This window comes from Homo sapiens, chromosome 9 (assembly GCF_000001405.40).
Source record: "Homo sapiens chromosome 9, GRCh38.p14 Primary Assembly".
In the NCBI taxonomy this organism is placed as follows: domain Eukaryota; kingdom Metazoa; phylum Chordata; class Mammalia; order Primates; family Hominidae; genus Homo; species Homo sapiens.
The window spans coordinates 124,196,011-125,145,371 of record NC_000009.12 but is presented as its reverse complement, the minus strand read 5'-3'; the positions used below and the strand labels follow the sequence as shown (position 1 = coordinate 125,145,371).

General features: G+C 45.9%; 11 protein-coding genes, 9 long non-coding RNA genes, 2 other non-coding genes and 5 pseudogenes across 80 annotated transcripts, besides 136 other annotated features; 14 read left to right on the top strand and 13 right to left on the bottom strand.

Moving 5' to 3' along the window:
- Window positions 1,726–2,225: a silencer, noted in NCBI's record as "silent region_20274". NCBI's record gives its function as "represses an Ori minimal core promoter by ATAC-STARR-seq in GM12878 lymphoblastoid cells {active_cell/tissue: GM12878}" and the evidence as "EXISTENCE:reporter gene assay evidence [ECO:0000049][PMID:35858748]".
- Window positions 1,844–202,764, top strand: SCAI (suppressor of cancer cell invasion). 6 transcript variants are annotated; one of them, NM_173690.5, is made up of 19 exons: window positions 1,844–1,987; window positions 2,695–2,739; window positions 79,314–79,382; window positions 89,365–89,496; window positions 115,633–115,728; window positions 116,894–116,980; window positions 118,462–118,560; window positions 124,603–124,699; window positions 126,167–126,265; window positions 126,421–126,573; window positions 141,802–141,903; window positions 142,157–142,258; window positions 143,329–143,407; window positions 145,382–145,481; window positions 150,357–150,438; window positions 169,186–169,258; window positions 173,528–173,701; window positions 173,902–174,002; window positions 192,419–202,764. In NM_173690.5, the coding sequence occupies exons 1-19, from the start codon at window positions 1,935–1,937 to the stop codon at window positions 192,563–192,565; spliced, it is 1,890 nt and encodes a 629-aa protein (NP_775961.2). In that variant the 5' UTR covers window positions 1,844–1,934; the 3' UTR covers window positions 192,566–202,764. The 6 variants fall into 6 exon arrangements, 2 of the variants coding, with proteins under 2 accessions (NP_775961.2, NP_001138349.1); XR_007061281.1 differs by lacking the exons at window positions 173,902–174,002; window positions 192,419–202,764 and adding an exon at window positions 169,983–170,125 and having other exon boundaries at window positions 173,528–173,609; XR_929768.2 differs by lacking the exons at window positions 173,902–174,002; window positions 192,419–202,764 and adding an exon at window positions 150,579–150,705 and having other exon boundaries at window positions 173,528–173,542.
- On the bottom strand, window positions 39,734–39,940 carry LOC124902355 (uncharacterized; annotated as a pseudogene).
- Window positions 100,434–100,947: an enhancer, noted in NCBI's record as "H3K4me1 hESC enhancer chr9:127806704-127807217 (GRCh37/hg19 assembly coordinates)". NCBI's record gives its function as "activates a minimal SCP1, AML or CMV promoter by ChIP-STARR-seq in naive and primed H9 embryonic stem cells {active_cell/tissue: H9 hESC(naive and primed)}" and the evidence as "EXISTENCE:reporter gene assay evidence [ECO:0000049][PMID:30033119]".
- Window positions 100,948–101,460: an enhancer, noted in NCBI's record as "H3K27ac-H3K4me1 hESC enhancer chr9:127806191-127806703 (GRCh37/hg19 assembly coordinates)". NCBI's record gives its function as "activates a minimal SCP1, AML or CMV promoter by ChIP-STARR-seq in primed H9 embryonic stem cells {active_cell/tissue: H9 hESC(primed)}" and the evidence as "EXISTENCE:reporter gene assay evidence [ECO:0000049][PMID:30033119]".
- Window positions 169,720–170,278: an enhancer, noted in NCBI's record as "NANOG hESC enhancer chr9:127737373-127737931 (GRCh37/hg19 assembly coordinates)". NCBI's record gives its function as "activates a minimal SCP1, AML or CMV promoter by ChIP-STARR-seq in primed H9 embryonic stem cells {active_cell/tissue: H9 hESC(primed)}" and the evidence as "EXISTENCE:reporter gene assay evidence [ECO:0000049][PMID:30033119]".
- On the top strand, window positions 176,515–177,127 carry FXNP2 (frataxin pseudogene 2; annotated as a pseudogene).
- Window positions 194,939–194,988: an enhancer, noted in NCBI's record as "active region_28998". NCBI's record gives its function as "activates an Ori minimal core promoter by ATAC-STARR-seq in GM12878 lymphoblastoid cells {active_cell/tissue: GM12878}" and the evidence as "EXISTENCE:reporter gene assay evidence [ECO:0000049][PMID:35858748]".
- GOLGA1 (golgin A1) lies at window positions 197,329–267,097 on the top strand. 9 transcript variants are annotated; one of them, XR_929766.2, is made up of 24 exons: window positions 204,289–204,401; window positions 205,217–205,266; window positions 206,506–206,795; window positions 213,966–214,056; window positions 216,082–216,156; window positions 217,087–217,184; window positions 218,631–218,663; window positions 222,149–222,277; window positions 223,480–223,649; window positions 224,132–224,243; window positions 233,346–233,471; window positions 236,900–236,995; window positions 244,825–244,920; window positions 245,894–246,043; window positions 246,728–246,823; window positions 254,894–254,983; window positions 255,836–255,938; window positions 256,069–256,229; window positions 256,976–257,119; window positions 262,803–262,862; window positions 263,418–263,588; window positions 264,115–264,201; window positions 264,762–264,916; window positions 265,000–267,023. XR_929766.2 is itself a non-coding variant. In XM_047423242.1 (23 exons), the coding sequence occupies exons 3-23, from the start codon at window positions 206,661–206,663 to the stop codon at window positions 264,840–264,842; spliced, it is 2,304 nt and encodes a 767-aa protein (XP_047279198.1). In that variant the 5' UTR covers window positions 197,329–203,679; window positions 205,217–205,266; window positions 206,506–206,660; the 3' UTR covers window positions 264,843–267,097. The 9 variants fall into 9 exon arrangements, 6 of the variants coding, with proteins under 6 accessions (XP_047279198.1, XP_006717126.1, NP_002068.2 ...); XR_007061280.1 differs by having other exon boundaries at window positions 204,289–204,459; XR_007061279.1 differs by having other exon boundaries at window positions 204,289–204,532.
- Window positions 203,696–204,196: an enhancer, noted in NCBI's record as "H3K27ac hESC enhancer chr9:127703455-127703955 (GRCh37/hg19 assembly coordinates)". NCBI's record gives its function as "activates a minimal SCP1, AML or CMV promoter by ChIP-STARR-seq in primed H9 embryonic stem cells {active_cell/tissue: H9 hESC(primed)}" and the evidence as "EXISTENCE:reporter gene assay evidence [ECO:0000049][PMID:30033119]".
- Window positions 203,855–203,914: a silencer, noted in NCBI's record as "silent region_20273". NCBI's record gives its function as "represses an Ori minimal core promoter by ATAC-STARR-seq in GM12878 lymphoblastoid cells {active_cell/tissue: GM12878}" and the evidence as "EXISTENCE:reporter gene assay evidence [ECO:0000049][PMID:35858748]".
- Window positions 204,197–204,697: an enhancer, noted in NCBI's record as "H3K27ac hESC enhancer chr9:127702954-127703454 (GRCh37/hg19 assembly coordinates)". NCBI's record gives its function as "activates a minimal SCP1, AML or CMV promoter by ChIP-STARR-seq in primed H9 embryonic stem cells {active_cell/tissue: H9 hESC(primed)}" and the evidence as "EXISTENCE:reporter gene assay evidence [ECO:0000049][PMID:30033119]".
- Window positions 204,245–204,614: a silencer, noted in NCBI's record as "silent region_20272". NCBI's record gives its function as "represses an Ori minimal core promoter by ATAC-STARR-seq in GM12878 lymphoblastoid cells {active_cell/tissue: GM12878}" and the evidence as "EXISTENCE:reporter gene assay evidence [ECO:0000049][PMID:35858748]".
- Window positions 226,027–226,288: a silencer, noted in NCBI's record as "fragment chr9:127681363-127681624 (GRCh37/hg19 assembly coordinates)". NCBI's record gives its function as "represses an EF-1alpha promoter that drives an FKBP-Casp9 reporter gene in an ReSE screen in K562 erythroleukemia cells {active_cell/tissue: K562}" and the evidence as "EXISTENCE:reporter gene assay evidence [ECO:0000049][PMID:32094911]".
- Window positions 241,512–242,012: an enhancer, noted in NCBI's record as "H3K27ac hESC enhancer chr9:127665639-127666139 (GRCh37/hg19 assembly coordinates)". NCBI's record gives its function as "activates a minimal SCP1, AML or CMV promoter by ChIP-STARR-seq in primed H9 embryonic stem cells {active_cell/tissue: H9 hESC(primed)}" and the evidence as "EXISTENCE:reporter gene assay evidence [ECO:0000049][PMID:30033119]".
- Window positions 244,635–245,148: an enhancer, noted in NCBI's record as "H3K27ac-H3K4me1 hESC enhancer chr9:127662503-127663016 (GRCh37/hg19 assembly coordinates)". NCBI's record gives its function as "activates a minimal SCP1, AML or CMV promoter by ChIP-STARR-seq in primed H9 embryonic stem cells {active_cell/tissue: H9 hESC(primed)}" and the evidence as "EXISTENCE:reporter gene assay evidence [ECO:0000049][PMID:30033119]".
- Window positions 257,823–257,962, top strand: RNU4-82P (RNA, U4 small nuclear 82, pseudogene; annotated as a pseudogene).
- Window positions 261,108–261,249: a silencer, noted in NCBI's record as "fragment chr9:127646402-127646543 (GRCh37/hg19 assembly coordinates)". NCBI's record gives its function as "represses an EF-1alpha promoter that drives an FKBP-Casp9 reporter gene in an ReSE screen in K562 erythroleukemia cells {active_cell/tissue: K562}" and the evidence as "EXISTENCE:reporter gene assay evidence [ECO:0000049][PMID:32094911]".
- Window positions 264,035–264,588: an enhancer, noted in NCBI's record as "H3K27ac-H3K4me1 hESC enhancer chr9:127643063-127643616 (GRCh37/hg19 assembly coordinates)". NCBI's record gives its function as "activates a minimal SCP1, AML or CMV promoter by ChIP-STARR-seq in primed H9 embryonic stem cells {active_cell/tissue: H9 hESC(primed)}" and the evidence as "EXISTENCE:reporter gene assay evidence [ECO:0000049][PMID:30033119]".
- Window positions 267,098–267,638: 541 nt separating the features above from the next.
- ARPC5L (actin related protein 2/3 complex subunit 5 like) lies at window positions 267,639–283,242 on the bottom strand. Of its 5 annotated transcripts, NM_030978.3 has the most exons (6): window positions 282,974–283,242; window positions 281,265–281,384; window positions 275,933–276,944; window positions 271,608–271,680; window positions 270,221–270,397; window positions 267,639–268,494 (listed from the first exon to the last, which is right to left on the bottom strand). In NM_030978.3, exons 3-6 carry the CDS (start codon window positions 276,079–276,081, stop codon window positions 268,432–268,434), a joined length of 462 nt encoding a protein of 153 aa, NP_112240.1. In that variant the 5' UTR covers window positions 276,082–276,944; window positions 281,265–281,384; window positions 282,974–283,242; the 3' UTR covers window positions 267,639–268,431. The 5 variants fall into 5 exon arrangements, 4 of the variants coding, with proteins under 4 accessions (NP_112240.1, XP_047279897.1, XP_047279895.1 ...); XM_047423941.1 differs by lacking the exons at window positions 281,265–281,384; window positions 282,974–283,242 and adding an exon at window positions 275,527–275,569 and having other exon boundaries at window positions 271,608–271,705; window positions 275,815–276,178; XR_007061359.1 differs by lacking the exons at window positions 267,639–268,494; window positions 270,221–270,397; window positions 281,265–281,384; window positions 282,974–283,242 and adding an exon at window positions 273,837–275,569 and having other exon boundaries at window positions 271,623–271,705; window positions 275,815–276,178.
- Window positions 272,338–272,838: an enhancer, noted in NCBI's record as "H3K4me1 hESC enhancer chr9:127634813-127635313 (GRCh37/hg19 assembly coordinates)". NCBI's record gives its function as "activates a minimal SCP1, AML or CMV promoter by ChIP-STARR-seq in naive H9 embryonic stem cells {active_cell/tissue: H9 hESC(naive)}" and the evidence as "EXISTENCE:reporter gene assay evidence [ECO:0000049][PMID:30033119]".
- Window positions 272,411–272,640: an enhancer, noted in NCBI's record as "active region_28997". NCBI's record gives its function as "activates an Ori minimal core promoter by ATAC-STARR-seq in GM12878 lymphoblastoid cells {active_cell/tissue: GM12878}" and the evidence as "EXISTENCE:reporter gene assay evidence [ECO:0000049][PMID:35858748]".
- Window positions 274,477–274,526: an enhancer, noted in NCBI's record as "active region_28996". NCBI's record gives its function as "activates an Ori minimal core promoter by ATAC-STARR-seq in GM12878 lymphoblastoid cells {active_cell/tissue: GM12878}" and the evidence as "EXISTENCE:reporter gene assay evidence [ECO:0000049][PMID:35858748]".
- Window positions 274,987–275,426: an enhancer, noted in NCBI's record as "active region_28995". NCBI's record gives its function as "activates an Ori minimal core promoter by ATAC-STARR-seq in GM12878 lymphoblastoid cells {active_cell/tissue: GM12878}" and the evidence as "EXISTENCE:reporter gene assay evidence [ECO:0000049][PMID:35858748]".
- Window positions 275,647–275,696: a silencer, noted in NCBI's record as "silent region_20271". NCBI's record gives its function as "represses an Ori minimal core promoter by ATAC-STARR-seq in GM12878 lymphoblastoid cells {active_cell/tissue: GM12878}" and the evidence as "EXISTENCE:reporter gene assay evidence [ECO:0000049][PMID:35858748]".
- Window positions 275,957–276,526: a silencer, noted in NCBI's record as "silent region_20270". NCBI's record gives its function as "represses an Ori minimal core promoter by ATAC-STARR-seq in GM12878 lymphoblastoid cells {active_cell/tissue: GM12878}" and the evidence as "EXISTENCE:reporter gene assay evidence [ECO:0000049][PMID:35858748]".
- Window positions 276,827–276,906: an enhancer, noted in NCBI's record as "active region_28994". NCBI's record gives its function as "activates an Ori minimal core promoter by ATAC-STARR-seq in GM12878 lymphoblastoid cells {active_cell/tissue: GM12878}" and the evidence as "EXISTENCE:reporter gene assay evidence [ECO:0000049][PMID:35858748]".
- Window positions 282,996–283,215: an enhancer, noted in NCBI's record as "active region_28993". NCBI's record gives its function as "activates an Ori minimal core promoter by ATAC-STARR-seq in GM12878 lymphoblastoid cells {active_cell/tissue: GM12878}" and the evidence as "EXISTENCE:reporter gene assay evidence [ECO:0000049][PMID:35858748]".
- Window positions 283,236–283,505: a silencer, noted in NCBI's record as "silent region_20269". NCBI's record gives its function as "represses an Ori minimal core promoter by ATAC-STARR-seq in GM12878 lymphoblastoid cells {active_cell/tissue: GM12878}" and the evidence as "EXISTENCE:reporter gene assay evidence [ECO:0000049][PMID:35858748]".
- Window positions 283,236–283,914: a biological region, named in NCBI's record as "NANOG-H3K27ac-H3K4me1 hESC enhancer GRCh37_chr9:127623737-127624360".
- Window positions 283,291–283,914: an enhancer, noted in NCBI's record as "NANOG-H3K27ac-H3K4me1 hESC enhancer chr9:127623737-127624360 (GRCh37/hg19 assembly coordinates)". NCBI's record gives its function as "activates a minimal SCP1, AML or CMV promoter by ChIP-STARR-seq in primed H9 embryonic stem cells {active_cell/tissue: H9 hESC(primed)}" and the evidence as "EXISTENCE:reporter gene assay evidence [ECO:0000049][PMID:30033119]".
- On the top strand, window positions 283,415–287,489 carry RPL35 (ribosomal protein L35). Its single transcript, NM_007209.4, has 4 exons — window positions 283,415–283,462; window positions 283,817–283,953; window positions 285,108–285,189; window positions 287,305–287,489. The coding sequence occupies exons 1-4, from the start codon at window positions 283,460–283,462 to the stop codon at window positions 287,452–287,454; spliced, it is 372 nt and encodes a 123-aa protein (NP_009140.1). The 5' UTR covers window positions 283,415–283,459; the 3' UTR covers window positions 287,455–287,489.
- Window positions 283,656–283,765: an enhancer, noted in NCBI's record as "active region_28992". NCBI's record gives its function as "activates an Ori minimal core promoter by ATAC-STARR-seq in GM12878 lymphoblastoid cells {active_cell/tissue: GM12878}" and the evidence as "EXISTENCE:reporter gene assay evidence [ECO:0000049][PMID:35858748]".
- Window positions 283,806–283,855: an enhancer, noted in NCBI's record as "active region_28991". NCBI's record gives its function as "activates an Ori minimal core promoter by ATAC-STARR-seq in GM12878 lymphoblastoid cells {active_cell/tissue: GM12878}" and the evidence as "EXISTENCE:reporter gene assay evidence [ECO:0000049][PMID:35858748]".
- Window positions 284,903–285,402: an enhancer, noted in NCBI's record as "H3K4me1 hESC enhancer chr9:127622249-127622748 (GRCh37/hg19 assembly coordinates)". NCBI's record gives its function as "activates a minimal SCP1, AML or CMV promoter by ChIP-STARR-seq in naive H9 embryonic stem cells {active_cell/tissue: H9 hESC(naive)}" and the evidence as "EXISTENCE:reporter gene assay evidence [ECO:0000049][PMID:30033119]".
- Window positions 285,403–285,904: an enhancer, noted in NCBI's record as "H3K4me1 hESC enhancer chr9:127621747-127622248 (GRCh37/hg19 assembly coordinates)". NCBI's record gives its function as "activates a minimal SCP1, AML or CMV promoter by ChIP-STARR-seq in naive H9 embryonic stem cells {active_cell/tissue: H9 hESC(naive)}" and the evidence as "EXISTENCE:reporter gene assay evidence [ECO:0000049][PMID:30033119]".
- Window positions 286,545–286,827: a silencer, noted in NCBI's record as "fragment chr9:127620824-127621106 (GRCh37/hg19 assembly coordinates)". NCBI's record gives its function as "represses an EF-1alpha promoter that drives an FKBP-Casp9 reporter gene in an ReSE screen in phorbol 12-myristate 13-acetate-treated (for megakaryocytic differentiation) K562 erythroleukemia cells {active_cell/tissue: K562(+PMA)}" and the evidence as "EXISTENCE:reporter gene assay evidence [ECO:0000049][PMID:32094911]".
- Window positions 287,490–287,493: 4 nt separating the features above from the next.
- Window positions 287,494–291,912, bottom strand: WDR38 (WD repeat domain 38). Of its 5 annotated transcripts, none has more exons than NM_001276374.2 (9): window positions 291,772–291,912; window positions 291,047–291,167; window positions 289,622–289,738; window positions 289,414–289,511; window positions 289,052–289,132; window positions 288,772–288,903; window positions 288,491–288,640; window positions 287,961–288,008; window positions 287,494–287,873 (listed from the first exon to the last, which is right to left on the bottom strand). In NM_001276374.2, exons 1-9 carry the CDS (start codon window positions 291,838–291,840, stop codon window positions 287,742–287,744), a joined length of 948 nt encoding a protein of 315 aa, NP_001263303.1. In that variant the 5' UTR covers window positions 291,841–291,912; the 3' UTR covers window positions 287,494–287,741. The 5 variants fall into 5 exon arrangements, with proteins under 5 accessions (NP_001263303.1, NP_001038941.1, NP_001263304.1 ...); NM_001045476.3 differs by having other exon boundaries at window positions 287,494–287,870; NM_001276375.2 differs by having other exon boundaries at window positions 291,047–291,134.
- Window positions 289,439–289,607: a silencer, noted in NCBI's record as "fragment chr9:127618044-127618212 (GRCh37/hg19 assembly coordinates)". NCBI's record gives its function as "represses an EF-1alpha promoter that drives an FKBP-Casp9 reporter gene in an ReSE screen in phorbol 12-myristate 13-acetate-treated (for megakaryocytic differentiation) K562 erythroleukemia cells {active_cell/tissue: K562(+PMA)}" and the evidence as "EXISTENCE:reporter gene assay evidence [ECO:0000049][PMID:32094911]".
- Window positions 291,811–291,860: a silencer, noted in NCBI's record as "silent region_20268". NCBI's record gives its function as "represses an Ori minimal core promoter by ATAC-STARR-seq in GM12878 lymphoblastoid cells {active_cell/tissue: GM12878}" and the evidence as "EXISTENCE:reporter gene assay evidence [ECO:0000049][PMID:35858748]".
- Window positions 304,414–305,016: an enhancer, noted in NCBI's record as "H3K27ac-H3K4me1 hESC enhancer chr9:127602635-127603237 (GRCh37/hg19 assembly coordinates)". NCBI's record gives its function as "activates a minimal SCP1, AML or CMV promoter by ChIP-STARR-seq in naive H9 embryonic stem cells {active_cell/tissue: H9 hESC(naive)}" and the evidence as "EXISTENCE:reporter gene assay evidence [ECO:0000049][PMID:30033119]".
- Window positions 305,017–305,620: an enhancer, noted in NCBI's record as "H3K27ac-H3K4me1 hESC enhancer chr9:127602031-127602634 (GRCh37/hg19 assembly coordinates)". NCBI's record gives its function as "activates a minimal SCP1, AML or CMV promoter by ChIP-STARR-seq in naive H9 embryonic stem cells {active_cell/tissue: H9 hESC(naive)}" and the evidence as "EXISTENCE:reporter gene assay evidence [ECO:0000049][PMID:30033119]".
- Window positions 309,953–310,563: an enhancer, noted in NCBI's record as "H3K4me1 hESC enhancer chr9:127597088-127597698 (GRCh37/hg19 assembly coordinates)". NCBI's record gives its function as "activates a minimal SCP1, AML or CMV promoter by ChIP-STARR-seq in primed H9 embryonic stem cells {active_cell/tissue: H9 hESC(primed)}" and the evidence as "EXISTENCE:reporter gene assay evidence [ECO:0000049][PMID:30033119]".
- Window positions 310,564–311,175: an enhancer, noted in NCBI's record as "H3K4me1 hESC enhancer chr9:127596476-127597087 (GRCh37/hg19 assembly coordinates)". NCBI's record gives its function as "activates a minimal SCP1, AML or CMV promoter by ChIP-STARR-seq in naive H9 embryonic stem cells {active_cell/tissue: H9 hESC(naive)}" and the evidence as "EXISTENCE:reporter gene assay evidence [ECO:0000049][PMID:30033119]".
- Window positions 321,104–321,153: an enhancer, noted in NCBI's record as "active region_28990". NCBI's record gives its function as "activates an Ori minimal core promoter by ATAC-STARR-seq in GM12878 lymphoblastoid cells {active_cell/tissue: GM12878}" and the evidence as "EXISTENCE:reporter gene assay evidence [ECO:0000049][PMID:35858748]".
- OLFML2A (olfactomedin like 2A) lies at window positions 330,490–368,239 on the bottom strand. 4 transcript variants are annotated; one of them, NM_182487.4, is made up of 8 exons: window positions 368,012–368,239; window positions 358,134–358,397; window positions 350,241–350,348; window positions 345,881–346,087; window positions 343,709–343,958; window positions 341,030–341,278; window positions 337,406–337,591; window positions 330,490–335,564 (listed from the first exon to the last, which is right to left on the bottom strand). In NM_182487.4, the coding sequence occupies exons 1-8, from the start codon at window positions 368,099–368,101 to the stop codon at window positions 334,960–334,962; spliced, it is 1,959 nt and encodes a 652-aa protein (NP_872293.2). In that variant the 5' UTR covers window positions 368,102–368,239; the 3' UTR covers window positions 330,490–334,959. The 4 variants fall into 4 exon arrangements, with proteins under 4 accessions (NP_872293.2, XP_005251817.1, XP_006717052.1 ...); XM_005251760.6 differs by lacking the exon at window positions 341,030–341,278; XM_006716989.3 differs by lacking the exon at window positions 350,241–350,348.
- Window positions 332,158–332,659: an enhancer, noted in NCBI's record as "H3K27ac-H3K4me1 hESC enhancer chr9:127574992-127575493 (GRCh37/hg19 assembly coordinates)". NCBI's record gives its function as "activates a minimal SCP1, AML or CMV promoter by ChIP-STARR-seq in naive and primed H9 embryonic stem cells {active_cell/tissue: H9 hESC(naive and primed)}" and the evidence as "EXISTENCE:reporter gene assay evidence [ECO:0000049][PMID:30033119]".
- Window positions 333,161–333,663: an enhancer, noted in NCBI's record as "NANOG-H3K27ac-H3K4me1 hESC enhancer chr9:127573988-127574490 (GRCh37/hg19 assembly coordinates)". NCBI's record gives its function as "activates a minimal SCP1, AML or CMV promoter by ChIP-STARR-seq in primed H9 embryonic stem cells {active_cell/tissue: H9 hESC(primed)}" and the evidence as "EXISTENCE:reporter gene assay evidence [ECO:0000049][PMID:30033119]".
- Window positions 333,664–334,164: an enhancer, noted in NCBI's record as "NANOG-H3K27ac-H3K4me1 hESC enhancer chr9:127573487-127573987 (GRCh37/hg19 assembly coordinates)". NCBI's record gives its function as "activates a minimal SCP1, AML or CMV promoter by ChIP-STARR-seq in primed H9 embryonic stem cells {active_cell/tissue: H9 hESC(primed)}" and the evidence as "EXISTENCE:reporter gene assay evidence [ECO:0000049][PMID:30033119]".
- Window positions 345,417–345,930: an enhancer, noted in NCBI's record as "H3K4me1 hESC enhancer chr9:127561721-127562234 (GRCh37/hg19 assembly coordinates)". NCBI's record gives its function as "activates a minimal SCP1, AML or CMV promoter by ChIP-STARR-seq in naive H9 embryonic stem cells {active_cell/tissue: H9 hESC(naive)}" and the evidence as "EXISTENCE:reporter gene assay evidence [ECO:0000049][PMID:30033119]".
- Window positions 345,931–346,445: an enhancer, noted in NCBI's record as "H3K4me1 hESC enhancer chr9:127561206-127561720 (GRCh37/hg19 assembly coordinates)". NCBI's record gives its function as "activates a minimal SCP1, AML or CMV promoter by ChIP-STARR-seq in naive H9 embryonic stem cells {active_cell/tissue: H9 hESC(naive)}" and the evidence as "EXISTENCE:reporter gene assay evidence [ECO:0000049][PMID:30033119]".
- Window positions 367,866–368,165: a silencer, noted in NCBI's record as "silent region_20267". NCBI's record gives its function as "represses an Ori minimal core promoter by ATAC-STARR-seq in GM12878 lymphoblastoid cells {active_cell/tissue: GM12878}" and the evidence as "EXISTENCE:reporter gene assay evidence [ECO:0000049][PMID:35858748]".
- Window positions 368,236–368,335: a silencer, noted in NCBI's record as "silent region_20266". NCBI's record gives its function as "represses an Ori minimal core promoter by ATAC-STARR-seq in GM12878 lymphoblastoid cells {active_cell/tissue: GM12878}" and the evidence as "EXISTENCE:reporter gene assay evidence [ECO:0000049][PMID:35858748]".
- Window positions 371,535–374,015, bottom strand: LOC107987126 (uncharacterized). The gene is made up of 2 exons (XR_001746926.3): window positions 373,599–374,015; window positions 371,535–372,670 (listed from the first exon to the last, which is right to left on the bottom strand). It is a non-coding gene; the product is annotated as an uncharacterized LOC107987126 (long non-coding RNA).
- Window positions 373,662–373,921: an enhancer, noted in NCBI's record as "active region_28989". NCBI's record gives its function as "activates an Ori minimal core promoter by ATAC-STARR-seq in GM12878 lymphoblastoid cells {active_cell/tissue: GM12878}" and the evidence as "EXISTENCE:reporter gene assay evidence [ECO:0000049][PMID:35858748]".
- Window positions 373,662–374,571: a biological region, named in NCBI's record as "H3K27ac hESC enhancer GRCh37_chr9:127533372-127533939".
- Window positions 373,712–374,279: an enhancer, noted in NCBI's record as "H3K27ac hESC enhancer chr9:127533372-127533939 (GRCh37/hg19 assembly coordinates)". NCBI's record gives its function as "activates a minimal SCP1, AML or CMV promoter by ChIP-STARR-seq in naive H9 embryonic stem cells {active_cell/tissue: H9 hESC(naive)}" and the evidence as "EXISTENCE:reporter gene assay evidence [ECO:0000049][PMID:30033119]".
- Window positions 373,992–374,571: a silencer, noted in NCBI's record as "silent region_20265". NCBI's record gives its function as "represses an Ori minimal core promoter by ATAC-STARR-seq in GM12878 lymphoblastoid cells {active_cell/tissue: GM12878}" and the evidence as "EXISTENCE:reporter gene assay evidence [ECO:0000049][PMID:35858748]".
- NR6A1 (nuclear receptor subfamily 6 group A member 1) lies at window positions 374,061–628,097 on the top strand. 6 transcript variants are annotated; one of them, NM_001489.5, is made up of 10 exons: window positions 374,061–374,352; window positions 412,023–412,064; window positions 590,814–591,044; window positions 601,515–601,570; window positions 605,185–605,339; window positions 607,056–607,280; window positions 609,240–609,494; window positions 618,472–618,593; window positions 620,499–620,651; window positions 622,579–628,097. In NM_001489.5, the coding sequence occupies exons 1-10, from the start codon at window positions 374,253–374,255 to the stop codon at window positions 622,665–622,667; spliced, it is 1,428 nt and encodes a 475-aa protein (NP_001480.3). In that variant the 5' UTR covers window positions 374,061–374,252; the 3' UTR covers window positions 622,668–628,097. The 6 variants fall into 6 exon arrangements, with proteins under 6 accessions (NP_001480.3, NP_001265475.1, NP_001397925.1 ...); NM_001278546.2 differs by having other exon boundaries at window positions 607,053–607,280; NM_001410996.1 differs by having other exon boundaries at window positions 590,802–591,044.
- LOC124900274 (uncharacterized) lies at window positions 374,892–404,993 on the top strand. Its single transcript, XR_007061773.1, has 2 exons — window positions 374,892–400,855; window positions 403,348–404,993. It is a non-coding gene; the product is annotated as an uncharacterized LOC124900274 (long non-coding RNA).
- Window positions 375,112–375,361: a silencer, noted in NCBI's record as "silent region_20264". NCBI's record gives its function as "represses an Ori minimal core promoter by ATAC-STARR-seq in GM12878 lymphoblastoid cells {active_cell/tissue: GM12878}" and the evidence as "EXISTENCE:reporter gene assay evidence [ECO:0000049][PMID:35858748]".
- Window positions 383,736–384,290: an enhancer, noted in NCBI's record as "OCT4-NANOG hESC enhancer chr9:127523361-127523915 (GRCh37/hg19 assembly coordinates)". NCBI's record gives its function as "activates a minimal SCP1, AML or CMV promoter by ChIP-STARR-seq in primed H9 embryonic stem cells {active_cell/tissue: H9 hESC(primed)}" and the evidence as "EXISTENCE:reporter gene assay evidence [ECO:0000049][PMID:30033119]".
- Window positions 384,291–384,846: an enhancer, noted in NCBI's record as "OCT4-NANOG hESC enhancer chr9:127522805-127523360 (GRCh37/hg19 assembly coordinates)". NCBI's record gives its function as "activates a minimal SCP1, AML or CMV promoter by ChIP-STARR-seq in naive and primed H9 embryonic stem cells {active_cell/tissue: H9 hESC(naive and primed)}" and the evidence as "EXISTENCE:reporter gene assay evidence [ECO:0000049][PMID:30033119]".
- Window positions 399,749–400,249: an enhancer, noted in NCBI's record as "H3K27ac hESC enhancer chr9:127507402-127507902 (GRCh37/hg19 assembly coordinates)". NCBI's record gives its function as "activates a minimal SCP1, AML or CMV promoter by ChIP-STARR-seq in primed H9 embryonic stem cells {active_cell/tissue: H9 hESC(primed)}" and the evidence as "EXISTENCE:reporter gene assay evidence [ECO:0000049][PMID:30033119]".
- Window positions 410,123–410,654: an enhancer, noted in NCBI's record as "H3K27ac hESC enhancer chr9:127496997-127497528 (GRCh37/hg19 assembly coordinates)". NCBI's record gives its function as "activates a minimal SCP1, AML or CMV promoter by ChIP-STARR-seq in primed H9 embryonic stem cells {active_cell/tissue: H9 hESC(primed)}" and the evidence as "EXISTENCE:reporter gene assay evidence [ECO:0000049][PMID:30033119]".
- Window positions 416,457–416,956: an enhancer, noted in NCBI's record as "H3K4me1 hESC enhancer chr9:127490695-127491194 (GRCh37/hg19 assembly coordinates)". NCBI's record gives its function as "activates a minimal SCP1, AML or CMV promoter by ChIP-STARR-seq in naive H9 embryonic stem cells {active_cell/tissue: H9 hESC(naive)}" and the evidence as "EXISTENCE:reporter gene assay evidence [ECO:0000049][PMID:30033119]".
- Window positions 416,957–417,458: an enhancer, noted in NCBI's record as "H3K4me1 hESC enhancer chr9:127490193-127490694 (GRCh37/hg19 assembly coordinates)". NCBI's record gives its function as "activates a minimal SCP1, AML or CMV promoter by ChIP-STARR-seq in naive H9 embryonic stem cells {active_cell/tissue: H9 hESC(naive)}" and the evidence as "EXISTENCE:reporter gene assay evidence [ECO:0000049][PMID:30033119]".
- On the top strand, window positions 417,635–432,038 carry LOC124902269 (uncharacterized). Its single transcript, XR_007061772.1, has 2 exons — window positions 417,635–427,589; window positions 431,537–432,038. It is a non-coding gene; the product is annotated as an uncharacterized LOC124902269 (long non-coding RNA).
- Window positions 423,899–424,408: an enhancer, noted in NCBI's record as "OCT4-NANOG hESC enhancer chr9:127483243-127483752 (GRCh37/hg19 assembly coordinates)". NCBI's record gives its function as "activates a minimal SCP1, AML or CMV promoter by ChIP-STARR-seq in primed H9 embryonic stem cells {active_cell/tissue: H9 hESC(primed)}" and the evidence as "EXISTENCE:reporter gene assay evidence [ECO:0000049][PMID:30033119]".
- Window positions 437,229–437,740: an enhancer, noted in NCBI's record as "H3K27ac hESC enhancer chr9:127469911-127470422 (GRCh37/hg19 assembly coordinates)". NCBI's record gives its function as "activates a minimal SCP1, AML or CMV promoter by ChIP-STARR-seq in naive H9 embryonic stem cells {active_cell/tissue: H9 hESC(naive)}" and the evidence as "EXISTENCE:reporter gene assay evidence [ECO:0000049][PMID:30033119]".
- MIR181A2HG (MIR181A2 host gene) lies at window positions 446,744–486,936 on the bottom strand. The gene is made up of 2 exons (NR_038975.1): window positions 486,631–486,936; window positions 446,744–447,054 (listed from the first exon to the last, which is right to left on the bottom strand). It is a non-coding gene; the product is annotated as an MIR181A2 host gene (long non-coding RNA).
- Window positions 449,805–450,350: an enhancer, noted in NCBI's record as "H3K27ac-H3K4me1 hESC enhancer chr9:127457301-127457846 (GRCh37/hg19 assembly coordinates)". NCBI's record gives its function as "activates a minimal SCP1, AML or CMV promoter by ChIP-STARR-seq in naive H9 embryonic stem cells {active_cell/tissue: H9 hESC(naive)}" and the evidence as "EXISTENCE:reporter gene assay evidence [ECO:0000049][PMID:30033119]".
- Window positions 451,574–451,662, bottom strand: MIR181B2 (microRNA 181b-2). The gene has a single exon (NR_029782.1). It is a non-coding gene; the product is annotated as a microRNA 181b-2 (primary transcript).
- On the bottom strand, window positions 452,821–452,930 carry MIR181A2 (microRNA 181a-2). Its single transcript, NR_029611.1, has one exon. It is a non-coding gene; the product is annotated as a microRNA 181a-2 (primary transcript).
- Window positions 485,899–485,948: an enhancer, noted in NCBI's record as "active region_28988". NCBI's record gives its function as "activates an Ori minimal core promoter by ATAC-STARR-seq in GM12878 lymphoblastoid cells {active_cell/tissue: GM12878}" and the evidence as "EXISTENCE:reporter gene assay evidence [ECO:0000049][PMID:35858748]".
- Window positions 486,770–486,889: an enhancer, noted in NCBI's record as "active region_28987". NCBI's record gives its function as "activates an Ori minimal core promoter by ATAC-STARR-seq in GM12878 lymphoblastoid cells {active_cell/tissue: GM12878}" and the evidence as "EXISTENCE:reporter gene assay evidence [ECO:0000049][PMID:35858748]".
- Window positions 527,222–527,723: an enhancer, noted in NCBI's record as "NANOG hESC enhancer chr9:127379928-127380429 (GRCh37/hg19 assembly coordinates)". NCBI's record gives its function as "activates a minimal SCP1, AML or CMV promoter by ChIP-STARR-seq in primed H9 embryonic stem cells {active_cell/tissue: H9 hESC(primed)}" and the evidence as "EXISTENCE:reporter gene assay evidence [ECO:0000049][PMID:30033119]".
- On the bottom strand, window positions 537,914–538,213 carry RN7SL302P (RNA, 7SL, cytoplasmic 302, pseudogene; annotated as a pseudogene).
- LOC100419284 (RAN binding protein 1 pseudogene) lies at window positions 545,696–546,814 on the top strand (annotated as a pseudogene).
- Window positions 569,696–570,895: an enhancer, noted in NCBI's record as "P300/CBP strongly-dependent group 1 enhancer chr9:127336756-127337955 (GRCh37/hg19 assembly coordinates)". NCBI's record gives its function as "activates an origin of replication core promoter dependent on BRD2, BRD4, P300/CBP, MED14 and CDK7 cofactors, with strong dependence on P300/CBP, by STARR-seq in HCT116 cells {active_cell/tissue: HCT116}" and the evidence as "EXISTENCE:reporter gene assay evidence [ECO:0000049][PMID:35650434]".
- Window positions 593,464–593,513: an enhancer, noted in NCBI's record as "active region_28986". NCBI's record gives its function as "activates an Ori minimal core promoter by ATAC-STARR-seq in GM12878 lymphoblastoid cells {active_cell/tissue: GM12878}" and the evidence as "EXISTENCE:reporter gene assay evidence [ECO:0000049][PMID:35858748]".
- Window positions 609,159–609,659: an enhancer, noted in NCBI's record as "H3K27ac hESC enhancer chr9:127297992-127298492 (GRCh37/hg19 assembly coordinates)". NCBI's record gives its function as "activates a minimal SCP1, AML or CMV promoter by ChIP-STARR-seq in naive H9 embryonic stem cells {active_cell/tissue: H9 hESC(naive)}" and the evidence as "EXISTENCE:reporter gene assay evidence [ECO:0000049][PMID:30033119]".
- Window positions 632,764–633,316: an enhancer, noted in NCBI's record as "H3K4me1 hESC enhancer chr9:127274335-127274887 (GRCh37/hg19 assembly coordinates)". NCBI's record gives its function as "activates a minimal SCP1, AML or CMV promoter by ChIP-STARR-seq in naive H9 embryonic stem cells {active_cell/tissue: H9 hESC(naive)}" and the evidence as "EXISTENCE:reporter gene assay evidence [ECO:0000049][PMID:30033119]".
- Window positions 636,987–641,904: an enhancer, noted in NCBI's record as "NotI/BamHI fragment". NCBI's record gives the evidence for it as "EXISTENCE:reporter gene assay evidence [ECO:0000049][PMID:18579725]".
- Window positions 636,987–641,915: a biological region, named in NCBI's record as "NR5A1 5' promoter region". NCBI's record gives its function as "regulatory_interactions: NR5A1".
- Window positions 637,855–637,877: a protein binding site, noted in NCBI's record as "SBM site". NCBI's record gives its function as "positive regulation of transcription" and the evidence as "EXISTENCE:protein binding evidence [ECO:0000024][PMID:18579725]".
- Window positions 637,878–638,022: a promoter, noted in NCBI's record as "StuI/FspI fragment for -97 promoter". NCBI's record gives the evidence for it as "EXISTENCE:reporter gene assay evidence [ECO:0000049][PMID:10965053]".
- Window positions 637,881–637,906: a protein binding site, noted in NCBI's record as "E-box probe". NCBI's record gives its function as "positive regulation of expression in endometrial cells" and the evidence as "EXISTENCE:protein binding evidence [ECO:0000024][PMID:18165439]".
- Window positions 637,891–637,896: a transcriptional cis regulatory region, noted in NCBI's record as "E-box". NCBI's record gives its function as "required for promoter activity" and the evidence as "EXISTENCE:site-directed mutagenesis evidence [ECO:0005528][PMID:10965053]".
- Window positions 637,893–638,216: a promoter, noted in NCBI's record as "-85 to +239 promoter". NCBI's record gives its function as "methylation-dependent promoter" and the evidence as "EXISTENCE:reporter gene assay evidence [ECO:0000049][PMID:17519303]".
- Window positions 637,973–664,136, top strand: NR5A1 (nuclear receptor subfamily 5 group A member 1). The gene is made up of 7 exons (NM_004959.5): window positions 637,973–638,123; window positions 641,962–642,078; window positions 642,152–642,293; window positions 644,657–645,282; window positions 652,223–652,342; window positions 654,144–654,291; window positions 662,367–664,136. Exons 2-7 carry the CDS (start codon window positions 641,977–641,979, stop codon window positions 662,612–662,614), a joined length of 1,386 nt encoding a protein of 461 aa, NP_004950.2. The 5' UTR covers window positions 637,973–638,123; window positions 641,962–641,976; the 3' UTR covers window positions 662,615–664,136.
- Window positions 638,124–638,149: a protein binding site, noted in NCBI's record as "Ad4 site". NCBI's record gives the evidence for it as "EXISTENCE:protein binding evidence [ECO:0000024][PMID:10965053]".
- Window positions 641,225–641,915: an enhancer, noted in NCBI's record as "H3K27ac-H3K4me1 hESC enhancer chr9:127265736-127266426 (GRCh37/hg19 assembly coordinates)". NCBI's record gives its function as "activates a minimal SCP1, AML or CMV promoter by ChIP-STARR-seq in naive H9 embryonic stem cells {active_cell/tissue: H9 hESC(naive)}" and the evidence as "EXISTENCE:reporter gene assay evidence [ECO:0000049][PMID:30033119]".
- Window positions 643,813–644,314: an enhancer, noted in NCBI's record as "H3K4me1 hESC enhancer chr9:127263337-127263838 (GRCh37/hg19 assembly coordinates)". NCBI's record gives its function as "activates a minimal SCP1, AML or CMV promoter by ChIP-STARR-seq in primed H9 embryonic stem cells {active_cell/tissue: H9 hESC(primed)}" and the evidence as "EXISTENCE:reporter gene assay evidence [ECO:0000049][PMID:30033119]".
- Window positions 649,061–649,110: a silencer, noted in NCBI's record as "silent region_20263". NCBI's record gives its function as "represses an Ori minimal core promoter by ATAC-STARR-seq in GM12878 lymphoblastoid cells {active_cell/tissue: GM12878}" and the evidence as "EXISTENCE:reporter gene assay evidence [ECO:0000049][PMID:35858748]".
- Window positions 658,747–658,924: a silencer, noted in NCBI's record as "fragment chr9:127248727-127248904 (GRCh37/hg19 assembly coordinates)". NCBI's record gives its function as "represses an EF-1alpha promoter that drives an FKBP-Casp9 reporter gene in an ReSE screen in phorbol 12-myristate 13-acetate-treated (for megakaryocytic differentiation) K562 erythroleukemia cells {active_cell/tissue: K562(+PMA)}" and the evidence as "EXISTENCE:reporter gene assay evidence [ECO:0000049][PMID:32094911]".
- Window positions 662,655–663,432: an enhancer, noted in NCBI's record as "H3K4me1 hESC enhancer chr9:127244219-127244996 (GRCh37/hg19 assembly coordinates)". NCBI's record gives its function as "activates a minimal SCP1, AML or CMV promoter by ChIP-STARR-seq in naive H9 embryonic stem cells {active_cell/tissue: H9 hESC(naive)}" and the evidence as "EXISTENCE:reporter gene assay evidence [ECO:0000049][PMID:30033119]".
- ADGRD2 (adhesion G protein-coupled receptor D2) lies at window positions 666,792–694,921 on the bottom strand. Of its 4 annotated transcripts, NM_001395425.1 has the most exons (25): window positions 694,862–694,921; window positions 693,937–694,067; window positions 693,670–693,762; window positions 693,218–693,281; window positions 692,650–692,862; window positions 691,696–692,337; window positions 691,275–691,373; window positions 690,803–690,888; window positions 690,245–690,529; window positions 688,639–688,750; window positions 687,766–687,900; window positions 687,136–687,259; window positions 686,651–686,756; window positions 678,959–679,114; window positions 677,548–677,651; window positions 677,182–677,284; window positions 676,700–676,853; window positions 676,017–676,150; window positions 675,825–675,940; window positions 674,758–674,878; window positions 669,885–669,926; window positions 669,757–669,801; window positions 668,957–669,015; window positions 668,663–668,693; window positions 666,792–667,091 (listed from the first exon to the last, which is right to left on the bottom strand). In NM_001395425.1, exons 3-24 carry the CDS (start codon window positions 693,703–693,705, stop codon window positions 668,681–668,683), a joined length of 2,949 nt encoding a protein of 982 aa, NP_001382354.1. In that variant the 5' UTR covers window positions 693,706–693,762; window positions 693,937–694,067; window positions 694,862–694,921; the 3' UTR covers window positions 666,792–667,091; window positions 668,663–668,680. The 4 variants fall into 4 exon arrangements, with proteins under 4 accessions (NP_001382354.1, XP_047279295.1, XP_047279293.1 ...); XM_047423339.1 differs by lacking the exons at window positions 666,792–667,091; window positions 693,937–694,067; window positions 694,862–694,921 and adding an exon at window positions 667,577–668,310 and having other exon boundaries at window positions 693,670–693,732; XM_047423337.1 differs by lacking the exons at window positions 666,792–667,091; window positions 668,663–668,693; window positions 668,957–669,015; ... (11 more) ...; window positions 687,766–687,900; window positions 688,639–688,750 and having other exon boundaries at window positions 690,028–690,529; window positions 693,670–694,206.
- On the top strand, window positions 691,721–706,464 carry LOC105376270 (uncharacterized). Of its 7 annotated transcripts, XR_007061770.1 has the most exons (6): window positions 691,721–693,089; window positions 693,550–693,724; window positions 694,581–695,478; window positions 696,935–697,530; window positions 698,065–698,182; window positions 698,613–699,487. It is a non-coding gene; the product is annotated as an uncharacterized LOC105376270 (long non-coding RNA). The 7 variants fall into 7 exon arrangements; XR_007061766.1 differs by having other exon boundaries at window positions 693,550–695,478; XR_007061769.1 differs by having other exon boundaries at window positions 692,312–693,089; window positions 693,575–693,724; window positions 694,581–697,530.
- Window positions 693,722–694,246: an enhancer, noted in NCBI's record as "H3K4me1 hESC enhancer chr9:127213405-127213929 (GRCh37/hg19 assembly coordinates)". NCBI's record gives its function as "activates a minimal SCP1, AML or CMV promoter by ChIP-STARR-seq in primed H9 embryonic stem cells {active_cell/tissue: H9 hESC(primed)}" and the evidence as "EXISTENCE:reporter gene assay evidence [ECO:0000049][PMID:30033119]".
- Window positions 694,247–694,771: an enhancer, noted in NCBI's record as "H3K4me1 hESC enhancer chr9:127212880-127213404 (GRCh37/hg19 assembly coordinates)". NCBI's record gives its function as "activates a minimal SCP1, AML or CMV promoter by ChIP-STARR-seq in primed H9 embryonic stem cells {active_cell/tissue: H9 hESC(primed)}" and the evidence as "EXISTENCE:reporter gene assay evidence [ECO:0000049][PMID:30033119]".
- Window positions 694,772–695,296: an enhancer, noted in NCBI's record as "H3K4me1 hESC enhancer chr9:127212355-127212879 (GRCh37/hg19 assembly coordinates)". NCBI's record gives its function as "activates a minimal SCP1, AML or CMV promoter by ChIP-STARR-seq in primed H9 embryonic stem cells {active_cell/tissue: H9 hESC(primed)}" and the evidence as "EXISTENCE:reporter gene assay evidence [ECO:0000049][PMID:30033119]".
- Window positions 705,036–705,536: an enhancer, noted in NCBI's record as "H3K4me1 hESC enhancer chr9:127202115-127202615 (GRCh37/hg19 assembly coordinates)". NCBI's record gives its function as "activates a minimal SCP1, AML or CMV promoter by ChIP-STARR-seq in naive H9 embryonic stem cells {active_cell/tissue: H9 hESC(naive)}" and the evidence as "EXISTENCE:reporter gene assay evidence [ECO:0000049][PMID:30033119]".
- On the top strand, window positions 729,930–791,907 carry PSMB7 (proteasome 20S subunit beta 7). The gene is made up of 8 exons (NM_002799.4): window positions 729,930–730,008; window positions 730,437–730,530; window positions 731,367–731,464; window positions 732,880–733,020; window positions 739,940–740,055; window positions 760,716–760,774; window positions 788,457–788,608; window positions 791,663–791,907. The coding sequence occupies exons 1-8, from the start codon at window positions 729,947–729,949 to the stop codon at window positions 791,772–791,774; spliced, it is 834 nt and encodes a 277-aa protein (NP_002790.1). The 5' UTR covers window positions 729,930–729,946; the 3' UTR covers window positions 791,775–791,907.
- Window positions 729,974–730,023: an enhancer, noted in NCBI's record as "active region_28985". NCBI's record gives its function as "activates an Ori minimal core promoter by ATAC-STARR-seq in GM12878 lymphoblastoid cells {active_cell/tissue: GM12878}" and the evidence as "EXISTENCE:reporter gene assay evidence [ECO:0000049][PMID:35858748]".
- Window positions 732,532–733,731: an enhancer, noted in NCBI's record as "MED14-independent group 3 enhancer chr9:127173920-127175119 (GRCh37/hg19 assembly coordinates)". NCBI's record gives its function as "activates an origin of replication core promoter dependent on BRD2, BRD4, P300/CBP and CDK7 cofactors, and independent of MED14, by STARR-seq in HCT116 cells {active_cell/tissue: HCT116}" and the evidence as "EXISTENCE:reporter gene assay evidence [ECO:0000049][PMID:35650434]".
- Window positions 744,336–744,878: an enhancer, noted in NCBI's record as "H3K4me1 hESC enhancer chr9:127162773-127163315 (GRCh37/hg19 assembly coordinates)". NCBI's record gives its function as "activates a minimal SCP1, AML or CMV promoter by ChIP-STARR-seq in naive H9 embryonic stem cells {active_cell/tissue: H9 hESC(naive)}" and the evidence as "EXISTENCE:reporter gene assay evidence [ECO:0000049][PMID:30033119]".
- Window positions 744,879–745,422: an enhancer, noted in NCBI's record as "H3K27ac-H3K4me1 hESC enhancer chr9:127162229-127162772 (GRCh37/hg19 assembly coordinates)". NCBI's record gives its function as "activates a minimal SCP1, AML or CMV promoter by ChIP-STARR-seq in naive and primed H9 embryonic stem cells {active_cell/tissue: H9 hESC(naive and primed)}" and the evidence as "EXISTENCE:reporter gene assay evidence [ECO:0000049][PMID:30033119]".
- Window positions 760,781–769,701, top strand: LOC124902267 (uncharacterized). The gene is made up of 2 exons (XR_007061764.1): window positions 760,781–761,295; window positions 761,422–769,701. It is a non-coding gene; the product is annotated as an uncharacterized LOC124902267 (long non-coding RNA).
- LOC100129034 (uncharacterized) lies at window positions 786,186–791,899 on the bottom strand. The gene has a single exon (NR_027406.1). It is a non-coding gene; the product is annotated as an uncharacterized LOC100129034 (long non-coding RNA).
- Window positions 791,748–791,917: an enhancer, noted in NCBI's record as "experimental_106555 CRE fragment used in MPRA reporter constructs". NCBI's record gives its function as "activates a minimal promoter by MPRAs in K562 erythroleukemia cells, with activity observed for both the introgressed and non-introgressed 9:127115819 variant alleles {active_cell/tissue: K562}" and the evidence as "EXISTENCE:reporter gene assay evidence [ECO:0000049][PMID:34662402]".
- On the bottom strand, window positions 792,065–887,766 carry NEK6 (NIMA related kinase 6). Of its 21 annotated transcripts, XM_047422652.1 has the most exons (12): window positions 887,011–887,131; window positions 858,780–858,959; window positions 852,359–852,523; window positions 843,318–843,436; window positions 832,723–832,863; window positions 831,387–831,449; window positions 823,803–823,913; window positions 818,934–819,042; window positions 817,927–818,034; window positions 805,707–805,801; window positions 797,550–797,663; window positions 792,065–794,535 (listed from the first exon to the last, which is right to left on the bottom strand). In XM_047422652.1, exons 3-12 carry the CDS (start codon window positions 852,429–852,431, stop codon window positions 794,425–794,427), a joined length of 1,044 nt encoding a protein of 347 aa, XP_047278608.1. In that variant the 5' UTR covers window positions 852,432–852,523; window positions 858,780–858,959; window positions 887,011–887,131; the 3' UTR covers window positions 792,065–794,424. The 21 variants fall into 21 exon arrangements, 13 of the variants coding, with proteins under 13 accessions (XP_047278608.1, NP_001138473.1, XP_024303155.1 ...); NM_001145001.3 differs by lacking the exons at window positions 858,780–858,959; window positions 887,011–887,131 and adding an exon at window positions 887,287–887,423; XM_024447387.2 differs by lacking the exon at window positions 852,359–852,523 and having other exon boundaries at window positions 858,882–858,959.
- Window positions 801,203–802,075: an enhancer, noted in NCBI's record as "H3K4me1 hESC enhancer chr9:127105576-127106448 (GRCh37/hg19 assembly coordinates)". NCBI's record gives its function as "activates a minimal SCP1, AML or CMV promoter by ChIP-STARR-seq in primed H9 embryonic stem cells {active_cell/tissue: H9 hESC(primed)}" and the evidence as "EXISTENCE:reporter gene assay evidence [ECO:0000049][PMID:30033119]".
- Window positions 802,076–802,947: an enhancer, noted in NCBI's record as "H3K4me1 hESC enhancer chr9:127104704-127105575 (GRCh37/hg19 assembly coordinates)". NCBI's record gives its function as "activates a minimal SCP1, AML or CMV promoter by ChIP-STARR-seq in naive and primed H9 embryonic stem cells {active_cell/tissue: H9 hESC(naive and primed)}" and the evidence as "EXISTENCE:reporter gene assay evidence [ECO:0000049][PMID:30033119]".
- Window positions 820,079–820,128: an enhancer, noted in NCBI's record as "active region_28984". NCBI's record gives its function as "activates an Ori minimal core promoter by ATAC-STARR-seq in GM12878 lymphoblastoid cells {active_cell/tissue: GM12878}" and the evidence as "EXISTENCE:reporter gene assay evidence [ECO:0000049][PMID:35858748]".
- Window positions 820,618–820,667: an enhancer, noted in NCBI's record as "active region_28983". NCBI's record gives its function as "activates an Ori minimal core promoter by ATAC-STARR-seq in GM12878 lymphoblastoid cells {active_cell/tissue: GM12878}" and the evidence as "EXISTENCE:reporter gene assay evidence [ECO:0000049][PMID:35858748]".
- Window positions 820,678–820,757: an enhancer, noted in NCBI's record as "active region_28982". NCBI's record gives its function as "activates an Ori minimal core promoter by ATAC-STARR-seq in GM12878 lymphoblastoid cells {active_cell/tissue: GM12878}" and the evidence as "EXISTENCE:reporter gene assay evidence [ECO:0000049][PMID:35858748]".
- Window positions 829,631–830,131: an enhancer, noted in NCBI's record as "H3K4me1 hESC enhancer chr9:127077520-127078020 (GRCh37/hg19 assembly coordinates)". NCBI's record gives its function as "activates a minimal SCP1, AML or CMV promoter by ChIP-STARR-seq in naive and primed H9 embryonic stem cells {active_cell/tissue: H9 hESC(naive and primed)}" and the evidence as "EXISTENCE:reporter gene assay evidence [ECO:0000049][PMID:30033119]".
- Window positions 834,349–835,196: an enhancer, noted in NCBI's record as "H3K27ac-H3K4me1 hESC enhancer chr9:127072455-127073302 (GRCh37/hg19 assembly coordinates)". NCBI's record gives its function as "activates a minimal SCP1, AML or CMV promoter by ChIP-STARR-seq in primed H9 embryonic stem cells {active_cell/tissue: H9 hESC(primed)}" and the evidence as "EXISTENCE:reporter gene assay evidence [ECO:0000049][PMID:30033119]".
- Window positions 834,349–835,962: a biological region, named in NCBI's record as "P300/CBP strongly-dependent group 1 enhancer GRCh37_chr9:127071689-127072888".
- Window positions 834,763–835,962: an enhancer, noted in NCBI's record as "P300/CBP strongly-dependent group 1 enhancer chr9:127071689-127072888 (GRCh37/hg19 assembly coordinates)". NCBI's record gives its function as "activates an origin of replication core promoter dependent on BRD2, BRD4, P300/CBP, MED14 and CDK7 cofactors, with strong dependence on P300/CBP, by STARR-seq in HCT116 cells {active_cell/tissue: HCT116}" and the evidence as "EXISTENCE:reporter gene assay evidence [ECO:0000049][PMID:35650434]".
- Window positions 836,045–836,892: an enhancer, noted in NCBI's record as "H3K27ac-H3K4me1 hESC enhancer chr9:127070759-127071606 (GRCh37/hg19 assembly coordinates)". NCBI's record gives its function as "activates a minimal SCP1, AML or CMV promoter by ChIP-STARR-seq in naive and primed H9 embryonic stem cells {active_cell/tissue: H9 hESC(naive and primed)}" and the evidence as "EXISTENCE:reporter gene assay evidence [ECO:0000049][PMID:30033119]".
- Window positions 845,341–846,246: an enhancer, noted in NCBI's record as "H3K27ac-H3K4me1 hESC enhancer chr9:127061405-127062310 (GRCh37/hg19 assembly coordinates)". NCBI's record gives its function as "activates a minimal SCP1, AML or CMV promoter by ChIP-STARR-seq in naive H9 embryonic stem cells {active_cell/tissue: H9 hESC(naive)}" and the evidence as "EXISTENCE:reporter gene assay evidence [ECO:0000049][PMID:30033119]".
- Window positions 848,061–848,968: an enhancer, noted in NCBI's record as "H3K27ac-H3K4me1 hESC enhancer chr9:127058683-127059590 (GRCh37/hg19 assembly coordinates)". NCBI's record gives its function as "activates a minimal SCP1, AML or CMV promoter by ChIP-STARR-seq in naive H9 embryonic stem cells {active_cell/tissue: H9 hESC(naive)}" and the evidence as "EXISTENCE:reporter gene assay evidence [ECO:0000049][PMID:30033119]".
- Window positions 850,112–850,181: an enhancer, noted in NCBI's record as "active region_28981". NCBI's record gives its function as "activates an Ori minimal core promoter by ATAC-STARR-seq in GM12878 lymphoblastoid cells {active_cell/tissue: GM12878}" and the evidence as "EXISTENCE:reporter gene assay evidence [ECO:0000049][PMID:35858748]".
- Window positions 850,412–850,491: an enhancer, noted in NCBI's record as "active region_28980". NCBI's record gives its function as "activates an Ori minimal core promoter by ATAC-STARR-seq in GM12878 lymphoblastoid cells {active_cell/tissue: GM12878}" and the evidence as "EXISTENCE:reporter gene assay evidence [ECO:0000049][PMID:35858748]".
- Window positions 851,967–852,951: an enhancer, noted in NCBI's record as "H3K4me1 hESC enhancer chr9:127054700-127055684 (GRCh37/hg19 assembly coordinates)". NCBI's record gives its function as "activates a minimal SCP1, AML or CMV promoter by ChIP-STARR-seq in primed H9 embryonic stem cells {active_cell/tissue: H9 hESC(primed)}" and the evidence as "EXISTENCE:reporter gene assay evidence [ECO:0000049][PMID:30033119]".
- Window positions 853,190–853,249: an enhancer, noted in NCBI's record as "active region_28979". NCBI's record gives its function as "activates an Ori minimal core promoter by ATAC-STARR-seq in GM12878 lymphoblastoid cells {active_cell/tissue: GM12878}" and the evidence as "EXISTENCE:reporter gene assay evidence [ECO:0000049][PMID:35858748]".
- Window positions 853,260–853,369: an enhancer, noted in NCBI's record as "active region_28978". NCBI's record gives its function as "activates an Ori minimal core promoter by ATAC-STARR-seq in GM12878 lymphoblastoid cells {active_cell/tissue: GM12878}" and the evidence as "EXISTENCE:reporter gene assay evidence [ECO:0000049][PMID:35858748]".
- Window positions 853,390–853,589: an enhancer, noted in NCBI's record as "active region_28977". NCBI's record gives its function as "activates an Ori minimal core promoter by ATAC-STARR-seq in GM12878 lymphoblastoid cells {active_cell/tissue: GM12878}" and the evidence as "EXISTENCE:reporter gene assay evidence [ECO:0000049][PMID:35858748]".
- Window positions 858,403–859,602: an enhancer, noted in NCBI's record as "BRD4-independent group 4 enhancer chr9:127048049-127049248 (GRCh37/hg19 assembly coordinates)". NCBI's record gives its function as "activates an origin of replication core promoter dependent on BRD2, P300/CBP, MED14 and CDK7 cofactors, and independent of BRD4, by STARR-seq in HCT116 cells {active_cell/tissue: HCT116}" and the evidence as "EXISTENCE:reporter gene assay evidence [ECO:0000049][PMID:35650434]".
- Window positions 858,485–858,864: an enhancer, noted in NCBI's record as "active region_28976". NCBI's record gives its function as "activates an Ori minimal core promoter by ATAC-STARR-seq in GM12878 lymphoblastoid cells {active_cell/tissue: GM12878}" and the evidence as "EXISTENCE:reporter gene assay evidence [ECO:0000049][PMID:35858748]".
- Window positions 859,365–859,434: an enhancer, noted in NCBI's record as "active region_28975". NCBI's record gives its function as "activates an Ori minimal core promoter by ATAC-STARR-seq in GM12878 lymphoblastoid cells {active_cell/tissue: GM12878}" and the evidence as "EXISTENCE:reporter gene assay evidence [ECO:0000049][PMID:35858748]".
- Window positions 859,691–859,865: a silencer, noted in NCBI's record as "fragment chr9:127047786-127047960 (GRCh37/hg19 assembly coordinates)". NCBI's record gives its function as "represses an EF-1alpha promoter that drives an FKBP-Casp9 reporter gene in an ReSE screen in K562 erythroleukemia cells {active_cell/tissue: K562}" and the evidence as "EXISTENCE:reporter gene assay evidence [ECO:0000049][PMID:32094911]".
- Window positions 862,308–862,602: a silencer, noted in NCBI's record as "tiled region #10556; K562 Repressive non-DNase unmatched - State 5:Enh". NCBI's record gives its function as "represses a minimal TATA promoter and a strong SV40 promoter by Sharpr-MPRA in K562 cells {active_cell/tissue: K562}" and the evidence as "EXISTENCE:reporter gene assay evidence [ECO:0000049][PMID:27701403]".
- LOC124902268 (uncharacterized) lies at window positions 874,832–882,347 on the bottom strand. The gene is made up of 2 exons (XR_007061765.1): window positions 881,872–882,347; window positions 874,832–875,466 (listed from the first exon to the last, which is right to left on the bottom strand). It is a non-coding gene; the product is annotated as an uncharacterized LOC124902268 (long non-coding RNA).
- Window positions 880,245–880,304: a silencer, noted in NCBI's record as "silent region_20262". NCBI's record gives its function as "represses an Ori minimal core promoter by ATAC-STARR-seq in GM12878 lymphoblastoid cells {active_cell/tissue: GM12878}" and the evidence as "EXISTENCE:reporter gene assay evidence [ECO:0000049][PMID:35858748]".
- Window positions 880,806–881,419: an enhancer, noted in NCBI's record as "H3K4me1 hESC enhancer chr9:127026232-127026845 (GRCh37/hg19 assembly coordinates)". NCBI's record gives its function as "activates a minimal SCP1, AML or CMV promoter by ChIP-STARR-seq in primed H9 embryonic stem cells {active_cell/tissue: H9 hESC(primed)}" and the evidence as "EXISTENCE:reporter gene assay evidence [ECO:0000049][PMID:30033119]".
- Window positions 881,285–881,374: an enhancer, noted in NCBI's record as "active region_28974". NCBI's record gives its function as "activates an Ori minimal core promoter by ATAC-STARR-seq in GM12878 lymphoblastoid cells {active_cell/tissue: GM12878}" and the evidence as "EXISTENCE:reporter gene assay evidence [ECO:0000049][PMID:35858748]".
- LOC613206 (uncharacterized) lies at window positions 884,204–886,162 on the top strand. Its single transcript, NR_149024.1, has 2 exons — window positions 884,204–884,278; window positions 885,878–886,162. It is a non-coding gene; the product is annotated as an uncharacterized LOC613206 (long non-coding RNA).
- Window positions 885,861–886,806: an enhancer, noted in NCBI's record as "H3K27ac hESC enhancer chr9:127020845-127021790 (GRCh37/hg19 assembly coordinates)". NCBI's record gives its function as "activates a minimal SCP1, AML or CMV promoter by ChIP-STARR-seq in naive H9 embryonic stem cells {active_cell/tissue: H9 hESC(naive)}" and the evidence as "EXISTENCE:reporter gene assay evidence [ECO:0000049][PMID:30033119]".
- Window positions 886,844–887,213: a silencer, noted in NCBI's record as "silent region_20261". NCBI's record gives its function as "represses an Ori minimal core promoter by ATAC-STARR-seq in GM12878 lymphoblastoid cells {active_cell/tissue: GM12878}" and the evidence as "EXISTENCE:reporter gene assay evidence [ECO:0000049][PMID:35858748]".
- Window positions 887,274–887,403: a silencer, noted in NCBI's record as "silent region_20260". NCBI's record gives its function as "represses an Ori minimal core promoter by ATAC-STARR-seq in GM12878 lymphoblastoid cells {active_cell/tissue: GM12878}" and the evidence as "EXISTENCE:reporter gene assay evidence [ECO:0000049][PMID:35858748]".
- Window positions 890,552–890,641: an enhancer, noted in NCBI's record as "active region_28973". NCBI's record gives its function as "activates an Ori minimal core promoter by ATAC-STARR-seq in GM12878 lymphoblastoid cells {active_cell/tissue: GM12878}" and the evidence as "EXISTENCE:reporter gene assay evidence [ECO:0000049][PMID:35858748]".
- Window positions 890,672–890,761: an enhancer, noted in NCBI's record as "active region_28972". NCBI's record gives its function as "activates an Ori minimal core promoter by ATAC-STARR-seq in GM12878 lymphoblastoid cells {active_cell/tissue: GM12878}" and the evidence as "EXISTENCE:reporter gene assay evidence [ECO:0000049][PMID:35858748]".
- Window positions 890,772–891,151: an enhancer, noted in NCBI's record as "active region_28971". NCBI's record gives its function as "activates an Ori minimal core promoter by ATAC-STARR-seq in GM12878 lymphoblastoid cells {active_cell/tissue: GM12878}" and the evidence as "EXISTENCE:reporter gene assay evidence [ECO:0000049][PMID:35858748]".
- Window positions 892,888–893,182: a silencer, noted in NCBI's record as "tiled region #14990; HepG2 Repressive non-DNase unmatched - State 23:Low". NCBI's record gives its function as "represses a minimal TATA promoter and a strong SV40 promoter by Sharpr-MPRA in HepG2 cells {active_cell/tissue: HepG2}" and the evidence as "EXISTENCE:reporter gene assay evidence [ECO:0000049][PMID:27701403]".
- Window positions 901,820–902,336: an enhancer, noted in NCBI's record as "H3K4me1 hESC enhancer chr9:127005315-127005831 (GRCh37/hg19 assembly coordinates)". NCBI's record gives its function as "activates a minimal SCP1, AML or CMV promoter by ChIP-STARR-seq in primed H9 embryonic stem cells {active_cell/tissue: H9 hESC(primed)}" and the evidence as "EXISTENCE:reporter gene assay evidence [ECO:0000049][PMID:30033119]".
- Window positions 902,337–902,853: an enhancer, noted in NCBI's record as "H3K4me1 hESC enhancer chr9:127004798-127005314 (GRCh37/hg19 assembly coordinates)". NCBI's record gives its function as "activates a minimal SCP1, AML or CMV promoter by ChIP-STARR-seq in primed H9 embryonic stem cells {active_cell/tissue: H9 hESC(primed)}" and the evidence as "EXISTENCE:reporter gene assay evidence [ECO:0000049][PMID:30033119]".
- Window positions 905,419–905,468: an enhancer, noted in NCBI's record as "active region_28970". NCBI's record gives its function as "activates an Ori minimal core promoter by ATAC-STARR-seq in GM12878 lymphoblastoid cells {active_cell/tissue: GM12878}" and the evidence as "EXISTENCE:reporter gene assay evidence [ECO:0000049][PMID:35858748]".
- Window positions 905,599–905,648: an enhancer, noted in NCBI's record as "active region_28969". NCBI's record gives its function as "activates an Ori minimal core promoter by ATAC-STARR-seq in GM12878 lymphoblastoid cells {active_cell/tissue: GM12878}" and the evidence as "EXISTENCE:reporter gene assay evidence [ECO:0000049][PMID:35858748]".
- Window positions 926,263–926,622: an enhancer, noted in NCBI's record as "active region_28968". NCBI's record gives its function as "activates an Ori minimal core promoter by ATAC-STARR-seq in GM12878 lymphoblastoid cells {active_cell/tissue: GM12878}" and the evidence as "EXISTENCE:reporter gene assay evidence [ECO:0000049][PMID:35858748]".
- Window positions 927,193–927,352: an enhancer, noted in NCBI's record as "active region_28967". NCBI's record gives its function as "activates an Ori minimal core promoter by ATAC-STARR-seq in GM12878 lymphoblastoid cells {active_cell/tissue: GM12878}" and the evidence as "EXISTENCE:reporter gene assay evidence [ECO:0000049][PMID:35858748]".
- Window positions 928,262–928,341: an enhancer, noted in NCBI's record as "active region_28966". NCBI's record gives its function as "activates an Ori minimal core promoter by ATAC-STARR-seq in GM12878 lymphoblastoid cells {active_cell/tissue: GM12878}" and the evidence as "EXISTENCE:reporter gene assay evidence [ECO:0000049][PMID:35858748]".
- Window positions 936,529–936,578: a silencer, noted in NCBI's record as "silent region_20259". NCBI's record gives its function as "represses an Ori minimal core promoter by ATAC-STARR-seq in GM12878 lymphoblastoid cells {active_cell/tissue: GM12878}" and the evidence as "EXISTENCE:reporter gene assay evidence [ECO:0000049][PMID:35858748]".
- Window positions 936,639–936,728: a silencer, noted in NCBI's record as "silent region_20258". NCBI's record gives its function as "represses an Ori minimal core promoter by ATAC-STARR-seq in GM12878 lymphoblastoid cells {active_cell/tissue: GM12878}" and the evidence as "EXISTENCE:reporter gene assay evidence [ECO:0000049][PMID:35858748]".
- Window positions 942,578–942,722: an enhancer, noted in NCBI's record as "145 bp enhancer 159 fragment used in the MPRA reporter construct; PK_construct_3590". NCBI's record gives its function as "activates an SV40 promoter by MPRA in K562 cells {active_cell/tissue: K562}" and the evidence as "EXISTENCE:reporter gene assay evidence [ECO:0000049][PMID:23512712]".
- Window positions 942,582–942,631: an enhancer, noted in NCBI's record as "active region_28965". NCBI's record gives its function as "activates an Ori minimal core promoter by ATAC-STARR-seq in GM12878 lymphoblastoid cells {active_cell/tissue: GM12878}" and the evidence as "EXISTENCE:reporter gene assay evidence [ECO:0000049][PMID:35858748]".
- Window positions 942,645–942,655: a transcriptional cis regulatory region, noted in NCBI's record as "NFE2L2 motif; enhancer activity is reduced when this motif is scrambled". NCBI's record gives its function as "necessary for full MPRA enhancer 159 activity {active_cell/tissue: K562}" and the evidence as "EXISTENCE:site-directed mutagenesis evidence [ECO:0005528][PMID:23512712]".
- Window positions 942,682–943,021: an enhancer, noted in NCBI's record as "active region_28964". NCBI's record gives its function as "activates an Ori minimal core promoter by ATAC-STARR-seq in GM12878 lymphoblastoid cells {active_cell/tissue: GM12878}" and the evidence as "EXISTENCE:reporter gene assay evidence [ECO:0000049][PMID:35858748]".
- Window positions 943,031–943,231: a silencer, noted in NCBI's record as "fragment chr9:126964420-126964620 (GRCh37/hg19 assembly coordinates)". NCBI's record gives its function as "represses an EF-1alpha promoter that drives an FKBP-Casp9 reporter gene in an ReSE screen in K562 erythroleukemia cells {active_cell/tissue: K562}" and the evidence as "EXISTENCE:reporter gene assay evidence [ECO:0000049][PMID:32094911]".
- Window positions 943,072–943,131: an enhancer, noted in NCBI's record as "active region_28963". NCBI's record gives its function as "activates an Ori minimal core promoter by ATAC-STARR-seq in GM12878 lymphoblastoid cells {active_cell/tissue: GM12878}" and the evidence as "EXISTENCE:reporter gene assay evidence [ECO:0000049][PMID:35858748]".
- Window positions 944,777–944,956: an enhancer, noted in NCBI's record as "active region_28962". NCBI's record gives its function as "activates an Ori minimal core promoter by ATAC-STARR-seq in GM12878 lymphoblastoid cells {active_cell/tissue: GM12878}" and the evidence as "EXISTENCE:reporter gene assay evidence [ECO:0000049][PMID:35858748]".

Sequence of the window (949,361 nt, the reverse complement as noted above, 5' to 3'; positions counted from 1 at the left end):
GGGAAGAATAATCCAAGGCAATGTATAATTGCTAACATAGTGTAGATTTTGTAAGTACAACACATCTGGACAAGGAAATGTTTGATGTAGGATGGAGTAATTGGGGAAGATAAAGAGGAAGTGTGAATTAAGTGTGGACTGGAATGATGGGATTTGTATGTCTTACAGAGTTAAAATAAGCAGAGATCACTTGGACACAATGTGAAGACTCGAGGATCCTTTTTGGGAAGGCGTAAGAAATGAATAGGTCCTGTTTTATTGACAATATCTGCCATATATCAGTGAGGATTGGTCAATTATGGAAGATGCTAAAAAGCAGGCAATGGATTTTTAATAAGGAATATAATAAATGTATTTCAAGATTACTTCCCTAGTGAGTTGATGATCCCCCTTCGTCTGACACAAATTATTCTCGAGTTCTTTCCTCTCTCTGGCTTGATAATATGGGTGGAAACTGTTAGTTGAGATTGAGGTGATTTGTGGTTCTGTGACTTTAGGATTACGTGAAATACTAATTTGGGGGACCAACAGAGATTTGACATTTTTTCAAAGCAATTTTTCAATTCCTACTACAATTTACCGTCAGTATTACTTCATAAATGGAAAGTCATTTTACCATTAAAGATGTAGGTAGGACCATCTCAGAAGAAAAGACAACTCTTTACACCAAATACATTTGGTTTTGTGAAAAACTAGTATCCTAATTTTTGCCGCTTATGGAGATCAATGAGAGATTTTCCCCACCCCAATGTTGACATGTACTACTCGACGCTGTCATATTATTGAGGCATAAAAGATGTTCTAATAAAATGGAAGTGACTTAAGAGAAAGTTTTATGCCTCCTCCCAACTCTGAACAGATGCTGAGAATATACCAAACAAGTTCACACAGGAGTAGAGATTTAGAGAGGCCTTCCCACCTTCAAGAATTTTATAATACGTTAATGAGCTGAGTCTTATTTTCAAGGATGGCTTTGTTAAAGCAGAAGAAGGGTAACTATGCTTATGAAAGGCAGTTTTGCATGCCTGTTTGTCAAAAAATACAGTACAATTTATTTTAAAATTGATTAATTGGTGTAGAACTTGCAATGGTCACACAATCAGGATGGTCAGCTTCCATTCAGGGATCAAATTTGTCCAGGCCTTTCAAAATGGAACACGTTGCTTTTAGTATGGCATTGGTTCTGTTTGTAGTGCTGATTTTTCTTTCATGGTAATTAAAAAAAAATCTTACTTTCTTAAAAGCCTGCACCCAAGCTAGTGAGCTTTTCTGCAGAGGATTGAGCATCCAAACCATGCTTTATTTTGGTGGATTCTTAGAGTTTTCTGGCTGGGTCCTTTTTGAGGGGTAGCTGTGAGCTGTGAGACAATTTCAGCAAGATGTAGGGACAAGGATCGCATTCGAGGTGGCTTAAAAGGAAACACGTTTGTGAGAGTTGCCTCACTGTCTCACCTGCTAGAAGAAATTGGGAGATTTCAGGGCTTGTTTTCGGTCCTGGCGTGGTGCAGAGGTGGAGGGGCGCCAGCAGGTGTGTGGTATGCAGGACGCAGAGCCAGGAGAACCTGGGGCAGGTGTCTGGAGCCGGGGGTGCAGTTCCTACTTTTAGACGCATGGTGGCGCTAGGGTCTCCTCCGGCCCTGCTAGCAATCTCTAAGGCACCTCCGCCGCCACCTGCAGTCTCAACCAAACCTCTGGGTGGGCAGCGCGGGATGTGACGGGCCGAGCGTCCAATCGACTGACAGATTTCCGTCCACACTACTGCTCTAGCCAATGGGAGCCGAGGAGAGGCGCGGAGGAGGCGGGCCCCGCGGCAAGCCTGGCAGAGGCGCGAGGCCCTCCTCCCGCCTCTCCGCCTACTCCAGCCTCCGCCGCCTCAGCTTCCCGAGCGAGCCCTGCGGCCGCCGGAGCAGCTCCCGCGGCGGAGCAGGAGCCGGATGGTCAGAGGAGCCCGGCAGCCCCAGCAGCCGCGGAGTCGCCTGGCCCCCAGGTGCGGGGGCTGGGTGGAGGCCGGGGTTGGGGATGGGGTGGGGGCCAGGGAGCGGGCCCAGGGGCAGCGGCTCGGGGCGGTGGAGCATTCGGGGCGCAGAGACCGGAGGGGCGGGGGGTGCAGGCTGGGGGGACCTTGGGGGCGCCTGCAGGCGGCGGCGCGGGCTGGGCGCGATCGCCTCCTCGAGGCCAGGTGAGAGGGGCGTGTGAGGGAAGGGGCGCCGAGGGGTGAGGCTGGCGGCGCGGGGCCGGGAGGGGCAAGGCGGGCGCGCCCCCGGAGGGGCCGTGGAATGCGGGGGTCGCCGGGCCCGGAGAGGCGGGGCGTGGAGGGGGCAGTGCACGGTCGGGAACGGGTGGGCACAGGAAAGGGGAGGCTAGGGGGGCTTGCGGGGGTGACGAGGCAGACAATGAGTAGGTGGAGGTGGGTGATTTTGGGGAGCTGGGCTGTGACGAGCAGGGGTCGAGGATGGGGTGAGGGACCAGGAAGGTTTGAGCTCAGGGGGAATTGGGGGAACGGTGAGTCCCAGGAATGCTAGGTCTTGGTAAATAGGGGAAACAGGGCATGAGGCGTTTGTAAGGTCAGATCTGGGCTTGGCGAGCCTGTGGTCCCAGAGGGTGGTCTATTTAGTTCTTGACTGGCACGGTAGCGCCGGGAGATGTTTTCTTGTATGTTACTTTTAGTTACCGTCTTATTTGTTTGGTCTGCAGACTGACTGGCACAGTGGAGAAACCGCCTCGAAAACGGAGAAGCAGGTAAGGCAGTGCCTTCCTATTTTGCTTCATGTTTTTCTTTTTGCTTGGCTGCACCTGTGCCGTACTGCATAATTGTATACTGTCAGTAGATGAAGTTTCTTATTTATCCCCCTTTTAAAAGAATATAACCACATGCATGATTTTTCTTTTGAGGACTTCAAATTACTACCTCTACAGTCGATTTTTTTTTTCTTGGTATCTAAGATAATGTGGGAAATCTTGAGAAATCCTACTTTTTTACTTTTTGATGTTGTGTAAGGATCTCAGCTATTTTTTTTTTTAACCTTAGCCATAATTTCATTTTCTCCAGCATCTCTGTTTAAAAAGCTCATCTTGGCTGGGGTGGCTCATGCCTTCAATCCCAGCTCTTTGGGAGGCTGAGGCAGGAGGATCATTTGAGCCTGGGAGTTCAAGACCAGTCTGGGCAACAGAGCAAGACTCCGTCTCTACAAAAAATTGAAAAACTAGCCGGTCCCATAAATATATACACCTACTATGTACCCACAAAAACAAAAAATTAAAAAAACAAAAACCAACTAGCTGAGCGGGTGTTGTGGACCTGTAGTCCCAGCTTCTCAAGAGGCTGAGGTGGGAGGATTGCTTGAGCCCAGGAAGTCAAGGCTGCAGTGATGCAGTGAGCCGTGATCATGCCACTGCACTCCAGTGTGGGGAACACAGCAAGACCCTGCCTCAAAAAATAAACTAATTTTATTGAGCATCTACTATGTGCCAAGTACTGTGTACGAATGCTCTATGTGTATCTTCTCCTGTAATCCTCAAAGAACCCTAAGAGAATATGTAGTGTCACTATTTTACAGAAGAGGGAACTGCGACACAGAGAGGCCAAATATTTACCCAAAATCATGCATCTAGTAAAAGATAAAACCAGGATTTGAATCCAGACAGTCTGACTCCAGAGCTTAAGCTCTTAACTGTTATACCATAATGCTGCTAATAAATATGCAATTGAAAGTAGGTTTTCTTATTGCTTTATCTTTTGTCGTTGGACACTGTGTAGTTAACTCGAATGGTTGAACCTTAGGAAAATAGAAGCAAAGAGTTTAAGTAGTCCACAAACAAAGTGAATTAGTCCTTGAGTAATGGAGATGAAGATATATTTATCACATAAACATTTTTGACTGCATTCCATGTGAGAGGTACTACATAGCAATTCTGTGTAGTCATTAGATGATTCCTTTTTCACAGATGTTGGCATTGACCTAGAGAAAGTAAGCTACTGTAGTTATGTGACCAGTAGGACTACTTTCATAGTTAATATCTGGCAAGTTAATGATGTTAATACACAGAAAACCTCAATAGTAAATAGACACGAAATGCTGATGGTGGAAGTGCCAACAGAGTTTCCTTGTCACACTTTAGGCCTGTACTGTCCAATCCAGTAACCATATGCAGGGTGAGCACTCAAAATGCATCTAGCATGACTGAGGAACTAAATTTTTAATTTTATTTAATTGTAATTAAATTAACTTGAGAAACTGCTACTTGATCAGCTATTGGAAAACGTTCAAGTATGTTTTGAACAACTTGGGTATGTGAGTCTGTATTTTTCATCCGTCATTTTATGAAATCTAAGTATATATCAAATATTTCCAATGAGAATTTAGGGTCTGAAATGAGATAAGTATAAAATACATGCTAGATTTCAAGTTAGTACAAAAATTGAATAAATAAAATTTCTCAGTAACTTTTTATATTGATGACATAGTGAGACAATATTTTAGGTATATTGGAGTAAATACTTTTTTTTTTTTTTGAGACAGGGTCTGGCTCTGTCATCCAGGCTGTAGTGCAGTGGTGCAATCTCAGCATACTGCAACCTCCACCTCCTGGGCTCAAGCCACCCAGCCAATTCAGCCTCTGGAGTAGCTGGGACTACAAGCGCCTGACACCTCACCCAGCTCTTTTTTTTTTTTTTTTTTTTGTAGAGACAAGGTTTGGCCATGTTGCCCAGGCTGGTCTCAAACTCCTGGGCTCAAATGATCCAACCACCTTGGCCTACTAAAGTGCTGTGATTACAAGTGTGAGCTGCCATGCCTGGCTGTAAATAAAATTGTTACTAAAATTATTTTCACTTACTTTTTCCTGAGACAAAGTCTTACTTTGTTGCCCGTACTGGAGTGCAGTGATGTGATCTTGACTCACTGCAATCTCCGCCTCCTGGGTTCAAGCAATTCTCTTTCCTCAGCCTCCCGATTAGCTGGGATTACAGGCGCCTGCCACCATGCCCGGCTAATTTTTGTATTTTTAGTAGAGACGGGGTTTCAACATGTTGGCCAGGCTGGTCTTGAACTCCTGGCCTCAAGTGCTCTGTCTGACTAGGCCTCCCAAAGTGCTGGGATTACAGGTGTGAGCCACCGGGCCTGGCCTTCACTTACTTCTTTTTCCTTTTTATTTTTCTTCTGAGACAGGGCTTGGCTCTGTTGTCAAGGCTGAAGTGAAGTGGTGCAATCACAGCTCACTGCAGCCTCGACCTGGTAATCCTTCCACCTCAGCCTCCCAAGTACCTGGGACTACAGATGTGCACCACCATGCCAGGCTAACTTTTTATTTTTTGTAAGAGACAGGGTCTCACTGTGTTGCTCAGGCTGGTCTCCTGTGCTCAAGTGATGCGCCAGCCTTGGCCTCCCAAAGTGCTAGGATTACAGGCGTGAGCCACCATACCCAGCCTTTCTTTTTATTTTTTCTAATATGGCTACTAGAAAATTAAAAGCTGCATACATTTAACTTGCATTGTATTTCTTTGCATTGTATTTCTTTTGGATAGCTCTCATTTAACTCTCATTACCCCACTGCCAGACTCTTCAGTAGCCTTCTGACTGGTTTCCCTACCTTGAATCTGTAATTCCCTCCCTGTACTGTGCAAATCGATCTTGTAATTCTCATGCTTAGGATCCCTCTGTGCTTCCTCATTGCTTATTGAACATCATTCAGACTTTTAGCCTAATCATATAAAAAAATTGCCTTTATTTTACTTCTTCATACTTTCCCAGCCACGGTTAATACTTTGGCCATATCGATTTTCAATGATGGAACTATTAAATGTCTACTTTTAAATGATTTAACTTTCTGGTGAACCTTCAAGATGAATTAATTGCTGAATGTAACTCCGTGCTCCATTTGCCATTCCCAGAACTTATGTTCCCTCTTTGCTTTGGTTTTTTGTTTTTAGGGTTTTTGTTGTTTTTGTTGTTGTTGTTGTTGTTTTTTAAAGACGGTCTCACTTCAGGGTGGAGTGCAATGGTGTGACAATGGCTCACTGGAGCCTTGACTTCTCGGGCCCAGGTGATTTTCCCACCTCAGCCTCCCAAGTAGCTGGGACTACAGATGTGCATCACTATGCCCAGCTAATTTTTGCATTTTTTGTAGAGGTGGGGTTTTACCATGTTGCTCAGGCTGGTCGTGAACTCCTGGGCTTAAGCTATCTGCCTTCCTCAGACTCTCAAAGTGTTTGAATTATAGGCGTCAGCCACAGTACCTGGTCTGCTTTGGGTTTTTGTATGTGATTTCTTTTTCTTTCTGGAGTACTTTCTCCTTGCTCCTTGACAAGCCCCCTCCTTTAAGACTTTGCTCAGTGAGGGCTTCCCCCCACCCTCCCTCTGCTCCACCTTATTGGGTCCCATCATGGCCTGTACATACACTTACATGAAATGGTCTGGGCTGAATTTGAATTCAGCTCTGTCAAATGTAGTTTGCGAGATCATGTGCAAGTTAATAAGCCTGTCTCTGCCTCAGTTTCCTCATCTATATAGTAGAAATAATAGTTCTGCTGGCGTGGTGGCTCACGCCCGTAATCCCAGCACTTTGGGAGGTCAAGGTGGGCAGATCACCTGAGGTCGGGAGTTTGAGACCAGCCTGACCAACATGGAGAAACCCCATTTCTATTAAAAATACAAAATTGGGCCGGGCACGATGGCTCAATCCTGTAATCCCAGCACTTTGGGAGGCCAAGGCGGGCGGATCACAAGGTCAGGAGATCGAGACCATCCTGGCTAACACAGTGAAACCACGTCTCTACTAAAAACAAAAAAAATCAGCTGGACGTGGTGGCAGGTGCCTGTAGTCCCAGCTACTCAGGAGGCTGAGGCAGGAGAATGACGTGAACCCGGGAGGCAAAGCTTGCAGTGAGCTGAGCTCATACCACTGCACTCCAGCCTGGGCGACAGCGAGACTCCGCCTCAAAAAAAAAAAATTGGCTGGGCGTGGTAGCGCATGTCTGTAATCCCAGCTACTCGGGAGGCTGAGGCAGGAGAATCGCTTGGACCCAGGAAGTGGAGGTTGCAGTGAGCCGAGATTGCACCATTGCACTCCATCCTGGGCAACAAGAGCGAAACTCTGTCTCCAAAAAAAAAAAAAAAAAAAAAAGAAATAATAGTTCGACTTCCCCAAGGTTGTAAGGTGCCTAGGATAGTGCCTGGCACATAGAAGGTACACAATAAATTTTAGGTTAAAAAACACCCATCAAATATCTTTTATTTCCCACTTCTTTTCAAAATGAGAAGATTAAAAATAAAGGCCAAGAAGAAATGAAAGAAGCAGATAAAGCCAGTGGCAGAATTAGTGCATGGACCGGAAAGTCCTGCATCATTGCTAATGGTTGCTTTGGTGTTTGGCTCTGAGTTTTCTGGAGTAAAATGAAGAAGAAAATAAAGTTCAGTTTTCAGATTCATGGTATCTCTAAAATCAAACGTGAGTTTTTAAAGATTGCTTCTTGGCCAAGCGTGGTGGCTCACATCTGTAATCCCAGCACTTTGGGAGGCTGAGGCGGGTGGATCACCTGAGGTCAGGAGTTTGAGACCAGCCTGGCCAACATGACGAAACCCCATCTCTACTAAAAATACAAAAAATTAGCCGGGCATGGTGGCGCGTGCCTGTAATCACAGGTACTCAGGAGGCTGAGGCCAGAGAATCTCTTGAACCTGGGAGGTGGAGGTTGCGGTGAGCTGAGATTGCACCACTGCACTCCAGCCTGGGCAACAGAGTGAGACTCCGTCTTAAATAAATAAATAAAGATTGCTTCTTATACTTCTCAATCCAAGTGAGTTATTGCCAGTGAACAGTCTCCACGGGGCCAAAGCAATGTGGTTTTGGTATATGGCTCTCTGATGGTTTGGCTTGATTCAGAGGTAAAGAGGGATGCGTACACTGTGGGGACTATACGTGTTTTGTTCACTGTTTATCCCCAGCAGCTAGAATAGCATCTGGCACGTAGAGAACAGTTTATTGAATTTTTGAGTGAACAAATCCTTTAGTAATTCTCCAGGAATTTAAGTAAGCATCAGGTTGCAATGAGTTTATTTTCTCAGTCCAGAATCATGAGGCTACATATTCAGCATGCCTGATTTAGGTTAGATCCTGATCATGTCAGCATTTTGACCTGAATGGACAACCAGCACATGTATTTAAAGGTCCTATGGGCAGGACCAAGATTTTCCTCAGAAAACAGTGCAGGGGTTGCTCTAAAACTAGAAAACAAAATGTACAGTTAAGACCCCAAAGATGAATTATAGAATAAGGATGTAATGGTTGTAGCCAGATATTTAAAAAAATAGGTGTTAGGCCGGGCGCGGTGGCTCACACCTGTCATCCCAGCACTTTGGGAGGCCGAGGCGGGTGGATCACAAGGTCAGGAGTTCAAGACCAGCCTGACCAAGATGGTGAAACCCCATCTCTAAAAAATACAAAAATTAGTCAGGCACAATGGCGCATGCCTGTAATCCCAGTTACTTGCGAGGCTGAGGCAGGAGAATCACTTGAACCTGGGAGAAGGTTGCAGTGAGCCGAGATCGCTGCACTCTAGCCTGGGTGACAGAGCAAGACTTCGTCTCAAAAAAAAAAAAAAAAAGTGGTATTAGTTGCCGGGCATGCTGGCTCACACCTGTAATCCCAGCACTTTGGGAGGCCCAGGCTGGCAGATCACGAGGTCAGGAGTTTGAGACCAGTCTGGCCAATGTAGCGAAACCCCGTCTCTACTAAAAGTACAAAAATTAGCCGGGCGTGGTGGCAGGCAGCTGTAATCCTAGCTACTCAGGAGGCTGGGGCGGGAGAATCGCTTCAACCTGGGAGGCAGAGGTTGCAGTGAGCTGAGACCACGCCATTGCACTCCAGCCTGGGCGACAAAGCGAGACTCCATCTCAAAAAAAAAAAAAAAAAAAAAAGAAAGGTATTAGTATCAGTTTTATACTGTGGCTATAGAAATTCTGAATATCAAATGATATAAATTCCTGGTAAACACTTCAAGATGAATTAATTGAGGCAGATGAATGGTGTGAGCCCAGGAGTTCAAGACCAGTCTGGGCAACATGGTGAAACCTCATCTCTACCAAAAATACGAAAATTAGCCAGGTGTGGTGGTACACACCTGTAGTCCCAGCTAGTTGGGAGGCTGAGGTGGGAGGATCAGCTGAGACTGGGAGGTGGAGGCTGCAGTGAGCCATGATTGCACCACTGCACTCCAGCCTGGGCAACAGTGAAAACCTGTCTCAAAAAAAAAAAAAAAGGTAAGTTAATTGTTGAATGTAGCCTTGAGTAACTGATTGAACGGGTCTGCTATGTAGAGTTGTTGACAGTTATATTACATATGTAGTACATTTTAGAAAACAGTTGACAGAATTATGGTTTTTTTTTTGTTTTTTTTTTTTTTGTTTGAGATGGAGTTTTGCTTGTTGACCAGGCTGGAGTGCAATGGTGTGATCTCGGCTCACTGCAGCCTCTGCCTCCTGGGTTCAAGTGATCCTCCTGCCTCAGCCTCCTGAGTAGCTGGGATTACAGACATGCGCCACCACACCCAGCTAATTTTGTATTTTTAGTAGAGATGGGGTTTCTCCATGTTCGTTAGGCTGGTCTTGAATTCCTGACCTCCGGTGATCCGTCCGCCTTGGCCTCCCAAAGTGCTGGGATTACAGGCATGAGCCACCATGCCCAGCCCAGAATTAGGATTTTAAAAATTTTTATTTAGTTTTGAGATGGAGTCTCACTCTGTTTCCCAGACCGGAGTGCAGTCATGCTATCTCGGTTCACAGCAACCTCTGCCTCCTGGGTTCAAGTGGTTCTTGTGCCTCTGCCTCCTGAATACCTGAGATTACAGGGGCGCACCACCATGCCCAGCTAATTTTTTCTGTTTTTAGTAGAGGCGGGGTTTCCCCATGGTGGCTAGGCTGATCTCGAACTCCTGGCCTCAATTGATCCGCCTGCCTTGGCCTCCCAAAGTGCTGGGATTACAGGCGTGAGCCATCGTGCCTGGCCTAAAATTATGATTTTTATTTTAGGATATTGATGTTAAATAATTCTTTTTGATAGGTGTTAGTTAGTGGCTGAGTTATCTTTTGAGAACATTTCTAGTGCAGACCAAACTGTAAGACAGTTTAAGAAAAACAAAGACAGTTTGAGATAAGAACCTCATGCATTATTATTTCTTTGTATCTTTTTCCCCTTAAAACTTTTATTTCCTTATCATAGTTCATCTTTGCACCCTTATAAGGTACTAAGGGGGAGCTCAGTAAAACTAGTGAACCAATAAATGAATTGGTGGCAAGAGGAGTTAGTGTGGGATGGGTTTGGTTGTCCAAAATAATGTGATACTATTTAATGCCCCTGAAAAACTGCAATGGACTGAAAGGAGTTTTAAGATTAGGAAACTGGCCGGGCGTGGTGGCTCATGCCTGTAATCTCAGCATTTTGGGAGGCTGAGGCGGGCGGATCACCTAAGGCTGGAAGTTCAAGACCAGCCTGACCAACATGGAGAAACCCCGTCTCTACTAAAAATACAAAATTAGCCTGGCGTGGTGGCGCATGCCTGTAATCCCAGCTACTCAGGAGGCTGAGGCAGGAGAATCGCTGGAAACTGGGAGGCGGAGGTTGCAGAGAGCCGAGATCGTGCCATTGCACTCTAGCCTGGGCAACAAGAGCGAAACTCCATCTCACACACACACAAAAAAGATTAGGAAACTTGGTCTCTATGTGCTTTTGGAAAATTCTGAAGAGTCCAATATGTCTGTTAATGATGTTTGGGTTATGAGTTGGAGAATCCTTTCTGGTCCTATTAGGAACAAGATCCATTTGTTTGGATAGGATTCACATTGATGAAAGCTTTACTGTATGATTTGGGGGCTTTTGTTGTTGTTGTTGTTGTTACATATTTAAAGCAAAGAGATCCGGGCATTTTGTTGTTGTATGTAATTTGTTTAAGAAACATTTGAATGCTTTCTAGTTCTGGGTTCTAGGGATATAGATATGAGTGAGGTGGCCGTTGTTGGGGAAAATCTCATGTATTAATGGGAAGACAGACACTGAAATATGAGACAGTGTAATGACTTTGTATATATACAAAGGTTTACACAGTACATACAAAGGGTTTATAGGAATTCTGCATAGTGGTAGTGAGGGCAGTTTCTGCAGTCATTTATCTAAGCCCTGAAGGTTTAGAAGGTTAATTTGTTGGTAGTGTGACTATTGAAATGACAAGAGATGACAGCCTAGATGTAGACTGACTAATAATGAGGTCTTGGGTGAACTAAATTCAGGACCTGAACCAAGATAGTGCCAGAAGTGGAAAGAAAGATGTTTTTAAGAGCTTGGGCTGTGGTGTCAGACTAAGGGGTGGTTCTCAACTAAGGGGGTTTTGCCTCCTAAGGGACATTTGAGAATGTCTGGAGACATTTTGGGTTGTTACAACTTGGAGCACCTAGTGAGTAGAGGCCAGATATACTGCTACACATCCTAAAATGCATGGGACAGCATCCTAATCTAAGAGTTCCCCAGCTCAAAATGTCATTAGTTCTGAGGCTGAGAAATCTTGCATTAGAGTTTGAATCCTAGCCCTTCCAAATGTCCTCACCAATACTTGGTCTTGTGATTCTTTCTTTTTTTTTTGTTTTTTGAACAGGTCTGTAGAGGTACAGTTGGCATACAGTGAGCTGTACATATTTGAAGTGTACAATTTGATAAGTTTTGAAATACATGTATACCCTTAAAACCACCACCATTGTTTGCCATTCTGTGGGTGTACACTGGTACGTGTCATTGTGGTTTTCATTTGCCTTTCCCTGATGACTGATAATGTTGAGTATCTTTTCATGTGCTAATTTGCCATTCATATAACTTAGTGAAGTATCCAAATCTTTTGCTCACTTTTTGTCAGTTGTTTGTCTTCTTACATAGTTGTAAGAGTTCTTTATGTATTCTAAAAACAAAATTTAAAAAAGCAAAATCTTTTTTTTTTGTTTTTGAGACGAAGTCTCACTTTATCACCCAGGCTGGAGTGCAGTGGTGTGATCTCATTTCACTGCACCCTCCGCCTCCCAGGTTCAAGTGATTCTCCTGCCTCAGCCTCTGTAGGAGCTGCGATTAAGGCGCCTGCTACCACACCCGGTGAATTTTTGTATTTTTAGTAGAGCTGGGGTTTCGCCATGTTGCCTAGGCTGGTCTCGAACTCCTGACCTCAAGTGATCTGCCCACAGCGGCCTCCCAAAGTGCTAGGATTACAGGTGTCAGCCACTGTGCCTGGCCACAAATTCATTATTAGGTATGTGTTTTGCTTATGTTTTCTCCCATGTATGGCTTGCCTTTTACTTTTCTCCACAGTATCTTGAGATGCTTGCAGCTTGAATAATAGGTTGGATGGGAATGCTTTTATTTATTTATTTATTTGTGAGATGGAGTCTCACTCTGTTGCCCAGGCTGGAGTGCAGTGGTGCGATCTTGGCTTACTGCAACCTCTGCCTCCCAAGTTCAAGTGATTCTCCTGCCTCAGCCTCCTGAGTAGCTGGGATTACAGGCGCGTGCCACCATGCCTGGCTAATTTGTATTTTTAGTAGAGATGGGGTTTCACCATGTTGGTCAGGCTGCTCTTGAACTCCTGTCCTCGTGATCTGCCTGCCTTGGCCTCCCAAAGTGCTGGGATTACAGGCATGAGCCACCGCACCAGCCTGAGAATGCTTTTAATTGAGACAGCAGACACAGGAGCAAGAGCAAGTTTGGGACGGTAAGAACATGAGTTTATTTTGGCTATATGGAGCGTAAGGTGCTTCAATGAACTGTCTTTAACCAGGCGGTTAAAAATATGGGTGTTTTGCAGAGAAGCAAGATAACGGCTTCAGGTATAGATTTTAAAGCATTCAGCAAACACGTGGTGATCCAAGTCATGCAAATGAATGGAATGGATCATTGGCTCATTGATCCATTGGATCACACCTGTAATCCAATGGCTGGATGCAGTGGCTCACACCTGTAATCCCAGCACTTTGGACGGCCGAGGTGGGTGGGTCATGAGGTCAGGAGTTTGAGACCAGCCTGGCTAACGTGATGAAACCCTTTCTCTACTAGAAATACAAAAACTAGCCAGGCGTGGTGGTACGTGCCTGTAATCCCAGCTACTCAGGAGGCTGAGGCAGGAGAATTGCTTAAACCCAGGAGCTGGTGGTTGCAGTGAGCCAAGATCGTGCCACTGCACCCTAACCTGGGTGACAGAGCATGACGCTGTCTCAAAAAAAAAAAAAAGGAAAAAAGAAAAGAAAATGAATGGGATAACCTAGCGAAAGCATGTTGAGTGAAATGCAAAGAAATAGAACGTACAGTAACACGGTGTAAAAATAGACCAAACTGCTTTCTGTCTTTTGGGTGTTATCTCTTTCTCTGCAGTGTTAATCTGTCCACTGCAGGGTATTTCTGTAGGTAGCCGTCAGACAGGTAGTGTTTATCTCCAGGAGTTTAGATCTCTGTACTCTTTGCTGAGAAACAGGTTCTGAAGGTAGTTTCTTGGAAAACTAGAACATTTTTCTAATCTACACTGAAACACAGGACTATTCTAGAGTTACAGAGCTCATGGTAGGTTTGCCTCAGCAACATCCGTACAGCAAATGCAGTGGTTTTGGTAAAGCCATTTCTTGTAGCATGGTCAGTGAAATCCTAGGGCATAAAGCTAAAATTCAGTTCTGTGAAAGCAGACTCTGCAGGGCCAAGATAGCATGGTCAGTGTATGCAGCATTTTCACGGTAATATTTTACTCAAGAATGAAACCTAGAAGAGTTAAGCAGTGATTTTCAAGGGCATTCAAAAAGAGCTCATAGGTCCTGTGGGACTCATTCAAGGGCTTCCTGGAGGGTAGAGTGCCAGGAGTTGCCAGAGGGAGGTTAACAAGCCTAGCCTCAGGCGCTACTCCTATATTTTATATATGTATATATGTTTATTTTTCTTTTTTTTTTTTTTTTGAGACGGAGTCTTGCTCTGTTGCCCAGGCTGGAGTGCAGTGGCACAATCTCGGCTCACTGCAACCTCCGCCTCCCGGGTTCCAGCGATTCTCCCTCCTCAGCCTCCCAAGTAGCTGGGATTACTGGTATCTCCCATCATGCCTGGCTAATTTTTTTTGTATTTTTGTAGAGATGGGGTTTCACCATGTTGGCCAGGCTGGTGTTGAACTCCTGACCTTAGGTGATCCACCCGCCTCGGCCTCCCAAAGTGTTTGGATTACAGGCGTGAGCCACTGCGCCCAGTGCTAATAATTTTTTAAAAAAATATCTGTTTGTTAGCTGGATGTGGTGTTCTTGCACCTGTAGTCCCAGTCCCAGGTATTTGGGAGGCCGAGGTAGGAGCATCACTTGAGCCCAGGAGTGAGTTAATGCCCAGCCTGCACAATATAGTGAGACCTCTGTCTCCAAAAAAAAAAAAAAAAAAAAAAAAAAGCGGTTCAAACCAAGATCCAGATAAGGTTCATAACTTGTAATTAGTTGAGTAGCTCTTGAAGTCTTTTTTAGTCTATAGCTTTTCCACTCATTTTTTCCTGTACTATTTATTTTTTGAAGAAAGCATGTTCGTTATTAAGAGTTTTCCAGTCTTGGCCGGGCACAGTGGGTCACACCTGTAATCCCAGTACTTTGGGAGGCTGAGGCGGGCAGATCATGAGGTCAGGTCTCTACTAAAAGACAAAAAAAAAAAAAATTAGCCGGGATTGGTGGTGTGCAGCTGTAGTCCTAGCTACCCAGGAGGCTGAGTCAGGGGAATCGCTCCAACCCGGGAGGTAGAGGTTGCAGTGAACTGAGATTGTGCCACTGCACTCCAGCCTGGCAACAGAGCCAGACTCCATCTCAAAGAAAAAAAAAAGAGGTTTTCAGTCTGAATTTTTAATTTTTAAAAAAGTTGGTATATAATTTACATAGGGTGAAATTCACCTGTTTTAGTTCTTTGAATTTTGACGAACCTAGTTGTGTAATCACAACTATAATCATAATATAGAACAGTTCCATCACTCCCCAAAATTCCCTTCTGTCCCCCCGACCAATTGGCAACCACTGACCAGTTTTTCCACAGTCTGAATTTTGCTGACTTTATGACCTCATGGTATCACTTAGCATGCTTCTCTGTTCCGTTTGTGTCTTGTAAATTGATAGAGTTAATTTGCTTTTTTGTTTTAAGAATGCTTTGGCTGGACGTGGTGGCTCATGCCTGTAATCCCAGCACTTTGGAAGGCCGAGGCGGGCGGATCACCTGAGGTCAGGAGTTCGAAACCAGCCTGGCCAACATGGCAAAACCCCGTCTCTACTAAAAATACAAAAATTAGCTGGGCGTGGTGGTGGGCGCCTATAATCCCAGCTACTCGGGTGGCTGAGGCAGGAGAATCGCTTGAACCCAGGAGGTGGAGGTTGCAGTGAGCCGAGATAGCATTACGGCACTCCACCCTGGGCAACAGAGCAAGACTCCATCTCAACAAAAAAAAAGAAAAGAAAAGAAAAACTGCAGCATAGAAGTGATGTGAACTTTCATTAAAGCTTCTCTTTTTTATGTTAGGAACCCATAGTAATCGGTATCTAGATTTATGAATTCATTAGGGTTGCAAATGTTGAAATTCTAATTGTTTTGCCCATGCGTGGTGGCTCACACCTGTAATCCCAGCACTTTGGGAGGCTGAGGCTGGTGGATCACCTGAGGACAGGAGTTCAAGACCAGCCTGGCCAACATGGTGAAACCCCATCTCTATTGAAAATACAAAAATCAGCCAGGTGTGGTGGCACGTGCCTGTAATCCCATCTACTTGGTAGGCTGATGCAGGAGAATCACTTGAACCCGGGAGGTGGAGGTTGCAGTGAGCCAAGATCATGCCACTGCACTCCAGCCTGGGTGACAGAGTGAGGCTCTGTCTCAAAAAAAAAAAAAAAAAAAAAAAAAAAGAAATTCTAATTCTTTCATTCCTTCTTTTTATTTATTTTTTTTAAGTTGGAGTCTGCGTGATCTCGGCTCACTGCAACCTCCGCCCCCTGGGTTCAAGCGATTCTCCTGCCTCAGCCAACTGAGTAGTTAGGATTACAGGCGTGCACCACCACTCCTGGCTAACTTTTGTATTTTTAGTAGAGACGGGGTTTCACCATGTTAACCAGGCTGGTCTGGAACTCCTGACCTCAAGTGATCGGCTCGCCTCAGCCTCTCAAAGTGCTAGGATTACAGGCGTGAGTGCCACTGTGCCTGTCTCATTCCCTCTTCATTATTAGCTGGAATACTTCCAGAAAGAGACATTTCCCTTACTGACTGAAACAATTTTTTGAATTTTATTTATTTATATATGAGAGGGAGTTTTGCTCTTGTTGCTTAGGCTGGAGTGCAATGGCGTGATCTCGGTGCACTGAAGTCTCCGCCTCCTGGATTCAAGCGATTCTCCTGCCTCAGTCTCCCGAATAGCTGGGATTAAAGTTGTGCACCACCACACCCAGCAAATTTTTATATTTTTAGTAAGGATGGGGTTTCTCCATGTTGGCCAGGCTGGTCGTGAACTCCTGACCTCAGGTGATAGACCTGCCTCAGACTCCCAAAATGCTGGGATTACAGGCGTGAGCCACTGTGCCCGGCCTGAATTCAATTATTTATTTTTTTTTTTTGAGACGGAGTTTCGCTCTGTCGCCCAGGCTGGAGTGCAGTGGCACAATCTCGGCTCACTGCAAGCTCTGCCTCCTGGGTTCATGCTATTCTCCTGCCTCAGCCTCCCAAGCAGCTGGGACCACAGGCACACACCACCACACCCGGCTAATTTTTTGTATTTTTAGTAGAGACGGCATTTCACTGTGTTAGCCAGGATGGTCTCGATCTCCTGACCTCGTGATCCACCCGCCTCGGACTCCCAAAGTGCTGGGATTACAGGCGTGAGCCACAGCGCCTGGCCATTTTTGTATTTTTAATAGAGATGGGGTTTCACCATGTTGGCCAGGCTGGTCTCGAACTCCTGACCTAAGGTGATCCACCTGCCTCAGCTCCACAAAGTGCTGGGATTACAAGTGTGGGCCACCGCACCCGGCCAAATTACCCGTATACATTTTAGAGAAGGGGGTCTTGCTCTGTTGCCCAGGCTGGAGGGCAGTGCCACAGTCACAGCTTACAGCACCTTGAACGCCTGGGCTCAAGCAGTCCTCCCACCTCAACCTCCTGAGTAGCTGGTGCCATGTGCCACTGTGCCCGGCAGGTTTTTTATTTTTAAAAATTGTTTGTATTGATGGGTGTCTCACTTTGTTACCCAGGCTGGTTGCAAATTTCTGGCCTCAAGCAATCCTTCTGCCCCAGCCTCCCAAAGTTCTGGAATTATAGCTGTGAGCCACTCACTGCACCTGGCCTAGAATTTTTTTTTTTTTTGAGATGCAGTCTCACTCTGTTGGCCAGGCTGGAGTGCAGTGGTGTGATCTCAGCTCACTGAGACTTCCACCTCCTGGGTTCAAGCAATTCCCCTGTCTCAGCCTCCCGAGTAGCTGGGACTACAGGAACGCACCACCATATCTGGCTAATTTTTGTATTTTTAATAGAGACAGAGTTTTGCCATGTTGGCCAGGCTGGTCTCAAACTCCTGACCTCAGTTGATCCACCCACCTCTGCCTCCCAAAGTGCTGGGATTACAGGCGTGTGCCACCTCGTTCGGCCGGAAAAATCTTAAATGGAGCAGCTTGTTTGGAACTTTCTTTGAAACCACCAATATTACTTATTTGCAAAAGATATCCATAGGTTAGTACATTAATTGACTGTATAGCACATATGAATCTTACCTCATGAAATCAGGTAAGCAAAAAGTATTAACAATATTTTAATTCCTTTAAATGAAATCAAATTCTGCCCTTGGGGGCAGGTGTGGTGGCTCGTACCTGTAACCCCAGCACTTTGGGATTCTGAGGTGAGAGCGTAGTTTGAGCTCAGACTAGCCTGGGCAACATAATGAGAACCCGTCTCAAAAAAAAAAAAAAAAATTCTGCCCTGGGACCTTCTCCCCCTCAATTCTACCAAACTGGTTAGAAATACAATCTCAGTGATTAATAATAGAGATCCACCCCTCCTTAGAGTTATGTGAGACTCTAATAGGCTTTTGAGGTACCAGGAGAAGGGTGGAAGGTTGATTTTCAGCCTGTGCTGGATGTGACTGAGCACATTGTCTAAGAGGATATGAGGCGTTGAAGCCTGGGGATTCTGATGTACAGGCTTCAGCTTTGCTTGGTACAACACATGCCCATTTCTCTCTGAGGACTTGGGCACTGCTAGGACGTGGGGTTGCAGGTTCCCTTTTTGTGGATTCTGAAGGAATTCCTTCTTCTCAGATAAATTGCTCCCATTTTTCTTCTTATTTCTACCTAACCCCCAGCTCCCGCCAAAGGCACTCATTGTTCTACCCTTCTTCCCTCAGTATAATCTCCTCAAGGAGTTCATATTTTCAGAAAACATGCACAAACCTCCCTTGAGGCAAAGAAGCAAATAGGACTATCATCTTGGGGATTGGGAAGTACCATGATAATAAAACATCCATTGATGTCTTAATAACTTATCTGGCTACTTATATTTTCATCAGTAATTCTAGTCCCTGTAGTGGGACTTAATGATCTATCCAAAAATGATTTGATTTTCCCTTCTTTAAAAGATGGAGCTGAATTCTCCTCCCTTGAGTGTGGGCTGGACTTAGCGATGCACTTCTAGTGAATAGAACACAGGAGAAGTGATGAGATGTCTCTTCCCAGATTGGGTTTTTAAAAGACTGGTTTCTGCCTTGCATGTGTGTTCTCTCTCTCTCTCTCACACACACACACACACACACACCCACACCCACCCACCCACCTCACTTTGCGGGAGGCTAGCTGGCTAGCTCAGATTGGGTTTTAAAAAAACTGGCTTCTGCCTTGCATGTGTGTTCTGTCTCTCTCTCTCTGACTTCTGCCTTGCATGTGTGTTCTCTCTCTCTCTCACACACACACACACACACACACACACACACCCCCAACTCACTTTGGGGGAGGCTAACTCCATGGTATGAGGCAGCACTGCATAGAGGGAAGGCACTTGCCATGTTGTGAAGACAGCCACCCAGGCAGCCCATGGGGAGGGCCATGTGGTGAGGAAGTGAGGCCTGCCAGCAACCACAACAGCTAGCTTGGATGTAGATCTTCTGAGGCCTGCTGGCAGCCACATGACTGGCTCAGAAAAGTGAGCTTGAACAGGGATCCTCCTACTCTAGTTGAGCCTTGAGGATGACTATAGTCCAAGCCAACAGCTTGACTCATTGTCCTGGCTTCACAAGGGCTGAGTTATGTGAATCTGTGATTTTCCTTGGAGAGTCTCCTTTCTTCCAGCACTGGCTTCATTGTACCCAAGGGGCTCAATGTCCAGCTAAGATTTCTCTTATCCTGTATAGGTTTCTGATGGACAAAGAGAGAGAATGTGTGTGTGTGTGTGTGTGTGTGTGTGTGTGTGTGTGTGTACGTGTACGCACGCATGCATGAGAGAGAGAATATGTGTGTGTGTTTTGGAAGCAGCTATCTTTTTTTTTTTTTTTTTTGAGACAAAGTCTTTACTCTGTCGCCCAGGCTGGAGTGTAGTGGCGTGATCTTGGCTCACTGCAACCTCCGCCTCCCAGGTTCAAGTGATTCTCCTGCCTGAGCCCCTTGAGTAGCTGGGATTACAGTGCCTGCCACCATGCGTGGCTGATTTTTTTGTATTTTTTGTAGACACAGGGTTTTGTCATGTTGGCCAGGCTGATCTCAAACTCCTGACCTTAGGTGATTCACCCACCTTGGCCTTAAGAAGCAGATATCTTTTGATTAAAGGGCAGTTCAGTTTTATTTTTCTTTCTTTTTTTTTTGGAGATGGAGTATCACTCTGTTGCCCAGACTGGAGTGGAGTGGCACGATCTTGGCTCACTGCAACCTCCACCTCTTGGGTTCAAGCAATTCTCCTCTCTCAGCCACCTGAGTAGCTAGGATTACAGGCATGTGCCACTACACCTGGCTAATTTTGTATCTTTAGTAGAGACAGGGTTTCACCATGTTGGCCAGCCTAGTCTGGATCCTGACCTCATGATCCTCCCACCTCGGCCACTCAAAGTGCTGGGATTACAGGCGTGAGACACCGCGCCTGGCCTTCATTTTTAAATTTAATTTTATTTTTTTTAAGACAGAGTTTCGCTCTGTCTCTCAGGCTGGAGTGCAGTGGCGCCATCTCAGCTCACTGCAACTTCCACCTCCCGGATTTAAGCGATTCTCCTGCCTCAGCCTCCTGAGTAGCTGGGACTACAGGTGTGCGCCACCATGCCTGGTTAATTTTTGTATTTTTTATACAGACGGTGTTTTGCCATGTTGACCAGGCTGGTCTGGAACCCCTGACCTCAGGTGATCTGCCCACCTTGGCCTCCCAAAGTGTTGGGATTACAGGCGTGAGCCTCCCACACAGATTGGGAGGTAGTCCTCTGCTCTTGTTTGCCTTGTTAAGGGAAGGGCCGTAAGGTAGTTATCCAGTGAAGAGTCAGTTTTCTTCTGCCTGCTCTCTCTCACCAGGCTTTAAACTCTTTTTCAACCCCTTTTCTTGGCTTTTTGGGAAGAGTGGGCAAAATAGAGCCAAGTCAGTTATGATGGTTCATTTTATGTGTCAACTTGACTGGGCCACTGAGTGCCCAGACATTTGGTCAAACATTATCTTAGGTGTGTCTGTGAGGATGTTTCTGGATGAAATTAATATTTGAAGTGATTGAGTAAAACGGATACCCTTCCGAGTCTGGGTGAGCCTCATCCAATCATTTGAAGACCTGGCTAGAACAAAAAGACTGAGCAAGAGGGAGCTTCTCCTGCCTGACTCCTTGAGCTGGGACATCAGTGTTTTCCTGCCTTTGGACTTGAACCAAAACTTTGGCTCTTGAGCATGGTAGCTGTTGTATTGGAACTTGCGCCATTGATTCCCTTGGTTCTCAGGCCTTTAGACTTGGACTGCAACTAGACCATAGGCTCTCTTGGGTCTCTAGCTTACTGACTGACAATCTTGGGACTTTTCAGCCTCCATAATTGCATGAGCCAATTCCTTTTAATAAATATCTTTTTAAATATATATACCTCTGTCTCTGTCTCTCTACCTCTACCTCTGTCTCTCTCCTGTTGATTCTGTTTCTCTGGAGAGCCCTGACTAATATATAAGCCTAGTCTTTTATTGCCTTACTTTTGTCTCATTTCAGGTTTTTCAGAGTGCTCCTAATCTCTGAGAACTTCTGCATTACTGGCTTAATTCTCTGCATTGACGCAGTCTGTCATGAAATGGCTATCTTCATGACAAACCAAGCAAAAGGAGAGGTGCTTGGGTTTTCATAAACTTGGCAGCTGTTTTGGAAACATTTTACTCTAAGGCTAGGCACCACTGTTTGTATTCTTATTTTGCATTTGGGGTTTCTTTCTCCTAAGTTCTCTCTCCATATATTCTCCTGGCCTGGAAGGCATGTGTGCCTGTTTGACAGTGTCCTGGAAATTCTTTTCTAGACGGGGAGTGCATGTTGAAGGTGCTCACACGTGGTTTCCTAAAATCCTGCAAAGTGGCAGTTAGGACTTTTGTTTGTTTGTTTGTTTCTTTGTTTCTTTGAGACGGAGTCTCACTCTCGCCCAGGCTGGAGTGCAGTGGCGTGATCTCGGCTCACTGCAACCTCTGCCTCTCGGGTTCAAGCGATTCTCCTGCCTCAGCCTCCCAAGTAGCTGAGATTCCAGGTGCCCGCCACCATGCCCGGCTAATTTTTTGTATTTTTAGTAGAGACGGGGTTTCACGTGTTAGCTAGGATGTTCTCGATCTCCTGACCTCGTGATCCACCTGCCTCGGCCTCCCGAAGTGCTGGGATTACAGGCGTGAGCCACCACACCCGGCCTGCCAGTTAGGACTTTTAAACTCTTAGGATAATTTCCAAACTATAGAGTCATCATGTATAGATTTTCAGAGAACAACTGCCAAAAATAAAGATTTTAGATTTAGAATTGTTGACATAAGCCTTTTTTTTTTTGAGTTGGAGTCTCACTCTCTTGGCCAGTCTGGAGTGTAGTGGTGCAATCTCAGCCCACTGCAACCTCCATCTCCCCAGTTCAGGCAATTCTCCTGCCTCAGCCTCCCGAGTTGCTGGGACTACAGGCACGTGCCACCACACCTGGCTGATTTTTTGTAGTTTTATTAGAGACAGAGTTTTACCATGTCTCTCAGGCTGGTCTTGAACTCCTGAGCACAGGCAATCTGCCTACCTTGGCCTCCCAGAGTGCTAGGATTGCAAGTGTGAGCCACTGAGCCTGTCGTAGCCTGTCTTTCTAACAATAGATAAGCAAGCTGTTTTTCTATTGAGGTAACACCTGGCTGGTGATAATAAAATTGTCATCAAGTAAAAGGATTCTTACTTTTGTATAAAATAGGAATATGCATCTATATGTCCAAAACAGGTTTTTAAAATTTTACTAATTTATTTATTTTTGAGACAGGGTCTCACTCCAGTCACCTGGGCTGCAATGCGGTGGTGCGATCTTGGCTCACTGCAGCCTTGACTTACTGGGATGGAGTAATCCTCCCACCCTAGCCTCTGAAGTAGCTGGGACCACTGTCACATACCACTACGCCCAGAAAATTTTTTGTATTTTTGGTAGAGACAGGGCTTTGCCATGTTGTCCAGGCTGGTCTCGAACTCCTGGGCTCAAGCAATCCACCCGCCTCGGCCTCCCAAAGTGTTGGGATTACTGGCGTGAGCCACTGCACAGTGCACAACCAGCTTTTTTTTTTTTTTTTTTTTTTTTTTGAGATGGAGTCTCACTCTGTTGCCCAGGCTGGAGTGCAGTAGCGCAATCTTGGTTCACTGCAACCTCTGCCTCCTGGGTTCAAGTGATTCTCCTGCCTCAGCCTCCTGAGTAGCTAGGATTACAGGAGTCTGCCACCACACCTGGATACTTTTTGTATTTTTAGTAGAGATGGAGTTTCACCATCTTGGCCAGGCTGGTCTTGAACTCCTGACCTCGTGGTCCACCCGCCTCGACCTCCCAAAGTGCTGGGATCATAGGCATGAGCCACCGTGCCTGGCCCACAACCAGTTTTAAATCATTAAGATATAAGTTAAAAAGAAGAGGAAAATGTTTTAAATAATTTATAAGAGAATTATAGAATCTGTATTGAGAGACTACTCAGTCCAACCGAAAGCATAGTAGGAGAAATCCTAGTGTAATCACATTCCTGAAAATGAAGTCCTTAAAAATTTCTTAGTCTTAGTCTTTTCACATATAGTTCACTTACATATTTACCAATGACATACATGTATTTAGTGTTTCCTAAGAATTTTATCCAAATTGCCTGTCTCATGTACATGCTGTTGTATATAAATGCCCTTGTGACAAAATACAAATAACATTTCGTAGAGGTGTCAGTGAAATTGTGATACTTCTGTCATTGATTTTTTCAATAACTAGATGATAAAATCACAGTTGTCATATAGATGTTCATAGCATTTTTACTCTTTATTTTTTATTTATTTATTTTTTTGAGACTGAGTCTTGCTCTGTTGCCCAGGCTGGAGTGCAGTGGCATGATCTCCCGGCTCATTGCAACCTCTACCTCCCAGGTTCAAGCAATTCTCATGCCTCAGCCTCCCAAGTGGCTGGGACTACAGGGGTGTGCCACCATGCCTGGCTAATTTTTGTGTTCTTTTAGTAGAGATGGGGTTTCACCATGTTGGCCAGGCTGGTCTCAAACTCCTGACCTCAGGTGATCTACCCATCTTGGCCTCTCAAAGTGCTGGGATTACAGGCTTGAGCCACCATGTCCAGCCTGGATTTTTACTCTTAAAAAAAGGTTCTTATGTTTGAAAATGTTGGAAACCACTAGATTAAATTATCTCTGGAGCCAGTTCTAGCCATTTCCAAAGTGGAAAAGGACTTTGGCTTAAGGGTGGAGCCTTTGCATAAGGATGTGTTCAAAGAGGATAGTACAGCATGCTGGTGACACCCCCAGAGCTTTGGCAGGTTTCTAGTCACTACTTTTCTTTGTCTTTCTTTTTAAATTCCTACATGCCCCAGAGGTTTGATTCATCTTTTTTCCAGCATCTCGTATGTCATCTATTGTTCTCTCCACCCATAAACCCTCAACTGAAACAGGATGCAGGTGGCTTAGCTTTTTCTTTACCTTGTTCACGCTGAAACTATTTGACACTATTTCACTTTTAAGGATTTTTACTGCTGTTAACAACAGAGAATGAAATGAATGAATACAAATTTGCACAATTTAGAATTTTATTAAAAATGAGAATTTCTTATCCTTCATTGAAATGTAAACAAAAAAATTTCAGTTTTTTAGTAGTTGCTAGGATAATGGCAGTAGACTAAGTGGTGTCAAAAGTTTCTTCCAACTCTGTATTTAATTTTTAGTGGCAGATTACTCATGTTTCCTTATTTTATCACTCTTTTTTTTCTGGGAAGTCCCTAAATGTCCTCTCTCCTATTTTTCTTTTTCTTTTTTTGAGATGAAGTCTTACTCTGTCACTCAGGCTGGAGTGCAGTGGCATGATCTTGGCACACTGCAGCCTCTACCTCCTGGGTTCAAGCAGTCAAGCGATCCTCCTGCCTTAGCCTCCTGAGTAGCTGGAACTACAGGCGTATGCCACCATGCCAGGCTAATTTTTTATACTTATTTATTTGTTTGTTTGTTTGAGATGGAGTCTTGTTCTGTTGTCCAGGCTAGAGTGCAGTGGTGCGATCTCAGTTCACTGCAACCTCTGCCTCCTGGGTTCAAGTGATTCTCCTGCCTCAGCCTCCCGAGTAGCTGGGATTACAGGCGCCTGCCACCATGTCTGGCTAATTTTTGTATTTTTAGTAGAGACGGGATTTCTCCATGTTGGCCAGGCTGGTCTCGAACTCCTGACCTCAGGTGATTCACCCACCTTGGCCTCCCAAAGTGCTGGGACTGCAGGCGTGAGCCACTGCGCCTGGCTCTTCCTCCTGTTTTTCTTTATCATTTGACTCTGAGGATAATTACTTGTAGGCCATTGAATTCATTTCATCATGGGGAGGAGAAACTCCAGGTTATTGTCTTTAATCTCTTTACTCCTTGTTTTTTACAGGAAAACTCTACTTAATAAAAACCAATAAATACTATTAACAAAAAGTCAACTTTGGTATATTCTGGCATACAACCAATGTATTGGTATGACAGATTGTATTTGCCAAATGTGTCTACAGCAGTATCGTTCATTTTACATGTTCTACCTACAATGTCATCTTCACACTCCTCCCATCTAGTGGTGAAGCCTGTGTCTCAGTCTCTTAACCAGAGCAGACTTTTGTAAATGCCTTTACCAGTAGAGCATGGCTCAAACGACGTGTCACGTTTAGGGCTAGGTTATAAAAATGCCATGGATTTCTAACTTTCTCTCTGGAGTGTCACTTTTGGAATCTGGCTACTATGTGAGGAGCCCAAGCAACTAGGAGTGGCCTGTGTAAGAGGGAAACTGAAGCTCCTGACTCTCAGCCCCAGCTGAGCTCCCAGCTGACATCTGGGATCAGCTTGCCAGCCATGTGAGTGAGCTGTCCTAAAAGCAGATCCTAATCTTCTAGTTCCCCATCACAGTGCCCTAATGAGTGCTTATGTAGTGTTTATATGTAGAGCAGAGATGAGTTGTTCCTGTCAAACTCTACCCAAATTGCAGATTCATGAGCACAATAAAAGATTGTTTTAAGCCACTAAGTTATGTAGCAGGGGATAACTGGATTAGCATTCCATTTTGCCGGAGTTTAGAGATCATACTATACGTTGAACTGTAAGAACAAGAACAAGATGTATTTCTACCTTCAGGAGCACTGTTAGTTTTATAAGAGAAGAAATATGGATTATGTGTCCCCTTCCTTTATAGATTGTTATTTCACTGTCTTTCATTTTACATATTTATTAAATTATTATTTTTTTTAACTAAAGAGCAGTACAAAACAAGAAATCAAATATTGGACAACAATATTGCTGCCTAGATAACTCCATTTTCATGTACTTCTAGTTTAGAAGGTTGTGTGCATGTTAATAAGCAGTGACTTCGGAATGATTCAGACCACATGTGTGACCGTGAAGGCAGTATCCTCTTTGTAAATCAGTTGATCTATAAAATGGTATGTACTTCATGGGTTTGCTTTGAGACTTCAATGATATTACCTGCCACAAAATATTGGCTGTTCATTACTACTGCTCCCCCATCCCCCGCCAACAATAGAGATGGGATCTTGGTCTTGTCATGTTGCCCAGGCTGGTCTTCAATTTGTGGGCTTAGGTAATCCTCCTGCCTTGGCCTCTCAAAGTGCTGGGATTACAGGTGTGTGCCACCACACCCAGCCTGGACTTTTTGATAGTAAGTGATTAGGCAGTGATACAATAGCAAAGACATGGAACCAGTTCAAATGCCCATCAATGATAGACTGGATAAAGAAAATGTGGTGCATATACACCATGGAATACTATGCATCCATAAAAAGGAGTGAGATCATGTCCTTTGCAGGGACATGGATAAAGCTGGAAGCCATCATCCTCAGCAGACTAACACAGGAACAGAAAACCGAACACTGCATGTTCTCACTCATAAGTGGGAGCTGAACAAGGAGAACACATGGACACAGGGAAGGGAACAACACTCATCGAGGCCATGTGGGGTGGGGGTGGTGAGGGGACGAAGAGCATCAGGACACAAATAGCTAATGTATACGGGGCTTAAAACCTAAATGACGGGTTGATAGGTGCAGCAAACCACCAAGGAACATGTATACCTGTGTAACAAACCTGCACATTCTACACATGTGAACTGTATTACCTGTTGTCATTATGCTTTATTTATTTATTTATTTATTTATTGAGACAGGGTCTCTGTCTCCCAGGCTGGAATGCAGTGGCAGGATCATAGCTCACTGTAGTCCTAAACTCTTGGGGTCAAGAGATCTCCTACCTCTGTCTTCCAAGTAGCTGGGACTACAGGTGCATGCCACCATGCCTGGTTAATTTTTTTATTTTTATTTTTTAGAGTTGTGGACTTGCTGTGTTTCTGAGGTTTGTCTTGAACTCTTGGCCTCAAATGATCCTCCTGTGCTGGCCTCTCAAAATGTTGGGATTACAGAATGTTGGGATTACAGAAGTGAGCCACCATGCTTGGCTCCACTATGTTTATTTTTTAACAAGCCTTTTAAATGTATTAATATTTTACATATAATGTGTAGATTTTAAGTGTTTAGTTCACTATGTGTTTTTTAAATCAATTTTTAATTGTTTAGTGATTAGTTGATTACAGGTAGCAGGCACTAAACCAAATGGAAGGAGGAGTCCAAGAGAGGATAACTTTTTTCGCAGAGTGCTAGTGCTTATTAGGGGATAAGGTTTATATATTACCTCATTAGAAGATGGGGGCATTATTCACATTTAGAAAGAGAAACTGAGACTTAGGAAATTAAAGTGATTGACCCAAAGTAACACAGCTAGGAAGTGGCACAGTCAAGACAAAACAGTTTTGTTTTGCTCTGTAAAATTTTTGCTATTACTGACTAGTGACATTGAAATTATTCAGAAAAACAAAACTTGGTAGAGATAATTTCCTGTGAGGGTTTATTGAAGTCCCATAAAATAAATGAAAGCAGCCCATGATAAGGAGGTCTTCTGGTTTCAAATGCTTCAAAGTTCCTCAAGCTTTTTTTTTTTTTTTTTTTTTTTTGAGATGGAGTCTCACTCTGTCGCCCAGACTGGAGTGCAGTGGTGTGATCTCGGCTCACTGCAGCCTCTGCCTCCCAGGCACAAGCATTTCTCCTGTCTCACCCTCCTGAGTAGCTGGGACTACAGGCACGCACCATCATGCCCAGCTAATTTTTGTAGTTTTAGTAGAGATAGGGTTTCACCATGTTGGCCAGGCTGGTCTCGAACTCCTGACCTCAGGTGATCTACCCACCTCAGCCTCCCAAAGTGCTGGAATTACAGGCGTGAGCCAAAGTTCCTCAGGCTTCTAAAACTGAGGTAGTGTAATTTTATCAGGCATTCCTCTATAATGATTGAGGTAATCAGGTAAAAGGAGTTGTTTTCAGTAACCTAGGTACGTTTTTGCTTTTCAGTATGAAAGAATATAAGACTAATAAGAATGAAAATTTTGTTTCTAGGTAGTTTATGCTATTGCATGTGTCTTATATGCAAGATTTAAAGGCTGAAATGTAAGTGATGTTACTTCATTGGATAACAGACAAGCCACATACTTCAGAGGAGATGATGGATAAGTAGTTAATGAAATGTTACTGAGTGAAAAAAAACCTCTTCAGGTGTGTAGGAATGTATTATTTAATTCAGTCAGCATAGAATTCCTGCAGGCCTCAGATTTTTCTTTATTCTCTTATGTTTCATATTCCTTTATCCTTTGCAGCGTGTCAGATACATTGATGTGTTTGAAAATTGACACCAGGTAAAGAATAAATATGATAAGTGAAAGGGTAAATGAGAGTTCAGACATTCTTTATTTTCATAAATTATTCTTAAAATTTTTATTTTATGGAAAATACTAGCTCAAAAAATGGGATAATTAGGACAGATTTTCAAGAGAAAACAATGATTTTTTCAACAGATATTTTTAAAGCATCTAGATAGGTCAGGTACTTTTTTTTGGTTAACATTCTGAAGGCTTCTGATGGAGAGTCTATTTGACATTCTTAAGGTTACTGAAAGCAGAAAATGGTTTTCTCTTAATATATTATTGGTGGGTTTTGTCTCCTAGATTTTTTTCCTAGTTCTTATAAACTGGTAAAAACCTAGAGTTTTTATTTGTAATAAAATTTTACTTGTAATAAAAAATTTAAACATCTTAAAATAAATTCAGTGACTGTTTCATGTTATAGTCTATCCTATATTCCTGGTATCCCTTTTTCTGTTCTACTTCTTATTTTTTAAATAAAAAAGTTTGTGTGTATATATTCTTTTCCCCTCGTTTATTCATTCTAGATTTTGCTTTCTGTCTTCCTTCCTCTGCTCAAATACAAGCCCTGTGAGGGCAGGGATATTTCTTTGTTGATAAAGCACAGAAAATAGTGGAACATAGTAGATGTTCAACAAATTCTTTGTTGAATAAATAATACTTTTAATATTTTAAAGTTAATTCTAATATATACACAAAAGCATATATAACATGTATACTTTTTTTTTAAATTAATTTTTTTTGAGATGGAGTCTCTCTCTGTCACCCAAGCTGGAGTGCAATGGTGCAATCTCGGCTCACTGCAACCTCCGCCTCCCAGGTTCAAGCGATTCTCCTGCCTCAGCCTCCTGAGTAGACAGGCATGTGCCACCATGCTCGGCTAATTGTTTTTTCTGATAGAGATGGGATTTCACGATGTTGGCCAGGCTGGTCTCGAACTCCTGACCTCAGGTTATCCGCCCACCTTGGTCTCCCAAAATGCTGGGATTACAGGCGTGAGGCACTGTGCCTGGCCCAACATATGTGTACTTTAAAGAAGAATTACAAATAAATGTCTTTGTTCTCACTGGTCAACTTAAAAAATAGTGTACTGTCAATACCTTGAAATTCCCTCATATTCCTCTTTTCTATGGCATTTGCCTCCTTCCCTCTCCTATTGGAAGAATAAATTATTTTTATTCATTTGCATTTTTTTCATAATTTTACAACATGAATATAACTATATTATTTAAGTGACTGGATATGACTATAACTGTAAATTGATTTTTTAGTTTCAGATTTGTTAAATTTTATATTCATGAAATGATACTGTATGTATTCTTTAGTTTGCTTTATTCATTCAACATTAGGAGTTTGAGATTCATTTGTGTTGATGCATATTGATATACTCCATTTAAACTGTTACATGGTATTCAGTTACATGACTATGTCACTGTTTATTCTATCTGTGGGCAGTTGGTTTGTGTCTAAATAACAAGCAGTGCAACTACAAACATTTAGAAAGTGTACTCTGGTGTACATGTGCTTCAAGAGTTTTTTTTTTTTTTTTTTTTTTTTGAGGAGAGTCTCGCTCTGTCACCCAGGCTGGAGTGCAATGGCGCGATCTGGGCTCACTGCAAGCTCCGCCTCCCGAGTTCATGTCATTCTCCTGCCTCAGCCTCCCGAGTAGCTGGGACTACAGGTGCCCACCACCACGCCCGGCTAATTTTTTGTATTTTTAGTAGAGACGGGGTTTCATCGTGTTAGCCAGGATGGTCTCAATCTCCTGACCTCGTGATCCGCCCACCTCGGCCTCCTGAAGTGCTGGGATTACAGGCATGAACCACCGCGCCCGGCTGCTTCAAGAGTTTCTTTAGGCCAGGTGCAGAAGCTCAGGCCTGTAATCCCAGCTCTTTGGGAAGCTGAGGTGGACAGATCACCTGAGGTCAGGAGTTCGAGACCAGCCTGGCCATCATGGCAAAACCCGGTCTCTACTAAACATATAAAAATTAGCTGGGCATGGTGTGCATGCCTGTAATCCCAGCTACTTGGGAGGCTGAGGAAGGAGAATTGCTTGAACCTGGGAGATGGAGGTTGCAGTGAGCTGAGATCATGCCACTGTGCTCCAGCCTGGGCAACAGAGCAAGACTCCCTCTCAAAAAAAAAAAAAAAAAAAAAAAGCCGGGTGTGGTGACACGCACCTGTAGCGCCAGCTACTTAGAGGCCAAGGTGAGAGGATCGTTTGAGCCAAGGAGTTCAAGGCTGGTGTGAGCTGTGATCATGCCACTGTGCTACAGCCTGGGCAACAGAGCAAGACCCTATCTCTGGGGGAATAAAAAAAAAGGTCCTTCAGGTTATATAGCTAAAGAAATTCTAGGTCATATAAAATGGGCATTTGTCAACTAAATATGGACAGTTGTTTTCTGAAATGGTTGTACCAGTTTATGCTCCCATCAGGTACTTCAGTGAGAATTCCAGTTTCTTTCCTTGCCAGCACTTGGTATTTTAAAAATTTAGCCATTATACTAGATGTATAATTTTTTTTTAAGGAAAAAACTTTATTTCATTCTTCAATAACTGTAATTACTAGTGGAGTGTATGTTGGGTATTGTACAACTTCTCAAACCTTAGAATCATTATACACCATCAGCTCTTTTCCTGTACCATACAATTTTCACATAGCATTTATTTTTTATGCCAGCGACTACTAACAACCAGCTTCACCAAGATGTGACATTATTGAAAGGAATGTTGAGTGACCTTATGTTAAAGTTGAATTAGCTAGAACTTGTAGTTTGCATAGTATCCGACAGATGTCACCGTATTTACCTTGAAAATTTAAAATATTTTGCAGCATCCTTGTGAATTTGATGTGATACCCCAAGGCACCTGAGCACACAGTTTGGGAACCATTGCCTTGGAATATTAATCATAGTTACCTCCAGAGAGTGAAATTTTGGATAATTAAAAAAATTTCTTTTTTCTTGAGATGGAGTTTTGGTCTTGTTGCCCAGGCTAGAGTGCAATGGCGTGATCTCGGCTCACCGCAGACTCCGCCTCCCGCTTTCAAGCTATTCTCCCGCCTCATCCTCCCAAGTAGCTGGGATTACAGGCATGCACCACCACGCCCGGCTAATTTTGTATTTTTAGTAGAGACGGGGTTTCTCCATGTTGGTCAGGCTGGTCTCGAATTCCCGACCTCAGGTGATCAGCCCGCCTTGGCCTCCCAAAGTGCTGGGATTACAGGTGTGAGCCACTGTGCCCAGCCAAAAAAAAAAAAAAAAATCTTTATACTTTCTGGATTTTCCACTTTTATAATGATCATATAACACAAGAGGTGTTATGATTATATATTTTATGCATTATGATTATATATATTGCATTTACTTTTTAAAATTTTTAACTGAAATTCATAATTTTTTCTACTTTCTTTAGTCTTTACCTAATATCCTTTTTCTGTTGCACCCAGGATACCACATTACAGTTAGTCATCGCATTTCCTCAGGGTCCTCTTGCCAGTTACAGTTTCTCAGACCTCTCTTATATTTGATGACTTTGAAAATTTTGAGGGGCATTGGTCAAATATTTTGTAGAATGTCTCAACTGGGATTTGTGTGATGTTTTTCTCATGATTAGATTGGATTTTTAGGGAGGAAAATCACAGGTAAAATGCATTTCTCATCACATTGTATCAAGGGTACATGCTGTTCTGCATGACTTATTTCTGTTGACTGTAAACTTGATTACCTGGCTAAGATAGGGCTTGTCAAATTTCTTCATTGTTAAGTTACTACTTTATTCACGCTTTTCATACTGTACTCTTTGGAAGGAAGTCATTGCACAGTGCACACTTAAAGAGTGAAGGTTGTGTTCCACTTCCTTGAAGATAAAATACCTACATAAATAAGTTTTTCTTCATTTAAGATTTGTCTGTGTATTCAGTCATATATTTATGTAATTGGACTCATGGATATTTGTTTCATGCTTTGGTTTATAATCCAGTACTACTTTATTTTCTTGCTCAGATTGTTCTAGCTTTGGTCATTGGGAGCTCTTTTCAGTTGGCTGATAAGTCCCTTTGACATACCATTGTCATGATGGCTTTGTTTGATTTTGTTTGTTTTTTAAGTATTTCCTTCCCTTTCTGGCACTACAAGATGCTCCAGGTTCATCTTGTATATTTCCTCAGTCATAGAATCAGATATTTCTCCAAGGATCCCTGATTCCTTTTATTGGAGAATGGTATTAGAAGCCAAGAGCTAGGTGTTAGGTGTGTTTGTTGCTACTGGGGCACAATGTGGTTTTAATTTGCATTCCTGTGATGATTGATGACATCAGACACCATTGTATATGTTTATTGGTTATTTATATATCCTGTTTGTCATGTGACAAGCCTGTTTAAGACTTTTCCTAACAGCAGTGTTGCGGTTATGACAGAGACTATATGGCTCACAAAGCTTAAAATATTTATTATCTGGCCGGTTACAAGAAGAGTTTACTTGCCCCTATAGTTATAATAACTATGTTAATGTCAGTCCTGTTCTGGGTTGGTTTTGATTGGTTGATTTTTCTTATATTTTCTTCTTTCCGTGTCTGGTTATCTTTGAGTAGATAGTAGACATTGTAAAGATACTTGAGTTTTTTTTCTTTTTTATAAATTTCTTGAGACTTTTCTTGGCACGCAGTTAAATTATTTGGAAATATTTCTGTTCTTTAAGGTCATACTTTTAAGCTTTGTTAGGTGGATCAGATCACCGTTTAGGGCTGTCATCACTAGGGCATATAACTGTACTAATGTGACATGACCCTTCTGAATGCCATACCAGGGAATTATAAGGTTTTTCAAGTCTGGCTGGTGGGAACAGGCACTATTATCGCTTGTGTGTGAGTTCCAGGCTTCCAGGCACTGTTCCCTCTAATCCTCTCAGATGATTCTTTCCTCTCTGGTAGTTTTCTTCTACACATGGGCTTATCAGTACTTGGCGGAATACTTGAGAGAAACTCTCCCTAGATCTCTAATATTTTCTCTCTGTGCAGCTTTCTCCTCTACAGCATTCTGTCCTGTGCACTCTAGATGCCTTAGCGTCTCTAGACACTCAGCTCCATCTTTTTAACTCAGGGCCTCTGCCTGAGTTCCTCTTCCCTGCGCTACATCCTAGAAATGCTCTCAAGGCAGTCAGCTGGGGTAGTTGTAGGCCCTCCCTTCTTTTGTCCTCAGAGATCACTGTCCTTGCTGCCTAATGTCCAATGTCTTGAAAACCACTATTTAGTCCAGGGATGTACAATCTTTGGCTTCCCTGGGCCACACTGGAAGAAGAACAGTTGTCTTGGGCCACATATAAAATACACTAACACTAATGATAGCTGATGGACTAAAAAAAAAAAAAAATTTTCACAAAAAAAGTCTCATAATGTTTTAAGGAAGTTTGCGAATTTGTGTTGGGCCACATTCAAAGCCATCCTGGGTTGCGTGTGGTTCATGGGCCATGGGTTGGACAAGCTTGATTTACTCTATTTCATCTGCTTTCTTCCTTTTTTTCCAGATAGGAGGGTAAATCTAGTCCCCGTTACTATACCTTGGATAGAAGTAGAAGTCTTTGAGGTCTTTTTAAAAAATTCTGAATGGATGTTTAATTTTATCAAATGCTTTTTCTGTATCTATTGAGAAGATCATATGATTTTTTTTCTTTCTCTTTTTTTCCTTCTAATGTGTTGAATTAATTTGATTGATTTTTTTTTTAAATGTTAAACCAACCTTAAATTTCTGGAACAAACCCAACTTAGTCACGATCCTTTTTTAACATATTGCTGAATTCAATTTACTCATATGTGTTTTAAGATTTTTACATCTATATTTTGTACATACACTGCCCTTCTTCAGGTTTGGACATCAAGATTTTCCTTATAAATGGTTATCCAAGGTTATAGTGGGTGGGAAATGTTCTCTCTTTTTCTCTAGAAAAGTTTGCATAATACTGGTGTTCTTTTTTAAAGAGAAGCGGTTTAATTGGTTCACGGTTCCACAGGCTGTTCAGGAAGCATGGCAGCATCTGCTTCTGGGGAGGCCTCAGGGCGCTTTTACTCATGGTGGAGGCAAAGCGGGAGCAGGCCTCTTAAATGGCAGGAGCAGAACCATATTAGTCCATTCTCATACTGCTATATAGAAATAACTGAGACTGGGTAAATTTGTAAAGAAATAGGCTTAATTGGCTCACAGTTCTACAGGCAGAACAGGAAGCACAGCAGCTTCTGCTTCTGTGGAGGCCTCATGGTGGAAGGTGAAGGAGAAGCAGGCAGGTCTTACATGGCTGGAGCAGGAGCAAGAGAGTGGGGAGGCAACCAGATCTCACGAGAACTCACTATTGCCAATTGAAATCATGAGGAACTACCCCCATGATCCAATTCCCTCCCACCAGACTCCACCTCCAACATTGGGGATTGCTGTTCAACATGAGATTTGGTCAGGGATACAGATGCAAACCATATCAGTCGTCCAGGCTGGTCTTGAACTCCTGGCCTCAAGTGATCCTCCCACCTCAGTCTCTTGAATAGCTGGGATTATAGGTGTGTGCCACCATCCCCAGCTAATTTTTAAAATTGTGTTTTAGAAACATAGTCTCACATTTGGACCACTGTTTAATTACAGATCTACTTCTCTAACAGATATAGGATTGTTTAGGTTTTCCATTTGCACTTGTTTCGGTTTTGGTCAGCTGTGTTTTTCTATGAAGACAAATGATCTGTTCAAGGTCATACATCTTATAATGAATAAACTTTCCAATCTTAAACTTTTTCAAATGGTGTCATACCAACATAATACGTATGTTTAAATTTGTAAACTCTTTTATCCTCTCTACTAGAATATCAACTAGTGGGTAGATTCTGTATTTACTAAAACTTCCTATCATCTGAGTCTTAAGGCCTATAAACAGATATTTGAATTAAATTAAAGCATGCTTGGGGCCAGACATGGTGGCTCATGCCTGTAATCCCAGCACTTTGGGAGGCCGAGGCGGGTGGGTCACTTGAGGTCAGGAGTTTGAGACCAGCCTGGCCATCATGGCGAAACCCCATCTCTACTAAAAAATACAAAAATTAGCTGGGCGTGGTGGTGCGTGCCTGTAATCTCACCTACTTGGGAGGCTGAGGCAAGAGAATTGCTTGAACCTGGAAGGTGGCGGTTGCAGTGAGCCGAGATCACATCACTGCCCTCCAGCCTGGGAGACAGAGTGAGACTGTGCCTCAAAAATAAATACATAGATAGATAGATAGATAGATAGATAGATAGATAGATAAATGGAAACCTTGATTTAAGTAGTTGCTTCAGTAGTTCATTTGGGCTTTGTCAGTCAATAACACATTTTACTTCTGTAGTAATGGGTTACTGATAAGGGAAAGATATGTTAGGGTATGTATTGAATAAAAAGGTGGGAATGGTGAATTGAAAGTATAGTTCTTTAAATTATTTACTCATTTTTTTAAAATTGTTTGGTGTTTTATTAAATACATGGCACTTTAATAACAAATGTAAGCTCCTCTTTCTCTGTTACCAGAGACCTGTCTTTTATTATTATTATTATTATTATTTTTTAAAATTGATAATTCTTGGGTGTTTCTCGCAGAGGGGGATTTGGCAGGGTCATAGGACAATAGTGGAGGGAAGGTCAGCAGATAAACAAGTGAACAAAGGTCTCTGGTTTTCCTAGGCAGAGGACCCTGCGGCCTTCCGCAGTGTTTGTGTCCCTGGGTACTTGAGATTAGGGAGTGGTGATGACTCTTAACGAGCATGCTGCCTTCAAGCATCTGTTTAAGAAAGCACATCTTGCACTGCCCTTAATCCATTTAACCCTGAGTGGACACAGCACATGTTTCAGAGAGCAGCGGGTTGGGGGTAAGGTGATAGATCAACAGCATCCCAGGGCAGAAGAATTTTTCTTAGTACAGAACAAAATGGAGTCTCCTATGTCTACTTCTTTCTACACAGACACAGCAACAACCTGATTTCTCTATCTTTTCCCCACATTTCCCCCTTTTCCATTTGACAAAACCGCCATCGTCATCATGGCCCGTTCTCAGTGAGCTGTTGGGTACACCTCCCAGACGGGGTGGTGGCCGGGCAGAGGGGCTGGCTCCTCACTTCCCAGAAGGGGCGGCCGGGCAGAGGCGCCCCCCACCTCCCGGACGGGGCGGCTGCCGGGCGGAGACGCTCCTCACTTCCTGGACGGGGCGGCTGCCGGGCGGAGGGGTTCCTCACTTCTCTGACGGGGCGGCTGCCGGGCGGAGGGGCTCCTCACTTCTCAGACGGGGCGGCTGCCGGGCGGAGGGGCTCCTCACTTCTCAGACGGGGCGGCTGCCGGGCGGAGGGGCTCCTCACTTCTCAGACGGGGCGGCTGGGCAGAGACGCTCCTCACCTCCCAGATGGGGTCGCAGCCGGGCAGAGACGCTCCTCACATCCCAGACGGGGCGGCGGGGCAGAGGCGCTCCCCACATCTCAGACGATGGGCGGCCAGGCAGAGACGCTCCTCACTTCCTAGATGGGATGGTGGCTGGGAAGAGGCACTCCTCACTTCCTAGACGGGATGGCGGCCGGGAAGAGGCGCTCCTCACTTCCCAGACTGGGCAGCTGGGCAGAGGGGCTCCTCACATCCCAGATGATGGGCGGCCAGGCAGAGACGCTCCTCACTTCCCAGACGGGGTGGCGGCTGGGCAGAGGCTGCAATCTCGGCACTTTGGGAGGCCAAGGCAGGCGGCTGGGAGGTGGAGGTTGTAGCGAGCTGAGATCACGCCACTGCACTCCAGCCTGGGCAACATTGAGCACTGAGTGAATGAGACTCCGTCTGCAATCCCGGCACCTCGGGAGGCCCAGGCTGGCAGATCACTCGCGGTTAGGAGCTGGAGACCAGCCCGGCCAACACAGCGAAACCCCGTCTCCACCAAAAAAATACGAAAACCAGTCAGGCATGGCGGCGCGCGCCTGCAATCGCAGGGGTTCGGCAGGCTGAGACAGGAGAATCAGGCAGGGAGGTTGCAGTGAGTGGAGACGGCAGCAGTACAGTCCAGCTTCCGCTCGGCATCAGAGGGAGACCGTGGAAAGAGAGGGAGAGGGAGACTGTGGGGAGAGGGAGATGGAGAGGGGAGAGGGGAGAGGGAGCTTATTTACTCATTTTAAAATTTATTTTTAGAGATGGGGTCTTGCTCTGTTGCCGAGGCTGGAGTGCAGTGGCACAATCATAACTCACTGCAGCCAGGCTCACTCCCCAGCTCAGGCTGTCCTCCTGCCTCAGCTTCCTGAGTAGCTAGGACTGCAGGCACATGCCATGACACCTGGGTAATATTTAAAATTTTCTTAGAGACAGAGTCTCACTATGTTGCCCAGGCTGCTCTTGAATTCCTGGGCTCAAGTTATCCTCCCACCTCAGCCTCCTGAATAGCTAGGATTACAAGCATGAGCTATCTTGCCTGGCTCTGGTTCTTAAACCTTGGAGGTTCCATTTATATGGTTGTATTTCTTTTTCTTTTCTTTTTCTTTTTTTTTTTTTTTGAGACAGTGTCTCCCTCTGTCGCCAGGCTGGAGTGCAGCGGGGCGATCTCGGCTCACTGCAACCTCCGCCTCCTGGGTTCAAGCGATTCTCCTGCCTCAGCCTCCCAAGTAGCTGGGACTACAGGCCCACACCACCACCCTTGGCTAATTTTTGTATTTCTAGTAGAGACGGGGTTTCACTATGTTGGCCAGGATGGTCTCGATCTCCTGACCTTGTGATCCTCTCCCCTCGGCCTCCCAAAGTGCTGGGATTACAGGCGTGAGTCACTGTGCCCAGCCTGTTGTATTTATTTTTCTAGATTACAGTTAATTTTGTTTTCATTTCTTGAAACCTAGTAGAATATGTATCTGCCTATAATTCAAGGGCAATTGAAAGAAAGAAAAATAACTCAAGGCCAGGCATGGTGGCTCACATCTGTTATCCCAGAACTTTGGGAGGCTGAGGCAGGAGGATCATTTGAGCCCAGGAGTTCAAGACCAGCGTGGGCAACATAATGAGACTCTGATGCTACAAAAAACTTAAAAAAAAAAAAAAAAAAATTAACCAGGCATGGTGGCACATGTCTAGCTACTTGGGAGGCTGAGGTGGGAGTATTGCTTGAGCCCAGGAGGTCAAGGCTGCAGTGAGTGGTGATTGTACTCTGCACAGTGAAACCCTGTCTCAAAAAAAAAAAAAAAAAAAAAAGGAAAAGAAAAATAATGCAAGTTCAGCATATGATTTAGCAAAACCATTTTTGATTTCTCTTTGAGAGAGATTGTAACTTGAATCCTCCTTTTAGTGGGGAGAATTTAATGAATATTTTACATTTCAGTGTAATAAAATGTGTCCAACTTGTTACACAAGACTTAGTTTAAGATTCACATGTTTGGGAAGAATGTGGGTTTGAGTGGTGAGGGTTCAGTTGAAGGTCTCTTTCTATAAAGTATATAATTTGTTGCCAAAGGAAATATTACCTAGCAGCAGTTTACATGTGCCAAGAGAGGACAGAGAAGTCTTATAGTAGAAATTGTACAGAGGAGCTGTCAAACTAGATCCCTGAGGATGTCAGACAGGAAATAAAGCTTATGATGCTAAAAAATTTTACTGGATGACTAGGCCATTGGAAATGAATCTTCCAATGCTTGTGTTTTTTTTTTATCATGCTTTTATTTGAAAACAGTTACTTACACTTACAAATTTAAACTGTTTAAGGTATTTAGACCAAAATTTAAGAAACTTTATAAGATCTTATTGGCTAAATATTGACTTAACTATATATATATATATATATATATATATATATATTTTTTTTTTTTTTTTTTTTTTTTTTTGAGATGGAGTCTCACTCTGTCACGCAGGTTGGAGTGCAGTGGTGTGATCTTGGCTCACTGCAACCTCCGCTTGCTGGGTTCAGGTGATTCTCCTGTCTCAGCCTCCTGAGTAGCTGGGACTACAGGCCCGCACCACCACACCCAGCTAATTTTTGTATTTTTAGTAGAAACGGGGTTTCACCACATTGGCCAGGCTGGTGTCCATCTCTTGACCTCATGATCTGCCTGCCTCGGCCTCCCAGAGTGCTGGGATTACAGGCGTGAGCCACCGCGCCCGGCCAACTATATCTTTTTCTTAGAAAGTGTTTATCCTCTGAGATTAAGGTTTGGAAAGTTATAAGGAGAGAGACTTTAGGTTCTTGGAGATAAAATATAGTAATGTAAGCAATTTCCTTCTCTATGCCAAACGTGGAAATACAGACAATATGTATAAGCAATTGTGCCAAAGTATTTATCTGTGGTTCTCTTTATTCCTAAAATATATTGCCCATTTCTACTATACACATTCAGATACACTGTACAGAATTATAGAGATTTGGAACCTGAAGGACTTTAAAGAACATTCAAATTTCTTTATTTTGTGGAGAAGGGACATGAGACAGGTAACATTAAACTGATAAGAACAGATACTACACTTGATCTTGGCCAAAAGGCCAAGAAGCGATAGGTAACATAAAAATACAGATAGTTTGCCCAGTATCATGAAGGGAATAGGAGCAGACTTAGCTCTTGGAGAAATAGAATCTTTCCTTATTTACTGTTGCAGTAATGAGTTATTTGAATTTTTATTTATTTATTTTAGAGACAGGGTCTCACTCTGTCACCCAGGCTGGAATGCAGTGGTAGCAATCTTCCTGCCTCAGCCTCCTGAGTAGCTGGGACTACAGGGGCATGTCACCATGCCCAGCTAATTCTTAAAGTTTTTTTTGTAGAGATGGGGTTTCACTATGTTGGCCAGGCTGGAGTTGAAGTTTTAGAGGTACATGATGGCTTTGGTTTTCTTACCACCAGATGATTTATGAAAGTTGATGTATCAGTTGACTGTCAGCAGAAGTGAAAAACTGTCAAGCCCCTTTGAAGACTATTATTATTCAGGAAACAAAACAGTGTTGACACTAAATTTTTTTTTTTTTTTTTTTGAGACAGGGTCTTGCTCTGTTACCCAGGCTGGAGGGCAGTGGCATTATCTCAGCTCACTGGAACCTCCACCTTGCAGGTTTAAGCTATTCTCCTGCCTCAGCCTCCTGAGCAGGTGGGATTACAGGTGCCCACTGCCATGCCTGGCTAATTTTTGTATTTTTAGTAGTACATTACCAGTGTAGTTTGTTTGTTTGTTTTTTGACAAACAAAGGGTTTTGAGAAAGATGGAGTTTCACCATCTTGGCCAGGCTGGTCTTGAACTCCTAATCTTGTGATCCACCTGCCTCACCCTCCCAAAGTGCTGGGATTACAGGCCTGAGCCACTGCACTGGCCTTTTTTTTTTTTTTTTTTTAAAGTAAAACACAGGATCAGAAATCTCTTTGTTTTGCATCATTTGTGCAATATTTGTTTTGTTTGTTTTTTCCTTAATGTCTTGAGAGCCAGCAAAGATTATCTGACAGACAGAATTAGACTGAAATCTCTTAGGGAGGTTGTGAAGTATTTAGAGTTAAAGGCTAGAGTTAAGAATAAGCAGTGGCAAAGGTATAACTATAAACCTCAAAGTGTTACTGACTTAGGATTCATTCATGACTCTTCTGCATTAAGATTGGGAGTTAACTTTTAAAAACTAGGTACCTCCGTGAAACATGTATGCATCTTACTGGACACTCCTTTGTCGTTTTTCCAATCACTTCTGCCAGATGGGTTTTAATATAATAGGAAGAATTGTTACGATGTCAGCTCTGTTGTAATTTGGACTGGAATGATTCTGTTCTCTTGTGAACTTGAAGAGTCCAGTTGAATCACTTTCTAGTTATTGTCTTTATTTTTTTATTGTAGTTTTTAAGTGTTTGTTTCTACTTGTGGTAATAATCCTGTTAGGATGCATATTACCAACTATATGTGAAGGCCTGGCTATATGGAGCATAAAATTAGATATGCTTCTTTCCTTTGGCTCACAGTCTAAATTTAGTAGGTGAGAGTTTCCTTTCCTAGATGTCATTAAAAATAGAAGATACCCATCTGTCTGGAATGGGTTAGATACACTTCTCCCTACAGGCTGAGAGATGAATTATATAACACTAACTTCCTTTTAGCCCTAGGATTCTTAGAAAAAAATGTTTCTCTTTTAATACAGAGGCCAAGAGTGTATAGTTTGAATGTTAACCTTAAATTATCCTATAAGTTTGTGAAACTCAGGAAGTCCTAAGAAAATTGAATTTTGAGGAGAAATCGAAAAGATAAGGTGAAACAACATCACTTGATTAAGAAATTGGCTTTGAGGTAAAATCTGTTCCCAGCCCTAGATTTACAATTTACTAGCTGTGTAAGAAAGTTGTTTAACCTGAGACTGTAACTTCATTATTGTGGTTGGAATAGTAAGGACCGCTTGTTGAGGGGCAAATTAAATGAGTGAATATTTATAAAGTGCTTTCTTCAGTGCTTGGGATGTAAAAGACATTTCTGGTGGTGGTTATTACTGTTAATGTTAATATTACTTCTGGTTCTTTTTATTAAAAATCTGCCATCTCACTATTAAAAATCTTAATTTGGAGCTCAGGATAGAATATGAGGTCAGAGTTAAATAGGGAATTCCTAGGTGTATTTGGAGTCCTGGAAGTCATTTAGAGGAGGACTGAAAAATCATCCTCAAAGGACTACCTGTGTTAGTGGATGCAGAAGAAACAGGAAAACAGACTGCGAGAAAGCCATCAATGAGGTGAAAAGAGAACCAGGGGAATGATGTCATGGGATTCAAGAGAGAGATTGCTCACTGGGTCAGAAAGTTTCTTCAGGAGTTCATTTAAAAATATTTTCAGCACTAGGTGATGTCAGGTAGGGAAGGCCTCTGAGGAAACCATTGAACTGGGCAGGTAAGAGGTCCTCATCTTTGAGAGAGTGGAAAAATGACTGTAGACCTAGACTTGATTAGGCAGAGAAGGAAACAAGCAGTGAGGAAAAGCAGAGGGCAGGTGTCTAAGATGGAACCTCATGAAAATTTAGCTGTATAGAGAAAGAGAGAGATGACTTAAGGGAGAGGAGAAGGTGTTTGGGTAGGGCTGGGCGCGGTGCCTCACGCCTGTAATCCCAGCACTTTGGGAGGCCGGGGTGGGTGGATCACCTGAGGTCAAGCATTCAAGACCAGCCTGGCCAACATGGCGAAACCCCGCCTCTACTGAAAATACAAAGATTAGCTGGGCATGGTTGCGGGGTCCTGTAATCCCAGCTACTTGGGAAGCTGAGGCAGGAGAATTGCGTGAACCTGGGAGGTGGAGGTTGCAGTGAGCTTAGATCGTGCCACTGCACTCCAGCCTGGGCGACAGAGTGACACTCCATCTCAAAAAAAAAAAAGTGGGTTTGTTTGTTTCATTTTGGTAAGAGAAAAAATTGGCATGTTTGAAGGCTGAGGGAGAGGTTAAACTTACTGGGCAGGGAGTAGCTGATGGTGAAGTTGTGGTCAGAGGCAAGTGGGACTGGAATCCAGTGCACAGGTGGTGGCTGGAGGAGCAGCTGATCTTTATGAAAGAGGAGGACTGAGGGAGGGTAAGTAAGATAGAGGCTGCAGGGGAAAATGAGGAAATTCATGTCTAATGGCCTCTTACCGATTTAAGTAGGGAAACGGTAATGAACTCATCATTGGGATAATTAGGATAGATGAATAGATCCTTTTCTGCTGCTAAATAAATAAAAGTAGACTTGGGAAAAAGGAATATCATTATTTTCCTATGGAAGCATATATTAAAACATTAGACCAATGGTTCTCAACTGAGAGTGATTTTGTCCCTTGGGACATTTAGCAATGTCTGGAGACATGTTTGTCACCGACGTGGGGTGTGTTACTGGTGTCTAGTGTGTGGAGGCCAGGGATGCCGCTAGACATCCTGCAGTGCACAGGACAGCACCCACATCAAGGAATGATGTGATCCCAAGTGTCCATAGTGTTGGAGTTGAGAACTTTGCCCTAGACCAGTATGTGCCTACAACATACACTTCAACAAAAGCTAAGAAGTTCACATAACAGCTTGATGTCTCTATCCCCTTGTGGAAAGTCACAGTATATGTTTAGTTTATTCAAGTCTGAAAAATTCTCAAAAGGAAATCTAAACTGTTTAGCTGACTGACATTTTCCCTGCTCTTTCATAGCAACTGTTAACAAACACACTGAGAAATACATTTAGGGGGAAAGGATGTACTTCAGTCTCTTGGCTGGTCAGTACTATGTATTCATCCCTGTATTTCTAGTGTCTGACACAGTTCTTGGCATATTTTGTGGTACTAAATTGACTCCAGCCTATACCATTCCCCTGAACTCTAGACTCAAAATTCCAGCTGCCTGTTCTGCATTTTTGCTCAGATGTCCAGTAGCTTCTCAACCCTAACACTTCCAAAGTGGAGCTCCTAATAGACCTCCCAGACATGTCTGGAGGTCTCATCTTAGTCAGTGGCTATTCCATCCTTCCAGTTGCTCAGATCAAAGGCCTTGGAGTCATTCTTCACCTTGTCTTATCCTCTGCATTCCCATCCATTGGTAAGTCTCAGCTCTATCTCTAGGAAATATTCAGCATTTAACTATTTTCCACTCTCTCTACTGATTTAAACTGTGGCCTGAGTTGTTAGAGCAGTCTTACAACTGGCTTCCCTGCTTCCGTTCTTGTCTCCCAATACAGTAGCCAGTGAGATCCTTTTAAAATGTCAGTCAAATCACATCACTCCTTGTTCAAAACGCTCCATTGGCTCCTCATTTGCTTCAGTATACAAGCTGAAGGCTTTTCAGTGGCCTACATGGCTGTGCGTGAACTGGTTCTTCAGTATGTCTCTGACCTCTTCCCCTCCTCATCAATCTGTGCCTGGTTCCACTTCAGTCTCAGTTGGGTTTGTTGTTGTTGTTGTTGTTAAGAGATGGGGTCTCACTGTGTTGCCCAGGCTGGATTCAAACTCCTGGACTCAAGCAGTCCTCCCTTTTCAGCCTCCTGAATAGCTGGGATTGTAGGCATGCATCACCGTGCCCAGCTCAGTCACAGTTTTTAGTTCAGTGTTTTGCTGTTGCTCAAACACATCAGGCAAGCTAACTCGGGGCCTGTGCACTTGCTCTTTTCTCTGCCTAGAATAATTTTCTACCACATTTCCCTCACGGTTTATTCTTTCACCTCCTTCAAGTTATTTTTGCTTAGATGTCATCTTAGTGAGGTCTTTTGTGATCAGCCTGTTTCCAATTGCAGCTCTTTGTCCCCTTTGTCTGCTTGCTTTTTCTCCAGAGCACTTATCACCATCTAATATACTATGTAATTTATATAATTTGTACTGTCTCCCCCTACTAGAGGTAACTTATTTTAGTCCAAGAACATTTTATGTGTGTTTTGCTCATTACTGTGTTACCTGCAATTTGAACATTGCGTGACATGTAATAGGCCTTTAATGAATGATTGTTGAAAGAATGAATAGTGATTAAAGCAAAGGCTCTGACTTAGAACCGAAATTGAGTCCTGGTGCTGGCACTCGTCTGCTTTGTGATCTTAGGCATGTCATTAACCTATCTGGCCTGCTTACTCTTCTCTGAAATGGAGATAGTAGAACCAAGTAGGTTTGTCTTGAGGATTCAATGCAAGAATCTGTGTAAAGCTCTCAGCTCAGAATCTGGTGCATAATAAACAGTCAATAAGTGATTGCTTTTATTACTACTTTTTCTTCCCTTCCAATGTGAAAACCTGGGCCACTTCTGACATATATGTTGCAAGTTGCAATTCTAAGCTAAATGTTGGCAATCACCACAAGAGACAAGAGCTACTTCTCATAGATCTGTAGAATACACTGATATTTGTGCTTTAAAATCTTACATTAAAGTATGGCAGTTCCTTAAAAAATTAAACATAGAGTTATTATATGATCCAGCCACTCAACTTCTGGGCGTGTGCCCAGATAAATTGAAAGCAGGTACTTGAACAGATTGGTACACCAAGGTTAGTAGCAGCATTATTCACAATGGCCAAAAGGTGCACACAACCCGGATGTCCATTGATATAGATGGACAGATAAACAAAATGTGTTATATCCATACAATGGGATATTATTTAGCTATAAAAAGCAATGAAATTCTGACACATGCTACAACATGGATGAACGTTGAAGACACTATGCTGAATGAAATAAGCCAGACACAAAACGACAAATATGATTCCACTTATACAAAGTACTTAGAGTAGTCAAATTCATAGAGACAGTAGAATTTAACACCTGTTACTGACAGACACATGATTTCCTCATATTCATTACTCACTCAAAGTCTGGAATGTTCAAGGCCAGCCAGAGCCTAAGCCAAAGTACCAGTGATAATTCTTATGTTTTGCTTAAACATAAGGTTTGTATTTGTTTTTCTTTGAAGGATGAAAAGCTGCCGTCTGTAATCCTAGCACTTTGGGAGGCTGAGGCGGGTGCATCACTTGAGGCCAGGAGGTCGAGACTAGCGTGGCCAACATGGCAAAACCCTGTCTCTACTAAAAATACAAAAAAATTAGCCAGGCATGGTAGCGCACATCTCATCTACTAGGCGGGCTGAGTCACAAGAATCACTTGAACCCAGAGGCGGAGGTTGCAGTGAACTGAGATCGCACTGCTGCATTCCAGCCTGGGCAATAGAGTGATGAGATACTGTCTCAAAAAAAAAAAAAAGATAAAAAGTGATTTCTTTCATAACAAAATTCTATAGGAATTACATCATGCTTAGTTTAATTTGGGGAAGTATCTGCATATATATTTTCTCTATTTTTTCCTGGATATGAATATGTATTCTTAAAATTCCTAAAGGATGCCAAGAATGTAGCTAACAGTATCAGAAATAAACTTCAAGGAAGTGTTTCTCTACATCTCAACAAAATCACTTCTCTATATCTCAACAAAATCCCTACAAGTAAATCTGTTTTTAAAATTTGTCTCAAAACATTTGCGGTAAAGACAATTTTGGACACACATCTAATTTTTTTTTTTTAATCTGTGATTTTGCCAATTGAGAAGAACTGGAAACAGGAGGGAGAATTTTGATGTCGTAGATGTTCTTGTTGATTAAGGGATAAGGGCACATACAGACAAACCCAGGAATTATCTGACTTCGGCTAAAACAACAACAACAAAACATCTCCAGTACTAGCCTGAGTAATTGCTTTTGGCATAATAGCTGTTACCTCAGACAGACTGAAAGTTTAATAACTAGATTGGAGACTTCCCTTTGCAGTTCACAAATAGGAAAAACACCACCACAGAAGTTCTGTCACACATCTGACCCCCTTCGATTCTTAATTTACAGTGTGACTGCATCTTGCAGCCATGCCCCATCTTAGCATTCTTAAATTATAATGTTACAGGTTATTGGCCTGCCAAAATGTTCGATATGTAACATTGAACAGTTCCAAATGAGATGAAAACAATCTTGTTACTCATGAGAGTTTGTTTTTTCTAGGCTTCTGTTTCATTTTATGCACCAGTATAGTCATTTTGTGGAAAATAAAGGTTACACTGCTTTATTAAGTCTCTTTTATAATTGTAATCCAGATTTACCATCCAATAAGAGATAACATTGTTATATTTTCTGTCATGTTCTAAATATGTGCTGGGCATGATGGCTCACACCTGTAATCCCAGCACTTTGGGAAGCCGAGGCAGGAGGATTGCTTGAGGCCAGGAGTTTGAGACTGGCCTGGACAACATAGCAAGACCCAGTCTCTCCAAAAAATAAAAAAAAATTATCCAGGTGTTGTGGTGTGCATCTGTAGTCCCAGCTACTGAGGAGATTGAAGTGGGAGGATCTCTTGAGTCCAGGAGATTGAGGTTGCAGTGAGCTATGATTGTGCCACTGTACCCTAGCCTGGGCAACAGAGTGAGACCCTGTCTCATATATATATATGTGTATATACACATATATATATGTGTGTGTATAGATATATATATACACACACACACACATATATATATTCTTATATAGATCAGAATTTATATACATATAAGAATATTCTTAGAGGAATATTCATATTCTTGTATACATTCTTATATATGTAAGAATATATACATATAAGAATATACATTCTTAAATAATGTTGGTGTTGAAATATTGAAGTTTCCATTGCTATTATTTTAATTCTTGAAGGTTCACGAAATATCTGTAATCTTTCTTCCTTGAAATATATATTTCAAGCAACATATCCTTCTGAAATATCCAGAATGCATTTTGCCAGTAACAAAAGAATATTCTTTTGAAATACCAGACTTGTAATGGGAGTTAGAGAAATCTTCCTACTTCTTTCTCTTCTTCCTGCCTTTTTAAATCACAAAACTGTAAGACTATCCTGGTATTTGATATAAATTTTATTTGTATATAAAATATTTAAATATTTTAAGTATTAATATATTGAAGATTACATATATCTGTGTCTATATCTATTTCAGGCCTTTAAACTCTTTGGGGAGTTCAAAGAACTAGAAAAAAGAATGATTTAATTTATTTACTTTTTTTTCTAAATTATTACTTTTTCCCCGAGACGGAGTCTCACTCTGTCTCCCAGGTTGGAGTGAAGTGGCATGATCTTGGCTCACTGCAATCTCTACCTCCCGAGTTCAAGCAATTCTCCTGTCTCAGCCTCCTGAGTAGCTGGGATTACAGGCACACACCACCATGCTGGGCTAATTTTTGTATTTTTATTAGAGACAGGGTTTCACCATGTTGGCCAGGCTGGTGTCAAACTTCTGACCTCAAGTGATCTGCCCACCTCGGTCTCCCAAAGTGCTGGGATTACAGGCGTGAGCCACCGCGCCCAGCTAATTTTTTAACTTTTAACAAATTTTGCATTGTTTCTTTTTGGTATTCCTAGAAGTAATTGTATACGTAATATAATCTTTCTTTTCTCATTGATGAGTAGAATGATAGGAGTGAATCAAAGAAGTTTCCTACCATTTTAAAATTCTTTCCCTACTTCTCAAAAAAAATGTGTTTGATATTTATTTAAACGTTAAGTTATAGGCAACCATGTATCCTGGAAAATAGTCAGGAGTATATATATTTTACTGTCATAGGATGTGGTCCATGCAATACTTTAAGTGAATAAGGCCAGTTGCATAGTTTATATCATATAATTTCATTTTCGTTTAAGAGAACCACATGTTTGATTATGCAAAGACAAAGGTTTGGAAAGGTGTACAGTTATTGAGTGTGATAAACCCTGGGAGAATGGGATAGAGGCAGGGTACTGCCTCAGGTTGGGTTCCCCAGAAGCAGGAGTTGAGATAAACTTTTATGGGAAGACAACTTACTGAGAAGAGTTTCAGAAAAACCTGCTAGGGAGTGGGAAAGTAGGACTGGGGACAGGAAGAGGAGGCTGGTATCAAGGATGTGATACCAAGAAAGCCTCAAGGTAGACAACTTTGGCTAGTCTTGCAAGGGAGTTCTGGAGCTTATACCTAAGAGTTGTCACTGCCAGGGACCAAAGAAATAAAGTAGAGCCTTTATACTTTCATACCCATCAGTAATTGCTAAGGACCATCCCTGGTGGGGAGGTGATATGGTTTGCCTGTGTCCCCACCCAAATCTCATCTTGAATTCCTTTGTGTTGTGGGAGGGACCCGGTGGGAGGTAATTGAATCATGGGGGCAGGTTTTTCCTGTGTTCTCCTTGTGATAGTGAATAAGTCTCACGAGATCTGATGGTTCTGCAAGGGGGAGTTCCCCTGCACAAGCTCTCTCTTTGCCTGCTGCCATCCATGTAAGACATGACTTGCTCCTCCTTGCCTTCTGCCATGATTATGAGGCACCCCCATTAAACCCTTTTTCCTGTATAAGTTACCCAGTCTTGGGTATGTCTTTATCAACAGTGTGAAAAACAGACTAATACAGGATGAGTGTATAAATGTCCAGGAAGTGCTGGCAGACTGAGGGTAGCCCCTCTACAAAGACCTGCAGGTGCTGGCTGTTGGGAGTGAGAGCACAGGGTTGGGAGGAAATGTGGGCAGAGCACTGACAGCAGTTGTAGCCCTCACCCAAGTTACAGAGATTTTAAAAAGATTGGGGTTTAATTCTTTCTCAGTTTAAGCCTCCCAGGGCCTTTATGGTGGCTCCACAGAGATCCAGGCTCCTTCTATTCTTTTGTTTTGTTTTGTTTTTCCAGGCTTCTTCTCTCTTGTTGCTCTCTCATCACTAGCTTATTGCCCACATCCACGTGGTCCAAGATGCTCAATATTATGTCCATATTCCCATTAGAAAAAAGGGGGAAAGTCAGGAGGAAGAGAGCACATTAATTCCTCTAAGGACAAGTTCTCAAAGTTACATCACTTCACCTCAAATCCCACTGGCCATCATTTAGTTCCATGGCCATACCTGGATGCAAGGAAGACTAGTGTTTATTATGGTTGGCCTTATGCCCAGTTAAAAATAGGAGACTCTGTTATTATGTAATCATTTCTGTAGAAGGAGAGAACACGTATTGTAGGACTATCTATTATAGGGATGTTCATTTTCTGTTTTATAGGGATATGCTTTGTTTTTTAGTTTAATAAGCATGTATTTTTTGTCTTAACTATCACAGGTTAGGGGCTCCAGAAAGCAGAATTTGAGACACAACTTAATGTGCAGAATGTTAAGTAGTGCTCTTCTGTTCAACTCCTGTGGAAGGGAAGAAGCAAGATTTGGCAGGGAGAAGTTGAGCTGTGGTACACTGTGAACAACAGGAGCTGACTCCACAGGGAGCTCTGGAGCTAACGTGGACTTTTAGAGTTGCCCTGCTTTGAGCAGAAATGGCTGGACCATTTATACCTTTGTCTCCGTTGGTTACTGGATGAGGGATTGTCTTGGGAAGCACATGACCTTGGGCAAGGTAGCTCTGCAGAGGTAATGTCTACAGGAGCTGACAGTACTCCCAGCAAGTTCTTTCTTGAAGGGAGAGCTGGGTGACACATCTGTTTGTCTGTCACAACTTCGTGTGTGAAAGTAATTAATACATTTTATGTATCTATTTTATAACTTAAAAATTTATAATTTAAAGTTTCTTTTATTCCTTTATCAGTAGTTTCTTGTGTAACTATTAGTACTGGGCTTTATTATAGACATTGGAGATAGGGAAATGTCCCTCCCCTCATGAAGTTTGCATTATATTTGGAGATAGATAATAAATAAATTTTGGCTGGGCGTGGCGGCTTACACCTGTAATCTTAGTACTTAGGGAGGCTGAGACAGGCGGATCAACTGACCTCAGAAGTTCGAGACCAGCCTGGGCAACATGGGGAGACCCTGTCTCTATAGAAAACACAAAAAGTAGCTGGGCGTGGTGGTGTGAGCCTGTAGTCCCAGCTACTTGGGGAGCTGAGGCGGAAGGGTCACTTGAGCCCAGGAGGTCGAGGCTTCAGTGAGCCGTGTTGGAGCCCCTGCACATCAGCCTGGGTGGCAGAGCCAGAGTTTGTCTCAAAGATAAATAAGTATAAGGAAGGGTGTTGCTGTTTTATATGGGGTGGTCAGGGAAGACCAGAAATGCAATAAGATGATTTGAGTGAAATGATGGAACTAGCTCTGCAGATATTTTGGGAAGAGCGGTCCAAGCTGAGATTACAGTGAATTCCAAGACAACCCTGTGGCAGGAATGTGTAGAGTATTGGTGTGTACATGAAACAGCAAGGAGAGCAGTGTGGCTAGAATGAATGAGAATAGTAGGATGAAGAATAATAGGAGATAAAGTCTTGGATATAATAGTGGTGATCAGATCATATGAGACCTTGTAAGCCATTGTAAAGACTTGGGGATCTTCTCAGAATGAGATGGGAAACCATGTGAAGATTCTGAGCTAAGTGATAGAATTTGACATATTTTAAAAGATCATCTTGTCTGCTGTGTTTGGAATGAACTGTACCCGAACAACTGGAAAAATGGAGTTGCTCCAACCGAGAAGGGGAAGACTGTGAATAGAGTAGGTTTTTGGGGTGAATAGTTGCAATTAAGTTTTGTATCTGATAAGTTTGGAGTACCAATGAGACATTCAGATAGAGATGACAAATAGAAAGTTAGAAAGTGGAGACTGGAATTCAGGGGAGAAGTCCAGTGTGTAGATTAAAAAAACGTAGGTGTCGGCCGGGCACGGTGGCTCACGCCTGTAATCCCAGCACTTTGGGAGGCCGAGGAGGGCAGATCATGAGGTCAGGAGATCAAGACCATCCTGGCCAACATGGTGAAACCCTGTCTCTAGTAAAAATACAAAAATTAGCCAGGCGTGTCAGTGTGTGCCTGTAGTCCCAGCTACTCGGGAGGCTGAGGCAGGAGAATTGCTTGAACCCGGGAGGCGAAGGCTGCAGTGAGCCAAGATCACACTGCTGCACTCCAACCTGGGTGACAGAGCGAGACCCTGTCTCAAAAAAAAAAAAAAAAGGAGGTGTCATCAGTGTCCAGTTGGTGTGTAAAGCCATGAAAATTCACACTGTCACCTATGGAATGAGTGGAGAAGAGAACATCTCAGAGATTTGAGCTCAGGAACACTCCAACATTTCCACGTTGGATCATGAGGTGAACCATCAGTGGAAACTTTGAGAAGGAGCAGCCTGTGAAGTAAGAGGAGGAAATGATTTTTTTATTTTTGAGATGGAGTTTTGTTCTGTTGCCCAGGCTGGAGTGCAGTGGCATGATCTTGGCTCACTGCAGCCTTCCCCTCCTGGGTTCAAGCAATTCTCCTGCCTCAGCCTCCCGAGTAGCTGGGATTACAGGCGTGCACCACCATGCCCAGCTAATTTTTGTATTTTTAGTAGAGACAGTGTTTCACCATGTTAGCCAGGCTGGTCTTGAACTCCTGACCTCAAGTGATCCACCCACCTTGGCCTCCCAAAGTGTTGGGATTATAGGCATGAGCCATCGTGCCCAGCCGGAAATGATGTTTTAGAAGGCAACCAGGAGTGTTTCAAGAAGAGGAAAATGATCAACAGTGTCCAGTGCTGTCGATAAGTAACATAAGATGAAGACTGATAATTACCCTTTGGATTTACCAGTATGGAACTCATTGGTAGTGACAAGCAGTGATTCAGTGGAATGATGGGAACAAAGTGAATTGGTGTGTGTTCGACAGAGAATGGGGGATGAATGGGAGACAGCTCTATAGACAAGTCTTCTAAAGAGTTAATGCTGTGAAGGAGAGTAGAGAAACAGCATGAAGGCTAGAGGAGCATGTGAGCTAGAAAGAAGAGTTTTAAATTGGAAGCTAATGCACCCTGTTTGAATGCTGATGATAGTTATCCAGCACAGAGGCCCATTGGTGATGCTGCAAGAAGAGAACAGTTGATGGGCTGATGTCCTTGAATAACAGTGAGGGATGTGAAGGTTAAGGCATGAATGGAGGGCTTGGCCTTAGATAGTAACATAGTTCAATCAAGATAATAGAAGGAAGACAGAATAATATGTGTGGCTACAATAGCAAGTAGATGGTACATTGTGGCTGGGCATGTGTGGAGGATCTTTACTGATTTTCTCTGGTGGTTTTTTGTTGTTGTTGTTGTTTGACAGAGTCTTGCTCTGTTGCCCAGGCTAGAGTGTAGTGGCGTGATCTTGGCTCACTGTAGCCTCCGACTCCTGGATTCAAGCTATTCTCCTGTCTCAGCCTCCCAAGTAACTGGCACCATGCCTGGCTAATATTTATTTATTTATTTATTTTTTAGTAGAGACGGTGTTTCACCATGTTGGCCAGGTGGTCTTGAACTCCTGACCTCAAGTGATCCACCTCCCTCGGCTTCCCAAAGTTCTGGGATTACAGGCATGAGCCACCATGTGCAGCCAAGCCTGATTTTTTTTTTTTTTTTTTTTTTTTTTTTTTTTTTTTTAAGAGACGGAGTCTTGCTCTGTCGCCCAGGCTGGAGTGCAGTGGCGTGATCTCAGCTCACTGCAAGCTCCGCCTCCTGGGTTCACGCCATTCTCCTGCCTCAGCCTCCCAAGTAGCTGGGACTACAGGCGCCCACCACCACGCCTGGCTAATTTTTTTATTTTTATTTTTATTTTTTTATTTTTGGTAGAGACGGGGTTTCATCGTGTTAGCCAGGATGGTCTCGATCTCCTGACCTCGTGATCTGCTCGCCTCGGCCTCCCGCAGTGCTGGGATTACAGGCGTGAGCCACTGTGCCCGGCCCAAGCCTCTGTTTTTTAGTGAAATATAAAACAATTGCCATCAGCTGAAAAGTGGGGATGGCGGATGAGATGTTGGATGTTTGAGGAGAGAAGAGAAAGTGTGAGATAGGGCTCTGGAAAGTGAAGAGTGAGTGGACTAGGAATGTAGTGGAAATGCCCATTCTGTGGTCATGCTTTGAAAGTGAGATCAGTCAGCATGATTATGTGTATTTCTTCAGCCCTATTTAGTAGCCCAGGTGCAAGCATGGAGTAGGTAGAATGTTGGATTTAACTGAGTGATAAATAAAACTAAATATTCACTTTGAAAGCTGTTTTTAGGAGGTCGGTGATGTGAATGGTATTTAGAATTTTAGCTTTTTAATTATACCCATTTTGGAAGGCTAAACTTAGTGAATGACAGGTCATTAAAAAAGCAAAAAAGAAACGGCATTGTTCCAGGAAAGGTTCTTGGTTGAAAATTACAGACCTTAATTCCAGCCAACTTAAGCAGAAAATGAATTTATTGGAAAGTTGTCAAGTACCTCACAGCATGGATGGAAAGACTGGAGAATCTGGTTCAGAAAATAGGCAAGAACCAAGGGAATCCAAATATCTGTAATCATGGCTGAAGTCATGCCCCTAGGGGAGTCTGGTTCCGGATGCTGTTGCCACCATTTTTGAACCCTGGTATTGCATCTGTTGGAGTGAGTTATGAACCTGTCCTTTCTTTTTTTTGAGACAGAGTCTCGCTTTGTCACCCAGGCTGGAGTGCAGTGGCGCGATCTCAGCTCACTGCAAGCTCCGCCTCCCGGGTTCACCTATTCTCCTGCCTCAGCCTCCGGAGTAGCTGGAACTACAGGCGCCTGCCACCATGCCCAGCTATTTTTTTGTATTTTTAGTAGAGACGGGGTTTCACCATGTTGGCCAGGATGGTCTCGATCTCTTGACCTCATGATCCACCTGCCTCGGCCTCCCAAAGTGCTGGGATTACAGGCATGAGCCACCGTGCCCAGCTAACCTATCCTTTCTCATTTGAGCCACTGGCTGCATCTCAAAAACCTCTAAAAAGATTACTCTGAGGCCAAGCATGGTGGCACACCCCTGTAATCCCAGCAGTTTGGGAGGCTGAGGTGGGAAGATCTCTTGAGTCCAGGAGGTCGCTGCTATGTCAAGAATGGAGTATAGGAGTGTAAGAGTAGATGTGGGGAGAATAAGTCATGAGGCTCCAAAATAGATGATATTGACTTAGATTAGGATAGTGACAGTGGAGATGAAAAGAAGTGGATAGATTCATGAACTAGCCCATTAGGCTGTTGTTAAAATTCTTGTTTAGGGAAAAATTCCTTCCTTCTCCCCTGCCCCTTCCTTCTCCTTCTTCATCATCCTCCTTCCTCTTCCTCATCTCTCCATCGCTCCTTACTCTTTCTTCCTCCTCCTTCCTCATCATCCTCCTTCCTCTTCCTCATCTCTCCATGGCTCCTTACTCTTTCTTCCTCCTCCTCTCTCCTCCACATCCTCCCTCGTTTTCCTCTCCTTCCTCTTCTTCTTATCTACCTCCTCCTTTCTTGAAATCTAGACCTTTCTAGAGGCCTTTTACATACTCCTATCTTGCATAAGGCAGAGTAACTTATCTAGCAGATATTTTATAAAATCTTGTAGTATTCATCATTTGTTAATTAAGAAAATATGCCTAGCTCCTAGTATGTATACTATTGTGCTGAAGGGGGTTGTTGTAGTCATTTCAGAATTGAGTTCAAGTCTAGACACACAGAAATGGTTTATTTCTTCTAGGGCACTACATGCTTGCTGTCTAGGCTAACCTTTTTTCTAGGTGTGGGTAATTGAGAATACATGATCTAGGTTTCACCTCAACTTTATTTCCCAGCACTCATTAGTTCCTTATTGTAGTCATTTACATATCTGTTATTGGAAATGGGCCAAATGTTTATCCATTATTTTAAAAATAATAAGAAAACAGGTATCTTTTTTTTTATCTTCCTAAGACGGTGAAGGCTAGCTACTCAGAGACTGCCATGGGAGGATCACTTGAGCCCAGGAGTTCAAGGTTGCAGTGAGCTGTGATTGTGCCACTACATTCCAGCCTGGGTGACAGAGTGAGACCCTGTCTTTCTCTTAAAACAAAACAAACAAACACTGCCCCCCCCAACCCCAAACCAAAAAAAAACCCAGCTAGATTACTGCCTCAAACTTAATGTGCACACAAGCCATCTTGAAAGCTTGTTGAAATGCAAATTCTGATTTTGTAGGTCTGAAGTGGGGCCTAAGATTCTGCCTTTCTGTTAAGCTCTGTGGTGATGCTGATGCTGCTGGTCTATAGATCTCATTTTGAGTAACAAGAAACTAGATAATATCCTTTGCACTTTCATCTTTGTATGGGTTATTCTGCTTTGGGGCATGTTTTGGAGCTGTTTAATTTGACCACAGGTTAAGTAGTACATTTTAAGAAGATTGAATTGTATAACCTTTTCCTGCTTTTTTGGGCCATATTCTTGAAGGTTATAATACTATAAATAGCTTAAGATTTTTAGTTTCAGCTTTGGAAATAGATGAAGAGAAGTCTCAGAAGCAGTATAATTTTTATTGAATCATTAAATTTGCAGCAGCACAATTGGTTTATCTACTTGAGGTAGTCTGAACTACAAGTAGAGTATTAGTAACTGAATTAAGAATAAGAAAAGATACAATGCTGAAAATCATTATTAGATATGTAGAATACAGTTAAGACTTGGGGAGTTTCTGTTTTGTAGGGTTGGGAATGTTTTGGATAAGGTATATGGTATATCAGCACTGGGCTTCTTAGCTGGGGCGATCTGCCTCCCAAGACACATTTGGCAATATCTGGAGATATTTTTAGCCGTCAAAACAAGTAGGGGGGTGATGCAACTGGCATCTAGTGCGTAGAGGCGAGGGATGCCGCTAAACACTCTACAGTGTACCAGACAACCCCCACAACAAAGACTTATTTGGCCCAAAATGGCAGGAGTGAGAAGGTTAAGAAACTCTATGTTAGGGAGTTTTCAAAAGCACTTTATTTTTAAAATTAAAAATAATACATCCAGGCATGGTGGTTCATGCCTGTAATCCTAGAACTTTGCGAGGCCAAGGTATGAGGATTGCTTGAGCCCATGAGTTCAAGACCAGCATGGGCAAAATAGCGAGACCCCATCTCTACAAAAAATTAAGATATTAGGTGGGTGTGTGCATTAGTTTGTTTTCACATTGCTATAAAGAACTACCTGAGACTGGATAATTTATAAAGCAAAGAGGTTAAGTTGACTCATAGTACTATAGCCTGTACAGGAATCATGGCTGAGTAGGCCTCAGGAAACAATCCTGGAGAAAGGCAGAGGGGAAGCAGGAACATCTTACATGGCTGGAGAAGGAGGAAGAGAGAACAGTGGGGAGGTGCTACACACTTCTAAACAACCAAATCTTCTGAGAACTTACTATCAGGAGAATAGCAAGGGGGAAATCTGCCCCCATGATCCAGTCACCTCCTATCAGGCCCCTCCTCCAACATTGGGGATTACAATTCGACATGAGATTTGGGTGGTGACACAAATCCAAACCATATCAGCATGGTGGTGTGCATCTGTAGTTCCAGCTACATGGGGTGGTGAGGTGGAAGGATTGGTTGAGCCCAGGAGTTTGAGGCTGTCATGAACTGTGATTGTGCCACTGCACTCCAGCCTGGGTGACAGTGAGACCCTGTCTCAAAAAAAACAAAACAAAACAAAACAGTTGAGACCATTCTATTGACGTATCAACAAAAACTTTTTAAATGAAACATTTTAAATTTACAGAAAATTAAATAGAATAATTAATCCCCACATTCTCATCACCTAACTTCAACAATCATGAATTGATGGCCAGTTATATACTTTACGTATATTATATCTATAAATTTGATATATTTGTGTATATCCACACTCACCTAACCCTGAGTTTTTGAAGCAAATTCTAGGTATCACATCATTTAATCTGTAAATATTTCAGTATGCGTATTTAAAACATGAGGACTCTTTTTGAGCCATTATCACACACATAAAATTACCAGTTTCCCTGATTCATTATCTCTTCTCTCTTGTTTTCTTCCAAATGGATTTTTTTGCTTTTAATGAGATTTCACATAATGAAAGAGCACTAATTTTACAAAGCAATGGAAATTGATGCTACATGGGCCAAACAAAAGCTATCTGCCGCAAGTACTTTTTTCTAATTATTTTTCTAGAATGTCTTTATTTGTTTGAAAGTGCCGTGTAAAATAATGCAATACTTTCTCTTTTCTACTGTGTCTGTTTTACAAATCGCCTTTTTCATCTTCCCCAGTATTTTCTGAGTTATCTTCAGGCTTTGTTATATTTGCTATAGCAATGGCCTCTGGGGACTAGTTACTACTTACTAGCTAGTACCTGCAGGAATCATTTTCTTAACTGGTGGTGAGCTTCTTGAGGGCAAGGACCAAGTCTTACCAACTTTCTGCCTGATAACCATTAGCATGTCCTCAATATTTGTTGGATGGCTGCTACTAATCTTGAGGGCATCATGCCAATATTGACTGATGTATCAATCAATGCTACTGGCATGTGGTATTTACAGCAAAAAACTAAGTGTGCTCATTTAGCTATAACATGTCTTTAGCAGAAGAGATAAGTCAGATGTTAACATTTGATACCTGCATCTATGGGAGGTGAAGTAGAGAATGCTGTTTTCTCTAGTTACATTCCTTTGTTTCTTCTTACACTTATTTATAGGGTGACCATATGTCCTAGTTTGCCTGATACAGTCTGGTTTTCCAAAGTCTAATAGTGCCCCTTTTCATTCACAGAATTGTCCTAGTCTAGGTGGTAAATTAAATGGCAGTATTACTTACATAACATTTAATGTATGCCAGACTCTCTTCTAAACACTTTACATACATTCTCACTTAATCTTCATGATAACCCTGGGAAACAGTTTCTATTATTCTACCCATCTTACATATGGGAAAGTTGAAGCACAAAGAGGTCAAGTGACTTGGCTAAAATCATGCAGCTGTATTTGAATAGTAAGTGGCAGCACCAGGATTGAGTGCAGGCTGTTTGACACCAGTGCTCTTACCCACGCCACTCTTGCCCCTATGCTGGTCCCAAATATATCTGTCTGCCTCTGTAGACTACATTTTGATCTATTAAGAATCTCCTGATAATTAATCTGCATATTTTTAGATCAGCAGTCTGGCTAAGGCTTTGGAATTTGAAGGGTTTCCTTTGTTTTCACAAAATCCTTATAGATTCTACATGTACCACTAGGCCAATCCGATTATAGTCTTCTTTCTCAGAAGATTGAATGGTGACCTTTTTTCATCTTTGTAATGCCAGCTATTCAGCATTCCCTCTGAGACCCTCCAGTGATGAGGTTTCCCAGCATTTGGAGAGTATCAAGTCCCTGCCTCAGTCACTTTTCCTTATCTCTGACCACCTGTGGTAGCTGAAGTTCTCTTTCCAGCACCTGGAACAGTGGCAGCCATAGAGCAGGCACACATAAACTGTTTCACTGCCTTTGATTAGTGCATATTTTGGAGTTGCCTGGAAACAGTGTTCAAGGCACTTACATAAGGTGCTTTAAGTAAGAGGTTATTGTAAGCTACTGCTTTCAAGTAGCTTACAATTTAGGAAGGGGATGACGAGTGTACACAAATAACTATGATATACGGCAATTGAACTATATAAGCAAAGTATTTTAAGAGTTCAGAAAAAAACAAATTGTTTCTGACAGGAGTGATCCAGAAAAGTTTGATAGAGATGGTGGTACTAAGTCAGTTTAATAACTTTTAAATTGGCTAAAAAATTACTGTCTACTTATGTTTGCTAAGGGTAGAGGCTTGACAGAAGAATAAGACTTGATGAACCTCCAGGAGAAGAGGATGTGTCAGCTTGACACTTGGTCCTCTTGGGAGGAATCCTCAGTCAGCAGTCTTGCTCGGTTTTTATGGTATCATCATTATCATCATGGCACATTTTAACCCTCTAGGTGGCTCAGATGGAACTTTTTCTCAGCAGCAAAGAATTATCATATATATTTTGAGACAAGGTCTCGCTTTGTTGCCCAGGTGCGATCACGGCTCACTGCATTCTCAGCCTCCTGAGCTCAAGTGATCCTCCTACCTCAGCCTCCTGAGTAGCTGAGACTATAGGTGTGCACCACAACACCTGGCTAAGTTTTTGATGGGGACTCTTGGGCTTAAGTAATCCTCCTGCATTGGCTTCCCAAAGTGCTGGGATTACAGGCATGAACCACTGCACCCAGTCAATATTTTTTTAATGTAGAAGCCTGATATGTTATTTGATTTTTTTTCTTTTTTGAGACAGAGCCTTGCTGTGTCACCCAGAGCTGGAGTGCAGTGGTGCACTCTCGGCTCACTGCAGTCCCCGCCCTTTGGGTTCAAGTGATTCTCCTGCCTCAGCTTCCTGAGTAGCTGTGACTACAGGTGCACGCCACCACGCAAGGCTAATTTTTGTATTTTTAGTTGAGATGGGGTTTCACCATGTTGGCAAGGCCGGTCTCGAACCCCTGACCTCAGGTGATCCGCCCACCTCAACCTCCCGAAGCGCTGGGATTACAGGCATAAGCCACCGCACCCGTCTGTTATTTGATTTTATTTTTAACCTTTTAAAGTCTATTGATGTTCCCAACATATTTTTCCTTAATAAAAAACACAGTCTACTTTTATTACAATGTAATTACATTTGCCTTTTTAATTGGTAGTAATAAAAAGTGGTTACTTTTTAATAGGATTTGTCACAGTAGTCAGTAAGATAGGATAGTTAGTGCTCATTATCCTCCATACAAATGAAGAAACTGAAATTTGATAAAACTGTAAGCTGCGTGACTTTGGGGAAAATGGAACAATTGGGACCTGGACTTGGGTCTTCAGAATTCACATCCAGTGTATGTATATCACATAGCCTTATTTAGCTTATTAGATTTTTAAAAAATTTTATCAAGATAAAGAACAATAAAAGTTGTGGTGATCTCATGTTATAACCCCTTTTTAATAAATGTCATTATAGAATCTACCTTAACATGATGAGTCTGTTTTCATTTCTCAGTTGACAGGCCCATTAGCACTGCTTTGATGATTGTAGACACAATGCATTCTACGGAAAGGGAAATCCTGAAGGGGTTGCAGGTGGCCTATATGGTTCCTTTGTGCAAATTAGAAAAAGGCCGCCCCTCTAGGGGAACCAGAGTGCTCCCTTTCTGTGGTCAGTCAGAAGAAGCAGCTTTGGCCCCAGGCAGGATGATGAGCTTGGAGCATGGGCATCTGGATTGTTGTCTCTGCTTGGCCTCTTTTACGTAGTGCTTAAAAAGCAGCAGCCGGCCGGGCGCGGTGGCTGGCGCCTGTAATCCCAGCACTTTGGGAGGCCCAGGCGGGCAGATCATGAGGTCAAGAGATCGAGACCATCCTGGCTAACACGGTGAAACCCCGTCTCTACTAAAAATACAAAAAGTTAGCCGGGCGTGGTGGTGGGCACCTGTAGTCCCAGCTACTCGGGAGGCTGAGGCAGGAGAACGGCGTGAACCTGGGAGGCGGAGCTTGCAGTGAGCCGAGATAGCGCCACTGCACTCCGGCCTGGGCAAAAGAGCGAGACTCCATCTCAAAAAAAAAAAAAAAAAAAAAAAAAAAAAAGCAGCAGCCAAGAGTCCTGTTCATATTAACTAATTTGTGAGGGGCTGGGTTAAAAAAAATTTTTTTTACTATTGTATTTTTAGACAGACCCTCTCGTTCCTCCGTACACCAAGTACATACCTGCCTCAGCATCTTTGTACTTGTTCCTCTACCTGGAACCTGGATCTCCCAGCCTTCATTTCATCCAGGTCTCCACTCCAGTGGAACTCTGCAAGCTTCACCTCGCCTACTCCAGTGAAAGTATCACCCTCCGTCATTCTCCCTTCCTGCTGTACTTTTTTCATAGTACTTCTTACCACTTGGAATATTATATTTATCCTCATTTTATTTTTGTCTTTCACAGAGTGTAGAAAGTACACTCTGTGAAAGCAGATATTTCTTTCACTGCTTTTTCACTGCCATGTTCTAGCACCTGGAAAAATACCTGGCACATAGAAGACTCTCAATATTTGTTGAATGATTGAACTAACCATGTGATTACTCCATTTTCATGCAGCTGATGAAGGCTACCTGAGACTGGGCAATTTACAAAAGAAAGAGGTTTAATTGGACTTACAGTTCCATGTGGCTGAGGAAGCCTCAAAATCATGGCAGAAGGCAAGGAGGAGCAAGTCACATCTTTTTTTTTTTTTTTTTTTTTTGAGATGGAGTCTCACTGTGTCGCATAGGCTGGAGTGCATTGGTGCGATGTCAGGTCACTGCAGCCTCCGCCTCCTGGGTTCAAGCAATTCTCTTGCCTCAGCCTCTGGAGCAGCTGGGATTACAGGCGCACACCACCACACCCAGCTAATTTTTGTATTTTTAGCAAAGACGAGGTTTCACCATGTTGACCAGGCTGGTCATGAACTCCTGACCTCAGGTGATCCACCTGCCCCAGCCTCCTAAAGTGCTGGGATTACAGGCATGAGCCACCATGCCCGGCCTGCAAGTCACATCTTACATGGATAGCAGCAGGCAAAGAGTGAGCTTGTGCAGGGGAACTCCTCTTTTTAAAACCATCAGATCTCTTGAGACTTATTGTCTGTCATGAGAACAGGACAGGAAAGACTTGCCCCCATTCATTCAGTTACATCCGGGTCCCTCCCACAACACATGGGAATTCAAGATGAGATTTGGGTGGGGAAGCCAAACCTTATTCTGCCCCTGGCCCTTCCCAAATCTCATGTCTTCACATTTCAAAACCAATCATGCCTTCCCAACAGTCCCCCAAAGTCTTAACTCATTTCAGCATTAACTCAAAAGTCCAAAGTTTCATTCAAGACAAGGCAAGTCCCTTCTGCCTATGAGCCTGTAAAATCAAAAACAAGTTAGTGACTTCTTAGGTACAGTGGGGGTACAAGCATTGGATAAATACAGCCATTCAAAATGGGAGAAATTGGCCAAAACAAAGGGGCTGCAAGCCCCATGCAAGTCCAAAATCCAGCAGGGCAGTCAAATCTTAAAGCTCCAAAATGAACTCCTTTGATGCCATGTCTCACACCCAGGTCATGCTGATGCAAGAGGTAGGCTCCCATGGTCTTGTGCAGCTCTGCCCCTGTGACTTTGCAGGGTATAGTGTCCCTCCCGGCTGCTTTCATGGGCTGGCATTGAGTTTCTACAGATTTTCCAGGCGCATGGTGCAAGCTGTCAGTGTATCTACCATTCTGGGGTCTGGAAGACGGTGGCCCTCTTCTCATAGCTCCACTAGGCAGTGCCCAAGTAGGGACTCTGTGTGGGGATTCCAACCCCACATTTCCTTTCTGAACTGCCTTAGCAGAGGTTCTCCATGAGGGCCCCGCCCCTGCAGCAAACTTCTGCCTGGGCATCCAGGCGTTTCCATACATCTTCTGAAATCTAGGCAGAGGTTCCCAAACTTCAGGTCTTGACTTCTGTGCACCTGCAGTCTCAACACCATGTGGAAGCACCCAAGGCTTGGGGCTTGTACCCTCTGAAGCAACAGCCCAAGCTGTACCTCGGCCCCTTTTAGTCATGGCTGGGGTGTCTGGGATGCAGGGCACCAAGTCTCTAGACCACACATGGCATGGCGACCCTGGGCCTGGCCCACAAAACCATATTCTCCTAGACCTCCAGGCCTGTGATGGGAGGGGCTGCCGTGAAGATCTCTGACATTCCCTGGACATTTTTTCCATAGTCTTGGGGATTAATTTTGGGCTCCTCGTTACTTATGCAAATTTCTGCAGCCGGCTTGAATGTCTCCCCGGAAAATGGGTTTCTCCTCTCTGTCACATTGTCAGGCTGTGAATTTTCCAAACTTTTATGTTCTTCTTCCCTTATAAAACTGAGTGCCTAGGACCAGGCATGGTGGCTCATGTCTGTAATCCTAGCACTTTGGGAAGCCGGGGTGGGCGGATTGCCTGAGCCTTTAAGATCAGCCTGGGCAACATGGTGAACCTCCCTCTCTAATAAAAAATATAAAAAATTAGCTGGGCCTGGCAGCATGCGCCTGTGGTCCCAGCTACTCAGGAGGTTGAGGCAGGAAAATTGCTTGAACTTGGGAGGCAGAGGTTGCAGTGAGCTGAGATGGTGCCATTGCACTCCAGCCTGGGCAACAGAGCAAAACTACATCTCCAAACAAAACAAAACAAAACTGAGTGCCTTTAACAGCACCCAGGTCACCTCTTGAATGCTTTGCTGCTTAGAAATTTCTTCCACCAGTACCCTAAATCATCTCTGTCAAGGTCAAAGTTCCACAGATCTCCAGGGTAGGGGCAAAATGCCACCAGTCTCTTTGCTAAGACATAACAAGAGTTGCCTTTGCTCCAGTTCCTAACAAGTTCCTTATCTCCATCTGAGAGCACCTCAGCCTGGATTTTATTGTCCATATCACTATCAGCATTTTGGGCAAAGCCATTCAACAAGTCTCTATGGAGTTCCAAACTTTCCCACATTTTCCTGTCTTCTTCTGAGCCCTCCAAACTGTTCCAACCTCTGCCTGTTATCCAGTTCCAAAGTCACTTCTACATTTCAGCAAGCCCCACTCCACTGTTACCAATTTACTGTATTATTCCATTTTCACTCTGCTCACAAAGACATACCTGAGACTTGACAATTACAAAAGAAAGAGGTTTAATTGGACTTACAGTTCCATGTGGCTGGGGAGGCCTCACAATCATGACAGAAGGCAAGGAGGAGCAAGTCACATCTTACATGGATGGCAGCAGGCAAAGAGATAACTTGTACAGGGGAACTCCCCTTTTTAAAACCATTGGGTCTCATGAGACTTATTCACTATCAGGAGAACAGCATGAGAATGACTTGTCCCCGTGATTCATTTACCTTCCACTGGGTCCCTCCCACAACACGTGGGAATTCAAGATGAGATTTGGGTGGGGACACAGTCAAACCATATCACAGTGGATTGTGATTGATGGTATAAATTATCAGCTTTAGTATTTACTACCTTTTATTGACTGTTTATGGGCACTTTCTGTGACATAATGTTATGAATATTGTCTAATGGAATCTTCATAATACCTTTATGAGGGGTAAATAATATAAACTCTGTTTTGGAGTTGAAGAAATCCCAAAGCTGAGAAAAGTTAAAAACATGCCCAAAGTAAAATAGCTAGTAATTCAAGTCATTCCTTGAGAGGTAGATCTGATAACCAAAATCAATTTCTAAAAATTGTTTTAGTGATTCTTTTGGGTCTCATAATATTTTTTTCAAAGAGTGATTTTTAATCACTGGGTAGGGGAAAGCCTGAAAATACGTTTACTTATGTTTTAAGGAAAAGGAAAGGTAGGATCTATGGGATTTGAAATACTGGGATAACTCGGGATCAGACAACCCTATTTCACAATATTTGTGTTTTTATCTTAGGATGCATACTATGAGGGTCCTTTGGGAAGAAGAACATGACTTTGGGGTTTTTTTTCTAACTGTGTAATTCTGGAGAAATAACTTACTTAAGCCTGTTTTTTCATCTCTAAATTCTGGTGACAGTGCCTACCTTATAGGTGTGTGCAGATGATATGTATATAAAATGCCTGGCATAGTTTCTGGAGCGTGGGAGCTTGATTTCTTCTGTACCCTGCCCCCTGCCTTTTTCTTCCTCCTTCCAGCTACAAGTGACTAAGGATCCAAGGAACTGAGGGCCGTTTTCTTTTTTTTTGATAACTTCCCTCTAGTTAAACAATCCCAGATTTTAAGCTGCTTTTGGTAGTATGTAGACAATCAAGGTACCTTTTAGAATTCACATGGCATCTTGTTTATTGCTGTAATTCAAGGAGTAATTCATGTGCTTTGTTAAGTGTTGTGCACATATTCCCTTCACAGACTTTGGGGTCTAATTCCTGCTTTCGTAATCAAATGCTGAATGAAAACTGAGGGTCAATAACTGTCTTTATTTCTTACAGCCTTCTCCTCATGTTCCGTGAAATACCAGTTTTTTTTTTTAAGTCACCAACGTGTTTGCCAATACATATGAATTTGGATGCTAACAGGGATTTCTTAAGCACCATCTTGTAATTTCTATAACTGTCATTGTGTCAACAGGATAGTAGTGTCATTTACAGACTCAAAGACTGGGAATTCTTGAACTAATGAGTTGTTAATTAAGGTAGGTTAAAAAAAAACCAGGCATTTTTATATGAAGATACTTTCTGTATGAAATTTGATTAGGCAGTATAGCATTTAACTAGTAAGTGTGAAAAATTATTTACTAAGAAGCAAAGAACAGGATTTAAAAGAAGTACAACCAACTTCCAGTTATAGATGTCTGAGGAGCCTTTTCAATTATACGCAGATCTTCTCTCCCTTTTAATATCCTATTATGTGCCATATAATGAAGCAATAAAAAGGCTCACAATTTAAGCATTAATGATTGATTTAACCAAAGATATATAATTATTAGCTTACATAACCCCAAATAATGATATAATTAACAATAACATAACTAATGATGGGGGGAGGCACTCTGGGAGCTATAAGAGAACAAAATCCTTATTTGCCATTTGCAGAAAATCTGTAATATCAAAAATAGATGAATCAAGCAATTGCAAGAAAAGCTTATTATATAGGAAAATAGAGGAAACAATTATCAAAATAGATGAATATCAGAAATAGATGAATCAAGTAATTGCAAGAAAAGCTTATATAGGAAAATAGAGGAAACTATTATCAAAATAGATGAATATCAAAAATAGATGAATCAAGCAATTGCAAGACAAGCTTATTATATACGAAAATAGAGGAAACTACCAGGTAAAACAGAAGAATTGAAAGTTTTTTGATTTTTGGTTTTTCTTACATTTTAGAGACAGGGTCTTTGTCTATCCCCCAGGCTGGAGTACAGTGGTACAATTATGGCTCACTTGAACTCCTGGGCTCAAGTGATCCTCTTGCCTCAGATTCCTAAGTAGCTGGGGCTACAGGTGTGCACCACCACATCCACCTAATTTTTAGATTTTTTATAGGAGTCTCACTATGTTTCCCAGGCTGGTCTCAAACTCCCAGGCTCAAGTGACTCTCCTGCCTTGGCCTCTCAAAGCGCTGGGATTATAAGTGTGAGCCACTGTGGCCAGCCTAACAGTGGGAAGCTGTTGATGCTGGCAGTATAGGGGTGGTGGGGGGAAGGGTGAACCAGCAGACTACTGTCTTTAAGTGTTTGTGGGTAATGTTGGCTTTTTTTGAGATAGAGTTTCACTCTTATCGCCCAAGCTGGAGTGCAGTGGCGTGATCTCAGCTCACTGCAACCTCCACCTCCTGGGTTCAAGCGATTCTCCTGCCTCAGCCTCCCGAGTAGCTGGGATTACAGGCATGTGCCACCATGCCTGGCTAATTTTTTGTATTTTTGGTAGAGATGTGGTTTCATCACATTTGCCAGGCTGGTCTTGAACTCTTGACCTTAGGTGATCCGCTTACCTCGGCCTTCCAAAGTGCTGGGATTACAGATGTGAGCCAACACGCCCAGCCTAATGTTGACTTTTTTTTGTTTATATATTATTTTGACAAAAATAAAAGTTAACTATGAGAAAAGAAAAATAGAAATATAAGCAATCCAAAAAAGTGAAGACAACTCACAAAAAGGAATAATGTATTTGCAAATCATTTATCTGACAAGGTGCTTTTATCTAGAATGTGTAATGAACTCTTAAAATGAAATAATAAAAAGAAAACCCATTAAAAAAATACACCAAAGGCTGGGTACGGTGGCTTACGCCTGTAATCCCAGCACTTTGGGAGGCGGGGGGGGTGTGGATCACTTGAGGTCAGGAGTTCGAGTCCAACCTGGCCAACATGGTGAAACACTGTCTCTACTAAAAATACAAAAATTAGCCAGGCGTGGTGGCAGGTGCCTATAATCCCAGCTACTTGGGAGGCCGAGGCACGAGAATAGCTTGAACTTAGGAGGCAGAGGTTGTAGTGAGCCAAGATTGCACCACTAAACTCCGGCCTGGGCGACAGAGCAAGACTCCATCTCAAAAATAAATAAATAAATAAATAAATGTCAAGTATCTGAGTAGACATTTCTTCAAAGGAAATATACAAAGCCCCAATAAACACAGAAAAGCCATCAGGGAAATCCAAATCTCTCTAGACAGATAATAACAAGTGTTGTTGAGGATGTGGAGAAGTACAATACTTCATACATTGCTGCATGTGTGAAATGGTACATTCACTTTGGAAAATAGTCTGGTAGCTCCTAACAGGGTTAATATAGAGTTGTCAGATGACCCAGCAATTCTACTAGGAGGTATACCCCCAGAAGAAATGAAAACATGTCTATACAAAATCTTGTAGGCAAATATTTGTAGCAGTATTATTCATAGTAGCCAAAAAGTGAAAGTCTGTTCATCACTTGTTGAAAGGAGAAACAAAATTTGGCATATCCATACAATAGAGTATTACAAGGAAAAACAAATATAACCAATCAGTTACTGCTTAAAGAAAAAGTAATTTTTCTTTCTCCTTTGAGGAAAAGTTTATTCTTTTCTTACCTATCATGCATCCACTTTATTGTAGACAAAACATGAAATGTAGGAAAGCAGAATTGTGACGGAATACATCATATGACCATATGAGTGGGGACTGGCTCTGTCACCCAAGCCTGAGTGCAGTGGCGCTTCCAACTCACCTTCCCGAGTAGGTGAGACTACAGGCACACACCATCATGCCTGGCTGATTTTTTCATTTTTTTGTAGAAAAATGGAGTTTCTGCTGGGCGCAGTGGCTCACGCCTGTAATCCCAGCACTTTGGGAGGCCAAGGCAGGTGGATCACCTGAGGTCAGGAGTTCGAGACCAACCTGGCCAACATGGTGAATGAAACCCCGTCTCTACTAAAAATTTGCATTAGCCAGGTGTGATGGCACTTGCCTGTAGTCCCAGCTACTAGGGAGGCTGAGGCAGGAGAATTGCTAGAAACTGGGAGGCAGAGGGTTGCAGTGAGCTGAGATCACGCCACTGCACTCCAGCCTGGGTGACAGTGAGACTCTGTCTCAAAAAAAAAAGAAAGGAAAAATGGTGTTTCGCCATGATGTTGGCCAGACTGGTCTCAAACTCTTGAACTCAAACAATTTGCCTGCCTCGACCTCCCAAAGTGCTGGGATTACAGAGGTGAGCCACCACCCAGCCATCCATGTTTCCTTTTTTCTTTCTTTCTTTTTTTGTTTTTTGGAAGTGCAGGCCACACAGTTTTGTTTTGTTTTGTTTTTTTGAGATGGCTTCTCACTCCCTCTGTGGCCTAGGCTGGAGTACAGTGGTGCAATCTTGGCTCACTACAACCTCCACCCCCTGGGTTCAAGCGATTCTCCTATCTCAGCCTCCTGAGTAGCTGGGATTACAGGCGCGTGCCACCACGCCTGGCTAATTATTGTATTTTTAGTAGCAATGGGGTCTCACCATGTTGACCAAGCTGGTCTGGAACTCCTGACCTCAAGTGAGCTGCCTGCCTCGGCCTCCCAAAGTGCTGGGATTACAGATATGAGCCACCACGCCTGGCCCATAAGTATCTTTCAATGAGTTATTTTTATTGTTGTTCTGCTTAGTACAGATTAACCCAACATTTGATGACTAACAGCCTTCTGTCAGAGTATGCTGAGATGTTGCTCGAGTGTCCCCTCATGATTTTCATGTTGTTTGTATTTATACTACATACACAGACTGTTGGCCACTGTTGCTCTCATCTTTGTATATGATCGATCAACAAGGAAATGTCTGTTGGCTGGGTGTGGTAGCTCACACCTGCAATCCCAGCACTTTGGGAGGCCGATGAGAGTGGATTGCTTGAGGTCAGGAGTTCGAGACCAGCCTGGCCAACGTGGTGAAACCTCATCTCTACTAAAAATACAACAAGGCCAGGCGTGGTGGCTCACGCCTATAATCCCAGCACTTTGGGAGGCCGAGGCGGTTGGAAAACTTGAGGTCAGGAGTTCAATACCAGCCTGGTCAACATGGTGAAACCCTGTCTCTACTAAAAATACAAAACTAGCCGGGCATGGTGGCACATGCCTGTAATCCCAGCTACTTGGGAGGCTGAGGCAGGAGAATCACTTGAACCTGGAGGCGGAGGTTGTTGTGAGCGGAGATCGTGCCACTGTACTCCAGCCTGGTCAACAGGAGCGAAACTCCATCTCGAAAAAAAAAAAAAAAAAATTAGCTGGACGTGGTGGTGCATGCCTATAATCCCAGCTACTTGGGAGCCTGAGGCAGGAGAATTGCTTAAACCTGGGAGCAGAGGTTGCAGTGAGCCGGGAGATCATGCCACTGACAGAGTAAGTGAGAAGCTGTCTCAGAAAAAAAAAAAAAGAAAGAATGAAACATCTATGTGGCCTGCACTTCTTTACAGACTAAATAGAAATATAGACCTAATAGCTTGCTGATTGGTGATTGAGGCTTTTGCCTACATTTCTTGTTTCCTCTTGAGTTTTGGTGTTATAAATAAATAAATGGTGATTTAAATGAAAGTACATTGTATTTTCTGCCTCTGTGAGTTCTCTACTGGAGACAGTTTGAATGAATTGTTAGGAGTAGGCGACTTTGAGTCATGCTTCCTTACATCCGTCTCCAGATTCATATTTTGGATGCTTTCTTTCATTTTGTGTATTTTTGTATTTCCTGCCCCATTAGCTTCATAAATAGTCATTCCATGCATCTTGTTTGTATGTATTGTTTTTAGATAACCAACTAACTGGTCCTTAGTTTTTCATCTTTTATTTTTTTTGAGATGGAGTTTCACTCTTGTTGCCCAGACTGAAGTGTAGTGGTGTGATCCTGCAACCTCCGCCTCCTGGATTCAAGCGATTCTCCTGCCTCAGCCTCCCGAGTGGCTGGGATTACAGGCATGCACCACCATGCCTGGCTAATTTTGTATTTTTAGTAGGAACGGGGTTTCGCCATGTTGCTCAGGCTGGTCTCGAACTCCTGACTTCGGGTGATCTGCCCACCTCGGCCTCCCAAAGTGTTGGGATTACAGGCATGAGCCACCTTCCCTGGCCAGTTTTTTATATTAATAATATAAGAGTTTAGATTTTATTGGGTTTGTATTTAAATTAGATCAAGTTTGGATTTGGGAACCAGCATAACTGCAAGCCTGGAAATCCTTAGGAGATTCTATCTGTTCTTTGCCACTGAGAGAAGTACTGACTATTCTGAAAATAAGGCAGAATGAGGCCAGGCTCATGCGTGTAATCCAAACACTTTGGGAGGCCGAGGTGGGCGGATCACTTGAGGTCAGGAGTTCGAGACCAGCTTGGCCAACATGGTGAGACCCCCATCTCTACTAAAAATACAATAATTAGCCAGGCATGGTGGTGCACGCCTGTAATCCCAGCTACTCAGGAGGCTGAGGCAGGAGAATCGCTTGAACCTGGGAGGTGGGGGTTGTAGTGAGCCAAGATTGTGCTGCTGCACTCCAACCTGAGTGACAGAGCGAGACTCTATCTTTTTTTTTTTTTTTTTTGATATGGAGTCTCGCTCTGTCACCCAGGCTGGAGTGCAGTGGTGCAATCTTGGCTCGCGGCAACCTCTGCCTCTCGGGTTCAAGCAATTTTCCTGCCTCAGCCTCCTGAGTAGCTGGGACTACAGGCGCGTGCCACCACACCTGGCTAATTTTTTGTATTTTTAGTAGAGACGGGGTTTCACCGTGTTAGCCAGGACGGTCTCGATCTCTTGACCTCATGATCTGCCCACCTCGGCCTCCCAAAATGCTGGGATTACAGGCATGAAGGCATGAGCCACCGCGCCTGGCAACTCTATGTTTAAAAAAAAAAAAAAGGAGAACGAGAGTGCTTAGGGAAATTGAGAGCATTTGGAAGAATAGGAAGAATAGAAGCCTGCAGTCTGTGAGTGAAATGTAAGGGTATTTGACTAACCATACAGGGAAAAGAAACCTTTCAGAGTGATTAAATCCTGTACTCTTCATTTTATTTACACATTTATTTTATTTTTATTTTTGTTTTTCTTTTTTATCTTTACATGACATTGACCAGGCTGGTCATGAACTCCTGACCTTGTATAAGTGTCTTTTTGCTGCATAAACAGAGTCATAGGATAGACATTGCTCCAAAGAAGATATGCAAATGGCCAATAAGCAGGTGAAAAGATGCTCAGCATCACTTGTCATTAGAGAAATGCAAATCAAAACTACACTCATTCATATGGCTGCTATCAAGAAGGTATAATAGTAATAAATAGAAAATAACAAGTGTTGAGAAACATGGAGAAGTTGGAGCTCTTGTGCATTGTTGGTGGGACTATAAAATGATACAGCCACTGTGGAAAACAATATAGCAGTTCCTCAAAAAATTAAAAATAGGGCCGGGCGCGGTGGCTCACGCCTGTAATCCCAGCACTTTGGGAGGCCGAGGCGGGTGGATCACGAGGTCAGGAGATCGAGACCATCCTGGCTAACACGGTGAAACCCCGTCTCTACTAAAAATACAAAAAATTAGCCGGGCGTGGTAGCGGGCGCCTGTAGTCCCAGCTACTCGGGAGGCTGAGGCAGGAGAATGGCGTGAACCCGGGAGGCGGAGCTTGCAGTGAGCCGAGATCGCGCCACTGCACTCCAGCCTGGGCGACCGAGCGAGACTCCGTCTCAAAAAAAAAAAAAAAAAAAAAAAAAAAAAATTAAAAATAGAATCCTCATATGATCCAGCAATTCTACTTCTAGGTTTATATCCAAAAGAATTGAGAGCAGGTTCTTGATGAGATATTTGTATACCCATGTTCATAGCAGCATTATTCACAGTAGTTATAACATGGCAGCAACCCATGTGTCCATCAGTGGATGAATGGAGAAGCAAAATATGGTATATAAAAACAAGGGCGTATTATTCAGCCTTAAAAAGGAAGGAAATACTGATATATGCTACACCATGAATGGATCATGAGGACATAATGCCAAGTGAAGTAAGCTGGACACAAAAAGACAAATACTATATGATTCCACTTACATGATATTCTTAGAGTAGTCAAACCTATCGACAGAAAGTAGATTGGTGGCTGCCAGGGGCTAGGAGGAGGGGAAAATGGGGGAGTTATTAAGTAGTGGGTATAGAATTTCAGTTTTACAAGGTAAAAATGGAGATGGATGGTGGTGATGGCTATACAATGCTATGGATGTATTCAATACCACTGAACTGTACACTTAGAAATGGTTAAGATGGTAAATATGTATATTTTACCACAATAAAAAAGTAAAAAAATAAGTCATAGGAATAAATTTTTAAAAGCTATTTTCTACATTTTTCAATTTTTTCTGTTTTATTTCTTCATTTATACTCAGTTTATTAAACACTGTTTCATTGTTATTTTTGTATATTGGAATGATATAATTCTTACTACAGTTACTTGAGTAAGAGAAGAAATTTTTAATGTAACTATATCTTTTCTCAGCATAAGAATCTCTACTATCTTACGCCTGTAATCCCAGCACATTGGGAGGCCAAGGTGGGCGGATCATGAGGTCAGGAGATCGAGACCATCCTGGCCAACATGGTGAAACCCCGTCTCTACTATAAATACAAAAATTAGCTGGGCGTGGTGGTGCCCGCCTGTAGTCCCAGTGACTCAGGAGGCTGAGGCAGGAGAACCGCTTGAACCTGGGAGGCAGAGGTTGCAGTGAGCCGAGATTGCACCACTGCACTCCAGCCTGGTGACAGAGCAAGACTGTCTCAGAAAAAAAAAAAAAAGACTATCTACTATCCCCTGTCTCTTGCCCTCTTTAGTTTTCCCTTCTGGCACTGGCATTGAAACAAATTCATGCAGATCTGTATGCCTTAAGCAGTGAAAGTAATTTGTTCTTTTGCCCTGAACACGTCATGCTAATCAGAACTTAGTTTCCTCAATAAGTATGGACTAATTATACCAGTGTGCACTAGAGAAAATGCAGAATACAGCAAGCGGAGCCAACATTTACTCTGATTAACCAACACTCCTTTTGCTCTGTGTATCAAGCAATTGTGTGTTCTTTTTTTTTCCTGCCTTTTTTCCCTTTCACTGCAGTACTTTCTGCTAGGTTGTGCTATGTCTCAGTTGAATTACTACTGGAATTTGTGTAATTGTGTGTGTTAGATAAACATCTCTCTTTTTCTGTATTTGATAGGCAAAATGATGTCTTTATAGTCTTGTGGGCAATATTTTACAAATGGCCTTCTGGCTGTGTATCACTGCTGCTCCATGCCAAAACTCCTTTGGCTTCCTTTTCTTAAACTCTCTGTCCTCATGGTATTATTCAGTTTCTTTATACATTGATCAACAAGAAGTTTGGTACCTATGCATTTCTCTTTTCATTATTATTATAACATGTAACTTTTTTTCTTTGAGTTAGAGTCTCATTTTGTCACCCAGGCTGTAGTGCAGTGGCACAGTCATGTTCATTGCAGCCTAGAACTCCTGGGCTCAAGTGATCCTTCCACCTCAGCCATCCTAATAGCTAGAACTATAGGCACACAACACCATGCCAGGCTGATTTTTTACAAAAATTTTTATAGAGATAGAGTCTTGTGATAGTACATTAGTCCATTTTCACACGGCTAATTAAGACACACCTGAGACTGGGTGATATAAAGGAAAAGAAGTTTAATGGACTCACACCTCCATGTAGCTAGGAGGCCTCACAATCATGGTGGAAGGTGAAAAGCACATCTTACATGGTGGCAGACAAGAGAGAAAATGAGAACCAAGCGAAAGGGGTTTCCTCTTATAAAACCATCAGATCTTGTGAGACTTATTCACTACCATGAGAACAGTATGGGGGAAACCGCCCCCATGATCCAATTATCTCTCGCCGGGTCCCTCCCACAACACATGGGAATTATGGAAGCTACAATTCAAGATGCGATTTGGGTAGGGACACAGCCAAACCATATCAGATATTGCCCAAGCTAGTCTTGAACTCTTGGCCTCAAGTGTTCCTCCTACCTTGGGATTACAGGCATGAGATTACAGGTGTGAGCCACCATGCCTGGCCTTGTAATTTAACTTCAGTAACATGTTGGAATAAGACAAAAAGATTGTTTTGGCCTGGTGTGGTGGCTCATGCTTGTAATCCCAGCACGCTGGGAGGTCGAGGTAGGTGGATGACTTGAGGTCAGGAGTGCTAGACCAGCCTGGCCAACATGGTAAAAACCTGTCTCTACTAAAAATACAAAAACTAGTTGGGTTTGGTGGCAGGTGCCTGTAATCCCAGCTACTCGGAGGCTGAGGCAGGAGAATTGCTTGAATCCTGGAGGTGGAGCTTGCTATGAGCTGAGATTGCACTGCTGCACTCAAGCCTGGGCAACAGGGCGAGACTATGTCTCAAAAAAAAAAAAAAAAAAAAGATTGTTTTTAGAAAATAATTTGTGTATAATTCATGATAATTTTATGCTATCCTTGATACATGAAGATGCTTCACACTGTGGTAAGGACCAGCTTTTAGAGCTCTGTCATTTGTTCCCATTATAGGAATGCCATCTGTACCAAGTGGTAGCTATTCTGTTTATACTGAATATGGCAAAACCATCATCATCACCCCTCACATATACACACATATTCAACACTTTCTGTACTTGGTATTTTTCAATTTATGCTGTTTCGGAGTGTATTTGCAACAATTTTGCAACTAACAATTTCATGGTATAGTGTAATTTATAGCACAGTTTCATATCTGTTAGTTCATTTTGTGCAACAACTTTAAGAGCTAGGTATTATTAATATTCCATTTTTACAGCTGAGACATGTGATAGTATTTTATGCTCATGCTTAATTATACAGCCATTCCATCTCTTTGTATGTTTTTTAAAAATATGAGCTCATGGCCGGGCACGGTGGCTCACGCCTGTAACCTCAGCACTTTGGGAGACCGAGGTGGGCAGATCACCTGAGGTCAGGAGTTCGAGACCAGCCTGGCCAACATGGCGAAACCACATCTCTACTAAAGTACAAAAATCAGCCAGGTGTGGTGGCGGGCGCCTGTAATCCCAGCTACTCAGGAGGCTAAGGCAGAGAATTGCTTGAACCCGGGAGGTGGAGGTTGCAGTGAGCCAAGATCATGCAACTGCACTCCAGCCTTGGTGACAAGAGCAAGACGACGTCTCAAAAAAAAAAAAAAAAAAAAAAAGACCGGGTGCAATGGCTGACGCCTGTAATCCCAGCACTTTGGGAGGCTGAGGCGGGCGGATCACAAGGTCAGGAGATCGAGACCATCCTGGCCAACATGGTGAAACCCCGTCTCTACTAAAAATACAAAAATATTAGCCGGGCGTGGTGGTGGGCGCCTGTAGTCCCAGCTACTCGGGAGGCTGAGGCAGAAGAATGGCATGAACCCCAGAGGCGGAGCTTGCAGTGAGCCAAGATCACGCCACTGGACTCCAGCCTGGGCGACAGAGCAAGACTCCGTCTCAAAAAAAAAAAAATCTGAGCTCATAACAAAATGATCCCTTTCTTAGCATGTGATTTCCATAAATGCTCTCCTTTCTTTGTCAGAATAAATTTTTTTGTTTTTTAATTTTTCTTTTCTTGAGATGGAGTCTCACTCTGTCTCCCAGGCTGGAGTGCAGTGGCATGATCTTGGCTCACTGCAACCTCTGCCTCTCGGGTTAAAGTGATTCTCCTGCCTCAGCCTCCCGAGTAGCTAGGGTTACAGGTGCATGCCACCAGGCCTGGCTAATTTTTTGTATTTTTAGTAGAGACAGGAGTTTCACCATGTTGACCAGGTTGGTCTTGAACTCCTGACCACAAGTTTTCCAACCGCCTTGGCCTCTCAAAGTGCTGGGATTATAGGCGTGAGGCACCGCGCCTGGTCAAATTTTTTGTTATATTTTTATTTTCTTTCCTATGTACTTCCTTTCTTTTCTCTGCCTGTTTACCTTTTCAGTCTGATCACAGAGTTGTTCCTTATGTTTTTGAAACATCACTAACTGCAGAATAATAACGATGGTGATATTATATATTATGTAGTGTTTTCAAACTGATTTTACAGCTGAAATCTTATTTTTATCTTCACAACAGGTATCTGAGGTAAGCAAGCCAAGTGTAAATTTATTTTTAATTTTTTTATAAAAAATTTTTAGAGAATAATTGAGATGGGGTTTTGCCATGTTATTCAGGCTGGTCTTGAACTCCTGGCTTCAAGCAGTCTGTCTGCCTTGGACTCCCAAAGTGCTGGGATTAGAGGCATAAGCCACCATGCCCAGCCTCTTTGTTTTTTGTTGTATTTTTTTGTTGTTGTTGTTGTTTTTCAGACAGGATCTCACTCTGTCAGTCAGGTTGGAGTGTGGTGGCTCAGTCAGCTCACTGTAACCTCAAACTCCTGGGCTCAGGGGATCCTCCTGCCTCAGCTTCCCGAGTAGCTGGAACTACAGGTGCATGCCATCATGCCTGGCTAATTTTTTAATTTTTGTAGAGATGGGGTCTTGCTTTGTTGCCCAGGTTGATCTTGAACATCTAGCCTCAAGCGATCCTCCTGCCTTGGCCTCCCAAAGTGCTAGGATTACAGGTGTGAGCCACCATGCCTGGCTTGTAAATTTCTTGTTTTGCTGGATTAAAAACTTGCAATCACAGTGTTAACTAAAGTTATTTTTGGTTAAAATCACATAACTAAGTGTTAGCAACAGAAATACTCGGGCTTTTGTGCTATACCAAGGCCCTTTCCACTGCCATTATGACTCCACTTTATGCATACTGGTATAATGTAATGCAGACTTAACATTATTTTCTCTCAAGATTTCTTTCAGACTTTCATATTACCAACTACTTACTCAGAATTCAGTCCAGAGAGGCAGTTTTTCTTGTTGCTTTGTCACAAACTTCCTATAAAAAGTAATTATCAACAAGGCAGGTCAATAATTTGCCAAATTTTCTTTACTCAGCAAAACACATCTTTGAGCAGTTGTCCCTGCTCGTTGTTGTTTTGCTTGTTTGCCCATTTTGTAATCTGTGTAAGGACTCTATCGATGTATTATGTATCTATGTATTAGTTTCCCAGGCCTGCTGTAACAAATGAAAGGGCGTTGAACTTCATTAGTTGTCAGAGAAATGCAAATTAAGACAAAAATGAGAAATGACAAGCTGGGTGGCTTAAAACAACAGAAATTTATGCTTTCATAGTTCAGGAGGCCAGAATCCAAAATTAAGTGGTTGCAGAATTGGTTCCTTCTTAGCGACTCAGAAGGGAAATCTGTTCCAGGTCTCTCTCCCGGCTTCTGATGGTTGCCAGCAATCCTTGGCGTTCCTTGGCTTGAAGCTGTGTGATTTTGATCTCTGCCTCCGTCTTCACGTGGCTGCCTTCCTTCCTGTCTGTCTTCACATGGCATTCTCCCTTCCCTGTGTGTCTGTCTCTGTGTCTCCTCTGCTCTTTAAGGACAGCAGTCACATTGTGTTCAGGGCCCACTCTACTCCAGCATGACGTCATCTTAACTTAGGCCTTAATTACATCTGCAAAACCCCTATTTCCAAAGAAGGTCCCGTCCCGTTCACAGGTACCAGAAGTTAGGACTTCAACATATCTTTTAAGGGGGACACAATTCAACCCATTAAAATATATGTTCTTTTTCCTTTGTCTCTACTTCTATTCTTGTGATATGTTTACCCATGTGCTTCCCACAAGTGTCTGTTGAATTGATCTTGTTTATGGATTTCCAGTCTGCCCACATAATTTATATATACAGTCGTGTTGCTTAACAACAGGGATATGTTCTGAGAAATGTGTCATGAGGCAATTTTATTGTGCAAATATCATAGAGTGTACTTACACAAACTAGATGGTATAGGCTTCCTACATACCTAGGCTTCACGGTATAGCCTGTTGCTCCTGGGCTGCAATCCTGTACAGCATGGTACTGTACTGAATACTGTTAGCAATTATACAATGTTAAGTACTTGTATATCCAAACATATCTAAACATAGAAATGGTGCAGTAAAAACACAATGTAAGAGATTAAAAAATGGTTCCAAGCACAACTGCATCTTTAAAAAAAATAAATAGGCCAGGCGCAGTGGCTCACGCCTGTAATCCCAGCACTTTGGGAGGCCGAGGCAGGCGGATCACGAGGTCAGGAGATCGAGACCATCCTGGCTAACAGTGAAACCCCGTATCTACTAAAAATACAAAAAATTAGCCGGGCGCGGTGGCAGGCACCTGTAGTCCCAGCTACTCATGAGGCTGAGGCAGGAGAATGGTGTGAACCCGGGAGTCAGAGTTTGCAGTGAGCTGAGATCATGCCACTGCACTCCAGCCTGGGAGATAGAGCGAGACTCCGTCTCAAAAAAAAATAAATAAATAAATAAAATAAAATAAAATAAAAAATGGTATACCTATCAGGGCACTTACCATGAATGGAGCCTGCAGGACTGGAAGTTGCTTTGGGTGAGTCAGTGAGCAAGTGGTGAGTGAATGTGAAGGCCTAGGACATGACCATACACTTCTGTAGATTTTAGAAACACTGTACACTGAGGCTACACTAAATTGATTTAAAAATTTTTTCTTTGTTCTTGGGAATATAGAAATATACTTAACCTTTATATGTGTTGACCTTTTATCCAGAAACTTTGCTAAACCCACTGGTTAATTCTGATAATTACATATAGATTCTTTTGAAATTTCTATGGAAATGTTCATGTTATGTACAAATAATAACAGCTTATATCTTTGTTTTCTTTTTTTCTTTATTCAATACAGTATCAGAGGTTCTGGTGATAGCAGTCATTCACAATCTCAAGGGGAAAGATATCAACATTTCACTGAAAAGTATGATTTTTGCTATAGTTTTAAAATACATATCCTTTATAAAATTAATGAAGCTCCCTTTCTGTTCCTAGTTTGCTGAGTTGGTTTCTTTTTCTTAATTGTGAGCCAATGTTAAATTTTACCAAATGTGAGTTGTGCATCTGTTGAGCAATTGTAGTATGATTTTTGTCCTTCATTCTACTTGTGTGATAAATTACAGTGATTGATTTTCAAATATCAAACCAACTTTACATTCCTAAAATAAGTCCAATTTTGTCATGTCCTTTTTATATATTGCCGAATTGGACTTGCTAACATTTGGCTTAGTATATTTGTATCTATACTCATTAGTGAGAATGGCCTGTAATTTTGCTTTCTTATAATATCCCTGTTAGGGTTTGGTATCAAAATTATGTTGGCATCATAAAATGAGCTGAGGAATGTTCCTTCTTCTCTATTCTGTAAGAGTTTATGTAAGATTGCCTCTTTTTCTTTTGTCTTCTTTAGATGTTTTTTATAAATTTGACAGTGAAACCACCTGGGTGTGGAGTTTTCATTGTGGGTAGGCTTTCAATTAGGCTGTCAATGTTTTAGTAGATCTAGAACTCTTCAAAATTTCTTTGTGTATCAGGTTTAGCAAAAAGTGTTTTTCTCAGTGTTTGTCTATTTTACTTAAATGTTCACGTTGATGGCATTAAGTTATTTATAATATTCCTTTTGTGATCTTTTTGTTTTCAGCAGTGATACTCCTTTTTTTCATTCTTGATATTAGTTATTCTCTGTTGTTGTTTTTTTTCCCCCGTGGGTCATTCTTGCCAGGGTTTTATTAGTCTTTTTAAAGAACTAACTTTATTTTGTTGACTTTGTTGTGTTTCTTATTTAATTAATTTCATCTATGTAAATTTATTGCCCTCTATTTTCTTTGGGTTTAATTGGCTGCTCTTATTGGCTGTTCATTTCCTAACCTCTTTTTAAATGTATGTGTTTAAAGGCCAGCCATTTCTCTCTAAGCATAGAATTATCTGTATCTATAAGCTTTAATTTTCATTGTGAATCAGTTCAGAATGTTTTCTACTTTTCATTATGATGTTTTTTGACCCGTGAATTATTTACATGGATATTTCTTAATTTCCAAACATGGGATTTTTTTGTTTGTTTGTTTTTTGAGATGGAGTTCCACTCTGTCGCCCAGGCTAGAATGCAGTGGCACGATCTTGGCTCACTGCAACCTCCGCCTCCTGGGTTCAAGTGATTTTCCTGCCTCAGCCTCCCAAGTAGCTGGGGTTACAGGCACCCACCACCATGCCCAGCTAATTTTTGTATTTTTAGTAGAGACGGGATTTCACTATGTTGGCCAGTCTGGTCTTGAACTCCTGACCCCAGGTGATCTGCCCACCTCAGCCTCCCAAAGTGCTGAGATTACAGGTATGAGCCACTGCACCCACCTGAGAATTTTTTTAGTAATATTTTGGCTATTGATTTCTCACTTACTTGCAGTGTGGTCAGAAGGTATACTGTAATTTTAATTATTTGTGACATCTAGGGACTTGGTTTATATCTAGCATAGAATTAGTATTTATTTACTTATTTATTTGAGATGGAGTATGAGAATTAGTATTAATTAATTAATTTATTTATTTGAACCACGGCACCCGTCTAGAATTGGTCTTTATGATTGCTCCATGGGTATGTGAATAAAAAAGACATATTCTGCAGTTTGTAGATGTGTGGTTCTCTATATTTCAGTTAGGTCAACTTTATTAATGGGGATTTTAAAAATCCTACTATCGTTAGTCTTTTTTTTATGATTCTTTTGTTAGTTACTGAGGGATATGTTCTAAAATTTCCCCTTATGATTGTGGATTTGTCTGTTTCTTCATTTAGTTTTATCCGTTTTTATTTATATATTTTGAGGCTATGTTATTAGGTGCATATGATTTTTAGAAATATATTGAATTGGCTGGGCGCGGTGGCTCACGCCTGTAATCCCAGCACTTTGGGAGGCCAAGGCAGGGGGATCACCTGAGTCTGGAGTTCAAGATCAGCCTGGCCAATATGGTGAAACCCCGTCTCTACTAAAAATACAAGACTTAGCTGGGCATGGTGGTGCATGTCTGTAATCCCAGCTACTTGGGAGGCTGAGGCAGGAAAATCACTTGAACCTGGGAGATGGAGGTTGCAGTAAGCCGAGATCCCGCCATTGCACTTCAGCCTGGGTGATAAGAGTGAAACTCTGTCTCAAAAAAAAAAAAAAAAGATAAAAGGGATATATTGACCTGAACACTTTGTCACTAGGGAATATTCTTCTCATCTATGTTGATTTTTTTTTTGAGGGGGACTTAAAGTCAGTGTCGCCTGATAATAGCGTAGCTACACTTCTTCCCTTTTGGTTGATGTTTCAAGATATGTATTTTCCATACTTTGACTTACAACCTTTTCAATCTTTTACTCATGTATCAGTTTTTTTTCTTAAATCCAATCTGATGGACTTCATCATTAAATTTTATTACTTAGTTCATTAAAATATATTGTAGCTACTGACATATTGTGTTTTAATTTTACTGTTACACTCTTTGCCTTCCATTTGTCCTGTCTTTTCTATATTCATTCTTTTTTTTTTTTTTTTCCTCCTTTGAGATTGATTCTCACTCTGTCACCTAGGCTAGAGTGCAGTGGTGCGATCTTGGCTCACTGCAACCTTCACTTCCTGAGTGGCTGGGATTACAGGTGTGTGCCACCATGCCTATCTAATTTTTGTATTTTTAATAGAGATGCTGTTTTGCCATGTTGGCCAGGCTGGTCTCGAACACCCAATCCAAGTGATCCGCCCACCTCAGCCTCCCAAAGTGCTGGGATTACAGGCGTGAGCTACTGCGCTGGGCCTAATCTTGCCCTTTTCTGGGGGGGGTGGGGGGTTATAATTAAAACCATTCTATTATTTGACTTCATTAGTACTTACACAGTGTTTTACATTTTTTTTTTTTTTTTTTTTGAGACGGAGTCTCACTCTGACACCAGGCTGGAATGCAGTGGTGCGATCTGGACTCACTGCAACCTCCTACTCCCTGGTTCAAGTGATTCTCTTGCCTCAGCCTCCCAAGTAGCTGGGATTACAGGCACGCGCCACCATGCCCAGCTAATTTTTGTATGTTTAGTAGAGACAGGGTTTCACCATGTTGGCCAGGCTGTTCTTGATCTCCTGACCTCATGATCCACCCATCTCAGCCTCCCAAAGTGCTGAGATTACAGGCGTGAGCCACCTCACCCGGCCTTTGTTTGTTTGTTTGTTTGTTTGTTTTGCAATTTTGGCTCACTGCAACCCCCGCCTCCCAGATTCAAGCGATTCTCCTGCCTCAGCCTCCTGAGTAGCTGGGATTACAGGCGTGTGCCACCACACCCAGCTAATTTTTGTATTTTTAGTAGAGATGGGGTTTCATTCACCATGTTGGTCAGGCTGGTCTCGAACTCCTTTGACCTTGTGATCCACCCACCTTGGCCTCCCAAAGTGCTGAGATTACAGGCATGAGCCACTGCGCCCAGCCTGCTTTTCTTTTTTTTTTTTTTTTAATTTTAATATAGAGACTAGGCTGGGCACAGTGGCCCATGCCTGTAAATCTAGCACTTTGGGAGGCTGAGGCAGGAGGATTACTTGAGTCCATGAGTTTGAGACCAACCTGGGCAACATGGGGAGACCATGTCTCTACAAAAAAATACAAAAAATTAGCCGAGCATGGTGGTGTGCCTGGAGACCCAGCTACTCAAGAGGTTGAGATAGGAGGATGGCTTGAGCCTGGGAAGCAGAGGTTGCAGTGAGCCATGATCACGCCACTGCACACCAGCCTGGGCAACATAGCGAGACCCTGTCTCCAAAAAAAAAAAATCTAGAGATTAAGGCATGCTTTCCTGACTTAAAATTTAGTATAAATTATTATTTTTGTCACTTTCAGAATAATGCAAGGACCTCAGCAAACTTTAACTCCATTTATTCCCCTTTCAATTAATAGACTAACATTTTTTCCATTCTTCTGTAAAACACATACATATCTTCATTTTATAATGTCAATATTTGCTTATATTTACCCATGCATCTCCTTTACCCTTGCTCTATATTTTTTTCCTATATCTCTAAGTTTCTTTTTTTGATTATTTTCCTTTTGCTTAAAGGACACTCTTCCTTTTGTTCTGCTGGTGATGAATTCCATATATATTTTTTTCTTTTCTTTTCTTTTCTTCGTTTCATTTCTTTCATTTTGAGCTGGGTCTTGCTCTGTTGCCTCCAGTGGTGTGCAGTGACACTGTTATAGCTCACTGCTACCTCAAACCCCTGTGCTCAAGCAGTCCTCCCACATCAGTCTCCTGAGTAGCTGGGACCACAGGTATGTGCCACCATGCCTGGCTAGCTTTTGTATTTTTTTGTAGAGTCAGCGTTTCACTGTGTTGCCCAGGCTGATCTCTAACTTCTGGACTCAAGTGATCTGCCCTTCTCAGCCTCCAAAGTGTTGGGATTACAGGCGTGAGCCACTGGGCCCAGCCTTGAACAATATTTTTTTAAGTTTAGGTTTTATATTACTTTGTCCAAAACTATTACCATAATCCATTTCAATTCATAAGACTGAAATAAATACTTGAGGTATTTGAAGTTCTATTGAAGGTTTAGTTGAAGAGCAAGAATAAATGTAACATGGGTTTAGCCCTTAAGGACTTTTTTTTTTTTGAGACGGAGTCTCGCTGTATCGCCCAGGCTGGAGTGCAGTCGCGCGATCTCTGCTCATTACAAGCTCCGCCTCCTGGGTTCATGCCATTTTCCTGCCTCAGCCTCCAGAGTGGCTGGGACTACAGGTGCCCGCCACCACGCCCAGCTAATTTTTTGTATTTTTAGTAGAGACAGGGTTTCATCGTGTTAGCCACGATGGTCTCGATCTCCTGACCTCATGATCTGCCTGCCTTGGCCTCCCAAAGTGCTGGGATTACAGGCGTGAGCCACCGTGCCTGGCCAAGGACTTTATAATCTGGTATGACATGAGGCACAGGTTTCTGTAATATTAGAGTAGAATGTGATAAGTAGCAGCTACAAGGAAGGATGGTATATTTATGAAATACTTGAATAGGAACACTGAGAAAGTCATGAAACTCAAACTATTTGTCTTTTGCAACCTAGCTGTATTAGTCCATTTTCATGCTACTCATAAAGACATACCTGAGACTGGGAAGAAAAAGAGGTTTAATTGGACTTATAGGTCCACATGGCTGGGAAGGCCTCAGAATCATGATAGGAGGCGAAAGGTGCTTCTTACATGGCAGTGGCAAGAGAAAATGAGGAGGAAGCAAAAGCGGACACCCCTGATAAAACCATCAGATCTTGTGAGACTTACTCACTATCATGAGAATAACATGGGAAAGATGGCCCCATGATTCAATTACCTCCCCGTGGTTCCCTCCCACAACACATGGGAATTCTGGGATTTACAATTCAAGTTGAGATTTGGGTGGGCCAAACCATATCACTAGCATACTGAAAGATTTAAAAATATATATGATGATCTTTTTGGTTATATATTCAGAATACCTGGCTGTTTGCAAGACAGTTGGAACTACTTTGAAGAAATATGCCACTCTGAAGATGTCTGCTGAGAATTATCTCCACAAACAATGCTGTTGCTAGGATTACATATTAATGCCATCTTTATGTGGCCATATGTCTTTATCAGTTTCCTTTCACTATCTGCCATGGCTTTTTTTTTTTTTTTTCATACTAAGCCTTCTAAATCTGGCATATTTTACACTTATACCTCACATTTATAGCACATCTCAATTCAGAGTAGCCATGTTTCAAGTGCCAAATAGTGACAAAAGGCTAATGACTACACTTTTGGACAGTGTGTGTCTAGATGGTGAGATAGACTTTTCAAAAAACAAATAATTGTTATATTTGTTCAACTCTTTGTGAAGTAACTGAAGAAGCCCCTACTGACTTGATCAGAAGTAGGTGCCAGGGAAAGATTTAGATTTTCAAGGAAAGTTTTACAGAAAAGTTGTCGTTTGAATGCTGTCTTCAACTATGAATATAAATTTGGTAGGTGTACAAAATAGGCCAGGGGAATAGCGTGTAAATCATGATGCTGTATAAGAGTAGGATTTGTTCAGAGGCTTTCAAGTATTTCCTTGTGGTCGGAGAATAGGTACGTGTGTGCTAGTGGAAGGTGAGACTGGAAAGATAGATTTTGAAGAATGTCAGATGCTAGTGATTCTTCACCAGTTCTTGTGTTATGAGTAATTTACCAGTAATGACAGTTAACCTCAGGATAAATTTTCTGCAGTGTAATTGATAGATCTCATAGAATGACCATTTAATGTCCCCTCATACATTCAGGGAAACTTATGGGTTTGAACTAATTTACACTGCCTCTAGCAACTATGCTGGTTTCAGTGCATGTTCAACTGCTATAATTAGTGTAGTTTTAATGTGCTCATTTTGCTGCATTAGGTTTGTATTTTGTTACTGTATTTTACTGTGTTTGTATTTTGTTCACCAATTCATCATTGGTGGTTGAACATTTTTCTTATTAACATTGAAATTTACTCCTGTCTAGTCCTTAGACCCCATTCAGGCCTTACCAGTTGTCTCAATAACATCCTTTACAGCAGAAGGATCCAGGGGAGAATCAGGCATTATACCTCAGTTTTCCCTTGTCTTTGAAGGAAAGTACTTGACATTTTTGAAGATTACAGGTTGGTTATTTTGTAGAATGTCCCCCAACTTGGTTTTGTCTGTTTCCTCATGATTAGACTCAGGCTACAGAACTTTGACAGGAACAGTACTTCTCATCGCATGGGACTTTGATTTGTCTGATTACTAATGATGTTCACTTTGATCATTTGATCAAGGCAGTGTCTGCTGGATTTTACTGCTGTGAAATTACTTTTTCCCTTGGAAGTAATGTGTAGTTTATGGGGGAAGTATTCTGAAACTATCCCATTCACTACCACACTTTCCATTTATTCACTCATTTATTTATATCTATATTGATTCATGATTTCTTATTTTGTTCAGTAGGTTATAATCCATTGCTATTACTATTGGTATTGATGCTGAAATTACCCTGTTTGGCCAGTGGGATCTCCTTCAAGCTTGATCCTATGTCTTTTTGACATTCTTTAGCATTCCTTGAGCACTTTCTTGCTTACTACCACAAGATATTCCAGATTGATCCTGTACTTTTTCTACCCCTGTGCTGTAATTAGTGAATTACAATTCTCCAGAGATGTCTGGTTCCTTTTATTGGAGAATGGTATTAGGGGCCAAGTGTTAGGTGCTAGAAACGTTCATACCACTGGGGAGGGAAGATGATCACTGCTCCAAGGCGCTCTCAGTAGATAGAATTACAGAGCTAGGGAGTATGCATCTGTGTGTGCTTATGTAGACACACACACCATGCATGTATGTCCATGTCTTCAGAAATCCATGAGTTCACTCATACTTACAGTTTATTTTTTTTGAAACGCAGTCTCGTTCTGTCGCCCAGGCTGAAGTACAGTGGCATGATCTCAGCTCACCTCAACCTCCGCCTCCCGGGTTCACGTGATTCTCCTGCCTCAGCCTTCCTAGTAGCTGGGGACTGCAGGCACACCCCACCATGCTGGGCTAATTTTTGTATTTTTTGGTGGAGATGGGTTTCACCATGTTGCCCAGGCTGGTCTCAAACTCCTGACCTCAAATGATCCACCCACCTTGGCCTCCCAGAGTGCTGGGATTACAGGCATGAGCCACTGTACCTGGCCCAGTTTCAATCCACAGAGTTCATTCTAACTTCTTCCATTTCCATATTTGCATCTCCCTTCTCTGCCAAGTGAGAACTCTGGGTCCCATTGCCTTTAATAAATCTTTTTTAAAAAAGAATTTTTTTTTTTTAAAGAAATGGGGTCTCATTCTGTCACTCAGGCTGAAGTGCAGTGGAGGGATCATAGCTCTCTGCACCCTTGAACTGCTGGCCTCAGTCGACTCTCCTGCCTCAGCCTCCTGAGTATCTGAGGTAGCTGAGTAGGCACCTGCCACCACATCTGGCTAATTTTTACATTTTTTGTAGAGACAAGATCTCACTGTATTGCCCAGGCAGGTCTCAAACTCCTAGCCTCAAGTGATCCTCCTGCTTCTGCCTCCCAAAGTGCTGGGATTACAGGCGTGAGCCACTGCATCTGCCCTTAATAGATCTTATTTGATCCTTCCCTCTTTATATAGCAAATCTCCCATTGCTGCTTTGAACCCTTCTATGTGGAGGTGCTCAGGCTCCTACTTTCCCTGCCAGTCCTCCACCCTCATGGGTGCCCTCCTCCTCCTCCACACTCGGCCTTCAACATCCTGTGCAAGCTGGCTCTGCCTGCGAATGGCCTCCTCACGTAGCTTATATTCCGACAACCATGCAGGTACCCTGTGATGTGGATACCCACTTGGTGGCTATAAGAGTGAATTTTTCAGGAAGGGAAGAGAATTCTGATTTCCTAAGTTTTACTTTAATGGTTCTAGCTGTGGGATTATTTTGACATTCTTTGAGTCCTTTCAATTTTAGGTGTTACATTTTCTCTAATTCTGGGAAATTTAGTCATTATTTCTGCAAATATTTCTTCACTCTCATTTGTGTTTTTCTCTCCTCCTGTGTAAGCTATTGTGTGGCAGTTGATTTCCCTCATTTCTCTATCTTATCTCTTGCTTTTTCTTTTATATATTTAATCTCTTTCTACTGTCTTTTGGCAGAGTACCCCAAATCTGATATTTTAGCTTATTTATTTGTTCAACTGTATCCTTTCTGTTCTTCAGTCCATCTATTAAAATTCATTATTTCACCAATTGTATCACATTATTTCAGTGACTATATTTTGTCTGCCTATTTTTACATCCTACACCAGGACCAAATTTTCCTGTTGTTCCAGGAATTTCTGTCTGTGTGTAAACACAAATCAGTTTTTAAAATTTAGGTTTGTATTGTACATACTGTCTGACAACTTACTGTTGTTTTCTGTTTTTACATGGCAGCTTTATGAAATTTATTACAAGTGGAGATAGTTTCAATATAGTTTTAATATACGTCTGTGTGTGTACGTGTGTGTGTATGTATATGTGTGTGTGTGATTTTATATCCCTTTTATACTGAAGTGTACTCATACCATTGCCTCACCTTCTTAAACAGAGTTGTAAGTTAGTGATTGGGTAGAGTGCAGTGGTCAGTATTCCTAACCATTTTAGTCTTTGGGGCCTTTAGGTTGTTTTCAATTTTTAAATGTTATGATACTAAAATAAATACACGGATAAAGTGTTTTCCCATTTGTGGGATCATTTTCCAGAAGGATTTATAGAGTGGATCAAATGGACAAATAAATCAATATTTTTAGATTGTTAACCATGTAGAGGAATGCCTAGAACATAACAGGCATTCAAATAATATTTATTAGAGGAAAGGATATTATAAAAATTGCTTTCTAATATGGTTCCAATTTTCATCCATACCAATGATAGGAGATGATCTATTTTCTTTCTTTTTTTCTTTGTTTTTTGAGATGGTGTCTCGCTCTGTCACCCAGGCTGGAGTGCAATGGCACGTCTCGGCTCACTGCAACCTCCGCCTCCCTGGGTCAAGCAATTCTGCTTCCTCAGCCTCCTGAGTAGCTGGGACTACAGGTGCCCACCACCACGCCCGGCTAATTTTTGTATTTTTAGTAGAGACAAGCTTTCTCCATGTTGGCCAGGCTGGTCTTGAACTCCTGACCTCAGGTGATCCATCCACCTCGGCCTCCCAAAGTGCTGGGATTACAGGTGTAAGCCACTGCGCCCGACTGAGATGATCTGTTTTCTTACAGTATCTTACACTTAAATTATATTTTTGTGATTTGATTGTAATCAGAAGAATTCTATATCTGTCTTGGATAAAAAATACTATCAGATGATATAACTAAGGTTTTTTTCTATTTTTATTTTTACCTCCTGCATGAATGAACATATGTTTTCTTACAGGACTGAATTTGCTCTTAAAGAAATCATGTCCTCTGGAGGTGCTGAAGATGATATCCCACAGGGAGAGAGGAAAACAGTTACAGATTTTTGTTATCTTCTGGATAAATCTAAGCAACTGTTCAATGGGTTAAGGTGAGTGGACTCTTGGTGTTTTGAACTTTTCTTTAGTTCTGCATTTGTTTTTTTTCTGGCTGATGTGTGGTAAGTTTCCGAAAATTATGGGTAGAATGTCATATAAATTTCTGTATTAGAGTGATCATGATTTTTTCTTTGACATCATTTTTAAAATTCTTGGATAAAAAAACAATAGGAAAAGAGGATAACTTACACTGTTTTAGTCAACTTAAAAAGAGCTATTTTGTGAAATGGTTTTGTATACATAACTCACACCAGATCTGATTTTAATCTGGTTTTGCACATTAGGGTGTTGAGGTCTGAGGAGCCTAAAAATGCATATGCAATTGAATGTGGAGCCTCCTATTGCATTTTTGTAATTTGTTTACTTGCTTGTTTCTTTTATTCTTTCTTTCTTTGTTTTCTGGGATGAAATGTCTGTGCCTAAAGTAATGATGGTTACCTTTGTCTACCAGATTGGGGTGGTGATGGTGGGGGGTGGGTGGAAAAAGTAATGATGAGGTGTTATAAACCATGCTATTTATGATTTAACCTGTATTTCAGTTCTTGAGAGTCTTAGGATATTCACTGACTTCAGACCTAAAGCTTCATTAGCTTAGTACCAGTTAGAAGAAAATTCATACAATAGGTAAAATTCTAGGGATAAACAGGTTTTATTTTTGAAAATTTACATAGGAAGGAGTGATTGTAAAGATACTAAGTTATTTTAAATTATGGTTTATTTATGGATAAAAATGAAATCTTTTTATCTTACATTTTACAATTGTATTATACATCCCCAGGTTTGGACGTATACTGGCAGGGTTTATTTTTAAACCAGATAATTTATCTTTTAAAAAAATTATGTGAATTTTTCAAATACCATTCTGTCTAAAGCTGCCCTTTTAATCATTCTCTTTTTCCTATATTCATTTGATTTGCTTCATGACACTCACCACTCTTAATATTATTTACTTGCTTATTATGTCTCTCCCGCATTAAAATGAAATGTCCCTAAGAGCAGGCCCCTGTTTGTCACTGTTTCTCTAGTTTTTAAGCCCATGTCTTGCACATTGTAAAGGCTTTGTGAATATTTGTTAAATGGAAGATTCCAAAGGCAGTATTCTTAACTCTTGCACTCTTCTGCTTCCTATTTTATGCTGCAGAGGAGATGTTTGAGATCATGTTTTTCTTTGGCTTTATAAATTAATTGTGTCTTTTTAAAGAATATTTTCTTTCACTATTTTAATTCAGAAGTTTTCCTTGGTATGCCTGGGGTTTAAATCTTTTATTTTCCTGCAATAGATTATTTTAAACCTCTTAAATTTGCATACTTAGACTTTTTTTTTTTCTCTTTGCCTTCCAGGTATATTTTTTTTCTTCAACATTTAATTGGCACCCAGTATGTACCATATTCTGTATTGGGTACGAAAATTCAGAGATAAAGCTAACAGTCCCTGCCCTCAATTACTCTATGAGGAAATTATAAAAAAACAAAACCCAAGGCAAACTTCTGCTCACAGCAAGCCTCAGCTTTAGCACATCCAGTGAACCTATTTCACAGATAGGAACACATATCTGTGTGCCTATTGAAATTAAGTAAGTAAAAAGTTAGAAGAGGCCAGGCGCAGTGGCTCACGCCCATAATCCCAGCACTTCGGGAGGCTGAGGTGGGAGGATCACTTGAGCCCAGGAGTTTGAGATCAGCCTGGGCAACATGGTGAAACCTCGTCTCTACAAAACATGAAAAAATTAGCTGGATATGGTGGTGAGTGCCTCAAGTCACAGCTGCTCGGGAGACTGAGGTGAGAGGATTGCTCAAGCCCAGGAGATCGAGGCTTCAGTGAACTGTGATCACACCACTGCACTCCAGCCTGGGTGACAGAGCAAGACCCTTAACCAAAAAATAAAAACAAAATCTTAAAGGGATTATAGATTTAAAGGTAGGAAGGCATTTAAAAGCTTGCATTTAAATCCCTTGTGTAACTTCTGGCACATGGGCTCTCAAACTTAAAACACTGACATAGTTATAATAGCTCGGACCCCATTTTTTTGAGACAGTTTTATGGAGCTATATTTATATACAATAAAATTTGCCCATTCAAAGTTTACAGTTGAAAAGTTTGGTATGTTTGCAGAGTTGTGCAGCTGTTAGTACGGTTTAATTTTAGATCATTTTAATCACCCCCAAAAGAAATCCGGTTCCTATTAGCAGTGATTCTACATTCTTCCAAATCCTAACCCCTGACAACCACCAATCTAATTTTTTTCTCTATGGATTTACCTATTTTGGATATTTTATATATTAATTAATTGGAATCATACAATATGTGGTCTTCTATCATGGACATCTTTTGTTAACATAATGTTTTTGAGGTTCATCTGTGTTATAGCACATATCACTACTTTTATTAGTGATTAATATTCCATTGTAAGGATTTATCACAATTTGTCCAGTCATCAGTTGATAGACATTTGAGTTTTTTGGCTATCAAGAATAATAGTCCTGTGAACATTTGTATACAAGTTTTTATGTGAGCGTAGGTTTTCCTTTTTTTTGAGACAGAGTGTTGCTCTTGTCGTCCGGGCTGGAGTGCAATGACACGATTTTGGCTTACTGCAACCTCCGCCTCCTGGGTTCAAGCAATTTTCCTGCCTCAGCCTCCCGAATAGCTGAAATTACAGGTGCCTAACACCACGCCCAAGTAATTTTTGTATTTTTGGTAGAGACAGGTTTCACTATGTTGGCCAGGCTGGTCTTGAACTCCTGACCTCAGGTGATCCACCTGCTTCGGCCTCCCAAAGTGCTGGGATTACGATTCTCTTGGCCATATACCAAGGAGTAGAATTCCTGGGTCATATAGTAATTCTGTGTTTAACCTTTTGAGGACCTGCCAAACTGTTTTCCAAAGTGGCCTCATCACCAGTAATGTGTTCTAGTTTCTCCTCATTCTCATCAACACTTACTATTTTCTGTCTTTTTGATTATAGACATGCTACTGGATGTAAATGGTGTCTCTTGGTGGTTTTGATTTGAATTTCCCTAATGTTGGGCATCTTTTTATGTGCTTGTTAGCGATTTCTGTTTCTTCTTTGGGAAAGTATCTGTTCTAATTCTTTGACCAGTTAAAAAATTGAATTATTTTTAAAATTATTAATTTATAATTGTTTATATATTCTGGATACAAGTCCCTTGTAAGATGTATGATTTGCAAATATATATTCTCTTATTCTGTGGATTGTCTTTTACTTTCTTTCTTTCTTTTTTTTGAGATGAAGTTTTGCTCTTGTCCCCCAGGCTGGAGTGTGATGGTGCGATCTTGCTCACTGCAACCTCCGCCTCCTGGGTTCAAGTGATTCTCCTGCCTCCAAGCGATTCTCCTGCCTCCAAGCGATTCTCCTGCCTCGGCACCCACCGCCCCCCTACCCCGAGTAGCTGGGATTACAGGTGCCTGTCACCATGCCCGGCTAATTTTTGTATTTTTAGTAGAAACGGGATTTCACCATGTTGGCCAGGCTGGTCTAGAACTCCTGACCTCAGGTGATCCACCCGCCTCGACCTCCCAAAGTGCTGGGATTACAGGCGTGAGCCACCGCAAACCGGCATGTCTTTTACTTTCTTAATGATATCCTTTGAAGCACAAATGTTTTTAATTTTAATAAAGTTAAACTTATCATTCTTTTCTTTCATTGCTTGTACTTTTGGTATTGTATCTAAGAAATCATTGCCTAACTTAAGGTCATTAAAATGTACTCCCGTGTTTTTTTCTAAGAGTTTTATACTTTTAGCTCTTACATTTAGGTCTGTGATCCATTTTGAGTTCTTTTTATTTTAATTAATTTTTTTGAGATGGAGCCTTGCTTTGTCACCCAGGCTGGAGTGCAGTGGCATGATCTCGGCTCAGTGCAGCCTCTGCCTCCCGGGTTCAAGCAGTTCTCCTGCCTCAGCCTCCCTAGTAGTTGGTGCCACCACACTGTATTTGTTTTAGTAGAAACGGGATTTCACCATGTTGGCCAGGCTGGTCTTGAACTCCTAACCTCAAGTGATCCGCCTGCCTTGGCCTCCCAAAGTTCTGGGATTACAGGCATGAGCCACCATTCCCAGCCCATTTTGAGTTAATTTTTGTGTATGGAGTGGAATGTTAGTTTTATGTTATTTTTTAAATCAGAAAAACATTTCCAATTGTTTTGATTATTGCATATTTTTCATTTTTTCTTTTTAAACATTGATACATAATAATTTTACATATGTATGGGGTACATGTGATATTTTGATACATACATACCATTGTAATGATCACATTATGGATTTGGGATATCCATCACTTCAAACATTTATCATTTATTTGTGTTGGGAACATTTTAAATCTGCTCTTTGAGCTATTTTGAAATATAAATCTTATATCCCAGGTATAGAGTCGTATCTTTCTAAGGTGCTGTTTTAAAATTTTACAATACTAATAATGATAAATTTTGATCTGTCACCTGGAAGAGTGGATAAGCAAATATACCACAGATATATTTTCAGTGTTTTATTGAGTGACCCTCTTCAATTTAAATAAGATATAATTGGCTGGGCATGGTAGCTCACGCCTGTAATCCCAGCACTTTGGGAGGCTGAGGCAGGCAGATCACCTGAGGTCAGGAGTTCGAGACCAGCCTGGCCAACATGGTGAAACCCCATCTCTACTAAAAATACAAAAATTAGCCAGGCGTGGTGGCACACACCTGTAATCTCAGCTACTCGGGAGGCTGAGACAGGAGAATCGCTTGAAGCTGGGAGGCGGATGTTGCAGTGAGCTGCGATCACACCACTGCACTCCAGCCTGGGTGACAGAGCAAGACTCTGTCTCTAAGTAAATAAATAAATAAATAAGCCATAATTATTTATACAAAAATAGGTCTGTGGTGAGCAAACTATATATCTTCTCTGAATGCTTTTGGATTTTTGTTTGAGAGAGATGTGGTTGTCCAGTATAGCAGCCGTATTGTTTTCTTTTTTTTGTTTATATAAATGAAAGTATCTCCAGGAGCAGTGGCTGATACCTGTAATCCCAGCACTTTGGGAGGCGAAGGCAGGAGAATCACTTGAAGCCAAGAGCTCTAGACCAGCCTGGCGACATAGGAAGACTCCATCTACCAAAAATTTAAAAATTAGCTGGGTGTGGTGGTGTGTGCCTTTAGTCCCAGCAACTTGGGAGGCTGAGGTGGGAGGGTCACTTGAACCCGGGGGTTTGAAGCTGCAATGAGCTATGTTATGCCACTGTACTCCAGCCTGGGCAATGCAGTGAGACCTTGTCCCTTTTATAAAAAGAAAAGAGAAAAAAGTGTTCTTTGTTCAATATTAGACCTTGATTATAAAGGGCTGTCTTTATCAGTTTTGTAGGCCTTCCTTAAAGTTCCCTGTGGTGGTGGGTTGGAGGTGTGTATTGGCATTCTTGTCTACACTACTCTCCCTGTTTCCTGCGTAAAGAAGATCTTTGAGTTTTGTTAATCAGAAACCTCTTTTCTTTCGAGTGTTGATGTTGCTTTATGAGCATTTCTTGAGAAAGGGACAAGATTTATTTTGGAATAATTATAAGGTTTTTTTGGTTGCTATCCCCCTGCGCCCACCTCCACCCCCTTATTTAAATTGGTCTGAGTAGGTCTATGGCCCTTATAGAGAAGAAGAAATGTATTGGTAGTGGTCTGGACCAGCATTGGCATTTGGGGAAATGGAATGAAGTGGGATCCAGCTGGAATAGTGTCAGTTTTTAATATTAAGCCCTTTCCCTCTAGCATTTTTTTCACTGTTAGTGCTTGTCTTTTTTTTTTTCTCCTTTTCCACATGTTGTAACATGTTTTTCTTTTTGCTTGCTTTCTTCAATTCATGTACTGTGTCTTAAACTTATTACTGAAGTATAATTGACTGCGGAAAAGTGCACATGCTGTAAGTGTGTTTTTAAGAAACTGAATACATCCATGTGACTTGTATTCAGATGAAGAAGTAGCACACACAGCACCTCAGAAACCTCCCCTGTTGTGTTCCCTGTTACTTGGACTTTTTAACTCATTATGAGCAGAGTGAAAAAGGGCATTTCAGTGCATGAAAGGTTTCAGATTTTTGTATCATGTCTCATTTGGGATATAATAGATTCTCTTTTTACGCTTGGAGGTGTGTCTTTCCACATTATATTAAGCTGTTCATCTAAGTTGTCAGAGCCTTTCATTTTCCCAGCTGTGAATATCTTAATGGAGTATTTTTCTCAACTGAAAATACCTTCTTATAATATGTGCATAATAGTTTATCTCTTATTTCCACTCACTGTGTAAGAAAACATAATCCAGAAAAATAAGAATTGGATGAAATGAATGATGTTTCGCATATAATGGCTCTTGCATGTAGTTGCAATAATAATGAAGTGAGAATAATGTTAGAAAAAGCTTTGAATACTGTCAGAAAATGATCAAAAGCCCAAGTGCTTGCAGGGTTCTGGTTGCCATGGTGACTAAGACTGTCGAAGCAGAATGGAATACTTAGTGAGATTATATAAGGCAGCATCTCGAGACATGTATTTGAGAAACACAGCTGTGTCTATCAGTGATATCCCTAACTTGCAGTGTTTTGCAAAAGCAGAGGCCTCCAAGTCACTAATTATTTGACTACAGAGGAGCAAATACACAAAGCCAAAGAAGGCTTGGGAGGCCACTGATAGTATATATAATATTATTATTATAGTACATATAATAGTATATATTGTGTGAGTGTGTGTGTATATGTATATTTTTAATTGGGAGGTGCCCCAAAGTGAAGTGTACTAGTCTTAAATGAAAATAATTACAGAAATTATTTTTATTAAATATGCTCCTAGCCAGGTGCGGTGGCTCACGCCTGTAATCCCAGCACTTTGGGAGGCTGAGGCAGGCAGATCACCTGAGGTCAGGAGTTTGAGACCAGTCTGACCAACATGGAGAAACCCCATCTCTACTAAAAATACAAAATTAGCCGGGCGTGGTGTCACATGCCTGTAATCCCAGCTACTTGGGAGGCTGAGGAAGGAGAATCGCTTGAACCTGGGAGGCGGATGTTGTGGTGAGCCGAGATCACGCCATTGCCTCCAGCCTGGGCAACAAGAGCGAAACTCCATCTCCAAAAATAAAATAAAAATAAAATTAAATAAATAAATAAATAAATAAATATGCTCCCAGTATTCAACTTAAGAAAGTTTCTATAATGCTTCCTTTAGAAGCCTGTTTTTAGGATTCCCTTTTTCCTAAAATGGACAACTGAGAAATTAACAGTTTGTTCCATTGACCCCTTCTTCCCCTCCCCTGCCCTTTTCTTCTTCTTCTTCTCTTTTCTTCTTTCCTCCCTCTTCTCCTTCTCCTTCTTCAGAAAATTAATATTCTCTTAGAGGCTAGTTCTGCAAACTGGTAATGGCAAGTTTATTGTTATTGAAATAAATAACCATGTTATTTTAGAGATTATACCCTAAACTGTCTGTACAAGCTTGTGATATAGGCTGTCATTTTATATGGCTTACCACCAGAAGAATTGGACTTGCCTTTGAGGTAGACTGCCACCAGAGTACAGTAGGTATCTTGATCACATGCTCTTGAACATCATTGATTGACTAGGCTGGGCATAGTGGCTCTTGCCTGTAATCCCAGCACTTTGGGAGGCTGAGGTGTGTGGATCACTTGAGGTTAGGAATTTGAGCCCAGCCTGACCAACATGGTGAAACCCCATCTCTACTAAAAATACAAAATTAGCTGGGCATGGTGGCACATGCCTGTAGTCCCAGCTACTTGAGAGTCTGAGGCAGGAGAATTGCTTGAACCTGAGCAGCAGAGGTTGCAGTGAGCCGAGATCACGCCATTGCATTCCAGCCTGGGCAACAAGAGTGAAATTCCATCTCAAAAAAAAACAAAAGAAAAGAAAATCAATGACTAATAGAAATTTAATATAAGCCACAAATGTTATTTTAAATTTTCTAGCCACATTAAAAAATAAAAAGAAACAAGTGAAATTAATTTTAATAATATTTGATCCAATAAATAAAAAATATTCTACTTCATCATAAATCGATAGAGAAATATTAGTGATATTTTACATTGTTTTTTATACTAAGTCTTTGAAACACAGTGAGTATTTTATACTTACATACATTTCAGTTCAGATTAACTACATTCAAGTGCTTAGTAGCCATGTGTGGCTGTTTGCTCAGGCAAAATTCCTCCCAGTTTTAGTTTCTGTTCTCATAATGGCTGACTGTGCTTTCTCGTGAATCCATATTGGCTATTTTGGGGTTGTCTTCTTCACTGGTCCATGAGGTGTTCCCAGTTTTGCTTTCTTTGTCTCCTCCAACATAGATGCTAATAGCTTGCAGGTCTTTTGGCTGTTGGTAATTTGTCTCCAACCACCTGGGATTTGATGGTTACCATATTACTGTATCAGTTTGCTATGGCTGCCATAACAAGGTGCCATAGACTGAGTAGCTTAAACAACAGAAATGCATTTTCTCACAGTTCTGGAGGCCGGAAGTCCAAGATCAAGGTGTCAGCAGGTTCAGTTTGTTCTGAGCCCTCTCTCCTTGGATTGCAGATGGATGCCTCCTTCCTGTGCCCTCACATGGTCATCTTTGCATGCATTTGTGCCCTGGCGCCTCTTTGTATGTCCTAATGTCTTCTTCTAAGGACGCAACTCATATTGTATTAAAACCTTCCCTAAAGGCTTCTTTTTAATTACCTCTTTAAAGGCCCTATCTCCAGATACAGTGAAATTCTGAGATACTGGGAGTTAGAGGTTGAATGTACGAGTTTTGGGAATAACAATTCAGCCCATAACCCTTGGTTTTATTGAAATGTTACCAGTGGGTTTTGCTTTATTATCTGTTTGTTCTGCCTGTGTTGGGAAGGTATCTGAATAGATTCAATACTATGCTGTCACCATTTCCCCAGAATCTAGAAAATTAGCTATTTAAATGCTATGCTAAAATATTAAACAATAAAATAGATGAATATATTCTATTATAATATAATATATTCTATCAAAGTCCATATAACCAGGTCTTATATGTTAGCTCCCTCTAAGATCTTGTCAGGTCTTACTAGAAACATAGAGCATCTTCCCCTTTAAAGTTGCTGGTAGAAGCTGGATCGGGAATTGGTTAGGGGAGAGGTAGTTGTAGTTAGTTTTTTTTTTTTTTTAAATTTCAGTAGTTTTTTGGGGAACAGGTGTGTTTGGTTACATGAATAAGTTCTTTAGTAGTGATTTATGAGATTTTGATGCACCCATCACCCAAGCAATATACACTGTACCCAATGTGTAGTCTTGTTCCTCACGCCCCTCCTACCCTATCGTGAGAGTCCCAAAAGTCCATGTGTCATTCTTATGTCTTTGTATCCTCATACTTTAGCTTCCACCTATGACTGAGAACACATGATGTTTGGTTTTCCATTCGTGAGTTACTTAACTTAGAATAATGGTCTCCAATTCCTTCCAGGTTGCTGCAAATGCCATTATTTCATTCCTTTTATGGCCTATCTCATATATATATACACACACACACATATATATATGTGTGTGTGTGTGTGTATATATATATGAGATAGGCCATAAAAGGAATGAAATATATATATGTGTGTGTGTATATATGTGTATATATATGTATATATATGTGTGTGTGCATATATATATATATATATATATATATATCTCACAATTTCTTTATTCACTTGTTGATTGATGGGCACTTGGGCTGGTTCCATATTTTTGCAATTGCAAATTGTGCCATTATAACCATGTGTGTGCAGGTATCTTTTTTATATAAATGACTTCTTTTCCTCTGGGTAGATACCCAGTAGTGGGATTGCTGGATCAAATGGTAGTTTTACTTTTAGTCATTTAAGGAATCTCCACACTGTTTTCCATAGTGGTTGTACTAGTTTACATTCCCACCAGCAGTGTAAAAGTGTTCACTTTTAACCACATTCAATAGTGGTTAGTTTTTAAGATTCTTCAGGAGGGGTATAGAGAGAAAATTAAAAAGATATGTTAAGAACCCTGAAGAATTCATTAAATCCTCAAAACAATGTCATTAGTGTCTATTATTTTGGTTCTACAGATGAGAAAAACAAAGCTTTGCCAGTTAAAGTCATAGCCTATGTTAATGTGATAGATTATAATTTGAGAAGTGCTACTTCCGAGAAGTTTTTCCTCAATTTAGGAGTAAGGATTCCAAACACAGACGAATGTTTGACTCTAAGAATAGAGGCAGGCCAGGCACAGCGACTCATGCCTGTAATTCCAGCACTTTGGGAGGCCAAGGCCAGAGGATTGCCTGAGCTCAGGAATTTAAGACCAGCCTGGGCAACAAAGTGAGACCCCGTCTACAAAATAAAAAATATAGCTGGGTGTGGTAGTGCATGCCTGTAGTCCAGCTGCTCAAGAGGTTGAGGTGAGAGGATTGCTTGAAGCCAGGAGTTCAAGACCAGCCTGAGCAACACAGTGAGACCTCATCTCTATAGAAAATTTTAAAAATTAGCTGGCCAGATGCAGTGGCTCATGCCTATAATCCCAGCACTTTGGGAGGCTGAGGTAGGCAGATCACTTGAGGCCAGGAGTTTGAGATCATCCTGGCCAACATGGCGAAACCCCATCTCTACTAAAAACACAAAAATTAGCCAGGCATGGTGGTGCATGTCTAAAAATGTCACAGGATCCTTAGGGTGTTATTTTTCCAGCCAGAAACCTCTGTGGCTAGTGGCACCTTTGCCCGAGTTTTGCTTGGGCTCACTGGGCTTGTTCCCGCTACTCAGCCTGGCAGGTTGTGCTTGACTTATGCTACTGGCTCAGATCCCACACCTGCCAAGGGTAGGCCAGGTATGGAGCAGCGAGGGGTGTGTTAGCGAATGGGCATGGGGTCTGGCCACTGTGCACAGCCAAGCAAGCTAGCTGCCGTGGTGGGGCAGGCATCTCCAGGCACTGGCGCCATGCAAGGTTGCAGCTGGATTAGATGTGCCTCAAGCAGCTTCCACTGCAGGCACCCACATCTGGACGAGGGGAACATGGTGGTGGTGCCCAGAAGCTTGGAGATGCCAGGAACCACAAGCCCCAAAGAGGATGTCACAACCCTGGCTCAGGGAGCCCATAGGTCTGAACTCCCAAAGGGCCTCAGCTCTTTCCTTCTCATTGCCTACAACGTGGCGAGCAAGGGGGCATGTTTCAGCCCTGTTTGTGTTACCATTTTTTGAGTACCAGAATTTGCCAGGTCCTGAGTTCTTGTCCTGCGCCCAGGAAGAATGAGGTATGTGGACAACTGGAGGGTGAACAAGGTGGAGAGGAGCTTCATTCAGTGACAGAAGAGCTCTCAGGAGACCCCTAGTAGGTAGCTCCTTTCTGCAAGCAGGTTGTCCAGGCAAGTGTCCAGCTCTTAGCAGAGAGGAGACCTGTAGTAGTTGCTCCTTCCTGCAGGTGGATCATCCCAGCAAGTGTCCAGCTCTCAGCAGAAAGGAGTGGGTAGCTCCTTTCTGTAGGCATGTCATCCCACAGAGGGTATGAGTCTGGCTGTCTGGGGTTATTTTGTGCTCTGAATGGTGGAAGTGTGTGCTGATTGGTCCATGGGAGGCCACGGATGGGCCTGGAAAAAGCACCTCGAGTTCTCACTCTGGGCCATGGACTTCAACCAGAACTGGCAGCCTTATCCCCCCAGGCCCGCCTCCCATGCTCGTCATTACCCAAAGTCTGGAGAGGGCTGAGGCAGCAGGGGGCTTGTGAATCAGTGCCGTCATGAGCACACCCAGTCAGTTGTGACAGGTCCCAGGCTTGGCCACAACTTTGCTCCACCCCAGAGTGGGTGCCAGGAGCTGGGAGAGGCCAGGGAGCAGGAGCAGGTACTTTCAAGCATGTGGGGGCAGGGAGCTTCTTAAGACCCTGAGAACACAGGGAAGCATGGGTCCAAAGCTGCAGCTGGGTAGCTGCAGCTGCACCCAGGAGCGCTGGGCTCCCACCCCTCCAACTCAGTAGGTGGCCCGGCTTCCACCTGTTCCTGGCCTCCACCCATTCTGTGGAGCATGCAGCCCTGGCCACAACTTCCCCACTGCAGTCGGCATCCCTGCAGCAGCTGCTCCAGATGGGCTGCCACCACCATCATAATCCCAGCTACTTGAGAGGCTAAGGCGTGAGAATCGCTTGAACCTGGGAGGGAGAGGTTGCAGTGAGTGGAGATCGCACCACTGTACTCCAGCTTGGACAACAGAGTGAGACCCTGTCTCAAACAAAAATATTAGCTGAGTGTGGTGCCATGCACCTGTAGTCCCAGCTACTCAGGAGGCTGAGGCAGGAGAATTGCTTGAGCCCAGGAGTTTGAGGCTGCAGTGAGCTATGATCATGTCATTGCACACCGGCCTGGAGGAATAGAGTGAGACCATGTCTTTAAAAACAAAGAACAACAAAAAACCACTGGGTCTACCAATGGGTAAAAGCAAATACTGGTGCTAAACAAGGAAATGCTCAACTGGGCTTTGAAGTCTCAAATGCAGTTTGGTCTCGTATACACATGAACACAGAAACATGGTTTGGAACAAAGATGTCCCAGTAATATAGTCCTCTGTGTTTAAACAAGAATATGTGAGTCGGACAGTGTGCTCTTTGACTGAAAACCTGATTCAGAGAAGTTGGCTTATTCCTTTGCCTTTGACCACAGCTTTGTTGGAGGTCAGCAGCATCCTAAGAGCCAGGGAGCAGGCCAGGCACAGTGGCTCACGCCTGTAATTCCAGCACTTTGGGAAGCCAGGGCAGGTGGATCACTTGACGTCAGGAGTTCAAGACCAGCCTGGCCAACATGGCGAAACCTCATCTCTACTAAAAATACAAAGCAATTAGCCAGGCATGGTGGCAAATGCCCATAATCCCAGCTACTCAGGAAGCTGAGGCATGAGAATCGCTTGAACCTGGGAGGTGGAGGTTGCAGTGAGCCAAGATCATGCCACTGCACTCCAGCCTGGGTGAAGTGAGACTCTGTCAAAAAAAAAAAAAAAAAAAAAAAAAAAAAAGCCAGGGAGCAGAATGTGGTCCCAGAAAAGAACTAACAACTTTACTTGCGTACAAAATCTAGGTGGTTATTCCATATGGTGGAAAAGAGCATTGGATTAGGAGGTAGAAGGTTTGAATTTGAATCATAGCTCTACAGCTTACTGGCCATAATTCCTAAGTAACTTCCTGTATGTATGTTTCTTTTTGTATATGTGTGTGTGTGTGTGTGTGTGTGTGTGTGTGTACACACACACACACACACATACTCTGGTGGAAGCCATGCATTTAGGGACTGGACTAAGGAAAGAGAAGTTAATGGAAGAGATTGTAAGGACAGAAAAAAGAGTTACAAGATGGTGAGAAAGTGGTGAACAGTGTAATGCCATAGAGAGGACTGATAAAGAAGGGACTGAAAGATGCCCCTTGGACTTGGATTTTAGGTGTACGTAGGGATCAATGATCTTAGCTAATTCAGTTTAGTAAAGATGGGGGATTTACAGGAAATTTACAGAGATTTCCTGAGTTTTGATATCTCAACGTTATATTTGAAACATCCCTGATAATCAGGTTTAATTATTTGCACTGCATTTCTTCCTACCATAGTCTCCTGAGTTCTACTGATAGAACTGAGGATTTCAATAAAGAGAGATTAGTGTCATACTTTTACTTTCCTCCAAAATCTTGGAAAAAAGAATATGATTAGCTAATTCATAACATAGCTGCCTTTGCAAAATGTGAAATATAAGGTCACTTAAATTATGGGGTAATTCAGAGCCCTATTTAATTTAATTCTATGGACCATTAATTTCCCATCTTTGCTGACAGTAATAATGACCAAATGATATATTCAGAGTTTAAAATCAGAGTCAAGCTCTGAGTAGTAGAGGAGTTTTTTTTGAAACTCTTCATAGAGTACCTTAGTTAATTTTAGATGCTGATCATATAGTGGTTCGTATATTAACTTCTGTGATATGTCTCATTAGAAAAAGGATGATCATAGGAGTTTTCCTATGGACAAATTTTAAAAAATTTAAACCCTATTTTGAAAAAGAAACTGGTGTCTTTATAACTGATTTAGACTGGAATAGTAGATGTTCTAAATTCTTTTGAGGAAAATAGTATAGAAGTTAGCCAATGTTGTTCATAGCTATAAATCAGAAAATATTTATATATTACAGCTTACTGTTAGGAGCCCTAGTATAGCATTTTAGATCACTTTTTATGTACTTTTAGCCTGCGTACGAAGTCCTGTTCCTTTATAACCCTTTTTACTTGACACCTGAAATAAAACACTGGCTTCTAGTTCTGTTTTCTCCCTTAACAGGATGTATTACTGAGATTTATTAATTTTATCAGTTTTGGAAACTCAAAGGAACTTGCAGGCAAGTGCTTACTTGAAAAATTGCCTAAAGACTTTAGATAGTATCCTTAATGAAACACAATAATTGTCAGTTGTCACAAAGTTGGTGTTGCTGACAAATGCTTGTACATAATAATACAATCTTCCTAACAGCAGCAGCTTCATAAGAGAAAGTTTCTAGCAGCAACTTACATTTAAAAACATCTGATTAGGTCTTCCTGATGTAACCTCTCATTAGAGATCCGTGGAGACATAAAAAAGATGAAAACTTACAATAAATGTGGGAAACTAATATCCACAGTTAACCTATTTCTGTAATCTGAAATGAATTTCAGCTTATAAGGAAAATGGAAATGGATTTTTAAAATGCAGTTTTAAACTTGCTAATTCTTGCTATTGTGCCTGAAAATTTCAGGTAGGAAAATATTTTGCTTTCTTATCCATTAACTTAACATCTGGTACAAAAATGCAGATCTTTTTTCACTCTTCACTTCCACCTACAGAAATTGACCTTTCATTCATATTGTGTAGCTATTCAAATTTATTAGTATGAAGATATTTATTACAGCATTTTTAAAACAGGGAGGCCGGGTGCGGTGGCTCACACCTGTAATCCCAGCACTTTGAGAGGCCAAGACGGCGGATCACTTGAGGTCAGTAGTTCAAGACTAGCCTGGCCAATATGGTGAAACCCCGTCTCTATTAAAAATGCAAAAAAAAAAAAAATTAATTGGACATGGTGGTGTGCACCTGTAATCCCATCTACTCAGGAGGCTGAGTCAGGAGAACGCTTGAACCCAGGAGGCAGAGGTTGCGGTGAGCCAAGATCGTGCCACTGCACTCCAACCTGGGTGACAGAGTGAGACTCTGTCTCTAAATAAATAAATAAATAAACAAAACAGGGAAAAAGTAGAAAGAATATAAATGTTCATCAGGAAGATATTGATTAAATAAGTTGGTTCATTATATACTACTTTGTACACAGTAAATATTGATATAATTCTCTATGTATTAAAGAAACCCGATATATTCTTAAATAGACATGTTGCAGGACATTATATGTAGTTTTATCCCATTGATGTAAAATAATGGAAAAACTCATGTATATACTTAAATGTGCACAGAGAAAGAAATCATTCTTTTTTGTTTGTTTCTTGAGACAGAGTCTCACTCTAACTCACCCAGGCTGGAGTGCAGTGGCACGATTATGGCTTACTGCATGCAGCCTTGACCTCCAGGGTTCAAGCAATCCTCCCACCTCAGCCACCCAAGTAGCTGGGACCACAGGCACCTGCCACCACACTTGGCTAATTTATTGTATTTTCTTATAGAGACGGGCTCTCCCTATGTTGCCCAGGTTGGTCTCGAACTCCTGGATTCAAGTGATCCTCCCACCTCAGCCTCCCAAAGTGCTGGGATTATAGGTGTGAGCCACAGTCCCCTGCCAAAATCATTCTTATTGGTGGTGTTTGTGGGGAATAAAGTTGAAAGGAGAAGCAAGAGAGCATTGTTTTACTTTTTGCTTTATATACTTTATAGTATTTTTGTTTTCTAGAGACTTTTATTATTTTCATAATTGAAAAGGAAAGAAACATAAGGTCTCTGTGATAGATTGTTTGTAAAATGAGTCCCTTCCCTGAATCCATGCTTATTACTAGTTCCCTGTCATACTGCCTCTGGGTTGGGCTAATAGATTTGCTTTGGCCAGTGGGACAGTTGCAGACATAATTCAAATACTTGAAAAATGCACATTAGAGCTTGTCTTCTCTATTGCAAGTCTTAAAACCTTGTAACCAAGCCCTATATAAATAAACCCAAGCTGGTCCTGGACATTTGAGAGAGGCCACAGACCACTAGCTGTCTGAGTTGCCTGAGTGAGATCTGACTGAGACTGGCAGAACTGTCCAACTGAACTCACATCTAATTGCCTACCCATAAAATGATTAGCGACTACATGGTTTTTGTTTTAAGCTTCTAAGTTTTGAAGTGGCTTGTTATGCAGCAAAAGTTAATCGATAAAGTCTCCAGTGGTGAAATCAGCACCTGCCCTTCTGCATTTTTACTGCTTTATGAGATACCCAGATTGCTATTTCTTTCTTTTTCTTTTTCTTTTCTTTTTTTTTTTTTTTTTTTGAGATGGAGTCTCGCTCTGTTGCCAGGCTGGAGTGCAGTGGCGTGATCTTGGTTCACTGCAGCCTCCACTTCCCAGATTCAGGCGATTCTCCGGCCTCAGCCTCCCGAGTGGCTGGGACTGCAGACGCATGCCACCACGCCTAGCTAATTCTTTTGTATTTTTAGTAGAGATGGAGTTTCACCATGTTGGCCAGAATGGTCTGCTCTCTTGACCTTGTGACCTGCCCACCTTGGCCTCCCAAAGTGCTGGGATTACAGGCGTGAGCCACTGCACCCGGCCCCAGATTGCTACTTCTAAAAATTAAGCCGAATGTAAGAGGGGGAAGAAATATTGTCACTGTCACAGTATACATACTGAGAGCTATGAAACCAATGAGTAAAGATCAGTTGGCCGGGTATAAAAAACTTTCAGAAGATTGTCTTCTGTAATAAAATGCCACAGATCATGGCTTCTGTGAAAGAGCATAGAACTATAAGGAGATAACAGGCTAAGGTTAAATAAAGCAAGAAAGATGTTCAGGAAAGCAAAAACGCAGTAGCAGGATTAAAATTCACATCAAAGACAATAGAGTAGAACTGATACTTAGACAAGATGCTGCACCTCAGGGTGATGTGACTGCAGACTGATCCTACCAGTACTTCAAAACATTTAGCTAGTGATATTCAGGAAGAACTGCAGATGATCTCTCAGTATCCTGAGAAAATGATAAATATGAAGTCAAGAGAATGAAGATGACACAACTGAATAATTACCAATATTTTTGATGGAGAATTCAGAAAAGTTGTAATGGAAAAAGTAAAGATGAAATTTTAAAAAACATTTTACAGCATTTGGAAAACATCTAGGTAAGCAGATCAAGAAGACATATTCAGAAAACATGCTGGTTTGGGGGAAAAATTATTTGGAGACACACAGCTGCTGGCCAAGAAACAGCAGCTCAAAAGGAAATCATAAATTAGATATCATGGTATTACAGGCTTGGTGAACTACCGATGTACACTGCACCCAGTTTATCTCAAGAAAAACATTTTAACAAAACATAGCAGGTTGAGCTAGCCACACTGATAGGCCTTGTTTTGTGGCTTTCTCAATGATGCTTTAAAAGGAAACAGTTTCATTTGAATTATTTCTTTTCTTTTTTTGAGGTAGGGTCTTGTTGGACTGCAGTGGCGCAATCTTGGCTCACTGCAGCTTTGACCTCCTGGGCTCAATTGATCCTCCCACCTCAGCTCCCCGAGTAGCTAGCACTACAGGCCTGTGCCACCATGTCTGGCTAATTTGTGTATTTTTTTGTAGAGACAGGGTTTTGCCATGTTGCCCAGGCTGGTCTCGAACTCCGGGCTCAAGTGATCTGTCCGCCTTGGCCCCTCAAAGTGCTGGGATTACAGGCATGAGCCACTGCACTGACCTGTTATTTCTTATTTTGATGGCCCCAAAAATGGGCACAAGTAATTCTTTTTTTTTTCCTGAGATGGAGTTTCACTCTCGTCGCCCAGGCTGGAGTGCAGTGGCACAATCTCGGCTCACTGCAACCTCCGCTTCCCAGGTTCAAGCAATTCTCCTGTCTCAGCCTCCCAAGTAGCTGGGATTATAGGCGTTCGCCACCAGACCCAGCTAATATTTTGTATGTTTAGTAGAGACGGGTTTTCACCATGTTGGTCAGGCTGGTCTCAAACTCCTGACCTCAAATGATCCGCCCGCCTTGGCCTCCCAAAGTGCTGATATTACAGGCTTGAGCCACTGTACCCGGCCAAGAAATTCTTCTATAAAACCCTTTCAGATCACTAATAGTCTTAGACAGCCAATGAAACAGAAATACAATTTCCTTATTTAAGGTGACAAAACAAATATGACCAGGAAACAGTCTGGCAAGAAATACACTAAAATATTAAATGGAATTGGTTAGGTCATGGGATTGTTCTTTTTCAACTTGTACTTTTTTTTCTTCTTTCTTTTCTTTTCTTTTTTTTTTTGTAGGGATAGAGTCTTACTACATTGCCCAGGCTGGTCTTGACCTCCTTGGCTCAAATGATACTCTCCCTTCAGCCTCCCAGGGAGCTGTGACCATAGGCATGTAGTCCTACCAGGCCTGGCTAATTTTTTTTTTTTTTTAATCGACAAAGTTTTGCTCTTGTTGCCCAGGCCTGGAGTGCAGTGGTGCGGTCTTAGCTCACTGCAACTTTTGCCTCCCAGTTTCAAGCAATTCTCCTGCCTCAGCCTCCCAAGTAGCTGGGATTATGGGCGCCTGCCACCACTTCTGGCTAATTTTTGTCTCTTTAGTAGAGACAGGGTTTCACCATGTTGGCCAGGATGGTCTCGAACTCCTGACCTCAGGTGATCAGCCTGCCTCGGCCTCCCAAAGTGCTGGGATTACAGGCGTGAGCCACTGCACCTGGCCTGCCTGGATAATTTTTTTAAAAATGTTTTGAAGAGGTAAGGTCTCTCCATGTTTCCCAGTGTGGTCTTGAACTTCTGGGTTCAAGTGCTCTTCCCGCCTTAGCCTCCCCAAGTGTTGGGACTACAGGCATGAGCCATCATGCCCGGCTACTTTTTTCTTAATGTATTTATTTAAAACTTCTTTTTCAAAACAGCATATTTATATGCATACATGCACAGTTATATGCTTGTAAGTAAATAAAGGTCTTCACAATGAAGACCTAGGTTATTTGGAATAGAAGTGGAGGAGACTTACTCTATACATACCTTTTGTGCTCTTTGAATTTTATACTATGTATATAAATTACCAATTCAAAAAATGAATTAAAATATAACTCATAATTTAAAAAACATGAGTTTTACAAGGTGAAATAATATAAAAGGGCTTACACTATGAAGTAGTATTGGCTAAAACATCCCTCTCACCTGGAGTCCTCATTTTTCAGAGGCAATCACTTTTGACTCTTTCTGATTTTAGTTTTCCTGGCATTTACTTTCATTTCTCAAATATACTTTTATCACTCTTTCTTCGTTTATTAATTTATACATTCTCCTTTGATATCCTGCCACAATAAATGAAGACTTCATTTACCCAAAAGCTACTCTTTTCCCTGCCCCATAGAAATAGTAGCAGGAATAAGAATACTAATAGCAACTAACATTTATTAGTGCTTACTTTGTGCCAGGCCTCTTTCAAGTAATCCACACATACTGTCTAATCCCCACCATACCCTCTGAATTTACGTTACCACTCTTCTCGGTTTTCCCATTATTCATTTTATTTTATTTATTTATTTTTAAGACAGGGGCTCCCTTTGTTGCCCAGGCTGGAGTGCAGTGGTGCAATGATGGCTTATTGCAGCCTCAACCTCCTGGGCTGAAGCAGTCATCCCGCCTCAGCCCCCATAGTAGCTGGGACTACAAGCATGCCCCTGGCTAATTTCTTTTTAAAGTAAAAACAAGTTTATTAGAGAAGTAAAGAAAGAAAAGAATGGCTACTCTGTAGGCAGAGCAGCCCCGAGGGCTGCTGGTTGGCTAATTTTTAAATTTTTTTGTAGAGACAAGGTCTCACTTCGTTGCCCATGCTGGTCTCGAACTCCTGGCCTCAAATGATCCTCCTGCCTTGGCCTCCCAAAGTGCTAGGATTGCAGGCTTGAGTCACTGTGCCTGGCCCATTATTCATTTTATTAATCATATTGTCAACTACTGGCAGCACACGTTTTAAATGCTGATCATAGATGATAGTATTATCTAACTTTTTTGTGTTTTCACTAGGTGCTGTGTATTCTTAGGTCGTTACCTGTATTAACTCAGTAACTCTTGTCATCAAACCTATGGTCTAGGCTCTATTATTATTATCTCCATTTTATAAATGAGGAACTAAGGCATAAAGTTTACTCTGTATAACATTGTGTAGACAATTAGTGGTACCAAGCCAGTCTGACTTCAAAACCCAGTCCTTTAACCCATCCATACACCATATTGATGGTATCCCTTTGATTCCATTTTGTAAGGTAAATTTTCATTCCCACTAGTTCCATCATCTTTTCTATGTTTTCTTTGTTTCTTTGTTTCTTTCATTTTTTCTTTTTTTAAGATAGAGTCTCACTCTGTTGCCCAGGCTGGAGCGCAGTGGTATGATCACAGCTCACTGCAGTCCCGACCTCCTGGACTCTAACGATTCTCCTTCCTCAGACTCTGAGTAGCTGGGACCACAGGTGCATGCCACCACACCTGGCTAATTGTTTCATTTTTGCTAGAGACAGGGATCTCACTTTGTTGCCCTGGCTGGTCTTGAATTTCTGGGTTCAAGCAGTCCTCCCATCTCAGCCTGCCAAAGTGCTGGGATTGCAAGCATTGAGCCACCACACCCAGCCTCTCTTCTTTTCTCATGCTTAGTTTTGGTCAGTTATAGCTTCATGTTTTTATTTCACAGAACATAAACTGTATTTACCATGCTATAATCATAGTTAAATATTTTGTGTTTGATCTATACATGGATTCTAAAAGTTGAAAACAGATAATAAACAACATTTTGACATATAACTATGTAAATATTATACATAGCAAAGCCAGGAGTTGAGAAATGATCTTTCCTTCTCTGTAGTTCCAGTGTATATCTCAAATGAATTCATCCTTAAGTTCACACTCAAATGGATCACTCTTTTTTACACTATTTGTTTTTTGGGTTTGTTTGTTTTGAGACAGGGTCTTGCTATGTTGCCCATGCTAGAGTACAGTGGCATGATCACAGCTCACTGCAGACTTGATCTTCGGGCTCAATGAATCCTCCCGTCTCAGCCTCCTGAATAGCTGGGACTACAGGTGTGTGCCACTACGCCTGGCAAATTTATTTTTTATTTTTTATTTTTGTTTGTAGAGACTGTGTTTTGCCATGTTGTCCAGGCTGGTCTTGAACTCCTGGGCTCGAGCTGTCTACCTGCCTAGGCCTCCCAAAGTGCTGGGACTACAGACATGAACTGCTGTACCCTGCCCTGTTTTTCTTTTGTAACCTCTCTGGGTTGAGTCCTTTCACATGTAGTTCCTTTCTCATGTTTTCTAGGTTCCAGCTTTCTTCATTCTGTTATATGGAAGGCACTAGGCTGGACATTTTCAGTTTGCCCTTCCAGATCTTACCTTTTGCCTCTTCTCCTACCCTGGGAGACTAACATTTATAGGCTGCTCCAACTGATATCTTTGCCCTCTGTCTTCCAGCTGGGCTACACCAATGGAAAGGGTCAGCAGGAGGTTGGAGGGCAGGAGTAGAGTGAGCACAGATGTGTATTTTGCCAGCTCCCTCCCTTAAGTTTTGGGAACTGCCCCCTCCCTCTGCTGCACCAGGCCTAAGGGATAGTAACTTAGCCACAGGTCCTTAAAGTGTTCCTTGTTGGTTTCCCTTGACTCTGTTCACATCTTTGTAGCCTCTTTGTCAAACTCTTCCCAGTGACCCACTTGTGTGTCGTCTATTTCCCGCCAGGATTTTGATTGGTGGGAAGTAATAATATTGATATTTCTTCATATAATAATGATATTTCTTCATCAAATGTTCTTTCAGAAGTTTCTTGAAATGTCTCATCTACTGATTGCCTCCCTCTCTTTTTATTTCTGTATGGAGCCTCGAAAGAGAAGATAAAATTATATGCTCAGTCCATCGTGTATTGCTTTTTTATTTGTATTACTCTTTTTAAAAACAACATCTTTATTGGGATATTCAGATATCTTACAAGTTACCTTTTGGAAGTATACAACTCAGTGGTTTTTAGTATCCTCACAGGTTACGTGCACCCATCACTACAGTCAATTTTAGAACATTCATTATCCCCAAAAGAACCCTGTACCCATTAGCAGTTATTATCTTTACTTTTTAAATGCGGGAAATAAACCTACATAGAAAGACCAGAAAGACTTTATGCTCTTGAACTGTATAAACTGACTCCAGCCTACCTGTTGTACCTTTTGTTGTTGTTGTTGTTGTTGTTGTTGTTATACCTTATTTTCTACTAGTTCCCATAATACATCATTTATTTAATTCAGGCTGTTTTCCTACTTGTGCTACAAAGTGTTATTAACTTATAATTGTCGTTGCTTCTCTTATATATTTTATTTATCTCTGTCTCTGATAATCTCTTAATCTCTTCTTTCTCTTTTGCCTATCCAAATCTTTCTCTTTGTGAAGCATTTCCTGGCTACTCAAGCCTTCCAATATGTACCTTAAACATTTTTCATTTTAATTAATTGATTTTTTTTTTTGGAGATGGAGTCTTGCTGTGTTGCCCAGGCTGAACTTAAACCCCTGGTCTCAAGCAATCTTTCCGCCTCAGCCTCCTGAGTAGCCAATGTGTCCCTTTTCTAAACTCCTTATTACTTTTATTCAGTGTCATGTAATTTAGTACTTATTTGCAGTTTTTTCTACATATGTGATCATATTTTCTGTCTATTACAACCAATAATCCTATTAATTGAAGAGATCAGTTTTCACATTACTTTATATGGCCTTCATAATTATTAGCACTTGATAGAATAATATTAGTAGGCTGGGCGCAGTGGCTCACACCTGTAATCCCAGTACTTTAGGAGGCCAAGGTGGGTGGATCACCTGAGGTCAGGAGTTCAAGACCAGCCTGGCCAACATGGGGAAACCCCTTCTCTACTTAAAAAAATACAAAAATTAACCGGGCGTGGTGACGGGCGCCTGTAATCCCAGCTACTTTGGAGGCTGAGGTAGGAGAATCACTTGAACCCAGGAGGCGGAGGTTGAAGTGAGCTGAGGTCGCGCCACTGCACTCCAGCCTGGGCAACAGAGTGAGACTCCATCTCAAAAAAAAAAAAAAAGCATAATATTAGTAAACAGGTTTTCTCCTTCCATTGAGTGTCTTCACAATATACCTTGCCCAACAGCGAGGTGGGTGACACCAATAGCAAGATATCCCAATGGTGCAAAAGGAAAGCTAACCAGAGGCCGGGCATGGTGGCTCACACCTGTAATCCCAGCACTTTAGGAGGCCGAGGCGAGTGGATCACCTGAGGTCAGGAGTTCGAGACCACCCTGACCAACATGGCGAAACCCCGTCTGTACTAAAAATACAAAAATTAGCCAGGCGTGGTATCGTGTGCTTGCAGTCCCAGCTACTCAGAAGGCTGAGGCAGGAGAATCACTTGAACCCGGGAGGTGGAGGTTGCAGTGAGCCGAGATCGCGCCACTGCACTCCAGCCTGGTGACAGATAGAGACTCCATCTCAAAAAAAAAAAAAAATATATATATATATATATATATATATTCATTTTACTATTAAACATTTGAGTGTTTTCTCTGTTCTAAATATTTCTATAGGCATTTTAGTTATAGGGATCAATATAAATATAGCCTGTACTTCTTTTCTTAATTGAAAATAGTGCTAATGGTGGTCATAGGGGTACTGATTGAGACAGAGTTGAACTAGCACAACAAAGGTAGACAGATAAACTTAGAGAAAGGAGTAGGGGGCCCAGAAACAAGAACATGTATTTTATCTGGCAACCCTAAATAGAAGAGACTGGCTCTAAATTGATAAGCTGTGAATCTGCTGATGGTACCTAGGGGTCATTGTACTGTTCTCTCTACTTTTGTGTATGTTTGAAATTTTCCATCATAAAAAAATTAAAAGATACAACTTAAAAAATAGAGATACCTTTCACAAAAACAATGAAAATATGAGACCTTACAGTAATGTGAACCAGGAAATATAGGACCTTTATGGAAAGAGTTATAAATGTATTTAATGACAATGTTTGTACCATAAATGGAAAGAAATGCTATTGACAAAATTAGAAAAAATACGAATTCCCCAAATTGATCTCTAGATTTATTCATTTACCACTAAATTCAATGAATTTATTGCTCCTTTATTTTTTTAAAAAAGTGGCCGGGCGTGGTGGCTTATGCCTGTAATCCCAGCACTTTGGTAGGCTGAGGCAGGTGGATCAGGAGATCAGGAGATCGAGACCACAGTGAAACCCTGTCTCTACTAAAAATACAAAAAATTAGCCGGGCGTGGTGGCAGGCACCTGTAGCCCCAGTTACTTGGGAGGCTGAGGCAGGAGAATGGCATGAACCTGGGAGGAGGAGCTTGCAGTGAGCCAAGATCACGCCACTGCACTCCAGCCTGGGCGGCAAGAGCGCGACTCCATCTCAAAAAAAAAAAAAAGTGACCTCAATAGTACAAATCTTGTGAAATGTAGTTGACTCTTTATAATTTGATTCAAGTTAGCTCCATGTACCTGTAGCCATACCCTAAATTCTTTGAGACACGACTGTCTTCTAGACTTTGTTAGAGATACCTTGAGTTTATAAGGTTTCTACAAGACAGCCAAATTCTTAAATTCCTTTCCCAAATCTGTTTTGTCCCACTGAAAAAAGGTACTTGGGGCCATCTCCATCTATTCACAGACTTTAATGAAGAAGTTTTGCCCTCGAAGATGAGGCTGAATTTTAATTGGCATTTATGGATAGCATTTCTCAATTATATATTTTACAGTTATGCATTAGTAATTGTTGTATCTTTCAATCTTGTAAGTTCTTGAATTTGTGGATTTTCTCTTTTTCTTTTCAACTCCGCTTGCAGCTAATTCTTTTCTGAGTTCATCTTTTTCTCATTGTATTTTAAGTGTAGCTAATAGCATCCAGGGCTAGCAACATACTGTTTCCCAACCTCTTTGTATAAATCAACAAGTTCATTAATCGTATTATCTGCTTTCTCAGTTTTCTCAGGCAAATGCAGTGTTACCATTGCATTATATAGGTCATCATTGTTTCCAGCCTTCAGTAACAGTTACTTGCTACTCAGTCGCAATTGCAGGTGTCACATATGTTACATGTTTGTTATGGCAATAACGTACTCCTATTACCAGTTTCTGGACTAGCTTTTCCGAAGTAAGGCTGCTGTAACAACCCTCAAATTGTAGTGCCTTCCTACAGTAAAGATGTGTTTCTAGCTCCCATGTTAGCTACAAGTTGTCTGTGGTTTTGGGGCACTGTTAAATGTGTCTTACTCAGTGTTCCAGGCTGAAGAACAGCCCTATCTTTGTCTTAGGTCAGAGGGAAAATTGAAAATGCTGAAACACTCAGTGCTCTTAATTTTCTCCTAAGATATGATATAAATAACTTACAATTATATTTCATTGGCCAAAGGAAGTTAATACGGCCAGGCCCAATGTTTGTATGGTAGGGAGTATTTGCCTCTCAAAGACTGTACTATAAGTCACCAGGTTCAAGGACAGGGATGTATATTTATCTTATAGGGAGAGGATAGAATAGTGCAGAACAGTAATACCATCTACATATCGATTTCTAGGTATATTTTCTAAAGCAGTGTTTTTCAAACATTCAGCTGAGTTCTTAGCTGAAGATAAACATTTGGAAGTTGTCAGTATATAAGTGAGTGTGAATAAGATCACCGAGGGAGAGGGAAGAGAGGACCAGAAACCTCATGGGAGAAGCATCTGCAAAGAACACTAAGAACGACCTGTCAGAGAAGTAGGGAGGAGAATAGGAAAAGAGCATGTCCTGGACCCTAGTTATAGAATTATTTCTGCTCCAAAAAGTGTAACTTTTTTAAAAAAGAAAGCCTGAATGCAAGCATTTTTCATCTGTCTGGTTTGTACCATCACAAGACATAATTTCCAAATAGAATAAGAAGTTTAATATTAATACATACTCATTTACTATTACAGAGATTTGCCACAATATGGACAGAAGCAGTGGCAGTCCTATTTTGGAAGAACTTTTGATGTTTACACCAAACTCTGGAAGTTCCAGCAGCAGCATCGGTAAATGAATTTTATAGTTAAAGGAGAGTGAAGGCCTGTTTTGTATTAGTCACAGTTTTTATCTTCACTACTTCAGTGCTTTTTGTCTTGGTGCTTTTTCTTTTTTTTCACCAACAAAGCAAAGGTAAATCTTGGTGCTTTTAAAATAACATATTTCATCTTTATAACCCAAATGAAAACAAATTTATTTCTTTCCTATTTATTTAAGATCTTAAAATGTATGGCCAGGCATGGTGGCTCATGCCTGTAATCCCAGCACTTTGGGAGGCCAAGGTGGGAGGATTGCTTGAGCTCAGGAGTTTGAGACCAGCCTTGGCAGCATGGCTAAACCCTATCTCTACAAAATACACAAAAATTAGCCAGGTGTGGTGGTGCTCAGCTGTAATCCCAGCTACTTAGGAGGCTGTGGCACGAGAATCGCTTGAACCCTGAAGTGGGGGAGGTTGCAGTGAGCAGAGATTGCATCACTGCATTCCAGCTTGGGCAACAGAGAGAGACCCTGTCTCAAAAAAGTAAATAAATAAATAAAAATAAATAATAAAATAAGGCTGGGTGCAGTGGCTCCTGTCTGTAATCCCAGCACTTTAGGAGTCTGAGGTGGGTGGATAACTTGAGGTTAGGAGTTCAAGACCAGCCTGGCTAACATGGTGAAACCCTGTCTCTACTAAAAATATAAAAATTAGTCGGGCATGGTGGTGCACACCTGTAATCCCAGCTATTCAGGAGACTGAGGCAGCAGAATTGCTGGAACCTGAGAGGCGGAGGTTGCAGTGAGCCCAGATCATGCCACTGTACTCCAGCCTGGGCAACAGAGCCACACTCTGTCTCAAAAAAGGAAAAAAAAGAGTAATGTTCTTGTCCGATTTTTAAAGACAATATTATATGTGGAATGGTTCAGATCAGCTAGAGCATAGGTAGGATGATTTATGGTTTCATTCTAAAATATATGTTTATTGGCCAAAGTAGTTTCTTTTTATATTTCAACTTATAAATAGACATTTAATAAATGCTTTTTAAATTTAATGGAATGACTACATTGAAATCTAATGAAAAATTCATTAGCTTTGCTGAATTGGATGGTATTTTATCCTATTGAATTTACAGATTTGATTAGTTTTGGAATTTATAGACTCATTTCTATTTTCTTGTATCCTATATAAAACAGACAAGTCTTGGATAATCGGTATGGCTTGAAGCGCTGGCAAATAGGAGAAATTGCTTCCAAGATTGGGCAGCTATACTATCATTATTAGTAAGTAAATTACACATGGAAAGAGTAAAGTGTTGTCTGATTAAAACACAGCATGCAGAAGTATACATACATAGTATACTCATTGCTAGGCATGAAAATCACGAGTTACAAATGAAACTCTAGTAGTTCGGACCAGATTGATCAAGACAATGTTGTGCAATAACCTTCCATAGTCAAAGTACTATTTGTTTTAAAGGCTTGCCTCCCAAACACTTCATTTGGTCAGACTCATTTATAACTTAAAAATTTGATCTTGGTTTTAGATAAACGATTAATACTAAAGGATTTATTGTTCTTGCAGCTTCACTTGTCTTAATAATGTGTAGCATTGTATTATAACTTGTATATGTGAATGAATGGTTTTCAGAAGGATACTTTAAAAAACTCATACTTGCAGGATATGTTTGAAAGATATTTTTTATTATATCCTTAGAGCACTAACATCTATATAGTCCCATCCCTGAGTTCAGAAAACAAGAAGGGTCCTTTTAGGAATCTAAATGTCATCATCCTGAAGTGATAATCAGGTATACAATAAAAAAGGCTTGGACCATTTGTAATCTAAAAGGCAATAAAATGGCTGGGCGTGGTGGCTCACGCCTGTAATCCTAGGACTTTGGGAGGCCAAGGCAGGTGGATCACCTGAGGTCAGGAGTTTGAGACCAGCCTAGTGAAACCCCGTCTCTACTAAAAAGACAAAAAAATTAGCCAAGTGTGGTGGCAGGTGCCTGTAATCCCAGCTACTTGGGAGGCTGAGGGAGGAAAATTGCTTGAACCTGGGAGGCAGAGGTTGCAGTGAGCCGAGATCATGCCATTGGCACTCCAGCCTGGGCAACAAGAGTGAAACTCTGTCTCAAAAAATAAAAAATTAGAAAAAAGAAAAGAAAAGAAAAGGCAATAAAACTTCTTCCATTTCCTACATTTTGGCATACCGCTCCAAATTCCCACCACTAAAATCACTCTCTTGGGTAGAATATTTTCTTAAAAAGTCCCTTGTAAAACTAGAAGTGTTTTCTCAGGTAGAAATGTTTTCTTAAAAAGTCCCTTGTAAAACATAATTCATTAACATCCCCTGAAGATTCGTATGGATTAGTGCATTCCTCAGTTCTGTGAGGACAGAAATTAAAGAAATGGGCCAAAGGACTGTATGGATTTGAGGAAGTGGCCTAGTCCTGGGAGAGGATTTCACTGGATGGAATGCTGTTTGGAGAGTCCCTTCAAAGAATGAGGATAATGTGTAATATGGGTTGGCATCAAAAAAGGCTTGGATGCAGCGAGGAGGTTTTTAAAAAAATTTCATTATTATTTTTTATACATTTTAAGGGTGATATGATTATTGTCTTGCCGATTCAAATTTAGGACAGTCATTCCCACCCCCGCACCCCGTGCCACAGAGGAATACAGCGGTATATAGAACAAGTATTTACCATGGTGAAGAGTCTCTGACACTGTCATATTTAAAAATATATTTTTTCTCATAGCTTACGCACATCGGAAACCAGCTATCTGAATGAGGCTTTTTCCTTCTATTCTGCAATCAGACAGAGATCATATTATTCTCAAGTCAATAAAGAGGACAGGTATGTATCTGCTATGTTTTTAGAAAGATGAGGATAAAACATTCAGTCTTAATCTTCGTAGAAATTGTGTGGAAAAGCATACATTTTTATAACGTGTACTCGTTTACCAGGCTTTATTGAGTGCCTGCTATGTAATAGACCTTCGAAAGCATAGAGAAGTTTATGTTACCTAAGCAATAAATATCAAAGATGTTTAACAGATGTCACAATGCCAAAGGAGGGTTGGGTTATTGTTTTACAAGAGATTGGCTTCACACAGATTTAATAGAAAAGAAATGACTCCAAAACAAGGCTTAGCTAATAACATTTATTCTTTAGCCTGTGTAATCTTAATTCATATCTCTTCAAAAGCCTGGTGACAACTGTCATGTAGGACCAGGGAATAGTCTGTTAATGCTGTTTGAATTTTCTCTCTCTTTTTTTTTTTTTTTGGAGGTGGAGTCTTGCTCTGTCGCCCAGGCTGGAGTGCAGTGGTGCGATCTCAACTCACTGCAACCTCCACCTCCACTTCCTGGGTTCAAGCAATTATCCTGCTTCAGCATCCCAAGTAGCTGGGATTACAGGCTTGTGTCACCACCCCCGGCTAATTTTTTTGTATTTTTTAGTAGAGATGGGGTTTCATCATGTTGGCCAGGCTGGTCTTCAACTCTTGACCTCAAGTGATCCACCCGCCTTGGCCTCCCAAAGTGCTGGGATTACAGGCGTGAGCCACCACACCCAGCCTGGATTGTGATTTGATTACTTCCAGATGAGTATGGAATTGTGGAAGAAATCAGAGATCTTCTGGAGAATCTTTCTTGTTAGTATTCTGGGAACTGTTGGATGAGAAAGTTCAGGCACAGAAGGTCTGAATATTCTCTCTACCCCAGCAACACAACTCACAGTTTTTATATGGTGAAAAGATTATATTCTCTTAGCAATAGAAGAAAACAGTTTTGACATGTTTTTCTCAAGAACACTTTGTGGTTGACTGTTGTAAGCTTTCCAACTAAACAGTGACATTTTGGGGAAAGCCCCACTCTTGTAAATCTCCTTAATTTCCTTGCATGTCTTGTTCAGACTTGTCTAGGGGCGTTTGCATGGCACATGTAAGGGGTGCAGATGCTGGAGTGTACATTTTTCATATCTTTTTGTCATCCCCTTACATCAGAAGTTCCATCAGTTACTTTTCCCTTAGGTTGTCCTATAGTTTGCTTCACATATTTTCACTACAGATATATTTCCTCCAACTCTAATTTTTAAAAAAATTCTTGGCGAGATAAATTATATCTTAAAAAATGCGAAAGAGCTGTATAACATTTTATCGGCATTAAAAATACATATAAGCAGAGAACTATTTTAAGTAATAGCAAAACACCTTGTATAATTTACTTTTCTGCATTTTCTAATTTGACAAAAGGGAAATTGGCTTTAACCTTAATACCCAACAGTTTGATTTATTGCCATAATTTTATGCCTTAATAACAAACATCAAATTTGAATTGTTTTCCTTTGCAGTTTTCTAGATCAGAGCATATTATTTAGAAGTAGGATTATTTGGAATCAGGATGACAAAAACTCTTGCTTTGTGCCAGTAAATTAGAATCAAAGGACAATCTGGTGTGCAAAACCTTGACCTTGCTGTGTGTAGTTAGGAGGGGCTTTGTTCAGTTTGTAGGTTGTTTCTTAGTTTACACAGGGTAAGAGTGCTAGTCAAGATTGCAATCAGCAACAGCTGCTAAAATCAAGAGCCAGGAGAGAAAACCAATAAGGAAGTATTCCACAATTTCACAGTTCATTTAAAAGGCAAAAATCTTCACTCCTCAAAAGGAACAAGTTCTCTCTGCACTGTCTTGACAGCTAAGGATTATGTCGAGACCAGGAGGAATAAGTAGTTTGTTCCAGCAACCTCAAGGTTAGTGTCTGTCACTAAGCATAGACCACTCCCAGAACATCTCATTCCATGGGTCCATCCTACCTAGGAGAGGAGATATTACATACAGCCACTCCTCCTAGGAGCTGCACACCCCAATTCTGTTGCAAATGGCCAAAGCTGAACCTGGTTGGATATGGAGAAGGTGAAGATTCTGAATACCCAAGAGGTTTTGTGGAGATGTTACGGTGAGCCACCTGGAAGAACAGAGTTTCCTAGGCAAATGTATAGTTAAAGAGTCAGTGTCTTGTAAGTAGGGAGCCTAGCAGGTTGGACAAGGCTAGAATTCTGGAGTCCAGAAGTTTGTTAAGAGCTTAAAAAAAATGGCCGGGTACAGTGGCTCACACCTATAATCCCAGCACTTTGGGAAGCCAAGGCAGGCGGATCATGAGGTCAGGAGATCGAGACCATCCTGGTTAACATGGTGAAACCCCGTCTCTACTAAAAATACAAAAAATTAGCCGGGCGTGGTGGCACGCGCCTGTAGTCCGAGCTACTCAGGAGGCTGAGGCATGAGAATCGCTTGAACCGGGGAGGCGGAGGTTGCAGTGAGCCAAGATGGCGCCACTGCACTCAGCCTGGGTGACAAAGTGAGACTCCGTCTCAAAAAAAAAAAAAAAAACTTCATAAAAAGCCTTCAATTTTACATTCATATTTCCCACTGGACAAAACTTGATACTGTCACCACTTATGTTGACGTTGACAACATGTCAACATGTCATTTATTGTTCAGAAGAAACAATAAAAGGTAGGGGGAAAGTGAATAATAAAATTATGATTATTACAATAGAAGGCAGGAAAGGAAAATAAACTCCAGTTATGTTGATGTCAACATAAGTGGTGACAGTATTTTTTTCAGTGGGAAATATGAATGTAAAATTGAAGGCTTTGGCACTGATGATAAAGAGGGCTTGATGTGGACCCTTGCAGTGAGTCACACTCTTTTTTCTGCAGTTTGATATGGAGTCAGTTGGTAGGCTAGGGGTTGTGGTTCAGGTTATCGGGCTTGATTGAGGTGGCCTCTTATGTATGAGTGGACAGCACTGACGCATTTAATCTGTGCTTTGCTGCAGTTCATCACAGTGGCTTCCAAAATAGAAAGCACCCACCCACTTCTGTATGCTTATTGAATATAAGGATCAGCTAACTATGGCCTGTTTGCATGCCAGATTGGGCCCATGGCCTGTTTTTGTACTGTGTGGCAGTTTAGAATTTTTCTTTTTTTTTTTTTACATTTTCAAAGGGTTGTAAAAAGGGAAAAGATGAATATGCTACAGGCACCAAATGTGGCCTGCAAAGCTTAAAATATTTACCATCTGGCCCTTTGTAGAAGGTTTGCTGGTTGTATAATCCATGATACAGATTCATAGAACCTATTTTTTAATCAAAAAAGTAACAGAATTAAGTCATTCATATTTCAAGTTTGAATTGACATCATCCTTCTACTAATTTTCTTTGTTTTGAATTCCACTTTCGACAATATGATAGGCTAGATAACCTGAAATACTAAACACCTAGAAATGCTGGATAAAATAGGACAATCATCCTTTTAAATGGAAAACTTAGTTGTCAAGAAAGTAAGGAAGTCCCTAGTTCATTTTCCCATGGCTGTGGTGACCTTGGAGGGTGGGGCAATTGGTTTGGGTGACATAAAAGAGCAAGGAAGAAGAAAATTGAAACTAGAAGGGGAAGGTATGATATACAAGAAGGATTGGTAAGAAAAAATTATCCCCTTGTATTCTAAAACATCGATTTGATGGGGCAGTAATCATCATAACAATGGCTGATTGACATTATTAAAATAAAATGGAGCCAAATCTAGATAACAATAATATGAAAGAAGAAAGGGGATAAAGAATTAAACCATTCTGATATCCATTTATTCTTCAGAAGAAACATAGAGTAAAGTTTACTTGTTAATATTTTCAGAAAACTATAATTAGAATGTGTAACTTCAGAAGAGGTAGAGGGGGAAAGTGAGTAACAAAATGATGATCATTACAATGAAAGGCAGGAAGGGAAAATAAACTCCAAAAAGTATAATTAGCACAAAATAATAAAATAGAAACAAATCCGAATCATGGTAAGTAAAAATGATCTAAACTTCCCTGTTAAAGACAAAGATTATCAGTATGCCTCTTAGAAAAACCCAATAATATACTGTTTTTAAGAGACTCTTCGAGGCCAAGAGCGGTGACTCACACCTGTTATCCCAACACTTTGGGTGGCTAAGATGGGAAGATTGCTTGCGGCCAGGAGTTCAAGACCAGCCTGGGAAACGTAGCAAGACCCGATTTCTACAAAAAATAAAAATAAAAAAATTACCCAGGCATGGTGGCACACACCTGCAATCCTAGTTACTCAGGAAGCTGAGGTGAGAGGATTGCTTGAGCCCAGGAGTTTGAGGCTGCAGTGATTTATGATGGTGCCACTGCACTTCAGCCTGGGAAATAGGGCAAGACTGTCTCTTTTAAATAAATAAACCCTTCAAAGATGTAAGGTAGACAGAGAAAGATAATGAGACAGCTACTATGGGGAAGAAATGTGTACGTGTATACGCATTTCTTATGTGTATACTGTGTGTATATTTAAAGGTAGAAAGTATTATTGAGAATAGAGGTTTACTCTGATGAAAGGAACAATTCAGGAAAATATAAAAATCATAAACTTATATATACCTAATAACGTAGCATTATGATAAAGCAAAGTGTTTTTTTAAAGTGGGGAAATTAATGATCTGATGTACATGGGAATTTTTGATATATGATATCTAATAATTTATATATCAAGACAAGAAATTATAAGATTTGAGTAACAAGTTTGTTCCAGTGTACCTAAAATTGTGTGCAACAGTATATATGTTATTTTCAAACTTATATGAAAATCTGTGAAATTAACTGATACTTGCCACAACACAAGTTTAATACAAGGTTCAATAAAGTGTGTGTTGTCTAACCATGGTACGATTTCATTAAAAACAAAAATAAAACATAATTTAAAAAAATCAGTAGCTGCATTTGCAGGCCAGCTACTCAGAAGGCTGAGGCAAGAGGATTCCTTGAACCCAGGAGTTCAAGTCCAGTTGGGCAACATAACAAGACTCCATCTCTTAAACAAAAAAAAAGTCAATAAGTTTGTCAATCAATAGACACATTTCTAAGTAACTCATGGGTCGAAAGAATTTTTTAAAAATTTTATTATGGAAAATGTTGAACATACACACAAAAAATACACTGTTGTAAGGCTATTATTTGTGATGTAGGATATGGAAAGCAGGAGGAAATGTCAGGTTTGAATTGATGATTGGTAAGTGTAAAGTGTTATGTGTGAACAGATAAAATATATTGTAAGGGCATTTGATAAGTTAAAGGATGCACGTTGTTACTCCTAGCAATCACTTAAAGAACAATAACAAAGAAGTAGTATAACTAGGAAGCCAATAGATGATATAAAATGGAACACTAAAAAATATTTGATTAACCGAAGAGAAAGCACAACAGGAACAACAGAGGAACATAGCAAGAGAAGGAGCAAGTAGGAAACAAATAGCAAGGTGGTAGATATAAACCTAGCCAAAGCAATAATGACATTAAATGTAATTGGTCTAAAAACATCAAGTAAAAGGCACAGAGATCATATTTTCCTGCCTGTAGTCTTCCACGCTTCGTTGTATTCTTAACTTAAACATTTATTACTTTCTTTAGGAAGCCTTTTCTCACCCAAGATCTAGTCCTGTGGGCACAAATAGCATTCTTTATTTCTCCTATCATTATATTATTCCGTTGTGTTGTAAGCATTTATCTCTCTCCTGTATATTTTAAGTTCTTTTCTGTCTGTAAGATCTTTGAAGAAGGGAATATCTCTAGTTTTTTACAACTGTGCTTTTAGCAATTAACAGTATCTGATGCATCTAAGTTCTCAATAAATACTTGTTAAATGAATGAATATATGAGTAAACAGCTTAATAAATCAGTAAGAAATATTTTAAAAAGACTATATGCTTATATGTGGGAATGTTTATAATTGTGCAGAAAAGGAGGGAAAGAGTTTTAAAAGCTATCAGAAAATTAAAAAAATCAAAAAGCATTCTTTTTTAATCTAATGAGTAATTTTTCATTTATCTTCCATAGACCTGAATTGGTAGTTAAGAAGTTACGATATTATGCAAGATTTATAGTAGTTTGTCTTCTTCTCAACAAAATGGATGTTGTAAAGGATCTGGTAAAGGTAAATACACTTTAAATAGTTCAAATTCTAATCTCTAGTTGTATATGGATGATCTTATTTTTAAAAAACAGATTTTAGGTTAAAATAATTTTGATATATCAATAATTACAATATTCAAAGTATAGTAACTTCTGACAAGGGTAATGATAAAAAAATTTTCCAACTCTTTTCATGTTACAAATACACTAATCTGAGATAATTATCTTGATTCCTTGCTTTTGTCCTTTCTGCATGTTTTACATTTCAAAGCCCATCAGTGGATGGCTGGGAATGCAAACAAACAAAAATTCTTAGTTTAAGAGAAAATAATTGAAATGTTATGTGAAGAAAAAGTACATAATGCTTTACAAAGGCCTTGCAAATGATTTTCATTTTCCCACCACTTTAGAGTGTCTGCATAAAGTCTCTCCTTCATTAACTGAGGTGATTAAGAGTTAACTGTCTTCAGACCCACTTAATACCTGTAATCATTGCATATTAAATTCTGATTGCATTCTGTATTCAATAGTTTCAATGGCATACTTAATTTTGTATCAAGTATAACATGCCAGTTGGTTTTTTGGGTTTTGTGGGGTTTTTTTTTTTTCTTTTTTTTTTTTTGAGACAAGGTCTCGCTCTGTCATCCAGCTGGAGTACAGTGGCATGATCTTGTCTCACTGCAACCTCTGCCTCCTGGGCTCAAGCAGTCCTCCCACCTTAGCCTCCTGAGTAGCTGGAATCATAGGCTCAAGCCACCACTCCTAGCTAATTTTTGTGTTTTTTGTAGAGACAGGGTTTCACCATGTTGCCCAGGCTGGTCTGAAACTCATGAGTTCAAGCAATCCGCCAGCCTCTGCCTCCCGAAGTGCTGGGATTACAGGCATGAGCCACCGTGCCCAGCTCAACATGCCAGTTTTGACAAGGCCACCAGAAGTAGCTCTCTGTTCTCCTTTTCTACCTTCCTTTATACCCAGTTACCATTAAAAATATTTCCAAAAACCATATAATACAAATCCAAATAAAGTCAGGAAGTATTTTTAGAAATATATAATTTTTTGTAGTGGTAGGGTCTCACTATGTTGCCTAGGCTGCTCTCGAAATCTTGGCCTCAAATGATCCTCCCACCTCGACCTCCCAAAGGGCTGGGATTACAGGTATGAGATACTGCATCCAGCCTCATTTTTTTTTATTGTTAAAATTTTTGAATTTCTCTTTTCTGATTCTTTCATTAATGAATTCATTGCTCATGTAGTACTGATAGGAAGTAGATCTCTGTAAAGACTTTATTTGATGGGTGTTATTCTGAAGTTTGTACTTTTGAAGAAAATTTATTAGTTTTCATCTTTGTTTTTTGTTATAATCAGGACTGTGTATTGCTAATAATCAAATTTTGTAAGTATGTCGGTTTCTGTCAGGAATATGGTTCTATATGGCTGTGTGTTTTTATGGGTTTTTTAATAACCTTTTTTGTGATGTTTTTAAAATCAGGAATTGTCAGATGAAATTGAAGATTATACTCACCGATTTAATACTGAAGATCAAGTGGAATGGAACTTGGTGCTTCAAGAAGTAGCAGCTTTCATTGAGGTCAGTTTTTGATAAGAAAAATCATAATTATTGATAAATAAATGACCGTGTAGTTTATGTTTTTATTGTGTGTATATGTCAAGAAGAAGGAATAGCTTACTCTATTGATATTTAGTCTTGGCCATTCGTTAAGTTCTTATTGCTTTTTTCTTTAGGCGGATCCTGTAATGGTATTAAATGATGATAATACCATTGTTATCACATCGAATCGCCTTGCTGAAACAGGAGCCCCATTGCTGGAACAGGGCATGATTGTGGGACAGTTGTCTCTGGCTGACGCACTCATTATTGGTAATTGTAATAATCAGGTAAAGAATTGTGAAGGAATTATGCTTAAAATTCACTGTGAAAAATAGTGCTATTGATGATCACAGAATTATTTTCTTATAAATATCCTAACATCCTCTTGTGAGGAAATTGCTGATTAAATTATGCTGTGTGCATATATGGAATATATTACAGATATTTAAATAGCTTAGAAAGAATTTTTAATAACATAGAAAGATACTCGTGATACAGTAAATGAAAATAAACTTGCCATGGAGCCAGGAAGCAGAATTATTTCATATATGTTAGAATGTCTATATGTATGCACACAGGAAAAAGACGAGGAAGAAATGTTACAACTATCTAAGTTTTATCTCCAAATAACCAAATTATAGGGGATTTTTATTTTATTTTTTACAACATTCTAAAGTTTCCAAAATTTCTGACCTGGCACAGTGGCTCACACCTGGAATCTCAGCACTTTGGGAAGCCCAGGTGGTTAGATCACTTGAGGTCAGGAGTTCAAGACCAGCCTGGCCAACATGACGAAGCCCCATCTCTACTACAGAATGCAAAAATTAGCCAGCCATGGTGGCATGCTCCTGTAATCCCAGCTACTCAGGAGGCTGAGGCAAGAGAATCACTTGAACCTGGGAGGCGGAGGTTGGAGTGAGCCAAGATCACACCACTGTACTCCAGCCTGGGTGACAGAGCGAGACTCTGTCTCAAAAATTAATAATAATAATAAAGTTTCCAAAATGTATATGTCCTACTTTCCAATCAAGCAAAAAGGGGCGAGGAGTTGGTGTTTTTTGTGTTTTGTTTTTTTTTGAGACAGAGTCTTGCTTTGTCACTCAGGTGGGAGTGCAGTGTCATGATTTTGGCTCACTGCAACCTCCATCTCCCAGGTTCAAGCGATTCTCCTGCCTCTCAGCCTCCCAAGTAGCTGGGATTACAGGCACATACCACCACACCCGGCTAATTTTTGTATATTTAGTAGAGATGGCATCATCATGTTGGCCAGGCTGGTCTTGAACTCCTGACCTCAAGTGATCCTCCTGCCTCAGCCTCCCAAAGTGTTGGGATTACAGGTGTGAGCCACCGCACTTGGCCAGGAGTTGTTTTTGGGTAAATTTGTCAAAAGTGAATTTCAAATGTTTTTTCATGACAGAGTAGCACCATGATGATGAGATTTAATGTACTAGAAATGAAATTTACTGGAAATTACACCAGTGAATACATTTTTCTAGATGTGTTTTTTATACAAGTTTAATTTTGGATCCTATCCTAGCATCTATCAATCACTTTTGTTATTGTTAAATTTTTCTGGTATTTCTCCATTTTTGGCTTTTATGACCATTATTTTGCAAATGTCTACAACGTTTTTGAAATTATAGTATGAATATACTAAATGGAAATATTTTGAAACATTTATGGTTTGTATAGTTATACTATCTTAAGGCTCGGTATTTTTCTCACTTTTTTTTAATTCAAAGAAAATTTTTCTAATCAGAAAAATATAAATTAAAACCAAATGAGATATCACCGAACTAGATGACTAAAAACAAAAGAGACCAAGAAACTGATAATAGCATATCCTGGCAACTAGTACAAGAACTGAATATTTCATACTATGTAGAAATAGAAATTGATAGATTTACTTTAGAAAAGTGTCAGGCATTATCTAGTACAGCTCCATATGTGCACACTCTATGACCAAGCATTTCCAGTATTTTCTTATTGATCTGTAAGAGTTCTGAATATATTCTACATGAAAGTCCTTTGTCAGATTTATGTGTTGAACTATCTTCTCCTACTCTTGTCTTGCCTTTTACTCTCTTCTGATATCTTCTGTCTCTTTTTCTCCTTTTCTTTAAACATCTGTTAAAATATTTATTAGTATCTACGCTATGCCAGACGCCCCTGTTCCAGATACTGAGATTCCAGTGAACAGAAGTCCTTAATTTTAATGTAGTCTAATTTATAATTTTTTTCCTTTCTGGTATTAGCTTTTTTGTGTCCTATTTTGAGAAATCATTGCTTACCTTACCTTTCATATTTAGATCTATGATATCTTTGGGATTTATTTTAGTGTGAAGTATGGGTCAGATTTTCTTTCTGGATTTCCAGTAGACCTAGCACCATTTACTAAAAAGACCATCTTTTCCCTGCCACACTGCAGTGTCACTTTTATCATAAATCTGATGTTCAAATATATTTGAGTCTCATTCTGTTCCTTTGGTCTGTTTGTCTATTATGCTGATACTTCTGACTTCATTATTATGGCATTTTAATAGGCCTCGATATATTGTAGTAAATGAAATACTGATTTTTTCTAATTTTTTCTCTTACATTGATTCTGATTCTTATTTCCTTCTTCCTATTTTGAATTTAATTTGCTTAGATAACTGACATTTATTTATTTATTTATTTATTTATTTATTTATTTATTGAGACAGAGTCTTGCTCTGTCTCCTAGGCTGGAGTGCAGTGGTGCAATCTCAGCTCACTGCAACTTCTGCCTCCCAGGTTCAAGCGATTCTCCTGCCTCAGCCTTCCTAGTAGATGGGACTACAGGTGTGTGCCACCACGCCCGGTTAATTTTTTGTATTTTTTTTTTGTATTTATTATTTTATTTTATTTTATTTTATTTTATTTTATTATACTTTAAGTTTTAGGGTACATGTGCACAATGTTCAGGTTAGTTACATATGTATACATGTGCCATGCTGGTGTGCTGCACCCATTAACTCGTCTTTTAGCATTCGGTATATCTCCTAAAGCTATCCCTCCCCCCTCCCCCCGCCCCACAACAGTCCCCAAAGTGTGATGTTCCCCTTCCTGTGTCCATGTGTTCTCATTGTTCAGTTCCCACCTATGAGTGAGAAGATGCGGTGTTTGGTTTTTTGTTCTTGCGATAGTTTACTGAGAATGATGATTTCCAATTTCATCCATGTCCCTACAAAGGACATGAACTCATCCTTTTTTATGGCCGCATAGTATTCCATGGTGTATATGTGCCACATTTTCTTAATCCAGTCTATCATTGTTGGATATTTGGGTTGATTCCAAGTCTTTGCTATTGTGAATAGTGCTGCAGTAGACATACGTGTGCATGTGTCTTTATAGCAGCATGATTTATAGTCCATTGGGTATATACCCAGTAATGGGATGGCTGGGTCAAATGGTATTTCTAGTTCTAGATCCCTGAGGAATCGCCACACTGACTTCCACAATGGTTGAACTAGTTTACAGTCCCACCAATAGTGTAAAAGTGTTCCTATTTCTCCACATCCTCTCCAGCACCTGTTTCCTGACTTTTTAATGATTGCCATTCTAACTGGTGTGAGATGGTATCTCATTGTGGTTTTGATTTGCATTTCTCTGATGGCTAGTGATGGTGAGCATTTTTTCATGTGTTTTTTGGCTGCATAAATGTCTTCTTTTGAGAAGTGTCTGTTCATGTCCTTCACCCGCTTTTTGATGGGGTTGTTTGTTTTTTTCTTGTAAATTTGTTTGAGTTCATTGTAGATTCTGGATATTAGCCCTTTGTCAGATGAGTAGGTTGCGAACATTTTCTCCCATCTTGTAGGTTGCCTGTTCATTCTGATGGTAGTTTCTTTTGCTGTGCAGAAGCTCTTTAGTTTAATTAGATCCCATTTGTCAATTTTGTCTTTTGTTCCCATTGCTTTTGGTGTTTTAGACATGAAGTCCTTGCCCATGCCTACGTACTGAATGGTAATGCCTAGGTTTTCTTCTAGGGTTTTTATGGTTTTAGATCTAACATTTAAGTCTTTAATCCATCTTGAATTAATTTTTGTATAAGGTGTAAGGAAGGGATCCAGTTTCAGCTTTCTACATATGGCTAGCCAGTTTTCCCAGCACCATTTATTAAATAGGGAATCCTTTCCCCATTGCTTGTTTGTCTCAGGTTTGTCAAAGATCAGATAGTTGTAGATACGTGGCGTTATTTCTGAGGGCTCTGTTCTGTTCCATTGATCTATGTCTCTGTTTTGGTACCAGTACCATGCTGTTTTGGTTACTGTAGCCTTGTAGTATAGTTTGAAGTCAGGTAGCGTGATGCCTCCAGCTTTGTTGTTTTGGCTTAGGATTGACTTGGCGATGCGGGCTCTTTTTTGGTTCCATATGAACTTTAAAATAGTTTTTTCCAATTCTGTGAAGAAAGTCATTGGTAGCTTGATGGGGATGGCATTGAATCTATAAATTACCTTGGGCAGTATGGCCATTTTCATGTTATTGATTCTTCCTACCCATGAGCATGGAATGTTCTTTCATTTGTTTGTATCCTCTTTTATTTCATTGAGCAGTGGTTTGTAGTTCTCCTTGAAGAGGTCCTTCACATCCCTTGTAAGTTGGATTCTTAGGTATTTTATTCTCTTTGAAGCAATTGTGAATGGGAGTTCACTCATGATTTGGCTCTCTGTTTCTCTGTTATTGGTGTATAAGAATGCTTGTGATTTTTGTACATTGATTTTTGTATCCTGAGACTTTTCTGAAGTTGCTTATCAGCTTAAGGAGATTTTGGGCTGAGACAATGGGGTTTTCTAGATATACAATCATGTCGTCTGCAAACAGGGACAATTTGACTTCCTCTTTTCCTAATTGAATACCCTTTATTTCCTTCTCCTGCATAATTGCCCTGGCCAGAACTTCCAACACTGTGTTGAATAGGAGTGGTGAGAGAGGGCATCCCTGTCTTGTGCCCGTTTTCAAAGGGAATGCTTCCAGTTTTTGCCCATTCAGTATGATATTGGCTGTGGGTTTGTCATAGATAGCTCTTATTATTTTGAGATACGTCCCATCAATACCTAATTTATTGAGAGTTTTTAGCATGAAGCGTTGTTGAATTTTGTCAAAGGCCTTTTCTGCATCTATTGAGATAATCATGTGGTTTTTGTCTTTGGTTCTATTTATATGCTGGATTACATTTATTGATTTGCATATATTGAACCAGCCTTGCATCCCAGGGATGAAGCCCACTTGATCATGGTGGATAAGCTTTTTGATGTGCTGCTGGATTCGGTTTGCCAGTATTTTATTGAGGATTTTTGCATTGATGTTCATCAAGGATATTGGTCTAAAATTCTCTTTTTTGGTTGTGTCTCTGCCCGGCTTTGGTATCAGGATGATGCTGGCCTCATAAAATGAGTTAGGGAGGATTCCCTCTTTTTCTATTGATTGGAATAGTTTCAGAAGGAATGGTACCAGTTCCTCTTGTACCTCTGGTAGCATTCGGCTGTGAATCCGTCTGGTCCTGGACTCTTTTTGGTTGGTAAGCTATTGATTATTGCCACAATTTCAGAGCCTGTTACTGGTCTATTCAGAGATTCAACTTCTTCCTGGTTTAGTCTTGGGAGGGTGTATGTGTTGAGGAATTTATCCATTTCTTCTAGATTTTCTAGTTTATTTGCGTAGAGGTGTATATAGTATTCTCTGATGGTAGTTTGTATTTCTGTGGGATCGGTGGTGATATCCCCTTTATCATTTTTTATTGCGTCTATTTGATTCTTCTCTCTTTTCTTCTTTATTAGTCTTGCTAGCAGTCTATCAATTTTGTTGATCCTTTCAAAAAACCAGCTCCTGGATTCATTAATTTTTTGAAGGGTTTTTTGTGTCTCTATTTCCTTCAGTTCTGCTCTGATTTTAGTTATTTCTTGCCTTCTGCTAGCTTTTGAATGTGTTTGCTCTCGCTTTTCTAGTTCTTTTAATTGTGATGTTAGGGTGTCAATTTTGGATCTTTCTTGCTTTCTCTTGTGGGCATTTAGTGCTATAAATTTCCCTCTACACACTGCTTTGAATGTGTCTCAGAGATTCTGGTATGTTGTGTCTTTGTTCTCGTTGGTTTCAAAGAACATCTTTATTTCTGCCTTCATTTCGTTATGTACCCAGTAGTCATTCAGGAGCAGGTTGTTCAGTTTCCATGTAGTTGAGTGGTTTTGAGTGAGTTTCTTAATCCTGAGTTCTAGTTTGATTGCACTGTGGTCTGAGAGATAGTTTGTTATAATTTCTGATCTTTTACGTTTGCTGAGGAGAGCTTTACTTCCAACTATGTGGTCAATTTTGGAATAGGTGTGGTGTGGTGCTGAAAAAAATGTATATTCAGTTGATTTGGGGTGGAGAGTTCTGTAGATGTCTATTAGGTCTGCTTGGTGCAGAGCTGAGTTCAATTCCTGGGTATCCTTGTTAACTTTCTGTCTCGTTGATCTGTCTAATGTTGACAGTGGGGTGTTAAAGTCACCCATTATTATTGTGTGGGAGTCTAAGTCTCTTTGTAGGTCACTCAGGACTTGCTTTATGAATCTGGGTGCTCTTGTATTGGGTGCATATATATTTAGGCTAGTTAGCTCTTGTTGAATCGATCCCTTTACCATTATGTAATGGCCTTCTTTATCTCTTTTGATCTTTGTTGGTTTAAAGTCTGTTTTATCAGAGACTAGGATTGCAACCCCTGCCTTTTTTTGTTTTCCATTTGCTTGGTAGATCTTCCTCCATCCTTTTATTTTGAGCCTATGTGTGTCTCTGCACGTGAGATGGGTTTCCTGAATACAGCACACTGGTGGGTCTGGACTCTTTATCCAGTTTGCCAGTCTGTGTCTTTTAATTGGAGCATTTAGTCCATTTACATTTAAAGTTAATATTGTTATGTGTGAATTTGATCCTGTCATTATGATGTTAGCTGGTTATTTTGCTCGTTAGTTGATGCAGTTTCTTCCTAGCCTCGATGGTCTTTGCAATTTGGCATGATTTTGCAGTGGCTAGTACCGGTTGTTCCTTTCCATGTTTAGTGCTTCCTTCAGGAGCTCTTGTAGGGCAGGCCTGGTGATGACAAAATCTCTCAGCATTTGCTTGTCTGTGAAGTATTTTATTTCTCCTTCACTTATCAAGCTTAGTTTGGCTGGATATGAAATTCTGGGTTGAAAATTCTTTTCTTTAAGAATGTTGAATATTGGCCCCCACTCTCTTCTGGCTTGTAGAGTTTCTGCCAAGACATCCGCTGTTAGTCTGATGGGCTTCCCTTTGTGGTAACCCGACCTTTCTATCTGGCTGCCCTTAACATTTCTTCCTTCATTTCAACTTTGGTGAATCTGACAATTATGTGTCCTGGAGTTGCTCTTCTCGAGGAATATCTTTGTGGCATTCTCTGTATTTCCTGAATCTGAATGTTGGCCTGCCTTGCTAGATTGGGGAAGTTCTCCTGGATAATATCCGCAGAGTGTTTTCCAACTTGGTTCCATTCTCCCTGTCACTTTCAGGTACACCAATCAGACGTAGATTTGGTCTTTTCACATAGTCCCATATTTCTTGGAGGCTTTGTTTGTTTCTTTTTATTCTTTTTTCTCTAAACTTCCCTTCTCGCTTCATTTCATTCATTTCATCTTTCATCACTGATACCCTTTCTTCCAGTTGATCGCATTGGCTCCTGAGGCTTCTGCATTCTTCACGTAGTTCTTGAGCCTTGGCTTTCAGCTCCATCAGCTCCTTTAAGCACTTCTCTGTATTGGTTATCCTAGTTATACATTAGTCTAAATTTTTTTCAAAGTTTTCAACTTCTTTGCCTTTGGTTTGAATTTCCTCCTGTAGCTTGGAGTAGTTTGATCGTCTGAAGCCTTCTTCTCTCAACTCGTCAAAGTCATTCTCCGTCCAGCTTTGTTCCGTTGCTGGTGAGGAGCTGCATTCCTTTGGCGGAGGAGAGGCGCTCTGCTTTTTAGAGTTTCCAGTTTTTCTGCTCTGTTTTTTCCCCATCTTTGTGGTTTTATCTACTTTTGGTCTTTGATGATGGGGATGTACAGATGGGTTTTTGGTGTGGATGCTGTTTCTGTTTGTTAGTTTTCCTTCTAACAGACAGGACCCTCAGCTGCAGGTCTGTTGGAGTTTGCTAGAGGTCCACTCCAGACCCTGTTTGCCTGGGTACCAGCAGTGGTGGCTGCAGAACAGCGGATTTTCGTGAACCGTGAATGCTGCTGTCTGATGTTCCCCTGGAAGTTTTGTCTCAGAGGAGTACCTGGCCATGTGAGGTGTCAGTCTGCCCCTACTTGGGGGGTGCCTCCCAGTTAGGCTGCTCAGGGGTCGGGGTCAGGGACCCACTTGAGGAGGCAGTCTGCCCGTTCTCAGATCTCAAGCTGCGTGCTGGGAGAACCACTGCTGTCTTCAAAGCTGTCAGACAGGGACATTTAAGTCTGCAGAGGTTACTGCTGTCTTTTTCTTTGTCTGTGCCCTGCCCCCAGAGGTGGAGCCTACAGAGGCAGGCAGGTCTCCTTGAGCCGTGGTAGGCTCGACCCAGTTCGAGCTTTCTGGCTGCTTTGTTTACCTAAGCAAGCCTGGGCAATGGCGGGTACCCCTCCCCCAGCCTCGCTGCTGCCTTGCAGTTTGATCTCAGACTGCTGTGCTAGCAATCAGCGAGACTCCGTGGGTGTAGGACCCTCCAAGCCATGTGCGGGATATAATCTCCTGGTGCACCGTTTTTTAAGCCCGTCGGAAAAGCGCAGTATTGGGGTGGAAGTGACCCAATTTTCCAGGTGCCATCTGTCACTCCTTTCTTTGACTAGGAAAGGGAACTCCCTGACCCCTTGCGCTTCCCGAGTGAGGCAATGCCTTGCCCTGCTTCGGCTCGCGCACGGTGCGCTGCACCCACTGTCCTGCGCCCACTGCGTGCTCCCTAGTGAGATGAACCCGGTACCTCAGATGGAAATGCAGAAATCACCCGTCTTCTGCGTCGCTTACCCTGGGAGCTGTAGGCCGGAGCTGTTCCTATTCGGCCATCTTGGCTCCTCCAATTTTTTGTATTTTTAGTAGAGACAGGGTTTCACCGTGTTAACCAGAATGGTCTTGGTCTCCTGACCTCGTGATCTGCGCACCTTGGCCTCCCAAAGTGCTGGGATTACAGGCGTGCCTCCTCGCCTGGCCAACTGACTTTATTTTTATTTTTGAGACAGAGTCTCACTCTGTCCCTCAGGCTGGAGTACAGTGGTGTGATCTTGACTCACTGCCACCTCTGGCTCCTGGGTTCTAGTGATTTTCCTGCCTCAGCCTCCTGAGTAGCTGGCATTACAGGCATGTGCCATCACAGTGGCCCAGCTAATTTTTGTATTTTTAGTAGAGACAGGGTTTCGCCATGTTGGCCAGGCTGGTCTCAAACTCCTAGCCTCAGGTGATCTGCCCCCAGCTTGGCCTCCCAAAGTGTTGGGATTACGGGTGTGAGCCACTATGCTCTTTTTCCTCTTCTAGTATAAAAATCCCTGGGCTGGGCGTGGTGACTCATGCCTTTGGGCATGGTGGCTCATGCACTTTGGGAGGCAAAGTGGGGCAGATCGCCTGAGGGTCAGGAGTTCTAGACCAGCCTGGCCAACATGGCAAAATCTGATCTCTACTTAAAATACAAAAATTAGTCAGGCATGATGGCATGTGCCTATAATTCCAGCTACTTGGGAGGCTGAGGCAGGAGAATTGCTTGGACCCAGGAGGTGGAGGCTGCAGTGAGCCCAGATTGCACCGCTGCACTGCAGCCTGGGCAACAGAAGAAGACTCCGTCTCTAAATAAATAAATAAAATAAAAATCCAAAGCTGTAAAATTCTCTTTAAGCATTACTTTAATTTTATTCTACATATTTTGATATTTTGTATTTTTTCCAATCCTGCTTCTTCTATAATATTTTATATTTTATATTTTCTTTCAGTTGAATGTATTTTCTTATTTCTTTTTTAACTCTTACTGACAGTATATTGCACATCTCCAACTTGAGTTTGATAATTTTTTTTCAGCACTTTGAAGATTTAATTTCATTATCTTCTCTCATTTCTGTTGAGAAATTGTCTGTTAGATTTATTAGTCACATATTATATCCACTTAAGGAAATGTTTCTTTCCTCTGTGTGTTTTTAAGATTTTCTCACTTTCTTTGATTCTTTGCAGTTTTACTATGTTATATTCAGGTGCAGTTTTCTTTATTTATCCTGCTTGAGGTTCACAGAGTTTCTTGAATCTATGGGTTTATGTCTTTCATCTATTTTGAAATATGGTTATTATGTCTCTGAGTATTGTTTCCCTTCTGTTCTTTCTCTGCTCCACTTCTAGGACTCAGTTACATGTTTGTAGACCCGTTCACAGTGCCACGTGTGTCTGTTATATTCTTTTCTGTATTTTTCATCATTTTTTCCTCTCTAGGTTTAAGTTAGGCTGTTTTCTGTTGACTTCTTTTCCATTTCACTAACCATATCTTCTGATGTGTTTAATCTGCTATTTAACCTTTTATTAAGTTTCATATTTCACATATTGTCTTTCTTAGCTCTGGATTTTTCCATTTGATTCTTGTTTTATAGATTAAATTTTTTTTTCCTAGCCTGGGCAGCATGATGAAACCCCATTTCTACAAAAAATACAAATATCAGGCCAGGCAGTGGCTCATGCCTGTAATCCCATTACTTTGGGAGGCCTAGCTGGGTAGATCACTTGAGGTTAGGAGTCCGAGACCAGCCTGGCCAACATGGTGAAACCCTGTCTCTACTAAAAATAAGCCAGGCATGGTGGCTTATGCTTTTGATCCCAGCTACTTGGGAGACTGAGGCAGGAGGATCACTTGAACTCTGGAGGCAGAGGTTGCAATGAGACAAATTCGTGCCACTGCACTCCAGCCTGGGTGACAGAGTGAGACTCTGTCTCAAAAAGAAAAAAATAAAGGGCCGGGCACGGTGGCTCACGCCTGTAATCCCTGAACTTTGGGAGGCCGAGGCGGGCGGATCACAAGGTCGGGAGATCGAGACCATCCTGGCTAACACGGTGAAACCCCGTCTCTACTAAAAATACAAAAAATTAGCCGGGCATGGTGGCGGGCGCCTGTAGTCCCAGCTACTCCGGAGGCTGAGGCAGGAGAATGGCGTGAACCCGGGAGGTGGAGCTTACGGTGAGCAGAGATCAGACCACTGCACTCCAGCCTGGGCGACAGAGCGAGACTCCGTCTCAAAAAAAAAAAGAAAAAGAAAAAGAACTAAAAAACAAACCTTAGCTGGATGTTGGTCATGTGCCTCTAGTCCCAGCTGCTTGGGAGACTGGGGTGGAAGAATCACTTGAGCCCGGGAAGTCAAGGCTGCAGTGAGCCATGATTGTGCCACACACTTCAGCCTGGGTGACAGAAGCAGACCCTGTCTTAAAAAAAATTTTTTTTTTTTCTTTTTAGAGACAGTATCTGGCTCTGTCATGCAGGTGGGAGTGCAGTGGCACAGTCATGGCTCACTGTAGCCTTGACCTCCCAGGCTGAAGTGATCTTCCTGCCTCAGCCTTCCAAAAATGTTTATGTTTTATAGAGATGGGGTGTTGCTGTATTGCCAAGGCTGGTCTCAAACTCCTGGCCTCAAGCAGTCCTTCTGCCCTAGCCTCCCAAATGTTGGGATTATAGGCATGAACCACGGCACCTGGCCCTTTTTTATTTTTTAGTAGATTTTAATTCTCTGGCAGAATTCTCTATTTCTTCATTTGTGTTCTACCATGTCTATTTTGTTGATCACACTTAGTAGTTATTTTAAAGTCCTTTTCTGCTAACTATACTCTCTAGTTATGCTAACTACAAGTGTGTTGGTCTGTTCTATTGCTTGTTTCTCACTTTTAAAATTATCATATTAATATTTATAATTACTATATATCTGATAATTTGCTTGCATATTAATTTATAATCAAATCCCCCAGCATTCTCTTTCTTTTCTTTTTGTTTTGAGACAGTCTTGCTCTGTCACCCAGGCTAGCATGCAGTGGCATGATCTCGGCTCACTGCATCTTCTGCCTCCCTGGTTCAGTTGATTCTCCCACCACAAACTCCCCAGTAGCCAGGACTACAGGCACGCCCTACGCGCCCAGCTAATTTTTGTATTTGTTAGTAGAGATGGGGTTTCACCATGTTGGCCAGGCTCGTCTCAAACTCCTGACCTTAGGTGATTCACCTGCCTCAGTCTCCCAAAGTGCTGGGATTACAGGTGCGAGCCAGCACACCTGGCCTCAGTTTTTACATTTCATTTATTGTATTTTTTATTTTTAAAAGTATAGGTCAGGTGCAGTGGCTCACACCTGTAATCCCCACACTGTGGGAGGCCGAGGCGGGCAGATTACGAGGTCAGGAGTTCAATACCAGCCTGACCAATATGGTGAAACCCCATCTCTACTAAAAATACAAAAATTAGCCGGGCGTGGTGGCGTGCGCCTGTAGTCCTAGCTACTCAGGAGGCTGAGGCAGGAGAATCACTTGAACCCGGGAGGCAGAGGTTGCAGTGAGCCGAGATCGCGCCACTGCACTCCAGCCTGGGTGACAGAGCGAGACTCCGTCTCAAATGAATGAATGAATGAATGAATGAATGTATTAGGTTATTTTCTACATATTCCTTTGATTGGCTTAATCATGATTTTAATTACTTCTTCTATTTAAGCATATGAAACTAACTTTTTTTCTTTTAAGAGACCGGGGATGGGGGTGTGCATCTCACTATGTTGCCCCTTCTTTAATCCCCGCCTCTTGGCTGGTCTCCAGCTCCTGGCCTCAAATGATCCTCCCACCTTGGCCCTCCAAAGTGCTGGGATTACAGGTGTGAGCTGCCACACCTAGACTTTTGCATGTTATGTATGATGTTTGTATCATCCTGTTTCTGTTTGCTGAATCAGGCGTGCCTTTTTTCTTCATGCGTTTTATGATTTTTGTTTCTGAGTCTTCTTTGATGTAATTCTGTCAGCTAGAATTCTGTAAGACCTGAATTGAGGATGCCTTCTTCCAACGAAGATCTGCATTGCTTTTTCCCTCAAAACTTGGGGGCAGTATCAGTTTTTGTTCTTTTTAAGTGAAAAACCTTATAGATTTTTCAGCCATGCAAATAATGTTAATTCAGATTCTCAAACCACATGAGAATCAGCATATGGCCGTGAATTCTTGGGGGAGACTTTTCTTGATCTCTTCTCAGAACAAAGGCTAAGGTAGAGTTTCCTTCATGTTTATGTCTCTGGAGCAGATTTGTTTCTAGTGTTCTCCTCTGAGGCCATATCTTTTTGTGCATCCAGTTTTATTTGGGCATAGGTGTATGTGTGGGAGGGGCCATCTTCCAACCAACCAACCAGTTCTTAGCCAGGAGGCCCATGCTACCCTTACTACAGGAAAACAAGGCATTAGTGCCCACTTATCTCCTTAAACCTCTTCCCCTTCTTTAATCCCCGTCTCTTGGCTGGGCGCAGTGGCTCATGCCTGTAATCCCAGCACTTTGGGAGGCCGAGGCAGGTGGGTCATCTGAGGTCAGGAGTTCAAGACCAGCCTGACCAACATGGTGAAACCCCGCCTCTACTAAAAATACAAAATTAGCTGGGCATGGTGGCACATGCCTGTAATCCCAGCTACTCAGGATGCTGAGGCAAGAGAATCACTTGAACGTGGGAGGCGGAGGTTGCAGTGAGCCGAGATTGCGCCGTTGCACTCCAGCCTGAGTGACAGAGCGAAACTCACATACATACACACACACGTATATTAAATGAGTTAAATGTTTGAAAGTGTAGTTAGTAATCTTCATAAACTTATTCTCATCTTAACTAAATAATTCCTCTTCTTTTATTTGATAGAAACATGTTCTTTAAAAAATTCTCATCTGTTTTATTATCATGTGTGTTCCTGAAGTTCTATATAAGTATTACTGAAATTGGAAAAGGATATAGACTTAAATATTGTGTAGTGCCAAAATGTATGGAAGAAATTACTATAAAATATGGATCATAGGCTGGGCGCGGTAGCTCATGCCTGTGATCCCAGCCCTTTGGGAGGCTGAGGCAGGAGGATCATCTGAGGTCGGGAGTTCAAGACCAGCCTGACCAACATGGAGAAACCCCATCTCTACTAAAAATACAAAATTAGCCTGGTGTGGTGGCGCATGCCCATAATCCCAGCTACTCTGGAGGCTGAGGCAGGAGAATCGTTTGAACCCGGGAGGAGGAGGTTGCAGTGAGCCGAGAGCGCGCCATTGCACTCCAGCCTGGGTGACGAGAATGAAACTCCATCTCAAAAAAAAAAAAAAAAAAAAAAAAAATATATATATATATATATATATATATATATATATATATATATATATGGATCACAGTTGTATTTCAGCATAGCTAATTCATCAAAAGTTAGCTCTTTTTTCTCATGTAGCAAGGATTACTATCAAACTTCTGTGTATAGAATTCGGGCTGAAAAGTCAGGAATCGTGGCTTATGCCTGTATTCCTAGCACTTTGGGAGGCTGAGGTGGGCAGATGACTTGAGGTCAGGAGTTTGAGACCAGCCTGGCCAACATGGTGAAACCCCATCTCTGTTAAAAATACAAAAATTAGCCAGGTGTTTTGGCACACGCCTGTAATCCCAGCTACTCCAGAGACTGAGGCAGGAGAATCGTTTGAACACGGGAGGCAGATGTTGCAGTGAGCTGAGATTGTGCCACTGCACTCCAGCCTGGGCAACAGAGCAAGACTCTGTCTCAAAAAAAAAAAAAAAAAGAATTTGGGCTGGAGATCCTTGTGGTGTTAGTGAAAAACTTGCCCCTCACATAGCACACTACCTACACGTGTGAATTCATCCACCAGTCTGTGGAGGTTAACATGTTTGTAGAACCTAATATAGTCTCTGTGCTGCTGCTGCTTTATTTTTTTTGAGACAGAGTCTTTCTCTGTTACCCAGGCTGGAATACGATGGTGCGATTTCGGTTCATTGCAACCTCCGCCTCCTGGGTTCAAGCGATTCTTCTGCCTCAGCCTCCTATGTAGCTGGGATTACAGGCATCCACCACCACACCCGGCTAATTTTTGTATTTTTAGTAGAGATGGGGTTTCACCATGTTGGCCAGGCTGGTCTCGAACTCCTGACCTCAGGTGATCCACCTGCCTTGGCCTCCCAAAGTGCTGGGATTATAGGCGTGAGTCACCATGCATGGCCCCCTGTGTTTCTGTAACTACTTAAAAAAACAAAACCTGAGGAAGTTTATTGATTAGTAAACATGTATATGGCTGGAGAGGTATGTGAAAAAGCAAATATAAAAAATGCTTATTATAGGATCTAGATGATGAACATATGGATGTCACTGTAGAATTCTTCCAGTCTTTCCATCGCTTGAAAATTTCTGTAACGAAATATTAGAGAAAAAGGTACCCAAAGCCCTGAAGTACATGTGAAAGTCACAACTAGTAACGTGATAAAAGTCTTTAAAGTCTGCGTGTTGCATTAAGGCTAGGTTGTGTTTGTTTTTTTTTTTCTTGCAGGTTAAGTTCAGTGAACTAACTGTTGACATGTTCCGGATGTTACAAGCTCTGGAAAGGGAGCCAATGAATTTAGCTTCCCAGATGAATAAACCAGGAATGCAGGTAATCTCCTCTTTTACATTTGCAAGTTTGGTAACCCTCTGGCTGCGTCTCTCCTGTTGGAACGCTGATTATTCAACAGATACTACAGCCTTGAATAAAGAATTCACTTGATGAGACATGGAGAAATAGATCATCACAGTAAGACTGAGTGTGAAAATAAGACTTCCTTGATAAGGGCTAGTGAAAATAGATATTGATAATTCATTTGTCAAATGCAGCTTTTATGTATAATGTTTTCTGTGTGTAAATATAGGAATCAGCTGACAAGCCTACTAGACGAGAAAACCCCCACAAGTATCTGCTCTACAAACCAACCTTCAGCCAGCTATATACCTTCTTAGCAGCGTCTTTTAAGGTATGTGTGATCCAGTACTTTTTACTATGAGGTGAAAGTGTGCCCTAACTAAAATCTAAGAGTCACTCTTTTGAAAAAATACTTAAGAGTTTAGGTAAAATATAAAAATGAAAAACTGCCTTTAGAGTAATGATCCTGATAATAGATATTTTTGTTTTGTTTTGTTTCTTTTTTTTTTTTTGTACTCCTGGTAAGCTGTGAAATAGCTGTTTGGGAATGAAAATTGCTTATGATGTTGTGATTATTCCCATCATTAATTAATGATAATAGTGGTTCTCCTTCCTCCAGTTTTTTATTACTCAATGATTTTAGGTGTAACAATGCAGAATTGGCCAGGCGTGGTGGCTCACTCCTGTAATCCCAGCACTTTGGGAGGCCAAGCCAGGTGGATCACCTGAGGTCGGGAGTTCAAGAACAGCTTGACCAACATGGAGAAACCCCATCTCTACTAAAAGAATACAAAATTAGCCGGGTGTGGTGGCACATGCCTGTAATCCCAGCTGCTTGGGAGGCTGAGGAAGGAGAATTACTTGAACCCGGGAGGCGGAGGCTGCGGTGAGCCGAGATCGCGCCATTGCACTCCAACCTGGGCAACAAGAGTGAAACTCTGTTTCAAAAAAAAAAACAGACTAAAAAACAAAAGCAGAGTGTCTAGGCTTCTTATATAGTCAAGGAGCTCTATGAAACATTTAGATCATCTGAAAGAACTGTGAGAAATAGGAGAATTCTTCCCAAAGTCTATGTAGAGAAAGCCACAGAAGGGACTTTGTCTTGTAGCCATGTAGTCAGGATCTTTACTTCTCCATTCAAGTTTTCGGAGAATATTCTCCAAATGATGGGGTTTTTGAAGCAGAGAATGTCTTTGCAACTTTTGACAATATAGATTAATAATGAATCTCTGCCGTGTGTATAGTTTTAAAGTCAGGACCAAGAAGAGCGTTTCTTCTCTTGGAAAAGACAACAGTGCATTCTTATTTATTTCACAACTTTAAGATGTCATGAACTTTAAATAAAACCATGTTGTTTATCCTTGTTTGTTGTTTTGTGTATGTGATTTTCTTTCATTTCAGGAGCTGCCTGCCAATAGCGTGCTTCTGATTTACCTGTCGGCCACTGGCGTTTTCCCCACAGGTCGTTCTGATAGTGAAGGTACAATAAAGGAATGCTCCCTGTTGTGAGCAGGGCTTGAATTCTCTTTATTTTCTACAAGACGATGGCCCGTAGCCCACAGACCATCTCAGCCTTTCTAGACAGACTTCCAAATTTGAAACCTGGTCTATTTGTTGATTGATAATTTTGTAGATACCCCAGTCTGTCATATTTTCTGAAATGTTATATGTCAAAGCCCATAAATCATCAGAAAATTCATATATTAAATGCTTGCTTCACTATCAAATGTATCAAAAGCATAATATGTAAATACATTTAGATATACATAAGGAGTTTGGTGTTTCAAAGTTGAAAAGGATGATGGAATAACCAAGCGTAATGATCTATTTCACATCATTGAATTTTTCTGAGCTTTCAGTGCATTGGGGAATCCGGTCAATGGCTACATGATGGCTGAAAGTCTTTGTAGAAATCAGTGTACTTTCGTAACTGTGAAAGTTCAAGCCCTTGTCATGATTTTGTTTTCTGTCCTTTATTTTGTTTTATGGATTCAATCTGTAGAATATCGGGATGCTGTTTCAGAATAAAAACGTAACACTGTCCAGAACATACCAGTCCAGAAATTGGTCAGAATAGATAAGTAACTTGGATGTAAATAAGATAATTAAATATTTGCCTGGGCAAAATAAAAAAATAAAAAAATTCTTAACATCCTTAACATTTTCCTCTTCATTTGTTTGTTGAAATTTGCATTCCTTTATAAAATGCATGTCCTTGCCATCTTCCTTGCATGACCTCCAGATTCTCTTAAAATGTTGAAATGAAAACAAATCTCTTTAGCCTTTTCATTGCAGTGATTTTTTTAAGAAGTGAAATATAATACAACATTAAAAGTAATGTAAAATCTTAAACTACTTTAGTTTTTTGTAATAATGTTAGTACTTTTATTTATAATTATCTGTATGTCTCATATACTGTTAAATCAAGTTTTCTTGGTTTCCGCTTAACATACTGACTTCTTTACTTTTTTCAAAGTATGATAGGTAATCGTACTTTGATAGGTCCTTTGAGAGAGATTATCTGAACATCCCACAGTTGCTGTTCCATTTGGACAAGAGTTTAGCTAATTCATATGAATTTAGTGGGAAAAGGCTAACTTCAGAACCAGAACTAAAGTGCTTGATACAATAGTGATAATAATGGATATTTGCACGCTGAAATCTGGCAATACATTCTTAAAGGTGAAGTTTTTGTGAATGAGAATTTTCAAATTCTATTCAAATATTTTTCTAAGTTTTACAGTTAGTGGCTCATTTAAAATTGTATTTACTTATGAGACTAAGATTTCATTCTTTAAAAAAAAAAAAGCTTATTTTATTCTGCAACTTCTTTTTTTTTTTCTGAGACAGGGTCTCACTCTGTCATGCAGACTGGAGTGCAATGGTGTGATCATAGTTCACTGCAGCCTGGGAATACAGGCACCTACCACCATGCTCGGCTAATTTTTAAAATTTTTTTGTAGAGACAGGTCTCACTATATTGCCCAGGCTGGTCTGGAACTCCTGGCCTCATGCAGTCCTCCTGCTTCAGCCTCCCAAAGTGCTGGGATTACAGGCATGAGCAACCATGTCTGACCAACTTCCTTTTAAAATAATATTGTTAAACCTGAGATTTTAAGTTTGCTTGAAATGTAAAGGTCATTTTGAACATCCCAGATCTCCATTCCTTTTATTACTTAGAATAATGATGCCATAGAGTCTTGTTTTGTTTCTCATTATATTCTGTTTGAAGAACTGCTGAATAATTAAATGTTTTTTAAAATGTTGAAAATGACAACATACTGAAGTCATTTAAATACTCCATTAAATTAAAATGTTAAATTTTAAAATAATTTAAATGTGTAATTATCTTCGCTTGAATCAATGAGAGATTCACACAGTACCTTTGTATTTGAACATCAGGTCAGTGTTAGTCTTCAACTGAAGTCTAGGATTCTTCCCTTTGTTTTTATAGGTCCTTATGATTTTGGAGGTGTACTTACTAATAGTAACCGGGATATTATTAATGGAGATGCCATCCACAAACGAAATCAGTCCCACAAGGAAATGCACTGGTATGTATTCTGGTGTCTACTCTTATTATAAAAATTATACCTCTGTCTATAAATAGAAAAAATATTAAGTAAAATGGGGAGTTTTTTCTAGTACTAGAATGATTCCCTTAGACTAAGATTTAGGGACAGACCAGAAACACTTATTTGGATTCCAGCAATAATTCAGGCTCTGTCTATCCTAGGAAATTAGAACTTTTGGTTGATATTCATTGAATAAATATGTTACACACTGTTTAGTCACTAGGGATATGTCAGTGAACAAAATTGCATTCTAGTTGGAGACAGTAAATATATACATAAATAAATAATATGTCAGGACATTATACATGTAACATCAATACGAACTTTTAAACAAATTTTTTTCTTGAGATGGAGTCTTCCTCTGTCACTCAGGTCAGTCTTGATTTCCTGGCCTTAAGTGATTCTCCCACCTCAGCTTCACAAAGTGCTAGGATTACAAGATGTGAGCCACTGTGTTCAGCCCAAACATTTTTTTTTTTTTTTGAGATGGAGTCTTGCCCTGTCACCCAGGCTGGAGTGCAGTGGCATGATCTCGGCTCACTGCAACCTCTGCCTCCTGGGTTCAAGCGATTCTCCTGCCTCAGCCTCCTGCGTAGCTGGGATTACAGGCACCAGCCACCATGCCCGGCTAATTTTTGTATTTTTAGTAGAGATGGGGTTTTACCATGTTTGTCAGGCTGGTCTTGAACTCCTGACCTTGTGATCCACCTGCCCCGGCCTCCCAAAGTGTTGGGATTACAGGTGTGAGCCACCGTGCCCGGCCACATTTTATTTTATTTTATTTTTTTAATTGAAAAATAATCATTGTAAATATTCCTGGGGTACTTAATGATGTTTCTATATTTGTAATGTATTGTGATCAGATCAGAGTAATTAGCATACTTATCATCTCAAACATCCATTCCTTGTGTTGGGAACATTTAATATCTTTTTTCTAGCTATTTATGATAAAGGCTGATAGCAGTGGCTCACACCTGTAATCCCAACACTTTGGGAGGCCGAGATGGGTGGATCACTTGAGGTCAGGAGTTTGAGACCAGCTTGGCCAACATGAAACCCTGTCTCTACCAAAATACAAAAATTAACCGGGTGTGGTGGCTTGCGCCTGTGGTCCTACCTACTCAGGAGGCTGAGGCAGGAGAATCACTTGAACCCATTAGGTCGAGGTTGCAGTGAACTGAGATTGTGCTCCAGTCTGGGTGATAGAGCAAGACTCTGTGTCAAAAAAACAAAAAAGAGAAAATAAAAACTATATAACATATTATTAACTATAGTCATGCTACAGTGGTATAGAACACTAGAACATATTCCTTCTATCTAGCTGTAATTTTTTAATCTTTAACAATCTCTTCCCTATACCTCCGTTCCCCGTTCCCCTACCCTTCCCAACCTCTAGTATTGAGTTTGTTTTTTTTTTGAGATGGAATCTTGCTCTCATGCCCAGGCTAGAGTGCAGTGGCACGATCTTGGCTCACTGCAACCTCCATCTCCCAGGCTCAAGTGATTCTCCTACCTCAGCCTCCCAAGTAGCTGGGATTACAGGTGGCCACCACCACGCCTGGCTAATTTTTTTATTTTTCATAGAGATGGGGTTTCGCCATGTTGACCAGTCTGGTCTCGAACTCCTGACCTTAGCCTCGGCCTCCCAAAGTGCTGGAATTACAGGCATGAGCCACCGCGCTGGGCCTGAATTTTTTAATACAAGGTTTTGTTGGTTTAATATAGCACAAATGAATGTTGTTACATGATTACAAATAGAACTTCAGGCCAGGAGCAGTGGCTCATGCCTATGATCCCAACATTTTAGGAGGCTGAGGTAGGAGGATCACATGAACCCAGGAGTTTGAGACCATCCTGGGCAACTTAGTGAGACTCTGTCTCTACAAAAACTTAAAAAAAAATTTTTTTAAATGCAAAAAATACAAAAGCAAATAGAATTTCATCTACAAAAGTTCTTTTTCTTTTTTCTTTTCTTTTCTTTTTTTTTTTTTTTTGAGACAGAGTTTTACTCTGCCGCCCAGGCTGGAGTGCAGTGGCACTATCTTGGCTCACTGCAACCTCTGCCTTCCGGGTTCAAGCGATTCTCCTGCCTCAGCCTCCCAAGTAGCTGGGATTATAGTCATGCATCACCACACCCAGCTAATTTTTGTATTTTTAGTAGAGATGGGGTTTCACCATGTTGGCCATTCTGGTCTTGAAATGCTGACCTCAAGTGATCCGCCTGCTTTGGCCTCCCAAAGTGCTGGGATTACAGGCGTGAGCCACCGTGCCTGGAGTTCATTCTTTTTCTAAGCATAACAACTTCATTGCTTGGGCTGTTATTGGCTCATTGGCTCTAGAATTTTTCTAGCTGAGAGCAATCTGGTTATAAAGAAAACTGGACTGGTCTAAAACTTTGTTTCTAATACATATTGAATATCCCTTATCTGAAATATGTGGGACCAAAAGTGTTTCGGGTTTTGGATTTTTCCAGATTTTGGAATATTTGTATATAGATAGTAAGGTACCTTAGGGATGGGACCCATGAAATTGACTTGTGTTTCATATACAACTCATACACATTGCCTGAAAGTAATTTTATTTTTCCCTTTGAGATCCTGGATAAACTATGTGTTGTGCACCTGCATGACTATGATCCATCATGTGAGGTCAGGTGTGGAATTTTCTACTTGTGGCATCGTGTTGGCTCTGAAAACTTTTTGGATTTTGGAGCATTTTTCGTTTTGGATTTTCAGATTAGGAATACTGAACCTGTATGGCATGATCACTTATATGTGGAATCTGAAAAAGTTGCACTCAGAAGCAGAGTGCAACGGTAGTTCTGAGGAGCTGAGGATTGGGGAAAATAGGGAGATGTTGGTTAAAGGGTGCAGCCTCTCAGTTGTAAGATAAATATCATTTAAAGTACAGCATGGTGGTGATAATTAAAAATACTATATTGGCTGGGTGCAGTGGCTCAGGCCTGTAATGTCAGCACTTTGGGAGGCCGAAGTGGGCGGATCACTTGAGGTCAGGAGTTCGAAAACAGCCTGGCAACATGGTGAAATCCCATCTCTACTAAAAATACAAAAAATTAGCCGGGTGTGGTGGCATGTGCCTGTAATCCCAGCTACTTGGGAGGCTGAGGCAGGAGAATTGCCTGAACGTGGGAGGCGGAGGTTGCAGTGAGCCGAGATCATACCACTGCACTCCAGTCTGTGTGACAGAGCGAGACTCCATCTCAAAATAAATAAATAAAAAAAAATAAATGAAAATACTGTATTGTTGGACCGAGCATGGTGGCTCATTCCCGTAATCTCAGCACTTTGGGAGGCTGAGATGGGAAGATTGCTTGAGTTCAGGAGTTCAAGACCAGCCTTGGCAACATAAGAGGATCTTGTCTCTACTAAAAATGTAAAAAATGAGCCAGGCGTTGAGGTGCACGCCCATGGTCCCAGCTACTTGGGAGACTGAGGCAGGAGTATCACTTGAGCCTGGGAGATCGAGGCTGCAGTTAGCTATGATCTTGCCACTGTACTCCAGTCTTGGTGACAAAGTGAGACCCCATCTCAAACAACAACAATAACAAAAATTGTTGTTTACTCGAAATTTTCTGAAAGAGTAAAGCTTATGTGTCCTCTCTGCCCACTGCCCCCAGCACCACCCCCCCACCCCCGCCCCACCGCCCACACACACGAAGGGTAACGGTGTGGGAATGGAGGTGTTGATTAATTTGATCGTGGTAATCACTATACATGTATGCATTAACAAGTCATCACATTGTATACCTTGAATATATACAATTTTTATTTGTCAATAAAAGAAAAACTTTTATTTGAAATATAATGAAGTTTGATGATATTGCTCAGTGAAACATTCATAAATTTACATTTACATTAGTATCTATCCACATATGCACATCGTGTACTCAGTCATCGGAAAGAGCACGCACACCAAGATTCTGACCTTACGCATTGGCTCTCACATGCATGTTACTGGATTTCCGCCTTTGGGTTCAGTAGCTCTTCTGTGGGCCAGTCAAACTGCATGTTTAACAAGCCCTTGATGCAAATGTTTAGAGGAAACATATGGTAAAAAGTAGCTGGGCACAGTGACTCATGCCCATAATCCTAGCACTTTGGGAAGCTGAGGTGGGCAGATTGCTTGAGCTCAGGAGTTCGAGACCAGCCTGGGCAATATGGAGAAACCCCATCTCTACTAAAAAGAGAAAAATTAGCTGGTTGTGTTGGTACATGTCTGCAGTCCCAGCTACTCAAGGAGGCTGAGGTGGGAGGATCACCTGAGCCCGGGACATGGAGGTTGCTGTGAGCTGCGATTGCACAACACCACTGTACTCCAGCCTGGGCCACGGAGCAAGACGGTGTCTTTAAAAAAAAAAATAGTGATAGTAAAAAGATTTTCCTACTTACTACCTGCAGTATTAAGATGTAGCCTGAAATATTAAAAATCTTTAAAATAGAAATTTTGAAGACTCATTGAAATACAAATCTGGTTTTGTTATTACATCTTGTTTCCAGATGTTCTTACAAGGAGCTTTTAAATATGAAACAGGTATCTGTTTGCCAGCTTCTGAGGTTTTCATGCTGTGTGTTTAGTCATCTTTAAATACACAGACTTCACTTTAGCTTAGATATTCTTGAATAACAATTGTCTCTGAACTTTTTTTTTTTTCTCCAAATAGAACTATCTTGGCTATCCTAGTAAATACAGGCTTTTTTTCCCCTTTGCTTAACTAGTCTTTGTTTTTCTCTCAGTGCTATGATGCAAAGGAGATATGAGCAGACCAAACTGAAGAATAAGATTTCTGAGATGTGGCTGACACAGTTTAACAGTTCTTCGTTGTTGTTTTCCCAGCCTTCATCCCGGGGATCTCTATCCTTTCACCAGGAAGCCACTGTTCATCATTGTGGATTCGTCTAATAGTGTTGCGTATAAGGTGAGTTCCATGAGAGCTATTGCACAGGTAGACATTGTGGCACCAACCCAAGGGTACCCACTCTTAATGTGTGCCTTTTTATTTTGCTTTATTTTATTTAATTTTACACAGTTTGTATTTAGTGTTTCTTTTCTTTTGAGGTTGTGCATGCTAGTCAGGATCGGGTGCTATGAATAGAAACAAGAAGAAAACGCATGAATGGACACTCAGTGGAAAATAATAAATCCTCCTGCAGGAAAAAAAAATTCAAGATTTCCAAGATCTCTGGTGGGAGGTTTATTTTTGTTATATAACCCAGAATAATTTTCTTTTATAGAGGTAGAGGTATAAGGGTGAATTTCTCTAGTGTTCAAACGTTTCCCCTTCTCATGCTGAGCTGCTGTAGTTTAAGTAAAACTTCTAGCCCATAGTTTTAGTCTTTGAATATTAACATACTGTTTTACATGCACTTGATTTTTTGAAAATTTGTGACAATCACAAAAAAAAGATGGCCCTGAATGCTGAAATAAGTGACAGGGATCTAACTTGAACATCCTTCGTTTTATATTTCACTATTGAAGTGATGATTTTCAGTGATTTTATAAAGAATGCCAGTGGTCAGCTGGGTGCAGTGGCTCACGCCTGTAATCCCAACATTTTGGGAGGCCGAGGCGGGCAGATTACCTGAGGTCAGGAGTTCGAGACCAGCCTAACCAACATGGAGAAACCCCCATCTCTACTAAAAATATAAAATTAGCCAGGCGTGGTGGTGCGTGCCTGTAATCCCAGCTACTTGGGAGGCTGAGGCGGGAGACTCACTTGAACCTGGGAGGTAGAGGTTGTGGTGAGCTGAAATTGTACCATTGCTCTCCAGCCTGGGCAACAAGAGCAAAACTCCGTCTCAAAAAAAAAAAAAAAATGCCAGCAGTGAAACACTTTAAAGGTGGATATTATAATTCAAACTATAGTAATTTACAGGAAAACGAAAGCACAGTCTTTAGAGTCCTTTGTATCTGGTCAAAATGTTTGATTAGTGAAAAATGTGTTCAAAATATTCTGGGTGCACAGATCTGCCACTTCAAACTGTTTCTGTTGTGGGTGTTCATACTGCAGTTAGAGGGAGAAGCAAACTCCTGATAGGTTTCTATCAGGAAACCAATGAAAATGTCTGGTAGCCAAGAGAGCTGACCCCAAGTATACATTTTCCATTTAGTTTTCATGTTTAGTTTTACTTAAACTCTTTATTCCAAGAGCTTCCAATGCACCATACATTTTTCAGCATTTTTCCTCCTACTCATTTTGTTCAGTATTACAACTTCTGATTTTTAGGAAAGTTAGCAGTGTACTTTCTTTTCTTTTCTTTTTTGAGACAGAGTTTCGCTCGTTTCCCAGGTTGGAGTGCAATGGCATGATCTCAGCTCACTGCAACCTCCGCCTCCCAGGTTCAAGCGATTCTCCTGCCTTAGCCTCCCAAGTAGTTGGGATTACAGGCATGCGCCACTATGCCCGGCTAATTTTTAGTATTTTTAGCAGAGATGGGGTTTCTCCATGTTGCTCAGGCTGTTCTCCAACTCCTGACCTCAGATGATCCACCCGCCTTGGCCTCCCAAAATGTTGGGATTACAGGCGTGTTCCACCGTACCCAGCCAGCAGTGTACTTTCTTAAATTGTATATTTGTTTTGTTTTTGTGGGAAATGGAAGAATGTGAGAAGCTGCTGAATGAAAAGGTTTATTGGCTACCCCAATTAAACTTATAAAGCCAGAGGGGTCCAGGCATTTTGTGTCTTCACAGAATTCAAAAGAAGTACTCTGTCTTTGTCAATGAAAATGAATTTGTTGCAGCAGTTTGGTGATGTGACAGAATGTGTTTTTGCACTGGGTCCAATGTATTGTTTAACATGATCTAGCATCATTGAGAGTACTTTAGCAATCCATTAGTTTCTCCCAATTTAATTGGGCATTATTGGATACCACTTCTCAGCAATACCATTCATTGTATGTGCCTGCTATTTCCAGAGGACTATTTAGATTTAGGATGAATGTTGGATGCCGACTTTTAAAGACACCATTGTGTATAATTGGAAATGTATTTGCTCAAGTAATGCATCATGGCTTAATTTTAGATTTTAATATTGTGATGCACAGGACAGCTGTGGAATAATAGCAAGTCTTTTGTTGTTGTTGTTTGCTTTTGATGGCACAGGCACTGTCACTCCTCTGAAGAAATAAATCGTCCAGAACATACCAATCTTCAGAAATGAAAAGGGAGGCCAGGCGTGCAGTGGCTCATGCCTGTAATCCCAGCACTTTGGGAGGCTGAGGCGGGCGGATCACTTGGGGTCAGGAGTTCAAAACCAGCCTGGCCAACGTGGTGAAATCCCGTCTCTACTGGAAATTAAAAAATTAGCTGGGAGGGGTGGTGTGCACCTGTAGTCCCAGCTACTTGGGAGGCTGAGGCAGGAGAATCGCTTGAACCCGGGAGATGGAGGTTTCAGTGAGCCAAGATCGTGCCATTGCACTCCAGCCTGGGTGACAGAGTGAGATTCTGTCTCAACAAAAAAAAAAAAGAAATGAAAAGAGAACCCCATATGGAGTAGGCAAATCAGATCATGGCACAGACCAATTTTAGTCTTTTTAGAAATTAATATTACTTACTACATTTAATTTAAGCATGTAGTTCTCTTTGGTAGCATATAAAGGTGTCTCATATTTATTTTTCCCACAAAAGCATTTGTAGGCTGGGTGCAGTGTCTCACACCTGTAATCCCAGCACTTTGGGAGGCCAAGGCAAGAGGATCACTTGAACCAGCAGTTTGAGACAAAGCTGGGCAAGATAGCAAGATCCCAAATCTATTTTAAAAATTTAAAAATTAGCCAGGCATGTTTTTGTGAGCCTGTAGTCCCAGCTACTTCAGGAAGCTGAGGCAGGAGGATCTCTTGAGCCCAGGAGTTCAAAGATGCATGAGCTGCGATCGTGCCACTGCATTCCAGCCTGAGTGAGAGAGCAACACCGTATCTCTAATAAATTAATTAGATGAAATGAAATTAAGCATTGTAAAGTCTTAAGCTACCACTTTGCAAGTTTTTTGGTTTGTTTTGTTTTTGTTTTTTGTTTTTGAGACAGAGTCTTGCTCTGTCGCCCAGGCTGGAGTACAGTGGTGCAATCTTGGCTCACTGAAACCTCCGCTTCCTGGGTTCAAGCGATTCTCCTGCCTCAGCCTCCCAAGTAGCTGGGACTAGAGGCACACGCCACCACACCTGGCTACTTTTTGTGTTTTTAGTAGAGATGGGGTTTCACCATGTTGGTCAGGCTGGTCTTGAACTCCTGACCTCGTGATCCGCCCACCTCAGCCTCCCGAAGTGCTGGGATTACAGGCATGAGCCACCATGCCCGACCTGCAAGTTTTTAATGAGAAAAGAGAACTGGGTAACTGATGTATTATTTCTGGAGTATTTTCTTTGCTATATATGTTTTATATAGGTCTGGATGTTTTATGAGTATATAAGTGTTTTGTAAATGTTTCTTCATTTAAACAGTTTCATGTACATTTCTTCATTTAAATATTACTCGTTAATTTTTTTTTTTTTTTTTTTTTTTTTTTGAGACGGAGTTTTGCTCTGTCACCCAGGCTGGAGTGCAGTGGCATGATCTCGGCTCACTGCAACCTCCGCCTCCTGGGTTCAAGCAATTCTCCTGCCTCAGCCTCCCGAGTAGCTGGGATTACAGGCATGTGCCACCACACCTGGCTAATTTTGTATTTTTAGTAGAGATGGGATTTCCCCATGTTGGTCAGGCTGGTCTCGAACTCCCAACCTCAGGTGATCCACCCACCTCGGCCTTCCAAAGTTCTGGGATTGTAGGCATGAGCCACTGCGCCTGGCCACTTGTTAATGTTTATGAAGTAACTCGTGCATATAGTTTAAAGTTGTATTTCTCAACTATTTCTGTGCATCAGAAACTTTCAGAGCCCTTTTCGAACCACTTGTAGCTGGGTCCCATCCACCTCCTGTGATTCTGATCACTTCACCTGGGGTGGGTCTCAGCTACAGTATTTATGAAGACTAGCTGTATTGTGCTGTCCTGGTGAGAGAACTACTCACTCAGAAATCCCTCCAGATTTGCTACTAAAAACAGCAGTCTCCCACTTTTTGTTGCAACCCCTATTTGCCTCTTCCCAGAGGCCGCTCTTCAAATAGTTTTTGGCTATTTTGTTTTTTAACCACCATTTTTCTTTTTTCTTTTTTCCTTCCTTCTCTCCCCTAACCACTATTTTTCTAAATAATATACTGGCATTGATAATTCTTGATTCTTCAGTTTTAGCGTTATGTATTAATTTCCCACTATGAAAGAGAAATTTATCTCCCTTTCCTCTTTCTGTCCCCAACTCACATTTCTACCCTTTCCATCATTTTATCCACACCATAGATAATTTTGATAGATAATTTGTTTTGTTTTGTTTTGTTTTAGAGGGAGGCTCGCTGTGTCACCCAGGCTAGAGTGCAATGGTGCGATCTTGGCTCACTGCAACTTCCGCCTCCTGGGTTCAAGCGATTCTCCTGCCTCAGCCTCTCTAGTAGCTGGGATTATAAGCACGTGCCACCACACCTGGCTGATTTTTGTGTTTTTAGTAGAGACGGGGTTTCACCATGTTGCCCAGACTGGTCTTGAACTCCTGACTTGAGGTGATCCGCCTACCTCGGCCTCCCAGAGTGCTAGAATTACAGGCGTGAACCACCGCTCCCAGCCTAGCTTCCAGTATTTCTTTTTTTTTCTTTTTTGAGACAGAGTTTCACTCTTGTTGCCCAGGCTGGAGTGCAATGGCGTGATCTTGGCTCACTGTAACCTCTGCTCCCCAAGTTCAGGCCATTCTCCTGCCTTAGCCTCCTGAGTAGCTCGGATTACAGGTGCACGCCACCACACCTGGCTAATTTTGTATTTTTAGTAGAAACAGGGTTTCTCCATGTTGGTCAGGCTGGTCTCGAACTCCTGAGCTCAGATGATTCACCCACCTTGGCCTCCCAACGTGCTGGGATTACAGGCGTGAGCCATCGTGCCTGGCCTTTTTTGTGTGTGTGTGAGATGCAGTCTGTCAGCCAGACTGGAGTGCAGTGATGTAATCTCAGCTCACTGCAGCCTCTGCTCCCCAAGTTCAGGCCATTCTCCTGCCTTAGCCTGCTGAGTAGCTTGGATTACAGGCACGCGCCACCATACCTGGCTAATTTTGTATTTTTAGTAGAAACGGGGTTTCTCCATGTTGGTCTGGCTGGTCTCAAACTCCTGACCTCAGATGATTTACCCACCTTGGCCTTCCAAAGTGCTGGAATTACAGGCATGAGCCATCGTGCCTGGACTTTTTTATTTTTATTTTTTTGAGATGCAGTCTCACTCTTGTCACCCAGGCTGGAGTGCAGTGATGTGATATCGGCTCACTGCAACCTCCGCCTCCCAGGTTCAAGTGATTCTCCTCTCTCAACGTCCTGAGTAGCTGGGATTACAGGCGCACACCACCACGCCTGGCTAATTTTTTGTATTTTTAGTAGAGGTGGGGTTTCACCATGTTGGCCAGGTTGGTCTTGAATGCCTGTCTGGGCCTCCCAAAGTGCTAGGGTTACAGACGTGAGCCACCATGCTCAGCCTGAGCCACGGCGCCGAGCCCAATATTTCTTAAGAAGCATGAAGCATTCTAATTCTGTTTTCTTTTTTATGCAACACATTTTCAGTGTCTGGAAACGTATAGAATCTTCTCTTTCTTCTTAGTGATTTTTCAGTTTCTCAATATCGTTTCCTGGTTTGACTTTACTTTTTTATTTTTTAAGATGGAGTTTCACTCTTGCCAACCAGGCTGGAGTGCAGTGGCACGATCTTGGCTCTCTGCAACATCCACCACCCAGGTTCAGGAGATTCTCCTGCCTCAGCCTCCCGAGTAGCTGGGATTACAGGCATGCGCTACCACACCCAGCTAATTTTGTATTTTTTTAGTAGAGATGGGGTTTCACCATCTTGGCCAGGCTGTTCTCGAACTCCTGACCTCGTGATCCACCCGCCTCAGCCTCCCAAAGTTCTGGGATTACAGGCGTGAGCCACTGTGCCTGGCTGGTCTGGATTTACTTTTAACTATGGTGCTTAACATGTACTTGGTGAATTATTTCAGTCTGGAAACTGCTCATTTTCTAGAGTTAGTCCATTTATTTTTCTCTCTGCATTTTCTTTTTTCCTGTTCTGTCTTTTAAGAACTTTTTTCGTTATTGCACATTCTGGTCTGGTTGTCTTTTATTTGTTTGTCTGTCCTTTGCTCTTTAATACATTTTTTCTTTAGGAAATCCCCTCATCTTTATCTTCTAAGCCTTTTATTGAGATTTTTCATTTGTCTATTTTCCTTTCATATATATAGAAATAGATGCATGTGTGTTTATGTAACACATACATACATATGCACATATATATATAATTATTTTGGGTTTTTTTAAATCATGGTTGAAATATATCACTTTCCTTTGAGAATATCAGTGATCATTTAAAATTTCTCCCTGCCTCGTATCTGCTTCCTCTTTCTTCATTTGTTTCTGCTTGTTTTTGCCTCTGTCTTTCTCATTAGAGACTTCCCTGAGAGTATCATAATCCCTGCTTGTTTGCTCATACTTAAGATTGGAGCCTAGCAAACTGATCAGAAGCTCTGAGGGGTGATTCCAACTGAGCTCTGGGACTGGTTCCAACTGAGCTGGACCTTATAGTTGGGTAATCCCTAATGCCAGTATCTTTAGGTCTTCCTTCATGGCCTGGTCATGTATATCAGAGAAGATGCAACTATTCCACCTGGAATATAAAGGTCTAGTGACCAGCATGATGCCATGTTTTCCCTGAAGCGTGTGTGTATGTGTGTGCATGTGTGTAGGTGTTGTGTGTGTGTGTGTGTGTGTTTATAGATACATATATCCTTACCCAGTGCCTCACACTTAAAAGAGTGTTTGTTTGTTTGTTTGTTTGTTTTTTGAGAAGAAGTCTCGCTCTGTTACCCAGGCTCTAGTGCAGTGGCATGATCTTGGCTCACTACAACCTCTGCCTCCCGGGTTCAAGCGATTCTCCTGCCTTAGCCTCCCAAGTAGCTGGGACTACAGGTGTGTGCCACCACACCCGGCTAATTTTTGTATTTTTTAGTAGAGACAGGGTTTCCCCATGTTGGCCAGGCTGGTCTCAAATTCCCGACCTCAAGTGATCCACTCAGCTCGGCCTCCCAAAGTGTTGGGATTACAGGTGTGAGCCACCATGCCCGGCCAAAAGAGTCTTAATCAGTGCATGTTGAATGATGAAATGAGGGAGCTATTGTCCTTATTTTGTACTTGAGGAAACTTTGCCTCTGAGGTTCAGGATCTTGTCTAATATTTCCAACACCAGTCTTTCTCATTGCAGTGCCCATGCTCTTTCCCACGTAGAGAAAGAGTAGCTTTTCAGGCTTGTCTGAGCCTCATATTAGAGGAATACTGTGATTGAAATACCAATATTTGTGTAACAAGTATGGCCCATATTTTGGCTCTTAGATTGCCAGTAGGGGCAAACTAAGCAAGTTGATTGGCCTTGTCTGTGGTAATGTAGTATTTAGTAGGAGTTTAAAATAATAATAATAAAAAAAAGCCATCCAGGTGCAGTGGCTTACACTTGTAATCCCAGCACTTTGGGAGGCCGAGGCAGGCGGATCACAAGGTCAGGAGTTTGAAACCAGCCTGACCAACATGGTGAAACCCCATCTCTACTAAAAATACAAAAATTAGCTAGGCATGGTGGCACATGCCTGTAATCCCAGCTATTCAGGAGGCCGAGGCAGGAGAATCTCTTGAACCTGGGAGGCAGTGAGCCGAGATCGCACCACTGCACTCCAGCCTGGGCGACAGAGCGAGACTCCATCTCAAAAAAAAGGCCCTCAGTCATTTTGGGCAATACTTCTTTTTCTTTTTTCCCCTGGAAGAAGAAAATCCTTTTGCACATTTAAGTATTTATGACAGAGCTAGCTGGATCCCTGCCTGTGAAAATGACTTACAGATTTGTCAAAACAGGAGTATTTATCTAAACAGCCTCATCCTAAAGTATTTGACTGATGTCTACAGCAATCAGTTTCTTAAGGCATTCACAACAGGATTCAGTTATGTAAGAGCTCTTCTGCCAGTCAGCCTCACCTTCATTCCATTTCTCTCTTGCTGCTTTGAAAGACCTTTTTGTTTTTGCTGTCCTGCAGTTATATGGTGATATATCTAGGTTTGGCTTAAATCTATTGGGATTTGTTGGACTTCCTGAGGTGGTAGGTTGGAGTTTTTTGTTACTGCTGGGAAATTCTCATTTTCTCTTCACATATCGATGGTATCTAAGCTTCTCTCTCCTCACCTTATGGAGCTCCAATTAAATATGTGTATTAGACATTCACACTGTGTCCTCCACATTTCTTAACCTCTCTTCTGTCTGTATTTTCCATCATTTTGTTTCTTTGGTTGAGATTTGTATAGTTTCTTCTGATCTAGCTCTTAGTTCAAAAATTTTCTCTTCAGCTGTGTGTAACTTGCTCTCAAACCCATCTATTGAGTTTTTTGTTGGTTATGGTATTTTTCATGTTGATAAATTATATGTCATTCTTTTTTAAGTATTCCATTGCCCTTTTCTATTTTATTTTATTTTTGAGACGGAGTCTCGATCTGTTGCCCAGGCTGGAGTGCAGTGGCGTGATCTCGGCTCACTGCAATCTCCGCCTCCCGGGTTCAAACGATTCTCCTGCTTCAGCCTCCCAAGTAGCTGGGACTGCAGGTGCCCGCCACCACACCCAGCTAATTTTTTGTATTTTTAGTAGAGATGGGGTTTCACCATGTTAGCCAGGATGGTCTCTATCTCCTGACGTCGTGATCTGCCTGCCTTGGCCTCCCAAAGTACTGGGATTACAGGCATGAGCCACCGCGCCCGGACACTCCATTGCCCTTTTTATAGTTTCTTATTTTCAAGTTTATTTCTTATTTCTTCAAACTTAATAAGCATACTTATTATTTGTTGTCTGTGTGATATTTTCTATAATCATATATGAAATTGGAATTTCTTTTTTTTTTTTTTTTATTGAGACAGAGTTTCACTCTTGTTGCCCAGGCTGGAGTGCAATGGTGCGATCTCACCTCACTGCAACCTCCGCCTCCCCGGTTCAAGCAATTCTCCTCAGCCTCCCAAGTAGCTAGGATTACAGGCATGTGCCACCACGCCTGGCTAATTTTGTATTTTTAGTAGAGACGGGGTTTCTCCATGTTGGTCAGGGTGGCCTCAAACTCCCAACCTCAGGTGATCTGCCCGCCTCTGCCTCCCAAAGTTCTGGGATTACAGGTGTGAGCCACCGTGCCCAGCTGAAATTGGATTTTCTATATGAAATCTGATTTTGCTGTTTGAGACATCCTTTGCTGTTTTTGTGCCCCTGTATGCTTGATTATTTTTGACTATGTTTCTTCTTCTTCTTCTTAAAAATTACTTGTATGAAGTTCATAGAGCCCTAGGATGAGGATACCTTTATTCAGAGAGGGTCTGCATTTGCTTATGCCAGACACCCAGAGGCACTACCAGTTTGGGATCACCTAGTTGATAGAAATCTGGGCTGCAAATATGCAGGAGGGCTGACTTACACTGACAACCCTCAGGAACTAATTTTTGTTTTCTTTTGTTTTCTGCTCAGCATCAAGAAAAAATGTTTTGCAGTCCCATGTGGAGTGATCATGGAAGGGAGAGGAAGTGTCAAGTTTGGTTTTGGTTAATCCTTATACTGACAGTATAGCCCTTTAGGATTCCAGGTTAAAGGGTGTACCCTTTTAGGATTCCAATTTAAAGGCTGTAGCCCTGAGGATTCCAGTTTAATGCAGGGCGAGTTTTCTATTAGATTCCCATCTTGGACAGATGCTGAGCTGTGACATTTGTCCCCTTTTCCAGATGAGATCTTCAAAACCCAAATTCAAGTTGCTAGATTGATTCAGGGCAAGAGTTCTGGAATCTGCATATCCTTTCAGTCTCCTCTACAGATTTTTCTGTATCTCTCTGCCCTTTTATCAGTGAAGTGCCCTTGAGTTCAGTCCTTGTTCTTTTCCACCTACAGCTGACTTCCTGATGTTCTTAGCTGATTTTATGGCTTTGCTGTTTCTGTGTTGACAACCTCCAAGCCAGACCTCTCTCTCAAACTCAACTTGAATATTATCTACCTACTCCATATCTTTAGTTATAATTTAGTTGGTAGAGTTTGCAAACTGAACATGCCCAAGGCGGAATTCCTAGGCTCTTCCATATACAGCTTTCCCCATTTTAGTTCATGGCTACTATGCTATTATAGTTGCCCCGGCCATAATCCTTGATTTCGTACTTGACTACTCCTCCCCTCACATCCAACATCCATTTTAGGAAATCCTGTTGACTCGAACTAATATGTATATCCAAGATCCTATTACCTCCTCTGCCTCATCCTGGCTCATACCACCATCATCATTCACCTGAATTACTGCAGTAGCCTTCTAATGAGTCTTCCTCCTTCCTCGCTCTCCTGTAAGTGTGCCTATAAGACAGATATGCCACCTTTCTACTCAAAATCACCAATGGCCTGTCATCTCACTCAGAAGAAAGGCTTTATTTTTTCTGCTTACATATACCCCTCCCTCCCCAGTCTTCCAAAAACATCTCTGATCTTCTCTCTTCCCTGGCCCCTGATTGCTCAGTTCTCTTCAGCCACACTGACCCCCTTGCTGTTCCTGAAACATATCAGGCAGTCATCTGCCCTAGATCTTTACATTCTTTTCCCTCTGCCTTGAATGCTCTTCCAAAGATACCTACATTATTCTTTAGGTGTTTGAGCAAATAAAGCCTTTTAAAAGGTCTTCCCTAATTGTCCTACTTAAAATTATATGCCTCCCCAGTACTCCTCATCCACCTTTCTTTTTCTTAATAATCATAACAGTTAACTTTTCTGTAGTGACTAGCAATATGCACTGTTCTAAGCATTTTATGTGTATACGTTTAATTCCTGCACAACACAGTGTGTTGCTTTTATTGTTCCCATTTTACTGATAAGAAAACCAAGGCACAGATAAAGGTTAAGTAATTTGCCCAAGATCACACAGATAGTAGGTAGCCAAGTTGGAATGTAAAACAATGGACTGTAAAACCTGTGCTATTAACTATGTGCTGTGCTTCCATATGTAGCACTTGTCACCTTCTGTGATATTATATAACTTATTTATTTAGTTGGTTAGTTTACTGTGGGTCACAATCTACCATTTCTCCATCCCCCATCCAACTCAGCTCTAGGCCGGGCACGGTGGCTCACGCCTGTAATCCCAGCACTTTGGGAGGCTGAGGCGGGTGGATTGCCTGAGGTCAGGAGTTCGAGACCAGCCTTGCCAACATGGTGAAACCCTGTCTCTACTAAAAATACAAAAATTAGCCGGGTGTGGTGGCACATGCCTGTAATCCCAGCTAGTAGGGAGGCTGAGGCAGGGAGAGTTGCTTGAACCCGGGAGGTGGTGGTTGCAGTGAGCTGAGATCGCCACTGCACTCCAGCCTGGGCAACAGAGTGAGACATCATCTCAAAAAATAAAAATAAAAATAAAAAAATACTTACATAAATGTCAGCTCCAGAAGATAGAGTTTTTTCTGTTTTGTTTACTGTTGTATCTCTAGCACCTGTAGCAGTGTCTAGTCCTTAGGTCCATGAGTTATTTGTTGAAGAAGAGAAGAAGAGATCTTTAAAAAGAACATTATATACTGTTTTAAGTGAATGCTTTTTTTTTTTTTTTTAAGAGACAGGTTTTCATTCTGTCACCCAGGCTGGAGTGCATGGAGTGCAGTGGTACAGTCATAGCTCACTGCAGCCTCATACTCCTGGGCTCAAGAGATCCTCCTATGTCAGCCTCCCGAGTACTAGGACTACAGAAACATGCCACCACACCTGGCTAATTTTTAAATTTTGTGTAGAGATAGGGTCTTGCTATGTTCTCCAGGCTGATCTTGAGCTCCCTGCTGTAAGCGATTCTCCCACCTTGGTCTTCCAAAGTGCTGGGATTATGAGCCACCACACCCAGCTAGTGAATATATTTTAAACCCCAGTTAAAGAAATAATTTCCTAGGCAAAAGATTGAATGGCTATATGAAAGAAATCAGAACAGCCCCATCACTGGCTAGAAATGTAGGAAAGTTATCAAAATTATTTCCTTTTCCCCCCAAGAAAGGCTTCTAGCCCTTCTGGGTTTACCAATAATTTTTTTTTTTTTTTTTTTTTTTGAGACAGAGTCGCACTCTGTTGCCCAGGCTGGGATGCAGTGACATGTTCTCAGCTCACTGCAACCTCTGCCTCCCGGGTTCAAGTGAGTCTCCTGCCTCAGCCTCCCAAATAACTGGGATTACAGGTGCATGTTACCATACCCGGCTAATTTTTTTATTTTTTTATTTTTAGTAGAGATGGGGTTTCACCATGTTGGCCAGGCTGGTGTCGAACTCCTGACCTCAGATGAACCACCCCCCTCGGCCTCCCAAAATGCTGCGATTACAGACGTGAGCCACCGTGCCCGGCCCAATAATACTTTGAAACCTTTAGAGTCAGATATACAATTTAGGGCAATGAAAAAGGTCAGAACTATCCAATTCATTCTGTAGCAGTTAGGCCACAAAATACTTGTATGGCTTTGATCATGTCTTTGATCTTTTCTGAGCTGCTTTTTCCTTCTCAAATAAGTTGTGAATGCTGATCTCACAGGATTGTCGTGATTGCAGATTAAGATCTATGAAGCCTAGCGTAGTTTCTGGAAAATAGCACTCAGTAAATGATAGGAATTATTATGATAATGATACTGTTTCCAGACAAAATTAGCACACATGAAAGAAAACTTTACCCCAAAGTAGTTTATCAATATAGAATAGAAGAATTTAAATAAAATACTAGCCAATAGGCTATTAATAGAATCATCTATCAAAAGAGTTTATCTGAATCATGCATGAAGATTAGGTAAAGGAAAATCAGGCCAGGTGCAGTATCTCACGTCTGTAATCCCAGCACTTTGGGAGCATAAGGCACGAGGATTGCTAGAGGCCAAGAGTTCAAGACTAGCCTGAGCAATATAGCAAGACCCCATCTATAAAATAAAAAACTAGCTGAGTGTGGTGCCACGTCTGTGCAGTGCTAGCTACTTAGGAGGCTGGGGCAGGAGGATTGCTTGAGTTCAGAAGATAAAGACTGCGGTGAGCTATGATCACACCACTGTACTCCTGCCTGGGTTACAGAGCAAGACCTTGACTAAAAAAAAAAAAAATTTAATACTATAAACTATGTCGATAGGATAAATAAGACAATCACATGCTTTCGTAACAGTCATTTAGTAAAATCTAATAACACTCATCACGTGTTCTTAACTAAAGCACTGAACCTATGATGAAGAGCTTCTTTATTAAATAGCCAACGTTGTACTTAGAGAAACACTAAAAGTATGTTCAATTAAAATAAGAAAAAGAGAATGCCTGTTACTATCATTATGATACACTATTACTTTTGTCCCAACTAGAAATTCATAACATTCCCCAAATAAAACAATAACAAGAGTTGTTCGGATTAGTAGAAGAGGACACAAAACAGTAAATATTGGAAAGAATGAGATGAAAACCACTAGTTGCAGACGGTATGATTTTATATTTGGAAAATCAAGAGAATCACAGAAAAGCTACTAATATGAATATAAATTCATCAAAGTGGTTAGATATAGGACAAACATACAAAATTCAATAGCAACTTTATATATGAGCTATGTCTGGTTCAAATTTATTCATTTGTATATATTTGCTATAATTTTTCTTAAACTTAATAGCTTTGAATCGTACACTTCATCTGTGTGGGCAGTTATGATATATTCTGCAAAAACTTGCAAATAAAGATTATAAGATTATCCTATGGGAGTTAAACTATAAAATTAATTAATGAATAGATCAGAACAGAGTAAAGCCACATGTAAAGCACCTTAAAGAAACTATTTCTCAGGCCTAAAATTTAATTATAATCTGATAGAAGGTATTCATGTATTTATGTCAGAGGTCTCCAAGATGATTCCCAGGTTCAGTGATTTCCTAGGAAGATTCACAGGACTCGGCATATAGTCGTACTCACTGCTAAGATTTAGTACAGTAAAAGGATACAGAGCAAAACCAGCAAAAGAAAAAGATAAGTGGGGTGAGTTTGGAGAAAACCAAGTACAAACTTCCAGGGGCCCTCTTCCAGCGGAGTCACACAGGATACACTTAATTACCCAACCAACAAGTTGTGACAACATGGATTAAATATTATCTACCAGCAAAGCTCATTAGGAACTCAGCAACCAGGGTTTTTATTGGGAACTGGTCTTGTGGGCACTCTCTGCCTGGCTCTTAACAAAATGCTACACTCCCAGAAGGAAAGCAGGTGTTCAGTATAAACCATCTTGTTTGCACATTCTAGGGACAGCGAGCCACTCTTTATCAGTTCTGCTAATGGTAGGAATTTTCACCAAAACTAAGTTCCCAGAAGCCAGCCAGGGGCCAACCCAATAAGCAAAACTTTCGAAGGATGGCAGTCTGGCTTGCTATGCTAACTCTTCTCTGCACAGTATTATTGGGGGAAAAAAAAAAAAGTCAGGAGAGAAGTTCGTTAGCAAGGAGTGCAAAGAAAAAGGAGACCTTTAGAAATAAATAATAGCAATGTCCATTTTAGCACTATCTAAGAGGAAAAGCGACATGGCTAAGATCCCTAAAGCCATCTTTAGGGATCTGTAGTGCAGAAAATGCCTCAATCTGCCTTATCAAAAGAATCATTCAATTTACTCCCTGTGTTTGGATTACAAAATATTTCTAATATATCTGAATTACTTGCTTAATTTTTTTTTTTTTTTTTTGAGACGGAGTCTTGCTCTGTCACCCAGGCTGGAGTGCAGTGGTCCGATCTCAGCTCACTGCAACCTCTGCCTCCCAGGTTCATGCCATTCTCCTGCCTCAGCCTCCCGAGTAGCTGGGACTACAGGCACCTGCCACCATGCCCGGCTAATTTTTTTGTGTTTTTAGTAGAGATGGGGTTTCACCGTGTTAGCCAGGATGGTCTCGATCACCCGACCTCGTGATCCGCCCGCCTGGGCCTCCCAGAGTGCTGGGATTACAGGCGTGAGCCACCGCGCCCAGCCTATTTGCTTAATATTTTTAGTACTGGTATTACATTCACAAAGTCACAGAATCAAAAATTTCAAGAAGTCATATTGTGAAATCTCTTCCTCCCGCCTAGTCCCAATGCACTAAATTCCTATCTCTCCCTATAGATAATCACTGTTACCTGTTTCTTATCCTTTTAGAAAAAAAGTTGTAAATGGATATACAAACTAAAACAAATAGTCTTTTTTTTATTTTTATTTTTTGAGATGGAGTCTTCATCTGTTGCCCAGGCTAGGGTACAGTGACATGATCTTGGCTCACTGCAACCTCCGCCTCCTGGGTTCTAGCAATTCTCCTGCCTCAGCCTACCTAGTAGCTGGGATTACAAGCACACGCCACCATGCCCGGCTAATTTTTGTATTTTTAGTAGAGATGGGCTTTCACCATGTTGGTCAGGTCGGTCTCAAATTCCTGACTCAAATGATCTGCCTGCCCTTGGCCTCTCAAAGTGCTGGGATTACAGGCATGAGACACACCATGCCCAGCCAAGAAATAGTCTTTAGTTTTCTTAGTTATATAAATAGTAGTAACATCTTGTACCACATTGCACCATATCTTTTTTCATTTAATAAGAAGTATTGAGGCTGGGCATGGTGGCTCACACTTGTAATCCCAGCACTTTGGGAGGCTGAGGCAGGCAGATCACTTGAGGTCAGGAGTTCAAGACCAGCCTGGTCAACATGGCGAAACCCCGTCTCTACTAAAAACACAAAAATTAGCCAGGCACAGTGGCATTCCCCTGTAATCCCAGCTACTCAGGAGGCTGAGGCACAAGAATCACTTGAACCTGGGCAGCGGAGGTTACAGTGAGCTGAGAGGTGGAGGTTGCACTCCAGCCTGGGCGACAGAGCGAAACTGTTTCAAAAAAAAAAGAAAAAAAGTATTGGTGACCCTTCATACCTGTTCATAAAGAACTTCTTTGTTCTTTTTTATAGCTGTTTATTATTCCATTGTATTATTGTAGCATAATTTATTGTACCAATCCTGTATTTCTGGTCATTTGGTTGTGTTATTTCCATTCCTTCACTATCACTAACAAGGCTTCAAGGAATAATTTAATACTTACGTTATTTTATTAGTTGCATAGTGTATCTATAGGGAAAATTTCTAGTTTGGGAATTTCTGTGTTAATATGCATTTGAGTGTAATAGATGCTGCCAAGTTAAATTGTCTTCTAAAGTGTTTATATCAATTTATACTCCTATTACCTACATATGAGTATTTCCCCACATTCTTGCCAACAGTGTATATTCTCAAACTTTTAGAAATTTTGCTTAACTGATAGGGTAAAAATGGAATTTTGAGATGGAGTCTCGCTCTGTCATCCAGGCTGGAGTGCAGTGGTGCGATCTTGGCTCCCTGCAGCCTCCGCTTCCCGGGTTCAAGTGACTCTCCTGCCTCAGCTTCCTGAGTAGCTGGAATTACAGGCATGCGCTACCACGCCCAGCTAATTTTTGTATTTTTAGTGGAAACGGGGTTTCATTATGTTGGCCAGGCTGGTCTCCACTCCTGACCTCAGGTGATCTGCCCACCTCTGCCTCCCAAAGTGCTGGGATTACAGGTGTGAGCCAACGCGCCTGGCTAAGAGGCTCTTTCAATATTATGAGATTAATCCTTTGTAATGTGAGTTCCAGATATTTTCTTCAGTTCATTATTTGACTTTTGATTTTGTTTATGCTATATTTTACCATTCATAAGCTTTTGATTTTTATGTAACTAGGTTTATCAATCATAGTTAATCATAACAGGAGAGTCTAGGTAAAAAAAATAATTATTTTTTTCACCACTTTTATTATTTAATTTTTTACATTTACATCTTTGATATATTTGGAATTTGTCCTAGTGTGTGGTATGAAGTATGGAACCAACTTTCTTTTAGATGGCTATTCAGTTTTTCCAGCCAATCTGAGGTGTCATTATTATGTGTACATAAGTCCTAAATGTTTTGGAGTCTAATTCTGGACTTTTCATTCTGTTCCATTGGTTTCCTGCCTACTCTTGTACCAGCACCACTTTAATTACTGACGTTTTTCTTCTGTTATGTTTTGTTTTGTTTTGTTTTTTGTTTTGAGACAGGGTCTCGCTCTGTTGCGCAGGGTGGAGTGCAGTGGCACAATCAGAGCTCATTGTAGCCTTGACCTCCCTGGTGCAAGTGATCCTACCACCTCAGCCTCCCAAGCAGCTGGGACTGCAAGCATGTACCACCACATTTGGCTAATTTTTCTATTCTTTGTAGAGTCGGGGTCTCACTATTTTGCCCAGGCTGGTCTCAAACTCCTGGGCTCAGGTGATTCTCCCACCTCCCAAAGAGCTGGGATTACAGTCGTGAGCCACTGTGCCGGGCCTCACTGAGGTGTAAAGTATGTTTCAATATCTGATGAGTCTAGTTCCCCCTCTGCTCTTTTTCAGAGTTCTCTTGGGGAATCCAGTTTTTCCATATGAACTTTAGAATTACTTTTTTCAATTGTAGGAAAAAAAGTCTGTGGTTATTTTTATTGAGGTTGGTTTAAATTTTAATAAGTTAGTGTAATGACATTTTAGAATTGTTTTATCTCTAAGAACATAGTATGTTTTGGCTGGGCGTGCTGGCTCATGCCTGTAATCCCAGCATTTTGGGAGGCCGAGGTGGGTGGATCGCTTGAGCTCATGAATTTAAGACCAGCCTGGGCAACATGGCAAAATCCCATCTCTACTAAAAATATAAAAATTAGCCAGGTGTGGTGGCATGCACCTGTAGTCCTAGCTACTGGGGAGGCTGAGGCAGGAGAATCGCTTGAACCAGGGAGACGGAGGTTTCAGTGAACCGAGATCGTGCCATTGCACTCCAGCCTGGGCAACAAGAGCACGACTCAAAAAAAAAAAGAACATGGTATGTCTTTACATTTGTTCAAGTCTTCATTCAAGAGTATTTTAAAAAATGTTTTTGTTGTTTGATTTTTTATTTCTTTTTAAGTTTACTCCTAGGAGTTTTATTTTTCTTGTTGCTTTACCACACAGCTTATGATTTTACTTCCCTTGTAGATATACCTTCAGGGAAAGGATATGATTAATTATGTAGAGTACTTTAGTTTGAGTGTCAGCTTGTTACTGTAAATCACAGATTCACATTCTGGTCTTTTATGTCATTCCATGAGAGCAGTTATTATGACCCACAATAAGAGATGACTCCAGGAATCAGGTTTTGGAGCTGAAAGCCAGATCCTGGATCTTGGAAAGTTCACCTTTATATATATAAGTGTGTGTTGCTCGATGGATTGGCCTCTTGGTATACAGCCAGATGACTTCTCCGTGCAAAACTACAATCATGTTTATGCCTTGTGTTTAAAAAATCAGTAGTTCACTCAGTAAACTATTTCAATTGAGAGCCTTTAAGAAAGCCTATTATGCATGGTACTTATATATGAATGGCAGTCTCCTTAGCTGTTGCTGATGTTTCTGCATCTATTTATGAGTTTAAGGGCCCAATCTATACACTAAAAATATGCTTTGGAAAATTACTAAGTAACTATCTTTGGTCAAATCTTTAATGCAAGTTTTAAATTCTTATATATTACAGAATTTCACAAACTTGTTTGGACAGCCACTAGTCTGCTTGCTTTCTCCTACAGCATATCCAAAAGCTTTACAAGGTATGTACCCTCATTGCCTGGTATAGCCATAGGTTGCAAATAAACACTATCTATATTATGAATAGTACTGATCTTTGTTTTTTCCTCCCATAATGATCGCGTGTGGATTTATGGTGTTTAATATGGCAGGTGTCGCTCTGAAATATACCCAGAAGCCTTGCCAACAACCAGGATCCCTTAATGTGCTACCGTTAGGCCTTGAAATAATTCATCCCTGAGAAAGAAGTGGTTTTGTTCCTTGCTGATGGGGAACTCATGATTTGTAAATTTTAAAATTTGTTTTATAGGTGTTTGTTTTGATTTGCTGGTCATATCCATATAGCATGGTTTTCCTATACCTTTGCAGGCATGTTTTAAAAGATCCAAGGCATCTTTTAAGACTTTAAGATTGCTGGTCTAGGAAACTTCTCAGTCTATGCCACAGAGTTAGGATAACCTAACTGGCACAACTTAAAGTGTTTCTTTTATTCACATTTTTACCTTGTTGTGATTTAAAAATAAAAGAACCTCTTCTAAGTCTGCCAGAGAGACAGGTTAGTGTTTTGGCCATTTCTTCAATGGCTGAGAATCAAAAGACTTTTTGTCCTTAATAATTTGTCTTTAATTAGTGACACATAAAATCTAATTCTAACTCCCAGTCATTTAGTAGGTAAAATACTAAACAACCTTAACACTGTTTTAGCAGTACTTGTCACTGTTTCACTATCTCCCTAACTGTGAATAGTGCTGATGTCTCTCTGTGGGAGATGGCATTTTACTGCTACTTCCCAGCCAGAAGTCCTGTCTGCTGACATAGTTTGACACAGGAAGTGATGGTCAGCATTTGAATGCCTGAGAGAAGCTGGAGGCTTTCACCGTTGTTTTAAGGTAAGTTCTGCTGTTTAACAGGGAAAAACATGTAGAAATATTAACTTCATGTATCCAAAAGTAAAATTACTAAGGGATAGAACTTACCTTCAAACAACGGTAAAATTCTCCTGCTTTGAAGATTTTGTTATCCTGTTTCTTATCATTTCTGGAGGAATGTAATCTCTTTCAGTTACTGAGCAGTACTTTTTGCTATCAATCTGTCCTATCATTATGTAGTTTTATTTAAATTTACATGGTCAAATAGGTTAATACCAAGATTATTCGGTCTGAAAGACTTCATTGTATAGAGGAGAAAAACAGACTTTGGAGGCAAACTGACTGAATTTGAATCCCGACTCAGCCACTTACTTGCTGTGTGACCTTGGGAAATTATTCAGCCATTCTGTGCCTCAGTTTCTTCATCTATCAAATGGAAATAATAATAGTATCTACCTCATAGAATAATGCTGGGTATGTAGTAACTACTCAATATGTGCTGTCATTATTATTATTATGCTTAGTTGTAATACATGTCCTTCACACATTTTATCCGGTTTCCTATCTTCATGCTACAAAGCTTAGACCTCTAACACCTTAAATTAATTGTTCAGTTACAAAAGCAGATTCAAAATTCTTCTGTGAGAAATGTTTTGGATTTATCCATAGGCATAATTGCTACTCACCTCTGCAAAAGGGGAGAGCCTTCCATGTGGGTGCAAAACTAGCTGATCAGTAAGCACTTCTGAGATCTAAAGCCTATAGTTTTCTCATTAGCCAAGAGTTACTTCATTTATTCAATTTTTTTTTTTTTTTTTTTGAGATGGGGTCTCACTCTGTCACTCAGGCTGGAGTACAGTTGTGTGATCATAGCTCACTTCAGCCTCTACCTCCTGGGCTCAGGTGATCCTCCCACTTCAGCCTCTCAAGTAGCTGGGACCACAGGTATACACTACCACACCCAGCTAATTTTTGTATTTTTTTTTTGTAGGGACTGGGTCTCACCATGTTGCCTAGGCTGGTCTCAAACTCCTGGGCTCAAGAGATCTGCCTGCCTTGGCCTCCCAAAGTGCTATTCAACATTTATTATCAGGTACTGTGCTGGGCACTGGAGATAGCACTATGACCTGACAAGCACAGTTACATTCTTCACAGAGCCAAATGTCTTGTGGCAGATAGACAGAGCCTGATGGGCGGTTATTATAAGTGATTCACAAGAGGATGCCTGCAAATGGACGAGGAACTCCTGACTAGCAGCACAATGAAGACGAGGGAAGGGGATGAGATAATGTCTAACGTGGACGTTAAGAACATGGAGAACTAGATGGGGGTGGGAAATGACCGAGCAAGAGTGTTCCAGCTGAGAATTTGCATGTGCTGTGGCCATGAGATAAGACAGCTTAGGGAGCATGTAGAGAAATTTATTTTATTGTATTTTTTTGAGATGGAGTCTTGCACTGTCGCCCAGGCTAGATGCAGTGGCGCAGTCTCAGCTCACTACAACCTCTGCCTCCCAAGTTCAAGCGATTCTCCTTGCCTCAGCGTCCCGAGAAGCTGGGATTACAGGCGCTCGCCACCACTCCCAGCTAATTTTTTTGTATTTTTATGAGAGACTAAAAATGTTGGCCAGGCTGGTCTCAAACTCCTGACCTCGTGATCTGCCCGCCTCCGCCTCCAAAAGTGCTGGGATTACAGGCGTGAGCCACCGTGCCTGGCCTAATTTTGTATTTTCACTAGAGACAGGGTTTTGCCATGTTGGCCAGGCTGGCCTTGAACACTTGACCTCAAGTGATCCACCCACCTTGGCCTCCCAAAGTGCTGGGATTACAGGCGTGAGCCACCACACCTGGCCAAGCACATAGAGAAATTAGTCATTCCTTCTAGCTAAAGGGTAGAGTTTGAGATTGTGTGATTGAATTGTGAAAGAATTTCTAAGATTTGTTAAGTAATTTAAGTGGAAGACAATGGGGTACAGGTTGAGCATTCTTAGTCCTAAAATCTGAAATGCTCCAAAATTCAAAAGTTTGAGTATCAACACGATACTGAAAGTGAAAAATTCCACATATCAGTACTTAGCACAAGGTTTGTTTCATGTACAAAATTATTTAAAATATTATGTAAAGTTACCTTTAGGTTATGTGTATACGGTACATATGAAACATTAATAAACTTCGTGTTTAGACTTGGGACCTGTCCCCAGGACATCTCATTATGTATATGCAAATATTGCAAATCCCAAAAAACCCAAAATCCAAACACTTGTGGCCCCAAGCATTTTGGATAAGGGATACTCAACTTGTACCATCAAAAGATTTAAACAGGAGAGTAGCATGAAAGAGCATTCAGTTAATGTCCTAGAGAATGAACTTGGGAGGGGCATGGATGAAAATAGGGAGATGGCTGGAGATAGCACAATGACTAGTAGCCAGCTGCAAAGATACTAAGCCCATAGAACCATAGAACCAACAGGACTTTGTGATGGACTAGGTGTGGGGAGGGAAGGCAGGAATAGACTTCCAGGTTTCTGGCTGAGATGCTGGTAGAAATGATAATACCTGATGAGAAGCATATTTGTAGAGAACAAAAGGGGAAATAATTTGCTTTGAGTTGTTGACATGTTGAGTTTGAGGTGCCTTTGAGAATTAGGTTGAATAGAGTAGCCTAGAGCAGCAGTACTTAAAAGAAGTAAGAGTGTGAGTCATTAAATTTTCTATTACCTATATCAAAAACAGTAAAAAGAAACAGGTGAAATTAGTGTTAACAATGACATTTTGTACTAAAGCTTTGAAATCATCTAGTCACATTTTACTCATCTAGTCACATTTTTAGTGTCCAGTATTTTACTCATCTAGTCACGTTTTTAGTGTCCAGTATCTACCGCAAGACAGAGCAGTGCCAGACCTAAGGAATTCAATTTAGGCTGCTGATAGAGAATTAGAAATTTGTAGGCATATAAATGGTAACTAAAATCATGGGAGTGAGAGCAGTCAGCAATGTATGGGGCCAAAGAAAGAAACTACTCATATTTAAGAGATAGGAAGGGAAAGAGCAGCTCATAGAGAGCAACTCAGAAGAGAATGAAAAAGACTGGCGTTTGTAGCACTCATCAGAGAATTCTATCAAGATAACCCATAATCCAACACTTGCCATATTTGGATGAAATTTGTTAATTGAGAGCAAAAAATAGTAAGAAATATCATTTTCCATTTCTCTTAAGTTTTCTAGGCTCTTTCTGAAGTTTGTTCAGCAGAAAGCAACATAGCAAAGTTTTTGTAGTTTCGTGAAGAATCTGCTTTGATGAATTATGATTTAATGAGATAGCTTTAATTTTATATATTATCAGTATATTAAAATGTTCCTCATATGTATCTCTTATCTTTTGCAAAACTATTGTCTATATATATAACATGTTTGTTATTACAGATCAATCTCAGCGAGGTAGCCTCTTCACTCTCTTTTTGAACAATCCTCTAATGGCCTTCCTATTTGTCTCTGGATTGTCAAGCATGCGCAGAGGCCTATGGGAAAAGTGTCAAGAATATCTTCGAAAAATCAACCGTGATATTGCCCAGCTACTGACTCATTCACGTTCAATAGGTACCCTCCTAATCTAACTGCACGTTTAACAGAATGTACTATAATGGCTTAAAATGGTTACTTATTTTAAATTGTTTGAATTTTTAAAGGTATGTGTCCCAGGCAGGAAAGTTGAGAACGCTTTCCTGAAGTTTCCTTCCCCTTTGAAACATAATTTCCATTTAAGCATCTTTTTACTGTCACTTTTCTCCTCTTTGCAGATCAGGCATTTCTCCAGTTTTTTGGAGATGAATTTCTTCGCTTGCTCCTCACAAGATTTATCTTTTGTTCAGCCACCATGAGGATGCACAAGATTTTTCGGGTAGGCAAAGAACATTATTAAAGACGAATTTTATCATTTTAGGTATTTAAGAACCATGTATTATATTTTACCTGTATAAAATAAGGTTATAATAAAATAATATTATTTTGGATAAATTCAAAATAATATTTACAAATGTACCGTCACACTGGTCTGCTAAGTAAAAAAATACATTTGAATACGTAAAGTATAAAGATTAACAATATTAAGGCACATTTGAGTACCTATCGTTTGTTTAAAAGTAGAACATTTTCTGGCTGGCCGTGGTGGCTCCCGCCTGTAATCTCAGCACTTTGGGAGGTCGAAGCTGGTGGAACACTTGAGGTCATGAGTTGGAGACCAGCCTGGCCAACATGCTGAAACTCCTTCTCTACTAAAAATAAAAAAATTAGCCAGGTATGGTGGCACGCGCCTGTAATCCCAGCTACTCTGGAGGCTGAGGCAGGAGAATTGCTTGAACCCAGGAGGCGGAGGTTGTGGTGAGCAGAGATTGCATCACTGCACTCCAGCCTGGACGACAAGAACGAAACTCCAACTCAAAAAATTAAAAAAAATAAAAGTAGAACATTTTCAATACATCCCTGATCCTATCTCCCTCTCAAATGAAACTTACATCCTGAATTTTATTTATTTATTTATTTATTTAGAGATGGAGTTTCACTCATGTTGCCCAGGCTGGAGTGCAATGACTCGATCTCAGCTCACTGCAACCTCTGCCTCCTGGGTTCAAGTGATTCTCCTGGCTCAGACTCCCAAGTAGTAGCTGGGATTATAGGCGCCCACCACCACACCTGGCTAATTTTTTGTATTTTTAGTAGATACAGGGTTTCACCATATTGGCCAGGCTGGTCTCGATCTCCTGACCTCAGGTGATCCACCCGCCTTGGCCTTCCAAAGCGCTGGGATTATTGGCATGAGCCACTGCACCCGGCCCTGAAATTTTTTTTTTAATCATTCATTTTTCTTTGTAGTTTTGCAGCATGTATTTCTATTCCTACACAACATATTTATGAATCCATATTGTATGTATTCTGCAGCTTCCTTTTTTCCAGTTATTCCTGAGATTGAGCCATGTTGATTGACTATAGCTTTCACTCATTCATTTTGTTTGACTGTGCAACACTAGGCAGTGTTTGACTATATATTGCAAATCACTTATTCTTCTGATAATGGACATTTGGGTTGCTTCCAAGTTTTTATTATTATATAAATGATACTGGCCAGGCGCAGTGGCTCACACCTGTAATCCCAGCACTTTGGGAGGCAGAGGCAGGCAGATCACAAGCTCAGGAGTTCAAGACCAGGCTGGCCAACATGATGAAATCCTGTCTCTACTAAAAATACAAAAATTAGCCAGACATGGTGGCATGCACCTGTAATCCCAGCTACTCGGGAGGCTGAGGAAGGAGAATTGCCTGAACCCAGGAGGCGGAGGTTGCAGTGAGCAGAGATCATGCCGCTGCACTCCAGCCTGTGCAACAGAGCAATACTCAGTCTTGGAAAAAAAAAAATGATGTTACTGTGAAATTCTTGTATCAGTTTCCTGGTACACATATGTAAGATTTTCTCTGAGGAATATACCTAATAGTAGAATTGCAAGATCAGAGGATATAAGCATATTTAATTTTACTAGGTAATGCCAGACTGTGTTCCAAAGCGGTTGTATCAGTTTACACTTATACCAGCAGGATATAAGAGTTGCTATTTCTGTAATCCTTCCTTTCCAACACTTGTTGCAATCATACTTTATAGCTTTTGTGAATCTGCTGAATGTAAAGTGGTAGGACATTGTGGTTTTAATTTTTATTTCGAGGATTACTGTTAAGGTTGAGCAACTTCTCATATGTGTTCTGTTTTTCTCTTTGTAAAGAATGTGTTCAAGTCTTTTGCTTGACTTGATAGTCCAGTTTTCTAGCTGTTGCTTTTTTGTGTATGGATGTACCTATACAACACTTCATTGAGGTTTTAAATATTTTAGCCATTATATTTTTCACTTCTGTAAGGAAAATTTTTTTTTCAAATATGCCTGAACAGTTAAAAAAATATTTTGCAGCTTTTGGTTTCAGAATATTATTTCTTTCTGTTTTATTATGATAATTTTGAAATGTAAAAGAACTGTGCAATGGGCCAGGCGCAGTGGCTCACACCTGTAATCTCAGCACTTTGGGAGGCCGAGACAGGAGCATCACTTCAGGCTAGGAATTTGAGACCAGCCTGGGTAACATAGTGAGACCTCATTTCTACAAAGAAATTTTTAAAATTAGCCAGGAGTAGTGATGTGTGCCTATAGTCCCAGCTCTTCAGGAGGCTAAGGTGGGAGAATTGCTTGAGCCCAGGGGTTTGAGGCTGCAGTGAGCTCTGATTGTACCACTGCATGGGCCAACTGTGCAGTTCCACTTAAGACACAGCCTTTTTTTTTTTTTTTCCAAAAAATAAATTGGAAAAATTTTGGAGATTTCCTACAGTTTGGAAAACAGATGAACTACATAGCCTAGGAATATTGAAAACATTGCTCACCTGGGCCCTGCGGCCAGCAGAATTGGCCCCGCTCTATGGCTGCTGGGGCCTGCGCACTGGAATCGCCGTGGCCTGCGCACCCCACCATGCCAGTTTGAACCTCCATGGCCTCAACCAGATTCGGAATGTCAAAAAGCAGAGTGTCTATTTGATGAATTTGAGGAAATCGGGAACTTTGGGCCACCCAGGCTCTGTAGATGAGACCACCTATGAAAGACTAGCGGAGGAATCACTGGACTCTTTAGCAGAGTTTTTTGAAGACCTTGCAGACAAGCCATACACGTTTGAGGACTATGATGTTTCCTTTGGGAGTGGTGTCTTAACTGGTAAACTGGGTAGAGATCTAGCAACCTACGTGATCAACAAGCAGACACCAAACAAGCAAATCTGGTTATCTTCTCCATCCAGTGGACTCAAGCGTTATGACTGGACTGAGAAAAACTGGGTGTACTCCCACGATTGCGTGTCCCTCCATGATGTGCTCGCTGCAGAGCTCACTAAAGCCTTAAAAACCAAACTGGACTTGTCTTCCTTGGCCTATTCTGGAGAAGACGCTTGATGCCCAGCCCGGTTTTAAGGATATTAAAAGCTGTCAGGCCAAGACCCCAGCTTCATTATGCAGCTGAGGTCTGTTTTTTTGTTTTTCGTTTTTTGTTTTTCATTCCTGCTTTTGAGGAACAGCTCTGTGGAAAGAACGTGTTGCCTCCTACCTTGCCCACAAGTTTTGATTTTTAATTTCTACAGAAGATTTTTTTGGATTAATTGTCTGATTTCCTCCCTCATATGATATCCTTTATCTTTTATAATGTCTTATCCCTATACCTGAATATAACAACCTTTAAAAAAGCAAAAGAATAAGAAGGAAAAATTCCAGCAGGAGAAATGAATTGTCTTCACTCTTCATTCTTTGAAGGACTTACTGCAAGAAGTACATGAAGAGCAACTGGTTAACCTGCTCACTGTTCTGTCTCAAAATGAGACACATTAACGGGTAGGCTACAATGTTCCTGGGCTTCTTTCAAAGTGGAAGCACTTCTGAGCTCTTTAGCATTGAAGTGTCAAAAGCAATTCACATGGGAAGACAATTTCTTATATGTGCTTTGTGACTGCCAGGGTGTGGCCTGCACTGGGTTGTCCTGGGAGACCTAGTGCTGTTTCTTCCACATATTCACGTGTGTGTGTGTGTGTGTATTTTTTTATTATTTTTTCATTTTAAGGGTTAGTATGGAATCAGCTGCTACAAGAATGCAAAAAACTTCCAATGACAAGAAAGGAGGAAAAAAAAGCCATTTTCATGAGCTGAGTGATGTAGCATAATAAACAAAATCATGGAGCTGAGGAGGTGCTTTGTAAACGTGAAGGGGCATAAAAAGGAAAGAGATACTTGTGTCAATAAAGAGAGCCTGGTCCTAGACGTAGTTCAGCCACAAAGTAGTTGTGCCTTTGTGGACAAGTTTCCCAAACTCCCTGAGCCTCTGCTTTCCCATCTGTTAAATGAGGGGATAGAATATGGTTGATTTCCAGCATTCAGTGGTCCTGTCAAGCAGCCTAACAGGCTAGCTCTAATTCCCATTGGGTAGATGAGGGGATGACAAAGAACAATTTGTGAGCTATATAGGAAACATTGTTATTGGTGTTGCCCTATCAGGATTTCAGTTGAATTCATGTTAAAATTACAGCCGTCCTTTATTGTACACTTATTGGGTTAAGCCTATTATACCATATTACCTCATTTTAATTTTTACTGACCTGCACTTTATACATGAAGCAACAAGGCTCCAGGACATTAAAACTCACACAAAGTTATGCTCATGTTATATTATTTTCTTACTTAAAGAAGGATTTATTAGTGACAAGTTTGTATTAATATGTAGCAAAGGCTTTTCCAATGGGTGAATAAAAACACATTCCATTATAGTAAAAAAAAAAAAAAAAAGTCAAGCTGGGAGAAGTGGCATATACCTATAGTCCCAGCTACTCAGGAGGCTGAGGCAGGAGGACTGCTTGAAGCCAGGAATTGGAGATCAGCCTGGGCAACATAGGAAGATCCTATCTCTTAGAAAAAAAAAACTCTTAATAATGAAACAGTATAAACAGAAGCTAAGTAAAATATTTTCTTTCTCCTGAAATAAAATTATTTTTTGAGTCTGATGGAAGTGTTTAAGTGCAGTAGGTCAGTGCCAGTGAGAAAAAAAATAAAATCATACAAAAAAAGAAATATTGAATAAATTAAGAAAAAGGTATATCATGAATACATAAAATATATGTAGACACTAGTCTATTTTATCATTTACTACTATAAGATATATACAAATCTATTATGAATGATTAAAATTTATGCACACACTTACAGACCATATATGGTACCATTCACAGTCCAGAGAAGTGTAAACAAAAGTAATGATGCAATATTAAATCATAACTGTCCTTGTGATAGTTTGCTGAGAATGATGGTTTCCAGCTTCATCCATGTCCCTACAAAGGACATGAACTCATCATTTTTTATGGAAGGACAAAAAACCAAACACCGCATGTTCTCACTCATAGGTGGGAATTGAACAATGAGAGCACATGGACACAGGAAGGGGAACATCACACACCGGGGCCTGTTGTGGGGTCGGGGGAGGGGGGAGGGATAGCATTAGGAGATATACCTAATGTAAATGACAAGTTAATGGGTGCAGCACACCAACATGGCACATGTATACATATGTAACAAACCTGCACGTGTGCACATGTACCCTAGAACTTAAAGTATAATTTTAAAAAATCATAACTGCATAAAATCACTGTAGTGCCTACTGTACTACTGTAATAATTTGGTAGCCACATCCTGTTGCTCTGGCAGTAAGCTCAAGTGTTGCAAGTACTGCTTAGAATGCCTGTCATTTCCGTGAGCAGTTTGTCTCTCCAGTAAATTGTGTATTGTAATAAAAAATGATCTCTAGTGGTTCTCACATATTTTTTATTGTGTTTAGTGCAGTACTGTAGTAAACCTTGCATAACACCATGGGATCCATATGAAGTGATGCTTCAAGTGCTCCCAAGAAGCAATGAAAAGTCATGACATTACAAGAAAAAGTTGAATTGCTTGATATGTACCATAGATCAAGGTTTGCCATTGTGGTTGCCTGCCATTTCAAGATAAATTAATCCAGTAAGGAGTGTTGTAAAAAAAGAAAAGAAAATTTGTGAAGCCATCACTGTAGCTACGTTAGCAGGCATGAAAACCTTACACTTTTTGTGAAATACCTTTTTATCTCATAATGAAAATGTAGCGTTTATGTAGGTGCAAGGTTGCTATAAGACATACTTACAGGCCGGGCACAGTAGCTCACGCCTGTAATCCCAGCACTTTGGGAGGCCACAGAGGGTGGATCACCTTAGGTCAAGATTTCAAGACCAGCCTGACCAATATGGTGAAACCCTCGTCTCTACTAAAAATATAAAAATTAGCTGGGCGTCGTGGCGTGAGCCTGTAGTCTCAGCTACTCGGGAGGCTGAGACAGGAGAACTGCTTGAAACCAGAAGGCGGAGGTTGCAGTGAGCTGAGATCACACCACTGGACTCCAGCCTGGGCGACAGAGCAAGACTCCATTCCCCCCCGACATACACACAAAAAAAAGACATATATTATGATTTGAGAAAAAGCAAACTCATTATATAACAAAGCAAAAGGAAAGTGAAGGATCTACAGCTAGAGAATTAAATTCTGGCAAGAAAGGGTTTGATAATTTTCGAAAGAGCTTTGGCTTTAAAAATGTTAAGATAACACGAGAAGCAGCTTCTGCCAACCAAGAGGCAGCAGACAAGTTCCCAGAAAGTACCTTTTCTGGAAAAAAAAAAAAAACCTGCCACAAAAGACATTTATTAGTAAGGAAGAGAAGTGAACACCAGGATTTAAACAGGAAGGGATAGACAACTCTGTTATTTTGTGCAAATGCACTTGGGTTTATGATCAGGAGAGTCTTTATCTATAAAGCTGCTAATGCACCTTGACAGAAAAGATAAACACCAGCTGCCAGTACAACAAGAAGGTCTGGACAACAGGAACTTTCTTCCAGATTAGTTTCGTTGATGCTGTGTCCTTGAAATCAGGAAGTACCTTGCCAGTAAGGGACTACCTTTTAAAGTTTTTTTGATATTTGGCAATGCCGTGGCTGTCCAGAACCCCATTAATTCTATACTGAAGGTATCAAAGTGGCCTACTTGCCCCAGAACACAATGTCAGCCTCTAGATGGGGGGTCCTAAGGACCTTTAAGGTTCATTACACAGAGTATGTATTATCAAAACTATGGAAGAGAACCCCCAATGGAGAGAACATCATGAAAGCCTGAAAGGATTCCACCATTGGAAATGCCATCATTATTACAGAAAAAGGCTTGAAAGCCATCAAGCCTGGAATCATTCCTGCTGGAGAAAACTGTGTCTAGATGTTGTGCATGACTTCAGAGGATTTGTGACAATCAAGGAAATCATGAAAGAGATTGTGGATGTGGCAAAAAGGGTGGGGAGTGAAGGGTTTCGAGATACAGATCTTGGAGAAATTCAAGAGCTAATAGACACCACACCAGAAGAATTAACAGAAGATGACGTGGGGTGGACATGAATGTTTCTGAACCAGTGCCAGGAAGCAGACATAGAAGAAGCAGTGGCAGAAAACAAATGGACATTAGACAACCCAGCAGAAGGGTTTAGATTATTCAGGATTGGGCTTTTGACTTCTATGAGATGGATGCTTCTATGATAATGGACACTGAAATGAAAGCAAATAGTGGAAGGATTGGTGCCATATAGAAACATTTTAGAGAAATGAAAAAGCAGAAATGTCAGACACAAATTATGACATATTTGCATAAAATTATACCCAGTTGCCTGTCTCTCCTGCCTCCCCTTCCATCTCCTTCACCTCTCCTCTCTCTGCCACCCCTGAGACAGCAAGACCAACCCCTCCTCCTCCTCCACAGCCTACTCAATGTGAAGGCAATGAGGATGAAGACCTTTATGATAATCCACTTCCATTTAATGAATAGTAAATATATTTCTCTTCCTTATGATTTTCTTTTTCCTTTTTTTTTTTTTTTTTTTTTTTTTGAGACAGATTCTCACTCTGTTGCCCAGGTTGGAAGGCTGGAGCACAGTGGCGCGATCTCAGCTCACTGCAACCTGCACCTCCGGGGTTCAAGAGATTATTCTGCCTCAGCATCCTGAGTAGCTGGGATTACAGGCATGTTCCACCATGCCCGCCTAATTTTTGTATTTTTAGTAGAGGTGGGATTTCGCCATGTTGGCCAACCTGGTCTCGAACTCCTGGCCTCAAGTGATCCTCCTGCCTCAGCCTCCTAAAGTGCTAGGATTACAGGTGTGAGCCACCGTGCTCAGCCCTGGCCAATTTTCTTAGTAACATTTTCTTTTCTCAGCCCGGCGCTGTGGCTCACGCCTGTAATCCCAGCACTTTGGGAGGCCAAGGTGGGCAGATCATGAGGTCAGGAGTTCAAGACCAGCCTGGCCAACATGGTGAAACCCCGTCTCTACTAAAAATACAAAAATTAGCCGAGCATGGTGTGAGCACCTGTAATCCCAGCTGCTCGGGAGGCTGAGACAGGAGAATCGCTTGAACCTGGGAGGCAGAGGTTGCAGTGAGCCAAGATTGCACCATTGTACTCCAGCCTGGGTAACAAAAGCAAAACTCCGTCTCGGGGGGGAAAAAATTCTTTTCTCTAGCTAACTGTATTGTAAGAATACAGTATATAGGCTGGGTGTGGTGGCTCACGCCTGTAATCCCAGCACTATGGGAGGCTGAGGAGGGTACATCACCTGAGGTCAGGAGTTCAAGACCAGCCTGGCCAACATGGTGAAACCCCATCTCTACTAAAAATACAAAAATTAGCCATCTGTGGTGGCATGCACCTGTAATCCCGGCTACTCAGGAGGCTGAGACACGAGAATCACTTGAACCTGGGAGGTGGAGGTTGCAGTGAGCCAAGATCGCGCGACTGCACTCCAGCCTGGGTGACAGAGCAAGACTGTCTCAAAAAAAAAAAAGAAAAAGAAAGAAAAAGAAAAAACAATATATAATACATATAATATACAAAGTATTTGTTAATTGACTGTTTATGTTATCTGTAAGGTTTCTAGTTACTGGTAGGCTATAAGTTGAATTGCTTGATATGTACCATAGATCAAGGTTTGCCATTGTGGTTGCATGCCATTTTAAGATAATTAATCCAGTAAGGAGTGTTGTAAAAAAAGAAAAGAAAATCTGTGAAGCCATCACTGTAGCTACGTTAGCAGCCATGAAAACCTTACACTTTTTGTGAAATACCTTTTTATCTCATAATGAAAATGTAGCATTTATGTAGGTGCAAGGTTGCTATAAGACATACTTACAGACCGGGCACAGTAGCTCACACCTGTAATCCCAGCACTTTGGCAGGCCACAGCGGGTTGGTCACCTTAGGTCAAGAATTCAAGACCAGCCTGACCAATATGGTGAAACTCTCGTCTCTACTAAAAATACAAAAATTAGCTGGGCGTCGTGGCGTGAGCCTGTAGTCTCAGCTACTCGGGAGGCTGAGACAGGAGAACTGCTTGAACCCAGAAGGTGGAGGTTGCAGTGAGCTGAGATCACACCACTGCACTCCAGCCTGGGCGACAGAGCAAGACTCCATCCCCCCCCGCAAAAAAAAAAAAAAAAAAAAGACATATATTATGATTTGAGAAAAAGCAAACTCATTATATAACAAAGCAAAAGGAAAGTGAAGGATCTACAGCTAGAGAATTAAATTCTGGCAAAAAAAGGGTTTGATAATTTTCAAAAGAGCTTTGGCTTTAAAAATGTTAACACGAGAAGCAGCTTCTGCCAACCAAGAGGCAGCAGACAAGTTCCCAGGTGCCACTGAGGGGAAAGGATACCTGCCTGAACAGGTTTTTAGTGCAGAAGAAAGTACCTTTTCTGGAAAAAAAAAAAAAAAAACTGCCACAAAGGACATTTATTAGTTAAATTTCAGGTAGTTAAAAGTTATACATGGATTTTTCAGGGAGTTGAAAGTTATACATGGATTTTTAACTGTGTTAGGGAGGGGGCTCAGCATCCCTAACCCCTGCATTGTTCAGGGGTCAGCTATATTTGAGTTCTGACATATTTGTCCATTTATGGATTCGTCTTACCATTCATCAGTAGATCTTTTTTTTTTTTTTTTGAGATGGAGTCTTGCTCTGTTGCCTAGGCTGGAGTACAATGGCGTGATCACTGCTCACTGCAACTTCTGCCTCCTGGGTTCAAGCAATTCTCCTGCCTCAGCCTCCCGAGTAGCTGGGATTACAGGTGTGTGCCACCACGCCCAGCTAATTTTTGTATTTTTAGTAGAGATGGAGTTTCACCATATTGGCCAGGCTGGTCTCGAACTCCTGGCCTCAGGTGATCCAACCGCCTCAGCCTCCCAAAGTTCTAGGATTACAGGGATGAGCCACCACGCCTGACACCATCTTATTTTTTAATGCATTTTGAAGTAAATTGCGGACGTCACCCACAAACACTTCATCATGCATATATGTAATATGTTTACTTTTTTTTTTTTTAATGAGATGAGATCTTCCTATGTTGCCTAGGCTGATCTTGAACTTCTGGATTCAAGCTATCCTCCTGCCTCAGCATCAAACATAGCTGGAACTATAGGCACATTGCCACTGCCCAACTACTAATTTTTTTTTTTTTTTTTTTAATTTGAGACAGAGTCTCTGTCTGTCATGCAGTTTGGAGTACAGGGATGCAATTGTAGCTTACTGCAGCCTCAGTCTCCTGGGCTCAAGCAGTCCTCCTGCTTCTAGCCTCCTGAATAGCTGGGACCACCTGAGTACGGTGCACCAACATGCCCAGCTAATTTTTAAATTTTTTTGTAGAGATGGGGTTTTGCTGCATTGCCCAGGGTGGCCTCAAACTTCTGGCCTCAAGCAATCCTCCCACCTTGGCCTCCCAAAGTGGGGTAATAGGCATGAGCCACTGTGACCCACCTACTAATTCTTTTTTATGTAAAGTTTACATACAGTGAAATGCACAAAATTAAAGTTTACCATTAAGTGAGTTTTGAGGAAATACATCTGTGTAACCTAAACCTTTGTCAATTTGTACAAGATAGCATCATTCCAGATTGTTCCTTCTATCCTCCTTTTTAGTCAGTCCAGTACCCATTACCCCAGAGGCTGTCACTCTTGTGATTGTTTTCACTCGAGATTACTTGCATCTGTTCGTGAACTTGACTCACACAGTATGGACTCTTGTGTAAACCTTCTGTGACTAAGCATTGCATTGTGCTTGAGATTCATTCCAGTTGTTTCAGATATCAGTAGCTCATTCCTTTTTGTTACTGAGTAGTATTCCATTGTCTGAGCATACCACAGTTCAGGCATTCTCCTCCTGATGAATACATGGCAGTTGTACAGTGTTGGCTATTACGGGCCAGGGCATGGTGGCTCCTGTCTGTAATCTGAATACTTCAGGAGGCCAAAGCTGGGGCGTCGCTTGAGCCCCAGCAGTTCCATGTTACAGTGAATTATGATCACGCCACTGCATTCCAGCCTGGGTGAGAGAGGGAGTTCCTGTCTTTAAATAAATAAATAGTTGGCTAATAGAAATAAAACCGCTTTTTATTATAAAAAGGCTTGTACAAGCCTTTGCACAGACATTTGTTTTGAATTTTTTTGGTCATAGTATTGGTATGTGTTTAGTTTTATAAGAAATTGCAGTGATTCCTCAGGGATCTAGAACTAGAAATACCGTTTGACCCAGCAATCCCATTACTGGGTATATACCCAAAGGATTATAAATCATGCTGCTATAAAGACACATGCACATATATGTTTATTGCGGCACTATTCACAGTAGCAAAGACTTGGAACCAACCCAAATGTCCATCAATGATAGACTGGATTAAGCAAATGTGGCACATATACACCATGGAATACTATGCATCCATAAAAAAGGATGAGTTCATGTCCTTTGTGGGGACATTGATGAAGGTGGAAACCATCATTCTCAGCAAACTGTCGCAAGGACAAAAAACCAAACACCACATCTTCTCACTCATAGGTGGGAACTGAACAATGAGAACACTTGGACACAGGAAGGGGAACATCACACATCGGGGCCTATTGTGGGGTGGGGGGGATGGGGGAGGGATAGCGTTAGGAGATATACCTAATGTAAATGACGAGTTAATGGGTGCAGCACACCAACATGGCACATGTGTACATATGTAACAAACCTGCATGGCACATGTACCCTAGAACTTAAAGTATTTTATATATATATATATGTGTGTATATATATGTGTGTATATATATATATGTGTATATATATGTGTGTGTGTATATATATATATATATATATGAAATTGCTAGGCCTTATCTCAAAGTGGTTGTACCATAGTTACATTCCCACCAGTAGCTTTTGAAGGTTGCTTTTCATTCTTGCCAACATTGTTGTCAGACTTTTAAATCTGACCATTCTGATGGATATGTAGGGGTATTTAAAATTTCATCAAAATTCTTTTTTTTTTTTCATTTGAAATGCTTTTTTTTTTAAATTTTATTATTATTATACTTTAAGTTTTAGGGTACATGTGCACAACATGCAGGTTTGTTACATATGTATACATGTGCCATGTTGGTGTGCTGCACCCATTAACTCGTCATTTAGCATTAGGTATATCTCCTAATGCTATCCCTCCCATTGAACAATGAGAACACATGGACACAGGAAGGGGAACAAAATTCTTAAAAAATAAAATTTCATCAAAATTAAAAGTTTAGTTCAATGCAAATTGAAGCTACGATGAAAAATCTGAGTTTTTTCTTCTCTGATTTGTGTTTTTGTGTATTATCCCAGAAATCTTTACTTAAAGTTACAGAGATTTTGTTTTTTTGTTTGTTCTTTTTTTTTTTTTTTTGAGACTGAGTCTCACTCTCACCCAGGCTGGAGTGCAGTGGCACAATCTTGGCTCACTGCAACCTCTGCCTCCCGGATTCAAGCAATTCTCCTTCCTCAGCCTCCCGAGTAGCTGGTATTACAGGTGCCCACCACCACACCCAGCTAATTTTTTTGTTTTTAGTAGAGAGGGGTTTTCACTATGTTGGCCAGGCTGATCTCGAATTCCTGACCTCAAGTGATCCCTCTGCCTTCACCTCCCAAAGTGCTGGGATTACAGGCGTGAGCCACCACGCCTGGCCTTCTCCTATTTTCTTCTAGGAATTCTATAGTTTCAGCTTTTACATGTAGGTCTATGGTTTATTTTGAGTTAATTTTTGTTTAAAGTGTGAGATAAAGGTTAAAGTTTTTTAATATGCATATGCAGTTGTCCTAGTACCATATGTTGAAAAGATTTTTCTTTTCCCATTGAGTTACTTTGGTAACTTTGTTGAAAATCAATTAAGCATATATGTATAAGGATATTTCTGAACTCTAAATTCTCTTCCATTGACCTACAGGATTTGTCTCAAATACACTACTGCCTTTACTATTGTAGCTTTAAAAAAGTCTTAAAATCTGATAGGGAGAGTCCCCTTCCCCAAAAGATTTTTAGGTATTTTGGTTGTTTTAGTTCCTTTGTACGTCTATATAAATTTTAGCATCCATGTCACATTTTGCTTGGAATTGTATTAAAAATCTATATATAATTCACCTGTGGGGAATTACTATTTTAATAATATTGAACCTTCCAGTCAATAATAATGGTATATATCCTCATTTACTTATATGTTTAGTTTCTTTCACCAGGATTTTATAGTTTTTATCATACAGGTCTTGCATGTGTTTCATAATTTATTCCAAAATATTTTATGTTCCAGTATGCTTTAAAAATTGAATTATTTGGCTGGACATGGTGGCTCATACCTGTAATCCCAGCACTTTGGGAGGCCAAGGTGGGCAGGTCACCTGAGGTCAGGAGTTAAAGACCAGCCTGGCCAACAAGGCAAAACCATATCTCTACTAAAAATACAAAAATTAGCTGTGTGTGGTGGCGGGTGCCTGTAATCCCAGCTACTTGGGAGGCTGAGGCAGGGAGAATCACTTGATCCCGGGAGGCGGAGGTTGTGGTGAGCCGAGGTCGTGCCATTGCACTCCGGCCTGGGCAACAGAGTGAGACTCCGTCTTTTTAAAAAAAAAAAAAAAATTGTATTATTTGGCCAGGCGCGGTACCTCACACCTCTAATCTCAGCACTTTGGGAGGCAGAGGCGGGCGGATCACAAGGTCAGGAGTTGGAGACCAGCCTGGCCAAGGTGGTGAAACCTCATCTTTACTAAAAATACAAAAAAAAAAAAAATTAGCCGGGTGTGGTGGCGTATGCCTGTAGTCCCAGCTACTTGGGAGGCTGAGGCAAGAGAATCACTTGAACCTGGGAGGCGGAGGTTGCAATGAGCCGAGATTGCACCACTGCACTCCAGCCTGGGCAACAGAGTGAGACTCCATCTCAAAAAAAAAAAATTGAATTATTTTTATTTCATTTTTCAGTTGCTTGTTGCTAATACATAGAAATGCACTTTTAAAACACTGGCCTTGTGGCTGGGTATGCTGGCTCACTCCTTTAATGCCAGCACTTTGGGAAGCTGAGGCAGGCAGATCACTTGATCCCAGGAGTTGGAGACCAGCTGGGTAACATGGTGAAACCCTGTCTCTACAAAAAATACAAAAAATTACTTGGGCTGTGGTGGCACATGCCCATAGCCCCAGTTACCTGGGAGGCCGAGGTAACAGGATCACTTGAGCCTGGGAGGTCAAGGCTACCCTGAGTCATGATCATGCCACTGCTCTCCATCCTGGGTGAAAGAATGAGAAACCCTTTCTTAAAAAAAAAAAAAAAAAATACAGTTGACCTTGTGTCCTGCAGTCTTGCTAAATTTTGTTAGTTCTTTTAGCTTTTTTACATGTTCCTTAAAATTTTCTATATACAAGATCATGTCATCCATCCTTAAACAAAAAACAGCTTTACTTCTTTTTTTCCAATCTATATGCCTTTTCTTGTTATTAGTGCTTTATATCAGGGCTAGGTCTTCTAGTAAAATGTTGAATAAAAGTAGTGAAAATGGACATCCTTGCCTTCTTCCTGATTTTAGGGGAAAGATGTTAGTCTTTAACCATAAATTATGATGTAAATTGTTGGTTATTCATAGATACCCTTTCTCAGATTGACTGAGCTCCCTTCCATTCTTAATTTACTAAGAGTTTGTATCAGGAATGGGTATGGATGATTCGCAAAACTTTTTTCTGCATCTACTGATCTAATATATTCTGTTAATGGAGTGAATAACATTAATTGATCTTTTAATGTTAAATCAGCCAGGCGCGGTGGCTCACGCCTGTAATCCCAGCACTTTGGGAGGTCGAGGTGGGCAGATCACCTGAGGTTGGGAGTTCGAGACCAACCTGACCAACATGGAGAAACCCTGTCTCTACTAAAAATACAAAAATTAGCCAGGCGTGGTGGCGCATGCCTGTAATCCCAGCTACTAGGGTGGCTGAGGCAGGAAAATCTCTTGAACCCAGCAGGCGGAAGTTGTGGTGAGCCAAGATTGTGCCATTGCACTCCAGCCTGGGCAACAAGAGCGAAACTCCATCTCAAAAAATAAAAAAAAAAGTTAAATCAACCTTGCATAGCTATTAAACCCATTTTGTGGTCATATATTGTCCTTTTTGCATTGCTGGGTTGAATTTGCTAATATTTCATTATGGATTTTTATATCTGTTTTATGAATGATTTTGGTTTTTATTTTTCTCGTAATGTCTTCATGTGGTTTTGTTATCAGGATAGCGCTGACCTCATAAATTGAGTTGATATGTTCTTCATTCTCTTCTATTTCTTAAAAAGTTTGTTTAGATTAGAATTATTTCTTCCTTGAAGCCACCTGGGCCTGGAATTTTCTTTTTTAGATTTAAAATTATGAATCCACTTTCAAAGGGCTGTTTATGCATTCTGTTACTTCTTAGTCAATTTTGATAATTTGTGCCTTGAAAGGCATTTATCTAATTTGTTGGCATAATATTGTTTATAATTTTCCATTGTCCTTTTATTCCTGTAGGCACTGTAGTGATCTTTCATATCCCTTATTAGTAATTTGTTTTTTCTTTCTTTTTCTGTCTTGGTAAACTTCCATTAACTTTCGTTTTTTTCACTACCGTTTGTTTCTTTTTTTTTCACTTATGTATGTATTTATTTATTTAAAAAAATTTTTTTTGAGACAGAGTCTCACTCTGTTGCCCAGTCAGGAGGGCAGTGGCGTGCTCTCAGCTCACTGCAACCTCTGCCTCCCGGGTTCAAGCAATTCTCATGCCTCAGCCTCCCAAGTAGCTGGGATTACAGGCACCCGCCACCATGCCCAGCTAATTTTTGTATTTTTTGGTAGAAACTAAAAAACGAATAAGGCCATCACACCCGGCCTTATTTATTTTAAATTTTTGAGACAGTGTCTTGCTATGTTGTCGAGGCTGGCCTGGAACTCCTGGGCTCAAGAGATCCTCCCATCTCCATCCCCTGAGTAGCTGTTTCTCTTTTCTGTTTCATTTATTTCCATTCATACTTTATTATTCTTTCCTTTTTACTTTAATATATATTATAGTGTTTTAAGCTTAGATCTGAAACCTTCTCTTCTAACACAAGCATTTATCTTTAATTTTTTTTTTTTTTTTTTTAGACGGAGTCTCGCTCTGTCGCCTAGGCTGGAGTGCAGTGGCGCGATCTTGGCTCACTGCAACCTCCGCCTCTTGGGCTCAAGCAATTCTCCTGCCTCACCCTCTCAAGTAGCTGGGTACTACAGATGTGCACCACCACACCCAGCTAATTTTTTGTATTTTTAGTAGAGATGAGGTTTCACCATGTTGGCCAGGCTGGTCTTAAATTCCTGACCTCAGATAATCCGCCTGCTTTGGCCTCCCAGTGTGCTGGGATTACAAGGGTGAGCCACCACACCCGGCCACCTTTTATTTTTGACCACATATTATATGACTTATTTATATGGAATGTCCAGAATAAGCAAATTTTTTGATACCAGAAGCACATGCGTGGTTATCCAGGGCTGAGGGAGGGGACTGGGGCGAATGGGGGAGGGATCTGCTAGAGAATAAAGAGCTTCTTTTGGGGGTGACGAAATGCTCTAAAATTGGTTGTGGTGATAGTTAAACAACTTTCTGGATATATTAAATGCCACTGAATTGTATACTTTAAATGGGTGAATTGTATGGTATGTTAATTGTATCTTAATAAAACCGTTACTAAAAAAATACAAGGTGCCTCTCACTAGCTGTGTGACATTGAAGAGTGATCTCACCTTTCTTAGCCTTAGTTTACTTATCTGTAAAATGATAACAGAAGCTACCTCATGAGATTGCTGTGATGTTTCAGTGGGAGGATTGTGTAACTATTGAGCATAGAAGTACTTACCTTTTAAGCATTGCTTTAACTGTATAGTTTCAGTTTTAAAATTTATTCAGTTTGTTTTTTAACCCAAGCATGTGAATTATCTTGGCAGTGGTTTTATCTGCACTTGAAAAGAATTCAGTGTATTCTGCTATTACTAGATGGAATGATATAAAAATGTCAGTTTGTTCCATTTGATATTAAACTAAATTGAAGAGTGTTCTTTGTATCTTCTGTATTTTTGTTGATTTTCTGTCTGCTTTTTCAATTTCTGAAACAGTAGTATTTAAACCTCTAATTAGGGCTGGGTGCAGTGGCTCACGCCTGTAATCCCAGCACTTGGGGAGGCCCGAGGCGTGTAGATTGGTTGAGCTCAGGAGTTCAAGACCAACATGGCAAGACCCTGTCTCTACAAAAAATACCAAAATTAGCTGCGCATGGTTGTGCACACCTGTGGTGCCAGCTTCTTGGGAGACTGAGGTGGGAGGATTGCTTGAGCTCATTGCAAGGCTGCAGTAAGCCAGCCTGGGCAACACAGTGAGATTTTATCTCAAAAAAAAAAATTTATTTTTGTAATGTGTGAGTGAGTCCTATAGGTAGAGAGAAGTTAACATTTGTATGTATGAACTGTTGCATGAAATGTACAGAAAAGTAGCAACTTCTTCAGGAAATTTTAAATGTATGGCAGGATTATAGTTTATAGAACTTACCAAATGAAGAAGAATTTCTAGGCCGGGCACGGTGGCTCACGCCTGTAATCCCAACACTTTGGGAGGCTGAGGCGGGCAGATCACCTGAGTTCAGGAGTTCGAGACCAGGCTGGCCAACATGGTGAAACACCTGGGCTGGAGTGCAATGGCGTGATCTCAACTCACTGCAACCTCCGCCTCCCGGGTTCAAGCAGTTCTCCTGCCTCAGCCTCCTGAATAGCTGAGATTACAGGTGCCCACCACCATGCCCGGCTAATTTTTGTATTTTAGTAGAGATGGGGTTTCAGCATGTTGGCCAGGCTGGTCTCAAACTCCTGACCTCATGATCTGCCCGCTTCGGCCTCCCAAAGTGCTGGGATTACAGGCGTGAGCCATGGTGCCCGGCTGCCCCAGCCTCATTTTAATTTCCAAAGCAATATCTTTTTATTTATTTAACATATACTTGTTGAAATTCTATATGTGTTAGGATTTTCCCCCCAGTAGCATGAATTATATGGTTTCCACGTGATACAGAGCATAGTGTCTAGCAACAATAGGCCTCAGTAAACATTTGTGGAATAACTCACTAAATGAATATATTACATTGATTCATCTGAAACTGTCATTTTTAGAGGTCAAAATGGTTAAATATCAGCAATTCAATATTCAACAAATATATTAATAAGAATCATTCCAGTATAAAAGTGAAAATACATATTACTCCTTGACACTGTTATCAATGTGTATAATTTTCTTTCATTAGACTACAAAACTTGACTTTTCTCTTCTTTGCCTACCAGGAAACACGAAATTATCCAGAATCATATCCACAACTGCCAAGGGATGAAACAGTGGAGAATCCTCATCTCCAGAAGCACATTTTGGAATTAGCATCCATTCTGGATGTTCGAAACGTGTTCTTTGAGAATACCATTGATGACTATTAAAACAAAAACCCTGTTGTCGAAACAAGTTTTCATTTTCCACAAATTTTAAATGGTGCAGTTTTCTAACGTGATAAGACACATAGTGGTGTTACTTAGTTTTTATTTTTTAATTTAGGGCCACCATTTTAAAAACAAACAAAAAAATGTTCACACTTTTAGGGTAACTGTTTTAAAATGCAACCTTTCAGGTCTTTTAAAATCTTAACCTTGGAATTTTTATTTTTTGATTTTGAGGGATGGATATTTACCTCCAACTTCTAATCCTACACTCAAATAGTCACTATTCTCACCCTGAGAAGAGTAAATCATTTATTTTTGTATAATGAGGTAAATCCAACTCTTATACTTGGACCTAAGTTAAATGTCTGGATTTGGAAATATGTAATGGTTCATAATGATGAAGCTAGCCACCATGGACTACTGAAAATCAAGAACAGAGTCCCTCCATAATATATTTTTTCTCATTCCAACTTAGCTGGTAGAAAAATGTTTGATCCTTTGAAACATGATCAAGCCAGTTTTTTGAAATCATTTAATTTCTTTCAATACTGTCATAATTTCAGAAATTGGATTGAATTGCATCTGAAAGCTACATCTTGATTGAGGACTTGAGGTGGTAATATTACTTGGAATGTATGAGTATTATGAGATTTATTTGCATATTTTCTTTGTAGTCTGTGAATGCTGGAAATGAAAAAGGAAACAACTTTGAAATATTTTAGTCAAAAAACCATGTCATTGGTTTCATAATACAATGTCTCCAATAGGAATTCTATTTAAACTCTTGGTTTATGAGATCACATTTAAAGACTGGATTGATGTCTGTGACATAAAGTTTTAATTTTTTGCCTCATTCAAATTTATGAGACTTCAAAGTCATAGATGTTTTAAATTTTGGTAAGGGGTAACTGGGTGTTATGAAACCTAAAATGTAAGTTGATTTTGCATTGGTAATTTGGAAATAAGATTTATTAACATTCCCTGTATTTAGTATTTTATATTCATGCACAAAATTTTTATTATCTTAAATAGGACTCAGTGTATATTATAAAGATTTTTCTTTTTTGTGTTTTCCTTCCCTGTCATTCCCTTTATAATTTCACAGTCACTTGCTATGAAGTCCTCCCTCCTTTTTGATTATGCAGCATTCAATTTCAGAAATCTATGAATGAGAAGGCCTTATACCTAATTTTCTGTACAGGATCACATCTGGCAGTCCCAGGAGAAGTGAGCTGATTGCTTTTGATATCTCTTTCCCATGGCCCTAGGTAAATTATACTCTAAATTTATTTATTTTTTTTGAAACAGAGTCTTGCTTTTGTTGCCCAGGTTGGAGTGCAGTGGGGCTATCTCGGCTCACTGCAACCTCCGCCTCCCAGGTTCAAGCAATTTTCCTGCCTCAGCCTCCCGAGTAGCTGGGATTACAGGTGCCCGCCACCATGCCTGGCTAATTTTTGTATTTTTAGTAGAGACGGGGTTTCACCATGTTGGTCAGGCTGGTCTCAAACTCCTGACCTTGTGATCTGCCTGCCTCAGCCTCCCAAAGTGCTGGGATTACAGGCGTGAGCCACCGCACCTGGCTATTATTTTTAACTTGGTTTTCATTTCTGGCATAGAGACTAATTTGGGTCTAAGTTATTCCCATTCCTGCTTTGATTTGCTGATTTTTCAAACCTGAAGTCCAAAGTTACTGTTTTTGGGGTTTGGGGACTTGGGGAGTATTTTACTTTTTTTTTTTTTTTTTTTTAAGAGACAGAGTCTTGCTTTGTTGCCCAGGTTGGGGTGCAGCGGTACATTCATGGCTCACTGCAGCCTCAAATTCCTGGATTCAGGCAATCTTCTCACCTCAGCCTCCCAAGTAGCTGGGACTACAGGCATGCGCCACCATGCCTGGCTAATTTTCTTTATTTTTTAATTTTTTGTAGAGACATGGTCTCACTTTGTTGAGCAGGCTGGCCTCAAACTCCTGGGCTCAAGTGATCCTCCTGCCTCAACCTCCCAAAGTGCTAGGATTACAGGTGTGAGCCACTGTACCTGGCCTGTTTACTTTTTAAAAATTTTTTTGTTTGTTCTTTCAAACAGTATTTCAGAAAGCTTGGGAAAAGTTACCCTGGAAAGATTTCCTTTGCTAGTGGGTTTTCATTTTCAGGTAAAGACTGCTTTCCTTTTTTTTCAGTATCTTAATAAACTTCATAGCTTTCCTTTAGTAACAGTGTTCATTGAACTACAGCAATAGACTATCTTCGGTTTTCTGACCTCTTGTTTCAATTCCCCTTAAGTCCTGTGCCAGTTATGCTCCTACCAACACAGAGTTTCCTGTCCTCTAATGTTTAAAATAGTATTTACTGTTCTGAGCTTTATCCTCCCCCGTTAAGCATAAAGAACACTGGTCTGAGAACTAGGAGACCTAAGTTCTAGTCCTGGCTTTCCTGGTAACTTAAGCGTTATGCCCTTTGACAACTGTCTTCATGTCTCTGCTTGTTAGCACTCTCATCTGTAAAATGAAGAGGTTGGCCCAGGTCTTCTCCAACTCTGATTCTGTAATTTGGACTCTTGGTTCCAAAAATATTGATTTCCCCACTCCAACCACCAAGAGAACTATTTACCCTGTTTGTAGTGTACACAACCTTTTCTTTTGTAAGTCATATTTACCTAGATTTTGTTCAAGAAAATCTGGGTCCCACTTAGCTGTTTTAGAAACTAGTACAGACAGAGACTCTCCTGAGGAAATTAGAGCTTTTATGATTAGAAACATGCTTGTCTAAAAATGAGGGTCTTAGAAATCACAACATTGACCCTTATGATGTTGCCCCTTAAGCTAATAGTGTAATTCCTTACTGGTAGTTAAAAATCTAAAGTGGACTGAAGTGATCTTGAATCTTCAAAGAGAGGAAAACTGTGCTGGAAAATGTTATTGTTTCATTGATGCCTTCAAAAAAATGCGTATTAAACAAAGACTATACTCCAGATTTTCTTCTGGGCATTGGGGAAGCAAACAAAATAGACTTAAAAATCCTCATGTTCATGAAGCTTACATTCTAGTAGAAGGAGTAAGGCAATAAACATAAGTAATTTATGTTAGAAAATGTTAAGTAGGATGGAAAAGTGTAGATTATGGTAAGGTAAATCTTTTGTTTGTTTTCTTAAGAGAAGAACAATGTTTAAAAGAGTGATCAAGCAGGGCATGGTGGCATGACCCTATTAGTCCCAGCTACCTGGGAGGCCGAGGTGGGAGGGTCACTTGAGCCCAGGAGTTTGTGGCTGCAGTGAGCTGTGATTGCACCACTGCACTCCAGCCTGGATGGCAAAGCAAGACCTCGTCTCTGGAAAAAAAGAAAAGAAAAAGTGATGATCAGGGTAGGCTTCATTAGGAAGGTCACATTTGCATGAACACTTTGCCTTTTCTTTCTTTTTATGAAAGTTTTAAACATAGTTTTTTTGTTTTTTGTTTTTGAGACGGAGTTTCACTCTTGTTACTCAGGCTGCAGTGTGGTGGCAGGATCTCAGCTCACTGCAACCTCCACCTTCCAGTTTCAAGTGATTCTCCTGCCTCAGCCTCCCCAGTAGCTGGGATTACAGGCATGTGCCACCACACCCAGCTAATTTTGTGTTTTGAGATGGGGTTTCACCATGTTGGTCAGGCTGGTCTCGAACTCCTGATTTGAGGTGATCCGTTGGCCTCGGCCTCCCAAAGTGCTGGGATTACAGGCATGAGCCACCACGCCCAGCCTAAACATACAGTTTAATAAATCCTCCTTGTACCTTACCCAGCTTCTGTATTTCTTTAATCAAGGGAGAAGAATTATCTAAAAGGACAGTTGCCCAATGGGCTTGAGCTGATGATAGTGGCAAAGAATTTCATTTTTTAAAAATGCATACCACCTGCCCTTTATAAAAAAATTTAAACCCTAATGTATTTAATTTTATAATTCATAAAAATTTAAATATTGGAACTAAGAACAGAGCAAAGCAAAGGGAAAAAGCACTCCTTTGTTTTCAAATTGCACAAACTGTCCCTGGAGATTCTGATAGTCTCTCATCTCTCTTAACTATCACTGTAAACAACATAGAAAGCATAAGACTGCAAGAAGTCAGTTATACACAAAACAAAATGAAGCACAGTGGAATTTTCTCTTTCTTTATCTGTATATTTCTGAAGTTGGTAAAGCAACTATCTTCTCTATTTTACAGAAGAGAAAGCTGAGACCCAAAAAGCTATTCATAGTGATAGAGCTAGAACTAAAACTCAGATCTCCTCATCTCAGCCCAGTCTTCTCAGTAGCTCAGACTGCTTTCTATAATGAACAAGAAAGAATAATTAGGGATTTGTATTTTGGCACAAAACAGTATCAAATTTTTATTGTAAAAATCCACAAATCTGACATTTTATCTTTTATTCTAGCCAGGATGTATTCTTCATTTGCATGTGTGTGTTTCTCTTAGAAAGTGGTGCTCTCAAACCTTTCAAAGCACAGAATTTATTGTACCCTCTTTATTTTTACCAAATTGAAACGTTTCAGGATTTCAGAAGCAAAGTGCAATCCAATTGTGGCTGGAGTTTTCCTGATAGAGGATCCGGGTGGTTCCCTCCCCTCCAACTTCTGGCTACTGCCCTTTATTTCCTTTGTGCAATAGAATTCCCTGAAACAGATTATGTCGTAATTATACTGATTTAGTCAGGATAATGGGAAAAGCGACAAATCGGATTTATGTATTAGGTATTATGGAGCTTTCTTTAGCACTCTCCTCCAAGTTTAATCTCTGACATGTGTGATATAGTAACTTTCTGTCTCTGAGAAGCAGTTTGGACCCAGCTGAAAAATTTTATTTATGGAGACTTGTAATCAGCCTGATATACAGAGAACACTCTGGACTGGAAATATAGTCAGGTACCAAGGTCTGCTAATTTGGCCATTGCCAGTGATTCAAAACCACCTCCCCACCCTGAGTAAAAGATTTGATATGAATATGAATGCTATGAGTCTCCTGGTGATGTTTTGGGTGTATATGTTCCTGTGTGTGTTTGGAAATCATAGAGGGTATTTACCTTGAGGGCTCTTTTGTTGACCTTATTTATTTGAAATTCTTATTTTATTTGTAATGGCATATGTATATTTTTGTGATGCTACATGCAATCTCTGTGTATACTTTTTGTATATATGTATACATATTTGTAAATATATTGGTATGCAGTGATACAGTATGTGTATATTATGTACCCATACCCATTGTGGGCTGAATTTATTTAAGTTCTGTGAGGACATCCTAGTGGCATTGTTCATGCTGCTGTAATTAGGTTGTGGCTGTATCTCATTCATAAGCCTCTATTTTGAGAGGCTTGTGTTTGGATAAAATGGGCTAATTTGGAGTTGAAATTAGGATATGAAGATCTTAACAGAAAGCTAGATATTTATTCTTAGCTTTAAAATCACCTGCAAATTTTTATTTAAACTGATGATAAATTAGTGATATAACCTGAAAAACCTAAGTATGTGAAACTGAGACACCAGCAGATTCTTAGGCTGTAGTAGTCCTTTATTTTCTTGATCCATATTTAAGTATTATTACTGAGTAGTAAATTATGTATATTGGGGCTTAATAGAGAGGCTGTGGAAAAAAATTGCTTTAATCACATTTAAAAACATAGGAAAATGTCCATTAAATAGGGGAAATATATTCCCAGTTGTCATTTTTATGCCTCATACTGAATTTTGATTTTGGAACAATTCTTTTTTCATCAGTGTTTTATGTGTCTCTATGAGGCAGAAAAGGGGGCATTAGCTAAGGGATGGCCTAACCTAAGTAGGATAGGATTTAGTGAGGAACGGGAGGTTGTTAATTTGTATATTTGCAGCAGCTATGATTAATTTAGTCCTGTCTTGGCATTTCCGGCTACAGATTTTTTCTTACTGGACTTGCATATCAAAGGTGAGTAGGCTCATCTGAGAAAATGCTTCCACTGAATAAAATGCCTTCACTCGTATTGCTGTGTCTCTATGAGACCACTTGTGTTCTGCAAGTTGATGATATATTCGCACATGAAGTAGAGTTTTTAATATTAGATGCATGGTGTGCTATAAAAATCTGGGCCTTCAAACCTCTCCCAAGGATGATAGGGTTGGGGAGGATAAGAGGATAGTAAATACGTGCAATGCCAATTTGTGAACCTATAGAATGTTGCCAAGTATCAATGTTTGGTTACTTCAGTTGACATATTTATTTGCATGAAAGAGTGTAGGAGATGTTTAATATACACTTAAATACATTCACTGCAGAAATTAAGTAGAGGTTATTTTTGCATGATAAAATATAACTGCAAAGCAACTTTTTACACCGTATTCTTTGGAAGATTAAATCTATCTGATCCAATATTATCTTAAAATAGAGAAATTATCTCAGGAGTCTGTTTTACCACCCAAAAAAATGTTACATTTGCTGATTCATTATATTTTAAATAAAACAGCCAACTATTCATAAGACTTTTCAATTATAGTATTAAATTCAGAAATAATTATAACAGCATTTTTCTTGAATAAATATTAAAATTTGGTAATTTATTATTTCTGAAAAATCAGTGAAAACATCCATAGGATCTGATGGTTTGTTGTTTGAATAACCAAATCATTGTTTTTGCACTGGAGAGTAGTAGAGCAGATATTATACCATTTAAAATTCATGGAACTGACTCAGGCTCCTTGTGGATATTAATTTGAGGACAGTAGTGGTAATCAAAAGTACAGTAGAAAACACTTGACATTGTGAATGTGACCTCTGACCCCAACCGTTGTAAAGCCAATAACTTTGAGGGTGAATAAGGTAACACTTGCTTAGAAAACCCAGCCCTTTCCCCCAGTCTCCTGCGCTCTTATACATTGATACTTTACAACTATTTTTGCTGTACCTCTCAGTCTTTCCTGGATAATGGGACCACTTAAAAAAAAAAGTGATTCATCTTCCTCAAACTAGAATTTCAAAGCCTAATACTACACTATGTTCCAGCTTCACTGAGTTTTGAACAAAAAGACTTAAGCATGCCTTGTGTTTAAGGAAAAATAATTGATGTGTGAATGGAATCAATCACCTATTGACGGGAAGGGTGTCAGGATGATGTAGGGTGATATGCCTTTAATTGGATAAAGAGAACTGTATTAAGTATAACTAATTTAATAACTGATTGAAGCACCATTCTTAATTTTAAAATATTTTTGTTAATTTCTTTTGTGGTTTTAAAAATTAATAATTTTTTTTTTTTTGAGATGGAGTTTTGCTCGTTGCCCAGGCTGGAATGCAATGGCGCGATCTCAGCTCACTGCAACCTCCGCCTCCTGGGTTCAAGAGATTCTCCTGCCTCAGCCTCCCAAGTAGCTGGGATTACAGGCGTGTGCCACCACGACCAGCTAATTTTGTATTTTTAGTAGAGATGGGGTTTCACCATGTTGGCCAGGTTGGTCTCGAACTCCTGACCTCAAGTGATCCACCCGCCTCGGCCTCCCAAAGTGCTGGGATTACAGGTGTGAGCCACTGTGGCCGGCCTAAAAAAAATTCTTTTTAATAGTTATCAGACTACTTTAACCAGTGCCATGTTTAAACATACTTGGACAATAGACTCAGTTTTTTTAATAGTTTGAAGTACATTATATTAAAACTACAAACTCACTTATTCAAGCCTAAATTTCATCATAGACTATAAATTGGGTATCAATTTCCTATTTTGGTGGACAATTCCAGTCTGTCTACTACGACAATCATCTTTTTAGGTGTAATATTGTTTAAGACATAGGTAATTTTAGGTTTTATACTTTTCTCCTAGGCTTATGGAATGAAAGCTAATAGGATATCACTTTCAGAATGAAATAGGGAATTATGGCTAGCCTTCTTATAGGGCTGCCGTAAATGATACTTAAATGTTTGTTATATCACTGATTTTCTTTTCTCTTCTGAAGCTGTTGTGAATGTCCACTTTGCCATGATTAAAAGTTGAGATTTGTAAACATTACAATTTGAACCATAAATTTTCTCAAACATGAAATCAGTATGAATAAGTATAAAATTTGAAATGATCATACATGAGAATCCCAAAAGTAAATACTTCCAAACCATAGAGGGATAACCACTGTATTTTTAAAAAGCTTATTTCCACCCTTAAAGAAGCATGCTACTAATTGCTTTTTTTCTAAATTAAAACTATGTACTGTGGTAAATTAAAAATCTGCAGGAAAAATTGCTTAGTGTTTTAGCACAATAAGAATTTTTATTACTCAGGAGTTGGAGACCAGTCTGGGCAATACAGTGAAACCCTGTCGCTACTAAAATACAAAAAAAAAAAAAAAAAAAAAAAAATTAGCCAGGCATGGTGGTGTGCGCCTGTAATCCCAGCTACTTGGGAGGCTGAGGCAGGAGAACTGCTTGTAACCTGGGAGGCGGAGGTTGCAGTGAGCCGAGATCGTGCCATTGCACTCCAGTCTGGGTGACAGAGCAAGACTCATTCTCAAAAAAAAAAAAAAAAGGAATTTTTATTACTATTTCCTGAAGAATGGTTTTTGTTAACTTGTTACTGTATCATTAAAAAGACCTTCTAATGGTTCAGTACAATAATCTAGAACTTGATTTATGTGGCTTTTTATAGTTATCTGAATGCATTCCTTTTGCCACATAGACCATATGGCTAGTTCTCCAACTTTTTTGCTTATTTTTAATAAACCTTGCTGTTCAACAATCAGAGAAACCTTTAGATTTTGGATGATTCTTCCAGTTGAGGTAGAAACATCTTAGATAATAGGAAAGGCAAATACAAAGTCCTAACATTTTCATAGTAGAGTTTACAAGTAAAATAACTTATCCATATAGGTTATCTTCGTTGTGTAGCACCAGTATAAATAGTGATTTCATTAATCATTGAATCAGATGAAGCAGTTATAAATCACTTTTTACTTTGTGCTAAGAATTATTGTAATTTCAGGACACTTTATTATTTCCTCTGAGCAGTTTCCATTGGAAGGTTGAGTTTCCCTTTTTTAAGTTCTAATCATCACTAAAGGTTAAGATAATCAAATAGGAGTTAAAATAAGTTATGTTTGATCTTTTTCCCTTGAAAATAATGCTGAACTTATTGTCTACATTCTGATTATTAGGCAGAAATGCACTTGTTTAAATCATAGAAGTAATTCATTTGGAGGATATAATTACTCGATTTTCTAGTGGTGTGAAATACTTTTTAACAATTGTGCTTGTCTGTAACTGAAATGTTATAGAATTTTAACACTATAGGGATTATAGAGTTATATTAGCTCTCCTCAAGAGACTGAAGCACAATATTTTTCATGTAACAATTCTTATCCAAGTGCTGCTAATCTGTCGTGCAAATAATGAAGCTATTTGGTTGCCTATTTAGCTATTCACAAATCACTGTAATCTTTGAAACAATCTTGTCGTTCATTTGTATTAATATTTGGATATTGTGAGTTAATACTTTAGAAAAAAATCCATCAACTCAGCCCCGTTAGCAAAACTGTTTGGATTCATAGTTTTTATATGTGTTAACAGTAGAATAAATTTTGAAGGGGCTATTTACTACCAATGACTAAGGGGAAAATTATACTGTCACTATCATTTGACTTGAACATTTGTGGTATTGTAAAAGTCTTGTCAGTTGTGTTCTAAATTGCTTAAGCCATACGTTCTCTTAAACAGGATGTTTTTTTCTTCCTTTCCAGCAGCCTTTTTCTTCTTTGTCTGTTATGGTTAATACTCCATAGATTTTAGAAATTGAGAAGTTCTTGAAACATTTTATTTTCTTGAGTTCATCACTTTTGACTCTTGTATGAGATGTGATTTGTCATAAAAGATAGCCTTCCACTACTTCACTAAATGAATTTCAGAGTAAACACTGTGATTCTGCAGAGCGGATTCAGTAGGCTTTCCAATGTTTTCTCCTGCTATACAGTGCCTACCACCTTGAGGGCACTTCAGTACTAGAGGATGAAAACTGAAACGTTGTTTTGATGTTTATTGAATAACGAGATTAGAGAATATTTGATTTTTGTTGTCAGTGTATTAAAGAAATTTTCACATTGATAAATGTTCTCTAGGAATGTGTCTACATTCATCAGGTGTGAACTCTTGTACATGAATTTTGTACCTTGAATCCACATATATATTAAGTGTATCATCAATATAAAAATAAACATTATTTGCTTAAAGTTTTTGGTACTTTTTCGGTATTGACAGCTGAACTGTTAGGGTTTGCTTCATTCAAATATCTCAGAGGCTTTGAACTATCTTGGGGTTGATGCTTCTTGTTAGTTTGTCAATGTTTGAATCCTGGTTTTGGTTTTTTCCCTGCCCTGCTCCTGCAGGTCAGAACTGGAACACGCGAGGGAAGGGACTGTTGAAGAATTGGGTGGAATCTGCTTATTCTTGGGCTTGTGTTGAGTCTGGGGATGGAACCAGAGTTCCTTAAGGTGGAATGGCTGGCTTGGCATTGACGAGTTCAGGGACCTGACTTAGGGTACTGATTTGGACCGTGACTTTTTGTTTGAGATAGAGTTTCGCTCTTGTTGCCCAGGCTGGAGTGCAATGGCGCGATCTTGACTCACTGCAACCTACACCTCCCGGGTTCAAGCGATTATCCTGCCTCAGCCTCCCAAGTAATTGGGATTACAGGCATGGGCCACCATGCCCGGCTAATTTTGTATTTTTAGTAGAGACGAGGTTTCGCTATGTTAGGCTGGTCTGAACTCCTGACCTCGGGTGAACCACCCGCCTCGGCTTCTCAAAGTGTGGGGATTACAGGAGTGAGCCACCGCGCCCGGCCTGGACTGTGACTTGGAACAAGATAGTTTTTCCTCTTTTGTTTATTTTCCTACTGCCTGCATGATTGCTATTTATTTAAAGAGACGGAGTCTCGCCACGGTGCCCAGGCTGGTCTGGAAGCCCTGGTCTCAAGAGATCCTCCCACCTCGGTCTTCCGAGTAGCTGGGACCACAGAAGCGCGCGCCGTGCACTTTTGATGTTTTCAACTTCCTTCCTAAGCAGAAAGGAGACGGCCCAGCAGCGGATGGTGAAGCTAATCCAATATAGTGAGCTGCCACCAGCGTTTTTAAGTGCATTACATAGTAAGAACGTGGTTCTGCTGGACGTTATGTACTCGGTTGCGATATAAAACGCATCATCTACAGTAGGTGACAGGCGCCAAAGTCTAAAAACTGGTCTCAAGGTGTAAGGTCCCAGGACTAGTTTCTGGAGCTACTGGCTTGTGAGTGAAGCTGGAGGCGCAGACTTCCCGGGTCACACGGTGGCAAGGCAGCTGCCTAGGGTGCGGCGGGACCGGGCGGCGCGGGGGGGCGCCTGGCCAAGCAGTGCAGCCCCGGCCGGGTTTGTAGCCAGCACAGCACAGCGGGGCCTGTGGCACCGACTGGGTTCTTTTACTTTTGACACGAAGCCCCTCCCACTTACCACGCTCTGCACGCGCCCCTGTTAAAATAGAAAAAGACCGAGAGGCCTCGGAGACTCAGTCATCATCTGTGGCTCTGGCCGCTCGCTGACGTGGCGAACTGGGCTGAGGGAGCGCCCGGCTGGGCACCCGAGAACTCCAGCCGTTCCGGCCCAGTCGCCGCTCAGAGGTGGTAACAGTAGCCGCCAAGGCCGCGCACGGGCGCATGCGCGCGTCGGACCAACCCCCTCCCCCCACCGCGCAGTCACTTCCGGCGCGCTGGGAGACGTGCGGTTCCGGGTCGCTGCTCGGCTCGCCGGCTGGGCGGTGGGGGTTGGTGACGCGGGCCGGGGCTCACGAGAGGCCCGGGAGGCGGGGCTTTGCTGGCTTCCCAGAGAGAGGCAGGTGCGCGGGCCAGGACTCCGGGAATGCGAGCAGGCCCCTTATTCTCCCAGTGGCCTCGGTCTGTCCCCACAGCGGCCCGGTCAGGGTTGCCCGAGCCCCAAGGCGGGGGGCGGCACCGGGGTGCTGAAAGGGTGAGAGTGGGGGCGGAGGCGGGCTGCCCCGGCCTGGGAGTCTGGAGCCTAGGGTTCCGGGATTCCTCCCTGCGCGACCTTGGACAAGTCGCTCCTCCTCTCTAGGGCTCAGTTTCCTTGCTGTCAAATGGGAGAGATGTTGGATCCTTCCTTTCTTTGACAGTCCAAAGCACGGGCGGGGCTGGAGGTAGCCTGAGGGAGTGAGATCCAAACTGCCGTGGCAGGCACCTGCCTGCCTCCCTGGGGGTTAGACATCTGTCTTTACCCAATTTTGCCTTGCTTTTTGTCAGTGCACATCCGTGACCAGACGCCCAGGGTCTGGCCGGGTAAACAGTATGTGAGTGTAGTAATCAACTGAGAAATAAATACTGGCTCCAGGAAAACTTAACCTCATTCAAATTGTTTTGCTCAGGGCTCCCAGGGAGAAGTGAATTTAGGCACCCGCTGCGGTGATCAATTCTGTTCTATGCGCTTGTAAGTGAAGCTCTTAGGCAAAAAACAATTTCATAGGAGATCAGGGTTAGGGAGGGTATCCCATTGAGAGTTGTGACAGGTTTTCTTACCCCCTTTAATCCTTCTTCTGCCCCTCCTCTTCCTTCACTTCTTCCCCCTATCCCCACCCAACATTTTGGCCATACACTTGAAAAGAAATACCCAATGCATTTTATCTTTGTCTTCATGCAGGACAGAATGCTTTGACCTCCAAGCTGTTTTAAATCTAGTAGATAAGCCAGGTGAGTAAGTGGTTTACACACATTGAAAGTAAAGTTTCTGAAGAATTGTACAGCCTTAATGGAGGATCTGAAGTGGTAAGATGGCATTTGTGTATCTCAGAGCAGAGCTTAGGTATCCTCCACAAAACATGGAAAGTTAAGGTTGGAACCAGAATATTAGTGTTTTATACACCATTAGGAGGAAAAGGTTTTTGAATCTTACTTTGAATATCATGTCAAACATTCTTAAGAAAAGAAACTGTGAGGCCGGGCGCAGTGGCTTATGCCTGTAATCCCAGCACTTTGGGAGGCCAATGCAGGTGGATCATCTGAGGTCAAGAGTTTGAGACCAGCCTGACCAACACGGAGAAACCTCGTCTCTACTAAAAATATAAAATAAGCCGGGCATAGTGGCGCATTCCTGTAATCCCAGCTACTCGGGAGGCTGAGGCAGGAGAATCGCTTGAACCCAGGAGGTGGAGGTTGCGGTGAGCCGAGATAGTGCCATTGCATTCCAGCTTAGGCAACAAGAGCGAAACTCCATCTCAAAAAAAAAAAAAAAAAAAAAAAAAAAAAGAAAGAAAGAAAATAAACTCATTGGAGGTAATTTTATCAAACTCAAAACCACACAGCGTCTCTAGAAAATGTTCAAGGATATCAGATACTTATATAATAGAGTTGTCTGGTGTGTCTTCTTTTTTCTGTTACCAGCTTTTCCTATTGGACAGTTGATTGCAAACCATCCTGAAACAGTAGGATATTACACCTTTTACATATTGAATTACATATTGAATATTGAATTACATATGAATTGAATTACATGCATTTTTGTCTTCAACTTAAAGAACACTAAACTGTAGTTAAGCTTATTGGAGGAAGGATTTGAAATCATTAAGTCATGAATATATGATGTTGATGTCTGCTCTGGGACATTTTACCAAGTGTGTTATATGTCATAGCCAACATGTAATTAAAAAAAAAAAACGTAGAGATTTGTGAATCAGAGTCCTCTGTTCAAATACCAGCCCTTCCACTTAGCCACACAATCTTTGGTAGGTTACTTCATCTTCTTGAGACTGGGTTTCTTCATCTGTATATGCATATGAAGCACCTGAGTGCTTTTTAAATGTTTAGTAATTGTGTTCTATAAGTGTACATGTAAGTTATGAAACTTAGTTTTGAAATCTAAAACTTAACAACTCAGATGCGAAATCTTTCCAATGTTTAACTTTTGAACTGTCTCTTTCATCTGATTTGTAGATCCTGTGTTGCCATAAGCCCTTGGCCCACATTTAAGTGGGAATGCAGCTAGCTTGGATGTCTGAAACTTTGTAGGCGCCTCTGTCTGAATCCTGAACACAGGCACCAGGACTACTGAGAGCTCGTCATCTGTGCAGGATAGCCACACAGCAAACATGTTTGCAAAACTGAAGAAGAAAATTGCAGAAGAGACTGCTGTTGCTCAGAGGCCAGGAGGTGCTACTAGGATCCCACGGTCTGTGAGCAAGGAATCAGTTGCCTCAATGGGAGCTGACTCAGGAGATGACTTTGTAAGTACCTTTACTTAAGAAATAAAGATACTTTTGCAGGGTATTCTTCCAATAAATATTTTAAATTGCTTGATTATTTCATACCTTTCATGGTTTATAGCTGTACAAGAGCCTGTACATCTGATTCTTCTTACTCTGAGGTACCTTTTTGTTAATGTTTGGTTTGTAAATGTTAAGGTACTCTATATTTTTTTCCTTATTTTTCTGTGAGTTCCTCTCCATATTCTCTCCAGTGTCCTCTTGTACTGTTTTTCCGTCTATATACCTTATACATCTTCTTTTGCATTTCATTTCTGAAAATGTCTGGGCCTGTTTTCATTGCAGACATATATACTTATATAACAACTAAGTCATTGCTGCTTAACAAGGTCTCTGAGTTGTGGTATGGGGTTAGCAAGAGTGCATTGTTGTATTGGGACGATTGTTGGAAAGATGGCCCCAGTGATTACAGTATGTTGCTTTTTTTCTTTTTTCTTTCTTTTTTTTTTTTTTTTGAGATGGATTCTCGCTCTGTAGCCCAAAGTGGAGTGCAGTGGCCTGATCTTGGTTCACCACAACCTCTGCCTCTGGGGCTCAAGCAATTCTCGTGCCTCAGCCTCCCGAGTAGCTGGGACTACAGGTGTGTTCCACCATGCCTGGCTAATTTTTTGTATTTTAGTAGAGACAGGTTTTTACCATGTTGCCCAGGGTGGTCTCAAACTCCTGAGCTCAGGCGATCCGCCCACCTTGGCCTCCCAAAGTGCTGGGATTACAGGCGTGAGCCACCATGCCCAGCCTACAATATGTTTCTTATTAGTAAAATACATTTGTGACTATAAGATTTCAAAAAATGAAGATGTTGCTATATGAGGGAAATGTCATGCTTAAAAAATAAAGTGTGGCTTTTGCATATGACAGGATCCTCTTAAGTTAGATAAATTTCTTTTCTCTTCTTTTTTTTTTTTTTGAGACAGAGTCTCACTCTGTCAGCCAGGCCGGAGTGCAGTGGCATGATCTCAGCTCATTGCATCCTCCACCTCCCGGGTTCAAGCAGTTCTCCTGCCTCAGCCTCCCAAGTAGCTGGGACTGCAGGTGCCCACGACCACACCCGGCTAATTTTTTTTTGTTTTTAGTTTATTGTTTTTGAGATAGGGTCTCGCTCTGTCACCTAGGGTGGAGTGCAGCAGCACAATCTCGGCTCACTGCAACCTCCATCTCCCGGGTTCAGGCGATTCTCCTGCCTCAGCCTCCTGAGTAGCTTGGGACTACAGGCACCCGCCACCACGTCCAGCTAATTTTTGTATTTTTAGTAGAGACAGAGTTTCACTGTGTTGGCCAGGCTGGTCTGGAACTCCTGACCTCGTGATCCTCCCGCGTCGGTCTCCCAAAGTGCTAGGATTACAGGGGTGAGCCACCACACTTGGCAATAAATTTCTTTAAAACTCATTTATAATGCTGGATATATATATAAAAGAATGTATGTAATATATATGTAAAGTATAAAGCATAAAGTAAATCTATCACTCATCTGAAGAGATAGAACACTATCAATTCTGTTAAGCCACTTATATGTTTCTTCCAATTTCCTCTACCCAATTTAGGATAGCATAACCACTATTCTAAATTTTGTATTTTTCATTTACTTGCTTTTTAAAATATCTTACCAGATATGTATGTATTCATAAACAATTTATTATTTAATACTGCTTGTTTTTGAAGTTATAAAAGTTGCACACTGTAGACTTCTTGGATTTCCTTTTTTAAAATTTAATTCAACATGCTTATAAAATGCATCCATGTTACAGGAAGCTGTGGTTCATTTATTTTTACTGCTGTATAAGATTCCAGGCTGGACACAGAAGCTCACGCCTGTAATCCCAATGCTTTGGGAAGCTAAGGCGGAAGGACTGCTTGAGGCCAGAAGTTCAAGACCAGCTTGGGCAACATAGCAAGACTGCATATCTACAAAAGTTTTTTTTTTTTTTTTTAATTTGCCTGGTTGGTGGTGGTATGCCTGTAGTCCTAGCTTCTTGGGAGGCAGAGGCAAGAGGATCGCTTGAGCCCAGGAGTTTGGGATTGTAGTGAGCTATGATCGTGCCACTGTACTCCAGCTTAGGCAACAGAGCAAGACTCTGTCTCTAAAGATTTTTTTTAAAAAAAAGATCCCAGCATTTGAAAAGGCCACATTTAATGTCTGTCTTCTCCTGGCGATAGACATTTGAATTGTTTCCGTTGTCAGATGAGTCTTCCTCCTGCTTTCTTGTACTGCCTGGATCCCAGGTCAGATTACATGGCAGAAGTTATTAGGTTATCGGGATGGAGCAATAAGATTACCAGATCTACATTATCACTGGCTCCTATATTTAAGAGGAAATATAAGCACACATTTGAGCATCGGGCTGAAGGATGTAGTTTTAAGGCTGGGTTCTGTGACAGATGGACCTGTTTTGCCTTCATGCTGACACCCTAAATGAAGTCTTTTATTTAGTAATGTATTCCAAATACAGAGATTGACCCAGATTCAGGAAGTAATTTATTTTGGGGTTTCTCAAGTTTTGAACTTAATACAGCCTGATCCTCAGTTCCTATCTCCAGACCCTTATATCCAACTGCATATGTTTCTCCAAACAGATCCCTCCTCTGTGGCATCTCAAATTCTAAATGAACAAAATTGAATTCATTATTTCCATCTCCAAATGTGCACCTTCATCTTCCCAAGTCACCAGCCAGAAACCCTGGAGGTATTTTAGGCTCTTCCCTCCTTTCACTTCTTGGTGTCCAATCAGTCAACACGTATTATGGCTTCTATTTCTTTCTTTTTTTTTTTTTTTTTTGGAGACAGAGTCTTGCTGTGTCGCCCAGGCTGGACCCTGGGTTCAAGCAATTCTCCTGCCTCACTCAGCCTCCCAAGTAGCTGGGACTACAGGCACACACCGCCACACTTGGCTAGTTTTTTGTATTTTTAGTAGAGATGAGGTTTCACCGTGTGCCCAGTCTGGTCTTGAACTCCTGAGTTCAGGCAATCCTCTTGCCTTGGCCTCCCAAAGTGCTAGGATTACAGGCAGCTTTCATTTCTTAAATGTCTCAAACTTGCCTCCCTACTCCATCTTCTAGTAGTACATTTACTAGCAGAGGTTAAGCATCCCTAATCTGAAAATTTGAAATCTGAAATACTCCAAAATCTTAAACTTTTTGAGCGCCAACATGGCCACAAGTGGAAAATTTACACATAAATACTTAACACAACTTTGTTTAATGCATATCATTTAAAATATTGTATAAAATTATGTTCAGGCTATGTGTATAAAACGTATATGGAACATAATTTCACGTTTACACTTGGGTCCCATCCCCAAAATATTATATTATGTATATGCAGACATTCCAAAATCTGAAAAAATCCAAACTCCAAAACACTTCTGATCCTAAACTGTTTGGGCAAGAGATACTCAACCTATACTATCATTTGATTTCAAGCTGCCTTTCTTTCTGGGACAAACTTGTAGTCTATCTGGGTTCCCTGTCCCCAAAGTGACCTTTTTTTTTCTTTGAGACAGGGATCTCTTTCTGGCACCCAGGCTGGAGTGCAGTGGCCCGATCACAGCCCACTGCAGCCTTAACCTCCTGGGCTCAAGCGATTCTCCCATTTCAGCCTCGTGAGTAGTTGGGACTACAGGCACGTGCCGCCACACCCAGCTAATTTTTGTATTTTTTGTAGCGACGGAGTTTTGCCATGTTGCTTAGGCTGGTCTCGAACTCCTGGGCTCAAACGATCTGCCCACCTTGGCCTCCCAAAGTACTGGGACTGCAGGTGCTAGCCACTGTGCACAGCCCAAAGTGATCTTTCTAAAAGCAGATCTGTTCATGTCTCTCCAGTACTTAAAACTCATAAAACTCAGTGGCTTCCCCATTATTTTCAGGATGAAGTACAGACTCATTATTATAGCATAATGGTAAACTGTCATGGTCTTCTCTCAGCTTATATGGCCAGCATTATCTCACTGTACTTTGCTACACCCTGTGCCACAGCCAGACTGAATTTATTGCACTTTCTAGAATGGACCACATTCTTTCATGCTTACAATTTTTGCACATGCTATTTCCTCTCTCTAGAATGTCTCATTTCCCCTTTCACTCCTGCATTCCTCTGACAGACTCTTGTGCATCTTAAGACTCAGCTCATGTGTTACTTCCAGCAAACTCCCTTGACCTGACCTTCTCCTCTGGCAGCCCCCTACCCTTTACCCCTCCTGGCTGTTTGGTGCCTTGTCTTCTGCTAACCTCTGTAATAGCACCTGCTGTACTGCATTATTATTGATGATTTGCTTGTTTGTCTCTTCCACTGAACTGGGAGTTTCATGAAAGACAATAAAGTGTAGCCCTTAGGAACTCAGGTCAGGTTATAGAGTCATATCTGCTCTATTATTATTATGTGACTTTGGGCAAATTTCTTCATTTTTCCTTGCCTTATTTTTCACATCTATAAAATGGGGATAGGAACTGTATCTACCTTTATTAAAGTATGTGTGTCAAGGATCCCCAAGATCATCCCCAGATTTAATTATTCACTAGGAGGACTCACAAGACTCACCATATAGTTTTACTCACTGCTATCATTTATTACAGTGAAAGGATCTAAAACAGACTCAGCAAAGGGAAAAGGTGCATGGGGAAAAGCTTGGAGGAAACAGGTGCAAGCTTCCAAGATTCTTCTCCCAGTGGAATTACATAGGACATGCTCCATTCTCCCAGCAATGAGTTGTGACAACACATGTAAAATGTCTACCAGGGAAGCTCATTAGAGACTCAGTGTCCAGGCTTTTTATTGGGGACTGGTCATGTGAACACCCTCTGCCTACTATGTATCAAAATTCCAGAATCCAGGCCAGGCAGGGTGGCTCACACCTGTAATCCCAGCACTTTGGGGGACCAAGGCAGATGGATCAGTTGAGGTCAGGAATTTGAGACCAGCCTGGCCAACATGGCGAAACCCTGTCTCTACTAAAAATACAAATATTAGCTGAGCATGGTGACACACACCTGTAGTCCCAGCTACTCAGGAGGCAGGAGAATCTCTTGAACCCAAGAGGCAGAGGTTACAGTGAGCCAACATTGTACCACTGCACTCCAGCCTGGGTGACAGAGCGAGACTCTGTCTAAATAAATAAATAAATAAATAAATAATCCAGACTCCAGAAGGAAACCAGGTATTCAGCATAAACCCATATTTTTGCACAAACATTTTAGGCACAATGAGCCATTCTTAACAGAATGATGGGAACCCTCCCAAAATCTAAGTTCCCAGATGCCAGCCAAGGACCAACCTTAAAAGCAGGCCTTTCTAAGGATAACAGTCTGAGGCCTGTAATGTCAGTTCTTCTGCGTAGAATCTAAAGCACTTAGCATGGCGTCTGGCTCTAAGCATTTCATAATTAGCTTCTGTTGCTGCTGCTGCTGTTATTTTGGATAGGAGCTCTTTGTTTCACCACTATTCCTAGTGCTTAGCACAGTAGTGAGACATAGGATGTCTCCTATGTCTCACTAACAGTAATAATCATAACAGCTTCTTATACTGCTAGTGGTGTGGTCTGAATGTATGTCTCCAAAAATTGATATGTTGAAACCTAATCACTAGAGTGATGGAATGAGGAGGTGAATCGTCTCCGAGATGATTAGCTCATGAGGGAGGAACCCTCATGAATGAGATTAGTGCTCTTACAAAAGAGGCCCCAGAAAGCTGCCTTGCCCCTTCCACCATGTGAGGGCACAGCTAGAAGGTGTCATGTATGAACCAGAAAGTGGGTCTTCACTAGACACCAAATCTGCTGGCACCTTAATTTTGGACTTCCTAGGCTCCAGAACTGTGAGAAATACATTTCTGTTGTTTATAAGTCACACATTCTATGGCATTTCATTATAGCACTCAAACAGACTAAGACAACTAGTAATAGATGACACATATTAAAGCTAATATGTGCCAGGCTGTGTTTTAGGGATTTGACAAGTATTGATTTACTTAATCCTCATCACAGCTCTGTGAGGCAAATGCTGTTTGTTATCACAGATTGCAAATGAGGAAACCAGTGCACAGAGAAGTTGAGTAATGAGCCTAAGTTCTTACAGCTCGTAAGTGGTAAAGCTGCAACCTGAAGCAAGGTTTTCTGACACCAGAGACTCTCCTCTTAACTGTCCACTGTCCTGACTCTCAGTACATATTGGATGGGCAAGTGGCTGGACATGTAGATGAATATTTGAGGTGAATTATTGAATAATCTTTAAAAACATTTTGGGGATACAATGGGAAACATGATTAAGGACTGGATGTTAGTATTTTTTGTTAGGAATGATAATCATATGTTGCCTATGAAGAGAAATAGCCTTAATTTTTGGAGTATTTAGGATGAAATGCCATGATGTCTGTTATTTAAATTACTTCAGAAAAATAAAAATTGATGAAGCAAATAAGGGAAAGCATCAGCAATTGTGAAAGTAGATGGAGAGCATTATTTAGACCAATCTCTCTCCCTTTCTATATTTTGAAAAATTGTATAATGAAAAGTAAAAGAGATTTTAAAAACTGAGTTATTAGCAATTGCAAGCAGTGCCTATAGCAATAGTAGTATTCATTTATTTTAAAATAATCTGGTTTGTTGGGGAAAAATGTATGCCTCATTAATATATTGGTTTGTTGAATGCATATTATCTGCTGAAGTCTATGATGCAAGTTAGAGTTTTAGATTGATATCCGTTTGTTTCATAGATGAAGATACTGAAACTTTATCAATATCGGTGAAAGATTCGTAGTCATAGACCAGCTTTTGATCCCTAAAGAACCCCCGCCTTCTTTATCCCAGGACTTTACTTTTGGAAAGATAAAGTGATTTTTTTATCATGGCAAATATAGTTTTTGTATTATATACTTGCTGTAATAATGGATCTATTTACTATTATTTATTTCAGTAGCATGCGTACACATAAAATTGATCTGTTTAGCATCTCCTCTCTCCTTCACTTTATAAGAGGAAGAAAGCGTTGCTTCCACTTTCCAGGTAGAGAAACTAGGCCCAGCTTTTCAGTGATTACAATTAATTAAAGTGTAACCAAACCTAAAATAAGACTTGTCACTTTCTGGCTCAGTATTGTGGTCTCACACATATATGAATACGACCTTCCTTGTGTCTACCTCAACAGGCTTCCGATGGAAGCAGCTCCAGAGAAGATCTTTCATCCCAGCTTCTGAGAAGGAATGAACAGATACGGAAGTTAGAGGCCAGACTTTCTGGTATGTCTAAGAACTCATAAAAAGCAAACAACAGGAAACTTGCCTTGCTTGACTCTCTTCCTATAAAATAGCCATATAGGATGACTTTATAGTTATTTTCACATATCATTTTGATCTTTTTAGAAAGGAGCAAGTATACCCTCTTCTTTTGTTAGTGTAGTAAATAGTATAAATTCAAAACTGAATTTGAAAGTTTATTAAAAAATTTTTTCTGCTCCTGAGGTTTCTAGCCATGGAAATAAAAGATAATAATAATATATGTACAATAGATTTGACCATCTTCCACCATTAGCATAGCCTGCTTTCAGGTGGAAAGGGATGGCGTTAGTATTTAAAGGGAATGGCCAACAGATATTGGATTCATCAGCACCAGAGATTGGTGCTGTGTTGCCACTTCCTGCAGCTCATACCACCTGTGTAAGTGTTGTTGTAGGTCTTTGGGCCACTTTTCAATGGTATTTCTGACTTCAGCACCTGCATAGAAGGTGTCACTCTCATTATGTCTTTTGTCTGCAGTTTACAATTTACACAGCTCCCATTATATCCTTTGCCTGAGGAGGGCATGGTCATGATAGAATTGTGAGTTATTATTTTGGTTTCTGCCAGTGGATACATTTGGAAAGCTTCATCCTGTAAAGTGGTTCATGGCTTCTGTGTCTCTTTTTGTCCCTTGGCCTTTTAATGCCCATTTTATTGGAGTAAAACAGCAGACCGAAGTTCACCAAGTGGTATGTGAAATATTTATATTTGTGTAGCTATCAGACCCAAATTCACCAAATTGTATGTGAAGTATTTGTATTTATGTAGTTATCAAAGGTTCATAGCATAGCTCACAACTACCAGTTAATTATTTTGTCCTCACTAGAGCCTTATTAGGCTTAGCAAGGTTAAGGCCTCACAAGTAGTAAGTGGTAGAGCTGGGATCCAAACCCAGATTTATTTGATGCTAGAGTCTTAATTCCATCTGCCTTAAACTTAATTGTTGCTATCCTGTTACTCCTACCCATAAATAATATCAGTAACAGAGGTAAAGTAATTTTACATTTGTTTAATGTTGGAGAGAGAGTTATAAAATAATATATATACCTTCCCCATATGGTAGGAAGAATAGTTGAGCTTGACTTACGTTAGAGAAGGGACAGGGAAGAGCACTGACATTTACTGGGCCCACTATGTGGTGAGTATTGTCCTACAGTATTAGTATGAGTAATGATAATAGTCACAGTAACAATAAGAGCTACATTTTATTGAGCACTGTGTGCAAAGCACTTAAGGCACGTAAAATGTTTTATCTAATGCATCTTTTGTGGTAGGTACAATTAATATCATCATTTAATATATGAAGAAACTAATACTACAGGACCAATAATTTGCTTAAGGTCCCCAGCTAAGGACTGACAGAGTTGGGATTTGAGCTACTATGTTTTCACTAAACCATAACTATCTTCTTTGGCCACCTAGATAATTAATTCTGACATTCACATTTAATGTAGCGTAGGTTACCAAGTTCCTGTGTAGAAAGGGAGCTCACTTTTTTAGAGAATTAAGTGCTATCACTATAAAGACAATGCTGCACCTAAGGTGTTTGTTATTGCCCTAACTACTGTTCCTGAGTTGTGTGGACTATAAGCGAGCTGTTTAGTGAGTTCACTTTGATCTATCCTACTGCTAAGACCGGAAAAGGAAGTGGAAACTGAGATTTGAAATTAAGTCATGAGATAAATCTGTGTTTTTCATAGCAGGACATTTCTGATCACCAGGCTAAGCCTAATTCTTGTTTTTCTATCAAGGCTAAACAAACTTGCCTTTTTGTACTCACCATTTATACACCATGGATAGTTTGTACTATACTTGTTTTCCTGTGTTGTTCATTGTTAATGGGAGGCTGTCTGTCTAGCTTTCCTTAACAGGAATGGTTTTCAGGTTAAGAAAATCATCATCATTTCCATTCATTTTTTTGTTTAATTAACTTCCTTTCCTGATGTTTGTCCATTTCTGGTATGTGCGTCACCCTCCTCACCCAAGACTATGCTGAACAGGTCCGAAACTTGCAGAAGATAAAAGAGAAGCTTGAAATTGCATTAGAAAAACACCAGGATTGTACGTATTTTTTTCCTGCTTTTTTCAATCTTTTCAAGGTTTAGTTTTTGAAATGAAACAATAGTGTATGGTTAAGTTTGTCCTTCTTCAAAGCACAAATCTTTATTTTATAAGTAGTGTACTTCTTAATCAGGTTGATATAACATTTGGATGATATTTATAAGTATGCAAGTTTTATTTATGTTGGCTTATGGGCATGACTCTTAGGAGTAGGTCATTATGTGTATCAGCTTGTCTCTATCCAGTTGACCCCTTTATTTAGGCTACCCTCAGGTTTTAATAAAATCTAGTACCCATCCCTTAGGTCTGGATTAGGAAATGGGTTCTCACCACAGCTTCATTACTGCTGTGTTGAGTAACTGGGAGAAATCCCTGTCATCACTCCCTCAGCAATAAATCATACATTTTGTGTAGTCTACCCTCAATCATATATTCTTTGGGTACCATCCAAGAAAGATGTTAGTAGAAGTAGAAAGTTATTTTTTTTGTTGATATGTACTAAAACTTTTAAGGAAAATAAAGTAAAAGAAAGGTTTTTTGTTTGTTTTGATTTTTCTTTTTGTTTTTAATTCTGATAAAGTGGTAGTAGCCATCACTTAGCATCAGCTTTGATGTTTTCTGGCAACCTACCTAACTCAGTGTTCTATCATTGTACCATTTAAAAAGTTACCTTTTGGCATCTTTGTAAATATATATACTTGTCTATTACAAAAAACAAAAACGATAAGGAAACAAACAAAAACTGTGGTCTATTACCAAGGCCAAAATATTCTTCTGGAAAGTTGAGGTGGATCCAGCTTTTCCTAGTATCACAATCCACTTATGTGACTTTGGCCTTTTTCATTAGGTGACAGTTGTAATCACATGGGCTATTTGTCATGCTGTTTCTGAAGTGTTTTCATATCTCAAATAGAGCCTCTTTGTTAACAGCTTCCATGCGGAAATTTCAAGAGCAGAATGAGACATTCCAAGCCAACAGAGCCAAAATGGCAGAAGGACTGGCTTTGGCATTAGCCAGAAAGGACCAGGTATTTTATATGTGGCACTGCCCAGAACTGGTGGAAAGATTTCACTTAGTGACGTGATTTCAAAAATCATGACATAACCTATAGAAAATATTTATAGCCTAGGAGAAGAGAAATGTTAAAAGTTCGTTAAGGTTTTCTTTGGCCTTTTCTTGTAAAGTGAAGAAACTTTACAGTTCTAATCATGAAATGTGTCCAGAATGTGAGAGTATCATTCCTTGTATCTGTGTAGTTTCATAAAATTGAGAAGGGAAATAGTGTATCTGTAATCTGATGGCAGGCCCCAAAATAAGAGAAAAGGTCTCTCCCCTCTAAAAACCTCTCTGAAAGTCTAACCCCCAAACATTTGCCTTTTATCCTGGAGAAGATGTTATTAACTTAGTCATAATCCATAGTATACAGAGTTCTTCCAACCTCTGTTCCCACGTTTCTTCAATCCCAACCAGCAGGACAGAGGGGAAATCCTATAATCTCAGCAGAACCAACCACTGGAAGATGCTGAATGAATAACCACAAGGAAGGAAAATAATTCTGTTACTGGCTATTACAGTAATTATGAAGTATATTTTGTTCAAAATAATAGATGACATTTTAAATTTAAGATAAGCATCAATATATTATAATGTTAATTTTGATTTATTAAGACAGAGTTTATTATGTTTCACTTAAGAAATTGTATAATTTATTTCATCTGGAGGAGGTGGGTTGGTTGGTTGGTTTTAAAGTGTCTGTTCATCATCTAGGACATTTACTAGCCAGAAAAAATACAATTTACCAATACTTAGTGGATAACTGTGGTATGAATGTATATAAATGAAGAAATAATCTAAAATTGATGGATTCTGATTATAGGCAATCAGGATATTGCCTTTGTGCAAATGGGCTTTTTTTCCCACTATTTTATGGTTTGTGAATAAGGGGCATAATTCTTTTTCTTTTGACTTACACAGATGGCATAAAGCATGTTGGTAAAATCAAAATGAAAAGGAAAATGATTATCAGGGACTGCAAAAGATCCCCCCTACTCCCCCAGTTTCAGGAATTAATTTCTAAACATCATTTCCAGAATTACTCAACTCAGCTGGTCCCAGCTACCCACTCCCAAGAAATAACAGTACTCATGGCAAAACTCCCAGGAACAAGCCAAAAAGCTGCATCAGAACAGCAGATACAGCTTTTCTTGGGTGCCCTGCTTAGTAAAAATCTGCAGGCTTATATTCATGAATTCATTCCATTCTAGAATCTTAGATAAAGTTCATTTTCTTCTATTTTTGTGACTCTTGCCTTTCTTAATATTAAACCAAGTTTATAGATTTTTTTTTAATTGGCTTTTTTGTTTTGTTTGGTTAGTTGCTTTCTGGGAAGAGTTGGGTTGTTTTGTTTTCTGAAAATCTTGGTATTACAGATACTCTTCACTGGAAACCATACTTTTTTATTGTTTTGTTTTAGGAATGGTCAGAAAAGATGGATCAGCTTGAAAAGGTTAGTTCATCTTTATTTTTGTCTCATTTTTGTTGGTCTCGTCTCTGGGGTATGGAAAACGTTTTATCCGGTAACCAACATACTGATTGCTATACCACCTCTTGGAAGCAGGACAGTTTATGATTAGATACTGACTTGAAAAGCTCTGATCCTCCCCTTTTTTGGTGAATGTGCAGGATGTCTTTTGTTTGCCCCTCTTGATATACTCTGCACTCCTCCTCTCTTCCCTTTCTCTGTGTACCTGAACGCCGATAGAAACTGTATCAGCAGGGCTCAGAATGCCCTCTGGCATCCGGTTGGGTTCAGCCAGTGGGGAACCCTGAAAGAACCATGTGTGAAAGAAGATGTGGTCAGGATGTTTCTTCCCCCACCTTTCTCCATGTGGGCTCTCTTCAGCTTAGTTGCATCCCATGGCCAAAGTCACAGCTTCAGTTGGACCTTTGGTTTGCCTTCTTGACATAGTTTTTGTCTCTCTGGGTTTCCTATAACCTCTTCATCTTTTTGCCTCTTTATGGCCAACTGTTGCCAGCACATTATCTTTTGGGCTATCTTACCCATCCCACAGCTTTGATAAGCCCCTTTATTAAACCATCCTCAAAATGCCTGATTTGAGATGGCCGTCTCTTTCCTGCTGCGGTTCTGATTGACACGTGGTAATATTAGGAACACTTAAAGATGAAGCAGTGGGGAAGGAAGGCATTTCTCAAGGCTCAGCATTGAACATATATGAGAACCTCTTGGCTAGATGTAGATGAGGAAATTGATTATTCTAGTACCATTGCTTGCATAACACCGTACAGGTACCTTAAGTAATATATTCCTGGCTCCCACATATAAACGAGATGAAATTTCAAGTCTACAATTGGAAAAACATTTTAGTTTTAAAATAATCATTAGTGTCAACTATTTTTTTTCCATAAAACACCAAGTTAACTTTACTTTCTGTTCTATAGAAATCTGATTATCAAGCTGAGAGAATACATTAACTTTTTTTGAGACAAGGGGTTGTTCTGTTGCCCAGGCTGGGAGTGGCACAATCACAGCTCAGTGCAGCCTCAACCTCCTGGGCTCAAATGATTTTCCCACCTAGACTTCCTGAGTAGCCAGGACTGCAGGCTTGAGCCACAGTGCCCAGCTAATTTTTAAAAAAATTTTAATAGAGATGAGGTCTCACTGTGTTGCCCAGGCTGGTTTTGAACTCCTAGACCAAAGTGATCCTCCTGCCTGGCCTCCCAAAGTGCTAGGATTACAGTCGTGAGCCACTGTGCCTGGCAACAGTTTTATATAAGGAAAGAATTATAGAAAAGTCAAGTCCCAAGGAAACCTGTGCTTGAAAAAAAAAAAAAAAATCCTCAACCATATGCTATTAATGACAGTCTTCTTAAATATGGAGATATGGGTTGGGTTAAGGTTTTCTTGCTGTAAAAGAAACTCTTAAGATTATGGCAATTGAAATTCTCATTGAACTGTTTTTTTATCTTTTAAAATTTTGGTAAAGGGTATCCATATAGGACTGAACCAACTAAAAAACCTACTTAGGTTCACAAGGTTCACAAAGGGAATTTTCTCTTTGTTTTGTTTTTGTTCTTTTGAAGGAGAGGTTGGGGAAAATTTTTCTTTTTTTTTTTTGAGACGGAGTCTTGCTCTGTCGCCCAGGCTGGAGTACAGTGGCATGATCTTGGCTCACTGCAAGCTCTGCCTCCCGGGTTTACTCCATTCTCCTGCCTCAGCCTCCCAAGTAGCTGGGACTACAGGCACCCGCCACCACACCTGGCTAATTTTTTTATATTTTTAGTAGAGACAGGGTTTCACTGTGTTAGCCAGGATGGTCTCGATCTCCTGACCTCGTGATCTGTCTGCCTCGGCCTCCCAAAGTGCTGGGATTACAGGTGTGAGAGGTTGGGGAAATTTTCTAGAGTAGGAAATAGTAATGAGACACCTATATAGGTCTTCGAAGCTACTTTTCATCGTTAAAGTTTTTTTTTTTTTTTTCAGTCAAGAGTTAGAAACTGTAACAGAAGGGTTAGTCCTTAAGAGAGTCCTTTTTTCTTTTTTTCTTTTTTTTTTTTTTTGAGACAGGGTCTCACCACGATGCCCAGGCTGGAGTGTAGTGCAGTGGCACAGTCATAGCTCACTGCAGCCTCGACTTCTCAGGCTCAGGTGATTCTCCCACCTCAGCCTCCTGAGTAGCTGGGATTACAAGCACATGCCACCATGCCTGGCTAATTTTTTTGTATTTTTTATAGAGATGGGGTTTCACCATGTTGCGCAGGCTGGTCTCCAACTCCTGTGCTCAACCGATAGGCCCACCTTGGCCTCCCAAAGTGCTGGGATTAGAGGCAAGAGTCCACTGCTAGAAATGATCATTTAATAAATTGTAACCTGCTGACACCAGTCATGTCTAATTTTTTTTTCTTTTTTTTAGCTTGTTAACTGAAATCAGTTCTACTTTTAATCTACGTGCATTTAATTTTTTTCAGGCATTCAATCTTACTGGTTACTCATGTTTTTCAGCCAGTTCAGTGTGTCACTAAGAATAGACATGTAAAATAAGGCTGGGCACAGTGGCTTACGCCTGTAATCCCAGCACTTTGGGAAGCAGAGGTGGGTGGATCACCTGAAGTCAGGAGTTCGAGACCAGCCTGGCAAACATGGTGAAACCTCATCTCTGCTAAAAGTAGAAAAATTAGCCGGGCATGGTGGTGCATGCCTGTAGTCTCAGGTACTCAGGAAGCTGAGGCATGAAAATCACTTCAACCTGGGAGGCAGAGGATGCAGTAAGCTGAGATCTCACCACTGCAAACCAACCTGGGCAACAGAGTGAGACTCTGTGTCAAAAAACAAACAACAACGACGAAAGAGTAGACACATAAAATATATATCTGGACTTGCTAAACAGATGTAAGAACTTTAAAGTTCTACATAGGCCATGCACGATGGCTCATATCTATCAACACTTTGAGAGGCTGAGGCAGGAGAATGTCTTGAGGCCAGGAGTTCAAGATCAGCCTGGATAACAGAGCAAGATCCTGTCTCTACCAAAAAAAAAAAAAAGTTCTACGTAATTGTTGCTTTTATTCCCCTTTTTCACAATTATTTAAAACACATTTATTTTTAAATAAAGAATTAAATTCTCTAGTTAAAGGATTAATTCAATTAAAGAATTTGTAAATAATGCCATATTTCTGTAATGCTTTCCATTATCAATGCATCATTGTCCACTGGCATGAGATTTCCTGAAGATTTTTCCTTTATTAAGAATTCCACTTTCAGGCCGGGTGTGGTGGCTCATGTCTGTAATCTTAGCACTTTGGGAGGCCAAGGCGGGAGGATTGCATGAGCCCAGGAGTTCAAGGCCAGCCTGGGCAACTAGTGAGACTCTGTCTCTAAAGACAAAAATTTTAAAAAAGAAAAGATTTTCACTTTCGTAATACAGATTTCTAATGCTTTCGTTGCCTGAGTTGATGTCTTCTTCTTTCAAATAGGAGAAAAATATTCTGACAGCCCAGTTACAGGAAATGAAGAACCAGAGTATGAATCTTTTCCAAAGGAGAGATGAAATGGATGAATTAGAGGGGTTCCAGCAGCAGGAACTAAGTAAAATAAAGCACATGGTATGCATTTTTGTTTTAGTAGCTAAATACTGAATAGATGATTATTCACTCTGATTTTACTAGTCATCACTCTCTAATTGCTGATAAACATACACCAGTAATATGTGATATTAATCATATTTGATATTAATCATATTTGTATGTTTTTAAATTTATTAAAATAGAAAAGTTCTGTTTAAAATGTTCTTTTTCTGTTTTGTTTTGGGTTTTGTTTTGTTTTGTTTTGTTTTGTTTTTAACTACTGGGTATATAAATTCTCTTATAAGCCCACAAAAATGTTATAGAAATTTGGCTATTGGTCCACATTTTTTTTTTTAAATAGATGGAGTCTCACGGTGTTGCCCAGGCTGGAGTATAATGGCTACTCACAGGTGCGATCATAGCACACTGCAGCCTCAAATTCGTGGGCTCAAGCTGTCCTCCCACTTTAGCCTCCCAAGTAACTGGAACTGTAAGCATGTACTGTAGGTGTGTGCCACCATGCCTGACAAGCTTAGATTTTTTTTTTTCTTTCCTTTCTTTCTTTCTTTTTTTTTTTTTTTTTGAGATAGAGTCTCACTCTGTCACCCAAGCTGGAGTGCAGTGGCATGATCATGGCCCACTGCAGCCTCGACCTCCCAGACTCAAGGGATTCTTCCACCTAAGCCTCCCGAGTAGCTGGGACTACAGGCGCACTACCATGCCCGGCTAATTTTTGTATTTTTTGTAGAGGTGGTGTTTCGCCATGTTACCCAGGCTGCTCTCAAACTCCTGGGCTTAAACGATATGCATGCCTCAACCTCCCAAAATGGTGGGATTACAGGCGTGAGCCACCGTATCCAGCCGAGATTTAAGTGTATTTTTCTTTTTTACTTCTTTTTTTTTTTTGAGATGGAGCCTAGCTCTGTCACCCAGGCTGGAGTGCAGTGGCGCGATCTTGGCTAATTGCAACCTCCACCTCCCGGGTTCAAGTGATTCTCCCGCCTCAGCCTCCCGAGTAGCTGGGATTACAGGCACCCGCCACCACGCCCGGCTAATGTTTGTATTTTTAGTAGAGATAGGGTTTTGCCATGTCAGCAAGGCTGGTCTCAAACTCCTGACCTCAAGTGATCCACCTGCCTCAGCCTCCCAAAGTGTTGGGATTACAGGCGTGAGCCAGCATGCCTGATCTTAAGTGTATTTTTCTTAGCATAGCCCAATGAAACTTTGTATTTTTGTGTCAGCTTTTAAAAAAAGAAGAAAGTCTAGGGAAAATGGAACAAGAATTGGAGGCACGAACCAGAGAACTTAGTCGTACCCAGGAGGAGTTGATGAACTCCAATCAGATGTCATCAGACTTAAGCCAGAAGCTAGAAGAATTGCAGAGACACTACTCAACGCTGGAAGAGCAGAGGTTCTTGCTTGGTCTGTGGGGCCCTTGGGAAGAGGTGTTAGTGTAGTTCTGGCTATAGCCTGCCCACCTTTCCCCATTGTTCATTACACCACTTTCTGATTCCGGTGCTGGCAAAGGCTTCTGGACACATCCTTACCTGCCTAGGACTCAGGCCTCACCCTACCTCCAACCCATTTTCCCCTTCAGCTGCTGAAACTCAGGACAGTTCCACCCTGCTGAACAATTCAGTGTGGTTTTAGTTTGTAAAGTATTAATAGACTAAGGAAAGGCAGGTCAGGATTTCTTTCTTAAACTAGGGTGGACTTTTTCTCTTTGGGCTCCTGCTTCAGAGAGAGCCGAGGCTTTTTCCGTTGAAAACCTGCATGTGGCTAATGATGCTTGTAGCCCTGACACAGAAGAAACCATTTGTATTTTTCCTGCAGAAGACTGTATATTAGATGAGATATCCAAATTTGTTCATTGTCTGCTTTCTTTTGATGAAGAGATCATGTGATAGCTTCAAAAACAGGTGCAGAAAGTAAGATCACAGCCCTGGAACAAAAGGAACAAGAGCTCCAAGCACTCATTCAGCAGCTTTCCATTGATTTGCAAAAGGTAAGTAGAATATGAGGAGAAGACCTGGATTTCTAAGATTCATAAAAACTAATTCTTTCAGAAATTTCTGCCTGAGAGTAGCTACTGAACATACATTTCTCATGCAGTCCACATGGCTCCATTTCCTGTACTAGCCAGGCTGCACTCAGATGGAAATGGCCATACAGCTGAACAAGGGTTGCTTAGCAGAAGTAGTCAGTATTTTCCTGTCAGGAATTCTCAAAGTACACCATTTGGTCGACTCAAATATGTCTCTCTTTTTTTTTTTTTTTTCTTTTTTTTTGGGACAGAGTCTTGCTCTTGTCGCCCAGGTATTATAGGCGCCCGCCACCACACCCGGCTAATTTTTGTATTTTTAGTAGAGACAGGGTTTTACCATGTTGGCCAGGCTGGTCTCAAACTCCTGACCTCGTGATCCACCAACCTCGGCCTCCCAAAGTGCTGAGATTACAGGCGTGAGCCACCGTGCCTGGCCTGACTCAAATATGTCTTTAAGCACATAATGGACCTTGAGCATGAAAAATACAATAGTGGCTGACATGACCAGGGCTGTACCTTTGACATACTTGGCTCTAATCCAGTTTGTTTTATGGCACGTAATCAAATGATGTCATTACAATTTGTTTTTTCATTTCATTGACATACATTTGTTTCTACATTAGGGCTGTGCTACACTCTGAGAATATAAAGATGAATGATAATATTTTTGAATATAAAGTAGTGTTTCTCAGGCCCAGCACAGTGACTCAAGCCTGTAGTCCTAGCACTTTGGTAGGCCAAGGCAGGAGGATCACATGAGGTCCTCCTCTTGACCCCATCTCTACCAAAAAAAAAAAAAAAAATTAGCCAGTTGTGGTGGTGTGCACCTGTAGTTCCAGCTGTTTGGGAGGCTATGGTGGGAGAATCGCTTAAGCCCAGGAATTCAAGGCTGCAGTGGGCCATGACCATATCACAGCACTGTAGCCCAGGCAATAGAGCAAGACTATCTTTAAAAATAAAAATAAGGCTGGGTGTGGTGGCGTGCACCTGTAATTCCAGTACTTGGGAGGCTGAGGCAGGAGATTCGGTTAAACCTGGGAGGTGGAGGTTGCAAGTGAGCTGAGATTGTGCCACTGCGCTGCAGCCTGCCTGGGTGACAGAGAGAGACTCTGTCTTAAAAAAATAATAAAATAAATAAATAAATAAATAAATATAAATAAAATAAAGTAGTATTTCCCAATGACATAATTTATTATTGGCATTTTGAGCAGAACAACTCGTATTGTATGATTGTCCATTGCATTGCGCGACATTTAGCATTCCTGGCCTCTGGGTTCTGAATGCCAATAGCATCCTTCAGTCATTGACATCCAGCCCTTCCCCTCACATCACAGAACCACCCCCTATTCGGCAGTGCCATCCACCCTACCCTCATCTTTCAGAATTGCTGATCTCAAGTGAGACAGAGCCTTACAACATAATTACAGTACAGTAAGATTTTGTCAATAGAGGTCTTAGCTAAGTATTATCATACTTACAGATACCTAAGTGGAAACTAAGAGGTTATTGACCTTGTTCACAGTTATAACCGTAAGTGACAGAGTTGGATTCTAACCCAAGTCTTACTCCAGAACTCATGCTTATTCTACTGCACTTTGCTGCCTCACAATAAGGAGCACCCAGTAAATATATACGTGAATGAATGACTGTGATACAGGCTTTTTACCCTCAATGAACTAAAAATCTCAATACAGACATTGTTTTCCTTCAGAGGCTTACAGTTTCATTATAGAACTCAAACCTACTGTAATCACAAGAAAAGAAATGCTCAAACAAGAAGTCTCAAGTAAGTGAACTAGGTTTTTCTTTTTTCTTTTCTTTTTTTTCTTTTTTTTGAGACACGGTCTTGCTCTTTCACCCAGGCTGGAGTGCAGTGACGTCAACGGCTCACTGCAGCCTCAGCCTCCCAGGCTGAAGTGATCCTTCCACCTCAGCCTCCCAAATAGCTGGGACTACAGACACATGCCACTACAACAGGCTAATTTTTTTTTATTATTATTATCTGTAGAGATGGGGTTTCGCTATGTTGCCCAGGCTGGTCTCGAACTCCTGGGCTCAAGCAATCCACCCGCCTCAGCCTCCCAAAGTGCTGGGATTACAGAGGTGAACCACCACACTCAGCCCTAGATTTTTCAAATACAAAAGATATACCATAGGGGAAGTACATTCCAGCCCAGGAGTCAAGGAAATCTTCCTAGAGGAACTGGAATGTCAAGGATCAGGAGGACAGCAGGAGGCAGAAAAGGCAGAAGGTCAGAGAGTACATTTGGGGTCATGGAAGAAGGGGGAAAATAGATACACAACTTTGGTTTTTGTATTATTTTGTTTTTTTCTGAGACAGGGTCTCACTTTGTCACCTAGGCTGGAGTGCAATGGCGTGATCTTGGCTCACTGCAACCTCCACCTCCTAGGCTCAAGCAATCCTCCCACCTCAGCCTCCTGAATAGCAGGGACTACAGGCACCAACCGGGCTAATTTTTGTATTTTTAGTAGAGACAGGATTTCACCATGTTGGCCAGGCTGGTCTTGAACTCCTGGCATCAAGTGATCTGCCCACCTCGGCCCTCAAAGTGCTGGGATTACAGGCACCTGGCCACAACTTTGATAGTCAAGGGACCCTTTGATGTCAATTAGAACCATCTGTTGTTTTTATAATTGGAAAAATGGGGCTCAGGGAAGTCCAGACTTTGGTCACAGTAAGTTTCTTCATTCATTCTAAAAATATTAGTTGAGCTTTACTATGTGCTGGGCTCTGTGCTGGGTGTTCATAATATTATGGTGAGCAAAATAGATACAGTTCTTGCCTTTGTGGTGCTTATAGTCTAGAAGGGAAGTCAGACATTAATCAGTAATCACATATATAATTACTAACCGTGATGAGTGTTCTGAAAGAAAACTACGAGATTTAGTGAGATCCTATTAAAAGATATCAGATCAGGGCTGGGCTTGGTGGCTTACGCCTGCAGTCCCAGCACTTTGGGAGGCCGAGGCAGGTGGATCACCTGAGGTTGGGAGTTCGAGACCAGCTTGACCAACATGGAGAAACCCTGTCTCTACTAAAAATACAAAATTAGCTGGGCATGGTGGCACACACCTGTAATCCCAGCTACTTGGGAGGCTGAGGCAGGAGAATCGCTTGAACCCAGGAGGTGGAGGTTGCAGTGAGCCGAGATTGCACCATTGCACTCCAGCCTGGGCAAAAAGAGCGAAACTCCGTCTCAAAAAAAAAATATATATATATATCAGATCAGATCCAGTTGGAGCCGTAGAACACTTAAGGAAGTAACACTCGATACAGTGCTCAGGCTGGAGAGAAAGGGATGATGGGAGAGAATTTCAAGCAGGGAACAGCATGAACAAAAACTCTGAGGCAAATAAAAGGATTAGCACATTCAAGGAACTAGAAGAAAGCCAGTGACATACAGAATAAGAGAGAATAACAGATTACTCTGGCCGTTAGGAGACTGAGAGGGTCTTCCACTTAGGAAGCTTTTGCAGTTGTTCGACCGTAAGATGATGGAGGCTTTGACAAGTGTGGTGGTGAAGATAATAATGGGTAGACAAATGTAAGAACTATTGAAGAGATTGACAGACTTACTAATGTAATAGATATGGGAGGACAGGAAGAGAAAAGTCTGTATTTTTATGGGTGATTTATGGGCTTCTGGCTTGGGCAAAAGAAGGGCTGGTATTGTGTGAAGATTGTAAATTTGGAATTTGTTTTTTTCTTGTCTTTATTGAGTATATATAAAAACATATTTATAAAATATGAGTATGATAGAAAGTATAATAAGGCAATGAGCCCTCTGAGCTATCCCTCAGGTTAAGAAAAAGAACAATGTGTTTATCTTTGAGGTTCCCTCTGTGCCCTTCACTATTCCATCCCATTCCTTTTTCCTTTGGAAGTAAGTACTATTTGGAGATTGCTTCATTGTCTACTTTGCTTTCTAATGTTGTCAGTTTTATCCCTAAACTATCTTCTTTAGTTTCCCATGCTTGTTAATGTTATATAAATCATTCTGTAGGTATTTTTCTAAACTTACTTTTTGTGCTCAACATTGCACTCCTGAAAAACATTCATATGATACCTGGAGCTATAATTTATTTTTTCTCAATTATATAGTAATATAGTAGGGACATACCAAAATTTTAATTTTTGTCGATGGTGGGTTTTTTTTTTGTTTTCGTTTTTTTTTTTTTTTTTTTTTTTTTGTGTGTCAGGGTCTCACTCTGTCACCCAGGCTGGAGTGCAATGGTGCAATCATGGCTCACTGCAGCCTCAAATTCCTGGGTGTAAGTGATCCTCCTACTTCAGCCTCCCATATATCTGGGACTACAGGCTTACACTACCACACCTGGCTAATTAAAAAAAAATTTTTTTATAGTTAAGGTCTCACTATGTTGCCCAGGCTAGTTTTGAATTCCAGGACACAAGCAATCCTCCTGCCTCAGCCTCCCAAAGTCCTGGGATTACAGGCATGAGCCACTTTGCCTGGCTTGTGAAGATTTTTAATTACTGAATAGATTTCCTTAATGGTAATTCTAAGTTTATGTATTTCTTCCTAAGTTTTGTTAATTTATATTTTTCTACATAATTGTTCATTTGCTATAAGTTTAATGTTTTGGCATTGTATTTCTTATATTCTTTTTTTAGTTGCTCCCCTATCTTCATTCATAGTAGTATTTATGCATTTTCTATTTTTTTCTAGTTTATTCTTACCAGATGTCTGTCAGTTTGGAAACAAAATTTTACTTTAATTCTTTTCATTTTGTTTTTATTTAACCCACAGTGTTCAGAATTACACATTTTTTACTCTACTGGATAGCAGTTCCTCAACTGTAGCCATTATCTTTCAACTTCCCAATTTATGTTCTTCCTAACCTGTATTGTACTTAACACAATATTTTCATGGAATTCACCTTACTTTTTTTTTTTTACTTAAATAAGTATATTTATGTATTTATTTATTTATTTATTTATTTATTTAGAGATACAGTCTTGCTCTGTTGCCCAGGCTGGAGTGCAGTGGTGTGATCTTGGCTCACTGCAGCCTCCACCTCCCAGGTTCAAGTGATTCTCCTGCCTCAGCATCCCGAGTAGCTGGGACTATAGGCACATGCCACCATGCCCAGCTAATTTTTGTATTTTTAGAAGAGACAGGGTTTCACCATATTGGTCAGGCTGGTCTTGAACTCCTGACCTCTTGATCTGCCTGCCTCGGACTCCCAAAGTGCTAGGATTACACACGTGAGCCACCACGCCCTGCCATTTATTTTATTTTATCTATCTATTTATTTATTTTTGAGACAGAGTTTTGCTCTTGATGCCCAGGCTGGAGTGCAGTGGCGCGATGTTGGCTCACTGCAACCTCAACCTTTTTTGTTTTCAATTTTTTTACTTTTGTAGAGAAAAGATCTCCCTGTGTTACCTGGGCTGGTTTTGATCTCCTGGCTTTAAGCAAGCCTCCTGCCTCGGCCTCTCACAGTGCTGGGATTACAAACATAAGCCACTGGTCTCAGCACCATAAATACATTTATAATGAAGGAAAAAAAGGCATGTTGGGAGAACCAAAAGGATAGACAAGTGGTTAACGCTTAGAAAGGAAGTGGAAACGGTGCTAGATGAGGCTGGGAAGGTATGCAGGGCCAGTTGTATAGACTAAATAGTGAACATGAAATTTCATAAATAATCATTAGTGAATATTTAACAAGAATAGCTGAGCATTTACCCTGAGCTCAGTATTCAAGAGCTTTACAGATAGGGACTCATCGAGTCCTCACAACTACCCTTTGGTTAGACAGTGTTTTCCTATTTTACAGGTGATAGTAATGGGCATCTGACATCAAAGGCTAAATGATTTGTCAAGACCGTACAGCTGGAGTCAATGACAGAGCCAGGATTCAGACTCATGTCTGTCTGAATCAAGTGACCACCACCCAGAATTGATGCAGTCCATATTCTGGGACTATAACTGTGAGACCCAGACTCGGGAGGGAGTAGGTGAAGAGGGTGATCATTAGGAAAGGGGCAGGTTTGATGTCAGGGAGTATGGCTTGGTAACTGTTCCCGTAGTCCACATGAGGTGTAGAGGGCCTGAAGTAAATCAGCCAGCCTGGAGAAGGAGATCGCATATCAATATGTTGCACAAGAGGCATAAGTGGAACTTGGCCACTGATTCTTTTTCTGTCCCTAACTTTGCCTAACACAGTGACCTGTGTAAGATGTGTTGTTTTGGTTTTAACTGGAATGGGTCATCTATACCTCTTGAATTCAGATTGATGTGTAGGGGAACAAATGCAGACTTTGGATCCAGAAGACCTGGATTTAAATTCTTCATCTATCGCTAATAGGTATATGCCTTTGGGCTAGTCCCTAAGCTTCAGTTTCCTTGTAAATGGATGTGATAAAGAGCATTTGTAAGGACTAGACATAATAGGAAGTGCTTGCAGCGTTCCCTTGACCCTATATGTCTGTCTTTACGCTATTACCACACTGTCTTGGTCATTGTCACTTTAGAGTTGAAATCAGGTAATGTTCTCCAACTCTTACATCAACAGTTACTCTTTTTCTTTCCTTTTTTTTTTTCTTTGAGACGGAGTGTCGCTCCTCGCTCAGGCTGGAGTGCAGTGGCGCGATCTTGGCTCACTGCAAGCTCCGCCTCCCAGGTTCACGCCGTTCTCCCGCCTCAGCCTCCTGAGTAGCTGGGACTACAGGCGCCTGCCACCACGTCCGGCTAATTTTGTTTTTGTATTTTTAGTAGAGATGGGGTTTCACCGTGTTAGCCAGGATGGTCTCGATCTCCTGACCTCGTGATCTGCCCACCTCAGCTTCCCAAAGTGCTGGGATTACAGGCGTGAGCCACCACGCCCAGCCTACAGTTATTCTTTTTCAAGATTGCTGCAGCAATCTTGTTATAGCTGCTTCTGCTATATTACAGTTATAACTATTGCTAGTATTAACATTAGTAATAAGAGACCCATAAAGATGGGTCAACATGGCCAAAACTGGCTTTTTTTTTCCTATCACACTCACTCACTTTCCTGTGTTATCCACCTTGCATAATGTTACCATTTGCCCAGGTGTCTGAGCCACAGACCTGAGAGTTGTGTTCAGCTGTTCTTTCCTCCTCACCCAGCCTCTAGCCTTGCAGGACTTGTCTGTTACCTCTTTGTATGTGCTGCCCTTTATGCAGAATGATTGTTCCTCTTCCACCCTCTTTCACCTGGACTTGCCCATTCAGGAGGCCTGATCTGATTCTCCCAGTTAATCCCTCTTGCATCTCATATCTCATAGCACGGTGTGTGTCCCTCTGTTGAAGCACAGTTGTTTTGTAATTAGGTGTGTGTCTGTCTCCACCACCAGCCTCCATGCTGGAATTAATGTTGATTGTATCCTCAGAAAACAACAGATAGAGTTCAGGCTTGATGAAAGTTTATTGAATTGTGGGGTCATAAATCTAGTCTTCAGACTTCCCCTCCACTATCTCTGTTGTCCACCTGTGAGAATTCAGAATGGCAAATACTTCTTCCCAAAACCATACACCCTGGTTGCTGCATCTTATCCTGAGGAGAGATCGGCCAAGTTACAACTGAACATGAAAGTTTATGGCTTGAAATGGAGCAACGGAAGTGTAAGATAAGGGAATTTGAGGGAACAGAGTACATGTAAAGAGGTACAAGTCTTCACAGTGAGATTTTGTTGCCCTACAACCTTTTCTGGGGAAGAATGGGCATCCTCAGTGGGGATGTAAGAACTCATGTATTCAAAGCTTCCTGGATCCTCTGCTTTGACATTGAGCAGTGATATGGTTAGGCTCCGTGTCTCATCTCAAATTGTAATGCCCACATGTCAAGGGAGGGACCTGGTGGGAGGTGATCGGATCATGGAGGCAGATTTCTCCTTTGCTGTTCTTGTGATAGTGAGTGAGTTCTCATGAGAGCTGATGGTTTTACAGTATGGCACTTCCCCCCTCGCTCGCTTGCTCTATCCTGCCACCGTGTAAGATGTACCTTGCTTCCCCTTCTCCTTCTGCCATGCTTGTAAGTTTCCTGAGGCCTCCCAGCCATGTGGAACTGTGAGTCAATTAAATCTCTTTCCTTTATAAATTACTCAGTCTCAGGTATTCTTTATAGCAGTGTGAGAATGGACTAATACAAGCAGCAGTTGAAGATTAGTAGCAGTAAAAGGAACCAAGTTAGTCCCAACCTGTTGCTACCACCACTACCATCATAGCTAAAGAGATAGACTGGCCAGGCACAGTGGCTTACGCCTGTAATCCTAGCACTTTGGGAGGCCGAGGCTAGTGGATCATGAGGACAGGAGATTGAGACCATCCTGGCCAATATGGTGAAACCCCGTCTCTACTAAAAATACAAAAAATTAGCCGGGTGTGGTGGTGGGCGCCTGTAGTCCCAGCTACTCGGGAGGCTGAGGCAGGAGAATGGCGTAAACCCAGGAGGTGGATGTTGCAGTGAGCCGAGATCGCGCCACTGTACTCCAGCCAAGGCAACAGAGCGACACTCCGTCTCAAAAAACCAAAAATAATAGATTGAAATAAAACGGGCAGCTGTTGGTCTAAAGCCAAGGTATGAGAAGCATGGCAGCTCTGCTGTGGTCCCTGTCCTGTGAGCCAGGTGAATCTCATCATTTCAGAAGTTCTCTCTTTAGCCTTAAAGCCACTACATCAGCACTGTTACTGCTTTATCCAGCCCCTCAGCTTTCAGGAGCATTGTTCCATAGGTCATTGCAGGCTGAGTGCTTCTTGGTGGGATTAGTTCTGCTGCCTCTACCACGTAGGTAATGCCTTTGTTCCAGACTGTCAGTTGTTTAATTGGGAAGAGTGTTTGCTTCTTGCTGCACTAGGTCTGAGCTGGATCCCTGAGTTTTGCCAGGTTCTAATCTTGCATTTTCTGTATCCCATTTTCAGGAAGATCTCTTAGCTGTTTGTTCTTCTAGGATACAGTTGAGGACAGAGTTGCAGGAAAATGTGATGGCCCAAAAGAAAGCAGGAAGGAAGGAAGAGAGGGCTTCTAGTATAGAGTGATCTCTGCTTTCACCTGCAGGTCACTGCTGAAACTCAAGAGAAAGAAGACGTTATCACACATTTGCAAGAGAAGGTTGCATCCTTGGAGAAGAGACTAGAACAGAACTTATCAGGAGAAGAACACTTGCAAGAACTCCTGAAAGAGGTAACTTCTGTTCTCTTTGGGCTGGCTGGTGTTGGAAAGGCAGGGTTGATTCTGGTGACTTCACAATTCCTAGAGTTTCAGAGCTGTAGGGCCAGCAAACAGCATGGTAACAAAAGAAGTGTCTCCAACTTTGGCTTGTCCTGCTTACATCAGAAAGAGCCTTATGTCCCCTGTGGGTGACATGCTTTTCTCAGGGAAAGGGAGAGCTGTATTCAGAGATACATACAAACGGATAGCATCTCATCACCAATAAACCACACCTAGTGATTTCCGCCACTTGGGCTGCCTTGTCTTTCTGCACTGCCCTCTTCCCCACCATTTTGTACTCTGCAGTGGCCAAGGTAAATAGCTACATCTGCCCCTTGGCAAAAGCAAGAATTACCTTGGGCAGCATTCTCTCCTTCCCAAGGGAGGCTGTTGTGCAGACTGGCCTCTTCCCCAGTGGTGCAAGGGAACTTTCTCATCAGGCTGAGCTCATTGTCTGCACACATTCTGCTCTTCCCTCTCTTTCTGTTCCAGTGATTGGCCACACTGTGACAAAGGTGACAAAGCCCAGGTCATGAGGCTCCTAGATTAGACCCTCCCTTTCTTTCTTCAGTCAGTTTCAACTAAATACCTCCATCTCCAGTGCCACTGGTTGTACTTCAGGGTTTCCAGCAAATCTAGCCTAGTCTATGTTAGAAGTCTCCAGATTGGCCTACCCAGCATCAGTCTCTCTTCCTTCACTCTCTGACACAGTCTCCCACGCTCACTGCCAAACTGATCCTCCTAATCAGCACTGGTGACCATATCACTCTCTTAAACATCTTCTACAATTCCCTTCAACAGTCTACAGGAAGTGTAATGTGGGTTCTAGGGAATAAATTGATTTCTAGAATCAGAATGTCCATGCTTGCATTTTGCCTCTTCTGCTTACCAGCTTTGACTTGGAGCAGCAGTTCCCAACCGTTTTGGCACCAGGGACTGGTTTCGTGGAAGACAGTTTTTCCACAGATGGGGTCAGGTTGGGTCGGGTGAGGGGGTGGTTTCAGAATAAAACTGTTCCACCTCAGATCATCATCGTCCCTAGATTCTCATAAGGAGTGTGCAACCTGGATCCCTCACTTGCACAGTTCACAATAGGGTTCATGCTCCTATGAAAATCTAACACCACCACTGATGTGACTGGAGGCAGATCTTAGGTGGTAGTGCTTACTCACCACTCACCTCCTGCTGTGCGGCCTGGTTCCTAACAGACTGCAAGGTCTGTGGCCCAAGGGTTGGGGACCCCTGACTTAGAGCAAGTAATTTAATCTCTTTGTGTTTGCTTCCTCCCCAATAAAATTGGTTTTATTATACTATTAAACTCAGAATTGTTGTTAGGGTTAAATAAGTTACAATATGTGAAGTGCTTAGAATGATAACCGGAACAGAGTAGGGTCTCAATGTATGTCAGCTGTAAACATGATCAATATTATTATTGTGCCATCATCATTATTATAATGTTTAATGTGCATAGAAATTACTTGGGAAGTTTGTTTAAAGTATATATCTCTAGGCCAGGCGTGGTGGCTCACGCCTGTAATCCCAGCACTTTGGGTAGCCGAGGCGGGCAGATCACCTGAGGTCAGGAGTTCAAGACCAGCCTGGCCAACATGGCAAAACCCCGCCTCTATTAAAAATACAAAAATTAGGCCAGGCGCGGTGGCTCACACCTATAATCCCAGCACTTTGGGAGGCCGAGGCGGGCGGATCACAAGATCAGGAGATCGAGACCATCCTGGCCAACATGGTGAAAGCCCGTCTCTACTAAAAATACAAAAATTAGCTGGGCGTGGTGGCACATGCCTGTAGTCCCAAGCTACTCCGGAGGCTGAGGGAGGAGAATTGCTTGAACCTGGGAGGTTGCAGTGAGCTGAGATCATGCCACTGCACTCCTGCCTGGTGACAGAGCGAGACTCTGTCTCAAAAAAATAAATAAATAAATAAATTAGCTGGGCATGGTGGCGGGTGCCTGTAATTCCAGCTACTCAGGAGGCTGAAGCAAGAGAATCACTTGAACCCAGGAGGCGGAGGTTGCAGTGAGCCAAGATCGCACCACTACTTTCCAGCCTGAGCGACAAGAGTGAAATTCCATCTCAAAAATAATAAATAAGTAAATAAAGTATATATCTCTGGCCCTACCCTCAGAAATTCTGATTTCCTTAGGCTTGGAGCAAGGCCTCAAATCTGTGCAACTAGCTGAGATTAACAACTATCTCAGTAACAGCTATCTCAGCTAAGTCTACATTTCTTTTTTTTTTTTTTTTTTTTGAGACGGAGTCTCACTCTGTTGCCCAGGCTAGAGTGCAGTGGCGTGATCTCGGCTCACTGCAACCTCTGCTTCCCGGGGTTCAAGTGATTTTCCTGCCTCAGCATCCCGAGTAGCTGGGACTACAGGTGCACACCACCACATCCAGCTAATTTTTTTGTATTTTTAGTAGAGACAGGGCTTCACCATGTTGGTCAGGCTGGTCTCGAACTTCTGACCTCGTGATCTGTCCACGTCGGCTTCCCAAAGTGCTGGGATTACAGGCGTGAACCACCGCTCCCAGCCCCATTTTTTTTTTTAAGACAGAGTCTCACTCTGTCACCCAGGCTGGAGTTCAGTGGTACAATCTCTGCTCACTGCAACTCCGCTTCCTGGGTTCAAGTAATTCTCCTGCCTCAACCTCCCAAGTAGCTGGGATTACAGGTACCCACCACCACATCCAGCTAATTTTTAAAATATTTTTAGTAGAGATGGGATTTCACCACGTTAGCCAGGCTGGTCTCGAACTCCTGACCTAAAGTGATCTGCCTGCCTCAGCCTCCCAAAGTTCTGGGATTACAGGTGTGAGCCACCACACCCGGCCTAGAATTTCTACTTTGAAAAATGTTGCTTACAGAATCAAGTTCTAACTCCTTTTTGCAACATTCAAAAGCTTCTCATGAGCTGGCCCTTTTGCCTATCTTTCTAGTCTTGTTTTTTGACCTAAACCCATCATCATTTTGGCTTCTGAGGAGTAGTAGTTCCCTCAACGTAGCAGGCTGTTCACATAGCCGTTGGTCATCCCCCTGCCTGGGAGGCTCCCTGAACCCTAACGACTTTGTGAGTTCTAAAGCTGCCTACCTGCCCTGTGGCAGGGAGTATCTCCCACCCTGTGCTTCTTCCTCTTTGTGGACACTTACTGTACTCTATTGTGTAATTTTTTATTAGTCTTTTGTTCCAGCCTCAAGGTCAAGGGACTATTTCAAATTTATCTGTGTGTACTTTATGATATGTGAATTATTTCTCAATTAGCTGAATTATTAAAAATGTATTCATGTCTCTTGTGCCTAGCACAAGTCACAATATGTTGTAGATAATCTGTAAATATTTATTCAACTGAGGAATGATAGTCTTCTTTTACTCTTCTTTCAACTTACAGAAAACACTTGCTGAGCAGAATTTGGAGGATACCAGACAACAGCTCTTGGCAGCCAGAAGCAGCCAGGCTAAGGCCATTAACACCCTGGAGACTCGGGTACTGACCTTACTCCTGGTGTTTCCTAAGTTTGGGTGGTAACCTGGCTGAATGGCAACATGGTGTGACTGAGAATCTTCTTGGTCAGAGTTTTTTCACTAGAAGGGATTATTTTTGGATCTTACCTATACAGGGATGAGTTAGTCATTTTCTTCATCCTTGTCACATTACTATGATTGAGTTATATGTTTATTTATACCCTTTTATCCCCATTGGCCTCCCTCCCATAGGATACCATTCCGTTGTGGTTCATATAGATGCTCTTTTTGTTGGGTTGTTTTAAAATATGTAGCACTGGGTTTTTAATTTCTGTAAATGATGCAGCTATGGGTATGTTTTCTCTATTACTTTTAGCTGCCTCAACTTCTGTCTGTACCCACTTCATTGTACTTTGTAGTTATCTATGTGGTAGACATCCAGATTGCTTCCTTCTTCCTGCCACCTCAGATCATGCATAAAACCTAAAGAGACTAAGTACTATAGGAGAAGATTGTTCCCAGCAAGCCTGCACCTGGCTCTCCTCCTCCAGCATGCATGAGCGTTCCTATATATGCCTTTCTGACTTTTCCAGCATTGGCATTTCCAAGCCTTTACAATTTTTGCCAGTTTACTGAGTGTGGAGTGGTATTTCATTGCTTTAATTTGCATTGCTATGGTGATTAATGAGTTTGGCCTTGTCTTCATGTGCCTGTTAATTCCTGGGGGTTTCTGCTTTTGGAATTGCCCATTCATATCCTTTCCTTATTTTCTTTGGGGGTTTCAGTCTTTTCTTATTTGGTTTGTAGGATTTCATTGTATATTCTTGTTCCTAATGCTTTATCAGTTTCAGTCCTGAGTCATTCTGTTAACTTTGTCCATGTATCCTTTGTTGAATAGACTTTCTTAAGTTCAGTGTTACCAGATTCATCACATTTTTGCTGTGGAGTTTGAAGTTCCATTTAGAAAATCTATTCCTGTTCCTAAGTCACAGAGATCTACTGTTTTTTCCCTATTAACTTTATAATTTTTCCTTCACATAATAAATCTCTAATTCACTTACAAACTGTCTTTCTGTATGGTCTTAGGTAGGGATCTAAATATGGAGAAATTCTGCATATTTCTCAAAATCATTTACTAAACAGTCTGTCCTTTCTGAATTGATTCCTCTTGCTAACTTTATCACGTATTGTTTCTGTCTGCACATGGGTTTGTCTCTGCATTCTCTGTCCATTGGTCTGATTGTCTGCTCTTGTGTAAACACTACAATGTTTTTATTACTATAGTGATATCTGTACTATATCTCAACACCCAATAAGACAAATTCTCTTTTTTTTTCAAAGGTTGACTTTAACTATTTATGGGCCTTTAAAATTTTTAAGTTTTTGAGTTACTAAAAAATTCAACTTGAATTTTTATTGGGATTGCATTAAATGTATAGGCTAATTGGGAAAAATTGTCCATTTTATAATATTAATTATTCCTTCTAACAATGTAAATATATTCCATTTATTCAGATTATTTTCTGTGTGTTTTATTAAAATTTTACATTTTTCTCAATAGATGTCTTATTTTCTTGCCTAAGTTGCTAATTCCTAGAAACTTTAGAGTTTGTGTTGATACTGTGATGGTATCTTTTTTTTCTTTTGAGACAGAGTTTTGCTCTTGTCACCCAGGCTGGAGTGCAATGGCACAATCTCGGCTCACTGCAACCTCCACCTCTCGGGTTCAAGCGATTCTCCTGCTTCAGCCTGCCGAGTAGCTGGGATTACAGGTGTCCAGCATCACGCCCAGCTAATTTTTTTATATTTTTAGTAGAGACAGGGTTTCATCATGTTGGCCAGGCTGGTCTCAAACTCCTGACCTCAGATGATCCGCCTGCCTTGGCCTCCCAAAGTGCTGGGTTTATAGGCGTGAGCCACCGCGCCCGGCCTGTGATGGTATCTTATTTTTAATCTTTCTTTTTTTTTGAGATAGAGTCTCACTCTGTCGCCCAGGCTGGAGTGCAGTGGCACTATCTTGGCTCACTGCAGCCTCTGCCTCCTGGGTTCCAGCGATTCTCCTGCCTCAGCCTCCCAAGTAGCTGGGATTACAGGCACGTGCCACCACGCTAAGCTAATTTTTATGTATTTAGTAGAGACAGGGTTTCACCATGTTGAGGCTGGTCTCAAACTCCTGACCTTAGGTGATCCGCCTGCCTTGGCCTCCCAAAGTGCTAGGATTATAGGCATGACCCACTGCGCCAGGCCCTTATTTATTTATTTATTTATTTATTTATTTATTTTTTGGAGACACAGTCTCACTCTATCCCCCAGGCTAGAGTGCAATAGTGCCATCTCGGCTCCCTGCAACCTCCGCCTCCCAGGTTGAAGCAATTCTTCTGCGTCAGCCTTCTGAGTAGCTGGAATTACAGGCACGTGCCACCACGCCCGACTAATTTTTGTATTTTTAGCAGAGACGGGGTTTTGTCATGTTGGCCAGGCTGGTCTCGAACTCCTGACCTCAGCCTCGGCCTCCCAAAGTGCTGGAATTACAGGCACGAGCCACCACACCCGAACTTTATTTTTAATCATATTTATAATTGGTTATTTCTGGTTATTCTAGAGAACTGCCATTTTTTAAAGTTGATCTTGGATATCACACCCCTGCTGAACTTTCTTACTCTACTACTGTGTGATTTTTTTGTTGTTTTTCTTAGGTAGATAATCATATTATCTATGAAAAAATGACAACTTTATCTTACTCCTTCCAATCTTCCCACCTCTTATTCCATTTTCTGTTCATATAGCATTAAAGACCTCCAGACTGAGTGAAGCAATAAAAGGGTTAGTGGGAATCTTTGTTTTGTTCCCAGTCTTAAAGGAAATATGCCTAAAGTTTCATTATTTGGTGTAACATTTGCAGGTTTTTGGTATGTATGTATTTATTTATTTATTTATTTGAGGCAGAGTCTCACTCTCATCCAGGCTGGAGTGCAGTGGCATGATCTCGGCTCACTGCAACCTCCGCTTCCCAGGTTCAAACAATTCTCCTGCCTCACCCACCCAAGTAGCTGGGTTAAAAGATGCCTGCCTCCACGCCTGGCTAATTTTTATATTTTTAGTAGAGACGGGGTTTCACTATGTTGGCCAGGCTGGTCTCAAACTCCTGACCTCAAGTGATCCACCCATCTCAGCCTCCCAAAGTACTGGGAATACAGCACCATATATTTATTTATTTATTTATTTTTATTTTATTTTATTATTATTATTTTTTGAGATGGACTCCCGCTGTATCACCCAAGCTGTAGTGTAGTGTCCTGATCTCAGCCTACCACAACCTCCGCCTCCCAGGCACAAGCGATTCTCCTGCCTCAACCTCCCAAAGAGCTGGAATTATGGGTGTGTACCACCACACCCGGCTCATTTTTTTTTTTGTATTTTTTTAATTTATTTTATTTTATTTATTTTTTTTTTTTGAGACAGAGTCTGGCTCTGTAGCCTGGGTTGGCGTCCAGTGGTGCAATCTTGGCTCACTGCTCTCTCTGCCTCCTGTGTCCTGGTTCAAGCAGTTCTCCTGCCTCAGCCTCCCAAGTAGCTGGGATTACAGGCATGTGACCATGCCCAGCTAATTTTTGTATTTTTGGTAGAGACAAGGTTTCACCATGTTGGCCAGGCTGGTCTTGAACTCCTGACCTCGTGATCCACCTGCCTCAGCATCCCAAAGTGGTAGGATTACAGGCGTGAGCCACTGCGCCCAGCCTTTTTGTATTTTTAGTGGAGACGGGGTTTCACCATGTTGGCCAGGCTGGTCTCAAACTCCTGACCTCAAGTGATCTGCCCACCTCAGCTTCCCAAAGTGCTGGGATTACAGATGTGAGTAACTGTGCTGGCCAATTTGTTTAATTTCTTGAATTGAATATTTATCTCATTTTTAAAATCTTTCTTATTTCCTGATAAATACATTTTAAACTATATTTTTCTGAAAAGACTGTTTTATTATAATTTCAATTCTGTTTCTGAATATCCTTTTTGATCAGTGTACATTGTCGTACAACCATCACCACCATCCATCTCCAAAACTTTTTCATCTTCCCAAACAGAAACTCTATACTTATTAAACAGTAACTCCCCAATTCCTCCTACCCCAGTCTGGGAACCACCATTCTATTTTCTGTCTCTTTGAGTTTGGACACTCTAGATACCTCCTGTTGGTGGAATCATACAATGTTTGTCCTTTTGTGTCTGGCTTATTTGACTTAGTATATACATCTTCAGTGTTCATCTATGTTGTAGCATATGTCAGACTTTCATTCCTTTTTTTTTTTTAACAGAATTTTTTTTTTTTTTAGAATTTTTTTGAGATGGAGTCTTGCTCCGTCATCAGGCTGGAGTGCAGTGGCACGATCTCGGCTCACTGCAACCTCCGCTTCCTAGGTTCAAGCAATTCCCCTACCTCAGCCTCCCGAGTAGCTGGGACTACAGGCGCGCGCCTACAGGCACGCTCCACCACGCCTGGCTAATTTTTTGCATTTTAGTAGAGATGGGGTTTCACCATGTTGACCAAGATGGTCTCAATCTCCTGACCTTGTGACCCGCCCACCTCGGCCTCCCAAAGTGCTGGGATTACAGGTATGAGCCACTGTGCCTGGCCTATTCCTTTTTAAGACTGAATAATATTCCATTATATGTATAGACCACATTTTGTTTCTCCATTCATTCATTGATGAACACTTGAATTCCATTTGTCTTTTTTTTTTTTTTTTTTTTTGGTCTTTTTCTCCCCTTTTTGTGGAGAACAGGGTCTCCCTATGTTGCCCAGGCAGGTCTCCAATTCCTGGGCTCAAGCTATACCTTTGTTTCCCTAAGTGCTTGGCTTGCAGGCACGAGCCCCCGTTCTGTAAGCCCAGTACTTAGGGAGGCAAAGGCATAGCTTTTTTTTTTTTAGACAAAATCTCGCTCTGTTGCCCAGGCTGGAGTGCAGTGGTGCGATCTTGGCTCACTGCAACCCCCACCCCGCAGGTTTAAGCAGTTTTTGTGCCTAAGCCTTCTGAGTAGCTGGGACTACACATATAGACCACCACGCCTTGTATTTTTAGCAGAGATAGGGTTTTGCCATGTTGGCCAGGCTGGTCTCGAACTCCTGGCCTCAAGTGATCCACCCGTCTTGGCCTTCCAAAATGCTGGGATTACAGGCATAAGCCACCGCACCCAACCCACACCCAGCTTTTGATGGACATTTGCGTTGTTTCTATCTTTTGGCTGTTGTGAATAATGCTACCATGAACGTTCCTGTACAAGGTTTTTGTGTGGACTTAGTGTTTTCATTTCTCTTCAGTGTATACCTAGGAATAAAATTGCAGGGTGATATGGTAACTTTTTCTTTAATCTCTTGAAGATCTGAATCTATCTTGAACTTGGCTTCTAAATTGAGACTTAGGTATTTTCTGATCTCAGGAGTGTAAAACAACGTCTTAGTTTTGGCGCTACCACCAATAAAATTTGCAGTCATGAGCTAGTAACAATCCTGTTCTTCTCCGTGGACTAGTAGCCCCTTTCTCATGGGATTGTTTCGGTTAAATCTAAGATGTGAATGTATGTGAGGAGCCTAGGCCTTAAAAACGTCCTCTCCTTGGCTGGACACGGTGGCTCATGCCTGTAATCCCAGCACTTTGGGAGGCTGAGGCGGGCGGATCACAAGGTCAGGAGATCGAGACCATCCTGGCTAACACGGTGAAACCCTGTCTCTACTAAAAATACAAAAAATTAGCTGGGCATGGTGGCAGGCGCCTGTAGTCCCAGCTACTCAGGAGGCTGAGGCAGGAAAATGGCGTGAACCCAGGAGGCGGCGGAGCTTTCAGTGAGCCGAGATCGCGCCACTGCACTCAAGCCTGGGCGACAGAGCAAGACTGTCTCAAAAAGAAAAAAAATCCTCTCCTTGTGTGTCTACCTCTCCTTCACCAAGCTGCATACAGCCTTCCTTGTGCTTATGTTTAATAATAAAGCTCCCCAGCTGGGCGCGGTGAATCACACCTGTAATCCCAGCACTTTGGGAGGCCAAGGCAGGCGGATCATGAGGTCAGGAGATCGAGACCATCCTGGCTAACACAGTGAAACCCCGTCTCTACTAAAAAATAGAAAAAATTAGCTGGGTATGGTGGCAGTTGCCTGTAGTCCCAGCTACTCAGGAGGCTGAGGCAGGAGAATGGCGTGAACCCGGGAGGTGGAGCTTGCAGTGAGCCGAGATCATGCCACTGCACTCCAGCCTGGGCGACAGAGCGAGACTCCATCTCAAAAATAATAATAATAATAATAAAGCTCCCCAAGGCCAGACCTTATTCAGTAAATAAGAAGGCTTTCTAAGAGAAATTCATAGATGTAGCTTGAATCTGGTAAAACTGCCATCTTGGAGAGCCAAGTGCAACTCAGTACTAGACAGTGAGTCCCTGAGGGCCAGTCTACATCTGTCCCACTCACGGCACTGGCCTCGTGCCCAGGTGCAGTTCCTGGTATGGAGTCAGTCTTGCTCAGTATTTGTGGAATGAGTAAATCCTGAATTTGTATTGTGAACAGTAATTCCACTTCAAGGAATCTGTCCTAAGGAAGTGATTCAAACCAGTTAAAAAAATACTGTGTGTCCTGGCCAACATGGTGAAACCCCGTCTCTATTAAAAATACAAAAATTAGCAACCAGGTGCGGTGGCTCATGCCTGTAATTGCAGCACTTTGGGAGGCCGAGGTGGGCGGATCACGAGGTCAGCAGATCGAGACCATCCTGGCTAACATGGTGAAACCCTGTCTGTACTAAAAATACAAAACATTAGCTGGGTGTGGTGGCATGTGCCTGTAGTCCCTAGCTACTCAGGAGGCTGAGGTAGGAGAATCACTTGAACCCAGGAGGTGGAGGTTACAGTGAGCCAAGATTGCACTACTGCACGCCAGCCTGGGCAACAGAGTGAGACTCCATCTCAAAAAAAAAAAAAAAATAGCTGGGCGTGGTGGCGTGCGCTTGTAGTCCTAGCTACCCAGGAGGCTGAGGCAGGAGAATCGCTTGAACCCAGCAGGCGGAGGTTGCAGTGAGCTGAGATCACGCCACTGCACTCCAGCCTGATGACAGAGTGACACTCCATCTCAAAAAAAAAAAAAAAAATAGGCCGGGCATGGTGGCTCACGCCTGTAGCCCCAGCACTTTGGGAGGCTAAGGCAGGTGGATCACGAGGTCAGGAGATCAAGACCATCCTGGCTAGCACAGTGAAACCCTGTCTGTACTAAAAATACAAAAAATTAGCTGGGCATGGTAGCGGGCACCTGTAGTCCCAGCTACTCAGAAGGCTGAGGGAGGAGAATGACGTGAACCCAGGAGGCGGAGCTTGCAGTGAGTGGAGATCATGCCACTGCACTCCAGCCTGGGCGACAGAGCAAGACTCCATCTCAAAAAAAAAAAAAAAAAAATACTGTGTGAAGATGTTAATTGCTGCATTCTTTTAGATGGGAAAAACAGAAAGCCTAAGTAGGCAGCACAGTAGGCAAATGGGTCAGTAAATTACAAAACACTCTAGAGGAAATAATAATCTGAGGTCTAAAGATTACATGGAGACAGAAGGACATTTAAGAGTAGGGAAAAGATACAAAGTTTTACATTGTCCTATTAAAACTTTATATAAAGCTATAAACAAAAGTCATTAAAAGAGAGTTTAAGAAAATACGTTAGAATGCTAGTGTTTTATAATGGTAGACTTATGCAGTATCTTTTTTCTCAGGTTACATTTTTCTATAATGTACCTGTTTTATTTAAATCGCTTTGCATTTTAAAGCCATTTGTTACCACTCTTCAGCTTCTTGTGAACAGAAAGAATGCTTCTGCTTCCCTCTCAGGTGAGAGAACTGGAGCAGACCTTGCAGGCCTCTGAGGAGCAGCTCCAACAGAGCAAGGGCATTGTGGCTGCCCAGGAAACTCAGATACAGGAGCTCGTAAGTGCTTATTGGAGCTGCTGCATTCCAGGCCCTTAATGCTTTCTCTCCAGGCCTTTGCAGATGCTCCAAACTCATTCCGAACTTCGGCAACGGTACCTGGACCTGCCCATAGATACAGTTCTTGTGCTGGATGTGAGCAGGCCAGCAGCAGGGGGTGGAGGGAGTCAGGACCTAATGGTGGGCCTGAGTTACCTGGGAGGTGCACCAGCAGCTCCTTTCCACCTTACATCCCACCTTCTGGTCCAGCCTGGTCCTGGGGCTGTCAGAGGTGGCAGCTCCGCTAGGAGTCAAGCCTCAACTTGCAATCAGGGGCGGGGAGAACAAGTCCAGACTCTGGGGAGGATGGCCTGTGATGACAGGCCAAGCGTGGTGTGGAGTTAGAAGATAGGGAAATCAAACCAGCCAGCGTGTATTTCATATTCGCCATGTCCCAGGCACTGTGCTCAGTGCTATGCACGTGTTTTCGTTTAGTCCTTGCAGGAGACCTGAGAATTATGCACTGTCATCCTCATCCTGTAGACGAGGCAAGCTCAGAAAGATTGGCTCAGTAGCCCACAGGCTCGCAGCCAGTAAATGGCAGAATCCACATCTTTCTCCTGTCAAAGCCCTGTTCTTCATTGCTGTATTATACTGCCTCCCCAGTATAATTTCTCCCCAGGGAAAGCCGCAGCCACTGAGGCAACACTGAGTAGTGTGAAGGAGGCCTGTGTCTAAGGGCTGGCTGGTGCCCAGAGCTGTCCCCACACACCTTGAGGATGGAGTGATGACATCAAGACTCCATCTTCTGGACAGGCCAGGGTCCAGGAGCAACAGGCAGAGCCTGCAGGGGGGACCTCAGCAACGCCAGGGGGGATGGGGTCAGGAGAGAGTTGTTTCTGTTGGATACTCATCTTCTCACCTAGGGCCAGACTAAGATCCCCCACTGGAAACCATTGTCACCCTGACTGACCGTCCTTTGGTCTCCCCGCAGGCTGCCGCCAACCAGGAGAGCAGCCATGTGCAGCAGCAGGCCCTTGCTCTGGAGCAGCAGTTCTTGGAGCGCACCCAGGCGCTAGAAGCCCAGATAGTGGCCCTGGAGAGAACGCGGGCAGCTGACCAGACCACCGCAGAGCAAGGGATGGTGAGTGAAGAGCTAAGAGAGGGTGGGCCCAGGAGCACCAGGGTCCCCCACAGCGAAGTCAGCCTCGTGCTTGACAGTGTGTCACCACCTCTGCACTAGGAAACCACTTTAGAAGGCAGCTTTTTTTTTGTTTGAGACAGGGTCTCACTCTGTCACCCAGGCTGGAGCACAGTGGCATGATTACAACTGACTGCAGCCTCGACCTCTCAGACTCAAGTGATCCTGCCACCTCAGCCTCCCAAGTAGCTGGGACTACAGGCGTGCACCACCACAGCCAGCTAATTTTTAAATTTTTTGGAGAGACAAGGTCTCACTGTGTTGCCCAGGCTGGTCTTGAACGCCTAGGCTCAAGGGATCTGCCCACCTCAGCCTCCCAAAGTGCTGGAATTATAGGCATGAGCCACCGCACCCAGCCGAGAGCAGTTCTTATCTTTCCAGAGACACCTGCTCATGAGACTGGATGTATAAAGGCTGCTTTTTATAAAACAAAACAGATGGGTTTTCTTTTTCCTTGGAGTTTCCACAGAGACTTCCTACTTTCTGACCAGTCCCCTCTGCTTCTTCCCATTGGCTTTTAAAATGTATATTGTTCCTCCCTATGCCTTCTTCCTGGTCCATGCTCCCTGTGCCCAGGGAAATATGGTAGTGAAGACTTCTTTTATATGTGTTCTTCTGAATTGGCAGAGACAACTGGAGCAAGAAAATGCAGCCCTTAAAGAATGCAGGAATGAATATGAACGTTCTTTACAAAATCACCAATTTGAACTAAAGAAGCTGAAGGTATTTATCTAATTGAATCAAAGTTTCATAAAAGTGTTCATGTTTTCTACATGTGTATTTACAGTGCCCCACTTCTCATACTTACAGTACAGGAGGAGGAGAATTAGCATTTGTTCAATAGTTCTGTTAGGCATCGGCCAGAAATTGCCACTTCATTAAGTTCTCTCAGGGATCCAGGACAGTAGGAAGAATTACATTCATTTGGCAGTTAATGTCATTGAGGTTCCGAGGGTAAACCGTTTGTGCAAGTTGCATAGTTGGTTAGAGGTGATGCTGGTCTGACTTCACCCTACCACAGAGGCCAGCCCTTCCTCTGTGGAATCAACAGCTGCTTGAAAGTCATGCTGTCAAAACACTGCTCTTGCTGATATTTCCAGGGAGACCTTAAAGCAAGGCCTTAAAAGATGATAAGGACCTTTGTTTTGCTTGTTTATATCAGGGACCATGTACAGAAATGAAGAAACAATCTGCTGGATTGTTAAACTTTCTCTTCTGCAAACTTGGAGCTTTAATCAGAGGATGCCTCTTTCATTCCCTAAACATAACTGGATAAAAAGGAGGAAAGATTCTGTCACTTTCTTATATGCCCCCAGACTCCCGTGGCCCCTTTCAAAGCACCTTGGATAATGGGACATTGTAGTACTTGCCCAGCTTGGTCATGACTCAAAGATCTTATTGATCCCTTGGCAGCAGTCTTCTCTGAGAGTGTCCATAGATGAATGCCTGCACCTAGTAAGCTTCCAGTAATCAGATCTGATGAGTGACATAGGTACTAATGTAGTAGCATTGCATCATGAGAAGCATGGACTTTGGAGTCAGATTTTTTTTTCATGCATTCCTTCAATAAACATTTGAGTCCTGTAAGTGCCAGGCATCACTGTAAGTGCTAGGATGTATTAAATAGCAATGAGCCAGTGCGGTGGCTCACGCCTCTAATCCTAGCACTTTGAGAGGCCAGGGTGGGTGGATCACCTGAGGTCAGAAGTTCGAGACCAGCCTGGCCAACATGGTAAAACCCCATCTCTACTAAAAATTCAACAATTAGCCTGGTGTGGTGGTGTGCGCCTATAATCCCAACTGGGAGGCTGAGGCAGGAGATTTACTTGAACCCGGGAGGTGGAGGCTGCAGTGAGCCAAGATCATGCCACTGCACTCCAGCCTGGGTGACAGAGTGAGACTCCGTCCCAAAAAGTAAATAAATAAAATAAAATAAATAGCAGTGGAAAAAATAGGTAAAGTTCCTTTCTTGTGGAGTTTGTAACTAGAGATGGTAACCAAGTTACAAATTAACAATAAATGCTATGAAGAAAATAGAGCAGGGCAAGGACAGCCAATGGGGAGGTGGGAGAGGAGAGGTCTCTTTTCCATATGGAGTTAGGGAAGGCTTTGATGCTGGCAGAAGGGCCTACAATGTGAATATTTGAGGAGAAATATTCTAGACTGAAGAAATAACAAATACAAAGGCTCTGAGGCAGGAAAAAACCTAGTCTGTTCAAAGAATAGCACAGAGGCCAGTGTGGCTGCAGCTAGTGGCCAGGGGAGAGCATGGCTGGTGGTGAGGCGGGACACAGGCATTAAAAAGAATCATGGGAAGCCCTGGCAGGTCTTTTTTTTTTTGAGACAGGGTCTTGCTCTGTTGCCCAGGCTGGAGTGCAGTGGTGTGATCACAGCTCACTGCAGCCTCAACTTCCCAGGCTCAAGCAATCCTCCCACCTCAGCCTCATGAATAACTAGGACTACAGGTGTGCAAAATTTATTAATTTTTCTTTTGTAGAGACAGGGTCTTGCTATGTTAACTAGGCTGATTTTAAACTCCTGTGCTCAAGCGATCCACTGGCCTTGGCCTCCCAAAGTGCTGGGATTACAGGAATGAGCCACTGCTCCTAACCAGCTATGGCAGGTCTTAAGCAGATAAGTGATGTGAGAAGTTTTGTTTTAAAAGGATTTCTCTGGCTGCCTGTGAAGAATGTTTGGTAAGGGAGGCATGAGCAGAAGCAAGAAGACTGTTTAGGAGACTTTTTAGGAATCTAGGCCAGAAGTGACTAGCACATTAGTGGTGGACTTGGGAAGAAGTATTCAGATCAGGATTTATTTTAGAGATAGAGCTGTTTTGTTTGCTTTTTGTTTTTTGTATGTGAGACGGAGTCTCACTTTGTCGCCCAGGCTGGTGTGTAGTGGAACGATCTTGGCCTACTGTTACCTCAACCTCCTGGGTTCAAGCAGTTCTCATGCCCCACCTCCCAAGTAGCTGGGACTACAGGCACGTGCCACCATGCCTGGCTAATTTTTGTATTTTTGGTAGAGACAGGGTTTCACCATACTGGCCAGGCTGGTCTCGAACTCCTGACCTCAAGTGATCCACCTGCGTTGGCCTCCCAAAGTGCTGGGATTACAGGCGTGAGCCACCATGCCCTGCCTGAGATGGAGCTTTTAGGACTTAGGAATGAGAAAAAAATAGGAATTGTAGATGACACCTAGGTTTGGTTTGTATAACTCAGAGTTTCTCCACCTCAGCGCTATTGACGTTTGAGGCCGGATGGTTCTCTGTTGTAGAGGTTCTCTGTTGTGGATGGTTCTCTGTTGTGGATGGTTCTCTGTTATAGAGGGTCTCTGTTGTGGAGGGTCTCTGTTGTGGATGGTTCTCTGTTGTGGGTGGGTCTCTGTTGTGGGTGGGTCTCTGTTGTGGAGGGTTCTCTGTTGTGGAGGGTTCTCTGTTGTGGAGGGTTCTCTGTTGTGGAGGGTCTCTGTTGGGGATGGTTCTCTGTTGTGGAGGCTCTCTGTTGTGGAGGTTCTCTGTTGTGGAGGATCTCTGTTGTGGATGGTTCTGTGTTGTGGAGGGTTCTGTGTTGTGGAGGGTTCTCTGTTGTGGAGGGTCTCTGTTGTGGATGGTTCTCTGTCGTGGAGGCTCTCTGTCGTGGAGGCTCCCTGTCGTGGAGGCTCTCTGTCGTGGAGGGTCTCTGTCGTGGGTGGTTCTTTGTTGTGGAGGGTCTCTGTTGTGGATGGTTCTCTGTTGTGGAGGGTCTCTGTTGTGGAGGGTCTCTGTTGTGGAGGGTTCTCTGTTGTGGAGGGTCTCTGTTGTGGAGGGTTCTCTGTTGTGGAGGGTTGTCTGTTGTGGAGGGTTCTCTGTTGTGGAGCGTCTCTGTTGTGGAGAGTCTCTGTTGTGGAGGGTTCTCTGTTGTGGAGAGTCTGTTGTGGAGGGTTCTCTGTTGTGGAGAGTCTCTGTTGTGGATGGTTCTCTGTTGTGGAGGGTTCTCTGTTGTGGAGGGTTCTCTGTTGTGGATGGTTCTCTGTTATGGAGGGTTCTCTGTTGTGGAGGGTTCTCTCTTGTGGATGGTTCTCTGTTGTGGATGGTTCTCTGTTATGGAGGGTCTCTGTTGTGGAGGGTCTCTGTTGTGGAGAGTCTGTTGTGGATGGTTCTCTGTTGTGGAGAGTCTCTGTTGTGGAGGGTCTCTGTTGTGGGTGGTTCTTTGTTGTGGGTGGTTCTCTGTTGTGGATGGTTCTTTGTTGTGGGTGGTTCTCTGTTGTGAATGGTTCTTTGTTGTGGATGGGTCTCTGTTGTGGAGGGTTCTCTGTTGTGGATGGGTCTCTGTTGTGGATGGGTCTCTGTTGTGGAGGGTCTCTGTTGTGGATGGTTCTCTGTTTTGGATGGGTCTCTGTTGTGGAGGTTCTCTGTTGTGGAAGTTCTTTGTTGTATTTGCTGCAAATATGCATGATAAGATGCTTAGGAGCATCTACCCACTAGATGTCAGTAGCAGCCCCACTTAGGACAACCACAGTGTCTCCAGACATTGCCAAATGTCTTGTGGGGGCAAAAGCACTGCTGGCAGAGAACCACTGGGGTAACTGAATGAATAGGGTACGTACCATTCACTGAGATGGGGGTCCTGGGAGGTATGTCAAGAGTGGATTCCATTTTGGGCATGTTGAGCTTCAGAGGCCTACCCAACAGGCATATCTAGTAGTCTGTAGGCTGACAAGTCTGGAAAATTGGAGCAGATTCTGAGTAGACATATAAATTAGGAAGCCTGTGTGCCTATAGTTCCAGCTGCTTGGGAGCCCAGGAGGCGGAGCTTGCAGTGTGCAAGATCGTACCACTGCACTCCAGCCTGGATGACAGAGCAAGAACCTATTTCAAACACACACACACACACACACACACACACACACAAAACTTTAAATTAGGAAACCATCAATCAGCATAGCTCATAGGCAAAATTACAGCCAAATGGCTATCAATGAGTGCAGATAGAAAAGAGGCCAAAATGAAGGCCAGGGCCACACCCACAAGCACAGGCTCAGAACAAAAGGAGGGGCCGACAGAGAAGACGCCAAAGGAGCCGCAGGTAGGGTAGCAGTAAAAGCAGGTGCATGTGGGGCTCTGGAAGTACAGGGCAGAAAGCGCTACAAGAAGGATTGAGTAGTGAACTCTGTGATATGCTGCCAACTGGTCAAGAAAGGAGACAAAGAGCTGACCATTAGATTTGACGAGACTGAGTTTGTTGGCAACGCTGGGAAGAATAGTCACCGTAGAGTCGTAGGGAATATGGTTGACGAGAGCAGGTTAAAATGAGACTAGAGAGATGCTTCCACTTGCAGTAAAGGCAAACTAGGTAATTCAGACCAGCTCACCTGAGGACTCCCAGAAAAACTGGCCAAAATAAGAGAACATCTGCTTGTAGGAGCCTACAGGACTGAGGAATGGCCCATCCTGCCCAGGGACGGGAGTCCAGCATGCAAAGCAGCTTTTGCCGTGGTGGTATCTGCTGATCCTGAAGAGGCTGGAAGTTTATCTAAGTTTTTCATAGTTTCTCAGAGTTAGGGGAATAAAATTTGGAGTTTAAATTTTATTAAAGCTTGGATCCAGCCTGGGAGATCCTGAAAGCTTTGGTTAGGCACACCACAGGACTACACGCTAGGAGTAAGCTTGAACGGGAAGTAACCAGCACCCCATCTGCACCCCGCCCCCAGCTTTGATTGCACTAACTGAAGGACACGGGGTGGCCCAGGAAAAGCCCATTAGCTAATTTTGGATTAAAATGATCCCAGGTTATTAGTGCTCCTGGGTGACTAGAAAAAACAAAATCAAAGATAGGTAAACAAAAATACAAAACAACACAAAAGAAACAGACTCACAAGGGCTCAGATATCATATGCTTACTATGTTTAAGGAGATAAAAGACAAAATTTAAAATTTCAGCAAGATGTGGAATAGTTCTATTATTATAGTTATGATAAAAGACAGCAGTTTTAAAAAAGGAATCAAATAGAACTTTAGACCTGAAAAATAGAATAACTGAAATTAATACAATAAATTACAAAAGGACAGGAGGAAGCTTTCTGGGGGATGGGTATTTTTACTATTTTTATTAGGGTGATGGTTTCATCACAGTTCATCAAGGCATACACCTGTAGTCCCAGCTACTCAGGAGACTGGGGCAGGACGCTCTCTTGAGCCTAGAAGGTCGAGGCTGCAGTGAGCTATCATCACAAACTGGACTGCAGCCTGGGTGATAGAGCAAGAACCCATTTCCAAAAACATAAAAATTTAAATGTAAACATATAGAAAACTCTTATATGTTTACATTTAAGAAATACACTTTCTTTTTTTTTTTTTTTGAGATGGAATTTCTCTCCTGTTGCCCAGGCTGGAGTGCAATGGCGTGATCTCGGCTCACTGCAACCTCCGCCTCCTGGGTTCAAGCGATTCTCCTGCCTTAGCCTCCTGAGTAGCTGGGATCACAGGCATGCACCACCACACTAGGCTAATTTTGTGTTTTCAGTAGAGATGGGGTTTCTCCATGTTGGTCAGGCTGGTCTCGAACTCTCAACCTCAGGTGATCCGTCCACTTTTGCCTCCCAAAGTGCTGGGATTACAGGCGTGAGCCACCATGCCCAGCCTGAAATACACTTTCAAATAACCCATAGGTCAAAGAAAAAAATCACAATGGAAATTTTAAAATATTTTGAAATAAAGTTGGGCACAGTGGCTCACACAGTGAGCTGAGATTGTGCCATTGCACTCCAGCCTGGGTGACAAGAGCAAAACTCTGTCTCAAAAAAATAATTATAATATTTTGAAATAAATGATTTTGTAAATACTGTGGATCAAAATTGGTCAAGTATAACTAAAGCAGTGCATGGAAGGAAATTTCAGTCTCAGTGGCATCTCTTAGGAAGAAAGCCTGAAAATTGAGCCATGTATGCATCTCAAAAAGTCAGAAGAAGGCACAAATCAAACTCAAGGAAGAAATAACAAATATAAGCACAGAAATTAATGAAATAGAAAATAAAATGGGCCCGGCGTGGTGGCTCACCCCTGTAATCCCAGCACTTTGGGAGGCCAAAGCGGATGGATCACATGAGGTCAGGAATTCAAGACCAGCCTGACCAACATGGTGAAAGTCCATCTCTACTAAAAATACAAAAATTAGCTGGGCATAGTGGCACATGCCTGTAATCCCAGCTACCTGGGAGGCTGAGGCAGGAGAATTGTTTGAACCCGGGAGTCAGAGATTGCAGTGAGCTGAGATCGTGCCATTGCACTCCAGCCTGGGCAACAAAAATGAAACTGTCTCAGGAATGAAGTGAAGAAGGGAGGGAGGGAGGCTGGGCGCAGTGGCTCAAACCAGTAATCCCAGCATTTTGGGAGGCCAAGGCAGGTAGATCACCTAAGGTCAGGAGTTTGAGACCAGCCTGGCCAACATGGCGAAACCCGGTCTCTACTAAAAATACAAAAATTAGCTGGGTGTGGTGGCACATGCCTGTAGTCCCAGCTACTCGGGAGGGGGAGGCAGGAGAATCGTCTGAACCCAGGAGGCAGAGGTTGCAGTGAGCTGAGATTGCGCCATTGCACTCCAGCCTGGGAAACAAGAGAGAAGCTCCATCTCAAAAAAGAAAAAAAAAAACAAAAGAATGGGACCCTCTCATAGTAGCGAGGACTGCTGAAGCCTGAGGTGGATTATTTGAAGGTGAATAAAATCGCTAAGCTCTGGGTGAGACAGATCAAGGCCATATTTAGTTTAACAGTCTACTTGTTCCATCAGCTACTAAGAAGGGTGTGCTCAGTCTTCCACTACGATGGTAGATTTGTCTCTTTCTTCCTTTAGTTCTGTCTGTCTTTGCTTCATGTATTTTGAAGTGCTGCTATTAGGTGCACATACATTTAGAATTGTTTTTCTCCATCCACGCTCTTCAAAGCAGCTGTTCCCTAAGCCCATCCTGGAGAATCATCGCAGAGGCAGCCGTGCATGGGTGGCCTGGTGGCTTCTGCAAGCTGCAGGCCCTGCTTTGTGCCACAGTGAACCTGAGCAGGCACTGTCAACCCCACCTCCCACAGTGCTGGATCTTAGGTGGCTCTGAGGCGCTAGGGCAGACTTTGGAGCCACAGAGACTCAGTTCTGTCTTGTCAGCCTAGCCCCTCACTAGCTGATGCTTGAAGGAATCCATTTTCCTGCAGCCTTGACCTCCCGGACACAAGCAATCCTCTCGCCTCGGCCTCCTGAGTAGCTGGCACTACAGGCATGTGACACCATGCTCGGCTAATTTTTCTTATTGTTTATAGAGACAGATCCTCACTGTGTTACCCAGGATGGCCTTGAACTCCTGGGTTCAAGCGATCCTCCCACCTCAGCCTCCTGAAGTGCTGGGATTATTGGTGTGAGCCACCGTCCCTGGTCATTACTTCTTCTTCTTTCCATAACCAATTGTTCCAGTCCCCCACTCCATTCACGTGGCCTGCGAGTCTGACTTCTTGTTCTTGGCTACTGTCCTTAGACCAGCTCTTCAGGATAGGCCCCTAGCCTTGGTGTGGGTCCTGGCGGGGGTGCTCGTGGGGCAATCGATCCTCAGTGGTGTGCCATTTCCAGAGAAGTCGGTGGGTTGCCTGCCAGGATAGCTCTGAGAGGGATACTGAGGGCATGGCAGGGAGGGGCCAGGCTGGGAGCCTGGGAAGTGGGGAGCATGTTGGTCTGGCTCTGCAAAGCCATGCCCTGTCTGCTGGGCTTCTTGCGTGGCATACAGCTAAAAAACTGTGAACTAAGTTTTGGGGCTCAGTGGTTTTCTGCATTGTAGGAAGAATGGAGCCAAAGAGAAATTGTGAGCGTGGCCATGGCTCAAGCCCTGGAGGAGGTGCGGAAGCAAAGGGAAGAGTTCCAGCAACAGGTGGGCCCTGTTTCACGCTGAGGGGCGATGTCCCCCTGCAGTCCCACAGGCAGCAGGCCCATCCTGCCGTGAGACTGTTGGAGAGGGCCTGTCTCTCCAGGGTAGGGTAGTAGACTCAGGACTCAGGGAATGCAGTCAGCTGCGTGGGCCCCTGTGCTCTCTAGGAAGCTGGGAGACAAATGTTATAAAGAAACTCTTACCCCATAGGATGCCCTTTTCTGATTTTTCAACTATAATTACCTGGAAAGTGGTCCATGTCCACGGGCCTAGTGGGCTCTAATTCTGTGAGGTGACCTATCATTGCCCACCTGCCCCAGAGGCCACGTAAGGTTGGGTTGAGTTTTTGCAGGAAGTATGGGAAAGCCTCCCTTGAAGGTAGACTTTGCATCTGACCCCAGAGCTTCTAGTTAAGTGGCTTTAGGCCTTTGGTAAGTCCTTAACAAATCTGAGTCTCCTCTGATGAGGACTCTAGCCTTCTACTTACACCTCTGGGAAACTATTCTGTAATGAGGCAACATATATCAAATGCGTGTCTAGTGCTGGGGATGTTGCAGGCACTCAGGAAATGGAAGTTATGACAGCTTGTTGGGCTGGGCAGAATGGCCACGTCTCTGGTTGACCCACTGTTGGCCAGGGGGCAGTGGGAGGCGACTGCCCCTGTGCAGGGCCCCTACCAAGGAGAATAGATTTGTGCATGTTCATAGGAGCAGAGCTTAGCTGGGGGTTTGCTCTGGGTCGTGGACTTCAGGGAGGGATTCGTGGTGTACCCTGGAGAGCGGGGAAGTGGAGATTTCTGTGGGAAGATGGAGTCACTGCTCACAACCTTCCCTCTTGTTGATTTTTCTCTCCAAGGCAGCTAACCTGACAGCCATAATAGACGAGAAGGAACAGAATCTGCGGGAAAAAACCGAAGTGCTTCTCCAGAAAGAGCAGGAGATTCTCCAGCTGGAGCGAGGTGAGGAGTCGGTCCCTGGCTGAGCCTTCTCTCCTTTTCAGGCCCAGCATCCTGCCTTGTGACGGCCTTGCCACCAAGCAGCATGGAGTCACTGGGCTCACAGTGCCCCCTCCCCTCCTCCCCGACCTAGGTCACAACTCTGCCCTGCTGCAGATACACCAGCTGCAGGCCGAGCTGGAGGCCCTGAGGACCCTCAAGGCGGAGGAGGCTGCAGTGGTCGCGGAGCAGGAGGACCTGCTGAGGCTGCGGGGCCCATTGCAGGCCGAAGCACTCTCAGTCAATGAGTCGCACGTAAGTCCCAGCTGCACCTGCATGGGTGCTACAGCAAGATGCAGGGCAGGTGCCGAGAGTGCCCCTAAGGAGGCAGCAGTGGGGACACATGGTGGACACGACGCTCCCCTGCATGTAGGGTCCTTTCTTTGAAGTAGGGCACTTGGCCAGGCGCAGTGGCTCACGCCTGTAATCCCAGCACTTTGGGAGGCCGAGGCGGGTGGATCACGAGTTCAGGAGATCGAGACCATCCTGGCTAACACGGTGAAACCCAGTCTCTACTAAAAATACAAAAAATTAGCTAGGCGTGGTGGCGAGTGCCTGTAGTCCCAGCTACTCGGGAGGCTGAGGCAGGAGAATGATGTGAACCCGGGAGGCGGAGCTTGGTGGAGCCGAGATTGCGCCACTGCACTCCAGCCTGGGTGACAGAGCAAGACTCCGTCTCAATAAATAAATAAATAGATAAATAAATAAAGTAGGGCACTCATATGGCTAGGAGGCCATGAGTCCTGAAGAGCCCATCACAGATGGCACCCCTGTCGGTAGGCAGGGGAGAGCAAGCCCCTTCATCCCAGCAAAGACTAGTCGTGTGATTAGTTGTGGGCATTGGGCATTGGATCTTCTCCAGGAATTGCTTCCTGGCCAGTTGCCTGTTGGAGCACAACGCCCATACCTAAGGGACGAGTCTAGCTCCCCTTCCCTGTGTACCTGTGGCTCAGCTTCACCTGACCTGTCCTGGCTCTCAATTTGCTGCTGCCACCTTGTAGGTGACCTCGAGGGCCATGCAGGACCCTGTGTTCCAGCTTCCAACTGCAGGAAGAACACCAAATGGTGAGGTTGGGGCCATGGATCTCACACAGCTACAGAAGGAGAAACAGGACTTGGAGCAGCAACTTCTGGAGAAAAATAAGGTGAGGATGCCTTTTGCATGGCTGTTTCTGTCTCCACCAGGTCCTCACCCTCAGGCCTAAAATGACCCAGTCCATCCTTGGAGGTTTTTGTGGTTTCCCCCGCACCTCCTGGCAACCATGACCCCTCTCACCCAAAGGCCTTCCTCCTGATCTTCCGTTCCTCCTGCACTGTCCTCCTCCACACCCTCCCCAGCCCTCTTCTCCCCACCCCCTGGAGAACTGGACAAGTGTCAGGCTTGGGCAGCTGCAAGCCTGCATGTTCCCTGCCAGCTCTGCTGTCCCCAGCCAGGCCATAGCGACAGTCCTCTTTCGTCTATACTTCCTTTCTACAGCTGTGGAAGTAAAGCACTGATAGCTGCCTTTAAGGGTTTGTTTGGGTGGGAGGAGGGGGTTATGAAATGAAGGTATTTGTGAACCGTCCTATAAACTTTATAAACTCTCTGGTATTTGGTAGAGGCTCAATAAATGTCATGGTCCCCACCCTTCACCCTCCAGCCTTTCCACCTATATAAATGCAGGATCTCATTTAATCCTGGTTCTTAAAGTGTCCTGTGAAGCTTAGTGTGCCAGCCGGCTATTGCTCTGGCCTGACATTCTGCCCCCAAATTGTGTGTGTGTTTGTGTGTGTGAGTGCACGTGTGTGTGTGTGTTTAGATCTTTTACAAGGGGGAAAGTGTTCATTATGTCTAATATAAAATACAGAAGCTTTGCAGCAGTGGCAGTATCGTAGCCAATGAGGTCTATCCGAGGCGCGATTATTGCTAATTGAAAAAAAAAATACACACAGGAAAGTGTACAAAACAAATGTGTGTCTCAGTGAATTAACAGAAAGCAGACCCATGTAACCACCCCGATGCGAATCAGGATATTGCCAGCATCCCAGAAGCCCAGCCCCCTGAGCCCCTCCCAGCCCTGTCAGTCACTCCGATCCCAGCCCTTCTGGCAATGACTGCCTTGCTTTTTTCCCTAGTGTCACCTCAGCTCGCATTGCTCAACCCCACAGTTTCGTTTTGCCTGTTTGCAAATTTCCCGTTTGTCCCCTAGGACCTCCGTCCCTTGAGCCTCTGGCCTTACCAGCTGTGCTGCCTTCCTGCCTCCTTGTTCAGCGTCGGGTCTGTGTCTGTCACGGGATCACTGCCTTCCCGACACCTGCGGTCCTCTGGCCTCTCTCCCTTTCCTCAGACTGTCCTAGCCAAGCTCTGGTTAAACTTGGGCTAAACCCAACTCTTCCCTGCTCCCTGCCTGCAGCCATGGAGGCAGACCTGGCTGGAGAGTGCCATCACCTGGGCATTCAGGTCCCCTCGAAGCTCAGGACCATGGTCCTGCGGGCAGCCCAGTGTTCCCCGCAACCCCACCTCATCCGTGGGCCTTCACGCCCCTCTGCCCCTAACCCCAACTTCATGTCTACCTTCTCTCCTCTCTTCACCTCAACCCTGCCTCACCCACCCTGGTGCTCCCACCTCCTGCTTCTCTGAGAAGGGACGTGCCACAGCCTCTCCTCATATCCTGTTCCCCCACCTCCCCAAGCACTACGCCAGCCGCCTCCCCCTTCTTGCCTAGGTCGTTTTTTCTTGGAATCGTCCCATCTACTGAGAGGTGCGCCGTTGTGCAGGCACCTTATGAAAGCCCTCGGCTTGCACCCCTTTGCCCTGCTGCTGCGTCTCTGCTCACCTGCCGTGCTGACATGTTAAAACTTCCTATATCTGCCATCTCCATTCCCACTCCTCTTCTCTCTCAACCTTTCCTCCACCACTCCACAGAAAAACACTCTTGTCAAGCTCATCAGTAACATCTGCACTGCTAAATCCAGAAGGCAGTTCCTAATTTTCCCTCTGATTGGCCTGTTGGCAGCCTTGGACAGGCGTCTCTTCCTCCTCCTGAAGCTCCCATCCATGGCCTGCTCCTTCTCCGTCTCCTCTGACAGGCCAGTCTCCTTCCCACTGCCACCCGCCGTGCACAAGGGCAGCCCTCACAGCTCTTCTCTGCACTGTGCGCCCTCCTCTGCGATCTCAGCCATGCCCTGCGCAGCTGACTCCCCTCCCTACCTCCCGCCCAGACAGCTCCACGGACACTAGCCTCACAAACCTGTCTCCACATGAGCTCTAAGGTGTCTGAAACTCAAAACATCGGAAAACACACTTCGGCTTCACTGTGTTCCCTGGCTGCCATGCCACCTTTCCCATCTCAGTAGACGGCAAAAGCCTTGGAGTTGTCCTATCTGCCTTGGTTCTTTCTCTACCAGCATCCAGGCTGTTAGCAGATTCCTTCAGCACCCCCTTCACACATTTCCCAGAATCCACCACTTCACATCGCTGCCACCTGCTTCAGGTTACCATTGTCTCTTCTCTGGAAGATGGTATCAGACTTCTAACTGGTTTCCCTGGCACTCTTGTCTTAGCCCTCTGATGAAAGCCTGTCTCTGTTGATCTCTTATGAAAGCCTGAGTCCTTGCAGAGGCCCGCAAAGCCCTGTGTGGTGTGGCCCCTCATTACCCCTGCCAGCTGAGCCCCTCCTGTCCTCGTCACTCCCTCTCAGCCACAGGGGCCTCACTCCCATCAAGTACCCTCCAACCTCAGGGCCTTGGCACTTGCTGAGCCTTCCGTTTGGAAGTGCCTTTCCCTGGTCATCCTCACTTTCTTTATGCCACCCTGACCAGCCTCACCACCAGAACCCCACCCTCCCTCACCATGCTGCCTCTTCTCCATGCCTCTTCATACCCTCTGATACACTGCGGATTTGATTATTGATTTCTTTTTTTTTTTTTTTTTGAGACAGAGTCTCCCCCTGTCACCCAGACTGGAGTGCAATGGCGTGATCTTGGCTCACTGCGACCTCTGCCTCCTCGGTGCAAGCGATTCTGTTGCCTCAACCTCCCGAGTAGCTGTGATTACAGGTGCCCACGATCACGCCTGGCTAATTTTTTTTTTTTTGAGATGGAGTCTCTGTCGCCAGGCTGGAGTGCAGTGGCGCGATCTCAGCTCACTGCAACCTCCGCCTCCCGGGTTCAAACAATTCTCCTCCTGCCTCAGCCTCCCAAGTAGCTGGGACTACAGGCGCGCTACCACGCCCAGCTAATTTTTGTATTTTTAGTAGAGATGGGGTTTCACCATGTTGGCCAGGATGGTCTCGATCTCTTGACCTCGTGATCTGCCCGCCTCGGCCTCCCAAAGTGCTGGGATTACAGGCGTGAGCCACTGTGCCTGGCTTTTTTTGTATTTTTAGTAGAGACGGGGTTTTGCCATGTTGGCCAGGCTGGTCTGGAACACCTGACCTTGTGATCCGCCTGCCTTGGCTCCCAAAGTGCTGGGATTACAGGTGTGAGCCACCACACCTGGCCTGTTTATTGATTCTTTTCCCCTCGAGGGTGAACTTTTGACTTTTTTGTTGCCGTTTCTCCAGCCCCTAGAACAGTGCAGGGACTCAGTAACTATTAGATGAATTACTGAGTGAGGAAAATCCAGGAAACCAAAATAACGTAAGATAAAGTAGCCAATGTACTTTTGGGGCAGTGTCCAGCCTCATGGTCAGCCAAGAGAATAGAAATCAAAGCCACAAGGTGCCATTTTACAAAATTGGGTGTGTTGGAGGTCACTTAAGATGCCTCACAGTGGAGAAGTTAGAAACTGTGGTCTTCTGACTCAGTCATTCTATCCCCAAGAGAAACAATGGGGATTCCTCGCTTGGGGAAACAAAGCTTATCCCAGCTTTGTTTAAAGTGGAAGCCCAGCCACGCAGTAAGACAAGGGCATCCCCGGGAGTTCCTGTCACATTAGACATTACAATTAGGAAAGCTGGAGGAGGCAGTGATGACTCTGATACATGAAAAATGTATTTACAATTCCAGCCACGCTGTGCAAGAATGGGGATGTGGACTGGGGGTACATGGAAGAATGCATTTTGATATATTACCATTCAGAGACTTTGAATAAATTTTTATTTAAAACCGGGCGTGGTGGCTCATGCCTGTAATTTCATCACTTTGGGAGGCCAAGGCGGGCAGATCACCTGAGGCCAGGAGTTCGAGACCAGCCTGGCCAACATGGTGAAATCCTGTCTCTACTAAAATGACAAAAATTAGCTGGGCGTGGTGGCACACACCTGTAATCCCAGCTACTCAGGAGACTGAGGTGGGAGAATTGCTTGAACCCAGGAGGCAGAGGTTGCAGAGAGCCGAGATCGTGCCACTGCACTCCAGCCTCAGGGACAGGGTAAGACTCCGTCTCAAAAAAAAAAAAATTTTTTTTCCCTATATTATGAAGTTTTTAGTTGAGAAAATGTCTCAGCCTGTCTAGTGAATAATGGAATGTGTATGGAATGTGTAATAAATGTAAGGCTCATAATACTATTTAAACATCAAAGAAAATTAGCCAGGCGTGGTGGCGCACAGCTGTAGTCCCAGCTACTCGGGAGGTTGAAGTGGGAGAATTGCTTGAGCCCAGGAGTTCAAAGACTGAATCCAGCCTGGGCAACATAGTGAGATGCTGTCTCTTAAAGAAAACAAAAAAGGCCGGGTGCGGTGGCTCATGCCTGTAATCCCAGCACTTTGGGAGGCCAAGGTGGGTGGACCACCTGAGGTCAGGAGTTCGAGACCAGCCTGGCCAACATGGTGAAACCCTGTCTCTACTAAAAATACAAAAATTAGCCGGGCGTGGTGGTGGGAACCAGTAATCCCAGCTACTCAGGAGGCTGAGGCAGGAGAATCACTTGAACCCAGAAGGCAGAGGTTACAGTGAGCTGAGATTATGTCACCTGCAATCCAGCCTAGGCAACAGAGCAAGACTCTGTCTGAAAAAAATAAAATTAGCTGGGTGTGGTGGCACACAACTGTAATCCCAGCTACTTGGGAGGCTGAGACAGGAGAATCGTTTGAACCCAGGAGGCGGAGGTTGCAGTGAGCCGAGATTGCACCATTGCACTCCAACCTGGGCAACAAGAGTGAAACTCCATCTTAAAAAAAAAAGAAGGAGAAGAAGAAGAAAAAGACAAAAATGAGTCGGGCATGGTGGTGTGTGCCTGTAATAGCTCCCCTAGAGCCTGAGGCAGGAGAATCACTTGAACCCAGGAGGCGGAGGTTGCAGTGAGCTGAGATCGTGTCATTGCACTCCAGCCTGGGCAACAGAGTGAGACTCCATCTCAAAAAAAAAAAAATTATTTTCCAAATTATTTATCTAAAACTGGATGTTGATGAGTTGTGCAGAAAAACCATGATCTTTTTAGGGTGTTCAAAATAAGCATTGCAGATTATTCATGTATTTCAAGAGAGCAGTAGTGATGAGAACCGTAAGTCCTCGCCTAAGTATCCTACTTGGGGATCACAGCATAAAAATTGAATTTTGAGGGCAAAATCTATGGTCCAGAGCCTTTTCCAGCTGGGCTGTGTGTGGTGGACCAAGCCCCCGGGAAGGGATAGGCAGCGCTGGGGCACTCATGTCAACACAGAGGGACTGTGGCCCCTGTGGGACGTGGAGACTCAAGCGTGTGAAAGCAGTGGCCCAAGAGGGATGACAGCCCAACAGTCGTAGGCACAAGCATGCGACAGCTGAGCACCAGCCTCTCAGGATGACTTCTCAGGGCAGAGGCTCCTCACAGGTGTACAGGGGATCCCGTGGGATCTTCGGGTCTGTTTCCTTTGGTGAAACATGCATCTAACGATTGGCTTTCTGTGGGGTGGGGCTTGTCGCAGACCATAAAGCAGATGCAGCAGCGGATGCTGGAGCTCCGGAAGACTCTGCAGAAGGAGCTGGTGAGTACTCGCATGGGAGCTGGCCCCACTTCCCAGCACTCCCCCTGCTGCCTGTGCCCGGTCCTCCTGAGGTCCCTCGCCGCCTGACTATGCTCCCTCCACCCCCTAATTAATTGCAAGGGATCGCTGGGCAATCCAACGTTAGCTGGTGGGACAGCCTGCCAGCCTGCATGCACCTCTGAAGCAGCTCCGTGGCTACAGCCCTGTTCCTGCCTTCTCTGAGCCTGCATCCTCATCTGGAAGTGGGGTTGCCTGCCACGCCAGCGCAGTGATGCTCTAACAGTGTGTGTGTGTGGCAGAGTGCTTGGCCTGATGCGGGATGCGAGCAGCTTCAGGCCCCAGGGACATGTGTTCTTGCCATGGAAAACGGAATGTCTGAATTTACCCAAACGATGTCACTCCCTCCTCAAGCCTACCTGGAGGTGCTTCCTTCCCAGGTGGGGCCCTTTTTGCCCTACGATAGTGATCATAGTTTGGACCAGGTGAACCTCCCGTGTGATTTTTTCCACCTGTCTCAGAGGGTTCGGTGTAGCATCTTTCCCACTGGTTTTTCAGAAAATCAGACCCGATAATGAGCTCTTCGAAGTCCGGGAGAAACCTGGACCTGAGATGGCAAACATGGCGCCTTCCGTCACGAATAACACTGACCTGACAGATGCCCGCGAGATCAACTTTGAGTACCTTAAACATGTGGTTTTAAAATTCATGTCTTGTCGCGAATCCGAGGTAAAGGGCTTTTGAGGTGTCTTTTGGGTATTGAGGCCCCGCCCTACAGTCTGTCCTGCAGGGACCCCTGCCCAGCCCCTTTCTCTCTTTTCCTCGTACATCCTGGTTTGACGCCCTTGTGGTCACCCAGTCATTTCTCCTGCTGGCGTTGGCCTGCGGAGTGAGCGGCTGGCGGGAGAGGCCGTGCAGGAACTGGCTCCTGGTGGGAGACATAGGCTCCACTTCTAAATCCTGGCCTGGGTGCTGAGGCCAGAGGCCGGAAGCCGGGAACGGAATCCACCCATCGCTCCTGGGTCCTGCCAAAGGGTAGGGTAGCTGCTGGGGCAGTTCCCTTAAGCCTGCCAGGCCCCCGAGGATGCAGGGGAAGAAAGAACCTATCATTGCTGCCAAACTTCAGAGTGCCAGAGCGTCACCCACCACCTGGTCCTGCTAACCAAAGCAAGCAGGAAATGCCACGTAGCTCCCCCGACCCCACCCCGCCTCACCTTCACCAAGGCCTATGGCAGCAAAACTTACTGTGTTTCAGGCTTTTCATCTTATAAAAGCTGTGTCAGTGTTGCTGAACTTTTCCCAAGAGGAGGAGAACATGCTCAAGGAAACTCTGGAATATAAGGTAGGGTTCTCTGGTCTACTGTTCCAGCTTCCAAGATACGTTGTCAGTTATCCCAGCAGTAGCAGTGTAAGACCCCTTAGACCCACACCCGAGTGTAGGCACCAGCACAGCTGCATGATCAGCTTGGCTGCTTTTGGATGAACTTGATCCAAGCACTTTTTAGCGATGACATCCTTTGTGCCCAAATGTCTGTGCTGTACTTGACCAACAGGCCACGTATTTTTCAAAGCATTTTCATTGATAGCGCTTTATCGAGAGCCCCAGGTCTGGCTCGGCACTCAAATTCCAAAAGCGTCTGCATAAATGCTCTAATAGGAAAAAATACCTGCAGTTCCACTACCTTGTTCCTGTCAACTCAGTGTTTTTCTCTCATTTCCCTCCTGTACTGAGCACGGGCCTGCAGACTGGTTACTGGCACCATCTTCTTGCTCTGCTCAGAGCCAGAGGCAGGATGTGTGGGGGGCAGGAGTGACAGGCTCACGGGAGGGGAGGGGCGGTTCAGTTTCCCTGGCACCAAGTCCTGATTTGCATCTCAGAAGCCTTTTCTGTTTCAAATGCAGATGTCATGGTTTGGGTCCAAACCAGCTCCCAAGGGCAGCATCCGGCCGTCTATCTCAAACCCTCGGATACCATGGTCCTAGAGGGGACTACCCAAGGATGGAGCTCCGTGGGTTGACACTTTTTCTGTGAAAAGAACACTGACACACCAGTCTGGGTGGGTTTTTAATCACTGTAACTGCAGTATTTTGTACAAGTGTCTAAACATTGTTTACAAGACTAAGGCCCACTTCCCTGCAGGCTGACCTGAACCTCAGGGGGTAGCTGATCCTGTCATTCTGGTCACCAAACAGGAGGGTCCTGGCACTACCCAGATTTCCACAGTGCTGCTAATATCCCAGCTCCAGCCAGCACCCCATCTGCACCTGAATCCTCTAACTTCACGGTAGCACTTACAGCTGAAGCCATCAGCATCTGGCAGGCACACCTGAGTCACCATGTAGCGCTGCTACTGGAGGTAGAGACGGCCCTTTGAGATGGTGCCCAGCAGGCCAAACCCACCTGCCTCTGCCAGGAACAGCCAACTCCATGGGAACTCTATGGGAGTGGCTTTTAAAAATTCAGATGAGTTAGAAGCTTTTTATCCCTTCCTCTCAAGAAAATATTCTTTCACCCTGTCTCTCAAACCACCTAGAACTTTAGAGGATCCATCTTTAAGGGTCGGTGTGGATGAATGAGAAAATGCACCTTTCTGACAGTATCTCCACTTTACTTAAGAAAACTAGCAAATATATGAAAAGACCCTTAGTACCAAATACACTCAATTGCCTTTTTAATGAATGTACTTGTCTTGGATAGGTTGCTGGTAAACCATTTTAAACTATTTTTTATAGCTGAAGTTCTTCACTACTATAAACATGTCTTCTGTACTATAAAATCCATTTAACTGGTGTTCTTAAAATCAGAGCGTCCAGAGGAAATTCTTCCTAAAACTAGGATTCCTGTTCCTTTGTCTTCTCACTCGCACTCTGGCACTGCTCCCTCTGAAGTGCAGTGGGATCTCGTGTGCTTTGTCTTGATTCTGTGCTGCGCTGCCGCTGGGCGATGCAGACCACCTGTCTTCTACTGAAGGACAGTCCGCTGTCTCCAGTGGGGGCAGCAGCTGTCCCCCAGCCTCGATGGAGACACTGGGGCAGTCTGCCTTGTCTGTGGAGCTGCTCTCTCTCCCTCATCCCACCCCAAATACTTAAAATGACACTACACCCAGACGGCGCCCAGCTGGCTGCAGCACTTGTAGCATGCACATGACTCTGGTAGTAACCAACAAAAACTTGTTTTATGGATTCCTCGTTTACTGAGGAAAGGGAACATGCTGGTTCTGGAAAAGCCACAATATTGAATCTAAAAGGAAACCGTTTATTGTTTGATGAAAGTTTCACTGGTTAAATAAAAAACTAAATTAATAACTGGAGCCTCTAAATTTATTATCCATTATCCAGTGATGGAAAGTTGTATTTCTCAATCATGCTTAGGGCCAAAATAGGTATATAAAATGTGTCACAGAAAAACACGCATTTGCAACGTTAACCTAACGAAATTTCCATGAAGAACCAAGTCAGGGCAGCATCTCCTTAGTCCCAGCTCAGGCTCTCTGCCTTCCAGAGGCCGCTTCTCCAGTGACTAACCTCCTCCTCTGGCTCCTCCTTGCAGACAGTTATCCCTTGTTTAGAACACGAATTTCCATTTACCTGGTGGGAACACGAAACAGGAGTCTCTTCTGTTCTGCAAGTTTGATGGGTAAGAGGTAGCCTTTTTTCAAAGTAGGATTTCCTTTTTCAACTGTTCCAGGAAAGAATCTCTAAGACTGGGTAGCTCACAGCCAGCCAAAGGCAGCTACATTTCCACAGAAGCCCATCCGCTGCCTCCGTGGCTTCTCCAGCCATTGAACTGGTCCCACACGCACCCCAGGCCCCACTCCTCGGCAGTTTCAGGTGTAGCTGTGGGGCCCGTTCCTAGGTCTGTACTCACTTTAGGGAGGCTTCACTGACTAGGCTTTCCTCCTGCATGTTGAATTTCCTTCAGCTTTAAGAGGAAGAGTGGAATAAATATTCTAAGTGATTTAATGCACTTTGACTTGTATAAAACTTTCTGTGTTAGCGACGGTATCTATAGCCCTTTATACGAGCGATGGATCTTGAGCTCTCCTTCCATGTTGTAAATAGGGATTGTATTCTTGAAAACTGCTGTAGCAAATTCATCTGTGGTGCAATACACTTTTTGATTAAAGCTCTTCAATCCAGATGCAACTACAATGGATTTTACTAGTTTGGTGTGTCAGTATTTCTTTGACTCATTAAATCTGGTATTTTGTGTCTCATATTTAACACTCCAAGGCCAACCTCAAGGGCTAGAGAATGTTTGTCTTTCTTTCAGAAAGAACCTTCCCAGACTGGATTTGGGTGAATAAATATACGTAATTTAATGAAGCCAACAGCCCCATTCTACCCCCCCCAAGAATTGCAGTGGTTCTGAAGAGGGACTGAGGAGGGGAGAGCTGTGGAGGGGAGGACTGTGTCACTTTGGTCAAAGTCTGTATCCAAAGGCTGTATGACCCAGAGGAGCTTCTGGAGTGTGAATGGGGCCCTAACCTTTAACAGAATGCAAGCTGCAGTCACATGTGCTGAAAAGGAAAGAAAAGCATTTTTGCCCTTCAGAGAAGCTCTGTTATTGGTTATGGGGAACCAAATTATACCATCTATTTGCTGATTGATTGCTCCCCATTTCTGACGTTTAGTTCTTTAAAGAAAGCTTGTCCATGCAGCAGTGATTCTGCAGCACAGCCAACCCAGCATCAGGAGACGTGACCAGGCACATCTGAGGCCCCACCCTCAAAAGATTCCAAGTGCAATCCCACAAACTGAAGACTTTTAAAGCCTAGATCAATTATTAAATGTTTGGCACTTTATTAAATTAATTAAATAAGCTCCAAAATTAATTACATACAAATCAAAGGAATAAGAAACAATAAATAGTTTATTCAGCAAACACCTCTCTGCAGCAGCCGGCAGCTCTGAGGCCGAGGCTGGCGTCCTGTGGCAGAGGGCCTGTGGATTGCCATGCTCGCTCCCAGGGGTGGCTCAACAGGGACACAGGTCTACTCCTTCCACATCGGGTTTCCGGAACAACAACTGAACTCTCATTCATTACCATCCCATTCATTACCATTTTTTTTTACATACACGAAACACACCGCAATGTATAGACTAATAAGCCAAGAGCTTTATTGATGCAGCAGGCACTTTACAATGAGCCCAAGAGTGTCCACCTTCTCTGGGAAGACAGGATGTCTGTACAAACTCTTGGGTTTTTTTCCACTTCAAAAACACAAGCTCTCCCGTTTACCACAGCCCTTGGATCTGCACCTGCCCAAACCATCCCTCCCCCAGTGCACACAGGTGCATCTGACCAACACCAGCCGCCACGCTGGTAGACCGTCAAAATGTCAGTTCTGCAGTACTCGGAGACAAAGGCATAGACTATCAGATCCTAAACAGGATTTAGGAAACAGACGATTTTCCCCTCCACCTTGAAAATAAAATACATTTCAGCAGATACATGTCCTGAAATAGTTTACTTGGGAGTTCCTAGGAAGATGGTCCATTGTCAATCCCTTCTTCACCAGCCTGGGCATCCAGAATTCTTCTCAAGGTAACATGAGTCTTTTTATTTTTTTTAAACAGTCTTTCTTGCTGTAAGAACTCTTATAATGGAGCCTAGTCCTCCTACTGCTAAGGCCTGTGGGGGCAGGAAAAGAAAACGTGTCAGATGAGACCTGGCTGGCCAAGGGGAGCCTGGCTTGCCAGAGACAGGGGGGACATTCCCTGACCTAGATCCCGTCACAGATCCTCGAAAGAGGATTCCTGAGATAGAGCACATTCTAGGGAAGGAGCCCTGTCCTGGAGCCGTGGGGTCCCGAGAGCTGTTGGCTCTTGGGCAGAACTGGCTTGAGAACACTGTCACCAGCACACAAAGCAGAGCCCTCGAGCTTCCCTTTTGAGATGGGGTCTCACTCTGTTGCCCAGATCACAGCTCACTGCACAGCCTTGATGTCCTGGGTTGAAGCCATCCTCCTGAGTAGCTGGGACCACAGGTGTGCACCACCAGGCCCGGCTAATTTATTTTTTTTGAGACGGAGTTTCGCTCTTGTCACCCAGGCTGGAGTGCAATGGCACGATCTCGGCTCACTGCAACCCTGCCTCCCCAGTTCAAGCGCTTCTCCTGCCTCAGCCTCCCGAGCAGCTGGGATTACAGGCGCCCGCCACCACCCCCGGCTAATTTTTGTATTTTTAGTAGAGACGGGGTTTCACCATGTTGCCCAGGCTGGTCTTGAGCTCCTGACCTCAGGTCATCCGCCTGCCTCCGTCTCCCAAAATGCTGGGATTACAGGCGTGAGCCCACCGCACCCAGCCTAGTTTATTTTTTTGTAGAGATGGGTTCTCACTACATTGCCTGGGCTGTTCTTGAACTCCTGGGCTCCAGCAATCCTCCTGCCTCAGCCTCCCAAAGTGCTGAGTTTACAGATGCACACAAGCCCACTGACTGCCGCCCGCTGAGGTGACTGGCAGGCACCAAGCTGCCTTAAAGGGACGAGAGGTCCTGGCCTCCCCATCATACAGAGGACTTGTTTACTTCCTTGAGCCCAGGAGAGGGGAGGCCAAGGAGGTGCAGCACACCCGCCAGCAGACCTAAGGCCACAACCACAGCCCAGCACCCACACCACCTTAAGGACTGGCCCACTGTAAAACCCCTCTCTTCCAACTCAACACTGAGCCTCTGAGGAAGGCAGGCAGGTTAGTAACTCCTGGTCTGCTTTAATGGTGGGCGTGCTTACTGCGGCACTAGGGGTGTGCAGGGGAGGGTGTGGGAGGCAGCCCCAGTGGTACAGGCACGACACAGGCTTGCCAAAGGCCTTGCTCTCACACGGACCCAAGCGAAGGGCAGACACAGCTCTTTCTGCTTCACCTGGACGAAGGCCATATTAAGTGAGGTCAAGGTTTCTGCCCACTGCTCACTCTGGCCTGCTAAGGCTGAGGCCAGGGCAGGAAGCCCTTAGAGCTGGCTGGAGGACTCTATTTCTAAGAACCCCCAACAGCTGCCTCCACCACTGCAAGTATCATGAAGCCCCAACCAACCAGCAGGCCCCCTTCCTACCTAGACTCCCTGACCACCTTACTATGCCATGTTATCTGCCCACATGTCCTGTACCAAGGGCACCCTGTCTTGCCTGACATAAATCGGCAGCTAAAAAGCAAAAAAGTAACTGCAATTACCACAGACAGCAGGTCCCTACCAGGAGCTTCCTTGGGAGAGGGAAGTGATGACATGTCCCAGGTTGGGGCTCGTCCTCTGACCCCACACGCCTATCAGACCGTCCTACGTTTGTTCTGGAAAATCTGGCCTGCTGATCGAACCCCAAGGCAAGCCAGGTGGCTCACTGGGGCGCGTGGCAGCGTTCACATACCTTTTCGTGCCACTGGAGTAACACTGCGCTGCTATTTTCTGTGGGCTTCTCAAAGCCTTTATAAATGTACTTCATTAACAAGTCAACGCCGTTTCTGTCCAGTGACTGCACAGCCTGCTCAATCTCACTGCTCTTGAAGTTTGTGAGCACTTTCAGCACCACGCCCTGGGCTCGCTCCTGCAGACGAAAAAGAGCAAGTGAGTCCCAGAGCTGCGAAGGCACCGCCATGCCATGCCCCACACCAAAGCAAGGACACAGATCACCAGAAACACTGCCCAGTTTCTAATTCGTCCAGGATGGTTAAAATAAGTGGGTTAGAACGTCTTTTGTGGATTTAAATTTCAAAGTATCTTTTATTTATGCCAACAAGTTACCCTACTTATTTTGGGGGAGTAAGTAGTTTACTAGGACAAGTATCAACTCTGAGAGAGAGAGAGAGAGAGAAGAGAAAAGAGGGAGAGAGGGAGGGAGGGGCAGGGTCTCGCTCTGTTGCCTGAGCTAGAGTGCAGTGGTGCAATCTCAGCTCACTGCAGCCTCTCCCAGGCTCAAGCAATCCTCCCACCTCAGTTAGGGCTACAGGCACATGCCACCATGCCCAGCTAATTATTTTTTTTATTTTTTAATACAGACAAAGTCTCGCTATGTTGCCCAGGCTGGTCTCAAACTCCTGAGCTCAAGCGATCCTCCTGCCTCCCAAAGTGCTGGGATTACAGGCATAAACCATGGCACCCAGCCCATCACTATTTTAGATGACACCAATAAGGCCTTATTATACTCCACAATGGTGGTGGACTATTAAAAAATAAAAATAAAACCAGGTTGACTCGGCTGCAGCGTCCCTCTTGTGTTCACACCCAGAAGGGTGGGGCCATTCCCCAGAACTCTGTGAAGGTGCAGCCACTGGTGACATCAAGATGCTGTCACAGCTGCCAGAATCCCAGCTGCAGGGAGACCCCTTTCTCTGAACCAAATTTTAGACTTGGTGATGCAGTAAGCACAATTTAGTTTTTAGAAGGTAGGAAAGCGTACGGGTACTTAAAATCCTCAGGCAGACAAAGCCTATTTAACAGTCTGTGGGAGCATAAGCACCACAGGTGAGCGAATTCATCCATTTTCCTCATCAGCCAGGGCCAGGCTGACTTCTCAGCCTACGAGGCCGTGAGCAGGAGTGAAGGCTTCTGTGGGGAGGTTCTCGTATATAAACGCTGACAGCGTTGATGTCAGAGAAGCCTCACCACCTAGGGAGCGCCAGGAGGCTTCCCTGGAAGCCCCGCCCAGTGCCAACTCACTCCCTCTGATGTGGATGAAAGCTCACACTCGCACTGGGCAGACACCCACAGCCCTGGTCCCAACAGCACCCAGCAGAGCCGCAGCGCCACCCCTTTACCTTCACAGCTTGATTCTTGGTGTTGACGGGAGAGTTCCGCAAGGCTGCATGGAATGCCCGAAGCATGTCCCCTGTGCATCACCACCAGTTAAGGATAGCTAGGCTCAAGCACATCCATGCCGTCATGAACAAGCTCACTTCAGAAACAGCTCAGGAACAGAGTCAGATGGGATCTCATCCATACCACCCACCTTCCACGGCTTCCAGGGGGGCAGAGACGGTTTACAGCCTGCACAGGGAGGCTGCAGGGCACCTCTGCCAACCATGCAAACCCTCCTTTCAACTCCCTCTCTACCTTCCACGTCAAAGCAACTGTCCTGGAGGGGTAACTTGATGTAAAATTGGATTGTGCTCACTTGCACCTGCTTGGTGCTGAGCACTGTATCTCCCCTACTGGATCCTCACAGCACCCGTACATGTGAACTGGAGGTCGTTCTCATCTTCTCATTCTAAAAAAGCGGAAAATGTAGGTACAAAGGGAGACCTCCTAACTCTTCATCAATGCTCTTCATCAATTAAACTATTAAGGAAATTAAGATGTGCTAGAACTTCTAAGATCTATCGGGATCAATGAGGTCCCAACTGTTACCTGGAAAGAGTTTATCAATCTAACAGAAGCTTTTGCCAACAATGAGCCAGTCTCCACCCTTACCCCCCAACCTCAGTTGCAATCCTGACAACACATTCTTTGCTGAGTTCTGAATACCCAGCATGCAAAAGAAAATTACAATCTGGGTTAGGTCCCCAAAGGTGACACCTATTTTAAACTGAATTACATCAGCCAACTTTCATTTCCTCGTATGAAACACTGGCTTCAGCCAAAAAGCTTCAAAAATAGAACAAGGAATGGCTTCTGCCCAATCGGGTCTCTACTCCTCTTCATGCAGTGATACCCACGTGCAGACAGGAAGGGCCTTCGGAGCAGAGCTGAATCTCCTGGCTTCCCCAGTATGAGATCCATCTTGAGTGAGCTGGGTCTGCGCCACCAGGCAAGCCACTCCCAGCGCTGGTTCCCCAGCTCCCTGCTTGGCTCTGATCCACCTTCCACACTCAAGAGGCAGTCCAGTCCCTCTGTCTTTCAGTTCTGGAGTTCCTTTTCCCCATCCAAACAAGGCCAGCCTGATATCAGCCACTGATAACCTCTACTTTGTAACTCCTTTTTTTTTTTGAGACGGAGTCTCGCTCTGTCGCCCAGGCTGGAGTGCAGTGGCGCAATATTGCCTCACTGCAAGCTCCGCCTCCCAGGTTCATGCCATTCTCCTGCCTCAGCCTCCTGAGTAGCTGGGACGACAGGCGCCCGCCAGCACGCCCAGCTAATTTTTTTTGTATTTTTAGTAGAGGCGGGGTTTCACTGTGTTAGCCAGGATGGTCTCGATCTCCTGACCTCGTGATCTGTCCGCCTCGGCCTCCCCAAAGTGCTGGGATTACAGGTGTGAGCCACCGCGCCCAGCCCTTGTAACTCTTTTCTAATGTGGTGTCCCCAAAGCAATAAGCAGGATCCCATAGGCTGAACAGAAAACATAGGCTCACTTGCTCTTCATGTAAACCTGGCACAACTAACAAATGACATCATTCAAATGATGGATGGGGAAGGGCAGGTATAAAACTAGTCCACGGGGGCAAAAAGCTACTGCTGTGGCGTTAACTCAGCACCACGCGTCCAGCAATCACTCGGCCCATTGATGGGTGAGGGCCTTCAGCAGTTGGGAGATGTGGGGCGCAGGGAGGACCTCCCTGAAGTCACCTATCATTTGTGAAGCCGGCTGTCATACTTGGCTGGCTTTAGGCCTTTTCAGAGAACAGGCTGTGGTGCTGAGGGAATCCTGCCCAGCCCTTGATCTCCTCTAGATCTTCCTCAATCACGGCACAACTGACACTGTGGACCCAGGATTCTCTGACGTGGGATCTTAGCTGTGTGTCATAGGCCTCTGCCCACTGGATTCCAGTGGCATCCCCAAGCTGTAACCATCAAAATGTCTCCAGTTTCCTGGGGGTGGAGGGGAAGGGTGCAAAATCGCTCACAACCACTGCTCTGGACAGAGCCCTGATCCAGAAGTATAGAAGCTGCTTCACTGAAGGGGAAAGGAACTCATACTTTTAAATCGCCACAAGGTCTCGGATCCTGTGCCAGGTGCTTTCACACGCCATCTCATTCCAAAAATCCTTGTGACAATAATCATTATCTCATTTTAAAGGCAATGGAATTGAGGCTCAGAGAACAGAAATTACCTGCGCAAGGTCACAAAACTAAGCTGTCTACACGGCCCTCACACCCAAGCTCCTCCCACAATCCCATGCTGCCGCTCTATCTGCAGACCCGAGCTGCATGTCCAGGACACTTGCTGTGTGCCCAGTGATGCTGATGTTAGCCCATGAGGCTCCCACGGAATCTAGGAAGCCAGCATGGCTGTCCGCCACGTAACAGAAGATGCTGAGTTGTGAAAGGGTATGCGACCTATCCGAGGTCACAGAGCCAGAGCATGGTAGTGCAGGGTGTGCGCAGATGCACAGCCGGGTTCCTTCTACTCCATCTGTGTCATCTCCTGCCACACACACTTCCCTATACAGCCCCAGGACAGGGCCCCTCTCTGCCCTCCCCAACCCCAATCCATCTATCCCTCTCCCTGCTCCCCTGTCCTCAATGGTCTAATATAAGTCCGATTCTTGGTACATGATAGAGACTCAATAAATATCAGTTCCATTCTCCTCCACCTGGGCCCCGTATTTGCCAGGGTTTCAGTTACCTTTATCCGTTAACCTCCCTTTCCCCAACCCCAAGTGGAGCACTCTCCATGGTAACAAGGTTTCTGACGCTTCTGACGCTGCCATGAATGGAGAAACGACCATCCCCTGGATGTGCTAAGCCCAGGCCTCTAAGCAGCCTCAAGGAACCTGTCACCAGGCAGGGGAGTCCCAAGACATGACCTTCAACAAGGTTCTGCACCCAGACCAAGGCAGCAGCTGACAGGCTTGATCTCATCTGTTCAATGAGAGTCCTGGGCCAAAGGCCTGACCCTGGAGCCCCTTTCAGCACTGACTGTCCATGAACTAGGCCCTACACCAGACTACAACCAACCTTCCCTCCTGGGGACCCTTCCCTTGACCCCATTTCATAAGGAGGGTGGATTGGGAGATCCTGATGGGGCAGGAATTACAAGCTTGAATCTCCACTTCGGAAAACACATTCCTGTTCAAATCAAGTCTGAAGGTTTTCGGTTTAAAGGCACACTCAGGAGCACTGCCGGGCTCCCCCTAAAGCAGCAGGCCCCACTTTCCAAGCTGAGTCAACTGGTTCAACACCGAGAACCTGATTTATGTACAGCATGGGCCTCCAACCCTGCCCCCACCCGTGCGGGGGGAGGGGACAGGCTTCCTGGAACACCATTTGAATAAAGAAAAATCCTTCCGGTGAGAATAAGTCAGTTTCCTGCGCTCATACTGCTAAAGGACCAAGCAAGGCTGTGACAATCACCTCTATTTTTAATCTTTTCTAAATGCTGTTTTCTGTGGCCACAAGAACAGTCATTTCCAGGCGTGGGGCTCCACTTTCACACTTCGCTTCAAGGTGTCTGGTTTTTCTTAGCTCTGAACTACTAGTTTTCTCCGCTGCTTCCTGCACCAGAAGGGTACTGGGGGGAGCCAAGACTCACTTGTTGAGCGTGGCTGAGACCACCAAGGTGTCCAGGGGAACCACAGGGTCCCCCTTTCTCAGCATTAAGCGGGAGGGTTAGACTGACTGGGGGAAGAGAGACACAATCTCAGACCCCAGGGCTGAAATACGGCGGCCGCCTCCACTCCCTCCTGGGTTCTGTCTTCCCCACAGCCGTCCACCCACCTATCTTCACGCCATGCAGCAATCGGGCCCCGGAGGACCGCGCCCCAGCCTCCCCGATCACTCGGTTACTCAGATGCGGCTCACCTCCGCCCTGCCGCCGACCCAGCCCCGCCATAGGCCCGATTTCCTGCAAGGGAGGGACGGAGTGCTGGGGCCCCAAGGAAGGGACAGCGTGAGGGGACGAGGAGGCAAGGAGGGAAGAGGGCGCGGGACCTGCGGGGGTGCCGAGGGAGCCCGTCCACCGGGTCCAGGGGCCTGCGGGACGGCGCTGCAGAAGAAGGCGCCAGGGCTGGGGACGAGGGACCCAGGGAGACTGGGACTCAAGGGAGCACGGCCCAGGGAAGCCGGGTCGGCAGGGAGCTGGAGGCTGACCTGAGGGGGCCAAGGGTCGGAGACAGGGGAGGCCCGCCCGAAAGGGCCCGAGAAGGTGGGAAGGTGGGAAGGTGAGAAGGCCGCGCGCAGGCCCGGACGCCGCGTCAGGGAAGGATATTGCCGCAGGAGCCCGTCCACCTCGCTCGGGTCCGGGCCTGGCTCCGCCGCCGCCGCCGCCGCCTCCTCCTGCTCGTCCACAAATTTGTTCTCGTCAAATTCGTCGATGTCCACCCGGCGGAAGCGCGAGGACAGCGTGTTCCGGGCCATGGCGGGAGCTCGGCGCCCGCTCAGCCGGCTCCGCTCGCGGCCCGACCTCGGCTCTGCTCCGCTCGCACCGGCTCCTGCTCGGGGGCGGGAAGCGGCTGCCCGGCTGCTCCCAGCACCTCCTCCACCGCCTCCGCGCGCAGCCGCCGCCGCCCGCCCACTTCCGGCACCCGCCGGATCCGGAAGCGCCGTCAGGGGCGGGGCGGAGCCTGGCACCTGGAGTGCGGTATGGGATCACCGCAGCCTCCCCCACCTCAGTGTCCCTTCCACGGAGTCTCTATTTTGTCACTGAGGATCGGGCGCCCGGCATCTGTGCAGGCCCCGCCTCGTGTGTGCCGTAACTGCGCTGGTTCCCCGGCTTTCCCGCGCCTCCGAGGAGCCCCTGGCCTCAGCGGGGCCGGGCGCGTGCTCCCGGGGTGATCCCTGCCGGTACTGGGGAAGGCTGGGCCCCCGGGAGAAGGCTCGCGGCTCTACTTCTCGAGTGCCGGGCAGGCTTCTTGGAGAAGAAACCTTCGAGCTGATGACTGAGGGATGAGTAGGAGTTCCTGTGCCCGGGGAGTGGCGCGGGAGGCGCCTGTGTCTCGGAGCCTTGAACGCCACCACACTTAGTACGAGGAGGCCGCCTGTACACAGAGGTGACCCTCTTAAAGGAGTAGGGGGCTTTAAATACGTTTAGTGCGATCACGGGACTGACAAGACGTTGAAGACGTTGTGACTCGAGGGATTCTGCGACCCCACGTGTGTAGCAGTCACCTTGGCCAGGCAGTTGGGGGCGCCAGGAGAGGGAGATGGCCCTGTGGCCACCGTCCTGGCAGGAGAGGCCTGGCTGGAGAGGCACATCTTGACAGAAACCAAATTCTCAGAATCTGAGATGGGGGAAAGCGGTTTAGGGAAGTCAAGGACGACTCTGAGGTGCCAGATTTGGTGCCTGGGCTGTTATCCCAGGGGTTCTGTTAATTGATCTTAGCCTTAGGGTAAGTAAAATGGGTCTTTTTATATAATAGTGTGAAAACTATTTTCATCTAATAGTACTCTTTTTAATAAAAGTCAGTAGTTGGAATGTGATTCATTTTTGCTGCTTCGAATACCTCTCATTGAACTGTGTCTAAAGATAAAAAAAATATTGCCAGACTATGATGCAACCTTATCTTCGGTGGTAAGGATACAGACTCCCATAGTGGGAAACTAGTGGTGAAGAAGTCTCTGCCTGTAATCCTCAGCACTTTGGGAGCCGAGGTGGGCGGATCACCTGAGGTCAGAAGTTTGAGACCAGCCTGACCAAAATGCTGAAACCCCGTGTCTACTAGAAATACAAAATTAGCCGGGCGTGCTGGCGCATGCCTGTAATCCCAGCTACTCGGGAGGCTGAGGCAGGAGAATCGCTTGAAACCGGTAGGTAGAGGTTGCACTGAGCTGAGATCGCGCCATTACGCTCCAGCCTGAGCGACAAGAGCAAAACTCCGTCTCAAAAAAAAAAAAAAAAAAGAAAAGAAAAGAAAAGTCTCAGGGGTCCTGGAAACATGCAAAGCCCACCTGCAATACAGTTCCATATCTGGGAAAAAATATTTGTGATTCAGGTCTGCCACGAGACAGCAGAAATTCATATCCCCAGAACATCCTGGTCAGAAGGAACTTGAACCCAGAAATGCCCATTTTACAAGTAAAGAAACAGCCCCCAAAGAAACTAGTAAATGGAATAATGTCCCAGCTCATGGTCATGGACTTTCATTCCAGCCAGGGAGACACAATTTAAAAATCCATATTATACGATGTCAGGGCTGACAGTGTTGAGAGGGAAAAAAACCATGCAGTGCCTGAGTGTGCCTTAGATAAAGTGATCAAAGGAGGTGTCCTGGCCGGGCGCAGTGGCTCACACCTGTAATCCCAGCACTTTGGGAGGCCCAGGGGGCAGATCACCTGAGGTCAGGAATTCGAGACCAGCCTGGCCAACATGGTGAAAACCCATCTCTACAAAAACACAACAATTAGCTAGGCATGATGGCGCACACCTGTAATCCCAGCTACTCGGGAAGCTGAGCGGGGAGAATCGCTTGAACCCAGGAGGCAGAGGTTGCAGTGAGCTGAGATCACACCATTGCACTCCAGCCTGGGCGATGGAGTGAGATACCATCTCAAAAAAAAAAAAAAAAAAGGTGTCCCTGAGGAGGTGACACTAGACAGAGACTGGAAGGAAATGAAGGAGGCAACTAAGCGAAGGCTCAGAGGTTGGGGTGGGCTCAGTATATTCGAGAAACAGCCAGGAACAGAAGAGAGATGAGGTGGGGGTTGGGAGGAGAGTAGGGCTCTGTAGGCCGAGGAAAGGACTCAGTCTTAATTCAAATGGGACAGCCCTGGAAATTCTGAGCAGAACAGTAATAGATCAGAAGTCTGAATTGTTTGAAAAGGGCCTTCTAAGCAGCTGTATTGAGAACACATCTGGGATCGAGAACCAAAGTAGAGAGGTGATTTAGATGGTGACAGCAACCATCCAGGGGACAGACAGTGGTAGCCCAACCAGGCAGGGGCCAATGAGGATGGTGGGAACAAGCTGGGTAAATTTTTTTTTAATTTTTTTGAGACGGAGTTTTGCTCTTATTGCCCAGGCTGGACTGCAATGGGGCTATCTCAGTTCACCGCAACCTCTGCCTCCCGGGTTCAAGCAATTCTGCCTCAGCCTCCCGAGTAGCTGGGATTACAGGCATGCGCCACCATGCCTGGCTAATTTTGTATTTTTAGTAGAAACGGGGTTTCTCCATGTTGGCTGGCCTAGTGTTGAACTCCTGACCTCAGGTGATCTGCCCACCTCGGCCTCCCAAAGTGCTGGGATTACAGGCATGAGCCACCGTGCCCCACCAATTTCTTATTTTGTTTTATTTTATTCATTTTTTTTGAGATGGAGCCTCACTCTGTTGCCCAGGCTGGAGTGCAGTGGCACAGTCTCAGCTCACTGCACCCTCCACCTCCAGGGTTCAGGTGATTCTCCTGCCTCAGCCTCTGGAGTAGCTGGGATTACCGGCACCTGCCACCACACCTGGCTAATTTTTGTATTTTTAGTAGAGACAGGGTTTCACCATGTGGGCCAGGCTGGTTTCAAACTCCTGACCTCAGGTGATCCACCTGCGTCGGCTTCCTAAAGTGCTGGGATTACAGACGTGAGCCACTGCGCCTGACCTGTTTTTTTGTTTTTTTAAGAGGGAGTCTCACTGTGTCGCCTAGGCTAGAGTGCAGTGGCCCAACCTCAGCTCACTGCAACCTCCGCCTCCAGGGTTCAAGTGATTCTCCTGCCTCAGCCTCCCAAGTAGCTGGGAGTACAGGTGCACACCACCACGCCTGGCTAATTTTTATATTTTTAGTAGAGACAGGTTTTCACCATGTTGGTCAGGCTGGTCTCGAACTCGTGACCTCATGATCTGCCCGCCTTGGCCTCCCAAAGTGCTGGGATTACAGGTGTGAGCCACCACGCCCAGTCCCAATTTTGTTTTTTTTGTTTTTTGTTTTTTTGAGATGGAGTTTTGCTCTTTCGCCCAGGCTTGAGTGAAGTGGCGCAATCTTGGCTCACTGCAACCTCTGCCCCCTGGGTTGAAGCAATTCTCCTGCCTCAGCCTCCCGAATAGCTGTGATTATAGGCACCCGCCACCATGCCCGGCTAATTTTTTTTGTATTTTTAGTAGAGACACGGTTTCACCATGTTGGCCAGGCTGGTCTCGAACTCCTGACCTCAGGTGATCCACCTGCCTTGGCCTCCCAAAGTGCTAGGATTACAGACGTGAGCCACCTCACCCGGCCTTAAGTTGGGTAAATTTTGAAGGTAGAGTACCTGGAATTTACTGGTTGACTAGATGTGGCGTGTAAGAGAGAGTCACAAATGACTTCAGGTTCGAAAAAGATGTGCAGAGTCATTAACTCTAAGCATTTAAAAATATAACAGCAAAGGCACTGTGCACCATTAGACTTTCCTTTTTTTTTTTTTTTTTTTTTAGACAGAGTTTCCCTCTTGTCACCCAGGCTGGAGTGCAATGGCCCGATCTCGGCTCACTGCAACCTCTGCCTCTGGGTTCAAGCGATTCTCTTGCTTCAGCCTCCAGAGTAGCTGGGATTACAGGCGTGCACCACGTGAGCCACCACGCCCGGCCTAGACTTTCATTTAAGACTAAGCTATGCCGGCCAGGTACAGTGGTTCACACCTGTAATCCCAACACTTTGGGAGGCCGAGACAGGTGGATCACCTGAGGTCAGGAGTTTGAGACCAGCCTGGCCAACGTGGTGAAATGCCGTCTCTACTAAAAATATAAAAATTAGCCAGGCATCATGGCGGCACCTGTAATCCCAGCTACTTGGATTACAGTAGCTGTAGGCAGGCTGGGAGGCTGAGGCAGAAGAATCCTTTGGACCCAGAAGGCAGAGGTTGCAGTGAGCCGAGATTGTGCCATTGCACTCCAGCCTGGGCAACAAGAATGAAACTCAGTCTCAAAAAAAAAAAAAGGTCCAGGCGCACTGCGCCGTGGCTCATGCCTGTAATCGCAGCACTTTGGGAGGCTGAGGCAGGCGGATCTCTTGAGGTCAGGAGTTTGAGACCACCCTGGCGAAACCCCGTCCCTACAAAAAATACAAAGATGGGCCAGGCGCGGCAGCTCACACCTGTAATCCCAGCACTTTGGGAGGCCAAGGCAGGCGGATCACAAGGTTAAGAGTTCAATACCAGCCTGGCCAACATGGTGGCCAGGTGAAATATGGTGAAACCCCGTCTCTACTAAAAAAACAAAAATTAGCTTGGCTTGGTGGTGCATGCCTGTATTCCCAGTTCCTCGGGAGGCTGAGGCAGGAGAATCGCTTGAACCTGGGAGGCAGAGGTTGCAGTGAGAGCCGAGATTGTGCCCCTGCACTCCAGCTTGGGCAATAGAGCAAGACTCCATTTTGGAAAAAAACAAAAATACAAAGATTAGCCGGGCATGGTGGCACGCACCTATGTAATCCCAGCTATTCAGGAGGCTGAGGCACAAGGATCGCTTGAACCTGGGAGGTGGAGGTTACAGTGAGCTGAAATTGTGCCACTGCACTCCAGCCTGGGTGACACAGCAAGACTCCATTTCAAAAAAAAAAAAAAAAAGTCTAAGCCATGCCGGGATTGCCCTCTCTCTACTCTCTTTTTTCCCCATATCCCTCCACCTCCTGAAAGCCTTCCTCACCTTGGTGTGGGTCAAGGTTCATTAATTCATCCAACAAGCATCCATGTACTGGGCCTGGAGACTAGAACAATTAATTCAGTTGTCCGCCAAGGTTCTGTCCCCAGAGAACTTCTAGGTTGGCTGTGGAAATAGACACATAAATGCATCATTTTATTTCAGCCTGTTTGGGGCTAAGGAAAGGATTGCACAGAGGTTGCTACTCATAGGAGATGGGAGAAGTCTCCTTGTGGGTGGTTACAGCTGGTAGTAACAAGAGGACAATCTGGCTTCAACCATAACTCTAAGAGGTGGCATGTCTTTATTAAGGGCAAGGGAGTGGCACTGGAGTGCTGATTAATGCCTACTGGTTGGCAGACATTAATCAGAAAGCCTAAACATGCCCTGCCTTGTGAATTCCCGTTTCACTTTCCGGGCTCTACTGAAGTGTTCCTTCCTCTGGGAACATGAACACCAATGATATTTTGAGCCATTGTTATGCGTCAGATTTCGGGTTAACAGCTTTACAGATATCTCCTCTAATTCTCATAAATGCCTCATTTCACATGTGAGCAAACTGAGACTCAAGAAAGGGGAAGAGATTTCCCAAGAGTCTCAACTACTACCTTGGCAGCAGAGCAAGAATTTGAAACCTGGTCAGGTTCACTTTAAAAAAGGCTGTACTAGCCGGGCGCAGTGGCTCACACCTGTAATCCCAGTATTTTGGGAGGCTGAGGCGGGTGGATCACTTGAGGTCAGGGGTTTGAGACCAGCCTGGCTAAACCTTGTCTCTACTAAAAATACAAAAATTTAGCTGGGTGTAGTGGCACACACCTGTAGTCCCAGTTACTGGGGAGGCCAAGGCAGGAGAATCTCTTGAACCCGGGAGGTGGAGGTTGCAGTGAGCCGAGATCGCGCCACTGCACTCCAGCCTAGGCGACAGAGCCAGACTCCATCTCAAAAAATATATAAAAAATAAAATAAAAATAAAAAAGGCTGTATGGCCAGGCGAGGTGGCTAACCCCTGTAATCCTAGGCACTCTGGGAGGCCGAGGAGGGCGGATTGCTTGAGCCCAGGAGACCACCCTGGGCAACAGCTCTACAAAAAATAAACAAATTAGCCAGGCCTGGTGGCTTGTGCCTGTAGTTTCAGCTACTCGGGAGACTGAGGTGGGAGGGCTGCTTGAACCCGGGAAGCGGAGGTTTTGGTGGGCGGAGAGCGCGCCATGCCTTCCAGCCAGGGTGACAGAGCGAGACCCTGTCTGAAAAAAAAAATTAAAAAATAAAAAAAATAAATAAAGGCTGGGGCCAGGCGTGGTGGCTCACGCCTGTAATCCCAGCACTTTGGGAGGCCGAGGCGAGGGGATCACCTGAGCTGAGGAGTTCAAGATCAGCCTGGGCAACATGGCGAAACCCCGTCTCTACTAAAAATACAAAAAATTAGCCAGGCGTGGTGGTGCATGCCTGTAATCCCAGCTACTCAGCTACTCGGGAGGCTGGGGCAGGAGAATCGCTGAACCCGGGAGGCGGAGGTTGCAGTAAGCCGAGATCGCGACACTGCACTCCAGCCTGGCACCCTGGGCGACAGAATGAAGCTCTGTCTCAAAAAAAAAAAAAAAAAAAAAGGTGTAAATGCTCTTTGCAGTTCCATATACTGCCTCCCCAGAACCTTTATGGAGTTGGATTATAACTGCCTGAGCCCGCCCCTCCCGTCCATCTCGCGCTTTAAATTCCTCCGCGACGTGAGCCTCGGTTAATCGTCTTTGAAAACTCTGGCCCCTCCTCCCGTCAGCACCCCCAGACTACTGGCGCCCAGCTCAGAGTTGCCCAGATTGGGAGATCTGCAAGGTTTCCCGAAGGAATGAATGAACGAATGACTGAATGGACGAATTTGAGTCCTCCGTGTGCCATCTCTGGTAGCTGCCGCCCACGTTGGGCCTCGGTTTCCCCAACTGCGCGCCTACACCGTGACGCCGACCTCGCTATCAGGGGTGCCGTGAATGAGGCGAGCACTACAAGGCGGGGCTCCGGCCCTACCAGGCGGGGCGGGCAGTACCACGGCGTTCCTCGGGGGCGGGGGAGATGAGGCGGAGCCGGGGCTCCCCCGCTGCGGCGCCATTGGCCGCGCCCGCCGCCACCCGGCAGTAGTTGCGGAGGTCAGCCCCGCCTACTTCCTCTTTCCCTCGGAGCGGGCGGCGGCGTTGGCGGCTTGTGCAGCAATGGTGAGAGCTGCGGAATCGGGCGCCATCCGAGCGCTGTGAGGCGCGGGGGTTGGGGAAGGCGGTGCGGGCTGAGCCCGCGGATTCTATCTGCCACCTAGGCCTGTGGGGCGCCGCGCAGAATGGTCTGGCGCCACCACAACCCGCCTCTTCGCTTGGCGCCGGGAGAGGCGCGCGGCCCGGGCCTGGGTTACTCTGCCCAAGGCACGGCCGGCGAGGGAGACTGTCCTGAGCCCTGGTTGGGGCTCCGGCGCACTCGTAGTCGATGGCGAGTCGCGCGCCTTTGGGGGCTGGCCACGCAGGTGAAGGGGATATGGCCCCGCGGCCTGGCTGAGGCACACTCTCTCTTGCGCGCAGGCCAAGATCAAGGCTCGAGATCTTCGCGGGAAGAAGAAGGAGGAGCTGCTGAAACAGCTGGACGACCTGAAGGTGGAGCTGTCCCAGCTGCGCGTCGCCAAAGTGACAGGCGGTGCGGCCTCCAAGCTCTCTAAGATGTAAGTGAGGCGGCCGGATCACAGCCCTCGTGGGTGGGGAGCACGTGTGCATCGGGATCGTCGGAGGATTTCAAAGTTGGCTTAAGGAGCTGGCCGCTTAGATGCCCACTCCGTGCATCCTGGCGCGCATGGGAGACCCGTTGTGTGCTTAGCCTCTTACCTGCCTTGACCTTGCGGTCCTTGTGCCTGGAATGCATCCCCGGAGACCCATCTTAATGCTGCCTTCAAAGCCTACCCGGACCCCTTCCTTCCGCTTCCCACCAACACTTGAGTTTTTAACCCCCTTGGCAGGTGGGTGGCTTGCACCCTGGAGTGGCAGCGTAAGTTATTTTACATGGCTAAGAGTGCGGGAGACTTGTGAAAGGAACATGGGTTTGGAGTTCATCAACCTGGGTACAAAGTCCACTTCTCAAAAAAAAATTAGATGGGTGTGGTGGTACAGGCCTGTAGTCCCAGCTACTCTGGAGGCTGAGGCAGGAGGATCACTTGAGCCCAGGAGTTGGGAGGCTATGATGGGGCCACTGCTCTTCAGTCTGGTTGACAGGTGAGACCCTGTCTCCAAAAAAAAAAAATGGTGGTTGCCCTCTTTGCCCCCAAACAACCTTAGTAGAGGCAGGGGTGGGAGGATTGGACAAGCACAGTTGCACACTGAATCCTCAAAAACCATGTTGACCAGCTGTCTACTAGGTGACTCCCTCATCCTGACATGACTACAAATAACTTCTCCCTGGCTCGTTGTTTGCTTCAGTCTCCTGGCTTGTAGTGACTCCACTTTGCAAATGTCTTGTTTCTCTCTCCTGCAGTTCCCTAAGCTAGCCTGATTGCCTGGTTTGTGGCATGATTCCTTCCCATCAGCTCATTGAAATTGGCATTGGTTGGGTCTTAGCCCTCAGGATAAATTCGTGTTCTGGGATTGAAGGTCTTTTTCTGATCTGCCTCATTTATCCAGCCTGCACTTCCTCATAAAGCCTCTGCTGTCTCTCCCATGCCCCTCTCTTCCCTCCTCAGACCTCACTCCCAGAACGCCTTCCTCCTGAGTGAATATGGATGGGTTGATGGGGGAGGCTGCAGCTATTGCTGCCCTATGTGTGAGTCCTGAGTCTTGGGTAGTGCTATGTGTCTTCCCTATCTTCACTGACATCTCTGTTTTGTAGCCGAGTCGTCCGGAAATCCATTGCCCGTGTTCTCACAGTTATTAACCAGACTCAGAAAGAAAACCTCAGGAAATTCTACAAGGTGAGTCTGCCTGGACATAGGGAGGGTTGGCTGCAGGAAGCCAAGTGCTAGCCGTCCCTGGCCGGGGACATGGTAAAGAGGTTTTTCTTGGTGCGTGGGCTGAGAGTGGTTAGCCTTCCCAATTTGTTGCTGGGCTCACTCTTCTACCAGTGTCTTGCACTGGCACGTGGCTCTGCAGACCACTTCCTCAGGCTGCAGATGTCAAGAATTCATTGGGGCTTGGGGTGTCCTGGCTGGAGACTCAGTTTTTGAAACCAGCCTTCCCAGTTGAGTGGCTTGGGCAGTGATAGGACTGGCTGTTGAAGGTTTTCACTGCCTCTTACTGGCACTGGGTGTCAGTCCCTGCCAGGCACCTGCCATGCTCATTTTTCAGATGAGGGCCCTGAGGCCTAGACACCCACAGTCAATGGCATGATGGGCCCTGGTTCCAAACCTTACCTTGGGGAGGGTCGGCTTTAGTGTTCTGGGAGGTGTGCACAGGTGTCTGGCCCCCTCTTAGTCTTGAATTTTGATAACCATTTTCTGGTCTTGTCCTTAACATTCATCTTATTGGGGTTCAAGCAGAGAAAACTAGGGGGAGACGGTGTGTGCACATGCATCCAATGTATTCTGAAGAATGGGCATAGGTGATTGTGGGGGCTGGCTGGGACTCAGGGCTCAGGTTGAAGCTGCTGTTCCCAGTGGGTACTTGGAGGGAGCCTCAGCCCTGTGCTTAAGACTTACAGCTGATTGGATCGGGCCTTCTGGGATTACCCAGGATAATCTCCCCTAAAGTTACCTGATGAGGGTCTTTAATTTCATCTGCAAAATGGTTCCACATCACTACCCAAATTGTGTTTGAATAACTTGAAGATTTGACACAAGGGAAAAGCAGCCATGGCTGATGAAGTGCCACAGGCCTATAACCCCAGCTACTGGGAGGCCGAGGCAGGAGGATGGCTTGAGCCCAGGAGTTAAAGTGTAGCCTGGGCAACATAGTGAGGCCTCATCTCAAAAAAATGAGAAGGGCCATAGTGTGGCTATGTTAGCTGTTCAGGGGACACTAGCACGTGTGTGGCAAAAGTAAACCTTTAATGTCAGCAGCTACGTGTGTGGCTAGTGGCTGCTCTGTTGGACAGCAGAACTCTAGGGGGTTAGCCAATGTGAAAAGGACGAATGCCCAGCCGATGCCAGCAGGAGTGAGGGATGTGGGAGGACAAAGACTTTCCTGCTTCCAAGTACCCTCCAGGGCTGGCCCTCATTGTCCAGGATCTTTCTGCAGTCCTCTGCCCACCTGCAGGGGCCTGGGGCCCTGTGACCTCAGAATCCCCCATACCATGGGCCACTTGTTACCTGTTCAGTCTTCCCCCACTAGGCTGGGACCCCTGAGCAGGGACTGGGTCAGATCCTTTGCCAAGCCAGCTCCCAGCACAGGGCCCAGTCCTGAAGGGGGCCCAGGGGACCTTTGCAGAACACAGGAGAGACCAGTGAGAGCTGCCATGGTCTAGAACCCCCTGCTGGAGAACAAGTGGGGCAGGAGTGGGAGCCAAGGATGGAAAGACAGATGATGGCTCTGTGACAGCTGTGGGCAGGGGCCCCAAAGCCGGAAGCAGGTGGGGCAAGTGGCCTTGGCCAGCCAGGCCTCTGAGGCTGGACGTTCATACAGGCAGCAGCTGGTGGGCCCTGCATACAGATGGACAGAGTACTGCCTCAGCCCCCAGCATGCTCTTGCTAACCAGAGCCGAGGTAATGGTAACTACCCCCGGGGCTTGGTGGGTGCTGCGTGCCCTGTACTAGGTTGTCATGTGACTGTCCTCGTGACTGGGAATCGGGCAGTGGAAGGAGCACTGAGTTGGGAGTCACTTGACTGAGATGCAAGCCCCGGCTCTTCCACAGCTTTGCCAAGACTTGGACACTCAGCCCAGTAGGTCAGCAGACTTACATGAAATGAGGATGGTCCCACCAGCCTTAGATTTGGGGGGATTAATTGAGTTAGTGACATGTGTGGCCTGCTGGCAGTCCCATGGTGGCAGCCTCCTCCTGAGTGGCTCTGGATGGCCCTCCCCAGCCCCCTTAGCTGCTGCAGTAGCTCCTCAGCCCTGGGTCCTTGGATTCACCCTGCCGTCTGTCTCCCAGGGCAAGAAGTACAAGCCCCTGGACCTGCGGCCTAAGAAGACACGTGCCATGCGCCGCCGGCTCAACAAGCACGAGGAGAACCTGAAGACCAAGAAGCAGCAGCGGAAGGAGCGGCTGTACCCGCTGCGGAAGTACGCGGTCAAGGCCTGAGGGGCGCATTGTCAATAAAGCACAGCTGGCTGAGACTGCTTTGTTTCCTGGCACTTCCACTGATTGGGTGGAGGTGGGTGGGTCTGGTTTTGGGGACCAGGTGTCTGATGGGTTCCAGCAAGCGTCCTGCCCACCACAGTTGTCTGCTCTGGTGGGGCCTGGAGAGTCCTGGCCATGGGGATCTGCTGGATGCCAGCACAGTCACTTTGCGTCTGTGGGGAGAAGCGGCATGCCTGTGCGCCACTGAGGGGAGCGGGTGAGGTCGGCACCATCTAAGGTGGTTGGTGTTAGGTTTGAGGGTCCCTGGGTGATTTGGACGTGCGGGATATTTGACGTCTAGTCTGATCGGCAGCTCCAGACACTAAGATTTTCCCATCTGGGGTGAAGGCACAGGTGTGGGCCACATCCAGGACTCCCTGCTAAGAGTAGAAGGTGGGGCTCGAGGCAAGTCCTGCCTTGGGAGAAGCTGTCCACAGCTTCCTCAGTGCCACAGCGCCGTGCCTTACCTTCAGGGTCTCAAGGCACTTTCCTGTGTTGCAGTCCCAGACTTTGACCTGGAAAAGGAGGGGGGCATGTCAGGAAGCCTCACCAGGCCACTGTGGCATCTGAAGCCACCTCCAGGAAAGTCCCAGACAAAATATGAGATGAGTCTTCGCCTGAACTCCTGACCTCAGGTGATTCACCTACCTCCACCTCCCAAAGTGCTGGGATTACAGGTGTGAGCCACCGCCCCCGGCCCAAAAAACATCTGAACCTCTTGGTGTAGGTTTTGTTTGGAGGCTGTATTTGAAATTTCAGAGCAGGAGTTCCCTTTTGCCTGATGCCATTTGGGTCATGGAAATGTCAATGCAACTACCAATGGGCCAGCCCTAACCTTGGTGCTGGCCATTAGGAAGAGAGGCTGGCACCCAGGTCCTGCCCTTGCCCCCTCCTAGCTAGGGCAAGTGGGGATGTGGGCATTTCTGGAGTGAGTGCTGAGGGCTCCTGGTGGGGTGAGGATGGGTAGGTAGGAGCAGGATGGGCCCGGGGTGGTTACCATGCGGGAATAGCCGGCGCTGGCCAGCCACAGCTCGTCGGGAGAGAAGGCTATGCTCTTCACCCAGGTGACATGGCCCTTCAGTTGGATAAGCAGGCTGCTGGTTGTGGGCTTCCAGATGTGGATGGTCTTGTCCCAGGAGCCGGATGCCTGGACAGCAGACAGCTCTGATCCCCAGGGTTTGGGGCCTGTGAGCTCACTGGGCCCCTAAGTGGCCTGGGACCCTTAAGGGCCTGGCTGCCAGCAAGGGACCAGCCTGGAACCCAGGACACCCCACTTACCAGGAGGCCGGATGCTGAATAGCACAGGCAGCTGATGTTGGCACTGTGTCCCTCTAGCGCCTGGTGGGAGACTGCTGGGGTCACCATCCGCAGGTCCCAGATGTGTACGGTGGAGTCCCAGGAGCCGGTGGCCTGCAGGCAGCTTCTGTGAGTCTGGCCCAGCCAGCTCTCCACCCACTCTGCATCTAGGCGGGACCCAGAGTCCATCCCCTTCCCACCACTCAGCTCCAAGTGGGTATGGGGCCACTGAGGTGGGGCCCAGGGCAGAGGGTAGGCTCACCAGGCAGTTCACCGTGGGTGAGAAGTCGCTGCTCTGGATGGAGTCACGGTGCCCAACTAAGAGGCGCAGCATCTGGCCGGACTAGAGAGAGCCCTGAGCTGCAGAAGGCAGCAGAGGGCAGCCGGCTACCTGGCCTTGACAGTCCAGGAAAGGGGGACCTCGTGCAAAAAGCCTGAGGGCTGCTGTGTGCAAGGAAGCCTGGAGAGGCGGCTGTGGCCAGGTGGGGGCAGCCTTGGTTGCCTGCTGTGGGCATGGGCCATGGGAACCAGTGGAGGGTTTGAGCTGGGAGGGCAAGACTGGTGACATCCTCTCTGGAACTGGTCCTTGAATCCCAGACTGGTGGCCCCAGCCCCTCAACGTACCTGCACATCCCAGAGCATCACCCGCTTGTCCCAGCCACCTGATGCCAGCTGTCTCGAGTCAGGGCTGAAGCTGACCGTCTCCACACTCCGTTGGTGACCTGCAGGCACCAGCCCGGGGTCGGGGAAGGTGGAAAGGTGACGTGACACAGGACACAGCACCATCTGAAAGGGAACGCTGGCCTGGCTGCTTGGCTCCCAGCTCACTCACCCTTCAGGACCCGCAGACACTTCGCTCTTGCCACATCCCACAGGCGGACAGTGCAGTCACAGGAGGCGCTGGCGAAGAGGTGGCCATCAGGGGAGAAGCGGCAGAACTTCACGGGGCCTGGGCGGGTGGCCACAGTCAGGGGACAGAGCACTGCCCGCCACTTCTGCCCACGCAGTCCAATCCTTGCTAATTTCTCCAGCCTCGTCGCCAGCCTCCCCTCACCCAAACTCCAGCTTCCCAGAAATGCCTGGATTTCCATGCCTTGGCCTGGGCTGGGCTGTCAGCCTTGGAGCACCCAACCTCAGTGCTCATCTGAAAAATCAATCCCCAAGTCAAAGTAGGGACCTCCCAGAAACTTGCCCTAACAACCGCTGCCTAGGTTCACTGCCTCCTTTGAGCTCCAGCCCCTGATTTTCCCTCCTTGCAGCATTAACCAGACTGCCTGTAATTGCCTGATATTTTTTCTTGTCTCCTGAATAATAATTACAATAGTTATATCTATTGAGTCCTTACTGTGTGCTAGGTACTTTGCTTGCATCGTGCCAGTGGAAATGGCTCAGCGAGGTGACAGGACTTGACCAAGATCACAGTCAAAACAGTGGTAAGCACGACATGGCTGAACCTTAAGTACATCATGCTAAGTGAAATAAGCCAGTCACAAAAAGACAAATACTGTGTGACTCCACTTAGAGGCACCCAGAGAGGTCAGATTCATCGAGACAAAAAGAAAAACAGTGGTTGTCAGGGGCTGGGAGGAGGGAGATTGGGGACTTGTTTAGTGGGGACAGAGGTTCAGTTCTGCAAGAGGAAGAGCTCTGGAGATTGGTGTCACGACAATGTGAAGGTACTGGATTCTCTGAACTGTACACTTAAAAATGGACACAACAAAGCCGGTGCAGTGGCTCACGCCTTTAATCCCAGCACTTTGGGAGGCCGAGGTGGGTGGATCACGAGGTCAGGAGTTCAAGACCAGCCTGGCCAAGATGGTGAAACCCCGTCTCTACTAAAGATACAAAAAAATTAGCTGGGTGTGGTAGCAGGTGTCTATAATTCCAGCTACTCGAGAGGCTGAGGCAGAGAATTGCTTGAACCCAGGAGGCGGGGGTTGCAGTGAGCCGAGGTTGTCCAGCCTGGGTGACAGAGAGCGACTCTGTCACACACAAAAAAGGATGCAACAGTAAGTATTACTGTGTTACATTACAGTTGTTTTTGTATGTATGTGTGTGTGTGTGTGTGTTTTTAAAGAAGGCTGAGTCCAGGCCTGTTAGAGTCTAAGCCCCAGCACCCAGATATCTCGTCCCATCTCCCAACCTGCCCAGCCCTGCCTTGCACCCGTGCCCAGCTCATCGGAGGTCACTGCAGTCAGCTCTGCAGCATGCCAGACCCTTGTGCCTCGGTCTTCCCGGCCAGGTGTGGGAGCCCCACCTGTGTGGCCACCCAGCCTCCACAGCAGCTGCCCACTCCGGGTCTCCCAGCCATACACGCAGCCATCTTCTGAGCCTGTGAGCAGCATCTGGCCATCAGGGGAGAAGGCAGAAGAGTTGACCTAGAAACAGCACAAAAGCGGTCCCATTCTGGGGAAGAAACCCCTGTCCGCTCATCTCTGACCCCTAAACACTGCCCCCCAAGAGCCTGGGGTTGGAGCTTGACTTCAAGCCTCACTCCACCACCAGAGCCCAGAACCCGGGACCCACTGGGCCCTCTCTCGAGTCCCGTAAAGCCAGAGCCTGCAGTTGGAGGCAAGAGCCTTCTCTGGAACCAGAGCCTGGAACCCCAGAGCTAAGAGCCCATTCCAGAGCCGCAGCTGACAACGGAGAGTCCAGAATCTACTCTAAGTTCTGAGTTCACTTTAGAGCCAGGGCCCCAGAAAACACCAGAGTCAGCAGGGAGCTTTGTGCCCCTCTCGAGGCAGAGCCCAGAGCCCGGGGCTCTTTTTACAGGCAGAGCTTAGAACCTAGAGCTGCTCTGGAGCTGGGGCCCGGCACTGGAGCTGAGAACCTACTTCGATCCTTCTTGGGTTAGCAAAGTCTACTCTGGACTCAATGTCCTGAGCCACTGCCCAGAGAACATTCTGGAACCCCCACTACACAGAACCAGGAACCACTCTGCATCCAAAGCCGGGAGTCTGGGCAGAGCCCGCTGGACCTCACCTCCCCGCCGTGCTGGCCGAAGAATTTCACTCTCCGCACGGCCAGCGTGGCCGGGACCCCGCTGTTCATGGGCACCCGGCCCCGCCCCGCCCCGGCGGGCTCCCTCCTAGGCGGCCGCGGGACCCCAGGACTGGGCAGAGGAAAGAGGAAACTGTGTACAGGCGGTCTCCATGGTAATCGGGGCGGGGCGTGCGGCCATGGTGGGGTCCCTGCGAAGCCACGAGGACTGACAGGCAGGCCAGACCGCTTGCAGTTCGGCGGAGGTGGAGCCGCAGCAGGCGGGACCGCGGCGGGCTGGGAGAAGGGACTTCCCGCGCCAGCGGCTGCGCGTCCACTCTAGGGCAGCTCTCGCGCGGGGCAACACGGCAGGCAGAGCGGCCACTAGAGGGCGCGCCAGCCACACGCACCGCGCGGCCCAGAGCCCGGCCCCGCGCCCTGCGGACTGCGAACTGCAAGGGGTCCCTGCACCTCTTTGATACAGGGGAGCAACGAGCCTGTCTCCCCATCTGCACAACCGGGAGCATCAGCCCTGCCCCACAGGACTCCAGGGGTGAGCCAAGCACAGGGCCTGGCACACGGTAGATGCCCAAGAGGGCCCCCTCAGGAGCCAATACCCCTTCCGTCCAGGAGTGGCCAGTACTGAGGTTAAGGATGTCCCAGGAGAGCGCTGGGGACAGTAGCCAGCTCTGTCCTCCAGGGCGTGGAAGCCAGAGGTAGTGTGTGTAAAGTACATGGCATTAAAAGTGGGGTCACGTTGCTGTTAACATTCCTGGCAGCACAAAATGTGCCATCTGAGGATGGGGTGGAGGCTGGGGCTGGGGGGCAGTTGCCCAGGAGCTGCCAGGATCCTTACCGGATAGCGCAATCTGAAGCTTGGAACGAGCAGGACTTGGTTTCATTGTTAATTTACAGGTGAAGAAACTCACCCGGAGAGCTGGGAGGACTTGCTCAGAGCCACTCAGCCAGTAGGAGTGGAACTGGGATTTCAGCCCATGGCTGTCTGACTCTGGGTGTCTGTACTGGGACCACCTGCCATGAACTCCAGGGACCTCTCAGCAGATGTTGAGGTCCGCAACTCCTGGTACATCTGGGAAACTGAGGTCCGAAGGGGGCAGGACTTGGCCCAGCCATCTAGCCGGTGCTTCCATGGCAGAGCTGGGGCAGGACCCAGTCTCCCCACTCCCACAGCAGGACAGGGAGGGAACAGAGGACCCCCCACCTGCCCCGCCCATGGATTCTAGGCTCCCTGGGGGCAGGGGTGGAGCAGCTGGGCTTTGGGAGCTTCAAACTCAAGAGTTCCCAGCGGCGACTCACACCCTCCCCCCCTAAACCTCTTTGCCAGAAACTTCTCAGGAGATCCGCTGTGCTCCTGCTATTTTAAGTCCCAGACAGTCAGGCGGGTGAGGGAGCGACAATGACAGCTTTGAGGCAGTCCCACTCCATCCCAGATCCCAGAGGGCCTAGGTCACTGTGGGACCCTTCTGAGCTGGGCCTATAAAGCTGTCCCCCCACACCCAGATGTGGCTCCCAGACACAGCTCCCCAGAGCTACTATTCCCTGGCCCTCTGGCTCTCCTGCTCAGGCACCCCCCCAACCCATGCCCCGGCCCTGGGCACATTGTCTAGCCACTTGGTTGCTCCTGCTCTATCCAGAGGGCCCAGAGCCACCTTCCCCAGCCCAGCCCTTCACTCCCAGAACCCTCAGGGTAGACCTTGTCCACCAGGCCCAGTGACTGCTTGGCCGAAGGGGTGGAGCTGGGGTCGAAACCCGTGGGCTTGGCTCAGGCATCTGTAGGTGGAACCACCAACGTGAATGCCAGGGTCCGGAGGATCATCTCCGCGGATGAAGTGGTGGAGAAGTTTCTGCCAGTTTTCCACCACTGACTATCTCTTCCTTCTCCTCAGGGAGCCTGCCGCCTTCTCTCCTGTATTTGGCCAGGCTGTCCAGGGAGAGGGCTCTACCAAGATGTCCAGGATGGATGCCGCGCTGGCTTTTCTCACTGTCACTCCATTCCCTGAAGGGGACTGGAGGTCCTGGACCAGCCTTGCCTCTCCTCAGCTACGCATGTCAACCTTAAAACACCCCACAGGGCCAGGCATGGTGTTTCATGCCAGCAATCCTAGCTCTTTGGGAGACCAAAGCAGGCAGATCATTTGAGGCCAGGAGTTCAAGACCAGCTTGGGCAAGATGGTGAAACCCCATCTCTACTAAAAACAAAACAACAACGACAACAAACCTCACAAACATCTGTTCAGCAAAAAAAAAGAAAGAAAGAAAGAAAACAATCAAGGCAGGCAAAAAAGAACCCTCTATTTATTTGGATAAGAAAAGCAAGCAAAACCCCCAAATCTCCAGAGTGGTCAACTCTCAGGAGAGGAAGGGAGGGACTAGAAAAGGCAGGACCCTTGGGGTTTTGAGGAGCCACATTCCAGCTCTAAGCTGGGCAGGGGCCCCAGGTATCTGTTGAATTGTTCTTAAAGAATCGGCCCCGCCTGTCTGGCCCCTGCCTGCCTGTCCTTACTCTTCCTGGCTTCCTTGCCCTGCCCCATTTCTTATACCCTACCTGCAGTCCTACCCCAAGTCTGGAACAGTTTAGTGGGGAGCCAGCATTTCCTGACCGGTGCCCCAAGAAGCAGAGAATGTTGTTTTGTGGCAAGAGAGGAAGTAGGAGAGGGAGTTGGAGAGCCTAATTGCCCTGGTTTCTTCGAGGTTCCAGCTCCCAGCTCCAATACCTGAGCTGCTCCTCCTGCCCTCTAGGTTTTTTTTTTTTCTAAGATGGAGTCTCTGTCTCCCGGGCTGGCTGGAGTGCAGTGGCGCGATCTGGGCTCACTGCAACCTCTGCTTCCTGGGTTTAGGCAATTCTCCTGCCTCAGCCTCCCGAGTAGCTGGGATTACAGGCACCTGCCACCATGCCCAGCTAATTTTTGTATTTTTAGTAGAGATGGGGTTTCACCATGTTGGCCAGGCTGGTCTCAAACTCCTGACCTCGTGATCCACCCACCTCGGCCTCCCAAAGTGCTGGGATTATAGGCATGAGCCACCGCGCCGTGCCTGCCCTCCAGGTTTTAAAACATACCTGTTCCCAGCCAGATGCAGTGGCTCACCCCTGTAATCCCAGCACTTTGGGAGGCCGAGGCAGGCAGATCACGAGGTCAGGAGTTCGAGACCAGCCTGGCCAACATGGTGAAACCCTGTCTACTAAAAATACAAAATTTAGCCGGACACGTGATCCGCCTGCCTTGGCCTCCCAAAGTGCTGGGATTACAGGCGTGAGCCACCGCACCTGGCCTGTCATTATCCCTCTTAAAAAGTGTGTGGACCAGAACTAGAACCATGCTCACTGTTTGGACTGACAACCACCAAGCTGAAAGGTACTGTCATCTCCAGTTTCCTAGACACTCCATCTCTAGTAATGCAGTCTGCATTACTAGAGGCATTTATGTTTCCAAGAGCTATGTTATTCACTGCAAATGCACGAGAGCTTTTTCCCATGAACTGCTGTCCAGCCAGCCCTCCCTCCCCTGTCTGGTACTCACACAATGAGTTCTTCGGAAACGCACGCAAGACCTTACATTATGCTGGTTAAAGGTCATCTTCTTGGCCCCCATCCAGCCGTCTAGTCTTGAAAGCATTTTAAAAGTCCCACTTCTATTGCACAAAGCATTAATTCTGCTGCTGTGGCAGCTGCAAATTTTATGAGCGGGCCTGTGTTCTGGTCCAGATTGGGGAAATGATCAACATGACAGGGGTAAGAACAGAGCCACGGCCGAGCGTGGTGGCTCACGCCTGTAATCCCAGAACTTTGGGAGGCCGAGGCGGGTACATCACCTGAGGTCAGGAGTTCGAGACCAGCCTGGCCAACATGGTGAAACCCTGTCTGTACTAAAAATACAAAACTTAGCCGGGCATGGTGGCATGTGCCTGTCATCCCAGCTACTCGGGAGGCTGAGGCAGGAGAATTGCTTGAACCTGGGAGGCAGAGGTTGCAGTGAGCTGAGATGGCGCCACTGCACTCCAGCCTGGATGATGAGAGCGAAATTCCATCTCAAAAGCAAACAAACAAACAAAAAACAGAGCCCTTTGGTCTATCACTAGAGACCTCCAGTGATTATCTTTTTTGCCTCCATCCATCAGAGTCATGGGCTAACCATGGGGTCAGGGAGGGTACAGTCCCTTAGGAAAGGTCCGGGTGGGGAGGAAAGTAATTTAGATTCTTTTTTTTTTTTTTTTTTGAGACAGAGTTTTGCTCTTGTTGCCCAAGTTGGAGTGCAATGGTGCAATCTCGGCTCACTGCAACCTCCGCCCCCTGGGTTCAAGAGATTCTCCTGCCTCAGCCTCCCAAGTAGCTGGGATTACAGGCACCCACCACCACACCTGGCTAATTTTTGTACTTTTAGTAGAGATGGGGTTTCACCATGTTGGCCAGGCTGGTCTCAAACTCCAGACATCAGGTGATCCACCCACCTCAGCCTCCCAAAGTGCTGGGATTACAGGCGTGAGCCACCGCACCCTGGTGGTAATGTAGATTCTACCTCAAGCAGGGTTCTCTGGTTGCAAACAACAGAAACCATGGATGGCCAAAAGGGACCAAGAAGCTCTGGGATGACGGATTGGAAAGACAGCAACACTGTCACACCAGGGAAGGGCAGGAAGCAGTGCTACTCACTCATCCCGGGAGCAGCCCAGCAAATCAGGATCCTCAGAGAGCTCGTGATTGACCCAGCTGGGGTCAGGTACCCACTTCTCGGTGAGGGGAGGGCTGTCCAGATTAAGACCTGGGATTCTTCCCCCACCTCCACCCTGGTCTGTGAATCAATCAGGAAGCTCTAGTTCAGCTTAAAACCAGCTGTCACCTGTGTAGCCTCAGAAGCCAGGCAGCTGCACCCTGATCTGACTCCGTCACCTACCACCTGTGACCTCGGGCCAGTTACTTAATGCTTCCGTGCCTCCTTTTCCTCACCTCTAAAATCAGGATAATAATTAGTACCTGCTGCATGAGGTTGGCTTTGAGGATTAATGTATGTAAAGTGCTTGGAACGGCACCTGTGCATGGTTAGCTGGGCTATCATGAAAGCGTTATCATCTCATGAGTCCACCATTTTTTACTGTAGCCCCAAAGATACCAAGAAAGGCTCCCTGGCCAGGCACGGTGGCTCACAGCTGTAATCCCAGCACTTTGGGAGGCTGAGGCAGGCAGATCACTTGAGGTCAGGAGTTCGAGACCAGCCTGGCCAACATGGTGAAACTCCATTTCTACTAAAACTGCAAAAATTTATACTAAAAAATGCAAAAAAATATATAGCCAGGCATAGTGGCATGCATCTATAGTCCCAGCTACTTGGGAAGCTGAGGCAGGAGAATCGCTTGAACCCAGAAGTCAGAGGTTGCAGTGAGCTGAGATCACACCACTGCACTCCAGCCTGGCGAGAAAGCGAGACTCCGTCTCAGAAAAAAAAAAAAACCCAAAAACGAAAAACAAACAAAAAAAACGCTTAATGTCACTAATCACTGGGAAAATGCAAATCAAAACCACAATGAGATATCATCTCACCCCAGTTAAAATGGTTTTTATCAAAAAGACAGAAAATAGGGCCAGGCAAGGTGGCTCACCCCTGCTATCCCAGCACTTTAGGAGGCTGAGGCAGGTGGATTGCTTGAGCCCAAGAGTTCAAGACCAGCCTGGGCAGCATGGTGAAAACCAGTCTCTACTAAAAATACAAAAAATTGGCCGGATGTGATGGTGTGCACATGTGATCCCAGCTACTCGGGAGCCTGAGTGCGAGGATCACCTGAGCCCAGGAGGGCCAGGCTGCAGTGAGCTGTGATCATGCCACTGCACTCCAGCTTGGGTGACCAGAGTGAGACCCGGTCTCAAACAAACAAACAAACAAAAAACAAACAAAAAACCCCACAAAAGAAAATAAAAGATGCTGGTGAGGATGTGGGGAAGTAGGGGAGAGGGGAGGATGAAGAGAGGTTGGATAATGGGTACAAAAATACACTTAGATAGGCCGGGTGTGGTGGCTCACACCTGTAATCCCAGCACTTTGGGAGGCCAAAGTGGATGGATCACCTGAGGTCAGGAGTTTGAGACCAGCCTGGCCAACATGCTGAAACCCCATCTCTACTAAAACTACAAAAATTAGCCAGGCGTGGTGGCAGGCACCTGTAATCCCAGCTAGCAGGGAGGCTCAGGCACGAGAATCACTTGAACCCAGGAGGTGGAGGTTGCAGTGAGCCAAGATCATGCTACTGCACCCCAGCCTGGGTGACAGAGTGAGACCCGGTCTCAAAAAAAAAAAAAAATAGATAGAAGGAGTAAGTTCTAGTGTCAGATAGCACAGTAAGGTAACTATGCTTTTTTGTTTTGTTTTGTGACAGGATCTCGCTTTGTTGCCCAGGCTGGAGTGAAGTGGCGCAATCACTGCTCACTAAAGCCTTGACCTCCCGGGTTCAAGTGATCCTCCCGCCCAGACTTCTTGAGTAGCTGGGGCTACAGACACATGCCACCACACCCAGCTAATTAAAAAAAAAAATTAGCTGTAGAGCTGTAGAGCTTAAAGTTGTAGAGCTGGAGTCTCACGATGTTGCCAGAAATCCTCCCATCTCAGCCTCCCAAATTGCTGAGATTACAGGCATGAGCCACCACACCTGGCCAAGGGCAACTATAGTTAACAAGTTATTGTACGTTACAAAATAGCTAGAAGAGAAGATCTGGAATGTTCCCAACACAAATAACTGATCAATGTTTGAGGTGATGAATTTCCTAATTATCGTAATCTGATCATTACTCATTGTATATATGTCTCAAAATATCACATGTACTTCATAAATATGAACAACTTATGTATCAAAAAAACTGTCTCATTCTCTTCTCTTGTCTGCCGCCATGTGAGACATGTCTTTTGCCCTCTGTCATGATTGTGAGGCCTCCCCAGTCACGTGGAACTCTAAAGAAAACAGGAGGGCTGGGCGCGGTGGCTCATGCCTGTAATCCCGGCACTTCGGGAGGCCTAGGTGGGTGGATCATGAGGTCAGGAGACCGAGACCATCCTGGCCAACATGGTGAAACCCCATCTCTATTAAAAATACAAAAATTGGCCAGGCATGGTGGCTCACGCCTGTAATCCCAGCACTTTGGGAGGCCGAGGCAGGTGGATCATGAGGTCAGGAGTTCAAGACCAGCCTGGCCAAGATGGTGAAACTCCATCTCTACTAAAAATACAAAAAATGAGCTGGGTGTGGTGGCATACGCCTGTAATTCCAGCTACTCAGGAGGCTGAGGCAGAGAATTGCTTAAACCCGGGGGGCAGAGGTTGCAGTGAGCTGAGATCGCGCCACTGCACTCTAGTCTGGGCGACAGAGAGAGACTCTGTCTCAAAAAAAAAAAAAATTAGCCAGGCGTGGTGGCATGTGCCTGCATCCCCAGCTACTCAAGAGGCTGAGGCAAGAGAATCGCTTGAACCTGGGAAGCAGAGGTTGCAGTGAGCCGAGATCGTGCTATTTGCACTCCAGCCTGGGCCACAGAGCAAGACTCTATCTCAAAAAAAAAAAAAAAAAAGAGAAAAGAAAACAGGAGACTGTGACTAAATGAGAATCACAAAGCTAGTTGATCAGTGTGGAAGCTGCATCTGAAATCAGGGACTTCTAGATCCTGATTCAACTGATGTAGACATTTTGTCATCTAAAGAGCAAATGAACGTGGAAAATGAACCTGAGACAAAATAGAGCACGCTACTAAGGTGCGTGAAAAGTGACCAACCACAGCCCTGGAAGAGCTAATCCCTAATGGAGCACACTGATTATGTGAAACGAAGGACTGAAGCGAGGCAAGGCGGGTGCAGTGACTCCTGTGCTGCTCCGTGGCCTCTTCAGGGATTAAACTTTCATGCTCCAGCAACCGGAAGTGTCTCCGCTGATGGTTCACAGCCGAGGCCTTTCTCAGGTGTTGCCCTAAACTAGCAGAAACCGCTTCACTCAAATCTACCTCTTCCCAGGGGGCAGTTTAATTCAATAACTGATCCATGCAGGTGTAGAAAGACAAGCTACGTGGCTGCCAAACAAGCAAACAAACAGCAAGATAAAAACAAAAACAAAAAACTCACCCTTGGGTTCACGGCCGGGCGCGGTGGCTCACGCCTGTAATCCCGGAACTCTGGGAGGCCGAGGCAGTTGGATCATCTGAGGTAAGGAGTTCGAGACCAGCCTGGCCAACATGGTGAAACCCCGCCTCTACTAAAAATACAAAAATTAGCCAGGCGTGGTGGTGCACGCCTGTAGTCCCAGCTACTCAGGAGGCTGAGGCAGGAGAATCCCTTAACCTGGGAGGCGGAGGTCATGGTGAGCCAAGATCGGGCCACTGCACTTAAGCCTGGGCGACAGAGTGAGACTCCATCTCAGAAAAAAAAAAAAAAAACCTCACACTTAGGTTCAGTATTGAAGGATGTTATCTATAACGGCCACTATTCTTTTAATGGGTTACGTCATACTATTCTGTTCTGTTTTGGATGCCAAAATTAAATAAAGGCATAAACAAAAAACCAAAAAAGCCATTCAGCAGAACATTGACTCAAAAAAAAAAAAAGGAAACAAAAGATTTTATTTTATGTATGTATTTTTTATTTATTTTAGACAGAGTCTTGTTCTGTTGCCCAGGCTGAAGTGCAATGGCAAGATCTCGGCTCACTGCAACCTCCACCTCCCAGGTTCAAGCGATTCTCCTGCCTCAGCCTTCCGAGTAGCTGGGATTACAGGCATGCGCCACCACGCCCGGCTAATTTTTGTATTTTTAGTAGAGACGGGGTTTCACCATATTAGCCAGGCGGTTTCGAACTCCTGGCCTCAAGTGATCCACCCACCTACACCTCTCAAAGTGCTGGGATTACAGGCGTGAGCCACTATGCCCAGCCCTGAAACAAAACAATTTAAAAAGAAATAAAAAAGGAAAACCTCCTGTGTTTTGCAGAAATCCAGGCAGCCTGTGTGTGGGTTGGGCCCGGTCACCTGTTATGGAGAGGGACAACAGCAGCTTGGTTCACTTTCCAGTGACCTTCGTCTGCATTGCCAGTCACACTCCATCTTCTGAGGACTCTGAAATCACTTCCTGAACAATCTGCCCCCGACTTTGCTTGGCGAGTCTGGGCTCATGAGTCCATGACTCCTGGGCTCACCCTTCTAGAAGGGTGGGGTGATGGTGCTCTCTTCTCTACTGGCTTCTGGCCTCAGGCCTGTTTTTTTTTTTGTTGTTGTTGTTTTTTGTTGTTGTTTTTTTTTTTGAGATGGGTTTTGCTCTTGTCACCCAGGTTGGAGTGTAATGGCACGATCTCAGCTCATTGCAACCTCCACCTCCCAGGTTGAAGCGATTCTCCTGCCTCAGCCTCCTGAGTAGCTGGGATTACAGGCACACACCACCACGCCTGGCTAATTTTCATATTTTTAGTAGAGACGGGGTTTCACCATGTTGGCCAGGCTGGTCTCGAACTCCTGACCTCAGGTGATCTGCCCGACCTTGGCATCCCGAAGTGCTGGGATTACAGGCATGAGCAACAGCCCCCGGGCCATCTCTGGGCTGTTCTGTGTGGCGTCAGATTCATACCCTTCACTCTGGCTCTCTTGGAATACGATTTGCCAGATCTAGAAACTCAGCCTTATTTATCTTACCGTATTTTTTAATACGTGTTTTTCTAAGACAGTCATTCTGTTTGGATAGCAAAGTGACCTAGACGTCAGAAGGAACCTGAGAAGCCCAGGGGGTTTGACCACCACCCACTGTCCCCAGCGTGGGCCCACAGCCCCAGCCTGCATTCCCAGTTCTCAAGTTCAGGGACTCACACCCACGGGTCTCCTCCGGCCTCTCCCACATTCTGGTGAGTCTTACAGAGGAGAACTCTCTGAGGCTCTGAGCTGAGCACCAGTGGAAGGTCTTGAACACGCCACCCTGTGGATGTCAGGCCCAGGTCTGGGGTGGATCGAGGGTGCAGGGCAGGGTAGGGGGCAGCCAGCCAGTCAGGGCCTCTGTGACAGGCCTGTCCAGCTTGTGGGGGCAGGGCCACAACCCAGCTAGAGAGGATTTTTATGCTGTTTCATTTATTTAATTTTTAAGCTCTGTCACCCAGGCTGGATGTCACCTCTGCCTCCCGAGTTCAAGTGATTCTCCTGCCTCAGCCTCCCAAGGAGCTGGGATTACAGGGGTCCGCCACCATGCCCAGGTAATTTTTGTATTTTTAATAGAGGTGGGGTTTCACCATGTTGGCCAGGCTGGTCTCAAACTCCTGACCTCAGGTGATCCAACTGCCTCGGCCTTCCAAAGTGCTGGAATTACAGGCGTGAGCCACCGTGCCCGGCCAATTTTTTTTTTTTTTTTTTGAGACGGAGTCTCGCTCTGTTGGCAGGCTGGAGTGCAATGGTGCGATCTTGGATCACTGCAACCTCTGCCTCCCAGGTTCAAGCGATTCTCCTGCCTCAGCCTGCCCAGTAGCTGGGACTACAGGCACGTGCCACCACGCCCAGGTAATTTTTGTATTTTTAGTAGAGACGGGGTTTCACCATGTTGGCCAGGACTGTCTCGATCTCCTGACTTCATGATCTGCCCACCTCGGCCTCCCAAAGTGTTGGGATTACAGGCATGAGCCATGGTGCGATCTTGGCTCACTGCAACCTCTGCCTCCCGGCTTCAAGCGATTCCCCTGCCTCAGCCTCTCGTGTAGCTGGGATTACAGGCGCGTGCCACCACGCCCAGCTAATTTTTGTATTTTTAGTAGAGACAGGGTTTCACCATGTTGGCCAGGATGGTCTCGATCTCCTGACCTTGTGATCTGCCCATTTTGGCCTCCCAAAGTGCTGGGATTACAGGAATGAGCCCCTGGGCCTGCCCCCAATTTTTAAAATTCTTAAATTGTGCCACTGCACTCCTGCCTGGGCCACAGAGGGAGACTCTGCCTCAAAAAAAAAAAAAAAAATTCTTAAACAGTCTTGGACACAACAATATTAAAGCATAAACCAGGCGTGGTGGCTCACGCCTGTAATCTCAGCACTTTGGGAGGCTGAGGCAGGTGGATTACATGAGGCCAAGAGTTCGAGTCCAGCCTGGCCAATATGGTGAAACCCTGTCTCTACTAAAAATACAAAAATTAGCTAAGTGTGGTGGCGCATGCCTGTCATCCCAGCTACTCAGGAGGCTACGGCAGAAGAATCGCTTGAACCTGGAAGGCAGAGGTTGCAGTGAGCTGAGATCGCACCACTGCACTCCAGCATGGGCAACAGAATGAGACTCCATCTCAAAATAAAAATAAAAGTAAAAATAAAAATAAAAAACAAAGGGCACTCACCACCATAGGAAAGGTAAGAAACAAAAGCAAATGGGTAATTAACTAATCAGAATAAAACACAAAGGGCACATGTGTCTGCTCCCTGTCTTCTTCCACCAACTTCGCTCTTTTAAAGGAGACTGTGCACAGTTTGGGGGGGGGTGTGTCCTTCTAACAGCTTCTCCACTGAACCCCATTTTCCCTCAGTGAAGTGGTGCTTGGTCCCTGAGAAGGGAGGTGTTGCCCAGTTAAATGAGACCAAACCAGTGAGTGCCTGGCCCGGGGCCTTGAACATAGCTGGTGCTCAGAAAGTGGCTTCCTGTCCCGGGTGAGTAGCAGGCCTGTGGTGTCTGTGATGGTAGCAGAAGGCCTGCGTCCTGGAGGCCTACGCCGACCTCCTGGGGCTCTAGGGGGACCCGACCCCCCCCGGAAAGCAGCCCAGGAAGGCAGATCATCTGGGAGCTGAGCCATGAGATGTGGAACTTGGAGTGGGTGTTGGCTCATGACCGTTCTCCCTTATCCCTTGATCCTCTGGACTGGTGGCCCACCTGGGACCCTGAAATGGGGCTCCTGGAATTCCTCTCCTCCCTGGAGCCTGGAGAAGATGCTTGGCCCCAGGGTGGGGTGGAGGAGAGGAGAGAGGACGCGGGTATAGGCGCTAGGGGTGAGGGGAGGGGCAGAAGGTGGTGCCTTCCCCCGCCCCCCATTCTTCCCTTGCTCCTGCCCTCCACCCATTGCCTTCCATCTACATCCCTCCCTGTTCCCTCCCTCCCGTCCTTGCCGGATCACGCCCCTCAACCCCTCTGGGCCCCCTGACCTCTGCAGGGCCCCAGAGAGCTCAGGGAAGAGCAAGGGACCCTCTTTCCGCAATCAGGGAGGTCTTCTGGGAGGAGACAATGGGCTTCCAGGCCTCTGGAGTTAAGGAAGTATTTGCCAGGTGCTAAGCGGAAAAGAAGATTCTGAGAGGCAGAAACGGCATCTATAAAGGCCCCAGGGTAAAGCTGCAGAGCCTGTTTCTGAAGCAGCCAGGAATCGGGTGTGGTGGGCACTGGGTCACCTGGGGGACACCTGGGGAAAATAAGAATTAGAGACTTGGGGGAGGCGTGGGGAATGGAGGCTTGGAATGCCTAGCTAAGGGGTTTAGATGGCATTCTGGCCATGGTTTTCAAAGTAGGTGTCATGGAACCCTGACGGTGCCAAGGGTGGCCTCAGAGCTACCTGGTGCAGGGGGGTCGGGGGGTGAAATGTGGAGAAAGAGGAGACGCAGGGCTGGAATTCTGGGCCTCTGGCCCCCCTCCAGCCAGAATGACTCCAATCTCACGCGAGTTCTGAACTGTGCTGTCACAAGCATTGGGGGAGCCGTGGTGAGCAACAGGGGCCTTCAGCAGCAGCAAGGGACAGCCCAAATGGCCAAATGGAGCTTTAGGAAGCCAATGGAACTTCAGGGGTCAAGTGGCCCCCCAGCCACCTCTGCTTAGGTTCTCTGGCCTGACCATTTCTTCCCAGGCCACCAGGAGGTAATAATGATAATAATTAATAATAACCTGACCATCACAGCGCCACCAGCTGGGGAACTCGAGAATCCAGGAGAGGAAGAGACGCCAAACGAGGGTCACCAGCCAGTTCGGTGGCACAGCTGGGATACGGACCCAGAATCAGCTCCCCCATGAGGGCCTGGCCCCCCTCGGGCAGCCTGGAGCAGTTGCTGCAGGATCCCATCCCTGGCTGGGGCCTCGTGCCGCCAGCAGCCCCCTCCGCCCACCTGCCCTCCCAGCTGTCCCAGTCACACCCGGCACCCATGTGCCCTGTGGAAATCTGACCAGCCTCGCAGCGCCCTCCAAGGAGACAGCTGACGGATGGGGCTTGGGAGAGTGGGGGTCATGTGGGAAGCAGAGCTCAGGCCAGAAAGCGGGAGCCGCCCTGGCCGGGCAGGGAGACACTGGCAGTTTCTGCTTGCCGTGTGACCTTGAGCTCCTTGCTGAGCCTCTCAGGGCTGGCAAGGGCTGCTCTGAGCCACCTGGAGCTGGGGCTAAGTACAGGCAACTTGTGGGTTCCCGGGTCCATGGGCTCACACCTGGAACTTGGCACCGGCCTCCATTGGGCACCCCCCAGACCCCCACCCTGTGGGCCAGAATGATGGGATCTGACTGGCTGTGTGAGTCCAGGCTAATGTATCGGCTTGTCTGGGCCTCAGCTTCCTCATCACAAAGTTGAAAGTGTTGGCAGCTGGGGTGCCGTGCAGTAGCCCGGCCCCTCCATTCAGAAGCTTGTCTCAGCAGCCCCACACCTCCCCCAGGCCCTGAAATGCTTCAATGGCCATTTTGTATCAGGCCAGGGAACTGATGTTTGCTCAGCTGCCCCCACCCCTGAGACTTCATGATAATGGACTCCTGCCAGCCCAGGGCCCCTGTGTCTGGGGGTAGGGGTGGGTAGGAAGCCCTCCTCGGCCTGTCTGGGGCATTGCCCTTCCCTTCCTGACCAGTAGGGGTAGGAGGAACATCGAGTCATTTCCTCTCCCATTTCTTTCCAGAAGTTCAGGCCTAAATCTCAGCCTTCCACTGCCCGCAGCTGTGCCGTTCTATGCAAGTCTCCATTGCGCACTCTGCGAGGGCTTAGCATCCATCCAGACCTGGGTTCAAATCCCCACTTGAGGCTGGGTGCAGTGGCTCATGCCCACAATCCGAGCACTCTAGGAGACCAAGGCAGGAGGACTGCTTAGAAGCCAGGAGTTCAAGACCAACCTGGGCAACATAGCAAGCACCCATCTCCACAAAAAATAAAAGATAAACATTTAGCAGGGGCCAGGCACGGTGGCTCATGCCTGTAATCCCAGTACTTTGGGAGGCCGAGACGGGCAGATCACTTGAGGTCAGGAGTTCAAGACCAGCCTGGCCAACATGGTGAAACCCTGTCTCTACTAAAAATACAAAAATTAGTTGGGCATGGTGGCAGGCACCTGCAATCCCAGCTACTCGGGAGGCTGAGGCAGGAGAATTGCTTGAACCCAGTGAGAGGTGACAGCGTGCTGGCAGTCCTCACAGCCCTCACTCGCTCTCGGTGCCTCCTCTGCCTGGGCTCCCACTTTGGCGGCACTTGAGGAGCCCTTTAGCCCACTGCTGCACTGTGGAAGCCCCTTTCTGGGCTGGCCAAGGCCAGAGCCGGCTCCCTCAGCTTGCAGGGAGGTGTGGAGGGAGAGGCGCGAGCGGGGAACCGGGGCTGCGCGCGGCGCTTGCGGGCCAGCTGGAGTTCCGGATGGGTGTGGGCTTGGCGGGCGGGCTTGGCGGATGCACTCGGAGCAGCCGGCCGGCCCCACCGGCCCCGGGCCAGCGGCTGCAGAGGGTGTACTGGGTCCCCCAGCAGTGCCAGCCCACCAGCGCTGCGCTCGATTTCTCACCGGGCCTTAGCTGCCTTCCCGCGGGGCAGGGCTCGGGACCTGCAGCCCGCCATGCCTGAGCCTCCCACCGCCTCCATGGGCTCCTGCGCCGCCCAAGCCTCCCCGATGAGCGCCGCCCCCTCGCTCCACGGCGCCCAGTCCCATCGACCACCGAAGGGCTGAGGAGTGCGGGCGCACCGCGCGGGACTGGCAGGCAGCTCCACCTGCAGCCCTGGTGCGGGATCCACTGGGTGAAGCCAGCTGGGCTCCCGAGTCTGGTGGAGACGTACAGAACCTTTATGTCTAGCTCAGGGATTGTAAATACACCAATCAGCACCCCGTGTCTAGCTCAGGGTCTGTGAATGCACCAATCGACACTGTATCTAGCTACTCTGGTGGGGCCTTGGAGAACCTTTATGTCTAGCTCAGGGATTGTAAATACACCAATGGGCACTCTGTATCTAGCTCAAGGTTTGTAAACACACCAATCAGCACCCTGTGTCTAGCTCAGGGTTTGTGAATGCACCAATCGACACTATGTATCTAGCTGCTCTGGTGGGGCCTTGGAGAACCTTTGTATCCATACTCTGTATCTAACTAATCTGATGGGGACGTGGAGAACCTTTATGTCTAGCTCAGGGATTGTAAACGCACCAATCAGCACCCTGTCAAAACAGACCACTGGGCTCTACCAATCAGCAGGACGTGGGTGGGGCCAGATAAGAGAATAAAAGCAGGCTGCCCGAACCAGCAGTAGCAACCCTTTGGGTCCCCTTCTGCACTGTGGAAGCTTTGTTCTTTTGCTCTTTACAATATATCTTGCTACTACTCAGTTTTTGGGTCCGCACTGCTTTTATAAGCTGTAACACTCACCGTGAAGACCTGCAGCTTTGCTCCTGAGCCCAGCGAGACCATGAGCCCACGGGGAGGAATGAACAACTCCAGACGTGCTGCCTTAAAAGTTGTAACATTCACCATGAAGGTCTGTAGCTTCACTCCCGAGCCAGCGAGACCACGAACCCACCAGAAGGAAGAAACTCCGAACACATTTGAACATCAGAAGGAACAAACTCCAGACGCGCTGCCTTAAGAGCTGTAACACTCACTGCGAGGGTGCGCAGCTTCATTCTTGAAGTCAGTGAGACCAAGAACCCACCAATTCCGGACACACCAGGAGGTGGAGGTTAAACTGAGCTGAGATTGTGCCATTGCACTCCAGCCTGGATAACAAGAGTGAAACTCTTAAAATAATACATATATGTATATGTATACGTATATATGTATGTATATGCACAAATTAAACTTGTCATTATAAAATGTTTCTTGTTGTTGTTCTCATGCTATATCTTTTCCCATCCTTTTCTTGGACACCTCTAATAACATACCCTTTTATGTTGACCTTTCTGTATCATTTTGTTTCAATGTGTCTCAATTGAATGATTTATCTAGTTTGTTCACACTTACTGATTTACTTGGTTTTAAAAAATCTACCTTTTGTGCCTTTTTTCTTGCTTTTTATACATTTCCTTGTCTCTCGTTTCTTTAAATTTTGTTTACTTATTTGAGACAGGAGTCTTGCTCTGTCACCCAGGCTGGAGTGCAGTGGCACAATCTCACTGCAACCTCTGCCCCGGGGTTCAAGTGATTCTCCTGCCTCAACCTCCTGGGAAGCTGGGATTATAGGCATGCACCACCATGCACGCCTAATTTTTGTATTTTTAGTTGGGGGCGGGAGGGAGTCTGACCACGTCAGCCAGGCTGGTCTCAAACTCCTGACCTCAGGTGATCTGCCCGCCTCAGCCTCCCAAGGTGCTGGGGTTACAGGTGTGAGCCATCGCACCCAGCTGGAAGTCCTTTTTTTCCCAAAGTGAAAAATCATTTAATTTTGTGATCATAAGTTACACGTGAAATTTTAAATACTAGACAGTAAGAGGTATTTAAAAGTTACCTCAAATCCTCCCTAAAGATGCTAGCGTTCTGCGGTATATATTTAGACATATCTACAGACAAGGATATAACTTTCCCAGTTCTATTTGTGGGACCTGGGCGGTCCACCTCTCTGAAACTGTTTCCCTAGCTAAGAAGTAGGGGTGCGATCAACATGGGTAGGCTATAGTACCCAGTTACTTTGTCAAACACTAATCTAGGTGTTCCCATAAGGTATTTTGTACATGGGTTGAGTCAACATCTACAGCTGACTTCAAGTAAAGATTACCCTTGGCTGGGCTTGGTGGCTCACACCTGTAATTCCAACACTTTGGGAGCCCGAGGTGGGTGGATCACTTGAGGTCAGGAGTTCGAGAACAGCCTGGCCAACATGGTGAAACATCTGTCTCTGCTAAAAATACAAAAAAATTAGCCAGATGTGGCAGTGCACGCCTGTAGTCCCAGCTACTTAGGAGGCTGAGGCACGAGAATCGCTTGAACCTGGGAGACGGAGGTTGCAGTAAACCGAGATCATACCATTTCACTCCAGCCTGGGCAATAGAGTGAAACTCCGTCTTGAAAAAAAAAAGGGGGGGGGCCAGGCCTGGTGGCTCACTCCTGTAATTCTAGCCCTTTGAGAGGCCAAGATGAGCGGATCACCTGAGTTCAGGAGTTTGAGACCAGTCTGGGCAACACAGTGAAACCCTGTCTTTATTAAAAATACAAAAAATTAGCTGGGCATGGTAGTGCATGCCTGTAATCCTAGCTACTCAGGAGACAGGCACAAGAATCACTTGAACCCAGGAGGCGGAGGTTGTTGTAAGCCAAGATCACACCACTTCACTCCAGTCTGGGTGACAGAGTGAGACTCTGTCTCAAAAAAAAAAATTACCCTTGATGTGTGGGTGGTGGGCCTCATCCAATCAGTTGAAGGCTTTAAGAGCAAAAACGCATTTGCCAGAGAAGACATTCTGCCTCAAAACTGCAACATCAAATCCTGCCTGAGTTTCCAACCTGCTGGCCCACCCTACACATTTTGGACCTGCCAGCGCCCATAATCACATGAGCCATATCCTTAAAATAAGGTATAGGCCACACATAAACACACACTCTCTCTCTTTCCCTCTCTCTCTCTATATGTGTGTGTGTGTGTGTATATATATGTGCGTGTATATATATATGTGTGTGTATATATACACACACGTATATATAGATACACACACACACATATATATATATGTTGTATTCCCTATCTAAGACCCAGGGGAGGCAGAGCAGCATTCATCTCCACTGTCGGAAGGTAGTCCAAGGTCACCCCAAGGAGGCAGAACCCAGGGCTACAGACTCTCAAACCAGTGTTCTTCCCACAAAATCAAAGGCAGTGCAGTCCCTGAGAAAGGGTCATCTGGTGCCAGGCTGCCCAAGCGGGATCCCCACTGTGTGAGGCTGGGTGGGGAACTTGACATCTGCTCTCCTAGGAGTGGGATCATGGACCCCAGCTCACAGGGTCCTTGTGCATTTTCTATGCAAGTAGAGTGTAGTTCAGCCCGGCACACAGTAAATGCAAGATATTGTTGCTATTAATAAAACTCTAGAACAAATTCCCCAGAGGTCAAAGTCTGGCTGTGTGCCAGCCTCCAACAGGCTTCTGTGGCTGGCGGGGAGCCAGGCTACAGGGAAAACTCCCCGTACACCCAGACCTGGAGCCTGGGGCCTGGTGAGGAACGTGGGATGATTCTGAAACCAGTTGGCGGAGGAAGGGTTTATGGTGTGTCTCAGCGAGTGGTCAGCACGGCACCAGGGTGGCGTACAGAAGGGGCCTGGGAGGGCAGCCTCACCTACAGGGGCCCCTCTACAGTGCCACTGGCACCAGGGCCGTGTCCATCCCTAGGCTGGAAAACGTGCTTCCCACTTAGGGCCCCGGGGAAGCTGCTTGGGTCTGCTCTGCGTCGGAGGGAGCTCAGGAGGGAAGGCCAAGATGCCAGGCTCAGGAGGTCCCCTGCCCTCTGGCACTGCCTGGGACTCTGTCTCAGGTGCAGTCAGGTGGCTCCGTAAGTAGCTTCTCCCCTACACCTGGCCGGGCCTCCAGATTCTCTTAACAGCCTTATTAGTGCAAGTGTTCTTTGAGTCATCGGATGTGTCATTGGCCCCATTTGACAGATGAAAGTGTGGCTCAGAGGGGCAGGGACTCGCCTGAGCTCATGGCTGGATTGGAACCCTGCCCCCATCCCACCCAGCTCAGATTCCAGGCTCTCACACCCTGCCCCACCCTCAGCCTCGGCAGTCTGCCCCTTCCCAGCCCAGTGCCCCAGCCCCACAAGTAACACGCTCCCAGCCTGGTCCTCTCCTGTGGCTCCCTGCTGCCCGGTTCCAGCCTCTGCAGCAGAACAAGCTGCTGTCTAGTCCCTGCCTGGTTCCCTGTCGCTGTGCCCATCAAATGCCACTTACAAAGGCTCTCACAGCTCCTCAAAGCTACTGCTCCCCCTCCATCTGGAAATTGAGTTTAGTTTGTTTGTTTTGTTTTTGAGACAGAGTCTCACTCTGGTGCCCAGGCTGCAGTGCCTGGCGCAATCATGGCTCACTGCGGCCTCGACCTCCTGGCTCGGGTGATTCTCTCGCCTCAGCCTCCTGAGTAGCTGGGACCACAAATGCACATCACCATGCCTGGCTACTTTTTAAATTTTTTTTGTAGAGATGGGGTCTCACCACATTGCCCAGGCTGGTCTTGAACTTTGGAACTCAAGCCAGCCTTCCACCTTGGCCTCCCAAAATGCTGGGATTACAGGCGTGAGCCACTGTGCCTGGCCAATTTAATATTTTAACCTTCTCAAGCCGTTTTTTTTTTCAGAGTGCGATCCTCTCAGAAAGGCTTTGGGATATACAAATAATTGTTAGTAATTTGTTAACCATTCACTAACTGCTAGGTGCCGTGCAAAGTGCCTTCCGTGCACCGTCTCACCTCCTCAGCACTCTGAGGTAGGGTTCTGTGTCATTCCCATTCTACAGATGGAGAAACTGAGGCTCAAGGGGGCGATGGGGACTTGCTCAAAGACATATAGCAGTAACATCCCACACTCACTGGGCACTTAGTCTATGTCAGACACTGCTGTAAGCACTTTATTTATTTATTTTTATTTTGAGACGGAGTCTTGCTCTGTCGCCCAGGCTGGAGTGCAGTGGCGGGATCTCAGCTCACTGCAACCTCTGCCTCCCGGGTTCAAGCAATTTTCCTGCCTGAGCCTCCTGGGTAGCTGGGGTTACAGGTGCCCGCCATCATGCCTGGCTAATTTTGTATTTTAGTAGAGATAGGGTTTCACCATGTTGGCCAGGCTGGTCTCGAACTCCTGATCTCAAGTGATCTGCCTGCCTCAGCTTCCCAGTGGGTTGGGATTACAGGCGTAAGCCACTGCACCCGGCCTATTTTTTATTTTTTTTGAGACAGAGCCTCGCTCTGCCGCCCAGGCTGGAATGCAGCGGTGCAATCTTGGCTCACTGCAACCTCCTCCTCCTGGGTTCAAGCGATTCTCCTATCTCAGCCTCCTGAGTAGCTGGGATTACAGGTGTGCACCACTATGCCTGGCTAATTTTTGTATTTTTAGTAGAGATGGGGTTTCACCATGTTGGCCAGGCTGGTCTCGAACTCCTGACCTCAAGTGATCTGCCCGCCTTGGCCTCCCAAAGTGCTGGGATTACAGGCATGAGCCACCACACCCGGCCTATAAGCACTTTATATAAAGTGGGTCATTTAATGCTCACTGCATGCCTGTGAGGGCAAGACCATTCTAATCCTTACCTGAGAGGTAAGGAAACTAAAGCTCACAGGGCAGTGAGTTGGCCAAGGCCACAGAGCTGGAAAGTGGTTGAGTCTGGGTTCTAACCCAGGGCCTGGCTCCACAGCCTACACTCAAGTCTGGTGGCTCTCTAGGAGATAGAGATGGGATTCGAACCTGGAACCTGATGTATCCAGGACCCAGTTTCTTTCCCAGCCTCCCCCAGGAGGCAAGGAGCCAGCCAAGGCTAGGCCTCAGCCCGTGGGATGACTCCCAGCACATTAGGGCAAAAACCGCAACTGGGAAGCCAGCCAGCTTCCAGGCGGGCTCGGAGCTCGGGCTGAGTCCGAGGAAGTGGCTTTGGCCAGGACCCCTGAGGAGGTGGGGGGCTCCCCAAGGGCCACAATGGGGCAGGGCCTGGGCTCCCCACATGGCCTGGGGATTGGCTGGCATTTGTGCAACCAAGTGCTTTGTGGTAATTACCGTTTCCTGCCTCCACGAGCTTCCAAGTTTTTACATAAATATTTTTAGCAGATGAGGCCTACAACCTCCTTAAAAAAATTATCTACCATAAAACTCAGCAGCACATGTTCAGAGATTACCTCTCTTTATGTAATCTCCATGCTTTCCAAAAGTTACTTTTTTTTTTTTTTTCTGAGACGGAGTTTCACTCTTGTTGCACAGGCTGGAGTGCAATGGCACGATCTCGGCTCACTGCAACCTCCGCCTCCAGGGTTTAAGTGATTCTCCTGCCTCAGCCTCCTGAAAAGCTGGGATTACAGGCACGTGCCATCAGGCCCAGCTAATTTTTGTATTTTTAGTACGGACAGGGTTTTGCCATGTTGGCCAGGCTGGCCTTAAGCTCCTGAACTCAGGTGATCCACCTGCCTTAGCCTCCCAAAGTGCTTGGATTACAGGCGTGAGCCACCACCCCCAGACAAAAGTTACTGTTAAAGTTAAATGTGGGTCACCCACGTCTGCTTTGAAAGAACACTGGGATGAAGACTGCATCAGAGCGGTTAGGAGCTCAGGCCCCAGGGGCAGGCAGGCCTGTCTGACGAGCTGTGTGTCCTCAGACAAGTCACTTCACCTCTCTGAGCCTCAGTGTCTTTATCTGTAAAGGGGAGGTAAACAAATTTTCTCCTTTGTAAGCCCAAATGTGAAGCCTTTAGCAGGGTACCCTGAGGAGACACAAAATCTCTGGGTAATGGGGCATTCGGTGGCATTGGGAGTAAAAAAGGAACCAAATCACCCCACTGTGCCCAAGTAAACTGTGACTTCAGGCCAGCCAGCTGCAAGGTGATGAGCTGAAGCCTGCTCACCAGACTGTTTTCCTGGAAGGACGGGCGCCCTTGGCCCTATCTCTGGGTCCTGCCCTTGACTGGGCCTTGCTTCCTTCCATTTTCTCACGCTGAGGCAACAGCCCAGCTGGCTGTGTCCCATGCAGGCTCCACTGGGGCTGGGTGTGACAGTATCTGTCACCGGTGCCTGGAGCTGGCAGGCCCACAGCTCCTGGGGGTCAGTCCTCAAAGCCTTGAAGCAGGAGATGGAAGTGGGTAGGGGCTGGACCTGGGGCCCAGCCTTGACCTCCAGGCTTACAGGAACCTGCCGGGCATCTCCCCCCGCAGATTTCTTTTCTTTTCTTTTTGTTTTTTTGAGATGCAGTCTCGCTCTGTCACCCAGCCTGGAGTGCAGTGGCGCGATCTCGGCTCACTGCAACGTCTGCCTCTGGGGTTCAAGCGATTCTCCTGCCTCAGCCTCCTGAGTAGCTGGGACTACAACAGGTGCGTGCCACCATGCCTGGCTAATTTGTTATATTTTTAGTAGAGATGGGGTTTCACCATGTTAGCCAGGATGTTCTCGATCTCCTGACCTCGTAATCTGCCCGCCTCAGCCTCCCAAAGTGCTGGGATTACAGGTGTGAGCCACTGCCCCCAGCCCTCCCCCCGCAGATTTCGTATCAGGACGTCTCCCAAGAGCATGAAACGAATCCACCCTTTTCTGCCCTCACACCTGCTCCATCTCAATTATGGCACCTGTTTCCCAGTACTCAGCTCACCCTAACTAGGCGCTGACAATTTACCGAACGCCTATCCTGTGCAGGGCCTGGCCTAAGCGCTTTACTTGGTTTATCTGAATTAACCCTTAGCAACTCTATAATATAGGTGTTGTCATTACCTCTACTTCGTAGGTGAGGAAACTGAGGCACAGAGAGAGCAAAAACTTGCTCTGGATCATACAGCTAAGAGATGTGTAAGGCAGGACTCAGACCCAAGCAGCCTGGCTAGGCCCTGATGCTCATGACCACTGCACCCAATGCTCTATGCTATCTCGGTCTTTGTGCCTTAGCACAGCTGTTCCTTCTGCCTGGAATGCCTTTCCACCTCTTCTCTGCATGGAAAACTTCTATGTATACCTCAAAACCCACCACAAGTGTTCCTTCTCTTAGATGACAGTCAGCCTCTGCTCCACATCTTACCCACCCAGCTCTCGTTAAATCACCAATCGTGGTTTGAAGTGATTGTTGTGACCATGTCTGTCTCCCTGGGGACAGGGACTAGATGTGATCCGTGTCTATATTCCCCACACTCAGGATGGGCCTGGCACAGAGGCAGACACCAGTGAATGAACACATGAATAAACGAACGAATGAATGAATGAATCACTTCATCACATACAAATTATTAATCTGGGCATATCTTTGAGAATAGATTTCAAGACTTTATTTTAAAAGCCAGATATTGGCCAGGCGCGGTGGCTCACGCCTGTAATCCCAGCACTTTGGGAGGCCGAGGCGGGTGGATCATGAGGTCAGGAGATCGAGACCATCCTGGCTAACAAGGTGAAACCCCGTCTCTACTAAAAATACAAAAAATTAGCCGGGCGCGGTGGCGGGCGCCTGTAGTCCCAGCTATTCGGGAGGCTGAGGCAGGAGAATGGCGTGAACCCGGGAAGCGGAGCTTGCAGTGAGCCGAGATTGCGCCACTGCAGTCTGCAGTCCGGCCTGGGCGACAGAGCGAGACTCCGTCTCAAAAAAAAATAAAAAATAAAAAAATAAAAATAAAAATAAAAGCCAGATATTCCAAATCCCCCAAACTCCAGCCTTTGGAGAAAAAGAAGTGTCAAACACAAACAGCTGTATAATTTTCTCAAAACAAAGAGATTTACTTTGTTTACCTTGATTTTAATTCTGAGCTCAGCAAACACTTCAGGATCTTTGTAAAAACTCCAAACCACCCCTGGAGGGAGAAAGGGGGTATCTAAAACACCAGAAGCGTGCTCCTGCTGGGGTCGGGGGAGGGAGGGAGGTAAAAGAAAACAAGGGAAGGAAAAAATTCTTATCACCCCATGGGTTCCTTCCACATCCCAAATAATTGAAAATGGATGTTTTTTCTTCATTCGAAAAAGGCATTTTGTAAAAATGACACAGACCCTGTAAGTGATGCTCATTACATCACTGAAAAAGATTTAAACCAGCCAGAAAGGACAAAAAGGAAAATAAAATTACTCCATATCACACCTCCCAGCTACTTACACAAGTGCGTTTATTTGTATGGTCACTGAGCTACGCCTAAGAAGTGAGCACTCTGCTGTCATGCTATACTTTAATAAAAAATCGCACCACCCAGAGAAAGCTCTTGATGTCATCTTCCAGAGCTCACATCTGCCTCTTGCAAGGTACTAATTCTTCAGCCTAGTCAATAACTATTTACTGAGTGCCTACTCTGTGCCAGGCTCGCCTGGATCCTGGGGATGAAGGGTGGAGCTGTCTTCACGGGACAGACATGAATCAAAGCCCTGATCATGGTACTGCACTCCAGCCTCGGGTGGGTGGGGGTGGAGAGAGAGAGAGAGGAAGGAAGGAGAGAGGGAGAGAGAGGGAGAAAGACAGAGGAAGGAAGGAGAGAGAGCAACGAAAGAAAGACAGGAAGGGAGGAAGGAAAGAAAGAAGGAAGGGAAGGAGAGAGAGAGAAAAGAGAAAGAAAGAGAGAGAAAGAAGGAAAGAGAAAGAGAGAGAGGAAGGAAGGAGAGAGAGAAAGAAAGAAAGAAGAAAGAAAGGAAGGAAGGAAAGAAGGAGGGAGGGAGGAAGGAGAGAGAGAGAGGAAGGAAGGAGAGAGAGAAAGAAAGAAATTAGAAAGAAAGGAAGGAAGGAAAGAAGGAGGGAGGGAGGAAGGAAGGAGAGAGAGAGGAAGGAAGGAAGAGAGAAAGAAAGAAAGAGGAAGGAAGGAGGGAGGGAAGAAGGAAGGAGAGAGAGAGGAAGGAAGGAAAGAAGGAAGGAAGGGAAGGAAAGAGAGAAAGAAAGAGAAAGAAAGGAAGGAAAAAAGAAAGAAAGGGAAAGAGAGAAAGAAAGAAGGAAAGAGAGAAAGAGGAAAGAGAAAGAAAGAAAGGAATGAGAGAAAGAAAGAAAGAGAAAGGAAAGAGAAAGGAAGGAAGGAGAGAGAAAGAAAGAAAGAGAAGAAAGAAAACCTTCATATCTACAAGCAGTTACTCCCTATCCCCTCAGTCCTTGGCAACCATGAATCTCTGTCTCTCTGGACTTGCCAATTCTGACATTTTGTATATATGATATCATACAATATGTGGCCTTTTGTGACTGCCCTTCTTGCATACCACGTATCCTATCAGGCAATATTCTATGCAAATGGAAGAGCTCCTGCAATCACTTCTGTTTAAAATAACACTTTCCCTCCTCACTATACATACATACAATTTTATAGAAATAAAACTACACTCTACATGTGGTTTAAAATTTTTCTTTTCTTGGCCAGGCGTGGTGGCTCACGCCTGTAATCCCAGCACTTTGGGAGGCCGAGGTGGACGGATCACGAGGCCAGGAGATCAAGACCATCCTGACCAACATGGTGAAACCCCGTCTCTACTAAAAATACAAAAAAATTAGCTGGGCATGACGGTGCGCACCTGTAGTCCCAGCTACTCTGGAGGTTGAGGCAGGGGAATCGCTTATTTTTTTCTTTTTCTTTCTTTTTTTTTTGGGATGGAGTCTCGCTCCATCGACCAGGCTGGAGTGCAATGGCAAGATCTCAGCTCACTGCAACCTCCACCTGCCTGGTTCAAGCAATTCTCTTGCCTCAGCCTCCCTAGTAGGTGGGACTACAGGTATGTGGCATGGGGTTTCACCATGTTGGCCAGGCTAGTCTTGAACTCCTGAACTCAAGTGATCTGCTGGCCTTGGCCTCCCAAAGTGTTGGGATTACAGGTGTGAGCCATTGTGCCCAGTCCCCCAAACTTTCTTTTATTTAATAAAGTATCAGGGGTGTCTTTCTGTGTTAGTATAGATCTGCATAACCCTTTTGTAATGTTTGCAGAGTAAATTATGTGGTTAAAACAGTAAGTCTTGGTTGGGCACGGTGGCTCATGCCTGTAACCCCAGCACTTTGGGAGGCCGAGGCAGGTGGATCACTTGAACCCAGGAGTTTGAGACCAGCCTGGGCAACATGGCAAAACCCCATCTCTACAAAAAATGCAAAAATTAGCTGGGAGTGGTGGTGTGCACCTGTAGTCCCAGTTACTTGGGAGGCTGAGGAGGGAGGATCGCTTGAGCCTGGGAGGTTGAGGGTTCAGTGAACCGTGACTGCACCACTGCACTCCAACCTGGGTGATAGAGTGAGACCTAGTCTCAAACAAAACAAAATGAAACAAAACAGAACAATACAAAAAACCTCCAATAAGTCTAGTTCAAGCTCAGTGGTCAATGCTTAGGCCCAAGAAGAGGGCAGACTAGGCCCCTCTGCCTGGATCTCTATTGCATTTCTGGCTTTTCTTTTTTTGTGTGTGAGATGGAGTCTCACTCTGTCACCCAGGCTGGAGTGCAGTGGTGCGATCTCGGCTCACTGCAATCTCCCCCTCCCGGGCTCAAGTGATTCTCCTACCTCAGCCTCCCAAGTAGCTGGGACTACAGGTGTGTGCCACCATACCCAGCTAATTTTTGTATTTTTAATGGAGACGGGGTTTCACCATGTTGGCCAGGCTTGTCTTAAACTCCTGACCTCAAATGATCCTCCTGCCTTGGCCTCCCAAAGTGCTGGGATTACAGGCGTGAGCCACCACACCCGGCCTTGTACAATAGGATTCTTGTGAGGATTAAATAAGATTGTGTAGCAGCATGCCTGGGTCTTAGTCAATGCTTGATAAATAACAGGTACAATTTATTCAGGGATTACCATATCCAGGCCCTTTGCTAAGACTATTCATAATTGGTGATTGTTGTCTAATATATATATTAAATTGAATACCATGTTATTCAACTTAAAGGTAACTTCTGTGATAGTTATCATTATTATCACAGTGAAGTCAAGACCCTGTGTCTATCTATCCAGCTACAGGGTAAAGCCACTTGTTGAGCCGTTCGTCAATTTTCCACAAACATTTGATGAGCATTTACTATGCCCCAGACCAGATGTTAGGCACTGGCAGATAAAAGTGCTCCTAATTCTCCTCCATTCATATTAAGGAGACAAACAAATAAACATAAGCAAGATGCCTAGAAAATGACCAAACATATTAGCCCTACTATACATAAATGGGTTAATTTCTTTCATTGAAACAAAGGAAAAAACAAGAAGACAATCTGAGAATGGCGAAAAAGAAAATTTACTTACCCGTTATTTCCAATAGAACTAAAACAAGCTATGGGGAGAAACTAAAATTTCAAATGAAGAGCACTGTGTTTATAAATTTTGAATAACATTTCTTTTTGCAGCCTCTACTTCCCAGGCTCAAGCGATCCTCCCACCTGAGCCTCCCAAGTAGCTGGGACTACAGGTGCACATCACCACACTTGGCTGACTTTTGTATTTTTTGTAGAGATGGGGTTTCACCATGTTGCCCAGGCTGATCTCAAAGTTCCTGGCTCAAGTGATCCTCCTGCCTCAGCCTCCCAAAGTGCTGGGATTACAGGCGTGAGCCACCATGCCCAGACAAAAGTCACAATTTTGCTATACCAGAGTAATAATTAATATAGACAAGAATCACCAATAGATGGTAAAACTAGAGTTTGAAAGTTGGATGAGAAATAGAATATCAATATAGTCTCAATGTACTCCCCAACAAATGACTTATTATTTATAAAGAGAAAACAGTAATTTTACATTAGATAAGACTGGTAAGGTCAGTCTATATCCCAAAACTTTGAGAGGCTGAGGCAAGCAGATCACTAGTTCAGCCCAAGAGTTCAAGACCAGCCTGGGGAACATGGCAAAACCCCATCTCTACAAAAAAAAAAAAATATATATATATATATATACATATATATATACACATATATATATATACATATACATATATATACACATATATATATACATATATATATACACATATATATATATACATATATATATATACACATATATATATATACATATATATATATACATATATATATATACCAAAATACCAAAATTAGCCAGGCATGTTAGTGTGCACCTGTAGTCCCAGCTACTCAGGAGGTTGAGGTGGTAGGATGGCTTGAGCTTCGGAGGTGGAGGTTGCAGTGAGCCAAGATCATACCACTGCATTCCAGCCTGGGCGACAGAGTAAGACTCTGTCTCAAAAAAATAAAGAAATAAATAAAGGCTGGCAGACACCACTGTAACCAAGTGATCAAAGTAAACCATTGCCAATGATAGGACACACTGACATTAGGTGCTTCATATCATGCACTGAGAAGGACATAATGTCACTTCCGTGATTTCCCATGGAAAATACATCACCTGAATCTAATCTCGAGGAAACATCTGACAAATGAAAATTGAGGACTATTCTAAAAAACACATGGCCTGTAGTCTTCCAAAATGACAATGTCATAAATGACAAACAAAGGCTGAGGAACTGGTTCAGAGTTAAGGGAGACTAGAGAGACATGACAGTCAAATGCAATGTGCTATTCAGGATTGGATCCTGAACCAGGAAAAAAATTGCTCCAAAGGCATTATTGAGGCCGGATGTGGTGGCTTATGCCTGTAAGCCCAACATTTTGGGAGGCCAAGGCGGGTGGATCACTTGAGGTCAGGAGTTTGAGACCAGCCTGGTCAACCAACATGGCAAAACCCCATCTCTATTAATAATGCAAAAATTAGCCAAGCGTGGTGATGCACGCCTGTAATTCCAGCTACTTGGGAGGCTGAGACATGGGAATCACTTGAAGCTGGGAGGTGGAGGTTGCAATGAGCCAAGATGACACCAGTGCACTCCAGCCTGGGCAAGAGAGTAAAACTGTGTCTCAAAAAAAACCAACAAAAAACAAAAACAAAAACAGGCACTATTGAGACATCAAATCTGAATAAGATCTGTAAATTAAGAATAATATTACCTCAATGTTAAAGTTCTTTTTTTTTTTTTCAAGACAGAGTCTCTGATGCCCAGGCTGAAGTACAATGGCATGATCTTGGCTCACAGCAAACTCTGCCTCCTGGATTCAAGCGATTCTCCTGTCTCAGCCGTCTAAGTAGCTGAGACTACAGGCAGATGCCACCATGCCCGGCTAATTTTGGTATTTTTAGTAGAGACGGGGTTTCACCATGTTGGCCAGGCTGGTCTCAAACTCCTGACCTCAGGTGATCCACCTGCCTCGGCCTCCCAAAGTGCTGGGATTACAGGATGAGCCACTGCGCCTAGCCCCATCAATGTTAAAGTTCTTGGTTTTGCTAATTGTGCTGTGATAAATGTCCATGTTCTTAGGAAACGCACCTGAAGTATTTAGGGCCAAAGGGTCATCATATCTGCAACCTACCCTCAAATGGTTTAGAAAAAAGAGAATGACAAAGCAAATACGGCAAAATGTGAGCAACTGGTGAACCTGGGGAAGAGTCTAGGGAAATCCCTTGTACTATTCTTGGACCTTTTCTATTTACTGACATTATGTCAAAGTAAAAAGTTAAACTGAAAAAAAACCCCAAAAGCCTGTTTGCATATTTTTCTTTAAAGCAGCAGCTATTAGGCTACATATGGTGGTGAGCACCTGTAGTCCCAGATACTTGGAAGGCTGAGGTGGGAGGATCACCTGAGCTCAGGAGTTCTAGGCAGCAGTGAGCTATGATTGCCCCACTGCACTCCAGCCTGGGCGACAGAGGGAGACTCTGTCTCTAAAATAAATAAATAGTAGGCTGGGCGCAGTGGCTCATGCCTGTAATCCCAGCACTTTGGGAGGCCGAGGAGGGCGGATCACTTGAGGTCAGGAGCTGGAGACCAGCCTGGCCAACATGGCGAAACCCCGTCTCTACTAAAAAATACAAAAATCAGCTGGGCATGGTGGCACGTGCCTGTAGTTAAGGCTACTCAGGAGGCTGAGGCACGAGAATCGCTTAAACCCGGCAGGCGGAGGTTGCAGTAGGCTGCAACATTGCACCACTGCACTCCAGCCTGGGTGACAGAACAAGACTCTGTCTAAAAAAAAAAAAAAAAAAAAGTCTCCCTTCTGGTTTATTAAACTCACTGGTGGCAAATGAAGTGAGGTTTCTTTTTTGCTGCCCCTCTGATCTTGATCTGGTCTTGTGCATCAAGAACAAGGTTCTCAGTTTAACTTTCCGAGCTGCTTCCAATCCTCACATCTTGGTTCTTGAAGATCCTCAGATTAATGGAGTTCGAGGTTGAGATGTTTGGAAGTGAGTAGCCATAAATGAGACTGGGAACGTTAATGGAGGCCTTGATTTTCACCCATGGGAGCCGGATTTGATCCTCAGAACAATGCGGGGAACCTTGGGGTGGTGACAGGTAATGGAGTAAAAGGGTGATATGGCTTGGATCCACATCCTGCCCAAATCTCACGCTGAGTTGTAATCCTCAGTATTGGAGGTGGGGCCTGGCAGGAGGTGATTGGATCATGGGGGTAGGTTTTTCATGAATGGTTTAGTACCATACCCTTGGTACTTCCTCATGATGGTGAGTGAGGTTTTTGTTTTTGTTTTTTTTTTGAGACAGAGTCTCACTCTGTCGTCCAGGCTGGAGTGCAGTGGTGCAGTCTCAGCTCACCACAACCTCCGCCTCCTGGGTTCAAGTGATTCTTCTTCCTCAGCCTCTTAAGTAGCTGGGATTACAGGCAGCCACCACCATGCCCAGCTAATTTTTGTATTTTTAGTAGAGATGGGGTTTCACCATGTTGGTCAGGCTGGTCTCAAACTCCTGATCTTGTGATCCGCCTGCCTTGGCCTCCCAAAGTGCTGGGATTACAGGCGTGAGCCACCGTGCCTGGCCAGGTATTTCTTTATAGCAAACTGAGAAAAGACTAAAACAAAGGAACAGATTTTTTTTTTTTCTTTTTGAGATGGAGTCTGTCTGTCACCCAGGTGGGAGTGTGGTGGCATGATCTCGGCTCACTGCAACCTCCACCTCCTTGGTTCAAGCAATTCTCCTGCCTCAGCCTCCCGAGTAGCTGGAATTACAGGCGTGTGCCACCACATTCCGATAATTTTTATATTTTTAGTAGAGATGTGGTTTCACCACATCGGCCAGGCTGATCTCGAACTCCTGGACTCAAGTGATCCACCCACCTCAGCCTCCCAAAGTGCTAGGATTACAGGGGTGAGCCACTGTGCCCAGCCCAGATTTTTTTTTTTTCTAAGAGACAGGGTCTCACTGTGTCATCCAGGCTGGAGTGCAATGGTGCAGTCAGAGCTCATTTCAGCCTCAACTTTCTAGGCTCAAGCAATCCTCCCACGTCAGCCTTCCAAGTAACTGGGACTACAGGTGCGTGCCACCACACCCAGCTAATGAACATTTTTTTTTTTTTTTTTTTTACAGATGGAGTCTTGCTGTGTTGTCTGGGCTGGTCTTGAACTCCTGGCCTCAAGTGACCCTCCCACCTCAGCCTCACAAAGTGCTGGGCTTATAGGCATGAGCCATTGCATCAGGCTTGGTCAGATTTTTATTTCAGAAAATTCACTCCAGCAGTGGAAGTTGAGGGTCAAAGGATGGGAAGATATAAGAAACAGAAAGATCAGTGTGGAGGCTGTCAACAAATCCAGGTAAGAGCTAGAGTGGAAGTATTATTTAGACATAATACTTTCTATAATAGAAATGGCAAAATGTAGCATACATTCCACCACTCTAATTTCTTATTCTCAGCAGACATTGCTAATCGCTGAGTCCTTGTTTGCACTGGGCAGCTCACATAGATAGTCACTACTAAACAACCTGAGTAGACACATGGATGAATGAAATTTGCTCTTTCTGGACAAAGGAGAGGCATCACTTGTGAAGATATCCCTGTGCTTGCTAACAATTCACTCTGGGTTTACCCCAACCTGAGATGCTGAAGGTCAGACCGAGGGTGATGCCCTAAGTCAGTCTTTGATATCATGTACGTTGCATCCTGCCTCATTTTTCCAAGTGCCTTCTATGTTCCCATTTATGGACTTTTTTCATGTCCATGACCTCATTTTAACCTCACAATGTTCCTGGGAGATCAAGGTTGTCACTCCCATTCTACAAATGAGGAAGCTAGCTGGGGTGCGGTGGCTCATGCCTGTAATCCCAGCACTTTGGGAGGCCCAGGCGAGGTCCCGAGTTTGAGACCAGCCTGGCCAACAAGGCAAAACCCTGTCTCTACTAAAATTACAAAAATTAGCCAAGTATGGTGGTGGGCACCTGTCATCCCAGCTACTCGGGAGGCTGAGGCAGGAGAATCACTTGAGCCAGGGAAGCAGAGGCTGCAGTGAGCCAAGATCACGCCACTGCTCTCCAGCCTGGGGGACACAGCAATACCCTGTTTCAAAAAATAAACAAAAACAAAAACAAAACAAAACAACAACAACAACAACAAAACCCAAAAAACAATGAGGAACCAGAGATTAGAGACATCAAGCAGCAAGCATAGGTTCCACAGGTGGTAGGTGGCAGAACCAGGATTCAAACTGAAGGCTGTTGGGCTCCAAGAAACTCGGACAAGTTCCTTCCAAAATGAGCTTGCCCAGGCTGCAGCAGCTGTTTGCATTTGTCAGGGACTCATGCAGAAAAACTACAACAGATTTGGGCTGGACATGTTAGTAGCAGTGACTTTCCCCATCAATAAAATCTGTGGCTTAAACAGACCTGGGAAACTTGACTTTTGAATCACCCTTGTCTAATCCATCCTGGTGCTGAGCCATGAGGAAGGAAGGCTCTGGCCCTGAGTGGGGGTCAGGGGCAGCTGGGAGAGGGAAGATCTGCACAGATGGTGAGGGGCGGAGGCCTCTCATGGAAGAGAATAAAGTTTCTGTCCTTGCAAAATTGGAATGAGGGCCCTGGAGCCAAGCAGCCAGGGCCGGGGAGGGGCCAGCCAACCTTTGGCACGTGAAATGCCAGCCGGCTCTCATGGCAGATAATTTTCGGTGATAATTCATCCCACCAGCAGGCGCGCATTCTGAAAGCCCTGTCTGTTCCTGCCTCACGGGGTCCCTGCAGGAATGTGGGGGGTTGAGGGGCTGGCCCCGGATGTAGGCTGAGTGGGCAGGGCAGTGTCTGGGCACTGCCTGGGGCCAGAGGGAGCCTTTGTGCTCTGTGCCTTGGGAACACCCCCACTCATAAAGACACCCCATGGGGGGAAAGGCTATCACGCCAGGCTAGGGCCTGCTCTCTTGGTTTCTTCTTCTGCGGCAGCCAACCCAGAGGTTGCTTTCCTGGGTACAGCCTGGGATCCGATACACCTCTTCTTTCTCTGACTTGTGGTGCATGCATCAGCCCCCAGATTCGCCCTGCCATGCCGGGTCCACACCAGCTGCGGGGTGCTCCTTCCAAGTGCCAGGAGGGTGATGGGCAGGGGGCCTCTACCTGGAATGCATGGCACAATCTCCTGGGGAGCGTTTAAAACCCACCCAAAATGGGCCGGGCGCAGTGGCTCATGCCTGTAATCCCAGCACTTTGGGAGGCCGGGGTGGGTGGAACACCTGAAGTCAGGAATTCGAGACCAGCCTGGCCAACATGGTGAAATCCTGTCTCTACCAAAAATACAAAAATTAGGCTGGGCACGGTGGCTCATGCCTGTAACCCCAGCACTTTGGGAGGCCGAGGCTGGCAAATCATGAGGTCAGAAATTCGAGACCAGCCTGACCAACACGGTGAAATCCTCTCTACTAAAAATACAAAAATTAGCTGGGTGTGGTGGTGTGCACCTGTAATCACAGCTACTCAGGAGGCTGAGGGAGGAGAATCTCTTCAACCCAGGAGGCAGAGTTTACAGTGAGCCAAGATTTCGCCACTGCACTCCAGCGTGGGTAACAGAGTGAGACTCCGTCTCTAAATAAATAAATAAAACCCGCCCAAAACGGCTGGGCACCATGGCTCATGCCTGTAATTCCAGCACATTGGAGGCTAAAGCAGGAAGATGGCTTGAGGTCAGGAGTTTGAGACCAGCCTGGGCAACATAGTGAGACCTCATCTCTATAAAAAAATTTTAAAAACTTAGCTGGGAATGGTGGTGTGTGCCTGTTGCCCCAGCTACTTGGGAGGCTGAGGCTGGAGCATAGCCTGAGCATGGGAGGTAGAGGCTGCATTGTGCCATGATTGCACCACTGCACTCCAGCCTGGGCAACAGAGTGAGACCCTGTCTCGAAATAAATAAACAAATAAATAAAACTAAATAAAACCCTCCAAATTTTGGTCCTCGCTCCCACGGACTGGTATATGGTCCAGGGTGGCGTCTGAGCACCAGCATCTTTTGAAACTCTCCAGTGATTCTGACATGAGCCTATGTGGGCTGAGGTCGAGGACGATTGGTGCAGCTTTTTGAGAGGGTGGCACTGCAGCTCAGCCACTTCCAGCTGTGTGGGTGGCCTTAAACACTGTAGCAGCCTGTGCCTCAGTTTCCTCATTTGTGAAATGTGGGCAGCAACGGTACCAATTTTATGGGGCTACTGGGAGGATTCAATGAGATAGTGCCATAAAGAATCAGCACCACACCTGGCTTAGAGCAAAGGCTTGGACGATGTAGCTCCTGCAGATGGTTCCTACTCATTCCTTTCCCACACTGGCCACGGGGAGATTTGGAACCTTGAAGTCGCAGGAAAAAAGTCTAAAGAGCAGAGAGGGCCCTCTCGAGGACTGTACCACCTGAGGTGACCAGGGGAGGCTCCCTTGCCCTGATCCAAAGCTGGTTGGGAGGTGTGGGCCGCTCCGTGGCTCCTGTGCGGATTCCCATGGCTCCTGTGGCTCCGGGAGCAGCCCACACTCCTTAGCAAGGCACATGGAGGCCCCGGGCTCTCCACTCTTCCAGCAGTAAAGCTCAGCGAGAGGGTGTGGTTGAGTGTGGCTTCCCTGCTCCCAGCAGGCTCTCAAGGGCAGGGAAGGGACTTGCTGAACATGGTGCTTCTGAGCCTGGCACACGGAAGGTATGTGTCATGGTGCACAGCCCACAGCACATGACATGCAGACCTGCCAGGACAGAGAGCAGATGCTCTGAGCAGAGAACCACCTGGTCACAACCCTGACAGTGGCCACCACTTCCTGAACGCCCACCGTGCACTGAGCCTCAGGCTAAGAGCTTACTCACAATCGCCCGGTGACTGCTCTTTTTGGCATGTGATGTTGTCCGCCAGGATGATAAAGGTCAGAGATAAGCCTGTCCAGCCCCCGAGCCCACAGAGCTCTATGGCCTCAGCCTCTGTGGGCCACAGGCTTGCCTTGAACACTGGATCAGGGCACAGCCAGCCGTGTGCCTGCCATATCCAGTGCTGTGAGTGTTATTGCCACAGACAAGAGAAAGGCCACAGCTTTTTTTTGTAGTTGCAGACTGGGGTGGGGGTTTTTAGGCAGGTGTTTTTCTCTGAAGATGGGTTTTCTCATTTTCCTAGAACCGCAAGATGAAGAGAGTCGCCGTTAATATCCTGTCTGCTCTCCAGCCTCCATGATCTGAGATGGCATTCTAGAGATTTCTGTGTGGAACCTGACTTAACAAATATTGCTGCACAAATAAATGAAAGAAGTGTAGCTTGTGCAGCGGCCATGGCTTCAGAGCCAAGGGTGGCTGGCTCAGGAGTTCATGTAGGAACTTGCCCAAGGTTTCAACATACATCAGTTGGTTATCTGAGGACATACGTTGAGAATCTCCTGGGTGCTGACACAGTGGGGAACGAGGTCTGTTCTCACAGAGCTCACAGAGGGGAGATGGATGTGAAGCAGGTAAACTCATAAATTAATAGTAATTAGTGGCCAGGCATGGTGGCTCAAGCCTGTAATCCCAGCACTTTGGGAGGCCGAGGCAGGTGGATCACCTGAGGTCAGGAGTTCAAGACCAGCCTGGCCAACGTGGTGAAACCCCTTCTCTATTAAAAATACAAAAATTAGCCAGGCTTGGTGGTGGGTGCCTGTAATCCCGGCTATGTGGGAGGCTGAGGCAGGAGAATCTCTTGAACCCAGGAGGCGGAGGGTGCAGTGAGCTGAGACCGTGCCACTGTACTCCAGCATGGGGGACGGAACAAGACTCCGTTTTAAAAAAAAAAAAAGACAGAGTCTTGCTCTGTTTCCCAGGCTCAAGTGATCTTCCCACCTTAGCATCCTGAGTAGCTGGGACTATAGGTATGCACCACCATGCCTGGCTAATTTTTTAGTATTTTGCAGAGACAGGGTCTTACTGTGTTGCCCAGGCTGATCTAAAAATTCCTGGGCTTAAGTGATCCTCCCGCTTCAGGCCCCCAAAGTGCTGGGATTACCAGTGTGAGCCACCACGCTGGACCTCTGGCTGGGGTCTTAAGCCAGGAAAAATGGGGTAGTGGGGAGCAGATGGGACAGGCTGGTGAAGGGCTCAAGGAGCGATGTCATGATCCAGGTCACCCAAAGCCCAGCCATTTTGGCTTGCATGGGACTAGAGTCAGCCCCAGGGGTGTGTGCAGGGTGAGAAGGATGTGGCTCCAGTGGCCACTGCAGTGGTGGAGTGGCATTGCTGTTATGTTTCTGGTTGGTGTGTCTATGGAGAGCAGGACCCCTATCATTGCCAGGGGCTACAGGGACAGTGCCCAGGTCTGCCAAATCTGGCCTCCCACTGGGGGAGGCTGCGGAGGGAGGTCTGGCTGAGCAAGTGTGTCTGTGGGCATCTGTGCATCTGTGTATGTGGGGGTGGAGATGGTCTTAATCCAAGTCCACCCATGAGTAGTTGAGACAGCTCCTCTAAGCTGCCATGTGAGGGCCTGAATCATATGGGAGAGAGCTGTTCCCTTTCCATCCATTCCATCTCTCTGAGTATATTGAGGACAGTGTCCACTTGCTGCCACTTTCTGTCCACTGTACCCTTGACGTCCCGTAAACACTTGCTAATCTTCCTTTTTTTTTTTTTTTTCTTTTGAGATGAAGTCTCGGTCTGTCACCCAGGCTGGAGTGCAGTGGCGCAATCTTGGCTCACTGCAACCTCCGCCTCCCGGGTTCAAGCAATTCTCCTGCCTCAGCCTCCCAAGTAGCTGGGAGGCACGCACCACCACACCTGGCTAAATTTTGTATTTTTAGTAGATACGGGGTTTCGCCGTGTTCACCAGGCTGGTCTCGAACTCCTGACCTCAGGTGATCCGCCTGTCTCAGCCTCCCAAAGTGCTGGGATTACAGGCGTGAGCCACCACACCTGGCCTCTAATCTTCCTTTTTAACGAAGGGCGATGGGGCCTGAGGGCTAGTGGATACAGTCTGTATTGGAAGGCAACTGTGGTGCTTGTTGTCAATGTAGCATCCCAGTTTGTGGTCATTGCCACTGGCTTTCTTTTTACTATTGTAATATACATCTTCCTCCTTAAACATTTGTTTAAAAGCATTTTTTAAATAAAGTTTCCTTTAATTTTACTAAAATCATTTTAGTGAAAAGAATGGAATCATCTGAAAGAGAAACAGTAAGTCATGCTGAAGTTGGAAAAGGGAAATGGGAAAAATCACCAAGAGGGGTTGTGAATGACTGCAGTTTGGGCCACATGGGACTATGCGACCTCCAAGGTCCCCTCCCCAATTCCATGATACGCTCTTTTTCCTAGGAAAGCATTCTTTTTTTTTTTTTTTTTTTTGAGACGGAGTCTCGCTCTGTCGCCCAGGCTGGAGTGCAGTGGCACGAGCTCGGCTCACTGCAAGCTCCGCCTCCCGGGTTCATGCCATTCTCCTGCCTCAGCCTCCCGAGTAGCTGGGACTACAGGTGCCCATCACCACGCCTGGCTACTTTTTTTGTATTTTTAGTAGAGACAGGGTTTCTCCGTGTTAACCAGGATGGTCTCGATCTCCTGACCTCGTGATCCACCTGCCTTGGCTTCCCAAAGTGCTGGGATTACAGGTGTGAGCCACAGCACCCTGCCAGCCTTTCTTTTCTTTTTCTTTTTTTTTTTTCCTTACCTTTCCCTTGGCCCCACATTCTCTGACCCAGGAGTGAGTGTACCCTGCACCTCTCTCTGCAGTTGGCACAGGAAGGCAGGGAAGGGGCCGAGGCTAGTGTCTGAACACCTTTGGGAACACCTGGCTTGTCTTCTCCACTCGGCGGGGTCTGGCTTTCAGTCTCAGTTGGATTCTGCACAGCTCACCACTCCAATTAGTTCCATCGGCAGTGTAGCAACAATGCCAGTTCTCATAACAAACTCTTTATTTTTTATTTTTATTTTTTTGCATGCCACAACGCCTGGCTACTTTTGTTTATTTTTTGTAGAGAGGAGGTCTCACTATGTTGCCCAGGATGGTCTTGAACTCCTGGTCTCAAGTGATCCTCCCACCTCAGCCTCCCAAAGTGCTGGGATTACGCGCATGAGCCACCATGCCCGGCCTCCAATTCCCATTCAGCTAACAGCGTACTTAATCTCCCATCCACCTACCCCATTCATTTTTCCACACCATCAGTTCCTTCCAATGCCTGATCATGAATTTTTTTTTTTACTTTTTTATTATTATTTTTTTTTTTTTGAGATGGAGTCTTGCTTTGTCACCCAGACTGGAGTGTGGTGGCGCCATCTTGGCTCACTGCAACCTCCCAGGTTCAAGCAACTCTCCTGCCTCAGCTTCCCGTGTAGCTGAGACTACAGGCACGTGCCACCATGCCCAGCTAATTTTTGTATTTTTTGGTAGACAGGGTTTCACCATGTTGGCCAGGCTGGTCTCGAACTCTAGAATATATACAATATGATCTTCTCCATTTTAATAGGAGAAAGGTCAGACCCCAAGCAAATTCCCCAAGTTCGACCCCTGGTTTGACAGATTCTAAGGCTTATGCTCTTGCACAGTTGTTTGTGAGTGTGCACTCCTGTGCTGTGTTGACCTCTAGTAATCCACCTACCTCAGCCTCCCAAAGTGCTGGGATTACAGGTGCAAGACACCATGCCCAGCCGACAAATTATTTGTTTTAAAAGTTATTAAATGTATGTGTTCTGATAAAGATATGGACCACAGCATTTAGTCCAGACTTTTAAATCAAACCTTTGATCATGTCTTTATTTAGATATAGCCCATCTTGTTGCAAAACAGATATCTCAGCAACTTACAAAAATAAAGTACAATAGCATAAAAATAAAAAGATTAGGGTAAAGGTAAAAGCAGAAAGCTAGAATGAAGCGAGTCTAGTAGGAGACTCAGCACAATTGGAAAAAAAAGGGTCTCGAATTTGACTTTGAGCTTCCCAGCGGCCAAAACAAGGAAGAAAACATGACTGGTTACAAGATTCCTACCAACAGTTAGTCTGGGACTCTGGTACAAAAACAGACCTGGTTTATACCTTGACTCTACTGCCTGTTGGAGACGTGACCCTGAGCAGGTTGCTTAAGCTCTCTGAATTTGAGGCTCATCACCTGTAATGGGGAGGAATAATGCCGGCCTCGGGGCTCCTGGGGGGGGATTAGGGGTAAAGCTCTAGAAGGGTCTTGTCCTCACTAAGCTGCATGTTCTTAGCTGTAAGAGGGAGTTCACAGCCCTACCCTGAGCGGGAGAGAACTTGACCAAACCTGTGGCATAAAAGAGGTGGGGCTGGATTCCAACCCAGGGCTCCCTAACTCCCAGCCAGGGCTCTCTGCCAGCCATCCAGTGCCATGTCCTGTCATGACAGCGGCTTCCAATGCTATCCCAGAGTTAAAGACGCTTTGGAACACATGGGCTTTCAAGAGCCCTCAAATCATTCCCAGGAAAATCCCCCAGCTCCACCTTTAGCACTGCCCGCAAGGCGGGAGCTCCATTCTCTACCCCACCGCAGAGAAAGCCGATTAAATGTAAGGCCTGGACATCTCTAGGGGGAACGCAAGAGGTAGCCAAAGCCCCTCATGAGTCACGTTGTTCAGAAACACCCGAGACAGCTTCCTTTGCCTTCCTTTGCCTTTGTAGACGAGGTCAGCAAGAAGACCTGGTCCCCCTCAGTCCAGGCCCTCCCTTGTTTGAAGTACCTTTTGCCAAAAGCAACAAAGCCCAAGACAGGTAAACAAACAAACAAACAAACAACCTCAAAAGCTGTTGGGGATCAGGTTTCCATGACAGCTCACAAGTGTGCAGTTGTGGGCTGGTTCCAGTTCCCTACAAGAAAAACCTTTCCCTTCCTCACCAACAGGACAACATCCAACTGTCTTAGAATTTTTTCTCTGTAAATTTATACTTGACTTTGTTCTAAATATGACTGGAGGCATCCACTCCTTGGCTTGGCATTCAGGCTTTTTATGAGCTGGCCCCAACCTCCTTCTTGGGGCTTCTCTGTGGATGCAGTTTAGGGATAAAAGCAACAGCCTCCGTTTCTGGAGCTGCCACTGGAGTGACAGGCTGGTGGCAAAGAACACGCACTGACCAGCGCCTGGAACAGGCTGAGCTGCTGTGTGAGCCTGGGTAAGTCTCTTCTCCTCAATGTCCTCATCTGTAAAATGAGGACATTCAGGATACAGACCTCCCACTGTTGTGAGGCTGCAAGGATACGCCCGTGGCAGGCTTAGCACAGCTGGTGCTCAGTTAATGATGATGGTTTTCTTACCTGATTTTGAAACCTGGTTCTCCACTTAACTGCCTATGTGACGAGCGACCTAACTGTTCTAGGCGCCAATGTGACCATATGTAAAATGAAGAAACTGGCCAGGCGTGGTGGCTCATGCCTGTAATCCCAACAGTCTGGGAGGCTGAGGCAGGTGGATCACCTGAGGTCAGGAGTTTGAGACTGGCCTGGCCAACATGGTGAAATCCTGTCTCTACTAAAAATACAATTAGCTGGGCTTGGTGGCAGGGCCCTGTAATCCCAGCTTTTCAGGAGGCTAAGGCAGGAGAATCACTTGAACCCGGGAGGCGGAGATTGCAGTGAGCTGAATCGCGCCATTGCATTCCAGCCCGGGCAACAAAAGCGAAACTCTGTCTCAAAAAAAAGAAAAGAAAAGAAAAAAGAAAAAACTGACCATACCCACCACATAACCCACTTACAAGGGTATGAAAACAGAAGAGGCCTAGTGAATGTTTGTTTGGCGGCTGTGGCCAGGATCGTTCCCCCAGAATGCAATGCTGCTTGCCCCTTAACTTTTAAAAATCAGCCTATTCTCACTTTCCTTTTTTTCAGATTAATGAAGAAAGGGGGGCCTTCTCCTTCTTCTCACATGGTTGGGCTATGATGTCATGAAAGACACAGTCTTGTAAAACCCACACCCAGGGCCAAGGGAGATGCCGGGGCCTCGAGGCCCCCTGGTGAGTCTGGAAGAGGAGCCTGCAGTGGTTAGTTGGCCGGGGGTGGGGGCTGGATGTGACCATGATGAGTCAGGCCTGGCTGGGCTGGTTGTCATCATTCCCCTGTATTCCAGGGGTGAGTTAGAGCTTAAACAAAACAGCACCTGACAATGCCTGAAAGAAGTGTATTCTGCACAAAAAGCATTTGCTGGCCAGGCGCAGTGGCTCATGCCTGTAATCCCAACACTTTGGGAGGCTGAGGCGGGCGGATCACCTAAGGTCAGGAGTTCGAGACCAGCCTGGCCAACGTGGTGAAACCCCTGTCTCTACTAAAAATACAAAAATTAGCTGGGTGTGGTGGTGGGTGCTGTAGTCCCAGCTACTAGGGAGGCTGAGGCAGGAGAATCGCTTGAACCCAGGGGGCAGAGGTTGCAGTGAGCCGAGATCGCGCCACTGCACTCCAGCCTGGGCGACAAGAGCAAAACTCCAACTCAAAAAAAAAAAAAAAGGCATTTCTTTACACTCTTACACTCTTGGCTGTGCAGCTGACCTTCCTAACATGGCAACTGGTATTCAAACATACAGACATCCAGGGAGCTGGCATTGGGACAGAATGAAGGCAGCAAGGGCCAGGGGGCAGGTGAGGATGAGCAGTAAATGTCCTTCACAGGTGCTGGGGTGCCTTCCCAGGTAGGGCAGCCTCCATGTGCGGAGAATAAAGGATACAGACAGAACCCTTCTGGAAGGAGATCGGCTGTGCCCAGCTCCCAGTGTGACACTGAGCTGCTCTCTAAACTTTTCTGAGCCTCTTTTCTCTTTCATGAAACAGGGAGTTGGGCTAGAAAATTTCTTTCCAGCTCTAAAAATACTGTCTAAAAAAGCAGAAGAGGGGCAGGCTTGAAGGCCTCGTCCTCTGGGCTGTGTGGGTCTGAGGCTCTGGGGAGCCACCAGTGGCCCCGGGCAAGGTGGCCCCCGTGCATCCTCAACCCAAGTCCTGGGTCGAGCCAGGAAAAGTCCAGTCTGCAGACCCTCAGTTCTTCCCTCCCCGTTCCCACCCTCTGGTTCTCTCCTGCAACCAGAAGAAGGCCTGATGCCTCCCCTGGACCCAACTACTCACACCATGTCTTCTGCAGCCCCCAGGCTGCTGGGCCAGCCTGCCCAGTGACCAGGTCAGGGCTGGCAAGGAAGAGGGAAACTGTGCCATCCTGGCACCACACCAGACTTGGGCCTAGGGTCTTATTCATGGCAGACCCGGAGGTATCCCTGAGTGTGTAAAGGTTGTGGGTTTGAAAGCCCAGAGAAAAAGGACAAGGCGGACTCCAGGCCCAAAGGCTCTGGGATGAACCAGGGAGGGGACCCAAGGCCTGACTATGTGAACAACGCCAGTGCTTCTGGGTGGAGAGGGAGCCTCAGCTCAGCTCCCCACCCTGGCAGAGCTGCCGGCTGCCTTCTCAGCTGCTGCTGCAGAAACAAATGACGGCACTGATGAAGAATAAGAGAAAATAAAAATGAGCATAGAGCAGACAGGGGCCTTGGAACAGAGGATGGGATTTTCTCTCGGGGTGCGGTTTCTGCTCAGCAGCTAGGTGACGGTAGAGGTTTGGAATGTGGCCGGACAGCGGGTGGGGTGGGCTGGGCTGAGGGGGCTGGCCAAAGACAAGAGACAAGGACATTGGCTAAGGGGCCCAAAGCCCAGGGCCACCAACAGCTCAGCCAGAACAGGGCCCTAGGATGGCAGGCAGAGCCAGGGCCTCCACCCCACACCAGTACACTGGCCCTAAAGACCTCTGGTTCTGAGTGGCCCTGGGAAGGGAGACTGGGTTGAGAGAACAAGGGAGACCGGGGAGATGGGGGAGGGCAGGGAGGGGAGGGCGTGGTGAAGTCTCCTCATCCCTAAAATGGGGCTGTCCTGAGAGCACAGCCTGCCTGATCACAACTGAGGTGTTAGGCAAGGGACGGTGCCTCTCTGAGCCTGTCTCCTCGTCTGTTAAATGGGTTCATGATCTCTACCTCCAAGGGAGGTGCTAGGAGAATCAAACGGGTAAGTGTGTGGGAAGTGCTTGGCACGGTGCTCTGCAAGTGGAAGCAAGTATTACCCACTGGGTGCTGAGGAAGCTCAATCCTGGTGACCACCTCATGCCCAGTCCCAGCCCTGGGCTGGCCCCCAATAAATATTTGCGGACTGGGTCAGTTGCAGGAGCTGCTGTGCAAAGCCCCTCCCGCACTGCTGCCCCTCTCCGGGGAGCACAGGTCTCCACTCAGACCACGAAGTGGAGGGTGTAGGTGAGCTGGTGGCCATTGTCCCAGGCGTACAGCACCCGCTCCTTGGGGTTGTAGTCGATCTGGGTGGTGTAGGCGTGCTCGTTGAGGAACGGCAGCTGGGGGCGTGCGTCGGTGCCCGTGTGCGTGTCGAAAGCGTAGGCGACCTGGCCTTCCTGCTGGTTGTACGTGTCCACGGCATACAGGATGCCGCACACCAGGAAGCAGTTCCCGTAGGAGTTCCGCCGCAGCCGTGTCTTCCACGTGGTCTCCCGGTGCACGGAGAGATCGCCGGGGTCCAAGCGACTCAGGACGATCACCTCGGGCTGGGCCTCATCGCGGTCGTCCACGGCGGGGTAGATGACCCACAGGCCGCTCTCGTCCACGGCAAAGTCAATGTCCGAGTGTCCGCGCCACTTCCAAGGTGTGGTGTCCTCATATACCACGTCGGGCAGCAGCGCCCAGGAGGCCACGAAGCGCTGCCGTAGGTCGTACTTGATGATGTTCTTGGTGAAGGCGCGGTTGTAGTAGAAGGCGCCCTGGTACACCACGTGGCCTGTGCCGATCCAGTTGTAGGGTAGCTTGTACATGTTACTCCAGCGGCCTGCAGGCGAGGGCGATGGTCACCCCAGACCTCCCGAGCAACCCCAGCCCACCCACATCCCCTGAGCCCACCAAGGGCTCTCAGTGGCCCAGTAAGTGACTGATACCAAGCATGTGCAGTGTGCCTGGAGCTGGGATGACATCTTATTATGGCACAAGCGTCTCCTGAAGGAGGTCTATCGTCATCCCATCTGCTTAAAAAAAAAAAGGCTCAGAGGATCAAGGTCGCCCAGCTCTGGAATGGCACAGCTAGGATTTAGACACAGGGTGACATCAGCCCCATTCTTTGTCTCCAGGCCTTCGTCCCTGCTGTTCCTCTGTTAGGACTGCCATTCCCCAGGCCATCTGCTTGGGGAATGCCTGCCCATCTTTCAGAGCCCCAGGCCAATGTCACCTCCTCTAGGAAACCTTCACTGACCTCCCTAGCCTGAGTGAGGGGCCTCTCCTCCAGCCTCCCATAACCCTTTGTCTTTTATCCCCCCAGGACACGTCTGTAGCAGCCAGACAGAAGCCTTCATCTTGATACTTATCACTGGCTTCCTCCACCACCCTGTGCGCTGCTTGAGCAGAAAGCCGGCCAATTTTGAGCTAGCGGAGGAAGGATTTCAGTTGTTCCAGGCCTTTATTTTTTTCATATTTTTCGAGATAGAGTCTCTCTCTGTCATCCAGGCTGGAGTGCAGTGGTGCGATCTCGGCTCACTGCAACCTCTGCCTCCCAGGTTCAAGCAATTCTCCTGCCTTAGCCTCCCAAGTAGCTGGGATTACAGGCGCCTGCCACCACACCCAGCTAATTTTTTTTTTTTTTTTAATTTTTTAGTAGAGACGGGGTTTCACCGTGTTGGCCAGGCTGGTTTTGAACTCCTGACTTGAAGTGATCAGCCCACCTCAGCCTCCCAAAGTGCTAGGATTACAGGTGTGAGCCACCACGCCCGGCCTGTTCCAGGCCTTTAGTTGTGACTCCATGGCTCTCGGGGTTAAGTCCAAACTCCTTTATCTGGCTCACCAGGCCTGCCCCAGCTTACTCAGTCACCATCCCCCCTACCCCAGGCCATCACGTTTCCTCTCATTGCCAGGCCTCTGCATGTACTCAGCCTTCTGCCTGGAACACCCTTCCCTCTCCCTTCCGCATGGCTTACTCCTACTCTTCTTCCAGGGCCCAGCTCAGCATCACCTTCCTGGGAAGGTCTTCCCTGATCTCTAGGCTGGGTTCCCATAGCCCCTTCAGTGCTCCCTCTAATGCTGTACTGAAATCGTCTCTTTAAGCCTTTGCCTCCCCCACCAGACTGTGCATTTCTGAAGGGCAGGCTAGATCTAAATGACCCCTTCCTGGCATCATTCCCCAGGTTTGATAAGCAGAATTCTGCCCTTCCCTGTGCCGTCAGCTCCATCCTGGCCCCTGCCCAGACCTGCAGCTCCGCTAAGACCTGAGACACTGCGCACCTATAAAACAGGTGATAACCCCACCTCCTGGAGGTATGTAGCTACCAAGAGCTGATACACGGGGGGCGAGATCAGCACAGGGTAAGCGTTCAACAAATGGAAACTCAGTATTGGCCCCTTGATGGTAAGTCACACTTGTGAGGGCAGGACCATGTCTCTCTTGTTTGCCGCTGCATTCTGGTTCCTGGCAGGGTGCTAGCACACCGGGGTGCCATGGGGTCTGTCTGGGCCTCCAGCCCAGTGCCCTCAGCCCAGAACCCCCTCCTTGGGGTGGCTAACAATCTGGAGCTCAACCAGCCTATACCATAGAAACCCACAAGGCAAGGAAGGCCAAGTCCCCATGAGGACCCCTCCCCAGGTTGTCCATACCCAGCCCCCTCTCCACCTCCGGGGGTCCCTGACCTTGCTTGAAGTTTTCCAGGTTGCGGAACTCCACCAGGCTGTTTCCATAGTAGTAGTTGGTGACATAGATCCTGTCGTCTCGAGCTGCAGGGTCCTTCATCCAGGCTCCCTCGTGGCGCCCATAGCTGTGGTGCCTCACAGGGGGGTCCACAGCCCGGAGGGTGCCCTCACAGCTCGCCTCTCTGCCTGTGGGGAGGAGGGCAGGCAGCATCGGTACACAGACCCCCAAGCCCCCCAGCCAGAGCAACGGGCTGGGAATGTTATCTGGGTCTAACTTAAATCTCTCCTGAAATTTTGTTTGTGGCCTTCTTTCCCCTTTCCTCATCATCAAAACAATGCCTGATCGTTACCAAAAACATAAAACATTCAGAAAAGCAGAATGGAGGCCAGGCGCAATGGCTGACGCCTATAATCCCAGCACTTTGGGAGGCCAAGGCAGGTGGATCACCTGAGGTTAGGAGTTCAAGACCAGCCCGGGCAACATGGTGAAACCCGTCTCTACTAAAAATACAAAAATTAGCTGGGCATGGTAGGCGGTGCCTGTAATCGTAGCTACTCAGGAAGCTGAGACAGGAGAATCACTTGAACCCAGGAGGCGGAGGTTGCAGTGAGCAGAGATCATGCCACTGCACTCTGGGCGACAAGAGTGAAACTCTTCTCAAAAAAAAAAAAGAGAATGGAGAAAATAAAAATCTTCAAAGTTATATTATTCATTATATGTGGAATCTAAAATAGTCAAACTCGGCCAGGCACAGTGACTCACACCTGTAATCCCAGCAATTTGGGAGGCTGAGGTGGGAGGATCACTTGAACTCAAGACTTGAAGACCAGCCTGGGCAACATAGCAAGACCTTCTCTCTACAAAAAAAAAAAAAAATTTTTTTAATTAGCTGAGCATAGTGGTGTGCGCCTGTAGTCCCAGCTACTGGGGAGGCTGAGGTGGGAGGATTGCTTGAGCCTGGGATATTGAGGCTGCAGTGAGCTGTCATCACACCACTGCACTCCAACCTAGGCAACAGAGCAAGACACCGCCTCAAAAAAAATAAATAAATAAAAATTGGCTGGGCGCGGTGGCTCATGCCTGTAATCCCAGCAGTTTGGGAGGCTGAGGTGGGCGGATCACAAGGTCAGGAGTTTGAGACAAACCTGGCCAATGTGGTGAAACCCCATCTCTACTAAAAATAAAAAAATTAGCTGGGTGCGGTGGTGGGTGCCTGTAGTCCCAGCTACTCTGGAGGCTGAGGCAGGAGAATCACTGCAGGAGGTTGCAGTGAGCCAAGATCACACAATTGCACTCCAGCCGGGTGACAGAGTGAGACTCCATCTCAAAAAAAATAAAAATAAAATAAAAATAAATAAAAATAAACATTAAAAATTTAAAAAGTTAAAAAGTCAAACTCATAAAAGCAGAGAGTAGAATAGTGGTTACTAGTGGATGGGGGGATTGAGGAGATGTTGCTTAAAGCATTCAAAATTTCATTTAGACAACAGGAATAAGTTCAACATACTGTATACTTGAATTTTGATTGCTAAGAGAGTAGATTTTAAGTGTTCTCGCCACAAAAAAAGATACATAATGTGAGGTAATATATATGCTAATTAGCTTGATTTAGCCATTTCACTGTGTGTACACATATCAAAGCATTATGTTGTACATTATAAATACACACATTTAAAAAAATTATTCTTTCTGCAGTATGTCAAACAAATGAACACATACAATTTTTATTTGTCAGTACAAAAATTTAAATTTTTTTCTTTTTTGGTTTTTCTTTTTTATTTTACTTTTTAAAAAATAAAAAGAATTTAAACTCTTATAAGATAAAAAATAAAAACCTAAAAACTGCCATTATCCAGAGAAAAATTTTCTTCTGTTCTTTTATTCTCTTTTTAAAAATTGTATTTCACTGATCACTTGAGGTCAGGAGTTCAGGACCAGTGTGGTCAACATGGCGAAACACTGTCTCTACTAAAACTAGAAAAATTAGCCAGGCGTGGTGGTGTGTGCCTGAAATCCCATCTGCTTGGGAGGCTGAGGCAGGAGAATCTCTTGAGCTCAGGAGGCAGAGGTTGCAGTGAGCTGAGATCACGCTACTGCACTCCAGCCTGGACCGCAGAGTCAGACTCCGTCTCAAAAAAAAAAAAAAAAAAAAAAAAACCAAAAAAACCAAAACAACAACAACAATAATAATAAAATTTTATTTAAATAGTTTTTGGGGAACAGGTGGTTTTTGGTTACATGGGTGAGTTCTTTAGTGGTGATCTCTGATATTTTAATGTATCAGTCACCTGAGCAGTATACACTGCAGCCAGTATGTAGTCTTTTATCCTTTACCCCCTCCCACCATTCTCCCATCCAAAGAAAAATTTAAACATGTGGCATTTCCTTCCTTTTCTTTTTTCTTTGCATGTACAGTCATGCAGACATACTTTAAAAAACTGTGAGTATACAGTTTTATGTATCCTGTTTTTAGCCTCCGTTGAGCAATTTCTCTCATCATTAAATAGGCTTTTAATGATGTGATTTCAAGGTTCTGCCAGGCCGGTGGACAGCTGTGCCCTGAATTTATCTGACCAGTCCTCCCCATGTCAGCCCTTCGTGTTATTTCCAGTTTTCTGACATTAGAAATGATGCCATGATGCAACCACTTAAGCTGCAGCTGTTGTTCCCATTGCTGGTAGATCCTTCAGGAAAGATTCCTAGAAGTGGAATGACCTTGGACCAAAGCAGGACAGGGTTTGAAGGATTTTCACCACAGAGAGCCAAGATCCCTTCGGAAGGACGGGATCAATGACTTAACGAGGAAGATTTCTACCATGAGACACAGAGCAAAACTATAAATGCTGACATCAAAACAGAGCCAACGATTGGACACAGGAAATAAAGAAATAAAAATAGTTGCTGGATTTGATGATGGCATTCTAGGTGACATTTTAAGAAGAATTTGTTGAAAATACTACCTGGGCTTGGTGCGGTGGCTCATGCCTGTAATCCCAGCACTTTGGGAGGCTGAGATGGGAGGATCACCTGATGTCAGGAGTTAGAGACCAGCCTGGTAGTGAAACCCTGTCTCTACTAAAAATACAAAAATTAGCCAGGTGTGGTGGCGGGTATCTGTAATCCCAGCCACTCGGGAGGCTGAGGCAGGAGAATTGTTTGAACCCGGGGGATGGAGGTTGCAATGAGCCAAGATCTCACCATTGCACTGCAGCCTGGGTGACAGAGTGAGACTGTCTCAAAAAGAAAAAAAAAAAATTTCTTTCGCCCAGGCTGGAGTGCAGTGGCACAATCTCAGCTCACTGCAACCTCTGCCTCCTGGGTTCAAGCGAGTCTCCTGCCTCAGCCTCCCGAGTAGCTGGGATTGCAGGCACCCGCCACTACGCCTGGCTAATTTTTTTATTTTTAGTAGAGAGGGGGTTTTTCCATGTTGGCCAGGCTGGTCTTGAACTCCTGACCTCAGGTGATTCGTCCACCTTGGCCTCCCAAAGTGCTGGTGTTACAGGTGTGAGCTACCATGCTCAGCTATAAAAAGCATTTCTTAACTTGAGGGCTTCACAGAAACAGGCTGTGGGCTAGATTTGGGCACAGGCTACAGTGTGCTGACTCCTGTGAGGCTCACTCACCTTGGCTGGAGACTTCTGGACCTGAAGGTGGCTCGGTGGGCAGGAGACTGGTGGTGGGGGTTGGGGTGGTGGTGGCGGTGGTGGTGGTGGCAGGGATTGAAGTGGGGGTGCCAGAAGCCAGGTCCACTCGCTCGGAGGACCTGGGCTCAGCCTCATCCTGCTCTGCGGAGTTGGGCTCTGCGGAGTTGGACCTGCCCTCCACCTTGGGCGGCAGTTGCTCCAGCCAGGAAGTGCCCTGGAGGGTGTTGTCTGCAGAGAGAAGACCCCTGTGCTCAAATCTCAGCACCACCTGCTGCCGTGTGGGTCTCCCTAAGGTCCACTGGGCCCCCATCTCAGGGGCCCTCAGGGAGTGGAGGGGGAGGCCTCCTCAGGGCCTCCTCACACCTGGAGGGGGGTGAAAGGTCTCCAAATGGGAGGCAGGGAGGACTTCACAGCCAGGGCTCTAAACCCAGCCAGGTGGCCTCAGCCATGTCCCCCTGCCTTCCTGGGCCACCTCTGTGAACTGAGAGTCAGGAGCCCACCATGCTGGACTGTGGTGTTGACTACAGAAAAATGTACATAAACATTTGCACAGATCCCAGCAAATACGAGGTACCAAAAAGGAGATCCCTTTCCTTCCTATGCATCAAGCACTTTGTACCAGTTCTCTCATTTGCTAGATTCAATTCTAGAGAGAAGCTCTTGTTCCCGTTTTACAGGCCTTCTCCTATTATTCTGCCATGGAAAATGCAGCTGCTGCCAGAATCAAATGAGACGGCATGAACGAAAGTGCTTAGAGGGTTGGGCGCAGTGGCTGGTGCCTGTAATCCCAGCATTTTGGGAGGCTGAGGCCGGCAGATCGCTTGAGCCCAGGAGTTCAAGACCAGCCTGGCCAACATGGCAAAACCCTGTCTCTACTAAAAAATAGAAAAAATTAGCCAGGTGTGGTGATGGGCCCCTGTAGTCCCAGCTATTAGGGAGGCTGAGGAGGGAAGATCACTTGAGCCCAGGAGGTCAAGGCTGCAGTGAGCCATGATCGTGCCACTACACTGCAACCTGGGTGACAGAGTGAGACCCTGTCTCAAAAGAAAAAAAGAAAGAAAGGAAGGAAGGAAGGAAGGGTTTAGGGAAACACTTTTACACTTTTGTGACACCGGCCGGGCGCGGTGGCTCATGCCTGTAATCCCAGCACTTTGGGAGGCCAAAGTGGATGGATCACCTGAGGTCAGGAGTTCGAGACCAGCTTGGCCAACATGACGAAACCCCGTCTCTACTAAAAATACAAAAATTAGTCGGGCATGGTGGCACGTGCCTGTAATCCCAGCTACTTGGGAGGCTGAGGCGAGAGAATTGCTTGAATCCAGGAGGCAGAGGGTGCAGTGAGCTGAGATTGCACCGCTGCACCACTGCCTAGGTGACAACAGCGAAACTCTGTCTCAAAAAAAAAAAAATTGTGACACCAGGGAGACAAAGGAATGGTGCTGTTATTACTATGATGGTCTGGTGCCCAGGGGACCTCCTGGTCAGCTGGGTGAGGGGCTCAGAGAACCCTTGACTTGAGGACAATAACTTCTTCCTTTTTTCTCCATTTTGGGCTTCCTCTTTGCACAGGCCCTGCTGTGGGCAGCCTGGGCCCTGGCGGGGAAGGGGGTCATCCCCCTGGTCGAGGAGGACCACAGGGAGGCCTGGCCTAAGCAGCCTGCCAGGGCAGGGTGCCTGTTCCCACAGGCCTTGCTGGCAGAGTCAGATGCCTGCAGCTGTTCTTAGGCAGTGCCCCAGCCAGGGGTCAGAGGCTCTGTGCCATGTCCAGACCAAGCTGGCAGGGCTTGGGCCAGCAGCTGGGACCAGGGTAAAGAGGCCCCTGAGTCCTGAGAGGCCAAGAAACAAGAGGGCTCTCAAAGGAGCCTGGTCCCTGACTGTTTCACCTCCTTGCGCCCCTTGCACATGGGCTGGAAGGAGGGCTTTGCAGGAGGAGGTGGTCAGCAGGACCTAGGAAGGGGAGGAGCAGGTTTGGGACACCCCTCTGGGACATCAGAAGAGAGCAGCCATCTGGGGCGGGTCTTAGTGGGGGAATCAAGAACCACAACCCGTAGAGATGGCTCAGAAATTTGGGGTATCTTGAAACGTGTGTCTCTTGTTTGCCAATTACTTTGTCACCCTTCTCTGTGATGCAGCAGAGAGCTGCAGGAAAAATACAAGAGTCTGTGGGCTCTTCCTTGGGGATATAAGAAGAGGGAGGAGCTGGAGAGGAAATGAGAGATGCCCTGAAAGCCCTTGTCACTTCTCAGGAGCCCGGTATTCTCCTGCCCCTCACTGTGGCAGCTGCCTGGTCATAGGTATTTTTTCTCACTAGACTGTGAGATCTGTGGGGACAGGGACTGTGTCTCTACCATTCCCTGTCACCTGGTCAGAGCGGACCTTCAGCACATTTTCAAAAGCACAAAGAAAAGTCCAGTGAAGGTGAAGACAGCTGTAAATACTGAAAAGCCACTGAGTGGCCCTGCAGGTTGGTTCTGCCATCTCATCCCAATGACCCCCTGAGTGGGGTGTTATCCTCATATGTGAATGAGCAGAGGGCACCCAACAGGTAATCAATGGGTGGAACTGAATCTGGGGTGGTCCCACTGCAGAGAAGATGAGGGGATTCCTAGGAGGCATCCATCCCTGACTCCCCAGGGTCCCCATTCCCCTCCTACTCACCTGCCACCGCCTCGGTCACCTCCTGCTTGCCTGCCTTGTAGTAGGTGAAGCCCCGGATCACAGCCTGCTGCTGGGCCAGGGCGCGGGGCTTGGCTGTGGGCTGGAGGAAACTGCCCTTGCCGCTCTCCTTTCTCAGCTTCTCCACCTGAAGCAGCTTCTCCTTGGGAGGTTTTGGGAGGCCTCTGTCTGCAAAGCTTTTCTGCACACTGCCATACTTGCTGATGTCCTTGCCTTTTCCTCTAGCTGTGTCCTGGGAGGGAAGAGAAGTCTCAGACTTGAAGGACAGTAGAAGAAATGTTGTGGGGAGTCCTGGGGGCTCAGCATGTGGGGACTGGAGGTGGCCATGTTGCCCCAGGCCCTATGTCCCAAGCACTCACAAAGTCACAGCTTTCCTTTACCCCACCATGGTGGCTACATCCATGACTGGTTTGCCTCAGTTTCCTCACCCAGCTCTTTAGCTCCCTTGCAGGCTTGAAGTCCAACCTGATAGGTTAGATTCCTGTCCCACTTCTCAACTCCTGTCCAATCCCCCTGGGGGGCAGGCTAGAAGGACCAGCTCCCTGGGAGGCAGCCTCCTCCACCTGCTCACCTTCCCAGCCTTGTCTCTCTTACTCATTGGTCTTAGTACGTGGGCAGGGGAGAGGTTCTTAGGCACCTAGGCAAGGTGACCAACTCATCCCAGAGTGCCTGGAACATTCCTAGTTTTAGCACTGAAAGTGCTGCATCCTGGAAAAACCCTCAAGTCCCAGGCAAACTGGGACAGGGTTGGTCACCCAACCTCTAGGATATGCCATTTCTAACTTTTTGTGTTTTGTTATTTTCACTTCCTATTTAAATGCCTCCGATGCTGGCTTGGCACAAGAACACAGGGCCTGTGACATCACTCATCGTTAGGCAGAAGCTCCAGCAGATACGGCAAGTACAGTAGCTGGGTGCCTTCTGCACCATTGCCAAAACACGCTTCATTCTCGCCTGCGGAATTGGCACGGGAATGAGCAGGAAGCCAGCTGGGGGCCAAGGCACAGGCTTCCTAGCTGCTTTATCGGCATCTAGGCAGTCCCAGTTGCAGACACAAATGGCCGCATTATCACAATGTCAGCAAAGGAGACCGAGATGTGGAGAAGAAGAGAGGAAGAGGGTGGGCTTGGCAGTCACGCAGACCTGGCTGCCAGTCCCAGCTCCGCCACCGCCTCTCCATGTGACCTCTCTCCATGCCTCATCTGCCAAATGGGCAGGGGTCGCCCCTCCTCCCAGGTGACTATGGGGTTCACTGACAATGTCTGTGAGAAAGTCAAGTTTAAAGTAGGAATTCCACAAATGTCAGCTCCCTTCTTCAGCCACTCACCAAAACACAAGGCCAGTGTGAACAATGGTGTGGCTTGTGTCTTGCCCAAGGGTGACTGGCCAGAGGAGCCTGAATGGGGTTGAATCCAGTCTGCACTCCATTTGCCAAGCCACATACCCAGCAAAGGCAGGAGCCTCTGTGCAACCGGCTCACCCAAAAGTGGTTGTTCCTTCTAATTGATCTGCTCAGAGGGAGAACCAGCTTCACAGTTCATCTGCCTACAGAGAGGACGTTTATCACATTTGCACGCAGGTGTGTTATCTGTCATGGGTGGCTCTGCCTAGTGACAGAACCAGTGCCTCTGCTCACTCTGCTCTGAGCTTGGAGGTCGAGTGCCTGGGTATTGGCTGCAGGGGTTCTGTACCCCAGGGTGGGTTGGATGAATGGGTATCAGTCTGCAGGGGTCCCTGAGGCATTGCCCACCTCCCTCTGAGCAGGCTCAACCCAGCCACAGCAGGGGAGGCTAGAAGTGGTTTTGCTGCAGCCAACCTGGTCTCTGAGGGCCAGGCAGGGGGCACCACCTCCACAAGCTTGTCCCTACTAGTTTCAAGCTTGGGAATGAGAAGGATGCCAAACACCTGGCTTAGGGACCAGCCCCCTTGGCAGGATCCCCAGGCCTATCCCCCATTCCCTGTGCTGACTGTGCTTGCTGTACAGCAGGTATCCCCTGCACCTCACCCTGCCAGGGACTCTCTGGCTGTGCCAGTCCTCAACCCCATCTTACAGCCCCAAACCCCCATCGAGCTGATCCACAGGGCCAACGTCCTGGCACACTGAGCTCCCAAGTTCAGCCAGCTCCGGCCCCATGATCAGAGCTGGGGCCTCACCTGGGCCTTGCTACCAGTGCCCGTGGCAGGGGTGGCAGGGGCGGCGGCGGCATCCTTCTGCAGCAGCTGGAGGCCCAGGCGGGACAGCTCCTTCTTGATGCCCAGCATGATGGCAGAGTGATTCTCATAGTGCCTCAACTGCTCACTGAGGTGGCGCACGCTGTCCTTCACCACCTCATTCTCCCGGCTCAGGTTGGCCTTGATGCTCTGCGGAGGGGGCAGGATTGGAGGTCTTTCCTGGGCCAGCTTCCTCTGAACCCCTAGCCTGGAGGGACACCCCAGCTTTGGTCATTAGGCTTTGCTGCCCAGTCCCCCGAACGGGCTAGGGGCGGCCGCAGTGAGCATGAGCAGGAAAAATAGGCTCCAAGAGACCCTGTGTTTATGAACTTTTTAAATTTAAAAAGTGAAGGAATTAAAAAAATAGATAATACATGTGCATGGTACTAAATGTAAAAGATATCAACGGCTATAAAAAGTCACCCTCCCACCTTTATTTCTCAGTGCCAACAGTTATTATAGGTTCCTTGTATATCCTTCTAAAGAGAGTCTGTATATTTACGGGAACACATGTATACATACACACATATTTTTACCACTTTTCTTTTTTGCTGAACAGCCTATTTTGGGAACTGATGCATATCTGCATATATAGTGCTCCGTTCCTTCTCATGGCCACACAGTACACCATTGCTTAAAGGCCATAATTTATTTACCCAGTCCCTTATTTTTTCTTTTTCTTTTTCTTTCTTTCTTTTTTTTTTTTTTGAGTAGCTGGGACTACAGGCACCCACCACATGCCCGGCTAATTTTTTGTGTTTTTAATAGAGACACGGTTTCATCATGTGGGCCAGGCTGGTCTGGAACTCCTGGCCTCAAGTGATCCGCCCGCCTTGGCCTCCCAAAGTGCTGGGATTACAGGTGTGAGCCACTGCACCCAGCCGCCCAGTCCCTTTTTGATGGTTACTTTTTTTTTTGAGACAGAGTCTCACTCTGTTGCCCAGCTTGGAGGGCAGTGGTGCGATCTTGGCTCACTGCAAGCAATTCACTGCGACAACCTCTTCCTCCCGGGCTCAAGTGATTCTCCTACCTAGCCTCCTGAGTAGCTGTGACTACAGGCGCGTGCCTCCATGCCTGGCTAATTTTCGTATTTTTAGTAGAGACGGGATTTCGCCATGTTGGGCAGGCTGGTCTTGAACTCCTGACCTCAAGTGATCCACCCACCACAGCCTTGCAAAGTGCTGGGATTACAGGCGTGAGCCACCACCCCTGCCCATTATGGATGGTTACTTAAGTTGCTTCCAATCTTTTGCTACTTTAAAATTACTTTAAAATTGTATACATAATACATAAATATCTTCTGCTTATAAAATCTTCAAACAGTGTAGATGGAGTGGAACCCTTTGGGGTTTTGCTGAGGGTGAATCTCTGCTCCCTGCAAGTCTCCAGCTTCTCTCCTGGGCCGTGCCGGCTCCTCTCCCAGCACTGAGCCCTGCCTTTACTCCCAGGGCTGTTCTCCTTCCCTGCCTCATCTCCCCTTGCTGGGGCTCTGGCTCCTTGCCTACTTTTAGCAGCTCCCACACCAGCTCCTGGATCTACTCCTGGTTCTGAATCCTGCCAGGAGCAGACAGACTGCTTAGAACCATAATGCCCCTCGCTCTGTGAACCTCCCGCTATCTAGGGATCTCCTTTGCTGGGCTGTCACCCAAGCTGGCCTTGTTCACTGGAGAGGACTTGGAAACCTGGGGGGCCTGGCAGGTATCAGTCCCAGTTCGCCAAAGCTCTAGTAGATCTGGGATTCTTTCGTCTGAGTATACTTTTCAGCTAAAGCAGGACAGACAGAAGTCAGAGGCAGAAAGCACCAGTTTGCTGAGAAGCCGCGGAGCAACAGAATTATGGGTCCAGAATTTCATTTGTAGAAATTGTTACAGAGGAAAAGATAACCTAAAAGTGATTGACGTCCAGTCATCCCTGGGTGACTCATGTTCAGGGACCAAGAGGCAGCAGGCAGGAGTCGGATACCCTTGGATTCAAATCCTTGCTCTCTACTTCCTGGCTGGGTAACTTTGGGCCAGTAGCTACTTCTCCAAGCCTCAGTTTCCCTGCCTGAAAAGTGGGCTATTATGTCATCATACTAACAACTAAATGGCAGGGTCACTGTGAGGACCAAAAAGTCTATGGAATATGACAGTGCATTTTAAACTAGATTCCAGGGGCTGGGTGCAGTGGCTCATGCCTGTAATCCCAGCACCTTGGGAGGCCAAGGCAGGAGGATCGCTTGAGCCCAGAAATTTAAGACCAGCATGAGCAACATGGTAAAGCCCCATCTCTACAAAAAACACAAAAAACTAGCTGAGTGTGGTGGTGTGTACCTGCAGTCCCAGCTACTTGGGAGGCTGTGGTGGGAGGATCAGTTGATCCTGGGGGATTGAGGCTGCACTCTACCCTGGCCTACAGAGTGAGACCCTGTCTCAAAAAAACAAACAAACAATCAAAAAACTAGATCCCAGGGATGACAGAAGTCAAAGTGTATGACAGATTTTCTCAGCCTCATCACTATTGACATTTGCCAGATAGCTGTTTGCTTTTGGGGACTGTCCTGTGTATTGTAGGGTATTTAGCCAAATCTCTGGCCTCTAACCAGTAGAATCCCAGTAGCACCCATCCTGTCCCCCACTTAAGTTGTGACAACCAAAAATGTCTCCAGCTATTGCCAGCTTTCCCCTGGGGGCAAAGTCACCCCTGGTTGAGAACTATTGGTGTCAGGGAAGAGAGCAGAGGGAAGCTGAGACCCCAAGTTGCTGCTTATCCCCCGGGAGGTTTTTCCCTTTGGCAGAGGGAGCCAGCCTCTCCCAAGTGAGGCTGTTCTCTCCCCACCTCCTCCCAGGGTGAACAAAAGCTTTTTGCTTTTAATTTTTCCATAAGGTTATCACTTAGTAAACCATGGTTAACAGGAGCAATGCAAGATAATGCAAAACAGGAGATAATTAAAAAGTCATTTTTCTGTGGCTGTGGAAACCATCTCTGGTTGGTTCCAGGCCTAGCTGATATACCCTCCGGATCATCTGGCTCAGAGTTACATGAAGTGGGTTGACATTTCCTGAGGTTACAAGAGGAAAGATCAAAGGAGAATAACTTCAGAGCCAGTAACGGGAGGGCCTGGAATGTACTAGCTGCACAGGAAATACTGGGACACAGAAGAAATTCACCAAGTGTCAGCTTTCTCCCCTGCTGCCAGGGGCTTGGCCAATAGTAGGTACATACCAAACACTTTTCGAATACTTAAAGCCACTGTGATCCCAACTTTGGGGTGAGGAAGGGGTTAATCTCCTACTCTGGGGCACAGGATGCCCAGGTGCCCCCTCCCTCTGTAAAGGAAGCTGGGAAAGGAAGCCCCCACGCCCGCTCCTGGCAGCTGTATGTCCCCAGACTCCCAGTGGCCCAACAGAGGCCGGATGCAGGAAACAGGCGGAGGTGAGGCTGCGCCAGCAGAGATACAAACCTCGAACCTGCAGCTTGGACCCCCATGCTCGCCCAACTCTGTCCTTGTCCCCAGGGGCAGTCCTGGTCCCCTGCCCAGTCCTATAGCACATTCACCCTGACCAGGGCAGGACACGCAGCACCTCTGCCTCCACAGCAGCTGGGCACTAGCCCAGTGGGCTCGGTCAGTCCTGCCATGTTTTACCAACCCAGGGGGGGCACTCCGACAAGGTATCTTATTTTTTATTTTGAGACAGTCTTGCTCTGTCGCCCAGGCTGTGGCACGATCTCGGTTCACTGCAACCTCCGCTTCCCAGGTTCAAGTGATTCTCCTGCCTCAGCCTACTGAGTAGCTGGGATTACAGGCACATACCACCACGCCTAATTTTTGTATTTTTAGTAGAGATGGGGTTTCATCATATTGGCCAAGCTGGTCTCAAACTTCTGGCCTCAAGTGATCCGCCTGCCTCGGCCTCCCAAAGTGCTGGGATTACAGGTGTGAGGCACTGCGCCAGGCCACTGAGCCACCATGCCCAGCCACCAAGGAATCTTGTGCGAATGGTACCCCCAGAATTGTGGGTCCTGATCTTGGTGCACTGGGGGCAACTGCAAGTTCCAGCTCCCTCTGAACCCCTTTCATACAACCAGCAGGTGCCTCGGTTTCTCCACTCAGACTTCAGCTTCCTGCAGGCCCTTGAGCCAGTTAGACCTCTTCCCCAGAGGCTGGACCCTGTGGCCTGCATTTCCCTCCCCCAGCTCCTGGCTGGAGTCTGGCTTCCCATGGTCACCAGGGTGAAGCCTGGATTGCCGGGGCCCCTTCGGACAGTGCCCTTGGCCCCCAGCACCAGAGCAGCCTGGCCTCTGGCGGCAGCCCCGCCCTTACCTCTTCCAGTGTGTTCATCTGGGAGGCCACCTTGTGGACGTAGGCGTGCACCTTCATCAAGTCCATGCTGTACAGGGTGCCCTCCAGGAGATCCACCATGGACTGCAGCTGCCCGGGGAAGGGGGATGGTTAGGCAAAGAGTGCAGCACATGGCCGGCCAGACACAGAGGGTAAAAGGAACCCTGCTGCAATTGAGAACTCCAGAACCTGGGCCAGGCGCTGTGGCTCACGCCTGTAATCCCAGCACTTTGGGAGGCCCAGGCGGGTGGATCACCTGAGGTCAGAAGTTCAAGACCAGTCTGGCCAACATGGTGAAACACCATCTCTACTAAAAATACAAAAATTAGCCAGGCACAGTGGTGTGTGCCTGTAGTCCCAGCTACTTGGGAGGCTGAGGCAGGAGAATTGCTTGAACCCAGAAGGTGGGGGTTGCAGTGAGCCGAGATCACGCCACTGCACTCCAGCCTGGGTGACAGAGTGAGGCTCTCTTCCAAAAAAAAGAATAATAATAATAATTAAAATTAAAAAGAACTCCACAACCCCAGAGCCTCAGAGTGGCTGGCATGGGCCCTGAGCACTCACCAGCCCCAGCCTGCTAATAATCACAAGAAAAACCACAGGTTCCATCTTCTGAGCCCTTACCACGTGCCAGGCGCTGTGCTAGGGGCTTTAAGGAGTTATACCAATTAATCATTGTAACAACCTCGTGAGGTGTGTAGTGGGCACTGGAGGAGTTTGTCCGGATCTTCTGAGATCCCTCTTACTAGATTTTGTGCCCGTCCCTGGCTTCCATGTGCCTGCATCTGTGACTCTCTTTAGAGTTGCTTCGCCCCCAAAGTGCCAGGGAGTATACGTCCTCTTGCAGCTGCCTTGAGGCAATGATCTAGTGACATGGACATCTATAATCCCAACTCACTAGCCCCAGTGGGGATGAATTGAGCTGTTGTCCCCACTCCAGAGATCCTCTGGGGATGTGACTGAGGCTGGCACTTTTCCCAAGACCACACCCTCACTTGGATACCCTCTTCTCCCCACCCTGCGTCTCCCACTTCATTTCCAGTTTCTCTGGGGAGTATTTTCTTTTCTTGTTTGTTTGTTTTTCAGAGACTCTGTCACCCAGGAAAGAGTGCAGTGGCATGATCCTAGCTCACTGCAGCCTCGAACTACTGAGCTCAAGCAATCCTCCCACCTCAGCCTCTGGAGTAGCTAGGACTACAGGTGTGCACCATCCTGCCTAGTTAAGTGTTTTATGTTTTGTAGAGATGGGATCTTACTACGTTATTCCAGCTGGTCTTGAACAATGATCTTCCCACCTTGGCCTCAAGTGATCCTCCTGCCTCAGCCTCCCAAAGCACTGGGATTAGAGGGATGAGCCACCACGCCCAGCTCAGGAATATTTTCAAAATAAATCACTTGCACATGAATCTCTGGCTTCAGAGCCTGCTTCTGGTGGCCCAAACTAACACCAGGTATGGACAACTTTCACCCTCATTTTACAGATGGATGCAGTTCAGAGGGGGCAAGTGACTTGCCCAAGGCCACCCAGCTGTTCAACGGTAGAACCAGGAGCAGAACCCAAATTCATATAAATCCACGTCTCTTTCCCAACATTCGGCAGGGGAGATATCATGAATCACCGTCTCTTTCCTATCATGCTTTATGGCTCCTGTGTCATGGTCAGACGGGGAAATGGCAGCCGAGAGAGGGAGGGCCTTGCACAACAGGTCAGCAGCAGGACCTGGAGCAGCTGCTGGGCCTCCCTTGCCCAGCCCAGGGCTCTGCCCTACAGCTCCCCCTCTCCCTCTCCTCTGTCACGCCTCATCAGGATATAACACTCCCTCCAGATGGCCAAAATGCCAGAGTGTCAGGGAGACATTGGCACAAGGGGCTGGTTGGGAAACCAGCCTTCCCTGGCTTCTTGGGAAGGGCAGTTCCTCGGGCCCACCCTCACGCACAGCCCCACCCTGAGCCCTCCGGCATTTCCCAGGGCCTGCACAGGCCAGTGCTCCTGCCTGGTCCTGGCTGGCTGTTTCCAAAACAGTTTTACTCCCACCTTCCCAGGGGGTCTCAAACTGTTTTAAGCCAGGGAGCTTTTCTTTGAGCAGAAGCTGATCTCTAAAACAGAGACGGGGGCGGGAGGCTGTGCTGGAAGCAAAGATAGGCTCAGTGGCTTCTCTGCTTTCCCACAACCTGGCTTTGGCCCCGAGGGTCTGCATGGGACCCCTGGGGCTCTGGAACACAATTTGAGAATCATGCGCATAGACATTTCTGTGCCTCAGTTTTCTGTGTTAAGAAATGGGACAATAGGGCCGTAGTAAGGAGCAGCAGTGTATGGACAGAGCTCAGCACTGTGTGGACACAGAGAGGGCTTCATGAAGCCCAGCAGCACTGATGGCTCCTCCTAGGGGCTACATGGGAAGATCCCAGCTTCACTCTGCTGCCTTCATGGCCACCAACACTGGCTTTGGCGAGGGTCCCTCCCTTGCGAGATGACCCTCTGTGTCTCCCCACTGCCCACATGTGGCTTCTCATCTCCTGAGTCTGGCATCTGACCCCTCCATGATCTGCCCCTGCCACCCTCCTCCAGGCCAGCACATGCTTACTCAGCCAGGCACTGAGGAGAGTGATAAGCAAGACCAAGGGGCACCCTGGTCTCTCACAGACTGCCAAGGACACAGCAACACACAGGTGCCCAGATCTGGGGACAAAGGTAGTGACACATAGGCATCCAGATCAGGGGACACAGGTAGTGACACACAGGTGCCTAAATCAGGGACACAGTGACACACAGGAGCCTAGATCGGGGCACAGGTAGTGACACACAGGAGCCTAGATCAGGGGACAGAGGCAGTGACACACTGGAGCCTAGATCAGGGACACGGGTAGTAACACACATGTGCCTAGATCAGGGGACAGAGGCAGTGACACATAGGTGCCAGAATCAGGGGCACAGGTAGTGCCACACAGTTGACCAGATCATTAATGATGGGTGCTGATCTTTTCCGGGCGCAGGTGTGGATCAGGAAAGGCTGCCAGGAGGAAGTTTTGTTCAGTCCGAGCTCTGTAGGAGGAGCACTAATTAGGCAAAGATGCCCAGGAAAGGACATGTGAAGTAAAGGGAGCAGCCTGTGCTATGATCTGGAGGAGAGGAGAAGGATGGTGTTTCCAGCCATGCCACTCAATGTGCGATCTGCTGAGCAGCACAGGTTCAAAATGCTTAATAGCAGCCTGTGATACAGTCATTACAGAAAATGGGAGTAGGTTTTTTAGGAACTTTTGTAGCCACTTGACAGAGCAATTTTATATCTGTTGACTCTCACAATAAAACACTAGATTTATCCTGTGTATGTCTGGCTTTGTTTCATTTCTTTCTTTTTTTTTTTTTTTTTTTTTTGAGACAGAGTCTCGCTCTGTCGCCCAGGCTGGAGTGCAATGGCACGATCTCCACTCACTGCAACCTCTGCCTCCCGTGTTCAAGCAATTCTCCTGCCCCAGCCTCCCAAGTAGCTGGGATTATAGGTGCCCGCCACCATACTTGGCTAATTTTTTGTATTTTTAGTAGAGACAGGGTTTTGTCACGTTGGCCAGGCTGGTCTTGAACTCCTGACCTCAGGTGATCCACCTGTCTTGGCCTCCCAAAGAGCTGGGATTACACTCATGATGCACTGCGCCTGGCCTGCCTCATTTCACTTCTCTAATAATTCATTTGTATAGCATTTTACAAAACTATTGGTTCTTGAGAGACCTTTAATCTTTAAAAAACTGGCCCTTCACCACAGATAGCTTGAGAAGCGCTGTGCTAGAGGAAGTCACAGGTGCTGGCGTGGCCAGAGAAGAGAGAAGGCTCATGCCACACCCACCCCACTTTCCATTACCCAGAAATGCCCTCCTTTCCTCTCTGCCTGAGGGACTCTTACATGTCCTTCAAGGCCCAGCTCTATCCTTCTATCCCCTCCTTGGGGCTCCCACAGTCCCTGGGATGTCCCTTGGCCACAGTCCCTGATCATACTGCCATTACTGGGGTCAGCAACTGTGTCCTCACAAGCCTGGGGACTCCTCGAGGCAGGAGCCATGTCTGGTCCCATCAAGAAGAAAAAGGAGTGGGGAGGTGAAAAGGCACCCTCCAACCCCCAGTCAAGATGGGGACAGTAGTTATGCTACTCAAAGTATCTCTCCTACCACAGCCATGCTGCGGAGGACAAACCACAGCTGGAGCTATTAGCTTGAGGGGAAGGGCTGGGGTAGAGATGGGTGGGATACAGACTAGGTGCCCCAGCCCCATCCTGTGGGCTCCCCTTAACCTCCTTCCTTGGGGGATGCTTATAGAGAATGTCCTGCTGAGAGAGGGGGAGCCAAACTGAACAGGAGGAAGCCCCAACCCTGTCTCCTACTGCCTCTGCCGCCTTCTCCTCTTGGGGGTCCCTGAAAGTGTACCCACTCCCACCCTTGGGGTACCAGTGAGGCAGCATATCCTCTCCTCCTCCTCCAGCCCCACCTGCCGGGTCAATCCCCCTTTATCCTAAGCCAGTTCTGCTGACCCAGAGTCCTGTGGCAGCTGTGCACTGAGAAGGCCTAAGGGACTGTGGGCTCCTGGCTGAGAAGGTGGTCTCACGATTCTTCAGTGGGCAGGGGACAAAGTAGAGAATTCCTGGGTTCAAATCTTAATACTTGGCTCATGCCTGTAATCCCAGCATATTGGGAGGCCGAGGGACGTGGATCACTTGAGGTCAGGAGTTTGAAACCAGCCTGGCCAACATGGCGAAACTCCATCTCTACTAAAAATACAAAAAAAAAATGAGCCGGGCATGGTGGCGAACGCCTGTAATCCCAGCCACTCAGGAGGCTGAGATGAGAATCACTTGAAAGGGGGAGCCGGGTGGAGGTTGCAGTGAGCTGAGATCGCGCCATTGCACTCCAGCCTGGGCGGTAAAGTAAGACTCTGTCTCAAAAAAAAAAAATCTTAATACTGCCACTTTCTTGCTATATGATCTTAGGCCATAGCCCCTCTTTGGGCCTCAGATTCTCCCACTAGTAAAGCTGGTACCATAAGTCCCCTCTCCAAAGGGTTGTAGCAAGGATTAAATTAGCTAAGAATTAAATTAGCCAGCGTTTATGAAAGGGCTTTGTGTCCTCATGTCAAACATGTGTACAATATTCAGTTATCGAGAAGTTGACGTGAGCAGAAATTGGGTTTGTTCCTGTAACTGAAGACTGGCCTATGGCCTGGGTGCCTTGAGTCTGCAGGGTCCTAAGTGAGACCCATGTAGACAGTGTGATCCAGGGACTGCCAAGCTGTCAAGATGCCACTTTGCTTAAAATTCATTCCCCCTGACTCCCCACCCAATTTTGAGAGCTTGGCATTCATTCAGGCGTTACAAAAACAAAACTGAAGTTGAATTTAAAGAAAACATTTTTAGCCAAATGTTGGGAGACAGTTCTTCCCAGATCTCTTGCTTTTCTGCATGACTTGCGTGCAGAGGCACTGACTGTCTCTGTGCTGAGCCATCTAGCTGTAGAGTGAACAGCCCTGGAAGACAGAGACACTGTTTCCTTCCAGAAGAAAGGGCAGGCATCCTTGGTGCCCATTATAAAAGATACAGATTCTCTAAGCTCAGGGCTCCTTTCTGTAACACACCTTATTATACATGCAGGTGTTATCTGACCCTCACTGCATTAGCCCATGGCAATTGGAGCCGGGGAAACTTGGCAATTGCTGTAATAAAGTCCTTTGTCTTTGAACCAGGAGGCTGCATCTTCTGCCAGCTTCCATGAAACTGGCAGGCTAACTTGTTAGCTTACAAGTAGGGTAACATCTCAGACCTTCCACAGTTTCTGACACCAAACAGGCAAAATAGAGGGAGAAGTTATAAAAGAAAAACATACTTTCAAAAAGCACCAAACTGGAAAGGCACAGTGACTCACGCCTGTAATCCCAGCATTTTGGGAGGCTAAGGTGAGAGGATTGTCTGAGCCCAGGAGTTTGAGATTAGCCTGAGCAACATAGCAAGACTCCATCTCTACAAACATTTTTAAAATTAGCTGAGCCTGGGGGTGTGCACCTGTGGTCCCAGCTTGGGAGGCTGAGGTGGGAGGATTGCTTGAGCCTGGGAGGTTGAGGCTGCAGTGAACTGTGTTTGCACGACTGCACTCCAGCCTGGGCAACAGAGCAAGACCCTGCCTCAAAAAAGAAAAAAAGCAAAAACCAAAAGACACCAAACAATCTGGTCCTTTACAAAAAGGAAGACAGGAAAGCAAGGTGGTTTAGAACTCATGCTCTGGACACAGGAGGACCTGGGTTCAAATCTTAGCTCCACCAGACCCACTGAGCACCTAGCTGAGCATGGTACAAATGGCATGAAGGTGCTCACTGGCTGTGGGGACTGAGATCTACCCCAGACATGTCTAACCAAACCATGGGTCCTGGTGGGGGGCCCTAGTCTGGGGCTGTGTTGCCCAGAGGTGGTGTCTCTTCTCATCTTCCTATGGGAGGCTCAAGGGTTTCTTTTCTTTTCTTTTCTTTTTTTTGAGATGGAGTCTTGCTCTTGTTGCCCAAGCTGGAGTGCAATGGCACGATCTTGGCTCACTGCAACCTCTGCCTCCTGGGTTCAAGCAATTCTCCTGCCTCAGCCTCCCAAGTAGCTGGGATTACAGATGCGCACCACCATGCGGGGTTAATTTTTGTATTTTTAGTAGAGACAGGGTTTCACCACGTTGGCCAGGGTGCTCTTGAGCTCCTGACCTCGTGATCCACCCGCCTCAGTCTCCCAAAGTGCTGGGATTACAGGCATGAGCCACTGCACCCGGCCTGGGTTTCTTTATTTTTTTTTTTTGAGACCGAGTCTCGCTCTGTCGTTCAGGCTGGAGTGCAGTGGTGAGATCTCAGCTCACTGCAGCTTCTGCCTCCTGGGTTCAAGTGATTCTCCTGCCTCAGCCTCCTGACTAGCTGGGATTACAGGCACCTGCCACCATGCCTGGCTAATTTTTTGTATTTTTAGCAGAAACAGGGTTTCATCATGTTGGCCAGGCTGGTCTCAAACTCCTCACCTCAGGTGATCCTCCAGCCTCAGCCTCCCAAAGTGCTGAGATTACACGCGTGAGCCACCATGCCCGGCCGAAGGTTTCTAATTCTCACAAAAGTATGGCATAGATTGGAGGCTGCCCATCATTATGTGAGGTTGGGCAAGTTACCTAAGTTCTCTCAACCTTGGTTTTCTCACCTCTAAAATGAGGAAATGATCCTATATTTCACAGTATGGTTTAAGAACTCAGAGAAGGCCGGGCACGGTGGCTCATGCTTCTAATCCCAGCACTTTGGGAGGCCGAGGCAGGCAGTTCACTTGAGGTCAGGAGTTCAAGACCAGCCTGGGAAACATGGTGAAACCCTGTATCTACTAAAAATACAAAAGTTAACTAGGTGTGGTGGTGCACGTCTGTAATCCCAGCCACTCAGGAGGTTGAGGCAGGAGAATCGCTTGAACCCGGGGACGGAGGTTGCAGCAAGCCGAGATCGTGCCACTGCACTCCAGCCTGGGTGACAGAGCGAGACTCTGTTTCAAGAAATAAATAAAATAAAATAAAATAAAATAAAATAAAATAAAATAAAATAAAAACAACCCACTGCCACAAAATGTAAAGTATAGCTAGGTGCCAATGGATGAATTGGTTTGGGTAAAATATAAGACACTGGAATAGGTGATAAACTAGCAGAAGAATCCTGCCTTTGTCACTTCCTGGCAAGAAGTGACTTCCCCTCAGGGAGCCTCAGTTTCCTCATCTGTGAAATGGGGCAGTAACACCACTCGCCTCACAGAGTGTGTGGAATTTTCACTGGCAGGACAGCAGGCTCCAGCTCATGATAGGCCCTTACTCCCTCCATCACCCCACCAAGTCTACCTTGAGGAGCTCGGGCGCCTGCTTTTTGAGTTTCTCCATCTTCCACTCGTTCTCACAGGGGTTGAGAGAGGAGGGAGGTGCGGTACAGGAGCAGCGGCAGTCAGTGCCCGAGCTCACAGTCTCCACCGTGTAGAAGTCCTCCACGCGTGCCCGCCCACTGCGCACTCGGCTACACGCGTCCTTGCTCAGGGGCCGCATGATGCACTTGCAACGGCAGTCGGAGCCCTCCGAGGTCATCCTCACCTGGTCCAGGTCCCCAAACACCTGTTGCGGGGGGCAAGAGGGGCTCCAGTGAGTTGCTGCTAGGCAGTGCTATGGCAGGGAGGAAGGGAGAGATGGCAGAAGCCAGCTGGCCAGCCAGCCTTGGGATGAGAGTGTTTGGCAGGTAGGAGGGGGTGCAATTAGAGGTGGTGAAGCCCTTTTAATAATAATAACAACTCTGTGTGTGTGTGTGTGTGTGTGTGTGTGTGTGTGTGTGTGTGTGTGTGTCTACGTCTCTGCGTGTATTTTTTTTTTTTGAGACGGAGTCTTGCTCTGTCGCCCAGGCTGGAGTGCAGTAGCGCCATCTCGGCTCACTGCAAGCTCCGCCTCCTGGGTTCACGCCATTCTCCTGCCTCAGCCTCCCGAGTAGCTGGGACTACAGGTGCCCGCCATCACGCCCGGCTAATTTTTTGTATTTGTTAATAGAGATGGGGTTTCACTGTGTTAGCCAGGATGGTCTTGGTCTCCTAACCTTGTGATCCGCCCGCCTCGGCCTCCCAAAGTGCTGGGATTACAGGTGTGAGCCACCGCGCCCGGCCCGTGCGTGTATTTTTAAAGACAGGCTCTCTCTCTGTTGCCCAGGCTGGAGTGCAGTGGCCTGATCATGGCTCACTGCAGCCTTGACCTCCCAGGCTCAAGTGATCCTCCCACTTCAACCTCCCTAGTAGCTGGGACTACAGGCATGCGCCACCATGCCCAGCTAATTTTTGTATATTTTGTAAACAGGGGGTTTTGCCATGTTGCTCAGGCTAGTCTTGAATTCCTGGGCTCAAGTGACCCTCCCTCTTCCATCTCCCAAAGTGCTAGGATTACAGGCATGAGCCACAGTGCCCAGTCTTTTTGTTTTGTTTTGTTTTGTTTGTAGAGAGAGGGTCTTGCTGTTTGGCCCAGGTTGGAATGCAGTGGTGGGATCATAGTTCACTGTAACCTCAAACTCCTGGACTCAAGCAATCCTCCTGTATCAGCTTCCCAAGTAGCTGAGATTGTAGGTGCATGAGACCACACTCGGCTAATTTTTAAATTTTCTGTAGAGATGGGATCTCACTATGTTGCCCAGGCTGGTCTTGAACTCCTGGCCACAAGTGATCCTTCTGCCTTGGCCTCTCAAAGTTCTGGGATTACAGTATGTGCCACCTCACCTGGTTCGACAATTTAAATATTAATGGCGCTGTGAAAAAGTTTGGCGATTCCTCAATAAGTTAAACATAAAATTCCCATAAGATCCAGTAATTCTACTCCTGGGTATATACCCAAGAGAATTGAAAATGGGTATCCAAAGGCCGGGCGCGGTGGCTCATGCCTGTAATCCCAGCACTTTGGGAGGCCGAGGCAGGCAGATCACGAGGTCAGGAGATCGAGACCATCTTGGCTAACATGGTGAAACCCCGTCTCTACTAAACAAAATACAAAAAATTAGCCGGGCGTGATGGCGGGCGCCTGTGGTCCCAGCTACTCGGGAGGCTGAGGCAGGAGAATGGCATGAACCCGGGAGGCAGAGCTTGCAGTGAGCCGAGATCGCGCCACTGCACTCCAGCCTGGGTGACAGAGTGAGACTCCGTCTCAAAAAAAAAAAAAAAAAAAAAAAAAGAAAGAAAATGGGTATCCAAACAAAGACTTGGAAGTGAATGTCCATAGCAGCATTATTCACAGTAGCCACAAGGTAGAAACAACCCAAATGTCCATCAACTGAATAGAGAAATATTCAGCCATAAAAAGGAATGTAGGGCTGGGCACAGTGGCTCATGCCTGTAATCCCAGCACTTTGGGAGGCTGAGGCGGGCAGATCACCTGAGGTCGGGAGTTCGAGACCAGCCCGGCCAACATGGTGAAAACCTGTCTCTATTAAAAATACAAAAATTAGGTGGGCATGGTGGCACATGCCTGTAGCCCCAGCTACTAGGGAGGCTGAGATGGGAGGATCACTTGAGCCTGGGAGGTCAAGCCTGCAGTGAGCCATGATCAGGCCACTGCACTCCAGCCTGGGCAACACAGTGAGACTCCGTCTCAAAAAAAAAAAAAAAAAAAAAAAAAAAACAAGTAAAAGGAATGCAGTACTGATTCATGCTACAACATGGATAAATCTTGAAATATTATGTTAAGTGAGAGAAGCCAGACACAAAAGGCCACATATGATATGGTTCCATTAATATGAAATGCTGTATCCAGGAGAGGCACGTCCATAGAGACAGCAAACAGATTAGTGGCTTCCAGGAGTTAGAGAGAGACGGAAATGGGGAGTGGCTGCTTAATTGGTATGGGGTTTCCTTTTGGGATGACAAAGATGTTCTGGAACTATTAATAGATAGTGGTGATGCTTGCACAATATTGTGAATGTACCAAATGCCACTGAAGTGTATACTTAAAAATGATAATTTTTGTTATTTTGTTTTACTATGATAATAAAAATTATGGAGACCTTTTATTGATCACTTATATACCAGGTTTCACATGCATTACACTTTTAAATAATATCTCTGGCCGGGCACAGTGGCTCATGCCTGTAATCCCAGCACTTTGGGAGGCCGAGGCGGGTGGATCATGAGGTCAAGAGTTCGAGGCCAGCCTGGCCAACATGGTGAAACCCTGTCTCTACTAAAAATACAGAAATTAGCCGGGTGTGGTGGTGGGCATCTGTAATCTCAGCTACTCGGGAGGCTGAGGCAGGAGAATCGCTTGAACCCGGGAGGCGGAGATTGCAGTGAGCCAAGATCGTGCCACTTCACTCCAGCCTGGACAAGAGAGCAAGACTCTGTCTGTCTCAGACAAAAAAGAAAAAAAAAAAAAGAAAAAAACTACCTCTGTGTGTTGGGGAGGTGTTGTGACCTTCAAAGCCCTTACCGTGGCCTTCAAGGCCCATGTGAGTTGATACTCTCCCTTGAACCGCTCCTTATTGCCCTTCCCTTTCAATGGCTCTCTCCACTGCAGCCTCAGGGCTTTTGCATATGCCATACCCTCCCCAGAAACTCCTATCCCCCAATCTTTCCCTGGCTTACTTCCTTGTATCACTTAGTTCTCTGCTCACATGTTACCTCCTCTGAGAAGCCTTCCCTGACTGCTCACCTCCTGTTACTCTCTATCCCTTCATCTAGTGACTTGGTTTTCTTTACTGCACCTATTAGTACCTGAAATATGAGATCTGAGTTTGTGTATATTCTGTCTCCCCCACACCATAGGTACCATTAGAGGCAGGGCCTTTGTCTAGTTTCCTGCTATGTCTTCATAACAGTGCTTGCCTGGCCTGCAGTAGGAGCTCTGTAAATATCTGTTGGGTAAATGAGCCTGCATTTTGTAGACATGCTAGAGCACAAGGTTAAGAGCATGGCATCTGGAGCCTCAGTGAGACTGTAGGCAACTTAATATTTCTGTGCCTCTGTTTCATCTGTAACATGGGCTTTCACATCATGAGGTGGTTGTGAGGATTAAGTGAGTTAAAACAAGTAAAGAACAGGGCCTAGCACATATTGAGTGCATCTTAAGTGTGAAGTATTCTTCTTATTATTATCATTAATATTATTTTGAGACAGGGTCTTGCTCTGTTACCCAGGCTGGAGTGGAGTGGCCTTATCACACCTTGACCTCCTGGGATCAGGCGATCCTCCCACCTCAGCCTCCCAAGTAACTGGGACTACAGGCATGTGCCACCATGTCCGGCTAATTTTTGTATTTTTTGTAGAGATGGGGTTTCACCATGTTGGCCAGGCTGGTCTCAAACTCCTGGGCTCAAGTGATCCTCCCACCTTGGCCGCCCAAAAAGCTGGGATTACAGGCGTGAGCTACCATGCCTGCCCCCACTGCTTTTTCTGCAGCCTGCGGAGGGGCAGGGGAAAGTAAGAGGCAGGGAGCGTGGGGAGGAGGGTGGCTAGCTATGGGTGTGTCCTGGCCTCTCGGTGGGTGAAGTGTAACTCTGGGCCAATTCTTCTCTGCCTGTGAACACCAACAGTCAGGCTCAGGGTCCTGTACATTCCTCAGAGTTAGCGCCCTAACTCTGCCTGTCCTTCAAGACTCCTGGGTCCCCTTCCCAGCTCTGCTGGAATCTCTTGCCACTCCACCCACTCCCCCAGATGGGGTCAAGAGCCTAGCGGGTAGATGTGGGTGTGTTCTGTGTGGCCAGGCCAGGGAAGCCTCCTCCTGGGGACTCACCCATACTCCCAACACCCACCCGCACCAGCAGCTGCCTCCACATCGGACCGTGACATTCCTTCCCTCCTCAGATGAGGTGCTACCTCCTGATGGGGGCGGCCAAGGCCCTGACCTGGGCCAGGAATTGGAATAAGGCCTCTGCTCCCAGTGCCAGCTGCCAGGCACCCAGGCAGGGTCCCCCTTCCTGTGACTGCTACATCCTATGCTTGGCTGGAGGGCAGCAGAGCGCCAGGGGGAAGAGCCAGACCTGGGCTTAAGTCCCAGTTCCCATACCTCCTCCCTGCTTGGCCTTGACCCCTCTGAGCCTCAGCTTCCTCCTCTGTAAAATGGGAAGAATCACAGTCCCTTTGTCATAAGCTCATGGTGAGTCTGAACAATCAACGCATGCAGGGCCTCGGCATGGCACCTGGCACAGAAGAGCTGCTCTCTAAGGGGTACCTGCTATCAGAATCACTGCTGATAACTCTTCCTGCCATTTGCTCACAATTTTCTACCTCTCTGTGTTCTCACCATAACCCCACCTTAGAGAGGAGAAAGCTGAGCATCAGAGAAGACTAGGGGCTTGCCCAGGGTCACACAGCATGGCCTGACTCCAAAACTTGGTTTACATGTTGCCCCTCTCATGGCCACCCACAGTCACCAGGCAGGGGCTTCTCCCTGAGCAATTGGGCTGGGACAGATGGGTCTGTAGAGAGGGGGCCCTGGGGGGCATAGAACCTGAGGCTCCTACTAGGCCCAGCCCACCCTGCCCTTGGCATGAAGTCTGGAGTTGTGCCAAGCAGGAAAGTCCCTGCCTTGGCCCTGCATCTCTCCCTGCAGCCTTGCTCAGCACACACAGATGCCAAAGCCCCCAGAACTAGGAGTGGTTTGTGCTTAAAAAGGTACTCAGGTATTTGCAAGGAAATTCCACAGTGAGATGAAGGTGTATTTGAGATTTTTCTGCAGAGAGATGGATGAGTCTAGCTAGAGTGGAGGAGAGGGCATTCAAGCTGTGAAATGTTCCAGCAACTGAATAGACTCAACTTGTGTCTTTTTTTTTTTTTTTGGCCGGATTCTTGCTCTGTTGCCCGGGCTGGAGTGCAATGGCGCGATCTTGGCTCACTGCAACCTCTGCCTCCCAGGTTCAAGTGATTCTCTTGCTTCAGCCTCCTGAGTATCCAGGATTACAGGTGTGTGCCACCATGCTCGGCTAATTTTTGTATTTTTAGTAGAGATGGCATTTCACTATGTTGGCCAGGCTGGTCTCGAACTCCTGACCTCAGGTGATCTGCCCACCTTGGGCTCCCAAAGTGCTGGGATTACAGGTGTGAGCCACCACGCCCGCCCAACTTGTGTCATCTTGAAGTTGGGTCTGCCCTTTTTCCTCATGGCCAGCCCCGCCTCACCATGAGGCAAAGACCTCCCCAAGAGCACAGTAGCCAGTTGGGCACCTCCCCCTGGCTGCCCAGAGGTACCCCAAACTCAATCCATTCCAAGACTGGACCCAGCCTCTTCTCCCAGACCCATGTCCACCTACCCTCCTGCCCAGCCTGGATCTCTGAGCCTCCTTCTTACCCTGGATAATCTGTCAGTCATCGTGTTCTTCTGACCCTTCATCCTAAATATCTCTGACCTCTGTCCCCTGCTCTCCACTCCACAGCCATAGCCCTAGTTCGGGCCATATTAACTGCTACCTGGACAACACAGCAGCTTCCTGTGTTTGATGAATCTCCCAAAAGCTCCTCCTTGGTAATCTATTTTACTCTTGCTCCACAAACCTCCATGGATCCCTACTCCCTCCATGAGTTCCCAACTGGGGGCCATGCCTCAGAATTGCCTGGGGGTGCACCTGGGAGCTGCAGATGCCTGGGTCCTGCTCTAACCCGATGGTTCAGACGCTTTCCGGCTCCCCAGCCTATCTGGATGCTTCCTAGAGGCTCCAAGGCTCCAACTACTCAGGCTCCCTCTGTTTAGGAGTTTTGAACAACCTCAATCAGACTCTTTTGAGCCTCAGTGTTCAAGACCATAAAATGGGGAAGGGCCGCTGAAGCCTCAGAGTGTTGGCACAAGGGATGTGTAAGATTCTGCATGTAAGTGCTGGGGACATGGCTTGGCACACACGATGCTCCTCAAGGCTCTGCCCCAGATGCCCCAGCCAAAGGGAGTGTTGGGATAAGACCCTCCTTGCAGAGACACCCAGTAGGGCTTGGCCTGGCCTCACAGTCTTGATGTGTCGAAGGAGGACTCCATCACTATGTGGCCCTCGCCTGCCGGAGAGCCTGTTTCCAATTACACCCACAGGCGGAAACTCCCGGAGCGGAGGCGAAGCAACACCTAAACCCCCGGGACTAGCCTGGCCTGGAACATCTGATCCAGCCCCGGACACCACCGCCTGCCTGCTCTAGCCCCTCCTGCTCCCCTGGCTGGGCTCCCACAGTCCTTTGGGCTTCCCTCTGTCCTTGGGCCCCTGATCAGCAGGCTGACCAAAGACCCCCTCCCCACCCCTTGATGCTGGAGGGAGTGAGGCACCGGCAGCCCTTTCACAGATGGGGAAACTGAGGTAGAGATGGAAAATTCTCAGTCACATTCCAAGAACCCACAGCAAGAAGCAGCTCCCCAGAGGTCTGCGGTGCTATGCCTGGGTGTCATGTGGTTACCTGTCCATTCCAACCTCTGTGCTGGGCAGCCCTTCAGAAATACCAGGGAAGCTGTGGGGTCCCCCTCCTCCTCCCAGCCCCGACAAAGCACTTCCTTAGATGGAAACTCAAAATCCAGTTTAGGAGAGACCTAGTTATAAACATGAAATGAAAACACGTTGAGCAAGGAGCTGGCCAAGGAGACCAACAGAGTCCTGGGGTGAGCTGCCCTGGACCCCTGAATGTGCTGGGCCAGAGGGCAGACTAGAGCTCCCAGGAACAGGAAGCCCAAGGAGGGGCCAACTTAACCCTTTAGGGCCCTACATTGACTTCAAGTCCCAGGCTGGCCCTCCGAAGGGCTCATCCTCCACCCCAGGGAAAACGGAATGGGCTTGGAGAGGAAGGCGGGGTTGTGATGGGGGAAGGAGCGAGTGATAATGAAAACAGCTCTCTCTGCAGAGCCAGCAGGAGTCTGGCTCAGCTAAGGAATGCAGAGTAAATTCACCCATCACTTGATTTTTATTTTTCCCAGCTGGCTGAAGTGGTTTGGGGGTGGGAGGTGTCTGGGGGAGGGCTGTGCTGAGTCCCCCAGCTGTTCATCCTGCAAGCTCTAGGTTGTGCCTCTCCACCCCACCAGCCCCAGCTTGTCCTGGGACAGCTAAACACCCCCCCCCCACCACACACACACACAACCTAGCAAGTGTTTGGCTGACTCACTACACAAACAGGGTGTTGGGTTTTCTTTGTCTCTGCTTTGTTTAGAATGTGAGCTCTCCCCCACAAGCTCTACAGCTCTCTGCACAGACGATGCCCAACACCAAATATCCCTCCCAGCCAGAGATCCCAGTGGTGACAAGGCACTGATCAGGTTACCTAGGATTTTCTACTCACTTGTCATCATACCTGAGCCAGATCAGGGAATCCCAGAGGGCCCCATATGGAAGGAAGGTTGGGGAGATGTTTCTTAGATGAAGAAACTGAAGCCCAGAGACAGGCAGTGATTTGCCCAAGGTCACACAGCAGAAGAATAGCAGAGGAAGGCCAGAACCTAGGGTTTTAAATGTACAAGCCAGCTGCCTCTGTAAACACCCTAGTTTCCCCACCTGTAAATTAGAAAAAATACTCATTCCCTCCTTGTCTCTGGAGTACATGAGCAGCGTTGTACGTGGGTGCTTTCATGCCCTGAGCTGAATCAGGCTGAGAGTTGGCCAGTGCCCACTGCTCATATACTCACCGTGTGGCTAGTGGCTTCTGTCTTTTATCTGTCCGTGGGCAGGCAGGACACTCACATTCTACCAGGAAAGAGGCTGGAGAGGTATTGGAAGTCACTTTTTTGCCCTCACGCTCTGTGACCAGGGCTCTGGTCCTGCTCCTCACTCTCCCCAAGGTCTGTCCGTTTTTTTTTTTGTTTGTTTTGTTTTGTTTTAAGACACAATCTTGCTCTGTTCCCCAGGTTGGAGTGCACTGGCGCAATCTCCACTGACTGCAACCTCCGCCTGCTGGGTTCAAGCGATTCTCCTGCTTCAGCCTCCCGAGTAGCTGGGATTACAGGTGTGCACCACCACACCTGGCTAATTTAATTTAATTTTTTTTTTTTTTATAGAGACGGGGTCTCACTCTGTTGCCTAGACTGGTCTTGTGCCACTGCGCCCAGCTAATTTTTGTATTTTTAGTAGAGATGGGGTTTCACCATATTGGCCAGGCTGGTCCTGAACTCCTGGCCTCAAGCGATCCACCTGCCTTGGCCTCCCAAAGTGCTAGGATTACAGGTGTGAGCCACTGAACCTGGCCATCAGGGAGTCATTTCCAGAACACCCCAAGTGCTCTGGTGCTAAGTATTTTTTTTTTTTCTTTTTTTTTTTGACACGGAGTCTCGCTCTGTCGCCCAGGCTGGAGTGCAGTGGCGCGATCTCGGCTCACTGCAAGCTCCGCCTCCCGGGTTCACGCCATTCTCCTACCTCAGCTTCCGGAGTAGCTGGGACTACAGGCGCCCACCACCATGCCTGGCTACTTTTTTTTGTATTTTTAGTAGAGACGGGGTTTCACCGTGTTAGCCAGGATGGTCTCGATCTCCTGACCTTGTGATCCGCCCGTCTCGGCCTCCCAAAGTGCTGGGATTACAGGCGTGAGCCACCGCGCCCGGCCTAGTGCTAAGTACTTTACAGGCATGACCACACCGCATCTAGAGACCATCAACTGCAGGAAGTGGGTCCCATGATTCTCCCTGTATCTACAGGTGAATAGACGGAGGCTCAGATGGGCGATGGCGGATGAGAAGCGGATGTGCGACTGAACCCAGGTCGGCTTGACACCAGAGCAGATCCTCTTAGCCACAGCAGAGAACAGCTCAGACCACTTCTGGAGCTACCTAGTCCTCCAGGGGGTGCACCCGGTCCCTGGCAAGAACATCAGAGGCCAGGCGAGTGGCCAGCGCGGCTGCGTTCATCGGGTAGAGAAGACCCCCAGTCCCCAGCGGGCCGTGAAAGCCGTGGCCCAGGGCTTGCTGCAAGCCTGGGAGTCGTTGGGTAACAGTTGCCAGGAGCTTCCCCTACGAACCCCGAGTCTGGCCAGCACTCCGGGGAAATCCCCCGACCCCTCCGGGAATCGGACCCGGTCCCAGCGCCCCTTCCTCAGGCCCCGGGTCCCTAGCATCCCTACATCTCCAGCGCTTGTTCCTCCACGCGCCCCTCTCTCGGGGCCCCTGCCCCTGCGGCTTCAGTGCTGAGAAGTCCCAGGTTCGGTCTCTCAGCTCCCGGCTCCTCCGCCCTGGCCCCGGGCTCCCTCCCGGGCCGCACCCCAGCCACAGCGCCCCCTCGCGCCCCGCTACCCGCCGAGCCGCGCGGGTCCGAGGGGCGTGCGTACCTTACTGTCGGCGCGCGTGGGGCGGCCGCTCAGCAGCAGCACTAGCGGCAGAAGGAGCAGCGGCCGGGGCGGGAGGGCGGCAGCGGCCATGGCGCCACGGGCACGGTAGGCACAGGCGGCCGGGCACGGACGCTGGGAAGCGCGGGCTGCACTGCGAGCTCCGCGCCTTCGCCCGCTCTGCCTGCCCCGCGCCCCGCGCCTGCACCCTGCTGCCAGCCCCGCGGGTCTTCCAGCGCCGCCAGGGGCGGAGCTAGGGCGGAGGGGGCACCCCGCCCCGCCCCGCCCGCCGTTCGCGGGGCCTCCCCGTCGTCGGGCGGCTCTCCCAAGGGCATCCCTGCCCGCGCGCCAGGGTGGGTCTCGATCGCAGCCGGCAGGAGCAACGGGGCCAGGGCGAGGCGCGTGGGCTCCTCTCACGGACTCAGGTCCTGTCCTGTGAGTCGTGGGACCTTGGGCGTGTCCCTTCACCTGTGTGCCTCAGTTTCCTCATCTGTAAGATGGGGGACTCGTGCTTTCCTTTTGGAGTGTTTGTAAAGTTCGCATGAGAGACGGATGTTCCCAGGGCACGTGAGCCCTTGCGCTCTCCGATTTCACCCACTTCTGGACAGGGACCTGACTGCTGTAAGCCTTCCCAAGGCTCAGCAACCCCAACCTGTCTTCCGTCTTTCATTTCTCCTTCCCTCTGGAATCCCTCCTGTCGGCTCCCAAACTCCAGTAGCTTCCGGCTTTTAAATTTTTATTTTTCTCACTCTGTTGCCCAGGCCGTAGTGCAGTGGTGCGATCCCAGCTCACTACAGCCTTGACCTTCCCAGCTCAAGTGATCCTCCCACCTCAGCCTCCTGAGTAGCTGAAACTACAGGTGTGCACCACTACACCTGGCTAATTTAAAGTTTTTTTTTTTTTTGCAGAGACGGGGTCTCACTCTGTTGCCTAGACTGGTCTTGAACTTCTGGGCTCAAGCAATCCTCCCACCTTGGCCTCCGAAAGTGTTGAGATTACAGGCATGAGCCACTGCACCCAGCATTTCCTTTTTTTTTTTTGACTGGGTCTTCCTTTGTCACCCAGGCTGGAGTGCTGTGTTGCGAATACAGCTCACTGTATCGTCAACTTTCCAGCTCAAGCTATCCTCCTCCCTCAGCCTTCTGAATAACTTGGACTACAGGCATGTGCCACCATGCTGGCTAATTTCTGTATTTATTTTAGGGATGGGGTCTTCTGTGTTGCCCAGGCTCTCAAACTCCCGGGCTCAAGCAATCCAGCCACCCTAGTCTCTCAAAGTGTTGGGATTACAAGTGTGAGCCACCATGCTTGGTCTCATTTTCTTCATAGAATTTATTGCTCAATGGGACTGTCTTTCTTGTTGGTGTGTTTGTTTCCTTGTGTTGGAGCATGACTTCCTAGGGCACATTCTTAGTTTCTCCCCATGAACATTGAACTCAGTGGTTCTCAAAGTGTGGTCCTTGGTCTCAGCCTCCGCATCATCGGATAACTTGTTAAAAATGCAAACTCTCCCAGCCTGGGCAACATGGTGAAAACTCGCCTCTACTAAAAATACAAAAATTAGGCTGATGTGGTGGTGCATGCCTATAATCCCAGCTACTCGGGAGGCTGGGGCAGGAGAATCGCTTGTGAACCCGGGAGGCAGAGGTTGCAGTGAGCCGAGATGGCACCACTGCACTCCAGCCTGGGCAAGAGTGACACTCTGTCTCAAAAACAAACAAACAAACCCAAAAAACAAAACTTAGCTGGGCGTGGTGGCACATGCCTGTAGTCCCAGCTACTTGGGAGGCTGAGGCACAAAAATCACTTGAACCCAGGAGGCAGAGGCTGTAGTGAGCCAAGATCGTGACACTGTACTCCAGCCTGGGTGACAGAGCGAGACCTTCTCAAAGAAAAAAAAAAGAAAAAGAAATGCAAATTCTTAGGCCCCACTACAGACTCACAAAATCAGAAACTCTGGGCATGGAGTCCAGCAATCTGTGTTTTAACACACCCTCCAGGGCTCCAGGGGGCTTAGGGTTTGAGAACCACTGACCTGGCACAAGGTACGGTGCTCTACAACTCTCAGCTGAATTAAAGAACCCTGTGCAAAGCACACACTGAGTACAAATAAGCTGCTGCTGCTTCTTTTTTTTTTTTTTTTTCTTGAGACAGAGTCTTGCACTGTCGCCCGGGCTGGAGTGCAGTGGCGCAATCTCGGCTCACTGCAATGTCCGCCTCCCGGCTTCAAGCAATTCTCCTGCCTCAGCCTCCCAAGTAGCTGGGATTACAGGTGCCTGCCGCCACGCCCAGCTAATTTTTTGTATTTTTAGTAGAGACAGGGTTTCACTATGTTGGCCAAGCTGGTCTCAAACTCCTGACCTCGTGACCCGCCCACCTCGGCCTCCCAAAGTGCTGGGATTACAGGCATGAGCCACTGTGCCCATCCACAAATAAGCTTCTTCTATAACTAGAGATCCCCTGGGAGGCATCAAAACCGGGGCTAGATTAGTGTAAAAAGTAAATATCGTGTATGTTCTTATGGACATAGACTATCTGAAAAACAATGCAAAAAGTCAGCACGGTGGTTCTAAGGAGATCCAGGGAGTAAGAACTTTCATTGCATCCTGTGGGTTTTGTAATGTGTGTGTCCTATGTATTCAAAAACGGGACAGAGCGTACTTAAAAGAAATCGAAGCCGGCAGGGGGGATTCCCTCCCCAAGCCCTTTCTTGATGAACTGCGGCCTTGCTCTGACTCTAGGCAGGACAAGGAAGAGCAAGGCTGCCGTCACTAGAGGAACTCTGCCCCCTGCTGGCTGTTCCCCCACATGACCTGATAATCTCTGGCTGCCTCCTCTTTACCCTTCTCTCTCTCAGTGGGCTCTGGTCACCACAGATTCTCCCAGCTCCTCAAATGGGCCAAGCCGTGATCTGGCTGGCCTTGGGACCTTGGCACATGCTGTTCCTTCCACCTGAAAGCCTTCCTCTCCACCTAGTCTCACTTCTAGTCATCCCTCCCGATTGAGATCAGTCAATCTGACCCGCCTCGGCCTCCCAAAGTGCTAGGATTACAGGTGTGAGCCACCATGTCCGGCCATGCCTGCCTTGTTCTTAGCTGTATCCCAGTCTGGTCCCGTCTGTCTGCTGCCTCTGGCCTCAGAACCACAGCCCCCTAAGATCCCTCCTTACCCTTAGACACATTCCTTTCCAGATCTTTTGAGTCCTGCAGGTGGTAGCAGAGTCTTTTTCATCTTTCTGAACCTGTCCCCACATTTCTAAACTGGGGGAGAAAGTATTGATTTCTTAGGATTGTTGGAAGAAATGTAGAGAGATTAGATAAAAGGCCCCATAGTAGGTGCTGGACTCATAGTGAGTGCTTAGTTCATTGGGCTGTCAATGCTTAGGACAGTGGCTGGGGTCTCTAGCACAGTCATTTCCCTTGTTTTTCTCAGTCTTGTGGTATTTGACTCCTCCCAGAAGCACTTTCAGAAGACATGCATCTGAGATTTAGAACCACTCTTTAAATAACATTAGTAAGAGGTTCCATTTATTAGGCCAGACCTTTAATTGCTTTGCAAGCATCGTTTAATTCTCATAGCATTCCTGCTAGGTAGCAACTATCATTATTACCCATCCCCTTAGAAGACAGGAAATAGAGGCTCAGAAGTCACTCACCTAAGGTTAGCTGTTTTTATCCATTCTTTCACCCAGTCAGCAATTATTGAGAGCCTACTATGTGCCAGATCTGTACTCAGCAGTTGGGGTTATGAGTGAGAATAAAGGGATGTGACTAGTCAGGGAGGTGTGGGAAGGTTTATGGAAGGAAGGGACAACAGAGCTGTAGTCTGAAGGACTGGAGGAGTTGTTTCCAGGGGCTGAGCATTTGGCTGAACTCTTCTGCCCATCTAAAGAGGGTTGACTTAGAATCTTCATCAACTACCAAAACTCCAGGGCTGCACGTTTCTGCAGTGCCACTTAGGCTCTGATGGCATCTCCAGGGACAGAGAACTCACTACCACCAGAACCTGTGACAAAAAGGTAGATTCCTGAGAAAGGCCAGATGGTCCTGACTTTTTTTTTCTTTCTTTTTTTTTTTGAGACGGAGTTTTGCTCTTGTTGCCCAGGCTGGAGTGCAATTGCGCCATCTCGGCTTACCGCAGTCTCCGCCTCCTGGGTTCAAACGATTCTCCTGCCCCAGCCTCCTGAGTAGCTGGGATTACTGGCATGCGCCACCACGCCTGGCTAATTTTGTATTTTTAGTAGAGACGGGTTTTCTCCATATTGGTCAGGCTGGTCTCGAACTCCTGACTTCAGGTGATCCGCCCGCCTCAGTCTCCCAAAGTGTGGGGATTACAGGCATGAACCACGGCGCCCAGCAAGGTCCTAAAGTATTTTAGAACCCACAGCTGAGGGAATGGCAGGCCGTCCTCTCTTAGTCACAGGGTTTAGCTCCTGAAACACTGCTACCTAGCAGAGGGGATCTAGTTGTCCCTCGGTGGAAGGTATTAAGGAAGATGCCACTGAAGAAACATTTGAACAGGATCTTGAAAGATGAATAGGAGTTTGGGAGTGGGTCAGGTGAAGTCAGCCGCGTTCCAGCTTGAAGGAGCCAAGGATTAAGGTTCTGGTGTGTGACAGAATGGAGCTGGAATCCCCATCACTTCTGGTGGACTTCATCAGTGCTGGAAAGGGACAATATTGTTGCTATCTCATAGAGCAGGTATGAGGTTTAGACGGCAGAGCGTTAATGTAAGTCTCCCAGATTACGTATGAAATACAGTTTCACCAGGGTTGGTAAGGTCCAGTTGCCCCCAAGTGCAGAGAAGCGTTGCAACTTTCGTAGCAGGTGAGGGACGGGGTATGGTGCGAAATGTGGGCAAGGGTCAGGCCAAGCAGGGATGCGAATGCCAGGACGAGGACTTAAAATTAGGCAAAAAAAAAATAAAAGGGCTAAGGGATTGGTGGGGCGGGTGGGGCAGGAGAGGGCGAATGAGCGGCCACCGAGGAAGCTGCAGCATAATCCGGCAGAGCAGAAGTGGGCAAAGCACCAACGTTCTCGTTCTTTGTCTTCAAGTGGGCCAGGTAGGCCTTAGACCCTTGGCGGCAGCAGCGAAATCCTTTCCCGATGGGGTCGCCGAAGACGGACACCCCGGCGGGCCTAGTGACCGGTGGCCGCGCGCCACCTGGTGGCCGCAGCGGGTGGATTCGGCCGGGAGCCGCTGCAAAATTCGGGATTTTGCTTCCGGAAAGCTTCGGGAAACTGAGGTGGGAGGGGCAGGGGTTTGCGATCTTCCAACTTGATCCTGTCCTTATTCCAACCCCCTTTTACAGATAGGGAAACTGAGGAAAGGGGAAGGCAAACAAGGCTGGGCAAGGGATCCCTCTTAAACGGAAGGTTTCAAGACACCTGGGGTCAAGAGCCTAGGGCTTTCTTTAATAGCCCCAATGGCCCGGAGCTTAGTTTGCCCATCTGTTCTATGGGCAGGGGGAAAATGAAAGGGGAGGAGGGGAAACTTTAGTCTTTGCCGCCCACCCGGAGGTAAAAAGTCTTTAAAGACTACCCCGGAAAGAAGAGTTTTATATATTCCATTTGCATACGAACGCAGTCACCTCGAGTTAAACTCCGGTCCTTTAATCTCCGGTCCAATTTGTCCCGCAGCGGCAGGGAGAGGCCCACGTGAGTACCTTCAAGCCCCGCCTCCAGGGCCCCGCCCACAGGGCTGGGCTTCGTTGCACGTGCTCACCCGGCTGCCTCGCGATCCACCTCCTCGCAAAGACTCATTGTTGGGGTGGGGGGTTACGAGGACTCTTAGGGAACTTTGATCAGGTAGAAATCACAATCAAGACAAGGCCCGGAAGTATCCGCTTACTACATAGACATCAAACGCTTTGTCATGGTTCTTGATATTGACAGACTTTAGCTTTCCCTTCTCAGGACTTCTTATCCCTCCTTCCACCCCTTCAGTTGGTGCGGTCGGCGTGGCCGGCCTCGCTGAGCGGACTCCAACTTCCAGCGTGCCCCGCAGGGCCTTGCGCGGCAGCGGCGTGTGACGTCAGGGGAGGGAGCTGGCCAGTGCTGAGGGGGCGCGGCGCGGAGGGGCGCGGAGCGGCGCGGAGCCGGGCGGCTCGGGGCCCAGAGAGAGCCGCGGCCGGGAGCTCGCGGGCTCCTGACAACCTCCTCCCCTCGGCGGACGACGACCACGGCGACTAGGGCGCCGGTCATGGCGGAGCAACAAACCCGGCGCGGACCCTAGGCACCACCGCATGGAGCGGGACGAACCGCCGCCTAGCGGAGGGGGAGGCGGCGGGGGCTCGGCGGGGTTCCTGGAGCCTCCCGCCGCGCTCCCTCCGCCGCCGCGCAACGGTGGGTGAGGGGCCTGCGACGCCCGGGCCAGGCAGGAACCGGCTTCCTGAGCCTCCGCCAGGGATCCCCCTCCTCTCTGCCGACCCTCGCCCTGGGAAGCCGCAGCGGCCCCGCGGCCCCTTAGGGTGGCCCTTCACCCCGTTCCCCGTTGGCGCGGACCCTCCCTCTCCTCCCCGGTCTCGCTCAGGGTGGATCCTCCTCCTTCGTCCCTGTTCCCTTCTGCGCGGACCCTCCCCCTGCCCGGGTCCCTGGGCACCGAGCTTCATTTCCCCCTCCCCCCGTCCCCTCTGCACAGGCTTCCCCTCCCCCCGTCCCCTCAGCACCAATCCTCCCTCCTCCCCCCGGGTCCCCTCCCCCTGTCTTCCCAGCACCGAACCTTCCCCTCCCCCCGGGCTCCTCAGGTTGGAAGTCCCCACCGCGGTCCGTCAGTGGGGGCATCCCCTCACTCGGGTTCCCTTAACGCAGAGCCTCTCTTTTCCCCTACAGGGGTTCCTCCTCCCACCGAGGACGCTCCCTTCTTGCCCTGTTGACCCGACTCCACAGCACCCTTGTACCGCTCAGCTTTCTAGAGCGTTTTCCTCTTCTGCAGCCTCGAGCGTTCTTCCTTGAATACTACGAGCCCCCCACCTCTGCCGAACCCCCGTTCGCTAGACATCCCCCAGTCGTTTCCTTTTTCGGACCCCTTCGCGCCTCCTGCTTCCCCTGCGCCTCACCTTCCTCAACGCCCCGCGCGCTCTGGCCGGTCTCCGCCCCTGCTCAGCTCCCCTCTCCGCCAGGCAACGGCTTTCCCTGGCCGAGGGCTCCAGCCCGCCCCGGGGCCCCGGACACCTGCCTCCTCCCGGCTTCTGCCCGGCAGGTCCCGGTCCCCACCTCTTAGTCTCAGTTCTCCTCTTTCTTGTCCCGATCCGGGACCTTGGGAGCTGAGAATCCCTCACCTGGCCCGGCCCTTCCTACCGCTCGTCCCTCGCCCCCTCGCCCGGGCCGGGTCCTCAGGTTCCTCGGGGCTTCCTCGCCCTCCTCCCCTTCGCTCCCTCCCCCTGCGGGGTGTTTTATTTGTATCTGTTTGATATTTTCCTCCTCGGTGTTTGCCGCGGAATGTTTTTATTGGTAACGTGTTAGGAGCTTTTGTGAGGTCGTAAAAGGTGAACTTTTGAACTTGGAAAGCGCCCTGGAGCAATTAGCGCAGGCGATCGCCCCGGGAGGCCTGCATTACAAAGGGTGCTCGCACCGGCCGGCAAACGCTCCGGCGGCAAACCCGATTTATTTATTTGCCCTGTTTTCCACCTTTCACATCTCCTCATTTCCGAATAAAGGGAGGCTCTCAGAGATCAGTGCCTCCTCCCCTCGCTGCGCCATAAACTCGCAGTTCTCTGAGAGATCTAGGACCGAACAGTGTCTAACAAGTAACAGATTTCAAATTGAATGCAAACACCCGGGACAGTTAGGAGGCACTAAAAATTAACTGCTTCACCAAGAGGTTTCTCAATCAGGACAGTGACCTGGCAGGTGTGAGGAAAGTAACCTGAAAATAGGTCAGTTAGGCGCTCAATTGTTGAATGAGTGAGTAGCTACAGACGGTGGAAATCTTGGGTTGGATCCGTGCCTTCATACGTTTATTAACTAGTCAAACATTTTGTTAGTTCAGGAGATCTGGTGTTTTTTACAAAAGGGAAAAGTCCGTGTAGAAGAGAGCTTGGTTAACTTCACTTGATGTTGCTGATCTTAAAAATAATGATGTGTTTTCAGAGCTCTTTTTTTTTTTTTTTTAATTTGTGTATGATGTATGATGGCTAGGTGGCTGGCCGTTCCGTGGGCTGTCGTTGGCAACTAATTTCTGAATGTGAACATGTTTGAGATCAATAAAATTCCGTGTCACAAAGGGGGAAGCTGGAATCCAGTTAGGGTAGAAGGAGACAGTATAATAGGAACAAAGGATTTCTTTAATGCCTTTGACTTTTTAAGCTAGTTTGTGTGGAGATTTGGTTTGGTATTAATTTGTGAGTGTTGTAAATCCTGATCTAAATTTTCCCATGCTGATTTTTTTGAATCCAAACCCCAACCTATCTTATATCCCATATTAGCGTGTATATTTCTGTGATGCCTTCCTATGTGTGAATACTTCCTGTACCCACCTGTGCATATAATGTAGATGACGGATTTTACTGCAATTCAATATTTACTGCAATATTGCTTTCAATTCTACTTGAGAATAATAGTGTTGTAAGAGAAACCTAAGAACTGCATTTGTTATTAATTATTCATTAGTACATTTTAAAGAACTCAATGGTAATTTTAACTCTTAATCAGATTTCCCATTCATAGTCTCATTTCCTCAATTGGTCAGAACCATTTGAAAGAATGTTATCGAGCAATCCATTTAGACTAAGGTGGCTTTAAAGCTTTACATTAGTCTAAGTTAGTGGTACAGATGTTTTCTTTTTGCTGAAAATACAATGGGAACTTTTGGCAGCTTGATGGGCTTAAAATACACTAGACGCTAGACCGTTGTGGGATATTTTTCAGTGTAAAAACTAGCATTGTGCAATGTTTTACAATTTATGTTCATTAGCACTTATGAAGTTAACATGCTCACAGAAGAATTGCCAAAAATTTTTTTAAGTTTGCCTATGGAACAATGGGCACATTTTTTCTTTTTTGCTTCCTAATTAATATTTTTCTCCAAAAATATATGAAACTGCTTGTTCTGAGTAGAAAAGAAATGAATTATCTGTTTTTTACTCCTAGTGACTGATTTCTATTTTATATGAACTATTTTCAAGAGACAACTATACAGATAGGGGGTCTTTTGGTCTCTGTCATGAAGAAATAAACTGGAGGTGGCATTTTAGAAATGTTTTCCTACCGGAAACACCATTGATGCTGAATTTACAGTCCTTTGAATGGTTTTTATTCTGTCAGAACAGAGTTTCTTTCTAGCCTTTTGATGCACCATCATCCTTCCAGGAATTCCCTGTGCTGACTGCGCTATTTTCAGTTGTTGCTTGTAGGTTTTCATAACAAACATGAACTCATTTAGTTGTAATAGAGGACTGCTCCCTTTTGGGATTTCAAAGGAAGATGAATGATTTGAGGAAGTGTATGCTGAATATTGCATTTGTTCATTTTAAGAGAATGAGGGAATATACTTTTAAATATTTAAAGCAAAGGAAGGCAAAGGAAGGTTATAAGCCATTATAAGTAATTAAAAGCATATTTTATGTAATTACACTTTAGAGGAAATGGGGAGAAGTTCACTGAATAGCACGGTGCCTTTTTCTTCTGCTATAACCATGCCGTCCAAATGTTTATGCTGGAAAATAAATTGGCAAATATTTCCCATGATGATTTAACTTTTCAGTTCTGTGATTTAAAAAATTAAGTTAATTCTGAGTTGCCCCAGAATTTTTTCCTACTCCCATTAGAAAAAAACAAAACCAAAAACATGCTGTAGTACTGTTGTTTCTTAGTACATACAGCACGCAGGTTTTTCTTTTTTTTTTTTTTTTCTTTTTTTGTAGCTTCTGTGACCTCCAAAGACGGCTAGGGTAGAAGAAAGGCGACAGTGAGCAAATTCACTGGTGATTTTGCATAGCTGAGGTGGGAGATGACCACATTTACAGTCTCCAGTGTACAAGCCACCAAATCATTCAGCAGTTCTGATTCATGTAACCAAAATATGATGACATGATTCCTAATCTATAATTCATTCTGACTTCCGTAGCAAAAAGGTGTATGCAAGGCACATGTGTTAGTACATGAAAGGGAGTTGGATGGGGAGCTAATGAAAAAAATAACTGCTGGTAAATTTCCAAAAATATGTCCAAATCATGCATTTCCATATTTTATTTAGAATTTTCTGGTTTCTCATTCCCTACTTTTTTCCTAGGGTTTTGGGGCAAAGGTGGAAAATAGAGTTTAGATTAAAATACCACATTTTAGAATAGTAGAGGATGGTAGGTAGAAATGCCAACTGTTGCTGTAACATTGGTAGAGGAAGTTTCTTATACCACCCCTAGTGTTTGTTGTGCAAGTTGGCTTTAAATTGCTAATGATGCTTGCATGTTTTGGAGCTTGGAGCTGTGTTTCATTTGTGTTAGTGGGAAGATTTACCACTTCATTTTTATAATTGGGTAGATATTATTTATTGGTTATGTTGAAAAATTGGTTTGTTAATGAATTGTGTTCAGATGGCAACTTCTAGCTTAAGAATTGCATAAAGCCAGGATAGATTCTCCCACATTAGGAGACTTCATTGTCAGCAAATTCATCGAGATCTTTGGGGCTGGTCATAATCTTTGCTTCTTAAGTTTATTTTTGATTTATAGCCAAATTAATGACACTTTTCTGTTCAGTATTTTTCCATGCATAATAATTAAGTTGAAAGTGACACTTGAGAAGATGTGTTTTAGAGTAAATTTTACATTGTTGGGTCAGTCTGTTTTTTTTAAGTAGGACAGTAAAAGTGCCTTATTTCATGTGTAAAAACAGATTCTAGTCATGTGGGAAAAAGGTCAGAATTAGAAAAATCAAAGTTCTGAATCAACAGATAAACACGCTTGTATTTCAATAAAGAATAAATGTGCTTGAAACAGTTTTTAACAGAAGGTAGCTATCTAATCTGCCCACATAAGTAGTGATCTGATATACCCAACTCTTTGTAATACTTTGAGAGCATTTCCAAAACCAATTAAGTTGTGAAGGAAAATGTTTTTCACACTTCTGCATTAAGATCAACCTTAACTTTTTAATTAAAGTTTTTTCCTGGCTCAGGTAATTTCTTAAGGGTTTATGGATGCCTTCGATAACTAGGGTTCAGAAATACCAGAATTATTAAAAATGAGCAAGAAAGTGGTTTGGTACTGAGCAGGTAATTCTTTCTTGGGTATTGAGCTTTTTAGAGCTTAAGTTTCAGATTCAGCTGAGCTTAAATTTAAAAAACGTCTCTAGATGTAACTTTGATATACAGTATTTCTAGAATCCAGCCCAGTCTTTTGTTCATTGATTGTTTTCCAACATGGCTTGTCTTTAAGAAAAAGACAAGGGTGTTAGACTGTAACACCCTTAGTAAGTAATAGAAAATCAGAAGAAAACCACTGTGAGATGTCTAACCTGTTTTTCAGTATGGCGGAGAAATAGCCACAGGAAAAAGAGGAGAGCATCATTTGAAAGAATAAAACATTTCCTACGGTATTTCGTTCTTCATTCTTTGTTACCTGCTATTAAACAGCAGCCTTTGTAGAAAAGCTTCTCAAAAAAACCCAGAGTTTTTTCAGTGGTTACAGTTATTTAAATAAGACTTTACTAGTGTAACCCGGTAATTCTAATTAACAGTGATTTAGTTTGGGAGCGGACCAGGATTTCCTCAGCCGGCTGCTGGGGAGCTGAATTGCTTTTTTCCCCACCCCCAGCTGCACCAAATCTTTTGATCCCCAAGCTACAGTGGTTGTCATTTGAGAAAGCAAACTGAGAGAAAATACGTTGTGAAAATAGCCTACTTTGAAACTTCATTTGCATTTTGGAATTTTTGTTCTTAAAAAAATTATAGGAATAATTGAACTCCCAAATTTTTATCTTGACAGAAGCAAACTGGCCAAATTCTTACGTCTAAATAGAAAATTCCTGGATTTCCTAAAATTTTTTTGCTTTAAAAATTTCGGGGGCTGTTTTAATATTGACAGTCACGATTTCAAAAGAGAAATGATTCTAATTATAAATTCACAGGAGGGCTTCAAGTGTTCTGAGTTTCTTTAAGGAGTGTGTGTTTGGGACAAATAAAGTTATGCAATGGAGTAGTTTTCATTCAGGGTAGTTTGTGGTTTCTCCATCAGCATTATATAATCTCAAATACAGAATCACGGATTCTTACGTCTTATACTAAATAAACCATACAATTCGTTACATTAAGAATTAACTTTAAAAAAGTGTCTTTAAATGATGAGGCCTTTGGATTCTAATTGTAAACTCTACACCCTTCAATTTGTTTACACCAGAGAAGCTATTCAAGCATAAACCACAGATGGCAGTAGCAGTATATTTTTCTGTTTCTGGACTGATTCTTGCCTTTAAGTTGGTGTCAGTTCTATGGGCCCTGCTGATAAGTCAGCTGGCAGGTGTAATGTTTCTAAAACCAATTCCCTGGGCAGCAACATGTAATGTATTCAGGGAAACAAATCCAGGCATTTGATTTGAAGATATACTCTGTGGGTGGTTTGACCCAGAATAGTGACTTTGCACTCACTGCCCAAGTGAGAAATTATTTTAAAAATTTGGTAATAGTGATTAAGGGAGTTGTTAGAGTAATAGCTATAGCACATTGGAATTGTAGTGGTATTATTAGCAGAGAATGTATCTAACAGATATTTGCTTGAACAACTATTTGCATTGTAAACAATTTATAACTCATTAAAAATATACTCAAGATTCATATTTTGAGAGAGAAATGCACAACTAAATTCTTCATGTGAAAAAGATGGATAATCTTCCCAGCTTTTTATTTCCAGTTCCTCCTTACATTTCATAGAATCATGGATTTTTAGATCTGTGTATAAGAGCATTTTGGAGGTCTAAGAGTGGGTTCTGCTTGCTCTTCCAACCCATCATTGTAATGCCCAAATTTCTGTATTCTCTATTTTCTTCTAAAACACTGATGAAAAAAAGAGATGATTGATTAGATTTCCTGTGATATTTTATCTATGATGTTTCCTTCAGGTGTAATCCCATAGTTTAGAGCTCAGGAAACATTTTAGTAACAAATCTACCGCAAAATGAAGCATAGACTGAATCAGTGAAGGGAATAGCTTAACCAGATAGTTTTTTCTTTTCTTTTTTTTTTTTTTGTGATGGAGTCTCACTCTGTTGCCCAGGCTGGAGTGCAGCGGTGCGATCTCTGCTCACTGCAACCTCAGCTTCCTGGGTTCAAGCGATTCTCCTGCCTCAGCCTCCTGAGTAGCTGGGATTACAGGCATCCACCACCATGCCCAGCTAATTTTTGTGTTTTTAGTAGAGACAGGGTTTCACCATGTTGGCCAGGCTGGTTTCGAACTCCTGACCTCAAGTGATCCACGTGCCTCAGTCTCCCAAAGTACTGGGATTACAGACATGAGCCACCGCGCCTGGCAGTTTTCATTTTTAAAACTAGTTTTATTAATTCAAGTCCCCATTTCAATCATGAAGCTGTATGAAGCTGTATCACCTTGGAAGAATTAAAAATTCAGTCTTTTAATTCCTTATGCTCCACTGGATCAGATGCAATGTTCTTTTTATTATGGCTAATTCCAGTTTATCTAATTTAGTCTTTCTGTCACGAAAGAAAAGCTAGAAGACAGAACACTTCTGTGTAGCCTTATGTACTTTATCCCCCTTCCTCATCCCTTGCTTTTTAAAATTTATAAACAAATAATGAAGTAGTACTCAATTGTATTTTCTGTCATTCTTTGACCATTCATTACTATTGTTTGTTTCAAACTTAATCTCTTCCCATTTATTGAGTCCTTAAATTTATTTATGGTTGCATCCAAACCAGTGATTTTCAAAGTGTGGTCTGCAAACCTCTGGGGGTCCTTGAGACCCTTTCAGGATGTTCTTAAATATATTTTAATCGTAATGCTAAGACATCATTTGCCTTTTTTACTGTATTGACATTTACACTGATTTTGCAGAAACAATAGTGAGTAAAAACTGTTGGTCCCTTACCAGAAATCAAGGCACAAACTGTATTAGTAGTCATTATATTCTTCACTTCCATGCACTTGTATTTTTCAAAAAGACTTTTCCACTTAATGTCATCCTTGATGAAGCAGTAAAAATGATGATTAAATCTTGACCCTTGAGTACATGTACTTTTGATATTCTGTGTGACAAAATGGAAAAGTACATGCCAAGCACTTCTGGTGCAAACTAAAATGGTTGTTTTAAGACAAAGTGCTTGTGTGATTATGTTGTGATCTGAGCCAGCTACTTTTGTTCATGGAATACTTGAAATAATTAAACTATACTTGATTCAGCCTTGGGCATTTGGCAGACTATTTTTTTCTTAAACGAACAGTGAGTCTGTCATATCAAGGAAAACTGACAGTATTGGTTGCCAGTAAATAAAATTTGAGCTTTCAAGCAACAATTAGTTTTGGAAAACTTGTACTTGCCACTAAGAGCTTGACAGCTTCCCAATGATTAATGTCTTCTGATGAGATGGATGATGAAATAAATATGATTTTCGATGTTATGAAATGTGTCAACATTTTGAAAATCTGAATATCTCAGTAATTCAGTATTTTCCAAAAGATCTATGTGTGATATTACAGGATCCTACACAGCTAAGAGATCTGTTCAAAATGCCAGATTGATCAATGGATTTTAATGTAACGGATTACACATAGTTCATTGATATGGTTTTAAACTCACACTGAACTAACCTTTAAGAAAGTACCACTTAATTGAGTTTTGGTGTAGTATCAAAGAAGACTATCCACAATTACTTTAAAAAGCAAATACTTCTTCCTTTTCCGATTATAAATCTGTGGGGCCAGATTTTCTGCCTGTGCTTCAACAACAACAAAAAATCACAATATACTGAATGGGTAAACAGATAGGAGATCTAGCTGCTAGGATTAAGCCAGATATTAAGGAGATTAGCAAAATGTAAAACAATGCCACTCTTCTAATTTTTATGTTTTATTGGACAATTTTATTTTTCATAAAAATGTTATTTGTACTAACGTGAATTTATTAAATTTAAATGGATTATCAAATATTTTAAATTTTTCATAGGTTTATTTTCCAGTATGATAAATATCAATAGACAAAGCCACATAAATATCAACCCTTTAGGGTCCTTCATAATTTTTAAGAGTGTAAAAGGGATCCTGAAGAACACTCAGGCATAAATATATGAGAACTCCAGGTCTAAATGAACTAACGAAATGTGTAAAGAAGATGGTGACTTCACCAGATACCATTAGTAGTACTTTTTTTACTTTGGAGTTTTCTTACTTCCCTCGATAATTGAGCTACTTTTATTGAAAATGAGTTCATATCATTTTAAGTTTTCTTTGCTTGGGAATACATGAAATGTGTGGTAGTGCACTCTCACTGAGTTCTCTGATAAAGCTTTTGTTACCTGCTACATGAAACCTGTTGCTTAACTGATAATTGTCTTGTGGCAGCAGTTTTTCAAGAGAACCAGTTGCCTCACCAAGGGTAGACTTACATTTGTGGAAATAAATCTGACAACAGAATTTCTTAAGAGTCATTGCTATAGAATAATGAACAATTTATAAGAGATAAAGATCCTATCGTGCTTTTTAAAACTTCCATCAAGAATAGTTTGCTTATTTGCTTTCCTTAGACATGTTTGGCTTCACTGAGTCTTAGAGTTGTGATTTCGGTAATGCAGTTTTGTAAATTGGTTTGCTTTTAACCTGGTTTTCACTGAGATGGTAATAAAGTCTGTATAGGAGAGGCATCTCTTCCTCTGGTCGAAGAATATCCTTTCCTAGTGTGAGTAACATTTTAGTGTAAGTCAATTACTGTGTTGTTAAAGAGTTAGAAATTTACTCCTTAGGGTAGTTACTAGGTAGAACTCATCCTGTAGTGGGCTTGCTGGCTGAAGAAATGTCACATAACAATGTGAATAACAAATAAGGAGTTACCGCATCAGAACTCAAGGTGAAGCTTGGATAGGTGTTGAAAGATCAGTGAGATAATTATTTGGGCTTCCTTCCTAAGAGCTCTAATTATCTTGATATTCTTGGAGTTTCATGTAATGTACCTTTGAAAACATTTTTGTGTTTTGTGGGGATTGCAGCTTAGTTATAAGAAAATACAAGCCTTTCTTTTATTTCTTAATGTTTGGATTTGAAGATTCATGTGAAATCTTCAATTGCATTCTTCAGTTGAGTTAAATTGCTTTAATTACGAAACCTAATAACTGAGACAGATTTGGCTTTTTTCTTCCATATTCTTTCTGTACCCTTGAAGTCTAACCTGTCAGGAGACTTCCTCTCTCTATTCTTGGAATCCTTCCCCCAAGATGCCTTTTTAGCAGGATAATAAACCACCTGGGGGAAGCCCCCCATTGACATGCATTTAGAGGGCTTTGTTTTTTGGAAATGGCAATAGTAGTCCCATCCAGGGAGGAAGGATTTTGGTTAGATGGTGTGAGGCAAAGAGCAGGGACTCTGGAGTGTGGCCTAACAAAGATCACAGCTATGCGACTTTGTCACTTGACTTCTCTGAACTTTAGTGTTCTCATTTAACATTAATAGCTAACATTTACATAGTGTTTATAATCTAAACACCTTATGTATATTTATCGTCTTAACTCTGAGGTAGGTGTTCTGTTATCCCCATCTTACAGGAGAAAACTGAGACCCACAGAGTTTAAACCTCCAGATTTCGCAGCTAGTAACAGCATTAATAATTTGTTTCATAGATTTAACATCCCCTCTTCTCCAATATACTCTGACATTTCTGAAATTGACTGTAGGGTTATAAGGATTAGAGACAAGGTCTGTAAATTGCCAAGCATAGTATCTGCCTAAAAGCAAAAACCTGAGAATCTGGGGCATTTATCTATGTTGGAGAGGCCCAGAATTCAACTTTTATTGATTAGAGAGCCAAAAAGACCCACTCTTAGAATTGCAAGTGACTTTTTTCTTTTCTCTCATGCTGGCTTTTATTTTATTTTTATTTTTATTTATTTATTTTTTTTTAGTTGGAGTCTCACTCTGTCTCCCAGGCTGGAGTGCAGTGGCGAGATCTTGGCTCACTGCAGCCTCCGCCTCCCTGGTTTAAGTGATTCTCCTGCTTCAGCCCCTGGAGCAGCTGGGATTACAGGTGCCCGCCACCATGCCTGACTAATTTTTGTGTTTTTAGTAGAGACGAGATTTCACCATGTTGGCCAGGCTGGTCTCGAACTTGTGATCTCAGGTGATCTGCCTGCCTCGGCATCCCACCTCATGGTGGTTGTTTTTTTTTTTTTTTGAGATGGAGTCTAGCTCTGTCACCCAGGTTGGAGTGCAGTGGTGCGATCTTGGCTCAGTGCAACCTCTACCTCCTGGGTTCAAGCAATTTTTCTGCCTCAGCCTCCTGAGTAGCTGGGATTATAGGTGCCCACCATCGCACCCAGCTAATTTTTGTATTTTTAGTAGAGACAGGGTGTCACTGTGTTGGCCAGGCTGGTCTCGAACTCCTGATCTCATGATCCACCCGCCTTGGCCTCCCAAAGTGCTGGGATTAACAACTGTGAGCCACAGCCCCTGGCCTCATGTTGGTTTTAATAAGCCTTTGGCCAGAAAACAATTTTGCCAAATCAGGGACAATCTTCGGTGAACCCAAGGGGTGCTAAGGAATGAAGGCGTTTTGAGTTACTCAAGGCAGGAGTACAATGTCTTTTATCTGTATCCTAAGCACTGAGAATTGGTGTTCCATGAATATTGAATGAATGAAAGAGGCAAGTCAGGAATATGAGCCTTTTGCTTATCTCAGAGTCCCTTGCTGGTAGTCAGAGTAAGTCTACAAAATATAAGGGAAAGGAATGTGCTTTTCAGCTACTTGAGGAAATTGGGGCCAATATCTAAGTCAAGCAGTGTGTTTAAGCTAAATCCAAGGTTTGATAGGCCCTCCTGGAACTAGAATGTAGTTTCTGTTTGGAAACATGGTTCTCCTGTAATTTAAAGTGACTAGATATCCCAGATTAAGACGAGATGGCCAATAAACTAGTGGCTGTTTGCTTGACTGTATTCGGGAATGCAGTTTAGGAAAAGGTGGCCTTTGTCCCATGTACCTTTTTAAAATTCTGTCTCACAAAAGAAATATAAGAGCTAGGTGTCCAAAATTTATAAAATACAGAAGGTGATTTCCTAATGAAAAGAGAGATAGTGAGAAAGATGTAAAAGAGGATAGGCAGTGTGGGTTAATAGATTATGTTAGCAAAGTAGTTTGAATAGGAAAAGACTTTAGAGAGGAGCCCAAACATTGAGGAGTTATGAGGCCCAGGAGATACTTTATGCCTAGGATCTGATTCTAGCTCTGTCTCAAATGCATGTCTCTGTGGGTCCACCTATAAAAATGGAGGAGCTAAATTAGATAATCCCTGAAAGGATTTTCCAGGTTTATGATGGAATGAATTGGGCAAAACAGGAAGTTGCAATTTAGAAAAGTTCTGCCTAAAGCAAATAGCTGTGGTACTGACTGCCCACATTCTCTGGGATGATTTTGATGTCAGATACTGTTCAATCATCCCTCTGAGAATATTTACATTTACCAAACTGTTTCCCTGTTCTGCTTTAGAACCCTTGGCTGCTTTAAAGTCTGTGAGATCCCATAATTTATCTGTAAATTTCATTCTTTGAGTCTGCCTTATAGAAATGTTTACAGTTACAGTTCTGATGTTATGATAATTTGTAATGTAAATTTGAAATAAATTATGGAGTATTTTTGTTGTTTAAACAAGATCACTTTTTTCATTTATAACCCCTCCATGCCACACTTTCTCTTTTTTGAGTACAGTTTCATTTGCTGAGTCAAACTCATAGTTAATTTTAGAGTTTTTCCTCATTCCTTGTAATGGGATATTTATCTGCAAAACTCATTCAGCATTGAGAAGAGTGCTGTCTTCCTAAGATTAAATGCGCTTCATTTGAGAACGTTGATTCATTAAGGGAAATTGCAAAACAGAAGGGAAACTTCCTTAAATGCTGCTGGTCTGTAAAAAGGGAACCCAGCAGGAAAGGGGAGAGGTGCATGGGGGAGGGGTGAAGTGAAGAGTGTAGCAGGGTAGCTGCAGTTGAAATATTCATCAATCATTTTACTGGCACCAGGAAACCAATCAGCCTTTTAGGGAGAGAACTTAATCAATCACCTAATGTGGGAAAATACAATTGCTTTCCCACAAAAAAATATTCCCTTTCTTGGTGACAGATCGAATCTGAGAGATACTTTGGTTCCCTGGAATTCAGAACTGACTGCAAGCAGTTGCTGAAAGTACTGCTGTGAAGAAGTGCATTTAACATTTGGAGATAAAATTTCCTATCTGCTGCGAGCCTTTTCAAAATATTTCAAAATAAGTTTGCTTTTCGTACAGTGTGCCCATCAAAAAATAAATACTGAGCAAGCCGAAGTGTGTGAAACACTGTAAATTTATTCTCCAAAGCTAGTTTCAGAGCATAGATAAGGACTCCTGGCTGGAGAATACCCGATGTTTCAAATGCCTTGTTTGGAAAGCAGGGTTAAAGCGTTGTCTAAGGAACATACCCTGGGAAACACAGTTGGAAGTGCTTGCATATAAATAAAAGCAGGAAAGATACAGCTGCATCGTATATTTAGGTTTTAAATACTTGTGATTTCTGAGGGTCTGTCTGTGCTTGAATTGCCTGTGGCCCTTAGGTCCTTTGGTTCTTAAGATGTGAGCTGCTTAAGAATCCAGTGTTTTTAAAATTAATGCATGGTTACTGAAGAGAATATGGAAAACGAAGGGAAAATAACCTATAATCCTACCACTAAGCAACTTTCATTAACATTTTCTTCTAGACCTCAAATCCAAGGTTTTTTTTTTTTTTTTGCATTTTTTTAGTCATACAGTATATACTATTACGTTTTCTGCTTTTTGTTTAATTTTAAATGTTTTTTCTCCTGTTATAAACTTCACTCATTGAACATCAAGTTATTTGAAACTTTCGATAGCTGTATGACAGCCCATTGTTTTTCATTGCTGGCCATTTAGATAGGTTTTATTTTTTCAGTGTTATAATAGTACTTCTCACACCATCTTGTGCTTGCTTTTATCTTGGCTTATTTTGGGGGATAATTTTGAGAAGTGTGTGTCTATCTCAATGTACCCTCACCAACAACTACTTTAATTTACACTGAGATACCTTGCATACCAACATCCAGGGCTGCCAGCAGTACTTATTTATTTTAATAAATGCCTGGTGCTTGAGATAGAATTTGAGATACTGTGGGTAGGCTCTTTGCTTTTTATCATTTTGGGGTGAGAGAGAGTCATTCCCCCCCTACCCGCCCTTTTTTTTTCTTTTTGATTCTGGCACTAGAATGTTGCCCTGCACCCTCATCCTAGCATCTCCAGTCTGGTCAGAGCTGTGCTTAAGGACCCTTCTGAGGCTACCTTCGAATTCTTATAGATATGGGTGAATGGGTGGCAGAGACACCCTAGAGCCTTCTCTGGTTGCCTCTAAAAATCTCGGGATGATAAGTTGATGTGCGTGTGTCTTCTAATACAATTATATCATCTCCCACAGTCTTTAATGTGTCTTGAGACCTACCTATACCTGAGTGTGAATAGAAATTAAGTACATGCAGAGAGAATTTAAACTTGCATTCCTTTAGAAATCTGCATGGGTTCCTCAGTGGCTAGTTTCTATCCTGATCCTGTGCAGTGTTTGATGGTGAAAGAATCTAAATAAATCTTATGCTAATTTGAAGGGCATTCACAGTTTTTAACAGGTCTGATTTCAGAATGGAAATAGGAACATTTTGGGAATCCAGCTATCTATACATTTTTTTATTAAAGCATAAGTCATATTTGCTGAAATTAAAATTAAGTAGTCTTTAGACATTGTTAAAGTTTATGTTGATTGAAAGTAAACATGAACATTTGAAGATCATTTGCTTTGCTGCTTTGTGCTCACCACTGGTGATCAGAAACTTGTAATTTGCCAAGATAGGTTTTATAATGCTCTTTAATAAGAAAATGAATAAGCCAGCTGCTCTTTCTCTCAACTATAGCGGGTACAAACCTCCTCAATTCCTGGTTAGTAATTAAAAGCCTTGAGATGACCTTGAATCTAACTGAACTACAAAAGCTGTCTTGAGTTAAATTTATAGCTTTTGTCAATTTCAAAAGAATGGTATTCTATTTGCTAAAACATTAAGCGTAGCCTTGGGTGTACATTGAAGATCAGAAATAATTAATAAGAGGTACTACTAAAGTGCAAAGGGAAGCCTAATATGGGCTACAAAAATAATTAAGTTTGTCATCTATTTGTTGATCATTTAAAATATGTACTTGAAAAGATTTAAGAGAGGGTGGCATTTTTCAAAGTGTCATTTTGTGCTATTCAGATTTGCTGAAAAGATCTATCTTTTCCCCATCTTAACATCAAAGAGGTTTTTGAACCCAGTGGGGAATCAGAACAAATATTTAACACTTTTTTAAAAGTAACAGTTTAATTGATTCTTAAAATATTTTACACAGTGGGAATTTTCTTAGTGAAAGTTTCTGATTATACTCAGTCAGTGTAAAAGTAAAAATATTAATGTTTTAAAAATGCTTTATATGTGAGCCACATCTTAAGTTCTATGAATAAAGAACTTTTCTGCTTACCAAAAGGGTAGAATATATTCGCAGCTGTTTAGAGAGCCTTGAAGTACTATCTTATTGATAGAAAGGACCTTGACATTGTTGCTATAAGAAAAGTTAGGTTTTATGTGTCAGTAGGTCAGATAAGACATGTCTTCCAGCATCATAAATGTGATAAATCCCTGAAGAGTCCAGCAGTAAAGCAGATAGTTTGAGCAAGCGGTAAGGTGTTACATAGATCTTGCAGATTTTAGGATTATTTTAGTTTTTACATTTATTTAATGAGACTAACCTAGTCACTCTTAGATCACAATAATGAAATTACATGCCAGTGTGCTTGTGAATGAAGCCAACATAATGAACGGAAAAAGTTGTTAATACACAGCAGGGATTGCCAGTCTGAGAGTCTCTAATGGAAGTTCTCAAGCAATTTCAGTTCTGATTTGATCTGAAATCGTGTGAGCAATAAGGTTGTTCAGGGTAAATAAAATGAGATCTCTGAAATACTCTTTTGCCTGAAATATTTCCACGGTAATGTGACTCAACCTCTGAAAAGCAGATCTTTGCAGAAAGGAGTTACTGTAGTAATGGTAGACAAACTTCAGCAGTGGGAGGGCAGGGGTTAAAAATTATTTCAGCAAATTGGTAGGATGTAGTGATAACTAGGTGCATTAGAGCCTGAGCTTTAACGTTAGACTTGGGTTTAAATCCTGTCTATTCTTGTGATTTTTTAATGTATTTTTTTGACAGTTGAGTGGAAGGGGGGTGGAGATACTGGGTGGAGGGTGGTAAAAGGATGTGGAATCACCACATTGATTATTGGAGAATGAAATGAGGTAGTTTATGGAAAACCTGGAATGTAGCTGTATTACTTTACAAAAGTTTCTGAGTTAATTTCCTTATCTGTAAGTAATGTTAATATCATCGATCTCATAGGTACAGCAGACCAGTTTACCACAATCCAAGTCATTGAAAACCAGTTTCCCAGATGTTCAGTTTACCCAGTATTCCATTCAATAAAAGACAGTTTGCTGAATCTAATCTGTAGACCTTACAGAACCCGTTGTTCATCTCGTTTTTCTTAAATGCTCCCCACCATTTTTTTCCTTTTTGTTTTTCCCGTTTCCTATACATCATTTCTCCCCCATGCCCTGCAGCCCAGACAAGGATGTATATTTCTACCAGCAGAGGTCCTCTCTGCTTCAGCTCTCTCCAGCTGCAGTGTAGAGACAAATTGAACATCTTAAAAATGCTGGTATTCCAACGGTCAGTTCTGACTTGGCAGAAATCCTTAAAAGGTAATTAACTGTCTCATCAATATGAATTTTTATAAACTGTCCAAATATTTAAAACAAATTTTTGACAAATTTAGAGAATTGGCTATTTGGAGATTTGGCAATTTGGTCAGTTGACTTGGAATTATCTCATATAGGTTTGGAAAAATTTGGCAATATATGTAAAATAAAGTGCCTATTACTCACAATGGTGGGACTGTAGTAAGTACTCAGTTGGTGTTCCTTTTCTTGAAGCATTCCTACTCTGAGTTGGAACTCCTCCTCCCAAGGTTTTTCTCCCCTGTGGGCTCTAGTTTGACAATATCAGGTGATAAAGGCTGGTTATGAACCACCTAGTGACTTTCTTTTCCATTACAGAGTTGTTGAATTTGCCCAAATGAAATACTTTATTTTGGCTTGGACTTGTTATAAAATGGTCCTTCCTTCCTTGGTGCCCTTTAGGGTTTGACTTCTCAGTGATTTAAGATATGTGCCCCTTTTCTGTAGCACTTTATTCCCAGTCTTGCTTGTAAGTAGAATTATGAGCCTTAGGAGAGTAGACTGCAGCTTTATCAGGGTAAAAGCAAGGCTAGGTCCCTGGAGGTTCTTAGTGGGAAGTATTAGAACCAGAGCAAATGCTCCTGTCTCTGATATACAGGAAGCCCAGCATCCCCATCCCCTACCCAAAGTCTCTCTCTGGAGGTCTCTAAAAAGGTTTTCTGGTAATATCCTTAAAAGGGAAGGGAACAAGTAGTTGTTGAACACTCAGCACTAGGCACAGAGCTAAACTAACTCATGTAATCCTTTCCATAACTTTTCTTTGGATAGGTGGTGATATTCCCTTATTATAGATGAGTAAACTGAGGCTTAGAGTTGAAAATAACCTTCTACTAACCACTACTCTGCTAAACCAGTATTTTTAAATCTTCAGTTTTTCCTGTATCACCACATGATTTTTGTCATTTTCTAATATATTGCTTATTTAATTTTTTAAATATTGAATAGTTAACATTCTGCAACCCAACATTTATTTTAAAATGAATTTTTTTATTAGCTTAAATGAAAAATTATTTGCCACAAGTAGAAAGTAACAATGAAAAAAATTTAATGAAAATAGAATTGTGTTAAATTCTAAATGCTATTGTCTGCCAAGGTCTCTGACCAGGCCTTTGATAGAGAGATTAGTAAGCACTAGAGAGGCACTAGAAAAACTAACACCACATTTTTCTTCTGATGTAATCAGAAGGATTGAAAGAGAGTGGAAAAGGTACTAACAGCTTTGGAATGTTTTATGATGCCTTCTCTTTGTACCATTTAAAATCATCCAGTGGTTTCCTTGCTTTGGGAAACACTGACATAGGTGATGGTGTGTACATTTTACAAATGAGTAAACTGAGTCTTAGGGAAGAGGAAATTTGTTCGAAGTTGAACCAGTCCCACAGGCCTTACTGCCTAGGTACCCCCTCCTTACTTTTCTTTCTCTCCTTTCATCCTTCCTCTTGCCTCCCTGTCCCTGCCTCTCCTCTTTTCTTCCTCATCCTCTAAGAGAATTCAGCTAACTCCAGAGTAGTGTAGAGATTTTTAGATGTGTTTTTCTGATCTTTTTTTTTTTTTAATTTAACTGCTGTGAGATAGGATTTCATCTTTAAAAACTTAGGTCTTTCTTAAAACATTGTGTTTCTTAGTGCTTAGTGAATTTCAGAAGTTGGGTGTAAAATATATAGTAATTTTGTAGGTACTTGTACCCCTACATAAATGATTTATTGAAATAACTGTAAAGACATCATAAACATTCCCTTGCCTCCTCATTAGATAATGTTGGAAAAGTGAGCTTGAGAAAAGATATTGCCAGCAGTTTTTGAAACAGATGTTATCTCAAGTGCATTAAAGGACAATTTCTTTGACTTTTATTGCGTGTTGTAGTTTTGTAATTTATATTAATAATTATGTTTAATTACCATTTTATTGTGTTCTATTGGAAACAATAGGTAGCTGATGTAACTTTACCATAATTGAAGCCTAGATTATAATTTGATTTTTAAAAATTTTATCCTTTTAAAAAAATTGATTGTTTAATTTTAATTTGATTTTATCTTTAAAACTTTTTGAATAAGAAAAAAACCTATTGTCATTTTTTCTTATTTAATTTTTTTGTTTGTTTGAGACAGAGTCTTGCTCTGTTGCCCAGGCTGGAGTGCAGTGGCGTGATCTTGGCTCATTGTAACCTCTGCCTCCTGGGTTTAAGCCATTCTCATGCTTCAGGAGCCCGAGTAGCCAGGATTACAGGTGCATGCCACCATGCACAGCTAATTTTTGTATTTTTAGTAGAGACAGGGTTTCACCATTTTGGCCAGGCTGGTCTTGAGCTCCTGACCAAGTGATCCGCCCACCCCGGGCTCCCAAAGTGTTGGGATTATAGGCGTGAGCCATCCTGCCCTTCTGTTTTATTTAATTTTGTATTGTGACAATAGCTTCTTCAAATACAAAAGGAGGAATTTTGTAATCCTGTTGTTTAAAAAGTTTGTTCCACTAGTTACTAAAAGAAAAAAATTCAGTTCCGAATTATTTTAAATAGCATCCTTAAAATTCTTCATGGAAACACTTTGTACTTTGAAAGAAATTGAGGATTTTTTAAAGAAATTCCAGTTATGGTAATTTTCCTATTTCTAATTTATTGTACTTTGTCTATGCTAGCCATATCTCTGAACATTTACTGTGGATTCTTGATAAATCATCTTGTGAAACCCGTTTCTAATAGATTTTTAATCCCAGGCACCAGACTCATGTAGTGTATGGCACACCCCACTTGGTTTAATTGATATTTTAGTAAAATTTTTCTGATACTTGGGTATAAGCTAGAATATATAATTCTTGCTCGGTGACACTTTGATTCCAGGGTCTCAATCCAGAGCTTAGCTCAGGGTAAGGAGGTTTGTCAGCATGCCTTGGTATGAAGTAATGAAGTAAGGAGGACTTCCAGCCAGGAGTTTCGAATGTTATTGTCAAGCTCATATGTGCTCTATCTAGAAGAATTTTTACCATTTAAATTGTAAATCACACACACAAAAACTTAATTTTTCTCTCGTTCTTAGAGGATATGTTGAACTGTTTATGTTCTTGTTAGAAAGTTTTGGTCTCAACTGATTTCTTCGCTGAGTTGTGATTTAACAATTATATTGATGTGCAGTATTAGCCTAATTAGTACTTGGGTGTGACTAGTGTCTTTCTCTGAAAATTTTGTCGTTAATGGTTTGCCTTTCCTTTTTTCTTGAGCTGAAATTTATTGTGTGCCCACTGTGTGATAATTACATGCAGCAACCTTATAAGGAGAGTAACATTATTTTCATTTTGCAGATGGGAGGAACAACTTAAGTGACTTGGCCCCCTAAGTGGGAGAGATGGGACTCAGACCCAAATGTGTCTGATCCAGGGCTTACACTCTTGGAATCTGAGCACTAGCTTCTGGTAGAGGATACAAAGGGCCATTTGTACCTTAAGGAGTCTAGTATTTAGGAGACTGTGTTTTAATGGTAGATGCAAGAATTAAAGCCAGACTTCAATTTTAGCCGTGGAGACAAGTATGGTCTTTGAAAATTGCTTGTTTAAAAATCTTGACTTTTTTTTTCCTTAACTGGTCATGATTTTTATTTATTTATTTATTTATTTTTTTGAGACGGAGTTTCGCTCTGTCACCCAGGCTGGAGTGCAGTGGCGCGATCTTGGCTCACTGCAACCTCCGCCTCCTGGGTTCACGCCATTCTCCTGCCTCAGCCTCCCGAGTAGCTGGGACTACAGGCGCCCACCACCACGCCCGGCTAATTTTTTGTATTTTTAGTAGAGACGGGGTTTCACCATATTGGCCAGGCTGGTCTCGTTCTCCTGACCTCGTGATCCGCCTGCCTCGGCCTCCCAAAGGGCTGGGATTACAGGCGTGAGCCACCGCGCCTGGCCTATTTATTTATTTTTTAAAGATGCCTTTATGTATTTCTAAGGAGAAGAGCAAAGTCCAAAGCCAATTTGTGATGTTGGAGAAAGATGCTGTTGTGAGGTTTAGGACAAATCCTTGCCAATGGGGAGACAAGGAAGCAAAGAGACCCTTGCTTAAAAATGCTGGCCCTGGGCATGTGACATGGAAGCAGAACTCCATGTGGAATGGGAGAGACTTTTGATCCTTAATGCCTTTTAGGAAACAAAGCAAAATAGCATTAGGCTCTTAAATACTATTTGATACAAGATGAAGAGTGAATAATATAAACTAGAAACATGAGAGCCTTAACATGGTAGGGACTGAAAGTAACCAATGTGTCTATACAGTCTCAATTTCCAGGTCAGCTTGTATTAAAGTTTGCCTTGCTGACCTTACAAATACGTTCTTCTCATTTGATATCCTTAGTATTTACTTTTTGAATAGTATGGTCACTGTGACTTATTCAGGAATGTGAGGCATATTCAGAGAGAAGATTGTTAAACTCAGAACAGCTGTATACCAAATAATCATCTCTTACTCTGGAAGTCCAGTTGAGCTGTGGGGAAGTAGGGATGCAATTCTAACCTTATGTTTGTGCTAATGTATGTTAATGCTAGAAGAGGAACTTCTAAGCCTGTGGAACTTATAATAGGTATCAAAAACTGTAAAGAAACATGCGTTATGTAAGAGTGTGATTTTAGCGGGGCAGGGTATACTAGTATCTGTAGTGCTTTAACAAGCTGGTGTGATGGTGTGCATCTATAGTTCCAGCTACTGGGAAGGCTGAGGCAGGAGGATTGCTTGAGTCAGAAGTTCGAGGCTGGAGTGCATTATGATTGTTCCTGTGAATGGCCACTGCACTACAGCCTGGGCAACATAGCGAGACCTGTCTCTTAAAAAAAAAATACCGTATTTATTTTATTGATTGGGTGATCTGAGATCTGAATGGTTGACCCAAAGGTCAATTTTCACATGAATACTGCAACCTCATGAAGAAGCTGACCTCTCAGTAATAGCACTGGGTGATGACTTAGTAAAAGGTCCTATTCCCTAAGTGTGTGCAGAATGGAACACTTTCCCTAAAGCTGCTGCAAAGTGGTTTAGATTTTTTAAATTAAGAAGTCTTTTCTGAGTCTGTTTATATTTGTGTTTTGGAGGGTTTCCAATTATAATAATGGGTAACTCTTTTTTTTTTTTTTTGAAATGGAGTTTCACTCTTGTTGCCCAGGTTGGAGTGCAATGGTGCGATTTTGGCTCACTGCAACCTCCGCCTCTCGGGTTCAAGTGATTCTCCTGCCTCGGCCTCCTTAGTAGCTGGGATTACAGACATGCGCCACTACACTCGGCTAATTTTGTATTTTTAGTAGAGATGGAGTTTCTCCATGTTGGTCAGGCTGGTCTCAAACTCCCTACTTCAGGTGATCCGCCCGCCTTGGCCTCCCAAAGTGCTGGGGTTACAGGCGTGAGCCACCGCACCTGGCCAATAATAGGTAACTCTTACTGAACATTTGCTATATGCTAGGTACTGTTTTGAGTACTTATATTTATTTCATTTAATACTTACAACAGCCCTGTTAAGTTCTTTTTTTTTTTTTTTTGAGACAGAGTCTCGCTCTGTCGCCCAGGCTAGAGTGCAGTGGCGCGATCTCAGCTCACTGCAAGCTCCACCTCCCGGGTTCATGCCATTCTCCTGCCTCAGCCTCCCGAATAGCTGGGACTACAGGCGCCTGCCACCGCGCCTGGCTAATTTTTTTTTTTGTATTTTTAATAGAGACGGGGTTTCACCGTGTTAGCCAGGATGGTCTCGATCTCCTGACCTCGTGATCTGCCTGCCTCGGCCTCCCAAAGTGCTGGGATTACAGGCTTGAGCCACTGCGCCCGGCTTAAGTTAAGTTCTTTTGTTCCCATTTTTAGATCGGGGAAATGCCTATGGGACCACAATTAGTGTTTAAATCACAGGAATCCTACAAATGTTATTCCCTTTAAACAATTTCTCCTTTCTGTAAAATGGGGGCTACAGTGGGATGGAAGAGATTAGGAATGATTTATAGTTTATCCTTCTAGTTTTTTTTAAAAAATCTAAGAATCTTGATAACCCCTTAAGGGTTCCTCAAGTGTTAGCATTGTATGATTTGTACCCCCTATTATACACAACTGCAACTTTTGATAAACTCATGGACTTTAGAGCTGAAAAATGATGCTAAGAAAATTGATCTTTCACTGAGGAGAAAATCTAAGTACAGAGGGAGTAGATCACTTAGCCTTATACAAATGGCTTATTAATACTGAAGCAAGGCATCTTGCCTAGTATATCACTTTATTGATATCTTAATATTAGAAACTTGCTTTAACATCAAAGTTGGTATATTTGCATCTCTGTATAAAGAGAGTTTGCAAATAGGAATTTAGGTGTTATCCTTTTCAAGCTTTGGGGTGTTTCGAGGAAATAAGGTTGCAAAAAGTAGCTTTTCAATTGTTGGATTTGTTTATTTCTGTAATTTGGTGCTATTAATGTATGCTAAAAAGTTGAAAAGGGGAATCAAACAGGATTTTTGAGTGGATTAGGAAATTAAATTCCAGGAAGAGAGAGGAGCAGTCATAATAGTCTAGGATTATAGGGTGATTAGATGCCTTGAGCTTGATCTAGGGATATTTGAGAGAGAATGAAAATGTCCTGGTGATTGACTATATTATTCGAGGGGACTGTTGGGAAGGGTGGTAAAGTGGGAGCCCAGGAGGAGTCTTTGGGGATCTCTGGCTTGGGGGATGAGAGTTGGTGGTACCTGGAACCTGAGTGAAGAACACAGGAGAAAGAGGATTCAAAGAGAAAATAATAGGTTCAGTTTGACATGTTGAAATTGATGGAGCCTATGGGTTATTTATCCTGGTAGACATTGACAATAGACATTTGGATAGATGGGTCTGTGGTTCAGGAGAAGAGTCTCATCCAGAATTGAAAGTTTGGGGGAGAGGGGAATCATCAGTTGGGAAGTGTAAGTGAAAGTGTATGTGGATGAGACCATCCAACCTAGGATGAGAAGGTTGTGTGTGTGCTGGGATAGGCCTTTCTTGCCTGTGAGGACATTTAGTAAAGAACATGTCAGGCTGGACGTGGTGGCACATGATTGTAGTCCCAGCTACTCGAGAGGCTGAGGCGGGTTGGGTTGATCCCTTGAGCCTGGGAGGTCGAGGCTGCAGTGAGCCATAATTATGCCATTGCACTGTAGCCTAGGTGACTAAGTGAAACTCTGTCTCAAAAAAAAAAAAAAAAAAAAGTCAGACAAGGTCTGTATAATCATCTGTAAGGATGTGACTGCTTCTAGGGGAAATAGTTGCCAGCAGTGGAAGGACATCCAAAAGATATGTATGGCTGAGTATTATTGATAATGTGTCTGTATTTACATTCTTTCTTTCCTCCCTTACTAGTCTGATTCAAGTGCCATTTTGTCATTAACTTTTTTCTAGTTTTCCCTAAGAAGAAATAAATAGTGTGACCACTGCTGTTAATGTCTCCATTAGGGCATTTACTTCAAAAGTCCTTGTATCCAGTCAGTTTTCTATTTTCTATGCTAGATTTTAAGAATCTAGGGGTAGCCAGCTTTACTCACCTATTTTTCCAATGCAGTCTGGGATAGCAGCCTATACATGGAAAACACTAGGTAAATATTTGTTGAATTTGATTTTAGAATATAGGAAAGTTTAGCATCTAAAAAAAAGGAGTTTTTTCTCCCTTAGTCCTATTTTGTAGAGTATCTTTTGTATTTATGTTGTGCTATAAATACTTGGTTGTTGCTCTTCTGTCTTAACTCACCAGGTTTGAATAGTTTTTAAAAATTTCTTTTGGAATTATTGTTTTTTTTTCTTTTTCCTTTTTTTAGACGGAGTCTCGCTCTGTTGCCCAGGCTGGAGTGCAGTAGGCAATCTTGGCTCACTGCAACCTTTGCCTCCCGGGTTCAAGTGATTCTCCTGTCTCAGCCTACCAGGTAGCTGGGATTATAGGTGCCCACCACCATGCCCAGCTAAGTTTTGTATTTTTAGTAGAGATGGGGTTTCACCGTGGTGACCAGGCTGGTCTTGAACTCCTGACCTCAGGTGATCCACCTACCTGGGCCTCCCAAAGTGCTGGGATTACAGGTGTGAGCCACTGTGCCTGGCACAGAATTATTCATAGGTATGATTAACTAGCTTTGCTTCAGATTTGAAAGATCCTGGGATGAAAGGTTAAAGATGTATTTCTTTGTTGCCACACAATGGATTTCTGAAGCTGGGACGTGGGAGATAGTACTGAGCTTTAAGCATTCATGACTAGTATGTAAGAAAGATTAGTGCCCAGAATTGTGTTTCTAATAAGATAGTAATTTAAAAGTCATTTAGAGAATGGTAGTTTTTTTTTTCCCCTTCAGTTGAAGCTGTTGATTGTAGACAGTTTAGCCAAATCATTTTGTTTTTAGGATTTTTTTTTTTTTTTTTTTTTTGAGACAGAGTCTGGCTCTGTCGCCCAGGCTGGAGTGCAGTGGCGCGATCTTGGCTTACTGCAACCTCTGCCTCCCGGATTCAAGCAGTTCTCCCTGCCTCAGCCTCTTGAGTAGGCAGGGAGAATTGCACAGGCATGCACCACCATGCCTGGCAATTTTTTGTATTTTTTAGTAGAGATGGAGTTTCCTGTGTTGGCCAGGCTGATCTTGAACTCCTGACTTCAGGTGATCTGCCCGCCTTAGCCTCCCAAAGCTAGGATTACAGATGTGAGCCACCGCACCCGGCCTGTTCTTAGGATTTTTTTTTTTTTTTTTTAAGACAGAGTTTCACTCTTGTTGCCCAGGCTGGAGTGCCATGGCACGATCTTGGCTCACTGCAACCTCTGCCTCCCGGGTTCAAGCGATTCTCCTGCCTCAGCCTCCCAAGTAGCTGGGACTACAGGCATGCGCCACCATGCCCGGCTAATTTTGTATTTTTAGTAAAGACGGGGTTTGTCCATGTTGGGCAGGCTGGTCTCAAACTCCCGACCTCAGGTGATCTGCCCGCCTCAGCCTCCCAAAGTGCTGGGATTACAGGCGTGAGCCGCTGTGCCCTGCCAGGATTTTTTTAATGTATGTTTCTGTTTATAAAAACAATATATTTTAATCAGAAAAGTAGAATGGAGGAAGAAAAATTAGTTATACTAAGAGATAATCACTAAGAGAAAATGGACCAAAGTGTTTTTTTTTTCATGTATATATGTATTGGAATATACCTGAGCTCATTCCAAGAATACAGTTTTACATTGTATTTTTAATATGGTATTTGCCCTTTGTAAACTCTTGGAAAACATTTATAGTGTTCGCAAAATATTCCATTGAATAAGTGTACATAATTTAATCATTTTCCTGTGTTTGAATTTTTAGATGGCCTCGAGTTTTGTACTATTTTCTGTATTTCTGATTCTTAGGATAGATTCCTAAGATTGATCCAGAGGGATAAACATTTTCTAGGCCCTCATGCATCCATCTTCCCTTTTTATATGGAGATTTTAAAGAAAATAAGGAAAAAGGTACATTCTGCCACATGTGGGACATCTCTTTGGTGGTATCTGCACCTTACTAATGGATTTCCTGAGCAGAGCTGGCTACTTCTCTTCCATCAAACCATCTGTTGAGGATGGTGTGGGGCACTTTCTGAAATGACTTTGAAAGCTCTCTGACCATGTTCAAACAAACTCCTTGATCAGTAAGACTTTAGTCAGTCTTCACAATGACAATGAACAAATAAAAACATCTTCACTTCCCTCAGTAGCTGCTTCTGACAGGCATCTTGGATTTTTCAGGAGGTGACTTGTAAATGGGCTCAAGTAAGGTGTGGTATTCTTCTTGGACGTTGAGGTCCTGCTGTTATGGGAGCATCAGGGTTGCTCTTTGAGATTATGCTAAGTTCCCATCCATCCGGCTGTTGCAGAACATGCACTGCGCAAAGGTAGGGTTTTATTAGTCAAGATGCTTTCAATAGAAGTTCTCTTGTTTTGACTTTTGTGGCTCTTTCCATGTAATGGAGTACAATGATCTGTTTAGATCTATAAAATGGAGACAATAGTAGCTATTTTTCAGTAAGAATTCATGTAAAGTGTCAAGCTGATGCCTGGTTTATAGTAATAGATTCAATAAATGGCAACTGACAGATTATTGTATACATTTTCTTATATTTTTCTGTATTAAGTATTTTGCATTTTGAAATTTCTTTTCTTTTCTTTTTTTGTTTGAGACAAGGTCTTGCTCTGTCACTCAGGCTGGAGTGCAGTGATCCTGGCTCACTGCGGCCTCAACCTCCCAGGCTCAAGTGGTCCTCCCACCTCAGCCTCCCAAGTAGCTGGGACTATAGGTGCATGCCACCACGCCCAGCTAATTGAAAAAGACAGACATATTTTTGTTGTTGTTGTAGAGGTCTCACTATATTGCCCAGGCTGGTTTTCAATTCCTGAGCTCAAGGGATCCTCCTGCCTTGGCCTCCCAGAGTTCTGAGATTACAGGCGTGAGCCACTGTGCCTGGCCTTGAAATTTCTTAACCTCCAAGACAAATGAAGGATTATCAACAGTCCCTTTTGTTCCTCCAGAGAACCAAAAATTGCAAATGAAAAATGCCAGAGAATCATCAGTACGTGCAGTTTTCTGAGAAATGCCTGTGCTGTAATTCCATAGAAACACTAATGACCTCTGACTCATCAGACTGAATTGCCTTCCTAAACCGTTTTCACCTTTTGATTCTATAGCTACAGCCTTGAAAGCTGTGTACTGTCTTTATTTTTTAAAAATGTTTTAAAATTGAAATGTCATAATCTTGGGCTGGCTTTTCTGCCTTCAGTCTGGTTTCAAGGCTGTAATTGCAAAGCTAGAAGCCGGAAAAACTATATGAAAGGTGATGTAGGTTGATCAGATGGAAGTTATTAATGTTTCCATAGAAATATAGACACTCGTGTACTGCATTTAAGCTGAGCAAATACATGGGCATAGTATCCCCCTAAGATTTCATGTTTAAGAAAATTACATTAGGAAAAGGGTATTGTTTTTGTTGCACTTTTAAAAATGTGACCATGACATTTGTAGGTGGAGAAAAGAGCTACTACTTAAAGCTCTACCAGATAGCTTTTGCTATATGGACTTGTGGTGCTATGTTTCTGCATTCAAAAGCATTTTCTGTTATTCTTTAAGTATGGTTTGTCAAGCTGCCTGTGAGAAACAAAAGCTAATGGCCCAAGTGGCATCCCACTCACTGGATAGAAAAGCAAGAGGCAGGTGTGAATTTAATCAGCCAATCCAAGAAAAGTGTTCCTGTATCTGCCTAGGTCTGGAGCTGCTTGCAGGCTGCAGATATGGCTGTAAGGCAGGCTGTGTAGTTCATGTTTGTTACTTCCCACCACCAAAATAAAGCTGCATTCCTTCTCAGCCTCATGCCAAAGCCATTCATTGTACCAAAAGGAGACTAGAAGATAGAGTGGAGGAAGGGCCCCCCCAAAGGGAAGTTTCTAGAATCTAAAGGAGGTCTATGGATGGCTAGCCATGTGTGTTTTGGCTGCCTCAACAAAGCTCTTTTATTTCTATTTTTAATTTATTTTTTATTTTTGAGACAGAGTCTCGCTCTGTCATCCAGGCTGGAGTGCAGTGGCACCATCTCGGCTCACTGCAACCTCTACTTCCCGGGTTCACGTGATTCTCCTGCCTCAGCCTCTTGAGTAGCTGGGACTACAGGCGCGTACCACCATGCCTGGCTAATTTTTTGTGTTTTTACTAGAGACGGGGTTTCACCGTGTTAGCCAGGATGGTCTCCATCTCCTGACCTCGTGATCCGCCCACCTCAGCCTCCCAAAATGCTGGGATTACAGGCGTGAGCCACAGTGCCCAGCTGCTCTTTTATTTTTTATTTTTATTTTTATTTTTTGAGACGAAGTTTCGCTCTTCCTGCCCAGGCTGGAGTGCAGTGGTGCGATCTCGGCTCACCACAACCTCTGCCTCCTGGTTCAAGCAATTCTCCTGCCTCAGCCTCTCGAGTAGCTGGGATTACAGGCATGCGCCACCACACCCGGCTAATTTTGTATTTTTAGTAGAGACGGGGTTTCTCCATCTTGCCAGGCTGGTCTCAAACTCCTAACCTCAGGTGATCTGCCCACCTCGGCCTTCCAAAGTGCTGGGATTAGAGGCGTGAGCCACCGTGCCCGGCCTCTTTTATTTTTTTAAAACTCCTTGTGCTTTTGGTTTTCTGGTTGAAATTTTAGAGCCCCTGTATTGAAGTAATGAGAGTTGGGCTGTTACTGACAAACTTCCTAGGTGTACATATATTTTCAGTCACTGTTGCCTATAGGATAAAAACCAAAAACTCTTCATGTATGACAGTTGAAGGTCTTTATGATAAGGCCCTGCTGAGATTCCAATCAAGTCAAATTACCAAGTAACATTCTGTTTTTTCTCTCTATTTAGTGCTTTCACATGCTGCTTCCTCTAAATATGTTTCTCAAATAGCCCTGTTTGCCTGGTGAATGCCTGTCTCCTCTCTGTGCTCCTGGCTCCATGATTGCTGCTTCTCTTCTCCCTGATATCGATCATGGCTACCGAGCACTTTCACTGACCTCAGTGCATCATATCATTGAGTACTCATAATCGACAGATGAGGAAATTGGCCCAGAGGGTGAAGTCATTTCCTAAGCTAACACAATTAGTAAGTAATGGTGCCAGGACTCAAACCTATTCTGAAATAAAAATTTATGCTCTTTCTACTCTGCACTGCTTCCCAGTGTATCATGTCCATCTGTCCCATAGTGTTAATTTTTTCGAAAATATTGTTTCAACTTTTTTCTTCAGTAGGCTTTAATCTTTTTAAAAATTGTGGTAAAATATACGTAGCATAAAATTTACCATTTTAACCATTTGAAGTGTACAACTTAGTGGCATTAAGTGCATTTGCATTGTCAGGCTCTACAGTTATTTTTGTCTGCTCTGTACTCCTAGAGACTATTAATTCTCTGTAGTCAGTCTTATTCATATCTCTACCTTCGAGGCCTCTGGCCTGTTACAGTATGGGTAGATACTTAATATTTGAAGGAGTAAGTGACTGCATTTGCAGGCTGATGGACCTATTCTTATAACAGCTGACACAGCTATAAATTGGCTAGTAAATAATACTGGCCTAAACATTTCCATATTTTATTTTTTTAAGCATGTATATCCAAAACATGTGGTGTGACAAATTTACAAAGAGGGACGACAACTATGTTTTCACTGTTTCATAGCCACCAGCCTCATACGGCCATTTAAATTAAGAGTAAAGTTAAAAATTCAGTTCCTCATTCACGCCAGTCACATTCCAAGTACTCATTGGCCACATGTAGCTAGTGGCAACTGTATTGGACAGTGTAGATATATGACATTTTCGTCATTGTAGAAATTTCTATTGGACAGTGCTTATCTAGGCTTTAAAAGTTGAGAATAGTGAAATTGTTCTCTTGAAATTTGTTATTTTGGCAAGAAATTCATTGTAGTGGCATTGTAGCTTACCATTATTGTCTTCTGGTGAAAGAAACAGTTCTTCAAACATTTATTGAGCTGCCTTTCCTGGGACATGTCTCAGGCCCAGGGCTGGGGTTATCTTTGGGGTTGAGACTAGATTTGACTGATCTAGTCAAGAGTTTTATTGGGTGCCAAATCATGATCACGGGAGACAAGGTAGATGGGAAACTGATACAGCTGACTAGAGGGGATTGGTCTAGGAAAGACCAGTGAATGACTGTTGTATATCAATAGAAAACCTGGGTAAAGATTTTTAACTTTTTCTTGGGGATCCTGGAAAAACAGACTTCTCTGAAACCTTGGGTTCTCTGAATTCAGGTTCTAGTGGTCCTGATCATGATATGGTTGTGGTGTGTAAAGCACAGGAACCTGTGGGAGCATAGAAGAGTCACACAGAATTCGTCAGAGCAATTTCAAGACCTATTTTGACCTTTGGCTTTCTTAGTCCTACAAGCCCTGTGTCACTGTATCTCATGTTTAAAACTATATAAGACTTGAATTGCAATTGACTAAGTGAAATAACGTTATCTCATATTTAATTAAAACATTTGAATTTCAAATTTGCAGATGTGTTTGTGTTTTGGATTTTGAAACCAGTCTTTTTCTTCCTCATAGGTCCCTGAAAAACTATAGTTTCAGCCATGTTGTTTGTAGTGCCTAACTCAGACTTGAGTGTTTGCAGGAAAGGGAGGGGGAAATTAGAGGAGACCTGACTTGAGTCCTTATGTCAGTGGTGAGTAAAGGTGGGCTCAGGTGGAGAAAATAGCATGTGTAAAGGAATTGAGGCCAAAGAGCGTGTTGAATTCTGGGAGCCACGATGTACTTCAGTGTGGATGGAGTATACACTGTTGGGTAGGATGCTATGAAAAGCAAGAGATAAAGTGGTTGGCAAATCATGAGAGACACATACAACTTCTGTTTTGTAGAAAGAGATAGTTGATTAGAATTGTAGAATTTTACCTTTTAAGGGCCTTAATCTTACATATGGGTTATTGAGGCTTCAAAAGAGACTGAGTAACTAGCAGAACGTTAACCAGAGTCCATGTCTCTGTTGCACTATATTGTCTTCCTACAGTCAAACTAAAACATTGCTTGAGTAACTCTAACACATTATAGAGTATAATTAGCTAGTGTTTCACACCTTAATTTGCTGACTGGTGATACTCAGAAGTTTATTTAAGTTTCTGTCATGGTAAATTTACAATTTTATAGTCAAAATATCAAAAAGGAAAAAGATCAGTGACATTTTAATCTCTCATGATAGCCAGTCACAATTTGAGGAATCAGTGATCATTTTCTTTTTGTCAAATGCCTTTTTGTCAAATGTGTGGTGGTGCACACCTGTAGTCTCAGCTACTTGGGAGGCTGAAGTAGGAGGGTTGCTTGGGTCCTAGAGGTCAAGGCTGCAGTGAGCCATGATCGTGCCACTGCACCCCAGCCTGGGCTACAGAAGCAAGACCTTGTTTAAAAAGCAAACAAAACGCCTATTTGGAGAAGAGCTTGTCAACTGGAACTTTCTCTTGTATGAAATAAGATTCCTAGACTTAGAGCCATTTGCTGATTACTTGCCATAAAGTAGATGATTTACATATATTCACCAAATCTCATGACAATTGAATGTGATGGTTATTTTTATCCTCATTCCAAGACATGGGTTTGGAGTAGTTAATTTGATAATAGCAAATCTGGGATTTGAATCTAATTCTAATTCATACCCATACCCTCGCCGCCCCCATTTTTTTTTTTTTTTTGAGATGGAGTCTCGCTCTGTTGTCCAGGCTGGAGTGCAGTGATGTGATCTGGGCTCACTGCAACCTCTGCCTCCCAGGTTCAAGCATTTCTCCTGCCTCAGCCTCCTGAGTAGCTGGGCTTATAGGCACCTGCCACCACCAAAATTAGCCCAGCTAATTTTTGTATTTTTGTATTTTTTTTTTTTTTAGATGGAGTCTTGCTTCGTTGTCTGGGCTGGAGTGCAGTGGGGTGATCCTGGCTCACTGCAACCTCCGCCTCCCGGGTTCAAATGATTCTCTTGCCTCAGCCCCCCGAGTAGCTAGGACTACAGCATGCGCCACCACGCCTGGCTAATTTTTGTATTTTTAGTAGAGATGGGGTTTCACTATGTTGGCCAAGCTGGTCTCAAACTCCTGACCTCGTGATCCTCCCGCCTTGGCCTCCCAAAGTGCTGGGATTACAGGTGTGAGCCGCTGCACCCGGCCCAATTTTTGTATTTTTAGTAGGGATGGGGTTTTACCATGTTGGTCAGGGTGGTCTTGAACTCCTGACCTCAGGTGATCCACCTGCCTCAGCCTCCCCAAATGCTGGGATTACAGGCGTGAGCGATTGTGCCCGGCCCCCGTGTCCTTTTTTCAGTACGCATTTATCTTCCTAGTTAAACTGAGGCAAGTGAATATAACCTTTGCAGTAACATTTCAGATTGCTTGTGTGCACACTGACTTGGTGATATCATCTTAGGAACCAATCTGTTTCTTGTCTCTCTTTTCCTTTTGAAAGCAATTTAAGTCACCATACAAAGACCCTGGATTTCTCAGAAAATTTCCTGGATTTCTCAGAAAATTTCCTGATCTGTTTAATATGTTGTATTCTGTGCGACAGGTGGGTTTGGGGGTATGTTTGTTTATTTATGAAGCTTAAGAGCCTGCTTTTCTTTTTGTTTTGTTTTGTTTTGAGACAGAGTCTTGCTCTGTTGCCCAGGCTGGAGTACAGTGGCGCGATCTCCGCTCACTGCAACCTCCGCCTCCCAGGTTAAAGCTATTCTCTTGCCTCAGCCTCCTGAGTAGCTGTGACTACAGGTGTGCACCACCACGCCAGACTAATTTTTGTATTTTTAGTAGAAACGGGGTTTTACTATGTTGGCCAGGCTGGTCTTGAACTCCTGGCCTCGTGATCTGCCCACCTCAGTCTCCCAAAGTGCTGGAATTACAGGCGTGAGCTACCACGCCCCGCCTAATTTTTGTATTTCTAGTAGAGATGGCGTTTTACCATGTTGGTCAGGCTGGTCTAGGACCCCTGACCTCAGGTGATCCACCGCGCCCAGCCTCTTTTTTTTGGTTTTTGAGAAGGAGTCTTGCTCTTTCCCCCAGGCTGGAGTGCAGTGGCATAATCTCGGCTCACTACAACCTCTGCCTCTGTGTTCAAGCGATTCTTCTGCCTCAGCCTCCCAAGTAGCTGGTATTACAGGTGTGCACTGCCATGCCAGGCTAATTTTTGTCTTTTTAGTAGAGATGGGGTTTCACCATTTTTGCCATGCTGGTCTCGAACTCCTGACCTCAAGTGATCCACCCACCTTGGCCTCCCAAAGTGTTGGGATTACAGGTGTGAGCCACTGCGCCCGGCCAAGATTCTGCTTTCTGCTGAACAACTCTGATTGCCTTTGAGTTGAATCTAATTGAATAAATCCAATTTAACGTACATTTGGGGTTACATCTAGCAGTGGTTTGGGTTCTTCTAGCTAAGAATCATTTTGCCAGCTAGATGTGGTTGCTGAGAATCTGGGCAAAACTCTGCTTGACAATAGTAGCTAGCTGTGGCCATTTCATTGCCTTGTGGTCAGTAGGTATGTGGTTTGTAGGTAAGATTAACATTGTTCTCCATATATCTTCAAGGCTCCTGCATTAGTGATGATCTGTAAATCCAGAGACAACATAATAGCAGTGGTCTCAGGACTAGGTCGAGGGAATGTAGATGTAATTACTGAATTTTATAATCAGGATCTTTGTGACCCTTGGAGGATTTTTTTTAGTGTGAATATAGAGTCTTTCCTCAGGAAGTAGCAAACATCTGGAATCACCACATCAAGCACTTTACAGGCTGAAAATGTAAAAGTTCAAGAACCACAGCAAGTAACCAAAGTGACATTAGTGATATTAGGGTTCCATCCCAGGTCTTTGAGGATGATGCCATGAATGGTTTAATAGTAACTCTGCTATAATCTACACTTTGCTTCCATAGACACAGCACTGAATTGGATGGACCCTAGAGATTAGTTAGTAGCAGCTTACATATATAGAGGTCTTACTTTGTCAAGTACTGTGCAAAGCCTTTATATTCACTGTGTCATTTAATTCTTTATTTTTTGAGACCTGGTCTCACTCTGTTGCCCAGGCTGGAGTGTAGTGGCACGATCATGGCTCACTGCATCCTCGACCTCCTAAGCTCAGGTGATCTCTACCTCAGCCTCCCAAGTAGGTGGGATTACAGGCATACACCACCACACCTGGCTAACTTTTGTATTTTTTTGGTAGAGATAGGGTTTCACCATGTTGCCCAGGCTGGTCTCCGACTCCTGGGCTCAAGCGATCCTCCTGCTTCGGCTTCCCAAAGTGCTGGGATTACAGGCATGCACCACTGTACCTGGTCTCATTTAATTCTTTTGACATCCCCATAAGGTAGGTGCTGTTGTTGATCCCAATTTACAACAAAGTTAGGGTCAATTCTCCTTGGATCATGTGGCCTTTGAATAGAAGTCTGCAAAGAAAAATCAGGGTGCCATTAACAGAAGTGGGGAGTGGTTGCTAGGCAGATAAAAGCAATAGATGTCCATCTTAAATATTTTACTTAGTATTTTCTTTGTTTTTGAGTCACCCTCTATTTTTGTTTGATCATTTACTTGAGTTCACAACAATGGGCACTTTCAGAAGGTACATTAGGCTTTGTCCTTTTTTGAGACTTCTAGTATAGTCCGTTCATTTAATGTCCAAAGTAGTCTGAGGCCCAGAATAGGGAGTCATATAACTAAAGGTGGCTTGAGTTAGAACCTAGGAGAGGTCTAACCTTCCCATTGTACCAGCCTGCTTTCCTGTACTTTTGTCCCGTTTTTGAGTCAATTTACATGAAGTGAATGCTTATTCTCAGTTTCACTTCTGGCATGATGTTCAACATTCAATCCGTGTGTAGTGATGAATTATTTTCTCATTGCCTGGTACTATGGTCTGAATGTTTGTGATCCCCCTGAATTCACATATTGAAATCCTAACCTCCAAGGTGATGGTATTAGCATGGGGGCCTTTTGGGAGGTGATTGTTCCATTATAAGAGAGACCCTAAAGAGCTCATTCTACCATGTGAGAACAGTGATAAGGTACCATCTGTGAACCATAAAATGGGCTCTCACTAGACACCAAATCTACCAGCATCTTGATCTTGGACTTCACGGCTCCAGAACTGTGAGACTTACTTTATGATATTTTATTATAGCAGTCTGAATGGACTAAGACACCTGGCATCTCTCCATGGCTTTTCTGATTCCCATTGCCTTTATGTAGAGGGGTTTAAAGCTGGTCTGAGATCAGCCACTTTAAGCAGCTTCTAAATTCTGGTATTTCAGATCCAGTCTCCTCATTTAGACTTTACACACACTATTCAGACTAGACTTAAGATTTCCTGATTCTATGACTTTCTTCCCTAGACTGATCTAGAGGCAGGGTTGTGTGTTCTGTTTAGTTGATCCTGCATTTCAGCACCTTCCATAATGTGTCCACAACTGTTCTGGCCAGAAGCAGCTCTGCAGATGGATAAGGCACAGTCAGTCCCTAGCCTTGAAGATTTCACTGTCTAGTGGAAGAAGCAGGTATTTAAACTATTCCTTTATTGTTTGGTGAATGCTGGTGAGGCCTCTTTTGTTTTCCATATTTCATTGTTGTGATATTGGAACTGAATCTTAAAGGATGAGTCATTTTTACCAAATGGAGGAGGAGGAGGACTCACAGAAAGGCAAGAAAGAATGTGGCATGTTTGGTGTGGTCAGAACAGCCCAGAATTGCAAAGGACTTTAAAAGTTGTGATGTTTAAGCTGGGCTTTCTGTAATCCCAGCACTTTGGGAGGCGAAGGTGGTCAGATCACTTGAGGTCAGGAGTTTGAGACCAGCCTGGCCAACAGGATGAAACCTGTCTCTACTAGAAATACAAAAATTAGCTGGGCATGGTGGCAGGTGCCTGTAATCCCAGCTGCTCAGGAGACTGAGGCAGGAGAATCGCTTGAAACCAGGAGGCGCGGAGGTTGCAGTGAGCTGAGATTGCATCACTGCACTCTAGCCTGGGCGATAGAGCAAAACTCCGTATCAAACAAAAACAAAGTCGTAGTGTTTAAGCAGTTGGCCTGCTGCATGAATCTCATTTCTCCCATATGACGGCTAGTTGTTGGTCTGGCTTTTGGTCACCCAGTTTTGACAGAAGTTACTTTCATACCCCTCTAGTCCTAATTTTGCTTCTTTTTTTTGTTTTATTTTTTGAGACAGCGTCTCGCTCTGTTGCCCAGGCTGGAGTGCAATGGTTCAATCTCGGCTCACTGCAACCTCCACCTCCCAGACTCGAAAGATTCTCCTGCCTCAGCCTCCCGATTAGCTGGGATTGCAGCCAAGCACCATCATGCCTGGCTAATTTTTGTATTTTTAATAGAGACAGGGTTTCACCCTGTTGGCCAGGCTGGTCTTGAATTCCTGGCCTCAAGTGATCAGCTCGTTTTGGCCTCCCAGAGTGCTGGGATTACAGGCATGAGCCACTGCACCCGGCACCAAGATCCGATATTTCTGAATTTACTGGTGAAATACTACAGTTGTTTACTGAACAGCTACTCCGTGCTAGGCTTGTGAGAGGTAATGGGGTTAAAGCTGTAAAACAAGGCAGGTCGGATCCCCGCCCTCATGGAACAGTCTCATTGTGGTCAGACGCTGAACAAGTAGTTCCTTGTTGATGAGTGCTAGAAGCAAGCACAGGTGTTAGAGATAATTATAAACAGGAATTTGACCTTGTGTGTGAGACAAGGGTGAAAGAGGCAAGAGAAAACTTTTCTGAGGAAATATTTAAACTGAGGAAGAGTAGAAAGCAAACAGAAGAAAGTATGCAGCCATTTCAGGAAAAACAAAACCTTTCATCAACGATGTATAGAGGACGTACTATGTTTGCCATTCCTTGTGCTTGATTTATCTCTCCAGTGTGTTAGTTATATACCAGCCAGACAAATATAGCTCATACTTTTTGGGTCTGAGCATATGAAATGTGAAGTGTGCTCTGAGAGGTATTTATTCCAACCTGAATAGCATACTTATTAATGGAAAAATTGCTTTCATTTGTTTGTGTAGGTAAAATTCTTCAGCATTTGTGAAAAATTTACATGATATTACACTGTCTGATATTGTTGTTAATATTTTACATACTTTGCTTTCTTTTGGAAAAGAATTAGCAGTGTTAAATAGAATATGACAGGTATTAAATGAATTGTAATTTTCCTGTGAATTTTTATTCCAACGGACATTGCCATGATAACTCATAATTACTTGTGCTGTTGTATATTGAGCTCCTACTGTGTGGCAAGGCCTATGGTAAGCATTTTATTTTGGTAACTTGTTTAATCCTCATTACAATTCTGTGGTAAATGCTATTATCTGTTTTTATATTGAAGGGATGAAATGGAGGCTCAGAGGGATATGTAGTAGCTAAATGTTAGAGCTAGGATTGAAACCCAAATTGACTTCTGAGTATAGATTTCCCCCCAACTGTATGATACTTCATATTTGGAGTCAGCTTGAAGTAATTCACAAATTGTAATTTTTTTTCCTATTGTTTTCTCTTTAGGTTTCTGTCAGGATGAATTGGCAGAGCTTGACCCAGGCACTAGTAAGTTCTCAATGTTACCCAATATTCTTTGGTAAGAAAAGGATGTGTGTGTACACTTTTAAGTGAATAACTTAAGGTGTCATTGATAAGCCTTACTTTATTGACTCTCAGATTTTATTTCACTTTAATTTGTAATTATAGGAAGGGCACTCTGTCTTTTCTAGTTATGCTTTCTTCTGATATTATTCAGTGGCCAGGATCTATCTGTTTAATAGAAAGTTGGTTTGCTGAAAATTTCTGTTTAACACCAGTCTCCTTGCTTTGTTCTCCATCCTTCCATGAAACCAACAAAAATAAAAATTGTACTTTGAAGCCAGGCGTGGTGGCTGACGCCTGTAATCCCAGCACTTTGGGAGGCTGAGGCGGGTGGATCACCTGAAGTCAGAAGTTCAAGACCAGCTTGGCCAACATAGTGAAACCCTGTCTCTACCAAAAATACAAAAATCAGCCGGGCGTGGTGGCGGGTGCCTGTAGTCCCAGCTACTCGGGAGGCTGAGGCTGAAGAATCGCTTGAACCCGGGAAGTAGAGGTTGCAGTGAGCCAAGAACATGCCATTGCACTCCAGCCTGGGTGACAAGAGCAAAACTCCACCTCAAAAAAAAAAAAAAAATTCGTACTTGCATTTATGCACATGGACAACTGTATACTCACAAACACTTCTAAAGTATTGATAGTTTTGAAATAATTTCTTTAAAAGAAGCATTTTGCTTAGTTTAGAAATTATAATTGATAACCTTTGTAGTACAGTTTAATTTTCATTTACGGTCTTATGGTTAAGATATGAGAGTTACCATTTCAAGGTCTAATTAAATGATGCTTTTCAGGACTATGTGAGTCTTCATCATAGATAATCATTTGCATTTCCAGTTCTTCCTAAATGTGGTGGCGTGCACCATTCTGGGACACATAGTCATAATGGTTAGAAATAGGACATGGGAGTATCCAGTGTATACAGACCTTATTTTGCTATAATGCCGAAAGGTCAAATGATAATTTAGATTGAGATTCCATGAGATGGTCTAGAGTTATTTTTCTGATTGTAGTACTTTGTTACGGCTGGCTCTTTGCCACCAGTCTGCTGTTGAGATCAGTGATAAAGCTTACCTTTCCATCATCGTGAAGCTGATTCAAGCTCTGAGGTGGTGGACCTTCTCACATATTCGCCTCTGCCCTCCTTATTAGTATAAATGTCCATGTTGCAACTAATACTTATTAATTTTTAGGCAAAATAGTTCTCATGATGCTTATCAAACACCAGGGAAATATATTTGTCTTTTTAAAAGTTGTAAATTTCAGAATCAGTTTTGTATTAGATAGTATAGCCCCAGTATACCAGCAGCTATAGGTGTATATAGTACGGTTGACCCTTAAACAATGTGGGGGTTAGGGATGACAACCCCCTGCACAGTTGAAAGTCCACTTATAACTTTTGACTCCTCAAAAACTTTATTAATAACTTACTGTTGACTAGAAGCCTGGCCGATAACATAATCAGTAGATTAACATAATTTTGTATGTTATATGTATTATATTCTATATTGTTACAATAAAGTACACTAGAGAAGAGAACATGTTGTTAAGAAAGTCATAAGGAAGACAAAATATATTTACTCTTCATTAATAGAAGTGAATCATCGTTAAGGTCTTCATCCTCACCACCTTCATGCTGAAGGAGGAGAAAGAGGGGTTGGTCTTGCTCTTGAGTGGCAGAGGTGAAAGAGGTAGAGGAGGTGAAAGGGGAGGCAGGAGAGGCAGGCACACCTGGTATAACTTTTATTGAAAAAAGTCTGCGTAGAAGTGGACCTGTGTAGTTGAAACGTGTTATTCGAGGTCCAGCTGTGTTTTCTGTTCTCTTATGAGTAGCCTTTGCTTAGGGGAGGAAAAGATAAATTCAGTTATTTTTCTGGAGTCATGGTCCTTTCTTTTTTTTTTTTTTTCGAGATGGAGTTTCGCTCTGTCACCCAGGCTGGAGTGCAGTGGCACGATGTCAGCTCACTGCAACCTCTGACTCCCGGGTTCAAGTGATTCTTCTGCATCAGCCTCCGGAGTAGCTGGGACTACAGGCGTGCGCAACCATGGCTGGCTAATTTTTGTATTTTTAGTAGAGACGGGGTTTCACCATATTGGTCAGGTTTGTCTCAAACTCCTGACCTTGTGATCCGCCTGCCTTGGCCTCCCAAAGTGCTAGGATTACAGGCGTGAACCACTGCACCTGGCCATGGTCCTTTCTTAGAAGCATTTTTGAACACTAGGAAGGACATTGAGATGCCCTGTAACCTTTCAGACAACTACACATAAAACATGCTAGATAGTTGATAACTCAGTTTGTTAAGCACTGAGTGTTCTCTCTGCTCCACACCCAGTTCTCTAGACTCTAGGGATACACAGATAAATAAGTATAGCTCTTGTTCTTGTATGTTATCAGTGTGTTAGGAAATATTTGAAAGGACATTTTATAAACCTCTAGTTTAGCATTTAGTACCCAAATGTATTCTCTTTTTCTGCACCTAGTAGCAATTGAAAATGGTTAATGCCCATTTTCTGAGAAAGGTCCTTGATATTCTCAGAAAAATTATTGTTGAATTCTTCTTTCTGGGTTAAGTAATACCAGCTCATTAAACATTTCTTCATAAAATTCCTAGCTAGATATGGCAATTTATAGACCTCTCTATTCCATGAGAATGAACAGACATTGAGACATAATTTTATACATCAGTATAGAATAGGAGTCACCAAAAAAAAAAAAAAAAAAGACTAAAAAATTGTACTTACTGGCAGGGCATGATGGCTCATGCCTGTAATTCCAGCACTTTGGGAGGCCAAAGCGGGAGGATCATTTGAGCCCAGGATCAGGAGTTTGAGACCAGCCTGGGCAACATAGGGAGCCCCGTCTCTGCAAAGAAAATTTAAAAATTATCCAGGTGTGGTGGCATGTGCTTGTGGTCCCACCTACTTGAGAAGGTGAGGTGGGAGGATTGCTTAAGGAGGAGGAGGCTGCAGTTGAGCCATGATCACACCACTGCATTCCAGCCTAGGTGACACAGAGCAAGACCCTGTCTCAAAAACAAACCAAAAAATTTGTACTTAGCGTATGTGGGTAATATTCTCAGTAATTTCTATATTGGGAAGTTAGTAGTAGTTTAATCTTTCTCTTTGAAGAAATACATAAGGATCTGATTATTCTAGAAATAATTAGGCCAGGCGTGGTGGCTCACGCCTGTAATCCCAGCACTTCGGGAGGCTGAGGCAGGCGGATCACCCGAGGTCAGGAGTTCAAGACCAGCCTGACCAATATTGAGAAACCCCATCTCTACTAAAAAAACAAAATTAGCTGGGTTGTGGTGGCGCATGCCTGTAATCCCAGCTACTCGGGAGGCTGAGGCAGGAGAATTGCTTGAACCTGGGAGGTGGAGGTTGCGGTAAGCCGAGATCGTGCCATTGCACTCCAGCCTGGGCAACAAGAGCGAGACTCCGTCTCAAAAAAAAAAAAAAAAAATTAGACAAAATAAAATTTTATTTCAGTTTGTACCAGTTTTGGGGTTCAAATGAGCATGTTCAGCCCTACCAAGTGATAGGAAGCATCAAGACTGAGATGGGCTATGTGTGTTGTGTTAAATTGGCTGTGGTTTTTGATACTGCATATTCTGGGAATTCTGACTGGGAAAGAATAACATCTCCTATGTTAATTCCATTTGACTTTTGTTTATTTAATTTAATTTTTTTTGAGACAGGGTCTTACTCTTTTGTCCAAGCTGTAGTGCAGTGGCATAGTCATGGCTCACTGCAGTCTTGACCTCATGGGCTCAGGTGATCCTTCCACCTCAGTTTCCTGAGTAGCTGTGACTACATGTGCACACCACATGCCTGGCTAACTTTTGTATTTTTTTTCTCTTTCAAATATTTTTTATTGAAATGATAAAAAAAAGAACAGTGATCATTTTAACCGAACTTTTACTTTACAAATATAAAAATATAATCAAAACTTGTTTCTTTCATACATTTTCCATAAACATACCAGAAAAGTTCTCATAGCCAAACTGTAAATGATGCTTATATACTATGATGTGAACACAATAAACAAAAATTTAAATTTCCAAATACGTGACCTTTCCCTCAATAGAACAGCATAATCAATATATCTTCCCAACTTATCTCTATTTTTATGATACGATCCATCACTAAAATAGAAAATACACCTAAACTGGCTTAATCTAGACTTATCTAGGTTTTAGTAAGTTTTTTTCCCACTAAACAAGCTTAATAAATATAATACAAGCTAATATTAAAATGTGTTTTATGGCTCAAGTCAAATTACAATATTAAGTTTCTCATCACGTATTTGAACAACAAAGGCAAACTGCTTGAAATGAGTCCAGTTTAACCCAAATAATCAGTGATGGATAACAAGTGGAGTAAGTATAAGAAAATCAAATCTTATGCTACAGAAAGGTGACTTATACTACAGTCAACAACCACTAAGCCTTCTTTGGCAATGAAACATACAAAATTGCAAACTCTGAAGCAGTCTTAGTGATTGGTGCATACTCTTCCAAACCCTGTGAACTAGTAAAAACATTAAGTTTGAGGATGGAAAAACTACCCCAAGCATTTTCTCTCAAGTGACTGAGCAAGTACTTTATTTATTTATTTATTTATTTATTTATTTATTTTTTGAGGCGGAGTCTCGCTCTGTCACCCAGGCTAGAGTGCAGTGGTGCCATCTCGGCTCACTGCAAACTCTGCCTCCCGGGTTCAAGCGATTCTCCTGCCTCAGCCTCCCGAGTAGCTGGGATTACAGGCGCCTGCCACTGCGCCCAGCTAATTTTTCTGTTTTTTAGTAGAGATGGGGTTTCACCATCTTGGCCACGCTGGTCTTGAACTCCTGACCTCATGATCCACCTGCCTCAGCCTCCCAAAGTGCTTGGATTACAGGCGTGAGCCACCGTGCCTGGCCGCAAGTACTTTAAAAATGAAGTCATGGCTGGGCGCGGTGGCTCATGCCTGTAATCCCAGCATTTTGGGAGGCCAAGGTGGGTGGATCACGAGGTCAGGAGATCCAGACCATCCCAGCTAACACAGTGAAACCCCGTCTCTACTAAAAATACAAAAAAAAATTAGCCAGGTGTGGTGGTAGGCACCTGTAGTCCCAGATACTCGGGAGGCTGAGGCAGGAGAATGGTGTGAACCCGGGAGGCAGAGCTTGCAGTGAGCTGAGATCATGCCACTGCACTCCAGCCTGGGTGACAGAGTGAGACTATGTCTCAAGAAAAAAATAAATAAATACAAAAATAAAAATAAAAATAAAAAATAAAAATGAAGTCATTAGGCCAGGCATGGTGGCTCATACCTGTAATCCTAGTACTGTGGGAGGCTGAGGTGGGCAGATCATGAGGTCAGGAGATCGAGACCATCCTGGCTAACATGGTGAAACCCCGTCTCTACTAAAATGCAAAAAATAAACTGGCCATGGTGGCACATGCCTATAATCTCAGTTACTTGGGAGGCTGAGGCAGGAGAATCGCTTGAACCTGGGAGGCAGAGGTTGCAGTGAACCAAGATCGTGCCACTGCACTCCAGCCTGGGTGACAGAGCGAGACCCTGTATTAAAAATAAATAAATAAATAAAGTCATTAAAAAGCGGAGAGCATAAGAGTCACAATATTTAAGAAAGCGAATTTTAAGCCAATTGCTTGCTGGCCTGCTGAATTTGAAGTACTTCTATCTCTCACTTCTGATTAAACATGGAAGAAAACAGACTGGCTAATTTGGTTATACTTTGTCCAAATACAATGTTAACGTAATGGAACCCTTAAATATCCAAAATAATAACTGAATGCTAGTTATAATACAATAATAAAAAGTTTAAAAATCTTCCAAATGTGCTGTTAACAGTACAAATTCAAGTACAGAATTATTATGCCATTTTAAGTATTATCTACTTTATAAAAAAATCACAGTGGTCTTCATCACATGGCAAAAAAACAAATTTCACTCTTCTCCAAAGGAGTAAGGCCATCCTAAATGTAACTACAAACAATTGTGTAAAACTTTTTGGGTTTTTTCCCACAAGCTACTAAACATTTTCCATTGCACTATACTTGAATTACTCAGGGAAAATAAGATGACATATGTTGTAGTTTTGCAGTGCAAAAAAGAGCTTTCATTTTAGACGAATGGACAACATAGGAGGCACTAAAAAATACAGGTCTATTAATCAAGAGCCCATTTAAAAATGATTCAGCATTTAGTATGTAGATCTGGAATGCAGAGTTTCTGGAAGTATAAGAACTTACATATCAAAAGAGCTTAGTGTTAAACTGTGCCCTTATACCCTCTTCTAATATTGTAGACACCTGCCAGATTTGATTTCCCCTAGTTCTATTATTTCCATCAGAAAACCAAAAACAGATTATTGGGATCCACCTGTAACTGACCAGAGCAAAAAGTTTTTAACACTTGTTGGTGTGTTACGAATTTTACATTCAAAACCAGATCTCTTACATTCCAAGGTTAGTAACCCAGCCATCCTGAATCAAAGGTTTTTCTCAACTAGGCTTTAGTGTATGGATGACTGGCTCATGTATTTACTGTATATTGGGAAGAAGTGAAGAAGTGAGAAGAAGTGAAGAATTTCTTGGTCAAAGCTTAAGTTACAAAGAACATGAGTGGTCTCGAATTAGATGCCTCTTCAACTCAAACACTCCTTACTGAGAGGACTTTATAAAACAAGCAAAAAGTCTACCTCTCTCCACCCTCCCCAAATTGCAAAAGTGAAAATCTGAAATGTGGCCGATGTAGCTTTTCACTAAGAAGCAATCATGGAACGTGAGCTGAATCAATCCATCTTCATCTCCACTTCCTCCAATCTAAAGGTTTTGCTCCCCAATATAAAGGAATAGCTGAAGGATGCAGCTAACCGATGAACTTACCAGCAAAATACATTACATGAGAAATATGCTAATGTAGGCTAGAGGTGCAGGACAGTTAGGGGCAGGAGGGAGAAGGACAATTCACAGAACTAGTGGCTTTTTCAAAGGATTTTAGGGGACATTTTTGGTCATGGAGACTGGTGCTCACCTACCACTAAGGACATACACAGTTACAGTCACTACTTAACAACGATGTGAGGGTTTGACATGACCCCAACTAAAAAAACTTGAGTGTTTATGAATGTAATTACTGAGCTATACTTGGCCTGATTTCCTCAAGTATGATATGCCTTTGACATCACCCAATATTCAGGAAATTTTGCCCTGTGATTGGTACCATAAAAATGTAAGAACTAATCAAAAGTTCATTTCTGTTAAAAACCCTTCTTTTCCCTTAAGTAGCTACATCTGGCAAGATTCTCATTTACATTAAGCCTGTAGTCAACAAGTCTGTTACAAGGCATACACACTATACTTTGATCATTAAATAATGACACAACCAGCAAACTCCTTTGGTCTAACATTTTTTATTCCCTCAAATTTGATCCGAATTTGTCAGTATTTTAAAAAGTTTTTAAAATTTGGTATTTTTCTCTTAAGTTGACTAGAGACGAATTTTTGCCATGCTCTCCAGGCTGGTCTCAAACTCCTGGGCTCAAGTGATCCTCCTGCCTTGGTCTCCCAAAGTGCTGGGATTACCAGGCCGAGCCCCGCATGACTTTTGAGGATATTACAGATTTCCTTGTGTTGTATCTTTGGAATTTGGAGGCCCAAATATTGCCCCCCATTCCCCAGATTCCTGATAGGAAAGCCTGCTCACACTCCCTTATTTTGGAACAGGAAATACTTCGTTGCTAATTTCCAGTTGTGCATGGCAGTGGTTGTAGGCAGCAGGTTTGGGACAGCAGGTGTCATGTGGGAACTAGTTGAGGAAAGACTGACTTTGTCCAATTAAATGGCTTGGCTTTTTTTTTTTCTTTTTTTTTAAATACCTTTAGTGTGATAAAGCAGATGGGCAGCCATGCTCAGAATATGGGCAGCTGTTCACACTCTGGCTGCCTTCCTATGATTCCTGGACTTCCTGGAGTCCAATGTTATGGCACAGGTTCAGGCTAAGTTCATTTCTACAAGAAGTGTCCCTGTACCATGTCCATTAGCATAAGCTAGGGACAAGGGCAGTCAAAGGTCAAGAGAAGTTCAAAACAGCATAACCTTTCTGTGCTTCTGTTTCCAAATAACCCCTGTCTGCCCTGCTCCCCGAGTTTTTTCCTCGGCCGTCGTGTTTACCGTGTAGCTGTAAAACTCAAGAGAACAAGGACCGACTTGATACAAGGGAAGTTAGAGAATAGAAGTCATTGTTGCTTAAAACAGGAGAAATAATTGATTTATGTTTGGGGGCCAGTTAGGCTATAAAACAGGAACAGTAAAGGGACCTGTGACTTCAGGACTTGCTCTGATTTCTGTCCCATAGACAAGGGGCTTCCCAATAAAGGCTGTCAGCTTTCTAGGCTAAATTATTAATTCCTTTCATGCCTCTCAGGGATTGTAAACAGCACATAATAAAGGGAAACAGTTGATAGTGTTCGGTTACTGGCCAGATAGAGGGTCAAAGGGTAAATAGTTGGATTAGCAACAGCTGTTCTTCCTCGCCAAACTTTTTGTCTCTTATTATCTATTTCAGAAATACTGTTCCTGAATTTTTGGCTTACATATAATGAAGTCCATTTCTCCTCTTGTAACATAATCCTACAAGTAATTACACTGAGAGTAAACATTGACCAAAATTGAAAGTACTTACTTTAATTCAGTTTCCAAAGTTGAAGATTGAATTTTTTTTTTTTTTTGGTATGTGCTATGTTGTCTGATGTTCAAAGGATATAATCCCAAGGAAAGTACCTGCTTGAAGTTAGACATATTAGAAGCTTTTTAGCTGTGTGGTTTTTTTTTTTCTCTTTTTTTACCAGCTGGTTGAGGATCTTGGTGTAGCTTGATTAAAAGAAAAAAACATTGTTTTTGTTTAAACTGGTAGTAGAATAATGTATGGTTCACTATGGAAAACACTAAAAGAAAATAGAAGCATCTCTAATCCCACCACCTAGAAATAACCATTGCTTCACGTTTGAGAGTATGTCCTTCCAGGTTGTGTCCGAGCTCATCTTTTACATAATTAGGAATCTATACTATATATGCAATTTTTGTATCCTGTTTGTTTTCCCCCACTCTGTATTACATTGGGAACATTGTCCCAAGTCATGAAACGATTTTCACAAATGTTTTTAACGGAAGGATATTTCATTAAATAAGTAAATAGCTTTATCATGATTTATTTAACCATCCTCCTATTGTTGAGCATTTAGATTTTCAGTTTTTTCTGCATCATAAATAATGCCACAGTGAACACGTTTGTGTATAAATTTTTTGTCTGCATTTCGAATGAGTGCTTTAGTTTTTTTATGCAAGCCAAAGCTGCTCTTATAATTAAGAACATAGACTCTGGCTCAAGATTGCTTGGATTCAACTTGGCTTCACTGTAATCTTGGTTAAATTACTTAAACTCTCTGCCTTCCTTTTCTCATCTATGAAATGAGGACAGTAAAATGTATTTTTATTTTATTGGGTTGCTGTGAGGATTAAGTGAATGTAATATATTTAAAGTTTGGAATAGTGCTTGACAAATGGTAAATACTATTAAGTGTATACTGTTCTAGGCTATGTAGTATAATGTTGAAATTCTCAGTCTTTCTGCACTAATGGGCTGTTGAAACTGTTTTATTCAATTAAGCTGGCCTGTGTTTCTTAATGACACAAAGGTGTTGGCAGGTGTAAGTTACTGCTTCAAGTAAATAGTTCAGATGAGATTGGGCGTGTTCAGAGTGTATGACCATAGACTCAATTAAATAGTTCAGTCACAGGAATAGAAGAGCTCATATGCTGCTGACTCTTTTGGTCGGGACTTCTTTACCATCTCAGTGACTGTTAGGGTGTTTTGGTCCTCTTCCCCAGCCAATAGCAGGTAACCTCCCAAATGACCATCTGCCAACACATTTAACCTCTTAGGAGACTGAACATGTTAACCTTCTGCTTATTTAAAACAGATACTCGAATTACACACTTTCTTTTTGGTCAATAGCAAGGTCTTACAGAAAGCATACTGAAGAAAAAGTTTGTAGAATTTAAAATCTGACTATTACCATGGATTCCTGTTTACTCAGACTTTAAAAAATAAAGTATATTCTAATGATCAAGGACCTATATAAATGATATAGCATATATATAATGTGTATAATAAATAGTATGTATTAATATATAGTATATGTCACTATATGTAATATAGTGTGTATGTATATATATTTATATGAGTATTTTAAAAGAGACTTGAAAGTTAAGTGCTGGGTGTGGTGGGTCACACCTGTAATCCTAGCACTTTGGGAGGCCAAGGTGGACAGATTATTTTGAGCCTAGGAGTTTGAGACCAGCCTGGACAACATGATGAAACCCCGACTCTAGGCGTGTACCTGTAGTCCCAGTTACTTGGGAGGCTGAGGTGGGAGGATCACCTGAGGCCCTGGAGGTTGAGGCTGCACTGAACCAAGAGATTGCACCACTGCATTCTAGCCTGGGTGTCGGGAGTGAGACCCTGTCTCAGAAAAAACGTAAATTAAATTTTGGTATATCTTGCCATATTGGTAGATGCCCACCAAGGAGAGTTCTACATGTGTTGGTGGGATGAACAGGCAAGATGAAAAAAACAAGATAAAAAATAGGCAAGATAAAAAGAAAGCCTGGCACCACGAACTTGCTCTGGCTTTGCATTCAACTGTCACGTGACTTGGGATCCCAAAGATATTTTTTTGTGGATTCTTCCAGCTACAAAAGAGAAATGTGTACATCTCAGCTAGCGTACCCTAAAATTCCAGTATTCTGTCACATGTTCTAATGGATTTATTCCTAGTTGTCAAACTATGTGTCACAATTTTTGGTCTCAGAAAGTAGTTTATATAAGCCCAAATGTCTGCAGAGAGTGAACTTAAGACTGAATGTTACAGATGAAGGAAGAAAAGGAAATTACCATTTACTTGTGTATTTGGTATTCCTTGTGTGCCAGGCACTTTGCGTATATTCAGTAAGTGTGAGAAGGATTATAGCATATAAAATGATCTGATTTTAAGTTTGACTTGGTAATACTTAGTTCATTTAACGCACTTATTGTTCTTTTCTCCCTCCCTACTTTGGGTGCCAAGCTGAGACATAGTTCTTGCCCAGAAAGGACTCTGGTTTAATCAGGAAGGCAGACACAAAATATGATGTGGCTTTTACCACATAATAGTAAGGATAGCTAATATTTACTATGCACAGAATGTTTCACATGCATTTTTTATTAAGCATTCATAAGATTTGTTTAAAAAGATACAATCCCCATCTTACAGATGAGAACTATGAGGCCTGAAGAGATTAAATGACTCACCCCAAAGTACCTAGTGAAGTATCTGAGACTTCAGAGCCCCTGCTTTATTAAATAATTAATTTCTATCCTGTCTCTAGCTGTCTTGATTGTGACAGATCTCAAATGCTGATGGTGGAAGACTTTAAGGCAGTGTAATGATTTATAACATATATAATCAGGGTTTTTGTGTAAAAGAATGAAGACTATTTTTGAAGTGTCATCTGGGCCTCTTCTGCGTGTATTAGGGTGGTTTTGGACACAAAGTAGAATGATTCATTGTGGAATAGGTTCCCGAGTTGTCTTCTGTGGCTCAGATTCAGGATTATTCCACTATTTTTCAAGTGAGTTCTTTCCTGAAGCAACTTAAGATAGTTCACAAATCTCCCTTGTTTCCTCCCTTTATGTCCCTTTTTCTCTGCAACACTGTTAGTGATTTTGCTATGTCACATTCATAACAGTTCCGAGTGCCTGCTTCCAAAGCTTCAGTTGATTCTGTGGCATTGCTGCTAGATCAAGCCTTCTGAATGTGGCCTTTTGCTGAGGAGTTCCCTTCTGATAAGGATTGTTTTGATCAGGGTAGGGGTGGTATGAGATCCAGAGCTTAGGGTGAACTCTCATCCCCTTGACCTCTGCCCCTATTTGAGTTTATACTGACTTGGTAGGGACTCCCTATGGAGCCGAGAGTTTAGCACTTGTTTACAGTTGATGAAAAGATAGTTGCATTCAAAGGCGGTTGTTGGGTCCTTGGATAGTCTTGGATGTCTGCCACTATCTCTGGTGGGTGAAGGGATTGCTTGAATATCTAAGTCTGGAGATTTTAATGAATGACTAAGAAGGAATGAGAAGAAATTCTGAGGCTAGTTAGGTTCTGCAGTTGTTCTTTCCATGGGAGCAATATTGCAGTAACATTTTCAGATGAGACAAAGACTTTTAATAAACATTTGTTTTATTTTATTAAAAAAAAGCTGAAAGGGGTTGCTTAAATTCAGTGCTTGATAACAAGGGAATACATGGGAATTCTTCTCTTCCTTTTTTGAACTCTTGCCAAAGAGAAAACCTTCTGTGTTAGGCAAACGTATCAGTAGTGGGGGGATACCCTAGATTAAAGTCACTGTCTTCAAAGTTGTACATAGTTTTACAAATTAACTTTTTTTTTCTAAATATCTCACATATTCTTAGCATGCTGAGGCTATAATAACTCAGTTCTAACTGAGGCCCTTTCTGGGTACTCTTTGGTCAACCGGGACCACTCTTTGCCTCTTTACCTGAAGCTACTTTGTTTTTGTTTTATTTTGGTCCAGTATTTGTCATAGATATGATCTGAAAGAAAAGATAAGCCTCTCTCTTTGAAGAGAGCCGACAGTCATTGTGAACCAAAATTGAATGTGCTTTGTTGGTAAGCATAAGAAAATCAAAACTGCAAAATAAGATTCAAAGTGAAAATACAGTGTTAAAGATCTTTTTCATCTGTTAGTACAAAATTCCATGTCCTAAGTGTAGTCTGCCCTATAGATGTATTTTGTTTGACTTCCAGGATGTTTAAATAAAATCATGTTAGTTGTCAACATTTAAAATGTTCAAGATGGCCGGGCGTGGTGGCTCGCGCCTGTAATCCTAGCACTTTGGGAGGCTGAGGTGGGTGGATCACCTGAGGTCAGGAGTTCGAGACCAGCCTGGCCAACATGGTGAAACCCCATCTCCACTAAAAATACAAAATTACCTGGACGTGGTGGCGCATGCTTGTAATCCCAGCTACTTGGGAGGCTGATGGAGGCAGGAGAATTGCTTGAACCCTGGAGGTGGAGGCCGCAGTGAGCTGAGATTGCGTCATTGCACTCTAGCCTGGGTGACAAGAGCAAAACTGCATTTCAAAAAAACCCAAAAACGTTCAAGAGTTTCAAAAAACTTTGGATTTCTGGCTTTCTTGATAAATTGTAATATCTAACATTGAGCTCAGATTTTTATATGGCATCTCTTGGCTGGAACAGAGTAGTGGCTGCCTTCTTTATATGGATTGGGGACACGGTCTTTTGTCACCCAGGCTGGAGTGCAATGGTGCGATCATGGCTCACTGCAGCCTCGACCTCCTGGGCTCAAGCAGTTCTTCTCACCTCAGTCTCCCGAGTGGCTGGGACTATAGGCGCGCATTACCGCGGTGGGCTAATCTTTGTGTTTTTTTGTAGAGGTGGGGTTTCACCAGGTTGCTCAGGCTGGTTTCCAACTCCTAGACTCAAGCAATCCGCGCACCTCGGCTTCCCAGAGTGCTGAGATTACAGGTGTGAGCCACTGTGCTCAGCCTGCTGCCTTCTTTAAATGAGCGTATACTCTTAGGTTTTCACAGAACCTTGGTGGCCTCCTTTACCCATTTACGTTTCCTGCTAGTCTTCTGTAGGCATTTGAGTTTTCAGCTCCTACATTAAATAATTTTTAGGGATGATGAGAGTGTGGGAAAATGGGAACTCTTAAAAATGTAATCTGATACCTATTAAAACTGATAATGTGCAGGTTAATTTTTCAGACTTGGCAGTTTAAAATTTAAAAATATAAAATTTAAAATTACAGGCCAGGTGAGAGGTAGCTCACTCCTGTCATCCCAGCACTTTGTGGATCCCTTGAGCTCAGGTGTTTGAGACCAGCCTGGGCAACATGGCAAAACCTCATCTCTACAAAATATACAAAAATTAGCTGGGTGTGGCGGCACATGTCTGTAGTCCCAGCTACTTGGGAGGATCACTTGGTCCTGGGAGGTCGAGGCTACAGTGAGTTGTGATCGCACCACTGCACTCCAGCCTGGGCAACAGAGTGAGACCCTGTCTCCACCCTCCCCGCCACAAAAGAAAACTTAGATTGAACAATTCATACGTCTAGGAATTTATCCTAAATACTTGACAGTTATGAAAAATGTATGTTTACAGATGCTTCTTTTAGCATTTATAATAGTAAAAAAAATTGGATAACCAGGCGTGCTGGTGCATGCCTGTCATCCCAGCTACTGGGGATGCTGAGGTGGGAGGATCGCTTGAGCCCAGGAGGTGGAGGCTGCAGTGAGCCAAGATCGCGCCACTGTACTCCAGCCTGGGCAGCAGAACGAGACCCTGTCTTTAAAAAAAAAAAAAAAAAAAAAAAAAAAAGGTAACAATTTAAGTTTAATAGGGGACTCGATAAATGGATTGTGGTTATTCATGCAGTAGGATGCTGTAGACTTAAGGAGAAGGCAAATTTTTAGTCTGGAAGGTGATCCAATTTTAATAGTGGTGTTTTTGGGAAAATGAGATTACAGGGTATCTTTCATTATCTCTGAGTTTTCTGTTTTTAAGAACATCACATTATTAAGAAAAAAGACATGCATTTAAAAAATTCTCTCTCATTTTAGCTGCCAGATTTCCATGGCTATTCTGCCAAATTGAGCCAATAGGTTCTAGCTTCCACTTAAAGCACAGATTTTACATTCAGAATTCTGTTATCTTGAAATTGTTCTAAGGAAGGGGGAATCAGAGTCCTCAAGTAGCAGGAACCATCTTTGAAGTCTGAGAATAAAGTAAAAGACTTCTACAGCATTTTCAGGCTTCTACTTGCAACCCTGCTTCCATTCACTAGTAAAGCCATCAGAATTTGCCTCCTTTTCAGTGTCAGGCTTGAGGCTTGAGCCAGCACTATTGATAATGGAGGGAGCTTCTTATATAAATTGGGCTATCCTGACAGTTGCAGGGATACCTGCTGAAAGCGACCCTAATGAAATGCATGGGTGCATGGTACAGTGGAAAAAACATGAGTGAAAGTTAGCATCCTGGCCTTCCTGCTTTCTTGCTGAGTAGCATAGGCAACGTGTGAAGCTCAGTTTGTTCATCTTTGAAACAGTAGTAATTCTTGTTAAATGTTGTTTTAAAAAATAATGAGATAATATACATGAATTGCCCAGCAGTTAGCTGCTCTAGTCCTGCATGTTTCTCTTTTGTGGAAATACAAGACAAAAGGTTTCTAATTTCTTTTTGTTAATATTTGATGAGCATTTACTGTATGTTAATGACTTTAAAACATTTATCTCATTTACTCTTCCTGGCAGCTCTACAAGGTTATTCTCAACTCTTGTTCTGCCCCATTTTACAGATGAGGAAACTGACAGTTTAACACTTGGCCAAGGTCACACAGCTGGTAAGTGGCAGAGATGAACCCTGTGTGATCCCAAAGTCCATGTCCTTATCTTTTTAAAATTGAGGCGTGACTTACATGCAATGAAACGCATAGATCTAAAGTGTTAAGGTTAAGCATTTTTATAAATGTGTGCACCCTAGTAATCCACATTCTATCAAGATACAGAACATTTCCATCCCTTCAGAAAATTCCCTTTTACTTTTCCCAGTCCATCCCACTACTTACCCCAAAAAGCAATAACTTCTGGTTTCCATCATGATAGATTAGTTTTGCCTGTTTTCTAAAATGTCATGTATATATGGTCATACAATATGTGCTCTTTCGTGCTTGTTTCAGCATGATGTTTGAGACTCATCTATGTGTTGCTGGTGTTAGTAGTTCATTTCTTTTTATTGTTGAGGAGTATTCCTTTGACCGTACCATAGTTTATTTACCTGTTGATACCTGGGCTGCTTCTAATTTTTGGTTATTATGAATAAAGCAGCTATAAAATTTCTTGTATAAGGTTTTTATGGACCTGTGTTTTTATTTCTCTTAGTCATACATCTAGGAATTACTGGGTGATATGGTATATGTTAAACTTTTTATGAAATTTCCGAACAGATTTCCCAGATGTTCATACATCTTAGTTCCAGTAGTATATGAGTTTCAGTTTCACATCTTTGCAAGCATTTGTTATTGCTAGTTTTTAAAATTTTAGTCACTCTAGTGAGCATTGTAATAGGATTGATGTGGTTTAAACTTGCATTTCTTGATGACTAATAATATTGGTCACGTTTTCATGTACTTATTGGTCATTCATGTGTCATCTCTTAAAAGTGTTCAAATCTTTTGGTAAATTCATGTGGCTGAGTGCAGTGGCTCACGCCTGTAATATCAACACTTGGAGAGGCCAAGGCAGGTGGATTGCTTGAGCCCAGGAGTTCGAGACCAGTGTGGGCAAGGCAACATGGCGAAACCCCGTCTCTACTAAAAATACAAAAATTAGCTGGGTGTGGTGGTGCCTGCCTGTAATCCCAGCTACTCAGGAGGCTGTGGCACAAGAATTGCTTGAACCTGAAAGGTGGAGGTTGCAGTGAGCCAAGATTGCACCACTGCATTGCAGCCTGGATGACAGAACGGGACTTGGTCTCAAAAAACATAAATAAATAAAAAAGAAATTCATGTGTTTTGTTCAACTGTCGAGTGGTGGGTGTTTGTTATTCTACATATAACATATAAGTCCGTCAGATATGTGTTGTAAATATTTTCTCCTAGTCTGTGGCTCCTTTTTACTTTTTAACATGTTTTGTGAGGAACAGAACTTTAAAATTTTTATGAAGTCCAATTTATTAATTTATGATTAACATTTTCTGTGCCCTCTCTACAAATCTTGGCCTAACCTGAGATTGCAGAGATATGCTATATTTTCTACTAGAAACAGTATTATTTTAGCTTTTACATCTATGTCTATAATAATGGATCTCAAATTTGTTTTTTCTGTATTATGAGGTAGGAATGAAAGTCTTTTTAATATGAATATTCATTTGTTTGGCACCATTTGTTGAAAAGGCTTTCTTCATTACATTTTATTTTTTTGAGACAGGGCCTCACTCTGCTGCCCAGGCTGGAGTACAGTAGCATGACCATGGCCCACTGCAGCCTCCTCTTCCTGGGGCCCAAGCAATCCTCCTGCCTCAGCCTCCCAAGTAGCTGGGACCACAGGTGCACAACCACCATGCCAGGCTAATTTTTAAATTTTTGGTAGAGACAGGGTTTCACTGTGTTGGTCAGGCTGGTCTCGAACTCCTGGCCTCAAGTAATCCTCCTGCCTCGGCCTCCCAAAGTGTTGGGATTTTAGGCATGAGCCACTGCACCTAGCTGTTGAATATTTTGATGCTCTTGCTGAAAAATAATTGTGAGTCTATTTATAGACCCTATATTCCCTTCTATTAATCTTTTTACCAATACCATAGTGTCTTGATTACTATAACTTTATAACAGATCTTGAAATCAGATAGAAGTAGTCCTCCAACTCCATCCTTCTTTTTCAAAGTTGTTTTGATTATTTGGCTATTGTAGTGTTTTTTTTTCTCCCCACTTCCGTATAAATTTCAGAATTAGCATATCAACTTTCTTTTTTCTTTTTTTAACAAAACTTGCTGAGATTTTGATTGAATTGTATTGACTCTGTCCATTTGGGAAGAGTGGTCAACTTAATAATATTGGGTTGCTTTTAAATTTTTTAAAATTTTATTTTGTTTTTTAGAGACTAGGTCTCACTCTGTTACTGAGGCTGGAGTACAGTGGTGCAATCCATAGCTCACTGCAGCCTCAAACTCCTGGTCTCAAGGGATTCTCTTGGCCTAGCCTCCAGAGTAGCTGGGACTACAGGTACTCACTGCTACATCTGGCCAATTTTCTAAAAATATATATATATTTTTGTAGAGACGGGGTCTCACTATGTTGTCCAGGCTGGTCTTAAATTTAGGGCCACAAGCTACCCTCTCACCTCAGCCTCCCAAAGCACTGAGTTTACAGGTGTGAGCCACCATACCCAGTCAATAATATTGAGTCTTGAGTCTTCTTTTTTTTTTTTTTCTGAGACGAAGTCTCACTCACTCTGTCACCAGGCTGGAATGCAGTGGCATGGTCTCGGCTCACTGCAACCTCTGCCTCCTGGGTTCAAGCGATTCTCCTGCCTCAGCCTCCCGAGTAGCTGGGACTACAGGTGTGCACCACCATGCCAAGCTAGTTTTTTTATTTTTAGTAGTGATGGGGTTTTACCATGTTGGTCAGGATGGTGTCGATCTCTTGACCTTGTGAACTGCCCGCCTCGGCCTCCGAAAGTGCTGGGATTACAGGCATGAGTCACCGTGCCCAGCCAATGTTGAGTCTTCTAATCTACGAAGTCAGTGTATCTTTCTCCTTATTTAGGTCATCTTTCTTTTTTCTTGTTAGTGTTTTAAAAAGTTTAGTGTTGAGATCTTATACATCTTTATCCTTAAGTATTTTGTTTTTTAATGTTATAGTAAATGATATTATTTTTAAATTTTATTTTCCAATTGTTGCTAGTATATATAAATGCAGTTGATTTTTATGTATTTGTATCTTGTGACATTGTTAAATTTGTTAGTTCTAGTAACTTTAAAAAATAAATTTCTTGGGACTTTTTATGTGTACATCTGTGAATAAAGAGAGTTTACTTCTTCCTTTTTGATGTTTATGACTTATTTATTTTTCTTATTGCACTGGCTAAGATTTCCAGTACAATGATAGATAGAAATGGTGAGAGTGATGTTCTCACCTTGTTCTTAATCTTAGGGGGAAGGAGTTCAATTTCAGTATCAAGTATGATGACACCTCTATTGGGCTTTCTTTTATTTTGTAGAGTTCTGGTAAAATATACATGACGTAGCATTTACCATCTTAACCATATTTAAATGTGCTGGTCAGTGGCATTAAGTACATTCACACTGGTTGTGCAGCTATCACCAGCATCCATCCACATAACTCTTCTCATATTGCAAAACTGAAGCTCTGTACCCATTAACAATAACCATTCTCCCCTGCTCCTGGTAACCACCATTCTACTTTTTGTCTCTATGAATTTGTCTACTCTAGGTACCTCATTTAAGTGGAATCATACAGTTTTGTCCTTTTGTAACTGGCTTATTTCCCTTAGCATAATGTGCCTAAAGTTTATCTATGTTGTATAGTGTTAGAATTTCCTTCATTTTTGAGGCTGAATAAGATTGCATTGTATGTATATACCACATTTTGTTGATCCATTCACCTATTGATGGACACTTGGGTTGCTTTCACCATTTGGTTATTGTGAATAATGCTGCTGTAAACATGAGTATACATGGATGTCTCTCTTCAAGTCCCTACTTTCAATTCTTTGGGGTGTATACCTGGAAGTGGAATTGCTGGACCCTATGGTAATTCTGTTTTTAATTTTTCAGGAATCACCATACTGTTTTCCATAGCTGCCGCCCCACTTTACGTTCTCATCAGCAGTGCTCTAGGGTTCCAATTTCTCCACATCCTCACCAACACTTATTTACTGTGTTTTTGATAGTAGCTCTCCTAATGGTTGTGAGACAATATCTCATTGTGGCTTTGATTTGCATTTCCCTAATGATTAGTGATATTGAGCATCTTTTCATGTGCTTATTGACCATTTGTGTGTCTTCTTTGGAGAAATGTTTATTGAGGTCTTTTGCCTATTTAATTGGATTCTTTATGGGTTTTTGTTTCAGTTATACGAGTTCTTTCTGTGTTCTGTATATTAATCTCTTAACAGATACATGATTTGCAAATATTTTCATCCATTCTGCAGGTTGCTTTTTCATTCTGTTGTGTCCGTCGATGCACAAAAGTTTTACATTTTCATGTTATCGAGCAGTTTTTTCTTTTGTTGCCTATGCTTTTTGTATCATATCCAATAAACCATTGCCAAACCCATTGTCATGAAGCTATCTCCTGTTTTTTTTTTCTAAAAGTTTTATAGTTTAGGGCTTATGTTTAAGTCTTTGATCGATTTTGAGTTAATTTTTGTGTATGGTATAAAGGTAAAGGCCAGCTTCATTTTTTTCTCATGTGGATATTATTTTATCAGTACCATGTGATTATTCTTTCTCCATTGAGTGGTCTTGGTAACCTTGACAAAAATTGTTTGACCATATATATGAGGGTTTAGTACTGGGCTCCCTATTTTATTCCATTGGTCTATGTCTGTCATTATGGTAATACCAGACTGTTTTGATTACTGTAGCTTTGTAGTAAATTTTGAAATCAGGAAGCTGTAGGGTTTTTGTAGATGCCCTTTATCAACTTGAGAAAATGCTGTTGCTAGTTTGCTAAGAGTTTTTTTTATCATGAGTGGTGTTGTTTTCAGATTAATAATTAATTACTAATCTGTAAATCAGTTATGTTTTCATACCAATTCTCCATCTAGATTGTTTAGACTTAATATGGTGAATTACACTGATTGAATTTTGAAACTCAGGCTAGCCTTTTAATGCTGAAATAGACCTCATGTGGTCAGTGATGTATTATAATTTTCCAGTGTTGCTGAATTCAACTTGGTAATATTTTGTTAATGGATTTTTGTGATTATGTGTAGAAGAGCCAAAACCTATGTTTTAATCTTGGTGCCATACTGCCTTCAAAAGACTTTTTTTTTTTTTTGAGACAGGGTCTTGTTCTGTCGCCCAGGCTGGAGTGCAGTGGCGTGATCTTGGCTCACTGCATCCTTCGCCTCCCAGGTTCAGGCGATTCTTGTGCCTTAGCCTCCTGAGTAGCTGGGACTACAGGCGTGTGTCACCTACCTGGCTAATTTTTGTATTTTTAGTAGAGAAGGGGTTTCGCCCTGTTGACCAGTCCGGTCTCCAGCTCCTGGCCTCAAGTGGTCCCCTTGCCTCGGCCTCCCAAAGTGCTGGGATTACAGGTGTGAGCCATTACACCCAGCCTCCAGAAGACTTTTATTTTTCCTTAATTTCTCATTTTGGGCATATTCCCTTTTATTTGTTGAATCTGCATTAGTTTAATTTTTCGTGTAGTCATAAACCAACTAATAGGCTTTCTAGATGGGCATAAGCGCTCTCTCCTCCTCCTTCAGTTTTTAAGTCTCCATCTAGTGGTCTATTCTGGAAGCACAGAGGTGAGAACCTGTGTTAATGTATTGGTGGGTATGCCAGTTTTGTCCATTAGGTGGCAACAGGCCCTAACCAAAGAGGGAAGAGCACTCAGACTGAAAAATAGAAAACCTGTGCTTGCAAAACTCGGAACAAGATTTTCTGGTACAGCTAGGCTTCAAAATCTTGGAGAAGGGAGTTGTATACCCTTAGGTCATTCTAAGAGCATGTACAAAAACTCTAAAAATATATGGGGCCTATAGTCCCAGCTCCTCAGGAGGCTGAGGCAAGAGGATTTTTTGAGCTGCAGAGTTCAAGACCAGCCTGGGCAGCATAGTGAGACTCTGTATCTTAACAATAAAGACACATGGGAATTCATTTCCCTGTCTCACTTCTCTTGCCTCTCAAGCTTGAAAATCTTGACTTACTCAGTGGGTATCCAGTGGTCACTTTTCTTTGAATATTGGCAGTAGGAGGTAATAGGGACAGAAGGTTAAAGTAATAGAGTAGACCCTTAATGCAAGGGGATCTGAGTTTGGGGATGGGGTGAGAAGGATGTGCCTGAAACCTACTTTATTAATGATAAAAAGAAGAAATCTACTTGCAGAGAGATTTCAGGGAGAGGCATTAATGGCTCCTCGCCATTTTTGGGTCTGACACTCCATTCCTTGGGCATGGATAAAGGAGTGTTTGTGAATGTTGTCTAAGATGTGGCTTTTTTTTTTTTTAAATGGAAATAGGAGAACAGATTTTCTTTGGCAAGGAATTGTTTAAGGCAGTGGTGAAGGAAGAAGATCAGTTAAGGGGGTGTGAGATTCCATGAAGTGGTGGATAGAATTTATAGGGCTGTGAAAATTAAGATAATGTTTGGGGAAGACCACTAGGGTGTAAACAGTGTGACCTGGCAGGCTAGAATAGATTGCTTGGTTATGGCAAAGATGCCAGCTTTTTTTTTTTTTTTTTTTTTTTTTTTTAAACCTTAGCTGACTTAGGCATGTAAAAATCTACTTAACTTGCATGTTCCTGCTTTCCGGTTCATAATTATTCATTGGCAGTGGACTATTATGTACAAATAGGCTTGGAGTAAGGATGATAGATGCGCTTTAACAATTGGGTATGGTTCATATTTGAAACATGACATATGCATGTCAAGATTTAATTACTGGAAAATTTCAAAATAAGGATACTGTTAATGTAATACCTATCATTATACACCACATGAATCAAACTAACTTGAAAATGATGATGCTGAATGAACTGTAATTGAAGAGTAAAGCAAAAATAGCAGCAATTGAAAACTACCACTAATTTCCTCAACAGTGATAATGGAGTTCTTCTGAGAACTGTAAGATTTCCAGCTGATCTTACGTGTGCAATTGCGGAAGGATCTTTGCAACTTTTCCACCCATTTTTGGCAACTAGGCTTAGTAGAATACTAGAGTCTCATTCGTTTATAAACATTGAATTGTATTAATAGTCACTTAACAAGTTACTTGCATGTAGCTTTTAATCACAGGCAGAAATAAACTGAACACCAGTCACTCATAAGATGGATGAATGTTGGATTAATTCACCAGGAAGATCCTTTATACCTTGAGAATCATGGGGCTAAGAGGTTGGGAAGGAGGAGGATAAGGTAGAAAAATAGCCTTAGGCTGAGGCTCATTGCAATGAACCTTTGATGCTAAATGTGAAATAGAAAGGGGGTGTTTTTTCTGTGACTTAAAGCAAAACCTCAACATTGTGTGTGTATGTGTGTGTGTGTGTTTCATTGTGTATTCACAGGTGTTTATAATAGTTCTGATACAGTTGGTAGGATTACTACATGTGGTCAGTTCTGTTGACAGAATTATTATTTGTGACTTTTAATAACCAAATGATTTTTTTAAGGAATTGTTTTTCTGTTACGTTGAATGGAGAAGTTCTATGTCATCGAGAAGGAAATAAAGTCCTTCATGTAATGATTTTGTGCGGAGACTTTTGTTGACTTGTCTCGTGTCTGATCATTTGGCCCCTCAGTTGTCCAGCATAACTAAGATGCAGTAAAAAACCAAGCCCTAAACATTTTCCATTTTCATCAAAATAATATTAATTATGGGATTGAGTGATTCTCTTTTCTCTGGAGTAGTTCAATGGCAAGGAACAGAAACACTCTCAAGCTAGTTTAAAATAGGGACATTGTTAGAAAGTACTGGGTTTCTTTTTTTTTTTTTTTCGAGATGGAATCTCACTTTGTTGCTCAGGCTGGAGTGCAGTGGCATGATCTTGGCTCACTGCAACCTCTGCCTCCTGGGTTCAGGCAAGGTTCAAGCGATTCTCCTGCCTCAGCCTCCCGAGTAGCTGGGGTTATAGGTGCCTGCCACCTTTCCCAGCTAATTTTTTGTATTTTTAGTAGAGACAGGGTTTCACCGTGTTGGTCAGGCTGGTCTCGAACTCCTGACCTCAAGTGATCTGCCCGCCTTGGCCTCCCAAAGTGCTGAGATTACAGGTGTGCGCCAACCCACCTGGTGCAAAAGTATTTGTTTTCTCTTGGGGCTCAATGGCAGAGCATGCAATTGAATTTCATGAAGAACCAAGGCCAGGATTTCTTTTCCATCTCTCTGTGGCTATGTGGAGTCTCATTTCTGCTTTTTCTAGTGCCTCTGGTTGATAACTTCTTTAGACTGATACTCCTCGCTTCTGTGTCCATGATGGAAAATGGCTGCCCCTCCCCTCCCCTGGCATGTCACATAGCCTTCTAGCACCCATGCTTGACACAGACTAACTAAAGTATTTGTGTTCAAATTGTAAACACTTAGGAAGGAGTATAAGCCCAGATTGGATCAGGGTCCATTTGTCCTTTCAGGAGCTATGGTAAATTGACTATTCAGTAGAAGCTGTAGAAGTATTCTAAGGAGAATATAAATAGAACAGAGAAATTATCTGACATGATTACTTCAGTCAGGAAATAGGCAGGATGGAGATTCTGGAAACTGACTATGGAATCTGGTATTTGAGCCAGGACAATGAGCAGACAGGGAAAACTCAGGGGCATAGATTAATGGATTAATTAGGAATTATTTGCTGGGCCTGAGATGAGAGAGGATGGGGATCTGAGAAATGCAGTGAGAATCCAGGTATTAATTGATGCTTGACATTTGGCAAGTAGAAGAGAGATATATTCAGGTCACGCAGTTACTGGCTGTGGGTATAAGCTTTAAGACCCAGAGCTCTTGGTCTTGGAATGCTAATGACCAGATGGGCTGAGAGTTAAGACCTGGGCCAGTGGGAAAGGGACCCATGATAGCCATCAAGGCATGCTGATGGGCTTAATCATAGTGACCAAGGCCAGCTGTAACACTCAGTGTACTACTTTGCCTGGGACCTATTTGAGTACCTAACTGGTGATAAAGTCTGAGATTGTGTACTTTTGCCCTAGTCATCATTGGCCCTGGGGCTTGTCCAGCTTATATATACACATGGAAGGCACTAAAGACTCCAGTAGTTATGGCTTTTGGGAAGAGAGAATTGAAAATAACTCTTTACAGTTTTGGGCTGTTGCTTTCTGGAACTGAAAATGATTCCATAATCCCAAGATGAGTTTATACCTCTGCCTTCCTCTGGAAGTTTTCCCTCCTAAGTGAAATTTTGAGATTAAGTTGTATTTAAGCAGTTTGGGTGCCAAAGACATTTATATCTGGCATGAGTGAATGAGGAGGTCAAAAAATTCTCTCTCCCCAAATTTTCAAAAACAGCAAAGGCTTAAAACAAATTGAGAAGCATTTATTCATGAAAACCACTGTACTTGGGGTAAGAACAGCAGGAGTTTTGTCGTGTTGCCTGGGCCTGTTCCTATTTCTCCCAGCCCTGACAGTGCAGTAGTTCAACCAGGGTGGGGCTGGCGGTGAAAACCAGTAGCTTTATGACTGCTGCAGGAGGGAGCTTTCTTGATTTGGAATGTTGTCAGTTAAATTTGATGATCTTTGTGGCAAGTGAAACAGGGCCAGCAAATCTGCTACTCTGAGGTTGCAGTTCTGTTTAGGATAAACAGTGGGCCAGTAGACTAGCCAGGGCTTTAACAAGGAGGTCTGGTAGGTGAGACAGTTTCAAGGGGCTTGATAAGCTCTCCGAATATCCTGGGTTGGAGTATTTATGCACATCAGACACCTGTGTGAGCCCAGACTACCACACATCCCTGACCAATGCAAAGATGTGTGGGAAAGCCAAGCAAAAAGTAACTGGAACAGACGTGAAGGCCTGAAGTGTGAGTGTGCTCCCCTTATCCTGACCATAGTTGCAGCAGCAGGTAGTGAAAGAGCTCAAGGTGGTTGATTACCATCTCTGACTAATCTTTAATGGAGTAGGAAGCTATACAGTTAGAGGGGTATCTCCTGCAAGTCAGGCTTCAAAATAAAAAGGTGGGGGGAAAAACCGGAGCCATCAGGAACTACACATTGCAGAGGAGACAGACTTGGTGGTTTAGTGCAGGAAAGTTAGTAAACAAAACAAAAAACAACTCATCATCACCACCAACCTTAGTGGGGGAAAAGTCAGAATCCAGAGTTGCCAAAAGCACATTGTTTTAAATGTTTAGTATCACAACAAAAATTAAAAGACATGTAGAGAAACAAAGTTTGACCCATACTAAGGAAAGAAAAAAAAAAAAACAGTAGAAACTGTCTCTGAGTGATCCTAAATGTTGGATCTAGCACACATAAGACTTCAATGCAACTATTACAGATATTCCAGAGAAATAAAGGGACAACTTTTAAAGAATTAAAAGAGGAAGTGTGATGACAGTGATCTAGTACATAGAGAATTTCAATAGAGAAATTATAAGAAAATAAAAATGGAAGCACTGGACTGGAGTTGAAAAGTATAACTAAAATGAAAAGTAGGGACTCAGCAGCCGGTTTGAGGTGATGAAAGAATTGGTGAACTTGTAGATAGATGAATTAAAAATATTCAATATGAAGAACAGAGAAAAAAGATTGAGGAAAAAGGAACAGAACCTCTGAGATCTGTGGGACATCAAGTGTGTATGTAATGAGACTCATGGGAGGAGAAGAATGAGAGAAAGGGGCAGGAAAATATTAGAAGAAATAATGGCAAAAACTTTCTGAATCTGATGATAAACATTAATCTACAGATTTAAGCCTAATAAACGCCAAGTATGATAAACACACATCAGAGTCAAAATGTGGAAAGATAAGGACAAGGAGAAAATCTTGAAAGCAACGAGAAAAAAAATGATCCATTATAGATAAGGAAAAACAATAGGCTTTGTGGCTGACTTCTCATCAAAAGCAATGGATGCCTGAAGGCAATGGGATGACATTCTAAGTGTGGAAAGGGAACAAAATTGTTGGCCGGGCGAGGTGGCTCACGCCTGTAATATCAGCACTTTGGGAGGCTGAGGTGGGTGGATCACGAGGTCGGGAGATTGAGACCATCCTGGACAACATGGTGAAACCCCCTCTCCACTAAAAATACAAAAATTAGCTGGTGTGGTGGCGCATGTCAGTAATCCCAGCTACTCATGTCAGGAGAGGCTGAGGCAGGAGAATCGCTTGAACCAGGGAATTGGAGGTTGCAATGAGCCAAGATTGCGCCACTGCACTCCAGCCTGGCGACAGGGCGAGACTATCTCAAAAAAAAAAAAATTGTTAAATGTTCTGTATCTAGCAAAACTGTTCTTCAAAAATGAAGACAAAGAGTTCCACATTAAAAAGACAGAATTTATTGTGAGTGGACCTGCTTTAAAATACTAAAGGAAATTCTTCAAGCTGAAAGGGAGTGATACCAGATGGTAACTCAAATCCATAAGAAGAAATGATGAACAGTGGAAATAGTAAATATGTCTGTATGTTTTTTCTTCTCAATTTTTTAAAAAGACAAGATTATATAGAGCAAGGATTATACCATTTTATTACTAAGTTATAACATATATGGCAATAATAGGAGGGGATGGATAGGAGGTATGTTGGATAAAGTTTCTGTATTTCCTGGAACTAAATTAGACTGTCATAAGTAAAGATGCATGTTGTGAGGCCTAGAGCAACCACTAAGTAAACAACAAAATATGTATAGTTTAAAAAAATAAAATCAGGCTGGCGTGGTGGCTTACGCCTGTAATCCCGGCACTTTGGGAGGCCGAGGCAGGTGGATCACCTGAGTTCGGGAGTTCAAGACCAACCTGGCCAACATGATGAAACCTTGTCTCTACTAAAAATACAAAAATTAGACGGGCATGGTCACGAGCACCTGTAATCGCAGCTACTTGGGAGGCTGAGGCAGGAGAATCACTTGAACTTGGGAGGCAGAGGTTGCAGTGAGCCAAGATCACACCACTGCACTCCAGCCTGGGCAACAGAGTGAGACTCTGTCAAAAAAAAAAAAAGGGGGGATTGAAATGGTGTACCCTAAAACATACTTCACACAAAAGATGATACAATAGAAGCAGAGGTTAAAAAAAAGACAAAAATAGCAAAATAGCATAAAGTCCAGCTATATCAGTAGTTATATTAAATGTGAATGTACCATCTATTCAAAAGGTAGAGATGGTTAGCCTGAATAAAAAGGCAAAACACAGCTCTATGCTGTCAGTTCAATAATGGACATACCTTAGATTTAAAGACACAAATAGGTTGAAAGTAAAAGTGAGATCATGCAAATAGGAGAGCTGGAGTAACTATATTAATGTCAGACAGTTTAAGCAAGAAATATTACTAGAGACAGGGACATACTGTAATGACAAAAGGGGCAATACATGAGAAAAAGATAATTATTAAAATATATCTAACAGGAGACCACCAAAATACACGAAGCAAAAACTGACAGAAATTAAAGGAGAAATGGACTATTAAACAATAGTAATTGTAGATTTTAATTTCCAACTTTCAATAATTAATAGAATAATTAGCAATAATTGATAGGAAATTAGCAAGAATATAAAAGACTTCATCAGCACTATCAGTGAACTTGACAGAACTCATTTATTGAACACTTTATGCAAAATATACAAGGGAGTTAAATTAGAGATTCATAACAAATCTGGTATCTCCAAATATTTGAAATTAAACAACATACGTATAAATAATAGAGCAAAGAAGAAATTCCAAGGCAAATTTTAAAATACTTTTAACTAGGCCAGGCACAGTGGCTCATGCCTATAATCCCAGCACTTTGGGAGGCCAAGGTGGGCGGATCACTTGAACCCAGGAGTTCTAGACCAGCCTGGGCAACATGGTGAAACCCTATCTCCAAAAACATACCAGAAATTCGCCAGTTGTGGCATGCGCTTCTGGTCCCAGCTACTCGGGAGGTTGGGGTGGGTGTATCTCCTGGGCCTGGGAGTTCGAGGCTGCAGTGAGCCTTAATTGTGCCACTGCACTCAGCCTGGGTGATAGAGTGAGACCCTGTCTTCCCCCCCACACACAAAAATTTTTTTTAACTAAATGAAAACGTAACATATCAAAATTTATGAAATGTAGCTGAAGCTGTGCTTAGAGGAAGATTTACAGCTTTTATAATGCCTGGATATTTGAAAAGGAGAGGCTTAAAGCACTAACGTAAGCGTCCATTGTAAGAAACTAGATAAAACACAAACTAATCCGAAGTAGCTGGATGTAGAGGTGTGTGTTTCTTGGGAGGCTGAGGTGGGAGGATTGCTTGAGCCCAGCAGTTTGAGGCTGCGGTGAGCTATGATTGCATCACTGTATTCCAGCCTGGGCAACAGAGTGAGACCCTGTCTCTGAAAAAACAACAGCAACAAACATCTGAAGCAAGTATAAGGAAGAAAACAATAAAGATTAGAATGGAAAACAACGAAATGGAAAGCACAAAACCAGTTGAGAAAAATCAGTGAAACTAAAGTTGGTCCTCTGAAAAGATCGACAAATTTGATAAACCCCTACCAAGACTAAGGAAATAAAGACAACACAAATTACCAAAGTCAGGAATGAAAGGACATTATTACCCACAGAAATTGAAAGGATTATAAGGGATTTGCCATGATCAACTTTATCTCACCAAATTAGACAACTTAGATGAAATGGACAAATTCCTAGATACAGATGATCAAAACTGACTCTAGAGGAAATAGAAAATGAGACCTTATAACAGTTAAAATGAATTAGTAATTAAAAATCTTCCTACAAAGAGAAGCCTAGGCCCAGGTGTCTCCATTGGTGAATTCTGTCAAACACTTAAAAGAAGCATGCTGGGTGCAGTGGCTTACTTGGTGATGAACACCTTTAGTCCCAGCTACTTGGGAGGCTCAGGTGGCATGAGGCCAGGAGTTGAAGGCTAGCCTGAGCAACATAGCAAGACTACCATCTTAAAAAAAAAAAATCAAGGAAGCAATAATACTAATCCTTAACAAATTCTTTTAGAAAACAGAAGAGGAAGGAACACTTGACAACTCATTCTACGAGCATGGTATTATCCTGGTAACCCAACAAGGATACCACAGGGAACCTGCAGATCAGTAGCCCTTTACGAACACAGGTGTAAAAATCTTTTAACAAAACATTAGCAAACCAAATTCAACAATATAGAATAATGTATTATATACCATGACCAAATGGGATTTAATTTGGGAATACAGGCTTGTATTAACACATAAAAATGCAGTATACCAAGTGTCGACAAACATTCCACTAAAAGGTAGGATGGGCTGGGCACAGTGGCTCACGCTGGTAATACCAGCACTTTGGGAGGCTGAGGTGGGAGGATTGCATGAGGCCAGGAGTTCAAGACCAGCCTGGGTAACATAGAGCCTGTTACAAGAAAAGAAAAAAAAAACCCTGGACATGGTGGCATGTGCCTGTAGTCCTTGCTACTTAGGAGGTCGAGGTGGGATGATCACCTGAGCCCAGGAGTTTGAGAATGCAGTACGCTATGATTGTGCCACTATACTCCAGGCTGGGTGACAGAGCGAGATCCTGTCTCAAAAAAAAAAAAAAAAAAAAAAATGTGGCCGTGTGTGGTGGCTCACGCCTGTAATCTCAGCACTTTGGGAGGCTGAGGTGGGCAGATCAGTTGAGGTCAGGAGTTCGAGACCAGCTTGACCAACATGGTGAAACCCTGTTTCTACTAAGAATACAAAAATTAGTTGGGCATGTTTGTGTTTGTCTGTAATTTCAGCTACTCAGGAGGCTGAGGCTGAGGCAGGAGAATCGCTTGAGCCCAGGAGGTGGAGTGCAGTGAACTGAGACTGTACCACTGCACTCCAGCCTGGGTGACAGAGTGAGACTCCATCTCAAGAGAAAAAAAAAAAATTTGCCTATTCGTAGAATAGGCAAAATTCTGTTTTGCATTGCTCTAAGGGAATGCCTGAGACTGGGTAATTTATGAAGAGGTTTATTTGACTTACGGTTCTGGAGACAAGGTATGGTACCAACATTTTGTTGGCTTCTGATGAGGCCGCAGGAAGCTTTTACTCATGGCAGAAGATGAGGGGGGAAAAGGCACATCACATGGCAAGAGAAAGAGCAAGAGAGGAGGAGGTGCCAGGCTCTGTAAACAACCAGCTGTTGTGTGAACTAATAAAACAAGAACTCATTACTGAGGGGAGGGCACCAGGCCATTCATGAGGGATCTACCCTCATGACCCAACTACCTCCCATTAGGCCCCACCTCCAACATTGAGGGTCACATTTCAACATGATTTGGAGGGAACAGACATCCAAACTGTATCAGTGATAATTGCTGTAAGGATAGGCACTGGAACTGAATTGAGAATTCAGTCATAAATCCTTATGTATGTGGTCCTTTGATTTTTGACCAAGATACCAAGGCAATTCAGTGGAGGAAATCATAGTTTTTTTCCAGAAATGATGCTGGGAAAAGTGGATATCTACATGCCAAAAATTTATCTAAGACTCTATTTTACACTAGACACAAAAAGTAACTCAGAGTGCACCATACACCTAAATGTAAGAGCTAAAACTACCAAATGTATCAAGCATATCTTTGTGACCTTGGGTTAGGCAAAGACCTCTTAGATGTGACACCAGTGGCACAAGCCATAAAAGAAATTCATTGATGAATTGGCTTCATTAAAATGTAAAACTTTTGCATTTCAAAATACGTTATTAAGAAAATGGGAAAACTTCAGATTGTGGGAATATATTTGCAAATTAAATATCTGGTAAAGGCCGGGTGCGGTGGCTCACACCTGTAATCCTAGCACTTTGGGAGGCCGAGATGGGTGGATTACTTGAGGCCAGGAGTTCAAAACCAGCCTGGCCAACATAGTGAAACCCCATCTCTACTAAAAATACAAAAAACTACCTGGGCGTGGTGGCAGGCGCCTGTAATCCCAGCTACTCGGGAGGCTGAAGCAGGAGAATCGCATGAACCCGGGAGGTGGAGGTTGCAGTGAGCCGAGATTGTGCCACTGCATTGCAGCCTGGGCAACAAGAGCGAAACTCCGACTCAAAAGAAAAAAAAATCTGATAAAGGAGTTGCATCTAAAATACGTAAAGAACTCTTACAACTCAATAAGAAGACAACTCAATTTTTAGAAATTAACAAAAAATATAATGATTCCACTTATGTGAGATTCCTAGAATAGGCAAAATTCATTGAGGCAAAAAGTAAACAAGTTGCTAGGGGAAATGGAGGATAAGTAGTTATTGTTTAATGGGTACAGAGTTCTTGTTTAGGATTATGAAAATGTTCTGGAAATGGATAGTGATGCTGGTTGCACAGCATTGTGAATTTAATGCCATTGAATTATATACTTAAGTGATTAAAATGGTAAATTTTATGTATATTTTACTACAATAAAAATTAAAAATATGAAAACATGGGTAAAAGAACATTTCATCACATGCAAAGGTGCTCTAAATTAGTCATTAGGGAGATGCAAATTAAAATTGGAATGTCCACTGTACACCCTCAGGAATAGCTGTAATCGAAAAGACTGTCAAAATGTTCTAGAAAGTGTTAGGATGTGTAGAAACTAGAAATCTTGCGTGTTACAATGGTAATGTAAATCAGTTGGAAATCAGTTTGGCAGTTCATTAAAAAGTTAAACTTACCATATGATCCAGCAATTCCACTCCTGGATATCCAAGAGAATTAAAAACTTATGTCCATACAAAGACTGTATGTAGGCCAGGTGTGGTGGCTCATGCCTGTAATCTCAGCACTTTGGGAGGCCAAGGCGGGTGGGTCACCTGAGGTCAGGAGTTTGAGACCCGCCTGGCCAACATGGAGAAACCCCTTCTCTACTAAAAATACAAAAATTAGCTGGGTGCGTTGGCATGTGCCTGTAATCCTTGCTACTCAGGAGGCTGACACAGGAGAATCGCTTGAGCCTGGGAGGTAGAGGTTGCAGTGAGCTGAGATTGCACCATTGCACTCCAGCCTGAGCCACAGGGCGAGAACTTGTCTCAAAAAAAAAAAAAAAAAAAAAAAAGGCTATGTAAATGTTTATTGATAGCATTATTATAAATGTTCATTAATAGCCCAAACCTGGAAACAATTCAAATATCCAGCAGCTGGTGAATGGATAAACAAAATGTGGAATACCTATATAATGCAATACTATCAACAATATTTATTTATTCAACAATAAAAAGGAATGAATTACCAGTACATGCTACAACATGGATAAACCTAAAACTCATAATAAATGAAAAAAGCCAAACTTCACTGGGCGTGGTGGCTCATGTCTGTAATCCCAGCACTTTGGGAGGCTGAGGCAGGTGGATCACTTGAGGTCAGCAGTTCGAGACCAGCCTTGCCAACATGGTGAAACCCCATCTTTACTAAAAAAATAAAAATTAAAAAATTTAAAAAAATGCAAAAATTAGCCGGGCATGGTGGTGTATGCCTGTAGTCCCAGCTACTCTAGAGGCTGAGGTGGGAGAATCACTTGAACCTGGGAGACGGAGATTGCAGTGAGCCAAGATCACGCCACTGCACTCCAGCCTGGGTGACAGAGTGAGACCCCATTTCAAAAAAAAAGCCAAACTCAAGCGAGTACATGTTATATGATTTCTCCTATATGAAATGTCCAGAGGCTGGGCGTGGTGACTCACACCTGTAATCCTAGCACTTTGGGAGGCTGAGGTGGGCAGATTACTTGAGGCCAGGAGTTTGAGACCAGCCAGGCCAACATGGCGAAACTCCATCTCTACTAAAAAAAAAGGCGGGTGTGGTGGCGCATGCCTGTAATCAAAGCTACTCAGGTGACTGAGGCATGAGAGTTACTTGAACCCGGGAGGTAGAGGTTGCAGTGAGCTGAGATCATACCACTGCACTCCAGTCTGGGCGAAGACTGGAAGAAGAGCAAGACTGTCTCAAAACAAAAACCAGAACAAAATGTCCAGAGAAGTCAAATGTATAGAGACAGATCAGTGGTTGTCTGGGGGCTAAGTTGGGAGTGGAAACAGGAACAAAGGGAGTTTTATGGGTGATGCAAAGGTTCGAAATTAGATTTTGGTGATGCTTGCACAAGTCTATAAATGAATGAATAAAAGTCATTGAATTATACACTTACAACAGGCGAATTTAATTGCATGTGAATTATACCTAAACAAAGCTGTTTAAAGAAATATTTAAGATTGGCTGGAAGCAGGAAAAGGAAGGGACGTCTTGACAAAATGATTTAAGTTCATTGATCAGATGGGGCCCCACTGATTATTTGCTATGTCATTATTCTTCACCTTGGAAGCTTATAATCCCAAAGCCTTACCCTGTGTCCTACCCCACTACAGAGTATAATAGCAACTTCTTGTTTGGGAGGTGACTCAAGTGTTTGGAGTTGCTACTGATGGACCTAGAGTGAATGATATTTCCCATCCAGTCTGATGACACTTACATGCAGAAAAGGCCTTCTTTTAACCCTGGGTTATGGGTTAACTTTATCCAGACATCTTGCACACATATACTGCTGGTTGACAAGTAGGCAAGAGTTTGGGTAGTGAGAGGATCTTGTCTGAACTACTTGTCTGTACCTGTGGAGCAGCACCATCAGAGACTAGGATACTTTGGCCTATACCTTGTGCTGTTTGCAGAGCGCTTTTTCACATCTGAGATGGAGAGGGTATATTTAGTCGTCCTTTTACAGAGAAGTAAGACTTAAACAGGGTGACTGGCTTGACCACGAATACATAATCAGGGCAGAGCTGAACTTAGCTGAACTTAAATTCAGATTTTCTGACTCTTGTATTTCAAGCGATTTCTTCTATACCTACCGTTTTTTGCCCCAACTACTTACTGGGAAGAGGAGAGAAAAGGGCATACGATTTTGATTGGTTGTGTGTTTTTCAGTAGATTTAGTCTGAAGAACAGGAAGGGAAGTTGGGCTACAGTGTAAGTTCATGGGTTCTGTGGCAAGTATAGCCAGGATAATTTTATCCTGATATTTGGTAGCTATTAAAATTATATATAGGCTGAAACTGCAATGTGTGGGACAGATAGATAGCTGAAGGTATCCTGTGCTTGGTTCAAGGAGAAGATTACTTCCTAAGTTATAAATATAATTGTGCTAGAAATTACAAGAAAATTCGTTTGATAAAAAAAGTTAAAAATTCATTTGATTAAAAAAAACATTTATTATCTACTCCATGCCAGGCCCCTTGACAGGTTATGAGATCACAAAGTCCAGTTGGATCTTGTTGAGGTACAGCCTGAGAGGAGAACATGAATAGGCTGGAATTTCCTTCATTGTGTTCGTTCTCTGAGGATGACTTATCTGTCCTCCAAAGTGACCACCTCCCACGGATCGAGAGCCTGTTACTTTCTACTATCCCTGCAGCTGTGCTTTCCACAGGACAGTTCGCCTTTCCTTCCTTTCCTCTGTGGATTCTTCCATCTGATTTTCAGCCGAATGTAGGTAGATTCTGCATCTAAAAGAAATCTTTGTTTTTCCTTTTTCTTTTTTTTTAATACATGATTTAAAAGGCGAAAGATTTATATGATCTGAAGAGAAACCAGAGTAGAAAGACATGATTTAAAATTAACTTTTTCTTAATTGTTGAAATAGTTTATGCTTATTGGTAAATACTTGGAAGATCTATAAGAGTATAAATAATAAACATAAAAATTACCTATAATTCTACAACTTTGAGATCACAGTTGTTAACGTCTTTGCTTCTAGTCTGTTTGAACTTCCTGTCTGCTTTTTGTCTCCTATCAGCCAGTCATGCTTGGCAGCGCTTACAAAACACACACACAACACATGCACATACACTAAGATCTTAATATTTTGTGTGTCAGATCTTGTGTGAAATTCTTTACATGTATTCTTAATCTTCAAGCAGCCCTGTGAAGCAAATACTATTGTTGTATCTCCTATTTACAGATGACACAGATTTAAAGGTTAAGTAATTTGCTCAAGTTCATATAGTTGCTAAGTAACAGCTGAGATTTTTACCCTCATTTAGCCCAAGCTCTTCATCACTACCTTTCCAGAAATCTATTTCCACAATGACTAGAACGCCAAAATTGTTCTTTCCAAAACTATTAGTAATCTGTTTTTTTTTTTTTTAAATCCTACCTTCTTTTCTGGCCTTGTCTCATGACTTTTTCACCATCTTTTTATGTGCTTTAGTCACAATTTCTGTTTTGTAAAAACACTGCTTCTTTGGCCTACACAACATACCATCCATTCTCTATGCTTGGAATGCTTACTCTATTTCACCAAGGTAGTTACACATACCCTTGAAGTCTTTACTTATACATCACTTCCTCAAGGAAGTTCCCTGACCCTTCTTACCACCAAGACTGGATTGGTCCCTCCTATTATTTGCTCTCATAGTACCTTACTTTTATCTTCTGCAGAGCTCTTCACACTTGCAATTAGCTATTTGTTCGTTAGAATTAGTTCTGCCTTTTACGTTATATACTTTTGTTTCTTCCATGTCTCCTGGCTCCTGTTGCAGTCCAGGTATACACTAGGTGTCCAATAAGTATTTGTTACCTTTTTCTTTCTGCACTTAGATCATTCTTTCTCAGATCCATGCTTATGAATCATAAATGTGCATTCCTTGTTCTGATATCTGTTCCAAAAGTGGAATCCTCTTTCTTCCATTGTGAAATTGCCCATTTCTTTCTTAGTACACTCCAGGCTCCTAATCTAGTCAGGAAAGTTTGGCATCATTCTTGACTCTTTGCTTTCTTTTCTGTTTGAGCCAGTTCTTTGGAAGGTGGTTCTGATATATCGATATGGAAAGATGGCCACAATATTTTAAGTGAAGAAAGATTTCAGGCCGGGTGCGGTGGCTCACGCCTATAATCCCAACACTTTGGGAGGCTGAGGCGGGTGGATCACTTGAGGTCAGGAGTTTGAGACCAGCCTGGGCCACATGGCAAAATCCTGTCTCTACTAAAAATACAAAAAATTATCCAGGCATGGTGGTACGTGCCTGTGGTCCCAGCTACTTGGGAGGCTGAGGTGGGCGGATCACTTGAGGTCAGGAATTCGAGACAGCTTGGCCAACATGTCAAAACCACATCTCTACTAGAAATACAAAAATTAGCCAGGCGTGGTGGTGAGTGCCTGTTGTTCCAGCTACTTTGGAGGCTGAGGTGAGAGGATCAGTTGAACCCAGGAGGCAGAGGTTGCAGTGAGCCGAGATCACACCACTGCACTCCAGCCTGGGTGACAGAGCGAGACTCCATCTCAAAAAAAAAAAAAAAAAAAAGCTAGAGAACATTATGTATAATTTGTGATGTTATTTTCTCTAAGTATAAATACATGCATTTTAAGTATCTTGAAATATCTGTGAGGCTATACACCGAACAGGATGATGGAAGGGGGTCAGCCAGTAGGCTTTTATTTTGAAAAACAAAAGCCAAAGTATGCCTTTTTGAGATAACCTTTCCTTTCATTCCATTCCTGTTGACTCAGTTCTACCCCTGCTAACTTGTGCAAGAAAGTTCTCTTTTTTCTCTTTTCTTCCCCTCACTTCATCTGCTTAGTGACTCTTCCCAGTCTTGCTTTCATTGTCTCCTTGCTGAGTTTAGCATTTAAAACGGCTCTCTGTTGGACTAATTGACTTTGCGCCTTGCTCACAAGTCCTTCTGTAATATGTCCTTTTACCTTTTCAGTGCCATTCCTTATGACTCCCTAATACAGTCTCTGGACTATTCTCTTCCTGTCCCCTATACATGCCATGTAATTTTTCTGTTACAGGTATTTATTTTGAGGCCTATCTGCAGAAAACACCCTTTAACTTACATAATTGTCTCCCTTCTTGTAGTACTTAGTTTTATCCAAGAGAAAACTTGGATTTGGTTTAATGAAATATATAATTGTTTCATTGGCATATTTAAAGACTATGTAATAGTCTGTAAATAAATAGCATGCTTGTTCAAGTGTACATTTTTCAAAGTACGTGTCAGACATTCTTTTCTAATGTTTTCAGAAATTTTGGAAATAATTGGTTAAAAATAAATGCCTAGAATGCACAGCATCTTGAAAAACAAGACTGCGTGGAGTACCTTCTGTGTGTCTACCAGTCTCACAAAAAACTCTTCTATAAAGACCCCCTCGGGCCGGGCGCGGTGACTCATGCCTATAATCCCAGCAATTTGGGCGGCCGAGGCGGGCGGATCACTTGAGGTCAGGAGTCTGAGACCAGCCTGGCCAACATGGCTCTACTAAAAACACATTTCTTCTAAAAACACAAAAATTGACTGGGTGTGGTGGCGGGCCAGCTACTTGAGAGGCTGAGGCACGAGAATCACTTGAACCCAGGAAGCAGAGGTTGCAGTGAGCCGAGATCGCATCACTGTACTCCAGCCTGGGAAACAGAGCAAGACTGTCTCAAAAAAACAAACAAACGAAAGAAAAACACACACAAAAAAACCTTTTGGTAATTTCTTTGGGTAGGTTTTAGTTTTTTAGATAGCGTAAATCCAAATCCATTCATTTCCATAAAACATCAGACACAATTTGATGTATATTTGGCCACCAAACATGGTGCAAAATTTTATGTAGTCTGGAGATACTTAAAAGCAGCACAAATGTGACTCTACCTGTCTGCACTCAGCAGAATAGTGGCGATTTCAGGTGGTGACACAAAAGGTTGGGCAATAGTTGAAAAGTGGATGACATGAAATGTGGTGGTGGGATGGGGGCAGGAAGCCGATGTTAAGCTAGTGAACTTTATTTACTTTGCTTCCAGCTTCCAGTGACCCAAAATCACCTCGTCTAGAGTAGGGCTCAGGAATTTGCCATTTTAAAAGCAACTCTAGATGATTCTGGTGTACAAGAAGTTTGGGAAACACTGGCTTGAACCTGATATTTTCTCTGAACTCTCATAGTTTTCTTTAGATTTTTCTTTTGGCTTTGATTTCTCTTTCTGGTTCTTGTCTCATTACCCCATCACTTCTCCTTCCTAATTTGACAGGAAAGCCTTGTCAAATTAAGGCTTGCTTAATTGTCAAGGCTAATTTGACAAGACTCTTCTCTTACTGTCTTATTTGACTTTTGCTATGAGAATCTGCTTCTTCTTAGACTTAAGTGTATGATAAATTATTCATGACCAAGGGCCTTGTTTTTCTTTCTTTAACATGGGATTTAGTGGCTTATCTCATGTTACAGGATTTAGAGAGTTGATACTACATTTAAATTTTTTGTTAAGAAAAATGTACATCTTCTATCTCACTTAGGTGTTTTTCCTGTTTGAGGGACATGGTTTGCAAAGGTTAGAATGAATGAGCCTCATAGTTTTTGTCAAAAGAGAATATTGATGTACATCTGAATAATAACCAGAACATTCATATTAAGTCATACTATATAGCCATTTAAAAGAATGACGAGTACATAAAAGACTGTTGTGGAAGTCTATGATATATAGCTGAATAACAAAATAGATTATAGAACAATAGGTAAAAATGAGCTTATTTTTGTCTAAGCCACTCTCCCCCCAAAACATGCAAAATTACAGCTATTTATCTGTGTATGTATGGATAAAGGTCTTCAAGGATATAAAATAAATTCTAGTTATGATATTTATTATCTTAATAAGTTTATTATAATTATACATGTTTTCCTCCGAGGAAATGGATTGCAGATGATGATTGAAGGGATTTTCAATTTTTACTTTGTATATTTTTGTATTTGAATTTCTAAATAATAAGCATATGATTCTGTTTAGAAATTCTGAATGTACTGATTTTTAAAATGTGATGTGATATCCAGATATGTATTTAATTCTTCCTATAAAATATCATTTCCTTAAATCTAGACTATTGAAAAAGGAGAAAAGTACTAGGAATTTAGAGAACTTACTCCATGTTAGAACCAAGGAGAACAAGAAAAGCTTTAGCTAGTGTTTTGGAAATAGTAGCAGCTCCCACTCACAGCAGTAGCTGCTGCACTCAGGCGACTCTCTGCACATGCTTTTGCTTCCTTTGGGTTGTTTGGTCCGCAGTTTGCATTCATTGATCAGTGAGTTGATTCAGACTCAAACCCACCGACAGCAATGAATGTTGAGTGCAGCCATCAGTGTTTTCAGTTGGTGGGGTTGCCTTTGCCCTCCCTGGCTGACTCCTGGCTCTTCTTTTCCATCTCAGTTCTTTGAAGTCTGTGTGTCTGGCTTCTCCCTTAGTAACCAGCCATCTGCATGATTGAGGGCCCACACAGGTGTCCATAACATTGACATTGGAGCTGGGAGGTTATTGCAGATGAGGAAGCTGTGGTTCAGAGAAGGAAGGAGTGCTTGGAGAACCTCACAGGTAGCACTGCGCCACACAGGCAGTGCTTGCATATTAGTACCTGTAAACCACAGCTGAGGGACCTGCTTTTCCTCTTTGTTTTGAACTGAGAAGTATGAGTGCTTTTTTGAGGTAAATTAGCAGATTATGTTGGAGTTTAATAATAACAGCTTACATATATTGAGCATTTGCTGTGGGCTAGTAATGGTACAAAGCACCTTATATATTATCTCATTGAGTCTCAAAACTCCATGATAGGTACTCTTAGCCTCTGTTTTATATGTGAGAAAACTGAGACACTTGCTTAGGGGGTCAAATAACTAGTTAAGGGCTTGAGCCAAGATTCATCCCAGATCTGACTGACTCCAGGGCTAAGTTTTTGCTTGAATTTAGCAAACATTTAAATAAGCATATGTGGGGATATGTGGGCACTAGTAAGGCAATAGCTCATGCTCTAACTGGGATATCAAAAATTAACCATATTAACTATAATTCAAAGTGAAATGTGATAAGAACTGTCACAATTGGATAATTTTGTGCTATTTTTGCTTATTAAATCCTCCCCTTGCCCCTAATTAAAAATTTTGAGAGGATGTGGGAGAAATGGGAGTAATTATTTAACTGGATTTTATTCCAAAACAAAATACGTATTTTTAATAAATTTTTACTTGCTACGTCCTGTTTCTCACCAGAATGGTGCATATCTAGGAGACATGTAGGTACATTAGATATCATCATGGACTGCTCCTTACCTTGTTGAAATGAAACACTTTTTTTGTAAAAACAAACAAATAATAATAAAACACACAACAGAAAGCAAGGAACAGTGAGCAGTAGGAATAAAATTCACTGGACCACATTTGGGGGATTGCAGGACCATTTCTGGTGAACTCATGTGACATGTGAAGGTACAGCTTGCTCTTTTGCTTCAGGAAATGTAGTGTCGTCTGTAAGGACCCCAAGGTACAGTCAACGGTCAGTGGTTTTTTCAAATCCCAAACTCACCGACAGCGTTGAATGTTCCTTGGAGTCCTCTGAAGGCTGGCCTGATAGCCCTTCTTCATTCTCCCATCCACATCCCAAGAACCAGTGAGCAGTGAGACCACCGCTGATGGATGCTCTTACATTCCTCTCTGGGTTTCAAGTCGAGAGTATTTAAATTATAAAATCAATTTGTGTGCAGCAGAGAACTAATGAACTGTGGGATAGACTGTGCAGTAATTTGTACAAGCAGACTCAAATGAATGTCTGAGAAAATGTCTTTGAATGGTATTATTTTGTGATTCTAAAAATGTAAAATACCTGATTTTGCAGTAGTATTTTAATTGTTAACAAGGGTAAGAGATTAACATATATTGGGGATCTGCTATATACTAGGATTTGTATATTTTATCTCATTAAATTCTCAACAACCCACATTTTCCTGATGAAAAAACTTGAAGTGATTTGCCTAAAGTTACATTGCCAGGAGCCAAGGTTATAAGCCAGAATTTGAATACTGGACTTCATGTTTCCAGTGCTCACTCATCATACTGCTTCTGTTGTCTACTACAGAACTTACTGTTGATATCTAGGAGTAGACCCATCACTGCAGAGCCAAAGTCAAACATGTAAATTTCTTCTACTTGTTTGCCTATAATAATAGCAGGTAGGTCTATAGGTGAGGTCATAGGGGAAGATGAAAAACCTCGACCTCCATGATTGATGATCTCCTTTGCTGAGATCCTGCATTACTAAGTTACCACAGAGGTGTTAGTGATAGTCCACAAGCTATTTTCCATATTGAAAAAGCAAAAAATAAACCAAAAACCCACCACCTAATGTAAAGCTTGCATTTCTTCTTAGTTGAGAACACAGAGTGTAACTAAAATGTCAGATGTCATTTGTTCTGGCTGAAACGATACCAGTACATTATAGGACATAGTGGTTATTTTTGATTCTGTTGAATGTCTGTGATGAAAAATTTGAAAAATGAATTAATAATATGAATCTTCAGAATATGTGATTTACAATGGGACAGATCTAGGAATACTTAATAGGAAAAGGGCTTACAGAACTGCCTGCTGAATTGAAGTTAATCTCTAAATGGGGATAGTTATTACTATTTGCTTTAGGTTTAAATACTAAAGGCTGACTGGTCTCAAATTCATTTTTAAAGCAGCCAAATGGTACACGTTAAAAGAAAAAATATCAACCACTGAGATTTAGGTTTGAATGTAAACTGTTTACCTTCTATATCAGTTTAATTCACCCTCTGTCAAAACTCTGCATTAGCCAGCTTTGTTGAGTTTTCAGTGTTATGACAGTAAATTGTATACACACACAAAAAATCAGGCAACTGTAACTGTGTAATATGTTTAAAACTTTTTAATGGGTTTATTTTAAAAAGTCTTCCTCTTGGTCCAATAATATAAAGCGATGTCAAGCCTTATACTATTTGGATAAATATTTAGACTTTAAAAAAAATACTGATTTTGACTTCACCAAACCTTTAGATGCTTACAAAATATTATTCCTTAAATTCATAGCATTCTAAAAAGAATGCTTTTCACAGACTTGAAAAACTACAGAAAGGTAGGTTTCTGGAATGACATGGGGTGTTGCCCACTGTATTTGAAATAATTGTGTATCATGGCATAATGGCCTTCATCATCCTCATTCCTTTAAGTTCTTTAGTTTTTATCATCAAGCAAGTTTGAGCACACATTTGGGTTTTTTAAGTGAGTTTGGCTAAGGGGTTTATATACTCGGTGCAAGGATAAAGTCTAAGGGTTAAAAAAAGTTAAGGGTTAAATTAGCTAAGAGTGACCAGGCAGGGTGGCACATGTAATCCCAGCACTTTCGGAGGCTGAGGAGGGAGGATTCCTTAAGCCCAAGAGTTTGAGGTTACAGTGAGTTGTGATCCACCACTGCACTCCAGCCTGGGTGACAGAGTGAGAATCTGTCTCTAAAAAAAAAAATTATAGGCTGACATTTAACAAGCCAATCCAACTATTTAACTCTTGATTTAGATTGGTTTTGAGTTTGTTAGAACTCACCATGCCATTCCTTAATTTCACATACCTCCTTTCTTTTCCAGAGAAACCACGAAATATTGGTGGTTTCCAATATTCCAGAGAAACCATGAAATATTGAAACCCACATGTCTCCAACATGGGGATGTAAATGTTTTCATAGTCTTCCTGGGACTTCTTGATATACTTGGAAGAAATAAGCATAAACTCAATAAAACAATGTATCTGGATGATTAGTAGCATGTTTGCTTCAGCAGCACATAACTAAAATTGAGTGATTAGTAGCTAATAGAAGAGGAGTCATCGTCTCAGGTGCCGTCTGCCTAGGTGTTTCCCAAGCACCATGCAGGAAGCATCACTATAAGTGTTTGGGGGTAATGCTGCTAGCCGTGAGGATAAATTCTTAAGTTATGAAGATAACAACAGCATGTCAGTGTGAATTCATGTTTCTTTTTGCCAAACTGTGCTAGTTTTCTGATTCATCCTTTTACTGATTCGGCAGTAGAATCCTAGGGATTGTTTTTCCTGTATATAAAACCCTTGCCATCCTGGAGCCCACTATCTGACTAGGGAGCTACACGTAAATATAACTGATGACAAAGAGGATGCCTGGTGGATTGGTGTGAACTATATTAAGGGAGAACAGAGAAAAGAGGGGTTAATTCTGCCTACAAGTGCCAGGAAAGGTATATCTAAGTAGGTTAACCTGGTTTGAGCTTTAAAAGGTTAGTTGAATTTTTACTAGACAGAGAAAGGGGGCTAATTCCAATGGAAAACCATGTACAGGAAATCTTAGAGGCAGAAATGTTTAGGTAATGGTGAGTAGTGAGATTAATGTCTCAGAGTGTCAGTTAACTCATCTTTAAAATGTGAGACAAATAGCACTTGCCCTTCCTGCACACACAGCCATGAAAATCCAATAAGGTTATGTATCTGAAAGAGCATGCAAATGTAATTGCTTCTCTTGTCTCCCATTGCTTTTGTTTCATATGTGCGAGAATAGAATAAATGAAATACCTTATTATAATAAACTTTTCCAAATTGGATGATTCTTTGGCCTTCTTGCTTTTTTTCCCTTTAAAATGACCATAGTTAAAAAATTTCATGTATTAAATGTTTGGAGAAGCAGTATTTACAGCATAGTAAAGAGCAGATTTTGGAGCCAGAATCGTGACTTTGAATTTTACTAGCTATGTGATCTTTGACAAATTACTTAACCTCTCCATTTCTTTGCTTCCTTATCTATAAAATGGAGATTTATATGTTATTTTAAAGGTATTTAAGTTGTTAAGATAATTTACAACTATTATTTCTATGTTAATAAATAAAATTGCTTGTTTTCCCCAGTATTTGGCTTCCAGGCCATATATGCTAATAAAAAACCTGTTCTTTTATAGTTAAAACAATCTCTGACTAGCTGTTGTATTGTATGTGTACATATATGTGTTTTAAGGACATATTTGGAATTAATGCTCTACCACTTTTTTGGTAAGGTTTTCATTTCCCATAACGTTTTAGTTTCCTGAGTCTATAAAATGAGAATATTAGTACCTTCTTCATTGATTGTGAGGATTAAATTAGATAACATTATTTAAAACTCTCCCTATCTAATTAAATTAGATGATAATATTTAAAAATCCGCTATGGATTCTCTCCCTAAATACATGTACATAAACACATTTTGAAAGCAGTTTCAATTATGGAATCCAGGAACTCATTTATCACCTCCTTGGTGGGTTTGTCTGTGAACTTCAGATTAGGAAATTCTGACCATAGCTATAGAGCAGGATTTCTCAATCTAGTCTTGTCACTGATACGATGTTGCTTTTTTTGGAAGCTTTGATCTCCATCTTGTTACGAGTGGCTACTTGGCCAGTAGCAGTGAATACTCTTGCCATCACCTTTCCCTGAAGCATAATGTATAACCCAGTAGCAGTGGTTCCAGGAAAAGTAATTATTTAGACTTCACCAAGTTCTGTACCAATTGCAGATACCAACCATTAATTGGTAACTCTGTGCTTACACAATTATAGTAGTCCCTCATTATATGCGTTTTCGCTTTCTGTGGTTTCAGTTACTTTCAAAAATAGGTGAGTACGGTACAATAAGATATTCTGAGAGAGAGACCACATTCACATAACTTTTTTTTTTTTCTTTTTTAAAGACAGGGTCTCTTGCTGTGTTGCCCAGGCTGAGGTGCAGTGGTGCAGTCACAGCTCACTGTATCCTGAAACTCCTGGGCTCAAGTAATCCTCCCGCCTCAGCCTCCTGAGTAGCTAGAACTGCAGGTGCATGCCACCATGCCTGGCTGATTTAGAAATTTTTTTTTGTACAGACAGGGTCTCACTATGTTCCCCAGGCTGGTCTCAAACTCCATGCCTCAAACAGTCCTCCCACCTAGGCCTCCCAAAGTGGTGAGATTCCAGGCATGAGCCACTGTGCCCAGCCAACTTATACCATATTGTTTTAATTGTTCCATTTTATTATCAGTTATTGTTACTGTCTTACTGTGCCTAATTTATAAATTAAACTTTGCCATAGGTATGTATGTATAGGCAGAAACATAATATATATGGAGTTGTGTACTATTCGAAGTTTCAGGCGTCTGCTGGGAGTCTTGGAACAGATCCTCTTCTAAAAGAAATTGTCAAATGAGAAGTTATACAAATATTTGAATGCATTTAGCTATCTTATTTTGCAAGTTTCCCATCTGCCCCCACTTTCCCAGCAACCATTTGGTTTGCATCTGATCCCAGCACTTTGACTACTAATTCTGGTTTTAAGTTAGGCCAAAATAATGTGTTGTTTTAAGGTACTGGTCATAAAGGAGCCTGCTGAATCTAGAGTGTTTACTTGAGTGTTAGGAAGGAGAAAAAAAGAATCTCAAAGGTTAAGTTGTATATGGGATAATGGTCATTCTTATATTTAGTCTGCCTAAGGTTTTACCAAGGAGTTGAGAGGTAGAATTAGAAATTTAAACTCAGTAGCTTGGAACATTTTAAAATTTTACATGGCAACTTTATATCAGGTTACTTTAGCTGTTTGGGATGTTGGGGGCATGGTGGCTGATGTATAATGCCAGCACTTTGGGAGCTGAGATAGGGGTATCACTTGAGGCCAGGAGTTTGAGACCAGCCTGGGCAACATAGCAAGACCTTGTCTCTACCAATAAATAAATAAATAAATAAATAAATAATTAATTAGCTGGCTGTGGTGGCATGTGCCTGTAGTCCCAGCTATTTAGGAGGCTGAGGTGGAGGATTGCTTGAGTTCAGGAGTTTGAGGCTACAGTGAGCTCTAATTGTGCCGCCACTTCACTCTAGCCTGAGTGACAGAGTGTGACCTGACCTGATCTCTTAAAAGGAAAGAAAAAAAAAAAAGGATGTGGACAGGCCAAGTAACTGAGATAGCAAATTGGCCTAGTGCTAGGGCAGTATTTCTCTTCAAATGGGACACATACTTCAAAGCCTTTCAAAATATTTTGGCCTGGCACAGTGGCTCATGCCTGTAATCCCAGCACTTTAGGTGGCCGAGGAGGGAGGTATTGCTTGAGCCCAGGATTTCAAGACCAGCCTGGGCAACATGGCAAGAACCCCATCTCTACAAAAAATAAAAAATTAGCTGAGCGTGGCGGTGTGTGCCTGTGGCTCCAGCTACTCAGGAGGCTGAGGCAGGAGGATCAGTTGAACCCAGGAGGTTGAGGCTGCAGTCAGCCGTGTTTGTGCCACTGCACTCCAGCCTGGGGAACACAGAGTGACCCTGTCACAAAAAAAAAAAAAAAAAGACTTTTAAAGAAGCACATGATTTCTCCATCCCCTTGTTGCAGTGACTTCACGTGTTTGAGGTATTACTATTTTAGATTATTTTGCAAACCCACAGGAAGCAGGACTCGTTTTTTTTCATGGTAAATCAGGATATTTGTAATCAGTGAAAAACTCTTCTGAGTTACTCTACCAGCGATTATTGTTCAAGTTAAGCTGAAATAATAAGTTGGGAATATAAAGCTGTAAAAGCAATAGGAACCAATATCATGCAGTAGGTGATATTCATGGAAATTGAAGAATGAACTGGAGAGAATCTTGGTTTGTATTGTAGTGTGTGAAAAGTGTTGGCCGAGATTTTAAAAGTTCTTTAAAGCCAATAGGCGTGTGTTTTGCAACAACCAGTTAATGAAATAAACAAGAACAGTTACCAAAGAACTCAATCTTTCCTTTTTTACAATTATGAAGCGCAGATGATGTATCAGTGATATAAGACTATTTCTTCCTCTGACTTATTTTTGTTTATTGGGTTAATTTTAGTCTTATAGTAATTTATACTTTAAAAACTTGAGCTCTGTTCTTAGAAAGTTTATTATTGCCTCAGGTAGAGTATAGATTTGTGTTAAGGCTTTGTAAGTTATTGGTAAGTAGACATATTCATTTCATAACTATTTTGAGTTATTCATAACAGGGAAAATGCTTTTTAATGTTGCCTTTCTTGGTTATTTCCAGCAGATAGTTGAGTTTTTCCAAAATATGATGTCTTAAAACTTTTATTTAAAAATGTGTGTTCTGTAGAAAAGCTATGCTTAGATCTACCTCATACTTTCATAAATGAAATAATACTGTACTAGTTTGGGCAAACTATTGATACTTGGTTTATTGTTTTTGGACCTATCTCTCCATTGCTAACCTGAAATTGACAATGCCGATGTTTGAGTGGGAATGCTAATCATGAATGGGGAAATAATTCTGGGTTGAATAAATAGAAAATAAGTTTCAACCTACAATTTTGTAACTTTCAGACTATCAGGAGTGTTAGAGGTCATTTAGTCTCATGGTTTCCAAACCTGCTTTGCATCAGAATTAAAAGTGTAGGCTGGGCACAGTGGCTTACACCTGTAATCTCAGTACTTTGGGAGTCCACAGCAAGAGGATCACTTGGGCCCAGGAGTTTGAGACCAGCCAGGGCAACATAAGGAGACCCCATCTCTACTAAAAATTGAAAAAATTAGCCCGGCATTGTGATGTCTGCCAGTAGTTCTAGCTACATAGGAGGCTGAGGTGGCAATATTGGCTTGAGCCCAAGACTTGGTCAAGGCTGCAGTGAGCCGTGCTTGTGCAACTGCACTCCAGCCTGGGCGACGGAGTGAGACCCTGTCTCCCCCAACTCCTCCCAGAAAAAGTGGTAGCGATGGGAAATGTAGCCTGCTAAAAGTGCAGATTCCTAGGCATCATCCCAGACTTAGTAAATCAGCTTTTCTAGGAGTAAATTCTGTATTTTTCAAAAGCGTTCATATTATTCTGGTGCAGTAATTTAAAAAGTGGACATTTGGGAATCTCTTATTTAGGCTAAATATCTTAATTTAACAGATGAAGAAACAGATTTAGAAGGGAAATGAAGATTCTAAGTCACACAGCAGGGTCAGAATTGAAATCTTTGACTACATGTATGTGTGTTTATCATAATTATACCACTCTGTCTCTTCATCATGAAAAAGAATTTTTTTTTTTTTGCAGAAGTTTCCTATTGGCCATCTGCAAGATAGATGATATAGCCTTCAAGTCAAAATCTGCCTGATGAGTCAAACATCTTAGCCTCAGGGATGCACCCAAAACTATTGTAAATGGACCATTGACTTGGATTTGGGAGGCTTTCCTGAAGCATTTAACTAAGTAAGCAGTACTGAGTGGTGTTGGGTTAAAATCCGTCCATGGTATGAAATGAGAAATAGCTGTAAAGTGATCTAAACTCTGTGATGGTCCTCCAGGGTCTGACATTTATCAGCTGCTGCTACACTTTACCGCTTTTCTTTAATCAAAGATGACTACCACTGGATGGAAGAGGCTCGAGGAACCCCTGGCTGCTCTCTGGGGAGGAATTTATTTTAATTGCCAGTAAGAAGGTAGGAATGATTTTAATAAAGATCAAGAACCTCCTAATCCACTTCAGCTTGGGCTCCTGGCCAAGTGTCCATCCTCAGGAGAGAGTTGGTGTCAGCTGCTGCCTTGTGTCTTGAAGGTATTTCAGAAAAGCCAAAGGCATTACAGAAGCCTTTCCTGAGTTGACAGGCAAGAGTGGCACCAGGAATCAAGGGCTGACACATGTCATCAGCCTGGAAAAAGTGGAGCTTGGACATTAATGATGGCTCTTGTGAACACTCAGTGTGATAAAGCCAAGAGGACTTGGCTTGGGGTTTAGTTTGCATAGGCAGGGAGTTAGAGCTTAGAGAACACCTGCCAAGAGTTTTCACTGTCCCGGCTGTTGGTGATGCATCCTTCATCCTTGACTTCTGTCACTCCTTTTTAGTGGGTGATGGTAGAAATGCTGGATGGGTAAGGAAGAGAGGCAGCTTGGTCATACCTAGCACATCTCCCTATTTGCTTGTTTTCTTGCTGTTGTCTGTGTAGAACTAAATTTGTATGGCGATACTCGAGGCTAGTGTTTTGTTCTGTCTATATTTGAAGGCACACTGGGCAAGAGTCATAGGTGCTCTGTTTCCAAAAATGCCACTTTGCTAGTATCCACACAAATGTTTTGATTGGCAGTTGTGAGACTTTTTTGCTAATACATCTATTAGAAGTATTGTTTTCAAATCCTGGTTCTGCCATTTAGTAGCCGTGTGACTTTTGGCAAGTGGTTTAACCTCAGGTTTTCATCTGTAAAATGAAGGTTAGTGAGTAATTGTATTTATTTATATTTTTTTATTTTTGAGATGGAGTTTCACTCTTGTTGCCCAAGCTGGAGTGCAATGGTGCGATCTTGGCTCACTGCAACCTCCACCTCCTGGGTTCAAGTGATTCTCCTGCCTCAGCCTCCTGAGTAGTTGGGATTACAGGTGGTGCCACCATGCCCAGATAATTTTTGTATCTTTAGTAGAGATGGGATTTCACCATGTTGACCAGGCTGGTCTTGAACTCCTGACCTCAGGTGATCCACCTGCCTTGGCCTCCCAAAGTGCTGGGATTACAGGCATGAGCCACCACACCCGGCAGCAATTGTATTTATATCAGAGTGGTGAGAATTAAGTGAGAGCAGGAATGAAAAACACCTGGCATATAATATTCAAATTTGTTACTATTATTGTAATTACTTGACCAAACTTCCAGCTTGCTGTAAAGAATGGAACGAGGGGTTTCTAAATTATCATCTTAGTAAGCAGAGGAATTGTGGTGTAGAAAGAACATAAAATTGAAGTCAGGAGATCCAAATTCAAGTCTTGTTTTGTCTTGTCTTTTCCTTTTCCTTTTCCTTTTCCTTTTCCTTTTCCCTTTCCCTTTCCCTTCCTTTCTTTTCTTTTCTGTCTTGGAGGGTCTCACTCTATGCCCCAGGCTGGAGTGTAGTGGCGTGATCCCAGCTCACTGCAGCCTCAACCTCCTGAGCTCAAGTGATCCTCCCACCTCAGCTTCCCAAGTTACTGGGATCGCAAGTATGCACCACCATGTCTAATTTTTAAATTTTTTGCAGAGATAGGGTCTCATTGTGTTGCCTAGGCTGGTCTTGAGCTCCTGGACTCAAGCGATCCTCCCACCTTAGCTTCCCAGAATGCTGGGATTACAGGCATGAGCCACTGTGCCAGTCCTTGGATTCAAGTCTTGACTGTGCTATATGTTACTTCAATTTCCATACTTTTTCATAAAAAATTATACCAGCCCAAACCAAACAGAATCAGGACCCCTAAGATCTCTTGCCAAACAAAGAAAGAATTATTGTCCATAGAGCAATGTTTTTCAAACTTTCTGGTCCCAGTGACCCCCTTACATTCATAAAAATCATTGAGATTCCCAAGAGCTTTTATTTATATGGGCTATAGCTACTTTCTAGAAATTAAACAGAGAAACTTAAAAGTATTTTAATTCATTTAAAGATTAAATAAAAATGATAAACCATTATATATTAACATAAGTAACATTTTAAAATAAAGCTGTAAAAATAGCTATTTTTTTAAAAATTGGTGAGAAGAATGACATTGTTTTACATTTTTGCAGATCTCTTTAATGTCTGACTTCATAAAGGATAGCTGAATTCTCATATCTGCATATGTCTGTTACAATATACTGTTTGGGTTAAAGTATATGAAGAAAATCTGGTTTTACGTAGATATATAAAAAAAGATTTTTTAATAGTCAGTTCAGACAATTTTGCATATTCTTCTTTTGATACCGTACTAGATCTTAATACTTGGTAGTTTTAAGGTTAGTTGCGGCCAGGCGCGATGGCTGATGCCTGTATTCCCAGCACTCTGGGAGGCCGAGGTGGGTGGATCATCTGAGGTCAGGAGTTCGAGACCAGCCTGGCCGACATGGTGAAACCCTGTCTCTACTAAAAATACAAAAAGAAAAAATTAGCTGGGCATGGTGGTGGGCGCCTGTAGTCCCAGCTACTCGGGAGGCTGAGGCAGGAGAATCGCTTGAACCAAGGAGGTGGAGGTTGCAGTGAGCCAAGATCATGTCATTGCACTCCAGCCTGGGCAACAAGAGCAAAACTCCCTCTCAAAACAAAACAAAAAACAAAACAAAACAAAACAAAAAAACAAAGGTTAGTTGCGGTATGGAATCAGAAACTGTATCAATGAACTTTTCATACTCGATTTTATTAAAATTCATTTGTCTATCTTGCATTTTTCATGGATCTTTTACCCAAGCATGATTTTGTGACATCATACATTGGTCATTTGGAAAATACTTGTTCACTGAGTTATGCGGATTTTCTAAATATTGACACATTTCATAATATCAAAAAATTAAGTTTGTAAATATCATTGAACTCATCAGATACATCTTTAAATATTTGGAACCTGTGAAGCTCACAGTGACAGATAAAAATATCCCAAAATTCTAATTTTGGCTTAAAAGCTCAAATGTTGGGCTGAGTGTGGTGGCTCACGCCTGTAATCCCAGCACTTTGGGAGACCGAGGTGGGCAGATCACGAGGTCAGTAGTTCAAGACCAGCCTGACCAACATAACGAAAACCTATCTCTACTAAAAATACAAAAATTAGCTAGGTGTGGTGGCATGCACCTGTAGTCCCAGCTACTCAGGAGGCTGAAGCAGGAGAATCGCCTGAACCCGGAAGGTGGAGGTTGCAGTGAGCCGAGACCATACCATTGCACTCCAGCCTGGGTGACAGAGTGAGACTCCATCTCAAAAAAAAAAAAAAAAAAAAAGCTCAAATGTTATCATTGGCAACAAATACTGTCACTTGTTTTCCTTGAAGTGACATACTCACTTTGTTCATTTTCAAGAAAATATCCATCAGATACCCAAGTGTGAATAACCACAATTTGTTTAGTAAGTAAAATGATAGTCAATGAAAAAAATGGGCTAGTTCAGCTTACAACGTAACAATAACTCCAGTGCTGCTTCTTGAAGCAGCCACTGTGCAGAAGTGCTTTATGTGTACCTACTGTTTTGTCACACAGAATATTTTAAAAGATGTTTGCTCAGGGTCAAGATTGAATAAAATCACTAAATCTTACTGCTTCATCAAGGACATTATTAAGTTAAAATGGCTTTCCCTCCTTTTTTCTGTAGTGTGTGACAGTGACAAATACAGTGACTACTGGTACATTTTGGTGACACTACTAAATTACTGCCAAGGGCAGCAGTTTAACCCAGCATTGACTTTGTACCATCATTACAAATGTCAACATAGTGAAAAAGGCAAATAATGTCTTAGAGTTAGTATAGAAATAGTTTTGACTTTTCAGACTCCCAGGAAGAGTCTGGGAAACATATGTGGGCCATACTTTGAGAACCACTGCTTTGGAGTTCATATGTTAGGAAACTCTAGGCAAATGGTGGGAAACTCTCGTAGTCCCTTCAGAGCTAACATTTATGGCTGCAGTGGGCTATAGCAGAGGAGACAAACCGTGTATTATTTTGGCATCCCCCTGGAGCTTTACCATAGTATTTAAGGGCTCGTTTGTACAGTGGAGCTCAATAAAGGTTGATCTATCAATGCTTATTGCCTAAATATTTAGCGACTTCATTTTTCCTCTGTACTTTGTACACTCCGTTTTTTTTGTGTGTGTTCATACTGTAAACACTATGTATTTTCTGAGTCTCACTGATCCCTCTGCTCAAGGTTATCTTTTTATAATTAAGTCAGTTCAGTTTATTTAATAGATATTGATTGGACAATATTGTTACTATGTGGGTTTTATTCTGGTTGTGGGGGAATAAGAAGTAAATCACATGGCATTTGCTTTTTTATGGTTTTGGGAAAATGAGCAGTTATACAGCATGCCAAACAGTGTCCAGATGCAGAGGTTAATAGTGCCTGGTGCAGGGTTCAGCATTTAGTAGCTATTTGTAAGAAATAGCTCCTTTTTTGGAACATTCTTTCAATGTCACACATCACGATTTACATATACATACATAAACACACACACACACACACACACACACACACATACATACACACAGACACATAAACACATTTGACTGTATGTATAATTACATATAATGTATAACTCATAATTTCCTTTTGAGATATAAATAATCACCCTATAATCTTGTCTGTTTTGGAAGTTGCAATAGGCATCCATAATTTTGGTGGGTGTTAGGTCTTTTTTTAAACTCTTACTTTTTTTTTTTTTTTCTCTTTGAGATGGAACCTCTCTCCGTTGTCCAGGCTGGAGTGCAGTGGTATGAGCTTGGTTCACTGCAACCACCACCTCCCTGGTTCAAGCTATCCTCCTACCTTAGCCACCCATGAAGCTGAGATTAAAGGCATTCGCCACCATGACCGGCTAATTTTTTTTTTTTGTATTTTTAGTAGAGATGGGGTTTTACCATGTTGGCCAGGCTGGTCTCGAACTCCTGACCTCAAGTGATCCACTGCCTTGGCCTCTCAAAGTGCTGGAATTACAGGCATCAGCCACTGTGCCCAGCCTTTTTTCAAACTCTTAAGATTTGAAAAGCAATGAAAAATGCTTTTGTTTATACTGCTAATGTTATACTGCAAGCAATTGTGTCATTGTTAAATAGTACCCTCTTTGGCTCCCTACGGATGGTTTTATGACAAGATAATCAGGGGGCAGGTGCGGATCTGCTGAGTTGAGTTGATACTACATTTAGTTTTTAGATTAAGGCAGATAGAAAAAGTTGTACAGGTCTAGCTTGCTAGTCGTTTTAACATAGGAAGTAGTCAGTTTACAGCTTAACAAATCAGTTTGGAGAACAAAGCATCCATAAGATGTCAGTCACAATATAGCCAGTAATTGGCAGGTGATTATCGATGTCTCCAAAATGAACACTGATCAGAAGCAACCAGTTATGGAAATTGCTCTATTTTTGTACAGTCTCTGTGAGATTAACTTCAAGAGTAACATGTATATATAAGGAACTAACTATAAATACCTAGCTAGTATCTTGAATGGGAACTTGAGGTGAGGATAGAGGACAGAGAATTGTAAGTTCTTTATAAGCCACATGCAAAATGGGGGCCTTTTCTTTTATTTTTAGAGACAGGGGTCTTGCTGTGTTGCTTAGGCTAGTTTCCAAGCAAACCTCCTACCTCAGCCTCCTGAGTAGCTGGGATTATAGGCACGAACCACCGGGGCCAGCTGCTTTTCTTCCTAGAATGCCCTCAGCATAACTTTTTTGCTTCTAGAAAGTTATTAGGACTGGGTCGCTCCCTTTTGGGGCTTTCTTACTACTTTCTTAAAATTTTATTTCCTGAGTGAGGTCTTAACTAGGCTATATGAAAGCAAACTGATTAAAAGAATTTATCCAAATATCCCCTTTGTAACTCGTCCAGGGATATTCAGTTATATAAATGAACTAGAGAGAGTTTGACTGTTAGAAGCAGATCCTTATTTGTGCTGCTCCAGGATTTGGAAGTGAGGGGAGGGGGAGCATTTCTCTCAAGTCATAACTTAGTCCAGGTAAGTCTGAGGAGGTGAGGTAAGAACAGTAACAGCCTTTCTTTGTATTATCTTAGTAAATGCTTCCAACAACCTTTCTGATAAGGTGGTGGTTGTTGCATTTGTTATTACACTTACATCTTCTGTCTCACTCCATTGTTCTCCAGTTGTCCCCAGAAGTGCTTGGTTTGCATGAGCATATCAACAGTGGTGCACATTGCTAAATATGTCACATCAGCTAGGTTGTGTCATTTGATTGAAATACTAAGTTCTACAGTTAACGAAGGGTGATGATATGTACATTATTCAGACTTAGGACGTTACTCCAAGAGAAAGTGGTGATTAGGGTTCTCTTTTAATTTGTATGTATATACTGGGGCTAAGACCGTGTAGGAATCTAGCTCTTTTAGGAAGGTTGTCAGCCTCTAGGCATGGGAGCATGGCCTTAAGATGGTTGTGAACTTTAAGGAAAATGCAATTGGAATGGGATTTACTCAGATACCTACTGACAGCCAATAAAAACATTTAGGTTTAAATATTCAGCCAAATATTCTCTCAAAACTGATTTAGAAATCTATACTCATTACAGGCTTTTTTCAAGAAACAGTCTAGTGTATTTTCTTTAGGATTTAAGTCAAAATGAATTCCATGTTTCCCTTTGTTCTCTTTTACGGTAGCATTCTGAGTCTTCTGTCCCTTTAAAAATGTTGGGAAGCTTGTATGCATTCTAAATTGTAAGGTCTTTTGCATGTTACATAGACTTTCTCTGTTTCATGGGGTCACTGTAGCCAAAATACTTATGATTGAAATAGACATTGGCAAACTATAAAGAAAACAGGAAAGTAAAGGCTGGATTTGATTATTAGTGGTGAAAGGAATACTATCTGAGATTAGAATGATAAGTATGTTTTGGAGAGAAAGGTCACGAGGGAATCCTGTGGGCTGCAATAAATGTGTGCTCATATTTTGATCTGGATAGTAGTTAACATATATAATACATATGAGAAAACTTTATCAGACTTAAGATTTGTTTACCTTACCATATGTAAATTATATCTCAAAAGGTAAAATAAGGCTGGGCATAGTGGCTCATGCTTGTAATCCTAGCACTTTGGGAGGCTGAAGCAAGCAGATAGATGGCTTGAGCTCAGGAGTTTGAGACTAGCCTGGGCAACATGATGAAACCCCGTCTCTACAAAAAAATACAAAAATTAGCTAGTATGGTGGTGCCCACCTGTAGTCCCAGCTACTTGTGGGGCTGAGGCAGGAGGATCACTTGAACATGAGAGGTTGAGGCTGCAGTGAGCTGAGATCAAGCCACTACACTCCAACCTGCGTGACAAAGTGAGACTCTGTCTCCAGAAGAAAGGAAATAGTAATAATAATTTGGAAGTAAAGCTTGGTAGTTACTATACTATTTTGACCATATATGAAAATTTGAAATATTTCATGATAGGAAACATAATCCTATCACTCTAAACATGTCAAATTATATATCTAGTTTATGAGCACTAAGGCCTTTTTTTTTCTTCTTTAACCTGTTATTTTTGAGATTTGGAATTTTTATGTTTTTCTTGGATGCCACTGGAGGGAAATAGAGAATGAAGTCTTGTTTGTGTGGTATCAGTTGTTGAAAGGGACAAACGCAGTTTTGATCTTGAAACTAGCTTATGTGTAAATTCTTTTCAGTCTTGAATATGAGTGAAGTAAAGGTAACCACTTAGCTCTGTTAAGTATATGATTGCTCTAGTCACGAATTTTAAAGGTTCTATCGTTCATAAGTTTGTCTAGTACTTACTGAGGACTTGCCATATATCTGATATTGTGAGAAGAACTGTCCCAAACGGTGACATTACTATTTCATTTTGCATTTGAGGTTACTGAGGATCTGGATACTTAAACTTCCAATGTCAGAATATAAACAAGAAAGTAATCATCACTCTATAAACTGATTCTTTATTGCCACAAATGGATTATCACTACTTTAGGAGAGATCCTGTTTTTGAAGTCTACTGTTTTAGAAGTCTTTTTAGAGCTTGTACTAAGTGGCCTTTAAAAATCTCATAATAATTTCTAACACTTTCTTAATAACTTGGCAGTATGGCTTTGTCATTTAAAACAAAATCTGGAGGAAAGGAAAATATTTATTTCCCTGTGGCATGAAAAGAGGCTATATGTAGGTCATTTTTTTTTTTAAATAAAAGGCAAGAAAGTCTCCCTCCAGACCACATCAGAACTATGCCAGCTTGGTACGGGGCCCTTACCAGAGTAATGATGTAAGAATCTGAGAGTACATAGTGCAGCTGCCAAAGCTCATAATGTTTAATTTCAGCACTGTCTGTTTGCCAGAGTTTGCAGCTCAATATTTTTTTCTGTATGGATCAAATTATAATCACATATATTTATCTTATTGGGGTAGGAGAAGTAAAGAGTTATTGTTTGATAAATTTGCCGTTTTCCTAGGGAATGGTGCTGTTTTGCCTGTCACATGCTTCTGAGCATTATTCCCCCACTGATTCCTAAGAACTTATTCTCCTGGGTGAATTCTTCTAACTTGTGACACAGAGGGGCAATTCACACCTTGCCTGTTTATATTTTGCAAGAAAACCCTTCTCTTAGCGTGGGTATCTATTCAGGCAGTTCCATGTGCTACATTCCATCCATTTGCCAAGTCTTGGACTCTTATCCAAAGTACAATATTTGAGTATACAATTACACCTACACGTACCGGCAAGAGCGTACTTTTTCCTAGCCTCTCTTGGAGAACGCTTGAAGCCAGAGGAGCAAATCCAGATGTTCTGGATTGAGTTTGGCACCTTCAATTGAGAATTCTAGATGGAAAGATTTCATTTGGAAGTGTACCAGGCTTGCCCAGCAGTTGCTTCCTGTTGCTAACCATCATATTTTTATGACCAAAGATTCTAGACTGCCTCCTTTGTTGAGCAGAAAGAATTACACACTAGGGCCACATGGGAAGTGGCTTCTCATCATTTGAGAGAAATATCAGCAGGCATGCAGAAGAGGGTAGCCTTGCTATTGGGAATAAATCTGGGTTGAGAGCAGGTACAACTACAGCTGCAGCTCTTTAGCCAGACCTGGCTTTATTTAAATTTCAAACAGAAATCTTTGACATCAACCTAAGTGAACCATTATTGGCTGTCTGCCACCTAACAGTACCTTGTACAAGGAGGAGGTGCTCTCTGACTGTATTCAGTCAACACTTATTGAACACCTTCTGTGTGTGCCAGGCAATGTGCTAGATGCTGGTGATGAATAAAGTATTTTTTCGAGAAGTTACAGTCTGGTAGGAGGCACAGACTCTTAGACAGATAAATTACAATTCACTGATTTTATTTGTTGCTTATACAATTTAGTATTTTGTTTGCTTTGTAAGTCAGCAACATAAGCCAGTCCACAGGATTAACTCCATAACTTTCTAAGTAAGAACAAGCATAGGATTTCCTTTCAGTTCTAAAGAATGTTTACTTGCTTGCATTTTTGCGTCTTTAGATACCTCTTCTGACTTGCCCAGGGATGAAGTTTGTGGAGTATGGGAAGAAAAGACTAGTATAAGGCAGGAAGGCATTTCTAAGAAAGCTTCCAGAATTGATTATTTTGTCCTAAGAGATGTTTTCTTCACTTAAAAATTATGTGAGAACGCACAAAGGTTAGCTGTGTTGGTTATCAGTTTGTTGTAAGGTAAGAGCAAGAAAAATCATTTTCCTCTATCTCTCTGGAATGTAGGACTCCTTTATCTGAGTGATTACATGGTTAAGGCGGAGCTAGAAAATACATTTCCTTCATACCTGTTTCTGGATGGATGAGGTCACATTTACTTAGTAGTTATATAGTTCCTGTGTTGTAATTTGCTATTCCTTCAGCCTTTTTTCCTCCCATTTTTGAAGATGGGTATATGAATATTTCCATTGGGCCTCTCTTAAATACAAGAAAAATATTAAGTTGCTTATGTCCAAATTCATTTCTTTGATGTGCAGCAGCCTCAAAGCATGTGTACCTCTGTTATTAAGATAATAATAGTTAATATTTATATAGCACTTATGTTCCAGGTTTTATTTTTAGGACTTTATATGTAAAGCACTTAAAAGAGGGCTTGTCTTATCCCCATAACAACCCAGTAAGATAGATACTTATTATTTTTCCCATTTTACAGATGAAAATAGAAAGACACAGTAAGGGAAATAAATTGCCCAAGATCACACAGGTATTAAGTGGCAGAGCCAGGATTTGAACTCAGGAAATCCAGCTTCATAGCGTTAATTGCTGCACTGTACCATTTCATACTCAGTTTGATACTGAATGATATGGAGTTCCCAAAGAGTGTAAGGGGTAACATCTACCATTTGAGTGCCTCCTGTGTACCTAGGCATTGTATGTGTCATTTTACTTCTTTTCAATCTTAAGGGTGTGTGAATTGGTCTCCATTTTACAGATGATAATATGATAATATCAGCTAACATTTATGGAGCACTTACTATGGGTCAGGCATTGTACTAAGTGGTTTACTTATATTACCTCATTTAATGTTGACAGTAGTTATGTGGATGATTATTCTCATTTTGGAAATGAGAAAACTGAAGCTAGAGAAAAGTCGTTTGCTGAGGGTCACATAGCTAAGAAGGGACAGAGCTGAGATTTGAAGACAGATGCCAAGATCTTAATTACCACCTAATATGTGATGGAAAATAGTAATTAGCTAGAAATTCCAACAATGAGGTGAATCTCAGAGGACAGAGCCTAGTTCCAAATCTTGTTCCTCATCCTTAATCCTCGTATATTTGTTGATTAATTATTGCCCTTGCTTATCTTCTTTAGGCGCTCACAATAGAGAAATTTGATAGGTGTCGGAGATGACCTTCTTGTCTGAAAATAGGAGATTTTTGTCTAACTGATGTCTTCATGAAACCATGCAGTTAGTGAACTTGTCTTTTATGAAAGCTTTAACTTTTTTCTTTAATTATATTTGCCTAGGATTCATTACTCTATAGATTTCTTTTTTATATCTTCACAGGCATTCCTAAAAGTCATAGTGGGGCATTTTTAAGCATCTATGATATTTATTTCTGCCTCAGCCTCCCAAGTAGCTAGGACTGCAGGCACATGCCACCGTACCCAGGTTGAGATTCTGGTTTTGAGGTATTGTACTTTAGTTTATTTTTCCTCCTTAGGATTGTAAATTTATTTTCTTTACCACCTGAGATATGGCGGTATTGTGTTGAAGTTTTTTTGTCTTTTAAATTATGGGAGTTTTATGGGAGAACCTTCATATGTCTCACTGAGTCTTCAGTAGTTGTGGTTAACTTTTTCTTGTCACTCAGCTGGTGTGCAGTGGTATAATCAAAGCTCACTGTAACCACAACCTCAACTTCCTGGGCTCAAGTGATCCTCCCACATCAGCCTCCCAAGTAGATGGGACTACAGGCACATGCCACCATGCCTGGCTACTTTTTGTATTTTTTCTGGAGATGGAGTTTTGCCATGTTGCCGAGGCTGATCTCAAACTCCTGGGCTCAAGCAATCCGCTAGCCTTGGCCTCTCAAAGTGCTAAGATTACAGGCATGAGCTACCGCGCCTGGCTCAGTTGTAGTTAACTCTTGAATCTTACATGTCACTCACTCTTGGGCAAACACAACCTAATCATTTCAGAAATGAATGTGTTTTCTGTTCCCTCCCTTTCCCCAAATGTCTTTTATTTTTCTGTCATTCTAGATTTTTCCTCTTCTTTCTCTCCAACCAATTGGTTACTAAGATTCATTAAGTCTGCCCCTCAAATATCTATCAGAATCTAGCCCAAGGTACTCAGCATCACTAGATATCAGAGAAATGAAATTTTAAAAAAGGATATACCACTGCATACCCACCACACTGACATACAAATTGTTGGTGAAAACAAATGGAACACTCAAATTCTGTTGGCAGAAGTGGTATATAAATTGATACAAACCTTTGAAACCTCTAGTAGCATCTGGGAAACTTGAACTTAAGCAATTCTTTTTTTTTTTTGAAACGGAGTCTCGCTCTGTCGCCCAGGCTGGAGTGCAGTGGCATGATCTCGGCTCACTGCAACCTCTGCCTCCCAGGGTCAAGCGATTCTCCTGCCTCAGCCTCCCGAGTTGCTGGGACTACAGGCTTGTGCCATCACACTCGGCTAATTTTTGTGTTTTTAGTAGAGACGGGATTTCACTATGTTGGCCAGGCTGGTCTAGAACTCCTGACCTCATGATCCGCCCGCCTCGGCCTCCCAAAGTGCTGGGATTACAGGTGTCAGCCACTGTGTCCAGCCAAGCAATTCCATTTCTAGGCATATACCCAACAAAAATGCATAATGTGTGCACTGAAAGATATGTACAAGAATGTATATCATAGCATTATCTGTAATAGTCCCAAACTAGAAACAACTAAATATCCATCAATAGTAGAATGGACAAATAAGTGTGGGAGAATACATATAACGGAATACTGCACAGTAGTAATAAGGGCACACCATCACAACATGCCGCAGCATGGTTGCGTCTCCCAGACAGGATGTTGAGGAAACGAAGTCAGGCACAAAATATTCCATAGTATGGAATTCTCTTTATATAAGTTCAAAAATAGACAAAACTAGATGATAGAGATCAGAATAGTGGTTACCTTTATTGAGACGATAAAATAGCTGGAGGGCACAAGGTTCTGAGGTGTTAGTAATGTTTTACATCTTGATTTAGATGTTGGTTTCCTAGGTATGTTCACTTTGTAAAAGTTCGTTGAACTGTTTGAGATGTGTGCACTTTACTGTATTTTTACACTTGAATAAAAAAGTTTCTTTTAAGAAAAAGCTAGACAGCAACTGGGTTTAAAAGTTTGAGGTAAAACATAGGACTCAAGTACTTGTGTTAAAATACCATCTCTAGTTAATGACTTTGTGTTAGTCACTTAAGAGTGGCCTTAAAGAATGACTTTTTCCTTTATATTTATATTTTCCTGTGTATTTACATTAGGTAAACTTAGTTGATCTAATTAATAATACTTTTAGGCCAGGAGTAGGGTTGTGAGAAGGTTGATGAGGTTCCACTTTTTATTCTATAATACTTCTTATATTTGAGTTATTTTTCAGTTAATATTTTAAGCGTGTTCCTTTTTAAAAAAGAATAAATGTCTTTGGAGGAAATATTAAGTACCATGACAAAGTAATACAGTAAGATATTTGGGGTCGTGTGAAACCTTATGGTGCCTTGCAAATCAGATACCATTTGGTGATAACTCATTTTACAGCTCAGGAAAATAGCAGTAGATGTTTTTCAGAGGTTGAATAGAGCAAAATGTAAAACACACACACAAAAGCACTCCAGTTTGCATCTTTTTAAAAAAGTTGTGGATTAAGACTGTAAGAAATTTACCATCTTAACCCTTTTAAAATATACAGTTCAGTAGTATATATTCACTTTGTTGTGCAACAGATCTCCAGATCTTTTTCACCTTGCAAAACTGAAATTCTGTACCCATTAAAACAACTCCCATTTCCCCTCGTTCCAGTTCCTGGTAATCACCATTCTACTTTGTTTCTATGTATTTGACTACTTTAGATATCTTATATAAGTAGAATCATACAGTATGTGTCGTTTTGTGATTTCATTTAGCATAATGTCCTCAAAATTCACTTATGTTGTAGTATGTGACAGCCCTTTGCATCTCTACTGCCACCACTGTGGTCAAAACCATTTTTTTTCATCTGAATAACTGCAACGGCCCAAGTGGTCTCCTTGCTTCCAGTCTTCCCAATTCTTATCTATCTTCTATCCAGTTGCTAAATGCAAATTTAACTTTGCTTGACAACCTGATACCCTGACAATCTTTAGATAAAAATCTAAATGCTTTAACCTGACATGGGCTTTTATTTTTGGGCCCCCAATATCCTACTGCTAGGCCACATCTTTTCCTCACTGCTCTTAAACACACCCTTTGTTTCATCCACTCTGAATTTCTTCCCTGATCATGCTGTTTCATGTCCCCGGTCACTATTTGTTGACAGTGAACCATAAATGGATCATGACTTTTGCTGAAGCTGTGTTTGTCAGCTGCCTCTGCGTGGAGCTAACCTGGAGACATAATGTCAGAATATAATAATTTAATACTAAGACTTTTCATTTCCTAGCTTTTTAGACCTTTTCTCAACAACTAAAAATAATCTGATCTGAAAATAGACAAATAAAAGAAATTCGAGAAGTATGTGTTTTTGTTTTTTGTTCTTTGAAAGTGTCTCACTTGGTCTTTTAGGTTGGAGTACAATGGCCTGATAGCCCACTGCAGCCTCCAACTCCTGGGCTTGAGCCATCCTCCTGCCTCAGCCTCTCAAGTAGCTGGGACGGTAGGCATGTGCCATCACAGCTGGCTAATTTTTTGATTTTTTTTTTTTTTTTTTGCAGAGATGAGGTCTTGCTATGTTGGCTGGGCTGGTCTCAAACTCCTGGCTTCAAGCAGTCCTCCTGCCTCAGTTTCCCAAAGTGCTGGGATTACAGGCATGAACCGCTCTGCCAGGCTAAGAAGTATGTTGACCAAATTTATGTGAGGGGAAGGGTAGGGGGAAAAATGGTATGTAAGTTTCTTATTTTAAAGTCTTTATTCTACTTGGCCCTTTAACAAATAAGACATCAAGTTTCTCTAACTTGCTGTAATCTTAATTCAGTAAGTATTTATCGAGGGCCTACTAGACATATTTATTCCTATGAGTCAAGAAAATAAGGCTGGGCACGGTGGCTCACCCCTGTAATTCCAGCACTTTGGGAGGCCAAGGTGGGTGGATCACCTGAGGTCAGGAGTTCAAGACTAGCCTGGTCAACATAGTGAAACCCCATCTCTACTAAAAATACAAAAATTAGCCGGGCATGGTGGTATGCACCTGTAATCTTAGCTACTCGAATTCCTCTTGACTATAGGTACTTGGGTAAACATTCCTGTGTGCTGGTAAGAGGCCATGCTAATGGAATCTATCCCGTTGGATTGTATTGCCTCTTTTCCTCCTCCCAAGAAATTTTGATATTTAAGTTGATTATTCATTGTCTTGAAATGTTTTCCTTTTTCTAGCCACAGTCTGAGACATGTGATATTTCAACAGGTAGGCAGGGCAAATGTTCTGTGATATAAGAGGGCCACATTGTGAAGGTACTGAAGGCAGGATTTTTGAAGAAAGAACTCTTTCTGACAACTTTGAGTCTCTTATATATAAAAGTACCCAAAACAAAGTTGTTCAGTAAGTATTTGTTGAATAAATGCCATTTTTGGTTATTTGTTTACCTTGATAAGAATTTATAGAATTTTCTGTTATATTTGGGAAACCAAAGTATATATCCATATTTAATACTGTTTGCTGACAAAAATTTGAAATAATTCAGACATAAAAACATTGATTTTTATGCATCTTAATTTATGAACAGTGTTTTCGATGTCAGTTTTTTTCTCCAATGGTGAGAGTGATTCTTGATTCATTTCATCAGTTCCAACTAATGAAATACATCTATGAGAAGAATGTTTTGATTTGTTTTTACTTCTGAGATTTCTAGAACCTAATATTATACTGTGTCCTGTTAGAGGGTTTTCAATATTGCTATCAACTGCCTGGTATTTGTTAGGGATGTATAATTTGTCTTCTTAGGGAGATCCCTACTTATGTTTATTTCATTTTGAGTTTTCCTTTAAAACTCCCTTTTTTTCTCTTTATTGAGTAAACAGAAACTGTATTATATTTGGGTAGCAGCTAATTATGTATAGCACATTCTCAGTGTTTGCGAGCTTAGGATGAGACAGATACTGTCAGTCCCTGCTGGCAGGGATGTACATTGGTCAGACCAAAAAAAATTGTCAGAAATATGGACAGTGATTTCTGTATAAGTGTGTTCATTGAATTAATATTTATATTAGAGAATAATTGGAAACCATCCAGATATCTACAAAAACCATTTTTAATGACTTGAAAATATGCTTGTAAGTGAACAAATGATTGTGAAAAATCGGTGTTGAGAATGGATTCCATTGTGTATGAACTACACTAAGATATTAGTAAGAATTTTTTCTGTGAGTGAGATTATAGGTGACAAATTTTCCTTTTTATGTTTTTCTGTATTATCTAAGTTTTCTACATATTAATATATCAGTGTCATTTGTATAGTGGCAGAAAAACTCCTAGTACAGTTGACCCTTGAACAACATGAATTTGAATCACGCAGGTCCACTTATATGTGGATATTTTTCAATAAAAGTTACACTAAGTATGGCTGCCTCTTCTGCCTCCCCTTCCACCTCTTCTGCCACCCTTGTGACAGCAAGACCAACCCCTTCTCTTCCTCCTCCTCTTTGGCCTACTCAGTGTGAAGGCAGTGAGGATGAAGGCCTTTGTGACAATATACTTCCCCTTAATGAATAGTAAATATATTTTGTGTTCCTTATGATTTTCTTAATAACATTTTCTTTTCTCTAGTTTATTATAGTAATACAATATATAACACATATAACATATAAAATATGTATTAACCAACTTATCAGTAAGGCTTCTGGTCAACAGTAGGCTATTAGTAAAGTTTTGGGGGAGTCAAAAATTATACATGGATTTTTGACTGCATGGGAGGTTGGTCCCCCTAACCCCTTGTGATGTTTAAGGATCAAGTGTATTTTAAAAGTCACTCATAATTAAAATGAATGAGACTAGAAGGAAATTTCTCAAATGTTGACAGCAGGTATCTTTAGCTTGTGAGATTATAAATAACTTAAAAAGTTATGATTAAATTTTTGTCTTTATATTTTTGTTCTCAGTTCATCTGTAGTAAGCATACTGCTACGATAAGATGAAAAAGTAAGTTATTTTACAAGGTATATCACTACAGTCAGCCTAAGAATATTCCTTCAGAGAACATTTTTATGAGGCTTTTATAATAGTCTTCAGAGGAAAGACATGCTTTCTATGCCCTTCTTGATGGCTGTGGTAGGACATGAGACTCCAAATCTTTTAGATATTTTTCTTCTATACAATTTCTGATTAAATTTGTTGAAATAGTAATACTACTAGAGAGAAATTGCCCTACCCTTTGAAATCTGTGTGAGGACAGTGATCTACTTCACCATTAATATCCCAACTTTAAAGTAGTTTTGTGTTTGGGATATACAGTAGCATTTCATTCATTAATGGTTCTGCTTGGCTCTTAACACCTGTAGCACGTATTTTAGATATACTTATGCCTTTGAAACCTGTTATTTTTTAAAACTATATTCATGTATATTCTCATATACATGAATATGAAAGTAGGGTGGATAAGCCAGGCGGACGCAGTGGCTCACACCTGTAATCCCAGCACTTTGGGACGCTGGGGTGGGTGGATCATGAGGTCAGGAGTTCAAGACCAGCCTGGCCAAGATGGCGAAACCCTGTATCTACTGAAAATACAAAAATTTAGCCAGGCGTGGCGGGTGCCTGTAATCCCAGCTACTCAGGAGGCTGAGGCAAAGAATTGCTTGAACCCAGGAGGCAGAGGTTGCAGTGAGCCGACATTGCGCCACTGCACTCCAGCCTGGGTGACAGAGTGAGATTCTGTCTCAAAAAAAAAAAAAAGTAGGGTGGATAATAGTAATATTCGCAATTTGTAAAACCATAGCTACTACATACGAAGCATCTGTGGTGTTCTAGGTGCTATGCTAGACACAGGCAAACATATAATTCTTACAACAGCCCTATAAAGTGGTATTATTTCCCCCGCCCCCGCCAGGGAAGGAACCTGAGATTCAGAGAGGCACATTTCACAATGTCAGTAAGTGCTCAAGCTGATACAGAGTCAAGTCTCTGTGACTATAGTGCCCGAGTACAACACCTTTGTCTTGTTTATTGCTGTGTGCCTGGTGCCTAGAACAGGGTTTGGGATATACTAAGCTGTCAACAGATATCCTTTGAATGATTAAACTATACCTAGAAGCTCTTAAATGGCCAGGCAAAAGGAATTTTTCTGTTCTAGTAATAGAGGATTATACAGAGAAATGAGCCTGACAAAATGTAATGGTATTAGAAAGCCAAATGGTGGCCGGGCATGGTTGCTCATGCTTGTAATCCCAGCACTTTGGAAGGCCAAGGCGGGTGGATTGCTTGAGCCCAGGCGTTCGAGACTAGCCTGGGCAACATGGCAAAACCCTGTTTCTACAAAAAATACACAAATTAGGTGGGCATGGTGGTGCATGCCTGTGGTCCCAGCTACTTGGGAGGTTGAGGCAGGAGAATTGCTTGTCTCTGGGAGGTGGAGGTTACAGTGAGCCAAGATTGCACTACTACACTCCAGCCTGGGCAACAAAGTGAGACCCTGTCTCAAAAAAAAAAAAAAAAAAAAAGAACCACATAGAGGTAATTCCGCCAAAATCTAGGTCACAATAACAGATAACCAAATTGGGGTCTTCTTTTTTTTTGGTGTAACTGTCTAATTTGCTCTGAATACATTTGCCAGACCTCTTTTCCACTTGACTTTGATATTCAGTGAACAAAGAAAAAGAAAAAGCCACATGATATTGAGTCTACTAGTGAGAAAAATCTAGGTGGAAATCCAACATCTTTAATATCAGGTAACTGGAATATAAATTTCTTAATTGGAACTTTTGGATCTTGGGAGCTTCCTGCTCTGTGGAGATAATATTGCTTCATTGTGGCAAATGCGTGTACTTTACCCCATTGGTAACAACAACTTCATTGTATTAGTCCTAGGACAACAAAGAGTAAATTCCAATTGGAAGAGGGGTTAATATTTAGACACTCTGTAGGCGTCTTTCTGGTTCGTAAGATTAATTGCCACAGAAACCCAATAGTGACTCTGGTCTCTCATTCTGTTCATAGTTATCGTCCATGTCTCAAATATTCTTGGTTGTTAAGAGCCCAGATTAGTCATGGGTTGAGTACTACCTAGCTGTGTAATCATGATCATTATAGCATGTGTCATTAAAGGAAATGGTAACTGCTGAGAACATAGTCTTCAGGAAGGAGATGAAGGAAACATGCTTTACATTTAATGCTCCTGTGTATCATGATCTGCTCCTGCAACATCATTTCATACCCAGACTCGCTTTATTTCATCCTCTCCAGAAATTATCTTGTTCTTAAACATCTATTAAAAGGTGACTCAGTTTTTATATGAGAGAGTGGTTTACCATAGATCTGACTAATGGTCATTATGGAACCAGCCTGTGTATTTGAAGGTATTTTATTTTCTTAATGGCTTGATGACTCCATTGAAAGTCTGTTAAGATCTTATAGTTTAGCATAATTCTTTGGTTGAATGAAATGGAGCTGAGCGTATTTTTCCATTATTTTATGAATTATGTTAGTTTGACTTCAACAAATGGCAAGGCAGTTTCCCAAATCATTGGACCATTCCCAAAATTTCTGAACTCAGCTCACTGCCGTTTATTTATTTTATTCTTTTTTTTTTTTTTGAGAAAGGTTCTTGTTGTCACCCTGGCTGTAGTGCAGTGGGGTGAACATGGCTCCCTGCAGCCTCAACCTCAAGTGATCCTCCTGCCTTAGCCTCCTGTGTAGCTGGGACCAGAGGCACACACCACCAAGTCTGGCTAATTTTTACCTTTTTTTTTTTTTTTTTTTTTTTTTTGGAGATACAAGGATCTTATTATATTGCCCAGCCTGGTCTTGAACTCCTGGGCTCTAGTGATCCTCCCAGCTTTGCCTCCCAAAGTGCTGGGATTACAGGTGTGAGCTACCGTCGCTGGCCCCTGCCATTTCTTGAATGATAGGGCTTCTGGCCCATGGTTATCCCAGTTTATAGCTTGTTAGCTCCATGAAGGCAGGTAATATATTTGGTCAACCTGTGTCTAATACTGTACATGATACATATTAGAAGCTTAATATTGATTAGATGAATGACTGGAAAAAAGGTTCTGCTTGATTAGCATTCAGTAAGAACCCAGTACCATCTGCTGAGGTTCTTGAGGAACCTTTCCTCTGGAGAGCTTTTGTGATTTATCAGAATCATTCATTCATCCATTCATTCATTATCTATTTATTTATCTGTCTAATCCGTCTGTCTGCTTCAGCAGTCCTGTAAAACATTTTGTGGTGGTGAGGTATTGGAGAGACAGGATGGAGAACCCTCTGGCATATCCAGATTCTTACCTTTAAGTGCTGTCTGTTCTTTAGCTTTTAGTATGAATGTGTTCTTTGGACCACCAGTGGTAATAGAGACTCAGAGAGAAGCAACTTGTTAAAAGTCATCTAGCTCAACAGTGGCAGAGCTAAGATATGACATCATATCTAGTTCAGCCAATTTCTGGGAGAAAACCCTCCTTCTAAACTACATCGCACAATCTCCCTTACACTTCCGCTGTTTGCTTTAGAGAATCTACTGCCTTATGTCCTCCAAAAGGTTATGTGGTATATCCAGCATTTTTCACTTATTTGGCATCATTAAGAAACACTGATTTCTCATTCCTGCTGGATTATTATCAACTTTAAAATGAATCCACAGATGTAGTAGGAAAATACCTTGCCCAGGAATTCCTTCTTAAATCTTTGATTTTAAGACATGAATTTTCTGTGTTTTCAAATTATTTTAATTTCTCATTCTTGGACAGTATTTTAGGACTTTGATGTTGTTGTTTTAATCACCAAGAGGAGGTCGTAGAAATCTTACTCAGAAGAGTCTCTAGGAAATATTAATTCTTATTTTAAGAAAAGGGTTCTTTTTTTTTATACTTAATGGTACTAACTTTGTATCAGCATTAAATTATACCTTACATTATTGAAGTCTGACATTCCACCTCACTTTTCAAATAATACTTTTTCTGTATTCATTCAGTTCATTCAATATTTATGTTTCTAAGATTTCAAGTTATTTGTGCAGTGTTGACAGTTTTTACATTCATATGTTTGTTTTAATTTAAAATTTAAATGGAGAATGGCCTGTGCTATGAACCAGCCTGGAACCCTTCTATTTCCATTCTTTGTGGTCTCAGACGATGAACAGAACCTCAAGCCCTTACTGAGTGTTCACAGAATTGGCATTTCCAGAGTGTTTTCCATGTACCAGAAACACTGGTCAGTGTTTATATACATATCCTTGACTCTGAAAACAGCCTGGCAGGAAGGGATTGATATTTGTATTTTATGAATGAAGAGTCTGAGACAAAGAGGGGAAGTGACTTGTACAAGATCCTGTAGTAAATAAGGGGCAGAGCCAGGATTCCAGCCCCTGTTCACTTGACCCTAAGACTCATGTTTCTTGCACCAAGCAGGCATAAGATAGGCTGAGAATGGCATCCGAATTTAAGAATCTCACATGCATGTTTATCACGTCCAATTTATTTGATGGTAGATTTGGGGGTTAAGACGTGGTCATCATAGAAGTCCTTTGGCTTTCTAAATTTTTTTTTAAAACCACAGAAGCTTGTGGGTAGTACCATTTGTTGCACTCGGTCTTGACCATAAACCAAGTTCACAGTAATCGAAGGCTATGATGCACTGGGTGTTTTGCCAATTCATTACTACTGTTACTATTATACAATCTAGATTGTTTAAAATGTTTCTTGGAAAAAAGACCTAATTCATCATTTCTTTAAGGATTTTCATTTAAAGTTTTTCTGTATGCTTCTGTCATCTCAGCAAGGGAGAATAAGGCTTCTTATCATTGTATTTCTAATATAGCTTTTTAAGTTTTCCTGAACAGATATCAGCTTCCCAGTATTTGGAGATCATTGCTTTGTACTCAGATAAAAATTTGCTTTCTGTTTATAGACCTTTGTCGTCTTATCTAAAATCTAACCCTACATCCCTAAGTATAAGACTGAACACAAGAGAACATGCTGATTATGTAAGCCAAATATGACATGAGATTTTTTTTGACAAAGCAGCCTGCATGGGACAGCATGGTCACACATCGGCTGGTAAAGCAATCTCCTGTCCAAATGTTTCATTTTATTCCAGTTGAATTGCTGACATGGCCAGCATTAATATTTTAGGATACTTGTTTATGAAGGCTTGCCTTGTGTTTTGAATAGTATCTATCTGATAGTCTACAAGGAGTCACATTGTGAGTATTTAAGGGGAAAAATGTAATAATAATAGCTACTCTTTTTTGGAATCTCTACCATGTGCCTGGCACCTTACTAGATACTTTACATACTTCACTGCGAGCCGTTCTATATAAATCCTGCAGGGTGTCTATTTCCCCATTTTGCAGGTAAGGATACTAAGTTTCAGAGGGGTAAATTAATTTGCCTAATATCATCTAGCTAGCAAAGTTGATACTCATAAACCTACTCAAGACCAAGTGACTTCTAGGTCCTGGTTTTTTGTTACACATATTGTCCATTGCTGTGATACCATGAAACTATTGAATTAATTGTCTCATATGTTTAGGAAGAAGTTTTTGACACTAAATTAGTACCATTCTGGAGCATTTCACGTACTCTGGCCATGACTACCTGTCTTCCAGTACTATCTAATATTCTTTGTAACTTCTTCATTGCAACCAAGGGGGAAAAAAATGGACCTGGACCTCTTTTCTCATCCTTGGTTTCAAATGCTTTTTTTTTTTTTAAAGGTATTTCTCAAGTATTATGGCACTAGCTATCTTGTCATACTTGTCATTGTATTTTTTACTTAAATTTTTTCATGTCCAGCTGGATGTGTAGTTGAAGATGGGTATGCTGGATATAAGCATAGCCCAGATCAGCACTGTCCAGTAGAACTTTCTGCAGTGATAGAAATGTCTTATATCTGGGCTATCCCATATGATAGTCACATGAGGCTATTGAGTGCTTGAAATGTGGTGTGTATAACTAAAGAACTGAGTTTTCTGTTTTATTTAATTTTGATTAATTTAAATCAAAATAGCCACATAGAGCTAGTTGCTACTGTATTGGACAACGCACTTTGGGATAGTAACTGATGTTTGTGTTTGGTGAGTAATAATAGTATTTGAGGAAGCCCAATTGTTGGTAGCTTAAAGGTTGCTATTATGTTTACCAGCACCATTAAATCTGGCACGTGTTCAGCTTCACACCGTATTATCATGGGACCAAATAGATTAGAATAATTGATGTTTCCAAAGCCTTTTTTGACCATTCATGGTCTCATTTGATAAATCTTTCAGATATGATATCATTTCGAACTTGTGTTTACTAATGGATCACAGAAGAAGGGCAGAAGAGCAAAACCATTTATAGCTTCCTTGTGCAGGGTCTCCTCCTCCTGTTGAAATGGACACCAGTCTGGCCTGTTGGTGCTCAGGTTGCAGCATGAGGGCCTGGACAAGAATCCATGTACTGTTTCCCCCTGCTCGTTTCTTGAGATTGGAGAAGTATCTCTCCCTCATTCACTTAGAATATCCATTAAATTTATTTTTTAGGTCTTAAGGAAGTAGAGGCAATTTCTGATTTAGCCAGGGAGCTACACTAATTTGATAATAAAGTGTAGTTTTTTTTTCTAGTATTCCAGAATAAATTCTTGGGGCTTTGATTTTAATTCTTTGTTTTGGAAAATACAACCCAGAACTCGGAAGTTTTCTGTATAATGCTAGCCTCTAAATTGGTATATATATTCTAAAGAAACTTTTGATGGAATTAAATAATAGATTTTATGTGATATTTTGGAGAGAAATTAATGTCCCTCGAGTTTTGATGTATTTAATTATTTTCTTTTGGAATTTTAAAAAGATACTAATTTTATTACATGTCACTTGTGTTACTAAGCGTATTTTTTTCCTGACATTTTATTTATAAAATGCTCTCCTTTCTACCAGAGTGTACAGCTAATCAACTCTGGATGCTTTTGATATTTCTTACTGTGCCAAGGGCATTGAATGAAGTTCCCTGTAGTGAGAAAAGCGAGCACATGGGACTCGTGACTTTATGTACTCCAACAATAGAGCTTTTATGACATTGGAGGTGGTTAAAAAAGCTAGAAGTAGCTCTTAAACATGGCATCTCTGTGTTGCCTTTTTTTTTTTTTTTTTTTTGTATTCTCAGAGCTGCCAGGAGTGCATCGAGCCTGTAATTTCCTGTTCTCTGAATCCCCCATCTTTCTGCAGCTCCAAGCTTTGTGTCCCACAGCCTGTGACTCTGTGCTAACAAATCGCTATTGTCCAGTGGGGCGAATGGTGGCTGGAACTAAAGAATTGCTGTCTGGTTTCTATTCAAATCCAGGTAGCGAGATATATGAATGGACTTTTCGAATCGTCATGTGAATAACGTCTGCTCGGCATGAAGGCTCAGAGCCATGCTAGGAAGGATTAACTCGTAGGCTGACCACTAACATCCTTTGTGGTACGAGGGAGAAACATTCCCAAGTATCATTTTATTCACACTTAATTTTCTATCCCATACCCCCAAAATAAGGCTAGCTATTTAATTAGTTGGCTGCTTTTCTCTTAATTTTTAGTGTTTCTGTTGATAATGTGTAAGTTTGGGAAAATGCTAAGTAGCTTTTCACTTAGAACACTGTTATTTTCTCTTTAAAGTTTTCTACCTTACATTTATTATAGCATAGTTATCTTTATAGCATAGATGCAGAAAGTAAGAGAGAGCTTGTTTTTTCAAGAAAACAACCCTTTAAAATACTTTCCAACCCATGAAGGGAAAAATCCTCCTTTTTTCCCCCAAGTGCATTCTACTTATTACTTTGCATTTTTCTCCCAAAGTCCAAATTTATGCAAAGAAAATAGAAACAAGTTCAAATGCAATGCATTAACCAAATAAAACAAGTCTGCTTCAAATTAGGAACCAACCTAAGCATTTGTAAAGTGTAGCAGAATCAGAATTCTTTTAAAAATTAGATTTGGAACCTGAACTATATAATTCATAATTCTCATTTTTCTGTGGAAAATTATTTTATCTTTCTCCTGTATACCTGAAAAAATGTCCATAGGCTTAAAGGGTCATGCTTTTACATTCCTTCCATATCACAGGTACTATGAAGTAAGGAGACTTTTAGGTTTCTTTTTGTCTTAAACTCAGACAGCTTTGTAAGCAGTAGTGTGTAGATTACAAGAGTTAGACAAAAGCAGGCGCGACTGAGAAGAGTTGGTGGGGGAGAAGCTTGGGGCACTTCCTGTCACTCAACACATTCCAGATCACTAAAAAATTTCCACACCCTCTGCATTCCCCCTTGCCCACTCCAGTTCCCGGTATTTTCTGATTCCATATGTTGTGGTATTTACCATACTTCTCTCCCTCACTAGGCTCTGGCAAGACTGCTTCAGAGGGGATGCATTCCTTTAGATTGCACAAAGCGGAGCTGGGAAAATGGCTGGCAGTTTCAGAATCTAGTCACGATCGCACGCATGAGCACCTCACACATCCATGTCCCTACCCGCCCCCCCGCTCCCGCCCCTGCAGCTGGCTGACCTGTCTCACCCACTGCTGGCCTATCGAACGGCCAGGACTGTCTGGTTTTGGCTCGTGCCTTTGTCCATGTCTGGCTTAGTTCCTCTCTGTCTATGCTTGCCTCTACCCCCACCGCCCCAGGCGGCACAAGTGTTTGGCCACACAAAACTAGAGATAGAAAAGGTGGTAAAAACTTCAAACTTTTCTAAATTCTCCAACAGTTTATTTCTTGTGAATTTCTTCCTTCTTTAAATACTCCATTTTAAGAAAACAAAAAAATTAATTATCTAAAGGCAAAGAATGGAAAGCAACCTTTGTGTTCCTTATAATAACTGACTTCATAACTCTCTCCAGCTGCGTTATGGGATGTGTATAAAAAGCTTCTGTTCTGAGAACAAAGGAGCACGTGCAGAAATGAGACGAAAAAATCCACTGACAGTATTCCATTACACAAATTACTTAAAAGATTTTAGTCAAGCCCCTCAACAGATTCAATTTTAAAATGGCTTTTAGTTAAAAAAAAAAAATTGAAAGTGCTTACCCAGTAAAAGAACCGAAGTAGTCCTGAACTGTTACGTAAGACTTTTTACAGTTGGATCTTTGTCAAAAGGGGATGGGGGTGATGGGAGAAAGCAGCAACGACAATCAAAAAAGTTCGAGCTGCTGTGGCTAGAGGACAACTTCTGTGTTTCCAGATAGGATTCTTGCTGTAGAAATGGAACTTCCAGCCAGCACAGCATCCTGTCCCAGTAGAGAAATGAGTTTGTCAGTTAAAACAAAAAAAAAATTAGATACTGGAACCCAGGCTAGACGAGGTATTGAACCGCGCCAGATTTCCTTGCAGCCCTGTCTGCTCAGCTCGCATTGAACTATATATGACCCAGATGATGGACAGAAGCACATTTAGTCATGTGCACACTGGAAGAAAGCGGATTTGCTGGTCCCTGGCAGTGCAGGGGTTTGTCTTCTGATTGGGCTGTGCCCTGATCGGTGAAATGTGAAGCCCTCACCATTCAGAGGCCGTAATTCAGGACTGGCAGTTTGAGTGTCTGGCTGCCTCTAGTCACTGAGAGACTTTGAAGGTGTTGCTTTTGTTTGGTGGCATTACCCACCCAGAGGTTGCTTACACCTCTCTACTTGTGTCAGAAGAAATACTAGTCTTTCTGAAATACAAATAGGCAGCCGATTTTTCCTGAATCCTAAATCACCCTATTGTTGATAAACTTGGCTCTAACTGAAACCAATTATTTGATTTGAAAATTTATTGTGATCCTAACCAAGCTTCATATCCAGACCAACCCTTGGTCTTGATTTTATAGGTTTGATAAGGTAAAAATAAAAGTGGCATATTTGACTTTGAAGCCTCTATATGATATAAATTGCTCTTAATGAAAATTGGATAGATGGACAACAGAGAAGTGAAGTTTTAGATTCTGGAGTGTTTGGATGTATGAGGAAGAAGCTTTATGTCTTTTTATCCCCTTTGTGAGACTGTCACTCTTGTCCCAGTCCTAGTCACATTAGGGGTTGCTGGGGGGGGGAAGCTATGAAAGCATGGACCCTACTGAGCTGTGACATAGCCTTTAATCATGCAAGACAGCCACGGTCTGCTCTCTTCAGTCTGTCTGAACTAGGGTCCTTGGGGTTTATTTTCCATCTTTCTGAGCCACTGGGAAACCAGGTCATTATACAGGACTGTCATTTGTGACATTTTTGTTTAGTACATGGCAGTTGCTTTGTTTATTTAATGCAAGTTGACACTTCTTTAAAGTTTCAAAACAGTAAAGTTGTTTTGTGAGACCTTGACTCTGATATATGAAATCTACTCTACATGGACCAATCATTTTTTTCCGTGGACTTTCTTGTCTCTTTAGAAATTAGCTTATAGAGTCCTAAATTGATACTTAAACATACCAATAGTTCTGTTTATTTCTTGCCTTTCTCACAGTTGTTGAAATAATTCCATCTGTCTCTTTTGCTGTAAATTTTGGGTTTGGATGTTTGTACTTGGAATTTTTTAGATGTTGACTATATTATGCAGCACCTTCCATATGAGGACTACCCCAGAATTATTCTCTTGTCTTAACCCGAGAAAAGCTGTTTTGATGCACTATTAGATATAAGAATGTTCGAAAGAAGAGGAGATGAGCACTCTCTTGCTTTTTGTAAGCCACAAGACAATCTTTTTTTTTTCTAAGTTGTGGTAAGGTATATGTAACATAAAATTGACTGTTGTAATAATTTTTAAGTGTATAGTTCTGTGGTGTTAAGTGCATTCACGTTGTTTTGCAGCCTTCACCACCATCCATCCACCACAGAACTCTTCTCCTCTTGCAAAACTGAAATTCTCTACCTACCTGTTAAACACTAACTTGCCATTCTTCCCTCCCCCAGGCCCTGGGGACAACCATCATTCTACTTTCTCTTTGATTTTTTGTTTTTTGTTTTTGGAGACGGAATTTTACTCTTGTTGCCCAAGCTGGGATGCAATGGCACTGTCTTGGCTCACTGCAACTTCCGCCTCCTGGGTTCAAGCAATTCTCCTTCCTCAGCCTCCTGAGTAGCTGGGACTACAGGTGCCCACCACCACGCCTGGCTAGTTTTTGTATTTTTAGTAGACACGGGGTTTCACCATGTTGGCCAGGCTGGTCTCGAACTCGTGATCTCAAGTGATCCACCCACCTTGGCCTCCCAAAATCCTAGAATTACAGGCATGAGCCCACCGTGCCTAGCCTCTGTCTGTTTGCTTTTTGACTACTCTAGATACCTCATATAAGTGGAATAATACAAGATGTGTTCCCTTTTGACAGGCTTATTTCACTTAGCATGGTGTCCTCAAGGTTCATGCATGTTGTCGCATGTCAGAATTTCCTTACGTTTTAAGGCTGAATAATATACCATTGCATGTGTATACTACTGTCTTAGTCCCTTTAGTGTTGCTGTAAAGGAATACCTGAGGCTGGGTAATTTATAAAGAAAAGAGGTTTATTTGGCTCATGGTTCTGCAAGCTGTACAAGAAGCATGGCACCAGCTTCTGGTGAGGGCCTCAAGCTGCCTCCATTCATGGCACAAGGTGAAAGGGAGCTGGTGTGTGCAGAGATCACATGGTAGGAGAGGAGGAGGCAAGAGAGAGAAGAAGGAGGTGCCAGACTACTTTAAAACCATCAGCTTTTGCAGGGAGTTATAGAGCCAGCACTCACTGACTACTGCAAGAATGGCACCAAGACATTCATGAGGGATCTGCCTTCATGACCCAGACACCTCCCACCAGGCCCCACCACCAACATAAGGGGTTAGATTTCAGCATGAGACTCAATGAGGGGGGAGCAAACAAATTACATCCAAACTGTAGCAACCACATTTTGTTTATCCATTCATCTGTCAATGGACACTTAAGTAGCTTCCACTTTTTTGCTATCAAGACAGTTTTTCTTGACTATTCTTAAAATCATGTGAGGGCTTCTTTACAGAGCTGTTCTGACCCATCTCAGAAGCTCTTTTCACTTTATAAGTTGTAAGGGTTTTGATGGGCCTTTTAACTCTAGAGACCAGCTAGTCCCTAACATCAGGTTTGCTAGAGAAGGGAAGATTCTTTCCAGCCTTCCTGGATGACACCTAATACATACTATATTCCTAGTAATTCTGTTATACTTAAGATTTATGGGTTCATCTTTCCTGTTACACTGTGAGCCCTTCCTGGGCTGGGACGATGGCCAGTTTCTCTTGAGTTGTGCCTTGTGCCTCTGTATAGGCACAGGGCCTATTATGAAGTAGATATCAATAAATATTAGTTGGAAAAAATGTGAATTAGTAAATAATAATTTGTATTGGGTTTTTATGTGCCAGATGTTTTGAATACATTTAGCTAATTTAATCTTCAAAACAGTCCTTTCAGATACATATTGTTATCTTCATTTAATAGATGAGGGAACTTGTCAAAGGCCTCAGAGATGTAAAATGTATAACTGGGATTTGAACCTTTGTTCAAATTGCTTGTTCTCGCTTGACTCAAGAGCCATTATGTTAGAGGCAGACTTCATAGTCAGTTGATGATCAGTGGGTTTGGAAACATGAAATTTAGCTCAGGCATCGGCTCCAAATTAAATACTCTTTCATTGGGCATTAGGAACTATACCCTTCTGATATGGCTCATGAATGGATGCTCAGAGGAAAGCTTGGCTCGTTAGTTACTTGGACCTTTTATAGGGACTTTAGCTGAACAACTAATTGCTGAACTCAGTTGGCAAAGGCTCTTCTGTGGGTAAATCCTCTTTCACATGTTATTTTGAAAGTGCAGTTAAATTCTAACATACATGATGTGGCCCTGGAATGGATGCATCAGTTTTCTTTATTCTGTTTGTTTGGCAGGTGTGTGTGTGTGTGTGTGTGTGTGTGTGTGTGTGTGTACAAAAAAAAAAAATGTATGTATAAAAGCAACCAGTATCTAGGTATCAGGAACAAAACAAAGGTTTTTATGGAGCTTACATTCTAATGGGGAGACAGAAAAATGAATTCTCAAAGTACTATGAAGTGAAACATGAAGCTACACTGTGAAGAAAATAGGGTAGTGTGGTGATGGAGAATGACTGACTGGTGGGATGTGGTGGATTGGGAGACATCTTGAATGAGGAAGTATCGGGCTATGCCTCTCTGAGGAACCAAAGTATGCAAGCTGAGAGCCAAGTCATGACATGAAGAACCTCAGCCTACAAAGAGCCAGAAGAATGAACTGGGTAGTGGCAACAAGAAATGCAAGAGCTCTCATGTGGGATTGAGCTTAGTGTGCTTGAGGAGCCAAAAGGGTAGTATGGCTAAAATGGAGTGAATGCAAGTAGGGGTGATGTTGGAGAGGTGGGATGGGGCCCTATCACATAGGACCTTGTAAGCTATAGTAAGAAATTTGGGTTTTTTCCAAGTGTATTTTTTCCCAAATTTGTTTTTTTCCCCCCAAATAGTAGGACATTGGAAGGTTTTAAGCAGAATGGTAACTTGTTCTGCAGGCCGAAGAAGTCCTTGTGTGCAGTTCTTGTCTATGTTTAGTCCTCTGAGGCCCCCTTGACACTATCTTTAACTGGGGTTCCTCCCAAGCTGAGAATCTTGCCAAGGTTCTCACATGTCAGTGGCCACCTTTGAGTGTCCTAGAAGAATCATATTTCTTTTATAACCATTTTGGGGCTAACATTGGTTTCATTGCCCTTTCCACAACAGAGAGGGTTTGTTCAACGAGAGCTTCTTCCAGCATTTTCATACATCACTGTTGCCTGGGTAGGGTTTTGCAGCCTGATTCTCTGTATTAATTTAGGATAAAATTCAGTTATTAATTAGACCTGATCTTTCTTTGTCAATAATTTAGAAGCATATGTCCTCGGCACATAATGTTGGCTGACTGTTTGGTTAATAATATGTTCTTGAAGACATACTTCTGGAAATCTGAAATTGATAAGTGAAGAGGAACTTTCTTACTATTCATAAATAAGGTTGTATTCAGCTATTCTGACTCTAGTAGGGTTAATTGCTAACATTTGACCTACATTATTTTATTTTTTCAATTTCTCAAAAACTCTGAAAAGTATAGGCCAGGGGCCTTGGCTCATGCCTGTAATGCCAGTGCTTTGGGACGCCATGGTGGAAGGATTGCTTGAGGCCAGGAGTTCGAGACCAGCCTTAGCAACATAGTAAGACCCCCATATCTACAAAAAATAAATTTGCCTGGCTTGATGATATGTGCCTGTAGTTCTAGTTACTTGTGAGGGTGAGGAGAGAGGGTCACTTGAGTGCAGGAGTTCAAGGCTGCAGTGAGCTATGATGATGCCACCATACTCCAGGATGGTGACAGAGACTCTGTCTCTTAAAAAACAACAACAAAACAAACCTCTGACAAATACAGAAAATAACAGCATACACCTGATAGTCCCATTTTATAGGCAAGTGACATCTAGTATTTTCATAGTAAAATATCATGTAGTGTCATCTGATACTTTCTTCTTTTTACTAAAAAAAAAAAAAAGTTACTTGCAAGCTACTCAGTTGATTTCACAGCTTACTGAAGGGGCAGCCAGAACTTTGGAAAGCACAAAAGGTGAGAAAACTGAGGCTCTGGTGGTTAAATGACTTGTCCAGTGTCACATAGCAAGGAAGAGGCAGAGCTGAGACTTGAACCAGAGCTTGATTCCAAAGTTCTTGCTCGTACTATGTTATATAGATTCTCTATTAATGAAACTGAAGGGAAAAAAAAGCACAAATAACCTTTAATAATGATTATACAAAATGTAAATTTCCCAAAGCAGAGGCTGTAGGAAGGGGCAGAAATATTCTTCCTCTGATCATTGCCTCAGCATTTTTCAGAGTTGTTGGCCATCTGGAGTTGTTGGTCCCTCTCTGGGGCAGAATACAACTGACGCTACTCATTAGTTATGCTGGGAATGGACAGATTCCCAGAGCACTTACATCTCATTACTCACCTAGCCTTGAGCTAATCTTGGCTTTTTAAAGTAATAGCTGGGTGTGAGACCTAGCTTCTGCGTGAGTGTGTGGCCTCTCAAAAGTGTGCTGTTGCAATGTGACTTGGAGTTCATGCTCAGATATGGGAAGGGCTGTATCTAGAGTCTGGCTCCAGCCCTGGCATTTCTGACCTGGTCATGGTACTGAGTTAATTTTATGGAAAGAAGGAATGATGTCCCTTTTTCTTCTTGGAGGATAAGGCTGTGTCAAAGGGAAAGGAAGGAAATTAATTCCCGTTGTTGTCTGCTATGAGCCATGCACTGTACTAGGCACATTTGACATTGGTTTTTGAATTAATTCTCATAACAGTGCTGTCAGGGGAACAGTATTATCCTCATTTTGCAGAGAAGTAATATTGAGGCTCAGAGAGAGGAAATGATTCATAAGCAGTCACACAGCCAGGTAGTAATGAGATTAGGAGAGAAACTTCATTACACCTTAATTTTAAAAGTCATACCCTTCTCCTTAGAGCTGGGTTGTAACCCCAAGCTGATAAGACAGTTGAGGAGGGGACATTCCTAGGCCTTGGAAATAATAGGTTATATCAGAGGAAGCCCATGAAAATCCAACAGTGTGGAAATAGAGCTGCTTCTTTACTCTTGTGCATTGAGGGATTTGCCTGGAATACCTACCTCCACCACTTTAAATCAATCCAGACTTAGGGGTTGGGGCTAGTTTTTTAGTCTTCATGCAGTCGCTTTTCAATAAAAAACAGGAGGTTAGTCTTCTGCTGGTTTCCTTTTTTAACTAGCTCAGATTTGTTTGTTTTTTTCCTTTATTCTGCCGTTACTTGGACATCGTTTTCTTCTCCTTTGGACTTAAATTAGATTGGCTGTCAAGCTTTTGGGCCTCTTTGTTTCTTGGGAGAGGCAGAAATGGTCAGGTGCCAATGTCTACTTGGGAAGAGGATCAAATTGTGTGGGTAGGATTGGGGTGGAGGCACAGATCTTAAACTATTACTCTATGGCTGCCAGGAAAATGCATATTTTCTTTGCAAAAGAGACTAGTCCGGTGTTAATGCTTTGATTGTATAATTAAAGCCATGGATTTTGGATAATTTCTTTAGATATGTAATGAGGCCTATTTTAGTGTAAACCGTATATATAGTAGAACTTCGTATTTTTACTTTGTATTTTTGTCCCCAGTTTTATCATCTGGGCAAAGATGGCAAAGTAGATTGGGCAAAAAGAAAGGGAGAAGGGAACCACTGTGGGGCCAACCCCTATGGTAGGTACTTTGTAAAATTGTTACTTTGAATTCTTACAGCATTCTTATTAAGTTGGTATTGTCATTTCCTCTTCCATAAGTATTTGGAAATTGAGATGTGACATGGTTAACTAACTTCTCCAAGGTTCATAAGACAAAGCCAGTAATCAAATTCAATTTTTGGCTGAGATAAAAGATTAGTAAGACAGAGCCAGTGGCTGGGCGCAGTGGCTCATGCCTGTAATTCCAGCACTTTGGGAGGCCGAGGTGGACGGATCACTTGAGCCCAGCAGTTTGAGACCAGCCTGGGCGACGTGGCAAAACCCCATCTCTAAAAAAAAAATACAAAAATTAACCAGGCATAGTGGCACACACTTGTAGTCCTAGCTACTTGGGAGGCTGAGGCAGGGGGATCACTTGTGCCTGGGAAGCTGGAGGTTGCAGTGAGCTGAGATGGAACCACTGCACTCCAGTGTGGGCAGCAGAGTGAGACTCTGTCTCAAAAAGAAAAACAAAAAGAGCTAGTAACCCAATTCAGATTGTTGTTTGCTTGTTTTTTGGTCTCCAAAGTCCTTTCTTTCTATTACCTATTTATAGTCTTCACTAAAGCATTGCCAGTGCCTTTTGGGGGCATTGCCAGGGTTTGGAGAGTGGTGGTGGTGATTATACCCCTTAGGACAGACTTTTTTCTAAAGTGACAGACTATTCCTGAATGTTTCAAGTTTAAAAAGAGATGGTAGAGAATTGGTATAATTTCTTCCTTAAGTGTTTACTAGAATTCACCAGTGAGCCCATCTGGGCCTACTGCTTTCTGTTTTGGAAAGTTATTTGTTGTTGTTGTTACTTCAATTGATATATAATTGTATATATTTATAGGGTACATGTGATATTTTGATACATGCATACAATGTGTAATGATCAAATTGGGGTAATAGGGAAATCACCTACAACATTTATCAGCTGTTTGTCTTGGAACATTCCAAATACTCTCTTCTATCCATTTTGAAATATGCGGTAAATTGTTGTGAACCACAGTTGCCCTACTGTGCTATCAAATACTAGAACTTATTCCTTCTCTCTAACTGTATTTTTGTACCTATTAACCAACCTCTCTTCATCCCCCACTGTCCCTCTACCCTTCCCAGCCTCTGGTGATCACCATTCTATTCATTACTTCCATGAGATCAGTTGTTTTTTTTTAAGCTCCCATGTATGAGTGGGAACATGTGATATTTGTCTTTCGGTGCCCAGCTTATTCACTTAACAGTTCCATCCATGTTGCTGCAAATGATGGGATTTTATTCTTTTTTATGGCTGAATAATACTCCATTGTGTACTTATGCACATTTTATTTATCCGCTCATTTGGTGATGGACCCTTAGGTTGATTTCATGTCTGATATCTTGGCTGTTGTGAATAGTGGTGCAATAAACATGAGAGTGCAGATATCTCTTTGATATACGGATTTCCTTTCTTTTGGAAATATAGCCAGCAGTAGGATTGCTGGATCATATGGTAGTTCTATTTTTAGTTATTTGAGGAACTTCCATACTGTTTTCCATAATGGGTGAACTAATTTACATTCCCATCAACAGTGTAGAAGTGTTCCCCTTTTCTCTGCATCCTCACCAGCACCAGTCTTTTTTATAATAGCCATTTTAATGGGGTGAGATAATATCTTGTAGTTTTGATTTTTATTCCTTCAATGATTAATGATGTTGAGTATTTTTAAAAATATATCTGTTAGCCATTTGTGTGTCTGCTTTTGAGAAATGTCTCTTCATCTTTTTTTCCCATTTTAAAATTGGATTATTTGGAGCTTTTTGCTATTGAGTTCCGTGTATATTTAGTTATTCATCTCTTGTCAGTGGGATAATTTGCAAATATTTTCTCCCATTCTTTAGGTTATCTCTTTATTTTGTCGGTTGTTTTCTTTGCTATGCAGAAGCTTTTTAGCTTGATATAACCCCATTTGTCAATTTCTGCTTTTGTTGCCTGTGCTTTTGAGGTCTAACTCAAAGAATCTTTGCCAGACCCGTGTCCTGAAGCATTTCCCCAGTGTTTTCTTGTAGTAGTAGTGTAGTCTCAGGTCTTACATATAAGTCTTCAACCCATTTTGATTTGATTTTTTTATGTAGTAAGAGAACAGGATCTAGTTTCTTTCTTCTGCATATGGACATCTCGCTTTCCCAGTGCCATTTATTGGAGTGACTGTCCTTTTGCCAATGAATGTTCTTGATGCCTTTATTGAAAATGATTTGACTGTAAATGTGTGGATTTATTCTGGGTTCTCTATTCTGTTCCATCGGTCTATGTGTCTTTTTTTTTTTTTTTTTTTTTTGTGCCAGTACCACACTTTCTTACTATAGCTTTGGTAGTATATTTTGAAGTCAGGTAGTGTGATACCTCCACCTGTGTTCTTTTAGTTCAGGATTGCTTTGGCTATTTGGGGTCTTTTGAGGTTTCATATGAATTTTAGGATTTTTCTATTTCTGCGAAGAATGTCATTGGTATTTTGATAGGAATTGCATTTTATCTGTAGATCTCTTTGGATAGTGTGGATATTTTAACAATATCCTTTCACTTTATGAACATGGGATGTCTTTCCTTTTTTGTGTGTAATCCCACAATTTCATCAGTGTTTTATAGTTTTCATTGTCGAGATCTTTCACTTTTTTGGTTAATTCTATTTCTAGGTATTTTATTTTTTATTTTTTAGAGCTTTTGTAAGTGGGATTGCTTTCCTGATTTTGTTTTCTTATTGTTTGCTGTTGGCATATAGAAATGCTACCGATTTTTGTATGTTGATTTTGTATCCTACAGCATTACTTATTTTGTTTCTGAGTTCTAATGCCTTTTTTTTTTTTAGCAGTATCTTTAGGTTTTCCAAATAAAAGATCATGTCTGCAAACAAGGACAGTTTGACTTCTTCTTTTACAGTTTGGCTGCCCTTTATTTCTTTCTCTTGTCTAATTTTAATTGCTCTGGCTTATACATTCAGTACTATTTGAATAAAAGGATGAAAGTCGGCATTCATGTTCCAGGCTTTCAGTTTACCCCCATCCAGTATGATGCCAGCTGTGAGTTTGTCATGGATATGTGGTCTTTATTGTATTTTAAGGTATGTTCCTTCTATACACAGTTTTTGAGTTTTTATTATGAAGTGGTATTGAATTTTATTAAATACTTTTTAGCATCTTTTAAAATGATCACATGTATTTTATTTATTTATTTATTTTGGTAGAGATGGGGTCTCGCTATGTTGCCCAGGCTGGTCTCGAACTCCTGGACTCGAGCAGTCCTCCTGTGTTGGCCACCCAAAGTGCTGGATTACAGGCGTGTGGTGGATTACAACCACTATGTCTCACCTGGTTTTTGTTCTTGATTCTGTTAATGTAACATATCCTGTTTATGGATTTGTATATGTTGAATTATCCTTGCATCCCTGGGATGAATCCCACTTGATCATGGTGAATGATTTTTTTTAATGTGTTGCTGAATTCAGTTTGCCTAGTATTCTATTGAGGATTTTTGCATCTGTGTTCATCAGAGATACTAGCCTGTAGTTTCTGTTGTTGTTGTGTCTTTGGCTTTGGTATCAGGGTAAGGATGGCCTTTTAGAATGAGTTTGGAAGTGTTCCTCTTCAATTTTTTGGAATAGTTTTGCATACCATTGGTATTAGTTCTTTAAGTGTTTCATATAATTCAGCAGCAAAACCATCATGTCCTGGGCTTTTCTTTGATGGGAAACTTTTTATTACTGCCTCTTTCTTGCTACTCATTATTGTTCTGTTAAGGTTTTCTATTTCTTTTTTCTTTTCTTTCTTTCTTTCTTTTTTTTTTTTTTTTTGAGACGGTCTCACTCTGTTGCCCAGGCTGGAGTGTAGTGGCATGATCTCGGCTCACTGCAACCTCCGATTCCCAGGTTCAAGTGATTCCCCTGCCTCAGCTTCTGAGTAGCTGGGATTACAGGCATGTGCCACCACGCCCAGCTAATTTTTGTATTTTTAGTACAGATGGGGTTTCACCATGTTGGCCAGGCTGGTCTCGAACTCCTGACCTCACGTGATGCACCCACCTCAGCCTCCCAGTGTATTGGGATTACAGGCGTGAACCACTGCGGCCGGCCCCCATTTCTTTATGTTTTAATCTTGGTAGGTTGTGTATGTCCATTTCTTTTAGATTTTCCAAGTTATTGGCATGTAGTTAGTTGTTCATAATAGTCTCTAATGATGCTTTGTATTTCTGAAATGTCTCCCTTTTCATCTCTGATTTGGGTCTTTATTTGAAACTTCTCTCTTTTTTTTCTTAGTCTAGCTAACAATTGGTCAATTTTGTTTATCTATTTAAAAAACCAGGGCCAGGCACTGTGGCTCATGCCTGTAATCTCAATGCTTTGGGAGGCCAAGGTAGGAGGATCACTTGAGACCAGGAGTTTGGGACCAGTCTGGGCTACAACATAGTGAGACCTTGTCTCTACAAAAATAAAATAATTAGCCAGTTCTGGTGGTGTGAGCCTGTAGTCCTAGCTACTGGGAAGACAGAGGCAGGAAGATCATTTGAGCCCAGGAGTTTGAGGTTACGGTGAGCTATGATCACAGCACTGCACTTCAGCCTGGGCAACAGAGTGAGATTCTATCTGTTAAAAAATTTAAAAACTCCACACCCACAACTTTTTGTTTTGGTAAGTTATTAATTGTTAATTCAATTTCTTTAATACCTGTAGGCCTATTTAGATTGTCTCTATTTTTTTGTATGTGTTTTGGCAGATTGTGCCTTTCAAAGAATTGGTTTGTTTCATCTAGGTCAAGCCTGTCCAACCCACAACCCAGGATGGCTTTGAATGTGGCCCAACACAAGTTCGTAAACTTTCTTAAAACATGAAATTTTTTGCATTTTTTTTAAAGCTCATTAGCTATTGTTAGTGTTAGTGTTAGTGTTAGGTATTTTATGTGTGGCCTAAGACACTTATTCTTCCAATGTGGCCCAGGGAAGCTTAAAGATTGGACACCTCTGATCTAGGTTATCAAATTTGTGGACATAGACTTATTCATTCATTATATTCCTTTATTTTCCTTTTAATGTCTATAGGATCCATAGTGAGGTCCCCTATTTCATTTTTTTGAGCTTTATTGAGGTACGATTGACAGACACTGTTTTATTTCTGATACTAGTAATTTGTGTCCTCTTTCTTTTTTCGTTAGTTAGCCTTGCTAGAGGCTTATGGATTTTATTGATCTTTTCAAAGAACCAGCTTTTGTTGATTTTTGGTTTTGTTAATTTTCTTTATTGCTTCCCTGTTCTTAATTTCATCGATTTCTGCTCTAATTTTTATTATTTCTTTTCTTCTGCCTACTTTGGGTTTAATTTTGTCTTTTTCTAGCTTCCTAAGGTGGAAGCTTGGTTTTAGGTTGTCTTTTCTAACATATGCATTCAGTGCTGTAACTTTCCTCCAAGCACTACTTTCATTGCATCCCACAAATTTTGATGAATTATATTTTTATTTTTATTTAGTTCAAAATATTTTTCTCTTGAGATGACTTCTTTGACCCATGTTTTTATTTAGAATTGTATTGTTTAATCTTTATGTATTTGAGATGTTCCAGATATCTTTCTGTTATGCTAGTTTAATTCCATTGTGGTCTGAGAGCAAACATTGTACGATTTCTATTATTCTAAATTTGTTAAGATGTGGTTTATGGGCCAGAATGTGGTCTGTTTTGGTAAATGTTTCATGTCAACTTGAGAAGAATGTGAAATCTGCTGCTATTGAATTGGATGAAGTATTCTATAGGTGTCAGTTATATCCAAAAGATTGGTAGTGCTGTTGAGTTCAACATGTTTTTAATGAATTTCTGCCTTCTGGATCTGTCCATTTTTGATAGAGGGTGGATTTATCTGTTTTTTTCTTGTAGTTCTATCAGGTTTTGCTTCAGGTATTTTGACATTCTGTTACTAGGTGCATACACATTAGGATTGTTATGTCTTCTTAGAGTATTGACTCCTTTATCATTAGTAATGCCCCTCTTTCTCCTGATAACTTTCCTCACTCTAAAGTCTGCTCTGTCTGAAATTAGCATAGCTGCTTCCACTTTCTTTCAGTTGGTGTTAGGATGGTATGTATTTCTCCATCCCTTCATTTTTATTCTTTATGTGTCTTTCTACTTAAAGTAGGTTTCTTGTAGACAACATATAGTTGGGTCTTGTTTCCTGATTCACTCTAACAATCTGCCTTTTAATTGGTACATTTAAACCATTGATGTTCAAAGTGATTACTGATGTAGTTGATTAATACCTGCTATATATTTATTGTTTTTTGTTGTCCTTGTTCTCTTTTTCTCTTCTACACATTTCCTGTGTTTTGTGTTTTTTTGTTTCTTTTGTGGTTTTAATTGAGCATTTTATGTGTTTCCATTTTCTCTCATTTCTTAGTATAACAATTGTACTTTTAAAAGTTTTTTAGTTGTTTCACTAGAGATTGCAGTATATATTTATAACCAATCCAAGTCTATTTTGCTGTCATTCATTTTGTTTCCGTTAGGATTTGCACTTGATGTTGTACGTTCAATGTGTTTTGGCAAATGTGTAATGACATGACTTGGAATTTTTATGTGGAGGTTTAGTGTGCATTCCTGAATATTGGAATTTGGAGAACATCGGTTTCATGAATACCACAAAACAGAATATTCCTGGAAAATCTGAAGTACAGTCGTTGTATGTAGATGCCTCAGGTCAGTTCCAATGCTAATTTGCTTTGGCTAGTGCTTGGAGGGTCCTTGGGGTACACACTGTTTCATAGGTAAAGGGCAGGGATGCAGTCTTATTTGTTCAGGTAGCTTGACAAAGGCTGTAAAAACTGTCATAGAGACCAGTAGGGGCTGGAGAATGTAGAATCAGGTAGATCTGGCTTCTCCGTTGTGCAGCTGGAATTTAGACACTATCAGTTTGGATACAACTTTTTCCCTTTTACCAATGTCTCTAAAATATGTGGCACATATTAAAAGCTTAGAAAGTGACTTAATTGGCTGGGCACAGTGGCTCACACCTGTAATTCCAGCACTTTGGGAAGCTGAGGCGGGCGGATCACCTGAGGTCAGGAGTTCGAGACCAGCCTGGCCAACATGGTGAAACCCTGTCTCTACTAAAAATACAAAAAGTTAGCCGGGGTAGTGGCGCATGCCTGTAATCCCAGCTACTTGGGAGGCTGAGGCAGGAAAATTGCTTGAACCCAGGAGACGTAGGTTGACTGCACTCCAGCATGGCAATAGAGCGAAACCATGTCTCAAAAAAAAAAAAAAAAAAAGAAGACTTAATCTTCAAGAGGATCAGTATACACCTCTTCTTCAGTTGTCTGGTGAAAGGATGGAAAATTAGGCCAGGCGCGGTGGCTCACGCCTGTAATCCCAGCACTTTGGGAGGCCGAGGTGGGTGGATCACAACGAGGTCAAGAGATCAAGGCCATCCTGGCCAATATAGTGAAACCCTGTCTCTACCAAAAATACAAAAATTAGCAGGGCATGGTGGCGCGTGCCTGTAATCCCAGCTACTTGGGAGGTTGAAGCTGGAGAATCGCTTGAACCCAGGAGGTGGAGGTTGTAGTGAGCCAGTATCGCGCCACTGCACCCCAGCCTGGTGACAGAGTGAGACTCCGTCTCAAAAAACAAAAACAAAAAAACCCAGAAAGGATGGAAAATTAAAAGCATCTTTTACTATGTACAAATTTATAGTGATTTTTAAAATATATTTAATTTTTTCTGATTTTAAAAAAATGAAAAGAGTACCCTTTCTCTCTCTCTCTCTTTTTTTTTTTTTTTGTTTTTTTGAGATGGGATCTCACTCTTTGCCCAGGCCAGGGTGCAGTGGTGCCTCAGACTCCTGGGCTCATGGGCTCAAGCAATCCTTCCATGTCAGCCTCCTAAGTAGCTAGAACTTAACAGATGTGTACCACCACACCTGGCTTTTTTTTTTTTTTTTGAGATTGGGTCTCGCTCTGTTGCCAGGCTAGCATGCAGTGGTGCGGAATCTTGGCTCACTGCTCCCTTCGTCTCTTGGGCTCCAGCAATCCTCCCACCTCAACCTCCCGAGTACCTGGGACTACAGGTGCACGTCATCAGCCTGGCTAATTTTTGTATTTTTGGTAGAAATGGGGTTTCATCATGTTGCCCAGGCTGGTCTTGAACTCCTGGGCTCAAGTGATCCACCCGCCTCAGCCTCTCAGAGTGCTGGGATTACAGGTGTGAGACACCATGCCTGGCCTGGCAAAATTTTAAAATATTTCATAGAGACAGGGTCTCACTATGTTGCCCAGGCTGGTCTTGGCTCCTGGCCTCAAGTATCTTCCCGCCTCAGCCTCTGAAAGTGATGGTATTACAGGTGTGAGCCACTGTGCCCAGCCCCGTTTTCTTTGATTTTTAAAGGTAATATATATTCATTGTCAGTCATGTCTTTTAGCTTGTTTTTGTTCCCCCCCCCCACCCGAGGGCTTTATAGTTAAGGCATGTAACTGGTACTCACTTGAGAGGTGCTAGATAAAGCTAAAATCATAAAAAGCTCAAGAGACATGAAGAATGATTTTGGCCTTTGAGACCTACACCAATCGTTCTTTCTGGATCCAGGCCACAATTCTTAATATCTTTCAAATATTTCCATCCACCTGACCCTCTGGTTCTTCAAGCCTGCCCACTTTCTTATCTTTCTTATTTCTTTAGTAGGACTAGACACACAGAATTAAAGCTGTGGTCTCCCCTGCTACCTCCCTCTCTCATGGCTTCCACATCTAACCAGCCAATTTGGTCATCTCACTCTACACGTTGTCTTTTATATTTCTGTCTTCATCACCAAATGACCACCTTCTCCCTCCACCACCCTGCCCCACAGTTATTTTTTAAAGCTTGCCTCCATTGGTCACTTTATATGCCAGAAACAGTGTTACATGGCTCTCAACTGGGGTTGATTTGGCAATATGAAGACATTTTTTGGTTGTCACGACAGGGGATAGAAAAGAATTGTTATTGGTGTCTAGTAAGTAGAGGCCAGGGATTCTGCTAAATATTTTATAATGCATAAAACAGTTGCCCATTAAAAAAAATTATTTCACCTGAAAGGTGAATAGTGTAGAAGTTGAGAAATTATGTTAAGCATTTCATATGTTATTTTGTTCTGACAGCAACCATTTACATGGGTCTTACCATCCCCATTTTATAGATAATAAATAAAAGACAAAGTTTCTGGGCGCAGTGCCTCACGCCTGTAATCCCAGCACTTTGGGAGGCCAAGGTGGGCGGATCACCCGAGGTCAGGAGTTCGAGACCAGCCTGGCCAACATGGCAAAACCCCATCTCTACTAAAAATACAAAAATTAGCTGGGCGTGGTGGTGTGCGCTTGTAATCCCAGCTACCCGGGAGGCTGAGGCAGGAGAATTGGCTTGAACCCAGGAGGCAGAGGTTGCAGTGAGCTGAGATCGCGCCACTGCAGTCCGGCCTAGGTGACAGAGCAAGACTTGACTGTCTCAAAAGAAAAAAAAAAGAAGCACACAAACTCACTCAGCTGTTAAGTGGTAGTGATAGAGCCAAGTTCAAACTTAGAGCCTGAGCTTATATTGGGCCATGATAGGCAACCTAAACGTAACTCAGGCCTGTATGTTTTACCTGTACTATTACAGTGAGCTCCTATCTGATCCCTTTGCCTCTTGTCTCTCCATTTAACCCTGTCTTAAGCACAGAATAAGGCTCTAATTATGCTGCATAATATGTTAACAATCTTTTACTGCATATAGAGCGTAGCTTTAGTTTCCCAGCCTGGCATTTATTTAAGCCAAGGACACTGCAGTCAGTTCCTGACCTACCTTCCCAACTAATTTCCCACAGCTCTCCCCTCTCTCTTTTTTTGAAACAGGGTCTCACTGTGTTGCACAGGCTGGAGCAGTCATAGCTCACTGCAGCCTCGAACTCCAGGGCTGAAGCAATCCTCCTGCCTCAGCCTCCCAAGCTGGGACTACAGGCATGCAACACCATGCTTGGCTAGTTTTTATTTTTTGTAGAGATGGAGTCTTACTATGTTTCCCAGGCTGGTCTCAAACTCCTGAGCTCAAGCAGTCTTCCTGCCTTGGCCTCCTAAGTGCTAGGATTAAAGGTATGATCCACCATTCCTGGCCTCTTCTTTTCAAAGTTCCTAACACATACTTTCTTTTCCTTCTTTTCTTTTTTTTTTTTTTTGAGACAGATTTTCACTCTTTTTGCCCAGGCTGGAGTGCAATGGGGTGATCTCGGCTCACGGCAACCTCTGCCTCCTGGGTTCAAGCAATTCTCCTGCCTCATCCTCCCAAGTAGCTGGGATTACAGGCATGCACCACCATGCTCAGCTAATTTTTTTATTTTTATTTTTTAGTAGAGACAGGGTTTTGCCATGTTGGCCAGGCTGGTCTCGAACTCCTGACCTCAGGTGATCTGTCTGCCTTGGCCTCCCAAAGTGCTGGGATTACAGGTGTGAGACACTGCACCCGGCGACTTTGTGTTTTATTTATTATCTATAAAATGGGGGTGGTAAGACCCATGTAAATGGTTGCTGTCAGAACAAAATAACATATGAAATGCTTAACATAATTCAGTTTCTTAACTTCTTATTTTAGCTTGTCTATAGGGACTGCTGTTGTAATTTAAAAGGTTATTTTGAATGAAGGCAAAAGGGTAATCAAGCCCATTTATAGAATTAGGGATCACAAAGTAAAGTGATCTTACATTTTTATTTAAAATACTCTGTGTGTATTGCTACAAAAAATACAAAAATTAGCTGGGTGTGGTGGTGCATGCCTGTAATCCTGCTTGGGTGCTGGCAAGGAGAGAGAGATGTATATGTGTGTAAAAAAGATTGGACTGGGGGTGGTAAACTCTAGCTCATGCTTTGTAATCCTAGTGCTTTGGGAGGCCAAAGCAGGATTGCTTGAGGCCAGTAATTCAAGACTAGCCTGGGCAACACAGCGAGACCCCATGGCTACAAAAAATTTTAAAAGTAGTCAGGCATAGTGGCATACTCCTGTAGCCCTAGCCACTTGGGAGGCTGAGGTAGGAACATTGCTTGAGCCCATGAGTTCATGGTTACAGTGAGCTACGATCACTCCACTGCATTCTAGCCTGGGTGACATGAGAACCTTCCTCTAAAAACAAAACCAAAATAACACAGAATAAAAGTTAGCATCCTTCAGTACCAAACATTTGTGGAAAATACCATATACAAACATCCCTTTTATTCAAAAGATCTTAAGGTAAAGCATTTGATGAAAGAAAGGAATGTTCTAAGGTTATCTTTCCTGAGTAATAGGTAGCAGAATCTGAAGAGCATTAGGAGATTCCCTCTAAATCCTAAAAATATCTTTCTTAAACCTAGTTTGCAACTGGCTGAATTCCATCTCAGAATTTCATTCCTCTGGATTAAGATAATTGTTTTCAAAGTGTGTTCTGCAGGACCCTAGGACGCCATGGATGTTCTTCAGCGCTTCCATATGTTTTTTCTCAAATTTCCACTTAATTTCTTTTTATGCATTTTAAAAATGGAAATAAACTGAACACCCAGAGGTGTTACATATCAAATTTTAAAACATGGGTTCATCAACACATTACCCTGTATGACAGGGTGTTTTGTACAGCCCTGCTATCTAAGTGAAAAATGTTCTAATGTTGTATATACTAATTGTTTCTGCTGCTGCTTCCTTTCTCTCTTTAACACACTCCAGTGAGGCTTCTGAACTCACCATACTATTGAAACAACTTGGTCAAGGTGACCACAGACCTCTGCATTGCTAAAATGTGTTTAAATTCTCAGTGCTCATCTTACTCAGCCTCTCAGCAGCATTTGATAATTGATCCATTTGCCCTCCTCCTTGAAAGACTCTTCCCTTGCCTTTCAGAATGTTGCTCTCTGTTGGTCCTCTTCTTACCTCACTGGCTACTCCTTTGCTAATTCTTTCTGAGGTTAGCTCTCCTACTGTCCCTGTCTACACTGAACCAGACAGTAGAGAGGTTAAGAACATTTACTTGACATACTTGATAGGGCTAAGTTTGAGATTTGGTTCTTTTGGTAACTAGCCATGAGACCTTGAGCAAAGTAAACCAGCCTCATTTAGTCTTTGGCCTCATTTGTAAAATCGGGATGCTGTCTATGTCTAGCTCACAGAGGATTGCTGGGCTTCAGTAAGAGTTTACATGTAAAGTGCTTAGCATAGGACCTGGCACACTGTGAGTGCTCAGTAAACGTTAGTGACCTCGTTATTGTTGGCATGTTCTTTCTCCATTTTAAAAATACACACCCCTGCATTTTTAATTGTATGAGCTATGGAGTCAGAATTCTTGGATTTAAATCCTTAGCTCCACCACTAACTAGTTGTATTAACTTAAGCAGATTACCTATCCAGCATGTACTTACTTCAGTTTCGGTTATCTAGAAATATAATAGTACTTGTTCCATAGAGTTTGTTTAAGGATTAAATAAGAATATAGGTAAAACACCTAGACTAGGTCCGGCCCATAAGTGCTCAATTGTGTTAACTATTATGGCTACTCTTCTAGCACTTTCTGCTTACCTGTGTTATACTTACCTATGTACTTGTAGCTCCCTTTTTAGAAAATCAGCTTCCCGTAAAGACAAGGATTATACTATATTCATTCTTGTATCTTGAATAGTATGGCAAAACTTAGTTGGATAATTATATTTCACTTAAGGGCTTTCACAAGCATCACCTTATTTGAGCCTCACAAAAATCCTATGAGGTAAACAGTGCTAGTAATTGTCTGCATAAGTAGGAAAGGTAGGTTGCATGCCTATCATGTTGTAGTCATTGGGTCTTCCTTCTCATTATTTATTCCATTTTAACTTTCATAACTATTGTGAAAGGTGGTACTTAGCATTTCATTTTAAATGTAAGAAACCTGAGGCTCAGAAAGCTTAAGTAATATGACCAAATTCAAGCAGCCCATGATCTTCAGAGCCTGAATGCATATTTTTACAAAGCATTGCACTAGTGAATTTTGGTCAGGTGTCAGATTTGATGATACACAAGCCACAATCTTGTTCTGTTCCTGTCTTTGCTTTGGGAACTCTGTCTACCTTGTCTCCTGAAATAGCTATTGATGTCAAATGCTGTAGTAATGTCAGGAGAGAGAAAACCGTCAGTAAAAGACCATAGGAAAAATTGGTCTTAGATTTCTTATTATTTCTGTGTTTTAGAGACTGCTAAGAAAAAGTAAGTAGATGAGCCTATCCAGTCTGATGCCTATGCCAGCGATTTCAAAGGGTCCTTGAACTTTTTTTTTTTTTTTAAACACCAAAGAGACAGATGTCTCACTCTACCCAGGTTGGAGTGCAGTGGTGTGATCATAGCTCACTGTAACATCAAACTCCTAGGCTCAAGCAATCCTTCTGCTTTAGCCTCCTGAGTAGCTAGGACTACAGGTACACAAGCCACCACACCCAGCTAATTTTTAAATTTTAATTTTTTGTAGAGATGGGATCTCACTGTATTGTCCAGGCTGGTCCAGAACTCCTGGACTCAGGCTATCCTCCTCCTGCCTAAGCCTCCCACAGTGCTGGGATTACAAGCATGAGCTATCATGCGCAGCCCCATTTAACATTTTTATACCACCCAATTAGTTTGGAGTTCCCTTTTTTTCTTTTTTTTTTTTTTTTTTTTGGAGAGGGAGTCTCACTCTGTCGCCCAGGCTGGAGTGCAGTGGCACAGTCTCAGCTCACTGCAACTTCTGCCTCCCAGGTTCAAGCAATTATCGTGCCTCAGCCTCCTGAGTAGCTGGGACTACAGGCGTGTGCCAACACACCCGGCTAATTTTTCATACTTTTAATAGAGATGGGGTTTCACCATGTTGGCTAGGCTGGTGTCGAACTCCTGGACTCAAGTGATCTGCCCGCTTTGACCTTCCAAAGTGCTGGGATTACAGGCACAAGCCACTGCACCTGGCCAGTTGGAGTTCTTTTTCTGGGAGATGGTGTAGAGTTTGGAGTCAGACTTGATTTGAGAAAGTTACCTAACCTCTCTTGAGTCTTTTTTTCTTGCATGTACAATGAGGAGAAAATACCTATATGGCAGAGTTTTGAGCGTTAAGTGCAGTAAAGTATGTACAACACCTTGCCTAGTATGTAATAGATATTTAATAAATGGTAGCTACAGTAAGTATGTGTTATTCCCACCTATAGGAAGAATTCCAGCTTTTTAGCCTGGTATATAAGACCTTTCCCAATCTGGCCTTCTTCAACATTCCTGTCTCCTCCTGACATTCAGTGTCATGTACTTAAACTCTAGCTACACACAATTACTAATGTTTTTAGAAAACCCATGCTTTTATGCTACCATGTCTTTGTACATGCTACTGTGTCGGTCTAGAATGCACTTTCTACTCCTGCCTTTTCTCTGCCTGTCGGTAGCCTACCACTTCAAAACGGAGCTCAAATGCTACTTTTGATTGTGAAGTTTTCATCATACCCCTAGAGAGATGTATCACTCCTGCCTCCGGGTTCCCATTAGCACCTTGTTGATGCTTTTCTCTAATGTAGTAAGTACATTAGTTTATTTCCTGATCTGTCTCCCTCCAGATTCTAGAGGAAAGTGACCCTGTCTTAGTGTTTTTTTTGTAATTCTGTGTCAGCAGAGTACATTACTTTATCTCATTTGGGGCATCCTTTTCAATTTGAGTTGTACATATGGAAAAATGTAATGGCAGATCTCATCATGTTAAACAAATCTCTGTGAGGGTACCATAATCAAGACAGTGTGGTATTGGCCAAAGAACAGACAAGTAGATCAGTAGGACCGAATAGACAGCCTAGAATTAGATCCTTGTAAATGCCGTCAACTGATCTTTGACATAGGAGAAAAGGCAGTAAGATGCAGGAAACAGTCTTTTCTTTCAACAGGTGGTGCTGGAACAACTAGACATCAATATGCAAAAAAATGAATCAAGACAGGGACCTTATATCCGTCACAAAGATTAACTTGAAATGGATCACAGACCTAAATGTGAAATGAAAAACTATAAAACTCCTAAAAGATAACAAAGGAGAAAACATAGATGACCTTGGGTATGATGGCATGATGTTTTAGATACAACACCAAAGGCACAATCTGTGAAACAATGAATTAATAAGCTGGACTTCATCAAAATTAAAACTTCTCTTCTGTTAAAAACACTGTCAATGGAATGAAAAAACAAGCCACAGACTGGGGGAAAACATCTGAAAAAAAACATACCTGATGGAGTACTGTTACTTAAAATGTCTAAAGAACCTTTAAAACTCAATAAAACATACCTGATGGAGGACTGTTACTTAAAAATGTCTAAAGAACCTTTAAAACTCAATAATAAAGACATAATTTGATTAAAAGATTGGCCAAAGGCCTTAACAGATACCTCACCAAAGACAATAATATAAGTGGTGAAAAAGCATAAGAAAAGATGCTCCATGTCATATGTCATCAGGGAAGTGCAAATTAAAACAACAATCAGAAACCACTACACAACTATTAGAATGGCCAAAATTCAGAATACTGACGACAACAAATGTTAGGATGTGGAAGGGCAAGAACTTTTATTCATTGCTGGTGGGAATGCAAAATGATACAGCTACTTTGAAAGACAGTTTGTCTTACAAAATTAAACATACTCTTACCATATGATCTAGCAGTTTTCTCCTTGATTAACCCAAGTTAATTGAAAACTAATGTCTACACAGAAACCTGCATATGGATGATTATAGCAGCTTTATTCATAATTGCCAAAACATGGGAGCAACCAAGATATCCTTCAGTAGGAGAGTAGATAACAGTGGCATATCCTGACAATGGAAAATCATTCAGTTCTAAAAAGAAATATGCTGTCATGTCACGAAGAGACATAGAGGAGACTTAGATGCATATTACTAAGTGAAAGAAGCCAGTCTTAAAAGGCTACATACTATATGAGTCTGTTCTCACCCTGCTGTGAAGAAATACCTGAGACTGGGTAATTTATAAAGAAAAGAGATTTAATTGACTCACAGTTCTGCATAGGTGGGGAGGCCACAGGAAGCTTACAGTCATGGTGGAAGGCATCTCTTCACAGCGGGGCAGGAGACAGAATGAATGCAGAGTGAAAGGGGAAGCCCCTTATAGAATCATCAGATCTCGTGAGAAACTAATTCACCCTCACGAGAACAGCATGGGGAAAACCAACACCATGATGCAGTTATCTCTACCTGGTCCCGCCCTTGACACTTGGGGATTATTACAATTCAAGGTGAGATTTCGGTGGGGACACAGAGCTAAACCATATCACTGTATGAGTCCAACTATATGACATTCTGGAGAAGGAAAAACTAGAGATAGTAAAAAGTCGGTGGTTTCCAAGGGTTAATGGGGAGGGAGGGATGAACAGGATAGTCAGAGCACAGAGGATTTTTAGGACAGTAAAGCTATTCTTTGTAATACTATTCCACTGTAATAGTGGATACATGTCATTATATATTTGTTAAAACCCATTTAATATACAACACCCAAGAGTGAACCCTATTGTAAGTTACGGACTTAGGTGATAATGATGTGTCAATGTAGTTTCATCATTTGTATCAAATATACCCCTCTGGTGTGAGATTTTGATAGCAGGGGAGGTCATGCATATGTGGGGGTGGGGAATATGGGAAATCTCTAAACCTTTAATTTTGGTGTGAATGTAAAACTGCTCTGAGAAATAAAGTCTCTCTCTCTCTCTCTTTTTTTTGAGAGAGTCTTGCTCTGTCGCCCAGGCTGGAGTGCAGTGGCGCGATCTCGGCTCATTGCAAACTCCGCCTCCTGAGTTCACGCCATTCTCCTGCCTCAGCCTCCTGAGTAGCTGGGACTACAGGCGCCCGCCACCATGCCCAGCTAATTGTTTTGTATTTTTAGTAGAGACGGGGTTTCACCGTGTTAGCCAGAATGGTCTTGATCTCCTGACCTCGTGATCCACCTGCCTTGGCCTCCCAAAGTGCTGGGATTACAGGCGTGAGCTACCGTGCCCGGCAGAAATAAAGTCTCTTAAAAAAAATAAAAGCAAGAAAACTAAGGAAGTTAATGAAGGAAAACTTTGATGGAAAAGTAGGCAGAGAAGAAACAAGAGACAGAAAATGGAAGGCTGGGGAATATGGAATTGTGTTTTTAAAAGGGGCATTGACTTTTTAAATTGCAAGATCACACATGTTAATTGTGGAAAAATAAAAATTTAAAAGAAAACATTTCTTAAATCACATATAGTTTCACTATCCAAAGAAGACTAATGTTAAACTTTTTTGTTATGTACCTGACATTTAACAAAGTTGGCTTAAACTTTGCTACTGTAACCTGCCTTGGGTATTTTCTATAGGCCAGCTTTTCCTTATTAAAAATCTATATCTGTTTTTTCTTTTCCTTTGTTATCTTATAAAAATATTGTGTAGCGTTTACAGTGACTATATAATTATTTATCATGACAGGCTGACTATACAAATACAATTCGGATTATCATCCTCTGAATAATCAACTTAATTCATTCCAAAAACATATATTAAGTCAAGAGGCTATCATCATATTCCAAAAACATTCTGAATCTATAAAGTACTGTATTGTCTGTTCCTTTAACAGTACATTGTGAAAACAAATATTCTTAAATTGTATATGGCTGCAATGAAAATAAATTCTGGAAGTGTTTAAAAAACAACCAACTCTCTCTGAGGTATAGGCAGTCCACATGGAGGTTAATCTCATTGCTCAGATTTGGACATCACCATGCGTGCAGTTTCTTTAATCCTCCTCTAGCTATCAAAATGGATTTAGCAGTTGGCATCTTCTTTTTTCTGTCTGGGGCAATTGGAGCTTTGTAGAATTTGGCCCGATGGAGCAGTGACCTTGCCTCCACAATTTAGGATGATCCTGGGGCTTAGAATTGGATGTCATTGAGGACCTAGAATGGCTCCACTGTGGCTGGTGACAGTACCAGGGGCCCTGCTTATCTTTATTCAGGAGACCAGGAATTACATTCAACTTTTGATTTAATTTTCTGTGACACATTGAGTCTATGTTTTAGCCTGCAGAACACTACAGCTGTGTCCTAGTTCTCTTTACCCTACCCCTTCCCTACCTTGTGATCTTCATATCACTAACTTTTTTTTTTTTTTTTTTTTTTTGAGACGGAGTTTCGCTCTGTCGCCCAGGCTGGAGTGCAGTGGCGCGATCTCGACTCACTGCAAGCTCCGCCTCCCGGGTTCACGCCATTCTCCTGCCTCAGCCTCCCGTGTAGCTGGGACTACAGGCGCGCGCCACCATGCCCGGCTAATTTTTGTATTTTTAGTAGAGACGGGGTTTCACCGTGTTAGCCAGGATGGTCTCGATCTCCTGACCTGGTGATCCGCTCGCCTTGGCCTCCCAAAGAGCTGGGATTACAAGTGTGAGCCACTGCGCCCGGCCTGAAGTGTCTTCCATTCATCTTTTTAGGGGCACTGCATCCTTGATTCGGTGGAAAGATTACCTAAGAAATTGGCACTGAAGCACCTCAAAACATAGCTTAGAAGTAAAAGGTTGTTTCTTTTCTTTTCAGCTTGTGTGGAAATTTTGAGGCTCAGATAATCTAGAGCATTGTAGCTGAAACACATCCTTACATGGCTGTCTCCCACAACTTTCTCATTATCCAGATGGGAAAACTGAGGTCCATAGAGGGGTTATAGTTTACCTAAGTTTATGTAGCATATTAATGGCAGGGTCTGGACTAGAACACAGTCCCCATCACATTGCATCTTTTTATTTTAAAAGGTTAAATAACTTGGAAGGGAGAGTTCACAAAAAAGCAAAACATTTTTATAAATGGGGTTGTATTGAACCAATAATTTCAGATCATGCATGATACTTTTGTTATAAGCCTTTTAGGAACAGCACATTGCAGATTTGGGGAGATTTCACAAGAACCTTACAAATCTTGGCATTCCAATCCTTTCTCCTAAATCTAAAAGAAAGCAGTAATCTGACAAAGGTCTAATATCCAGCATCTGTAAGAACTTAAACAAATTTACAAGAAACAAAACAACCCCGTTAAAAAGTGGACAAAGGACAGGAACAGATCCTTCTGAAAAGACATACATGTGGCCAAGAAGCATATGAAAAACAGCTCAACATTACTGATCCTTAGAGAAATGTTAGTCAAAACCACAATGAGATACAATCTCACACCAGTCAGAATGGCTGTTATTAAAAAGTCAAAAAATAACAGACGCTGGCAAGATTGTCGAGAAAAAGGAAAGCTTTTACACTGTTGGTGGGAGTGTATGTTAGTTCAACTATTGTGGAAGAGTGTGGCAATTCCTCAAAGACCTAGATACAGTAACACCATTCGACCCAGAAATCCCATTACTGGGCATATTTCCAAAGGAATATAAATCATTCTATTTATAAAGACACATGCACATGTACATTCATTACAGCGCTATTCACAATAGCAAAGACACAGAATCAATCTAAATGCCCACCAATGATAGGCTAGGTAAAGAAAATGTACATATACATCATGGAATACTATGCAGCCATAAGAAAAAAATACAAGATCATGTCTTTTGCAGGGACATACATGGAGCTGGAGGCCATTATCCTTAGTAAACTAGTGCAGGAACAGAAAGCCAAATACCGCATGTTCTCACTTATAAGTAGGAGCTAAATGATGAGAACACACGGCCACATAGAGGGGAACAACACATACTGGGGCTTACCAGAGGGCAGAGGGTGGGAGGAGGGAGAGGATCAGGAAAAATAACTAATGGATACTAGGCTTAATACCTGGGTGATGAAATGATCTGTACAACAAACTTCCATGAGACATGTTTACCTGTGTAACAAACCAGCACATTCTGCACAGGTACCCCTGAACTTAAAAGTTAAAAAAAAAATGCAGGTAGCTGCTGGAATTGAATAGATTTTAGTTTTTTGTCTTTGTGGGAGCAAATGCCAGAAGAGTTCCAGTGGTGTTTGGGGAAAGATTCTTGGCCCCATTCTCCCTACAATGTATATGTCTGACAGCTGGCCTATCATTCTATTTTTAGACATAATCTGTGAGATTACAGAGTGGTTTCATTTAAAGCTATGCTGCAGAAATGCAAGCTGTGTAGAAAATGTTTTCTCTTTGTAGCAATTTGGGTACCATTTTGTATATAGATTAAAAAGAAAATCATTTTATTTAATTACCAATGATCCTTGTATCTTAATATTTCACCTTAAAGTCATCTTCCAGTTGTGGCCATATTCTATGTAATTCAGGGAGAAACAAACGCTAAAATGCAGAAATTCTAGAAGTATAAATAAATCTTCACTACTTAATGTCATATCACTGATCTTCATTTCCCTCTCGCTGGTCATGGGAGGTACAGCACGCATATTCCTTATAGGGCTTTTAAAACTGTTCATAACAAACATCTATTGAGTACTTATTGGTATTTATTGAACATCATTTATATCCCAGAAACTGAGCTTGCCTGAAATATTCATTCATTTACTTTATACCTCACAATAACTGTAAAAGATAAGGGATGGTATTCTTATTTTATGTGAGAAAACTGAGACTTCAAGAAATGTAGGGCCCGGCATAGTGGCTCACGCCTGTAATCCCAGCACTTTGGGAGGCCAAGGCAGGTGGATCACCTGAGGTCAGGAGTTCGAGCCTGACCAACGTGGAAAAACTCCGTCTCTACTAAAAATACAAAATCAGCAGGATGTGGTGGCCCATACCTGTAATCCCAGCCACTCGGGAGGCTGAGGCAGGAGAATCGCTTGAACCCGGGAAGCAGAGGTTGCGGTGAGCTGAGATCGTGCCATTGCACTCTAGCCTGGGCAACAAGAGCGAAACTCTGTCTCAAAAAAAAAAAAAAAAAAAAAAAAAGAAATGTAGTAACTTGCCCAGGGGTCAAAAGTATAAAATAGTAGAACAAGAATAGGAACCCAGGTGTGTCGGATTTCAGAACCCATGCTCTTCCCCCTAGGATAGCCAGCCTCCACTGGTTTTAAGCCGAGTTGGGGCTGGGTGCAGTGGCTCACACCTGTAATCCCAGCACTTTGGAGGCCAAAGCAGGCGGATCACCTGAGGTCAGGAGTTGGAGACCAGCCTGACCAATATAATGAAACCCCGTCTCTACTAAAAATACAAAAAAAAAAAAATTAGCCAGGCGTGGTGTCATGCGCCTGCTACTAGCTACTCAGCTACTAGCTACTCAGGAGGCTGAGACAGGATAATCACTTGAACCTGGGAGGCAGAGGTTGCAGTGAGCCAAGATCATGCCATTGCACTCCAGCCTGGGCAACAAGAGCAAAACTCCGTCTCAAAAAAAAAAAAAAAAAAAAAACTGATTTGGAGGAACTGGAGTTCAGAAAGGTGTAGCCATTCTAAATATAATTTTCTAGGAGTTTAATTCTAGATATTGTATGATAAAATATAATTCACATATAGCTCTGTATTTGTAGGTATTTGCTTTGATCTGGAACTGTCATTTTGAGGTTTTATTACTTTCTCTCTTGATAACATGTATGAAAAAATTTGGGCAACGTGGTTTATTACTACTTTAGTATCTCAAAATGTTCATTTCAAAAAGATTCTTGCCTTTTGGCCACAGACTGTTTACACTTTAATGAAAAATTAATGAAATAAAGTTGCCCTAAAATTTGGAGGAAAAAATCAGTATCACTGGAGTCAGTTCCTCCCTTGTGCTGGTGACTATTTTAAAAAAACCACATGAGTGACTTAGAACTTGGCAGGCATAGTTGTTCTTCAAACTGAAATGACTAAGAAGCTATAGCTACAGTAGTGCCTATCCAACACTGTACATAGAACGATGTGCTAAGATGACAGGAAGAAACAGTATTCTTCTAGGAAGGCAAAGGAAGGTAAAACAATCAGGACACCTCAAGAAAGTGAGAGGCCTAACAGGGAAGACCTTGCACGCTCTGGGAAATGGCCTCGAGAAAGGAAAAAACACTCAAAACTTGGAGTCAGGTTCTAGCTCTGCCCACTTGGATATTTGATTCCCATCTTCTGGAGCCTCAGTTTCTTCACTGGTAAAATGGAGGTGATGATACTTTCTCACAGAGTTATTCTAAAGTCATGATTATAAGTGGATTTACTATTAAGTGATCAAGATGAAGAAGAAATGTGTTTTGAAACTAATTCAATTGCAGCATTTTACAAGTGTCATAATTATATTTAAATAACTTGCTGTCACACTTTGTTGCAGGAAAATACAGTCTCACTTTACAGCTGGTTTCTACTTGGCCTGTTTTAATGAGTTAAAATCGAATTTAATTGGCCTGATAACAAACAATTCTTGTTTCATTACTTATCGTTCTGTAGGTTCCTGCCCTTGATTGTTAGGCTCTGCACACCAGTAGAAAATGCAGGATAAGTTTCCCTTTTTAACTCCATTCACTTGTGGCAGGAAGAATGTGAATTAAGGATGAATCCTAAAAAGCCATCTGAGATGGTAAAAGGGAGGCATTGCAGGAGGCAGAGGCCTCTTTGGCCTGTCTTTGGCTTGACGTGTCACTTGCAGCTTAGGTGGTCATCATGGTGAGGATGTGTTGACATTAAAAGCAAAGGCCAGGGCCGGGGGCGGTGGCTCGCGCCTGTAATCCTAGCACTTTGGGAGGCCGAGGTGGGCAGATTGCCTGAACTCGGGAGTTCGAGACCAGCCTGGGAAACATGGTGAAACCCCGTCTCTACTAAAATCCAAAAACAAAGACAAAAACAAAAAAATTAGCCGGGCGTGGTGGTGTGTGCCTCTAGTCCCAGCTACTCAGGAGACTGAGGCAGGAGAATTGCTTGAACCCGGGAGGCGGAGGTTGCAGTGAGCCAAGATCACGCCATTGTACTCCAACCTGGGCAACGGAGCAAGACTCCATCTCTTTAAAAAAAAAAAAATAGGCTGGACGTGGTGGCTCATGCCTGTAATCCCAGCACTTTGGGAGCCAAGGCGGACGGATCACAAGGTCAGGAGATTGAGACCATCCTGGTCAACATGGTGAAACACCATCTCTATTAAAATACAAAAAATTAGCCGGGTGTGGTAGTATGTGCCTGAAGTTCCAGCTACTTGGGAGGCTGAAGCAGGGGAATTGCTTGAACCTGCGAGGCCCAGATTGCAGTGAGCCAAGATTGTGCCACTGCACTGCAGCCTGGTGACGGAGCAAGACTCCATCTCAAAAAAAATTAATAATTATTAGAAAATCAAAGGCAGGCCAGGTGCGGTGGCTCACGCCTGTAATCCCGGCACTTTTGGAGGCCGAGGCGGGCGGATCACCTGAGGTCAGGAGTTCAAGACCATTCTGGCCAACGTGGTTAAACCCCGTCTCTACTAATAATACAAAAATTACCTGGGTGTGGTGGCGTGCGCCTGTAGTCCCAGCTACTCGGGAGGCTGAGGCAGGAGAATCACTTAAATCCAGGAGGCGGAGGTTGCAGTGAGCTGAGATTGCACCGCTGCATTCCAGCCTGGCGGCAGAGCGAGACTCCGTCTCAAAAACAACAACAACAATAACAACAACAAAAGCAAAGGCCAAACAAAGTCCCCTTCACTCTCTACACACACCGTATTTTCTTCCATCTACATTTATAGTTCCTTGGGACCACTGTACTTTCTGTTGCTTTGTTTTGAAAAAAAAAAAAAAAAAAAAAAAAAAAAGAAAATCTCAGACCAGGCATGGTGGCTTATGCCTGTAATCCTAGCACTTTGGGAGGCCAAGGCAGGCAGATGGCTTGAGTCCAGGAGTTCGAGACCAGCTTGGGTAAGATGACAAGGCCCCGTTTGTACAAAAAAATTTGAAAATTAGCAGGTTGTGGTGGCACATGCCTGTAGTCTGAGCTACTTAGGAGGCTGAGGCAGGAGGATTGCCAGAGTCCAGGAATTCAAGACTGCAGTGAGCTGTGATTGCATCACTGTGCTCCATCCTGGGTGACAAAGGGACAGCAACTCTAAAAAATTTTTAAAAAAGAAATTCTCACTCTCATTTGCTAAGATGTTCTTTACATCCAAACTTTTGCTAGAATCAAGTTGCTTACTTTGTCATCCTGCTGAAAACCCCTCAGCCTGTGGATTTCCATAATCTCCTGTGGTCCAGTGCTTTTTGTTTTCTTAGAGTTTTTTGCCATCCTTCATTTAGGAGTGAGTGGAGGAAGGGAAAAAATGGTATGGAAATAAAGGTACATCTTAGTTAATCACTGCCACTTTTCTGTTTGTTTGTTTTTTAAGGCGGGGCTAGATTATTTAATATGGCTATCCTGTAGTTAGAGGCAAGGCACTGGAATCATCTGGGTTCTGATCTCAGTTACACTACATTCTAGGTACATGACCTAGGCCAAAACATCTGTCAGAGCTCAGTTTTGTCATTTTAAGAAATAGGAAACATTGTCTTACAGATGTTAAGTGTTGAATGAAACAATATATGTGAAACATCTAGTGCAGTGCATAGTACTCTGGAAGTGCTCAAGAAATGTTGTATTCTTCCAAAAGCATTTTCTAAATAGAACAACATTCATTTGTGTACTTATCCAATAAATATGTATCAGTCAATTCCTGTAATGGTAGCTTCTCAGTAGTCTTTTGTCCTGAAGCTCCATTATTTTTATTATTTTGAGATGGAGTCTCACTCTGCCACCAGGCTGGAGTGCAGTGGTGCCCTCTTGGCTCACTGCAAACTCCACCTCCCGGGTTCAAGCGATTCTCCTGCCTCAGCCTCCTGAGTAGCTGGGATTACAGGCGTGTGCCCCTACGCCCGGCTAATTTTTGTATTTTTAGTAGAGACGGGGTTTCACCATCTTGGCCAGGCTGGTCTCAAATTCCTGACCCCGTGATCCACCCACCTCGGCCTCCCAAAGTGCTGGGATTACAGGCGTGAGCCACCACGCCCCGCCTGAAGCTCCAGTATTATTAGGGATAGCCTTTTAAGTTCCAGGCAGCAGGCCAAAAAGTGACTTTTGGAAATATATATAATTTGTAAGTCAGTATCTGTCATGCTGGAGGCTCTGGAAGATACACTTCTGGATTTAATTTATCTCTGATATTTCTGCCCCTAATTTTTAGTGCATAGTATGATCATTTGAATTCTAAACAAAACTAGATCCTAGATGTATGAGTCATTATTCTCCAGAGAAACAGAACCAATATGCTTTGAGGCTGGCTGGCTGGATGGATGGAGATTCATTTTAAGGAATTGGCTCACGTGATTATGAAGACTGGCAAATCCAAAATCTGTAGGATATGGCTGGGTGTGGTGGCTCAAGCCTGTAATCCCAGCACTTTGGGAGGCCAAGGCGGGCAGATCACTTGAGGTCAGGAGTTCAAGACCAGCCTGGCCAGCATGGTGAAACCCTGTCTCTACGGAAAATACAAAAATTAGCTGGGCATGGTGGCGTGCGCCTGTAGTCCCAGCTGCTCGGAAGGCTGACGCAGGAGAATTGCTTGAGCCCGCAGGCAGAGGTTGCAGTAAGCTGAGATCGTACCACTGCACTCCAGCCTGTGTGACAGTGAAATTGTGTCTCAAAAAATAAATAAATGAATAAAGACACAGAATCTGCAGGATGGCTCAGTCAGTTGGAGACCCAAGAAAGCCATGCTGCATTTGCAGTCTGAAGGTCTGCAGGCCAGACACCTACGGTAGCCAATGTTCCAGTTCAAGTCCAAAGGCAGGCTGCTGGAGAGTTCTCTCTTGTAGGAGGGAGGCTGGTCTTTTTGTTCTGTTCAGGCCTTCACCTAATTTGATGAGGCACACTCACATTATGGAGGGCAATCTGCTTTACTCAGAGTTTGCAGACGTAAATGTTAATCTCATCCAAAAATAGCCCCCCCCAGACACACCCAGAATATTGTTTGACCAAACAGTCTGGGCACCCTGTGGCCCAGCCAAGCAAGTTGGCATAAAAATAACTATCACACTCTAGAATTAATGAAGAACACACTAGAATTAATGAAGAACAGAAAACCTAGAGAGCCTTGCAATATTGGTCATCATTTTATGCCTCTTAATAAAATGAGCCTGGGCAGCATAAGGAGACCCCACCTCTACAAAAAAGAATTAGCCAGACATGGTGGCGCATACCTTTGGTCCCAGCTACTTGAGAGGATGAGCAGGAGGCTCGCTTGAGCCTGTGAGGTTGAGGCTGCCGTGAGCTGTGATCATGCCACTGCACTTCAGCCTGGGTGGCAAAGCGAGACACTATCTCAATAATAATAACACTATTGCTCTTTCTAAAGTATTTTCACATGCATTATCTCAACCGATCTTCACAGCAGCTCTTGTGAGGTTACCAGAGTAAAGAGATGACTCCATTTGTCAAAAGAGGAAACTAAAACTAGACAGATTCGGAGACTTGCTCCAAGGTCTCACAGCTAGTGAGTGGTAGAGCTACAACTTGCCCAGGTCCTATAACTTCAAACCCTGGCATTTTGTCCTTGGCTATACTCTCTGTGACATCTGGGGAATTCTGGAAATAGTTATGAGTGCCTTGTGGCTTTTCTTATAACTACTATCATACTGCTCTTTGGAACCATTTTGTGCTAGAAAGTTATCCAAATATATATTGGCAGAACCTAAAGATTTTGTTTTCAGATGACTCTAATGATGCCCTGAGGTTGGTAGAAAAAAAAAAAAAAAAACAAGCTAGCAACAGAAAAAGTAATGTCAAAAAGTAATTAGAGCAGGACAAATGGATTGTGCTGCCATGTTCAAGGCTGTTATTTTTGTTGGCAGTGAGGAGGAAGGGCACTAATGCAATGTGACAGATCTGGAGCAAAACCCAGAGCACTGCGCAAGCTGCAGAGCCTCCACCAATGGCAAGCTCAAATCACAAAGTCTGACTGAATAATATTTGATATCTCAAAGAGCTGTTTCATGTTTTTTAGAAACACTAATTGTTTTAGGGGACCTATTTTCTTGATTTCAGCTTTTGGGAAATAGCCTCATGGTCCTATGAAAGTAGTCAGTGTGTCCTAGGATAACTCCCGTCCCAGCGTTCTGTCTCTGCACATTCTCAGGCTAAGCAGGGACATGATGCCAACAGAGATTTTAAGAAAAGATACCTAATATGAAACTAATTGGAGTGGCTGGATATTACCCATTCAGAGGGAGAATGAAATAGAAAAGGTGTCTTTTCAGTATTCAGCTTAGTATTCGAAAATTGACCTGAAGAAGTTCAGATGGTAACATTCTCATCTGTCTGAGGACAGGATGCTTTGGTTTGCTAGCCTAGCTTACCCACGGCTGTGATCCCACTGCTGCCACCATGTACCGGGAAACTGCCACAGCCCTCAAGAACGATAGAACTTATCATCATTTGCCTGGAAGGAAATCTTTGCAAAGAGAAGAGTACATTAACTCTTGCCCCTGTGAGTCACCATACCTTTGAAGTCTTGGTAATTACTAATTGTTGCCACCAGTATGGCATGGTAGTTAAGAGCTTGTAGTACTCCGACATTCCTGGGTTCATATTCTAGCTCTGCCCTTTACTAGCTGTTTGACTTTGGGCAACTTAACCTCTGAGCCTTAGTTTATCTCTGAAATGGGAATAATAAACTTACATTCAGACTTAAAAGACTCTGGTGAGGTGATACATGTAAAACAGTTAACACTGGTGCCAGGCACAAAGTAAGGGCTTAATAAAGGTAGAAGAAAAAGTGTGGAGAAAGGGGAGGAGGCTTATGTTGTCTGTCAAACAGATGTTAGTGGGTGGTTAGACATCCATTCTTCTTTAACTTTCTGGTCTAAGCAGAGATAAGTAGTTTTTCCTTCAAGACCCCATATAGTACAGCTGAGGTAGGGCTAGAACAGCTAAAACAGGCTTCCCTCACTAAATATTCAGGGGGTAGGGAGGAGAAATTAAGACAGGATATTATGATTCTAAGTAATTGGACTCAGGCTGGGTGTGGTGGCCCATGCCTGTAATCCCAGCACTTTGGGAGGCCTAGGTAGGAGCATCACACGAGCCCAGAAGACCAGCCTGGGAAACAGAGTGAGACCCCATCTCTTAAAAAAAAAAAAAAAAATTAGCCAGGCATGGTAGCTCATGCCTGTAGTCCTAGCTAGTTGGGAATCTGAGGTGGGAGGATCTTGAGCCCGCGAGGTCAAGGCTGCAGTGAACTGTGATCATGTCACTACACTTCAGCCTGGGTGACAGAACAAGACCTTGTCTCAAATAAATAAATAAATAATAATAATAATAATTGGACTCATGAGACATACACTATCCTCTCAGTCCTCTGAAAGGAATCTCCTTTCCTTCCTAGCTCTTTGCTTGCCTGAATGGCCTCCTTTCCCCCAAACTCTTTGAAAACTCAGAACTGTCCAAAGATCAAGTCTTGACACCTTGCCATCATATCCCTACCTTCCTTCAAGTCACTTCATTTTGACAGTTTCCCTTTCTTGTCCTGCCATGACCTCTGCAGAGGGCTGGCTGATAAGAGAGGCAGAGACAATCCTGCCAACCTCTACAGGGATAGACCTCTTATTTGGCACACTGTGGAGGGAAATATACTTCTGGATTTTTAGTAGTATTGCCTGGCCCTGAGTTCATCATAGCCTCCTTGTTATGCTTCTGTAGTTTTATTACATTGTGAGTCTTCTGAGGGACCCCAACAACCATTGGTTTATAGACCATTTTCCAAGGTCCATTTCTCTCTGCAAAATCCCTTTTTCAAATTGAACCCGTTCAGACATTGTGCCCTGCTTGTGCAGGATCTACACCTCTGTGAGAAGTTCATTCCTCCACCCCCATTGAAGCCAGAATTGAGCTCAATTTCCTACTCTTTTTTTTTTAAGGTTTTCCAGTGTTTTTGTTGCTCTACCCCATTCCCAAAACCTGTTTCTTTATGGCTTGTGACTTTTCCTGATAGTCTTTATCCTCTGTAGGTGCCCAAATCCTGAAAAAATATATCAAGTATCAAAACAAAAGTCCCAAATACGTTATAGTGGTTCAGTATTTGTAGTTTGCTTAACTTTTATTTTATTTAACAGCTATTTCTAAGACATTTCTCCTCAGAGAATGTGATTAAGTAAAGTTATCTCAACTAGGCATCAGGATTTGACACACAGTGTTTCAATTAACAGCTGAAAAGCCATAATCTTTTTAGCAGTGAGCAACAGAAAATGTCAAAGAAACTTTGCTGTTTTGCCGGTCTGAACCTAGTTTTCCATCTGGAAAACGGGACTTAGGGAGATCACCGACATTGTCAACCCAGTTTAGTGTGAAGGACATGGGATATTACACACAGAACCAATTCTTGTTGCAGTTCTGTAAACCCTAGTCAGTGTAAACTGGAGAAGAGCGTGGGAAAATACTGGTTGGTCATGCCAGACTTTTGTTTTCTTCTCACTCTGTCACCCAAGCTGGAGTGTGGTGGTGTGATCTCAGCTCAGTGCAACCTCTGCCTCCCAGGCTCAAGCGATCCTCTCACCTCAGCCTGCGAAGTAGCTGGGACCACAGCTGCATGCCACCATGCCCGGCTAATTTTTTTGTATTTTTGTTAGAGACGGGGTTTCACCATGTTTCCCAGGCTGGTTTCAAACTCCTGGGCTCAAGAGATCAGCCCGCCTCGGCCTCTCAAAGTGCTGAGATTATAGGCACGAGCCACCATGCTCGGCTGTTATTTTCTTGGTTGCTTGCCTGGTGCTGGGAATGCCTGTGGCTTTTTAGCACAATGATTGCCAAAAATTAACCACCTTCCTCCCCTGCCCCCTCAAAAACATTTCTGTGTGGCTTATGGTTTAGGTTTTATCTCTTGTCATTTCTCTTCAGTTTTTCTGTACAAAATGAAATGCTAGATTCATTTACAGTATGTTCAAATTAAACTTTTAAAAAATTTGCTATTATTTTTCATATTAGTAAGAAGCATTTCCTTTTTTTCCTTTTTCTTTTTTTTTGAGACAAGGTCTTACTCTGTCACCCAGGCTCCAGTGCAGTGGTATGGTCACAGCTCACTGCAACTTCAACCTCCTTGGCTGAAGTGATACTCCCACCGTATCCTCCTAAGTTACTGGGACTGCAGGCTTGCACCACCACCACACCCCACTCATTCTTTTTTTTTTTTTTTAAAGATATTGGGTCTCACTGTGTTTCCTAGGCTAGTCTCAAACTCAAGGACTTAAGTGATCCATCTCGGCCTCCCAAAGTGCTGGGATTATAGGTGTGAGCCACCACTTCCAGCCTAATAAGCATTTCTTGAATCCCCAATGTATGCTAAGCATTTTTTGAGCTACTGAAAAGGAAGTTTCTTCTTGTGTCAGGGAATCTATGCATATCCATAATGATGTGACTTTTAGCCAGACTGTGTAAGGAACAAAAAGCATGTTTTATGTCAGATTTCTTAAGTGCACATTTATTCAAAAAGTTAAAGAATTTTAAAAAGGAGTATACTTTGCAGGCAAAGCCCCTGGTCATCACTGTACTTGTGATCACTGTTTGGTTATTACTCCTGGAATCTTGAAGTCTTGGTACATTTTTACCACTGTATCTATTGAGTTAGTTGTGTTTCGATCTGGGCTCTGGGTGCTTTATTTGCTAGCAGTAGCTGTGGCCTAATCTGAACATCATTTTTCTTTTTTCTCCAAAGAGCATGGTCCCTACTCTGTCTGCCTCACATGATAGTTAGGAGGATGAAATAGAGAAATGCAAGTTAAAGCCCCTCCCAAGGGCAGAGCATTATATAAGTGTAAAATAGGCATGGTTTTGTAAGGATGTATCTTTTTAAACCTTTTTTTTTTTTTTAAACAATGAGACATGTTTCACATATCATAATTTACTCTGTACAGTTGAGCGATGTTTGGTATATTTACCAAGTTTTGCAACCATTACCACAAATCAGTTTTAGAACATTTTCATCATCTTAATAAGGACCTTTCTGCCCTTTTACTGTTAAACCCAGCAATCCTTAATCCTACTGTCTCTATAGATTTGTCTTTTCTGGACATGTCATATAAATTGAATTATACCATATGTATTATCTGTGTCTTGCTGCTTTCACGTAGCATGGTGGTTTTGAAGTTTGTCCGTGCCATAGCACTTGAGTAGTCAGTTCCTTTTTGTGCTGAATATATTCCAGTGTATGGATATGCCATACATTTTATCTATCCATTCACCAGTTGATGAGCATTTGTGAATAATGCTACTATGAACATTCACATGCAAGTCTTTGGACATATGTTTTCATTTCTCTTGGGAATAAGGGTATATCTTTTAATTATAAAAGTACTTCATGCCTATTCTGAAAAATTATTTATTTACGGAAGTATAAAACTTGGTAAATCAAAGTTACCTCCTTAATTCAACTTCTCAGAGGTAGTGATGTTAATAATAATCATTATCATCTTCTATATCTTCTGAGCATTTGCTATATGGCAGGTACCTTATTTATATATATTCATTTATATTGTGCTACCTTATTTGTGTGTAATCAGTTATATTTATATATGTATATAAAACAATAAAACAAATTAATTGAATTTTCTTTTTTTTGGAGATGAAGTTTCGCTCTTGTTGCCCAGGCTGGAGTGCAATGGCGCAATCTTGGCTCACTGCAACCTCTGCCTCCCAAGTTCAAACGATTCTTCTGCCTCAGCCTCCCAAGTAGCTGGGATTACAGGCATGCACCACCATGCTTGGCTAATTTTGTATTTTTAGTAGAGACGGGGTTTCACCATATTGGTCAGGCTGGTCTCGAACTCCTGGCCTCAGGTGATCCACCTGCCTCGGCCTCCCAAAGTGCTGGGATTACAGGCGTGAGCCACCTCAGCCAGCCAATAAAATAAATGAATTGAATTTTCATCATAATCCTTTGAAGGCAATATGTGCCCCCCTCCCTATTTTACAGATAAGGAAACTGAAGTTTGAGGATGAAGTGTAAAGTCACACTTCTAGTAAGCAGCAGGCCAAAACTGAAACCTGGGCAGTCTGATGTATACTCTGGTTCTAGACTTTCCAAACATGCAGTTTTTTTAAAAAAAGTAAAAATTATAGTCCAGGTATGGTGGCTCATGCCTGTAACCCCAGCGCTTTGGGAGGCCAAGGCAGGCAGATTGCTTGAGCTCAGGAGTTTCAGACCAGCCTGGGAAACGTGGTGAAACACTATCTCTACAGAGATACAAAAATTAGTCAGGTGTGGTGGCAGGCGCTTGTAGTCCCAACTACTTGGTAGGCCAAGGCAGGAGGATCACTTTAGCCCAGGAGGCGGAGGTTGCATTGAGCCAAGATTGCGCCACTGCACTCCAGCCTGGGCGACAGAGGGAGACCCTGTCTCAAAAAAAATTTTTTTTTTAATTAAAATTACATACTTAATTGTGTAGCTTGTTTTATTTCACTTAATTTGTGTTAGAGATTGTTCCATGATATGATTCATGGATCTGTCTCATTGTTTTAACGAATGGTTGCGTTAATAGATATGCCAGGATTTATTTCATTCATCTTTTGTTGGTGGGAATTAGATTGTTTTTATTTGTTCTCTATTATGAATAGGGCTGCAGTGAATATCCTTGTATAATACTTTGCTTACTTATGGCATTACTTTTGTAGCGTAAAACCCTGGAAGTGGAATTTCTAGGTGAAAGAGTTTATCCATTTGAATCTTGGTGCTGCTAAATTCGTCCTCCCCCAAATGGTGGTAAATACTGCTCCCACCCCTACTCTCCTACCACCTCAACTCTGCAATCAGGGTGTAAGAGAGCCTGCTTTCCTATTCTCACCAATGCTGTATTATTTATTATGACTGTAGTGTGGGCTGTGATACAGATCATATAAATGTTCCAGGGAGAAGTTAGCATATCAGTGGCAGTGAACAAATGGCAAATAATAGTTGTTGTGTCTCGCCTCTTGATAGGTAAGGATGTGGTATTTCCCTAGACCTTCAAGAGCTGAAATATCGAGTGGCCCAAACTTTAGTTCAGATTAATTTAGGATGACTCACTTGGTTAATGATCTAAAGTGAACACTGTTGGAGACATTTCAACCATAGTGATTTCTGTTTTCTTTGACCTGTAACCTAACTGCTCTGGGCTCGTGGTTACCTTTCTTTTTCCTTTATTCTATTTTTTTTATTTTTTGAGATAGAGTCTCACTCTGTTGCCCAGGCTGGAGTGCAGTGGTGCAATCTCGGCTCAATGCAACCTCCGCCTCCCGGGTTCAAGTGATTCTCCTGCCGCAGCCTCCTGAGTAGCTGGGATTACAGGCACATGCCACCACGCCCATCTAATTTTTTGCATTTTTAGTAGAGATGGGGTTTCATTATGTTGTCCAGGGTGGTCTCGAACTTTTGTCCTCAAGTGATCCGCCTACCTCAGCCTCCCAAAGTGCTGGGATAACAAGTGTGAGCCACCGTACCTGGCCATGGTTACCTTTCAACTCATTGCTGCTTACAGTATCCTTCCCTTGCCCCCAGCTCAGTTTAAAATGAAGCCAAGTAAAGGGAATGAGAAACCAGACATTTGTGATGGATATGTAGGTTTGCCCTTTCCATTCTTTCTTTCAACAGAAACTGCCAAAATGAGGCCAGCAGCATAATGCATCGCCTGTTTAGTCTCCCCAGGGGTTGGGCTTCAGTAATCTTTGTTGCTTGGCAAGATTCTAGTTGATAAAGGTTTGGCATGGCCAGTATATATACCTGTTTAAGAGGAGGTGACTTTTTTTTATCTTGGTGCCAGTTAAGGAATCAAGGACACTGAGTGTTAGGTGTTGCTAGTTGTGGATAATCCCAGTTATCTTGCAGGTACGAGGGTCTGCCATACCTCCCAAATTTTGGAAGCCCTGGTTAGCATGTTCTGTGGATTTTGCCTTTGTCTTCTGATCACTTTTCTTCACTCCCCAGGCTTAATGTCTGCATCCTGAGGCCTTGTTGGTCTGGGGGATGCTGCCCTCTGCTGGTGGACTCTAGGACACCCACAGCGGTTTGGATGGGTCCAATCACTAGGGGAACTGACAAAGCTGTAGGGAGCCACTCATAAAGCTTTCTATAGTTTCCAACTTCATAACCCAGCCCTAAGACTTTTTCCTTTGAAAATAGCTCATCAGACACTAGAAAAGATACAAGTACAGAAACTTTCCCTGTAGCATTATTTGTAGTGGCCAAATAATAACACCTAGGTGCCCTGCGCTAGCTAATTGTGTTTCCATTCAGTTGACTGGCTTACAGCTGCTGAAATTGACTATATAAAAGACAAAAATAGAATGAAAATATTTACCACAAAACAAAAACCAGGCAGAATATACCAATTGCAGCCATTGAAGAAATGCCTTATGTAGGATAAGGGCCACCCGGGAATCTTCAAAATTGGCTCTCAAAGCTGGAGTGATTTCCTTTTATGTTAGTGGTGCTAATAAACAACGGGAGGGAGGAATTAGCTGAATGATTGGCAGCCTGGCTGAAATCTAGAATGAGTGACTTGCAGATTGACTGGGTGAAGTCTAAAAGTCTGGTTTCTAATCTCCTTACCCATCTCTCCATCTTGGCTCTTCCTCTACTGATCAGTATTTAGGTTTCTTCTGACTTTTTAAAATTGTAATAAATGTGCCTTATACGTATATTTTTGTGAACATGTGTATTTCTCTAAGATGGAGAGAAGTGGTATTTTTGGGTCACAGGGTGTGTGTAGTTTAAATGTTGGTAGATCCTGTAAGCTGTTTTCAAGTTGTACATCAACCACCAGCATTGTATGAGCATACCCATTTCTTCAAAACTTCACCACTGAAATATACCACTATTTTTAATTTTTTGCCAATCTGATGAGAAATGGTTTATAATGGTTGCTTTACTTTTGAGTTTTTATTAGTGACCTTTTCACTGTTACTCATTCTAATCATATTAGGGCATCTTTGCCTGGTCATATTCTTTGTCCATTGGGTGGTTTGCTTGTCTTTTTCCTACTGATTTTTAGGAACTCTTTATGTTTTGTAAATACTAATATATGTGTGTGTATAAGTATGTATATATATTTTGGGATCTTTGCCTTTTAGAAGTTAGACCTTTATATAGATGCAGATCTGATCATCATTTCTTTAATGATATCTGGATTTCATGTTATGCTTAGAAAGACACCCCCTCAGTATATTATAATATATATGTTTTTGTTTATGTGGTTGTGGGATTGTGATTAGTTCTAGTTCTTTTCTTTTTTTTTTTTTTTTTTTGAGATGGAGTCCCGCTTTGTCGCCCAGGCTGGAGTGCATTGGCGCGATCTTGGCTCACTGCAATCTCCGCTTCCCGAGTTCAAGCGATTCTCCTGCTTCAGCCAGTGGAGTAGCTTGGGATTACAGGCATGCGCCACCATGCCTGGCTAATTTTTGTATTTTCAGTAGAGTTGGGGTTTCACCATGTTGGTTGGCGAGGCTGGTCTTGAACTCCTGGCCTCAGGTGATCTGCTCACCTCGGCCTCCCAAAGTGCTGGGATTACAGATGTGAGCCACTGCGCCTGTCCAATTAGTTCTTTTCTATCTCAGGAAATTTCTGTTTCATGAGCTGCCAACAAGTTTTATGGCCAAATAAAACTTGGTTTTAAAACAGAAATGAGCTGGGCGTGGTGACTCACGCCTGTAATCCCAGCTTTGTGAGGCTGAGGCAGGCAGATCACCTGAGGTCAGGAGTTCAAGACCAGCCTGACCAACATGGTCATGGAGGTTGCAGTGAGCGGAGATTGTGCCACTGCACTGCAGCCTGGGCTACAGAGCGAGACTCTGTCTCAAAATAAATAAATAAATAAATAAATAAAACCTAAGATTGTACAAGTACTAAGTGGCAAAGTTTTTCTGGCTCCAAACATTCTAGCTACTGCTCATTTTAATTGTCTGAATTCCAGGAACATGTAAATTTTAACCTATAATCAGTCTTCTCTTGTTCAGCTCTTTGACAAAAGCCTTGTGACTCAGTGTCTGCTTACCAAGTTTTGTATCATTCTGGGAAAAAAAAAAAGGCAAAAACCCTTATATTTCACAAGGATTTGTTAGGTGCTTTGTGGGGGAATGGAGAAAGTTGGAAGGTTGGGATAATTAGGATTACGAAATAGTTGAAATAAATATTGTGTTGCTACTGATTATAATAACCTTTGCTAGTTTCCAGTGTTTGACCTCTATAGAATTCACCATATACACATGCAGGATTTTAAAGGTGCTATATGGGCCTTTAAGAGACCAGGATTTTACTTCTCAGTTTTGTACCTGGTGCCCACGCTGGAACCCCAACTATATGTGCCTACTCCAGTTTCCTCTCAGAGGCCTATTATCATTTTGCTGAGTGTTGATTTTCAAATCATTATGACTAGTTGTGAAACACTTACTGTAAAAAGCATCCTACCCATTTTGCTTAATTTATCTTTCTAATTAGGGCATTGTAATGATGGAATTACATTCTATGCAGTTTTTAATGCATTAGCCTGGAAGTTCAGCAATTTCTTTTTATGCTGCATTCATCTGAGCATTCTCAAAGTTACATGATAAAGAATCTAAGCTCTCCAACTTTGTATTAACTTGATCTGAATAGAAACATTCAGTGGAATCCAACTATCTTATTTGTGTGAAAAGTGAACCTCACCAGGACTGAGTAAACACCATTAAAAGAGCAATACCAGGCTTTGAATCCAGTTATATCACTGGGACCACAAGGGCAAATAAGATTGTGAAGAGCCATTTTTCCAGGAATAGGCTTGCAAGGATTGTCTTTAATGCATTTGAGTGTCTCTTGCAAAGAAGAAGGACATGGTAAATGGGAAGGTCTGTTTGGGCAGAGTTGCAGAGACTTGAAAAGCACCAACAAAAAAAGAAAATTTCAGTGTGGTAGCCAGTTCATTGAGGAGGGGTTATGATGATATTATCTTTACAGTCATTTTTGTGCCAAGCTGATTTACAAAGGGAATTTTTGCATATAGTGGCGGACTTTTGTCTATGTCAAGAGGAGCCTAAGGCAGAGTATATTTTTAGGATCTATTCTCTCAACCCGTTGGAGTTGCCTCTCTGGCTCCTGCTGACTTATCCATCTCTCATGCCACAAACCTGCCATCACCACCTGTCTTAGATTCTATCATTTATAGATTGAATAGGACAAACAGCTAATCTGATAAGTGAATCAGTGCTCTTAGAATACCCGAGGGCCAGTTGTTGGGGGATATATAAATGCTAATTAGGACTTTCAGGAAATAAATTCTCTAACTTTGAAAGTTTTTCATTCTGGCTGGTGGAGACAGAAACTATTCTTGGCCCTATGGAGCCCCAGAATTGTTCCCTCTACTCCTTTGGGATGATTTTTTCCCTGGCTTTGGGTAATTTTTCTCGTATATGTGCACTGATCAGTCCTCAGCTGAAGACTTGGAGGACCCCTCTGCAGATCTCAGCTGTGCTCTCTCTGCATAGCCCTCTCCCTCCTAGCCCTCTTCTTTGTGAACTCCAGCTGCCCTGCCTCCTGGACTCCCAGCTTCTAATCCTCAACTCTTGGGACTGTTGAGCTCTACCTGGGTTCTCCCTTCCTGTGCTCTAGGCTGGAAACTCAGGGCTTCGGTGGGTATTTGTAGGACTTCCCTTATTTGTTTCCTCTTTCTCTGGAGTCACTGTCTTTGGCCGCCTGAGGTCCAGTACCTGAAAATCATTGTTTTATATGGTTTGTCCAGCTCTGTAGTTGCCCCAGCCAGGTGACCAAATCTGGTCCCCATTACTCCATCTTGGCTAGGGTGGCAGAAGTCCATCTGTAAACTTTTATATACTTTTAAATATATGTTTTTGTAAATGAGATCAAACTGATTCTTTTCATTAACAAGATATTATAGACTTCTTTATGCCAGTAATGTTCTTTGTATTATACAGATTTATTAGCCATCCCCCTATTGATTGCAAAGTTTGAGCTTTTCTTTTAATTTTTATTTACTTATTTATTTTTTGTTTTGTTTGAGATAGAGTCTTGCCCTGTCACCCAGGCTGGAGTGAAAGTGGCTTGCTCACGCCTCAGTGCAGCCTCAACCTCCCAGGCTCAAGCGATCCTCCCACCTCAGCCTCCCTAGTAGCTTGGACTACAGGTGTGTGGCACCATGCCTGGCTAATTTTTGTGTTTTTTATTTTTATTTATTTTTTTAGAGACGGTCTTGTCATGTTGCCCAGGCTGGTCTCAAACTCCTGGGCTCAAGCAATCTGCCCACCTTGGCCTTCAAAAGTGGTGGTATTATAGGTGTGAGCCACCACACCAGGCCTTAATTTTAATTTTAATTTTAATTTTATTTTAGAGACAGGGTTGCTCTCTTGCCCATGCTGGAGTGCAGTAGCACCTTCTTAGCTCACTGCAGCATCAAACTTCTGGGCTTAATTGGTCCTTCCGTGTCAGCTCCCAAATAGATGGGACTACAGGTATGTGCCACCACATCCAGCTAAATTTTAAATTTTTTGTAGAGATAGGGTCTCACCATGTTGGCCAGGCTGGTCTCAAACTCCCGGCCTCAAGCGATCCTTCCTCTTCAGCCTCCCAAAGGCTGGGATTACAGGTATAAGCCACCACTCCTGGCTTTGAATTTTAAAATTTATTTAGCTACTATATACAGTACTGCCATGAATATCTTCTCACTCCTGCACAAGTACTTCTGTAAGGTACATTCCTAGAATTAGAACTGCTATATTAAATGGCATGGGCATTTTAAAGCATGGGCTTGGCTTTAATAAATAATGCCAAAAATAACCTCTCAAAATGTTGTACCAATTTGTATAATGGTTGTGTGATGGAAGATGTGAAAGAAAGAAAGAAAAGAAAGAAAGAAAGAAAGAAAGAAAAGAAAGAAAGAAAAACCCAAACTACTACTTTGCATTGACATTGATAGGATATATGGGGGTTTACCTTACCCACAGTACAAGAGTTGTAACTGAAATTGGATCATTTTTAAGGGTATAATTCCTTGGCAGGCAAATTCTTAGATTGGTGTGATTTGCAACTGGCCCATCTGCTAACCCAGTTAAGTAACTGAGAAGAGGGGAGTATCTATGAGGTTCCTTTGCATAGTGCTCAGATGTGAGCTCCCCCTGCTTATGTTCCTGGTACTCTTCCCTTTAGGTGCAGTGCTATTTTAAGTCCTGAAGAGATGCTGGGGTATCTGTCCAAGCAGGCTTGTCAAGAAGGGATGCTTGAAGAAGTCCCAGGAAAGCATTTTCTAGAAGTCATTGGTCTCCTCTCAGTCCTGGAACTGTTTTTTTCTCTGCTTTCCACACTGATTTGTCCTTACACATCTGAGCCCGGGGTCAGTTCTATGGAGGGTCTGCATAAGTCTTGTCTTTTGTTCCAAATGAAGGTTGCTCCTGGGAATCTGGGTGGACTATGAGAGTGAGGGGCAGAAGAGAAGAGTGGTTCAAGTCAGCAGTGGAAACCTATCCTTTGTTACTTGACATCTGCTTTAAATTCCTTGTTTAGTTTTGTTTGGAAACCTTATCAAAAAGCACAAGGTTCTGGGACACAAGGAGCTAAACAGTATAGCTGCACAGCTCAGCTATCACTTTCTCTGGGAAACCCTTCCAGATATTCATCAGATACATATTAGGTTCCAAGAAAATAGTGGTGAGCTACTGGCACCCCAGCTAAGACAAGCACCTCTTCTCTGAGCACACCTTGTATTTTGCCCCTCTTCTAAGATAGATATCATTATCCCTTACACTGGCTTGCTGGCTTGAGCTCTTCAAGGATAAGATCTTGACTCATTCATCTTGACCTACCCATCCCCAGCTTAGCACAGAATGGGAATTGCTCAGTGTTGACCTGCTCTGAATGCTGAATTCTCTCTCATTCTCTCTCATTCTCTCTCTCTCTCTCTCTCTCTCTCTCTCTCTAAGACAGGGTCTCACTCTGTTGTGCAGGCCTGGAGCACAGTGGTGTAATCACGGCTCACTGGAGCCTCGACCTCCTAGGCTCAAGTGATCCTCCCACCTCAGCCCCCCACATAGCTAGGATTACAGGCATGTGCCACCATGCCCAGCTGATTTTTTTTCTTTTAATTTTTAATTTTGTAGAAGTGAGTGTCTCACTATATTGCCCAGGCTGGTCTCAAACTTCTGGCCTCAAGCAATCCTCTTGCCTTAGCCTCCCAAAGTGTTAGGATCAGAGGTGTGAACCACTGTGCCCAGCCTTAAATTGTCTCTAATTTTGGAGCAAAGACTGGAGAGTAGTCTTTGGTGGCTACTCTGGGGGATCTCTTCCCTACGGATGTCTGAGCAAGCACTCTGTCTCACTAATGGGCTTGAAAACAGAGATTCTTGTAGAGAACGTGACTCATGGTTCTGGAAGTAAGGAAAATAATAACTACTGCTAGGTTTGCTGGGCCTATGATAAGTACTTTAGTGATAATGAGAAGTATTTTACATACATTCTCAACCAAAATGGCCTGATCCCAATTTTGTTTTTTTTTTGGTAAGGGAAGTGAAGGCTCACAGAGATAAAAGAAAGTTATTGTATCTTACTGTGGGACACTGAACATGTTTAACTCCAAAGCCCACTATACCTGCCTCCTCCTTCCGCACAGTAAGTTTTGAAGAAGGCTAAACTACTGAATGGGTCAGGAAAAGGATACTTCCAGGTAGTATCCTCAAATAGCACTCCAACCTGAGATTCAGAAAGGAAAGTTATTTGGGGTCAAAAGCACCTCTCCGCTCAGCTTGGTGTATTGAACTCTTGAAAAATACAATTATAAACACCTCTATGCAAGTAAACTAGAAAATCTAGAAATGGATAAATTCCTGGACACATACACCCTCCCAAGAATGAGCCAGGAAGAAGTTGAATCCCTGAATAGACCGATAATGAGTTCTGAAATTCAGGCAGTAATAAATAGCCTTCCAACCAAAAAAAGCCGAGGACCAGACGGATTTACAGCTGAATTCTACCAGAGGTACAAAGAGGAGCTGGTACCATTTCTTCTGAAACTATTCCAAACAATTGAAAAGTAGGAACTCCTCCCTAACTCATTTTATGAGGCCAGCATCATCCTGATACCAAAACCTGGCAGAGATACAACAAAAAAAGAAAACTTCAGGCCAGTATCCCTGATGAACATCAATGCAAAAATCCTCAATAAAATACTGGCAAACTGAATCTAGAAGTACATCAAAAAGCTTATCCATCACGAGCACTTTGGCTTCATCCCCAGGATGCAAGGCTAGTTTAACCTACACAAATCAATAAACGTAATTCATCACATAAACAAAACTAAAGACAGAAACCACAGATTATCTCAAAAGATGCAGAAAAGGCCTTCTATAAAATTCAACATCCCTTCATGTTAAAAACTCTCAATAAACTAGGCATTGAAGGAATATATCTCAAAATAATAAGAGCCATATACGAGAAACCCACAGCCAATATCATATACTGAATGGGCAAAAGCTGGAAATATTTCCCTTGAAAACTGACAAAAGACCGGGATGCCTTCTCTCACCACTCCTTTTCAATGTGGTATTGGAAGGTCTGGCCAGGAAATCAGTCAAGAGAAAGAAATAAAGGTATTCAAATAGGAAGAGAGGAAGTCAAATTGTCTGTTTGCAGATGACATGATCCTATAAAAAACCCATCATTTCTGCCCAAAAGCTTCTTAAGCTGATAAGCAACTTCAGCAGTCTCAGGATACAAAATCAATGTGCAAAAATCACAAGCATTCCTATACACCAACAACAGATAACCAGAGAGCCAAGTCATGAATGAGTTCCCATTCACAATTACTATGAAGAGAATAAAATACCTAGGAATACAGCTAACAAGGGAAGTGAAGGACCTCTTCAAGGAGAGCTACAAACCACTGCTCAAGTAAATCAGAGAGGACACAAACAAATGGAAAAACATCCCTTGCTCATGGATAGGAAGAATCAATATTGTCAAAATGGCCATACCACCTAAAGTTATTTATAGATGCAATGCTATTCCCATTAAACTACCATTGACATTCTTCAAAGAATTAGGAAAAACTATTTTAAAATTCATATGGAACCAAGAAAGAGCCAATATACCCAAGACAATCCTAAGCAAAAAGAACAAAGTTGGTGTCATCAGGCTACCTGACTTCAAACTAGACTATAAGGCCACAGTAAGCAAAACAGCATGGTACTGGTACAAAAACAGACACATAGACCAATGGAACAGGATAGAGAACTCAGAAATAAGGCTGCACATCTACAACCATCTGATCTTCAATAAACCTGAGAAAATCAAGCAGTGGGGAAAGGTTTCCCTATTTAATAAATGATGCTGGGAGAACTGACCAGTCATATGCAGAAAATTGAAACTGGACCCCTTCCTTACATCATAGACAAAAATCAACTCAAGATGGACTAAAGACTTAAATGTAAAATCCAAAACCATAAAAACCCTAGGTGAAAACGTAGGCAGGACCATTCAGGACATAGGCACAGACAGAGATTCCATGATGAAGACACCAAAGGCAATTGCAACAAAAGCAAAAATTGACAAATAGGACAGCAATAGAAACTATCATCAGAGTGAACAGACAACCTATAGAATGGGAGAAAATTTTCGCAATCCATCTGACAAAGATGTAATATCCAGAATCTACAAGGAACTTAATCAAATTTAAAAGGAAAAAAACACATTAAAAAAGTGGGCAAAGGACATGAACAGACACTTCTCAAAATAAGACATTTATGTAGCCAACAAACATAGGAGAAAAAGCTCAACATCACTGATCATTAGAGAAATGCAAATCAAATCCATAATGAGATACCATCTCACACCAGTCAGAATGGTGATTCTTAAAAAGTCAAGAAACAACATATGCTGGTGAGGCTGCAGAGAAATAGGAATGCTTTTATACTGTTGGTGGGAATGTCAGTTAGTTCAACCGTTGTGGAAGACAGTGTGTGGATTCCTCAAAGACCTAGAACCAGAAATACCATTTGACCCAGCAATTCCATTACTGGGTATATACCCAAAGGAATATAAATGATTCTGTTATAAAGTTACATGCACACATTTGTTCATTGCAGCACTATTCACAATAACAAAGACATAGAATCAACCCAAATGCCCATGAATGATAGACTGGATAAAGAAAATGTGGTATATATACACCATGGAATACTCTGCAGCCATAAAAAAGAATAGGATTATGTCCTTTGCCGCTCCTTTGGATGGAGCTGGAAACCATTATCCTCAGCAAACTAACATAGGAACAGAAAACCAAACACTGCATGTTCTCATTTATAAGTAGGAGCTAAACAACGTGAACACACAGACACAGGGAGGGGAACAACACACACTGGGGCCTGTTGGGGGTGGGGGAGGGAGAGCATCAGGAAAAATAGCTAAGATATGCTGGGCTTAATACCTGGGTGATGGGTTGATACATGCAGCAAATCACCATGGCACACATTTACCTGTGTAACAAACCTGCACATGTACCCTGAAACGTAAAATAAAAATAAAATCTAAAAAGTGCTTTTTTCTTTTTTAAATTTTGTTTTCTGGTTGTCATTTTTCCTCCTAAGCACGAAATTATTTTTTTTATTTATTTTTTTGAGACTGTCTCCTAGGCTGGAGTACGATGGCGTGATCACGGCTCACTGTAGCCTCAACCTCCTGGGCTCAAGCAATCCTCATGCTTCAGCCTCCCAAGTAACTGGGACTACAGTTGTCTGCCACCATGGCTGACTGGCTTGCTTGCTTGCTTATTTATTTATTTACTTGTTTATTTTTGTAGAGACAGGGTTACGCTATGTTGCCCAGGTTGGTCTTGAACTCCTGGCCTCAAGCGATCATCCTAACTTAGACTGCCAAAGTGCTGGGATTGTAGGTGTTGGCCACCGTGCCCACCCAGGTATTATTTCATGAAAAACATTATTCTAAGTAATATTAACTAAGTTTATTGAAAATTTACTGTTTGCCAGGCATTGTGTTGAACATTTTTCATAAGATTATCTCTTTCAGTTCTCACAGAGACTCCATGGGGTAGGTAATGCTAACAACCTATTTTATAGATGAGGAAATTGAGACAAGTTATGCAATTTACCTAAAGTCACATAGCTAGTAAATTTACAGGATCCAAAATTTGAATCTCGATTTAACCCTAGAATTTCTTTGCTGAACCTCTCTTTTATTCTATCTTCCTATTAATTTTAAAGAGATGGGGTCTCACTGTGTTGCCCAGGCTGGAATCCAGTGGCTACGGACAGGCACAGTCCCACTTCTGATCAGTATGGGAGTTTTGACCTGCTCCATTTCTGACCTAGGCCAGTTCATCCCGCCTTAGGCAACCTGGTGGTCCCCTGCTACTGGGAGATCACCATATTGAAGCTGAACTTAGTGTGGAACACCGGATTGGCGTAGTGTACTATAGCCCAGAACTCCTAGGCTCAAGTGACCTTTCTGCCTCAGCCTCGTGAGTGGCTGGGACCGTAGGGATATGCCACCATGCCCAGCTTATTCTATCTTTCTATAAAAGAAAAAATAAAAAGTCCTGAGCTTGAGAGAATGGGGCCTGAGTTGCAGTTCCAGGATGTCCAGGAGCAGCATCAAGTTTTATTGTCCCTTGTGCTGGAGTATGTATCCCAATCTCTGATACCTGTTCCCTTTACTCAACATATTTAAAGGTTAAACTAACAAAAACCTGAGTTCCAAAGCCCAGGATTGAATAATATTTCAGGATTCACCAAAGAGAAAGATGAGTGAATATACACAGAAAGGGAGCAGGAACTTAGAAAGTAGCAGGGAAGCAATATCCCCTTTCCTCAGTTTATCAAGTTCCTATTGACAGGGAGGTGCCCATGGCCTTTGGGGTCAGACAAGCTGCCAGCGGGTGATGGCACATACCCTGTGTTCTTGGAGTTTGTTAAATTACCTCACTGTCACGTGAACATAGAGTTGTGTTATTAAAGATAATTTTAGTTAGTTTGAACTGTATACTTATTTAATCAATAACCCTGAAGAATCACTGTTCCCATTTAACAGACTTAGGAGAATTGAAGTGCCTTGCCCAAGTTTACAAAATTAATGCATGTTGTATAGTTGCTATTTGATACCAAGTTTGTCTGACTCCAAAGTATATAATTCCAGGCTGCCCCTTATTTTATTTAGCTCTTTCTATAGAATTATGGATTTCTTGGAAGCCTAGGCCTTTTTTTTTTAATCCATCAGACATATATCAAGTACCCATTTTTGCTATGTTCTGTGATAGATTCCAGGAATACAGAAATGAATCAAACCCTGGTCCCTTGTTCTTGGAATATTCACAGACCCATAGACACATGGAGGCAGGCACACAAAGGGATGAAATGGTGGACATTCATAGAATTGGAACCTTTAGGGCAGGGAAGAGTAGGAGAATATTTCATAGAAGATGTCATGCCTGAATTTGCTGATCATTAAATAATTCATGGAAACTAGCTAGGCAGAAGTAACACTACATGCAAAGGCGCATTTGGGAAACTGCAAATAGCACTATTTGCTGAGAGCATTGGGAATATGAGAAGGGAGAAGGGAGAGGAAGGCTCTTATGAGGTTGGGAAGGTGCTTTATTCTGAAGGCCGTGAAAGGTTTTAAGTAGAACTGGCATGGTTTTGAGTCTTAGCAGCCAGGATGGAGAATGGATTGCAGGAAGGTGATGCAGAAAAAGAGAAAGGAAAAAGCAAGGAGCAAGCAAGACATACCCATAAAGGAAGCTACTAAAATAAGCCAGATGGGAGATAGTGGTGGTCAAGACTGTGAGAGTGATGACAGAAACAAATAGATGGATTCAAGATTTGTTTGTGTGCTTTAATTTTTATAAAACAAAAATAGAAATACAAAGTAGTATAATGAGGCCATGTACCCAGCCTCAACAACCATCATCGAAGGGCTAACCCTGTCCTACTCATAGTTCCACCCATTCATTTTCCATTTTATTTTGAAGCAAATCTTAAGTATCATTATTTCATTTGTTAATATTCCAGTATGTATCCTTATCCTTTAAAAGTGTGGGGTTTGTTTGTTTATTTGGTGTTCTTTTGTTTTTGTTTTTTGAGGCAGAGTCGTGCTCTGTTGCCCAGGCTGGAGTGCAGTGATGCGAGGGTTTTTTGTTTTTAAGAGACAGACTCTCACTCTTGCTCTGTCACCCAAGCTGGAGTGGCTGGAATGCAGTGGCATGATCACAGCTCAGTGTAGCCTAGAACTCCTGGCTCAAGTGATACTCACGCCTCTCAAGTAGCTAGGACTACAGGCACATGCATCACCACACCTGGCAAATTTTTTGTAAAGATGGATCTCACTTTGTTGCCCAGGTTAGTTTTCCTAATCTGTAGATTTTCTCCTCCATCTTTTTTCCCCCTCTAAGTTGAGACGTTGGTGGTTTGTCTTGCTGAATTTACCACACCCAGATATTGCCGATTACATCCTTGTAATGTAGATGAATGTGTTATTCTGAACTTTGTAGTTCTTTTATTTTAGAAGATGGATATAGAGACTTAGTCAACTTCAAGCCTTCAGATCCAACATTTTTGGCAAGACTACTTCATGGGGGTGTTGAGTTCTTCCATCAGAAGATATGTACTGTCTTGTTCTTTCTTTTTGTAATGGTTAGCAGCGTTTGATGATTGGTATCTAGGATCTATTATTTCACGGTGTTATTCTAATTCCAGTATTTCTTGTTTGTTTATCCTCTGGAATGCTTCTATAAAGAAATTTGTCCATAGCTGTTTATTACCCTGTGGTATAATTCATCTAGGAAAGGCAAGATAAATACTGATTTTTCCCCTTAATATTTTTTTCATTTTAAAAATTATTTTTTTTTTGAGACAGGGTCTTGCTCTGTCACTCAGGCTGGAATGCAGTGACACGATCTCTGCTCACTGCAACCTCTGCCTCCCGGGGCTCAAGAAGCAATCCTCCCATCTCAGCCTCCTTAATTGCTGGGACCACAGGCGTGCACCACCACACCCAGCTAATTTTTTGTATTTTTGGTAGAAACGGGGTTTTGCCATATTGCCCAGGCTGGTCTTGAACTCCTGGACTCAAACGATCTACCCGCCTCAGCGTCCCAAAGTGCGGGGATTACAGGTGTGAGCCACTGTGCCCTATTTAATAATTTTTAAGTGATGCTCAAATTATCCCATCTTTGTTTAGTAAATACCTCTTCAGGGTAGCTGATTCAGCTACTTTTGAGGGGGTAGAAAAGACAGGATTTATGACAGGTTGTATGTGGGTATAGTCAAAGAGGAGGAAGGAGCCATGGAAAGAGTGCCAGGTTTTTGGCTTGGGTGGTTGATGCCTTTCACTGAACAGGGGGGCCAGAGAGAGGAACAGAGTTTTAAAGGAAGACAAGTTTGGACTTGTCTGAGGTGCTTATGATGGATACATCTAGGTGGAGGTGCCCAGGAGGCAGTTGGATATCAGGATGTGAGATTCAGGGGAGCAGTTCCTGACTCCAGGACCTAGGATAAGGCTCAGTTGCTGAGTGTAGTTGACTCAGATTGGGATTATGTGCGTTATTTCTTGTTGGATAAAAATGGATTCCTTTGCCATCAGGAGCCAAGTTCTACCCTAAAGAAAGACTGCGTAAGCCCTCATTGTCCTTTCTTTTACCTATGCCTATCCTTAGAGAGTTCAATTTTTAGTAGAGTGGAAAGGGATAGAACTGGTGCAGGTAGGATTGCCACTTGCTGATTTGCAACTGATCTTGTCAGATTTATTACAGCCAATCCCTCAATTAGAGGAGAGCTCTGTGTATGGGTAAGATTTGCTGGAGTTGGAATTGGGACTGGGAAAACTGGTTTTGGCTTTGCGGGAATGGCTGGCCTAAGGTGGTCTATTTGTATTCCTGAAGGTTTTTTTTCCCCCTTTCCTATGTTGCTGCTTTCTGAAGCAGCTCCTTTCCTTCCTTTCTTCAGTCAACAAATATTCAAGCACTGGAGATACACTGGTTGGCAAAAATATGGGGCACAGTCCTTGGTCTCATATTTCGGAATCCAGTGACGGATACATATGTTATATATGTTAATCAAAAGATCGTCAGCAACAGGTGGTTCTACACTGATGCAGGAACCCAGCAAATGACATATTGATCAGGAACCTTTGACTACCAGTACCAGCCCTTCATTGTTGGAAGATTTAGTCTCAGGTAGGCTTCTAAATCAGAAAATGTATATTTAACACAGGGCCTGAAACATGGGAGACTCTGAAGTAGAGTTTGTCTAGGGGAAAAAACCTGTCGTGAGGTAAGATGAAAGAGTTAGAAAATGTGAAAATGAAGAAGAATATGAATGCACTATTAAGAAATTCAACAGAAGAACTGTACCCCACCCACACAACACACACACCTCTCGAGGAGCCATCTAATTGCTTTAATGTATTATGAAAGCCTTTTAAATACTAAACTGAAGACAGCCCTGGGCTTGACTCTTTGGAGTACATGAGATTAATAAGAAAGGATAGAATTGTAAAATAAAAATACTACGTGATGAGTAATGTCGTAGTATATTTTAGGGATCCAGGCAGAAGGGAAGAAGGGTGCGATTTGACTTTGAGTTTAAGTCTGGGAGAATGGAGTCTTAAAATATTTTACAGAGGAGGTGATTTTTAAATTGAGTCCAGTAAGATTAGTAAGTGGGAGTGGAAACTATAAGGAAATAGTGAAAAGAGTTATTCCAGGCAAATGGAATAGCTTAGTATAATATTTGCACTATAAGTAAGTGGGTCAGCATGGCTGGAGTAATGGGTACTTAAGAGGAGTGGTGGGAAATGAAGCTGGAGAAGTCAGGAAGAGCTGGGTTATAGAGGGAGGGCCTTAGGAGTGTGGGCCTTTATACCATAGGTTCCTGGGAACCACTGATGGGACTCAATGAGATCATGCCACACTTAATGGGGGCATTTTATCTTGCCTTTTCCCAGAATTCTCACGTAGAACTGAGTTCTTTTTAGATAGAAGTCTTTTCCTATATCATCTGACGTTGTCTCTAGGTCAGGTAGATGGATGTATGAACAAATGAAACAACCAGAGAAGTGAGGGCTGAAACCAGAGTTGGCTTGGAAAAACTAACCTTCAAGTGGTCTACCTTTATAGGAGCACCAAAGGAGAAAGCCTGTCACTTTACTCTGCCCCCAAGTTTGAGACTTGCTTTGTACAACTTTGATCTTTTTTTACTTCAGCTTCACATGTTGCTTAACAGCAGTTTGAGCTGTTGCTGTGTTCAGGGCTAGAGTATTTATTTGCATTAATCTCTGGGCCAATCTGGGTCTTGAGAAGAAGGTAAACAGTCACGGGTGCCAAATGTGATGAATAAGTCCCAACTTGTTTAGACCTCTCAGGAGACAAAATAGTTGACTGCGTTTATATTTATATGCTCTGTATCTGATTCCTTTGTTTTCATTCAAAAAGGACTTATTTATTCATGTTATAATCTGTTCTTGATTGGGATACTTTAAAAATTCATGGATAAAATCTTGACTGGGGAATTGTGAGAAATTTTAAATGGAGGAAAAGCTCACCTTTTCCAGGTTCCTCAGTTCGCAGGTAGGAAACTTACCTAATTAAATGTCTTACACATATTTAAATTTCCTGGATTGTCCCAAAAATGTCTTTTTACAATTATTTGGTTCAAATCAGGATCTAAAAGTACATATATTGCATTTGGTTGTTAACACAAGGCTGTTCTTTTTTTTGAGACAGGGTCTTGCTCTGTCACCCAGGCTGGAGTGCAGTGGCGTGATCACAGTTCACTGCAACCTCCCAGGCTCAAGCAACCCTCCCACCTCAGCTAGGATAGCTTGGGCTTCAGGCGTGTGCCACCATAATGGCTAATTTTTTTTTTATAGAGACGGGTCTCCCTATGTTTCCAAAGCTGGCCTTGAACTCCTGAGCTCAAACGATCCACACACCTCTGCCTCCCAAAGTACTGGGATTACAGGTGTGAGCCACCTTGCTGAGCCTATGTAAGCATACTCTATATATGCTTTATATATATAGTCTATATATAGTCTTTTTTTTTCTTTTCTTTTCTTTTTTCTTTCTTTTTTTTTTTTTTTTGACACAGAGTCTCCCTCTGTCGCCCAGGCTGGAGTGCAGTGGCACCATCTAGGCTCACTGCAAGCTCCGCCTCCCAGGTTCACGCCATTCTCCTGCCTCAGCCCCCCGAGTAGCTGGGACTACAGGCGCCCGCCATGACGCCCGGCTAATCTTTTGTATTTTTAGTAGAGATGGGGTTTCACTGTGTTCGCCAGGATGGTCTCGATCTCCTGACCTTGTGATCCACCCACCTTGGCCTCCCGAAGTGTTGGGATTACAGGTGTGAGCCACCACACCTGGCCAGTCTTTTTTGTTTGTTTATTTGTTTTGAGACAGAGTCTCGCTCTGTCGGCCAGGTTAGAGTGCAGTGGCGTGATCTCTGCTCACTGCAACCTCCGTCTCCGGGGCTCAAGCAATTCTCCTGCCTCAGCCTCCCAAGTAGCTGGAATTACAGGCGTGTGCCACCATGCCTGGCTAATTTTTGTATTTTTAGTAGAGATGGGGTTTCACCATGTTGGCCAGGCTGGTTTTGAACTTCTGACCTCAGGTAATCCACCCGCCTTGGCCTCCCAAAGTGCTGGGATTGCAGGCGTGAGCCACCGCATTTTTTTTTTTTTTCTTAAAGCACACTCTGTAGTCTTTTTTTTTTTTTTCCCCCACAGCCAGTCATATTACTCTTTTACATAGCATTGGCATTACAAAATCTTTTGAGATCGTCTTTATTCCTTCTCCTTCTTCCTTCAGGTCTTGAAATACCTTTCCTACTTGTCTGCCTGTGGAACTTCAAGGTTCAGCCCAAATGTAATGCCCTCTCTGGCACCTCAGTCTGTTCTAATGAATTGCTTCTTCATCTTTGTTTCTCCAACACTTTTCTTACCCACTTTAGTTACAGTACTCATAACATCATACTGTCATTTATCTGTTTAGTGTATGTGCACTGCTTGTGAGTTAGTATGGAGTGGTGAGAAATAAGGTTGGAGGTCAGCAGATGATGAGTACTTCTAGGGCAAGGATCACATAATATTATTTTATGTCATCATAGCCAGCATAGTGCCTAGCTCATAGGAGACACTCCATGAGTGTTTGTAGAATTGGATTTTTAAAACCTGGTTTCTGGAATATTTTATTTTAGTTTCCAATCCTTGAGTTTTTTCCTGAACTATGAATTCTTTCCACCTCCAGGAGTTGAAGGCATAACTGGAAATTGTATCCAAGGATGTTCTTAGTTGCTCTCATTCTTTCTCCACTCTCAGGAACTTTGCTTCTTAGTCCCAGATAATATGGACTTCATTTGACTGTGATTTCATTATTCCTATTTAGTTGAATTAAACTCTTTCCCTTGCCATAGGGAATGTCTGTATCAAGGATCTGACAGATGAGAACCAGAGATCTTGGGCTCTTGTTTTTTGTTTTAACCTCTGTAAGTTTAAAAAGGAATTTGAAACATTTTCTGCATGCTCCTGATTTTCTAAAATGGATACAAGTCCCTCTCCTTGAGAATGGTCACCGGGCTTTCACTTTGCATCAGACATTCATTGAAAGGTTCTTAAAAACAAATAAGGCAGAAATGATTCTAGTGATCATGTGGCCACTAGATTTGCTGTCTTTTGTTTTACACTGAAGAACTAAACTTACCCCTTCAGCCTCAAAATCTGCAGTCATCTTTGAGAGCGTCTATTTGAATAAACATATGGGAAATGGTGTTAAGAACATCTCAAAAGAGGCTTTGCCTTTTCCTGTCCTCAAGATACGTGGTTTAGTGGAAGAAATGGAGGACTAGGATATTTTATTTTCTTCTCTATTGGTCTGATGACTCCTGCCTCTTCCTTTCTTTGAGCTTCATTCAGTTTGTCCATCTTTAAAATGAAAGTGGAAACAATCTCTTGGTGGTTAACTAAGGTTCTGCCATTCATAATTTGGACTTCATGGCCAGACGCAGAGGGAAGGAGCTACGAGTAGTCGCCGAGAGGCCGCGGAGCCGGCGACGACCGACTCAGCCGAGCGGCCGCCGCCGCCGCGCCCTCATGGCGGCTGCCACGGACACTCAGGAAGACCACGATACTTCCATTGAGAATGAAGACGAGTCCAACCATGACCCTCAGTTTAAGCCAGTAGTTTCTCTTCCTGAGCAAGAAATTTTAAAACGCTGGAGGAAGATGAAGAGGAACTTTTTTTTTTTTTTTTTGAGACCATGTATCGCTTTTGTCGCCCAGGCTGGAGTGCAATGGCGCCATCTCGGCTCACTGCAACCTCCGCCTCCCGGGTTCAAGCGGTTCTCCTGCCTCGGGCGCCCGCCGCCACGCCCAGCTATTTTTTGTATTTTTAGTAGAGATGGGGTTTCACCATGTTGACGAGACTGGTCTCAAACTCCTGACCTCAGGTTATCCACCCGCCTCAGTCTCCCAGAGTGCTGGGATTACAGGAGTGAGCCACCGCCCCCGGCCAAAGAGGAACTTTTTAAAATGGGGGCGAAACTGTGATTTGCCGCAGAGAACCGTCTCCTAGAATGGAACGAGCGAGGCACTGGTGACGTCAAGCTCCTGAAGCACAAGGAGAAGGGGACCACCCGCCTCCTCATGAGGAGGGACAAGACCCTGAAGATTTGTGCCAACCACTACACGCCAATGGTGGAGCTGAAACCCAACGTGGGTAATGACCATGCCTGAGTCTGGAACGACGAGTGCCCCAAGCCAGAGCTGCTGGCCATCCGCTTCCTGAATGCTGAGAATGCACAGAAATTCAAAACAAAGTTTGAAGAATGCAGTAAAGAGATTGGAGAGAGAGAAAAGAAAAGATCCGGCAAAAAAGCGATCATGCCGAAAAAGTGGCGGAAAAGCTAGAAGCTCTTTCGGTGAAGGAGAAGGGAGAAGACCAAGGAGGATGCTGAGGAGAAACAATAAATCGTCTTATTTTTTTCCTCTCTTTCCCTTCCTTGTTTTTTTTTTTTTTTTTTTTTTAATTTTACTCTGCCCCTCTTTTTTGGTTTGTTTTTATTTGATTTCATTTTTACAAAAGGCCGTTATATAAAGAACAAAATTTAAAAATAATAATTTGGACCCCATTAGATTTGCAGTATGCAAATGCTACGTATGTTTGGATTTAGAATTTTGTTTATCTACTTTTTTCCCACATTTCAAAGCTAGTATTAGCAAGTAGAAAATGTTGATTTCCTGTTTTCTCTCTCCTTCCCACTTATAAATTCCAGTACTGTTAATCTTAAATGATTTTTCTTCTTCTTCTTTTTTTTTTTTTTAAGTAGGGACGAGGTCACTCTGTTGCCCAAGCTGGAGTGCAGTGACTATTCAGAGGCCACAATCATAGCGCACTGCAGCCTCAAACTCCTGGCTTCAAGCCATCCTCCTGCCTCAGCCTCCTGAACAGCTGGGACTACTGGTGTGCACACCCATCCCCAGCTAAACAATCTTACTTGGAGGCGTAGTTAAAAATTAGTGTTTAGGCCGGGTGTGGTTGCTCATGCCTGTAATCCCAGCACTTTGAGAGGTTAAGGCAGGTGGATCACTTGAGCCGAGGAGTTCAAGACCAGCCTGGGCAACATAGACTCCCATCTCTACCCAAAATTTTTACAAATTAGCCAGGCGTGGTGGTGCGTGCCTGTAGTCCCCTGTAGTCCCAGCTACGTGGGAGGCTCATGCGGGAGGATTGCTTGAGCCCTGGTGGAGGCTGCAGTGAGCCATGATTGCACCACTGCACTCCAGCTTGTGTGACAGAGCGAGGCCCTGTCTCAAATAAAAAAATAAATAAGATTTAGAGTTCATCTTTTGCATTCACATGGGCAGTGTGGTGTCTGTTCATCTTCTCTCGCCTCTTCCAGTAGAGTCTATAAAGTGCTCTCAAAAAACTTGTGGGACTGAGAATGCTGAAGAAATGTGGCTCTATATCCAAAGATGAAACTTAATTGTCTCCTTAAGCTATGTTAAAGATTTGTTCTCAGGCTTATGGGTGCATCAAGGATTGTTAGTTGGACTCACCTTGAAAATCAAGGCGTCTGCTTCAGTCTTGGTAGCAGAAGTTAGACTAATAGCTCCTTATTCATCTTTTCCTCCAAAAGTTGGTGCAGTAAAGCACAGAGGCTTACTACACCTCTGTTGTGTGCAGATATTTAGTTCTAATAAATCCATATCCTTAAGGGAGACAGAGAGCTGCCCTTTGTTTCCAGTTGAGTAGCTTTTTGCTAGTGGACCTTCCCCTTCCATTTTTTCCACCCTCATTCTATTTGTAGTCACTTTACTAAAATCATTTAAGAACTACGTTAAATCCACAGGGACTGAGAAGAAAATATTAATCTATGGGGTTGGGGTGGGGGGTGGGAAAGCTGGTCAGTGTATTTATGATGGGGTAAAGTGTGTCATGGCAGTGGCAGAATATTTATTTTTAGACAAATTACAGCCTTTTTCCTCGTCTAAATCATTGGTCACTTTCTCTTTAGGCTCTACTTTGTAAGATGACCCTAATGCTCTCTGTTGGTTAGAAAAGCCCTCTAGTAATGGTAGTAGCAATATTTGCCATTCAGTTATATGGCTGCTAAGTGACAGATTCCAGTCCTACTCCAAGAAGGGTCTCCTTTTTCTGGAATACAGCTGTAAAGTGTGCATAGCCTTTAAGTTATTCCTAAAGCTAAATTGGCAGGGGAGATTTCATAGAATGAAACATTTTACACAGTTAAAAAGCATTTATCCTCAGAAATCAGTTTCTCTTGGGGACATTCCACCTTCTTAGTGGAGCTTGCCCTTTTATTGTGTCCTGATATTTGAATGTTTAGCTGAATGTTTGACATCATGTGCCATTAGCACGTGGCTCCAATTTGCCAGCCTTTGGGGTACTGTGGTAAGGTATGAGTGTGTATGTGCACACTCGGTGTTATACACTCTGCTGCGTGCTGCTGGTGTGGTTCATGAATCAGGGAAGCTATAGCATGATGATTGTTTAAGATCTTATGAGTTTTAGGGGAATGAAGCAAGAAGCTTAGTTTGAAGGTGTAAACTTTTGGCTGAGGGTAAGGATTGGGGGTGGTGAAATTAGTAACTTTTGCTTTGTAAAAGGATTTTGCAGACCTAGTTTCCTTTCTCCAAACTAATATGTATAACCAGAGCATTCTTGCATTCTTTCAAACTAGTATAGATAACCAGAGCATGGAAATGAAGGGCTAGAGTTAAAGTAAGCCCTGCAAACAACTCTTAGCTCTGTGTATTAATTTTCTTAGAGGAATTTGCCTTGTCATTGTTTATTGTAATGACAGAAAACAGGGAATCCCACTTCTGCACGCCCCCCATACCCCCCAGAAAAACCCTACATACCTAACATTGAGTTTCCGTTTTGTCTTTTCCTTAGACCGAAAGGTTTTGGCTTTAAATTTTCTAACCCAGTCTGGAAGACTATAGCATAGAATAGTTCTTGAAAAAAAAGAAGAAAAGCCCCACATACCAGAACCCTTTTAAATAAATTCTTTTAAAATGCTGCCTTTTAATTTTAGGATCTTAGCTTAAAGAAGACTGGAGGAGAATTTCCCATGAAATGGTTCCCATAATAGTTTTCAGAAAGACGTGCTAGGCAGTATTGTTAACTAAAGAAAATAAGTCTATCAGTTCCACTTAGATAACCTTTGGTAATAAACGAACTCCGTACACGTTGTGACCTTAGAGCCTGAACTTTGCAATCACATGACCAGCTTGTAAACTGACCTGTGAGGATGACTGTCGTAGTCCCGGCTTAGAGGAATTGACCAAGTGTCGGAAGGGTAGTCATCAAGCTGGACTTGTCCTGTAATCTCTGTTTCTTCATGGCTGCAATAGAACTTTTCAGCAGACTACAAGAAGCATGAAATGGAGACATGGGAAGGTAAGGAACAGTCTGGGGCCCAAATCTAAGGGTTAGAAATTTTCTTTGAAGGTTTAGAGCAAATAGCCTTGAGGGAGAAGGGAGGCAGTCCACAGGCAACTGTTTTTTTTGTGTCTTCGCAGAGTTCAGCTAGAAAGTTTTCATGTATGTAGCAAGTGGCTGTAAATGTTTTGGAATGGAGAAAAGTGAGAGAGAACTGCAGTGAATTCATTGTTGTGGTTGATGAAGAGCAGAAGAAAGGGGATTAATTTAAATTTTATAGTGATTTTAAAAAAATTAAATATACGTGTCAGTACATAGATAAAATTTACATTAAAAATTGTTGTTTATTTCTTGACAGATGTTGTTTGTATTTTAAATTCCTTAATCCAGTTCGCTATCTGCCAAAGTCTTATTTACTACTGTTAATTATAGATAGAATTGGGGTCATGAGGCCATTGATAAGGCAACCTCATCCTCTGGTAGGGAGCTTCTATACTTTACAGTTTGGGATATAAGACTAAGCCATTGCTAATTTCTTTTTAAGTGGGTTGCTTTTTAAATGGGTACATTTTCTGCATGTGTGTGTATGTAATGAATAGTCACTAGTGTTATAACTTGTTTATTTGGGATAGTCTCCTAGTTATGTGAGAAACCCCACTTTTCCACAACTTTATTATTTAGGCCAGGAAAGACACATACAGCTGAAGGAACAGATAAAATGGATGAATGTTAGTATTAAAGTTTTGCCATGTTTATGAAGTACAAGCTAAGAGTTTGCAAGAGTTTGGTTTTCTTAAAGGCAAGCACTACTGAGAAGAGTTCCCGACTCTTTGAAGCAGTTGATAAATTTCTAGGACTGGCATTAACCCTACGAAATAGCTGGTCCTGGGAAAGCTTCCCAGCCTCTTGCAGCGTGGCTAACATCTGCCAAAGGCAGCTTTGCAGTTTCATTCTCACTCTGGGGATGCACAAACCAGGGAAGTGGGACCCCCTCTGATAATAGCATTCTTCTTTTTAGTAACCTTGGCTTCATTCCTCCCTTATATGTTGTACCCCAGCACCTTACATGCCAGAATTATTGGTTTTTAGTGCAAGTTAGCAGAAACAAGAGAAAGTTTGTAGAAAATACCAGTTATATATAAGGCCTGTTATTTATCTTGAACAGCCTCCTCCCCCAGTATGCATAGAAATTCTTTGTTAAACTATCCTGGATATACTAGCTTTTCCAGAAAGGAGTAGTTTAAGAAGTAAGATTTGCTTTGGATCTGTTGGACAGGAGTTTAGGAGCTGGCAGAGTCCCAGAGCAGTAATTACATGAGTTTAGAAGGGATGACTCTGGAGAATTTAGATTTTTTTTCGACGAGCTTGAGTCTCTTAGTGATATGTAGTCTGCTAGCTCTGAAAGAGAAAAAAGGTTTGCACAGAAAGTTCTCCCCTGGTTCATATTTAAGTTTTGAAACTTCAGTTCTTCTTAGTCATTCAACTGCAGAAAATAACTTACGGTACCAAAACAAGAACTTTCATAAAATAAGGAAATGAATTTAAAATTGTTCACCTAGATCTTTCATTGAAAATTCTAATAAAGCAAAATGAATGATCCCAGTTGTAGGAGGTTTTGGAATCTTAAGAGGCAAAATCAACTGCTTACAAAAGAGGTCAGTGAAAATGCTACTGTAAAAAAAGCATTGCCTGGTTTTAGATATTGGGCCCTTGTCCATTTAAATTAACCTTTGTCACAGCTGGGCATACAAATGTTTTGTTTTAGTTCACAGAGGGTTAACTCTATTCAAGCTTTCACTGTGGCAGGCCTGATCTGTGGAGTCATACAATCTGGTCTTTCAGCCCTGCCAGTCGCTAGGCAGGAAGTCTTATTTCTTAAGCTATCTTTCAGAATGGGGGTTGGGATTTGGAGAAAGGTGGGGGAAGGGCTTTGGAGCATCTGTAAGGATCAATAACAGAGAGAGAGAGAGAGCCGTAAGAGAGGCCATTGTGCACACTTCAAGATAGATGCAGCCCTTGTGCACAGCCCCTGCCTGGCAGGACAGACACCTAAAACCAAAACAATGACACCGAATGAATTCTCTGTGAAAATTAGATTGCCGCTTAAAGGAGAAAAATACTTGAGTGCCCTTTCAACGTTGGGGAATATTCTCATTCCTCAACTTGCAAAGATTAGGCAACCCCCACTAAAAATAACTCCAAATTGATTTTTAAATGCCTTTTGTCCTCATGCTAATACTGTATTGAATTGGAGAGGGTGATCATTTGGGTCTTGGTCACATGCATCAAAGCATTGAGTAAGTAATCTTTTTTCTTCTCTCTCTCCCCCTCTCTGCTCTCTTCCTCCCTCCCTTTTTCTCTTCTTTTTTATTCTAATGTTTGCTTTACCCTGTTGGTTTTGGAGGCATCATTAAGGGAATGAAAAAACTAAGATTTGGTTAGGATTTGAGTAACACATGTGCGAAATCCCTCCCCGAACAGCTGGTATTGGCTCTCGAAACTTCAACTGAGCTAAACAGATGTTCCTAGTGTGTTATTTTGAGATAATTTAAACCAGACTTATAGTCAAGAACTCTACAAAAATTGTAGATTTGATTTTTAAATGCACTAAAGTTGTGATATCGTGCCACATCTTAATACATGTTATATGGGTGTTAAGCAAAAACACCTGAGCTTGGGAAAGTGAGCAGTTCCGCCAATGAAATTGTGATATTTAAAACACTACCAAGTTTGTTATTCTTTTACTCCAGCCCAGATTTTCATTTTTCAGATTCCCCTTTCCCAAACCCTGTAACATTCCTGTTTTACTGTATCCTTTTCCAGAGGACTAAGGCATTAATTCATTAGGTACTTTCTTGATGCAAATTCTTTATGGCATTTGGAAAGAGTAATGGAGTCATTGCCACCTTTCTTCTACTAAACTTCCAAAGTACTGGTGACAACTGACTGGTAACAGCTGAGAAAAATGGAATCCTAAACAGCCTTAAATAGTCTTCTCCCAACTTGAAATCTTCCAGGAATAAATGCATAAATGAACTGGGGGTCCATAATGTGGCTTGCAGACAGACAAATGGAATAAGGGGAGGCGGGGAGACCTGCGCTTGAAATTAGCAAGTTTAGTTTATTCTAGGCTTCTTGAGTTGAAAACTGACATAATCTGGACAATTTTGAGGCTAGGAAAAATATCTGGATGCCTCACATCATCTGGATATTTTTAACCCATCTCTAATCGGTACCCTTTTGCTGGGGAAAATGATGTACAGGAAGAAAATCTGATTTAATCACCGCAAACAGTACCTCCTTGACACAATTGATTCTGCCCCTCTGATATATTGTAATTCTCCATTAATATTTAAACCAAAGAATCGATTATTTTAATGGACATTTTCCATGGACATACAAATATTACTAACAAAACTTGGAAATTCAGTTACCATTTCCGTTGTGTTAAAATGGGGTATGAAACCTACCATGACCCTTTTGAACAATGTGGTCTTTAATGTGTATTAGGGGGAGGGCCTAGTGAAGGAAAAGCCATAAAAGTCCTCAGGGTTCAAGATGAGGTTGGGATTTTGGCCCATTGCTTTTGTCATTTTCACACACAAACATCGCTGCAATCATGTTTGATTTAGCATCCTTAATACAATGAGGTGGGAGAACAAAAGGATATCAGAGGCACAAATATGGCAACCAAACAATCTCCCACCCCGCGACCACCAATTTTTTCACATCATTCGTTTTTTTCTGTTCCCCTGCTACTGGGGTTTCTTTTTAAGCCGAGGAAATTAATCTATTTGCAAGAATCTTCTTTTTGCATGCCTCAGTAGTTTGCTTGGGCAATTGAAAAGCTACATCTCAAATGGTTTTTAGCTGTGTGAAAAGTCATTTCCTAAAAACTTGGGGAAAACGCTATAATTAGGAAAAATGCATCTACCCATATTTCAAGGTTAAGAGTTGGTCAGGGTGTGTGGTGGGGGGTGGGGGAGGTGTTCACACTGCACAGCTGTTTTACATATTTTGAAAAGCCTGATAGATGTAAAGGTCATTGCTAACTCTAACAGGGTCTTGATGCTCACACTGTGATCCAAGGACCTTGCATTAATTAGGATGAGAAGCATGGAAGGTCAGGAGTCAACCGGCTGGTGAGCCTCGATGGATTGTTAGTGGGACCAATCAGAATTCCTGTAGGATTTTTAAACCATTAAAACAAAAAAACAAAAACTACTGCTGCTTCTGTTGCCTCTGGATGGATCCCTTGGTCTGTGTGGCAAGGACTCGTCCCCTGTTGCCCAGATGGCTCATAAAAACTTGGCTACGTATATGGCTTTGCTACAGGCTTCCTGGTGTTGGAGAAAGAACCTCATCAGCTTGACTCTGTCACTTGGCCAAGTCACTTGACCTCTATGAACCTCAATTTCCTTATATATGCAACAGAGGATAGTAATACCTATCTCACAGGACCGCTATGGGAATTAAATAAGAAAACTGTCAAGAGTGCCCAGAACATGCTTAATGTGGCTTGAATTGAAATGAGTTTCAAAGAGGAGCAAATTTAGGGAAATTAAGAAAAAGAGAATTCTTGGGTGAGCCTATGGCTGGTGGTGTTTATACTCTAAGGTCTCCAGGGAGTGCCTCCATTCGGTAAGCAACAATAAGGGAGGGGCTCTTTGGAAATTTAGCCTTGAAAATGCTGTACAACCAGTGGGGCCAGCTGCTGAGCCTTCTAGAACCAATTGCAGTGTTAATATGCTATTCCTGTGGTAGTGATAATTAGTCATGAATGGGTCCCTGCAAAATTTCTGGCCTTTTCTCTACAGAAAGTCTTTTACAGTTCTGTTGATTGGAAGAAAATGGAGAGGGGGATGGGCTTTAAGGTAACAGAGATGTTAAATCATAACCAGGAAAAGAAGGATAATAAAGTTAGTCTTAATTTCCTGTGTTTTGATAGATAAATAGATGCCAAGACAGTTGCCATGACCATGTTTGATAGCCCTTTCTCAGGAGCTTTACTGTGAAGTAGTGAAGTTGGGAATGTTGTTAGCATGCTAATCATTGCCTTACTAACTTTGGAGTTGTCAACCTCTCTGCCTTCTGGGTTCAGGGGTTATATCAATGGCTTGTTATTCTAATCTCTGTATATAAAATTATTATGCAGCTAACATTCATGAAGTATTTACTATTTTCTAAGCACTAGGAACAGAGGTGAGTTAGAATTCCTCACCTAAACTACAGATCTCCTTTTTGATCTACAAAGAAGGAAAAATAGTTTTAATGTTGCTTAACAGATGTTGAATATTCACCACTTAAAAAGTGGAGCTTTTGAGAGTGACTGGGGGAGAAGATGAGCTAGCAGTGGGATTTGCTCTCACTTTGGGGCCCTGTATTTCTTTGAGGGTTTTTGCTTTTTGGGTTTTTTTTTTAACTACTTTTGCTAGGTATTTCTTGTGACTTATTTGCTCTTCCAAATGTATGGCTGCAAAATAGAATATTTTAATATTTTTCTTAACATGGTAAAATTAGAGGCCTGAATTACAATTGGCAAAAATGTAGAGAGAGTCGAAACCTCATTTTTCTGTTTCTCTGTTAGCATCCTATTTACCATTAGCGAAATGTTTTCCTTTCTATGAAGTTTCAGCATGTGGCTTCAGTGTGATGGCTACAGTAGACTAGCTTTGCTTTTTTTTTTTTTTTTTTTTTTTTTTTTTGACAGAGTCTTGCTCTGTCACCAGGCTGGAGAACAGTGGTGCGATCTCGGCTCACTGCAACCTCCATCTCTTGGGCTCAAGCGATTCTCCTGCCTCAATCTCCTGAGTAGCTGGGACTGCAAGCATGCGCCACCACGCCCAGCTGATTTTTGCATTTTTAGTAGAGACGGGATTTCACCATGTTGCCCAGGATGGTCTCGATCTCTTGACCTCATGATCTGCCTGCCTTGGCCTCCCAAAGTGGTGGGATTACAGGCATGAGCCAAGGTGCCCAGCCAGCTTTGCTTTTTAAAGGAGCTAATAAGTTATGGATAACTTATTAAGTATCAGATATATTTATTTATGGTATATTAAATAACCACTGCACAAGAAAATGTATGTTTTAGATATTTGAAAAAAGAAAAAAGCAGACACCATTCCTGTGAGCATTTAATCTCAAAATGTGCACAAGTCAGTGTGGAAAGAAGAGCAATGCAAATGAAAGGCTTGGCAACCAGTAGGTGGTAGCCATCAAGTCTTGGCCTTGGTCATTATTATAAGAGTATGTGTACATGTACACTATCATATGCATTTATGTTTATTTTTTTTATTTTTTATTTTTTGTTTGTTTGTTTTTGAGACGGAGTCTCGCTCTTTCGCCCAGGCCGGAGTGCAGTGGTGCTATCTCGGCTCACTGCAAGCTCCGCCTCCTTGGTTCACGCCACTCTCCTGCCTCAGCCTCCCGAGTAGCTGGGACTACAGGCGCCCGCCACCGCGCCCGGCTAATTTTTTGTGTTTTTAGTAGAGACGGGGTTTCACCGTGTTAGCCAGAATGGTCTCGATCTCCTGACCTCGTGATCCACCCGCCTCAGCCACCCAAAGTGCTGGGATTACAGGCGTGAGCCACCGGCCTGGCCTGTTTTTGTTTTTAACTTTGCCATGAGGTAGTTGTTAATTGCTGCTGACAAGAAAATCTGCTATCCTCGACTCTTTTATTCGACTGGGAGCAGGAAGAGGGAGAGGTGATGATGTGCCACAGTGAGTGTCTTTTCCTGTCACTGGATATAGTCTGGCCATACCATTGTTTGAACCATGAACCAGTTACCTTAAGAAACTGACCATCACATTATACTGTTTTTTTTTTCTTTCTTTTTTTTTTTTTTGAGACAGAGTCTCGTTCTGTCGCCCAGTCTGGAGTGCAGTGGCACGATCTCGGCTCACTGCAAGCTCTGCTTCCCGGGTTCGCGCCATTCTCCTGCCTCAGCCTCCCGAGTAGCTGGGACTACAGGCGCCCTCCACCATTCCCCGCTAATTTTTTGTATTTTTTAGTAGAGACGGGGTTTCACGTTGTTAGCCAGGATGGTGTCGATCTCCTGACTTTGTGATCCACCTGCTTCGGCCTCCCAAAGTGCTGGGATTACCGGCGTGAGCCACCACGCCGGGCCAGGAACCTAGAATATTAACAGTACGACGTGTTCCTGGGTGCAGTGGCTCACGCCTGTAATCCCAGCACTTGGGAGGCCGAAGCGGGTGGATCACGAGGCCAGGAGATCGACACCATCCTGGCTAACAGGGTGAAACCCCGTCTCTACTAAAAAATACAAAAAATTAGCCGGGCGTGGTGGCGGGCGCCTGTAGTCCCAGCTACTCGGGAGGCTGAGGCAGGAGAATGGCGTGAACCCGGAAGGCAGAGCTTGCAGTGAGTGGAGATCGCGCCACTGTACTCCAGTCTGGGCAACAGAGTGAGACTCCATCATGAAAAATTCTAGATCTAGGTTCCTTTAGGATATGTAGAAATTAATTTTCTCTCAGCACTCCTGCTCTTGTCTCCACATGCCATTTGGAATCATACACTAAAACATTTGCCATAGGTTACCAATCTGATGCGAGAGAAAAACCATCTATCATAGAATAGTTTTAGTATGGAAAGTCCATCATATATCATATGCTGACAAGAACTTAGACTCGATTTATTAGTTAGTTAGTTTCACTAACCATTAGTCTTACCAAAGTGAGCACTTTGGAGAATGATAAATGTCTTGTGAGGAGCTGAGGAGAGAGGAGTTCTAGTTTTGTAAAAGTGTTGACTTGAAAGGCTGAGGCAGGAGGATCACTTGAGCCCAGGAGTTCAAGGCTGCATTGAATTATGATCTTGCCATTGCACTCCAACCTAGGCTACAGAGCAAGTGAGACTGTTGGTAGGGAGGGGGGAATTATTGATCCAGCGCCTTAGGGAAGCAGAACCTTTGGTTCTGATGGCTGCGTTAGTAAAGTCATGTGAATGTAATGTGTAAAAGAGTGCTCATTCGCATTGTTGAAGCTTCATAATTTGCGGTCTTAGTGATGAATGCAGACTCCAGCACTTTCTCTGAACATTGTTACATGTGGAAGAAGTTACAAAAGCACTTTCTGGGCAAATAAGAATGGGAATGGCCAATAATGCACACGTCTGTGTTTGGGGCCCATTATTCTGAATCTGGTGAGAATTTTGGAAAAAGTGGCCTTTGGCAAGGTAGTGGGCAACTACATTTTTTACCCTTTTAGAACATCCGGTTTCACTTAAAGCATACTAATTGGTCCTTCTTTCACGAGGGCCTCAGAACTGTGAAGGGACCTAGGGAGCTGATTACTGAGCTTTGAGCATTGGCACAAGGTCTCTGGGCTGGCTCACCAGTTTGTCATCTGGAGTTTTTATAAACTGTGCTTTGATTTGCAAATAGAGAAGCGATAGGCATACCTCAGAGATATTGCGAGTTTGGTTCCAGACCACTACAATAAAGCAAGTCACTCGAATTTTTTGGTTTCTCAGTGCATATAAAAGTTGTGTTTATACTATAGTCTGTTATGTGTGGAGTAGCATTATGTCAGAAAAAAACCCTACATACCTTAACTTAAAAATATTTTATTGCTAAAAAATGCAAACGACCATCTGAGGCTTCAGTGAATCATTTTGCTGCTGTGAGATCTTGCTGCAGTGTTGATGGCTGCTAACTGATCAGGGTGGTGGTTGCTGAAGGTTGGGGGATGGCTATGGCCGTTTCTTAAAATAAGGCAATGAAGCCGATTTTATTGATTGACTCCTCCTTTCATGAAAAATTTCTCTGTAGCATGCGATGCTGTTTAATAGCATTTTATTCACAGTAGAACCTCTTTCAAAATTCATGTCAATCTTCTCAAACCCTGCTGCTGCTTTATCAATGAAGTTAATGTAATATTCTAAATCTTTTGTTGTCATTTTAACAGTGTTCACCAGGAGTAGATTCCATCTACAAAGAAACCTCTTTCTTTGCTCCTCCATAAGAAGCAACTCCTCATCCATTAAAGTTTTATCATGGGCTGGGTGTGGTGGCTTGCACCTGTAATCCCAGCACTTTGGGAGGCCAATGAAGGAGGATTGCTTGAGCTCAGGACTTGGGGACCAGCCTGGGCAACATAGTGAGACCTCGTCTCTACTGAAATTTTAAAAAAAATTAGCTGGGCATGGTGGCGCATGCCTGTAGTCCCAGCTACTTGGCAGACTGAGGCAGGAGGATTGCTTGAGCCCAGGAGATGGAGGCTACAGTGAGCTGTGATTGCACACCACTGCAGTCCAGCCTGGGTGACAGAGTGAGACCCTGTCTTGAAAAAAAAAAAAAAATTATCATGCAATTGCAGCAATTCAGCCACATCTTTAGGATGCACTTCTAATTCTAGTTTCTAGCTGTTGTTCCCACTTCTACATTTACTTCCTCCACTGAAGCCCCTCAAAGTCATCCATGAGGGTTAGAATCAACTTCTTCCAAACTCCTGTTAATACTGATATTTTGACCTCCTATGAGGTCATAAATGTCCTTAATGGCATCTAGAATAGTGAATCCTTTCCAGAAGGTTTTCAAATTACTTTTCCTAGATCCATCAGAGGAATCACTATCTATGGCAGCTATAGCCTTATGATATGTATTTCTTAAATAATAAGACTTGAAAGTCAAAAATTACTCCATGATTCTTGGGCTACAGAATGGATGTTATGTTAGCAGACATGAAAACAACATTCATCTGCTTGTACATCTCCATCAGAGCTCTTGGGTGACCAGATGCATTGTCAATCAGCAGTATTTTTAAAGTTATCTTTGTTTCTGAGCAGTAGGTCTCAACAGTGAGCTCAAAATATTTAGTAAACCATTCTATAAACATACATGCTGTCATCCAGGCTTTGTTGTTCCATTTATAGAACACAGGTAGAGTAGATTTAACATAATTCTTAAGGGTCCTAGGATTTTCTGAATGGTCAGTGAGCATTGGCATCAACTTAAAGTCACCAGCTGCATTAGCTTCTAGCAAGAGAGTCAGCCTATTTTTTGAAGCCAGGCATTGACTTCTCTCTAGCTATGAAAGCCCGTAGATGGTGTCTTCTTCCAATATAAGGCCCCTTCATCTATACTGAACATCAGTTGTTTAGTGTAGCCACCTTCATCGTTGATCTTCTGGATAACTTGCTGCGGCTTCTACATCAGCACTTGCTGCTTCACCTTGCCCCCCCCCCCCTTTTTTTTTTTTTTTGAGATGGAGTCTCGCTGTGTCACCCAGGCTGGAGTGCAGTGGCGTGATCTCGGCTCACTGCAAGCTTTGCCTCCTGGGTTTACACCATTCTCCTGCCTTAGCCTCCCGAGTAGCTGGGACTACAGGTGCCTGCCACCATACCTGGCTAATTTTGTTTTTGTATTTTTAGTAGAGACGGGGTTTCACCGTGTTAGCCAGGATGGTCTCGATCTCCCGACCTCATGATCTGCCTGCCTTGGCCTCCAAAAGTGCTGGGATTACAGGCATGAGCCACTGCGCCTGGCCCACCTTGCACTTTTAAGTAATGGAGACAGCTTATTTCCTTCAACCTCGTGAGCCAACCTCTGCTAGCTTCAAACCTTTCTTCTGCAGCTTCCTCACCTCTCTCAACCATCATAGAATTGAAGAGAGTTAGGGCCTTGCTCTGCATTAGCTTTGGCTTAACAGAATGTTGTGATTGGTTTGCCTTTCCAGAATGTTGTGATTGGTTTGCCTTTCTATCCAGACTACTAAAACTTTGTCCATGTTAGCAATAAGGCTGTTTTTCTTTCTTATCATTTGTGTGTTCACTGGAGTAGCACTTTTAATTTCCTTCAAGAACTTTTCCTTTGCATTCACAGCTTGGCTCTTTGGAGCAAGAGGCCTAGCTTTCGGCTTATCTTTGCTTTTGACGTGCCTTCCTCATTAAGCTTAACGATTTCTAGCTTTTGATTTAAAGTGAGAGACGTGGCTCTTCCTTTCACTTGAACACATAGAGGCCTTTCTAGGGTTATTAACTGGCCTAATTTCAATGTTGTTGGGTTTCAGAGAATGGAGAGGCCCAAGGGGAGAGAAGGAGAGATGGGGGAATGGCTGGTCAGTGGAGCAGTCAGAACACATACAACATTTTTCGATTAAGTTCACCATCTTATTTCGGTGCGGTTCGTGGCACCCCCAAACAATTACTAACATCAAAGATCACTGATTACAGATGACCATAACAGATATAATAATATGAACAAGTTTGAAATATTACAAGACTTACCAAATGTGACACAGAGACACAAAGTGAGCACATGCTTTTGGAAAAAATGGTACTGATGAGACTTCCTTGATGCAGGGTTGCCACAAACCTTCAATTTGTAAAAAATGCAATAAAGTGGCTGGGCGCGGTGGCTCACACTGTAATCCCAGCACTTTGGGAGGCCGAGGAGGGCAGATCATGACGTCAGGAGATCGAGAGCATCCTGCCAACAAGGTGAAACCTCGTCTCTACTAAAAATTCAAAAATTAGCTGGGTGTGGTGGCATACGCCTGTAATCCCAGCTACTCGGGAGGCTGAGGCAGGAGAATCGCTTGAACGTGGGAGGTGGAGGTTGCAGTGAGCTGAGATGCTGAGATTGCGCCACCCACTGCACTCCAGCCTGGGTGACAGAGTGAGACTCTGTCTCAAAAAAAAAAAAAAAAAGCCAAGTGCAATAAAATGATGTATGCTCATGCACTGTTCTTTCATTCAACTGATGTTCACTAGTGATTGCTCTGTGCTTGGTATTGAGCTATGCATTAGGGATACAGAAAAAATAAGACTCTCTCCCTGCCCTGTGATATACCCAAGTCTAGCAGAGGGAAATAGATCCTCACATAAATAAGTGTAATGAAGTGTTCGGGGCATACTGATAGCAATACTGTAGAGTACAGAAGCTGTGCAGAGGGCAGAGTGCTCATTTGTGAGTACAGAAGTTGTGCAGAGGGCTATCAGGTTAGGCCTCACTCAGGAAGTCATCCTGAGAGACTGATAGATGTTTGCCAGGCTGGTGAAGTGGCAAAGGGTCTCCTAAGCAGAGGAGCAGCATGAGCACATGCCTGACAATGTGAAACAACCTGACCGAGTATGCCGTGAGTTCTAAGACTCATATAGGACAGAAGTATTGTTTGGTTCTAGATACAAGGGAAACCCTAGAGAGAACTTTGATCTGTGAGTGGATGCCCCTGCCCCTAAACAGAAGAGAGCCCCCCTCACATTCCTGTCAGTCTTCTTCTGAATATGTTGAAGAGATTAATGTACCTTGCTAGAAAGGAGCACAAGCACAGTTCTGCCTCAGAACTAGAGGCCTAGATGCTGGAGGTTTAACACTTCAAGAAACTGTCCTGGGATTTAGGGAGAGCATGCTATAGCCTTACTTAACCTTGTTACAAATTGCCAGGTACTACAGAGGGAGAGGCCTCGGTTAAGTGGTTGTAAGAAGTTATACTCTGTGAAGGAGTCATCTGTCCTCTAGGGGAGTGTTCCCAACAGAAAGGGAGTCTGTTGTATTTTCTTAATGAATGGAAAAATAGAGTCTGAATATCTTATCCAAACTTTTCCCACTAATTGAAAGGTTTCTTTTGGTTTTCTAGAGCAAGGGGTGGGTGTGGGTGTGGGTGGGTGGGTGCGTGATTTGCTGAGCAATCATTGTATTTTTACTTACATCTTGTGAAATGTTGATTACCTAATGGCCAAAGCATTATAATGTTTTTGGATAGATAATTTGGGGTGCTTTTGTTTTTAACTTCATTGTACAATTAGCATACAGAAAAATTGAGTGCTTTGGGGGGGAAGGGCGTACTCTTCTGTGAATATAGATTTGTGTAATCTCTGTAACCACCTCCACAGTGATGATACAAAACCATTTTCTTTCTTTTTTTCTTTAGAGAGATGGGGTCTTGTTCTTTTGCAGTATGCAATCTCAGCTCACTGCAACCTTGAACTCTTATGCTCAAACAATCCTTTTGCCTCAGCCTCCTGAGTAGCTGGGACTACAGGCACACACCACCATGCCCAGCTAATTTGTTTTCTTTTTAATAGAGATGAGGTCTCACTGTATTGGCCTGGCTGGTCTCAAATTCCTGGCCTCAAGCAGTCCTTCCACCTTGGCCTCCCAAAGTGCTAGGATTACAGGCATGGGCCACTCCACCTGGCCCAGAACCATTTCTTTTTTTTTTTTTAACTTTTAAGTTCAGGGGTACATGTGCAGGATGTGCTGGTTTGTTACATAGGTAAATGTGTGTCATGGAGGTTTGTTGTACAGATCATTTCATCACCCAGGTATTAAGCCTAGCATCCATTAGTTATTTTTCCTGATCCTCTCCCTCCTCCCACCCTCTGCCCTCTGGTAAGCCCCAGTGTGTGTTGTTCCCCTCTATGTGTCCGTGTGTTCTCATCATTTAGCTCCTCCTTATAAGTGGGAACATGCGGTATTTGGTTTTCTGTTCGCATGTTAGTTTGCTAAGGATAATGGCCCCCAGCTTCATCTGTGTCCTTGCAGATCTTGTTCTTTTTTATGGCTGACTAGTATTCCATGGTGTATATGTATCACATTTTCTTTATCCAGTCTATCACTGATGGACATTTAGTTTGTTTCTGTATCTTTGCTATTGTGAATAGTACTGCAATGAATGTACATGTACATATGTCTTTATAATAGAATGATTTATATTCCTTTGGTTATATACCCAGTAATGGGATTGCTGGGTCGAATGGTATTTCTGGTTCTTGGTCTTTGAGAAATCACCACAACATCTTCTACAATGGTTGAACTAATATTCACTCTCACCAAAAGTATAAAAGCATTCCTATTTCTCCACGGCCTCGCCAGCATCTGTTGTTTCTTCACTCTTTAATAATTGCCATTCTGACTGATGTGAGATGGTATCTCACTGTGGTTTTGATTTGCATTGCTCTAATGATCATTGATGTTGAGCTTTTTTTCATGTTTGTCGGCTCATAAATGTCTTCTTTTGAGAAGCGTCTGTTCATATCCTCGGCCCACTTTTTCAATGTGGTTGGTTTTTTTCTTGTAAATTTGATTAAATTCCTTGTAGATTCTGGATATCAGACCTTTGTCAGATGGATAGATTGCAAAAATTTTCTCCCATTCTGTAGGTTGTCTGTTTACTCTGATGATAGTTTCTTTTTGTTTGTTCGTTTGTTTTTTGAGACGGAGTCTTGCTCTGTCTCCAGGCTGGAGTGCAATGGCGTGATCTCGGCTCACTGCAACCTCCCCCTCCTGGGTTCAAGTGATTCTCCTGTGTCAGCCTCCCGAGTAGCTGGGACTACAGGCATGCACCACCATGCCCAGCTAATTTTTCTATTTTTAGTAGAGACGGGGTTTCACCATGTTGGCCAGATGGTCTCGATCTCTTGACCTCGTGATCCGCCTGCCTCGGCCTACCAAAGTGCTGGGATTACAAGCGTGAGCCACTGTGCCCGGCCTCTGATGATAGTTTCTTTTGCTGTGCAGAAGCTCTTTAGTTTAATTAAATCCCATTTGTCAATTTTTGCTTTTGTTACAATTGTTTTTGGCATCTTCATCATGAAATCTTTGCCTCTTCCCATGTACTGATGGTATTGCCTAGGTTTTCTTCTAGGGTTTTTATAGTTTTGGGTTTTACATTTAAGTCTTTAATCCATCTTGAGTTGATTTTTGTATATGGTATAAGGAAGGGATCCAATTTCAATTTTCTGCATATGGCTAGCCAGTTCTTCCAGCACCATTTCTTGTTTTTGTCAGGTTTGTCAAAGATCAGATGGCTGTAGGCATGCAGTCTTATTTCTGGGTTCTCTATCCTGTTCAATTGGTCTGTGTGTCTGTTCTCATACCAGTACCATACTATTTTGGTTACTGTATCCCTGTAGTATAGTCTGAAGTCAGGTAGCATGATGCATCCAGCTTTATTCTTTATTATTATTATTATTATTATTTTTTGAGTTGGAGTCTCACTCTGTTGCCCAGGCTAGAGTACAGTGGCGCGATCTTGGCTCACAACAACCTCTGCCTCCTGGGTTCAAGCGATTCTCCTGCCTTAGCCCCCTGAGTAACTGGGATTACAGGCGTGAGCCACCATGGCTGGCTACTTCTTATATTTTTAGTAGAGATGGGAATTCACCATGTTGACCAAGCTGGTCTTAAACCCCTGACCTCAAGTGATCCACCCACCTAGGCCTCCCAGAGTGCTGGGATTACAGGTGTGAACCACCACGCCTGGCCCAGCTTTGTTCTTTTTTGCTTAGGATTGCCTTGGCTATTGTGCTTTTGGTTCCATATGAATTTTAAAATAGTATTTTCTAGCCAGAACCATTTCTTTACCTCAAAAAAAAAACCTTCTTTCATGCTGTCATTTTGTGGTCATACCCTCAGCTGACTGCTAACCCACAGCAGCTACAGATCTGTTCCCTGTTCCCTATTACTGTAATTTTATCTTCTGGAGACTGTCATATGAATGAAATAATAGAGTATGTAATCTTTTGAAACTGGCATATTGTTATATGTATTAATAGTTTATTATTCTTTTAATTGCTGGGTAGTATTCTGTTATATGTTTGTTGATCCATTCACCCATTGAAGGATATTTGGTTATTTACAGTTTGGGATGATTATAAATAGAAGTGCTATAAATATTCATGTACTAGTTTGTGTTTGAACCTAATTTTTCATTTTTCTGTGTTAAATAACTAGGAGTAGAATTGCTAGGTCATATGGTAAATCTTTGTTTGTTTGTTTGTTTGTTTATTTATGAGACACAGTTTAGTTCTTGTTGTCCAGGCTGGAGTGCAATGGTGCAATCTCAGCTCACCACCACCTCTGCCTCCCTGGTTCAAGTGATTCTCCTGCCTCAGCCTCCCAAGTAGCTTGGATTACAGGCACGCGCCACCATGCCCAGCTAATTATGTATTTTCAGTAGAGGCGGCATTTCACCATGTTGGTCAGGCTGGTCTCCAACTCCTGACCTCAAGTGATCCACCCGCCTCAGCCTCCCAAAGTGGTAGGATTACAGGTATGAGCTACCGTGCCCGGCTATGTTTAATTTTATAAGAACCTATCAGACTGTTTTCCATAGTGATTATATTATTTTGTATTCTCACTTGCTACATGTATGAGAGTTCTAGTTGCTCCACATTTTCACCATCACTTGATATTGTCATTTTTTTTTTAATTTTAGCCATTCTAACATGTAGTTTTATTATTTTTTATTTTGTGAAATGGGGTCTCACCAGGGCTGGAGTGCAGTGGCATTACCATGACTCACTGTAGCTTCAACCTCCCAGGCTCAAGTGACCCTCCCAGTAGCTACTCAGCCTCCTGAGTAGCTGGGACTACAGGCACATGCCACCACACTTGGCTAAGTTTTAAATTTTTTGTAGGGACAGGATCTTGCTATGTAGCCAGGGCTAGTCTCAAACTCTTGAGCTCAGGCAATCCTCCACCTAAGCCTCCCATGTAGCTGGGACCACAGGTGCATGCCACCACACTTGGCTAAGTTTTAAATTTTTTGTAGGGACAGGATCTTGCTATGTAGCCAGGGCTAGTCTCAAACTCTTGAGCTCAGGCAATCCTCCACCTAAGCCTCCCAGGTAGCTGGGACCACAGGTGCATGCCACCATGCCTGGCTAACTTTTTGAATTATCAGTAGAGATGGAGTCTCCCTATGTTGCCCAGGCTGGTCTTGAACTCCTGGGCTCAAGCAATCCACCTGTCTCAGACTCCCAAAGTGCCGGGATTACAGGTGTGAGCCACTGGCACCTGGCAGTTTCTCACAATTCTATAGCACCTTGTGGGATTTAGGAATGGTAAGCAATTGAATTGATATATTATGATCTAGTCCCCTATAATCCTCTCCCTAGATATAAATTGCCCTTTTAGCAATGAGAAAGGATTATTTCCAGTATGTGGCATAGTGAGTGGGGGAAGGGTAGGATTAAATTGGGCCAGAGATTTAGGCTAGAGCCTCATGATATAGGGCTATATGTAGGCCCTAGGTTTTATTTCATCTTCTAGAGGAAGTAGAGTGTTTTGAACAGAAGAATTTTTAAGGATCCATTTGACTACATTATAGAATAGATTGGAAAATGAATTGTAGGGAGTCTAAGAGAAGGAAGGAGACTACTTAGTAGACTAAATGGTCATGAAATGAGAGATGATGGTGGCATAAGCCAGGGCTTTTAGTAGTGGAGATTGAGAATAGATTTTAGATCTGTTTTGGAGGGAGAATTGATAGGGTTTCCTTATGGTTTGGATGATGAAATGTAAAAGAAAGTAAAGGAATTAGGAATGACTCCTAGATTTTAGTATTTAATAACTAATGGATTTTGGTTTTATTTACTAAGATACAACTTTTCCCAAGAAACATGTTGATATGGGAGGTAGGAATAGAATCTAGAGTTCCGTTTGGCTGTTAAGTTTGAGATACCTATTAGAAAGCTAAATGGAGATGTTAAATGGGCAGTGTAGATACAGGCCTCTGGAGCTCAAGGGGGAGTTTTGGTTTAAGGATCCACTTTTAGGCATTACTACTATATGGCAGTCTAAAGTCACCTAAAGAGAGAATATTGGTAGAAAAGAGGTCCATGGACTAACCCCAGGAGACATTCCAATGTTTGGAAGTCCCAAAGAGTACTCAGTAAAAGAGACTGAAAAACTGTTGATCTGAGAAAGAGGAGGAAAAGCAGAAGACTATTGTCTTGGAAATCAAGGTACAAAAGTGCTTCAAAAAGGGGAGAATTCAGATGTTTGTCCAGTTTCTTCCATTCATTTAGCAAATGTTCTTAGTGCTTTCACTTTGTAAGACTCCATGAATAGATCCAGCAGTCATCAGGACAGAGAAGATATCTGTTCACGTAGAATTTACATATCTGTTTTAAGGATTTCAGTGTGAAGCTATATAGAAATTCTGAGAGCCCATCTATCTTCAGCTTTAATTTATCCTTAAATTTCAGGAAGCTGCCCTTAAACACTGATGATGATCACCAGTTTTCCCAATTTCTGCAATGAGCCATCAATTTACGAGAATAGAAAGTTTGGTAGTCAAATTCATGTGGTCCAGAATAGCAACCACTGAGTGTTACAGATACATAGGTCATTTAAAGGCGAAATGAAATGCAGAGGCAGCTGTAGTATAGAGGTTACTTATACAAACATGTACAAATTACTTTCCTTTTCTGGACTCAGTTTCTCCATCTGTAAAGTGAGGAGGACAAACTAGTTTATTTGTAAAGTCCCCTCTGGCTCTGAAATTTAATGGCTCCATAATCCAGAACTAAGTAATTAGAGAAGTCACAAAGGACTGAGATATATAACAAACACCAACCCTCAGAGTCAGTAATACTCTTATCAGTGAAAAACCTCAGTAGCCAAATCAACTACTAATTCAGTATCTGGTGATGGAATCTCAGGATTTTGACAGTTGGAAATCATGCCAGTGAAAGTTCTGGGATTTTCTTTGGAAGAGACTCAAAGAATTTTTTTGTGTGGGAAAAAGTGTGCATACACTTTCCTAAAGGATGTTATGGCTACTCTGGTTTAGCTGTTTGGTATAATTGCACTGAGTGTATTTTCACCTCTCTAATAGAGGCCTATAAATTAAAACTCAAATTTATGGAAGATATTTCCAGAAAGAACTACGGCCCCTGGCTGGAGAAATAAGCATAGTCATAATAAAATACAATTACATTTGGTGTTTTGGTTTTTTAATAGAGATGAGGTCTCGCTCTGTTCCCCAGGCTGGAATGTGGTGATGCAGTCATGGCTCACCACAGCCTCAACTTCCCAGGCTCAAGTGATCCTCCCACCTCAGCCTCTCGAGTACCTGGGACTACAGGCATACACCACCACGGCTAGCTAATTTTTAATTTTTTATAGAGATGGCGTCTCCCTATGTTGCCCAAGCTGGTCTCAAACTCCTGAGCTCGGATGATCTTCCTGTCTTGGCCTCCCTAATCTCAACTAGGATTCACAGGCATGAGCCATTGAGCCCAGACTAAAGTTATTGATTCACATCTCCATTTACCAGCACTCTACAAGTCTTTTACCTATTCTAATCTCTTAATTCTCACAAAAATCCAGTAAAGTAGATAGGTTTATAGATTAGGAAACCAAAGCTCGGAGACATTAAGTCACACAGCTAAAATAATGACTAACTGGGATACAAAGCTTGTGTTGCTTGGCTGGGCGCGGTGGTTCACGCCTATAATCCCAGCACTTTGGGAGGCCAAGGTGGGCAGATCATGAGGTCAGGAGATCGAGACCATCCTGGCTAACATGGTGAAACCCCGTCTCTACTAAAAATACAAAAAATTAGCTGGGCGTGGTGGCACGCGCCTGTAGTCCCAGCTACTCGGGAGACTGAGGCAGGAGAATCGCTTGAACCCGGGAGGTGGAAGTTGCAGTGAGCCGAGATTGTGCCACTGTGCTCCAGCCTGGTGACAGAGTGAAACTCCGTCTCAGAAACAAAAAACAACAAAACAAAACAAAGCTTGTGTTGCTTTTACTTTTGGCTTCATAGTTACAGTAAAAATAAAACAAGGGGAAAGAAAACTTTAAGGACAACTTACTGTAAAAGCTCAGTAAGTAAATGTTGGTTCTCTAATCCAGGCAGTCATCCTGAACTGCAGGTAGATGTAATGGGGAGCAGTGAGGCTACTGAGGAGAACCAGATAGGTGACACTGCTGTGATAAGATGCTTTTCACTACCTGACTGTACCTGCTAGGTGGGCAAACCCAGTACGCCCCAGGCATGCAAGAATTAGAAGCTCACTCAGATGAATCGCTTGGAGGCACCCTGCACTTTACAATTCCTGGGCGCTCCTTCATACATTCCTATTTGGTTCTCATAGGAGCTTTTTAGGTAAAGTAATGGTCCTCATTTTACTGATGGGTATCCTGAGACAAAGTGGTGACAATATGATATCAATAATAATAATAGCTCACATGTTTGAGCATTTACTATATTCCAAGTACATGTACTTTACATGTATTAACTCTGTTCACATTACATGTAATAACTCAGTCCTCACAGTTACGATGTGATAAAAGTACTATTGTTATCCCCAGTTTATAGCTGAAGAACTGAGGCATGGAGAGACTAAGCAATATAGACTAAGACATGTAGATTAAGCAATATGACACATTCAGTAAATGTTAAAGCTGAGATTTAATTTTTTATTTTTTATTTTTTTGAGACAGAGTCTCGATCTGTCACCCAGGCTGGAAGGCAGTGGTGTGATCTCGGCTCATTGAAACCTCTGCCTCCTGGGTTCAAACGATTCTCCTGTCTCAGCCTCCTGAGTAGCTGGGACTACAGGCGCGTGCCACCATGTCCAGCTAATTGTTTGTCTTTTAGTAGAGGCAGGGTTTCACCATGTTGCCCAGGCTGGTCTCGAACTCCTGAGCTCAGACAGTCTGCCCGCCTTAGCCTCCCAAAGTGCTAGGATTACAGGCATGAGCCACTGCGCCCGGCCAAAGCTCAGGTTTTAATCCAGGCAGTTTGACTTCACAGCCCACGCTCTTAATCACTATATACTGTACTAGGTTTTGATAGAGAAATTAGTGACCAGCCTGAGATCACAGGCCTAGCTTAATCCTCACCAATTTTGTATGAAGGTGGGGAGTACAGATGTGTAATACAGGCGGTAGGCTTCTTTTGATGTCCCAGAGCTAAGAGGGAAAGCCCATATTTCAATAGGCAGGAACATCACAGTGACTCAAGGCAATAAACAAGTCTGTGTTTCGTGCAAAGACCTAGCTTACCATTACAGGATGTGAATCAGCCAGCTTAGCAGTAGAAAATAAAAAGGACTGAGAGGTTTGAGTTACTATACACTCAGGACTGATCAATAATATTAACCCATTATCTTTTATGCAGTTGTAGAGTGTATACTTTATACCCGAAAGGTAATAAATTCTATTGCATTCATTTAAAACGTAGTATCCAAAAGGGAGTGGGAAGAATGATTTCCCTCTCTTTCCTGTACTCATCAAGCCACAGTAGATTCTGAGCATGATATTTTCATGTGGCATTTCCAAGCAAGAATATGTCCAGAGGAAAGGCAGATGGCCACCCACTGTGATGGGGAAATGATATATAAATCAGTTGTGGGACTAGGGGTATTAAACTCCAAAGGTTGTCAAACTCTTGGTGGAAAACGGGAGGGAGCAGGCTTGGGCAGGTTGCTCAGTGTTCACAGATTATATTAAGACCAGGATGTCTTCATTGCAGGGAATTATATTTTAGCATCAAATAAGGAAGTAAGCTCTTTATCACTGGAGATGTTCAAGCTCATGTAGGAAAGTTACTGTAAAAATGCAGTTATGAAATTAGATAAAGGAGTTAAATGACTCTGCTAAGGCTCCTTCAGTAATATTATAGTTAAGACTAAATTCTTACTCCTCATCTAATATTCTTTCTACTACCTCCTGCCTCTGATCAGAGTGGTATCTAGCAAGTGTGACATCTGGGAAGTATCTTGAAACTCTGAAACCAGTGTCATAATTTCTAATATGACAAACATATAGGTGCCATTCATTCATTCATACATATACCCATTCAACAGTATTTCTGAGCACCTACTTTGCTAAGTCTTAGGATATAAGAGTACGCAGGACATAGTCCCTGTCTTTGAAATTTATATTCCTGGTGGAGAGAAAAGGTTAATGTCTGCTTTTTTCATTCAGCAATAAAGAAACATTCCAGTGTCAGTACAAATATTCCAGTGTCAGTACATATTTACATATTGATGTTTTTAGCACAAAAGTAGTACATACTTGTGCTAAAGAGAAAATAGAGTAAAAATGTCCTCTTGTCTGTCCTCTGTGCCCTTCATTCTCCCTCTCTACCCTAATAATCACTGATAATAGTTTGGTAAATTTGCTTCCAAAGTTTTATCCATGTATATACCAAAGCATGCATGTGTATGTTCATATGTATATATGTTACGGCTTTAAAAAACAGTGGTTTTTGAGATGTGTCTTATCCTTTTTAAGTGATTGCTTATTCCATTGTATATGTATGTTAGTTTACTTAATCATTCTCCTCTCCTATAGATTAGTATTTAGGTTGCCCAACTTTTCACTATTACAATGTAGCGGCTGTATTTAAAAAGAACTCGGACATAAAAATGTGGAGGAAGATAATGAAGATAGGTGTCAGAAAGACATGCCCTATGAAATACTTTTAAAGGGAACACGAATGTTGGCTTCCTCAGTAAATAGTTACTGCATGAAAGAGAAAGCTTAGGGGACCATGTTGTTGTCTTCTGTGAAAGATTGTCCCATGGGGCCTCAGAGAGCGGAGTTAGGTCTAGTAGGCAGAAAGTTACAGGGTGAAAGATTTCAAGTTAGAATAAGGAAGAACTTAATAATAGTCCAAGCTGTTATGTAGTTGTGAGGTAGTGAATGCCTTACTTATGGAAGTATGCTAGTGTTCATTCCTTAGGTTGGAGTAGATGATCTCTTGATACCCCTTTAAGCACTGAAGCACTGAAATTTTACCCATGTAGGAGAAATTACAGCGTTCACAGCTCTCTTCAGACAAAAGAGCTGAGGGCTTCGTACTTTGCCCATTTACCATTTTCAGATGAATTACCCAGGGGGGATTCAGAGATGATTTTTCCTCCAAAGACTAGATCCTGTGAGCCTTCTTTTTTCCCACCCCATTGTCGCTGTGAAGATATTAGAAGTTGGCAGCTATTTTTAGTTATAAAAGTTTCAGCTTAATACAACTTTGAACCATGAACTGTTCAGAACAAGTAAATTGCAAAGACCATGAAGTCTCGTGTTGCACAGTTAATCTTCCTAATGCCAAAACCGTACTCAGTATCCTTCAGGCCTCACTTTAATGCTTTTTGATGCTCATTTTTTGGTTGGAAAAACAATTATTTCATAGTTTCCAATACCCAGGATTTCTGGTGACCTTTTCCTCAGACCTTGGAAAAGACCATCATCTCTGTCATGTCCACAGTGCTCTTCCTGTAGCTTCTTAGAGCTCCAGTTTGTCTATAGCTTGCCCTTACGAATTTCTAGAAAATTCACCTTGCCTGTTTTGCCTGTGGAAATGCTTCATTATAGAAGTACTGCTGACACCCAATTAATTTGCTGGAATTCCTTCCACTGACGTGTGCGAACATACCACAGATCTCCTCCACTAAGCTAAGCCCACTGTGGAGTCGAAAAGGGCAAGAAACCAGGTTTGATTCTCACTTTCTTCATGTGTTCTCAATTCGTATGACCTTGGGTAATCATTTCCCTGTGATTCAGTTTCCTCACTTGCAAAATGGAGGTTCTCTCATCAAACATATTGGAAAGAATAGTCTCTAGCAGTTGTTCCTACCTTTTTCTTGACATTTTGAAATCTACCTCCTTCCCTCCATGTTCTTGAAGTTGTCTTTAGATGATTAGTGACAAGATTAGTATGATTGCCATACCAGGCCATTATTGGAGCCTTGAGGCAAAAGGAAAATTCTAGTGATAGTCATCTGTTTAAAACTTTTTCTTGCATTAATTTTGTATTTTGATTTTTAAAGTTTGTATTAAAATATTTATATCGATTGAGTGTTTTGGCACCTGCCTAAATTTTGCACAGAGGCAGTAGTCCCAGCTCTGCCTTTTGCCTCGTCCCTCAGCCTGTTCTCAGTTCATAGCCTCAGTTTCTCCATACTGTTGACTGCTCTCTGTTTAGTACAGCTCTTTGTTTCCTTGACTTCCCTGGCATTGTACTGTCCATATTTTCCTTTGCTCCTAGGGTACCTTTTTTCTATCTCTTCTTGTTCTTCCTGATCTCTAAATATAGGCAGGCTTTCATTAAGGTCTGTCATAGTCAATTTTTTTTTTTTATGGTAAGTAAGAGAAACTCATCAAACTTAACTAGCTCAAGCCCTGAATGGAAGTTATTGGAAAGAAACTGGGTTAGAGCATGGAACACAGAGAAACATGGAAGAGTTGGGATTCAGGAGGGATGGCAGGAGTCATCAGGAGCCACAGGAACTACTCTCAGCCCCTCTGAAGCCATGAAGCATAGTACCTCTGCTTTACTTCATCCCCTAACCCTCATGATCACCACTACCACCTAGACAAATATCCTTTGCTTTTCAGGAACAAAGCCATCTCACTAGTCACCTCACAGCTCACTCTCATCCGAAGTTAGCAAGCCCTGTGAAATCTTGGCAATAGAGAGAATTGCATTAAACCAGTGCCTTTTTCCAGTCCCGTCAGCAGTGGCCATTATCTGTCCCTGGTCCAGTCAACTTGTCTAGCAGTGTAAACATAGTGCCCCACAGGCAGGGCAGTGGCTGCTCTCAAAGAAAAGATTGGTGTGGGCTGAGCAGACAGCCAGAAAGATATCTACTGCAGATTCCAGTCTCTCTTCATATCCTGTCCTCTGCAATCGCATCCATGCCCACAGCCTCCCTACAGAAGGACTCCTCAGGTCAATCTAACTCCAGAATTGCATGTTTGTGTTCATTGTGGCTCTCCTCATCTCCCACTACCTCAACTAACCCACTCCTAAGACACAGTTAAATACCCACAGCCAGCAAGCCCTTTTGTCTGTACTCTTCCCTCTGGCTGAAATTCTTTTTGACATACTTCTACTCTAAGGCTCAGTTCAGGTGATACCTCTTCTAGATAATCTTTCCTTCTGCCTCCCCATCTATCTCCAGAATGACTCATTCACTCTTCAGTGTCCACTACATCGTCTCTTGCTAGTTTAGTATTGACTGCTCTGTATTTAAATTATGGGATTGATGTCCATCTCCTCCACTGCCATGAGATACATAAAGGGCATAGAGGGGCTCTCAAATATTTATTCAGTGAGTAAATGTTGCAATGATTTGAGACAAGAAGTAAGAATTTTAAATAATCAATGTCTGCTTTATACTTCCAACTTCAAAAATACTTATTTGTTTAGATACAGTGCATGGATCCAAGCTATCTATGAATGAAATGCCTGTATATTTTTTCCACTGAGAACGATTTATATTTTTGCCTTAGATTCAAGCAACTGTTTCCCTGCCCCCCCACCCCCCACCAAGTAAACAAGGAATCCTTAAAAGTTTCCAGTGACATAAGACAAATAATAGATTTCTCCAACTAGAAAACCTAAGTTTGCTATGAAAATGAAAACCTTGTATTACAAATAACAGCTTAGTTTCTAATTCAGAGATCCCCACATAGAGGAGATAAGAAGGGAATTAAGGACTGTCTTCTGAATTTTTGTTTTCTTGCCCTCACCTACAGTTGAGAAGTCAGATGATGGAGTAGCCTTTTTCCTGGATTCATTTCAGTTCATTGTAGTTTGTTTCTAGGCCTACACAGTTAATGGCATCAGTAACATTTTCTTTTGTCTTTTTCTCATTTTTTCTTCTAGTGTAAACCAAAAAGTATCAAAGACAGGTCTCAATCAAGTTAGAAGTTTATTTTGCCAAGGTTTAAGGACACGCCTAGTAGACAGGTCTGTGCCTTTCTCCAAAGAGGGTTTTAGAATTGAAACGGGAAAAGCAGGCTGGAGGGGAAAGGGGAAAGGTATGGTCACATTACTGAATCCACATGTTGCAAGAGAAAAGGAGCAGCTAGGGGAATAGTCAATTATGTATTCATCTCAGTAAATCAGCACTTTACTTAAGATAAGGTGAACATAGAGTTGCTGCCCATGGAGATAGGTAACATTTTATCTGTAGCTATCTGCTTAGGAACAAAAGGAAAGGCAGCTTCTTGCATGACTCAACTTTCAGCTTAATTTTTTTTTCCTTTGGCATAGTAAATTGGGCTCCCAGACTTTTATTTTCCTTTCACACTAGTGATCAGTAAGAATAACTCCCAAATAGTCCATCAGTCTTGTAAATTGCTCACTTGTTTTCATTCAGCTGATGTCAATTTTTAGAAATGTCCTCTGAGGAACTCCATGTGTGACCTTGGAAATGGAATTTTATAGTAGTATGTGCGGTGGAATGGACATGGTATGTAAATAGAGGAACAGTGCGATGATTTTTTTATTATTTGTGTTTAAATTCTGTGTTTGCAAATGAAATTTTGAGGGTACCTGTTCCCAATTTCAATTCTGCTGTACAGCCTGAGGCCTTCATTTCAGATAGTGGCAACCTCATGAAACTGATTGGAGTCAGTCCTTAGAATGTACAACTGATCAGAGAGTTGGAACTAGTAATCCAGTTGAAACAGATCCCTTTTGTTTTAAATACCCTTTAGCCAGGCAAGTTCCAGATTGCCTTAGTTGTCAATAAAATTTTGGTCAAGCGAGTGGCTGTATTCTCCATTTCCTAAATCTGGCCTTCATCACAGTCTGAAAAGCAGGTTTTGATAAAAATCGGTTTCCAAATGTAATTTGCGTAACCTGAGCCCTTGGAATGGGTAAAATGCCCTTCCTGGGGTGGAGGAGGTATTTTTGTAACAGCAAGGCTGAGTGAAGGTATGAGAGTATGAAGCCTTTTTGTAACAGGTTTTGTCCTGTGTTTAACCAAATTAAGGTAGAACCGATTGCTAGAAGGGGAGGGTGTGTTGTGCTCACTTACAAGATAGATTGCACGTAGTTCTCTGTTTCACAGATTTTGTTGTGACTCCTGTCATTTCTTTGTTTCCTTAAAGGGGGGGATGGGTGATGCAGCAGCAGCACTGAGGCTCATTTTTTTTTGAGATGGAGTCTTGCTCTGTCACCCAGGCTGGAGTGAGGTGGCGTGATCTTGGCTCACTGCAAGCTCCGCCTCCCGGGTTCATGCCATTCTCCTGCCTCAGCCTCCTGAGTAGCTGGGACTACAGGCGCCCGCCACCATGCCTGGCTAATTTTTTGTATTTTCAGTAGAGACGGTGTTTCACCGTGTTAGCCAGGATGGTCTCGATCTCCTGACCTCGTGACCCGCCCGCCTCGGCCTCCCAAAGTGCTGGGATTACAGGCGTGAGCCACTGTGCCCGGCCTGAGGCTCAGTCTTGATACCTGCCATACCAACCATCCTTCTCTTCCCCCACCTTCACAGGAGGTAGTTTATGTAATGGGAAGTCTATCTTTTGAAGAGTAATAAGGTTAAAACTCAGTTCCATCACTGATTTGCTGTGTCCTTGGGTGAATCACTTTGCTTTTCTAACCCTGGGCAAGTCACTTAATTTTTTTCTTAATAAAAATAAAATACAGAAAAAGATACACAAATGTTTAACTTGTCTTACTTTTCATGCAAGTTTTTATTTGGAAAGCATGGGTTGATTACATGATTACATTTCATTCTCCTCTTAAAAGACTGTTTCTATGTTTCTTTTGTTTTTTTTTTTTGAGACAGAGTCTTGCTGTGTCACCCAGGCTGGAGTGCAGTGGCACAATCTCGGTTCACTGCAACCTCCGCCTCCTGGGTTCAAGCAATTCTGCCTCAGCCTCCCAACTACCTGGGATTACAGGTGCCTGTCACACACCCGGCTCATTTTTTGTATTTTTAGTAGAGACGGGGTTTCACCATATTGGCCAGGCTGGTCTCGAACTCCTGACCTCAGGTGATCTGCCCGCCTCAGCCTCCCAAAGTGCTGGGATTACAGGCATGAGCCACCACGCCCAGCCTCTGTTTCTTTTTTTTTTTTTTTTTTTTTTTTTTGAGATGAAGTATTGCTCTGCCAGGCTAGAGTGCAGTGGCGCCATCTCAGCTCACTGCAACCTCCACCTTCCAAGTTCAAGGGATTCTCCTGCCTCAGCCTCCAGAGTAGCTGGGACTACAGGCACACACCACCATGCCTGGCTAATTTTTGTATTTTTAGTAGAGATGGGGTTTCACCATGTTAGCCAGGATGGTCTCAATCTCTTGACCTCGTGATCCACCCGCCCTGGCCTCCCAAAGTTCTGGGATTACAGGCATGAGCCACCGTGCCCAGCCTGTTTCTCTTTTTTAAATGCGTATGACTCTGTACTAGTTAAAAAAAAAAAAAAAAAAAAAAAGCAAATTTTTAAAAAGCATCTGCTTGAATCTTTGCTGCCTCCTACAAAATGTATTTTCTCTATCACTCCCAATGGATCATGATGTATAGCTAATTATTTTATTTCTTTACCACTCACTTTTAAGTCAGTATGGTTTTTGTCCTAACTAGTTCACCAAAGTGGTTCTCAATAGTGACCTTTGAGCCTTTTTTATTCTGCACACTTTTTTGTTTGTTTGTTTTTCCTTTTTGTGGAGAACAGGGTCTCATTGTCTTGCCCAGGCTGGTCTCCGACTCCCGGGCTCAAGCTATCCTCCTGCTCCTGCCTCCCCTAAGTACTGGGATTGCAGATGTGAGCTACCGCACCTGGCCCTCATATGTTTTGATGTTGCATTTGACAATGCAGTCTTCGTTGTGGAATCCTTTTGTCCCTTATCTTTCTGATAATCATGGATTTATATTCTACCCTTTTCTTCTTTGACCATGTCATCTCACTTTACTTCCCTAAGGTCTCAGCTTCCCCTCTCTGTTTTATCCTGCTGCTGCTTCTCCACATTCTCTGACCCCCTAACCCCCACCCCTTGGAGTTCTGATCTGTTCCCATAGCTTCAACTCTTCTGTGTGTTGAGGACTCCCAGATTCTTCATTTTAGCCCTGACCATTGTCCCCTAAGTAGTTGCCTTTAGAATATTCCCACTTGACTCGCCCGTTGTCCTCTCTTTATTTTTATTTATTTTTTTTTTTTTGAGACGGAGTCTCGCTCTGTCGCCCAGGCTGGAGTGCAGTGGCGGGATCTCGGCTCACTGCAAGCTCCGCCTCCCGGGTTCACGCCATTCTCCTGCCTCAGCCTCCCAAGTAGCTGGGACTACAGGCGCCCGCCACTACGCCCGGCTAATTTTTTGTATTTTTAGTAGAGACGGGGTTTCACCGTTTTAGCCGGGATGGTCTCTATCTCCTGACCTCGTGATCCGCCCGCCTTGGCCTCCCAAAGTGCTGGGATTACAGGCGTGAGCCACCGCGCCCGGCCTGTCCTCTCTTTAAACTAAAGCCATTACTTTTGCCCCGCACTCAGCTTTTGTTTTCCAATTTTCTGTTAGTGTTGCCTCATTTCTCACAGCCACGTGGTTTAGAACCTTGAGTTCCTCTCTGCCACTTTCCTATCCCCTCCTCTCTTCATCTCTCCTCTGTGGTCCAGTCGGTCAGCAAGCCCTTTCTAGGCTCCTGTTCAAACATTTCAGTAGCTTTCTCTCAGCAGGATAATATCGATTGCAGTCTATTCCAAATCAGTTTTCAAGATGTATCTCCCACCATTCCTCCGTAAGATGTCTCTATGCAACATCAATATTCTATGCAATTCTCTCAAACACACCTTGCGTTTGTTTTCCTTCCTTTTGCCGTTGCTGATATCATTTCCCTTTCTTGGAGTGCTCTGCTGTGTTTTATTTTCAGCTTTTTAATTATGAAATATTAATACTTAAAGATAAATAGATAAAATACAAATGTACAGCTTAATGACTTACTGTAAAGCAACCGCCCACGTCAAGATACAGAACACTGCCAGGATCCAGAAGCTTCTCCCTACCACCGTACTCTTAACACTGTATGTCTCTTTCCCTTCTTTGCCTGTTTTAAGCTTAATACAAATGGAATCCTATAGTATTTATTCTTTGCTTTCGCACTTCTTTCGCCCATTGTTTGTACAAGTCATCTGTGTTGTTGCAGTAGTTCAGATATGTTTACTGTTGTATAGTATTTCATTGTTGAACGCATACCATCTGTAGTAATGTCAATGAACATTTGGGTTATTTTAAATTCAGGGCTTTTATAAAGCATGCCGTTGTGAACATCCTTGAACTTGCCTCCTGATAGGCATGTATATGCATTTTGTATTGGGTATATACCTGGGAATGAATCATAGGATAGATGTCTCTTCCACTTTAATAGTGACATGCCGTTTTCCATAGTGATTGTGTAAACAAACAGTCCTACCAACAATATATGAAATTTAGTTTTTCTACATTGCCATCATAACTTGAAGTCTTTTTAAATTTCAGCCATTTTGATGGCTATGTAATATCTCATTGTGGTTTTAATTTGCATGTCCTTGATCACTAGTAAGTTTGAACATCTTTTCATAAGTTTATTGATTATGTGGCTTAACCTCCTTTGTGGCACACCTATTCAAGTCTCACACATTTTTCTACTGGGTTGCCTTTTTCTTATTCTTATATAGGAGTTTTATGTATTTTGGAATATGAGCTCTTTGTAGGTAGTGTATTGCATGTGTCTTCTCCCATGCTGTGGCTTGCCTTTTCACTCTATTAAATTTTGTTACTTTAATGCCATTTTATCAATGTTTTCTTCTATGGTTAGTGCTGCTTCTGACTTTTTTTTTAATTGTTTTTGTTTGTTTGTTTGTTTGTTTTTGAGACGGAGTCTCGTTCTGTTGCCCAGGCTGGAGTGCAGTGGCACGATCTCGGCTCACTGCAACCCCTGCCTCCTGAGTTCAAGCGATTCTCATGCCTCAGCCTCCTGGGTATCTGGGACTACAAGCGCGTGCCACCATGCCCAGCTAATTTTTGTATTGTTAGTAGAGATGGGGTTTCACCGTGTTAGCCAGGATGGTCTTGATCTTCTGACCTCATGATCCGCCCGCCAGAGCCTCCCAAAGTGCTGGGATTACAGGTGTGAGCCTCCACACCTGGCCTTCTGACTTCTTTTTTAAAATCTCTTTATAACTCAAGGTCATGAAGATGTTCTCCTTTATTATCTAATGAGAGATATATTATTTTGCCTTTGATATTTGGGTCTTAAATTATAGTAGAATTGGGTTTCATTTTTTTCCCATATAGATATCAAATTGCCCCATCACAATTCATTGAAAAGCCTTGTCTTTTTCTCAGTGCTCTGCAATGCCATCTTCATAAATTAAATATTCATATATTCATGGCTATGTTGTAGGGTTCTCCATTCCATGCCTTTGGTCTATTTATCTATCTTTGAGCCAGTAAAACATTTTAATTACTATAGCTTTAAAATAAATGTTGATGTATGGTAGATTGTCTTGTCTTTTCTCAAGTGTCTGTACTAGTTTTGTTCTTTTGCATTTCCGTATACATTTCAGAATTAGCTTGTCAAGTTATACACACACACACACACACACACACACACAGAGTGTGGATTTTGAATGGGACCTTACTGAATCTATAGACCTCTACTGTAATGACTCTTCCAATCCATGAGCGTCATATATCCCTCCATTTACTTAAAAACCTTCTTCAGCTTATCTTAGAAGTACTTTATATTAAATAAGTATATTACAGTTTCTCCATAGAGATCTTGTATCTCTTTATTAGATTACACCTTGGGTATTTCATATTTCTTGATGCTATTGTAAACGGCATCTTTTAAAATTTTTCATTTCTGTGCATGGTATAGAAATATGGTTAATTTTTATATATTTCTTATTTTGTCTGCACTGGCTGGGACCTTCCCTACAGTGTTGAATAAAGGTAGAGTACTGATCATAGGCCATCCTTGTGTTATATCCAGTCTCAAAAGAAAAGCACTTTTTTGTTTAAACATTTTATGATTCAGTGTGATTGTTGGTATAGGTTTCTTCAGATAGCCTTTATCATATTAATTTTTTTTCTGTTTCTAGTTTGCTAAAAGTTTTATAATGTTGAATTATATCAAAGACTTTTTTAAATTAAAGCACTATTTATAGCTTTATTTAAGATGAATTTTTCTTTTTGTTGTTGTTGTTGGTTTTTTTAGAGACAGCGTCTTGCTTTGTCATCCAGGCTGGAGTACAGTGCCACAGTCAGAGCTCATTGCAGCTTTAAATTCCTGGGCTCAAGGGATTCTCCCACCTCAGTATCCCAGGTAGCTAGGACCATATAGGTGTGTGCCACCATGCCTGGCTAATTTGTTTATTTTTCGTAGGGATGGGGTCTTGCTATGTTACCCAGGCTGGTCTAGAACTCCTGGCCTCAAATGATTCTCCCACCCCAGCCTGACTGGGAGCTACGGCTTGCTGCTGCCCAGCATTGCAAGAGAGTATCATATCATATATCGCTAGCTTGGGGAAAAGATGAAAATTCAAAATTGGAAGTACTGTTTCTACTGAATACATATCACTTTCATACCATCATAAAGTAGAAAAGTCCTTAAGTTGAACTCTATAAGCAGGGGACTGTCTGTTTAGAGTTGTAAGGAATGAGTGAGTGATTCAGTGTAACAAATTTAGGACAGAACTTGGTACATAGTAAGCACCATGTACATGTTCTTAGCATCTTGTACTGTATCATTTCATCCCTAGCAAATCTGTATGAGGTAAGTACTAATATTATTTGTATTTTACAGTTAATAGTTAGACTAAGAGAACTGAATTATTTACCCACAATTATAAAACTGGCAAGTGGCAGAGCTGGAGTTTATATTAGTATGTCTGAAATGCTAGGCCAATGTGTTTAAAACTTTTTACAGTTCTACATACATTGTGATCCAGTACTCCACTGCACACTTGCACATCACAGACACACAAATGCACACACTTTAATTGAAACTGAAGTTTCACGGAATTTTACCCTTTCTCGGTACATATGATGCACTTGATATTTTTCATTTCATTTTTTTCCAAACATGATGCTGTGGGTTATGACTTGTAATTTGGAAAACATTGCACCAAGCCATACCATTTGTTCATTTATTGATCATTCATTCATTCAACAAATTGTGTATCTTCTCTATAGCATTCATTGTGCCAGATTTTACTGTTAACATCTTTAATCAAAACCTACCTGCAGCAGAACCTTGGTTAGGTGTAACTGAGAAGTCCTGCAGCTGTTGTAAAACAAGACCCCAGATTGTACAATTCTTGTCAGATCGATGACTAGATTCCTTTATAAATCTCTTTATCCTCATTTATTTTTTGTTCTTGCTAAATGATGTGGAGATGGGCATATCCATTTATTTCAGCAGACACATGTCAATGGTGCTCTGAAGAGATGTTGCTAGGGCTCTGTAGCTGGTTCAGATTGTTACTAATCTTCTAGGCCAACCATATCAGCAGCTTTATTTATCATTTTACTTCCTTTGAATTTGACATTTTTGCCTCTGAAAATATGTGTCCACAGAGACCCTAACTGAGCTCTGAATCTGCTCTTATTTATCAGCAGGAGTTTAAGAAATGCAATTTAATATGATAGTTCTTTTACCTTTGCTAGAATAATCTCTGACTTAAAAACAAAAAACTCTTGCCAGGTGCAGTTGCGCATGCCTGTAGTCCCAGCTACTCGGGAGGCGAGGCGTGAGGGTCATTTGAGGTCAGGCGTTCAAGGCTGCAGAGTGGTATGACTGCAACTGTGAATAGCCACTGCACTCCAGCCTAGGCGACATAATGAACCCTGTATCCAAAAAAAAAACAAAAAACATTTTACATTGAACCTAAGGTTTGAAAGTCTATAGCAAAGACCAAGCATGTTACCTTTTTTCTAATAATGTTTGTGTTTAGTTATGGTAACCAGCAATATATAGAATATTTTGCAGGAATAAAATTGTGGGCAGATCATGACTTTTACATACAAAGGGGTAAAACATAGCCTGATATTATATTTGTGGCTACTTCTGTGCAGCTCTTCTTGATAGTCTTGCTGAAACTTAGTGAACTATATCAGCTCTTTTAGAAAGGAATGAGATTCTTCTCAGAGGAAACCCAAGTTGGAGAGGAGTTTTCCAGCACCAAATTTAAGACATGACTTTATATGCCAATTGTTTCTTTGTCTATACCCACTCTTCCACCTTCAGTTGTCTAACTGGTAGTTGTGCTTCAGAATTCACTTCCTCTAGGAAATCTGTCATTACTTTCCCCTGCCACCAGGCTGACTGGTGCTAATAACATTTTTTTAAGTTTTTTGTTTTTATTTATTTATTTATTTTTTGAGACGGAGTCTCACTCTGTCACCCAGGCTGGAGTGCAGTGGTGCAATCTTGGCTCACTGCAACCTCTACCTCCTGGGTTCAAGCAATTTTTCTGCCCCAGCCTCCCGAGTAGCTGGTATTACAGGCGCATACCACCATGCCTGGCTGATTTTTGTATTTTTAGTAGAGACAGGGTTTCACCATGATGGCCAAGCTGGTCTGGAAATCCTGACCTCAAGTAATCTGCCCACCTCGGCCTCCCAAAGTGTTGGGATTACAGGTGTGAACCACCGTGTCCCACCAATTTTTTTGTCTTTTAGATTAAAAAAAGAAAAACTTATTATTAAGCAACAATTTTGTCTAACACTTATACTTTGCAAAGCTACTTTATTCTATTACAGACTATGAGGAAGCTAGAGCTCTGTGTCATTTATGGGTAATCTATTGCCTTATTCATTCTCAAACAGTTGTTTTTGTTTGTTTTGTTTTTAGAAATGGGATCTCATTCCGCCGCCCCGTAGGCTGGAGTGCAGTGGCATGATCACAGCTCACTGCATCTTCGACCACCTGGGCTCAGGTGATACTCCTACCTCAGCCTCCTCCTGGGTAGCTGGGACTATAGGCGCACCACCACGTCTGGCTAATTTTTTGTATTTTTTGTAGAGACAGGGTTTTGCCAGGTTGCCCAGGCTGGTCTTAAACTCCTGGGCTCAAGTGATCCACCCACTTTGGCCTCCTAAAGTGCTGGGATCACAGGCATGAGCCACTGTGCCTGGTCTCACAGCAGTTCTTTTAAAAAATTATTAATATAATTTAATATAATATAATATCCACATTCTATAGAAGAGAAACAGAGGTACATCTAAGTGCTCACTCTTACAAAGTGCTGGGACTACGGTGCTCAGCCTGTCATTTTCTTTTCTATCCACAAGTTGAGGCTTACCTTGCCATGGGCTCTGAGATCAACTCTACATTGCCACCCAAGCCTGTCCCCTTGATTGCAGTGTATGTCTGTTCACCTAATCCCAGTCTCATCAATTAAAGTTTAAAGTTTGTTAAAAATTGTCTTTGGGGCAAGCACAGTGACTCCTGCCTGTAATCCCAGCACTGTGGGAGGCTGAGGCGGGTGGATCATCTGAGGTCAGGAGTTTGAGACCAGCCTGGCCAACATGGTGAAACCCTGTCTCTACTAAAAATACAAAAATTAGCCGGGCATGGTGGCACACACCTGTAATCCCAGCTACTTGGGAGGCTGAGGCAGGAGAATCACTTGAACCTGGGAGGCGGAGGTTGCAGTGAGCCGAGATTGGGCCATTGCACTCCAGCCTGGGCGACAAGAGCGAAACTCCGTCTCAAAAAAGATAAAAGACAAAACCAATTGAATAACTATTTCCAGGATGCTAATGGTTAAGTCAGATTAGAGAAAGGACTTCAGTGTTTTGCTAGAAGGCCACGTTCTGTTTAATACTGTTTTAAGGATAGAAATGAAAATAATGTAACGCCGACCACACATGTAGACAAGAAGGAGATGGAAGAAATAATATACTAGGTGGCAGGACCCAGATCCCCAAATATTTCAATAGACCAGAATGACATGCAGAATTTATTATATAAAGATAAAATGGATCAAGGGCAAATGTAAAGTCCTACCCTTGGGTTCAACATTCTGCTTCCCAAGAATGGAATAAGAAAGATACTGGTTAATGGTATGTGTGGCAAATACTTCAGGTTTTAGGTGCCTGTGAAACAGATGTGAATTAAATATGTGTGTGGTTGAGTAGGAGGTGGCAGGGAGGATTGAAAATACAGCAGTCGTAGAATTGGAAGATCTTGAATTGCAATTCCAGCTCCACTCCTGATTGGTTGTGTAACCAAGATTATTTACTCTTTCAGCACCCGTTTTTCCTGTTATAAAATGTGTGGCATGCCACAGAGATTCAGTCATTGTAAAATGTATGTACTTACTAGTGTTGCCAGCTGCAGAAACATAGAAGCAAAATTAATTCAGTCTTAAATGATATTAAGAAAAATCATTCAGTTCTGGATACTTTGTTTTAAGAGAGATTTTGATACTATATAATTCATTAAGACTAAGAAATGAGAAGGAAAAAAATCACAGTTGGACACTCCATTATTATTATTATTATTTTCTTTTTTGACGGAGTCTTGTTCTGTCGCCCAGGCTGGAGTTCAGTGGCGCAATCTTGGCTCACTGCAACCTCTGTGTTCCAGGTTCAAGTGATTCTCCTGCCTCAGCCTCCCGAGTCGCTGGGATTACAGGCATGTGCCACCATGCCCGGCTAATTTTTTGTATTTTTAGTAGAGATGGGGTTTCGCCATGTTGGCCAGGCGGGTCTCAAACTCCTGACCTCAGGTGATCTACCCTCCTTGGCCTCCCAAAGTGCTGGGATTACAGGTGTGAGCCACTACACCCAGCCTGAAAACTCCATTATTATCTTTAAATCTCTAAATGGTTTATATATGAGCTAGGTTAGATTGTACATTTATTTTTTACCCGTGAACACATTATTCAGGGCAGTGCGGGAAGCTTCAGGTTTGGCTCCATATAAAGAAAAGCCTTTGAACCATTATAACTGTCTAAAAGTAGAATGAATGGAATGAAGTACCTTATTGAGTCACTAGAGATGTGCAAGTAAGAGTATGGGGCAACTCTTTGTCTTGGAACATTGTGGAGGGAATTCATGCCTCAGGTAAAGATCTGTACAGGGCAATTTCTAAGGCCTTTTCTAACTCTTAAGATTCCAGATTCAGTAATATAGGAATAATATGTCTCGAAGTTACTGTGGTAAATAGTGTATGTAAAAACTTCTTGCACATTGCATGGTACACAGTTGGTGCTCATTGACTGTTTTTTGCCTTATCTATAAGATAAGAATAACCCTTGCTTTGGCCTGGTACCAGCAAGATAATGCATGTAAACATGCTATAAATACACTTATACACTTCAAATCCTTTGCAATAGGAAGTGCAGAAATCTGTATCTGACATCTGGCCAGGCACGATTAGGGGCATTTGCTTCAGTTTGTTCATTTACAAAGGGGGGCCCTGGCTTTTTTGGTTGGTTGGTTGGGTGGTTGGTTGGTTGGTTTTCAGTGGGGAAGGGACTGACTTACCTGCATGTAGAATGTGTAGATTTACCTTGCTGTGGCCAAAGAATGTAATGGTTAGGAACATAGACTTTTGAGGCTTCCAGCTTTCCCTTACTAGCTGGATGACTATTAGGGAGTGATAGCACCTCATGGGCCTCCATTTCCTCATCTGTAAAATGTTGAGGGCACCTTGTTTAGGAATAATTGTGATTATTCAGCACAGTAATGTATGTTAAGTGCTTGGCCAGAGCATAGCACCTAAGTGGTCAGTTAACAATAGCTGATTCTGTTGTTATTTTTCACATACTGGGAGAGAAGTTTTCCAAATGCTTCTTTGAAGGGCTACTAGATTGATCTGGAGAGAGCCTTTCTTTTGTACCACTGAGAAACTCCCTTTTGAATTAGTTCCTCATCCATGGCATAGACCATTTTTTGAAGAAACAGAACATGGCAGGCAGTAAGAATAGCTGTAGCCAGACAGAGAAGCAGTCCTAGGGCTTCAGGCTCCTTAAAGAAATATGGCCCTTTAGTCTTTGATCTCAGTGTGGCCTTTTAAAACTATCATGAGAAAAGCAAGCAGTGTTACGAGACATGAGCAGGTTCTTAACAGGTCTATATTTGATTGTCGTTCTGTAGGTTCTTTGCTCTGGCTCCAGATGCTGCACAGAATGCCATAGGAATGCTTTATGCAGAGGTTATTGAACTCCATTTCTGATATTGGTGGTTCAGGGTCAGCCACTTTCTAGGTGGACAAATTGTTTAACCATTTTGGAGCTTCCACTTAATCATTTACAAAAGGGTGATAACAATTGTACTCACCTATGTATGGGGTTTTGAGGATTACATGAGTCAGTGAAGTAAAGCCTACCTAGTTGTGGTGGGTGTTCAGTGAAATCGTATCAGTGAAGAAAGGAAGGTGTGTCCTTGTGGATATATTCATTATAACTGTTTTTAAGTCTATTCTAATAAGGCTCTGGTTTACATTATAGTCATATCTAAAAGAACACTGAAGGTTTTAAAATTAGAAAATTTAGATTCTTCCATAGCCAATCATGGTTTCCCAACAGTGTTCCATGTTCCATTTCCAGGCCTTTTCAGCACTCTAGGAAATCCCATCTCAAACATAGTGGGTGCTATTTTTATGCTATTCATTTTGCCTGTTTGGCCTTACCTGTTTTAATTTTTAAAATTTGCTATTGTAACTTTTCTGTAGTGTTTACCTTGAGCTTTCTTTATGTTTTCAAAAGGAAAATAAAAGGAATACTGATCACACCAGGGCCATTTTTATAGGGTATCTTTTTTTTCTTAATAGGGCTTTTTGTATTTTGTTTGTGTTGCAAACAACAGAAACTCACTTAAGTTAGCTTAAGAAAGAAAAGAAGGAGGATTGGCCGGGCGCGGTGGCCCACTCCTGTCATCCCAGAACTTTGGGAGGCCGAGGTGGGTGGATCACGAGGTCAGGAGTTCAAGACCAGCCTGGCCAACATGGTGAAACCCCATCTCTACTGAAAATACAAAAATTAGCCAGGCATGGTGGCACGTTCCTGTAATCCCAGCTACTCGGGAGGCTGAGGCAGGATCATTACTTGAACCGGGACCTGGGAGGCAGAGGTTGCAGTGAGCCAAGATCGCGCTACTGCACTCCAGCCTGGGCTACAGAGTGAGATCCGTCTCAAAAAAAGAAAAAAGGAGGATTGTATTACAATAACGTGGTTATGTCAATTTGTCACTGTGCTGTTTTCTCAAAGGAAGTGTATCCAAGCCTTAGAAAAGTCTGTAACCAAGAACTGTAGAGTCCTCAAGAACCTAGGCAGTCTTTCCATATCTGTCGTTCTCCATTTCCCTGGTTGTATAATCTCATGTATGTACTTGTCTGTGAGTACCTGCTGTTTGCCAGCTGACTTGAGACAAGTCTTAATATTGCCTGTTTCCCTGTTTGCGAAAAAAAAAAAAAGGTATATTAGTTTCCTGTGCTGCTGTAACAAATTACCACAAACTCAGTGCCTGAAAACAACAAAAATTTACTCTCTTACTGGAAGAGAAGCCATAAATCCAAAATCAGGTCGGGCGTGGTGGCTCACACCTCTAATCCCAGCACTTTGGGAGGCCAAGGTGTGCAGATCACTTGAGGTCAGGAATTCAAGACCAGCCTGGCCAAGATGGTAAAACCCCGTCTCTACTAAAAATACAAAAATTAGCAGGGCATGGTGGCAGGCACCTGTAATCCCAGCTACTTGGGAGGCTGAGGCAGGATAATTGCTTGAACCTAGGAGGCGGAGGTTGCAGTGAACCGAGATTGAACCACTGCACTCCAGCCTGGGTGACAGAGCAAGACTCCCTTTCAAAAAAAAAAAAAAAAAATCAGTATCCCTGGGCTGAAATGAAAGTGTTTGCAGAGCCACACTCCTTTCAGAAGCTCTAGGGGAGAATCGGTTCCTTGCCTCTTCCAACTTCTGGTGACTGCCGTCATTCCTTGGTTGGTGGCCAGTTTCTGCCTCTGTCTTCGTATCACCTTCTCTTTTGCATGTGATGTGTTTCTTCTTCTCTACTATCTTTATCAGATCTTCCTCTGCCTCTGTCTTACGAAGACACTTGTGATTGTATTTCGGGCCCACCCATATAATTCAGAATAACCCCCTACCGCAAGATTCTTAATTCAATCACATCTACAAATACCCTTTTTCCTTTATAAGGTAGCATTTTACAGGTTCCAAGGATTAGGACCTGATATCTATGGGTCGCAGTTATTCTGCTTACTATAGATGGCAATCATAAAGACTCATCTCAAAGTTGGCATATATTAAGGGCTCCAGAAATGCAAGCCACCTCCTTTCTCTGCATCCCTCCTGTATATACTACCATGACCCTCTGCTAACATTGCCTTCGAAAGCTTTTCCTTTCAGGAATGTCATTATCACATTAAATGTGTACCTGCTGGGGTAATAATAATGAAAATAATAGCTGACAGTTATCAAATGTCTATTATAGCCCACACACTGCAATGAGAACTTTATCCATGGGATATAGGTATTATTATAATCACCATTTAACAGATGAGAGAAATTAGAAAAGTAAAGAAGGTCAATTTTTCCCTAGTTCACCCAGCTAGTTTCAGAGCTAGGGTTCAAATTAGAATCTCTCTAATTATAAGCGGTCTCTAATTCATGGTATAATGATGTGCCTTTGTTTTTGTTTATTTGTTTTTTAAGAGATATGGTCTTGCCGTCGCTCAGGCTGGAATGCAGTGGTGCAATCATAGCTCACTGCAGCCTCAAACTCCTAGGCTCAAGCAGTCCTCCTGCTTCAGCCTCCTCAGTAGATGAGACTACAGGTGTGTGCCATCACGCCTGGCTCTATAACGATGTTCTTGATTATTATACCTTCCCTCTTACTCAGGAGTGAGGTTGAAATATCTGATTTCTTGTCTTGGCCTCTGATCGGAACCTTCCCTGGTGATTTCTTGTACCTGCTGGCATAGCTTCACATCACAGTTCACAGGGTGCTTTTTTGTCGTGTGCCTGCTCTTTAGCAGTTGCTTGGTCCTGAGTAAATGCAGTTTAAAGGAAGAGGAAGTGAAGAGCTATATTCTATCCTGAATTTCCTCCTTGAGTAACTTGTTTATTGCTCGTCAGTGAGTTCCATGACTCTGGGGATCATGATGATTTATTTATGTCCTAGCACAGGGCCTGGACACAGAATAGATACTCTGCTAGAGTGTAAGCTTCACCAGGGGCTTCTGTTCACTGCTGTATTTGTGCCTTACAGCAGTTCCCAGGATAGAAGAGTTGCACAGTAAATATTTATTGGCTGGATGTCTGGCTGACCGGCTTAGCTCGGTATGGTTAGAACTCAATTACAGCTGTCATTTATTGGCTGTATATCATGTGTTAGGCCCTTACATATATGGTAAGTAATCCTTACCGTGCTCCTACAGGGTAGAATTGATGGGTTATAGATGAGCAGGGTAAGGGTGATAGAGGAGTCAAAGATTCTTTCTAGGTTTCAGTCTTAGATACTGATCCAAGTGTTGATGAAACCCAGGAGGAAGAGTTTAGGTAGACTGTGTTGTGGTATCTGCAACCACAGATACAGGGACTACTCTTGGGACAAGGATCCGAAGATGGGCCCCCTGTTTGCCCTTTAGCCTGGAGATAGTGGTGGTCTTAATCTACCCAGAGCAGAGTTGCTCACTTTAGGAACTGTAGGCTTAAAGCCATTATTTCCACTGTGTTCTAACTTGAACATGATCAGTTTCTGTTTCAGATGATCGGGCTGAACAACGAACCTGTCTCATTTGTGGGGACCGCGCTACAGGCTTGCACTATGGGATCATCTCCTGTGAGGGCTGCAAAGGGTTTTTCAAGCGGAGCATTTGCAACAAACGGGTATATCGATGCAGTCGTGACAAGAACTGTGTCATGTCTCGGAAGCAGAGGAACAGGTGCCAGTACTGCCGCCTGCTCAAATGCCTCCAGATGGGGATGAACCGGAAGGGTGAGTGGTGCTGATGGCTCTGATGGCCCATCCTTCATTCAAAACTTTACCTTTAGTGTCAGCTGTTTAGTTACTTATTCCTCAAGCTTGCACTACATATCAGGCCTTATAGTTTGTACTCATAACCAAAAATGAACCATTCTTGCCTATAAGACCTTCCTAAACTAGGTGGGGGGAAGAAAACTAGTGAGATGTTAAGGTGGGAATGAGTGCACAGGCCCTGTGTGACCAAGAACCCACTTAACAATCAGGTCTTAACTGGGATTAATATACTTCACTAGTTATTTCAGGAATGATGACAGAAGTAGAAATTTTTGGATGAAAAGGCATGAGGTAGGAGATTGCTGAATGCGGTATCATTTTGTTTGCTAGAACCACGGTGTACTCAGAGGCTAGGCATGCTCAGAAGTCTGTGTCTAGGTTGGTGAGGAGTTTGGAATTTATTGGGAAGCTTTCCAAGAGCCATTAGCCTGAGATAATATGAACAAACTGACGTTCTAGTAGGATGAATATGAAGGGCTGTTTTGGAGGGTGAATTGGGGCAGGGGAAACAGAAAACCACCTAGAAAGTTTTTAGTAGAGTCTAGAAGGAAATCTGAAGGATCTGAAGGAACGGGGGAAATAATGGCACACAGAGATGTTGAAGAAACTCATCTGATAGGAGTTGGTGACATACTGAATATTGAGCAGCACCAGAAGTTGAAATCGAGGATGTGGATTAAGAGTAATGACCTTACCAGGGAGAAAAAAACGAAAAAAAAAAAAAAAAAAAAAAAAAGTCAAGCTAAAAAGCAGGGTGATTTCTCTATAGGACCCTCTGAAAAGAAAAGAAAAAGGGTGGGGCAAAATGTTGGCCTTGGCAATACTGAGTTTGAGATACCTGAGAAGGATGCATAAAGATGTCCACCAAGGAAGTTGGTTATATAGGATTGGAACTGAGATGAAAAGTCCTGCCTGCAAACAGGCTTCATGGAGCTGTTGGCACAGAGGTGGTAGTAAAAGTCTAGTCCATAGGTGAAATCACCCACAGAGAGAGCTTAGATACAGAAGAGAGAAGGGCCGGTGTCAGAAGCCTAGAGTGGTATTCCCATGGAGAGTGGAGAGTAGAATAGAGCAGTGTCATTCAGCAGAAAGAAGAGAGGCTCTAGAGGCAAACAGACTAGCTTTTAGCTCTGTGACCTTAGGAAGTTTGCTTTATATCTCCAATATTCAATTATCTTACCTTTAAGATGGTATGTTACTTACCCTTCAGAGTTCTCTACGGGATTAAGTATGATAACATATAAAATACCCAGCAAGGTATTAGGGGTTCATAGCAGCAGTGTTCAGGGATGGGGGTGTTAGTCAGATATAGTGAACTATTCAAACTGGTTTTATAGCATTATGAATGCAGACATCCAGATATACTCAGACTGGTTTTATTGTGTATGAGATAAGAAGGACCTTTTAAAAACTTGCCCATCATGAAGAAAGGTAAGAGAGATGTGGAAGTGCATTTAGATAAATTTAGGTGGTTTATAATTTATTATAAATACTAATATTGAGCACTTATTTATGTACCCTCCATATATATATTCTACCACTGAATACATACAACAACCCTGTTATTAACTATTATCCCCAGTTTACAGATACAGCTTAGGGAGGTAAAATGAGTTAGCAATAGTTTAGGGGTGGTTATGTTGACAGTTAACAGTTAACTAAATTATAATTTGTTATTAAGCAGAGCTTGTACCTGCTTAATACGGACACGGACAATGTACTGCTTCACATGTCTACCATGTGGCATAGCTGTTTACATGTTGGAATGCCCTGTGTTTACTGGATGATGAATGCCATAGTAGGACATTTGAAGTGTTACCAAGTTTGTCCCCTGCCTGTCTTTCTAACTCATTTCTGAACACTGTGCCTCAGGGATGCCTTACACTGCTGTGCCTGTACTCAGGTTTTTTCCTCTACTTGGAGATCTTTTCCCTTCCCCACTGTCAGTTTCCTCTTATTGAAATCTTTTCCAGCCACCAATACCAAACATGTACTGTCTGAAGAGTCTGTCAACTTCCTGCCCTCACCCTGTTTTGGTTTTGGCCTCCACTTCTCTCATCTCCCTTTGTTGCCCTCACTGTGAGTATCTTATGAAAGCTTAGTTATTATGGGTTGCCTTCTTGACTGCTGTCTCTGATGAATCATCCTGCTTGTTCAGCTGGAGTGTGAGATTCTGAGGCTTCCAGCAAAACTCACCTGTTTTAGGGAAGAAGAAACTTAACCTTATAACCCCTCTGACCATAGTCAGAAGACACACGGAGTATGAGGGACAGGGAGCTAGCTGTCTCCTTAGGACTGTTTGCATGCAGAGCAGGCAGACCCAGTTGCCTGGTGAAGTCTGCGTCAGGGAGAGAAACCCTGCCACCTCCTGGTTGGTGCTGCGAAAGCAGGATTAAAATTGCAGTTGCCGTGGGAGTATTTTGGGGGTAAGGAATGTTCTGTATGGACCTGTGGTGGTTGACACATAATTCTGTGCATTTGTCAAAACCCATAGAACTTTACACCACAAAAAAATAAATGTTACTATATGTGAAAATTTGTTTAATCAGCTAGGATGTTTTGGGGGTTAAAGGGCAGAGAGAAAGAATGCACACTATGACAAATGAATCTAGCTGGTGTTACAAATTAGTCACATAACCACACTTAAGGGGTTGGAGAAAAAAGGAGCTAACCTTTGAAAAGTATTTTGACTGTATACTGTAAGGCTAAAAACAAAAAGAATTACATACAAACAAAGCACTCTAGTTTGTAAAATTTGTTTCTCTCAAGGTTATGTGTTAGGAATTTTTTCACTACTTCATTTGTATAATAGAGTAGAATCAGCAAGTAAATATATTGTGGACAATGAGAGTCAGGTTTCTCACATCAGAGAAAGAAAGAAGTTATAAATCAGCAAAGGAGAAGGCCAGAATGAATCCCCTCGTGCTAGATTGGAATCAGTGTATCAATATGTATTCGTGTTTCAGATAGATTTAAAAATACATAGATACCTTGTGTGGGTAGGTGAGTTAGTGTACATATGTATATTTCCAAGCTCTAGCCACTGAGAGGGGCTAGAAGCAGATACCCCAGGAGCAATGAGTACACCCAGCACCCAGATCTTGGCTTCCAAATATCAATGAAAGGAATGAGGACTCATTGGAAAACTGGTTGATTCCAAGGCTGGGGTAGGGGAAATATAAAATGATCCTGGAGCATCTTAAGGGGCCAGCAAGCTAGGAAGTGCTTTCTAAAAAAAGAAAGGAAGCATATCAAAGGGCACAGAAGCCAACCTGAAAGAACTTCTGATGGCCAACGGTGGAACAACTTGAGGAACAATAACTGTAGGATTAATTTATAACCCAAAGGATAAAAATATCCATGAGTTCATACCGAAAGGAATAAGTGAATAAATAAAGAGAAGTGATCATTTTTCCTTTAAGTGAATTCTGATTAACAAATGTAGAAGGAGGCCAGGCTTAGTGGCTCACACCTGTAATCCCAGCACTTTGGGAGGCCAAGGCAAGAGGATCACTTGAGCCCTGGAGTTCAAGACCAGCCTGGGCAGCATAGTGAGACTCCATCTCTAAAAATATAAATATAAATATAAATGTAGAAGGAATGAGGGAAATAGAAAAATCACCATTAGGGCTGGGCACAGTGGTTCATGCCTGTAATCCCAATACTTTGGGAGGCCGGAGCAGGTGGATTGCTTAAGCTCAGGAGTTCAAGACCAGCCTTGGTATCATGCTGAAACCCCGTCTATACAAAAAAAAAATACAAAAATTAGCTGGCGCGGTGGCATGTGCCTACAGTCCCGGCTACTCTGGAGGCTAAGGTAAACCTGGGAGACGGAGGTTGCAGTAAGCCAAGATCATGCCATTGTACTCCACCCTGGGCAACAAACCAAAAAAAAAAAAAAAAAAAAAAATTCACCATTAGAACATCACAGTAATAATTGCGACAAGCAAAACCTACTAATGGATGCTAAATAAGTGGCATCAGTGTCAACAGAAACAGAATATTTGCATAGTCTGCAAATATATAGTAATTACAAAGGGAAAAATAGTAAGTTTATTTAGAGAATTCTGACAGACATAACTTTAGCCAAGTGATCAAGATTAACAGTACCAATAAAACACACCAACATTGTATATACCCCCTGATATGAAACACTGAGAAGGTCACACATATACACACACAGAGAGGTAAGTTCACTCAATCTAATCCTGAGAAAACAAACAAGCCCATATTGAGGGACATTCTTCAGAATAACTGACATTTGACAAAATACCCATTTGAAAAGTGTCAAAGTCACAAAAAAACAAGGAAAGACTGAGCTGTCACAGATTGGAGAAGACTATGAAGGCATGACAGCTAAATGCAATGTGGGCCCCTGGATTGTGTTCTGGAACAAAAGATATCAGTGAAACAACTGGAGAAATCAAAATAAAGTATGTACTTTGGTTAATAGTATTGTACCAAGGTTAATTTCCTAGTTTTGATGACTAGACATGATTATGTCCATTGTTAAAAGGAGGAGGGTGTATGGGAACTCTCCATACTATTTTTGCAACTCTTGTATAAAGTCTAAACTTACCTCAAAATTTAAAAAATTAACTATTAAAAAAATGCAGCTGCCATTTGTGGCTGGGGCTTTTTCACCTATGTGCAAGACAGCTCTCTGTTGTTCTCCATCTTTGGATATGGAACTGAGTATCTTTTCAGACCTGAAAGTTGGCTGGTCAGAAAACTCCTTAGCAAAGCAATGAGGAAGATCTAAAGAAGGGTGGTGAATGGAGACTGGGCCCTGTCTGTCCATCCCCACTACTGCACTAGTATCCCCCATGTATGTTCCTTACCCATCTTGCAGTCTTCGGGATAAAGTCAGGCTCCTTAAGGTGATTTTCAAGGCCCCTCTGACACTGGCATCAGCCACCTGATCCCTTTCCTTCTCCATTTGGTGTTCCCCACTCACAATCTGCATTCCATCCTAGTTCTTCAAAAACCCAGTGATGTTTCCTGTTTTGCACATGTGGTTTCATCTGCCTGGAAGAAGAGGGGGTTTAAACATCCACCCCTTCTTCTACTCCTGACTTCAAGGTTCAGCGTTTATTTGTAACATCCTCTAAGAAGCCTTCTCTGACACCATCCCCCACCAGATAACCCTCCTGTGCTTCCACAGCTTTTTTGCATGCCTTCTGCCATAACCCTGGTCATCTTGTGTTATCTTTCTCTGTTCACTCATCTGTTTCCCTCATTATTAGACAATGAGCCCCTCAAGGGCCATGATCAAGTCCTACTTTTCTGTTGGTCCTTCAGCAAATAACTCAGTAGTGATAGGATGCTCCCTGGTTAGATGGATTGACTGTGATGGAGGGCCATGGCAGGAAGTGGGATGGGGAAAATATTGTCAGAGGAGAAATGAGGATACAGTCAGCTTCGTGGCGGGTGGTGGGGGTGGGTGTCATGTTAGTTAAGTAACTGTGAAAAAATAAAAAATTTCCTTAACTCTGTGGTCTCATAACTTGCTAACTAGTTCAAAAGTATAAAGGTCAAGGAAAGCTTCTTGGAGGAGGTGATGTTTGCAGAATGGCATTGTGAGGCAGTGATCCTGTGGCATCGCCATATCACTTTACCAGGGTAAAAAGTGCCCCAGGACACAACACAGAGGTCTGCATGAAGCACTGAGAAATCTCAAGGAGGGATAACATTTGAGCAGAATCTTAAAGAAATCAAAGTTCGTGTTCCTTACAAACATTTTTTTTACATTTCTTACATTTTCCTTATGAACTTTTTTTTTTACATTTTATTATACCAAAAAAATTTGTAGAGACAAGTTTTCAGCATGTTGCCCAGGCAGCTCTTGAACTGAGGATCAAGTTCAGCTGAGCTAAACTGAGCTCAAGCAATCCTCCCGCCTCAGTCTCCCAAAGTGCTGGGATTATAGGCATGAGCATATGCCTGCCAAAAGATTGTTTGTTTTTAAATTAAGACTTTAAAATTTTGTTCTGTTTTATTTTTAAATAATTTCAAGCTTACAGAAAAGTTGCAACAGTAGTAATAATTCCCATATGCCCTTTACCTAAATTCACCAATTGTTAACATTTTGCCACATTTGCTTTATCATGCTATTTGTTTTATTATTTTCCCTCCCCCCTCCCCCTTGCTCTTCTTTCTGTCTCTCTCTTCCACCTTCCCCACTTCCCACAGGTAAGTAAGTGTGTGTGTGCCTGCATGTACGCACCTTCTTAGCCATTTGAGAGTGAGGCATAGGCAGTGTTCCTTTTATTTCTAGCAATCACAGTACTGTTATCAAAATCAGGAAATTTAACCTGACACAGTACTATCTTATTAGCAGATCTTATTCAATTTTTGCCAGTCATCTCAGTGTCCTTTATAGCAATTTTATTTTCTCTGATCTAGAAGCCACTTCAGGAAATCACATTACATTTAGTTTTTATGTCTTTTCAGTCTCTTTTAATCTGAAATAGTTCGTCAGTCTTTCTTTGTCTTTATTAACATTGTCGATTTTGAAGCAAATAGGTCATGTATTTTGTAGAATATCCCTTAATTTGGGCTTGTCAGTTTCCTCACGAATACATGCAGGTTATGCATTTTTCGCAAGAATGCCATAGAAATGATGTTGTGTCCTTCTTAGACCATAATATCAAGAGCACATGATGTAAGTGTATACCCATTATTGGTGATATTAACTTGAATCACTTGGTTATGATGATGTCACTTAGGGAAGGTGATGTTGCCAGATTTTTCCACTTTAAGTTTCTTTCTGAGTACAGGCAACATATGCAGAGACAGAACTATGTAAAACAGAATAGCATGTTTAAAGACTAACAAATAGTTATCTACATGTAGGGTATAGCATTTATGGCAAGAGATGAGGATGAGGGGTCCCACCAGAACCAGATGATAGATGGTCTTGAATGCCATGCTAAGGAGCTTAGATTTGGCCCATGAACCAAAGGCACCACCGACAGGTTTTGAGTGGAGCTTTGATGTAGTTAGCTTTGTTATTTATGGTTTCTGGGTTTTGTTGACTGCCTAAGCCCAAGCAAATGAAGAATGGTAGGCATATGAGTTCCAAAGCAGAAAAAGTGTTTGTGGTGCCTTCTGAGAAGATAGAAGAGCCATGGCTAGGGCCATTCTCTTTCTTAGACTTAGATAAGAGTTACAGCAGAACCATTCCTGTAATACTGCACACAGGAGCCATTTGTTCTTTTTAATCAAATCACTGCCAAATAGATTTTAGCCCTGCTGAAAAACTTGTTAGTTCAGTATGGCATCAAGGAACAAGTACAGCTTTAGAATCAGAAGATCTAAATGGAAACTCCAGCTCTGTCAGTTCTTCCCTGAGCAAATCTCTTTACCTCTCTGAGCTCTGTTTCCTCATCTCAAAAATGCGTGGGAGAATAATACACCTTCCAAGGTGGTTGTGAGGATCACATGAGATAACATACATATGTGCAAGAACATTATAAGTTTGAAAATATGGTCCAAGTTTTTGTTTTTAACAGAGGCAGTGTGGCACATTGTATTGATTTCCACACTTCAGGTGGTTTCATGGCATCTTGACCGATTTTATCATCTCTAAATGGGTACTGCTGTTTATATTAGTCTTTCAATAACTTTTAAAAATCAAAGTTAATTTTTAAAGGCAATTCTTTACCACCTCATTAAAACTTTGTTCTGTTTTATTTTGAAGTAATTTCAAGCTTACAGAAAATTTGCAACAGTAGTAAGAATTCTCATCTGCCCTTTACCCAAATTCACCAATTGTTAACATTTTGCCATGTGAGTTGCACATCAGAATAAATGTATAATTTAAGAATAATTAATAATTAAGAATGTATAATTAAGAGTTTATGCACCACCTAAAAGTATCTTATGTTTCTCCACTAGGATGCATACATAGTAGTAGTAGAAAGAAGTCTGGTCTTACAGTCTGATAGTGTGGGTTCCAACCCTGATTCTGCTCTTTAGTTTCTGTCTCTTCCAGCAAAATACTTCATTTCTGTGAGCCTTAGATCCATCTGTTCAATGGGAGTGATACTAATACTTTACTCATGAGTGATTTTACCTCAGAGAACAGTATGTAACACATAGTAGATTTCTATCATATACGTATTTTGTTACTCTGGGTGGGGTCGAGGAAGAAGATGAACATTTTTTTGAGATGGAGTTTTGCTCTTGTTGCCCAGGCTGGAGTGCAATAGCACCATCTCAGTTCACCGCAACCTCCACCTCCCGGGTTCAAGCAATTCTCCTGCCTCAGCCTCCCGAGTAGCTGGGATTACAGGCATGTGCCACCACGCCCGGCTAATTTTGAATTTTTAGTAGAGACATGGTTTCTCCATGTTGGTCAGGCTGGTCTTGAACTCCCAATCTCAGGTGATCTGCCCTCCTCAGCCTTCCAAAGTGCTGGGATTACAAGTGTGAGCCACTGTGCTTGGCCGATGAGCTTTTGAATTTCAGAACAAGAGATTGGCAAGATGTAAATCTTTAAGACATGTGGCCCTTTAAATGAAAAGTAAAGTATGTTGCTTTCTTTTCACACCTCCAGGACAGTGAAAATGAGGTAACAGCCGAACTATTAATACATTTGGTGTTGTATTCCAGTGACAGATCTTTGTTCTCTACCTATGAGCTGAAATAAAGACATGTGAGATGTTATTATTGGAAATAGAAATACCCAAAGACTGTCATTGACCATGGAACAGCAGAGAAGCGATTGTAAAGATTTTAGAACTTGAAATTAGATTGAAAGAGACCTCCCAGCCAACAAGCAGCATACATCTAGCTCTAACATAGGCTATGTATGTTTCTTACTCCAAATTCACAACAGCTTTTTATAAAGCAGACCGACCCTGTTGCCTCCATTTAGCAGATGAAAATATTAAGATTCTAGCAAAGTTGAGAATAGAACCTTGGATTTTTAACTCAAAGAGGCTAGGGAGAGGGAAGGATTAGTTACTAAGTGCTTACTTTACATGCAAGGCCCTAAGGTTGGTGTTTTATCCATACCATTTTATGTAATGTAACATAAAACAAGTACCAGTATTTTCTCTTTTCATTTCAGTAAACTGAAGTCCAGAGAGGCAGAGAAACTTGTTCATAATTATACAGACCAGGAAGAAACAGGATTTGGACCCTAACTTACTTAATTCTGAATTTCCTGTCAGCCTTTTAGTTACCTCAGAAACAGGGTTATATACTTGGAGCTCCCACCTTTTGAGGCAATCAGTCCCTGCCTGGGGAACTTCCTAGATTCCTTATGTTAATTTTTTTAAGTGGCAGGTATATCCTAGCAAGGCCTGCTATTACATAATGTCATTAGCTTATCTTCTGTCATTGTTAACATTAACCCCTTCCAAGCTACCCTCCACAGTGGCTGTCAGAAAGATTTTTTAAAAATCCCAATATGACCACAGTGCCCCCCTACATTCCTTCTTGTCCTCAAGCTCCTTAGCTAAAGTTATACCCTAGTCTGGCATTCAAGGCTCTTTATAATCTAGGCCCAATTGGCCTTTCCACCCTTATCTCATGCTACTCTTCCCCCACATAGGCCACCCTTCCCCTATGCTTTAGCCAGATTAAGCCGCTTGGAAATTCCCAGAAAGAAGAGCTTATTCTTACCTTCAGCTTGCTTTTTTTGTACACTGTTCGCTCAACCTGGAGCACTCTTTTCCTGGCTGCCTAAATCCTACTTAACCTTTAAGACTCAGTTCAGAAGTTTTCTTTTCCAGAAAGGATTGCCTAATACCGTGGTCCTACTATAATTGCAAATCAGGGGTTCTTCTCTATGCCCCCCGTATTAAGTGTTCCATAAAGAGTGATGATAATATTAGTAGTAGTTGTTATTCTTAGTCAGGAGATACTACTTAAAGGATGCTTTTTATACTTAGTAAATGCTAGGTAAGTTCCTTCGACTACACAGGTGCTCTACTGACTGCCTTTGCAGGGAGAAACCATTGAGGTCAAAATTCTGATTAATGAAAAAAACCAAAAAACCTGTTCTGATTCTACAAATCAAATCTAAACTTAGGCTGGGAATACAAACTATTTTATTTAAAAATGGAAATACTCTGTCCCTCCCCTAGAATTTGTCAAAACCTTAAGATGCATCATCCTGGCAGGATGTTTGTAACTGAAGGACTAGTGAGCAGTGCTATCACCTTTTTCGAACATATTGAATGTATACAGTGTGTGTAGTATGTACGCAATGCCTTGGGGGCCCCAAAATATTGCTGCCTATGAAGGAGCCTGGAATAATAGAAAGAATTGTGTGCTTTGGATCCAGAAGGACCTGTGTTTTAATGTTGGATTCACTAATTACTGTCTTATGCTTTTGGCCAAGTAAACTCTCTTTTTGTGCTAAGACTTATATGAGTGTGCTTCTGACTGCCTTTCTTGACTTATCTTTCCTTCCAGCTATCAGAGAAGATGGCATGCCTGGAGGCCGGAATAAGAGCATTGGGCCAGTCCAGGTGAGTTCTAGACCTCAGTCTCTGTGGTCCGTCCTGGAAGCCCAGGGCTCCAGCTGTTCCTGAAACTGCTCACCTTGACTCTTTCATCTGCTGCTGAGGAGAGCCATCTTTGCTTTCATTTCTGTAAAAGTGCTTTTACATCCTGGATGTGAAAGTGCTTTGAAAATCTTAAATATGTAAGTTAATGATTAAAGCTCTTCCTGTGATCCCTCAGCCTTTCCTAAGGATTTCACAGACAGTGAACCCAGTTATGGTTCTGAACCATCCAGAGGACTTTTTGATCAGTCCTTAAGGTTATAGATAACTAAGCCTGGCAGAAATGAGCAAGACTACTTTGCTTTGTTCATTTCATCTAAAAAATATATCAGCAGAATATTATTGTCTTATTGTAGAGTAGGAATGATAATACCCCCATTCAATCCCACAAACATTTACTGAGTTCCTACTCTTCCAGGCCCTATACTGTGAACTCAGTCTAATGGGAGAAACAGATAGGTAAACAGACATCATAGTAAGGTGAGAGGTAACAGAGGATGCCCAGGGACTACAGAGGGAGGGGCATCTATTCTGCTTGGGCTAGAGCCGTGGTTGGGGACTAGAGACACTCAAGAAAATAGACTGTGAAGAGACCCAACGATGAATCTTTATGACAAGGAGTTTGTTCAATTAGGCTGCAACATTGGGCACATGTAGTAGAGTGGCAGAAGATAAGGCAGAATCCTTGAATTTGGAATCAGTTCATTAGGGAGTGGCCTTCAAGTCTTTGACTACAGCTCCTTAGGAAAAGTCTTTGTTGGGCCAGCCTGCACCACTTGTTCTTACCCGTTGTTCTTACTTGCCAGCAGAAGAGCTTCATGAGGGTAGAAAATTGGATATATCTCTGCCCATCAGGTGAATCCCTTGGCACATTAGTAGGCAGAGAGCATGCCTTAGGAATTACTAGTGGCCAGGAGCAGTGGCACACGCCTGTAATCCCAGCACTTTGGGTGGCTGAGGCAGGAAGATCGCTTGAGGCCAGGAGTTCAAGACGAGCCTGGGCGACATAGCAAGACAGACCCTGTCTCTACCAAAAAATCAAATAAAATTTTAAAAAACTATTATTGTTACTGGTATGAGCCAAGAGGCAACCACTAAAAGGTTTTATTTAGATTTGCATTTTAGGAAGATCATTCTAGCAGGTAGAAATGGTTTGTGAGGAGTGAGGTGAGGGTGAGTAAAACTGAGGGAGAGAGAAAGCAGTTAGAAGGTTTTCACAGAAGTACAGGCAAGAGATACAGATAATAGTTTGAAGCAGAGCAATGGCAGTGCAGATAGAGGGGAGAGAATAGACTCAAGAGATATTTACTGGGTAAATTTATAGGATTTAGCCAGTTAAATGTGAGGGAATGAAAGAAAGGTGTTCGGAGTTGTCTTAAGACATACACTGATGATGTTTGGGGGATTTCTTATCATATGAGCACAGCGTACATTCAATCAGGCTGTGTGATTCCCAACTCTGCTGTGTTTATTCTTTTTTTCTAAAACATTTTTATTCTCGTTATTCAAGTCATATATATGTCTTACAAATTCTTTTTGTTTCTTGGTCTGGACTAATAGCTGCTCTTTTTTATTATGGCAGAAGTAAAAACCATATAACATGAAATCTACCTTTTGAACAAAATTTTAATTATACAGTACAGTGTTGTTAACTATATACACACTCTGATACAGCAAATCTTTAGAACTTTTCCATCTTACATGACTGAAACACTATACTCATTAGACAGCAGTTCCTCATTTTCCTCTCCCTTTGCCCATGGCAGCCACCATTCCACTTTCTGCTTATAAGAGTTTGACTACTTTAGATACCTCATAAAGTGGAATCATGCAGTATTTGTGCTTCTGTGACTGGTTTATTGCACTTGGTGTAATGTCATCATGGTTCCCCCTTGGTATAGCTTATAACAGGACTTTCCTCTTTTTTAAGGTGTTTTATGTATATATCACATTTTCTTTATGCATTTCTCTGTCATCAGACACTTAAATTGTTTTCACTTCTTGACTATTTTGAATAATGCTGCAGTGAACGTGGGAGTGCAGATATCTCTTCACAATCCTGATTTCAGTTCTTTTGGATTAATACCCATAGATGGGATTGCTGGATCATATGGTGTTTCTATTTTTAACTTTTAGAGGAACCTCCATGCTGTTTTCCATAGTGGTTGCACCGTTTTACATTCCCACTAACAGTGCACAAGGGTTTCCATTTCTTCACATCCTTACCAGCACTTGTTATTTTCTGGACTGGTTTTTTGTTTGTTTGTTTGTTTGTTTTGGGGTTTTTTTGTTGTTGTTGTGTTCTTTTACATACAACAGACATAACAGGTGTGAGGTAATATCTTCAAGTTTTGATTTGTATTTTCCTGATGATAAGTGATATTGAGCATCTTTTTATATACCTATTGGTCATTTGTCTTCTTTGGAGAAATGTCTGTTCAAGTTTCTTGTTCATTTTTCAGTGGGTTTTGTTTTGTTTTTTTTCTGTTCCTGAGTTATGGGAGTTCCTTGTATGTTGTGGATGTTGACCCCTTATCAAATGTATGATAATATATTCTCCCATTTCATAGGTTATCTTTTTACCCTGTTGATTGTTTCCTTTGTTGCACAGAAGCTTTTTAGTTTAATGTAGTCACACTTGGCTGTTTTTGTTCTGTTGTCTGTACTTTTGGTGTTGTATCCAAGAAATCACTGGCAAGACCAGTTTTATGAAGATTTTCCCCTGTGTTTTCTCCAAGGAGTTTTATAGTTTTAGGTCTTACATTTAAATATTTAATCTATTTTGAGGTTGACTTCTGTGAACGGTATAAGGGGTCGATGTCTTTTGGGGGCTGGGGGCGGGGCATGTGGATGTAGTTTTCCCAGCACTATTTGTTGAAGAGAGTATCCAAAATGTGGTGGTAGAAAGCCTCACAAAGGACATGACATTTGGGGTTTTTTGTTTGGTTTTGTTTTGTCTTCTTTTAAGACAGGGTCTTGCTCTGTCACCCAGGCTGGGGTGGGTTAGTGCAATCATGGCTCACTACAGCCTCAATCTTCTGAGCTTAGGCCAGAATCTCCTGCCTCAGTCTCCAGAGTAGGTAGGACTACAGGCATGCACCACCAGGCCCAACTAATTTTTCTATTTTTTGTAGAGACGGGTTTCACCGTGTTGTCCAGGCTGGTCTTGAACTCCTGGAACTCCCAAAGTTTTGGGATTACAGGCATGAGCCACCATGCCTGGCAAGAGGTGACATTTGAATTGAATCTTAAAGGGCAAGTAGGAGATTGTCATTGAGGAGTGGTGTTTCAGGGTTAGGAAAGAATAGCCTCAAGGACAAAAAGGAGTTGAAAGAACCTTGAGGCTTCACGGCTTGAGAGTAGTGTAAATGAGCAGGAGGAAGGCCACGAAGGGCCATGGTGCCAGTAGGAAGGAAGCCACGCCGTCCTAAGATTAGTGAGAGGCCCGGAATATGGGGATGGAGGAGAGGGAACCTAGGTTTCTGGGAAATCCTATGAGATTTAAATAAGCTCTCAGTCCTGAAGAAAGAGCAAGTGTCCTGAGCACCCATCTAACATGTCTCAATTCCTTGTCAAAGATATCGGAAGAAGAAATCGAAAGGATCATGTCTGGGCAGGAGTTTGAGGAAGAGGCCAATCACTGGAGCAACCATGGTGATAGTGACCACAGTTCCCCTGGGAACAGGGCTTCGGAGAGCAACCAGCCCTCACCAGGCTCCACACTGTCTTCCAGGTGAGCTTTAAGGCAAACCCATGGTCATCATCTAGGGATCCCCCACCAAAGGGAGAGCTACAGAAAACCTCTGGCTGAGTATCCCTGCCAGGCTGTCTCAGCCATTGTACTGTTGCTCCCTCAGACTCTTGGAGTAGGGGTCAGGAAGATTAAAAACAGTGTTTCCCAGCCCCTTTTATGCTAAAGACCTTGAAAATGTCAGTGGTCTCTTCTGCAGACTGATAAAGTGCTATAGCTTCTATCCATGCCCGTGCATTCTTCACCTAACAGAATAACATTTTAAATGTTGCCATTTTCCCTCATTTATTTTATCACTGAAATAAACCTTTTTGACAGTTTTGAATTAAACTGTAATTTCTCTGCCTCACAAGAGTCAATGTTTTTCACTTTATAAATTTTAAGAAACATTGAAGGCTTTTTAAGCCAGTCAAATTTGCTGCTATCAGAGAATACAAACTTAGAAACTCTTGGTTCAAGCATATCTTTAGTTAGTTGTCGAGTGTGAAATAGATCCTTCAGCTATTAGGGAAGCTTTCCTTTCCCCAGAAACCTTTCTTATAGGATATGGATTGACAAACTTTTTCTGCAAAGGCCAGATAGTAAATATTTTCAGCTTTCCGGGCCTAATGGTTTGGATCTCAGCTTCTCCATTCTGCCTTTGTAGTGTGAAAACAGCTATGGCCATGGACATTATGTGAACCAGTGAGCATGGCTGTGTTCCAAAATAGGCAGTGGGCTGGATTTAGCTTGCAAGCCAAAGTTTGCCAACCCCAGTTATAGGAGATACATTTAGGCAAAAGCTGGAAGATTTTTTTTTTTCTTAAGAGATGCCAGGCATGGTGGCTCACATCTGTATTCCCAGCACTTTGGGAGGTCAAGGTGGGTAGATTGCTTAAGTCCAGGAGTTCAAGACCAGCCTAGGCAACATGGCAAGACTCTGTCTTTTTTTGTTGTTGTCGTTGTTAATTAAATACTTTTTTTTTTAAAAAAAGAGATGGAGTCTTGCTATGTTGCCCAGGCTTGTCTCAAATTCCTAGCCTTAAGTGATCCTTCCACCTCAGCCTCCCAAGTAGCTGAAACTGTAGGTGCACACCACTGTGGCTGGCTTAGGTTTTTTTTTTTTTTTTAATTAGTTGACAGAGTGGTTAGCTTTCTCCAAGAAAGGAAAGGAAGGCAAAAATCTACCTTTGTCTTCATATTTAATTAAAGCTTTTATCCCATTCAGGTGCCCCTTCGTTTGTTCTTTCCTTGGACTATTTAGGGGGTTGTTGCCACATGCCGGGTTCCTTGCTAGATGCTGGATTTGTTTTGTGGCCTAGCCAGGACTTAGCCTGTCTGTGCCTTAGTTTTCCTAGCAGTATTATAATATAAATACCTACTTTGTCATCATAGTCTACAAGTATCTGTTAAAAAACTGTCCAGACATGGCACCTATACAAAGAATTCATTCAACCAATATTTATTCATTACCTACTCTGCCATGCACTGAGTGTCCAGTGGCGACCCCAACATTCATATACCCATAGAGTCTTTGTCTTACAGATGGGAATCTAGTAGGAGAGACATGAATTTAACTATTAATTATGCCCCCTGGCTTGATGAAGACACATACCTCATGTTCAAAGAATACCTAAAGTCACCTTCTGGCTCACTTCCTTTGAGTAATTACTAGACTTGCCATGGCTCTGTTTGACGCAAGACTTTTCTCTCCAGTAGGTCTGTGGAACTGAATGGATTCATGGCCTTCAGGGAACAGTACATGGGAATGTCTGTGCCTCCACATTACCAATATATACCGCACCTTTTTAGCTATTCTGGCCACTCACCACTTCTGCCCCAACAAGCTCGCAGCCTGGATCCCCAGTCATACAGTCTGATTCACCAGCTGTTATCAGCCGAGGACCTGGAACCATTGGGCACGCCCATGTTGATTGAAGATGGGTGAGTGAGCTCCGCCCTTCTTGGCCCCTTGCAGTCTCAAAGTGTCCCTACCCCACACCCACTCGCGTCCCTGGCTCCTATACCCGTGGCTTCAGAATGAGTTGGGGGGATAATGACTCAAGTGTCAGGGGACAAATCTGTGCTTATCTTTGAAACCAGTGATCCCTTATTTTTTCCTTAAGCATCCTTTCTCATAGAGTTGAGGTTACTTTCCAGTTCCTATGGAATTGAGATAGAAGGGCCTTTGATTCTGCTTGGGCCTAGGTAAGCCAGGTGCTGGGATGGGTCAGAGCACTTCCATGCTAGAGATGAGCAGTAATTCTGGGAATAGTTATATATCGGATATAGGCTCCTTCACAAAGCCCTGGCTGGTTGTAGCCTGTCTGCACCCCTCACCAGCATCCCCATGGCTAGCCTGGTGGCATGTGACCACTTTAAGTGCAGGCTTGAGTGGGTAGAAGGAGTATTCTTTCAGTCTTTAGTCACTTCTACCTGAGGAGATAACAGTTCAGCCTTCGGGCCTACCCATTGCTGCATCCATTACTCCTTTGGCCTAGAGCATAAACGATTTGAGTGTTATCAAGCTTAGACCTCCCAGGAAGGTATCCTGAGATTTCTTAAGCTAGTCTCCAGTTTCAGAAGAGGAGATTAAAATATCTACCCACAAGGAGGTCACACAAACCCTTTGTAAATCTAGATGTAGGAAGCCGGGCGTGGTGGCTCATGCCTGTAATCCCAGCACTTTGGAAGGCCTAGGTGGGCGGATCACCAGGTCACGAGTTCCAGACGAGCTGGCCAACATGGTGAAACCCCGTGTGTACTAAAAATACAAAAATTAGCTGGGTGTGGTGGCACACGCCTGTAATCGCAGCTACTCAGTAAGCTGAGGCAGGAGAATTGCTTGAACCCAGGAGGTGGAGGTTGCAGCGAGCTGAGGTTGCGGTGAGCCGAGATTGCGCCACTGCACTCCAGCTCTGGGTGACAGAGTGAGACTCCGTCTCAAAAAAAAAAAAAAAAAAAATTTAGATGTGGGAGTGTGAGGAAAAGTCTTGGCAAGGGGCCTTGAGAGGAAGAAAGCTGAAACTCTTGGGTCTGTGAGTCTGTGGTCTCAAAGCCGGCTTTTATTCCAGTTTTAGCTTAAAGGAAAGGCTGAGCAATGCTGGTTCCTGAACTCACCACCAGGGGGTGGAGTGAGAGCAGAAAAATCTTCTGAACTTGTTCTCTTTCCTTCAGTGGTCTGGACGCGAGGCTTATTTTTGTGCCAGTTCCTTTGTTAGGTGGGCATCAGATCCACCCCATTAGAGTTCCATTGCCAGAACTTGAACAGGAGTGACTTGGATTTTCTCTAAGACATGGAACATTAGAGAACACCAACAATAAAAGTCATATTCCCTGACAATTGGACACATTTCTTTTTTTTTTTTTTTTAGACAGAGTCTTGCTCTGTCACCCAGGCTGAAGTGCATTAGCGCAATCTCAGCTCACTGCAATCTCCGCCTCTCAGGTTCAAGTGATTCTTCTGCCTCTGCCTCAGCCTCCCGAGTAGCTGGGATTACAGGCATGTGCTACCACGCCCGGCTAATTTTTGTATTTTTAGTAGAGATGGGGTTTCACCATGTTGGCCAGGCTGGTCTCGAACTCCTGAACTCAAGTGGCCTCCAAGTGCTGGGATTACAGTCATGAGCCATTGCACCCAGCCAATTGCACACATTTCTAAGTCTCCTTTCCCCTTAGCAGCCTTTCCTCACCAGACCCGCCTCTCCAGCCCTGAACTTGCTGCTGGCCTCAGCCTTCCCCCTTTATCAGAAAATCACACTGAATGGAACTGGAGACCCGTGGGCATGGAGCAAGGAGCCCATTGCCAGGGTCCCTTTGTGCCCTTGGGACTACCTTCTCTCTGTACCCTTATCCTCACCCTCTGACCAATGGAAGTGACTTTCCCCTGTCCCTGCCCCTCAGATACGCTGTGACACAGGCAGAACTATTTGCCCTGCTTTGCCGCCTGGCCGACGAGCTGCTCTTTAGGCAGATTGCCTGGATCAAGAAACTGCCTTTCTTCTGCGAGCTCTCAATCAAGGATTACACGTGCCTCTTGAGCTCTACGTGGCAGGAGCTAATCCTGCTGTCTTCCCTCACCGTTTACAGCAAGCAGATCTTTGGGGAACTGGCTGATGTCACTGCCAAGTACTCGCCCTCCGATGAAGAACTACACAGGTGAGGCCTCCTGGCTGGGGAGGAAATACCAAACAACCAAACAATTGTCATCCCTGTAAGGCAGAGTTGCCTGGCCCTTCAGAGGATAGGCACTACACCTCATAGGCCTGGATTTGAATCCTCACTCTGCCACTGACTAGATTTGTGACCTTGGCCAAGTCTCTGATCCTCAGGTTCTGAACTGGTAAAATGGGGTGATAACACAATTTCCCCAGTAAGATGGTTGTTAGGAATACATTTTATGCATTCAAGCTTAGCAGAATGCTAAGCTGTAATTTTTTTTAAATTAATTTATTTTTTGAGACAGAGTCTCATTCTGTCGCCCAGGCTGGAATGTAGTGGCGCAGTCTTGGCTCACTGCAACTCTTGCCTCCCGGGTTCAAGTGATTCTCCTGCCTCAGCCTCCCAAGTAGTTGGGATTACAGGTGCCTGCCACCACACCTGGCTAATTTTTGTATTTTTAGTAGAGACGAGGTTTCACCATGTTGGCGAGACTGGTCTCAAACTGTTGACCTCAAGTGATCTACCCGTCTCAGCCTCTCAAAGTGCTGGGATTACAGGTGTGAGCCACTGCACCCAGCTGATCTTTATTATACTTGGATTACTGAGATAACGCATCCAGGAAAAATAAAAATATAAATTCTGCCTACAAGGCAAGAGAGGCTCTGAACTGGAGTTTACAATCCAAGAAAGAGACCTAGGGGTCATTTTGGTGCCTATAGTGTGCCAGGCATTAGGCTAGATTTTTTTTTTTGAGACGGTGTCTGGCTCTGTCACCCAGGCTGGAGTGCAGTGGTGCAATCTTGGCTCACTGCAAGCTCCGCCTCCCGGTTTCATGCCATTCCCCTGCCTCAGCCACCCAAGTAGCTGGGACTATAGGGGCCCGCCACCACGCCCGGCTAATTTTTTGTATATTTAGTAGAGATGGGGTTTCACCGTGTTAGCCAGGATAGTCTCGGCCTCCCGACCTCATGATCCGCCTGCCTTCCAAAGTGCTGGGATTACAGGCGTGAGCCACTGCGCCCGGTCTAGACTAGATATTTTTAATTGTCTTCTTTCTTTCTCGCAGCCTCCAGCCTTATAGGTGGTGTTGTGCCTATTTTATAGATGAGAAAACTGAAATTCAGAGAGACTTTCCCATAAGGGTTTGGGATTTGAATCCAGAGCCTTAGATTTGAGCATATGCCTGCCTGCCTGAAAAGCTTAGGTTCTTTGACTCCGTCTGAGATGTGGTGAGATGTTGAAAGGATAGGACTAAAAGACTGAGCTATTCTCTTTGTCATTTTCTGGCATAAAATTTTATCCCAGCTGTCCAGTATCCTTAAAACCTCCCTGTCCAGAGTGGGTTGTCTCCCTGCTGTTCTGGGGCCTGTCCAAGCACACTTTTTACTCATTTACTCTGCAGACCTGGAGCACAGGGTGACCATATTTTCTGACCCCTAAAATCAAGACAGATGATCTGCTGAGATGACTTTCTGCCTTGTTAATCCATATGAAAAGTCTTATAGCCAGGCACGTGGCTCATGCCTGTAATCCCAGCACTTTGAGAGGCCGAGGCAGGTGGATCACCTGAGGTTGGGAGTTCGAGACCAGCCTGACTGACATGGAGAACCCCTGTCTCTACTAAAAATACAAAAATTAGCCAGGTGTGGTGGCGCATGCCTGTAATCCCAGGTACTTGGGAGGCTGAGGCAGGAGAATCGCTTGAACCTGGTAGGTGGAAGTTGCAGTGAGCTGAGATTGTGCCATTGCACTCCAGCCTGGGCGACAAGAGCGAAACTCCGTCTCAAAAAAAAAAAAAAAAAGTCTTATAATGCTTAGTTTGTATTTAAATAGACATTTCAATAAATGACCTTTATTGGCCAATTCAAAATACTGGAAGTCATGGGATTCCAGGGCACCAAGAAGGAGAAAAGAAAAGGTGCCCCTGGCCGGGTGCGGTGGCTCACCCCTGTAATCCCATCACTTTGAGAGGCTGAGGCAGGCAGATCACGAGGTCAGGAGATTGAGACCATCCTGGCTAACATGGTGAAACCCCGTCTCTACTAAAAATACAAAAATTAGCCGGGCATGGTGGCGGGCGCCTGTAGTCCCAGCTGCTTGGGAGGCTGAGACAGGAGAATGGCGTGAACCCAGGGAGGTGGAGCTTGCAGTGAGCCAAGTTTGCACCACTGCATTCCAGCCTGGGCGACAGAGCGAGACTCCGTCTCAAAAAAAAAAAAGGTGCCCCTATCCATGAAAGTTGGAGAGGGGAAAGTAGCAGCCCTTACACTTTCTTCACAGAACTGGGATCCATCTCCCCCTCCCACCCAGTTGTGGCATAAAGACAAGCCAAGACTCAGGAAGAGCACAGTGCTCCAAGACCTGCAAGGGCCCTTTGCACAGCTAGGGGAGGGAGGAGTCAGCTTGCTGACTCTCTCTACTTGTTTTCTAATATTTCCTTATTAATGATGCTTACTGGCTTCAGGGTGATCTGTAAATGACAGAGTTTTGAACCCAGCTGACACTCTGTCTGGTAAATAGAGCTATCTGATTTTGCAGTTGACCTAACCCCTTGTCCAGAGACTCTAATTCATTGTTTCCATCAAATTCCTGTCTCCTGCTCCATAACTCTGCTCCATAGGGGTGTTTGGATAGCAGTCAGCCTGCTCTGATGCTGTCAGGGTTTGCAGAGCTGGCCCAAGGATCCCAGCCTCTCTGGGTGCCTGGAATCTACCAGTTCGGCCTGGGACTACAGGATCAGCCTTTGGACTCCACTTCCAAGTAATGGGTTTGCCCAGGCCCTCTGCAGGCAGGCAGGGGTCACTGGCAGTACAGGGTTCTCTGGCTTTGAGCTTCATAATGCATCCCATCTCACTGTAGCCAGTCCCTTAAGCCCCAAGACCAAGGCAGAAGTCAGTAACAGCAGAAGTAGTGAGGAAACTTTTCCTTCCTTGGTAGGAATTTTTCTCATCAAGGAGGATCTAAAGCTGTACCGTCCACTACAGTAGCCACTAGCCTCATTTGGCTTTTAAAATGTAAATTTATTAAAATTAGAAATTTAGTTCTCATTTGCACCAGCCACATTTCAAGTGCTCAGTAGCCACGTGGCGAGTGGCTACTAGTACAAATAAAGATCATTTTTATCATCACATAAAGTTTTATTGAGCGTTGCTGTCTTTAGAACATGTGTTGCTGCTGAGCTGTCAAGTGGCTTCTGAGAATAGGAATGGATTTGTTGTTAGGACTCTACTGTGGAATCCATCGATGCAAAAATAACAGTTAAACTTCAACATGTTAGTTCTGATTCCATGGCCATTTACTGAGTATCATGTGTTTTGTGGGGAGGAAGCTGGGATCACAGGTGATGCAGACATGGTTTCTGACTCAGAGTCCCTATCCTTGATTTAGTGGACTGGGAGGCAAAAAGAAGCAGATACAGCTTACAGTGCAGGGTTGTGTTGGTGGAGATGGCGGGGCATCCGAAGAGAACTGTACAAGCATAGACCAAGGAGTGAGTACGTCTGTTCACAGGGTCAGGGAAGACTTACCAGAGGAACAGACATTTGAGCTGCACCTTGAAGTGGGAATTTCTAGGAACGTTGTAGAGAACAGGAAGGAAGGAAGGCAGGAGATAACACAAAGTCCTAGAAGTTAGAGATCCTGGATGGTTGCTATGTGCAGGGAATCAAAAGCAATTTTGTGGATTTAGGGTATAAAGAGAATGTATCTAAGACAGAGAAATGAGGGGAGAATTGACTAGAGAGAAAGATACAGGCAAGACAGGTCATGAAGGTGCTCAAATGTCAATCTAAATAATTTGGGGTTTGTTGTGTAACTAGTATTAAGTCTTGGGAAGTTTTTAAGTGGAGGAATTACAGAGTCAGGTTGCATTTTAGAAAGATCTCTATGGCAGTAAAGTTCAGGATGGATTGGCGTGGACAAGACCGGAGCATGGTGGCTGGGTAGGAAGGAGGCTGTTCCATAGCCCACGTAAAAGGGAACAAGGCCTGGACAAAGCAGCAGTGACTGTGGAGACAGAGAGTGGAGCACAAAGCCAAGAGATGTCAAGGAGATAAAGTCAGTGGGACTTCAGCGAGTGGAAAATGTTGGTGATGACTGCTGATTTTTTGGACTAGCCAGGCAGGTGGGCACCAATTTTCTTAGCCAGGATGAAGGAGCAGGGAAGATCAGGATGGGAGATGAGTAACTCTGAGTTTGGTTTAGGTGTCTGTGGAGTCTGAGGTGCATGTAGGACTGCCTAGGAGGTCATAGGAAGTGGAAGAACCTCTAGAGTCAGGTTAACCACTGGAAAGCAGTAACCGCTCTGCTAGAAACCCAGGCTGTGGAGTCTGTAATTGGCCATAGCACTCTCCTACCTTGCCTGCTACTGCCTTGCTCCCACTCCCCCAGATGGCCTTTACTTCTTCACAACTCTTGAGTGCAAGTGAGTTCCTGCTGTCATGGAAAGGCTTTTCCCAGATGATACATGATCACCTCCTTTTCTCTTCTCAAATATTGAATCAAATTTATGGTGCCCATATTCCTTAATCACACCGTTATCAGACAGTGAACCGGGTGAATTTGATTTAAAGCAGATTGTAGCACCAGCCAGTGACTGCTCCTGGCCCTAATCAAGACTCCTCTCAGGAGAAGATGCCTTGAGCTAGATGGGCTTTAATGGGTACCTCTATCTCATGAGCACCAGCTCCATTTCTGCTAGATCTCTGGAAAGTTGCCTCCCAGCTTCCCTGCCTAACTATAAGGCTCAGGAAACAGGCTTTTATTTTTGCTACAATAATGGGAGAGAGATGATGATGCTATTTGTAATGATAACAGCTAACAATTATGCCAAATTCTATCTTAAGTGCCTTACATACATTATTTGTTGAATTCTTACTGCTACCTTGTGTGACTGGCACTAATATTATCCCTGTTCTAGAGATGAGGAGCATGAGGTTGAGAGGTGAAAATTAAAGGCTACAAAGATAGAGATGGAGCTAAGTTTATCACCTGTATCTGTTGTGCTCCAATGCCCAGCCTCTTTAACATTGCCTTATACTAAATTCTTATTTTCCCAGAGCATTTTCAAAAGGTTTGACTTTCTGGAATTTGTCCTGAAACTAGTCTTAGTTTTCGTCTTGGAGTCTTTACATGGGTGCTGAGATGGCAGTTTCTCTAAGGTTGTGGCTGATGGCCACTCCTGGGGGTAGGTGCATTTAGATCAATGAAAAAGAGACAACTGAGTTTCTCAGCCCCCTTAATGGGACATAACTTACATAGTGTCAGTTTCAATTGCTGACTGAATGGTCCAGTGGTTTGGGGGATCCTGGCAGGAATGTTTTCCTTGTCCCAGCATGCTTGTGTAATGGGAACCTAGAAGAAGAATGGGTGTGTTTGTCCAACTTTCTGGCTTTGAATGCTGATAATTTGTAGACAGTGAATACAGGGGCATTAAAACTGGAGTGGGCAGATGTGGAGGAGGCACGGCTGCAGGCAAAGGCAGGCCCGTGGAACAGAGAACAACTTTGTTTATCAAGGGGTGGGATGCGGGGTGTGGAGGAAAGCTTTGCAGTCAGGCTGTGGAGACTGAGTGGGGGCTGCTAGGCTGGCTGCCAGCCCCCATCACTGCTGGGGGTCCACGGTGGCTGCCTGTTGGAGGAATTTTGGAAAAGAAGGATGTGCTGTCCGCAAGAGAAAGGGCAGATCTAGGGTGTATGGACAGGCCAGGCACTTGGGAACTCCTTTGTGTCCCTCAGGTCAAGAGTCAGCCAGGAACAGGTTTGGCACTCCTGGCTAGGGGTCTGGCTGATAGCCACACACCTGCAGGGTCTGGAGTGCCAGAGTGAACACTTGGGGCAAGGGGTTGCTGATTAAAGGACAGAGCATTATCTTTGCTTGCTACATACTAGGCCACCAGACAGATGCTGACACTGCCTCTCCCGTTGTGTCCTCCTTTTTTGTGCCCTACCCCATTTCATCCCCACCCCTCCAGTCAGATACTGAAAGAAATTGGCAGTAAAGAACTTTTTTTCCCACTCCCAAGAACATAAATATCCAACACAGTGCTATGATGAGGAGTGGTCTTCACTCCCAGGCACACCGCCTCCTGCAAGTCTTAGCATCCTGGAGGCACTTGCAGTGGCAGTTCTGTGCACTGTAGCAGACCTGACATCCTCCCAAGGTTGGGCCCTGCTCTGAGTTGCTGTGGGGACACAACTCCTGAGGTCCCCTGTGGTAGTATGTGGTTAGCCTTTTCCAGGTAGCAGCTAAGAACAAGACAGGATCAAGGGTAGGCAGTGTAGTGCTGAGAAAAGTCCATATGCTTGGAATTAGAAAACCTAGGTTTGAACATTGGCCTCACCACCACTACCATTTACTTCCCGTGCAACCTTGGGGTAGCCATCTCTTTTTCTGCTTCCTCATCCCTAACATGGAAGTGATACTTACTATGTATCCTTCCAGGTTATCAGGAAGGTAAAGTGTAAGAATGCATATGAAAAGGCCTAATACATAATAGAGACTCAGTAAATAACTCCCTGAGCCTTCATTTCCACATGTAAACAAAGGGGGTTATGATTTGTATCCATTCTGTGAATTTATTGGGAATATCAATAAGATTAAATGTAGAATACTTAATGTGCCTCGCAGGTAGCAGACACTCAACAAATGGTAGAGTGGTAGAAACGGTATTATAGATTGGTGGTTATTGTGGTTATTCAATATGAATGTATCGGCCAGGCTGGGAATGTATCAGTAAAGTTGTAAAAGCCATTGGGCCAGGTAGAGAGAAACTGAGTCAGCCATAGTAGCTCAAATCAGCTAAAAGAATCCCCAGCTCATACTAGGAGCCATGCCAAGGCCGAAGGTCAACGTTCCAGATTGCATGTGCAGTCATCTCCAGTATCCGTGGAGGATTGCTTCCAGGACCCCCATGGATGCCAAAATCTACAGATGTTCAAGTCCTTCATATAAAATGGTGTAGTATTTGTGTATAATCTACGCATATCTTCCTATATATTTTAAATCAGCTCTAGAATCCTTATAATACTGGATGCGATATAAGTGATGTAAATGCCATGTAAATAGTTATTACACTGGTTTTTTGTTGGGGGAGGTTGTTTTTTTTCTTTTTTAGGTTTTTTGGTTGGTTGGTTGGTTGGTTTGGTTTTTGGTTTTTTGTTTTATTTTTTTTTTCTGAGACAGGGTCTCACTCTATTGCCCAGGCCAGTGCAGTGATAACAGTCACAGCTCACTGCAGCCTCAACCTCCCACGCTCAGGTGATCCTCCCACCTCAGCCTCCCGAGTAGCTGGGTCCACAGGCACGCACTACCATGCCCAGCTGATTTTTGTATTTTTTGTAAAGATGGAGTTTTGCTATGTTGCCCAGGCTGGTCGTGAACTCCTGGGCTCAAGCAGTCTGCCTACCTCAGCCTCCCAAGGTGCTAGGACTACAGGTGTGAGCCACCACACCCAGCCATTATATTGTGTTTTAAAAATTTGTCTTTTTTTATTGTTGTATTGTTTTGTAAAAAAAATATTTTTGATGGAGTTGGTGGAACCCAGAGATATAGAACCCATGGATACAGAGAACTAGTTCTACCTGCTGCTGAGGCTCCCCTTGGTACTTAAAAAGGGCAGGAGCCTCTGGCCCCAACCAGAGCCAGGCTTTCCCCAAGCAAGAGAAAGTGTCCTGCTTGTCCAGGAAGCCTAAGCCTGCAAAGCCTTCAAAGTTAACACAGAAAGCAGTAGATTCCAGAAAGCAATAGTTCATCCCCAGGTGTTCTGGACCCTACCCAGATAGGGCCTTCTTGGCTTGGCACAGGCCTGTAGTGCGCAGATCTGAAGATCTCACCAGGAAGCATGCCTGAAGCTAAGCTGCTTCTCTTTGTGACTGAGCTGTATCTAAGGCCTATTCTGGGACCCACTGCCCACTAGCCAGGCCACTCCTAGAATGACTCAGGCCAGACTTGACCTCGTCTTTTATAAACTCCTGCTTCCTGATTAAGTGTTTGCCTCCTTGGTTTTATGGTATCTCCATCTCTGGTATGAAGTATACCCAAAACATTAATCCCCTGGGGTGGCCTAGCCTGGGGCTCCGTTGCCTAAAACTTGGTCTTTCCTCAGAGAGCTCACTCCTAGACCCAAAGAAAAGAGCATGGGGGCTTTGAGCCACTTCTGCTAGGGTACACCACCTTAGATACTGGAAAAACCAAGGCTTTGGGTTCAGGTTCCAAATTCCTACTCTGTCACCAATTAACTGTATTTGTGGACCAGACCCTCCCTTCTTTGAACTTCAGTTGCTCATTTGTACAGTGCTGATGATTATCTCACCTAGCTCATAGGGTTGAGAGAATTAAATGTGATAATGCTCACAAAGTGCCCAGCACAGAGGATGGCGTGGTATGGAAACTCAGTTAACGTTTTCCTCCCTCCTGCCAAAGTCAGGGATGCCAATAAAAATTTTCACTATGCATAACCTCAGCTCTGCTGGAAACAGTTAACACAAGCAAATACAATCAGCAGCTTTTTTTGCAGTGTGGCAGAGGCTCACATAGAGTCACCATGGCAGCTGCCATTGATACCAGAGGCTGAATCTCTACAATAGCTGTATCTTAATAATGTTGTACTTCTCCACATTTATATCCCAGACCTTCTTGGGCCCTTGTTAGCCCAAGAATGCAAGCATTATCATTTTGCAGAGGAGGACCTCAAAGCATAGAGGGGTCAGATGACCTTGCCAAGATCTCATAGCTTGTGTGTGATGGAGCTGGATTTGAACCTAGGTTGACTCTACCTGACCTTGGAAAAAGCAGCTTGCATGAGCTACGTTGGCCTGTAGACAAAGCATGGATCTGCCTGTACTTCCCAAGTGGCTTTGGATCCCATTTCCCCCAAGCTCAGCCTGTTTAAGGAGCTGTAGGAGCTCTCTGGCTGCCCTTTCCTGGCCCCTACTGGTGTCACAGCCAACTGTTAACACCTGTGTCTGTTCCTCAGATTTAGTGATGAAGGGATGGAGGTGATCGAGCGGCTCATCTACCTCTATCACAAGTTCCATCAGCTAAAGGTCAGCAACGAGGAGTATGCTTGCATGAAAGCAATTAACTTCCTAAATCAAGGTGAGTGGCTGGGGTGGGAAAAGGGACGTTTGCAGTGCGGGAGGCAGGCAGTGAGCATTTGCCCTCCTGTTTCACCCCTCCTTACCCTCAGGACTATCACACAGAATCCATCACACCATCTGGGTTTCAATCCAGGAAGACTTGTGCACCCCCTTGTCATCACCCTGACCCTTATAGTACAGGGAATGCGAGAATGCTTTGGATTTTTTTTTTTCTTCAAACTGAAATGCCACAATCTCTATAACTCATAGAGGAAGGAAGAGGATTCGCTTTGTTTAGTCAGTTTTAATGCATTTGCACACAGACACCAAGGACAGTACATGCGTCATTTTAAATATGTACCAAGTTTACCAGTGACTGAAGAAGAGCAGAGTGACTGATGAAACTGTTGGAGATAAGGCCTCTGTGACAGGCTGGCAGTGGTTCTGACAGCCCCTTCAGGGCAGAGCAGGGGTGCACAAACACACACACACACACACACACACACACATACACACATACACACAATCAAGCATGGCTTTTAATTAAAAGAATGCCAGATGTGATTTATGTGGTATCTTACCTGCAAAGGGGCACTTGGCAGCTGCTGGTAAAACCAGTATAGGGAGGAGGGTTGTATTCTCTTTTTTCCAAAATAGCTAATGTGTACTCTGCTCCTATAGTGGCACTGGGCTGTTCTGCTGCCTGTGGCATTGCAAGTGCCCTCGTCCTGTGTCCCATTTCCAGTCCAGAGCTCCTCTCCTCTTGGCCTACTCACCCCTACATTGGCCAAACCTCTTCCTGCTTTTACACCATTCATGCATTTATCTGGTGTTCTGCATGCTTCCCTTTGGCCAAGCCCTGTGCTGAGCATTAAAGACATTGAGAAAACTTAGACTCAGGTCTCTGGTCTCAAGAAGTATACATTCTGATGGCACTTGACGTATTACTTGTGCCTCAGATTGGGGGAGAACAGTAGCAACTTCTTGAAGAAGGAGAAATCTGAGCTGAGCCTCAAAGGGCCGGTAAGATTTATATATAGAATATTTATGTTCATATTCTATATATAAAAAAGGTGTGTGTGTGTGTATATATATATAGAGAGAGAGAGAGAGAGAGAGATCTATTTAGAAAAAATGGAGGGGCCAGGCACAGTGGCTCATGCCTGTAATCCCAACTCTTGGAGAGGCCAAGGCAGGAGGATCACTTGAGCCCAGGAGTTTGAGACCAACCCAAGCAACGTAGTGAGACCCCATCTCTACAGAAAATTTAAAAAATTAGTTGAGCATGGTGGCACACACCCTGTAGTCCTAGCTTCTCAGGAGGCTGAGGTGGGAGAATCTATTGAGCCAGCTGCAGTGAGCTGTTGATCACACCACTGCACTCCAGCCTAGGTGACAGAGTGAGACCCTATCTAAAAAAAATGGAGGGACAGCCCAGGAAGAAGATTAAGAACAGAAGCGCATAGGAGGGTGCTGTGTGTGTGTGTGTGTGTGTGTGTGTGTGTGTGTGTGTTTTACAAGCATGAATGTGTAGGTATTGGCAAGGTTTCTGATTGGTTCCAGCGAAGGGCAAATTTAAAGATATTGTGAAGGATTAATTTGGAAAGGTAGGTTATTCAGTCATTTGTTTAGTGTTTACTGGTATTCTCTGGTTGTTTTGGGAGTTTGGTATGAAGTTGAGAGAAGCCTTAACCCTCGAGGGGCTCTGTCTGCTTACTGTCCTCTGTATTTTTTTCCTCTCTCTCTTCATTTCTCTTCCCTTAGGTAGAACTTAGTTCCTCCCTATCAGAGGAGATCTCCTGTTGTGACAATGTTTAGTAACTTAGTTGAAAAATGAACATATTTAAGGAGCTGGTGTTTCTTCCACATTAGAATGCCCATCCCATTCCCTGTATGTGTGTGTGTGTTTTTTTTTTTTCCACAGATATCAGGGGTCTGACCAGTGCCTCACAGCTGGAACAATTGAATAAACGATACTGGTACATTTGCCAGGATTTTACTGAATATAAATACACACATCAGCCGAACCGCTTTCCTGATCTCATGATGTGCTTACCTGAGATTCGATATATTGCAGGTAACATTCTGGGTCTTGGGCTCCCAACCCTTCCTTGCTTCTCTTAGCTTGTGAAGGGAATGAGGCAAGCAGTGTTTTCAGGGTGCTCTTTCCAGCCCATCACCAACTGCATGAAAGAGTTCTCACCCTTGCCCTCAAAAAAGGTCTGTTATAATGAGAAGCTTGCATTCTCCATAGAGAAGAGAAGTTAATTTCCTGAGCTCTTATGATATGCAGGGTACTTTGTGGCCTTATATCATTTAATCTCATACCAGTCTCCGCTGGTGGTTGGCAATATTATAGCCATTTTATGGATGAGGAAACAGAGACTCAGAGTATCTCAAATTAACTTAATTTCTTGAATTGTGTACTTTAAAAGAGTGAATTTTATGATACATGAATTATATCTCAATTTTTAAAATTATCTTAATTTCACAGAATTTCCCATGAGCTTTGAGGGATCATTTATTTAAAGTGATATCTTTAGCTGGGCACAGTGGCTCCTGCCTGTAATCCCAGCTACTCAGGAGGCTGGGGCGAGAGGATCAGTTGAGGCTAGGAGTTAAGACCAGCCTGGGCAACATAGTGAGACCTCATCTCTAAAAAATTTAAAATAAGAATAGGAAAAATAAAGTTTAAAATCCTGTATTTGCAGAGGAATTTTATGTATTGGGGTGTGTGTGTATGTATGTATGTTTCTATGTGGTCTTGACCCCTTCTGAGCTTTCTGACATTTAAATAGGTCTATTTCAATATAAAATCCTGGCTTTTTTGGTTGTTGCCTTGCTTCATGTGGTAAAGATTCTTGTTCTGGCTGTCCAGCAGATACTGAGGGGCAGCTCAGAAATGTGACCTATAGACCGGGATTCTTCCTGTAAAATTCAGCAATACAGTTTTTTAATTCAACATAAAAATTCTGGAGAAAGCAATACGATTTTAAAGGAAAATTATTTCAATCTGACAAGGGAATTTTTTTTTCTATTTCTTGGGCCACAAAGCAGTCTAGCAAATGTGAGCTGGGCCTAAACTATTGGAATTTTAGGGATATTTTGACAGTTTGTCTCAGTATTTTCTAAGCTAGAGTTTACCACATGAGATATTAAGCAGGCACTCTGTGAAATAAAAGGAAGTCAACAATTACATGCCACTCTCCTCCATAGAACTGGGTCCTCAGCCTTGGCGGCACTTCCAATCACCTGGAAAACTTAAAAAAAAAAAAAAAATCAATGTTTGAGTTGCACCTGGAGAATTCTGGTTTAATTGGAATGGGGTAGAGCCTGGAGATAATCAGTGTTTTCGAACGGCTCCCCAGGTCACTCAGAGGTACTGTTTGCCAGAAGAAACACAGCCTTAGGTATTTATAAATTATATTAGCACACTGAATGCTCTGAGAAGTCCTTCAATCAAGAAATCTGTAAAGCTCTTTTAACCCTGAGTTTCTCAAATGTATTTGCCTCTTTACCCCTGCTTCTTTTTCCCCTAGTACTTTTATTAACCTATTAAACCATTCTGAAGTGCAATATTTTATAGAATATTACTTAGAAAATCTACCGGGGGTTGAGGGGGTGAAGAAAACAGGACAGAAGTTTTTTGGACTACCTGTCAGTTTCAGCTTCCTTATCTATAAAATGAGGGTAAAAAGTAGTACACAGAAATAGTGTGAGAATTCAACGAGGTAATGCATTTAACCACCTAGAACAGAGTTAAGTATTCCCTGAGTAGTAGAATGATGATGAGTTGGCACCATTACTAGGCTCCCTGGGCACCCAAAGGGGTCTGGATGTTAGGATGTTAGCCCAGTGTGTCCAACCTTTGTGATACTCCTGGCACTTCTCTTGCCCCAGTCACTCAGCAAGGTGATACTCTGCCTCCACCAGCCCAAGGAGGCTGACTTGCCTGTCCACTAGAGTGACCACTGCTAACTCTTCTTCTCCCCCCTTGTTCCCAGGAAAGATGGTGAATGTGCCCCTGGAGCAGCTGCCCCTCCTCTTTAAGGTGGTGCTGCATTCCTGCAAGACCAGTGTGGGCAAGGAATGACCTGTTCCAGGCGCCCTCCTCAGGCCAACCACAGCGTCTTGGGTGGGCAGGACAGGCTCTGGAGGGAAAAGCCAGAGAGACCAAGATGGAGGCTGTGGAGCAGCATTTCCCGTTGCCTCCATAGCAAGAAGAGTTTTTGTTTGTTTGTCTGTTTTTTTAACCTCATTTTTCTATATATTTATTTCACGACAGAGTTGAATGTATGGCCTTCAACATGATGCACATGCTTTTGTGTGAATGCAGCCAATGCATTTTCTTACAGTTTACAGAATGTGAAGATGTTTAATGTTACAGTGTTGTCATTGTTTAGAAATAGTTCTTTTGTATTTTGAGGGAGAGGGTGGGATGGGGCTAAGATGACTATTTCCATAATGTTGACAAAGATGACTACCTCAATGGAAATGGGGGGTGTGGCCATCCCTACTTTTTCCACATTTTCTCAGCAGACTCATACATTTGTCTGTCAGAGAGCAAATTGCCTTTTTTAGCCACAGAATTGCCAGATAAAACGGCACACTGTAAGGGGGCAAAGTGTTGTTAGGAGATTCACTAAGCAAGGTTGGTGAGACGGCAACAGGGTAGGAGGTGAGGATTGAGCCACGTCCTTTCCTTGGAAAGCGTGAAAATTAAGAGAGTAGGGCACAGTGACCATATTTAAGGCAGGTGTCCTTCCACCCAACAAGTCCTAAGGGCAGAAGAATTTCTGTTCTCACACCTTGCTGCCCCCCTTACCCCTGCACCACCATCATTGTCTACCACTGCGAACTTTCCATCTAGGCAAAGTCCTGGCAATCACTTGATCCACAGGACTCGCCTCCCAGCTCCCTCGGGGCCCCCAGCTACCTAGTTTCCTTACCTGGATCTCCTGAGGCCCACCTTCCTCCTTCCCACTCCCTTACACATTTGACTTCCTATTGGCCCTTTGAAAAACCAGCTGAGCAGAATGCCATGTTCTGAAGCCTGGTGCCCACTACTGATTTATTCTCCTTTCACCTTGTTTTCTTCAAAGGGTAGTAGGGCAAGGCCAGACTGCAAAAAGAATAGACACTCCCCTTTTGAAATCTGTTCCTCTCCCCTCCCCTTCCTACCGCACCCTCAGGTCTAAATCCGAAAACTTCAGGCTTTTTTAAACAATGAGAAGGACCATTCACCTGTCTGCTGACCAGAAATGTTGCCCCTAAGTTCTTCTCCAAGTTCTCCTTTTCTCTCCAGAGTGAGACCAGTTTTCCTCAGGGACCCAGGACACAAAGCCCAAGGCCCAGAGTGGCTCAGCTGCCCCTTACTTCAGCAGTGGACTGGCCAGCCAAGGCCTGGAGGGCTGGAGCCAGAAGCACCTGGAAGGGAAGGGGGGCTTTAAACTACCTCAGGTTCCTAATGGCCCGGCTGCTACCTCTGCAGACATGGCCTGGACTCCTTGACCTCTCACTACCTGCCCCACCTTATCCCAGGACGTGTTCCTTACCCTCTTGACTTTGGCCAGCGCTACACCAGGTCTGTCTTTGAACTCTTTCAGGTGCTTGTCCTGCCTACACCCAGGTATCTTTCACAGCCAGTGTGGCAAGCAGACCACTTAGTTGGCTGCATGCCTGGGTAGGTTGGAAGGGCCCACGGCACCTTCTTCTGCCTATTTAGTCAAAGGCTGTTTGCTGTCTCCTCAACTCAACCTAGTAAAGCTACCCAGGAGGGCACCACGTCGTGTGCATACTGGGTAGTCCATGTCTGATTGTAATTGTTTCTTTCTGGTGAAATGTTACGGGTACCAGCAGAGTGATGATTTTGGCCCTTGATGGATCTAAAACTCGGAACATTACTCCTCAATGCCGTTTCCCCAGTTGCTCTGAGAAGGAAGAGACATGTTCCTCAGGAAAAGCTCCAGCTAGCATGTTTTTCACGTCAGTGGGAAGATTCTTGTGTGTTCGTGTGTATCTGTTTATTTCTAAGTTCACGATACTTGTTCCCCTGAATTTTATTTAACCAACTAGATCACATTCTTTGGCCACAGGTCAGACTCTGAGCTGCTTTCCTCCAGATCGGGAAGGAGACACATATCACAGATGCCTTCTCTAAGACAGCTCCTGTGTACAGCATCGTTCTTTGCTGAGGCCTCTATCTGTCCAATTATTATTTTTGAAATTGCTTTTCAAATTAAACATTTTACCCGTTGTGTTGGGTGTCAAAAGAAATTGCTCTCTGATGAGGCAAGAACATGTCTCTCCAACAACGTAGTATTGAACAGAGCAAGTTGTTAATTTGTGGAGTAGGGGAAAGGTTCTGCAAGTTGCCATTGTACAAATCCAGTTTTACAAATGTTTGCAGCAGATTCCACAGAACAAAGAGCCCATTCATTGCCGAGAGCCCTGCAGAATCTCAGAGCAAAGTGGCTGTGTGTTCCGAGCCGGAGCCTGACCTGTGGACCGTCTTTAATGTCTTCTGCACCAGTCCTTTTATGACGTGGGCTTTTTTTAAACAGGGTAAAGTGAATGTGTTGCATTGCAAACTCAGGTATTATGAGGAGAAGGTAGGAGTGTAGCTAGCAGCGTGGAGACATTAGGTCAGCCACTAGATGTATTTGTGAATTTGGTTTGAAGGACACGGAGAAAGGTTGGAGGGGAGGTTTGGTGTGTTTGTTTTTTGCTTTCTTCCCCATAATGTTTGGTTAACAGGTAGCCTTTTTGCGAGTGGAAGGAGAGAAAAGTTGTGCATGTTTTCTCTAATTTCTCTTTCTGCCCTCTCTCTGATCCCCAACCACCAAAAGCACTCACTTTGAGTGAGGATTTTTTTTTTTTTTTTTTTTTTTTTTTTTGAGGCGGAGTCTCGCTCTGTCGCTCAGGCTGGAGTGCAGTGGTGCGATCTTGGCTCACTGCAAGCTCCGCCTCCCGGGTTCATGCCATTCTCCTGCCTCAGCCTCCTGAGTAGCTGGGACTACAGGCGCCCGCCACCACACCCGGCTAACTTTTTTTGTATTTTTAGTAGAAACATTGTTTCACCACGTTAGCCAGGATGGTCTCCATCTCCTGACCTCGTGATCCGCCTGCCTCGGCCTCCCAAAGTGCTGGGATTACAGGCGTGAGCCACTGCACCCAGCCGAGTGAGAATTTTTATGCCATAAAAATACGACTCTGAAAGCTACATGGAAAAGGAGAATCCCACCTCCTTGCACTACATTGAAACATGCAAGCCTTTCCCTCCCTCTCCTTTTTGATGTTTTCTTGTCCCAAGACAAAAGTTTGGCATCTTGGAACTTATTCATGCTCTCTGGCTGCCTTTGTAGACTTTTGGAGTCCTTTGCAAGGTTTGGTGGTCTCGTCGTTAATCTGGAGAAATTCCCCAGAATCTGTCTCAAAGCGCTCAACCTGGCTCAGAGGACACCCAGCCCCTATGCCCCACTCACAAGAGAGGTGGGCAAGCCCCCAGGGATAGGAGGAAGTAAGCAGGATCCTCCCTGTCCTGTTTCCCAGAACCAGAGCAAGGAATGGGGAATCCTAAGGGTTTCTGTGGCATCACTGAATGTCACCCACTCCACATCAACCTGCCTCTCACCTGCCACCCTTTTTCAGGGAGGTGAGTACCTGCCATGGTCACTGTTACCAGATCCTTAAAATCCTGGGCTCTGAGCTAGGTGCATTGCTCTGTTACCCATTTCCTACATTTGTTTGTTTGTTCTTGATTTCCTGGGGGAATGGGACTGATGGAGACAGACAAACCCACTGTGGGCAGCATCTAAGCCATGTCCAAGGTTGGTCGAATTAAGGGAACCCTGGCCTCTCAGCAGGACAGAAAGCTGAGCTGTGGTTCCAGGCCCTCCTCTCTGGGCCCCTGGTGTGTATCTTTTTTCCTTGTTGCTTTTGAAATTTTTGCAATTATTTTAAGAATCCAGTCTTTCAGACCAGCCCTTTTATTAAGCTTTGAATTTTTAATTGATTTTTTTAAAGTAAAAAAAAAAAAAACCCAAAAAACAAACAAAATTTAACAAAAAAATCCGCTACTCTTACTCCCCTGCCTCCCCCTACCCCAGCCCATGAGAGTTCCCTTGCACTCCCCTCTGCCTTTGCAACTGATCATCCTCCCTTTCTCCTTGGCTTGAAGCATCTATGTCCAGTATCTGTGAAATGATGTTTTATCTGTGTGTCAGGATGAGAAACGGCAGTCATTCCACCAAGTGTTGGAAACTGGTTAGCCTGGAGACAAGGGTTTCTGGGGCCACAGCTCAGGGATGTGTATTTAATTACAGGATCCCCAGAAACTCCTCTCTAGGCTGCCACAGCAACATTTTTTCTGGGCTTGGGAGCCATACCTGAACTGTTTCCTCCAAGGCGGGAACTCCAGAGAGCCTGCCAAGTCTGGAGCAAGCTGGGGCTTCTGCTTTGGCCAGACCTGGGCCACCATGAGACTTGAAGGCTTCTAGCTGTCCTACGACACGAGCCACGGTGGCCCTGCCTCTCCCCGCTCATAGAAGCCTGGTCCCTCTGTCTAGCCCAGTTCCCATCTAGCATCCGTCTTCTGGGCCTGAAGCCCTAAATGGACCACAGCCTGCACAGGAATCAACTGTAGGCTCAAAGGGAGGCGGTGAGTAAGGTCAGAGCCTGCTCCAAGCCCAAGAACAAAAGTTGTGTTATGGGTGGAGGCTAGTCCCCCAGATCTAGCCCTGCCGTCTTTGCCCTTTAATGACCATTGTTTTCTTTCTCTAAAATGTCTTGTAATAGGTGATAATGTTGTTGATTCAAATTTCCATGAAAAAGAAAAAAAAAACTACCTCTTAAGCGACATCCTGGTCGATTCCTCTCTGAGGAATCCTGTGGGAAAAGAATACTGTAGCTCCTGCTCTGTTTACATGTTTCTGTCGGGAAAGAAGCCCCGCCTGCCCTGGGGTGTTGGTGTTTTTGTCTGTGTTGCCATCCCAGGTCTGCCATAGGGGCTGGTGGCTGCATTGTGATGTCTGGGCTGTGTCTGGGGATTCCTTCCCACCTACCCAGCCAGGGACTAGTCACCCCCCTGAAGAGGCCTCCATTTCCTTCCTGTGCTCCAGGGCATAGGGAGCACCACTCCCACAGACACCACCTTTAAGGGCTCTAGTGGCACACACATCCACGAGCCTACCCCCAGGTTACCTGCCCTAGGTCCACCTCCACCCACAGTCCTGTGTGTAGGAATCGAGGAAACGGGATGTCCCTGAGCCCTTGTCTCCAAAGGGCCGGCCAAGGGCTGCCCGCCAGCCTGACTCCATCAACCCTCCATGACCAAATGATAGCTGGCGGGCTCTGCAGGCTACCCAGGCCCTCTGCTACCTCCCACCCTGCCAGCTGGCAAGGGATGGGCCCTGTTCTGTGAATTGACTACCTGTGGAAATGTGACCAATTAGTGTGAAATGCATGTTTAGCAAGTGTTAGGTACTGTATTTGAACCAATAAATGTGAATCCTTCTGCACATGGCATCTGTCTGTGAAGCTTGTCTGGGGTTCTGGGGAGGGATGATGGCGTGTCCTGAGGCGCCGGCTTGTGCCTTCAGACCTGTGTCTCTTGCTCATAGCTGACACCCACCTCAATTCTGTTGCTGAGGCTCTGGCAGAAGGTGGTGTCTCGGAACTGCCTGAATCAATGAACCAGCACTGACTGAAGTGCCCAACTTGTGTGCCAGGCACCATATTGAACTTCAAGGATTATTCTGTTTTATAAGTGAAGAAACTACAGTTGAGTGAGGTGAAAAGACTCTCCCAAGGTGAGTGGCACAACCAGAGAAGTGAGCCTAGTGGAGAGGCAGATACAGACTTTTGCAGTGCAGGGGGGATGAGGTTGTCATTAGGGATGTATGTGGGGTTGTAAGGGCCTGGAGAAGGAGTGGCTTGTTCTATGGAGGATAGTCAGGAAGAGCTTCACAGATGAGTGTTGTTGAAGGTGGCCCTTGAAGAAAGTCACGAGGCAAAGGGATCCACAGGTAGGCCAGGTAGAGGGATCCATGTCCAAAGGCCTGGCTGTGTATCAGAAAGATGGGAGTGTTCAGGTAAAACAAGGGACTGTCATGGCAAGAATGATGGCAGGTGGGAGGGATTAGCAAGAGTTGAGGCTGGAGAAGCAGTTGGGAGCCTTGGATGCCACATTCAAGAGTGTGGGGAAAGAAAGCTGTTTGCTGAGTCTTGGGCAAGAGAGCAGCATCATAGTGCATGAGAGGCCAATGGATGGCCTAGGATGCACTGTGCTCTAGCAAAGTAATACTGTCTTTCCAGAAAATAGGTGAGGTCTATTAATAGCTTTTCTAGAGCTGAAAAAATGGAGGCTCTAAGAGATCAAGGGATGTGGCCCAAATCACACAGGAGTGTTAAGTTTGTACTTGAACTCAGATCTGCCCAACTGTCCTGTAGGCCTGCTCATATGATCAGAGAAGTGGCAGAGTTTGGGTTGAGGGGTGTATGAAGACAGATGGGAGAGATGAAGGCTTCTCAGGCTGGGAAGATAAAGGCTGAGGAGGGTTTGATCAAAGTCTATTAATCCTCTTGTGTGAAATGAGGGAAGCCCAGCTGCCTTCCCATTCCTCAGCCTCCAGCACAAGAAACCAGAGAGCCCTTGAGTTTTGAAAGAGATGGGTTTAGAACAAAGCAAATGCTGCAGAACGAATTAATAGACTGTCTTCCTTGCCCCCACAAGAGGGAACAGATACACAGAGGTGCCGGGAGGAGAAGGGACGCATTGGCCCACCGCCTCGTGAGTCCAGGCGCCGTAATTGGTGCTTCACGCATGTCGTCTCAGTAATCTTCATAACAGCCTTGCAAGGGGTAGGTCTCAGCCCCATTTTTCTAATAAGCAAATTGAGGCTCAAGGAAGTTAAGCCTTTTGCTTCAGATGACACATTAGTCAGTGGCAGAATTGGCTTTTGAATCCAGGTCTATCTGATACTAAAGTTACAACTGGCTTCCTCCCTGCTCAGCCTTAGCAATTCAGTAGTGCTGAATGTGGATATCCAGAGTTTGTAGCAAAGCTCAGTAATGGCCTTTGGGTGAACCTTTTGCCATAGAAACAAAAAAATAAAAAACATTAATAAAGGATTAATTCTGTAAGAGGTGGATGAACAGACCCAACCAAAGTGAGCTGAAAAGCGGTGCTGCCCAGTCATGTGGAATACTGCAGGCGCTACATTGGTATGGCTTCCCAGAGCTCAGGAACCTCCCCCCCACCCCACCCCACCCCCAGAGATGGTTCCATGGAAGAAGCCTGAATTCTGTTGCCAAAAATATGGGAAGTGCTGCACTCGCTCTATCATCCTCATTGATTCTCAGCCCTTACTGGCATATTAAAGTCTCGAGAAGTCCCACCTGAAGAAAACTAATGTTGTTTAACCCAGGTTCTACCAAAAGCATTTGAGCATTGGACATTTTTGCCTCCTGTTAAAATTCTGTTGGGATAATATTCCATGGAATAAAAGGACACTGCTCTAAATACATAAATTGCTGCTTATGTGACACTGAGCTTTCAGTTTCCTGGGTGCCAGCCAATAATATGGAGGAATAATAAAGTAACATCTAGAAAACAAAGCAAAGCTCTGTGCTGAGTATTTTGTGTGCATTAGAGTACTACTGATTCCCCAGAGCAACCCGGTGAGGTTAATGCTATAATGATCCCATATTACAGATAAGAAAACAGAGGCCCAGAAAGGGTAAGTCATTTGCTTGAGGTTACATAACTGGCAAGATGTCAGGAATGAATATAAACCAGCATCGATTGAGCACCTACTATTCGGCAGGATCTGTGCTGTGATTCTTATCCTTGTGCAAACCCTCAGAGGTACGTAAGACCATCTGCATACCTGAAGAAACAGGGAAGGCTGGCTACTCCGAATTAAGTCAGAGTCTGAAGACAGAAGCCCCTGGAAATGATGGCAGGGGAAAGTGCTGGGATGAGGTTGAGTCTGACTACACAGAGCTCTTTCCAGGGGTCGTTTCCTTCAAGCAGTCTATGAGACAGCAGGCACGTCAACCAGAGATCTCACCACCTGAGTTCTCATTCCAGCTCTTGCCCTTCCTGGTTGTATGTGACCTTGACCCAGACAGATGCTTCTCTGATCCTCACTTTCCCTGTCAGACAAATGGAGGTGCTGGTACCTGTGTCCTGGGGGACAGGGGGCAGTGTTAAGGAAGATTGAGTGTGGCTGGCTTAAAGTTGGGTCTCAGTGAAGTCAATACATGAAAGGAGGCTAGGTACGGGGAGCTGTCGCCCCTACACCCCAAGAGCAGAAACTTAGCAGAGCCAGGAGCCTTGGCCTGGCTGCCCATCAGGGTTTTAGGTCCACAGTGGTAATCAGTCTCTCAGATCCTATGGCAAAAGTGCCCAACTGCCAGACCCGGGGCTCTTGGAGTCTTGTTCCCTTGGCAACAAGTCTCACCATGGAGACCACAGCCCCATCCTTGCCCTCCCTGCATGCTGCCTCTCCACAAACCCTTGTTCAACACCCAGTCCTAGGAGCAGTGTAGGTACTGAGGAGTGCTTCCAGGAGGCACTTCCTCAGGTGAGTTGGAGGCAAAAGGAACTCCCATTTTTTGAGTGTCCACTTTATGTGTGGCAAGGTCCATAGGCATCAGCTACATACGTGGTCTCGTTCAGGTTAAAAGCCACGTGCTCACCCTGTTTTCCGTAAGTGGAAACTGAGGCTCAGGGAGGCAACATGGACCAGCCCAAAGTCTCACGGCTAGTCGGTGTTGGAGCTGAGACCTGAATCCAGGGCTTCTGACTCAGGAACCCATGCTTTTTCTGCAACTCCCCATTCCCACCCATGTTACCAAGACAAAGCCTCCAGCCACAATCTGAGGAGGGCTGGGTACCCGGGCCTCTGCCAGCAGCACGAGCAGCCAGCCAGCAGCCCTCTGAGGTCTGGGCTGGGCCCAGCACCATTACAGGAGGAACTGTACTATTTTAAGCCAGGGCCAGAGGGCCCCTTGTGGGCACAGGGAGGGTAGCCTGGGGCCCTTGGCCAGCTTCCCGGAAGTCCCCATGGCCTCCCTTTTCTCCCGCTAGCAGGTTTGTGAGGCAGTGACTTCCCTACAAACAGGAAGGAGGCTCTCAGGCTGGGAGACCTCCAGCCCCAGCTTCCTCCCCATTGCTGCCACCCCCAGGCTTCTCCACTACATGGGGGAGCCCTCCAGCACCAGGCCCTATCAGTGTCCATCATCCAGGCTGACTCCTAGCAGTGGGTGGGAGGGGGCCTGAATTTGGGCTCCCTGGGCTGCCCCAGCTCACCCACTACAGTTCCAAGGTCTCTGCTTTCTGAAGCCCTTTGTCCCTCACCCAAGCCCGAGTTCTCATAGACATTCCCACTCAGCTGGCCACTGTGAGCTAGAAAGAAAAGTGTCAGTATCCTTAGATGTGGCCCCATTCAAGGACCCCAGAGAGAGAAAAGAAAAACAGACTAGGCGGCTGAAAATAGCAGAGAGAAACAAATTAGAACATGATTAAGATACCGACAGTGACAGATTCATCGTGACAGAGATGAAAGCAGAGACAAGCGAAGAGACACCAGAGATGGCTGTGCAGGGCTGGAGCCGAGAGCAGGGGGTGGTGCAGCATGATGGCTTCTGACCACCCTCCAAGCACAGGCCCTGTCTCGGGGCTGTGGGGGCGCCCACCGGCTGCGTGGCTGAAGTGGAATGTGGGGAGCAAGGCTGGGTCACCCCTTGAGGGCCAAGCGTGTGCACCGAGAGATAAGCTACCCCAGGCTGGGGGCCCCAGCTGCACTGCACGCTCCAGGAGCCTGGTGGAGAGGCCAGACCCAAGGCTGGAGCCCAGCTCTGCCAGATGCCACCTTCTGCACCTCCTACGGGGGCTCCCCCAGGCCTCATGTTCTAAGGGTCCCAGGTCCTCTGCCCAGCCCTTGGGGCAGCAGGTTCTGGGTGCATCCAGTTCACAGAAGAGCAGTGTGGGCCCTAGGAATAGTACCAGCCACAAAGAGGCTCCTATCTTGCTTCTCCAGTGCGGGCTGCAGTCCTGGGTCAGGAGAGAGGTCGGGGGGGTAGGGGCCCTAAGCTGAACACGCAGAGCAGGGGCTCTAGCAGGCTGTGGGGTGCTGAGGAGAGCTGTGGGGGCGCAGCTCTTCACTCTGTGAGCTGTCCCCATGTGGCACTGTGCACTCATGTGCCTGAGTGTGTGTCCATGTGCTTTCTCGAATGTGCAAAGATGTATGTGTCCACGTGTTGCCAGGAGCCCCAATCTGCCTCCACAAGTCCCTGCTCTCAGTCTAGAGAACTGGCCCCAGGGGCACCTGGCCTTTCCCATCCCCACGAGGTGGTCCAGCCCAGAGAGCCACCAGGCAGAGGGGGAAGAGCGAGCAGGTCTATTGCAGGCCCCTAGCCCCCCTCCCCACACTGCAGCTGAGGCTCCCGCTGGCCACGGCCTTGACCCAGCACTATGGACTTCTCTGACATTGGCATCGGATCTGAACATCTGGCAGCAGGCTGATAAGGGGTGCAGCGGAAACAGCCTCTGCTGCCGCCAGCAGGCCCGCCCCCTCCGCTGCCCTGCACGGGGTCTCCACATCCACCCTCCCTCCACCTCCAGCTCTCCAGGCCTCGGCCCTTCCCGCTTCTCGTTCTCTGCCTCAGTCTCTCTCTCTCCGTCTGAATCTCTCTCATCCCTACTCTCTCTCTCTTCCTCATTTCTTCTCGCTCTCATTTCTTCTCTCCCCAACCCTCACCACTCTGAATTTCTCTGTCATCCTCCCTCCCTCCGACTGCGTCTCCCCTTTCTCTCTGTGTTCATATTTTCTGCCCAAGCCTCTGCAGCTTCTCTCTCTTTTTCTGGCCACCTTTCCACTCTGCAGCCTGATGATTCTGTCCCTCTCTCTGTTTCAGTTTCTGGGCCTCTGGTTTGTTTGTTCCTTATCCCACCTCCAGGAAATGGGCCTGGCACTTTGGGAAAGTCCCCAGTTAGGAGAGAGACCCTGGGCTTTGTTTGCCTGGGGAGGGAGGTTGGGGGCGCCTGAGTCAGGACTACAGCCCTCCTTTGCTTTCCCCTCTGGGTAGGTCTAGTGGCCTGGGACCACCAGGGCTAGAGCTTGAAGGAAAGGACAGGCCACCCAGGGGCTCTGGCAGGGTGGAGAGGAGTCAGCCTGCAGGCCTGGGCTCTGGACTCCACTGCTGGGATTTGAACGCTGGTCCCATCACACCCTCGCCTGGTGACTTTGGGAAGATGCCTGGTCTCTCTAAGCCTGACTTTCCTCCTCTCTTAACTGCTGCTATCGGGGGTTGAGAGGGAATTACTACCTACCTCCCAGAATGCCGGAGAGGTTCGAGACTGACTGCAGGTGTGGAGTGGTTAGCTGGGGACCTGGCACATAGGGGGGCACTTCTGAGTTGGGGCCTTGCCATTCCCAGCACGCTGGTAACCCCTGGCTGCCCCTGTCCCCATAGAGCACCCACTTTGGCTGAGGGTGGGAGGGGGCAGCACAGAGGAAGGGGGTACCAGTGACTGTGGCCAGGGTTGGTTAGGGGATGAGGAGCACCCAGCCTTGAGTGACAACTGATGCCGTCAGAGGAGACAGGACCCATGGAGCAGGCAGCAGAGCTCTACCTACAAGTGCGGAGGAAAGTGGTCATTCAGCAAGTTCCAACGCTTGCTCCACGCAGGCTGCTGTGGACCCAGAGATAAATCAGGCCTTTCCTGGAGGCTTCCCCAGGCTGAGGTGAGGCGCTCATCACAGAAGGGCAAACGGTGTCCATGATGATGTTGCAATCTCATACTCAACAGGGAAAGGGCCTCTGAGGACAGATCATCCAGTCCTTCAGCTGGTTGTTTGTTTGTGTTTTGCTGACACTTATTGAGCACACATGACATACCAGCCAGCCACTGAATACATTACACGTATTGTCTCCTTTCATCCCCATTTTATAGAGAAGAGAGAAGGCCCAGAGAGGGGAAGTGACTGGTCCCAGGTCACACAGCTAGAAAGTGGTAGAACTGGGATTTAATCCAGAGACTCTGCCAGCAATTCTCCTTCTCAGGGCTCAAGGACTCACCAGGAGACTAGGACAAAGCCAGGCTGGTTCCTTCTATGGCGTCATGGTGTGGAGAGAGACCTGTTTGTCTTGTTTAAGAAGGCGGACAAAGCAGACCCCACTTCATAAGGTCGCCTATTAAATGAGGTGCAAAGATTCATGATTTTGTTATTGTTACATGTATGTGACATGTTAGTGGTGGGTATTTGCTGGGATATGTGTGTGTGTGTGTGTGTGTGTATATATATATATATATATATATATATATATATATATATTTTTTTTTTTTTTTTTTTTTTTTTTTTTTTTGAGACAGAGTCTTGCTCTGTTGCCAGCCTGGAGTGCAGTGGTGCAATCTTGGCTCACTGCAAGCTCCGCCTCCTGGGTTCACGCCATTCTCCTGCCTCAGCCTCTGGAGTAGCTGGGACTACAGGCGCCCGCCACCAGGCCCAGCTGATTTTTGTATTTTTAGTAGAGACGGGGTCTCACCGTGTTAGCCAGGATGGCCTCGATCTCCTGACCTCCTGATCCGCCCGCCTCGGCCTCCCAAAGTGCTGGAATTACAGGCGTGAGCCACTGCGCCTGGACTTGCTGGGATATTTCTTATTAAATTCAGAGGGTGAGTGATATTAGTCCAGAAACAAAATCATTGCATTAAAATAGGGACACTAGGCTAGGTGCGGTGGCTCACACCTGTAATCCCAGCACTTGGGGAGGCTGAGGTGGGTGGATCACCTGAGGTCAGGAGTTTGAGACCAGTGCGGCCAAAATGATGAAACCCTGTCTCTACTAAAAATACAAAAATTAGCCGGGTGCGGTGGCGGGTGCCTGTAATCCCAGCTACTTGGGAGGCTGAGACAGGAGAATTGCTTGAACCCAGGAGGCGGAGGTTGCAGTGAGCTGAAATTGTGCCACTGCACTCCAGCCTGGGCAACAAAGTGAGACTCCATCTCAAAAAAAAAAAAAAAAAAAAAAAATAGGGACACTAAGGCCAGGTGCTGTGGCTTACGCCTGTAATCTCAGCACTTTGGGAGGCCGAGGCGGCCGATTTCTTGAGCCCAGGAGTTCAAGACTAGCCTGGGCAGCATGGCGAAACCCCATCTCTACAAAAGAAAATACAAAACTTAGCCAGGTGTGGTGGCATGTGCCTGTAGTCTCAGCTATTCAGGAGACTGAGGGAGGAGGATTGCTTGAGCCCAGGAGGTCGAGGCTACAGTGAGCTATGATGGTACCACTGCACTCCAGTCTGAGTAACAGAGCAAGACCCTGTCTCAAAAGACATAAAACAAAATAGGGACACTAAAAAAAGAATATTAAAATAGGGAGACTAGTTAGGTTCAGCCATATGCAAGAGAAGTATATCTTGTAAGAACTTCTCTAGGTGAAAAAGACATAATTACAAGGTCATGCACATTGAGGAATAAGTTGTCTGTTACGTTGTAGGTGGAATATATTCGATCAGTTAGCTATGACTGTTGGTGAAATTATATTATAAAAATTATTATTATTGAATTAATGATTATTAATTATTAAAACCCTATTGCCCGGGCTAGAGTGCAGTGGCACAATCATAGCTCACTGCAGCTCCAACTCCTGGGTTCAAACCATCCTCCTGCCTCAGCCTCCCGAGTAGCCGGGACTACAGTCTATCAGTATTATTGTTGTATGTTCACACACAATTTTAAGTGGCATAATGAGGAAAACACACACTAGGTTTTATTTTATTTTATTTTATTTTATTTTATTTTATTTTATTTTATTTGAGACGGAGTCTCACTCTGTCGCCCAGGCTGGACTGCAGTAGCACAATCTTGGCTCACTGCAACCTCTGCCTCCCAGGTTCAAGCGATCCTCCTGCCTCAGCTTCCCAAGTAGCTGGGACTACAGGCACAAGCCACCACACCAGGTGAATTTTTCTATTTTTTAGTAGAGATGGCGTTTTGCCATGTTGGCCAGGCTTGTCTTGAACTTCTTGACCTCAGGTGATCCGCCCACCTTGGCCTCCCAAAGTGCTGGGATTACAGGCATGAGCCACAGTGACTGGCTGGAAAACACATAGGTTTTAAATATAGTTGGCGTTTCTACTTTTTCAGTGGCCTTCCATGAAAAAATATATATAGGGAGAGTTGGCTTCACTTCACTTATCCAGAAAAGTCCCTCTTGTTCCAGATAAGTGAGGTGTTGGGTGTGATTTATTTATTTCCTCCAATGAAGGGATATGTGGGAGGAGGGGTGGTTCTCAACAGTGACTGCCCCATAGTCACCCTGTGCCCCTCCCTGCTCTCCCAAGATGAAAGGCACGGAGGTAAATCCTCTGAGGACAGAGACTTTTCTTCTCTTTCCTATGGGATCCCTGGTGCCTGGAACAGTGCCTGACCCCTAAGTGTGCGCTCAGTAAATGTGAGACAAACAGAGGAACACACAAAAGATCCAGTCACCGTGGGAGCGGCACAACACCCTGCAACCCGGGCCCTACAGGAACAGGATATTTCAGAGCCCATCTGGGCCCAGAGATTGGATGGGGACGTCCCAGGTTGTCTAGGGAGGCCTAGCCTTCTAGATAAGGGCCCCTTCCTGCTACCCTGTCCTATCCTGGACTAGCTTCATACTTGGTTCAACCTGGGGCCACTATAGCCACCACTTGGCCTCAGAGGCAGTCTCAGCCCAGCCTCAGTTTTTCCAGCCATCGACTGGGAACATCAGCAGCCCACAGCAGATGAGGACATTCAGAGGCCACCGTGGCATGCACGCACCAGGTGTCCAGGCCGCTCACCTGCTCCCCTTCCGGCCCCCCTCTTCTTCCACCTGATGGAAGAGGAAAAAGAGGTGGAAGCAGCAGGCCGCCTAGTCAAGTCGCCATGGCCTTGCCTCCGCACTGGCCTGTCCTGACTCTACTCCAATGTCCGGGCTGGGCCAGACCATGCCAGGCCAGGCCCCAGGGAGGTAGCCATTCACAAGGAGAGAGGAGCAGGCGGCAGGCCGGGTGGGGGAGCAGCCCATAAATCAAGCCCCACTCCCACCCGGTTTCTAACAAGCGGGGCTGCCTACCCGCCTCTGTGGGGTCCCTGCCTCTGGGCTCCCACAGCGGGCCTGGAACAGCCAGCTGGCCAAGGCCTCTGCAGTGCCTTGGCCTCCGCCCCCACCCTCAGCCCCCAGATAGATAGGGGTATTTTTTTTCTTTTAGGAGAAGAAGAAAAAATAGACGTAAATGAAGAGAAACACCAACAAAGAAGGCGAGAGGCCTGCAGAGTCACGTGGGGGCAGAGACCAATTGGGCCTCCGGTGGCCCCCCCACCAGGGCGGGGAGGAGGAGGAGGACGGACGGACAGGGCCAGCCTGCTGTCCGGCTGCCGCCCGCCGTGGTGTGAGGGGGTTTCTGCGCACCCACAGTCGCCACCGTCCCACCTGGGCTGCCGGAGCCTCCCCCTGGACCCCTGGTGCCCACTGCCACCCTCATCCGGTGTGAGAGCGCTGCTTCCGCTTCGTAAGTGAGGGCCTTGGCCCAGGCCTCTAATGGCCAGCCTCCTTCTGCAGTGCCTCCCTGCAGCCTGGGCCGGCCACTGCCTGCTCCACTTAGTGACCGGTGCCCCCTGCTCTGGGCAGGGAAGGTGCCAGGGGTCTCCCAGACTCACCCTCCCACCATGCTACCCCCTCTTCTTCCCTGGGCTGCCGATGGGAGGAGCCAGGCCTGTGACCACAAGCCCCATGGAGGTCCGCTGGTGTCCCGCTGTCTCTGGCCAGGCATCCACCAGGCTGTGTGGGTCTGAGCCTAGAGGTCTGTGAGTGTGTCTGGAGGGCTCTGGGCCTGTCTTGGGGCTCTGTCCCCCACCTGAGTTTCTGTGTTGTCTCTGTGGCTCTCTCTGAGTCTTGCTGTGTATCCGTGTGTCTGTCTCCGGCATCCATCTGTCAGCCTGGGTTCTGCGGCCGGGCCAGGTCTAGGCTTCCCTCCCTGGGTGGGTGGATGAGGGGCTGGAACTCCCCAGGCGGTGGGCTGGAACCTGGAACCTGTGGGGGTGGGTGCCTCGGAGCCTGGAGTGCAGAGGAGCCATGGGCTTCCAGCCGGTGAGAGTAGAAACCCTTGGGGAGAGGGGATTGGAGATAGAGGGAGAAGGGCCTGAGCCCAGCCCCCACCCAACCCCGGCGGCTGGGGCCTGTGTGTCCAGCTCCAGGTTTCCAGGAGACCTCGGGTGAGCTCTACCTTAGAACAGCCAACTGGGGCACCCCAGCCCATCATCCACCAACCCCCTTCCCTCCTGCAGTCACTGTCTGAGGGCTCCATTGTGGTGGGGAGCTGTTCAGAGGCGGCAGTGACCCCCACCTCCAGCTCGGGCAGATGCTCTTGTTTCTCAGGGGTTTGGGGGTGCGGGGGGTACGATTAACAGGGTCTCTGGCTCTTTCTTCCCTCCTCATCCAAGATTCTTGCATGGAAACCGCAGTACCCCATCTGTAAAGCCAACATGTTCCACTTTATGCTCGGAGAAAACTGAGGCTCTCGTTTCAGAGAGGAGAAGTGACTTGCCCGAGCTTGCACAGCTAGTCTGCGGGTTCTGCTCCTTCTGTGGGTGAGCCAGCTGAGTGCGGTCTGCGCGGGGGGTTCTCTGGCCACAACTTGCAGGCCCCAGGCCCAGCTCCAACCGAAGCCCGAGGCCTCCAGGCGGGCGGGAGCCCAGATGGAGCCTTTTGGTGGGTTGCGCCGCTGTCAATGCAAAATTGCGGTATTTTCCTGCTTGAAGATCGCAGCTTTTTGGCCTCATGGTCCCCAAACTCTCTCTGACCCCAGGTGCCAGCGGGGGCGGAGGCAGGATGCAAGCAGGCCCCTTCCTTTCGGGTCCGTTTCTCCAGCTGAAAAACAGTGGCCCCGCGGATGGTCCCTAGCCCAGAGCAACTGCTTGGCCCATAGGCCCGGGAACCCCTTTGTCCCCAAGACCGCCCAGCGCTTTCTTCCTCGCCCCACCCCCCCGTGAGAGCTCCGAGGGGAGCAGCGGGGCCCTGCCTCCGGGCTCCTCTCCCAGCTCCTGCGCCCGTAGAGGCTTCGGGTCCCCCCAGGCCTCGGACATTTGTAAAATGGGATTTCCACGAGTCCCATTTCCAGCCCAGCGACCTGAGGCTAGCGAGCAGAAGGGGTTCGCCCCAGATCTCCCCAGAGGGGCGCCACTGAGCGCTTCCGCCAGGCCACACGCGTGCTTTGCCCCTACTGCTTGGGTTCATCCTCACGACCCACCCTTAGCGAGGAAGAGCGGTCATCTACCCACTTCACAGATGCGGCAACTGAAGACCCGAGACGGGGAGAGAGCTGCTACAGGCTCGAGTGAGGAGATGTGGTGGGCCCCATGGGAGAATCTGGCTTCCACCCGTGAATCCGAGCCTCGGCCACGGTCGCCACTCGCCCTTACCCACTTCCACGCTGTAGTGCGACCAGCCACCCGCGTGGCATTCGCCACGACCCAGCTGGGTTCACAGACAGGAGCTGCCTCCTCCCACTGCAGGCGGGTGACCCAAGGCCCCCACTGCCCTATACCTGCCCAGATCGCGGGGCACTCGGGCTCCGCAGCTCTCTGGCCGCGCTCGGGGTCCGGGGAGCCGGGCTGCGGCTGGGGGGCCTGGAGGATGAGGGCGAAGACTCGAGCTGGACTGCGGAGAGGGTGCCGGCGCGGGCCGGGCTTGGGGGGAGGACACGACCGGGCCTCCGCCCCCGGATACCGCACGCGCCGATATAGAGGGGCCGGCCCCCGGCCCCGGCGCGGCGGGTTGGCGCAGGGCGGGGTGGCGGCTGAGGGGCCCGGGTCCCAGGTGCGCCTCGGAGCGGCCCCGGCGGCGGTGCGGGGGGGAACAGGGAGGCAGGATGGGGGGCGGGGAGGCGGGAGGGGGGAGCCGAGGCCCCCGCGCCGCCAGCCCCGCGCCCCCGCCTCCCCGTCCCCGGCCCGAGCGGCCGTCATCGCGGGCGGGCGGCGCTGCGCCCGGGTGCGGCTCCTCGCCGGCGGCGGCGGCGCGGCCGAGAGGTGCGGGCTCCGCGCGGGCGGGACGCGGGGCGCTGCTCGCAGGAGCGACCAGGTGGGCGCCGGGCCGACCGCAGCCGCCGTCGCGCCCCCTCTCGCGTCCCGGGCCCTGGCTCTTCGCGCTTCCCTCCTCCGGACTTCGCCTCTCCGCCCGAGGTCGCTCCCTCGCCTCGGGCTCGGCTTCCCGGAGCCCGCCGACCCCCGCCCGAGGTCTCCCCGCCCGACGTCCCGGTGGCAGCGGCGGCTCGGGCTGCGCCTCCCGTTGCCGTCGCTGCTGCGGCTTTGTCTCCCCCGGGGAGGGGGTCCCGGCGGCTCTGCGTTTTCGGGCTCTCGGTCCCGGCGCCGTCGTTTTCCGCCTCCTGCGGCCCGGGCCCCCGTCTGGGTCCGACCCTGCGGGGCCTCGCCTTGGCGCTTGGGCTCCTGCCCGGCAGGTTTCCGCGCGTCCCCTGTCCCCGACCCTCGGGCTGGGCGCTTCCGCCTCCAGGTTTTCTCTCCGTGTTTCTGTAGCTCCCCGGCCTCGTCTCTCCGGGGCTCCTCTCGTCTCGGCGTCTCTGTCTGTCGTCTATCGTTGTGTCTCTGGCTCTGCGTCAGTCTCTCTTGGGTTTTCTCTTCGGGCCTCCGCTGTCTCTCCGAGTCTCTGATCCAATCCCCCACCCCTCGTTTCTCTCTCTCTCTCTCTCTCTCGTCTCTCTCTCTCTCTCTCTCTCTCTCTGTCTCCCTGTCTCTCTCCATCCCTCCCTGTGTCTCGTCCCCGCCGGGTTCTCTCTAGCTGGGCGTCTCAGTGTCTGTGTCTCTGGCACTCTCGGACTGGCCTCGTGTCTGCGCCCGGTGGCGTCGGTCGTTGTCTCTCGCCAGAGTTTCTTCCCATCTCTGGCTCCCCCGGACTCTGTCTCTGCCTCCTTCGTCTCTGTCGGGTTCCCAGAACACCCGGGCCGGGCGCCCCAGCGCTCCTGGGTCCCCTGGCGTCTTCCCCGCGGCTGAGCCCATCTCTTTTTCTCAGAATCGGGGTTTTGTTCTCAGACAAACGAATCCCAATCGAAGCGCATCGAACCCGAGGGCCCCAGATCGGGCGCGACGGGGTCCGCGCGGGAGGAGCCCCCCGGACGGGGCGGGAGCGTGGGGCCTGGCAGGGGAAGGCCGGGCGCGGGGACTGCACCGGACCCACCCCGGGACGCTGCGCGGGGCGCTCGGTGGGTGCCGGCGGCAGCGCCTGGGCACAGAGAGGGGATTACGCGACGGGCCGGCGACAGCGGCTGGGGCGGCGGCCGCGGGGACCCCAGGCTGCCGGTCTCCGCCGGCCCTCCCTGACCCGCTGTCCCTCCGCAGGCGGACGCCGCGGGCATGGACTATTCGTACGACGAGGACCTGGACGAGCTGTGCCCCGTGTGCGGGGACAAGGTGTCCGGCTACCACTACGGACTGCTCACGTGTGAGAGCTGCAAGGTGAGCGGCGAGCGCGCGGCAGGGGTGCGGCAGACGGGCGCTGCGGGGCCTCGCTGACTCTCAGCTCCCGCAGGGCTTCTTCAAGCGCACGGTGCAGAACAACAAGCACTACACGTGCACCGAGAGCCAGAGCTGCAAGATCGACAAGACGCAGCGCAAGCGCTGTCCCTTCTGCCGCTTCCAGAAATGCCTGACGGTGGGGATGCGCCTGGAAGGTGCGCGCCGCGCGGGCCTCGACCCCTGACCCCCCACAGCCTGAGGGGGTAGGGGGTGGGGGTGGGAGAGGGGCTGAGGGGATAGTACCATTGGCCTTCGCGAAGGCCCCTCGTGCGACATTAGGGCCCAGTCGCTGCAAGAGAACCGGGCGCTGGCGCTGGGTGGGCCTCGGGCGGGGAAGGGACGCTGGCAAGGCCAGCCTGGGTTGGGCTGAGAAGTATCCAAAAGTGAACCCTATGGAGATGACTCTTTCCCCAGCCCCTGCCAGGGCCCCAGCACAGGGTCGGCAGAGCTCCTCCCTCTGTGAGGAGGTCCCCATGCCCCCAAAATACCCAACCCCAGCCAGCAGAGGCCAAGTCCCAGTGCCCGCACTGTCAGTCAGGCTGGGTGACATTGGGCAAAATCCTTAACCTCTCTAAACCGCAGATTTCCCATGTGAAACATGGGCTTGGCCGGATGGAGCGGCTCATGCCTGTAATTCCAGCATTTGGGAGGCTGAGGCAAGAGGATCACTTGAGCCCAGAAGTTTAAGACCAGCCTGGGCAACATGGAGAAACCTTGTATCTATAAAATATAAAAAAGTAGCTGGGCGTGGTGACATGTGCCTGTAGTCCTAGCTACTCAGGAGGCTGAGGTGGGGGGATCACTTGAGCCTGGAAAGTCGAGGCTGCAGTGAGCTATGATCACACCACTCCACTCCAGCCTGGGCGAGAGGGAAACCCTGTCTCAAAAAATAAGTACATAAAAATAAAAAAGAAAGAAAAGAAAAGGCAGAAAGAGAAAGAAAGAAAAGAAAAATGGGCTTAACGGCAGCGCCTTCCTCCAGTGAGTGAGTGTGGGGATCGGTGCAGGCAAGCTGAAGGTGCCTAGGCGTTCATTGCCGCAGGTTAGCTGTCAAGCCCATCACGCTTTCCATTAGGATCTGCCCACCACCACCGCCCAGCCCCCACACATTCAGCTGCCCATCTGCTTGTCTGTCCGTCCATCCAAAGGGCTCTCTGGTTTATTGGCTCAGCCAGTGAGATTCCTTCCCGTCATGTTCTTAGCCAGGCCCTGAGGGGGCCGGGCAGTGGGGGACAATTGAATTGCCCCCAAGAAACCCAGGCCCCTCTTTGCCTCCCTACCCTCAACCCCAGCTCTCAGCCCAGAGAGGAGGAGGTAAGTTTTGGCAGGAAAGATTTGAGCTTCTGGAGGTGGCCGGTCACTGGACTGTGTGCTGAACAGGCAGTGGTTGATTAAGGTCTTGGAACAGTGTAGAAAGCCCCAGGTGGCTCTGAGAGTGGTGGACCACATGCCCTGCCACCTGGAGAAAGGACTCCTGGATGGGAGAGGGGACATCCTGTCCTGTCCCCAGAGCCCATGCCCCTAGTGCCAGGTCCCAAGGGGCCAGATAGCTGGCTGTTGTGGGCAGTAGAAACTCCCGTGCAGCCTGCGAGCAGCACAGCGCTGCCCACCCCAGGGGGCAGGAAGATTGGCCAGGCAGCCCCCCAGCCATCATCCCTGCTGAGCACCACCACCCCCTCTCTCCTGCTCTTTCCCCTCGCCCAGATCCCAGGGTGGGGCCCTGTCTGAGCAGGGGCGGGGGGCACACTCCAGCTGCAGAGATGTACCTGTTGGGTCTGGCTGATGACACATTCCTCGCCAGGCGGAGGAGCTTCTAGTCGGCAAGAGAGGTCCCCTCCCCCAGCATAGAGCCTTGGCCAGCTCTAAACTTGGCTTCACATTCGCAGCCAGTGAAGGATACTTGAGTCATTTTGAAGCAGGAGCTCAACAGTCAGGCAGTCAGTCAACAAACAGCTGGACCCTGGGGCCAGCGGTGAACAAGGCTGACCAGGGTCCCCTTCCGGTCACCATCTCCCTGCCAGGCCTTATGCTAGACACCTGAGCCCAGAACTTAGCCCGCAGGAGCACATGGCATGATCCACTCAGCATGATAAGAGTGGGCAAGGACAGGGCACCTGGGGCAAGGACAGTAGAGCCCGTTTGCATGAATCCAGGAGTGCTTCCTGGAAGTAGTGACATTGAGGCTGGGTGTTCAGCAAGCACAAGAGAAAAAAAAAAGTTTGAGTCAGAAGGAAAATGAAAGGCAGGGTGGAGGAGGAAGGAGATGTGTCAAACAGAGGAGTGGAGGTGAGTTCGGTGGAGTGGAAGGAGAGGGGTCTTAGCAGGGATTGCCTGAAAAGCTGAGCAGGGCCTTGAATGCCAGGCAAAGGAGACTGACTTCCCCTGTGGTCAGTGGGAGCCATGAAAGGGTGTTGAGCAGGGGAGAGAGCGGTCAGATTTGTTTGGAAAGGATCTGTGGTGGGGCAGCATGGAAGGGGGCTTAGAGAGGGTGAGTCTGACCCTCTGCCCCTGCCCACAGCCGTGCGCGCTGACCGTATGAGGGGTGGCCGGAACAAGTTTGGGCCGATGTACAAGCGGGACCGGGCCCTGAAACAGCAGAAGAAGGCACAGATTCGGGCCAATGGCTTCAAGCTGGAGACAGGGCCCCCGATGGGGGTGCCCCCGCCGCCCCCTCCCGCACCGGACTACGTGCTGCCTCCCAGCCTGCATGGGCCTGAGCCCAAGGGCCTGGCCGCCGGTCCACCTGCTGGGCCACTGGGCGACTTTGGGGCCCCAGCACTGCCCATGGCCGTGCCCGGTGCCCACGGGCCACTGGCTGGCTACCTCTACCCTGCCTTTCCTGGCCGTGCCATCAAGTCTGAGTACCCGGAGCCTTATGCCAGCCCCCCACAGCCTGGGCTGCCGTACGGCTACCCAGAGCCCTTCTCTGGAGGGCCCAACGTGCCTGAGCTCATCCTGCAGCTGCTGCAGCTGGAGCCGGATGAGGACCAGGTGCGGGCCCGCATCTTGGGCTGCCTGCAGGAGCCCACCAAAAGCCGCCCCGACCAGCCGGCGGCCTTCGGCCTCCTGTGCAGAATGGCCGACCAGACCTTCATCTCCATCGTGGACTGGGCACGCAGGTGCATGGTCTTCAAGGAGCTGGAGGTGAGTCTCTCCTCCCGCCCGGCTGGCCCTGCATCATGGTCCTCCCGGCTGCCCAAGCCTTAGCCCGACTGTCCTTTGGATAGGGCCATCCTTCCCACTGGCTTCAGGCAGTACCTGGGGACCCGGAGGCCACCCTGGGGACATTAAGGAGCATTTCCACTTATCACAGCCTCCTGGGTCCCCGCTCCCTCCCTCTCCTTCTCTCCTCCTTGAGCCTCTGCTCAAGGAGCCACTGCTGCTTTGATCTCTGCCTCTGTCTCTTCCTACTGTGTCTCTCCCTTGCATGTTGTCTCTCTGCTTCTTGGTGTCTCTGCAACCCCTTCAGCCTCTGGGGTTCCCTATTCTGGGGCTCTCTCAGTACTCATTTCCCTCATTCTCTGAGACCCTGGGCTCCCTCAAAGGACTAGCTGAGTCCTTGGGAGACTGTCTTGCCTCCCCAGGCTTCAGCCTAGTGTTGGGAAGGGGGTCCGGCCCATCCTGTCCTCCCATTCAGGGAGGCTGGCAAGGATTGGCAGTGTCACACACAGATGGGGGCTCTTAGTGTTTTAGAGTTTGGGGCATTTGTGGGCCATTCTCCTTCCCAGCTAAGGTGAAAGATCCTCCTGCCTCTGCAAATCTTGCGTATGCTGGATGGTCATGTGCATGTGTGTGGGTGTTCAGGAAGCTAGATAGGTAGGTGGGTGGGGGATTCCAGGGTCTGCCACTGATCTTCCCTGGCGAGGCAGCCTTCCTCTATGGCATGGCCTTCTTTCCCCCTGGGTCGAGGTACCTGATGCTACAGTAATCAGGAAAGCAGCAGGAGAAACTGAGGCTAGACATAGGAAAGAACTTCCCAGTCTTCCCACCTAGTGGCTTGAAGAGCCTGAGGCCCCAGAACTGCCCCTCCAGTGCCCTGGCTCTCTGAGACCTCCCTAGAGGCCCCTCCAGCTGACCAAGGCCTGCCCCTCCCTGGCCTGGGTTCAGGCACTCTTTCACCCAGGGCTATTGGTGTTTAGCTTTCCCAGGCTGACCCCCTGGCTGTTCTGGGGCTGGGTGTAAACAGCAGGGCCCGTTGCCCCCACTGCTGGGGCCACTGCAGCCTTGAGCAGCATTGTCAATGCTGACGCCACTCGGGCCTGGGCTTCCTCCAGGGGCATGAGGCCGGATGGGCTGGGGGCACTGCCTGCCCTGGCTGGTAGGTGGGGGTGGGTGCTCCGAGCCCTAGGGGCATCGCGGGACTGGGGCCTGGGCCATCTGGGAGTCGAGGATTGATGGTGGTGGCTACGGCTTCCACCGTGGAGCGCCTGTCATGGCTGAGGCCTGGGGATGTACCATGTGTCTGTCATGGGGTGGGTTTCTCACCCCAGCCCCTTCTCAACACTGCCCGCCTCTCTGGTCCGACCTAATGGATGAGGCAAAAGGCAGGGTCTTGAATACTCCCACCTGCCTTCTGCTCATGGCTGGAGGCCCTGGTGGGGATGAGGACCCCAAGCATCTTGGGTTGGTTGCTAGCTTCCCTCCAGACTTCCCATGCACCCCCCGTGCAGAGGGGAGGAGGAGCAGGGCATTCCCGGCCTTCCAGAACCCTGGATTGAGGGGCAGGGCACTTCCTCTGGCTGCCTTCCTAGTCTCCCGGGGATTTTCACGCAGGATGGGAAGGGCTTTTGTCCCAGCTTTGCTGAGTGTTTTTTCCTGCTTCTGGCTTCTCCGTGGTCCAAACCTTCCTGCTTCCCCTTCTCAAAGTCTTTGAATTGAGCCCGGGATTATGAGCAGTGGTCACCAGCTTCTCTAAAGGGGCCTTGCAGATAAGTACCAGCCCAGCCCTTAGAGCGCCTCTCGTAAGCCATGTGGAAGTTCTTTTCCACTGGTCCAGTGGACCCTGGGCTGGTGTCTCTTTGCAAAGTCCAGAGGTGAGGAGACAGAAAAGTGGGAGGGGTGTGGGTGACTCCGGCGTCTCTTCTAGCTGATCATTCATTTCCCCACCTCCAGACAGGACACATCTTAGCAGACAGAAGAGGGGGCTCTCTGGCTCTGAGAGTGGAGCAGCCCTTGGGCTGGACACTGGGGACATTAAAATCATCTGGACCCAGGAAGCTGCCAGCCTGGAGGAGAAGTCAGACATGCACTTAGATAATGCCAGTGCGAGGTGCCCAGGGCTCTGAGAGCCACGGAAGGGGCAGAGGGGACCCTGGGGGGAGAGCAAACAGCTCTAACTAAGGAAGTCGGAGAACAGTTCTGTGCCTTTCTAGAAAGTAGAGAAGGTTCAGGGAATTCCAGGCAGTGGGCACAGCAGAGGCGAAGGTCCCGAAATGTGAAGAGGCATCGTGTTCCGGGAGTTCCAATGGGCCTGTGAAGCAGGGCTGGAGAGGTTGGCAGGGCCAGAGCAGAGCCTGGAGCAGGAGTGGGTCCTTGGGCAGTGGGTGATGGATGGCTGCGGGGCTGGCTGGGGCTCCAGGTTCCGGGTCAGGGAGGGGCTCCCCTGACAGAGCTTGGGCTCTGAGCAGAGGCCCACTCAGCCCTCTGATGCTGATGACATCTTGCTGCTCGGGAGGAGTCCTGGAGTCTCAGCTGAGCTCTCAGGGGTGCCAGGGGCCCAGTTGTGTCCGATGCTGAGCTCCAAATGCCCTCTTGGGGTCTTCCTCCCCCATCTTCTTTCCCAGCTGGTATGGGGGTCCCTCCGTCTCCATGTTTCCATCTCACACCAATCCCAGCATGGTAGATTCGATAGTAGCACAGAAGTGAATATCAAAGACTAGAATCAGAGAGGCCTGTTGTCAAGTTCCAGCTCTGTCACTTACATGCTGTATGATTTTGGGCAAGTGACTTCACTCCTCCGGGCCTCAGTTTCCTCGTCTTGAAAATGGGAGGAGTTGAAATAATGTCCACCCCATTGGATTGTGGTAAAGGGTTAGTGAGTAAGGACAGGGGAAGAACTGAGCGCGGGCAGTTTCGGAAGTGGGGTCGCAGCACCCTTCCTCTCTTCCCCTTAGCTACACTGTTTAATCGACGCCTGCAGGCTTATGCAGGCCTTGGCGGGGAGGCAGCAGGGAGAGACACATTGGACCCAAGCTCCTCTGAGCACACGATTGTTCTGGGACCGTCTGAGGGTCACTTTGTCCTGCGCTTATAAAGCAACTTTTTCCCTGTGAGGTGGAAGAAACTCACCTGTACCTGCTGCTTGGTGGGCAGCAGTGCCCAGGGCCCAGGCAGTCAGCCTCTCGTCACTTACTGCGAAGGACAGGCTGGGAGGATGCAAGGGAGGACCCGGGGGGACGGTGGGGGCCAGGAGTGCCCAGTGACCCATTTTGACATCCGTTCACCCTCAACATCCAGCTCCGAGGCCCCCACTGACAGCAGATTTAACTGCCCAGATAGACGGTTTCATTTAAGCGGCAGTAACTGTCAGTCCTGGGCTGACAAATGACACCTCACTGACCACTCTGCCGGCAGAGCGCAGTGGCCAGCCCGTGGTGTGTCAGCCACCAGAGAATTACACAGCCCACCGGCCTTCACAGCCAGACCAATCGGACCCCAGGGGGCTCCAGAGGGGCCCTGCTGGGAGGGAGGTCAGCTTGGCACCCATAAATACCGGGTCTCTGAGGCAGCCTGCAGAGCGTCAAGGCTCCAGGAAGATTTGTGGCGGTCCGGTGGGAGGGGTGGATGGCTGATGTGCCCAGCAGACAGGCCAGGCTGGTGGGAGACCCAAGGGCTGGGGCTGCAAATGTCATTGTTCCCAGGGCGACAAGGAGGCCTGAGGGTAGAGGAGCCTTTAGCTTAGGGAGGAAACTTCGGAAAGTGAAAACCAACCCTCTCTGGTTAAAGGAACCTCTTAGCCACCTGCTTTCTCATGCAGGGGGGCTGGCAGCTATGGCCCTGTGGTTTTCTTTTAAATAAAAAGAGGTTGTGTGTGTGTGTGTGTGTGTGTGCGCATTCTCATCTGTGTGGGGAGTGTTTTGGAGTTTGGTGTCTTTATGCATCCATCTGTCCACCCAAGGAAAGCAGTGAGTACAAGACCTGCTTGGCCAAGGGGCAGGTGGGATCCCGGCCGGGCAGCATCCACGTAAGAACCAACAGCAGGTCCACCGATTCCCATACATCCCAATGTGTGTTCTTACGTTTTAACCAAAAAAGAGAGAAATTACATTTCCTGCTTCACAAAACAGGAAATTAGGGTGGAGGATGCATGGCCGGATGGGGGCTCGAATGCAGGGCACGGGGCACCAAAGCCTCAGCGACCATATTGTGGCTCTGTGCCCCTGGCACCCCTATCAGCCTCACTGGGCAGGGCTGCCCCATCCAGGGTCTAAGGTCTGGGTACAGAGCCTGCTCCCAGGGCTGGGCCAGCCGGGTCACCGTGACCCATCTGCTTTTGGCCTGAAGCCTTATCTCCTCATTCTACCCCTTATCGCTCCTCCGCCACCTCCCCACCCCCTTGTGTCTTCGTTCTGGGCGCAAGCGTGTCTGCTCCTGTGGGCCTGCGAGGGGCGGGGGGACAAGCCTGGCCCTGCACCACCACCTGGGTGTCTACGGTGGGCCTGAGTTTTTCTTGCTGCCAGTGTGACCCCTGGGCAGGCCCCTCCTTCCCAGGTCTCAGGAGGTTCTCAGGTCCCCAGAAGTCTGGCCGGTAGGAACCTCTGGGCAGAGCCCAGCTGCCTGAAGCCCGAGTGTTGCCTCCGGCAGGCCTCTGTTTCCTTATCTGTAATGTGGGCAGAATGTCGGCAGGGCAGGGGTGAGGTGTCCTGTGCCACACTGGGCGCCGTGCCTGGTGATAGGTGCCCTCTGAGCCTTGGCTCCCTCCTGGAAACCGCGGCTCCATGGGGGCTGGCACTTCCAAGGAGAGATACGGAGAGATGGCCGAGTCAGCCCCTGCCCAGGCCTCAGTCTCTCCGGGACCCTCCCAGTCAGGGCTGAGCCTGGGGGCACACGGCTGATGGTAGGGGCTCTGGGAAGAAAGCTTTGCTGGGAGCTGGAGGGAGCTCTGGACCCAGAGGTGAGGTGTGGATGGAGGGAATGGACACAGACCTCCCTCTTTTCCACCACGTGGGCCCGGAGGTCTGTCTGTGTGCAGTTCCTGACTTCTCCCTCTCCTTTTCTCCCCTTCTGTCTGCCTGAGGACACAGGCCCCAGGGACGCCCCAGGAGAGAAGGGGAACAGAGAGCGGGGTGCTTCTATCTCCTACGAGACAGAGCTGTTCATTAGGCTTGGCCCAGTTCCCCTCTGACTGGGGGCCGCCCCTAGGTGGGGAGCAGTCCCTCTGAGCCTCTGGTCCCAGGTAGAGAGTGGTCTCTGTGTGCCTCTGGCCCCAGGTGGGGAGTGGCCCTTCTGAGCCCCTGGCCCCCAGTGGGGAGTGGTCTCTCTGAGTCTCTGGCCCCAGGTGGTGAGTGGCCCCTCTGAGTCTCTGGCCCCAGGTGGGGAGTGGCCTCTCTGTGTCTCTGGCCCCAGGTGGGCAGTGGTCCCTCTGCTCTCTGTGCTTGTCTTGGGGAGCACCTTGCCAGTCATCAGCCCCTCTGACCACTGCTCTGGGGCCCAGAGAAGAGCTGAACACCAGTTCTGCCTCCCCAGACCTCACAGGTATTGGTGAAGACAGAGGCATTTAACTGATGCCATGAGATGTTGCAGATTCTGCATCCAGAGGGTGGAGAGGGCCTCGAGGAAGGAGAGGGATCAGGTAGAGGATCTGTAGAGGAGGCAAGGAGCCTGTGAGAGACCAGGAACTCCTGGATGGCAAGGAGGGTGAGTGAGAGGTCCTCTTCCACACCTAGTGGTTAAGAGCGCAAATCTGGAACTAGACAGAGCTGTGTGGCCTCTCTGTTCAGTTTCTTCTCTCTATCATGTGGGTGGCGACTATACGAAACTCGCAGGGCTGTAGGGCTGCAGTGGAATGACTGTCAGCTGTCATGGTTTGCATTTGCCATAGGGCACGGCCCAGGAAGGTGCGCCAGAAGTGTCTTTTGGGTCGATGGTGGCCAGCTGGTGAGTGGCACGGGCTGAGAGGGATGGGGCTGTGTCTGCCCAGGCCCATCTGCAGTGCCCAGTGTGCTTCCAAATACCCAGAAGGGCTCGTTTTGTCACAGTGGAGATTGTGGACCGGGAATGCCAGCCGTGGCCCTGGCCTGGCCCTGCCTCTGTGTGATCCCGGGAGAGTCTCTTGCCCTTTCCGGGTGGCGGATTCCTCAGCTGAAAAATAGGGATTGGGGCCAGGGGATCCCTGGCTCTGCTTCTGAGTCCTGCAGAGTCAAAGGACACTCCAAACAGGGGCTGGCCCTGCCCCTGCACCGAGTGTCTCTGGCCGCAGCCTGGGCATTCGGAATCAGCCCCTTGTTGCTGTTCGTTTCTGCTTCATGTGCCAGGCCATTGCCGCCCCCCTGCTCATGCCCTGGGCCTGACCTCAGGCCAGGTGGGACCTCCCTCCTCCTCCTGAGCCTGAGAGCTCTGCGTAGGCCCGGGGGGGAAGCCCTTGGTTTCTCCCTCATGGCTCCTGTTTGAGCAGTTGGGGCTGCCAGAGGTGTGACCGACCACAGGCTTTTAAATGTGGACAAGGTTAAAATTAATAATAACCTTGCCAGGCATTTGTAGGAGTCCTTTGCAGAGCACCTGCATGGACATTAGTCACTAACATGTATGGCATACCTAACATGTACTGGACTGTCCGCTCAGTACTTTGCCCACTTTACAGATGAGAAAACTGAGGCACAGAAAGGTTACCAGGACTTACGTAAAGTCATACAAAAGACAGAGGTGGGGCCTGAAGCCTGGCCCATTCAACCCCCAAACATCCCTTTGTTAACTGGCCAGACCTCTGTTGCACTTTGATAGCCTAGACATCTGGGTAGATGGGCACAGAGAGGTTAGCTTGCCCAGGCTGCACGCCTAGTTGGGTCTCAGTGGGAGGAGAAGGGGTGAGAGGAAGGTCCCTGGACCCTGGCTGGAGCCCGGCCCCCCGCGTGCCTCTTCCTTCCAGGTGGCCGACCAGATGACGCTGCTGCAGAACTGCTGGAGCGAGCTGCTGGTGTTCGACCACATCTACCGCCAGGTCCAGCACGGCAAGGAGGGCAGCATCCTGCTGGTCACCGGGCAGGAGGTGACCAGTCCCTCGGCCCCGCCCCTGGGCCCCGCCCTGGCCCCGCTGTGCACTTCCAGGATTCAGGGCCCCGGAGAGGAGGACCCAGGCCTCTCGGGGCTGGCTCTGGGCACCCTAATTATCAGCCCTTTCCCCACGTTCATGGAACACCCACTGGCCCAAACCCTCTGTGAGCAGCCCTGGCCCAGGCTTGAGAGGCGCCGGCCCCTGGGAGCCCTGCTCTTGGGGAGCAGCTCAGGGGGTGTGGGCATGGTGAGGAGAGGCTCATGGAGGAGGAGGTGATGGTGGCCCTGGGTCTGGAAATAACACACTGGAGTTGGCTGGGGAATGAGGGATGAGGGGGGCAGTCCCCACGTCTACCGCAGGCTCAGAGAGGGTGGAAGTGTGGAGCCCCCGGGCCCTGCTGGTGCCGGTGTGGGGGTGGCATGAGGTGAGAGATGAGGGAGGCTAGGGGGTTGCTAGTGCTGGCTTAGCAGGCAAACCTTGCAGGCCCTAAATCTCGAATGAATGAATGAATGAATGAATGGGCAAAGGGCTCCAGAGAGCTCAGAGTCGGAATTTGGGCCCCCTTAGAGCAGGGAATGAGGATCTGGGGAGTAGAAAGTCCAGATGCAGCAGGGGTCCGGGGAGAGCTTTAGGAGGAGGAGGGACATGGCCAGGTGGTATCTGAGGAGGCAGGCGGAGGGGTCAGGATGGGAGGTGGGGGGCCAGGGTGGGGACACGGGGGCACAGCCACGGAGGAAGACTCACCTGGAGAGATGGGCTGTAGGGAAAGAGAGGGAGGGGGGGAGGCAGAGAAGGGGGTTGATGGCCAGGGTCCAGCCTGCTGGCAGGAGTGCCACTCTCAGGTGGGGACACAGGAAGGGCCGTGGGGTCGGTGGGTGCTGTGGGGTGGGGAAGACAGACTCTGCTCCCAGCTCCAGCCCTCCCAGGCCCCCACTGCTCATCTCCAGCTCTCTCCTCGGTGTCACAGGCCATCGGGGCAGGAGGACGGGACGGGCAGCACTGGTCCCAGGGGGGTGTCTTTGGGGCTCCCTGTGAGCGCAGGTGCCTGCAGTCTGCATGAAGTGTGGGTGTCCGCAGGCTGGCTGAGTCTCTGTGGCCATGGGAATGCCTGTTTGTGTGTGTGTGTGTGTGTGCCTGCCTGTGTTTTATTGTGCAAAATCTCCACACACATCAGTGTGTGGGTGTCACTGTCTTCCCATCAACCCGTAAATGTGATCACATACATGGGTGTATGTGTTGCCGTGAGTGTGAGCGTACAAGGGCGGGTGTGGCCGTGTGCACACGTGTGTGCCTTCACTTCACAGAGTGGGCGACCCCATGACTGTGCTCGTGTGTGTGTGTGTGTGACTCTGAGCTGAGCTGTGACCCAGCGTGTAGGTGTGAACATGGGGGCTCTGGGAAGCCATGTGGATGTGTCTGTGTGTCCCCACACAGGCCTGCCCTCCCCAACCCCTCCCCTCCCAGCATGTAGAGGGGCCCCCTGAGCTGCTGGTGCTGCTGGGCCTGGTGCTGGGGTTTGTGTGTGAAGGAGGGGTGGACGCGGGCAGAACGTGGGTGCCTCAGCTCCGGGCTTGGCGGGTTGAGGAGAGCTCGGAAGGGTGGGCCCGGCAGCGTCCCCGGGGCTGTGCAGATGTTACCCGTGCCTGGCTCGGCACCAAGGCTGGGCCCTCCTGACGCCAGCCCATCTGACCTGCACCTCCAATCCATGCCCTCAGCCCTGCATCCCCCATCAGAGAGCCACCTGCCCGGACCCACGTCCTCTGACTGTCCCCCGCCCCGTGCCCTCTGCCCCCAGGTGGAGCTGACCACAGTGGCCACCCAGGCGGGCTCGCTGCTGCACAGCCTGGTGTTGCGGGCGCAGGAGCTGGTGCTGCAGCTGCTTGCGCTGCAGCTGGACCGGCAGGAGTTTGTCTGCCTCAAGTTCATCATCCTCTTCAGCCTGGGTGAGTGCAGCTCCAGTGACAGAGAGGTGGAGACAGCCAGAGGCGGGTGGGTGGGAGGGTGGGTGAGGCTGGAGAGGTAGCCCTGCTGTGGCCAGAGTGGCCACGAAGGAGCCTCGGGGAGAAAGGACCCCTCCCTTACTCATTCAGTGAACAAAGGTCTGAGGGCCCCCGGCCAGGGCCTGGCTCTTAAATGGGGGCTGCTCCCGCTCTGGTGGCCCATGTGACTTTAGGATTTTTATTCCAGGCTCCCATCCTGGGGTCCCTGTTTTCTCTAATCCCTGGATCTAGGGGGCCCCAATTTTGACTGTACCTCCTGGGGGCCTGGACCCCTTTGCTCATGCACACGTGCATCCATTCATTGACTCTACAAACAGGCACCGAGAAATTGCACTGGAGAAGGCACTGGGAATACCGCTGTGAGCAAAAACCCCCCAAGCCCAGCCCTTGTGGTACTGACCTTCTCTAGGGGAGACAGATCATGAGCATAATATGATTAGTAAGACGTAGGTTCCTAACACGATTAGGCAGGCATAGCCAGGAAGGTTGTGACCAGTGCTAAGGAGGAAAAGAAAGCAGAGGAGAGGCAGAGAGCAGGCCTGGCCCAGCCCAGCCCGGCCACCCACCTCACTCCCCAAGCACTTGGGGGGTCTCCTTCCCGTTGCCCTCCTGACCCCAACCCTGCCTGGGCCACTCCAGTCTGCACCCTCACTCCCTGGAAAGCCATCACAAATGCCCTCCCCATGCCCAGAGATGCTGAGGACATAGCTGTCCCTTGCCAATCGTGAAAAGACCTACAGCCTGGGTGGTTAGGGCTGAGACAGAGAGATGGGTGTGGCTTAGGGAACCCTGGGTGGGGAGCAGAGCTCTTTCTGGAAGGCTTCCTGGAAGAGGGGCATCTGAGCAGGGTTTTGGAGGATGAGTAGGAGTTTTCTGGGGGAATGAATTATTTTGCAGTGATGCAGGTGGGATGGGATAGAGATGAGTGAGTGCTTCATCACCTGGAGAGGGGGCAGGATTAAGGTATTGTCTTGGTGGCTGGCATTATAGTCACAGTCTGCGAGGGGCATGCCTGCCAGAGAGAGGGAGGAGTGGGGAGTGGGGAGTGTTGTGGAGGCAGAGGGGATTAACGAAAAGTGGGAAGCCCAGTGCTTGGGTGGGATTGGTGACATCCTCCATGCCATGTGGCTGGGTGCAGTGGGCTGGGTCTCCCGATTCTGGCAGAACAGGCTGGTAACTGGAGGGCTTATCTGCAAGGCCACCTTAAGCCACCTCTCAGGACACCAGCCGGGGCTCTGCAGGGGTCAGCAGGGGACAGCCATTGGGGTGGGGGGCGGGTAGGATCTTGGGCAGCCAGTTAGGAGCTGTGGCCTGAAATCCTTACAGGAGCCTCAGGGACCCAGGCTCGGTTGGCTGCAGCTGGGGAAGCTCCCTCCTACCTCTGCCCGCAACGGCACCTTCCCCGCAGCCTGCCAGGCTCAGCAGACTGGCACAGGATAGAGTCACAGATGTGCGTGGTGGGGGTCTGTGTGGTTGGGGCGTGGAGCCTGCAGGAATTACGTGAACGTCTGTCTCTGCATGCGTGCGTGCTGGCATGTGCAAACGATGAACTTTCATACGCTTGTGGTTTCTGAAGTGTTAGCCTGTGTGAAGAGTTTGTGTGTGACTGGGGATGGACCGGGAGATCTGGGAACATGAGTAATTTGTGGGGAAGGGTGGTGCTTGGAGGCACCTAGAATTGGAGTGTGTGTCCGCGGGAGTCCGGGTGGTTTGTAAGGTGAGAGTTCTTGACCTGGCTGCCATCACAAGGCCACTGGGAGGGCCTTAAGGAGGGGTAGGTGGAGGGTGGGCTATCAGCCAGCAGGCTCCTTTGCCAGGGCTCTGTCTGTCCTTGGGTGTCCCCTGAAGGGCAGGGACATTGTCTTGGCCCCCAGCCCCTCTTCCCACCAAAGCCCTGTGCATAGCTCTGGCGGCTGCCGGGGGTGAATCCAGGACTTCTCCTTCTCTGGGACTTAAGGAAGATGGCAGAGCTGAGCCCTCTTCTCTTGGGTCCAGGTGTGGGCGTGCTCAAAACTGGAAGTGCCCCACCCTCATGTCATGCTGGTCATCAGCCTTTTTTTCCAGATGCAGCAGCTGAGGCCTGAGAGGTGGGAGAGGCTCCAGTGCTGGGCTGGAACAGGCTGAGTTGAGGGGAGAAGGGTGCGTGCGTGCGCACTCGTGCTGTGTGTGTGACAGAAGCAAGGTGGCACAGCGCTTAGGAAAGGGAACTAGGTGGGGATGAGGAGTGGATTCTAAATCTGGTCTCTGGTCTCTTTCTGGCTGTGTGCCCTTGGGCAAGTCACTCCCCTCTCTGAGCTTCTATTTCCCCCATCTGTAGAGTGACCCTCCTAGTAATCCCTAACTTGTTACAAGGATTAAATAAGAGAATTCCCCAAAGTGTCCCAGTGCTTGGCTGACCCCTGGGAAGTGTGTGTCGGAATTGTTTTAATCATAATCACCATTATTAAGTTAATGTGCATATGCGTAAGTGAAAGAATGAAGTGAATGAATGAAGCAGCTCACAGTCTCCATCTGTATCATTGTGTCTGGCACAGTGCCTTATCCTTGGGCACAGGAACATGGGTCTGGCTGATGTGGGTGGGTGAGCCCTGAGCCCAGCAGGCCAGGAACCTGGTGAGGTTGGGGGTGCCAGAGGAGGAACAGGAGGAGATTCCAGGACCCCAGCTGATGGCAAGCAGTGAGAGAGGGATGTAGGGGGCTGCAGAGGCCTTTGGCTGGCCAGTTCCAGGTTGGGAGAGGAACCCCATCAGTTCAGTGTGATCAGGGTTGGGTCAGAGGGGAGAAACCAGCACCACTTGGCTATCCGGGAAGGCTTCCGGGGGGTGGGGGCTCTGAGCTGGGCCTAGCAGTATGAATAGGAGCATTCTGGGTGAAAAAAAAACAAGCAGCACTAATAGCTTTCCAGACTCAAGGAACAGCTTGCACAAAGTTCTGGGGAATCCTGAAAGTTCTGTGTGGCTGCAGGGGTGGGGACGGGGTGGGGAGTAGGCTGGCGAGGGGACAGGAGCTGAGCTGTGCAAAGCCTTGAATGCCGGGGCCTGGTACCTTGAACTTTCCCTTAAGCAGGCAGTAACATGATGAAATTCGCATTTTATCAAGACCCTTCTAAGTGCAGCATGGGAAAAGGATGGCAGGCAGGCAGCCCAGAGCCCTGGCAGAGGCTAGACCTGGGGCTGGGCTGGAGCAGACTCCAGGGTCTGGAGCAGAGGTCTCCTCTCCTGATCCCACCCAGACCACCAGAGCTGGGGCTCCAGGGAAACTGGGACCCGGAGAGGGACCGCCACTTGCCAGCAGACCTCCAGCTGGCGCGCAGGGCGTCCCCCTCGGGGGCGGCTCCGCCCTGGGCCGGACAGCCTGGCCACGAGTGCTTGTGCTCCCCCACCTGCCCCACCGCCCTGCGGCTCACTCAGCGCCTCCTTCGCGCCTGCCTCCGCATAAGGGTGCCATTTGGTGTCTAAATAGCCGTCTCGGGAGGGCGCGGAGGCAGGTAAGGAGGTTTAATTAAAATTAGTGCCTCTCTCCTGGCAATCACGGTATTTATGAAGATGGGCCCGGCTGGCATTGTTCTGCCGAGGACTTAATCGAAGCTTAATGGATTGACCTAACATTCGATTTCCTGACTTCCATTGAGGCGGCGGCAGCAGCATTCCCTTAAGCGTTTGCAATTTACCCACTGCTCCGCGCCAACAAAAGGCGGCCTGAATAGCAGCCCCACTCGAGGGGCCATTGTGCGCGGGGGCGCCTGCCTGAGTTACCGCTATTGGGACAACATTCTTTATGCCTCGCTGGAATGAAAGGATTATTCAAATATTCAATTAAACCATGAAAAGGGGGCTTTTCTGAGAACCTGGGGGCCCCCAGCTCTGCAGAGCTAGCGGGCTGCTCTCCGAGGTGGGGGCTCCATCTCCCAGCTCCCTCCGACCTCCACCTCCGCGAGTGCCGGGAGCTGAGCGGGCTTGGGGGGCGCAGGCTCCTCTCCAACATGCCGGTCTCCAACCTTCGGGCGCCCAGGGCCCAGAGCTGGGCATGCAGATGAGAGCCAGCTCCTTGCCACCCTGTGAGGCAGAGATGAATTTTCCCCTGTTGTGCAGATGACAGGAAACTGCAGCTCAGAGAGGGGAAGTGACTTGCCCAAGGTCACCCAGCTGGTTGTAAAGCCGGGATCTGAACCCCTGACACATGAAGGGGGCGTCTCCAGGTTTGTTTGACCCCGCTCCCGTGTCTGCTGGAAGAACGGTGTGGTGTTCTGTGCGTTGCTGGCACCGTCACATGTGTTATCCGCTGGAATCTTCACAATGATCTCTTTAGAGACTGGGGGTTCAGGGAGGCTTGGGGAAGGGGAGTGACTTGTACAAGGTCTCCAGATGAGGAGGAAGGCAAGTCTAGAGTCCAGAGTAGCCTCTCTGGGGGAATCCTAGAACCCCAGGGGTGGGGGATCTCGGACAGAACTCATGGATGGCATGGGACATAAAGTTATGTCCAATCCCACAGGAACATGCATCCCAGCTTGACCCAGCTCCTGGGCAGGGGGCCCCAGTCCTGCTTGCCTATCATGGGAGACTTGGGCTTTGGTGTCAGAGAGACTTGGGTTTGAATCCAGGCTCTGGCACCTTGTGTGTCTTGAGGGGGCCCTGGTTCCCTGAGCCCTGGGGATGCACTGCCCTGCCTGTCTGGATGTCTGCTGAGATGAACCGAGCTGGGTGCAAGGTGCCTGGGGGGTGCCCGGGAAACTGGGTCTGGGCTTCTGGACTGTAGCCACTGAGGCTCCGTTAGCGACTGTGCTTCCCTCCCCCGGCCCTGTGGCTGACCTCTGGGGGCAGTCGGGGGTTTCCAACCTGCTGAGAGCTGGGAAGCCATAGAACTGCTGGGGGTGGGGGCATCCCTGAAACCTGTCCTCCTTCTGCACCCACCCCCGCACCCCCGCTTCGGTGTCCCTGGCGCAGTGCTGCTGAGAACAGTAAATCCCGGTAAAGCCGAGGCCCTGGTCTTCCCCAGCCCCCTCCCGCCCCTGCCCCTACTGCGGTATCCTGGCCGGTCCTCCCCACTCCAGCTGCTTCCTCCAGGACCCTTTACTGATGTGTGGCCTTGAGCTGGTCCCTGTCCCCCTCCGGACCCCCATTATGAATTGTCAGAAGAGAATGTCAGGAGACTTGCTCAGCCCAGGATGGTGGGGAGCGAAGGCAGATGGGACAGGGATGGGGCCAGCAGGAGCTCAGCTAGGTGACATGACTTCCCATGACCTTTGAATATGTCTGGGGCAGCCCAGGCTAGGGAGTAGGGCTGTTCCATACAGTTGGGCAGGTCATTCACTGCACAAGAGCACCTGGGCCAGGAGGCGTTGGGATGGATATAGCAGCATCTCTCTGGACAACGGGGAACTTCCATGTAATTGGCATAAAGGTGCCTTCAGGGTTAGTGGTGACCCTGGGGAAGTGAGGAAGAAAGTGCTCCTGGCTCGCTTCAGAAGGGAGGGTGAGGAGCCTGGGCTGGGCTGGGAGGATGGAGGCCAGGTCCTGCCGTCCACCCCCGGGCCCAGCTCCGGTTTCCCTAAATCCGACTTTGGACAACACAGGCCTCAGCAGGCGCGCTGGGGGCGGCCAGGGATCAGGGTTGCCAGGAGCGTGGCGCTCTCCTGGTGCAGCGGGTGTTAAGGGGGATTAGGGGGCCAGGGCTGCACATGCTGCCTCTGGACGCCCCCGCAGCTGCAGGGCTGGGGGTGATGGGGTGGAGGAGAAGTGGGTGGATGACCATTTTCTGAGCCACTGGTCACCCCATCCCAGGCAAGGCCAGGCTAGAATTTGAGGCCTGGGGACAGATTCTGTGGGTTCCTGCTGACCCTGTGCCCCCAGGCTGGGCACCTCCTAGAAATGCTGCCCAGGAGCTGAAAGAGGCCTGCAAGCTGTGACAGGAACTTGGGTGACAAGAAACTGACCCTGGCTCTCCCCCTCCAGGGAGGAGGAAGGCTGGTCAAGTCGGGGCGGGGCAGGTAGCATTGCACCTCAGCAGCGGCTGGGATTCGAATCCACGTCTGTCTCACTCCAAAGACATTTTACTTTCTGTCTCTTCACTGCACCTCGGGTGTGGCGGACACATCAGTTGCACTCCTCTGTTCAATCATTGGTGCACGCAGAGCCAAACCCCCTCCACCCCTCCCCAAAGGGAGCCCTTCCTTGATGTTTAATGCGGGTCGTCCTGTTTGCCCCTGTCTTCCCATGGCACGTCTGCTTTGTGTACAAGCTTTATTTATTTATTTATTTATTTATTTATTTAGAGACAGAGTCTTGCTCTGTTGCCCAGGCTGGAATGCAGTGGTGCAATCTCGGCTCACAGCAACCACCACCTCCCGGGTTCACCTGATTCACCAGCCTCAACCTCCCAAGTAGCTGGGATTACAGGTGCGCGCCACCATGCCTCGGTAATTTTTTTTGTATTTTTAGTAGAGATGGGGTTTCACCATGTTGGCCAGGCTGGTCTCGAACTCCTGACCTCAAGTGACCCACCTACCTTGGCCTCCCAAACTACTAGGATGACAGGTGTGAACCACTACGCCCGGCCAACAAGCATTTCTAGTTTATGTACATGGCTGAGCCTTATCGATCTCATCCTGACCTCCCTTCTGTGATTTTTGTTTTCCGCTCAGTCCCAGGCTTTGCCCTGCATTGTGTGGGCTCCCTGACTTCTGCCTATTGCACACGACTCCTTGGGGTGCGGTCACCACGTGGCCATCCAGGCCCCCTCCTTGCCACCATGAGCAGAGATGGCCCCTGACTCATGAGCTTTGGCTTAGGATTTTTTGACTTTACGGTGGTGTAGAAGTTGAAAAACATGCATTCCGCAGAAAGCATGCCTGGAGTACCCATGTAACCCTTCTGTTTTGCGTTTTCAGCATGGTGTTCAGTAAACCCCATGAGATGTTCAACGCTTTATTGTAAAATAGGCTTGCGTCAGGTGATTTTGCCAACTGTAGGGTAATGTGGTCTGAGCACATTTAAGGTAGGCCAGGCTGTGATGTGCAGCAGGTCAGGCATAGTAAATGCCTTCTGACTTACGATATTTTCAGCTTGCGATAGGTTAGCCAGGATGTCAGCGCATCTGCACTCCTGCAGTGAATGTGCATGCTCCCCCATGGCCCCATGAGAGTCCTTCCTGGGGGTACTGGAGCCTGTCTGTTGGTCATAGGGGAGACTAAAAGCACATGCCAGCTGTCCTCTAGAATGGGGCCACCAGTCCTCCTGCATTGCAGCATGAGATGGGATACTCCCACCCACAGTGCGCCTCTGTGGGCGTGGTGCTGATGGGGTGACAGTGGTGATGGTGGCAGAGTGGGGATGCGGATGGCAACGGTCATGGAGATGAGGCATCAGTGATGATGGAGACAAGATGGCTTTGATCGTGCCAGGGGGATGGTGTTGGTTATGGCAGCAATGGTTGGCCATGACGGCGGTGAGAGCAGCTCCCATTGTGATGGCATTATTGTGGTGCCAGCTAACCCAACCCACCGAGCTTCTCACGTGCCAGACACTGTTCTTCAGAGCACTTTCCACACAGCGGCTCCCTAAATTCTCAGGACAAGGTTGTGAAGTTGGTACTGTCGTCACGCCCATTTTACAGATGGGGGACCGAGAGGTTCAATAACTGCCCAGGGATCCTCCCCGAGGGAGGCTGGTGATGGGCTTCATAATTCTTGTTCATTGTGACCACTGTGGTGATGATGATGGCAGTGATGATGGTGACAGGTGACTGTGGTTGGGTGGTTGATGGTGGCGGTGGCCATGTTCATGAAAAACACAGGCATGTGGGTATTGGTGACGATGGTGGTGTTTGTCAACCAGGGTGACAGCAATGGTGATGGCGACACGGTGCCAACGGGGAGACCATGTTGCATGGTTGGTGGCAGCAATGCCCATGTCTTTGATGGTCATAGGGAAGGTGGTATTGGTGATGCTGGTGACGGTGTTGGCCCAGCCCTGATGGGCATGGATGGTGACGCGATGGTGACCGAGAACCTCCCTTTGCAGATTTGAAGTTCCTGAATAACCACATCCTGGTGAAAGACGCTCAGGAGAAGGCCAACGCCGCCCTGCTTGACTACACCCTGTGCCACTACCCGCACTGCGGGGACAAATTCCAGCAGCTGCTGCTGTGCCTGGTGGAGGTGCGGGCCCTGAGCATGCAGGCCAAGGAGTACCTGTACCACAAGCACCTGGGCAACGAGATGCCCCGCAACAACCTGCTCATCGAAATGCTGCAAGCCAAGCAGACTTGAGCCTGGGCCGGGGGCGGGGCCGGGACTGGGGGCGGGACTGGGGGCGGGGCCTGGGCGGGGCCGCAGCCACACCGCTGGCTCCGCATGGTTCATTTTCTGATGCCCACCGAGGAGCCCCAGCCCCGTCCCAGAGGCCGCTGCCCCTGAGTTCTGACACTGTGTGTTTGGGAAGGTGGGTGAGGCTGGGCAGGGCCTGGCGGAGGTGGAGTGGCCACTGGCACTTGCCTGCTGCTTGGAGTGCCCCAAGGAGGTGGCTGTTAACCACCCGCCCCGCCCCCTCCCTGCTCCCAGCTCTCTCTCCTGGAGTCTGAAGCCTGCAGGTCCGGGGAGGAGGTTCGGGATTCCCTGGTGGGCCTCGACGTCCCTTGGATCAGAGGTCATCCCTTCCTCCTCTCCTGGAAACAGACAGGGAGAAGTTGAGCAGGTATCAACTAGGGGAGGAGAGAGGGTCTCCAGTGTTCCCCCCATAGAGACCAGGAGGGAGAGCCTCTGTTTTGTAAACTAAGGATAACCGAGTTTGCTAAATTGAGAGGGGCTATTGGGCCCTAGAGGACACTAGGAGACTGGTTAGGACAAAAAGACCTTCTCCCTAGCCCTTCTACCCCACCTGACCTCTGCAAGAGGGGGCATTGATACATCATCGGGAAAAAACTTTGCTCCAGGCATCACTGATTCCCTCTCCCACCCAAGGAGAACGTTTGGTACAATCGACATCCTAGCCCCACCCAGAGGTGGCCCTCCCAGGCTGGTATTTATCTGCAAGGTTGTAGTCAAGAGGTTTTTCTCCCCGCTTTTTGTTTTTAAGCTTCTAGACACTCCTTGAAATGTGTGTGTGATGGAGGGAAGGGGACAGATTTGAGGACTGAAGCTGGGGCTTGGGGATTGCCACTAAGTACAGCTGACGGTTTCTCCCCGGACACTCGCCTACTAAGTACCCTTGGGGTGGTGCTGGGTCATTACTTCTGAGCCCCAGCCCCAATCCAGAGAAGCGCTGTTGCCCGCCCTCCACCCACTAGGTGAACAGCAGGATGCCCTGTTGGGGGCTTCAGGTCTCTGTGGGTGGGAATGCAAGTGAACTTGGGAGGGGGCACGGGCCTGTAGATCAGGGATAGCGCTGTTGATCCCCTCTCTGTGGCTCCAACCCGTTGGGTCCCTTGCTGCAAACCCATGAAGCTGGCCCTCAGCTCCCTGACCCCCTGTCCTAGGTCATGAAGGACACTCTGCAGGGTGAAGCACCAGGGAGAGGCCTCGGCTGTCTCCTGTCCCCGGCGGGGTGCCTGCTGTCCGTCCCGCTTTCATGTTACTGTTGCAGCTTGTGCTGAGCCTGCCCAGTTGGAGGAGACTGGGCACCCCTGCCTCCTGCCTCCCGCCTCCCGCCACCCTGTCTCAGTACCTCCCCTCCCCGCCCCCTGAAACATGTGCCCCTGCCAAGGCCGGAGACCCACAGCCCTGAAACGAGAAGTGCCCTTAAGGATCACCCCAGCCCCCACAGCCCTGGAATAAATTTCGCAATTAGTTTCCAGCTACCTTTGCCTGTGTACGTTCTGGGGCCAAAGCAGAACGGCCCGGGTGGATTCCGGGTGGTCTAGGTTGGGGCAGCGCTCTGACTTGGATGGAGGTGGCACGCAGACCCTCTTTGCTTCAAAACTCTGAGGAGGCAGGTGGGTGGCGGGGCCGGGTGGGGGGACACCAGGCACTGTTGGGGTTTGGGACCCACCTCATCCCTGGGACCCTGAGGCACTGGGAGGCCAGGGGGATGCTGTAGCCTCTCTGCCTGTTGCATGCTGGCCATGCCAGCTCAGCCCCCATCTTGGGGCAGAAGGAGCAGCCATTTAAGGGGCACCTACTGTGTGCCACCCTCATCTCACTGTCCCCGCAGCAGCCCTGTGAGGCAGGGGTTATACTCTAGGAGGGGAAGGCACTTGCCAAGGGCCCATGAGCCACAGACCTGGGAGACCAGACCCCTCAGAGCCCTGCCCTTTCCTGTCTGCCCCACCACGTCCCTCACAGGTTCCTCCCCAGCCCCACGTGGTGGCGGCAGTGAGCACCGCCGCCATCTGAGGCTTCCTCCACTCCAGGCCCCCTGCTTAGTGCTTCCCGCCTCATCTGGGCACACTGACTGCTCTTTGAAGCCACTTCTGTAGGTTACAGATGAGGAAACTGAGGCACAGAGGGCCCAAGCAGCTTGCCAAAGGTCACACAGCTAAAAGCGGCACAGCCATGGTACAAAGCTCCATCGTCCTGATCCATTTTGACTAACTTGACTAGTTCTTCTCCAGGGTCACCCCCGGCCTCCAGATGCTTCATGCAAATTAGAAAAACGTGTTCCCTCTCAGGTGATGCAGCCCTAGGCACACAGTTTGGCAGTGGCTTTTATGCAAAGAAAAAGGTGTCCCTCTTCTTCTTGGCACCTGCAGATGCCTTAGTTCCTGCCCTGGGCAATGTCCAGTCTTGTAGGCGGAGACTATCTTAAACCAGACTGTAGTCTGATGTGATACTGCATATATGCCTGAGACAGACAAGGTGAGGAAGTGATTGACCCTGCTCCTGGGAGAGATGGGTCTGGGGAACAGGAATACTTTTTAGCAGAGGTGTCATCCAAATTGGGTTTTGAAGGATGCCCAGGAGTTCACCAGCTAGATAGGAGCTGGGGACAGTTCAGGCAGAGGGAACAGTGTGAGCAGAAGGATGGAGGGGTATCAGCCACCGTGTCTGGGGATCTAGGAGAAGTTACTCTGGCTGGAGAGTAAAGAGAGGGTGTGTATAGGGGACAAGAGGGATATGGAATGGAGGGAGGTGGGGGATGGGAAAGGACCCCTTGGTCCCACCTTTGTCCCCTTCCCCACAGCCCATATGATGGGTTTTTGAGGAGACAGGAGCCTGTTGAAGGTGAAGATGCTGAGATGTAGGTGGTCGGGGGGCCACCAAGTGCCCTGCCTGCCTCCTTGCTGCCCCTTCAGCGTCCCGCCCCTCCTGTCCCCGCTGAGGATAGAGTGCCGCACTTGGCCCAGCGTTCCCAGCACAGGGCAGGGGCTCTGCTGGCCCCACGGAGCCATGCTGTCTTCTCTCTGGACTGCCTCCCCAGCCTGGCGCCTTCAAGGCCTTGAACGTCCTCTGGGGCACAGGCTCTGGCCCCCACAGCCCCGAACATCTGTCTCGGGCCACAGCTGACACTCTGAGTGCTTGCTGAGGGCCGTGCCAGGAACCAAGTGCAGGACTGCGCGGACCCCTCACATGACCCGCTGGGTGAGTATGATGTCCCCCATTCGACAGAAGACGGATGGGGCATCGTGAGGCTACGCAGCCATCCTCAGCAAGAAGCACCTGGGCCCTGTACCTGTGTGGGTGGGGCCAGCACCCTGGACAGATTTTGTCCCGGACTCAACCCAGGCAGGGTCCAGCGTGGAAGCTGGAGGCCTCTGGGAGCTGTGCGTGCCTCACTGGGTCTCGGCTGCTTCTCACTCAGCCCTGCCCCACCTCCCGGGAGCTGCTTGGAGGTCCTGGCTATGCTGTGTCACCTGTCACCTGGCCCCAGCAAGATGTGAGCCAGGCTGGCATCGGCAGGACAGTGTTGGCTGCCTGGGTGCCCCCACTCCCAGAGTCTGGGCCCTCATTTCCCTGCCGCCAGCCTTGGGGTCCACCCTGGCACCAGGCCTGGTGCAGAGCCCTCACATCCTTGCTCCCCTCCCTGCTCCGAAACCCATTCTACTGAGAAGAGACCAAGATTCAGAACGACCTTGCCCACAGCCACACAACTGTGGCAGCAGGTCCTGGTTCCATGGTGTGACTTGGAGGTATCCAGACTCACAACTTACCTGTGAGCTGTCTGCCTGGGTGGCCCCCACTCACACCAACCGTCACCCCTGCCCCCTGTGCTACAGGGCCTGGGAGACCCCAGGCCTGAGTGGTATGAGCCTGTGTCCTCCTCTGCACAGCAGGAGTGATGGCGGCTCAGGACTGCGGTGAGGATCCATGACTCTAAGGTGGTAAAGGGCTCAGCACCGTCCAGGGATACAGCAAGCGCTCATAAATGCTGGCTGCGCCTACCCTGATGATGAGGCTGAGGCCCTGGAGTCCCAAAGCCAAGTGGCAGCTTCTCTGGTTTCCTCCCTCCTCCCAGAGGGCCTGGCGTCCCCTCCCTCTGCCCAGGCCAGGACGACTCCCAGAGGACAGGAGAGCCCAACAGTCCTATTTATTACCAGACACGGCAGAGCCCGTTGGAACTTCGGAGCATGGGGGAAGGAGCAGATCACAGATAGGCAAAGACTGGGGGAAAGAGCCTGGGGACCTGGTGGGCTAGGGGAACAGGGGGCTGAGGCCCACAGTCCTTTAGGGAAAGCCAGAGGCTGAGGCCACGGGAGCTGGGGCCGCTGTTGGGGCTCAGGGACTCCCGCTGCGCCGTTCTGGGGTCTGGGGTCCCAGCAGAGCTGAGCTGGGCAGGGTTTGGCGACGAGTTTCCCAGCCACTCTCTAGAAACCTGGTGGGAAAGTGCGCCCTTGGGGCTGGGCTGGCAGAGGATCCTGGTGGAGAACCCGGGGATGGAAGGGCTCTGGGAACTGAGGCTTGGGGAGACCCTGGCCCGTCCTCGCTGTGAGTCTCAGCTTCTCCATCCTCGGAACATCCGCATGCCCTGAGGGCTCCGCGGCCTTTCAGGAGGGGCGGTGGCGGCCCCGCGAAGGACACAGCCCGGCAGCCTCCGCTGCCCCGCGCTTCCAGCTCGGGCCGCTGAGTGGCCCGCGGGGTGGGGTCGGGGCTGGAAGCGGGGGCGTCCGGAGAGCCGGGCCGGGTGGGGGGTCCGGAGGGTGGGGCCCAGGTGGAAGCTGCTCTGTTGCTACGAGCGGCCCTAGCAACGCACCCATTCAGCGGAGACAAAGGCGCCGTCACTTGAGCGCAGAGGCGCCGCCGCTCTCTTGTTCCTGCAGCCGCGGCGCCCGCGGGTGGGGGCGGGGCAGGTGGGGGAGGGGCGCTGGCCCCGGGGGGCGCCTGGGCGGGCCTGTGGGGGGCGCCTCCAGCCCATTCTGCAGAAAGGGAAGCTGAGACTCCCCGGGACCGAGATGCCAGCCGGGGATGGGGGCTGGTCGGGGCCTGGGATCCCACAACCCGGGTTCACGCGGCTCTACGTTTACACCCGCGTGGCTACTGCTGTGCCTGCAGTCCCCCATCTGCGCCAGTGGGGACCTGGCTCTGGCTCTGTGCGGGCTCTGGCTAGCGGCTGCGCCTTTCTGTGCCTCAACTTCCTCATCCGCGCAATGGGTGGAGAAAGGCACCTCCCCCTCCCCCTCTCTGAATCAGAATCACTGGGTGCCTGGGCTGAGCACTGAACCTGCCCCTGGGAGGGGCCTGGTGAACAGCGCTCTTGCCTTCGCTGGAAACAGTCACCTGGCGGAGGCTGAGGCGTGTGGGTTTCAGATGGAGTGCTCCCTCAGGGAGGCGGCCAGCGGTCAGGGTCCGCATGGCTCCCCTGGGCCCGGCTGAGCTCCCCAGGCTTCAGTCCTCTCCCTGAGCCGGAGCTGGGGTGTCCTCACCCTCCCACAGTACCCACCCTGCCACTGCTCAGCCCCCGTCATGCCCCCATCAGCTGTCCAGCTGGTGACCCGCAGCCTTGGAGGAAAGCACTTCTCCCTCAGCGGGTTTGGAAGGCTCTGGATCCTAGGGCATCAGGCCGGGGCCTTCAGAGGGTGACGGGGGGTGCTGGGCTTAGGGGGCAGAAAGAGGGGGAGGACAGAGAAAGGCAGGCTGTGCTCCTTGGCAGCGCCCCCCTGGGCAGAGAGAGGGGAGGACAGAGGGAGGCAGGTTGTGCTCTTGGCAGCGCCCGCTCAGAATAGGGTTCCATGACCTACTCTCTAATGAAGTCCTCCCAAGGGGTACTGCCTGGTCCCCGCCAGGCCCCCAGTGCTCCCAGGGGACCTGTGGAGTGAGGGGAGGGCCTCTGCAATTGCGGGAGGTTGGGCGTATTAATTTGAAATCACTTCCATCCTGGTACGGGGGGCTTAGGGGGTGTCCAGGCCCAAAAAGAAAAGAGGGGACCCCGTGAGGTGGGGACTGTACCTGAAGCTTTGAACGCTGTCAGTTCCACAGCCTGAGGACAGAGGGGCTGTCACGGGGGTGGCCCCCACTCCTTCTGCTGCCCCTTGCCCTGGGGACCCTTGGCTATAGGGGCCTCTGCCAGCTTGCCGCCAGCAGCTCCCCCTCCCTGGGCCCTTCAGCCCAAGAACAGAGAAACAGATCCCCGGGAAGCCCCCACCCCGGCCCTACCCAGGCCCTGTGGCTTCCCGACTTTGCCTGCTGGCTTTGCCAGCCCCCTGGCAGAGCCCTGTGCGGCCCACCCTGTCCCAGCCTCACCTGTCTCTCCGGGTTTGCAATGGAGGAGAATGCTGAGGGAGTTCTAGGGCCATAGGTCCCTAGGGAGGAAAAGGCAAATTTTTGAGAGACGAAGGCAGGAAGCCCTCTCTCTGCTCCCCCATCCTGGGAGTGGGGCCCTCAGGATCAAATACGCTAAGAATCCACTCCAAGGTTTACCTCACAGATTAGTAATGAGGCCCAGAGAGGGAAGGGAACTTGCCCAGGGGCACACAGGAGGTGGCTGGGAGCTAGGATTGGAACCCCTGGCCTGACCTCGAAGTCATTCAACCCATGCCCTGCCTCAGAGCCCCGACCCCATTTACTCACCATCTGCAGGAGTCCCCCAAACCCTTCTGCATGGAACCCCAGGGAAGGTCACCCTGGAGAAGCCCCATGCGTGGGCCAGGCCCCAGAAGCCCGGGTTTCCTGGCAGTGGGGAATGAGTGACAGGACATTGCTCAAGCCGCAGGGCTGCAGAGTTTCCTGGGCCCTGGTTTCCTTTTTTCAGATGGGCTAAAAGGATCTGCTTTTGTCCTCCCAGCTCTGCCTGAGTGCTGGGGAAACTGAGGCACTGGGCGGCACTCCCACCTGGGTGCTGCGAGTACCTCTGAGAGCCACGTGTCTCCGGGGTGGAGCCAAGGCTATGGGGCTCCCTCGGGCTGCCTCCCAGGGGCCTGGGGGCCTCAGGCTGGTCCCCCAGCTGGCAGGGCTGGCACGGGACTTAAAGGAGAGGATATGGGGGCTGGGACCTGGCTCTGGGGGCCTCCCGCCCCCACCCACACCCCCAGTGCCCTGAGCACCTCGGCCACCTTCTTCTCAGCCATCCTCTGCAGGGCGCTCCGCACCTGGGGGAATACTTGGAGGTCAGGCTGGGGACCCTCCCTACCCCTTGGACCCCTCTCCCTGCAGCCGGCACCCCCAGACTCACCTCCTCATTGCAGGCAGCATAAACCAGGAAGATGTACAGCCCCTGAGGACAGACCCAGCGAGTGCCTCAGCCCGGAGCCTCCTACCCCATCCCCCACAGCCTGGCCTTGCCTGGGGTCCCGGCGCCTCCCAGTGGCAGAGACACTTGCAGAGATACCCAGAGACAGGCTGATGGGCACGAAGTCGGCCCTGCCCTCGTGCCCGCCTGCGGAGGAGTAGCTGTGGCATTTAGCAGGCCAGGGGACCAGAAGGGGCTTTGCCCAGTGCAACCCCAGCCTTCAGCTTCTGCTCACCAGGCAGCCTCTGACTCCAGTCCTCTGTGCCCCACGCTGGGCCTGTCCCATCCTCACCGCCTCGCCATGCTATGTGGTGGGGTTGGGAGGGGCACACCTTCCTGAGGCTCCAAGGCCAAGTCAGGTCCTGGGACAACAGCCCTGTGAGTGCCTTCTCACTGTGCCTCTAGCTGAGTGGCCTTCACCTCCCTGAGCCTCTGTCTTTTCATCTGGAAAGGGGAGATGAGGCCGGGACTTGGGTTCTGAGGGGATGGGAGGTGCTGCCTGTGAGGGACTCACACCGTGGCTGGGGAGGAGCTGGCTCTCTCTCCCCACACCGTGGGACCAAGAGGGCCTCACCACCCTCCCTGCACCATCACATTTGGTCTCTCACTTGACCCTAACAGCAGGTCTGTGGTGGGGGTGGATTCATTCTCCCCATTTGATGGAGAGGGACCAGGAGCTGTGGGTGGGGGGCAGAGGAATGGATCCTAAGCTCCAGTGTGGCCCAGCCCTGAGGCTGTCCTGGGATCCCTCCTAGGCAGTGTCACAGGCAGCTGCTTCTGTGCTGCGGCCCAGGCGGGAGGACACAGGTGGGGGCCTGGAATTCCTTGGGGCCTTCCAGCCTCCCAGGGCTGAAAGCTGGAGTCCAAGAGCCTGACTGGTCCCCCTGGTGTCCAGGCACCAACTGAGATGATACCACCACCCCCATTCTCCAAGACAGACCCCAAAGCCTCCCAGGTCTCCAGGCCCAGCCTGATCTTTCTCTGTAGCCTCTGCACTGCCTTCTCCATCCCATTTCCTTCTACCCACTCCTTACCACCCAAAGGCATCTTTCCAAATGCGAACCCAAGAACACCAGCACCTGCCTGACGCCCTGCATGGCTCCCAACTACCCCTGGGACAAAATCTGAGCTCTTTTTTTTTTTTTTTTTTTTTTGAGACAGAGTTTTCACTCTTATTGCCCAGGCTGGAGTGCAATGGCACAATTTCGGCTCACTGCAACCTCCAACTCCTGGGTTCAAGCGATTCTCCTTCCTCAGCCTCCCAAGTAGCTGGGACTACAGGCATGTGCCACCACACCCAGCTAATTTTTTGTATTTAGTAGAGACAGGGTTTCACCATATTGGTCAGGCTGGTCTCGAACTCCTGACCTTAGGTAATCCACCCGCCTCGGCCTCCCAAAGTGCTGGGATTACAGGCGTGAGCCACCACACCTGGCCAAGTCTGAGCTCTTTACAACAGCTTTGAGGACCCCACTCTGTCTGCCCCCCACACTCCCTCCTGCCCCATTTCTCGCCAGCCTTACCCCTCATGTCTCCCCACCATTTGACCCCACCATGCCCCCTCCCCTGGTTTAAAACATTCTTTTCCGCCTCTCCATACAGCCGTCAGGTCTTGGCTGAGAGTGACCCTCTCCAGGTGGCCCATTCTGCCTCCGATGAGTTGTTCCTCTGTCCCCACACTGCCTTGACCAAGGCCCCTTGTCTCTCGGCCTCAGTCATGACACACTGTGGTTGTGTGGCTTTGATGTCTGTCTCTCCCTCAGGCTGAGAATGTCACAGAATTCTTTGGCCCTGGGCATCTCCATGTCCCCCAGCGTGCAGGCCAGCCCTGGCATGGGGAGGTGCTAGGGGAGTGCGTGTTGAACAACTGAACAAAACAAATGAGCTCACACTCGTGGGGCTCCTAGCACGTGCCAGGGATTGTGCGTAGCCTTGGCAAATGTTACGTCAGCTGAACTCCACGATGATCCCATGAGGAGGGTGGGAATCTGATCCCCTTTGGTTAGACGTAGAAACGGAGGCCTGGTGCCACTTCTCCAGGCCTCACAACAAGGCTCTGTCCACCAGGGCAAGTGTGAGCTACGGCTGGTTATAGAAGTGAGGCTTTGCTCTCCCTTGACACAACCCGGCACAGTGGCCAGAAGGACACAAATTACTCCTAGAGAGTGAATGAGGTTGGGCAGAGTCTCATCCCTGAGTCCCAGGCCTCCTCCCTGGTCACTTGGTCACCCTCCTAAAAGTGGGATGTACCTAGCTTATGCCCAAGACTGACGGAGAGTGAGAGAGGGACAGGGATGGAGGTGGAGTGTGAGGGGAAAACACAGAGAGACCTTGGTGGACACAGAGAGACAGGGAGAGACCAAAGGAGAGGTGAAGGGAAAGGCCGGGCCTGGGGAGAGGGACTGACTGAGAGAACAGGGCTCTGAGCCTAAGAGGGTCATGTGACTGTCAGCGGCGGGGCCCAGACCCCACTCCTGCCTTTTGAGCTCCTGCCTAAGGCAGCCTCTCCTTGCCTTCACCGGGTGACCGTCCCAAGGGTAATCTGAGGCTGCTTTAGGCAGAGACAAGAGAGTGTCATGCACAGGGAGATGGAGAGGCAGAGATAAAAAGACTGGTGTCAGAGGGCTGGGTGCGGTGGCTCATGCCTGTAATCCCAGCACTTTGGGAGGCCGAGGCGGGAGGATCACTTGAGGTTAGGAGTTCAAGACCAACCTGGGCAACATGGTGAGACCCCCGTCTCCACTAAAAATAAGAAAATTATCCAGGCGTGGTGGCAGGTGCCTGTAATCCCAGCTACTCAGGAGGCTGAGGCAGGAGAATCGCTTGAACCTGGGAGTCAGAGGTTACAGTGAGCCAAGATCATGCCACTGCACTCCAGCCTGGGCGACAGAGCGAGACTCCATCTCCAAAAAACAAAACAAAACAAAACAAAACAAAAACAAAAACAAAACAAAAACAAAAAACAAACAAAAAACAAACAAACAAACAAACAAAAAAACAAACCAGTGTCAGAGAGACTGAGGAGAGAAGTGGAGAAACATGAAGACATGCCCAGGAAGAGCCAGGTGGGGTCAGTGCCAGAAAAAACATCCATGGCCAGAGGGTGAGAAGGGCACAGGGAGAGGGGGACAGTGACAGAGGGGGAGCCTGAGAGACAGAACCAGAGAAGATTCAGAGATGAAGATTGGGACAGAGAGGAAAGAATGAGAACTGAAGGGAGGGATCTGAGACGGTGCGACGGTGGCATTGCCCCATGGCTGACGGTGGCATTGCCCCATGGCTGACGGTGGCATTGCCCCATGGCTGTGTCTCTGCCCACCCGAGGGGCACAGGTGAGGATGGAGAGCATCAGGAATCCAACCCCCTATGATGTGGAGAGGGGCACCTGGCAAAGAGCTGGAGGAATCGCCATGGCAACAAGATGCCACCACCTGCCCCACCGTGTGACAGGTGGAGAAGCCTCGCCAGGGGCCCAGCCAGACTGAACCCAGCCATGAAGCCCTGGGGGGCGTGGGGCTTGGAAGAGGGCTTCCTGCCTCGTCCCCTCACTGAACACTTCATTTCTTCATCGTGGCCATGGTCTGCCTGCTCTACCAAGGGCAGCTCCACAAATACAGGGGCTTTTTGCTGCCTCTTCTGCTGCTGCGGCCTGGCACCCAGCACAGTGCCTGGCACACACTGGGCGAGCCATGAAGAGCACATGGATGAATGAGTAACTGGGTCCAAGCATGCTCCCAGGGACCAGCCAGGACCCATCTGTGGTCATAGCTGGATGCCCTGTGGCTGAGAACGCAGACTCTGGAGTGGTGCCCCCGCTGCTGCTGCCTCCTGGGGGGCCTTGGGCAAGTGACCTCATGAGGTCTCAGTTTCCCCACTTACAAGGCTTATTGGGAGATACAAATAGGAGCCTGGCCTGGGGCTCAGAGGGAGCACCCAGGCACTGTGAGTGGCTGTTACCACCTTGGCTCTCCTTCTTCAAGGAAAAGATGGAGGGTCCCCAGCTTGGAGGACACATGGACCCTGGGTGGAGTTCGCACCTGACTTCCTGAGCCTGGCACAGTCCAGCCTGGGCCCTTGCCCACCCACCTTTTGGCCCTGAGAGGGACCCGGGCTGGGCAAGCAGGGAGCAGGAGGTGCAGGTGACAGGGAGAGGTGCCTGGGGGGTGGTCCAGGGAGGTCGAGGGAAAACGAGGGGCCAGGAAGGGCCTCCCTGACTCCCAGCACCCAGCCCCCTGGCTGTCACTTCAGTTAATGTTCTGGCCCCCCACAGACCTGCCAATCCCCCGAGAGGGACCTAGTTGGCCCTCTCCCTGTGGTTCTAGCACACAGGCCCCAAGAGACCCGGGAAGCCCGGGCCCTTTCCTGTGGCCTCATGAACTGGCCTCCTCACCAAACCCTCTTCTAAACTGCTATCCCAGCAGGCCGCAGACCCCAAGGGGGAGGTGACTGATGCCCTGTGTCCCCTCCCCAGCTTTCTGGCAAGAACTAAGTGGCTCTGGCACTGGCCAAGGGGCTGGAATTTCTGCCGGACCCTGAGTGTCCAAGCACAGTGAGCCTTAACACCCTCTTTCTGGGTCTCAGCCTTCCCAGCTGGCAGAGGGGCCCCGTGAGCCTCCTGCACGAACCGCTGGTTGATTGGAGGTTGCCTGTTCCCACTGCCACCCTCAAAACCCCTTCTTAGATAGGATGTCCCAGTTGCTGTTGAATGTCTCCCATGATGGAGAGCTCACCCTCCCAGGCCCTGACACCCTAGTCGTCCCCTCTGAGCTTTCGTGCATGTCAGGGCCTAGTCCCAGAAGGTTGGGGCTGGAGGTACCTGGATGGAGTTGAGGCCCACGGCAGCGTAGGCCCAGGCGGGGCTCAGGTGCACCAGGATGCCTGCCAGCCAGGTCAGGCCTAGGACGGGCAGCAGGACCAGCACGGGCTTCACCGTGGCCCTGTAGGAGGGCAGGCAGGGCTGACGGGGGTTGGGAGGCCTGGGGAGCTCCCCGCAGGGCTCCAGGGAGAGCAGCACCTGTACGTGCCTGGAGCGGGGTGGGAGCTGAGGGCCGGGACCATGGCTCAGCAGGACTTAGAGGGAGCCAGAACCTTTGACTGGACTTTGTTGCCCCCCCTGTTCTCAGAGACAGAGGTGGCATGAAGTAGGGTAGCGGCACTTGGGAGATGGGGTCCCAGCCCCCAACCTGGCTGGAAGGAATGGGGTGGTAGTTGTCCAGAGTGGGGGCTGAGGCCTGAGCAGTGGGACCAGCAGGGATGGGGTTAGAAGGACTCCCTTCTCCCTCTCCAAGGGCCCTGGGGTTCCCTGGCTTTTCAGGGACCCCCTCCCAGCTTAGGCTGGCCTGTGCTTGGTGGAGGATGGGTGGGGAAGGGGAAAGCCAGCAAGGAGGCAGGGCTGGGAAAGGCCGGTGGGGTCCCTCTCTCTCCCAGAGTGTGACCCCAGAGGGCGATGCGGGTCTTTGGCAGGAACAGGGACCCAGGTCCTTACCCTGAACCTGAACTTCTGGAGCTAACCCTGAACTTCTGGGGCTAACCCTGATTTGAGGGTCTCCCCTACTTTGTCTCCTGCAGGCTATCAGTACCTGCCGCAGACAGTGCACTCCTTGAACAGTGGCCAGTGTCCACAGCTCCCTCAAACGGATCAGTGACCATCCCCACATGTGACACGCATGGGTGCATGTTGACACATGTTGACATGCCCAAGCATGTGTGACACAGATGCAGGGACACGTGTGTACCCACATACTCAATACAGACTTGGGCATAGCCACACGGTCACGCTCTGGACACAGACTCGCACGTGCTCTCGCCCAGTGAGCCTCACGCCTGGCGCCGGCTGACTGTGCACTTCCTGCTTCCTGCTGGCCCCCCATTCTGGGGCCTCACCATATCTGGGTCCAGATCTGCTGCTGCAGGCAGGGCTGTGGGCTCAACATGCGGGCACGGCGGCGGGCACTGGACACGGTGATCATTACCACACGGGCCAGGATGCAGGTGTTGGCCTGGAGACCTGGGGTCAGTGGGCAAGAGGACTTCCCCATCCCCAACACGCCCCTCCCCTGCAGGTCCCCAGCTCACAGTCAGCACGAAGAGCACAGGCCCCACGAAGGCCCAGATGGCATTTGTGTGCACATTGAGCCAGCAATGTCCGGGGGCCACGTAGTCATGGGGGAGCATGGCCAGGGTGACCGCCACGATGCCCACAGGCACGCCTGGGAGAGGGAGAAGGGGGCCTCAAGGCTGGGTCACCTGCTTTTTCCTCTCCAGGACCCAGGATCCGCCCCCCAAGCCGCAGCTGTCCCCTACTGGAGGTTGTACTGGGGGCACTGGGGAGGTCCAAGGAGCAGGGCTGGGGGCTCTGATGCTGTTGGGGTGGCATTGGAGCCACAGTAGTTTGGGAGTCGGGAGAGCTGAGGCTGCTTTGGAGGCTACAGCTGGGCGTCTCTGGAGACGGAGGCTGGGCAACTGGCTGGCTACAGATTTGGGGAGATAGCACTGCGGATGGAGAGGGGAGGCTGTAAAGTGGAGAAGGATTATGAGGAATGGGGATGGGTAAATTGGAGGTTAATAGAACTGAGGAAATTGAGGTCATGTCAGAGATGGGACTGGCTGGGTGGTGCTGGGTTCTGGGTGACGCTAAATGCCGGATGCTGAGTGGTGCTGGGTGCTGAGTGCTGGGTGTGGGGCCATGTTAGATGGCAGGGTCGGCCGTGCAAGGTACAGCTGAGGAGAAGAGAGTGTGGGTGCAGAGCAGGCCTCACCCCAGCCTGTGGCGTGGTAGAGCCGCATGCCTGGGCCCGGGTGCATGCTCACAGCTACCACCTTCCTCCACAGCAGCAGCCCCTCCACCAGCATCCAGGAGAATGCCACCAGAAAGAGGAAGTGCATTGCGACTGTGACAGCCACACATGCCACCTGTGGGAGGGTCAGGATCCCCACCCAGGTCCGAGGTCAGACGCAGGTGCAGGCCAGCCCCGCGGCCCATGCCCAGCCCGGCCTTGCCAACCCAAAGAAGTCTCAGTGGGTGAGGCCTCTGGGTAGCAGCCTGGGCCCCGCTCCACCATTCGGGGCCTTTCCTCCCAGGGCCCTTTCCTCCCGGGGCCCTGCTCCTCCCCGGGCCCTGCTCCTCCCCAGGGAAGTGGAGCCATGTGAAAATAGTTGGGGGCAGGGGGTCACCCTAGAAAAGCCCACAGGCACTTTCCCAGGCTTCCCCGGGCTTCCAGCCCACCCACTGGCTGCCCACCTCATTGGCCTTGGCCCACTCGCTGGTCATGAGGAAGCCCTCGGCAGAGGCCAGGGAGAAGGTGAGGTTCTTGTGGACTGTGGTTCGCTCTGACTTGGGGACCCTGGAGAGGACAGAGGAGTCAGTTAACAAGAACACCACTGCTGGTCCCCACACCCCGTAGGGCCCTGTCCTGCCCGATCCCCTGTGCCTGGGCAGATGGAGGGAAAGAGAGCAGCTCCACAGGGGACCCAGCACATCCTAAGGAGAGGCTCAGACCAAGGTTCTGCTGGGACCAAGGATGGACACCCGACCAATGGGGACATGGAGGCCTGAGCGAGGCGGGAGGGCCCAGGCCACCAGGCTACAGTGGTGAACTCTCCTCACCCGGCCACCAGGAAGAGCAAGAAGGTGGTGGTGAGGGCGCAGAAGGACACGCCACAGCCCACAAATGACAGAGTCCTCAGCAGCGACTCCTCCTCAGGGCCTCTCTGTGTGGAGGGACAGAGAAACCCCCCTGGCACCACCCAGACCCAACCCAGGCCAGAACTCGCCCCACCTGGTGACTCTAAGGCCCCCCACGCCGCATTCGCCTCCACAGTGCAGCAGCAGCCAGCAGGACCCAGGCCTGCACACAGTAGGCATTTAATAAGCAGGTGTGAGCATGTCCTTCTCTCCTGCTGGCTCTCCCTAGACTGACCCCAACTGGCCCGGATTCTACCAACTGGACAATTACTAAGAGTGCTGACAAACGTGCCCACGGGGAGGGATCCCGGGGACCATGGAGTATCATCAGAATGGGGCTGCGGATGATACTCATGATGTGGAAAAGTGTCCACGCTCTGACTTTTTTTTTTTTTTTTTTTTTTTTGTTGCTTCAAGACAGTCTGTCACCCAGGCTGGAGAGCAAGTGGCGCAATCTCAGCTCACAGCTCACTGCAACCTCCGCCTCCTGGGTTCAAGTGATTCTTGTGCCTCAGCCTCCCGAGTAGCTGGGACCACAGGCACGGGCCACCATGCCCGGCTAATGTTTGTATTTTTAGTAGAGATGGGGTTTCACCATGTTGGCCAGGATGGTCTCCAAGTCCTGACCTCAAATGATCCGCCTGCCTTGGCCTCCCAAAGTGGTCGGATTACAGGTGGGAGCCACCGTGCCTGGCCCTGACTCTACAGGAAAAATGCATTTGGTAACATGTTTTTGTAGTGTGCCCCTCAACACTACAAGGTGTTCCTTGTAGTGACCCCAGCGTTCCTGAGGCTCACGTCCCATCTCACCTGACTTCTCAGCAAGTAACCACTCCGGGGCCCTTTCCAGCTCCAGTGAATCCGACCCCTCCTGACATCCTCTTAGAGTTTTCCCCCAACAATTTTTTTTACAATTTATTATTTACTCATTTATTTTTAGACAGGTTTTTGCTCTGTCACCCAGGCTGGAGTGCAGTGGTGTGACCTTGGCTCACTGCAGCCTCGACTTCCTGGGCTCAAGCAATCCTCCTGCCTCAGCCTCCTGAATAGTTGGGACTATAGGCACGAGCCACCACACCTGGCTAATTTTTGCATTTTTGGTAGAGACGGGGTTTTGCCATGTTGCCCAGGCTGGTCTTGAACTCCTGGGCTCAAGTGATCAGCCGCCCAAAGTGCTGGGACAACAGGCATGAACTACTGCATGCAGCCCTGTCCCCGACAATCTATGAAAGCTGGCATCCCTCAGATGCTTCTTCTGGCTACCTATTGGCTCTTCTCTTCACCTCCAGCTAAGAAGCCCCCTCCTGACACCCCCCTCCCACCGTGCACTCACCTGTACTTCATAGATTTGCAGCAGGATGGCAAAGCTGGTGCTGTGGTTGCAGAAGCAGGCGGTGGAGTCCAGGTACAGGGCAGCCACGGAGCAGCCTGTGGTGGCCCAGGCACCCCCTGTATATGGGCTTGGGGGATGGGGAGGGAACAGGGGGCTCTTGAGATAAGGTGGACAAGGGGGTGAGGGGCCAGAAGCAAGCAGGGGAAAGGCTTTCCCCAGAGCCTGGGGCCTGTCACTGCCCTGCCTCTAACCAGCTAGGTGACCTTGGCGAGTCACCGCCCCTTCCTGGGTCTCAGTTTTTCACCTGTAAAATGTGCTTGACATTCTTAGGATGGTAGGAGGGCAGGGCTGATCCCAGTGACTGTCATTTATCAACTTAATTAATTACTGAGCCACTGGGACCAAGGTTCCCTACCTCAGCTAAAGATCCAGGGCAGGGAGCCAGGATAATCCCTGGAGCCTGCTCTGCTCCTTCAAGAGTCCAAGGGCCCCGGCCTCAGATAGATCAAGTTCAACGCCAATTTGACAGATGATTCTCTTCCTAGGCACCTCACAGAGTGAGTGCTTCCTCCTTCACATACTCCTATGACAAGGAGCTCACTACCCCCTGGGTAACACATCCTCCCGCTGCAGCTTGTCTTAGAGCTGGGAGGAGCCTGGAGTCACCCTGAAAGGCAGATGGTGAACAGAGGTCAAAACCATGTGTAAGTCTTGCCTCATCCCCAAGCAGAGTGGACATATTTTTAAAAAAATCATCTTAACGGCTGGGTTTGGTGGTTCACACCTGTAATCCTAGCACTTTGGGAGGCTGAGGTGGGTGGATCACCTGAGGTCAGGAGTTCGAGACCAGCCTGGCCATCATGGCAAAACCCTGTCTCTACTAAAAATACAAAAATTAGTTGGGCGTGATGGCGGGCGCCTGTAATCTCAGCTACTCGGGAGGCTGAGACAGGAGAATTGCTTGAACCCGGGAGATGGAGGTTGTATTGAGCCAAGATTGTGCTATTGAACTCCAGCCTAGGCAACAGAGCAAGACTCCATCTCAAAAAAAAAAAAAAGAACCTGGAAATGGAAACTCATCTGATACTGTAGTTCCAGAAAGCACAGACAGGCTCCACCAGCTTATGACGGAAGGTCTGGAGGCAGGAGACAGAGACAGGGCAGGTGCATGAGCGTGGATTGAGGGGCATGGGGCAGTTGTGAGTGTGGATGGGAAAGGAGAGAGACCAGGAGGATGGAGGGACGCCAAGGACTCTGCATTTTAGGGACCAGGGGATTGCCCACCATGCGTCACAGGTGAAGGGGCAGAGGGGAGGCAGAGGGAGGAGAGTGCAGGCTGTCATTCCAGCATGGTGTGGAAGGTGGAAAAACTGGGAACAAGCTAAGCAGCCATCACCGGGGAGCAGTTAAGCAACTGCGCCTCTCCTCTCCTTGGGACACTGCCTCTGGTAAGATGAACACACAGGCCTCTGGCTACTGATGTGAAAGATCTCCGTGATACTTTGTTCAGTAAAGGAAGAATTCACAACATTGGGCATGATATAAGCCCATTTATGTGAAAAATTAAGGTCTGCATACTTGTGAAAACACATACACACACACGTACACACACAGCATGTGTGGGAGCAAACATGCAGTGAACTTAACAGTAGTTAGGTCTGGGTTGAATGTGTTATGATGAATGTGTTAGTTCTTTTGTAATTAAACAATGACAAAAATATAGATTTTATAACATGTCATTAAGCAGTGAAGACATATCAGGTGGCCAGTGGTACGAGCCCCAGTCTAGGTAGGGAAGGTAGCCTGAGCTTGGGACTTGGGCCATCTGTCCTGACTGGGGAGGGTGATGGTAATGACACCTCCCTTTGTGTCTTGCCAAGCACTTTCATGTCCTTTATTGTAGCTGATCTTCATAGCAACCTAAGAGACAGCTATAAATTCATGCAATTTCAGATGAGGAAACTGAGGCTCAGAAAGGAGGGTTAACCTGCTCGAGATTACGCAGCGCCATGCTTTGCATGGCTCTGCTGAAAGAGCAAGGGCTTTCATTTTGCAAAAGGAAAGAAATATATATAGTGTTATGTGCCCAGAAAACAGCTTAAGTAAAATGCACCAAAATGTTCATAGCGGTTATCTCTGAGTAATACAATTTTGTCTTTATCCTTTTCTATATTTTCTGAATGTGTCACAATGAGTAACACATCACTTTTATTTATTTTTATTTTAATGTATTTTAAATTATTAGTATATAAATATAATCTCAAAAATTCATCCTTTAGAATATTAAACAAGGCTGGGCGTGGTGGCTCACTTTGGGAGGCTGAGGCAGGAGGATCACTTGGGCCCAGGAGTTTGAGACCAGCCTAGACAACAAAGTGAGATCCTATCTCTGAAAAATACAAAATAAAATTAGCCAGGCGTGGTGGTATGGACCTGCAGTACCACCTACTTGGGAGGGTGAGCTGGAAGGATCGCTTGATCCCAGGAGGTCGAGGCCGCAGTGAGCTGTGATGGTGCCACCGCACTCCAGCCTGGGCAACAGAGGGAGAGACTGTCTCAAAAATAAATAAATAATAAAAATAAAAATATAAGCAAAATTGTAAAGTTCTAGCTAGACTGGCCAAGAATGAAAAAGAAAACATCACTGTAGAGTCTACAGATGTGAAAAGGAAATATTATAAGCAAATCTGTGCTAGAAATTTGACAACCTGGATGAAATGGACACATTCTTTGAAAGGCGCAAATTACCAAACCATCTCAAGAAGAAATAAAACACCCAAATAACCTATATCAATCAAAGAAACAGAACACACAATTAAAAATCTTTCCACAAAGAACACACGAGGTCCAGAGGAATTCACTGGAGAAGCTGATCAAACATTCACAGAGGAGGACAGAACTCTTCTCTTCCCAACTCATTTTATGAGGCCAGCATTAATCTGACACCCAAACCAGAGGAAGAGAGTACAAGAAACTACAGAACACATTATTCATGAACATAAACATAAAAATCCTCAACAAAATACTAGCTAATTGAATCCAGCAATATATATAAAAGATAATACACCATAAACAAATTACACTGATCTCAGGAATCCAAGGTTGGTTTAACACTTGAAAATCAGTCAGTGCAATTTACTAGATTAAGGAAATAAATGAGAAACCCATATGATCATATCAACATGCAAGAAACATCTGACAAAATTCAAAAGCCATTCATGATAAAAATTCTCAGCAAACCAGGAAGAGAAGGGAACTTGATTTGATGGACATCTACAAAAAGCCCAAACATCGCATTTAGTGGTGAAAGTCTGGATGCCTTCCTTCTAAGACAAAGAATGAGACAAGGATGCCTGACCTCACCACTCCAATTCAACATTGATCCAGAGATCCTAGCTGGTGCAACAAGGGAAGAAAAAGAAAGAAACAAAAGGGAGGAAAGAAAGGAAGGAATGAAGGAAGGAAGGAGAGAGAGAGAAAGAGAGAGAGAGAAAGTCAGGAAGGAAGGAAGGAAGAAAGGAAGGAAGGAAGAAAGGAAGACATGGATTGGAAAGGAGAAACAAAAACTGCCTTTATTGGCAGACAACATGAGCAAGTGTGTAGAAAATCCTAGAGGTTCCAGAAAAGAGCTACTGCAAGTACTAAGTGAGTTTGGCAAGGTTGCAGAATATAATATCATTGTATAAATCAATTATATTACTATATACTAGCAATGAACAGTTTAAAATTAAGAAAACAATATCATTTCCGGTAATATCCAAAACTTATGTAATACTTAGGCATATATTTAACAAAATGTCTCTAAGATCTGTGCACTGAAAGGTATACATCACTGAGAAAAAAATGTAAAAACCCTAAATAAATGGAAAGCTATATCTTGATAATGAATTGAAAGATGCCAGTTCTCCCAAATTGATATACACAGTCAATGCGATGTTAATGAAAATACTAGTAGGTTTTCTATAGACATTTATGAGCTGATTCTAAAATCTATATGGAAATGCAAAGAATCTAGAATAGCCAAAGTAATTTTGAAAAAGAACAAGGCTGGGTGTGGTAGCTCGTGCCTGTAATCCCAGCACTTTGGGAGGCTAAGGCAGGTGGATTGCTTGAGTCCAGGAGTTTGAGACCAGCCTGGGCAACATGGAAAAATCCTGTCTCTACAAAAAGAGAAAAAAAAAATTAGCCAGGCATGGTAGATCGCCTGTAATCCCAGCTACTTGAGGGGCTGGGGCTGAGGTGGGAGGAGGATCGCTTGAGCCAGGGAGGTCGAACCTACAGTGAGCCGTGTTCGTACCACTGTACTCCAGCCTGGGCAACAAAATGAGACCCTGTCTCAAAAAAAGAAAAGAAAAAGAACAAAGTTAGGCCAGGCACCGTGGCTCACACCTGTAATCCCAGCACTTTGGAAGGCTGAGGCAGATGGCTCACTTGAGGTCAGGAGTTCGAGACCAGCCTGGCCAACATGGTGAAACCCCGTCTCTACTAAAAATACAAAAAATTGATGAGGCGTGATGGCATGTGCCTATAATCTCAGCTACTGTAGGCTGGGGCAGGAAAATCACTTGAACGCGGGAGGTGGAAGTTGCAGTGAGCCGAGATCGTACCACTGTACTCTAGCCTGGGTGACAGAGTGAGACTCCATCTCAAAAAAACAAAAAACAAAAAACAAATTAAAAAAAAAAAACAAAGTTGGAAGATACACTACCTGATTTCAAGGCTTACTATACAGGCACATTAATCAGGACAGTAAGAAATTAACATAGGGATAGGCATATAAATCACTAGAACAGAACACACAGCCCAGAAATAGATCTACACATATGCAGACAATTGATTTCAACAAAGGTGACAAGAAAATTCAATGGGAGCAAAGAATAATCTTTTCAACAAATAGTATTGGAACTGGTTGTCTATATGGAAAAAAATGAACTTCAACCTTTTTACCTTCATAATATATAGAACTTAAGTTGAAATACATCATACACCTACATGTAAAAGTTAAAGTGATAAACTTCTTTGAGAATATCTTTGTGACCTTGGGATTGGCAAAGCTTTCTTAGATAGTATACAAAAAGCATGAGCTATGCAAGACAAAAATTGATAAATTGGACTTCATCACAATTAAAAACTTATCTTCCAAAGATACTGTTAAGAAAACAAAAAGCAAGCCACAGACTAGCGGAAATTATTCACAAGACATATCTCTAACAAAGGACTTGTATCCAAAATATATAAAGAATTCTTACAACTCAATAATAAAATAAATAATTTAAAAATTGGGGAAAAGATTTGAAGATGCATTTAAGAAAGGAAGATATATGACTGCTTAATAAGTGTATAAAGAGATGCCCAGAGTCATTGGTTTTCAAGGAATTGCAGCTTAAATCCACAATGAGATAGCAATACATGACTATTATAATGAATGACATTAAAAACACTGACAAGGATGTTGGCAGAGGTGTGGAGCAACTGGAACTCTCCAATGCTGCTAGTGGGAATGTAAAAATGGTTCAACCACTTTGGGGAACAGTTTGACAGTCTCTTAGGAAGTTAAAATATGCTTATCCTACAACTCAGCAAGTCTACTTTCAGGAATCTACCTAGTAAAGAGAAATCATTTATCCACAAAAAGACTTGTATATGAGTGTTCATAGCAGACTTATTCATAATAGCCCAAACTGAAAACAAGTCAAATCTCTGTCAGCAGGTAAATGGAAAAACAAATCATGGTACATCCATATACCTCAGTACTACTCAGCAGTGAAAAAGGAATGAGCTATTGAAATGTGCAACAACATGAATGATTCTCACCAATGAGACCTGAGCAAAAGCCAGGCCTCAACACATACTAGATGATTCCATTTACATGAAATGCTAGAAAAGACAGACACAGGGCCAGGTGTGGTGGCTCACACCTGTAATCCCAGCACTTTGGGAGGCCGAGGCAGGCAGATCACCTGAGGTAGGGAGTTCAAGACCAGCCTGATCAACATGGAGAAACCCCATCTCTACTAAAAAAAAATATATATATATATACAAAATTAGCTGGACATGGTAGCGCATGCCTGTAGTCCCAGCTACTCAGGAGGCTGAGGCAGGAGAATGGCTTGGACCCGGGGGGCGGAGGTTGCAGTGAGCTGAGATTGTGCCACTTGCACTCCAGCCTGGGTGACAGAGTGAGACTCAGTCTCAAAAAAAAAAAAAAAAAAATCAGAGCGTGGACGCTTTTCCACATCATGAACAATCCACCCGCAGCCCCATTCTGACGATATATACAAGAGAGTGATAAGCTGTGGTTGGTGTGTGTGTGTGTGTGTGTGTGTGTCCAAGATTACTGGTTGTGAGCAAAGAAGACTTGCTTTCTCTGAAACATTCTAGTGTTTCAGAAGGGAGAAGAAATTTGTGTATTAAGCGTGAAATGAAATTTAACATATCTTGGAGATCTTTCCACGTCAGTTTATAGAGAAATACCTCAATCCCTATATAACTTTCAGTTGACTATTCCATTGCACACTTGGTCCCTATTACCTGCGGGAGATTGGTTCCAGGACCCCCAAGGATGCCAAAACCTGCTGAGGCTCAAGTTTTTTATATAAAATGGCATGGTATTTGCATATAACCTAAACACATGCTCCTGTATACTTTAAGTCATCTCTAGATTACTTGTAATACCTAATACAACTTAAATGCTATATAAATAGCTGTTATACTGTCTTGCTTAGGAAATAAAATATAAATATATAAATAGCTGTTATACTGTCTTGTTTATGACCCCCAAAATAAAAGTCTATAGATGTTCAGTACAGATGCTATTTTTTCTGAATATTTTCCACCCATGGTTGCTTGAATCCTTGGTGGCGAAACCCTCCCATATGGAGGGCTGACCATATATATCTACAAAACTTTTTTTTTTTTTTGAGACAGAGTCTTGTTCTGTCACCCAGGCTGGAGGGCAGTGGTGTGATTTCGGCTCACTACAACCTCCGCCTCCTGGGTTCAGGCGGTTCTCTTGCCTCAGCCTCCCTAGTAGCTGGGACTACAAGTGTGTACCACCATGCCTGGCTAACTTTTGTGTATTTTTAGTAGAGATGGGGTTTCACCATGTTGACCAGGCTGGTTTCGAACTCCTGACCTCAAGTGATCCGCCCGCCTCGGCCTCCCAAAGTGCTGGGATTACAGGCGTAAGCCACCGTGCCCGGACCTACAAAACATTTAAAGTAGTCCCCTACTGATGGACATTTAGGTTATTTTTATTTGTATGAAGCGCATTCATATGTGAAGGCCCCTGTACACACACTGCAGTGAGTGAATGAATGAATTCACTGCACATGCTGCAGTGAATGACTCCATGGGAACTAACAGGTTTTCAAGTTATGCAGACGTAGAATGAAATCCCAGCTCTGCCACTTACAAGCTGGGGCCAATCACGTCAGCCCTCCCAAGCTTTGGATGAAGTGCGCGGTTGGAGGATTAAACGAAGGCTGCGTATCTGTGGCACCTGCCATAAGGTGACCCTGCAGTCAATCGCTTCCCTTCCCATTCCCTTGAGGACAATGGAGGTGGCTTGCAGGTACCTTTTGTGTGCATTATTAGGCCTTGGTTGTCCATTGGATAAATACTGGGGGTTGGGGGAACTGAACCAGGACACGTGCGCCAGGATGGCTGCTTCCCAGAAGCGCCACCCAGTACCTGGGCCCGGTGCTGGAGATGAAAGGTCATGGCCACGTTGACCTCTCCAGTGACGTCCCACACTTCAGAGGAGATGATGGCTGACCCCACCTGGGTGCTTAGGAACCTGTGGGAAGAATGGGAGCTTTCAAGGGTGGCTGTGGAGGAGGGATGGTGCCTGGCTGCGGCATGTCACCCAGGCCCCTACGGTGGAGGTGGCAGCCTCTGTGTCCGAAGGGATATCAGGAATTGTGGCACCTGGTTCAGTCTTGCCTTAGGGACTTGCTGGTAACTTGGGTAAGTCCCAACACAGAAGCCAGAACCCCAGACAGGAGTTGAGCCGTGTTCACCTCTGGCAGGTGCAGAAGTGTGTGTGTGTTGGGCAGGGGTGGGAAAGGGTGGGCCCTGGGCTGCTAAGGACACATGCGCCCACCAGAACGGGGGCTTTGGCCTTCCTTGGGGAGGGGACACAGGCCCTCACAGCCCTCCAGGTGGCGCCTACTCACCTCTGCACCCTGTTTGCCTCCTCTGAGCTGGCAGGGGCCTGGGGCTCTAGGTCCGGTCCCTCTAGGGTGTGCTGGAAGACTCTGGAGGTGAACCAGCTGTGGATCACGGTGACTCCAGAGAGGCCTGGCTGAGAGGAAGGGGCACCAAGGCACCACCCGGTGGCTGGGCAAGCACCACCAGTTGGCCCCGAGGGTGATGCTCTCCCCACTCTAGAGATAGGGAAACTGAGGCTCAGAGAGGTAAACTGACTTCCCTAAGATCACACAGCTAAGAAGTGGAAGAGCCAAAATTCCAAGCAGCCACAGTCCATGTGCTGAACCTCACAACTCCAAGGCCCTTTGCCCCTTGCCCTAATCCCCCACCCCTGCATGGCATCAAGCATAGGGGATCTTCCTCCACCACCCACTCCCGAGGGAAGATGTGTGTGGTTCGGTGGAGGAGAGTAAGTGAACACCACTCTGTGGTGGGTGCTTTTAACCTCATAAGCCACAAGGCAAGTAGTAATGTGCCCATTTTACAGACGAGCAAACTGAGGATCTGAAAGATGAGTAGCACAGCTAGCGACAGTTAGAGCTGAGGTTTGACCCAGAACCCAACAGGGCTCTGGACACCCCCTCATCCTCACCCACCTTTCCTGAGGAGTCGCCTCACTTCACTCGCAGGAATGTGGATATGGCCGGGCCCCTCTGGACGCCCACCAGGCATTGTGAATAAGCAGCCCCTCGTGCTGGCCTCCCTCAAGCGTAAGCTCCGCACCTCCAGGCCTGGGGGTAAATGGGGCTGGGTGGCTGGACCTCGGAGTGAGGTCTTTCTGCTGAGCAGGCCCAGCTAGCAGGGTCTGGATCCCTCCTTCCTGCCATAGGCCTAGGAGGCCACCATTCCTGCTCAGAGAGGTTCAGCAACTTGCCCAAGGCAAATCTGACTTTTCCAATTCCAGGGGAAGGGGGTCACTGAGAAGGAGGGGCGGTCACCGCGAGGCAGGACCTGAATATTGATGAGTCACCAGAAACTGGTGGGTACCCGAAGGACACGTGTTTGTACCTGAAGCTTCACCACAGGTGCACCCCCATTCAGGCTACAAACATTCACGGAGTGTGTACTTGGGCTTGGCCCCAAGATGCTGAGATGGCTCAGAAACAGCCTTACCACTCAAGGAGTGTCCCATAGAGGGAGATAATTCCATTATGTAATTACCAGAAATGCAATGAAAGACATGTTCAAGGTTCTGGGGTAACAGAGGCGGGAGGAACTGTCTCTCAGAGGAGGAGAGAGCTAAAACAGGAAGGCTTCCTAGAGGGAGTGAGGCCCACACAGGGTTCTGAAGGATGTATAGGTGTTTGCTAGGAGATCGAGGGAGAGAGGGCATTCTGGATGCAGGGCACAGCATGGGCAAAGGCAGGAAATAGAATGGAGTGTCTGTGGAAGTTCAGACAGCTCCCAGTCACCAGGGCTGAGGAGGGAGGTCTGAGTCCAGCCGTGTGGGCAGGTGGGTGCAGGCTCACCAGCATGGCGGTGCTGGATGCGCATTCGGGGCCGCTCTGAGGTCATTGAGGTGCTCAGCAGGGGTGCCAGGCGCTGCACACTCGCCACCAGGGCCATAGGCCCACCAATCACCTGGGAGGACGCTGCATCTCAGCTCTCTGTCACACTCTGCACCCCACTGCCGCCTGCCCTGAGCGCTGGGATAAATGCTCCATGATCTGGGAGGTGGTCCTGCCCTCTCCAGACCCTCCGTGGCTCTTTAAGGACTCTAGGATCAAGTCCTGGGTCCTCAGGTTGACATTTGAAGCCCTGCCTGCCCCAGCCTCCTTCGACCTATCCAATTCTATCTCCCAAGCCACCCCATCCTCCTGTTTGCCAACCAGGGCACACTCCGAAGGCTGGGCCATGCCTACCCCTTTGCTGTGGCTCAGTGCTAGACCTGTAATGGGTGCTCAACACTGAGATTCCAAAAGGAAAGCCATGGATGGGGGTGGTGAGAGCAGGGGAGGGAGGAGAGGAACCTGCATTCATGGGGCACCTACTCTGTGCTGGGCAAGTCACACTGTTCATCCCTAACGCCTCTCCATTGCCTTAGCAAGGCTGGCGTGATCATCCCTATTCCCCAGGGAAGAAAACTGAGCTTCAGTCTGGCTTTCCTCAGTCTACTGCAGTGCCTCGGATCCCTAATCAACTATGGGCTTGCACACTTCCCAGGACGGGGAGCTCACTACCCATGGTGAATCATTCCATAGAACCAGCCTCCTGTGTTATGCCGTCTTCCCCTACCCCCATGTCCTAGTCCCAGTTCTGTCCTCTGAGGCCCACAGGGGGACCAGGTTTGCTCCTTCAACCCCAGATAATTTGCAGGCACTGTTCATGATTCTCGTTCCCTCCCTGCTCTGGGCTGATCACTCCCAGGCCGACAGCCACTTCCACCAGGACAAGGTTTCCAACAGCCTCTCCATCTGGATAGCACCTCTCATGTTGTCCAGAGTGTCTGGGCTGTTTAGGCAGACAAGGTGGACTGTCCACTTGGCATAGATCCCCCACTTAAGGTGGTCAGCAGGTTCTTGGAGATGGTGGAGGCTCTTACTGACTGGTGGTTCTTAATCACTTCATTTAACTACAGAAGCTATTGTTAAAGTGCAATTTTTTTTTTTTTTTGAGACAGAGTCTCACTCTGTCACCCAGGCTGGAGTGCAGTGGTGTGATCTCAGCTCACTGCAACCTCCGCCCCCTGGGTTTAAGTGATTCTCCTGCATCAGCCTCTTGAGTAGCTGGGATTACAGGTGCCCGCTACCAGGCCTGGCTAATTTTGTATTTTTAGTAGAGACAGGGTTTCATTATGTTGGCCAGGCTAGTCTCGAACTCCTGACCTCAAGTGATCCACCCGCCTCAACCTCCCAAAGTGCTGGGATTATGGGCGTGAGCCACCATGCCCAGCCTCAAGTGCAATTGTTTGTGGAAGTTCAACTTATCAAATAGACAAAAGAGAAGCTTTTCAGGATAGACGCAGAGATGGAGCCCATAGCTAGATGCTGACTCCCCCACAGCTACACAACCAGCTGGTGGCTAGGCTGGAACCATAGCCCAGGCCCCTGCCCCACCCAGCCCTGCCAGCCTCACTTCACGGAGGGAGAGCCATGTGTCAGCCACCTGCTCCTCCAGGACCAGGCTGGCCACAGATACAACGCCTTGGCTCAGCTGCTCCCAGGGGCCTGTCAACAACAGCTCTGGGTCCCCAGCCCCGAGGGCCACCACCCTCTTCAGGAAGCGGACAACAGCCAGCAGTGCGGCCGGCCCCAGGGGAGCCATCTCCATCGCCAGGACATGCTCCAGAAGGCCCAGGAAGCTGGAGGCCTCCGCTGGGGACAGGGCCCCATGGACTTCGGAGAGGGGGTCCGGGAGGAGCTGTGGACAGAGGAGCCACTGACTCTGGGTCTGGTTGTTATGAGGGGATCCCCCCAAGGGCCACACTTGGGCTTTGCCAGGGTCTTCTTGGTGGGCACCCATTAAACTTGTCACAAGCCGCCAACTCTCAGGGGCTACAGAATAGGGAGCCTGAATGGCCTTTATTCCTGCAGACACACCAGGTGGGTGTCCCCTTTACAAGGGAGGAAACTGAGGTGCAGCGAGGTGACCCATGGAGCCCCCAGGCTTTCCAGCCCCTGAGAGGGAGCTCACCACAATGTCGTTGGCCAAGGCATTGACTCGGCTGATAACATCCTGGCCAGGCCACGACTGGGCATCCTGCAGCCGACGATAGGGCTCTGCAAAGGAGTGGATGCCAGGCTAGGCCCCGGGCAATACCCCTGCCCAGAGATGCCAGCCTGTTCAGTGACCTCCACCCACCACGTGCTGCCCAGGGAAGGAAGAGCACCTTGATGGCTGTGTGTCCAGAGTCTTACACACGGTGTTCTAGATGGGGAAACTGAGGCACAGAATGGCAAAAGAGCTTGCCCAAGGTCACACAATTTCGATTCACCCTTAGGTCCGTCTGGACCCACTGCTCTGTGGCCTAGACTCCATGGAGACCTTGAAGCTCTGAGTTTATTCTGAATTCCCAGACTTTGCCAGCAGCTCACCCCCTCTCAGTCTACTCCGGTCCACACCGGCTTTCCCTTCAGCAGAGCCCAGGGGTACAGCCAGGGCGCACCTGTCCGGTAGCAGCAGAGGAAGGGCTGCGGCTCCAGGCAGAGCTCAGAGCCCTCACTGCGAGGTCCCGGGTTCCACGTAGGGCACTCCTCGGAGGGCACTGGCAGGGGCAGGGGAGCTGTCAGGGCTCCCTAGGGGACCCTGGCGAGCCAGGACGCACGGCCCCGGGGTTAGGTGGCAATGTGAAACCTGAGAGAGGGACACTGTTGCCAGCTCGGGGTGGGGGTAAGGGGGCCGGGGGACGAGCGCAGACCCCCAGGCTGCTGGGACCAGGTTTATGCTGGAGCTTGCAGGCACTGCGGCCTGGAGAGGGCGTGGCCAGAGCTAGGCGTGGCTTGGTTGGCAAGGGGTGGGTCGAGTTCCAGGGTCGGAAGGGAAGGATTCGGGGCCATGGGGTGGGGCCGGGGCGGGGCGGGTCGTACCGGGACAGAGAAGGCGCACCCACACAGTGGGCAGCAGCGAGGGCGTGACGTCCAGGGCGCCCGGGTCCCAGCGGAAGAGCAGGCCCTCTGAGGGCGGCGCGCAGGCCCGTGCCCGGTGCAGCTGAGCGGGGCTCAGCGCCCGCGCCCACAGGTGGAAGTCGGTGAGGTTGCCGCTGAGGGCGTGACGCACCGAGAAGCCACCGCCCAGAGAGTCCTGATCCTGGCCCAGCACCAGGATGCCGCCGGACGGCACCGGGTGGCCGGCGCCCAGCCCCCGCGCCCCAGCGCGCCGCCTCCCATCGGAGAACAGCGCCCAGCGCCCGCCCCGCTGCTCCCACGTGGCGCACACATGGTGCCAGCGGCCGTCGGCGCGGAAGGCTGCGAGGAAGGGCGCGTGCTGCCCACGCACCACCAGCGCAGCGCGCACGACGCCCCCCGGCTCGGCGAAGGCGCGCAGCTGCAGCGCGTTGGGCAGCGCGGGCGCGGCAACGGAGAAGAGCGCTGCGGGGTCGGGCGAGGCACAGTCCCACTGCACGTGAGTACACGCGGTCAGCGCTGCCAGCTCAGGCAGAGGGCTCCGCAGCCGCGCCGCCCGGTCAGCCGTCCTCTCGTCGAACACCAGCACGGCGGTGGTGCGCGCACCTGCAGGGACACGTGGGCTGCGACCTCAGTTTCCTCACCTGTGCACATGGTCCTGCCCCTGCCCTTTGGCTCAGCGGTGGGGTCCTTCCAGGCTTTGGGATGCCTCCCCACCTCGGGAAGGAGGAAATGGGGGCTAGAGTTCCCCTGCCCAAGAGTCAAGCCCCGACGCCCAGTCCAGGGCAAAGGAACCTGGAGATGCAATGGGGTCTTACTCCCGGCTCATTCTGCAAATATTGTCACTGTGGGCTCCTATATCTGAAGGTCACCAGAGCCTCTGCCCCTTGCTCCCATTTCCCAGGGGCCCACACTCACGCCTCTGTGGGGGTCTCCGCAGAGGGGCCTCTCTTTGGCCCACCCAGACCGGATCGCGCAGCCGTGAAGCAAGAACCCCATCAGGGGGCTGCAGTGCCAAGTGGCCAAACTGCTGCTCGCAGGACTCTTGGGCCTGCCACCAGCTCAGTCGCTGTCCAGAGAACTTGCACACCCCACCTGCAGTCTTCACCACCTCGCCGGCGGCCACGGGGGCTAAAAACGATAAGAGAGACGGTGGGGGGTGCATTTTGTGGGCATCTGACTCTTCCAGGGCTGGGCGGAGCCAAGGACACTGGGCTTGGAGTCATTCGGGCTGGATGGGGCTGAACCCGCCCATGTCTATGGCCTGCTGAGTCCTGTCCTCTTGCAGAGCTCTTTTCGTCATCTGCGCAATGGCAGGAATGAGACGGAAACCAGTGAAGCGTTCCTCGCAGGGCCTGGTATGGTGGGGGTGGAACTAAATGTTACTCTTCCCCTCCTTTGCATTCTAGGCCAGTGCACCCCTTGGATCACAGACTTGCTTAGCTGGGGGACTGGGACCCTCCCTGGGGGGATCCCTCATACCAACCTGGGGCCCAAGGGTTCCTTGATTCACCTGGGGAGTTGGAGGGGGTCCCAGAGAGACTCCTGATCTGGGAGAGAAGAAGACAGGTGGGGGCTGGGACAACCCTCCCCTCACACTTGCAGTTGTTGAATGCCTACTCTGGGGGTGGGTGGGAGGGGGGCATTCAGTGGAAGCTGCAGACTCTGCAGTCAGACCTGGATTCAAATCCCACCACTCAGAGTGTGATCTCGGGAGGGCCCTTTGCTGCCCTGAGCCTTTTCCCTGTGTGAGGAGTAAACAGGCTGATGAGTAAGAGGGGTCACCCTTAGTGAGTGCTTTTATTCCGTCTGTGCCAGGACTTATCTTGGATAACATTTGCAGTGACCTTATGAGGTAAGGATGGCCACTTGGAACCCTTGAAGCTGTGAGTCCCCTTGACTTCCTCCCAGGCACTGCCCTCCCAGAAGTGAAGGTACCAGGAGGCAGAGGAAACAGTAGCACCACGGTGCCATCCTGGATCCAACGGAGCAGGTGACAGACAGCAGGGGTCACAGGCAGGCCAACTTGGACTGAGGAAAAAAAAGTCGCAGGAAAGCAGCTGGGCATCCTGCCTTGCTTCGCCCTTGGACTTCTGCAGGGTCCGTTTGCCCTTTGTTTGACTCCCAGACCCCACTGAGCTGGGAACCAACCAGTGGGCTGGAAGCCCAGGATGGGGTGGCCCACCTAGTAGGGACGACATTTACTTGCACAAAAGATGGTCTCCAGGAGCCCCTTCAGGACCGAAGCAGGGAAACACTGTCGCCCTGGAGAGCTGGGAGAGGGGGAGGCAGCAGCAGTCGCTGGCCAGAGAGGGGCGAAACAGAGCTCAGGGTCCCTGCAGCGGGTGGGGGAAGCTCAGGTCCAGGTGGGCTTTGTGTTCCTTGAGGTTCTCCGCCAAGGTTCTGCTTCATCAGGCCTCTGCCGAGTTCTCTGGCCTCACCTGTCCACCGCTGCTCCGTGCAGCCACCTTTCCCCTGCTCCCCAAGGTGCGTCCATTTCTGAGTTTCCCTCCTCTGGACCTGTGACCATGCCATCCCTCCTGCCTGGACTGCCTCCCAGTCTCTCAGTAGTACCACCTCCAGGTTCAGCTTGTGGTTCCGGCTGGTGGGTGTGCCACAGCCAGACGCTGTGCTCAGCGGGGATACCCTAACCCTGGGTGATCTGGGGTCACTCCCGTCAACCTGGGGGGCTCTGCAGGCAGGGAAGAGCCTCCTGGGTCTCTGCTCCAGCCCTGGCTTTACACAAATGTGCCTGAGAAAACACGGTGTCCTGACACCTGGCCTCATGCCACCTGGTGACGGCATCTGAGCCATCACCAGTGATCATTCACCCCTTTTCCCTTTTCCAGACAGCACGAAAATCCAACACGCCCCTCACCGGAGGACTGGGAGGCTCCCGCGTTTTGGATTCTGAAAAGCACTCCCTCGTTCACGTCTGCCTGGATTCGCGCCCTCAAGCCCCCTGGCGCCCACTTTTCTTGCTCTCCAAACACTCGTTGAGGCCCGAGAGGGAGATGCGAAGTTTGCCCACCACTGCGCGTCCCTCCTCCGCGAGGCGCCAATGGGCCTGAGTCAGGGGCCTCCCCTTCATCCGCTGGTCCCTCCCCTGTTCCCAGCTCCAGTTCCTCACCCGCTATGGCTGGCCTGGCGCCTGTGGCCGTTCACCGTCTGCGAGGCATCTGCGGGGACTGAAGTCGGGGAGGCAGCGGCGGGCTCTGGCAGATACCAGGAGATCCCGCCCCTCGGCCCGGGAGACCCCGCCCCTCGGCCACGCCCCTTTCCGCTCCCCACCCCGCCCTCTTGGGCCCCCCACCCGGCCCAGCCAGACAGAGACCTGCCTCCAGGTGGGTGGGAGGAGACCTTCAGTCCCTCGCCCCGGGCCTGTTGTCACTACCTCCCCCAAACACATTGGTTAAAGTCACCCGATTAGAAGGGGCCACCTGTGAGACTTGGATCCAAAGCAAACTAGCGGAAGCTGAAGGGTCTTGGGGCTTCCCAGGCCTCTCGGAGGCCGGGATGGTCGTGGAGGAGGGAGCGCTCAGTGCCTGGCCTACTGCCTGCCCTGAGCCGGCTCCCTACAGGACGCTTCTCCTGTACCTTCCACCTGCTGCGAGGAAGGGCTGGGGGCAGGCGTACCCATTTTCCAGAGGAGAACTGAAGGCTCTCACCCCGGGTTAGGCCAGTGGCCGGAGGCAGAGCCGGGCCTTGAACCTGGCTTTCTGGATCTTCATCCAGGCCATTCTAAAGGTACTGCAGGGATGGCAGAGAGGGCCTGTCTGGGGGAAGGGAATAGGGGCAGAGCCAGGGCCAGGGCTGCAGAGGGAGGCTGAGGGGTTGGGGGGATGCAGAGGCAAAGATCCTCCATGCAAGTGTGGAGTAGGGACTGTGGGCATACCTTCCTGGTCTCAGTAGCAGGGATGCCTGGTTAGGAGGGAGGTTAGACTGAATGACCCCAGGGCTCAGGCTTTGGGGGCAGATAGATCCATCCAAGTTCATCCAAGTTCATGTTGACTCTGACCTAAGGCATGACACCTAATTTCTCCAAGCCAGTTTCCTCATCTGTAATGTGTGGATGATGAATAGTGCATAACTCATGGAGTTGCTGTGAGATTTAAGTGACTTTGACTTAACATGTACCAAGCCCGTAGCTAATACATGGTGCCTGGCACACAGTCCACTTAGCATTCTTGTCAAAACTCACTTAAAAGGTAGCCTGCCAGGCCGGGTGCAATGGCTCATGCCTGTAGTCATAGCACTTTGGGAGGCTGAGATGGGAGGATAGTTTGAGGCCAGGAGTTTGAGACCAACCTGGGCAACACTGGGAGACCCTGCTCTGTCTGTACAAAAATTTAAAAATTAGCTGGGTGTGGTGGTGCACACCTGGAGTCCCAGCTACTTGGGAGGCTGCAGTGTGAGGATCGCTTGAGCCTGGAAAGTTGAGAATGCAGTGAGCCATGACCATCCCACTGCATTCCAGCCTGGGTGACACAGCGAGACTCTGTCCTCCCCCCTAAAAAAAGCCTGCTGGCAACAATTTTTATTTTACTTTTATTATATATATATAGAGAGAGACAGGGTCTTGGTCTTATGATGGTTTATTTTAAGAAGGGGGGGAATCAATATATATCAAAGGAAGATATATTGGTGTTCCATGTGCTATTCTTTCAGCTTTTCTCTGGGTTTGATAATTTTCAAATTAAAAATTGGGAGACAAGAGGCCTCTGCCTGGGTCAGAGCTCGGAGCATTTCCCGGGTTCTTGGTCCAGCAAAACGTGGGCAGGACTTGGTTCTCTCCTGTTTGCGACCTGCCCACTTCCCAACCAGTCCCAGTTTCCAGAGCCAGTGAGAAGTGCAGGAAGGAGAGGCCCAAGATGAAGCCTCGCTCTGCTTGGCCCTGGCTGGGCCTTCCCACACTTGCACCATCTCACTCAAGGCAGGGATTCTTAGGAGCCCATTTTACGCATGTGTAAACTGCGCCCAGTGAGGAGAAAGGACTGGCCCAAGGTCACGAAGCAAGGAAGGGGTGGGCTGCAGGTCAGCCTCCGAATGCCAACACTACCAGTCTTCTTGTGTACCTTCTGGCCCTCCTCACCGTGCCCTTCCTGTCCTACCCCAAATCTCTCTCTGTATCTTAAGCAACGACCTTCCTATCTTTGGCGATGCCCCTGCCCTGGCGCCCACAGCCCAACTCTCTCCCTTCCAGGGGATCACAGTTTCCAGGAGTCACTCCTGAAGATGGTCAAGTACCATGGAGGGGCAGGGCATCCATGGACCCTGATTTGAGGCCCCGGAGCAGTTGGGACTGGTTTGGGCCACGGCTGGCCTAATCTCCCCTCCACAGAGCCTGGGCATTGTCCAGTTGGCAGCCAAGAGCCATCTATCCACTTTACAGCGGGCAGCTTTGACAGGCTGCTTGTTTCCAAGGACAAAGCCTGCAGGCTGTGGGTAGGCGATAGCCACTGCGGACCTCGGGCTCATTGCCTGGGTACAGGGGGTGGGGAGCCTGAGGTCTGCCAGGACCCAAGGGAGCCTCGAGGGTGGCCTGAGGACATTGGGTCCTCACTCCTGGCCCCTCAGCCAACCCCCTCATAGCCCAGGGCCAGGAATTTTGGAAGGAAGAACCAGCCACTGGGATGTTTTCACTTTTGGGTCACCCTGATCCCCCCAGAATCGAGGCTTGGCCATCAGCCAGCTTTTATGTGACCCAGGCAGCTCTCTCCACTCTGTTTCTTCTTCTACAGAATGTTGAGAATCACCTCTTTCTCTCAGGGACATAAAGCATGGCTGTGAGAGAGATTTGTGAGTGTTGGGGTCACTGTAATTACTCTCTGAGGGTGCCTGTCTTGAGCTCTGTAGACAAAGTGGGATCCCTTCCCCTCTCTCATACCCCTACAAACTTTGGGCCTCGAGTATCCAGGATGGGCCCAGAACCAGCACTGGCACAGCCTCCTCTCTGGCCTGATCCAAGCCCTCTCCCACACAGCAGTCAGGCTGATCTTCCTAAAATTTCCGTCTATTGAGCTTACATTAAAATAATAATAATAATAATAATAATAATAATAATAATAATAATAACAACATTTCTGTCTGATTTTGTCTCTCCTCTGCTCAAAATCCCTCTGTGGATCCCTAGTGCCTCCAGGAGAAAGTCCACCCTTCCTCTCACGGCTCACCCAATCTACCCCAGCCGTGGCTCCTCCCTCACTGTGCCTCTTCCCCTTACCTTCTAGCCAGAGTGAAATCCCCAGGCCTCTGCGTGCACCATTCCCTCTGCTTAGGAATAGGCAGACCTGCCCCCAGGTCTTTTCTGGTTCATTTCCACTTATCCTTCAGGTTTCTAGGATGCTTTCCCTGACCTCCACTTAAATTGGCTCAGGAGTTCCCTGATCTCCACAAATGTCAGGAACTTGTCCACCCGCCTGCCCCCAGCACCCAGGTTACACCTGACAAAGTAAGCGCTTTGGAATGCTCCAACAGACCTAGTCATACCATACCCGGACAGATGCCTTGCGTGTGTGTTTGAGGGTGGTGGTGCTGGGGACAGTGGGAAGGGACTCTGCCTCATGGACCCCCAAGGCCAGACACCTGCACTGCTGCTTGTGGCCACTGGAGGGCGAAACAACTATTTAGTGCCTACCTGCGGCAGGCCCCTCCTCAGCCTGGGAGAAAAGAGATGCCCCTCCCGCCCACCCCCACCTGTCCCCACCTGTCCCCACTTGTCACTGGGGCAGCTCCGGAAGTAAAACGTGGACGCAGCTGGTGCAGTGGCCTTGAGCTGGCAGTCAGAACCTCTGCCTACCCCCATCCCCCATTCCAGGCCCTTCTCTGCCAACAACCAGCATAGGGACCTGAATAAGTCACATCTCTGCTCTTGGTTTCAGATGATCTGTGACATGCCTGGCCTGGAGCCTGGCACACAGCAGGTGCTCAGTAAATACATATTTGGCCGGGCGCGATGACTCACGTCTGTAACCCCATCACTTTGGGAGGCCGAGGTGGATGGATCACCTGAGGTCACGTGTTTGAGACCATCCTGGCCAACATGGCGGAACCCTGTCTCTACTAAAAATACAAAAATTAGCTGGTTGTGGTGGCGCGTGCCTGTAATCCCAGCTGCTGGGGAGGCTGAGGCAGGAGAACCTGGGAGGCGGAGGTTGCAGTGAGCCAAGATCATGCCATCACACTCCAGCCTGGGTGACAGAACAAGGCTCAGTCTCAAAATGAATACATACATACATACCTATTTGTATTAGGAGGAGAAAACCAAGAACCAGAGAAGAGAAGAGAAGGGAAGGGACCTGTGGCCACATAGCAAGGCCATGGCACAGCCGAAGTCTCCTCTGCTTTCCTCATGCAGCCCCGTCCAACCCATCTCTTTCATCTCTTTTCTTAAAACTTAAAAATATTTTCAGGGGGGTGTGGTGGCTCATGCCTATAATCCCAGCAATTTGGGAGGATGAGATGGGAGGATTGCTTGAGCCCGGGAGTTTGAGGCTGCAGTGAGCCACTGTAGTCCAGCCGGGGTGACACAGCCAGACTCCATCTTTTTCTCTGTATATTTTTTCACCTCTACCTGATGTGACTGAGTAACTGCTGGGGTACATCACCTCTTTCAGGTGATGGAAATGTTCTAAAGTTGATTATGCTGATGGTTGGTTGCCCAGCTGTGAATGCAGTAAAAACATTGAGCCGTACACTTTAAATGGACAAGTTATGTGTGAATTATATCTCAATAAAGCTCTGTGCCCCACCCAAATCTCCTGTCAAACTGTGATTCATAGCGTTGGAAGTGGGGCCGGGTGGAAGGTGACTAGATCATGGGGGCGGATCCTTCATAAATGATTTAGCACAATCCCTTTGGTGCTGTTCTTGTGACGGACTTCTCATGAGATCTGGTTGTTTAAAAGTATCCAGCACTGGCTGGGTGTGGTGGCTCACGCCTGTAATCCCAGCACTTTGGGAGGCCAAAGTGGGTGGATTACCTGAGGTTAGGAGTTCAAGACCAGCCTGTCCAACATGGTGAAACTCCGTCTCTACTAAAAATACAGGTGTGGTGGCAGGCACCTGTAATCCCAGCTACTCAGGAGGCTGAGGCAGGAGAATTGCTCGAACCTGGGAGGCTGAGGTTGCAGTGAGCTGAGCTTGCGCCACTGCACTGCAACCTGGGCGACAAGAGCGAAACTTCATCTCAAAAACAAAACAAAACAAAAAAAAGTATCTAGCACTTCCCCCCTCTCTCTTTCTTGGTCCTGCCTCTGCCATGTAAAACACTTGCTTCCGATTTGCCCTCTGCCATGAGTAAAAGCTTCCTGAGGCCTCCCCAGAAGGAGAAGCTGCCATGTTTTCTGTACGGCCTGTGGAACTGTGAGCCAATTAAACCTCTTTCCTTTTTTCCTTTTCTTTTTTATTTTTTCCCCACTCTGTCACCCAGGCTGGAGTGCAGTGGTACAAACATGGCTCACTGCAGCCTCGACCTCCCAGGCTCAAGCAATCCTCCCACCTCAGCCTCCCAAGTAGCTGGGACTACAGGTGCATGCCACCACACCTGTCTAATATATATAAATATATATATTATATTATTATATATAAATATCATATATATAATATATATATAAATATATACTAATATATATATATATATATATATATATATATATTTGTAGAGATGGGGTTTTGCCATGTTGCCCAGGCTGGTCTTAAACTCCTGAGCTCAAATGATCCTTCTGCCTTGGCCTCCCAAAGTGCTAGGATTACAGGTATGAACCAATGCACCCAGCCTAAACCTTTTTTCTTTATAATCACCCAGTCTCAGGTATTTCTTTATCGCAGTGTGAGAACAAACTAATGCAAGCAATACTGTGGAAGAGAAACACTGAACTTGTTTGGGAGGCTGAGGTGGGCAGATCACCTAAGGTCATGAGTTCAAGACCAGCCTGGCCAACATGGTGAAACCCCATCTCCACTAAAAATACAAAAATTAGCCAGGTGTGGTGGTGGGCACCTGTAATCCCAGCTACTCGGGAGGCTGAGGCAGAAGAATCTCTTGAACCCGGGAGGTGAAGGTTGCAGTGAGCCGAGATCGTGCCACTGTACTCCAGCCTGGATGACAGAGCAAGACTCTGTCTCAGAAAAAAAAAAAAAAAAAAGAAAAAGAAAAAGAAAAAAAAACCCCACAAAACTTGGAGTTGGAGGCCCTGCCTCTTAGTAGCTACATGAACTTCTTGAGCTCCGGTTCTGTCATCTGTGACTTGGGATCCTATTCCCTACCCCACCTTCCTCCCAGGAAGCAATCAAATGAAAGAGTTGAGTTGTAACATGCCCAGAGTTGATACCAGTCTCAGCATGGCCATGCCTGAAAAAGTGAATCTCTTACTCCAGGTAACAAACAAATATTTCACCAAATAAAGAAGTGAACAAATACTTCACCAATACAAAAATAAAGTAAAAAAGTACGAAGTGAAACACAAATATAAAGTGAAAAATACATGGGGAAAAACCTTCTTCCTTAGTTTTCATCATAGGAATAAAAACAATAGCATTTTATTGAAACAGGCCCTGCTCATGTTTTGCTGGCCCAGGAACCTGGGAAATGATCCAGACTCTGCCCTAGGCAGAGACAGACCTCTTGTCTCCCAATTTTTAATTTGAAAATTATCAAACCCAGAGAAAAGCTGCAAGAATAGCACACAGAACACCAATATATCTTCCCCTGATTCCCCTCCTTCTTCTTAAAGTAAACCATCATAAGATGGTAACATTTTATGATACGAATTTGGTGAAAACCTTTTTAAAATCATAAAACTCTGTGCTGGCACAGTTGTGGTGAACTCAATACACTGAAGTAGAGTTACATGGAAAATAGCACAACACTCTTGGAAATCAAGAGAGTAATGTATTAAGAGCACCAACAAATGTTAAAATCCTTGACCCAGCTGGGCTCAGTAGCTCACGCCTGTAATCCCAGCACTTTGGGAGAGCAAGGTGGGCAGGTCACCTGAGGTCAGGAGTTCAAGACCAGCCTGACCAACATGGAGGAACCCCGTTTTTATTTAAAAAAAAAATAATAATACAAAATTAGCCGGGTGTGGTGGTGCATGCCTGTAATCCCAGCTACTCAGGAGGCTGAGGCAGGAGAATCGCTTGAACCTGGGAGGCGGAGGTTGCAGTGAGCCAAGATCGTGCCATTATACTCCAGCCTGGGCAACAAGAGTGAAACTCCATCTCAAAAAAAAAAAAAAAAATTCTTGACGCAAATAATTGTGCTCCATGGAAAATACATGCTGCATGAAGATATTCATCATAACATTATGTATAATATTTTAAAAATCGGAAACAACATAAATGTCCAACAAATACATCAGAACCATCCACTTGAAGAAGTACTAAGCCATTAATGAGAATTATAGAAACGACATAGTGATAAGGAAACTGCAAATGATCTAATAGTAAAAGAGAAAAGTAGAAAACAAAAATTATGTGTTGTATAATTGCAACTAAGTACAACTTGATGCAGCCTGGCAGATACTGTTGGTGACTGCCCAGCATTTGTCCTCACCGCCCTTCTTCTTTGTCCAGAAACGCTTGCTTTCTCAGCCTCCCTTGCAGTTGTGGGTAGTCATGTTACCACTGAGATGTAAACCAAAGTCTCCTGGGGGAATTTAGGGAACTATTTTGCTTTCCTGTGAAAAGGGGTTGTTGGCTGGGCACAGCGGCTCATGCCTGTAACCCTGTAGTCTCAGCACTTTGGGAGGCCAAGGCAGGAGGGTTGCTTGAGCCCAGGAGTTTGAGACCAGCCTGAGCAACATAGCAAGACCCCATCTTTACAAAAAAATAAAAAAAATTTGCAAGGTATGGTGGCACATGCCTGTAGTTCCAGTTACTTGGGAGGTTGAGGTGGGAGGATTCCTTGAGCCTAGGAGGTGGAGGCTGCAGTAAGCTGTGATGGTGCTACTGCACTCCAGCCTGGATGACACAGCAAGACTCTGTCTCAGAAAAAAAAAAAAGAAACAGAGAGAGAGAGAGAGTGTGTCATAGCTTTCACTATCCCCTTTCCCTCTTCCTTCTGCCTTGAATGCATGTGAGATGGCTGGAGCTGCAGTAGCTTTTCTGTGTCCATGAGGCAGTTAGTATGTCAAAAAGGATAGTGGAGCAGCATGATTGAAAGACCCTGAGTCTGTGACATCACTGAGCTGCTCCCCAATCTGGAGACCACCTACCAACATTTTTTTTGGTATGTGAGGAAAAGAAGCCCCCATTTATTTAATGCACTGTTGTTGTTACTTGAAGCTGACAGCATTCCTAACTGATACATGGACAAAGACTTAAAAATACAGTGAATGGTGCACAAGATTTGGAGTCAGACAAACTGGGGTTCAGATTTCTTTTCTCCCACTCTCTTATTGTGTGATTTAAGCCAAGTCACTTCCCCTGTGAGTCTCTGTTCCCTCAAGTTTATTTTTATTTTATTTTTTGAGACAGAGTCTCACTCTGTTGCCTAGGCTGGAGTGCAATCGTGCGATCTTGGTTCACTGCAACCTCCGCCTCTCAGGCTTAAGTGATTCTCCTGCCTCAGCCTCCCAAGTAGCTAGGGATTACAGGCACACGCTACTGTGCCTGGCTAATTTTCGTATCTTTACTAGAGCCAGGGTTTTGTCATGTTGGCCAGCCTGGTCTCGAACTCCTGACCTCAAGTGATCTGCCCACCTCGGCCTTCCATCAGTTCCTCAACTTTAAAATGAAGCTAATGACACTCACCTCTTGGGCTTTTCAAGAGTAGAACAACATGACAGAGTTGGAGTTCTTGGTTAACGGTAAAGGGATATTTACATTTAATTTTTCAAACTAGAAGTCTGAACTAAAATAAAAGAAGGAATTAGTTATTGTGTTAGAAGAGCGGAATTGGTCATTTTTTTCTTTCCTTTTTTTTTTTTTTTGTCTCAAATATTCTTAAGGCTGCTCTGGGTCTCTCTCTTCTGGACAGTGAGCACTTTGTGGTGTGGAAGGGTCTGGGCCTGAGGCCGGGGCTGCTGCTGGGTCCTGAGTGGAGGTGGCGGTAGGTGGAGCTCGCAGCTTGCAGCAGAGCCGGGCCAGGGCGGTGGGCTCCTCACCTGGCCCTGGCAGGCAGGCGGGCGCAGGTGGGGCTCGGTGGCAGCGGCTGTGACTCGAGGTAAAAATAATCAGGCAAGGACAGCTGCTTCCTCATCAGCAACCAAGAGGGAAATAAAGCTCATGTCCCCTCCAGCGAAAACCTGCTCTCCGGTCCCCTGGCTCCTGCCACCAACTGCTCGACGTCCTTGTGCCAATCCAATTTGAACGCCTGCGATTCACCCCAGAGAGGGCTTATTTTAACTTCATCAAGCGCAGAGAAAAACATCCAGGCTGGAGTCTGTGGGAGGGGGAGGAGCAGCTGCTTGGGGGCCTGGGCTGGGGATGGGGTCCCAGAGCTCCTACCCCTCAGTGGTGGGACTTGGGGTCCCCTCCTCCGAGTCGGGTTCAACAATCAATCAAGTCATTCCTTCAACCAAGGCTTAGTGAGCACCTACTGGGTGTTCCCTGAAATCAATGGGAGAAAGTCCCGAGGCCTTGGCCCGGCTCGTGAAGTCCTTTCCAAGTCCTCACCCCTTTCCCTGTCCCCTCAGTTCTCCAAACAGCCTCCTCTCGGGCTGCACCAGTCCTCCACGAAAGCCTAGGCATGCCGTGTTTTCTCCCGCCCATGCCTCACACCTTCCGCCTGAACTGTCTTTCCCCTGTTTCTCCACCCAGTGGAGGTCCAGAAATTCTAGAGAGTTCCTAGTTGTACCTCAAGCCTCAGCTTGGTCTCTCTGGTGGCTTCCCCAGCCCCTCCTGGCAGTGGGAGTGGTTCCCTCTGGGCTCCAGCAGGATTTTGTCCATCTATGTGTTTTAGCAAGGAAGCTGGGGGCTTCCTCCCTTCCTTGTCTACCCTTCTTTCTCTTCCAACAAGCACACTGACCTCTACTTTCTTTTTCCTTTTTTTTTTTTTTAGACAGAGTCTTGCTCTGTGCTCAGGCTGGAGTGCAGTGGCATGATCTTGGCTCACTGCAACTTCTGCCTCTCAGGTTCAAGTGATTCTCTTGCCTCAGCCTCCTGAGTAGCTGGGATTACAGGTGCCTGCCACCACGCCTGACTAATTTTTTTTTTTTAAGTAGAGACGGGGTTTCACCATGTTGGCCAGGCTGGTCTTGAACGCCTGACCTCAAGTGATCTGCCCACCTCAGCCTTCCAAAGTGCTGGGAGTACAGGCGTGAGTCACTGCACCTGGCCTCGTTTGGAAAATCTGAAAGTGTAATTGTTTCCTAGACCATGTGAAGTGCCCCGGAATCAAGGGGAGTGTTGACACATCCTAGGGCTCAGTGGCTCGCTAGGCTAGGTCCCAGGCTGGGTGTGGTTGGAGCTGTGGAGGTAGGCCTCTTGGGGAGGGTAGATGACAGGAGAGGAAGAAGAGGGAATTCCAGGTGTGTGGAGAGCTGGGAGAGAGTACAGACAGACCCAGAGGAAGAAATGAGGAAACTGGCGTGCTGGCTCAGAGAGGTGAAGCAGCTCATCCAAGGCCACACAGCTGAAGTGGCTGAGGTGGGCTTTGACCCCAGGTCTGTTTGGCCTCCTGCAAGCAGTTGACAGTGCTGGCTTGAGATGTGCTCCCTAGAGTTGACCTTGGAGCCCTCCACACCTTTGTCTTCTTGACCCCCTACATGGAGGCCTCCCGATGGACCTCCCTGGGAGAGGTGAGATGCACCTATGGGGGCACCTGACAGGATGGCCAGGGAAGCCCTCCAGTAAGACCGAGACACTGCCGAGCAGGGCAGAGCTCCCGGCCTGTGAGCCCCACAAATGGGTTCACCACATGCTGGCTGCCGTAGGCACCCATCATTTCTTATGTCCATCCCACCTGCTTCTCTTGGGGAGTTATCTTCTCCCACCATTCATGGGTTTCCACTCCAGCTGCCTCTCCTCAAAAGCAAACCAACAAGTAACATAAAATGCCCCGGGAATGCGCCTGAGCCATGTTTCGGCTGTTCCTCCAGTCACGGCCCAGCCGTGCAGTTCAGCGCTTCGCCTTGCCTGACACTTTGGTGTGAAGTGAGAAGAGCAGTGGTCCTGACCCTGGGGTTTCTGAGTTGGGAAGGTGAAGCTGGAGCTGCTGGTGGCCCCATGTCATGGGGTTAAGTTTAACTGCACACAACAGAAAGCTCCAAATAAAAGTGGCTTAAACAGGTAAAGATGTATTATTATTTTTAATGTAAAAGAAGCCTGATGGTGGCCAGTCCAGGTCTCATGTGACTCACTGAGACATTCCATCTCACCTCATGGCCCAAAATAGCTGCCAAAGCTCCAGCCATTGCACTTATGTTTTAGGCAACAGGAAGGAGGAAAGGTAGGTAAGGGCCTAAGAGTTTCTTCTTCCAGCGGTATCAGCTCCCTTCAGGCAACCTTCCCAGATGTACTACAGAATACTTGTGCTTATGTATCACTGGTTGCAAAGGAATTTGAGAAATGTCATTTATCATCTGGGCATTTTGTTGCCCCAAAGAGAACCAGGTTTCTGTCTTTGCCACAGGCTGCGTTTCCTGTTGTATCCATCTGCAATGGGAGGGAATAAATCCTGAGAGGAGGAGGAGGTGGGAGACAGAGACAGAGAGGAAAACACAGAGGCAAAGAGGGAGGCAGAAGGGGAACGAAGACTTCCCCAGTGCCTGAACCGATGGGGGCCTGAAGTCAGCCGCTGACCTCCAGGTAGCCTGAATCCACACTCCCCTCTCCGCCATTTCCCCTTTCCCCTTTCCTTTCCTTTCCGACGGAGTTTTGTCCTTGTTGTCCAGGCTGGGGTGCAATGGCACGAACTCAGCTCACTGCAACATCCGCCTTCCAGGTTCAAGCGATTCTCCTGCTTCAGCCTCCCGAGTAGGTGGGATTACAGGCGCGTGCCACCACGCCCAGCTAATTTTTTTTTTAGTTTTAGTAGAAACGGGGTTTCACCATGTTGGCCACGCTGGTCTGAAACTCCTGACCTCAGGTGATCCACCCGCCTTGGCCTCCCAAAGTGCTGGGATTACAGGCGTGAGCCACCGCGACTGGCCTCCGCTTTTTCTTACGCCAGGTTGAATTGGGTTTCCGTCGCTTGGAAGGGGAAGAATGAATGTGCTGACCTTGGGGAAGGATTTATCTCCCTCATGCCTTGATTTTTTTCTTCTGAGAAATGGGGTTCCTATTGGCTGCTGACGGAACTGTGTCAAGGATGGGATGTGTGACGTCAGGGGACCCTGCCCGGAACAGCTTGGCTGACCTGCTTCTCCTCCTGCCGCCACTTCCAGGGATTCTGCTCCATGATTGCTGAAAGTTTACACGGAACCTGCACCCTGTCAGGCCCCGGGAGCTGGCCAGGTGTAGGGAATTTTCTGGACACCTGAGTAGTGGGGTGAAAACTGAAGAAGCCGAAGATGGCGAGAAGAGTTGGGGGAGAGCTGGAGGGATTCCTGGAGCACAGGAAACAACTGGCGCCTTGTAGGGGCATGGCCCTGGGCACAAACAAAGGGGGCCAAGGCCCCTCCTTGAATGGGTCCGATGCTTGGGTGAGAGCCTGGCTGTGTCGGGGTGCTGGGCCATGGGGAATGCATTTTCAGCTTCGACACTGTCAACCCTGCCCAGTGCTTTCCTGCTCCTTCTGGAAACAGCACCTGGTTTTCTTTCTCTCTTTCTTTCTTTTTCCTTTTTCTTTTTTTTTTTTAAGAGACATGGTCTTCGTTGCCCAGGCTGGAGAGTAGGGTGCAGTCCTTGAACTCTTGTTCTCAAGCCATCCTCTCACCTCAGCCTCATTTTTTTTTTTTTTTTTGAGATGGAGTTTGCTCTGTCGTCCAGGCTGGAGTGCAGTGGGGCCATCTCGGCTCACTGCAACCTCCGACTCCCTGATTCAAGTGATTCTCCTGCCTTAGCCGCCCGAGTAGCTGGGATTACAGGCACGCGCCACCATGCCCAGCTAATTTTTGTATTTTTGGTAGAGACGGGATTTCACTATGTTGGCCAGGATGACCTAGAATGCCTGACCTCGTGATCCGCCCGCCTTGGCCTCCCAAAGTGCTGGGATTACAGGCACGAGCCATCGCGCAGGGCCTCAACTCAGCCTCTTGAGTTGCTAGGACTACAGGCATGCACCTCCATGCCTGGCTAATATATACATACACATATATATGGATATATATGGGGTCTTGCTATGTTGCCTAGACTTGGTATTGAACTCCTGGCCTTGCCCTCCCAAAGTGCTGGGATTGCAGGCATGAGCCACCATGCACAGCCAGCAACTGGTTTTCTTTGTGGAGCCTCCTCTTCCATGATCAGTTCCTGTGGTGCTGGGAGGGGCCGACCCCGCTCTATCCTCCTGGAGTGGCATATTTGTTTTGTATTTGTTTTCATGGCAGCACCTAGGTTAGTGTTTGGTTGAATAACCAACAATGGAAATCCTGCAGGATTGAAGGGGGCATCTTCAGAATTCTGACTGCCACAGGTGGGGATATAACCCAGGCTCCTCCAATAAGGGAACCGAATGCCCGGGTCAAACAGATTGACTCACTCTTTGGGAGACTGAGGTGGCCAGATCACTTGAACCCAGCCTGGACAACATGGTGAAACCCTGTCTCTACAAAAAAAAATTACAAAAATTAGCCAGTGTGGTGGGATGCACCTGTCATCCCAGCTACTCGGGAGGCTGAGGTGGGAGGATTGTTTGAGCCAAGGAGGTCGAGTCTGCAGTGAGCCAAGATTGCACCACTGCACTGTAGCCTGGGTACCAGAGTGAGACCCTGTCTCAAAAACAAAAAAAAAAAAAAAAAAAAGGAAAGAAATTTGAAGTGAATAGGATGGCTGTTGAAGATTTTAGTCGACTGATTTTGATTTTGTCTCTGTAGTAGCATCTTAAGGAATGTTTGATTTGTTGTAAGCTAAGGGTCTAGTGTGATTTAATTTTCTCATAAAAATATTTTACATTCAGAAAGCATATTTCCTCATGAATCTTCATGTGGTTCCTGTATCAGTCAGGACATGCTAGGACATGCTGCAGTAGCAATTCTAAAATCTCAGTGCCTTAAAATAGTAGTTTTGTGGCTTTGTTTTGTTCATGCTACATCCATCATGGGGAAGTTCTATTCTTGTGGCAAAAGGGCCCTAATCAAGGGACTCAGGCTGATACAGCAGAAATCATCCAGAGTGTCAGGAGTCACTGAGGCTGGGGAAAAAAAAAAAAAAAAGCTCCAGAGGAACCCACCCTGGCATTTAAATGCACCAGCCCTGAAGTGACACATATTTTGTGTGTGTGTGTGTGAGACTGGTCTGTCACCCAGGCTGGAATGCAGTGGTGCAGTCATGGCTCACTGCAGCCTCAAACTCCTGGGCTTAAGTGACCTTCCTACCTCAGTCTCCTGAGTAGCTGGGACTATAGGCAAGTGCTACCACACCTGGCTAATTTTTTTTTTGGAGACAGAGTCTCGCTCTGTCACCCAGGCTGGAGTGCAGTGGCACAGTCTCAGCTCACTGCAACCTCCACCTTCCAGGTTCAAGCAATTCTCTTGCCTCAGCCTCATGAGTAGCTGGGATTACAGGCATGTGCCACCATGCCCGGCTAATTTTTGTATTTTAGTAAAGTCAGGGTTTCACCATGTTGGCCAGGCTGGTCTCGAACTCCTGACCTCAGGTGATCTGCCCACCTTGGCCTCCCAAAGTGCTGAAATTACAGGTGTGCGCCTCCACGCCCGGCCCACCTGGCTAATTTTTTTTTTTTTTTTGAGACGGAGTCTTGCTCTGTCACCCAGGCTAGAGTGCAGTGGCGTGATCTCGGCTCACTGCAAGCTCCGCCTCCCGGGTTCATGCCATTCTCCTGCCTCAGCCTCCCGAGTAGCTGGGACTACAGGCGCCCGCCACCACGTCCAACTAATTTTTTGTATTTTTAGTAGAGACGGGGTTTCACTATGTTAGCCAGGATGGTCTCGATCTCCTGACCTCGTGATCCGCCCACCTTGGCCTCCCAAAGTGCTGGGATTACAGGCGTGAACCACCGTGCCTGGCCCACCTGGCTAATTTTTTAAACTTTTTTTTCTTATTTGTAGAGATGGAGTCTCACCGTGTTGCCCAGGCTGGTTTCAAACTCCTGGGCTCAAACCATCCTCCTGCCTTGACCTCTCAAAGTGCTGGCATTGCAGGTGTGAGCCACTGTGCCCAGCTTGTTCCCTATTCTTGAGTACCACCCAGTCTAAAGGGATCCAGGAAGTTTAACCTACCATGTCCTCTGAAGATAGGTCTAGAAATATTTGGTGAACAGACTAATGACTACTTCAATAAGAAATATTTTGGCGGCCAGGTGCAGTGGCTCATGCCTGTGATCCCAGCACTTTGGTAGGCTGAGGCGGGAGGATTGCTTGAGCTCAGGAGTTTGAGACCAGCCTGGGCAACATGCAAAACCTCATCTCTACAAAAAATAGAAAAATTAGCTGGGTGTGGTGGTGTGAGCCTGTAGTCTGGCTACTTGGGTGGCTGAGGTAGGAGGATTACTTGAGCCCCCGAGGTGAGGCTGCAGTGAGCCATGATCACACCACTGCACTCCAGCCTGGGCAAAAGAGCAAGATCCTGTCTCAAAGAAAAAAAAAAATATATATATATATATATGTATATAGTTATGTTGTTTATTTTCGTATTTTTTCAACTTGTTCCATCCCTTTATTTTTTTGCTAAACCTTTATTGTTTTGAATCTTTCACCAGCTTTTCATGTATCAATTCAATGTCAGTTTATTATTCTAGAAATGAGAAATATATCAAGAATTTAATTAATTAGAGTGATTGTTCTCTTCCAGATAGTCTTACTTCTGTTCTCCTGCTTTTTACAAGTTTATTCTTTTCAAAATAATTTTTCTGCAAAGAACTATGACAGTTTGTACAGGAAATGGTTCACTAGAAAACAAACCCTGAGAATGAGATTCTGAAATTGGATCACTCATCACTCATCAAATGGCAACAAAAGCCCATGGCAACAGGTAAGAGGGGCAGCGATCATGTCCGGCATGCTAAAGCATCACAATCGGACACATGGTGGAATGGGATGAGGAATAGGTGGACAGGAACACACTGGGTTATGCACTAGCTCTAGCACTTCAGCAATATGGCAGCATTGACAATTATACACGTTATGGGGTTGGCTGGCTCTTGTCCATTGCCTTGGACACCTTGAAGAAAGAGAATGACTGGCCTAGACCAGATAGCTCAGGGCATTCTGTGAAAGACCAGTGTTTAAAGGGAACCTAATTTCTTTCTTTCCTTCTTTCTTTCTTTCTTTCTTTCTTTCTTTCTTTCTTTCTTTCTTTCTTTCTTTCTTTCTTTCTTTCTCTCTCTCTCTCTCTCTTTCTTTTGAGATGGAGTCTCGCAGTGTTGCCTGGGCTGGAGTACAATGGCGCGATCTCGGCTCACTGCAACCTCTGCCTCCTGGGTTCAAACGATTCTCCTGCCTCCACCTCATGAGTAGCTGGGATTACAGGCGCCCACCACCACACCCAGCTAATTTTTTATAGTTTTAGTAGAGATGGGGTTTCACTATGTTGGCCAGGCTGGTCTTGAACTCCTGACCTCGTGATCTGCCTGCCTTGGCCTCCCAAAGTGCAGGGATTACAGGCCTGAGCCACTGCGCCCGGCCAAGGAACTTAATTTCTTTAGGCACTAAAAATCAGGCCCTGGATTTGATTGGAAGGACAGTACAGCTTCTGTGGAGATTGAGTGGTTAGGCTTGTGTCCTATGCTAAAGTCAGGGTCCTGATAGGGGAGGAGTGGGATCTCGAGGCCAAGGATGGAGCCGTTTGGATGGATGCACCTGAAAACCTAATCCAAAGGTTTCCCCTTGAACCTTCTGGGTCAGCAAAAGTGGTTCTTTCCCTCTTGCAAAGCACATCAGGCTTTTATAATTTTCTCCCTGGAGAGCTTGCAAAGACCTTTCTGGGGAAGAGACTTTGCAACACGCTCGTCCTTCTCAAGAGCCATAGCCACACTTTCCTCTTGGACGAGTTTCTTACGGCTGCTGTAACAAATCACCATGAACTCAGTGCCTTAAAACAACGCAAATTTCTCTCTTCCAGTTCAGTAGGTCCACAGTCCAAAACCCGTCTCTCTGGGCTAAGCCGAGGCGCTGGTGCAGCTGGCTTCTCCTGGAGGCTTGGGGCAGAGGATCTGTTCCCTTGCCTCTCTCAGCTTCTGGTGGTTGCTGGGATGCCTTGGTTTGTGCCCCTTCCTCCATCTCTCTCTCTTTTTTTTTTTTTTTTTTTGAGACAGAGTCTCACTCTGTCCCCCAGGCTGGAGTGCAGTGGTGCGATCTTGGCTCACTGCAACCTCTGCCTCCCGGGTTCAAGGGATTCTCCTCCCTCAGCCTCCCGAGTAGCTGGGACTACAGGTGTGGGCCACCTTACCTGTCTAATTTTTGTATTATTAGTAGAGATGGGGTTTTGCCATGATGGCCAGGCTGGTCTTGAACTCCTGGCCTCAAGTGATCCACCTGCCTCAGCCTCCCAAAGTGCTGGGATTACAGGTGTGAGCCACCGCGCCTGGCCTCCTTCTTCCATCCTCAAAGCCATGTCTGTCATTGCATCTCCTTCTCCTCTTCTGCAGTCAAGTTTCCCTCTGCCTCCCTCTTATAAGGACACGTGTGATGATATTTAGGAGTGACTCAGGTAAGCCAGAACAATCTCTGCATCTCAACATCTTTAACCTAATCACATTAGTAAAGTTCCTTTTGCTGTAGAAGGTAACGTTCACCAGTTCCAGGGATTAAGACCTGGGTGTCTTTGGGGGCCATTATTCCATCAATCACACCTCCCTTTATTGCCTCCAGACTAATAGCTAAAAGTAAATCGTAGCACAGCCTAAGTGAAGACATACTTTCCAGAAAGGGTAGTTTACTTTGGAGAGAATTGCAGGATCTGGCTAATACAGATCAACAGGAGTTTTAAGAACACCTAGAGGTGGATCTTGAGGTCATTGTACTGGGGTCTGTAACACAAGGTAGGAGAGGGGTGAGTTCATTGGTCTGGGTGTCCTTACCTATGACTCAGGATTTAGTGTACTGGCCCAGACACCTTGAGGAAGCCCTGATATGTTGTTGGGGTGGCTCCTGGAAGCTTGGACATGACAATGACCTACAGGAGTTGAGCTGGAGATGCTGGTGCTGCTTTAGCAGAGTATTGAAGAATAGGTCAGATGGCCCAGGGAGTCGGGCTTGTTAGAGTGGATTCACTACCTGAGACCCCAGCACTGCACTCTTTGATTTACCCCTGTCTCTGCAAAAGCCACATGGATCATGGTGGATGATGGTGAATGGCCATAAACTTAGCCAACGTGTAGTCCCAATATAGAATAGATCAACACAGCCTCAGTCACTTGGCATGGGGCTCTTGGTTTGGCAAATGCATTCTTTTGAGTTCCTATCAGTCAGAAGGATCAAAAGTAGTTTGCAGGCCGGGTGCGGTGGCTCACATCTGTAATCCCAGCACTTTGGGATGCCTAGGCGGGCAGATCACCTGAGGTCAGGAGTTTGAGACCAGCCTGGCCAACATGGTGAAACCCCATCTCTACTAAAAATACAAAAAATTAGCTGGGCGTGGTGGTGTGTGTCTGTAGCCCCAGCTACTTGGGAGGCTGGGGCAGGAGAATCACTTGAACCCAGGAGGCAGAGGTTGCAGTGAGCCAAGAATGTGCCACTGCACTCCAGCCTGGGCGACAGAGTGAGACTCCATCTAAAAAAAAAAAAAAAAAAAAGTAGTTTGCATTTATGAGAGAAGGGCAGTAAAGCACATTTATTGTCTCACTCCAGGGCTATGTCAGTTCTCCTGTTCTGTGTCGCAAAGTTCATACGGGCTTGGCATTCTGCCAAACATCCCATTCATCCACTCCATTGATGACACTATGTCCATTTGACCCCGTGGGCAGAGAGTGGATTGTTCTCTGGGGGCCCTAGTCAGACATATCTCTGTTAGAGGGTGAGAGAAAAACCCTACAGAGATTCAGGAACCTGCATATTGATAGAACTTTTTTTTTTTTTTTTTTGAGACAGAGTCTTGCTCTGGTACCCAGGCTGCAATGCAGTGGCCTGATCTTGGCTCTCTGCAACCTCTGCCTCCTGGGTTCAAGTGATTCTTGTGCCTCAGCCTCCCAAGTAGCTGGGATTACAGGCATGTACCACCATGCCCAGATAATTTTTTGTATTTTTAGTAGAGACAGGGTTTCACCATGTTGGCCAAGCTGGTCTCGAACTCCTGAGCTCAGGCAATCTGCCTGCCTCGGCCTCCCAAAGTGTTAGGATTACAGGAGTGAGCCACTGCACCTGGCCTTCATATTGATAGAATTTTTTTTTTTGAGATGGAGTCTCGCTCTGTTGCCTGGGCTGGAGTGCAGTGGTGCGATCTCGGCTCACTGCAACCTCCATCTCCCAGGTTCAAGTGATTATCCTGCCTCAGCCTCCTGAGTAGCTGGAACTACAGGCTCCTGCCACCACGCCTACCTAATTTTTGCATTTTTAGTAGAGATGAGGTTTCACCATGTTGGCCAGGCTGGTCTTGAACTCCTGACCTGAAGCAATCCACCCACCTTGGCCTCCCAAAGTGCTGGGATTACAGGTGTGAGCCACCGCACCCAGCTTGGCTAATTAAAAAAATTTATTTTTGTAGAGATGGAGTCTCACTATGTTGCCCAGGCGGGTCTCAAACTCCTGGCCTCAAGTGATCCTCCTGCCTTGGCCTCCCAAACCTCTAGGATTACAGGCATAAGCCACTGTACCCAGTCAAAATGATCAGTTTCAAGTGGGGATCAGAGCACGAGAGATCTAGTCAGTGGTGTAAGTACCTTGCTGCTTGGGCCTTACCCAATCACAAACCCAACGGTGCAAAAGAAGTATCCATGTAGACAAGGTTGTGTGTCTGCCACACCCTAACAGAAGATTCGTAGCACAGACCCCTAGGGTTAGAGGCAAGTTCATGACTTCTGATGTAGAGAAATGCTCACCCTTAGAAAATCAGCTCCTGGCATCCTTCTGGACTCTAGCAGAGACCAAGCAAGCACCTAACCAGGAGATATCAAATGACTATGAGATTTCAGCTGTCCATCATGAGCTGGTATTTTCTGATTCCCCAAGTTATAAGGTCAGGTGGACCCAGCAGCACTCCATCATATGATAAAAAGAGTACTTTGGAGTTTAGAGCCAACCAGGTCCAGAGAACATCAGTTACACAACTGTGAAGCCCGGGCCTTGATGTCACCTGTGTCTATTGCAGATGCCTCTCCCTCAGTTCACATCTGAGGCCTCAACTCTGAGCCTCCTGCCTCCCTCTTGTAAGACCCTTGTGAGGATATTATGCTCACCTGGATACTCCAGCATAACCGCCCCATTTATAGATCCTTAACTTAATCATACTTGCAAAATCCCTTTTATCATGTAAGGTAACATGTTCATAGGTTCTGGGGATCAGGACATTGACATCTTTGGGAGGGCCATTACACAGCCTGCCACATCTACCAATGAGCTGGGCATTCATTCATTCATTTATTCAATAATAAAAATTATTATTATTATTATTATTTGAGATGAAGTCTCATTCTGTCACCCAGGCTGGAGTGCAGTGGTGCTATCTCAGTTCACTGCAACCTCCCCCTTCCAGATTAAAGCTATTCTCCTGCCTCAGCCTCCCAAGTAGCTGAGATTACAGGAGCATGCCACCATGCCCAGCTAATTTTTGTATTTTCTACTAGAGACAGGGTTTCACCATGTCAGTCAGGCTGGTCTCAAACTGCTGAACTCAAATGATCCACCCACCTCGGCCTCCCAAAGTGCTGGGGTTACAGGCATGAACCACCATGCCTGGACAGTTTATTTATTTATTTGTTCATGCATTCACCTAGTGGCTCATTGATCAGCCAGGGCCTGGCTGGAGATGGTAACAGCTCCTCGCCAGGGGGAGACCAGATGCTGCTGTGCCTTGTGCCCTCCCCCAGCTCCTCCAGTGCCAGCCCCACTCCATGCAATCCTGAGGCTTGATCTCTGCCTCCCTCTGCCCGTGGGCACACGCAGGTCACTCTGGGCTCACTTCTCTCTCCGCTGGAAAATGAAACCCAGTCGGCTCTGATCCAGCAACACCCACAGAGCATCCATTATGTGCCTGGCACTTTGCGTACATCTGCTTTGTGCCAACCCAATGGGTGGGGCTTCTTATGGCCTTGATAGGCATGGAGGGCTCAGAGAGGCCAGGTGGCTCGCCCAAGGCCACATAGAATAGGAATGGCAGATAGAACCGAGTCTGGGTGACTCTGCCTCCTGCCGCTTCCCCTGTCGAGAAGCCACATTGGGCTGCAGGTATGGCAGCCTCTCTCCAGCTCTGAGTCATTTTTCCTTGGCCCCAAAAGTTAGAGTTCTAGCTCAGTTCCCTCTGAGCCAGCAAGTTCAGGGGGAGTTGGCTGGTGGCCCTTGGGAACGGAAGACATTTGGCTTCCGGTGCTGGAGGCCTCCTGGCCACCTGTCTCCCGACTGCTGTCACCTTTTAATAGATTTCTTGGGGAATAAGTAATTTGTTCCTGGAGCTGGCTCGGCGTTCGGCAGGAAGTCCCCGCAGGCCTGGAAGGTCAGCATGGAGCCACTCAAAGGCGACTGCTGGGGGAGGATACCGGGTCGGTGCTGGCCACTTAGCATGGCCGCACCGCCAATTACTGCCCGGCCTGCTTCCTGCCGCAGACGTGCCCAGGGCCAGGGCTTTGAACCTGTGCAGGGAGGCCAGCTTCCAGTAAACAACCCAGGGCAGCGGGCAGATTGACAGCGGAGATACAGGACGTCGGGTGGCCGCTGGTGCTGCTCGCTGCTCCTGCTGGCAGACGGACAGGATCACAGTCCCCCAGGGGTCCCCACAGTCAAGGGTGCAGAAGGGCTGTCAGAGTGGCCGAGCCTCACTTCTGGGTAGATAGGCTGCCAAGTCCAGTGGAGTTTTGAGGCCATAGTTTCTAGGCCATGGAAAATGATTTTTCCTGAGTAGGGGAAGGAGACTCATCTGTGTCTCCTCGTCAGCCACCAGCCTGGGAGCAGAGATTTGGAGCCAGAAGCTACAGTGGGACATCAGTACCTCTTTGCTTCTCCCCAAGAAGGCCTCAGAAATATTTTGGAGCAGTGGTGACACTGCTAGCCTTCCCACCACCATTTTATTTGGTAGTTAAAATAAAGGAGGTGTGCCCATTGTAAGATTCCTTTTGTGTGAAGTTCTAGATTTTTTTTTTTTTTTTTTTGAGGTAGGTTTCTAGCTCTGTCATCCAGGCTGGAGTGCAGTGGCGTGATCATGGCTCACTGTGACCTCTGTCTCCTGGTCTCAAGGGATCCTCCCACCTCAGCCTCTCAAGTAGTCGGGACCACAGGTAAGCGCTACGACGCCTGGCTAATTTTTGTATTCTTTTTGTAGAGATGGGGGGTTTTGCCATGTTGCCCAGGCTGGTCTTGAACCCCTGGGCTCAAGGGATCTACTCACCTCAGCCTCCCAGAGTGCTGGGATTACAGGTGTGCTGGGATTCATGTCCGGCCTAGAATTTTTTATATGGGAAAGTGGTTCCCTTTATGGAGGGTTGGGGGATTGACTGGAAGGAGCATGAGGAAACTTTCTGATGGTGGTGAAACGTTCTAAATCTTGGTCAGGGTGCTGATCACACATTTGTCGACACTCATCTAACTGTATCCTTAAAATCTGTGCATTTTACTGCATGCACGCTATATGCCAATTTCTTAAAAGTTAAGATAGAGAAGAAGAAAGGGGATCCGAAAGCCTGGAGAACCTGGGAGACACACACACACACACACACACACACACACTCACTCTCGTAGGCACACATATACCTTGGCCTCCTAAAATCTTGGCATGATTCCCTACTTTTTTTCCTTCCTCATGGAAGTTGCAAAAGAATACAGTTTTTCTTCATCTTTGTACCATAATTAATCTCTTTCCACGTGCAAGAAGTAAATAGATGAGATGTAAAACCAAGATGCCCAGGCAGGCTGGTGGCCTGTGTCTAAGCTGGCTCTGGCTCTGGCCCTGACCCTGGAGTAGGGCCATTCATTAAAGTCCTGGCTGCGGAGCTTCTGAGAGAAGGCACTACCAATGTCCACACAGCCCTGCTGCTTCCCTTGGTGCCTGCAGACTTCCTTCCAGCTTCCCAGTGGATCTGGAGTTGAGGCGTCATTTCTGTGGCTCATGTGATTCCTCCACTCAGGCCATCTCACTGGGCCAGAAAGCAAAGAACTGAAGCTGGCAGGGAGCTGCTCTGAAGGCACTCCTACCGGCCACATTTGGGAGAACTGGAGATAAAAATGATTTAAAATAAGAATTAGAGATAATAAATGGGAGAATTGGAGATAATAAATGATTTTTAAATGATTAAAATAAGACTAGATTATAACACATAGAAAAAAGAAACCTAGAATTCAAAAAAACAAGGAGGCCAAGCATGGTGGCTCACGCCTACGATCCCAAAGCACCTCCCAAATCCTCAGGAGGATCACTTGAGGCCAGGAATTTTAGACCACCTTGGGCAACATAGTGAGATCCCTGACTCTACAAAACATTAAAAAATTAGCCAGGCATGGTGGCGCATGTCTGTAGTCCCAACTACTTGGGAGGCTGAGGTGGGATAATCGCTTGAGCCCAGGAGGCAGAAGCTGCAATGAACCATGATGGTACCACTGCACTCCAGGTTGGGTGACAGACCACAGTCCTGTCTCCAAACAAACAAACAAACAACCCAGAGGGGACAGAAGGGTTCTGGCTAAGGGCAGGGATAGACACAGAGAATGGCCTCTCACAAACACATGATCATAATGGATTCAGGCAAGAATTGTTAGTGGCTGTTTAACACCACTGGGCAAAAGACCATTGGGAATGAGATATCCATACAGCCTCCAAGAATCACCCACATGTTACTTTTTAATTACAAGGGGAAAAAGTTACCTTTATAAATGGAGAAATCTGACAGGCACTACCTTTACTAATAACGATGAGACTTAACACCACAAATATCGGGGGAAGTCAACATCACGCGCCCTTCCCGTGATGCCCTGAGAAGGACGGGTGTCATCACAAGGTGCTCCTGCAAAAACGCTCACCAGAGTCTCCAGGCAAGTCCTCACTGAGGAGCATTCTTCAGAACAACTGGCCTGACCTCTTCATGAAAGACAAAAAAAAAAAAAAAGCCTGGAGGATTGTTCCAGGTTGAAGGAGGCTGAAGAGTGATGGCGACTGAATTCAGTGTGGGGTCTCTGGTTGAATGCTGGATCACAAAAGTTATGAAAGTTATTCCCGGGACAATAGGGGAAATTTGAATGTGGATTGAAATTAAATAATAGTGAATTCCTAGAATGGCACTGTGGTTGTATAGGAGAATGAACTTGTTTTTGGAGATTCACGGTTAAGTATTTAGGGGTGGAGTGTTGGGTAATTTTCTTTTTCTTTTAAAAAATATATACATATATGTGTGTATATACATACATACATATACACATATACATATATACATATATACACACATATACACATATATACGTATATACACACATATACACATATATACGTATATACACACATATACACATATATACGTATATACACACATGTATACATATATACGTATATACACACATGTATACATATATACGTATATACACATGTATACATATATACGTATATACACACACGTATACATATATACGTATATACACACATATATACATATATACGTATATACATACACGCATATGTGTGTATATACGTATATATATATGTATATATATAAAAATTTATTTTTTTGAGGCAGAGTTTCGCCCTTATTGCCCAGGCTGGAGTACAGTGGTGTGATCTCAGCTTACTGCAACCTCTGCCTCCTGGGTTCAAGTGATTCTCCTGTCTCAGCCTCCTGAGTAGCTGGGATTACAGGAGTCCGCCACCATGCCTGGCTAATTTTCTGTACTTTTAGTAGAGATGGTGTTTCACCATGTTGGCCAGGCTGGTCTCCAACTCCTGACCTCAGGTGATTCACCCGCCTCGGCCTCCCAAAGTGCTGGGATTACACGCGTGGGCCACCACGCCCAGCTGTGTTGTGTAACTTTCAAATGGTTCAGAGCGAGAGAGAGAAGAGAAAATGGTAAATCTGGGATAAAGAGTCTCTGTGTGTTTATTGAACCATCCTTGTAGCTTTCTGAAGCTCTGAAAAACTTCACAATGATAATTTGGAGGAAAAAAGTAATAAATATGTAGAGAACTTGAAAATTTGAAAAAAAAATCCTTGCTGAAATCCCACCAGCAAGGAATTACCACTATTAATAATAGGATTTTTTTAAAAAAAGAATGTATACCCCCACACATAAAACCATACACATTGTGTCCATTTTCTCATTCTTTCTTCTGTCCTTAAACATGCATTGAAGATAATTTTTCTTGGCCTCATAAATTTCATATAAACTAGTTAACTATTCTCCCATTGTTTGACATTAAAGTGATTTCTAGATTTTCATTATAATATTGCTACATATTATAACATTTAATCCATTTCAGTATCCAATATATACTTCATTATTCAATATATAATCCACTATGAATAATGCTACAATGAACCTTTTTTTTTTTTTTTTTTTAACAGATGGGGTTGCACTATGTCGCCTAGGTTGGAGTGCGGTGAACACAATCACAGCTCACTGCAGCCTCGAGTTCCTGGGCTCAAGTGATCCTCCCACCTCAACCTCTTGAGCAGCTGGGACTGCAGGTGCGTGCCACTTTGCCTGGCCAATTTTTCTATTTTTTGTACAGATGAGGTCTCACCATGTTGCCCAGGCTGATCTCAAACTCCAGGCCTCAAGTGATCCTCCCGCCTCGGCTTCCCAAAGTGCTGGGATTACAGGCATGAGCCACCACACCTGACCTCTATGATGAACGTCTTTATACACCAATCTTTGACTGAAGATAGATCCCTAGAAGGGGAATGTTGGGGTCAAATGTTCTGGACTTTTTCAAGGATCGTGAACTATTCTGGCAAAGAGCTTTCCAGAAGCTCCTATTATACCATTTTGCCTTCCCACTAGCAACCCTTAAAGGTGCTCATCTCACCAGATCATCCCTAACACTGAGTATTATCATTACAGAAAAGGTCTTTGTCAGACCTGATGGCCCCATGGACACAGTTCTGTCCTCCTCTTGCTTGCTGGAGTCTGTGGTGCTGGACTCAGGTGCTCTCCCTGCATCTCCGGGCACTCTGATCTTGGCGGCTGTGATGTCACTCCCCTCTAGTTCCCCTTCACTCCACTCTTTGCCCACTCGGTCTTTGCTTGCCTGACACATGGGACCATCCCTAGCTCTCTTCTCTCCCTTGCCCACTCTCCTGTGTTGTCTTCACATTTGGGACTTCCACAGCCTTCTCGCTGCTGTTGGAGAACTCCTGCAACTCTCTCCCCAGCCCAGACCCTTCTCTCGAGCTCCAGGGACCCACGGGGACCTCCAATGCAACGTGTCCCCAAGGCACCCACGTGGACCTTCCTGCTACCAAAGTCAGATAACCCGGAGAACAACGTCGACTCCTCCTTTTACCTCTCCTCAACATCCAAACTTCAACCATGTGCTGTCTATCTGGCCTCTGTCATATCTCCAGTGACTGTTCCCTCTCGCTGTTCTCACTGTCACCACCCTACTTCAGGCTACCTTCCTCTCCTCCCTGATCTGTGGCCGGAGCACCCCCACCGCCCCTGCTCTCCCACTTTCATTCTCTCCCTGTCCATCCGTCCTCCCACGGGCTGCCGGAGTGGTTTTCACACACTGTGATGTGTCAGCCTCTGTCCCCTGCCTCCTACTCTGGGATGCCCGGTTTCCAGCTGCCCACGCCCTCTTACTCCTCTCATCTTCTGTTCTCCAACAAGCCCAGCTGTTTCCCGCCTCCACGGATCTGCTCACACTGTCCCCTCCTTCTGGAATTGCCCACTCTCTTCTCGCTGCAACCCCAGCTAGCCAACCCCTGCTCCTCTTCTGCGTCCTGTTTACAGTCTCCTGTTTTCCTCAGAGCATTTGCTGCTGCTGTTCCTCCCCTGGGGGAGTTGACTTTTTCTCTCCTTGGAATCTCTGTAATCCACACAGTCTCTATCAGAACCTTCTGATCCTTTTACTTGCTTATTTATTTCTGTATCCATTTCTCTTGAGGGCAGAGTCTTTGTTTTCTTGTGCGTCGCATGGTACCAGACACAGGATTGGAGTTTATGTAAGGAACATCTGAAGGAGTGAATGAATGAGTGAATGAATGGAGCAGCATTTACCTAGGGCGAGGCAGGTCTGAAGCATGGAGAAGATAATGGGGCTGGATGTGTCTGGGTCCGGGAGACACATTCAGAGATGGATCCTGCAAGATTTGATGGAGAAAGCACCCGTGGTTCAGCAGCCTTCAGAATACCTTGTCCCGGGTGATGAGCCCTGTTCAAACCCCCACGTCAAGCAGGAAACCCGTTTTCTCTAGAGGTCATGTTGATTCTCTGCTCAAAAGCATTCCATGGAGGCTGGGGTGGTGGCTCACGCCTCTAATCCCAGCACTTTGGGAGGCCAAGGTGGGTGGATCGCTTGAGGTCAGGAGTTCAAGGCCAGCCTGGCCAACATGGTGAAACCCCATCTCTATAAAAATACAAAAATCAGCTGGGTGTGGTGGTGCACACCTATAATCCTGGCTACTTGGGAGGCTGAGGCAGGAGGGTTGCTTGAACCCTGGAGGCGGAGGCTGCAGTGAGCAGAGATCCCACTACTGCACTTCAGCCTGGGTGACAGAGCAAGACTCCATCTCAAAAAAAAAAAAAAAACTGATGGCTTCCCAATGTCCTTGCGATAGGCCCAGGCTTCTGAGCCAGCCTGCAAGGATTTTCTTCTTTTTGTTTTGAGACAGTGTCACTCGGTCGCCCAGACTGGAGTGCAGTGGTGAAATCTTGGCTCACTGCAACCTCCACTTCCTGGGTTCAAGTGATTCTCATGCCTGAGCCTCCCAAGTAGCTGAGATTACAGATGTGCACCACCAAGCCCGGCTAATTTTTTTGGTATTTTTCGTAGAGACAGGGTTTCACCATGTTAGCCAGGCTGGTCTTGAACTCCTGACCTCAGGTGATCTGCCCGCCTCAGCTTCCCAAAGTGCTGGGATTACAGGCATGAGCCACCACGCCTGGCCTCTACAAGGCCCTTCTTAACTGGGGCCTGGCCAGCTGGCCACATTGCCCCTGGCCCATAACCGGACTGATCTGCCTGCTATCCTGCCAGCCGGATGGCGCTACCACACCTCCGAGCCTTTATCTCTCTGTCTTGAATGCTTTTTTCTTGAATGCTTTATCTGCTCTCTCTGTCTTGAATGCTTTTTTCTTGAATGCTTTATCTGCTCTCTCTGTCTCGAATGCTTTTTTCCTTCTCTCCACTGCCATTCTCCAAGACTCTGTTACAGCTTCACTTCCTCCAAGAAGTCTGCCCAGGCCCTCCAGGCAATTGTGTCTCCCCGAATCTTCCCCTCTTTAGGGAAAGTAATTCCACTCTCTGCAGCCTGCCTTCCACAGACCCAAGTCTCAGCCTTGACTGTCCTCCCTGTGAAGCTGTGGGTCGGGCCCTGGTCCTTCTGAGTCTCAGCTCCTTTTTCTGTTCCTTCCCCCTTAAAGGATCCCACCTGCTGTTCCCTCCCTCGGAAATTATTAAGAGAATCAGGTATGCTAAAAGGAGAGGCTGGGATTAAGAACATGAGCTTTAACCAGGACAGGCTTGGGTTCAAATTCCAGTTCTCTTGCTGACCAACTGCGTGACCTTGTGTTACAACTCCTGTCTCCAAGTGGAGAGTCCCCTACCTGTAAGCTGGAAACCTCAGATGGTGTTTTGATGAATGAATTGGGTTGTGGCATGGAAGGTGATTACCGTAGCACCTGGCATAGAGAAAGGATTCAGTAAATAGATGTTAAACATGATGATTAAACCAGGTGGGGAGAGTGTTTGGTTGTTGGAACCCACTGAGGAAGTGCGGAGTATTCTCATGATTTCACTGTGACTTGAACAGCCCCTGGATACGAAGAAGGGAGGGATGCCCCCTCCTGCTCTCCAGCAGCTGGAGTTGGCAAACTCAGGGCCCAGCCGTCCCAGGCCTTGCTCACAGTGGTGGGGATTCTGGAGGTCTCAGGTGGGCCCCAAAATCTGCTCAGCACCCCAATAGAGTCTGGATGGGTGGTAGGAATCCACACTTTGAGATGCTGCCCTGTGCCGTGCTGCGCCCCTCCCATGGGAGCTGTGTTTCTGTGGCCCATGCAGCGAGGCTTGGCACCTGGGTGCTGTGCCAGGGGCCCTGGAGCCTGGAGCAGCTGCTGTAATTTATGCAAAGGAAGGCGCCCAGGTCTGCCCTGTCTATTTATAGCTTATTTATGAAGAAGGAAAAACAAGGGCCCAGTTGCCATAGCAACCAGGAGCATCATGGGCTGCTTTCCCTGCAAGAGGAAGATGGCCAAGTCTCCTTGAAGGGTGCACCCTCAGATGTGTTTACCGTGACAGAGGATGCAGGTGGGCCTTTGAGGGCCTGTCCCATGCTGGGTTCCTGGGCAGCCTGCAGGGTGGGTGGGGTGGGGGGTGCTGCTTATTGGGCTCTTGGAAAATCCAGGGTGATGCCAGGGCCACGCACAGCTGAGCTCTCGGCAGCATGAGATGCACCCTCGTCCCCTGGTCTTGATGCTAACTCTTGTCCTCTGGGTGCCCACCTGCAGCCTCAGGCAGACTTGGAAGCTCTTTCCCTGGCTGTGCTCTGGCTCGTGTCCTTTAGGGCACTTAGCACAGTGAACTGGAGGCCTAGACGCCAGACCAATGCCCCCAAGGCTGTCATCTAGCACAGGGTTGGCACCAAGCTTGGCACCAAGGAAGGGTTTAATAAATAATGAATACATGAAGTGTTGTATAGTTTACGATGCGTGTTCTTATTCGATGCGTGTGGGGCAGGATAAGCACTGCAACAGTCTGTCATTTTACAGATGAGGAAACTGAACTTCGGAGAGGTCAAGACACCAGCCTAAGGTCCTGCAGCTGGCAAGTAGCTGAGCTGGCCTGAGTCCTGGAGGAGGAAACCCCACCTGTGTGCTGGCAGAATACGAGGGAACTTGGGTTCCGGTTGGAACTCGGGTTCCAGTTGGGCCCTTATTGTCAGGGGTGGGGGAAGTGGTGCTGTGTGTGGTCTGTGGCTGGGAGGGGTGTGGTTTGACTCTCAAGTCATATCAGCGGTATGACCTTGAGCTAGTGACTTCACCTCTCCGGGCCTTGGTTGCCTCATCTATAAAGTGGGGCCATGATGCCTGGTCCCTGGGGACTGCCAGCTCCCTGAGGACAGGCTCTGTGTCTGTCTCTTGATTGTGCTTTCCTACTGCCTGGCACATTCTAGGTGTCCAGGGTGATCATGAGATCCTGCACACAGAATGGCTGGGTCCAAGCCCAGGATGTTGAGTGCTCTCAGGGACTGTTGGTTGTTACTGTGTTATTTGGGAACTGAGGCACAGAGAGCCTGATGGCTCTCCTGAGGTCACCCAGCCAAATCCACAGCAGAAGTGGTGGCTTCACTGGTGAGTTGGGGTTGGTAGCACTGCCAGGGATGAAGTGGGACTGTGTCCAGGCCCAGGGGAGGGCCAGCTGGGCTGGGCTGCAGTCCCAGGGGGCAGCAGCCATGCTGGGCAGGGAGGCCGAGTGGGGATCTCTGAGTGCTAGGGATCTAGGGTTGCCCTCCACATGCCTGGAGGTGCAGAGGCTGCCCCCATCCCTGCCCGGCTGCCCCCATCCCCGCCCGGCTGACTCCCTTGCTTTATGTCCAGGCCGCCTGGAGGCTCTTGGTCGCCCTCTGCTGGGCTCTGAGTGCCTCTGCGGGGCCACCTCCAGAGGCTGTAAGAGGAAACAATGTCCCCTCCTCAGCCCAGTCTGGGTGTGAAAAATCAAAGATACCAAAGAAACCCAGGTAGGAAGAGAAAGTTCCCTCAAGCAAATCGAGGTCACAGATCATTTCTACAACGGCTTTCCTAGCTCTCTGTGCTGTGCCCGGGGCCCTGGCTTCTCTTTTTTTTTTTTTTTGAAACAGACTCTGGCTTTGTTGCCCAGGCTGGAGTGCAGTGGTGTGATCTCAGCTCACTGCAACCTCCGCCTCCCAGGTTCAAGCAATCCTCCCACCTCAGCCTCCCAAGTAGCTGAGATTACAAGCGGGCGCCACCACACCCAGCTAACTTTTGTATTTTTAGTAGAGACGGGGTTTCACCATGCTGGCCACGCTAGTCTTGAACACCTGACCTCGAGTGATCTGCCTGCCTGGGCCTCCCAAAGTGCTGGGATTACAGGCATGAGCCACCACGCCTGGCTGGGCCCTGGCTTCCTAGCTCCCACTGAGACCCTACGGCGGGACTCAGGCACCCACCACCACCCCCCGGAGGCTGCAGGTACCACTGCAGAAGCCTCACGACTGTTTCCTAAAAACCATGTCCAGGGTTTTCGGTTTGGTTTTGTTTTTGGCACATCTCAAGCCTTCGCCCACGTGCCTGACCCTCTTGCCTTGTCGTCCCGATGGGCTCCACACCGTCTGAGCCTCTAGGCTTCCCTAGAGTGTGTGCCCCCCACTCGCATTCCCATGCTTCCCCCGCCTGGCAGTTGGCACACAGCGCTGGGAGTCTTTCTTTTCTGAGACTTCCTCTCCTCCCCTGGACTGTGAGCTCAGGAGGTGTCTGAGTTTCCTAGCTCTGTTATAACAAAGTACCACAATCTGGGTGGCTGAAACACCAGAAATTTATTGTCTCACCATTCTGGAGGGTGCAAGTCCAAAGCAAGGTGTCTGCAAAGTTGCTTCTTCTGAGAGCCGTGAGGCAGACTGTTCCAGACCTGGCGCCTAGCTTCTGGTGGTTTGATGGCAACTTTTGGCATTCCTTGGCCCATAGGATCATCACTCCAGTGTCTACCTTCATCTTCATATGGGGTTCTCCCTGTGTGCATGTCTGTCTCCAAATTGCCAATTTTTTTTTTTTTTTTTAGACAGAGTCTTTCTCTGTTGCCCAGGTTGGAGTGCAGTGGCATGATTTTGGCTCACTGCAACCTCCTCCTCCCAGGTTCGAGTGATTCCCCTGCCTCAGCCTCTTGAGTAGCTGGGATTACAGGCGCCCACCACAATGCCCAGCTAATTTTTGTATTTTTAGTAGAGACGTGGTTTCACCATGTTGGCTAGGCTGGTCTTGAACGCCTGATCTCAAGTGATCCACCTGCCTTGGCCTCCCAAAGTGTTGGGATTACAGGTGTGAGACACCATGCCCGACCCAAATTTCCAATTTTTATAAGGACGCCAGTCCTGTTGGATTAGGGCCTAGTGACCTCATTTTTAACTTGATTACCTCTGTAATATCAAATCAAATTCAATTCATTTGGAATACTTCCAAGTAAGGTCAGCTACTGAGTTACTAGGGGCTAGAACTGCAGAATATGAATTTATTTCCCTAATTTCAACGGAAAACTCAGAGGTAACGAAAGGGAATTCAACCTTTGACAAATGTTTATTAAACACACAGTTGTGATAGACACTGGTTCTAGGTGCTTCATTCATTCATTTGCACCTAGAACCATGTCTGACGCATAATGGGAGCTCAATAAATATTTGTTGAGTGAATAAATTAATTCATTCCACAGTCATTCAGGCTGTAAAAGGAGCCTTCAATTCCCTCAGTAAAATGAGTTGAATTACATAATTATCTCTTAGGTTTGTTGACAGGATGAAATGAATGTATTATTAATAATAACTATTTATAAGAAGCTTCTACATGCTAAGATAGATGGTCTTCATGTACAATGTTTAATACTCACAATAGCCTTATTAAAATGAAATTCACTGGCAAGGCATTGTGGCTCATGCCTGTAATCCCAGCACTTTGGGAGGCTGAGGTGGGCAGATCACTTGAGGTCTGGAGTTCGAGACCAGCCTGGCCAACATGGTGAAACCCTGTCTCTACTAAAAATACAAAAATTAGTCAGGCGTGGTGGCATATGCCTGTAATCCCAGCTACTTGGGAGGCTGAGGCATGAGAATCACTTGAACCCAGGAGGTGGAGGTTGCAGTGAGCTGAGATCATGCCACTGCACTCCAGCCTGGGTGATAGAGGGAGACCGAGTCTCAAAAAAATAAATAAATAAATAAAATAAAATAAAATAAAATAAAATTCACCTAACGTAGAAGTCACCATTTTAACCATTTTAAAGTGTGCAACTCAGTGGTTTTTAGTGTATTCATAATATCGTGCAACCAATACCACTATGTAATTCCAGAATATTTTCATCATTTTCCAAAAACTCTGCGCCCACTAAACAGTCCTATCCATTCTCTCCTCCTCCCCTAACCCTTAGCAACCAAACATCTACTTTCTGTCTGTGGATTTGCCTATTAAGAACACTTCACATACATGGAATGATACACTATGTGGCCTTTTGTGCCTGGCTTCTTTCCCTCAGTATATTTTTAAGGTCCATCCCTGTTGTAACATGTATCTGTGCTTCAGACTTCTTTATGGTCTAATAATATTCCATTAAATGAATTTACCATATTTTGTTTATCCATTCATCAGTGGATGGACATTTGTTTCCATTATTTGGCTATTGTGAATAATGAGACCCCCCCCTCGCTTTTTTTTTTGAGACGGAGTCTCTGCTCTGTTGCCCAGGCTGGAGTGCAGTGGCGTGATCTCAGCTCACTGCAACTTCTGCCTCCCTGGTTCGAGCTATTCTCCTGCCTCGGCCTCCTGACTAGCTGGGACTACAGGTGCCCACCACCACGTCTGGCTAAGTTTTTGTATTTTTAGTAAAGACGGAGTTTCACCGTGTTAGCCAGGATGGTCTCAATCTCCTGACCTCATGATCCGCCCACCTCGGCCTCCCAAAGTGCTGGGATTACAGGCGTGAGACACCGCGCCCAGCCAATGAGACCCCTTTTGACGCAGGGCAGGTAAGCCCCAAAGTGCGGCTGAGCCCACAAGGGTTCTTGGCTTTGCCCAAGAAAGAATTCAAGGGCAAGTTAGAGGCAGAAGAAAACGGCTTTATTGAAGTGGCGGCGTTACAGCTCCATGACTGCTCCTGCAGAGCAGGGTTACCCTCTTAGGCAGAGTGTCAGGGCAGTTTTGCTGTCATATTTATACACACTTTTAATTACATGCAGATTAAGGGGTGGTTTATGCAGGCATTTCTAGGGAAGGGGTAGTAACTTTTGGTTTATGGTGCCACTGCCATGGAAAGGGGCGGTAACTCACGAGTGTTGCCATGGCAACGGTAAACTGACTTGGCTGGCTGGTGAGCGAGTCTTAGGGAAGACAGCTTCCGTCCAGGCCCTGTTTTAGCTAGTCCTCAATTTGGTCAGGTATCTCAGCCCCATCTCTGAATGGAGGCCTGCCTTCTACCTCACCTTTGTAGAAGTTTTTGTGAATACATGTCTTCAACCCTCTCGGGTGCGTATCTAAGAGGATAATACTTTTTGGGGAACTGCCAAATTGTTTTCCGGAGCAGCCGCACCGTTTTGCATTCTCACCAGCCGTGTATTCGGGTTCCAATTTCTCCACACTCTCGCAACCCTTGCGCTTTTCTGTCTTTTTGTTTATGGCCATCCTAGCGGGTGCGAAGTGGGATCTCACTGTGGTCGTGCTTTGCATTCACCCTATGACTAATCATGTTGAGCCTCTTTTCACAGACTTAATGGCCATTCTACAGCAGCCTTTTGAGCTAGGTTGTAATCTCCATCTGATAGCGGAGGAAACAGATTCAGAGAGTTGAAGAGACTTGCTTAACGCAAGGGGGTGGTGGGGCTGTGCCTGGGACTTGGGTCTGTCTGTCTCTGAAGCACCGCAGAACCAAATTAACGGTAGAAACAAGTCCAGTCTGAGCGGCAGGAGACCTGGTCGCTGGTGCGTTCACCTTGGACAAGTCCTTTCCCGGTTCCGGGTGTCACTTTCTCCTCCGTGCCACTTGGGGCGATATACTTCAAACATCTCTGGCCTCTCTAGGAACCAGAATCTCTAAGATCAATCGTTCTAGTGCGGCGTTTGCCCCGCCCCTTCAGCCCCCGTTGCCAGCGACGCCGGAAGTGCTCGGCTCTTTTTGTTTGCACCCGCCTCCGACCCGGAACTGCTTTCTTGGGAAGATGGCGGCTGTGTCGGTGTATGCTCCACCAGTTGGAGGCTTCTCTTTTGATAACTGCCGCAGGTGCCGCCTTGCTTGGGGCTTGGTTCAGGGAGGGAGAAGAGTGCGGTGCTCGGGTGGGAGCTGGGCCAAGGTGTGATACGAGAATTCTGAGGGAAGAATTCATGGCGGGGCCTGTGGCCCGCGGCTAGTGTGACTCAGGGGAATCAGGGCCTGGGCGTGGGTTTCTCCTGAAGCCGGGTCTGCTCTCCCACCTTCCCAGCGCACTCGGCCACCGTTTATCTCCGTCTCCTAAGGCACGTCACGGCCCCTTTGTAAGACTGTCTTCGTTGGAAAACGGGAGAACAGTGCTGATGGTGGGAGGATTCATTAAACAGATGGGCGTGAAAACAAGTAGCAGCTTTCCTGAGTTCTCTGTTAGGCACTTTTCATGCCAGTGCTGTGCGATGTGGTCCTGCCCTTCAACACTTGATTCTCTCATTTGCTCTTAGGAATGCCGTCTTGGAAGCCGATTTTGCAAAGAGGGGATACAAGCTTCCAAAGGTCCGGAAAACTGGCACGACCATCGCTGGGGTGGTCTATAAGGTAAGCCGGGTTAGGCTAAGAGCAGCAGTGACTGAACCGGCAACAGGAATCAGAACACTTGGCTTCCGGTGTCTCTCCCGGCTCGGTCTGGAAAGGCAAATGCTATAGAATACATCAGGAGACCGTCTTTCAGGAGCGACTGCTTTTGTCAGGTTTTGTGTGCTTCTTAACAGTTTATGTTCTTTCCTCACTTTGCTGAGGTTTTTTCTTTCTTTCTTTTTTTTTTTTTTAAACAGGTCAGTTAGCTTCTTAATTACTAGTTTAGGAAGCTGAAGTATGTGATGGGAGATCACGAGATTTGGGGTCAGACAGGTCTGTCTCACCTTTGAACTCTATAGTGCTGATTCCAACTTCTGGCAGCTCACTTTCCTTCTCACAGGGACACCTTCAGATGCATCAAATGGAGATAACTCCTGCCTTAAATTGTTGGAAACGTCAAAAGGGATAATGATTACCTGTGCAACATGTTTTAAAGAAAAGCAACATGTTTTAAAAGGAAATTGATAGTGATGGCTAATTTAATGGAAAGATTCCTGAGTCTTAATCCAGGTTTTTTCCAGATTAGCTCTGATTTACAAGGAATTTACCCGACACCTGAGCCTCACTTGAAAATGGGAATAATTCTTACCTACTCAGGATTCAATTAGTAGCATTTACTAAGAAACCTTTTCTTAAATCCTGAAAGTGTAGCACAATATTTTTGCTATGAGTTTTGGCTGGCGTTTTGAGATTAGGGGAGCATGTGGTATGGCCAACATAGTATTCCCTAAAGTAGAATAGAGAGTTGCGGTTGGCTTATATTTGTAAAATTGTTTAAAAACTTTTTTTTTTAATAGGATGGCATAGTTCTTGGAGCAGATACAAGAGCAACTGAAGGGATGGTTGTTGCTGACAAGAACTGTTCAAAAATACACTTCATATCTCCTAATATTTAGTAAGTATTGATTCGTTTGAATAACTCTTATATTTTCAAACATGTCAGGGCTAAAAATTGACCTTCCTGTGCTCCTTACTAAAACCTGTTTTTCAACCTGTATTTTCTGTCTCCCTTAAATGGCATTTCCAGCCACCTGTTACCTAAGCCAGTAACTTCAAGTCCTCTCTTTGCTTCAGTCTCCAATTGAATTGGTGGCCAGTTTTGCCCTCTCTGTGCCTCTTGAATCCATTCCCTCCTATCCTTTCCTTTGCTAAGGCTCTAGTTTGGGTTCTTTTTTCTTTTTCTTTTTTTCAAACATTAACTTGAACCATAGAGGTTCTTTTTTCTTAGCTGGACTATTGCAGTTACCATTTAATTGGCCTCTCTTAGGCATCCTATTGTTCACTCTTCTGCCATACTGGATTTTGTAAAACATAGATCTGATGGCATCCCTTTCTTAAAAAGCTTTTCAAGAGACTTGTCACATTTCCACATGGCTTTTAGGATAAAAATCAAAATTCTGTGGCCTTGCACAGTCTCATAGAAAGCCTACCCTTCAAGCGTCTTTTTCAGTTGCCATCACCCTGTGCTCCAGTTACGTCTGAACTGTCCCTATTTCCCTCATCTCCAAGCTATTCTACCGTTGCTTATGTGAGATTCTATTTAGAAACTCTGCCTTCTCTGCTTGTAGAGTGTTTTTATTCCAGCTCATATATAACCTTTTCCTTTTTTTAAACATTTTTTTCGTTCTTTTTTTTTTTTTTTTTTTTTTGGGAGAGATGCGGTCACACTATGTTGCCCTGGCTGATCTTGATCTTCTGGCCTCAAGTGATCCTCCCGCCTGGGTCTCACATAGTGCTGGGATTACAGGCATGAGCCATCATGCCCAGCCTGAAACCTTTTCTTAATGATCAGAATCAATTACCTTCTCCTCCGGTTTCCCGTAGGATTTTGTACCTATGCTATTACTGTGTATTAAATTATGTGTTATAATTTTTGTCTTCTTGTGTATCTTACACTCAACTTTGAGCACAAGGCCTCTCATATTTTCTTTATTCCCAGTGCTTAGTGTAATTACTGGTATCTGATAGTAAATACTTGGTAGATGTTGAATTGCAAGAGTTAACACACCTGGCACTTCTGTACAACTTGGATATATTTGTAGCATTAATGGAATGCACACACTGTTATCACAGAAACCAATAATTTCATGTGTTCCATTGGGCCATAGATAATGTATTTGCATATAACTAGATGCATATTCTCAATTTTCTGTTTATTTAAGGTTGACTAAACAGAGAAGTTACAGCATAGATATACTCAAAAACATCTCTCTGTACCTGAACTTCATGGAAGTTATCCAAGAACCCATTACTTCTAATTGAGCCCTCTGGTAATTGGATTTCAGCTAAGTTTCTAATTGGATTTTTCAGTTGTTGTGGTGCTGGGACAGCTGCAGACACAGACATGACAACCCAGCTCATTTCTTCCAACCTGGAGCTCCACTCCCTCTCCACTGGCCGTCTTCCCAGAGTTGTGACAGCCAATCGGATGCTGAAGCAGATGCTTTTCAGGTAAGTTTCCAGAATGGGGATTCCTACTAGTATCTTCTTCTCATATCTTAGATTTTTTTCAGCCAAGAGAAGCCTGGAAAGTAGCAAAAACACATTCAGAAATACACATTTTGTTCCGGAAATCAGTTGTTATATTAAAGAGCCATTTTAAATGGTTTTTGATGGTGCATTTGAATTTCTGGGGCCTGATTTTTTTCATGAGTAAATCACATGTCACCAGTTGAGTCATTTCCTGGAGCATAGGGATATTACTGGATAAGAGAAACTTTTTTGTTCACGGTAAGAAAGTTATAGCTGGAGGAACTATCAAGTTGTCTTGTGAAACTACTCTCTCCTCCCCATAAACACAAACCCAAATGATTGTCTCTCCTTCCCCCCACCCCCTCCCTTTAGGGGCAAAATAACAGTGAATGAAAAGTGATATTTATAATTGGCTGTCAGTGGGTATGATAATATTAATATTAACCAACCTTTATCTACCTCTTACTCTGTTCCAGGACCTATGCTAAAGCGCTTTATGCACGATTTCATCCTTTTAACTCTGAGATAGGGACTATTAGCGTCTCCTATTTGTAAGTGAAGAAATTGAGGTTTAAAGAGGTGCAGTAGCTTGCCTGACCTGACCTTCATTCTCTGCTGACTCACAGCTCATATTAGTAGTTTTGTTTCTCTTTCTCCTTTAATAATTGCGTCATTACTTTATGTTTGTATGGGTCTTGGCAGTTTTCAAAGTGTGTTTTCTCATTTGCTTCTCATAAGAGAGGCAGTGATTTTAGGAGAAGTAGCCTGGGCATTTAGTCTTGGGTTGGAATACTGGCTTCTCCTTTTGGGACTTGCCTTACCTTTAACAAATTCTTTGCCTTTTTCCTTCTGTGTAGAATGGATATCATAATACCTGCCCCTAGTGGGGTGGTTGTGAGAATTAAAGGGGAGCACGGATAGACAGTAAAGATTTTAAACTGGTGGCTCATAGGCCATCAGCTTGTAGGGAAATTTGTTTGGGTCATATGGCCTTTTTTTCTTTTTAAATAGTGGCTAACAATTGTAAATGGGGAGATTTGAATTAAAAGTCTAGATTTTGGCTTGGCACGGTGGCACACGCCTGTAATCCCAGCACTTTGGGAGGCCAAGGTTGGCGGATCACCTGAGGTAAGGAGTTCGAGACCAGCCTGGCCAACATGGTGAAACATCTCTACTAAAAGTACAAAAATAGCCGGGCATGGTGGCGCTTGCCTGTAATCCCAGCTACTTGGGAGGCTGAGACAGGAGAATCGCTTGAACCTGGAAGGTGGAGGTTGCCGTGAGCCAAGATCACGCCACTGCACTCTAGCCTGGGTGACAGAAGAAGACTCCGTCTCAAAAAAAAAGAAAAAAAAAAAGTCTAGATTTCTGTCTTTTGAAAACATTGGAAACATGTGGCCGTAATCTTCGGGAACTCATTGGTGGTTGTTGCCTTAGAAGTGGGAGTGGGTGCTCTGTCACTTTCTCTGCCTGGCTCACTTCACTGTTCCCTTCAGGGCCCTGGCCTTCCTGATAATTTGCGGGTCCTCATCTATGTGTCTAGCATGGCCTGTGGGTTTTCAGTAGTGTATATGAGGTTGTAGCAAGGCCAGTAGTATAGTTCCCATTTTACAAATGAGACCAAAGCCTAGAGTCATATGGATAGGAAGCCTTGTCTATCCAATTGCTGCTTTATGTTTGTGTACGTATCATTATTCTAATCCAGGAGAATTATTGCCAACCAAATTCTCCCAGTACAGTGAGTAGAACTTGTTAAAGCACACCTATTGATCAGATTTCTGAAAAGATTTGTGGATTTTAATTTTAAATATAAAGCTCCCTCTGGTGGCTTGCTTGGTACATTATATATAAGGCTTTTTTGAAAACTTTTTTTCTACACGATGTGTCTATGTAATAAAGGCAATTTTTAAGCTTGTAAAATTGCTGCAAATAAGATGTTTCAAGATTCTTTGTAATGTCATTTAAAACAATTAGCAAAAAAATCTAGCAAATGTTTCTGTTAATCACTTCAGAATGTTTTAAGAATCCTAACATCTCGGCTGGGCGCGGTGGCTCATGCCTGTAATCTCAGCACTTTGGGGGGCCGAGGCAGGCAGATCACAAGGTCAGGAGATTGAGACCATCCTGGCTAACATGGTGAAACCCCATCTCTACTAAAATTACAAAAAATTAGCCGGGCGTGGTGGCGGGCGCCTGTAGTCCTAGCTACAGGAGAATGGCATGAACCCGGGAGGTGGAGCTTGGCAGTGAGCCGAGATTGTGCCACTGTACTCCAGCCTGGGTGAAAGTGCGAGACTCCGTCTCAAAAAAAAAAAAAAAATTCTAAATTCTCTTTTTTCAGTGTTTTGTCATTTTTTAGTTCAAGATACTTTGTAAAAGTTAAATTTTATCAAAATTTGAGGACCATTTAAAAATATAAACCAGCATAATTATAGTCTTTTATGTCCTCTTAACATTTTTGGTGAGTTACATAAAATGAGAGTGGTATAAGGAAAGAGTTTAGGATTTGATTTTAGAACTTTGGTTCATCTCCCACCTACAGCACTGACTGTCGTATAAATTTGGGTGATTCTTTCTCAATAAAATGAGGATAATAGTTTCTGTCTATCTGACTTTTGAGGAGGACAGGAATAAAGAAGCTAGGCTCTGACCTTGCATACTACAGAGCCTACTGCGTAGTTAGAGCCCCGTAAAATTCAGTCTGAAAAAGAGTACAAGGTGTTCTTGGTACTGCTGTACTTTTTTTTTCTGAACAGCCCATTTCCTTGTATGTGAGTCAGTGAGAAAATAAGGTTTGATAAGCAGAAGTGATGTCTTTTCCCTTACTTAAGCACTGCCTTTATCTCACACCTATCCTGGCTATATGTAGTTGATGTAAGTAATGCTTGTTCTGTGAGCATGGAACCTCCTTGTTGAGTTTCATAAAAATGTTAGTGAAATGCTGTTGTGTGTTCTAGAAACTATTACTTGAATACGTAGAGACTCTTATATTGTAACTTTTTTTCTTATAAACATAATGTACATTTATTGTAGGAAATTTAGAAAATACTGAAAAGCCCAAAGAACAAAATGAAAACTTTGCCATTCAGGGAGCATCACTCTTGGTTTGGTGTATGTTATTCCAGTCTTCTGTCTCTTAAGTTCTTCCCTTCCTCTCTTCCTTTTATATTGCTAGTACATGTTCATGGTAAAAACAAAACAAAGCTGGAAGATATGAACAAAAAGAATGTAAAAAACTACCTGGATTCCTGCCACCCACGAGCAGTTAGTGCTAAGAGATTGTTACACACCCTTCAAGGTTTTAAAAATAAGTTCAGTAATATTTAGAAAATGGGATTATAGTTGTACTGACTGTAGTATAGCCTAGTCTTCTCACCTAACAGTGCATCTTGAATGGGTTCTATACTAGGGCATTTCAAAATGAAAATAACTTTTTAAAATTATAAAAATAATATAATTGTAAAAAACGTAGACACTAGAAACCTGGATAGAAGGAAGTAAATGCCACCTGATGTTCTGCCACTTAGACACATACACTGTAAATTTTTGAAGATCTGTTTTTTCATACCTTTTGTTCTAGATATATATCCTTGTATGTGTTGTTTTGTAATTTCCCTTGTTTACATAATGGTATGTTACAAATATTGTTCCTGTCAGTAGATGAGTTTTTCTCTTGAGCCCATAGAGAAGTTCTGAATACTTGTAACTCTCCTGAAATCAGAAAAAATGTTTGTGTGTACTCTTATGGGGGAAAATTTCCACAATTTTAATCAATTTTTAAGAGGGCTCTCTGACCCATAAAAGCTTAAGAACCATTAATCATTATCATAATTTTTGGTGGTGTCATAGTATCCGTTTTGTGGCTATGTTACAACTTAACCAATTTTTAAACATTAATGATATTGCCCATTTTAAGGTATTTAAGGTATTATTAGGTATTCTACGAACCTTTGGAACATAGAAGCCTTGGGTACTCATGTGATTTAATTCCTTAGCCTGTATTCTAGAATAAATGCACATTTATTTAGTTTTGCACATTTAACATTTTGAAAGATGTTGTCAAAGCTCTCCCTTGACAAACGTTGTACTACCGTCAGTAGCGCAGGAGAAAATGCAGCATGGTTGTTAAATTTTATTTTAGTTTAGATAGGGTCTCTTTCTGTTGCCCAGGCTGGAGTGCAGTGGCATGATCATGGCTCACTTAAAGGCAGTGCATGGTGGATGACTTGAGCCTTAAAATTCTAGGCTCAAGTCATCTGCTCGCCTCAGCCTCCTGAGTAGCTGGGACTAAAGGCCCACGCCACCATGTTTGTCTAATTTTTTGTTGTGTTTGTTTTTTTAAACTTTTTGTAGACGATGTCTCACTATGTTGCTTAGGCTGGTCTCAAACTCCTGGCCTCAAGTAATCCTCCTACCATGACCTCCCTAGGTTTTGGGATTACAGGTGTGAGCCACCACACTCGGCTTAGCATGATTTTTAATGATTGGGTGATGTTCTGTTGTACAGTTGGATCAGTTTAGCCATTTCTCCCTGGCTGTTTCCACTTTTTTAATCATCATAAACAATGCTGTTGTAAACATCCTTGTGCATTCATTTCTGTACATTTGTCTGTTTATATCCTTAGAATAGAGTCCTGGTAGTAGAATTTGTGGATCAATAAATTATTAAAATTTTAATGACTTCAATAATTTGCCAAAACATCTTGATTATTTTAAAGGCATCTAACAGTTGATATTTTAGCTTAGAAGGCAAGTAGCTGATTATTATTAACTTTATTTAAACACCCTGTTCAGTAGACAGTTGGCATAGTGGAATAGGCACTGGACTAGTTGGGGGTGGTGGGACTGGCGATTGTGGCTTCTCTTCCTGGAGCCCTTGGCCCTAGTCTGACCCTGCTGCTAGCTCACACGTGGGGCCTTGGACCAGTTTCTTCCCTTGTCTGGGGCTCTATTCTCTTTTTAGGCTACTGCTAAAATCTTTTCCTAGGAAGTTTTTGAAGTTTTTACTTACAAATGAAATAACAATTTGGTAATCAAGGAACAGGGCAAGTATTGGACCACTGTTCTGTTTACTTAGAGCACTTCTGGATGTGTGGCCATGTCTCAGACAGTCTAAAGTTATGACTTTGGTTCTCATGTTAATTTATTTGTATTTTAATGATTACATCGTTTGGCAAATTCAGTATGTGTCAGTTTTGTTTTCCTTCCCAAAGAGCTAAAGGCTCACAGTGGAGAACTTTAAATCCAGCATGTTTATCTAGCACAGCTAGATAAATTGAGAGCAATTTATGTTGACAAATGTAGATCTAATTCTTCTTTTGATTTTTTTTATTTTTTATTTTTTGAGACTAAGTGTCACTCTGTTGCCCAGGCTGGAGTGCAGTGATGCGACCTCGGCTCAGTGCAACCTCGGCCACCCAGGTTCAAGCGATTCTCATGCCTCAGCCTCCCACGTTAGGAGTAACATTGGCCTCCTAATGTTAAAAAGCTGTACCAAATACAGGGAAAGGAATCTATAGAAATGGAAAAAAAGGGTCCAAAGGAACAAATATGTGCACAATTAAGTGGAGATGGTGTGGGTGGAAAATATATTCCTGTGATGTTCCTGAGGAAGTGTAAGTTTATCCTATGTGTAGTAGCAGTGGTTTCTTAGGCTATCATGGAGTTATTTTAATATTCACTTTCCTGAATGATGAAATACTTTTTTTTTGATACGAGTTCATATATGTAATTATAATATGGGTTAATTCAAAGGCAGAGGTGTTTCGACATGAGCCATTTTTCTGTTTGGGCTGTGGTGAGGTTGATACTTTTTTTTTTTTTTTTTTTTTTTGAGACAACTCTTGCTCTGTCCTGGCTGGAGTGCAGTGGCGTGTACATGGCTCACTGCAACCTCTGCCTCCCAGGCTCAAGGGATCCTCTCACCTTAGCCTCCCAAGTATCTGGGACTACAGGTACATGCCACCATGCCTTGCTAATTTTTTGTATTTTTTGTAGACAGGGTCTCGCCATATTGCCCAGGCTGGTCTTGAACTCCTGGACTCAAGTGATTTGCCCACCTCAGCCTCCTAAAGTGCTGGGATTATAGGTGTGAGCCACCATGCCTGGCCTTTGTGGCCAGGTTGATAATTTGAACAGTGGAACAGCTGAGCTTAGCACCTCCTCATTGTTAACTGTGGAGGTAGCTTATGTGCTGATCACAGAGAGGTGTGATGGGAAAAGTGCTGATAATCTTTGGAGTCAGTCCAATTTGGTTCTGAGACCGGGCAAGTTCTTAATGTCTCTGGGTTGGTTTTTTCTTTTCTAAAATGGGAATGATAATGTTGTCTTTTAAAGGGGACTGTGGGCTGGGTGTGGTGGCTCACACCTGTAATCCCAGCACTTTGGGAGGCCAAGGTGGGAGGATTGCTTGAGTCCAGGAGTTTGAGACCAGCCTGGGCAATTTGGCGAGACGCCATCTCTCCAAAAAAAAATACAAAAATTAGCCAGGTGTGGTGGTGCACACCTGTAGTCCCAGCTACTTAGGAGGCTGAGGTGGGAGGATTGCTTGAGCCTGGGGAGGTTGAGGCTGCAGTGAGCCGTGATAATACCACTGTACTGCAGCCTGGGTGACAGAGTGAGACCCTGTCTCAAAAAAATAATAATAATGGGGGCTGTGAGGCTGAGCTGAAATCAGGTGTGTGGAGTGCCTCACATAATTTATAGTTTATACTGGCTGACAGTAGATGTTCATCTAATGTTCCCTTCCCTTTTTTGTTCCCATCAAAACAATAACCCCTTAATGAAACAGTCTTAAGGAAAACTTTTTGTTACCTGACTTCTCATGCAACTTTTGGCTAAGTTACAGTGATGCTTTGTGGACTCATGTTTTTTTTCTTATGCATACTCTGATCACCAGGTATCAAGGTTACATTGGTGCAGCCCTAGTTTTAGGGGGAGTAGATGTTACTGGACCTCACCTCTACAGCATCTATCCTCATGGATCAACTGATAAGTTGCCTTATGTCACCATGGGTGAGTGTAACGTTTTCCTGATGTTTAAGAGTACTCTTACTTACCACGATGGTCTCTTGAAGAGCTGGTCTGTTTTCTCTTAGAAGAGGAGGTGCAATACAATGCTTTGATTCATTCAGCAAATATATACTGAGTTCCTACTATAGATTAGGCCGTGTTCTAGGTGCTTGCTATATAGCAGTCAACACAATTCTGATAGTGATTCCTGCTCTCGAGGATTTTGTATTTTAGTGAGGGTAAATAGACAATAAACAACTGTGAGAAGTATATTTATAATACACAGGTATTCTAAATTAATACACAGGTATTATAAATATATATAAATATACACAGGTTATACAACCTGTGTATTATGAATATATTTTTATAGTCTGAAATCTGAAAAGCTCCAAAATCCTAAAGTTTTTGAGTGCTAACATGATACTCATTGTAACATTTTTATTTTTATTATTTTTTTCTTTTTTGAGATGGAGTTTTGCTCTGTTGCCCAGGCTGGAGTGCAGTGGCATGATCTCGGCTCACTGCAACCTCTGTCTCCCGGGTTCAAGTGATTCTTCTGCCTCAGCCTCCCAAGTAGCTGGAGTGATAGGCACACGCCACCATGCCCGGCTAATTTTTTGTAGTTTTAGTAGAGATGGGGTTTCACCATGTTGGCCAGGCTGGTGTCAAACTCCTGACTTCAAGTAATCTGCCCACCTCGGCCTCCCAAAATGCTTGGATGGATTATAGGCATGAGCCACTCTGCCCAGCCTCATTGGAGCATTTTTGATTCTGGATTTTTGGATTAGGGATGCTGAATTGGGTGAGTTATAATGTAGATATTCCAAAACCTGAAATCTGAAACACTTCTGGTCCCTGGCATTTTGGATAAGGGCTACTCAGCCTGTATTAGAAAGTGATACTAAGAAAAAAAGTAATACAGATGATATTGTACTATAGTTACACAAGATACTATCTTTGAGAGAAACTGAGTCAACTTCATATGGAAATGCTCTATTTTTTACATCTGCATATGAATTTGCAATGATCATAAAACAAAAAATTAAATTCACACATGATAAGGGGACTTGGGAGTTGTGGGCAGGGGCTGGGGTGGAGGCAGATGGCAGTGTTAAATAGAAAGATCAGGGCCAGGCACGGTGGCTCATGCCTGTAATCTAGTGCTTTAGGAGCCTGAGGTGGGAGGGTTGCTTGAGGCCAGGAGTTTAAGACCAGCCTAGGCAACATAGCAAGACCCGGTCTGTGCCACATATATATATAAGCTGAGTGTGGTGGTGTGTGCCTGTAGTCCCAGTTGCTTGGGAGCCTGAGGCAGAAGCATTGTATGAGCCCAGGAGTTTGAGGTTGCAATGAGCTGTGATCAAGCCATTGTACTACATCTTGGGCAACAGAGTGAGACCCTGTCTGTTTAAAAAAAAAAAAAAAAAAAATGTCAGGACAGGTCTTATGAAGAAGGTGAGATTTGAGTAGAATTCTAGAGTAGAAGCCTTACATTGAAACTTGGCAGGTACATTTTGACCTAGAGGAGTGATTGTGGTCCTTCTTTACTACTTAATCTCTGAGGGATTGGGGTATTTGATTTCTATCTGAACCTCAATTTCCTTACCTGTGAAGTGGTATTGGTAATACCTACCACACCAAGTTGTAATGGTTGGAAATAACGTATATAAAGCATGTGCTCCAATGCCTGGCCTGTAAATAGTAGTTATTTTTTTGCCCCCTCTCTTCCTCATTTGCTAACCAGCTTTTTGCATTTATGTTTTAGCTCTAGCTGCTAGATTAGGAGATTTTTTGACAGGCTCTCACTCTGCTGCACAGGCTGGAGTACAGTGGTGCAATCACAGCTCACTGCCACCTCGACTTCCCCGGGCTCAGGTGATCCACCCACCGCAGCCTCCTGAGTAGCTGTGACTACAGCCATATTCTGCCACACCCATCTAATTTTTGTATTTTTTGTAGAGATGGGATTTTGCCATGTTGCCCAGGTTGGTCTCGAACTCCTGGGCTCAGGTGATCTGCCTGCTCCAGCCTCCCAAAGTGCTGGGATTACAGGTGGCTGATAATTTTTTTTTTTTTAATGACTGCAAAAAATAGTGATAAAATTATATTTAGAAGAATTGGGATTTTCAAGTTCTAACATTTACATTATTGCTTCTGGGTCAAATTGCATAGGTCCAGAAATTCGAACAGGTTGTGTGTATCGTGTAGCTGGTGTTTTTCCAGCTGTCATTTACCTCTTAATATTTTCTGTCTTGGTGTCTTGGCTCCACATCTAGGAAAACTGCTGCCTTGAGTAGTTTGGAAATTGCCAGTTTGAGACTTTGCTATGCCATTGTGTTGTTATCTAGCCTCTTACAAGGTTTTTATATAACAGATGTTCACTGTTTGTTGGGGAGAATGATTTATCCCCAGATACCATACGGATGAATCTTTGCAGTTATTCTAAAATGAAGATACTTATGGTAATTTTAGAATTGTTCTGAATTGCTTTATTCAAAGGTATTAGGTATCTCCATCAAAGTATTGCTTTTATTTCTCCCCATCTGATACCTTTAAATGGTGGTAAAGGTGGAATAACCTTTTCTATTAAGTAGTTTTTATTTTTTCTTTTTTTTACTTAAATTTCAGACTTGCAGAAAAGTAACAGTAACGTTCAACAAACACTGATCTGTCCTTTACTCAGATGTGTCAGTTGTTAGCATTTTGACACATGTGTTCTGCCTCTCACACACACATTGTTATTCCTATCATTGTTTCGTGTGCGTGGGGAACCATTTGAGGGTAAATAGCAGGCACCACAGCCTTTCACCTCTGAATCCTTCAAGATGTTCTCTTCTGTCACCTTGATAAAGTCATCAAATTTAAGAAGTTTGACATTGATACAAAGCAGCTTCATTTGTAAAATGGGAAAATTGGTTTCTCTTGCCAGTGAACTGTGGTAATTTGTGTCATGAGCATAAAGCTGAATTAGGAAAAGTTGTTGAAAGTGAGTAGGTAAACAGCTTTGTGTCTGCCCATTTTACTTCTGCCGCCCAACTTTGTGCTTTTTCCTGGCCAAGAGTGACCTCCTGTCTGTCCAAGTCTCATTTGAGTTCCGGGTGATGGGTCCACAGCTCTTGAGTTTATAGAATAATTCTATTTAGAAACCACTGACTCCACACAGACTGGTTTTGCTGCCCTAAAATGCCAGATTAAGGAGAATGAGACATCAGTAACATCTGATTTTAATACCCAAGTAAATTGTTACTTTGAGGTCTTGTTTGTTCCTCCACTCATTTATCAGCTTTTTTTTTTTTTTGAGACTGAGTCTCGCACTGTCACCCGGTCTGGTGTGCAGTGGCATGATCTCTGCTCGCTGCAACCCCTGCTTCCCGGGTTCAAGTGATTCTCCTGCCTCAGCCTCCCGAGTAGCTGGGACTATAGGCATGCACCACCATGCTCAGCTAATTTTTGTATTTTTAGTAGAGAGGGGATTTCACTGTGTTGGCCAGGCTGATACGGAACTCCTGACCTCGTGATCTGCCGGCCTCTGCCTCCCAAAGTGCTAGGATTACAGGTGTGAGCCACTGCACCCGGCCTCATCAGCTCTTTAGTGAGTGCCTTCTGTGTAAAGGCACTATAGCAGGCAGCACAGATAGAAGTGAATATCAGGGTCTTTGTCCTCAGATACTCAGTCTAATGGGGGAGACAGATGTACCTACTGACGAGGGCAGGAGGGGACCCAAGGGAGAAAAGGTCACTTCCAAGCTGGGATAATTCAGGAAGAACTTCACTTGAGCCGAGTCTTAGAAGGAGGATTGGATCTCTTCATTCATTTGTCTGATGTGTATTAAGCATCACTAGTGCGGAGCACTTTGCTAGGAGCTGGGAAGATTAGTGGTTAACACAGCGTCTGCCTCAGAGCCTATAGTCTTGTGAGGGAGACAGGTATTAGACAGGTAAATTCACATGAACCTAGAAGAATGCATTGTGATAAGTGCCCCAGAGGAAAAGAACAGTCATTAGAGAGGATAATAGGAAGGAGTGTGTGGCTGGTGGGTGTTTGTGTAGTCCTTTCTGAGCAAGTGACATTCAAGCATTTTCTACTGAACATAATTTATGAACATGACAGAACATTCAAGTGGGACAAAGAACTATAAGAAAAGTCTCCTTCACATCCCTCCAGAGTAACCACTGTTAAGAATTGTTTGTATTTTTTTCCAGAAAATGTGTTATGATAAACTTTCACGTATCTCCTTCTCTGTCATCTAGTTACCCCTTTAAAAAAAACACACAAATGAGCTCATGCTATACATAATATTCTTCCCTTACTATTAACTCGTTTTGAAGAAGTGTTTATATCAGCTTACGTGGGCCTATAGAATTTCTGTAATAATAGCAAGCTGTACAGAATTGTATTATGTGGCTACACCATGCTTGCTGACCCATTCTTCTTCTGATGAACATCTTGTTTTTCATATTTTGGTAACAAATGTGTCTTGGTCTACTTGTATAAATACGTACTTCATTTAGATAAATTCTTAGCAGTGGAATTTCTGGATTAAGGTGTACACGTTTCGGCCAGAATTCTCTGTTGCAAGCAGTTGAGTCACTGGATGATTTAAGGAAGAGAGGGATTTTTGAGAAAAGTATAGCAGGTGGCTCACAATGTAGTTGGGAGGGCAAGAACTGGGTTTGGGGCCAAGAACAGTGTCTCAGTCTATGCTGCGGGCACAGCTGGTGCCGGACCCTGGCTGCCACAGAACTGAGCCTTCCTGCCATCCCTTCCACCACCAGAGAGTTCCTCATGGGGAAGGTGGGTGCTTCTGATTGGTGAAGCTCAGCCTCAGCTCAGATGGCAGTGGAATTCTCCGGACAGAGGCAGGAAATACAGCTGCTGGGCAGCCCAGAAAAGGGACAGTGCATTTTACCTTTTGAGAGCTATTGCCAAATTGCTGTCCAAAAAGCTGGCACGAGTTTATACTCCCACTAGAGAATACAAGGACGCTTGTCTCCCACCACCTCACGGATGCTGAGTATTTTTGCCAGTCTGATGGGTGAAAGTGGGAAGAAAGAACACTTAAACGCCTGAGGGATGAGTAGGAATTTGCAATGCACCCCTTACCCCCGAGGGATAGACCTCAGGCCTGTGGTGCACAAGGGCTCCGTGTGGTTAAGCACTGAAAGGCCAGAGTTTGCTGCATGGGTGCGGCAGGAGCAGTGAGTGGGGGTGGGGCAAGGGACCCATGCAGGGGGTGCAGCAGAAGCAAAGATGGGGAGGGTGGAAGAGGGATGGATGTTGGGAGTTTGGAGCAGAGGCAAGGCTGGAAAGCAGGCCTCGGGGGTCCAGACGCTGCAGGCAGAGCTGTTTTGATTTTGTCCTGGAGGTCTCCTGCTCTTTCAAGCCAGGGAATGAGAGGATTAGGTTCGCTTGTTAGAAGGAGCAGCTGACAGCTGTGGGGAGCAGTGGCGTGAGAGGCCTGGGGCAGGGAGGGAGCTTGCATCCTGGCCAGAAATGTTGAGGGTGAGGACGAATCCAGTGGTGGTGGCGGTAGGGATGGCCACTGTCATTACAGAGACCTCTCAGACAGCAGCTAACCCCTGGGCCACATCCTGGGTTTCTGTCGTCATTCTCTCCTGGCGTTCCTCAGCGCCAGCTCCTTGCGGCTCTTGGCTGCAGTGTTGCAGTCACGCCTTCATTTGGGGCCATCTCCCTTTTCAGTTGGGCTCTAGGCCCTTTTTCTCATCTCATTTCCTGTTCTTCCTTCCCTTGTGCCCTGGGCTTCAGTGGCAGCAGCCCCCTCGCCCTCCTCTGAAGAGAGCCTAACAGCTGTTGCTGCCTCCTTTCAGAAACACATTTTCTGCCTGGAGTGTTCCTCCTCCTCATCCTGAGTGTGGCCCAGAAGCCATTCCCTCCTGGCTGCCCCTGGCGGAGTTAGCAAGTCCCTGCCAGGAGTGAAGCAGGATCCCAGGACTCCCGCCTTGGCCCCACTTTGCTTCCCCTAGGCATTGTCCCTCCTGCCCCTGCACAATTCTAGACCTCTGAGAGCAGCTTCTGTGCCTCACTCTCAGGGTCTCACGGAGCCCTGTGCAACTCAGTGAATATTTGATGGTGAATTAATTTTCTGATTCTCCAACTTGTTTGTGCTAAAGAATGTCTGAAACTTAGTGTTAGAAACCTTAGCCGCTGTTCATTGTTTGTGAACTAGCAGTTTGCAGCACCCCTGGAATGCAGTTGGTTTAGATTGTGTTCCATTTGTGTGGTCCCAGTTTAGCTGTAAAGTGTTGTAAATGTGACAGGTCCTTTTACTTTTTTTTTTTTTTTTTTGGTTAAAGCTTAGTATTATTTTGAATTTAAAGCATATTTATGGGAATGTCTCTGTGCCAGAGTCTGCTGGGTGCTGGCACATTATTTTCAGTTAAAATTCAGTGTAAGGGATGCTATTATTGCTATTTTACTGACGAGAAACCTGAAAGTTAGAGAGATTTAGCAACTTACCTAGTGTCACTCAGCCCCATAAGTGACAAAGCTGGGATTTGAACCCTTGTCTTCCATCTCTGGCAAGCCCCAGTACAACACAGCTGCTGTGATTTTATCATCCTACAGATGTGATTTCACTTAGCTATTAAGCCTTGCTTCTGAATACTAAAAATATTTATACAGATTCCCGAAGGGCACTTACTGGATTTTGTATTTTTGACTGTTCTCTGCATAGGTTCTCTGTCCTGCATGTTGAAAACAGTATTTACTGAAACAGCCTTATTGCAGCAAAGGAAATTAAACTATATATATGCATATATATCTCCACAATTTTACTACCCAAAAACAACGTGATTTTTACTTTTTGTTTCTTTCCAATCCAAGTCCATTGTGAAGAGGAGCTCTTTACAGAGAATGTAAGATCACGGTTTTGTACTCGCCTGGGCTTTGTCTCTGTGGCTCTCTTAGTTTCTTTCAGCCATTGTTCCGTGGTCGTAGCTGTGCAGGGCTGGCTTTCTTCCTAATCTGAGTTTGATTTTTGTTGTTTTGTCTCTTTTTTCTTTCCCTAACCTTCTTTCACCCCTCCCCTCCCTGCCTTCTTTACCCTTTCCTTTCGAGGGAGTGAGGAGTTGGGTATTGAGAGAGAACTCAGAATTGCTAAAATTTGGTGGTTTTTTTTTTTTTGAGATGGAGTCTCACTCTGTTGCCCAGGCTGGAGTTAAGTGGCTCGATTTTGGCTCACTGCAGCCTCCACCTCCTGGGTTCAAGTGATCCTGCCTCCGCCTCCCAAGTAGCTGGGATTACAGGCGTGTGCCTATAATTAGCCACGCCCTGCTAATTTTTGTATTTTTAGTAGAGACGGGGTTTCACCGTGTTGGCCAGGCTGGTCTTGAACTCCTGATCTCAAGTGATCCACCCGCCTCGGCCTCCCAAAGTGCTGGGATTACAGGCATGAGCCACTGTGCCTGGCTGGATTTTGTTTTAACTCATGCTTATTATTTTGAGTGAGCTACAAACCAAACCTCACACTCCAGATAAAATAGAAGGTCCTCCTAAATGAAATGCCTCCATGGAACATTAGCATTCACTGTGGAATCAAGGCTTTCTGTAATTGTAGCTTAAGTGAGAAAATGAATATTTCATCTGAATTCTCATGTTTTAGTTAGATTGTGAGTTTTTTATTATGAAGAATAAAAGCAAAACTTTGTAATTAATCTTTTTTTTTCTTTTTTCTGAGTGATTTGACAGTAAGAGCTGGAAGCTATAAATTAACCAGAAGACAAGGGTGTCTAAATTTTGTCTACCCATGGGCCTGTATTGGCTACTAGCCAGGCGCCTGAAGGCTGCTCTTAATTTACATTGAATAGAAGACACCTGTCTTGTCTTGCGCATCTTTAACTTGAGGCACAGCTGATCTGCATTGAGCGCTGGGTCCAGGAGCAGGACTCTCTGAGGACTGGCCTTCCTGAGAGTTTATTTGGGAGACTAATATATCAGACTCCTGGTGGTGTGGCCCCTGGACAGTTTCTGCCCTAAAACCTTCTTTGTGAACATCACATTGACTACAATGAGAGCAGCGTTCATCCAGCTGTAGCACCTACACCTGTTGTGGGATGCTTTACTGATACAATCTTTGCACCACTGTGAGGTGGGTGCCATCATCCCTGTCTTAAAGATGAGGAAACTGAGGCTCAGAGAGGTTACTTGAACCACAAGTAAGGAAGTATGTGAGTGAGAATGGGAACCTCAGTTTCTGACTTTTTCCTGTTGGTACATGGCATGTGGCTTATTCTCCAAAAAGAAAAAGGATCCCGTCGGTTTCATTTACTTCTTTTTTAAGAGAGTAATTTGGAAGAGGCTACTGGTGATCGATTCATTTGATTGTTAAAAGCTAGGCAAGATTTTTTGACTTTATTAGGAAAGGGAAAGCATTTTAGTTATGTTTTTATAGACATAATGTGGGTTCTTTTAATTCTCAGATTAATTAGCTTATTCTTTGAACTTGCCAGCTTTTCTTTATTAGGCAAGCTGAAGTAGTGTCAGAAGAAGCTTGGGGACCATCTTTTGCTATTAGCTTGGCAGTGTTCCTTGTAGCAGCATTGGCAAGGTATATAAAATTTTTGTTTTTGCCTGCTTATCCACATAGAGAATTAACATGAATAAAATTTCAAGCATGACATTCCTGAAAATGAGGTCCTTGGACAATTTAGGAATACTGACTTAAGGAATAAACATTGCTATGCACCATTAGGAAAGACTTGGGGTCACTGCCAGGGCCATCCAGGTAGAATTCTCTCTCCAGATAAACTGGTTATACAGTTTCCTAATTACTGGAATGCACCTACTAAGTCCCAGTTTACAGGGCCTCTGAGCAGTGAGAAAGATGTGGGACAGAGTAGTAAGCATGCTGGATGTCTCACCTTGTGGGCAGAAGAATCTTACAATTAAGTGAGAACTTAGGAACATGGATAGGGAGTTCAGATTTGCCATCGTTACGCTAAAGTACAGCCTTTTCTGTATTTTTACACTAAAGTACAACCTTTTCTGTATTTTTATGCTAAAGTACAACCTTTTCTGTATTTTTATACTCAAGTACAACCTTTGTATAGATATTTTGATACCTCCACATGACTTGATTTTGAAAGTTGTCCTGCACAGGATCAAATTAGTGCACTTTAAGATGGCAAATGTTTCGTCTATATTCATTTTCAACTGTTAAATTGGGTGCAAATTTAGCAGCATGTTTACTTCATAAAAACCTCAGAGGGCACGTATATATGGACTTCATAGCCGTGTGTTGCTGGAAATTCTTCTGCCTGCTCTGGGGTCAGCCATGTGGTTGACTGTGTATAAGAGGCTTTAGAAGCATGTGTCTCCATAGGAACTGGATTGCCCCTGTGTCCCTGCTCTCCGTGGGCCAGGGGCTGGGCAAGGGAGGAGCTGTGCTGGTGTAGGAGACCCTATTCCAGCAGGAGCTTTGTCCACACAGCCAGTGACTGCCTTTTCTGAAAACCCCTGAATGAAGTATCACTTAGGATTCTAGAAAAAGAGGTGGAAGCCCTTGCTTTGGTCCCAGCTCTGCTTGACCAGAGAGCCTAGTCACCTAACCTCTGGAACCTCATAACCCCTATTTCTAAAATGAAGCTACTTTTTTTGACTTGGGAAGGTCACAGGGTTATTGGGGTGCTGAAGCGTCGCGTTTTATGTGTGCACGCTCTGTACATCACTGTGTGCTTTTTATGTGGATATGTTGCTTTTGGCCATTTTTTGAGGCAGTGTGGCTGCATGAAAACTGGTTTTTGAAGTCAAATAGGGTTCAGATCTTTTTAAAAAATAATAATTAACTTATTTGTTTTTATTTTTTAGGGGCGGGGTCTTGCTCTGTCGCCAGGCTGAAATGCAGTGGTGTGATTATAGCTCATTGTACCCTCAAACTCCTGAGCTCAAGTGATCCTCCTACCTCTGCCTCCCAAGTAGTTGGGACTATGGGCACACCACTACTGATTTTTTTTTTTTTAATTTCTTTCTTTTTTTGGTAGAGACGGGGTCTCACTGTGTTTTTCGGGCTGGTCTGGAACTTCTGGTCTTAAGTGATCCTCCTGCCTTGGCTTCCCAGAGTGCTGGGATTATAGGCATGAGCCACTATGCTTAGCCTGGGTTCATATCTTAAGTCTAACATTCATTTAGCTGTTTGACTGTGAACATTGATTTCTTCTGTAATGCTTACTTCATGTGTGAGCATGAAGTGAGATACCAAACATAAAAGTCTTTTGTATGTAGCATGTAGTAGATGTTTGGTGCATAGTATTTTGATAGTTTTAGTGTCAATACATTTTTCTGTGTGTAGCTCTCTGTGTCAAGATTTCTCTGGCACTTTTTCCTGCTTTGATTAATATAAGATGCATTTTAGAAGATTTAAAATGTGCAGTGAATGGATTTTATATCTTAAAATTATGTTGCGGTGGAGTGCCAGGAATAAAACAGCTGGGAACCAAAAGCCCGTGAAAGTTGAATGAATGCATCTTGTTTCTTGGTTGCTGCAAAGGTGGTACTAAGCCAATAGATGGTGCCGTGATATCAGGAAATGAGAAAATACTTACTTCTAAAATTCATATTGTTACAGGAAATGTAATATAGTCAGCCCTTGCCAGTTCTTAATTTATTCTAATTAGATTGGATTTTGTTCTTGATTCTGTGTAAAAAAATATTAAACACCTTTTATAGACAAAATGGTGAGGTATTGAATTAATGTATGGGTGCTCTTCCTCCTTTTTTCCCTGCTCTGACATTTTACCACAAAGTCTCCTGATTTGAATTGTCCTCAGCCTACAACCAAGTAAAAGCCCTTGCCAGAGCACTTTTCAGAACAGTTAAAGGAAATGCTCAGTTTAAAGTTCTTTGCTTTAAACCCCACTGAGAGAGAGTGAGGTTAACCAGCTCATCTTTATCTGCTCTTGTTTCAGAATTGGACCAGAGTCGCCCCTGCTAAAGGAAAGTGCCTTTATATGCTTATGACCTAGTGCTTGATGCCTTTTACTTCCTCATTGGTCAGACTACGTGGAAAGTCATCTTAGCCATCAGAAGGCTTTTCACTGTGTAGTTCACAGAATGAGGGATTTGCTGTTAACCAGATCTGAGTTCATGTACCCATGCTGCCATTCCTGGCTGCATGACTTTGGGTAGCCTCCTTCCTTTCTGTGAACTTTAGCTTCTTCCATCCATACAATGAAAATAATACTGTCTAGTCCATCAATTAAAGTGGAATGCCCTGAAGTTTGGGAAGTTATTTTGAAATATGGACCTGAGTAAAGGGGACCTTTAAGAGACTTGCCAGCTCCCACTGCCCTGCGTTCCTGCGGCAGCAGGGCAGGGTGTATGCCTTGCACTCAGCTTCGGTTTCCCGGTGTGGCCTCGTGGTGCAGGGGACTGATTAAGATAGGTGCATTTTAGGGTCATTTTCGTCCTCCATTTTGTCCTCTAAACAGGGGTAGGTGACACCTATGTTTTAAGGAAAAAATGTTCTCTCTCCATATCTTGTGACATTTCATTAAAATGCATTAATGAAATAAAACCTCTCACATTTTAGGCCCTGATGCCGTGATTGTTAGTCTTTTCTGAAGAATAAGTGTTTATAACCTGTCAGGTCAATGAGATGTTGCAGTTGCAATTATAAGAAAAATCCCTTTTCCCTTCAAGTGGTGTTTTAAATTATTAGGGTAAAATGTAACTCCTCTTTGACTATATTACATTTAGAAAAGGAACTCCGTTTTTTGAGGAATTAGCTTTTGAGTGAAATTGTTGGATGCCTTACAAATATTTTTAGCAAATTAAATGGAATACTTTTTTAAATTCATTGGGAATAAAAGGTAGACTTTGACATTGAGGTACATTTGCTGATGAAAAGGAAGCATTCTTCTCCCTCATGAGGGGTTTAAATGTAATACTCAGTGCTTACTCAGGAGTGAAAACATCAAATTAAACTGTTTATGCTGACAAAGGACAAATCTGGATTTCAGCAAGCGATGCAAGATTGTCTGATTGCTTGGCTTGCCTCGCCGGGAAGCTTTTGGCCAGGACTTATAATGAAATGCATGCATACAATTAAACCATTTAAAGCCTGCGTCTGTTTTACCGAGCAGTGAGAGGTGCTCCACTGCTCTCTAGTGGCTGGATATGGTCCCCTGGTGCCCGCCTTATTTTATATTCATCAATCAGCTCTGCACACATTGGCATTGTTGGCCTCCAGAGCAAGCACCAGTACTAGGAGATGAGGCCTTGGAGGCAGGAATGGAGTGAAAAATGATCCCAGTCTGTGGGTCTGTGGAAAGCACCAAATTTTACCCAGGATGAGTGGCCAGTTGACTAACAATGAGCAAGTGTGAGTAAGCGCTCTGTCAGGGAGAGCTGACACTGATGGATTAGAAAGTCCTGTGTGTGACTCTGTTATCGCCGCATACATCTTACACCTTGGCAGGCCATGGTGGCAAACAGGTCCTTGGCTGCTTAAAATGGACCGCTCTTTAGCAGAAGGAGCAGCTTTTTTTCCTGAGACGATCTGGTTAAATTGATTTGGGGAAAAGCAGTAGAAATCCATTTCCTGCTGCCTCTCATAACTTCATGACTTTGAGAAAGAAATTCTGAAGACCTCTATTTCCATGAAAGCTGCCAACCCTGGGACTTGCTGAGAGTGATTGTATAAAATAGCTGCCTGGAGGACCAGGAGCTTGTCGGAGAGGAATTTCATCAGCCAGCTTTTCTTGAACTTTTAGTGTCCCCAGCATTTTGCTTTACACGTGCCATCTTGTGTAACCCTCAGAGCCACCCTTTGAGGAAGGCACCTCCTGTCCCCTGCCCTCTTGTGCGGGGAAGGAACCTAGTTCAGTAGGGCTGCTGTGCCCCTCGGTTTCCGGTTGCATCATTCACGCTGTGCTTGATGCAGTTGCTTGTGCCTCCTGGAGCAACTTTGGCAGCTTTGCAGAGCTCGGAGTGATATGCCCAGCTAGGGAGCGCCAGAGCCGGGCCACCTCTTGTGCCTCTTGGTGTTCCCAGAGCCTGCTGCTCCTGCGTGGGCACCTGGGAATGGGTTGTTTGAAGAAAGAGTGGGAAGTTGCCCTTCTGAAGGGTGCATGAGCTTGAGAACCCATGCTTCAGAATAGGACCTAGGTTTAAAGCTTGGCTCCGCTTCTCATTGACTCTTGCCATGGGCAAACTATTTGGAACCAGTTGAGTCTCAATTTCCTTGTCTGTAAAAGGGCCAAATACTCCCAGTACTTGAGTTCAGGGTCCAGGACCTAAGACCGTCAATGAATGTTTTCCCCTTCCCCAGTTTGAGAGTTAGTGAGCACCTTATTAGAAAAAGCAAATTTCTACCTTTCAGGTCCTTCCTAGCTTTTGACTTAGAAGCAGCAGGTTTTAGGAAATTATTTCAGTCTTTTACTGTTTCTTTAGCATATCTAATAACATAGATTATAGAATTGCTAAGTTTGTTGAGTATTTTAGTGAACTCTGACATAGAAAAATAACACATTTAAATGTACAGAACAAGTAAAAGCAATATCTAGATTGTAAAATTTCAGATTTCATCCTGAATTGGATTGTTCGCTCAGAAAAAGTTAGTTTCAAAGTGAGTTACTAATCCTGGTAAGCTAAGATCGAAACACCTTCAGAGGTTTTAGAAAATGGAGACTAATTTTAGGTTTTTTTTTTTTTTTGAATGAGACTATTTTAAAATAAATGCTGTTATAACAGATACTTGAGTGGCATTGCTAAACAGTGAATGGCATATGTTTAATCATTTAAAACATTTAACTAAATTCCAGTCTCATTTGAATTTCCAAGCAAAACAACACAAATTAACTATATCCAGATGTGTGTGGTAATCGAGCTGAAATCTAAAGAAGAAGCAAGTTTGAAAGCATGCTTTTTTGGGGTGGGGAGCTAAGAAAAGATAGCTCCATCTCCCAGGCTTACTTGCTAATCTTGATTTCAAGCATTTGGCTTTGCTATTTAAGAGGCAAACGTGGTGGAATGGAAAGAACATCGCACACTTTAAATTCAGAAAGATCTGGCTTCAGAATCCCAGATTTGCTTATCACTGGCTGTGTGATCTGGGCACGTTCCTTATCTTTGAGCTTTATTCTCCTTTTGTAAAATGGGACTACTACTACTTGCCATGCCTGAAGAGCAAACAAAACTGATGTGACTGTGCTGTGAAAGTTCTTAAGTACCGTGTGCATCTGTTGTAGTTTGTTCAGTGCTGTGTTTGCCAAGAGTACACTTCTGGATAAGTGGGGTCTAGCCCCATGCTGAAACGCTCAGAGGACTTCATTATTAAGATGATTGTACCTCTAAGACGGTCCTAAGGAAGCCCTCCTAAGGACGTTAGGCAGGAGAGACATGGTGTATTTGTTTGTGATGATTGATTGCTGTTGTTCTTTGGGTCTGTTGACTCATGCATGGATTGACCTTTAGGCCCTTGTATACAAATGTAAGGAATAAGCTGCCTGCTGCTGCTGTTACACGGAGACTGTGACAGCTAGCAAAGTCTTGGTCTTTTGCTTGTTTTTTCCATCCCCTCACAATGTTGGATTTTCTTCAATTTTTTATACCTTAAAAAATTGCTATTAATGCCTGCACTTTGAAGAAAAATTTAAAAATACAAGTAAAAAGAAAATAGCACCACCCAGAAATAAGCTTAATATTTTGATTTATATGCTTCCAGGTTTGTATAATATATAGTGCATAAGCATGTCTGTTAATTTTGCTTTAGAACATGTTTTTCCCCCACTAAATACTATAGCATGGATCTCTTCCCATTGCCAAAAAAATGTACTTCTACTTTGTCATGTTTAATGTCTGTGTGTATAGTATTTTATTGTTTATTTTCCCTGGCTCCTGATTGTTGAACCTTTACATTTACTTCCAGGTATTTTTTTTTTCCCCTTTAATCTAAACAATGATCTTTTAAGATACGTGACTTGGGTACTTGTCCATGTGTTTCTTTAGAATAAGTCCCTAAGAGATTTGCTGGTTTGGTGGGTATGTATAGCTGTATGATTTCCAATCGATGTTTCTACATTGCCCATTAGAAGAGTTCTATCCATTTCTGCTTCTCCAAGTGTGTCAAAGTACCCATTTGATCACACCTTTGTCAGCACTATTATTCTTTTTAATCTTTGCTAATTAAAAAGGCAAAAGGTAGTTATTTTACTTCAATTCATATTTCTTTGATTGCTAGTGAACTTGATCAGTGTTGCTTAATGTATATAGGCCTCTACCTTTTCTCTTTCGTAAACTACTGTCTTCTCTCTTGGAGTCTTGATGTAGTTATCTGTGAGCTCTTTTTAGTTATTAATGTTCTGCATGTTGCATGTATTTTTCGGAGTTTCAGGGCTTTTATTTTACATTCTTAAAGGAGCTAGTAATTTTGTTTATAAGCTAGTGGGCCTGCTATTATAAGATGTTTCATTGTAACAGACTGGCTGGAGGTGTGGTCCTTGTGGAACTGGTGCTTGGGACTCCTTCTCCTGGGGCGCAGCAGATGTGGGTGACAAGAGGGTCTGTGGGTGAGTCCGGCCCTGACAGAGCTGGGAAGCAGGCCAGGTGCTCTTTCCAGGACTCCACAGGGCATTGGTTGCAGGAGGAGCTTTGAATGAGGACCTAGCTGGAGCAGCTGTGGAGTGTCTGCAGTGGATGGGGGAGTGCCCTGCAGGTGAAAGGGAAAGAGACATTTGTCCTCCCTGCCTCCCTGTCTCTCCACAGCCCGGCTTCTTGGTGGGTTGGGGTGGCGGGTGTTGAACAGGGTGTGTAGGTGGGCTTGGGGGAGGGCAGTGGATGCAGGAGGTCAGTCTGAGGGGACTAGGTAGCCATCATAGTGTCCTCACTTACATTCACCTAAGTGCTGGTCACTGAATTGCACCTTGTTTTTCTGTTTTAAAGAGCTTTGTTCTGGAAGCAGTACTGGGTACTCAGTAACCGTGGGTGTGCTGAAAGGCAGGCTTGGGGAAGGTTGCTAAGGAGCAGCTTCATGGAAACTACTGATGAGACCGAGAGCGTCAGTAGTATTAATATAGTGCAGAAATCCAGGAAAGGCCATTCACTCCTGTGATATCACAGTGGTTTGGACTGGACTAGGACATATAACAGGACTTGGTTTTGTGGTTTTTAAGGCCCTTTTTCCTTTTTGAAAATTGAACTGGCTCTACACTTGAGTTTGTCTTATATTCAGCCTAGTATGGTAAACTAGGCGATAAATATTGCTTTACACCTTATCCAGGCATTTACTGCTATCCTCACACCTTCAGGGGCAGCTTAGAGTTTTTTTTGGCTCCCTCATTTGGGTAGTTGGCCTCACTTTTAGTGCAGCTTCATTCAATAAGCGTCTCTCCTAATGCTGCCATGTGTCAGAGACTGTTGGGGATGGAGGCTGCAGATATGAAAGGATGGACAAGTTGCAGAGATGAGAGTGATAAACCCTGTGGAGGGGAGTGACCAAGGAAGGGTTCTAGGAAGAAGTGATCTCTCAGCTGGAGTTTGAAGGGTGACTGGGAGTTCTGTGGACTGCCATGTGCTCTGTGAGATAGGCTTGAACTGGCACGGGCATTTAGGAAATCATGGGCAGCGTGGTGTTGGTGGAGTATCAGGGGTGTGTATGGGGGATGGGAGGGAGCCGAAGGAGGTAGAAACCTGGTCATGGAAGGTCTTGCGTGTCCTCTCTCAACTGTATTGTAGCATATAGGACTTTTTGTATGAGAGCGCGACATAGGGTCAACAGCTGAGACAGGAATCCCACCCCTGTGCTTGTTTCCTGTAGTCCTAGACAAGGAGCTTTCTCACATTAGTGGGTTGCTATGAGGATGATGAAATGACCTAAAATAGGCCGCATGGCACCTGGCGGGTGCTTAGCAGAAGGCCCTTGTTCTTCTCTTTGGCTTCCTTCTCCTCCTGACTGGAGTAAGTTCTCTGAGGCCTCACCCTTGCTCATGGAGCATAGCCTGCATTTGTGGAGGGCACGTCCTCTCTGACCTGCCTTTCCTTCACTGGCATACTCGAGTGTACAGCAGAGGCCCAGTCCTGGCCACGCTGTCCCCTGGCTTTTCTGTGTATCTGTTCTTTAATGGGAAACCAGACAGTTCTGATGTCTAAGATGTCTCTGCTTTTGGAATAAAAAATCAGAGCAAATGATCCTTCAAAAGATTTTCGCCTTGGTTTTGTGTATGAAGAGAGTGCCAGCTTAGGTAGTTGATGCTGAAATAACAGAATGTCTCAGGGCATTATTAGTGGTTTATAGGGAAAAGAGGATGTAATATATTAATGTTTTACAGGTCACATGGTGGCTGTAGTAGAATGGCATTTGACTGGTGATTTATTGTATGTAGTTTTGGATGTTGGACCAGTATCTAGGAAACTTGAATGAAATTATCTTTAAAGAATACTGGCCTGAGTTTACCATCTTTTTTTTTTTTTTTAAATGGCCAACTTCTTGTTCCTTGTGTCCCCCACTGCATTGCCTTGAAATTATGTTCTCTTGTCACTTCAGGCAATTGCAGCTGTATTTGAAATTCTCACCCCAGTTTTCTAAATGGCAGACACACATTCAGAGGTATCTACAAACCTGTTGACAGGTTTTCTATCTCCAAACACTTCTGTGTATTTCTGAAAAGGGGGCGCCAAAGTCCTCCTTTCCTGAAAAGCTGGGAGCAGGAGCTAATTTGCAAGTGATTTAGAAATTATTTTTAATGTTGAATTTCCCTTTCTTTTCAAGTTTATTTTGGGGCCCTCTTGTCTTTGATTTCATGGGAAGCAGAATCAGGTTGGGAAGCTCCTGCTTTTCAGAAAATTTCTCGAGAGAGAGAGTGTGTGTGTGTGTATGTATGTATTTTTTGAGGTATAAAAAGGGGAAGCCAGAAATACAGTGTAGTAAAAGCCCCAAGTCCTATGTTTACTTGTCTTATATGCCTGTCTGATAATGTAGAGAGCCTCCCCACATTGGAGAAACTCTTTTGTTCCAAGAGTCTGTGGGTTTAGTGTGTTATTTCCACTTATAGAAATTTTGTCTGTAATATTGTTTCTAGGCAGGAAAAAGGTTTTTTGTTTGTTTGTTTTTTTGTTTGAGACAGAGTCTTGCTCTGTCGCCCAGGCTGGAGTGCAGTTGCGCGATCTGGGCTCACTGCAAACTCTGCCTCCCGGGTTCATGCCATTCTCCTGCCTCAGCCTCCTGCGTAGCTGGGACTACAGGCGCCCACCACCATGCTCGGCTAATGTTTTGTATTTTTAGTAGAGACAGGGTTTCACTGTGCTAGCCAGGATGGTCTCAATCTCCTCACCTTGTGATCCGCCCACCTCGGCCTCCCAAAGTTCTGGGATTACAGGCGTGAGCCACCGCGCCCGGCCAGGAAAAAGGTTTTAAAGAAATAATTATTTGGGGAGGGAAATATTTTTCATTTCTTAAATTATTGAGTGAAGCTGAGCAGAAGGAAATATATGTGCCTAGGAAAAAGAATAGAGCAAAAAAAAAAAAATTTACTGTGCAACTGCCAAGGAAAGGAATGGCCCCGGAGGAAAAAACAGCTAGTGATTTTTAAGGAAAAATGCCTTTAAGGTAAGCTTGTTTTTCTTTTTTAACAATTCATTACAGTTTTCCACAAGTTGTTAGCTCCTAGCTAAATACCTGTCTTCTCCCTGTCCTTTTTTAAATGTTTATTTCTGGCCTCTGGTTGATTACCCTTGTGTTCTTCGTGGAGATATTCTTGGACTTTGTTGGAAGAGACCAGTCTGCTCATCAGTGCTGTGCAGGATTGGTCTATATCTGGGAGTATTTTTTCCTGAGATTCTTCATTTGCAGTTGCCTCGTTCGTTCATGGCAGCTGTCTTTCGCTTTCCACACAAAACCAGCTTGCTTTTACTAGTAAGTCTGAGACTGGTTCTCACCTGGGCCTGAAAACAGCAACTTAGGTTAACTTTCCCCCTTGACCCCTGAATCTCAGAGTAAATATGTGACTCACAGAACATTGGTGGAGTTTGACCCTGTTTCCACATCTTCAAGGACATGTTTACTTTGAAATTCAGAGGTTTGTTTTGCTGAATTTGCTCTCACATATGTGCTAGTTTTATCTGAGTTTACTAGTTTTATATCTGTTTAATTTCTATCTCCTTTTCAGAGGGCTTTTAATGTCCCTTTAGATCACCATTTTAGTTTTTTTTTTTTTTTTAAGGAGAAAAAAATTGTGAGGAGGGGAAAATCGGGTTGCCTTTTGCTCCCAAAGCCTAAATGAATAGTCATTGCTTGTAATGCTGGTTTACACTTGACGCTTCCTATGGCTTTAGATGTGATGTATCCGGTACTGTGAAGGTAATGATCCTCAACCGCAGCAATATTCCCTAACAGGAGTATCTGTCATATTCATCGGGATTACCATGTTCATTGATTTGTGTCTGTAAATCTGCTGTTTCTACCCTTTAAATTTGATCTATAATTGGACCTCCTTAAATGGTTCAGATAAGGTAGTCTGTATTTTCTCAATGCGGCGTTGCTGTCAGCTTCTCCTTTTTCATTATACATTCAGCAGACTTGATAAAATCAGCAGGACACCTCATTTGAAACTGTTTAATCGCTGCCTTTTTCCTTTGCTAAACCATTGAGGTGGTCAAGCGATGTACACAAATCATTTTAAATAGAAAATATGGTTTTCTCTGTGACCCAGCTAAATAGATAGTGTTATGCAAAACAAGTTAAAAAGTAATAAATGCCAAAAAAATCTTCTAATTGGAGTAAAAAATTGTGGGCAACTCTATCCTCTCTCCAAAAGTGGAGTATCCTGAAATATTGCCAGGACCTGTAAAGACAAGATGATGATTTTCTAAAGATTCTCTGGTTTTTGAACAAAGCAAATTTAAATTTTCAAGGAGTGCTTAGCTGCCTTTTGCATCCATTCAAAGGGAGCCCACGCTTATTTGTAATGGCTTTACGTCCTACTTTTGTAGGGATAAATTTGCTATCCGTTAATACCTATGCAGCATAACCTTTCAGCCATTTGCTATTGTGATAATAAATTTTTGTTTCTTTGTCTGTCATTTTGTCTATTCAGCTGTTACTCTTCAAAGTACAAACTAAAAATAATAGCTCCAAATAAATGCCACATAATAAAGTGTTTTACAGTTGTAGCTGGAATAACCTGGTGGCTGCTGCTCGCAGTCCTATTACCATTGCTGGTGCGGTAGTTTCTTCCCTGCGTGTCAAGGTGACTCTACCAGGGCCAGCTCATTAAAACAATCTTTTCTTTGGAACTGGCTTGGTATTTAGCGCTATACCCAGCAGCCTGCCAAGGCACAATATGGAGCACTAGACTCACAGCATAGAACACGGGAAATTATGTGGCAGTCACTGTTTGAACAAAATCCAAATTCTCCATAACCTCATTTTCATGCTTCAGCATTTTATTGTGAATAATTTACAATTATACCTGTCAGTGGTGGAAGTAGGACCAGTTGCAGATTTACCTTAGATAGTGGTAAGTGTGACTCCAGGCTTTTGAAGAGCACTGTTTTTACCTGGTTTATGTGGCCCTGTAGAATTAATATTTACACTGTACTTGAATGAGACACTGGGCATGTTTTGCTGTTTTTCTTGCCCCTAGGTAAACTTGAGATGGATAAGCTGGGATATCATAAAATACACTAAAAGTGCACCTTTTTCTTGCAGGTTCTGGCTCCTTGGCAGCAATGGCTGTATTTGAAGATAAGTTTAGGCCAGACATGGAGGTATGTAAGTCCCTGCAGTTTTATTCTTTTTCAAAGATTTTTCTGGTTTTATCTTGAACATTTACAAATTGATTGCTGATTCCTCCCGAGCTTGTACAGCACTGTTGTTAGTTGGAATGTTCTTTGGCACAGATGGTCTGTTTGCCGAAGAGACCAGCTTCCTTTTGTAGTGGCCCAGCTGTGCCCTTCCTTGGGCTTGAGGCACCAGCGCTATCCAGCTTTTTGCTCTGGGCTTTGGGCTGTCTAGGAATCTTCTTGACTGTAAATGCGGTGGTAACGTGGAATGTTTTCTTGCGCACCAAGCTTTCTGTGTCACGATATCTCAAAATGACAGGTTTTTCTGTTCTTACTAAGAACAGAAAAACTGTGTATGTCTTTGCATGTTACAGAGACGTGACCTGAAAATGGAGGCAGTTTTAAAAATCCCTGTAGATGATTCTGCATCTGGCAGAAGATGGGGACAAGACCACACATGTGGGGGATTCATCTCAGAGCGTAATGATCTAGTGTCTCAGATACATGTATGAGAGATTCTTTTATTGTGTTTTCTTTGGTGGTGGGGGAAGGTGGTATCTTCTGAATGATACTCCACTTAAGTCTACTTTAATGATAGATTGTCTCCACCCCGCCACCCCCTACATCTTCAGGACAAATGCACAGCTCTTCCATGGTCACTGTCGCAGGAATGTTGAATATGCCTGGATCCATCATGGTACCACGTTACTCCTCCACGGCACTACATCTGGCCGCTAAACCAGCATTCGGCACATAAGCTTTTTTGATGGTTGTTAATTTTTTGATGGGGAGTATCAACTTCTTTTCAACAATTAATAGGTAGTTTATGAGTGGTTTACCCTATTTCTTAGTATGTAGGTTTTTGCCATTTCTGACTTCGCAGTATTGTTTAGGGACCAGAGGGTGTCTCTGGGAATTGCTTTTTGACAGTGCCTTATGTCCAGTCATCTTTGGAAAAGATTGCTTATTAAAAATATTTTGTTCTTCCGTCATCTCATTGTCATTGGAGCACCAAGTGTCATTGGAACTCTGAAGCTCTCTCTGCCCTTTAGGTTTGGACCAAGTGCTGTCAAAGCCAGAGAAAGTAGGATTAAAGATACTGATCAGCCAGGACAGATAGGGGTTTTCTGCTGGAAACTGCGATACCTACCCTCGGTACATGGGGATAGCTCACATAAGTGACTTGGTCACTTGGCAAGATTTCTTCGCTTCTCGGATAGCTGCAGGAATTAAAACATAGTGTATAGAATTTAGGTGTTTTACACTAAAAATGATAATGTCTTGTTCCAATTAAGAATAGTAAACAGGTCCAAGTATAGACAATAAATGAGATTGGGATTCTGTTCTCATTTCTCAATGTGAACAGTTACTCCCATATCAGCATTATTTTCTATTTGGCCTTCTTAAATACAGAGAAAAAATAGGATATATTAATAGTAGGTCACTTGAAAAAGAAAAGAAAAAAAGTTCCCCAGTTTTCTAACTATAGGAGAGGAGTTCCTAAGGTTCTACGCATCCATTAGAACTCACAGAGGTACAAGGAGGCGTACTCTTGAGTTTTGTTTAGAAAATCACCTCAGTAATGCCAAACCCTTCTTTAAAACACATTAATCTTTTCAAATCTTCCTGAAAGCTTTGTCTATCTCCAGTTGATTGGGACTTCCGTATGTTAAAGAAAAATGAGAATTGTAGGAAAAGTTGAGAGTATGAGGTACATTAGAAGTGACTTTAACACTCCACCAAAGTAATTTTACCTTATTTAGAGTTTGGATTTGAAATGGTTCAAAGGCTGTGAATTCAATATTTGATGTGATTTTGGGAAGTAAAGGGGAATGTCAGCATCCTTTCGATAAAATTGATATTATCAATCTGAAGAATGTTTCTTAGATCAGTTGTGTCCATAACTTGGGAGCATTAGCTGTGAGACCTTGAAACAGATTGGCCATATTCTTATTTCACATTGATTATTTAAATGGACAATTTTAGGTTACTGGTCTTTATTCACTTGTTATTGAAACCACATGCACACTGACAATCAGTGAAAATCACTTTATTTATTTTAGAGACAGAGTCTCGACTGGGCGCAGCGGCTCATGCCTATAATCCCAACACTTTGGGAGGCTGAGGCGGGTGGATCACTTGAGGTCAGGAGTTCGAGACCAGCCTGACCAACATGGTGAAACCTGTCTCTACTAAAAATACAAAAAATTAGCCGGACGTGGTACCGGGCGCCTGTAATCCCAGCTACTCGGGAGGCTGAGGAAGGAGAATCACTTGAACCTGGGAGGCAGAGGTTGCAGTGAGCCGAGATCATACCACTGCATTCCAGCCTGGGTGACAGAGCCAGACTTTGTCTCAAAAAAAAAAAAAAAAAAAAAAAAAGAGAAAAGAGAGAGAGACAGAGTCTCACTCTGTCATCCAGGCTGGAGTGCGGTGGCATGATCTCGGCTCACTGCAACCTCTGCCTCCTGGGTTCAAGCAATTCTTGTAGAGACTGGGTTTCACCATGCTGCCCAGGTGGGTCTGGAACTCCTGAGCTCAAGCAGTCTGCCTACCTTGGCCTCCCAAAGGCTGGGATTACAGGTGTGAGCCACCATGCCCGGCTGAAAATCACTTTATTAAGGTGAAGGTGGTACCTTCTTCTTTAGTGGTTGAGTTTAAAAGTAAACAGAAGGCACATAATAGAATAACAGCTGTCAGCAGATTAATTGTTTAAAAATCTAAAGAGATGTTAATAGTAGGAAACATTTATTGTGAAGACCAAGCCACTAACTGTGCTAACCACACTGTTTGCTTTTGGTGAATATTAAATGAAGGCTGAGACTGCCTAGCAGAGTTGAGAGGCCACCATTTTAGATTCAGCCAAAGTGTCTGTCATTTCTGGTTCTGCGTCTGTATAGAACTCATAACAACAAAGGCAGTTTGGTTTAAAATTTCCAAACTTTTAATTTTCCTTCTTTCCAGGGAGACTTTCTTTCTGTGTCAAAAAGCCCTGGATAACTTTTCTTGCCTAATTAGAGACCACAGAATTGGGTGACTAAGCCTGCTGTTTCCTTTCAGTGTGGAAAGATGTGTCTCAGACAGAAAGCCAGGAGAATAGCACTGCTGCCTTTCACACCTCGAATGGGTTGCCAGGACAGTAACTGCCACTCACTCACAGAGAATTGCTTTGCAAAGTGGCAGTTTTAGGCTGTTGTAATAACAAATTGTTCAACCAACAGTAATTTTTAGGCCAGACTTATGAAATAAACTCTTGGCTTTATCGTTAAAACAAATAACAAATTAGAGGAAGCCCAAAGTCTTTCTGTTTCCTGATCTCCAAACCTGTACTTTGGATAGTGCTGGGCCTTTGGACTATAGTATTTATGGAATACAAGTTCCTCCCTCCTTAAAAACCTGTCTTGTGTTCCCGTCATCTCTAGCTGCACTGTCCAGCGCTAACCTTACGTGGTTATCGAGCGTTTGAAATGTCAGTTGAGAGGGTCTGTAAGTGGAAAACGCACACCAGGTTTCAGAGACTTAATACAAGAAGCTTTTAAAACACCTCAATAAATTTTATACTGATTATATGTTAAATGGTACTGTTTCAAGTATATTGGCTAAATAAAAATATTAATAAAATATCATCTAATTCTATTTTTTAAACCATAACTACCAGAACATCTATTGGGCAGGGCCAGCCTATCACTGCGTTTTGAACTTGTCATTTACACACTACATTTAAGGTTTCTGCCATATCCAGGTGCCACCTGCTCTATTAATTTTTTTGAAAATTTAAATTAACTCAAATTAAGGTATAATTTACATATAATAAAGTGCACAGATCTTGAGTGTAGAGTTCAATGGGTTTTGGCACTCAAATGAAGATAGAGAACGTTTCCTTTACCCCCGAGGGCTCCTTTCCAGGCAGTTCCATTCTCCATGTTTCCAGCAACCACTTTGATTCACCTTTTTAACTTAAATTTATTTTTAAAATACAGTTTATATCTGAAATCCTGGGTTTGATGTACTGGTTCTATTTTTCTTTTCTTTTTCTCTTTTTAAGACAGGATCTTGCTCTGTTGCCCAGGCTGGAGTGCAGTGGCATGACCAGGGCTCACTGCAGCCTCGACTTCCCAGGCTCAAGTGATCTTCTCGCCTCTGCCTCCCAAGTAGCTGGGACTATAGTTGTGTACCACCACGCTTGGCAGATTTTTTTGAATTTTAGTAGAGATGAGGTCTCACTATGTTGCCCAGGATGGTCTCAAACTCCTGGGCTCAGATGAGCCACCATGGCCAGCCTATATTTTTCAAGACACATGAAAGTGGGTACATACTATTGATAGAAATAAAAATGGTTCATATATCACCATCACATGTAAGTCCAGGGATTAAACTTTGGGGGAACATAGTTCCCTTTGGCCATTCTTGTCTGCTCACTGTTCTTTGAATATAGCGTGCACTGGCTCGCCGTGGACTCCTTACCACTGGTGCCCACCAGCAGTACCCTGTTGCTGCTTCATTTATTTGTGTCCCTGTGCTGCACTGTACACACCTGTCCTGTTGTTTTCTGGCTGTTTTCAGAGGCATCTCCTCCATGCCAGTGAGAGAGGGAGCTCCTTGAGGGCAGGGGCCATGAAGTCATCTCTGTTCTTAGCTCCTGAGGTTCAGTATGTGTCTGTTGCCTTGAGACAGTAGGATAACCCTGAGCTTAGTCTGAGTTATCAAAACCACCTGGGAAATGGAAGGGACCTTTTCTTTTTATCTAGAAAGTGCTGAACATCTTTTCAAGGTAACAGAGGACGATAACCAGTACACTTCTCAAACAGCGTGCAGTATTGGGGCACAGAGTCAGCAAACCAAACACCCCATTAAGGACACAGGGAAAATGAAGATGGGGCAAAGGGCAAATGCTCATTGGGAAATTATAGGCCGAAAAAGCAGAAGAGTGAAACCCAGCTGGGATTCGTAAACGCCCAAGATGGGCTTCTGCTGTTTTAAGTTATCTGAGCTATGACTTGCCTCAAGTAAAAGTCCTCAGTTCCTGAGTTTCAACTAACCAAGTGAGTTTAGGGCACATTAAAAATCTTCAAAAAGTCTCACCCAGTTTTGGCCTAAACGCTACCTTGAGTGGTCTTCTAATTTTCATTTTTTTGTTTGTTCCCTTGCTGTGAGCCTGAATTCTTCTCGGGCAGGGACTGTGCGTACACCTGGTCGTTTCTATTCCCTTGCCCTAGCATGGTGACTGGGGCATAGTAGGTATTCAGCCAGTGTGTGTTGAATGGGTGGATAAAAAGGTGTTAAACACAACTTTACTTAGTGATTCTGAGAGTAACCTTCCTTTGAAACAGTTTGATAATTTCACCTTTAGTGTTCACACTACTTAGCTGTGATGGAAATGAAGGTATAAAAATTGTATTACTTACTGGTGATAAATCTCGTGCTTTATTTTTATCAGTGAAGGTGCTTATTCAGACACTGTACCAATGTATTACCAGAATAGGGGATTTTGAAATGTGTAAGTTGACCTGATGACAAGGGGTCAGTTATATGAGAGGTTTTTTTGGTGATGATGAATTGCTCAGAGCATTCCCCCAGATTTTTTCTTCTCTATTGTTAAGGCTGGTATAAGAATTCAGCTCCTGGTCCTGGTTCTTACCCACAGGCTAGCTTAGCTGGACAGGAAAACTAGTGATAACCATGCTGGGGCATTTTCAGTCCATTTTCCAGTTAAAAATAAGGAGTTTGATCATGATACCTGGAAATATGGCATTAGCTTGGCAGATATGTATCTTGAAAATTGCTAAAATTGCTAAAATGAAACATGGGTTTTATTTAAGGGGGAGAGAGAATTAAATGAATCCGATAATGTAGGTTAGTTTTCCTTCTATTCTATTTCTTTGTAAGAAGGGATGTTTTCATTTGGCCTAGTGAGAAATTTAAACTCTTGGAGATTACAATTCATTAAAATGGGTAGAAGATTAATATTTAGTCTGTCAAGATCAATACTGCCCCCTCTTTGCACTAATTGTCAGAATATCTTGCGAGGGCTGCTGAAGGGTAGTGGTGTGCGCAGGACCCTCACATCACAGGGAGATGATTCAAAGGCAAACTGTCCTGCACCCTCTGGTATCGACTTGCAAATTAGCATCTGGAATCTAATTAAACAAGCTTAATGAAAGTAGCAGCTGAATGCTGCTGGAAAAGACAATCAGCTTTTTTCCCCCCTCTCTGATACATATTCTGTACTATTGAAGTTGGTCACCAAACACATCGTGTGAGCACAGTTAAAAAAAATTAGCATTTATTTGAAGAATAGAAACTGTTTTTCATTCTGTTATGCATTTGGCATGCTCTGGCGTCCCATGAGAGCCATGCCACAGCAGATAGTGCACAATATTTATAAATCCATGACAGGCAATAATAGCAACTTGAAAAATTCTTTTGCTAGAATCTCAAGTTGAGAGCTGCCAAAAGCTGAGAGGATCAGATCTGCAGTGGCAGCTGCTGTGCCCTACAGTTAGAATTCTAGACTTTGAAGATGCTCAACTTAAAGAAATGAAGACTGCAGGCTTAGCCAATTTTTGCAGGTTTCTAGAGCTCTGGCTCTCTGCCTTTTGAAGATGAGTTGCTGAAGCTTCTACCACTGCCTGAGGCGTGCTAACACCAGCAGGATCTTTTTTTTCCCCTAGTCTTAGTGTGTCTTCAGTTTTAAGTAGCACATGCTTAGTCAATGCCAACTGTGATGGTCCTTTCTCTGGTTGCAATACCGAGGGATGAGCTCCTACCCTATACCCTTCAGAGAGAAGCTATGAAGATAGGTGGTGACGTATACAAGCGCCACTTCAGCCGTCTGATTTATGGAGTCATATCTCATCACTCGGCAAGTGTTGGCCTCTAGAGAAGCCCTTATAGATTGCTAAAGATGTGAGCAGCTATCGCCCTAAAGGCTTGTGGTTACCTCACAAGCGTGATGCCAAACACCTAGCTACTGAGGAAACAGAATTAATCTGTCATTGCAGGCAGCTATAGATCCACTTTAAATAATGAGAGTTGATACCAATATGGTTTTCTGACAGCAAATCTTAGAAGTAACTGTGTGTGTGTTTTTTTTGTAAGTCCAGTATTAGGAAGACACTGAGTTGCAGGTTCATTTGTGCTTTGCAGATGGACAGTAGTGTGAGAGATCTGCATTATTTTGATTAAAAAATTGTGCTATTTGGCATATAGAATGGTCCCAAAAGAGAACATAGTATGAGTTCAATATGGTTGCATGGAAAGGGGCATGGGGCTTGGGAGCTAGAGGATTGCGCTGCAGGTCTGTTTCCTCTGTCCTTACAGCAGGACTCTGGGAAGAGGGGCATCCTTGTCTGTGCGATCGGAACAGAGACCTGCCTGCACGTTGCTGTGAGCGTTAGATGCGGCCTGTAAAAACACCTTAGATGGTGGCTCACACAAAATTGGCTCTAAAATATGGCAGCTGGTTTTATTTTTTTAGTTATTCAATAGTAGGATACAAACATCGCATAGCAACGAGTAATGTGATTATTTGTGCTGGCATCAGGCTTGGTGAATTTATAGCATGATATAGATAGATACAGGCCTTCTTATCTGAAAGCGTAATATTGGAGACAGGCATATGTGGTGGTCATAGACAGTGGTATATTATTTCATTTACTTTTCAGCAATTCCTTGAGGTCAGTACTTTGTTGTCTCCATTTTGTAGAGAAGAAAATTGGGCCGTAGGGAGGTCAAATAACTGGCCAGAGGTCACACACTCAGTGGAAGACTCAGAGTCTGAACCCTGGTCAGCCTGACGTTAGAGCCCTCCGATGGGTTCAGCCACTGGGCTATATCTGCCTCTTTGTCATTCTTTCACAACAGGGAGGGAAAGACATCTTATTCCTTTAATTCTTTAACACTTTCTTATTCCTGTAATTCTTTAACAAGACTGGGAAAGACATCTTATTCCAGGTGAGCAGAGGTGTGGGCTGCTTGGGCTGTTTCTTTTCTCTGATGAGGTCTTGTGAAGACGGCAGAAAGCCAAGCAAGTGTCAGACAAGGTGTGTAAAGCTCTTTGGCAGCTCTGTGATTGGAGGGAACCCAGGAACAGAAAAGTTTAAGGAAGTCAGAGATAGAGATGTTAGTAAATGTAATAAAATCACTTGGCTGTGGAAGGTCATTTTTTTCTTTTAATTCTAGATTTTTTTTTTCATTTTTAAACTGCCCTCCACCCTAAATAGCTTGTGATTGTTATATTCCCTTAAAATTTTCAAATATTATTTACAAGAGAGCTGTTTTACAGGAGAGCTGTTTTCTCCATATAGCTGATGTACAGACAGCACAGCCCTCTTCAGATTTAGTAATGAGACCAAGAAGTCTTTAAATATTGGTGAATGGCATTTGTCCATTTGAGGTGAATCATGAATAACTTGAACAAAAATAAAAAAAATAAGCAAGACTATCATATTTGAATAATGAGGTGCTCTTTTTTTCCCAACTGCCAAAACTTTTTAATCTTTGTCAACGATTGTTCTGTCCTCCGTCTTATTTAGGTTGCATCTGTGCGACTCTGAGCTCAGGAGCCCTGACAAGCGGCATATGAATTCTGTATTCATTAGTGATCTTGATCCAAATGCCTCTGTCCCTGCCACGGGGGCTCAGGTGTGGAAGCTGCTGGCTAATCCCACCAGCTGACATTCAGAGGTTTAATGACTCCATAGGAAGGTGACCACTCGCTGGGAGGTTTGCTGGCGGAACCCACACAGCAGACAGTGGAGATCAAGGAAGACTATCCGTGTTTAGCCGAAGCACCTTCCTGTGCAACTTGAACCCTGTTGGCATCAAACACAGAGTTTTAAGTAAATGCAAAATTAAACCAAAAAAACCTCGACCTTCGATAACTATTATAAACAATGATTTTCTTATCTGTTTTGATGGTGTTTCAGGCTGTTTTTCTTATGGCGCTTTAATAGGTGTCAGCTTAATGAGCTGAACTTGACTCACTTCTCCAGATTTTTAGGTTTTAAGGTTATATTTGGTTGTTACATCTGTTTCGGTATCTCGTTTGTCTGGGGGGAAAAATGTGTATTTAGACCCCAAATTATTTTCTCATTAAATGCTTTTAAGGATTTATGCTAGGCCAGGCGCCGTGGCTCATGCCTGTAATCCCAGCATGCTGGGAGGCCAAGACGGGCGGATCGGTTGAGTTCAGGAGTTTGAGACCAGCCTGGGCAACATGACGAAACCCTGTCTCTACAAAAAAAACAGAAAAAATTAGCCGGGTATGGTGGTACATCCCTGTAGTCTCAGCTACTCAGGAGGCTGAGGCGAGAGAGGATCGCTTGAGCCAGGGCAGTCAAGGCTGCAGTGAGTTGTGCCATTGCACTTCAGCCTGGGGCGACAGAGTGAGACCCTGTCTCAGAAAGAAAAAAAGGATAAGGATTTATGCTGGTATTTTTGTTTATTGTGATCCATAGCTTTTTTTTTTTCTTTTGAGATGGAGTCTCACTCTGTTGGCCTACAACCTCCACTTCCTGGGTTCAAGTGATTCTCCTGGCTCAGCCTCCTAAGTAGCTGGGATTACAGGTGTGCGCCACCATGCCCGGCTGATTTTTGTATTTTTAGTAGAGATGGTGTTTCGCCATATTGGCCAGGCTGGTCTCGAACTCCTGACTTCAGGTGATCTGCCGCCTCAGCCTCCTAAAGTGCTGGGATTACGGGCATGAGCCACCGTGCCTGGCCAATCCCTAGCTTTTATTTATTTATTTATATTTTTTAGAGATGGGATCTTGCTGTGTTGCTAAGACTGGAGTGCAGTGGCACACTTAAAACTCACTGTAGCCTTGAATGCCTGGGTTCAAGGGATCCTCCTGCCTGAGCCTCCCAAGTAGCTGGAATACAGGAGGGTGCTACCGTGCTCAGCTAATTAAAAAAAAATTTTTAGATAAGCGGTCTCACTATGCTGTCCAGGCTAGTCTTGAACTCCTGGCCTCCAGTGATCTGACTGTCTCAGCCTCCTCAGTAGCTGAAATTACAGGCACAAGCCATGGTACTGGTGTCTTAGCTTTAAAAAAAATTAATATTAAAGTGTGAGTTTATTGATTGACTTGTAACTAATCAGATGTTTTGACTACTTTTTTAGGTCTACTGTTCTAAAAGTGTGGGATACCTAGTTCTATTACTATGTAATAACAGCTTCATTGATAATTCACACCTATGCAGTTCACCTGTTCTAACTGTGTAGTTCAGTGGTTTTTAGTGTATTCACAGAGATGTACAGCTATTACCACAGTCAATCTTAGGACATTTCCAGCACCTTAAAAAAATAATAACTCCATTCTTATTGGCCATCACTCCCCATTTTCCCCCAACCTTCCCAGCCCTGGGCAATAACTAATCCACTATCTCTGTACACTTGCCTATTCTGGACATTTCATGTAAATGTAATCATATAATATGTGGTCTTTTGTGCCTAGCTTCTTTCACTTTGTGTAATATTTCACCCGTGTTGTAGCATATATCAGTATTTTATTTCTTTTTGATGGTCAAATAGTATTCTGTTGTATGGACATACCACATTTTACTTATTCATTAGTTGGACATTTGGATTGTTTTCACTATTTGACTATATTTATAATGCTGCTGTGAGCATTGGTGTACAAGTTTTTGTATGGACATATGTTATGATTTCTCTTGGGAAGAGAAATTCTAGGAGCAAGATTGCCAGGTCATATAGTTACTCTATGTTTAACCTTTTGTGGAACTACCAGAGTTTTCCAAAGCGTCTGTGCCACTAGCAGTGTGTGAAGGTTTCGATTTCTATATGTCCTCCTTTCCATATATCCTTCCATATATCCTCTATCCTTGATTGTCACCAAGACTTATCATCCTTTGGATTGTAGTCATCCTGGTGGGTGTGTGTGACTTGGTATCTTATTGTGGTTTTGATGGATTTTTTGTTAAGAACTAGTGCAACTATGGAAACGTTTAGATGGGACAATTGAAACATTTGACGTGCTTCCTTTATACACTGGATTTGTGCCGTAATTGGGTTGATGATTGTACATTTGTTTAAATATTGAAAGGGCCTTTTCAGAGGCTCCCCCTGAGGCTATTTCTGTCATTTGCTTTTGGTCGTAATTCCTGCTTATTGGCTTTCCTTAAGACCTGAAGCATTAGACATAATAAATTGTCTTTATTATTGGATCAAAAGATGTATCAGTTTTCCCCAATAATTTTCTCTCTGGCTTTATTTAGCATAAAACGTTAGGTTTTAGAGATGTCTGAACCCTAACATACAATCCCTGGGGTCCTGTATGGAATTATTCTAAGTAGTGATTTCTAATAGTGCTATTAACCAGTTAATTTTAGAAGTGAACAGTTACTGAAGTTGGCATTTATGGTTCAGTGGGTGATTCGGAAAATCACCCATTATGTCTTTAGAATAGATGATGATGAGAAACTCTGTTGAAGGTGAAAGGTTCCCACCAGCACCAGATATTTTGAGTTGTCCCCCTTTTAAGAAGTGAGCTTGCTCTGTGCATTGGAGACCACTGGTGGCCAGCTTTGGAGAGGTAGGAAGGGACTTCTTGAGTTAAGGCTGCCCTCTTCAGTCTTCTTGCTTTTTGAATTTTGTGGCATCTTACAGAGCAGATATAAATTTTATGCGGTCTTTCACCTGATTCAAGAGCAGGACTTTGCTTCCTACCATACAGGGTTTGGAATTTTAGAAGTAATTGCTTCTTTCTTTCTTGATTCTCTAGGATTCGTTAGTCTTCCTGGACTTAGAAGTGGCCACTGAATGTGTATTCTTCTGTTCAAGTCTGTGTCTTCCTCATCTCTCTATCTTTAGAACCCCAGTTAATGGTGGTGGCTGGTCCTCATTTCTACCCTTGCCATTGCATTCTGCCTTTATTAAAAGTCAAAGTTGAAAGTGGCATATTTTGGGGAAGGGTTGAAGGAAATTTTAGAAAGTGTGACTTACTCCCATTTAATTTCAGGAAATAAAAGGGGGTTAGATGGAAGGAAACAGAGAAGGAAAGGCATAGTTTACCAAAAATCTCCGTAAGCTTGGAATGGATCCTTCTTGGGGCCAGGTCTCTGGAATTCAAGAATCAACAAATCTTAGGAAAGTGACTATATACATTTTGAAGGTCTCTATTTCCAGTTCTTAGAGGAGTAATGAAAGGATATCAACAAATGGTATATTGGCTTTGTTATTGACTTTGTTGATTTTTCTCCCAAAAATATTTCTGAAAATTCTGTCATGTCTTCTGCCCTGCTGTGTAAACACCCAATTTCATATTCTCATATAACCAGTATGTCATCAGCAGAATGTCATCAGGTTCCAAGTGATTACCAGCTGTTAGGCTTGGTGCTGTAATGCAGAGGCAGTACTGAGAGAGGCTGTTGTGTATGGTGGTGGGAATTCCTTGTGCAGCTATTGGCAAAGTAGATAGAAAAGAAGGGATAGGTATTCTATTGTAGTTGATAGGTAATTATTTATGATGCATTTCTTTGGAGCAGGTGTTCCATTTGTAATATGCAATGTTTTTGCTTTACATATTTCCTAGAACAAAAGCAGTGTTTTTGTAAAAAGCAATGTTTTTGCTTTACATATTTCCTAGAACTGAAATGTAGGGGGACATACACCATATAGGAGAAATATTTCACGAAGTATGTTGTCTGCTGGCACCTGTGGCAAAAGTCCAGCAAGCAAAAAACTTCTGGTCTTGTGACCAGAGACGAATCAGAGAGAGAGGTGAGAGCTAGATTCAGAGATAGTGTTGAATTCGTAAGTGTTTGGAGACTTTTAACTGTATAGGTGGAATTGAAAGGAAGATATTGCTAATGAAATGTTCTGTGTCGTGATATCAAAGAGAAAATGGGACTTCACCGCTCTCTTCAAATTGAATTGCCTTTGCTAACTTGGGTCTCAGGTACATAATAAGCACTAAAAATCCTTCCTTTATCTAGGTTGTCTTTTTTCGGTTACTTGAGCCAAGCCAAGATTTAGAATGGGAAGATTTTCATTGGGAAAAGAAATAAAAGATACTCTTTTGTTATTCACTGACTTTATTTCATTTTAGAATTCTATTTGGTAAAAATTTGGAATCATAACCACTTATTGAACAGTGGCTTTCAGGGGGAGAGGAGGAAACCAGCACGAATTTCACCATCAAAAGTGAGGCTCTGTTAGAAATCCAAGAGGTCGTCTGTGGTTAGAGTTTCGCAAGCTCTTGGAACAATGGATTTCCACTTTCTTGTATATGGGTTAAAGAAATACAAGAAATGAAATATAGGACCGAGTGTTACTGGTTTGTAGCTTAGAATCTTATAAGTTTTGCCTTGGCAGGTAATTTGGCATAAATTGTTAATGTAAATCTGGTTTAGTGGTGAAGACATTATTTTAGTAAAAAAGATAAACTGCTGATTAATTCAGCATAGAACTCAATTACAAATTGAAAGTGTCTCTGCGGGACTCCCGGACCCTAAAGACAGCAGATGTTGAATTGATAATCCAGCATATTTCACAGCGGTATGAAATATTCACATGGTTTATTGTACTTGTGTGGTGTGCGATATCAGAAAGGGGGGTGGTGGGTTCATGGGTGTGCAAGACAGTCACACACTGCACATTTGCTAATATACACGGAAGCATGATGAAGAATTTTAGCAAAGATTTTTCTTCTTTTTATTAGCTCTGTGGAAAATTAAGTTTAAAATAATATTTGGGGCCAAATATTTAAATGTAGTACCTGTGTAGGTTTGCATGATATATGTAAATTAACCTAAACTATAAAATGGTAAACCTTCTAATGCAGGGCATTTAGGTGTTAATTGAGACCACTGCCTACAAGAATTGGGGGGCGTGAGGGCTTGGACCGTATTTCACTGAGTTAATTGTCAGCTTTCACAGGCTGGAAGGTTTTAAATTGCTACTGTACTGTTTTTACCTTGTGATCTAAAGCATATGGTAATTTAAAAATGCCCCTGTATTTTACACAGGCAGGCAGAGAAGTTTTGTTTCTAGCCAAGAAAAAAAAAGCTTTGCAGTTTTTATGTATCTATATCAACTCAAGGGGGGAAAGTCAGCAAATTTTATATATCGGAAGATCTGAATAAACGGAACTGCCAATATTTGAAGGGACTGGCGATTCTTAAGAGGGATGAGAATAAAGTTGGCTTGGATGAGATATTTCAAAGCCATTACTACCTTTATGACAGGTTTTTTTTTTTTCCATGACAGCCTATATCAAGTGTAGGTTTTGCTAGCTGAAGTAAAAACAGTTCTAAAAATAGCCAAATGATTATGGTCGGAACAAATATACCCTGGATACCTTCTGCTATTGTGAAAGCTTTAAAAAAAAAAAAAAAAGGTGCTCTTTCTCAAAAACTCCTAAGGCACATCAAAACTGGCAAAGGCAGAGTGTAATAGGGGAAGTTTCTTGGCATCTGCGCCACCAGAAGAGATCTGTGTTGCCACTGGAGTTGCCATTAAGCCCTCTGTAAACTGTTGATAGACGGTGGTCCTTCAGACATGTGAAGGGTGGGCTTGCATGCCATTCACCTTGAGTTTTGTTGATCAGGCCTGTGCCTGGTTTTAAGACATGGTCCCTTTCTTAGTGACTTTACAACCTAGAGAGGGGTGCACAGGCCCACAAGCAGGGACTATGTCATGAAAAGTCGAGAACGGTACCCATACAGTGGGCAGTAGGGGTACGGCGGAAGAGGAGCCGATGGACTCTATCTGGGAGACTATAAAGCCACCTCAAATTGCATGTGACTCCTCACATGAATTGTTTTTGGTCTTGGGGTGTGAGGAAAGGTGGGACAGGGAGGCAGAAGAGAAGGAGACCATTCCGGACAGGAATGTTAAGTCCAGAGGCACGGGGGCCCCTGCTCTGCCTCTCAGTCGTGCAGTCCTGGAAGTTGGGACAGCTGGGAAGGGAAATGGCAGACAGTGTCTAAAGTTGTCTGGGCGGTCATTTCCCGAGTCAGTGTGGCCTTTTAATTAGCATCCGCTCTTCAATGTGAGATAAGGCCGGAGCTTAGCATCCCTGTCCCTGCATGTGAATATTTAGTTTAGAAAGCTGCCACGTTCCATTAGAGGTGCTTGTGTTGCAGCAGTGGGTGCAGGAGCTGTGTAGACTTTTCAGATGTCCTTTGAGATTTATGTTGCAGTGTAATTGGGAGATGCTGGTACTTAGTGTGTTGTGCATGGCGGAATGTGAGATTACCTGCTGTAATGAGACCCCAGCAGCATACCTCAGGAAGGTAGTTAAAGTTTTAACCTTAACAGATAATGTTACTTGTGGGTGTCTGTTAGGTAATTTATACTACCCTCCCCTCACCCTGAAATTGTGCAGAAACCAAGAAATGATAGGAAGTTGTACTAAATAGATATTTTAAAATTCCACCTAGTGGTACAGATTTTTAAAAATATTTGCAGTGAATATTTTATCTGTAGAATGTGGTCATTCTCGCCGTCATTGTCACCCTGTCATGTTAGAATGTAGTTTTTCTAGAATCAGAACCTTGGTGATAACAGAATATTAAAAAGACATAAAGACTCATTAACTTTGGTTCCTTGACAAATACACTGGCTTTTAACTCAGCTGAATGGAATTAGGGGATAGAGCGGTAAGAATGGGCTGGGTGGAGTGTGCACACGTGGGCTCTGAAGAGGCCTGGGTTGGAAGATTGATTTTTGCCTCTTGTGTAACCCCTGTAGCCCCAGTTTGTAAGATGTAAAACTCACTCTCATGAAATGGCCTGAAGTTGGTACTTGAAGGGATCATTACGAGGACAGTGTTTGTAAAATGCTTATCAGGTATAACAAGAGTTTACTCTCTGAGTCTCTGACTACCTCTTGTCCTGAAACTTTCAAAGAAAATTAAATTGCTTTTGATTTCTTGGTCAGTTTCAGTTAAGATTTACAATCAACAAATGGCCAGATGGGAAAATTAAATGATATCTTTTTGATTGACATACGGGGTGGCCGAAAATAATTTGACTGATTCTGTTTGCTGAGAGGTTTTATTACATGTATTTTAGGGAAATGTCAATGTTTGGATGTAGTTTTGATGCAGTGAATTTGATAGCTCTTTGCCGTGGGATTCGATGACTAGATTCTGTAGTAGAGGAATTCATCAGGATGTGTTTAATTTTACCAAATGTAACAAGCCAGATGAGTGTTGGAATGTTAGGGTAGCATAATTTAAGCAATATATTTGCAACTGTGAAATAATTTTAGAGGTAAAGTACTTTAAAAAGAGAAACCCGCAAGTGATTTATAAATTAAATTTACTTAAAGACTTGATGGTATCATTTGTATTTTTGGAGACTGGAGGTTTTGTTTTCTTGGGTGGAAAAAACCAAATCACCTTAAAGCGTTGTTTGGGTAAATGTGTGGAATTGGGTACTTGGCACAGAGCCTGCACACAGTAAGTCTGCCTTCTTTTTCTGTGTCTTTTTAGAATATAATTTTTGGTGAAAGAGAATAAATGAAAATGTGGTACTTACACTTCTCACCGAAATGGCGGTAATTCTACATGGAAGATGTGCATATGAACAAAGATTTTATGGCAATATGTTGAATTTCATTTGCAGTATGATGGCCGCTGTCATAATTGATTTGCTTTTAAATGGGGGTTGAGAAAAAGAAGTACTAAGTTCGTATCAGTTGCCTATCACATTGGTAGCCCTGAAGCCTTTTGCCTTGGTAATCGTGTTTGTGAGTGTTGGAGATGGGTAGGATCAGGTGAAGTTAGCATTCATTGTGGATTTCCTGCACTGCAGGCACCGTGGCCCAGCATCTCCTGTGCATGACACTTCGTATCATCCTCATGACCATCCTGGTGCTTGGGGGTTTTAGGTCCTCCTTTGCAGATGGGGAAATTGGAACTTAAAAATGTGGAGTGACTTTTATCACTGAGGTCACACCGCTGGTAAGTAACAGGACTAGATTCATATCTTTATTCTGTCAAATTCTTTGCCTCTGTCAAGCATTGCCTCCCCCGCCCCCCATGACCACAGTCAATATAGTGACTATATTCATCAGTTCCAGAGCCCTGAAGCTTCCTTATGCCTTTTTGAGACCCCCTCCTCCCACCTAAGTAACAGAGAGTTTATCCGAATGCTGTGTATGCCTGGAGGTCTCATGGAGAAGTATCTGCGTTAGCTCCTCCTGGTGCAGTGGGGGGAAATAGAATCATTTCTATTTGGGTGGGTTGATGAGAAGTCAGCCATTGTCTTCTCATCAACCACCAGAAAAATAATTGCCAAGAAGTTATGAAAGGCCTTTGTGTAAAGGCTGTGTTTGTTCAGAGGGGTGGTCAGCACCTATGACTGAGGCTAGAAGTCCAGGTGGCACCCTCCACATCTTTCCATCCTGCACTTTCACCTGGCTGCTGCTTCCTCCTCACCCACATCTGCTCTGCTGCTGATCCTCCTCCCTGGCCCTGCTGCCCCGCCACCATCTCTCATTGAGAATATTATCATCAACTCCTCTCTGGTCTCCTGCCTTTGGCATTTCCTCCCCCACGGCTTCCCTGTCGTAGTTTCAAAAAGCACAAGTCGAACTATAGTTATGTGTTGCTTAACGACAGGGACACATTCTGAGAAATGCATCCTTAGGTGATTTTGTCATCACGTGAATGTCATAGGATGTACTTACACAAACCTAGATGGTCTGGCCTTCTGCACACCTATACACTATGGTGCAACCTGTTGCTCCTGGGCTGCAAGCCTGTACAGCATGTTAACTGCGCTGAATACTGTCAGCAGCTGTAACACAGCAGTAAGTATTTGTGTATCTAAACATATAAATGGAGAAAAGGTACTGTAAATGTATAGTATGAGATAAAAAATGGTGTATCTGTCTAGGGCACTTACCATGAATGGATCTTGCAAAACTAGAAATTGCTCTGGGTGAGTCAGTGAGTGGGTGGTGAGTGAAGGTGAAGGCCTAGGGTGTTACTGTACACTACTGTAGACTTTATCAACACTGGACACTTAGGCTACACTAAATTTACACACAGAAAAATTTCGGTAATTACCGTAACCTTTTTACTTGTTTGTAAATTTTAAAAACTTTTGGACCCTTATAACGCTTAACTTAAAACACAAGCACATTGTACAGCTGTACAAAATATTTTTCTTTATATCCTTAGTCTATAAGCTCTTTTGTTATAGACTTTGTTTTTTGAGACAGAGTCTTGCCCAGGTTGGAGTGCAGGACATGATCTCAGCTCATTGCAACCTCCACCTCCAGGTTCAAGCGATTCTCCTGCCTCAGCAGCTGGGACAGCAGGCTCGCATCACCACGCCCAGCTAATTTTTGTATTTTTAGTAGAGATGGGGTTTCACCATGTTGGCCAGGCTGGTCTCAAACTCTTGACCTCAGGTGATGCTCCTGCTTTGGCCTCCCAAAGTGCTGGGATTACAGGCATGCACCATCATGCCTGGCCTATAAGCTTTTCTCTATTAAAAAAATTTTTTTTTAATTTTTTTACCTTTTAGATGTTTTGTTAAAAACTAAGGCACAAACACACACACATTGGTGTAGACCTTTGCAGGGCCAGGGCCATCAGTATCACCGTCTTTTGCGTCCACATCTTACCTCACTGGAAGGTAGAAAGTGATAGTAATCTCTCTCTCTTTCTCTCCTTTCTCTCTCGTTTTTTGAGACAAGGTTTTGCTCTGTCTCTCAGGCTGGAGTGCGGTGGCACGATCACAGCTCACTGCAACCTGAACCTCCCAGGCTCAAGTAATCCTCCTGCCTCAGCCTCCCAAGTAGCTGAGACTACAGGTGCACATCACCACACCTGGCTAATTTCTTTTATTTTATAGAGACAAGGTCTCACTATGTTGCCCAGGCTGGTCTCGAGCTTCTGAGCTCAGGACTCCCAGCGTTACAGGGTCACAGGTGTGAGCCACTATAGCCAGCCTGGAGGAGTTTTTTTAGCTTCATGATAATTTTATGGGACCACTGTTGTATATGCAGTCCGTTGTTGTCCAAAATGTTACGTGGTACATGACTGTACATCATTTTCCAGGTAGAAATTTTTGTGTCTTCCTGCTGCTTAGCATAAAGGGTGGGCTGTCTGTATAGCCTGTGAGGTTCTCTGGCAATCAGCCACACTGAACTACCTACTCGACCACACCTTTCTCCTTCCCATGTTCATGGCTCTCTTCCTGCCTACACGTCTGCCCTTTGACTTGGCTACCTTTCACTTGTATTACAAGACCCTGCCCAGTCTCCATCACCTGCACCCCACGAGACCCGTGTCCATCTGTGGCTCCTTTGTCAGGCCTGTCTCTAGCTAGCTCTTACCTCATTGTAATGAGATTATCTCCTTGTTTCCCCTTCTGGGCTCCACAATTCTCATGGGCAGGCTCTGTGTTCAGGCCTGTCTCCATTGTTCAGCACAGCGTGTGCGGTGTGTTCATAGCAGGCCGCTCGTGATGCTTGCTGAGCTAAGCTAACCTGGCCGTTTTGCAGGAGTTTTGCATCATTTGAAATTTGCCTCATTTTGGCCATCTTTAAACTTCCTAGAACAAGAGCACTCTGTACTTCCTTGGATCTCCTTCTGGTTCTGCCTGGGCCTTGTCAGGCTGTGGAAGAAGGATCATGTCATATAACACAGTGCCTGTGATAGCCTTCCCACATGTGCCCAGCATCTAGCAGTGGTTTTGTCCTATCCAGATGTTGGAGGTGGGAACGCGGCTCTTCTGCTGGTCTCAGACCCTGATTTCAGTCTCTGCTTCTGACAGGACTGGATTTCTGTCATTGCTTACTCTCCTTATCCTGAGAAATTCTAGTGCTGGCTGCTGCTTTGTTGTGACCCATGAAACAGATTCACTTCATTTCTCTGTGTTTTCAGGTGATAGCCCTTTCCGTGGCTCCAGGAGTTTATTGCCAGAGTTATCACGGGCCGCGTTGTTTTTGCAGAGAGAGAGAAATGTGATGAGGATCTTATTAGTATCTGCCACAGCCTGGTTTTCGTTTTGAGGATTGTTGAGCATATTTCTCACTTTTCTTTAAACCCAGGCTTTCTTTTTTTTTTTTTTTTTCTCTGATTACATTTGATTCAGTGTAGCCTTGGAAATATATATTTGTATACACATATGCTGTGAACATTGATTTCTTCTCCTTGTGGAAAGCAATATGTTCTTGTCTCTTTTGGTTCTTTTCCCTCTGGAAGCTTAGGTATTTTTCCTTCCATTCACTGTCACGGATTCCAGCAAAACCACTTGCCCGCCACAGATTTTCCTAATGGTGGGATAGGAAGACAGGCTTTGGTGGTGCCAGGCACTAATCTGGCATGCATCCCCGACTCTCCTGCTTGTACACAGCCTTGTGCCTTTGAGTGCATCAGCCAACCTTTCTGAGAGCCCCAGTTTCCTCATCTGTACCAGCAGTTGGGAATTCAATAAATAACGCAAGTGTTTGGCTCAGACCCGGGGGTGTGGCAGGTGCCTGGTGTTAGTTCTCTCATACCCTTGCCTGTTTTCTTCGACCCTAGGACGTGCTAACCGTCCTGTTTGTGAAATTGCTGTGTTGGGGTCATTTCTCTCATTTTATTCCTTGGACAGAGGCATTATTCTCATACTTACGAAGGGCACTCTTTGGCTCAGAGAGTGACCCGCTGTCCAGGGCTGTCCTCATTCTGGGCTACCCTTTTCCAGCCCATTGTGGCCGTGCAGCCGCTGACATCTCTTCCTGGCTGCGAGTTCTGACAGGCATCACTCAGTGACCTAGGACAGACCTGGCTGGCAATTTCGTGAACATGAGCACCCCTTCCCATTCCCACTTAAAACCCCTAAAACTCCTGCACGCACAGCAAGTTTTTCCTTTATTATTTGTGTCACCCAGATCCTGGTACCAAAAAAAAAGCTATCAAGGAAAGAAATGGCAACACCAGCTAGGCGTTAAAGATGCAGTCACTGGCTCACTCCCGGCTCTAAGCGTGCCCAGCACCAGCTGCAGCTCGGCTCTGCTGAATTCCTAGGTGTTCACACAGGCAGGCGTATTCACCCAGAAAGCTCAGGCCAAACTCCAAACTCTAGACACCTTTGCTCTTGTCACACAGCCCAGTCCGGAAAAAAAAAGTTTTCTACCGTAAAATATGTGGCTATACATGGGATACGTCAAGTCTGTGACTCAGTGCAGGGAGCATGCTGCTTTCGCGGAGACCGTTTCAAACACTTTTTTGAGCTCTTTCAATTGTATTCAACCATCAACCATTAATGAGTCTTCAGGCCACATCAGTGGCAGAGTCAGAGCCTTAGCCTGTCAGCAGGCCCCCAACAAACACATCGTGTTCAGACCTCCTCCTCTCAAGCGCTTGTCTTTGAATGGTCTCCAGTTGGGACTGGTGCAGTTTGGGAATTGCCCCATTTGGTAGGGGTCTCTCTCATGATTTCAGAGTCTTTGAGTTTGGCAGAGCCATGCATGCATTTGAAGTGAACGTTTCGTTTTTTCATTTGTTGACCTACATGCCAAGCACCAGGCTAGTTCCCTGGGATACAAAGATGGAGAAGGTGTAGGGCGGACCCCTGATGTTCAGAATTTTCATCCTCTCTCTTTAGAGTCCAAATTCTCATCACACCCAGACTTTTATCTGTTCTGCTCTAGATCATCAGAGGAATGGAATTTTTTGCTATTTCAAATCAAAGTGACAAAAGATAATGAAGATTTTCCAAGCTGCATTTGGATTGCCTTCTTTTTAAAAAATTAATTATTTGGCTTGGCAATAAAAACTGTATATACTTACCATATGCAAATGATGTTTTGAAATTTGTGTACATTGTGGAATGGCAAAGTCAAGCTAATATATTAACATGCATTACCTCAAATTTTTTTTTTGTGGTGAGAACACTTAAATCTTAGCTGTTTTTCAAGAATACAATACATTGTTATTAACTATAACCAGTATGTTGTACAATATATCTCTTGAACTTACTCCTTCTAACTGAGATGTTGTATCCTTTGGCCAGCATCTCCCCAACCCTCCCCTGCCTCACTTCTTACGAGTTAAATCCTTAGTGGTTAATGAAGGAGCAAATGGTTGTGAACTAATGGAACTAAATATAGATTCAGAAAGACACAGGGAAATGGATGAAAGTTGTGAGGATTCCGCCGTGATGCCATCCGCATTCTTGCTTCCCCCAGCAAAGGCAGGAGAGCTGCACCCCTTCCTCCTGGCATGGAGGTGGCGCAGAAGGCAAGGGACACTTGGGTGCTGCCTTGAAAACCCTTGGAGCTGGGGGAGCCCTGTTCCTCAGGAAAAAGGCTGAGTATCTCTTTGTTTTCTGCCCCCTAGGCCAGCTCTTCAGCTACATAAACAATATATTTGCCGGCAAATAACCAATTTTATTTCTTTTTAAATTATTTTAAAAATTTTAGTTACAAATCAGTTATGTCAAATGACTTGCCATATACATGAACTTTCACATTCCAAAGCTATGTATAAAATAGTCTGTTAGGTTTTCAGTCAAGTGCATATTTAATATTTTGCCTGCCTCCAGTGTAAGTAAAGCAGTGTTGAGATGCATAGCTGAACAGTCAAATGAAGAGGGTGTATTTAAAGAGTATTAATTTGATGCTGAACTGTCCAGAGTGCCCATTGGCTGGCACAGCTACATTTTTCTCTGGTGACATTCCCAATCTAAAAATCACTTAAGTGAGAAGAGAAATTCGATTGTAGCTGTAGACAAGAATAATGCGGAAAAAGTTTCTTGGCAGTACTATTTTGGACCTGCACTATAGTGGATGCCGAGGTAATCTATCAGTTTGTGAGTGTCTACAAAATGCAACTCTCTAGATAACAGGTTTAAAGTAAAGATTTAATACAGTCTCCATCTCCTATGATGTTGCAGTGACAGTTTAAAACTCATTCTCTAAATCTCAGCAGACTTTATAGCTAGCAGTGGGCCAATATAAAGTTTAATAGCATTACAACACATAAATCATCTTTTAAAGATGCTACTAGTAGCTCCAATATTAAATGCAGACAATCGCCCATGTTATAAATAATTTATCAAACACCATTTCAGATTTGCCTTCCATGCTGAGTTATTTATTTCAGCCTTTTCTGTATGATTCCTAAGGCACTTTTTGAAAGATCCATTACTGGTCAGTTTAATGAACTTGGGGGTCTGTTTTGTCCCCTCAAGCACTCGGGTACAGCTGTGGTGACCATTACGTGGCCGACGTGGACCTCTTTGTGCCTTTTACAAGTGCTGCCCATTTGTCATGTAGCGGTAAATGGAACTGCACATTGGAGTCCAGGGACACATTGTGCGATGCGGTGATGGAGACAAACAGATAGCTCTATAAAGTGCTGCTTGTCACAGCTGACTTGTAGTACAGTACATCACTCTTATTGTAATCTCATTTAAGAAGCAGGGGTGGCCCGGGGGACTGATATTCCCAGTTAGTTTGGTCTTTGTAGCCATAAAGCAAGAAGTGTTCCTTTTATATTTTCTGAACTTTAGGGAGTATGCTTTTTGCTTGGATTAATTATTATAGGAACTTCTCTGTGGCACTGTGTGAAGATTTGTCAGCAGGTTTCTTTGGCCCTCCTTGTCCTGGCCTGGGGTTTGGTATAGGCAGTTGCTGCTTAGAGATAAGTTGTGTTTTTAGGAGCCCTCTGGCTTGCTTTACTAAATAACTTACCATTTATTAAGCAGTAGCTATGTGCCAGAAACTATAGCAGGTGCTTTCTGTACCTTTATTTCTAATTTGTTAGTAATCTTATGAAGTTGGATTTATTATCATTATATTACAGAGCGGGAGAGTAAACTCAGAGAGGTGTAGTGACTTGTCCAGGGTTGCCCAGCAGTAAGTAGTAGACTGGGGATTCAAACCCATTCTGTCTGCCTCCATGTCTCCTTGAACCTGGGTTCCCCAGCTGGTGTTTAATCGTCAGGGTCATGGTGATCTTTTAGCTGAGCGTCTGAAAGCAAAAGGAAGCTGCTGTTGGCCTGGAGGGCCATTTTTTGGTAACGAGGGTAAGGCCTACTCGCCCATCGCCACACTGAGGTTCCCTTGTGACCTGCAACATAAATGCATAGGCAGCTGGCTGGGGGCAGATGCCTCCCTGGCTGTGGGAGAGAGCATCGCACCTGGGCCTGACCACCTGGGGTCATGGGCTCTGCAGAGCCCTTATCAAGGCCCCTCTGTAGCAGCTGTCCCCGGGCAGATGCTGCCCAGGCCCTAGGTCACTCTGCATCTTCCAGAAAAGGGAGGTGCAGTTTCCCTACGAAGAACTAATCCTAAAGGAAGAGACAGTGCTTCTTGCGCTTATTGTGGGCTGGAGACAGATACAAATGTGGTGTTTTCCCCACCTCTTGCCTTTAGTTTGTGGTTTTTCTTGATAGTTTTCTTAAATATTTGGTAGCACATGTTAAAGACAAAAGTTGTTTAATTGTGAAATTCCACTATAAAGAAAACACAGTATGAATATGCCCAGTAGCATATTTGCATACGTGTCTAGAATTCTGTGTATGGAAATACTGTAGTCAGAGACAGTATTCAGCATTGAAGCAGTTCCTGGAACATAGTAGGTCCCTATAGGTGTGTGTTAAAGACATTAACTGTGTAAGTAGTGGGTGGACAGTAGAGCCTTTGGTCATTTCCACGCTGTTTTGATTATGAGGGTTTGGGGTGTTAAGGGAGGGATATGTTAAATAAGACCTTAGATCTTAATATTGATCTGGTGTTGCATTGTAGAGATGTTGCCCTAACTTGGTTGAGAATGAAGAAGGCCCTTGAAGTGGTAGTCTTGGGTATTTTGGGAAACACTGCCCTCCAACCCCCAATGGGAGTGACCATCAGAGGAGCTGCTGGTTGGCCCAGAGAGAAACCGGCAAACACCATCCTCCTCCTCTTAAATTTACCCAGGTCTTAAGGCTCTTTGGTGGTGGGGCGTGAATGACACAGCCTTGAGTCAGGGACTAGCTGAGGAGCCCCCGGCCCAAGGAAGGTCACTTGCGAGTTGGTGTGGTGCTGCGGCCTTGTGGCTCTGGGGCCTGATGGGCCTGTTTTACTATTTTTTGTTTACCTGCTGTGTGACCTTGTGTAAGTCATTGACCGTCAGCCAGAGTTTCTGACCATACCAACATCAAAAGATGGTTGGGGGCAGGGGTGAACATGATGATCATCAAAGTGCCCAACTCAGGGCTTGGCACGTTAGAGTGCTGGTAGATGTTGATTGATTGATTGTTTTAGTGAGCATATAGGTGCTCCATAAATCTAAGTTTCATTCCATCTCCTAACATCTTCAGCCATGTGTATATGAGACATGGAGTGGGACTGGGGGGAAAAAAGTGAGAAACTTGAGATTTTCTTCCTTAAGGAATGATCTTCCCTAGAATTGGTGGGGAGGAAAGGAATTTAAAAGATGTATTTTCCCAATTTAAAAAAGCCTTTATTCATACTTAAATAACAGCATACATGATAATTTGATGAGTAAATCAAACTATATAATTTTAAAATTTGCATATTTTAAAGTTTTATCAGTTACTTACAGACTGTTTGCAAAATAGAGGGAGGATCACTCATAATCTTACATAGCACTGTCAGCAGTCTGCTGTCCTGTGCCCAGTCGAATGGATTGACACTAGATATGCATGTCTCATGTCATTCGTATATTTCCGTTTCCCCAAGTCTTCACCTGTCCCCATCTACCCAGATCATTTGGGAAATGTAAATGTGCAGTCCTAAGCGCTGCCCGCAGGGTCGCGATGTCTGCCAGGTACTGCTGGCTGGCTCTAGACACCAGCAGCAGTGATAAGAAACAAAGCAGAGGAGACAGTTAAATGGTAGAGAAGAGAAGGGGGAGCAGAGGTGGTAGGCCGGGAACAGGGGAATAAGTATGGTTCTCCCCGCACGTGCCCATGTGCGCACACACCGAAGGCCATTTAAAGGGAAGCGGTTAGGTATGAGGTTGTGTTTGCTGAATTAGTGGTTGGTTTTTGCTGTCTATCTAGATAGCAGCTGCTGCCAGCTCCTCGTCTAAGAGGCTTTCTTTGCTGCCACCTTCACTGGTTTGTGGAAAGCTTCTGGCCCCATAGACTGTTGAGAATTCCAGGAGAAAATTCCTAATTAGCGGATCCCGTTTGAATGCATTCTTACAGGACTGCATATGTACAAAAGAAGAATTGGCTTCATTGGCCCCACATAGATGTCACGTGAGAGTGAAAAAACCTGGGGTATAAATATCAAAGGAACCCCTATCTGCTGGTTTGCTGAGGAGCCCACTTCCAGCAGAACCTTCTCTGTCCTTCTGAGTCTGTAGAGGGCGCTTATGTCACTGGAATCCTAGTCTGGCATGGGGCAGGCAGAGGAGCAGGAGCCCCCAGTGGGTTCAGATCTTCTGAAAACTTGAGGTTAGCGGATCTGCCCTTTGAGGGTCTCAGGCTGGATTTGGGCCTGGAGTCCGTGTTTCTCCAAGGGTGTTGCTTGGGTGAGCGCTGGAGTGCACTTGCATGTGTATGTACTCTCACGCCCTCGTGGACTGGGAAGGCGCCGTAGCACAGGTTAGATTCCCTGCTTTCAGGGAGCCTGGTTCATTTTTGTCCTCGTTGTATATAGAGCTTGAACTTGGTGTTCCCCAGGTCCAGTACCACTGCCGTTGCTGCCTGCCTTCTGTTTCACTGCTGTTTTCTGAGTGCCTCGTGTGCAGCCTGTCCTTCAGCCCTCCCTGAAGCTCTGCTGACCAGCTGTGTTCCCAGCTCCTTTTCACGTGCTCTTTAGCCAGCCTTACCCTGCATTGTACTTACTTGGGTCAGGTGCCCCTGCTAGACTCTTAAGCCCCTAGGGGGCAGGGATCTGGGGGCGTCATCCACCTCTGCAGCCCTAGCTTCTGGTATAGCATGTGATAGGACATAGCATGTGATGGGGCTTCTCGGATAAGAAAGGGATGAGTCCATCTGTTCACCAGTAACTATTAGGGATGGGGATTTGTGTTTAAAGGTGGGGCAAAGGAGAGAGTGATTCAAAGTAATGGATTACTTCAGTGAACCTATAGGTTCCTTAGTAGGAGAGAGAGATTATTCTGGGCAAGAGGTCCCGCCCTTGGTCTGCCAGCATTTCCCCAGAACTACCGGCTTGTGTTTTGGTGTTAGTTTCTTCCTCCTACAGTGCTGACTTTCTCAAGTAACTTTCAGCTATTGTTGGACATTCTTGATCAGGGGATAGTTAGTAAACTGCAGTCAGTGGGCCAGATCTGGCCCACTGCCTGTTGCTAATAGAGTTTTATTGGAACACAGTTATACCCATTTTTTAATGTATTTGTGTGTGGCTGTTTTGTGCTAGCGTGACAGAGTTGAGTAGGTGTGGTAGAGACTTTTGGCCACAAAGCCTAAAATATTTACTACCTGGCCCTTTTAAAGATAAGTTACTAACCCTCTAGTAACTGTCAGCCCATCGTTTTGTGGTGATTGTCTGATGTGGTCAAGAGGCGGTGCATGCATAAAAAGTTTTAAAGGCCTGGGTCGGGAACTTTGGGTAAATAATCAAGGTACTTTGAGATCTTTTCCTCATCTGTGAGATGGGCATTAAAAACAACACCTGTCTCGCGGGAGGTCTTGCGCACTGCTAGTGGACGTACATTGCGGATGTCAGAGCAGGCCCTAGTTTGGCCGGGGACATTATTGCCGCCGTTCTGTTTCTCAGGAGGAGGAAGCCAAGAATCTGGTGAGCGAAGCCATCGCAGCTGGCATCTTCAACGACCTGGGCTCCGGAAGCAACATTGACCTCTGCGTCATCAGCAAGAACAAGCTGGATTTTCTCCGCCCATACACAGTGCCCAACAAGAAGGGGACCAGGTGAGTGAAGGAGACGAAGTTCTTCCTGGGTCCCCTGGCGTCGTGGCCACCCTTGGTATCTCCATGGCATCTGGATGGAGTTTTCCTGGTTCTTTCCACATTAAGTACATCCAGTGTTCCCAAATCAACCTCCCACACAGACCTTCGGCTTGTTACTTGCTTTATGACAGTGGGCTGCTGTCAGGTGTAGGAAAGTGATTTAATTTGATGGGAGAGGTGGAGGGTGGCCCAGGAAAGAGCCCTAGGCTGGGAGGTGGGGCCGGAGAGGTTTGGATCATCTGCTGTCCTTTCTCAAGTGTCTTAAAGAATCCCCTGATTTCTGGGAGAAGGTGCATTTTTCAGGGCAGCCCCAGCACTTTCCCTCAGAGTGCCCCGAGATTCCTAACTGGGTGTAAGTCAGCAATGCTAACAGCCTCCCAGAGGTGGCCTTGGGAGCTAGTGTGTGTGTGCTGTGCTACAGGGAGTTGTGCCATTGAGCCTGAGCCTACATGCCGAGTGGGCCCCTCGGCTCAGTGGTGCAGCGCAGACTCAGAGCAGTGGGAGAAGGTTCTAGTTGATTTGCTGAGCAGAACTGGGAGGTTTCCAAACCTGGTGGCTAGCATGTGTCAGAGGAGCAGCTCGTTTGCAGTGTCTCGTGATTGTCCGGCTGCTTGACCATCCTGTGGCTCCTGACCTCTTCTGGGAGCCCGGGCAGGTCAGGATGGGCTCCCTGAGTGCTGCTTCCAGCTGCAGCATCTGGGTGCAGCACAGGGCATTTATAAACTACGGCTCCCACTCAGCTCCACGGTAGCCCCGAGGAAGTGAGCACCACCTTCTGCAGGCTTGCTTCCATCTCCCACTGCACACACAACTCCACATCAGGAGTAATTCACAAGGAAGGAATGGAACGTTCAGAACCAGCAGGTATTCACTGTGGGCTGCACTCAACCTTGCGGAAGCTCAGTGGGCTCCTGATGGGGTGGGGCAGCACGGGGCCAGAGAACGCTGGCACTGGGGTTGGGGAGTGTTGGTGGCTGGCTTGGTGGCTTCCAGCAAATCAGTCTGTCTTGGAAATGGAGCTAAACCAGATGACCTCTAATGAGCCCACGAAGTCCCTCGGGCCTTTAGCAGGAAGGCAAGCCACCTTTCAGGCCCAGAGCTGTGTTGGGGAACCGGGCTTTGCCGAGCTCCAGGTAGGCAGGAGCCAAGTACTCCATGTAGCCTGCTTCGCTGGTTATTTTGCAAGATGCGTGATTTGAGCAAGTCCATGGTGAAGCGGTGATGGGGTAGGGAATGGTTACACCATTCAGGCTGGCCAGGGTCCTGGGCGAGGACTCTGAAAGCCACGTCTGGGCCAGTGAGAAGTGGTTGCCTAGGGAACCTGTGCTGAGCGCAGGAGTCCTCATCCACAGGGAGTGCAGCAGTGGCACATCCTACTTCCTGGGACATGGGCTGCTCCACTTGTAAACAGAGGCTCTAAACACCCAAGAACAAAAGAAAACCGCCTTGCGGCTGCTTGGGAAGAATCAGCAAGGCGACCCAGAAGCTGCTGGGCGTGTGGTGGGTGTGCAGTAACCTGCAGGGAGCCTGCTCCCCATCGGTGTCCTGGGGCCAAGGGCAGCAAGTGTCCAAGCTCCCTGGACTCTGTTGTCTTCTTTGCCAGTGACTGAAGATGGGGGCACTGCCTGAGTTAGGGGAGCCCTTCCCAGGGTGGATGCTAGGGTGCGGGCAGGGCGATAGGCCTGAGGAAGCATCCCGTGCCATGCGCCAGTGGGCCTTGCCTGGCAAGTCCCTGCTGCCTGTCTGCCCGCAGCCCTCCAGCACACGGTCTTGCAGTCCACTGGCACGTAAGGCGGAAGCTCTGAATGCATGCCGCAAAAATCGGGCACTGTCACCACAGTGGTGAGGAGGCTCTTGTGTGTCCAAGCCTCCCGGAGACACTGAGGGGTGGTTCAGAGGAGTCAGGCACACAGAGGCCACGTGGGACTTTGGCTCTAAGACTGCACGCTGCCACCAAGGTTCCAGCGTGTGAGGGATGAGGGGCATCCTCAAACTGATGGGGTGGGGACACATTGTTCAAAGGTACTTTTGCTTGGATTCTTTAAGAGGGTGGGGGTCGGGGGAGGCTTGGCAGCATAAAGGCAGGCCGCTCTGGGCTGACCGTGCTCCTGACCTGGATGCAGAACTGTGGAAGTTGCCCTCCTTGTTCTGCTTCCTGCTCCCTCTTTTAGCCCGTGTGTCCAGGGGAGAGGATGGGTGTTCCGGGAGCACAAGGCCATGGCACAGCCAGCAGCCTTCTGGCAGTTCCTGAAGGACAGCAAGTTTGACAGAGATATTACCCCAGCTGGGGCTAGAGCAGAGGAACAGTTGGTTGTGTGCTGCCATTTGACAGTATCCTAATTCCTGACCCACTGTGAGCATTAACAGCCCAAATACATATCTTCTAGACAGTCTGGTGCTCAAAGAAACCTCTGCCAGATTCACTCCAGGAAGAAGGTGTTGGGTGTGTCCTAGTGGGGACCCACTGTGTCCCTGAAAGGGACAGTTAACTTTTCTTGAGACTTGAGAGTGGTCTGAAATGACAAGCCCAGAGTCTGGCTGCACATTTTTTTTACACTGTTTATGCTTCCAGATGTTTGTGCAGTGTCTAAGGTAACAGTTAAGTCATTCTTGTTGCTGCACGGAAGAGCAATCATGCCCTTCTCTTGTGTAATGATGGGATTTGCTTCCTGCTGTCCCTGAACAGTATTGTAGGGAGGTTGAAGATTGATGTCAAGGGACCAAGTGCTTCCCAGCACTTGTGGGGATGGTGGGGTGGGGGGAGAGTCACGTGTCCACCAAGGGCCAGGTGCCGTGTTCACTAATGACACTCTTTGCCTCCCAGGCACCCCCATTTTGCAGCACTTGAGAACTGAGGAAGTTGAATCCCCCAAGATCACAGAGCTGGGATCGGGAGAGCCAAGATTCCAGTCCAGCCTGCTCACTGCGTTGCCTGAATATTTATTTTCACTGTCTTCTGCCCTCTGGCACCTTGAGGAGAATCCTAACTCTGTGCTTTTGTTTTTCTCTTACTAGGCTTGGCCGGTACAGGTGTGAGAAAGGGACTACTGCAGTCCTCACTGAGAAAATCACTCCTCTGGAGATTGAGGTGCTGGAAGAAACAGTCCAAACAATGGACACTTCCTGAATGGCATCAGTGGGTGGCTGGCCGCGGTTCTGGAAGGTGGTGAGCATTGAGGCCCAGTAAGACACTCATGTGGCTAGTGTTTGCCGAATGAAACTCAACTCAATAAAAAACAAAAACCAAATTGGGCAGCTGAGGTCTGGGCACTGTGTGGTGTTTTTGGGGGCAGTAGGGGGCTGCTAAGGCCATTGGCCTGGCCCTTCAGGGTGCTGATCCTCCTTGAGCACTGGCCTAGGCTCAGAGGAGAGCGTAGGAGCCATGCGCCCCTCCTGAGGACAGATAGGTTCTGTCTGCTGTCAGAAGTCAGAGTGGACTCCCTTGAGGCTTCAGGTGACCATCGATACCTACCCTTTTTGCTGGCTGAATTTGTTTGGGGTGGCCTCAGGTTTGGTTTGGTTTTGAAATGGGGTGATAAGTGCAGCACACCCTCCACCTCAGCAGCCAAGTAGGAAAAAAATGGCAAAGCCAAAGCTGTGTTCTCAAGCCCAGCTCAGTTCTGAGAACCAAGAGAAGGTGAGCAGGTGCACCGCCAGAGCTGTGTGAAGGTGGGTGGACCTCACTTTGGCCGGTTTCACAGAAATAAAAGGAATGTTTTGGGGTTACGGTTTTGTAATAAGTAGGACATGATCATTTCACAAACACTCAGGCCTGGTGAGTGGCTGAGATCGTGCGCCTCCAGAGGGTCCAGTTGGGCAGATTGTTCTCACAGTGTGGAAAGCGGGTGGCATGCACAAAGTAGGTTGATTGCGTGCTGGGGCTGGCAGTGTTGGGGAGACACGGCAGGGGCTCAGAGAGCTGGAAGCAGAATGTTGGCAAAAAGTTGGTCTGGAATCAGAAAAATCTTCAGTGGTAAGCACTAGGCAGGCGACAGGGACTTGATTGTTCTGTGGAGAGAACATTCCAGGGTGAATCTGCTCTCAGGCCAGCTCCTGTGTTACAGCTGCCAGGGGCAGGCTGGGGAGAACGATGGAATTACCTCATGAGGGCAGAAACTCGGCTGATGATGAGTTTCAAAATTATTTGGGGAGCTTAAAGAAATCCTGGGATTACTGAATGGGGCCTGGGAAGTTGTGTTTTTCAAGGTTCCTCAAGAAATTGTGCTGCAGACGCTGTTTAAGTTTTGAATCTACTGGTTTAAAAGCAAAATCTCCAAAGCCATTTTAAAATCTTCATGAATTCTAAGTAACTCCCAGTCACCCTGTTTTATTTCAACCATGGAGAAAAGTACAGAGGAAAGGCTGCATATGGAGAGACTGTCGGGCTGACGGTGTCACAGCAGATCCGAGTCCACGTGTGGAAACAGCAGCCGCCCGGCCCTGGGTGTTTCCTCCAGGAAAGGCCTGGTCAGTGAATGCCTGCAGGCAGCAGGTGTCAGGAATCACCTGCCCGATGCCAGCGCTGCTCTTGTCTGGAGGGCCAGACTGTCATGAAGTCAGTGACGACAGCTCAGACAATTGGAAGGTTAACTTTACGTACAAAAACAAAATTCAAATGATTTCCTTCAGAGGTGGAGTTTTCTTAGGTTCACATTTATAAATTAGTCTTCACAGTTAATCCTGTTTGGGAACAAGAAATAAGGAACACATTTCTGGTTTCCTACACATGATACAGGTGTACATTAATTCTCGACTTCCGTGGTCCATGGACTTCAGTTTGTGAAGGGTGAGTGGCTACCATTTTTGGATCATCTACTTTTTGTATTAGCTAACTTGCATATTTTATTTCAAATTCTGTCTGTCAGCAATCCTGAAGGTAGATGATAGGTACTATTAATCTCATTGTACAGATGAGGAAATGAAGGCTCAGAACGGCTAAGAAACTTGCCCAAGCCCAAAGTCACGCTAGGAAGTTGCAGAACCAGAATTTGTAAAGGACAGCCCTTCGCTTTTCTATATCCCATGCTTCCTTCCCATGGAGGAAAATGCTTAACACTGATCATGAAATGAACCGCCAGCATTCAAGGAGGTGACGAAGTTCCTGGTACACAGCAGGTGTCCAGGAGAAGATGGCCCAGCCTGGCTGCCAAGAAGATGCTCCTGCTTCCCGATGCCTTTTGCCTGTGACACTCTGGCCAGGTGCAGGGCTCTCATCGTCACTCACCAAGTTATAAAACGTAGATAAAAATGTTAGCAGAATCACCACTCCACGGAAAAAAATGATTTCCACTTTATCCCTTTACAACAGAGTAAATTAAGCACACAGCTTGATTGAAAAGATACTAAGAACTAAACTGAACCCGGTACTAACCATTTTCAAAGGCTCACTACACAAATCACACGGTCTCCTGCAAGTCTCCTGTTAGCATAAGCCTTGACAGGTCACTGGAGGAATTACCCTAAAGATTCACATTACAATCCAGATACAGGGGGCTGCCGTGGCTCGCTGAACCACCTGCCCTTATTGACCCAGCTGAGATTGTCCACAACAGTATAAAGAAAGGACTTTGGAATCTGACCATCAGTGACATGTGGCCAGCGCCCCTCCCTCAGCTGCTCTGCCTTCAGCATCTGCTGTAAGGCTGGGCAGCCTTTTGGGGAACCTGCTGAACCCTGTGGTCTTAGCTGTTCTAGGCTACCAGGTGGCCACTCGAAGAGAAGACGACTCAAGTAAGGCAAAGTGGTGCTGGCTTTGATAAGGCACGGTGCATCCACGCTCAGGTGCTGGACATCCAGATGTGCATCTGCTTGGCCACCTGGTGCACGTATCCGATGTCAGGTCTCTGGTGGGGGTCAGGGCAGATGCACATGCTGACCAGTTCTCGTAACTGCAGGGGAGAGAATGGTGTGTTATTCTCAAGAAAGCAGTCTTACTGAGGCTCCGCACTCCACAGTCTGTCTGCATGAAGGCACTTCATCCTCAGAGCAACTAGATGGTCCCGTTGTCCCCGTTAGAGCTGAAGAACGGTGTTTAGCTGGGGCAAGTAAGGGGTGCGCAGCCGCATGGCTCCCAAGGGCTAGCCAGTACCCCTCCCAGGCCTGTCTAGTCCCAAAGGCTGTGCTTTGAGACCCTAAGAATGGTTAACCTCCAAATTATTTTGAACTTGTAGCTGTCCACACCATTGGGCAAATTGTGTGTGTGTGTGTGTGTGTGTGTGTGTGTCTGCTGTCAGTCACGCAGATGCCCAAACCAGAGGACAAAACTCAAGGCAAGGGCTTATTGATCATAATAAACGCATTAACATGCAGCAGGGCTGCAGTCTGCCCACCCCCGGCCCCTTTATTGTGCTCATGAAAGACGGAGCTTTTAATTATACAGACACTGAAGGCTGCTCCCGCCCCGAGGTGGGGGAGGGGCGCCTTGCGCCTCTGATCGCCTCCATTCTTCTGATAGCCGGAGTGCCAATTATTTTAATGGTAATTAAAATAATGACCTTAAAATGCCTACATCTTACCCTGCATCACGGGCTCACAGCCATTGGTTTCCATTTAAATACCTGCTGCTGGAGGGGTGGTCAGCCCCGCAGGCCACAGCAGCCGAAGCAGCAGCAGCAGCAGGAAGCTGGGTGGTCCTGAACCAGAGGGGGCTCTGGTGGTCTCAGTGGCCACACTCACTCAGGGACTGGGAAGGGCCCACGGGACGTTCTGGAGGCCCGGGGGCTACTGCTGCGCAGGCCCGTTAGGCTGAGGGATGGGGCCTGGGCTTCCTGTAGACTAGGGCTCCTCTCAGCTGATGGGGCATTTTCTCCCTGGGCCACAGAGCCTTAGGGTATCCCCTCGCACCTGCGTGCATGCCTTACAACCGAGAAGCCCAGGTGACACAGGGCCTGCAGCCTGCTAGGCCACTCCCGGAGTCTGAAGTCGCCTGTGGACAAGACAGCTGTTTTCTGAACCTTACAATATTCGGGGGAAGGTACCTGTGGTTGGCCTCTGACAGGTTAAAATACCCAAGAAAACCAGATTCAGGTGAAGTGTCTGTGACCCGAACTAATTTATGAAGTAAACGCACAGTTGTCAATAAGTGCATGTTTGAAGTTTTCAGAATTCAAGAGAAAAATAATAAAAGTGTCTTATTTTCATTTCTAAGCAGCGATATAACTTTAAAATAGGGTGTGCTGGGGGCTCCTGAGCACCACCTCTCACTCCTAAGCATGGGGCCCGGCGAGAGCCAGTGCTCCGGGGAGTGGGGGCTCGTGGCCAGGAAAGGGCTGACTTGGGACAGGGGCTTCAATGTTCATTTCAGCCTCATCACTGAAGTAGAGAGGGCGACTCCCATTTCTAGACTGACAGCCAAAGCACAGAGTTGTCACCAGCTCCAGTTGCACAGCTTCAAGCTTCTGAATCATACACAAGTCCGAATTCAGAAGATGAGAAAGGAAAAAAGCAAATGGCAACTATTAACTTTGTAAAGAGATGCAACTTGTTTTTCCTCCCACTGGGGAGGAGAAATACTTCCTCCAAAAGTGCAGGTCAGAACTTGGGAGCCAGGAGAGGAAGGGCACTGTGCAGCGCCCGACACTCGAGCTCCTCTAGCCCTGGAGTCTGCAACGCCAGCAAGCACAGGCTCAGCACAGGTGCCCTGCGAGGAGCCTCCGGCCTGGACACAAGCGCAGCACCCAGGACCTGCCCTGTGCAGTTTGGCCGGGGCAAGGGCACTCCTTCCAGAGCCTCACCCCAGCTAATTGATGGGCCACCAAAGACATGCCATCAAGAAGCACGATGGCTCCGTGGCTGCGCATGTGGGTTCAGATCCTGCCTCACCGGTCTTTTTAACTTGCCTGTGTCTGTCTGTTCCTTATTGGTAAATGGGTGAGGGGAAGATTCAACTCAGGAAGTCTGAACATGAGCTGTTATTATCGTGAGGTGACGGCCTGTGGTCCTATGGGGTGGGCCCACGGAGGCCCCAGACTCACCCACTAGCGTTGACCTTGAACAGAAATAAGGGTCACATGATATTTAGTGAACACTGACTGAGCCAGGCCCCATCCATTGGCCACTTTGGATGGTGGTGGCAGTGTTAGCCTGGTGCCTTACCTTAATCCTTATGCTGATCCTGTGTGGAAGATTTAATATTATCCCCATTGTATAGGTGAGGAAACTGAGACTCAGGGAGGTTAGGTGACTCACCTAGGAACAGTGCAGAGAGTGTGTGAACATGTATCTACACTTTTGACCCTGCTGTGCCAGGAAACCTGTCCTTTCTTCCTCACCATTATCCACCAAGGAGATTATTAGTCCCATCTTCAAGGTGACGGAGCCGAGGAATAAGATATTCACACATTCCTAGTAACTGGTACAGCCCCATGCCAGACCCATGGGAGCTGTGTCCACGGCTCCCGCAGCCAGTGTAAAATGTTGACAGTAGAAGCCCAGGGTGTTAAGTCTGTTATATAAGGAGGAAACTGACCGGTCCTCCTGCCGTAGTTTCCTGTCATGGGAGCAGAGTGGCCACCACTGGTGGTATGGGGACGCCAGGCCTGCCACATCCTGCCCCTGTATCAGTTCCCATGTCTGGCACGGCACAGACCCTGTCCTGGGGACCTGCAGCAGAGGGCCTCCCACTGGAGCACCAAGTTGGGAGCTGAACAGGTGGAGATGTGCCAAGGGCCACGTGCCACTGGTTCCTACCTGGGGGTCCCACACTGGAGCTGCGTGGTGAAACCCCTTCTTCAGTGCAATCACCTACTTTCCCCTCTCCAAGTCACTTTTCCAGAAAGCTCCCTTTCTGCACCGTGTAAAGTGAGCCTAACCTCAGCCCCACAGCTGTGGTGTTTTGGAGCGGCCCTCATAAGCCTCGGTGGCCTCCTGGGGCTGGCGAGGCCTCCGGCTCCTGCAAACTCACCTTCTCGGAGTAGTGCTCCCCGGGGAGTGGGGGGTAGTCACACTGCTCGATCTTCTGGCACAGGGAGAAGAGATTCATCTTATCTCCATAGAAGGGGCTCTGGAGGGCTGCCATCTGCAAGGGACGGGAACAACGAAGATAAGCTTTCGGCCTCAAGGCTCAGAAGGACTAGAGAGGAGGAGGCTGCTCCAGATTGTTGGGGCATGGGTTCTCTCTGGTCCCGACCGCGGCGAGTCCAGCAGGACTTCTCCCCCGAATCACCGAGCATGCTGGGGTTCAACAGAGGAGCAGGCGCAACACTACCCTGATTCTGTCACTGGATTAAGTGGGCACGAGGGTTTCGGTGACAAAACTTTCAAGGCAATAAAGAAGGGCAGCTGGACGCTGCAAGCTAATTCCCACCTTGCTCCCACCTCAGCCCGGGGGACCCAGGCTCCATGTGGCAGGTTGCCGAGTGCATGGTCTTATTTCCATAAAACGCGATTTTTCCAAGATGCCTGCAGGGGCAGGTCTCTGTGCCCCACATGTTCAGAGAGCTTTCCTTACCTATGGACTGACATTTTGGGGTGGGGTGGGCCGGAGAAGGGTGAGGCATTTCACTGTGGCTGTTCTTGCCAGCCCCTCGCAGAGCTGCTGCCTGTGGAAGCCAGCTGCCGGTATCAGGGCAGGGGGAGCAGGGGGTTCAGGAGGGAGGGAGGCAGCCTCCTGCCCCTGGATAGAGGTGCGCAGCAGCATGTTGGAGGGAACCTTCAGGGTGGGAGGGAAGCGCCTGGCTCCACAGCCAGCCCTAGCTCTGTCCCGACCCCAGCTCTGCACTCGCTGTGTCTCTGGACTTCAGTTTCCTCATTTGTAAAATGTCCCCACCCACAGGCCTGTGGCGAGGCTTGGGCTGGCACACGGAGGAGGCACCACCAGCAGGGCCAAGACCGCCTTTGATGAGGTGAGGCCTGCGGCACCGGTTCTGCCCTGAAGGCCGGCCACAGCCACGGGGGAGCGAAAGGCCTGTGGGGCGGTGGCCTCCTGTGAGTTCTCAGCTGTCAGGGTGCTGCCAGGCTGCCCCACCACTCAGGGCACTCACAGGGGACTCCTCAAGGGGGTGTGCAGGGGCCACAGTGGCCCTGAGGCGGTGGCGCAGCAGCCCAGCGTGGCACCTGCTGGCCCCATTATGAACCCATAATGGGAAAGAGCTTCTCGTCACTCCAGCTCACTGTGGCTGCCTGCCTCCCGGACCGCCCCCCGAGGCCCAATGCCTCCGGCTAGTGAAGTGCCGTCGGGCGAGTGCCCTCCTGCTGTCTGGCCCCGGTTCCCCCCCGGAGGGGCCACCCTGCTCTGGCTTCTTGGCCAAGGGCTCCTGGGCGCCTACCGAGGGGCCCTGGGATACCTGGGGAACCGTCGCTTGTCCTCGCGCCCCAGAGGCTGAGCGGGGAGGAGTCCTTGGTAGCAGGGTTTGAGGGTGCCCGTCAGCTTGGGTTTCCTGGTCTTGCCCCATTCTGTGTTCGTCCATGAACAGGTCTGGTGACCCCAAGGGCCTGCCTCCTTCAGGAGGGCGTGGAGGAGCTTCAGAGCCTGGCACCATCCTTGGGTTTGCAGATGGCCTTTGGGGAAGCTGCTGAGTGCAGCCTGGAGACTGTGGGCTTTCCTCAGCCCCAGGTTCAGCACCCTCGGGACCAGGAGCCCAGGCCAGGCCAAGTGCCTTCAGGTGGGTGTTTAGGGACAGCATCACCTCTGTCTTCCGGCTGGCTGGGAGCTTGGGCCCCTCAGAGAAGGGCTGGGAACCCATGTGGAGCCTGAAACCCACCCTTGGAGGAGGGCTGCAGGGAGGGTCTGGCCAGGCAGGGGAAGTGTGAGGATGCAGAGGCCCTGCCCATTTTGGGGTCTGCTGACCTGACCAGGAGCGGGCTGGGAGCCTGCCAAATGCACCACCCAGGTGACGCATGTCCAGGAATTAAAATGAGACTCTCGGGTGCAAAGGGTTAATCGGGCATTTTCAAAGGACATCTGTTGCCATAACAGAGAGCAGCTGAGACTCCAGGACGGTCACCTGGGGTGATCTGGGTGCCCCCGAGTTGCAGCTGGAGGATTAAGGTGGATTTTCCTGGACTGTTACTGTGCAGCGTAGAAGGGACATTTTGAGTGTTGGTCCTGTGAACGCAGGCCCTGGTTTTTCATGTGGCTGACCCCGGAGAGGAATCAGCCGATCTTCAACTTCAGATCATGCCCATTTGATCTCAATTTTATAAACCTCGCTGCTGGGAACTCCAAAGGCCCCAGAACGCTGAGGGGAGCATTGAGCCCCCAAGCTGGCATCCACTTCCCATCATGTCTCTGCTCTTTCCAGCACTTTCTCCACATCGTTTCAGAAAAGCCTTTTGAATGGGGTCAGCAGTGAGCTATGCCAGAGGACCCCTCTCGGCCTTCCCCAGGAACAGGCCTCCTCCATCCGCCCCAGCCTGCCCCCACTCTGCTGCCGGCCATGGGCCTTCCACCCTCATCAGGGCAATGGGCTGTGAAGAAAGCTCTGGGCTGCGCGGATTACAACGATTACCCTGGACGGCGAGATCTCCTTCTACCAGTGACCACCCAGACTCTGACTGGTCGAAATAGAGAGGACTCACTGTCTGGGGCCTCGTTAGAACTGCCGAGGCCACGGCTCTCAGCGCTGCTCCTCAAATGCCAAGCCCTTCTCTCTGGTGTCATCAGGGTGACATATAGCCGAGGAAAAGGGGGTGGGTGGGCCCTGGCCCCCACCAGGAGGGCTCAGAGAAGCTGGTGTGTGATCTGAGATGTCAGAGGGACAAGGGGAATCTGACTCCTGCCTGTCAGGGCCTCAGACACCCATCTTGTCACCCAGTGTCTCTCGAGCACATCCCAGACAGAAGGGTGACTGGAGGCCAGGAGGTCTGCAGCCCTGCTCCTCCACCACGGAGGGGCGTCCAGGCCTCTCTGCCGTCCAAGCAGCATTCCAAAGCGGCGTCCCGGCCAAGGCTCCGCAGATCTTCCCCTTGAGTCCGCTGTCTCGCTGGGTCTCAGTCCCAGCTGGGCACCTCAAGGCTGCTGCGAGGAGGCCCCCTATGAGGATCCTGGGACTGGCACTGAATGAGCCAATTCCTCTAGCTCCGTAATTGCAGCTGAGCTCCCACATAGATAAAAATCAGTCCTGCAGAGCGGGCAGCCCGCTGGGCACCTCCATGGGCATCTAGGTAACGAGAACAGAGCCCGGCCTTCCGATATCCCAAGCTCGGGCATTGTTGCTCCCAGCTCCCACCGGGGGCTCCCCACCGCCTGGCCTGCGAGTCATGATTCACTCCATGTTCGGGCCAGCACTCCTGATTCCAGCCTCTTCAAGACACTCCGCTGGGGCCCCACCCGAGGGCCAGGTGCGGGGCTTTGTGGTGGCTCCCACTAGCTGGGGTCAGCGCCAGCAACTCCGGTGGCCACAGGAGGTCCTCGGTAATAGCTGATGCCCAAGTGTGAGAGAGGGTATGGGGGACTCAATGGTGGGCCCCAAAGACATCCATCACCGAATTTTTGGGACTTGTAAATGACACTTTATAGGGCAAATGGGATTTTGCAGCTGTGATGAAATGTTGGCTCCTGAGATGGGGGCATTATCCAGGTGGGCCCCAACGTACCCACAAGAGCCCTCATGACAGGGAGCCCGAGAGAGAAGGGCACAGAAGAGGGGAAGACGCCAGGCTGACGCACACCAGAGGCTGTGGTGACACAAGGCGGGGACCGAGGACCGCGGGTGGCCTCTCCATTTTCCATGGAAAACATAAGGAAACAGATTCGCCCCCAGAACGTCCAGAAGGCACCTGCCCGCTGACACCTTGACTTAGCCCAGCGAGACTGATTTTGGACATCTGGCCTCCAGAATCCTCGAGATCTAAGAGAGTAAACTTATGTTGCTTGAAGCCATCGGCGTGGTGGCATCTGTCACTGCAGCCACAGGGATGAGCACAGGGGCTTTTGAGCCTTCCGGGCTGTGCTGGGGCTTGGGGAAGGGCAGGTTTTCTCCGGCTGTGTCTGTCACCAGGGCCCAGGTGACCTGGGTATGTGCCCTGTGCAGGATCCTCAGCTGTTGTCCAGAGAGGGCAGGGGGCTTTGTCACAGCTCTTCAGGCTGGTGCCCCTGGAAGACACCACAGGCTGTGGGGCGGGAGGCTCCGGGCGTGACTGCGGGAGGCCTCTTTCCAATTACATGGCCGTGGGCTCAGATGTGGCTCTCCTCCCTGTCTGCTGGGGAAACGCCTGCTTCACCTTCCCCTTTAGGGACTGCAGGAGTGGGGAGGGGGTCACTTGGCACAGAGCCCCTGCCCCGTTACCCTTGGATGGGCCGGCTATGGGTGGCCACAGCAGCCTGCTGCTGTGTGAGGCCGGGGCTGCTAGGGTTAGGTCAGCGCCTGATGTCCCTGAGGACGCTAATCCCCTCAGGGCTTGACTGCTGTGTTTCATTCACTTCCTACTGCTGACTGGTATCCACCCCTGGCTGTGATCTGTCCCCCCACACCACCCCTCGCTGCGATCGGTACCTCCCCAGCTGCGATCCATCCCCCGTACCACCCCCCGGCTGCGATCCGTCCCCTCACCGCCCCCCGGCTGTGGTCCAGCCCCCCCAGCTGCGAGCCGCACAGCCCCACTCACTCCAACAAATGAGTCAGCTCGGCGTAACCCGAGCCTCAATGCCAGGGAGTCACGAAGGCGGGACTGCCTTGTGAGATGCACATTTAGGTGCCCACAAATGAGGACTCGGAGGAGGACTGCCCGAGCCAGAATTCAGTGAGGCCTGGCACAGGATGGGCTGTGCCTGCCTCTGCAGAGCCGAGACAAAGACTGAGGCAGGGAACGGGGCTGGGAACCACAGGGCCGGTTCTCAAGTGGAGGGCCTGGCACAGGCAGAGGGAGCCAGCTGCTGGCCTCCCGGCCCCAGCCCCAGGGAAGTGGGCACAGCTCTGTCAGCCTGGCCAGCCTGTGTGTGTGTTCATATGCTGTGTGTGTGTTTATGTGTGGAGAGCCCATGGTTCATGGGAGACAGGAAGCAGCTTACAAAAACACAAAGCAGAATGGAAAAAGAAACGAAAAGCCATCTGACCCAGGGACAAGACACATGAGGAAAGGAGGACAAAGTGGAGCCTCCTCGGAGACTGAGGCTGGGCTGCACTTTGGCTTCCCGCTGGCCAAAGCAAAAAGGGAAATGTGGCAAGCTGCAGGAGCCTCGTGCCGGAGGCGGGCAGAAGTGCCCGTGCTTGGCCTGCAGCTGGTGGACAGGCCCGAGGGCCTTCTCTGACTCGGGCACCTCACCCCTAGGGCCTCATTCCTTCCTCACTATGACAAGGTGGGCTGGCCACTCATTCTACATATGGGACACCTGAGGCCCACCCGGGAGGGGCTGACTTGCCTGGATCCTTCCGTGGGTGGGCCCTGGAGCTGGGATTTGGATGAAAGTGAGTTGGTAAGTGAGCTGCCTACACACAGACACGTGCTCTAATTCAAAATTGTGCTCCCCGACCATCCACTATGCTGCGGGCATTAGCCTGGGCCTTGGGAGACCTAGAACGCCTGTCTCTTCCCCTCAGGATCTGACACCGGGTGAACGATGCCCACTTACAGGTGGGTTTGCATCCCCTCCTCAGACCTTAGGGCAAGTGGGGGCAGGGCGGTGACGCTGGAGCCCTGAGCCCAGGGACAGCCGGGTTAGCAGGTGACATGGGCGTGACTCTACTGCTAGCCTCAGCGACCTTGGTGGCCAGAGTGGCCACCTGCCTGGATTTAGAGGAGTCCTGGAGAGACTGGAACTCACGACTCCTCCTGGGGGACACACACCAGCAGCACAGTGGCTCTGCGCCACTCAACAACTCTCCACACCCGGGGCTTTCCCCACCTGGATTTAACGTCTTCTCCGCAAAATAACAGGCACGCACCCTCCCCGGGGCTGTTCGGAATGTGCAGGCACACAGGGCCCTACACCAGCAGGTTTCCTCCTGTCTCAGAAGAGTTTGGACTTAACATGTCTTGTCTCCTATGGCTAAAGACACTGACTTCCCTCCAAATTCTCTCCTACATCCACTGCCCTCCCCCGAGCCCACCCACACACCCTGCTCAACACTCGCCGCCCCAACCCACCCAGGAGCTGGGCTGTGGAGAGACAGGGAGGCAGGGAGGACAAATGGCTCGTCCCCCTTTCACCTGCAGGCCCCTTCCCCATCCACTACACACTCGCCATGGCTGCTCCAGCTAGGTCCTCATTCAAAGAGCTCCTCCTGCAACCGATGCCCTGTGGAGTCCTGGAAAGAGCACCCGGCCTGCTTCCCAGCTCTGTCAGGGCCAGACTAACCCACAGACCCTCTTGTCACCCGCATCTGCTGAGCCCTGGGAGAAGGGGTCCCACCCTCTTGTCACCTGCATCTGCTGAGCCCTGGGAGAAGGGGTCCCACCCTCTTGTCACCCGCATCTGCTGAGCCCCGGGAGAAGGGGTCCCAAGCACCAGTTCCACAAGGACCACACCTCCAGCCAGTCTGTTAAAATGAAATATAGCAGGTCACTGGCTTATAAAGAAAGATGCTGCCAGCCTGGCTAACATGGTGAAACCCCGTCTCTACCAAAAAATACGAAAATTTGCCGGGTGGGGTGGCGGGCGTCTGTAGTCCCAGCTACTTGGGAGGCTAAGGCAGGATAATTGCTTGAACCTGGGAGGTGGAGGCCGCAGTGAGCCGAGATTGCGCCACTGCCCTCCAGCCCGGGCGACAAGAGTGAGACTCTGTCTCAAAAAAACAAAAGAAAGATGCTGTGAAGTTTAAACCCTGCAAACAGATCAGAGTTTTGAACTCATAGTCTCAATCTGTAATGTGGGGAGGGGAAATCTCACCACCAAAAGACCCTGGCCACAAGACCCCCTGGCCACGAGAGCGGCCGCGGGTCCCACGTGGCCCAGCGGTGGGCAGCGTAGCCCTCAAGTTCATGCACAAGGGCTGTGAGGTCAGCCTCAGAGTCGACAGTCCCAAGGGGACAGAGCAATCAGGCTCTGTGGACAACTGCGCAGCACTCGAGGCAGGCCCTGGACACGCTGTCCTGAGCATCACTGCTGTGGACTGTCACCGGCCACAGCAGCTGAGACTGAAGTTCTTTCAGTGTGTCAGCTCCAAGCCAGACCCCACATCTGCTCAAGTCAGCTCCAGGGAAAGCAGAAAAACAGTCAGGGTTCCAACTGTAAAACCAAGCCGGGCTTGGTGTCTAACAGCCTGGGGGGGTTTCCAGAGCCCTTTCCTGTCTGTCATTTATCAGGACTGAGGACAATGCAAGACAGGTGGTCCTGTTCCCATCTTATAGATGCGGAGGGGCTCAGCCAGGTGGATGGAATCCCGGAGCCACCCAGCCTTTGGTGGTCTAGGGACAGTGGGGAGCTTGTGTGGCTGCCAACCTGGACACCGGAGAACTTAGGCCTCCCTCCTGCCGGTGGCTGCAAGAGCTTCATGGCCAAGAGTGGCTCATGCTCCCCACACCTCTCATCACCTGGGGCCCCAGTGTGGCTGGACAAAATGGGTGGGGGGCTTCCATTTATTCTTATTGTCTCACGTCTGGGCTCACTGAAACTCAGAAATGTTCCTGTCCCTTTGTCCAGGCAGGCCACCAGGTCTGGAAGTGGCCATCCCCTAGCTCCATTTAACAGCTCAGGGGAGAGGTGGTGGTCTTTAGGGAGACCCACATTTCTGGGCCTGGAGGGGGTGGCCACCTGTCAGTGGAGAGTGATTCAGGGGCATGAGGCAAGTCTGACTCCTCTCCTGACCCCAGGTGCCCTGCACCGGGCCTGACCCATAATAAAGGATGAACAGAATCGCCGGTGTGTTAATGTGGTTACCAGGGCGACGGGGGCAGGGGCAGCTGGGGATCAGATGCCTGGCCTGTGCTCCCTCTGTCTTCCCTTCCTGGACCCCGCCCACTGCTGTCCACCCTCTAACAGCCTCCACCAGCCTGGCCCTGCAGACCAGGCCCCACGTGGGGCTGAGGAGGGTGAAGGACAGGGCCCTGGTGGTACCGATGCCTCAGGCAGACGTGACATTCCTGGGTTCCAACCCTGAGCTGGTAGGGTGAGCCCTGTCCTAACTGGGCACCCCCCATGCATGTCCCACCAAATGCTGCTGAGCCACGGACAGAGACTCACCTCGTACAGCAGACAGCCCAGGGACCAGATGTCGGACTTGAAGTTGTAGCCGTTCTCATGGATCCTCTCCGGTGACATGTAGTAGGGCGTCCCCACTGCAACACAGCAAGGGGCGGGGCTGCTTATGCTCCATGTAGGGCAGGGGCAGGGCACAGAGGTGAGGTTGGAGGGAGGGCACACGGGAGCTGGGGAGAGATTGTGCCTCGGTCTCTGAGCAGCCCTTCTCCCTCTCTGGGCCTGGGCCTTCCTCTGTCAGATGAGCAGTTGGATCAGATTAGAGGTTCCCATGCTAGCAGGGCACTAAACACCTGGGGTGCCAGGGACTTGAAGCAGATTCCCTGGACCCACCGAGACCAAGAATCAGGCTGGGAGGCTGGGCGCCATGGCTCACGCCTGTAATCCCAACACTCTGGGAGGCCAAGGTGGGTGGACAACAGGGCAAAACCCCGCCTCTACTAAAAATGCAAAAATTAGCTGGGCATAGTGGCAGACACCTATAATCCAAGCTACTCAGGAGGCTGAGGCAGGAGAATCACTTAAACCAGGGAGGCGGAGGCTGCAGAGAGCCAAGATTGCGCCACTGCACTCCAGCCTGGGCAACAGAGTGAGATTCGGGCTCAAAAAAAAAAAAAAAAAAAAAAAAAAATCAGGATGGGGCTGGAGAGCTGGGGGTTGGTGTTTCTGCCAGCTGCCCAGGGGAAGGGGATGCCTCCTCGGCCCGGCTGGGGGAAGCAACTGACCACATGTCCTTTAAGGGGACTGTCTGAATCTGCAAGAGTCAGGATCAGGCTCTGAACAGTGAAAAAACCATCACTGTGGAGGCTGACCAAGATCTTCCATGTGTCAGCTCATTTCTGTTCCCAACAGTGCTATGAGGCAGTATCTCCATTTTCCAGATGGAGAAACTGAGGCTCAGATGGGTGAAGAGGTTTGCACGAGAGTGGCAGGAATTAGTTCAAACCCAGACCCTCAGGTTCCAGAAACTGACCACTTAGCTCTGCCCATGGCCACCCGCCAATTAGCCGGTCCAGACTCGGGTTGGCCGAAATCTCTTAAACAGGATGGAAAAGGCACTAACCAAAAAGGAAACGTGTGTAAGGCATTAAAACTAGGAACTTCAGTTCATCAAACCACACCAGAGTTAAAGGCAAGTCACAGACTGGGAGAAAATCATCCCAACACATACACCTGACAACGGACTCTTCACAGAACATATTTCAAAGCTTCTGCAAATCAGTACATAAGAGACAAACTACCCCCTTATTCAAATGAGCAAAAGCCCTGAACAGGCACTTCACAAAAGAGAATATCCCAGTGGCCAAGAAGCACATGAAGTGAGGCTACTTTTCTTACTACTCATCAGGGAAGGGCAAATTAAAACACAATGAATGGCACGGTGGCTCACGCCTGTAAACCCACCACTTTGGGAGGCCGAGGTGTGGGAATTACCTGAGGTCAGGAGTTTGAGACCAGCATGGCCAACATGGTGAAACCCTGTCTCTACTAAAAACACAAAAATTAGCCAGGCATGGTGGTACACACCTGTCATCCCAGCTACTCAGGAGGCTGAGGCAGAAGAAACCCTTGAACCCAGGAGGTGAAGGCTGCAGTGAGCCGAGATCATGCCACTGCACTCCAGCCCAGGTGAGAGAGTGAGTGAGACTCTGTCTCAAAACAAAAAACAAAACCAAAAAAACACAATGAGGTACAATTACGCACCCATCTGAATGTTTAAAGACAAAAAAACCAAAGTTAAAGAAAAACAAGGTCGATGATGTGTGGAGCACCTGGAATGTCCATGCTTTGCTGATGAGAAGGTAAAATGGTACAACTACTTTGGAAGACCATCGGCTGGTTTCTACCATGGCCAAACACTGCCAACACTATAGCCCAGCAATTCCGCTCCTAGGTAGATGCCCAAATGAGTGCTTCCATCCATCAAAAGACACAATCAAGAATGTGCAGAGTGGCTTTGTTTGTAACAGCAAAAACTGGAAACAAATGTTGGATCAATTGATAAACTGTGGTCTGTTCACACAGTGGGATACTGTACAGCACTGCAAAAGAACAAATCTCAGTTATACACGACAAAATGAATGCAGCTCATGGACATAATGCTGGGTAAAAGAAACCAGGCACAAAACAGCACATTATTGTATTTCATTTATGTGAAATTCAAGAACAGGAAAAGCTACTCTATAGGAGTGGTGACCAGGAAAGGGCTCCAGGAGCTTCACTGTATGTATATTATACCTCAGTTAAAAAGTGAATGAGGAAAAAGGTGTTAATGGTGAAGATGGGGCTCTGCTGCCAAGAGGGAAGCCAGAGGGCTTCAGGGCCTGTCCTCAGGGTCCCTCTTCTCCCCGCAGGAAACGCCAACACTGAGGAAATTGTGGAGGGCTGTGCCCTGACCTCCCAGCACCTGTAGGGTTATCTCTGGGCAGCAGGGCACATATTGGATGAGCTGGAACCGTGCAAAGATGGGAGGATTTCCTGAAGCAGTGAGCTCTCCATCACCAGAGGCATGAACACCTCAGCAGAGGGGCTGATTTAGCAGGTCTGGAGTGGAGCCCAGGAATCTGGTCCTGTAACCTGACATTCTCCTATCAGCCCATTGAGTGGATGGCTATTCTGGAGGCATAGGCCCGGAATTCTTTTTTTTTTTTTTTTGAGACAGAGTCTCGCTCTGTCGCCCAGGCTGGAGTGCAGTGGTGCGATCACCTCTGCCTTCCGGGTTGAAGTGAATCTCATGCCTCAGCCTCCTGAGTAGCTGGGATTACAGGCACGTGCCATCATGCCCAGCTAATTTTTATATTTTTAGTAGAGACGGAGTTTCACCATGTTGGCCAGGCTGGTCTTGAACTCCTGACCTCAGGTGATCCGTCTGCCTCGGCCTCCCAAAGTGCTGGGATTATAGGTGTGAGCCACTGCACCCAGCCTGGCCTGGATTTTTAAGGTTGCTAAACTGAGAACATTTTCACTGGCCTGGAGACACCATGTCATGTGACAGAGGCTGCTGCTGTCCTCACCAGTCTCTGTGGTGAGCTGGAGTCCCAGCGTGGCAAAGGCTGGCTGAGATGTGGCCTGTGACATGAGGAAGAGGGGATCCAGGACCCTGGGAGGAGAATGGACCATTCAGGGGCTGGACTCAGAAGGCACCGGGCCGAGGCCTCAGGGTTTCACGGGTCAGGAGATTTCGGGAAAAACACAGGTAACTTTTAATTTCATGAAGGAAGCATTTAAAAAACACAAAGCCCCCAACTACCATTTAGTGTCAGTCACTATGATTTTTAAAGAAAAGACAGCTTGGCATGATTGAGAAAACCCATTTCTCAAAACTGAGGACAGTTCTTTACAAAACTGAACAAGTTTAACATTTTGAACTTGATTATATTCTTGTTTTTTCTTTCTTCTTCTTTTTTTTCTTTAAGACAGGGTCTCGCTCTGTTGCCCAGGCTGAAGTGCAGTGGCGCGATCTTGGCTCACTGCAACCTCTGCCTCCTGGGTTCAAATGATTCTCCTGCCTCAGCCTCTCTAGTAGCTGGGACCACAGGTGCACACCACCATGCCTGGCTAATTTTTGTATTTTTAGTAAAGATGGGTTTTACCACGTTGGCCAGGCTGGTCTCAAACTCTTGACCTTGGGTATCTGCCCGCTTTGGCCTCCCAAATTGCTGGAATTACAGGCATGAGCCACCACGCCCCGCCTAAAATTCTTTGTAGAGAGAGGTTCTCACTATGTTGCCCAGGCTGGTCTCAAACTCCTGGCCTCAAGCGATCCTCCCACATTGGTCTCCTAAAGTGTTTGGATTATAGGCCTGAGCCACTGCATCCGGCCTTGTTTTTCTTATCTTAATGGAGATGGATGAAGAACTACCTCGCAGTTTTTGGAGAGGCTGTAATGGTGTTGGAAATCTCTGATCTGGGCTGTCAACTCCCAGGGGCAGGACTTTGTTTGTTGCCGCATCCCAGTACCCTGCGCAGGACGGCTCATAGTGGGTGCCTTGTGGGCGTCCGCTCACTGGATGAATGAGTCCGCCTGCCTGTGAGCTATGTGGCGGCGCGTGCCACTGCCCACAATTCTTCCTTGCAGCTGAACACACTGCTCATTTAACTGATGGCTGCCCGGAGCTCAACTGTCTGAAATGTGATTATTGCTTCATCAGGATACCAAGCTCCTTTTCATGGCAATAATCCCCAAACAAGCGCAGCAGCCCTCACTTAAAGCCCTGCTTGTGAGAAAGGTGTCATCCTCTATGCATACTTGATGAGCGAAGCCAGGGGCTAACCGCTACTCAGCAGAAAGGGCTGTCAGTCAACATATGAATCCGTGTGGGGTTCTTATAGGACAGCAAATCGCAACTTCCAGTAGCAACACCTTGTATATTTTGGTCACGAGGGAGCAAAAGTAAAGGAACAGCCCAGTGTGAAATGGATGGCTTGTCGTAGCCAACCATGGGATGAAACACACAGTTCTCGGTGAACAGTGGGAACCTCAGGACAAATGTAAGTGGATTCCAGCACCTGGGTGCTATGGATGGATGTGCCTACAGGTTGGACAATGATGTAGGGCTGATGGGGTGCACACAGAGATGGCAGGGGACAGATGCAGGCAGGGAGTCCTGTCCCCAGTGAGAGACACCACTGTGCACTGTCTGGCTAACACTGAACCCTTCAGACCCCTGGCCAAGCCCCTTCCTGTCTGACCCTACAGGCTCTTCCCACCCTGAGTCTCCTCTGCTCACTGTGGATCTGCCTGGGCCTCTACAGGAGGGATGCTGTGGGGAGAGGTCACCTACACTGGGGCCGGGGTGTGGCCTGGCGCTGCCTTGGCCAGGACCATCGGAAAGCAAGGGCTTGGAGTGCCTGGCCCTCAGCCCGGGTCCTCCCACAGCGGCTACTCCAGCCCCAGCCCCAGCCCGCTTTTCCACTCGCCTCTGTGCCTTTGCACGTGCTGTTCCCTTTGCCACCTTGCGGGCTCCTTTAAGGTCCCCTCCCCTGGCCAGGGAGAGCCGGCTGCTCAGCAGGACCCAAACGTTAGGTTTGTCCCTTTGTTCTGTCACCACCTCCTCCCTCTGCTGGAGCTCCAAGGCAGGCCGACAGATCCCTGTCTCAGCCTGGCTTTATATTGAAAGCCTGGGCACGTGGGCAGAGAGAGATTGGGGGCACCAGCCCTCCGTCCCCTCCTCTCTTCACCTCATTCCTCTGCCACCTCACTGCTCTCTCTGCTTACCCCATTTCCACTGGTGTACGGAGAAAAGGCAAACATCCAAATGCAATTTGGAGCTTTCTTCTAAGATGCTAGTGTTGCAAATTGCCATCCATCCATCATCCACCCAACTGTCCAACCATCCATAATTGTCTATCGTCCATCCATCCATCCATCCAACCCCCATTCATTCATCCATCAGTCTGTCCATCACCCATCCATCCAGCCAGCCACCTGCCCACCTCCAACTAAGATTAACTGAGCCTTGACCCTGCTGGGACCTTGCAGGAGTGGGCCCATCAGGAGGCAGGGAGTTAGTTGCCTGTCCCAGGAAGTATTCAGAAACAGCCAGTAGACCATGTCTATCAAGAATGGACTTGGGCCGGGCGTGGTGGCTCACGCCTGTAATCCCAGCACTTTGGGAGGCCAAGGCGGGTGGATCACGAGGTCAGGAGATCGAGACCATCCTGGCTAACATGGTGAAACCCCATCTCTACTAAAAATTTAAAAAATCAGCCGGGTGTGGTGGCACGCGCCTGTACTCCCAGCTACTTGGGAGGGCAAGACAGGAGAATCTCTTGAACCCGGGAGGTGAAGGTTGTAGTGAGCCGAGATCGCACCACTGCATTCCAGCTTGGGCAACAGAGCGAAATTCAGTCTCAAAAAAAAAAAAAAAAAAAAAAGGACTGAAATGATCCATGCTGCAGCTGAATTGCCTGGAGAGGCTGGTTAGAAATCTGGATCTCCAGTCCAACTCCAGACCTGGGGGCCACAATCTCCAGGGGTGGAACCTGGACCCTGTATCTCTTACAAGAGATGTTACTGTTAGTTCCCGTCTAAAAGGAGCTGCCAAAAGGCCTCACTCACCCACCTCACTCTTTCAGACGCTCGGTGAGCATCTGTGCAACGGAAAGGTAAAGAAAGTGAAGGAACTAGTGAAGCCTTAACTGAGAGAGGCTTGGCCCATCCTGAGCCTGGCAGCACAGGGTCCTCAGGTCCCTGCCTCCCGGCAGGTTCCCCAACCCCCTGACCCAGGGGAGGGGCTGCTCCCCCTTCTATCTTAAAGTCAGGGTGCTGTGTCTCACTGGGGGGCAGGGTGTCCTGGACTGCAGCTAGGGCTGTGGGAAGCTACAGGAGCAGATACAGCACCTCTTCCTGTGATGGCAACTTGTCTGGGAATAAGTCACGTAAAGCCTGGTGTCTACGCTGACAATAGCCACTCAGACACTACAGAGCACAATGCCCAACTCGCATGAGTTTTGAAGATAAAACAAGAGATTTCAAAGAAACCCCCAGCTTGCAGCGGGCCACTGGAGGATGCATCCCCAGACGCCAGGAGAGCTGGGATTCTGAGGAGTCGTCGGGGAAGCTGGCAGGAGGAGGGGTCTCCACAGACAGCGGGGGTCCTGCCCAGGACGACCTCTGTGTGCAGTGCAGCCCGGGCCTTATCCCGGCCCATCTCCCGGCGATGCCGAGACGCAGAGGCAGAGCCCTGTGCAGCCTGGGTTTCCATGCCCCTCCCTGAGACTCCCACCGCCCCCTCCTCTTGGTGGGGGACGGAGCTGTGTGTATGAAAGAAGAGCCTGACAAACCCTGACCTTCCCGGAATCTTTACCTAGAACTCCCGATTTCAAACCCAGCAGATATCAGAGGAGAATGCGGGATCTGAAAGAGGGAGGCTGATTAAAGGGGCCCCGCTTCCCCAAGATGCGCCGGTCCTGTCAAAACAAACTTTGCCGTGTTTTGAAATGCTCTCGGTGTTTGAAACATGTTCATTAGCTACGAAAAAGGCAGATTTCACAGGAAGGGGAGGCTGGTGTCTGCAAGCTGCCCCTCTTCCCCAGATGGTGGATTGGAAAGCAGCTGGAGAAATGCGGTCTCCTTGCTGACATCCGTCCAGCCGGCGGGACATTGGGCTGGGGGGCTGTGCCTTGGCACTGAATCCTCCATGGGACAGACAGGGGCAGGTGGGGACAGCAGTGACATGGAGCTGGAGCTGGCTGGGCTGCACCTGCTTCCTCCACTCCCTGGCTGAGAACAGAAACTCTCTCTCAGCCTCGGTCTCCCCATCAGGAAAACAGAGGGTCCCCCCCTGACCTCTGCAGACTTGGTTTCCCTCTCTGGAAAATGAGAAGCAATTGTTGGAGGAGTGTTTGGTTCATGGTGAAGACTAAATGGATTCTCCTACCAGGCTGTATCTTCCACAAAGGCAGGGGCCAAGCCAGCCTTCCCGGGGAACGGCCCAGGCCCAGCACAGATCCTTGTCGAATGGATGAACGAATGAATGAACCAAAGAGCTGGAGTTTACATCCCAGGTCCAGATTGACTCCTCACTTGCTGGCCCCTTAAGGCCCTTCCCTCTCCTTCCCTCCCCTCTTGGCATCAGCTCATCTCTTCCTAACAGTCTGTGCCCCTGAAAATGCCAGGAAGGTGGCAGACCTGTGACTGCCACCGAGGGGTTAGTGCTCAGAACCTCGGCTGAAACTCAGGCCTGAGATCCATCTGCTGAGGCAGGGATTCTGGGCCCGAGGGACTGACAGGATCATTCCCAGGCATCCTGCACTGTTGGGATGGGACGCAGGGTGGGGCTGGGGCAGGAGGCGGCCTGGGATGCATCTGCATGGCCCTCCGCACCTGCACGGACAGGTGTCCCCAGGGATGCCTGGCCATGAAGGTCGTCCATCCACTCAGCAAATGTTCCACAAGGGCCCCCATGCCAGGCCTGGGCACAGACGCAGCACAGCATGGTGTGATCCCCGGCAAGGCAGCGCTGACACACACCATGAGAGGAGGCTCTGTCCTTCCCTGTGGGGCCCAGGATGAGCTCCAGGTCGTCCACCAACACCTGCTGCTGGCGAGGTCAGGTGGGCTTTTCCTCAGGGATGGAGCGCTCAGAGCCCTAGGTGTTCCTCGCACCTGAGGTCTCGCTGGGGATCCTCTCTCGACCCCTTCCCTGGGCACCCACAACCCAAACCCTCCCTGGGCCATGCTGTAGGCTGATGCCTCGAGAAGGGCTCTTCAACTTGAGCTGATTTCCCGTGGGGCTCTGGTATCTGGCTACTGGGTGACCACAGGGATGTGGTCTCTCTTACTTCCCTGGGCCTCAGTTTCCTAATCTGTAAAATGGGATAATAATAAGCCTTGTGATGATTTACAAAAAAGCAAAATGAGCAAAATGTTTTGTTTTTTTTTTTTTTGAGACAGAGTCGCTCGCCCAGGCTGAAGTGCAATGGCGCCATCTCAGCTGACTGCAACCTTCACCTGCCGGGTTCAAGCAATTCTCCTGCCTCAGCCTCCCAAGTAGCTGGGATTACAGGCGTGCACCACCAGGCCTGGCTAATTTTTTTGCTATTTTTAGTAGCGACGAGGTTTCACCATATTGGCCAGGCTGGTCTCAAACTCCTGACCTCAAGTGATCTGACTGCCTCGGCTTCCCAAAGTGCTGAGATCACAGGCGGGAGCCACCACGCCTGGCCAACGAAAAAACAAAATGTTTTTTGAACTCTTTTTTCTCCGTCTTTAACTCATCTTTTCAGTGAGTTCAGTGGCTACAGAGTAACGAAGTGAGGGCGGCTCTGGGAGGGGTGGAGCCACCCTGGGCTCCCTGGGGCTCTGTATAGAATCACAGAGCCCCACGCCTGCCCTGCCTGCCCACAGTGGGCCCCAAGAGGCAGTCCCACCTGTCCCCTCACCATGCCACCTGGCATGGACTGTGTCTGTCCCCTCGAAAGCTGCATAATCGCATATCCCCAGCACACAGCCCAGGGCCAGGCAGTTTGCTCAAGGAAGAAGAAGGAAGGGGTTTGCGCCTCAGCGCCAGGCTAAGCCCTGGGAGACCCAGCAGGGCCGTGACCTCGAGTACCTGATGGGGTCACCCCCAACTAGACTTGCTCTCCCAGCCCCCAAGAGGCAGCACGGGCCCTGCATGGGCCTGGGTGTGACCAGCCGCCCTTCCTGCCCTGTCACCCGTGGCTGCCTGTCACCGAGACTGTCCTGTCACTACAGCCGAGGAGCCAGGCCTGCCCGCCCGCTCTCCCAGCCCCGTGATTTGTCTTGCAGCTGCTGCCGTTGCTCGGAGCGAGACACTTGCTTGTAGCTTGTGAGCTGTGTATAGGCAAATCTTTCATTTTTCCTGCATTACGCCGGCGTGTACTGTCACTTAATTTTTATGTATGCAATCCTTCCTGACAAATATGATCTGCTGCCTGGTAATTCGTCTGACGCTCATTCTGTTCCGCGCTCTAATTACGGCTCCTATTTCTGACACCGAGGCAGCCACTCTGCCACCGCTGGGTACCGCACCTGTCAGCCCGACCATGGCACTGACTAATGCCCTTTCATGCCAGCCTCGTGTTAGCAAATACAGAGGCGGGGAGGGGGCCCAGGGAGGGGGGAAGTGGGAGGAGACCAGATTTGCATAAGCCCAGCTCTTGGGTCAGCAGCCTTAGGAGATGAGGTGGTTGCTGGGGCAACGTGGCTGCCACCACAGCATCCCCACATAGTAGGTGCACATGAGATGCGGCAGATGCATAATTCATCCCCACGCACAGGGCGTGAAGTGTCCCTGGCCCCTGTGCCCCTCCTGAGTCACGATGCAATGGTAATTAGTTCAATCTCTTGCCCAACCAAACGTGTGTGCAAGACTTAGCTGTTTGCAGAACCTCTTGGTGGAAGGGGTCTTTCCCCTGGGTCTTGGAGATACAGGTCCTGGGCTTTAGCTTGGCACTGTCACCATTCTAGAACCTGGTGGGTGCAGGCCCTTGGTTCTGGGAGCTTGTCCTGCTGGCAGGGACTTGCTCAGCTCCGTGCAGGCCTCAGCTCATTGGGCATCTCTCCTGGATGCCGGGCACAGAGCCCGGAGTGGGGACAGGCCCCAGGAGGGCTCCTTCCACCCATCATGTGGCCTGGTCGGCGCTCGGAGGGCTTGGGAAGAGCCCGGCTTATGAGGGCGGCCTTCTCCCAAGTTCCAATTCCTTCTCATTAATATAATAAGTGCACCAGTCCAAGTCAATAAAATCATACTGTCGGATGAGACGCATCTCTGCCCATTCCTAATGATGCGATCCTAACCCTCTCTGACGGAGCGCCACAGTCTTTTTTCTGCAGTGGGACAGAGAAAGGCTCGGTGCTGACTGACGGGGGACAGGACGCAGCGGTTCTAACTCTTCTCTTTGACAGCTTCCCTTGAATTTCCTGGTCTTTTCGAAGCCCTTCAACCACACAGGTAAACAGTCCCAAACTGACCGAAACACTTGGTTTTTCACAAGGGAAGTAAATGTTTGAGGGGACAAGGAAAGACGAGGCTTCCTTCCAGCAACGGAGAGTCAGTGGCCCGGGTCCCCAAAGGGGGACTCCAACGGTATCTGCCGAGGCCCCCGGCCCTCGTTTCCTGGAAGCAGCGTGGGTTCTGAAGGAGAGGCCTGCTGCCATGTGACCTCGGAAAAATCTCTCGAGCGCCTGGATTTCTGATTCTTCCTCTGCTAAAGGGAAGGATGGCTGGATGCTTGGGGCTGTCAAGGGCATGAGTGGAACGTCCCATACTCCCTGGGGGGTGGGTCCCTACACATCTTCCCTTTGGAGCTAAAGGAAGAGCTCCTGAGGCCTGGCCAGGTGGGGACAAGAGTTTCAAAACAACCCCCTCCCCGCCAGCCCCGCTGGCTCCATCAGCTGCTGGGAGTCGCTGGTCTCTAGGCTCGTACATTTCTCCTAAGTGTGTGTGACGCGCTGAGAGTCTCTCTGGAACCTGTATGAACAGTGACACTTTCCACAAGACACTGTGACTTCCAGAAAGTGCCTCCGCCCAGACAATGCTGCTGTCTCTCACACCCCGCTTGCCGCAGGCACTCGGGGGTCTGGGGATAGGAGACGTCCTGGCTTGAGCCATGGAGTGGGGTGGAAATGAGCTGGAATGGGGCGGTGTTCAAGGAGGCGGCGGGCAGCTCCTGGGGCCCAGCCCCCTCCTGGGGAAGCGGATGCTGGTGGGCACAGCACACAGGGGGTGGGCCTGGGGGCACCTTCCACTGCAAACACACCTCAAAGAGCCAGGAAATAGCCCTGAGAAAGCAGGGGCCCTCGCCCACTCCATGGGCCTCTGGGAAATGTTCCCACAGATGGGCGTGGTGAAACCCAGACAGCCTTGTAGTAACGCACAGGAGACCCTGCTCCTGTGTTCCACTGGTGGGGAAGCGGGGGCTTTCTTGGTTCCTTTGTTCTCACTAAATGAAAAATCCCCCATCGTACAGCATTCCAAGTTTCACATTTGGTTACATACCCAGTGTGTGGATACTGAAGCTTGCCATTGCTTCACCTGTCCCCAAAACACATCTGACCAAGTCTCTTCCGGAGTCCAGCCCTTCAGCACCCCCCGACCCATAGGGTGGTGTCCAGCCCACTGAGCTCAGAGTTCAAGGCCCTGCCCGCTTTTCATGCCACTCCTGCAAGGACCCTGGTCTGTGGCAAAGCCAAGCTCAGCCGCACACCGAGGCTCACCCACTGTTTCCTGGAACGCTGCTCCCTCCCCTTCCCTGTCCCAACAGCATCTGGTCTCCCTTTATGGTCCAGCTACAATGTCACCTCCTCCCTGGCAGGCACCTGGTCCCCACAGCCTCAAAACCGCCAGTTTAAAAGCCAGAAACTAGGAACAGTGCAAATGTCCACCCCCTAGGAGGGATGGACCAAGGGTGCTGCCCGTGAACGGGACACTCACAGCAGTGGGAAGATGACCGCCCTGTGCCACAGACACGCCCCCTGCTCCAAGCAACCGGCTCAGTCAGCTTCTCCCGCAAGGGCTGGGAGGTGATCAGGGGGTGTGGGAAGCCCCAGCTGGGCTCCTCTGGCCACAGCTGATTCCCTTCTGGGTCACTATTCTGAACAGATGAGAAAACCCTGGGGCTTAAAAAAGGCATCTTCCTGCACTAACTGACCAAACACACGTGGGGAGAATGTTTGCGTCTCCCTGCATGGTCACCAGGACCGCTGGGGGCTGCTGGGGCACAGACAGGTCCCCCTTACCTAGGGAGTGGGCTGCGGTGGTCTCAGAGCTGAAGAAGCGGCCCAGACCAAGGTCACCGAGCTTCACGACGCCCGTGGCTGTGATGAACACGTTGGCAGGCTTGATGTCTGCAGGGCGAGGAGAAGGAGATTGGTGTGGGGTAGGAGGCTTGGGGTAGGTGGGGCAGGACGAGAGGAAGGGGGAGGAAGGTGAGGCCTAGCCCAGGTCCTGCTCCCTCAGGGCAAGGCCCTGTCCTGGCTCTGGCTGTGGGACCTCGGGAAATTGACCATTTCTGAGCCTCAGTTTCTTCATATGAAAAATGGGTCTCCCTCCACCAACTTGACAGAGCTGCTGTGAGGGTTAAGACAGCAGGGGTTTCTGTGCTCCTGTTTCCTGCTCTAGAGCTGTATCCTCCATGCCTAGAACAGTGCCTCGCACACAGGAGGCCCTCAGGGAAAATCTGCGTAATGAATGAACGGAGTGCTCAGTGGAGCACCCAGTGCCGTACCCCCCAGTGAGGGCGGGGCCTCCAATACAGCAGACACCAAGAGATACAGGTAGAGTGAAGGAACGGAGGTGTCCATGAAGCAGCCTACGTAAAGGACCTCGTGCCCTGCCGGGCACCCAGCAGGCTCCTTTCTCACAACTCGGAATCATGTCAACTGTGGAAACACCCCTCTCAGGTGCCTCCCCTTCTCAGCCCAGCCCGCTGAGACGGCAAAGCCCCCATGAAAGTCCCCTCTGTGCGAGGCTTCCTCGACCTCCCTCCCAGGCTGCTGTGGGGAACTGGAAGTGGTGTGCCAAGCGGGGCCCCTGCCCCCTGGGGCTCATGTCACTTTCCACCTCGGGGAGGTTCCTGACCCGGGCGCGTGTGTGTGCGCGGTTGCTGGGCAGCCCCCTTGCCTGGGGAATACAGAGCGGTCCAACTTCCTCAAGGGGCTGCCCCTGAGGACCCTGGAGGAGCCATGAGGAAGTGTCTTCCTGGGCTCCAGGTGGCTCCGGGCGGCTCCTGGCGGGTGGCACGTACCTCGGTGCATCACCCGGCGTGAATGCATGTGCTCCACGGCGCTGCACAGCTGCACAAAGTACTTCCATACTGTCCTCTCCGGGATGAGCCGCTTCTGCTTCTTAAAGTACTGCAGTGGGGGAGACAAGCAGAGGGATAGGCCCGGGTGAGCGGGCTTGGAGGTGGGTGGCCACAGGGCACTGCCTCTGTCCTTTCCCCAGTGGGTAACTGGTGCCTGGCAGGGGCGGGGGGGGGGGATTGAGCCACTGAGCAAACAATAAGCCCAGAACCAAGAGTGCTGTGTCCACGCCTCTACTTCTGCCTGAATGGCACTCTGCAGCCACCCTGTCCCAACCCAGCAAGCTCCGTGAGGGCCAGGCAGGCCTGGCATGTCCGGATGGCTTTGCTGCATGGACACCCAGCTCAAATATGCTGAAAGTGGCCCTCAACTGCATTTTTCCAGAACCTCCTGGACACCCCCTCCACAGGGCACTCCTTGCAAGACTGAAATGGGTGTGGACTCTCCCTGTCCCCAGCCCCAGCCTGGCCCAGGAGGGTGGCACCCAGGACACACGTGGTGGTTAAATCACAGCTGCCCCCATCTCCTCGGAACCAGCAGATCTCAGTGCACTGGAATTCTTAACAAACGCGGCGAGAACCTTGAGGAAATGGGCTTGACGCACTCAAAAGGAACCCCAGTTCCAACGGGCATCAGTCTGCTTCACTGCCTGGGAAAACATATTTAGTGCTCCAGGAAGAAAACAAAAACTAAAGGTCCCCGGCCACACTGAGTGAGCTGTAAGTAACAGAAGGTCCTGGAGAGGGCAGGCCCAGAGCATGTGACAGCCACGGCTCAGCTAGAGACGGGGGTGGCTCTCAGGTGCCAGGCCCATGCCTGTGGGGCAGGACTTCTTCACCAGCTACCTGCATACCAGCTTTTTGTGCAGGGGCTTTTTGCTTCAAAGCAACCACCTTTCCCCAAAGCAGGCAGAGGCGGCGCTGTGGGCCTGCTGGTCAGGGCAGCTGCTCTGGTGCTGGGAAGCTGGGAACTGACCAGGACACACTGGCCTGGAAAGGGGCATGGGTGGAGGAAAGGAGCTGGGCCAGCACTTTCAGACCACCTGCAGGGTGTGGCCACCATGCCGGGCCTAAGAGGGAGGGCTAGGCCCATCTTACAGACAGGGAAACGAAACTGAGGGCCACGTAGAAAGAGGCAGAAACACAGCTCAGCCCCAGGCCTCCCACCTAGAAAGCCCAAGTCCTTAGCCCACTTCTTTTTTTTTTTGAGATGGAGTCTCCCTCTGTCGCCCAGGCTGGAGTGCAGTGGCGTGATCTCAGCTCACTGCAACCTCCACCTCCTGGGTTCAAGCAATTCTCCTGCCTCAGTCTCCCGAGTAGCTGGGATTACAGGTGTGCGCCACCACGCCCAGCTATTTTTTGTATTTTTAGTAGAGATGGGGTTTCACCACGTTAGCCAGGCTGGTCTCGAACTCCTCACCTCAGGTGATCTGCCTGCCTCGGCCTCCCAAAGTGCTGGGATTACAGGCGTGAGCCACCACGCCTGGCCCCCTTAGCCCACTTCTAATAACACCAGTAACCATTGATATGGGAGACTGAGCTCAGAGGTTCAGGAACATGCCCAAGGTCACCCAGCACCCAGCTGGGACCCAGGTCTGGGTGCTTCCCACGGTGGGACAGTCGCAGTGGGGAGCCCCTGACCTCGCCGTAAATCCCCTCGAGGCTGTTCTGAGGTACAATTCTGGGAGGCCCTCTCAGGTGAGCCGTCCCAGGTCTCAGCACAGACCCCACCCCCAGGCCACCTCCAGGCCTGTGGCGGGCCAGGCCGGGATGTTATTCACGCTGTGATGTGAGTGAATCCTCATTACAGCATTTAAGCAGGGACGCGCGTGGCCGAGAGTGGTGATTTTCTAAATGTCATGTCCTATAAGCGCTGTCTGACATTTAGCGGGGAGGCGCAGAGTCTCTGGTGGGTTCTGGGGCTACGGCAGCTCCTAGCTTCACTCTTCCTCGTAAATAACTCGGGCACCATGGCTGTGATGGCGCAGCTCAGCCCTTGAGGCTGCAGGCTCTCGGGACACAATCCCTGCTGCCTGACAGCCTCTGAGGCCAGTGGGGCGACCATGGGGTATCCCCTGTTCCTCTGGAAACCCAGAGGTGGCCTGAGAGCAGGCAGAACCAGGGGAACCGAGCTCCCACCAAACCCCAGGCATTGTGCTGGTATGTTACAGATGAGGCAACTGAGGCACAGGGACCCGCCTGAGGCCATCCAGGGGACGTGTCTTACTCGAGTGGGTCTCTGCACTGCCAGGCCTCCCCTGCTGGCGGCTGCACCGAGCCAGCTCTGCAGGTGAGGGCCCCTGAGCCGGGTTGGAGGGAACGGGAGCAGGCAGGGACAGTGGGGGGAGAGAGGTGGGGACTGTGGGAGGGGGAACCATGCCAGGTGAGGAGGAAGGACCCGAGGCGTGGGGGGCCAGGTGGCTGCTCAGAAACTGAGGCCACACCCATCCTAGACTCAATCCTGCTGGGTTCATGACTGACTTGAACCCTGAGCCAGTGTTGGCTCTGGTGAAGCCAAGGAAGGGGTGCACAGGGAAGGAGACACCCCATCCCAGGCCTGGCATAGAGAAGGGATGCTGGATAGAATGCCCCCATGTCTCCTCTTCTCTCTCAGCTGAGGGAGACTGCACCTGGCCTGGGTTTCCTGCAATGCTCCCTCCAAGAGGTTCCCGGGGACAGGGTGGAAACTGAGGTTCAGGGAAGAGGGATTTGCCCAGCCCCAGCCCCCCATCTGCCTGTCTGACGGCAGCCCCACTCCGTGGACTGAGAGGCCACAGTGTCTGGGCTCCACTGGGGCTGAGAGGGTGAGGCGTCCTCTCCACGGGCTGCGTTCCCGTGTGGCAGCAGGGAGAGGCCTCTCCTTCATCTCCTGCTCCTCCTCCGTCCCTGCCCTCACCTCTCCTTCCACCCGGCCTCCAGTCTTTCTTCTAGAACACAGAGCTGACCACGTTTGTTCACCGCCATGAATCTTAGGAAGCTTCTCTGACCTTAGGGCCTGGTCCTGGACCCCGAGCCTGGAGCAACAGGCCCTACGTGATCCGGTGGTCTCCATCTCAGCTCCCTTCCCTTTCCCATCCCTGTGGGACCGTTTCTGCTTCTGGACAGCCCACCTCCCCTAACAGCTCAGCTCAGTGTCACCTCCTCCAGGAAGCCTTCTCTGACTCCCACAGGCCCTGCACATGGCTTGTTCACACTGGCTCCTAACTACTCATTCGAGGGTCTGTTTTCCTGTTAGAATCTGGGATCCCTGAGGGCAGGAGCCATGCTGGCGGCAACCCTAGTTCTTGGCATGAGGGCTGGCACACAGTGGATACACGATGCTTGTATGTTCAGCAAGGGAATCCGTGTGAAGGAGAAACAAGTAAAGCGGGGGCGGGGGAGAGGAAGAGCTAAGACATGATCTAGCACATCTGTTCCCACCAGGGATCTGTGTGCAGATTAACATCCCTGCAAAGGCATTAATATGTCAACGGAAATGTAAGAGCAGGTGATAACAGCTCAAGTAATGCCACTTCCCAGTGACGCCTGTATTCCTAGGACCCAAATTTCAGAAGAGCACTGAGCAATTGCTCAATCCCCAGTGCCTGATGGGAAAGACAGAGAACCCACATCCGGCCCCGTTTCTAAGTGCGGCTGTGAGCAGGGTGGGGGCTCCAGCGGGGCCCAGCCTCACTTGGGAGCAGGCAGGCTGCATCCAGGGTAGAGAGGTGATGGGGCCACAGCAGGGCCCTGGGGACAGAGGTCCAAGCCAGTAGGGACGTGAGGACCTCCACTAAGGAGCAGTGGAGTAGGGGCTGAAGGTTTGGGCCTGGGGGTCAGGCAGGCCTGGGGGCTTCCACCTAGAGGCTGAGGTGCCTTGGGCAGGAGACTAGACCTCTCTGAGCTTTGCTATTTGAGGACGGCGGGGACTCAGTGAGGGACGCATGAGCGTACTGGGCTGGGTGGAGGCTGGCAGGAGGTGCTGCTGTTTCACTGAAGCTGCAGTGGTCCTGGACACCAGACTCATGGTGAACTCCGCCCTGTGCCCTGGGTGGTGGGATGAGGCAGGTGAAGATGTATGTAGGGGCGTGGAGCATGAGCCAGTCCTGGCGCTGAGCCTGCCCATGTGACTCGAACAGTCACTCAATCTCTTGAAGACCCCAGGCCTGGGTGTCAGCCCTAACATGGAAATGAAGTTCCCCCTCTAGGGCTGGGGAGAGCATCTTGGGACCATGTCCACCAAAGGGTCCCAGGCCAGGAAAAGAGACCTGGGCCACAGGCATGGCTCTGTACCCACAATGCTGGGTATCCTCAGGCAAGTCTCTTAACCTCTCTGGGCTCAGTTTTCCCCTTCTTTAAAATGAGGTAGTGGATCTACAAGATGCTTTCCCAAGAGCTGGGGTCTGACCAAACGGGGTGCTGCCCCTGCTCCTTCTGTGAGGCAGGAGAAGTGGCTCATGTGCCTGTGGTAGGCTGGGGCACTGGGGGTGGCCAGAGGAGTTCCTTCTGCCCATGGCTGGCCCCCTCCCAGCCACCATCCTGTCTTGGCACCACCTTCGCCTTGCTTTTGCATATGGGCTCTTTTGAGCTGAGCTTCCCTGAGGCCAGTGGAAAGAAAGAGGCCTCCAGCAACAGCAGCTGGGGACGGACCCTGAGAGGCCCTCACCAGACTGCAGCTGAGGCCTGTGGGCATCTGCAGGGGGGCGCCCAGGGTCCCCGGGTGGCCGCCTCTGGCTAAAGGCAGAGCATTGTGGGACTGGGCTAAAGGAAGACTGCCACCTTTGGCTCCAGATCTGCGCAGCCCCCAGCACCCCCACCCCGCCAGGCGCTCACCTTGATCATCTGCGAGAGGTCCCCTGCGTCAGCCAACTCCAGCACAATGTTCAGCTCGTTGTCTTCGATAAACGAGTCCAAATACTTGATGATATTTGGGTGGTTCAGTTGCTGCATGAGGAGGGAAAGAGGGAAGGGGGCACCAAGTGAAGACGGGACAGACCCAGTGCCTGCCTGCCACCGGCACCCTGCTGGCACCCGGTCACTGAGGCCCTGGCATTTGCTAGAGAAGTGGGTCCCAGGGAAAGAAAGGCCTGTGCTGGGGAGTCAGGAAGGCCTGGGTGACACTGGGAAAGCCACTTTGCATCCCCAAGTCTCAGATTCCTCATCTGTAAAACTGGCATAATGTTTTGAAGCATAGTTGTGAAGACGACATGGGTCAATACTCTTGAAATGTGTAACAGGGCAGCCGCACAGAGCTATGTGAGACTCAGCATGGACTTGTGGAAAGGACCCTCCCCCTCCTCCTCACCACCCCGACCCTGAGGGCGGCATTGGGCCCCACCTCTCTGTCCCTGTGCCCAGACACGGCCAGCCTGCAGGTGCTCCTCAGAAGGACCATCTCCTGCCTTCATCCTTCCCACTCTTTCTCAATTCCTGACCTATCTCTTGTAAAATCATTTTTTTTAAAATATTTTTTTGTAGAGATAGGATCTCACTATGTTGCCCTGATTGAAACTGAACTTCTAGGTTCAAGCGATCCTCCCACCTCACCCTCCTGAGCAGTTGGGACTACGGCTGCATGCCACCATGCCTGGCCCTTGTGAAATGTTGAAAAAAATCCCTGGAGGCATGAGAGCTGCCCGGCTGATTTGCTCATGCTGAGACGCTGCCTCTGTCCTTCGCACCACCGCCTGCATGTTTGCTGCAGTGGAGCATGGAGCTGGACAGAACGGTGCCCCCCTGGCTGGAAGTCAGGCCCTCCAGGCTAAGAGGAGCCCCTGGCATCTGTTCATAACAAAGCTGACTGTTTATATCAAAGAGACTCCAGGATCTGGGAAAGCAGAGGGGACTCGAATATCCTGCCCTGGTGTGGGTGTGGTCAGCCTAGTCCAGACACCAGCCAACCACCAGAGGCCGATAGTGAGCACATTTCCCAAAAGGCCCGGAAGTCGTTGGGAGAAGGATGCACTGTGCCCATCCGTGGATTCTAAAATGAGGGGAGCCTGGGCAGATGTTACAGAGCCATGCAAGCCCCTATTCATTCATTCATTCATTCCCCAAGCCAGCCCCCCATGTGTGGGCCCTGGGGGCCAGAGCAGGCTCAGCCACTGGCCCCAGCTCCTCCCCATGCGTCCATCCTCTCACCAGGTCCCCCCAGAGACTGATCCCTGTCTGCTATGGCGCCCACTGCCTGTCCAAGTCCTCAAACCCCTGCTCTGGACCAAGGTCTGGCCCTGAGGTGGGTGTGCTGGCCCCTGCCTGCCCCTCAGCCAGCAGCGCTGTGGCTCAGTGAATATCCAGACACCACTGCGAGGAACCAGGCACCCTGCACAGCTGAGGACGCAGGTGCAGCACATTCAATCCTGGTTCCCAGGGGTGGCTGGGAGGGAGCCCTGTTGCCATCTTAGCAGCAGGCTCCCCTGTGGAAGAACCTTGGTCAGTAACAAATGTAGGTAATTTACACAGGGTGACTAGACTTCAGAAGGCGGCACACAAAGCAATCCTAAGCAAAAAGAACAAACCTGGAGGCATCACGTTACTGGACTTCAAACTATACTACAAGCCTATGGTAACCAAAACAGCATGGTACTGGTACAAAAATAGATACATAGACCAATGGAACAGAATATAGAACTCAGAAATAAAGCAGCATACCTACAACCACCTGATCTTCAACAAAGTTGACAAAAATAAGCAATGGGGAAAGGACTCCCTACTCAATTAACTGGCTAGCTATATGCAGAAGAATGAAACGGAACCCCTACTTTTCACCATGTGTAAAAATTAAATCAAGATTGATTGAAGACTTAAATGTAAGACCTCAAACTATAAAAATCCTAGAAGAAAACCTAGGAAATACCTTTCTCAGCGTTAGCCTTGACAAAGAATTTAAGACCAAGTCCTTAAAAACCATTGCAACAAAACCAAAAACTGACAAGTGGGACATAATTAAATGAAAGAGCTTCTGCATGGCAAATGAAATGATCAACAGAGTAAACAGACAATTGACAGAATGGGAGAAAACATTCATAAACTATGCATCTGACAAAGGACTAATGTCCAGAATCTATAAGGAACTTAAATCAATAAAAAAAAACAAAACATTAAAAAGTGAGCAGAGGAGGCTGGACATGGTGGCTCACGCCTGTAATCCCAGCACTTTGGGAGGCTGAGGTGGGCGGATCATTGAGATCAGGAGTTCGAGACCAGCCTGGCCAACATGGCAAAACCCCATTTCTACTAAAAATACGAAAATTAGCCAGGCATGGTGGCAGGTGCCTGTAGTCACAGCTACTCGAGAGGTTGGGGCAGGAGAATCGCTTGAACCTGGGAGGCGGAGGTTGCAGTGAGCTGAGATTGTGCCACTGCACTCCAGTTTGGGTGACAGAGTGAGATTCTAAAAATAATAAAAATAAAAATAAAAAATAAGTAAATAGGCTGGGCGCAGTGGCTCACGCCTGTAATCCTAGCACTTTGGGAGGCCAAGGTGGGTGGATCACCTGAAGTCAGGAGTTCAAGACCAGCCTGGCCAACATGGTGAAACTCCGTCTCTACTAAAATACAACAATTAGCCGAGCATGATGGTGGGTGCCTGTAATCCCAGCTACTCAGGAGGCTGAGATGGGAGAATCGCTTGAACCCGGGAGACGGTGGTTGCAGTGAGCCAAGATCATGCCACTGCACTCCAGCCTGGGTGGCTGAGCAAGACTCTGTCTCAAAATAAAAAATAAATAAATAAAAATAAAATAAAGAGTAGGAAGAGGACATGAACAGTGATTCTTCAAAAGAAGACATACAAGCAACTAACAAACAGGAAAAAAATGCCCAACATCACTAATCATCAGAGAAATGTAAATCAAAACCACAATAGGCTGGGTGCAGGGGCTCATGCCTATAATGCCAGCACTTCATGAGGCTGAAGTGGGAGGGCTGCTTGAGCCCAGGAGTTTGAGAACAGCCTGGGCAACAGAGTGAGACCTTGTCACTACAAAAAAAAATTAGCTGGGCTTCGTGGTGCAGGCCTGTAGCCCAAGCTACTTGGGAGGTTAAGGTGGGAAGATCACTTGATTCTGGGAGGCTGATGCTGCAGTGAGCCATGATCACACCACTGCACTCCAGCTTAGATGATAGGGTGTGACCCAGTCTCAAAAAAAAAAAATTACAATGAGATACCATTTCACACCAGTCAGAATGGCAATTATTACGAAGTCAAAAAATAACAGATGTTGGTGAGGCTGCGAAGAAAAGGGAACACTTCTATGCTTTTGGTAGGAATGTAAATTTGTTCAGACACCGTGGAACAAAGTCTGGAAATTTCTCAAAGAACTAAAAATAGAACTACCATTTGACCCAGCAATCCCATTACTGGGTATATACCCAAAGGAATATAAATGGTTCTACCAAAAAGACACATGGGTTTGTATGTCCATCACGGCGCTATTCATAAAAGCAAAGACACCGAATCAATCTAGGTGCGCAGAAATGGTGGGCCGGATAAAGAAAATGTGGTACATGTATACAATAGAATATTATGCAGCCACAACAAAGAATAAAAGTCATGTCCTTTGCAGCAACACGGATGCAGCAGGAGGCCATTATCCTAAGAGAAATAACACAGAAACATATCTATACTGCATGTTCTCACTTTTATAAGTGGGAGCTAAATCCTGGGTACACACAAACATAAAGATGGAAACAGTAGACACACTGGGCTCTACAAGAGGGGGCGGGAGTGGGGCAAGGGCTGAAAAACTTCCCATTGGGTATGATGTTCACTATCTGCGTGACGGGATCAGAAGCCCAAATCTCAGCATCACACAATATACTCTTGTAACAAACCTGCATGTGTACCCTCTGAATCTAAAATAAAAATGGAAATTTAAAAAAGAAGGTGGGCCAGACGTGGTGGCTCATGTCTGTAATGCCAGCACTTTGGGAGGCCGAGGCGGGTGGATCACCTGAGGTCAGGCGTTCAAGACCAGCCTGGCCAACATGGTGAAACCCCGTCTCTACAAAAACACAAAAATTAGCCGGGTGTGGTGGTGCACACCTGTTATTCCAGCTACTCGGAGGTTGTAGTGAGCCGAGATCGCACCACGGCACTCCAGCCTGGGTGACAGAGCGAGACCCTGTTATCAAAAAAGGAAAGAAAGAAAAGAAAATCCTCTTGCCCAGATTTTGTGTTGAAAAGGACGTCCTGCGCGAACACTGGCCATCACATCGCTGCCCTCAGCACACATCATGCTCCATAGACATGTTTTTCAGTTACCAAAAAAAGTGTCAAAGCAAGTGAATGGCAAGTTGAAAGTGCCTTCAAATCTCTGAGACATGACCTACGGCGTGGGCAAGCTGCTATGAGGATAAATGGGAACACCCTGCTCCTTCACCCTCCTCTTGAACTTCACCTCATTATGTCACCAGGAAATCTCACAACCTCTCAGGGAGGACTCCCCAAAAACTGCCCAGGTCATCAGCAGTCCAGGCATGACACAGTTTCTCCAACAAGGGAGAAATGAGAGGGGTTGGGTAGGAAGTAAAGCCCCATCAAGGAGGCGCTGGTTCCTGGGGAGGGGAGGAGGGAGACTCCTCCCCCATTTCCCTGCACGTCTGAGGGCAGGGGGTTAAGGAAGGGCTCCCTTAAATGCCCAGGCAGTCTACACAGGCACAGGCAGAAAGGGGCTCCAGACGTCCATTGGGCTAAATCGCCAAGGTCCAGAGAGGGGAAGGGATCAGCCACGGGTCCACAGCAAGCAGGGGCCGAGCTGAGTCTAGAACCTGGTCCACATGGAGTCCACTTCACAGCCTGTGGCCTCTTGGTGGGCCCAGGTGGGTCTGGAAGGGGACACACTTGGGTCAGGGACAGGGAAGGTGCTGCAAAGACGCAATGTGGTTGGGCTTTGTCTGGCTGTGGTGGTGGCCAGAGGGAAGGGAGGGAGAGCTGAGAGTAAGGGTCCCTGTCCTTTGAATCTCTGCCATCAGGGGCTCTGCTCCCAAGCTCCAGGCCCTCCCGGATGTAACACAGAGTGTCTATGATCTGTCTTCTCCACTGGGCTGCACCCTGGTGTCCAGCATTCAGTGGTGATCAGAAATTGCACAGAATGAATGAACACACGCCTGCGTTCCAACAGGACCCACCTTCTTGTCCCACGCTTGGCAGCTGCCGACCCCACCAGCCCCCGCACTTGAGAGGTTTTGGGTTTGGGTTCTTTGCATGAATGATGTGATATGTCAACAGTCACCCCTCCGAAAACCACGTTTCCTTTTGTTTTGTAGGAAGCACCTCGTGCCCTGGCACATCCTGTTGACTTCCCATGGGCTACCTGTGGAGTGGGACCCGTGTTCGGGAAGGCGGCTGGCATTGGCGGGCAGAGGTGGCAACCATGACAACTGGGCTGCCTTGGGCGGCGAGCGTACCACACACCAGCGCTGCCCTGAGCTCGTCAGACATGCTTCCTCACTGACTCCTCCAGCGTCCCTGTTGTCATCATGCCCCCTTTACAGATGAGGAAACTGAGGTCCTGAGAGGCCCATGGCTGGCCTGCAGCCACACAGCTAGTGAGCGAGGGGTGTGTCCTCTGAAACCCCGGCTTGGTGCCCTTGGCTGCATGGCAGCCCTGGAGAAGGGACCAAATCCCCTCTGCAGCCATGTGGGTTTACGCCAGGCTCAGGCTCCTGCAAGGCAGGGGCTGCGGTGGCACATCTGTGTGACCAGGGACCAGACCAGGCTGTGCTCAGCATGCTCACCTGTGGGTTCCTTCACTCGGGGAGAAGGGCACATGAGGTGGGGAGGGGGCAATGGGTGATCAGGACAAACATTCCTCAGGGCTGGGTAAGTGGCAGCAAGCTGACCATTACTTAAACATTTAAACAATGTTTTCGAGGGATATTTTTTGACCTATAATAGTTAGTGGTAAGGACACCTCCTGCCTCCAGCCTTGACTCCCTCACCCACTGTGGCCGGGGGCCACCAGAGCAGGCACTCACAACTCACACCCAGCCATGGCCCCCCGACTTGCAGCCACTTCAGGGGCTCCCCTTTTGTTCTGAGTGTGTATCTGGCTCTGCTGCCATGTCCAGCCTTCTGTCTCCCCAACCTCCCATAATCCACGGTGCTGCGGTGCCTGGAAGAAGGCTCACTTCGGCCTTCCAGATTCTGGGATGGTGCCCTGCCCTCTGTGAGGCCTGCCCAGGAAGCGGGTTTCCCTGGGGCTCCTGGCCCACCAGTCAATCTGCATCACCCTGGAAGGTCACCATCTGCTTCCTACCTGCTTCCCCACCAGCCTGGAAGTCCCCAAGAGCAGGGCCAAGGCCTGAGAACACAGGGCAGCGTGTGGCAGAAAAAACTGCTAATCTGAAATTCTGCAGCTGTGGCTTCGGCGGGCAGCCCTGCCACCAGCAGTCCCACTTTGCTGGAAACTGCCGAGCAAATCCAGTATGTTTCATGGGGGGCCGGGTGCGGTGGCTCCCGCCTGTAATCCCAGCACTTTGGGAGGCTGAGGTGGATGGATCACCTGAGGTCAGGAGGTTGAGACCAGGCTGGTCAACATGGTGAAACGCTGTCTCTACTAAAAATATGAAAATTAGCTGGGTGTGGTGGTGGGTGCCTGTAATCCCAGGAGACTGAGACAGGAGAACTGCTTGAACCGAGAAGGTGGGGATTGCAGTGAGCAGAGATTGTGCCACTGCACTCCAGCCTGGGCAACAAGAGCAAAACTCTGTCTCAAAAAAAAACAAAAGAAATAAAAAATAAAAATCAGGTGTGGTGGCATGCGCCTGTGGTCCCAGCTACTCGGGAGACTGAGGCGGGAGGATTGCTTGAGCCCAGGAGTTTGAGGCTGCAGTGAGCTATGATCATGCCACTGCACTACAGTCCAGGCAACAGAGTTTGCCTCTAAAATAAAAAAAAAACCCACCACCACCACCACCACCACCACTACCAACAAAACCAAAGAAAAAGGCTGAGAGGAGAGATGGAAAGAGGATGAGAAAGAGAAAAACAGGGAGACAGACATAGAGACAGAGGCAGAGCCAGACAGGCTGCAGTCTGGATGTGGTCCCCACAATGAACTCCTCCCCTAGCCAAGCCTGGTCCATAGGCCACTGCGAGGCAGGGTCAGGGCTGCCCTGTGGGGAAGGACTTCTATGCCGGGTACTGCCATGTACAAGCAGGAGGGGCGTGCAGCAAGGAGGAAAGGCTGTAGGCAGCGACCCCAAGGGCTGGGCAGAGCGATGAGGCGGGCCGCTCCTGCCTGGCCAGGAGAAAACTCACTAGCCGCTGCCCCTAGAAAGCTATCGTCTGTTAACTTAGCAGGGGCTGCGGATTCCTGGCACCCAAGGGCTGTGATGGACATGATGTGGCCCAGCCGCGGCCCCAGAACCTCCCCGAGGAGGCAAAGCTCCCGCTCGGCCCAGGGTGCTCACCTTCAAGAGGCCGATCTCCTTGACACAGTCCTGCCTCGCCTTGGCGTCCATCATCTCAAAGATCTTGGGCGGGAGGAAAAAGAGAAATAGAGTGGTTACAATCTGTGTCCAGTGACCCAAAGGAGGCCACGGGGTCTGCTTTCCAGTCCCGGCTCTCCCACCTCCTCACCAAGGGACTCTGTGACCCCCCCCTGCACTCCCAGCCCCTGTAGGGCTTGCTCACTGTGGGTCCCCCCAGCACTGTCCCACCACAAAACCCATCGTGGCACTAAAGAACCAAGACAGAGAGCCCAGGTGAGCCCCTCCCCAGAAGATGGAGAGGGCGGGCCAGGCACAGTGGCTCACACCTGTAATCCCAGCGAGGCTGAGGTGGGTGGATCACTTGAGGTCAGGAGTTCGAGACCAGCCTGGCCAACATGGTGAAACCCCGTCTCTACTAAAAATATAAAAATTAGCTGGGTGTGGTGGTGCACGCCTGTAGTCCCAGCTACTCAAGAGACCTAGGCAGGAGAATCGCTTGAACCCGGGAGGCAGAGGTTGCAGTGAGCTGATCACGCCACTGCACTACAGCCTGGGTGATAGACTGAGACTCTATCTCAAAAAAAAAACAAGATCAAGAGAGAAACTGGTCCTTTTTTGGACAGAGAGGACCCTGCTACTCCTCCAGCGCCCTGAAGCTGCGGGTGTTCTCTCCCCATTTCCCCAACGCCATTCTCTCTCCCGGCCCTCCTCTGCCCAGGCTCTCAATCTTGTTCTTTAAGGACAAGTAAGCAAATCAAGGGGCTTGGGAAGCTTTGCTGGAGGATTTAAAGCCATTTCCTCCGGCAAAGCTGTGTTCAGACGGGCCCAGCGGCTCTCATGGACATGGCTCCTGTCCTGACTTTGCCGCTTGACCTACTTCCTCCATTTAGGAGGGACGCAGAAGGCAGGAAGCCCAGAACTGTGGAGCAACCGCAGGCGCAAGGATGGGTGGACATGGTATGAACCTCAGCTCCCCCAAGACTCATGCTGGGGCCCTGGCGGTTATGAGATTTTCCTCATCTGAGAGATGAAATGACAATCCCCACCCACGGGACTGTTGAGAGGCTCCATGTGCTCCTTGCATGACCCAGTACACAGCAGGCGCTCAATGCATGCTCGTTTTTCTTTTCCTTTGCAGTTCACAGTGAACTTTCATCAATAGGAGTCCACCTGGTTCTCTCTGTAACCCAGTGAGTTGAGTGCTGTTTCCCTCGTTCACAGAAGAGGGGAGAGAAGGGACTGGCCCGGGCACCCCGTCCAGATGCAGAGACCACCTCCCGAGATGCAGGTTTGACCCCACGGGTTGTCAGCTCACCTGCACCTTCTTCAGAGCCACTGTCTTCCTGTCCAGCAGGCAGGTGGCCTTGTACACCTCGCTGAACTGTCCTCGGCCTATCTTCTTTTCGATCTGGAAGTCCGCCAGCGAGCAGCGAAAAGACAGCGTGTTGGGATGCCTCTGGAACGGGGGACAGAGGGCCTCCGTGAGCAGCCAGGCTGCAGCAGAGGCCTGGGGACGACCCCTAGAGGCCCAGCACCCCAACAGCACCCTCTAAGGTGAAGGAGGGACTCTGCTGCCAACCCTGCTCTGGGAGCCTCCCAGGCACCCCCCCAGGGGGCTTTCTGCACAGGGTCCCCTGGGTCCCCTCAAGGACCCCCAGTGCAGGTGAAAAACTGAGGCTGTTCATGCTCCCCACTGCCCTCATCACCACCTTCATTGTCTGACTGCTTGTTTGTTTGCTGTCTCTGAGTCCCATCCCTGGGGGCTAGCTCCGTGGGACCACGGGCGTTGCCCGTCTCATCCTCTCCTGAATCCTTGATGCCCAAACTGGGGTCCGGTAAGCCGGGTGCAGCTCATGTATCCCCAGCCCGTGGCCACCATGCAAAATGCCCCAGGTCATCATAAGAAATGGCAAGTTCCCTTCCTGGGGCAGCCGTTCCCCATCTCAGACAAGAAAACCAAGGTTAATATTCATAGCCTTGGCCAGGTGTGGTGGCTCACGCCTGTAATCCCAGCATTTTGGGAGCTGAGGCGGGAGTTCGAGAGGTCAGGAGTTCGAGACCAGCCTGGCCAACATGGCGAAACCCTGTCTCCACTAAAAATATAAAAATTAGCTGGGTGTGGTGGCCCATGCCTATAATTCCAGCTACTCAGGAGGCTGAGGCATGAGAATCGCTTGAACCCAGGAGGCAGAGGTTGCAGTGAGCAGAGATCATGCCACTGCACTCCAGCCTGGGTGATGGAGACTCTGTCCCCCTCTCAAAAAAATGTGCAGCCTTACACCCTGAGCCCATCCTTTAGATAAACTGCCTTTTTTAGGGTGTCGTGAAGAAACCAGAGCTCCACAAAGACTCTGCAGGGGCCAGCATTGGAACACATGATCCTGCGCTAGGACCTGCCCAGGGATGGAGCCTCCAGGTGAGACCACAGTGGCCAGGAGGACCCCAGGACACCTGTGCAGTGAGCTCTCAGGAAAAGGCAGGAGGGGGCGCCAACAGTGGGCCAGGGAAGGAGGAGACAGACAAGGGGAGAGGATGCCACATCTCTGGCCTGCCCTATGGTGAGATGGGCCCGGCTGTGTCTCCATTTGCCTGATGAGGAAACTGAGGCCCAGAGGGGCCAGCCATGCCCACATCACCCAGCTCCATGCCACCGCCCCTAGTGAAGCCAGAACAAGCAGTTCAACTTTCTAGCATGAAGTGGGTCTTTGGTGAGGGTCACACTGAGCCGGGCACCGTACCGAGGCGTCTTTAGGAGCCAGCACCCTGGCGGAAGGCATCAAGACCAAACCGAGAACTACAGGACTGGCCCTTCTGACAGCTGCTTCCCCACCTGGAAACACCAGGAACTGCTGGCCGGACCAGCTGCGTCTCAGCCTGAGATGCCTGCGGAGCAGGGGCACGTCTCCTGGGCAGGTCTAAGCTGGGTCCATCAACTTCTCCTCTGTCCTTCTCCCAGAGTGCCTGAGGGGAACCTGGTTATGTGGTGATCCCTACTCTGGGACCCTGAATCATGACTTAATGAATAATAGAAACTCACTGGAAAAGCAGGGAAAAAAGTAAAGTGAAAATGTCTCTTCTAGGCCAGGCGCAGTGGCTCACGCCTGTAATCCCAGCACTGTGGGAGGCCGAGGCGGGCGATCACTTAAGGTCAGGAGTTTGAGACCAGCCTGGCCAAAAAATTTTTGTAAAAACACAAAAATTAGCCGGGTGTGGTGGTGGGTGCCTGTAAATCCCAGCCATTTGGGAGGCCGAGGCAGGAGAATTGCTTGAACCTGGGAGGCGGAGGTTGCAGTTGGCCTAGATCGTGCTACTGCACTCCAGCCTGGGTGACGGTGAGACTCCATCTCAAAAAAAAGAAAATGTCTCTTCCAGATTTGGCTGAGGGAACTCTACAGAACACCCTCCTGCGGGAGTGAGTGATGGGAGTCCAGGCCTCACAGCACACAGCAAGGTGAGGGCTGGGCCAACCTTGACTTTGAAGCCTCGAGGCCTAATTACCTCTCATGGTGGGTCCTGCCAGAGGACCCGATCTGGAGGGCTGCTGGAGGAGGAAGATGATGATTTTATCCACCATGTGCCAATGTCTGTCGGGTAAATACACCTGTACACAGAGCACCCACCTAAGAAGAGCAGGCATCCTGAGTGTCTACTGCATGCTGGGCTCTGTGCAGACACCGCCCACGCGCCCACTCTTTGGGTCCTCAGAACAACCCTGTGAGTGGGCCTCACTGCTGTCCCCATTTCAGGAATCTGAGGCTTGGAGGGGTAGCAGTGACCTGTTCTGATCAGGCAGCAAAGAACAGCAGAGCTGGGGTGTGACCCCAGGACTGGGGACTGTGGTGCCCAAGCTCTTGCTCCGTATCGGGTGGGCTCTCAGCTCAGATCCCTCCTCGGCTTTTCACTCAAGACCCCCTGACCGGCCAGGCCTGCCACTTCCTGCTCCAGCCTCCATTCTTTCAGTCACCTGAGCCCTGCCCCAGGCCCCGCCCCAGGACCCGCCACCGGCCTCTTCAAAAGGGGGCCCCTGTCTAGTCCCCTCCACGTCCTCTGCACTGAGGCTCTGACCCCAGAGCAACTGCTTGGAGCATGTTTGTGGAATGACACATGGAATGTGCCTGACACGACCTGGCGCACAGTGGGACTCTGTGACTCAGACGCCGTCACCTCTAGGAATGCAGCCAAAATCACATACCCTCATAAACAGCCAGGGCGGCTTTCTGAGCACTTAGAAGAATCGCACGTACTCATAAAAATAACCATGAGGTGTTGTACGTTAGACGCCTACTATGTGCTAGTTTCCAGCTGCTTAGACAGCTCTATGTCTCCAAACTCCTAATAGCTTCATGAAGCAAGGGTTATGAATCCCATCTCGCAAATCAGGAAACAGGCTAGAACTCCCTGTCAGATCTAGAGCCAGCTGCACTGCTGGTGATGGGGGTGGGCTCCCTCCCCTCTTGGGCCTCAGTTTCCCCCAGGCACAGTGAAGGGTTTGGAGGAAGTGGTCCCTGAGGGTCTTTGCCCTGGAAGACCAGGCTTCTTACTGTGACTAGTGGGAGTCTGGCCGGGGTTCCCAACACTGCCCGTCCTGGGAGGCTACACCGTGCAGCTCCACAGTGGGGCCGAAGCTCCTGGTGGATGTGGGTGGAGGTGGCTGGGGCTCCAGCTGCTCACACGCATATGGATGACCCAGATTTGCATTTCTTGTCACAGTCCATCCGACCCAATTAGAGGCCAGCTCCTCTGGTGGGGCAGCTTCCTAGATGGAGCACGTGTGCTGGGGACATGGTCCAGCAGGCTCTGGGGCACCACTGCACTCCCAGGGCTGCCACAGGACGCTGTCCCCAGGGTGGCCTCTGCTCAGGTGTGGGGCACCTTGAGACACCAGGCTCCTGGGGGCAGCTGCCTGGGCCAGCAGAGTCCTGGCCCTGGTGCACCTGGGGGCTCTCAGCAGAAGGGAAAGGGTGAACTGTGTCCTTGGCCTGGAAGGCCTGGCTGCTCCGTCGCCACCTCCAAGACCTCCCCCGCTCCTGGGTCAGCTCCCCGCAAGTTCCACTTTTGCCCCTGCAGCCAAGTGACCCTGGGCTGGTCGTCCACACACAGGCACAGTAACACTGGCTCCAGGATTTCTCTGAGGACTCTGGGAGATGATGTTGGTGATTAGTGTCTGGTGTGGCTCTAAACTGCAAGACGGGCGTGGGGCTGGCCCCAGAACAGTGCGCCCAGGGTGGCCCCAAATGTGATCACTGCTGACTAATGACCGACCACCCCGATGGCCTTTCAGAAAACTGGTTTTTTTTTTTTTTTTTTTGAGATAGAGTTTTGCTCTTGTCACCCAGGCTGGAGCGCTGTGGCGCGATCTCGGCTCATTGCAATCTCCGCCTCCCGGGTTCAAGCGATTCTCCTGCCTCAGCCTCCCAAGTAGCTGGGGAGTAGCAGGTGCCCGCCACCACACTGGGCTAAATTTTTTGTATTTTTAGTAGAGATGGGGTTTCACCATGTTGGCCAGGCTGGTCTTGAACACCTGACCTCAGGTGATCCACCTGCCTCGGCCTCCCAAAGTGCTGGGATTACAGGTGTGAGCTACCTCACCCAGCCCAGAAAACTGGTTTCTGTTGCTCACTGTCCCTGCTTTGTGTGAAACCCTGTTGTGGCTCCTGGGGAAAATAACACCCCCAACCCCACCCCAGGGCACAAGTTGGCAGAGGGGTAACCACTGCTCTGGCTCTGATGTTGAGACTCCAATGCTGGGGCCTGGAGGCTGGGGCTCAAACCTCAATTCTGCCACTTCCCAGCTGTGGGCCTTGGGCAAGGCTTCTGGGCCTCAGTTTCCTCTTTGGAAACTGAGGAGATCATAACAGTACCCCCTTCAGGGGGCTGCTGGGGGTTAAATGGATAAGCAAATGCAAGCCCTTGGAAGAGGGCCTGGCACTAGGTGCTGGGACATGTCATTCTCCAGTCGTGGTGACGGTGATTGTGCTGCTATCTGTCGAATGGGCCTAGTGGTGGACCTGCTTCCCCGGGGACTGGGACGGCCTGAGCAGTGGACAAGCCCAGGGGGTTCTTGGCTGTTGATATCATCACCCTGCCGTTCCCACCCCTCGGCGGCTGGCGGTAACCTTGGGGGCTGCAGTGAGGCGGTGGGGCTGACGACGTGCACCTGTGGGCAGGTAAGAGACACAACCTTGCGACTTTGTCACCCAGGACCATTTGTCAAGGGACCATGCTAGGCAAGAGCTGCCCTCAGCCTCCCTTCCAGGGCTGCGCTGTGGGGCAACACCATAGGAGGCCACCTCTGACTCCTCAGGCTCCTCTGCCAGGGCACGGAGGCCCTCAGCTCTCCCCAAAGGCAGAGGAGACTGATCGAGGGGCCGGGGGACAGGGAGGCTGACCCTGCGGTGTCACCACTCGCTGTGCTGCCTGTCACCGTGGGCACGAGGGAGAAGGCCTGGGCTGCCTGGGGCAGGCACATGGGATTTGAGAGGAGGAGGGTGGAGGAACCGCTGGAACAAGGGCCCTGGGGAGCAGCAGGAAACTGGTGAGCAGGAGCCAATGAGATGGCCAAGGTCCCCGAGCCACCGCCATCCCAATCCCACCTCCCAAGAAATGTCGCTGGCATTCTCAGGAAGAGGCAGGGCATGACTGGGAGACTGGGGGGCAGGGAGGATGTCTCAGACCACTATAGCTACCCCCCACCCAGAAAGCTCTGAGAAACCCACGCTGTCTTCTCCAAGTCAGATCAAATTAGGCCACAAACACCCCCCACCCTGCGCTAATTTGAGTTTAAAATGTTTGAACCACAATCAGCCTCAGCCATAGACGAATCTTTTTTTTTTTAAACAGGAGCATAAAATTACATGCTAAAAGAATAAAAATGCATTCGCCCAATTAATTTTCTGAAATCTCATTAAAAAATTTAGCCTGACTAAGTCAGACTTCTGACCTGAATTTTAATCATCTTTACACTGGATGGGTCTTTTTTCCCTGATATTTGCAATGCATCATTAATTTTAAGGCAACCGTTTCTATGATTTTAAAAAGCACACTTCATCAGGATGACATTTCTTATAAACGAATTTCACCTTTAAAGACATCTGACACTGTGGGTAGGGAAACTCTAATGGATTTGGTAGATGTGTATATAGCGATATATTTTAAATCTGTGTTGCACAAAAGGGCACAATTTACAAAGAGTTCACATTGTCAGACTTCTTCTGAGGCCAGCCCAGCTCAGCTCCTCACGATCTGCCTAACTTCAGACCCAAAGCCCATCTTCCCTTTCAAAGATCTAGCTGCCCAAAGCGGCACTGTGGGGTCCCATGGGCCTGGACCCAATCCCAACTCTGCCCCTTGACGGTGCGATGGCAGATTATGACATCAGCTTCCTTCCCTGCAAAATAGAGCATTGAGTAAGCAACTCCTCTGAGTCAGCAGGAGTACTAAGTGAGATGAGTCCCAGGCACTGGGCTGTTGGTACAAACACCACCATTACTGGCTCAGCTAAGACGTCTGCACCGCACTCCGTGGGCCACTGGCTCATGGGATCAGTGAGCCAATGCCCATCGCATGGAAGACTCCTAATAACAAAACCCAAAACGATCTAAATCATTATGGTTCCCCCAGGACAATTCTCATTAACAGAGTCTGGAAAAAGCTAAGCTTACACATACGAAAGATGATATGGAACCAGCTCCGACGACTCACAAGCAGAGACATAAAGGGCGAAACCACAAAGAGTTCCAGCTGCCACTCCTGACAACCCCTCTCCCTCATCCCTTCCACTACCAAGTGAGGCTGCTTTCCCCTGGAAGTCTCTGGAACCCTCTCTCCCCATGTCCAGCCCCCAGTGCTGTAGCCCCATGAGGCATCATCTCACCTGGTGAAGAAGGGGCCTCCTCACCTCCCTATTTTCACCTTCCCTGAGCCTTGAGCACGAGCCACCAGTGATCTATCTAGAACCCAACCCAAGTACCCCCTTGCCACCTGAAAACCCATAATGGGCTCCTCATTTGCTACAGATTCAATTTCAAATGAGATAGTATGGATTTGAGACCTTCATAAACACCATACATTCTTTTACCTTCTCTAAGCATAGGTATTTCAACAACTTCTCTAACCTGATTGGCCATGCACCTTCAGGTCTGGGGCCTCTCCCTGTCCCACCCCAAATTCCTGATCATCTATCTAGCAGAACTGGCCTCCCCATTCTCTGGGCTCTCCCAGCATCTGTCCATCCCTCCCGGGGAGCTTCCACCTCTCTGCAACATGCAGAGCTTCTCAGCAGACTGGGAGCCCCCAAAGGCAGGCACTGGGCACTTCCCATGGCAGGAAAAAAACCCCAAAAAAACAGTTGCTGAATTGACAGCAGTTAGCAGACACTGAATTTCTTTTCTTTTTCTTTTTTTTTTTTTTTTGAGATGGGGTCTCACTCTGTTGCCCAGGCTGGAGTGCAATGGTGCAATCTCGGCTCACTGCAACCTCTGCCTCCCAGGTTGAAGCGATTCTCATGCCTTGGCCTCCCAAGTAGCTGAGATTACAGGTGAACACCACCACGCCCAGCTAATTTTTATATTTTTAGTAGAGACAGGGTTTCACCATGTTGCCCAGGTTGGTCTTGAACTCCAGACTCAGGTGATCCATCCACCTTGGCCTCCCGAAGTGCTGGGATTACAGGTGTGAGCCACCGTGCCCGGCCCACTAACTGAATTTTAATAGCCATTGATATTTGGTCATTAAACCTTAACCAACTAGCATCACTGCTTTGGGAAGATTCTGATAAAGATTTTGGCCTGTGCAATGCACACCTAGAAAGAGCTGACCCAATCCCCTGCGAAGTTCTCTCGGAAGAGCACCCAAATATAACTGAACTTGGCACATCCCAACTGGCTTTGCAAAGACTTTCCAGATGGAAGACACATTAGCCGGGGCTTTCTCAGGCAAGAATACCTTTCCCCTTCTTGGAAATTCACGTGGTTCTTAGTGTGTCAGGTGAGGCTTACACTTCATTCCCAATGAAAGCTCTCTGCAGCACATTGGTAAAATTTAAAAAGCATGAGGCATTTTAAGCTTCTTTCCTCAATTCCATTCATTCATTCATTAGAAACCTCTATAAAAGCAAGTATGTTCAGCTTTCCTAAGTATATATGAATTTCATATATGGTTCTGCCGGTTTCAGCAAATATTTTTTCATGTGCTGCTGGCTCTCAAGGCTAGAAAGCTTCCTGAAATGAACAAGCCACTAGCCTTGGGCATAGCAGGTTAACAAAAACCACAGTTCAGGTGGTTGTAGTTTCTTTCTTTCTACACTGGGGGTATTATCCAGCTCGGAGGCCTTTAGCTATGAAAACAGAAATGGTTTTTAAAATATAAGATCCATGACATACCATTTCCTCAGTACCCACGATGTGAGGTGCTGTGTTGGATGTTTACAGTAACTATCTCACTTAGTCTTCACAGCCGCCTCATGAGGGAAGCGGCATTATTATCCCATTTTATAGATGAGGAAACTGAGGCTCAGAGAGGTTGCTTTCCTAGTCTCACCCGGCTAATGAGAGACGGAGAGCTGGGTGCGGAAACAGCCTGGCCCACATCAAAGCATTCTTAGCCTGGCTCCTTCCTCTGAGGATGGTTTCAGGGAAGCAGCGGTGCCTCCTGCTATCAAGGAAAATGCCTGGCCCATTAATTCCAGGTGCTTCTATGTCCTGAAACAGGCGAGACACGGCTGGGATGTCTCCCCAGACAGTGTTTAAATCCCCAAGGCTTCAGGAGCCGAGGAGAAAGTCCCCCTTTCCCATCCCAACCTGGAGCCGGCACGGCACATGGGTGGCCTTGCGCCCCCATTCTGCAAACCCAGCCAGATGCTGGTGGGACTGGGGGCATCGTTGCCCGACAGCCGCTGCCCAGAGCAGCCCAGCTCCGAGTAATCGTAACTAATTACACTTAACTATGTCATTACCCTCTCCAACATGAACGATGAGACGTCGTGAACGCTGCCACTGCAGCCCACCGCCTCTTCACCTTGCTCATGAAATAATTACAGGGCCCTCTCCTCTGCCAAATGAGGTTGTAATTAACCCTAATTGCTCAAAATGCAACTGGCTAATTCTGGGAGATTAATCAAGGGGGATTCAATTGTTAGTGAATGACTTAATATGACAAATTGCTACATTACCCGAGGAGGCCCTGCTGCCCCCAGCCATCAGCACCATGTCCTGGTAGACTCTGGACCCACAGTGTCCTGGGGCTTCCCAGCTTTCTGGGATCTGCCTCCCCAAATTCTACCTAGGAAATGGGCCCCTGCATGAGTACAAATAGCATAGATGCCCCATGGACCCTCTGCATGCTTGTGTGTATGCATATACACACACCCCCACCAGATACACACACAAACATAGTGTCCACTAAGCTCAACGTGTCGCCTCTGTGTCAATCTGCAGCATCACCGCCCTCCTTGGGCTGATGCAGCTGTCCACCAGGGAGCATGGCTTGGTGATAATGCAAGCACAGGAGAAGGATTTCAGACCTACCTGCCTCCTTAGCCCAGAAGCTTTGTGCAGTGCATAACCTGTACAACTGTACATGGCAACCTTGCCATTGAGGTCAAACATCAGCCAATCTGAAGTCTTCCAAGAGGGATTAGGCAGTTAGAAGCTGTAATCAAGCCCTCCATGGCTCAGGAGGGTGGCTATCTCTGAACCTCCCCTGAATTTAGGTCTCACATCCTTTGGAGAAAAAGCCAACACCATATAAGAGAACTTTTCATCATTCTAAGCTGGCCACAGGACCCTACAGGATCTGGCTCTGCTCAACCTGCCCAGACAAGCTCTCTGTCCCCTCCAGGCCTTTGCATGCCACTTCCATGAGGAAGCCTCTCTGGCCCCGGATCAGGTGCCTTGCTGGGCTCCCTAGGCCCGCAAGGTTCTTCTGCTCAGCTCCTTATCTTTCTCTCCCATGAGGCTGTGTGCTCCGTAAGAGCAGACCTGAGTGTTTTCCACACAGCCCCGTCCCAAGTGGGTACACAGCACACACATGCACAGTTCCTTAACTCAGCGAGCACGCGGGGCCCCTCTGTGCCCGGTGTGGGATTGTCCCACCAGCAAAGCCCTGCTCCAGGGGAGCTCTCCATCTAGAAAGTGAGGCAGACCCAGGAACTAGTGCCCCAGTGAGATGTGATCACGGGCATCACCCAGGTGTGTGGACACAGGTGTGCGGGCAGCCCAGAGCAGAGAGCAGGGTGGAAGTGGAGGTCTCCCCAGAGGGAGCAGCATTTGCACTGACTTGGAAGAGGGGTCAGAGAGGGCGTGCCAGGCCCGGGCAGCATGGGGTACACAAGGCAGTTCAGAAACCTACAAGTCACCTTCAGAAAAGCTGCTGAAGGCTGCCTGGCTCTCCAAGGTATCTAGAGAGAGCGAGAGGCAGGCGTTAAGAAGCCAGTGTTCTCCCAAACTCTGCTGGTTCTAGAAGAGGCTGAAGGGGGCTGAAACACAGTTAAGACCAAAATGGGAGGCAATGTTGGCTCACTGTAAGAAAGAATTTTCTGACCCACAGTACAGTCAGCCCATTCCTCTGAGTCCCTCGCTGTTCTCAGGGCCTCCACAGCACCCTCTGTACCCTTCCAACCATGCTGATCCCTGAGATAAAGCTGTTCCATCCACTTGGAACACTCCAGGGGCAGGATCAGGGTGCAGGGTCCCAGCCTAGAGCTTGGCAGAGGAGGCTTCTCTGAGTATTACTGAATTCAACGATGAGCTCACTAGATTTGGTAGCGAGCTCCCCATCACTGGAAGCATTCAAGAGGTTCTGTTTCAGGGAGCTGAAGGGTTTCCACCAGTAGGAGTTTGGACAAAGGAGGCTCAGGGATCCGTATTCCTTGGGAACTCTTCAGTGTGCTGCAGACAAAGGTAAGGGGCTTACCTGTGGGTCAGGAGGATGCACAGGCCCCAGGGTGTGGCAGAGGTTGTTGGAACTCCCTCCATGGGGCATGTGGCCGGGCTGTCCTGCCATCCTGCATGCCAGCCTCACGAGGGCACGAACTGCAACAGAAAACAGCGGCCTGTTCACTTTCTCTTTGAGACCCTCAGAAGGAGGAGGGACTTTCGCTCACCCCATTTTACAGATGCGTGAGCTGAGGTGCAAAGCCGTTCAGTAATTTGCCCACGGTCACCCAGCTCCGAAGTGGCAGGGCTACAACTTGACACCCCCGGGTGACACAGTCTCCTTCTGTTAGACTGTCCTAAGTCACTAGGATTATCCCCACTGGAAGAGGCTCCAGGCAGGGAAACGTCCATCAGCAGCCCCCAAGGCCAGGAAGGAAGACACCGGATTCAACCCCACATTTGCTGGAGTCCAAAGACTTGTTCTTTCCACAGCACTGCCCCTGCTTCTTGGGGAGCAGTTCTGTACCCCTATCCCCCATTGTCACCCCCACCTATACCCATGCTGGCAGCCTGGGTGCTCAGAAGAGAAAGGCCTGGGTCAGGCTGCAGACAGCTGCTGTGGGAAGGAACCTACGTCCTTGTCCTGGCTGGGCCCTGGCGCACCACACGTGTGACACAGGGAAGGCCAGGGCCAAGAGGTCCTGTTTGCCGTCCTACTTAGACCTCTGTGCAAAGGAACAGCCCCCCTCAGCCTCCAGGGCTTGGGCTGCCCTGGGAGAGTCAGAGATGCTGGTCATAGGTAGTCACAGCAGCCACAGGCCCCTGGTTAAGCACCCACTGTGTGCCCAGTCCTGAGCTCAAGGCCATCTGGGCATCTCCCCCAATATTTTAGCCTCTGGCCTCCCCCATCAGACAAGTGCTTCTGGGGCAGGGTCTGAGGTTATGTGCATAGAACCTGTGTGACCCAGCCACCGGGATGCTTCCTGATGCCAGGGGAAAAGCCCTCCTCCTCCCCAGAAGGAGAGACCTGCGCTCACCCCACAAGCATTTCTGCAGCACCTCCTGTGTGCCAGGGCTCCCACATGGTGTGCATGGAAGGGACTAGATCACACATGTGATGGGGCCCCTGTTTCTGGCTGCTGCTCCTTCTCCCAGACAAGCCCTGGATGTCCCGAGGGGCACCTCTCATGTGACCACATCCTAGGCAGAACCCCTTGAGGCCTGGCCTAGGCTCCTGGAGCAGCTCAGCTGTACCCCTGGAGAGCCAGAAGTCCTGAGGAATGGAGCCCCCTCCCCTGCGGTGGCCCTTATTCAACAGCTGAGGGGGCGAGAATGAAAGCCAGTCCCGTCTCAGGTCGGGGCCCTCCAAGATGTGACTCGTATCCTAGAGCCCCCGGCGCGGTCAGCGGGTTTTGTCTGAGAAGGAACCTCTGGTCCGTCTCCTGCCCATTCCTGGCCTTGCCCTCCCTCCTCCCTGAGTGGTTCTCCCAGGGGCACTTCATAAATCCCATGCCTACATATCCCCATCTCAAGTTTGGCTTCTGGAGGACCCAGCCAAAGACGTCATCTCTCTCCAGACAGACCCCGCCTCCTGCTGTCTCACCTGGTCACCTATGCCCCAGTCAAATTCCAAACCAAGAGTCTTCCCCCGGTCTGCTGGGCCAGCAGCCCTGCCACTCCCTCCCAGGTAGACCCACGCCCCCATTAACACGGGGGTGTTCCAGGAGGTGGGAAAGGCATCAACACCCTCCGGGCTGTCACAGCCAGCTCCTAGAGGTCCGGCCACTGTGTCTCAGGGTGCAAGTCACTCTTCCTTCCTCCCCACTGTAGTCTGTTTCCAGCCACAGTGGTGGGCCGACCAGACCTCTCAGGCTCCAGGGATATCTGTGACACCCTTTGACATGTCAAAGGATGTCCACCAAACCCTAACTCACCCGCTGAGCTTGGCCTCCCAAGTTGTGCCCTCAAAGGCACCCTGAGGCTCCCCAGAACTTGCAGGCTGGCTCCCAGCACCCTTCTCCCTCTGTGTCCTCAGGGCGGCCCAGCTCTCCTCCCTGCCCCACACCTTCCACAGACTGTTCTGGGGTAAACCTGCTCTCTCAAAATAGATGACAGGATGTGAGACTGCAGGGAAGTGGATGGTATGGACTGCAGAACACGCCCAACTCAGGGTCAGGGGGGCCCTCGCTGGCTGCAAGTCCTGCCAAGCCTGGCTCATGCAGTCTCCTGCTTGGGAAGCTGCAGAAACTCAACCAACTTTGACCCACAGACTTGGCCATTTGATGTGGTTCATCCTAGTGTGGACAGATCAGTCAGTAGGTCTCTTGTTGTCTTTTTAGTCTGTGCACACAGAGCACTGTCAGATCAGTGTCACACGGAGGGGCATTATGGGTGCACCTGCCTCTTCCCTCCCCACCCCTGCCTCTGCCTCAGCACAGGCCTCATCTCCCCACCTGGGTCTCCCAGCGCTCAGTGCTCTCCCTGCCAAGCCCTCAAATGCAGATGGGAAAATGGCACCCTCGGTGTCTCCACCATTTGTGCCGAGTTCTTGCACTGGAGCGCAGGTGACATCCCAAGGTGACACAGGGGAAGACCCAGGGTATAAAGAGCCCCAGGATAAACAGATAAACACGAGCACCTTCCCCAGGCATCTTTGTTAGGGGGAATATGAGAGAGAGCAGAATGTAAAATGCGCATGAATTTGAAGATAAAACTGAGCCTCCTGCAGGCTCTGCAGCTGCTTCCAGCTGCACCCCTAGACCCCTCAGGGTGACATGCTCACTGTCCTCTGCCCTTAGGGAGACCTCCAGGGAAAGAGTGGAGAACTGTCTTCAGTGAGAAGGTTCCATCTTTATCTCAGAAGGCACCAGCCTTGGCCCACAGGTCACCCCTGCGAGACCCATGCACACATCGGCTTACCCGCCCACCTGCCCTGGGGCCTCCCATGTACTGGAAACTGTGGCAGTGGAATCTAGACCCTGTCACTCACCAGCTGAGACCTTGGGCAAATCCCACTGGGGAGGAGCCTAGCGGGTGCTTGGGAATGTCATTCCTGCCCTCCCCACGTGGCGCTGACCGCATTCTCCAACAGCTGCAGCCAGATGCCATGGTCTGCACACTCTCAGGAGCTCACCTGTGGCCTCACATGGGCAGGGCTCCAGGAGCAGTGCAAGGGGGACCGGGAATAAGAGCTAATAATTGCAGGGCCCTGATCATGCTGGGCCCTGCCCTACGCTCTTCACCTCTATTAGCCCATCTCATTTTGTCAACAACTCCATGAGGTAAGGTCTATTATGGTCCCATTTCACAGATGAGAAAACTGAGGCACGAAGAGGTTAAGAGATTTGCCCGGGTCCCAAGGATCACAGACAAAAGGAGCCAGGATTTGAACCAACAACTGCATATTTGTCCAAAACTACGGTACTGCACTCCCCACAGGTTCTTACACAGCAACACCATCATCTCTCCAGCTGGCTCCACCCCGAATGGGCCCTCTCTCCACTTGAGAATGGGGCCTGTGCTGCTGATGCACAGGGGTGATCTCAGGGCTGGCGGACCACAAGGGCCCATTTCCTCCACAGGGTCCCCAGGGGCAGGAGCCCCCGGAGACTCTGCCCCACTGACCACAGCAAGCTGATGCAGCACCACTGTCTACCCCAGTGGTGCCTTTGCTGCCAAACCCCAGTCATTACGAGCTGCTCTGTTCAGAACCTAATGGAACCTGCGGCACCGTTAGCCTCCAGGGAGGAGCCGGCAGGTGTTGATGTTCCCTGTTCTAGGAAAGCAGCAGCCACGGAGGACTCTGCAAGCCCCTACCCACCGAGAGCCAGAGAGGGTCCCTGCTGAGGGGAAGGAGGTGGGGAGGCGCGAGGGGGAAGGAGGAAGGGAGAAAGGAAGGGATGAGGGTTCCTGTGGGCCAGGTCTTTCCCATTCACCCTCGGGGCTATTGGTAGACCCATTTTATAGATGGGGAAACCGAGGCTCAGAGGAAGAGGCTCGATGCCATTAGGCTGATAAGCTGCAGAGAAAGGATTCAAATCCAGATCTCAGTGACTCTAAACTCCCTCTTTGTTCCAAGGAATCTACTGCCTCTTGGGGCTCTCCATGGGTATTGGATTTTAGGGCATTTTGTTCTATTGGTCCACACCCCAACAGAAACCCAAGCCCTGTGCTCTGGAAATTCCTGTCAGAAACTGCTTCTTAGGGGGTTCAGATGCAGAAAGGCCAAGGCAAAGGGGACGTGGAAGGACGAGCCACACGGAGCAGGGAAAAGACCCTTAGCACATGCGTGCAGGCACCTCGGGGTAACACTGAGGACTGCCCGTCCCCGGGATCCCGCGGCTCCTGCCAAGTTGCAGAACAATGAGGTAGTAGCTGCCAAGCCCAAGTCAGGGGCCAAAAATCCATGGAATGCAAGACCCAGAGCTGCAGGCCACACTGAACACCACCTCAAAGAGGGCTTTTCTTCTGCCTCAAGCAAGGGCCCTACATTTGCAAAACACTGTGGATAGCTGCACAGTGAGGCTTCCCAGCTCAGGTTCCTGGCTTTAGGCTGCCGTGTGCTGTGTGTCCCCAGGCACCGAGGGACCAGATTGGGAGAAGCCTCAGGGTTCAGTGAGGCTGGCGGGGAGCTGGACTGCAGGAGTCCAGGTCCTGGCCCGGTTTCATCTAACCATGCTGCGTCTCAGTTTCTTCATCTGGAAAATGGGCTAACAGTCAGATCTTCCTCTTAGGGTCACTGTAAACTCCTTAGCACAGAGCCTGGCACATGGGAAGGGACCTCTGAGGCTTTAGCTATGAGGCTATTTAGCTATTGAAGCTAACCCTCACTTGTACAATGGAGGCGTGATCACCTCCATGTGACAGACATGGGGCCTGAGGCAGGGACTTGCCCAGGGTCATCCCTGCCCCAGGTAACACAGCTGGTAAATGACACAGCTGGGGCTGTTGGACCCAAGATTGCTGCTCTATGTCCTACGCAGCATGGCCTCTTTAGGACTGCTCTGGAGCAAACGTCTTCATCATCTACGTGAGCCGTGGCTGCCTCTGCAAAGCCAGCTGCTGTGCCGCACCCTGCCCGGCCATGGATGAGGCTCTCACTAATGTGGGCTGTGACCCTAGGGAGACATGAGCGCTTGGTTTTAATCCAGGCACCTGCTGGAAGGGATCGGCTGCTGTAATGGGCTGGCTCTGAGGTTCCAAGTGGCCTTTCTGACCAAGGCTGTCATTGGGCCCTTGCCTCTGAATTTTTGGAAACTTCACCTAGGGGGAAGTCATTCCTGTGCCTCCTGTCAAATGCCACACTTCATGGAGACTGGTGGCTCATCGTGGCCCGGCCAGTGAAGCACGACCTCAGACACCAGGAGGGCTCTGTCCAAGGACCCTGCTTGGAGCAGGTTTGGGGGCATGAGCTTGCAAGGGTCCATGTGTACTGGGGTCCATGCATGGAAGTGCATTCATATACTGGATCTTACACCTCTCCTTGCTCTGAACCCTGGAGGTGGTAACGGTGTGTGTCCTGCCTGCCTCTTCTGCTCCTGTGTGTGCACGTGCACAGGCATGATCAGGGGTCATCTAATGTCCACCAGGCTCGTTCTGTCCACTGAAGCAGAGGGTAGACGTGGCAAAGGCAGTTGTGGCTCCCAGACTGACAGGTGTTGCCAAGCCCAGGGAGAACCCACTCCTGGCCTTGGAGGTCAGCCTTGGCCAGACACTGTACTCCCCTCTCCAGTTTCCCTGAGCAAGGCCCCTCCTCTGTGCCTCCAGCCGAGGGCACAGCTTCACAGGTTGTTTTCCCTAAAGCAGGAAGCCGTCCCTGTGGCTTCACACTCAGGCACACACAGCTTTCTCTCCGCCCCGAGCGAATGGTACTGGCAGCACCAGTGCCAGCACCAGGGGTGATGTCTGTTGGTCCAGCTGGCTCCTGGTGGCAGAAGCCGAGGATGGATGCCCACTGCCTGGGGCCTTCAGCCAGCCTGCAGAGGCTCCACTGCCCGACACATGCCCCAGGGAGCTGAAGATCGGAGGCCCGGCAAGGACAGCTCACTGCACTGGCCACTGGCTGGGTCAAGGCCGGACCAACTTCAACATCAGCCAACATCCACGGGTGAAACGGCATCTCCCAAGACACCTGCAAAGTACCATCACCCTTGTTTTGTTGATGAGGAAACTAAGGCTCCATGGAGAAACATGGCTTGCCAAAGTTGAGTCCACACAGTGGAGAGAGCTGCCATTTGAACCTGCTTCTCAGACCAGCCAGACTGAGCAATTACAGAAAGAAACTCAGCGCAAGCCCAGGGGCTGTAAGGAATGCCACGCCCAGGCACACTGGCTGGCAGGGAGCACCAGAATAACAGCCCCCGCCAACAGAGCATGCACCACACATGCGCCAGGCAGGTGCCCAGTGCCGCTCATACCTCGTTCACACTTACAGACCCCTAGACGGGCCCTGCTATGATCCACACTGTTCAGAAGAGAAACCAAAGTTCAGACAGGTTGAGTGACGGGTGCCAGGTCACACAGCAGGCGGCAGGCAGAACTGACACTCGAAACCAAGTCTGCCTTGGTCCAAACTGCCTTGGAAGAGGGTGTGAATAAATGACTGACTGAATGAATACTGGCCCAGAGCTGTGGCTCTGGCTGCTGGGCCCTTCCCCAGCCCCAGCCCCGCTTCTTGTCTGGTCTCAGGATAAGCAGACGTTGCCCATTCATCACTTGACAGGAAGCAGCCCGATCTCAGGCCAGAGTCATGGGGGCCTGTCAAGCTGGAGGGGACAAGCCACAGATGGAGTCTGGTTTCCGGCCGGGTCCTGTGTTCCCTCACGCTCGCCCCAGCTCTCCACCTGCAAAGCCAAGCATCCTGCCCGGATTCTGCAGCTCCATGACAGCGGAAGCCTGGCTGCTCTAAGGTGCAGGGATGCAGGACCATGAGCCACTCCTGGAAGGTGGCCATGCAGACAGGTTCCCCGCTGCCCCCTTCCTCAGGGTGGTGGGGCCTCCCCCAGGGTGGGCCTGCAGCATCAGGAGGCCAGCTGATTGGGGGCCACACGGTGCCCACCCAGAAACAGGGCTGCTGTAGCCTCCGGATGCCTCGCCCTCCCCCAGGACCCACACCTGGTCTTCATCCAGTCCCAACCATTCTTCCTCCAAATGTCTTCACTCACCCCAGGGCCTCCACTCTGTGCTGGCCTTGTCCCTTCTCATTGGGTCCCTACAGTTACCTTCAGCCTCCACACTCCCCTGCAGCCCAGCCTCCAGCCCACCATGGAAAGGTTTTCCTAACACACAAGCCTGAACCTGCCAATCTCTCCTGAAACTCCACAGCAAAAGGTCCGCACACCGGAGCAAGCCATTCCCTGACCACCTGACACGAGCCTGCCCTCATGCATTTGCCCCCAACATCCCCCAGGCCTTGCGTGCAGCCATATTAAATGAGCGGTCCCCCTCCCCAGCAACACAGCACCCTGGTCCTTCCATGTCATTCCATGCACCAGCCTTGGACTAAAGACCCATCGGTGCCTCTCAATGGGCAAAGTCCCACTTGTCTGCCAGGACCAGATCTCTCGACCCTCCTTCATCTCGGCACTTTTTTTTTTTTTTTGAGATGGAGTCTTGCTTTGTCGCCCAGGCTTGAGTGCAATGGCGCGATCTCTGCTGACTGCAACCTCCGCCTCCTGGGTTCAAGTGATTCTCCTGCCATTTGAACCTGCTTCTCAGACCAGCCAGATGGAGCAATTACAGAAAGAAACTTAGCACAAGCCCAGGGGCTGGAAGGACTACCACGCCCAGGCAGACTGGCTGGCAGGGAGGAACTGACACACTACTCAGGCTCCCGAGTAGCTGAGATTATAAGCACACACCATCACGCCCAGCTAATTTTTGTAGTTTTAGTAGAGACGGGGTTTCGCCATGTTGGTCAGGCTGGTCTCGAACTACTGACCTCAGGTGATCCTCCCACCCTGGCCTCTCAAGGTGCTGGGATTACAGGTGTGAGCCACCATGCCCAGCCATAGTCTTGGCACTTCTTGTGGGACCTTGGGGAAGTCCCGTCCCCTCCCTGAGCCTTAAACGTCCCCATCCACAAAAAGGAACAGCCCAAGCTTGCAGGGAGGCTGCGAGGACTCTGTGAGCACACAGTGGGCAGCCAGGGGGCACCAAGGCCCCTTCTTCCCTTTCCCATCTGGTGGCATCTACACAGGTTTCTCCCTGAAGGTGGGCTGTTGAGGACACAAACTGCTTCCTTTGTCAGCATGTCTGCCTCCTCTGCCAGCCTTTAAGGGCAGGGACTGACCTTCGCGGTCATCTGTAAACCTCCAGTGCCTCACCCAGGCCCGGTGAAAAGAGGGCCACCCAGGGGGCGTTGGCAGAATGAATCTCTGACTAGTAGGTGGAGGGGGCTCTTCCCACCCTCCTGCAACCCCAAGAAACCTCTGCTGAGGGCTCAGCATCCCTGTGGTCACAGATCAGACAAAAGTCACTGGAGATTCAAAACCAACTGGGCCGCACACTGCAGGGTTCCCAGGGCCTTTTTGAAAATCGAGGAGCATCCCAATCACCTTTCACTTCCTCCTCAGGTAATAAAACCCAATTCTGGAAGAAAAAAAATGCAGAAGCTGTAAACATCTTGTCTCTCAGTTAAAGGAGCAACAAAGCATTTGGCTTCTGCCCAGAAGATTCTTGACTCTGGGACCTGGTCAAGGCTGGGTCCGCTCCCAGCCTCCCTGAAGATGAAGCTGAGATCTGCTGAGTGCTTCCTCTGTGTCGGGCACTGCAGGCAGCAGCTCAGCACATCCCTGCTGTGAGGTCTGCAAGCCCTTCACTTTTACAGATGAAGAAACTGAGGTGCAGAGAAGTTAAATGACTTGTCGAGCTCATGCAGCTGATAAGCAGCATGGCCTGTTTTTGAACTCAGATCCAACCCTCTCCAAAGTCTGCATTTTAATCATTTGCCTGAGGTGATCCTTGGTGACCACAATGCAGCTGGGGAGAGCTGCGGTCTCACTCTAGGAGTCCCAGGCCCGCTAGCAGGCCCACCATCCCAGAGACCCCTGCCTGCCTGGGAAATGATCTTGCTCTCACCTCGAGGCCTTGGCAGGCTCTGCTCCTCCTGCCGGAAATGAGCTGCCTCCCAGCAAACTTCTCTCCTGGGCATCTCCTCCAGGCAGCCTTCCTGGACTCACCCCGTCACTCCCAGCTCCACAGCCTGCTCCCCCGTGCTGTCTCTAATTCATGTGTCTTCTTCTCCTTGAACATGGAAATGTCCTTGAGGGTAGAGACTAAACCACTCTCTCCATGGCCCCAGCAGTTGGCAGAGGAGAGGCTGGGTAACTGGTTGCTGACTCAGTACAGAAACACCTGAGGCCAGGAGGGAGAAGCCTGGCCCCCCGAGACCAACTCATGCCAGGGGGACCACTGGGGAGAGGCTGGGGCTTAAGGGAAGGGATGGATTTCAGAGCAGAACCGCAGCTACTACCCTGCTGACTGACAGTGGAAGAAGGACCAAGTGGAACAGCCCCGGGGGCTGGAGGGCTTCGGTGTTTGTAAAAAACTCACCCTGGGTCCCAGGCGAGCATCTAGAATCCCATCCAGTGGCCTCCATGCAGGGAAAGCTTTCAAGCCCGTGGCCTCCCCTAATTTTCTCTCCTTCCCACAGGCAGGAAGGGGCAGACAAAACCCACCCTAGAGAAAGAATTGCTTTTTCTGCTTCCCTGGAAACTCAGAAGTTCTGGCCAAGCCCAGGGATTACTCAATGTGAAAGCAGCCATCAGCAGCCACCCCTGTCCCAGGCTAGTGGCAAAGGTCCTGTCAGGTTGGTGGGACTGGCTGAATGGGCAGCCCCACCAGCAGGTGGCTGAGCCAGCGGTGGGTGGCAGAGGTGCAGCCAGGTCAAGGTCCCTGGAGCTCCAGCCCTGGAGGTCCCTGGGGCCTGGTTCCCCATCCCTCGCTGGACACACCCCTAAGAGCAAGCGGTTCCCACAGCAGGAGGCAGAGAAAGTCAGGGTACCTTTTGAAGTGGCTCCTGAGAAGCTCCAGGGAAGGTCTGCTCCACTCTGGGTTGAGGGCAGACATGAGGTGCCTGGGCCTCCAGGGAGCTGGGTCGCCTCTCTGGGCTGGGGTGGGTGCAGGAAGAAGGGCCTCTGTCTCCGCATGGGACTTCCCCTTCCCAAGACTCCGGTCCCCAGACACCGCCAAAAGGAAACTCCCCCACCATGCGCTGCTCTAAAAATAGCTCCGGCTGCCACCTCCAAAGTGAATGGAACTTGTCACAGCCGCCACGGAGCCCCCTGCTTACCAGGGACTGGAATCTGATGGCAGCACCACCCGATTAGACCAGTGTAGGCTCAGGGAGGGACAAGGGTCCTTTCCTTTGGTCCTTGTGCTCGCTCCCCACCTATCCACACTGGGGCCCAGCAAAATGCTGAAAAGCATAACTGTTCTTGCTGTTTGTTTATTTATTTATTTATTTGAGATGGAGTTTCGCTCTTGTTGCCCAGGCTGGAGTACAGCAGCATGATCTTGGCTCACCGCAACCTCCGCCTCCGAGGTTCAAGCGATTCTCCTGCCTCAGGCTCCCAAGCAGTTGGGATTACAGACACCCACCACCATGCCCGGCTAATTTTGTATTTTTAGTAGAGATGGGGTTTCTCCATGTTGGTCAGGCTGGTCTCGAACTCCTAACCTCAGGTGATCTGCTGACCTCGGCCTCCCAAAGTGGTAAGATTACAGGCGTGAGCCACCGTGACCGGCCCTTGCTGTTCCTTTAAAAGCTTAACCCTTTCTATTCTCTCCTTTGTAAACTGGGCCCAAATCCTTGGTTGCCCATGAGATGAGAGCCCTGGCAGGCGGCAGTCCTGGTTCAAGTTCTGGCTTAGCCACGTCCCAGTTGTGTGCACCTGCATTCTCACGGGTAAAACAGGGACAAGGGTAGTATCTACTGCCCGGGGTGCTGGTGGGTTACATGACATTGCACGAGTTGAAAGAGCTTAGGGCCAGGCGGGGCACAAGGCAGATACCCCATCAGTGGGGTTGTTATTTGATTGTTATTGCATCTTTATTCGGGCCCTGCATTCTCCAAAACGAGGGTGCGGATCCAGGATCAGAGGATGAGGAGTGTTCGTCTTCCCTTCGGGACCCTGCAATGACTCAGACACAGTTCCTGTTCTTACAGGTCCCCAGGAGCAGGCCCTGGAACTGCTACCCACAAGCTAAAAAGAGCACGAAGCTGCTCAGGAAAAGGACCCATGGCTGCTGCTTCTGGCGGGGCCAGGTCACGGGGAGCTTTGGACAACAGGTAGAAAACCTGAGGTGGCCCAGAAGGACCAGCAGGGTTTGGACTAAAGGGGAGGGGGATTCCCAGTAGAGGACACCGTGGGATCAAGGGCACAGAGGCCAGACAGACCCCCCGCCACCCAGTCTGTGAGAGGAATCTGGGCTCTGCAGGCCAGCCCCAGCCCCTGGTCCCCAAGAGGGGCTCTCCGTGGCCAGCACCTGCTTCCTTTTTCAGAACGAGCCACTTCTGCCCTGGGCAAACCACCCCTGTGCCCCATCTGCAGCTCATCGCCACTGGGACTGACACAGGCATACAGCAGCTGAGGCCCTGGAGGACGCGTGAGTGAGATCCTGGCACCGAGGCTCCGCCACCTGACACACACCTTCCCACCAGCCGGCCCCAACTGTCGGGCACATGCCAGGTGCCAGCACCCTTGGGGGCGGAGGCTGGGCCCAGGCCAGCCATCCACAGGCCCTGGGGGCCGGACTCCCAGTCAGGACCTGGTGCGTGTGGCACCCCTTGAGGAGGTGGCCACAGATCCATGTCCCCTACAACCCTGCTAGTGGGCGTTACCAGCCTCATTTCACAGAGAAGGCTCCAGATAGGCCAGGCCAGGGCCTCCTGAGAGTCACCGTGAGCCCCCAGCATCATCTCCACGTGGCTGTGCACACCTCAGTGCATCCAGGTGGCGGCGTCTTCTTTGCCCAGTCCTACCACCCGTACGGTGTGACGGGGCTGGCGCGTAATCACAGCATCTGGGGCCACACCATGGCAACCCCTGCACCTTCCTGTGTCGCTCTCCTTACCAGGATCCTCACTGAACCCTGGAGTTGGGCTTAGGAAGTATGTGGCCATTTTTAGCTCCGCAGGAGTGGCTTGTGCTCTGAGCTGTGCTGTGTGTGGTCTGGTGGCCCAGGACTCATACAGGCCAGACTCCCATAGGGCTGCATGGTCTTGGGAAAGTCACAGGCTATCTTTGGGCCTCAGTTTCCCCACCTGCAACATGAGTGGGTTGGACTCCACAGTCTAGAAGCGCCCTTCTTGTGCAGATGCTTCTTATACGGCTGACAAAGGATCTGTGATTCACTGGGTTGCTCTGGAATTAAACTGGGGATCCTGTATTTAATCACGTGCTCATTTCTGGGCACTAGAAAACCAGATCTTTTCGGTCTGGAATTGCTAAGGGAATTTGTTCTTGGACCCTGGATCACTTCTGAGCCCTCCAGCCCCTGCACACTGCCTTCCTCATGCATAGTAGCCATAGTGACGTGGGGCTGTGGCTTGGATGCCTCCTGGGCTCCCCAACACACAGCCATGGAGGTGTGTATATGGAGGCATGCATCCAGGGCACCCCATCAGTGTCGGGTGCTGGGCCAGATCCTTCAGGGATAGTGCCAGCCTGTGTGCTCACAAAACAACCCTGGAAGGCAGACAGTGTATCCATTTGACAGATGAGGAAACTGAGACTCAGGGAGTCCTAGCTGCAGAGGCAGAGCTTGGATGGGAATGCAGGCCTGAGTCCTGACCTGGACATCCTCAGCAGTGTGTCCAGAGCACCCTCCCCTCAGCGAAGGAGCAGATGGAGTGTGTGTGTGTGTGTGTGTGTGTGTGTGTGTGTGTGTGTGTGTGTGTGTGGCGGGGGGGGGCGGGGGGGGTGTCCAATCAAAGTCTTAACTAGGTCAGGCGTGGTGGCTCACACCTGTAATCCTAGCACTTTGGAAGGCTGAGATGGAAGGATCACTTAAGCCCAGGAGTTCAAGGCTGTGGAGAGCTAGTATTGTGCCACTGCATTCCACCTGGGTGAAAGAGCAAGACCCTCTTTCTAAAAAAACAAAAAACGAAACACCAACCAAAAAACCCCAATGTACTTAACTGCGTTGCTGAATCACAGAAGGGGCCGTTAATTTCAACGTGGGGCAATGAAGGGGGCTGCAGGGAGGCAGTGTCCTGGATCTGAGAAGAGCAGGCCAGGCTGTGGGGAGGTGGAGAGGCAGCAAGCTCAGGGGTCTGAGAGCCCCGAGTACAAATTCGGTGCTGCCTCCATCCGCCCATGTGAGCCTGGGCCAGTCCCAGGGTCATCCCTTTGCAGTTCCCTCTTTTATAAACTAGTAGCCACAGTAGGACCCATCTTGTAGGGCTGCCGTGAGGACCAAGTGAGGTACTTTACATGCAGGTAAAATACCAGCCCAGGATTATCAGGGCCCGGGTATGCAGAAGAGCTTAATAAATGTGGGTACTGGGCCGAGCAGGGTGGCTCACGCCTGTAATCCCAGAACTTTGGGAGGCCGAGGTGAGTGGATCACTTGAGGTCAAGAGTTCGAGACCAGCCTGGCCAACATGGCAAAACCCCATTTTTACTAAAAATACAAAAAATTAGCTGGGTGTGGGGGCGGGTACCTGTAATCCCAGCTGCTCAGGAGGCTGAGCACTGAATCACTTGATTCAGGAGAATCACTTGAACCCAGGAGGCAGAGGTTGCAGTGAATTGAGGTCGCGCCACTGCACTCCAGCCTGGGTGATGGAGTGAGACTCTGTCTCAATCAATCAATCAATCAATGTGGGTACTGCCACTGTTATGATTCCTGTTATCATAAACAACCAGCCCTCACGCAACAGCGATATCCCTGCAACAAGTATTTCCAGAAACCCACTTTCCAGGGAACCCCAGCCTTATGGACACCAGGCCTTTGGGCCTGTGGACCTGGAAGGAGGTGTCCAGGGCCTCTGGGGATCCGCCTTTTGGGAGGGCGAGAGAGGCTGCACAGCTCCTGCTGCATCCTCCCAGGAGCTGGGAAGTGATGGCAAAGCATTTTACAAAGTTACCAGGACAATGAAACTGAGCTGGCCCCCTCCCCCACTGTCTCCATAAAATAAATCTTGGCCCGTGGCTGGTGAGAGACCCTATATATTTACATGACGATTGTGCCTCATGATCACAGGGCTCATGGTTCCAGAGGGTGAAATGACACATTTCTTCTGGGCGGTTTTTTTTTCTTTTTTGAGACAGTGTCACTCTGTCACCTAGGCTGGAGTGCAATGGTGCAATCTTGGCTCACTGTAACCTCCACCTCCCAGGTTCAAGAGATTCTCCTGCCTCACCCTCCCAAGTATCCAGGGTTATACCTGCATGCCACTACACCCAGCAAATCTTTCTATTTTTAGTAAAGATGGGGTTTCACCATGTTGGCCAGGCTAGTTTCAAACTCCTGACCTCAGGTGATCCACCCACCTCAGCCTCCCAAAGTGTTGGGATTACAGGCATGAGCCACCGCATCTGGCCTGGTCAGTTCTTGATGGTCTACAGAGTGACTTTTGTCCACACTATCATAGGGAGCCGCATGACAACCTTGAAAGGTGGGAAGAGTGGGAATGATGTTCATTTTTGAGATGAGGAGATGGGGGCTCAGGAGTGGCCACGACTTGCCCAAGGCCCCTTACCAGCGGGTAGCAAGGTGGGGCTCGGCCCCGTGTCTGCCTACGTCGTGCTCCAGGCCCACCTTGGCACCCATCTCTGAATTCCCAGGCCCAACCAGGCTGGCCCCTGCTGGTGCCAGGGTAACCTGAAAGTGAGCCTACACAAAGGACAGGAGGACCTGGGGGCCCCAATCCTGGGTTCGAGTCTTGTCTCCATGACCTCCTGGCCCCTAGGTCTTTCCCCTAGGGATCCCCATCACTAGGCCAAGAGGGCTGCACCCTGTACGCTCCTGACCCTGATGTCCCAGGGTCTGTCCCCAGGCTTCCCGGTGTGGCCAGCTGTCCCTCTGTCCCCCGCAGCCAGGGGGGCATATCACAGCCGGGGGGCAGCAGGTGGACATATCAACACCTGCTGTGCCCCAGCTGGATCCCAGGTGAGCCAGGGCCTTTCGGGCAGGAAGGAAGAGGGGAGTGAAGTAGGATAGGGCTTGTGTACCTCATCTCACCCTGCCAGGCAGGGCTCATGCACCCATTTCACAGATAAGGAACTAAAGCTCAGAGAGGGGAAGTCCCTACTCATGTCAGCAGCTTCGGAGACAGACTCACACCCTAGGCTGGCAGCCTCTGGAGCTCATGGCTGGGGCGCCCAGCAGAAATCAGAAGGTGACCAGGCCCCTCAGGTCTAATGCCCTGGGGCCTGCAGATGGGACACAACTGGCCCCCGGGCCTCAGCCCCGAGTGGCTCAGGAGCCCAGGAGCACTGCAAGGAAACAGGAGAGCGAGAAAAGTGCAGGCCAGGCTGATGACTCAAATCACCTTTGACACGAGGAGGTGGGCAGAAGCACGCAGCATCTCTGGTGGGTTTCGCCTCGCTTCTTAGAAGGATGCGTCACCAGATTTTGTTTAATCAGCACTCACCCGACCTTCGTCCAGGGTGGCACTTCTTGGCTGGCTTGTCTCTGTGGCAATCACAGACTGGCAGGTGGGGCCACCTCCCTGTCAACAGAGGACACCTTCTCATTTCACAGCCGGGGAACCTGAGGCTGGGGGATTGGTTCCGGGACACACAGCAGGGACTCAAGTCTTCCAACTCCTTTGTCAAGAGGTTAATTTTTCTATTTGTGGAGAAGGGAAAGGAGGATCCTATAGAGCTTTAAAAGAAAGAGAGGGGAAAAAAAGAACTAACAGCTGAATAGAATTGCAACAAGGCCCCCAGCCAGCCCGAAGAGGTTTCAGACATTCTGTGCAGTCGGAATTCTTGTGGGCTGAAGGGTCACGCGATTTCCTCTGCAAAAGGCAGTGTTTAAAAAGTCTGACTGCGGGGGAGGGCAGGGAGGGGGGAACCGTTCACGAGACTAGGAGTCATGAGTTTCAGCCTTGGCTGCCCCAATGACTTGCTGAGTGACCACAGCGAAGTCCCTTGCCCTCTCTGGGCCTCAGTTTATCTGTATTTATTTAGTATGTACCCAGCATCGTTCTATGCACTTGAGTGATGTTAACTTACTTTAATCCTCATAACAGCCTTGTGAGACAGGTAAATTATTATCTCCGTTTTACAGAAGGGGAAAACTGAGGCTTACAGTATGCTGCCCAATAGAGGTGGGAAAACTGGGATCTGAACCCCGGTTGTGTGGCTCCAGAACCCACACTCCTAACTGCTGGTGGCCCGGCCCTCCTGCCTGCGGCCGGCCCTGGCTGCTATCTCGTGTCCTTTCTGTCCTAACAGGCTTTGCATCTGCGGCTTGGACACAGTGGAGCCAGCGGGCCTGTGTTTGGAGATCCTGAACCATCCTCCTCAATCTCGGCTGTTGCTCGGATCTGCTGCCTCTTCCATGAACTCTGATTTCTTCAGTTCACTCAGTAGCCTTCAGAAACTATAGCCTGGGAGACTCTCGGGAGGCTCCCTGGGTCATGGTGGCCATCGACCCAGCTCTTTGAGCCTTGCTGAGAGCCTCAAGTCCAAGCAGGAACAGACGAACCCACTCTGATGTCCGCTTGGAGTTTTACATGCAGGTCGGCCTCTGAGACTGCAGGAGGGGAGCCTGCCATTCAGGCATCCAAGAAAAGAGTGAGAAAAACATCTATTCATAGCCAAACAGAGCCTGCTCTGTGGAAACGGTGCTACCAACGCGACAAGCAGACCAGCTGTGTGAGGGCTTCCCGAAAAGTCTGACCTCAGAGCACCCGCATGGAGGGCTCAAAGGCTTGAGCGGTCACCAAGCCTGTAAAATATGCCTCGACGTTCAACCGTGCCGTGCCTGAGGGAATACGGTTCTGACCCAAAACCTGGGCTTGCCTTCCAAAACGAAATTCTTCAAACAACAGACATTTTTTGGCTTAAACAATCTGCTGATGTGTTTTCCTCTGCTCTCTAAAGTAAGGAATACTCACACTAACAGCCACAAAATCACGTGCCACTACTCCGTGGCACCTACTGCACCACGTATTTGGGTCCACTGGCTCACCCCATGAGGTGGGCATTCCTGCCTTCATTTTGCAGATAGGGAAACTGAGAGTCAGAGTGGTGTAAATTTGAAGACCTGGGAGACAGCAGAGGCAGGGGCTTGAACACTGGTGCCAGCCTGGAGTTGGGGATGAATCTCGGCAGATCCTGTGTCATTAAGGGAAGCTCCCACCAGACATGCAAGAGCAGAGAAAGTTCCACCAGGCGGTGCATGTGGTCTTGGACCCCAGACACACACATTCTTCCCTCCACAGGCGTCCGGAGAATTCCTGCAGGGGCAGGTGTGGAAGGACAGGGCCCAGCTGCAGTCAGAACAACTCCATAGAGACCGCCTCAGTCCTGCCTTTTTAAGACACTGGAACCCATTAACTGGGAATTTTGTGCTGAACGCCCAGAAAATCCCCGGAGCTTTGCTCATAGTTTTGGGTCAACATTGGATAATCATTAAACAAACGTGTGCGTGGTCGCTGCCACGCTCCCATTCCACTCCTGGGAGCAGGAAAGACCCGAGTCCGTTCACTTGAGGCCTCATGTTTCACCAGATCCCCAAGGACTCCATCAGTCCACATCCAGTATTTTATTTTATTTATTTACTTAGAGACGGAGTCTCGGTCTTCGCCCAGTATGGAGTGCAGTGGTGCCATCTTGGATCACTGCAACCTCCGCCTCCCTAGTTCAAGCAATTATCGTGTCTCAGCCTCCCAAGTAGCTGGGATTACAGACATGCACCACCACACCTGGCTAATTTTTGTATTTTTAGTAGAGACAGGGTTTCAACATGTTGGCCAGGCTGGTCTCGAATTCCCAACCTCAGGTGATCCTCCCGCCTCAGCCTCCCAAAGTGCTGGGATTATAGGCGAGAGCCACTGCGCCTGGCCCACATCTGGTATTTTAAAGATGGGGAAACCAAGCCACACAGCAGAGGCGTCACATGCCTCCAGACATTCCATTATTTGCTCACTCAATGGACACACAAGTGCTGGGCACCAAGCGTGTGCCAGGCAAGGGGGACCAATCTCCATCCTCAATGGGGCTCTCAGGCGTCCCTTAAACTACAACCAGGGTGCCCGCTGCTCTGCAAAGCAGGGTGTGGAAACACAAGAAAATGTGCGTGCAGTCTACCTGGGGCATGGGATTTTTCCTCGGAACGGGAAGCAGCTCTGAGTGGAGGAATAGGGGCAGGGCACTCCAGGCAGAGGGCATGGCACGTGCAAAGGCCTAAAGGTGAGGCAAGCCCTGTGCGAGTTGTGGGATAGAGGCCGAAATGACAGCAGTGGCATCAAGCCTGCAGAGGGGAGGTTCAGGAAGTAGGATCCACAGGGCACTGCCATGACCTGCACATGGCTGGTAAGGGGTGCAGAGCCAGGGCTGGCACCCAGCTCTCCAGGCTCCCTTCCAGGGCTCCCTGCACATGACCCTCCCTCCCGCGATACCAAGTCTAGGTGGGTTTTCCTCAATGCCAATCAATGCCTGAGATGCAGCTTAGCAGCCTCTGTCCTCCGTCCAGTGCTACACCCGTGCACTCAACTTCCCCACCCCTGCCCGGTCGTCTCAGCTAACTGTGTCCTAGGACGTGGGGAAGGAAATGCCTATAGATTCTCCTTCCCAAGAGGCCCCACTGAGGCTCCGTCGCAGGAGTGGCATGAAATTTACGTTCTGGGCTCCAAGATGCTCTCTCTCATTCAGTATTGACTGAGCACCTACTATGTGCCAGGCCCTGGGCTAGGCACGGGAAGGGTTTGCCTTGTCATCCCCAGCCTTCCTGAGAGGGTCAGGGCTGGAACTGTGCCTCCTACTTCACAGGAGAGAAGTGGGGCTCAGCAGGGCTCTGGGACTCCCTTGCTTGAGATCACTTGGCAGGGAGTTGTCAGGGCGGAAACGTCTGATCACAGGGCCTTTGCCAAAATAGATAAAGGCCTCTGGGGGAACAGGGGAGGCTGGATTCCCTCCTTCCTGCCCCACAGGCTGCCCTTTGTCCACAAAGCGGGGGAGGCTGTGCTGGTGGGCGCTGCCGGGAATGGCGGGCCCTGTCATTACTGGGAGGGGCCGCTCTCTAACCCAAAAGAGCAGAGCCAGGGCTGGCGGCCTATGCTGGGCGCTGAGACGTTCTCAGCCCTCAGTGGTCCTGGCTGGTGCCACCAAAGGACCAAACGCTGCAAGCCTGTTTTTAAAAAACATCGTGCTGAAGACCCAGATCTACTCAGCACTTGTCTTTGGGGCCTGTATGAAAGCGTAGGAATGAATCTGGGATGCAGAGAGTCAGGGGGATCCCGGCCCTCCCGTGCCCCTGAGTATTCAGTGGGCGTGTCTGACCCACCCCCTGTGGCCCCAGCCTGGCCCTTGCTGTGGTGACAGCGTTCCCCCGCCAGACTCTGCTCCTTGGTCTCCTGTCTCCTCCTGGGAATGAGGGCAGGCTCCCTGGACCTGCCCTCCTCATCCCTTACGCCCCCAGAGTAATGTTCCCCCCAAACCCTTGTCTATCTGGAACTGGGGCATAGGCCCTTACTTGGAGATACTAATCAAGTTAAGCTGGGGTCACATGGGATTAGGGTGGCCCAAATTCAATGACGGGTGTCTTTCTATGAGGGATGGACACAGAGACAGACGCACAAGGAAGAAGGCCATGTGGCGACAGAGGCGAGCACTGGAGGGATGTGTAGACGAGCCACGGAACACGGAACAAGGAACAAGGAGGGTGGCTAGCGCCTGCCAGAAGCCAGAAAAAGGCACGGCAGGTGCTTTGTCAGAGCCTCCACGGGAACTGAGCCTACCACCAGCCTGATTTCAGGCATCACGCCTCCAGGATTCTCCAAGAGAGAATGAATTTCTATTGTTTTCAAGCACCCAGTTTGCAGTAATTTGTTATAATATCCCTAGGAAACCAATACGCCCCACCGCACACCAGGGCAGAGCCGGGGGCTCACGTGTGGCCATGACTCAGAGGTTCTTGAGGCATCAAAGTCTGCCCCGGGCTCCACTTCTGTGTCTGGGGTACAGAAGTACATCAATGGCTTCCGGGCCTGGAGGTGTCACAGGCCTGGACAGCCTCTCCCACATTTTGAAGATAGACATAGGTTGCCAGAGTTTTCTGGCATCTAAAATAAAACGTCCACCTAGTATCACCATCTTTCATAAAAGAAAGGACAGGCCGGGTGTGGTGGCTTACGCCTGTAATCCCAGCACTTTGGGAGGCCGAGGTAGGCAGATCACCTGAGGTCGGGAGTTCGAGATCAGCCTGGCTAGCATGGTAAAACCCTGTCTCTACTAAAATACAAAATTAGCTGGGTGTGGTGGCAGGCACCTGTAATCCCAGCTACTCAGGAGGCTGAAGCAGGAGAATCACTTCAACCCTGGAGGTGGAGCTTGCAGTGAGCTGGGATCGCACCACTGCACTCCAGTCTGGGCGACAGAGTGAGATTCTGCCTCCAAAAAAAAAAAAAAAAAAAAAAAAAAAAAAGAAAAAACAGCTGACATGGAAAGTAGCTATGCCAAGCCAGGCCTTCCTTTTCTTATTTCACCGTGGGTCCGCGGAAGACTTCACACGGCCCTAGGCCTGGCCTGGGTCTGGGATTTGGGAACCAGTGGACTCAGGCCACTGTGCTAGGTGACTTTTTCAATCGTGGCTGAGGAGAAGCATGGCCGGCCTCCTCCATTCTCCTATGAGTACAAAAAGGGGGTCTCCCTCTCAGAAATCTGACCAGTATATTCCAGTGAACATGAGGGTAATTCTAGTGAACACTCTCGGAGTACTGGGTGATTTCCTGGTCTGAGGGAAGAGGCCCCCAGGCCAGTCACCAGGCAGCCTGCTGGTGAGGAAGAAAAGAAAACACAAGCGAAAAGCGGGAGATGCAGCAGGGAAGCTCTGATCTTTCTCAAGAAAAACAAAAGCGCTTTGTGAGGCTGAGGTGGGTGGATCACCTGAGGTCAGGAGTTCGAGACCAGCCTGGCCAACATGTGGAGAAACCCCATCTCCACAAAAAATACAAAAATTAGCTGTGGTGGCATGCACCTGTAGCACCAGCTGCTTGGGAGGCTGAGGTGGGAGGATCCCTTGAGCCCAGGAAGTCAAGGCTGCAGTGAGCCGAGATCACGACACTACCCTCCAGCCTGGGCAACAGAGCAAGACCCTGTCTCAAAAAAAGAAAAAAATGAAGAGAAAAAAGCAAAGCAAAGCGTGAAATTATACACAATGTGCAAATGTCAAGGCTGAGGACCCCAGCTCTCTGCAGGGTCCCCTCATAAACCCGTGCCTAGCCACAGAGCGAGGTGCCAGATGCCTGGTGCTCCAGGAATAGCTTTCCAAACATGTGGCCCTGGAGGCCTGATGACCCAATGGACACTGGTCACCTCGTGCTTGGAAAACGTCACACCCATGTCTGCCCCACGGTACCCAGTGCTGGGACAGCAGCCCAGGGAAACATTCGCATGAGCGTGAGGAATGTTTCTTCTCCAGCAACTCCAGGCGCTGCTGCCATCTCTAAGGACGCTCCAATGGTGGGGATACCCTCTCCTGGAGTGCTCGGCTGGGACAGTCTCAGCGTGAGCGGCAAGCCTCACTCAGATGATAAGGTCTGACGCCGTACCCTTCCAGGCCCCGATTTCAACTCCCCTCCCTCCTGTTCTGCACGCCTAGACCAGGGGCAGGGTGGGCCCCAGTTCTCAGGAAGCCAGGAAACACACTCTTTTCTGGGCTAAATGCCCAGATTCCTCGAGCAGTCACAGGACACACTTTTTCTGAGCTGATCCAAAGCCACAAGTGTGGACTGGAAGTTTCTTTGGGCGGTGTGAACCTGCAAGGACACAGCCAGGCACACCTGGAATTCCAGGCTCAAAGCTGGTCAGTGAGAGAGGCCCCAGCTGACCCTGGACAGGCAGGGGCTCCAATCCTGCCCTGGCAGTGTGACCCAGGGATGGGCCTGCCCTCTGTGGGCCTCCATTCCCTTTTTGAGAACACCAGGGTTAACCCACTCTGCCATCATTTGCCAAGCATTTCTTGAGAAGCTTGTGAAGCCATGTGCTGTCCGAGGGGTTGGGGACACAGGAGTGGACAAGAGAGAGAAGGCCTTCCCCTCCCACAGGTTTTGCGTGGTTGGGAGGTAGACACAGACATGAGAGTGAACAGACATGGTCATTTCAGACAGCGATACGTGCCTTGAGGGAAACGCAGCCAGGGAGTGACTGGGTGGTGCCAATAAGGGGCCGGGTTTCAAAGAGTCACTGGGGCCATCAGATCAGATCATGCAGCAAATTCCTTGGCACATAATCAGCACTCAACAGACAAAGGGGTTCTCCTGTCCTCCCACTGCACAGGTGGGGCAAGTGAAGTCAGAAAGAGAAAGGCTGGGCCAGGCGCGTGGCTCACGCATGTAATCCCAGCACTTTGGGAGGCCGAGGCAGGCAAATCACTTGAGGTCAGGAGTTCGAGACCAGCCTGGCCAACATGGTGAAACCCCTGCCTCTACTAAAAATACAAAAATTAGCCAGGCGTTGTGGTGTGTGCCTGCAGTCCCAGCTACTCGGGTGGCTGAGGCAGGAGAATCGCTTGAACCCGGGGAGCAGAGGTTGCAGTGAGCCGAGATCGTGCCACTGCACTCCAGCCTGGGTGACAGAGTGAGACTCCGTCTCAAAAAAAAAAAAAAAAAAAGGGAAGAGAAAGGCTGGAGTAGGCTGCAAAGGGACTGGGCTGGTGTCGGGCCCAATCTAGCCCCATGTTTCCCAGGGGTCCGAGGGGGAGCTCCCTGCCCTGTTTGCCCCCATAAAGACCCTCCTGCTCTTTCTTGGTGGGAAAGTGATGCCTCCGGTATCACAGCCCAGGCTATCCCACCAAGACAGGTTGAAGCCCCCCATCCTCTCCAGGCCAGGCCAGAATTGAAATATGGGACACTCCACCTATTTGCTGGGAAACTTCGCCCAAATTGATCACCTCTCTAAGCCTCACTTTTGTGATCAGAAAACCAGGAAAGAGATCTACTGAAGATGAGACTGTGTAGGCAAAGTGCCCCGGTACACAGGAGGTCTGAGATCGTGCTTGGTCCCCCCACCCTGGTCTCCACTGATCCTCCCCAGCACTGCGGCAGGGGCTGGGACGGGTGCTCTAGGTGACGGGAATTCTCAAGGGAGCGGGGAGTCAGATGTGGTATGAAGACTTCTTTGCTGGGCATCTTAGCCAAGACCCTCAGCCTCTCTGAGTCTCAGTCTCCCCAGCTGTATAATGTGTCAACCAACATACATGAAGTCATCCAGCCGGTATCTGACGCATGCGTCTCCCCACCCTCATGCGCCCATTCAACCTAAAAATATTCTGACCGCATCCCAAGTGGGCACTAAGTCCTATGGTGGGCCAGGGGTGGGGGGGTGTGGCTGAGCCCCCTGTTGGCGGGCAGAACCCAGTCTCCTCTAGAATCCTCCTGCAGCCACCTGGGTCTGCGAGGGGGTGAGGGCTTGTGGGCTAGCCTGGGCTCATCTTCTTGAGCAACTTCTCCTCCACGGAAAACGACACCCGGACAGACCTGGAAACAGCCCTCCTCAATGCCTGGGACACTACTGCTCACCTAGGGGAACCTACAAACCCAGCCCATGCCCCCAACGCCTACAAAGTACCACAGATATAAACAGTCACACATCGCTTAGCGACAGGGACACACTCTGAGAAATGCATGACGAGGCGATTTTGTCACTGTGTGAACGTCTTGGAGTTGACTTACACAAACCCAGACGGTCTCGCCTCCCCCACACCTAGGCGATAGGGTGTCGCCTGTCACTCCTGGGCTACACACCTGTACCGCATGGTCCTGTACCGAGTACTGCAGTCGACAGTAATGAAATGGTCAGTATTTGTGTGTTTACACGTGGAAAAGGTACAGTCAAAAGATGGCATTATAATCTTATGGGACCAACGTCACATACGCAGTCTGCTGTTGACCAAAGTGTCCTTATATGATGGTGCATCCCGTATTAAAACTCAAAGGCGCCCCTTCTCACAGCTTCACTTTGGACTTCTCAGACCCAAATAAACAAATAAATGCAGGGAGGATCAGAAATCAGTCACAGGGACAACACGATGCACTCTCCACAGCACATGAGGAGCAGGGCTCTTGCAGATTCACGAGGCAGCCTGGAAATTGGGGATACAAATGAATTCCGTGGCCGCCGACCTGCCTGGATGGGGCCTGCGGGCGCGCTCCCGTGAACGCGGGCCTCTCTCGTCCCCAGGAAGCAAAACAACTTCTCTGACAGGGAAGAGAATAAACGACACGCAGAAATAGGAATTTAGGGAAGACAACACTTTCCTTCCTCTCCCCAGGCAGTGCTGGGAGCGTCACAGATTTTATCATTTATTCTCACAAGTCGGCAGGCATCGGCCTGGTTTTTCACAGGAAAGCCGAGAGAGGCTGAGGGTGCCAAGGGGAGAGCCCTCCGCTGCCCCAACACCCAGCAGGAAAGGGTAGGAGAAGGTGGTGGGATGGGAGAAAGAGCTGAGGATTCTTTGTTTTGTTTTTGAGATGGAGCCTCACTCTCTTGCCCAGGTTGGAGTGCAATGGCACAAGCTCGGCTCACTGCAACCTCCGCCTCCCATGTTCAAGAGATTCTCCTGCCTCAGCCTCCCAAGTAGCTGGGATTACAGGCGTGTGCCACCATGCCTGGTTAATTTTTGTTATTTTTAGTAGAGGTGGGATTTCACCATGTTGGCCAGGCTGGTTTCGAGCTCCTGGCCTCAAGCAATCCACCTGCCTTGGCCTCCCAAAGTGCTGGAATTACAGGTGTGAGCCACCACACCCGGCCCAGCCAAGGACTCTTTTTGGGTGGAAGTGCGGCCTCAGGTAGCTGAGAGGCTCAGGAATGTCCACAGTGGCATCAGCACCTGGGCCTCCCCACTGGCCTCTAAGTCCTCCCAGCCTTAGCACCGTCATTTTCCACACGCGCCACCAGACACATATTCCTAAGACCCCATCTCCCCTTCCTTATCCACCTTCAAGGTTTCTGGGTTGCCATCCCTCCTGAGCTTAGCACCTAAGACCCCTTGACCCATCAAGCCCAAGCCCAGGTGATGTCTGTCCTCCACCACGTCAGCTCCACGGAGCCACTTATGGTTCCTGCAACTGCTGTTTCCCACCTCTGCACCTGCTCACGCAGTCTCCCCATGCTCTAACTGCAGGCCTTCGCCACCTGGCCAACCCCTACTGATCTGAAGGGTGCTCTGATGAACGAGCCACAATAGCAATAGGAGGAGGAATTATTGTTTAAAAAGCTAATAGCTAATATTTACATATCAATAATAACATACTGTTAGGATTTGCATGTATGGAGGAGGGGCTGTGAAGATTCAGGCTCAAGCACTGGCCCCTCTGCACACACTCCAGCCACACATAGACAACCACTGTTCCAGCCACTGTCGTCCTGAGTCCACGGGGATTCAATGGCCCCTTCGATGTACCACGGGCTCATTATTGCTTCATGATTTTTCTTTTTCCACTCTTGCTCTTAGGCTGACCCTATGGCTTCTGTGGGCCTCGGCCTCACCCTGCTCCCAAGCCAGATCCAGGTATGAAGGGCCAGGGTCAGAGGAGAGTCAAGGGCAAAAAGCACATTGCCCTCCTTGACTGATGAGGAGACTAAGACCAGGGCCCCAGCCCACCCTTGCCCCAGTCACCCATCCAGAGATGATTCCTGAGACTCTGGAGCCACTGAAGCCCCTGGGGAGCATTTCTTCTGACTTGCAGCCCAGAATTCTTTACTCCCTGATCCAGGGGTCTCCAGGTAGGAGCTCAGGCTGTGGACACCAGGTGCCCGGCACTGTTCCAGGCTGCTCCCCACTTCTCCCCACTCTCCCCAGGACAGCCCCGTTCCCCCTCCTCTCTCCTGAAGTTCACAGCCGCCTCCCAGCCCCCCAGCCTCCACGGGCCACACTCTGCTTCAGGGGGGCCACTCCCCTGCTCAAAACCTTTCCAAACACCCACCTCCCGCAGGATCAAACCTAACTGTCGTTTAAAGGATCACCGCAGCAGGCACAATGGGTATGTGAGTCACAGAGCTGGTTCCATCCGTCCCGCTGACCTATCTGTCCCCAGAAAAGGCCTGGGCTTTGGACACAGTGGTCTCAGCATCTCAGCTGTCCCCATGGCCACAGGCCTGAGGAACAAACGAAGGGTGCATTGCTCCCTCCCCTCATTACCGTCACCGAGGCCTTTGCCAGGCCAGGCCCTGGGCTGAGCACTGGGACCACAGAGGAAAGTGGCTCAGTCCTAGCCCTGGAGGGGATCCTGGGGCAGGGGACTGGCCATTAGTGGGCCTCACAGGGTGGGGGGCCATGTTGGGGAAGATGCAGAAGGGGCTATGGAGGCACCAAGCAGGGGTTTCTAAGCAGTGTGCTGAGGTCAGAGGAGACTCCCCAGAAGCAGTGATGTCTGAGAAGTGAGAAGGAAAGCATTACAGACCCAGAGAACCAGGAGCTCCGCCTGGCAGAGGACAGGGCCCGGCAGGCGGGGGCAGGCAGCTGGAGCTGACACTTCTGAATGCTGACCCCGTTACCCATGGGTTCTGGGCTCCATGACCGTCATCAACCAGGTCACCCCTCCACAGTGCTGGGAGTGAAGATGAGGAAACCGAGGCTCAGGCAGGTGAAACCATGACTCAAAGACATCCGGCAAGTTAGTGACGTGGATGAAATGGCCCTGGTTTAAATAAGTGGGCACCTACATCTCATCCCTAGAAGTTTAAAATTACGTTTTTAAAAACATTCACTGTAGGATTCCAACTGTTGGCTCTTTGGGGGCTGCAGAGCCTTCATCAATCCTTCCTTCTGTTATCTGTGGAATTCCCACTGTGTGCTGTGCACAGTCTCACCCTCCTGGAGTTTACTGGGATGGAAGTGTGGTGAGGCACACGATGAACTAATCACAAGAACTAAGCAGAGCTCGTGCCCCTGGGGTCCCTGCTCAGGTTAAGAATTGTACTAAGTTAGGTCGGTCCTTTTCACATCCATCTTTTCATTCCTGTGCACACAGCAGACATTGCTAATCAATGCCAGTCTCCAAAGCCTTCTCAACATGGCATCTCGGGCAGCCCCTATCAATCTATCAGAGCCGGCACTGGAGAGGACAATGATTGCCAGCCTTGCTACAAATGGACATGCAGAATGGCAAGCACAGTGCGTCAGACCGGTCAGCTCCCAACCTCCCTCCCTCATTCTCAGGATCCCAGACCCCTGAAATTCTATCAGATGTCCAGGTGGAATACATGATATTCAGCATTGTCCTCGATCAGCATTCTTACATGAAAGCAAAAACCCTCCAGATGTCTGCTCACTTTCTTGGGGAATTGGGAGGTGATGCTGGGACAGGCTGCTGACAGGTACCCGGACTGTGAGTCCACACTCTGCTGCTTCTGGAGCCTCAAGGAGGGGCACTGCTGGTCCTCCACGAAAATGGACAGACTGAGGTTCAAACTTCAGTGCTACTGCTCATGAGCTGTGTGACTCAAAGCAAGTGTCTACACTCTCTGGGACTCTGCTGTTTCATCTAAAAATGAGGACAGAGATACCACTTCCCAAATTTTGGCCAGCACAGTGCCAGGCATCTGTCAGCAGCCCATAAATGCTGGGTCCCTCCTTCCCTTCTTCTGAAGTCAAGGGGCTGTGGTACACAGGTGTCAAGCCCCGTTCACATCTGCCACTGGGGCCATCACATGCCCTGCCACAGCGAGGCTCACACGGGACATGCGCAGGAAGCAGATTGGATGGGCCCTGCGGCCTCTGTCCTCCATGGCCAAGGATCTTTACCACCCAAGGAAGCATCCATTTGTAAGAGTTTTCTCTCCCTCTCTTTCTTTCCCTTCCCCTCTAAGCAAAACTGCCTGGCGGCCAATCCTGCCTCTGTCCCCAAGACAGTTCCAAAGGGCCCATCTCATCCCACAGAAGTGATGGCGGTAATTCCATTAATGGGAAGCAAGATGAATGGTACCCTGTGCCCAAAGTGTATGAGGCAAGACGGAATGGGGGGGCCATGTGGGGAAGGAAAGTGTTGCTGGAATTCACCCTCCGTTGGGGCCTTATTAGGTCCTGGAAGAGCCGCCGCACTCGCTAAAACCTGCTTTTGCCAGCAGAAGCCTCATTTTACAAATATACAACAACAACAAAAAAACCCGTAAATGGGAAGAAAACCCTGAAGATTACGCTCCCCTGCTGCAGTGAGGCTGCGAGCCGCCACTCAGAACTGAAGTCTTTAGCCTCCTCAACTCCCGCTTTAAATAAATGGCCTAAATGCCAGCTCACCATTTCGTGAATGCAGAGCACGGCTGTTTCTTTGCCGTTTAAGGACTGCTTGCCAACGGTGGGACGGGACAACTTTGGAAACATTTTCTTATAAAAGGCTTGCCTGTTCCAGATGCTATAAAACCCCATCACCCTGGCTGTCGGTCCCAGGAAGGGTGGATACGGGCCCCTCTGCTGTCACAGACACACGTGCCCTGACTGCCCGCTGTCATTTCTTAAGTCTTCTCCTGCCCTGAGAATCAGTGGCATTTTGAAGGCAGTTTCGCTGTGGAATGAGTGTCCATTTCCACAAGCATGCAAAGGGTTCCGTCCCCTCCCCCATTCGGGATCAAGCCCTGAATTGTTCTTTAGGCCTCAGTTTATCCAAATGCAGGATGTTGGGGAGGCCAAAGCTAGTCCGGAGACCACCATGGATGATGGCAGACAGAGCAGGTGGATGTGGAATAAGGCCGCCCGGGGCTGTGTGACCTTGGCAAGCCACACAGCCTCTCTGAGCCTCCACTTCCTCATCTGTCACATGAACCTAACCCCACACACCTCACAGCCTTGGAGCAAGGAGTCAACGCAATCCTGGCTCACGCGGAAATGGTCATTTTTCAGGCCAATTTTAGCACCAACAGTCTGTCTCTATTCTTCTCTGCAGAGCTCTCCTGCAGCACCCAGCACAGCCCTGACACATGGGCCGCTGAGAGTCTACTGCTTTGAGCAGAATCTTTGGTTTTTCTGCTGCCAAGAATTAAAAAAACATCCATTCACACTAGGGCAGAGTGGTTCCGATAGTGTGGTCTGGAAGCCACGGGCGTGGGTTCAAATCCTGACTTGGCAGTGGGCACACTGTGCTCCTCAGCAAATGATGCAGCCTCACTCAGCCTCCCTTTCCTCATCTGTAAAATGAATTAATAGGACCTGACTCTCAAGGTCACCAAGAGAGGTCGATGCGATCACATGTGACCAGGGCCTGGCCCAGGTGGGTCTCCATGACCAGCAGCGTTAGGGGGAGCGGTTGTGAGTCTCAGGAGAGCCTGGGGAAAACTCCCACATTGCAACTGGAAAAACTGATTTCTCAAAGACACCTTGAAGCAAAGCAAAGCCCGATGAGGCCTTCCCAGGACGCTGGGAGTGCTGGGACCTCACACGAAAGGCAGCATGTTAAATCCCCAGGGATTGCCCTTTAATGGAAGAAAGAGATTGAAGGAACTCCATTCTTTGTGGCAGCCATGGGCCACCACGCTGTCCCAGCTACCTCTCCCCAGCACTGCCTGGCCAGGAACCCTGCACCGGTTTCTTGTTTAGGAACCACAGCACCAGCCCTGTGCAGGCAGGGACTTCATGCCTGGGGCTCATTACTGTATCTCAGCAGAGCGCCTGGATCTGTGGGATGAAATGAATGAACAAAGAAAACAAGGAAGGGATGAATTCCTTAGGGAGGGCAGCTCTGGACTGAGAGCCTGCCCTGTGGCCTGGGGAAGCGCTCCCCAGAGCGTCACAGGGGCCACCAAGCTCCGAGCTCACCCCATACCATGTCGTTTACCATCAACACAGAGTATCAAAGGCCTCTTCTGGGCCTGGCGTGGAACTGAGGACTATACACCCTTACCACAATAGATTGGGAAAACTGCCCCAGAGACAGGATCTGCTATTACCCCTTGCTCCACAAATGGGAAAACAGAGGCCTGAGTGGGCGGTAACAAGCCCAGGAGACACGGGGAGCACAAGGTGGGTGTGGCTCACGGCCAGGTGTGCCTAACTCTGCCGCTGCCACCTGTCTCTCTGGGCACAAGTACAGCCACAGAGCTGGCCAGGCCTTGCAGGAGAAAAGCTGGAGCTGTGGCCCTGAGATCTGCTCCCTGCCAAGAACAAGGATGGACTGCTCAGGGGCAGGAGTGGACAGGCAGCAGCGCTGAGGTCTGGCCCCTGTCCTGCAGATGCAGATGCAGCAGACGGTGGGGGCAAGAGGCCCAGCCAGGGAGGGACCTCAGCCAGCCAGTGTGCCTGGGATTCGTGTGCAAAGAGCACTAACTCTGGGGCCAGCCGGGCCTGGGTTCAAATCTCAGTTTCCAAAGTGTGTGGTTTATGGCTTTGGACTGGCAGCTTCATTCTCTGAGCCTCAGTTAACTTCATCTGAAAAACAGGATCAGCTCAAAGTTGTCACGAGGATTAACGAAGGCAACACACGGAAAGTACTTGGCCGGGTCTCCGGTGCACAGTGGGTACTAAGTAAGTACCCCTCACCTGAGCCTCCTTGTCCATGTTTTCAGAGTAACCAGACGTCACTCCCTGTGGGTGCTGAGCCTCCCCATTTTGGGGCTGGGAACAGCGTGACAGCTGGTGGAATCCAAGCTCCTCACCCTCTCTGATCTCTGGGGCACCACGTGTTTGGCGTTGTTCCTGAGTGAGAAGGTTGGCAACCGCGCCACTCGATTTCTGACCCTTGTCACTCAAGGAGCGGAAGTCAGAGGGGTTGGGTTTGTTACTGCAACAATCTCTGGCAATGGTGTGAGAGATTAAGTCAGGGAGGGCTGACCATGGTGTGTCTTTGGCACCAGAGGCTCCGGATGAAGAGGGAGAGCCCCTGGCTGGCCGACTAACCTGCTGGGCCAGCAGTCTGCAGACAGTGCTTAACACAGAACTTTCCCTTCAAATCAGATCTGGCCCCAGCTCTGTGGAGAGAACCAACATAAGGCCCTTGCTCTGTGTGAAATGTGTGTGTGGGTGCTATGGCCCCTCCCATCAGGCTGGCTTCATGTCCAGGTGACCTGGCCCTGCCCTAAGAAGGGAGCCCCAAGCGTAGGGCTTCATGCTGTGCTTTCACTGTCCTGAAATGCTTCATGTCATCTTTGAATCTGTGTTAAGTGGAGTCTGGTGGAATAATGGAGCACATGCTGGCAGCACAGAGTCTCAGCTGCCTCCCCAGGACGGGTATTCAGCTGCCTGCTCCCGCACCCAGCAACCTCTGCCACCCGTTACCTGCAGCAGGGGCCCGGATGCAGGCAGGAGGGTCGGGGGCAGGTGTGCCCACACCTGTGAGGTCTGCACTCACCCTGAAAGTATCTTGTGTCCAGGGAGTGAGACATTAAATAGCAAACAAAAAACATCATGACAGATGGAAAGAGATTGCAAAGGAAAGGAAAAAACTTTTGTGTTTTTTTTTTACTGCTTTTTGAACAAGGGAACTTGCATCTTCATTTTGCACTGGGCCCCACAAATTTTGTAGCTGGCCCTGTGTTTTATTTCCATGGACTTCTGACCCTTCCCCTCCCACTCTGGGGACCTGGGGACATCCCTAGGCCTCTGCAGAATGGGAAGACACCACTAGGTCTAAGACCATCCCTTCCCAAGAGGCTTCTTGGACACTCAGCCCCCGCCCTGCAGGTCTTGTGGGGTGAACTTCTAGGGTTGGCCGTTCATTGCCGTCTTGTGTGCCAGGCCCCGCTCCAGGTGCTGAGGATGTCTGATCAACCTTTCGAGGCCTCTGTGCTTGAGGGGCTCCAGGGCACAGAGAAGTAACGCAACAGGCAGGACCAATGGCAGCAGATGCCGGGGGATGGAGCACATGGGGAGATGGAGCACTCAGTGGCAAGCCCCACAGACAGCATGGGGGGGGGGCGTGGAAGGAACGGCTACTGCAGCTGGCACATTCCAGGTGGCTCCCAAAGGCAGGGATGCTGCGGTTGGCTCTAGGAGACTCCTCTATAAAAGGGGAACACCTTGATTTAACTGGCTGGACTGTGGGAGACTGAAAGGGCTGTCAGTTGATTCCTCCCAGGGCACTGCAGGGAGAGAGAGAGGCTGAGGCAAAGGCTCAGGGGCCACAGGACACTTATATGGGGGACAGTCTGCAGTAAACTCCCTTAATGACTCTGCAAAACCAACAACAAAGAGAAGGGCAGAGGCTCAAGAACCACATTTCCTGAGCACCTACTATGTGCCAGGCACCGGGCTGCAGTGGCCCTTCCACACGACTCCCTGCCCCTCCTAAGCTATTCATTCCTTGTGCCTTCCAATCCCATCCGACATTTTACAGACATCACCTTCCTTTCCTGTGATTTAGAAAGTCCACCGAGGCAGGCGGATCACTCGAGACCAGCCTGGCCAACATGGTGAAACCCATCTCTACTAAAAATACAAAAAAAAATTAGCCGGGCGTGGTGGTGGGTGCCTGTAATCCCAGCTACTCGGGAGGCTGCGGCAGGAGAATTGCTTGAACCCGGGAGGCAGAGGTTGCGGTAAGCCAAGATCGTGCCATTGCACTCCAGCCTGGGTGACAAGAGTGAAACTCCATCTCAAAAAAAAAAAAAGTCCAGTTAGCACCAAGCAAGGGGTCACCCAGGCAGGGGTGGGGGGTTTTCAGATATGACCTGTCACCCCTAGAGTAGCACGGCACAGTAATTAAGAGCTAGAATGCAGAATGGGGTCAGCCTGGATTTGCTCCTGGGCCACTCACTAGCTGTGGGGTCTGGGGTGGACCACTGACTTGCCCTGGGCTTCAGTTTCCCCTCTGTAACTTGGGGTTAATAAGAGCCCCACCATCTGGGAATGCTGTGATGATTCAATGACATGGTATCAGTGAAGGGTACAGCACTCGGCAAGCGCTCAATAAATGTCAGCCACTGTTTTTGTCATAAAACCCCAAAACATCACATCAGAAACCCAGGTGTCCTGTGACGCTTCTCGGGATCACAGGAATCTGCTCCCTCCTTCCCGCATCTGCCGAGACTCTGCTCCGAGCCTCCTCTCTCCCCCATTGTCATGTCGCATCAGTCCATAAATATTTAAACAACATGTCATCAGATTATTATAACATATGATCTATAGCACTGATGTGCTGCAGTTCTGTGCATTTGGGCTTCATTTTCAGAATATCGAGACATAAAATATTTATGTATTTAGCCAACCACGCGATCTCACATTCTGTCTCAAAATGCTGGGTGGTGGCAAGACGCTGAACTGAGACACAACGTGTGAAGGGGATGCCTTGTTCTCACGTCGGTTCCTGGGGCATCTGGATTGTTTCTGGTTCATTCTGGGGACGTCACCACGTGGCCTGTGAACAGTGGCTGACTGGGTATATCACAGCAAGCAGAGAGAGAGCCAGGACTAAAGACCCCATCAAAACACCACAAGTGTCCAAACCACTACGGACTGTGCCATTTGCATTTCTGCATCTCCATGAGTCTGCACACAGTAGGTGGTTGTTAAATGTCCACTGGGAAGTGAATGCATTCACCTGTGGCACACAGCACACCCTATGGGCTGGCACACAGTAGGGACTCAGTCATATTTGTTCTGTTTCATTCCACCCCCAGTACCCAGCACCAGGCCAGGTACATCAGCAAACAGTGCTGGATGAATGGCAATTGAAGGAGTAAATGTGTGACCAGATAAACCACTTAATTAGCTAATAAATGAATGAGGGATAATGACTCCCTATCTGCTGGTCCAAATTACACTGTGTAAGACCCTCCTCCTGAGAAATAAAGGCTCTCCAGTAACCTGCACTGGGTAGGAAAAGGGGTTTTTCTGGGTCATTAAATATCTCAATTGCTAACATTAGCACATCACAGTGACCATATGTCCTGAAATTTTCAGGACTGGGTAATTTCAAAGATGCCACCCCATAAGCCATTTGAGCATCCAGAGACTTCGCACAGCAGACAGCATCTTCCAAACCATCTCTCCTGTCCCTGAATGGCACTAAATACTTCTACAGATCACAGCCCGTTTGGGAGTTTGGAAAGTGGGGCCATGATGTGTCTCACCTACAGGTGATCAATGTCTGAAGACACAGAACACCATAAAGGTCTGTGCGAGTGAAAGGTGTTAGCTCAGAGTACAAGTATTTTCTCTGCATGTTTCCCCAGGAAGACGGGGCAGGGACCTCATCTGATTCCTGTGTGTTTCCCCAGGGGCCAAGAAGGCATGTGGTGCTCAGCCGTCCCTTGCTGAATGGCATCATGAAACCTGGTCACAGGGCTTCCTCATTTCAGGGTCCCAGTGGCCAGCTCAGGGGCGGCCCAGCACCTGGTGTGCCCATCACCCCTTGGAGAAAACCACAGAATGTTTTCCAAATGCCACGCTGTCACCACTAGGCTGGCTCCAAGAGCAGGCGGCTCCCACACTTGTCCCAGCGTCTGCACAGACAAAAACCCAGTCCTCATTTCCTCTTGGGTTAGGTAAGGAGGCTGGCATTTAAAACACACACAAAAGGCCACTACATTCCCGGAGGAGACGAACAAAGGAAATGTACACACACTGACTCAGTCCGGCACGCCGTGCCCACTCGAGGTCCTGTTGTAACTGAATCCAGGCGGACTCGACCGGACCTGCCAAGCCCAGGGGCGGACTCCCTCTCCTTTGCTCTCTTCTGTGTGCCATGTGGTGCCCAGTGATCCTGCCATCTGGGCACCCACGCTGGTGGCCCGCCAAGGCCACATCAGCTGCAGAATCTTTCCTCTTTCAATGCTGGGTTTCCTACTTTCTAAGATGGGGTGTAATCTGGGGTCCTGCTCATTTGCCAAAAAGTCATGTCTGTGCTCAGAGGTGGCTTGGTTAGCCTTTCCTCAAAGCAACCCCAAAAGATATGCCCTCTAAACAAAGTGTGTGCTTGGTAGAAAATGCAGCTTTAAGACACAGCACTGACCCATTCCAACCCAAAGCCCTCCTATGCAGACATGTGGGAGCTGCCTCGGCAGGGAAGGGGCATAGGAAGGAGAGCCTGTAACTCTGGGAGGTAGAGCCCTTCTGGGCTTAGGTTCCTCCTCATTGGAATAATTCGAGGATGAGCATTTCTCTAAGAAACCTCTTCTCCCAGGGAAGGGCCAGCTCAGCTCAATACAGCCCTGCACAGCCCACTGAGGGGAGTGAGGAACGTTTGCTAACAGATTCGTTCACTCCATATAAACATTCTCCAAGGATCCGGCCGCGTGCCTACTTAAAACTTCCCATTCACTCAACAAATATTAATTGAGCTCCTCCTATGTGTCAGGCACAATGCTGGCCATGGAGAACACTGTTGTGGTCCACAGACCAAGTCCCATCCCCTTCTAGAGTGCATGTTCAGTCTGTGAGGCAGGTTACAACTATGCGATGACAAGACGGATGCTCAGGGGCCCTGGCATGGTACCTGGGTGCACACTGTTCCTTCCAGCTGCCTGGGGGCCCTCACACAGGTCCTGAGCTGGGCAGCTGGTCACTTCCTGAGGGCACATCCTGGTCACTTCCGGAGGGCAGCCTCTGTCCTCCAATTTTCAGCTCAGACCCCCATGCTGTGGGTGTCCTCACAGCACTCAGGCTGATGCTCGTCAAGCACCACAGATCCTGGACTCTCTGGGTCTCTGTTTCCTCATCTATAAAATGGGCAGAACGATACCCACATCACGGCATCACTGGGAGGATGAAGTGAGTTCCCTCAGGTTAAGGGTTAGATTAGAACATGGCCCACAGTAAGTGCCTGGTAAGGCCATCTACCGACAGGAGCAAAGGCCAAAGAAGCAGGAGGAAGTTCCACAGCCCCACCTCTCACCCACCGGCCCCACCTGCCTCTCCACCTTGGGGTCTACCTGCCCTTCACCCCAGCCCTCTCAGCCCTCTGGCAAACCCCACGTCTCCCTCCAGGTGGGTTCAAACACCCCTCACTGCCGGAAGCTCTCCTACTTCCCCAGAGACTACATCCCAAAAAATGCCACCTGCAAATTGATCAAGAGCACCTAAGAAGGGGTTGTGACAGCCTCTGTCCCCACCAGGTGGTGAGAGGCCAATGGGTGGGGCCATTAGAGGGTCTTCGTGTGGGCTCCCAGCACAATGCCTGACCCAGGACTTCCATCCGGACATACGTCATGAAAGAATGAGATAACGTGCCACACACCAGCCAGCACAAGCATCTCTGGTTAGCAGAAGGGAGTCCACTTAGCCCATAGGACAATGGACGGTCTGTGTTTTTGCATCAAAACTTTTCACCCGCAGTCCAGGCCCAGGTGTCACAACCAGAGCCTTGACCTGAAAGCTGGGACAGTGATCTGATTTAGGCTACAGAGCAGCAGGCTGCATGTGGGACCTGAGGCTGGTCATGATGTCTCTCTGGGCCTCAGTGTCGCCATCTGTAAAAGGAGAGGTATTTTTTTTTTTAAAGCAAGACAAACTTGTCTTTTTTTTTTTGAGACGGAGTCTCACTCTATTGCCCAAGCTGGAGTGCAGTGGCGCCATCTCGGCTCACTGCAACCTCCGCCTCCTGGGTTCAAGTGATTCTCCTGCCTCAGCCTCCTGAGTAGCTGGGATTACAGGCACACGCCACCACGCCCAGCTAATTTTTGTATTTTTAGTAGAGATGGGGTTTCACCATATTGGTCAGGCTGGTCTCAAACTCCTGAGCTCGTGATCCGCCTGCCTCGGCCTCCCAAAGTGCTGGGATTACAGGCGTGAGCCACCGTGCCTGGCCAAAACTTTTATGTTTAACATTTTTCTCAGATATATTTAACCACTTTAAAGCAAACCGCTGGATGGGATGTATTACAATCACAATGTTGTGCAACCACCACCTTCATCCGGTTCCAAAACGTCTGCGTCACCCCAATAAAAACCCATGTCCCTTAATCAGTCGCTCCCCAGTCTCCCCTCCCCAAAGGCCCTGGAAACCACCAATCTGCTTTAGGTCTATGTGGATTTATCTATTCTGGCTACTTCATGTATCTTAAAATGACTCCTATGCAAAACCTCCTTATGTAAAACAGGCAACAGGCAGGTGGCTTTGCCCCCTTCGCCTCCCCGGAGCTCACGTTCCTCATCCTTAGTGGCCTTTCAGGGAAAGCTCTGATGCCAGGTGCCATTCTTTGCAGAACTCTTTTTTTTTTTTTTTTTTTTTTTTTGATACAGAGTCTCGCTCTGTTGCCTAGGCTGGAGTGCAGTGGCACAATCTCAGCTCACTGCAGCCTCTGTCTCCCAGGTTCAAGTGATTCTCACGCCTCAGGCTCCTCAGGCTCCCGAGTAGCTGGGATTAAAGGTGTCCACCACCACGCCCAGCTAATTTTTCGTATTTTTAGTAGCGATGGGGTTTTGCCATGTTGGCTGGGCTGGTCTCAAACTCCTGACCTCAAGTGATCTGCCCGCCTCGGCCTCTCAAAGTGCTGGGATTATAGGCATGAGCCTGTCCTGGTCTTTGTGATTTTTACACTACCTTTTTTGTCACATGGTACCTCTTAGCAGAATTCTAATCCTAAAGTTGAATTTCTAAGGCAGATCACCCCCAAGGGTGCCTGAGGATCACGGGGCTGGTGCCTGGTGTTACTGGCCCGTTTTCCGGATGAGGGAGTAGAGGCTGGGCCCCTGTGAAGCCCTCCTTGCATGAGGTGACTACAGAGGAGTGGACCTCCAGAGCCTGGTGACACCCTCTCCCACCACACAGACTACAGCTGGGTCTAGGGTGTGACGAGCTGGCAGAGAAGCCGCCCCAGAGCGATAGCCACTTCCGGAGGACAAGGATCTCTCCACCGGCTCAGGAAAACAAGCCAGTTTAAGGGAAACCCAAATGGCTTTGGGGGGCGGGGGCATAAAATGTGCAGGACTCCCTCAGGCCTTGCCATGCAGACCTTTTCAGGAGGACTGCCAGGGGAAGACGGCTGCTCACTTCTGCCCCACGGCCAGGCCTGTGACAGCCGCTCCTGTCAGCGCAGTCCTCTGCGGGGCCGACGCTGTGTAAATAATTAACAAAACATCTGCCTTGCTTCATAACACACCGTGGCTGACACAGCTCTCAGGGCCTTCAGAGACCCTCCAATGCCACGCCGAGGACTTATGGCCTCGCTTTGTGGGGACAGGTGGGAACGAGAGCAGATACTGACAGGCAAACATTTTCCTGAGGCGCCACAGGGCCACCCTGGTGCTTAAATCCTGCCTCTTTGCAAACTGCGCTGTCTCCTTCCCTTCCGTTTTGGGAGCCATGATCCTAGGAAGGTGCTCTGGTGGAATCCAGAGGGGTCCCCGGCACCTGCTTCTGGCCTTGTTTAGGGCCTCAATGCAGGGGCACTGGAGACACTCTGGGCCACGGACCAAGGGTCCCGGCTGAGTGACCCTGGGTGGGTCCTTGGTCATTAAAGATTTTCCATGTCTCTCATGTAATCTTGGGGAATGAGCATCAAGCACTTAAAAGGCGCTGAGCATCTGAAATGCATTATTTCACTTACTTCCTCCCCCGAAGCTTCTGAGGTCATAATATTATCCCTGTTTTCCAGATGATGACGCTGAGGCTCAGTGGGCGACGTGCTCATGAGAGGCAGGTCTGGGACTCCAGCCTCATTCACTCCATCGGGTGCCCAGGCTCAGGCTCTCAATGCGGCTGTGGGGGAGCGCCTTGCTCCCTCTGAGCCTCAGGTTCTGTTCCGTGAAACAGATGGGTGGCAAGAGTCCTTCAGACTCCAAAAGTCCACAATAAATAAACCCAGTGCTCGTCTCAACCCCAGTGGGTGTGTGCGAAGCTCTCTGGATTGGGAGCCCAGTGAATTCCTCATCAGCAGCTTGATTCATTAGAGCTGAAGGTCATGTGCATCCATCCTTTTGCAGGTGTCTTCCCAACAAGCCCAAGTTTCAAAGACGTTGAGGACAAGGAACAAGAGAGGGCAGGCATTCGAGAAGGGGCCTGTGGACTAATTCCCATACTGCCACTCACCTGCAGTAAGAACGCGCCTCTGGAACATGGAGAAGTTCTTCTTAAAGGGATCTCTGTTCACCCAGGTCAACATGACCCACCCCGCAAGCCTCAGCCTAATTCTGAAGCATGAGGGTTAAACAATTCGGGGAAAATGCAGGCACTGCAGGCTCTGAATGGCAACTTCCCTCCCCCTTCCCCTGTCCAAATTCCTTCACACTCTATGGAATTCCTACATAAAGCCCCTTTTTTCTTAGAATTCTATGAGGTCACCACCATGCAGATGTCTAAGAGAAAGAAAGAACGGCTCCGTGCAGATCCAGGCCACTGCAACTGAATGCATTTCAGATCTCGGCCACCCCATCTTTCAATTCCCATGGCCCCCCCACTCGCCCAGCCACAGCTACAGCGGTGGTGGCCAGTCAGGTCTGGTGGGGTGCTGTGATCCTGCCCTTGCTGGAGGCCAAGAAGGCCTGGCTAGAAGACCTGTGCCTTTACCACCAGATCACCCGAGAAGTCATCTGTGGAAAAATCCAGAATTGGAGACAATGGCGCAGCCATGTATGTGGGGGTCTGTTTCCACACAAGCAAGTCCTGTTAGAGGGACACATGTCAAAATGCTAGCTCCCACTCCAAGTTCAAGTTCCCAAAGTTAACATCACAGGAAATTACACCACCAACTGATTTGCCCCAATGTCGGCTCCTCTGTCTGGAAGTCGAGTCTGAGAAGGCCATTGGTTTAGTTCAGCTTTGGCCAAAGGAAGGGACCAGCTCAGACAGGAATGAGTGAAAGTGCTGGCCTGATTTTTTTTCTTTTTAAACTAACATTTTCCCCAAAAGTTATCTTGCCATTACCCAAGAGTCATAAGTGAAAAGACAGCCAAATACCAAAAAGCCACTGAGGCCCTCAACAGTGCCTGCTCATTTCAAAGCCATTTCACGGACAGCCAGGGGGTGCCTGGGCCACCGCAGACCACCCCTCACTCCAAGAGCACTCCTGCTCCCCAGAGCTCCATGTTCCATGTAAAGTTCCACGGCATGTGCACACCACTTCCTAAGAATGATGTCAGCAAAAAAAAAAAAAGATAAAAATGTGGAAAAAAGGACTATTTTTACCTCCCCAAATCACAGGCCAGACGGGAGAAAAATCCATCAATGCCAGAAATGTGGCTGAGCCTTCGCACAAGATCTATTATTTCACACCTTAAATTAACGCATCTCAAAGCAATTTGCAAATGTTCGTCAATTTGCAGAACATACATGGAAGGGAGAGAAATACCTTTTCCTTTCAACACCGAAGGACACTGGCAGGGGGGCACAACATGGCCCAAACCACACAGGTCCTCACACACAACATTCATTTCAAGCACATGTAGTAGAAGCCGTGATCGAAATGGAAATGAGCAGGGAAAAAAGGCAGGCAGGGGACTTAAATGACAAGTGACAAGAAGCCTACCTACAAGCGATCTCGCTGTCAGATATTTAGGACTGTGAGTCAGGCCCGTGAAGGTGACATCAGGGGGCCAGAACACCGGACTCTTCCTGCGAACAGTGTCCCAGCCTCATCTCCACACAAGCCTGGCAGTGCCTGCCCGTATTTAATCTTGGATGATTCACCAGGTCCCTCCACTCTCCACCCTCCAACTCCCTTGCTTGGTCTAGCCTGAGAAGAGGAAGGAAATATTCTTCTCCTTTTGACAATTGTTTTGACACTTCCCTTATGAAAAGTATCTGGGGCACTTAAAGAAAAGAAAAAATGTGAACAGCAGCCCTTTCTCTCCAGTAGCTCTGGCCCTGGGCGAGGAAGGCCAGCAGTGCCTTCTGGAAGACCTCTCCCAGGTCTCGGGCAACCCAGCCCTGCAGGAACCTAGCCTGTCTTAACCTACTTGGCTTTGCAGCATGCAACAGGAGCAAAGCACGACAAAGGCAGCCAGATGTGGTTTAAGGTGAGGAACTCTGGAATCAGAGACATGGGTTCGAATCCCGACTCTGCCATTTGTGGGTTTATGACCCTGCCCAAGTTACTTAACCTCCCTCTCTGTAAGATCAGGAAAACGACACTGAACCTCAGCACAGGCCAGGCATCCAGCCCACAGTGCCTGCTACCTTCCTAGTACAGTGGGGAGACCATGGGCTCTGCTCAGACAAGCCTGGGTTCAAATCCAGCTCTGCTGCGTATTAGCACATGGTCTTTGGCGCATTCTCTCATCTCTCTGTGCCCCAGTTTCCTCATCTGTAAATGGGCATCGTGACAGCTTCCATCTTAGTGTTGGTGAGTGGACTGGGTAAAATACAGCACCAGACCTAGCACACAGTATATCCTCAGTAAATGGGGACATGGCCGGGCATGGTGGCTCATGCCTGTAATTCCAGCACTTTGGGAGGCCAAGGCGGGCGGATCACCTGAGGTCAGGAGTTCGAGACCAGCCTGGCTGGCCAACACAGTGAAACCCCATCTCTACTAAAAATACAAAAATTATCTGGGCGTGGTGGCACCTGCCTATAATCCCAGCTACTCAGGAGGAGGCTGAGGCAGGAGGCTCACTTGAACCCAGGAGGCAGAGGGTGCAGGGAGCTGAGATTGCGCCACTGTACTCCAGCCTGGGCAACAGAGTGAGACTCTGTCTCAAAAATAAATAAATAAATAAATAAAAATAAATGGGGACCATCTATCGTGGTGCTACTTTAATGAAATTATGCAAGTCATGTCTCTGAACCTCAGTTTTATCATTTGTGAAATGGGGATAATAAACCCTATCTACGATGAGCAGAAAATGAACGGATGTGTGCTAAAGTACTCAGCACTAGGTCTGTGCACCTTAGCCAGTCAAATACCATATCCCAAGTGCAATGGAAAGAGGAAAGGCTGTGAGGCTGGGCAGGTGACTTCGGATTCTGCCCCCACCTCCTCTCAGCTGCCCCAGGACACAGGCTTGACCCCCGTGTGCCTCAGTTTCCTTGTGCACAAAACCAAAAGCATTTTCTGTCACAGAAGACCAACGGGAGATTCACACCCCCTAGAACGGCTCCCAGCACACAGCCCCTTCTGCTCCGCAAAAGGGAACTTCCTCCCCATTTCCCTCCTCTGCCCTTGTTCAAACCCACCAGAAATGCCACCAGTTAAAGCCAGGCGCTCCATTTCTGGAAACCCAAACAGCTCTAAATCCAGACCAACCTGGGTCTAAGGCCTTCAGTCTGAGACTTTATTTTGTGGAGATACAAACTACTTTTTAGTCATTTCCGAAGCAGACGGGACAGCAGAGGCTGACAAACCACAGGGACCATTTTAAATCCTGGGCCTTTTCTTCTGGGAAGTTAGGCAAGAACCTTCCCAAATGTTTGCCCGTCAGGCTCTCTGCCAGGGAGTGACTCATTCCACGGCTCCCCACAGGCATATTTTATTTGGGGGTGGGGGACGCAGCGAGGGCTTGGCCTTGATGGGGGAAGGAGAGGGGGCATTTCCAGCAAACCCAGAAGGTGTTTTCTTTTTTTCATTTTCAGGAGAAAAAAGAAAAAGAATGTGGGTCTTTTTTGCTTCCTTCCAGGTTTTGTTTGCTAAAAGAAGACGTCCAAAGTTCATTCGGTAAGCTCAAACTCGCTGAGTCCAAACTCGCTGAGTCCGGGGCAGGCGCTTCCAGACGGCTCTGCGTCCCTTTCAATGAAATTCTTCTTCCATTAACGACAGGGTTTTTAAACGTGCCTCCAAGACCTGCCTGCACGTACTGTACACCAAACTAAGGCGACATTTTCCCCCAAAAAAGGCAAGCTGAATTTGGAAAAGTCAGACCAACTAGGGAGCTCTGGAATTTCTAAAGTTTGCCTTAAAGCAATTAAGACTTTCAGCTGCAAAGATTTTCAACAGTTAGAGAGCACGCACACACACAAAAGCCTGTCAGTCAAAACTGCAAGGACAGACCTCGGAAGCTGGTGTCCCAAGCCCGCTGTGATCAATTTGTTACTGTCCTGGGATTCACACTTGGAGCCTAGGAGAGGTATAAATAAATCAAAAGATCCGTCTACTTAGCAGGGCAGGCAGAGAGGCCCCCACATACACAGGCAAGTCTAGGGTCAGCCCCCCAGGCCTGGCTGGAGAGAGACAAGAACAAAGACAGGAGAGCCTGGAGGATATTTAGGAAAACACACGTCCTCGGGTGCCCGGCCGAGGGGCCCACCACAGCCTCCGCTCGCCCAGCCTGTGTATGCAGAGAGGGTCCTGCCAGTGGCCCTGCCGCAGCCTGGCTCTAAGACCTTTGCCTCTGTCAGGCCCAGCCAGGCTCTGAGTCTGCCCTCCTGGCCCCTGGTTCACCGGATCAGGCCCAGCCCCGACCCCCAGCCCATGCCAGGCCGCTTCTCTCTCCACGGGCTCCCTGGCTCGGGGGCCATCACTGTGCAAAGGCCTGGTGGGCGCAAAGGGGGCCGGCCCCTCAACCTCAGTAATAAACACGCTCGCACGGCCCTGCACACTCGTTATACTCACACCCACACAGGCATACTTTCGCCCTTCTAGGCTCACGCATGTGCTTGCACACAAATCACTTTGGAATGCACACACGTGCACACACACACTCCCTGAGACCCGCACGTACTCCCTGCGGCGCCCGGCACACTCCTCCGCCCGTCGTCCCCACTCGGGAAGTGGGTAGCGGGGAGCCATGCCCGCGTCCCCGCACGCACTCACCCCAACAACGCCACCAGACGCTCCGGGGTGCACACGCACACCCGCCGGGGACGCGCACACCCCGGGACACGCGGACACGCCGCCCCCGCCCGCCCGGCCGCCGACACGCTCAGCCCCGCGCGGCCACACTCGCGCCCGCCTCCCGCTCTCCCCCGCGGAGCCGTGGGCGCGCGCCCGCCCTCGGCCCGGCTGGGGGTGACGGCCCCGCCGCCCGGCCCCCGCCCTTCTCCGGGCCGCGGGGCCCCACCGGCCCGGCCCCAGCCCCAGGCGACTCACCGGCGCGCGGGCGGGCTCGGCTGCCGCTGGGGGACCGGTGCGCTGGCCCGCGGGCGGCTGGAGCGGTGCGTCCCACACGAGTTTGCGGCGCAGCGGCCGCACGCCCGTCAGCTCGGTTCCGCCGCCGCCGCCACCGCCTGCGCGGGCCCGCGCGCCCGCGCGCCCGCCCCTCCCCGCCGCGGGGCCGCGCCGCCCCCAGCGCTCGTGCGCGCTGCCGCCACGCAAGCTTGAGGGGCGGGGGGCGCCCCGGCGGCGTCCTTCCTGGGCCTGGACCCCTCGACTCCGCCGAGTTCTGCGGCCGATCCGCTCGGCCGAGGAACCCCTTCCCCATTTCAGAGATGGGAAGACTGAGGCCCAGACTCACAGGGCGCAGGCCGGCGTCTCCCCATCTTCTCCGGCTCTAGACTTATGATGAGGGTCTGCAGTCAGCCAACCCTTGGACTCCTGTGCGTCTTCGGATTCCCCATCGCCTAGCATTGCTCCTACCACAGCCCTAGTCATACTGAAATTGGCACAGTAACAAGCACTTATTGTGCACCAGCTGAATGCAGGCACTGAAGTAGGCTCCAAGAGTATTCCGATGAGGGGAAGGCCCTGCCCCCTGCCCTCAAAGTGCCAGCGACTCTTCATCTGGAGCTCCCACTTCCTGTGGCCCCCGGGGGACCAGCAAGAGCCAATGTGCAGAGGTTTCTGGAAGTAGTAAAAGTCCCCACTAAAGAATGTTGAACGCCCCCTCTAGAAGTCAGAGCCTCCCTGAGACCCAAGCAGCTCAGTTCTCACTTCACCTCCTCCCCGCACCGAGAGCGGCCGCTCCTGGCTGGGCTGTTTCCACCCCTGCTGCCTCCCCTCCACATTCAAAACTGTGCTGCACCCCAGGAGGGCTGGAGCCAGGGACACTGACTGCCTGCTTGGGCGCAGCACTGTACTGGGCACAGGGTGAATGCCCGTCTGGCTTCTGTTTGCCAAATGAGTGGAAGTGCTTCAACTGGCCGTGATCTGTAATAATGACACCAACGGAGCGTCCACCACGTGTGCCAACGTTACCCTTGTGCCCATTTTACAGATGGGCTTTGAGGCTTAGAAATGAAATTTCAGGCTGGGTGCGGTGGCTCACACCTGTAATCCCAGTACTATGGGAGGCTGAGGTGGGAGGATGCCTTGAGGCTGGGAGTTTGAGGCCAGCCTGGGCAATATAGCAAAACCCCATGTCTACAGAAAAATGTAAGAATTAGCTGGGTGTGGTAGTGCCTGCCTGCAGTCCCAGCTACTCGGGACGCTGAGGCGGGAGGGTCTCTTGAGCATAGGAGTTAGCAGCTGCAGTGAGCTATGATCGCACCACTGCACTCCAACCTGGACAACAACAATAAAAAGCAAATTCTTTTGTTCAAAGTCACCCAGATGGTAAGTGGTTGAGCTGGAAAGTGCACGGCAGATTGTCTAATTCCAGTGCCTGTGTGGCCAATCACTAGGCAGCCCTGCCTCAGGAACAGCATAGCCCTGGGCTTCTGGAACAAGAGGGCAGACGAGGCAGCAGCTGGCCCACAGGAGCGGGCCTGGTCCCAGCTCTTGTGGATGAAAATGCAGACATCACAAACCAATGGGGAGGAAATGGATTGTTCTGCAAATTGTTTAGCCGTTTAGCTGGAGATCTGTTTACAGCCTTGCCTCCCATGATATACACCACAATAAATGTCAGACAGATTGAAAAGTTAAATAGAAGAAATAAACACTGCAACAAATAATAGAAAGAAATCGAAGTTCTGAGACAGCGTATTGCAGTGTTACTAGAGGATTTGTGATACTGGCCATATTCATGCAGCAAACATTAGTTCAGTCATTGGTTCACCCGACACATCTATGAGCACCTTCCATGGGCCAGGTACTTTTCTAGGCACTGGGATAAAGGAGTGAACAAAATATGGCCCTTTCTTGGGGCTTCAGTCAAGGGGGAGGGATGGGGTGGGAGGAAGACACTGAATATCTGCCATTTCAAGGATAAGAAGTTTGGGCCGGGCGCGGTGGCTCACGCCTGTAATCCCAGCACTTTGGGAGGCCGACGCAGGCGGATCACAAGGTCAGGAGATCGAGACCATCCTGGATAACACGGTGAAACCCTGTCTCTACTAAAAATACAAAAAAATAGCCGGGCATGGTGGCAGGCGCCTGTAGTCCCAGCTACTTGGGAGGCTGAGGCAGGAGAATGGCGTGAACCCGGGAGGCGAAGTTTGCAGTGAGCCGAGATCGCGCCACTACACTCCAGCCTCAGTGACAGAGCGAGACTCTGTCTCCAAAAAAAAAAAAAAAAGAAGTTTGGTGGAGAAATAACTCGGAAGGGTAGGAGGACCCAGGGGTGCTTTTTTATAGGGGGTGCTGGAAGAAGGCCTTTCTGATGAGGTGACATCTGAGCAGAGGCCTGAATGAGGGAGTGGGAGAAGTCAGTAGGGGCCCACTGTGTGGAGGGCAGGTCCCATGTTCTGGCAGCTATTCAGTTAAGCTACAGAGCAAGAACCAGAAACTCCCTTTTGAAGGAAACTTTGAGAGCCGCACCAGGCCACTGGGAGGAAAGGACTGCCCCCACCCCCAACACACAATATCTATGTAAGACTTTACTGCTTGCAAAGCCCTTCCCCAGCTTCACAGAACCCGTATGACAGATACTTGTGATGTCCTCATTTTCCAGTTAGGAAACCGAGGCTCAGAGAGGTCAAGCAATCTGTCCCAGGTCACACAGCCAATGATAATCAACAGAGGTAGGTCTGGCTGCAGGCAGGCTGAGTGTTAGGGGAATAAAGAAGCCTTGTCCTGGGATACAGGAGTGAACAAAAATCTAGCTCTGACTCTCTTGGGGCTTCAGCCAAGGTGGGAGAGTGGGATGGGAGGAAGACACTGTGAATGTCTGGCATTTCAAAGATAAGAAGTTTGGTGGAGACCAGGCGCAGTGGCTCACCCTGTAATCCCAGCACTTTGGGAGGCCGAGGTGGTGGATCACCTGAGGTCAGGACTTTAAGACCAGCCTGGCCAACATGGCGAAACCCCATCTCTACTAAAAATAAAAAAATTAGCTGGGCATGGTGGCACGTGCCTATAATCCCAGCTGCTCGGGAGGCTGAGGCTGGAGAATTGCTTGACCCCAGGAGGCTGAGGTTGCAGCGAACTGAGATCATGTCACTGCATTCCAGCCTGGACAACAGAGCAAGACTCTGTTTCAAAAAAAAAAAAAAAAAGTTTGATGGAGAAATAAAGCAGGGATAGGTAGGAGGACCCAGGAGTGCTTTTGCATTGGGGGTCCCCCTCCCCCTTGGATGGGAGCAGGGTAGGGGAGGCCCATGCACCCCATTTTCCTGGCCTTCCTCCTCCTCCATCCCTCATGGCCACTTCTTTCCCTCTGTCCTGGGCCCTGTGCAGATGGTCCCAGCTCCTGGTGACACTATGGGGCAAATATCAGGGTTAGCCTGCTCAGAGATTCTTGAATTCCCTGCAGTACTCTGATACACTGACGAGGGCACAGTAGAGTGATAAGGTACAATGCAAGCTGAATCCCACTCAACTTTTGTTTTTAACTCAAAGGAGTTTTTAGGGAGTCCCAAAATGAGTCATCGTGAAGCAGTGCTTTGCAAAATGACACCCAGAATTAGGATGAGCGTCTCCCTGCACACGTTGCCTCACACTTCTGCCCACCGAGGCGTTGTTCAACTGGTCTGGGAGAAAGTCTGTCTCCGTTCACCCCCAAAGAGTTTCAGGATTCAGTATGTGTTGTTTCATTATTTCTCTGCACGAAGGGAAGAGAAACTACCGCTTGCCGGGCACCTTCTCTGCATCTGGCTCTGTAAGAGACAGTTAATTCTTATAGCATCCCTTGAGATAGGGGTCATGATTTATGTTTTATAGATGAAGAAACTGAGGCTCAGAAAATAGCCAGGATTTGAATCCAGGTTAACTCAAGTCCTTTATTGTTGTTAGTATTGGGGGAGGGGGTAATGGGGGAGAGAGGAGAGGCAAGAAGAACTTAGAATCAGGCCATGTTCCTTTGAAGTTCCTTTGTTACAAAATATCTTCTTGCCATCTTCCCGGTAATGGGATTTTTTGTAGGGGGTGAGTTCCAATTTTCCCAGAAGGATTCATTCGCTCTTGTCATCCGGGTGCGATTATTGACAGCAACCCCTTTCCCTCTGCAAGTGTCTTGCTTTGGATGATCAACTTTAGGGTCACCTTGGGTGTCTGCAAAGGCCACTGCGTTGGGGGATTCATTTTTTACATTATACAAAATGGGGGTGTCTTGTCTGCTGGGCTCTTCGCCACATACTGATGTCTGGGTGTCCCACCAAGAACTTCCAGGAGAGTTTAAGCAGTTAAGTCACATTTTTAGGAGCAGCAAACCCTGCTGGCTGCAGAAGGAGTTGGGACCCTCTCCACCTCCTCCCCAGCCCTGCCACCACTCCCTGTGTGACCCCGGGCCACTTCCTGCCTAGCACAATGTGGGGATGGGTCTCCAAGAGTCCTGTCAACCTTGACCTTCTAAGATTTCCTGTTACTTGATGACCCGGGGGAATTTCGGTCAGGATAGGGATGTAGGAGTCATCACATCATCATATGGCTCACTTTATAAAGTAGCTGGCTCATTTTTTGTTATTTAACTTAAAAAATGTTTAATTTGTTGCTTGAATAGATAATACTTGCCCACAGTTCAAAATTCAAAAGGCACAGAAGGGGACAAAGTGAAAAGTGTCCTTTCTACCCCTACCTCCCAGCCACCTGGTTCTTATCCCTGGAGGGAGCCAACGTTGCCGAATATATGCTGTCCTAGACAGTGTGTTTTGTGTGGGTGTGTATATATGTATGCACGTATATATGGTCGTGTGTATGTGAATGTATATGTATTTCTTCTTATTTTTTGCTCATATAATAGCATACAATCTACACTATTGTGTATCTTATGTTTTCTTCACTTCTTGGAGACCATTTCCTGTTGGCTCCAGAAAAACTGCTTCCTTTTATATGACTGCATAGTATTCCAAACGATTTGCATTTAATTCACATAGAGGCTGGGCGAGGTGGCTCACGCCTGTAATCCCAGCACGTTGAGAGGCCAGGGTGGGTGGATCACCTGAGGTCAGGAGTTCAAGACCAGCCTGGCCAACATAGTGAAACCTTGTCTCTACTAAAAATACAAAAATTAGCTGGGGGTGGTGGCGGGCAGCTGTAATCGCAGCTACTCGGGAGGCTGAGACAGAAGAATCGCTTGAACCCAGGAGGCAGAGGTTGCAGTGAGCCCGAGACTGCACCATTGCACTCCAGCCTGGGCGACAGAGTGAGAGTCTGTCTCACACACACACACAAAAATTCCACATACAGCAAGCATCTGCTCTGTTTAATCCGCATAGAGCAAACACTCTGTGTACTGTTCTAAGTATTGTGGGAGAGAACAGAAGTTTCAGCCATGGCCCCTGCCCTCAAGATTTTATGGTCTGGTTGGGGACAGGAACATTGGAGAGGAAGAGAAGAGTACTCTCTCCACGGGTCCCCATGCCTGTATATGAGGTTAGCTTTGGAGCTAATTTTTAAAACTCTCTGCTCCAGGCATCTGTAGAGTTGTTTTAAGAGTCCAGACATAGGTTCTTTTGAGACTTGAAAACTCAGTCTGCCTCTTCTCTGCAGTTCAAGTTCCTGCCATCCATTTCCCCACTGTGGGCCTCAGTTTCCTCATCTGTCAAAGGGGGGCAGGCAGCCTCTCTTGCAGGATTGGGGTAGTCGCCTGAGATTGTACTCCTGAAAATGCTCAGTGAAGAGTTGGAGGCTGTGCTCCAAGGCTAGAGGATCTGGGAAGAATGAGGTGGGGCTTGGAGGAATACTTTAAGTGCAGTGTGTCATCGGCTCTTCCTGCCGCAGGGAAGCGTCGGCTCTTCCTGCCGCAGGGAAGCATTTTGTCTTTCATGCGTTGCTGATCTTGTGACAGGCCTGCTAACTGGTTATCTCCTCCTGCCTTTGGCAGTGACTGCTGCCAACTCTGAGTCCTCGCCCGACACGGTTGGAGACCCCACTCCCCAGGTGGTTTCTGGAATGTGGAAAAAAAAGAAGTTATCAAGGATTATCATTCCCACCCTCACTTTACAGATGGGACTTGCTCAAGGCCACACAGCCATCAAGAGGCAGAAATGTACTCTCTGATTTCCCACCTCCCCGCACCTCCCTGAACTTCCCTCTACCACCCGCTCTAATATCTGCTGTTTCAACTAGCAGACTCAAATCCTACGGCCTGCAGGGAGCACCATGAACTGCATATGAACTGCATTTCCTGTCTGTTCCCTTACCTGATACTCTCAACTGCACTTTGAGGTAGAGATTGTTGCCCATTGTACAGATGAGGATACAGACTCAGAGACCACGAATACTAAAATCACAAAGGAGTTGGTGCGATGTCAGTCGCCCAAAGAAACTGTCAAAATCATTGTGCTCCTCAGGAAGAGAGTAGGAGTTTCTGGCTGCTGAGAGGCAACAGACATGGCAATGGGGTATTGGGGGAATGTGATTTTGGCCTTTGAAGGTGTTTTGCAAGCTCACAGTACACTGGGACTCTATCCCCGCTTGCTTTCTGGCACCTGTTCTCTCCTGATGCTGAGTTGAATAGGCCGATCTGTTGCTGGCTTCGTCTCTCTCCTCCCATGAAGCAGGAGTGTTGATGGATATGCCTTGGCTTCCAGCAGCTGCCCAGAGCCTGGCACAGGAAAGACCTAGGATTCATGGTGTGACCAGTGAGCCATATGATGGTGTGATGTTTCTTGCATCCCAATTTTTACTGAAATTCCCCAGGGTCATCGGGTAACAGGAAATCTTAGAAGGTCAAGGTTGACAGGACTCTTGGAGACCCATCCCCACATTGTGCTAGGCAGGAAGTGGCCCGGGGTCACACAGGGAGTGGTGGCAGGGCTGGGGAGGAGGTGGAGAGGGTCCCAACTCCTTCTGCAGCCAGCAGGGTTTGCTGCTCCTAAAAATGTGACTTAACTGCTTAAACTCTCCTGGAAGTTCTTGGCGGGACACCCAGACATCAGTATGTGGCAAAGAGCCCAGCAGACAAGACACCCCCATTTTGTATAATGTAAAAAATGAATCCCCCAACGCAGTGGCCTTTGCAGACACCCAAGGTGACCCTAAAGTTGATCATCCAAAGCAAGACACTTGCAGAGGGAAAGGGGTTGCTGTCAATAATCGCACCTGGATGACAAGAGCGAATGAATCCTTCTGGGAAAACTGGAACTCTCTCCCAACAAAGAATCACCTGTGCCTGCAGGATGGTCCTGGGTGATGCCTACTGTCCTGGCATAATTAATAATAGTACCCCCTGGCTGGGTGCGGTGGCTCACACCTGTAATCCCAGGACTTTGGGAGGCCAAGTCAGGTGGATCACCTGAGGTTAGGAGTTCAAGACCAGCCTGGCCAACAAGGTGAAACCCCGTCTCTACTAAAAATACAAAAATTATCTGGGCGTGGTGGCACGTGCCTGTCATCCCAGCTACTCGGGAGGCTGAGGCAGGAGAATCGCTTGAACCCGGGAGGCAGAGGTCACAGTGAACTGAGATCATGCCACGGCACTCCAGCCTGGGTGACAGAGCGAGACTCCATCTCAAAAAAAAAAAAAAAACCCAAAACGACAAACAAACAAAAAAAACAGTGCCCCTTTTCACACTCACAAGTGGCCCGGATCAGATAATAAATCATATGGCCACCCTGAATTTCATGTCACATGAAACAATTACAGGCAGGTGACTAAATACAGGAACAAACAGCCTCTCACTCATTCAGGCACTGAGTCCTGCATGTAGGTAGCACCAGCACCAGCTCTCTGATGTGAGTATCCATGTCTCAGGTGAGAAAACATGCACAGGAGAAAACTGATGCTCAGAGAGATTAACCAGTTTGTCTCAAACACACTTTGTTGTTTTGTTTTGTTTGTTTGTTTTTTGAGACAGGGTCTCACTCTATTGCCAGGCTGGAGTGCAGTGGCGTGATCATAGCTCACTGCAGCCTCAACCTCTCAGGCTCAAGCAATCCTCCCACTTCAGCCTCCCAAGTAGCTGGGACTACAGGCATGTACCAGCACACCCAGCTAATTTTTTTTTTTAAGACAGAGTCTTGCTCTGTTGTCCAGGCTGGAGTGCAGTGGCATGATCTTGGCTCACTGCAACCTCTGCCTCCCGGGTTCAAGCGATCCTCCTGCCTCAGCCTCCCAAGTAGCTGGGATTACAGGTGTGTGCCACCACACGCAGCCAATTTTTGTATTTTTAGTAGAAACAGGTTTTGCTACGTTGGCCAGGCTGGTCTCAAACTCCCAACCTCAGGTGATCCACCCGCTTCTGCCTCCCAAAGTCTGCGATTACAGATGTGAGCACCACGCCCAGTATATTTTGGTATATTTTGTAGAGATGAGGCTTCGCCATGTTGCCAGGCTGGTCTCTAACTCCTGAGCTCAAGCAATCCACCTACCTCAGCCTCCCAAAGTGTTGGGATTACAGGCATGAGCCACTGCACCTGGCTTGAGCACACTTTGTAGCAGGATGTCTGACAGGCTCAGAATCTGTGTTCCTATTTTCCCTGTGCTACCAAGCATGACGGGATAGGGGAATAAATGAACTGAGTCCACTGGGTCCCACCCTGGCCACATTTCTTCTCCAGGTGTCCAGGTAACCCCTTGGCTTTGGAGATGAGTGAGGGGGCCCAGACACCCTTCCTGAAACTCCTGGCTGATGTGGCTGGAGTGAGTCTCTCTTGTGAGCTCGAGGCCTCCTCTGCATGCCCAGTAGGGCTGGCTGCTCTCAGAGCAGATGGAGGCAAGAGGCCCCTTGGATTTGGGGCCGATGACATCATCTGTCCATCAACCCCAAATCCCAAATGTGAAGCAACTGTTCTGAAGGAAGAGGCAGGCATTTGGTTGTGGGTTTCTCAGCCCTGGCCCTGGTTGGCTGGGAATGGGTGTAATTTTTCCAGGCATCAGGACACGCCAGGCTTGTCTTGGGGGGTGGAGTGGGGAAAAGGAACCAGAGGAGAAACCTGGCAAAACAGGTATGGGAGCGGGTAGGAAGAGGGCAGGGGCAGGGAATCAGAGAAGATTCTTCAAGAAGGGGCTTGCCAGGGTCTGGGTACTGCTACTCCCTCCCCTCAGCCCCAAACCTGCCCTCCATACCAGGACTGTAAGTGGCCAGGGTCTAACCCATCATCAAGAAAGAAAATTAGGGCTGGCATGGTGGCTTATGGCTGAAATCCCATTGCTCTGGGGAGCCGAGGTGGGAGGGTGGCTTGTGGCCAGGAGTTTGAGACCAGCCTAGGCAACATATTAAGGCCCCATCTCTACAAAAAAAAAAAAAAGAGAGAAAAACAAAAGAAAAAAATAAATTAGCTGTGCATAGTGGCACGTGCCCGTGGTTCCAGCTACTCGGGAGGCTGAGGTATGGGGATCACTTGAGCTTAGGAGTTTGAGGTGGCGGTGAGCTATGATTTCGCCTCTGCTCTCCAGCCTGGGCGACACAGTGAGACCCTGTTTCAAAAAAAAAGAAAGTCCCCTTCCACCATTCAAATGGTATTCTGAGGGACCTGGTTGGGGGTTGTGCTTGCTGTTTTGGGGTGATTCCCCTGAAACAGGATGAGTGGCTAGAGAGGCACACTGGAGGAAAGGCAGTAAATGTGGGGCTCCGGAGCCCTCAAAGAAGGAGGCATGTGTGAGCTGCATGGCTCAAAGCTGCAGACTTCAGGATCGAGACGAGTTGCTCAGGCAGGCCCCTGGGATAGGTGGCCATTTGGCCATATACATTCTGCCTGCAGCCTGTGGCCAAATACCACAACCACTGCTCTGCAGTCAGCACCCCCAGAACTGGACTGAGGCCAGGGAGTCTTGGCAGAGCCCCAGCCTTGGAGCCAATCAGACCAGGGTTCAAAGCTTGGCTCTGCCACCTTCTAGCACTATGGCCTTGAACAAGTCACTTTACTTCTCAGAGCCTTGGAGCCTCATTAGGAAACTGTAGGTGTTAACATCTTTCTCACCAGGTTACAGTTCTGTATGGGAAGACACTGAACCAGCATGTGGCTGAAATAATATCAATACCAATTGTTCATCAAGCTCAGAGCCTAGCACTTCACATTTTCCATACGTCATCTCATTTCATTATTCCAACAAGCCTATGAGGCGAGTGTCAGGGTTATCCTTTATAGATACATAGATAGCTGGGAATTTGCCTCAGTTTCCCCACCACACACACAGAAAAAGTTCAGAGAGGTAAAGTGACTCGCCCAAGGTCACACAGTTGGGACGTAGGAAAGCTGCAATTCATAGCAGACATGCAGATACATTTGGCTAGCACAGCAAGCCCCAGAGTCACTTATTTATTTATTTATTTATTTATTTATTTTTTGAGACAGAGTCTTGATCTGTTGCCCAGGCTAGAGTGCAATGGTGTGATCTCAGCTCACTGCAACCTCTGCCTCAGGGTCAAGTGATTCTTATGCCTCAGCCTCCCACGTAGCTGAGATTAGAGGTGTGAGCCACCACATCCGGCTAATTTTTGTATTTTTGGTAGAGGCGGGATTTCGCCATGTTGCCTAGGCTGGTCTTGAACTCCTAGCCTCAAGTGATCTGTCCACCTTAGCCTCCCAAAGTGCTTGGATTACAGGCAGGTGTGAGCCACCCTGTCCCACCTCCAACATTAATGTTAAAATAGAGATCATTAAGACTGACAAAACAGACTCTTAGTAACAACAAAATACCAAATTATAGGCCGAGTATCGTGGCTCACGCCTGTAATCCCAGCACTTTGGGAGGTCAAGGTGGGTAGATCACTTGAGGTCAGGAGTTTGAGGCCAGCCTGGCCAACATGGTAAAATTCCATTTCTACTCAAACTACAAAAAGTAGCTGGGTGTGGTGGCACGTGCCTGTAGTCCCAGCTACTTGGGAAGCTGAGGCAGGAGAATTGCTTGAACCAGGAGGCGGAGGTTGCAGTGAGCCAAGATTATGCCACTGCACTCCAGCCTGGGCAAAAGAGTGAGACCCTATTAAAAAAAAAATTATAAACAAGACTTAAGGCCATCCCAGGCTCGGGTTAAGTCAAATACCCTACAGTTAAAAAATAAACTGTGTTTTAACTGCCACAAGCTTTGTCTTTTTCTCTGACAACTAAACAAACACCGGCCTCAAAATAACATTAATATTAAAACAATTGCAATTCATCCAACTCACAAATACTGACTTACTGGTCCACCAACCACAACTACAACTTTCACTAGACAAGAGACTAACTTCAGTAACTTTCTCCTGATAAAAAGACCACCGACTGTAGACGGGCCCTGGTAGGTTTATGGAGATGGTACACTTGTGTGCCTTGTGTCCCGAAAAGACCTTTTGACTTATAGGGCCTAATTATAATACATTTAACTGTTAAGTCTCCATCCCGAAATGAACATGGGTCCTATGTTACATACCTGTTTGTTCAATTCACATGTGTCATGACCACCTTCATAAATATTCTTTTGTAACCTGTTAAATATATGTGTTTTTAGGCAACCTGTTTAGCATCAAGCATCTACCCCAACCCCTCCTCCTTCGAAGTAACAGTCTCTGGTCTTATCCAAAGACACATTTCCCTGCTTGTGGGATGGCCCCTTTGCAGGCTGTAACTCTTTATAAGAAACAAAGTCTCCTCTCCTTTTCCAAATTTATACATTGTAATTTTTTTTTTTTGGTTGACTACCATAATGATCCCCTCTATCACTTCTTACCACTGAAAAATTCCATATCATAGGCCAGGCACGGTGGCTTACACCTGTAATCCCAGCATTTTGGGAGGTCGAGGTGGGCGGATCACGAGGTCAGGAGATCGAGACCATCCTGGCTAACACGGTGAAACCCCGTCTCTACTAAAAATACAAAAAATTAGCTGGGCATGGTGGCGGGCGCCTGTAGTCCCAGCTACTCCAGAGGCTGAGGCAGGAGAATGGCATGAACCTGGGAGGTGGAGCTTGCAGTGAGCCGAGATCGTACCACTGCACCCCAGCCTGGGTGACAGAGCAAGACTCCGTCTCAAAAAATAAATAAATAAAATAAAAATTCCACACTATAGGCTTTTATGTATTTATTTATTTTTATTTATTTTGAGATACTCTCACTCCATCACCCAGGCTGCAGTGCACTGGCACAATCTCAGCTCACTGATCCATCTCTTGGGTTCAAGTGATTCTCTTGCTTCAGCCTCCCTAGTGGCTGGAATTACAGGCATGCACCACCACACTCAGCTAATTTTTGTAGTTTTAGTAGAGACGAGGTTTCGCCATGTTGGCCAGGCTGGTCTCAAACTGCTGGCCTCAAGTGATCCACCCGCCTTGGCCTCCCAAACTGTTGGTATGACAGGCGTGAGCCACCGTGCTCGGCCATATAGGCCTTTATTTAAAAAAAAAAAAACTGTCACTTGAGGTCAGGAGTTCAAGACCAGCCTGGCCAATATGGTGAAACCCCATCTCCACTGAAAAAAATATATATGTACAAAAATTAGCTGGGTGTGGTGGCACATGCTTGTAATCCCAGCTACTTGGGAGGCCGAGGAAGGAGAATCACTTGAATCTGGGAGGTGGAGGTTGCAGTAAGCTGAGATTGTACCACTGCACTCCAGCCTGGGCAGCAGAGACTCCATCTTAAAAACAGATAAATAAATAAATAAAATAAATACAAAATAAAAAATAAAATCCTTCATTTGTAGAGTTTGCTGATTTCTGTGGTGTAAAATACTCCTACCATGGCTGGTATAAAGCTCCCAAAAACAACTCCCAAATATTTAATAAGCAGCTCTTATTTAGTAATCAGCTCCTGCCCACCAATGCACACCAGTTCTAGCATACCACTCACTGGTCCTATCTATCCCCCTCTCAGGCTCCATAAAGGAATGACCCTGGTCTCAGAGCCTTAAGATTCCATTTTCCTTTGCTGGGGAGAAGGAAGGCTGCCTGCACTGAGCACTCACTGCGTGCCAGGAATGAGGCTGCTGCATCCCAACCTGGGACCTCTTTGAATATTTACAACAACCCGTCAGTGAAGGTATTATGATCTCCACTTAATAGATGAGGAAACTGAGGCTCAAAAAAGTAGCATAGGCCAGGCACGGTGGCTCACACCTCTAATCTCAGCACTTTGGGAGACCGAGGCGGGTGGATCGCCTGAGGCCAGGAGTTTGAGACCAGCCTGGCCAACATGGCAAAACCCCGTCCCTATTAAAAATACAACAATTAGCTGGACACGGTGGCGGGTGCCTGTAATCCCAGCTACTTGCGAAGCTGAGGCAGGAGAACAACTTGAACCTGGGAAGCGGAGGTTGCCATGAGCCGAGGTTTTGCCACTGCCCTCCAGTCTGGGCAACAGAGTGAGACTCCATCAAAAATAAATAAATAAATAAATAATAAAAATTAAAAAGTGACTTTGACTGGGCGTGGTGGCTCACACCTGTAATCCCAGCACTTTGGGAGGAGGCTGAGGTGGGAGAATTGCTTGAGCCCAGGGGTTTGAGACCAGCCTGGGCAACATAATGAGGCCCCATCTCTACGAAAAACATAAAAATCAGCCAGGCATGGGGGTGCACACCTATAGTTCCTGCTACTCGGGAGGCTGAGGTGGAAGGATTGCTTGAGCCCAGGAGGTAGAGGCTGCAGTGAGCTGTGATCATGCCACTGCACTCCAGCCTCGGTGACAGAACAAGACCTTGTCTCAGAAAAATACCACAAAGAACAACAACAGCAAAGTAATGTCTGCTAGCCAAGGTGGCCCAGAAAGTAAATGTCAGAGTCAGGACTCGAGGCCAGGTCTGTCTGATAAGACCCTTTGCACTGAAGCACTCTGCCTCAGGAGATCTAGGGCTGATACAAGCAAGTTTTGTCTTCTTTCTGAACCTCGATTTCCCCATCCATAGGGAAAAGAATTGGACAAATTAATTTCTAAAGATCCTTTTGGGCCTAGTGAGCCATAATTTTAAGACTGCAAGAGTGTAGTGAAGTGGGGACGGGCTTACATCAATGGAATGAATAAAATCCCCAAGGGAAGAATTTCACTAGTTAACCAGGGAGAAGGGTGCAGGAGTGGCGATGCTTCCAACTGTACGTGGCCATATACACTTGGGAGGTGATGTGATACTGTGAAACCAGCCTGGGTTTGAACCTCTACTTCATGGCTGTGTGGCCAGGATTCTTTTTTTTTTTTTTTTTTTGAGACGGAGTCTTGCTCTGTCGCCCAGGCCGGAGTGCAATGGCACGATCTTGGCTCATTGCAACCTCCGCCTCCCGGGTTCAAGGGATTCTCCTGCCTCAGCCTCCTGAGTAGCTGGGATTACAGACGCCCGCCATCACTCCCAGCTAATTTTGTATTTTTAGTAGAGACAGGGTTTCACCATGTTGGCCAGGCTGGTCTCAAACTCCCTACCTCAGGTGATCAGGGCCTGAGAGGGGGATAGATAGGACCAGTGGTATGCTAGAGCTGGGGTACATTGGCTGGCAGGAGCTGATTATTAAATAAGAGCTGCTTATTAAATATTTGGGAGTTGCAAGGCAGTTGTTGGGAGCCATTACTTAATCCTAGTTCACCTCTCTGTTTTTGGTTCTGCTAGTAGTCTGCCCTATTGTTCTAGAAGCCTAAAGGGACAGTAAAGGGTCCCAGTATGAAAACCTTTGTACCTGGTGTATGTGACAAAAGATCTTCCACCTTTACAAACTATCGTGCCATCTTTCCTTTTCCATCTCCCTAAGTGGGTTTGGCAAGAGCCAGTGCTTTTTGCTCCCTGGTCTAGAAGTCCCATAAGCTGAAAGGGGAGGGGGAGGCCTGCGGTTTCTCTTTTCAGCAAAGGCAGAAGTCAAGCCCCTCACTCTCCCCCTCACCGTCTGGGCCCTTCTCCCTCTGGCCTGCACCGGCTGGTTGGTCATCTCAGGTTTCTGGAAGCCTGTGTTCCCAGAGGAGGCATTAAAGTTGGAGGAATGCAGGCCCTGTGAGTGACGCGTTAAGGAGGCTGTGCAGAGAAGCAGTCTGGGGGAGAACCCCCCCCAACTCCGCCAGCTGCGTCCCAGCCCTCACCGGAGAGGAAGAGAAAGGAAGCGGAAAGGAAACTGATCCAGCAGGCTCTCAGAGGACTTCCTGCATTCGTGTGTGGGAGGGGTGGGAGGCAGGAGGGCTTAGACCATCTGGAGGAGTATGAAGGCAGCGGTTCCTCTGGGGGCTTGAAGCAACCGTGGACCAGGGTCCCAGAGCAAAGGCGCTTGCTGGTTAAGATGGCAGGGGATGAACGTTTACTAAGCAGCTACTGCCTTCTAGGCATCGGAAAAGCGCCTTTACTTTCCTAACCCAACTCTAAGAGTGCCTTCCTGCTCCCAGCCGAAGACCAGTCTCTGCAGGAAGTTATAACCAAGAAAAAAGTGAAGCAGCCAACCAGCGTGCAGAGGCATAAGGTTACAAAACGTATCCAGCCCCAATCCAGCTCCCAAACTGCTGCAAAGCAAAGCTGCTCTTTCCTGAAGTTCACCTGGGACCCAGAAGAGGGGAGCGAATCGGTACCTCCCGCAGAAAAGCCTCCCAAAGCCTGCTTGGGCACCACACCCTCTCTCCAAAGATTGCGCCTCCTGGCACCTGCTCACATCCCTCCTCAATCGTGTCCCGCTTCCGCCTCTCCATTTCAATTTCTGAATCTCCACTCATCACCAGGGGCATCATAAACTCTGGTTTCCTTAGGACAGCCCAGGTTTATGGCTGTTTATTACTAACGGTGCCCCCTTTCATGCTCAAAGTGTCCTGGGAGAACAATCAATGATACAGCCTTCCTCCTCACTCACCACTGACCTGCAGCTTCTGCAAAAGTCCGGCTGCTGAGAGATTCTGCAAGCAGAGGGCACCTCATAGGAGGTGAGGGCGGAAGCAAGGCTCTCTACCACCTCCTTTTACTATTTTGTCTCCAGTCCCCAGAGTTTTTTCTTTTTCTTTTCTTTCTTTTTTATTTTTTTTTATTTTTTATTTTCGAGAGGCGTTTCACTCTTGTCACACAGGCTGAAGTGCAATGGCACGATCTCGGCTCACTGCAGCCTCCGCCTCCTGGGTTCAAGTGATTCTCCTGGTTCAGCCTCCTGAGTAGCTGAGATTACAGACATGCACCACCATGCCCAGCTAATTTTTGTATTTTTAGTAGAGACGGGGTTTCGCCGTGTTGCCCACGCTGGTCTTGGACTCCTGACCTCAGGTGATCCACCCACCTCGGCCTCCCAAAGTGCTGGGATTACAGGCGCGAGTCACTGTGCCCAGCTGCCCCCCCCCACCAGAGTTTTTCATTTATTCCATTCAACGCTAATCTCACCAATCAATTCCTTGTTTTGTAGATGGGGAAATAAAGGCCCAGAGCTTAGCACTTGGTCCAAGTCAAACACCCAGTCCATTTCCAAAGCAGAGATTCAAACTCAGCTCTGCCTGAATCTGAAGCCCTCACATTCTCCATGATGCCAGGTCAGGGAGGCTGGCAGAACAGGATCAGCCTGGGACATCTTCCATTTCCAAGGAAGCAATCAACAGGGTCCCCATGCCCAGAGGGGTCTGTGCCTTGCTCAAGGTCACAGCTCATCAGCAGCAGAGCTGGTGCTAGAACTTGACCCTTAAAACATCCCTGAGTTTTTCCTGAGCTAACAGGAGGCCTCAGTGCCACTCTAGGGGGAGGACTCAAAGCCAGGGAAGCTCAGGGAAGCTCAGGTCACCAGTGTCTCCACCTCCCACTGATTTGATCCCACTCATACATCTGAGCATTGGCCTCAGTTTCCCCACTCAAAAGGCTCTCTAGAGCCCCTTGGCTGAGCCTCTCTTCCTGACCCACCTTGCCAGCCCCTCTCCCAAGAGAATGGAGCCTGAGCCTGGACCCCTAGTAAGAGCTCTGCCCCATGTAGATGTCGTGGACCTGGGAGAGGAGGCGTGTCCAGACCCTGAAAACTCTCACTGCAGTGCCTGTTCAACTGGGTCACCAGTGTGGAGTGCCACATCAGAGAAGTCCTAACCGTGTCTCCCAAATGTAGTGGCATTCGAGACCCTCTCTGCTCTCATGCCCCACCTTCCCCCAACACATCTTATGCTCCAGCCGTGGTTTTTCCTGTCACCAGGATTGAGCACGTAGTGCTCCCTTTGCCTGGGGTGCCCTTTCTTCCCACTTGTCGAAAGAACTCTTATTCATCCGCCAGCACCCCAATCAATGCCCCTTCCCAGGGCATTCATCATCAGCTGGTAGACACTGGTGGGTGCTGTGGATTGTTTACAGCCAGTGTCCTTTCTGATTGGTCAGTGACTGTGACAAACAGGTTATTAAAGATTTAAACTCTCGCCCCCAGTCTCTGTCCCTGTGGAGTCTTCCCTGACCCCAGGCAGGATCCTCCTTCCCTTTTGGGGCCCCTGTGTGTCCCTTTGCTGCAGCCCTATCCCACGTGTGGCTCTGCCTGCTTAGGCTCTGTCCTCCTCCCTAGACTTTGTGCTCCGGAAGGGCAGGGACCATAACTGGTCCATCATGGTAGCTCCCCAGGGCCAAGCCAGTGCCTAGGCCAGAGCACTAGCACTTTAGGCACAGGTTTTACTCCTTGGAAGGGGGCTTCTAGAAGCTAGAGGAATGCTGAGAAACCTCCTAACAGCTCCCACTCCCTGATGAGAGGTGTTTCCTGTGGACTGGCCCCTTCCATAGGATGATGGTTGATCCCACTTTACAGATGGAGAAACCAAGGTGCAGAGAAGTGAGGGACATTGGCCAAGGTCACACAGCAAGTAAGGGATGGAACCAGGATTTGAACCCAGGTGTGAATCTGAAGTTCCTCCTCTTCCCATGCAGTCTCTTTGAATCCCAGGCAGCTATTTTTGGGCAAGGAAGATCAGTCTTAGCTCAGGGGGCTTTCCCAGGGCCTCCAGTACCCCTGCTCAGGATAAGGATAGGGGAACGATGGCCACTGATTTCCTCCATCAACTCACAGGGGCCCAGGCCGGGAAGGCTGCACAGGATGGACTGACCCTTTTCTCTGATCCCCACTCCTCAGGCCTCTAAGCCAGTCTTGGCCTTTGGCTGTCCTTGGTGTAAATTCCAGATAGGGATACCAGGAAGCAGTTCTGCAAAAGATGTGGGACTTTCCAAGACAAACCAAAAAGAGAAGACAGGAATGTCCCTCCCACAGGGTCACATTAGCACTGCCCACTGAGAACATCCTCTCTAGCCCTGTTACCCCCCACATGCCTGGCTCTTGGTTGCTCTCAGGGGGACTTCACAGTGGCTTGGTGGAGTCAGCCTCAAGACTTGAGCCATGAGATTTGGGTTCCAATCCTAGCCCCAGGGCTTGACTTGCCTGTGGCCTTGGTCAGCCACTTTACCTTGTTGGTAATTGCAGGCTTTGCCTGTGAGTGAAGGGATTGCTGGGGAAATTAAATGGAATAATAAGTACCAAGTGCCAAGTGCGTGACACAGGGTTAATGTTCCCTCCATACATGGGGATCGAGTGACACTCTAGAACATCTCTGGTCCTCCTCCCCTTCCCTGCCAATCTTGGTAACCTACAAATTCCCCAGGGAAGAATACCAAGTCTTCTTGCTTTAACGTGATCTGGTCTGACCTTCAGTCTCTGTGGGCGGGGAAAACACAGTTTCCCCTTTTCTCTGTAGTCTGGAGCCTGCCCTCTACAAGCCCACGTGGGAGGCCCTGGGCTTCTCTTAGATGAGATTATTGCGCAGGAGAAAGTCCCTGTACCCTTAAAACCATAGAAACTTGAGTCCTGCCACCTTCACCTCTATGCGGTTTGGACTCACACTTTTCAGAACTTGGTTGAGCTGCAAACCCAATCTATAAAAATTCCAATTTATTCAACACAAAGGCACACCAAAGGATTCACTGCTGGCTTCTTTTCAATAGTCAGCTCCCTTGCGTGTATTGTAAATGGGTCTCCTTTTATAGAACTTCAAATTCTGGACAACTTCTTAGATGCCTCTGTAGGGCCAACTAAGGTATAGTCTACCTGAAGTCCAGCCACATTCCAGCAGCCACCTGAGCAGACGTTTCAAATGGAAGCTTCTACCCTCAGCTCTACAGATCACAAAGCCAGCTCACACCTGGAACCACACTTGTGACTAAAGGGTTTTCTTTTAGGGTAATGAAAATGTCTTGGGGCTGGGTGCAGTGGCTCATGCCTGTAATCCCAGCACTTTAAGAGGCCAAGGCAGACACATCAGTTGAGCCCAGGAGATTGAGAGCAGCCTGGGCAACATAGTGAGGCTCCGTCTCTACAGATAATTTAAACATTAGCAGGGTGTGGTGGCACACACCTGTGGTTTCAGCTATTCAGGAAGCTGAGGTGGGAGGATTACCTGTGCCTGGGAGGTTGAGGCTGCAGTGAGCCGCGATTGCACCACTATACTCCAGCCTGAGTGACAGAGTGAGAACTTGTCTCAAAACAAAACAAAACAAAAACCAAGAAGAAAAGAAAAGAAAAAAAGAAAATATCTTTTAATTAGACAATGTTGTGCTGGTTCCACGCATTGCGAATGTACTGAAAACCACTGATTGTACACTTTAAAATGATTGAACCAGCCCAGCGCGGTGGCTCACGCCTGTAATCCGAGCACTTTGGGAGACCAAGGTGGGAGATCACAAGGTCAAGAGATTGAGATCATCCTGGTCAACATGGTGAAACCCCATCTCTATCCAAAATACAAAAAATTAGCTGGGCATGATGGAGCACTCGAGTCCCAGTTACTCGGGAGGCTGAGGCAGGAGGATCGCTTGAACCCTGGAGGCGGAGGTTGCAGTGAGCTGAGATCGCGCCATTGCACTCCAGCCTGGCGACAGAGCGAGACCCGTCTCAAACAACAACAGCAACAACAACAACATCAACAACAAAAAACAAAAACAACAACAAAACAAAAAAAATGATTGAACTGGTAAATTTTCTGTTATGTGTGTTTTACTACAAAAAAAAAAAAAAAAAGATGTAAGGATGCATCCATTCTCAGGAGCCGACCTTCACTTACATGCCCTGGGTGAGTACCTCTTTTTATTTTGGGTCCTGGATACCTCACTCGCCTTACCTAATCCTGGTCCTGGGGCCCAAGGCCTGCCCCATGGAGAACGAGAATTCTGTGTTTGCCTTGTAGCTTCTTTTGCACCCACCACTCCCCAGGAGAATCCTTTCTTTGGCCATTCAGGTTATGGGCTGATGCAGGAACATTTGAGGGGGGAAAAGGAAGAGAGAGAACTGGAAACATGAATAGCTTGGGAGCAGCCAAGAAATACTTGTTGGAAAAAAGAAAAACTATGGAGATAGGAAATGGAGAGCGGGAGAAATGTGAAGATTCACCTAGCTCAATATTTTTATTTAAAAAAAACAGCTTTATTGAGATATAATTAGCGCACAATCCACTTCATCCATTTAAAAAGTACAATTCAGTGTTTGTTTGTTGTATAGTCACAGATATGTGCAACCATCGCCACAGTCAATTTTAAGATGTTTTCGTCACCAAAAGAGAAATCATCCCTTCCCCCACCGAGCATCAAGCAACCACTAATCAACTGTCTATCTCTCTGGATTTACCCATTCTGGAAATTTCAGAAAATGGAATCAGATAATATATCTTTTGTGACTGGCTTCTTCCACTTAGCGTAATGTTTTCAAGGTTCATCTATTAACGAAATAAAAAACCTGTCAAACTATTTCCCAGTATGGTTGTACAGTTTTGCATCCCTGACAGCAATATATATTCTAGCTGCTCTACATCCTCACCAGCACTTTGTATTGTTAGTATTAAAAATGTTAGCCATTCTATAAGTGTGTAGCACTTGGTCATTGTGGCTTTATTTTGCATTTACCTAATGAATAATGATGTTGAATTTTTTTAATGCACTTATTTGCCGTCCATATGTCTTTGAAGAAGTGCCTCTTCAAAGTACTTGACTATTTTATTGTTGGTTAGTTTGTCTTCTAACGATTGAGTTATGAGTTATTTTAAAATTGTGGAGACCAGTTACTTATCAGACATTTTCTCCCAGTCTTTGGTTTGTCTTTTTATTTTCCCAACAGTGACTTTCATAAAGGAAAAGTTTTTAATTTTGAAGGCTAATTTTTCAATTTTTGACTTTTATGGTTTATGTTATTTGCATCCTGTTTAAATAATCTTTATCAAGATCACAAAGATATTTTCCTTTATTATCTCTTTGAAGGTTTATATTCTATTTAAGTCTATGATCCATTTGAAGTTCTTCATGGTGTGGGAGGTAAGGGTTGAGGTTCTTTTTTTTGGATATGGATGTCTAATTGTTTCTTCACCATTTGTTGAGAAGACTATTCTTTCTCCATTGAAATTACCTTGGTTCCTTTGTCAAAAATCAACTGACCAAATGGATATTGGTCTATTTCTGGAATCATTTCTGTTCCACTGATCCATAGGTCTAAGCTTACGCTATCACCATGCTGTCTTGCGTATAGTAGCTTTATAGTAAGTCTTGAAATAAAGTAATGTGAGTTCTCCAACTTCTTCCTTCTTTTTCAGAATTGTTTTGGCTATTCTAGGTCCTTTGCACTTCCATATATAATTTAGAAACAGCTTGTCAATATCTACCAAAAAAAAAAAAAAAAAAAAGCCTGCCAGGATTTTGATTGAAATTGCAATATCAATTAGGAAAGTACTAACATAATTCTTCAGAATTGTTAATATTTTGTTAAAGTAGTGAGTCTTCTCATCATGAACATTGTATATCTCTCCTTTTATTTAGATTTTTTTTATTTCTCTTGGTAATGATTTTCCATTTTCAATGTACAAATCCTATTTCATGATATTTGTCCCTTAACTTTTCATGTTTTTAATGCTATTGTAAGTGGTATTGGTTTTTAATTTCTTCTTCTTTTTTTTTTTTTTTTTGAGACACAGTCTTGCTCTGGCCCCCAGGCTGGAATGCAGTGGCTCAATCTTGGCTCACTGCAAGCTCCACTTCCCGGGTTCATGCCATTCTCCTGCCTCAGCCTCCCAAGTAGCTGGGACTACAGGTGCCTGCCACCACACCTGGCTAATTTTTTTAAATATTTTTAATAGAGACGGGTTTTCAACATCCGGTTTCAGCCGGATGGTCTTGATCTCCTGACCTCGTAATTCACCACCTCAGCCTCCGAAAGTGCTGGATTACAGGCGTGAGCCACCGTGCCCAGCCGATTTTTAATTTCAATGTTAAATTTTAAAATTACTGTTAAGTAGAAATACAATAGACTTTTGCATATTGGCTGTATATCTTACAACCTTGCTAAATTCACATATTTCTATTAGCTTTGTAGTATACTTTTCTATGTAGATACCATGTTCTCTACAAACACAGTTTCACTTAATCCTTTCCAATCTGCCATTTATTTACATATTTATTTATTTGCTTGTTTGTTGTATTGTACTATCTAGGACATCTAGTACAATGTTGAATAAAAGTGGCAACAGTAGAGATCTTTGCATTGTTCCCAATCTTAGTGGGAAAGCAATCTTTCATTATTAAGTATAGCGTTAGCTGTAGGTCTTATTGTAGATGTTATTTATCTGATTGTGAAATTTCCCTTCTATTTCCAGTTTGCTGAAAATTTCTTTTGTAAAAATCATGAGTAAATTTTTATCAAATGTTTTTTCTGCCTCTATTAAGATGATCATATAGTTTTTCTCTTGCCACTGCACTCCAGCCTGGGCGACAGAGCGAGATTCTGTCTCAAAAAAAAAAAAAAAAAAAAAAAAGGATGACTATATAGTTTTTCTTTTTATGTCTATTGATATGTTGAGTTACATTGATTTATTTTTGAATGTTGGACCAACCTTGCATTCCTGAGATAAACCCTACTTGGTCTTCATATATTATCCTTTCTGTACGTTACTAGATTTGATTTGCTAATGTTTTGTTAAAGATTTTTGTATCTGTATTCATTAGGGATATAGGCCTATAGCTTTCTTTTCTTGTATCTTTGTCATGCTTTAGTATCAGGGTAATTCTGAGTTCATAGAATTAGTTAGGAGTTTTGCTCTCTCCTTCTACGTTCTGGAAGAGTTTCTGTAGAATTAATATTTCTTTTAAAATAAATTTAACTAATAAAATTCACCAGTGAAGCCATCTGGGCTGGGAAATTTTTTCATGAGAAAGTTTTTACTATGAATTTCTATTCCTTAATTGATGTATAGGACTATTTGGGTTTTCTGTTTCTTCTTTTTTTATGTATATCAAAAATAGACTTTATTTGGCAATGGCGTATTTCAAGCATGAACACCATATTTTGGAAAACAATAGATTTGACACATATTTGTTACCTAATGTTTTCACAGCAGAAGGCTAGAACAAAATTTGACTTGCTTTCCACAGCTTTTAGAAATTTTTAACCGAGAATATCACTAAACAGCATGAAAGACATTTTCTTGGTGAGGCACTACTTTGCCAATCTTTTTTCACTCCTTTTTTTTTCCTTTCCATGTTTCTTTCTCAGCTTTTCTTACTATTTTTGCTTGGTTTTTAATACTTCAGCCTATTTCATAGACCTCCCAGTGACACCCTTAGGTGTTGCTTTATTTAAACAGTGTACTCAAAGCCAAACATATTATGGCTGGACACAGTGGCTCACGCCTGTCATCCTGGCACTTTGGGAGGCCGAGGAGGAAAGATCACTTGAGGTCAGGAGTTTAAGACCAGCCCGACCAACATGGTAAAACCCCATCTCTACTAAAAATACAAAAATTAGCTGGGTAGGTGTGATGTCACACACCTGTAATCCCAGCTACTCGGGATGCTGAGCCAGGAGAATCACTTGAACCCAGGAAGTGGAGGTTGCAGTGAGCCAAGATTGCTTCACTGCACTCCAGCCTGGGCCACAGAATGAAACCCTGTCTTACAAAAAAAAAAAAAAGACCGGGTGTGGTGGCTCACGCCTGTAATCCCAGCACTTTGGGAGGCTGAGGTGAGTGGATCACTTGAGGTCAGGAGCTCAAGACCAGGCTGCCCAATATGGCAAAACTCTGTCCCTTCTAAAAATACAAAAATCAGCTGGGCGTGGTGGCACACACCTGTAATCCCAGGTACTCGGGAGGCTGAGGCATGAGAATGGCTTGAACTGGTGAGGTAAAGGTTGCAGTGAGCTGAGATCGTGCCACTGCATTCCAGCCTGGGCAACAGAGCTAGACTCTGTCTCAAAAAAAAAAAAAAAGCCAACACATTTTATTATTTCAATGCTGATGACAGTTTTATTGGTTTTGCTACATATATGCTAACATGAAATCACTAACATACATATTCACATAATAAAATTTTAGGCCGGGCGTGGTGGCTCATGCCTGTAATCCCAGCACTTTGGGAGGCTGAGGCAGGAGGATCACAAGGTCAGGAGATTGAGACCATCGTGGCTAACATGGTGAAACCCCGTCTCTACTGAAAATACAAAAAATTAGCCAGGCGTCGTGGTGGGTGCCTGTAGTCCCAGCTGCCGGGTAGGCTGAGGCAGGAGAATGGCGTGAACCTGGGAGGTGGAGCTTGCAGTGAGCCTAGATGGCACCACTGTACTCCAGCCTGGGCGACAGAGTGAGACTCCGTCTCAAAAAAAAAAAAAAAAAAAAAAAATTAACTGCTAGTTTCTCAAACTAAAAGAGAGAAAAAGTAATGTTTTCCCTCTTTTTTTAAACTTGTATTTTTGGTTTGGGGGTACATGTGAAGGTTTGTTACATAGGTAAACATGTGTCATGGGGGTTTGTTGTACAGGTTATTTCATCACCCAGCTATGAAGCCCAGTACCCAATAGTTATCTTTTCCGCTTCCCTTTGTTTCTTCTTGAGAACTTTGCTAGTTTGTGTCTTTCAAGGAATATGCCCACTTCATCTAAGTTGTCAAATTTGTGGTCATAACTTTGGGCACAATACTTCCTTATTATCTTTTTAATGGTCACAGGATGTGTAGGGATGCCCTCTCTTTCTTTCTTTTTTTTTTTTTTTTTTTTTTTTTTTGAGACAAGGTCTTGCTCTGTCACCCAGGCTGGAGTGTAATGGCGCTATCATAGCTCACTGCAGCCTTGACCTCCTAGACTCAAGGGATTCTCCCACCTCAGCCTCCCAAGTAGCTAAGACTACAAACATGAGCCACCACACCCAGCGAATTTTTTTACTTTTTGTAGAGACAGGGTCTCGCTGTGTTGCCCAGGCTGGTTTTGAATTCCTGGCTTTAAGCAATCCTCCTGCCTCAGCCTCCCAAAGTGTCAGGATTACAGGCAGAGCCACTGCACCCAGGCTTTCATTTTTCTTGTTGGTAATTTGTGTCTTTTTTTTTTTCTTTGAGATGGAGTCTTGCTCTGTCGCCCAGGCTGGAGTGCAGTGGCACTGTCTCGGCTCACTGCAAACTCCACCTCCTGGGTTCAAGCAATTCTCCTGCCTCAGCCTCCCGAGTAGCTGGGACTTCAGGCACACGCCACCACATCTGGCTAATTTTTTGTATTTTTAGTAGAGACGGGGTTTCACTACATTAGACAGGATGGTCTCCATCTCCTCCCCTCGTGATCCTCCCACCTCGGCCTCCCAAAGTGCTGGGATTACAGGCATGAGCCACTGCACCTGGCCCGTGACTTTCTCTTTTCTACTGATTGAAGATGAAGTTTATCAATGTTGTTGATGTTTTCAAAGAGGCAGCTTGTGGTTTCATTTATTTTCTCTCTTGTTTTTCTGTTTTCTAGTCATTGATTTCTACTCTTATCTTATTATTTCTTTCTTTCTACCTGCTTTGGGTTTAATTTGCTCTTCTTTATCTAGTTCCTAAAGGTGGAAGCTTAGCAAATGTATTTATTTTGGGACTTTCTTCCTTTTGAATAAAGCCATTTAATGTTATAACTTTCCCTTTATTGTATTGCTTTATCTGTATCACATAGGCTTAGATATGTTACATTTTCATTGTTATTCAGCTCAAAATATTTTCTAGTTTTCTTTGTGATTTCTTTCTATATATATATATATATATATATATATATATATATATATATATATATACTTTTTTTTTTTTGAGACTGAGTCTTGATCTGTCAATCAGGCTGGAATGCATTGGCACGATCTTGGCTCACTGCAACCTCCGCTTCCTGGGTTCAAGCAATTCTTGTGCCTCAGCCTCCCCAGTAGCTGGGATTACAGGCATGTGCCATCACACCTGGCTAATTTTTGTATTTTTTGTAGAGACAGGGTTTCACCAGGTGGGCCAGGCTGATCTCGAACTCCTGACATTAAGCGATCTGCCTGCCTCGGCCTCCCAAAGTGCTGGGATTACAGGCATGAGCCACCGCACCTGGCTTTCTTTCTATATATTCTTTGTTGATGTATACAGGCATACTAAAAGTTTTTTAAAATCCACAGGTGAAAAGGATGCATAACAACTTCTAGATGGGTCTTATTGCTGGGAGTGAAGGGTAGATGGAAATGGGATAAGAAAAGCGGTAGATATTAACAATGCTCACCACCATGTCAGTTCTCTTCTGAGCACATGAGAGGATTATACTTCACTTCCCCTTCGAAGCTGGACATGGACACATGACTTGCTTTAGCCAATGAAATGTGAGGAGAACTGACACATGCCGCTTCCAAATGGAAACATCTAAGAGCCAGCACCTGAGTCTTCTTGCTCCCTTCCTTACCTGGTGAATCTTGAAGCCTTTTGCTGAGATCACAGCATCATAAATAGTGGAGCATCCCTCAGACTGGGTTCCTAAGAGACTACAATGAACATAGCCCAATGTAGTCAACCCTCACTGGATCGAGAATGCGATAGAAGCAGACCTTTGTTGTTTAAAGCAACTGAAATTTGGGGTTTGTTTGTTACTACAGCATAACCTAGCCTTTCCTGGCTAACATGGGGACCTTTGATTATATTTGTAAGTTTTTTGTTTGTTTGTTTGTTTGTTTGTTTTTTGAGACAGAGTCTCGCTCTGTTGCCCACGCTGGAGTGCAGTGGCGTGATCTTGGCTCACTGCAACCTCTGCCTCCTGGTTCAAGCAATTCTCCTGCCTCAGCCTCTTGAGTAGCTAGGATTACAGGCACATGCCACCACACCCAGCTAATTTTTGCCTTTTTAGTAGAGACGGGATTTTGCCATGTTGGTCAGGCTGGTCTCGAACTCCTGACCTCTTGATTTGCCCACCTCGGCCTCCCAAAGTGCCGTGGTATGAGCCACCGCGCCCAGCCAGTTTTTATTTTTTTACGAGCCTAAAGTTTCATTTTTTAACAGGGGTAGCGGGTACATGAGTATTTGTCATATAATTTTCTACACCTCCCGTATGTTTTAAGTAACTGTTTAAAAAAATTTATTTGTATATTTTTTGAAGACAGAATCTCTCTCTGTCACCCAGGCTGGAGTGCCATGACCTGATCACCACTCACTGCAACCTCCGCCTCCCAGGATCAAGCGATTATGGTGCCTTAGCCTCCCAAATAGCTGGGATTACAGGTGCACACCACCATGCCTGGCTAATTTTTGTATTTTTCATAAAGATAGGGTTTTGCAATGTTGGCCAGGCTGGTCTCAAACTCTTGGCCTTAAGTGATCCTCTTACCTCGGCCTACCAAAGTGCTGGGATTACAGACGTGAGCCACTGAGCCTGGTCTGTTTTAAGTAACGTTTAAAGGAAAAACAACATTAGAGGAGAGGGAGAAGAGAAGAAGGAGGAGAAGGCACCTGGGGAGGTGGGTCCTTTTTTCTATTCCCCAAGTCGTTTCTCCATCTATCCTCTGGGTTTGGGAAGTCAGTGGGGAAAGGTTTGACTGTTTCTCCAGCCAGATAATCATCTATGAGCAGTGGCCCCTCACCCTCACTCTGCTTGTCACCATCTGGTACATTACATATTTAGTGTATGGTTATTGTCTCTCTCCCCTTGAGAAGAGGGACTTTATTTTATAACCCCAATGCCTAGAACAATGCCTGGCACACAGAAGTCACTCAACACCTGCTTTTTTTTTTTTTTTTCTTTTTTTTTGAGATGGAGTCTCGCTCTGTCCAGGCTGGAGTGCAGTGGCCCAATCTAGGCTCACTGCAACCTCCACCTCCCAGGTTCAAGCAATTCTCTGCCTCAGCCTTCTGAGTAGCTGGGATTACAGGCGCCCGCCACCACGCGTGGCTAATTTTTATATTTTTAGTAGAGTTGGGGTTTCACCATCTTGGCCAGGCTTGTCTTGAATGCCTGACCTTGTGATCCACCCACCTCGGCCTCCCAAAGTGCTGGGATTACACGCATGAGCCACCATGACCGGCCAATACCTGCTTATTAAATGAGCACGTGCAAAAGATCGCCTCCCTCACCCATGTCTGCCTAGGGAGGACAGTGACCACGTTCTGTCCCTATTCCATGTTCCTTCTCACTTGCCTTTCCCCCAGAGTGAACACCCAGTGGAACTGATGAAAGTGTAAGCAGCTCTTTACTCAAAGGTCCAGATATTTGGCTAGGCATGGTGGCTCATGCCTGTAATCCAGCACTTTGGGAGGCCGAGGTGGGTGGATCACCTGAGGTCAGAAGTTAGACCAGCCTGGCCAACATGGTGAAACCTCGTCTCTACTAAAAATACAAAAATTAGTTGGGTGTGGTGGTGGGCCCCTTTAATCCCAGCTACTTGGGAGGCTGAGGCAGGAGAATCGCTTGAACCCAGCAGGGGGCAGAGGTTGCAGTGAGCCAAGATCATGCCATTGCACTCCAGCCTGGATGACAGAGCAGATTCATCTACCAAAAAAAAAAGTCCAGATATTTGTTCCAACACCATGTTTCTGTGTTTTGTGTGTGCATATGCATGTGTGAGTCTGTCCGTCTGGGGCTGGGATGAGGGGACTAGGGGCTGTGCCCCTCATGCAGCCATTTCCTTCTACTCTATTCCCTGCCCAGGTAGGAGTCTGGTTAAGTGCACCCCGAGAAGCATGGAGAGACCCCAACTCCCCATCGGGGCCACCCTTCAGCCTCCGGGAGGGGCCTGGAACTCGGCTTTCTCCAGGAGATTTGGGGAACATGTTACCGGGGTCCTTCAGCGGCCTCTCATCCACTTCTTGGCTGCAGAAATTCCCTGGCCACCTGGGCACGGAGACACTCTGGCTCCACCAGCCCACGCAGAAGCCTGAACTCATGTAATTAGACATAATGACACATGGCGGGAGCTTCCAGAATCTCACAATCTAATGACACACCCACCTCCCAACCCACCTCAGGGGCCAGCAGAGCTCCTAATTAGGTCTGGCGCCAGCAGGTGGGAGATCCAAGGGTTGGGGGAGCAAGGAGAGAATCCTGGCCTTGGGGTTTGTCAACCTGTGTGCCAAGTCCAGTTTGATTACTTTTTGACTATGAGGCGCTGGGCAAGTCAATTCACTTCTTCAAGCCTCCATTTTCTCATCTGTAAAATGGGGTTTTGTATTTACACCACAAAGTGCTGTTGTGAGGAGTGTGAGTTCCCTCCTGCTGGGAGGCTGTCAGTGGGTGGGTCTGGGGGAGACTGGCCTGCCATGCCCAAGGCCAGGGCCTGTGTCCTGGGGTGGGACCTCTTTCAGGTGTAGGGGAAGCTGCCACACCTTCAAAGGCCGATTGGACAAAAGGCAGTTCTCCAAAACTCATTGAAGGACCACTGCCTCATATTACCGAATTGACTGGTTTTTCAAAAACTTGTTTAAGAAATATTCTTTTTGGCTGGCATGGTGGCTCACTCCTGTAATCCCAGCACTTTGGGAGGCCGAGGAGGGTGATTCACCTGAGGTCAGGAGTTCGAGATCAGCTTGGCCAACATGGCGAACAAAACCCCATCTCTATGGGTGTGGTGGCACACACCTCTAATCCCAGCTACTCAGGAGGCTGAGGCAGGAGAATCACTTGAACCCGGGAGGCGGAGGTTGCAGTGAGCCGAGACTGCGCCATTGCACTCCAGCCTGGGTGACAAGAGTGAAACTGTGTCTCAAAAAAAAAAAAAAGAAAAATTTTAAAATTATGTTTAATGTACATTCTTCCAATGGCTATATTCCATTTTAAGGACTATTTAATTTGTCCAAAGTTCATAATACATTTGCTCTTCTAGTGCTCCTCCTCCTCTTCTTCTTCTTCTTCTTCTTCTTCTTCTTCTTCTTCTTCTTCTTCTTCTCCTTCTCCTTCTCCTCCTCCTCCTCCTCCTCCTCCTTCTTCTTTTAGATGGAGTCTCGCTCTGTCACCAGACTGGAGTGCAGTGGCACGATCTCAGCTCACTGCAACCTCTGCCTCCTGGGTTCAAGTGATTCTCCTGCCTTAGCTTCCTGAGTAGCTGGAACTACGGGCATGTGCCACCACATCCAGCTAATTTTTGTATTTTTAGTAGAGACAGGGTTTTACCATGTTAGCCAGGATAGTCTCAATCTCTTGACCTCGGGATCCGCCCACCTCAGGCTCCCAAAGTGCTGGGATTATAGGCATGAGCCACTGTACCCAGTCTATTCTTCTTAAATAATATCCTATGAATATGTTTTTCACAGTATCACATGGGAACTTTAGCTTTTAGACTGATTGTTTTTAAAAACCTCTGAAAAAAAGTAATTTTCTGTCTTATCAGAACTTTAGCATCTGAAGGATCCTTTGAAGATTTTGTTAAATGGTCAACTCAACCAATTATCCAAATTTACTGCTTATCTCAAAATGTATTTCTCTTTTTTTTTTTGAGACTGAGTCTTGTTCTGCCCCACCGGCTGGGGTGCAGTGGCATGATCTCGGCTCACTGCAACGTCTGCCTCCTGGGCTCAAGTGATTCTCCTGCCTCAGCCTCCTGAGTAGCTGGGACTATAGGAGTGTGCCCCCACGCACGGCTAATTTTTGTATTTTTGGTAGATATGGGGTTTCACCGTGTTGGCCAGGCTGGTCTCGAACTCCTGACCGCAAGTGATCCACCCACCTCGGCCCCCCAAAGTGCTGGGATTACAGGCATGAGCCACTGTGCCTGGCCTAAACATGTATTTCTTTTAATTATATTTTTATATTTTGATTTCACTTTCAAAAAATTTTACATGCATTTTGTTCTGCAAGACTTAACAATGAAAAACAGCTGTCTCCTGTCTAATCCATCTTTGCTCCCAGTTCCCAACCATCAGAGGTAACTGCTTTTTAACAAGAAACAAGTTTCTTTTTTATTTGCCTTTATGCTTCCACTGTTATCACATGTCTATACCGTTATTTCTGGACTTTCAGTTTTATGTATAATCTACTCTCTTCTTACTTTGGAAGATTAGAATTTGCTTCCCATACCACGCTGCCCCTACTTCCCCTGGTACCATCTTCCTTATATGATCATCTCATCTCATAATTTTTGGTTAGATAAATATTGGGGGTTTATTTTGTGGCCATGTGAACAGTGTTGATAGCCCAGCAATGTAGAGTACTGTGATTGCATTTATTCTCTTGTGCAGCTTTCTGTTTTTCCTAGAATTGTTCATTTTCTGTCTATTTATTTATTTAGAGATAGGCTCAAGCTATATTGCCCAGGCTGAACTGGAACTCCCGGGCTCCAGTGCTAAGCTAATATCCTGTTCTTCACTCCATTTACATCCCTAGTTTTAACCTGGTTCCATCGATGTTTCTTACCTGAAATAATAATTATGATCATATTTGACAAAGGTGGTTTTCCTTCTTTCTGTATGATTTGACATTCTACTGTCAGGAAAAGCTTTCTCTTCTGTCCGGTTACTTATTCGTTTTTTTGTTTATAGCAGTTGGAGTCAGGGGTTTCTATTTTATTCAGTGGGTTATCATTCATTGCTATCATTATTAATTTTGATTTTTCAATTACACCAGATTTGGTGTGGCCCCATCCAGCTGGCCCCTGTGTCCCTTTGACATGTCCACACTATGCTTTGAATGCTTAGTGACTTTTTGCCACAACAAGGTGTTCCAGGTTCATCTTGTTCTTCCTCTCTCCCAGCCAGGACTCAGCCTTCCTCCAAATGGCATTTTGAAAACAAGATCTTGGCACTGGGTATGTTCATTGCTACCAGAGCATTGCTGCTCCCATACCTTCTTGGTGAACAGAGCTGAAAATACACACACACACACACACATCAAATATGCATATATGTATACACATATGCATGCAGGTGCATATACATGTATATATATAGACACACCTTTCTGTCTATATTCTCTCTCTCTCCACATAAACACAGATTCTCACCATGTGTTCTCACTGAGAGCTCCAACTCCAGCCCAACACTATGGGCTTCTTCAGTTTCCTCCTTTTTTTTTTTTTCTGAGACGGATTCTTACTCTGTCACCCAGGCTGGAGTGCAGTGGTGTGATCTCGACTTACTGTAACCTCTGCCTCCTGGGTTCAAGTGATTCTCCTGCCTCAGCCTCCTGAGTATCTGGGATTATAGGCACACGCCACCACGCATGGCTAATTTTTGTATTTTTTAGTAGAGATCAGGTTTCACCACGCTGGACAGGCTGGTCTTGAACTCCTGACGTCAAGTGATCCGCCCGCCTCGGCTTCCCAAAGTGCTTGGATTACAGGTGTGAGCCATTGCACCTGGCTTTTTTTTTGTTGTTGTTGTTTTGTTTTTTTTGAGACAGAGTCTCACTCTTGTTGCCTAGGCTGGAGTACAGTGTCACAATCTCGGCTCACTGCAACCTCTGCCTCCCGGGTTCAAGCAATTCTTCTTCCTCAGCCTCCTGTGTAGCTGGGACTACAGGTGCACACCACCATGTCTGGCTAATTTTTGTATTTTTTAGTAGAGACGGTGTTTCACCATGTTGGCCAGGCTGGTCTTGAACTCCTGACCTCAGGTGGTCCGCCTGCCTCCGCCTCCCAAAGTGCTGAGATTACTCGCGTGAGCCACCGCACCCAGCTGGTTTCCTCCTTTCTGCATCTGTGCCTCCCTGCCTCATCAAGGAGAAACCTGAATCCTCTTGTCCATGCTAAGCTATACCTCTGCTCTGCCCCGGTGCATACCCATCTTTGATTGCAGCAGGCTGCCGCCCAGGTCCAGCCTCACAAGGGCCACTGTGACTGTCATCCTCGAGCCTCATGATTTTGACTGGATGCACTGAGAAAGGTAGGCAGGCAGGAGGAAGAAAGGAAAGAAGGGAGAGATACAGAAAGGCAGCGAAGGGGAGAGGGAAAAGACAGGCAGGCATGGGATGGGTTTTTAAAGCTTTAGAAGATTTCTTGGATTTTCAGGAATGTTCAGTTTGTCTCTACCCCATGTCCCTGATGCTGCCACTGGAGGGGAACAGAATAGAGATCTAAGCCCAGTCTGGGCTGCAGGTCCCAGAGGTGAGAGGGATCTGAAGGCCCCAGATCCTGACCCCCCGTAGCCATGATGGCCTTGCTAATTCATTTCATGCACACAGTGGGAACTTTTACAAATTAAAACAAAATGAAAAAAAGCTCACTGGGGTGGCTCATGCCTGTAGTCCTAGCACTTCAGGAGGCCAAGGTGAGCAGATCGCTTGAGACCAGGGGTTTGAGACCAGCCTGGGCAACATGGCGAAACCCCATCTCTACAAAACATACAAAAATTAGCCGGGTGTGGTGGTGCATGCCTGTGGTCCCGGCTACCTGGGAGACTGAGGCAGGAGGATGGGTGGAGTCCGGGAAGTTGAGGCTGCAGTGAGTTGAGATTGCACCACTGCATTCCAGCCTGGGTGACAAGAGCAAGGCCCTGTCTCAAAAATAAATAAATAAATAAAATGTTTTAAGTCGGGATAGATTTGTTAAGCTCAATGATCTGGTGATATGGCACAGTGACCCTTTGACTAACTGACTTAGCCACGGTAGGTGTGGAAAGGGAAAGTGGTCTCTACTCACGGGCTCTGGGGTCCCTTCCTTTTGCACCCACGGTAGCTCTGCTCATTTGCATTAGTACTGTCTGGCTTTGGATTATATTTCTTTTGATAAAGGGTTTGAAAGAAAACTGAGCTGGGCGCGGTAGCTCACACCTGTAATCCCAGCACTTTGAGGGGCCGAGGCGGGCAGATCACCTGAGGTCAGGAGTTTGAGACCAGACCGGCTAACATGGTGAAACCCTGCCTCTACTAAAAATATGAAAAAATTAGCTGGGTGTGGTGGCACGTGCCTATAATCCCAGCTACTCAGGAAGCTGAGGCAGGAGAATCGCTTGAACCCAGGAGGTAGAGGTTGCAGTGAGCTAAGATCACGCCACTGCACTCGAGCCTGGGCCACAGAGTGAGACTCCATCACAAAAAAAAAGAAAAGAAAAGAAAGGAAACTGAGCCTGAGTTCCAGTCCTCCTGGGCCTCCTTGCTGGGTGACCCTGGGCAAGCCTTTCCTTCCCTGAGCTTCAGTTTCCTATCTGGGAAAGGACAGGTTGGATGCTGAGTTCTGTGCATCTCAGTGTCAGGTGTGTTGCACACATAGCTGGGGACCAGCCACCAGTGCCCAGGGAGGGCCACCAGTTCCCCAGGCAGGGGAGGGAGGAACCACTTTCCCCACCCTCTTCCAGAGAAACAGGTCACTGGCTGGGCTTGGGCCTGCAGCCAAGGGGAACTCAGAGACAATAAGCCCAAGTCACCCAGCTGGCAGGTTGTGCAATTTCCACCAGCGCCTGCAAACAAGATGTTGGCCCCTGAACTTTGGACTCTGGGCAGCCTTCTCCCCACCCCTCAGACCTAAACCACCCAGTTTAGGGGACAAGGCTGGGGGTGGGCAGGGTGCTCACTTAGTTCCAAGGACAGCCAGGTGGCTCTGGGCGCCTTGAAGAGAGAGGGTCCCACCAAGGAGGGTGTCAGAGCACCTGGCTGTGGGGAGTCAGTGGAGGAGGCTGGCCATTGGGGAACTGTCAGAGTGTGTGTGTGTGTATGTGTGTGTGTGTCTGTGTCTGCATGTGGACAGGCGGCACCTGTGAGCTGAGTTGCCTCTGCCTATGCATGGAGCCATGGTTACTCTCAGGGGAGTGACATCAGCAGATTGTCGGATGCTGGATGCTGCTTTGTGACTGCAGGGTGGTCCATGCACGAGTCTGTGAGGGTATGATGTGTGTCCTCGTGTGTGAGTCATCCTGGCTATTGATAGGCGTGTGTGTTATCTGTTTGCATGCATGTATGTAATGGGGCCCATGGCAGAGTGCAGATAGGTGAGACTGCACACACGTGTGATTCTGTGGGGGCACGTGCAGGTGTGTGGCTCTGATTGTGTGCCGATGAGTGTGCATGTGGGTGTAAATACACGCATGTGTGCACAATGGTGGGTGGGCATGTTTACCATCAAGGATACGTGTGTGTGTGTGCATGCCTGTGTGAGCCCCATTTGCTGGGCCTGTGGTCTCTGTGGTGGTACTATGGTTTGTAAACACGCATGACCTCTTTACTACACATGAGTGCAGGTAACATGGATGTCCACGCAAGTGCCAGTGTAGGACCCGTGTCCCTGGAGCTTTGGCCCAGCTTGTCACACGCTTCACCCCCTGTGCCCCTACCAACCTGTCAATTACTTTCATGCTTCCAGCAAGTCTCTATTCTGAACCTCAGTTTTCCCATCTGAACTGCATAGGAGGAGGTTGGACTGGATGAGCCCTCAGGCTCCTCCTACCTGTGCAGCGACTTGGATACCGCGTCACAAAGAACATGCAAACATGAGGAAAGTGAGAGCCCAGAACGCCTAGAATTTACCTCAGTCCCTGGCTGAGGGACAGGAAGCTTTGAAGTGACAGATGAAGCTAGGGACCCAGATCCTGGGATAGGGCAGGCCCAGCAAGGGCCTGAGGGACCCACTGTCTTCCGTCTGGTGAGCCACCACCATGGGCTGGAGGGAGGGGACTGACTGATGGGACCTCTGCCGGGGAACCTGGAAGGGCAGATGGGAGTGGGGAGGCCAAGGTGGGAGGACATCTGTGAGCAGCCTCCAAAAGGAATCCCAGAGACACTAGGTGGGAGGCAGTACCACCCCTCTACTCACAGAAAGGAGTCTGTCCCCACTCCTTTGTTCCTTAAGGAGTGGAACCCTGGGGCAGCTGTCTTGACACAGAACGAGCCTTCATTCCCCTTAGGGCTGGTTCCAATATTTGAGGCTCCAGCCTGATTTTCAACAGATGCTGAAGGGGAAGGAATGGATACCCTGCTGAATGCCTCCCCTGTACTAGGCACTTTGCTAGTGTGCCAGGAAGGGCTTCTTTGCCCCCTTCACTACTTTCTTCTCTCCCCTGGTTCTCGACAGCTCCACCCACCCTTTGTGCAATAAGTCTTCAGGAAGGTGAAGTAGAGAGACAGCAGAGTAGCGCAATGCTACTCCACCTATGTCACAAGAGACAGTCAGTGGTAGCATGAGAAAGCTTTGCTGTCTTGTAGTAAGTTTACTGCAAAGAGCTAGAAGGAGCTAGAGCCTCTTCCATTAGTCCCGCCTGTGACATGCCCTCAGGGGTCTGATGCTGCCCCTCTAGGATAAAAACTCTGTAAGTGGAGAAGAGAGAGACAATTCTTGGGCCAAAGATGCCCGCTGTAAAATTCAAGGCCAGTCAGAAAAACAGAAACCACTCTAGGTATTTCCAACAGAGGAAATTTAATATAGGGAATTGGTTACCTGGAAGAGGGAAGAGCTGAAAAGCCAAACAGCAAATGGTGAGGCAAGTGCTTGTTCCACAATGGCAAAAGGTGCTACCACTTAGGGGTGGAGAGACAAAAGGAAGAGGCAGTGATACTGCCCAGGAGTAACTTGAATCATCAGAGCCACCTGGAGACTTGGAACTGCAGATGACCGGGTGGTTCTAGAGCAGCCAAAGACACAGAAGAGAGCAGCCTGTGCTGGGGAAAGGCCACTCCCACTCCCTCCCTAAGCAGAGGGAGGGAGAAATACCCAGATTGTCCCCTCCTCCCATGCTCCAATCTCCTGCCAGTGCTTCCCCTTGGCCCAACCTAACAGGAAGCCAGTTGGCAAAGGAAACTGGGAAAAGCAGTTTGCAGGAGAGGGGCAAGCACACAGGACTGCCCAGCACACTTGCCCACGATGCACACTGCAGGGGCTGAGAACGTGTTGGGAAAAGCAAAGAAATACTTGGCAGTGTCCCCAGGACTCTGGGGATATGATTAACTGTTGATCAGAGTTTCATGGACTGAACACACATACGCTTCCAGGGAACACACTGAACACACATACGCTTCCAGTGTGACCTGCTCCGTGAGTGTGGCTTCAAATTGTCTCCACCACAGGCCAACAAATTTAGGACAAGCCTCCCTCCCCATGCTGCAGTGGAGGAAACGGAAGCTTTAGGAAGAGAAGTGCCTTCTACAAGCTCCACGGCTGGAAAATGGGCAAAGTCAGGACTCAAACCCTGGTGACTCCAGGGCCCCAGGCCTGGGAAAAAGGTGAGAAGTCAGGTGTCAGGTGTTACCCTTGGGAGCAGATGCTGGTTATTGATCTGAGTTGGAGGCCCTGGGTAAAATTCTGAGAAGGAGAGCGGCGTTGAGCTTGAGTGAGGCTGACTGGGGAGAGAGCTGTTGATGGTGAAATGGGAAGGGGGCATAGTGTAATGGTTAAGGGTGGGACTTAGGAGCCCAACAGTTTGGTTCAGATCAGCTCTGCCATTTACTAGTTGCGTGACTTGATCTCTCCATGCCTCAGTTTTCTCTTCTGTTAAATAGGAGTCATAGTGATCACAGTACTTGCTTCATAGAACTGTCATGAGAACTAGCGTGTTGCATAAGCGATTGCTAGGATCATTGTTGAGTCCTTACGCTGAGCCAGTACTCTACCAAACACTCTACCTACATTATCCTATTTCATTCTTAAAAACAAAATATCGGCCGGGCACTGTGGCTCACGCCTGTAATCCCAGCACTTTGGGAGGCTGAGGCAGGTGGATAACGAGGTCAGGAGATGGAGACCGTCCTGGCTAACACAGTGAAACCCCGTCTCTACTAAAAATACAAAAAATTAGCTGGGCGTGCTTGCAGGCGCCTGTAGTCCCAGTTACTTGGGAGGCTGAGGCAGGAAAATGGCCTGAACCCGGGAAGCGGAGCTTGCAGTGAGCCGAGATCGCGCCACTGCACTCCAGCCTGGAAGACAGAGTGAGATTCTGTCTCAAAAAAAAATATCGGCCAGGCGCGGTGGCTCACACCTGTAATCTCAGCACTTTGGGAGGCCAAAGTGGGCGGATCACCTGAGGTCAGAAGTTGGAGACCAGCCTGGCCAACATGGCAAAACCTCGTCTCTACTAAAAATACAAAAATTAGCCGGGTGTGGTAGCACATGCCTGTAATCCCAGCTACTAGGGAGGCTGAGGCAGGAGAATTGTTTGAACCCAGGGGGCGGAGGTTGCAGCAAATCGAGATCACGCCACTGCACTCCAGCCTGGGCGACAGAGGGAGATTCCATCTAAAAAATAAAAAAATAAATTAAAAAAGGTCCTTTTTATTCCCATTTTTACATGTGAAAATACTGAAGCTCTGAGACATAAAGCAACTAGGTTGAGGACGAGCATCAGTAGGAAGTAGAATATGACTGCAAAGTCCTATCCCTGGGCGGCTGCACCATTCCCTGTTTTGTTTCTCAGTCCTTCCATTGGAAGACAAGCCCCTGTATTAAATCCCTTCTGTTCAAAACCTAGGGCATTTCAGGCTTCCTGATGAGATGCTGCCTGATACAGTAGTTACTGTTTATTGTGGGTTTCCTGGGAACGGGCACTCTTCTATGCACTTTACATACAGTAATGTATCTAATCATGCCCTGCTCATCCTATGCATTAAGTGCTATGATCTCACTCGACAGCAGAGGAAGGAGAGGGGAAGCCACTTGCCTGGGATCCTGCAGCTCATGAGGGGCAGAGCTGGGGTTTGAGGACATGAGGTTCAAATCCAGAATCCACATCCTGACCCATGGCAGGAGACCACCCTACTTGCTGTTGGCCATCACTACTGCCAGGCAGCAGCCAGCCCACCAGAGCCTGGCCCTGGTGGCAACCAGTTAGCCTCTGTGACCTCCCCATCTGACTCCATCTTCCCCCTCTGCTGTGGACCTTGTCTAATTTCTACCCACTTCAGAGACTAGGACAAAGATGGCATCTCCAAGGCATTCTCTTCTCCAAGCTGAAGACCCCTGTGTCTGGGAGGGGCTGGGAGGTGAGGTGGGGCCTTCCTGGAGGATACTAAAAGGGCTCCTAACCCTGGTGTCTCTTCCCTCCCAGCCTGTCCCTCTTATGCCACTCATGGCATCAATCCGTCCAGAGGGACACTCCGATGACTCACCCACCACAGCACTTTCACTTCCTTCTTCTCCAGAGGAGGCGTCTGACCTGCTGCAGCTGCACTGAAGGGCCTCTTCTCAGGGGCTTCCAAGGCTATAGGGGGCGGCCAGGGGCCCTGCTGCAGCCTTGAGGTCCAGGCCTGGGGCCTAGAGTGCTGCCTCTGTAGGGAGCAGAGTGACCGGAGGGGCTTTGGGCCTCCTTGCTAGAGACTGGCTTCAGCTGAACCCTGTCCAAATTGTCAGTCACCCTCAACACCCATGCAGGGTTGGCACACAGGGAGATGGACCTTGAGTTTTTTTTTGAGACAGAGTCTCACTCTGTCGCCTAGGCTGCAGTGCAGTGCAGTGGTGCGATCACAGTTCACTGCAGTCTCCACTAACGGGGCTCAAGCAATTCTCCCACCTCAGCCTCTCGAGTAGCTGGGATGACAGGTGCATGCCACAACGCCCAGTTAATTTTTGTAGAGATGGGGTTTTACCATGTTGCCCAGGCTGGTCTTGAACTCCTGGGCCCAAGCGATCCGCCCACCTCAGCCTCCAAAAGTATTGGGATTACAAGGGTGAGCCACCATACCCAGCTGACCTGGAGTTTTAAAGCTGGAGTTGTATCTCTCATACTTCCTGATGGCATTGAAGGGACCCATATTCATTCATTCACTCATTCATTTACTCCTTTATTCCCTCATGTAACAAATCTGTCCTGGGCTTCTATATACCAAGCAGTCCCTAGGGTACCAAGAAACCAGGGCTCGCCCTCTGCCCATGAGGAGCTCATGGCCCATCTATGGGTGGGGGTTGTGGGAGTGGCGGGTAGCAGGGCGGATCCATAAATAGAAAACCCCGGTACAGTGAAAGCGGGCCTTGGAGAGGGCTGGGGAAGCCCAGGCAGTGCAGTGGTTGTGGTTAAGTCACAGGGCACCGCAGGGTGGACCTAGGATTTGTGAAGTCTGAAGCTTTTCAATTTTGGAAGCCCCATCTGTAGAAACAGAATACAAAATTAGATTCAAAAGCATTTATTTAGAAGGAGAAAACAAAACCCAAGACAGTATCAAGGGCTTGGAGATACTTCTGAGATCCCTTCACACAGTTTACCAGAAATGTTTACATGGAAATGCTTCCTCATTACAAGCTGGTTTCCCTCTCTCCCTAGAGTACTCTATAGCTCCCAGCTACTCCAGGGGTGCTGGGAAGGGCAAGGCTGAAAATGAAGCTTTGCTAGGGTCACAATGCAGCCTCCTTGGAGCAGGCAAGTTGCACAACACTGATCCCATCCCAGTCTCAGAGGATAGTGCATGGTTCAATGACCTAGCTGTGGAGTCAGACCTGGGTCACACTCCCCACTCAGCCATTTTCTGACTATGCCACCTTGGGGAAGTTGCTCATCTCTGAGCCTTGGTTCACTCGTCTGTAACATGAAGCTATTGATAGAACCACACATTGTGTTTTTGTAAACATTCAATGAGATCATCCATGCAGAGCAGTTCATAAACATGAAGCACTGGATGAACGCCACTGTCACAGTGAATGCCACTATTCATGATGAAGGTCTGTGGCTGTCTTGTCCTGCCTCTCTCTCTCTCTCTCTCTCTCTCTGTGTGTGTGTGTGTGTGTGTGTGTGTGTGTGTGTGTGTGTGTGGTGGGTGGTCAGGGAAGGCTTCCCAGAAGAGGTGACATTGGTGTTGGGCCCTAAAGGAAAATGTAGAGAAGGGCATTCCAGGCAAAGAGAATGGTGCATGAAGTGACTGGTGTCTTGAGGAAGGGAAGAAGCCCAGCCAGCCAGGAGCAACCTAGAGGGATTCTCTAGCCTCTGGGTGGCCATATTAGGGCTGGGCCTGAGCTTCCCAGGCCCTCCTGGTTGCAGCCCCAAGGCTGCAGCCTGGCAGAGGCCAACTGTTGTGTCTGGGTGGGTGGGGGGTGCCCAGCTTGGTCTCTGCTATGCTGGCAGAAGTTTCAGCCTCTCACCTCTCTGCCTCCCCTGTTTCCGGTCCTCCACTTCCTTCCCCTCCACAGACCACAGAGGCGTTTCAGAGGAAGCTGCTACTTATTTTAGCAGTAATCCCCGGACACCCCCACCCACAGCTGCCCCTGGCCCCCTTACAAGGCACCAAGTCACCCTCTGAGCCCCAGCCCACGGCACTCATAAGTGAGGAACAGGCCCTGTCCCCGGGCCAGCCCTGTGCACCCCTTCCCCACAGCACAACAGGGAGCCTTGAAGCTGGGAGATGTGGCTCCAAGTCCGGCTGTGACACTAACTTACTGTATGATCTCCTGAAGTCCCTTCGCCCTGCCAGGCCATGTCCCCATCTGTGACATGAGGCCCAACGGTGGACAGGCCCCGACCTCTGGGCAGAGTATGGGAGTGGGGTAAACATGGGTGCTCTGCCACCCTGCCCCTGGTCTTTCATCCCAGCTAGAAGGATCTGAGAGAGAGTCTTGGGGTAGACTGGAGTGGGGAGCCTGAAGACAAAAGAATCAAATTCAAACTTACCTATGAAAGTGAATTTGTATTCCAAAAGGGCCTGTGCAAGTGAGGAGCCCCAAAGCCGATGCTTTCACAGTGCTATGGCAAACCTGCCTTTAGACAGTGTCCTCAAGTCCTCAGGAGACGGTGGAGAAACTGAGGCTCAGGGAGCGGATGCCACAGGCCCAACACGGTCACATAGCTGGTGAATGGCAGACCAGGATTTGAACCCACGTTTGTTAAAAATCAATGTCCGACTGGGCGCAGTGGCTCATTTCTGGAATCCCAGCACTTTGGGAGGCTGAGGCGGGCGAATCATGAGGTCAGGAGTTCGAGACCAGCCTGGCAAACATGGTGAAACCCCGTCTTTATAAAAATACAAAAATTAGCCGGCGTGGTGGCGGGCCCCTGTAATCCCAGCTACTCGGGAGACTGAGGCAGGAGAATTGCTTGAACCTGGGAGGCAAAGGTTGCAGTGAGGCGAGATCACACCACGGCACTCTGTCTTAAGGAAAAAAAAAAAAAGGTCCATGTTTCATCCACTACCTGCGACAGCCTCTGGAGAGCTACCCCTGGGTGGGGAGAACGTCAGGGAGGCAGAAAGAGAGACAGAGAGAGACAGAGAGACAGAGAGGGCCTGCAGCAGCATGGTGCAGGAGAGGACACAGGCACTGTGGTCACAGACCTGGACTCAGGTCCTGGCTGTGCCCTGTCTAGCTGTGTGACCCTTCCCGGGCCTCAGTGTCCTCATCTGTAAAACAGGGTGACACAGGGCAGTTGTAGGTGCCCCATAGAAGCTGGCACTGCTTTCACTTGGGTCTTCCAAGTCCATTCAGAACCATATTGATGAGAATAACATGTGTCCGATGCTTCCCTAGTGCCAGGCATTGCTCCAAGTATAGCAGTCTAAACACATTCACTCATCAGACCCTCCCCAGGACAGGATGAAGTGGATGCCATTATCCCCCCATGATTCATGTGAGGAAACTGAGGCACCGCATCCACGCTGGGCTCTGTGTTGGGCACTGGGGGTACAGCTGTGACACAGACATGCTCTTTGTTCTTGAGGAGCCCATGGCTGGTGGGGGACAGATGTGTCAGCATCTATGTTGTTGTAACACCAGATGGCTGCCAGTAAGGGTCATGTTTGGGGTTCAAGGGAAGCCCCCAGGGACTGGGGGGGAGGAAGGGATTCCTTTTGACTGGAAAGCTTGGTGCACAAGATGGTATTTGAGTGGAGCCCAAACAGGCACCTAAAGGAATTTTTCAGGTTGGTTGTAGCTGAAGGCCTTTCCAGGCAGGAGGAGCAGCACATGCAGAATCAAGGAGGTTGGGGGATGTTTGTGGGGAAGGGAAAGGAGCCCTGAGTTTGTGAATCTGGCATGTGGCCAGGAGTAGTACACGTGTCCGCCGTCCACAGGCAGATGTGTCCACCCTCAGGTCTGTCTGTGGGTCTGGATGTTCAACATGGCCCTGTAGCAGCTTCTGTTGATGTACCGCCCATATCTCCTTGGAGCACCTTTGAGTTCCCTGCCCTGCAGTGGACTGTCCCCACTACATGTTCTCACCCCTAGTCCCCTGCCTGGGCTTTCTCCGGCACCACAGGAGCTCCCAGCGATCAAGTTCACACAGGGTAACCCAGAAATGTCAGGGCTGCAAAAGTCCCCAGGGGAGGCCCTCCCCCAGGGAGGGGCGGCGGGCAGTGAAGACCCTTGGCGGGGCCCCAGTGGAACTGAGCCCCGTGCGCCCACCCAGGGACCTGCTCATTTGCACAGGAAGACCCTTATTGGCTTTTCTCTCTTCCCTGCCCCACTGTCCCCACTCTCTCTCTCCTACTTCCTGTGATCACCGTCTCCCAAATAAGCCACCGACACCCATCTTCTACCCCATCTCCCCTCCCATTCACATGTTCACATTTTTGTCCAGATGGCAAATGCCCATGGTGCCCACTCTGCCGGACCCTGTGCTGGGGCCAGGGGAGCAGAGATGAACTGGGCACAGCCTTGCCCTCGAGCATCCACAAACTCGCGTAGCTGAGTGCTCACCCTCCCTCCCCCATGGCTCTCCTCCCACCAGATGAGCTGGGGCAGGAGGAGGGTAGGTGCCGAGCTAGACCACTGCCTCACAGGGTCGTGGCTTCCCCACCCTTGGCTCTCTCTAGCATGTAACTTCCCAAGGAAGCGTGTGCTATGTCCAACAGGAAGGAGGAAGTGCTTTGTGCTCACTACACATCCGGCACTTTCTGTGTATTAAACCCATTCATCTTCCCAGCAGCCCTATGAGGTAACTACTCTTCATATGAACCCCATTTTATAGATGGGTAAACTGAGGCACCAGATGCTTTGCTTGAGATTATATAGCTCATAAGAGGCAGAGCTGAGATTTGAACCCAGTCAGTCTGACCTCAGAGCCTCTGGCTTAACCTCAGTGCTTCACTGTTTGGGGAAGGAGGGAAGACAGAAGGGGAGGTGGTTCAATGCAGAAGAAAAGATTCAAAGGCACACAAAGGTCTGCAAGAAGGCAGATCAGCCTAGAAAAACGTGCCCGAACACATACGTCCACACTAGTGTGCTCTGACACGCACAAATCCATGCACGCTATGTGTACGGTGCACACAGGTCTACACAAAAATGCGTGTTTAGCTAATGCACATATATCCACGTAAATGTGCTCATACGTGCATGCCCCATACAGTCAGGGATCTTTTCATACTCCTGGGCATCCACACGTGTGGCTCATATCCGGGCATCCACAAGCTGCCTCCCTACACTTGCACATGCAAACATGCATGCATATTTGCAGACATGCTCACACACGCACATTACATTGGTTTGCAATCACGCATGTCTCACTGCCCAAGGGTACACACACAGACACTCACATACGTATGTCTTCCCAGGCACCGGCACACACAAATACAAATTAGTTACCGGTTCGAATTCTTTGCTTAAAGAAAACTTGTGACTGTATTAAAAATGTAGGACACATCAGCCAAATAATTAAAGCGAGGAGGGAGGCAGTGGGACTTCTCGCCACTCTCTCGGGGCTGCCTGTGCTGGGCTGTGCTCAACGTGCCTTCCTCCTATATATTTGAGGAAGAGGCACTTTATTACAGTAATTTATCACCCCCATAAATGTGGCTCCTCGGTAACGTGGAATAATTTGGGAAGAAATATGTTTTAAAAATTAAAAATGCAGTCGGCATGCGCCCCGTCAGGTCTGCAGGGAGACATCGCTGCAACTCCAGTAACTGCCCGTGTAGCTCTAATACCTACAACTTCCATTATTTAAAGTGTGATTATATTTTTCCTGCTTGGAGCTTTGTCAGCTATAAATAAAAGATAAGGGTGAATTGTTGCGGGGCCTGGTAAGCACTTCCATTATTGGTACTTAAGGGGGCTTGGAGATGGAGGGAATGGGCCAGGATGGGGAAGGAAGGGGAGGCCACTAGGGGGTACTGACTGGGCCTGGCTGAGCTGTTGGCATGGGTGGGCCCCGTCTCTTTTCTGGTTGTGTTTTCCTTTGGATCCAGGGTGGCGTGACCCTGTGAACTTCAGCTCTATTGCCCACGAACATGGTGGACCATAAAGAAAACCACCCACGGTGGTTGCTGCCTGCAACACATCCCGATGTGCCTGCCCTGATCCTGGGTCTCCCCAGGGACCCCACAATCACAGGACACACACATGGGAGAAGGTCTCACAAGATAAAGAGATTTATCCACTTGAAGATGTTTGTTTCTCCACAACCAGGAGCTGTTTCCAAGTGAGTCCAGGGATGCGAATGGATGAGGAAGGGGACTCACAGGACAGCGTTTGTGGGGGTGGAGAGGTTTCTTTATTAGCCAAAAGTAGGTCATTCCTGAGTCAGAGGACTATTCCAATTAAACCGAGAGTAACGGAGAAGGAAAGGACATTCCTTTGAGAACAATCAGATCGGAAAACAAACTGGTTTGTTATGTCAAAGGGAGAAAAGGAGCAACAAAAAAAATGATTAGAAAAGAAAGCCGGAAATAATCTCTCTGCCCCAACTCTCAGTCGTGCACATTTCTGTAAATCTGAAAGCTTGGATTGGCATCCTGGCCATGCCAGTTCACAGATATGTGACCATGGGCAAGTTTTTTTTCACCTCCTTGAGCCTCAGTTTGCTCCTCAGTAATTTGGGGATAACAGCGTCTGTTTTCAGGGTTATTGTGGGTTTGTTTGTTTGTTTGTTTGAGTCAGAGTCTTGCTCTGTCACCCAGGCTGGAGTGCAGTGGCATGATCTTGGCTCACTGCAGCCTCCGTCACCTGGGTTCAAGCGATTCTCCTGCCTCAGCCTCCGGTGTAGCTGGGACTACAAGTGTGCACCACCATGCCTGGGTAATTTTTTTGTATTTTCAGTAGAGACAGGGTTTCATTATGTTGGCCAGGCCGGTCTCGAACTCCTGACCTCATGTGATCCACCCGCCTTGGCCTCCCAAAGTGCCAAGATTACAGGCATGAGCCACTGTGCCTGGCTGTATTGTGGGCTGTTATTAAATAAGGTAACAGACATAGAGTGTTGGGCCTGGCTCCTGCCGCACTCCAGGTGCTTGATGCGGTTGATGAAATAAAGTCAGACAGAGGCCCGGCAATCACACTCCTTGTGTTTACCCAAATGACTTGAAAACTTATGTGCACACAAAAACCTGCACACAAATATTTATAGCAGCTTCATTTATAATTGGCAAGATGTGGGAAGAACCAAGATGTCCTTCAATAGGTGAGTGGATAAACAAACTGTGGCCCATCCAGACAATGGAATATTATCCCGTAATGAAAAGAAACAGACTGTAGGAATGAGGAGTTATGGTTTAATGGTTATGGATTTCGGTTTGGGTGATGGATGGTGGCACGACAATTTGAATGTACTTCATGCCACTTCAAAATGGTTAAAATGAAGCCGGGTGTGGTGGCTCACGCCTGTAATCCCAGCACTTTGGGAGGCCGAGGCAAGTGGATCACTTGAGGTCAGGAGTTTGAGAGCAGCCTGGCTAACATGGTGAAACCCCGTCTCTATTAAAAATACAAAAATTAGCTGGGCATGGAGGTGGGCACCTGTAATCCCAGCTACTTGGCAGGAGAATCATTTGAACCTGGTAGGCAGATTTTGCAGTGAGTCGAGATCACGCCATTGCACTCCAGCCTGGGCCACAGAGTTAGACTCTGTCTCAGTGAAAAATTTTGTGTTTTGTATATTTTACCACAATAAAAAAAAGAAGTGAACTATTAAGTCATGAAAGAGCATGGAGGAGCTTTAAATGCATATTACTGGGTGAAAGAAGCCAGTCTGATTAGGCAACATACTGTATGATTCCAACTATATGGCACTCTGGAAAAGGCAAAACTATTAAAACAGTAAGAAAAAAAAAAAGACCGGTGATTGCCAGAAGCTGGGGGTGGAGGAAGGGAGGGGAGATGACGAGGTGGAATACAGGGGATTTTGGGGCAGTGAATCTATTTTGCATGATGCTGTTACGGTGGGTGCTTGTCATTATATGTTAGTCATTGTACATTAAATGTGTATACATGAGTCATCATGCATTATACATTTGTGTTGTGCATTCTATAGTGAATCCCAGTGTGAACTATGGACTTTAGTCAATAATAATGTGTTAATACTGCTCACCAATTGTAACAGATGTACTACAGTAATTCAAGATGTTCATCATAGGTGAAATAATGGGGTTGGAGGTGGTGGGGTATATGGGAATTTTCTGTGCTTTCTGCTTCTTTTGCTGTAAACAAAAAAACTGCTCTAAAAAAAGTAAAGTGTTTAAAAATAAAAATTAAAGTGAAAAAATGAAAAATGAAAGCTCTAAAACTTAATAAAAAATAAATAAAATGGGCCAGGCACAATGGCTCACATCTGGAATCCCAGCACTTTGGGAGGCCAAGGCAGGTAGATCACCTGAGGTCAGGAGTTGGAGACCAGCCTGGCCAACATGGTGAAACCCCATCTCTACTAAAAATACAAAAATTAGCTGGGTGTAGTGGCGGGCACCTGTAATCCCAACTACTCGGGAGGCTGAGGCAGAATTGCTTGAACCTGGGAGGTGGAGGTTGCAGTGAGCTGGGATCACGCCACTGCACTCCAGCCTGGGCGACAGAGTGGGACTCCATCTCAGAAAATAAAACTAAAAATAAAATGGACATCAACACTGGCCTTCCCTTAGCATTTAAAACCATGAGCAGGGCTGGACATCTTAGTAATTATTCGCCCAGTGGTTTCCAAACACTTTGAAATTTTTTTCCAAGCGTAAATTTATGGTGTCCCCCTCCACCCCCAAGACACTTCAAAAGCTCATTATGACCAGAGCAAACTAGATGAAACCAGCAAACAGGTTTGGAAGTGACTCCAGCTCCATCCTGTCATGGGGTCTCTCTAACTGGGCCCGTTCTCAACTCTCTGGGTTGGCCTGATTTTAGCCACAATGGATCACTGAAATCCATCTGAGCTCAGTGAACTGGTCAACTGATCTAGCTGATTCAAACCATTTGAAGCTGGCAGTGGCTGGTTGTATTTGTCCTAATTCAGCTCAAACCAGTTTGAACTGGCTGAAATTAGGCCCAAACTAAGAATCAAGAAGTGCATCCCCAAAACAAAGCCTCAAAAGGAAGAGAGGCTGAGATTCCATTCGGAGTGATAGAACAGGGGGTCTCGGTGGCTGGGGCCGGAATAGCCTAGTTTGAACAGATGAGTGTTCTGCTGCTGAGGCTGGAGAGAAGTGGAGGGCCTGGAGCCCCTTACCTCCTGCCTTTACTCCTACAGGGCCTCCCGGGAGCCCTAGGACTCCGTTCAGAGGAATAGAGGCAATAGGGTTGGGCTAACGAAAGGAAGATGGGAGGTGAGGAGTCAGAGGCAGCTCTACAAAGATAATGGGAGGAGGAAGGGAGGGGAAGGGCCCAAGGTGGGAGGAGTTTTCAAGATGCAACACCCCGGAGCAGGTCTGTGGGCTAACAGGAGAGGGAGGTACTGATCAGGAACACACAATAGGATTCAAGCCCTTAAAAAGGCAAGAAGCGGGGTGGATGCAGCGGCTCACTCCTGTAATCCCAGCACTTCAGGAAGCTGAGGTGGGCGGATCAGGTGGTCAGGAGTTCAAGACTGGTAGAGACAGTCTCTACCAAAAATACAAAAATTGTCCGGACGTGGTGGCATGCGCTCATAGTCCCAGTTACTTGGGAGGCTGAGGTAGGAGAATCGCTTGAACCCAGGAGGCAGAGGTTGCAGCAAGCCGAGATCGCACCACTGCATGACACAGGCATGGGCTACAGAGTGACTGTGTCTCAAACAAACAAACAAACAAACAACCAAAAAACAAAAGGCGAGAAGGAATGGGATTCAGAGCACAAGTCATGGCATTGGCCTCTGGGAAGAGAAGGGACATGGCCTCTGGATGCCAGGAAGGAGGACACAAAGACCAAGGCAGATGAGATAGGTTCACAGGGATGGGGCAAGACCAAGAAGGCAGTCACGCCTCTTGAGCATCTGTTCCATCAGTGGTGTTTGGGGCATGGTTACCTATTGAGAGAGATGGGGTGGCAAGGGGGTGATACATTTGAAAAGTGAAAAGATAGGAAATGCTTACTCCAGAAAAGAGAAACACAGGAGGCTCTGTGGGGCAGCTTGAGGTGCCCATTTGAGGTCTGTGGTCATGAATTTAGAGTGAAACCCGGAAGCTTAGCTGTGTGATTTTCTCCAGTGATACTCACTTGGGTGGGGTGGCACAGGCACATAGAGTCAGGAAGTCACCGGGTGTAGTAAATTGAATGGTGCTCTCAAAGATATATGTCCATAGCCAAACCCCCCAGAACCTGTGAATGTAGCTTTATTTAGAAAAAGGGTCTTTGGGCCGGGCGCGGTGGCTCACACCTGTAATCCCAGCACTTTGGGGGGCCAAGGCAGGTGGATCACTTGAGGTCAGGAGTTCAAGACCAGCCTGGCCAACATGGCAAAACCCCGTCTCTACTAAAAATACACACAAAAAAATTAGCCAGGCGTGGTGGTGTGCACCTGTAATCCCAATTACTTGGGAGGTTGAGGCAGGAGAATCACTTGAACCTGGGAGGTGGAATTGCAGTGAGCCAGGATGGCACCACCACTCTCCAGCCTGGGTGACAGAGCAAGACTCTGTCTCAAAAAAAAAAAAAAAAAAAAAAAAAAAAAAAAAAAAAAAGAGGGAGTGGGGGTCTTTGGAGATGTAATTGAATTATGGAGATGTAATTAAAGATCTCAGGATGAGATCATCCTGGATTATTCCTGTAGACCCTGAATCCAATGACAGTGTCCTTATAAAGATAGAAGACAGCCGGGCGAGGTGGCTCAAGTCTGTAATCCTAGCACTTTGGGAGGCCAAGACAGGTGGGTCCACTTGAGGTCCGGTGTTCAAGACCAGCCTGGCCAACTTGACGAAACCCCGACTCTACTAAAAAATACAAAAAATTAGCTGGGTGTGGTGGTGGGTGCTTGTAATCCCAGAGACTCAGGAGGCCGAGGCACGAGAATTGCTTGAACCCAGGAGGCAGAGGTTGCAGTAAGCCGAGATGGCACCACTGCACTGTAGCCTGAGCAACAGAGAGAGACTCCCTCTAAACAAAACAAAACAAAACAAAACAAAACAAAAATAACAACCACAAAAAAAAAAAAAAAGAAGAAGACAAGACACAGAGGAGGAAAAGATCATGTAAAGATGGAGGAGAGACTGTAGTTATGCAGCCCCAGGCCGAGGTACACCTGGAGCCAGAAGTTGGAAGAGATGAGGAAGGTTCTCCTCTAGAGACTTCACAGGGAGTTCGGCCCTGCTGCCGCCTTGATTTCAGACTTCTGGCCTCCAGAACAGTGAGAGAATAGACTCTTTTGCTTGAAGCCATGCAGTTTCTGGTAATTTGTTACATCTGCCGTAGGAAACTCACACACCACCGGGAAGATGATGGGGTGAAATTGAATCACTCAAGTAGAGGAAGGAAGCCAGGAGGGGACCAATGGATAGTGAGAAGAGGTGGGGCCAATGGACTGGCAGTGCCAATGAGAGTCCAAGAATTATGGCAGTGGTGGTACTTGAGCAAGGGTCTGCAAGGGTACGAGGCAAGTGTGGTGTGGCGTGTTTCTAGAGTGGGGAACTGAAGCCAAGCCAGGGAGGTGACTTAGCCAAGCTCCCACAGTTATTTGTGGCAGAGGAAGAGACTTCCAGTTCTCAGCCCCTACCTAAGTCATTCACTCATTTATTCAATAAATTCTCATTGAGTGCTAGGTGCTCTGAATACCAAGACCAAAAGATCCAGTTCCAGTCCTCGAGGAGCTCATTGTGTACATACGAGATAATCTCATCATTCATTTAATCTGTTAAATATACATTGTAAATATACATTTTACGTAGCAAAGATACATTAAATGTCTATTAAATATACATTGGTGAACAAAATCACCAAATACACATCGGTGAAGAGTCAACAGCCCTCATGGAGCTTGAAGAATAGTGATTTACTTGCTGTGGGATGTTGGGCAAGTATCTCCATGTCTTAGTACCTCCGTGTCTCATTTTCCTCACCTGTAAAATGGGGATCCTAATAGTAGTCAACTAACAGGGTTATTGTGAACATGAAAGGAGTTAACAGCATGTAAAATGCTTAAACATAGTAAGCTTTCAGTAACTTCGCTCTTTTTATTCTTTAGTAATTGCAATGCATGTATATCTTGTACTCTCAATAGACCTGTTGCTGCAGTCAGTGCCCCACCCAGATCCCCTGGGTACTTGATTTTCTGGTACATGCAGATGGTGTCCTGCACAAGCACCTGTGATTGATTTTCTGCCTGAGTGCTTCCTCTTCACCATATTGCAGAGTTGGTTGGCTGAGGCCAGAAGCATGGGGTTGTTAACACCCTCAGGAATAGCATTCAGCCAAGGGTGCACAGGAGTGGAAGGACAAATATACCAGCTTCCTTTCCCCTTGAGTAGGACAGCTCTACGGCATGTTCTACTCTGACAGTTCCCTGGTGACATGGAGCCTTAGTTGCCCATAGTGGGAGCCTGCTTATTAACACATATACTTTATTGCTTTTCCTTCTTTGTGTTGCTTCCCCATTTCCCTATTGTTATTTCCTGAGATCAGCTCTAAAATAAACTAGCTGCTTACACTTAATCCTTGTCTCAGGATCTGCTTCTAGGGGAACATAACCTGAGACAGTTGGTATTGCAAATGGTCCTGGGAAGTAGATTCTCAAGATAGGCTTCTTGGACGCAATCACTCACAGTCAAGATGGCAATAAAAACCACATTTCTGGTGGTAAGTGAAGTGGTGGTAACACCTGGTGTGCTGTAGCCTCAGTCTTGCTAAGGCTGTCACCTGATTGGATTGGGAAGATTTGTAGGTGGAAGGAAACACAGTGGTATATCTCTATCACTTGAGAGATAGGGGGCAATGGTAACTGTAAGGATTGCAGAGTTGTTTGGCTGAAGTTAACTGCAATTAAAGCCCTAAACAAAGAAAATGGCAGGCTCAGATTAGCCAACTATCAATTTATGTCCCAGTGTGAAAGCCGGAAGGCTCACAGGGTGGTGCTGAAATAGACCATTAACTCCTGAAGCCAGAAGGCAGACTGTGCTGAAAATCAGACCTAAGATCTGATTGCAAGAGTAGTGGCAGTACACAGGGGGCTAAATTCACTACTCCAGAAAGACTTCTATGCTGAAATCAGAGAGCCAGTAGGGAAAGACTGGGACCCTGAAACCTAGGAGGGGAACATTTGTGTGGGTATTCCTGTTAAACCGGACCCTCAGATTCCCCTGAAAGTCTGGACTGGTAGAAGTGATCTCCCATCCTCTTTGCTAGAGAAGAGCAGCCTCCCCTTGGTGGGAGACAATGCAAAGCCTCACCTGAGGTGGATGATTTGCTTCTCAGGATAATGTGGATTCTTCTACAACATCCTCAATTTTTCCCAACTGCTATTCAGACCAATAACTAGGGTCAGGTCTTGGCATGGTCTAAAGTTTCTTTAGTAGGAGATGAATTGTGCAGGAGCTGGCTCATGTGTACTTGTAGGAACTAGGAGAACACCCCTGGGGGTGATCATCCTATATTAGAGGACAGAGGATATAAGGTGATATGGATATGAGGATATATGGGACACTCTCCTGTGACTCCGGAGCCCTGGTCCCATTTTATAATGCTGCTGGGATGGCTACTTGGGGCTTGGACATGAAATGAGCCTACAGCAAATGAGATGGAGATGACGAAACTGCCATGGCAAAGTTTCAAGGAAGGAATAAAAAAGCTGGCCAGGCACAGTGGCATATGCCTGCAATCCCAGCGCCTTGGGAGGCTGAAGTGAGAGGGTTGCTTGAATCCAGTTCAAGACAAGCCTGGGCAACACAGTGAGACCTCATCTCTTCAAAAAATAGAAAAGTTAGCCAGGTGTGGTGGTACACACCTGTAGTCCCAGCTACTTAGGAGGCTGAGGTGGGAAGATTGCTTGAGGCCAGGAGGTTGAGGCTGCAGCGAACCGTGACTGTGCCTCTATACTCCAGACTGGATAACAGAGTGAGACTCTGTAAAAAAAAAAAAAAAAAAAGGGCTCATAGAGGTGGATATGTCAGAATGGACTGCCCCAGCCTGGCTAAGATAGTAAATCAGAAGTGATACCGCATATTAGAAGCAATTGCAGAGATGAGAGCCACCCTGAAAGACTTAAAGGATGCAGGAGTGGTGGTTCCTATCATACCCCCATTTAGGTCACCAAGAGGGCCTTTGTAAAAACCTGGTGGTAGCTGGGCATGGTGGCTCACACCTGTAATCTCAGCACTTTGGGAGGCTGAGGCGGGTGGATCACCTGAGGTCAGGAGTTCAAGACCAGCCTGACCAACACGGAGAAACCCTATTTCTACTAAAAATACAAAATTAGCTGGGTGTGGTGGCGCATGGCTGTAATCCCAGCTACTCGGGAGGCTGAGGCAGGAAAATCACTTGAACCCAGGAGGCGGGGGTTGCAGTGAGCCAAGATCACGCCACTGCCCTCCAGCCTGGGCAACCAGAGCAAAACTCTACCCCAAAAACAAAACAAAAAAAAAACAACAACAAAAAACCTGGTGGATCATGGCAGAAGATGGTAAATCACTGCAAATATAACTAAGTGGTAGGACCAATCACAGCTGCTGTGCCAGATGTGGCATCTTAATTGAACAGATTGTCATCACCTCTGGCTCTTAGTATGTGGCTATTGATCTGGAGAGTGTATTCTTTTCTATCCACATCGGAAAGGTGGATGAAAGCAGTGCGTATTCACATCGGGCAGACATCAGTCCACAGTCACTGTCTAAACCCCAGATTATGTTAACTAACGTTCCTGCTCTCTGTCACGGTACAATCTGAAGGCGTCTTGATGATCTGAACTGAGGTGGCTTTGTATTGTGACAACTTGACTGAACTGAAACTATGTTTCCCAGATTCCCTTCCCTGCATAGCTCTGGGGTAGCGTCGGTCATAAGACATTTTGAGGCCAGGCACGGTGGCTCACGCCTGTAATCCCGGCACTTTGGGAGGCCAAGGTGGGCGGATCATCTGAAGTCAGGTGTTCGAGACCAGCCTGGCCAACATGGCAAAACCCCATCTCTACTAAAAATACAAAAATTAGCCAGGCATGGTGGCGGGCACCTGTAATCCTAGCTACTCATGAGGCTAAGGCAGGAGAATCCTTTGAACCCAGGAGGCAGAGGTTGCTGTAAGCTGAGATTGTGCCACTGCACTCCAGCCTGGGTGACAGAGCAAGACTCTGTTTCAAAAAAAAAAAAAAGACGTTTTGAGTGAGATTTGGAAGACAGAAGTGAAGCAGCAGACATGTGCATTTTGCGCTTGGAAACTGGGTACCAGGTGCTATTGTCCAGTACCTGCCAGCTTACCTTGCAGTCAAGGGGCAGCAGCCAGGTCTCTAGCTTCTCTGCCTCCTGACGTTCCTCTGTTCAGGTGCCTGTGTGCCAGGCACAAGCCCAGGTGCTGGGGGTATCGTGCTGGGGAAGACAGGCAGAATTCCTGCCTTGTTGGGTTTATGTTCTCTTGGAGATCAGTGAAGGAGATAGAAAATTCTTCAAAGCCAAGTTCTTCAGAGCAGAGCCCGCACTCTTCCCCTTGTCCCCACCATCCAGCGCAGCATGAGCCCACCACTGTGTGTAGAGTCAGCCGCTCTGTGCCCATGTACCTACTTTCCATCTCAATTCCCATCTTCTTCTCTGTCTCTTCTGGATTGGTATCTGCAACCCTGAACCACTAGCGGCAGTTACTTCTGAGAAGTGAAATTGGGAAGGAGGGCTTTCCTGTTTATTTGATGTACAACTGAGGCAAAGAGAGATGACGGAATGTGTCCAAGGTCACACAGCTGATAAGTGGCAAGCTGAGATCTTGCCCGCCCCCACCCCCCTCCCCACCTTTGCACATCATGTTTCCAACCATGACAAGGACGGTCCCCTTCCTCCCTCACCCCTTCCAGCACTGCCCAGCCTCCGCACATCAAACCCAGACTTTCCCCTGAAAGCCTCTTGTGTCTTCACTGCCTTCCTCCTGACTGTGGTTGAAGGACAGAATTAGAACTCATCTTGCAGTGGGAGGTGGTAGCAATGGCAGCAGAAGAGAAGTGACTTCTCTTCAACTTCTAGGAATTGACTTTGACAATCAGATAGGGCCAGGGGCTGAGTCACTGGCGGGGGCCCACTCTGGCTGGGTTTCAATTAGTTCAGAAGGTGGCAGTGTGTGAGGGTGGAGAGGGGGTGGAAGAAGGCAGAGGCCTCCAGTTTCACTTCCTCTCTGGGAGGCCCAGGCCCTTCAATGCTGTTCCTGCCTCCTCGCTGTGGGAGGGCTCACCCAGCAGCTATCAATCCAGGCCAACTGGAGTGGGCTAAATTTAGGTCCTAAGATGTCACAGATGTAAGGACCCAACATCTCATTTTGCAGATAAGGAAACCGAGATTGAAAGAGGTGAAGAGACTCGCCCAAGGCCGCATAGCAATTTATATTCACTGCTGGAGCTCAAACCCGGGCCTCTCCAAAATCACCCACCACAAGGCTCCAGAATGGACGCTGTTTCCAAAACGCCCAGCCTGGGGACCGTCCCAAGGCCAGCCCTTAGCTGGGTTGAGGGTCACTGCTCTGTGACTGAGACCAAAAATGGGTTTTGGAGGCAGGCATCTGGTTTCTTTTTCTCTTTTTCTTTCTTTCTTTTTTTTTTTTTTTTGAGATGGAGTCTCTCTCTGTCGCCCAGGCTGGAGTGTAGTGGCACCATCTCGGCTCACTGCAAGCTCCACCTCCCGGGTTCACGCCTCAGCCTCCCAAGTAGCTGGGACTACAGGCGCTCACCACCTCGCCTGGCTAACTTTTTGTATTTTTAGTAGAGATGGGGTTTCACCGTGTTAGCCAGGATGGTCTCAATCTCCCGACCTCGTGATTTGCCTGTCTCGGCCTCCCAAAGTGCTGGGATTACAGGTGTGAGCCACCACGCCCGACCCAGTCATCTGGTTTTTAATCCTGGCTCTACTGCTATGGTAGGGCCTCAGACAATGATTCATTTCTTCTTAAATGAGCATAAAGGATATTTTCCAAGCAAATCTATGCCCAATTGCCTAGAATGTAGTAGATACTCAGTAAATGTGAGCTCTGTTTCTGTTTTCCAATAATTTCCTAACTGACTTTGACAGAATCCTGGTTTTTTTGACAATGTCTCTTGGGGTCCTCAGTAGGAGGGAGTGAAGAGGAAGGCAGAGAAAATCGGGCTTCTACTCCCCCACTCCCCTCTCCACCAATATCCCCTAGGAACCAGAGTATCTCTGACTTTATCCATTTTATATGTTGTTTTTCAAAATGGTCCCATAAGGCCGGGCACAGTGGCTCATGCCTGTAATCCCAGTACTTTGGGAGGCTGAAGCAGGTGGATCACCTGAGGTCAGGAGTTCAAGACCAACATGGCCAACATGTTGAAACCCCATCTCTACTAATAATACAAAAATTACCCAGGCATGGTGGTGTGCGCCTGTAATCCCAGCTACTCGGGAGACTGAGGCAGGAGGCTTGAACCTGGGAGCTGGAGGTTGCAGTGAGCTGAGATCACACTACTGCACTCCAGCCTGGGTGACAGAGAGAGACTCCATCTCAAAAAAAAAAAAGGGGGAGGGGCCTGTGAATGACAACCTGGCAGTCCCCCACTGCCTTAGAGACGTAAATGCAGGGAGGACCTACTGGAATTGCAGGAAACAAGACCCGCAGTGCTGTTTTTTCACTGATGCATTTGACATATGCTTCACACATCTAACATTTGATCACTGGTTTCCTGGGGCAGCAGGAGTCAGTGGCCAGCCCTGTGGGTTCCCACTCAATTGCCCTGCTCCACTTCTGTCCTAACTGACGGAAATCTGATTTGGGTTGACCACTGGGTGCCCCTGTGATTCACGGGCTCCCTTTCTGGCCACAAGGAGGGAGGAAATGGGCACCAAGGTGAACCTATTGGGATGATTTCATCCCTCTTGCGAGTGATCGATCAGGGCCTGGGTGACAGGACTGTGCTCCTTAGACAGGAGGTGATGCCTACTGGGGAGAGGGAAACATTCCCTTTGATCAAAAACGAAAAGTTAGGACTGAATTTAAGGAAGAGAAGGGCTGGGCATGGTGGCTCATGCCTGTAATCCCAGTACTTTGGGAGGCTGAGGCAGGTGGATCACTTGAGGTCAGGTGTTCGAGACGAGCCTGGCCAACATGGTGAAACCCCGTCTCTAATAAAAACTACAAAAATTAGCTGGGCAGTAGTGGCTCGCACCTGTAATCCCAGCTACAGGGGAGGCTGAGGCAGGAGAATTGCTTGAGCCTGGGAAGCAGAGCTTGCAGTGAGCTGAGATCGTGCCACTGCACTCCAGCACTCCAGTCTAAAAATAAAACAAACAAAAAGATACATGGCAAGAGGAAAAGCTGCCCCCTTCGCTTGCCTCTCTGTATGACTGAAGACATAACTCCCGGCCCTGCAGCAGCCATCCATGACCTTTGGGGACAGGCTTGAGGACAAAGTGAACCTGCCATGAACACATGAACTAGTCAGCTGTTGCTACAGTAATGCTGCAAACAGCCCTCCCCAAACTCAGTGACCGATGCAGTCTTGTCTCAGGCTCCCAGGTCATAGGCGAGCAAGTTGATGTGGTTTAGCTAACCTAGAATGGGCTGGCCCCCGCTGCGTCAGGCTGCAGGCTGGGCTCTGGTCTTCCCCCAATGTATTTATTCTGGGAACCAGGCTGAAGGGATGCTACAGCTGGGATGAATTCTTCTCATGGCAGGTCTCAGGAGTGCGAGGGTCTCAGTCAACTCACATGAGCACATGTAAGGCCTTGGATGACCAGTCATGGTTGCTCATGCCTTTAATCCCAGCACTTTGGGAGGCCTAGGCAAGTGTATTGCTTAAGCCCAAGAGTCTGGGACCAGCCTGGGCAACATAGTGAGACCCCCGTCTCTACAAAAAATTTAAAAATTTGCTGGGCATGGTGGTGGGCACCTGTATTCCCGGCTACTTGGGAGGCTGAGGCAGGAGGATCACTTGAGCCTAGGAGTTTGAGGCTACAGTGAACTATCATTGTCCCACTGCACACCAGCCAGGGCAACAGACAAAGTCCCTTTCTCAAAAAAGCAAAAAAAAAAAAAAAAAAAAAAATAAGAACTTGACTCACATTCCAATTGCTGATGAGAGTCACATGACCAAGCCCAGCACACCATTCAGGATGTATACTCACCCAGGGCAGGTGGAGGCCTGTGAATATTTATGGACCAGTACCCCAACCTATCATACAGCCATGGACATAACTGACCCAGGAACAGCCCTGCTGGCCTTCAGTTTTCCCCTCTGTGAGACAGGAGTGTCTACCAGTCGAGTTAGAGTTTTTCTATTTGTAGCCGAGATGGAAGCTGGGTCGTGGGGTGGCGTGGGTGGCTGCAGGGCCTCCTAGGGGAAATGTACCATGAGAAAATATGGATTCTGGAGTAAGCAATAGGGCCTGAACAAAAAGGAGAGTTCCAGACTTGAGGTGGTGGCTGGGACTTGAACCCCCAACCCCATCCTCCTGCCGAGGTGTGTGCTGCACCCAAGGGAAAAGCTAGCTCTAGGTTTTTGAACTTAGAAAGCAGCTTCATCAACTTCTGCATTGGGGCTTAAGCACCTCCAGGTAGAGACCTCCTGAGTGAGCATAAAGCTTTCCATCACAGACCCAGGAGCTGCCCAGGTCTTAGGGGCTGGAGCTGTCAGGAAGGGTCTGGCGCTGGGTCAAGGCACAGGAAAGGTCTGTGTGGAACAGAGGCTGGTGCAGCAAAGGCTCAGGGGCCAGGGCCTGGGTGCGGTGGCTCATGCCTGTAATCCCAGTACTTTGGGAGGCCAAGGCAGGTGGGTCACCAGGAGTTCAAGACCAGCCTGGCCAACGTGGTGAAACCCCAGCTCTACTAAAAATACAAAAATTAGCTGGGTGTGGTGGTGGGCAAGTGTAATCCCAGTTACTTGGAGGCTGACCTGGGAGAAACGCTTGAACCTGGGAGGCAGTGGTTGCAGTGAGCCGAGATCATGCCACTGCACTCCAGCCTGGGCAACAGAGCAAGACTCTGTCTCAAAAAGAAAACAAAAAGCAAAAAACATGCTCAGAGGCCAGCCCAGCTGAGGTGCCCTGGTCAGATTCATAGGTCCATGGAAGACTCCATTTGGGAACAACCCGAACTCTCTTGTTGGGGCAGAAGGTGGGAGATTTGTGGTAGACTAGGGTTCTGGGACAAGGAGGTGGGCCTTGGGGCTGGGTGCTGGATGTGCCTCTCCACGTGATCTTCTTGCACCCAAAGGACATGGTGAGGCCTGTTCAGCCTTATGTCATGGCCTGAGGTTCCCAAGTTCAACACCCACATCTTCCATAGATACAGAAGTCCCCAGTGGTCAGCCTCCAGTAAGAAGAGAGTAGGCAGCGGGGAACGCTGGCTTAATAAATAAGAAAATAACAAAAATAAGAAGAAACGGGCCAGGTGTGGTGTCTCATTCCTGTAATCCCAGCAATTTGGGAGGCTGAGGTGGGCAGGTGACTTGAGGTCGGGAGTTTGAGACCAGCCTTGCCAACATGGTGAAACCCCGTCTACCAAAAACACAAAAATTAGCCAGGTGTGGTGGTGCATGCCTGTAGTCCCAGCTACTTGAGAGACTGAGGCAGGAGAATCACTTGAACCTGGGAGGTGGAGGTTGTAGTGAGCCGAGATCACGCCACTGCACTCCAGCCTGGGCGACACAGCGAGACACCGTCTCAAATTAAAAAAAAAAAAAAAAAAGAAATGACATCAACAGTTGCATCTGTCCATAGTGTGTAGCGCAGCATTCAAGGAGATCCCTGAGGCATCTGGGGTGTCTGATATCCTATAGGCACCAAGGCTTCCTTAATGCTGCCCCCACCTGATTTTAGAGTGGGGACCGCAGAACAATGTCTGGTCCACAAAGAGCTCAGCCAGGCTGACCACGGAGGCTCAGTGGACTGAGAAGATGGTCAGAATGTGTGGTTTCAACAGCTAAACCCAGACACCCTGGTGTGCGTTTCTCAAATTAGCGATATGTGGGTGGTGGTAGAGGGCAGTAGATCTCACTGGTTGTAACCACAAGCATCCTGGGGCCGTACTGGCAGTGGGGGAAGATGGTGGAGGTAGGGGAAGAAGGGAGGAGTGGGGCAGGTAGGCGAGGACCACGGGAACTGTAGGACTTTAGGGAATTCAGATGTGTCATAGTCACTGTGGCCAGCAAGGCCTTGGGTCCTCTGCCCACACAACTTCATGTCGTCTTGCAACCACCCCACTGGGAGGGGCTGTTACTATCATTTCACAAATGAGGAAGCAGAGACTCAGAGACGGGAAGTACCATGTGCAGATATGAAGGGAATGGAGCTCAGCTAGCAGTCTACGTGACCGTGGCCAAGGGGCCAAGAGGACCAAAGCTCAATTCAGGTCAAAACCCGTCTCTGAGAGGGTCCAACTGGGCAGGCAGGTGTGGTGGGCATCTGTGCTCCTGGCCAGCCCTCCAGCTCCCTTCTCTTGTATCCTCCTCTCCCCTAGGTGGAACCTCAGGGGCCATATTTGTACCTCTCTGCTCCCCTAGCGACAGCTGATTAGACCAGAGGTGCAGGCTGATTTGAGCTGAGCCAATCAGCTTCTTTCTCCTGTGACTTTGGCTTTGAGAATCAGGGATACTGGGTTGCCTTCCTGGCTGGTTATTTGAAAGGAGGCATAAAGCTGGGCTGGACTGGCTGTGTTTGGCCACTTGCTCATAGAATGGCAGAGAGAAGACTCAATCATGGAAAGGTTGAAATGCAGTTATGGGAGGGAGAGACAGAGACAGGCAGAGACAAGATAGAAAGAGGCAGTCATGCAGGAGAGATACTGAGACAAGGCGGGGAGCGGGAGAGGGAGAGAGAAAGGAAGGAAAATAAGAAGGAAGACTGAGATAAAGAGAGAGATAGTCACAAGGAGCCTAAGACACTACCTCCAGATCTCCTGACAACTTTCTGGGTCCCTACTCCTGCCTTCCTGAAGCTGCTCCATGTCCAGCCTTGGATCTCTGGGACCCTCCTGTTTTAATAAATTCCCTTCTCTTCTTGGGCTGTTTTGAAGAAGCTTTCTTTCTTTTATTTTTTTTACTTGCAATTAAACCCCCTGACCTCATTGCATTCAATCTGTACATTGTTTTGGGAGTACAGATATTAATAATATTAATTCTTCTCATCCATGAGCATGAAATAGCTTTCCACTAATTTAGATCTTCAATTTCTTTATCAATGTTTTCTAGTTTTCAGTATACAAATATTACACCTCCTTGGTTAAATTTATTCCTCAGTATTTTTTTAATGCCTTTGTAGATAAGATTGCTTTCTTGATTTGTTTTTCACCTAGGCTGTTGTTTTTGTGTAGATCTGCTATTGACTTTTGTGTGTTGATTTTGCATCCTATGACTTCGCTGAATTTATTTATTAGATATAACAGGGTTTTTTTGTGTGGAATCTTTGGGATTTTCTGTATATAGAATCATGTCATCTGCAAATAGAGATCATTTTACTTCTTCCTTTCTGATTTAGATGACTTTTATTTCTTTTTCTTGTCTGATTGCTCTTGCTCATACTTCCAGTACCATGTTGAATAGAAGTGGAGAGAGTGGGCATCCTTGCCTTGTTCTAGATTTCAGTAGGAAAGTTTTTGATTGTTCCCCATTAATTATGGTGTTAGCTGTGGTTTTTTCATAAATGGCCTCTATTATGTCAAGAAACTTTCTTTCTATGCCAAAACTGTTAAGAGTTTTTATCCAGAAAGGATGCTGAACTTGGTCAAGTGCTTTTTCTGTTTCAACTGAGATGATTGTGTGGTTTTTATCTT

Bases quoted from the DNA above. Each gene is read 5' to 3' on its own strand.
- SCAI (NM_173690.5), top strand. From the start codon at position 1,935: ATGGTCAGAGGAGCCCGGCAGCCCCAGCAGCCGCGGAGTCGCCTGGCC. The intron at 89,497-115,632 runs GTGAGTGGACTC...TTACTATTACAG, and splicing joins CAACTGTTCAATGGGTTAAG to AGATTTGCCACAATATGGAC. The intron at 126,574-141,801 runs GTAAAGAATTGT...TTTTTCTTGCAG, and splicing joins TTGGTAATTGTAATAATCAG to GTTAAGTTCAGTGAACTAAC.
- GOLGA1 (XM_047423242.1), top strand. From the start codon at position 206,661: ATGTTTGCAAAACTGAAGAAGAAAATTGCAGAAGAGACTGCTGTTGCT. The intron at 216,157-217,086 runs GTACGTATTTTT...CTTTGTTAACAG, and splicing joins ATTAGAAAAACACCAGGATT to CTTCCATGCGGAAATTTCAA. The intron at 246,044-246,727 runs GTGAGTGAAGAG...CTGAATTGGCAG, and splicing joins CCACCGCAGAGCAAGGGATG to AGACAACTGGAGCAAGAAAA.
- ARPC5L (XM_047423938.1), bottom strand. From the start codon at position 276,081: ATGGCCCGGAACACGCTGTCCTCGCGCTTCCGCCGGGTGGACATCGAC. The intron at 275,570-275,814 runs GTCAGCCTCCAG...CCTCCCTTGCAG, and splicing joins CCGACCCTTGGCCCCCTCAG to GAAATCGGGCCTATGGCGGG.
- RPL35 (NM_007209.4), top strand. The intron at 283,954-285,107 runs GTAAGTGAGGCG...TCTGTTTTGTAG, and splicing joins GCCTCCAAGCTCTCTAAGAT to CCGAGTCGTCCGGAAATCCA. The intron at 285,190-287,304 runs GTGAGTCTGCCT...TCTGTCTCCCAG, and splicing joins ACCTCAGGAAATTCTACAAG to GGCAAGAAGTACAAGCCCCT.
- WDR38 (NM_001276374.2), bottom strand. From the start codon at position 291,840: ATGAACAGCGGGGTCCCGGCCACGCTGGCCGTGCGGAGAGTGAAATTC. The intron at 289,133-289,413 runs GTACGTTGAGGG...GGCTCTCTCTAG, and splicing joins TGATGCTCTGGGATGTGCAG to TCCGGCCAGATGCTGCGCCT. The intron at 288,641-288,771 runs GTAAGTGGGGTG...TCTGCTGTCCAG, and splicing joins ATTCAGCATCCGGCCTCCTG to GCATCCGGCTCCTGGGACAA.
- OLFML2A (NM_182487.4), bottom strand. From the start codon at position 368,101: ATGGCCGCTGCCGCCCTCCCGCCCCGGCCGCTGCTCCTTCTGCCGCTA. The intron at 343,959-345,880 runs GTGAGGCCCCAG...CTTCCCTCCCAG, and splicing joins GCACTGGTAGCAAGGCCCAG to GACACAGCTAGAGGAAAAGG. The intron at 337,592-341,029 runs GTGAGTGAGCCT...TCCTCCCCACAG, and splicing joins TCCAGAAGTCTCCAGCCAAG to GCAGAGAGGCGAGCTGTGAG.
- NR6A1 (NM_033334.4), top strand. From the start codon at position 374,253: ATGGAGCGGGACGAACCGCCGCCTAGCGGAGGGGGAGGCGGCGGGGGC. The intron at 601,571-605,184 runs GTGAGTTCTAGA...TCCTTGTCAAAG, and splicing joins AGAGCATTGGGCCAGTCCAG to ATATCGGAAGAAGAAATCGA. The intron at 618,594-620,498 runs GTGAGTGGCTGG...TTTTTTCCACAG, and splicing joins AATTAACTTCCTAAATCAAG to ATATCAGGGGTCTGACCAGT.
- NR5A1 (NM_004959.5), top strand. From the start codon at position 641,977: ATGGACTATTCGTACGACGAGGACCTGGACGAGCTGTGCCCCGTGTGC. The intron at 642,294-644,656 runs GTGCGCGCCGCG...CCCTGCCCACAG, and splicing joins GGTGGGGATGCGCCTGGAAG to CCGTGCGCGCTGACCGTATG. The intron at 654,292-662,366 runs GTGAGTGCAGCT...CTCCCTTTGCAG, and splicing joins CATCATCCTCTTCAGCCTGG to ATTTGAAGTTCCTGAATAAC.
- ADGRD2 (NM_001395425.1), bottom strand. From the start codon at position 693,705: ATGGCACCGTGGTGCTACTGTTTCCTCTGCCTCCTG. The intron at 676,854-677,181 runs GTGGGCAGCCAG...ACCCTCCCACAG, and splicing joins AGTGGGCCAAGGCCAATGAG to GTGGCATGTGTGGCTGTCAC. The intron at 669,016-669,756 runs GTGCTCAGGGCA...TTTCCTCCCTAG, and splicing joins CTGAGAAGAAGGTGGCCGAG to GGACCTATGGCCCTAGAACT.
- PSMB7 (NM_002799.4), top strand. From the start codon at position 729,947: ATGGCGGCTGTGTCGGTGTATGCTCCACCAGTTGGAGGCTTCTCTTTT. The intron at 740,056-760,715 runs GTGAGTGTAACG...TTTTTCTTGCAG, and splicing joins GTTGCCTTATGTCACCATGG to GTTCTGGCTCCTTGGCAGCA. The intron at 760,775-788,456 runs GTATGTAAGTCC...TCTGTTTCTCAG, and splicing joins AGTTTAGGCCAGACATGGAG to GAGGAGGAAGCCAAGAATCT.
- NEK6 (XM_047422651.1), bottom strand. From the start codon at position 858,984: ATGAGAAGGTGTCCTCTGTTGACAGGGAGGTGGCCCCACCTGCCAGTC. The intron at 831,450-832,722 runs GTGAGCTGACAA...CTCCCGCCCAAG, and splicing joins TGGCTCTGAAGAAGGTGCAG to ATCTTTGAGATGATGGACGC. The intron at 794,536-797,549 runs GTGAGTTTGCAG...TCTCCCCTGCAG, and splicing joins GGGAGCACTACTCCGAGAAG to TTACGAGAACTGGTCAGCAT.